At 50.4% G+C, this 866,067-nt stretch overlaps 1 protein-coding gene and 5 non-coding genes across 6 annotated transcripts; 4 read left to right on the plus strand and 2 right to left on the minus strand.

Annotated features, from left to right (window-relative positions):
• Positions 1 to 10,632: 10,632 nt before the first annotated feature.
• On the minus strand, positions 10,633 to 538,448 carry IL1RAPL1 (interleukin 1 receptor accessory protein like 1). The gene is made up of 11 exons (XM_029080057.1): positions 538,367 to 538,448; positions 451,209 to 451,314; positions 219,977 to 220,256; positions 162,194 to 162,380; positions 160,743 to 160,896; positions 89,905 to 89,979; positions 28,125 to 28,257; positions 25,253 to 25,398; positions 16,529 to 16,672; positions 13,626 to 13,796; positions 10,633 to 11,378 (listed from the first exon to the last, which is right to left on the minus strand). The coding sequence occupies exons 2-11, from the start codon at positions 451,288 to 451,290 to the stop codon at positions 10,654 to 10,656; spliced, it is 2,097 nt and encodes a 698-aa protein (XP_028935890.1). The 5' UTR covers positions 451,291 to 451,314; positions 538,367 to 538,448; the 3' UTR covers positions 10,633 to 10,653.
• On the plus strand, positions 87,274 to 87,345 carry TRNAA-CGC. The gene has a single exon. It is a non-coding gene; the product is annotated as a tRNA-Ala (tRNA).
• LOC114817089 lies at positions 137,323 to 137,460 on the plus strand. Its single transcript, XR_003764939.1, has one exon. It is a non-coding gene; the product is annotated as a small nucleolar RNA SNORA7 (small nucleolar RNA).
• LOC114817115 lies at positions 343,926 to 344,063 on the plus strand. Its single transcript, XR_003764966.1, has one exon. It is a non-coding gene; the product is annotated as a small nucleolar RNA SNORA7 (small nucleolar RNA).
• Positions 538,449 to 759,443: 220,995 nt separating the features above from the next.
• Positions 759,444 to 759,581, plus strand: LOC114817111. Its single transcript, XR_003764961.1, has one exon. It is a non-coding gene; the product is annotated as a small nucleolar RNA SNORA7 (small nucleolar RNA).
• Positions 759,582 to 780,531: 20,950 nt separating this feature from the next.
• On the minus strand, positions 780,532 to 780,660 carry LOC114817117. The gene has a single exon (XR_003764968.1). It is a non-coding gene; the product is annotated as a small nucleolar RNA SNORA24 (small nucleolar RNA).
• Between the last annotated feature and the right edge of the window lie 85,407 nt (positions 780,661 to 866,067).

The following is an 866,067-nucleotide window of genomic DNA, read 5'->3' on the forward strand; positions in this document are numbered from 1 at the left end:
CGGTTACCTCATCTGTCAAATGGGGATTAAGACTGTGAGGCCCGTGTGGGACGGGGACTATGTCCAACCTGACTTGCTTGCACCCACCCCGGGGCTTAGTACAGTGGCTGGCACATAGTAAGCGCTTAACAAATGCCACAATTATTATCACTGTTTATATATGATGGCTACATTATGGAGAGCGTCAGTCTCGTGGATAGAGTATGGGCCAGGGATTTTGAGGCTATTAATGCCTGTTTACTTGTTTCGTTTTGCTGTCTGTCTCCCCCTTCTAGACTCTGAGCCCGTTGTTAGGTAGGGATTGTCTCTATCTGTTAGCGAACTGTACTCTCCAAGTGCTTAGTACAGTGCTCTGCACACAGTAAGCGCTCAGTAAATACGATTATGAATGAATGAATGGATTCAAAAAGATCTGGGTTCTGAACCCAGCTCTGCCACTTGTCTCTTGTGTGACCTTGGACAAGTCACTTAGATTCTCTGGGCCTCGGTTCCCTCATCTGTAAAATGGAGATTAAGATTGTGAGCCCCCTGTGGCACAGGGACCGCGTCCAACCCGATTAACCGGGTCCAACCCCAGCGCTTAGTACAGTGCCTGGAACAGGTAAGTGATTAACAAAATTACAGAAATAAATGATCTGTGCCGTCCTTCCACTCGTCTCCGGCTCTCTCAGCAGAGGTCTCTTCCTAATGCCGCCGGAGGTAAAAGAAGCGACCGCGGAACAAATCTCTGCCTATCGGCCGCCGTGTCATCTCCCTCGACCCCTGGGGTCAACTTGGCTACGTCCCTCTTCGGATTCTTGAACTCTGGGGCAGTGAGGGTGACTAGAGTCCCGGCTGTCCCGTTGTCGTGATTTCTCTGGGATGTACGGAAGAGGAGGAGGAGAACGGTCGATCTCGTTTCTCCCGGATATTAAAAATGTAGGAAGGGGGAGGGAGTAATTAGCCGTGCTTCATTTCAGTCCCTTGGCTCTGCTACCCAACTGCAGGGAATCCAACTGCGTGGAATCCAACTGCAGAGAATCCAACTGAGGGGAATCCAACTGCGGGGAATCCAGCGTTGGATTTCTCCGGTACTTGGTCCTGGCGGCAACCTTCCCCCATCCCAATGCTCGCACATCTACAAACACGCCTGCACATACATGTACATCTACAACAACGCAGACTCACATCCGCACACACACATTAAATAAACTCACACATCTAAAATACTCGTGCACAAACCTATGAACACACACACACATCTACACACATAAGCACACACCTACCTGTACACATGCACACATCTACATACACACACATCTACATGCACTCACCTCTACATACATGAACACCCACATATCTACATATACACACAACCACACATTTACACCCACACATCTACACGAGCGCATCTACACACACACGCACATCTACATACGTGCTCCCACATATCTACACGAGAAGCGGCATGACTTAGTGGAGAGAGCCCGGGACTATGAGTCAGAGGGTCGTGGGTTCTAATCCTACTCCACCACTTGTCTTCTGTGTGACCTTGGAGAAATCTCTTCACTTCTCTGGGCCTCAGTTGTCTCATCTGTAAAATGGGGATTGAGACGGTGAGCCCCACATGGGACAGGGACTGTGTCCGAGCGCTTAGAACAGAGGATACGTAGTGAGCTCTTAACAAATAGCATCATCGTCGTCATAGAGTTAACCGCTTAACACCATCATTTTTTTTTTACATTAACGGGCACAAGCACACACAAACACACCCATCTACACAGATACATCTACACAAACACATCTACATCCACGCACATCCACACATCTAAGTCCACGCACACCCACATCTACATACATGAACAGCCTCACATCTACATACACGCTCACCTGGCGGCGGCGACACTCGCCGAACGTTCAACCTCGCCGACGGCGGCATCGCCTAAGAAGCGAGGGGCGGCTCACTGGGTTGCGCCTCTCCCTCTTTTCTTCTCTGTGGAAAAATGAATCTCTCGTCTGTCTCTCCTCAGGGTCTGACCGTGCAACTACCAACCGGGGCATCTTCCTGGGCACCGCCGCTCCCTGGCGGAGGCCTCCCGGGCCCAAGGTCGCCGAGGATGGTGAGAGGAGGCGGCGATGCCCGCCCCGGCCACGCGCCCACTGGAGCTTTCTCATCCGTCGCCAGAAATCAGAGGAGGTGAAGCCCTGTTGAGGGAGAAAATCCTGAGGGGAAGGACGTTTCCCCTGGAGGCCCCGCCTCCCGTGATAGAAACCCCAGGGAGACCCGGGCGGCCACTCTCGTGTTGGGCTATGACTCCGTCTCTTTCCCCCTTAGGAAAAACACAGCCCCAGGCCGAGGGACACGTGGGACTCCCCTCGGGCCGAGGGAAACGCGGGCCACCCTCCAGGCCGAGGGACGAATGGGCCTCCCCCAAGCCGACGGACACACGCAGGCCTCCCCCCGACTCGGGGGCCAAACGAAACCTGGGGTAAGAAAGGAGGCCCCACCATCACGGCATCGCGATGGAATCGAGCTTCCCAGCGGGAGATGTCTTCACCGGGACTCCAGTCTCCGTCCACTCTCACCAAATCCCCTGGTTGGGCCGACGTCTTCGCCGAACAGGTCAGTGCCATGCTGGCGTAGCAACCTCGGGCTGGGTGTGCGTGTATACACGTGTATGTGTTTGTGTTCGTGTAAGCGAGAACGGTACTGTTGCCTTTAGTATTTGAAGAAGACCCCACTGACGGTGACTGGACAGAAAGGCCAAAGCTGGGGCCTTCGGTCCTGGTCACATGGTGCACCCCAGAAGGTCGTCTCCTGTTATATTGTCATCTTTGACATTTGTTGCGCCCGACGCCGTTTTCTCTCTCGCTTTTCGGTGCGTGCCGTTTCTTGCTGCTAAAGTTCCTCTCTTCTGTTAAATGTCGGACACCGAGCCAGTCCGTCCCCGGCAGGCGACACCCACTTTTCCTCTGGGATGCGGTATTGTCTGAACCTTGGTTATACTGGGTCCTTAAAAGGTTTCCTCTGCTCCCCTTCCTCGTAGGGCTTGCGGATGTCCATCCAGAGAGAAGCAGCGTGGCTCAGTGGAAAGAGCACGGGCTCTGGAGTCAGAGGTCATGGGTTCGAATCCCGGCTCGGCCACTTGTCAGCTGTGTGATTTTGGGCAAGTCACTTCACTTCTCTGTGCCTCAGTTCCCTCATCTGTAAAATGGGGATTAAGACTGTGAGCCCCACGTGGGACAACCTGATTCCCCTGTGTCTACCCCAGCGCTTAGAACGGTGCTCGGCACATAGTAAGCGCTTAACAAATACCGACATTATTATTATTATTAGATAAATTATGCCTTATTCTTACTTTCCACTTCTGGCTCCTCTGAACTCTCCCTGCTTACTCGGATTCTCCCCAGCGTAACCTGGACTCTTGTGAAATTCTGAGTAAATAATAATAATAATAATAGTAGGATTTGTTAAGCACTTACCGTATGCCAGGAACTGTATTAAGCGCTGGGGTGGAGTCAATTTCTGGATGCCAATGGGGCTAGTTCAGTGAGCATTTATGAAAATATTCTGGGATGAAACTGTTGGGAGCCGGGCATGAAACCGCCTCTTACATTCGGTCATTGCACCTCAGGAGGGTTACTTAACCAACCTGAAGGGCGGGTGCTCTTGGCCAAATGCCAATCTTTCCTCTGGTGATGCCCCTGGCTCCTGTGGCAGATCGGCTCCCAAAAGCTTGTCCCGAAAGGTTTGGATGCCCGTCCCGGTGTCGCTTGGATTTGACCCTCTGCCCCCAAGGCAAATTTTTTCGTTCGTGCGTGGGATTCAACTCTCGGGCCAGTCAGTGAAATTCAGTGAGCGCCGCTGCCATGTTCCTTCACTGTGAGCGATGAGGGTGCGGGTCCAATCTCCTTCTTCAAGGGTGAAGGGCTTTCATGGGGGTGATGAATCCAAACCCCTGGTTATCTGGGCATCTGGCCCCGCTCCAGTCTTACTTTGGGTCCGTATCGTCACGGGTTTCCACAGGCCTCCGTTCTGGGCCGATGATTCTGCCTTCATGACATCAGTAAAATTCACCCCTTCCTCTGCATCCTGTGACCACATTGATCGAAACACTAATCCCGTCCCTCCTTGATTATTGTACGAAGCTGCCTGCTGACCTCCTGTCAGCCTCCTGTCTCTCCCCACTCCAGTCCAGACTTCACTCTGCTGCCCGGATCATTTTTCTACAGTACCGTTCAGGCCACGTTTCCCTACTCCTCAAGAACCTCCAGTGGTTTCCCATCCACCTCCACATCAAACAGAAACTCCTCACCGTCAACTTTAAAGCCCTCCATCCCTTTGCCCCCCCCCCACCTCACCTCACTGCTCTCCTATTACAACGCAGACCGCACACTTCGCTCCTCTCAGGCTGAACTTCTCACTCTGCCTGGATCTCATCTACCTGGCCGCCGACCCCTCACTCACGTCCCACCTCTGGCCTGGAACGCCCTCCCTCCTCAGACCCGACAGACAATGACTCTCTGACCGGGGAGACGGACATAAAAAATCTTTACATGAGTAGTCAGAATAAATAATGGACTGCGCATTAGAAGAAATGTACCTATAACAGTCCGAAGGAGGATTCGCGCTTCGTTCCTAAGTGCTAGTGGGCTGGTACGCCGAAGGATACTTGGAATCGATCAGGGACGGTCTGTTGGAGAGGGAGGGGCTTTAGGAGGTGAGAGTTGTACTCAGAGTTCGGGGAGGGAGGATGTGGACAGCTGGAGAAGGCTCCTATCCATCAATTAATCGTACTCATTGAGCATTCGATCATTCAGTGCAGAGCACTGTGCTAAGCGCTTATTAGAGTACAGTATAACTCAGCTGGTAGGCACGTTCCCTGCCACCACAAACGTACAGTCTAGAGGAGGAGACAGACATGCAAAATCAGGAAATAAATTACGGATATGGACATGTGCTATGTGGCTGAGGGGGGTGGGTGGAGAATAAAGGGAGCAAATCAGGGTGACGCAGAAGGGAGTGGGAGAGGAGAAAGTGAAGGCTTAGGTGGGAAGGCCTCTTGGAGGTGACTTGCCTTCAATAAGGCTTTGAAAGTGGGGAGAGAAATTATCTGTAGAATATGAAGTGGAAGGACATTCCAGGCCAGAGGCAGGACATGAGTGAGAAGTCGGTGGTGAGATAGACGAGGTCGAGGTGCAGTGAGAAGCTTGGCATTAGAGGAGCGAAGTGCGCGGGCTGGGACGTAGTAAGAGAATAGTGAGGTGAAGTTGGAGAGAACAGGACAAGGTGATTGAGTGCTTTAAAGCCGACGGGAAGGAATTTCTGCTTGGTGGGGAGGTGGGTGGGCAACCACCAGTGGAGGTTCTTGAGGGTAGAAAAATGATCCGGGCGGCAGAGTAAAGCATGGCCTGGAGTGGGGAGAGGCAGGAGGCGGGGAGGGTGTGGGTCCAATCTCCCCCTTCAAGGGTGAAGGGCTTTCATGTGGGTGATGAATCCAAACCCTTGGTTGTCTGGGCGTCTGGTTCCCTTCCAGTCTCTCATCTCGACGTGGGTTTCTATAGGCCTGCGTTCGGGGCCGGTGATTCTGCCTTCATGACATCACTAAAATCACAAGGCTGACGCAGTAATCGAGTTGGGAGAGGAGAAGTGCTCTGCACACAGTACGTGCTTAATAAATACGATGGAACGAAATACGATTGAATGAGTAAATGCTTGGATTAACACAGGAGCAGTTTGGATATGTTCCCAAGTGCTTAGTACAGTGCTCGGCACACAGTAGGTACACAGTGAATTCATTCAATAGTATTTATTGAGCGCTTACTCTGTGCAGAGCACTGTACTAAAGCTCTTGGAATGAACAAGTCGGCAACAGATAGAGACAGTCCCTGCCGTCTGACGGGCTCACGGTCTAATCGGGGGAGGCAGGCGGACGAGAACAGTGGCAATAAATAGAGTCGAGGGGAAGAACATCTCGTAAAAACAATGGCAACGAAATAGAATCGAGGCGACGTACATTTCATTAACATGAATACGACCGAACGAATGAATGGAGAGGAAAGGGTCGATTTTAGTGATGTTGAGGGGACTGAACAGGCAGGATTTGGTAACAGATTGAATATGTGTGTTGAATGAGAGAGGTGAGTCAAGGATGGGGCCTAGGTTGTGGCCTTGTGATACAGGAGGGATGGAGTTCCGTCTAGAGTGATGGGAAAGTCACAGGGAGGGCACGGTTTGGGAGGGAAGATAAGGAGTTCTGATTTGGAAACGAGGGAGGGTGGTGCTCTGTGTGTGTGTGTGTGTGTGTGTGCACACGTATGCTTGTGCCTTGTTGCCTAACGCACATCTTTTCCAAGAACCCGGAACTATTTTCTCCCAATATCAGAGCCGATGCTATTAGAAGCAGACCTGTCAAAACCAATAGCCATCAGGATCTGTTCCCACAGAGAGCGCCACAGCGGGGTCTTGTTTTCTCTTCGTTACCTCCAGAGCTCGGAGGCTCAAGGGGCACGGACAGAAATTGCCTCACCTCTGAGCCGGTAATCAGTATGGACAGAATTGTTTGTGCTGCCTCGGTGGGAGTGATTCTCTCTTTTTTTTTTAAAAACGCAATTTGTTAAGAACTTACCACGTGCCAGGCACGTCACTAAGCGCTGGGGTAGATACAAGATTATCAGGTTGGATACAGTCCATGCTTACAGTCTCAATCCCCATTTTACAGATGAGGGAACTGAGGTTCAGAGAAGTGAAGTAACTCGCCCAAGGTCCCACAGCAGACAAATGGCAGAGCTGGAATAAGAACCCAAGTCCTCCTGAATTCTAGGCCCGTCCTCTCTCCCCTAGGCCACACTGACACCTTCCATCCTCTCCTGATCTCCTCCCTCTCTGGTGTCCCCGTTTTTGTTTTTTTTTTAATGGTATTTGTTAAGCGCTTACTCTGTGCCAGGCACTGTACTAAGCACGGAGGTAGATACAAGGCAAGCAGATCGGGCACAGTCCACGCTCTCAGTCTTAATCTCCATTTTCCAGATGAGGTAACTGAGGCCCAGAGAAGTTAAGTGACTCGCCCAGAGTCACACAGCGGACAAGTGGCAGAGTCAGAATTAGAACCCAGGTCTGACCTTCTCAGTCAGACATATTCACCGACACAAAACCTCGCTTTCAAACCTCCGGCCCTGTGATCTCCACGTGTGGAGAGGTGACCACCAGGTGAAACACCAGCTCTACCAATGATCTCTGGCCGGGCGCCAGGGCACCGTCCAGCGAGAGCCAACCTCACATCTGGGCCTGGTCGCGGAGGTTCCCGGGAGGGTTGGAGGCCACCGACGGTCTTCCCACTCTTTCCTCCCCACCTGGCTGACCCATCGCACGCCTCTCCCCCCGGCCGCCCCGTCCTCGGGCCGCCGGACCTCACGGCGGTCAGGCCGGGCCTCACGGGGGTCGTGCCGGGCGGCGGGGACGCTGGGACAACACGTGGGCAGCGGGGTGATGGCCGTCCGTATCGAGCATCGGCTTTTTAGAAATTTTATGGTGTCTGTTAAGTTCGGGGATAGATACAAGTCAGTGATGACTATGACACCTGTTAAGCGCTTACTATGTGCGAAGCACTATTCCAGGCAGGGGGTTAGTTACAAGTCCATCGGCTTGGACACAGTCCCTGAGCTGTGTGGGGCTCACACTCTTAATCCCCATTTTACAGATGAGGGAACTGAGGTAAAGAGGTAGTTAAATGACTTACCCAAGGTCACCCAGCAGACACGTGGTAGAGCTGGGATTAGAACCCAGGTCCTTCTGACTCTCGGGCCCGGGCTCTACCCTCTAAGGCATGCGGCTTCTCCAGCCATGCTGCTCATCAGAACATCCCACATGGGGTTCAAAGTCTCAATCCCCATTTTACAGATGGGATAACTGAGGCCCAGAGAAGTGAAGCGACTCGCCCTAGGTCACACAGCGGACAAATGGCACAACAGGGATTAGAACCCAGGTCCTTCTGACTCCCAGCCCCGTGCTCCATCCACTAAGCCACGCTGCTTCTCCCCTGGCCCATCCGCTTGGTGCCATGCTCCGTCCTGGACGCTTAGGAAGCACAGAGCAAAGACGTGACCCGTTCCCTGGCCGGCGGGGGCTTCCGACCTAACGGCGGAGACAGACGTAAACCCATTTTCAGGGTAATCCGAGTCTAGAACTGGAGGGTCAACTGAATCGACCCGTAGGTGAGCGCTGAGGGTACGACCGAGCGCTAGGGGTGGGGGGTGAGGGACGGTTGGTACTGGGGGTGCGGAGGAGCTGGGTGAGGGGGTGTGTGGTCTTGTTGGGGCAATGCCAGGCTTTGGGTCGAAGCTGTTGGCTCCGCAAACAAAACGGGTGCTGTAAGAGGCAATCGGGTGCGAGCTGGGGAGAAAATTAAATAAAAGAAAAGTGTCGGCAGGTTCAAGCGCAGAAGGACAATGATTAATTACCCGCCCTGGACAGCCGAAGGGTTTTTCTTCTTCGCAAACCAGCCGGAGGTCACGTCCCGCGGCCGGGCGGGTCCCGACCCATAAATGGAAGCGCTGCGTCCACGAGGGTCCTGCTGGGATGGGAGGGTCCCCTGGCCGTCCTCACTGGGCGAGCCTGAGGTCCCTAAGGTCACCCGGGGCCTGACCGGGCCCGAGAGGACGCGGGCACACCCTCTGCCCGCCCTCGCCGGCCCGGGACCCGCCCCAACCCCGTCCTCCGCTCCCTTCTCCCCATCCCCGACCCCCTCATACTTTCTCTCTCATTCTCTCTCATACTTTCTCTCATCTCATACTTCAATAATTTCTCTCATTCTCTCTCTCATTCTTTCTGTCAATCTCTCTCACACTTTCCCTCTCTCAAACGTTCTCATTGTTTCTCTCATTTTCCCTCTCCCACTTTACTGTCTCTCATTGTTTTTCTCTCTCATTGTTTCACTTTCTCACATTTTTTCCGTTCCTCTCAGTGTCTCTCTCATACTTTCCCTCTCTCATACGGTCTCAGTGTTGCTCATACTTTCTCTTTCATCCTTTTATTGCTTTTCTCTCGCTTCTCTCTCTGACTTTCTCGCATTTTTTCTGTTTCTCTCATTTTCTCTCCGCTCTTTCTCACTTCTGTCACTGCCTCTCTCTTCTCCCACCGTTTCCGTCCGCGTCCAGCCCCCCGGCCCCGCACCCCGTCCGCGACCCCTCTTATCAGAGCCCTCCGACGAGCACGCAACCACAGATCTGGCTGGGAAGGCTTTGAACCCAAACCAGAGAGCCAGAAGAGGGGCCTGTGTCACCGACTTAAAACGTGGCTGGACTAGGGGTGGGCCTTCTCTGGGACCAACAGCAGCAGACCTTTCTGCACTCCTCAAAGATAAAATTGTACGTTGAAAATAGAACTGATCCTTTATTCAGTAAAAGTATTTCTTTTGACACTTTCAGGTCTGATTTAAATAGTGCTTTAGTATAAATAACATTAATTTTTTTTTTTTAAAACATTGATGTTCGTTTGTGTTCGTGTTCTGAACCTCCTGAGTTCTCTTTTAAATCACCTTGAAACTGAAAAGGAAGTTTTTCTTCTGGTTACAAACGGAAACAAAGGAAATGAGAATACTCGGCTGGGAATGGATCGTCTCAAAAGGAAATACAGTCGATTAAACGTTTCGGTACCAGGCGGGGGTGGGTGGGGAATGGGTTGTGGTTTTGTCCTGACGGTGTAGAAGATTCCTCTCCCTCTCTCTAAGGACAGAGGGCCAGAACAGGCCGGCCGAGACCCTCGTCCTCTCCTCACCTCGTCGGGCCTCTCCGACTCAGTCACCCGGAAGCGACACGGAATCGCGTCGGCGAAATTAAGGGTTGGGGGGAGGTGTGTGTGTGTGTGTGTGTGTGTGTGTGTGGGTGTGAGAGGGGGAGTTTAATATTAAACGAAAACAGCCACAAACACATTCATGCCTTTCCAGGAAGTGATCAAATATAGGGTCGATTTTTTTTTTCATATATATCTCTCTCTATATAGAAAAGGTACATCAAATCATCTGATAAACAAAATGGCACACTCTCCCCCGGCCTCCCTCCTCGGGTCGGCGTCTCCGGAGCGTCCCCCACAGACGGGGCCGCCGAGTGCCCGTCGGGTACCGGGCGCGGGGACCGTGGGGGGCGAGTCGAGGGTCAGACGGTCGGCCCGCGCCCCCACCCCAACGCCCCGACGTGCCGTCGCTGGAAGGGTCCGGCGGGAAAGGGGGCCGCCGGGGCCTCGGCGAGGCCGCGTGGAGCTCTCCCTCCCCCGGAGGCTCGGTCGACGGACCGGAGTGACCCGGGCGGCCCCCCGGCCCCAGAAGACTCCGCTCGTGAAAGGGGAGGGGTCTTCCTCCCCTCGACGTCGGTCCCTCGGTTAAAAACCAAAAACCGAAAACCAACCAAAATAAAATAAAGGCAGAGATACAAATTCCAGTGACCTAGAAAACCAAGTCTGGAGGGGCGGGGTGGCGGGAGGCGCCGGTGAAACCGGAAGACGCCGACGCTCCGAAGGAATCGCCGGAACGGATGGGGCAAGACCCTGTTTTCCTCGTGTGGGGGGAGAGCGTGTCACGACGGGGTGGGGGGGCAGCAGCAGCGGCGGGGGAGGGGAGGGCGGCGCCGGGCCCGGGGACGGTGGGCGGGTGGGCGGGTCGGGGAGGGAGGGGGTCCCCGTCACCAGATGACGCTGGAGACGCTGGTCTCCCTGGGCAAGAGCGGCAGGACGGCGCTGTTCGTGTGGGCCTCGTCCGGGGTCTGGTCCCGGGCGGGCTTGGTCTGGGCCCGCTGCCCGTTGAGCAGGGTCATGGGGATGTTGCAGTAGGTGTGCTGGTGGGCGACGGCGGGCAGGGGCAGGGCCAGGGGCCCGGCCGGGGGCACGTCGTACTCGTAGCTCCGGTAATAGTGTTTCTGGCGCATCTGGGGGTGGTAGGTGTTGGGGAAAGGGGGGCGCAGGTCCGGGTGGGCGGGGGCCAGAGCGGTGGAGGTGGCGGCGGCCATGGAGATGGCGGACACGGTCTGCAGCTCCCCGAAGGGCCCTCGCTCGCTGGCGTCCAGCACCGGCTCGTGGCGGGCCGGCTCGGCCCGCTTGAAAGGCATCTCGTAGCGCAAGCGTTTCCAGAAGCGGGAGTTGAGGCGGTTGCTGCGCGGGCCGCGCCACTTGACCACGGTCAGCAGTTTGATGGTGTGCTTCAGGGCCTCCACCTCCTGGTAGTTGACCAGCCCGCTGAGCCGGCTGCACTCGATGAGGATGACCTTGATCTCGCCGGTGACCAGCATGGTCCGCAGACGGGTCTCCAGCTCGAAGAGGCTCCAGCCCCTACGCACCACGTAGCTGGGCGTCAGGACGATGATCAGCCTCTTGCTCTGGTCCACGCAGCGGGCCACGTCCTCGATGTAGGCTGCAACGGCACAGAGACCGCCTTCGGGACCCGGCGCGGGGCCGCGGCCCGGACCCCCCCGCCCCTCGGCCGGGATCGCGGCGCGCGGCCGCGTCTGTCCTGGGATTCTCTAGGCCCTTCCGCTTCAAAGCGGGTATTTCTTAACGATAATGATAATAATGATGACGTCGGTATTCGTCAGGCGCTCACGACGTGCCGAGCGCCGTTCTGAGCGCTGGGTAGGCAGAGGGTCATCGGGGTGTCCCACGTGAGGTTCGGTCTTAATCCCCATTTTACAGACGAGGGGGCTGAGGCACAGGGAGGTCGAGTGACTCGCCCACAGTCACACAGCCGACAAGTGGCAGAGATGGGATTCGAACCCACGACCTCCGACTCCCAAGCCCGGGCTCTGACCGCTGACCCACGCTGCCTCGAGTGTCTACCACGGGCCGGCCAATAAGATCAGCCCTCCTCCCGTCAACTTAGACTTAGACTCGACTCTATTTACTGCCACTGTTCTCGTCCGCCCGTCTCCCCCGATCGGACCGTAAGCCCGGCAAACGGCAGGGACCGTCTCTATCTGTTGCCGACTTGTTCATTCCAAGCGCTCGGTACAGTGCTCTGCACATAGTAAGCGCTCAATAAATACTATTGAATGAATGAATGAATGCGAAGCCCAGGTGGGACAGGGACTGTGTCCCACGTGACTATCTCGTGTCTCTCCCAGCACTTCGTACAGCGCCCGGCACACTGTAAGCACTTAACGAGTGACATTAAAAAAAAAAAAAAAATGTTACCTAACCCGCCTGCCATTTTCTCTCCCAGTGGGGCAATGGAAACGTGTTCTGAGGGCAGCTAACAGTAATATTAATGATCATAACTGTGGTACTTAAGTGCTTTCTCTGTGTCACCCAGTGGGTACAGGCAAATCGGGTTGGACACAGGCTCACAGTCTCAATCTCCATTTTACAGACGAGGTGACTGGAGCACGGAGAAGTGAAGTGACTTGCCCAAAGCCACACAGCAGACAACTGGCGAAGTAGGGATTAGAACCCATGACCTTCTGACTCTTCGCCCCACGGTTCATTCATTCATTCAATAGTATTTATTGAGCGCTTACTATGTGCAGAGCACTGTACGAAGCGCTTGGAATGGACAATTCGGCAACAGAGAGAGACCAGCCCTGCCCAGTGACGGGCTCGCAGTCTAATCGGGGGAGACAGATGGACAAAAACAAGACAACAGAATCGCGATAAATAGAATCGAGGGGATATACAGCTCGTCAACAAAATAAATAGGGTAATAAAAATCTATACAGATGAGCACAGTGCTGAGGGGAGGGGAAGGGAGAGGGGAGGAGCAGAGGGAAAGGGGGTTTAGCTGAGGGGAGGTGAAGGGGGGAAGGGAGCAGAGGGCGGGGGGGGGGGCAGAGAGGGAGCAGCGGGAGCAGAGGGAAAAGGGGAAGCTCAGTCTGGGAAGGCCTCTCGGAGGAGGTGAGCTCTCATTAGGGCCTTGAAGAGGGGAAGAGGGTTAGTTTGGCGGAGGCGAGGTGGGAGGGCGTTCCGGGACAGCGGGAGGACGTGGGCCAGAGGTCGACGGCGGGATAGGCGTGAGAGTGTTGGTATTTGTTAAGCTCTTACTACGTGCAGAGCACTGTTCTAAGCGCTGGGGGGGATACAGGGTCATCAGGTGGTCCCACGTGAGGCTCACAGTTAATCCCCATTTTACAGATGAGGTAACCGAGGCCCAGAGAAGTGAAGTGACTCGCCCACTGTCACACAGCTGACAAGCGACAGAGCCGGGATTCAAACCCATGACCTCTGACTCCCAACCCCTGGCTCGTTCCGCTGGGCCACGCCGCTCACGGTCTATCCCCTACACCATGCTGGCACTAACTGGCTTGAGGCCGGGGCAGTAGAGCCGTGCAGCACAGCGCCTGGCACATAGTAAGTGCTTACCGCATACCTTCAAAAAAAAGACTGTTCCCCCCCGGGGCTGGTTTCCGCGGTCATGGGAATGACCCTGACCACAGTAGTCCTTTAATAGATCACGGAAAGGAACGTCCCCTTTAGGGCAACACTCCGTGTGGATCAGTGGCATGTAAAAGCTTTGGATTTTGTTTCCTTTCTCCCTCGGGAAAAGTACCGACAGCATCCGCAGGGGTGATTAAAGGATGTCATGGCCACCTGCAGACACACAGAGCTGCACCGACAGATTCACGCGGCCAAACAGACACACACACGGATAAGGACGCCATCCCTGACTTACTTCCGGTTGGGATGAGATCTCTGTCCGGGATGAACAACTTATAGCCATAATGCTTTTCGAGCATGTCCGGAAGGACCTCCAGAGCAAACCTCTCCTCTTCCCCCGTTTCTTGATTCCACTGGTCGGGATCCACTTTGGTATACGACAGGTAGGCGTCATAATCCTTATTTTCTGCCCGGAAGAGGAGACGGAGGTTAGAAGGATCGTCGGGCCGCGAGAAACCTCGGGCTCGGCTCACCGACGGTGGCGAAGGCCACCGGTTCGGTTCTTTTTACGGACGTGTTCGTGGATCAACCCGAGGGGAAGCGCCTAACGCTCTGGAACGGACGCGGCCCCGCCTCAGTTTATCACGCGAACCGGCAACGAACACGGTAAATGATCGTGAACCGCCTCCCCCGGCCGCGGGAGGACACGGAGCGGGAACCAAGCGAGGGGAGCTGTCGTCCGAACCCCGTATTCCCGCCTGCACCACGGGCCGCTGCCGAAGCCACTGGGGCTTCTGACGTTCGTCGCCTGACCCCTTTCCTCTCTGGCCTCGACTCTTCCAATAGTCGGACCCACGGTGAGGGCTGCTCTGAAGTTCTGGTCAGCGGGTCAGTGTGTATAAGAAATCGCCTCTCAAGGCTTAAGCACCGGTCCTGCACTTTGGGGGTGAAGGGGAGATTAAGCAATCAGTCAAAGGTATTTCCTGAATGCTTACGGTGTGCAGAGCACTGTGCTAAGGGCTTGGGAGAGTACAGTAGAACAGAGTTGGTAGTTACATTCCCTGCCCACAGTGAGCTTTCAGTCTACAGAGAAGCAGCGTGCCGTAGCGGAGAGAGCCCGGGACCGGGAGTCGGAAGGTCATGGGTTTTACTCCCGGCCCTGCCACTTGTCTGCTGTGGGACCTGGGGCAAGTCGCTTCACTTCTCTGGACCTCAGTTACTTCACCTGTAAAATGGAGGTTGAGCCCCCCATGGGACAGGGACTTTGTCCAATCTGATTCGCTCGTATCCACCCCAGCGCTTAGAAGAGTGCCTGGCACATAGTAAGTGCCCAACAAATACCACCGTCATTATCATTCTTGTCTCGAGCGGCAGACGGACGTTAATATAAATGAATAATTTACGGATATGTACACAAGCGCAATAGGGCCGATTCCTGGGCACTTGGAATAATTTTCTGGGGGCTTTCTGTGGGGCGGAGGTGTGTGTGTGTGAAGTCTAGTTCTGCTTAAACTCCTGCTATATGGTGGATTTTTGGAAAAGCAGTGCCGGAACAGCCTCTGAACTCTTCTCTCTTGGGTCGATCATTTTAAACACTGAGCTACGCACACGTTCACGCAAGCAGGCTTCCTGCGGAATACCAGCCCACGGGGCTCAGCTGCTTGCCATGTGAATGGGCGAAGCAATTGGGAAAGAGGATCGGTTAGTTACCTGTGAGACCAGGGCCCAAAACAATGGAGCGGAATTCCCACAGAGCAAACGTGGGCCCGCACCACCCGCATCTAAGCCAGCAACGACAGGGGCGTTTGTTTGGGTCTGGGGGCTCGCTGGAAAACTCCACAATGGCCAACACCATGGGAGCCCATCCGTTTCTTCAGAGCGCACAGGGAAGCGGCCTCAGTTTCCGCCCCTGACCCGATGGGGGGCGATGGGCTCGCTTGGTCCCGGCTGAATGCCCTCGGGATAGAAACATCCGGCAGACCTTCCCGTGGTTGGGGGGGGTACCCTTTCAGTTAGCCGTGGCTGGAGGCTACGGGGGGGTGGTGGCTTTTCTCTGGGTAGGCACGAAAAATACTGTCCAACTGGAAGCAGGTGGGTGGTTCCCTGTCGCCGCTCATCCCCTAACCAGAGACGCCGTGTCCAAGAACCACGGACGTGACTTGCAGCCTGGACAGAGGGCCTCCGCTCTCTGGACGGGTCGGGGGGGAGGTCCACTACTCGGGAGCCGGAAACGTGGGCAGGTGTCTCGCTTGCTATGGATCTTCCACCCAGGCTGTTTCCACAGTCCGGGCGCCTTTCGGATTTCTCTGGGGGCAAGTGATCTGTTCTGTGGGCCTCCCTCCCTTCTGCCTGCTCCCTTCTGCTTTCTCCTCCCAAGCGAACTCGGAGAGTGTCGGGGGTGGGGTGGCGTCGGAGCGTCCGGGCCGCTGACGGGCCGGCTCGTGGGGAGAGCTACCTATGGAAAATCCTGGCGGGCGGAGGCCGAGGCCCCGCTGCCCACTTCGGGGCTCGGGTGGAGCCGGCTCACGAGGACCACAGTTCGGGCCTTTCCCGCATCCGTCCGTCTGTCCACCCGTCAATCCATCCGTCTGTCCGCCCTTCCATCTGTCCATCCATCTGTCCATCCATCCATCCATCCATCCATCTATCTGTTCATCCATCCCTCTGTCCATTCATCCATCTGTCCGTCCATCCATCCATCCGTCCGTTCATCCATCTGTCCATAACGATAATGATAATCAATAATAATTACGGTGCCGGTTAAGCACTTACTATGTGCCAAGCACTGTTCTAAGCGCTGGGCTAATCAGGTTGGACACAGTCCCCGTCCCACACTCGATCCCCGTTTGAGAGATGAGGTGACCGGGGCCCAGAGAAGTGAAGCGATCAGCCCAAGGTCACGCGGCAGACGTGTGACGGAGAGAGAATTAGAACGCGAGTCCTTCTGACTCCCCGGCCCGTGCTCTATCCACTAAACTAAGTCGCTTCTCCATCCATCCGTCCGTCCCCCCCATCCGTCTCTCTATCCATCCGTCCTTCCATCCGTCGGCAGTCTGGGGAGGGAGAGGGGGCGGGCCCCGGAGCAGGAGGGGGATTCCGTGGTGCTCGCCCAAGCCCCAGTGGACCCCGGATGAGACCCTCGAGACCCAAGGAAAGTCGCGAATGAAAGAGGCGAGGGAGCGGGGGACTCCGCCTTACCTGCGTCCAGCTCCTCGGCTCCAAAATGATTCCTGTAGAAGAGCATAATCTCAATCTTGTAACACTTGTAGACAGTCACTAAACAAATCAACAGCAGCAGTATAGCACCGAGCCCACCGGCTAGTTCAACCGTATACATCAGCTCTGCAAAGAATTACAAAAGGTGAAACTCCAAATCCGCCGCTCAGACAACAAGTAGGAAGTAACAGAACGGATCGCGGTCGGGCCGGAACAGGCGACGACAGGGATCGGAAATTCCCGACCCGCCTCGAGAGCCTTCTCCTGCCCGTTCTCCCGGAGGAGGGGAAAAGAAACGAGGGGCTGGGATCCAGAACCGAAAGGGTCGTGGTTTGGGGATCTGGGTTGGTTCCCGGACGCCGAGCGGGGCTCTCGGTCGCCAGGATAAAGCAGGATCCGCGGCCCCTCTCTGGGAGGGTGGCCGGTCTGGACGGGGGTCAGTCTAATGGCGTCCAGGTCCGGTGGGGGTCCGTGTGCTCGCCTACGGGCCTGTAGAGGTGTCTTTGCCCGAAACGTGTTCTGCAAGGTCTTTGCGTGTGAGTCCTTTGGAGAGTATAAGCTCCTTCTGGACAGGGGCTGTGCCTCTGTTTGGATTTCTACTTCCCAAGTGCTTAGTACAGAGCTTTGCACACGGCAGGGAGGCAGTGATTGCTATCGCCAACGCCATTCTTACTCCTGTCGCTACGAAGTAGCGTGGCCTAGTGAAAAGAGCACGGGCCTGGGCCTCAGAAAGACCTGGGCTCTCATCCCAACCCCGCCACTTATCTGCTGCGTGACTCTGGGGAAGTCACTTCACTTCCCCGGGCCTCAGTTTCCCGCCTCGACCCCTCCTCAGACTTGGCTACTCAAAGGCCAACCTCCTCACCGTGCCCCGATCCCTTCCACCTCGTCGCCGACCTCTCGCCCACGTCCACCCTCTGGCCCGGAGCTCCCTCCCGCTTCATAATTGACATTCCACCGCTCTCCGCACCATCCAAGCCCCTCACAAATCACATCTCCTCACGCGAGAAGCCGAATGGTCTTTTGGATGGAGCACGGACTGGGAGTCAGAAGGACCTGGGTTCTACTCCCACCTCCGCCACTGGCCCGCTCTGCGACCTCTGGCAAGTCCCTTCGCTTCTCTGTGGCTCGGTTGCCTCCTCTGTAAAATGGCGGTAAAATGAGCTCCATGTGGGAGAGGGACTGGGTCCAACCTGATTAGCTTTTTATCTACTCCAGCGCTTAAGAACAGTGCTGAATGCATAGTAAACACTTAACGAATACTACTATTATTCTCCTTGCCTCAGTTACCTCGGCTGTAAAATGGGGATTAAGACCGTGAGCCCTGTGAAGAACAGGGTACGTGTCCAACCCGATTTGTTCGTTATCTACCCCGGCGCTCAGTACGGTTCCTGGCACATAGTAAGCACTTGACAAATACCGCTATTATTATTATTATCACCTCCTCTAAGAGGCCTTCCCAGACTAAGCCCCCATTTCCTCTACCCTCCCGCCTCTCTGGTCACCTGAGGCGCTCCGATGTATACCCCACTAGCACTTGATAGTCACCCCCCTCCCAGCTGCAAACAACTTGGACTCTGCCATCTTTCCATCCGTAATTTAGGTTAATTCCTGCCTCTCCCTCTAGACCGTAAGTTTCTTGTGGGCAGGGACTGCATCTACCAGTTCTAATGATAATAATTACTATTGTGGTATTTGTTAAGCGCTTATTACACGCCGGGCACCGTACCAAGTGCTGGGGTAGAAAACGAGCAAATCGGGTTGGACACGGTCCCTGTCCCACGTGGGGCTCACAGTCTCCATCCCTGTTTTCCAGATGAGGTAACTGAGTCACAGACAAGTGAAGGGACTTGCCCCAGGTCACACAGCAGACAAGTGGCAGAGCCAGGATTAGAACCCAAGACTTTCTGACTCCCAGAACCAGGGCTCTGTCCACTACGCCATGATTCCAGAGTAAGCGGTCGATAAACACCACGGATTGATTGACTGACGGAAGGCGGCGAGGTCACCCCGGGGTCATCGTGGTCCGGTTTAGTTTCTGGACAGCGGCTTCACCGAGAAGCGGCGTGACCTGGTGGATAGAGCCCAGGCCTGGGAGTCGGAGGGACCTAGGTTCGAATTCCTGCTCCGCCACCTGTCGGCTGCGTGACCTCGGGCGAGTCCCTTCACTTCTCTGTGCCTCAGTTTCCTCCTCTATAAAATGAGGATCAGGACTGTGAGCCCCACGTGGGCCAGGGACTGGGTCCAACCTGATTATCTTGTACCTATCCCACCGCTCAGTACGGGGCCTAGCACATAGTGAGCGCTTAACAGAGACCATTCACAGAAAAAGAAAAAAACCCCATTAAAGTGGAACACGCTTTGCCTCAGGCACTGGGAGATGAGCTACGGCAAGGCTTCTTTCCTATCAGGACAGCTGGACCAACCAACCCTCTTAAAGACAGTGACTAATTAAAACAAAGCACATGCCACCCAAGAATATTCAATTACACCGAAAGAGTGAACGCGCTGGGCTAACACCTCCCCTCCCACCGCCCCTTCAGCAACTCCCAGCTGCCCAGGAAACAGTTCCTCGGTCCACCTCTGAGGTCTGTCAAATCTGTCCCTGCCAATTTATCTTTACTTTCTAATTAATACGGCGTCTGGCAGAACGGTAATGAAGTTTGCAGACGCCCCTGTTCCTCGTATTTTCGACGCACTTCTTCCCCCCAAGTTACATTTCGAGCCTTAGGGTGACAATCCAGTGTGCTTTAACCTAAAACGGGGCTACGTGGTCAGAGGAGTCCAAGTGTTTGATCGAGACACTGCCCATCTGTCCCACGCCAATTTTTCCTCCGCCCTTTTTTGAAAAAATAGGCCATTTAAAAAATAGGATTAAAATATCCTATTTTATTTAAAATTAAATTTGAATAGGATTTTCTTTAAAATCGTAAAAATAGGATTATCGGATCATAATCCCTTAATAACGGGATTATTACCATCATTAATATAATATAGTCCTAATATATTATGAATACAGAATATAACATATTATATTATATATAATTGTACATATTCCTAATATATTGTATTTGGAATAATATAATCTTAGGATTATAGGCCCTCCTATAATGGCCTCCCTAACGGGCCATTTCTTCCAGCAGGAATATTTGTTTTGCCTGAACCCTGGAATTTGCCTATTCCCATTCTGATAATACTGATGCCTGATCTCGTTTCTCCACCATCAGCTCAGTTGAAAAGCTGATGAAACTCACTCAGCAACGGAAAAAAATGCACGCTTATGTAATAATGGTAACGATTTTGGTATTTGTTAAGCCCTTACGTGCCAAGCACTGTGCGAAGTGCACGGCCTAGCGGATGGAGCACAGGCCTGGGAGTCAGAAAGACCTGGGTTCTAATCCCGGCTCCGCCGCTCGCCTGCTGTGTGACCTTGGGCAAGTCACTTCACTTCTCTGGGCCTCAGTTCCTTCACCTGTAAAATGGGGACTGAGAGTGGGAGCCCCATGTGGGACAAGGACTGCGTCCAACCCGATTTGCTGGTATCTACCCCAGCGCTCAGTATAATGCCTCGCACATAGTAAGTGCTAAACAAATACCGCTAAAAAAAGCAAACGAAACCCAAACAAAAAAAACACGGGCTCCAGAAAGGGCTTTGTAAGAGTAGCCGCGAGCCATCTCTTTTCTGATCTGATGGTACACGGTTGCTCGGGTGACCATCTGCCTCGCCTGTGGGGGAAATCAATCAATCGGTCGTATTTACTGAACGCTTACTGTGTGCAGAGCGCCGTATTAAGGACTTGGGAGAGTATAATACAACAGAGTGGGTAGACAAATCTCCTGCCCACAAGGAGTTTGCAGTCTAGAGAAGTTTAACGTGTTTAAGATCAGGATTTTTGAGGTTGAGGGCAAAGAATCCCAAGCCCGCTTCTCTGCTCAAAATCCCTACGTTTAACATGGGTTTACGCAGATACCATTGATCTAACTCCAAATACCTCTCTGAGAGGTAAAGGATCCATTTTGTGTGAACAGTCAGCCAATTGAAGAAAAGCCTATGGATCGTATTTTCTCCTCAATTATAGGTATGGGTCCAGTGCGGGAATTAACCAAGCGTTCAAAACGACGAAAACTGGGATCGGAGAAAATACACCCGCAAAAATGGCCTGTTGGCGTAGGAGCCTGTACGTTAGATCGTACTCTCCCAGGCAACCAGTACAATGTTCTTTACACGGTCAGTGCTCAATAAATGCGACCGACTGACCGAGCGGGCTTCCCTAGCGGGAATCTCGGAAAGAGGCAGGGAAGAGACGGGGATGTCGAGGAGACGCCTCCAGGGAGGAAGTTGGCAGAGAATGAAGCGCCGTTCCTTTCTTCCTCTGCATTGTTTGGGGAGGCTCCGGTGGTGGTGTAAGCCTTCTCCGCCCCGCCAGATGAATCGTCAGGCTAGAACAACTCGGGCTTCCGCCGGGAAATCTGAGGATTGGCGGACAAACACCCAACAGCTGGCCCGCCCAGATAATCAGCGAAATAGCTGTGTCTTCCCCAGCGACCTTTCATTCTTCTTAAAAGAGGGGTAAGGTTAGTTGCAGTCTATTCGGAGTGGGGCGAGGGAGAAGTTCACGAGTGTCGATCGATCGTGCCGCACCGGAGATCATTTATATGATAAATGAACAGTCTTATCCTTCCGCAGGACATGGCTCGCAGTCATCCTCACCACGTCTCCGTGAGGTGGAGAGAGCGGGAATTATCCTCCCCGGTTTGCCCAGGGGCCCGGAGAGGTTCAGCGACCTGCCCGAGGTCACGCAGCAGTCCAGCGGTTCCCCCGACGCCCCTTCCCGGGATCTTTTCACTAGGCCATCCGGCCTCACGGCGCCGTGCGGCGATTTAGCAGTTCTGACTTTGGGGAGGTTCTTCGTCTTTTAATAACGGGGTGTGACTCGGGCTGGGAGCCCGTCGTTGGGTAGGGATTGTCTCTATCTGTTGCCGAATTGTACTTTCCAAGCGCTTATAGTACAGTGCTCTGCACACAGTAAACGCTCAACAAATACGATTGAATGAATGCAGCTGGCAGTCGTCGGGGCCGAAAGAAACCTCGAGGCAACAAGTGGCGGAGCTGGGATGAAAACCCATGTCCTTATGACTCTCAGGCCCAGGTCCTGTCCACTAGGCCATCCTGCTTCCTTAATGCCCCAGAAATATTAAACAGATCTTCTTCTACCTCCCTCCCCTCAGTCCAGCAGCAGCGTGGCTCAATGGCAATAGCCCGGGCTTGGAGGTCAGAGGTCAAGGGTTCAAATCCCAGCTCTGATGCCTGTCAGCTGTGTGACTGTGGGCAAGTCACTTAACTTCTCCGTGCCTCAGTTACCTCATCTGTAAAATACGGATTAAGACTGTGAGCCTCACGTGGGACAACCTGATCACCCTGTCTCTACCCCAGCGCCTAGAACAGTGCTCTGCACATAGTAAGCGCTTAACAAATACCAACATTATTATTATTGTATCAGTGGTAGACATTGCCCCAGGAGCCTGGGGGTGATTTCCGGTGCCCCTCTCGTCACGGGCACGGATCAAAATCTCTTCTCTAACTCCCCTCTGAGACATTTTGAGGCGGACAGTTCTTTTTTTGACATCCCTTCTTGAGATCATCCCTCAGAGCCAACAGATGAAACCCACGGAAACCTCCGGCATTTTAACGGCCCCGATGCCACCTAATACGGTAGCCGGGTAGGGCCAAGTGGATTTTCCATTAGACCTCTTGGTCTTCTAGACCGTCAGCTCCTCGAGGACGGGGACTGGTTTCTACTCATTACCAGCTCTACTGAGCTCAATCGAGAGCTCGGTACAGTGCTCCGCACCCAGTGTCGAAGGATCGGTCCTATCTCAGCTCTTGCCGCCGGACTGGACCCGGAGGAGTGAGAGACGGCGTGGCTCGGTGGAAGGAGGGCGAGCCTGGGTGTCAGGAGACCGGGGTTCTAATCCCCGCTCCGCCACTTGCCTGCGGTGTGACCCCGGGACAGTCATTTGACGTCGCAGGGCCTCAGCTCCCTCGTCGGCAAAAGGGGGATTCGATTGCCGTTCTCCCTCCTATTTCGACGGTGAGCCCATGAAAGGCTTGATTATCTCCGGTCTACCCGAGTGCTTAACGCAGTGTTCGGCATGGCGTACCGGAAAGAGCACGGGCCTGGGAGTCAGAAGGTCATGAGTTCTAATCCCTGCTCTGCCACTTGTTTGACCTCGGGGCAAATCACTTCACTCCTCTGGGCCTCAGTTCCCTCATGTGCAAAATGGGGATTGAGACTGTGACCCCTAAATGGGACAACCCGATTACCTTGTATCTACCCCAGCGCTCAGAACAGCGCTTGGCACATGCTAAGCGCTTATCAAATAGCATCATTATTACTATAGAGAAGCAGCGTGGCTTAGCGGTTAGAGCACGGGCTTGAGAGTCAGAGGTCATGGGTTCTCATCCCGGCTCCCTCACATCAGCTGGGTGACTTTGGGTAAGTCACTTCACTTCTCTGGGCCTCAGTTCCCTCATCTGTACAATGGGGATTAAGACTGTGAGCCCCACGTGGGACAACCTGATTACCACATATCCACCCCAGCGCTCAGAACGGTGCTTGTCACATAGTAAATGCTTAATAAATACCAACATTACTATTATTATTGGCACAGTTATGAACAATTGCCACAATTCTTATTGTTACTGACGACTCCGGGCCCTTCCCTCAGGCCTGCCGGAGGCCGGGAGGGGAGACGGGGATGCTGCTCATTGACTCGCTGGGCGGTCGGACGTTGGGGTTCCCAGAGTCGCTGAAGAGACCTGACCGGGACAGAGGGACTCGGCGCGAAACCCTGTCCACACTCTCTGACCTCACCTCACTGCCCAACATGACCTCGTTCCACACCCAAATGTTACCTGGGAAAATCCTCTTCGGACAATCACCCAATCAGTGGGATTCACTGAGGGCTCAGGGTGTGCAGAGCACTGTCCTAAGCGCGAGGGGGGCACAGTACAACAGAGGGGGTAGAACCCATTCCCTGAGGCCATTTGATTGAAGCCCCTCCCTGTGGAGAGGAGCCCAAGGTGCCATTTTGCCTCATCCAACGGGGACAGGGAGACACGTAAATATTGCAGTCAATCCATCAAATTAGCCAACTATCAGCCACGAGTGGCAGCTTCCCTTTTTTTCCAACAATTTTTTATGTAGTATCTATTAGGCGCTTACTACGTGCCAGGCACCGTACTAAAGGGCTGGGCAGATCCGAGGTAAATAGATCGGACGCATTCCCCGCCCCACGTGGGGCTCAGAGTCTTCACCCTCGTCTTACAGCTGAGATAACTGAGGCCCAGAGAAGTGAAGCGACTTGCCCCAGGTCCCCCAGCAGACAAGTGGGGTAGCCAGGATTAGAACCCAGGCCCTCCTGACTCCTGGACCCGGGCTCTAGCCACCAGGCCGCGCTGCTTTTTCTTCCCATCATTCAGGCAGTTGCAGATGGCAGAAGGCTTCCGGGAACGAGGCTAGACTCGGGGTTGGACCGACCCCAGAGTCGCTATCTCTAATTTAACCCCCTGAACCAACCGGGTTAAAGACGAAGCCTCGTTTATTAATTTGTAGCGGGCGCATTTATTTCGGCGGTCTCCATCTCGCACTGTCATTTAGCCTGGCGTGTGTTGTAAATATTGAGGGTCAAATGGACGGGCTCGGCAGCGGAAAGCTTCCCTAACACGGTAAATAAAACTCTAAAACTGGAAGCGAAAATCAGAATGTTGCCATGGCGATCCGTCCGGGACCATGCAAGGATTGCGAGCTTTTCCTGGGTAAAACCGCCTTGTAAGGATAGATGTTATTTTTACACGTCCCGGTTAATTTTTCATTTCTCTGACCTAGTTGTCATCGTGCGATACCAATGACTCCATCTCGCATCATGGGATGCGGCATTTCTGTTTCTCTAGCTAATCGGTCAATCGATCAGCGGTATTTATCGAGCGCTTACTGTGTGCAGAGCCCTCTACTCGGTGCTTGGGAGAGTACGACACGACAAAATAACGGACACGCTCCTCGCCCACGCTGAGCTTACGGTCTAAAGGACCACCTGCCTCCTGTGTGACCTTAGGCAAGTGACTCAGCTTCTCTGGGCCTCACTTTCTTCATCTGCAGAAGGGGGGGGGGGGTTCAGGACCTAATCTACCTCCCAATCAGATCACGTCAGTCCCGCGCGGGGCAAGAATCGCGTCCGGAATGACCGGACCGTGTCCGCCCCAGCGCGTAGCTCGTTGCCCGGCACGCGGTGAGTGCCGGAGAAACGCCGTAATAATAAGGATGATAACGATTATTATTGTGCCCGTGGGGGTTTTTAACGCTTGACTTTGCCAGCAAAGAGGCGCCCACGGTACCAAACGGTCCAGCACGTCCTCTGAGGGCGTAGGAGAAGCGCGATTCTTGCTGTCGGAGAATCTGTGGGCCCGGGAACCTCCGAGGAGGCTGGGATGCCCGAGGGAGGCATGACACTGTCCTGCTGCAAGCGTGCGGGGAGCGTGGCGGCGGGCTGGAGGTGGGGGGCGGTTTTGGGGGTCGGGCCCGAGGCCTCCGACCGGGCGGCGATAGACACGGGCCCTGGCGTTGGTTGGAGGGTGCGCTCTCCCCCGCCGCCGTCAACCCGCCGGGGGTCTGGGCTCTGGTCAGCCGCTGGGCGGGCCTTACTTACCCCTCTTGTGAAGCAGCACGCTGGCCTGCCGCCGCCCATTCCCGTTCTCGACGTAGCACGAGTAATTTCCCAGATCCCCTTCCTCTACCGAGTCGACGATCAAGGAGATGGAAACTTCCTGTTCCCCGAGATGCTCCTTAAGAACTCTTAAAAAAGCACAGACACGCAGGCACACACGCACACACACACGTGCCCGCGGTGTCAGCAAATTAGATCATCTCGATAGAGCAGAGCCGGTCCCACCCCACCCCGCCCTGCCTTCCAACCGGGCCTCGGACCGATGCGATCTTAATTAAATTATTTCGTGCCCTTCTCTTCCTCATTCGTAATGAGCGGGATTGTCTTTGTGGAGGCTAACGAGAGCGGCAGTTAATTATCTTCCCTAGGAGGGCCTTGCGCGGTCTAATAGGCAGGCGAAGGAGGCCTTGAGGGAAGGTTTCCCAGTGACCCCTGCCTTCGGTCCGGAAGGTGGGCGGTGGTTGCCGGGGATGCCGACTCTGGGGGTCTGCAGGGGCTGGGACTGGCCACCCGCCTGGGCCGGGTGGCCCGGTGGCTAGAGCCCGGGCCCGGGAGTCAGAAAGGATCCGAGTTCTAGTCCCGGCTCCGATATTGGTCTGCGGTGCGATCCTGGGCCAGTCGCTTCCCTGTGCCTCAGTTCTCTCCTCTGTAAAGTGGAGATGAAGACCGGGGGCCCACGAGGAGTAGGGAACGATACGATTATCACGCATCGACCCCGGTGCTTAGGACAAGGCCCGGGACTTAGTAAGCGCTTAAAAAATACCACAGTTATTATCGGGGCTGTCACTACGGCAGCGGCCTCCCGGGTGAATCTCTGTGACCTGACGACGGGTGGGGAAAGCGTGGGAGGGTCCTGCCCCCTGCCCTCTCCGCCGCGGCCAGGCTGGGGCCCGTCAACCATTCCTTTCACTCGCCGGGCCTCTCCGTCTCCGACGGATGCCAGAGAACTCCCCGAGGGCCGGGGGCGGGCGCTGACAAAACTCAACGATGTCGGGAGGGTGGCGGCACGTAAGCTCTCGCTGGCCCGAGTCTCGAGAGAAAGAGTGGCGGGGCATCGACACACCATCTAGGGTCGTGGCTGGCTGGGAAGCGGAGGGGGACAGGCCGGGGACGGAGCGGGTGGCCCGTGCCTTTCCGGCGGGTTGGGGTGCTGGGGGCTGGGACCCCCTCCCCACCTCCCGATACCTTGGGAGGGCTTTTTAGAGGCGCGTGGCTCAGCGGAAAGAGCCCGGCCTTCGGAGTCAGAGGTCATGGGTTCGACTCCCGGCTCTGCCGCTTGTCAGCTGTGTGACCGTGGGCGAGTCACTTCACTTCTCTGGGCCTCCGTTACCTCAACTGTAAAATGGGGATTAACCGTGAGCCTCACGTGGGACCACCTGATTACCCTATATCTCCCCCAGCGCTTAGAACAGCGCTCTGCACATAGTAAGCGCTTAACGATTAGTGAGAAGCAGCGTGGCTCAGTGGAAAAGAGCACGGGCTTTGGAGTCAGGGCTCATGAGTTCGAATCCCAGCTCTGCCACTTGTCGGCTGTGTGACCGTGGGCAAGTCACTTAACTTCTCTGTGCCTCAGTTCCCTCATCTGTAAAATGGGGATTAAGACTGTGAGCCCCACGTGGGACAACCTGATTCCCCTATGTCTACCCCAGCGCTTAGAACAGTGCTCGGCACATAGTAAGCGCTTAACAAATACCAACATTAACGATACCAACATTATTATTTTCCCTCCATCGGCCTGAGCCCCTAAATTCTCGCCCTTAAAATCGAACGGAGCGACGGCGTTTCGAGTGATGAAACGGTTGTCCGCCCTCTTCCCTTGCAGCCCTGGGAGGGGCTGGAATTTAGAAGCGATGTGCGAGCGGAGAATGCTGGGATATTACCGCCGACTCTCACGCTAGCTTGGCCCGGTGGATAGGGAATCAGAAGGACCTGGGTTCTAATTCAGCTCTCTCCCAAAGGTCTTCTTTGTGACCTTTGGTAAGTCGCTTCACTTCTCTGTGCCTCAGTTCCCTCGTCTGTAAACTGGGGATTAAGGCTCCGAGCCCTGTGAGGGACGGGGACTCGGTCCAACCTGATTGTCTTGCATAATATTAATAATAGTAATTGTGGTATTTGTTAAGTACTTACTATGTGCCAGGCACTGTACTAAGCGCTGGGGTGGATACAAACAAACCGGGTCAGACACACTCCTTATCCCACATGGGGCTCGCAGTCTTGATCCCCATTTTACAGGTGAGGTAACAGAGGCACAGAGAAGTGAAGCGATTCGCTCAAGGTCACACAGCCGACGAGTGGCGGAGCCGGGGTCGGGATCCAGGTTCTTCTGACTCCCAGGCCCGGGCTCTTCCGCTGGGCCACGCTCGCTCAGCACAGCGCCTGGCACATAGTAAGCACTTAACAAACGCCCCATAATATTAACGTTATTATGGTGTGTCCTTGCTTTCCTCAAGATAAGGAGAACGTTTTGATGGAAAAGCCCCCTCTTTCCCTCACAAATTCTTTTTCTATCTTTGCTCTCCAAAGTAGTATTTCCCATCGAGGACCGTTTCTTGGTGCATTTAACCTCCAAACTGCCTTTTCCTTAAACGTTTCCGTCGGTTCTTCGCCATCTTCCAGCATGCCGCGACGCCGTTCTGAACTTTCAAGGGTCTCCAATCTATAGAAGGTATTTATTGAGCGCTTCCTCGGTGCAGAGCACTGTACTAAGCGCTTGAGAGAGGCCAGTACGACAGAGTTGGTAGGTGCAGTCTCTGCTCACGTTACGACTGTTTCTAAAGCCCTTTCCTCTCCTCGGGCCCTACCCACGCTCCACACCAACACCCTTCTCGAACCAAGAGAGCAAAACTTTTCTTACCTAATATCACTTTCCCAGACTCGATTTTCATCCAGATCTTCAATAAACTTCTCTCCTTTCATCCAGTAAATGAGAGGACTGACTTCCCCACTGTAGCCAAAGAAAGCCCTGCAGGTTAGATTCGCAGAATTTCCTGTTACAAAGAATTAAAGAGAATGAAGTGTTTGAAAAATCGCAATCTTTGAAAAGTTTCGGACAAGCTAGGAAGAAAAGGCTTTGATCACTTATGCTAATTTGATGGAATATCATTAAACTTCACAATCGTGGTTTTCCCACACCTAATTTTTCATCATTGTTAACAGGACGGAATGAATTTTGGGGGCTGAATTACTTATCTAATCCGGGAATAAACTCGGTGGAATGATTTTTCGAATCATTTGAAAGGAGAGACAACGCGGCAGATCTGACCACGCCAGATGGAGAAGGAACAAAAGGTGTCTTATTTAAACCGAAATTTTCCAGAAAACTAGAATAACGGTTACATCAAGTGACGTCCATTTTTAGAATCAAGCCCTCCCCTCCCGCTCCAAAAAAAAAAAAACCCAACTCCAAAGACATTGGGTCGTAATGAAAGAGTAATGACTGAGAGAGAATTTCGGGAAGAGTTCAATCTGAGCAGACGCTCCCGAATGTTTTCTGACGGCTAGAGTCCGGGCCTGGGAGTCAGAGGGTCTTGGGTTCTAATCCCGGATCTGCCACTTGTCTGCTGTGTGACCTCGGGCAAGTCGCTTTGCTTCTCGGAGCCTCAGCTACCTCAGCTGTAAAATGGGGATCGAGAGGGGGAGTCCCAGCTTGGATCAGTGGAAAGAGCCCCGGCTTGGGAGTCAGAAGTCATGGGTTCGAATCCCGCCCCCGCCCCTTGTCAGCTGTGTGGCTGTGGGCAAGTCACTTCACTTCTCTGTGCCTCAGTTACCTCATCGGTAAAATGGGGATGAAGACTGTGAGCCTCACGTGGGACAACCCGATTACTCTGTATCTGCCCCAGCGCTTAGAACAGTGCTCTGCACATAGTAGGGGCTTAAAAGATACCAAGATTATTATTATTATGTGGGACAGGGATTGGGTCAAACCCGATTAGCGTGTACTACAGCAGTGACTGGCACATTGTAAGCAATTAACAAATACCCTTGTTTTTTTAAAAAAAAGTGTGCTGGGGTGAAGGCAAGATGATCATACTGGACACAGTGTCCACTGCACACAAGGCTCACCGGTCTTGGAGGGGAGGGAGAGCGGGTAATAATAATACTAATAATAATACTAATAATAATGATAATTTGGTATCTGTTAAGCACTTACTATGTGCCAAACACTGCTCTAAGCTCTGGGTAGATACAAGGTAATGGGGTTGTCCCACGTGGGGTTCACAGTTTCAATCCCATTTTCCAGATGAGGTAACTGAGGCACAGAGAAGTGAAGTGACTTGCACAAGGCCGCACAGCAGACAAGCAGCAGAGCCGGGATTAGAACCGACGACCTCTGACTCTCAAGCCCGGGCTCTTTCCACTGAGCCACGCTGCTTGTCATTATCGTCCCTCTTTTACAGATGAGGAAAGTGAGGCCCAGAGAGGTTGTATGACATCCCCAAGGTCGCACCGCAGGCCAAAAACAAGGCTGAGACTAGAACCCAGGTCTCCTGACTCCCAGGCCCGCGTCGCCGCCCTGTGGGTGAGAATGGGGGTGGCGCACTGGGGGTTCTGCAGTGCAGAGCCCCGATTTCTGTCTCATCAAGAGGTTCTCTAGTCTTCCCCAACAGAGCGAGCAATCACTTGACCCGTGGTGTTTACTGAACCCCGAGCGTCTGCGGAACACCTCGCTGGGCTCTTGGGAGAGTAAAACACGACGGAGTCGGGGGTGGACACGCTCCCTGCCCACTGTGAGCTTGCAGTCTAGAGGGGGGAGGCAGCTATGAATAGAAATGAAGAATTTCTAGATATGGAAATAATAAGCAAGCACTCCCCATGTCCCTCTCCTCCCCTCGGAGACTCAAGGGAATGCCTCTAGGGCTTCGTCAGTTAGCCAGTCATATGTATTGAGCGCTTACTGTGTGCAGAACACTGTACTAGGCACTTGGGAGAGTACAAATATAACAAAAGAACAGGCACATTCCCTGACCGCAACGAGCTTATGATCTCATAATGATGCCATTTGCGAAGCGCTTACTATGTGTCAAGCACTGCTCTGAGAGCCGGGATAGATGCGAGCTAGTAATAACGATAATGGTGGTATTTGTTAAGCGCTTACTACGTGCAAAGCACTGTTCTAAGCGCTGGGGGGATACAAGGTGATCAGGTTGTCCCACGGGGGGCTCACAGTCTTAATCCCCATTTTACAGATGAGGTAACAGGCACAGAGAAGTTGAGTGACTTGGAGGCACAGAGAAGTTAAGTGACTTGCCCAACGTCGCGCAGCTGGCAAGCGGCGGAGCCGGGATTCGAACCCATGACCTCGGACTCCCAAGCCCAGGCTCTTTCCACTGAGCCATGCTGCTTCTCAATCAGGCTGGGCACAGTCCCTGTCCCACATGGGCCTCACAGTCTTCATCCTCAATAAAAACCCCGAGAAGTGAAATGACTTACCCAAGGTCACCCAGCAGACTTGTGGCAGAACCAGGATTAAAGGCCAGTTCCTCTGACTCCCAGGCCTGTGCTCTTCCCATTAGACCTTGCTACGGTCTAGAGGACGAGTCTACAGTCAGGAGGTTGAGTTTACGGCCTAGAGGATGAGCTCATAGCCTAGAAGGGGAGCTTAGGGTCTCGAGGAGGAGCTTTCAGCCCAGAGGCCCAAGGGCTTGTCCCACACGAGCTTCGAGTTTCAAAGAACCTCACACCCTGGCTGATCTGGAAGCGAGCGGTCTATTTTGTCGAGCACCTTCAAATTCTCCCCCTAGTTGATTTCTTGATCATCGTCCCGGAAAGGCGCCTCGTCGTCTCCCCAGACGGGAGCCAGCAGCCGAGGCCTACGTCACCCAGAGCCTGGAGGACCCTGGGGACATCCCCTCTGCCCGCTCCCCGCCGTGGGATCCGTAAATGCTAACAAGCCGCCCCCCCCCGACCCCCAACCCCTCTCCTTTCCGGGGTGCGGTGTCTTGTCCGCTCCACACAGTCAGTCTGGAAGGGAACCGCTTGGAAAGTCACCAGAAAAAGCCTTTGCCTTCGCGTCGGAACGTGATGGGGCGGAGGGGAGGCTGGGGCGGGAGGAAGGGCCTCGATTAAAGTGTCTGAGACTTTCCGCTGGCCCGAGGAGCCGCCCAGGCTGGATCCTGATCTTCAGCCCAGTTCCGCCTTGATTGTTTTAAATCTCAACCGTCCAGTCGGCCCCCCGCCAAGCGTCGGGGACCTCGAGAGATGTCCCAACTTTCTTTATCTTCCAGCTCGTTGTGGGCAGGGAATGTACCTCCCCAGTCTGTTGGATTATACCCTTTTAAGCACTTAGTACCATGCTCTGCACACAAAAAGTGCCCAAGAAATATCACCGATTCACTGGTCGACTGATTTCTTTTTCTTTTATGATAACTGTTAAGCGTTCATTATGTGCCAAGCGCCGCGCTGGGGTAGAGAGAAATCATCAGGTTGGACAGAGTTCCTATCCCACACGGGGCTCCCGGTTTAAGAGTCTAGCAGATAAGAGCATGGGCCTGGGAGTCAGGAGAACTGGCTCCACAACTTACTTGCCGTGGGATGTCGAGCGAGTCACTTCACTTCTCTGGCCTCAGTTTCCTCATCTGTAAAATGGGGATTAAATCCTCCTCCCTCCTACCTAGACTGTGAGCCCCACGTGGGACAGGGACTGGGCCCAAACCGATGACCTTGGATCCACCTCAGTGCTTAGAACTGGGTTTGCTCCGTAAATACGGTGACGATAATGAAAATAATAACGATAATAAGAAGTAGGAGGGAGAACGGGTACTTAGGAACCGAAGCAGGTGCATTCCCAATCCCAATAATCTTACCCCGTGTTATTCTAGAACCATCTCACGCAGACCTCTCGTCCACGTCCCGCCTCTGGCCCGGCACTCCCTCCCTCTTCATGTCTGACACGCCCTCCCTCTCCTCTTCGAAGCCTTACTGAAAGCGCATCTCCTCGTTCCCCAGCTAAGCTCTCATTTTCTACAGAGACATTCGGGGTATGTTTCCCCACCCCTCAAGACGCTCCAGTGGTTGTCCATCCACCTCTCCATCAAGCAAAAAGTCCTCACCATGAGCTTTAAAGCCCTCAATCCCCTCGGCCCCTCCTACCTCACCTCGCTCTCCTGCTGCAACCCGGACCGCGCACTTTGCTGCTCTAACGCCAACCTTCTCACTCGGTCTCATCCATCTCGCCACGGACGTCTCACCCACGTCCTGTCTCTGGCCTGGAACGCCCTCCCTCCGACAGACGATGACTCTCCCCCACTTGAAAGCCCGTCTCCTCCAAGAGGCCTTCTCCGACTACACCCTCCTTTTCTCTTCTCCCACTCCCTTCTGCATCTCCCTGATTTCCACCGTTTATTCACCCCCCCTCCCAGCCCCACAGCACTTCTGTCCAGATCTGTCATTTATTTATTTATATTAACGTCAGTCTCCCATCTCTAGACTGTAAACTCACTGTATCTGTTTATTGTTATATTGTACTCTCCCAAGAGCTTAGCACAGCGCTTTACACACGGTAAGCGCTCAATAAATACGACCGAATGAATTTCCTCTTCCGCAGCAGGCTTACACTTGGCTCTGCACCCTTTATTCACCTCCCCCTCAGTCCCACAGCACTAATGTCCATATCCGTCATTTATTTATTTATATGAACGTCTCTCTCCCCCTCTAGACTTCGATCTTGTCGTGGGCAGGGAATGTGACTCCCAACTCCGTTATGTTGTACTCCTCCAAGCGCTTAGTCCAGTGCTCCGACAGAGTAATCGCTCCATAAATACGATCGAATGAGCTGTAAACCCTTCGGACATAAACTGCGGCCAGAGAGATTTCACCTAGGCAGGGGGACTCCAGCCTCAGTGACGGGGGAAACGCCGGAATAGTTTTCCAGGAGACATTGGAGACCTTGTTCCAAAGGACCGATGACAAGATTCCTCTCCCCTCTCCGGTTTCCGCTTTCGAAGGAAACCCACGACCCGAAGACGAGAGATGATCTTGTTTCCTCACTGTGCCTAGAGTGACTGTGCAGGTGGGCAACCAGCGGTTCTAGGAATAAGCGCTTCATTCTTACTTGTACTTTCACATTTTATCAAATCACAGGGCGCACGGTATCTTCTCAAAATGAGGTACACCGAGTTGTAGAATTCACTGGAGACAGCCTCTTCCGGGAGAGAGTGACTACCAGAGCCCTCGTCTCGCTCTGTGAGAGTTGAGAAGGGCAGTGAAGAAATTTACGCATCCTCAGTGATTCTAGTCCCCACGGAGCACAGGCTTGGGAGTCGGAGGACCTGGGTTCTAATCCCGGTTCCGCCGCTTGTCTGCTGTGTGACCTTGGGCCATTCACTTCACTGTTTTGTGCCTCAGTTCCCTCATCTGTAAAATGGGGATTAGGACCGTGAGCCCTTTGTGGGACAGGGACTCTGTCTGACCCCATTATCTTTTATCTACCCCAGCAGTTAGTACAGTGCCTGGCACACACTAGGTGCTTAACACCACAATCGCTATTATTAATATTAGGTTGTGAGGTCCCCGAGTGACAGGAGTCATGTCTAATTCCCATCTTCGTATTCTCTCCCAGTGCTCCGTACAGTGCTCTGCACACAGTGAGTGCTTCATAAAAAACCATGACCGCTTCCATTAACTTCCTGCCGTTGAAGAATTCTGACCCGCTGACACGAAGAGGTGCTCCCTAATGTGAAAATGCGGTGGCTCCTGCCTTGTGAATTGCAATCCTTCCATTACCCAGAGTTCACGAAAACATTCGTTAACCCCTCGATCTTATCAGCCTCACACCCTTAATTATCAGGGCTTTTCCAGCTCGGCCTCCACACGAGAATCAAAGGTGAAAAATGAGTAAATGAGACTTGAAACGGTAACAGAATGTTTCCCAACAGCCCTGTCGCACGTTGCTAAAATAGCACGGGCCATCGCGCCTCGCTGAGACCTCTGAATATAATTTTCTAGCGAGAGTTTTCTGCTACGTTGTCCCCCTTCTCCACGGTTTGCTGGGAACTTACAGATTCTCTCCGCTCCTCGGTTGGGGAATGGCAGTCGGCGAATCCGCAGACACCCGTGTGTCCTCGTGGTGCTGGGGGATGGAACGACCGCTACGAATGGAACATTCCCAACGCGTTCTGTGCTTCTGGGTCAGAAAAGGGGTGTCTGGTGTTCTCGAGCGCCTCACTGGATTGTCAAGTCTGAGGGCAGAGATGGCCTCTCCTAACTCCGCTGTCCCCTCCCAGACGCTCAGTACAGTGCTGTGAATACAGAAGACCCTCAACTCCGTACAAAGCGCTTAGGAGAGTACGATACGACGGTCGGTAGACAAGACACGGACCCCTACCTTCAAGGAGTTTACAGTCTACAGGAGGAGAGAGCCATTAAAATGAATTACAGATAGGAATAGCAAATGGGTGTAACAATATGGACATAAGACCTCTGGTGCTGTTGGAGGAGTATCAGAATTTTTACGGGGTAAAAACACAAAAGCATCAGCGGTGCAGAAGGGAGGGCAAATAGATGGGGGAAATGAGGTGTCAGTCAGGGACCGGGCTCCCTTTATTCATCCCCGTTCCAAAGTCACAGCACTTTTGAACATATCTAGAATCTTATATCTTTATACTGTTATCAGTCTCCCTCTCTAGCCTGTAAGCTCGTTGAGGGCTGGGAACGTGTCTGTTATATTGAGATACTGTACTCTCCCAAGTGCTTAGTACAGTGCTCTGCACCTAGTAGGTACTCAATAAATTCTATAGACTGAATGATTAGGAATCTCAGATCCTCGAACATTCCTAGTGGAATGTTCTGTCTGTACCCTTGATGATGGGAAAGGCATCCTTGCAAATGTCTGATGGAGCCGGTGCCAAAGCAGCGCTATGACCACGCTCGTCCGTGAAGCCTACGCTGTGTGCTTTTTTTTTTTTATGCTATCTCTTGAGCACTTTGTACGGGCCTGGCACCGTACCAAGTGTGGGGTAGATACAATCAGATCAGGATGAACAAAATCAATGTCCCACCTAGGGCTCACAGTCTGCATCTCCTATTAGCGATGGGGTAAATGGGACCCAGAGAAGTGAAGGGACTTGAGCGAGGTCACACAGCAGACCAGTGGCAGAGCCAGGATCAGAACCCAGGTCCTCCTGACTCCCAGGCCCGTGCTCTAGCCACTAGGCCCCGCTGCTTCTCGTGTCCTCCCAGACTCGACCCCAGCCTGCCCAGCTGGCTTTGGAATCCTTTTGGAGTCAGAGGTCATGAGATCGAATCCCAGCTCTGCCACTTGTCAGCTGTGTGAGTGTGGGCGAGTCACTTCACTTCTCTGTGCCTCAGTGACCTCATCTGGAAAATGGGGATGAAGACTGTGAGCCTCACGTGGGCCATCCTGATTCCCCTGTGTCTACCCCAGCGCTTAGAACAGTGCTCGGCACCTAGTAAGCGCTTAACAAATACCAACATTATTATTATTATTATTATTACCTATCCCGGAAGGCTGCATCTGGACCGTGAACACCTTGCTTGGAAGAGAGGATGTTTATTCTAAAGCTCCATCTCTGATTTCTCTATCGCCTTACACTCAGTACAATCACCTGAAAAGTGGGGGTATCCCTGGCTTGCTTCAAAAGCCAGAGTAGTTCTTAGGTTCGTGTAAACTCTCTGAGGGTAGGGGTGCTGTGTTTTGTCTCTGTCCTACTCTCCCAAGGGCTTGTACAGCACTCTACACACAATAACAATAATAATGTTGATATTTATTAAGCGCTTACTATGTGCCAGGCATTGTACCGAGCACTGGAGTGGATACGAGCAAACCAGGTTGGACACAATCCTTGACCCGCACGGGATTCACAGCCTTAACGCCCATTTTACGGATGAGGGAACTGAACCAGAGAGAAATGAAGGGACTTGCCAGAGCTCACGCAGCAGACAAGTGGCGGAGCTGGGATTAGAACTCAGGTCCTTCTGGCTCCCAGGCCCATGGCCTACCCTCTAGGCCACAGCGCTCTCTTTCACGGACCCGGGAGTCGGGGGACCGGGGTTCTAATCCCCGCTCTGCCGCTTGCCTGCTGGGTGACCTTGGACCAGCTATTTCACTTTTCTGGGCCTCAATTCCCCCATTTGCAAAATAGGGATTTGGGGACGGTTCGCAGAACTCGTCCCCGGCAGGGGTAGACCACACCCCAAGTCGGGCTGCTGGGACAACCCCAGAATTCATCCCCGGCAGGGGTCATCCGGGCCGGGGCCGTCCGCGGGACGGAGATACCGGAGAGGGCGGCCCGGGACGACCACGGCCAACGCCCCCGCGTGAAAGATCCACGGGCTCTCCGTCCTCCGGCCTGGCGACTCAGCCGCCAGCTCATTGGCGTGGACAGATCGCAGGCCCCCCCCAAGCGGGGCGGACAGAGCCGGGCCCGCTGACAACCCGCTGACAACCTCCCTCCCCGTTGCCAGCGCTAACGATGTCGACGCGAGCGGAAGGCCGGGCGGGAGAGCGGGAGTTCTCCTGCTCTAACAGGATGAACATCGTCAACCGGGGAGCCTCATCGGGCTCGTTACTACGGAACGACGTGGGGTAGGAAGGTTGTGTCTGTCGGCTGCCGCCGAGCACAGCTGCATCCCGTCGGAGAACATTCCGGAGAAGTGTGTTGACGGGGGGAAGGGGAAGGGGCACCAATCCAAGATGGGAACCTGCCCAGCTCCAAGCTACCTCCTCCTCAGACTTCTGCTCTTCCTCCAGGCTGACAAGCCGGGTCTGGAGTCGATGGAAGTTCATTAAAAAGTTGCCTGACTTGTCTTTCCCTCTTCCTTCCTCCCCCTCCCCTCTCTCTCCTTCTTGTGCTACTCCTCCCTTTTCTCCCCTTCTTCCTCTTTTTCTTTCTCATTCTCTTACTTAGCAGAGAAGAAGCAACATGGCCTAATGGAGAGAGCAGAGACCTGGGAGTCAGGAGGATCTGGGTTTCTAATCCCAGCTCTGCCACCGGTCTGCCGTGTGACCTTGGGCAAGTCACTTTATTTCTCTGGGCCTCAGCTACCTCATCTGTAAAATGGGGGTTCAGAGCCCCATGTGGGACATGGACCGTGTCTAACCTCATTAGCTGGAATCTCCCCTAGCGCTTAAGTACAGTGCCTGGTACATAGTAAGCACTTAACAAATACCATAAAAAAGGAAAACCAAAACCAAAACCAAAAAAACCCAGCGAGTACAGTGGGGAAAGGTAAAGATTGGCGTGGGCCTCTTTCCAATTGTATATGGAAAATGTAAAGGCATTGGATATTGTCAGTGTTCTTTTCATTTTTGTTTCCATTAAAAAACAAAACAAAAAAAAAACCAAAAAAAAAACCCTATCTGCCCTGGAATTTCCAGCTGAGAGCAGAAAATGTAGGTTGAAAGCTACAATTTATGCACAGAACTGCAAAACCAACAATTTTTTACTGCCTGCATTTTTCCACCTGCCAAATCCTACTTTCTGTTCAATGAAGAAAAATGTGAAATATCAGGATCTTGACCCGAAACTGAGATGACAGTTGGGTTGCATTTTCCGGGTCTAGGGAAACATATAATTGTGTTGGATTTCATTAGTCTTCGAAGCTCTCCCTTCATGATATCGAACTGTGGGCCGTTCAGCCATATAACCCCAGATGAGGGCCAAATTTAACCCTCCTGTGTTTAGGGAGATGAAGTTCTGGGACGTTGTCAGTCTCCTAGCAATGAAGGTATGATATCGATAACAAAAGTGATCATAATGATAATGTTTGGTTCTTGCTAAGCACTTACGATGTGTCAAGACCCGTACTAAGCTCTAGGGCCGACACAAGATAATCAGGTTCCATGTGGGGCTCACAGTCTAAGTAGGAGGGAGAACAGGGATTGGATCCCCATTTTTGCAGGTGGGGGCACTGAGGCCCAGAGAAGTGAAGTGGCTTGACCAAGATCACACAGCAGACAAATCAGGGCGACGCAGAAGGGAGTGGAAGGAAAGGAAAGGAGGGCTTAGTCAGGGAAGGCCTCTCGGAGGAGATTTGCCTTCAATAAGGCTTTGAAGCGGGGGGACAGTAACTGTCTGTCAGATCTGTGGAAGGAGGGCGTTCCAAGCCAGAGGGAGAAGGTGGGCGAGCGGTCGGCGGCGAGATGGACGAGATCGAGGGCCAGGGAGAAGCCTGGCATTCGAGGAGGGAAACGGCTGGAGTGTAGTAGGAGAACAGCGAGGTGAGGTCAGAGGGGGCGAGGGGATTGAGTGCTTTAAAGTTGACGTTAAGGAGTGGTCCTGCACTTCCCGGAGAGAAAGGATCCTGTCATCATTTTTCAACTTCTCTTTCCTACTTAGCATTTAATTGCCCCTCTCAGACCGACTCAACCCGACATAAAACCAACTGGAAAACAGGCATCCGTCCAATTAATTTGATCCACGTCGATATCTCACCCTGATAGATCAAGACCCCTACTGTCAATTCTGTCGGTTATCCATTTGGGCTTTGCTTCTGTGAATCGAGTTAACCGGAAAACTGCCGCGACACCCATTCACTGCGGTCGGTCAAAGGGGCCGTGTCGACGGCAGGCGATGGCGTACCCTTTCTAGCGATCGATCGATCGATGGAACTGTATCGACCGAGAGCACGGCGTGCGCAGAGCCCATACCGAGAACTGGGGATTGTACATTCCAGCCTCTAGCGCTTATGTAAAGATCCTAATGCTCTTCTAATTCTCCTCTCCGTAATTTATTTTAATGTCCATCTCCCCTGGAAAATTTTAAACTCCTTGCGGGCAGGAATTGCGTTGACTGATTCTATTATATTGTACATTCCCAATTTAATAATAAAAACTGCGGTATTTAACAGACAGTACTTATTATACGCCAGGCACCGTTCTAAGCGCTGGCATAGTTAGAAGATAATCGGGTTGGTCACAGTCCCTGTCCCACAGAGGGTTCACGGTCTTGTTCCCATTTTTACAGATGAGGGAACCGAGGCCCAGAGAAGGGAAGGTCACCCAGCAGACCAGTGATGGAGCTGGGATTAGAAGCCAGGTCCTTCTGACTTCCAGGCCCAGGCTCTAACCACTAGGCTGTGCTTTGTGCAAAGAAAACAGTCAAGAAATACTACTGATGGACATATCGATACAGTGGAGTTGGACCTGAGCCCCTGCCCGCCGGGAGCTTACATTCGGGTTATAGAAAGCAAAGCAGAGCGGGGACTCTTTTCCCTAAAGGCCGTTGTCTCCTCGGCCTTGTCTTAACCCAAGAACGGGGGCGGGGGGTTAGCAGTTTTCACACCATTCATCCGTATTTATTCAATCATATTTATTAACTGCTCACTGTGTGCAGAGCACTGTACTAAGTGCTTGGCACTCTATTAAGCGCTTGAGCTCTGTACTGAGCACCACTGTGGGTGTGGAGGCCGGGGGTGTGTGTGGGTGCATCTGAACTGTCCCGGGAGCCTCCCTTTTGGAGGGCTACGGTCCCTCTCCCCTTTTCTTTCCAACAATCAATCAATCGAATTTACTGAGTGCTTACTGTGTGCAGAGCACTGTACTACTACTACTAATAATGATAGTATTTGTTAAGCAGTTACTATGTGACAAGCACTGTTCTAAGCGCTGAAGTAGATATAAGAACATCAGGTTGACCCACAAGGTGATCACAGTTCTTAATCCTCATTTTACAGATGAGGTAACTGAGGCACAGAGAAGTGAAGTGACTTGTCCAAGGTCAGAGAGCGGACAAGAGGCGGAGCCGGGATTAGAACCCACGTCCTTTAACTCCAGAGGCCGGACTCTTGCCACTGGGCCACGCTGCTTCTCTGCTCTTGGGAGAGTATGGAATGACAATATAACAGACACATTCCCTGCCCACAGCGAGCTTACGGTACAGAGGGGGAGACGGATATCAATATTAATCAATTAATTACCAATATGGGCATATCCGTACATACGAAGCAGCGTAGCCCAGTGGATACAGCTCGGGCCTGGGAGTCAAAACGACCCGAGTTCCAATCTCAGCTCCCGCTAGTCGGCTCTGTGACCTTGGGCTGGTCACTTCGCTTCTCTGTGCCTCAGTTCCCTCATCTTAAGAGCTTGAGCTCCATGTGGGACAGGGACTGGATCCACTTTGATTAGCTCGTATCACTGCCTGACAAACAGTATGCGCTTAACAAATACCACAGAGAAGTGCTATGGGGAAAAAAATCAGGGTGGCCCAGAAGGGAATGGGAGAAGAGGTAAGGAGGGCTTAGTCGGGGAAGGCCTCTTGGAGGAGATGGGCCTTCGATAAGGCTACGAAGCGGGGGAGAGGGTAACTGTCGGTCTGATACGAGGAGGGAGGACGTTCCGGGCCAGAGGCAGGACGTGGGCTAAGGGTCGGCGGGGAGACCGAGGCACAGTGAGAAGGTCAGCGCTAGAGGAAGCAAGTGTACCCCATACGGGACAGGGACAGTGTCCGATCTAATTTACGCGTACCTTCCCCGGCACTTAGAACAGCGTTCGCCACAAAGTAAGCATGAGGAAACAAAGATTCCGAAGAGCAAAGACCGCGGAGGGGAAGGGTCTGAAGCATCGTCTGTTCACCCGGAAAAGCCGGGGGGTCTCCCGGAGCCCCCGGGGTGAGCGCTGAAGTGCGATTCGTGGCGTGAGAGATGACCCCACCCCGCCCTGCCCGGGAGAAAGGCAGGTGACCGGCCCTTCCCGTCTCCGCTGTTCATCTGGAAATTCAAGATGCGTCATTTGGGGCTCGGGCCGCGGAAACTCGATTCCGTATTAATTCAATATTCTAAATTAATTACGGGCACATCAACCCTCCCGCTTTTGCAGCCTAATAGCATATAATGAGCTCTCTGGGAGAGGGAGCTCGGACTCCCAAATGAAACGGAGATGGAAGAACCAATGGCAAACTGAGAGAGAGAGCCTCCTTCGGGCATGGAATCGCTGCAGTAATTTGATTAACTTTTATGGCGCATTTTGCTTCATCTCCTAAGTGCAACTGTACGTAATACTCAAAATCTTCATATACTACCCAGGTACCGTTACCACATGACCTAATTTGTTCCTTGTATTAAGTGATTTTAGATATTAACGTCTGTCCTCCCCACCGCGCGCCAGACGGAAAGCTCAGTGTGGTCAGGAAAAGTGTCTGTTGTTCTATCGTATTCTTCTGAGTAATAATGATAATAATGTTGGTATTTGTTAAGCGCTTACTATGTGCAGAGCACCGTTTTAAGCGCTGGGGCAGATACAGGGTCATCGGGTTGTCCCAAGTGAGGCTCACAGTCTTCATCCCCATTTTCCAGATGAGGTCACTGAGGTCCAGAGAAGTGAAGCGACTCGCCCAGAGTCACACAGCTGACGAGTGGCAGAGCTGGGATTCGAACCCATGACCTCTGACTCCCAAGCCCGGGCTCTTTCCACGGAGCCACGCTGCTTCTCTAGTGCTCTAGTGTTTAGTACTGTGCTCTAAACGCAGGAGTAGCAGTGTGGCCCGGCGGATAGAGCCCGGACCTGGGAGTTAAAAGGACCTGGGTTCTAATCCGAGCTCCGCCACCTGTCTGCTGTTTAACCTTGGGTTACGCACTTAACTTCTCTGGGCCTCAGAACCCTCATCTGTAAAATGGGGACTAGGAGTGGGAGCCCCATGTGGGACGGGGACTGCGTCCAACCTGGTTCACCTGCATCTCCTCCAGCGCTCAGAACAGGGCTTGACACAAAGTAAGCACTTACCAAGTACCATAGTATTATTATTAGTGGTAGCCTTAGGCACTCAATAAATGCGACTGACCGTTGAAACAGCCACTGATGGGGCTTGGAGTCGTCCCGATGAGTCCAACCCGATTATCTTGTATCCACCCCAGTGCTTAGAAGAGTCCCTGGCACATAATAAGCGCTTAAGTGAATACCATACTTATGATTAACTATTATTCTATAGGACCTGCACTATGTCTAATGTGATTAACTGGTATCTACCCCATTGCTTAGAACAGCGCTTGTTACGTTTCAACTGCTCAAAAAAATACCACCATAAACTGACAGTTTCCTTTGTTTGGAGGGATGTGTTCCTCCATTCATGAGATTTCCATCCCCTTTTCCACGATGAGCAGGAATGCGTCCATCTGCTTGGGCACAAGCTTCTCCCCATCGTCTGGCTGGTCTACCGATCAATCAATCACCTGATGGCATTTATTGAACGCTTACTGTGGGCAGAGCACTGTATTAAGCCCTTGGGAGAACACAGTCCAACAGAATTTAGCAAGACCCTTTCCCGGCCCCCAGCGAGCTTACAGTCTTGAGGGAGAGACAGACGTTAATATGAATAAACGAGTCGTTTATCGTATATGATTTAGAGCTAGGTACATAAGGGCTGTGGGGTTGGGGAGAATATCAAATATCCAAAGATCACAGATCCAAGCGCATTGCTGGCACAGAAGGGAGAGCGAGCCGGGGAGAAGAAGGCTTAATCGGGGAAGGCTTCTGGGAGGAGCTGGGACCTCAGGAATGGTTTGAAGGGGGAGAGGGTGGCGGCCCGGCGGATACGGAGCGGGAGGGAATTCCAGGCCAGGGGGAGGACGTGGGAAAGGAGCCGGCGGCGGGACAGACGAGATCGGGGCCCGGTGAGTAAACCGGGGCGAGGGGGGCTTGCCAACCCTTCCCGGGTCCTTGAATTCTCGGCTGAATTTCATCTCCCTCCCGTGGGGTGTGGGCTTGGTAAATGACTTCCTTCCTTCAGCCCGAGCCAATGAAACATAAAAGGAGGTCACAATCTAATCAACTATCTAATTAAGGGAACACAGGCTCCTTCTAATTGCACCAAGTAACCATATAGCACAGGGCGTAATTATTTAAGGAAATTCTGTGCCGTCTGGAATTTATACCGTCTATCTTCATTCAATCATTCCTCTTCTTCTCATTATTAGCTAAGGCAGCGTGGTCAAGTGGCGAGACACAGGAGCCTGCGAGTCGTAAGACCGTGGGGAAACTCCCCAGCCTATGGAAGTCAATTCTGCATTCTGCCCGTCAATCCTTCGGATTTGGGAGGGAGGTCGGTCTCCTTCTTGGCCTCCCACGCCTTCCTCCGGTGGCCGTGAACAATGTGGAGCATTCTGAGAGTGAGGCCTGCTCGTGGGATCCACCATCTGCTTCCGGAGGCAGCCCCAGGGCCTGAGTAATTTCCAAGACGGGGATTTTCCCATGCCACCACTGGGAAGACGGGTCTCTAGCCTGTAAACTCACTGAGGGAAGGGATTTTGTCTGATATAATGCTCTATTACAGTCTTCCGAGTGTTGAGTACAGTGCTCTGCACGCAGTAAATGCTCAAGAACTATGACTGACGGACTGACACGTGAGTGGCATGGGCTAGCGGACAGAGCCTGGGCCTGGGACTCAGAAGGACGTGGGTTCTGATCCCGACTCTGACACTTGTCTGGGCTGTGACCTTGGGCAAGTCACTTCACTTCTCTGGGCCTCAGTGACCTCATCTGGAAAATGGGGATTGAGTCCGTGAGGCCCGGGCGGGACAGGGTCCGTGTCCGACCCCATCAGCTCGTATCTACCCGGTGCTCAGTACGGGGCCTGGCACATAGTAAATGCTTAACAAATACCATTAAAAAACCCCCCAACTATCAATGCAGGATTTGACTTCCTCTGTTATGATAAACACCTCGTACTTTCTTAGCATTTTTTCCAGGGAAATTCTCCCGCACTCCATTTTGGAGTAGGAAGAGAGGGCGGACACACAGATATTCTCTTCCCCAGAGCCTCATTACTTTTTTTATCAGATTGGGCCCGGTATTGCAATTTCTATGAAAAAGATATTTCAAGCGGTGAGTGAGAGAGGCTGTCGGGGAAGGCCTTTCCGAAGAGATGTGGTTTTGGGAGGGTTTCTAAGGTGGAGAGGACATTGCTCTCCCAGCTATCAAAGTGCTTAACAAATACAATAATCATTATTATTATTAGCCAGTGAACCTGTTGTGGGCAGGGAATGTGTCTGTTTATTGTTATATTGTACTCTCCCAAATGTTTAGTACACTGCTTTGCACACAGTAAACCCTCCGTAAATATGACTGAATGAACGAATGAAAGGGGACGGCGTTCCAGGCCGGAGGGGGGATGTGGGCGAGCGGTCGGTGAGGAGATAAATAAGCTCGAGGTACGGCGATCAGGTCGGCGTGAGAGAAGCTGATTATGGACAGGGAATGTGTCTGTTATAGTCTTACACAGTTCCCTCCGAAACGCTTAGTCCGGGGCTCTGCAAACAGTAAGCACTCAATAAATACGATCGACTGACGGATTGAATACGCAGGCTGGGTCGCAGTAGGAGATCAGCGTGGTAAGGTTGGAGGGAGAGGAGCCGATATATTACCTTGCCAATGTGGGATGATTTAAAGTCGCCCCATTCTTGAAGTGAAATAATGGAGACAGAGCATAGGTCTGGTTTGGGTACTGGAGAGAAAACTCATTTTCCTCCTCCAAGAAAAATGGCCTGAGCAGGCCAGCGGGGAAGGTTTTAGAGCATAGCTGCAGCTTGGTCATTTTGCCCCCGTCCATCTCCGCCGCTCCTTCCGTTCTCGCCTCGCTCTCTCCCTCGGTCTTGGCCTTCCGCTCCAAGTGCTGCAGCCCTGCCCATCTACTGGCAAACTGCGCGCGGTACCCCAGCGGGTCCAAGACGGGCAAGGACCGGAGAGGGAGAATCTATAATGGCGATTCCTCCACCCAGGGGCTCACCCTGGAATCCTCCACATCTGCGCCGAGCCTCCAATACCATCCTTATAGGGAGCATTTCGTTCATTTATTTTTACTAACGTCGCTCGCGCTCTGAACATTAGAAATAACTCTTCTTCCCCGCACTTCCTCCAGCTACCCGCTCAACGTTTTCCAGTGATTTGAACTTAGTGTCCAAGCCACACGCTGCCGGGGAATTTTTCTTCCGGAGAAGCATCATGGTCTAGTGGAAGGAGCCCGGGCCCGGGAGTCAGGGGTTGCGGGTTCTTATCCCTGCTGTGCCGTGAGTCTGCTTAGGCAAGTCATTTAACTTCCCTGTGCCTCACTGACCTCATCTGCAAAATGGGGCTCAATACTGCGAGCCCCATTAGGGACAAGAATTGTGTCCAACCTGATTATCCTGTACCTACCCCACTCCGTAAAACAGTGCATGGCACATAGTAAGTGCTTAAGAGATACCATTCTTAATATTAGACCGTGAGCCGCATGAGAGGCAGGGACCGTGTCTAATTCCCACCTCTGTATTCCCTCCTAGCGCTTAGTCTTGATGATGTTGTCTTGTTTTGTTTTGTTCTGTTTCGCTTGGCCGTCTTTCTCCCCCGTTTAGACCGTGAGCCCGTTATGGGGCAGGGATTGTCTCTGTGTGTTGCCGAATTATCCATTCCAAGCGCTTAGTACAGTGCTCTGCACATAGTAAGCGCTCAATAAATACTACTGAGTGAGAGTGACAGTACGGTCGACGTGGGCGGAGAATGTGTCGGTTATATTGCTGTACTGTACTCTCCCAAGCGCTTAATACAGTGCTCCGCACGCAGTAAGCGCTCCGTAAATACCATCGACTGACCGAGAGTCCATCCCCGTTACGTGACTGTGACACAAGTCATCTGGGGTTTCCTTATGCTGTAACTTCACGGAGTCTTTGAGATTGACTGGACCGGCATATATACTGCACATTCCAATATTAGCTGTCCGATCCAGGGTTCATTACCTACTTTGTTTTGTAATGGCATTTACCGAGCGCTTACCGTGTGCAGAGCACTGTATTAAAAACTTAATGCTAACTACCTCACCTGGTAACCTGCTTGTAATCGGCGGGGACCGTGTCTGCTAATTCTGTTATACTGTCCTCTTCAGAGCGCCTAGTAAAGTGTTCTGCAGATACTAAGTGCTCAATAAATACAACTGATTGACTGATATTGACACAGTCTATGTTAAGTACCCGATCTGGGGTTCTTTGCCCATTTAGCATTAAATACCTAATCCAGGACTCACCGCATATTTCACTTTAAATAACAAATGTGGTGTCTGTGAAGTATTTAATGTTAAATACCTAATCTGGTGTTCATGAAGTATTTCATGTAAATACTTATTCTGGCGATGGTTCTACAATCTCTGTAAAATACCTAATCTGGTGGATTTTTTTTTTTACCTGTTTTGCTGCAGTGTTCATTACACCTTCCATGTTAAATACCTAATCTGGTGTTCATTAAGTGTTGAGTATAAATAGCTGCTCTTGGGGTCATTATGCACTCTATGCTAAAAACCAAATCTGGTGGGTTTTGTTTTTTTACCCATTTAGCTCCAGTGTTCATTACATCCTCCATGTTAAATACCTAATCTGGTTTTCATTAAGCATTTAGTGTAAAATACCCACTCTGGTAGTCATTATACCATCTATGGTAAATACCTAATCTGGTGGGGTTTTTTTTTACCTATTTAGCTCCCCTGTTCATTACATCTTCCATGTTAAATGCCTAATCTGGTTTTTATTAAGCATTTATTGTAAAATACCCACTCTGGCGGTCATTCTTCCATCTTTGTTAAATAACTATTCTGGTGGGTTTTTTTAAACCTATTTAGCTCTAGTGTTAATTTCAGCCTCCATGTTAAATACCTAATCTAGTGTTCATTAAAGTATTTAGCATTAACCACCTGACCCCGGTATTCTTTACCTGTTTAGCGTTGACTACCTAATCCGGTGTTCATTAGACTCTCCGTGTTAAATGACTTAGCCAGGGAGGGAAAAATCTACAACGGTAGTGAAACGGGGAGGGGCCTTAACAGTGTAAGGACAAAGTGGGAGTTTTAATAATGTTGGTATTTGTTAAGCGCTTACTATGTGCAGAGCACTCTTCCCAGTGCTGGGGTAGATACAGGTTAATTAGGTTGTCCCAGGTGAGGCTCACAGTTAATCCCCATTTTACAGATGAGGTAACTGAGGCACAGAGAAGTGAAGTGACTTGCCCACAGTCACACAGCTGACAAGCGGCAGAGCTGGGAATCGAACCCATGACCTCTGACTCTGAAGCCCAGGCTCTTTCCACTGAGCCAAGCTGCCTCAGGGCAACCCAATGAATCAATCAACGGTATTTATGGAGTGCTCACCATGTGCAAAGCACTGTTCTAAGAGTTTGGGAGAGAACAAGAGAACAGAGTTGGTGGGCGTGTTGCCATAGTCCTACTAATAATGCTGGTATTTAAGCGCTTACTATGTGCCAAGCACTGTTCTAAGTGCTGGGGTGGATACAAAGTAATCAGGTCATCATTGGGGCTCACTTTTCATTCATTCAACAGTATTTATTGAGCGCTTACTATGTGCAGAGCACTGTACTAAGCGCTTGGAATGTACAATTCGGCAACAGATAGAGACGATCCCCGCCCACTGACGGGCTTACACTCTAATCGGGGGAGACAGGCGGAGAAGAACAAATGGCTCACCGTTTTAATCCCCGTTTTACAGATGAGGAAACTGAGGACAGAGAAGTTAAGCGACTCGCCCAGAGTCACACGGCTGATAAGTGGCGGAGCCGGAATTCGAACCCACGACCTCCGACTCCCAAGCCCGGGTTCTTTCCACTGAGCCACGCTACCGAACCCCGTCCATATCTAACAGACCCGATTTGGCCTACTTGCCACTTAGTCGGTTCCCCACACATGGCTTTTGCAAGTCCACTCTCTGGAGAAATGCAATATTCCTTTTTCCGACTGTTCATTTTCCGGTGTCAACGACGAGCTAACTGGGAAAATGAAGCTCTTGAGTTTAATTACCAAATGAAAACGAGGCCTGGCGGATCGGCACTTCACGTTCAACTCTGCGGATAATTGTCTCCTGTGACCTAATACGCGGTTCATACCCGCTGCCTTTCAGCATTCTAACCACGGCTGGCTCTTTTACCGGCTCCGGGAGAAACGGGTGAGTAGCGGATAATAATAATGTTGGTATTTGGTCAGCGCTTACTATGTGCAGGGCACTGTTCTAAGCGCTGGGTCATCACGTTGTCCCACGTGAGGCTCACAGTCTTCATCCCCATTTGACAGATGAGGTAACTGAGGCACAGACAAGTGAAGTGACTTACCCACAGTCACGCAGCTGACAAGAAGCAGAGCCGGGATTCCTTAAGTATGGCTTTAGAGTGATGACAGTCAGTCAGTAGTATGTACCGAGCGCTTACTGTGTGCAGGGCACTTTACTAAGCGCTTGGGAGCGTCCAGCACAACATTAAACACATACCCTGACCACACGAGTTGACAGTCTACAGCACGAGGTTATTGTAAGCTCGGGAGCTCGCAGTTCCTCCGCAAATCTCTCCAACTCCTTTCCTTCCCACTGGAGAACAATCCAGGAAATGGCCAAAGAAGCGCTCGGTCAAGCGCTTAGTACAGTGCTCTGCACACAGTGAGTGCTCAATACGAAGGAATGACCACAGGGAATAAAGTCTGCTGGCGCCTTCGGCTTTAGGACCACCGATCCTTTAACAATAATACTAAAAATAATAGTAATACTAATTGTGGGATTGGTTAAGGGCTTATTAAGTGCCAGGCACTGTACTAAGCACTGGGGTGGATACAAGCAAATCAAGGTGGACGCAGTCCCTGTCCCACACGGGGCTCACAATCTTAATCCCCATTTTACAGATGAGGGAACTGAGGCCCGAGAAGTGAAGTGACTTGCCCAAGGTCACGCAGCGGACAAGCGGCGGAGCCGGGATTAAAACCCATGAACCTCTGACTCCCAGGCCTGTGTTCTATCCACTAGGCCACGCTGCTTCACTAATCAATCGATCGTATTTATTGAACTAGGTGCAGAGCACTGTACTAAACGCTTGGGAAAACCCATGACACGAGGGTTGGTAGACACGTTCTCCACCGACAAGGAAGCAGCGTGGCCCTCTGGATGGGAAACTTGCCCTTTTTAGGCTGTAAACTCGTTGCGGGCAGGGAATGTATCTGTTACATTCTTCTCTCCAAAGCTCTTAGTGCAGGCCTCTCCACACAGTAAGCAACCGATAAATACGACCGCCTGAAAACTAACCGACAGGTGGCTAGGCCACGGGCCTGGAAGACAGAAGGACCTGGGTTCTAATCCCACCTTCACCATTTGCCTATTGTGTGATGTAAGGGAAGTCGCTTCACTTCTCTGGGCCTCGGTTACCTCATCTGCAAAATGGAGATTAACACCCTGAGCCCCGTGTAGGACAGGGTCTGTGTCCAACCTGATTATCTTGCATCTGTCTCAGATCTTAGTAGTAATAATAGTAACCGAGGTGCTTGCTAAGCGCTTACTATGTGCCAGACACTGTACTAAGCAGTGGGGGAGATATAAAATAATCGGGTTGGACACCATCCTTGTACCACACAGGGCCCCCAGTCTCAATCCCCGTTTTACCGCTGAGGTAACTGAGGCCCAGAGAAGTGAAGTGACTTGTCACAAAGCAGACAAGTGGGGAGCCGGGATTAATAATAATAATAATAATAATAATAATAACGTTGGTATGTGTGAAGCGCTTACTATGTGCCAAGCACTGTTCTGAGCGCTGGGGTAGATACAGGGTAATCAGGTTGTCCCACGTGAGGCTCACAGTTAATCCCCATTTTACAGATGAGGTCACTGAGGCCCAGTGAAGTGACTTGCCCACAGTCACACAGCCGACTAGTGGCAGAGCCGGGATTCGGACTCATGACCCCTGACTCCCAAGCCCGTGCTCTTTCCACTGAGCCACGCTGCTTCTCGTAGTAAGCACTTAGCATTTTTTATTATTATGAATAATAATGATCATTATGGAAAACATACTTTGATGAGGGAACTATCCTTCGTGTACCTGGTCTGTGCATTCCTAGCAAGTTTCTTAAACAGCTAGCCACTTTAGGAAAACATACAGTCGGCCCTGTGCTTGGGAATCTCAGAGAACCGGCTAGTCCAGAGCAAACTCCCTGCCTCCCCCGAATCAACCAAATAATCCATCAGTGGTATTTACTGCGCACTTACTGTGTGCGTAGCACTGTACTATGCGCTTGGGAGAGGACAAAAGAACAATATGGCAGACACATTTCCCGCCCACAGGGAGTTTACAGTCTAGAAGGGGAGACGGACGTTCCCATAAATTACGGACGTGTACGTAGGTGGTGTGGAGCTGGGAGGGAGGATGAAGAAAGGGAGCAGAAAAACTGTCTATAGCTTCATCACCCTATTTATTTTGCTTAATGAGATGTACATCACCCTGATTCTATTTATTTGCCATCGTTTTTATGAGACGTTCTTCCCCTCGACTCTATTTATCGCCATCGTTCTCGTCTGCCCGACTCGCCCGATTAGACCGTGAGCCCGTCAAAGGGCAGGGACCGTCTCTATCTGTTGCCGATTTGTACGTTCCAAGCGCTTAGTACGGTGCTCTGCACATAGTAAGCGCTCAATAAATACTATTGAATGAAAAGAGGAAATGAGGGCGTAGTCAGGGAAGGCCTCTTGGAGGAGCTGTGCCTTGAAGCCCCCTCCGCCCCCAACATTTGATGGACCCAATCTCATCTATGTTTTCAGCTTTTCTCCTCCTCCATTTAGCTTACGGATGTAAATATTAGAACATCTCATCTGCAAGATTTCAGGAAGATTAAAAAGCAATCCATCATCGGCTTTTAAATATGATGTTAACAGCTTTACGGTTAAATTAAGCTCTGAAAAATGGGGAAAGGTTGTCTATAAAAAGGAGCTTTTTCATGACAATGATGACTGAATTCTCAGAGACGACCGTATGACCGGAAAGTGATTTAGAAAATTCATCACGGAGGGGTGCCATTTTGTTAATTAAAAAAACACACAAACCACATCACCTTTTTATTTACCCAGGTCTAATGAATTCCGATCAGCTAGTTCAGAGCGGAGCCAGCAATAGCAAAACGTTAATAGCGAATATAAATGGTTGCAAGATAACCATGTCACCTTCGGCTGCGGGATGCCTAGGAGTGGCAAGCAGCGGCTAAGTCGTGACGGCCATACTCCGTGTGAGCGGAACTTTCCTTAAATGATTCACTTGAAAGAGAAAAGGAAAATCCGTTCGGGATGGATCGCATTCGGTTCCTTTCGAAAGGCTGTTCCTGTTTTTGACGAGAGGCAAGAGCCCGGGGGCTCAAAGCCGGAATCCTGGGAATCTGTTTCAAAGTAAGTGCCTGGGAAATGACCTAGTTCAGTGGCCCCCGCCTCCCTAAAAGTACCCGTTGGTCCTCATGGTATCACAGAGAAGCAGCGTGGCTTAGTGGCTAGAGTCTGGGCCCGGCAGTCAGAAGGTCATGGGTTCTAATTCCGCCTGCTGTGTGACCTTCGGCAAGTCACTTCACTTCTCTGGGCCTCGGTTATCACGTCTATAAAATGAGGATTAAGACAGTGAGCCCCGTGTGGGACAGGGACTGTGTTCAATCTGATTAAGTTGTACCTAGCCCAGCATTTAGTTCAGTGCCTCACACGGAGAAAGTGCTAAACAATAGGATTGAAAAAAACGAACAGACTATTACTGATTGATTGATCGACTGATTCGAATGCTCTCTTGCTGATGGATACTCCACAGACTGATGTTATTTACTGAGTGCTTACTGTGTGCAGAGCACTGTACTAAGCACACCGGAGAGTATAATACAACAGAGTTGAACGACACGGTTTCTTCCCCATTACATCGTGTGATGAACATATCCAAATTGAAGACTGTTCTTTAGAGGACTCATCATCAGGGGAATAGCCGTTTAATGTTGGCATTTGTTAAGCGCTTACTATGTGCCAAGCACTGTTCTAAGCGCTGGGGCAGACACAAGGGAATCAGGTTGTCCCACGCTGGGCTCACAGTCTTCATCCCCATTTTACAGATGAGGTAACTGAGGCACAGAGAAGTGAAGTGACTTGCCCACAGTCACACAGCTGACAAGTGGCGGAGCCGGGATTCGAACCCATGATCTCCGACTCCAATTTCAGAAGCAATATGGCCTAGTGGAAAGATCCTGGGCCTGGAAGTCAGAGGACCCGGTTTCTAATCCCACCTCTGCTTGTCTGCTGCGTGACCTTGGGCAAATCACTAACTTCTCTGTGCCTCAGTTTCTTCCAATGGAAAACGAGGATTCAGTACCTGTTCTCCCTCCTACTTAGACTGTGAGCTCATTGTGGGCAGGGAATGCATCTGCTACATTGTTATACTGAACTTTCCCAGGCTCCTGTTACAGTCCTCTGCACACGGTAAGGACTCAATAAATACAGATGATCGATCGATTCATTTCGTTAACCCAGTCGAACACGAGAATACGCCGATAACCTCACCGAGGAATCTCAAGATACACACAGAGTCATTTCTGAATGTCGGGGATGTGCATTGCACTCCACTGATTTGTCAGAACAAGAGTCTAAGATAAATCCTTTTTAAAAAAGTTGGCGGGGGGGGGGGGGAAAGCCGTCAGCTCACTAAAGCCCATCATCATCCATCATCGATGGCATTTATTGAGCACTAACGAAGTGCAGAGCACTGTATTAAGCGCTGGGGCGAGTACAACAGAGTCGGTAGATACATTCCCGGCCCACAACGAGCTTATCGTCTAGAAGATGCGCTTACAATTTACAATCTTCCCAAGCCGTCTATGCAACTCTGAATCTGTCGAGGATGCCCGTCCGATCCAGATTAAAAATCTTCACCGGCCTTGGACGATGGGAAAATGATCATTTTTTTTCACCCAACTTTCTCGGTAAAATGCTAGGTAGGGTACTTAGAGAAATTACAACAGACGGTTCGCATACGAAAAGAAATCTGGGTTTTTCTCAGTTTTGTTCATTTGGATTCATTAGTAACCATCTCGGTCACTTCCCAAGGAGGTAGCTAATTCTAAAAGAATATAATAGAGGTTCCACAGTAGCGCTAACGATATCTTTTTTCTCGATTTTATGGATAAAGGATGCTGTAATTTGCCACAGAGTTTTATATGTGCGGGAAAAAATACGAACCGTTAAAATTCCGCTTGCAGCCAATAAAAAAACGGCCGACTACTCAGACAAAGGCACCGCATTAAGGATTATTGACAAAATACAAGGAATGGATTTAGGCAGAGACAACGACTGTCTGGAGGCTTATTGCAGTTCTCTTGAACAAGCTGTTCAACACCCTTATTCGGTGAAATCTGTTTTTAATGATTCGGGTTTTAATTAAGGAGCAAATATCCTTATCACGAAGACGCCCGTCGGAACCAGCCTAGTGGTTGACTTTAAGGGAGACGGCCCCACGCAACGGAACGTTCAAACGCCGATCGATCGAGACGCGGGAAGGGGTTTTTTACATGGTGTTTATGATGGGCAAATCATAGCGCTGGAGAAATGCAGTAATAATAGCAGCAGTTGAAGCAACAAAATCAATCGACTGTATTTGTTGGGCACTTCTCTTGTCAGTCATATTTACTGAACGCTTAACGTGTGCAGAGCGCTGTACTAAGCTCTTGGAGGAGTACTACATGACAATAAACAGAGACATTCCCTGCCCACAGTGAGCTCACGGGCTCGAGAGAGAGAAGGGCATTAAGAGAAATAAATCAAATGACAGGTCCGGATAGAAGTGCTGTGGGGCTGGAAGTGGGGATGAATAAAGGGAGCAAATCAGGATGACGCGGAAGGGAGTGGGAGAAGAGGAAACGAGGGAAGGCCTCTTGGAGGAGACGGGCCTTCAAGAAGGCTTTGAATGGCGGGGAGAGTCGTCTGTCGGATATGAGGAGGGAGGGCGTTCCGGGCCGGAGGGAGCACGGGGGCCGGGGGTCAGCGACGAGACGAGATGGGGGTACGCGGAGAAGGTCGGCATTACAGGAGCAAAGTGCGCCGGAGGGACTGGAGTCGGAGAGTAGCGAGGTGAGGTAGGAGGGGGCGAGGGGATTGAGTGGAGAGCACTGTGCTAAATGACAGGCAGAATACAATCGAGGAGGCTGGCACAATCCCTGGTCTCAAGGAGTTTAGGGTCTGGTGGAGTGACGATATTTATGGAGCGCGTAAGGAGAGCAAAGCACAGTACTGAGCGCTGAGACGAGTGCGTGGGCAGTAAGAAGGCCATCCCGAGCCCACAGGGAACTCACCATCTAATGGGGGAGAGGGACAACTTTATGGATAATAATAATAATAATGTTGGTATTTGTTAAGTGCTTATTATGTGCAGAGCACTGTTCTAAGCGCTGGGGGAGATAAAGGGTAATCAGGTCGTCCCACGTGAGGCTCAAGGTTAATCCTCATTTTACAGATGAGGTAACTGAGGCACAGAGAAGTTAAGTGACCCGCCCGCAGTCACACAGCTGACAAGTGGCAGAGCGGGGAGTCGAACCCATGACCTCTGACTCCGAAGGCCAGGCACTTTCCACTGAGCCGCGCTGCTAGGCAGCGTGGCCTAATGGATAGAGCACGGTACCGGGAGCCAAAAAACCCAGCTTCGGATCCCAGTTCTGCCATTTGCCCGTTGTGCGACCTTGAGCAAGTCATTTAACCTTTCTGTGCTTCGGTTTACTCAACTGCAAAATGAGGATTCAACCCCGGTTCTCAGGCGTATTTAGACTGCGGGTCCTGTGGGGTAGAGGGATTATTTCTGATCTGATTAACGTGAATCTACCTCGGTGCTTAGAATACGCTTGGCACGCAAATACTATAAAAAAAAAAAGGAAGAACGAGGATCAGACTGAATGGAAATGCCAGGATAGACTATCAGAATTCACCCGAATGAGTGGTTGTACCTAGAAACGAATTGAGACGCATGCTGAGGACAGTTGGAAATTAATCTATCAGAATCGGAGGCGGCTGGAGGAGTTGCTTCGACTCTCAGAGAAGCAGCGTGGCTCAGTCGGAAGAGGACGGGCTTGGGAGTCAGAGGACCTGGGTTCTAATCCCGGCTCCGCCGCTTGTCTGCTGTGTGAGCTTGGGCAAGCCACATGACTTCTCTTTGCCTCTCTTACCTCATCTGTAAAATGGGGATGAAGACGTGGGACAAGCTGCTTACCCCCTATCTACCCCAGCGCTTAGAACGGTGCTCGGTCCAGAGTACGCGCTTAACAAATCCCATAATTATTATTATTAGCATTGGGAGCTAATTGGCCTAGCAGAACTACTCGGGGAGAGTGGGGAAATATTTACCCATCCCAGATATTAATCAATTTATCATATTTATTATTTACTGTGCGTAGAGCACTGTGCTACACACTTGAGAGAGTACAATATAGCAGCATGGGCTAGTGGCTAGAGCACAGGCCTGGGCATCAGAAGCATCGGGATTCTACTTCTCGCTCCACCCCTTGTCTGCCGGGTGACCCCGGCTAAGTCACTTCACTTCCCTGTGCCTCAGTTCCCTCATCTGAAAAATGGGGACTCAATACCTCTTCTCCATCCTACTTAGACTGCGAGCCTCACGTGGGACCTGATGATCTCGAACCTACCCCGGGGCTTGGTACAGTGCGTGGCACAGAGTAAGGGCTTAAAAATACCACAATTATCATCATTATGATTATTATCATTATGCTATTGCTGTTGGAGAGCGATCCCTAGTTTGATCTCCCACGCACCGAAGTTAGGATATTAGCGGGAGAAAGAAAGAGCCGCCAGAAAGGCGGGAGAACGTGAAATCGGAGATCACCTGGCACGAACGGCAAGCTAACGTGAACGTGTTTCTCAGGGCTTTCCCGAAACCGGATTGTCTCCTGCCCTTTGTTCTTTAGATTTACCCCCAGCACGATAAATTACTTGCATTTTTCTCTCAATATTGAGTTTCATTCATAATTTGATGTCTCAACTCTCCTTCCTCACCACTGCAAAATGATGAGTGCGAACAGGCGTGACCTGAAAATATCATTAATAACGCTCAGCGGTATTCTCCCGGAAATAAAGTGGCCCCTTGTGTTTGGCTTATAATTATATCCACACAAACAGACAGTTAATCCTTATCGTTTCTTTTCTTGCAATCATTTTCTCGAAGAGAAATGTCAGTCCTCCGACCTCGCCGAAGACCTAATCCCGGTATTGTGTTGGCGGGCCGTGGTCGGTCGTGGCGAGATCGGGGGGCCGCCATCATGATGCCGTGAACCCCACGATGCCTTTTTAATAAGTGACGGATCCCGGGTACGGAACTCGGTTCTGGACGGGAGCATGGGGCAAACACGGCAACTTTTCCCTCCGGCAACTCACTCCAAACATGGCGGCTTTTTGCTTGGTGGCAGTTTTCCATTATTATCACTGCTCTATTATTATATTTGTTACGCTCTTTTGATGCGTCAAGTACTGTTCTAAGCGCAGAGGTAGCTACGGGTTGATCAGGTTGGACGCGGTCCCCGCCCCACTTAAAGCACGGGCCTGGGAGTGAGACGGATCTGGATTCGGGCTCCGTCACCTGTCTGCTGCGTGACCTCGGGCAAGTCCCCGGAAAGCCAAATGAACTCACGTTTTAGAACGTGCCCATCGGAAATCCGTAGAACATAAAAGACGTAAACTCATCGCACTGATCTGTGTACTTGTATCTGTGATCTCCGGACATCTGATTCACTCCATCTCCAACTCCACAGCCCTTATGTACGTATCTTTAAATTATAAATTATTTATCCATACTTATCCATACTTATAATTACTATAATTATAAACTATCTATCCATACTTCCTCCCCTTCTAGACTGCCAACTCATTACGGGCACGGAACGCGTCTGCTGATTCTGTTGGATTGTACTCTCCCGAGCGCTCGGTACAGTGCTCTGCCCAGAGTAAGCACTCAATAAATGCCATTCATTGACTGGCTGATATATTTCTATCACGATGACTACTAGACAGCACGGTCTAGTGGCTGGAACCCGGGCCTGGCAGTCAAAAGGACCCAGGTTCTAATTCCCGCTCTGCCACTTGCCCTCTGTGTGATCTTGGTCAAGTCACTCTACTTCTCTGGGCCTCACATACCTCATCTGCAAAACGGGGATTAAGTCTGTGAGCTCTACGTGGGACAGGAACTGTGTCCAACCTGACTACCTTGTATCTACCCCAGCACTTAGTGAATGGCACCTAGTAAGTGCTTAACAAGTACCATTATTATCATTATTCTCTGTACCTCAGTTACCTCATTTGTAAAATGGCGATTAAGGCCATGAGCCCCATGTGGGACAGGGACTGTGTCCAACCTGACTTGCTGCCTTTGCTCTCCCCCCCAGTCCCAGCCACACAACACTTATAAATATATATATATACACATATATATATTTATGTCTCTCTCCCCCCCCCCCGCCCCTTCCCACAGACTGTGAGCTCATTGTGGGCAGGGAATATGTCCGCTTATAATTTTATTGTCCTCTCCCAAGCACTTAATACAGTGCTCCGCGCACAGTAAACACTTTCATTCATTCATTCAATAGTATTTATTGAGCGCTTACTATGTGCAGAGCACTGTACTAAGCGCTTGGGATGAACAAGTCGGCAACAGATAGAGACGGTCCCTGCCCTCTGACGGGCTTACGGTCTAATCGGGGGAGACGGACAGACGAGAACGATGGCAATAAACAGCGTCGAGGGGAAGAACTTAATAACTTAAAATAAACTTAATCAATAACTTAACTTAAAATAACTTCATAAACACTTAAACAGGAAGCAGCGTGGCTCAGTGGAAAGAGCCCGGGCTTCGGAGTCAGAGGTCATGAGTTCGACTCCCGGCTCTGCCACTCGTCAGCTGTGTGACTGTGAGCGAGTCACTTCACTTCTCCGTGCCTCAGTTCCCTCATCTGTAAAATGGGCATTAACTGTGAGCCTCACGTGGGACAACCCGATTACCCTGTATCTCCCCCAGCGCTTAGAACAGTGCTCTGCACATAGTAAGCGCTTAACAAATACCAACATTATTAATAAATAAGAGTGAATGAATGAACGCATGAATAAGCTTGTATCTACCCCAGAGCTTAGAACGGCGCTTGACACATAGTAAGCGCTTCACAAATACCACCGTCATCAAATACCATCATCAATGTTTCATGTTCAGACGGGTAAGATACAGGGTTGGGTGGGGGTCTCCCTCATGTGTCGGTTGGCACACGGAGACGGGGGGGCCTGTGCCAAGACCGGCCTCTCCCGGGCCTAGCAGCGTGGCTCAGTGGAAAGAGCCCGGGCTTGGGAGTCGGAGGTCATGGGTTCGAATTCCGACTCTGCCCCTTGTCAGCTGGGTGACTGTGGGCGAGTCACTTCACTTCTCTGGGCCTCAGTTCCCTCACCTGTAATAGGGGGATGAAGACTGGGAGCCTCACGTGGGACGACCTCATTCCCCTGTATCTACTCCAGCGCTTAGAACAGTGCTCTGCACGTAGTAGGCGCTTAACAAATACCAACATTATTATTACTGGCCACCGCCTACCGGACGCCCCGTCCCTTTCGATAGATAGGAATGATTTATTGACTGGGGAGACCTCACAGCCAGTGCAGCGCCGGGCGGAGGGCGGGGGCTCGTCGGTCCTGACCGCTCACCCGGACCGGTGAGGAGAAAGCATCCGGGGGGTCTTCGGGATAATAATAATAACAATAATGTTGGTATTTGTTAAGCGCTTACTATGTGCAGAGCACTGTTCTAAGCGCTGGGGTAGACACAGGGGAATCGGGTTGTCCCACGTGGGGCTCACAGTCTTAATCCCCATTTTACAGATGAGGTAACTGAGGCCCAGAGAAGTGAAGTGACTGGCCCACAGTCACACGGCTGACCAGTGGCAGAGCTGGGACTCGAACTCATGACCTCCGACTCCAAAGCCCGTGCTCTTTCCAGGGAGCCACGCTGCTCCTCTAACCCCGCTTCGGGATCAGAACCGACCCCCGAACACCTCGGCCGCTCCACCTCCCCGCGTCCGGGACCCGAGACCGACGTCGTGTTGTCCTCTCCCAAGCACTCAGTATAGTGCTCTGCGCAGAGTAAGCGCTCTCGCGAGACTCTCCCCCTGTGGACTGTGAGCCCACCGTGGCCAGGGATCGTCTCTCCTTAGTGCCGTACTTGACCTTCCAATCGCTCGGTTCAGCGCCCTGCACGCAGTAAGGGCTCGTTAAACACGTCTGAATGAATGGACGATCCGGCAGGTGCCTTGGTCTATGGGCTCCTGGAAAAGCCGCTACTGGAGCGCCAGCTCCCGTGAGCGCTGGGCTCAGGATGGAGATGCACAAGGAACGGGGCCAAGCGGACGGGGGGAAGGAGATGCAAGGGAGGAGGAGGAGGAAGGGAAGGAGGAGGTGGGAGAGGAAGGAAAGGGGGAGGGGGAGATGAAGGAAGAGGAGGTGGAAATGAGGCAGAGGAGTGGGACTTGGGGAGAAAGAACTAAAAGGAGAAAAGAGGGACAAGGAAGAGGTGATCATTTTCCTTATGCTAAAGTCCATTACGTTCTATTTGGTTTTAGGGCTTTAGCTCTGCCCTAAGCTCCCTGTGGGCAAGGGACGTGTCTACCACGCAGCATGGCCTAGCGGAAAAGACACGAGCCTGGAATTCAGAGGACCTGGGTCCTAATCCCGGCTCCACCACTGGCTTGCCGTACGCTGGTGGGCAAGTCACTTCACTTCTCTGTGGTTCAGTTTCCTCAACCGTAAAATGGGATTCAATACCTTCCTACTGTGAGCCCGTGAGTCTCACGTGGGACAGGGGAGTGAGAGCGACCTGCTAACCCGCATCTACCCAGTGCTTAGCATAGTGCTTGGCACATAGTACGTGATTAATAAATGCTATAATTATAATCATCATTATTAGTATAATTAGTAACGACTTGGTTACGCTGTACTTTCCCAAGCGCTTAGGACAGCTCTCTGCACAAAGCAAGCACTCAAATAACTACAACTGACTGACTGATTACTGTTTGAACCCATTACATCCGCGAAGCCAAGTGGGTATAGGTCTTCCACGCCGTCCTGCTTTTTTACCCCAAGGGAAACCTTCCATTCGGTGTCTCAACATCTGGCACTTAAATAAGCGTTCTCAACGTGACAAGAAGATGAACGGATGAAACTTCAGCTTCGTCACACCCGTCAATCACACGGCTCGATCAGGATAAAGTCGACAGCGGCTTTCCAGTGGAATTGGGTACCCGCTAATCGAACCAACTGATCTCGTGGGTGTTTTCATTTTCACCTGGACTGTTTCTCCCCGCTCTTGTCTGCCTCCTCAACTTGTGTACCGACTGACCTGCGCTGGCGGGAAGCCGAGCTTCCTAAGTTTCGTTTGAAACCCGGATGCTGCTGAGAAGCGGTGTGGCCTAGCGAATAGAGCCCGGGTGTGGAAGTCAGAAGGACCTGCGTTCTAACTCCGCCGCCGCCACTTGGTCGCCACGTCATCCTGACCAACTCGCTCTGCTCCTCTGTTACCTCAGTTCAGTGTGAGCCCCACGTGGGACACGGATTTTATTCAACCCAATTTTCTTGTATCCATCCCAGTGCTCAGAACGGGGCCCGGTACATAGTAAACGCGTGACAAATACCATTAGAAAAAATCCAAACTGAGTAAGGAAAGACTCCAGCCTATTTTCTTCCATCTATTACTGCTTTTCGCTTGGTAATAAGGAATGGAACGCCGCAGGTTGTTTCCGAATATTAGCGTTAGGAGGGCAGGAACTACAAAGTACGTCTGAGATGTGTAGATCGGGGGCATGACTCGGGAGCCTTAATTCCAGAGGTGAGGAAGATCGCTACGAGCCGGATAGAAGACCGACAAAAGGCCCCTTCCCTTCTTCGGTTGAGCCTTCTGACCTCCTCTCGCACTATCCAAAACCAAGTGACGGAAAGGTGACCCTCATTACCGTGTTTGCGAGCGAGTGTCTCCGGAGTACGGCGTAGATGCCGGATGTCCACGAGAGAACGCATCCCTGCGCTGATTTCTAATCTCAAACCTATTTGCAGTACCATATGCTTCAAAACGCAAATGTCTCACGACACCGTTCTCGCTGCCGGCTTCCTCCCGCCATGCACTCCACCCCGATCTCTTTTCTCATTCATCTTCGAATGTGAAAATAAAAACCGAGATTAGCAAACCGTATTTCCACGGAGAGACGTTTAATTTAAAACGGTCCCAGCCAGAACTGGGGTTGCTAGACGAAAAAGAAACGCTTCACTGTGTCCCAGAATGGATTCTGCGACGAGAACCCACACAGGGAAAAAGTGAATGACGCCGGTAAAATGTTTTTCTCAACTTTTGCTCTCCGACGGAACCCCCGCCTCCCCGCTCTATGTTTTGCAAAAAAGATAACGAGAAAATATGGAACCCGAGGGTCAGGATTTTCCCATCTTTAATGACCTCGGGCCCAGTTTCGTACGAATGATTGGTGAGCGACAAACTCATCCAGCTTCCTTAAGAATTCCAACTGCTTACTTTTTTGCTTGTTTGTTTTTTGTGGTAATTGTTAAGGCCTTATTCTGTGCCAGACACTGTACTAAGCGCTGGGGTAGATAGAAAACAATCAATTTGGACCCAGTCATGGGGCTCAACGGTCTTAATCCCCATTTTCCAGATGAGGGAACTGAGGTCCGGAGGAGTGAAGTGATTTGCCCCAGATCGCACGGCAGACAAGTGGGGGCGGGTCAGGTTTAGAACCCAGGTCTTTCTGACTCTTAGGCCCAAGCTCTATCGACTAGGCCACGCTGCTTCTCAAATGAGTTTTTGGATTAATTTTCATCAAGGTGACAGAAAGAGCCCAGGCTGGGGAGTCAGGGGTCACGGGTTCGAATCCCGCCCCCGCCACTTGTCAGCCGTATGACTGTGGGCAAGTCCCTTCGCTGCTCTGTGCCTCAGCGGCCTCATCTGTACAATGGGGATGAAGCCTGTGAGCCTCCCGTGAGACCACCTGATGACCCTCCACCCCAGCGCTTAGAAAAGTGCTCTGCACGTAGTAAGTGCTTAAATACCAACATTATTATTAAAAGGGGGGAGTATTCTTGTTGTCGGGAAGATGCACTAACCGTAGCCCGGGAGTGAGAATGCCAGCGGATGCCACGCGTGACTAGACAGGTTTCTGAGCCCTTAGGGAACGAGACCCACCGTCAGAGATGTCCCAAGCAAGGAGCATCGTATTTCTGGAACCCCATTCCGTGGTGATATGCGACTTGGGGGAAACCGGTTTGGGCGTTTGATGTCAACTCCCAGAGGGAAAAACAGCACGGCTTAGTAGACAGAGCCTGGCCCCGGATGTCACCAGGACCTGGGTTCTAATCCCGGCTCTGTCGCTTGTCTGCTGGGTGACTTTAGGCAAGGCATTTCACTGGTCCTCAGCGACTTTAGGTGGAAAATGGGGAGTGAGACTATGAGCCCCACGTGGGACAGGGACCGTGTCCGACCCGATCCGCTCGAATCCTCCCCAGCGCTTAGTACAGCGCCTGGCACAGAGTAAGCGATGAACAAATAGCACAGGTACTATTTTAAATGATTTTCCCAAGAGACTGTTGTCTTGGCACTCTGCTCCTGAGTTCCATCCCAGTATTCCCACTTGGATGGGGGTGGGGATGATGACGACGGTGTTACAGAAGGCGACGGGCGGGAGAGGTCGGCAGACCCTCCGCTTGACAGTAATGATAATGATAATAACTGTGGTATTAAGTGCTTACTACGTGCCAGGCCCCGTACCTGGACTGACGGTAGCAACGTGGGAGTTAGGGGAAACCTTCGGCTACTGGGTTGGCGCTAGGTAATGCGGGAGTGAGGAGAAACCTTTGGATACCAGGACAGTTGTAGAGATGCGGAAGCAACGGCGAAACCTTCGGTACCAGGATGGTTGTAGAGACGTGAGAGTGATGAGAAGACTCTGGATACCAGGATGGTTGTACAGATGCGGAAATGATGGGAAATATTCGTGTACTAGGCAGTTGCAGAGACGTGGAAATGACAGGGAACCTTTGGGAAGCGGGACCGGATGTAGAGACGTGGAGGTGATGGGAAACGTTTGGATATCGGGGAGAGAGGCGGAAGTGATGAGAAACCTTCGGGTAAATCCTCTTTGGCCCCGCTTTGCGAAAGCCACATTCTCCCGGAGCCCCCGTGATTCATTCACCTCAATCAATGTCCGTCTCCCCCTCTAGATCTTAAGCTCTCGTGGGCGGGGAATGTGTCCTCTCCCAGGCTCTTAGCAGAGCACCGAGCGCACAGTCAGCGCTCAATCAATACGTCTGAATGAATGAATGAATTCAGGAGAAGTCTCACTGCACGACTAACCGGGTCTGACGCCTCCCGTGTGGTCTTTCCCAGGGGGAAAGGCGGTTCTCCGGTTCCCCGGGAGGGAGGATTGGAGTGGACGCGTGAAGTGGCCAAGACGGGTGGAACTCCCTTTTCAGGAAGTCAGTAAGGTTTGGAGCTCCCAGCCTCTTCTGCAGACCGCTAATAGAGAAGCAGCATGATATATCCGACAGCACACGGGCCAGGGAATCAGAGGGTCATGGGTTCCAATCCCACCTCTGCCACTTGTCTGCTGTGTGATCCAACTGTATGCATTTTCATTACCCTATTTATTTTGTTAATGAGACGTACATCACCTTGATTCTTTTTATTTGCTATTGTCTTAATGAGACGTTCATCCCCTCGACTCTATTTATCGCCATCGTTCTCGTCTGTCCGTCTCCCCCGATTAGACCGTAAGCCTGTCAGAGGGCAGGGACTGTCTCCGTCTTTACCGATTTGTACATTCCAAGCGCACGGTACAGTGCTCTGCGCATAGTAAGCGCTCGATAAATGAATGAATGAACTTGCATTCTCTGGGCCTCAGTGACCTCATCTGTAAAATGGGGATTAAGACCGCGAGCCCCACGCGGGACAGGGACTGTTTCCAACTCGATTTGCTTGTATCCACCCCGGTGCTCAGTACAGTGCCCGGTAACCGGTAAGCGTTTGACCAGTACCGCGACTATTATTCACTGGGGTCGAATCAGGAACGACGCATAACGAATTCGCCTCTGCGTACGCGGGGTGGGTGACTCGATTCGTTCTTTGCGAGAATTCCAACGTCTGCTGTCGGCCCTCCCAAGGAAATAACAATTTGGAGACGGTAACAATCAGCTCCTTGAAGTAACTATGGAAACGTCACGGCTCCGTGGAAAATCCAGGTTGGGCCGGATGCTTGAGGACCGGCTTGACAGGCGACTAAGTACCTGCCCTGAGAGAACAGCGCATGTTTCTTATGACATTTGTATTGGTATTCACTTGACTTCCCGCACAGACACATCAACTCTCAGTGTTAAGAAAGGGCACTCGGTGAGATGAACCCAGGGCAAAGACCAGTTGGGATTTTGTATAATAACTGTGGTATTTGTAAAGTGCTCACTATGTGCCAAGCACTGGGGTAGATACAACCCCGTCAGGTCCCACTGAGAACCCTCCGGCTAAGTAGGAAGGACAGGTATCGAATCCCCATTTTACAGACGACGGATCTGAAGCACAGAGAAGCTGGGTGACCCGCCCAACGCCACACAGCGGGTAAGTGGCAGACTCGGGATTAGAACCCAGGTCCTCTGACTCCCGCGCCTGTTTTCTTTTCACTTGGCCACTCTGTTTCCCTTGGTATCCAAAAGGAATTCTCTAACCCCGCTCCCTGATGTTCTTAGGCGTTGATCTGTGGTGGAATTAAGGATGAGCGAGCAGCTTCTGCAGTTTAAAAGAACTTCGCTGCTCAGAGGAAATAAGCAATACTGTTCTCTCCCTTTTCATTTGGATTTGGATTTTTAAAAAAAGACAAACACAAAATGGCCTCATGCCAACTTTGTATCAGTTGGGGTTTTTATGTTCAAACTCTGGTAACAAAATAGCAGTGATGGCATTTATTGAGAACCTAATAAGCGCAATGCACTGGGCTGAGCAGTAAGAGCGATGCCATTTATTGAGCACCCACTGAAGTCTGCGCACCGCTAAGGACGAGCAGCACGGCGTAGAGGAGTGAGCGCGGGCCTGGGAGTCAGAAGGTCCTGGGTTCTAAGCCCGGCTCCCCCACGTGTCTGTTGTGTGACCTTGGTTGGGCAAGTCACTTCGCTTCTCTGGGCCTCAGTTCCCTCATCTGTAAAATGGGGATTAAGACTGGGAGCCCCACGTGGGACAACCTATCTCGTGTCTGCCCCGGTGCTTAGAACACAGTAAGCGCTTAGCAAATACCGTAATTATTATTAATTATGACGAAGCACTTGGAAAGGAGCAGTAACGGTTGGTGGTATTGATTGGGCACCCACCCAGTGGTCTTTACTAAGCGCTCGGGAAAGCACAGCTAGGAGCAAATCCCCTTACTTGATCGATCGATTTGCTTGTATCCATCCCAAGCAGCGTGGTTGGGTGGAAAGAGCACGGGCTTGGGAGTCAGAGGTCATGGGTTCGATTCCCGGCTCTGCCACTTGTCAGCTGCGTGATCAGCTGTGGGACCGTGGGCAGGTCCCTTAACTTCTCTGTGCCTCAGTTACCTCGTCTGTAAAATGGGGATGAAGACTGTGAGCCCCACTTGGGACAACCTGATGACCCTGTGTGTACCCCAGCGCTTAGAACAGTGCTCTGCACATACTAAGCGCTTAACAAATACCAACATTATTATTACAGTGCCTGGAGCTTACTAGTGAGAGCTTACTATGTGCAGAGAACTGTACTAAGCGCGTGGGAGCGTACAATACAACAGAATTAGCAGACAGTCTCCCCCCTGGTGCATTCTCATAAGCGGTCACTTGGTTTTTTTCATGGCATCTGTTAGACGCTCGCTACGTATCAAACACCCTTATGAGTGCTGGGGTAGGTAGAAGTTAATTAGGTGTTTGATACAGTCCCTGTCCCTCATGGAGCTCACGGGTATCAGCAGAAGGGAGAAGGGGTAACCCCATTTTACACTCGAGGAACCCGAAGCACAGAGAAGCGAAGTGACCGGCCCACTTGCTGGGCAAGCAACTGGCAGCACCGGGATTGGAACCCAGGTCCTTCGGACTCCTGGGCCCGTGCTCTCTCCACTAGGCTGGTTTGCAAACCTTCCAAAACACACTCAAGAAGGTCAGAGTCATCCAGTACAGCCCCAGTGACGTGCAGCTCCGGGAAGCGGCGTGGCCCAGTGGAAAGAGCCTGGGCTTCGGAGTCAGAGGTCATGAGTTCGACTCCCGGCTCTGCCACCTGGCAGCCGTGTGACTGTGAGCGAGTCGCTTCACTTCTCTGTGTCTCGGTTACCTGGTCTGTAAAATGGGGATTAACCGTGAGCCTCACGTGGGACGACCTGACTACCCTGTATCTACCCCGGTGCTTAGAACGGTGCTCTGCACATAGTAAGCGCTTAACAAATACCAACATTATTATTATTATTATTATTATGATTATAGCTCCGAAAATAACAGGCGCTAGGCCGTTCTCCTGTTGCCGGGCGGTTTCCCAAGTTCAACGGGACGGGTTCGTCATCGGTCCCGTACGCGGCACTGGCGGCCGACGATACCCCGCTACAGAAATCTGCCACACCAAAGCACTTTCCCTTTAGATGAAAAAAAGTGCCCTCATTTTAAAGGTGGTGACCCTGAACGATAATTAAATTTAAATCTGTTTCTTCAGTTTTTAATCAACAGAAGGCTCCAAGAGGCCTTCCGTGACTCAGTCCTCATTTTCCCAGCCACCCTCCCCTCGCCGTCGACTGTGCGCTCGGCTGTGTACACCTTGATCGGTGGTGTTTCTTGAGTACCTGTGTGCGGAACGCTCTTCTAAGTGCTCATGAGGGTACAGTTCAACAGAATTGATATCTTTATCTCATTTTCCAGATGAGGGAACTGAGGCACAGAGAATTGAAATGACTTGCCCAAGGTCACGGAGAAGACAGGCAACAGAGCCCGGAATTAGAACCCGGGTCCTTCTGACTTCAAGCTCCACGATCTATTCACAAGGCCACGCCGCTTCTCTATTATTGATCAGAAAGAACAATGGCTTTCCAAATTTTACATCGTTCATCGGCGATGTTCACCTTACCTCCTAAAATACAAAAATAACTTAAACATAAACTTAACAATAACGTAAACATAAAGTTAGACACTGGGCTTTCCAAGCGTGCCAGAGAAGCAACGCGGCCTAGTGGAAGGAGCTTGGACCTGGGAGTCGGAGGAACTGGGTTCTAATCCTTGCTCCGCCCTACGTCTGCTGGGCGACCGTGTACAATTCATTGCATTTTTCTGTGCCTCAGTTTCCTCCTGCAAACTGGGGATTCAAGACCTGTTCTCCCTCCCCTTTCTACGATGAGCCCTATGTGGGACAGGGCCTTTGCCAGATCCCAGCGCTCAGTACGATGCCTGCAATTATGATATTATTAAGTGTCCAGAAATCTGCCCCGGGATATGGCACTGGGATCCCGACCCCGATCATCATCACTCAGTGGTATTTATCGAGCGCCAGAGCTTGGGAGAGTTCAGCTCCACAGAACCGGTAGACTCGCTCTCTGCCCACGGTGATCTTACAGTCTCAGGGCAGGGGTGGAGGGGGGTGGAGAAGGAGAAGGGCCATGGTTGTAATGCCATTTTAGAGGGTGTTTAAAAACTCACATCTAAAGATTTCTCCACAGCGAAACAAACGAGATCATAAATTCTAGAAAGCGGACAAAATGGACACCACGGTCTACAAGTCCATAATTCAGGAAGTCAGTAGGTCTTGGCGGCGATGGCATTTACTCATCGAGCGGCGGGTGTCCCGAAACTGTACTAGGGGCTCTGGGGAAAGTATAAAAGGCCTAATGGCTAGAGCAAGGGGCGGGGAGTCAGAAGGTCAAGGGTTCTAATCCCGCTTCACTTCTCGTCTGCTGTGAGACTCCGGGCAAGTCACTTCACTTCTCTGGGCCTCAGGGACCTCATCTGGAAAATGGGGATTGCGACTGGGAGCCCCACACGGGACCGGGACTGTGTCCAACCTGATTTGCCTGCATCCGCCCCAGGGTTTAGTACAATGCCTGGCACATGCTAAGTGCTTGGCAAATACCACAATTTCTATGACAAAACTTGCCCGGTCTTCACGTAGCTTACACTGTCATGGGGGAGAAGGACGTAATAGTCTGTGTAGATGTAAAGTATTTGGGTGGACGGTAAACACATAGCGTATCTACGCGTGCAGCGTAGGAGCAGCGCGGCTCAGTGGCGAGAGCGCGGGCTTGGGAGTCAGAGGTCACGCGTTCGAATCCCGACTCTGCCGCTGGTCAGCTGTGTGACCTCGGGCAGGTCGCTTAACTTCTCTGTGCCTCAGTTCCCTCATCTGTCAAATGGGGATTCAGACCGTGAGCCCCACGTGGGACCACCTCATCACCTTGTATCCCCCAGCGCTTAGAACAGGGCTTTGCACATAGTAAGCGCTCAACAAACACCACAGCTTTTTATCCGAAAATGCTGAGGAAGGATCAAAATGAGCGCTTAAGCGTTCAGTGACAGATATCTTCATTCGGACTTATTTATTAAGCGCTTAACGTGTGCAGAGGACTGTACTGAGCGTTCGGGAGAGAGCGATACAACAGTGATACGACAACAGACGGACACAGTCTAGACGGGGGTGGGGGGGGGGGACGGACATTAACATAAATAAATTACAGCTGTGTTAGCGGCCGTCCTCTGGAAGGGAGAACCACCGACACATTACGCATCTAAGCCGGGCAGAAATGGACGCGCCCTGGGCATTCTTTACAGCCCTGGAGCCCGATAACACTGAAAAGTCACCCGGCCAAACCCGTTCAAGATACGCTCTTGGATCATTCTGAGCGTAAAGAATTTGTGCCGATTCTAAGCAGTTTTCCAAATGTCTCATCGCTGTCCAAAAGGGTATTAAAGACGTAATTAAATACGCCTGGTTATTATTACTTTGCAATGGAGTTTACTGTTGCTGTGTGAATATTATAATAACTTCCACCCCACAAATAGCACCAGGCGCATTACGGCAAGCGGATTCATTTTCATTAGGCGCGTTATGAATTATGCAAGTGACATTGTTCGAACCTCCCGGCGGTTCGGAAGATGGGGTTTCCGCATTCATATGTAAATAGCTGCGGGTGACAATCGCAGAGATGTCGATAAAGGGGCATATAATCACTCCTATTAACATTACACCTTAAGAAGTATTGAAGACCGAGTTATACTTGTGAAGAAGGAAAACCCTGACACTAAGGAGTAAAAACAAACTTTCACGGTGAATGTGATGCGACGATGACCACCGTCATCACCCCAGTAGAACCAGTAATAACCGTGAGGGTACTTTTTCACCTGCGCAGCACTGGGCTAAGCGCTGGGGCGGACACCAGGTTCACCGGATCGGAAGCAGCACGGCGTAGCGGACGGAGCGTGAGCCTGGGAGTCAGAAGGTCACGGGTTCTAATTCCGGCTCCCCCACTTGTCTGCTCTGTGACCTTGGGCAATTCACTTCACTTCTCGAAGAAGCAGCGTGGCTTAGTGGAAAGAGCCTGGGCTTTGGAGTCGGAGGTCATGGGTTCGAATCCCAGCTCTGCCACTTGTCAGCTGTGGGACTGTGGGCAAGTCACTTCACTTCTCGGTGCCTCAGTTACCTCATCGGTAAAATGGGCATTAACTGTGAGCCTCATGTGAGACAATCTGATTACCCTGTATCTACCCCAGCGCTTAGAACCAACATTATTATTATTATTATTATTATCGTTCTCTGGGCCTCGGTTACCTCATCTGTCAAACGGGGATTAAGCCTGTGAGCCCCACGTGGGACAACCTGACTCTCTTGTATCTACTCCAGTGCTTAGCACGGTGCTTGGCACATAGTAAGTGCTTAACGGATACCATAATTATTATTATGATTACGACGACGGAGCACTTGGAAACTAATAGTGCTGGTGGTATTTATTGAGCACCCACCCAGTGGTCTTAAAACAGCGTTCGTCAGTCAGTAAGCTCCTGCCCAATGCCACAGTTATTTTATAGTTATCCTTAGCAGACTCCCGGGGTACATTCTGAGAACGGTACCCCCCCCTCCCCCCCCCAAAGCAGTTCAGGACACTTATCTCTAAAGTGTTTTTTCATGAAAACAGGGCTTTTCCCTTCCGAGGGTTCGTAAGATCATCTCTAGACTATAAGCTCGCCGTCTCTCCATCTCATCAATCTCACAGCCACTCTCTCGCCCGCATCCTGCCTCTGGCCTGGAACGTCCTCCCTCCTCGAATCCGACGGAAAATGACTCGCTTCCCCCGCATCAGAGCCTTATTGAGGGCACGTCTCCTCCAAGAGGCCTTCCCTGACTGAGCCCTCCTTTCCTTTTCTTTCCTTCTTCTGTGTCATCCTGACTTACTCCCTTTATTCATCCCCCCCTCCCAGCCCCACACCACTTATGTCCAGATCTGTCATTTGATTTATTCCTATTAATGTCTGTCTCCCCCTATAAGCTCACTGGGGCAGGGAATGTGTCCGTTATACTGTTGTACTCTACTCTCCCAAGCGCTTAGCAGGGTGCTCTGCACACACTAATCACTTAATAAATTCCACTGAATGACGGACTGCTTCTCTGGGGGCTCCGGACCCCAGATCCTCACGGCAGACTCCCCGCGTTCTGAAGACCCCGCACCCACTGTACTAAGCACTGGCTTGGTTACAAGCAAAATGGATTGGACCGAGTCCCTGTCCCACATGGGCCTCGCTGTCTTAATCCCCATTTTATAAGTAGGGGGAACTGCGGCCCAGAGAAGTGAAGTGACTCGCCCAGGATCACACAGCGGACCAGTGACGGAGCCGGGATGAGAACCCAGATCCTTCCGACACCAGGGTCCGTGCTCCTTCCGTTGGGCCACGCTGCTTCTCGCCCACGGCCCGCGATTCATTTGGGCTCCCAAAGGCCGCTGGGCCAGATGGTGGACCACGGCCAACTCCTCATCCCCCGACGTCTTCCAAGGGCCGAAGCCAAACGGCTCCGAACCCGGCTCTCGCACGAGGGAAGCGGGGATACTGTCGCCAGAGGACCGCGAGCCGTTTCTTTGGAAAAAGAACCGGCAATTACCACCAAGGAAATGATAGATTGTTTCTCCCAAACACTACACGGAGTCCACTGTGCCGGATGGAAAAGGCCCCTGCAATCCTTTGGGCTCAGCCCATTTCATAATCATCTATCAATTATTCCTCCGCAGAGAGAAAAATAACCCTTTGGGAAAATATTTAAAGGCCTCCTTTTAAAACCCGGGTCGCGGGCCTTTTCTTCTCGAGCGTCTTTCCTTATTTAGCACGCCACGTACGTCTCAAGCAGGGTATATAATACGTCGCCTCTTATCCGCGACAGAGGAGAGTCGACGGTAGTTCATTTCTTCGCTTCTGATTTCACTCTCGGCCAACCGCTCGCTAATCCAAGGAGCTGCTCCGGCCTGCGTTTCCCTGGGAAGTAGCTATTCAGGCAGAGGCTCCCAGAAAACGTTTGAGGGAAGGAGCGTGGCCTGGTGGACCGAGCTCGGGACTCGGAGCCGGAAGGACCTGGCTCCTCCACGCGTCTGCTGTGTGACCTTGGGCAAGTCACTTCACTTCTCTGGGCCTCAGTCACCTCATCTGGAAAATGAGGATGGAGACTGGGAGCCCCATGTGGGACAGGGCCTGTATCCACCCCGGGGGTTAGCACAGTGCCGGTAACAGACACCAGTGACCCAGGGGATAGAGCACCAACTAGTAGTCAGAAAGACCTGGGTTATAATCCTGGCTCTGCCGCGGGTCTGCCACGTGATCTTGGGCAAGTCGTTTCACTTCCCTAGGCCTCAGTCACCTCATCTGTAAAATGGGGATTAAGACTGTGAGCCCCGTGTTGGAAAGGGACTCTGTCCAGCCTGATGAGCTTGTATCTACCCCAGCACTTAGTATACTGCCCGATACATAGTAGATGCTTAACAAATAACATTTCTTTTGAAAAGCGGCAGGGATGAGGAGGAATTGTCAGTTGTCATTTGGGTCGATTTTTGATTTCCAACCATTCAATCGGAATAAAATATTCACCGAGCCCCACCGTGGTTTTTTTTTTAATGATATTTGTCAAGTGCTGATTATATGACAGGCACTGTACTAAGCATGGGGTCACAAACAAGCTAATTAGGTTGGACACAGTCCATGTCCTTCACGGCGCTCACAGTCCTAATCCCCATTTTACAGATGAGGTAACTGAGGCACAGAGAAGTGAAGTGAAGCTCACAATGCAGACGAGTGGTGGAGCAGGGATTAGAACCCAGGTCCTCTGACTCCCAAGCCCTGGCTCTTTCCCCTAAGCCATGGGTTGAGGGAGAGCAGGTTTTGCAGAGCTAGCCCGGAACGACCTCGCTCCTGGATATCATTGATTCAAATGTATTTATTGAGCGCTTACTGGGGACAGAGTACTGTACTAAGTGCCTGGAAAGTACAATTCAGCAATTAAGAGAGACAAGCCCCGCCCACACGGGGCTTATAGTCTAGAAGGGGGAAGACAGACATGAATAGAAATCAATAAATGACGGATGTGGACAGAAGTGGTGTCGGGCTGGGACGGGGGGTGAATAAGGGGAACAGGTCAAGACTCAGTTTGGCAGGGCAATCCGTGTCGTCCAATGACAAGATGAACTGACCGGAAGACTCTACTGTTCGGATGCTTGCCGAATCACCCGAAAAGGCTCACGAATCGCATTTGGCTAATTTACAGAACCCAATTTAACTAGAAAGCAGTCCTCCTTTCCACCCGGGCTCCACACTCGAGCACAGAAAGAGTTTTCTCTAGCCACGAGTAAGTGCTTATTGAGAAACCTCAGCCCGTTCCCGCCTTAACCACACGGTGACGTCGATTTTGAAAAGATCGTCTGCCCACCTGGGAACAGACGGTGGGGCATAAATCTGTTTGCAAAGGATATGAATTAAAATTAAGCCATGTTGTTACCGGAGGAAACAAGAATATCCAGGCCGATCGTACAAATGGGTTAATCGCACATGAACTACCGGTGGTTTCAGAAGATCAAGCGACGTATATACCGTGAGTCTTGTTATTCACGCATTCCTACACGATCTACTTCATCAGTGTGTTGGTTCACAGATTGCAGGTAAAATGTGCAGGCTAATATTGAGCAATGTGGTATGAAAACATTATTTAAATGTTCTAATGATGATAATTGTTGTGGTATGTGTTAAGCACTTACCACGTGCCAGACACTGAACTAAGCGCTAGGGTGGATACAGACAAATAGGGAGGGACACAGTCCCGGTACCAGATGGGGCTCACAGTCTGAATCCCCATTTTACAGATGAGGGAACTGAGGCAGAGGGAAATTTAGGGACTCGCCCGGGGTCACTAAGCAGGGATTAGGCCCTTCTGACTCCCAGGCCCGGGCTCGATCCACTACGCCACTCTGCTCCTCTAGTTCTGGGTCCCTTCTTCTAAGCTGCCACATTCAGGGTGAAGACCTTGGAGTTCGTCACGCAGGAGACGGTTCCCCAGCCGAGGAAGAGAAGGAGTCCAGGCTCTTGGCGTATTTTATCCACTCGACCCCCTCTCCGGCCAAACCCCGATCCCTTGAGGAACAACCATCGCCGCAAACACACACAAGTGGCATTTCAAGTTCCACCAGCCTTCTGTCATCTTTGGTACCGCGTCCGTCCGTCTGGACTTGCGTTTTTCACCCGGTTCCTCTGCAACGCGAGGGCTGTGCTAAACAACGGTATTTGTGGAGCGCTTATTGTGTGCACAGAGAACCGTATTGGTTGGCCGTGGGCAATGAATGCGTCTATTTATTGTCGTATTGTACTCCCCCAAGCGCTTACTATAGTGCTCTGTTCACAGTAAGTGCTCAATCCATACGATGGATTGAATGAATGAATATTAAGCACTTGGGAGAGTCCAAGGTGGAAGACGGGTTCCCCGTTCAAGGAGAACAGCCTAGAAAGGTGATACCGCCATTAACGTAAATAATTTATAACATGTAATACATAAATATATACTTAAGTTCCGTGTGGCTGAGGGAGGGGAGAATACCAAAGGCCCAAGGTCAGGGATCCAAGGGGATAGACAACGCAGAAGGGAGCAAGTAGGGGAAAAGGGGACTTGATCTTGGAGTAGTGTCCTTAAAAAAGCACGGAAAGTGGGAAGAGTGGTGGACCGGCGTCTACGGAGGACGAGGGAGTTCCGGACCAGAGGAGGGATGGGGGAGAGGTGTCGGCGGCAAGACGGACGAGATCGGGGCCCAACCGACAAGATGGTGATAGAGGAGCAGAGTGTACCTTCCGGGCTGGACTGAGAGATGGGTGAGATGAGACTGAGCGCTTTGAAGCCGACACTACGTCGCTTCTGTTTAATGCGGAGGGGGAGGGACAAGCACCGGAGGTTCCCGAGGAGTGGGGAGACAGGGGACTGGACCGTTTTTCTTTTTAGACAAATATAAAAAGAAAAAAGCGTCGGGGGGCTGCCACACCGCAAGGCTCTGGACTGGAAGCTCTACCAATTCTTCGGGACTGTACGCTCACTACAGTGCTCCGCCCACATCATTGTATCCCACTGATTGACCGAGGGGGTTGAACGTGGCCTAGTGGCTAAAGCGCGGGCCTGGGAGTCGGAGGGCCCGGGTTCTAAACCCGCTTCTGCCACTTGTCTGCTCTGTGACCTTGGGCAAGTCACTTTACTTCTCTGGGCCTCAATTACCCCCTCTGTAAAATGGGGATTCAGAATGCGAGCCCCATGTTACAGAGGGACAGCGTCCAACCTGATTTGGCTCGAGTCTACCCCGGTGCTTAGTACCGGGCCCGGTACATTTTAAGTGCTTAGCAAATGCCGTAAAAAACAAGAGAAACCGGTCACCGTGGCGGACGGACCTCTGGACCCCGGCTTTCCGAGAAGCTTCCTGAGAACTACCGCCAACCAAGCTCTCTCAGAAAGCCGCAGGATGGCCCCAAAACGGAGCCCAGCGGTCGGGATCTCGGCAGCCCCCATGGGAAATGGGCCCGGAGCAGACCAGACTCCCGAGCGTGGTCACCAAACCGGGTGGCGGGCTCACCCAACCCCGCGCGGGGAAAAATCAATCCATCACGTGACGGTATTCGCTGAGCGCCGACTGCGTGTAGGGCACTGTACTGATCGCTTTGGAGAATACAATCCAATAGAAACGGTAGACGCGATCCCAGCCCACCAGGAGCTGCCGGTCTAGAGGAAGACTGATCTGAGTGCCCGCGTGGCGTCCACCGGGCCCACGGACGCACACACCCTTCCGGGTACATCCCTTGCCTCTCCTTCCGAGGCCTCCAGGCCAGGGACCGCATCCCTCGTTTCTACACCCTCCAGGGCGCTCCGTGGTGCTCTACACACAGACAGCGCCCTAGGAGCCAACCCCCGAGAATCACTGTCGCGTCCAAGTCCAAGACGGTCAAGTTGACCTCAGGCCATCCCACGCCACAGAATAAACAAAGGGCTTTCGGCTCATTATTTCTCGATTGCTTTTTTATGCTAGGATTTTTAAAATGCCATTTTTCAAAAGCGGAATACAAGACGAGCCAGGGGCCACGGGAAACGACTCCGTTTTGAAATCTGAGGCTAGAAACCCGCCGACGCGGTAGTTAACGTACAAATACGATCAAGTTTCCCAGGGTGGTCCGTTGGCCGGGATGATGGCAACGTATGTCCCGGAATAATTAAAGGTGCACTATTATAAAGAAATGGAAATGGTTTTGCCTTCAGAACCGAGGTCTGACGGCTCCCATTAACCACCACGGGAGAGAGAGAGACGACCGGCATCCACTAAGAACCGTGCTGCTCCGTCTGACTCAGTGGGGAGGGTGATTTTTTTTTTTTTTAAACCTCCTCTCCCTGCGTCGTATCTGTGATTGTCGGACTCCAACTCGGGTGTGGGATGCTTGGGAAGAGTGAATTCTGCGAGATCGAAGCCGCCCTGATCTTCCGGAGCCCAAGTCGTTCAATCATTCGACCGTTAAATGGTATTTACTGAGCCCCTGTTACGTGTCTAGCACTGTACTAAGCGCCTGGACAAGTACAATCCAACAGAGGTGCCAGATATGTTCCCTGCCCACAGTGCGCTTACAGTCTAGATGGGGGGACGGGCATTAACAGATGAACGTCCGTCTCCCCGTCTAGACCGTGAGCTCGTTATGGGCAGGGAATGTGCTAATTCTGTTGGATTGTACTCCCCCAAGTGCTCTGCCCATAGTAAGCACTCGATAAATATGATGACCGACTGATTGACTGACTGACAAATAAGTTATAAACACGTACGCGGGTACTCTGGGCCTAGGGCAACTACCAAATGCCCGAAGGACAGAGATCCAAATGCACGGATGACGCAGAGGAAAACGGAGAGAAGAAGGCTTAAGTCGGGGAAGGCGTCCGAGAAGGCCTCTTGGCTCTTCATAAGGCTTTGGAGGTGGGGAGAGCGGTGGTCTGGCAGATACGGAGGGAGAGAGAACTCCGGGCCAGAGGGAGGATGCGGGCAAAGGGTCGCTGGCGAGACAGAGGAGATAATAATAATAATAATAATGTTGGTATTCGTTAAGCGCTTACTATGTGCCGAGCACTGTTCTAAGCGCTGGGGGAGATACAGGGTAATCGGGTCGTCCCACGTGAGGCTCACAGTTAATCCCCATTGTACAGATGAGGTAACTGAGGCACAGAGAAGTTAAGTGACTCGCCCACAGTCACACAGCTGACGAGTGGCAGAGCCGGGAGTCGAACCCACGACCTCTGACTCCGAAGCCCAGGCCCTTTCCACTAAGCCACGCTGCTTCGGCGCTAGATGAGCAGAGTGTGCCGCCTGGGCTGGAGTAAGAGAGCTGTGAGGTAGAGGAGGAGGGGGCGAGCTGACTGAGCACCCTGAAGCCGCTAGGAAGGAGATTCTGTCCGACGCGAACACTTAGGTGAGTGACCGCGGCTGAAGGGCAGCACAATCAGGTGGTCGGAGGGGGAAGGAGGTCCACTTAATTCTGCAAATGTCTCTAGAGCTTTCATTTTCCAGATCGTTTCCTCATCCCCCGCCTCACTGCTTCTCATAACCACCGTGGGAGGAGGAAGGGAAGGGCGGGAAGGCTTCTTCACCGTTTACAGCTGGCTGGGCTGAGCTCCGTCCAAGGACAGAACTGGGATCGGAAGCCAAGGTTTCCCATCAACCACCACCAAATCAAACTCCCTTAACCTTAGACTGGTTCCCCTTACTTGGGGACAGAATCGGGACTTTTTCGGGAGCCCGGGTCGTTCGAGGCAAGCGAAGCGGAAAGGCGACTTTTGCCCTCGATGGGAAGGCTTCCGCTTCGGCGGAGAATCACCTCTCAGTAAGTCGATGGCATTTACTGAACTGCTTATTGGGCGCAGAACACTGTACTAAGCTCTTGGGAGAGTACGATACAACCATAAACCGACATTCCGGGCCCACAACGAGCTTACAGTCAAGAAGGAGCTGACGAAGGAGTTCGTCTGGGCCCGTTCGCGCCTGGAACTATTGAACTCTGCCCCAGGCCATTGGACAGAGAAGGTCACGCGTCAGTCCGGCCTCCACCAGCCGACCGGGGGGGTTGTGGGAACGGGACGCCGAGCGGTGTTGCCTAGTGGATAGCGCCCGGGCCTAGGAGTCGGAGGACATAGGTTCTAACACCGGCTCGGCCGCTTGTCTGCTGCGTGACCTCGGGCGAGGCCCTTCATTTCCCCCCCCCCCCATCTCAGCTCCCTCATCCGTAAAACGGGGATTAAGACCGAGCCCCGTGTGGGACCGGGACTGTGACCAACGTGATTATCTTATATCTGCCCCAGCGCTTAGCACAGTGCTCGACCCATAGAATGCGCTCAGATACCATCATTATTATTTTAAATGGTATTTGGCGTGGGCTTACTAGGTTCCGGGCGCTCTTCTAAGCGCTGGGGTAGATACGAGCTCATCGGGTTGGACAGAGTCCACGTTCTACAGGGGGCTGAGAAGCAGCGTGGCTCAGTGGAAAGAGCCCGGGCTTGGGAGTCAGAGGTCATGGGTTCAAATTCTGGCTGTGCCACTTGTCAGCTGTGTGGCTGTGGGCAAGTCACTTAACTTCTCCGGGCCTCAGTTCCCTCATCTGTAAAACGGGGATGAAGACTGTGAGCCTCACGTGGGGCAATCTGATTACCCCGTATCCACCCCAGCGCTTAGAACAGTGCTCTGCACATAGTAAACGCTTAACCTATACCAACGTTCTTCTTCTTCTTCTAGGTCCAGAGAAGCAAAGTGACTTGCCCAATGTCCCACAGCAGACGACTGGCGGAGCCGGGATTAGAACCAGGTTCTTCTTTCTTCCAGGCCCGTGCTCTCTCCTCTACGACATGCTCTTATCCAAATTACAGTGATTATCACGATTATCATCACCGGTCAGGCCGGCCGAATAATCTGTCCGTGAAGAGCCTGGCTTCTTTTCCGAGAAAAGAGTACGCGGTGGGTGCGCGTCAGGCGGGGGCCGTGAACAGGTTTCTCCTCCTTGAACTGACAGGTTGATCGCAGGCCCCACCGGCCGGACTGGGGACCCCTCTGACAGCTATTTCCACAGCCGGTTGGGTACGCGGCCATCCACCAGCGGTGTTTATTGAGCGCTTAGGAAAAGCTGCAGATGTGGAGGAGCGAAAAGCCTTTTCCACCCGAAGCCTCTAAGGGGAGAGCAGTCCTCATCGAGGGGCGGGCTGACGGTTCTCCCGGCCCGCTCTACGAGGCCCGAGTTGACAGGGTCGGAACGTTTATCGACGGGTCTCGCGGCAGTCTTGCTCTGGAACCCAGAGAAGGTGGGAGGGGCTCCACCGAGCCGTCCATCGGCCCCAACACCCTGACCCGAAGAGGACGGCCTGAGGAGCGGTGTGGCTTAGCGGCTAGAGCCTGGGCGTCAGACGGACCTGGGTTCTACTCGGCTCCGCCACTTGTCGGTTGGGTCACCTTGGGCAAGTCACTTCACTTCACGCGGATGCCAGTGTGAGCCCCATGGGGGACAGGGACCGTATCCAACCTGACTGTATCTATCCCAGTGCTTAGAACGGTGCTCGGCACATAGGAAGCACTTAACGAGTACCATGATTATTAGTGTTTTCATTATTCTCCGGGAAGAGACCACGGAAAGACTCGTTGGCACAAACACACTATTACATCGCCGGCAGAATCACCTCCTAACGCCATCACAGAGCAGCGTGGCTCGGTGAGGAGCAGCGTGGCTCGGTGGAAAGAACACGGGCTTAGGAGTCCGAGGTCATGGGTTCTAATCCCGGTTCCGCCACCTGTCTGCTGTGTGACTTTGGGCAAGTCACTTAACTTCTCGGTGCCTCAGGTCCCCCATCTGTAAAATGGGGAATAAGACCGCGAGCCTCACGGGGGACGACCTGATTATCCCGTATCTACCCCAGCGCTTAGAACAGTGCTAGGCACATAGTAAGCGCTTAACAAATACCAACATTATTATTACAGTCTCCCGATCCGGTGAGTGGTCGCACTTTACAGATACCGATCTCGCCGACTGACATTTTTTCAATTTTTCCCCATTATTATTTGTGGTATGCGCTAAACGCTTACTATACGTCAAGCACCGTTCTACGTGCTGTGGTAGATACCAGTTAATCAGATGGGACACAGTCCCCCGACATGGGGCTCGCGGTCTAAGTAGGAGGGAGAATAAGTACTGTATGCCCAATTTACAGATGTGGAAATGGAGTCTCACAGAAGTTAAGTGTCTTGCACAAGGTCACACGGCAGGCAACGGGCAACGTCAGGATTAGAACCCATGTTCTCGCACTTCCAGCTCTGTGCTCTTTCCATCTCACCACACTGCTTTGATAGGTTTTTGCCCTAAATCCCAATTCGTCTTCCTCCAGGGGTTTATTTTCTCCATGCGGTTTCCACTGTCCTGCAATCGGTCGATGGTATTTATTGAGCCAACGCCACCCTAAGCGCTTAAAACGGTATGATTCGACAGGGTCGGTCCACACATTCTCTGCCCACGATGATCTTAGAGTCCAGAGTAAATTAATCACCGGCGGCCTGCCACCCATTTCTTCCAGTTAGTGTCTCTAAGCTATCGAGTGCTTTCTGTCGGTCCTCTATATCTTTCTGGGAACAGACGAGAAAAAGCAGGAGAAAATCCAGTGGCGACTACCTTGCTCGTCCGTGCTTACGACGTCAGGAACAAAAAGGAAGCCTTCTTTTGCCTCTCCAGCTGTTGAGGATGGATCTCGTGTTCCCTGACACACGCAGAGCAAATGCCAACAGCTTCGCATCTCCACGGACTCCTCCTGACACTGAGCTTGTCCTCACATTGTCTGCTTCTTATAGCTGAAGGTCAGAGAAAAATTTTGAGCCTTTCTTGAGCTCGGCAGCTTCCGCCCGAGGAGAACCTCCTTCGATCACTTATCTGTCATGAGCTATCTCGGGCCATTGTGAACTCTATCGGAAGGGAATCTTTTCCCACAGAACCTTCCCAAATCCCATCCGCGACCCTGGAGTTATTCACCGTTCTTAGCCCTTGATTTCTTTTAACTGTACATATTCATTCTTAGTGGCATTTGTTAAACACTTACCGAGTACCGGGCACTGTACTAAGCGGTGGGATTAGATACAATCCGGTTGGACGCGGTCCCTTTCCCACATGGGGCTCAGACTCTTAATCCCCATTTTACAGATGAGGGAAGTGAGGAACAGAGAAGTTGAGTGACTTGCCCAAGGCCATAAGCCAAACAAGTAGCAGAGCGGGGACAAGAACACAGGTCCTCACTCTATCCACCAGGCCACGGTGCGTCGCCATTTTATTTCTCTACTCTCTGTTTATCTTTTAAACATCCCAGCCTTCGATCTGTCGGTGATATTTACTGAGCGCCTCTTGGGTGCAAGACACCGATCCCTCGAGAGGGTGCAACAGAAGCCAGACCCAGGCTCCTTGGCTGAAATATAAGTGAATTCTGGACTTACGCGCTTCTCTTCCGACATCCTTGCTTCAATTGTCCCGAGTTTTGACCATCCTATAAAGGGGACGAGGTGCTTACTATGTCCCACGCACCGTACTAAGTGCTGGGTTAGAGACAAGATGATCAGGTCACACAAGGGACCCGAGGTCTAAATAGGAGGAAGAACAGGTATTTCATCCCCATTTTGCAGATGAGGGAACTGAGATACAGTGAAGTGACCTGTCGAGGAGGAGACAAGTGGCAGAGAAAGGATTAGAACCCAAGTCCTCTGACTCCCAGGCCCCAGATCTTTTCCACTCGGCCCAGCTCCTACTACTGCAGTCCTCCGACCTCCTCGGATCCCAGCCGTGACAAAGAACCGACCCTAGAAGCTCGGCGTCCATTCTTGAAACTCGAATGAGGCTCTGATGCACATAGGCTTCCCCCGTGTGACCCCATCCGGAAGGCAGACAGATCTCCCCACCCAACGATCACTTCCCTTTTATTAGTACAAATCCCACTCCATCAAGACAAGTCTTCCCAAATCTTCCCCTGAGGTGGGCAGGCCCCCGTCCATTTCAACCCTTTATTATAATAATAATAATAGTGATATTTGTTCAACGCTTACTACGGGCCAACCACTGTCCTATCTGCTGGGGCAGATAGGAGGTAATTGGGTTGGACACTGTCCCTGCATTCATTCACTCATTCATTCGATAGTATTTACTGAGTGCTTAATGTGCGCAGAGCACTGTACTAAGGCCTTGGGAAGGACAAGAGAACAATAAACAGGCACAGTCCCTGCCCACAATGCTCACATAAGGCTCACAGTTTCACCGTGGGCAGCGACTGCTGCTTGTATTGTACTCTCCCAAGCGCTTATTACAGTTCTCTGAACCCAGTAAGCACTTAATAGATACGACCGATTCAGTGAGTGAATCCCCATTTTCCAGATGAGGGAAGGGAGGCACAGAAGAGTGAAGGAACTTGCCCAGTGCCGAACAGCAGACGAGAGGCGGAACCGGGATCAGAAGGCTTCGCGGACACCGTTCCCTCCCAGGTCAGAGGTGACCCTCTGCCGCTCTAGTTTCCTGTCCGGCAGCGCTGACAGGAGGGTCTCGTTCACTCCCGGGCCTGACCTCTCGGTTCCGTGAGCTCCTTGTCTATTTCCAAATCTGTCCAACCAGTGGCTTTCCGACTGTTACTGGGAATACGCGATCCGTCTAAGCAGCGAGTTTCAGATCTCCCTGGTAACATTTACTATTTGTAGATGATGACGAGCTGCTGTTGATCAAGGGGATGGTTAAAATATATTTCTCCCAAGATGAAAGCGTCTAAAAGTTTTCTTAGGAAAAAAAAATTCAAAGTTGCCCAAATTATACTTCAGGGCACATGTACTCACCCTGAGTAGAGGAGGAGAAAATTCTGACAAAAAGTACCCGAGTTGTTTATGACAAAGTCTTGCGGCTATTTACAGTTTATTTGGGGATAAAATTCTCAGACATTAGGACTGAAAACATATGACAGTGATCAATCAGCCTTTCCCGTTTGGTTTGACTCCAAGTCTAGCTGTGGTAATATCATTTTAAGGGGTGATCACATCAGCCGTTTCAGTAATTGTCAACATTTGTCTTTCTTTTTCTCATTTCTCTCCAATCTCTTTCACCGCCGGAGGAAATATCATTTGGTGGGTGATGGTGGGCGAGCCTCTGACTTTGGCCAGGTGAAAACTACCCAGAAACTACCCACGCCACCGCGAGGGTCTTCTGCCAGATTTCTAGCCCCCTTCATGGGAGGCAATTCCAAATTCTCCCTTTTCCGTCCGGTCCGGAGTTCGATCTCCCCGGCGGCCAAACGGGCTCTTCTTCCTGCTGATCTCTCTGCCTCCTCTCTCTTCCCACTCCAGTCCACCCTTCGCTCTGCTGTCCGGATCACTCTTCTGCAAAAACGTTCAGGCCACATCTTCCCGCTCCTCAAGAACTTCCAGTGTTTGCCCATCCACCTCTGCATCAAACAGAAACTCCTCATCGTCGCTTCGAAGCACTCAATTACCTTGCCCTCTCCAGTCTTGCTTCGCTGCCCCTCTACCCAGTCCACACTTGGCTCCTTCCTTCCTTCCTTCCTTCCTTCCTTCCTTCCTTCCTTCCTTCCCCTTTTCCTTCCTTCCTTCCTTCCTTCCTTCCTTCCTTCCTTTCATTCCCCCCTTCCTTTCCTCCCTCCTTCCCTCCTTCCCTCCTTCCCTCCTTCCTTCCTTCCCTCCTTCCCTTTCCCTCCTTCCCTCCTTCCCTCCTTCCCTCCTTCCCTCCTTCCCTCCCTCCCTCCCTCCTTCCCTTCCTTCCTTCCTTCCGCTTCATTCATTCATATTTACTGAGCGCTTACTATGTGCAGACTACCGTACTAAGCACCTGGGAAGTACAGTTCAACAACAAATAGAGACAATCCCTGCCTACGACGGGTTCACAGTCTAGAAGGGGGGAGAGAGACATCAAAACGAGTAAACAGGCATCAGTGGCGTCATTATAAATGAAAAGAATTATAGATATATGCACATCATTAATAAAAGTAAATAGAATTATAAAGACGTACGTATATCCACCAGCACTTAGAACGGTGCTTGGCAGATAGTAAGCGCTTAACAAATACCGTCTTTATTATACACGAGCGCGGAGGGGAGGGGAGGAGATGAAAGGGAGCGAGTCGGAGCAATGGGGAGGGAAGGGGGAGTGGAGGAAAAGGGGAGTTCAATCTGGGAAGGCCTCCTGGAAGTGCATCATCGGGGCGCTAGATAAATCCCATTCCTACGCTGCCCCGGTGGGTCTGTTGTGTGGAATCAATTAGGGTAATTCATTCATTCAATGGTATTTATTGAGCGCTTACTGTGTGCAGAGCACTCTACCAAGCGCTGGGAACGTACAGCTCGGCAACAGATAGAGACGATCCCCATCCAACTACGGGCTCGCAGTCTAGAAGATTAAGTGCTTATTATATGCTAGGCACTGTACTAAGCGCTGGGGTGGATACGAGCCAATCGGGTGGGACCCGGTCCCTGTCCCATGTGGGGCTCACAGTCTCAATCCCCCTGTTACAGATGAGCAAGCTGAGGCCCAGAGAAATGAAGGGTCTTGCCCAGGGTCCCACGGCAGACAAGAGGCGGGTGGGATTAGAACCCATGACCTAGCCACTAAGCCACGGTGCTCTGGATGTGGCTTGTCAGGTCCCCTCTTCACAGTGACCTCCTTGTTTCAGGAATGCCGGTCCACCAAGCTCTCAATTTTCAGCCTCGCCCGAGGCTTTCGATCTTTAGAAACAGCGTCGCCTAGCAGAAAGAGCACGGGGCTGGAGGTCACAAGGGTCCGCGTTCTAATCCTGGATCCGCCACTTGTCTGCCGGGTGACCTTGGGTAAGTCACTTCATTTCTCCGGGCCTCAGTTCCCTCATCTGAAAATGGGGATTAAGATTGTAGCCGGCGGCGTGGCTCAGTGGAAAGAGCCCGGGCTTCGGCGGCAGAGGTCATGGGTTCGACTCCCGGCTCTGCCACTCGTCAGCCGTGTGACCGTGGGCGAGTCGCTTCACTTCTCTGTGCCGCAGTGACCTCATCTGGAAAATAGGGTTTAACGGTGAGCCTCACGTGGGACGACCCGATGACCCTGTATCTACCCCAGCGCTTAGAATGGTGCTCCGCACATAGGAAGCGCTTAACAAAAACCAACATTATTATTACTAGGTAGAGCACAGGTCTGGGAGGCAGGACTTGGGTTCTAATTCCAGCACCACCTCGGGTCTTCTGGGTGACCTTGGCAAAGTCACTACTTGTCCGCTGCGTGGCCTTGGGCAAGCCACTTCGCTTCTCTGTGCCTCGGTTATCTCATCTGGAAAATGGGGAAGGAGACAGAGAGTCCCATGTAGGACAGGGACTGTGTCCAACCCGATTTGCTTGTATCCACCCCGGCGCTGAGCAGAGTGGTTTTTCATTCCCGTCAATAGTATTTATTGAGCGCTTACTATGTGCAGAGCACTGTACTAAGCGCTTGGAATGGACAGATCGGTAACAGATAGAGACGGTCCCTGCCCTTCGATGGGCTTACGGTAAGCAGCGTGGCTCAGAGGAAAGAGCCCGGGCTTCGGGGTCAGAGGTCGTGGGTTCGACTCCCGGCTCTGCCACTTGTCAGCTGTGTGACTGTGGGCGAGTCACTTAGCTTCTCCGTGCCTCAGTGACCTCATCTGTAAGATGGGGATTAACTGTGAGCCTCACGTGGGACGACCTGATTACCCCGGATCTACCCCAGGGCTTAGAACAGTGCTCGGCACATAGTAAGCGCTTAACAAATACCGACGTTATTATTATTATTAACCGGGGGAGACGGACAGACAAGAACAACGGTAATAAATAGAATCATAGCAAGCACATATCATTCTGACTGTTACCTCATTTGTTAAACGGGGACTGGCAATGTGAGCCATACGTGGGACATGAATTTTGTCCAACCTGATGAGCTTATATCTACCCCGGTACTTAAAATAGGGATGGTACATAATAAGCGCTTAACAAATACCATTAAAAATAAAATACACTGAGGAAAAAAATCCCAAGGGACCATCTGAGAATAACCACCCAGGTCAAAGTCCATGTTGGTAGAATAAAGGGTCCCTAAATGCCACTCTTAAGAGCACGAATAAGGAGCTGAGGTTACCGTTTGCATCCTGAGCGATTATCTCTTTTGACGGTATAAGTTAAGCACCTGACTATGTGTCAGGCACTGTGCTAACTGCTAAGGTAAATCCAAGCTAATCAGGTTGGGCACAGTCCCCGTCCCACATGGGGCGCTCAACCTTTATCCCCATTTCACAGATGAGGAAACTGGGGCCCGGTGAAGTGACTTGTCCACGGTCAACACAGCAGACAGGTGGAAGAGACAGGATTAGAACGCGGGTTCTAAGGACTCCCAGGCCAACGCTTTAACATTCATCCCTTCGATTAGAAGCACTGTACTAACCGCTTGGAAAAGTACCGGTAGGCCACGGTGTTTCTCGAGGTCTACCACAGCGCACCGCACAGGGCTTGGGACACAGTGAGCCCTGGGTCAACACTGTCATTAAGTCTCTCCGATTTTCCTCGGAGCAGGTGACTCGCCTTTGCGGTCGCTTCTTCTTTCCCCTCATCTCCATGCTGTTTTCGGCGAACTTCCTGGGAAGCAGCGCCGCTCAGCGGAAAGAGCCCGGGCTTCGGAGTCAGAGGTGGTGGGTTCGACTCCCGGCTCTGCCACTTGCCAGCTGTGTGACTGTGGGCGAGTCACTTCACCTCTCTGTGCCTCGGTTACCTCATGTGTAAAATGGGGATTAACTGTGAGCCTCACTTGGGACGACCTGATTACCCCGTTTCTACCCCGGCACTTAGAACAGTGCTCTGCACAGAGTAAGCGCTTAACCGACACCAACATTATTATTATTATTGGGCCGGATCCTTAATCCAGTGCCCCTTCCCCGTCAACTTCCAATGCAAGGTTCGGAGTCGTCTACCAGCTGAAACGGAGGTGGTTTTTCCTGACTGCCTCCCACGTGCCCAGCACCGTGCTGAGCGCCGGGGTGGGTGCAGGCTAATTCGGTCGGACGCGGTCACTGCCCTGCCCCACCGGGAATCACGGTCGAAGGCGGGGAGAACAGACATTTGGACCCCATGTTTGCAGAGCGGCACACGGGCTCAGAGTGGTAAAGCGACTCTCCCAAGGTCACCCAGCGGAACCGGGGTCGGAAACCGGACGATCCTCGATTCCCCGATTCGTGCTCTCTCCCAGAGACCACCCTGTGGTCTCCTCATATCTTTCGCGTTTGCGCTCTGTGCTTCAGCGCAAAGCCTCCGATGGGGAATTTCCCGTAACGTCCCGGATAGAAGACGAGCTGACATTACATCGGCAGAATACAGGGTCGAAACTAGCAGCGTTAGGATGAAATTTAGGATTTTATACTTAGTCCTCCTCGGCTATCTCTGCTGGGGAAAATGACTCTCTTCTTTTTTCCTTTACCGAGTACTTGACGAAGTACTCATTCCGCTTCATTAAACGTGTGGGAGGTAGATTCTCATCTGATTCGTCCCGTACTTAGAGAAGAGAGACGCCGGGTAGCCGTTATCTTCCGGGTTCTCCACAATTACGCTGTCATGTCAAGTCAACAGAATGGACTTCATCCGTCAACTAGAATGGGTGGCGGGTGACACTGAAGGGAGCGTAAACACTCGAGGGCCGGATGGCTCCCAAGCAGACTAGCGGGCCGCCAGAGGGATGTAGCTCAGTGGTAGAGCGCATGCTTCGCATGTATGAGGCCCCGGGTTCGATCCCCGGCATCTCCACTGATTTATTGGAGAAGCAGCGTGGCTCAGTGGAAAGAGCACGGGCTTTGGAGTCAGGGCTCATGAGTTCGAATCCCAGCTCTGCCACTTGTCGGCTGTGTGACTGTGGGCGAGTCACTTAACTTCTCTGGGCCTCAGTTCCCTCATCTGTAAAATGGGGATTAAGACTGTGAGCCCCACGTGGGACAACCTGATTCCCCTATGTCTACCCCAGCGCTTAGAACAGTGCTCGGCACATAGTAAGCGCTTAACAAAATACCAACATTCCAACTCGCTTCGGACCCAAGCGTTTCTCCGGGGAAGCGGGAACATCATTCCACCGGGAAACGCGGATCGGAGACCGAACCGACTGGCGGATACACATCCCCCCGACTCCCTTCCGTCTCCCCACCCTCTCTTTCGTGGCCAGGTTCCTGCGCTGAACCTCTGGACTGTAAATTAGCCTGACCGTAGGTGTGTTTTGTTTTTTACGGAATTTGTCAAGTGCTTTACTACGTGCCAGGCACCGTTCTATGCGCCGGGGTAGATACGAGGACATCAGGTTGGACACAGTCCCTGTGCCACGGGGGGCTCACAGTCTTCCTCCCCATTTTCCAGATGAGGAAACCGAGGCACAGAGAAGTGAGATGACTTGCCCCAAATCCCAAAGCAGACAAGCGGCGGAGCCGGGATTAGAACCCAGGACCTCTGACCCCCAGGCCTGGGCTCTTTCCCCTAGGCCGCGATGCTTGCAAGGTCCTCGGTGAACAAACCGGTCAGAAAGATGTCCCTCCCTCTAGATTCATTAGGGGCAGGGGATGGGTCTGCAATTCTCTTCTACCGTACTCTCTCAGGCACTCAGTATAGTGACCTACACCCAATGAGCGCTCAGTAAATACCTCCGATGGGCTAGATGCTCTTTCCACTAAGCCATACAGCTTCCCAAGGTCCTCCGAGAGCAAACCCGTCAGACAGATGATAATAATAATAATGTTGGCATTTGTTAAGCGCTTACTACGTGCAGACCACTGTTTTAAGCGCTGGGGTAGACACAAGGGGATCAGGTTGCCCCACGTGGGGCTCACAGTTTTTTAATCCCCGCTTTACAGATGAGGGAGCCGAGGCACAGAGGAGTGAAGTGACTCGCCCACAGTCACACAGCTGCCAAGCGGCAGAGCCGGGACTCGAACCCATGACCTCTGACTCCCAAGCCCGGGCTCTTTCCGCTGAGCCACGCTGCTTCTCTAGGTCTCCCCCCTCTAGCCGGTAGCCTGGGTGTGGGCGGGAAATGGGCCTGCAATTATTACTGTTATTGCGTTATTTGTTCCGTGCTCACTACGTGCTAGGCACCGTTCTAAAGGCGGCGGGGTCCGACACGGTCCCGGTCCCGCATGAAGCTCACGGCCTTAACCCCCATCTGACAGATGAGGGAACCGAGGCCCGGAGAAGTGAAGTGACTTGGCCAAGGTCGCACACCAGACAAGTGGCAGGACTGGGATTAGAACTCAGGTCCTCCTGACTCCCAGGCCCACGCTTCATCCGGATGCTTAGTACAAGGCTCCGCACATAGTGAGCGCTCAGTAAACACCCCTGATTGGCTAGCTGGATGCCGGGGTCCTAGGCCCGGTGGGGAAGACCGAGCAGACGGTGAAGAGACGGAGGCTGTCAGGTCTCTGCTCCTGAGTCCTGACCCCTTCAGGGCACCGCAGCTCTGCCCCCTGGCATGGGCAAGGGGCAGATGGGCAGCGCGGGGCCGAGAGCCCGGTCCAATGGGGAGACGGGACTAGTTTTGAGGGCTCTTGGTGGGCCTCTCATTTGACCCCAGACTCCTGGGGGCGGGCCGGGCTCTGGCCTCGTCCTCAGGGGTGGCTTCGGGCCGCCTCCCCGGCCGCTATCACACTCCCCCCATGCCTCGAGCCCAGAACCCCGTCAGAGAGAGGGGCCACCCTCCAGGCCCACAGAGGGGGCCACGCGGGCCCTCCGGGACCCCGACGCCCACGAGCGAGGGCGATTACATCCCCGGTCAGTACTGGATCCCTTTCCATCCGGCGGGCTCTCAGAGTGGCTCAGGGGCCTCGGCGACCCCTGAAAATCCCACCTCACGTCAGCCCCGCCTGCTCCTCCCGAGACCCACCGGGAACGAGAATCGTGAACGTCCCCGAGCGGATCGGTCCCACAACGGGACACCACGGACGGACAATCAAGCCGGTCACGATTCACCGCAAAGCTCGTGGGCTTCAAACCGAACTGAGGGAAATGAAAGCGCACGACCAAGCGGGCAGACTAGGCCTCTCCTAGCCACAACCTAAGTGCAAAGAGCCACGGAGCCCCTTCCGCCCGCCGGCTCCGGGGCACGCGGACGGACGGCAACCGGGAGGGAGGGCCCGATCACCCAGGGCGGCGGGGGTGGTTTCGCCGGAATATCTCCCGCCGCCAGAGGCCCACAGTCCACTGGGCCCCCGGGATGACCCCGTCATTCCACCCCGACGGTATTCCCACACGGAGACGTGTCCTTCCGCACGTCCGGCCGAGCACCCCCCAAGCCCCCCGGGCCACCGGCCGTCCGGCGGCTGGACTCACCAAGCTGGATCTCTTGGACGGTCAGTTTACTCTCCAGCGGATGCAGGAGCTTCGGGGGCCGGTCCGTCAGCGGCGCTGGAAGAAAGGAACAGAGACTCGCCGTTACGATGACGGATCCGCTGGGCGTTGGTCTGTTTCCCTGCTGCTCGTCCAGCACCTCCCCCCGGGAGCGTGGCCGGAGAGTCGATCAGTCGGTCAACCGTATTTATCGAATGCTTACGGTGTGCCGAGCACCGTACGAAGCACGCGGGAGAGCACGATATAACAGACGCATTCCCTGCCCGCGGTGAGCTTACGGTCTCGAGGGAGAGAAAGGCGTTAATGGAAATAAATCCAATGACAGATCCGGACACAAGTGCTGTGGGGCTGGGAGGGGGGATGAATAAAGGGAGCAAATCAGGATGACGCAGAAGGGAGTGGGAGAAGAGGACACGAGGGAAGGCCTCTTGGAGGAGATGGGCCTTCACTAAGGCTTCGAACGGCGGGGAGAGTCACTGCCCGGCGGATATGAGGAGGAAGAACGCTCCAGCTAGAGGCGGGACACCAACGAGAGGTCGGCGGCGAGAGAGACGAGACCGGGGTGCAGTGAGTGGGATGGCACTGGAGAAGCCCAGGCTGAGGGAAGCTTTGGAGCAGGAGAGAAGCGAGGTGAGGTGGGAGGGGGCGAGGGGACTGAGGGCTTTAAAGCCCGTGGTGAGGAGTTTCTGTTGGATGTGGAAGTGGATGATCAACCACTGGACCTTCTTCAGGAGTGGGGAGAGGGGCCGCTCGACCTACCAGAAAAGGCCCGGCGTAACACAGGACAAGTCCCTTGTCCCCTCCAGGCCTCAGCGGCCTTTTCCGGAGAGCGGGGATCGGATCTCCGCACTCCCTCCGCCTTGGACCGTGAGCCCCGAGAGGTCGAGGGGACTGCCTCAGCTCCGTTCTCCTTGTAATCGACCCCGGCGGTCACCACGGGGCTCGGTCACATCAGAAGAACTCGAGAAATGCCGTCATCACAGTTCAATAATGATGATGTCGGTATTTATTAAGCGCTTACTACGCGCCAGGCACTGTTCTAAGCGCTGGGGGAGATACAGGGGAATCGGGTCGTCCCACGTGAGACAGTCACAGTTCATCCCCATTTTGCAGATGAGGGAACTGAGGCCCAGAGAAGTGAAGCGACTCGCCCACGGTCACACGGCTGACAAGTGGCGGAGCCGGAATTCGAACCCATGGATAGAGCCTTTAACAGGTGAGGGAACTGAGGCCCAGAGAAGTGAAGTGACTCGCTCAATGTCACAAAACAGAAAAGTGGTAGGGTTGGGATTAGAACCCAGGACCTTCTGACTGCCGGGCCCAGGCTCTATCCACTACACCACGTCGCTTGTCCCGGCCCACGGGAAGCAATCGAATGACTGAGTCAATCGTCCGTTAACCCGAGTCCTGACAGGGCCATCAGATTAAGAAATGGTGTTAGGTAGGTAGGTAGGTACAAGTAGGTACAAGACCTAAGGGAAATCAGTCATATTTACTGAGCACTTACTTGGTGCATAGCACCGTAGTAAGTTCTTGGGAGAGTTGGTAGACGCATTCTCTGCCCACAGTGTACAGTCCAGAGGATTCAGTCATTTGGATGAAAAAGCGTCATGTTATTTGAATAATAATAATGTCGGTATTTGTTAAGCGCTTACTACGCGCAGAGCACTGTTCTAAGCGCTGGGGTAGACACAAGGGGATCGGGTTGTCCCACGTGGGGCTCACGGTCTTAATCCCTATTTTACAGATGAGCTAACTGAGGCCCAGAGTAGCCAAGTGACTCGCCCACAGTCACACAGCCGACAAGTGGCGCAGCCGGGATTCGAACCCATGACCTCTGACTCCAAAGCCCGGGCTCTTTCCACTGAGCCACGCTGCTTCTCAACGCTTTTACATTCCAGGCTTTTCAGATCAATCCATTTCTCGGCATTATAGGCTCTCCCTGACTCACCTTACCCCCTTGTCGGGGGCATCCTATTCATAATCTATGCTATTTGCTAAGCGCTTACTATGTGCCAGGCACCCTACTAAGTCCTGGGATAGATAAAAGCATATTAGGTTGGACATATTCCCTGTCCCACGTGGGGCTGACAGTCTTAATCCCCATTTTGCAGGTGAGGTAACTGAGGCCCACAAGAGTTAAACGACTTATCCAAGGTCACGTAATAATAATATTAATAATGATCTTGGTATTCGTTAAGCGCTTATTATGTGCAAAGCAGCGTGGCTCAGTGGAACGAGCACGGGCTTTGGAGTCAGAGGTCATGGGTTCGAATCCCGGCTCCGCCACTTGTCGGCTGTGTGACTGTGGGCGAGTCACTTCGCTTCTCTGTGCCTCAGTTCCCTCATCTGTAAAATGGGGATTAAGACCGTGAGCCCCACGGGGGACAACCCGAGTCCCTTGTGTCTACCCCAGCGCTTAGAACAGTGCTCTGCACGTAGTAAGCGCTTAACGAATACCAACATTATTATTAAAGCACTGTTCTAAGCGCTGGGGGGATACAAGGTGATCGGGTTGCCCCTCATGGGGCTCACAGTCTTCGTCCCCCTCTTACAGCTGAGGTAACTGAGGCCCAGAGAAGTGAAGTGACTTGCCCAAAGTCACACGGCTGACAGGCGGCGGAGCCGGGATTAGAACCCACGACCTCTGACTCCCACGCCGGGGTTCCTTCCACTGAGCCACACTGTTTCTCCGAGCAGCTTCTCTAAGCTTCTCACGTAGCGGACAAGTGGCGAGGCCGGGATGAGAGCTCAGGTCCTGGGGTCCCAGGCCGGGCTCTATCCACTAGGCCACACCGCTATGTCCTTTATTCTGTGATTCCCCAGCCACCTGGCACCCCATGTCCTGCTTTCCCTCAGGCCCGGCTGACTACGGAGCCCGAATGCTCCCAGAGGGGGAGACGGACACCCGGGGAGGTTAAGGAACAGGGCGGGGTCCGGCGGCGGGCCCGGGGGCAGCGCCGAGGCCGGAAGCCGTGTCACCCAACGCTCGGGCGGCCGTCCTCTGGGCCGGCCCCGCCGCCTGAGGCGACGGGGCTGCCTCCCACGGTTCGCCGCATCGCGTTCGTCAAGGCGAGCGTCGGCAGACACCGCGCCGCTCGGGCCATCCCGGTGCGGCTCTCCCGCGTCTGCTCCCGGCCTCCGCCTCCGGCTGCCGCTGCTGGTGGTGAAGACGCCGGATGGTCCCCTTGACACCTCAGCCCGGGGCAGGGCGGGAGGTGGGGAGGTGGTCGGGGGGGTAGGGCAGCCTCGCAGAGCAGAAGGAGCCGCGGGAGAGGTGGACGGACGGAGCCTGCCCAAGGAAAGAGAGGCCCGAAGACGGAGGAGGACGATGGCGAGGAGAGGCCCGGAGCAAGTGGTGGGGCAGGAGGCCAGAAAATGGAGGCGGAGAGGGAGGGAGAGAGGAGACGAAGGAGACCGCGGAGAGATGCCGGCCTCCGCCTCATCCCTCTAGAGCCTGGGCTTCGGAGTCAGAGGTCACGAGTTCGACTCCCTCCTCTGCCACTCGTCAGCTGTGTGACTGTGGGCGAGTCACTTTACTTCTCTGTGACTCAATTACCTCATCTGGAAAATGGGGATTAACCGTGAGCCTCACGTGGGACGACCCGATGACCCCGTAGTAATCTCCCCCAGCGCTGAGAACAGTGCTCTGCACGTAGTAAGCGCTTAAGAAATACCGACATTAATATTATTACCTTCCAAGTCGCCATTCGAACCCCCTTTTCAAAGCATCCAAGACGTTTCCACGGGCCTGCTTCCTACCGACTATTTTATCCCGTTCTCCCCCGCAATAGAAGCTCCTTCCTAAGATCTAAAAATTCCATATAAAAAGGCACTACTGGTGTTCTTGAGATTGAAGGCACCCCACGATCCTTTCACAAAACGTCGTTTTTAGGAAAGCTCTCTCTCGAGACGTGCGCCGGATTAGGTCTCCGCGCCTCTTCCACGGTTGCTAAGGACACTGTCGAGAAGGAGACTATAATCTGGGCACCGGCCCCCGGATGGAATTTAGAAGGAAGAGCCGGGAGGCGGGAATTTAAGCTGCATTTTCTTGATTTACTTGCTTCTCCTCAGAGCTGACAGTAGTCGGGACTTCAGAAAGATAATTCCTTCTAAAAGCAACTCAATCCACTAACAAGCACGGACCCCTTCAAGAGTCATCCTAAGTAGATGAAACTGACACAGAAGGCCTTAGGTGCGGGTTGTGCTTCTGAAAAACAAATTTCCTTCTGGTAATCTCTCCGACACGTCTCCCTGCCCGGGTATGTTTTATTTAAGGCAGCTTAATGCCAATTGCCAACCCCAGGATTTCACAGGGACGCGGCCTGGATCCCCCATGGGGGAGAGAGAGCATCAGAATTACATTTCAATTGTGCTTTCTTTACTGTGTGTCTTTTCAAGTCACCTTTCCTCTGGTTTTGGGTGGTCTGTAGCGAGCAGAAGGGAACATACATATTCTCTTTCTCTCTTTCTTTCTCTCTCTCACACACACATACCCACAGACCAACCAACAGCAGTCCTGGTGAGAGAGCTGGGGCCTGGGAGTCTCAAGACCTGAGTTCTAATCCCAGCTCCTCCACCTATCTTCGGTCTGCCCCTGGGCAAATCGCTTTACTTGTCCGTGGCTCAGTTCCCTCGTCTGTAAAATGGGGATTAAGACCGTGAGTCCACCTGGGCACGGACTGTGTCCGGTCTTTTATCTATCCCAGCGCTTCCTACGGTGCCCGGTATCGAGTAAACTCTTAACAAATACCATTAGAAGATGAATAATTTCAATTAAGAAACGCAGGTCCCCATATTGAGATGTCTTCCGGAATTTTGTCACTTCAGCATAGGAGCCTGCGACACCATAATCCTAAATCCCAGAGTAATAAAAATAATAACAATTTCGCTATTTGGTAAGTACGATGTGCCAAGCACTGTACTAAGCGCCGGGGGGCATACGAGATGGTCGGGTCCCACATAGGGCTCATATTTTAAGTAGGAGGGAGGACAGGTATTGAATCCCCATCTTGCAGGTGAGGGAACTGAAGCCCAGAGAAGTGAAATGACTTGTCCAAGGTCACACAGCAGACGCCTGGCGGAGCCGAGATTAGAACCCAGGCCTGGCCCCTTTCCACTAGGCCGCACTTCTTAATAAGAAAAAAATAACTGGGAAAGTCATCCCGGAGGAGATGAGATTTCCAAAGGGTCGGAGAGAGCAGCTAACTGTCGGCTGGGAAGGCGAAGAGTGTCCCAGGAGGGCTGGGACAAGAGAACAAGGAGATTGAGTAGAACTGACTGGCTCGAGAAGAAAGAAGAGTGCAAGCCGGGGTGTTGTGGGAGAAGAGAGGTCGAGAGGACCTCGAAGCCAGAGGTTGGGAGCAGAGCGACGGGGGTTCCTATGGAGCAGCTGGAGAGATGGGAACAAAACTAGGCCCGCATCTTTTTCTGCCCCCGACTCTGGTTTGCGTCCCTTCAGATCCATGAGCAGGTTTTCCTTTCCCTGGCCTGGGCCAAAGAGGGTCCCGGGAGCCGGTGGGAAGACTGGGATTTGGGGGGACACCCTGGAAGTTCGACCGAGGAAGGACCCCGGCGCCTCCATTCCGATGGCTTGAAATTCCCCTTGGGTCCGATGGAAGCTTGTGAGGGGAGGAGGCGCGTTGTGTTTCAACTCGGTACTTTTCCGCAGTAAGTGTCGACTCCCTCGGCGGAAAGGCGGGATTCTATTTCAAACCACCCTCCCCTGGGGGACGGAAGCCAAGTCATGCCGGAATGCCCTCGCTCCACCTCACGATGTGACTAAAGCGTTACCCTACACACCACCTGCAAAATATTCCTCCAGTTAGCGTCCGAGAAGAGAGGGGATATTGGCGCGGATCACAGTCCACTCTAGGCGGGAAGGAGAGCCGGTGGCTCACCGATGCTGTGTGACCTTGCGGAAGCCACTCGATTTCTCTGGTCCCCAGTTCCCCCATCCCTAAACAAGCATCGGATACGTGCTCTCCCTCCCTCTTCGACTGTGAGACGGGGGCCGCGTCTCATGGGGTTATAGCGTATCCATGCCAGCGCTTGGCGCGATGCTTGGTGCGGCCTAAGAGCTTAACCAATTCCACAGTTATTTTGCAAAGAGGGAACTTAGATCCAGAGAGACTGTGACTTGCCCAGGGTCACCCGTTCATGCATTCAGCGGTCCAAGCGCTTACTACAGTGCTCTGCACACAGTACGCCCTTCAGTAAATACGACTGAACCAATTGAATGAATTACTGAGTGCCTTCTGTGTGCAAAGCACTGGACTAAGCGCTTGGGCGAGTAAGACACAACAACAGACAGACACATACCCAGGCCAGCAGGCAAGCCGAGCTCAGAGCCTGGTTTTTTTTGCCTCTCAGATTCGGCCTCTTTCCCGATACGCACCATGCCCCTCCGTGTGCGTCATTTATTTTGATCCAAGTAACCCCCGGGGCCTCATTTTAATAAAGATGGACCAAAGAAAATTAAGAGGAAAAAATCAAGAGCGGCGAATCGGAGACCCATTTCACAGTGAGCCTGGGTAAGCACGAAAACGAAGTAAATTAGAAATATTTACTTAGGTTAATTGAAAGCTCCTGGGGATTGTCAATTTCTGGGAGGATTATTGGACCCCATTCCCCACCCTATCAGTTTATAATTATTCCTCATCTGTTTTTCATCTCTCAGTTTTCCTGATGGATCAGAAATTCTTTAAGTGCCACCACTGAAGCCCGGATTTTAAAACACCGCAGCAGTTTCCTCGCGTCAGAAAGGATTTTCCCCTCCCTGATGACTTCTCCCCTCCCCAAATCTGACTGTGACATGTATCCCATCTCCCCTCCCGTCCCCGTGGAAGACCTGAGTTATTTCTTAAAATGGAAGCCTATCCTCGTACATTAAAAAGTGGTTATTAAGCAACACGATTTCAAAACCGCCATGTCGAAGAGCAATTAGATGTGGCATCCTTTAAATAAAACTTGCTATAGAAATCTAATTAATGCTGCAAATTCTGCGATATTACTTTTGCTATCAGCCCATCTCCCAGAGTAACCTGGCAACGCGATGACATGAGTCGTCGGATCACTTCCTTCGCGGCAAAGCCTACTAGATGGAACGGGCAGAAGACTGCGAACGTATTCTCGGTGGCGCAGAACACCCTTGGCAGTTCTTGGAAAGAAAAAGAAAATGAGCCTGATTTAAAAAGGGAACAAACCAACCACCGCCAGAAAGCTCGCCTTTAATCCTTAAGCTCCGGTCCCCGTGCATCTTTCCGATAACGTAGCGGCGTCGGCGATTGAGTGCGGACACGTTCCCTACCCCGGGCCGGAGAGAGACGGAAAGAGACGTCAGGAGATGTCTCGGGGTGGCTAAGAAAGGAATCAGGGTCATCACCTTCCTTTTCTGCAGAGACGATACCTCACGTCTCCCCAGGACTCCCCAGTAGGAATTTCATGTCCTCTTTTGTTGCTAATGAAGACCGCTTGTGGGTTGGGGGTCAATCGACGCAACGGAAGCAAATATAATAATGTTGGTATTTGTTAAGCGCTTACTATGTGCCGAGCACTGTTCTAAGCGCTGGGGTAGACATGGGGGAATCAGGTTGTCCCAGGTGGGGCTCACAGTCTTAATCCCCATTTTACAGATGAGGGAACTGAGGCACGGAGAAGTTAAGTGACTTGCCCACAGTCACACAGCCGACAAGTGGCAGAGCTGGGATTCGAACTCATGAGCCCTGACTCCAAAGCCCGTGCTCTTTCCACTGAGCCACGCTGCTTCTCAACATATCCAACAGGATGAGCTGGGGTGTGAGCCAGAAACTGGCCATCTGGTTTTCTTGTTGTTTTATGGCATCTGGTAAACGCTCACTACGTGCCAGGTGCTGTACTAAGCGCTGGGTAGATACAAGCTAATCGATCACTCGCATTCACTGAACACATACCGTGCACAGAGGACTCTACTAAGTGCTTGGGAGATTACCATCGAACAGAGTTGGTAGACATCATCTCCGCCCACAACAAACTTACAGTCTAGCAGGGGAGAGAGACATTTATATAAACTGAAAATTTACGGATACGCACATTAGGGCCGTGGGGCTGAGGTGGGGCGGAATAAAAGGGACAAATCCAAGTGCCTGAGTGATGCAGAAGGGAGTAGGAGAAGAAGAAATGAGGGCTTAGTCAGGGAAGGCTTAATTAGGTTAGGCCTTGTCCCTGTCCCACATGGGACTCACAGACTTAATCCCCATTTTACGGATGAGGAAACTGAGGCACGGAGAAGTGAAATGATTTGCCATGGCTTAATAATAATAATGATGTTGGCATTTGTTAAGCGCTTACTATGTGCCGAGCACCGTTCTAAGCGCTGGGGTAGACATAGGGGAATCAGGTTGTCCCACGTGGGGCTCACAGTCTTAATCCCCATTTTCCAGATGAGGGAACCGAGGCACAGGGAAGTGAAGTGACCTGCCGACAGTCACACAGCCGACAAGTGGCAGAGCTGGGATTCGAACTCATGAGCCCTGATTCCAGGGCCCGGGCTCTTTCCACTGAGCCACGCTACTTCTCTAGTGGATAGAGCACGGGCCTGCAAGTCAGAATGACCCGGGTTCTGTCCCTGGCTCTTCCACCTGTCTGCTTGGTGACCTTGAGCCAACCACTTCACTTCTCTGGGCCTCAGTTCCCTCATCTGTAAAACGGAGACTAAGAGTGTGAGTCTCATGTGAGACAGGGATTGTGTCCCACCCGATTAACTTGTTTCTACCCAAGTGCTTAGAACAGTGTTTCGCCCATAGGAAGCGCTTAACAGGCACCAGAATTAGTCTCATTATTATTACTGAACCATAATTACTCTCATTATTAGAGAAGCAGTGCGGCTCGGTGGAAAGAGCACGACCTTCGGAGTCAGAGGTCATGAGTTCCAATCCCAGCTCTGCCACTCGGCAGCTGTGTGAGTGTGGGCGAGTCACTTCACTACTCTGTGCCTCAGTGACCTCATCTGGAAAATGGGGATTAAGACTGTGAGCCCCACGTGGGACGACCCGATTCCCCCGTGTCTATCCCAGCGCTCACAACAGTGCTCTGCACAGAGTAAGCGCTTAACAAATACGAACATTATTACCGCCCAAGGACGCACAGCGGGCAAGTGGCAGAGCCGGGATTAGAGCCCAGGTCCCTCTGGCTCCTCGACCCGGGCCCCGTCGGCTAGGCTAAGCCGCAATCTTCGCGGAAGGGGTTGCTGGTCACCCCTCTGACCAGAGAGGCTCGGGACAGAGACTGTGGGGATACCGGGAAAGGCGAGGGGGCCACTCCCCCAGACAAAGACACCCCCCCCCCCCCCCCCCGATTCAGCCTCGGGGTCAAGGGAGCCGACTCTGGGCTGGAGCTTCCTCAAACCGTGGCATTTACTGAGCTCTTGATATGCGCGGGCTCAGTCAGGGAAGGCCCCTCGGGGGAGATGGGCCTTCAGGAAGGCTTGGAAGGTGGGGAGAGCCATCGTCCGTCGCATTTGAGGAGGGAGGGTGTTCCGGGCCAGAGGCAGGATGAGGGCAAGGGGTCGTCGGCGAGACGGACGAGATCGAGGTACCGTGAGCTGGTTGCTGTTAGACGAGTGATGGGTGAAGGCCGGACTGCAGGAGATCAGTGAGGTGACGACAAGCGAGAGGGCACGATTTATCAGCCAGGGTGGGGAACTTTGTAGAGTGCTCTGCACAGTCAGTGCTCAATAAATACCATCGATTGCTAGAAAAATTTAGGAATGCTACTATTCAACGTTGTCTAAACAAATGCTCTCATTGTCTCTAATTCTGATGATCTGGATCTACGAAGAATAATATTGATAATGACGGTACTTGTTAAGAGCAGCAGCATGGCTTAGTGGCAAGAGCGCGGGCTTCGGAGTCAGAGGTCCTGGTTTCTAATTCCGCCTCCACCGCCTGTCTGCTGTGTGACCTTGGGCAAGTCACTTAACTTCTCTGTGCCTCAGTTACCTCATCTGTAAAATGGGGATTAAGACTGTGAGCCCCACATGGGAGAACCTGATTACCTTGTTTCTACCCCCGCGCTTAGAACAAGGCTTGGCACATAGTAAGCACTTAACCAACATCATCGTTATTATTATTATTATTCGTTAAGCGCTTCCCTCGTGCCAAGCACTGTTCCAAGCGATGGGATGATAGTCATCCTCATCATCTAGGTACTACGTGCCTAGTACTTTTACTAAATGTTGGGGATGACACAAGGTCATCAGGTTGGACACAGTCCCTGTCCCACATGGGGCTCACAGTCCAAGGGGGAAGGAGAACAGGTTTGAATCCCCATTTTACAGATAAGGAAACTGAGGCACCGAGAAGTTAAGCCACTCGCTGTGTGGCAGGCTAGTGGCAGAGCCAGGAATAGGACCCAGGTCGCCTGTCTCGGAGACCCGTGCTCTTGCGCTAGGCCACAGTGTTTCTCATAAATCTATACTGGTTCTTCAATAAGAAGCAGCGTGGCTCGGTGGAAAGAGCCTGGGCTTCGGAGTCAGAGGTCTTGGGTTCGACTCCCAGCTCTGCCACTTGTCGGCTGGGTGACTGTGGGCGAGTCACTTAACTTCTCTGTCCCTCAGTTACCTCATCTGTAAAATGGGGATGAACCGTGAGCCTCACGTAGCACAACCTGATTCCCCTGTATCCACCCCAGCGCTTAGAACGGTGCTCGGCACGTAGTAAGCGCTTAACGAATACCCAAATTATCATTATCATTACAAAACCCTTACGTGAAGCTGTAGTGACCACTTACTCATCACCCGGAGAGAGAGAGGGAAGGACAGAGAGGGAAAGAGAGGAGAAAGAGAGAGCGAAAGAAAGAGGGACAGAGAGGAAAGGGTGGGAAAGAAAGAGGGAGAGAGACAGAAAGGGAAAGCCGGAGACAGACAAGGACAAAGAGAGACAGAAGCAGACAGAGAAGGAAAGACAGAGACCGAGAGAGAAAGCAGAGATGGCCTCCTCCCGTCGAACCTGTTGCTGGGCCAGGCCGTCCAGATGTTTCCTACGAAAGGTCAGGACGCACGGAGTGAGTGTCAGATTGCTCGCAGCTAATTTTCATTTAAGGTTCCGCTCTGGAGAGTATTCATTCATTCATTCAATAGCATTTATTGAGCGCTTACTATGTGCAGAGCACTGTACTAAGCGCTTGGAATGAACAAGTCGGCAACAGATAGAGACGGTCCCTGCCGTTTGCCGGGCTCAGGGTCTAAAGTAGGTGCTCCAAGGAAGCGAGCTTTTTTAGCTCACGCACGAGAGGCCGGGACCGAGAGGCGACGGAAAGGTCTAACCCCAGACTCAACACAGAAAGACTTCATTTGGCTTTTGTGAGGAACAAAGCCCCACACGAGGAAGACACTTCTTTAAAACCATATCTCCCTTCCTTCTCCGCCGTGATATTCTGGAATAACGAAAACCATCTTTCTCCAGCTGCTCCCTCGTTTCTAGGTCGGCTATTCTTTGCGGCTGATGGTTTTTGGGTTTTTTCAAAAATGTTAGCTGTTAAGCGCTTTCTGTATGTCCGGCGCTGTACTGAGAGCTGGGGTGGATGCAGCATCATCCCGTTGGAACAGTCCCTGCCGCAACCGGTCTAAATCCCCATTTTACAGATAAGGTAACCGAGGCCCGGAGAAGTGGAGTGGCTTGTCCAAGGTCCCACGGGAGACCAAGTGGTGGATCCGGGATTAGAAACCGGGTCCTTCGGACTCCCAGGTCCGGGCTCTAACCAAAAGGCCTTGCTGCTTTCCCGGGATTTTGGAATTACGGTGATTTGGGAAGTACAATTCTCTGCACGCAACGAGGGCTCACAAATAGGGTTGATCGATTCACAAGAAGATTTCTTCAAGGTTCACAACGGACCAACAGGTTCCCGCCGGGGTCAGGCGGAGGAGACTCCGGCCAGACCTGGGCAACGTGGTCCACGCCGACACCCCCGTCTCGTCCGTCGGCGCACCGCAGGCAGACCACAGGCGCTCAGTACACGTACCCTATTTTGTTTACCCAGTGGCCTGAGGTAACTCGGACCGAGATGAGTCCTCTGGTGGGAGAAGGTTTGGCCCAGCGGGGAGAGCTCCCGGTGGGAGTCGGGAGACCCTGGTTGGAGACCTGGCCCCCCCATGGCCTGCTCTGTGACCTTGGACAAGTCACTTCACCTCAATCAATCAATGGCATTTATTGAGCGCTGGCGTAGTGGAGGGAGCCCGGGCTTGGGAGTCTGAGGACGTAGATTCTGATCCCGGTTCCGCCACTTGTCTGCTGTGGGACCTTGGGCAAGTCACTTAACTTCTCTGTGCCTCAGTTCCCTCATCTGTAAAACGGGGAGCCCCACATGGGCCAGCCTGATTACCTTGTATCTTCCCCAGCGCCTAGAACAGTGCTTGGCACATAGTAAGCGCTTAACAAACACCACAATTATTATCATTATCATTATTATCGCTCATCTGTAAAAGGAAGCTAGAACACCTGCTGTCCCTCCTCAGGCTGTGGGACTCGGGCCGGATCTGATTATCTCACATCAACTCAAGTGCTTAGCACAGCGCTCCACCTGCTGCCAGCGCTTTATGCCATCACTAATTTTGATGCTACTTATTGAGCGCTTACTCTGTGCCAGACACTGTACTAAGTACTGCGGGAGCTACAAGTTCATCGGGCTGGACACAATCCCTAGTCCGCAGAGAGTTTATAGTCTTGATCCTCATTTTACAGAGGTGGTAACTCAGGCCCGGAGAAGTAAAATGACTTGTCCAAGGGAACACAGCAGACAAGGGGTGGTGCCGGGATTAGAAGCGCTTAGAACAGTGCTCTGCACATAGTAAGCGCTCAATAAATACTAATGAATGAATCAGAAGTCTAGTTCTTCTGCCTCCTTAGGCCCACGCTCTATCCACTACGCCACATCGCTTCTCTGTTACTAGGAATACATTATTACAGCATAACAGTACATTTTTAATATAATCAGTTCATTTGGAAGCAGGCCCGGTCACCGGAGCAAGTTGGGATCTGGGAAGCTGTCGAGGATCACATCTTTGATTAAGGGGTGAGCCGTGGAAAGACTGAAGTTAATCTAGTTCGCAAGCGGAATCTTTCAAAGCGGCAAGGTGTGACGGCATCCAGTAAAGTTCATTTCTTAGAACTTGAAAAAGTCAATAACATCAGAGTTTGCCCAGCGTTCTCGTATCGAATCCCCAATTCTCCAGTGATGCCTACAGATCTCTCCGTTCTTGCCTTCTAGGCGATAACCTGGTATCTTTTCCTGCCTCAAAACCCGGTCGGGATTCTATAGGCATAAAGGGGTCTCAAAAACAAATAAGCTCTACTCTTCGTAGACGGCCGAAGTAGAACAGAGTTTAATCCTGGCCCACCGCCTTAATCTTACGCGGATCTAGCGAACACGACCGGCGTCGAAAGAAACGAAAAGCATATCAGAGCAAACCGACCGAAGGATAAGTCAAGCCCGGAGGCCAACCACCATCCTCCTCCAGACTTCGCCCATCACCGCAGACAACACCACCATCCGCCCATTTCCTAAGCCTCTACCTTGGCGTCATCTCGGACGCCTCACTCTCATTCGACCCTCATATCCAGACTGTCGCCACAGCCTCTCGGTTCTACCTTAACGTCTCTCAGATCCATCCCTTTCCTCTCCATCCAAATTTTTCCAGGCCCTTTTCGTACAGAGCCTTCAATACCACCTCGGCCTCTCTGCCGACCTCGCTGCCTCCTGTCGCTCCCCTCTCCAGTTTCGATCTGTTACTCGGATCGTCTTCTAAATAAAGTCTGGGGGACGTCTCCCCTCTCTTCAAAAATCTCCAGCGGTCGCCCATCCGACGCCAACGAGCTCTTTACCATTACCTCTGAGGCAGTCGCTCGATCTTTCCCTCCTACCTCACTGCTCGGCTGCTAGGACGCAGCCCACGCACTTCTCTCCTCTCACTCCAGCCTACTCAGTGGACCGCCATCTCGTCCATCTCGCCGCCCAACCCTCGCACACATCCTGTCTCTGGCCTGGGACTCCCTTCCTCTTCGTACCCCCCAGAGCGCCAGTCTCCCACCATCGGACCCTCCTAAAAAATCAAAATCCTCCCTGGATACCTTCCCTGGCTAAGCCCTAATTTCTCCGATTTGCTCTCCCTTCTCTGTATCCACCACCCTTAAATACCTGATATTCACAGATCCTCAGCCTCACAGCACTTATGTACACGTCCCTACACTCTCCCATTTCCCCTATCAGTAATTTACTTGAAACGTCCGTCTCCCCCACTACGCAGTAAGGTCCTTGAGGGCAGAGATCGGGCCTACCAACTATTTCCTGCTCTCCCAAGCGCTTAGTACAATGCTCTGCCCACAGCGAGCACTCAATAAATACCACGATTTGGTCGACAGACAGCGGAGACCAGAAGGCAGCCCTGGAGCGTACAGCCCTCCCCACAGACTCAACCACAAAGCCCCCCGAGAGGCTACGTTTCCAACATTTCCACTGGGGGGTAACTCACACTGCCCCAACCTTCGACACCCGACGCCCTTGTATCGTATGGCTGTTTTTAATGGAGTCTGTTCAATGCTTACTATGTGCTCAACACCGTACTTGGTTGGACCCGGTCCATGCCCCACATGGGGCTCACAGTCTTAATCCCCACGTACTCTGCCGAAGCACCTGGGAATGGGAGCCTATCAAAGGGCATTTTAAAACCAGGAGACGCCCAGCTGTTCTTTGGCATAATCCTCACCCTCTCACTTCCCCGCCGCCTCCTCCAGCTGCTGGGACAAGTGTTTTGCTGACAGGGGATGCGCAGATAATACCGTCACCTTCTCAGGAATCCCCAAGGACACTCAATCGATGCAGTCTTTTGAGTGCTGACAGTGCGCTGAAGACTGTATCGACCGCTCGTCCACGTCCTGCCTCTGGTCTGCGACACCCTCCCTCCTCATAGCCGACGATGACTCTCCTCCCCGGCCTCCTTCCTCATCTTATCGAATATTCATTCATTCGATAGTATTCACCGAGCGCTTACTATGTGCAGAGCTGTACTGTACCAAGCGCTTGGAATGTACAATTGGGCAACAGATAGTGACAATCCCTGCCCACTGACGGGCTTACGATCTAATCGGGGGAGACGGACAGACAAAAACAAGAGCAATAAATAGAATCGAGGGGATGGACATCTCATTAACAAAATAGATAGGGTGATAAAAATATATATAAACGAGAGGACGAGGACAGTGCTGAAGGGAGGGGAAGGGAGAGGGGGAGGAGCAGAGGGAAAGGCGGGGAAAAGGGGGCTTAGGTGAGGGGAGGTGAAGGGGGGGGCAGAGAGGGAGCAGAGGGAAAAGGGGAAGCTCAGTGTGGGAAGGCCTCTTGGAGGAGGTGAGCTCTCAGTGGGGCTTTGAAGAGGGGAAGAGAGTGAGTTTGGCGGAGGTGAGGAGGGAGGGCGTTTCAAGACGGCGGGAGGACGTGGGCCAGGGGTCGACGGCGGGACCGTTCCTAACCTTCCTTTTTTTCAACTCCATTCTGTGTCACCCTCACTCATTCCCTTTATTCATCCCTCCATCCCAGCCCTACAGCACCTATGTACAAATCTTTCTAGTAATGTCTGTCTCCCCCTCTAGACTCTAAGCTCACTGTAGGCAGGGAATGTGACTCTGATGGTTTTTTATTGCATTCTCCCAGGCGCTAAGTACAGTGAACACTCAATAAACAGGAATGACTGAGGAAAACTGAGTCCAAACGAGCTGACAGATGGAGTCCCTGCCTTCAGGAAGCTGCCAACCAAGAGGGGCTTCTTACAGGGCTCCGAGGCCCACAGTATTAAGGGGAACCAGTTCAGCCGTTTTGGGCTGGATCAGTCACTCAACCTTGCCATTTTTTAGCTTGTTTTTCTCTAATAGGGGATTTAATAACTACTGCCTGTCTCCTTGGGAATGAAAGACTGAAACTGCGCCTCCTTTGATTATCCTGAACCTAGCCCTTATTTGACACCATACGTGCGCTTGACAAACACCACCATTATTTGTCATCAGCCCTGCTATTTATTTCGTGCTTCCTAGGTGCAGAGCACTGTACTAAGTGCTCGGGAGAGGACAACGAAGCTGACAGACACTTTAACGCCGTCTCCCCCTTCCCCTCCATCACACGCTCTGTGTTTCACTGAACGATCCGCGTCCAAATTTTTTCCCAAGAAGACAAAGCTAAAGGGAAAACTGAAGGCGTGGCTCTCGCGCAAGGCAAGTTTCTGTGATTATTGTATCAAATCCTTCCTCAGGGTGTTAATGTAATCCCCTGTGTGTTAAACAGCTTTAAAACGGTATGCAGAGAGCTTATTCGGTATAACTGGGCATATTTCTTCAGCTGTAATTATCTAATAACAATAATTTGTTAAGTGGCTAAACTTGAGTTTCAAAATGACACTGGACCCTTTCCTCTATCTTTCCTGGAGTTAGAGCGGTGGATAACAGAGGGATTTGGAGCCAGTGTGTTAATCTGCCTGGCCCGGAGACCCAGAGGTAATGTCTCACAGCTGGAGTTGGGAGGGGCTGCGGCGCAGGTATTGCGGTGTCTCGTCCCATGCCGTCGGGTCGTGTCCGACCCACACCGACACCACCGACGCATCTCTCCCGGAACGTCCCGCTCTCCATCCGCGATCCTTCCGGTGGCGGATCCAGAGAGCTTTCTTGGGAAAAAACTGGAAGCGGTTTACCACGGCCATCTTCCGCGCAGTCAACTCGAGTCTCCGCCCTCGACTCTCTCCCGTGCCGCTGCTGCCCGGCACGGGGGAGTTTTGACTCGTAGCAGACGGCCTCCCGCTCGCTAGCCACTGGCCAAGCTAGGAAAGGAACGGGTAGGCCTCTGCTCGACTCTCCTTCCCACAGCCGAGACTGTTAGAGTGCTGGAAACCCTCCAGGTGTGACCCTGAGAGGGAAGTCTCACTCTAGGCTTCAAGGTCTCACTTTAGAGTGCCCCTTCCTACCTCTCCTCCCTTCTCTCTTTCTACCGCCCACCCCGCACGCTCCGCTCCTCCGCCGCCCACCTCCTCACCGTCCCCCGTTCTTGGCCCATCCCGCCGTCGACCCTCGGGCCACGTTCCTCCCGCGGTCCCGCAACGCCCTCCCTCCCCACCTCCGCCAAACTCATTCTCTTTCCCGCTTCAAAACCCTACTTAAAGCTCACCTCCTCCAAGAGGCCTTCCCAGAATGAGCTCCCCTTTTCCCTCTGCTCCCTCTACCCGCCTCCCCCGACCTCTCCGCAGCTAAACCCTCTTCTCCCCGCTTTCCCTCTGCTCCTCCCCCTGTCCCTTCCCCTCCCCTCGGCACCGTACTCGTCCGCTCAACTGTATATATCTTCATCACCCTATTTATTTTGTTAATGAGATGTACATCACCTCGCTTCTATTTATTTGCTACTGTTTTAGTGAGATGTTCATCCCCTCGATTGTATTTACTGCTATCGTCTGTCCGTCTCCCCCGATTAGACCGTAAGCCCGTCAAAGGGCAGGGACCGTCTCTATCTGTTAACGATTTGTGCATTCCAAGCGCTTAGTACGGTGCTCTGCACATAGTAAGCGCTCAATAAATACTACTGAATGAATGAACTGCGGTGCGGCTTTGTGGAAAGAGTCAGAGGATCCGGGTTCTAATCCGGACGCTGCCACTTGTCTGCTGGGTGACCTCGGGCAAACCACTTATCTGTGTCTTAGATCCCTCATTTAAAAAACGGGGCTCAATTTCCGTTGTTCCTTCTTTTCAGACTGTGAACCCCCTCTGCGGGACCTCACTACCGTGAAGGGACCCCAGCCCTCGGTACAATATTCGACACATAGTAAGTCCTTTCAGTGCAGTTGGAAACGCAGTAAAATGTAGAGAAGCAGCGTGGCTCAGTGGAAAGAGCCTGGGCTTTGGAGTCAGAGCTCACGAGTTCGAATCCCAGCTCTGCCACCTAATAATGTTGGTATTTGTTAAGCGCTTACTATGTGCAGAGCACTGTTCTAAGCGCTGGGGTAAACACAGGGGAATCAGGTTGTCCCAGGTGGGGCTCACAGTCTTAATCCCCATTTTACAGATGAGGGAACTGAGGCACAGAGAAGTTAAGTGACTCGCCCACAGTCACACAGCTGACAAGTGGCAGAGCCGGGATTCGAACTCATGAGCCCTGACTCCGAAGCCCGTGCTCTTTCCACTGCGCCACGCTGCTTCTCCTGTCACCTGTCAGCTGTGTGACTGTGGGCGAGTCACTTGACTTCTCTGTGCCTCAGTTACCTCATCTGTAAAATGAGGATGAAGACTGTGAGCCCCACGTGGGACGACCTGATTCCCCTGTGTCTACCCCAGCGCTTAGAACAGTGCTCTGCACACTGTAAGCACTTTAACAAATACCAACATTATTATTATTATTAAATGCTAACAACCCTCTCATTTGAAGGTGTGTGCACTCTCAAGCACATTTATTGTGTGCTTACTCTGAGCAGAGCTTTATACCAAGCCCTGGGCCAAGTAGAAAAGGGAATAGACACATATAAAATTCATTAAGGGCAGCGAATGCGACTTCCAACTCTGTTGCACTGTACTCTCCCAAACGCTCAATGAATACTGATGATGATAATGACCGTCTAGGAGGTTGTGGGTTCAGCCTGGCTCAGTGGAAAGAGGACGGGCTTGGGAGTCGGAGGTCGTGGGTTCTAATCCTGGCTCCGTCACCTGTCTGCTGTGTGACTTTGGGTAAATCATTTAACTTCCCTGTGCCTCAGTTACCTCACCTGTAAAATGGGGATTAATACTGTGAGCCCCACGTGGGGCAACCTGATGACCTCGTATCTACTCCAGCGCTTAAAACAGCGTTTGGCACATAATAAGCGCTAAACAAATATCAGCACTATTAGGAGTCTAGGGGAGAGACTGAGGTTAATAAAAATAAATAAATGACAGCCAGGTACATGAGCACTGTGGGGCTGAGGTTGTCTTGAATACAAGACAAGTTACAAATTCAAGTGCAAACAGGACAAAGAAGGGAGAGGGGGTTGGAGATGAAGGTTTAGTCGGGGAAGGCCTCTGGGAGGAGGTGTGTCTTCAGTAAGGTTTTAAAGGTGTGTGTGGGGGTGTTTAAGTGTTAACAGTGTCACCCCCAAACACTCAGCGAGCAAGTAGTGACTAAAATAAAAGTCTCATGAATCTCAGGCCTGTCGACTCTGCCACTCATTTAAAAGATTTACTATCCATAAGAATTTAATTAGCACTAAGGTGGTGGGAGAAGCAGCATGACGTAGTGGACAGAGCACAAGCCTGGGAGTCAGAAGGTCCTGGGTTCTATTCCCGGCTTCGCCACTCGTCTGCTGTGTGACCTTGGGCAAGTCACTTCACTGGGCCTCGGTCACCTCATCCGTAAACTGGAGATTAAGCGTGTGAGCTGCCGAGCCGGGAACTGAGCCTAACCCAGTTTGCTTGTCTCCATCCCAGTGCTTAATTCAGTGTCTGGCCCACAGTTAGCACCTAATAAATATCACAATTATTCCTATTATCATTAAGTCCTGTGTCCAACCCAATTACCTTGTATAATAATAGTAATAAAGGTATTTGTTAAGCGCTTAGTATGCGCCAAGCAGTATTCTAAGCGCCGGGGCAGATACAAGGCAATCAGGGTGTCCCATGTCGGGCTCACGGTCTTAATCCCCATTTTACAGATGAGGTAAGTGAGGCACAGAGCAGTTAAACGACTCGCCCAAAGGCACCCAGCTGAAAAGTGGGACAGCCGAGATAAGGGCCCATGTCCTCTGACTCCCAAGCCCGGGGCTCTTTCCACAAAGCTACATTGCTTCTCTACCCCAGTATCTACCCCGGTGCTTAGTACAGTGCCTGCCAAAGAGTAAATATTTAACAGATAGAATGAGAAAATACTACACAGTCAGATCAGACACAGGCCTGATCTATAAGAGACTATATACGTAGGATAAACGTATTTTTTACACTCCCTCATTCATATATGAGGAAACTCAGAGGCGGGAAGAGGTTAGTGATATAATAACTGATAATGGCGATGATAACAAATAGCATTTAAGTGGTAAGCCCTGGAATACACTACTCTGATCACATACGGTCCCTAACCTATATGAGACCCATTCTAAGATGGATAGAAATATCTCTCCTCACCCCCTATTTCCATATTCATTCATTCAATAGTATTTACTGAGCGCTTACTATGTGCAGAGCACTGTACTAAGCGCTTGAAATGTACAAATCGGCAACAGATAGAGACGGTCCCTGCCCTCTGACGGGCTCACGGTCTAATCGGGGGGGACGGACAGACGGGAGCGATGGCGATAAACAGAGTGGAGGGGAAGAACATCTCATAAAAACAATGGCAAATAAATAGAATCAGGGTTGATGTACATCTCATTAAACAAAATAAATGGGGTGATGAAGATATAGACAGTTGAGATTTCCATACGGAGGAGCAAATCCAGAGCGGTCAAGTGAATCACCCACAAACACACGGCGAGCAAGTAGGGAAGTTGTGACTAAAATGCGACTCTCATGAATCCCAGCCTGTCCACGCAGCTACCCGTTCAAAAGATTTTGGGGACTCATCCGTGGGACTCCGCTGTGCTGCGTACTAGTACCCATTGAGCATTTCTCTCCATTAACCTTACTACCAAGAGCTTAGCACAGTGCTTGGTGAGCGCACCGAGTACGGACTCAGTGAGCACTTAGAGCAACGTGGCCTAGTGGATGGTCTAAGCCACAGTTAGAGTGTCTCGTGGTCAGAAGGACTTGGGTTCTAATCCCTACTCTGCCGCTTGTGCGCTGTGCGACCCGAGGCGAGTCTCATCTCTGTGCCTCAGTTCCCTCATCGGTAAAATGGGGATCAAGACCGGGAGCCCCCCTGTGGGACATGGGCTGCGTCCGACCCGACGAGCGCGTGTCTACACCAGAGCTTAGGACAGTACCCGACACACGGGAAATATTTAAATGCTATTTAAAAAAAAACACCCAAAACAAAACCAAATCCTATGGATGGTGACAAATCTGGTGCATTAAAAACCGAGTTGGGGATTTGCGGTGATAAAATCCTGTTAATTTCTCTCTCCTCTGTCCTGTTGAAAGACAGCAGATGGCAGTAGAGAAAAATAAACTTCTTAATGGTGTTTCTTTTTCAGTGTATCGAATGAATCGATAAAAATAAAAATAAATGATGGCATTCGTTAAGCGCTTACTACGTGCCAAGCACTGTTCTAAGCGCTGGGGAGGATACAAGGTGATCAGGCTGTCCCACGCGGGGTTCACAGTCTTAATCCCCCTTTTACAGCTGAGGCAACTGAGGCACAGAGAAGTGAAGGGACTCGGCCACAGTCACACAGCTGACAAGCGGCAGAGCCGGGATCTGAACCCATGACCTCTGACTCCCGAGCCCGGGTTCTTTCCACTGAGCCTCGCTGCTTCTCAGTGAATGAATATTCAGTATTATTGACCGAGCGCTTACAACGTGCAGAGCACTGTACTGAGTGCTTGGAATGTACAGTTCGGCAACAGATAGAGACCATCCCTGCCCAGTGACGTCAACTGCAGAACACTGTACTAAGCGCTTAGGAGAGTACCGTGCAACAGAGTTGGTTCGGCGGTTCCCCGCCCACAACGAGCGGCCAGGCGAGAGGGAGAGATGGCCTTGAATATAGATAGGGTAAGGATAGGGACATAAGAGATGCGGGGCTGAGGGAGGGGTGAATAAAGGCAGCAAATCTCAATGCAAGGGTGACACAGAAGGGAGAGGAAGAAGGAGGCACTGAGGACTTCATCGGGGAAGACCTCTTGGAGGAGACGGGCCTTCAATAAAGTTTGGAATGTGGGGAGAGGCACTGTCCGTCGGATATGAGGAGGGAGGGCGTTCCAGGTCGGAGGTAGGACGTGGGCGAGAGGTCAGAGCGGTGAGATGGAGGAGAACGGAGGCACGGTGAGACGGCCGGCATTCGAGGACTGAAATGTCCGGGTTGGGTTGTAGTTGGAGGGCAGGCGAGATAGGAGGGAGCAAGATGACCGAGCGATTTAAAACCACCGGTAAGGCGTTTTCCACCTCAAATAGTCATTTTAAATGGAAAAGAAGCCGCGTGACCAAGTCAAATACCTTTTGGCCTAAAGAAGACCACTTAGGCACTCAGCTCGCAGACAGGCGCCTCTACCAGGCTTTGCTTCTCCACTCTTGAAATCTTTAAAACGCAGCTGCCAAGAACGGCGAGCCTTCTGGCTCTTCATTCATTCAATAGTATTTATTGAGCGCTTACTATGTGCAGGGCACTGTACCGACCGCTTGGAATGAACGAGTCGGCAACGGATAGAGACGGTCCCTGCCGTTCGACGGGCTCACGGTCCGATCGGGGGAGACGGACGGACGAGAACGATGGCGATGGATAGAGTCGAGGGGAAGAACGTCTCGTAAAAACCGATGGCGACTAAGTAGCATCGAGGCGATGTACATCTCATTAACAAAACAAATAGGGTATTGAAAATATATACAGTTGAGCAGACGAGTACAGTGCCGAGGGGATGGGAAGGGAGAGGGGGAGGAGCAGAGGGAAATGGGGGGTAAAGGGGGAGAATGGTTAATCGGTCAGTCAGTTGTATTTATTTAGCGCTCACTATGTGCGGAGCGTCGTACTAACCGTTCGGGAGAGTAGAGTACAACAATACAACAGACACATTCCCCGCCCACGGGGAGCTTACAGTCTAGAGGTGGAGACGGACATGAATATAAGAAAATAAAGCTGCAGATATGGACATCAGCGCTTTGGGGTTGGGAGGGGGGATAAATTAAGGGAGCAAATCGAGGCCGTGCGGAAGGAGTGGGAGAAGAGGAAAGGAGGGCTTAGTCGGGGAAGGCCTCTTGGAGAAGGTGGGCCTTCACTAAGGCTCGGAAGCGGGTGAGGGTCAATGTCTATCGGATATGAAGGGGTGGAGAGGTGTAGGATGTGGGCAAGAGGTTGGCGGTGAGACAGATGAGACTGAGGCGTGGTGAGAAGGTTGGCGCTAGAAGAGCGAACCGTACGGGCCGGGTTGTAGTAGGAGAGTGGTGAGGCGAGGTAGGAGAAGGCGAGGGGATCGGGTGCTCGCTGTGTGCAGACCACTGTACTAAGTGCTTGGGAGAGCACAATACAAAAGAACTAGCAGACACATTCCCCGCCCACCACGAGCATACGTTAATATGAACAAATATCTTCTAAGATATAATACGAAGACACGTACGTAAGTGCCGTGGGGTTAGGAACGGAGCAAACGTGTACAAAGGTCACGGCTGGAAGCGTACAGGTGACACAGAAGGGGGAGCGAGCCGGGGAAGAGAGGGCTTAATCGGGAAGGCCTCTTGGAGGAGGAGTTATCAATCCATCGATTGCATTTATTGAGCATTTAGCTTGTGCAGAGCACGAAGTGCTTGGGAGAGTACAATTTAACAGACACATTCCCCGCCCACCACGAGCTCACAGTTAAGAAGGGGAGACGGACAACATAAATCAGTCGATTACAGATACGGACGGAATCGCCGTGGGGCCGGGAGAGGGGGGTGAACAACGGGAGCGAGTCGGGGACGCAGAAGGGAGCGAGGGAAGAGGAAAGGAGGGCTTAGTCAGGGAAGGCCTCTCGGAGGAGAGGAGCTTAGATAACGGTGGGGAGAGTCACCGTCGGATTTGAAGAGGGAGGGAGTTCCAGGGGAGGGGAAGGACGTGGGAAAAGGGTCGGCGGGCGGCCGTGTCTTGGGTCCCATTGCACACGTCTCCTTGGGATTCCTCCATGTTTCACCCATTCCGTTTCTCTGCTTCAAAGAGTGCTCGGTCACTGCCGTGACGTAAACGGGCCCAGAGGCCTGCTTGCCCTGCGTCCACATTCACTCATTCAATCGTATTTATTGAGGGCTAACCGGGTGCAGAGCACCGTACTGAGCGCTTCGGAGAGTACGCCATAACAATTAGACAGATTCCCCGACCACGGTTAGCCTACGGTCTAGAGGGATCCAAGGCAGGGACCAGGGGAGGTCGGTCTACGTTTGAGATTCTGCCAAGTCAGTAAGTGACACGCAGCACGGCGTAGTGGAAAGAGCGGGGGCCCGGTTGTCAGAAGGTCACGGATTCTAATCCCGGCTCCGCCACGTCTCTACCGTGTGATCTTGGACAAGTCACTTCCCTTCTTTGGGCCTCGTTTCTCTCTTCTGTCAAATGGGGACCGAGACTGCGAGCCTTAGGTGGGACGGGGACTGTGCCCAACCTGATCAGCGTGGCGCAGTGGAAAGTGCACGGGCTTTGGGGTCGGGGGTCATGGGTTCGAATCTCGGCTCTGCCACTTGTCAGCTGTGTGACTTTGGGCGAGTCGCTTAACTTCTCTGTGCCTCAGTTCCCTCATCTGTAAAATGGGGATTAAGAGCGGGAGCCCCACGTGGGACAACCTGATTCCCCTGTGTCTCCCCCAGCGCTTAGAACAGCGCTCTGCACATAGTAAGCGCTTAACAAATACCAACATTATTATTATTATTATTGTTATCCACCCCAGTGCTTTGTAGAGTGCCCGGCACATAGTGAGCACTTAACAAATCTCACAATTATTAATTATAATCATTAGTATACGGGGGTAAATATCCAGATCCTGCCCCTCATCGGCCAGGAGCTCATATGTGCGTGCGCGCTTATGCAGCGAGTGGGGGATGAGGAGCCATAGCAACCGAGCTGGATTTTTCCAAATCCTCCCCGAAGAGGAAATAGTTTGGCAGGAAAGGGTGTCGGAGGATGGATATGTATCCAGAGAAAGGAGTGGGTGGGAGCAGAAGCTGTAAAATTGGGTACAGAACTGGGCTCTCGCACCCAAGCGAAAAACGTAAGCAAAAAAACGTTGGCAGCGAAACTCATTTGCACCGGTCGACTTGTTAGTATGCGATGCGCCGATACCTATAGCTCGGGGGCATTTACCGAGCGGCAACTGGGCGATCGTAGCGATAATCACGGTACCCGATAAGCGCTCGCTACGTGCCAAGCATCGTTCTAAGCAGCGGGGTAGATACGAGCTCATCGGGTTGGACACAATCCCCGTCCCACATGGGGCTCAGCCTTCAGCCCCCTTTCACAGATGAGGTGACCGAGGCCCAGAGAGGTGACGTGACTCGCCCGAGATCGCAGAGCCGACTGGGAGGGGCAGGATTGGAACTCACGTCCTTCGGACCTCCGGGACCAGGCCGAATCCACTAGGCCACGCCGCTTCCGCCTGTGCCGTCGTACCGAGCGTCTGGGGGAGGAACTCTAATGGAACTGGTAGACAGGCCCGAAGGCAAGAATCACGATCGGCTCTCGTAACGCCCTCGGGGACCTCGCTAGCTACCCGGGGAGACCGAGGCTAACGGAAAAATCAAGCAGGAGGCTACGATGACCACACCGAGGCCTGTTCCGCTGCGACGACTGTTCGCACACGCTCCCTTGGGATTCCTCAATGTTTCGCCCATTGCGTTTCTCTGCTTCCAACAGTGCTCGGGCGCTGCCGTAAAGTGAACAGGCCCAGAGGCCAGCTTTCCCTGCGTCCGTATTCACTCATTCGATCGTACTTGTTGAGCGCTTACCGGGTGCAGAGCACCGTACTAACCCGTTCGGAGAGTCTCCCCCGGATCGATCGACAGCACCGATCACCTGCTCAACGGAAACCCCTCTAGAGACTCGAAGAGAAGCAAGGGGTGCGTTCTATCTCCGGACCTCAAGGAGCTTCCGATCTAGTCAGTGGACATTCCGGGGTTTCCACCTCCACTGCCGGCTCTGGGCATTCGGTATTCCGGTATTTATAAACTACTTACTTGGTGTCAGGCACAAAACTAAGCACCGGGGTAGATTCGAGATAATCACAGTGGACACACTCCCCGGCCCACACGGGGCTCACGTTCTCAAGCCCCGTTTTAGAGATGAGGGAACTGAGGTACAGAGAAGTGAAATGACTTGCTCAAGGTCACACAGCAGACAAGTGGAAGAGTCAGGATTAGAACCCAGATTCTTCTGACTCCCAGGCGGAGGCTCTATCTACTAGGTCACGCTGCTGCTTCTTAGCGGGGGAATAGCGGTCGGGGTCCGAAACGGAAATAATTGACAGAGGGGAAGGAGGAGGAAAACCGGACATGTACCCAAGCTGATCCCAAGCACCCAAATAAAAGCAGTGCACGCAGTGAGCGCTCGGTAAATACTGCTCCCCTCGGTCTCTCGCAAATAGGACCTCTCGGTCACAGATATCACCTCGGACCACTGAGGGCAGATGCACAATAATAATAATGATAATAATGCTAATTTTGCTATTTAAGCACATACTATGTGCCAGGAACTCTGGAGTGGGAACAAACAAATCCGAATGGACCCAGTCCCTGTCTCACGTGAGGCTCCCGGGCTCAATCCCCATTTTAGAGATGAGGTAGCTGAGGCAAAGAGAAGTCAAGTGACTTGACCAAGGTCACACGGCTGACCAGTGGTGGTGGTGATGGGGGGAAGATTAGAGCCCGTGACTTTCTGACACCCAGGCCTGGGCTCTATCCATTCGGCCACACTGCTTCAGAGAAGCAGCGTGGCTCAGTGGAAAGAGCCCGGGCCTGGGAGTCAGAGGTTACGGGTTCGAATCCCAGCTCTGCCACCTGTCAGCTGTGTGACTTTGGGCAAGTCACTTCACTTCTCTGGGCCTCAGTGACCTGGTCTGTAAAATGGGGATTAAGACTGTGAGCCTCACGTGAGAGAACCTGATTACCCTATATCTCCCCCGGCGCTTAGAACAGTGCTCTGCACATAGTAAGCGCTTAACAAATACCAACATTATTATTATTATTAAAAGTGAAGGATGAAGAGGGGCAGGGGCTTGGGAAGGTGAGACAAATGTTGGGAGGAGAGGTGAGGTTGAGTTGGAACCCCAGGGGACAAGAAGTAATAATAATGTTGGTATTTGTTAAGCGCTTACTATGTGCAGAGCACCGTTCTAAGCGCTGGGGGAGATACAGGGGAATCAGGTTGTCCCCCGTGAGGCTCCCGGTTAATCCCCATTTTACAGATGAGAGGACCGAGGCACAGAGAAGTGAAGTGACTTGCCGACGGTCCCACAGCTGACAAGTGGCAGAGCCGGGATTCGAACGCTTGACCTCTGACTCCCAAGCCCGGGCTCTCTCCACCGAACCACGCCGCTTCGAAGTAGTCTGCGAATGGTGAAGGAGCAATCGTTTGCCGATCGGAGCGAGAAGGTGGGGTGTCAGGGCAAAGTCACTTGGTGGAACGTCCTAAGTCGAGTGTTCAGAATCGCTGTGTATTTTTTAAAACGGGTTTTTAAAATAAATAAATTGTGGTATTTGTTAAGCACTTACTATGTGCTAAGCACTGTTCCAAGCGCTGGGGGATAGAAGGCCATCAGTTTGTCCCACGTGGGGCTCACAGTTTTAATCCCCATTTGACAGATGAGGGAACTGAGGCACAGAGCAGTTAAGTGACTTGCCCAAGGTCGCACAGCTGACTGGCGGCGGGGGGGGGGGGCGGATTAGAACCCGTGATCTCTGACTCCCAAGCCTGCGCTCTTTGCACTGAGCCACGCTGCTTTTAAGCCCTTACTATGTGCCAGACACTGTCCTAAATGCTGGGGTGGATACAAAGCAGTGAGGTTGGACGCAGCCCCAGTCCCACATGGGCCTCACAGTCACAATCCCCATTTTACAGCCGAGGGAACTGAGGCACAGAGAAGTGAAGCTCACGGGGCAGACGAGGGGCAGAGCCGGGATTAGAAAGCGGGTCCTTCTGACTCCCAGGCCCGTGCTCTACCCGCTTGACCTCAGTGCTCCTCTGGGCCACAGAGAAGCAAAAGTTAACAGACAAAGCAAGAAGGACTTTAAGTCGGACCGAGGAGGGGAAAGCCAGATGCTCGGGTCCTGTCGTTTATTTCCATTTGACGGGGCCCAGGTCCCTGGGCCGGTCGGGCCGGGCGGAGGGGCGGATAAGTCTCCTCCCTCCACGAGACGGGGGGAGGAAACGCCTTTGAAGGAATCCCCATTAGACCCCTCTTTCGAAGGGCGGGGGGGGGCCCCCCGGGAGACAGAGGGGCCAGACCGTGGAGGGGGCTCCCCCCGAGCCGTTGGCTCCAGAGGCCGCGATGCCACCGCACGGCGTGGCTCAGTGGAAAGGGCACGGGCTTGGGAGTCAGAGGTCACGGGTTCGACTCCCGGCTCTGCCGCTCGTCAGCCGTGTGACCGTGGGCGAGTCCCTTCGCTTCTCTGTGCCTCGGTTCCCTCATCCGTAAAATGGGGATTAACCGTGAGCCTCACGTGGGCCGACCTGATCACCCTGTATCTATCCCGGCGCTTAGAACGGTGCTCGGCACATAGTAAGCGCTTAACGGACACCACCGTTACTACTGTTACCGTTATCGCACGCATTTGGACACCTTCGGCTGAGGCGGCGCGATGACCCAGATCCGAAAAGGTCCCGACAGGACGGCAGGATCTAGGTCGGCTCACGGCGAGGGAGCGCCCAAAAAGCTTTCGTTGGGTCATCGGTGGGACAGAAGAAGGATCACCCTCCCGGGAGCCCGAGGGGAGCGGGACGGGTCGGGGGCCCACACCACATCCCCACGATGGACAGAGATGAGCTGGGCGCCCCGGCCTCGTTCACCTCCCGGGATCCTCGAGGCCCGGGTGGCTCCTCTCCGGCCTGTCCCTCTCCGAGGCCGCTTCTTCCCACCCCGGACCCTCCAAGCCCCTCGTGGAAGGCCGAGACCCTCCTCAGCTTAGCGTGGACGTATTTATCATGATAAAGATGGTATTTATTAAGCACTTACTATGGGCCAAGCACTGCTCATTCATTCAATCTCATTTATTGAGCATTTAATAATAATAATAATGACGTTGGTATCTGTTAAGCGCTTACTACGCGCAGAGCACTGTTGTAAGCGCCGGGGTAAAGACAGGGTGATCGGGCTGAGGTGAGACTCACGGTTAATCCCCATTTTACAGATGAGGGAACCGAGGCACAGAGAAGTGAAGTGACCCGCCCACAGTCACCCAGCCGACGCGTGGCAGAGCCGGGAGTCGAACTCATGACCTCTGACTCCGAAGCCCGGGCTCTTTTCCACCGAGCCACGTGCGCGAGCACCGTATTAAGTGCTTGGAAAGCAGAATTCTAAGTCGCACTGCTCTAACACTGTTCTAAGCACTGGGGTAGATACAAGGTCATCAGGTTGTCCCACATGGGGCTCACAGTCTTGATCCCCATTTTACAGAGGAGGAGACTGAGACCCAGAGGAGTTAAACGACTTGCCCGAAGTCACACAGCCGATCAGCGGCGGAGCCAGGATTGGAACCCACGACCTCTGACTCCCAAGCCCGGGCTCTTGCCGCCGAGCCCCACCGCTTCTCTAACACATCCTGCACTACGGACGCAGCGCGGCTCAGTGGACGGAGCCCGGGCCCGGGAGTCGGAGATCGTGGGTTCGAATCCCGGCTCTGCCACTAGTCGACTGTGGGCAAGTCACTTGGCTTCTCTGTGCCTCAGTGACCCCATCTGGAAAGTGGAGAAGAAGACCGGGAGCCTCACGGGGGACAAGCTGACGACCCTGTTTCTACCCCAGCGCTTAGAACAGTGCTCTGCGCCTAGTGAGCGCTTAACAGATACCGACGTCGTTTTTTTTTTTATGGTTCTCCAGGCAGCCACTCCCCGGCGGAAGACGCCCTCCCGCCGGCCGCCCAACCGAGAGACGAAAGCCCAGGACAAGGCAAGCCAAAAGAGGAACACCTCCCGCCTCGGCCATCCCGACCGCGCGGAGGACGATGCTGACGACTCGCTCGGTCCGCTAACCGACCGCCGCCCAAACACTGGCGGGATTCGGAAGCCACGCGGGCGGCCTGACTCCTGCCACGTATTTAGAATATCACAGGCCGGGGTAGAGTCACTGGGCGATGAATTCACTTATCGACCGAAACGCACTTCAAAGCGGTCGGGTCTCACCCGTTGCGTTTTTATAACGGGAGGCGCGAGTGGGATTGGGAAAACCACTCAGGGGAACCGGGATTTGAAACCCGGGGCGGGAGTCGAAAACGCCCCCGGCTCGACGCGCCATTTCGGATGCACGTTCTGTTATCAGAGAAGCGGCGGGGCTCGGCGGAAAGAGCCCGGGCTTGGGAGTCGGAGGTCGGGAGTTCTAATCCCGGCCCCGCCGCTTGTCAGCTGGGCGACTTGGGGCGAGTCACTTCACTTCTCCGTGCCTCGTTTACCCCAGCTGGAAAACGGGGATGAAGACGGTGAGCCCCACGTGGGACAACCCGATTCCCCTGTGTCTACCCCGGCGCTTAGAACGGCGTTTGGCACGTAGGAAGCGCTTAACAAATACCATCATCATCATCATCGTGAACCTTCGCTGATTCCTCCCTGCCCGCCACTGGTCGGAAGCTCTTTGGGAGCCACAGCTCACAGGATTGTTAGTGGGGATTTTTATGGTATCTGTTAAGCGCTTACTATATCGCTGCTTAGTAAAGAGTCTGGCCAATAGTAAGCACTTAAAAACCATGATTATAATTATTCTTATTATTACGGCTGACACCGTTCTAAGCGCCGGAGGAGGTGCAGGTTAATGGAGAAGCAGCGTGGCTCAGTGGAAAGAGTCCGGGCTTAGGGGTCAGAGGTCATGGGTTCCACTCCCGGCTCCGCCCCTTGTCAGCGGTGTGACTTTGGGCAAGTCACTTCACTTCTCTGTGCCTCAGTTCCCTCATCTGTCCAAGGGGGATGAAGACGGGGAGCCCCCACGTGGGACAACCCAATTAAAGCAGCGCGGCTTAGTGGAAAGAGCCCGGGCTTGCGAGTCAGAGGTCATGAGTTCGAATCCCAGCTCTGCCATTTGTCAGCTGTGTGACTGTGGGCGAGTCACTTAACTTCACTGTGCCTCGGTTACCTCACCTGTAAAACGGGGATGAAGCCCGTGAGCCTCACGTGGGACAACCTGATGACCCTGTATCTGCCCCAGCGCTTAGAACGGTGCTTTGCACATAGTAAGCGCTTAACAAACACCAACATTATTCCCCCAGCGCTTAGAACGGTGCTCGGCACATAGTAAGCGCTTAACAAATATCAACATCATCACCATCATTAGGTTGGAAGCCATAGGAGGGAGAACGGGTATTTAATCCCCATTTTACAGGTGAGGAAACTGAGACAAGGAGAAGTTGTTTGCCCCGAGCCGCACAGCAAGCAACTGGCAGAGCCGGGATTAGAACCCGGGTCTTCTGAATCCCAGATCCACCTCTGTCCACTAGACCACACTGCTCGACTGGTTAAGGTACAGACTAGACCCTTTCATTCATTCATTCGATAGTATTTATTGAGCGCATGCTATGTGCAGAGCACTGTACTAAGCGCTTGGAATGGACAAATGGGTAACAGACAGAGACAGTCCCTGTCCTTTGACGGGCCGGCACCTGGAGGGTGGCCGCTGGGAATGCACCTCCGGCACAGTCCCTGCTCCCGAAACGGGGCTCCCGGTCCAGGAGGCGGAGCGAGGGGATGTCGTGTCCCCATTTGACAGAGGAGAAAACCGAGGCCCGGTCACTTCGCCCAGGGACGCACAGCGGCGTAGAGGCGGAGCGGGGAGGCCTCACGGCTCTCCATCCCACAGACCTCCCACCGGGGCGCCCTGCCCGTGAGAAATCTGGGCAGCCCGAGACGGCAGGGGACGTGGGGAAGCGCATTTTGCACGGCCAAGTTTGAAATCAGCAAACGCATACCGGGAGGGGGCTTCCTCGACCCATTAATGCACTGGAAACTGCAGATGCGTCGGTTGAAAGGCAGAAAAGCTAGCTCATTAAAAAAGTTGAATAAGCTTGAGTTGTGGGGAGCTTTTGGAATATTAATTACTTGGTATTATGCAATTATCACATTTCGGTGCCTCGGAGCTTAAATTATGAAGCTGTGGAAAAAACACTTTAATGCCATCAATTCCTCTGAGGCGAGGAAGCCCAGCTAACACACACGCGATCTCTCTCTCTCTCACACCACTGAAATACGAAAGGCAGGACTGGGTTCCAGAAATCAAACGCTACGATAGTATCGCTTTACTTTTTCTAACGGTATTTGTTAAGCGCTCACAGTGTGTCAAACACTGTTCTGCGGGCTGGGGGAGATCCATGTTTAACAGGTTGGACGTAGTCCCTCTCCGACATGGGGCGCACAGTAGATATAGAGGGGCGAATAGGATTTAATGGCCATTTTACAGCTGAGGAAACTGAGGCGCAGAGAAGTTTTTATGGTATTTGTTATCGTAATAATAACAGTAATAATTGGGGTATCTGTTCCGTGCTTACTCTGTGCCGGGCAGTAATAATGTTGGTATTTGTTAAGCGTTTATTACGTGCAGAGCACTGTTCTAAGTGCTGGGGTAGATACAGGGGAATGAGGTTGTCCCACGGGAGGCTCCCAGTCTTCATCCCCATTTGACAGATGAGGGAACTGAGGCCCAGAGAAGTGAAGTGACTCGCCCACGGTCACACGGCTGACAAGTGGCAGAGCAGGGATTCGAACCCATGTCCTCTGACTCCAGAGCCCTGGCTCTTTCCACCGAGCCACGCTGCTTCCCGGGAGGAAAGTGACAGATGAGGTCAGGGCTGGGCCACGCTGGAGACAAGGTAAGGGGTTGTGTATTGAAATCGGTACAAGATAACGATAATAATAATAATGTTGGTATCTGTTAAACGCTTACTAGGGGCAGAGCACCGTTCTAAGCGCTGGGGTAGATACAGGGGAATCAGGCCGTCCCACGTGAGGCTCACAGTTAGTCCCCATTTTACAGATGACGTGACTGAGGCACAGAGAAGTGAAGTGACTTGCCCACAGGCACACAGCTGACAGGTGGCGGAGCCGGCAGTCGAACCCATGACCTCTGACTCCGAAGCCCGGGCTCTTTCCGCTGAGCCACGCTGCTGAGCGCTGGGATGGATACAGGCAGAGCGGGTTGGACACAGTCCCCGTCCCGCGTGGGCCTCACCGTCTCGATCCCCAGTTTACAGATGAGGTAACCGAGGCCCAGAGAAGTCAAGTGACTCAACCAAGATCACAGAGCAGACAAGTGGCGGAGCCGGGTTTCGAACCCATGACCTTCTGACTCCCAGGCCCGCGCTCTACCCGCTACGCCGGGCTCCTTCTTACTGCGCGCTTACTACGTGCTAGTCACTGCTCTGAGCACTGGAGTTGCTACAAGTTAATCAGATTGGACACAGTTCCTGTCCCACATAGGACTCACAGTCTTAATCCCCATTTTACAAATGAGGCAACTGAGGCCCGGAGAAGTGAAGTGACTTGCCCAAGGTCACACACGGCAAGCGATGGGCGGAGCGGAGATCAGAACCCAGGTCCTCGGCCTCGCGGGCCCGTGCTCTTTCCCATAGGCTATGTGTTGTTGGGCTTTTTCATTTTCCTCATTCGCTCGCCCGTCGGTGATCACCTTTTTATCCTCACGACATCTCTGTGTGGTGGGAATTTTCATCCCCATTGTACAGATGATAAAGTTGAGGTCCTGGGAGACGAAACGGTTTCCCCAGGGTCGCGCAGCAGACGGAGAAAGAACTGGGGTCAGAATCCGCCATGTGTTTTGCCACTCTGTCACCCCGAAGTGTCAAAGAGGGCCTCAACGAAGGTGGACGGCTTCCAGCCTGACCCCCAATAAATCCCCCAAGGACAAAGCGGGTGAGAAAACGAGACTGGCGTTCCCGGCTTCCTTACTGGAGCAGCGTGGCTGAGGGGATAGGACACGGTCCTGGGAGGCAGACGGACCTGGATTCTAATCCCGCCCCGCCCCACGTCTGCTGTGTCACCCTGGGCCAGTTTCTTCACTTCTCTGAGCCTCGGTGACCTCATCTGTAAAACGGGGATAAGAGCGTGAGCCCCATGTGGGACGGGGACCGCGTCCAACCCGTTGTATCCACCCCGGCGCTTAGAACAGGGTAAGCATGGGACTTAAATTCTCCATCCCCATATTAAAGACGACGTAGCCGAGGCCCAGAGAACTGAAATGACTCGCCCAGAGTCACTCAGCAGACTCGCGACCAAGCCGGAATTAGAACCCAGGTCCTTCTGACTCCCAGGACTGTCCGTGCTCTAGCCGCACTCCGTCTACGCAAACGCTGATTGGCGTCCAGCGCTGGTTTTTAGCGCGAGGGAGGTAGAAGAGAATCGGGTCGGACCAAGTCCCCGTCCCACGTGGGGCTCGCGGTCCAGGAGGGAGAACGGGTACCGAGTCCCCATTTAGAGATGAGGAAAAAGAGAGGTTAAGTGACTTGCCCAAGCTCACTCAGCAGGAAACCGGCACCACAGGGATTAGAACCCAGGTCCTCTGACTCCCAGGCCGGCCGGAGGAATATCCGAACCCGGCTGATCCCAGAGATGCCCCAGGGGTGTTCAGGGTGACACGACGACGGGCAACCAACCCCGTGAAAAGATTTAATGACCGTCACAGTGGCACCCTTGTATATCCGAGCCCCGGTCACCGGGGGTTCTCGTCTACCTCCGGCCCGCCGTGCGACCTCGGCCGGTTCCCTTCCCCTCTCTGGACCACGGAATCCTTGCCCGTAAACGGGGATCAGATCCAAGCCCTCCCCGTTGTCTCAGACCGTGAGCCGAGCTGATTATCTCGTACGTATCCCACCGCGCGGTAGCTAATGAGAAAAAAGAAGAGTATCCCTCGTCTCACACCTAGGGCGCATTGCAAATTAAGCCGGAATGAATTAAGTTGGGATGTTTTTAAAAAACGTTCGGGCAGCGTTCGGAAACGCGTCCGACTCTTACGCACCCTCGGGGACCGTTAGGGAAATTATTTTCCGTTGGATTGGAGTCGTTCTACCGGGAAACCTAGCAAAGGATCCTCGACCCGCTACCTCTGTGTTGAAGGTTGAGGTAGAACAGGTTTAGATCTCGGCTAGCAATGGAGGGAGGGAGGATTTTTACTTTCATAAATCAAATCAGGCTCAGGCGGTCACAGCTCCAAGTTGAGGTTTGATTTCAGAAGGGAGAATTTCTCCTCGCTACATATTCCCTAATAATAATAATAATAATAATGTTGGTATCTGTTAAGCGCTTACTATGTGCCGAGCACTGTTCTAAGCGCTGGGGTAGACATAGGGGAATCAGGTCGTCCCACGCGGGGCTCACAGTCTTCATCCCCATTTTACAGATGAGGGAACCGAGGCACAGAGAAGTTAAGCGACTCGCCCACAGTCACACAGCCGACAAGTGGTAGAGCTGGGATTCGAACTCATGAGCCCTGACTCCAAAGCCAGTGCTCTTTCCACTGAGCCATGCTGCTTCTTAGGAGGGCTTCCCTAATCCCCCAATTTCCTCTTCTCCCGCATCCTTTAATTCCCCCCTCCCCTCAACCCCACAATATTAAGGTACACATCCATACCTTAGTATCCATTTATTTGTATTAGCATCCATCCAATTATCTGTATTAATATCTCTCTCCCCTTCTAGACTATAAGAGGCTGTTGTTGGTAGGGAATGGGTCTACCAACTCTGTTAAATTGTAATCCCCCACGCAGTACAGTGCTCTGCACACAGTAAGCACTCAGCAGATAATTACAAGAATTAATAATTTTGGTATTTGCTAAGCGGCTAGTGTATCGCCAGGCACCGTACTAAGTACTGTGGTGGAATCAGGCCCATCGGGCAGGGTGGGGCTCACAGTCTCGATCCCCATTTTCAAGATGAGGTAACTGAGGCACAAAGACGTGAAGTGATCTGTGAGCCTCATGTGGGACAACCTGATCACCCCGTATCTACCCCAGCGCTTAGAACAGTGCTCGGCACATAGTAGGCGCTGAACAAATACAAACATTATTATTGGCCCAAGGCCACACAGCAGTCAAGTGGTGGAGCAGGGATTAGAACCCATGACCCTCTGATTCCCAGCTCTTTGCTCGATCCATTACCTCACGTTGCTTCCCTCCGTAATTGATTGATTGGGGCTGTGACTGGTCCCAGTAATAATGATAATAATGGTATTGGTTCAGTGCTTACTGTGTGCCAAGCACTGTTCTAAGCGCTGGGGTAGTTACAGGGTAATCAGGTTGCCCCACGTGGGGCTCACAGTCTTAATCCCCATATTACAGATGAGGTAACTGAGGCACCGAGAAGTTGAGTGACTTGCCCAAAGTCACACAGCTGTTGAATGGCAGAGCCGGAATTAGAACCCACGACCTCTGACTCCCAAGCCCGTGCTCTTTCCATGAAGCCACGCTGGCCATTTATTTGGGGATAATGTCAGAAATCTCATTTTATCCTCTCGCCCTCCGGTGTCGTTACACCCATTTTACAGAGGAGGAAACCTCGGGCCGGACGCTTCAAGCCACTCTCCCGAGGTCACCCAGAAGGTCAGGGGCCGAGTCGGGACTCTAGAACTGGGATCCCGGACTCCCAGCCCGGGGTGCTTTCCACTAGGCTCAAGAGAAGCAGCGTGGCTCAGTGGAAAGAGCCCGGGCTTGGGAGTCAGAGGTCGTGGGTTCTAATCCCGGCTCCGCCACTTGTCTGCTGTGTGACCTTGGGCAAGTCACTTAACTTCTCGGTGCCTCAGTTACCTCATCTGTAAAAATGGGGATTTAAAAATGTGAGCCCCACGTGGGCCGATCTGATTACCCTGTCTCGACCCCAGCGCTTAGAACGGTGCTCTGCACATAGTAAGCGCTTAACAAATACCACTATAATTATTAGGCCGGGCTGCCTCTCTTTCCGTACACCCCAGATTGCTAAAACCGTAAGCTTGTCGGATAGAAGTGTCACTTTTTTTTTTTTAAACGGTATTTGTTAACCACGTACTACGTGCCAGGCACTACACTAAATGCCGAGGCGGATTCAAGCTCATCCGATCGGACACGGTCCCTGTCCCACCCGAAGCTTACGGTCTTAACCTCCATTTTTCAGATGAGGGAACTGAGGCCCGAGGTCCCGCAACAGACAGGTGGCGGGGCCGGGATCAGAACTCAGGTCCTTCAGACACCGAGGCCCGTGCTCTATCCTTTAGGCAACACTGCTTCTGAGCTCGGCTTTGCACCCACCGGAGGGTTGGGGGCCGTGGATAAACACGACGAGCACTACCGGATTCCCCCCCGGAAAGAATTCACAAGACGCCGAACCCGCCGCCTCCTCCACATCCCCAGAATTAATTCGACACAACCTCCTCTCGCGGAGGATGTGCGTGCGTCCGCGGTCTTCTCAACGGACGAGCTGCCATCTCATTTTTTCCATCTAATAATAACGATAACGACAAAAGGTGCGGCATTTGTTGAGCGCCGACTATGTGCCGGGCACCGTTCTGAGTCCCGGGGGTGGGTACGAGCCAGTCGGGTCGGACGCGTTCTCTGTCCCACGTGGGGCTCACAGATGTAATCCCCACTTTCCAGGTGAGGGAACTGAGGCCCGGAGGAGTCAAATGACTCGCGTCAGGTCACACAGCAGACAAGTGGGGGAGATGGGACTGGAACCCGGGGCCTTCTGACTCTCAGGCCCGGGCGCTACCCACTAGGCCACGCTGCTTCTCCATCTGTCCGGGGCCGGGGGGGGGAAGCTGCAATCAGATCTCTGTGACAGCTTTTTTGCTCTGAGTCTTTTCCCTGGCTCTACTGCCATGTGCTCTCTGGACCCATCTCCCCGAAGCCCAATTAAATGCTCCGCCTGGTAGAAAATGACAACTTCTTTCCGTGGAGGACAAGCCGACTGGGTCTGGCCGGTTTCCGGTGCGGGCCGTTTCCTTGACTCCAGATAAAATCCAGCCCGGTGATTTCGGTTTCTCGGGATGGATTTTGCTCCTTGTAGAAATGGTTTTCTGACAATAAGTAACGCGGGACTCTCCTACCTCTTACAAAGCCTCCAGTCACTGTGCTCACGGACCGTAGTTATTGAGCTCCAAATGCCCAAGTGGAACTGTAATAATAATGTTGGCTTACTATGTGCCAAGCACTGTTCTAAGCGCTGGGGCAGATACAAGGTAATCAGGTTTTATCGCCATCGCTCTCGTCTGCCCGTCTCCCCCGATCAGACCGTAAGCCCGTCAAACGGCAGGGACCGTCTCTATCCGTTGCCGACCTGTTCATTCCAAGCGCTTAGTCCAGTGCTCTGCACATAGTAAGCGCTCAATAGATACTATTGAATGAATGAATGAAAGGTTGTCCCACGTGGGGCTCAGTCTTCATCCCCATTTCACAGATGAGGTAACAGAGGCGCAGAGAAGTACCGTGACTTGCCCACAGTCACCCAGCTGACAGGTGGCAGAGCCGGGATTAGAACCCATGACCTCTGACTCCCAAGCCCATGCTCTTTCCACTAAACCACGCTGTACTGAGCGCTTGGGAGAGGACAATACGGTAGATGTAGTAGACCAGATCTCTGCCCTGGAGAGATTAATAGCAGTCCCTTGGCTCCGAGGGAGAGCGAGTATGTCCCGATTCCTCAGAAGGACAGAAGCGATGAGGGTGGGCCGGAAGGGGTCTCGTGAACGCAGCGGGGATAAACGGACAGAGCCCGGGCCTAGGAGTCAGAAGGACCCGGGTTCTAATCCCGGCTCTGCCACCTGTCCGCTGTGTGACCTTGGGCAAGCCGCGTCACTTCTCTGTCCCTCAGTTCCCTCATCCGTAAAATGGGGATGAGGGCGTGAGCCCACGGGGGACAGGGACCGTGTCCAACCTGAACAACGTGTATCTACCCCAGCGCTTAGAAAAGTGCTCGGCATATACTAAGCGCTTATGAAGTACCATAATGAATTAATTCTCTCTTGACGAGACCTACCCCAGAATATTTCATTTCAAGCTGACGACTGAGCAGCTCACTGCATAGAGGGTGAAGGGCTGACTCTACTTCCAATCAACGGAAGGATCGATTGAAACGTCGCCTACGCTCGGAGTTTCTGACCAACGTTTCCGGTTGACGAGATCTCCTCCGGTCCCTGTCCCCAAGGTAAAAGCAGCAGCTCTCGCTCCGTTAACCAGACGACGACAAGGGAATGGGTCGACCGGCTGTTATTTCGGACGGTCCCAAGTACTTATCGCAGTGCTCCGCACACAGTGAGTGCTCAGTAAATATCACTGGTTGAAGACTCAGGCCCAGAGAGATATAGGCACTCACCTTAGGCGGAAGCAGCACGGCCTAGTGGGTGGTGCACGGGCCTAGACGTCAGAGGATGTGAGTTCGAGGTCTGGCTCTTCCATCTATCTTGATTCTATTTATTGCTATTGTTCTTGTCTGTCCGTCTCCCCCGATTAGACCGTAAGCCCGTCAAAGGGCGGGCACTGTCTCTATCTGTTAGCGATTTGTCCATCCAAGCGCTTAGTCCAGTGCTCTGCGCATAGTAAGCGCTCAATAAATACTATCGAATGAATGAATCTATCTGCTGTGCGATCAAAGGCGGGTGACTTAACTTATGTGGGCCTCAGTTTCCTCACTGGCAAAATGGGAATGAAATCTCTGCTCCCCCTCCTACTTAGAGCATGAGCCCCTTGGGGGACAGAGACCGTCTGACCTGATCATCTCAAACCCACCGCAGTGTTCAGTACAGTGCTCGGCACAGATTAAGCGCTTAACGGATACCACGGTCACCATCATTATTATCGACAAAGTCACCCATCAGGTCCAGGCAGAGGTAGGATTAAAACCCGGATCTTCTGCCTTGGAGCCCCGTTCTCTGGGGAAGATTGCCTCCAGAAGGATGTAAGAGGCTTAGAATGTTGATTTGGGCTTTCCAGGAACAGTCGATCGGGTAACGGATGCTCTTTATCGAGAGCTTATTCATTATCTATCGAGAGCTACTGGGAGCCGAGCACCGTACCAGGTCCGTGGGAGAGAACGATACAGCGGAGTTGGTAGTCGCGTACCCTGCGTTCGGGGAGCTAAGAATCTAGAGGAGGAGGCAGACATTAAAATGCACTATCGATGGGGGAATGGGAGAGGACGAGGATACTTAGGTGCTTTGGGATCGGGGGTGCGGTGAATATCGGGTTCTCAGGGGTACACATCTGAGCAGGAGGATCAAGAGGAGTGATGAGGGCCTAGTCAAGGAAGGCCCCTTGGAGGAAGGGAGAATTCAGTATGGCTTTGGAGGTGGGTAGCGAGGTGGTCGATAGGATGTGAAGGGGGAGCGTGGCTCCAGGAGAGAGGGGTGTCGGGTGAGACAGGCGAGACGGAGGAACGGTGAGCAGGTTGACGTTTGAGGAGAAAAGTGTGCGGGTTGGGTTGTAGCGGAAGATGAGTGAGGTGAGGTAGGAGGGAGAGAGCTGAGTGAGGTTATTTCTGATCTCCCAACTTCCCGTCTCTCCCCACTTCGGTCTATACTTCGCTCTGCTGCCCGGATTATCTTTCTACAGAAAGGCTCTGGGCATGTCACTCCCCTCCTCAAAAATCTCCAGTGGTTGCCTATCAACCTTCGTATCAAGCAAAAACTCTTCACTGTTGGCTTCGGAGCTCTCCATCACCTTGCCCGCTCCCACCTCACCTCCCTTCTCTCCTCCATCCCAGTCCGCACACTCCGCTCCTCGGCCGCTAACCTTCTCACGGGGCTTCCTTCTCGCCCGTCCCACCATTGACTCCTGGCCCACATCCTACCTCTGGCCTGGAATGCCTCCCTCCTCACATCTACCAAACTAGCACACTTCCCCCCGTTCAAAGCCCTACTGAAAGCTCACCTCCTCCAGGAGGCCTTTCCAGACAAGCCCCACTTTTCCTCTCCTCCGCCTTCCCTCCCCATCGCCCCGACTCACTCCCTCTGCTCTACCCCCTCCCTTTCCCACAGCACTTGTGTATATATGTACATATTCATTATTCTATTCATTTTATTAACGATATGCATATATCTATAATTCTATTTATTTATGTTGATGCGATCGATGCTTTATTTTGATGTCTGTCTCCCCCCTTCTAGACTGGGAACCTGTTGTCGTGTAGGGATTGCCTCTATCTGTTGCTGAACTGTACTTTCCAAGTGCTTACTACAGTGCTCTGCACACAGCAAGTGCTCAATAAAGATGATGAATGAATAAATAAAGATGATGGAAGGAGTTTCCCTTCGAGGAGGATGTGGATGGGTAACCGCTAGTGATTCTTGAGAGGTGGAGAAGTGTGGGATGAAGAGTTTTCCAGAAAAAAATGAACCGGGCAGCAGAGTGAAGTAAGGACTGCAGTGGGGAGAGATAGGATGCAGGGGAGGCGAGTCAGGTTGGAAGAGCAGAGTAAGTAGCTGATTGGATGGAGAGGGAAGGGTAAAAGTGAAACCGACAGGATTTAATGGCAGATAAAAGATCTGGGTTGAATGAGAGAGATGAGTTGAAGTCTTAAGGTTAAGAGCTTGGGAGACAGAAGATTAGTGCTGTTTTCTACAGTGAGGAGAAAGTCAGTCGGGGAGGACAGGGTTTGGGTGGGAAGATGAGGTGTTTATTTTTGGGGAAGTGTTAAGCTTAAGGTATGGGTAGAATGCCCAAGTACAGATGTCCCGAAGGCAAGAGGAAAGATAGGACTAAAGAGATAATAATAATAATGATATTTGTTAAGCGCTTACTATGTTTCAGGCACCGTACTAAGTGCTGTACTAAGAGAATGAACTAAGCGCTGTACTAAGAGACGGAGAGGGATCGAGACTGGAGAGTGAGATTTGCTAGGTACAATGTATAGATGTTAGTGGAGGCTGAGGGATCGACTGAGTTCTCCAAGGGAGTGGGTGTAGATGGAGAATAGGAGGGGACCCTGAAGCGAAACTTGAGGGACTTTTACAGTTAAAGAGTGGGAAACGGAGGAGGAGGTCGTCAAAGAGACTGAGGAGGAGCCAGAAGGAGAACCAGGAGAAGGCCGTGTCAGCGAAGCCGAGGAGGGATGACGTTTCCGGGAAAAGGGCAAAGGAGAATTAGTAGGCAGTAGAGGCCGTTGGGTTTGGCAGTTTGGGGACCGGTGTTCTGTAGGTGGTGAGGCAGAAGGAGAAGCGAGATCCGAAATAGATACCGATCACGTGGCTTCAACCTCTCTGAGCCTCAGTGTCCAAACTTGCCTCGACTTGAGTTGTTTCGGAATTAAAGGGAAAAGCGGCTTGTAAAAATGTTTCGAGTAGCCGAGGCTAATTGCACAGATTATGTCTAGTACCTTCAAGTGGAAGCTCCTCTGACGGTGGGGATCCCTCTTCAGTTGGTTCAGTTCTGGGTTCCATTCTATTCTCCGCCTCCACCCACTCCCTTGGAGAACTCATCCGCTCCCATGGCTTCAACTACCATCCCTTCACAGATGATTCCCCAATCTCCCTCTCCGGCCCTGAAATCTCTCCTTCCCTGCAATCTCGCATTTCCTCCTGGCTTGGGGACATCCGGACCTATCACCGTCACCTCAAAAACCGAATCCCTCCTTTTCCCACCCAAACCCTTTCCTTCCCGTGTCTTTCCCATCAGCGCAGTCAGCACCGCTATCCTTCCAAGCTCACAAACCCGTAACCTTGAGGTGGCCCTCAAATCATCCCTCTCGTTCCACCCACATATTTCAACTGTCACCAAATCCCGTCGGTTCGACCTTCTGAACGGTGCTAAAATCTGCCCTTTCCTCTCCAAGTTCTTCTCCTATCCCCCCCTCGATTACTGCATCTGCCTCCTCGCTGACCTCCCGGCCTCCTGTCTCTCCCAACTCATCCTTGCTTCACGGATCATTTTTCAACCAATTCATTCAGCCCATATCTTCCGCACTCCTCGAGAACCTCCAGGGATCGTCCATCCATCTCTGCATCAAACGGACGCCTTGCCGTCGGCTTTTAAGCACTCAATCGGCTCGCTCCATCCTACTTCACCTCACTGATCTCCGGCTACGGCCGAGCCCGCACGGTCCGCTCCTCCAGCGCCAGTTTACTCACCGGGCCCCATGTCGTCTATCTCGCCGCCGACTCCTTTCCCGCGTCCTCCCCCTAGCCTGGAACTTCTCCCTCCTCTAAATCCGCCAGACCAACACTGTTCCTACCTTCAAAGCATTGCTAAGGACACATCTCCTCCGAGAGGGCCTCCCCGATTAAGCCATCTTTTCCCCGGCTAGCTCTCCCTTCTGCGCCATCTGTGCACTTGAATTTGTGACCTTTGGGCATTTATATTCGCCCCAACCGCACGGTGCTTGTGTACAAACCTTTTACGATGTAATTATAAATTATTTATTGATATTAATGTCTGTCTCCCCCTCTAGAGTGTAGGCTCATTATGGGTGGCACACACGTCTGCTAATTCTGTTGTACTGTCCCAACCCCTTAGTTCAGTGCTCTGTAAATACCACTGAATGATTTACTGTGGGCAGGGAAACCCTACATCTCTTCCACTGTGCTCTCCCAAGCGCTTAGCAGTAATAAGTGCGGTACTGGTTAAGCGCTCACTATGTGCCAGGCACTGTACTGAGGCCCGAGGTGGATACAAGCAAATCGGGTTGGATAGGGTCCCTGTCCCACCTGGGGGCTCACAATCTTAATCCCCATTTTATAGATGAGGGGACTGAGGCACAGAGAAGTCAAGTGACTCGCCCGAGGCGATGCAGCGGAGAAGTGGCGGCGCCAGGATTAGAACCCAGGTCCTTCTGACGCCCAGGCCCTTGCTCTGTCCACTAGGCCACACGGCTAATACAAGGCCACTCTCCACAGTAGGCGTGCGTGTGGCGAGAAGCCGTCGGACACAACGCGAACGGCCCCCGTTACGAATGACTGACGGGAACGATTTCTTTTATTAGGAATGTTCTCCATGTTTTCATTTTAAACATGCTTTTTCATGAGCCACGGAATGCAGCAAACCAGCTTGCCGCATGGAATTTCCCCTACAGGGGAATTACTTGCAGGCTAAAGAGTCGGCATTAAAAAGAATCATCATAAACGTTCCGTTTTACTACCATTTAAAAGAAAGATCCTATCAGTATCGCTACAATTAAAGTTGGATGATTTTCCTGATCCACGGAGTGTGGAATCTCTTATCCTGAGTGTTGGAGCATGCAGAACTCCGGTCAAAAATGCCAACTAAAATGCCCGCTTTTAACACAGGTGACTAATAAAATGTCCTGTTGTAGTAGGTCATCAGGTGGTACGGTTCTAAAATAGAATAATAAAAGGTGAGTCGTGGAGTCAAGACCAGACTTGTTACGACGACCCTGCTCGTGACGTTTCACCCAAAACCATGACGGTAGGTGAAGAGGGAATCTTCCCGTCTCTCCCTCTTGACTTTAAGCTCGTTACGGGCGGGGCTAAATCTGTTGCATTACAATAATGCTAATAATAACTGTGGCATTTAAGTGTTAACTGGGCCCCAGATACTTTACTAACCACGGGGGTAAATACAAGATAATCGGGTTGGACAAAGTCCACGTCTCACATAGGGCTCTCAGTCTCAATCCCCATTTTACCGATGAGGTAACTAAAGCACAGAGAAGTGAAGTGATTTGCTCAAGGTCAAACAGGAGACAAGTGGTGGAGCCGGGATTAAAACCCAGGTCCTTCTGACTCCCAGGCCCGTGCTCTATCCACTAAGCCCCGCTGCTTCTCTTTACACTCCAAAGTGCTTATATGTCAATCGTTCGTATTAAGTGAGCACTTACTATGTGCACAGCACTGTATTAAGTGCTCGGGGATAGTAGAATATAGGAACCGGCTGACAAGTTCCCTGCCCACAAGGAGTTTACAGTGCTCTGCACAGAATAAGCCCTCAAAAAATGCCACGGATGGATTTCCCCACCACCCGTGCGTTTCTGAAATCCTCCGGATGGACTTGCGTCTGGTATTCGTGAAATAGTATCGACTGAGTATCTGCAGCGTGCGGAGCACTACACTGAGCATCCGGGAGAGAGGCAATCATTCGGTGGTATTTATTGAGCGCTTGCCGTCTGCAGGGCGCTTCACTAAGCACCCGGGAGGCGCGTTCGCTGTGACCGTGATGAGCTGAGAGTTTAGAGGGGAAGACAGACGATAATATAAAGAAAAAATCTCAGATATGTACATATGTACCATGAGAAAAAAGAAAGCAAGAGACGTGGGCCTTGCCCTCAGGAAGGTTACGTTCTAGTCGGGGAGACACAGATAGAAAATCTGCAGTGAGAAGCAGCGGAGACTCTTACGTGCAACCGGAATACCAACAGAACGGGGAAATCAAATAAAAAAATGAAAAATTCAATAGTGTGTCTAGCTCAATCTATACATACGATAATATAGTGTCTGTTTTCTTCACTAGACCGGAAGCTCCCTGTGGGCAGGGAACAGGGTGTCTATTAATCAGTCAGATTTATTGGGCCCTTAATGGGAGCGATAACAATAATTATTAAGGTATTAGTTAAGTCACGTGCCAGAAAAAGTACTTTAAGCGCTGGGGTGGATACAAGTAAATCGGCTTGGACGCAGTCCCTATCCCACGTGGGGCTCAGGGTCTGTATCCCCATTTTACAGATGAGGTAACTGAGGCACAGAGAAGTGAAGTGACTTGCTCAAGGCCACACAGCTGAAAGTGGCCTAGCCGGAACACTTGTGCCCCCCCGCTTTCAGAGCTCACCGTGACCTGGGACTGGGATCTATCCGAGTGTACCATTATCGGAACGAGAGCGCAACTCCGGACAACCTCTCGGAATCCAGGGCAAAATGTAAACAGGGACTTCGTTCGCCCCACTTCCTGTGACGGAGTTGGATCCAGAGGGGCGTCTATCTTGTTTCTACTCCAGCGCTTAGTACGGGGCCTGGTTAATCCCTTAGCAAATACCATAAAAAGAAAAAACCCTCCAAAATCCAAAGTAACCACAACCACCCTAGCAAGGCTATCCACTCTCACCGTTTAATTTTAATGGGAATCAACAGTTCTTACCGGCCATCAGACTCCGGAGAAGCCAGGGTGGAATCTTAAGGAACTAAATCACGTTATATAAGTGTGACTCTTTGACCATCTTCTGGCATTTTCTACTCAGGATTAGAAACCAAGTTCTTTTTTATTTTCTCTACGCCTACATTAATTGCTGTCTGTGACTGAGTCACCCCCCCATATCTACCTCTTGACAGTTGCCTTTTTTTCTGTAAATGTACCGAAGAATCATTTCTCGATTTACTGTTTTTAGGGATCAGCATCAAAATAAGGTTTGGCTACTCTTTCCCGTGTCGGTTTCTCTCATTTTTAAGGAGAAAGCATACAGGTGGTATCATCTGCTTATCTACATTCTACCCAGCGTGGCCTAGAGGAAAATCCCCTAAAATTCGGGAAAAGCCGGGTTTTAGTACCGGCTCGGGCAGAGCGGTGTGACCTTGGGCGAGTCACGTAACTTCTCCGAGCCACGGCGTCATCAGTGTGGCTGGGGCGTGGCGGGGTGTGGACTTTGTCCGATATGAACGCGGGCTGTTACCTCGGCGCTTCGCACCAAGTAAGCACGTGATGAATGCCGTCGTCATTACTGACCTAGTATTTTAGGCCTCGTGGCTCTGACCGTGAGCTCCCTGTGGGCGGGGAACGCGTCCGCCACCTCCGTTGTATTGTACTCTCCCAAGCGCTCAATAAATACCACCGATTAATCGAAGCCGCACACCAGACTGGATTCCACAGCTGCTCGGGGCAACTCGGTTTCCCTTCTTTCACGTGAACTAGTTCTCATGAAAGGCGTTTTTGTTCCTTTTTCAAAAAGTCTCATCCAGCCGGGTTGGACAACCTACCGCGATGCATTCCGACTCTCTCGGTACAGAGGTTATTTTATCTTACAGATGGCTGAAACGTGCTGGGGAGGATCTTAACCTGAGAAATCCCGGAATTGAAGACGACAATTAGGCCGTACGACAGGCCGCTGCTCCCGAGCCGTTGATCAGGGCTACTTTACCGCATGTGTCACGCAGTCTGATAACACTGACTTCGTTTAGCAGAAAATTAGCCCAAGATGCACGACTCCGTTTTCCTCATGAAGAGCGGCCACCATTTTGTGATGATGTACGTGTCGGCGTAAAGCGATGGGGAAAGGGAACATTTTTTATACTCATTCATTCAATCGTATTTAGTGGGTGCTTACTGCGTGCAGAGCACTGTGCTAAGCGCTTGGAAAGTACAATTCGGCAACAGATGGAGACAATCCCTACCCAACCACGGGTTCAGTCTCGAAGCGGGGAGCCAGACAACAAAACAAGTAGGCAGGCATCTACTGTCTACCTGTGGGACTTACGGTACTTTAGTGTGGTATTGTTTAAGCACTTACTACGTGGCAGGCGCTTAGTCTACTAAGCACAAGACTAATTTATTGTTTTAAGGTACATGATAAGCATTTACTGTGTGCCAGGCACTGTATTAAGCGCTGGGGAAGATGCAAGATAATCAGAATGGACACAGTCCCTGTCCCACAGGGAGCTCAGAGTCCTAATCAATATTTTATAAGAGAACTGAGGCAGAGATAATTTAAGTGACTTCTGCAAGTTCACAACCCTCTCAGGGTCGCACCCGGAGAGTTTCCAGTCCTCTACCGGTCTCGGCTAAGGGAGGGAGAGTCGAGCAGAGGCCTAGCCGTTCCATTCCTAGCTTGGGCAGTGGCTAGCGAGTGGAAGGCCGTCTGCTACAAATCAAAACTCCCCCGGGCCGGGCAGCAGCGGCACGGGAGAGAGTCGAGGGCGGAGACTCGCGTTGACCGCGCGGAAGGAAGCAGTGGTAAACCACTTCCGGATTTTTCCCAAGAAAACTCTCTGGATCCGCTACCGGAACGATTGCGGATGGAGAGCGGGGCGCTCTGAGGGAGAGGGGTCCCTGGTGTCGCTATGGGAAACGGAAACGATTCGACGGCATCTGACAAGTGGTGGAGCTGGAATTAGAACCCGGGTCCTTCCGATTGTCAGGCCGGGACTCCGTCCACCAGGCCACGCCGCTTCTCTAGATACAAGCTCATCAGGTTGGACACCGTCCATGTCTCACACGACCCTCACAGTCTTAATCCCCATTTAACAGGCGAGCTAAGTGAGGCCCAGAGAATTGACGTGACTCGCCCCAGGTCACACAACAGACGCGCGGCTGAGGCGGGATTAGAACCCAGGTCGACTCCCAGGCCCATACTCTCACCTCTACGCCACACTGCTTCTCGTGGTTCAGTGGAAAGAGCCCGGGTTTGGGAGTCAGAGGTCATGAGTTCGAATACTGGCTCTGCCCCTTGTCAGCTGTGTGACTGTGGGCAAGTCACTTAACTTCTCTGTGCCTCAGTTACCTCACCTGTAAAATGGGGATTAAGACTGTGAGCCTCAAGTGATTACCGTGTATCTACCCCAGCGCTTAGGACAGTGCTCTGCATATAGTAAGCGCTTAACTTACTATAGTTAGTTACTGAGAAGCAGCGTGGCTCAGTGGAAAGAGCACGGGCTTTGGAGTCAGGGCTCATGAGTTCGAATCCCAGCTCTGCCACTTGTCGGCTGTGTGACTGTGGGCGAGTCACTTCACTTCTCTGGGCCTCAGTTCCCTCATCTGTAAAATGGGGATTAAGACTGTGAGCCCCACGTGGGACAACCTGATTCCCCTATGTCTACCCCAGCGCTTAGAACAGTGCTCGGCACATAGTAAGCGCTTAACAAATACCAACATAATAATAATAATAATTAACAAATACCAACATTATTATTATTATCTTGTCTTAGAAATAAAGGGCAGACGAGTGTCAGAAATGGGGCGTGAAAAGAATCCTGCAGATCAAGCGCTTCATCACATGTGGGGGCAGAGAAAACAAAAACCACAAGCCCCCAGGAAACATGTTAATATCACTGGAATCGGTCCTTTCAAACGTATTATTAATTACCTCCTGCACTCCTGCTGCTACTCTGAGCACAACTGTCTCGACAGGTGAGGAAATCAAAACTTTTAATGAGCCAAACACGTCAGTCTACTACGGCCGCCGTCGGCAGTTCCTTTAATTAAGGATGTTGTGTTCCGATCGGATCTGGGGACACAGGTAAAAAGGATGAGCTCCTCCCAGTTAAACGGCGGAGGGTATCCCGCTCGATCCCACCTTGTTTTTCATGGTACTCGTCGAGCGCGTGATATGCGCCAAGCACTGTACTACTACTACTAATGATAATGATGGTATTTAAGTGCTTACTATGTGCCTAGCACTGTTCTAAGCGCCGGGGTAGACACGAGATCATCGGGTTGTCCCACGTGGGGCTCACAGTCATAATGCCCATTTTACAGATGAGGTAACTGAGGCACAGAGAAGTGAAGTGACTTGCCCAAAGTCACCCAGCTGACAAGTGGCGGAGCCAGAATTAGAACCCGTGACCTCTGACTCCCAGGCCTGGGCTCTTTCTACTAAGCCAAGCACTGGGGTAGATACAAGCTCATCAAGTTGGACACAGTCCACGTCTCACCTGGAACTCACAACCTTAATCTCCATTTTTACGGATGAGATGATAATAATAATGATGATAAGCATATTTGCTAAGCACTTACTATGTGCCGGGCTAATCAGGTTGGACCCAGTCCATTTCCCACGTGGGGCTCACAATCCTAATCCCCATTTTATGGATGAGGTCATTTCCTCAGTTACCTCATCTGTAAAATGGGGATTAGAAGTGTGAGCCTCACAAGGGACAACCTGATTACCCTTTATCTACCCCAGTGCTTAGAACAGTGCTTGGAACTTAGGGAGCACTTAACAAATACCATTGTTATTATTAATAATGATTGTGGTATTCAATCAACTGTACTTATTAAGCGCTTACTGTGTGCAGAGCCATTTACTAATCACTTAGGAAAGTACAAGAGAACAATAAATAATAATAATGATGTTGGTATTTGTGAAGCACTGACTATGTGCAGAGCACTGTTCTAAGCGCTGGGGTAGATACAGGGTAATCAGGTCATCCCACGTGAGGCTCACAGTTAATCCCCATTTTACAGATGAGGTAACTGAGGCACAGAGAAGTGACTTGCCCACAGTCACACAGCTGACAGGTGGCAGAGCCGGGAGTCCAACCCGTGACCTCTGACTCCGAAGCCCAGGCTCTTTCCACTGAGCCACGCTGTATCCAAGCGCTTACTATGTACCAAGGCACTTTACGCAGCTGGGGTAGATACAAGCTAATCAGGTTGGACACAGTCCCGGTCCCACATGGGGCTCACAGTCTCAATCCCCATTTTACAGAGGAGAGGACTGAGGCCCAGAGAAGTAAAGCGACACGCCCACGGTCACACGGCAGGCATACGGTGGAGCCGGGATTAGAACCCAGGCCCCTCTGACTCCCAGGCCCGGGCTCCAGCCATTAAGGCCATGCTAACTGAGGCCCGGAGAAGTGAGCTGCCCAAGGTCACACAGCAGACGAGTGGCGGAGCCGGCATTCGAATCCAGGTCCTTCAGACTCCCAGGCCTCTCTGACTTAACGACGGGCTGGCGGTGTCGACCACTAGTAGTTCTTGTTGGGACTAAGGCTTGGGAGAGGGCACTAGAATTTCTCTGAGTGATCAGTGACCTCAAAAATCTTCTAGGCAAAGGATCGGTGGAGTTCCCACTTTGGATAGAGAAGCAGCGTGGGCTCGGAGCAGAGCCCCGGCCTGGGAGTCAGAACAACCTGGGCCTAATCTTTGCGACTTTAGGCAAGACACCCAACTACTCTGGGCCTCGGTTCCTTCGCTGGAAATGGGGATTAAGACCGTAAGCCCCACGTGGGACAGAGACTTTGTCCAGCCCAATTTCCTTGTCTCCACCCCAGAGCCGGGTTCAGTGCCTGGCACGTAGTAAGCCTTAACAAATACCACAATTATTATTTTTATTATTATTATCATGCAGTTGGAGTGGGGAGGGCACGGAGGGTGAGGTGTGAAATGAAGCGTTTGGGAGACCTCCTCATTAGCCTTTGCCTCGATGGCCATTTCTTGTCGGCTGACTTTTGCCCTGTGACGTTCCGATTTTACAGACACGTAACTACGGGAACAGACACACTTTCTTGAAGCGGAGGAAGACTCCACTGAGGATGAAATTTCCCAAAGCAGCAGCAGCAGAACTTCTTGGCCTAGTGAAAAGAGCCCGGGCCTGGGAGTGGGAGGACTTGGCTTCTAATCCTCTCTGGGCCCAGGGCTGGCTGTGCGACCTTCACTTCACTTCTCTGTGCTTCAGGTTCCTCAACTGTAAAATGGGGATTAAATACCTGTTCTCCCTCCTATTTAGACTATGAGCCGCCTGGAGGACAGGGGCTGTGTCCAACCTGATCAACTAGTGTCTGCCCCGGTGCTTAAAATAGTGTCGAGCAGGTAGTAAGGGCTTAAAAAATACCACCGACGACAACGACAACAACAACAACAAAAAACACCCAAAGCAGGCAGCGGAGTTTAGGAACTGCGGTTATCCGGAGGGAACGTATGGCAGCCTGCAAATTAAATCACGCATAATAAGGGTGGTATTTGTTAAGTTTTTAGTGTGTGCCGAGAACTGGGATAGAAACAAACAAATCGGGTTGGATCCAGTCCCTGTCCCACAAGGGGGTCACAGTGTTAGCCCACACTGCTTTCCGAGATAGATTTTAACGATGCTGTCGGTTAAGCACGGTGTGCTAAGCACCCGACTAGATCCAGAATAATCGGGTCGGACGTCATCGCTGCATGAGGCTCGGGGTCTCAGAGGGAGGGAGAACCGGTATTTCATCCCCGTTTGACAAAAGAGGAAACCGAGACACAAGAGAAGTGACTGGCCTGAGGTCACGTAGGAGGTAAGTGGCGGAGCCGGGTCAGACTCCCAGGCCCTCGCCCTTTCCACTAAGCCGCACTACTCAAACGAACCGTAATGCCGAAGACCATATGTACTACTGTGAAAATGGGAAAATAATATTCTTACGAGATTCTACGCTCCTCCCCTAAATTTAGAAACCCCTCCGGGGCACCGGTGAACTCTTCTATTTCTCTGAGGAGCGTACGGTGCCCTGAATTCACTGGGTGCTCAATAAATCCTGCTGATGATGATGGTTTTTTCCATTACACTTATAAAGGCGGATAACGATAAGGAGGCCTAATAAATATTTTAATTACCATGATTTACTACTACCCATATGAAATTCAGATTAAAGGCTGAAACCATCTGTCATTTTCTCCATTTTCCCAAAGAGTGGAGGCATTATTTGTTTTACGCATTTTGCGGTATTTGTTAAGCACATCCTACGTGATGGGCACTGTACTAAGTGCTTGGATAGATATAAGTGAATCAGGCTGGACACAGTCCATGTCCCATGTGGGGCTCACGGTCTCAATCCCCATTTTACAGACGAAATAACTGAGGCACAGAGAAATTAAATGACAAAATAATCAGGGTGGACACGGTTCAGGCCCCACGTGGGACTCCCTGTTTTACCAATGAGGTAACTGAGGCACAGAGAAGTGAGGTTCAAAGAGCAGACATGGGGCAGAGCCGGGGTTAGAACCCACGTCCTTCTGACTCCCCGGCCCGTGCTCTAGCCACTAGGCCTCTCTGCTCCTCGGTGTGTACTGCGCTCTCATGCTACGGACGAGGATGAAGGATGTGCGACGATACAAACATCGCTACGGCATCGCGTGGATGTCAGGATGCTGGAACAGGAGAATAAATCCGTCCCACCTCCCTGCCCTCATCCCAAAGGTGCAAACACTCAGACGCCCGGTATTGGACAGGGGGAAAGATCCGGGCCGGATGGATGTTCTCGGATATCGACCCGGAGACGTGAATTGAATTACTCTCTTCCCTCATCTCTCCAGGGGCGGAGGAGTCATCTCGCCTTCCCTCCGCTTCCGGAGTTCATCTCTCTGCGGCCGCCAGCACGGCTTCGCGGTATCAAGCGGGGAGATGGGGTGTCGGGGAGAGGGGGTCTCAGGGTTAGGGGGGACCTAGAGGGGCTCCCTGACTCAAGGGCAGCGAAACCTAGATGACAGAGCAGGGGATCGAGAGTCAGAAGACCTGAGTTCTAGTCCCGGCTTTGGGGCTTCTCCCCGCTGGGCGTGGTATGGGGTGTCGCTGAACTTTTCTAGGCCTCACTTTCTTCATCCATCAGATGGGGAGGAAATATCCCACCCCCTTTCTTTCAGGCCTCTGCGGGATGATGCCTGGTTCTAATCTGTCTAGAGAGAATCCACGAGCACGGCGCTGGGCAGTTAATAGACAGTGAATAAAAACCACGTCTGCTGTTTGTTATTAACAGGCAAGAAGCAGCAGGCCTAGTGGATACAACGCAGACCTGAGAGTCAGAAGGACCTGGGTTCTAATCTCCGCCGCGTCACTTGTCTGCCGTGTGACTTTGGGCAAGCCGCTCACTTCTTTGGGCCTCCGTTACCCCATCTGTAAAATGGGGATGAAGACCGCGAGCCCATGCGGGACAGGGACTGTGTGCAATCCTCTTTGCTTATATCCACCCCGGCGCGTAGTACACTGCCAGGCACACAGCAAGGTCTTATCAAATACCATAGATATTATCATTAGGCTCCCGGGCCACTTCGTTCCGGTTGCTTGGGGGGGACGGGAGACAGCACCCCATTCTCACTCCCTTGAAGATGGGACCCCTGGGGTCCAGAGAGGCTACCACGAAAGTTGGAAATGGTGTGACTGTGGGCAAGTCACTTCACTTCTCTGTGCCTCAGTTCCCTCATCTGTAAAAGGGGGATGAAGACTGTGAGCCTCACGTGGGACAACCTCATTCCCCCGTACCTATCCCAGCGCTTAGAACGGTGCTCTGCACGTAATAAACGCTTAACAAATACCGACATGATCATTATTCCCCGGGAGGCTGAATGAGGTCCTCGGCTTTTTCCCAGGAATGGCGCAGGGAATGATAACGGGATGGAAAAGGAGGCCAGGGCCAACTAGCCCACGGAAGCAGGCGGCCTGTACGGAGGAGCGTCGAAAGAGCCCACCACCCATGACTTGGGAAAATCCACTCCATCAGCACGGCCCCTGCCCGCCCGCCACGACTGGGGGTGCAGCGACCCGAATGGTACGTTCTGCGGACAGAATTGCCAGTGGGCTCACTGTGGGCAGGGAATGCGACTGTGGCTTGCCAGACCGTCCTCTCCCAAGCGCTGAGTACAGTGTGCTGCCCACAGCAAACGCTCAATAAATACAATCGAGCGACTGACTCAACGGCTAAGGCGGCCCGTCACACTGAACACCGCGAAGAGGAAAATCAGCTTGTTTCACGCAGGATTCTGGGGGCGTCGGGCCCGTCTCACCGCCTACTTCCCACGGACCCTGCAAGGAGCAGTGAAGCCTAATGACCTGGGAGTTGGAGGACCTGGGTTCCCATCCCCGCTCTGCCCCATACCTGCTGGGTCATCTTGGGCAATTTATTGCTATATTCTATTTATTGCTATCGTATTCTATTTATTGCTATTGTTTTTGCCTGTCTGTCTCCCCTGATTAGACTGTAAGCCCGTCAGTGGGCGGGGACTATCTCTATCTATGGCCGATTTGTATATTCCAAGCGCTTAGTACAGTGCTCTGCACAGAGTAAGCGCTCAATAAATACTATTGAATGAATGAATGAGTCCCAGTATTCTCATCTGCAAAATGAGGATTCGATACCTGTTCTCCCTCCCTCTTAAACAGTGGGCCCCATGTGGGACCTGGTCATCCTCCATCTCCCTGACCGTTTAGTACAATGCTCGGCACAAAGGAAGTACTTAGCCGGAGGCATTATTATTATTACTGTTATTATTATTATTATTACAACCTGGTATAAGAATGGAAAAAGAGAGGACACATTCCCTCAGCTCTCAAAGTCATGCCACTGACCCGTCAGTCCCTTTCTTTCACCTCTACCTCTCGGCCATTTCTCCCCCAGCCTCGGAGGGCAGTGTGGCCCAATGGGCAGAGCAGAGGAATGGGAATCACGAGACCCATGTTCTACTCCCGGCTCTACCTCCGGCCTGCTGTGTGACCACGGGTAAGTCACGGAACCTCCCTGTTCCTCAGTTACTTCCTCGGGAGAAAAAGGACCGTGCTACTTGTTTTTCTTCCCTCTCGGATGGGAACTCCATCTGAGAGAGACCGTAAGCGCTTCGTGGGCAGGGAATACATCGACCAACTCTGTTGGACTGTACTTCCGTACAATGCTCTCAACCCAGGAAGCCCCCAGAGGTGCCACCGATGGATAGGGATTGTGTCCAATCCGATTATCCTGTGCCCATCTTAGCTTGTAGAACTTAACCACGGGGCCTAATAATAATGTTGGTATTTATTAAGCGCTTACTATTTGCAAAGCACCGTTCTAAGCGCTGGGGGGATACAAGGTGATCGGGGTGTCCCTCATGGGGCTCACAGTCTTCATCCCCATTTTACAGATGAGGTAAATGAGGCCCAGAGAAGTGAAGTGACTCGTCCAAAGTCACACAGCTGCCAAGTGGCGGAGCCGGGATTAGAACCCACCACCTCTGACTCCCAAGCCCGGGCTCTTTCCACTGAGCCACGCCGCACACGCTTCATAATCAACGCCAGTACGAAACGACTCTATATTCCTAAAATCCCCTCTCGGCCGAAGAGGAGGCTGCGAGGTTTGCCCAAGCTCCAATACCGCCCTTCCTTGCCCTCTGAAGGATTTCCATCGACTCGATGAAGAGACGGACACGACAGACGAGTGAGTACAAAGCTGCCTTTTGGCTGAGGCGAAAGAGCACCCTGAAGACGAGACGTCACTTACGCCTGTCCCCGAAAAAATCGAATTGGTCTAAAAACCGGATCCCGTATCGTTTTGTCATCGCCGCGGTGAATGTAGTTAGGTTTCGGGGTCCACTCTGGAGATCTTGGGGACAAAATGATGACGTCGACGTGACTTCCTCTGGAAAACGGTACCCGTTTTAGCTCTTTCTCCATTTACGTGGCCAAGTTACCTACTTGTCCTGTAGGTTGGCATTTTCCTAGATGAATCCCTCTTTTCAAAACACGCATTCAATCCGCCACTGAATCCCCGTCGATTCCATCTTCGCGACGTGGCTAAAATCTAACGTTCATAAAGGAGAAAGCTGAGGACCGGGGAGGTTAAGTGAGTCGCCCGAGGTCACACGGCCAACGAGCGACGGGCCCCGGACTAGAACCCGATACTCGCAAGCCCGGGCTCTTTCCGTTGGGCCTCCCCGCTCTTAAATAGGCGAAAGGATGGTTTTAAAACGTCTTTCCAAAACAAGTATACAATGGTTTGCTAGTCTGCGGAGAAGGCAAGACGTTTTCCAACCCAAATATTCCCAACAACTTCCTCTCCTGAGCCATCGCCCCGTGAGCAAGGAGACCGACACACCAAGGATACGCCGCGAGTTGCGGACGCGGGGAACGTCGCTTATACTGTATTCTCCCAAGTGCTTAGAATAGTGCTCTGCAATATTACTTCTCCTTCTGACTATGGTGCTCGATAAGTGTGTCAAGCACTGCACTAAGCCCTGGGGCAGATACAAGTTCATCAGATTGGACACGGTCCCTGTCCCACATGGGGCTCACGCTCTCAATCCCCATTATTTTACAGATGAGGTAACGGAGGCACAGAGACGTTAAGCCTGCCCGGGGTCACACAGCAGACACGTGGAGGAGCCGGGATGAGAACCCAGGTCCTTCTGACTCCCAGGCCTGTGCTCTATCCACTGTGCCACGCTGCTTCCATTCCAACAGTCGCTCTTAGGCGATCGTATTTATTTAGCGCTTACCGTGGGCAGAGCGCTGTATTGAGCTCGTGGGAGACATGCGGTGGAGCAGGATTAGAACTCAAGCCCCCGACTCTGAGGTCCATGCTCCACCCACTAAGCCACGGTGCTTCTCAATAATAACGGTATTTTTAAGCGCTTCCTACCTGTCGAGCGCTGGGGTAGATACCAGATAATCAGAGTGGACACAGGCTCTGTCCCACATGCAGCTCGCAGTCCTAATCCATTTTACAGATGAGGGAACTGAGGCACGGAGAAGTGAAGTGACTCGTCGAAGGTCACCCAGCCGACGAGTGAAGGAGTCAACATTAGAACCCGGGTCCTTCCGACTCCCAGGCCTGGGATCTACCCTCTGAGCCACGCATACAGTAAGCGCTCAGGAAACACTGACACGGCAACCGAGTCCGGCCTCAGAGTCGCTTCGCTGATCCTACTGTCGCCACCAAAGAAGCCCGGCTCTGGCCACTTGGCAGCTGTGTGACTGTGGGCGAGTCATTTCACTTCTCTGGGCCTCAGTTCCCTCATCTGTAAAATGGGGATTAACTGTGAGCCTCACGTGGGACGACCTGATGACCCTGTAACTTCCCCAGCGCTTAGAACAGTGCTCTGCACAGAGTAAGCGCTTAACAAATACCAACATTATCATTATCATTCTTCAACGCGAGATTTCTTGGCCGCTGAATCCATATTTTGACACATCGCCACCACCGTTTCAAGTGAGGTGGTGAAAAGGAAAAGAAGAAGTAATGAGATGTACCATTATAAAACAAAGAGACAGAGAGGAATTTTCCGCAACTGTTCTGCAGCTTTTTGTGGGGTGTTTTTTTTTTTTTTTTGCCTAATCATATTTTTTAAAAAAGAGACAAAAATAAATTACTTTGCCGAAAGAAATTAAATCAAGAACCCCAGGGCGATGCCCTGGGAAATTTCTAATTTAAAGAGACAAAAGTCATGAAACATAGGCATTAAGAGGCTCAAAGCAGTTAGAACTCCCATTTCGCAGTTGTAATATGTTACGGCATTCGACTGCTCAACTTCATTATTACTGTCGGAGGATGAAGCAGCGAGGCCTAGGGGAAGGAGCCCCGGACTGGGGGTGAGAGGACCTGGGTTCTAACTCCGGCTCTGCCTCTCGTCCGCTGCGTGACCTTGGGTGAGTCACTTAACTTCTCTGTGCCTCGGTTACCTCATCTGTGAAATGGGGATTAAGACTGTGAGCCCCGTGCGGGACAACATAACTACCTTGTATCTCCCCCAGCGCTTAGAACAGTGCTTGGCACATAGTACGCGCTTAACAGATACCATCATCATCATCATCACTTCACTTCAGGTCCCTCACGAGCAAAATGGGGATTCCATACCTGCTCTCCTTCCTAAGGCCGTGAGCCCTGTCAGACAGTCGATGGTATTTATTGAGCACCTACTGTGTGCGGAGCACTGTACTAAGCTCTTGGGAGAATACGACAGAACAATAAATGATAATGTTGGTATTTGTTAAGCGCTTACTATGTGCAGAGCACTGTTCTAAGCGCTGGGGTAGATACAGGGGAATCAGGTTGTCCAATGTGAGGCTCACAGTTAATCCCCATTTTACAGATGAGGGAACTGAGGCACAGAGAAGTCAAGTGACTCGCCCACAGTCACACAGCTGACAAGTGGCAGGGCCGGGAGTCGAACCCATGACCTCTGACTCCGAAGCCCAGCCTCCTTCCACCGAGCTACGCTTCTTCCCCAGATATTTGTTAAGCGCTTACTATGTGCGGAGCACTGTTCTAAGCGCTGGGGTAATCACAGGGGAATCAGGTTGTCCCACGTGGGGCTCACAGTCTTAATCCCCATTTTAGAGATGAGGTCGCTGAGGCACAGAGAAGTGAAGTGACTCGCCCACAGTCAGCTGACAAGTGGCAGAGCCGGGATTCGAACTCACGCCCTCTGACTCCAAAGCCCATGCTCTTTCCACTAAGCCACGCTGAGACACATTCCCTGCCCGCACCGTGTGGGACCTAATGCTCTTGATCTCCCTCAGTGCTAGGCACATAGTAAGCGCTCAATGAAAACCACGATTATCGCCATTTTATTTAAGATTAAATGTAGGCAAATTAATACTGGGCAGTGATGGAGGTCGCCCTCATGTAACGATGAACTCCTTTTCCAGATCTTAAAGATAATTTTCTGGAAATGGGACCTTCGGCAGTCCGCGGCGATCGGTATCTCCGTGGAACCCGCTGCGAACGATTCCTTTCTCATTCACTCGGTTCCTCGGTATTTACCGAGCGCTTACGGGGTGCGCAGCGCTCTACTAAGCGCTTGGGAGAGAACGACACGAGTAAAGGACACATAAACGGACACGTTCCCTGCCCGAGACGAGCTCCTTTAATGTCAAGGGCGGATTTCGACCGTCGGGTTAAAACCGCCTCCCATCCACACGCCCAAGGAAGAGCACCCGAAATCAATCAACGCTACGTACTGAGCGCCGAGCCTCCGGAAGAGGCCAAAGACGCACAGTTGCCTATCAGTGTCTGCCTCCCTCCTCGAGACCGTAAGCTCGCGCTGGGCAGGGAACGTGTCTTCCGGTCATACACTCCGAAGCGCTCGGTACAGTGCTCTGAACCTAAGAGGCACTCAGTATATTCCACCGAGGATACGGAGTTAAAGCAGAACGACGGTATGCCTGCTTCTGCCCTTCAGGCGGTGATGTCGAGGCCCTTTAATTGCCAGATTGGACTGGAAAAGAACGCGCATTTAGAGCTTCCAATTTAGGGAACTGGAAGACCAAACCCTCAAGCGTTTAACAGATACCGTTATTATTATAGTGAGCGTTCAACAGGTACGGTTAACGGACTGGCTGTCTCTACCCCGGCGCTTAGTCCAGTTCTTGGAACATAGTGAGCGCCCGAGAAAAACCACAGAACAGTACTCTGCGTGCATCGGGCACCCAATAAATGCCACTGATGGATATTTATTGGGCATCTACTGTTTGCAGAGCTATGTGATGACCGCTCGGGCGCACACCCCCAAAGCAAAACACACCCTCCTTGCCCTCAGGGGGCTTCCAGTCGAAGGAAGGAAGGAAGGATGAAATAGAGGCACCGCCCGCTAAGAAGACGCAGAGTAACGTGCCCAGTCCTACCCAATCCGGAAGAGTGAGCCGGGGCCGGGCCGGGGGAATCCTAACAGCGACAGAGGTTAAAGTCGGCTTAGCGGCGTGACTCAGTGCCAAGACCCCGGGCTCGGGAGTCAGAAGTCGAGGGTTCTAATCCCGGCTCCGCCACTCGTCGGCTGTGGGACTCGGGGCGAGTCACTTCACGTCTCTGTGCCTCGGTGATCTCCTCTGGAAAATGGGGATTGAGACTGTGAGCCCCACGCGGGACAACCCGATGACCCGGCATCTACCCCAGCTCTTACAAGAGTGCTTGGCACAGAGTAAGCGCTTAACGGATACCTACCGGCCAAGGAGGTCGGCGATCACTTTCCCTCGAGCCCGTCTAGCTCGCCGCCGAGCCCCGGCCCACGTCCTCACCCCGGCCTGGAACGCCGGCCCTTCTCAAATCCGACAGTGACCCTCCCACTCTTCAGAGGCTTACTGAAGGCCCGTCTCCTCCGAGAAGCCTTCCCGGATGAAGCCCCGCCTTTCCTCGTCTCCCACTCCCTTCTGTGTCACCCTGGCTTGTTCCCTTTGCTCTTCCCTCCCATTCCAGCACTCACGGACACATCTGTCATTTTATTTATCTGTGGTAATGTCCGTGTCCCCCTCTCAACCGTAAGCTCGCTGTGGGCAGCGAATGTGTCCGTTCGGGACAGCGCTCCGCACCCGGTAAGCGCTCCGTAAATCCGACCGGACGAACGATCGGATGAATCGAACGCAAAGCAGCACGGCTTAAAGGACTCGGGGCTTCCGGCCAAAGCTCTTACGGGTATCTGATTCGGGAAGTTAAAATTCCTGCCAAACAGCGAGAGCCAGCCTTTCGGGTTAACAAGAAGGCAAAAGAGGAATTCAGCCGAGATTCCCACCCGCCCCCGAGTCAAACGCTCCATCCATCCCGTGATTCCCAAACGTGAGATAACCCGGCCTTCTGGAGAGAGATGCTTGCCGTGACACATTCAACGCTTGCTTGCGGGTGTTTTTTTCCCCCGATCTCGCTGGAGGGGATTATCGAGCGGTTTCCGAATCGAAGCCACAGACGACACTCCCGCCCGGGCTAGGGTGGGTTGCCGGATGAAGGGGTCACAGAGGATGGGAAGGCCCGCTCGTTTCCCGTCGGAAGCACGTGGGAGGCGGAGGAAATGTCGTGGCACTGCGAAGACGTCATCGGGGGGTGACGGGAGAAAGCCGGGTGACCTTGGGCAAGTCACTTAACTCCTCTGCCCCTCCATTTCCTCATCTATGAGAGGGGGATTGAGACTACGGGTGCCCTGGGGGTCCAACCCCATTATCTTGTGTCTACCCAGCGACTGGTACAGTGCCTGGCATATAGTCAGCGCTTAACAGATACCATTTTTAAAAAGTCATTTTTTTATGATGGCACGCATTAAGTGCCTACTACATGCAGAGTAACGGAGTGGGTCCGAGATGGGTTGGATACCTACCCCACAGGAGCCACCCGCGCTAGGAATGACGGTGAGCGTGGATCTCATCTTCAATTCTTAGAGGAAATGGGCACCCGGAGGGGTTCGCCGAGTTGTCCGTGGTTGCACAGCGGGCAATCGGCTCAACCGGTCCCCCGACTCCGGGGCTCACGTTCTTTCCACTAAGCGCCCCCGGCCTCTCAGTAACCGCCAAGAGGCTCGCCAGGGTCGTCTTAGATCGGCTACCGAGCGCTACGGCGAGGCAGATGTCCCGAATTTAGCGTCAACCAACGATTACGGTATTTGCTAAGTGCTTACCATGTGCCAGGCACCGTCCTAAGCGCTGAGGTTGCAATCTCAGCGCGTGGGCCTGGGATCCACAAGGACCTGGGTTCTAATAATAATGTTGGTATTTGTTAAGCGCTTACTATGTGCAGAACACTGTTCTAAGCGCTGGGGTAAACACAGGGGAATCAGGTCGTCCCACGTGGGGCTCACAGTCTTAATCCCCATTTTACAGATGAGGGAACTGAGGCACAGAGAAGTTAAGTGACTCGCCCGCAGTCCCACAGCTGACAAGTGGCAGAGCTGGGATTCGAACTCATGAGCCCTGACTCCAAAGCCCGTGCTCTTTCCACTGCGCCACGCTGCTTCTAATCCCGGCTCTGCCACCTGTCTGCGTGTGATCTTGGGCAAGTCACTTCACGTCACTTAACTTCTCTGTGCCTCAGTGCCCTCATCTGTACAATGGGGGTTAAGACTGTGAGCCTCACGTGGGACGACCCGATTACCCTGTATCTCCCCCAGCGCTTAGAACAGTGCTCTGCACATAGTAAGCGCTTAACAAATACCAACATTATTATTATCATTCTCTGTGCCGCAGTGACCTCACCTGTAAAATGGGGATGAAGACTAGGAGTCCCATATGGGCCAGGGACTCTGTACAACTGATTATCTTCTAACCCTCCGGGTGCTCAGTACAGTGCCGGGCACCGTTAACAAATATCACAATTATTATCATCATCATCATCTCATCTGTGTCAGTGGCCTCAAGGCAAGTAATTTACCGTCCGTGGATCTTGGCTTCCTCATCTATGAAATGGGATCCCTCTTCCCCTCTCCTTCCTCCCAAAAGAGGCAGGGAGCGGGAACGTGCGGTGGATCCTGCCCCAAGCTTGGCAGGGATGAAGTACTCAATGCTCGTTACGGGCAGGGAACGTGTCGGCTCATTCGGTTCACTCAGTCGTATTTACTGAGCGCTTCCTGAGTGCAAAACAAGGTACTAAGTGCTGGGTTAGGACAATTGGGTTGTATTGAAATCTGCCCAGTGCTTAATACAGTACTCTGCATCTAGGAAGCGCTCAATAAATACCACGGATTAAGTCCCCTACGTCCCGTGTTGAGAGCTGAAAGGTTAGAGCAGACTGTTAGCAAGTGGTGTGGACCAGGCCAATCCACAGCGTGATGATTCCGTTATTGATAATAGTCATTATCGTCGCTACGATTATTCTCCGACACACGCCGGAGTGGGGTCAAGCGGTAGATTTTACCTGGAGGGAGATGTTATCCTGCTTTGGCATTTGACCCCAAGCACCATTTGCCCGGTTGGCTCGGTGGAAAGAGCCCGGGCTTCGGGGTCAGAGGTCATGGGTTCGACTCCCGGCTCTGCCACTCGGCAGCTGTGTGACCGTGGGCGAGTCACTTCACTTCTCCGGGCCTCAGTTACCTCATCTGGAAAATGGAGATTAACTGTGAGCCTCACGTGGGATGACCCGATGACCCTGTATCTCCCCCAGCGCTTAGAACGGTGCTCTGCACCTAGTAAGCGCTTAACAAATACCAACATTATTATTAATAATTATGATATCTGTTATGAGCTTACTATGTGCTAGCCACTGGGGTAAATACAAGGCAATCAGGCTGGGCACAGTCCCTGTCCCAAATTCATTCATTCATTGGTTCGACTGTATTTATTGAGCGCTTACTATGTGCAGAGCACTGTACTAAGCGCTTGGAATGGACAAATCGGTAACAGATAGAGTCCCTGCCCTTTGACGGGCTTACGGTCTAATCGGGGGAGACGGACAGACAAGAACAATAAGAACACCAAATGGAGCTCACAGTCTCATTCCCCATTTTCCAGATGCGGGAACCGAGGCCCGGAGAAGTGAAGCGATTCACCCACGGTCACACAGCAGATAAGTGGCGGCAGCCGGGGAAGGAAGCCCGGTCTCTGGACGCCCAGGCCCGTGCTCTTCCGTTAGGCTACACTGCCCGAGTGCCCATTATGAGAAGCAGTACGGCCTAGTGGCACGAGCCTGAGCTGGGGAGTTAGAGGTTGTGGGTTCTAATCCCGACTCCACCGCTTGCCTGCTGTGTGACTCGGGCAAGTCCCTTACCTTCTCTGTGCCTTAGGTACATCATCTGTGAAATGGGGATGAAGACCCTGAGCCCCACGTGGGACAACCTGATGACCCTGTATCTACCCCAGCGCTTAGAACAGGGCCTGGCCCACGGTAAGCGCTTCACAAATACCCTCGTTATTATTTGTATGTGCAGAGCAAGGCTCTGAGCGCTTGGGAGAGTAAAATAGAGGTCGTGGACTCGATCCCCGCCCGCAAGCAGCTGACAGTCTTGCGGGCGTAAGCGATTAAAATCCCCACGGGGAGGGTTTAGGCACTTTGGCCAACGGGGTCCTGTCCCGGCTACGTGGGGCACCCGTCCGTCAACTTTACCGGGGGTGGGGGCTCGCCCACCTCCCGGAGGGGGAAGGGCAGAAAGGAGAGCTAAGGTGACGGGGGGAATCGATTCAGACCGAAGAACGGGATCTTTCGGAACGAAAACATCGAGTAACATCAAATGGTTGCTTTGAATAAAATATTATGAAACTCACAGATGGTGCTGGAAACATTATGGAATGAGTTGCCATATGGCTAGGTGTTGGGGCTTTTAAATCACTGCTCCATGTTTTCCGTGGGGTGACACGGCGTCGCCCCGAGAGGCTTCTTCTCCTGGGGTGGCACCGACTCCCACAGATCCCCGCGGCTGGGATATCTCCGCGGGCCCTGCAACACCCACGACGGATACGTGGCCTCCCTCTCGGCCTCCCTCACCGTCTCCGCCACGGCCTCGCGCTCAGCCTCTCCCACGACCTCACGCTGGGCCTCACCCACAGCCTCACAGTCAGCCTCGGCCACGGCCTCCGAGTTGGCCTCCCCCACGGCATGACGTTTAGACCGCGGGCCCGTCACTGGACAGGGATGGTCTCTATCTGTTGTCGAACTGTCCACTCCAAGCGCTCGGTACGGTGCTCTGCACGTAGGAAGCGCTCAAGAAATACCACTGAATGAAGGAACGGCCAGCCTCCCTCCTCGGGCTTCCTCGTGGCCTCACAGACGGACTCCTCCACGCTCGGTCTCCCGCAACCTCAGAGTCGGCCTCCCCCGTGATGTCACGGTCATCCTCCCTCACAGCCTCGCGTTCGGCCTCCGCCACAGCCTCCCAGTCGGCCTCTCCCACAGCCTCCCCGACGGCCCCCAAGTCGGCCTCCCCTCTGGCATGAGAGTCGGCCTCCCTCCTCGGGCTTCCTCGTCGTCCCACGGACGGTCTCCCTCATAACCTTCCGGTCGGTTTCCCCACCTGCCTCCCCCCTCAAGCCTCTTCGTAGCCTCACGATAAGCCTCCCCCCCTGAAGCTTCCCCATCGCCTCACGGTCACCCTCAGTACATACCCCGACTGCCGTAGCGGGGACGGGAAGCCACCCTCTCTGGAGGGAGGCGGTGATGGGGCCCATGGCCAGAATCGGTGGCATTTGCTAGCACGGAGCAGTGGGTATGGCACGGGACCGCCAGGCTTGCGAGGTCACGGGTTCTACTTCTGGATCCACCTATCGTCCGCTGTGTGAGCTTGCACAACTCGCTTCACTTCTCTGGGCCTCGGTTCCCTCATCTGGAAAACGGGGATTGAGACCCCCCCACGTCGGACAGAGACGGCGTCCAACCCGACGCGCTCGTATCCACCTAAGCGCTTAGTTCAGGGCCTGACACATAGTAAGCGCTTAAATAGCAGAGTTATAATTATTATTAGCGTTACTATTAGCATCCGGCACGCCCCCGGGGGTCCAACGGACACTCCCTCGAGGCGCTCTTATCCGATTCTAAGGATTATTCAGTGAGAACCCCGTGTTATCCGTGAACACCTTCGGATTGAACAATACCTTCCAGGCTCAGGAGCCTCATCGTATCGTTGAATTCCAATTAAAAACGCGATCGGGGCGTCCCCGAAACCCGTCCCTCGGCTTTCTCGGGAGAGGCGATAACGCGGCATCTATGGCACCGTTAGAACCGAGGGAACGAAGATAATCTGAAACGCGGTGACGTGTCTTTATGGGATGATTAACTTCGCCGTGGCCCCACGCTTGAAGGTTAATGACTAAAAATGAGACACCCTCCCGCTAAATACGTCCTCGGGGCATACGAAGGAGGAGGAGCAATTGGCTAGATGGCCCGCTCTGTGACCAGAATATGTGTCTCAACAAACTCAATCGTTTCCCTTCCCCGGTCAACAGGACAGGCAGCTCATCTCACCCTCCAGACAATCAGCTTGTTGTCAGGCAGCCAGGCGATCGCACTTATTGAGCGCTTACCGTGCGCAAAGCATTGTGCTCAGCCCTTCGGAGGGGACAATACAACAATCAACAGACATATTCCCTGCCCACAGTGAGCTTACGGTCATGTTGCGGGCAGAGGGCTCGTCTACGTTTATGATGCTTAAGTGCTTACTATATTCCAGGCCCATACTAAGCGATTAATACACACCACCACAATCATTGTTATTACTATTATTATTAATAAGCATCTTGGAAAACCTCATTATGTTTCGTTTGATTCTATTTTGGTGGCCTCTTATCCAACCAAGAGAGGTGTCCAACTCCCATAAAAAGCACCAGCACCATTCCTTTCGGTCAATTAATCAGTGGTATTCATTGAGCACTTACTGTGTGCCAAGCACCGTGCTAGCGCTTCGGAGAGTACAACACAACAATAAAGAGACACGCTCCCCGCCCAGAGTGAGTTGATGGTCTTCTTGTGGGCGGGGGACTTGTCTACCGACTTTCTTTAATGCTATTTAAGTGCTTACTATATTCCAGGCACATACTAAGCGATTAATAAATACCACAATAATCATTATTATTACTAGTGTTATTAATAAGCATCCTGGAAAACCTCCTTATGTTTTGATTCCATTTTGGCGGCCTCTTACCCAACCAAGAGAGGTGTCCAAGTCCCATATAAAGCGGCAGCACCATTCCTTTGGATCAATCAATGGTATTTATTGAGCGCTTACTGTGAGCACTGTACTAAGTGACTGGAAGAGAGTACAAGACCACGATACAACAGACATATTCCCTGCCCATAACAGTCGCCACTGAGCGAGAGCTACCTTTCTTCGGATTTCCTCACCACCGACGAGGGGAGGTGATCTGAATCCTTGAGCGACGGAAGACCAGTGACAATCAGTATCACCATGACAACCTAATCCCGTTTGTCATCGTGGGGGTGACTGATACACCACAAACCGTCGCGCCAACCCCAAAACGGATCCAAACCCCTTTTTTTTAATGGTATTTGCTAAGCCCTTACTATGTGCCAGGCACTTTATTAGTCGCCTGGGTAGGTACGAGGTAGAGAAGCAGCGTGGCTCAGTGGAAAGAGCCTGGGATTCGGAGTCGGAGGTCACGGGTTCGACTCCCGGCTCTGCCACTTGTCAGCTGTGTGACCTTAGGCAAGTCGCTTGATTTCTCTGTGCCTCAGTTACCTCATCTTAAAATGGGGATTAACTGTGGGCCTCACGTGGGACGATCTGATTACCCTGTATCTCCCCCAGCGCTTAGAACAGTGCTCTGCACATAGTAAGCGCTTAACAAATACCGACATTATTATTACGAAGTAATCAGGTTGGATTCGGTCCGCGTCCCACGTGAGGCTCCCAGTCCAGATCCCCATTTTACGGATGAGATCGCTGAGGTGAAATGACTTGCCCGAGGTCACACAGCAGACACGGGTCAGAGCCGAAATCAGAACCCAAGTCCTTCCGACTCCTAGGCCCCGGCTCTACCCACTAGGCCACGCTGCTTCTCGAAAAGCCTTTGAAAAGAATCTCCCTACTCTCTCCTCGCACATACGACCTGTTCTAATGTTTATTCAAGGCAACATCTCATAAACTACTGATTTCATGAACTCCACCCAGCCCTTCTGAAAATCCACTTCCTCCAGGAGGCTTTCTCCGATTAATTTTTCCTCTCCTCCGACCCCCTCCGTCCAACGAAAGCCTAAACCTTTATTCAGGCCCTTTGGAACGCTTTCATTTTTCTCCTCCCCGGGTCTCACCTTCCCGACGAGTGCTTTAAACACTTATTCCCGCACTTTTGAATGCCTGCGTTTACATCCTCTGCTATTTAAAGGCTTATTCATGTATCCATTTTCCCATTCGCTTCTGCCTCCTCTCCGTAAATTAATTTGTCGGCTTCCCCCGTTGAGACTGGAAACTCACCGAGGGCTTCGAACTCTACACTTGTCTACTACTTACCCCGAGTCTAATGCCTGTGTCCGTAATTTATTTCTGTTCACGTCCGTCTCCCCATCTAGACTGTAAGGTCTGTGCGGGCGGGGAACGTGTCTCCCAACTCTGTCATACCGTTCTCTTCCGAGTGCTCCGAACGGGACTCTGTGCACAGAAAGCGCTCAATAAACACGACCGCTTGACTGAGCGCTCGTTCGCTCCTTTCGGGAGGGTGGGGCTCTCTGTCCATCTAGCCGCGGCCACTGGGTCCCCGTTTTCAGGGGGGATGTAGCGTCGGCTGAAGCGTCATTCTGTCGCGTCGTTGCGCGTCCCTCAACACATCAAGCTGCACAGAAGGCTCAGCCCCAGTACTACTCCATTCCCCCGGCCCAAGTGTGTGAGTGGGGGCATGTCACTTCACGTCTCGGTGCCTCGGTTCCCTCATCTGTAAAATGGGACTAAGACTGTGAGCCTCACGTGGGACGACCTAATTACCCTGTATCTACCCCAGCGCTTAGAACAGTGCTCTGCACACAGTAAGCGCTTAACAGATACCGACATTATTAATATTTTCCTCAGGGCTTCCCCAGCTCCACCGAGAGAGCCGGTGGGCTTCTGTCCCCCCGTTCGGAGTAGCCCACTCTCTGGGATTCCCTTCCCCGAATGCCCGGGCAGGGAAGGTCACAGACTACTCTTTTGCCGTCTCTCTCGCTCTGGGAACAATCCTCATTTTTTCCTATTTTCCACTACATTGGCGATTAAAATTCTCCCCTCAAAATGCCTGCACCTCAGTGACACCTCTTCACTGATGACTGGCTGCTTCCAAAATGACAGAAAACTCAATTAGATTGAAAAAAAGAAAGGTCAGAATTGGGAAATAGAGATGATTTCTCTCCTGCGGTAGGGTAGAGGTAAGATAATGAGCTGGACCGCTGAAGAGGCTAAGGGAGGCGGACATTCTAAGCCGCCGAATTCTAATGTCAGTAGGCAACAGAGAAGCAGCGTGGCTCAGTGGAAAGAGCCCGGGCTTGGGAGTCAGAGGTGATGAGTTCGAATCCTGGCTCTGCCACTCTGTCACACTCTGCAGCTGTGTGACCGTGGGCGAGTCGCTTCACTTCTCTGTGCCTCAGTTACCTCATCTGTAAAATGGGGATTAACTGTGAGCCTCCCGTGGGACGACCTGATTCCCCTGTATCTCCCCCAGCGCTTAGAACAGTGCTCGGCACATAGTAAGCGCTTAACAAATACCAACGTTATCACTATTATTATTAACAACCAAATTGTGCTAATCATACCTGCATGTCCACACACACACACGCCCAAAAATGTTACCACTACACACATCCACACCCCACTATCACGAGTACACATATGCACACACATCAGTAATTGACTGTAAGCCCACTTATTAATGATGGTGGTATTTGTTAAGTGCTTACTATGTGCAAAGCACTGTTCTAAGCACTGGGGGATACAAGGTGATCAGATCGTCCCACGTGGGGGGGTCACAGTTTTAATCCCCATTTTCCAGATGAGGTCACTGAGGCACAGAGAAGTGAAGTGACTTGCCCAAAGTCACACAGCTGGCAAGCGGCGGAGCCGGGATTAGAACCCATGACCTCTGACTCCCAAGTCCGGGCTTTTTCCACTTAGTCTCTATTGCTGAATTGTACTTTCCAAGTGCTTAGTGCAGTGCTCTGCACACAGTAAGCGCTCAATAAATACGACTGACTGAATGAATGACCAATTCCCCCAACGACGTATCCACATCCCAGCGCTTAGAACAGTGCTCTGCACCTAGTAAACACTTAACAAATACCAACATTATCATTATTATCATCCCTGGATCTACATACAACTAAAACTCTTCGCTCTTCTAGTACCCTTATACGACGCTACCCCTTTGGTCCATTTCCTGAGCTGGAATATAACACGGCGAACATCTCCTATGGAGGGGTGATAACAGTAATATAATAATTATGGAATTGGTTAGGCGCTCACTCTGTGCAAAGTACTGTTCTCACCGCTGGGGTGGAGACGAGGTAATCAGGTTGGACACGGTCCCTGTACCGCGTGGGACTCACGGTCTTGATCCCCATTTTAGAGATGAGATAGCCGCAGCACAGAGAAGTTAAGTGACTCGCCCAAGGTCACACAACAGACAAACGGCCGAGTCGAGGTTAGAATCCAGGTCCTCCGACTCCCAAGTCCGCGTTCTTGCCGCGAGGCCGTGCTGCTTCTGCCAAATGGTCATCACTTCCTGGTCGTGTCTGTCCAGATCCCGCCTTAATTACATCCTTACTCATCTTCAGCCTCCACCCCGGGTCCTCATCTCTAGAGAAAAGTACAGCTCGATAAGCCACTATCATGAAATTAAGATGTTCAGATCTTAAGCCTAAATCCAGCCAGAGGCCAAGACCTAATTTCCAGACCCTCCAGACGAAGCGCCCGTAAGCACGATACATTTCGGGACCGGCTCCAAAGGCATGCGTTTCCTGAGTGGCGACGTTGCTTTCCAATCACCCGAAATCCCTCCGAAGGAGGCAGCCCAGCCCACCGAAACTCTGTGGGGAATCACGTCAGTCAATTTTCCCGAGACACGCGTCAGTTTAAGACGAGCGATAAAAACCGCCCGGGTACGAGATGAGACGCCAAAGGCAAGAGGAAATCAAACTTCCGCCGTCTTCCAGTTGGAACGAGGGATACCGGGCAAGACGATTCCAATTCTTTTCACCATTCCTCCAAAGGACACACCCCTCCACCCGATCTGCCTAGGCAAAGCTAGGTCTTCTAGTGCTTCCAAAAGCCAGCCATTCCCCTCAGACACCTCGACATCTCCGTGCTGGGACCGCGCGGATCGAAACACCAACAGTGGACGCGCCACGATCTCAACATCCCTCTCGAGCACCCTCGGGAAGGGGAAGAAGCGCGACTCATCGTCCAGGGCGAAGGAGCCCATTTCCTTCCCAAGCGACCCTCTCTCCCATCCCCGGGCCGAGCACCTCTCCGATCCCCCGGCTGGTCTCCCCGCGCCCCGCGGCGAGGCGAGGTCGGACGTCAGAGGCAGGGCGGCGACGGCGCGGGGGGCCGGGCTCCGCCGTTACCTGTGACGGTCAGGTGGGTGGTCCTCCGGACGACAAAGCCTCCGGACTTCAGCTCGCAGGTGTAGTTTCCGATGTCGTCCTCCCGGACTTCCCGGATGAGGAGGACGTTCCTTTTGAACACGATGCTGGGCCTCCAGGGCCTCGCCTGACATTCCTAGGATGGAGAGGACGAGGAGCTTGTGACGCCCTCCGATCGCGGTCTCCGATGCGCCGTGGAAAGGTGGGAGGGAGAAAGCTGCTCGGGCCCACCTCTCCCGCCCCCAAATTAGGGATTACTTTTAACTGGGAAACGGGAAGCTTTCATTCTCTGCTCTAGCAGGGAAGGGAGAGACCTCAGTACCCGAGAGGCCGCGTCTAGAAGGTGAGAAGGGTGAAAAGAAGCGTGGCGTGACGGACAGGGTCCGTGCCTGGGAGTCAAAAGGACCTGCGTTTTAAACCCTCCTCCGCCACTCCTATGCTGTGTGACCTTAGGCGAGTCACTTCACGTTTCTGCGCCTCAGTTATCTCATCTATCAGATGGGGATTAAGACGGTGAGCCCCACGTGGGACAGGGCCTGTGTCCAACCTGAGGAGCTTCTATCTACCGTAGCGCTTAGTGCAGTGAGTGGCACACCGTGAGGGCTTAACAAACAGCATATTTAAAAATAGACCATCACAGGGCTGTGGCTACCGCGCCGCTCTGAGGCGATAGGAATGCCGCTCCTCTGGCCACAGAGACCTACAGCTCTTACTGTACTTACCGCCGTCCTCGTCTTTTGTGTTGTTTTTGTGCTGTTGTCGTGTTACCGTTCTCATTCTCCCTCTCCGGACGGTAAGCACTTACTACAGTGCTCTACACACAAGAAGCGCTCAATAAACACCACTGATGATGATGATTATTTTGTCACCTTTAATGACGGGCCTTCCTCAAATCCCTTCTTCTCCTGATTCTTAGATTGTGACCCCATTCGGGGGGGAAAGGGGAGAACCTCTCTAATTGTCACCTGTTTATATTTTCCCCAGTGCTTTTCAATATTTCTGTGGTATTTGTTAATTGCCTGCTACGTGTCAAGAAACGTTCTATGCGCTGGGGTAGTTGGAAGTTAATCCCGTCGGCCGCTCGGGGCTCAAATTTTAGGTAGGAGGGACAACGGGTATTTAATCTCCGTTTTACAGCTAAGGAAACGAGGTGCAGAGGAATAAAGTGACTTGCCCAAGGTCCCACAGCAAGCAACTGGCCGAGGCAGGATTAGAACCCAGGTTCTCCTGACCGCCAGGCCCGGGCTCTAACCACGGGGCCGCCCCGCTTCTCGGCGCTTAGCACAGCGAACTCCATTTCTCCTCCCGCGGCCTCCACACCGTCGAGTCGCTCAGAGGGAAGGAAGCCCGGCTGGGAAGCACCAAGGGAGTGTGGGGAGGCTCGGACGCAGGCGAGCTGTCGCGTGCCGAGCGCATCTCCTCTCCTCCCTCACCTTATACCACAGGATCTCCGGCTCCCGCGACGGCATGAAGAAATCCTCCACGTCGCGACAGGAGATCTCCTTGCTTTTGCTGAGCTCTGCTTTTTCGAAGTATTTCATCTTGGAGTTGTAGCAGAGGCCGGTGTCATTCTCCCCGACCGTGAGCGAGATGGACACCTTCATACAGTAGGTGGAGTTTCTGGAGGCGGAAAAGGAGGAACAGAGACGCACGGTGAAACACGAGCGGACACCAGGACTCCGATTCCGGGCCGCCGGCGTGGCCTGCTGGGATAGAGGAAGGGCCCGGGAGTCAGAAGGTCATGGGTTCTAAACCCGGCCCCGCCACTTGTCTGCTGTGTGACCTGGGGCAAGACACGTAACTTCTCTGGGCCTCGGGTACCTCATCTGTCAAATGCGCATTGAGACCGTGAGCCCCACACGGGGCAGGGACTGTGACCAACCCGATTTGTTTGTTACCCACCTTGGGGATTAGCACAGTGCCTGGCACACAGTAAGTACTTAGTAAATACCACAGTTATTGTTGTCTTTCTTCTTCTTATTAAGCCATGTTGACATCATTTGGTTTATCTGATGCTCCTGTTAGACTTTTCCAAGGGCTCGGTACATTTCACGACATCCATTACCTTTTCTACCTCTCTTGTGTTTCTGTTTCTTTGTTTTATTTTTAACGGTATTTGTTAAGCGCTTACTCTGTGCCAGGCGTGGGGCTCACAGTCTTCAGCCCTATTTTACAGATGAGGTAACTGAGGCGCAGAAAAGCAAAGTAACTTGCCCACTGATTCAATCATATTCACTGAACGCTTACTGTGGGCAGAGCAACGCAGTAAGCACTTGGCAGAGTACAGTATAACAACGAACAGACACATTCCCTGCCCACAGTGAGCTTCCAGTCTGGGGGGGAGGGCACAGATATTAATAGAAATAAATTAGGCATATGTATAAATACCCAACCATACATCATATATTTCCCTAATTTATAAATTCAATTTCAACACAACCTCAAATCAGCTCGTACGTCAGGACTGTCTGAACAAAAGCCTCTCGCCAATACTCTGTATTTTTTTTTTTTAAATCACTATAAACTTCCACCCGCTTTTTAATTATTTTAGTGCTTTTCTCTCCAATGACTAATCTGAAGCAGAGTGGCTCAGTGGAAAGAGCCCGGGCTTGGGAGTTAGAGGTCAGGGGTTCTAATCCCGGCTCTGCAGCTTGTCAGCTGTGTGACTGTGGGCAAGTTACTTCACTTCTCTGTGCCTCGGTTACCTCATCTGGAAAATGGGGATTAAGACGGTAAGCCTCACGTGGGACAACCTCATTTCCCTGTATCTACGCCGGAGCTTAAAACAGTGCTGTGCATGTAGTAAGCGCTTACCAAATGCCAACATTCTTAACAAATCATATTTTTTAAAAAAATAGGGCCATAGGCAGAAAAGAGCAAAATCCTCCTTCCTTTTTCTGGTGAAGGAACAACCGGCCGGTACTATTTCCTGAGCAAATGCCATATCCATTAATGGTGTTTAATGAAAGCTTACTGTGTGAACAGCACTGTACCATACCCTTGGAGAATACAATCGAACAGAACTGGGAGACGCTTCCTGTCAAACAACACAGTAAACAGATGTGATGCCTGGATTTACAGAGTGACAGATGCTGAAATAACTTACAGAGAAGAGAAAAGAGAAATAGATTTGAACGTGAGCTCTAGAGACGGACAGAATTCCTAAATGAAGAAAATACTTTGGCTCCGCAGGAAATGTGATCCTGTTTGACTCCCGTGCTATACGTGGGAATAGGCTTGTGAAATGCACGTATATTCCAACGGGCAAAGAGTCCGATCGATCAAACCGTCGATCGGCGACACTGATCCGCGGCCGACTACGCGCAGAGCGCAGCACTGAGCACTGGTTGGGGGTCAAGATCCCTACCCCTGAGGAGCGTACAAGGTATTGTACCGTATTCATTTGCTGTAATTAACTGTATAATGTAAACCTAATCATTTTGTCATGGTTTTTCGATTTTGTATATTTATTTTCATGCTGCTGATTTTTCTTTACTGATTTGGTAAGATTTGTTTTAACAGAGCAATTATTATATGGTGACTTCCCCCTGCCATGAATTATTTAAGATTTTTCTAGGTTTTCAGATTATAGCACTCCCTCTCCCCCTTTAGACTTTAAACTCCCTCTCAGCTCGTCTGTAACTCTTCCTCAACCGTACTTTCAAGCCCTCAATCACCTTGCCCCTCCTAGCTCACCTAGCTGCGCTCCTACTACAATCCAGCCTGCGCACTCCGCTCCTCTAATGCCAACTTACTTGATGATGTTGTCTTGTTTATGTTTCATTCTGTTTTGCTCTGCCTTTTGTCTCCCCTGTTTAGACTGTGAGCCCGCCAATGGGCAGGGATTGTCTCTGTCGGTTGCCAAACTGTACATTCCAAGCGCTTAGTACAGTGCTCTGCACACAGTAAGCGCTCAATAAATACTATTGAATGAATGAATGAACTCATCTTTCTCCTTGCCGACTCCTCACCCATGTTCTGCCCCTGGCCTGAAATGCCCTTCCTCTTCATATCTGACAGACGTGCACGCGCCGCCCCGCTTCAAAGCCTTATAGCAGGCCCATCTCCTCCGACTGGCCTTTCCTGACTAAGCCCTCCTTTCCTCTTCTCCCACTCCCTTCTGCGTCGCCCTCGTACTTGAATTTGCTCACTGTATTCGCCCTCCCTCAGCCCATCACCTAGCTACACGTCCAATTCTTTTATTTATTTTAACATCTGTCTACCCTGTAGAGTGTTAGTTCTCTGTGGGCAGGGAATGTGTCTACCAATTCTTTTTATTGTCCTCTCCCAAGTGCTCAGTACAGCGTTCCGCAGACAGTAAGCATTCAAATTCTACTGAGTTACTGATGCTCTTCTGTGCTCTCGGAACAGTGCTCCTCACACAGCAGGTGCTCAGCAAATACCACTAGAGACTCCAAATCCAACCTAGAGAGAAGATCGCTGAATTCTCCTTCCACCGCCCATCAGCTAATACTATTCACCGGTATCGAACACCGTGCTAAACGCACGTAAGGACGCAAGATGATTACGTCGGCCCCGATCTAGAACGTGCGGTAAGAGACGAATGACTAAGTAATGATTTGGGGATTCGATAAGTGTCCAGTGTGCTGTAATTTCTGTCACAGATGGCAGAAAATGTTTGAAACTTTTACAAGTCTTAAAAATCTGGGCTAGCGGAAGGGGTGGGGAGTGGGAAAAGAGGAAGAGGAGCAGGGAGGAGAGAGAGAGTGGCTGTAAATTTACTCCGTTTTAACCCCGAATCTCCCTTTCAATCGTTTAATGGATGGTATTTATTGAGCGCTGACTGTATAGAGAGTTTGGGAGTGTCCAATATAATGAACTTAAAATCTAGCAAGGGTGCCAGACGGAACAATACGGATTACAGGTCTCCTATGAATTAAAGGAATGAGATAAAATATCTTGCGGCCTCATCTGAAGCCTGCAGAGGGTTCTTCCCTGTAGTTGATTTTCAGCAAATCTCAGTCAGGCCCCATTCAAGTGAAAGTCCATTTTAAAAGGTTGCCCGGAATCGCAGAGACCGGAGACGGAGGCCCTCAAGGGAAAACACGGGTCCAAAAAGTCACAGGAGCCCCTTCTTTCCCACGTCTGTTCCTTGGCCTCGGGGACACGGAACCCGAAGGAATCCCCGGCCGAAAACGCTCAAATATGTGGGGGACGTGGGAGTCAAAATGAAGACGGGAACTACGGACGTCCGGGGCGACGGTGACCAGCCTTGTGTCTTCAGCAAAGGTGAGGGGGCTGAGAAGCAGCGTGGCCTAGCGGGTAGAGCCCGGACCCGGGAGGCCGAAGGATCTGGCTTCTAATCCCGGCCTCGGCCCTTGTCGGCTGCGCGACCTTGGGCAAGTCAATTACCTTATCTGCAAAATGGGGATTAAGACTGTGAGCCCCATGCGGTACGGGGGCTGTGTCCAACTTGATTATCTGGTATCCATCCCAGCGCTTAGTACAGTGCCTGGCACGTACTAAGCACTTTACAGATACCATAAAAAATTGCCCAAACTGAGGTCAGAAGCGAGATCACCCCGCATCTCAAGGCCCACTCCCCAAAGGCATGGTGCTCTGTACTGAGTGGTCAGCCCTCTGCATGCAGTGGTGGTGGGGTCGTTCAGTACAGCCCACAACAAGAGCCCAGCACAGTGTTCAGGATCCAGGGGGTACCCAAGACAACAATTTGTCTCTAGAAGGAGCCCAGGTGGCTCCAGAATCCGGGCGTTAGAACCGTGCAGCGCTTACTACAGTGCCTGGCCCACGGTAAGCGCTTAAACACCATCATCGCCATCATCATCATTTTCTTTTTTACTACTGCAACTATTATTCCTTCCACTAGCAATAATCCCGGCTCCGCCACCTTTCTGCCGTGTGGCCTCGGGCGAGTCCCTTCACTTCTCTGTGCCTCAGTGGCCTCCTCTGTAAAATGGGGATCCAGACAGGGGGCCCCAGGTGGAACAGGGACTGGGTCCAACCTGATTACCTGGTATCTACCCCAGTGCTTAGAACAGCGCGTGGCACTTTGTAAACGATTAACAAATACCCCAATTATTATTATTATTACCACTCCTACTATTTCTCCTACTAATAATAGTGATTGTCATATTTGCTAAGTGCTTATTATATGTATTAAGCACTATATTAAATGCTGGAGTAGAAGAAAACCAGGTCCCACGTGGGGCTCACCGTCTTAGTAAGAGGGAGAAGAAAGTGGAAAACCTCCACTTTGCAGATGAGGGAACTGAGGCACAGAGAAGTGACGGGACTTGCTCGAGGACACGCGACAGACGGGGGGGCGAAGCCGCGATTAGAACCCGGATCCTCTGACTCCCAGGCCTGCGTTCCGTCCACTAGGCCATGCTGCTTCTCTTTCACCCCGAGGAAGGAGTCATTTCACTTTTCGAATGCCACGCGGCCCATTAGGAGCACAATTTCGGCCTCTGTAAATAAGGGCTAGGACTCGGAATGTGTGTGTAAGACACAGGGAACATTTATTTTCATCTCGGCCTGGGCAGGTGCTTGGGCTACGCAGGGTACCACTGGCGAAATGATTCTCCTCAGATAAATATCAGACTGGAGGTTCCTTATCTTCTAAATATGCCTGACATTTTCACGATGCAGAGGCCGACCGAAATCACTGTTATCACAGAAGGAGGCCGGCGAAACCAGCCAGAAGCAGCCGGCGGATCTAGAGCGGCAGCTAGGAGTCGAAATACGGGAGGCCTCCGGGGGCGAGGAAAGTCTACTCTGAATAGAGATGAGAGGGAAACGGGCCACGGACTAAGGTAAATATAGCAGCGTGGCTCAGTGGAAAGAGCCCGGGCTTGGGAGTCAGAGGTCATGAGCTCGAATCCCAGCTCTGCCACTTGTCAGCTGTGCGACTGTGGGCGAGTCACTTCACTTCTCTGTGCCTCAGTTACCTCATCTGTAAAATGGGGATGAAGACTGTGAGCCCCACGTGGGACAACCTGATTCCCCTGCGTCTACCCCAGCGCGTAGAACAGTGCTCTGCACATAGTAAGCGCTTAACAAATACCAGCATTATTACACAGATGTGCCGAGGCTATGATGACCTCTCGTGGCTGCAGAATTCCCCTCGATTTTTAGCCAGAAAGGCCTTCCTCGGTGGATGCCGGGACGAGAGCCTGGATTAACGCCTTCCCTCTGCATATCTGACAGACCATCACTCGCCCCACCTTTAAAACCTTGTTAAATGCACATCTTCCCCACGAGGCCTTCCCCGCCTAAGCCCTCATTTCCTCTTCTCCCACCTGCATCTTCGTGGGCTGGGAACGGGACAACCCAAACCCTCAGTACAGCGCCCCGCACACAGGCAGCGCTCAATCAAGCCAGGAATGGTATTTATGGACCGCTTCTGATGCGCTGAGCTCAGTAAAAATGACGGGCCGATCGAAGAACGTGAAAGAAGACGCTCGGTATTCTAATTCGCGTGACGACCTCCTTCCCGTTGAAGCTTCCCTGCGGATTTCCGCTGGGAGGGGTCGGGCTATCCGCGTATCCGCACCCGTCTAGTCGCTTCAACCCCAAAGCCCTCTTGGCTTTTCCCTTTCCTTAAAGCTGGCTGAATTGGATGGCTTCCTTGAGGGACAGCTACCAATTCATACAACGGTAACCTTGAGCAAACAAGAGAAATGATAGCAGATGAACTCCTGAAGTTACTTTTCTTTCAAGGGCTTCCAAGTTCGCCCCAACAGGCTCCTCATCTAAAAGTGTGGATGAACCCGAGCTGGGGCAGCAATGAAATAGGACCTCGTGTCTTCCGAGAACACTCTATTAGAGAAAGGAATCCGGCGGGACTCAGACACGCCCCCCCCCCCCCAACATCCACCTCCTTCCCAGAGACATTTCATTAAATTCTTGGCCGCGCCAGCTCAGAAACACTTCCATTTCCCCTCGACGTCGAAGCTGAGGCTGTCTGGGGAAGGGAGACTGCCAGCTTGTTGATAAAGATCACAACACCCTGCAAGGAGCTCATATGGGCAAGTCACAACTTCTCTGTGCCTCAGTTCCCTCATCTGTAAAATGGGGATTAACTGCGAACCTCACGTGGGACGACCTGATGACCCCGTATCTCCCCCAGCGCTTAGGACAGTGCTCTGCACATAGTAAGCGCTTAACAAATACCAACATTATTATGATTATTATATCACCGGATCGAGCCACTTTGTGTCTGCCAACTCTTTTGTGCTGTATTCATTCAGTCGTACTTATTGAGCGCTTACTGTGTGCAGAACACTGTACTAAGCGCTTGGACTCTCCCCGGTGCTCAGTACAGTGCTCCCACACAGAAAGCGCTCAGTAAATACCACTGATCGATCAACCGTTTCTCCCACTGGGAGCAACTCCCTGGGAAGGCAGAAGAATCTGGGATCTCATCCCCGCTCGGCCCCTGTGTGACCCGAGGCGAGTCACTCTGCTTCTCTATGGCTCAGTTCCCTCCTCTGCAAAATGGGGATAAAGACGCCGAGCCCCACGTGGGACACCGACTGTGTCCAACCTGATTACCTGGTACGGACCCAGCGCTTAGTAAAGTATTGAGCATCTAGTAGGCGCTTAATAAGCACCATTTAAAAAAAGTCATACGGTCTGTTCATCTTGGAGAGCCACAGTCCTGTGGTTGATATATGGCCATGATCTCCATTAAGCAGTTGGAAAAGTCTTGGTGGGGGGTGGCGTTCATTCATTCAATAGTATTTATTGAGCGCTTACTATGTGCAGAGCACTGTACTAAGCGCTTGGAATGGACAAATCGGTAACAGATGGAGACGGTCCCCGCCCTTTGACGGGCTTACGGTCTAATCGGGGGAGACGGACGGACAAGAACAATAGCAATAAATAGAATCAAGATAAATAGAATTGTTAAATGGAAGGAGGAGGTGAGGGTTATCACTAGAGAGGTAAATAAGTGTATTTAGAAAGGAATCTGGCAGTAAGTTTGCTAGACAAAGCAAATATAATAGTAATAATCATAATTTAAAAAGGTACTAATAATAGTGATGGTGGTATTTTTTGGCTTCCTAGGGAATAGGAACTGTGCTAACATTAGTGTGGATTACTGTGTCCAACCAGATTTGTTTGTATCCACCCCAGCACTCAGTACAGAGCCTGCCACGTAGTAAGTGCTTAACAAATGCCAATTATAAGCGCTTAGTACAGTGCTCTGCACACGGTAAGCGCTCAATAAATGCGATTGAATGAATAAGAGGGTCAGACGCAGTCTGTGTCCCACAGATCCCACAGTCTAAGAGGGTAACATGTCCCCACTATATTGATGATGAAGCTGAGGCCCAGAAAGGTTAAGTCACTTGCCCAAGTCACACAGCAGGCAGGTGACAGAGCCGGGACTAGAACCCGGGTCTACCGACTCTCCGCCCTGACCTCCTTCCTCCTCCCGCTGCATCTGCTCTAAAAAAGCAAGCTTTAGGAAACAAGATATTATTATAAAGAGGACTTTCCTTAAGACTGTAAGCGCACTGTGGGCAGGGAGTGTGTCTACCAACTGTTATATTGTTACACTGTACTCTCCTAGGCACTTAATACAGTGCTCTGAACACAGTAAGCACACGGCTGATGCTATAAAGTCAAAGGATCGATGGTATTTACTGAGGGCTTACTGTGTGTCAAACACTGCACTAAGATTTGGGGAGAGTAGACGATGCATTCATTCAGTAGTATTTATTGAGCGCTTACTATGTGCAGAGCACTGTACTAAGCGCTTGGAATGTACAAATCGGTAACAGATAGAGACGGTCCCTGCCCTTTGACGGGCTTACGGTCTAATCGGGGGAGACGGACAGACAAGGACAATAGCAATAAATAGAATCAAGATCAATAAATAGAAGAAAGAAAGAAAGAAAGGAGGGAAGGGAAGGGAAGGGAAGGGAAGGGAAGGGAAGGGAAGGGAAGGGAAGGGAAGGGAAGGGAAGGGAAGGGAAGGGAAGGGAAGGGAAGGGAAGGGAAGGGAAGGGAAGGGAAGGGAAGGGAAGGGAAGGGAAGGGAAGGGAAGGGAAGGGAAGGGAAGGGAAGGGAAGGGAAGGGAAGGAAGAAATAATGAAAGGAAAGAAAAGAAAAGAAAGGAAAGGAAAGAAAAGAAAGGATAAATAGAATGCATTCAAGTTGGAGGACTTTTTCACTGCTCACAAGGAGCTTACAGTCTAATAATAATGTCGGTATTTGTTAAGCGCTTACTATGTGCAGAGCACTGTTCTAAGCGCTGGGGCAGATACAGGGTAATCAGTTTGTCCCACGTGAGGCTCACAGATAATCCCCATTTTACAGATAAGGTAACTGAGGCCCAGAGAAGTTAAGTGACTCGCCCACAGTCACACAGCTGCCAAGTGGCAGAGCCGGGAGTCGAACCCATGACCTCTGCTCCCGAAGGCCACGCTCTTTTCACTGAGCCACGCTGCTTCTCGGTCTACAACTCCATGCCTGCCATCCCTAGTAGAGAGACCAACCTCCGTGCAGCCGGTACCAAGTCCTGGGAAATCTTATCCGTGAGATAAGATTATCTTATCTCCCCACCATCTACCACCAACACGACGCCCCTGAGAATTTCAGTCAGTCCATCGTATTTATTGAGCGCTTACCGTGGGCAGAGCCCTGTACTAAGCACTCAGGAGGGTACGATATAAGAGACACATTCCCTGCCTCTCCTCTCTCTCAGCGAGCGGGGGCGGGGGGGGCCCGGCTACCAAAAACTCAATGAAGAATTTCCAATTTCCAAGAAGTTAGAAATGATTTTCAGCCTCTCGCTGCTCTTCGGTGGTCAGCACACGGATGGCGATCAGGTTATTGATTCATCTGCTACTGCCTGGCTGCGACCCGCCTCCGGGCGTGCAGGGGATCCATACGTTTCCTCAATCCTTGAGAACGTAAGCTCATGCCGGGAAGGGAACGCGACAGCCAACTCTCATTACAGTGCCCTCCACGTAGTAAGCGCTCGATAATCACTATCGATTGGAGAGTCCAACCTAGGACCTGACTTGTCCCGACCCCAGCGCTTAGGACAGTGTTTGACACAAAGTAAGCGCTTAACATGTACCACAAAACAGTGAACTCCTAAGGGAAAGTGAAGCAATATGAAAAAGATGGGGAGTTCTGCGATCACAGAGAGTGGTTAGTACAGTGCCTGACACACAGTAAGCGCTTAGGAAATGCCATAAGAAAAAGATTAGGGACCGTAAAAACTTGGAGAAGCAGCACGGCCTAGTGGAAAGAACACGGGCCCGGAAGTGAGAGGGATCTGGGTTCTAATCCTTGCTCCGCCACATGTCTGATGTGTGACGTCGGGCAAGTCGCTTCACTTCTCCGAGCCTCGGTCGCCGCAACTGTAAAATCGGGATTAAGAACGGGAGCCCCACTGGAGACATGGACCGCGTCCAACCTGATTTGCTTTTATCTTCCCTAATACGCGGTACAGTTAGCCGGGGACCTAGAAAGCGCGTAACAAATACCGTTAATAAAAAGCCAAAAACCCCAAAACCTTTAAGGCTCATCCCATCGCACTTCTGTACACATTCTTTTATACTTTGCCACTTCCTCTACCTGTAATTTATTTTAATGTCCGAATCCCCGTCTAGACCGTAAGGTCTCTGTGGGCAGGGGATGTATGGGTTACGCTGCTATTTTATACTCTCCCAACTGCTTCGTACGGCGCTCTGCACACAGCGAGCGCTCAGTAAACACAACCGCCCGACTGACGGCGCCAAGGCCGGCTCCGTTGCTCCAGGGGTGACTTTCATAAACCAATGCTTTAGAAAACAAACGTGCCGTTCGTTTAACGATCGCTACATTTTGTAGTTTTCATTACCGATACGAACGTCGTCGGTGTGTGGGACGGCAGAAGGTGTAAATACGCCGACATAGAAATTGAAGTCTGGCTAATTATGATTGCATCGAGCTGAGGTGTCTCTATGCCCTATCCATAAATAAAGATTCCGTCGTAAATTTGCTTCCTAGGTGAAACTCCCAGGTCTCTGCCTGAGTGGTAGAGTCACCGCACTTCCATTTCTTTTTCCCGTTTCGTTTTCCCTTTCTGCCTCGATTTTCGCCACGGTCTAGTGGATAAGGCAAGGGCCTGGGAGTCCAAAGGACCTGGGTTCCAATCCCGACGCCTCCACTCGTCTGCTGTGTGACCATGGGCAAGTCGCTTTGCTTCTCTGGGTCTCGGTTACCTCATCTGTCAAATGGCCATTAAGACTGTGAGCCCCAAGTGGGACACGGGCTTTGTCTGATTCAATAATAATAATAATGTTGGTATTGGTTAAGCGCTTACTATGTGCCGAGCACTGTTCTAAGCGCTGGGATAGACACAGGGGAATCGGGTTGTCCGACGTGGGGCTCACAGTCTCAATGCCCATTTGACAGATGAGGGAACTGAGGCACAGAGAGGTTAAGTGACTCGCCCACAGTCACACGGCTGACAAGTGGCAGAGCCGGGATTCAAACCCACGACCGCTGACTCCAAAGCCCGGGCTCTTTCCACTGAGCCACGCTGCTTCTCCCATTTAATTAACTTCTATCTACCTCATTGCTTAGAATAGTGTTTGACGTATAATAAGTGCTTAACGAATGCCATAAAACAAAGAAACAAAGATTGGGCAGAGACTGTGTTGCACACGGGGCTCTAAGCCTTAATCCCCATTTTCAAGATGAAGTAACTGAGGGACAGAGAAGTGAAATGACTTGCCAAAGGTCACACAGCAGTCAAGGGGGAGGAACCGGGATCGGAACCCGGGTCCCCGGACTCCCAGCCCGTGCTCTTCCCACTAGACCACCCTGCTTCTCAACGCCTTGGTGTTCTGCCTCTGCTGATTTCATCCTTCACCCGGAATTCACCCGCTCCCCTAGAGTGTCTCTTTCTTCTTTGTGTAATAATAATAAGGTTGGTATTTGTTAAGCGCTTACTATGTGCAGAACACTGTTCTAAGCGCTGGGGGAGATACAGAGGAGCCACGTGCGAGTGTTCATTTCTGGGTCTCTTTGTGGATCCCAGTTTGAGCCTCGATCTTTTGCCGTTTATGCACTAGTTTGCTTCTGGCTATGCTTCTAATTCTAATAATAATCATGCTGGTATTTGTTAAGCGCTTACTCTGTGCAGAGCACCGTTCCAAGCGCCGGGGTAGACACAGGGGAATCAGGTTGTCCCATGCGAAGCTCCCAGTCTTCATCCCCATTTTACAGAGGAGGTCACTGAGGCCCAGCGAAGTGAAGTGACCGGCCCACAGTCGCACAGCTGAAAAGAGGCGGAGCCGGGATCCGAACCCATGACCTCTGACTCGCGAGCCTGGGATCTTTCCACTGAGCCACGCTGCTTCTCTAAGTGGGGCTGGGGAAACGGAATGGAAATCCTTCCCTGGTTGAGAGACGCCAATTTACTGCAACGTGTAGGGAAGCGCGTGTAGTCGAGGGGAGAGAGCTCGGGCCTGGGAGTCGGAAGGAAGTGGCTTCTAATCCCGGCTCCGCCCCTCGTCTGCTGCGTGACCCCGGGCAGGTCATTTCACTTCTCTGGGCCTCAACTCCCTCATCTCACCAAACTGACTGCTTGGTGTCTACCCCAGGTCTGGCACCTAATAAGCTCTCAGCACAAACCGTGAAAAAAAATACGATCGATCGTCCATATTGCCATCAGTCATCCAGTAGCATTTATCGTCTATCGATCGTGTGCAGAGTACTGTACTAAACGCCCGAGAGAGGAGCAGTAGAGTCAGAAGAAGCTGTGCGGCTTAGTGGAAAGAGCCCGGGCTTGGGAGTCAGAGGTTGTGGGTTCTAATCCCGGCAGAGTGGCTCAGTGGAAAGAGCCCGGGCTTGGGAGTCACAGGTCGTGGGTTCCAATCCCAGCTCCGCCGCTTATCAGCTGTGTGACTTGGGGCAAGTCACTTAATTTCTCAGTGCCTCAGTTCCCTCATCTGTAAAATGGGGATGAAAACTGTGAGCCCCATGTGGGACAACCTGATTACCTCGTATCCCCCCAGCGCTTAGAACAGTGCTTTGCACATAGTAAGCGCTTAACAAATACCATCATCATCATCACCCCAGCGCTTAGAACAGTGCTCGGCACATAGTAAGCGCTTAGCCGATACCAAATTTATTATTAAGGTACAATCTCTGCCCTCAAAAAGCTTTCACCCGAAATGATACAAAGGATTACAAATAGATAATAACAATAACAACTGTGGCATTTGTCAAGCACTTACTATGCGCCGAGCACTGTTCTAAGCGCTGGGTCAGTACAAGGTTATCGGCTATTTACTGAGCGCTAACTATAATAAGAATAATTACGGTATTTGTTAAGCGCTTAGTATGTGCCAGGCATTGGAGCAAGTGCTGGGATGGAGACAAGCAAATAGGGTGGGACCCAATCCCTGTCCCACGGGGGGCTCAGAATCTCAATCCTCATTTTAGAGAAGAGGTGGCTGAGGTCTAGAGAAGCGATGCGACTTGCCCAAGGTCACACGGCAGACGCGTGGCGGAGCCGTGATCAGAACCCATGACCCGGGCTCTATCCACTACGCCGGGCTGCTTCTCGAGGTGCTACAGGGGTCGGCGGGGGGAGGAAATAGGGTGTGTGGAGAGGACTCATTAATCCAGGAAGGCTTCCTGGAGGAGAGGCGAGTTCGGAAGGACTTTGAAGACTTTGAAGACGGGGAGAGCGGCGGTCCGACGGGTGGGAAGGAGAAGGAAGTTCTAGGGAGGAGGGAGAGGATGAGCAGAGGCCGGCGGCAAGAGAGACGAGACCGAGGCCCGGCGATTGGGCCTTCGACATCGTCCCGATTCACTGCCGAATCCCACAAGATCACCCGGGTTCCCCACCCCCAAACTGCCAAAAAGGAGCTTTTCTGTGGAAACGGAATCGTCAGGAGGCCGCGTAACTCCGAGCGTTCCTGGAAACGGGAACGCTCGTATTTCATTTTCTGGGAACTCACCGCGCGCGCGCCCGAGATTCTTCGGGAGCTCAAGAAGTGCCTCGCGTTCCGTGAGGCTGACGATTTATGAGTCTAGGGTTGGGTTCCACGTGTAGTTAAAATGATGGATGAAAATATTTAAAGTGACAAATTTTGCTTATAATTAGCATGCGTTTCAACTTAAAATCCACTGTGGTTTAGGTTCTAACCTACAATAATTAATCACCCCGTCCTATTTGCTATCAGTGCAGACTGGATGCGGAAACGGAAACGTGGGCCTATGGTCTAGTGATAGATAAGCACAAAGGGAAGGCAACACTCCATTTATAATTCCAAGTATGAAGGATGCTTGAGGGGGAATATGAGGCACTTACTCAACTCGACAGAGAGAAACTTTTATCCTTAAAAGGAGACGCGCTCTCCCTTCTCTAGGACGCTAACGCCGGAGAAGATATCGACTCTCCTACCGAGGGGAACGAATGGAGTCCACGAGCGGCTGTTTCAAAGTGGCAATTTACAAGTGTAAATTAAACTTGAAAAATGGTGTTTCATCAAGATTTCAAATTTGGATAACTAAGTGATGGTAGTCTCCTTGAGGGCAGAAAGTGTTTCGTTCAATGCTCTGAACACACTAGGTGCCCAATAAGTACTAGAGGAGCAGCGTGGCTCGGTGGAAAGAGCCCGGGCTTGGCAGTCAGAGGTCAGGGGTTCGAATCCCGGCTCTGCCACTTGGCAGCCGGGTGACTGTGGGCGAGTCACGTAACTTTTCTGGGTCTCAGTTACCTCATCTGTAAAAAATGGGGATGAATAATAATAATAATAATAATGTCGGTATCTGTTAAGCGCTTACTATGTGCCGAGCACTGTTCTAAGCGCTGGGGGAGACGCAGGGTAATCGGGTCGTCCCACGTGAGGCTCACGGTTAATCCCCATTTTACAGATGAGGGAACTGAGGCCCAGAGAAGCGAAGTGACTCGCCCACAGTCACCCGGCTGACAAGTGGCAGAGCCGGGGGTCGAACTCATGACCTCCGACTCCGAAGCCCGGGCTCTTTTCCACTGAGCCACGCCGCTTCCCCAGACTGTGAGTCTCAGGTGGGACAACCTGATGACCCTGTATGTACCTCAGCACTTAGAACAGTGCTCTGCACACAGTAAGCGCTTAACAAATACCAACATTATTATTATTATTATTATTATTACTATTGCTCCACTGGATCTTGCCTATACACTGTACTCCTCCACCACTTTGTGTAATGCTCTGCATCAAGTAGATGCTCAATAAATACCACCGATTCCCTGTTTGGATCATGCGTACAATCTCTATTTGTCGGTCAGTCCTCAGTCAATTATATTTACTGAGCGCTTACCGTGCGCCGAGCGCTCTCCTAAGCACTTGGGAGAGCGCAATATAACAAAAACAGTCTCCCCCGATTAGACCGTAAGCCCGTCAAAGGGCAGGGGCTGCCTCTGTCTGTTACCTATTTGTCCATTCCAAGCGCTCAGTACAGTGCTCTGCACATAGTAAGCGCTCAATAAATACTACTGAATGAAAAAACAGTCCCGTTCCCTGCTCACGACGAGCCTGTAGTCCAGAAGGAAAGACCGACACTAATAACAATAAATAAATGAGAGATATGGACATTACTGCTGTGGGGCTGGGGATGGCGGGGGGGGGGGGGGGTGACTAAAAGTCAGGGTGGCGCAGGAGGGAGTGGGAGAAGAGGAAAGGAGGGCTCAGTCAGGGAAGGCCTCTTGGAGGAGGTGGGTCTTGGAAAAGGCTTGAAAGCAGGGGGAGAGTCACCGTCCGCCCGATTTGTGGAGGGAGGGCGTTCCAGGCCAGAGGCAGGATTTTCTCCAGCGCTCTGGAAGGTGCTTGTGCTTATAGTAGGCTCTCAGTAAATACTACGGAATGATTAAAAAATGGAGAAACGTCCCAGGAGGCATTTGAGGGGAATGAGCTTCCTTCCTCGTCGCCTCTTCTTCCTCCTCCTCCCCAGCTGCCTACACCTCCCTCTGCTTTTCGCCTCCAATTCCTCCCACTTGGCTGCCTAGCTCTACTTGGGGGGCTCCTCTGGGAATTTTTTTCTCCCGTGGCATTTGTGAAGCGCTTACTACGGGTCACGGACTGTCCTAAGCCCTAGGGGAGATACAAGCCAATCAGGTTGGACACAGGCCCCGTCCCACATGGGGCTCACAGTCTCCATCCCCATTTTACTGGCGAGGTAACCGAGGCCCAGAGAAGCAAAGTGACTTGACCGAGGTCACCCAGAAGACAAGCGGCGGAGGCGGGATTAGAACCCATGACCTTCCGACTCTCAGGCCCGGGGTCTGTCCGCTACACCGTGCTGCTGCTCCTAGACACATGCTCGGCCTCGGATGCAACGAACGCTTCAGTGCGAGAGCGCAGCCCAGTCTCTGGTCTCCCTTCATTCATTCATTCATTCATACTTATTGAGCGCTTAGTGAGAAGCAGTGTGGCTTAGGGGAAAGAGCCCGGGCTTGGGAGACGGAGGTCATGGGTTCTAATCCCAGCTCCGCCACCTATCAGCTTTGTGACCTTGGGCAACTCACTTCACTTTTCTAGAGAAGCAGCGTGGCTCAGTGGAAAGAACCCGGGCTCAGGGGTCGGAGTTCACGGGTTCTAATCCCGGCTCCGCCGCTTGTCAGCTGTGCGACTCTGGGCAAGTCGCTTCACTTCTCGGTGCCTCAGTGACCTCATCTGTAAAATGGGGATGAAGACTGTGAGCCCCATGTGGGACAACCTGATTACCTTGTACCTACCCCAGCGCTTAGAACAGTGCTCGGCACATAGTAAGCGCTTAACGAATACCAACATTCTTCTTCTTCTTCTTCTTCTTCTTCTTATTTACTGAGCATCCATTTGGAGAAGCAGCGTGGCTCAGTGGAAAGGGCTCGGGCTGGAGAGTCGGAGGTCACAGGTTTGAATCCCGGCTCTGCCACTTGGCAGCTGTGTGACCGTGGGCAAGTCACTTCACTTCTCTGTGCCTCAGTAACCTCATCTTTAAAATGGGGATTTAGACCGCAAGCCCCATGTGGGACAATCTGATGACCTTGGTATCTACCCCAGCGCTCAGTACAGTGCTCTGCACACAATAAGCGCTCAATAAATACCGGTGAATGAATGAACACTGTACTAAGCGTTTGGGAGAGTACAATACAATAAACGGACACATTCCCTGCCACCCTCTCTCTCTGAGGCCCCTCACTCTCTCAGATTTCTAGGCTGAGTGTTCAGTACAGCTCATTTCTAGCCTCTCAAACCGGAACTGATCTCCACATTCCAGTAGTTTACTCGACAACTGTGAAGAGGTGAGCTCCTGGCTGAGTATCTTGGGTTTTTGGTGGTTTTTTTTTTTGGATCAATTCACTCTGAACATTACTAACAAATACAACTGGAGATACCAGAGTGCCACTCTACACAACATGCCCTTTTAATATTGGAACTATTAATAGCCTCGATCGCATTTCGGCTGGAACAAAGGGTCCTTTGTGTCCGCGGCCTTGTGCCATGTCTCTTTAGAATTGTAAAAGTCCAAAAAAAGAGTTACAAGGATCTCGCCACAATTAATAAAGCACGGAATTTGGTCGGGCCATTTCGCTAAGAAATCATCGCTGTCCTTATATGTCTGATCTTCCCATCAACGGAGAAAGAAAGTCGAGGCGTTAAAACAGGATGGAACAAAGTTGTCCTATCCTCATTCAACGATGAGCAAGAAATCGCGCATCAATCGATGGTATTTACGGAACGCTTACGGCGTGCAGGACACTGTGTGGAGCGCTTGAGAAAGTGCACCGTAACAGAGCTGGTAGACACGTTCCCTGCCCGCAACGAGCTTACAGTCTAGAAGGGGAGACGGATATGAAGATGAACTGTAAGCCCGTCAAAGGGCATGGACTATATCTGTTACCGATCTGTCCATTCCAAGCGCTCAGTACAGTGCTCTGCATAGAGTGAGCGCTCAATCAATACTATCGAATGAATGAATGAATTACGAATATGGACATAAGTGCTGTGGGGCTGAGGGAGGCTGAATCCTATTCAAGAACAACCATTCAAGACCAGTGATTGAGAAATAAGAAATACGCCATTTTTCAGGGGACTGTGCATCCAGCGAGAGTCATCCCAGCTTCTCAGGGATGTTTGCGATCGGATGGTCGTTCATTTTCTGGGTCTCTCTCTCTCTCTCTCCCCATCCTCTCTCCACCTGCTCAGTCCTCCATCCCATCAATCACCCCTGGATACGGATCTCGGGGTCTGCTCTAATTCGCTCCCTTTTAGACTCCCCCAAAAGATAACGATAACAACGATAACGACGTTGGTATTTGTTAAGCGCTTACTCCGTGCAGAGCACTGTTCTAAGCGCTGGGGGGGATACAGGGTCATCAGGTTGTCCCACTTGAGGCTCACAATCTAAATGCGCATTTTACAGATGAGGTCACTGAGGCACAGAGAAGTTAAGTGACTTGCCCACAGTCACACAGCTGACAAGTGGCAGAGCCGGGATAGCTTCTGGGGGGCAGAGTTCTCGTCTATTAATTCTACCGTGTTCTCCCGGGCACGGAGTGTTCTAGACGGAAAGCTCCCCGTGGGCAGGAAACGTGTCTAAAAACCCTGCGCTCAGTACAGCGCTCTACACACGGCAAGGGCTCGATAACCACCACTCGCTGTTCTACAGATAAGAGGTGCTTCGGCGTGGCTCAGTGGAAAGAGCCCGAGCTCTTGGGTTCGAATCCCAGCTCCGCCCCTTGTCAGCTGTGCGACTGTGGGCGAGTCACTTAACTTCTCTGTACCTCAGTTCCCTCACCTGTAAAATGGGGATTAACTGTGAGCCTCACGGGGGACGACCTGATTACCCCGTATCTACCCCAGCGCTTAGAACAGTGCTCTGCACGTAGTAAGAGCTTAACAAATACCAGCTTTATTAAACACGGGGATTGCGTGATTTCCAAGCTCTACTCTTCATTAACACATCCTCACCGACTGAGAGATTCGGTCTGCAAAGCGCCGAGTGATTCATTATCTGTTATCTACGGCCTGCACGCTGAATTCCAGGAGTTGCCTTGTTTCGAATGGCCCCGAAATCAATCTATCAACATTATCCACCGAGCACCTCTTGGGTGTTTGGAAGAGCACGTTCCCCGCCGGCCAAAATCAACACCCAAAGGCGAGAGAGAAACTTGGATAAGTGGAAACCCCGCAGAGCCGAGAGAAAGAGCGAGGGCTTGGAATGGAAAGACTTGAGTCCAAATCCCGGCTGCGCCACTTGCCTGCCAAGCGGCATCTGCAAGCCGAAGCAACGTGACCTAGCGGAGGGGGCCCGGGCCTGGGAGCCAGGGGGACCTGGGTTCTAATCCCCACTCCGCCGCCTGTCACCCCTTCGAACGGGGTGGGGTAGATACAAGGTAATTAGTTTGGACACTGTCCCTGTCCCGCCTGGGGCTCACAGTCTTGATCTCCATTTTACGGATGAGACAACGGAGGCAAGAAAAGTTAAATGACTTGCCTAAGATCACCAAGCGGACTTGTGGCAGGGCTGGGATTAGAACCCAGCTCCTCCGACTCCCGGGCCCGGGATCCATCCATTAGGCCAGGCTGCTCCTCCGCACGAGGCAACCGAGGCCCAGAGAAGTGAAGCGACTCGCCCAAGGTCACGCAGCAGACGCGTGGCAGGGCCGGGATTAGAACCCACGTCCTTCTGACTACCGGGCCCGGTATCCAGCCAGTAGATCACGCTGCTTCTCTCCTCTCCTCTAAACTGTCCGCTTCTTGTGGGCAGGGGGCATATTTACCACCTCTGCTCTGCTGTAGTCTCCCTAGGGCTTAGTACGGTGCTTGAGAAGCAGCGTGGCTCAGTGGAAAGAGCACGGGCTTCGGAGTCAGAGGCCACGGGTTCGTATCCCGGCTCTGCCACTTGACAGCTGGGTGACTGTGGGCGAGTCACTTCACTTCTCTACGCCTCAGTTACCTCATCTGTAAAATGGGGACTAAGACTGTGAGCCCCACACGGGACAACCTGATTCTCCTGTGTCCACCCCAGCGCTCAGAACAGTGCTCTGCACAAAGTAAGCGCTTCACAAATACCAACATTATTATTATTATAGTACTCTGCGCACAGCAAGCGCTCGATAGGTACCACGGACTGATCGATCGACTGACGGTAGACGAAGCATGTGTCGGCCCAGAGCCCGTACCCAGTTGGGACCGGAGACCAGTTGTTTGGGGAGGGATCACCGGACATCAGAAATCATTCCACCACAACGATCCGGAGGACAGTGTCCTCCACCACGCCCAATAATTTGCAGAAGCAGCGTGGCTCAGTAGCTGCAGCACAGACCGGGAGGCAGAAGGACCTGGGTTCTAATCCTGGCTCTGCCGCTTGCCCGCTGTGTGACCTCGGGCAAGTCGCTTCCCTTCTCTGGGCCTCAGTTCCCTCCTCTGTAAAATGGGAATTAAGACTGGGAGCCCCTTGTGGGACAGGTCCAACTCTATTAGCTTGTATTTACCCCAGTGCTTAGAACGCCGCATGACACGTAATATGTGCTTAACAAATTCCATCATTCTTACTATTATCTTCATTACATCAGCCCCATGTGGGATAGGGACTGTGTCCAGCCTTTCAACTGTCTCCCAGCGCTTTCAACAGTGCTTGCCACATAGTAAGCACTTAGCTAGAACCGTAATAACAATCACCATCATCAAAACACTCCCGGAGGATCTGGAAGGTCAAAAACATTAAAAGCCTCGGGAGATTTCCTCCGAACCGAGACACCGTTCGGGGATGACGGGCAGATAAATGTTATTTTTTTGCCAACCCGGGAGCCCGCTGGGGAAGGAAGGGATGATGAGTATAGCTCGTGATTTATGTAAACCAACTCTCCCCTGTGTCAAATTGATGGCGCCATCAACCCAATTTATGTTACACAGCAATTGCCACATGAATGAGCAAAGCGTCTCTAGGGTTGTGAAAAATGTGCCCCCGTTTGGGAGACGTAGGAGCCTCGGGAGACGAAGGAGATGGGGTTCCTTTTTGGAGGATTCCATCACGGGGCGATGTTGCCTAGAGAATTCTCTATCCACCACTCTTCTTCGGCCTTTCTCGATTCACTTCTCCTCTCCCCGGATTCCAGCCCCTTAACTACCGCTTGATACTCCCGTGCCACCTAAACACCAATGGAGAAAAGCAGCCCGACCCGATGGAAAGGGCACAGGACTTAAAGTCAGAAGGATTTGGGTTCTAATCCCGGCTCCACCATGTGTCACCTTGGGCAGGGCGTTTGGCTTCTCCGTGCCTCAGATTCCTCACCTGTAAAATGGGGGTTGCCCCTCTCAGGGTCGCACCTGGAGAGTTTCCGATACCCTACCAGTCTCGGGTACGAGAGGGAGAGGCGAGCAGAGGCACGTCCATTCCACTCGTAGCTTGGGCAGTGGCTGGTGAGCGGCAGGCCATCTGCTACAAGTCAAAACTCGCCTCTCCTGAGCAGCAGCTGCACGGGAGAGAGTCGAGGGTGGAGACTCGAGTTTACCGCAGGGAAGGAGGCGACGGTAAACCACTTGCGGATTTTTGCCAAGAAAACTCTACGGATCCACTACTAGAATGACCGCAGATGGAAGTGGGGCGTTCCGGGAGAGATATATCTACGGCGTCGCTTTGGGTCGGACACGACTCGACAGCACGAGACAACAAAATGGGGGCCCGACACTTGTTCTCCCTCCAATTTAGACCGCGAGCCCCATATGGCACAGGGACCGTATCCGACCCGCATATACAGCATCTACCCCGGCGCTTCTACATAGTAAGCGCTTAACACAAACCGCAATTATCGTGATTATTACCGACAATCACCGGTAACTCTTCTTGACATATTTACACACCCCATTATGCAATCGATCGGAGGGAGTTATTAATTGCTTTCTGTGTGCAATACAGTACTAAGTACTGAGGATTGGGAAAAGTGCAGTACGAGAGAATTGGTAGAAGATCATCCCTGTCCAAAAGGAACGTAGGGTCCTATATCCTTTTCCTTCTTCTGTCTTTAAATCATCTTCCATCTCCCCAAGTTCTAGTTTCTAAACTGTTCAGCTAATAGTAAACTCCTTGAAGGCAGACACCTCATCTACTAACTCGGTCGTATGCTCCCAAGCGGTCAGTACAGTGCCCTTCACAGAAAAGGGGCTCGATAAAGACGACCGATTGAGTGAATCATAATCAATGGTAGCCACTCAGCGCTCACTATAAGCGAAGCACTTGCACTATGTGCTTGGAGGAGTACAGAATCTCTCCATCGACAATGTACGTGCCCGACAAATGGAATCTTTTTAGGATATTCTTGTGCAGAGTTTGGCAAACAGATTTCTGGTCTATTATTTCAGTGAGATTTATTGTCCATGTTTTATTAAAAACTTCCATGTAGATTAATGTGCTTACCTTTTCCCCACAGATTAGTAAAATACCATCTTCTAATTCTCCAAATGATTCCTCGGGAAGCATTTTCTTCATCAAAAAAATCATAAAGGGTGTCCCGGCGTTAAGACAAAAAAGATGATGATGACGTTGGGATGGTTGATTGAATCGTTAACGAGCTGTTCTTTTCTATCGCACGGCCAGGTGACAGAGCAAGGCTCTGCGAATTGAGAGATTCGGATCCCGATCTCAGTTGTGCACTGGCCTCCTGGGTGACCTCAGGTAATTTTCTTTCGCGGTCGGAACCCCGATTTTGCCATTTTTAGTGTGGGATAGGGATACCTTTGCTTTGCACAGAGTAGGCGCTCAATAAATGCCACCGAACACCACCCAAGGATACTCTGACGGCCACGTGAAGGAGAGCAGAAAAGGTCTGCGGGCAATTCATAAAGCTGCCCAAATTACGGCTAGGTTTGAAGACCCGACATTCCTCCGGACGATAAGATGCTTGTGAGCAGGGAGCGTGTCTACCAGCTCTACTGAACTGTACTCTCCCAAATGCTTAGTACAGTGATCTGGACACAGTCAGCACAAGATATTGATTGATTCTTCCCTTTTCTCAGGATTCTATCTCACCTATAAATGTTCAGCTTCATCGTTTCTAAAGAGTCGGGTTCCTTCTTGGAATTCAATAACCACAGTAATATCCTTAATGAGAGATTCAAGTCCAAAGGGAAAGGACAAGTGAGGCAACAGTTTTACCCACATGGCATGCGTCAACACTCGGGACAGTCCTGCACAGGGTTAGCGCTCAATAAACATCACCGACGGACTGAATGAACGCATTTGGGTGACACATTTAGGATGAGGATTCGAATTCCCTCGCTCCCACAAGTCCGCTGCGAGACCCTGGACAAATGGCTTCACTTCTCTGAGCCTAACTTACCTCATCTGTAAAATGGGGATTAAAACTGTGAGTCCTATGTGGGACGGTGACTGTGTCCAACTTGATTACCTTGAACCTAGTGCTTAGAACAGTACTTGGTACATAGTAAGTGCTTAAACACTATTATTACTATTATCCCAACCTCAGATTCCAAACTGGAGAGGAACGGTCCGATCTGCCGGGTGCTCCTCCCGACTGCTATCAAACAATCCATCAATGAACAAATCAATGGTATTTATTGAGTGCTTACTCTGGGCAGAGCCCTGTACTAAGCGCTTGGGAGAATGCAACAGAGTTGGAAGACACATTCCTTGTCCATAACAACCTCCCAGTCTGGAGAGACTGACATGAATATAAATAAGTAAAATACAGATTTGGATTTAAGTGCTGTGGGGCTCAAGGAAGGGTGAATAAAGGGAGCTAATCAGGATGACGGAGAAGGGAGTGGGAAAAGAAGAAATGAGACCATTCCCAGATCTGTCCGAGTCATCTAAACGCAGACGGATTTGCCATGTTTCCCTCAAAGATAAGCCCATGTCTATTCTCTTGAATCCTTGTTTTTTTCTGATTCGTCGCATGATTAATTAAAAAGAATGGCTCTCGGAGGGTGAAGACACCAGCAGACATTCTGCCTCTTAAATGAAGCGGTGTTTGTTTGGGCCGTGATCCCAGCGTGCCTGAGCAAACTAGAAATTCAAGAAGGGAAGAGCCACCTTCCTTCAAGCCACAGAGAGATGCCGAATTAGGATGATTCAGAAGGAAATTGGGAAAAGGTCGACTGAGACGAGCCAGCATCAGGAAGCAACGGGGGTGTTGCAAGCTCCGTTGTCCCGGGAGAAATGTTTCCGTTTTGGCCGGAGCCCGAAAGCCACAGGCTCGGAGCCTAAAAGGAAGTAGCGTCGGAAGAAGTGGGGAAGAGCCCTTGGGCCTGTTGAGGCCCACGCTTCTTTATTCAGGAAACAAGGGTCCCTTCAGTTTAGGTGCTGACTCTTCCACATTATCCCTGGAATTTTCCTAGCATCATTGTCTTCTCCAGAGAATTAGTCCTCCTGATGATGTATCCAAAATATGCTCGTCTAAGTCAAGTCATTTGGCCTTCCAAAGACCGCTATGGTTTAATTTGCCCCAAAATCCATTTGTTTGTTTTTCGGGCGGTCCACGGTATTCGCAAAAGCCTTCTCCAACACCACATTTCTAAAGAATCGATGTTCTTTCCATTCTGATTCTTCACTGTCGGGCTTTGGGATCCATACATTGTCGTCGGAAACACCGCAGACTTGACACTTTGTATTTTTATGGCAGTTGTTACATCGGCACATTTCGTGACTTTTTCCGGGATCTTCATAGCAAGATCAACATTAATCTTGGGCGTATTTCCTGGCATCTAATTCCTTAAGTATTGATTATCGACCCCAGGAGAGAAAAAAGGGTCAACTATGTCAATCTTCTCTCCATCCACTACGAATGTGCTAAAACTTCCGGTTGTCGTGATCTTTATTTTCTCGACAGTCAAATGTAGGCCCATCTTACTGCTCCGTTGCTTAACTTTTAATATTGAGCCTTTCAAGTCTTCACTCTCTGCTAGTAGGGTTGAAGGTTCAGCAAAACGAAGGCTGTTTACATCCCTTACTCCAATCTTTACTTCATCAGATCCGGCTTCTCTCGGTAGGTATTTGGTGTAAAGGATGAACGGACAAGGCGATATAATAAGATAACGTAAGATAAGATAACAGACTGGTATTGGGAATTTCCAATCGAATGAGCACATCAAACACTACTCTGCCCACGCTGAAAAAAGAAGAAATGGCCACGGGGTAATTGTAACGAAGAAAACGGCTAAGACAGTTATTGGATATAATCCTGCCAATGACCGACTGATAGCCATTAGGTTCAGAGGAAAACCATTCAGAATGACAATACTTCAGGTTTATGCCCCAACAACAGATGTAGAGCAAGAAAAAAGAGATAGGTTTGAGAAGGAAGTACAGCGAGAGATTGATTTAAAAAAATAAAACAACTTGTACCTATCCCGGTGCTTATTGAAGGCACATCTCCTCCAAGAGGCCTTGCCTGAGCAATCCCTTTATTCCTTTTCTTCAACACCACTCTGCGTCATCTTAACTTGCTCCCTTTATTCATCCCCCCTCCCAGCCCCACAGCACTCATGTACATATCTGTCCGTTATTATTTATATTAATGTCTGTCTCCACTTCTGGACCATCAACACACTGCGGACATGGAATGTGACCATTTATTATTGTACTGCACTGTCCCAAGAGTTTCGTACAGTGCTCTGCAAACAGTGAGAGCTCAATAAATTCAACTGACTGACTGACACATAGTAAGTGCTTAAGAAAGACCATAAAAAACCAACTGCATTCCTCTTCGCCCCCTGCGTTAGTTCGGTGGGAGATTCCGAGAAAGCCTCCCGATCTCCGCCCAGGCTGGATTAAGGCGTGAAATCTCGTTTCTTCAAACCGCCCCGGCGATTCTACTCTGCGGGAGAATGCTCGGGGTCGAAAATACGAGCGCTTTAGATCGTCGGTCCATTTAAGCCTAAAAATCCACACTTCTTTTATGAAGATTAAAAGAAAAATCACATCGGTAAGAAGATGCACTGCAGTAATTCTTTCCATTATGTTTCGCACTACTTAGCCCGAGCTGCAGAGCCGTCTGGTGTCCGGCCAGTTTAATAGGAAAGCGTGTTTTGCGGCAATCCATGGCATTCGTTTTACACCTACTGTGGACAGAGTATTATATGAAGTTTTTTTCATGGTATTTGTTAAATGCTTCCTACGCTTTGGGTACTCTACTAAACACTGTGGTTGGTTCATGATAATCAGGTTGGACACAGCCCATGTTCCACATGGGGCTCCCAGTTTGAATCCCAGTTTTACAGATGAGGGAACTGAAGCACGGAGAAGGAACATGACTTGCTCAGGGTCATTTAGAGAAGCAGTGTGGCTGAGTGGAAAGAACACGGGTTTTGGAGTCAGAGATCATGGGTTCGAATCCCGGGACTGCCACTTGTCAGCTGTGTGACTGTGGGCGAGTCACTTAACTTCTCTGTGCCTCAGTTACCTCATCTGTCAAATGGGGATTAAGACTGTGAGCCCCACGTGGGACAACCTGATTCCCCTGTGTCTACCCCAGCGCTTAGAACAGTGCTCTGCACATAGTAAGCGCTTAACAAATACCAACATTATTATTTAACGGACAAGTGGCAGAGCCGGGATTAGAAACCAGGTCCCTCTGACTCCCCAGGCCAGCTCTCTCTCCATCAGGGCCATGCGGCTGAAGAGGAGGGTGAGGATGATTGAAAAATCGATTGTATTCATCGAGCACTTACTAGGTGAGAAGCAGCATGACCTAATGGCAAGAGCACGGGCTTGGGAGATGAAGGTAGTGGGTTCTAATCCCAGCTCTGCCCCTTCATTCATACAATAGTATTTATTGAGCGCTTACTATGTGCCGACCACTGTACTAAGCGCTTGGAATGTACAAATCGGTAACAGATAGAGACAGTCCCTGCCCTTCGACGGGCTTACAGTCTAATCATCTTCATTCAGTCGGACTTATTTGGGCGCTCATCGTGTGCAGAGCACTGTACTAAGTGCCGGGGGCAAGCGGCTTCACTTGGATGGGCCTCACTGATCTCATCTGGAAAATGAGGACTGAGACCGTGAGCCCCAAGCGGGACAGGGACCGTGACCAATCTGATTATCTTGTATCTACCCCAGGGCTTAGAACAGGGCTTGGCACATAGTAAGCGCTTAACAAATACCATAATTATTATTATCATGGGCAGAGCACTGGACTAAGCTCTTGGGAGAGGACAACACAACAGAATGAGATGACACATTCCCTGCCCGGAACGAGATCCGGACACTTGACTCTAATAAATTCTTGCCTGGGAGTAAAGTGCATTTCAATATAGGAGCTTCGCAGTGGGGAAACACCAGAGGCCTCTCGTGTCCTGGAGGAAAGGGCACCAAGGAAATCAAGCTGATTCAGGAAGTCTGTCAGTGTCATTGGTTTCTCGGGCTTTAGGGACCAATCTAGCTCCAATACACTCACGGGGCTGGAAATGGATTTTTCAGAAGAAGAAAAGAGACCTGGGGAAATTAAATGAGGGCCATGGGGGGGAATCTCTCTAGTCGAAGCAAATTACTTGCTAGATGGAAGGGTTTGGGAGCGAAGTATCCGAATACACTGTGGGGGAGGGCCAGTGGCTGCTTTCCAGAGTTTCCTTCTGCTGTTCTCTACCAACGTTTCCTGATCAGGTCGAGACTTCATTTTACGGGTATTAGCTCCATTTCTCATGCGGCTGAATTCGTTCTCTTCTTTGTTTATACACCAGGGGAGAGCTTCCGGGATTTCAAGAGGAATATTTTTATTTTCCTGGATGGGGAAAATAAAATCGCCCACTAAGGGAGATTCGATCTCCACATTTACTGATGGCCCACGATGCCGCTTTTCAAGTACTAGATCAAGGGATAATTGGAGGATCGCCAGGGAGTTTCTCCAAGCAGCCCGGTCCCGCGTTCCAGAAGAAGATACCCAGATTCAGCTATCAGGCGGGAGCCTGGAACTGAGGAGGTGACGATACGTTTTAGCCTGAATGGACTATTACTGGTTTTTCTGTCCCAAACCAAACTCCTGTGACTCAGTATTTATCCCCCCCACCCAGCCCCACAGCACTTAGGTCCATATCTGTAATTTATTTGTTAATATTCATGGTGGTCTTCCCCTCTAGACTGTAAACTCGTTGTGGGCAGGGAACAGGTCCATTTATCATGATACTGTTCTCTCCCAAGCATGTAGTAAAGTGCTCCGTACAAAGTGCTCCGTACACAGTAAACTCTCAAGAAATGCGATTGATTTGGTCGTGTCGATCGGTCAGTGGTATTTATTGAACACTTGCCTGCCGTGTGACCTCGGCCAAGTCGCTTCCCTTCTCTGGGCCTCGGTTCCCTCCTCTGTAAAATGGGAATTAAGACTGGGAGCCCCCTGTGGGACAGGTCCAACTCTATTAGCTTGTATCCATCAATCCATCAATCAACAAATGAATGGTATTTATCGAGTGCTTACTCTGGGCAGAGCCCTGCACTAAGCGCTTGGGAGAATGCAGAAGAGTTGGTAGACACATTCCTTGTCCATAACAACCTCCCAGTCTAGAGAGACTGGCATGAATATAAATAAGTAAAATACAGATTTGGATATAAGTGCTGTGGGGCTCAAGGAGGGGTGAATAGTAAGCGCTTAACAAATACCGCAATTCTTACTGTTACTACTATTATTAGGGAAGCAGCGTGGCTCAGTGGAAAGAGCCTGGGCTTCAGAGTCAGGGGTCATGGGTTCGACTCCCGGCTCTGCCACTTGTCAGATGTGTGACGGTGGGCGAGTCACTTCACTTCTCTGGGCCTCAGGGACCTCATCTGTAAAATGGGGATTAACCGTGAGCCTCACGTGGGACAACCTGATGACCCTGTATCTACCCCAGCGCTTAGAACAGTGCTCTGCACATAGTAAGCGCTTAACAAATACCAACGTTATTATTATTATGTGCAGAGCACTGTACTAAGCTCTTGGGAGAGGACAATACGACAGAGTGGGTAGACGCATTCCTTGCCCATATCGAGGGGGAGACACACGTTACTATAAATAAAGAATTTTTAATATATAACTTCAAGATACGTACCTAAGTGTTGTGGGTTTGGGGCGAATGTCAAATGACTCAAGGTCACAGACCGTGGGCAAGAGAATCAGATTAAGTTTCTCCCCCAGTACTTAAAAGGCACAGACTAAGTGCTTCCATACTACGCTGATTATTAAGGAAGCTCTGACAGACAAACTCGATACATACACAACCAGAGTAGAAAGCGCCAGAGCAATAACAGAGCGTCCTGAAGACGGTAAGCCCGTTGCGGGCGGAGAACGTGTCTACCGACTCCCTTACGTTCCGCTCTCCCAAGCGCTTGGGCAGTGCTCTGCACACGGTAAGCACTCAATCGGTACGACTGACTGATTGGTAGTGCTCCGCTGTGAACTCCGAGGCAGGGTCAGCTTTACCGTTCATAGCCCGAGCCTGAGATCCCGTACGTGTTGTTGTACGCTGGATCTTTTTAGCCCCGTGATGACAGTCACGTTGATTACTCTCCCCCATTCTTTAAAAGGATAATAACAGTAATAGTAACTGTGGAATTTGTTAAGGGCTTACTGTGTGACAGGCACTGTTCTAAGCACTGGGGTGGATACAAGCCAATCGGGTTGGACGCGGTCCCTGTCCCACACGGGGCTCAAGACCTCCATCCCCATTTTACAGATGAGGGAAGTGAGGCACAGAGAAGGGAAGCGATTTGCCCAAGGTCCGACAACAGAGAAGCGGTGCTAGCCGGGATTAGAGTCCTCCGTGGCCTTCTGACTATCCTTGAGGGGACAGAAACGATGGAGGAGCGGCTACTCTCCGATGAATGTGGTCACAGATCTAAAATTCACACTCCACAGCCAGGCATGAATCCAAAAGATTAAACACATGGCTAAGACTGCTCATCCAGGCTAATGCTATTTCTTCCGTCCCAGCTCAGAATCTGGGATCAACCACACGGTTTCTTAAGAAGTCCCTTTCGCTAGAACGAGGCCCCCCGAATTACAACTTTTTCTTCCTCTGCCAAATGGTGACCGAAGATTCTGAATGGGTGCGGGGGCACATGTCCTGAAACTTAAACACCTTCAAAAGGACCGTGAGACTGGACGACCGGACGCGTGACAGTTATCTTTCCTAGCTTTCGGACGGCGGTGACGACATCAGGCTCATGAGTTTCTAAAGAGCACCGTTCATTTGGTACTTTAAAAATTCAAACTGTCTGAGGGCACACTTCAGTATTCTCTAATTTTGCTAAAGCCGTGAGAGGAAAAAAAAGGGAAAACAGGCACGAAGGGAATTAGGGAAAAAGATTCTTGGCTCCCTGAGGACTTCTGCACAATATCGGTCTCTTTAAATGAAACAAAAACCCCCACATTTTCAGGGCACAGTCCACTGAATAATAGCATTCCAATAATGAAAAAAAGTCCCAATCTGTGGTCATCTGAACAAGGCGATGAGAGGACAGACCCCGGGATCCATTCTGCCGGACCGCCGAAATTCACCGCCCCCTGCGCCAGACTATCTCTTCGAGGCGGGCACGAGGAGGAAGGTCAAAAGGTCACGTTCCTCAGAGATCGAGTTGCGCCCCTTGACCCCCGAGGACGACGTTACAAACCCGGCGGTCCTGGGTTCGACGACACGACACCATCCCACCTTCCGCCCCCCCAAACGGCGACGCTCCGGCGAACGGAAAAAAAAAACCCACCCACGGAGCCCGATGCCGAGTCCTCCCGACTCTCCCTTCTTTATCCAACGGGCACCGCTAGAAAGTCATCCATTGACGGGGTGGGAAGGGAACGCATTCCGAGAACTCGGACGTGTCCGAGCGAGACTGAAGTGGAGGAAGAAAATCACTGACGTCGTCTGCATACCAATTAGCCATGAAAGCCTCCCATTGTAGGAAAGAGTCAATGGCTTGTGTTCTCCCGGCTCGGGCTCCCCGGGTGGAAACCATCACTGCCGAGACCTCGGGGCGTTGGCTCGGACCGACGGGGAAAAGGATGGACTGTTTCTAGGTCGGGATGCGTCACCGAGCGTTCCTCCCAAGGGGCCGAGGTTCGAGTCAACCCCGGAGGGATGTAGGAGGCTCCCCCAAGTGCATTTGCTGTTTGACCCACCCAGAGTCCCTCGGCACACACGTCCTCATCTTTAGATTTAATGATCGATTTAACTGTATTGATGTCTGTGTCCCCTATTAGACGGTAATAATAATAATAATGATTATGGTAGTTCCTAAGTGCTTCCTATGTGGCAGGAAACGTACTGAGCTCTGGGATGAATAGGAGCAAATCGGATTGGACGCAGTCCCTCTCCCGCACGGGGCTCACCGTTTGAATCCCCATTTTACAGACGAGATGGCTGAGGCCCAGAAAAGTGAAGTGACTTGCCCAAGGTCTCACAGTAGACAAGTGGAGGAGCCGGAATTAGAACCCACGACCTTCTGACTCCCAGGCCATGGTCTATCCACGCTGCTACGCCGCTCCCTGTAAACTCGGTGTGGGCAGGGAACCTATATGCCAACTCTGGTGTATTGTGCTTTCCCAAGCGCCCAAGTCAGTCAATTGTATTTAATGAGCACTTACCATGTACAGAGCACTGTGATGAGCGCTTAGGGGAGTACAGTATAACAATATAACAGCCACAGTCCCTGCCCACCAGAAGCCCTCTGAGCAGAGCAAGCGCTCCATAAATACCGCCGATGATGACCATCGACGTTTGCTGCCCGCCGGTTTTGCCAGGCGGCTTTTGCCTGAACAAAATTATCCCTGGACGTGGTGGCCATTTAAATTTTTTCTGGGAAGCAACGTGGCCCAGCGGCAAGAGCACGTGGCTTTCATTCCGGCTAGGCCGGTCCCCTGCCGCGTGACCTTGGATGAGTCATTTCACTTCTCGGGGGCCTCCGTTTCCTCATCTGTAAAATGGGAATTCAACACCTGCTCTCCCATCCACTTAGACGTGAAGTCCCGGGTGGGACCGACTTGATGATCTTGTATGTACCCCGGTTCCTAGTGCAGTGCTTGGCATATAGTGAGCCCTTCACAAATATCACAGTGATTACTAATTTCGTTGTGATCGTGGAACCTAATGATTAGACCTAATAGAAGTGACATTTCCAAAAGGTACCAAATTTGGGAAAATGGTAATTACCTTCTGAATTTATGCCAGGGCTGCCTTTTAGCTTACTTGCACTTTGGGTTCAAAATATATAGGTGAGTCTTTTGGGAAAAGAATCACCTAGAGTTTCTCTCCAGGCTAACGGCCTGGTTTTTTTTTCTCTCAGCCTATCTGATCCCTTCACTTTTCCCAGTTTGTGAAGAAAAAACTATTATTCAGCACGTTGGCCTAGAGGAAAAAACACAGACCTGGAAGTCATAGGGCTTGAGGACTAATCCGGGCTCTGCCACTTAAATGCTGTGTGACTCCGGGCAAGTCGCTTAACTCTTCTCTGTGACTCAGTTGCTTCGTCTGGAAAATGGGGATTCAATCCCTGCTTCCCTCCTAGGCTGTGAGCTCCTCTGTGGGATGGGGACGGTGTCTCATCTGAGTATAATAATGTTGGTATTTGTTAAGCGCTTACTATGTGCAGAGCACTGTTCTAAGCACTGGGGTAGATACAGGGTAATCAGGTCGTCCCACGTGAGGCTCACGGTTAATCTCCATTTTACAGATGAGGTCACTGAGGCACAGAGAAGTTAAGTGACTTGCCCACAGTCACACAGCTAAGTGGCAGAGCCGGGAGTCGAACCCATGACCCCTGACTCCCAAGCCCAGGCTCTTTCCATTGAGTCACGCTGCTTCCCCATATCATATATATCTGCCTCAGATATATGTATCATATATCTATTTGATACCAGAGTATCACAGAACTGCCCCAGGGCTTAGTTCAGTCCTTGGCACACAGTAAGGGCTTAAATTCCACTATTATTCTTTTTATTATTAGCAGTAGTAGCACTTTCTGCGAGAGGAGGACTGAACTAAGCACTCGGAAGAGCCCAAAAGAGTAAGGAAAGATAATCCCTGCTCTCGAGGGCCTTAAGATCTAGTGATGAAAAGAGGGCAGGGATAGAAGAGCACAGAAGCGTATGCTTCGTGAAATTGGTCAGCTGCCCGGCTGCCTTCCGCTGGACAGAGATGACAATAAAAATCGATATGGCACCTCCCGCACCCAGGGCATCCTCGAAGAAGAGGGAGAGAGGGCAAGTGGATCAGACTCCGTCACGAAGCTCTACAGAAACCCCAGTCACCCCGGCTGAACTCGGTTCCCGAACGGCTGGCCGTCGACGGCTCGTCGACATTACACGAGACCGAGAGTTGTGGCTGAGGAGTCGGACGTAAAGAGGTTGGAGCCGGGTTCGAAGCTAAGGCTGAGAGAAGCGGCGGGGCCTAGCGGAAAGAGCGAGGGCCTGGGAGTCAAAGGAACTGGGTTCTAAATCCGCCTCTGCCAAGTGCTTGCCGTTTATCCCTGGGTTAGTCACCTCACTCACTTCTCGGAGACTCGGTTTTCCCCTTTCTCCCTCTTACTTAGACTGTGAGCCCCTTGTGGAACAGGGACTGCGTCCATCCTATTCACTTTTATCTACCCCAGTCATTTATTCATTCAATGGTATTTATTGAGCGCTTACTACGTGCAGAGCACTGTACTAAGCGCTTGGAACGTACAATTCGATCTACCCCAGTCATTCATTCATCGAATAGTATTCATTGAGCGCTTCCTATGTGCAGAGCACTGTACTAAGCGCTTGGAATGTACAGTTCGGCAACAGATAGAGACAATCCCTGCCCCTCTTACAGCAGTGTTTGACGTATGAGAGAGAGCTTAACGAATACCAGAAAAAAATGGCCTACAAAGCCCACGACCTCTACCACATTTGCGAATTGCCAGTGTTGGAGGCCTACTACTCTCACCTTTCATTCATTCCTTCAATAGTATTTATTGAGCGCTTACTATGTGCAGAGCACCGTACTAAGCGCTTGGAATGTACAAATCGGTAACAGATAGAGAGAGTCCCTGCCCTTTGACGGGCTTACAGTCTAATGACTCCAGTTACTGGTTAAGCTCCTCAAATTCCCCTTCACAGTCGGTTTCACCTGTCTCGGAAGACTCTTCTCATTCATTCATTCATTCAATAGCATTTATTGAGCGCTTCCTGTGTGCAGAGCACTGTATTAAGCGCTTGGAATGTACAAATGGGTATCAGATAGAGACAGTCCCTGCCCTTTGATGGGTTTACAGTCTAATGACTCCAGTTACTAGTTGAACTCCTCCAATTCCCCTTCACAATCGGTTTCACGTGTCTCGGAAGACTCTCCTCATTCATTCATTCATTCAATAGTATTTATTGAGCGCTTACTACGTGCAGAGCACCGTACTAAGCGCTTGGAATGTACAAATCGGTATCAGATAGAGAGAGTCCCTGCCCTTTGACGGGTTTACAGTCTAATCACTCCAGTTACTGGTTAAGCTCCTCAAATTCCCCTTCACAGTCGGTTTCACGTGTCTGGGAAGAGTCTCCTCATTCATTCATTCATTCATTCATTCATTCATTCATTCATTCATTCATTCATTCATTCGTATTTATTGAGCGCTTACTATGTGCAGAGCACTGTACTAAGCGCTTGGAATGGACAAATCCAAGAGATAACAGATAGAGACAGTCCCTGCCCTTTGACGGGCTTACGGTCTAATCACTCCAGTTACTGATTAAGCTCCTCAAAGTGCCCTTCACGATCGGATTCAAGCGTCTCGGAAGACTCTCCTCATCTTACCCAGCTTCTCTCTTCACCTACCGCTCTTTACTTAGCTCGCTTCACTCCTCCCGTTCTCACCTTCTACCTGCACTCGGCTCTCGACTCTCCCGCCCCCATCCCCTCACTCACCACCTTCCATCGACGCTCAGGACGGTGCTTTTGCACAGAGTGATCGCTCGATAAATATCAATGACAGACTCTGGCGAAGGGTACGGGGAGGGTTATTTCCATGAAAAAGACCAAAGCCCTGCCCGCCTTCAAATCCCCACTTCGATAACAAGTCTCCCCTTGCTGTACAACTGCCAACTCCCGAGACACATCGACCCATCGGCCACCTCTAGCACTTTTACATTTATTCATGGTGTAGTGCATAGACCGTAGGCCTAGGAGTCAGGAGATCAAGGGTTCTAATCTCGGCCCCGCCACTCGCCAGCTGTGTGATGTTGGGCAAGTCGCTCTGCTTCTCTGTGCCTCAGTTCCCTCACCTGTAAGATGGGGATTGAGATCGAGAGCCCACGTGGGACAGGGACCGTGTCCGACCTCATTGTTTCTATCTACCCTGGCACTTAGTACAGTGACTGACACACAATAAGCATTTAACAAATACCAGAATAAAAATATCATTATTATTATTAATAATAATAAACCCATCCTCAGCACTTATGAATGAATGAATGATTGTTATGTGGTATGGCCAATTTGGCCTATCGGGTAGAGCACAGGAGAGCAGATCTGGAAGTCAGAGGATCTGGGTTCTATTCCTGCTTGTGCCACTTGTCTGCTGTTTGACCTCGGGTGAGTCACTTAACTTCTCTTTGTGCCTCAGTTACCTTATCTGTAAAATGGGGATTAATACTGTGAACCCCAGTGGGGCACGGACTACGTCCAACCTGATTACTCTTTATCTACCCCAGCACTTAGGACCATGCCTGGCACACAGTAAGTGCTTAGTAAATGCCATTCAAAAAAAATCCCAATTAATATTTATAAATATTTTCAAGTCTATCTACCCCATTAGTGTTCTAAATTCGTGGCTGGGAACTTTCCTCATGTTTCTATCGTACTTTCCTGGGGCAAACCCTTCTCAGAATGCGCCGATGGCTTCTGGGAAATGTCGACCAACACAGCACCTTTGTTCAGTGGCTCATTTCTCTCTCTCATTCTCTCTTTTTTTTTTTGGTCTTTGCCCTTTCCTTTCCATGCAATTCCTCGCCAGTTCTAGGCCAGACCTGGGTGTTTTCTAAAGCCAAGGTTTGGACCGCGATCTCTCCACCCAATAGTGTTGAGAGGAGCAAGCAAGGCAGAAAGATCCAAAATAAATCTACAGAGATGTAATGCCAGGGAGGTAATTTATCGTTCGAAAAAATTTAAAATTAACAATTTAAAAATTTATCTTCCTTCAACCGCACTCGACCTCTTCCAAGTCGGAGCGTTAGTTCCCGTGGAATCACTAAACCGACGTTTCTCCCCGGACTAAACGACTGGCGTTAAAAGACGGCTTCTCCTTGGTTTTAAAATTCTGCGGAGACAATTTTCCAAACCAGAGCTGTGTTCTAAAACTGGAGATTAATATGATACATATGCCACCCGTAATGAAATCATCCCCGCCCTGACATTCACAGCTCATTCCCCGAGCCTAGCCTGCGACTTGCACGGCCGAGTGACGGCCGGCTCTGGGAATCGACCGGGGAAGGGAGCGGATGTTCGGCGGAACGTTTCAGGAGGATGGAGGAGGGGAAGAGGACCGACCTCGCTTCTGTCGCATCCGACTGCTCACTCTTTCGCCCTCCGAGGAAAAGCTCGAGGATGACGGCTAGCCCGCGGCCGGGAGGGTCGACGACTCGGTGCGGAGAGCCGAGGGGAAGTCGGTCTGGAGACGAACCGGTCGGAGGATGTGATAGGGAGTGAGACGGGCAGGCCTTCCGGAGTCCGGAACAAGGAAGACGACGGCGCCTCGCCGAAACTTGTGGGGAAATGATGGCTTGCGGGCCCCGAAACGGCAGCCAGCCGAGTGACGTGGCCGCCCTCTTGATTTTGTCGTGCTTTCCTAAGTACCTAGTATAGGGCACTGCCCCTGGATGATGCTCTGTAAATGTCATCACTAATACTACTGACAGTAATTACTGAGAGTAAATACTACTGAGCCCTACTGAGAGCTCACCAGCCCTACTTAGAGCTCACCTCCTCCAAGAGGCCTTCCCAGACTGAGTTTCCTCTTTTCCCTCTGCTCCCTCTGCTGCCTCTCTACCCCCCCTTCACCTCCCCTCAGATAAGCCCCTTTTCCCCCCCTTTCCCTCTGCCCCTCCCCCTCTCCCGTCCCCACCCCTCAGCACTGTGATCGTCCGCTCATTTGTATATATTTTCATTACCCTATTTATTTTGTTAATGAGATGTACATCCCCTTGATTCTATTTATTGTTATTGTTTTAATGAGATGTCCCTCCCCTTGATTCCATCTACTGCTACTGTCTTTGTCTGTCTCCCCCAGTTAGCCTGTAAGCCCATCAATCTCTATCTGCTGCCGATTTGTACATTCCAAGTGCTTAGTACAGTGCTCTGCACAAAGTAAGCGCTCAATAAATACTATTGAATGAATGAATGAATGAATAATAAGAATAACTGTGGTATTTCTCAAGTGCTTACTGTGTGGCGGGCACGGTCCTAAGCACTGGGGTAGATACAACATAATCAGGTTGGATACAGTCCCTGTCCCACCGGTCTTCATCCCCATTACACAGATGAGGTAAACGAGGTGGAGAGACGTCAAGTGAGTGGCCCCAGGTCACACAGCAGACGAGTGATGGAACAGGGATTAGGACCCGGTTCCTCTTGACTCCCAGGCCCATGCTCTATCCACTTGGCCACGCTGCTTCTCAGCTTGGCCCAGTGCTTCCGTCGTACTTTCCCAGGCGCTCACTACAGTGCACCGCCCCCGGGTGACGCTCAATAAATGTAACCACCACTACAACCAGTGGTTACGAGAGGGGCTAAGAGCGGCGGCTGAGGATTTGCAATTGTTTAAATGAGATGTTCTTCCCCTTGACCCTATTTATTGCCATTGTTCTTGTCTGTCTCCCCCGATTAGACTGTAAGCTCATCAAAGGGCAGGGACTGTCTCTATCTGTTACTGATTTGTCCATTCCAAGCGCTTGGTACAGTGCTCTGCACATAGTAAGTGCTCAATAAATACTACTGAATGAATGAATGCTCCTCGTTTCAGTGTCAGGACACTTGGCTGTAGGGACGAGAGCCTTGTCGCTCCATCGTACTTACTGAGCGCTTACTGTGTGCCGAGTACTAAGTGCTTGGGAGGGGACAACAGAAGAGTTGGGAGACCAGTTCCCTGCCCCTGACGAGCTCGCAGTCGAGAGGGTGCGAGGTCGGGGAGGCACAGGAATTCCAAGACTCAGATGCTTGACCTCTGAACTCTGACACAGTGCAGGGACAGATGGAAATTAGAATATGGAAAATATCATCTAATAAAAAGAAAAATAAGGCTCTAGACTGTAAACTTTAAGCTCGTGGTGGGCAGCGATCGTGTCCACCAACTCCGCTATATCATACTCTTATTACAGTGCTCCGCACAGAGTAAGCGATCAATGAATACCATTGATTGACTGATAATAGTAATGATAATTTCGAGATCTGTTAAGAGCTTGCTCCGCACCAAGCACTGTGCTAGACGCAGGATAATCAGATCTGAATCGGGGAATTGATTACCAAGACCGTCTCACAGGGCTGCAGTGAAGTCATCTAGCAATTCTCGGAAAACGAATCAAGAAACCAAGTGTTTTTTGACCGCTAACCCACCCTCTCTCTGCTAGTTGCTGGACCTAACGGTCTGAGAAAGTTGAGAGATCTCCAAAACCCGGGCTAATTCTCTGAGTAATTAGCTAATGGTTCTAAAGATGCATTTTCGTACTCTATTGCCTCAACGTGCCAATCAGATGCCTATTCTAGTTCTAACGCAGGCGGCCGTATGTCTCACGAGACATCATTTTATGAAACCGCATCTACATCCTGAAAATGTGCTAATGTCTGAATAACGGATCGCGCTATCCGGTTCACTCAGGTCACAGATTATCTCCGGTCTTCATTCATCTCGTAATCTGAAGCGTGAAAATCGACGGACGTGATAGTCAACAGTTGTGCCCCCGCCGTGACGTGTCCGATGAAAGTGGCGGAGGAGTGAATATCTGACGCGAATCGCCGATCGTGGATTCCCGGCACATCGTTCCGCGTCGGAAAGGCCTTCTCGGAGTTTGAGACCCATCTCCAATTAAGGTGTCGTCTGAGTCATCGGGATTAATCGTTTCATCACTCCTACGGGAAGGAAAATCCTTGCTGGATACAAGAGCCGACTGGAAGACACTCCGACTTTTCTTCCGGGAGAGTGATCGTGACGTGCGGCGATGGGGACGATCCTAACTTCCGTTTCACTCTCGAAACGACGCGCTGCTTCGGATATCGCATGCCGATTTTTCTCCTCTGCCTTCTTCAATCGGTCGGTCCATCGACCAGTTGCAGTGCGTTTATTCCAAGAGAAGGGTAAGAAACTGTGCTGGCAGTCAGGAGGAGTTCAAGAAAGTCAGGAGAGATGATCCCTCCTCCCGAGGAGTTTACCTCCGTGGGGAAGACACGCTGAAATAACTTACAGGTGGGTGGAAGAAGTGCATGTGGATAAGAGTTAGTGCTTAAATAATAACGGTTGTGGTATTTGTTGAGCGCTTACTATGTGTCAAGCACTCTTCTAAGCAAGATACAAGGCAATCAGGTCGGACACAGTCCCCGTCCCACACGGAGCTCACGGTCTTAATCCCCGTTTTACAGATGAGGTAAATGAAGCACAGAGAAGCCAAGTCACTTGACCGAGGTCCCACAGCAGACTGGCGGAACTGGGATTGGAACCCTGGTCCTGCGGACTCCCAGGCCCAGGCTCTGTACTACTACTACTACTGATCATTCATTCATTCATTCATTCATTCATTCATTCATTCAATAGTATTTATTGAGCGCTTACTATGTGCTTGGAATGAACAAGTCGGCAACAGATGGAGACAGTCCCTGCCGTCTGACGGGCTTACGGTCTGATCGGGGGGAGACAGGCTGGTATTTGTTAAGCGCTTACTATGTGCAGAGCACTGTTCTAAGTGCTGGGGGAGATACAGGGTCATCAGGTCATCCCATGTGAGGCTCACAGTTAATCCCCATTTCACAGATTTTACTTCTCTGAGGCACAGGGAAGTTAAGTGACTCGTCCACAGTCACACAGCTGACAAGTAGCAGATCCGGGAGTCGAACCCATGACCTCTGACTCCGAAGCCCAGGCTCGTTCCACTGAGCCACGCTGCTTCCCCGCGACTAGACCACGTTGCCTCTCTGGGTGGGTTGGGGGTTCAGAAGGGCCACGGGGGGAATGCTAATAGGCAGGGATGTAGCCTGGGGGAAGAGAAATTAATGGCGGAAGGGCTCCCGGAGGAGGCGTGAGTTCAGGAGGGCTTCCACATGGGCAGAGGTGGGGTGGGGTCTGGCGGGATGTGAAGGGGGAGGGAATTTAGGATCCAATGCATCCACCTGCCTCACTGTCCAACCCCTCTTTATCCATCAGCAAGGATCAGTCGGCCAGTCACTCGGATTTACCGAGCGCTTACCGTGTGCAAGAGTACTGTGCTAAGCGCTTGGGAGAGGACAATATAACCACAGAACAGTAGAGAAGCAGCGTGACTCAGTGGAAAGAGCACGGGTTTCGGCGTCAGAGGTCACGGGTTCTAACCCCGGCTCCACCACCTGGCCGCTGTGTGACTTTGGGCAAGTCACTTAACTTCTCGGTGCCTCAGTGACCTCATCTGTAAAATGGGGATTAAGACTGCGAGCCTCACGTGGGACAACCTGATTACCCTGTATCTACCCCAGCGCTTAGAACAGTGCTCGGCACATAGTAAGCGCTTAACAAATACCAATATTACTATAACAGGCCCATTCTGTGTGGAGACATGGTTTTGCTGCAGTTTTCCTTCCTGATCCCTTGGTAAGGGTAGTGAGGGGCTCGCCAGATGCCCTTTTTAGGAATGCTCATGCATGTTTTTGTTGTTGCTGTGTCAAAGGTATCTGTTAAGGACTTACTATGTGCCAGGCACTGCACTAAGCGCTGGGGTGAATACAAGCTAAGCGAGTTGGACAAAGTCCATGTCCCACTTGGGGCTCAGGGTCTTCATCCCCATTTTGCAGCTGAGAGAACTGAGGCCCAGGGAAGGGAAGCGACTTGCCCGCGGTCACACGGCAGATAGGTGGCGGAGCTGGAATTAGAACCCGGATCCTTCAGACCCCCAGGCCCGTGTTCTATCCACCGGGCCTCGCTGCTTCTTGGTTGCCGAGGCCAGCATCACTTTAAGGGGCCTGGCTTTCCAAAATGCTGCTAACTGCCCTCCCTTCTGCAGCTAAAAACAAGAAGACGCCACGATGGGGCGGGCCCGGGTCTCTTGAAAATACGGCTGTTTCGTGAGCTACGTTTTCCCGGAGACCTACGTCTTATAAATTAAGATCCGTTCCAGAACACCTGGAAAGGTAACAGGAAATGCCCCTAACCGCTGCAGGCTGCCGTGATTCGCGTTCCCAAACTGCCGTGTTATCTTTGGGAGAGTGTTTCTGAACGAGGAGTTGGAATATGATGGTGAATCTCTGCCCTGCATTCAGTACGCGGTCAATGAACACAATTGATTTACGGATTGATCTTGGCAGGAGGCCGGGGACGGTGAAGCTTTTTCCGCCGACTGTGGTAATGGGTCGTTTGACATCCGGGGAGAATTCATCCGGCTGGGTTTGAACAGAAACCTTCTTTTTGTCTCTTGAAAGCCCTCTGTCGTCATCATCAGTGGAATTTATTGAGCGCTTGGTGGGTGGCGAGCAGTGTCCTAAGCACTTGGGATGGAACAACAGGACAGACTCGGCAGAACGCTCCCCGCCCACAACCAACTTACAGTCTAGAGGAGGAGCAACGGGGCTCAGTGGATAGAGCGCAGGCCTGGAAGACCCGGGTTCTAATCCCGTCTCCGCCACACGTCCGCTATATGACCTTGGGCAAGTCACTTCTCTGTAAAATGTAAAATGGGGATTAAGAGTGTGAGCCCCACGTGCGACAGGGACAGTGACCAACCTCATTAACTTGCATAATAATCTTGGTATTGGTTAAGCGCTTACCAGGTGCAGAGCACTGTTCTAAGCGCTGGGGAATACAAGGTGATCGGGTTGTCGCACGTGGGGCTCACAACCAATCCCCATTTTACAGATGAGGTAACTGAGGCACAGAGAAGTTAAGTGACTTGCCCAAAGTCACCCAGCTGGCAAGTGGCAGAGCCGGGGATTCGAACCCATGACCTCTGACTCCCAAGCCCGGGCTCTTTCCACTGAGCTACGCTGCTTCAAGCTACCCTAACGCTTAGAACGGTGTTTGGCTCACAGTAGACGCTTACCAAGTACCATAATTATTATTATGATCATTATTAGAGGAGGATATTATCCCAAGAGAAGGGCCCCCGATCCCCTCTGGGCTCCTCTCTCCATCGCGATCTCCGTCTCGACTCGCACTGATAAGTTCACGCGCTTCCCCGACAAACTGCCGCCCATCATCGGGTACCGGATTTTCCAAGAGAAGGGAACGGAGAGCGAGAGCACGGCAGATGCAGGGGAAGGCGATGAAGAGCCACGACTGTGGACTAAATGTGGAAAATGAGGAGAACCATACGGGTTAGAACATAAGGCATTAAGCACGCTGTCAAGAAGAAGCATGAGAAAGCAACAGACACTACCCTGAAGTGACTGGGAAAGCAGCTGTCCAAAGACGAGTGCATCTTTAAAACCCTCAAGTGAGAGAGAGATTGATTCAGCGCATTAATGCCATCGCCAACAAGGAAATACAAACCCATAACTCCGAAGAGATTTGAGAAAAAGGCGGCGAGATCGGGGGACGGACAGAAAGACGTGGCGGCCCGGGACGCTCGACTCTCGCCTCTAAGATCCTCGTGGGTCGGGAACGTGTCTACGGATTCGCTTATATTCTTCCCCCCCAAGTGCTGGACGTCCTACTGCAGAGCGCCCGGGCCTGGGAGTCAGAAGGAACTGGGTTCTAATTCTGCCCCTGCCACTTATATACCATGCGACCTTGGGCTAGTCACTTCACTAGGCCTCACTTCCCTCATCTGTAAAATGGGGCTCAAGACTCTGAGCCCCACGTGGGACGTGGGTTATATCCAACCCCATCATGAACCCCGTCGAGAAGCAGTGCGGCTTAGTGAGAAGCAGCGTGGCTTAGTGGAAAGAGTACGGGTTTTGGGAGTCAGAGGTCATGGGTTCTAATCCCGGTTCCTCCAACTGTGTGCTGTGTGACCTTGGGCCAGTCACTTAACTTCTCTGTGTCTCAGTTACCTCATGTGGAAAATGGGGATGAAGACTGTGAACCCCACATGGGACAACCTGATTACCTTGTATCTACCCCAGTGCTTAGAACAGTGCTTGGCTCATAGTAGGCGCTCAACAAATACCAACATAATTATTATTATCTACCCCAGGGCTTAGTACAGAGCCCGACATAATAAGTGCTTAACAAGTACTATTAAATAAAGAAATTAAAACCAAAATCAAACAAATTCTCTCTGCGTCCGTTACTTCATCTGCAAGGCGGGGAGTAAGACTGTTAGCCTGACGGAGGACAGGGATTGTTTCCGGCCTGATTAGCTTGTAGCTCGTATGCTCTACGCCAGCACTTAGTACAGCCCCTGACATCATAGGTGCTTCATATGATTGGAAAAACACTAAAAAAACAAAAAAGTTATCTCTGCTTTGGTTACCTCAGCTGTAAAATGGGGAGTAAGACTGCTAGCCTGATGTGGGACAGAGACTGTATCCGACCTGATTAGCTCATATCTACCTCAATCCTTGATACAGTGCCCGGCGCAGAGTAAGCGCTTAACAGATACTATAAAAAATAAAGGGTTTCCTGCGGACGGGGATCCTGCATGTTGATTCGACCGACCTCTTCCAACGGCTGGATTCGGGGCCCTGCACTTCGATGTGTTGATCACCTGCGCTTCGGCTCTGCCTGGATGGCGGGACCCCACTGTTTATGATCTCGACTTAATGCTACGTTAAGCGTTCCCTGTGAGGTGTTCTCGGGATCGCTCTGACCAACTCGACACCCGCCATCGGAGGCTCAAGCCTCGGAGCTAGAGGGTAGGCCGGGCTCTACTACAGGCCTACAATACTTTCATTCATTCAACAGTATTTATTGAGCACTTACTATGTGCAGAGCACTGTACTAAGCGCTTGGAATGGACAAATCGGTAACAGATAGGGACAGTCCCTGCCCACTGACGGGCTCACGGTCTAATCGGGGGAGACAGACAGACAAAAACAATAGCAATAAATAGAATCGAGGGGATGAACATCTCATTAAAACAACAGCAAATAAATAGAATCGAGGGGATGTACATCTCATTAGCAAAATAAATAGGGCGATGAAGGTATATACAGTTGCCGGGACCGCTCTGACCAACTCGACACCCGCCATCGGAGGCTCAAGCCTCGGAGCTAGAGAGTAGGCCGGGCTCCACTACAGGCCTACAATACTACAAGAGAAGCAGTGTGGCCTAGTGGATAGAGAACAGCCTGGGAATCCGAAGGACTTGGTTCCAACCCTGGCTCCGCCACTCGTCTACCCCGTGACCTTGGCCAAATCACTTCGCTTTTCTGTGCCTCCGGGACGTCATCTGTAATATGGGGATTAAAACTGTTAGCCCCATGTGGGGCAGGGGCTTTCCCCAACCTGATCAGCTTGGATCTACCCCAGGGCTTAGAACAGTGCTTGGGACACACGAAGCACTTAACAAATACCATCATTATTAATGATGGTAATAATTATTATTTTTATTACTCTATTTTGTTAATGAGAGGTACATCCCCTTGATTCTATTTATTGCTATTGTTTTAATGAGATGTACATCCCCTTGATTCTATTTATTGCTACTGTTTTTGTCTGTCTCCCTGTATTAGAGTGTAAGCCTGTCAACGGGCAGAGATTTTCTCTATCTCTTGCCCAATTGTACATTCCACGCGCTTAGTACAGTGCTCTGCACATAGTAAGCGCTCAATAAATACTACTCAATGAATTAATGCGCCAGTTGATCTGTTCTGCTGTACCAAGCGCTGTCTTTAAGCCTCCCACGCCAGAATCCTTGAAGCACCCCATCAGTGGTGCCCGTTTGCAAAAGACAGGGCTCTGGAAATGCACAGAGGAAACACGGACGATCGGGGTGCTGGAATGACGGGAAAAGCCTGACCTTCCTGCCCAGACTGCACCGGAAAACTGCGCACCCAGACAGGGCTCTCCAACGGGGACACAGAGCAGACTCTCTGCCTCTGGATTCCGTTACCCCGATGAGGCGGGGCTCCACCAGGCAAGATTAGACAGGACAGAGACAACCCAACTCCGCTACCTGTCTATGAGACCTTGGACAAGTCACTTCACTTTGTGCCTCAGTCACCTCATCTGGAAAATGGGGATTGAGACGGTGAGCCCCACGTGGGACAGGGAATGTGTCCAACCCGATTTGTGTGTATACATCCTGGTGCTTACTACAGTGCCTGGAACATAGTAAGTGCTTAACAGATATCATCATCATTATTATTATTGCTAAAAGCAGAAGAAGAGGGTAAGCATGGGCTTAGGGGGAACCAAAGGCGGAACATTCCACGACCCTGAATAAATTCATTCATTTAATCGTACTTAATGAGCATTTACTACGTGCAGAGCACTGTATTGAGTGCTCGGGAGAGTACAGTATGATAATAAACGTACACATTTCCTGCCCACGGTGAGTTTACCATCTAGAGACGAGCCTGTAGTCTATGCCCGAGTGGCCAAGCCAGACCAGATCACACCCGAATGGACTTAAACTGGAGGCCTTCTAGCATCCGACCTCCTCTAGGGAAACAGTGTGGTGTAATGTTGAGCGCCCGGGCCTGGGATTCAGAAGGATCTAATTCCGGCTCTGCCCCTTGTCTGCTGTGTGACCTTGGGCAAGTCACTTTCCTTTTCTGGGCCTCACTTACCTCATCTGGAAAACGGGGATTAAGACGGTGAGCCCTACGCGGGACGGGGACTGTGTCCAACCCGATTCGCGTGTATCCACCCCAGCGCTTAGTGAGTGCCTGGCGCGGAGTAAGTGTTTAACAAACACCACAGTGATTATTAGTGGTATTATTACTGCTATTATTCCCTGGGGCCGAGAGAACCGGATCACTCCAGAGGTGGTAAATTCAATTTCTAGAGCCACCTACCAGAAATATCTAATCACCGATGGCTAAGAACACTCCCGGGCCCTGCAGAAATAACATTCTGCGTTTAGTACAGTGCTTGGCACACTGTAAGGGCTTAACGAATACCATAATCGTTATCACGATTCTGGGGCAAGAATGGCCAAAGAGAGGAGAGTATCGGACACGCCTTCATCTTGTCAGGAAGTAAATCCAATAATCTTCCCCAAGGAAAGGGGGGTCTCGTTACCGGTCGAAGCAGACCGAGTTTCCGTGGCACGCTTTAATGACCTATCGAAGCCGCTTCGGAAACGATGGAGTTTTCCGGAAGCCTCAGGGAAGAATCTGACATCGTACGAAATGTCACGGCTTGACTTTCAGAACATCGATTAATATTCAGGACGAAACAGCCGAGGTGGTGGCATGTGTCTGCTGTCCCGAGTTAAAGGTCTTTGGCTCTAAATTTAGATGAGGTACTAAGTGCCGTTTCGACAAACAAAAATAATATTTCCCCCAGAGGGGACATCAGAGAACCGAAAGAGGTCGAGTCTCCCGTGAACCGCCCGTCACCGGAGGGTAGCTGTCCTATTAATCCGTCTGATTAAAATGAACCACAGCAAGAGATGGAAGACGACTCCGGTGCTTGAAACTCTCGATCCAGAACACAAAAACTCCCTGAGACCCACTTCACCGCTACTGCTATTAGAGTGTCGGCTTCTCGCGGGCAAGGAACGCATCCCTTCTTTGCGTTGGAATTCATCGATCCTATCTAATCAAGCGATCAGTGGCATTTACTGAGCACTTACAGTGTGCGGAGTACTGTACTAAATGTATCCCGCCTGGATTACTGCATCAGCCTCCTTGCTGACCTCCCAGCCTCCTGTCTCTTCCCACTCGAGTCCACACTTCACTCTGATGTCCGGATCATTTTTCTACAAATACATTCAGGATACGTCAGCCCGCTCCTCAAAAATTACCAGTGGATTCCCATCCACCTCCATAGCAAACAAAAACTCCTCACCATTGGCTTTAGAAGTCCATTACCTTGCCCCCTCCTTCCTCACCTCACTTCTCTCCTTCTCCGATCCAACGAGCACGCTTCACTCCTCCGGCGCTAACCGTCTCAATGGACCTTCATCTCGCCGCCGACGCCCAGCCCAAGTCCTGCCTTGGCCCGGAACGCCCTCCGTCCTCAAATCCGACAGATAATTACTCTCCCCCAGCCCCCAAAGCCTTACTGAAGGCACATCTCCTCCAAAAGGCCTTCCCGGATTAAGCGCCGCTTTTCCTCATCTCCTACTCCCTTCTCTGTCACCCTGACTTGCTCCCTTTGCTCTTCCTCCCTCTCCGCCCCACAGCACTTATGGACATACGTGTCATTTTATATCGATGTTTGCCTCCCCCTCCAGACTGTAAATTCGTTGTGCGCAGGCAATGTCATGGTTTATTGCTATACATTTTATTCTTACTTTATTAATCATTTGGATGATTTTATTTTATACGTTATTATACTTTCCCAAGCACTTAGTACAATGCTCTGCACACAGTAAGTGCTCAATAATTACGACCATGAATGAATGAATGGAGAATACGATATAAAAGGGCTGGTAGAGCCTTTCTCCGCTCATGATGAACTTCCAGTGGGACTCCCGAGCAGGCGTCAACTTCCCGCTCGGTCTGCCTTCTTCCTCGTCTCTGACGTCCGCTGGACCGAACAAGGTGGACCTTGAGCCCAGCACGATGCTGTCGTGTTGGGAAATGACAGGACCTAGTCCATGACCCCATCCTACACAAAGTTACAGGAAGTGGACGCTCCTGGGGCGGAGCCTTGCCTTCTGCGATAAAAAATTCACATCCGGTCGGGCCCCTCCCAGCAGAGGTGGGGTGGGTGGATCTGAATCAAAGTACCGACTCAGAGGAGTCCTGGGGAGAGATCGCCAACCCAGACACCGACGAGTCACATTCACTTATCCCTGCCTACACAAGATTAAGGAAAACGAAGAACCAACGAGGTTCGGAATCGAGCAGGAGAGAGTGGAATTCTGTGGCCTCCAAAAGGGCCGTCTTGAGATGACGGAGAAGCCGTTTCCTTCCTTCTTAGTATTACTGAGAGGAAAAATGCTTCAGATATTCAGTGAAGTGTGGGCAAGTCACTTCGCTTCTCTGTGCCTCAGTTACCACATCTATAAAATGGGGATTAACTGTGAGCCTCACGTGGGACAACCCGATTAACCTGTATCTACCCCAGCGCTTAAAATGGTGCTCTGCACATAGTACGCACTTAACAAATACCAACATTATTATTATTATCATATTCAGGTCGGAAGAAACAAATGCACATCTCCTCCCAGAGGCCTTCCCAGACTAAAGCCCCCCTTTTCCTCATCTCCCACTCCCCTTCTGCGTCACCCCGACTCGCTCCCTTTACTCTTACCCCGTCCCGCCCCACAGCACTTATTTATCTACATCATTTCATTTATTTATATCGATGTCTCTTTAACTGTAACGATATCCGTCTCCCCCTCTCTAGACCGTGAGCTCAACGTGGGGAAGGGCTGTCTCCATCGCTTTCTCGTACTTTCCCAAGCGTTAGGTAAAGTGCTCCGCACGCAGTAAGCGTTCGATAAATACAACGGAATGAAACCCTCCGACGGGATACTGGCGATCAAGCCGATCACCTCGACTTGAGACCCATTTTGTCAAGAGCCATCTCTTTATTCAACGACATTTCTGTAGAACGGGCGCTCTGAGAGATGATTAGAAGACGAGCTGCTGTCAGTGGGTGTCGGGGACCCGGTGACCATTTTCTGAACACGTGAACCCTGTGCCCAAGAGATAAAGAGAGGTGTGGTATTTAAGAGGTCACTACGCGTCAAGCACTGTACTGAATGCTGGGGTGGATGCAACCAAATCGGGTTGGACACAATCCCTGTCCCACGTGTGGATCACAGTTTCAATGCCCATTTTACAGATGAGGTAACTGAGGTCCAGAGAAGTGAAGTGACTTGCACTAAATCACGAAGCAGACAAGTGGCAGAGCCGGGATTAGGACTCGTGACCTTCTGACTCCTAGGCCCGGGCTCGAGCCACTACACCATGTTGCTTCTCAACAGTGAAATAATAATAATGATGATGGCATTTATTAAGCGCTTACTACGTGCCAAGCACTGTTCTAAGCACTGGTTCTAAGATACAAGATAATCAGGTTGTCCCACCTGGGGCTCACCGTCTCATTCTCCATTTTCCAGATGAGGTGACTGAGGCGAAGGGAAGTTAAGTGACTTGCCGAAAGTCACACAGCTGATAAGTGGCGGAGCCAGGATTAGAACCCACGACCTCTGATTCCCCAGCCTATGCTCTTTCCACTAAGCCACGCCGCTTCTCCATGAGAGGCAGGTATGACGTCTGGCTCCCTGCCATTTGGGTGGGCATTTCTCAGGCACCGAAGACCGAGAGGGGACAGATACCGCTCCGGCTGCGGCTCGAGCGATAGGGTGGCGTGTGTGGTGGAGGTGATGGGTAATAATAATATCGTTGGTATTTGTTAAGCGCTTACTATGTGCAGAGCACTGTTCTAAGCGCTGGGGGAGACACAGGGTCACCAGGTCGTCCCACGTGAGGCTCGCAGTTAATCCCCATTTTCCAGATGAGGGAACTGAGGCACATGGAAGTGAAGTGACTTGTCCACAGTCACACAGAGCCGGGATTCGAACTCATGACCTCTGACTCCCAAGCCCGAGCTCTTTCCACTGAGCCACGTGGCAGCGAAACATCCCCACTCTCTCACCCAGAACTAGGCCCGATCCCTGGGCCTGCCTAACTTTATTCAAGGCTGAGCTGTCCCCCGAAAAGGCCTCCCTCCAAACACGATTCACATCTGTTTCCCCCTTAGACTGCGAGCACGCGGGCAGGAGATGTGACCACCGCCTCTGTTAGGCCGTATTCTCTTGAGCGCTCAGTACAGTTCTCGGGACACAGTAAACGGTCAATAGATACCACTGATTGACTGATTTACAGTCACGTCTGTCTCCCACTCTGGCTCCTAAGCTTGTGGGCAGGGGATCTACCATCTCTCTGTCGTCGTCCTCCCCCAAGAGCTTAGTACAGCGTTCCGCACACAGTAAGCGCTCGGTAAATACCACTGATGGATCTACTGCAAGACGGCAGAGGCGCCTGAAGAATCGGGAAGCAGCGTGGCTCAGTGGAACAGAGCCTGGGCTTCGGAGTCAGAGGTCATGAGTTCGACTCCCGGCTCTGCCACTTGTCAGCTGTGTGACCGTGGGCGAGTCGCTTCACTTCTCTGGGCCTCGGTTCACTCATCTGTAAAATGGGGATTAACTGGGAGCCTCACGTGGGACGACCCGATTCCCCTGTATCTCCCCCAGCGCTTAGAACAGTGCTCTGCACAGAGTAAGCGCTTAACAAATACCGACATTATTATTAAATCCCAACATTATTATTAATGAGCAGATGATGCCTTAGTCCCAGAAGCGGTCGCAAAAGGGGAAAGTCTCGAGTATTTCAGCTCCGGATGCAAAAATATGATTCTCCGGGACGCCGACCTCATCCTCCCCGTGAACGTAATTCGAACGAACACCCTGTCGGTTTAGATTTCCAACTATCCTTCTACTCTGATCGCATTCGTGGGCCCGAGAACAAGGAACAGGGCCAGGATGGATTAAATGTCTCTAGATTCAGTTGACTTGGGTCTTTTCATTCATTCATTTAATCCTATCTACTGAGCGCTTACTGTGTGCAAAGCACCGCACTAAGCGCTTGGGAGAATAGGATGTAACAACAGACAGACACATACCTGCCCCCAACGAGCTCACAGTCTATTCTAGGATTGTTCTAGCCTTTTCAAGCTTATTTTTACTTCCTCCACGAGTACGCATTTATATATTTACTTCTTCAACTGCACCTTTGAGAAGCACTGAGAAGAATTTTGAGAAGAATTGAGGAGAATTCTTTGAGAAGAATTTAGAAGCAGCGTGGCTCCGTGGAAAGAGCACGGGCCTTGGAGCCAGGGGTCATGAGTTCGAAACCCAGCTCTGCCGCTCGTCAGCTGTGTGACTGTGGGCAAGTCACTTAACTTCCCTGGGCCTCAGTTCCCTCATCTGTAAAATGGGGATGAAGACTGTGAGCCCCACGTGGGACAACCTGATCCCCCTGTGTCTCCCCCAGCAATTAGAACAGTGCTCTGCACATAGTCAGCGCTTAACAAATACCAACATTATTATTATTCCCCTGTGTCTATCCCAGCGCTGAGAACAGTGCTCTGCACATAGTCAGCGCTTAACAAATACCAACATTATTATTATTATTATTATTATCTTCGATCATTCATCCTGACTATTCCGTGAATACCTCTTTGGGTGCCTTCCCTATTAGAGTGTGAGTTCCTTGCGGGCGGGGAACAGGTCACTCATTGGTTCGGTCCTTCACACGCGCTCAGCACAGCGCGTTGCCGATCGATCCATGGTATCTATGTTTTTTCTTACTGTGTGCCGGGCACTGAACTCAGCGCCGGGGTAGATTCAAGGTTATCGGGTCGGACGCGGTTCCCGTCCCGCGTAGGGCTCAATCCCCATTTTACAGCTGGGTTCACTGAGGCACGGAGACGCTAAATGATACGTCCAAGCTCAAGTAGCAGATAAACAGCAGCGCCAGGGTTGGAATGGGAGTCCTCTAACTCCCAGGCCTACGCTCTCCGACTCGGCAACGCTAATTCCTACTGAGTGCTTACTGTGTGCAGAGCCCTGGAGAACTGTACCAAGCGTGAGTGCTCAATAAATGCTCTGATTTTACTCCAATAATAATACCAATTATGGTATTTGTTAAGTACTCACTAGGAGCCAGGCCCCGCACTAAGCGCTGGGGTGGATACAAGAAAATCGGGTGGGACACACTCCCTCTCCCACATGGGGCTCAACTGTTTCAATCCCCACTGTACAGAGGAGGTGACCGAGGCCCAGAGAAGTGAAGTGACCTTGCCAAGGTCACACAGCAGACAAGGGGCGGGGGCAGGATTAGAACCTATGACCTTCAGAGTCCTTTCCATCCCTACATCACGCTGCTTCTCTGTGCTTAGTTGGTAGTGAGTCAATTAGTCCAGGTGGGATTCAAACCTGGGGATGAAAAGTGGAACTCCCTTGACGTTGAGCGCTTCGCCTTAGTCACCGCATCTGATCCTCGGAGAGTATTTGCTGAACGCCTCACCCGGCATCCTATCGAGCGCTCGGGACACGACCCCGGAGTTGGGATATTCGTCCAAAGGCCGAGGTAGAAACTTCCCTCCGGTTGGGTCGAGCTTCGCCGCACGAATCTTTCCCCTGCGGGGAGTGGACCGACAGCTAAATTGCTCCTCATGATCACCGCCATAATTGCCTCTGAACCTCCCCTCCGCCCAGCACGGAAGCCGTATATGGGAAATCCATAGCTGAGAAAAGCAGCTAGGAGGAGCTGGCTTCATCGTTCAGCTGCAGCCCAAAGATACGGTGGCCAGCGTTCACACGGTAATCGCTCAGGTACCCGGTGGCACAAGCTACGGCGAGTCGCCAACGCCAGGGAGCTAACGACCCAGAAACTATTACGAGGAGGAAAGGGGGCCATTTCTTTCCCGGGAGACTCCTTCGGTTTCTCCCAAGGCATCGGCTTCCCTCCCTTTCTCGGTCTAGAGTCGGAGTCTATAATCCGGATGCACGGTTCATCACCGAAGCCTCGGTACGATCCTCTGCACACAGTGAGCGCTCAGTAATTCCACTCACGCGTTCGTATTTATTGAGCGCTTACCGTGTGCAAACCCTGTACTAAGCGCTTGGGAGAGTACGATATAAACAGACACATTCCCTGCCCACAACAATCGCTCGCTCCTCAAAGCGAATGAACTGAGCAGCCCCTCCTCCTTTCCTGAGTTTCAAATCGGCTTCCGTGAGCCGGTTCTGAATTCACTCGGCCTTCGCATCTAGCTTGCGAGCGTGACTCGGGATTCATCTTCACGCTGACCTGACCACGGCTAGAGAGATCAGATAAGTCCTTCTCATCCGATGGCGCCTCGGAGACGTCTACAACCCGGCGACCGCGTGCATTTCTCACACAAGTCGGAAAAGGTGAAAATAAGACCCGACCAAAATCCGTTCACCCCGATAGAAATTTCAGAAATCTGGAGGGAACCGGGTGAAAATGAGTACGTGGGATCGCAGTGGCTCCCGGCTCCGCCAGATCGAGAGGCACGATGCCTCCGGCAACCATCACAACCTTCTTCCATGCATTATTTATTTTTTAACGGTATCTGTTAAGTGCTTACTGTGTTTCAAGCACTGTCCTAAGCGCTGGGGTAGATACCAGATTATCGGTTTGGACACCGTCACTGTCCCACATGGGCCTACAGCCTAAGTAGGAGGGAGGAGGATTGAATCCCCCTTTTACAGTTGAGGAAACTGAGGCACAGGGAAGTTAGGGGACTTTCTCAAGGTCACCCGGCAAGCAAGCGACGGAGCCGGGATCACATCCCAAGCCCTCTGACAGCCATGCCATGAAATCCTCAGGGTTTCCCTCCGAGGATGGGGGAGTCTCAGGAAAATGAACAGATCTGGGTCGGCTCAAAACCCCCCTTCACTATTTATTGGACCCAGATGGATTTCCTGTCCCTGATTAAGGCCGAGGCTCGGGCTAGGCCCTCACGATCAGCATCGCTAGATAGTTCCAAATCGCTCAAACACGTGCCACTGAAAAAGAAAAAGAGTTAGACCAGTGGCCGCCAAAGCTTCACGGGAAACTGGGGAGTCGTTTATAATCCTCAAGGAATCGATGTCCATCCCTCGGTGACAGCCCGTGATACGGACTACCAGACGATTCCGGAAAAGGAGCGGCGCGGCCCAGCGGATAGGGCACGGACCTGGGAATCGGAATGGCCTGGGTTCCCATCCCGGCTCCGCCACCCGTCTGCCGTGTGACCTTGGGCAAGTCACTTCACTTCTCCGGGCCTCAGTTCCCTCATCTGTTAAATGGGGATTAAGACCGTGAGCCTCACGTGGGACAATCTGATTACCTCGTATCTCCCTCAGCGCTTAGAGCAGTACCTGGGACGTGGCAGGCGCTTAAACAACACTATTACAAAATATTAATCCCACCCGCCCGGTCTGATATCTGCCTGTCGGCTCCCCGTGCGATCCACTGTTCTGTTCCGTTTCCCACTTGACCGATTACCTGCGGGGAGCCGATCTCGCGGACTGTAATCCCGCTAAAATCAAGGCTTTCTTTCAAATGATGGAAACGTCTCTCGCTACTGGCCTTGGGCTAAGATAAATGAATGAAACTAGATTAAAAGAGAGGATTTCATAACCCTTTATGGTGCCCCTAAATTTCACTCAGGAGACACGAACGGGCCGATGATAATCTGTACCGAACTGCACTTCTGTAAATAGGGAGGGCCTATTAATTCTCTAGACTGCAAACTCTCGGTGGGCAGGAAACGTGTCTACTCTCCCAAGCACTCGGTACTTTGGCTTGCACACACGAAGCGCTCGATAAATAGCACCGACGGATTGATGGATACTTTGAAGGGAGAAGGTACCTCGTAAGATCCCGGTAGGCAAGAAGCACGTCTACCCACTGCACTCTACTCTCCCAGGCGCTCGATACAGTGCTGTGCCCACAGCAAGCGCTCAGTAAATACCACTGATTGATCGCGAATCGGGAAAAAAGCCGTGCCAAATTTGACGTGCCAAATTGTGCATGGTAAGTACTGGCCTTTTTAGGTTGGCCTAGTGAATAGAGCCCGGGCCTGGGAGTCAGAAGGACCTGGGTGCTAATCCCGGCTCTGCTTCTTGTCTGCTGTGCGATTTGGGGCAAGTCACTTCTCTTCTCTGGGCCTCCCTTCCCTCATCCGTAAAATGGGGGTTAAGATTGTGAGCCCCTTGCGGGGCAGGGATAGCTCGTATCGACCCCAGAGCTTAGTAGGGTACTTAGCACAGAGTAAGCTGTGAGAAGCAGCGTGGCTCAGTGGAAAGAGCACGGGCTCTGGAGTCAGAGGTCATGGGTTCGAATCCCGGCTCTGCCACCTGTCAGCTGTGTGACTGTGGGCAAGTCACTTCACTTCTCTGTGCCTCAGTTACCTCATCTGTAAAATGGGGATTACGACTGTGAGCCCCACGTGGGACAATCTGATTCCCCTGTGTCTACCCCAGCGCTCAGAACGGTGCTCGGCACATAGTAAGCGCTTAACGAATACCAACATTATTATTATTAAGCGTTTAAAAATACCACAGTTATTGTCATTATCATTACTGGTATTATTACGTGGCACGGAAACTTTATCTACTGAAGAGTCGTGTCCCCACGCCGTGTGTTGTGAGAGATCTCTGAGTGAGCCATTTGGCTTTCGGAAGAAAACGAGGCTTTATGAGAATCCTGGCCACTGGTCAAAATGCGAGTGAGAAATAAGAAGAGGAGAATGGTTCTGTCCCTTGCAGCCCTTCACTTCCTCTTCCAAGTCCAGAAACTGAGAGAAAAAAGAATCAATTTGGGGGAGAAAATGTCCAGAGAAACTGAACCCTCAGAACCTATCTGGGAGGAAAGAGAGTCCAGAGGTAGCGGGCTACAGATACTCCCGATCATTAGGCCACCATTAATCATCAAGGAGCTTAATTACATGCATAAAGTCATCGTCTGCCTGAGAGAGAGGCCTATTACTCCTCAAGAGTCGATCGCACAGATGAGTCACTGCTCACCCCGCTGAAGGGGAAAGTTCATCGTCTCGAAAGATGGGAAACACGGCCCAAGATGGTAACGGATTCGAAATTCCAAAATGGTTTACCGACGCGCTCATATCAGACGGATGGAGAGAGGTGTGAGGTGTCCAGGGCACATATCGAGCGCTTACTGTGTGCAGAGCACTGTACTACGAGTCTAGGAGACACTAGAGGATGGCCAAAATTAAATATGTGAGCCCGGGAAAGACAGAAGAAAGAAATGAAAAAGAACGAGGGTTGATTTGAATTTCAACGGCCACAGGAACGAAACAGTCGCGAATATGTGCTAGGCTGTATCTCCTGGAGGATCGAGATCATGTCTTATAATTCCACTGTCTTCTGCCACGCGCTTACTATGGTGATCTACATATGAAAGGCGCTCAAAGAATAGTGTTTCTTGACTGCCCGGTACAAGGTCGGGCCCGGAGACGGTGCCGAATAACGACCGCTGACCGTGGTCGATGGCAAATATCGGGTCCCCAAGATTTTTCTGTTATTCTTCTCACTAGTCCTATTGACAATGCCACCTCTAACTCAATTGTGACATCAGGATCATGTGGAAAACCCAGAAAATATAGCCTAAGTCATCCGATTCGAAAGTCGGATAATTAGATGTGACTTAACGGGGACATCCTCCATCGCAGCAAAAACTCCATATCGAATTAAGCTTTAGTTTCTCCAGTTCGGTTCTCATCTCGGCCAAGATGGGCCACGAGGTAGAAAACAGGGAACGTGGACCCAACGCGTGTGTGCGAAATCCCGGCAACTGGTTTTCCAGCAACGAGGCCGACGAGAAATTCGAATCCGACCGATACCCTCGGGCCGCGTGCGTGCGCCGCGTATTCTCTGCTACTGCTGTGGTAGGAAAATTACAGAGAAGCCCAGGGCGACGTTCGAGAAATCTTCAGCCCGCATCCCGGTGTTCCCCTTAAACGCTCCCCGAAGATTTCACCGGAACAAGTCTTTGGGACTCGCATCCCCTCGGGGACGTTTTCATTCTCCCACACCAATCGTCACTGCCGATTATGCTCTGAAGAAGGAAGCGGCTTGGCCTAGCGGACAGACCTCGGGCTTGGGAGTCCGAAGGACCTGGGGTCTAATCCCGGCTCCGTCACTTGTCTGCTCCCTGGCCTTGGGCGAGTCACTTCACTGCTCTGGGGTTCAGTTACCTCATTTAAAATGGGCACTCAGACTGTGAGCTCCATGTGGGACAGGGACTGTATCCAACGGCACTCATGTCCTTACCCGAAATTATTTATTTACATTATGGTCCGTCTCCCCCTCTAGACGGCAGGCTCGTTGTGAGCAGGAAATGTGCCGGTTATATTGTTTTCCTCTCCAGAGAGCTTAGTACGGAGCTCTGCACAAAGGAAGCGCTCAATAAATACCAAAGACTGGCTGCCACGCTCCCGCCAACGCCCCCGCGAGGATCTCATATGCCGTCGCATACGCCCGCTCCTTTGCCATGCTGCACCGGATCGGGATGGGCCTGCCGGTTCCGATCAAACACCCGAGACCCCGTACGGCTCCGGGGGTGGGGTGGATACCCACGGTCCCCCCCCCCCCCCCCGGGGGGCACTCGGGGTCCACCCAAATCCCCTAAACTCGAGGATGGGCGTCGAGGCCAGAGACCACCGGAGGTTGCGACCCACCGGGCTTCCCTGTGACCTAGGCACCTGTCGTGTTACCTCCCCTCCTTTCTATTTCCCATCACGTTCACCCACAATATGGCGACGCAAATAGGAATTCGGAAGGTCTCTCGTTAATAATAATAAAAACGATAATAATGGTACTTGTTAAGTGCTTGCTATGCGCCCAGCACTGTTCTAAGCCCTGGGGTAGAGACAACTTAACTGGGTCGGACCCAATCCCCGTCCCACAGGGGGCTCACACTCTTAATCCTCATTTTACAGACGAGGGGACTGAGGCCCGGAGATGCGAAGCGACTCGTCCGAGGTCACGCAGCAGGCAAGTGGTGCAACCGGGATTAGAACTCAGTTCCTCCTGACTCCCGGGCCCGCGCCCTACCCATTAGGCCATGCTGCTTCTCTTCTTTCCAGAGCCTGGAAGGGTGGCTTTCCAATAGTAATAAAGTTGGTATTGGTTAAGCGCTTACTATGTGCAGAGCACCGTTCTAAGCGCTGGGGCAGACGAGGTAATCAGGTTGTCCCACGTGGGGCTCACAATCTTCATCCCCATTTTACAGATGGGGTCACTGAGGCCCAGAGAAGTTAAGTGACTTGCCCACAGCCACACAGCTGACAAGTGGCAGAGCTGAGATTCGAACGCACGGCCACGAACCCATGATAAATTCCCATCGCCCCATTTTCAAAAGCATCCCCGTCTAAGACCGATATCCCGACCTTATCGTCAGCGGAAAGGGAGAGAACGTGAGATCGGGACCAGCGTACGGATGGATTTCACCGACTGAGCGATAATAGAAGAAAACGGATACCTGATGACACAGGCGTAAAGCCCGCTATCCTGAACTAGCGTTGGCCGAAACCAAATAGAATCCTCTTCTTTGCTCATCCTTGTTCCGTCGAATGCAATGGGCTCTTCAAAGTCTCCGGGTCCGGAACTTTTATACCACATCAAACTAAGTCCAGCGCTTTGGGCCAGGGAGTAATTGGCTCTGATATATCCATAAAATAACGCGCATTTGATTCGAACGGGCTCTCCCACCAAAACTTGATATTTCTTGATATCCACAGACCAATCAGTGCATCCGTCGGCTGCAATAAAGAAAAGGGGGGAACACGTTAACGGAAGGTCAAGAGTTTAGCATCGAGCGGCAGGCTTCGTTCTCAAACGGAGAATAATCGCAGGCAGACCACCTCTCCCCGACACGATTCTCGCGACTCGATGAGGAACCCCACGGTAATCCCTCACAGGACACGCACCGTCTGTTTCAAATACGTCACCCCCCCCCCAACGCGCGGGCGGACAATTAACGGAGTCCGTTCCCCGTTCCCGACGCGGCCGGCCTTCCCGCGATACGATTCCCATTTTCCCGCTTGGCCGGGGGAACGCCGGAACGAAACTGTGATGACGGAAGCCATCTGCCACAGAGAGGGAGCGATGTCTGAAAGGCAATCAGAAAATCCCTTCGAGGTAACACGAGGAAAGGAGAAAGAAAATCGGGCAGGGGTTCGGAAGATGCCCTGCAGCCTCGGGATGGGGGTGGGGGGAGCAATCTTAAACGCTGGTTCGACCAAAGGAAAAGAATTTTAGCAGTTAGAGGCGGATGAGTTGGGAAGGGAGTATCCGGGAGGGGGAACAGAACTCCTCGGGAACATTTTACTAAAGAAACTCCGGGAACAAATTCGGAAACATTGGTTGGAGAATCCAGAGGGCAACGGCTGCGAGCGCCTCGGTGAATGACCCGGTCCGCTTCCACGGTGACCGGCACACATAACCTACGCCCGAGGTTGGGTCAACGAGCTTGTGCTCTCAAAAGAAAATCCAGACTATTCAAAGAAAGGAGACGGGATCCATTTTTCACAGGAGAGAGACGTATGCGAAGGGCCGAGGTAGTTACGAACTGACGGGCAAACGCTAAGAACTGTTTTCTGATAGCTCCGATAGGAACCGCACTCTGCAAACCTGAGACGGGATTAGTCTACTCGGCTGCGACGAATTACTGGTCATCACCAACAAGGAGAAACCCGACGGATCTAGCTCGCGTGCTAGACGTCTGACGGAATCTAATAATAATATTGACGCTACTTGTTAAGCACTTACTAATATCTGCCAAGCACTGTTCTAAGCGCTGGAGTAGATTCAAATTAATCAGGCGGGACACAGTTGCTTGTCACACAGGGGGCTCCCGATCTTAATCCCCATTTTACACATGAGAAAACTGAGGTCCACAGAAGCGAAGTGACTTGCCCAGGGTCACACAGAGTCTAGGATGAATAATATAAGAGAAGCTCTACATAGAAGTCCACAGCAGAAAAATCCACACTTGAAGGCGGATTCCACAACTTCCTTAAAGACATACGGAATCGGGTCGCCTTCTGGTTAATATGCGGCGCCCTTTGGAGAATCGGAAGTTTAATAATAATGATGGCATTTGTTAAGCGCCTCCTCCGGGCCAAGCCCCGTTCTAAGCGCCGGAGACTTTCTTCCCGAACCCCGCCAGCCTGCTGCACTTGGATTCATTTTCCCCATTTCTCCCTTTCCCTCGCAGACGCCCTGTTGGCTCGGAAAGGGTCGTCAGCCCCATTTCTAGGCACCGTTATCTAGTAATAATGACAATGTTGGCATCTGTTAAGCGCTCACTATGTGCCGCGCACCGTTCTAAGCGCTGGGGGAGATACAGGGCGATCGGGTCGTCCCACGGGAGGCTCCCGGTTAATCCCCATTTCACAGACGAGGTAACCGAGACACAGAGAAGCGAAGTGACTCGCCCGCCGTCACCCAGCGGACGAGTGGCAGAGCCGGGAGTCGAACCCATGACCTCTGAGTCCCAAGCCCGGGCTCTTTCCACCGAGCCACGCTGCTTCCCCGTGGTACCTGAGTTACCACGTAACCTGTTTGGAGTTGGGTTTGCCGGAGCTGAGCCACGCGGGGTTTTAGGCCTCAGCCTGATCTATCGGGGCGCTGTCCTCGCAGAAAGGCCCTGTGGGAGGACGCCACTCGGCCAGCACTGCCAACTGACCCCGGGGGATGGAGGATGACGCTAACGTTAATAATTGTAACGTTAATAATATAGATATCATTATAGATGGGCTATAGATGGGATAACGAGATCGAACGACTCGATCAGTCCATGATATTTATGGGGCGCTTAATGCGTGCTGAGCACCGCATTAAGCGCTCGGGAGGGGATACAACCACAACGGACACCTTCCCCGCCCACGACGAGCTCACGGTCAACAGGAGGCTGTATTTGAATAATAGAGCCGGCGGGAGGATTTTAATAATCATGACGATTGTGGCAGAGAAGCAGGGTGGCTCGGTGGCAAGAGCCCGGGCTTGGGAGACAGAGGTCATCGGTTCTAATCCCGGCTCCGCCGCTTGTCAGCGGTGTGACTTGGGGCAGGTCACTTAACTACTGTGTGCCTCGGTTCCCTCCCCTGGAAAATGGGGATTGAGACGGTGAGCCCCTGTATCTATTTTCATCACCCTATTCATTTTGTTGACGAGACGTACATCACCTTGATCCTATTTATCTGCTCTTGTTTTAATGAGATGTTCATCCCCTCGATTCTATTTATCGCTATTGTTTTTGTCCGTCCGTCTCCCCCGATTAGACCGCGAGCCCGTCGGAGGGCGGGGACTGTCTCTATCTGTTGCCGACTTGCACATTCCAAGCGCCCAGTACAGTGCTCCGCACATAGTAAGCGCTCAATAAATACTACTGAATGAATGAATGAACGTGGGACAACCTAATCACCTTGCATCCCTCCCCCACGCTTAGAACAGTGCTGCGCACATACTGAGCGCTTAACAAATACCATCATCACGATTCTTATTACTTGTTAAGCACTGACTATGTGCTAGGCACCGTGCTAAGTACTGGGGTTGATATAAACTAACAGGGTCGAACACGGTCCCGGTCCCACTTAGGACTCATTCTCGGAGCCCCCATTTTACACAGGAGGTAACCTGGGTCCAGAGAAGCGAAGGGACTTGTCCAAGGTCACACAGCAGACAAGTGGCGGAGCTGGGATGAGAACCCAGGTCCTTCTGACTCCCGATCCTGGACTCTATCTCCTAAGGCCACGTGGCTTCAACACGTTTATCGTTCATACCTCTAACCGTCTAGACCCGCGGCGGCCGGGCCTCAGGAAGCCCGGGGCCACAAGCCCAACCCTGGATATGGCCGAGACTCTGGGATCAAATCAAATTCCTTCAAGTGGAGCGTGCGAGCGTGTCTCCCAGCGCCGAGGGAAGGGGGCGGGAGAAGGGGGAAAACGAGAAGCCATCAAATCCGTACTCCCGAGCTCTTCACCGCAAGCCGCAGGTGAGCCAGAGCTGCCGAGCGGAAAGAACCTGGGGTCCTCTCTGGGCCTCAGTTTCCTCATCTGTCAAATGGGGATGGGATACCTATTCTACCTGCGTGCTAGACGGTGTGTCCCAGGTGTAAAAGAGACTTGGCTCCTCCATTCATTCATTCAGTAGTATTTACTGAGCGCTTACTATGTGCAGAGCACCGTACTAAGCGCTTGGAATGGACAAATCGGTAACAGATAGAGACGGTCCCTGCCCTCTGACGGGCTCGCGTCTAATCGGGGGAGACGGACAGACGAGAACGATGGCAATAAAAAGAATCGATCCTCTAGTACCAATCTACTTCAGCGTGGCTCAGTGCAAAGAGCCCGGGCTTGGGTATCAGAGGCTGTGGGTTCTAATCCCAGCTCTGCCACTTATCAGCTGTGTGACTTTGAGCAAGTCACTTCACTTCTCTGGGCCTCAGTTCCCTCATCTGTAAAATGGGGATTAAGACTCTGAGCCCCTCGTGGGATGACATATTAATGTTGGTATTCGTTAAGCGCTTACTACGTGCAGAGCGCTGTTCTAAGCGCCGGGGGAGATACAGGGTAATCAGGTCGGCCCACGTGAGGCTCCCAGTTCATCCCCATTTTACAGATGACCTAACAGAGGCACAGAGAAGCGAAGAGACTCGCCCACAGTCACCCGGTTGACAAGTGGCAGAGCCGGGAGTCGAACTCATGACCTCTGACTCCCAAGCCCGGGCTCTTTCCACCGAGCCACGCTGCTTCCTTAACGATTACCTCGCATCTACCCAGCGCTTAGAACGGTGCTTGGCATACAGTAAGCGCTTAACAAATACCAAAATTATTATTATTATTATTACCTCGACCTCGTCTATCTCGCCGCCGTCCTCTCACCCTCGTCCCGCCCTCTCTCTTCGTATCCGACAGATAAGGACTCTCCGGCCCATCAAAGCCTTACTGAAGGCACACCTCCTCCAAGAGGCCTTCCTTGCTCAAGTCCTCCTTTCCTCCTCTTCTACTCCCTTCTGCATCGCCCTGATTTGCTCCCTTTATTCCCCCCCCTCCCTCAGCCCCAAAGCCCTTATATCCACAGCTCTTATTTATTTAGATAATAATAATGTTGGTACTGGTTAAGCGCCTACTATGTGCAGAGCACCGTTCTAAGTGCCGGGGGAGATACGGGGCCATCAGGTCGTCCCACGTGAGGCTCCCAGTCTTCATCCCCATTTTACAGATGAGGGAACTGAGGCCCAGAGAAGTGAAGTGACTTGCCCAAAGTCACACAGCTGATGAGTGGCAGAGCTGGGATTAGAACCCACGACCTCTGATACCCAAGCCCGGGCTCTTTCCACTGAGCCACGCTGAAGTAGATTGGTACTAGAGGAGCCAAGTCTCTTTTACATGTGGGACGCACGGTCTAGGACGGAGGTAGAATAGGTATCCGATCCCCATTTGACAGATGAGGAAACTGAGGCCCAGAGAGGACCCAAGGTTCTTGGCAGCTCTGTCTCACCAGCGGCGCGATTAACGTCTGTCTCCCCCGCAAGACCGTAAGCTCACCGTGGGCAGGGAACGCGTCTACCAACTTTATTACATCGTGACGCGCTGCCAAGCGCTTAGGCCGGCGCTCCGCTCAAGGCAGGCGTTGGATAAATACGGTTGCTCGACTGACTGGGAATGGGTTCCGCTGGATGATCTCTCACCAGCCGGGTGCTAGGCACAGCGCTGAGCGCAGAGTGAAGCTTCATCAATACCACGGTCACGCTTCTACTGAAATGAGGAGCAGCGTGGCTCAGTGGAAAGAGCCCGGGCTCGGGAGTCGGAGGACCTGGGTTCGACTCCTGGCTCTGCCACTTGTCAGCTGTGTGACCGTGGGCAAGTCACTTCGCTTCCCGCTGCCTCGGTGACCTCATCTGGAAAATGGGGATGAAGACCGCGAGCCTCACGTGGGACAACCTGATTACTCTGTATCTACTCCAGCGCTTAGAACAGTGCTCTGCACATAGGAAGCGCTTAACAAATACCAACGTTATTATTATTATTACCACGATGACTCGCAAGCCACCGGAGACAGGGGTCAGACATCCTATCGCGGGCGCCTCCTCCTTCGGAAAGGTGCGGGGCCCGGTCGGAGAGCCAAGCCTGTCGCCCTCCGGAAGGAATTGGGGTCATTTAGCCGCGAGGCGCTGAGAGGATTATTCGGATTAGTTGAAACCGAACTGCAATGAAGCTCTCTGCGTCACTTCTTTCGACATGTCACAGAGCGGCGGGGGATTTCTATGGAAACCGGCTTAAAGGAGGAATCCGTGCTAAAAACGGGCCTCATCTCAGAACAAACCTGAAAGTAGCGTTCTACTAAAATGATCGGGCAGAGCTCCAGGGACCGAAGAACGCACAACGGGGCGTTGCCCACAACCGGGTCGCGAACGCCTCGAGGGCAGGGACCTCGTCTTTCAGTTCCATGGAATTGTTCTTTCCCAGGTGCTGAATCCAATCCAGGAAAAGTGCTTCCTGGGTGCGGAACACTGTACCGAGCGCTTGGGAGAGCACAATCCGGAGGAATTAACTGACACGCTCCCCGCCCGTATCGAGCTCTAGTATCGTTCCCGGATGCATTCCGCTGAAACGATTCTGGATGAATTCAACACCAGATGCACAGGGTGAAAGGAAATCTATAGAGGACGACAGGATCTTGAAGTCTGAATCGATGGAATTGATCTAGCAATAGCAACCGGGCTCTATCTCGCGGACGGAATGCGCGGAAAGGTGCGAGGGATTGCGGTTCCACATGACAATTTTCCTCTCCGCCACGCGGGTGGTAGGGCTCCCGGGAGCACTACAATCTCCCTTTCTTTTCCACCTCTCTTTTCCTTCCTGTCCCGTTCCTTCCCTCCTCCCCGGCCTGTCCAACCTGTCACCTCCTCCCGTGAAGCGGCCTGGCCTAGTGGAAAGAGACCACGCCTGAGAGTCAGAGGACCTGAGTTTCCATCCCGGCTCTGCCTCCTGTCTGCTTTGTGACCTTGGCCAAGTCACCTGACTTCATTCGACAGTATTTATTGAGCGCTTACTATGTGCAGAGCACTGTTCTAAGCGATCGGAATGTACACATGGGTAACGGATAGAGACGGTCCCTGCCCTTTGACGGGCTTACGGTCTAATCGGGCCTAAGAGACTTCCGGGGTCTCGGTTCCCTCATCTGCAAAATGGGGAATCGGGACTTGTTCTCCCTCCTATTTAGACTGTGAGCCCCACGAGGGGCCTGATTTCCTCCAATCTACTCCGGAGCTTAGTGCAGTCCTCCTCTCATACTACTCTTCTCACCGTATCTCGGTTTCATCCATCTCGCCTCCGACCTCTGGCCCACATCCTGCCTCCGGCCTGGAACGCCCTCCCTCCTCATATCCTCCAGAAAATGACTCTCTCCCCCGCGGCTAAACCGTATCGAAGGCCCATCTCCTCCACGAGGCCTTCCCCGACTAAGCCCTCCTTTCCTCTTCTCCCGCTCCCTTCTGCCGTCGCCTTGACTCGCTCCCATTATTCATCCCTCCTCCCGGCCCCGCGGCGCTTACGTTCATATCTGTCATTTATTTCTTTATATGAACGTCGTCTCTCCCGCTTAACTCTAAGCCCGTTGTGGGAAGGGAATGCGTCTGTTGGATTGTTATATCTGACTCTCCCAAGTGCTCTGCAGATAGTAAGTGCTCAATAAATACAATCATCTCGCACATACTAGTCCCTCCCTGACTCCTTCCCTACCTCCGTTCCCCTTCCTCTTGCTTTCTACCCTCCTGTCCTCCGGAAATCTCTCTTCCACTGATAACTCTTCCCTTAGGGAATTTTACGGAAACCAGCAACACCAGCCGGTCAGCTCTGCACAGTGGCCCCGAGTTGGAACTTCCAAGACACTGGCTTTCCTTATCATCATCTCACCACCTCCAGGATTTAGCAAGTGCTGGCTGGCTGTCGGAGTCTTCTTCCCCGGAATCTGAAGGACACTGCTAAAGAGACGGAAGCCAGGCTTGGTTTAAAAAAAAATCTCACTTGGCTAGGGCAGTGAGGGAAAAGTGGGCAATATTTAGTGAAGCCAAATTCAGGCTTAATAGGAATATTGAAAGGGCAAGTCTGCTGGCTAATTGCCACAAACAGCCGAACCTATATTAGCACTTGGATACTCAGCCCAGCCTCACAGCACTTAATAATAATAATAATGTCGGTACTAAGCGCTTACTATGTGCCGGGCACTGTTCTAAGCGCTGGGATAGATACAGGGTATGTCCTTATATTCTACTATTTCCCTTCTTTATAATTTATTTTAATGACCGTCTCCCGCTGTAGACCGGAAGCTCTTTGTGGGTAAGATTTACGTCTACCAACTCTGTTGTAATAATAATAATAATGTTGGTATTTGTTAAGCGCTTACTACGGGCAGAGCACTGTTCTAAGCGCTGGGGTCGATAAGGGTAATCAGGTCGTCCAACGTGAGGCTCACAGTTAATCCCCATTTTACAGAGGAGGTACTAGACGCACAGAGAAGTGAAGTGACTCGCCCACAGTCACACAGCTGACAAGTGGCAGAGCTGGGAGTCGAACCCATGACCTCTGACTCTGAAGCCCAGGCTCTTTCCACTGAGCCACGCTGCTTCCCAGCGTGTATTTTCCTAAGCGCTTAGTACAGCCCTCTACACGGACAGCATGAAAGAAATACTGTGACTATATGAATATAGATATATATATAGAGAGAGAGAGAGATTTAAAAACACAATAATAATAATGATTATTATAATATTAATTGTGGTATTTGTTAAGTGTTTGAAAAGTGGCCTGGGAGTCAGAAGGTCGTGGGTTCTAATCCCAGCTCTGCCACTTGTCCGTTGTGTGACCTTGGGCTTGTCACTTCACTTCTCCAGGCCTCAGTTCCCTCATCTTGAAAATGGGGATTGAGACCGTGAGCCTCACACGGCACTGTCCCCTCATGGGTCCAACCCGATTTGCTTGCATCCACCCCAGCGCTCAGTACAGTACTTGGCACATATTAAGTAATTACCAAATACCACAGTTATTATTATAATTATTAGGAAGGCTCACTGGATCTTAAAGATCTATGGAAAGTAGGCAGCACCCAGGAGCAGCATGGCCTAGTAGAAAGAGCACAGCCCCGGGAGTCGGAAGGACCTGTGTTCTAATCTCGGCTCTGTCACTTGTCTGCTGCGTGATCTTAGTCAAGTCACTTCACTTCTCTGGGACTCAGTTCCCTCCCCTGTAAAATGGGGCTTTTGGTTGTGGACTGTGTCCATCCTGAGTACCTGGTAGCTATCCCTGCGCTCAGAGCAGCGTTTGTTACCTAATAAGCGCATAACCAATACCAGCATCCTCATCATCACCTCTTGCATTCGTTCAATCGCATTTACTGAGCGCTCACTGAGCGTACTAAGCACTTGGGAGAGGACAATAAAACAATAAGCGACATATTTCCTGCCCCTTGAGAGCTTACAGTCTCTCTGCACAGTCTCCTAAGAGGGTCTCGAGCACAAAGATGAGTGGTAGATTGAGAATCAGCCAGCACAGAGAATATCGCATAACGATGTTGTTATTTTTATCGTCCGTTTTGCTGACGGCCGAACGCTCGCCAAGCGGGCGGGAGAGGTGCGAGCCTAATCAATGAATCCGTGGCATTTATTGAGCACTTACCGGGTGCAGAGCACCGTAATGAGCAAGTGCAACACGACAGAATCGGGCACGCGTTCCCCGACCGTATCATATCGAACCCCGGGACCCGGGATGCCTGTGACACAGAGCCAACGGGGAGGACCCGGAGAGCAAAAATCTCCGGGCGTACTTGGAGCAAGACGGCGATACGACAGCTCCACTAAAGACGGCAACGGTGACATCATCCGAGGCCGGGAGGGAGTGGCGGAACGGTGTGGTGGTTTTGGACCGTGGCCCGAGGTCGCCCGTTGCTCTTCACGCCGCCCGGGCTCCAGATTCACCGAGGCAGCAGCTGCGGCTATAACGGGAATCAAAAGACGTTTCGGGGGGGGAGCGCCGATCCCGCGCGGGGCCTTTTCAGAGGACAATACACTGTCCTCCCATCTCCCCTCTAATGTGCCCCATTAAATGAATCTTCTCCTCCTCCTCTTCTCCAGAGCAGCTGGGAGGACGGCTGAGTTCAGAGGAAGGGGGGGAAGGTCCATTACAAAAGGTGGGGAGGAAAAAGGACAGGGAGAGAGCCTAAGTAGGAAATCTTCTGACCACATGGACTTGAATTCAAGAGGCAGCACGGCCTAGCGGTTAAAGCACGGACCTGGGATTCGGAAGGGCCTGGGTTCTACGCCAGGCTCCTCCCCTCGTCTGCTGGGTGACCTTGCGCGAGTCACTTCACTTCTCTGGGACTCACGTACCTCTTCCGGAAAGGGGGAATAAAGTCGGTGAGGCCCGCGTGAGACGGGGCCAGGGTCGTTCTTTCATTCAGTGGTTATGTACTGGGTGCTTATTGTGTGCAGAGCACTGTACTAAACACTTGGGAGAGTATAGTAGAACAATCAACAGACACATTCCCTGCCCACAACGAGGTTGCCTACAGTCTCGAGGGTCCAGTCTGATTAGTTTATATAATAATGGTAATTGTGGTATTTAAGTGCTTACTATGTGCCACTCACTGTACTAAGCGCTGGAGTGGATACGGGCAAATTGGGCTGGACACAATCCCTGTCCCTCTTGGGGCTCACAGTCTCAATCCCCATTTTATAGATGTGGTGACTGAGGCCCAGAGAAGTAAAGCGACTCGCCCAAGGTCTCACAGCGGACCAGTAGCAGAGCCGCGATTAAAACCCAGTGCTGCTACGGTGTCTGGAACATAGTAAGTGCTTAACGAATTCTATAAAATATACGATAACAGTAATAATGGGGGTGGCGGATGAGTGGATGGATGGCGGGATGGATAGTTGGCTCTAAAAGGGCAGCCTACGATGTTCTGGCAAATATCCTGTTGTCTCCAAGTAAAATCCAAGTCCAAGGAATAAGAACGGTTCACCCCCGACGTTTTTTATAAGGGCCAGAAATAAAAACGATGTCAAGGACGGTACGTGCTCGGCGAATACCGCGTACTCGGCGGTAGCGCAGAGCGCGTGTGTCACGGTGGCCGGGAGACTAACGGGTCGCGGTTTGGAGGAATATCTTCTCCAGGTTTAATTTCTTTCAATTATTTTAGCTTTGGCGGTTAAAAAATATAGATTTCATTTTCTTTTCATTTGGGTTGGCCCTCTTATTGAATTGCGGAGGATCCAGAGAAATGCGGATGGTGCTTCGGCCCAAACCAATCAATATTTCATTGTATTTGTTCATTAAAACTGTTCTGAATGGGGAAAGATGCTGACAGTCAGACAGCGCGCTGAGAAGGCACCAAAGCCTGGGGGAGAGAAGCCAAGGCCCTAGAACCAAGGAGTCCCGGTTTCCAGTCCCCTCGCCGCCACTGGCCTGCTGTGTGACCTCGGACAAGTCGCCTAACCTCTCTGGGTCTCAGTGTCCTCCTCTGTAAGATGGGGATAAAATATCTGCTCTCCCTCGTTCTCTAGACCGTTGGCTCGTCGATGACGGGGAACGTGTCTCTCGACTCCGATGCGTTGTACTCTCCCAAGTGCTTAGTACAATGTTCTACATACATTAAGCTCTCAATAAATACGATTGATTGATAGGTCGTGAGCCCCTGTGTGGGGTAGGGACAGTGTGTGATCCGATTACCCTGTAGCTACTCCAGCACTCGGCACAGTGCTCGGCAGAAACGTCAGGTCGACGACCCACGATTTACGTCCGTGTCTGTGATTTATTTATTTGCCGCCTCCCCCTCTAATAATAATAATAATGTTGGCATCTGTTAAGCGCTTGCTATGTACCGAGCACCGTTCTAAGCGCCGGGGTAGATACAGGGTAATCGGGTTGTCCCACGTGAGGCTCACAGTTAATCCCCATGTTCCAGGTGAGGTCACTGAGGCACAGAGAAGCGAAGCGACTCGCTCTCCGTCACACAGCTGACAAGCGGCAGAGCCGGGATTCGAACTCATGACCTCCGACTCCCAAGCCCGGGCTCTTTCCACTGAGCCGCGCTGCTTCTCTAGACGGTAAGCTCGCTGCGGTCGGGGAATGTGTCTGTTTACTGTTATATTGTATTCTCCCAATGGTTTAGTACAGCGCACCGGACCCAGTAAGCGCTCAATAGACACGAATGATCGGCTGACTGACTGAAGCCATCTGCGAATCGCACAGGAGGAGAAGAACTTTCAAGAAAACCGCTCATTTTCATCTAATGTGATCCAGTTTACGATCAATCTAGCAATAGCGAAAGCTTTCTCATACTAACTACCCCTTTCCCGGTCTCTTTCCGATTCCGATCCACTTCAAATTTCTCCGTAATTGTATTTTCTGGCACTATGAATCACACGGGGGGGGGGGCAGACACAATTACAAAATGAGTACTTTCTTTTAAGTCCACAAAAAACTGAATGCCTTCGGGAGGTGAGGCAGGAGGGGAGGGGGAGAGGGTTTGGGTGGGAGGTCAAGTGGCAGGAGGTGTGGTTGGAGGATGATATAATAATAGTAATAATTATATTGGTTAAGCACTAATAATAATAATGTTGGTATTTGTTAAGCGCTTACTATGTGCAGAACAGTGTTCTAAGAGCTGGGGCAGATACAGGGTCAGCAGGTCGTCCCACGTGAGGCTCACCGTTAACCCCCATTTTACAGACGAGGCAACTGAGGCACAGAGAAGCGAAGCGACTCGCCCACGGTCACCCAGCTGACAAGTGGCAGAGCCGGGAGTCGAACCCATGACCTCTGATTCCGAAGCCCACGCTCCTTTCACTGAGCCACGCTGCCTCTCATGCCAAGCACTGGGTGGATAGAAGCAAATTGGGACGGACACAATCCCTATCCCGCGTGGAGCTCTCAAGTCGTAATCCCCGGTTTTACAGATGAGGTCGCAGAGGCACGGAGAAGTGAAGTGATGTATCCGAGGTGACGCAGCTGACAAGTGGCGGAGCCCGGGATCAGAACCCAGGTCCTCCTGACTCCGAGGCCCGTGCCCTAACCGGGAGACGACACTGCTCGGATGGGAGGGGTTGCTATGGGGAGTGGTTCTCACCAAACCACTGCCGTGAAGAACTAAGTAGCCTCATTAGAGCCTCCTCTGTCAGATATGGATTTCTGAAGCCCCGAGATTGGTAATGATATCATTATCCGTTATAGGAGGTTAGGCAAACAAGAGCTCATTAAACTCAAGAACAACGGCAGGAGTATCGGTGCTGACACAAACAAGAACTTTACACGCTGGAACCTGAAAAAAAACCCGGTGATATCAGGCCAGCTACGTTCTCTGTGTGCAATCCACGGGTAGCGATCTAGGCCGAGAGCAAATAAATAATCATTCCATTAACCAGTCTGAAGGTTCTAAGGAGGAAAGAGATACATATTTACGCCTCCCCGTGTCTGAAGGAAGCAGGGTAAGGACGAAGGTTTGGATAATGATGATAAGATTCTTCAGTAGCATAAGTTCAATGAATAATGTAATCAGGACACCATAGAGAAAGCATCAGCCGAGTGTCACTTTCGATAACGCCTTGTCATTTTTCAGCCGGTGTCGGTACTGATTCTGCCCATCCCGCCCTCGGAAACTCATCCATTTTCACCGCGTGCCCGAGGGGGTGATGGAAAAAATCATTTTGGCATCGGAGGGTCCGACGCGGAGAGACTGGGGACCCGGAACCTGAAACTGAAGAAGTCGGGTTGAAGGGGCAGCGGGTCGATCCAAAAAATCCACCGCATCAAGCTACAGCTGCCCGGATTCTGAATCGATCCGTAGTTTCATTGAGCGCCTAGGCCGCGAGGCACCGTACTAAGCGATTGGGAGAGTACAGGAGTAGTAGGAAGCTCAGAGTATAGAGGGCTGACTCCTCGCTGAAGAAAATTTCCTATGAGAGCAGAGTCTAACTTGGAAAATTTTGACATCAATTTTTAATGGACCTCAACTGTACTCAAAAGCATTTCCAAAATTTTCCTCTTCCTGTTTTGCTTTGTTTTTATAAAATGAGAGCTCCCAAGGTAATCGACCACATTTCCAAGCACTTACATTGGGCCTAGCACTGGGCTAAAGGCTTAATGATAATAATAACTACTAATAAAAATAAGAATAGTTATTATTACTGTTAAGCCTTAATGGGGTGAACGGGGGAAATGAGGGCTTTATAATAATTATTGTTGCTGTTACTGTATTCGTTAAGTACTTACTATGTTTCAGCCACTGTGCTGAATGGTGGAGTAGATACAAGATAATGAGGTCACACGCAGGGCTCACATAGTTTTAGATGGTGAGCCTGTTGTTGGGTAGGGATTGTTTCCATTTGGAAATGTCCTTTCCAAGCGGTTAGTACAGTGCTCCGCACACAGTAAGCGCTCAATAAATACAATTGAATGAATGAATACTCACCCAAGCGCGTCAGTCACTTAACTTCTCTGTGCCTCAGTTACCTCATCTGTAAAATGGGGATTAACTGTGAGCCTCACGTGGGACAACCTGATTACCCTGTAATAATAATAATGTTGGCATTTATTAAGCGCTTACTATGTGCAGAACACTGTTGTAAGCGCTGGGGTGGATAGAGGGTAATGAGGTTGTCCCACGTGAGGCTCACAGTCCATCCCCATTTTCAGATGAGGTAACTGAGGCACAGAGAAGTGAAGAGACTCGCCCACAGTCACACAGCTGACAACCCATGACCTCTGACCCCCAAGCCCGTGCTCTTTCCACCGAGCCACGCTGCTTCTCTGCACATAGTAAGCGCTCATTAAATACAAATGACGGATTGATAAGTGGTAGGGAGAACAGGGATTGAATCTCCAGCTTGCAGGTGAGGAAATCCCCGAGGGCAAGGATCGTACGTCCTCTATTCTACTGGATTCTCCTCAGCTCTTAAAACACATAGTAAGCGCTCAATATATACCTCTGAATGATGGACTGATTTCCTCTGCTGTAAAATGGGGATGAAATCCGTGTCCTCCCTCCTACGCCGACTGTGGGGACAGGGACCGTGCCCAACCTAATTAACAGCGTCTGACGAGGAGTGAGCGCTTGATAAACACCGCCGGAAAAAAAGAGTCCCGACACGGGCGGTGTTTTTAACGTCATGACCTGGAGCTGAAAACGCTACCTCTTCTCACAGCGTCCCCACAGCCCGCCTCTCTGTCCGGGGACCGACGATCCGAACGCGCTGTTGGATTTTGAATTCCTTAGGCCTTCCTGGATTCGGAGCTGGCACGAACCAGGCCTCTCTGGCCAAGAGGTCTGCTCCGTCAGCGAAAATCACCGGTCCAAAAGCGGAAGAGTGACATTTCCCCTCAAGTCTTAGAGACAATCAGCAGAAACTCCATTATGTTTAACATTTTTTTTCTTTCTTCCCCAACTCCCTATTAGAGAGATGCGACGGAGAGACGTTTGGAATCGCCCAAGTGCAATTTATCGTGTGTCAGCAAATTTTTCTTTTATGGTATTTGTTAAGCACTTACTAAGTGCCAGGTACTCTAATAAGCCCTAGGGTAGATAGAAAATAGTCGGGTTTGACCCATTTCACTTTCCACATGGGGCTCATTGTCTTCATCCCCATTTTACATATGAGCTAGTCTAATTACCTTATAGCTACCCCAACGATTAGAACAGCGCTCGGCTTAGTGGAAAGAGCCCGGGCTTGGGAGTCAGAGGACCCGGGTTCAGATCGCAGCTCCGTCCCTTGTCTGCTGTGTGACCTTCGGCAAGTCGCTTACCTTCTCTGTGCTTCAGTTACCTCAACTGAAAAACGGGGATGAAGACTGTGATCTCCACGTGAGACAATCTGATTATCTTTTATCCGCCCCCGTGCTTAGAACAGTGCTTGGCACACAGTAAGCACTTAACAGATACCATTATTATTAGTAGTAGTAGTGGTTGTAAGCACTTCAGTCTCAATTATCACTAGTATTATGTAATGAACCCTTACTTAGCGCTAAGCTCCGAGACAGACACAAGACAATCAGGTCGGAAACAGTTCTTACCCCTCATGGGATTCATTCTAGGGTGGATGGAGAACGTGTACTGAATTCCCATTTTACAGATGTGTCACATGAGGCCCAGAGAGGGCGAGGGTCTTGCCTACGGTCACCCAGCAGCTAAGCGGCGGAGCCGCGATCAGAACCCAGGTCCCTGACTAGAAAATACTGTGGTCAACATTATTATTATTATTATTAAGTGCTTAACAAATGCTATTACTATTATATTGAAAATATACAACTGATATACTAGTTCAGTTGTCAGAGCAAGTATATAGCAATCTACTTACCCTAATTATATTCCCACTATTTATTCATCTATTTCTTTTCTATGCTCTTGATATTACCACTTATATATCTTTGTTCTACCTGGACCTACAGTGTGGAAATCTTCATATATCTTCATTACCCTATTTATTTTGTTAAAGAGATGTACATCACCTTGATTTCTATTTATTTGCTATTGTTTTAATGAGATGTTCTTCCCCTCGATTCTATTTATCGCCACTGTTCTCGTCTGTCCGTCTTCCCCGATTAGACCGTGAGCCCGTCCCCAAGGGCAGGGACTGTCTCTATCTGTTAGCGATTTGTACATTCCAAGCGCTTAGTACAGTGCTCTGCACATAGTAAGCGCTCAATAAATCCTATTGAATGAATGAATGGTCTCCAGGCATCCTCACAAGCAAAGGAAGACGATCGGGAAGAGGGGAAATAATGTTGGTATTTGTTAAGCGCTTACCATGTGCAGAGCACTGTTCGAAGCGCTGGGTGACATACAGGGTCATCAGGTTGTCCCACGTGAGGCTCACGGTTAATCCCCATTTTACAGTTGAGGTAACTGAGGCCCAGAGAAGTGAAGTGACTCGCCCACGGTCACAGAGCTGACAGGTGGCAGAGCCGGGAGTCGAACCCGTGACCTCCGACTCCGAAGCCCAGGCTCTTTCCACTGAGCCACGCTGCTTGCAGAAGGGTGGGAGGGACAGAGGGGAACAGGGACTCAAAAAGTAGAGCTTCAGAAATCCTCGGCAGGCAGCTTCACGTGAAAAGGAAGCGAAATAAAGACCCCAGGGAGGAGAGAGAGAAAGAGGGGAGGCTGCGAGGAGAGGCAAGTGGGAGCGAAGGAGTGAGGCCGCATATGGTGATATAAACAGATGGGAGAAAAATGCGTTTTTGTTTTTTTTAATGCTTTCTTTCGAATAGTATTTGTTCAGCTCTTACTGTGCGCCGGACATTGTACTAAGTACTGAGGTCGATACAGGTTAGAGACAATACCTGTCCCACACGAGGTTCACTCACTAAGTAGGAGGGAGGAGGATTTAAACCCCATTTTACCCAAGAGGAAGCTGATAAAGAGCTTTTAACGCCGCCCTAGCCACTTATCGACTGAGGATATATTCCGTGCAGAGGATTGATACGGGGCCTAGTGGGTAGGAGGTAGGCCTGGGAGTCAGAAGAACCCGGGTTCTCATCCCAAGAGAAGCAGCGTGGCTCAGCGGAAACAGCACGGGCTCTGGAGTCAGAGGTCATGGGTTCGAATGCCGGCTCTGCCCCTTGTCAGCTGTGTGACTGCGGGCGAGTCACTTCACTTCTCTGTGCCTCAGTTACCTCATCTGTAAAACGGGGATTAACGGTGAGCCTCACGTGGGGCAACCTGATTACCTTGTATCTCCCCCAGCGCTTAGAACGGTGCTCTGCACATAGTAAGCGCTTAACAAGTACCAACTTTATTATTATTATTGTCTCAACTCTGCCACTCATATGCTGTGTAGCCTTGGGCAAGTCATTTCACTTCCTCTGTGCCTCAGTTCCCTCATCATCGGTAAAATGGGGATTATGACTGACAGCTCCATGCGGGGCTGTGGCCAACCTGATTAGCTTGCATCTACCCAGTTGCTTAAAACGGTACTTGACACATACTAAGCGCTTAAACACCATCATCGTCATCACTGTGGAAAGAGTTGGGTAGACAGGATCCCTGTACTCAAGGAGCCTGAAAATATGCTGTGGGTGGAGCACTGTAATAATAATGATAAAATGTTGGTATTTGTTGGTATTTGTTAAGCGCTTACTATGTGCAGAGCGCTGTTCAAAGCGCTGGGGTAAATACGGGGTCATCAGGTCGCCCCTCGTGAGGCTCACGGTCAATCCCATTTTACAGAGGAGGGAAGAGGAGGGAACTGAGGCACAGGGAAGTGAAGTGACTTGCCCACAGTCACACAGCTGACAAGGGCCGGAGCCGGGATTCGAACCCCCGACCTCTGCCTCCCAAACCCGTGCTCTTTCCACTGAGCCACGCTGCTTCTCCATATTATAATGAATATTTGTTAAGTGCTTACCGTGTGCCAGGCACTGTATTAGGTGCCGGGGTGGATACACGCAAATCGGGTTGGACACATTCCCTGTCCCACGTGGGGCTCACGGTTCCGATGCCCGTTTTACAGATGCGCTAACTCAGGTTCAGAGAAGTGAGGTGACCTCCCCAAGGTCACCCAGCAGACAAGTGGTGGAGCCAGGATTGGCACCCATGACCACGATCTGTTACCGATGTGTCCATTCCGAGCGCTTAGTACAGTGCTCTGCACATAGTAAGCGCTCAATAAATACTACTGAATGAGTGAATGACCATCTGACTCCCAGGTCCGCGCTCTGTTCACGACGTAAGGCGGCCCGCGGCAGAGTGAAATAGAGAGAGAAGTTCCCATCCGCGCCTTCCTGAAATTTACAATCCGGGTAGAGCTGAGCCGACCCCTCAGGTGCTCTGACACTTGGCACCGGGGGACCGGAAAGAGAAACGAGCTTCCCTGACCTCCCCTCAGCTGATTCGCGATTCTCGGATCCGGGGCCCCGAATAAAATATCGCGTTTCCTCTCCGTGTCCCTCTGCTTCCTCTGCCATCATTAATTAGCTGAATCCGTGCTGCTTAATTTAGGAAACCGTCGAGTGAAGTGATGTACTTCAGGAGAAAATGGGGCAACGGATCTCGGCCCAAAGACGAAGACGAACGGTCAACCTCGGAGGCACCTCTGGGAGGGAGTCTGCCCGGATGAGGAGTAGAGTAAAAGATAAAAGGACGGAGATCCAGCGCTGACTTAGGCGACTGACAAATACCTCGACAACGGCACTTAGCTTCTTTCACTCAAACGACCCCGAGTTTTCTTTTTCACGGTATTTGTTAAGCGCTTAGTATGTGCCGGGCACTGTAATAATAATGTCGGTATTTGTTAAGCGCTTACTATGTGCAGAGCACTGTTCTAAGCGCTGGGGGAGACTCGAGGGAATCAGATTGTCCCACGTGGGGCTCACAGCCTTAAATCCCCCATTTTACAGATTAGGTAACTGGGGCACAGAGAAGTTAAGTGACTTGCCCACAGTCACACTGTACTAAGCACCGGGGTAGAAAGAAGCCAATCAAGTTGGATACGGTCCCTCTCCCACTTGGGGCTCACAGTCTTCATCCCCGTTTTGCAGATGAGGACACTGAGGCCCAGATAAGTGAAGCGACTCGTCTCAAGTCGTACAGCAGATAAGTGACAGAGCTGGGATTAGAACCCAGGTCCTAATGACTTCCAGGCCTGCGCTCTACTATAGCATTTATTCAGTGGGATTTATTAAGTGCTTACTAGATGTCAAGGACCGTTCTAAACACCGGTAGAGGCTACATAATCAGGTTGGACACGATCCCTATCCCACGTGGGACTCACAATCTAAGGAAGGGGGAAAAAGACTTAATCTCCATGTTCCGGATGTGGTCACTGAGACCCAGAGGAGCTAAGTGTCCTGCCTCAGGTCACACAGCAAACAGGAGCAGCGATCAGAACCCAGGTCCCCTCAGTCCCAGGCCTGCGTTCTTTGCACCAGGCTACGCTGATTCTCTCTCATCTTCCAATCGGAGATAATGATAATAATGATGATGTGGGTCTTGGTTAAGCGCTTACTACGTGCAGAGCACTGTTCTAAGCGCCGGGGTAGATACAGGGTAATCAGGTCGTCCCACGTGAGGCTCACAGTGAATCCCCATTTTATAGATGAGGTCACTGAGGCCCAGAGAAGTGAAGTGACTCGCCCGCAGTCACACGGCTGACAAGCGGCGGAGCCGGAATTCGAACCCATGACCTGTGACTCCCACGGTCGGGGTCTTTCCACCGAGCCACGCCGCTTTGAGAATCCAGGAAACTTCCAACTCCACCACCAATGAATCTGGGGTTTACTGAGCTCCCACCGAGCGCAGAGCACCGTACTAGGTACTTGGGAGAGTACGGTGGAACGAGACATAATCCCGAGATTTGCCGAACAAAAAGCGCCAAGCACTTATGACATCCATATTTACTGAGCATCTACTGTGTGGAGAGCACTGTCCTACTGCTTCGGGAAAGTACAAAAGAACTTAATTGTGGTATTCAGTCAGTGACATCTATCGAGCCCTTAGGGTGTGCAGAGCACTGTGCTAAGCGCTTGGGAGAGTACAACATTACAGACACATTCCCTGCCCGCAATGAGGATACAATCTAGAGGATAAATAAATTAAATAAATGGTGGCATTTCTTAAGCCCTTATTATGTGCAACGCACTGTACTAAGCGCCGGGGATGCAAGGTGATCGGGTTGTCCCACGTGGGGCTCAGTTTTAATCCCCATTTTACAGATGGGCTAACTGAGGCACAGAGAAGCGAACAAAGTCCCACGGCTGGTAAGCGGCGGAGCCGGGGTTAGAACTCACGACCTCTGCCACCCAAGCCCGGGCTCTTTCGACTGAGCCCCGCTGCTTCTCTGCTTACTACGTGCCAAACGCTGCATTAAACGCTGGGGCAGATGAGATCAAATTAGGTCAGGCACCGTCCCCGTCCCACATGGCGCTCACAGAGTATTAGATCCCCATTTTACAGATGAGAGAACTGAGGTTAGGGAAGCTAAGTGATTCACTCAAGGTCAGACAAGAGGCAAGTGGGGAACTGGGATTAAAACCCAGATCCCCCGACTCCAGGGCGTTTCCTCTTTCCTGGGTGACGTGTGACCTTGAGTACGTCACTTCACTTCTCCGTGCCTCAGTCACCTCATCTATAAAGTGGGGATCGAGAGCGTGAGCCCTATAAGGGACAGGGACTGCATTCAACCTATTTATTTTGCACGATAACGTCGGCATTTGGTAAGCGCTTACTATGTGCAGAGCACTGTTCTAAGCGCTGGGATAGATACAGGGTAATCAGGTCGTCCCATATGAGGCTCACGGTTAATCCCCATTTTACAGATGAGGGAACTGAGGAGCAGAGAAGCGAAGTGACTCGCCCACAGTCACACAGCTGACGAGTGGCAGAGGCGGGAGTCGAACCCATGACCTCTGGCTCCCGAGCCCGGCCTCGTCCCACTGAGCCACGCTGCCAGCGTTTAGTACAGTGCCCGGCACAGAGAGACCGCTTAACAAATACCACAATTATTCTTCTTGTTCTCATGAATACACGGTCATGAGAGAGAAGCAGGGTGAGTTCATGAGTTCGAATGCCGACTCTGCCACTTGTCAGCTGGGTGACTGCGGGCAGGTCACTTCACTTCTCTGTGCCTCAGTGACCTCATCTGTAAAATGGAGATTAACCGTGAGCCTCACGTGGGACGACCTGATCACCCTGTATCTCCCCCAGCGCTTAGAACAGTGCTCTGCACATAGTAAGCGCTTAACAAATGCCAACATTATTATTATTATTATTATGGTCACTGCCCAGGAGGGACTTCAAATCTGACTAGCGCGACAGATGTCCTTCAGATTGCTCTCAGTTCACATGTGGCGTCGCAGAGGGGGCATTTTCACTCTGGGCTCGGCTAAAAAGCCACTGGGGCACTGGGACACAGTCAACTGTATTCATTGAGCGCTTACTGTGTGCAGAGCACTGTACTAAGCCCTTGGAAGAGCCCAATACAACAAAAAAACAGACCTATTCCCTGCCCACAACGTGCTTCCAGTCTAGAGGGGGAGACGGGGATTAAGAGGAATAAATAAAATTGCAGATGGGGACCCAAGCGGTGTGGGGCTGGGAGGGGGGACGAATAAAGGGAGCAAGTCAAGGCGACGCGGAAGCGAGTGACGAAAGCGGAAAGGAGGGCTCAGTCAGGGAAGGCCCCTTGGAGGAGGTGGGCCTACAATAAGGCTCTGAAGGGGAGGGGGAGAGTCGCCGTCTGTCGGGTTTTGAGGAGGGAGGGCGTTCGAGGCCAGAGGCAGGATGTTCATTCAATCGTTCGATAGGATTTATTGAGCGCTTACCATGTGCCGAGCACTGTACCGAGCGCTTGGAACGTACAAATCGGTAACAGAGACAGTCCCTGCCCTTTGGCGGGCTGAGAGGTACAGAGAGCCGGGTGCATCCCGGGGGTCGGTAGGTCCCGGCCCTTTTAGAACACAATTTAAATATTTTCTCCACGCAAGGCAGTGCTAAATACTTCCATCCAGGGACCCGGTTTTTTCCAACATTACTCCTCTGGGGCGGTTTGGGAAGATAGCCTGTCAAAGGCACTCGGAAATGTGATGTATATTAAAAAAATCCGACTGCTCCGGCCTTATTAAACCGCAACGTTCAAATTCAGTCAGGGGAAAGAGGAGTGACAGGGACCGTTTGAGGCCAGGAAGGAGCTGGGCTAGAGTCTCCCCAGAGCGGGAGCCTATTCCCCAAATTCCCAGCTCTTTTATGGAATTCGTTACGCGCGTACTATGGGCCAGGCAGCGTACTATAACAGCGCCGAGCTCCGCCCTTTCCTCTCCATTCATTCATTCAGGAGTATTTACTGAGCGCTTACTATGTGCAGAGCACCGTACTGAGCGCTCGGAATGGACAAATCGGTAACGGATAGAGACGGTCCCCGCCCTCTGACGGGCTCACGCTCTAATCGGGGGAGACGGACAAGAACAGTGGCAATAAATAGAATCGAGGGGAAGAGCATCTCATTAAAACAATAGCAAATCAATAGAAACAAGGTGACGCACATCTCATTAACAAAATAAATAGGGTGATGAAGATAGATACAGTCGAGCGGGCGACTACAGTGCCATCCGAACCGCTACCGCCTCGGTGCAGTGACTCGTCCTATCACGACTGGATGAGCGCATCGGCCTCCTTTCTGACCTCCCAACCTCCTGTCTCTCTCCACTTCAGTCGGTACTTGACTCTGCTGCTCGTATTTTCTCCCTACTGAAAGGCTCTGGGCATGTCACTCCCCGCTCCAAAGATGTCGAGCGATTGCCTATCAACCTCCGTATCGAGCCGAAACCCCTCACTATTGGCCTCAAAGGTCTCCATCACCTTGCCCCCTCCTACCTCACCTCCCCTCCCCACCCCAAGGCGCAGACTCCGGTCCGATGGTGCCAGGAACCTTCTCCCTGGGGCTCGTTCTCGCCCGTCCCGCCGTCGACCCCCGGCCCGGAACGTCCTCCCTCCTCCCATCCTCCAGACTTCCCCCCTTCACGGCCCTACTGCAGGCTCGCCTCCTCCGAGAGGCCTTCCCGGACTGAGCCTCCCTTGTCCTCAGCTCCCCCGCCCCACTGTCCCGACTCCATCCCTCTGCTCTACCCCCCTCCCTGCCCCAAAGCACTCGTGCATATACGTACATATCTATAATTCCATTTACACTAATGCCTGCTTACTTGTTTTGAAGTGTATAGATCTAGAATTCTATTTAAATTGATGTTATTGATGCCTGTTGATTCGTTTTGATGTCTGTCTCCGTCCCGTTCTAGACTCTAAGCCCACTGCGGGCAGGGGTTGTCTCTCTTTACTGCTGAATTGTACGTGCCAAGCACTTGGGTCAGTGCTCCAGTAAGCGCTCAATAAATATGACGAATGAATGAATACTAAGTGCTGGGGTAGGTACTAGCTCATCGGGTTGGACACCATCCCTGTCCCACATGGGGCTCACGGTCTTCACCCCCATTTTGCAGAAGAGGTCACTGAGGCACCGAGAAGTGAAGTGACTTGCCCAAGGTCACAAGCAGGCAATTAGGGACAGTGCTCTGCGCACAGTGAGCACTCCATAAATACAACTGACTGAAATGACAGAGCTGGGACTAGAACCCAGGCCCCCTAACTCCCAAGCCCGTGCTCTTTCCCCTCGGCTGCGCTACTGCTCCTTACGGGCAGGGGAAGTGTCCCTTTTTCATTCCCAACTTCCCGAGCACCTAATAATAATAATGAAGGTATGCGTTAAGCGCTCATAATGTGCCGAGCGCTGTTTTTAGTGCTGGGGTAGATACGAGGTTAACAGGTTGTCCCACGTGGGGCTCACGGTCTTGATCCCCATTTTACAGATGAGGGAACTGAGGTCCAGAGAAGTGAAGTGACTTGCCCATGGTTACCGAGCTGGCAAGTGATGGAGTCGGAATTCAAACTCACGACCTCTGGCTCCCAAGCCCGGGCTCTTTCCACCGAGCCACGCTGCTTCCCGACACACTACAATAGAGTACCTTGCACTGAGTGGGTGCTCAATGAACACAACTGTGATTGAACTACTAGAACCCTCGCTGTCATCATCAGCAATGGTATTTTGGGAGTTCTTTCAGGGCGCAGAGCATCCTACTAAGCACTTGGAAGAGCACAACACAACGAGGGCTGGCGGACGCCTTCCCTGCCCACGACGAGCTTTCCGTCTAGATGGGGAGACAGACATTAACATGAGTAAACACCTGTTCTCCAGCATTGTTTGAGTGTTGTTCCCCTGGGAAATGGGAACTGTGCCTGACCTCGTTAAACTGTCTCTATCCTGGCATTTAGAACAGTGCTTGACACACAGTAATTGCTGAATACTAATGAGAGCCTCATCCGTAAAATCGGGGATGCAAGACTTGTTCTCCCTCTTACTTAGGCTGTGAACCCCCCGTGGGACTGAATCCAACTTGATTAACCTGTATTTACCCCAGAGCTTAATATAGTGCTTGGCACAGAGTAAGGTCTTAACAATTTCCACGATTGTTAGAGTAATGATAATTACCCTTATTATTCATACCGTAATTATCGCCATTCTTCTCATTATTCTTATCCCAAAGATCTGTTCAGTGTGGCTGCCTACCTACTTAGCTTTCTCCCTCATCGCCCATTCACTCTCTATTTCCGCCGGTCTGGCCGCACGCCCTTCCGCCCCGTCCTACCGGAGGCTTCGCCATCTGATGAGGTTGTCATGTCCTCAAGCGACAAGGGGACGGAGGTCACGGGGGGCTGTGCCGTGGAGGGCGGAGAGCACTTCCGCGACATCTGCCTCTGCCTCAGTGGACCCTCCCGTCATCAGCCTCCCCGCGGCGAGACCAGTCCGGCTGGACGCGTCGGTTCCCAGCCTGACCCCTCCGTCTCCCTTCCTCACTCCCTCTTCCCCTCCTTCACTTGATCTCCCTCCATCGGGCCTTCCCTTGCTTTCTCTCCCCTTCCTCCATCCCTTCCTACCTCAATTCCTCTTCCCATCCCTCCATCCCTCAGTTTCTCTCCCTTCCCTACCTCACTTCTTTCCCCACTCCATCCCTCCTTCCCTCACTTCCTTTCTTCCTCCTTCCCTCCCTTTCTCTCCCTTCCCAAGCTGACTTCCTCTCCCCACTCCATCCCTCCTTCCCTCACCTCCTTTCCCCCTCCTTCCCTCCCTTTCTCTCCCTTCCCAAGCTGACTTCCCCTCCCCACTCCATCCCTCCTTCCCTCACCTCCTTTCCCCCTCCTTCCCTCCCTTTCTCTCCCTTCCCAAGCTGATTTCCTCTCCCCACCTCCATCCCTCCTTCCCTCAGTTCCTCTCTCCTGCCCTCCATCCCATCTTCCCTCCCTTTCTCTCCCTTTCCTCCCTCACTTCCTCTTCTCCTCCCTCCATCCCTCCTTCCTCTCCCCTTCTTCTATCCCTCCCTACCTCCTCTCTCCCTCACTTCTTCCTCCCCTCCCTCCATCCGTCCTTCCCTCCGTTCCTCTCCCCACCTCCATCCCTCCTTCCCTCAATTCCCCTCCCCTGCCCTCCATCCCACCTTCCCTCACTTTCTCTCCCTTTCCTCCACTTCCTCTTCCCCTCCTTCCATCCCTCCTTCGCTCACTTCCTCTCCCCTTCCTCTATGCTTCCCCACCTCCTCTCTCTCCCTCACTTCTTCCTCCTCCATCCCTCACTTTCTTTCCCCTCCCTCACTTCTCCCCTTTCCTCCCTCCCTCCTTACTGCCACACCGATCCTCCACGCTGAGGGGGCGTGCGGCAGGTCTAGCCGTCATCTCCGTCCACCCCTGAGCCTGCAGGAGCGGAGGGCTCGTCTGCTCCCTTCTGCGTCTGCACCCTGTGCCCATTTCCTCTGATGCGCTCCTCTCGGCCTCTCTCAGACTTCTCCAAAGCCCGGGTCCATCCGACCGGAGGGATAAGTCACGCATGGGCAAAGCCCTGATATCAAACCATTTATCACTGCTGGAATTCTGTGTGCACACCTGTTTACTCCGGGGGAACATCCACAGGTCGTTGGTGAGGAAGGACGGATCATCCCTTCTGTACTTCTCCGATTCGCGGCCCTAATCGACGAAGGGGAAGCCAAGAACGCAGATCGGCTGACTCCGCCGCTCTTCATCTCTGCCGGCTGTTGGGAGACAGGTCGGCTCTCCTCCACGGAAACGCTCTAGCGTCGGAGAGAAGACTAAACCCTCCCTGAGAAGCGGCACGGCCTAGAGGATAGAGCACGGCCCTGGAAGCCAGAGGACCTGGGTTCCAGACCCGGCTCTGCCATGGATCTGCTGTGTGACCCTGAGCAAGTCACTTGACTTCTCGGTGCCCCAGTTTCCTCAACTGTAAAACACCAAGTCAATGCCTAGATCTCCCTCCTGCTTAGACTACCGGTCCCACGTGGGAAAGGGACTGTGTTCGACCTTAATGGCTCTACCCAGCGCTTAGGACAGTTCTGCCAGACGAAGGGCAGAGAGGTCCAGGGACAGAGCGGCCAGACATACCTTCCGTGGCAAGGAGGATCGAACAAGGGCGCCCAGAGCAGCGTCGGGCTGTGGGGACAGGCCTGACGTAGCGCCGAAGAGATTTAAAGGCCCCCCCTTCTCTGTCCGGAGCAGATAACCCATCAACGCCATTTACTGAACACCCAGTTTTCAGACCACTGTACCGAGTGGTTGGGAGCGAGAAACGGAGTTGGTAAACACGACCCTTACCCTAGCAGAGGGGTGGACGATCAAATAGATGGGTTCGACTCTGGCAACTTCACCAGGAGGTCGGCCCCCCAGAGAAGGGGCACGGCCTCGTGGGTAGACCATGGGCCAGGGAGTCAGAGGACCTGAGTTCTAATCCCGGCTCTACCACGTATCTGTCGCGTGACCTCGGACAGGCCGCTACACGTCTCTGTGTAGCAGTTACCTCGGATGGAAAATAGGGATGAAAGGTGTAAGCCCCATGGGGGCTGTGTCCAACCTGATAATGTCGAATCTACCCCAGCACTTAGTAAAGCGCCTGGCGCGCGGTAGTTGCTTAACAAATACGGTATGATACGTACAAGTTGAAAAAGAGGAGAAAACAGTTATTATTCCGACTATATCACTCAGCTAATGAGGCTAATCAAAGCTTTCCGAAACCATTTCTAATATTTACGTTGGAACGAAGCACCATTTGGTGTTAGAAACATCTAAGCCCAAAAGGCACCTGCAATGGAAACTCGGAAAGCTTCTTTCTGCAGTATCTTATGAGATTTATGTATAAAAGAATGAGTCTCTTCCTCCTGGAAAGACCCAGTCTCTATCCAATTTCCCGGGGGAGGTTGTTGGCGGCTTATTAGATAAGCAGAAATTCTAAAGGAGGACGGGCTATTTTTGACATTTTCTGCAAAATGACCGCTCCATTCGCTCAGTTTCTCCCGCGGATATACGACTGGTCGGAAGCTCATAAAATCCAGGTTCTCCCCGGGCTGTGAGCTGGCATCGCAATGAAGTTTGCTCTAAATCCACCCACACCGCTATTAAGTGACAGTTTTACTTTTCCAGACACGAACGGTGACGATAATTTTGAGTCTGAGATGACCACAGCAGGAATGTAACAACTAGTCACGAGGCTTAATGGGATGAGCACAGGCCTGGCGGTCAGGAGACCCGACTTCTCCCTCCGGCTCTGCCGCTGGGCTGCTGTGGGACCCTGGACAAATGACTAAACTCGTCTGGGCCTCAGTTTCCAACCAGATATTTGTTAAGCTGTTTGCTGAGGTGTTTGCTAAGACTACTGTGAAGCTGTTTGCTAAGATATTTGCTAAGACTATTGCGACCGGACATTTTCTATTTGGTGAAGCAACAAAAGTGTATCAGGAAATCCATTTGACTTTCTCCCGTCGTAGACTGTAAGGGAACACCCTTATCAACTCTTTTGTACTGTAGGCTCCCAAGCGCTCAGTACAGTGTTCTGCACACAGTAAGCACTCCATAAATACGACCGATGGATCGGTTGACTGACTGATTGCCGACGGCATCAAAAGGTATTACAAGCCTACGTTCATGAGCCTGTTTCGGGATCCGAATAATTCTAGAAATATTTCCAGTGAAGTGGTGGAAATTATCCAGGGTATCAATATCGCCGGAGCTCAGTCAGTTGCCTATATTGAGCACTAACTGTGTGACGAGCACTGTACTAAGCCTTTGGGGGAGGATAGTGTAACAGAATTGGTAGACACGTTCCTTGGTCCAGATAGAGCTTACAGTCTAGTGGGGGAGACAGACATTAATATAAAAAAGTCAAATTATGGATAGAGACCTAAGTGATGTGGGGTGGACGGAAGGGGCGAATAAAGGGGGTAAATCCAATGCAGAAGGGAATGGGAGAAGAGGAAAATAGGGCTTTGTCAGGGAAGGTCCTGTAGTAGATGTGATTTATAGCGCATTTTATGAAGCATTTGATAAAGCATTGAGAAGCGATGTGGCAGAGTGGATAGAAAACGATCCTGGGAGTCAAAAGATCATGGGTTTTAAACCCATCTCGGCCACCTGTCCGCTCTGTGACCCTGAGCGAGTTACTTCACTTCTCTGTTCCTCAGTTACCTCATCTGTAATATGGGGATTGAAAGAACTGAGAGACCCACGTGGGACAAGGGACTGTGACCATCCAATCCACCCCAGCGTTTCGTACAGCGCCTGGCACGTATCAAGTGCTTAACAAATACCACGATTATTGTTATTAAAGCACGTGCTTATAAGCACACACACATAAGCCTCGTGCCAAGTTTTAGTTCTGTAAATCCCTAGGATTTGGTACTGTCTATAAATGAGAGAGCAGGAGTGAAATTCTTTTTCTGACTTGGAATCAATCAGTGGCATTTACTGAGTGCTTACGATGTGCTGTACTAAGCACTTGGGAGGGTACGACGCAACAGAATTAGCAGATACGTTGTCTGCCCATTGCGAGATTACAGTCTAGAGGAAACGACACCAACGCCAATCCTCGTAAATTAAAAACTGTTGTCGATCTCAAACTTTCTGACTTGGATTAGGCTCCGAATGGATTAGAAATCCCTTCACCAAGGACTAGATTATTTTCGTTTCCTCACCGAGTCCATTGTCATTTTATTCAAGGCCGCACAGCTTTCTCGCTTAATCCGGTTCATTCGGCACTCCATTTTCTTCAGAACCGTTCCGGCTCCTATTTGATCTCCTTAGATGCTCATTGTGTGGAGCCGGTTCTGACCTTACAGATGCATCGCCTTCTCAGACCTCATTTTATTTGCGACTTTGAGCACATTCTTTTGACTTCCAGTTTTTTCATGACCCATTGATTTGCTCTGCCTGTAGTAAGGACACACGGGGCTTCTATTTGTCTAGAAGCAGCATGCCGCGGACCTGGGAATCGGAGAGCTCCGTGTCAGCACTCTGTCACTTTCATATTATTGGGTTGTGCTCTCCTAAGCGCTCAGCACCATGCTCTGTACACAGTAAGCACTCCAAAAATATGATTGATTCTTTTCCCCCTCTAAACTGTGAGCTGTGAACCCCACTTAGACTGTGAGCAACATGTGGGACAGGCACCGTGACCAACTTAGAATATATATATACATATAAATATAAATAAAAATAAAAACATATAAACTTATTTCTACCCCAAGGTTTAGTACAGTACTGGGAGGCAGCACCGCGTAGCGGACAGAGCACGGGCTTGGGAGTCAGAACGTCATGGGTTCTAATCCCGGCTCCTCCTCCTCCTGTCTGCTGGGCGACCTTGGGCAAGTCACTTCACTTCTCTGGGCTTCCGTTACCTCATCTGGAAAATGGGGATCAAGACTGTGAGCCCCTCTTGGGACAATCTGACGACCTTGTATCTCCCCCAGAGCTTAGAACAGTGCTTGACACATAGTAAGCGATTAACAAATACCATAACGGTAATAATAATTAATTAGCTGACACATAAGTGCAGAGCAAATACTTTTTTTTTTTTTAAAAAAGCTCACGGGGCGCAGGTTTCTGTCCACCAACTCTTTTTTATCGTACTTCCCTAAGCCCTCTTACAAGAAGCGCTCAATAAATACCTATTAATTGATGATACTCGAGGTATTTATTAGTCACCCCCAAAGGGCCACGCTTGGGAAAGCTTCCACTCAAAAGGGAGAGTCGAACTGGATTGAATTAGATGGCGAAGCCCATGTGGGACAGGGATTGTGTCCAAATTGACCGGTACGTACCTCAGCACTCAGAATGGGGCCGGACACACAGTAAGCGCTTAACAAGTAGCCCAATATATAGACCGTGGGACTGCTTAGGATCCTTCAAAACCCACAGAGATAGCACATGCGGCTATTTTTGCACATCCTCTCCGGGCCACCGCCACCGATCCTACACGTACTCGTTAAGCAAACACAGTGTCGTTCGGGGAAGCTGTGACTGCGTGTCACAGAGAAGGATCGAGCGCTTTGTGTGCAATAACCAATGGAGATATTCTCGGTTCTCCCCCTCTCCACCCGAGGGGAGAAATAAAAGTGTCATATTAAATCCCGGCCGGTGACAGCGCCCGCAGTCCGGAAAACCAAAAAAATATACAGAGATACCCAAAACCCGCCGAAAGCGTGCAAGGTGAGGTAGGCGGATGCACGACGGTGAGACTTGCAGGGTTTAAGAGTCCCGCTCGCGGTGTTGAAATCCACCGACCAACACTCGCAAAATATGCTGAAAAGCAGGGGGCGGATTTCACGGTACCATTAGAAAACGCTTACCGTGGGACACTACCGCGCAGTAAACTCCAGAACAGAAGTCGGATTATTTCACTTCCCCCAAGCTGCTCCGTTAGGAGAAGAGACAAAAGAGCTCTCTTTCAAGAGCCGGCAAAAGGATGAATTCCCCGACAAAAGATGAAAATGGGAAACGATGTTGGGGAGAGAGAGGATCAAGGGAGATGCTAATGGAACAGGTTGGATGTCCCTGGAAAACGCTGAGGGAAGGACATTGATTACCGTCTTCTTCGAGTATGAGGGACGACAGGGTTTCCTCCCACTCGGGGGAGGGTAGCCGACGGTTGGCGAATGCCCGCGTCCGAGCCTCCGCCTCCCTCCACCGTCCTCGGTCCTCATTTTGGACCCCCCAATCCGAGCTCGAAGCCTGAAAGATTTCCCGACTCCGAGCTACCGGTCTTAGTATCCCCAGTCAGTCAACGCTATTTAATAAGCACTTACTGTACCCAGAGAATGTAGTAGAAGGGCTGTAGATTGGAAGCTCCTTGTGGACGGGGAACGTGTACTAATAATAATAATTCAGCACGGTCCTGGGAGTCAGAAGGATCTGCTTTCTAATCCCGGCTCTGCCAGCTGTCTGCTGCGTGGCCTTGGGCAAGTTACTTCACTTCTCTGTGCTTGTTACCTCATCTGTATAACGGGGATTAATAATGTTGGCATTTGCTAAGCGCTTACTATGTGCAGAGCACTGTTCTAAGCGCCGGGGGAGATACAGGGTCATCAGGTCGTCCCGTGTGAGGCTCACAGTTAATCCCCATTTTACAGAAGAGGGAACTGAGGCCCAGAGAAGTGAAGCGACTCGCCCACAGTCACGCAGCTGACCAGTGGCAGAGCCGGGAGCCGAACCCATGACCACTGACTCCGAAGCCCGGGCTCTTTCCACTGAGCCACTGGGACGCGGATTGGGTCCGACCTGATTTGCTTGAATCCAGCCCAGCGCTTAGCACAGTGCCTGGCACAGAGTAAGCGCTTAACAAATGCCACAACTACTCCTAGCGATCAGTCAGGTCAGACCCAGTCCCCGTAAGACCCCGTACCATCTATTTCAGCTGACTCGCTCAAGTGCTCGGTCCGGTGCTCTGCACGCAGGAAGTGCTCGGTAAATGATGGGTTGAATAATGACATAGTTACTAATGATAATAAAATGAATAACTCAATTTATAGCATTAACTGTGTCATTTGCTAAATGCTCAATCTGCGCCCGGCGCTGTACTTAGCTTGGGAAAGCACAAAATAGCAACGTCGGTAGACACGTTCCCCTGTCACCCATGGGGCTCACAGACTAAGCAGGTGTTGAACTCCCATTTCACAGAGGAGGCAACTAAGCCCCTGAAAAGCAAAGTGACTCGCCCGAGGACCCGGTGCCTAATAATGATAACAATAATTACGGTATTTATTAGGAGCTCACAATGTGCCAAGCACAGACCTCGGTTCTGGGGTGGATCAAAGGCGATCACGTTGTCCCACGTGGGGCTCGTGGTCTTAAGTCTCTGTTTTTCAGACGAGGTAACTAAAGGCCAGAGAAGGGAAGTGGCTTGCCCAAGGTCACACGGCAGACGAGCGACAGAACCGGGATTAGAACCCAGGTCCTCTTACTCCCAGGCCGGCGCTGTTCTGGGACTCCCTTTTAGCCAGGGGATGTTTTGGACGCCTCTGGGGACTGTCTTGAAGCGGAAGGTAAAGAATCCATCGTTTGCAAATCACGCGTGTATAAACGTGTATATCTCTTTGCACAGTTTTGGAACAGATTAAATGAGTTTTATATGCTTAATTGACACACACATACACATATATGTACATATCTATAGATAGGTAAACACATATGAACGCATACCTAAGAAGCAGTGTGGCTCAGTGGAAAGATCCAAGGCTTGGGAGTCAGAGTTCATGGGTGCGAATCCCGGCTCTGCCCCTTGTCAGCTGTGTGACTGTGGGCGAGTCACTTCGCTTCTCTGGGCCTCAGCTCCCTCATCTGTAAAATGGGGATTAACGGGGAGCCCCACGTGATGACCCTGTATCTCCCCCAGCGCTCAGAACAGTGCTCTGCACATAGTAAGCACTTAACAAATGCCAACATTATTATTATTACGCATATGTAACTGTAAATAGAAATATACACATACACACACATATACACATATATTAGGTGTCTATATACATTCACCGATATTTTATATATATACGGCTAATTTAAGCAGGCCTAAATCACCTATCGCCGGAGAAGCAGCGTGGCTCGGCGGAAAGGGCACGGGCTTTGGAGTCAGAGGTCATGGGTTCGAATCCCGGCTCTGCCACTGGGCAGCTGTGTGACCTTGGGCAAGTCACTTGACTTCTCTGTGCCTCAGCTCCCTCATCTGTAAAATGGGGATTAACTGGGAGCCTCACGTGGGACATCCTGATAACCCAGTATCTACCCCAGGACTTAAAACAGTGCTTGGCACATAGTAAGCGCTTAACAAATACCAACATTATTATTATTATTAACAAACATTATAAACCACACGTGAAAGGTGCATATATAAAAAGAAGCAGCATGGCCTAGAGGCAAGAGCCCAGGCCCGGGAGTCAGAAGGACCTGGTTTCTAATTCCAAACGCGCCGCTTGCCTGCTGTGTGACCTCGGGCAAGGCGCTTTCCTCCTCTGGGCCTCCGTTACCTCAACTGTAACGTTGGGACGAAGGCTGTGAGCCCTGTGAGGGTCATGGACCTCGTCCACCCGGACAAGCTTGCATCTATTGCTATCGTTCTCGTCTGTCCGTCTCCCCCGATCAGACCGTAAGCCCGTCAAAGGGCAGGGACCGTCTCTATCTGTTACCGATTTGTCCACTCCAAGCGCTTAGTACAGTGCTCTGCACATAGTAAGCGCTCAAAAAATACTCCTGAATGAATGAATCTACCCCAGCGCTCGGGACAGTGCCCGACGCGTAGTAAGCACTTAAAGAGAATACGGCCGCAGCAGCTGGATGTAATCTCGGCAGGGGCCATTCGGTTCGAGGTGTCCGTCAGCGATCGGTGCGGGACAAGACTCGGGAACTTCGAATGTTGGGGCTGTTGGGGCCTGGATGTGCAACTGTGTTCACGCGCACACCACGATTTACAAATTATAAGGCTCATCGATGCCCACAGAGGAAGAGACGGCGGAGTGAACGGAGCACGGGCCTGGGAGTCAGAAGGTCGTGCGTTCCGATCCCCGTTCCACCGCTCGTCGGCTGTGGGACCTTAGGAAAGCCACTTGACTTCTCCGTGCCTCAATTTCCTCCTCTGTAAACTGGGGATTGAGACCGTGAGCCCCACAGGGGACAGGGACGGTGTCTCGACTGACCTGCTTGGATCCACTGATCCCCAATTTAGTATTATTATTAGTAATTATTATCACGTCTAGTCTTGGGAACCTCCATCGGAGAAGATGTTTTATTTATTTTGCGAGACTGTAGCTCTTTGAGAAGGTTGACATAATTCTTGGATGATTGTTCACACATATGGACTCGGTTCCAAATCTCCTCTACAGACAAATATTTGAAATTCCTCTGGTTCGATAAATTCTCTCAATTGGCAAATAATGTGCACAGCACTGAACATTATGGTACATAACATGGGGTCTTAGAGCGCTTACAATTACTGTTTTCTAGCTGATGCCCCAAATATTTACAAATACATTCCCTATTATTTTTTTCATATTTTTTCCACATTTTATGGAACTGCTCACTGTCTCCTGGCGGCTAAATTTAAAAGTAATAGGAGTAGGTGGAATTGATGAGTATTTATTGGTAGTTCCTGAGCGATCCCTGAGTGCAACGCCGTGTACCGAGTGCTTGTGAAATGACAGTAGAAACCCAGGATAGGTTTCCTGTCTTAGAGGAGCTTACAACCTACTTAGGAAGGGAGGTGTACAAATATAGAATATATTTGGAATATATTTCTCATCATGTGTGTAAATATATATAAATATATTAAATTTGGAATACGTCACCCATCCCGCCATCAACTGCTGCTGGGGAAGCAGCGCGGCTCAGCGGAAAGAGCCCGGGCTTCGGAGTCAGAGGTCATGGGTTCGACTCCCGGCTCTGCCGCTTGTCAGCTGGGTGACTGTGGGCGAGTCACTCAACTTCTCTGTGCCTCAGTTACCTCATCTGTAAAATGGGGATAAACTGTGAGCCTCACGTGGGACGACCTGATGACCCTGTATCTCCCCCAGCGCTTAGAACAGTGCTCTGCACATAGTAAGAGCTTAACAAATACCAACATTATTATCGACTCCTGGCCCACGTTCCACCTCTGGCCTGGAACGCCCTCCCTTCTCCAATCCGCCAAACTAATAATAATAATAATAATGTCGGTATTTGTTAAGCGCTTACTATGTGCAGAGCACTGTTCTAAGCGCTGGGGCATACAAGGAAATCAGGTCGTCCCACATGAGGCTCACAATCTTCATCCCCATTTTACAGATGAGGTAACTGAGGCACAGAGAAGTGAAGTGACTTGCCCACAGCCACACAGCTGACAAGTGGCAGAGCTGGGATTCGAACCCATGACCTCTGGCTCCCAAGCCCATGCTCTTTCCACTGAGCCACGCTGCTTCTCTGGCACACATTCCCCCTTCGAAGCCCTAATGAAAGCTCACCTCCTCCAGGAGGCCTTCCCAGATTAACCCCCCCTTTTCCTCTGCTCCCTCTCCACTCCCCGTCGCCCCGACTCATTCCTTTTGCTTCATCTCCCTCCCCGTCCCACAGCACCTCTATATATGTGCACACATTTATCATTCTATTTATTTATATTAATGCCTGTTACGTCTTTGATGCCCATATCTCTATAATTCTCTTTAGTTATAATAATAACGTTGGCATTCGTTAAGCACTTACTATGTGCCGAGCACCGTTCTAAGCGCTGGGAGGTTGTCCCACGTGAGGCTCGCAGTATTCATCCCCATTTTACAGATGGGGAACTGAGGCCCAGAGAAGTGAAGCGACCCGCCCACGGTCACACAGCTGCCAAGTGGCAGAGCCGGGATTCGAACCCATGAACTGTGACTCCCAAGCCCGGGCTCTTTCCGCTGAGCCCCGCTGGATAGATACAAGGCGATCAGGTTGTCCCACTCGAGGCTCGCAGTCTTAATCCCCATTTTACAGATGAGGTAGCCGAGGCGCAGAGATGTGAAGGGACCGGCCCGATGTCCCAGAGCCGGGATTAGAACCCGGGTCCTTCTGACTCTCCGGCTCGTGCGCCATCCGTGTTGCCTGCCCACGAGGAGTTTCCAGTCTGATGAGCTACATCAAGTCAACAGACAGAATTTCAAAATAGACCGTCAGCTCGACACTGGGCAGGGATGGTCTCTGTGGCCGAATTGTACGTTGCAAGCGCTTAGTCCAGTGCTCTGCACGCAGTAAGCGCTCAATAAATACTATTGAATGAACGACACAAAGTCTGGATCGAGAGATCAACTCATCCATCTAGGCAAGCAGGCCCTCCCTGAAGGGCAGCTGCTCTGGAAATTTGGAAGAACGGTGCTTCCTCAGGTATCGTCCTTCCACGTCACCCGCCATCGATTTGGGTTTTGACCCCCGAATACTACTGAACGACAAAACGTCTCGATCGAGAGATCAACTTATCCATCTAGGCCAGCGGGCCCTCCCTGAAGGGCAGCTGCTCTGGAAATTTGGAAGAACGGTGCTTCCGCAGATATCGTCCTTCCACGTCACCCGCCATGGATTTGGCTTTTGACCCCCGGCAGAAACCAAAAACAACGAGAAACCCCAAACCCGCGGGGACGTCGCAAAGACGCCTCTCCGTCCTTTGCGATCTGCGCTTCGACTAGGCCGGCGCTTCAGCCGGACACGCCTGGTGGGGGGAGAATGAGGGTTTGTGATATTTCCCTGCAATGAGACCAAGTGCTTGCCGTCCGGTCCATTAATGAGAAGGAAACACACCATCTTAAAAGATTTAGCAATCCCGTGGCGGGCGACGAGGGAATTCCGACGACTTTACTGGCGCAGAAAACCCATCGCTTCGTTTAAACTCGCCCCGACCCTTCTTAGATCCCTGCACGTACGCTCAGACGATGAAAGAGTAGCGTGAAGTCGTGTCTAAAATATGCAATTTACACACACCCGCGCACAGACGCGCAATTACTCCCTCACAGGGGAGTCGAGGGGACTCTGCCGAGAGACCGGACTTCAAGAAGGTTAACGGGATCCACGGTTCGGCAGAATATCGTTGGGGGAATTTACGTCTCGCCGTCACGCAGATGGAATGAGTCGGCGGGTCGAGCGAGGCGGCTTTTCGGCCACCGAGTCACAGGCGCAGCCGGCAACGGCAGGGGGCCGTCGACGATCGATAATTTCATCTCTTCCGGGGCTCGGCCCGCCTTTCGATCGGCAGACGGGATGAAAATACAGATGAAATCAAAGAGAAGCGACGTGGCCCGACGGCTGGAGCCGGCGCCTGGCTGTCGGAAGGATCTGGGTTCTAGTCCCGCCTCCGTCACTCGTCTGCCGCGGGTGGCCTCGGGCGAGCCGCTTAACTTCTCCGGGCCTCGGTGACCTCATCTGTCACTTTCCTCCCGGGAAGCAGCGTGGCTCAGTGGAAAGAGCCAGGGCTTCGGAGTCAGAGGTCATGGGTTCGAATCCCGGCTCCGCCGCTGGTCGGCTGGGTGACTGTGGGCGAGTCACTTCACTTCTCTGTGCCTCCGTTCCCTCATCCGTCGAATGGGGATGAAGACTGGGAGTCTCACGCGGGATGACGCGATGACCCTGTATCTACCCCAGCGCTTAGAACAGTGCTCTGCACGTAGTAAGCGCTTAACGAATACCATAATTAATTAATCTGTAAAATGGGGAAAAGGAGCCCCACGAGGGACTGGGGCCATGTCCGAGTTGTTTTGGGTTTTTTTTGTGGTATTTGTTAAGCGCTTACTATGTGCAAAGCACTGTTCTGAGCGCTGGGGGATACAAGGTGATCAGGTTGTCCCACGTGGGGCTCACAGTTTCAATCCCCATCTTACAGATGAGGTAGCTGAGGCACAGAGAAGTTAAGTGACTTGCCCAAGGTCACACAGCTGGCAAGCGGCGGGGCCGGCATTCGAACCCACGACCTCTGACTCCAAAGCCCGGGCTCCTTCCACTGAGACACGCTAACGTTCGGCACAGCGCCCGGCACATAAAAAAAAAAAAAGGAAAAGGATGCTAACTTCCCTTCTGGGCACACCGGCCTCCGATACTTGGGCGAAACGATCCTCTTCCTATCTCCTTCTCTCCCTTAATAATAATAACGATGGCATCCGTTAAGCGCTTACTCTGTGCCAGACGCTGTATACAAGGTAATCAGATTGTCCCACGGGGGGCTCACAGTCTTCATGCCCGTTTTACAGATGAGGCAACTGAGGCCCGGAGAGGCGAATTGAGACCCCCTTCCGGGAGTCTATTACTGGGATTACTTAGAGAAGAATTTTATAATGGATTTTTAAACTCTGCGTTAAGTTTACAGGCCATTTATGTATTGTCTTTGAAGAGAACTGATGCTCTTCTCCTGAGATGCCAATGCCCGTTCATTTTTATTTTTCTTACCGGTGGGACTGTGACTTTTGGAATTGAAAAATAGTAATTAAAGCATTCCGGTAGGAAAAGAGAGGTCTCACCGGGGGGGGCCTCCATTGTTGCAATTAGCCCCAGAGGGTAGATTAGGAAGCCGATCTATTTAGCACAATTAGATTTGACTAGAGTGTACAAATGCTCTTTCTCCGATGACCCAGGGGACCGGGGAACATTCCCTCATCGGGAAAGGTCGGAGGGACGGGGAGAAGCCGCGCCGCCCATCGGCGCCAGGATATCTCACTCTAGGCTTCGAGGCTCCCCATCGCCTCGCCCCCTCCTACCTCTCCTCCCTTCTCCCTTTCCACCGGCCGCCCCGCACGCCCCGCTCCTCCGCCGCCCGCCCCCTCGCCGTCCCCCGTTCTCGCCCGTCCCGCCGTCGACCCCCGGGCCGCGTCCTCCCGCCGTCCCGGAAGGCCCTCCCTCCTCGCCTCCGCCGAACTCATTCTCTTCCCCTCTTCGAAACCCTACTTAAAGCTCACCTCCTCCGAGAGGCCTTCCCAGACTGAGCTCCCCCTTTTCCCTCTGCTCCCTCCGCTCCCCCTCTACCCCTCCCTTCACCTCTCCTCAGCTAAGCCCTCTTTTCCCCCCTTTCCCTCTTCTCCTCCCCCTCTCCCTTCCCCTCCCCTCGGCACCGTTCTCGTCCGCTCGACCGTATCTATTTTCATCACCCTATTTATTTTGTTAACGAGATGTACATCACCTTGATCCTATTTATCTGCTCTTGTTTTAATGAGATGTTCATCCCCTCGATTCTATTTATCGCTATTGTTTTTGTCCGTCCGTCTCCCCCGATTAGACCGTGAGCCCGTCGGAGGGCGGGGACCGTCTCTATCTGTTACCGACTTGTCCATTCCAAGCGCTCAGTACAGTGCTCTGCACATAGTAAGCGCTCATTAAATACTATTGAATGAATGAATATCTATGGACGCTCTCATGTTGTTTTCACTACATCGTTCCGCCTCTCACTTTTATTCCCAACTCGAAGGAGGCATCAGTTTGTAGCCTCGTCCCCGTCTCTCCTCTGGCCAACCTCGTGCTCGCCACTCCCAATCTGGAATCTCCTCCCGCTTCCGATCTGACGGACCACTGCTCTCCCCACCTTGGAAATCCTTAGGATGATAGTAGTAGTTTTTAAGCCCTTAGTATGTGCCAGGCACTCTACTCGGCGCTGGGGTAGTTACGAGGATAGGACGCGGTCCCCGTCCCACAGGAGGCTCCCACTCCCTATTTTACCGACGAGGTAACGGAGGCCCGGAGGAGCGAAATCGCCTGCCGAACGTCACACGCAGCAGACGTGGCGAAGCTGGGATCGGAACCTAGCTCCTTCTGACCCCCCAGGCCCGGTGCTCTAACCACCAAGGCCTCTGAAAAACATCCCGAACGGACCCTCCTGATACCGTCTGCTCCCCCGGACTTTATTGCACGCCTCCTTCCTGCCTCAAGTGTGGGGGGGGGGGGCCATACGGCGATCGCAGTGGAATTGTTTGCAAAGGCGAGGGGACAGAAAAAGAAATCACAAATGATTAGGCTTAATAGCAAACACTTCACAGACCGCCATCTATAACGAAATCTAACTACGGCCCAACTCGGCAGATGAAAATAGGTTCACGCAAATCGAACCGACGATGAATACGCCCGATAAAGAAAATTAAAATTGCAATCTTGGCAATGGTGACAAGGCATTTACATATGGCGTATTCATCTCCTCCGCGCCCCGCTGCATTAAGAGCTTCAACGGTCAGGCGTTTTTTTTTTTACCTGTGGCTTTTAAGCGGGGAGAGGGGGCTTTGTTCGTAGGGGGGGTTAAGACAAATCACGCGGATGGAAAGATCGAATTGACTTGGAACATTTCTATCGAACGTTCCAGCTTGGATCCGGGCCCTAAAACACTCTGGCGAAATGTCTGAAAACTCCGGCGCTCGGAGCGCTGAACGAGGTAGGAGATAATCTGACCGAGTGATGCCGAAAACGCCAGAGAGAGGAACGTGAACCGCCCGCATTTCTGACAGGGAGTGGGAAGACCAAATACGTGGAATACGGGCTCCCACACGCCACCAGACCGGGGCAATATTCCGCCTTCTTAAAATACGGCCGTCGACGCAATTTTAGACCGTGGCAGCTGGGGACTGTCAAGGGGGAATTGACAGTCATGTTCCCTCCCGCTAACGCCCTGCGATCTTAAATCTATTTTATATTTCTCCCTCACCCGCTCCGCGTCGCAGACCACGTGTTATGAAGGAAAAGAGAAAGGCCTCAGAGAATCACGATACGGAACCGCACACAGCCGCCGCGAAGGCTAAGGAATCCCGGCTTGCTTTGGCGCTTTCCCTGTCTGCAGTCGGTCGTAGTGAGCGCTCACCATGTGCAGAACATTGAACTAGGCGCTCGGGAGAGTAGAACATACCAAAATAACCGACACACTCGCCGCCCACCATGAACTTACCGTCCAAAGGGGGTGACGGACGTTTGAAGATATCCTTTAACTCGCACTACGGTTTGAGCACTCCTCCTCCCACCATCTTGCCCCTCTCTCACTTGAATCTCTCCTTCTCCTTCCAATTACAATCCGTTTTATGCCCTTTTCTCGCCCAGCTTGGGTCGAAAGCTCCTTCCCCATAGCAAACATGTGTATGGCTCTGCTGTATTTTAATAATTATGCTATTTCTTAAGCACTTCCTGTGTCCCAAGCCCCGTTCTAAACACTGGAGCCCCGTTCTAAGGGCTGGAACGATAATGGCACTCGCTATGCACCTACTGTGTGCCAGGCACTGTTCTAAGCACTGGGATGGATTGATTCATTCAGTCCTATTTATCGAGCGCTTTCCGTGTGCAGGGCACTGTACTAAGCGCTTGGAAAGTACAACATCACCAGGAGCAACACTGTCTCTGTCCCACGCTCTTATCTCGATTCTATTCAGTTGCCATTGTTTTCACGAGATGTCCTTCCCCTCGACTCTATTCATCGCCATCGTTCTCGTCCGTCCGTCTCCCCCGATTAGACCGTGAGCCGGTCGAACGGCGGGGACCGTCTCTATCTGTTGCCGACCTGTTCATCCCAAGCGCTCAGTACAGTGCTCTGCACATAGTAAGCGCTCAATAAATACTACTGAATGAATGATCTCCATTTTACAGATGAGGTAACTGAGGCACATGGAAGGTAAGTGACTTGCCCAAGGTCACACCGCAGAGAGGGGGCAGAGCTGGGATTAGAACCCATGTCTTTGTGACTCCCAGGCCTGTGCTCTCAACACTCGGCCACGCTGCTTCTCTCCCCCTCTTTGTGGGCAGAGCACGTGTCTGTTATATCGCCGTGTCGTACTCTCCCAAGCGCTTAGTACAGCGCTCTGCCCACGGTACGCGCTAAATAAATGTGACTGATTAGTCCGGTGCTTCCCCGCCGCTAGACGATTCCGCTACACTGCTCTCCCGGAGGTGCCGGGCACACGGTAAGCGCTCAATAAATACCATCGATGGATTAAGCACCCCGAGGGACTCACGGACCGCCAGATACGCCGCCGCGGCCTTGGGCGGGAAGATCGTCGGGACCGGTTCGCTCAGCTTTCCGAGGGGTGGAAACGGAGGGGACGGCCTGGGAATTCTGGCCCTGTTTCCTCTACCATCCCCTAAACCCGAATCAGGTGGGGACATTTGGGAATCGGCACTGGATTCAAAACACGGCTGTGAAGGCGAGGGAGGAGAGAGGGGACGGCTCGATCTCCAGTGGATTCACCTGGCCTCTTGCCGGTGACCAGAACCACCGAATAAGAATGACGGTGCTGGTTAAGCGCTCACTATGTGCCAAGCCCTCTTCTAAGCGCTGGGGTTGACAGGAGGCCATCAGGTAATCAGCCTTAATCCCCATTTTACAGATGAGGCAACTGAGGTAGAGAGAACCGAAGCGACTTGCCCAAGGTCACAGGGCGAGAGAGAGGCGGAGCCAGAAAATAATGATAATAATAACGATGGTATTGGTTAAGCGCGCACGACGGGCCCGTCCCGGTGCTAAGCGCTGGGGCAGAGCGGCGTGGCTGAGTGGAAAGAGCCCGGGCTTGGGAGTCAGAGTTCATGGGTTCGAATCCCCGCTCTGCCACTTGGCAGCTGTGTGACTGTGGGCGAGTCACTTCACTTCTCCGTGCCTCAGTTCCCTCATCTGTAAAATGGGGATTAACTGTTGAGCCTCACGTGGGACAACCTGCTGACCACGTATCTCCCCCAGCGCTTAGAACAGTGCTCGGCACATGGTAAGCGCTTAACAAATGCCAACCTTATCATTATTATTATTATTATCAGAGAAGCAGCGTGGCTCAGCGGAAAGAGCCCGGGCTTGGGAGTCAGAGGTCATGAGTTCGAATCCCGGCTCTGCCACTTGGCAGCTGGGTGACTGTGGGCGAGTCACTTCGCTTCTCTGTGCCTCAGTTACCTCATCTGTAAAATGGGGATTAACTGTTGAGCCTCACGTGCGACGACCCGATGACCCTGTATCTACCCCAGCGCTTAGAACAGTGCTCTGCACATAGTAAGCGCTTAACAAATACCAACATTATTAGAAGCAGTGTGGCTCAGTGGAAAAGAGCCAGGGCTTGGGAGTCAGAGCTCATGAGTTCGACTCCCGGCACTGCCACTCGTCAGCTGTGTGACTGTGGGCAAGTCGCTTCACTTCTCTGGGCCTCAGTTCCCTCATCTGTCAAATGGGGATGAACTGTGAGCCTCACGTGGGACGACCCGATGACCCTGTATCCCCCGCGGCGCTTAGAACGGTGCTCGGCACATAGTAAGCGCTTCACAAATACCAACATTATCATATTATTATTATTATCAGAGAAGCAGCGTGGCTCAGCGGAAAGAGCCGGGGCTTGGGAGTCAGAGGTCATGAGTTCGAATCCCGGCTCTGCCACTTGGCAGCTGGGTGACTTTGGGCGAGTCACTTCACTTCTCTGGGCCTCGGTTCCCTCATCTGTCAAATGGGGATGAAGACTGTGAGCCCCAGGTGGGACGACCCGATGACGCTGTATCTCCCCCGGCGCTTAGAACAGTGCTCTGCACGTAGTAAGCGCCTAACAAATACCGACATTACTATGATTAGAAGCCGGGGCCTTCCGACTCCCAGGCCGTGCTCTATCCACTGGGCCGCGCGCCGCTCCTCCCCGGCGGCCGCCGCGATCGACCCGGCTTCATCCCGCCGAGAGGGCCGCCCGGGGAAACCTCAGCGTTTCTCCGATTTGACGGAAAGAGGAGTCTCCCCCGGGGTCGGGCAATAACGGGCAGAGGCCGAGCGAACGGATCAACTTTCACCCGTCAGCGTCCGAGAAGGTGGGGTCGCGGGCGGCCTAGACGTTTCGGGGGAGAAAAGAAAAAACCCCCGGCATCTTTACACTCGACTTACGCGAGAGACTGTTTCGCCGCAAAATGTGAGAAGCCCGGCATTCGGGATCTAAAGAGACGGCCCGACCGGAAGGCAGAAGCGGTAGAAGGGTTCTCGGGAAGTCGGTTCTTTATATAAATGAGATACCTTTCTTCTCATCCTTTCTCTGAACCGGTTTCGCCTCTCTCGGCTCCACCTTAACCGATTTCCCATCGTTTTCCACATGACCTATATTTCTTCCCGCTACTCTCCAGCGGGCGCGGCAGGCTTGCAATTTTTTTTTCTCCCCCTCTCTCCCTCTCACACCCGCTCCCGTTTTCTGAGCTCTTTTGATGTACACACACACACGGAGAGAGCAAGGGATCCGGAGAGGACGCAGAGGGAGACGGAGGGAAATCGCGTGCGCCGCCGAAGCGACTGGAGAGCGGAGAGTTACACCGAGGAAAAGGCGCGCCGAATGAGGGACTGGTATTTACCGGGCGCTTACTTTGGGCAGAGCACCGGACCGGGTGCCTCGGAGAGCACCGTCGAGTTGGTGGACGGGATTCCCTGCCCTCGCCGAGCTCGGGTACGTAAACGTGAGCAGGATCTAAGCCCGGCGTCGCCCCTTCTCTGCCGTGTGTCCTTGGGCAAGTCGCTACGCTTCCTCTGTGCCTCGGTTTCCTCACCGGCAAAGTGAGGATTCAACATTTCATTCATCCATTCAATAGTATTTACTGAGCGCTTACTATGTGCAGAGCACTGTACCGAGCGCTTGGAGTGGACAAATCGGTAACAGAGAGAGACGGCCCCTGCCCTGCCAGAAAACATCTGTTTTCGGTCCTACTTAGACTGTTTTTCCCATGAGGGACCTGATTATCTTGTTCCTACTCCGGCGCTTAGGACGGCGCTCTTCATGAGAGGCAGCGTGGCTCGGGGGAAAGAGCCCGGGCATGGGAGCCGGAGGTCATGGGTCCGAATCCCGGCTCCGCCACCCGTCAGCTGTGTGACAGTGGGCAAGCCACTTAACTCTTCCGGGCCTCAGTTGCGTCATCTGTAAAATGGGGATGAAGACCGCGAGCCTCACGTGGGACGGCCCGATGACCCGGTATCTCCCCCGGCGCTCAGAACAGTGCTCTGCACATAGCGAGCGCGTAACAAATACCAACGTAATATAATAAGTGGGCAGATCACTTCTCTGTGCTTCACATCTGCAAAATGGGGGTGAAGACCGTGAGCCCCACGTGGGACACCAACCGGATGAACTTGTATCTACCTACCGCTCAGTACAGTGCCACAGTAAGCACTTAAACATCACGACCGTTATTATTATCATTATTAATCCCTCTCCCACGGGCCCCATCGTTGAGCCCTCTCACTTCTCGGAGCGCAGACCGTTCTGCTGCTTCCCGTCCAATCTCCGGCTCACGCTCTTAACCTCCGTCTCCCCTCCCACCCCCAAAGTTCCCCGCTCCCAGCACGCTCCGTGAGCACCGGGCCGCGGATGAATGCCGGTCCCGATCCACCCCATTCCCGCCGAGGATCTGAGCCTATTCCGTGTCACCGCCGTTGCCCCGGAAAACCTCTCGTCGCTCCTGACGCGTCTGTCTCCGATCCCTCCTCCCCTCCTAAGCTCTTGGATCCCGGGCCCCCCAAAGGACGGCGACCGTGTCTAATTCCCACCTGGTTATTCCTTCCCAGCACTGACCACAGTGCTCCACACACCATCGTATTTACTGAGCGCCGACTGTGGGCAGAGCGCTACACGCGACACGCGTGAGAAGATGATATAACAATAATAATAACGTCGGTAGCCGTTAAGCGCTTACTATGTGCCCGGCACCGCTCTAAGCGCTGGGGTAGCTACAGGGTCATCAGGTCGTCCCACGGGAGGCTCCCAGCGAATCCCCATTTTGCAGATGAGGTCACTGAGGCACAGAGAAGTGAACAATGAACAGATATATAATTCCCGCCCACAGTGGGCTTACAGTCTAGGGGACGCGCTTCATAAATTCTACCTCTATTACTTATTTCCCGAGCCTCGGGGAGGAGGGAGGACGTGAACGGCGGCAGAGGTGGGACCGGAGGGGGATGGAGGGAAGGGAGAAGTTGGGCAGAAGCGTAACGTGTCCCTCTTCTTTCCCTGGGATCCTACTCTCCCAACTGCTTAGTACGGTGCTCGGCGTAAAAGTAAGCACTCAATAAATACCAGCGATCGATCCCACAGTCCTACACTACGTGATTTCCAGGTTCATCCAGGATAATTCGTGGAGTGGAGCGGAAAGACAATTGGGTCTCTCTGTGCTCCGATATTCGTGTTTTAGCCACCCAACATTGGTCTTGGGGTAGCATTTCTATCGAAATCAATCCATTCATCAACCAAAGGTATTTATTGGACACCTACTAGGTCTAGAACATTGTACTGAGCACTTGGAAGAGTCCAAGACAACAGAATTAGCAGACACATTCCCTGCCCCGAAAGAGCTTACGGTCTAGAGGGGAATGCGGACGATAATAATATGCCACTTGTCAGCTGCGTGACTGTGGGCAAGTCACTTCACTGCTCTGTGCCTCAGCTTCCTCATCTGTAAAATGGGGATTAAGACTGTGAGCCCCACGTGGGACGTCCTGATCCCCTTGTGTCTACCCCAGCGCTTAGAACAGTGCTCTGCACATAGTAAGCGCTTAACAATTACCAACATTATTAATATTAACTCATTTATGATATACATATATAGGTACATGGATTATATATCAGATATATAATACATTATATTAGATGTGGATATATATTACATGTATTAGAAGCAGCGTGACTCAGTGGAAAGAGCCCAGGCTTGGGAGTCAGAGGTCATGGGTTCGAATCCCGGCTCTGCCGCTTGTCAGCTGTGTGACTGTGGGCGAGTCGCTTCTCTTCTCTGGGCCTCGGTTCCCTCATCTGTAAAATGGGGATGAACTGTGAGCCTCACGTGGGACGACCTGATGACCCTGTGTCTATCCCAGCGCTTAGAACGGTGCTCCGCACAAAGTAAGCGCTTAACAGATGCCAACATTATTATCATTATATACATGTATATGTGTGAAATTTAAAGATATATACAAACGTGCTTCGGGGTTAGGGATGGGGCGACGATCGAATGTCCAAAAGTCACAGATGCATGTGCATGGATGACACACGCTTAATCGAGGAAGGCTTCTAGGAGGAGGTGTGATGATAATAATAACAACGGTATTCGTCAGGTGCTCACTATGTGCCAGGCACCGTTCTGAGCTCTGGATAATAATCATGATAAAGACTGTCGTATTCGTTGAGTGCTTATCATGTGCCAGACACTGTACTGAGTGATGGGGTGGACACAAGCAAATCACGTTGGACACAGTCCCTGTCCCATACGCGGTTCACAGTTTTAAGCTACATTTTACAGGTGAGATAACTGAGGCATGGAAAAGTGAAGTGACGCGTCCAAGATCACTCAGCAGACGAGTGGTGGAGTCTGAATTAGAACCCGGGTCCCTCTGACTCCCGGGCCCGGGCTCTATCCGCTGGGTCGAGCTACTTTTCTATTGCCAGGGCCTAAAGCCTACCACCTGAAAACCAAATAACCACACACACACCACACCGTCTGATGGCGGGCTGATCTAAACGTTGCTTGATTTTGTTGTTAACTTCTAAATTTCACACAAAATGACGGAAGCGATCGACGCGTCCCGCTCCAGTTCCTCGCTATACTATGCCTAAATGAATTGGTGCAAGTGATATTAGCAAGTGTCCCGCTGCGATTCCGATAAATCATACGATGAATTATAAAGACGATCCTTAACGCCGCTAACAACGTTTTAAAAAAACGGTCCTCTCTCCCTTTCGAGTAGCGACGCTCCGCCTCACATCTATTTGCGACGGTTTTTACGTGGCGTTTCAAAATAGCTATTTCTTTCTGCTATTCCCGAGGACCGGCGATTCATCTTCCCTGACGGGAGGAGTTTCCCGGGGCCGAATCTCACGCGGCGTGGCCGCGGTTCAAAAATACCCGGGGGGGGGGGGGGCCGCTTTCTGACGACGCACGGCTTCCCTCCCCGGGTCCGAGCGCACGAAAGCGTCCCAACTCTCACCCTTATTCATTCATTCATTCATTCATTCAATAGTATTTATTGAGCGCTTACAATGTGCAGGGCACTGTATTAAGCGCTTGGAATGGGCAATTCGGCAACAGATAGAGACAGTCCCCTCCCACTGACGGGCTCACGGTCTAATCGGGGGAGACGGACAGACAAAAACAATAGCAATCAATAGAATCGAGGGGATGAACATCTCATTAAAACAATATATGATACATGTACATATATAGGTATATGATAAAGGAATTAATATTATCGTCTGCATTCTCCTCTAGACCGTAAGTTCTTTCGGGGCAGGGAATGTATCTGCTAACTCTGTTGTCTTGGACTCTTCCAAGCGCTTAGTACAACGTTCTAGGCCTAGTTCCGTGGAAAGAGCCCGGGCTTGGGAGTCAGAGGTCATGGGTTCGAATCCCGGCTCTTCCACTTGTCAACTGTGGGACTGTGGGCAAGTCACTTCACTGGGCCTCAGTTCCCTCATCTGTCCAATGGGGATCAAGACCGTGAGCCTCACGTGCGACAACCTGATTACCCTGTATCTACCCCAGCGCTTGGAACAGTGCCCTGCACAAAGTAAGCGCTTAACAAATACCGACGTTATTATTATTAGGTGCCCAATAAATACCTTCGGGTGATGGATGGATTGATTTCAGGAGAAATGCTACCCCCAGATCAGCGTTGGGTGGCTAAAACGTGAATATCAGCGTATAGCAAATTACGTGTGTGGGTTCTAATTCGGGCTCCACCACTTGTCTGCTGAGTGATCTTGGCCAAGTCACTTCACCTCTCCATGCCGCAGTTATCTCACCTGTCAGGGGACGGTGGCACCCAAAGGAACCATTTTTACCGGCGACATCTTCACGCCAGCCCAAATTGGTTCCCCTCGGAGGGTCCCTCCTTAAGGATCAGCATCGCGGTGTTTGTCGAGCGCCGAACCGAGCGCCGGGGTGGATACGAGATGATCGGGTCCCACGTGGGCCTCGAGGTCTAAGATGGAGAGGGGACGGGGACGGAACCGCCGTTCCGCAGGCGAGGGAACCGAGGCAGAGAGAAGCGGAGTGAACTGCCCGAGGTCACGCAGCAGACGGGTGGCGGACCCAGGATTAGCACCCGGGTCCTCTGACTCCCGGCTCTCTCCACCAGGCCGCTCTTTCATACTCTCGGAGATAGAGAAGCAGCGTGGCTCCGCGGAAAGAGCCCGGGCTTGGGAGTCAGAGGTCACGAGTACGGATCCCGGCTCTGCCCCTTGTCGGCTGTGTGACTGGGGGCACGTCGCTTCACTTCTCCGGGCCTCAGTTACCTCATCTGGAAAATGGGGCCTCACTGTGAGCCTCACGTGGGACGACCCGATGGCCCTGTATCTACTCCAGCGCTTAGGACGGTGCTCTGCACACAGTAAGCGCTTAACAGATACCAACGTTATCATTATTATATGCTTGCTCCAAAAAGAACGCTAATTGCCACCAAACCAAAGGATTCCTCTCGCTGCAGTCACGCTTCTCTGACAATAATCCGTCCCGAAAACCCTCTGATAAGGAAGCTTTTTGGAAATGTTTCCGGCCCATTAAATCACCTCCATCATTTTCTGGATGATGATAGATTCCACGTTTTATTTCAGGTGCTCTCCTTAACTACTTTGTTTTCACTTAATTACCTGAAAACCTAAATTGTATAATTATGCACTGTTTCCATCCCTTCGAATCTGTCATCGGCTGCGGTGCGAACAAATGTCCAAACTTCACCTTCCCCGTTCGCTCATTGCGGACAGGGAGCGAGTCTGCTTCTTCTCTTGCGTTAATAAGGATGGGAATTAGCGCTTACTATGTGCCAGACACTGTGCTAAGCGCTGGGGTGGATACGAGCAAATCGAGTCCCTGTCCCACGTGGGGCTCACGGTCTCCATCGCCCTGTTACAGATGAGGGAAAGGAGGCCCGGAGAATAATAATGATGATAATGTTCGTACTGGTTTAGCGCTTACCATGTGCGGAGCACCGTTCGAAGCGCTGGGGGAGATACAGGGTCATCAGGTGGTCCCACGTGAGGCTCACAGTTCATCCCCATTTTCCAGATGAGGTCACTGAGGCCCAGAGAAGTGAAGTGACTGGCCCACGGTCACACAGCTGCCAAGTGGCAGAGGCGGAATTCGAACCCACGACCTCTGACTGCCATGCCCGGCCTCTTGGAAGTGACTTGCCTTAGGTCACAGGGCAGACAAGTGGCGGAGCTGCGGTTAGAACCCGTGCCCTTCTGCCTCCCAGGCCCGGGCTCTAGCCACTAATAACAATAATAATCATGTTGGCATTTGTTAAGCGCTTACTATGTGCAGAGCGCTGTTCTAAGCGCTGGGGTAGACACAGGGGAATCAGGTTGTCCCACGGGGGGGCCCACAGTCTTAATCCCCATTTTACAGATGAGGGAACCGAGGCCCAGAGAAGTGAAGTGACTTGCCCACAGTCACACGGCTGCCAAGTGGCCGAGCCGGGATTCGAACCCATGACCTCTGACTCCAAAACCCGGGCTCTTTCCACTGAGCCACGCTGCTTCTACGCCGTGCCGTGCTGTACTCTCCCAAGTGCTCTCTGTCCTCCTTAAGACTCTGAGCCCCACGTGGGACCCATCCACCCCAGCGCTTAGTACAGTGGCTGGCACATAGTAAGCGCCTAATAGATCCCCTAATTCTAAATATTCATTCAATAGTATTTATTGAGCACTTACTAGGTGCAGAGCACTGTACTAAGCGCTTGGAATGGACAAATCGGTAACAGGTAGAGACGGTCCCCGCCCTTTGACGGAAGCAGCGTGGCTCGGGGGAAAGAGCCCGGGCTTTGGAGTCAGAGGTCATGGGTTCGAATGCCGGCTCGGCCACTTGGCAGCCGAGTGACTGTGGGCAAGTCACTTCACTTCTCCGGGCCTCGGTGACCTCGTCTGTAAAACGGGGGTTAAGCCTGGGAGCCCCACGGTGGGGCAACCTGATTCCCCTGTGTCTACCCCAGCGCTTAGGACAGCGCTCTGCACATAGTAAGCGCTTAACAAATACCAACATTCTTATTATTAATCGGGGGGAGGCGGACAGATAAGAACAAGAGCAATACATAGCACGCTTTAATAAAACCACCCCGTACCCGGTGCTCGGGACGGAGTTGGGAATAACGTAGCTAGCTCAAATGTTAGCAGAGCCTCGCTGCAAGTCAACTCCGGGGAGATCAAAACAATTATTTATTTTTCAAACGAGATTCTGTGTTCCCAACACTGAAGTCTTAAAGGCCAAACGGCTTCCGAATAGAGCTAGAAGCCATTAAGGCGGGGTTAATCTTTCCCAGCCTAGTTACTAATGTTGGTATTTGTTAAGCGCTTACTATGTGCCGGGCACCGTTCCAAGCGCTGGGGGAGACACAGGGTCATCGGGTCGTCCCACGTGAGGCTCGCGGTTAATCCTTAATCCCCATTTTCCAGATGAGGGAACTGAGGCCCAGAGAAGCGAAGCGACCCGCCCACAGGCACACAGCCGACAAGCGGCAGAGCCGGGAGTCGAACCCATGACCGCTGACTCCGCAGCCCGGGCTCCTTCCACTGAGCCACGCGGCAGCGCCGTGTTTAACACACTCCAGATGACTGTGGGTTAGAGCTTCCTCAACTGTCGTCTCCATCGCGATGGATGCCGGACAGCGGGATTTCGGCGTGAATCGGCTCCACCATTCCGAGGGACCGACGTGGATGTTTTCCAGCGAGTTCATTTTCGGCTCTATTTACCTCGGCTCCAGGAAGAGGGGCGAGGAAACCCTTCCACGTGAAATTTCCCTTTTTCAGCTTCTCCCGAGTAGGCGAGAGAACTGGAGAATTCCAAGTCCAGGAGAACTGGTCTCCAGAGAGGACGGACGGGTGAGGGGAGATAACACCGGGAATACGGGATAAATAACATTCACTCTCTTCGCTCTCTCAACTCGCTTATTCAATCTGTCACCAAATCCCGCCGGTCCTACTTCCGCAACATGCTAAGATCCGTCCTTTTCTCTCCACCCCGACGGCTGACACGGCAACTCTATCCCGCCTTGATTATGGCGTCAGCCTCCCCGTGGACCTCCCTGCCTCCCGCCTCTCCCGGCTCCGGTCCTGACCTCGCTCTGCTGCCCGGATCACTTTTGCGACAAAAACCATCAGGCCACGTCTCCCCACACCTCAAGAACCCCCGGTAGTTGCCCGCGGTCTATCCGCCGAGCCACACTGCTCCTCTGAGGCACTTTTTTCAAGCAGGATACTGCGTCCGGGGGTCGAGGCGGTCGTGGGGCGGGGGCGTCCCCATCGTCTGAGGGAATCACGAGGGGTGGTCGACAAGCCTACTTAACTTCTAATGCAAAGTTCTCCCGACGTTTCAGTCGCTCGCAAGAGCCCGGTCCTGAATTCGATTACCGGCTCCGACGCTTGTCTGCCGTGTGACCTTGGACAGGTCACTTCAGTTCTGGAGGAGCACGGGGTCGGGGGTCAGAGGTCGTGGGCTCTAATCCCGACTTCTCTGTGCCTCAGTCACCTCATCTGTAAAACGGGGATTAGGACCGTGAGCCCCAGGTGGGACAACCTGGTTACCCTGTATTGATCCTAGTGCTTAGAACGGTGCTTGGCACCAAGTAAGCGCTTAACAAATACCAATATTATTATTATTAGTCCTGGGAAGGGAAGAGAGCTTAACAAATACCATCACCATCATCATTATTATTATAATAACGACGTTGGTATTTGTTAAGCGCTTACTATGTGCACAGCACCGTTCTAAGCGCTGGGGTAGATACGGGGTCATCAGGTCGTCCCACGTGAGGCTCACGGTTAATCCCCATTTTACAGATGAGGTCACCGAGGCCCGGAGAAGTGAAGCGACTCGCCCACGGTCACACCGCTGACGGGCGGCAGAGCCGGAATTCGAACTCATGCCCTCTGACTCCCCAGCCCGGGCTCTTTCCACTGAGCCCCGCTGCTTCCCTATTATGCCTCAGTTTTCTCATCTGTAAAACGGGGACTAAGACCGTGAACCCCATGTGGGACGTGGACAATGTCCAACCGGATTAGCTTGTAAAACTACTAATACTGATGGTATTTATTAAGCTCTTACTGTGTGCCAAGCACCGCGCTGAGCACTTGGGTGGCCTCATGGCGATCAGCCTGGATGCAGTCCCTTTCCCACGTGTCCCTTTCTCACAATCTCAATCCCTATTTTCCCGAAAAGGGGAATGAGACCCAGAAAAGTCAAATGACTTGCCCAAGGTGACACAGCCGACAACTGGCCGAGCCGGGATCAGAACCCAGGTCCTACCGACTCCCGGGCCCAGGCTCTATCCACTAGGCCGCGCTGCTTCTCGTCTCTACCCCGGTGCCGATTACAGTGCCTGAAACCTATTGAGCGCTTAACAAATACCATCGACACATTTACTGAGCACCCGCTTGGCGAATCGTACTTACTGGGATCTTGGGAGGTAGAGAATCAAGCTGGGACATGTTTCCTGCCCAGAAGGGAGCTTCCACTGCATTTTCCACCGTTTCAGACTCACCGTCTCAATTTACAATATTAGGAACAATTTAATGCTATTGTTCTTGTCTGTCTGTCTCCCCCGATTAGACTGTAAGCCCGTCAAAGGGCAGGGACTGTCTCTATCTGTTACCGATTTGTACATTCCAAGCGCTTAGTACAGTGCTCTGCACATAGTAAGCGCTCAATAAATGCTATTGAATGAATGAAAGGTCTCGAGTCCACGCTCGCTAAGGACTTGGATATTCACCCCATCGCCAAAACGGTCGTGCACGTGTCACCTTAATCCATTTATTTCCTCCCCTACCTGTAATTTCTGTTAATTCCTGTCTTCCCTGATAGATTGTAAGCAATAATAATAACGATAACGTTGGTATCTGTGAAGCGCTTACTATGTGCCGAGCACCGTTCTAAGCGCTGGGGTGGAGACAGGGTCATCAGGTCGTCCCACGTGGGGCTCCCAGGCTTGATCCCCATTTGACCGATGAGGGAACTGAGGCCCAGAGAAGCGAAGTGACTCGCCCACAGTCGCACGGCTGACGAGCGGCGGGGCCGGGATTCGAACCCGTGACCTCGGACTCCGAAGCCCGTGCTCTTTCCACTGAGCCACGCTGCTTCTCGATGTCAAGGATAGTATCTATCGGCTCCAGTGTACTCTCCCCAGCCCTGCACACGGAAAGCGCCCAACAGATAGCACCGATCCAACGACCGAGAGGTCCAATGCCCCGCGTCTTCGAATGACAGGCAGTGGATTTCAGCTTTATAATCTCTTCGTCTTTTCTCCGCTCCGGGAGCCGCGGCTACGGCCGACAGCCCACGCGAAAGCAGTGAATCTCCGATCGGAAGGGTGAGTGGGGAGTTCGTTTAATTAAGGGCTCACAGGCTGAATCCCCATTTTACAGATGAGGGAACTGAGGCACCGGGAAGTGAAGTGACTTGCCCACAGCCACACAGCTGACAAGTGGCCGAGCTGCGATTCGAACCCATGACCTCTGACTCCAAAGCCCGGGCTCTTTCCACTGAGCCACGCTGCTTCTCTATCTTTCAAATTAATCATCTCCGCCACGGGTCTGAGCCTAGGAAATCCGTTCCTTGATCTTCCGAGACGCTTCTTGGAGGGGGGGGGGTCGGGGGGGGGGGGCTGCTGAATGGCTTCTGGTCTTTTAATAATCGATGAAGACGACGATAGAACCGGTTTCCGAGGAGAAGAAAAGGTGAAGGCCGTCGGCCTTCAGAAAATATGCACCGAGAGGAACGGTAATTGGCGGAGAACCGGGAATACTGGCCTCTTTCGGTTGGATCTAAGGTTGGTATTTGTTAAGCGCTTCCTATGTGCAGAGCACTGTTCTAAGCGCTGGGGGAGATACAGGGTGATCAGATTGTCCCACTTGGGGCTCACAGTTTTAATCCCCATTTTACAGATGAGGGAACTGAGGCACAGAGAAGCGAAGCGACTCGCCCACAGTCACACAGCCGACAAGCGGCGGAGCCGGGAGTCGAACCCACGACCTCTGACTTCCAAGCCCGGGCTCTTTCCACCTGAGCCACACTGCTTCTCTAATAGATAGAGCAGGGGCCTGGGAGTAAGAAAGGCTTGGGTGCTAATCCCGGCTCCGCCACATGTCTGCTGCGTGACCTTGGGCAAGTCACGTCACTTCTCGGTGCCTCTGTTACCTCATCTGTACAAAGGGGGGTGAGACTGTGAGCCCCACGTGGGACAGGGACTGTGTCCGACCCCATCTGCTTCTATCCACCCCAGCGCTCAGTACAGTGCTTGGCACTTAGTAAACGCTTAGTGGCAAGAGCACGGATTTGGGAGTCAGCGTGGCTCAGTGGAAAGGGCACGGGCTTTGGAGTCAGAGGTCATGGGTTCGAATCCCAGCTCTGCCACTTGTCAGCTGTGTGACTGTGGGCGAGTCACTTCACTTCTCTGTGCCTCAGTTACCTCATCTGTAAAATGGGGATTAAGACTGCGAGCCCCACGTGGGACGACCCGATTCCCCTGGGTCTACCCCAGCGCTTAGAACAGTGCTCGGCACATAGTAAGCGCTTAACAAATACCGACATTATTATTATTATTATTATTATTATTAATCCTGGCTCCACCACCTGTCCGCTGTGTGACCTTAGGCAAGTCACTTCACTTCTCTATGCCTCAGTTCCCTCATCTGTAAAATGGGGATTAAAAATGTGCGCCCCACGTGGGACGACCCGATTCCCCTGTGTCTACCCGAGCGCTTAGAACGGTGCTCGGCACATAGTAAGCGCTTAACAAATACCGACATTATTATTATTATTATTATTACTCCTGGCTCCACCACCTGTCCGCTGTGTGACCTTAGGCAAGTCACTTCACTTCTTTATGCCTCAGTGACCTCATCTCTAAAATGGGGATTTAAAATGTGAGCCCCAGGTGGTGGGACAACCTGATTACCCTGTAACTACCCCAGCGCCGAGAAGAGCGCTCGGCACGAAGTAACCGCTTAAAAAATGCCGTAATTATTATAAATACCATTATTATTATCATTATTAGCTTGAATCTCCCCCAGCTTCTAGTATAGGGCCTGGCACACGTTAAGGGTTTAACAAACACCTTTAATAAAATCTGGGGTCCCACCTCTGCCCCTGGCCCACATTATGTTCATTCCATAGTATTTACTGAGCGCTTACTAAGTGCAGAGCACTGTACTAAGCGCTTGGAATGTAGAAAATCGGTAACAGATACAGTCCCTGCCCTTTGACGGGCTTACGGTCTAATCGGGGGAGACGGGCAGACAAGAACAAGGACAATAAATAGAATCGAGGGGATGAACATCTCATTAAAACAACAGCAGATAAATAGAATCGAGGCGATGTACATCTCATTAACAAAATAAATAAGGTAATGAAAATATATACAGTGAGCGGACGAGTACGGTGCTGAGGGGAGGGGAAGGGAGAAGGGGAGGAGCAGAGGGAAATGGGGGGAAATGAGGGTTTAGCTGGGGTAGAGGGAGTAGAGGGAAAAGGGGAGCTCAGTCTGGGAAGGCCTCTCGGAGGAGGTGAGTTTTAAGTAGGGTTTCGAAGAGGGGAAGAGAATGAGTTCGGCGGAGGCGAGGAGGGAGGGCCTTCCGGGACGGCGGGAGGACGCGGCCCGGGGGGGTCGACGGCGGGACGGGCGAGGACGGGGGACGGCGAGGGGGCGGGCGGCGGAGGAGCGGGGCGCGCGGGGCGGCCGGTGGAAAGGGAGAAGGGAGGAGAGGTGGAGGGGGCGAGGCGATGGGGAGCCTCGAAGCCTAGAGTGAGACCTATGTTCCCTACGTGACCTAGGGAACACCAACGATATACTCTCGGTGTCTCCTTCTCCTCATCCCTAAAATGGGGCCTAGCTTATCTGCTCCCCCTCCCTCTCAGACCGCAAGCCCCGAGGGAGAAGGGGACTGTGTCTGATCCCGTTCCTTCCTTTCGACCCCGAATTTAGCAGAGTCTTGGCTTTCGATAAATAATTCATATACAGTATCATTACTGTGGCCTGCGAGGTTTTCAACATCAGGCCGTCAGGCTTCCTTAAACCCCTAAGACTAAAATGGCAACTCCCTCAATTCTCGCGACTCCGTCTAAACAAGCCAAGAGGGGAGCGGGGTCCGCGGGGCTGGGAGTCGGAGGACCGGGGTTCTAATCCCGACCCTGCCACTGGTCAGCTGGGTAACCTGGGGCGAGTCACTTCACTTCTCTGGGCCTCAGTTCCCTCATCTGTCAAATGGGGATTGAGACCGTGATCCCCACGAGGGACAGGGCCTTGTGTCCAACCTGCTTAACACGTACCTACCCCGGGGCACAGTACAGTGTGGAAGAAGCACGGGCCTAGTGGTGGGTTATGAACCCGGGAGTCCGACGGACCTGGGTTCTAGTCCCGGCTCTGCTGTGTGACCTTGGGCAACTCACTTTACTTCTCTGCGCCTCAGTGCCCTCATCTGGAAAATGGGGATTAAGACTGTGAGCCCCACGTGGGGCAGGGACTGTGTCCAACCTCATTAGCTTGGATCTATCCCTGCGCTTAGAAGAGTGTTTGACCCACAGAGGTTAATAAATCACATAATTATTATTAATAAATACCCCAATTAGTAGTGGTGGGGAAGCAGCGTGGCTCAGTGGAAAGAGCCTGGGCTTCGGAATCAGAGGTCATGAGTTCGACTCCCGGCTCTGCCGCTTGTCGGCTGTGTGACTGTGGGCGAGTCGCTTCACTTCTCTGGGCCTCAGTTTCCTCATCTGTAAAATGGGGATCAAGACCGTGAGCCCCACGTGGGACAACCTGATTCCCCTGCATCTACCCCAGCGCTTAGAACGGTGCTCTGCACATAGTAAGCGCTTAACAAATACCAACATTATTATTATTATTATTATTATTATTACTTCTCTGGGCCTCAGTTACCTCATCTGTAAAATGGGGATTAAGACTGTGAGCCCCAGGTGGGACAACCCGGTTACCTTGTATTGATCCTAGTGCTTAGAACAGTGCTCTGCACATAGTAAGCACTTAACAAATACCAACATTATTATTATTAGTAGTAGTACTATTACCCCAGCACAAAGTACAGTGTCCGGCACAGAGTAAGCTATCCTTCACTCCTCTCTCTCTCTCCTTCAACCCACATAGGCAATCCATCACTAAATCCTATCGGTCCGGCTTTCACCACACCGCTCAAATCCTCCCTTGCCCCTCCATCCAAACCGCTAGTACGTTAATACGGTCACTCGTTCCATCCCGCCTGGATGCCCGCAGCCGCCCCCTCGCTGACCGCCAGCCTCCCGTCTCTCCCCTCTTCAGTCCGTACTTCACTCCGCTGTCCGGATCGCTTTTCTACAGAAACGTTCAGGACACGTCTCCTCCACTCCTCAAATAATGTCTCCACCGTCACATCGGACAAAAACCGCTCACCATTGGCTTTAAAGCAGTCCAGTCCCTTGCCCCCTCTTACGTCACTTCGCTAATCTCCAACTACAAACCAGCCTGCACATTTCGCTCCTCTATCACCAACCTTCTCACGGTGCCTCAACGTCGGCTATTTTGCTGCGTCCCCCTTGTCCATGTCTTGCCTCTGACCTGGAACGCCCCGCCGCCTCAAATCCGACAATCACTCTCCCCCCCCGCCCCGACTTCAAAGCCTTACTTGGTGCCCATCTCCTCCAAGAGGCCTTCCCTGACTAAGCCCGCCTTTCTTCTTATTCCAGTCCTTTTGCTCAACCCCGCTCCCAGCCCCACACCACTTACGTCCAAATCCGTACCTTATTCATTCGTATTAATGTCTGTCTCCCCACCTCTAGACCCTAAGCTCGTTGTGGGCGGCAAATGTTTCTGTCTGTTGTTATATTGTACTCTCCCAAATGCTTAGTACAGTGCTCTGCACACAGTAAGCACTCAATAAACACGACAACGAATAAGCACTTAACGGATGTCATAAAAAACAAAACTAAGCAATAGAACTTCCCTTTTAAAGAGCCGATGCTCTTTTTTTTTTTAAAAAAAAAGTAATAATAATGATGTCTTTGAATGGTATTTGCTTCTCACTTGACTGGGAAACTCTTAAGACGCACCAGCCCCACCAAATCCGTTTGAAAAGCCTCCCGAACCAAGCCAGAACCCCGCAGTTCTTCAGACCACGGCACCTTGAAAAAGAACAGCCTGCCCTTGGGTGAGGCGAGCAATGGAAGTGTTGGGAGCCCAAATGGGCTCGATCTCAGCCTCGTCCTTCTCTCCGAGATGACCCTCCTTGGGTTTCAAGACAAGGGGATACTGACTCCTGGGCAAAAAATCAAAGGGAAAGGCCCGCTTGACTTCATTCGGGCACTTAACACAAAACAGCTTAGCAATGAAGTCGAGCCAGGAAAAGGAAAATAGGAGATGAACGCAGAGCGGAGCGGCCTAGTCGGAAGAGCAGGACGACGGGAGTGAGAAAGCCCCGCTTCTAGGCCCGGCTTCTCCATTAGCTTGCTGGGTGACCCCGGACGAGTCGGCTAACCTCTCTGGGCTCAGTTTCCTCATGTGTTAAAGGGTGTTGTCCCTTCCTCTTAGACTACGAGTCCCAAATTGCACGGGGACTCCACCTGTGCTTGTACCCACTCCAGTGCTTATCACCCCGGAAGTCCTTAGCAAGTGCTGTTATCCTTATTATTAATAACAATTACATTGGCTTGGTATGCTTCGGGGCACCGGTAGGAATAATTCCTCCATGCTGAGAAGCAGCATGTCCTGATAATAATGTTGGTATTTGTTAAGCGCTTACTATTCATTCATTCATTCAATAGTATTTATTGAGCGCTTACTATGTGCAGAGCACTGTACTAAGCGCTTGGAACGAACAAGTCGGCAACAGATAGAGACGATCCCTGCCGTTTGATGGGCTTACGGTCTGATCGGGGGAGACCGGCAGATATGTGCAGAGCACTGTTCTAAGCGCTGGGGTAGATACAGGGTAATCAGGTTGTCCCACGTGGGGCTCACAGTTTTAATCCCCATTTTAGAGAAGGGGTAACTGAGGCATAAAGAAGTGAAGTGACTTGCCCAAGGTCACACAGTGGACAGGTGGTGGAGCCAGGATTAATAATAATGATAATAATAATGTCGGTATTTGTTAAGCGCTTACTATGTGCCGAGCACTGTTCTAAGCGCCGGGGTAGACGCAAGGGAATCAGGTTGTCCCACGTGGGGCTCACAGTCTTAATCCCCATTTTCCAGATGGGGGAACTGAGGCACAGAGAGGTTTAGTGACTTGCCCACAGTCACACGGCTGACAAGTGGCAGAGCCGGGATTTAAACCCAAGACTCCTGACTCTCAAGCCGGGGCTCTTTCCACTGAGCCAAGCTGCTTCGCTAATAGAAAGACCACAGGTCTGGGAGTAGAAAGGACCTGGATTCTGTTCCTAGCTCCACCCCATATCTTTCATTCAATTCAACAGTATTTATTGAGCGCTTACTATGTGCACAGCACTGTACTAAGCGCTTGGAATGAACAAGTCGGCAACAGATAAGAGACAGTCCCTGCCGTTTGACGGGCTTACGGTCTAATCGGGGGAGACGGACAGACAAGAACAATGGCAATATCTGCTGGGTGACCTTGGGCAAGTCACTTGACTTTTCTGTACTTCCGTTTCCTCAGCTACAAAATGGGGATTCAATATCTGTTCTCCCTCTGACTTAGACTGTAACCCCCTTGGAGGACCTGATTATCTTTCATCTACCTCAATGTGTGGTGCAGTGCCTGAAACATAGTAAGTCCTAGGCGTATACCTCAATTATTAATACTATTATTATTATTATCATCATTGTCAGAAGACCGTAAGCTCCTCCTCTAGACTGTTAGATCGCTGAGGGCAGGGAAAGTTCGGCCAACTCTGTTACACTGTCCTCTCCCAAGCGGTTAGAGAAGCAACGTGGCTCAGTGGAAAGAGCCCGGGCTTGGGAGTCAGAGGTCAGGGGTTCGAAACCCGACCCTGCCACTTGTCAGCTGTGTGACTGTGGGCGGGTCACTTCACTTCTCTGTGCCTCAGTTACCTCATCTGTAAAATGGGGATTAAAACTGTGAGCCTCACGTGGGACAACCCGATGACCCTGTATCTACCCCCGCGCTTAGAACAGTGCTCGGCACATAGTAAGCGCTTAACAAATACCAACATTATTATTATTATCACAGTGCTCTGCACCCAGTAAGCGCTCGATAAAAACCACTGTTAATTGACCGTTGACACCGACTCTGTTGAATCGTTCTCCACCAAGCGATTAGAACAGTGCTTTGCACAGAAGTGCTCAGTTCCACTGGTTGACTGATAATTTAACGCCGCAAGCGTTCTTCGATGGGAGCTAGTTTTGAGCTCTTTCCGCGCAGAGGACGAGCTACTTATTTGTTTCATCCTTTCCAAAGGCCTAGTACAGCGCTCTTCAGGCGGAGGGTGCAAAATCCGTGCTGCTTTCCCGCTTGGTGGGCCAGTTCCTTGAAGACCCAGAAGAACGCGACGCCGTGAAAACCATTAGCTGGCTCACTTAAAAATTACACGAACCTCCAAACCTTTGGGATGTCCGCTATTTAAACGACCGCCTCATTTGGGAATCGCAAGTCATTTCGGAAAAATGTACCCATTTCGGACTTCCTCACCCGTGGCATATTAAATCATGAGCGCTGACCTCTGATCCCATTAATAATGCACCTGGAATGCTTTTAGATGGCGTATGCCAAAATTCGTGTAGACCTGGGAGCCAGTTACCGACTGGATGGAAGGGGAAAAATTTTTCAAATGGGCTGAGAGAGAAAATGGCAAAACGGGGTCAGATGAGACGCCGCGAGCGGCAGAAAGCAATGAGAAGGGAAAACATCGGCCGGCTCCGAAGTTACCACAGCCAAATCGGGCTCTGACGATTCAGCCCGATGGAAGCTGCCTTTGTGTCGGCCGAGTGCGAACAACACGCAGTTAGGAGAAATCATTTTCATTGACTTGGGGACGCCGAGGGATCGGACTGGCCCGTCATTCTCTTTGCTTCTAATTGACGGAGGGATTATTTAAAGACCTCCGAATGGGACAGATTATCAATAAACTGAAATCATTCACCATGAGAGAAATGCAAATAAACAAACATGTCATATTCAGCAAATCGAACCCGAGTCGGAGATGATCATTCCATCACCACTTCCTGGTGGAGGACATTTTCCTGGTGATCCTTGATGTTAAAGCCCTTCATTCGACCCAGGACGTTTTAGGCTTTTGAATCCTAACAGTTAAAATGGAACTGAAACAGATACACAGTTGTGCACACACATGACCATTTACAGATAAACTTTGTGCCAATTCAGTAGGGTCCAGACCTGATTTTTATGCATTTTTATAGCCATTTTTCTGATATAAATTATTTTACCCGTATCTTCCCCCATTAGACTACTCATCAACTCATTCATTAAATCGTATTTATCGAGCGTTCACTGTGTGCAGAGCACTGTTTTAAGCGCTAGGGAAATATAATTCTGCGACAAATAGAGACACCCCCTGCCCACGGTGGGCTCACAGTCTAGAAACTAGAACTTCTTGAGGACACAAATCATTTCTTCTACCTCAGCTAAACCCTTAGTTATTTAGTTCATCAATCAGTGCTATTGATTGAGCAATTACAATCCTCCTTAGATACCTGGGCCAAAGCATCGAGCACTTCTGCACACAGGAGGTGGTGCTCAATAAATACGATTAACTCAGGGATCCTTTCTGCTAGAATGAGTCGTTTGCGTCCTTATAAATCTGGAGTTATGGGAAAAGATTACTTTTCAGTAGCCATTGATTCAGTGGGCAGTGATCAGGATTTTATAATGGTATTTGTTTAGCGCTTACTAGAAAACCAGCGTGGCTCAGGGGAGAGAGCACGGGCTTGGGAGTCGGAGGTCGTGGATTCTAAACCTGGCTCCACCACTTGTCAGCTGTGTGACTGTGGGCAAGTCACTTACCTTCTCTGTGCCTCCGTTACCTCAACTGGAAAAAGGGGGTTAATAATAATAATAATAATAATGTTGGTATTGGTTAAGCGCTTACTATGTGCAGAGCGCCGTTCTAAGCGCTGGGGGAGATACGAGGTAATCAGGTTGTGCCACGTGAGGCTCATAGTTAATCCCCATTTTACAGATGAGGTCACTGAGGCACAGAGAAGTGAAGTGACTCGCCCACAGTCACACGGCTTATGAGTGGCAGAGCCAAGATTCGAACCCATGACCTCTGACTCCCAAGCCCGGGCTCTTTCCACTGAGCCACGCTGCTTCTCTGAGACTAATAGTAAGGCTCTAGGACTGTAAGCCCCTCCTGGGACAACCTAATAACCTTGTATCTCCCCCAGTGCTTAGAACAGTGCTTGGCACACAGAAAGCACTTAACAAATGCCATCATTCTTTTATTATTATTCCATACCAGGCACTGTACTAAGTGCTGGGGCAGATACGAGCAGATCAGGTTGTATCGTACCGTACCTTCCCAAGTGTTTAGTACAGTGCTCTGCACCACAGTAGGTGCTCAGTAAATACGACTGAATGAACGAATGAAAGAAAAGTTGGACCCAGTCCCTGTACCACTTGGGGCTCACAGTCTTAACTTCCAATATACAGATGAGGTCACCGAGGCACAGAGAAGTGAAGTGACTTGTCCAAGGTCGCACGGCAGAGAAGTGGCGGAGACGGGATTAGAATTCCCTCCTCCAAGAGGCCTTCCCAATCTGAGCTCCCCCCTTTTCCCTCTGCTCCCTCTACCCCCCGTTCACCTCTCCGCAGCTAAATCCTCTTCTCCCCCCTTTCCCTCTCCTCCTCCCCCTCTCCCGTCCCACCACCTCGACACCGTACTCGTCCGCTCGACTGTCTAGATCTTCATCCCCCTATTTATTTTGTTTAATGAGATGTACATCACCCTGATTCTATTTATTTGCGTTTGTTTTTATGAGATGTTCTTCCCCTTGACTCATCTGTCCGTCTCCCCCGATTAGACCGTGACCCCCGTCAAAGGGCAGGGACCGTCTCTATCTGTTGCCGATCTGTCCATCCCAAGCGCTTAGTACAGTGCTCTGCACATAGTAAGCGCTCAACAAATACTATTGAATGAATGAATGAATGAATTCCGGTCTTTCTGACTCCCAGGCCCGGGCTCCAGACGCTAGGCCACCTTGCTTCTCATCTGTAGCGGTCGTTATTTAGTAGTATTTGTTGATTGCCTACCGTGTGCAGAGCACTGGACTCGGGTCGAGGGAGAGTTCGGTAGAGAGCCGACCCCTGCCCTACTGAGCGTCCAAAGGGTCTCCGGGAAGAGGGACTAGCTATAAACCTTCCCCTCTCCTCGGTCTCAGCGGCTACACCTTCTTGCCCGGGTAGGGAACGCGTCCGTTAATTCTATCGTATTGTCCTCTCCCGAGCGCTTAGTACAGTGGTCTGCACCTAGTAAGATCCCTAAGAGATAATAATAATGGGATAGGGGATAATGGGAAGCAGCGTGGCTCAGTGGAAGGAGCCCGGGCTTTGGAGTCAGAGGTCATGGGTTCGAATCCCGGCTCAGCCACTTGTCAGCCGTGAGACTTTGGGCAAGTCACTTGACATCTCGGTGCCTCAGTTCCCTCATCTGTAAAATGGGGATGAAGACTGTGAGCCCCACGTGGGACAATCTGATTCCCTTGTGTCTACCCCAGAGCTTAGAACAGTGCTCTACACATAGTAAGCCCTTAACAAATACCGACATTATTATGATCATAATTATAGCGTTTTGTTAAGGCTTACTACATGTCCGGCATTCTACTAAGCGCTGGGGTGGATCGAGAGGCAGCGTGGCTCAGTGGAAAGAGCACGGGTTTTGGAGTCAGAGGTCATCGGTTCGAATCCCGGCTCGGCCACTTATCAGCTGACAGTGGGCAAGTCACTTAACGTCTCGGTGCCTCAGTTACCTCATCTGTAAAATGGGGATTAAGACTGTGAGCCCAACAAATACCAACATTATTCACTATGATCATAATTATGGCATTTTGTTAAGGCTTACGACGTGTCCGGCACTCTACTAAGCGCCGGGGTGGGTACAAGCAAATCGAGTTGGAGGCCGTCCCTGTCCCACGTGGGGCTCGGGTCTCAATCCCCATTTTACCGAGGAGGTAACCGAGGTCCAGAGAAGACAAGTGACTTGCCCCGGGCCACACAGCAGACAAGCCGCAGAGCCGGGAATGGAACCCATGACCCTCAGACTCCCAGACCCGGACCCTGCCCGGGCTGCTTCAGGCGACCGATGATTATATGATGGATGGATTATACTGAAGAGCAACAGATTCTGGGACGTCCACTGCACGCCAAATGGAAGATGCTTAGTGGCAAGAACATGCTTCAAGCTTCTAGAGCACTTCATTCACTCACAAATCGTATTTATTGAGCGCTTACTGTGTGTGGAGCCCTGATCTAAATGATTGGGAGAGCACAATACAACAGCAGACACATTCCCCGTCCACGACGAGCTTCCAGTCTAGAGGAGGAGACGGATTTTAATAACGTTGGTATTTGTTAAGCGCTAACTACGTGCACGGGGGAATCAGGTTGTCCCACGTGGGGCTCCCGGTCTTAATCCCCATTTTACAGATGAGGTAACTGAGGCACAGAGAAGTGAAGTGACTTGCCCACAGATATTGATGGAAAGAAATAAAATGCAGATACGGGCATAAGTCCTGTGGGGCTGGGGGTTTGGGAGGATGAAAAAAGGGAGCAGGTCAGGGCGATGCAAAAGGGAGTGGGAGAAGAGGAAAGGAGGGCTTGGTCGGGGAAGGCTTCTTGGAGGAGATGGGCCTTCGATAAGGCTTGGAAGCAGGGGAGAGTCGCCGTCAGTTGGATATGAGGAGGGAGGGCGTTCCAGGCCAGACGTGGATCCAAACGCTCAACCCAGGGCACGTCACCCAGTAAATTCTTTCGCTATCACCCCATATCTCTTCACCCATCCACCGCTGCCCAATAATGATTTGCCCCAATTCTTTTTTATGCTATTTAAGTGCTTTCTATGCGCCAGGCACTGTAATAATAATAATAATAATAATAATAATAATAATAATGTTGGTATTTGTTAAGCGCTTACTATGTGCACAGCAGCGTTCTAAGCGCCGGGGTAGATACAGGGTCGTCAGGTTGTTCCACGTGAGGCTCACAGTTAATCCCCATTTTACAGATGAGGGAAATGAGGCACAGAGAAGTGAAGCGACTTGCCCACAGTCACACAGCTGACAAGTGGCAGAGCCGGGGGTCGAACTCATGACCTCTGACTCCCAACCCCAGGCTCTTTCCACTGAGCCACGTTAAACGCCAGGGTGAAGAGAAGAAAATCAGGTTGGACACAGTCCCTGTCCTATATGGGGCTCACAGCTTTAATCCCCATTTTACAGAAGGGGTAAATGAAACAGAGAGAAGTTGATTGGCTCGCCCAAGTCACACAGCAGACAACGGCAGGGCCGGAATCAGAACCCAGGCCCTCCCATCTTTCCATTAGGCCACGCTGCTTCTCAACTGAGAAAGACTTTGGAATAACTGCTTCAGTGACGCAAGATGCTTTTTCTCCAAATTTTCCATGAAGCGTATTTCCTTCTGGGAGAAACTGCAAGGTTATCTTTTTCCGCCCCCCCCCCCCCCCCGATTTGTGGAACGGAGTACTTAATTAAATGGTTTCTGAAATGATAAAAGGAATGAGGGTGGGCTATTGGAATCTAGTAGAGGAGTATTGTCTGTGCACCATTAAAGAGTTTCACGTAGGCCCAATTCATTAATTTGCTCAAAGATTAGCCAATTGATGCAGCTCGCTCGGTTCGTAACGAACAGTGATAATGACGAGGGAAGCCAGATGCAAAGGACGATGAATTAATACCACCACGAAGGTGGAATCCCACACTCGGGGCGCTGAACTGGAGGGACGACCCGTTTTGCCCTGAGATTCCTGACGCAGTCGCGGGTTGGGTCTCGGGCTCCCTAAGGAAGTGCGAGCGAGGGTGGAGAAGATGAGCAGAGTGGAGTCCCTGGCTTTTCTGTGCCTCAGTTTCCTCAACTCTATGATGGGGATTCAATACCTGTTCTCCCTCCTGAGACTGTGAACCCCATTTGAGAGAGGGACTGTGTCCATCGTGATCATCTTGTGTCCCCAGGAACCAATCAATAAAAGGTAATTAGCGAGTGCTTACTGTGTGCAGAACACTGTACCGAACACTCTGGAGAGTACAAATGGACAGAGTTAGCTTAGTGGTGTGCTTGGCACACAGTAGTGCTTAATAAATACGTACAACTACGGACCGTGAGCTCGTTGTGGGCAGGGAACGTGTCAAGCAATCCTGTTTTAGTGTCCTCTCCCAAATGCTTTGTACAGTGCTCTGCACACGGTAAGCGCACAATACATATAATTAATTATCATGACGACGATAAAGATCATTATTAGGGAAGCAGCAGAGTCCAGTAGAAAGAGCCCAGGCTTGGGAGTCAGAGGACGTGGGTTCCGATCCTGGCTCGGCCACGCCTCTTCTGTGTGACCTTGGACGAGTCATTCACTTCTCTGGGCCTCAGTTACCTCGACTGTAAAACGGGGATGAAGACTGTGGGCGCCATGTGAGACGGGGAATGGGTCCGACCTGATCAGCATGTATCTACCCTAGAACAGTGCACGACAAATCGAATTAATAAATACCACAATTATTATTATTATCATCAGAGCAGGCTTGTAGGAATCTTGAAAACTAGCGAGGAGTGGGACTTTATTATTTTCAAAAAGGGTGGAGATGTCTGAGGAGCTTTTAATTTGCTTTTTGAGTTTGGCATTCATTCATGCAAATGTCAGGGTCATTGAGTCGTAAGAGGGGCGACCTTAAGGATTTCAGGACCGCAAGACAGTAGGTACCTCACGGCAGGGGCTCAATGCCGGAAGGAGCACGGCCTGGGGAAACGGCGTTGTCCTGGGAGGCAGAGGATCTGGGTTCTAATGTTGGCTCCACCTCTTAGCCGGTGTGTGACTAAGTCACTTCGCCTCTCAGCCTTTTTAAAAGTACCTGCAAGTCCTCCGAGAGGCCTTCCCTCTGCAAGTCCTCATTTCCCCTTCTTCCCCTCCATCCTGCATTGTCTTTGCAATCGATCTGTACCTTCTATCCACCCCTCCCTCGGCTCCAAGTACTTATGTACAGACCCTTAATTTATTTATCATGTCTGACTCCCCCTCTAGACTCTAAGCTCGTTGCGGACAGGGAATGTGTCTGCTGATTCTGTTTTACTGCACTCTCCCAAGTGTTTAGTACAGTGCTCTGTACAGAGTAAGCGCTCAATAAATACAATTGATTGACTGACCGATTAATTCTCAATGCCTCAGTTACCTCATCCGTAAAATGGAGATTGAGACCGTGAGCTCCACGTGCGACAAGGCCTGTATCCAACCTGATTATCCTGTATCTAAACCAGCTCATACAACGGCACCTGGCACATAGTAATCGCTTAATATCACCATAAAAAAATAATTACAATAATGTTGGTATTTGTTAAGCGCTTACTATGTGCAGAGCACTGTTCTAAGCGCTGGGGTAGAGACAGGGTGATCAGGTTGTCCCACGTGAGGCTCCCAGTCTTCATCCCCATTTTACAGATGAGGGAACTGAGGCACCGAGAAGTGAAGTGACTTGCCCACAGTCACACAGCTGACAAGGGGCACGATTGAATGATGAATGAATGAATGAATGAAGAGTAAGGGTTTATAAATGAATGAACGAGGGAAGCAAAGGGATATAAAATTAATATTATTATTACTACTACTACTAATAAAAATCTTTCCAGAACATGCAGGTAATAAATGGTAGCAAAGAAGCAGGGCTAAGGTATATCTCCCAAGGCTGGTTTTCCTTTAAGGTAGAAAAGGAACCGTGATTTTCCCGGTAAATGGGAATTTCTTCCCTGCTTTGGTCAGGCCAACTCCATCACCCTAACTTTGCCTTTCAGAAACGAACCTGCCTGACGATGTAGATCTCACTCTTCTTCATGGGCCCACACATGAACTGTAACGTGATGAGATCCCTGACCCTCTCCGTTTCAAGTCGGAGTACCCGAGGCGGAATAATCTACGGCCGCAAAGAGAACGGGAGTTCTTACCTTAAAACATCAAAGAGATTGCAGCCACCCGCTACTGGGGCCGGTTAAAATGGCTGCCTGTGTAGTTACTCAGGACAGGAACCCTGGAAGTTCTCTGGCCCTGCTCAAGGGAAATTTATGACTGTATTTTGGCTGTGTGTGCTAAGTACCTGAAAAGATACGAGTCGATCGGAACGGTCAACAATCCCTGTTTCATCCAGGACTTACAGTCTGTTTTCACCGCATTTTACGGGGGAGGAAACTGGGGCACAGCGAGGGGAACCCAGGCCTCCTGACTTCCAGCCTCTTTCCCCTAGGCCACCCTGAAAGTAATGATGATTTCTTCCTTCCAGAACAAATCCCAAATCCCAAATCACCAATCGGGCAAGGCCCTACTACGAAGCTTCTGTGTCCTGCTCGCTTCTATCAATCAACAGATCGGTCCTGTGTACCGAGCATCGGCCGTGTGCCCAGCACTGAGCTAAGCGCTCGGGAAAGCACAAGGCAACAGACTTGGAAGACACGTTCCCTTCCCACAGCGCACATACGGTCTAGAGGGGGACACCCACCTTAAGTGAAATAAATCTGGATACGTAGGTAAGTGATGTGGAGCCCAGGGAGGGGCGAATAATGGGTGGACATTCTTGATTCTATTTATTTGCTGTTGTTTTAATGCGATGTTCTTCCCCTCGATTCTCTTTATTGCCATTGTTCCTGTCTGTCCGTCTCCCCCGCTTAGACTGTAAGCCCGTCAAAGGGCAGGGACTGTCTCTGTTACCGATTTGTCCATTCCAAGCGCTCAGTACAGTGCTCTGCACATAGTAAGCGCTCAATAAATACTATTGAATAAATGAATGAATAGAAATCTAAGCGTAAGGGCGACTGGGAAGGGAGCGGGTGTAGAGGGAACGAGAGCCTCATCAGGGAAGGCCTCTTGGAGGAGATGTGTCTTTAAGGCTCCCGAGACGGGGAGAGCGATCGTCGGTCGGATGTGAAGAGGGAGGGCGTTCCAGGCCAGAGGCAGGACGTGGGCGAGAGATGAAATCGAGGTACGGTGAGTAGGTTGGCATTAGAGGAGCAGAGTGCGAGTGTTGGGTTGTAACAGGGGAGCAGGGAGGTGAGGCAGGAGGGGGCAAAGTGACTGAGGGCTTTAAAGCCGAAGGTGAGGGGTCTACGGTCGACGCGACGGTGGACGGGCCACCGCTGGAGTTTCTCGAGAAGCGGGGAGACGCGGTCCAGGACCCCACGAGGTTCTGGGCACCTGAATCGTGGGCCATGACTACGCTCACTATGCTTGTGGATTGACCCCGGGGATGGGAAGGATGGGAAAGGATCATCTCCATGGCAATCCTGCTTCGGCCTCACTCGGGGAGGGTCTTCCCTCCTCCTGATCCAACGAGGCCGATCCTGTAGAAGAGGTGCCGCGAAATCTAAGCAACGTCAAAATCTCAATTAATCGCTGTACTAAGCGCTTGGTAGAGTACAATGTAAGAGACACATTTTCCCTGCCCACAAAGAGCTGACAGTCCAGAGCGGGAGACAAAGCCACGTCGACGTTAGGATCTTTCTCTTTCCTCCCGCGAAACGGTCCAGTGTGATTCTGCAGAGTGCCCGAGAGCAGAGTGCTAACTACTCAGGAGCGGGAAAGTATTGGCCAAATAACAAAATGGAGTTTTTGCAAATAATCAACCCGAGTTTGCCATTAAGTGAAGAGAGCGTTCAATGAGCCAAAGAGAGTCATTTTTAAATAATAGCGATGCATCATTTAACAATCTCTAGGCAGGGTATGAGCTGTTCGAAGCCATCTGTAGGCACGAAAAGGTCCTTTAAAGGAATAAATAAGTAAATGGGCCCCGCTCGCAGCCTGTCTAGTTACACTGCATTTGCAGAAGGTTTGACATGACGCGAGATGTTCGGAAAAAACCAGGAATCTTTCCTGGAAAAGAGAAGCTAGATTGCTCTATTCTTTAACAACCCATCCCGACATCACACGTCGAAAATCCGCCCTTTCCCCTCCGTCCAATCCGCTTCCACGCTAATGCAATCACTTATCCACTCCCGCCTTGATTACTGTGTCGGCCTCCCTGCTGACCTCCCAGCCTCCCGTCTCTCCCCACTCCAGTCCATACTTCACTCTGCTGCCCGGATCACTATCTCCATAAAAACATTCAGGACATGGCTCCCCACCCCTCGTAAAACTCCAGCGATCGCCCATCCGCCGCATTATCAGACAAAACTCCTCACCATCGGCTTCAAAGCCCTCATTCACCTTGCTCCCTTCTACTTCACCTCGCTACTCTCCTACTACAACGCAGCCCACACATTTTGCTCCTGCAATAATAAGCTTCTCACCGTGCCTCGATCTCGCCCGTCTCGCTGCCGACATCTCGCCCGCGTCCTGCCCCTGGAGGGATCGCCCCGCCTCCCCAAATCCGACCGACAATGACTCTCCCCACCTTCAAAGCCATGTCGAAGGCCCATCTCCTCCAAGAGGCCTTCCCTGATCAAGCCCCTCTTTCCTCCTCTCTCACTCCCTTCTGTTCTGCCCTGACTTGCTCCCAGTCCCACGGGACTTATGTCCACATCTGTCATTTGTCTATTGATATAAATGTCCCTCTCATCAACTCTAGACTATAAAGTCATCGTAGGCAGGAAATGTGTGAGTTTATTGTTGTATTTGACTCTCCCTAGCTCTTAGTACAGAGCTCTGCACACAGTGAACGCTCAATAAATACAAGTGACTGACTTATTCAGAACACAAAAACTTGCCTCAACTGACAAGCATAAATGTATTCACGCACACATCCTCTGGCAAACTTACAATCAACTGTTCCTTCAGCTACCGCCTGCCATTTCCTTTCTTCCTTCCTGCTCCTTCCATTTGCAAACAGTTTGGGTCTCTCCCACGGAAGTGGATGCTTGTTAAAGGCAGGAATTCTCTCTTTTGGGGCCAGTGTTCTTGGCCAAATGTTCAGTACGGTGCTTCGATATAACAAACCCATCCCTTGCTAAGAAGGGATTGAACTGGGGAGTCTTGAGCCTCATCTTCAGCGCTCCCGGCCGAGCGCTCGGACCAAGGTGACATTTCAATCAATTTATCGGTTGTATTTTTGGAAACCTGTGCGCTCTGGAGATTACAGTAGAGTGTTGAGTAGATCCTATCTAGAGACAAACTTCTATTAGTACTATTTTATTGATATATTAAGTGCTCACCATACGCCGGGCACTCTACTAAGCTCTGGGGAAGATAGAAGATAAGCAGGTTCGACAAGGGGCTCACAGCCTTCATCCCATTTTACAGATGAGGTCACGGAGGCACAGCGAAGGGAAGTGACTTGCCCCAGGACAGGGAGCAGACGAGTGGCAGGGGCGGGATTAGAACGCAAGTCTAATTTCCTGGTCTATGCTGTATTCACCGTTCCACGCTGCTTCTCTTTGCACTTAAGAGAGGATCTTTCTCTAGCATTGATCAATGATGAACAAACCAACTCTTGAGCTTTGAATTCATTCCTCGGGCATCGTTGCTCCATCTCTGAATTTTCCATCAACCTAACGCCTGCCCAATAAGAAACCAGAACTGGGATGGAGGTCCCTTGGCCACCAGGCCCGAGCTCTCTCCACAAGGCCATCTTGCAGGGTGACCGTGGCCACATAACTTCTCTGCGCCTCAGTTTCCTCGTCCAGAAATTCATTTATTCATTCGATCGTATTAACTGAGCGCTTACTACTACTAATAATAATAATGTTGGTATTTGTTAAGCGCTTACTATGTGCCGAGCACTGTTCTAAGCGCTGGGGTAGACATAGGGGAATCAGGTTGCCCCACGTGGGGCTCACGGTCTTAATCCCCATTTTACAGATGAGGGAACTGAGGCACAGAGAAGTTAAGTGACTCGCCCACAGTCACACAGCCGACAAGTGGCAGAGCTGGGATTCGAACTCATGAGCCCTGACTCCAAAGCCCGTGCTCTTTCCACTGAGCCACGCTGCTTCTACTATGTGCAGAGCACTGTACTAAGCGCTTGGAATGGACAAATCGGTAACAGACAGAGACAGTCCCTGCCCTCTGACGGGCTTACGGTCTAATCGGGGGAGACGGACAGACGAGAACAATAGCAATAAATAGAATCAAGATATGGTTTTCAATACCTTTTCTCCCTCCACCTCCGACTGTGAGCCCCACGTGGGACAGAGACTGGGTCGGACCTGATTATCAGCGTGGCTCAGTGGGAAGAGCTTGTGCTTCGGAGTCAGAGGTCATGGGTTCGACTTCCGGCTCTGCCACCTGGCAGCTGTGTGACTGTGGGCGAGTCACTTAACTTTTCTGTGTCTCAGTTACCTCATTTGTAAAATGGGGATTAACTGTGAGCCTCACGTGGGACGACCCGATTACCCTGTATGTCCCCCAGCGCTTAGAACAGTGCTCCGCACATAGTAAGCGCTTAACATATCATTATTATCATTACCCAGCGCTTAGTACAGTACTCGGCACATAGAGATCGCTTCGGGAACACCATGATTGCAATCATTAACTCAATCGATCCATCAATCAGTCGATCCCCGGTATTTATTGAGCCTTACTTCGCGCAGAGCACCCGGGAGAGTACAATATACCGGTAGAACAGACATCTTCCCTGCTCACAATGTTGCCGACTTGTTCATTCCAAGCGCTTAGTACAGTGCTCTGCACATAGTAAGCGCTCAATAAATACTATTGAATGAATGAATGAGCTAGAGGCAGGGGCAGACATTAAGATGAATAAATAAGTTATAGATACGGACCTAAGTGCTGTGGAGTTGGGAGGGGGGGGGGATGAATCAAGGGAGCAAGTCAGGGCGACGCAGAAGGGAGTGGGAGAAGAGAAAAAGAGGGCTTAGTCAGGCAAGGCCTCTTGGAGGAGACGGGCCTTCGCTAAAGATTTGAAGGTGGGGAGAGTGATCGTCTGTGAGATATGAAGAGGGGGGGGGCGTTCCGGGCCAGAGGCAGGATGTGGGCGAGAGGTCCCTAATTATTATTATTAAAGTTCTGCCTGTCAGAGCTTGATGAGGAACCCACCAAGTAGCCAAAGATGTAGTTAGAAGAGAGGAATGTGTGCGGAGTTACATTTCATCTGCCATCTGGGGGAGAGTCAGCCTCCATTTTCAGGTCGCCGATGGTCCAGGGCTTTCCTTTGCTCTTAGGATAGAGTTACCGAGGTATTTATGGAGCACTCCCTGAAAGCTAGGCACCGTACAAGCGCCTGGGGAAGTGTAACAGACGCAGTCCCTGCCTACAGGAAGCTGACGTGCAAATGGGGGAGAGAGCCATAATAATATCCACAAACGGAATAGATCTGTTCAAAGCTCAGCTGACCAGACTATTCTTCCCGAGTTAAAAAAAAAAAAATGTTGGCATTTGTTAAGCGCTTACTATGTGCAGGGCACCGTTCTAAGCGCTGGGGGAGATACAGGGTCATCAGGCTGTCGCATGTGAGGCTCACAGTTAATCTCCATTTTACAAGTGAGGTAACTGAGGCACAGAGAAGTGAAGTGACCTGCCCACAGTCACACAGCTGACAAGTGGCAGAGCCGGGAGTCGAACTCATGACCTCTGACTCCGAAGCCCAGGCTCTTACCACTGAGCCACGCTGCTTCCCTAATGGGGCGATATTTTTCTTCTCATGTCTGACTCCCCTTCTAGGCTGTAAGCCCCATTTTTTAAAGTATTCGTTACGTGCCCAGTGTGTGCCAGACACTGTCCTAAGCGCGGGGTGGATTCACGATAATCAGGTTGGACACAATCCCTGTCCCACATGAGGCTCATAGTTTCAAACCCCATTTTAGAGATGAGGTAACTGAGGCCCAGAGAAGTGAAGTGACTTGTTCAAGGTCACACAGCAGACACGTATCTGAGTTGGTATTAGAACCCAGGTCCTCCAACTCCCAACCCCAGACTCTTTCCACGAGGCAATGTTGTTTCTTCATGGAAGCATAGAACCCGTCCAACCAGCTCTGTTTTACTGTACTCTCCTAAGTGCTTAGTACAGGGCTCTGCACAAACTAAGCGCTCAATAAATACCATTAATTTATACCACTCCTTCAGTCATTCTCCTAATCCCTCAAATTCTACTGGTGAGGACGGTACGCCTTCAAAGGAGAAGTAGTGTGGCCTAGCGGAATGAAGACGGGCCTGGGAGTCAGAAGGACCTGGGTTCTAATGTCCCACTGCCACGTGTCTGCTGTGTGACCTTGGGTGAGTCACTTCACTTCTTTCTCATCTGTAAAATGGGGATTAAGACAGTGAGTCCCATGTGGGACACCACCGTGGGCAGGGATGGTCTCTATCTGTTGCCGAATTGTACCTTCCAAGGGCTTAGTCCAGTGCCCCGCACACAGTAAGCGCTCAATAAATACGATCGAATGAATGAACGGAGACCGCGTCCAACCCGATTCGCTTGCATCCGCCCCAGGGCTTAGGTAGACGGTAAACGCTTAACCAATAGCACGATCATTATGATTATTATTCAAGATAGGGGAAATGTCAGAGGCTTGTGAACGGCCAGAATTGTCACCAGAGAACGAGTGCACACGCTTGTTCCCGCCGAAGCTACGAAAAAAAGATATTTGTTGTTTCAAGAAACACACGGTGACATTTTTGACCATCACGGAGAATGTGCAACTCTTCTACCCTGACTGGCTGTGTTAGTTTTAAAGCTGACATGTCAGAGCATTCATTTCAATTGCCTGAGCATAGGCTAATGAAATTACGACCTACTCTGCATGCACAAGTTAGATGAATATTGCGAATTTAAATCTTCATAATTAAAATTACAGCAGCGCCGTTACAAAATTTAAAGCTCGGAGTTTCTCGTCTCTTTTGAGTTCTACTGGGACCGGGAAGTCAGCATTATATAATGGGGAAATCTAGTATACTGTCACGATCATCAACTAAAAACGTGGAACCGATTTTAATCAAAAGGCAGCCCCCTTCTGAGAATAGCTTACTAGGAACAAGCTGCAAAAAAAAAAAAAAAAAAAAAAGCCTTCATTTTGTAAGGTCCTTGTCAATTCGGAGCTACCGTCATCATTTCCATTGTTTGGGAAAACAGACAAAGGAACACACGATCCGCTTCTTATTTCGGCAGTTGTTTTTTTTAAAAAAAACAAAATCAATCGACTGTATTTATTATTATCTACTATGTGAAGAGGACTGTGCAAAGCACATGGGAGAATATAATAAAAGTGGGTGTAATTTATTTATTTATATTAACTTCTGTCCCCCCCTTCTAGGCTGTAAGTTGGCGGTGGGCCGGGAACGGGCCTGTGATCTTGTGTTATTTAATTCTCCCAAGCGCTTAACGTAGTGCTCTGCACACAGTAAGCGCTCAATAACTACGACTGACTTTCCCCTGTGTCTACCCCACCGCTTAGAACAGTGTTCTTTCACATAGTAAGCGCTTAACAAATACCAACATTATTATTAAAGACATACTCCCTGTCCTCAAGGACCTTATAATATGAGGAGTACACTCACATGAATGATTGATGAAGAGTGGAAGCAGAAGGTAAAATAAATACACAGGGAAGCAGCGTGGCTCAGTGGAAAGAGCCTGGGCTCCGGAGTCAGGGGTCATGGGTTCGACTCCCGGCTCTGCCACTTGTCAGCCGTGTGACCGTGGGCGAGTCACTTCACTTCTCTGGGCCTCGGTTACCTCATCTGTAAAATGGGGATTAACCGTGAGCCTCACGTGGGACGACCCGATGACCCTGTATCTACCCTAGCGCTTAGAACGGTGCTCTGCACATAGTAAGCGCTTAACAAATACCAACATTATCATTATTACACACGACAATAGCAAGCGTAAAGACAGCTGACTAAACGAATGAGTAGAGAACATGCATGAAGAACAAACATACGCAAACACGCAATACTAATGATGATGATAAGAAGAAGAAGAATGGTATCTATTTAAGGTTTATTATGTGCTAAGCACTGTACTGAGAGCTGGGGTTGATACAAGATAAGCAGGGCACACACTGAGGTCCCACATGGGACTCTCAGTTGAAGGGGGAATGGAACTGGGTCAACTCCATATTTTTACAGATGAGGAAACTGAGGCTCAGAGACTTTAAGTAAATCGCCACAGAAAGGAAGGGGCAGAACTGGGATGAGAACCTAGGGGCTCCTGCCACCAGAACCCGCTGCTTCTCAAGTACCTGTCTCTCTTTCCTATTTGAAGTCTAAGCTCCATGCAGGCCCTGAAGATTTTATATCTATTCCAGCCCTTGGTTCAATTCTCGGCACATACTAGCCCTATAATAATAATAATAACGTTGGTATTTGTTAAGCGCTTACTATGTGCCGAGTACTGATCTAAGTGCTGGGGTAGATAGAGGGTCATCGGTCTGTCCCACGTGAGGCTCACGGTTAATCCCCATTTTACAGATGAGGTAAGTGAGGCACAGAGGTGACTCGCCCACAGTCACAGAGCTGACAAGTGGCAGAGCCGGCATTCGAACTCATGACCTCTGACTCCCAAGCCCGGGCTCTTTCCACTGAGCCATCCTGCTTCTCTATTATCAATTATTATCAATTATATTATCGATTATATTATCAATTATCTTATCAATTATTATATTACCCCCAGAGTTAGCGGAATCTGAACTTTGTCTTCTAGGCTTTTTTCGTCTATTAGTTCTTTGCTTTTTTTCCTCAAATGGCATTAGTTAAGCACTTACTACGCTCCAGGTACTGTACTAAACGCTGGAGTAGGTCCAAGCGCATCAGATTGGACACAGTCCATGTCCCACAGGGGGCTCACAGCCTTAACCCCCATTTGACAGATGAGGTCACTGAGGCACACAGAAGGAAAATGACTTAGCTAAGGTCAGTCAGCAGACACTTGTCAGCTGTGTGACTGTGGGCAAGTCACTTCACTTCTCTGTGCCTCAGTGACCTCATCTGTCAAATGGGGATTAACTGTGAGCCTCACGTGGGACGACCTGATTTCCCTGGATCTCCCCAAGCGCTTAGAACAGTGCTCTGCACATAGTAAGCGCTTAACAAACACCAACAAGTGGGGGACTGGGGATTAGAACCCAGGTCCAGCTGGCTCCCAGGTCCAAGCGCTAACCACTATCCAACACTGTTTCTCTACTGTCTTTGTCATAAACCCTCCCCCACCTTAAGGGACCGTGTCAGATTTTCCCCCCTGAATTCCCAGAGCTTATAGTAGGTGCTTACTGATAATTTGGTATTTCTTAAGCGCTTACTATGTGCCAAGCACTGTTCTAAGCGCTGGGTAGATACAAAGTTATTAGGTCATCCCACGTGGGGCTCACAGACTTCATCCCCATTTTACAGATGAGGGAACTGAGGCACAGAGAAGTTAAGTGACTTGCCCAAAGTCACACAGCTAAGTGGCAGAGCTGGGATTAGAACCCAAATATCGACGCCTATGGCCACTAGAAAACCAAAGGATAGTAGTGTCCTACAAAGGTATTCGTGCCCCACAATCCTAACTGCTACGGGCCTGTAAAAAATGATATTCATGTTGGTACGAAAGCAGCGTTGGTGGCTTCCAAACAGTTTCAGTTAAGTCTTAAACCCAACCCTGGGGTTATTCAGTGAGGGGCTGAAGACGACAAAGATCTCAAAGGAGCCTGGACAGGCAGGGTGGCCTAGTGGCAAGATCACAGCCCGGAGACTCTGGGGGCCTGAGTTCCAATCCCGGGCTCAGCTGCTGGCCTGCTGTGGGACCACGGACGAGTCACTTGACCTCTCTGGGCCTCACCTTTCTCATCTGCAAAATGAGGATTAAATAGGTATTGTTGGTATTTGTGAAGCGCCTACTATGTGCCGAGCACCGTTCTAATAATAATAATAATAATGTTGGTATTTGTTAAGCGCTTACTATGTACCGAGCACTGTTCTAAGCGCTGGGGTAGACACAGGGGAATCAGGTTGTCCCACGTGGGGCTCACAGTCTTCATCCCCATTTTACAGATGAGGGAACTGAGGCAAAGAGAAGTGAAGTGACTTGCCCAAAGTCACACGGCTGACAAGTGGTAGAGCCGGGGTTCGAACCCATGACCTCTGACTCCAAAGCCCGTGCTCTTCCCAGTGAGCCACGCTGTTCTAAGCGCTGGGGTAGACACAGGGGAATCAGGATGTCCCACGTGGGGCTCACAGTCTTAATCCCCATTTTACAGATGAGGGAACTGAGGCACAGAGAAGCTAAGTGACTTGCCCACAGTCACACAGCTGGCAAGTGGCAGAGCTGGGAATCGAACTCATGACCTCTGACTCCAAAGCCCGTGCTCTTTCCACTGAGCCACGCTGCTTCTCGTCTCTCACACCTTAGAGTGTGAGCCCCATGTGGGGCAGGGCCAGCGTCTGATCTGACTGTCTTTTATCTACCCCGGAGCTTAGTTCAGTGCTTGACACTTACTGAGCGCTTCAATATCACAATTACTATTATCCTCATTACGCTTCATTACCACATATAAGAGGGATGGTTTCCTCCATCCTCTGAAGGGAGACTATTACCCAGGAAATGCACCTGGTAAGTGAAAGTGGTAAGTGGTAAATGCACCTGGCTCAGTGGAAAGAGCCCCGGCTCGAGGGTCAGAGGTCTTGAGTTCTAATCCCAGCTGTGTGACTGTGGGCAAGTCACTCAACTTCTCTTTGCCTCAGTTCTCTCATCGGTAAAATGAGGATTAAAGACTGTGAGCCCCACGTGGGACAACCTGATTACCCTGTATCCTCCCCAGGGCTTAGAACAGTGCTTGACACACAGTGAGCACCTAACAGATACCATTATCATCATCATCATCATTATTTGTGACCAGCGAGACCAGACGTACTGGACGTCAGCCCTCCTTAGAGGGCCACTGCGGTGGGATATTGCAAAAATACAAAATTTACCTTCCAGGTGGCGACTCGCTAATTACGTTTATAGAATGTCTCTGCTCTCAGCGCATATTCCATCGACGCGGTGGGAGACGCAAGGAGAGCAGCGGGTAATTTAATCGACAGATGACCCCGAGAAGCGTTCGGAGGGTGAAAGATCCATTTAATACTCTATCACTTTCACGCTTCTGAATGGGTAATTCGGGCTCTGTTGATAGTCTGACATTTAATTTCATTAGAAAACTGTTTACCATATTGGAGAACTTTTAAGAACTCTGCTAGCTCATCTCCTTTCCTTTTTATTGTGTTTTCCTCTTAATTCGCCACCGTCTCTGGCACTTGGCATTTTAGCAATAACCAATTGGGCTATTTCTGCACGGTCTACTGTGTGATTTTTATTGTCTTTTAATGCAACACAGTGGAAATATAATTTGAAACACAAAAAAAGAATTACAGACTATATGAGAATAAGTGTACAATAAAAGGAAGTATCAAGCTTATTATTTAAAGAAAATATCAGTGTGTGCTTTTCAGTAGGCAGGACATTTTCCCTGAAAGTTCAAACCCAAACTTTTACTATGCATGACAAATAGTCTGGATAGTAGCCCCGGTTTTATCTGCTTTCAAAAGGATGACCTAAGAACGGGAGAGGTAAATTAATATTTCCGTTTTGACGCTAATCATCCGCTTAGAATGTGCTTATACCATTTAGGAGTATAGGACGGGACCTCATATAAGAGAAATCAAATTCATACTTGTAAATTTGCTCTTCATTATTCCATCTCTGATCATCTAAACGTGGAGCATTCTATAACAGAGTTGCTGTTTTTTTACATTTACTATTTGAAAGCATAAACAATCACGCGACCAGGCTTGGGAATTAAAAATATAGGCTTCTAGTTCCAGCTCTGTCTGATGATGACGACGACGTGTGTTAAGCGCTTACTGTGCATCAGCACTGTTCTAAGCGTTGAGGTAGATAGAAAGTAATCAGGTTGGACGCCGTCAATGTCCCACACGGGGCCCATGGTCTTAATTCCCGTTTTACAGATGGGGTAACTAAGGCCCAGAGAAATGAAGTGACTTGTCCAGATCCCATAGCAGACAAGTGGCGGAGCTGGGATAGGAAGCCACGTCCTTCTGACTCCCAGGCCTGTGCTCTATCCACTAGGCCACGCTGCCAGCCATGCCGTCTTCCGTGTGTAGCCTTGGGTAGCTCTCTGTGCCTCAGTTTCTTGGCCTGGAAAATGGGGAGAAGACCCTTTTTTTCTCTACCTCTTTAGCGGGTGAAGCCCCTGTGGGACTGGTGGAGGAAGTGCCTGAGCAAAAAGTCGGAGTGGTAGAATTTCTCGAACGTACGCATTATGTAGCGTTCTGTATTTGGGAAGCACGAATAAAAATAAACGAGTCGTCCCGTGCTTCCAAAGACCTTATGTTCTTTTAAGTTTGCCCCAGACAACAATATTTACGCGAGAAGTCGAAATAAATAACTGAACGCACAGTCGAATGAACATAAATACAACTGTGTTGAGGATGGGCATAAATAATGTTCATTACGGTGTTTTTCACCAAGAGCCGGCTAGAGCCACTTAAAATGCAGTCATCTTGCAAACACACAATAATAATAATAATAATGACGGTATTTGTTCAGCGCCTACTCTGTGCCGAGCGCTGTTCTAAGCACTGAGGTAGATACGAGGTAATCAGGTCGTCCCACGCGAGGGTCACAGACTTTTACAGATGAGGGAACTGAGGCACAGAGAAGTTAAGTAACTTGCCCAAAGTCACCCAGCTGATAGGTGGCGGAGCCGGGATTAGAACCCACGACCTCTGACTTCTAAGCCCCGGTTCTTCCCACTGAGCCACGCTGCTTCTCTAGCTAGGTTATCTGACTTTCAGAACAGCGTTAGCAAAGGCTTCTGTCTCCCTGCGCATAACAAAACTTCCCTCCAGGCTCAAACCTGGTGGGTTTTCATGTGGACGATTCAGGGGCCCCAGGCACGGAAAGGCCCGGCCAAGATTAGTGGCCAGAGACCTGAATGTTTTCACATAGGGTTCATGAGGAATCTCTCCTCCAAAAAACCTATTTCTCCAAACGTCAGGCTAATGCCCGTCTTCCCTCATAGCCTCCCCAAGAGAATGATAGCCATCAGGTAAAGGAGAAGGGAAGGAGGAAAAAAAAGGAAGGCAAAAAGGCCCGGGGAGATGCACTTTGACGGATTAATAAAACGAGGACTTTATCACACCCAGGAAGGTCGATTTATAGGACAAGACCATTTTAATTCGCTGAAAAGGTTTGACGAGTCAAGTTTGCGCTCCGATCGAGAGAAGAGATTCCCTACCAAATGTCAGAAAATTGTATTCATTGAGCGCTTACCGTGTGCAGAGCACTGTACTAAGCGCTTGGGAGAGGACAAATGACAAATATAACCGACGCATTCCCCATCCACAACGGAACCATCACCCAAGGAAAGAGATCTGCCTATATTTAAACCCGATTACTTAGTATTCATTCATTCATTCATTCAATAGTATCTATTGAGCGCTTACTACGTGCAGAGCACCGTACTAAGCGCTTGGAACGTACAAATCGGCAACAGATAGGGACAGTCCCTGCCTACTGACGGGCTTACGGTCTAATCGGGGGAGACAGACGGACAAAAACAATTCTCATAGTATTAACACGTGTGGAGCTAATGATAATGATAAGAGTGTCAGCAGCTAATGATGATAATAATAATGATAATAATAAGGATAACAGAATGGTTCCTCGGGACGCAGTTGAGCAGAAGAAGGTCGGCTCCCCGGAGCCGAGAAGACAGATGAGCGTCGCCCATCCGTTGGACGCCTCCTCTCCGCCGAGCTCCGTCCCGAGTAACTACTCCGGCGCTTAAAACAGTGCTTGACACATAAGAAGCGCTCAACAGATACCATCATCACTGTTATTTGTTGCCAAATTGTTCTTTCCAAGCGCTTAGTACAGCGCTCTGCACACAGTAAGCGCTTGATAAATACGACTGAATGAATGAATGAACCATGGATTTACAAACGAGCAACAATGTCAGATCCTGGTTTTCTCCCAGTGTCCCGCTAAATCCTCCTGGCATAATTTCAGGATCGTCGTGACTCCCGGGGCCGGGCTTTCTCCACCACAGCCAGGAGCAGGGGGTGGTCTTGTCTCCGGAGAGCCCCTCTACAGTCAGAAACGAAAGGGGGTCCCGTCTCTGGAGATGTCCTTCCCAGGAATGGTCCCTGAGAAACGTCGGCGTCCACTGGCTCTAATCCAAACCGAAAGCTGGCTGGATGAGAATTGAATTATCCATGCAAGACTTCAGAGCTTTCCATCAGCTAATGGAGTGGGCAGATTAACTTGGAGATCCGAGGGTTCTTCCTCATTCTGGCCTTGAACAATGTTTTTTTAAAAATGGTATTCGTGAAGCCGTCACTATGTGCCGAGCGCTGCACGACGTGCTGGGAGAGACACAGTTTGATCCGTTCCGACACAATCCCGGACCCCCGTGGGGCTCACATTCTCCATCGCCATTTACACGGATGAGGTAACTGAGGCACAGAGAATAATAACTGGGATATGTGTTGAGTGCTATGTGCCAAGCGCTCTACAAAGCAAATGGGGTAGATAAAAGAGCATCAGGTCCCACACATTCAAAGTAGGAGGGGGAACGGAGACTGAATTCCCATTTTGCAGATGAGATAACTGCGGCACAGAGAAGTGAAATGGCTTGTCCAAAGTCAAATACCACCTAAGAGGCAGCGCCGGGATGAGAATCCAGATCTTCTGACACTAAAGTCTACTTGTTTTGCTCTCTGCCTCCTCCCCTTGTAGAGTGTGAGCCCGTTGTGAGCAGGGATTGTGTCTATTTGTTGCAGAAATGTACTTCCCAAGCGCTTAGTACAGTGCTTGGCACAGAGTATGTGCTCAATAAATACAATCGAATGAATGAATGAATACAAGACCATGCTACTTCCCATATTCTGCACATATCACATTTGCCTAGGCTTCAATCGATCATAACGACCTGCACATATGAGCTCCTGGCACTGTACTAAGTCCACTGTGTGACTTGAGGCAAGTCACTTCACTTCTCTGGGCCTCAGTTACCTCTTCTGTAAAATGGGGATTGAGACTGCGAGCCCCATGTGGGACAGGGACCGTGTCCAACTCGATTTGCTTGCATTCACTCCAGCGCTTGGTACAGCACGTGACACAGAGTAAGAGCTTAAAAGATGCCACAATTATAATTATTGCTGGTAAGGAAAACGCACAATCCCTGACTCCGAGAATTTGATATTTTGACCCCCGGTGTGCATTTTTTTTTACTCAAAAATGACTACACAATCCACAGTAAAGCTTACTGAACTCTAGGCTCCCCGGAAATAGAGACAGAAGGATGATAAAACATTTCGATAAATGTAGCAGAAAACGGTAGCACTGTCTTGGGGAGTTGCGAATAAATTACACATCTCTCACACTGTACTCAATAAAAAATTTGAAAAGATTTGAAATGATGGCGTCGACTGAAGAAAGAAGATCCCAAGCGGAGGGGAAAGGAGTGAACTCACCTCTTGCAGACGACAATAATAATCATACTAATAGCATTTATTGAGAACTTTTTTGCATGCAGAGCACTGCACTAAACGCTGGGGTGGATGCAAGCTCATCGGGTCAGACACAGTCGCTATCCCACATGGGGCTCAGAGTCTAAAGGGGAAAGGAGAACAGGTTTTGGATCTCTACTTTACGCAAAAGGAAAGGGAGGCCCTGAGAAGGGAAGTGACTCGCCCAAGGTAAAACCACAGGTAAACGGCCAGGACGGTGATTAGAACCCAGGCCTTCTGACTCCCAAGCTCCTGCTCTTTCCCCTAGGCCCAGTTGCTTCTCGTTGGCAGCTTGTAAAGTGCTTGTTGTTTCTTGGAAACAACAGGGAGAGCCCTAGGGGCCAATTTACAATTTCCGAGAATTTAATGAAAGTATATTCACTCGAAGAGTCGACCCCCAAAGACAGATTGGGAGTTAAGTGCAAAATGTCGATATTAACGCGGAACCGAGAGGCTAGAGTAATGGCTGCCCCTCGCCTCTTCGATACGTACACTTTATTATACTTATTAGGGCAATCGCGTGGTCCGGTAAAAAGATCTGGGTTCTAATCCAGTCTCTTCCACTCGTCTGCTGTGCGACCTTGGGCGGGTCGCTTAACTCCTCTGGGCCTCAGAGTTCTCTCACTGCCAAATGGGGTCCAATTCCTGTTCTCCTACTTGGACCGTGAGCCCCATGTAGAATCTGATCATCTTCTATCTACCGCAGTGCTTAGTTCAGAGCTTGGCACATAGTAAGTGTTTAAAAAACCGCAATTATTATTTTTATTAGAATTATGATGCCAGCTCTTGTAGGCCTAGGTGTTCAGACTCGTGGCCACAAGGATTTACCATCTACAAGGCGAGGCTGACGTTAAACAGATTACAGACGGCAGGAACGGCAGAGGGTAAGGATAGTCATTCCATCGTATTTACTGAGGGCTTACTGTGTGCAGAGCACCGTACTAAGCGCTTGGAAAGTACAACATAGCAATAGAGACAAATAAGTGCTGTGGAGTTGAGGTTGGGGTAAATAATAATAATAATGTTGGTATCTGTTAAGCGCTCACTATGTGCCGAGCACTGTTCTAAGCGCTGGGGTAGACACAGGGGAATCAGGTTGTCCCACGTGGGGCTCACAGTCTTAATCCCCATTTTCCAGATGAGGGAACTGAGGCACCGTGAAGTGAAGTGACTTGCCCAGAGTGACACAGCCGACAAGTGGTAAACAACAAGGGCTTAGAGGGTAAGAGATCACTGAATCGCTAAATATCAAACAGATGATGGATGCTGATCAGAGTAAGAACCTCTAAATCTCCAGAACCTGAGAAGCAGCGTGGCTCAGTGGAAAGAGCCCGGGCTTGGGAGTCGGAGGTCATGGGTTCTAATCCAGGCTCCGCCACTGATCAGCTGTGTGACTTGGTGCAAGTTACTTGACTTCTCTGGGCCTCAGTTACCTCATCTATAATAATAATAATAATGATGGTATTTGTTAAGCACTTACTATGTGCAGAGCACTGTTCTAAGCGCTGGGGGAGATACAGGGTCATCAGGTTGTCCCACATGGGGCTCACAGTCTTAATCCCCATTTTACAGATGAGGTAACTGAGACCCAGAGAAGTCAAGTGACTTGCCGACAGTCACACAGTCGACCGGTGGCAGAGCCGGGATTCGAAACCATGACCTCTGACTCCCAAGCCCGGGCTCTTGCCCCCGAGCCACGCCGCTGGAAGCACTTACCACATTCCATAAAACACACCACAACAAAAAACACACACACCGAAAAACAGGTTTGAGATCTATCATTCCCCATTTCCTGCATACGGAACAAGAAGAAATAAGAAAAGCGATCTCAAGAGATTCAGACTCCCACATGAATTCAGAGATAGTATTCCTCAACTGTATTTCACAGAAGGAATCACGAAAAAGCAGGCATGTTTGGAAAGGGGACATTAAAAATCTGAGTCATCGCACAAAGAAAGTCACCGCTATTAAGTGCCACGATCGTTCAGCTTTAAATGCCAATTTTTCCAAGGACAAAAGCAGTGTCACAAATCCGGCCTGGGGTCGAAGCTCGCTGTGGACAGGGAATGGCCTGCAGCCTCTCTCCTAGGCCCCTACTAAGTATGCTTAGTACAGTGCTCCGCACGCAATAAGCACTCACTGAATATCACCGACTGAACCACAAGACAAACTCTCCGAAGCACCTGAGTCATTCTTTGAAAGAAAACCGTGGGCTGACAAGAAAATTTCAAATAACAGCTAACGCGAGCTTGGCGAGGTGGAAAAAATGACGACCTCAGCTGAAAACCCATCTCATTCTACTTCTTTTCAGACCTAAGCGAGACAGGTTATTTTCTCTGAAAGGCCTTCGCACAGGGCCTGCCATTTCCCTCTGTGGATTTAAACTTCAACGTGCGGCATCTCGGTTGAAATGGTGATGAATCCAATTGATCAGTGGCATTTGCTGATCGCCTGTGCGCAGAGCACTGTATTAAGTGCTAATGCGAAGGAAAGCCAGGCGGGAGGAGACGTGAATTTGGGAGGGTTGTGAGGGGAAGCAGCGTGGCCCAGTGGAGAGAGCGTGAGCCTGGGAGTCAGAAGGACCTGGGTTTTAATCCTGCCTCCGCCACTTACCCGCTGGGTGACCTCGGTCAGGTCACTCCATTTTTCTGGGCCTCAGTTCCCTCATCTGTAAAACGGGGATTAAGACGGTCACAGACGTGGCCCACCAGATTATCTTGTAGCTGCCCCAGTGCTCAGTACAGTGCTTGTCGCCTAATAAGCGCCTAACAAATATCACACAAATAAACGGTGGGGAAAGTAGCGGTCTGTCAACTGTGAGGGGGGAGGGAGCTGCAGGCCAACGGGAGGCGGTAAGCAAGGCATCCGCGGTGGGATAAATGAGACGGAGGTCGGCAGTGAGGAGGACAAGATCTAGATTGACCGCATTAAAGCCGATCGTAAGGCCCAGCCCACGCACTCCCCTCCTCTAACGCCGGTTTACTCACCGGGCCCCCATCTCACCTTCCCACGTCCTCCCCCAACCCGAAACTTCCTCCCCATCCATATCCTCCAGACCACCCTCTCTCCACCTTCAACGCATCACTAAGGCCGCATCTCCTCCAAGAGGCCTTCCCGGATTAAGCCCTTTCCTCCCCAGCTCGCTCTCCCGCGTTGTCTACGCACTTGGCTGGGTGACCACTGGACACCTCGCCCACCCCCCATGTACATATCTTGAAATTAAATTATGAATCACCTATCTGGTCGTATTAATGTCTGTCTCCCCTCTAGACCCTAAGTCCATTATGGGCAGGGAACGTGTCTGCTAAGTCCGTTGCATCGTAACAATAATAACTATACAAATAACGATGATATTCGTTAAGTCCTCACTATCTGCCAGGCACAGCACGAAGCACTGGGGTGAACACAAGCTAATCAGGTTGGACACAGTCCCTATCCCACGTGGGGCTCGCGGTTTCAAACCCCATTTTCCAGATGAGGTAACCAAGGCCCGAAGAAGTGAAATGATCTGCCCAAGGTCACACAGCAGAAAAGAGACAGGGCCGGGATTAGAACCCGTGACCTTCTGACTCCCAGGTCTGGTCTCTATGCACTAGGGCACGCTGCTTTGCACTTTTCCCGGCGCTTAGTACAGTGCTCGGCACAAAGTGCTTTAAGTCAAAACTAATACTGATATGATTCCAAAACATTCACCGCGTAACTCGGTGGTGACGGCTTTTTTGCCGGAGGGTCTTAAACGGCTCATGTGAGGATTGAAAAGCAGGTGAGTGTCCCCAGGTAGGCAATCTATAAAAGGCTGGGGCATTTCTCCTCTGAAATCCTCACAGAAGCCCACATTTTGGCTTCCGTAAAATCTTTATTAGCCCGTAAATTATACTGCGAGATCTTTATTGCTAGAACAATATTGCCGGTTCCATCGGTCCCATTTGAAAAACTCGGTTTCATAAAAATCAGTGCTTTTCACAGGTGTACCACAGATCCGGAGAAACGGCTCACTTCTTCCGCACCTCGATCCCGCCTGTCTGACCACCGCCCCCTCGCCCAAATTCGCCCTCCGGCCTGGAAAGCCCTCCCCCTCCGTATCCAACGACCCACCATTCTCCCCATCTCCAGAGCCCCCCTAAAATCACATCTCCTCCAAGAAGCCTTCCCAGACTGGACCTTTTAGTTCCCCCATCCACCCTCCCCTCAGTGTTGACTGTGTATCCCTTAAGCGCTTTGATACGCATGGCTTAGTGGCAAGCAGCACGGCGTAGTGGATAGAGGATGGGAGTCAGAAGGTCATGGGTTCTAATCCCGGCTCTAACACACGTCCGCTGTGTGACTTTAGGCAAGTCCCTTCACTTCTCTGGGCCTCGGTTCCCTCATCTGTAAAATGGGGATTGAGACGGTGAGCCCCAGGTGGGACAGGGATTGGGTCCAACGCAATTTAGTTCAGTGCCTGGCACGTAGTAAGCACTTGGCAAATACCATTATTATTATTATTATTGTTAGTCAGAAACTACAATACCACGTGGAGAGGCCCATTCCTAGTGCAAGTTTGAATACCACCAAGTTAAACGCACAATCGCCGCCCACAATAACACATAGTCTCCCAAACATTTAGGACGGTGCCCGGCACATAGTAAGTGCCCAATAAATGCCACCGATTGATTTGTTGGCAACGAGGTGGCCATGGCACAGCCTCTGAACCATCTCTGAGAATTATTTTATTTTTTATAATGGCATTTGTTAAGTGCTTTCTCTGTGGCACGCACTGTACTAAGCGCTGGGGTAGATTCAAGTTCATCATGTTGGACACAGTCCCTGTCCCACATGGGGCTCACGGTCGATACACGTGTTACAGATGAGAAAAGTGAGGCACCGAGAAGTTAAGTGACGCGTCCAAGGTCACACAATGGACACGTCGGGGAGCCGGGTTTAGGTGCCAGGCCTGTGCTCTATCCATTAGGCCACGCCTCCAAGCTCGTCGTAGGAAGGGCACGTGTCTGTTTATCGTTGCTCTGTGATTCCCCAAGCTCTTAGTACAGTCCTCTGCAATCTGTAAATACGATTGACTAACCGACTTATCCCGCAGGAACAAAATACGGGCAGAACCTGGGTTAAATTCCATTCACAGGCTCCCAAACCAAACTACCCAGTCGCTTCCACTTCTCAGAACTGCTCTTAATGGGAACCCGAATTGAATGGCTTCGGTTTCACCTCGTTTTGCTGCCTATCTCCGGCGGACGTGTTAACGAGGAGAAACATAACAGGCAAGCGAATGGGAAAAGCCAGACGGGACGAAGGGGGAATGTAGGGGATTCATAATGAACCCCAGCTAACAAAGAGGATGATTCTTTTTGGAACGCCTTCACCCGTCTCTCCCGTGGGTGACCTCCGCCGAGCCAACGGACCAATGGAGACAGCCACTCTGTCCCTCCTCAGCTACAGGGAGTTGTTCAGAACCGAGAGATCTGTTAATTCAGGACTGACAGCATCTGACATCTTCCTAAATGCCAAAATATGGCAGACACCAACTTAATGAAAACACTAATAATGATGATCGTATTTGTAAGATACGGATTTGACGATCGTATTTTTAAGCGCTTGCTATGTGTCAAGCGCTGTTCTAAGCTCTGGGGTAGATACAAGAGAAAGGAAGACAGAGACGAGGAGAGAGAGATGGAGCAAGAAAACAAAAGGGAGAGAGATAGGAATAAAGAAAGAGGAATGGAGAGCAAGAGAGAGAGGTGGCAACCGATATCTCTACGTTCACTCCACCGGATGACATTAGCCATTCTGAAGCACCGACTCTACGGCTGACAGCTAAAGTTTGGTTTGCACTAACACAAATGAACGATTAGCTTGCAGCCTGGAATGCAATTAAATACCTCTCGTGTAATATGTTGTTTCTGCCAAGTGACATTTCTCACCTCTCCAGTTCAGTGCATCAATGAGCGGGAGACTGATTGACTGAGAAGCAGCCTGGCCTAGTGGATAGAGCACGGGCCTGGAAGTCGGAAGGACCTGGCTTCGAATCCCAGCGCTGTCCCCTGTCCATTGTGTAACCCTGGGAAAATCACTTACTTTTCCCTGCCTCACTTTCCTCATCTGCAAAATGGGGGTTAAGACTGTGAGGCCAACGTGGGAATGCGTTCAGGCCGACTGGCTCGTATCTAGCCCAGAGGTTGGTACAGGGCTTGGAACGAAGTCAAATACCATTAAAAAAAAAAAGCATTATATCCCTCTCTTATTGCAAAGCACTCTTTGGGAGAGTACAATACGACAAGAAACAGACACATTCCCTGCCCACAATGAGCTAACAATCTAGAGGGAGAGATTTTAATATAAAGTAATAAATAAATAAATGAAAGGAAATGGAACTCACGCGATACGAGGGGTGGGGGTGGGATTCTGCTTTGGCCACTGAATAGGCGTATTAGGCGAAGTGCCAGATTTTGACCTTTCGGGTGAAAGAAGCAACGTTGTCCTAACGTAAGCTGGCAGCGGAGGTCGGTGAGATAGGGTTCCGAAACTCCCAGCATCTTGCTCCCGTAAAGCAGGGAACGTGTATGCCAACTCTATTGAATTGTAGTCTCCCAAGCGCTCTGCACTCAAGAAACACTCAGTAAATACTAATCAATCAGTGGTATTTATCGAGCGTTGGGTACATACTGTCCGGCAGAGTACGACACGGTAAGATTAATGGACGTGGAGGAGGGGGAAGCGGAGGGGGTTGGCGGCGGGGCGAATATCCCAAGTCCAAAGGTCACAGACTGAAGTGCGTAGATGAGGCAGAAGGGAGAGCGAGCTGGGAAAAGAGGCTTTAAGCGGGCAAGGCCTCTCGGAGGATATGTGACCTTAAAAATGCTTTGAAAATGGGCAGAGAGTCGCGGTCTGGCCGATACGGAGGGGAAGGAGTTCCAGGCTAGGGGGAGGACGTGGGAGAGGGGTCGGTGGCCGGATAGATGAGAACGGGGGCCCGATGAGTAAGCGGGCGCTAGAGGAGCGGACTGTGCGGGCTGGGGTGGAGTAGGAGATCAGTGAGGTGAGCTAAGTTGGGGCGAGCTGATCAAATGGCGGCCCTGACTCGGCTTCTCGGAAAGGAAGACGGGGTCGCTTCAGGATCTGGCCTAGATCCGGGGCCTCGGGGAGTGGAACGGGAGGATCGAGGGGCACCGCCGACCCGCGTGCGCTTACGTAAGGATGGGGCCGGTGAAGATAAAGTGAAAGAAAGAAGTCAGAGCGCTCTGAAATCCCACAGACATCAGACGGGAAGAATAGCCGGAGAGGGCAGAAGGTGACAGTCCTAGGGAGAAGTAGGTCGTAGAATAACATCCTCCATTTTATTTTTTTTTAATGGCATTTGTTTAGCCCTCGCATTGTACCAGGTACTATTCTAAGCTCCGGGGTAGATACGAGGTAATCGGGTTGGACACAATCCTTGTCCCACCTAGGATTCAAGGTCTGAATCCCCATTTTACAGATGAGGAAACTGAAGCACAGAGAAATAATGTGACTCACCCGAGGTCACACAACAGACCAATGATGGAGATGGGATTAGAACCCAGGCCCTGGTGGCTCCCAAGCCTGTGATGCATCCTCTAGGCCATGCCCGCTTAGGAGAGCTCCATAAGTGCTCACTAAACATGACTGAGCCACATTCACACATCTGGGTTCAGGTGAGACACAACTAAAAGAAGTCACCCATGAATGAACGCGTGTGTGTCATTGAGAAGGTCAATACATGCAAGCGCTTAGTACAGTGCCCTGCACATAGTAAGCGCTCAATAAATACGACTGAATGAATGATCTAACATTTTGGCTACATTGCGTCCACCACGACAGGTCTCATTTCTATTGATGCCTGTTTACTTGTTTGGACGTTTCTTCCCCCTTCTAGATTCTAAGCCTGGTTTGAGCAGGGATTCTGTGTCCCTTTATTGCTGAATTGTACTTTCCAAGCACTTAATACAGTGCTCTGCACGCAGTGAGCGTTCAATAAATACAACTGAACGAAGGAATGAAACAATCGATGGTATTTTTTGAGCACTTATTACGTGCAGAACACTGCACAGAATAGTTGAAGAATACGACAGAATTAGGAGAAACGTTCCCCGCCCAGAACCAGGAGACTGGTTACGTCCCAGTAGCGGGACTCTCTTGATCTCGTCTTGTCGTTTGATATGGAATCTTGTCCTTAAGTGACGTGGGCTTACTATGTGCCAGGCACTGTATTAAGCGCCTGGGTGGATACCGGCAGATAGAGTTGGGCACAATCCCCGTCCCATGTGGGCTTCACGTTCTCAATCCCCATTTTACAGGTGAGGTAAATGAGGGACAGAGAAGTGAAATGACTTACCCAACCCTGTAGACATTCAACCAATCGATCCACCGTATTTATTGAGCACTTACTTGCGCAGAGCACTGTACTGAGTGCTTGGGAGAGTAATAATGATCATACTGGTACTTGTTAAGCACTTACTACGGGCCAAGCACTGTTCTAGGCACTGGGGTACACACAGGTTTGGGAAGCAGCGTGGCTCAGTGGAAAGAGCACGGACTGGGGAGTCAGAGATCATGGGTTCGAATCCCAGCTCTGCCACTTGTCAGCTGTGTGACTGTGGGCAAGTCACTTCTCTGTGCCTCAGTGGCCTCATCTGTCAAACGGGAATGAAGACTGTGAGCCTCACGTGAGACAACCTGATGACCTTGTATCTACCCCGGCGCTTACAACAGCGCTCTGCACACAGTAAGCGCTTCTTAACAAAAACCAACATTATTAATCAGCTTGGACACAGTCCTTTACTACATGGGACTCTTTCTCCCTGTTTCACAGGTGCGATAACTGAGGCCCAGAGAATTTAAGAGACTGACCCAAGACCACGTGGCAAACATGGAGCAGAACTGTGATTTCCAGGCCTGCGCTCCAATATAACCGAGTTGGGAGAGACAGAGGCCCTGCCCACGGACGAGCTTAGTCTAGAGGGAGCTTGGGTTTGGCCTGAAGCTTGACAATAAGTTATCGCCTCATTCCCGTGAACACTAAGGAGAACATTCGCACGGGCGACATGGTGTGAAATTTTTCAAAGGTCCTTATGTAAATCAATACCTGCTCTGGAATGGGAAACGCACCCTCATTTGCAAGGAAAAGCTCTAGCCGTTAAATGGCAGCGTCACTAAAAACTACAGGGTAAATAATATGCCTTTTCAAAGTCTCCTAATTACACATATTTACATAACAGATCGCAATAGCTCCAAGGAACTGTTCCAGTTAATTGTATCAATTCTCCGACAGATTTCCCTTTCTCCTTTTTCATTCCACTTTCTAGAAATTAATCAACAGTCCCCGTCCCGTGGGTTCCGGCGGCCCGGAATGGATCGAGGTCGGTTCGATCCCCTCGGGTCTCGTCGAGAAGGGGACGGGCTCGCCGGGTTCTGCGTGCGGTGTCGGTGGTTCCTTGCCGATGCCTCGCCCGAGTGCTGCCATCTTGGAGAACGGCCGCCCAAAACCGGCCCGACCTCGTCTGACACCAAATGGCTACTTGAAAACCGGGTCAAGGGTCGTCCAGTCTAGCGACAGCTGGGAATCGGGTGGTGGACGTTAGGCCTTTCCCCACCGGACGCCTGGGTCTCTTCCCGCCGTGGAAAACCACGACCAGAAGCCTCTACTACGTGAGGGCGCAATGCCCTCGAGGTTCTTTGCTAGCCAGCGTGGTTCCCATGCAGCATGGATGAGGGATTCAGGCCGGACTGGGCCCGAGCGATGGCAGAGGACTCATTTATGTCCTTTTTAGTCCGGGAGGCCCATCGGGATCAGCGACTCCGTGAAGAAACATCGGACCCAGACCCCTGCCGAAGCCGACTCTGGCTTGGTTTATCGGTTGAAGAAACGCGGGGTGGTATCCGAAAACTTTATCAGTCAGTCAGTCGATCGTATTTATTGAGCAGTTACTGTGCGCAGAGCACTGCACTACGAAACAAAAATAAACAGGCACATTTTCTGCCCACAACGAGCTTACAGTCAGAGGGGGACACGGATATTAATATAAATAAATAAATCACAGATAGGTACCTAAGTGCTGTGGGGCTGGGACGGGGGATGAATAGAAGGAGAGAGGCAGGGTGAAGCAGAAGGGAGTGGGAGGAGGGCTTAGGGAAGGCCTCTTGGAAGAGATGTGCCTGCAATTAGGCTTTGAAGGTGGGTGGAGTCATTATTAGAGGAACGGGGGTCTTGGAGATACTTTCTGAAATCCATTTGATGTGCAAGCTCAATCTTTTTCTTCTCAGACAGCAATGTGAGATCAATCGCCGGTATTTACTGAGCCCTTACCGTGCTCGGAGCACTGACCTAGGCACTTGGAAGCGCACAATACAATGGGGAGCATACGATACCATAGATGTTCCCTTAGAACTACAGAAAGGACTCGGTGAGATCGCGATTTTAATTATCATTCCATCCCCTCACCGTGTGGGGAATGAAAGGGCTCTCCTTTGGGCTGTGGGTTTTTTATGGGGTTTGTTAAGCGCTCACTGCTGTCAAGCAGTGTTCTAAGCCCTGAGGTAGATACAAGTTAAACAGTCTGGACACAGTCGCTGTCCCAAATTGGGCTCACAATCTAAGTGGGAAGGAGAAGGATTTATTCTCCATTTTACTGTTGAGGCAAATGAGGCACAAAGAAGTTCAGTGAGTCGCCCAACGTCACACAGCAGACGAATGGCAGAGCCAGAATTAGAACCCAGGTCCTCTAACGTCCAAGCCTGTGTTCTTTCTGCTAAGCCTCACTTCTCCTCTGTTAGTAGGGCACGTTTCTTGTCCATTCATCAAGAGTGTTTATCAAGCACCTATTCTGTAGAGAATCCTGTCTCGGACGTCTACGGTTTGCACAGCTCTCTACGGGGGAGCTTACTCTGTGAAGAGCAGTATACTGAGCGCCTACTACAGCTGGAGTGCCGTGCTGTTTCGTACCTACTGTGTTCAAGGCACTGTACTAAATAAAGCCTTGGGAGGGAACGGTAAAGTATTATCCTCAAAGAAGAGAAAAGCAGTTTCCTCTTGTCGATCTCCTCTGTCTTCAAGGCCCTCTGCAGATCTTAATAATAATAACAATAACAATAACGGTGATATCTGTTAAGCACTTATTGCGTGAGAGACACTCTACTAAGCACTGGGGTGAATACAAGCAAATCGGGTTGGACGCGCGGTCCCCGTCCCACATGGGGCTCACAGTCTTAATCCCCATTTTACAGATGAGGGAACCGAGGCACGGAGAAGCCAAGTGACTTGCCCACAGTCACACAGCTGACAAGGGGCGGAGTCGAGATTAGAACCCAGGTCCTTCTGACTCCCAGGCCTGGGCTCTCCGCTAGGCCACAGTGCTAAAGGCGTCTTCCTCCTCCCAGCCCTTCCCTGTCCCAGTTTCTGGCTGAGGGATCCCGAGGGTGAACTGGGTGACGGATATTAAGCTCACTGGTCAGATCCAGTCCAACCTTCCGCCTCACGAAGCTACAACCCTCAGGAAAGGGAACTTCAGAATCTAGTAGCCCGCCGACGTTCTTCCTCTTTAGCTTGTTCCACTTTTCTGAGGAGATCACTGCCTTCCCAAGTTAATTTTAGGCCTCTTCCAGGGACAGGACTCAAACAAAGGCCTGTTCCAGAAAACCAAAGGAGTGCCACTTCAGTGAGAACCGATTTAGGTGAATCTGAGAATCGTAAGAGGAACGACGCCATCACACCCAAGGAAGTCCTAGTTTTCGATTCCAACTGATGGTTCTGAAGGCTGGTCTGGTCTTGGGGGAATCCAGGCTAGGGAAGTGTTAAGACTCGTTCTCTCCATTCGGCCTCGTTTATGATCAGGAAAAAAAATGGAGGAATTTCTTTTCCTGAAAACAAAATCTAAATGGATCGGAACTATAATTCAGCATGAAATGCCTTTTCATTGCTTAGTTTCTGATCGAACGGAGAAGTTACGCGACGATTCGGTGCGAGAGCAGATGGGATTTCAATATGTCAGCTCTTGGGGTTCCAAAACTTTGTTGTTGCTGATGGCAAAACAATAATAAAGATAACTACTGGCATGGATTTCCATAATTCCAGTTGTTAAAACACAAGTTTTATATGCATGTCCTGTAATGTTTTTTTCCCCCCACGATTTTTTTTGCCTTGAAGGAAGTATATGCCACGTACACGTACTCATCAAAACGGACTTGGAAATGACATGCGACCCCAGGAGGATTTCTCCCAAGTCACACAGTGAGTCGGGAATCCCTCCACCATGCCATCTCTGTCCCCGGTCTGGGGCGGATAAAGGCGAATCGGTCTGGACACGGTCCCTATCCCTCAGAGGGCCCACAGTCTCATCGCCATTGTACAGATGAGGAAACTGAGGGACAGAGAAGTGAAGTACTTGCCCAAGGTCACACGGCAGACAAGTGGTGAAGCCGGAATCAGAACCCGGGTCCTTCTGACTCCCGGGTCCGCGCTCAATCCGCTAGGCCAGGCTGCTCCCCTTTGTTACCCGACTATTTCTCTCTTCAATCCGTCATTCAATCGATGGTATGTATTGTGCTCTTCTTGTGGGCAGAACACTGAACTAAGCGTTTAGAAGTGCTTGAGAAGCAGCGTGGCTCAGTGGAAAGAGCACGGGCTTTGGAGTCAGAGGTCATGGGTTCGAATCCCGGCTCTGCCGCTTGTCAGCTGTGGGACTGAGGGCAAGTCACTTCACTTCTCTGGGCCTCAGTTCCCTCTCCTGTAAAATGGGGATTAAGACTGTGAGCCCCACGTGGGACGACCTGATTCCCCTGTGTCTACCCCAGCGCTTATAACAGTGCTCTGCGCGTAGTAAGCGCTTAACAAATACCCAAATTATTACTATTATTACAATACAACAGAGTCGGTATCTTGGCTACTAAGAGCAAAATACCAGTAGTAGCAAAATCTATTAAGAGTACAATCCAACAGAATTAAGGACACGTTCCCTGCCCATAACGAGCTTACACTCCCCCCAAGGTCAGCTCCAGGGCTACCGGCTGCACCGCTCAGTACAGTGCTTTGCACACAGTAACCGCTCAAGAAATAGCACTGAATGAATGAATGAATGAATGTTCAATTCACCGTTCGATGGGTTCAGGGGTTCTGATGTCTCTAAGCTGGAAGCACGATGTGGGCGGGGGATGTGCCTATTTATTGTTCCGTCGTCCTCTCCCAAGCGCTTAGTAGAGTGCTCTGCCCACAGTAAGCGCTCAGTAAGATCGGATGAAGCAGAAGCAGCGTGGCTCAGTGGAAAGAGCACGGGCTTTGGAGTCAGGGCTCATGAGTTCGAATCCCAGCTCTGCCACTTGTCGGCTGTGTGACTGCGGGCGAGTCACTTCACTTCTCTGTGCCTCAGTTCCCTCATCTGTAAAATGGGGATTAAGACTGTGAGCCCCACGTGGGACAACCTGATTCCCCTATGTCTACCCCAGCGCTTAGAACAGTGCTCGGCACATAGTAAGCGCTTAACAAATACCAACATTATTAAGTTTCATTCTGAGTGCCGAGGACGAGGAGGAGCTGGCGATTTTAGTGGGGATGAGGATCGGAAAGGGGGACAGGCTTCAAAGAACTAGTAGGCCCAAGAGAGCCAGACCGTGGGGTCTCTTCAGGTCTGGTCAGGGAGCTTAGTTTAATCGATCACCGTGCCCCTTCCTACCTCACCTCACTGCCCTCGCGCTACAACCCAGCCCGCACACTTGGCTCCTCTAACGCCAACCTACTTACCGTACCTCCATCTCTTCCATCTCGCTACCAACCCCTCGCCCGCATCCTGCCCCTGGCCTGGCTTGCCAGTCAGACAACTCCCCTCCCTGTCTTCAAAGCCTCATCCAGCCAATCAACCCATGGTATTGATTGAGCACTTACTCTGGGCCGAGCACTGTGCCATGAAGGCCCATCTCTCCAAGATGACGAAGCCCTGCTCTCCTCTTTCCCACTCCCTTTTGCATCGCCCTGATGTGCTTCGTTTTTTCACCCCTATCTCAGCCCTACAACATTTATTAACCTTAATTTATTTACACGGATGTAAATATATCAAAACATATCTCCCTTTCTAAACCGTAAGCTCACTGTGGGCAGAGAACACGTGAGTCGGTCATACTTATTGAGCATTTACTGCGTACAGAGAACTGTTCTAAGCGGTTGGGAGAGGGCAATATAACAACGGACACATTCCCACGTCTACCAACTGTTATACTGCGATGTCGTCCTCTCCCAAGCGCTCAGTACAGTTCTCTGCACACAGTGAGCGCTTAATGAATACGACTGATCGATCAGAACAGCCGCGTTGGCCACGGCAGCCCCGTCCCCAAAGGAAGGCCACCGGCCTCTAAGCGTAGGTGGGGACGTTTGCTCTTATCACCCATCGCAGGGCTCCCGGACGGCCAGAAAATATAACGTCGCTTTTCAGAAACACAGTGCTTTGCCCGGAGGTTCCAATAGGATGCGGCCTAAGGTGCCGGCGAGAGAGCGAATGAAAACAAACTCTGAAAATCTCCAAACCGAGTCAATCGTCCTCTCCGCTGACAGAAAAATCTAAGCAAATAGTATTTTCACAGCAGCAGACTGCAAGTAAAATTGAAGGATTTTAAAGGGAGCTTCATACATTTAATGTCCTACACCTCCCGCCCCTCCGTCTTCCATTTTACAAAGTAATGAGGTACTGATGGAAAAAAAAAAAAAAATCCCCAGCCTGAACTATAAACATTGTGAATTCCACTTATGGCATCTTCTAGGGAGGTTGCCAACTGCACCGAAAGTGTTTATTTGAGGACCATTTTGAGCAAGTATCAGGAAGCGACCATCACTGCAGATTTCATTTTACACTTCAGAGGCGGTTCAATTAAAGACGAGTCAGATGCTAATGGATCGCTCTGCTTTCTTTTTAGTCGTCGCACATTATTTTTAATGGGCCATCCTACTGTGTCATTCGTCAACATTGTTCGGAGTCACTGAATCTGTTGCTTCCTGTTTGCTGAGATTGTTGCCGTTCCAACATCACCAAAATACAACTCTGTGACAGCAGTAGGTACAGTAATCAATCGATCAAGGGTCCTGATGGACTGCTTACTAGGTGCAGAGTACTGTACTAAGCGCTTGGGACGGTACGACAGAATCAGGAGACCCGTTGTCCGCCCATAACGAATTTATCATCTCGAGGAAGCAACCGGGAGGCCTAGCCGAAAGGGGCTGGGTTCTAATCCCGGCTCCTTGGGCGAGTCACTTTACTTCCCTATGCCTCATTTAGCTCATCTGTACAAGGGGGATGGAGAGTTTGAGCTCCATCCATCCACCGTGGCCCGACCGATTACTTGGTATCGAACGGTGCCCGGTACACAGTAGGTGCTTAACAAATAGCGTAAAAAAAAATTCAAAACACGGGGAAAGGATGGGAAGACCGGTTCATCGTGGCCTAGAAAGGGGTGGGGTGGGGCGCAATAGATGGTAATACAAATAGTAGCAATATGGCTATTTATTGATTGCTGTGCCCTGTTTTATACTGTTAGGGGCATCCAATACTGTACTAAGGATTTGGAAGAGTTCAACTCTTTAGTAAGAGCACCGTCTTAAGCATTTGGCAGAATACAGCAGCATCCTAAGTGTTTGGGAGAGTACAACTCCGTATTAACGGCGCTGTACTGAACACTTGGGAGAGTACAACTCGGAATTGAGCACGTGGGACGGTACAACGGAAGGATAGACAACTGATGGATGGACTCAACTCCTAGCCTCGATTTTCAGGTCCAACGGAAAAAGAAAGTTAGGGAAGCCTTATCGACGTTTTCCTTTCTTTTCAAAAATAAATCAAGTGCCCTCTCCGGCCCGGTACGGCGAATGATCTCCCACTGACTTTGAGTTCAAACAGCTCCGCTGGAAGTTGAGGTTTATTGGAGAAATGCTGACGGAGAAATAACCGTCGGAGTGAAATCTCTAGGCATGGGAGGGTTAACGGGGGCGAGCAAAGTGTCGGCAGTTAGGCCGGGCACCTCTGGCCGTTGGGCTGCTAACTTCTCAAATGGCCGGCTTTACGAGAGGGCCTAAATCACCCCCGTCAGATATTGCACCTCAAGGGATCGCGTCATGCATTAACGATGGTGAGCCGACCCACTGTTTTGAAAACAGTCCAAGGTTCACCCGGGTAAATGCTTTCCTCCCAGGGGAGACGGGATAAGCCAACAATAGTTTGTTGTGGACAGGGGTTTGTGTGCTATATTGTTATAGCCTAATCTCCCAGGGCTCAGTATAGTGCTCTGCCCTTGGAAAGCGCTCAATAAATACACTGACTGACCGACTGATGTTAAAGAGAAAGCTAAACCACAGGGCCAAATTTGGATGCTCCAAATTATTTTTTCAACATTTGTTTGAATAGGTACAACAGCTACTGTGATCAATCAGCCAACAGTATTTAGTGAGGGCCTACAGTGGTTAGAGCACTGAACTAAAACCTTGGGAGAGGACGGAGCTGGTAGACTCTCACAAGTCTCCAGTGGTTGCCCATCAACCTCCGTCTCTCGCAGAAGCTCCTCACTGTTGGCTTCGAAACTATCCATCACCTTCCCCCTTCAACCTCACCTCCCTTCTTCCCTCTAACATCCCAGCCCGCGCACTCGGCTCCCGCCGGAGCCGCTCCCCTCCCCGCTGTGCCTCGTTCTCGCCCGACCCGCCGTCGACCCCTGGGCCACGTCCTACCTCTGACCTGGAATACCGTCCCTCCTCAAAGCCGCCAAACCATCACTCTTCCCTGCTTCAAAGCCCTACTGAAAGGTCACCTCCTCCAAGAGGCCTTCCCAGACTAAGCCCCCCTTTTCCTCAGCTCCCCCTTCCTTCCGCGTCACCTCGACTCACTCCCTTTGCTCTTCCCTCCCTCTCCACACCCCACAGCGCTTATGCGTATAGTTATAATTCCTTTTATTTATATCGATGCCTGTTTACTCATTTTGAAGGGTACATATCTGTAATTCTGTTTATTTATATTGATGCCTGCTGACTTGCTTTCATGTCCTGTCTTCCCCCTTCTAAACTGGAAGCCCGGTATGGGCAGGGATTGTCTCTATGGCTGAATTGTGCTTTCCAAGTGCTTGGTAGACTGCTCTGCACACAGTGGGCACTCAGTAAATATGACAGTGAATGAACGGACATGTTGTTCCCTGACCTAAAGATGCCTCGAGTCTACAGCTCACAGTCTGATCCAATAATCAGAAGAGATGTCATCCCTACACGGGAATCATGAAAAACTAGTACGGTCGTTGTAGGCAGGGAATGTGGCTGATCACTGTTTCATTATACTCTCCCACGTGCCCTGCACGCAGCAAGCGCTCAATAAATATGGCTGGATAAGTGAATGAATGAATAATAATAATAACTGTGGCATGTGTTAAGCTCCTACTACGTGCCAGGCACTGTCCGAAGCGCTGGGGTCGATACAAGGAAATCAGATTGGACACAGTCCCCGTCCCGCCTGGGGCTCACAGTCTTCATCCCCTTTTCACAGATGAGGTAACTGAGGAAAGAGAAGTGTCTCACCTGCCGTCACAAAGCAGACACGGGGCAGAGCCAGAACCAGAACTCAGGTCCTTTTAACTCCCGGGCCCGAGCTCTATCCACCAGGCCCCGCCGCTCTGCGACGGAGCACCTTGTCACATTCAATCTCCCGGGGGTTGGTTCGGACTTCCGGACACTGTACTTCTGCCCTGGGGCGGGATGGCAGGGTTCGGTCCCGTCCACCCGCCCCGTCGACGTCACAAGGGCCCGGATCGGCTCCCGCTTGAGGGAGACACACGGATCCCTTCTGCTTCCATTCCGTTTCAATCAGCCCCTCCGGAAAGACCAGATGTCCCATTCCCCATTTCATCAATGCTCAGTGATTCGCCTTATAATGAGTGCTGAAACCAAGGAGACTTAGCAGTGTGCCCGGGCAACGTTAGAAAATGCCAGCGATACCTTCCGGAATCGCTGGGGACGATTCATACGTTTCAAACTCAATCAATCCAAAGGTGGTATTTATTGAGTGTTTACGGTGAGCAGAGCCCAGTACTGAGCGCGCGGGAGAGTGCAATACAACAGAATGAGCGGATACGTTCCTGGCCCATAACGAGCTCACAGGCAAGAGGGAGAGACGGACATTAATAAGATAAATAATTTTAATTCCACTGAAAACACACCAATAGCATCGACACCGGGATAACAGGGGAGAAGGGACTTTACTCTCAAGCAAATGAACGCAGCACGGAGTCCAGACTTCCTATACTGTCACTTCTTTGAGGACAGAAAACTTGTCTATCAACTGTGTTGTATTATAACTCTCCAAAGCGCTGGGTTCGAGTCTCTGCACCCAATAAGCGTTCACTAAATACCTCGGATTGCCTGATGGATTGAATCCTAGCCCAGCTTCTTTTCTTCAAAATATTTATTAAGAGCTCACTCTTTAGCAGTCACGGGACTAAGCGCTGGGGTAGATACAAGCTGAGCGGATACAAGCTGATCGGGTGGGACGCGGACCCTGTCCGAGTGTTAATCTCCAATTTTTCAGACGAGGTAACTGAGGCACAGAGAAGTGAAGTGACCTGCCCAAGGTCACACAGCAGACAAGAGTAGAACCTGGGTCCTCTGCCTCTCAGGACTGGGCACCGGATCTACCGCAGTGAAATGAGTGCTTACTATGTGCAGGGCACTGTACTAAGGCCTTGGGAGAGTATGAAACAAAAATAGAGAAGCAGCGTGGCTCAGTGGAAAGAGCCCGGCTCGGGAGTCAGAGGTCATGGGTTCGAATCCCAGCTCGGCCACTTGTCAGCTGGGTGACTGTGGGCGAGTCACTTCACTTCTCTGTGCCTCAGTTATCTCATCTGTAAAATGGGGATTAACTGTGAGCCTCACGTGGGACGACCTGATTAACCTGTAACTATCCCAGCGCTTAGAACAGGGCTCTGCACATAGTAAGCGCTTAACAAATACCAACATTATTATTATATTATTATTATACGCCAAGCACCGAGGGAAATTTACGATCATCAGATCAGACAGTCCCGGAACAAGGAACTACCTTCATTTCAGTTCTCGTGTAAGGCGGCTGCCTTTTAACTTGCTTGTGCCTTCTTAAGCACATTTAACATTATTAAAAAGACACGTCCCCTTCCCACAACGAGCTTAAAGTCCAGAGGCGGCATTTGAGAGGGAACACGGCCCCCCCACAGTGTCTAGTACAGTGCCTGGCCTATAGTAAGTGCTTAGCAAATATCATTAAAGCCCTCCAACTGACTCTTCCTCCCCGGCTAAATGGTCCCAGCGCAGAATCCCACACCGGACCCCGGCCGACCTTCTGACTTCCCCCAGAAGACTCCCAGATGCCGTTTTCCTCAGACGGCCGGATCTGGCTGGGGGGAATCTTTCGGGCCGCTCTCCGCCCGACCGGATCGGAGGCCCCAAGAAATCATCCATGGATTCTCTGGCCCGGGGCCCTGGAGCAGCTGGAGGAAGCATATGGCATGGCCACGGAAGCACGGCTGTGGACGGGAGAGGGGCGATCTGAGTCCCGGAGGTTCGGACGGGGAGAGGTGCCCAGGTCCAGCGGGTATCCCTCTGGGGGAAGGCCTCACCGGAAATCAATACAAAAACCTCTCGCGAACGGGACAGACGGCCAACCCCCGACTCCCCGAGGAGACACGCCGAGATTCAGTGGTCGGGCTGGTCACGGATCACCTCTCGGAGAACCGAATCTAGAGCGTGTGGGGAAACGAGACACCTTCACGTAGGACGCCACAGACCGGCGACACCAGATGCATCCAACCCTACGGCCGTGACGTCTGGAAGATTGATATTTAGCTCGTGGAAAGTATCCCCGCCGCCGGCTCTCTCCCGTATGAGATTTCTACGCATTATTAGTCCCCCCGAGAAGAGGAGGGGATGGAATTCCTCCATCACGACCGAAAATTAGCCCGCATCTCGCTGGGACGGTCCGATCTGAGCATTTAGCACACACAGTTAGAGTGGGAACGCCACTGTTATATAACCCTACCAGGGAATGAGAGATTTGGAAAGCAGCCCAATGTTGAGGATGTAAGTCCAAGAGCTTTCTTCGGTCTCCTCTGACGGGGATAGAGATTACAACGAAAACAGAGAACCGCTCTATTAGAATCTACGCGGAGATGGGTAATAATTCCAGGTGGATCTTCGAGCGGTCTCGAATGCGGGAAACAGAAGGGAAGGGAATTTGCGGATGATTTTCTCTCGAATTTTGGACCGAAACTAAATTACGAAACAATAAGTATGGCCCCTCGTTAAACCCTTGCGTACGGACGAATGACCGCTGATTTTTGTATCTCCTGAAAGGAGGCGTCGGATGGGAGATCCAATTCGACGTAGAGTTCTAGGGTCCGAGGGAAGAAAAAGGAGCATGTCTAGTGTGACTGAACAGCCTTCTTTGGGTGGGACAGTCACCTATCGTTCCCCTTGGTCTCACCTCTCGAAAGGAGGCTGATGGGCTTCAATTGTACTTACTGAGCGCTTACTAAGCGCTTGGGAGAGTCAATGCAAGAGTTAGGAGACATTCCTTGCCCACAGTGGGCTTACGGTTTAGCGGGGGAGACGGACATTAATCTGAAGAAATAAATGACGGTTAAGGGCGTAAGCGCTGTGGGGCTGAGGGAGGGGTGACTAAAGCAGCGTGGCTCAGTAGAAAGAGCCCGGGCTTAGGAGTGAGAGATCACGGGTTCTAATCCCGGCTCCGCCACCTGTCAGTTGTGTGACCCTGGGCAAGTCACTTAACTTCTCGGTGCCTCAGTCACCTCATCTGTAAAACGGGGATTAAAAGTGTGAACCTCATGTGGGACAGCCTGATTACCCTGAATCTACCCCAGTGCTCAGAACAGTGCTCGGCACATAGTAAGCATTTAACAAATACCAACATTATTATTACTTTTATTATTAAAGGGTGTAAATCCAATCACTGTTGGCAAACTTGTGAAGGTAAGCTCCCTGAAGGCAAGGAATGGGCGTCTCGCTCCTCGTGTCCTTTCCAATCAATCAATCAATCAATCGTATTTATTGAGCACTTACTGTGTGCCAGGCACTCTACTAAGAGCTTGGGAGATTTGCAGCGCCAGAATCTAAGAGACACACACCCTACCCACAGCGGGCGTACAGTCTAAAGGGACTATAAAGGAAATCTAAACCCGCAGAGGTCGGTGAGGAGCCTTTTGGCCCAAATAGCACCTTATCAGCTTGAGCTACGCTACGGCCTGACACACAGTAAGCGCTTAACAAATACCACAATTATTATCATTTCCCAAGTACGGCACTTCAAGCTCTGAAGGGTCTTGGTCAGTACGGTTCAGCGATCGTCTGACTTCCAGAAAGGCAGTGATCCACGGAGCTCAGCTCCGGATGAGGTGGGAGAAACTGCATTCGTTCGTTCAATCCTATTTCTTGAGCACTTACCGGGCTCAGAGCACCGTTATGAGCTGCGTTCAAAAGGTTCAAAAGGTTCAAAAGGACCTGCGTTCTAATCCCGGCTCTTCCACTTATCTGCTGTGTGATCTTGGGCAAGTGGATTAACTTCTCCGTGCCTCAGTTCCCTCCTCTGTAAAATGGGGTTTAAGAGTGTGAGCCCCATGGGGGGCATGGACTGTGTCCAATCTGATTTGCTCTTATCATTCATTCAATAGTATTTATTGAGCGCTTACTATGTGCAGAGCACTGTACCAAGCGCTTGGAATGGACAAATCGGTAACAGACAGAGACAGTCCCTGCCCTCTGACGGGCTTATCTCATCGGGGGGGGGACGGACAGACAGGAACAATAGCAATAAATAGAATCGAGGGGATGGACATCTCATTAAAACAATAGCAAATAAATGGAATCAAGGCGATGTACATTTCATTAACAAAATAAATAGGGTAATCCATCCCAGAGCTTAGTGCAGCACCTGACACATAGTAGACACTTAACAAGTACCACAATTATCATTATTATTATTGCCATGAAAGCACTCTAACCATTTGTAAACTTGCCTCTACCCCAGCGCTTAGCACAGTATGAGGCCCATTGTGAGCACTTAACCAATGCCACAAAAAAACCAAATGGTAAAACTGTTTTCACCATATTAATCAAACCGCATCACGGAGAGGTTCAAAAAGGAAACCCCGACACCCTATTCCTGTGGAGCGGCAAAGAAAAAAAACAATAGCAAAGAGATTTCCAAAGCCTCTTAGTAAACATGTGCGCTCACCAAAACAACTTGGGCTTTGCAACTGCTCTTCTTTGCCTCGAGATTCTGCCCAAACAAGATTTTTCATTTGTAACAATATTTGATCATTTACTATCTATATTGTAACACTACACAGATCATTAGTATGTGTTTTAGCCACAGATACAAGTCACTCCTCTGAATATATCAAAACCCAAAGCCTGTTAATTAGTAACACTGGCAGTTGTGTGATATCGTATTGTCATTCATCAAACAGCTTTATTTTGGTTTAAAGGGATACATCTACAGGGCTCCTTTCTGTCATTTTTCATTTATAGACTCACACAGAGACAAACCCACACATAAAATGGCCCCGTTAATTGAATCTGAGAGCAAGAGACGCAAAGCGGAAAAACAAAATGGCAAAGCTACCGTGTCCGATTTCGGGAGATGACACCGGAGAGCACAGGAAACTGCAAATAGCGACCTAAAATGCGGCCAACGGAGTTTATCTGAACCACTGGAGTGCCGGGACTCCCCTTTCAAGACGCGTTCTCTGACTCTCCTTGAGGATGAAATCCCAGCTTGTGCTTCTTGTTATCTGCAGCCCGCTCTGCCTTTTGTCTGTTCCTACTTCCACTTCAGACCGTGAGTCCCACCTGGGATGGAGACAGGGTCTGAGCAGAGAAGCAGCAGGGCCTTGTGGACAGAGCAAGAGCCGGAGAGGCAGAAATACCTGTATTCTAATCCCAGTTCGGTCACTTGGCGGCTGTGTTAGTTGGGGCGGGTCATTTTACTTCTCTGGGCCTCAGTTCCCTCATCTGCAAAACGGGGATTAAGATGGTGAGCAACCATGTGTCCAACCCGATTTGTAGGTATCCACTCCAGTGCATAGAACGGTGCCTGGCGCGTATTAAGCGCTTAAAAAAATACCACAATAATCATCATTACTACGTGCTACCTCCGAGTTATCGAGGTGACAGCTCACGGTATGGATACAACCTCACGCCTCACTCCATTCATTCAATAGTATCTATTGAGCGCTTACTATGTGCAGAGCACTGTACTAAGCGCTTGGAATGAACAAGTCGGCAACGGACAGAGACGGTCCCTGCCGTTTGACGGGCTCACGGTCTAATCGGGGGAGACGGACAGACGAGAACGATGGCAATAAATAGAGTCGAGGGGAAGAACATCTCGTAAAAACAATGGCAACTCCGGTCCCTGCCGCTTCCGAGACCCGCGAAATGCGGACAAACGATTACGATATTCTATCAGCACGTCCTCTACGGTGAGAAGGTTGTGTGAAGTGCTTTAAGCAGAGGGGAAGAAACAAAGAACTGGTCTGGGCCACCTCTGACGATCTGCTAAACTTGGGTGGCTCCATCATCTCGCGCCACCCAAGAGCACTTCCCAAAACGCGGTGGAGTTCGGCCTTTCTAAACTTCTCTGGACTCCTTCCGTAAATGCTGACAACCATTATTTTGAGTCCAACTACAGCGAGGGTCCCCCTCTCAGGATGGCACCTGGAGAGTTTCCAGGACTCTACCGGTCTCGGCTACGGGAGGGAGAGTCAAACGGAGGCCTACCCGTTCCATTCCCCGCTTGGGCAGTGGCTAGCGAGTGGCAGACGATCTGCTACGCGTCAAAAGTCACCCGTGCCGGGCAGCAGTGGCCCGGGAGAGAATCGAGGGCGGAGCCTCAGACTTACTGCGTGGAAGATGGCGATGGTAAACCACTTGGGCATTTTTACCGAGAAAACTCCATGGAACCAGCCCTGGAACGACTGCAGATGGAGGAGGGGTGTTGTGGCAGAGATAATAATAACGTTGGTATTTGTTAAGCACTTACTAGGTGCAGAGCACTGTTCTAAGCGCTGGGGTAGACACAAGGGAATCAGGTGTCCCACGTGGGGCTCACAGTCTTAATCCCCATTTTACAGATGAGGTAACTGAGGCACAGAAAAGTGACTTGCCCCAAGTCACACAGCTGACAAGTGGAAGATCTGGGATTCGAACCCACGATCTCTGACTCCAAAGCCCATGCTCTTTCCACTGAGCCACGCTGCTTCTCACAGATGAGTCCACGGAGTCGCTGTGGGTCGGACGCGCCTCGGGAGCGTATGACAAGACGGCTAGGGTGAGGTGAAAAATCGATCGATCGATCGACGGCATTTATTGGGTGCCTACTGTTGGCCACTCGCCCTGTCCCACGTGGGGCTCACAGTCTTAATCCCCATTTGACAGACGAGGTAACTGAGGCCCAGAGAAGTGAAGCGAGTAGCCCCAGGTGACACAGCAGACGAGTGATAGAGCCGGGATCGGAACCCACGTCCTTCTGACGCCCAGGCCCCTGCTATATGCGCTAGGCCATTCTGTTTCTCTAACACACGCAGTGAGATGAGGCAAATGTCACATGCTTTAAGGTCACGGATCCAATCTTTCCCCAAACAGCTATAAAGCCCAACGTCTTTGGCATCCACTTTACCTCTAAATATTCTCCATCCCTCCAAGAGCTGGGGTGGGTTTTTTTTTTTTTCCTTTCCATTTCAGTAGATTCCCATCATGTGAAGCCTCGAGCCCAGAAGAGACAGGTCGCGATCACCCACTGCTAGACTATTAGTGAACACAGTCAGGGGAAACCGTCAAGACAGAACAGTCTGTCTCCTCGCGTTAACCGTGACGGTTTTCGGTCCCCGATGCGTCCGGCCGGGGATTCGAGCTTGGCATCTGACCCCAACGGGATGGCCCCTTTATTCTCTTTCTCCACCTCCCTTCCGCGTCGCCCTGCCTCGCTCCCTTTATTCGTCCCCCCTCCCAGCCCCTCCGGACTTATATCTAAGTCTGTAGCCTCTATCTGTAATTTTATTTCTGTGAAGTTCCTCATCCCGCTCCAGACTGTGAGCTTGCTGTGGGCAGGGAATATGCCTGTTATAGTACACCGTACTCTCCCAAGCACTTGGTACGGTGTTCCGCACGCAGCAAGCTCTCCATAAATCCGATCGGCGACTGGCCCCTTGGAGCTGCGGGGGGATGCTATGTGTGACGGGGGTGGGGAGAGGTCCGAGGTCTGGGGAGAGAATAAGGAGCCGCTGGCAGTGGACAGAGCTGAACGATCCCTCGGCCACCGGAAAGAAGAGCGTTCAAGATCTGAGGGACATTTCAATTTGGAGAGTCACCATGAAAATGATGATGATGATATTTGTATTTTTCAAGCAGTTACTATGGGTCAAGCACTGTTCTAAACACTGGGATAGGTACAATCTAATCCGCTGGAAAGAGTCCCCGTCCCGCATGGGGCTCACAATCTTCTTCCTCATTTTCCAGGTGAGGTAACTGAGGCGCAGAGAAGTGACTTGCCCAAAGTCACCCAGCAGACAAGGGGAGGAGCTGGGATTTGAACCCAGTTCCCTTCTGACTCCCAGGCCCCTGCCTATCCATTCGGCCATGCTGCTAATCCTTGCATTTGCATCTGAAGGATAATAATAATGATAATTACGGTATTTGTTAAGTTCTTACTATGTGCCAGGCAATATACTAAGCACTGGGGTGGAAACAAGCAAATCGGGTTGGACAGAGTCCCTGTCCCACGTGGGCTCAGAGTCTCACTGCCCATTTCACATGAGGTAACTGAGGCCCAGAGAAGGCAAGTGACTTGCCTAAGGTCCCACAACAGACAATTAAGCGGAGCCGGGATTAGAACCCAGGACCTTCTGACTCCCGGGCCTGGGCTCTAGCCACCATGCCACGCTGGAAAGGGAGCCCCCATCCTGGAGGGCCCAAATCCTCCCAGGGTGAGCGGAATCGGAACTGAAAGGGAAATCCGGGAATGTCATCAGGCATGAGGAGACGGCGTGCCTGTGGGGAACAGGGGGAGAAGCGCCTGGAGCCAGCACAGAGCCAGAGGCTGAAGGTGGCTGATCCACCAAGTACGGGAAAGAATATAAACCGTGAACACTTTGGGCAGATTGCTTTCCATTGAAATGCACCTGACGGGCATTTCAAAATACTTTCCTGCAACATTCATGCCTCGGGCACACGCTTATATGTTTTCCACAAAGAGAGTGGGCCTTATTTATATCTTGCTCCCTTGAACGAACATCAGTGTCATCAGTGGAACTGTACTGAGCCCCTAAAGAGCACTGGATAAAGCACTTGGGAGAGTATACTCAAAAAACCTCACACTTTCCATGCCCTCAAAGAGCAGACCACCTCACGGAGGACAGAAAAACATTATTCCCAAATGGAAGACCGACAGGTGAATCTGGAAAGGCCACCATGTGCTTAGAGAAACTCAGAGAAGCAAGAAATACCCCCAGGCAATGCCCATCATGTTGCGTCAAACTCACCTTCAGTCTGGTCCACACCATCCCTTTCGTCCACCCCGGGGGCTTCCAGATCCTCACGCTAAAGAAACTCCAGAAGCCACCTCAGTTTTGGGACTTTTTTTGTAGCAGCTGATAAGCACTTACTACGCGTCAAACACCGTCCTCAATTCTGCAGCAGGTACGGATTAATTAGGTCGGACGCAGCCTCTGTCCCACCTTCATTCATTCAATAGCATTTATTGAGCGCTTACTATGTGCGGAGCGCTGTACTAAGCGCTTGGAACGTACAGTTCGGCAACAGATAGAGACCATCCCTGCCCAGTGACGGGCTCACGGTCTAATCGGGGGAGAGAGACGGACAAAAACAAGACAACATAATCACGATAAATAGAATCGAGGGGATGGACACCTCATTAACAAAATAAATAGGGTAATAAAAATATAGACAAATGAGCACAGTGCTGAGGGAGGGGAAGGGAGGAGGGAGGAGCAGTGGGAAAGGGGGCTTATTCATTCATTCATTCAATAGTATCTATTGAGCGCTTACTATGTGCAGAGCACTGTACTAAGCGCTTGGAATGGGCAAATGGGTAACAGACAGAGACAGTCCCCGCCCTGTGTCGCGCTTACAATCGGGGGAGACGGACAGACGAGAACAATAGCAATAAATAGCAATAAAGAGGATCAAGGGGATGAACATCTCATCAAACACCAGATTTAACAGCAGATAAGTGACGGAGCTGGGATTAGAACCCAGGTCCCCCGGACTCCCGGGCCCGTGTTCCATCCACTAGGCCAAGCTGCTACGGTGGCGGCAAAAGCGACCCCGGAGTGCTCAAGAACCCAGGAGGGAGTTGGGCTTAAATCCCGAGGCCTAAAGTGGCGTCTCTCCCGCTCTCTTCTTCACAAAGGAAGGCATCTGTTTTAACAGACAACTATGACTGGCATCGCGACAGAAACCACTTGCGCGAGTCATCTGAATCAGGGTTATCCTTTGCAAAATCAGAAAAGGAAATGTGTGTTTTCTCTAGGGAGACGCATCTCAGTTTCAATGCCGCTTCAAACAGCATCTAGTCCTTGAACATCAATAGTATTTACTGAGTGCCTACGGTAAACAGGGTGCCGTGTTAGGTGACTGGGAAAGATCCATTCCTTAACCTACCGGGGGGAGGACGGAGACAGATCGCTAACAAGTACCAACATTATTATTATTATTATTATTATTATTATTAAGCTTCCGAGGTCTCGGTTAACGTGGTCTCAAGTGAGAGGCGGAAAATACGCCAATCGCTGGAGTTCTCGCTACAGTCTGGTCCCAAGGAAGGGAAGGAGACTGGTAGAATCACCCGGATTCTACCCGCCCATGAGTAACTCCCTGCCCGTCGGTGAGGTGAATTTTGATAGCTCCTTTATCTCCTCTTCCTCAATGAGACACTATCAGTAAATGACTGAGTCCAGACGCTAAGACTTGGGGAGTTAACTCCACCTGGTGCCCATCTAATTCTCTTCCCCTCTTCAAATCCCTACTTAAAGCTCACCTCCTCCAAGAGGCCTTCCCAGACTGAGCTCCCCGCCTTTTTCCCTCTGCTCCCTCTACCCCCCCCTTCACCTCTCCGCAGCTAAACCCTCTTCTCCCCCCTTTCCCTCTGCTCCTCCCCCTGTCCCGTCTCACCCCCTCGGCACCGTACTCGTCCGCGCGACTGTCTATATCTTCATCACCCTATTTATTTTGTTTAATGAGATGAACATCACCCTGATTCCATTTATTTGCCATCGTTTTTATGAGATGTTCTTCCCCTTGCCTATTTATTGCCATCGTTCTCGTCTGCCCGTCTCCCCCGATTAGACTGTGAGCCCGTCAAAAGGCAGGGACTGTATCTGTTGCCGATCTGTCCATTCCAAGCGCTTAGTACAGTGCTCTGCACCTAGTAAGCGCTCAATAAATACGACTGAATGAATGAATGAATAAATCTGCTGAGAACTGAGGAATCCAAGTAGCCACACTGAACTGCGTCTCTCCGAGTCCTCGAGCCAGCGTGACGTAGCGGAAAGAGTACGGGCCTGGGAGTCAGAGGACCCGGGTTCTATTCATTCAATAGTATTTATTGAGCGCTTACTATGTGCAGAGCACTGTGCTAAGAGCTTGGAATGGACAAATCGGGACCACATAGAGACAATCCCCGCCCTGTGACGGGCTTACGGTCTAATCGGGGGAGACGGACAGACAAGAACAATGGCAGTAAACAGAACTGAGGGGAAGAACATCTCATTAAAGCAATAGCAAATAAATAGAATCAAGGTAGTCCCGGCTCTGCAGCTCGTCTGCTGCGAGACCTCCTGCAAGTCGATTTACTTCTCTGGGCCTCAGTTTCCTCAACTGTAAAATGGGGATTCGATGCCCATTCTACCTCCTACTTAGACTGTGAGCCCCACGCGGGGCCGGGTCCGAATTGGCTTGCATCCAACCCAGTGCTTAGTTCAGCGGCTGGCAGAGGGTAATTAATTATTATTCATAACAAATGCCGTGAAAAAAGCAAACGCCGCTGGTCTCCAGCCATTTGGTATTTCACAGTTAATTGGAACTTGTGGATTTGTTTTACGAAAAGGTCAAGGATATCTCCCACAAAGCATTTTGCTTCTGCTCAAAGCGAGTCAGTCAACGGTATCTGTTGAGCTCTGTGGGCAGAGCACTGTACTAAACGCTTGGGAGAGTGCACTATAACAGAGTGGGTAGACACGTTCCCTGACCACATCGAGCTTTCAGTCTAGAGGGCGAGCTAAGTCTAATAATAATGATAACACTGGTATTTGTTAAGCACGTACTACGTGCCAAGCACCGTACTAAGCGCTGGGATAGTCACAGGCACATCGGGTCGGACACAATCCCTGACTCATACTGGGCTCACAGTGTAAATCTCCATTCTGTAGATGAGGTCACCGAGGCACAGAGGAGTGAAGTGACATGGTCAAGGTCTTTGCGATTGTTTTAATGAGATGTTCTTCCCCTTGATTCTATTTATTGCCACTGTTCTTGTCCGTCCGTCTCCCCCGATCAGACCGTGAGCCCGTCAAACGGCAGGGACTGTATCTGTTACCGATCTGTCCATTCCAAGCGCTCAGTACAGTGCTCTGCACATAGTAAGCGCTCAATAAATACTAGCGAATGAATGAATGAATGTAAGTGGCAGAGGACCCAAGACCTTCCGACTCCCAGGCCCGGGCTCTATCCACCAGGCAGGCCGCTTCTCGGTGCTGCTTCTTATCGTCTAGTGGATGAGGTTAGTCTAGAGGATGAATTTACACTCTACGGGAGGAGCTTACGTACTAGTCTTATCATTAAAGGTTGAACCGTTATTTGGCTGATCATCCTCAATTCATAACATCTACCTTCAGCCTGTTTAACATCCCCAAAATGTTGAAATCCCTTCAAGGTGGTCCCTGATAAGCCAAACGCTACCCTAAGAGTGAACTCCTGATGTGATAGAGATGTGTTTTTTCTTTCTTATAAACCAGTTCCAGCCACTAAATGATATGTTAAGAGACTGAGTTGATCAACATGCAAAAGGCGAGTCGCACACGACTGTTCGGAGAACAACCGACTCACCTCTTCTCGGCTTTCGTGGGGATTAAAGCGCTATCTCCGTCGAACACATATTCATCAGTGACAAATTACAAGTTCAAACCACGCTATCGGGAAACCATCTTACGCGCGCAAAGAGCACAGATCTGGAATTTACAACCATTATTCAATCCCAATGGCTTCTTCCTGCGACTGTCACATTTTCATAGCGCAAGGAGAAAGTGTTAAACGGAACAGATTTGCTTTTTAATACCAGCCAGGCCTTGGGCGGAGAGAGCCCAAGATTTTTCAATGCACCTGGCTCTCTTCTCCGAGATGCGTTTCTTTTTGAAGGTAGCGGTCCTCTGAGGGGGGAACGGAGAAGTAATAAAATCATCTGAGCAATGTTCTATCTGAAAATCCACATAAATCCTGACGGTTCTGCGGATCTTTAGCATCCCCGAGAACCTGGCTGCCTGACGATGATACCCTGTGGTGTTTCTCAGGGGCTAACAAACCAGTCGATTTAACCAAGAGATCGAATCAGATGAAAATCGGGGTAGAAATGATCCCCGATTTTCTGGATTGGCGTGAGGGAGGAAGTGAGACGAGGGCGGTTGGGATGGAGGGTCTTTGAGGTGACGGTTTGGGGAGGAAAAGTGACTTCTTAATGCGGATTCAAGCCTCCTGACACATCTGCTCTCTTCACCTGCTATTTCCAGGTACCCCTCGAGTTCACATTTACTGGATCTCTCAATTTCCCCACCTCCATCCCCTGGCTCAGACTGTCTCCCCCTCTTGGAACCTCCTCCCTCTCCAAATCATACCTCTCCCCTCCTCAAAGCCAAGTCCTTCCAAAATCATAACGATAGTAAGGTTTGTGGTATTTGTGAAGCACTTACTGTGTGCCAGGCACTGTACTAAGCACTGGGGTGGACACGAGTAAATAGGGTCGGACACAGTACCTGTCTCACGTGGGGCTCCCAGTCTCAAGCCGCATTTTAAAGATGAGCTAGCCGAGGCGCAGAGAAGTGAAGTGACTCGCCCGTGGTCACTAAGTAGACAAGTGGGGGAGGTGGGATTAGAGCCCAAGACCATCTGAGTCCCGGGCCCGTGCTCCATCCACTACACCATGTTGCTTCTCCAAAGGCCTTCCGTGATTAACAGCGTGGCTCAGTGGAAAAAGCCCGCGCTTGGCAATCAGAGGGCAACGGGTTCGAACCCCGGCTCTGCCGCTTGTCAGCTGTGTGACCGTGGGCGAGTCGCTTCACTTCTCCGTGCCTCAGTTCCCTCATCTGTAAAAGGGGATTAACTGTGAGCCTCACGTGGGATAACCTGATGACCCTGTATCTACCCCAGCTGTTAGAACAGTGCTCTGCCCACAGTCAGCGCTTAGCAAAGACCAACCTTATTAGTATTATTAACGGCTCAGCCTCCCAAGTCACGGGAAGCAGGGTAGCCTAGCAGAAAGAGCACGGGCCCCGAGGCGTTCTAATCCTGACTCCGACCTTTATCTGCTGTGCGATCTTGGGCAAGTCATTAACGTCTCTGTGCCTCAGTTTCCTCATCTGTTAAATGGGGATTCGGTCCCTGTTCTCCCTCCTAATTAGACTGTGAGCCCCACGTGGGATGGAAATGAGTGGAGCAGAGAAGCAGCGTGGCCTAGAGAATCGAGCTCGGGCCTGGTAGTCAGAAGCCCCGTTCCACCACTTGTCTGGCTGTGTGACCTCCGTCAAGTTACTTAACTGCTCTGGGCCTCGGTTACCTCATCCGTAAAATAAGGTAAGCCCAAATGGGTCAGGGAATGTGTCCCATCTGACAAGCTTTTATCTACTCCAGGGCCTAGTACAGTGCCAAGAACATAATAAGCGTTTAACAAATACCCTAATAAAAAAAAAAAGGGGCGATTTCCGAGCTCTGAATCCGCCCCGCTTCCGTCAGAACGGGCCGCCCTTTCTCCTCCCGTTGGCGGTCGGGGTAAGAACGGGTGTGGTAGGGAATGGGGACCCAAAATGTCATGGATTCCACCTACATCACGCGAGAAGCTGGCTGGTTTGCTAACCATACAATCCCCAAAATGTCTGTCTCTGCCCCTCGGGCCCTGGTGACATTTATAAATATTTTGGGTGGTTTTCAATTTGGAGCTTTAATTAATCATCGGGCAATTTGGCCTCGATGTACCTAAACTACTTCCCGACGCAATCTCAAACACACCCTATTCATAGATCATTCGTATCTGTCTCTCTCCCTCATTACACCCTAAGTCCCTTTTGGGTGAGGGATGCTTGTCTTGCTTGGGTTGCACACTTCCAACTGCTCCAAAGTCACCCAGTCCATAGTACTGATAGACTGACTCAATTACCCTGGGCATAAACGGCATTCTTGATGAAAATCGCGATAATCTGCTGAATCTTTTCATTTGGTTATTTCTTAATGCGACAAATGACAAGAATAAGAAGACGGACAACAACGATAAGGATAATAATTACCGTGGTATGTGTGTTAAGTGCTTACTATGTGGCCTGGCACTGTTCTAAGCACTACTGTAGATTCGAGCTAATCAGTTTGGACACAGGCGATGCCCCAAATGGGGCTCAGAACCTTATTCCCTATTTTCCAGATAAGGGAAATGAGGGACAGAGAAGGGAAGCGACTCGCCCAAGGTCACAAAGCAGACAGGAGGTGGAGCTGGGTTTAAAACCCTGGTCCTCCGAATCCGGGGCCCACGCTCTATCCACTAGCCCACTGTGCCGTACTAATACTGATTATGACGGTGGTTGTTAAGTGCTTACCACGTGCCAAGCACTGCTCTAAGCGCTGGGGTAGATACAAGGTAATGATGCTGTCCCACGTGGGGCTCACAGTCTTCATCCCCATTTTTACAGACGAGGTAACTGAGGCACAGAGATTTCAAATGGCTCGCCCAAGGGCACAGGGCAGACAGGTGGCGGAGCCGAGATTAGAACCCATGACCCCTGACTCCCGAGCCCGGGCTATGCCGCCTCCCTGCTATACTAAACACTGGGGTAGAAACGACATAAGCAGATCGGACAAGTCGCTTACATAATAATAATGTTGGTATTTGCTGAGCGCTTACTTTGTGCAGAGCACCGTTCTAAGCGCTGGGGTAGATGCAGGGTAATCGGGTTGTCCCACGTGAGGCTTACAGTTAATCCCCATTTGACAGATGAGGCAACTGAGGCAGAGAGAAGTGAAGCGCCTTGTCCACAGTCACACAGCTGACAAGTGGCAGCGCCAGGATTAGAACCCGTGACCTCGGACTCCCAAGCCCGCGCTCCTTCCACCGAGCCAGGCCGCTTCTCATCACGTCCCCGTCTAAATCCCTACAGTTCCACGGAAACTCCCGGAATAAGTAGGGCACCAACGGAAACGGACCGTCTTTAGTCGGCGGGGAAATGACAGGCATTGTCAGCAATTATGCCTGATTACAAATATGTAAATATGAATTACCGCATAACAATGCCATTTAAGGGCCTACTTAGTGAAGTGATGGTTTCAAAGCAATTTCCATCTTCCGCGGAGATCAGGCACGCCGACCACGCCACGTGGCTGCTTTTCCTCTCCTTCGAAATGCTACGGGTTCCATTTTCTTGAAGCTTCGTGACCTAAAATGATCGGAATTCTCCCAGGCACCTCATCCCCGGGTGCAGCTTCGGTACGTCTCTCTGTCTCTCGCTCTCGCTCCTCGGTTTATCTTCCAGGTGGAAACAATTCAACTCACTGGCGAGAGACGTCCTGTTCCTTTCTCGAGAGGCTCTGCCGAAAGCATAAATCATACGGACGCGGAAGTTTGAGGCGCAATTGGAAAACGGACCTGGATTTAATTGTGGCTTTTAATGAAAAAGCTACAACTGTATTCGGCAGTCAGAGGACCTATTCCAACATGCCTTGAGGGCAGGCTCAATCCGCTGTTAAACCACTGTCAGTTTGGCAAAGAAATATGGTTTGAGATCTCCCCTTAAAAAAAAAAAAAAATCCAATCTACGTCAGGAGGATTCTTCATTTTCCGGCGAAGAGTCTCACGTGAGCCACAGCTCGTGGTCTGTCGGCCCCTCCGAGGAAAAGAACAAAACCTTCCACCCCCAACCCCAAATCACTCACCGCCCGGAGACGGAGAAATGATGTGATTTAATCTGCTGGGTGGAGATTCGATCCAGAGTCCGTAGTTCACTTGGAAGCAGCGGAAAGAGGACGGGACTGGGAGCCACGAGGCCTGTGACCTTGTCCCAGCTTCTGCACTTGTCTGCTAGGTGACCTTGGGCGAGTCACTTCACTTCTCTGGGCCTCAGTGACCTCATCTGTAAAATGGTGATTGAGACTGCGAGCCCCAAGTGGGAGGGGACCAACCTGATTACGGTGCATCCACCGCAGCGCTTAGAACGGTGCTTGGCACATGGTGAGCCCTTAACGGATAACAGCTCTTAGCAGAAAGCGCTCAATAACTACGCTTGAATGAATAAAGGAACAGATAGCATTATTATTATGCGTATTGTTATTATTACTCAGTGCGGGCTAACTGGGAGAAGGCCTCTCGGAGGATATCCGATTTTAGTTGGGTTTTGAAGATGGGCAGAGAAATAGCGGAGAGAGAGCTGAGAGTGTCGAGTAAGACTGTGCCGCTACAAAGAAACGGGGATGGAAAGGAAGAGGGCACGGGCCTGGGAGTCAGAGGCTCTGGGTTCTAATCCCGGCTCCGACACGTGCCTGCCGTGTGACCTCGGGTAAGTCACTTAAAGTCTCTATGCCGCAGTCCCCTCACGCGCAAAACGGGGGTTCGATATTAGTTGAGCCCCACGTGGGACCTGACGATCCTCTCTCGACCCCAGACGATAGCCGGCACATCTTAAGCGCTTAACCGATACCACAGTTGTTGTCAAGGGGGAGGGTGGGAAACGAAGGTGAAAGAGAACGAAGGCAGACTGAAAGAAAATGAGCAGCCATTTGCTTTTTGGGAGGGAGAAGGAAATCCTCGCCCATTTCTACTTAAGCTTTCCTCAGCCCACGAGCTTAGGGAGCTTTCGAGAAAAAAAAAAAATAGGCAGAAAGCGTGGGCAGTTCTTTCAAATCCTGAGAGCTCAAATGGAAAAAAACAAGTCTCTGGAATAATGTTCAAACATCTTTCCAGCTATTAAAAATTTAAGAGGTGCCAAAGTTACCAAGGTAAAGTAAAAAGGGTGATCCAACAGGAAATCAGCTTATTTTACTCTCAAGTTCAACTTCTTCAGTTTCATACAGTTGTTGAAGGGACGTCTCCTCGCCGAATCGGTTCAACGGATGAGACAGCAAGTTATTTGTGCTCTGTGATTTCTGGGAGAATAAGGGGGCCCATTTTGACTTCGGTGAAGCCGAAATAGAAACTCGAGATCGTCGCTCGAGAAATATTTTTCAAATTCCAATGAGATAGATTTTACTTCTGAAACACAGGCTGAAAGCATGTGGCAGAAAAAGTCCATTTCTTATCTGCTTGAAGGAAAATGCACTTTTTCTTTCCATTAGGTGTTTGTTTTTCCATCAATATTTTGACGCGAGTGATTCATGTAGAATGTAAAGGGAGTGACAGGAAAACCAAAAAGCAGTGTTACCTGATCCACAAACAAATCTAGCAGGGTGGAATTGTCCTTAAGTTAGAAAACGAACTTAGAGCTCTCTCTTCTACGAAAACTGCTTGCTAGCCGTTCCCGGGAAACTGAAAATGGCCAGTCACGTTTTTAATATTAACTAATTCTGCCTTGTTGGGTGTCTTTCCTTTTCCATCTTCTCACCAAATCCTACCATACAGTAAATAGCGGTCTTCAAATAAAAACCGCGCCTGAGAGTTTACAGGACAAAAACGCTCTACTTGCGAAACATCAGAAAAGCAAATATACGCTCCCCAGAGAATTTACTTTTCTTTCTCAGACACTTGGGGGAATTAGTCTTCTCATAGATATTCCTCCCCATCATCTTTTACATCAACTTTATGACTTCAGCAGCACGCGATGATCATCAGCGGTATCGAATAAGGGGCTTGCTGTGTACGGAGCCCTGTCCTAAGAATTCGGGAGGAAGAACTTAAAGAACCAGTATGGCCTAATGGATGGAGCCTGGATCTGGGAGGCAGAAGGACCTGTGTTTGAATGCTGCTGTGTGACCCTGGGCAAGTCACTTACTCAGGTCACCTTATCTATAAAACGGGGATTAAGACAGTGAGGCCCCCTCGCGGGGCAGGAAGTGCGTCTAACCCGATTCGTTGGTGTCTGCCTCCGCGCTTCGAAGGGTGCCTGGCGCACAGTGAGTGATAAACAAATAAACCAAAATAAAAAAGGTGAATGGATGGATCCCTGCCGCCCCTGAGCAGATGGCCGACAGGATCCTGAATTTGTTTCCTTCCACTTCCGCGGGTTCCCCATCCCACTGATTTCGGAAGTGTCAAGCGAATTCATTCTTCAGGGCGTTAGATTAATGACCAGGTCGGCCTCTCCCTCTCCAAGTACAAAACGCTGAGCGGAAACTACGAATTGGCACGACCTCATTCGCCGCAAGGTTTGGAAGGATGACCGGCTCGGGGCACGGCTCTTCTCATTAGACGGGAAAAAAATCGATGAGTGGTATTTATTGAGCGCTCACTACGGGCAGTCTGTCAGTCGATCGCACTCACCGAGCGCTCAGGGTGTGCCGAGCACCGTTCTAAGCGCTTGGGAGAGGACAATCGAGAACTATGACAGACACATTTCTTGCCCACGACAAGCTTACAGTCTAAAAGGGAGCGTATAGTCTAGAGTGCAGGGCGCTGTACTAAGCGACTGGGGAGAAGGCAATGCAACAGCGTTGGTAGACACGTTCCCTGCTCGCAACGAGCTCCCAGGTCTAGAGGGAGAAAGCTCCTGGAGAGCCGAGAATTTCTCCTCGGTAGAGTGCACCACTCTCAGCAGAAGCTCAATAATAACGTTGGCATTTGTTAAGCGCTTACTACGTGCAGAGCACTGTTCTAAGCGCTGGGGTAGACACAGGGTCATCAGGTTGTCCCACGTGGGGTTCAGAGTCTTAATCCCCATTTTACAGATGAGGTAACTGAGGCGCAGAGAAGTGAAGTGGCTTGCCCACAGTCACAGGGCCGGGATTCGAACCCATGACCTCTGACTCCAAAACCCGTGCTCTCTCCACTGAGCCACGCTGCTTCTCCGGGATTACTAGGGAGAGTCGATAATGATATCGCAATAAAAGATTTTATCCCGACTGTCCATTTCAGGGGCTCACAGCGGCGGGGGACGACTCGAAGACTTCAAAATGAACCACTCGATGGTACGGAGTAAACACGTACTGCGTAATAAAATACGGACAGAGCATGTCACTTTACCTCTTAGGAACGGACAAGTGACCAGACAGTTACCAGCCAACATCATACACGCTCCGTAAACTTCTCCAGTCCAGGCGTACAAAAGCACAACCAAGTATCTATACTTCTTTGGAGAAGCCGTGCGGCCCAGTGGAAAGAGCTCGGGCTTGGGAGTCAGAGGTCGCGGGTTCTCTCTGCCACTTAGCTGTGTGACTTTGGGCCAGTCACTTTGCTTCTCTGTGCCTCAGTTGCCTCATCTGTAAAATGGGGGTGAAGACTGGGAGCCCCACGTGGAAACAGCGTTCGGCACCGAGTAAGCTCTTAACAAATACCATCGCTATTATTACCACTATTATTCTAGAGAGGCAGCGCGGCTTCGTGGATAGAGCACGGGACTGGGAGTGAGAAGGACCGGGGTTCTGATCTCGTAGTCGCTACATGCCCGCTGGGTGACCTTGGCCGAGTCACCGCCCGTATGCGAGCCAAAGTTACCTCATCTGTAGATGCTCAATAAATACCAGGATTACTAGGGAGAGTCCACGATGATATTGCAATAAAAGATTTTATCCCGACTGTCAATTTCGGCAGCTCACAGCAGCGTGGGACAACTTGGAGCCTTCAAAACGAACCATTCGATGGTACTGGTACTGAGGGGATTAAGAGTGTGAGTCCCGTGTGGGACAGGGGCCGCGTCCGACACGATTAGCTTCCATCTATCCCGGCGCTTAGAGCAGCACAGAGTCAGCGCTTAACAAGTACCATAAATATTATTATTATTCGGTTCCTTTCCGCCATCAGCTGCCACTTGGGTGCGGGAAGAGGACAGAGATGGCGAGAGAAAACTGGGGATCCACTGAAATGTAACAACAACTATAAAGCCTTTGAACTGCGTGAACTACCGCAAGGCCACATAACGCATCTTAGAACTCCTCAAGACTGTGAGCTCGTTATGGGCAGGGACCGGATCTCTTTCGTGTTGAACTGTCCTCTCCCAAGCGCTTTGTACGGGGCTCTGCACACAGTAAGAGCTCAGTAAATACGCCTGAATGAATGAATGACCGCAGAGTCCACCAAACCCAGTAGATGGGCAATTCGTCACTGTACACGCAACCGGCGGAGAGTTGAGCGTTGGGCACAGAGTTGGAGCCCAGTGTCTAATGCTGTACGCACCGCGCCCAGTAAGCAAACAGAATGACCCTTTTCTCGGCCTCTCCTAGGTGTCGATTCTCCGAGTTCACCTTCAGTGGGGATTTCAAAGAATAAGCTGCTTCCTCCCCTTTCCTAAATCCTTTCGGGATTAATTGGTCTGTCATTTCGGACGATTCGTAGGCTAAAAAGGCTCCATCCTCCGCGGACGGCACTCCCCTAGTGTTTCAGGCCCTGATCTCACCACGCCTTCTTTCCTTAAAACTGCCCCCCCCCCCACCCCCATTTCGTTGGCTACCCAAATCTCTCCCCGATCCTTTCCCTCACCAAACTTCTCTCCAACTCAACTCTTCCAGGGATTCACGACCACGTCCACACTCCTCTGGGCGACGGGTCGGCGGCGAGATAGACGAGACGCAGGGACGGTGGGAAGGTTGGCACTAGAGGACTGAAGTGGAGGAGTGAAGAGGAGAGTTGCAAGGTGACGGAGGAAGGGGCAAGGTGATGGTGAGGGGTTTTTGACTGACCCGGAGGTCGATGGGTGACCACCGGAGGAGTTTCTTGAGGAATGGGGAACCATGATCTGAACGTCGCGGGCTGGGCTTGTGTCTGCCCAGGCTATCGTACTGTAGCTCGTGTGCTCCGAACACACGGAGCGCTCGATAAATACCAGTGATTGAGTGATTGATTGATTGATTCATTCATTCAATAGTATTTATTGAGTGCTTACTATGTGGAGAGCACGGTAGTAAGCGCTTGGAAAGGACAAGTCGGCAACAGACAGAGACAGTCCCTGCCCACTGACAGGTTTACAGTCTAATCGGGGGAGACAGACAAAAACAATAGCAATAAATAGAATCAAGGTGATGTACATCTCATTAAAACAAGAGCAAATAAACAGAATCAAGAATTTGAGGCGCTGTGGTTCTGGACCGTGCTCTCTTACTTGGGTCAGTCGGCGCTTACTGTGCGCAGCCCCTCTCAGGGTCGCATCTGGAGAGTTTCCAGTCCTCCGCCAGCCTCGGTTACGAGAGGGAGAGTCAAGCGGAGGCCTACCCGTTCCATTCCGAGCTTGGCCAGTGGCTAGCGAGCGGAAGGCCGTCCGCTACGAGTCAAAACTCACCGGTGCCGGGCGGCAGCGGCACGGGAGAGTGGAGGGCGGGGACTCGAGTGGACGGCGCGGAAGGAGGTAAACCACTTCCCGATTTTTCCCAAGAAAACCCACTGGATCCCACTACCCGAACGACTGCAGAGGGATGCTACGGGTCGGAAACGACTCGACGGCATAAGACGGGACTGTGTGCACAGCCTAGGCAGCCAGGCGGCGTGGCCTTGTGGATAGACCCCGGGCCCGAGAGTCAGGGGACTTGAGTGCTAATCCAGGATCAGCCAATTGTTTGTTGTGAGACCTTGGAAAAGTCACTTGACTTGTCTCCGTCGCGTTTCCTCAAGCGTAAAATGGGGATACCTGTTCTCTCTTCTCCTTGGACCGTGAGACCCATGAGGAACTGGGACTGCGTCCAACCTGAACAACTCCTATCTACCTCAGGGTTTAGAACAGTGTTCGACACACAGTAGGCACGCGAGCAATATCGTTAAAAAGAAAATGACGGACACGGCCGTCCCCAGATCGGGGGAGCCCTGCGGTGCGAGGGTCAGCCCGACCGTCAAGGAGGGCAGCTGCGGCGGTGAAGCGCGCCCCGGATCCAGGGAAATTATATTTAACCCACAGGCACCACGGGGGTCGATTTTTTTAATCGACTTGGAATTCCCACCGATGACTTAACTCTTGACTTATCAGGATCGGGTCGATTTCAGCCCGTGAGAAGCTGAGCTGGTCCTTTCACTTCTCCATACATTCAATATTCCAACCCGCTCGGGCGAGGCAGGAAAACCTTCACTGTGATGAGAGATTTCTCTCTTTATCTTCTAACTGCTGACTCACCTCCACACGAATCTCTTAGGAAGATACTGGGAAGCAGAGCCGTGGCTTCCCCTGGGAAAGCCCCGCCGATGTCGGTTTCCCCCCAGCGGAAAGAGAAATGAGGATTTTTAAGCAGCAGGGCCTAGTGGATAGAGACCGGGCTTCAGAATCACAAGTACGTGGATCCTAATCCTTCCTCCTCCACTCGTCTGCTGTGGGGCCTTCACTTCACTTCTCCGTGCTTCAGTAACCTCATCGGGAAAATGGGAATTGAGACTGTGAGTCTCACGTGGGACGTGGATTGCGCTGAATCCGACCGGCCTGTATCTAACCCAGCACTTAGCCCGGGGCTTGGCACCTAATCAGAACTTCACAGATACTGTAGGAAAAAAATCAGAATAATGTTGGTATTTGTTAAGCGCTTACTATGTGCAGAGCACCGTTGTAAGCGCCGGGGTAGACGCGGGGGAATCCGGTCGTCCCACGCGAGGCTCACAGTTAATCGCCATTTCACAGATGAGGTAACTGAGGCACAGAGAGGTGAAGTGACTCGCCCACGGTCCCTCAGCTGACAAGCGGCAGAGCCGGGAGTCGAACTCATGACCTCTGACTCCGAAGCCCGGGCTCTTTCCACCGAGCCACGCTGCAGAAGATGGCACAGATGACCCACCTTTCCCCCACGGAACCTCTTCCTGCGGCCACCTGGGTTGGCTCAGAGGACCGTAAGCTCGTTGTGGGCAGGGAACGTCATCCCGATGAGACCGTGAGCCCGTCAAAGGGCAGGGACCGTCTCTATCTGTTACCGATTTAGACATTCCAAGCGCTTAGTACAGTGCTCTGCACGGAGTAAGCGCTCAATAAATACTACTGAATGAATGAATGAATGAATGTGTCGCTGTACTGCGATGGTGCAGTCTCCCAAGGGCTTAGTACAGAGCTCTGCTCTCAATAAGGGGTCAGTAAATACGAGTGAACGAATGGTCCCGAATCTCAATCATCCGCACGGCGGCCACGCTCAGACCGGCTCACTTCCTGTTCTGGATACACCACGGAGTAGTAATAATGACGACGATAATTACAATGATAATGATGATAATAGGGCATTTAAGCCCTTACTATGTGTCCAGCACTGTTCTAAGCGCTGGAGTAGATACAAGGCGATCAGGTTGGACACAGTCCCTGTCCCACGTGGGGCTCCCGCTCTTCACCTCCATTTTACAGGTGAGGTAACTGAGGCCCAGAGAAGCGACGAGACGACCCCAAGGTCACCCAGCGGACAAGCGGCGGGGTCGACATCAGAACCCAGGGCCTTCTGACTCCCAGGCCCGGCCTCTACCCAGTAGGCCACTGTGGAGGAGAGGGTCAGTCGGTCAGTCGTATCTGTTGAGCGCGTACTATGTGCAGAGCACTGTACTAAGCGCTTGGGAGAGTACAGTACAACGATAAACAGACAAACCCAATTTGCTTGTATCCACCACTGTGCCCGGCACATAGGAAGCGCTTAACAATATCGTGGCTCAGTGGAAAGAGCCCGGGCTTTGGAGTCGGAGGTCATGGGTTCGAATCCCGGCTCTGCCACTTGTCCGCTGTGGGACTGTGGGCAAGTCACTTCTCGGTGCCTCGGTTCCCTCGTCTGTAAAAGGGGGATTAAGACCGCGAGCCCCACGTGGGACAACCTGATTCCCCTGTGTCTCCCCCGGCGCTTAGAACAGTGCTCTGCCCATAGGCAGCGCTTAACAAAGACCAACATTATGATTATTATTTTTGGTATCCTTACTACAAAGTGTCTGGAGGCGGGGAGAGGGAGCTGGATTCCCGTTCCGTGTCCAGCCGATTCCTTACCCTCCAACGACCTGGAAACGGGTCCATCTCGGTCCCTCCTGGAAGCCGGCCCCGAGGGGTCAGCGCGGGCTCCAGATGGCAGTTGGAGGGAAAGCTGGGCCCGAGGCGGAGAGCCAGACCCAAGGACCTCGGAGCACCGCTTGGACTCTCGCCTCCCCAACGGATCTTAAAACAAGCGCGTCTCGCCTCGGAGAGAGCCCCGATCCCTCCGTCATTAAATCGGGCCTCCGCGGTGGAGAATCTGAGCCACGAAGCCCCCCGCAACTGCTCAAGGATGAAGACAACGATCGTAATGAGGAAAAGACGGTACTGGTTAAGCGCTTACTACGCGTCAAGCGCCGTACTAACTGTTGGGGAGGATTCGAATGAATCAGTCCTTCAAAATGTAAGCTCATAGTAATAATAACGTTGGTATTTGTTAAGCGCTTACTCTGTGCACTGCTCTAAGCGCTGGGGGAGATACAGGGGAATCGGGGCGGCCCACGCGAGGCTCACAGTTAATCCCCATTTTACAGATGAGGGAACTGAGGCCCAGAGAAGCGAAATGACCTGCCCACAGCCACAGAGCCGACAAGCGGCAGAGCCGGGAGTCGAATCCATGACCTCTGACTCCGAAACCCGGGCTCTTTCCACTGGACCACGCTGCTTCCCCAGTGGTACTCTCCCAAGCGCTCAGTACTGTCTTCTACACACGGTAACCGCTCGACAGATACGACTGACTGAATGAATGAGGTCGGAAACAGTTCCTATCCCACGGGGGGGGGGGGGGGGGGGGGGGGGGGGGGGGGGGGGGGGGGGGGGGGCTCAGAGTCTTCATCCCCATTTTACAGAGGAGGAAAGCGAGGCCCGGAGAAGCGAAGTGACTCGCCCACGGGCACACAAAAGACAAGCGACGGAGCCGGGCTTAGTCCTTCCCGGCCTCGCTTCGACTTGGAAACGCCATCCCCCGTCCGGTCGGCCGACCGGAGCCCTGTTGGTCGGAGGGGTGGGGAAACGCGTCCCAGATAAAGAGGGGCTCGCGGAGGCGGAGGAGGTCGGGGATCGTAAGGAACCACTTTCCCTCTGGATCTGCGGGCGGCGGCGGCGGCCGTGGCAGGTTCACCGCGAGGGTGCATTGGATGGTTTTCATCGTCTGCTGCGGTACGGGCCTTTGAGCGTCTGCCAAGCACTGCAGCTCGCTCAAATGCGGGCCTGAATGTTAATTGAGCCGAGGGAAATATTCACGGGACGGCTGGGCTCGGCGAGGTCACGCACGCGCGCACACACGCACAGCATCCCGCTGGCGGACACGCACGATGGACCGGGTAGGCCGGGGACGCCGGCCGGATCCTCGTCCCACCCCCGCCTGAAGATAACGATGATAATGACCACGGCATCTGTTAGGCGCTCACCGTGTGCCAAGCGCTGTTCTAAGCACTGGGGTAGAAGCGAGGCGATCGGGCGGGACGCGGTCCCCGTCCCACGCGGGGCTCACGGTCTCCGTCCCCGTTTTACGGACGAGAGAACGGAGGTGCGGAAAAGTGAAGCCGCTCGTCCGGGGTCACGGAGCGAGGCGGGAGGGAAGGGGGGACTGAAGGCCGCGTCCTCTGACTCCCAAGCCGGGGCTCTCGCGATTAATGATAACGTTGGTATTTGTTAAGCGCTTACTATGTGCAGAGCACTGTTCTAGGCGCCGGGGTAGACACAGGGGAATCAGGTCGTCCCCCGGGGGGCTCACAGTCTTAATCCCCATTTTACAGTTGAGGTCACTGAGGCCCAGAGAAGTGAAGCGACTCGCCCACGGTCACGCAGCTGACAAGCGGCAGAGCCGGGCTTCGAACCCACGACCTCCGACTCCAAAGCCCGTGCCCTCTCCGCTGAGCCACGCTGCTTCCCTAGCACCGGGATCGTCCATTCCAAACACGCATCTTCCTCGGGGGAGGCGCAGGTCGGGACGCGGGAAGAGACGGAGACGGAAGAATCGAGAGGCCTCATCCCAAGTCACTTAACTTCTCGGTGCCTCAGTTACCTCACCCGTAAAACGGGGATGAAGACCGGGAGCCCCACGTGGGACAACCTGATTCCCCTGTGTCTACCCCAGCGCTTAGAACGGTGCTCGGCACATAGTGAGCGCTTAACGAATACCGACATCATCAGTATTGAGAGCACGGAAATGGCCGCGATGCGTGAAATCAACCGACGGCGGTTTTTGAGCCTTGACTCTGTGCAGAACGCGGGGCAAAACACTTGGGAGAGTACGCGACCAGCTTCCGGTCTAGAGGGGGAGACGGGAATATACCTCCAAGAGGCCTTCCCAGACTGAGCTCCCCCCTTTTTCCCTCTGCTCCCTCTACCCCCCCTTCACCTCTCCGCAGCTAAATCTTCTCCCTCCCCCCCCCTTCCCTCTCCTCCTCCCCCTCTCCCGTCCCACCCCCTCGGCACCGTACTCGTCCGCGCGACCGTCTATATCTTCGTCACCCTATTTATTTTGTTTAATGAGATGTACCTCACCCCGATTCTATTTAGCTGCCGTCGTTTTTACGAGCTGCTCCTCCCCCCGACTCTATCCATCGCCATCGTTCTCGTCCGCCCGCCTCCCCCGATGGGACCGTGAGCCCGTCAGGGGGCCGGGCCTGTCTCTCTCTGTTGCCGACTTGTCCGTTCCGAGCGCTCAGTCCGGCGCTCTGCACGCGGTAAGCGCTCAATGAATGCTATCGAATGAACGTACGAACAGATAAATGACGGATATGGGGGAAAGCGCAGCGGGGCTGGGGGGGGGGGGGGGCGGGTAAAGGAGGGAGCGATCGTCCGTCAGATGTGAAGGGGGAGGGCGATCCAGGCCGGGGGCAGGAGGCGGGCGAGAGGTCGCGGCAAGATAAACGAGTCGGAGTGGAAGCGAGAAGGTTGGCGTTAGAGGTGTCAAGTGTGCGGGCCGGGTCGTAGTGGGAGAGCAGCGAGGTGAGCTCAGGGGAGGAAGGGGGATCGAGGGTCAAAAAAAGCCGACGGTAAGGAGTTTCTGTGCGACAGAAGTAAGGGAAACACCTTCCCGAGGGTTCTCCACACAGCAGAAACACGGAGCACTGAAAACAACAACATCTACTAAGCACCTGCTGCGTTGCTAAGCACTTGGTAAGAGAAGCGGCGTGGCTCAGTGGAAAGGGCTTCGGAGTCAGAGGTCACGGGTTCGACTCCCGGCTCTGCCGCTCGGCAGCCGGGTGACCGGGGGCGAGTCACTTCACTTCTCTGGGCCTCAGTTCCCTCATCTGTAAAATGGGGCCCCACGTGGGACGACCTGATTCCCCTGTATCTCCCCCAGCGCTTACAACAGTGCCGGGCACCTAGTAAGCGCTGGACAAATACCGACTTTATTACTGGTTCAAACACAGGGCAAAAGACCCAGACGTAATCCCCGTCCCGGCATAAAAGCAGGAAGAGCAGCTATCCATTGATGGCATTCGATTCATTCAACCGTATTTACTGAGCGCTTACTGCGTGCGGAGCACTGTACTAGGCGCTTGGAAAGCAGAAAACGGCAATAGAGAGAGACGAGCCCCGCCCACGGCGGGCTTACAGTCTAGAGGAGGGGAGACAGATATCAAAACAAGTCAACGGGCAGCAATATAAATAAATGGAATTATAGATGCATACAACTATCCATAAGTGCTGTGGGGAGGGGAGAGGGGCCGGGGGTATCTCCGCCCCCATTTTACAGAAGAGGAAACTGATGATTTTCCCTAAGTCACAGAGCAGGCAAGCACAGGAGGCAGGATTAGAATCCGGGACTTCTGACTGCCAGTCCTGTGCTCTTTCCACCACGCCAGAATGCCAATTTTCGCCTCCCTCTTTCCAAGTGCGGAAAGGGGAGGCGTTCTCATTTAATAAGAATAAGAATAATAATAATGTTGGTATTTGTTAAGCGCTTACTAAGTGGCTCTGCCACTCGGCAGCTGTGTGACTGTGGGCAAGTCACTTAACTTCTCTGCGCCTCAGTTACCTCATCTGTAAAATGGGGATTAAGACAGTGAGCCCCACGTGGGACGACCCGATTCCCCTGTGTCTCCCCCAGCGCTTAGAACAGTGCTCTGCACATAGTGAGCGCTTAACAAATACCAACATTATTATTATTATTATTATTATTACTATGTGCAGAGCACTGTTCTAAGTGCTGGGGGAGATACGGGGGAATCGGGTCGTCCCACGAGAGGCTCGCAGTCTTCATCCTCATTTTCCAGATGAGGGAACTGAGGCACAGAGACGTGACTTGCCCACTGTCACACAGCTGACAGGTGGCAGAGCGGAGATTCGAATCCATGACCTCTGACTCCCAAGCCCGGGCTCTTTCCACTGACCCACCCTGCTTCCCATTCAATTATATCGTACTCTCCCAAAAGCCGAGTACAATGCTCTGCACTAAATAAGTGCTCCATAGCGGAAAGAGCACAGGTTCGGAAGTCAGAGGGTGTGGGTTCTAATCCCGGGTGCCTCACCTGTCCGCTGTGTGACCTTGGAAAAGCCGCTTAACTTCTCTGGATCTCATTTACCTCACCTGGAAAATGAGGATGAAAACCTCGAGCCCCCCGCGGGACAACCCGATTGCCGTGTATCCACCCCAGCGCTTAGGACAGTGCCTGGTACATATTAAGTGCTCAACGAATACCATAATTATTATTATTCACAAATACCCTCAAGTGATTGATCGATTGACTTTCTACCCATTTAGAAGTTCCCAGCCGAAAGTCGACGGCACCTCCCCTGGAGGGCACGGTAAGGGCAGACATCGGGGCCCACGAAACTGCATCGGTGTCCAATTCCCACCCGTGCCCTCGTTCCCAGTGCTTAGCACAGGGCCCGGCACCCAGGCAGGGCTTCCTAAGTACCATTCACTACCGCACGACGCGCCCGCCTGGCATCGCGAACGGATCTCGCTGAGCGGACCTCCGTGGTCGGAGGGTCCCGAGGGACGGGCGGCAAGTATCGATCCGTCGACCGAGCCGTCCATCGGGGGTAGAGACTGAGCGCTTACTGGGTGCGGAGCACTGCGCTGGGCGCCCGAGAGTCGGGCTCGTCCACCGAAAGCGCGTGACCCGGCTCGGCTCCGGGTCCCTCCGCCCGTGATTCCAAGCACGATCCAGAAACTTTGCCAGCAGTCGTTGAGGCCGAACCCGGAACGCGCGGAGCGATGGCACACAGGACTGGCAATTCCTTACAATCTGCGGGTCCTGGAAAGCGCCGCTTTAGAAGTTCTCGCCCGCAGCCGTGTTTCTAACGTTCCTTGCTGAGCACCGACGCACAGAACTTTGTCAGAAAAATATCGCCACGTCACTAGAAGCGGCCCGCGTGCCTTGGTGGAAACGGCCCGGGCTTGGGAGTCAGAGGCTGCGGGTTCTGACCCTACGGCACCGATGCCTGTCTACTTGTTTCGTTTCGTCGTCGGCCTCCCCCGTTCTGGACCGTGAGCCCGTTGCTGCCGGGTAGGGATCCATCTGTTACCGAACTGTACTTTCCAAGCGCTTAGTACAGTGCTCTGCACGCAGTAAGCGCTCAATGAATATGACTGAATGAATGAATAATCCCGGCTCCGCCACTTGCCTGCTGTGGGATCTGGACATATTTTTATCACCTTATTTATTCTGTTAATGAGGTGGACATCCCCTTGATTCTATTTATTGCCGTAAGCGCGTCCAAGGGCAGGGATTGTCTCCATCTGCTGCCGAATAGTACATTCCAAGCGCTTAGTACAGCGCTCTGCGCATAGTAAGTGCTCAATAAATACTACTGAATGAATGAATGATGTTGGGCGGTGACTCTCCCCACCTCCTCACCAAAGGCACGTCTCCGCTGAGAGGCCTTCCCTGACTTGCTTTTCTCTTCTCCCACTCCCTTCTGTGGCATCCTGACACTTGGATTCGTCCCCCCGGCACTTAATAATAATAATAATAATAATAATAATAATAATGAAGGTATCCTTTAAGCGCTTACCGTGCGCCTCACTCAGCCTCTCTGGGCCTCAGTTCCCTCATCTGGAAAATGGGGATTAAAAGCGCGAGCCCCACGTGGGACAACCTGATTAACCTTTATCTACCCCAGCCCTTGGCAGATAGGAAGCGCTTAATGGAAACCATTATTATGAAGTGCTTACCACGTCCCGGGCACTGTAGTAAGCTCTCCTTCGCCGGCCCCTTTTCCGGTTGTAATAATAATAACGTCGGTATTTGTTAAGCGCTCACTATGTGCAGAGCACTGTTCTAAGCGCTGGGGTGGATACACGCGAGGCTCACGGTTAATCCCCATCTTCCAGACGCGGTAACTGAGGCCCAGAGAAGCGAGGCGACTCGCCCACGGTCACACAGCTGACGAGTGGCGGAGCCGGGAGTCGAACCCATGCCCTCTGACTCGGAAGCCCGGGCTCTTCCCGCTGAGCCGCGCTGCTTCCCTAAGAAAACACCCGAGGCCTCTCCAGACTATTTACTCTCTTCCCGACCCCGGTCCTACCAGCTGATGGTCCGGGCCCCTCTAATGCCAACCTACTCCTTCTCTGACGCCAACCGCCTGTTCTTCTAATGCCAACCTACTCCCTCTCGACTGCCGCCAACGTACCGCTCCCCTGCCGCCGAACTGCCGCTCCTCTAACGCCCACCCGCTCGCTGGGCCTCCGGCTCGTCTCTCCCGTCGCCGACCTCTCGCCCACGTCCTCCCCCGGTCCCGGAACGCCCTCCCGCTCCGTATCCGACGGGCGGTGACTCTCCCCACCTCCTCATCAAAGGCACGTCTCCGCTGAGAGGCCTTCCCTGACTCGTTTTTCTCTTCTCCCACTCCCTTCTGTGGCCTCTTGACACTCGGATTCGTCCCCCCGGGGTTTGATAATAATAATGAAGGCACCCGTTGAGCGCTTACCGCGTGCCGGGCGCCGTACCGAGCGCCGGGGTGGACGCGAGCAAAGCGGGCTCTTCCCCGCCCCGTCCTACCTGTGTACATAGCTGTAATTTATTTATATTAACGTCTCCCCCTCTAGACCGGAGGCTCGTTGTGGGCAGGGAACGCGTCCACCCGCTCTCGCGGCATCACACTCTCCCAGGTGCTTACTGCAGTGCTCCGCATCCGCTAAGTGCTCAGTAAATACCGTCGATCGATCGATCGATGAATGAGATGAGCAAAGAGCTTCAGTGGCGAATCCCATTCCCCAGCGCCTCCCGCACCACCCCAATCCCAAGAACGTTCGGCGGGCCTGTATAACAGTGCTGGTATTTGCGAAGCGTTTACTATACGCCAAGCACTGTTCTAAGCGCCGGGGTAGATACAAGGGAATTAGGTTGCCCCACGTGGGGCTCACGATCTTCACGCCCATTTTACGGATGAGGGAACTTAGGCCCAGAGAAGTGTCAGTGAAAAGAGCATGGGGTGGGGAGTCCGCGGTCACGAGTTCGAATCGCGTCTCTGACACCTGTCAGCTGTGTGACTGCGGGCAAGTCACTTCACTTCTCTGGGCCTCAGTTACCTGATCTGGAAAATGGGGATTAACTGTGAGCCTCACATGGGACGACCTGATTACCCTGTATCTCCCCCGGCGCTTAGAACAGTGCTCTGCACCTAGTAAGCGCTTAACAAATGCCGACATTATTAAGTGACTCGCCCACAGTCACCCAGCTGACAAGTGGCAGAGCCGGGGTTCGAACCCATGACCTCTGACTTCCAAGCCCGGGCTTCTTCCACCGAGCCACGCTGTGATGATGTTGTACTAACACTGTGCTAAGCACCAAGGCGGACTTAAGACAATCCGACGCTCGGCGTGGTCTGGCATTCTTGTTTCCGGGCCACCCTTTGGCTTTTCTCTTCCCAAATCGCGTGGGTTTCCCTTTCCAGGGTGGAGAGACAGACTGCCACTTGTTTTCATTTGTGTGTTTTCATACAAAATACGTTCAAACGTACTTTCGATTCCACTCTGGCCCCCTGCCACCCTGCGAAATCCTCGCCCACTGCTTGGTCTCCCTTTCTGGTGGATTTTCCGAAGCGAGTCGCTACGGACTGGACGTGACCAAATTAACCGTGTCCCACTGGAGAGCGATCCTCGGAACGTGGTGCGGTCCAATGGTAAGAGCGAGGCTCTGTGCGTCCGGATCTGATTGTTTCTTAGTCGGTCAATCATTCATTCATTCATTCATTCATTCATTCGATAGTATTTCTTGAGCGCTTACTATGTGCAGAGCACTGTACCAAGCGCTTGGGATGGACAAATGGGTAACAGATAGAGACGGTCCCTGCCCTCTGACGGGCTCGCGGTCTAATCGGGGGAGACGGACGGACGAGAACAGTGGCGATACATAGAATGGAGGGGATGAACGTCTCGTTAAAACAATAGCAATAAATAGAATCAAGGTGATGTACATCTCATTAACAAAATAAAGTGGGTAATGAAGCACTGCACTCAGCGCTTAGCACAGTTTTAAACGCTTAACAAATGCCTTACCAACTGAATTACAGGAACTATCACCTGCCCAGAGTTAATTTATGGGCAAATCAGTCCTAACCGCCCGTCTCGATAACCACCGGTCAACGCCGTTCGTAATGGTCACGTATTTGCCCATATTCATGTCCGTCTCCCCAACTCCGGACTGTAAGCTCGTTGTTGGCAGGGAATGTATATGTTCATTGTTGAAATGCAGGCTCCCAAGTGCTCACTACAGTGCTCTGCACGTAGTAAGCGCTCAATCAATACGACCGAATGGGTGACTACCACTAAGAATAATGTCGGTATTCGTTAAGCGCTTACTATGTGCAGAGCACCGTTCTGGGTACAGGGTAATCAGGTTGTCCCGTGCGAGGCTCACCGTTAATGCCCCTTTTACAGATGGGGAAGCAGCGTGGCCCAGTGGAAGGAGCCTGGGCTTCAGAGTCAGGGTCATGGGTTCGACTTCCGGCTCTGCCACTCGTCGGCTGTGTGACTGTGGGCGAGTCGCTTCACTTCTCTGGGCCTCAGTTCCCTCATCTGTAAAACGGCGATTAACTGCGAGCCTCACGCGGGACAACCTGATTACCCTGTATCTACCCCATTCTTGTTTCCGGGCCACCCTTTGGCTTTTCTCTTCCCAAATCGCGTGGGTTTCCCTTTCCAGGGTGGAGAGACAGACTGCCACTTGCTTTCATTTGCGTGTTTTCATACAGTACGCGTTCACACGTACTTTCGAACGGTGCTCTGCACATAGTAAGCGCTTTACAAATACCAACATTATCACGAGGTCGCTGAGGCCCAGAGAAGTGAAGTGACCGGCCCGCGGTCACCCGGCTGACAAGTGGCAGGGCCGGGATTCGAATCCATGACCTCTGACTCCCAAGCCCGGGCTCTTTTCCACTGAGCCACGCTGCGTCTTTGCACCACCTGGATATCGGCTTCGACTCCTTCTGCCCCTCCCTGAGCCATCTCCGCCGATTTAAATGACTGATGACTCGGGGTCCGCAATGCACTGGGCGATTTACTTCACCTTGATTTAAAAATGGGATAAAAATATCAATGGGCCGCCCAGAAAGGAAGAAAACCTGGGAAAAGGCGGACGGTTTCACCGGGGCAATCTGTTCAGTGCTGCTTCTGCCCGTCTCGGGGACCGTGGGAATAGTTTGGCCTCACTGGGTGGGGGTAATAATCGCACTGGGGGATACAACCGGGTCCTAGTCCACCGTCACTGGTAATTCTTGAGAGCTCGGGGGCGGGAAAGGCGCTTGGGAGCGTACGACCGAACAGAGAGAGCGGACACACGCGCTGCGCTTGACGTACACATGTATTAAAACTCCAGGGAGAAGCCGTGTGGCCCAGTAGAAAGAGCGGGGGCCAGTCAGTCTGTCAGGCTGACTGTATTTATTGAGCTCTTACCGTACTAAGCGTTTGGGAGAGGACGATACGACAATAAACAGACGCGTTCCCTGCCCACGCCGAGCTTAGAGTCGAGAGGGGGAGACACGCATTCATATAAACAAAGAAATCAGAAATGTGTACATAAAGGCCGTGGGAAAGCGGAAGGGCCCGGGTTCCAATTCCGCCTCCACCCCTCGTCTGCGGGGTGATCTTGGGCATGTCGCTTTACTTCTCTGGACCTTTCAGTGGTATTTGTTTGAGCGCTTACCATGTGCAGAGCACTGTACTAAGCGCTTGGAATGGACAAAAGGGCAACAGATAAGAGACAATCCCTGCCCTGTGACGGGTTTACAGCCTCATCGCTCGATCCCCTCTCAAACGCGAGGGACAGGGTTAGATGGTGAGATCTGAGGATACCCGCTCACGGTTGGGCACATCTCAGATGCGGGCACGAGGGGAAGAGAACCTGAGTCCAAAGGGGTCACAGGGCACAGGGTCGGGGCAGCTTCGTTCTCCCCGCCATCTCCGGGGGGATGAGGAAAGAATACGGGGCCGAGAGAGCCGGAGAAGGACGCGTCGTAGGGGTAGATGAGGCTTTCACGTCGTAGAAAGCGACAACTCGGGCCTCACAGGCCGAGAACACCGCGACACGAGCCACCGCCGCCCGCGGGAATGGGGGGGGGGGGGGGGTCCAGGCCGCTGTGCCGGCCAAGTAGCCCCTTCCCCCGTGCAGCTTCAGGAGCCAGAAACCGCCGGGAGGGCCGGCTAGGATCGGCCCCTTCCTCTCAGCAGACTCTTGGCCCACGCTCGGTTCCCAGGCCTTCGCGGCGCCCCCCTCCCCCTCCCGATGGCGTCTCCCCGGAGGGAGGGGGACCCCAGTTTCCTCATCCAGTAAAACGGGGATTCGGATCGGGAGCCCCCTGTGGGACAGAGACGCAGCGTGGCTCAGTGGAAAGAGCACGGGCTTTGGAGTCGAATCCCGGCTCAGCCACCTGGCAGCTGGGTGACTCCGGGCAAGTCACTTCACTTCTCGGTGCCTCAGTGACCTCGTCTGTAAAATGGGGATTAAGACCGTGAGCCCCACGGGGCGACAACCTGATTCCGCCGCGTCTCCCCCGGCGCTTAGAACGGCGCTCGGCACACAGTGAGCGCTTAACCAATACCAACATTATTACGGGGCCCGTTTCCAACCTGATTAGCCCATATCAACCCCAGCATTTAGGACAGCGTCTGGCCCGGAGCAAGCGCTGAACAAACCCCGTAACCACGAACCAGAGCGAAAAACACTTTCCCAAAGAAGCTTCGGTTGCCGGTGTCTTGGCTTCCACATCCGCTGTGGGCCGTGGGTTCGTTTCTAACCGAAAACTGTGGGGTCCCGTAGCCTTCTGCTCTAGGGGACTCATTCCGGGACGCCCACCCGCATTCCCAGTGGGATAACGGAATATCGGCCTCCCGCTGCGGATATTCTCAACCGGGGTTTTGGTTTTTTCCGTGTTTCAGCTATGCAGCGGCCTCTGCACCCTGCGGGTTTGGCCCGAAGCATTTCCCGTTTTGTCTCTCGCGAACGTTTCCCTCGTCTCCTTCTCCAGCATCCCCAAAACACAGACACACACAAACACACGCGCGTAGACACAGTCACCAGACTCCAGGGATTGAAGAACGGGCAGCGGCTGCTGCAGAAGAGGAGAACGCTTCTAAATTATTGATCTGTATTAACGTCCATCTCCCTTTCTCAATTATAAGCTCCTTGTGGGCAGGGAACGGGTCTGCCCGCTCTGTTGGACGTTCCTCTCCCAAGTGCTTAGGACGGTGCTCCGCACACAGTAAGCGCTCGTGACGGCGTGGCACGGGGACAGAGCCCGGGCCTCGGTCACGGTTTCTAATCCCGCCGCCGCCACTTGTCTGCTGGGTGACCACGGGCGAGTCTCAGTGGAAAGAGCACGGGCCTGGGAGTCAGAGGCCGTGGGTTCGAATCCCGGCTGCCCCGTTTGTCAGCTGCGTGACTGTGGGCAAATCACTTCTCTGGGCCACAGTGACCTCATCTGTAAAATGGGGAGCAAGACTGTGAGCCTCACGTGGGACAACCTGATTACCCTGTATCTACCCCAGCGCTTACAACAGTGCTCTGCACATAGTAAGCGCTTAACAAATACCAACATTATGATTTACTTCGCCGTGGCTCGGCGGCCTCCTCCGTAAAATGGGGATGTGAACTGGGAGCCCCACGTGAGACGAGGGATTGCGCCCAACCCGATTTGCTCGTATCCGCCCCGGTGCTTAGTACAGCGCGCGGCACACAGTAAGCGCTTTACAGATACCGTAATAATTATTTTCATTATTACTAAAAACACCACTGATGATGAACCCTGCCACGTGCATTCCTCCCGTCTCCCCTGCTGCTCCTGGCTTAGCGCTCCAACTTCCGGTTGCTTGTCCTCGACGTCACCCTCATCGTTATTATTATTATTATTATTATTGCCACTTCTCCCGTTCCCATTATCGCCTTGGCAATCATTCCCGTGGCCATTGTAGCTGTTCCTGTGATCGCTAATGTTATCGTTGTTGTTATTTTTGTGTTTATTCGCCATGATTACCGCCTCTTATTGTCTCTCCTTTCGCTCTAACAAACCGGCCCAGGAACGTGTAGATCCACTGGAATGGTTTTGTTTAAATACCGTTTCCGCGCTCCCGTTAATGGTTTTCCCACGTCCTCGGGTTTTGGTTTGGTTTTTTTTTTTTTTTGCCTTCCAGCCCCGGGAGGATCTGTGATCGGCTCCCCAGCTGCGGCTTTGACAGATTATTTAGCTCCGTCAGAAGAGCTGCATCCTCCTCCGGAGGTCTTACGTACGGAACTCGAATCTTTTCATCGCCACACACAGCCCCCTGGCAAACAGGAGACCTGAAATCTCTCAATGAATAGGTTAAAAGGCACAACATTTTCGGGTTTTCAGGGATAAAAGCCGTTCGGAGATGACACGGCTTCTCTTCTTGCTCTTTATATGGGAAGACGGCACTTTCTACTCTCTGGAAAAAGTCAACTCGTGCGAAAAATGTTTCGGGTCACGATAGAATTTACTGACAGCTTTAACTCTCTTTCTCTCTCTCTCTTTCTCCCTCCTTCATCCTTCTCAGGGATATGTCTATTATACTGTTGTGCTGTACTCTCCCAAGCGCTTAGTACAGTGTTCTGCAAAGAGTAAGCACTCAGTAAATATGATTAACATATATATATATATATATACACATTCAAATGCAAATGCATATATTTTTAAGAAAAAATTGGGCTTAAGAGTTATGTGCCGGACACCGTACTAAGCACTGGGGCAGCTACAAGATGATATAGATGCTATCCATGACGACGTTCATTCGACAGTATTTATTGAGCGCTTACTAGGTGCAGAGCACTGTACTAAGCGCTTGGAATGGACCAATCGGCAACAGACAGAGACACATGGGGCTCAGAGTCTTAATCCTCACTTTACGGATGAGGTAACGGAGGCCCGGACAAGTCAAGTGACTTACCCGAGGTCACGCAGCAGACAAGAGGCAAAGAGAGGACTACTAAGCGGCTCGTTCTGACTCCCAGGCCCGTGTTGTAACCACTAGGCCTCGCTGCCCCACGTGGGACACGGACCAGGTCCGAGACGATCATCCCGAATCTGCTCCGGTGCTTAATACAGTGGCCGGCACGTAGGAAGCGCTCAACAAATACAATTAAAGGGGGAAAAAAAAAAAGAGGAGGCAGCAGAGAAAAGGACAACCATCAGACAGCTCAGACGGAGAAAAGATCGAATGAGCCAGAACGCCCGACGACCATTCGGTACCGCCGACTCGGACGGATCCGGGGCTCGAGGAACGAGGAACGCACCGCGTATCTTTTCCAGTAAAGAGAAAAACGCGCCACTGGATTTAGAAGCAATTGGCCCCCTAGCTACTTCACAACGCTCGGAACATCCGGTGAGAGAGCGAGATTACAGGCCTATTTACTGGATTTCGAAGCAATCAGGCCCCTAGCTACTTTGCAAGGCTCAAAACCTCCAGCGACAAAGGTAGATTACCGGCCTATTTACTGCGCCAACAACTCGTCCTTCGACTACCTTTAGCTGAGTAGTTTGACCGTCTTCGCGTCTCTCCCCGCGCGGCTCCACCCCGGATCGCCATCCCTGGATCCTCCGGATGGGCGTGCCGACGGATGAAGTCGAAATTGAAGAACGACCCCCACGTATTTCACTATGGGACCAAACTACCTTGGGGATTTGAATCACGAAAGTAGTTAATTTCAGTCTTTCGCTAAGCTCCCATTTCCTCTTCTCCCGATTCCCTCCCTTTTTTCAACGCCCCCCCGTCCCAGACCCCCACGGCACTTAGGTCCGTTCCGCGATTTCTATAACGGCGTGGCTCGCTGGCAAGAGCCCGGGGCTTGGGAGTCGGAGGTGGTGGGTTCTAATCCCGGCTCCGCCGCCTGTCAGCTGTGTGACTTTGGGCAAGTCACTTCACTTCTCTGGGCCTCAGCGACCGCATCTGTAAAATGGGGATTAAGAGGGTGAACCCCAGGTAATAGCAATAATGTTGGTATTTGTTAAGCGCTTACTAGGTGCCGAGCACTGTTCTAAGCGCTGGGGGAGACACAGGGGAATCAGGTCGTCCCACGTGGGGCGCACAGTCTTCATCCCCATTTTAGAGATGAGGTAACTGAGGCACAGAGAAGTGAAGTGACTTGCCCAGAGCCACACAGCTGACAAGTGGCAGAGCCGGGACTCGAACCCATGACCCCGGTAGGTACCCCGGCGCTTAGAACAGTGCTCGGCACATAGTAAGTGCAAACAAATACATCATTATTATTATTATTCTTATATTGATGCCTGCCTCCCGCTCCAGACTGTAAGCTCATGGTGGGCAGGGAACGTTTCTACCAACTCTGATATATTGTACGCTCCCAATTAATAATAATCATAATGTTGGTATCTGTTGAGCGTTTACTAGGTGCAGAGCACTGTTTTCAGCGCTGGGGGAGATCCAGGGTCATCAGGTTGTCCCACGTGAGGCTCACAGTTAATCCTCATTTTCCAGATGAGGTAACTGAGGCCCGGAGAAGTGAAGTGACTGGCCCACAGTCACACAGTTGACAGGTGGATTCAAACCCACGACCTCCGACTCCCAAGCCCGCGCTCTTTCCACTGAGCCACGCTGCTCCTCTGTCAGCCCGTCAAAGGGCAGGGACCGTCTCTATCTGCTACCGATGGGTCCATTCCAAGCGCTCAGTAGAGTGCTCTGCACATAGTAAGCGCTCAATCAATACTACTGAACGAATGCTTTTTAACGTGTCTACGGACCCAAGCCCGTGCTCTAGCCACCAGGCCGCGCTGCCTCTTCTGCAGGTGATGCCGACCTTCCCGCTCCCCGCAGAGGTCGGACGCAGGGCCGGGCAGAGTCACGGGGGGCTTGGGGGGCTGGAGATGGTCCTCGGGGGGGGGGGGGGGGCGGGGGGTGTCCCGCCGCAGCAGACCCCGTCGGCGGTGGAAGACGTAAGCGCCCAATAAATACGATTAATAGGTGTATATATCTATATAGAGTCAAATGCAAACGCAGGTACTTTTTAAAAAAGTCGGTATTTGTTAAGAGTTAGGTGCCGGCCACCGTACTAAGCACTGGGGCAGCTACAACGTGAGTCGGGCACCATCCACGCCCACACGGGGCTCACAGTCCTTACCGAAGATCCAGCTTGGGGTCCCCCCCCCCCGCGGCTCATCCTGTCTCATCTCGGTTCCTCGTCGGCCTTCCGCGCTTTTAATGTTTTTAAGGTGTTTGCTCAGCGCTTACTATGTGCCAGGCACTGTTTGAAGCGCTGGGGGAGATACAAGGCAATCAGGTTGGACGCGGTCCCTGTCCCGCGTGGGGATCCCAGTCTTCAGATTCGCCCTGCGGTCACTGAGGCCCGGAGAAGTGAGGCGACTTGCCCAAGGCCACACAGCAGACAGGTGGCGGAGTCGGGACTAGAACTCAGGTCCCTCTGACTCCCAGGCCCGGGCTCTACCCACTGGGCCACGCCGCTTCATTGTCTCGGGGTTGTCCCGGTGTTCCCGGGGGGAAAGGTCTGGGGTCCGGGGACTGAGGACGGCCCTACCCTAACAAATTCATTCGATCATATTAATTCAATAGTATTAACTGAGCGCTTACTACGTGCAGAGCACGGTACTCCGCTACGGGAGGCAGCGTGGTTCAGTGGAAAGAGTCAGAGGTCATGAGTTCGACTCCCGGCTCTGCCACCTGTCAGCTGTGTGACTGTGGGCAGGTCACGTCACTTCTCTGGGCCTCAGGGACCTCATCTGTAAAATGGGGATTAACCGTGAGCCCCACGTGGGACGACCTGATTCCCCCGTGTCTACCCCGGGGCTTGGAACAGTGCTCTGCACCCAGTAAGCGCTTAACAAATACCAACCTTATTATTATACTAAGCGCTTGTATTTGATAAACTCCTACTTTGAGAGCACTATACTAAGCACTTGTATTTGCTAAGCACTTACTTTGTGCCACGCACTGTTCTAAGCACTAGATACAAGCGAATAGGTTGGACACAGTCCCCGTACCACGTGGGGTTCAGAGTCTTCGTCCCCATTTTACAGATGCGGTGACTGAGGCCCAGAGAAGTGAAGCGACTTGCCCAGCGTCACACAGGTGAGGAGGCGGAGCCGGGATTAGAACCCACGTCCTCTGACTCCCAGGCCCGGACTCTATCCAAGTCGTGACCGCTGACCCACCAACCCTTGGAAATACTCAGAGAAGACTGTGAGCCCGTCAGCGGGCAGGGACTGTCTCTATCCGTTGCCCATCTGTCCATTCCAAGCGCCTAGTACAGTGCTCTGCACATAGTAAGCGCTCAATAAATACTACTGAACGAATGACGTGACTTGCCCAAGGTCACACAGCAGACAAGAGGCGGAGCCCGTAGCAGAGAAGCAGCCCGGTGCAGCGGATAGAGCAGGGGCCTGGAGGTCAGAAGGTCTTGAGTTCCAAACCCGGCTCCATCGCTGGTCTGCTGCATGGCCTTGGGCGAGTCGCTTCACTGCTCTGGGCCTCAGTTACCTCATCTGTACAATGGGGATTGAGCCTGCGAGCCCCATTCTGGACAGGGACTGTGTCCAACCTGATCTGCCCGCTTACAATGCATAGTAAATGCTTAACAAATACCACCATTATCATGATTATTATTAACCCACCTCCTTCTGACTTTTCATTCAATAGTATTTATTGAGCGCTTACTACGTGCGGAGCACCGCACTAAGCGCTTGGAATGAACAAGTCGGCAACGGATAGAGACGGTCCCTGCCGTCGGACGGGCTTGCGGTCTAATCGACTTCCAGGCCGGGCCTCTATCATTCATTTCATCGTATTTACTGAGCGCTTACTGGGTGCAGAGCACTGGACGAAGCACTTGCAAAGTACGATTCAGGAAAAAACAGAGACAATCCCCGCCCAACGACGGGCTCACGGTCTAGAAGAGGGGGAGACAGACGGCCAAACAATTAAACAGGCATCAGTACCATCAATATGGCTCAGTGGAAAGAGCCCGGGCTTGGGAGTCGGAGGTCACGGGTTCGACTCCCGGCGCTGCCACTTGTCAGCTGGGTGACTGTGGGCGAGTCACTTCACTTCTCTGGGCCTCAGGTACCTCATCGGGAAAATGGGGAGCAAGACTGTGAGCCTCACGTGGGACGACCCGACGACCCCGTATCTCCCCCAGCGCTTAGAACGGTGCTCTGCCCATAGTAAGCGCTTAACAGATACCAACGTTATCATCACCATCACCGTGGCTCGGTGGAAAGAGCCCGGGCTTGGGAGTCGGGGGTCACGGGTTCGGATCCCGGCTCCTCCACTTGTCAGCTGTGTGACCGTGGGCAAGTCACTTCACTTCTCTCTGCCTCAGTTCCCTCATCCGCAAAATGGCGATGAAGACTGTGAGCCTCATGTGGGACAACCCGATTACCCTGTATACCCCAGCGCTTAGAACAGTGCTCTGCACGTAGTAAGCGCTTAATAAATACCCACCAAAAAAAAAAAAAAGCCACCACTTCTCTGGGCCTCAGTGACCTCATGTGGAAAATGGGGATTAAGACAACGAGCCTCACGTGGAACAACGTGATGACCCTGTATCTCCCCCGGCGCTAAGAGAAGGGCTGTGCTCATAGTAAGCGCTGAATAAACACCAACGTTATTATTATTAATACAAATGAAGAGAAATTATAGATAGGTACACATCATTAATATAAATAGAATCATAAATAAGACACGAGTGCTGTGGGGCGGGGAGGGGGGTAGAAGGAGGGAGTCGGGGCGACGGGGAGGGGAGGAGGAGCGGAGGAAAAGGGGGGCTTAGTTTTCGGCTCTATCCTCTAATCCACGCCGCTTCTCACGGACCCGGTATCCGGAGGGGTCACCCGGCTGCTTAGTGCAGGGCTTAGCACAGAGTGAGCGCTTAACCAACGCCGTCACGGTCACCGTCACGGGACCGGCGGGAGGAGGCCGGCGCTCTCGGCAGCTTTGACCAGGCCAGCGCGTCTTACCCAGGCGGGGTCGCCCGGCCCCTCTCCACCCAACTGGCCGTCGGCAAGGGGAAATCGACCGACGGGCCGCTCCACGGGCCGGAGCCAGGCGAGGTCGAGCCGCCGACATTCCCGGGAGGAGCCCGAGCCTCCGGCGGAGGGGGAGTTGGCGGAGAGCTCAGTTTGGATGACCGAGCCGGCGCCGGAGGCTAATGAAGCGCTTACCATTTGCCAAGCGCCGTTCCGAGCACTGGGGTAGATACGAGTCAATCGCGTTGGCCACGGTCCCCGTCCCACGTGGGGCGCACACTCTTCGTCCCCATTTTGCAGACGAGGTCCCTGAGGCCCAGAGAAGCGAAGTGACTCGCTCGAGGTCACACAGCGGACAGGTGGCGGAGCCGGGATTAGAATCCAGGTCTTTCTGACTCCAGGCCTGGGCTCTAGGCACTAGGCCACGCCGCTTCTCAGACGATTTCCCGGAGCGGCTCAGGACTGGGACTCGAAATCCCTGCTCCGCCACATGCCTGCAGTGTGACCTTGGGCGAGTCACTTCACTTCTCCGGTCCCCAGTTACCTCATCTGTAAAATGGGGATCCGGACCGTTGAGCACCACGTGGGACAAGGGACCGTGTCCACCCCGATTTGCTCGTCTCCACCCCATCGGGTCCTGACACATAGTAAGAGCTCGAAAAATACCCTAATTAGGATTAGGAATATTGTTCGTCCGAGGTCCTCCCTCCCGCTGTCAAGAACTGGGCCCGAGAGGAGAACGACCGACGAGGGAAGAGACCTTCTGTGCCCCGGGATGGTCCTCGAACCGCTCCCGGACGAAGCGGTGAGGTAAACCTCAATACCTTTATGGGGACGCTCGGCAGGGTTCGGGGGAAAGGCAGAAAGCCAGAGTGGTAAACCCACCGATCGACGCACGGAACCAGAACTCCCACCTCCCCTTGGCCCGCCAAACCGGCTCTTGCGTCATCCGACGCAGCGGGAAGGACGGGAAGACGACGGGATTACGGCCGGGAACTTCAGACTCACTCGGATCGCCGGAGAGGTTGTAAACAGGCCGGCCGCTCCCCTTCAAATTCAAGCTCGAGGAAGCGGCTTTCGGCGTCGGGCAAATCTTCCCACTATCTACAGAGAAGATGAATTGGACTTGGGGGAAAATAACGTTTGGTTTCTTTATGTCTTTTACCCAACGCAGCCTCGGAGCACGAGAAAATATCATGATCTGGGTCCTTCCCGCTCCTCCAGCATTCCGCCGCGACGGAATTTTAGTCGGCAGAGCGGAATTGGGTACGGGTTGCTTGAAATACAGCTATTCACTTATTTATTTATCGGTTTCTCCGCTAAACCGTTAGGGTCCCGGTTGAAAAACCCCGCTTTCCATATGCCGTCAGGGCTTTTACGAGCCGGCGAAAAGACAGGGAGGGATCGCGTGTCCCAAAGAGTCTCATCTTCCTGCCAAAGCTCGAGATCATTCATACGCGCTGTGCTCCTGTGACCTAGATAGATTCAGAGCTGAGGAGGCCGGAGCCCCGCGGGGATTTGCGTTCATTCAGCGTCAGGAGCTCTGAGGAGAGACGGACTCCATCTTGCCTCCTGACTTGGAGTCCAGTGATCTACGGATCCCAAACCCGGCTGGACCGGAAGCTCCTTCGGAAGAGGGACCCCCGACGACCACCTCTCTTTTAATCTCCCGGACGCTCACCACAGTGCCCTGCTCGGAGTAAGCGCTCAATAAATGCTCTCCATTGACTGATTCATCGGAGGGCGACAGGGCCAAGTTGTTTCCACGGGAAATCGGCATCGTCGACGGATGCTTCTCTTTACCTCGAGAAACAAAATTCAGCGTGGCTTGAGTCATCCCGGGATTCACTCCTGGGGAACAGAAACCGTTCATTCATTCAGTGGTATTTATTGAGCGCTTACTATGTGCAGAGCACTGTACTAAGCGCTCGGAATGGACAAATCGGTAACAGATAGAGGCGGTCCCTGCCCTTTGACGGGCTCACGGTCTGATCGGGGGAGACGGACGGACGAGAACGATGGCGATGAAGAGGATCGAGGGGATGAACGTCTCGTTAAAACAAGAGCAAATAAATAGAATCAAGGGGATGTACATCTCATTAACAAAATAAATAGGGTAATGAAAATATATACAGTTGAGACAAGCGGAGTGGACGGTGAGAAGTCACCTGTGGCCTAGTGGATCGAATCCAGGCCTGGGAGTCGGAAGGACCCGGGTTCTCATCCCGGCTCTGCCGCTCGTCTGCTGGGGAAATGACGACGCTTCTCTGGGCCTCAGTTATCTCAGCTGTAAAACGGGATGAAGACTGTGAGCCCTGTGACGGGCAGGGACGGCGTCCAACCTGATCAGCTTTCATCTACCTACCTCAGCGTTTAGACCAGTGCTTGGCGCAGAGTGAGCGCTTAACAGAAAACACCACTGTGATCGAGAGGCCAACCGGACCGAGCTGTGCAGGGCGAGATGAGAAACTGAGGTCCACTCTGTGAACTTATATCGTTCTCTCCCATCTAATGTTAACGTTGGTATTTTGTTAAGCGCTTACTACGTGCAGAGCGCTGTTCTAAGCGCTGGGGGAGATAGAGGGGAATGAGGTTGTCCCACGGGAGGCTCACAGTCTTCACCCCCGTTTTACAGATGAGGGAACTGAGGCCCAGAGAAGTGAAGTGACTCGCCCACAGTCACGGAGCTGACAGGGGGCAGAGTGGGCATTCGAACCCATGACCTCTGACTCCCAAGCCCGGGCCCTTTCCACTGAGCCACGCTGCTTCTCACCTAGACGGTAAGCTCGTCGTGGACAGGGAACGTGTCTGTTAGACTGGTCTAACGTCCTCTTCCAAGTGCTTAGCACCGTGCTCTGCCCGTAGTAAGCGCTCAATAAATACCACCGATCGACTGATTGACCTTTCTCTAGACTATAAATTCACTGTGGGCAAGGAATGCGGTTTATTCGTCGCCGTATCGAGCACAGTAAGGGCTCAATAAAGATGACTGAATGAATAAATACAAAAAAGGCTCTCGCAAAAAGGAGTGCTCAGTATATAGCCCTGTGCGTGGCTAAGGAGAGAAGATATCTACGCAGAAAGAGCCACCTTCTAATGGCAGCTGTCAAGCGCTCACCACGTGCCGAGCACTGTACTAAGAGCTGGGGTCAGTACAAGCTAGTCAGATTGGACCCGGTCCCTGTCCCGTATGAGGCTCGCGGTCTTAATCCCCATTTTACAGACGAGGAAACCGAGGCCCGGAGAAGTGGACTGACTTGCCCGAGGTCCCACAGCAGCCAGGTGGCAGACCCGCGATTAGAACCCAGGTCCTTCCGACTCCCAGGCTCGTCCTCCACCGACTGGGCCACGCTGCTTCTCTAATCCCTTCCCTCACGGACGACGCCATCTTAATGAGAATTTCGATTTTTAAATTAGTAATTCTGTTTCCCAAAGAGTTGCACTGCAAAGTTGTGTGTGCTATACCTTGACAGATCGTTAGTTCCCTAATTATATCCGATCTGAATCAGTGCAATTAAATGTTCATTAATGACAGTTAACTTGATGTTACTTAAAAAGTGATCATTTTTCCACCTCGATTCTAACGCTGTGATGGGGAGGATTACGGTTAAATTATTTACTCTGTCATAATTAAGCCCAGCAGGGTGTTGTCGGATGATTCCAAGCGGTGGTACCTTCTGCCCCCCGAAACGGATTCTTCTTCGTTCTTTGAGAGTTAATACGTCCCAGGCGGTCTTACTTCCAGCTGGGGAAAAAGGCTAATACGTCGCGTTAGCGTCCGTCGCTCTTTTAGGGCACGACAAAACGCAATTGTGAGTCTTACCCGCACACCCACCCACTCACAGATCTCCAACTGCAGTGAAAAACCACGACCGGCGTCTAGGGGCAACCGATGAATTCCTCGGGCTCCACCTCAAGCGAAGCTACTTTCGCAATTTTTATTTGCCGGAGAAAGAACGGAGCGAATCTTTATTCAGAGACCCAACGGCCACGGTCACCACTGGAAACACGGGATGAGTCAGGACCGACTCCTTAATAGCACCTTTAAATAAATTGAAAATACGGGTACGAGATAGAGCTTCTTCATCATCGCTGCGCGTGATGATGTTCACTCATTCAATGGTATTTATTCATTCAACAGTATTTATTGAGCGCTTACTATGTGCAGAGCACCGGACTAAGCGCTTGGAATGGACCCATCGGCAACAGATACGGTCCCCGCCCTCTGACGGGCTTACGGTCTCATCGGGGGAGACGGACAGACAAGAACGATAGCGATAAATAGAATCGATCGCGTCCGTGGAGGCTACTGACCGAGCGTTTCCCGTGTGCGGAGCGCTGCGGCGAGAGCACGGGAGAGTAAAATACGAACACCGCCCATCCTTACCCCCGAGGGCTTTACGTTGGCTCTATAAGCCGTATATATTTTCATATAATACGTACATACAAAGTCAACGCCCCCACGGCCGGTATAGCCAATGAATCTACGACTTCTTTTATTTCCCTTCCGGATACTTTCCGACCGCCCAGAGGCCGACCGATCTCTCCTTCCCGTCTCCGACACGAGTCAGGGTGGCTGAAGTTTCCATGGCAACTCTGAACTCGCACTTTCCCCAGTCCGCTTTCCAGCCCGAACCGTCTCTCCCCTCCAACCGGTCCGATTTCTCATTTCCCCGAGAAACCCCCGCGATGCTATGTTCTTAGCAGCTGGATACTGGCGTCTAATTTGGATTCCTAGATACGCAGTTATCCGCTTTAGATGAATACCATAAAATACATATTGCTAAGTGGGGAGGCTACTGTGTCTGTTGGAAGCTCCAATTTACGTAGCTGAATGATCTGATGATATTTTAGCCATTATTACTGTTCTCGGAGAACAGCTTCTGCAAAACAAATGATTTTCTCGGGCTCCACCTCGAGCGAAACTACTTATGCAATTTTTATTTTTATTTACAAGAGAGAGAAGAGAGCGAGTCTTTCTTCAGAGACATAATAACTCCTCATTTTTATGAACCTCACAACAAGGTTTTTGTTAATCTGAAAATTGGCTGTACCGAAACTGCCTTAGGGGAGTTAAGAATCCCAACAGAGGATGCTTAAAAAAAAATCCTGAATTTTTCTGCTCGTTCTGTCCAAATGGATGTTATCTACCCAAGAAACCGCGGGCTCCGCCGTTCGCTCGTCCACAGGGTTTCCGTTGGATGGCGTCCACCGACTCGCCCGAGCGCTCAGTACAGTGCCCTGCACACAGAGAGCGGTCGATAAATCCCACGGATGGACGGATGTCCAGAAGCGGCGTGAAAAGAGAACGGGCTTCGGAGGCAGGGGACCTGGGATCTAACCCCGGCTCCGCCACTCTCCCGCTGTGCGACCTTCGGTAAGTCGCTTAACCGTGCCGCGCCTCGGTTAACGTCCCTGTCAAATGGGGATTAAAGGCGGTGTGCGACGTGGACTGTCCAAACTGATCATCTCGTATCGATCCATCGGCAGATCAGACCGTGAGCCCGCCACTGGGTAGGGATGGTCTCCATCCGTTGCGGGATCGCGCGTTCCAAGTGCTTGGTACAGTGCTCTGCACGTAGTTAGCGCTCAATAAATACTACTGAGTGAAATACTACTGAATGAACCGATTCATCGTGTTTATTAAGCGCTGTGTGCGGTTCACTGTGCTCAGCGGCTGGGAAAATACAACAGAACCGACAGACTCATTCCCTGCCTTCAGTGAGCTTAAAGTCTGGAGGGGGGAAACAGACGTTAATATTAAGAAACACATTCTGTATCCGTGCCTAGTAACAGATATCGGAAAACCCCCCCAGAAAACTATTGATCTCCGTCATCCTTGAAAACCAACCTATCAGCTCTATCTCGATCTCCCCTCAGCACTGTGCTCGTCCGCTCATCTGTATCTATTTTTATGACCCTATTCATTTTGTTAATGAGACGTCCGTCCCCTTGATTCTATTTATCGCTACTGTTTTCGTCCGTCTCCCCCGATGAGACCGTCTCTATCTGTCGCCGAACTGTCCATTCCAAGCGCTCGGCACAGTGCTCTGCACACAGTAAGGGCTCGATAAATACTATGGAATGAAGGAATGGATCCATCCGGCCGCAGACCTCTCGCCCAAGTCCTGCCTCGGACCGGGAAGGGCCTCCCTCTTCATATCCGACAGACGGTGACCCTCCCCACCTTCGGAGCTTTTTTGAAGGCCCGCCTCCTCCAAGAGGCCTTCCCCGACTAACCCCTCCTTTCCTCGCCTCCCGCTTCCTCCCGCGTCGCCCCGACTCGCTCCCTTCATTCATCCCCGCCTCCCGGCCCCGCGCCCCTTACGTCCGTATCCGCCATTTATTTAATCAGATGTATGACCGTCTCCCCTTCTAGACCGTAAGTTGGCCGTGAGCCAGGGGCAGATCTGTCAACGCGTATATACCGGACTCTCCCAAGTGCTCGGCACCGTGCTCTGCACACAGTCAGCGCGCGACAAATTACTGATTTTTGAGTGATTCCATGTGCAGAGCACTGCTGAGAGACCACAGAGGAGCAGCGCGGCTCAGTGGAAGGAGCCCGGGCTTGGGAGTCAGAGGTCATGGGTTCGAATCCCGGCTCCGCCACGTGTCGGCCGGGTGACCGTGGGCAGGTCGCTCGACTTCTCGGTGCCTCGGTTATCTCACCTTTCAAACGGGGATTAACTGTGAGCCTCACGTGGGACAACCTGATGACCCTGGATCTGCCCCGGCGCTTAGAACAGTGCTCTGCGCGGAGTAAGCGCTGAACAAACACCAACATTATTATACCCCAATAGCTTTGTTAGAGATGATCCCGGGCCTCGAGGGGCTGCCAATTTAAAGACGGGGAGGGGCAGACATTAAAATACATTACAGCTCTCTCTCCAAATTATATATTATTATCTATTCATATTAACCGGCATGGCGCCGTGGACAGAGGCCGGGCCTGGGGGTCGAGAGGACATGGGTTCTAATCCCGACTCCGCCACGTGTCTGTTGGGTGACCTCGGGCGAGTCGCTTCACTTCTCTGGACCTCGGTGACCTCATCTGTGAAATGGGGATCGCGACCACGAGCCCCGCTTGGGACGGGGACCGTGGCCCAGCCCGATTTGCTTGGAGGCACCCCAGCGCTCAGCACAGTGCCAGGCACATAGTCGGGGCTTCATAAATACCATGATTATCATCATTAATGATTCTCCAAGTGCACAGGGGACTCAGAAGAGAGTCAGGAAAGGCTGCCACGCACCCGGATTTGAAGCCTCAGCCCTTCCACACCTGGAATCAATCCAACTCCGACGGGAAAACAGTCCTTTCCCTCGTTAACTCTGACCATCTTTTTGGTCCCGTTTCCTAGGCAACTTCACCTCTCCTCCGGCAGCCCAAACTTCCCCGGGAACTACTGACCCACCCGTATAGGGTTTTGCATTATTTGAGAGATTAAGGATTCTTAATAGCGTGATAATTGAAGCTCTATCTGGGCACGAGGCTATTTAGACATAGCATATCAACTCAAGTTGGGATATTAGAACTAGGAATAGATACGGTACAATTAATCCCACCGGGGTCACTGAAGCGATATAAAATTAAGTTTTCTCAAAAGACTAAAGGCACTTACCAAACACCCTGCTATTTATCTGATTTACGGTGCCATCTAACAGGCATTTCTCAGGAAACCTTTTCCGCGTGAACCAGAAGGCTGAGGAACTTTGTTTAAAATGCACAATTTTTTTCAAAAAAACCTCTGCGCAGCAAAGTTTGAATTCACCGGCTAGAATCTCTTTGTTCGCACCGCAAACGATCCCCGACCGTAAGACACTGAAATCAATCCACGCTGACAGGGTGGCCGATAACATTTCTACTTTGTACTTTTACTGAACGTGTCCGCCAATTCCGTTATATTGGACTCACCGCAGCACTTAGTGCTCAGCGCAAAGGCAGCGCTCAATAAATAGCATCGATTGACTGATTTATTGACGTCAGCCATCTGCGGCACTTGTGACTACATCTTTAATCGATCATATCTTCCCTTATTTTATTTCACGTCGACCGCGATTTTCCCCTTGGCCTCGATTAGTCGGTGAGCTTCCTGATAACGATGACGATGGTAACAATAACGATAATAGCAATGGCATTTTAGAAACTAAGCTCCTTGGGGGCAGGAGTCACGTCTACCAACTCGGTTACTTTTTCGTGGCTTTTATGAAGCGCTTACTCTGTGCCAAGCACCGTATTAAGCAGCCAGGTAGAAAGGAGATAATCAGATTCGACACGGTCCCCCGTCCCACGAGGGCATCGCATATGTTGCAGGGAGGTAGCTCCGATGCCCAGATCAGGAAATGGAGGCCCAGAGAAGTGAAGTGACTCGCCTGAGATCACACAGCAGACGAGAAAGAGCCTGGGCTTCGGCGGCGGGGGTCGTGGGTTCGACTCCCGGCTCCGCCACTTAGCTGTGTGACTGTGGGCGAGTCACTTCACTTCTCTGGGCCTCAGTTACCACATCTGTCAAATGGGGATTCAAACTGGGAGCCCCGAGTGGGACAACCTGACCACCTTGTATCCCCCCAGTGCTTAGAACAGTGCTCGGTACATAGTAAGCGCTTAACAAATACCACCATTATTATCATTCTCCCAACCGCTTAACGTAGCGCTCTGCACACAGTGAGCCCTCGATGAATACGACTGAATGAATGAGCAAGGATTCGAATCAGGTCCACTGACTCCCGGGCCCACGCTCGTTCCACTAGACCACGAGCAGTTACTCGGTCCACTTAACGTGTCCAAGGGCCATTAATCGACCCATTAAAGCTTCCGTTTCGACCAGTGGTTGCGATACACGCTAATTCGATCGGACAGGGTCCCTAAATCACACAGTTTACGGTCCAAAAGAGCACGTATTTAATCCCTATTTTGCCGGCGAGGGAACTGAGGCACGGACGATTTAAACCCCCTCCGCACGCTAACGCAGCAGGCGAGGGGCGCAGCCGGACCCCCGGGCCTTCCGACTCCAAGCGCCCGGTTCTTCCCAAGAGGGCCCGGCTGCCTGCTCTCAGCAGGGAATGTGGGGATGGTTCGCCGCGTATTAGCCGACCGTGGAGTGAAGCGGCAGTGGCCTAACGGGTAGCGCCCGGGCCTGGGAGTCGAAGGACCTGGGTTCTAATCCCGCCTCTGCCACTTGTCTGCCGGGTGTGGCCTCGGGCCGGTCGCTTCATTTCTCTGGGCCTCAGTTCCCTCACCTGTAAAATGGGGATCGAGACCGCGAGCCCTCTGTGGGACGCGGACTCTGTCCAACCCCATTATCGTGTATCTACCCCAGTGCTCAGAACAGTGTCTGGCGCCCAGGAAACGCTTAACGACTGCCGTCGTCATTATCAAGCCGAGTCTCAGCGGAAAGAGCCCGGGCTCGGGAGTCAGAGGACGTGGGTTCTAATCCCGGCTCCGCCACTCGTCCTGGGGCAAGCCGCTTCACGTCTCTGTGCCTCGGTGACCTCATCTGGAAAATGGGGATTGAGACTGTGAGGTCCAAGTGGGACAACCTGACGACCTTCTATCGACCTTGGCGCTTTGAACAGTGCTTGGCACAACGGAAGCGCTTAACAAATCCCATGATGATTATTATTACGCTGCACTGAATTCTGTGCGTGCTCAATAAATTCTACTTCTAGGATGCCGGCAGGGCAGGAGCTAATCTATTTCTATTTCTTTACTGATAATATTCATATTGATGCCACTGATGCCCGTTTACTTGAGAAGCAGGGTGGCTCAGTGGAAAGAGTCAGAGGTCATGGGTTCAGATCCCCGCTCTACCACTTGTCAGCTGTGTGACTGTGGGCGAGTCACTTCACTTCTCTGGGCCTCAGTGACCTCATCTGTCAAATGGGGATGAAGAGTGTGAGCCCCACGTGGGACAACCTGATTCCCCTGTGTCTCCCCCAGCGCTTAGAACAGTGCTCGGCACATAGTAAGCGCTTAACAAATACCAACATTATTATTATTATTATTATTAATCTAAAATATGAAGAGAGCGGCAGGCGATGCCAAGTGAGGGAATGACTTTCCCCGCTTCTACTTCGAAGGGTCATTCGAGGAGGACGGTCACTCGAATCTCATCCTGCATCAGCTCTCCCGGGCTGCGGGCGACTGAATCCCTGGCTGCCGCTCACGAGAAACATCGGCCAAAGAGCTGCGACGGTAATAATAATAATAATAATGTTGCTATTTGTTAAGCGCTTACTATGCGCCGAGCACTGTTCTAAGCGGTAAGACTGTGAGCCTCACGAGGGACGACCCGATGACCCTGTATCTACCCCAGCATTTAGAACAGTGCTCGGCACATAGTAAGCGCTTAACAAATACCAACATTATTAGATACAGGGTCATCGGGTCGTCCCCCGTGGGGCTCACGGTGAATCCCCATTTTACAGATGAGGTCACTGAGGCACAGAGAAGTTAAGTGACTTGCCCAGAGTCACACAGCTGACAAGGAAACACCGACAGGAACCGGGAGCAACCGAAGAGAGCGAACCCTCCGAGATTTTTCCAGTGGGGAAGGAGGCCTCCTGATTAAGAAAATGCCAGGAGCTAAAGGCAGTCGGTCACCGCATTCCTTGAGAGCCGGTTCCCCGGAGACCAGCGTTCTAGGTGATTTTTGCAGTGAATGGAGGAGAAGGGCGGGGAGGTTTTCTCTCGCTCCCCCGTCGAGGGCTCCGGAGCTGCTCCATTTGCCTCGGCGGGACTCTGAGCCGAAGAGACGAGGAGAGGGCTGGGATCGTTCAGTTCCACGATTCCCTCGGTTCGGCTGAACGTTGTGGTCCCACGGCGGCCCCCCGAGACCCGCTCTTACCTCGACTCCCTCCCGCTCCACCGAACGATGATCATCGCGGTATCTGTTAAGCGCTTCCTACGGGCCGATCGCTTTCCTACGCCCTGGGGTGGCTACGGGCAAATCGGGTTGGACCGTCCCCGTCCTACGTGGGGCTCACGGTCTCATATTTTCCAGATGAGGCACAGGAAGTGGACTTGCCCAAGGTCATAATAATGTTGGTATTTGTTAAGCGCTTACTCCGTGCAGAGCACTGTTCTAAGCTCCGGGGCGGATACAGGGTCATCAGGTTGTCCCACGTGGGGCTCACAGTCTTAATCCCCATTTTCCAGATGAGGTAACTGAGGCCCAGAGAAGTCAAGTGACAGCTGACAAGTGGCGGGGCCGGGATTCGAACCCAAGACCTCTGATTGCCAAGCCCGGGCTCTTTCCACTGAGCCGCGCTGCTGCCCTAGACTGTAAACTCCTCGTGGGCGGGGAATGTGTCTAACAACTCTGTTACGTTGTATATTTTCCCAAGCGCATGTGGGATGTGCTCAATCGATATCATCGATTGACAGAACAACAACACTGGGTGCAGAGCACTGTACTAGACGCTCCGGAGCAGAGGACGGAAGACGCAGCTCCCGCCCTTAAGTAGCTTCTGTTCACCCCATTCAGGATGGGACTTCGGGAACACAAAACCAACAATTCTAGTGCGGTTGCCGCCGATTTTACAAACACACACCGTCACAAGGATCAGAGCGTGCAGCTAAAGGCAGGTTATTCGGCCCCGACAAGGAAATGAAGAGGTATTTTCCAAATACCACCTATTTTCCACATCTTTGGAATCCCCGGACTGTTAATCTGCTTTCGAGGATATCGATCTTTTATCCTTTAGGTTTGAAAGACGACTGTCAAACGGCAAAGCGGGGGCGCGGGGGGGGGGGGGGGGGGGTCAAGCACGCCGCGGAACCAAACTGACCGGTAAGCGTAAATCAACTTATTAAAATGGATTTTACAGGTCAGTAGCATCAGAGCTCTTTAAGCCCGACCGACATAACGGAGAGAAGTGCTGACGTAGCCAGGGGGAAGCTGAAGAGTTCTCCGACGGCAAGCCGTCGCCAAGTGATTTGGCGGAAACATTGCGGCGCGCTGCCTGCCGACTCAGAGATAAACGATGGGATAGTTACGGCCGAAGAAGGAGAAATGGCAGATGGAATAACATAAAATGATTACTTTAAGATAGGACACGGTCATATAAAACACAACAGAGGGCACTCAAATTAAATGAACGGTACGGAGTCTCTCCCGCGGCGAAGGGTACCGAGAAGAACCGGGATGGGGCCCTAGATTCCTTGCCAGCTCGGTAACGCTATCTGACAAACGTAAAACAGTCATATTCGTAAATGTCTAAAATCAGTTCGAGCAGAGAAACCGACACTGAACTCACTATTTTCCCCGGATTTTATGACCTACTAGGTATCACTGACAGCTATTGGCGGCCATTACGGCGCTCAGTTCAGTGCCCGATTCCCATTACGTGAATTTTGACCACACGAAGGCTCCCTCTGATTACGTCCGTTAATTCTTTCCATCTGATTCGACTCCGATTCGCCTCTCCCAGGTAGCGATTCGTTAGAGTCTAGTCCCAGTTACATTTCGAGGGTGATTTCTGGATCTGCTGCCAAAACATCACCGCCGACATGGTGGGTTTCTTCGGCGCCCACAGCGTGAAGAGCGGCGCGGGGCTTAGGGGATACGGCCCGGGCCTGGGACTCGGAGGGATGTGGGTTCTAATCCCGGCTCCGCCACCTGTCTGCTGGGGGACCTGGGGCGGTTCGCTTCGTCTCTCTGGGCCTCAGTGACCTCATCTGTAAAATGGCGATGAATAATAATGATAATGTCGGTATTTGTTAAGCGCTTACTATGTGCAGAGCACTGTTCTAAGCGCTGGGGTAGATACGGGGTAGTCGGGTTGTCCCACGTGAGGCTCACAGTCCCCATTTTACAGATGAGGTAACTGAGGCACAGAGAAGTGACTCGCCCACAGTCACACAGCTGACAAGGGGATTAAGCGTGCGAGCCCCATGTGGGACAGAGACTCTGCCCAACCTGATCAACTGGTATCTACCCCGGCGCTGAGAACGGTGGTTGGCACAGAGTAAGCGCTGAGGGAAGCAGCGTGGCTCAGTGGAAAGAGCCCGGGCTTCGGAGTCGGAGGTCACGGGTTCGACTCCCGGCTCTGCCACCTGTCGGCTGTGTGACTGTGGGCAAGTCACTTCGCTTCTCTGTGCCTCAGTTACCTCACCTTGACTCTATTTATCGCCATCGTTGTCGTCCGCCCGTCTCCCCCGATCAGACCGTAAGCCCGTCGAAGGGCAGGGACCGTCTCTATCTGTTGCCGACTTGTTCATTCCAAGCGCTTAGTACAGTGCTCTGCACATACTAAGCGCTCAATAAATACTATGGAATGAATGACTGAATGAACTTCTCTGTGCCTCAGTTACCTCAACTGTAAAATGGGGATTAAGACTGTGAGCCTCACATGGGACGACCCGATGACCCTGTATCTCCCCCAGCGCTTAGAACGGTGCTCTGCACACAGTAAGCGCTTAACAGATACCAACATTATTCTTATGGGTTCGGATCCCGCCTCTGCCACTTGTCGGCTGTGTGATGGATGATTGAAGAAGCTTCCGATGGAAGGAGGCCTTCCAGAGTCCGAAGAGCAAAAAGGAATCGGGGCTCCCGCAGGATACATTGCGAAGGCAAAGAGAAGGCCGGTGTTCAATCCAATATGGGACAGAGTCTTCACGAGAAGAGAAAGACCACCCGTCAGCAAAATAAACCTCTCCTTGGCGGCCTCCCGCAGAGACCCGTCATCACACGGCAGCCGTTCATCTCGTTCAAATTGGAACGTTACGCTTTGGGTTGTTTTAACAAAGGTTAACCGATAGTTTAGGGATGCTTTCTGCAACAGCATAGAACACACAGAGGAATTGCATGCTATTTTTCTTGATCCCTAGTTAGAACATTTAAGTCAATGGGATGAGATACCCCAAACTAAGGTGCTTGGGATTTGATAAAATGTTATTTTTCCTTTTCCTGAGCATACATAAACTAAAGAGGAGGCGGGACTATAGATTATTATTTTTTTTTACCAAACTTAACATTGTATTTAAAGTCTATTTTTCCCACCTCCTTTCCACGCACCTGAATTCTTCATGTCATAGCCACTGTGACACCCCTCTCCCACCGCGCTGCTGTACAGAGATTTATATTCTCTTCTCCCCACCTAGAATTTATTTTCAAGTTTCCCCTGAGAATTCAATTGTACTTACTGAGCGCTTACTGTGTGCAGAACCCCGTACTAAGCGCTTGGAAAGGCCTATACAGCAATAAATCGAGACCCTTGAAGGCTCTACTTCTGTTGTGCTTTCCCACGTGCTTACCGGAGTATTCTAAATTCAGTGAGAACTCAATAAATACCAATAATTGATTCATCTTACCTAATGGTGTTATCTGAATGCTTACTATACGCTAGGCAGTGTGGTATAGTGGACAGAGCTTGGGCTTGAGAGCCTGAAAGACCTGAGTTCTAATCACAGCTCCGCCTATGTGACCCTGGGCAAGTCGCTTCACTTCTCTGCACCTCTATTCCCTCATCTGTAAAATGGGGATTAAGACTGAGAGCCCCAGGTGGGACAGGGACTGAGTCCAACCTGACGAATTTGTATATATCGCGGCGCTTAGAACGGCGCTTGACACATAGTAAGCACTTAACTACCACCATCATCATCATCCTCGTATGCTAAGTGCCGGGAGAGACCGTGAGCGTGTTGGGGGGGGGGGGGGACTCTGCTAATTCTGTCACACTGCGCTCTCCCTCGCCTCAGCACAGCGCTCCGCACGTCGTAAGCGCTCAATAAATGGGACTGATAGATAGATACAAGATAATCGGGTTAGACGCGGTCCCTAACCCACGGTCTTCACCTCCATTTGACAAAGGAGAGGACGGAGGACCAGAGAAGTGAAGTGACTTACCCAAGGTCACAAGGCAGGCGAGCGACGGAGAGGGGATTAGAACCCAGGTCCTCTGCCTCCCAGGCCCACGCTCTTTCCACCAGGCCACCCTGCTTCTAGTGGTCCACGTCTCTGAGGAATATGTCAAGGCTGGAGCATGGGGAAAGCATACAGTCGGGGCAGGAACAAGAACGAGCAACACAATGCCCTAAAGCCCAGAGAGGTTAAGCGACTTGATCCAAGTCCCACAGCATTCCGATCAAAGAGCCGGGACTCCAAGCCAAATTTCTTGGGCTCATTTCCGGGAATTTCTCCTTTATATCATTATACTCTCTCGAGAGCTTAGTAGAGTTGATTCTATTATTGTGTTAATGAGATGTACATCACCCTGATTCTATTTATCTGCTATTGTTTTCATGAGACGTTCATCCGCTTGATTCTATTTATTGCCATTGTTACCGTCTGTCCGTCTCGCCCGATTAGACGGTAAGCCCGTCGAAGGGCAGGGACCGTCTCTATCTGGTACCGATTTGTCCATTCCAAGCGCTTAGTACAGTGCTCGGCACATAGTAGGTGCTCAATAAATACTAATGAATGAATGGATAAAGGGCTCTGCACACAGTAAATGCTCAGTAACTATGGTTGAGCGACTGGCTCTTTTCAATCAATTAAATGCCCAGTTATCTTGACTAATGTCCGCTTTAAGCTCATAGGGGGTAGGGAATGTGTCTATTTATTCTTCTCGGGGACTCCCCCAAGCGCTTAGTACAGTGTTCTGTCCACAGTAAGTGCTCAATCAATACAACTGACTGACTTGGAAGAATAAGACAGCGCAGTTCCAGCGCTAATGGAAAGACGCGCTATCTTGTGGAGAGCACAGATGTGTTCAACTCACTAGGGCAAAGCTTGCTCCCTCGCTTCTAATAATAATAACTGTGGTATTCGTTAAGCGCTTATTGTGTGCCAGGAACTGTACTGTGTGCTGGGGTGGATGGAAGCGACCCAGGTTGGACACATCCCCTGTCCCACCTGGGGCTCGCAGTCTTAATCCCCATTTTCCAGATGAAGGGACTGAGGCCCAGAGCAGTGAAGTGACTCGACCTCGGTCACACGGCAGACCCCCTCGATTCTATTTATCGCCATTGTTCTCGTCCGTCCGTCTCCCCCGATTAGACCGTGAGCCCGTCCAAGGGCAGGGACTGTCTCTGTCTGTTACCGATTTGTACGTTCCAAGCGTTTAGTACAGTGCTCTGCACATAGTAAGCGCTCAATAAATACTATTGAATGAATGAATGAATGGGGGAGCGGGGATCAGAACCCAGGTCCATCTGACTTCTGGGCCTACCCCCACCGGTCTCCAGCCCCCGCTGACCCAGGTTTTGGGCCTCCTCCTTTGCAGTCCTCAAAAGACAGAGAGGACGGGTGTATCGCATAATGAAGCAGGCGGATCAGCAAATCAATCTTCCATCGTTCCACGCTTTATCGGAAACAATTACGACGCGAGCCGATTTTGATCGAGAGGCGACCTCCCACGTGACTCCGCCGATATCTTTATCAGCCCCGAGCCGTGAAAACCGCAGCGCCAGCCAACCGAAATGCTGAGCTCCACCGGAGGACGGGACCTTTCCGCCCGTGCTCATCGCTTCCCCTTCTTCGAGTGTCAATCTCATCTCTGAATCTCCCCTGGCATCCCATCACGCCCGCTATCCTCCGGAAGGCCACTGCTGACCGGGAATAAATTCCGCCTGACGTGGACTGCCATGACATCACCCTTCCCGGAAAGGGACCGTCCAGTCATCGCACGCGGATTATGGATCGCCGGGGATGGTTTGGCAGGAACGAGTGACGGAAAGGCTGGGAAACGCTCGGAAATAGTCTACAATCAATGCTTCCCTATGTTAAGAGGGCTTTATTCCATTGTTCTCTCTGGTCGAGACAGAGGGCTTCCCTTGCCGTGAACAATTCCAACTATCGAATAGCTTTCAATCTCGGCATCGGTTAGAATGGGAAAAGGAGAGCGCGACCTTCTCTGATGTCGGCTCGGAGAAGAGGTCTCTGTCCATTTCCCCGGGGCCCGTCGTGTGGGAAGACAGCCGGTCACCTGGGTCCGACGCATCGTGTCGAACCGGGTGGCGTTCCTTTTTTGCGCCCGGCCGGTCTTCGGCTCCGAGTCTCATTAATCATCCCGGCCCGGTCTCGGGAAATTTCCTCTCGACACTGGATATTACATCGAGCCCGGTAATTCTCATCTCTCTGTCTCCGTCCCTTGCCTCGACCTCATCCACGAGAGCTATCCCTTGCGACCTGAGGGAGCAAACGCCGGTATTCTCCATCCCACCTCCGTCTCGAACTCACACGCTTATCTCGAGGAATCCAAGCCTCGTCTTCGCCGCGACTGTCAAACCGACGGAGGTTTTGCACCGATCGTCTTGCCGCTCGTTTTCTCTTTCTGCCTTTAAGTGGTTAGTTCTGCCCTAACAGTGTTTGCTTCCGCCACGCATTTAGGGTAGAACAAGGTTGCAGATTCGGGAGGCTTTTATCCCATATGTGGATACACCGAGATGAGGGGTCGGAGGAAGGGGAAGGGTGGCTCAGTGGATAGAGCCCGGACCTGGGAGGGAACTGGGTTCTGATTCCAGGTCCGCCACACGTCTGGTGCGTCATCTTGGGCAAGTCCCTTACCTTCTTTGTGCCTCAGTTCCCTCATCTGTAAAATGGGGATAAGAGTGAGAGCCCCATGTGATTAATATGCATCTGGACCAACGCTTAGGACAGTGTCTGGCACCTAGTAAGCACTTAACAAGTACCGTACTTATTCCTCTCACTTATTCTAATAATGATAAATGGGTGTGAGCCGGTGTGGGGACTCCCACAGAGCCTTCCCGTAATGTATTTTAAATTTTTAATGGTATCTGTTTGACGCTCCCTATGTGGTGAACACTGTTCTAAGCACTGGGGAAGGTACGAGTTAAGTAGGTCGGACACGATCCCTGTCCCACAAGGAGGTCAGAGTCTAGGTAATAATAATAATAATGATAATGGTGGCATTTGGTGAGGGCTTACTGTGTCCAAAGCACTGTTCTCAGCGCTGGGGGGGATACAAGATGATCGGATTGTCCCACGTGGGGCTCACAGTTTTAACCCCCATTGTACAGATGAGGTAACTGAGGCACAGAGAAGTTAAATGACTTGCCCAAAGTCACAGAGCTGACAAGCGGCGGAGCCGGGATTAGAACCCATGACCTCTGACTCCCAAGCCCGGGCTCTTTCAGCTGCCATTTTACAGCTGCCTCCCCGCTTTGAGACTGTGAGTCCCCTGTTGGGTCGAGATTGGCTCTATTTGTTACCCAATTGTGCTTTCCGAGCGCTCGATACAGTGCTCAGCGTGGCTCAGTGGAAAGAGCACGGGCTTTGGAGTCAGGGCTCATGAGTTCGAATCCCAGCTCTGCCACTTGTCGGCTGTGTGACTGTGGGCAAGTCACTTAACTTCTCTGTGCCTCAGTTCCCTCATCTGTAAAATGGGGATTAAGACTGTGAGCCCCACGTGGGACAACCTGATTCCCCTATGTCTACCCCAGCGCTTAGAACAGTGCTCGGCACATACTAAGCGCTCAACAAATACCAACATTATTATTATTATTATTGCTCTGCACACAGTAAGCGCTCAATAAATACGACGGAATGAGTGAATGAAAGGACTGGAGACGGACCCGTGAGAAAAGACGCAACGACGGAACAGAAAGACGACGTGAGAGACAAGGACGAAGCTAAAGACAAAAGAGCGGAGAGGCCGACGGGGGCAAAGTCTCCCCAAGCTTCGGCATCTAACGGTCACCGGAGTCCCGGACACGGTTCTACAGTCGAGACCTTGTCACGCATCTGGAAGAGAGCTTGGCCCTGCTGGAACAACCCTGACCTGGCGGTCAGAGGACCTGGGTTCTAATCTCAGCCGCGCCCGTTCGCTTGCTGTGCGGCTTTGGGCATATCACTTCACTTCTCTGTGCCTCAGCTGCCTCAAATTCAAAATGGGGATTCACAATACATTCTCCCTTCTACTTAGATTGTGAGCCCCATGTAGGGCAGGGACTGTGTCCATCCTGTTTAGCTTGAATCTACCCCAGCACTTGAATACTATTATTATTATTGCTATTATTATTGTTATTACGGGAGAAGAGCAGTCCCATCGGTGTAGGGCTGGTGGCCTCTGTCTTTACTTACCACAAAAAATTTGCCTATCCATTCAGTCGTATTTATTGAGCGCTTACTGTGTGCAGAACACTGTACTAGGCGCTGGGAAAGTACAATTCTGCAAAAAAGAGAGATGATTCCTGCCCACACTGGGCTTACAATTATGCCCAAACTGGTATTTCTTTCATTTTTGTCTTCAAAATATGTCGATTCTCTCATCTCTCCTATTTTCGCTGGACGCGTTATCACTCTTCAAATTTGATATGCCATTTAATAGACTACTTTTTGTACTTACACAAAAGTGCTTCCAAACAACATCACCATCCGGCTGCCTTGTGACCTCGAGCAAGTCACTTCTTTTCCCTGTTCCTCAGTTACCTCATCTGGAAAATGGGGATTAAGACTGGTAGCCCCATGTGGGACAATGACTGTTTCCAACCCGATTTCCTCGTATCTATCCCGGCGCTTGGAACAATGCCTGGCACGTAGCCAGGTCTTATCCGATGACATTTTTAATAAAATATGTTTAAAATAATGTAACGCCATTTACCGTTCTTCAATAACGTCTCTGCACTGATTGAAACTATTACGACTTGAATTCAGAAGGTGATGAAATGATACCCAGTGAAGGTACTTCCGAGAAATATTAACTCTCATAGCTTCGGTTTGATAGGAAAAAAATTAATAGTAGAGGGCCCTGTGAGACACTTCACTACTTTCTCCGTCTACCTCGCTTCATCTTCTCATTGTAGAGATTTATTTCTCTTCAGATTTGCACCCAAGTTATTGACGTGCCTTTTGTTCACAATCATATTCTCCTTCAACTTCACAGGGAGAATGCTTTTTCGTCATCTTTTCCAAAGCCTGAACCTCAGTTCCCCCAAAATATCTCTACATTTTGAGGAGGGTGGTCTTCTCCACGAGGCATCTCTCTTTTATCACCGGACTTCGGAACATCATCCCAATTTTTCCACAGTCCCCAGACGGAAGTATTCCAAGCGACGTGCGGAAAGGCAAACATCTCGCTCGGGGGCTTTGGGAAGCCCATCATTCGCCACCTTTACATAACTTGGTTTTAAACTTTCACGTCGACACGACTCTCCGCGTCCCTGAGATGGCGGACGCGGAGCGCCTCCCGGAATCAATCCATGGGACATATTGGTGTTTATTGCTATTTACTGGGTGCTTATAGAGCAGAAGACTCGGCACTGACAAAGAGGAGCTCACAAGCCTCTTTTCAGGTCTACAGCTCTATTCACCACCATAACCGCATCATTTGCTCTCTCCGTTAATAGAATTCAAATGTTGCTTCAATTATCCAAAGATCCAAGTTGTCATAAGAGTTTCACAGAAATAAAAACACTTGCTGATTCGGAGAGTAATTATTTAGATCCTTCAAGGTTCTCTACCAACCCTTCCCATCTTACACCAGTCAATCGATTTAACGTTATTCGTCAAGTGCTTCTCGTGTGTACGGCATTCTGTTGCGACCTGGGGTTGAGTTGACAGACACGTCCCTGCCCACAGAGAGCTTCCAGTTAAACGTTTCTAGCTTCCCTCTCTCTGGCAGCTCCCTCCCTTCGTTCCTTCCGAATTCCCCTCCTAACTACATCTCCCGGCTCTCCTGCTTCCACCATCTCACTCCTGCAACTCCACCATCTCACTCCTGCAACCTGGAACACCCCGACAGTCATCAGTCCCTTCTCATACGCAGAACCCTCCTAACAACTCTCTGCTCTCCACCTCCCTTCCCCCATTAATTCCCAACATCCTAACTTGGAAGGTACAGAGGAGAAGCAGCGTGGCCTAGTGGCAAGACCACGGGCTTGGGAGTCAGAGGACGTGGGTTCTAATTCCCACTCTGCCTCTTTTCATTCATTCAATCGTATTTTTGGAGCGCTTATTCTGTGCAGAACAGTGTACTAAGCGCTTGGGAGGGTACGATATAACAATAAACCAGACCCTATTTATTTTGTTAATGAGATGTACATCACCTTGATTCTATTTATTTGCTATTGTTTTAATGAGATGTTCATCCCCTCGATTCTATTTATTGCTATAGCTTTCGTCTGTCCGACTCCCCCGATTAGACCGTAAGCTCGTCAAAGGGCGGGGACTGGATCTGTAACCGATTTGTCCATTCCAAGCGCTTAGTACAGTGCTCTGCACACAGTAAGTGCTCAATAAACACTACTGAATGAATGAATGGATGAATGCATGAATGAATGAATTCCCAGCCCACAATGGGCTTACAGTCTACACTTGTCTGCTGTTTGACCTCGGGCAAGTCGCTTCGCTTCTCGAGCCCTCAGTTACCTCACCTGTAAAATGGGAATTAAGACTTGGAGCCCCGGGGACTGGGTCCATCCTGATGATCTCGTAACCAGGCCAATGCTTAGAACAGACTTCGGCGCACACTGAGCTCTTGACAAATACCGTAATAAGTATGATTATTACATTTGCACTCGTTCTCGACCTTAAGGTAATGGGACTACGTTCATTCAGGTTCACCTCCACTTCTAATTTTGATTATTTCAGTAGCAACTACTTTTACGTCTGTCTCTCCCAACACAGTGTGAGCTCCCTGTAGGCAGGCAAAAGACCACCCCTTTTTGTTCCATTTTCGCAGACGTTCACCACAGCCTTTAAACCCGACACGGTCACCTCTTGGCATGAGAAGCAGCCTGGCCTAGTGGAAAGAACACGGGCTTGCGAGTCAGAGGACCTGAGTTCTAACCCCGGGTCTGCCACGTGCCTGCTGTGTGACCTAGGGCAAGTCACTTTGCTTCTTTGTGCCTCAGTTCCCTCCTCTGCAACATGGCGATTCAATACTTCTCCTTCCTCCAACTTGGACTTGGACTGTGAGCCTGATTATCTTGTATCGAGCTTTTCCCTCAGTAAAGCGCTTGGCAGTTTTCACAGTTATTACAGCTCCCTCAGCACAGTGCTTAGTGTGTACTCGAGGTCTTAATACACGTCACAATTACGTTACTATTTTCCATGGCACCCAGGGAGAACTCAACAAGAAAACTAGCACGACGACTTCTTTTTTTCCACCTCCCTACGTATATATATATATATATATATATATATATATACAGTGTTCGGTCAATAGGACACTGAGAATGTCCAGCAAAGGAGGGGAAGAGGAAATGAATATACCTTAGGTAGGGACCATCCATCATTTATGTAATTAGATGGCCACACTTTCCGATGCTCTGGGCTTTAAGGCGAGAGGGCCAAATGAGTTTCTTCGGTTAGATATTAATGGGCCTGGATTTCCTACTCGTACTAAATCATTTCCTTCTTGCTCATTTCACATCTTCATCATCTGCTTTTAGTAAACCATTATTCTAGGTCAGATTCCATTTACATTATTTTCTACCCAAAAGCGTTTTCCCCATTAGAAGTTGATAGTGCCTTGAGGACATCAGTGGCGCGTGAATATATCCGGAGAACAGGAATCGGTGAGTAGTTTGGATATCTAAAAATCACACTGAGACAGAGAATGAGGAACATAGTCGACGCTCGCACCCGAAAACTTTCACGCGCGTAGAAAAAAGGAACTATATTTGCCATGGTCGACGGGACCAAAACCAGACCGGTAATGATAAAAGGGAGCACAGAAGTAATGTTTTTAAATGCTTTTTTATAGGGCCGTGATAAATCTAGTCGTCCGCCGGGACAGTGATGAACGAGGATTCCGGTCAGCGCATTAAAGCAGCAGACGTTATCCAAGTTACTCATCTCTTGAACGATTCCAAGGTCCAAGGCCCCGCTGCCGTATCGTACGGTCTAGTTCAATCTCATTTAGAAAGCTTTTGGAAATCTTTCAGGTCCCGCGTGGGACGGACCGCCCCTTCCCCCTCCGCCATTTTCTCCACCTGAAACCGACTGGCGTCACCCCGGCTAGGAATCAAGACGGTACCCCCTGTGGTCGACACTCGGGGCAGGTCAAGCGTTCCGGAGACGCTACTCCTGGCCCCAGGGTCCTATCGGATCCTTGAAGCCGTCAAAGAGATTAATACGGAGGGTTTCCCCGGTCCCCTCGGTCGGGAGGGACCGCAGAGCTGGAGAGCTCGGGAGGAGGGAGGCTGCTTGCCTGTGCTACTGTGCGCCACGTTAATCGGTGGAATATAAAGACGGGTAGGAAGCCGGCCAGAACATCCCAGCCAGATAATCGCCTGGTTCAACTTCTCGACACACAACTGAGCCGGAGTTTTAAAAAATTCCCAATTTAACACCCACCTGCGTTGGCCGTACCCCATAAAAATAATCATAATCATAACGGTACTGGTTAAGCGCTTATTAATCAGGTTGGACACAATCCCTGCCGCACATGGGGCTCACCCTCTTAATCCCCATTTTATGGGCGAGGTCACTGAGGTCCAGTGAAGTGACCTGCCCAAGGTCACCAAGCCGACATACGGTAGAGACGGGATTAAAACCCAGGTCCCTCTCACTCCCAAGCCCGTGCTCGATCCACTAAGCCACGCTGCTTCTCGACAACCACCCTTAGGATTTACGCATACGCACTGACCTACTTGACTTTTCACTCGGTTCTTCGGCTTCACATCTTTCCATCTGTCTGCTACTATCAGCTACGGGCTTGCTCTCCCTTCTGCTCCCACTGTTTGTTTGTTTTACGGTTCTCGTTAAGCGCCTACTACGTGTCAAACGCTGTTCTAAGCGCCGGGGTCGGGACAAGTCATTCGTGTCGGACACAGATCCCGCAGGCGTGAGGGCTCACAGCTTAAGTAGGAGGGAGGGCAGGTGATGAATCCTTATTTTCCATTTGAGGAAACTGAGGCACAGAGAGGTGAAGTGACCTGTCCAGGGTCACACAGCAAGCAGCTGACAGAGCAATTGGCAGAGCTGTGATTAGAACCCAGGTCCTCCGACTCCCAGGCCTGCGCCTTCCATTAGGATACGCTACTTCTCCTGTGCATACCGTTGAGGCTGCCTGTCTGCCCCCAGTAGCCTGGAATCTGCAATTTATTTATTTCTATTAACGTCTGTCAACCCCTCTAGACTGTAAGCTCGTGGAGGGCGGGGAATGCATCTGTTATATTGTTCTAGTGTCCTCTCCCAAGCGTTTAGTACGGAGCTCTGCACGCATTAAGCGCTCAATAAATACAGCCGGCCGACTGAAAGCTCCCCGAGGGCGGGGACCGGATCTTTCTCTCGCGGTGTCCTCTCCTAAGCGTTTAGTACAGTGGTCTGCACGCATTAAGAGCTCAATAAATACAGCCGGCCGACTGAAAGCTCCCCGAGGGCGGGGACCGGATCTTTCTCTCGCGGGGTCCTCTCCCAAGCGTTCAGTACAGAGCTCTGCACGCATTAAGCGCTCAATAAATACAACTGGCCGACTGAAAGCTCTCCTAGGGCAGGGACCGAATCTTTCTCTTGCGGTGTCTTCTCCGGGGTTCTCAGTACAGTGCACGGTACACAGTATGCGCTTAATAAACACTTCCTGAAGTCTTCAAAAGAGATATTTTAGAGTAAAATATCGTTAGGAGAGCTTTTCTCATCAGTAGCTGAATGGAAGCAACGATCAGACCTTGGCAGAATTCCCCATATGCCTGCTCTTCTAGAGGAACGGTATAACTTGGCCATTTACAGCTGGGGGGAGAGAAAGCAAACGTGAACATGAAGTGACTGATAATCATTTTGGAATGAGGCAGAGGGAATCACCGCCCGGGCTAGAAGGATGTGCTTAGGTAAGTCAACTAGGAACATCAAGGGAAACGGAAAACCCCCGCACATTATAATAATAACAGTGATGGTTATCGACGAGGCGCCTACTGTGTGTCCAGCACCGTTCTAAGCGCTGGGGTGGATACAAGCAAAGAGGGTTGGACACAGTCCCTGCGCCACGTGGGGCTCACAGTCTCGATCCCCATTTTCCAGATGAGAAAACAAAGGCCTAGAGAAGTCAAGCGACTTGCCCAAGGTCACGCAGGAGAAAAGTGGCGGGGCCGGGATTAGAAACCAGGACCTTCTGACTCCCGGGCCCTTGCTCTATCCACTAAGCCAGGGCTGCTTCTCAACTGTGATCTATTTCGTTATTTTAGTAGTGAAATAGCCCACACCTTCTCCATTTCCTCTTCAGAACGCTTGCCCCGTTGTTGTGAATACATCGGCAGAGAATACCAACCTCGAAGGGCATGACTTTTAAAATCCCAGCATCTTCCAGCCAGAACTTTGGTGGATTAGGAGAGATGTAGCAAGGGAATGGATTTTCACCTGGCAAAGAAGGTTTCTGAGTTGGGTTATTTTTTTTTCCGCCCTACTTGAAATGCTCTACAAAACAGGGCTCACGGAATGCAGTCTAATGATTTGTTTTCATAAAGGTGCTTGAGTGTTAACGATTTATCGCGCCTTACGGCCGGGCCACTTTTAGGGGAGATGTCTTGGAGTCCCGAAATAGAGGAAATCGACATTAGAAGACTAGCGTGACTGCACTTAATCCGAGAGAGTTCCAGGGTCGTCGCTGAATAATTGAGGATGCCGTTATTAAAGAGATCAACAGCATCGCATCAAGCATTAAGTCGATGAACGGCTACCAAATGAAGTCTCGAGATTAGTCTTCCCGGGCTGTGATGAATGGCTCCTCAGCTGCTAAAACCCCAGCCCACTCATCCGACGAGTTCATTTTCAACTCTGGTTCCCGGCTAGGCGGGACAGGCTCTTGGGAGTGGATTTACCCCCTCGAGATGCCAAGCTCTTCGTGGGCAGGGATGGTACGATTTGCTTCTATCGTCCTCTTTCTAGTATTTCACGCAGATCATCCGTTAAAAGGAGGTGAAGACTGGGAGCCCCACTTGGGACGGGGAACCTGCCCGACCTAATTCACGTGGGTCTCCTCCAGCGCTTAGAATAGCATTTGACACATAGTAAACGCTTAACGGATGCCATAAAAAAGAAAAAAAAAAAAGGTCATCTGTGCTGAATATACGTAAATGCTCCGTAAACACCATGGATTACTTGACGTTAGACCAATTTTCCAGAGAATGGGGTTTCCCGAGCCTCTTTGGTGACTTGCGCCAGTGTGGATGAACGTTCACTGAAGGACTTGTGTATATACGGTGAACCGATTATCCCCGAAATGGACTTATCCAATCAATCATATTTACTGAGCGCTTACTGCATGTGGGGCACTGTTCTGAACGCTCGGGAGAGTACAAGAGAACACTACAACGGACACACGCCCGGCCCACAACGAGCGCTTCCCGCCTTGTTAATGTCTTCAGGTCTGTCTGTCTGGACGCCCAACAGACAGGCAAGAGACCCTTCTCCGCTTCTGTTCTACTTTCCCAAGCACTCAGTCCAGTGCCTTACATCCAGTGGGTGTTCAATAAATATCTTCACAACTTGGAAAATATTCCTCTATCTTTTTTTGATGGTATTGGTTAAGTACGTATTTCATCCCAGGCACCGTTCTATGCGCTGAGATAGATACAAGGCAATCAGGGTGGACACTGTCTACGTCGCACGTAGGGCTCAAGGTCTTAATCCTCATTTTACAGATGATCTTTCTCTCCCATTGGAGTGTAATTTCCCTGTGGGCAAGGAATGTTTCGTTTTTTTGAGTTTCACCACCCAAGCGCTCAGTAGGGTACACGACATTCCTTGATTCTATTTAGTTGCCTTGATTCTATTTAGTTGCCATTGTTTTGACGAGATGTTCTTCCCCTTGCCTCTATTTATTGCCATTGTTCTTGTCCGTCTCCCCCGATTAGACCGTAAGCCCGTCAGAGGGCAGGGACTGTCTCTATCTGTTGCCGATTTGTACATTCCAAGCGCTTAGTACAGTGCTCTGCACATAGCAAGCGCTCAATAAATACTATTGAATGAATGAATACATTCAGCAGGTGCTTAATAAATTTAACTATCACATAGTCCCGCCCTCTAGATCGTAAGCTCACTGTGGGCAGGGAATGTATCTGTTTGTTGTTACAGGATACTCTCCCAAGTGCTTAGTATAATGCTTTGCACACAGTGAGTGCTCAGTTAATATGACTGAGTGAAAAGAATGTTCCCGTTAATTTCATCAGAAATGCTCCTTCTCTCCTACAGTTATTCGAGGGCAGTTCTGGCTATTATATTCATTCATTCAATAGTATTTATTGAACGCTTACTGTGTGCAGAGCACTGAACTAAGCGCTTGGAACGGACAGATCGGTAACAGAGAGAGACAGTCCCTGCCCTTTGACGGGCTTACGGTCTAATCGGGGGAGACGGAGAGACAAAAACTATAGCAATTCTTCTTTTATATTCAAGTCTGTCTGCTAGACTAGACTTTTAGCCCGCTGTGGGTAGGGAACACGTCCACCGACTCTGCCGCCCTGTACTTTCCCCAGAGTTTAATCCAGTGCTCTGCCTACAGCAAGCGCTCAATAAGTATCATCAACTGTCATTAACAGACGGATTCACTGTCACGCTATGATGCGATAATTAATCGATCTGACAGCCGCAGGGTTCCAATAAGACGCCGGGGGTAGGGGTCTCATCTCCGCAACGCTCGACCCGCCTTGAGTATCAACTTCTGGTGGGGGCCGGCTTGGTTTCTAGTCGAGATGACGCCATTCTGCCTCAGGTGGGGAAAACGGGGCCGGAGAAGGGGTGCGGTGTCCATCTATAATGCACAGGCTGAAAGATTTCCAAAGTTTCTTAAATGAGTCTGTACTATACTGCACCACACGACAGGAAAGTCCGATAATAACAGTGATGACGCCTGTTAGGCGCTTACTATGTGCCAAGTTCTGTTCTAATCGCTGGGGTAGAGTCACAGTAATCAAGTTGTCCCACGTGGGGCTCACAGTCTTAATCCCCATTTTACGGATGAGGTAACTGAGGCGGGGAGAAGTTAAGTGACTTGCCCAAAGCCACGCGGCTGATGAGCGACGGAGCCGAGATGAGAACTCACGATTAGAACCCAATGCAATATGCTCCCAAGACACTCAATGTTAATCACGCACGGGACTGGATCAAAGAGCAATATATTTCCTCAGCGCGGCAGGCTCGTTTCGCAGAATTTTTCCATCATTTAGAGAAATAAGATAGTTAATAAGAGTCTTCTATCACTGCATCCTCTGTTAATCTTTACTGACAAGTGGAATGAGATTTTTTTTTGCGGCGGGGGAGGACGGGGGCGTCGGTCTGCAAGAGGCGTCGAGTTTGCAGATCAGCTGAGTGAGAATCGCCCGGATAGCGCCGTAACCGGAAAAACAAATTCCCTTGAGATTGAAAGTCTACGGCTGAGACGTCTTGTTAACATCGTGGATGGCGAAGTGGTCTCGGCTGCTAGGGAAATTAACGGGCAGGGCACGGCGTTCTTCGACAGAGATGGGAATTCTGTCAGCTCTGGATAGGGGAAGCAGCGCGGCTCAGCGGAAAGAGCCCGGGCTTCGGAGTCAGAGGTCATGGGTTCGACTCCCGGTTCTGCCGCTTGGCAGCTGTGTGACTGTGGGAGAGTCACTTCGCTTCCATGTGCCTCAGTTCCCTCATCTGGAAAATGGGGATTAACTGTGAGCCTCGCGTGGGACAACCTGATTACCCTGTATCTACCCCAGCGCTTAGAACAGTGCTCTGCCCAAAGTAAGCGCTTAACAAATACCAACATTATTATAGAGAGAGGCATAAAGAGAGCAGGGGGACATGGGAGTGCAGCCCGGGGTGGTAACTCCAAGTCTCCAGAGTGGAAGCGAAGCTCACCTCCTCCAGGAGGCCTTCCTAGACTGAGCCCCCCCTTTTACTCTGCTCCTCCTCCCCTCCCTTTCCCCCCTCCCACCCTCTGCTCTTCCCCCATCCCCTCAGCACTGTGCATATTCGTATATATTATTTATTACCCTATTTATTCTGTTAATGAGGTGTATATCGCCATGATTCTATTCATCTTGATGACGTCGTTTTGTTCTGTTCTTCAGTCCGTCTCCCCCGTTTAGACTGAGAGCCCGTCAGTGGGCAGGGATGGTCTCTCTCTGTTGCCGAATAGTCCATTCCAAGCGCTTAGTACGGTGCTGTGCACATAGTAAGCGCTCAATAAATACTACTGAATGAATGAGTGAACCACAGTCCCGGCAATCGGAGGGAAGGAGCTCTAATCCCGGCTCTGCCACTGGCCTGCTGGGTGACAGTGGGCAAGTCACCTCGCTTCTCTGGGCCTCACTTTCCTCAGCTGCAAAATGGGGATTCAATACCTTAGTACGGTGCTTTGCACACAGTAAGCGCTCCATAAATATGATGATTAATAATAATAATAACAATAATAATACCTGCACTCCCTCCCGCTTAGACCGTAAGCCTCCCGTGGGACACGAACTCTCTCCAACCTGATTAACCTGTATCTACTCCCGCGTTTAGAACAGCGCTTGACGCATAATAGCCGCTTAACAAATACCACTAAAACCCCCCAAAAACCAACAAAGCAAAGTACATCGTATACTCTAGAACTTCCTTCTTTCGGCAACACGTTTTAGTGTCCATCTTCCCCGCTAGACTATTAGGATCCAGGGAGATCATGTCTCCACACTACTCCAACTCTCCCAAGCGCTGAATACACTTTATACTCTATTATAATTTCCTATTTTCTGTCATTTCTTTCAATATCTGTCTCCCTCCCTAGAATGGAAGCTCCTTGAGGAGAGGGAACAGGTCTACCAACTCTAGTGTACTCTCCTGTCTGCTTAGTACATTTTATATTCTACTCGTTCCCATCTTCTGTTATATATTTTGGAGTCTGTCTTCTCCCGCTAGACCGTAAGCTCCGGGGAGGGAGCTTTTTCTTCCTGAGGAGTTGCTCAGCCAACATCTCTCATTTCCGTGAAATTCACCAGTAGCTCCTCTCTCCACCCACCGTCTCCCACGCCAACCACGTAACCATATCTCCTTCTCAAATCCCTTGACCTCGTCCCTTTCCCAAACTCAACAGACTCACTGATCGCTCCACATTCAAACCCCTCGGGGAAGCCCACCTCCCTCCAAAGTCTTCTTTGTAAACCCCCGACATCCGGCATCGTATCACCTCATCAGTCATCTCTAGCACTTCCGCATTTAACGATGTTCATCCTCCGCCCTCCTATGTGTGTTTATTCAACTGTACTTTCAATTATTGATTTTGATTAATCTCTATCTAAATACCTTTTTGCCTGTTTCCTCCATTAGAGCCCAAGTCCTCATAGGCAGGAAATTTGTCATTTTCTCTGTTTCAGAGACTTAGGACAACACGTTGTGCTGTAGATGTTCATTAAGTGCTCTTATTAGAATTACTGAACCGGACTGTAAGCTCATTTTGGGCAGTGACTACCAGTCCATTTTTCTGTAGTCTCCCTACTGCTTAGGCCAGTGCCTCGCACACGGGGAGTGCTCGATAAATATGATAGAGGGATGGATCGTTGGGTTGAGATGGAGTCACCTCTGGTGGTGGGACAGGTGGGGAGGAGGAAGCCAGAGGGAAACTGAGGGCGGGCCTAGACGGGAGACCTGCACCCTGATCCACCCAGCGGTCCGACTATGTGCCAAGCACTGTTCAAACTGCTGGGGTAGGTACATGATTAGAGAAGCACGTGGCCTTGTGGAAAGTGCAGGGCTTGGGAGTCAGAGGTCGTGGGTTCTAAACCCGGCTCTGACACTTTTCAGCTGCGACTTTGGACAAGTCACTCACCTTCTCTGGGCCTCAGTTACCTCATCTGTAAAATGGGGATTAAGACTACGAGCCCCACGTGGGACAACCTGATTACCCTGTATCTATCCCAGCTCTTAGAACGGTGTTCGGCACATAGTATATTAACAAATACCATTGTTATTATGATTATTATCGTTATTATAATCGGGTCAGACATAATCTCTGTCCCACAGGAGGCTCAAAAATCTTAAGGGGAGGAAGAAAAGTCCAGCGGAGGATTTCAGTGACTTGACCAAGGTCACGCAGCAGGCCGGTGGCGGAGCCAGGATTGGAACTCAGATTCCCTGATTCCCAGGCCTGGGCTCTTTCTACCGGACCCCACCGCATCGTTGTGGCTCAGGACATGCTTTAGGGGATTAGGGGGTGCCCCTCAGAGAGATCCAGAAGCACTTCGAGGGCGGCATCGGATGTCCAAGAGCCCCAGCGGGGGTGAGGGTGGGAGTGATTTATTTGGGGAGGGGCCCGGGATGTGAAGGTCACGAATAACAGGCCTCCCTGCCCCTCCACCCCGACCTCATCTCATCAAGTTATGATTTTCTACGAATCCATTTAGATGTAAACGTTCTTGCCGCAGGTGAATCACTGAGGGAATGTCCTCATTTTCTTGAATTATACCTTTTCGTATTGTACTGAGAGAGCTAAGGTTACACAAGGCTTATTTAATAAGGAATGGGTACGGTCAATCCATCCTTCAGGAGAAACGAATAACTTGGGAGGAAAAAATGGTCATCAATACAGATGCGGCTCATGCATCATTCATTCAATCGTATTCACTGAGCACTTATCGTGTGCAAAGCACTGTACTAAGCATCCTCCGCCGTTTACTGACGGGGTGGTGAGGGGAACTGGGGGTCTTTGGGGGGGCTGTTGATCCCCACCCCTCTGGACGGTAAGCTCACTGTGGGCAGGAAATGGCATTGTTTATTATGTTGTAATAATAATAATAATAATAATGTTGGCATTTGTTAAGCGCTTACTATGTGCAGAGCACTGTCCTAAGCGCTGGGGTAGACACAGGGTACTTTCCCAAGGGCTTAGTTCAGGGCTCTGCACACAATAAGCACTCAATAAATACAAGTGAATGAAAGAAACCACTCTCTGCCTCGTGACCCAAGGACGGAGACCTCAAAGACTAGAGGCCCAGCTGTGTGACCATGGGGAAGTCACTTCACGTCTCTGGGCTTCAGCTTCTTCCTCCAAAAATGGCGATTCAGTGGGGCTTCTCCCTCCTACTTAGACTAGAAGCCCCAGTTGGGACAGGGCCTGTGTCCAAGTAGATTAACCTCAAAGCTTAGAACAGTGCTTGACCCAGAGGGAACACTTGACAAATAATCACAAGAATAATAATAGTAGTCTCCCGGAGAGGCCAAGAAACTCCATCTGATGCTTCTCCCTAATGATGTCCTTCCATAACTAGGATGCTGCTGCTGAAAGTACAGCTCATCATAATTATGGTAATTATTCAGGGTCCTCTCGTTCCCAAACACTGTGGGCTGGGGTATATGGGGCAAGGGAAAGGGACGTGTCGCAATCCCCATTTTACAGATGGAGAAGGTGAGGCCCAGAGAGGTAAGCTGGGCTGCCCCAAGGTCACAAAGCGGGTCACACGTGAATGTGGTGGGTTTTCGGACTTCCACCCTGGCACTCTTTCCACTAGGTCACACTGCCTGATACCAAAACCTGAGTCCCAGAGGCCTCCACCCACTAAGGACCCATTTTCTACATCCGACAATGCATGTCAATGGTTCGTTCTCCACGTCGAGCTTGACGACACCCCCGCAGGGATTTATCACAGGAACCGGTCAGTCGACCGCCTGGCACGAAAGACGGCTGAGATCCGAGGATTCGTTCAGAAGGTTCTTCTCGGCTGAATTCTCAATCCATCGATCAATCACAACTATTGAGCTCTGATCTTTTGATCCCATCCAATCGAGGGCCCCGTACTAAGCTCTCGGGAGACTAAAATAGAGTGATGAACGCGTTCTCTGCCCACAGCGAGATTACAGTCTAGAAGGGGAGACTCTAATCCAAGATTTTCTTAAATCTGAAGTAGCTCATGCGGGCAGGGAATGGCTCTACCATCTCTGATGTATTGGAGTCTTCCGAGAGCTTAGTACTGTCCTCTGCACACAGTAAGCACTCAATAAATATCACTGATGATGATGAATTCTCTGGTTGAGGACCAAATTCCTGCTTCCTTCAAACACCCCAAATTAGTCCTTGGGGATTTTTACCCACCACAGTTTACCTCGAGGAAATGATTTCCAGTGGACTTCCAAATTGTTTACTTACTCTACCTCCCATTCCAGTTCTTTAGATAATGTGGATAAACCTATCCCGACCACCTTAAAGATGCAAACGACACGGCACACTTGAAAAGAGAGCTAGAAATTTTGATTAAAATGTCACCATAACCATATAAAAGCAACAGGTAGCGATTCCTCTCTCCATCATTGCACTTCACGAAAGCAAAAATGTATTTTAGACGGTCGGTATTTTTCCCCAGAGGATTCTTCTCTCTGATTAAAGAAAAAAGAGGTAATATCTGGAAAAGGAAGGCTTCGACAGTGAATTCCCAAGGGTCCGGTGACGTCAGGTCATACAAACGGATCCTTTCAGTCAGCCAACAACGGCCGGCCCTGGGTCCGGACAGAACAATCTCACGGGGTGGTCTCACAGAGGGTCGTGAGGGCCCGACTGAAGAGGTTAGCGACATTTTAGGATGAGACGAAATCCCTGCGTTTTCCTCAGACGACACCACCGAAGGGAATTCTCCTAAATTCACCCACAAAAGCTGAGATTTTCCCAGATTGTCATTTTGGGCTGCCGATACCGGCAGAGAGAAATCACTGAAGGTTTGTCGGGTGATGATACGGAAACGGGTGTTCCCCCGTCTCGTCGACTGTCTTTCCGCAATGCATAGGGTATCATTACTGTTATTGTTAAGAGCTCATTATGTTCTAAACACTACAACGCACTCAGTAGTTGCTCAATGATCAGTCAACGATAACTATTGAGGACTTGCTACTGAGCGAGAAGGAGCATGGCCTAGAGGATACAGCACAGGCCCGGGAGTCCGAAGGATCTGGGTTCTACTCTTGGCTCCGCCACTTGTCCTCCGTGTGATCTTGGGCAAGTCACTTTGCTTCTCTGTGCCTCAGTTCGCTCAATGTAAAATGGGGATTAAGGCTGTGAACGTTATATGGGGCAGGAACCGTGTCCAGCCCAAGATGCTTGGAACAGCGCCTGGCACTTAATAAGCACTTAACGAATACCATTATTATTATTATCATTATTATTATTACTATGTGCAGAACACTTTACTAACAATATAATGGAGTTGATCTACACGGCACGACCTCAGAGGAGCTTTCAGCCTAGAGGAGGAGCTCCTTGATAAAGCTATAGCGACCACTAACCGAAAAGGAAGGACTTTGAAATCAGCCCACCCTGAACGCCAACTTTCCCCATTTGTCAGAATCCGGGAGGTCCAGAGCTACCACCCTCGGGACAGAGTTCAGAGACTCAGAAAACCGGACCAGATTCTACCCCGGGTCGATTTGGGCCTCAGGGAGTAACGCATCTGAAAACGCCCAGTCGCAAATTCAAGTATTCGAGGGATGACCCTGGACCCGGACAAAATCTGTCCAAATGAAGGAGATCGAAGGGGATTCGTACCACCACGGGAAGGACCACAACGATTTCTGACTAACGGTTTCCGTAGGGGAAGAACTATCTAGGATCTGGAGAGAAATACCCGTCGTCGCCCGATATCTGAAATTCTCCTCTGGACGATGCCTTACAACGATTCCTTTACAAAAGGAGGACAAAGAGGCGAATTTATTAGCAAAGAGAAGAGACAATGAGACCGAGGATGAAAATGTCCTAGAGAAGCGGTTTCAATTGCATTAGAGGAAGATCGCTTCGCCACTAAGGAACCCGATTAACAACTTGAATAGGAAAGAAATGAGAGAAAAGTCTGAGAGGCTCGTGCAAAAAAATAAATTAAAAGGCTCATCTAAGACCGCAGTATAAACTCCCTGACCGTCAAATAAGTTGGACTGAAAAAGAGGGGTCTTTTAAAAAGTACCACGCTAGTTGCAGTTTCATTACGAAAATAATAGCTGAGAATGTATAGTAATCACCTTCTGGATCGTGATGAAATATCTACAACTTCCCTTAATAACTATCCAAAGACCTCTTACACTTCTTCCTCAAGGTTCTAGGTGGATGGAAACTTTGAGGTTTTTGTGATTGCGGTAAGAGCACGGATCCAGAAACTACTAGGGGGAAAGCACCGAATTAAATGCTGGCAAAAAATATCAGCGTACCAATCGGACACGTTGCCCTGTTCTCAAGGGCTTCCCGATCTTAGAATCAAAGGGGTAAAGGGCCAGGGAGACTGACACTCTGAACTCCATGAATAGTGTCGTCTTAAAATTCATTTATTCATTCAATCGTATTTATCGAGAGCTTAGTGTGTGCAGAGCGCTGTATTAAGCGCTTGGAAAGCACATTTCGGCAACAGATAGAGACGATCCCTACCGACAGTTAGCTCACAGTCTAGAAGAGGGAGACAGACAACAAAACGAAACAAGTTCCATTCCCTCATAGTTTTCCCGGGGAAAAAGAGCAGGATTCAATAGCCTTCCCTTCTCGCAAATGCCGAGTCGGATATGCATCCCGGCCCGTGGTGCGGAAGCAAAACAATTAAATCCCGAACTTCCCCGGCTCGCTTTTTATAGCATCGTGTCGGACACCGAGGACGTTGGAAGAGCAGACTTCCGACGGAATGTTTCAAATATAATGAAGTATTTGGGGATTAACAGCAGCAGCTTAGTGTAAGGAGCACTTAAAGAATTTTCATCCAAAATGAATAGAACGGTGAAGACACTGGACAGTGGTTTTTCTTATTAACAATTTTGGATCAGACAGTCACTTGGCCCGGTATAGTGAGTGCTTAGGTAGACCCAGCACTGTGCTACATGCTGGGGTTGATAAAAGGATCACGAGATAGGGGCCCAAGAGGGAGGTAGGACAGGCATTTTATTACCCTTTTACACTGTGAGGACACTGGGGCCCAGAGAGATTTAGCAATTCGCCAAAGGCCGCACAGCAGGCCGGGGGCGGAGCTGGGAGTAGAATCCAGGTCATCCCACTTCCCATCGTACGCTCTGCCTGGCCGGTTGGCCCTGTACAGAATTCAAGTGTTCCTCAACAGTAGTAATAATATTTATTAAGTGCCTTCTGTATGCACCTTCTTAAGCGTGGGGGAAAGAATATACAGAGGGGAATTACGCACTGTCACCGTCTCTGTCCCTCGGGAGGCTCACAGCCACTACAGGCCATTAAACTGATAATTCATTCATTCGTATTTGTTGAGCGCTTACTGTGTGCAAAGCACTGTTTTAAGCGCTTGGAAGAGAACAATACAACAATAAAGAGATGCATCCCCTACCCACAACGAGCCTATGGTCGAGAGGGGGAGACAGACATAAATATGAATAAATCAATAGAAAAATTACAGGCACTAGAGCCCATTAAACGAATAAGACGGTGCACACCGGTGTGTTAGGCTAGTTGCAAATCTGAGTGCTTCTTGTGGACACTCCCCCTCCAGAAAAAAAGTCTGGGCAGCCCCGGATCCGGGGCCGGGATTGGGAAGACTCCAAGGATCCATGGTTTTCCCCAAATACCCAAGGCGGACGCAGCGCGTGAGCTGAGGGGATGCTTCACTTTTGACTGTTACTTTGCTGATAAGATCGAGCTGGCAGAGACAGGTGTTATTAAGACAAACCTGTTTGTATGATTTTCCTCCCTAGCACAAAGCTAATTAAGATGCCATCTCTCATTACGCATTGTCCTTAGGCAGAATCAAGCCAAAACATTTCATCGGGGTTGACTTCAAGCTCGCTCCCAATCATCGAGACCTTGGAACAACCCGAAAATGGACTGCCTGAAACCATTAATCAGTAACGACGCTTTCAGTTTGGACCGACGGGGCTCCCGGACGTCACGAGGTGCCAACGGGACAGAGGAGAAGATGGCGGGACCAAAGCGCCGCTCTCTCGGGGTCCGTCGCGGTTGCTCGTACTGGATTGTAAGCTCGTTGTGGACAGGAAATGCGGCTGTCATACTGTGGCGCTGTACTCTCCCAAGCGCTTAGGACGGTGCCCTGCACACAGTAAGCGTTCAGTAAATATGCAGGATTGAACCGGGGTGCTGTCGGAAGAGGGCCGAGCGTGAGGAAACGCCCACGGAGGTCGGACCCGGCGCCGCCACGATGAAGAGGTCCGACGGCGGCGGAAGGACGTCTGACCGGCCATTTTGTGTCACGGGAGACGTGGCTGGCAGCTGGGTACAGCTGAAAACCCGAGGCTGGCAGAGCACTGAGGAGGAACCCAAGGCACATATTTGGGACCCTGGGAAGGGATTTGGGGGGTCCCAATTCCCACTCAGGTCTCGAGAGTGCATTTTGGGGGGACAAGATGGCATCGCTAGTGGATATGAAACTGTGATGTGTCAGAGAGACAATTTCTCATTCCCTCTCCCTTTCATTCCCTGTCTCATTCTCGTTCTCGCTCTTTCACTGTCTCTCTCCAACTCCCTACACTGATGTATCCCCTCTCTTGTTTTCTCTTTACTAATGGATATGCAGTAGTGGGTAGGCCCAGCTGTATGTGTGTGAACAGTGACTGTCTCTCTCTGGGGTAGATACAAGTCTGTCAGTTTGAGCACTTTCATTCATTCGTATTTACTGAGTGCTTACTGCGGGTAGAGTATTGTATTAAGCCCTTGGGCGAGTACGATATACCAAAAAACAGACACATTCTCCACCCGAAAGAACTTACAGTCTAGTTACAGTGCCTGTCCCTCACAGGGCTCCCATTCTGAAGAGGAGAGAGGAGGTTTTAATCCCCATTTTACAGCCGAGATAAACAAGACCCAGAAAAGTTAAGTGACTTGCCAAATTGGAAGCTGTGTGGCCTAATGAAGAGAGCACAGGTCGGAGAGTCAGAAAGACCTGGGTCCTTAGCTCTGCCCCTTGCTTGCTGTGTGACCTCGGGGAAGTCTATGCCTCAGTTTCCTCAAATGGAGAATGGGGATACCTGTTCTCCCTCTACTTAGACTGTGAACCCCACACCTAATTACCTCGTACCTATCCCGGTGCTTGGAATAGTGTCTGACAGATAGTAAGCACTTAACAAATACATGAAAAGAAAGAAAGAAAAAGAGGGGAAGAGGGGAAGGAGGGAAGGAAAAGGAAGGAAGGAAGGAAGGAAGGAAGGAAGGAAGGAAGGAAGGAAGGAAGGAAGGAAGGAAGGAAGGAAGGAAGGGAGGGAGGGAGGGAGGGAGGGAGGGAGGGAGGGAGGGAGGGAGGAAGGAAGGAAGGAAGGAAGGAAGGAAGGAAGGAAGGAAGGAAGGAAGGAAGGAAGGAAGGAAGGAAGGAAGGAAGGAAGGAAGGAAGGAAGGAAGGAAGGAAGGAAGGAAGGAAGGAAGGAAGGAAAAGGAAGGAAGGAGAAGGAAGGAAGGAAGGAAGGAGAAGGAAGGAAAGAAGGAAGGAAGGAAGGAAGGAAGGAAGGAAGGAAGGAAGGAAGGAAGGAAGGAAGGAAGGAAGGAAGGAAGGAGGAAGGAAGGAAGGAAGGAAGGAAGGAAGGAAGGAAGGAAGGAAGGAAGGAAGGAAGGAAGGAAAAGGAAGGAAAGAAAAGGAAGGAAAGGAAAGGAAGGAAAGGAAAGGAAAGAAAAGAAAAGAAAAGAAAAGAAAAGAAAAGAAAAGAAAAGAAAAGAAAAAAAAGAACCAGGATTAGATCTCAGGTTTTCTGACTCCCAGGCCAGTGTTCTTTCTACTAGGCCACACTGCTTCTCATGCACAGATATGCACCCATCCAGAGAGTATAAGTGAAGATCGACGCTGTGTGGAATTATAAGCGTAGCATGGAATTGCAGACCGGAATGTGAAAAGCTAATACGCAGTTCTTTTTTTTAACCAGAAAGGTACAAGTTGGATATTACACATATAAGAAACAATGAAACTCCCACTCATTTATGTCATCAGCACAGCAAAGGAGCAACAGCAGCAAGCCGGATATCGGAAAGACCAACGAGACCACCTCAAATAGGTTACGCTGACATTTTTCCTCCCAAGTGTTCAGTACAGTGCTCTGCACACAGTAAACACTCAATAAATACGATTGACCGACTGAAAATCATCCTTTTTTTCCTTTCGTTTATGGTATTTATTGAAGACTCACTATGTTCCAGGCACTGAATTAAGCGGATACAAGCGCATCAAGTTGGACAGAGTCCACGTCCCATACGGGGCCCTAAGTCTTCATCCCAATTTTGCAGATGAGGCAGAGAGAAGGGAAGTGACTTGCTCAAGGTCACCTAGCAGACAGGTGGCGGACCCAGGGTTAGAACCCAAGTCCCTCTGACCTCTAGGCCCATGTTCTCTCTACTAGACCACGCTGTTTCATGTCTACATGGAGAGATCAAAACTAACCCCTTTTCTGAGTCTAAATTAGAGAAAGCCTATCCAGAAGAAACCCTCTTCAAAAAGGAACTTTCTGATGCATGGCTTCTCTCCTCTTCATGCGCCTGGCTCACTGCCTTGCTTCAAAGAGATCTTCAAAATGATCCGCCACTTCAGTTGCACTATGTCAGTCGATTCTTTCCACATCCCCCAAATAAGATGGAATTTTTAAAACATCCCATCTCTTTTCAAGGCCTTTCTTCTCCGCAAGGTGATTTCGGGGGGCTGGGGGATGGGGTGAAATGACACTTTCCTAGAATTAAACTTTTTCAAAAAGAGGACTGTCTTTGAGATGTGAGAGTGAGTAAGCCCCGAGGAGTGAAAAACTAATTGAGCCGATAGAAATGTTCTTCAAGAATTCGGAACGCATGAAGTCCGGCTAATACCACGAATCCGTCCTGAGAAAGAATGCTACTTTCACATCTTCCTTTTAAGGGAGGATCTGTGGGAAATTAAGGTGGCTGCCCACAATTCCTAAGATTTTAAGAAAAAAACCCCAATATAATGGAACTAAGCAAGCCACCAAAGAGATCGAATAAAAAGGACAATGACTTTTACCCCCATCAAAGCCTTACGGAAGGCACATCACCTCTAAGAAGAATCCCTAAGCCCTCCTTTCCTCTTCTCCCAAGATCTGTTGCTCTGCCTTAACTTGCTCCCTTTATTCAAACCCCTAAATTGTAATTCTAATTGTAATTGAATAAATGTATTCATTTATATTAATATCTGTCTCCCGCTCTGGCCTGTAAGCTGGTTGTGGGCAGGGAATGTTTCTGTTCTAGTGCTGTGTAATGCTCTCCCCAGCGCTTAGTTCAGTGCTCTGCACCCAGGAAGCACTCAACAGATACAAGTGACTGTCTGAAATTATATACGGAGCTATTTCTTCGCTGTGTGGCTTTGGGCAAGTCACTTCACTTCTCTGTACCTCAGTTCCCTCATCTGTCAAATGGGGATCGAGACTGCGAGCCCCGCGTGGGACAGCGACGGAGTCCAACCCGATTTCCTTGTTTCCACCCCAGCGCTTAGTAGAGTAACTGGCACCTAAGTGCTTAAGAAATGCCACCATTTTTATTATTATTATTAAGTCCTTTGCATTGTACTCTCCCCAATACTGAGAACACTGCTCTGCACAGAGTTAGTGCACACAAATACCACTGATGGTGGCAACGGTCAACAGGAAGCCTCCCTATTTCTCACACGCTGCGTCTACGCTAACGCTCTTTCTAATGTTCAGTCAGAGACACACAGAGAGTGGTTTACTCGTACGCAAAAAGACACAGAGAGGAGGCCAGCAGCTGTTCCTCTTGACTAAGTGCAGGAATGAAACGTGGCGAAATGACACTCTTCTAGAATTAAACTTTGTAAAAAGAGGACTGTCTTTGAGGTACAAGAGTAAGCCCCGAGGAGTGAAAAAATAATTGGGCCAACAGAAATTTGAGTGTAACCCGACAGTTACCCATATAAGACGTAAAGCATCCTGTCCTAGTAGATTGAGCACAGGCCTGGGAGTCAGAAGGATCTGCGTTCTAATCCCGGCTCTACCATTTTTCTCTCATGTGACCTTGGGCAAGTCGCTTCACTTCTCTGTGCCTCAGTTACCTCACCTGTAAAATGGGGAATAAGACAATGAACCCCAAGGGGGACTGGGACCGTGTGCCACCTGACAAGTTAGTATCGACTCCAGCGCTGAGTAAGGTGCCAGGCACATAGTAAGTGCTTAATAAATACCATTAAATAATAATAATAATAATGTTGGTATTTAAGCGCTTACTATGTGCCGAGCACTGTTCTAAGCGCTGGGGTAGATACAAGGGAATTAGGTTGTCCCACGTGGGGCTCACAGTCTTCATCCCCTTTTTACAGATGAGGTAACTGAGGCACAGAGAAGTGAAGTGACTTGCCCACAGTCACACAGCTGACAAGCGGCAGAGCCGGGATTCGAACCCATGATCTCTGACTCCCAAGCCCGGGCTCTTTCCACTGAGCCACGCTGCTTCTCTAAAGAAAAACAAGATGAAGGTACAGTAGGTCAATCTTTTTTACTGAGTATTTATTCATTCATTAATTCATACATTCAATGGTATTTACTGAGCGCTTACTATGTGCAGAGCACTGGACTAAGCGCTTGGAATGTACAAGTCGGCAACAGATAGAGACAGTCCCTGCCCTCTGACGGGCTTACGGTCTAATCGGGGGAGACGGACAGACGAGAACAATGGCAATAAAGAGAGTCAAGGGGAAGAACATCTCATAAAAACAATGGCAACTAAATAGAATCAGGGTGATGTACATCTCATTAAAAAAAATAAACAAAATAAATAGGGTGATAAAGATATATGCAGTCGAGCAGACGAGTACAGTGCTGAGGGGGTGCAGAGCACTGTACTAAGCGCTTGGGAGAAAGCAATATACCAAAGCACGTAGACACGTTCCCTCCCCAAAAAGGAGCTTCCGGTTTAGATGGGTAGGCAGACGTTAAAATAAATTATGGAATAATTATGGAATTTTTAAAAATGCTATGGGGCTGCGGGTGGGGTAAATAAATGGTACAAATGGTACAAACGCAAGGGTGAGGGAGAAAGGAGAGGGAGTAGAGGAAATGAGGGCTTAATCGGGGAAAGTCTCTTGGAGGAAATGTGATTTTCATAAGGCTCTGAAAGTGGGGGGTCGTGGTCTGTCAGATCTGAAGGGGGAGGGAGTTCCAGGGGGAGGTGGGAGGAGGCTGAGGGTTTGGCGGCGAGAGAGACAAGATCAAGGTACAGTCAGTTCTTTGACAAAAGAGGAGCAAATTCAAAATGCTGGCCTATAGCAGGAAATCAGCGAGTAAGATAGGAGGGGGCGAGGTGACGGAGTACTATATGGTGAAGAGTTTCCGTTTGACGCAGCGGTGGATGGGCAACCACGTGGGGTTCTTGAGGAGTGGGGAGACACCGATTTTAAAGACACAATCCAGGCAGTAGAGTGAAATATGGACCGGAGAGGGGAGAGACAGGAGGTACGGAGGCCACCGATGAAGCTGGTGCAGTAATCGAGGAGGGATACGGTAAGTGCTTGGATCGAACATAGGAGCAGTTGGGACGGAGAGAGGAAAGGGTAGATTTTTAGCAACGGTGTGAAGGTAGAACCGACAGGATTTGGTGACAGAATGAAAATGGGGGTTGAGAACGAGAGTAGAGGGTAGTGGCAAAACTATGAGCCTGTAAGACAGAGGAGATGATGGGGAGGTCTACAGAGATGGGAAAGCCTCGGGGAGGACGGGGTGTGGGCGAGAAGACAAAGAGCGTTGTTTTGGACGCGTTAAGTTTGAGGGTCGGTGCACATCCAAATAGAGACGTCCTGAAGGCAAGAGGAAAAATGAGGCAGCCAAGCAAGAGAAATATCAGGGCCGGAGCTGTGGATTTGGGAATCATTCACAGAGAAATGCTAGTTGGAGCCATGAGAGCGAACAACATCTCCAAGGGAGGGGATGTAGATAGAGAATAGAAGGCCAAGAACCGAGTCTTGAACGATCCCCCGAGTCACGGGGTGGGAGGCAAAGGAGGAGCCCGCGAAAGAGTAATAGAAGGAGCGGCCAAAGAGAAAGGCGGGGAACTGGAGGTGGGGGGAAAAGTGTCAGTGAAACCAAAGACGGACAACGTGTCCAGAAGAAGGGGGTGGCCCACAGTGTCCAAGGTAGACGAGAGGTCGAGGAGGATTAGGACGGAGTCGTGGCCGTCAGAGGCGGTAAAAAGATCAGCGGTGAATTTAGAGAGGGCAGTTTCCACCGAGCCGAGGGGCCTACATCCAAATTTCCGTTTCCGACGGCGGACGCCGTTCGGGGGAGACGGACGCTCTTTAGCCCCACTGCCAACCTCTCTCCCTTTAGCTCAAATTAATGACCGGTGGCGACCAACCAGAGACGGATGAAAGAGGAGAGCCGAGAATCATATTAAGATACTCCCTCCGGTTACCGTGATTTTTCAACACGCCCTACCTTCTCTATTACTCAGTGCCCCCATTAGATTATCTTGTCTCTGCCTCTCCAAGGAGGTGTTTTTCCTTTAAATGTCATGTTAAGAACAAGAGAACAATTCATTAAATGAAAAATCCGCGCCGTCAAAATGTGATCATTCCGAGATGTTTTCCACGTAACTCAGGGCATGGAATCAAATTAAAATACAGCCACGAGAGCTATTTGGAATTTCAATGGGAGTGAGCTATTTTAACGAGAGGGCAGGTCTGTGGCCGGGAAAAACTTGAAAGGGGAGAGAGGGAGGCTTCAGAAGTCGCGGGGAGAGGTGCCCTCACCTGGGAAAATTCATTCAATAGTATTTATTGAGCGCTTACTATGTGCAGAGCACTGTACTAAGCGCTTGGAATGGACAAATCGGCAACAGATCCGGCAGCGGGGTTGAATGATTGTGTTTCGTTAATATTCTACTCCCCTGTGAAGGAGCGGGGCTTGGGGAAATCTGGTTCGGTGGGAAAACCTGTCTTGCTTCGCTAAAATGAAATAACCATACTCTGCTGCAGCAGTCAAGTCTATTCGTTCATTCAGTAGTATTTAGTGAGCTCTTACTATGTGCAGAGCACTGTGCTAGGCGCTTGGAATGTACAGTTTGGCAACAGATAGAGACAATCCCTGCCCAATGACGGGCTCACAGTCTAATCTGGGGAGACAGAATTCTATTTAAGTGAGCGCTTACTGGGTGCAGAACACGGTACTAAGTGCTTGGGAAAGTACCTTGTATCCCCCCAGCGCTTAGAAAAGTGCTTTGCACATAGTAAGCGCTTAACAAATACCAATATTATTATTATTATTATAATATCCCTATATAACGGACACAATCCATCCTCACAGTGAGCTTATATTCTAAATATAATATATATTATATATATATTATATATATATTATATTCTAAATATATAAGCTAAATATATATATATTTTAGCTTATATAGGTAAAGTCACGCAGCTGATGAGTGACAGACCTTTCAGTCTGCATTTTATCGAGTGCTTACCGTGTGCAGAGCACTGTACTAAGCGCTTGGAAAGTATAATACGGCGATAGAGACAATCCCTGCCCCAAGCAGGCTTATAGTCTAGAAAGGGGGAAAAAGCAGAGAAGCAACGGGTCCTAGTAAACAGAGCAGGGGCCTGGGAGTAGGAGGATCTGGGTTCTAATCTCAGCTCCGGCACTTACCTGCTGTGCGGGCTTGGGAAAGTCACTCAACCTCTCTGGGCCTCTGTTAAATAGGGATTCGATACCTGTTCTCCCTCCCGCTTTGACTGTGAGCCCCAAGCGGGGCTAGATTTGCTTGAGTCTCTAAACTGTAAGCTCCTGGTGGGCTGGGAATTCCTCTAAAAAGCCTGTTGTACTACAGTCTCCCGGTCGCTTCAAAAAGGGTTCTGCACACAGTAAGGACTCAAGAAATACCCCTGATTGACTGATTTATCTATTTCAGGGTTTAGCCCTTGAAAAATAACACATTTATCATTATAATAATAATATTGGTATTTGTTAAGCGCTTACTATGTGCAGAGCACTGTTCTAAGCGCTGGGGTAGACACAGGGGAATCAGGTCGTTCCACGTGGGGCTCACAGTCTTAATCCCCATTTTTACAGATGAGGTCACTGAGGCACAGAGAAGTGAAGTGACTCGCCCACCGTCACACTGCTGACAAGTGGCAGAGCTGGGATTCGAACCCATGACCTCAGCCTCCAAAGCCCGTGCTCTTTCCACTGAGCCGCGCTGCTTCTCCAATCTAAGCCAGCCCTCCGACGATGAGACTCAGAAATAGCCAGTTGGAAGATCAATCAATCAATCAATCCATCAATGGTAATTATTGAAGACGGCAGCAGAAAGCCAATAACTCTTGGGCACAACAATTCGAAAAAGGGTGACTCTGGGAGCTAAGAAGTGGAGAAGATCCTCACCCCAATCGGCTCTAGGCATCCAGTCAATCAACTGATCATATTTATTGGACCCCGTGTGCAGAGCACTGTACTAAATGGTTGGGAGAGTGCAACACAACAGAGGCGGTAGTTTTATTTGCCTGCCCACAACGAGCTTACAATCTAGACGAGGAGGCGGACATGAAAAGAAGCAGCGTGGCTCGGTGGAAAGAGCCCGGGCTTGGAAGTCAGAGGTTATGGGTTCGTATCCCGGCTCTGCCCCTTGTCAGCTGTGTGACTGTGGGCGAGTCACTTCACTTCTCTGTGCCTCAGTTCCCTCATCTGTAAAATGGGGATTAAAACTGTGAGCTTAGTACCAGGCACTGTACTAAGCGTCGGGGTGGATAACAGCAAATCACGTGGGACATAGTCCATGTCCCAAAGAGGGCTGGCAGATTTAATCCCCATTTTGCAGACGAGGGAACTGGGGCACAGAAAAGTGAAGTGACTTGTCCAAGGTCACACAGAATACGGGAGGCACAGGTGGGGCTAGAACCCAGGTCCTGCTGACACCCAGGAACGTGCTCTGTGATTCATTCACAGAGAAGGGAAGCAGCGTGGCGCAATGGAAAGAGCCCGGGCTTCGGAGTCAGAGGTCCCGGGTTCGACTCCCGGCCCTGCCACTTGTCAGCTGTGTGACTGTGGGCGAGTCACTTTGCTTCTCTGGGCCTCAGTTACCTCACCCGTAAAATGGGGATTAACCGTGAGCCTCACGTGGGGCCACCTGCTTACTCTGTATCTACCCCAGCTCTGCACATAGTAACTGCTTAACAAATACCAACGTTATTATAATTATTCATTCAATCATATTTATTGAGAGCTTACTGTGCGCACAGCACTGTTCTAAGCGCTAAGTACAAACTCCCTTTGGTTGGAGTCGGTTCTGGGTGTCGTCGGGTTTTCTTTCCCAGCCCGGGTCCTTTCAGCAGGTGGTTATTATTTCCAAGATCCTTATTCCCAAAGGCACAGACTGCCAAGTGGCAACAGTCGGCTAAGGGGGAATAATGAGGAAGATAAAACGGCTCAATTTAAAGACAATTTTTCCCAAGGAAGACAAAGGAAATCCACAAACAAGCAGTCACTGTTCATCTTCCGTTGCCATGAAAACACATTCAGAGAGTGTTTAATGCAGGAGGTTATCACGGAGTCACTGTTAATGACTATGTTCAAGACTAAAATAGCGTGTGCTTCTTTCTCCCTAATTAAGCCCAAGAAATGCAAGAGCTGCATGTGCAAGAATGAAGTTGAATGGAAGTTTTTCTTGCAAAAAAACAAAAAAAAACCCATGAATCCGGGGTGGAAACGCCAAGTGTGGTATAAAGGAATAGCAGCATGTCCTAGTGGCTGGGGAGTCGGATGACCTGGGTTCCAATTCCGGTTCTGCCACCGGTCTGCTGGGTGACCTTGGGCAAATCATTTCACTCGTCTGTTCCTCAGTCTCCCCATCTGTAAAATGGAGATTCGATCCTCGTTTTCTCCCGGACTTAGACTGGGGACCGTGTTCAACCTTCTTAAGTTTTAGAGAAGCAGCGTGGCTTAGCGGAAGGGGCACGGACTTGGGAGTCGCCGATCGCGGGTTCTAATCCCGGCTCCGCCGCTTGTCAGCTGTTGTGACCTCGGGCAACCCACTTAACCTCTCTGTGCCTCAGTTACCTCACCTGTAAAATGAGGATTAAGACCGTGAGTTCCACGTGGGACGACCCGATCACCCTGCATCTACCCCAGCGCTTAGAACAGTGCTTGGCACCTAGTAAGCTCGTAACAGATACCATCATTATTAAATAAAAAAATAAACGTTGGCATTTGTTAAGCGCCTACTATGTGCAGAGCACTGTTCTAAGCGCTGGGGGAGATACAGGGTAATCGGGTCGTCCCTCGTGAGGCTCACAGTCTTCATCCCTATTTTACAGATGAGGGAACTGAGGCACAGAGAAGTGAAGTGACTTGCCCACAGTCACACAGCTGGCAAGTGGCGGAGCTGGGATTCGAACCCATGACCTCTGACTCCCAAGCCCGGGCTCTTTCCACCTGAGCCATGCTGCTTCTCCCTCAGCGGCTAGTACAGTGCCTACGCGCATAGTCAACTCTTAACAGACACCAGAATGATGAAAGGAACAAAGTGAAGGGATGTGAAAGAGCTGAATGAAGCTGACGCTCTTCCTCGTCAAACACAGTAGCAGACCTGCAGAAGGCTCGTCATTTAAGGTGGCTTAGATCGATGACGAGATTCCCACCGCTTCATCACCGCCTGTGGAAATGGCCAGTTCTCCCTTCTCCCGCTCCTATCCGACCGCTTCACTCTGTATCGACTGCGCAAACTCTCCCCCAGTCGCCGCCACGTCAACGAAAGGATTCCTTAATGACATCCCGAAGACTTTTTTCCCTTCGTCAAAGAATTTTCATACCCAAATTCTACTGGAGCGTCATGCAACCATTTTCTTGTATGTTTTTCACAGTGGCATCCGTTAAGCACTTACCGCGTGCCAGACACGTGGCCGGCTGGACAAAGCCTGTGTCCCCCGTGGGGCTCGCCGTCTTAATCCCCATTTTCCAGATGAGGTAACTGCGGCGCAGAAAAGTGACTTGCCCACGGTCACACAGCACACAGGTGATGAGAACCCAGGTCCTTCTGACTTCCAGGCCCGGGCTCTATCCGTTAGCCTACCCTGCCTACGATCTCACCTCTGGCTACGGGCCCTGGAGGGCCAAAAATGTGGATATTCACTTCTGTGCGCTCGTCTGCCAGTATCACCCACCGGCCAGACTCCGCATCCGACGGGAACAAGATCCCACTTTCATCCCGCCTCTGATCAATCAATCCACCAGTGCTATTTATTGAGCCCCTACTGCGTGCGCAACACTGTTCTAGGCACTTGGGAGACGTTTTCCAGTCCGCCACTCAGGCAACGGTACTTACTGAGAGCTTACCGAGAGCACTGGAACAGACTCATTCCCTGCCCATGGTGAGCTTACAGTCTAGAAGGGGAGACAGACGTGAATATAAAGGAGGAAAGATCTGGATCTCAGCCGTGTGGGGCTGGGAAGGGGGATGAATAAAGGGAGAAAGTCAGGGTGGCGCAGAAGGGAGTGGGAGAAGAGGAAAGGAGGGTTCTGTGAGGGAAGTCTTCAAAGCGCTCGATGCCGTCGTCCCTCCTACCTCACCGTGCTACTCTCCTCCTATAACCAGCCCGCATACTTCGCTCCGTTAATGCCGACCTGCTCACCGTACCTCCTTCTTGTCCATTTTGCCACCGACCTCTCACCAAACATCCTGCCTCAAGCCTGGAACGGCTTCCCCTATAAGACCGTAATCACTGGGCGGCGATTGTCTCTATCTGTTGCCGAATTTTACGTTCCAAGCGCTTAGTACAGTGCTCTGCACATAGGAAGCGCTCAATAAATACTACTGAATTTCATATGAAGCAGCGTGGCTCAGCGGAAAGAGCCCGGGCTTGGGAGTCAGAGGATGTGGGTTGGATATATCTCATTTGTATATATTTTTATCACCCTATTTATTTTGTTAATGAGATGTACATCACCTTGATTCTATTTACTGCTATTGTTTTAATGAGATGTACATCCCCTTGATTCTATTTATTGCTATTGTTTTTGTCTGTCTGTCTCCCCCGCTTAGACTGGAAACCCATCGGTGGGCAGGGATTGTCTCTATCTCTTGCTGAATTGTACATTCCAAGCGCTTAGTACAGTGCTCTGCACATAGTAAGCACTCAATAAGTACTATAGAATGAATGAATGAATGAATGTGGGTTCCACGCCCGGATCTGCCACGTCTCAGCTGTGTGACTGTGGGCGAGTCACTTCACTTCGCCTCGGTTACCTCATCTGTAAAATGGGGATTAACTGTGAGCCTCACGTGGGACAACCTCAATCCCCTGTATCTCCCCCAGCGCTTAGAACAGTGCTCTGCACATAGTAAGCGCTTAACAAATACCAACATTACTATTATTATTCTCTGGGCCTCGGTGACCTCATCTGTAAAATGGGGATGAGGACGCTGAGGCCCACGTGGGACAACTGGATTACCTTGTATCTACCCCGGCGCTTAAAGCAGTGCTTGGCACATAGTAAGCGTTCAATAGATACGACGGAATGAATAGAAAGCGCTTAACAAATACCATTATTATTGTATCCGACAGACGATCACTCTCCCCATCTTCCAAGCCTAATCGAAGACACGGTCCCGACTAAGTCCGAATTTTCTCTTCTTCCATTTCCTTCGGGTCACCTCTGCACTTAGATTTGCACTCTTTATTCACCTTTCCTTCCCCCTACCCCCAGCACTTACGTGCACACCTGTAATTTATTTCTATTAATACGTGGACCGTAAGCTTGTAGTGGGCAGGGAACACGCCCACCGACTGTGCCATCTGGTTCTCTCCCAAGCCCCTCGTCTAATTCCCTGCACACTTTATGCAGTTAATAAATACCAGTGAATGAGGGAGGGATTCGGGGATGGAAAAACGCATCAATCCCAATTCTTCGGCTGTTTCCTCCAGCTCGTTCAGAATCCAACCCGGGCACGACGTGCGATCCGGGGCAGAAGGGTTGGCGACCTTGGGGGGGGTGCAGGGGGACCCTCCTTAACACCCAATTCCGCATGACGCCCTGACACTTCCTCTGACTCATCCAGACCAAGTACGGGGACCGGTGCGCCCGGAGAAAATTGAGACCGATAGGCTCCCCGGGGAGATGAGCAAAAGCCATCTTTCCGTACAAATGGACCCAAGAAGCAGTGTGACCTCTGACAATCAGCGTGGACCGGTGGATAGAGCAAGAGTCGGGAGGCGCCGGGTTCTGATCCCGACTACACTATTTGTCTGTTGTGTGACCCAGGGCAGGTCGCTTGACTTCTCGGTGCCTCAGTTTCCGCATCTGTACAACGGGGATTAAGACCTCGAGCCCCACGTGGGACACGGACTGTCTCCAACCTGATTCACCTCTATCTACCCCAGGGCTTGTACAGAGCCTGGCTCGTAGTAAGTGCTTAACACAAAAAAACCACACACAAAAAAAATGGATCCTAAACTTTGCACCAAGACGTAACCGTCATTTCCTCTTCCAGCGCGTACCGTTTTTTATAATTTTAGTAGTTGCGATTATAAATAGCTTGCTATATGCTAAACACTGCACTAAGCACCAGGGTAAGCACAAGATACGCAGTTGCCACGTGGGGCACGCAACCTAAGAGGGAGCACGGGCATTGAATCTCATTTTACAGATGAGGAAACTGAGGCCCCTAGAAGCGAAGTGACTTGCCCTAGGTCACAGAGCAGGTAAGTGGTGGAGCCGGATTTCAAACCCAGGTCCTCTGATTCCCAGGCCCGGGCTCTTTCCACTAGACCGCGCTGCTTTTGTTCCCCCGACACGGCGTTTGGCTGCTGCAGTTCGAATCCCTGCTCATGGGTTCGAATCCCTGCTCTGCCATTTAACTGTGTGTCCGTGGGCAAATCACTTAACTCCTCTGTGCCTCGGTGACCTCATCTGTCAAATGGGGAGTAAGACTGTGAGCCTCACGTGGGACAACCTGATTTCCCTGTATCTACCCCAGCGCTTAAAACAGTGCTCTGCACATAGTAAGCGCTTAACAAATACCAACATTAACATTATTAGACTGTTAGCTCGCTGTGGGCAGGAAATGTGTGGGTTCCTTGCTATAGCATACTCTCCCAAGCGCTTAGTAAAATGCTCTGAACACAGTAAGCACTCAATAAATACTATTCAGTGAAGTCAGTAAGGGAGTGGAGATGTTGCCTTTTGGGTAAACCACCCATGCCTTCCACCAACCTTTTCTTGTTTGTGTTTTCTGTTTTTCCCCAGGTTCTGCACAAAAGTCACCTTTTCATAACCAATTATCATAACCCTCGAAATTGGACCGACTAGGAACGGTGCCAAGCTGAAGTCTGTCCCGTTAGCATTTTCGCTTGGAGGACATTTCGAAGGCACGGGGAAAAGCAAGAAATGCAGAAAAACTCATTTTTGGGGGGGGAAAAAAAAAAAAACGAAGTAGTCCATCACTACTCGAGAAATGTTGGGAGCCAACTCGGTCATCTCCAAGAGCCCTCCATTATCGCCACTTTGATAATGTCGTCAGTGGAATCCAAATTCCCAAGGTGGATGGGTGCACATGGAGAAAAACAATCTGATTACGTCTCCGTGAGTCCGCTCGGGCTACCCCAGCACGGGAAACCTCTGACTTTCTTGCCCGGAAGCGAAGACTCTTTTTCCTGGGCCATGGTGGAGGCCCAGAACTAAGAATTTTCTTTTTTACGGGATGACAGACAGCCGTGTTCTACATAGACGGCGATGAAAGGCGTCAGTTGAAAAACGACAAAATTGGCAAGTCGGCCAGAAGGCGTGTGAGTTATCCACACGAGCCTCCCTCACTTAGGTTCAATCGATCAGTGGTATTTACTGAGAGCCAACTCTGTGCAGGGCACTGTACTAAGCACTTGGCAGCAGACCGAAGAGTTGCTAAACGCCATTCCTGCCCTCAAGGAGTTTAACCATCGAGTTGGGGAGAAAGATTAAAGTAAGTTACAGATAGGGGAAACAACAGAATAAAGGGATATAAACACAAATTGGGGTTTTTTTTAATGGTATTTTTGAAGCACTTACTTTGTGCCATGCACAATACAGTCGGGTCGTCCCACGTGGGGCTCACGGTCTTTATCCCCATTTTCCAGGTGAGGTCACCGAGGCCCAGAGAAGTTAAGGGACTTGCCCAAACTCACCCGGCTGACAAGTGGCGGAGCCGGGATGAGAACCCACGACCTCTGACTCACAGGCCCGGGCTCTTTCCGCTAAGCCACGCTGCTTCTCAAGCCGATGAGGACTCAGATGTAAAAGTGATGAAAAGGGAGAGAGAGAAAAAGAGGGGGAGGGGAGGAGCTAATCAGGGAAGGCTTCCTGGAGGAGACAGGGATTTAGCAGGGCTTTATAGATGATGACTAAGGAATAGGAAACTCGAGATGACACGCAGCCCCTCCATGCCCCATTTCCTCTCCCTCCATCTTCTAACTCCACTGTCCTCTCCCAACGCACAGCACACAGAAGGTGCTCAAGAAACACCTCGATGGTTATTTTCATCGGCTTCCGCCGAAGGCATCGCTGACCTGCGGCACAGCGAGGGTCGCTGAATCCTCGGCTTGTCTCGAAGCCGTGGATCCCCAATTCGACCTTGTGCCACTTCTGTTTGTAAACACCGGCGTTTACCGGCGGTAGGGGGAAGGAGTACGACCCGACGGTCGGGTGAGAACGCCCGGATTTAGCTCGTGAAAGGTTCTAATGAGCAGGGTTCTCTAAACGAAGACCTGTTTCGATCGAACGGCGGCGTTTATTGAGCGCTTACTCTGCGCACAGCGCTGTATTCGGCTCTCGGGAGAGGGCAGCGGTATCAGGAGAAACGACCCCCACTCGGTGTAACGAGAGGATAGGATTTCAATCGCTTTCATCGCCGTCTGAGAGGTGAGCTAACAGCACTTTGGGGGTTGTTAGGCAGTGAATGGCTTCTGTCAGGAAATGATGAAAATTCAAGCCTACCAGGTTGCAGGGTAAGATACAAAATCTCCGAGGGTTATGCCAACAGAAGAGAGGAAAAAAAGAAAAGAAAATTGGCTATAAAGCTATGGCAGTTGTGATTTCCCAGAGCAAAGTACTTCAGGGAAGTGACAGCCAAGAAAGGCTTCAGATCCACACCTCAGCTCCGTGGGGATTCACAATCACATTTATCATTCATTCATTCAACAGTATTGACTGAGCGCTTACTATGTGCAGAGCACTGTACTAAGCGCTTGGAATGGACAAATCGGCAACAGATAGAGACGGTCCCCGCCCTCTGACGGGCTCACGGTCTAATCGGGGGAGACGGGCAGACGAGAACAATGGCAATAGAGTCAAGGGGAAGAACAGGTCATAAAAACAATGGCAAAGAAATGAAATCAGGGTGACGTACAACTCATTAAACAAAATAAACAGGGTGATGACGAGATCGCTACCATGCGGAGAGCACTGTACTGATCGCTTGGGAGAGTCCAGTATAACAGAGGTGATAGACACCTTTCTCCTGGACTTGGGCTTTACGTCTTGCAAAGAATTCTGGCTTGCGCCTTCATTGCTTCGCGCTTTTGTTTTTCTCAACGGCATTTGCCAAGTGCTCGCTATGTGCCAGGCCAAGTTCTTCGTGCTGGAGTAGACACAAGCTCATCAGGTTGGACACAGTCCACGTCCCACACGGAACTAACGGTCTTAATCTCCACTTTACCGATGAGGTAACTGAGGCACCGAGAAGTGAAGTGACGTGCCCAGAGGTCACACGGCAGGCAAGCGGCCGAGGCGGGATTAGAACCCAGGTCCTCTTGACTTCCGGGCCCGGGCCCTACCCACCGTTTCTCGTCACGGGCTTCCATTAAGGAAGGACGCCCGCAGGCCAGGACATCAGTGTGTCCGCGCTCATGTGAGAAGCAGCGTGGCCTCGTGGACGGAGCGTGGGCCTCAGAGTCGGAGGGATCTGGGTTCTAAACCAGATTAGATTACACTGTAAAATCAGATCCGATTAGACCGTAAGCCCGTCCATGGGCAGGGCCTGTCTCTATCTATTGCTGAATCGTACATTCCAAGCGCTTAGTACAGTGCTCTGCGCATAGTAAGCGCTCAATAAATACTATTGAATGAATGAATAAATCCGGATTCGTCTCTTCTCTGCTGCGTGACCACGACCGAGTTGCTTCACTTCTCTGTGCCTCAGTTACCACATCTGTCAAACCATTTAGGACTGTAAGCTCCACGGGGGACATGGACTGTAACTAAGCTGTGTGGCCTTATCTACATCAGCGCCTGACACATACTACACACTTAATGAATACCAAAAAAAACTGTGGAACAGTTACGGGGGCGTGCTTGTTCCTGAAACTGGGGCCAAAAGAGCACAGAAAGGAAAAGGAAGACTCATACCATTAAAAATAACTTGGATCTCAATGCTTTTAAATTGGGTTTTCTACATCTACTTCGACCGACACATGCAAAAGACCGCCTTCGGAGGCTGGAATATCCAGGAAAGACGCTGGGGCTTCCGCGCGACTCTAGATGGTGCTTCTTCCTTCCCCCCGTCGATTAAAATATCCAGTATAATACAGTAGTTCTAAAATCTTCACCATCTTCAAGTTCATATAATGCTCCAGGGTGAACATAATTGTAAATTGTCTGCCTGGTGGACCAGTGGAATATTAAATACCACTGCAGACTTTGATATAATAGACATGAAGAAAGACCCGGAGAAAGAGATTGATGGTTTGAGCTCAAAGCTTAGGGCACTGAAAATGTTCAGATCGTCACGTGGTGATCAAGACCACTGAGTTTTTTGGGGGGTGGGGTGGGGGGGGGGCTTGCTTTTTTTTCTTAATAGTTCTCCTCTAAATATCCACTGCTGAAACTCTGGCCTTTCATCCTCAGAGACCAGACAAGTGTTTTCACATCCCAATTGGACAAGAAAGAATAGCTGAAATCTACAGTTGTGCAGAGAACTGCATTAATAATATGCATAAACGAAAGTAATAAAAAATCATTTTTGCTTGCACATATGCATTTGGTGTGCTGTCTAACTCATCCATATTCTTTTTACCAACACAAGTATTTTTTTTGTGGATAAGTGGTCGCTAGGAATGAATCTTTAATGAAGTACTTTTTAACCACATTGAAATGCATTTCACTTTTTAAAATGCATTAGGATAATGAACTGCAATCGACTTTGATTTCTTTTTCCATTTCTCTGGTATTTTAATTAATCTGTTTTCCGGGTTGCTTTTTTAATGAGGACTAATACAATTCTTGCTCGGTCTCTTCGTGGAACGGGGATTCGGGTTCACGCGCAAGAGACGAAAACAGAGACTTCGGAGTTGCCTCTGTCATCGGCCCTTATTTTAAGGCACCGACCGGAGAGTTGAAGAGGAGGGGGAGTCCAAGGTACTTTTCCCTCTGAAACAAAATGCCAAGCGCTTCCAGGTAACGATCTAAGCTCATCTGAGGCAAACGAAACACGGCGTGATCCTCCTGGGGACAAGCGGGCAAAAATCAAATGAAGAGGGGAAGATTAGATGGAGGGTGAGTGCATTTACCTGACATCTGAATTTAGCAGAGAAGCAGAGTGGCTACGCGGCTAGAGCACGGGCCCGAGAGGCGGGAGGACCCGGGTTCTAATCCCGACCCCACCACTTGCCTGCTGGGTGACTCCGGGCGAGTCACTTCTCTTCTCAGTTCCCTCGCCCGTAAAATGGGGATGAAGACTGGGAGCCTCACAAGGGACGGGGACTGTGTCCAACCCCATTAACTCGTACCTAGCCCAGCACTTAGTACGGGGCCTGGCACATAATAGGCGCTTATCGAATACGTTAAAAAAATGAAAGGATAATTCAAACAGGGTCATTAACAAAACCCTGTGCCTCTCCCTAGAGCTGCCATAGCCCAGCTGGAACGTGTACTGGAGAAGGCTACCTTCTTTCCACGACAGAGGGGCTGTCACCAAATGACAGAAGGGTGCGGCGTGTCAGGAGGGAATCGATCGTCAGGTAAAGGCGGTGGGCGTCCCTTGGACATTTCGAAGGAGGTCTTCAGAGCAGGGGTTGCGGCTCCATCAGACGGCCTCAGCTTATCCGGTGGCCAGATTGATCCATTAGATCCTTGAAGATGGGGATTGTGTCTACCAGATTATAATAATGACTGCATTTGTTAAGCGCTTTCTACGTGCCAAGCGCTGGGGTAGATACGAAGTAATCCGGTTGACGCATACAGACCTGCGCTTCAGTCAAGTGCCCCTATTGGCCCTCTCCTCACTTGAACCACCCTCCCTCGCTTGCAATTCAACAGCCATCTTCCTACCTCTACCAAATCGGGCCCCTCTCCTGTACCAAAACTCTGTTTAAGACTCACCTCCTCCTCCGAGACCATACTCTCCCAAACGCTTAGTAAAATGCAGCTCACACCATAAGCACACACTAAATAAATATCACTGCATGATTGCAGCATGGCCTAGTGGAAAGACTAGACTAGGCCCCCCATCCCAGACTAAGTCCCCCTTTTCCTCCACTCCCCATCGCCCCGACTCACTCCCTTTGCTGTACTCCCCTCCCCGCCCTACAGCGTTTGTGTATGCATGTACATAACCTATAATTTTATTCATTTATATTAGACGTGGATCTGTCTTTAATTCTAGTTACTTATACTGACGCTACTGATGCCCGTTGGTTTGTTTTGATGTCCGTCTCCTCCCTTCTAGACTGTGAGGCCGCTGTGGGCAGGGAATGTCTCTGTTTCTAAGCGTTTAGTACAGTGCTCTGCACCCAGTAAGCGCTCAATAAATACGAATGAACGAATGAATGAAAGAGCACAGGGCTGGGAGACGGAGGACCGGGGTTCTAAGCCCGGATCTGCCATGCGTACGCTGGGTGACCTTTGGCAAGTCACTTAACTTCTCTGGGCCTCAGTTACCTACCTGTAAAATAGGATTCAAACCTACTCCCTCCTCCTTAGATTGTGAGCCCCAAATGGGGCAGGGACCGGGTCCAACCTGATGAACTTCTATCTACCTCAGCGCTTAGAACAGTGCTTGGCAGAACGTAAGCACTTAACAAGTGCCCTCATCATCAGACCGCACGTTCCTCAGGAACAGGGAAAGGGTGCTTGCCTTGCACGGATCTTTGGCAAGCGCCCTGCAGATAGTAAGCGTTCGATAAATACCCGGGACGACGATGATGATGAGGCATCTTCGGTGACCTTTGAGAGGGTGGCTTCTGTGGAGCAAGGGGGATGGAAGCCAGATCGGAGGGGCTCAAGGAGAGAATGGGAAGAGAGGGACGTGAGACAGCGAGTGAAGATAACTCACTCGAGGTGCCTGGAGAGGAACGGTAGGAGGAAGGTGGACCGTAACCGGGGGAAGCGGTGGGGTCGAGAGAGAGGTTTTTTTTAGGATAGGGGAGACGGGCAAGCTTGAAAGCAGCGCGACGAGGTGGATTTAAGAGGCTAAAAATGTGACTTGCCCAAGGTCCCATATCAAGTCGGTGGTGGAGGCGGGAGTAGAAACTGGGTTCTCCTGACTCCCAGGCCCGCGATCTCTCCACTCGGCCATTATGACTCCTCCCCCTCCAAGAGAAGCGGCGTGACCCATGCGGGTCTGGGAGCCAGAGGACCTGGGTTCCAATCCCGACTCTGCCGCCTAACCTTGGGCACGTCACTCTATCTCTTGGTGACTTGGTTTCCTCATGTATAGAAATGGGGATTAAACACCTGTTATCACTTCCCCTAAGACTGTGAGCCCCATGGGGGTCAGGAACCGTGTCCAATCTCCTAACCCACTATCTACCCCAGTGCTTAGTACAGTCCTCGGCAGAGGGTAAAAGCTCAACACATAACGCCCCAATTACCACCGTCCTGACTTGGAGGCTCGTTTAGATCAAGGGACAAGGAATGGGCCTACCCCTCTCTCAGATATCCGTAGGAGAAATCTCTGGACAAATGTGATTGGAGAATCGTCATTCATTTTTCATTCATTCAATCGTATTTATTGAGCGCTTACTGTGTGCAGAGCACCGTACTAAGTGCTTGGAAAGTACAATTCGGCAACAAGTGGAATCGATCCCTGCCCACAACGGACTCACACTCTAGAAGGGGGGAGAGAGACATCAAAACAAATAAACAGACATCAATAGCATCATTATAAATAGAATTATAGATATATACACATCATTAATAAAAATAAACAGAATTCTAATTATAAATGTGTACATATGTACCCAAGTGCTGTGGGGCGGAGACGGGGGCTGATTAAAGGGAATGAATCGGGGAGATGGGGAGGGGAGGGAGCAAACCTATGTGGGGCAAAGAATAGACTCGATGACATCGGAAAAAAAAAGACTCGGATTCCACTTCAGATGGAATTCCCAAAGGGTTAACAACAGTAATAATAATGTTGGTATTTGTTAAGTGCTTACTATGTGCAGAACATTGTTCTAAGCGCTGGGTAGACACAGGGTAATCAGATTATCCCACATGAGGTTCCCAGTTTTAATCCCCATTTTACAGATGAGGGAACTGAGGCACAGAGAAGTTAATTGACTTGCCCAGAGTCACACAGCGGACAGGTGGTAGATCCGGGAATCGAACCCATGAGCTCTGACTCCCAAGCCCGTGCTCCTTCCGCCGAGCCACGCTGCTAGTATCCATGGTATGTGATAGGCACTTCCTACACGCCAGGCCCCGTACTAAGCGCTGGGATGAATACAAGCAAACCAGGTTGGAACCGGGCGCCGACCCACTAGGGTCTCAGTCTTAATCCTCGTTTCACAGAGGAGGTATCAGAGGCACAGAGAGGTGGAGTGACTTGCCCGAGGTCACGCGGCCAATGAATGGCGGAGCTGGGTGTCCGGTCTTTCACAATCCTCACGTTTCCCATATCCTGAGTTCCCCGTCTTGCCCGTAAACTGACTGCGGGGAGGGAACGTGTCGAGCACCTCTGTTGTATCGCCCACTCCCTAGCGCTTAGTCCAATTCCCAACATCCAGCGAGCGCTGAATAAATACGAGCGATCCTTCCTCCTTCTCCTATCCCGCGAGGGCAGCGAGAATGTAAATTTCTCCTGTTTCCCACCTTTATCATGCTATATTTTAATAACCGGGAAAGCAAAGCGAGGACGGTAGCTTTTGAACTCCCTGGCACACTTCCTGGAAATCTCGGTAATGACTCCGCTTAATCGCCTTCACCACGTTTCCACGAATGCTCCTTTGGTCGGCATTTCTGGGTTCCCTCGAATTCCTCCGGAAGGACCTTACCGAGGTGCTCCGCGCATAGTGAGTGCTCAGTAAATACGATCGAATGAACGAAGGAGCGTTCGGGAGGTTGAAAGATACGCGCTCCACGGATCACCTCCCAAGTGTACATTTATTCCGTCGCGTCAATTCGGGCTTCTTGGCATCAGCACGTCCGCGCGAACCGACTATTCCAGGGTGCTTTGTGGATAGATCTTGTTGGGATAACTCATTTTTTTAAGGGTATGAATCAACACCTTATCACGGTAGGAGAGTTCACATTTGCCCATTAAGCTTCCCACTGCGCCATCTAGGGCTACCCAGAATGGAAAGGTCGAAGCCAGAGCGTCTGACAAAGTCGATTCTCCTGTGCTGGAAAGCAGCCTTACGGACAAGAGTTAAAACGGTGACCAAAGACAAGTTTTCACTGCCCGGAAGAAGCCAACGGAAGAAGCCAACTCCATATCTTTCCAAAAACCTCTATGGTCACACATACCAGAACGACTTCGCGGCAGAAGACTGGACTTTCTGGAGAGGCTGCGTCCTTGGAGTCGCTACGGATCACAAACCATCCGGCGGCATTTGGAGAAGAAAGAATTGCTAAGCACTGATTACGTGTCAGACTCTGTACTAAGCGCTGAGGTAGATACAAGCTAATCAGGTTGGACACAGTCCTTGTCCCACAGAGGGCTCACAGTCGTAATCCCCATTTCTAGAGATGAGAAAGGTGAGGCACAGGAAGGGAAGAGACTTGCTCAAGGTCACACAGCAGAAAAATGCCAGAACCGGAATTGGAATCCAGGTCCTCTGACTTCCAGGCACAGGTTTTCTCCACTAGGTCGTTCTCCCTCTCTAAATCTGGGCAAATTTACGTCCCTACATTTTCGGGGTCTCCTTCCCCCGATAGAGGGGAAGGTCCTCGAGGGCAGGGACGTATCTCCTACATCAACTGAACTCTCCCAAGCACGGCCAAGTGCTCTGCCCTTGAGAGGCGCTCAATAAATACTCGCAATTACTAGCGTGGCTGGAGAAGCCGCGTGGCTCAGTGGAAAGAGCCCGGGTTTGGGAGTCAGAGGTCATGGGTTCGAATCCCGGCTCCGCCATTTTGTCAGCTGTGTGACTGTGGGCGAGTCACTTCACCTCTCTCTGCCTCAGTTACTTCATCTGTCAAATGGGGATTAACTGCGAGCCTCACGTGGGACAACCCGATTACCCTGGATCTACCCCAGTGCTTAGAACGATGCTCTGCACGTAGTAAGCACTTAACAAATACCAACATTATTATTATTATTATTATTAATAATGAGTCAATAGTATCCACTGTGCACTTACTGGGTGCAGAGCACCGTGGAAAGAGCCCGGCCTCAAACTGAGAAGAACCTGGGTTCGAATCCCAGCTCCGCCATCTATCTGCGGTGGGACCTTGGACAAGTCACTTCATTTCTCTGTGCCTCAGTTACCTCATCTGGAAAACGGGGACCCTGAGTGGGACAAGGACTGTGTCCAAACAAATTCGCGCTTAGTACAGCGTCTGACACCTTGTAAGCACTTAACAAATAACCTCAGTTATCATTATTATTGGGACAGTACGAAATAAACGGGCTTGGTAGACACTCTCCTAGCCCACAGCGAGCTGCCGTCTAAAGTAAAAACTTAATATGTGCCAAGCACTGCGCTAAGCACGCAGGTGGATACGATGCAAACAGAACGGACGCAGTCCCTGATTCCCACGGGGCTTACACTGACGATAAACCAAGAATTCAGAACTTTCCTCATCAATCAGTGTTAGGCATCTGCACGTCACGGGTTTCTGTTCCACTTCCCAAGCTACGGATGGGGCGTTGGGAAACGCTGGGATCTCAATAAATACCTTTTCTACTCCTCACGATAGCGTAGCCTTCCGTGAGAAATCTCTTCAATTGCTTCCCCGAAATCCTGTCCTCATTTATTCCAAGTACTGGAATATCTCATCAGCCTCCTGCCTCTCACCACTTCGTCAGGAACGAATTATGAAACACATCCCAACAGTCGCCCTGGAGATCACTTCCACTTTCAAGAAAATACAATCATTCTGCGGGAATAGTTAGCGTGGCATGATTGGCCTTGGGGAATGGTTCTAGGGAGGCTACAATGAGAAGAGACCTTGAGCCAACTACAGTCTCTATCGGTCAGTCAACAGGGATAATAATAATAATAATAACAATGTTGGTATCCGTTAAGTGCTTACTATGTGCCCAGCACTGTTCTAAGCGCTGGGGTGGATCCAGGGTAATCAGGTCGTCCCACGTGAGGCTCACAGTTAATCCCCATTTTATAGATGAGGTCACTGAGGCACAGAGAAGTGAAGTGACTCGCCCACAGTCACACAGCTGACAAGTGGCAGTGCTGGGATTCGAACTCATGACCTCGGACTCCCAAGCCCGGGCTCTTTCCACTGAGCCATACTTTTGTGAGCACCCATTTGAGTTCTAAGCACTGCGCTAAGCAATCAGGAATAGGTGCATAAAGTACCCCGCCCGATCCCTCGAAGACTGTAAGCTTCTCTTCTAAACTGTGAGCTCCTTTTGAGCAGGGATCAGGCCTACGAATTCGATTTTTTGGGATTTGTTAAGCGCTTACTAGGTGACAGGCACTGTTCTGAGCGCTGGGGTAGATGCAAGGTAATCAGGTGGGCCACAGTCTGTGTCCTTCATGGGGCTCATCGTCATAAATCCCCATTTTAGTGAGGAGGTAAGGAGGCAAGCAGAAGTCATGTGACTTGCCCAAGGTCATACGGCAGACAAGTGGCGGAGCTGGGACTAGAACCCAGGTCCTTCTGACTCCCAGGCCCAGGCCATATCCACTAGGCCACACGCTGCGACTCTACTGTATTGTGAAAACCTGTATTTTTTCAGGGCTTACTAGGCGTCAAGCACTGTTCTAAGCGCTGGAGTCGATATGAATTCATCAGGATGGACACTGTGGGACGGGCACGTCCCACACGGGGCTCACAGACTAAGGAACCACTGTGATAAGGGTGATTCTCTCCAAACTCCGACGCACGCAACACACATACTGAGAAGCGGTTTGCCCCTCGTGGACGGAGTCTGCGACGGGGGGTCGGAAGGATGTGGGTTCTAATCCCGACTCTGCCGCTGTCTGCTGTGTGACTTTGGGCAAGCCACTTCATTTCTCTGGGCCTCAGCGACCTCGTCTGTAAAATGGGGATTAAGACTGAGAACCCCACTTGGCATAGGGCTGGTGTCCGACCTTATATCCCAGTGCTTAGCACGGTGCCTAGCACGTACAAAGTGCTTAACAAATACCGCGAAAAATGACCCAGGAGAGAGCTGAAAGCAGGGCCAAATAAAGCTCTTAAAGTCATTTGAAGTGAAGTACACTTGCTAGTCTAGCATGTGGCTGCGGGCACCGATGTTCGCTTATTGAAATGAGGATTCTCCAGCCCCAGAAGCTCCGTTTCGACCACAGCTTCCTTCGGAACTTTATTCACCCCTTCTCTCCTTTGCTCAGCAAGAACTCGCTTCCCCTCTTCAAAGCCCTACTTCTTCCAGGAGGCCTTCCCGGACTGAACCCTCCCTTTCCTTCTGTTCCTCCACCCCTCCCCATCACCCCTACTCCGCCCCCTTCCCTCTCCACAGCACTTGTATATATTTGTATATATTCATTGCCCTATTTATCCTATTAATGATGTGCCTTCATCTATGGTTCTATTTATCTATTTGGATGGTAATGATGCCTGTCCACTTGTTTGGTTTTGGTGTCTGTCTCCCACTTCTAGACGGGGGAAGGACTGTCTCTATCTGTTGCCGAGCTGTACTTCCGAAACGCTCAGTACAGTCCTCTGCACACAGTAAGCGCTCAATAAATACGACTGAATGAAATGAAGGAAAGAATCCCACAGCTGCGACCCTCAATAACCCTGAGATTCTAAGGGAGGCCTATGTGATTCAGGGGTTGCACATTCCTGGATGTGGGATAAACTTGGATCGCCTGTAGAGCTTGGCAACCAAAGGCACCTGAACATTACCTAGTCACCTTAGCACCGAAGCAGCGTGGCTCTGGCTTGGGAGCCACGGGTCACGGGTTCGAATCCAGGCTCTGCCACCTGTCAGCTGTGTGACTGTGGGCAAGTCACTTTACTTCTCTGTGCCTCAGTTCCCCCATCTGTAAAATGGGGATGAAGACGGTGAGCCTCACGCGGGACAACCTGATTACCCTGAATCTACCCCAGTGCTTACAGCAGTGCCGTGCACATAGTAAGCGCTTAACCAACACCAACATTATTATTAACACTACCATCATTAATACTCTGTGGTGAGAGGCAATGACAGATCATCTCTCTGTAGACTGGAAGCCCGGTGAAGACAGGAAATGTGTCTATCCACTCTGTTGCATTATACTTTATTAGACCGTAAGCCCGTCAAAGGGCAGGGACTGTCTCTATCTGTTACCAATGTGTACATTCCCAGTGCTTAGTACAGTGCTCTGCACATAGTAAGCGCTCAATAAATACTATTGGACACTCTCCCATGCGTTTAATCTACACCCGTGTTGTTCATATCCCCATTTTTTGAAGGCCCATCTCCTCCAAGAAGCCTTCCCTGACTCAGCCCTCTTCTCCTCTTCTCCCACTTCCTTCTGAGCCTCACTCGCTCCTTTATTCATCCTCCCTCCCAGGCCCAGAGTACATATGTGTACAGCTGCATACGTCTGTGATTTATGCATTTATCTATTTATATTAATGTCTGTCTCTCCCTGAAGACTGTAACCTTGTTGTGAGCAGGAATGTGTCTATTTGTTCTTATATCGTCCCTCGTGCTTAGTACAGTGCTGCGCGCACTCTAAGTCCTCAATAAATATGATTGAATGAATAAACGTGATAGGCAAAGATGGATCGACAGTCTGTAGACTGTGAGCCTGTTGCAGGCGGGAAATGTGACTACCAACTCTGTGGTATTTGACTCTCCCAAGCGCTTACAACAGTGCTCCGCACACGGTAAGAGCTCGATAAACGCGACCGACTGATCGATCAGTCAGATATCGATCAGTTCTTTCCTCTGCTCATGGAACTACAAACAAAAATCAACTCGAATACGACTGTGCTTTCCCATCCTTTAAGATGAACCGACGGGCCCGGAGTCGGACCCCAGAGCAGAAACACCGACGGGTCACGGCCATGAGCCCGTCGGTGAGGAGGGATCGTCTCTGTCGCCGAACTGTACTTACCAAGCGCTTAGTACAGTGCTCTGCACACGGTAAGCGCTCAATAAATACGATTGAATGAGTGAAGGAATGAAATGGCCCAAACTCAGGGCATCTTTTGGAAGGGCTCTTTGGAGACAAAAGTGGGCAATAGGGCACCAAAGACAACCGTGAGAGAACAAAGAATTACGTAATGGTTAACTGAATTTCTAATTGACAAACACTGCTTAAGGGTCCAACTTTTAATTAAGCGAATGATAAAAAAAAAAATATTAGATTTTTAATGGCGGAAAACCTCTGTGGCAGAAAAACAGAACACGCCGGCTAATTGCCTCGCTAACTTCATCCTTGCTGCAATTCCTAATGAAGGCCATTTTCCAATACTGCTGACAATTAAATGTACAAATCTCCTCACATTAATACGAAGTCCCTTCAAAACCACTGTAGATGAAGCGAAAGTTTATTTTCAGAGTTTAGAAAGGCACTTGGGGGCTTTGGCAAGTAAGAAAATGATCTCACCGGGTCAAAACCGTCAGGTGGCCTATCTCAAAATCATAACGGTCCACCAAGTTCTTGCATTCTAAAGATAGCTGTTTTTATTTTCAATCCAGGGTAGACCAAATTCTGCTTGCTCTTGCTTTGTCAGGTAACAGCGCCTGCTCTGTGAAGTCACCTGTTCGGTTCAACAGGATCGTAACGAACGAATACACGGTCATCGGGCCTGCTTTGTGTCTATTGCATAAAACGTTCATTCACTCATCCATCCATTCATTCAATCACAGTTATCGATTTACTAAGGGGCTCGGCCAGAATGATATCGAATGGTTGGGATTCGATCTGCGTGCTTTAATTAAAAAGCCATATACCCTACCTCCTCAGTGGCCGCCTACGAAGGAGAGGAGAGAGGGAGGCCAGGCAACCGGAATCCACGTTACCAGGCCAACGGGTTTGAGTTTCAGTTGAAAAGTTTAAGCGGGAAAGACACGTATGAGGTCGTAGCCCTGTGGTCACGAGAGGTGGCGGGTGAGTTTCCGGGGATGGGAGCGACGGGAGCTGGTAAGTAGATTTTGGAAACGATAGGTGGTAGTTTCCGGGGGCGACAGGTGACGCTATCAGAGGACGACGGCTGGGAGAATTAGGAGATGGAAGAGGTAGATTTTGGAGACAATCGGTGGTAGTATCTGAGGATGGTAGGGGCGGCTTTTTGGAGAGGGTGCTTGGTGATTTCTGGAGACGACGGGCGGTAGAATCGGGGCTTGGAAGTGGTGGATTTTGGAAAGGGTAGGTGGTAGTTTCTGGAGGTGACAGGCGGAAGTAACCGAGGGTTCTGCGTGGGACAATCAGCGGGGAAGCGGTCGACTTGGGAGACCGGATGTGGTGGAGTCTGGGGATGACGGGTAGTATCTAAGGACGATGGGTGGTAAAATCAGGGGATGGAAGTGGTAGATTCTGGAGACGGAAGGAGGTAGTTTCTGGGGACAACGGGCGGTAGTATCTGAGAACGGTCGGTGGTGGAATCGGGGGATGGAAGTGGTAATAATAATAACAGTGATGTTGGTATTTGTTAAGCGCTTACTATGTGCACAGCACTGTTCTAAGCGCTGGGTAGATACAGGGCAATCAGTTTGTTCCACACGAGGCTCCCAATCTTAATCCCCATTTGACAGATGAGGTAACTGAGGCGCAGAGAAGCAAAGTGACTTGCCCAAAGTCACCCGGCTGACAAGTGGCGGGGCCAGGATTTGAACCCAGGACCTCTGACTCCCAAGCCTGTGCTCTTTCCACTGAGCCACGCTGGTAGATTTTGGAGGTGTTAGGTGGCAGTTTCTAGGCACAACAGGTAGCAGGTAATATAATAACGTTGGTATTTGTTAAGTGCTTACTATGTGCCGAGCACTGTTCTAAGCGCTGGGGTAGACACAGGGGAATCAGGTCGTCCCACGTGAGGCTCACGGTTGATCCCCATTTTACAGACGAGGTCACTGAGGCCCAGGGAAGTGAAGCGACTTGCCCACAGTCACACAGCTGACAGGTGGCAGAGCCGGGAGTCGAACCCATGACCTCTGACTCCCAAGCCCGGGCTCTTTCCACTGAGCCACGCTGTCGGTGTTGGTGGTGGGGGGAGAATGATGGAGGAGGCATCTGAAGATGGGGAAATGGCCGGTTGAGCTTGTGAACTGGCCTCTTCTATTACGACAGCATCACTCAACCGGTGCCAGGGCACAGACACTGAGCCACTCAAATGCTGAAACAATCCATCAGCTGCATTTACGGTGCTCCTACCAACTGTCGAGAACCAGAGCGAGCATCTGGAAGAGTACACTCGAAGAAGAAAAGAGAGCTTCCAGACCTTTTTTTTTTTTTTTTGGATCAAAGTCCTGCGTGGGGCTCACGGTCTCATATTTTCCAGATGAGGCACAGGAAGTGGACTTGCCCAAGGTAATAATAATGTTGGTATTTGTTAAGGGCTTACTACGCGCGGAGCGCTGTTCTAAGCGCTGGAGTAGATACAGGGGAATGAGGTTGTCCCACGTGAGGCTCACAGTCTTCATCCCCATTTTACGGATGAGGGAACTGAGGCGCAGAGAAGTGAAGTGACTTGCCCACAGTCACACAGCTGACAAGGGGCGGAGTTGGGATTCGAACCCATGAGCGCTGACGCCCGAGCCCGGGCTCTTTCCACTGAGCCACGCTGTTTCTCCGATGCAAGTTGCAAAGATGCAAGAAGCTACCTGTGGGGATAAGCAGGGTCACAGAACAACAAAAAAAAAAAAACAGGAAGGGATTTAGAGAAAGCCTCTTGTCCATCCCCCTACCTTGCGGGGGGTAAAGGAAACAGGGTGGCCTAGAGAAGCGGTGTGGCCTAGTGGAGAGAGCCCGGGCCTGGATGATGGAAGAACCTGGGATCTAATCCCAACTCCACCAATTACTTGCTGTGTAGCCTTGGGCAAGTGACTTAACTTCCCTGTGCCTCGGTCTCCTCAACTGTAACAGTAATAACAACGATGTCGGTATTCGTTAAGCGCTTACTATGTGCCGAGCACCGTTCTAAGCGCCGGGGTAGACACAGGATAATCAGGTTGTCCCACGTGAGGCTCGCAGTTAATCCCCATTTTCCAGATGAGGGAACTGAGGCCCAGAGAGGTGAAGCGACTCGCCCACAGTCACACAGCTGACGAGTGGCAGAGCCGGGATTCGAACCCTTGAACTCTGACTCCCAAGCCCGGGCTCTTTCCACCGAGCCACGCTGTAAAACGGGGATATCCCTCGTCTCTCTCACTCAACCTGGGAGCCGCACGAGGGACATGGACAGTGTTTGACCTAATTAACTTATATCCATCCCAGGGCTTGGAGCAGTTTTTGACATGTAGAAAGCACTTAACGAATATCATCCCTGGAATCTGTCTTAGAAGGAGCAGGACCATCTCATTAGCTAGAGTGGCTTATTTATTTTTTTTCTTTTTTATGGTATCTGCTAAGAGCTTCCTACGTGTCAAGCACCGTTCTGAGCGACGGGATAGATACAATTAATGAGGATGGACACAGTCCCCGCCCCGCATGGGGCTCGCAGTCGAATTAGGAGGGAAAACGGGTACTGAATCCCCATTTTACCCTGGAGGAAACTGAGAAACAGAGAAGTTGACTGACTCGCCCAAGGTCACACAGCAGACGAGTGGCCGACCCGGGATTAGAACCCAGGTCCTTCTGACTTCACGTCCCGTGGTCTAGCCACTAGGCATCACTGCTTGTACCGGACCAGTTGTGGCATCTGGGTCTTCTTCGGTGCGGGCCCCTGTCTCTATAGAGAAGCAGCGGGGCTCAGTGGAAAGAGCCCCGGCTTTGGGGTCAGAGGTCACGGGTTCGAATCCCGGATCCGCCACTTGTCAGCCGTGTGGCTGTGGGCGGGTCACTTCGCTTCTCTGGGCCTCAGTTACCTCATCTGTAAAATGGGGATGAAGACTGGGAGCCCCACGTGGGACGACCTGATTCCCCTGTATCTCCCCCAGCGCTTAGAACAGTGCTCTGCACATAGTAAGCGCTTAACAAATACCAACATTATTACTACCTTGCATACAGCATGGCGTAATGGATAGGGCACGCGAGTCAGAGGTTTCTAATCCTGGTTCCGCCACTGATCTGCTGTGCGACCTGGGCAAGTCATTTCACTTCTCTATGCCTCAGTTACTTCATCTGCAAAAGGGGGATTCAGACTGTGAGCCCCACGTGGGACAAGCACCGTGTCCACCCGATTTGCTCGCATCCAGCCCCGTGCTTAGTACACTGCCTGGCAACGTAGGCGTTTAAAATACCAGAATGATGATGATTATTATTATTATTATTATGCAGCCCGATCAAATATCATCCGGTTTTCGGTACAAACGCCGACATCAAATTCTCTGGACTACGTGTGGCCCGCCAGGACGCATTTCCCCCAGATATTCGAATATTATTAAAGACCCAATTAGCACCAGATCCCAAAGGAGGCTTCGTTGACTTTAGCGGTGGGTGGGGGAAGCGTCTGATAAAATGGGCTGCCATGATGCTGACCTCGTTCTTTCGCCTTCTACTAAGACCATCTCGCTCTGCTTTTTAGCGTCTTCCTGCGTCCGGCTCCTAACAGTAACTGCCGTGGAATCCGTTAAGCACTCACCGCGTGCCGGGGACTGTACTAAACGTTGGGATGGATATAAGCTAATCAGGTTGGGCACGGTCCCTGTCCCCCATAATAAGGACAATAATAATGTCGGTATCGGTTAAGCGCTTACTATGTGCCGAGCACCGTTCTAAGCGCTGGGGTGGACACAGGGGAATCGGGTCGTCCCACGTGGGGCTCCCAGTCTTAATCCCCATTTTACAGATGAGGTACCTGAGGCCCCGAGAACTTAAGTGATTTGCCCAAAGTCACACAGCTGACAAGTGGCCGAGCCGTGGGGCTCGTGGTTTTAATCTCCGTTTTAGAGTCGAGGGAAGTGAGACTCAGACAGTCAAGTGACTTACCCAAGGTCACAAGGCAGACAGGCGGCAGAGCTGGGATTAGAACCCAGGTCCTTCTGACTACCAGGCCCCGGCTCTATCCGCTACAGTGCTACCCTTGCTGGAAACCACCATATGACGTCCGTATATGACACTCTTCTTTTGATATTAGCAGCGCTGTTCGTTAAGCGCTGTCAGGCCCAGTACTGATCCCTGGGAAGGATACAAGTTAATGGGATCGGACACCGTCCCCGTCCCACAGAGACTTCGCAGTCCAAAATCTAAAGCAAATATATTATTCAAGCTCCTTTTCCTCCACTGTAAAATGGCCATTAAGAATAATAACGATAATAACGTTGGTATTTGTTAAGCGCCTACTATGTGCAGACCACTGTTCAAAGCGCTGGGGGAGACACAGGGTCATCGGGTCGTCCCACGTGAGGCTGGCCGTGAATCCCCATTTCACAGATGAGGTAACTGAGGCGCAGAGAAGTGAAGTGACTTGCCCACCGTCACACAGCTGACAAGTGGCGGAGCTTAAGGCAGGGAAGCCCAGGTGAGGCTCACAGTGAATCCCCATTTTACAGATGAGGTAACTGAGGCGCAGAGAAGTGAAGTGACTTGCCCACCGTCCCACAGCTGACAAGTGGAGGAGCTTAAGGCAGTGAAGCCCACGTGGGTCAGGGACTGTGTCCAACCCGATTTGCTTGTATCCACCCCAGCTCCCTGGAGGGTGCCTGGCACGTAGTAAGCGCTTACCACATAGCCCACTTATTATTATCATCCCCATTTCGCTGACGAGAACTCTGGGCCCAGAAAAGCGAAGTCATCAACCCAAAATAGTAACTGTATCGCTTAGGTGGGGGTGCACCGAGTGTCTTGCACTGTATTAACCACTTGGGAGATCGCAACGGGAAGGCCAAGACGCGACCTCTAGACCGTAAGCTCGTTGTGGGCAGGGGACGTGTCACCCGACTCTGTTTTACTGGACGCACCCAAGCGTTTCGTACAGAGCTCTGCACACGCTAAGCACTCCGTACATACCGTGGTTTCTTTGATCGCGGTTCTCGACAGAATTCCCATCTCCTTGTTCCTCTCCCAGTGCTTAGGGCTTAGTAAATACTGTTACGAGTGGAAGGTGTTTTCGTATATGACTTCCAGGCGGCAGGTAGCCGGGTCACGCCGGTCGCCACGCCGGCTGGGATCCAAGATCCACTTGGAGGGTGGGCTCAGAGAGGCAGCGTGGCTCAGCGGAAAGAGCCCAGGCTTGGGAGTCAGAGGTCATGGGTTCGAATCTCGGCTCTGCCACCTAGCTGTGTGACTGTGGGCGGGTCACTTCACTTCTCTGGGCCTCAGTGACCTCATCTGCAAAATGGGGATTAAAACTGTGAGCCCCAGGTGGGACGACCCCATCACCCTGTATCTACCCCAGCGCTTAGAACAGTGCTCTGCACATAGTAAGCGCTTAACAAATACCAACATTACTACTCCTTGGCAGTGAGGATGCCCACAGGGTCCCTGCAAGGGGTGGATGGATCGTAGGCTCTCTGGGGGCCGTTGAAGAAATCGTGGGGTCCCTTCAGGGGCCGGGGGATGCGTCTTTACTGGTCTATTTTATTCTCCCAAGCGCTGAGTACAGTGCTCTGCACATAGTAAGCGCTCAATAAGGAATCAATCAGTGGAAGACCGCGGGCTCCTTCGGGGGGGTTGGACAGAGGGTGGGTTCTCTAGGGGACACAGGGGAGATCGTGCCCTCCTTCCCTGGGTTCTAATCCCGGCTCTGCCCCTCGTCTGCTGGGTGACCTCGGGCAAGTCATTTCTCTCCTCTGGGCCTCAGTTCCCTCATCTGTAAAATGGGGATTAAGAGCGTGAGCCCCATATGGGACAGGGACTGTGTCCAACCTAATGACCTTTTATCAGCGTGGCTCAGTGGAAAGAGCCCGGGCTTGGAAGTCAGAGGTCATGGGTTCGAATCCCAGCCCTGCCATTTGTCAGCTGTGTGACTGTGGGCAAGTCACTTCACTTCTCTGTGCCTCGGTTCCCTCATCTGTGAAACGGGGATTGACTGGGAGCCTCACGTGGGACAACCTGATGACCTTGTATCTACCCCAGCGCTTAGAACAGTGCTCTGTACATGCTAAGCGCTTAACAAATGCCAACATCATTATCAACCCAAGAGCTTAGTACAGCGTCTGGCACATAGTAAGCGCTTAAGAAATATCAGATTATTATCGTTATTATTATTCAGGGGTTGGAAGGGTCGCGCACTCTGAATAGAGGAGAAATAGAGGAGAGAGTGAGCTCCCCAAGGGCGCTGAGCAGGGAAGGTGTTTTAAAAATACCGAATAATCGAGTATGGCGTACGGCGGGCGAAGCGGAGAGAAGCCGGGAGTCAGAAGGTCACGGGTTCTAATCCCAGCTCTGTCGCTCGTCTGCCGTGAGATCTTGGGCAAGTCACTCAACTTGCCTGTGCCTCAGTTACCTCAGCTGTAAAATGAGACCACGAGCCCCACGAGGGACAGGGACTGCGTCCAACTCGATGTGCTTGGCACACAGTACGCGCTTAAATACCATCGCTAGTATTATAATCCAAAACCAATGATTCGAAAGCCTGGATGATCCAGAAGCAATGAACCCCAAGTCTGCTCCACTGTCCGACTGACGAGGGCTCTCGGATATCAAATCAATCAGGTTTTACCGATTAATCTCCTCTGACTCCGAGGCCACGCACATCCCAATCCACTAGGAGTTCAAGTTAAGATTCAGATTATGACAACGAGAAACGTTTATCCTGTTCTCTTCAACGGTAAATACCAGTCTATATAAGCCTTTCAAAAATGTGACAGCTCTTAACATTCCTAGCGTTCAGAGGGAAACACATAAAACACAAACAAAACGTTAGAAAACAAAGTGCACTGCATGATTTAAAAGCAAACTGAACCTCCTATTCTTACAAAATCCTCCAAGATGACTTTTTGGATTGATGTGATGTATTAAGCGACGAGGTTCCGGGAGCAGAACCATCTTCCTCTAAAATGCCCGAAACTACGATATCGTTCTTATTTTTCGCCCTGCTGCTCTCTGTAATACCGGAATCTATCCTATTTGCCAGAAATAACAGTAGATACTAATCATTTCTTTAACTCGTTTACAAGAAGAAAAATTAATAAACTGATAGTGAAGATTTGCACTTGCAAAGGAACCCAATTCACCATTCCCATCCGGCTTCTTACCAATCTCCTTTCCTGGTCTGGATTCTCCGGTCAGCAGGGTACCTGAGCTTTTTAGAGGTAAGAGGATCGCACCCGGAGACAAGCTATTTCTCTCCCTGCCTCCTAATCTGTTCACGAGACCTACTTTTCCCGCGAGTATCTGAGCAACTTTGGATGCGAGGTGAAACGGGATTGAGCGTGCCAAGAGAAAGCTCCTGCGGCCTTCACTACGACTACGACCCCCAAACCTGCTGTTTTGGGAAACTCGGGGGCTTCTGACTTTACCGCGGACGGTAGGAGGCTGGAGAAATCTGACCTGATCTACTCCACTTCCTTTTAGTAGTATAATGATAATGACATTTGTGCTAGTCGTGACTACGTGACCGGTACTGGACGTGGCGTTGGGGTGGATACAAGCAAGTCAGATCGGACACCGTCCCTGTCCCACATGAAGCTCACAGTCTTCATTCCCATTTTACAGTTGTGGCAACTGAGGCCCAGAAGGGTGAAGTGACTCACCCAAGGTCCCACAGCAGACAAGTGGTGGAGCGGGGATTAGAAGCCAGATCCTTCTGGCTCCCAGGCCTGAGCTCGCTCCACTAGGCTGGGCCCCAAACTCTTGCTCTCCTCCACTGGAAAATGGCGCCAGACCACTGCCCATCAACTAATCAATCAACTGTATTTACTGAGTGCTTACTCTGTGCTGAGCAGCGTGGCTCAGTGGAAAGAGCCCGGGCTTGGGAGTCGGAGGTCGGGGCTTCGAATCCCGGCTCTGCCACTCGTCAGCTGTGTGACTGTGGGCGAGTCACTTCACTTCTCGGTGCCTCAGTTCCCTCATCTGTAAAACGGGGATTAAGACTGTGAGCCTCGCGTGGGACAATCTGATTCCCCTGTGCCTACCCCAGTGCTTAGAACAGTGCTCTGCACATAGTAAGCGCTTAACAAATACCAACATTAAATTAAGTGACAGGGACAGGACGATACGATAAACCTGGTAGAACATTCACTAAGTGTTTACTCTGTGCTCAAAGCTGAGCTAAGCATGGGGTAGAAAACGAAAATGATTGTGGGGTTTGCTCAGTATTTACTGTACTAAACCCTGGGGTAGATAGATGATTGCATCTCCAACGGAGCAAGAGCAGAGATCTCCCCGCATACGATTAGGGAAGAGCACGGGCACGGAGTCGGACGACGTGGGTTCTAATTGCGACTCTGCCGCTTGTCCGCTGTGTGACCTGGCGCAAGTCACCGCACTTCTCTAGGCCTCAGCGACCTCATCTGAAAAACGGGGATGAAGACGGGGAGCCCCATGTGGGACAGGGACTGCGTCTGACCTGATTACCTTGTGACGACGCCAACACTTGGAACACTGCTTGGCACAAAGCACGCGCTTAAGAAACACCACTACTATTATTAATGGGGGAGCGAGGATGGGAACCAACTGAATCTTGGCTGCGGGCCTGGGAGACGATACCGACATAACGAGTGACAGGTTGGCACTGGCAAGTGGCAATGAAGTGCTGTGTGGCCAGGGAAAATTTCCATTTTCATCTACCTGTTCGGGCAGGACTGACCAGATTATCTTGTATCTATCCCAGTGTTTCGTACAGTGCCCGGCCCGCAGAAAGTGCTCAATCAATCCAAGAGTCGCATTAGAGAAGCAGCGTGGCTCAGTGGAAAGAGCCCGGGCTTTGGAGTCAGAGGTCATGGGTTTGAATCCCGGCGCGACCACTTGTCAGCTGACTTCGGGCGAGTCACTTAACCTCTCGGTGCCTCGGTGACCTCATCTGTAAAATGGGGATGAAGACTGTGAGCCCCACGTGGGACAGCCCGATTCCCCTGTGTCTACCCCAGCGCTTAGACCAGTGGTCCGCACATAGTAAGCGCTTAACGAATACCAACATTATTATTTATGGATTACAGAGCACTGTACTAACTGCTTGGGAGAGTCCAATACAATGGAGGTGGCCGACACATCCTCAAGAACCTCCAGGGGTTGCCCAACCATCTCGGCAACCGACAGAAACTCCTCACCGTCGGCTTTAAAGCAGGCAAACCCCTTCCCACCTCCTACCTCACTTGGCTGCTCAAATTCTCCAACCCAGCCCGCACACTTCGCTCCTCTATCACCGACCTTCACGCCGTGCGCCTCCATCTCGCCGACCGCTCGCCCACGTCCCGTCCCTGACCTGGAACGCCCTCCCTCCTCATATCCGACTAGCAATGACTCTCCCCGCCTTGAAAGCCTTACTGAAGGCCCATCTCTTCCTCCCAGCTCTGTTCCCGGCTCCCCGTTCGCTCTCTCCCACGGATCGGTCGACGGAAAGCAGTCGGAGCTAACAGGACTGTGGGTGCTGGAAAGTCGGTTCCAAGTGGGGAAAAATTAAGTTCAAAAACGGGCGTATTCCGGTTTCGTGGGGCCCGGCTTGCTTCGGAGAGGGGCTCTTTTTCCCGGCCTTATTGTTTTGGTCTACGCCCGGAGTTCGATGGGTGCAGTGGGTTTAAAGAGCTTTCTAAACTCATTATGCGTTACGCTCATGCGGCTAATTCGATTCCCTACCGGTCCATTTCGAGGATTTGGGGGCCACCTGTTGTCTTCCCAGCACGGTGGCGTCTAAGTGTTCTGCCCGGATCCGTCATTGGGAACGCGATCCGTTGGCGACGGCGGTGAGCTGCTGGCAAGCCGGGCCAGCCGAGAGGACGGAGAGCCGACGGGAATACGGAAGACGGGATCTGGGCGCTTGGGTCTCTGGGACCCAAAGCGGCGACAGTTTGGGGTTTGCCTGCGGGGGATTTGGCATATAAATGCTCAGCCATCACAGTTCCGTCACGACGACAGTCGGGGGGATCCTATCGGGACCCAGAAACCTCCCCTCGCTTCTCTCCGAGTGGGCTTCAAGGAGCGGGATAGTCTGCCTTCGTGGGAAGCTGCTCAGAGCAGAGGATCGGCGTAGACCGTAAAAAAATCATCATCCTCATCGTACGAAGGCATTCGTTAATCGCTAACTACAGGCCCGGTAGCCGGTACTGTGCCAAATGCCCTGGTGGAAAGAGTCTGGGCCTGAGAGACAGAGGACCTGGGTTCTAATCCCACCTCTGCCAAATACTTGCTGAGTAACCTTGGGGTAGTCATTTTACTCCTCTAGACCTCAGTTCTCCTGTTGCCCCTCCGACTTAGAACCACAGGTGGGACGGGGACTGCGGACAACTTAATGAACTTGTAATAATAATGTTGGCATTTGTTAAGCGCTTACTTTGTGCAGAGCACTGTTCTAAGCGCTGGGGTAGACACAGGGGAATCAGGGTGTCCCACGTGGGGCTCACAGTCTTCATCCCCATTTTAAAGATGAGGTAACTGAGGCCCAGAGAAGTTAAGTGACTTGCCCACAGTCAAACAGCTGACAAGTGGCAGAGCTGGGATTCAAACTCATGACCCCTGACTCCAAAGCCCGTGCCCTTTCCCCTGAGCCGCTCTGCTTCGCTGTAAACTTCTATTTGCCCAACGCTTAGAATGGTGTTTGACGCACAGAAAGCGCTTAAAAAATACCTTGAAATACATAAAGATCCTCAGATGTCACACGTCCCCGACCCACAGAGGGTTCACAGTCTAAAGGGGAGGGAGAGCAGGTATCTTATGCCCATTTTACAGATGAGAAATGGAGGGCCTGACCGGTTAAGTGTCTCGGGTAACTCCGGATGAGCAAAGCAACTTGGAACTGAACCCGAGCCCTGGAGGCGGGGGACCAGGGTTCCAATCCAGACTCTGCTACGTGCCTGCTAGGTGACCTTGGGCAAGTCACTTAACTTTCCCGTGCCCCAGTCCTCTCATCACCAGAATGGGGGTTCGGTACCTGTTCTCCCTCCCGCTTAGGCAGTGAATCCCATAAGGGGCCTGGTGATCTCATATCTACCCCAGAGCTTATCACAGGGCTTGGGGCACGGTCGGCACTGGAGAGAAAGCACAATTATGCTATCATCATCATCATCCTTTCTCCAAGGAGCCACCCCGTCAAAGGTCATCGTCGCCATTCAAAAATGACAGAGACCAAAAGGCTTACATCTCTGAACCATGAGGTAGATTTTCCCTTTGTGGGATCCTTGGTGAAACGGCACAATGAAGACATCAAACAATATCGTGTTTCACCCTCCAGAAGAGAACATGAAACCGAGAGTTATCAAATGCCCCTGAGGACTTGAAAGCATTTTAGACCATCCAATTCTACCCCGGGACACAATCGTGAATCAGTGGAAAAACAAAATAAAACCAAATAACGTATTCTGTTAACCAAATAAACGTTATTTGAATAACTCTGACTGCTCTAGGTATGTGTCGCTTTTACAGAAATGCTTAATTTATAAGATTAAATTACCTCACAATAGAATACAGTCCGTTTCATCCTGCATAGTAATGCCATTAATCTCTCCGGTGTCTTGAAAGAGAGTTGGAGAGTTTGTATAATATATGCACATATTAAGAAAAAAAAACACACACAGCCACCTCTGAAGAATATTTGAAAGTTATTATTCACTGAAATACAAAATAATCCCAGGTTATAATGTAATGAACTGAAGTTCATTTTAGCAATTGAGTTTAAAAAAAGCCATTCCTTAATTGAATTGCAAATTCTTAAAACTGCAAATCTTTTATGGCTCAGAAGAACTACTAAGGCTTTTTGTTTTGCCTTCTTCTGTTCCAAAATCACCAAAGCCAAAAGCAAATCCCCAACTCCACTGAATCATCCAGCGGAACGCACTTTGCGCTTCTATTCAACCATCGCAGTCAGGAGATCAGAGCTGAACGTGTCCTAGATTCTGCTACTTTGGCAGATCCTGAGCAGGGATGGGAGGATGGATTGGGAGAGAGAAACGGCATGGCCTCCTGGATAGAACACAGGCCTGGGAGTGAGAAGCACCTGAACTCTAATCCTGGCTCCTCTGCTTGTCTGCTGTGTGACCTCAGACGACTTACTTCAATTCTCTGTGCCCCAGTTACCTCACCTGCAAAATGGAGAGTTAAACAGTGAGCCCCATGTGGGCCAGGGACCGAGTGCAACCCGGTTAGCTCCTATGACCCCAGTGCTCGGTGAAATGTCTGGCACATAGTAAGCGCTTAATAAATGCCATAAAAAAAAGAAAGCCAATCAGACAGGAAGACTGTTCTCTGATGCCTAATGGAGGGAAATTCCCATAGGGCATCTAGATTCAGATGAGACCTGGACTGTACCGGAGCCGTGGACGTGCCCGATTTTCTCTTTGACCGTGTTTCCCTTCTCCCCAAGAACTTCCGGTGGTGGCCCATCCACCTCCCCATCAAAAAGAAGGTCCTCACCATCGGTTTTAAAGCCGTCAATCACCTCGCCCCCTCCTACCTCACCTCACGACTCCCCTACTGAGACCCAGCCTGTCCATTTCGCTTCTCTAATGCCAACCTCCTCACAGAACCTCCATCTCGTCCATCTCGCTGCCGACCTATCAACCACGTCCTGCCTCTAGCCTAGAACTCCCTCCCTTTTCCTATCCGACAATCCCTCTCCCCCGCTTCAAAGCCTTATCCAAGGCCCATCTCCTCCGAGAGGCCTTCCCTGCTAAGCCCCGCTTTCCTCTTCTCCCACTCCCTTCCGCGTCACCCTTTATTGGATGGGATCTGCACCTTTAATTCACCCCTCCCTCAGGCCCATAGCACTTATATCCATATACACAGTTCATTCCCCGCTTCAAGGCCTTATCGAAGGCCCATCTCCTCCGAGAGGCCTTCCCTGCTAAGCCCTCCTTTCCACTTCTCCCACTCCCTTCTGCGTCACCCTTTACTGGATGGGATTTGCACCTTTAATTCACCCCTCCCTCAGGCCCATAGCACTTATATCCATATCCACGGCTCATTTATTAATATTAATGTCTATCTTCTCTAGACTATAAGCTCACTCTGGGCAGGGACCGTGTCTGCCTATTCTGTTACATTGGCTTTCTCAAACTCTTAGCACAAGTGGTCCGGACACAAAAAGTGTTCAATAAACATGACTGACTGACTGATTGTTAATGAAAAGGTTAACTATACCTAGCCGGGGTTTCAAGGACCTGATTTTCTGTGCAAACCCATCAGAGTGTTGATACTCCCTGGCCTTGTTGGCTATCTATTCATTCCAGGCCTCCATTCATGCCGGAACAATCCCTCCTGTCCCAAAACTACTCGATTTCAATTTGATTATTGATTAAAGCCTCTGGGGTGGGGCCTTCTCTAAGGCTTTATTGATAATAGTAATAATAACACTTGTTAAGCGCTTACTCTAATGATAATGATGGTATTTGTTGAGCGTTCACTACGTGCCAAGCACCGTTCTAAGCTCTGGGGTCGATACAAGGTAATCGGGTTGTCTCAAGTGCGGCTCACAGTCTTAATCCCCATTTTACAAGATGAGGTAACTGAGGCACAGAGAGGTTAAGTGACTGGCCCAAGGGCAAACGGCTGAGGATCGGCGGAGCCAGTGACAAACACCGTTCTAAGTGCTGGGGTAGATACAAGTTAAGCAGGTTGGACACTGCCCCTGTTCCACGTGGGGCTCACAGTCGAAGTAGCGTGGCACAGGGGAAAGAGCCCGGGCTTGGGAGTCAGAGTTCATGGGTTCGAATCCCGGCTCTGCCGCTTTTGAAACGATTTTGGGTCCTAGGGTGTTGAGGTTTCTCTGAAGGGAGGGAGCCGATTGCCTCCTCGAGGCAATACAAATACCACCATTTATTTAATCCCCATTTTACAGATGAGGTAACTGAGGCCCAGAGCAGTCAAGTGACTCACCCAAGGTCACACAGCAAACACGTGACATGCCAGCTCGCAATATAATTGAATGAATGAGTGAAATGCCATGGAACACACTAAAGGCACCAAGGACCACCATACCCATTCATTCATTCATTCACATTTATTGAGCGCTTACTGTGTGCAGAGCAGTGTACTAAGTGTTTGGGAGAGTACTCTGTAATATTCAAGAAACACATTCCCTGCCCACACGGACCTTCCAGTCTAGAGGGGGAGACGGTGATTAACGGGGAAGCAGCATGGCACAGAGAACGGAGTCCGGGCCTGGGAGTCCCAAGGCCATGGGTTCTAATCCCGCCTCTGCCCCTTGTCTGCCGTGTGGCCTTCGGCAAGTCGCTTGACTTCCCTGTGCCTCAGTTACCTCACCCGTAAGACGGGGATCGAGACTGTGAGTCCCACGTGGGCCGGCGACTGGGTCTAACCTGATTTGCTTGTATCCGCCCCAGCGCTTAGGAAAGAGTCTGGTACATAGTAAGCGCTTAACAAATACCATTATGCATTATTATTAAGAAATTACACCCTCAGCTACTACCAGCTTCACACGTGAGGTAAGTGGCTGCGCGTTTAGGTGAAGATCTCGCACAGTCTCTCCCGACTGCTGCTTCGGGTTGTCTGAAACGCCAACCGTCACAGCGAGTGGCCTATTCATTCATTCAATAGTATTTACTGAGCGCTTACTATGTGCAGAGCACTGTACTAAGCGCTTGGAATGGACAAATCGGTAACAGATAGAGACGGTCCCTGCCCTTTGACGGGCTCACGGTCTAATCGGGGGACAAAAACAATAGCAATAAATAGAATCGAGAATCAAGGCCCAGAAATCGTCTCATTTCAGCTCCTCCTCTGAGTCTTTGGACGGAATCCCTCGGGACTCCTCCAAACCGGCTTTGTTTTCCTAATTGAAAACTCGAGGAGGCAATCAGCTCCCTCCCTTCAGAGAAACCTCAACACCCTAGGACCCAAAATCGTTTCAAAAGGAAATTTTAAATGAAATTACATATCATTAAAAATTAAACAAAACAAACCGAGCACGTTCCCCGAGTAGGCAAAGCGAGCTTGGAATCGTGCAGTAAGTTACCACTGTTTGGTGCCGAGCCTTGCATCAGTCACGTAACGTCGGGTTGAACGGGAGAAGTGTTCAAACTGGGCTTAATCCATGTTCTGGATAATAATGTTGGTATTTGTTAAGCGCTTACTATGTGCAGAGCACTGTTCTAAGCGCTGGGGGTAGATACAGGGTAATCAGGCTGTCCCACGTGAGGCTCAGAGTCTTCATCCCCATTTTCTAGATGAGGTAACTGAGGCCCAGAGAAGTGAAGTGACCTGCCCACAGTCACACAGCTGACAAGTGGCAGAGCCGGGATCCGAACCCGTGACCTCTGACTCCCCAGCCCGGGCTCTTTCCACTGAGCCACGCCACAGCACGGTCCCTTCCCTTCCTCCCTGTTGCTCCTCCCTGCTCGCCAACATCCCTAGCCCGAGAGGGATTGATTGAGGGTTTACCTCGAAAGCTGGGAAAAGCAAACTGGCCACGTGGAAGGAGCACGGGCCTGGGAGTCAGAAGACCTGGGTTCGAATCCCCGGCTCCGCCGCACATCTGCTCTGTCACCTTGGGCGAGTCAGATGAACTTTTCTGGGCCTCGGTTAACATGGGGATTAAGGCTGGGAGCCCCTTGGGGGACACTGACTGTGTCCAACCTGATGAACGTAGATCTACCCAACGCTTAGTATAATACTGATGGTATTTGTTAAGCGCTTTCTACCTGCCAAGCACTGTCCTAAGCGCTGCGGGGGAGGATGCAAGGTAATCAGGCTGTACCAGGTGGGGCTCACGGTCTTCATCCCCATTTTACAGATGAGGCACAGAGAAATTAAGTGACTTGCCCCAAGTCACACAGCCGATAAGTTGCGGAGCCGGGATCAGAACCCACGACCGCTGACTCCCAAGTCCGCGCCGTTTCGGCTAAGCCACGCTGGGGCTTGACTCGTAGTTAGTGTTTAACAGAGACCATTAAAAACCAAACCAAACCACCTTTCTTTATCTTCTGTTGCACGGCGCTTAAAACATCCCATGCGAACTCACTAAAGCACCTCCGTTTTCTCCCCACCAACTCCAAGAGATCCATCTGGACCCGCGTAGTTCGACGCGTCGACGGCACCGAACAAGTTGACTCAACACCACCTCTCCCTGCGTCTTCCACACTAGCTCCAGTTTCCCGCTGTGCAAAACAGGTTTTCCTCTCTCCCTTCCCTTCCGGCGTCTTGCCCACGGGTCCAACAATCCCACGGAATCCCAGGAAACCGTGCTCTTTGGAAAACATTCCGGGAAAGTTGGCGAAGGGTAAATGGGAGTTCAGAGGAGGCTAATGGATCAACCACAGCTTCTCCGTCTCCGATAGAAAGTTCCTCTCCGCCCGCCTGGTGGCTTCAAAAGAAGCTCGGCCAACTCGTGTGCGATCGCTGCCCGGAGGCGAAATCATCCGTGCCAGACTGCGCTGCAGAGCTTTGAAGAGAGAGAGAGAAGGGAGGTCTAGGCCGAGCATATTTAGCCTTAATCGATTAAGTGAAAAAAGGGCAAAGTCGCCCATTTGGGGGAAATCCGATTTCCCTTCTAAGAGCCCGACGAAAGCCAGACCGAGTCGTGGCTCCCGGGGATTCCGTTCCGACCGCCCATCGCCTCTTCGGTTCAAACGCTCTCCGGGGCTCGAAGACCGGCCTCTCCTCGGAGAGGCAGGAGGAAAGTTTGGCAGCTGGAGGTCAGGAGGGTCGATGAAGGGGTTGGGGGTCTCTCTGCCCTCCCCAGATCTCCAGTGGGGTCTCGGGCCACCTGGAGCCACTGGCAATAGTGATGACAGCGGCAATTTGGTATTTGTTAAGCACTTACTATGTGCCAAGCACTATATTCATTCATTCATTCATTCAGTAGTATCTACTGAGCGCTCACTATGTGCAGAGCACCGTACTAAGCGCTTGGAATGTACAAATCGGTAACAGATACAGTCCCAGCCCTGCGACGGGCTCACGGTCTAATCGGGGAAGTCAGATTACTAAGTGCCGGGCTGGACACAAGCCGATCGGGTTGGACCCAGTCCCTGCCCCAGGTGGGATTCACAGTCTCCAGCCCCATTTTACAGGTGAGATAATGGAGGCACAAAGAAGTCAAGTGCCTTGCCCAAAGTCACACAGCGGACACGCGGCGGAGCCGGGATTAGAACCCATGACCTTCTGCCTCCCGGGTCTGTGCTCTGTCCACTACGCCAAGCTGCTTCTCTAAAAAAGCATCGCTAAGGGTTAGAGAACACCTGGGATGCTTGCATGGAAAGTAAGTGCTTAACACATACCACAGAGAAAGATACCATCACCGACTATAACCTATCGGACAGTGCCGGATACAGAGGCGGGGTAAGGCCTTGGAGTCCGAGGACCTGGGTTCTAATCCCATTTCTGCTGATTGCTTGCTGTGTGGCCTTGGGTAAGTCACTTCACTTCTGTGTGCCTCAGTTTCCTCAACCGCAAAACGAGGATTCGATACCCGTTCTCCCTCTTATTTAGATCGGGAGCCTCCTGTGGGACCAGAACTGAGTCCACCCTAATTAACCTCTACCGACCCCAGCGCTCTGAAGAGGGTAAGTTATGCGTTAAGTGCTTAACTTTTTTTAAAAAACCCACGACGGCTTTTTCGCAGTCTATCGAAACAGTCCTACGACACTGGAAATGAGCCAAAGAAAGGGGAAAGAATGCACTGCCTTGCTATGGAAGGACAAGTCAATAACGTTGCTCTTTTTATTTTCAACATTCTCCTCTATTAGAGATGCTGTCATTTTGTCTAGGACGTGTGTTTTCATCACCGGTACTGGCAGGGATGAGACAGCAACGGTCAAATGAGGGAACGTTCTTCTGACGCCGGCAGGGAATGTGTCTGTGATATTCTTATAGCACACTCTCCCAAATGTTTAGTAAAGTGCTCCGTTCAAAGCAGGCGTTCAATAAATACCTCTGATCGAGTAACTGACATCGCCCTCCGATCTGGGCACGGTGGAGAGACGGTGGAATGCCGGGAGGTGGAGTCGGGCCAGACAGGGGAGCCACAACGAAGCGTTGGGAATAGCGTTCTCCACAGAGTGAGTGCTCGTTAAATGCCGCTGAGTGATGTATTGACCCCGCCCAGCTGTCTGGGTGTAATATAACACGGAGTAGACGGTCGAATTACGAGCCACAACCAAGTCCCCGTACACGGTGGAGAGCGGGATCGCAACCCTCGTATTAGCGGAGAGCTGCTTAACTGATTATTGCTTGAAACGGTAGGATATTTGCCCAGCCAAACCTACTATTTCCCCAAACAGTGAGCACGATGTCGACGGGACCGAGCCGAAGCCCAGAGAAAAGGAAGCAGGCACCGTTCTCTGTGCATCCCGTCCTTCTCTTCCGATTTCTCTCCTCCCATGATCTCCCTCCCGTCCCTGCCTTCTTCTTTAAACTCGGGAGCGCTGTACAAATACCCTGAAAAAAGCACCTCTGTAACCCTCTGGTGGCCCAGTACCTAAGAATCAAGAGCCTCTCCCCTGCGGCGACGGATCCGTGATACACCTTTGACAAATTCGACGTCTGCCTGTGCGCATCTTAGATCAGATGCTCCTTAACAGAAAATCTAGCAGATTTTCTAGAAATCTAGCCGAAAAAGTATGTAAAACTTCCACACGTATAGCACGACCTGTTTAGCTCACGATTCATGCCTCTTTTCACCGGCGACGAAGCGGCGATCGATCTCCGCCTCACAACCCCTCTCGGGCCCGCATCCCAATCTCCCCTCAATCACCTGCTACCGAGTTCCCCATCGGACTTCCTCGACTCCCTCAAAAAACCAACTGAGGTTATCTGGCGGGAAAATCCGTTGAGTACTGAAAAGTGAAACTTCTCCAGGAGTATCCGCGGTCTTGAGAATTTTTATTTTCTGATCGAATGCTCAGAGATGTTTGCAAATGAAAACCTGAAGAACGATCGAAACTCATTTAAGTTTTCATCTTAATTCCTTCATCGGCAAAGTTTATAACCGGCTATTAGAGTTTTAATGTGTTTCTTAAATTAATAGCAATGGGGGAGTGAGTCAATGTGAGAAAAAGCAATACATCTCCAGCATGAAGACAGAGATCTCCCATTGTTTCAAATTAAGAGCGTTAATGAGTTACACGTAACTGGTTCTTCTTGCTTATTAAATAACCATATGTTGACATACATCTATCCACTATCTGAAGCAATTCATCCTAATAGCGAAAGATGAGCATCGACTCCGGATGTTCACTGTAGACGGCCCCAAAACCGAGAAGCGACGTGGTACTGCGGACGCTGGGAAGAGAGCCCTGGTTTATCAATCACAAACTCCTGCCCAGTTCCACCAGTAGGTCTTCACCCCCAAGATCCCGAGGCTACGTCAGAAGGACCGATTGGAAAAATCAGATCGAAGGCGAGGAACCGAGTGAAATTCCCTAAGTTTGCTCAGCCCCGTTTTACAGATCACCCAAGGCAGGGAGATCACACCACAGAGCTAAGGAGACCAAGACGAGGCCCGCAAATGCCACCCTCCGCGACCGGTTCCCGAGATTGGTACGGAAGGGCGGTTTTGCCGAGGCAGGATACCGAGGAGTTTTTCCAAAGACGAGGCGCTCCCGTCACAGGCCGTGGGGGACGGACGTGGGACGGCATCCAAAGGGGCGGGCCGACGTTTCTACCACGTCTCTTGGAAACATCACGGTCCCCGAGAAGGAAACCGAGTCACAAGGAGGATCGGCCATTTCCAGACGGGTTCTCGATCCCTCCTAGGCAGACTTCAGCCCGAGAACACCAGATGACTACGTCACCCGGCGGAGTATCAGAGTACTAAACTGTGGCTCGGAGGTTTGAAAGGATTAACAGAGTTTCCAGGGGTCAGTTGGGAATCATCGCGGGAGTAGCTTCAAATACTTGAGCCTAAGTGCCCCGAAGTATCCCGCGGAACGCACAGAAATCATCGAGAAAAAGGAAGTGCTCTTTAAAATCCCACAAAGAAAACTGGCTTAGGAAGCGTTTTCCAGACATTAACAAAACTTTTCCCGGCAAAATTTCAGGCTCCCGGTAGTCTACTTTCGAGGTTGCTTTAGCGCACACCTTACATTTCTCAGCGAAGGGGAATGTAACATTGCAAAAATCAAGGCAGTGGCAAGAAGGACAGAGAATTCTACCATTGGAAAGCACTTTATCAAACCTCCTGGCTTTCTGGTTTAGTTCACGCTCAACTCCCTACTGCAAGAGGTTCATTTATACTTGAGTGCTTTTGAAAAATACGAGATAAAGACTGAAGTTTGCAAAATTTCCTTTCCAAGCCGTACTGGTACTCCACTTTTAAGAGTTACCTACTAAATTATGTGGGTTATTATTTCCCAAGGTATTTGTTTTAATAGCCTCGGTGCTTGTTGGAAATAATTGTACATTTTAAGTCATCAAACTCACCTGGAACGTGAACCTAAAGGAAAAAAAAAAAAGGGTCTGTCCTAGAAACAGCTTCAGGAAAAGGAGCTTCCAAAGTCATCGCGTACATTAACGCAGCAGAGGAGGCCGATCCTAAAACTGCGCAACACTAAAACGCGCAACACACAGCCCGGGCGGAGAAAGGCTGGGGACAGACAACAGATTTTCCAAAGCAAACCTGCTAAAATGATTCTATTTCCCTGCAGCCCGGATCTTGGGCTCTGGACAGGTTGCTGTTCCCTCAACAGTAGTCGAGGCTTTCCTGCTAGACGAGTAGCCAAACCGCTTTTGAGCTTGCCCAAACGCACGCGGAAAGCTCCCAGGGATGCGTCGCCGTCACGGCGACCTGACGGGTGGGGGAGGGATGGGGAGACGGAGGTCGAGGAGACGCATTCACAGCCCGCGTGCAGAGACTTACCTGAGCCTCTCTTCGTCACAACCTTCAGGCTCTGGGTGAACGTAGCGTACAAGAGAATCAAGTGTGGGCTGGGCGCTTTCATTGTCCACCTCCTCAAGGCCGTTCCCTAAAGGACCGAGAACAACAGAAATAATTCAGGAGGGTATTCAAAGCCTCGTGTCTGCGCTGTCTTCTGAGCGGAGCAGAAGGAAATGAAACGTGACCCGAGTGCTGCTCCCCTACGTCCTAAATGAACTGGGGAGTCCCGATCCCGGCTCCGCCCCTTGCTGGCTGTGTGACCTCGGGCAAGTCGCTGAGCTTCTCTGGGCCTCGGTTTCCTCATCTGTACGGTGGGGAATCCAGTACCTGTTCCTCTACCTTCTTAGGTTGTGAGCCCCATGTGGGGCAGGGACTGTGTCTCAATCTCTGGATACTATATCTTACCTCGGTGCTTGGCACATGGTAAATGCTTTAATGATAACAATATTCATAATAATCACGGTACCCGTTAAGCACTTACTACGTGCTAGGGATATCAGTTAATGAGGTTGGACACAGTCCCTGTCCCACATCAGGCTCACGCTCTTATCCCCATTTTACAGATGAGGTAATTGAGCCGCAGAGAAGGGAAGCGACTTGCCCGAGGTCACACAGCAGACATGTGGCGGAGCAAGGATCGGAACCCAGGTCCTCTGACTCCCAGGCCCATGCTCTATCCATTAAGCCACGCCGCTCCCTCCTAAAAATAATACCATGATCATAATTATTATCACTGTTTTTAATAATATTAAATGGCGGGGGGAGACCATTACCAACCCGCTCCCAGGAGATGCAGAGCGAGGAAACAACCTAAGTTATCTCACTTTGACAGAGCGATCTAACATCCACTTGGGCATCCAAAATTTCCAGTCATGGAGAGTCTACAGTCACGCACATGCAAGTACTTTCAAAAGACCCTTTGAAGGGCATCCGGTTTCTAATCGCTAGAGTCCCCGGGCCAACGCAAGCGACATGTCCACGGCTACTCCCGCTGGCTTTGAAACCCTTACTCGGACGAAAATATTCCCCCACCCCGGCCAACGACCTGCAGTGCCGCCTCTCTTCACGATAAAATGAACCAGAGGGCATCTCCTCTTGTTGCCCACTCCCCGGGGATTATCCTCCTCCTCCGATTTTGCACCTTCTCCCCACTTTCTCTCCTCCTCCCCAGGGATGCCTTCTGAGGCCGAGAGGACGGAAGGGGCACCGGGTGACCAAAGGGCCTCGCTTCTTCCCCGGCCCCAACTCCGTTCGTCCGTTAGCCGCTGACGTACGGCACGCTGACCGATTTTCTCGGTATTTTTGCCCTCGATTCACTGATGTGCGCAGTAGGATGCTCGGCCTATTTTCCGTTCGCAGAGAGACAAAGACACTTCTTCCTCCCCAGATGCTCCAGCCCATCCTCGGTCGACCCCTTCGTCAGACCGCGGCGGGGAAGAAAAAGCCAACGGGAGAAACCCAGCCTGCGGATTTCAGAAGATGGGCATTTCCCCAACAGGCGATCTGCGTCCTCGGGCGAACGATTCCCCCGCCTTTCGAAGTCGGATCTGGCCATATTTCAACACACATGCTTAAGCAGCGAAGCCTAGTGGATAGAGCACGTGCCCGGAAGTCAGAAGGACTTGGGTTCTAATCCCCGGCTCTGCCGCTGGCATGCTGGGCGAACTTGGGCAAGTCGCTCTCTCGGTGGAAAGCGCCCGGGCTTGGGAGTCAGAGGACACGGGTTCTCATCCCGGCTCCGCCACTTGTCTGCTGTGTGACCTCGGGCAAGTCACTTGAGTTCCCTGTGCCTCATTTACCTCATCTATAAAATAGGGACTAAGACCATGAGCCCCACGTGGGACGACCTGTTCACCTTGTATCTAGCCCAGCGTTCGGAACGGTGTTTGGCACACAGTAAGCGCTTAACAAATAGCATCCTTTGTTTTTATTTTTTACTTTTCTCCAGGACTCAGTCCCCCCATCTGTTAAATGGGGATTGAGACGCTCCGCATCATGTGGAACGGGGACTGTGCCCACCAGTTTAGGCCCTTATCTACCCCGGCGCTTAGAACAGCGCTCGATACGTTGTACACGCTTAACGGATACCGTCATCGTCCTCATCCTACTTCAGAAGTTGCCACAAAGCCTTGAAAAAGAGGATGGATCTCCCACCCGGCTCAGGCCCCGGGCCCGACTCTAATCGCTCCTCAGGTCCTGTGTTCCACGGCCCACAAGTCCCCCTTTCCCAGGCACCGAAGCAGCTGACGTCCCAAGACATTCTTCCGTCGTTACTTTCTGACTCCGGCTTGGAAACCGGTTGTTGCTCGTCGGGAGCCTGATAGACGCTAGCAGCGGAGAGAGGATCTGAAAGGACGCTCCGCCACCTCCCCGCCTAAACCGGCCATCGCACTCCATTAGGGATTCTTTCTTCTTTAAGAGGGTGAACAGGCCAAGGGCCCGGAATGTATCGAACCTTTAAATAGGTCAGAGAAACCGAAATTGGGAAAAATCAAAACCGGAGCGGCCTGATCCTCTCCTTCGGAGACCGGAGGAGACAATTAGCTGGAGGTTGGTCGTCGAGGGTTCAGAAATGAAACCCCCCCCAAACCTCATCCCGCTTACAAGAGGCAATTACCTGCAGCTAACCGGAGCGCGGAGGAAGAGATCGCCTGAAGAGTTTAGGATCCGCCACAGGCAATTACTCATCTGTTGCTTGCCGGATCGTAATTCCCACCCTGGAGTGGACTGCCCCAATTGCAAATACTTTCCTCAAGCGCTCCAAATCCCCCATCGGAGAGTCTCCTCACCTCTCGACGACAGAGAAGCCTCATGGTCCGGTGGACCGAGCCCGAAGCTGGGAATCTGCCAAGATCCGCCCTTTCCTCTCCATCCAAACCGCTACCTTGTTAGTACAGCCGCTCATCCTATTCCGACCGGATTACTGCAATCAGCCTCCTTTCTCATCACCCGACCTCCTGTCTCTCCCCACTTCAGTCTATACCTCATTCTGCTGCCCGGATGATTTTTCTACAGAAACGTTCCGGGCACGTCACCCCCCCTCCTCAAAAATGTCCGCTGGTTGCCTATCGACCTTCCTATCGGCCCCAAACTCCTCACTGTTGGCTTCAAAGCTGTCCATCCCCTCGCCCCCTCCTACCTCACCTCCCATCTCTCCCACTCTATCCCAACCCGCCACCCCGCTCCTCTGGGGCCGCTCACCTCCTCCCTGGGCCACGGTCTCGCCCGGCCCGCCGTCGACTCCCGGCCCGCGTCCTACCTCTGGCCTGGAGCGCCCTCCCTCCTCGCCTCCGCCAAACTTTGCCCCCTTCAGAGTCCTACTGAGAGCTCACCTCTTCCAGGAGGCCTTCCCAGACTGAGCCCCCCTTTTCCTCTGCTCCTCCTCCCCCTTCCCATCACCCCAACCTCCTCCCTCTGCTCTACCCTCCTCCCTGCCCCACAGCTCTTATATATATATATATATATATGTACATATTTATTCTATTTATTTTATTAATGATGTGTATATGTCTATAATTCTATTTATTTATATCGATGCTATTGATGCCTGTTTACTTTAATGTCTGTCCCCTGCCCCTTCTAGACTGTGAGCCTGTTGTTGGGTTTGGATTGTCTCTATTTCTTGCAGAATTGTAGGTTCCAAATGTTTAGTACAGTGGGAGGGAGAGAGGGAGGGAGGGAGGGAGGGAGGGAGGGAGGGAGGGAGGAAGGAAGGAAGGAAGGAAGGAAGGAAGGAAGGAAGGAAGGAAGGAAGGAAGGAAGGAAGGAAGGAAGGAAGGAAGGAAGGAAGGAAGGAAGGAAGGAAGGAAGGAAGGAAGGAAGGAGGGAAGGAGGGAGGGAAGGGAGGGAAGGGAGGGAAGGGAAGGAAGGGAAGGAAGGGAAGGAAGGGAAGGAAGGGAAGGAAGGGAAGGGAAGGAAGGGAAGGAAGGAAGGGAAGGAAGGAAGGGAAGGAAGGAAGGGAAGGAAGGAAGGGAAGGAAGGAAGGGAAGGGAAGGAAGGAAGGGAAGGGAAGGAAGGAAGGGACCTGAGTGCCAATCGCTTCTCCACCACTTCTCTGCTGTATGACCTTGGGCAGGTCACTGGATGCGTCCAACCCGATTTGCTTGTATCCACCCCAGGGCTTAGGTCAGTGCCTGTCGCGTAGTAAGTGCCGAGCAAATCGATGTCCACAATTATGATGATGATGATTATTCTCTGTGCCTCAGTTACCTCATCTGTGAAATGGGGATGATGACGGTGAGCCCCTTGTGCCCAGAGTGACTTCACCTCCGTCCCCAGGTGGGTGATGAAGTGAAGAGAATGGCTTAGCGGAAACGACCACGGGCTGGGGAGTCCGAGGTCGTGGGTTCTGATCCAGACTCGGCCACTTGTCAGCTGTGTGACTTCGGGCAAGTCATTTCCCTTCTCTGTGCCTCAGATAAAATGGGGATTAAGACTGTGAGCCCCACGTGGGACGACCTGCTGAGTCTGCGTCTACCCCAGCACTTGGAACAGTGCTTGGCACACAGTAAGCACTTAACAAACACCATCATCACCGTGGTGAAGTGGGCTTCTCCCACGGAGAGGCCGGATGATGTCAGTCAGAGGGAATTCTAATCATTTAATGGCATTTTATTGAGCACGTGGCGCGGAGCACTCTATCAAGTGCGTGGGAAAGTACGACACGACCGATTCGATACACACGATCCCTTGCCCACAGTCTGTCAGACAATTGTATCCGTTGTGTGCTTGCTGTGTGAGGGCCCTGTACTAAAGCGCGTGGAGAAGCAGCATGGTATAGTGGACAGAGCCCAGGCCCGGGAGTCAGAAGGTCATGAGTTCTAATCCCAGCTCCACCACTTGTCTGCCGCTTGACCTCGGGAAGTCAATTCAATTCTCTGTGCCTCAATTACCTCATCTGCAAAATGGGGACTGAGACTGTGAGCCCCACAGGGGACCGGGACTCTGTCCAACTCCATTTCCCGGTCTCCACAGTGCCTGGCACGTGGGAAGTGCTTAACAAATACCATCATCATCATTATTAATATTATTATTACACTACAATATAATAGTCCCTGTCCACACGAGCTTACCGTCTAGGGGAGCTGCTAATAACAATAAAAATCATTCCCTCAATCATATTTGTTGAGCGCTTACACGTGCAGAACACCGCTTAGGAGAGTACGGTACAAGAGGGCCGGTAGACACGTTCCCGGAGGCGGGATAGCATAAACCACCTCCCTTGACGCGTTATCAGGATCTGTCGGGGTATTTTCGCATTGCAAACGTCCCTTTGGCCTTGCCAGAAAATGTGAATCGTCGCTGTTTTGGAGCGTTTTATCCCCTCTGGCCAGCTGCACGGGATAAGAGATGAGACAGAAGTTCAGAGAGCTGGGGGAACTCCGAACCCTACGACCAACTTCTCCATTCCGCGGTCTCGGAGAGAGAACCTCGTGTCGGCTGTTGAGGAAACTGGGAGGGAGCCGGAGACCCACTCGTCTAATTCCCGGCTGAGGCTACCAGGGGGATTTTTGTTTGCTCTTGGAAAATCTCTCCGAAAAAATTCCCCGCACGAGAACAATAAAGACACGGAAGCCATTCGTTCGGCATTTGATATTGTTCAAGCACGGTGTGAAGCACTGGGGCAATCGATCATTCAACCCAGCAGCACTGTGCTCTACAGCGCAGAGCATGGACCCAGGAGTCAAAGGACGTGGGTTCGAATCCTGGCTCTGCCAGGTCTCCGCTGTGTCAACTCGGGCCAGTCACTTGACTTCTCTGTGCCTCGGTTACCTCATCTGTAAAATGGGGATTAAGACTGTGAGCTCCAAGTGGGACGGAGGATGAGTCCAACCTGATTAGCTTCTCTCTCCCCAGAAGCTAAGTACAGTGCTTGGGACATAGTAAGTGCTTGAGAAAGACCATAAAAAAATTATGGTATTTACGGCGCTCACACTGTGTGCAGAGCACTGTACTACGTGGCTAAGTACAAGACAGTCACATCATTGACCATTTTATCATACACTAGGCGGCATGGCCCAGTGGACAGAGCACAGAACGGGGAGAAAAGATAATACTGATGATCCCGACTCTGCCCCTTGTCAGCTGTGTGACTGTGGGCAAGTCACTTCACTTCTCTATGCCTCAGTTCCCTCACCTGTAAAATGGGGATGAAGACTGTGAGCCTCCCGTGGGACAACCTCATTCCCCCGTATCTACCTCAGTGCTTAGAGCAGCGCTCTGCACGTAGTAAGCGCTCAACAAATACCAACATCATCATCATTATGATGACAGTGACTGTGTGCCAAGCACCGCACGAAGCGGTACGGTAGATACGAGACACGTCGGACGCCGTCCCTGTCCTACCTGGGGGGGAGGTCACAGTCTAAATTAGAGGGACTAGGACTTAATCCCCATTTTACAGTTGAGGTAACTGAGGTACAGCGAAGTTAGGTGACTTGCTCGAGGTTACACCGCAGGAAATTGGGGGAGAGGGAATTAGAACCCAGGTCTTCTGACTCCCACGCCTGTCCCCTCTTCACTAACTGGTGGTATTTGTTAAGCGCTTACTATGTGCAAAACACTGTCCTAAGCGCTGGGGGATACAAGGTGATCAGGTTATCCCACGTGGGGCTCACAGATTTAATCCCCATTTGACAGGTGAGGTAACTGAGGCACAGAGAAGTTACGTGACTTGCCCAAAGTCACACAGCTGGCAAGCGGGGGAGCCGGGATTCGAACCCATGAACTCTGACTCCCAAGCCCGGGCTCTTTTCACCGTGCCACGCTCCTTCTCTAACTAGCCTTCACTAGACTGCTGCTCTATCTGGCTTCTAATCCAGGAGCTCCCACTGCCTACTGTGTGACTTCGAACAGGTCATTTAACCTCTCTGTGCCTCGGGTTTTTCATCTTTAACACGGGCAAAGTTCCCCTCTCCTGTTTTCCCTCTCCCTTAAAATGTCATCCCCGTCTGGGCCAAGGACAGGGGCTCACCTGATGGTCTTAAAACTTGCCCTCGAGCTTAGCACGGCGTTTGACACATAGTAAGTTCTTAATATCATCATGGTTATTAGCAGGACTATTATTGCAGCAATGAGCTCCTAAACTCGGATTTCACCCAAATCATTTTTTCTAGGAACATCCCCAAGTACCCGGATGAACACTGTTCAAGCTATCGTGGCTTGACCCGAGTCGGGAAGTAAAAATCGAAACCTGGGGTTTAGACACCTGATCAAATACGATTACCAGACCACAGCATGGCATAATGGACCCGACACCGGCCCGGGAGCCGAAATGTCTAATCCCAGCCCCGCCACACGTCTGCTGTGTGACCTTGGCCAAGTCCCTTCGCTCCTCTGGGCCTCAGTTACCTCGTGTGCAAGATGGGGATCGGTCCCGGGAGCCCCACTTAGGACAGGGACCGTCTCCAACCGAATTTGCCTGTGTCCACCCCCGGCTCGATACGGTGCCTGACACGGAGAAAGCGCCTAATGCCGCAACGATGATGGTTACCTCACGGAAAATACCACCTACGCCGTCTAAAACACGGTCCTTCTTTGAGACAACTTGGCAGAAAAAGATCCTGCACGCCAAGTGATCTGTTTGGCTGGGTCGATACGAAAAACTGCCTTCTGAATCGGTGTTCGGCGTTAAGTCGTGGTGTGTCGGAGCGGCGGTGACTTCACGGCGTCTTTGCCGATAATGTCGCATTCGCATCTGGCTTTGAACATATTGCTTTGCAACTCGTTTCCATGTGTTCTACTGACAACATTTTAATGAGGCAGGGAGGGGAAAAAACCATCAGCGCGAAAATGTACGTGGATACAGTTAGAGAGGGCAAACAAGTTAATGGATGATGCTCCCCCTAACGCGGTGTGGGAACTTGGGCGTATTCCGATTTGAGGGAGAGATTCATCGCGATCTATGGTATTTACTAAGCGCTTACCATGCGCCAGGCACTGTGCTACATGCTGGGTTGGATAGTTCTAATCCCGGCTCAGCCAGTTGCCTCCTGTGCGACCGTGGACCGGTCGCCTGTCTGCCCCGTACTTCGGTCTCCTCGTTCGTAAAATGGGGATTAAATACTTGCTTTCCCTTCTATAAGACCGTGTTCTACCAGATTATCTTTTATTTTTTTTTAAATGGTATTTGGTACAACACGTAAGGCGCTCTACTAAGCGCCGGGGTGGAGGCAAGTAAATCAAGTTGGACCCAGTCCCTGTCCGACATGTCTTAAACCCCATTTTACAGATGAGGAGACTGAGACGCGGGGAAACGTAGTGACCGGACCAAGGTCACACAGCAGACAGGGGGTGGAGCCGGGATTAGAGCCCAGATCTTCCGACTCAAAGGCCCGCGCTCTATCCTCATGGCCACACTGCTTCTCTTAGTGATCTTAGTGGAAGGCTATGCCAAATCCATCTATCCACCTGTCAACCGGGGCGGACGAGGAGGAAGAGGGTCGCCCAACGGAAAGTTTCCGGGCCTGCGAGTCGGAGGGCCCGGCTTCTACTCCCGGCCCCGCCGCGTGCCCGCCGTGGGACCTAACTTCGCTTCTCTGTGCCTCGGTTTCCTCATCAGGAAAGAGATCCGACGCCTCTCCGCTCCGCCGCTTAGGCCAGGAGCCCCCCGTGGGACAGGGACCGCGTCTGACCTGATTATCTCAGAGCCACCCCGGCGGCGCTCGACATATAGTAAGCCCTTAAATACCATAAACTGATTACGGTGATGATAATAATAACAACGATTATTATTAGCAGGCCCCAAAGCTATCCGTGACACGTGTCTGGATCCGAACCTGGACTCCGAGTGACTCGAAACTAGGTCATATGCTGCACACCTGCTCCACGCGGAGCACTGGGAGAATATAATAGCCGACAAAGGCCATCTCTGTCTTTACTGATTTTAACAATTATCACGGTATTTGTTAAGCGCTTACTATTCCAAGCACCGGGGTGGATGCGAGGTGATCACGTTGGCCCACGTGGGGCTCGCGGTCTTATTCCCTATTTTCCAGATGAGGTCGCTGAGGCCCGGAGCAGCGGAGCGGCTGGCCCAAGGTCACCCGGCAGACAAGTGGCGGAGCTGGGATTAGAACCCGTGACCTTCGGATTTCCGGGCCCGTGCTCTCTCCGCTGGGCCGGGCCCGGAGGGGATGCGGAATGATTTACAGGTGGGAGGCAAGGAAAATGGAAAATGGCGAAGTGTGAAAACGGGAGCTTAAACTTTGGAGTGTTGACACCAGTACGTACGAAACCGCGGTATCCGATCGTCGTCGGCTTTAAAGCGCTCAATCGCTTTGCCCCGTCCTACCTCACCTCGCTGCGCTCCTCCCAGGCCCCGGCCCGAACTCTTCGCTCCTCTAATGCCACCCTGCTCACTGCTCCTCCACCGCGTCTATCTCGCCGCCCAACTCTCGCCCACGTCCCGCCTCCGGCCCGGAACCCGCCCCTCCGTATCCGACAGAGGATCACCGTCCCCACCGTCGAATCCTTGCGGAAGGCCCAATGTCTACTGAGAAAATCATCTTTTTAAATGCAATCGAAAAGTAGAAGTGGAGGGGTTGGGTGTCATCTCGAGGCTATTTCATTCATTCAAGAGTATTTACTGAGCGCCTACTGTGTGCAGAGCCCCGTACTAAGCGCTTGGAATGTACAATTCGGCAACAGATAGAGACAGTCCCTGCCCAGTGATGGGCTTACGGTCTAACTGGGGGGAAAAAATTATAACGTTGGTATTGGATAAGCACTTAATAAATTAAGGGTAGATTCAGGATAATTGGGTCGTCCCACGTGAGGCTCACAGTTAATCCCCATTTTCCAGATGAGGGAACTGAGGCGCTGAGAAGTGAAGGCACTTGCCCACGGTCAACCAGCTGACAAGTGAGAAGCGGCGTGGCTCAGTGGAAAGAGTCCGGACTTGGGAGTCAGAGGTCATGGGTTCGAATCCCGGCTCTGCCACTGGCCAGGTGTGTGACTGTGGCCAAGTCACTTCACTTCCCTGGGCCTCAGTTACCTCATCTGGAAAATGGGGACGAAGACCAGGAGCCCCACATGGGACAACCTGATTCCCGTGTCTACCCCAGCGCTTTGGAACAGTGCTCTGCACACAGTAAGCGCTTAGCAAATACTAACATTATTAAGCGGCAGGGCCGGGATTCGAACCCGTGACCTCTGACTCCCAAGCCCGGGCCCTTTCCACCGAGCCACGCTGCTTCTGCCAACTAGGCCCTCATTTCCTCTTCTCCCACATCCTTCCGCGTCGCCCTTGTTTTTTAATTTGCTCCCTTTCTTCACCCCTCCTTCAGCCCCTCACCACTTTCCAATTTGTATCCGTAATTCAATCATTTATATCCACGTCAGTCTTCCCCTCTAGACTGCAAACTCACTGTGGACGGGGAACAAGTCTACCAACTCTGCTATACTGTACTCTCCCAAGCGCCTAGTACAGAGCTCTGCCCATAACAAGTGCTCAGTGGAAAGAGCATGGGCTATGGAGTCAGAGGTCAGGAGTTCGAATCCCAGCTCTGCCACTTGTCAGCTGTGGGACTGTGGGCGAGTCACTTCACTTCTCTGTGCCTCAGTTCCCTCATCTGGAAAATGGGGATGAAGACCGTGAGCCCCCACGCGGGACGACCCGATTTCCCCCGTGTCTACCCCCAGCGCTTAGAACGGTGCTCTGCACATAGTAAGCGCTTAACAAATACCAACATTATTATTAAGTGCTCAGTAAATACGAACGATGTTCTGATTGATTGCTGTAGACGATCACGCTGCGGGGAAGGCGTCCCGGAGGAAACGTGACCTGGATAACGCTTTGACGGTGGGGAGCGGGCTGGTCTCGCACGCATGGTCGGGGAGGGAGTTAGCGGAGTGCTTGGCACACAGTCAGCACTCAATAAATACCATTTAATGACGGAGCTCCAGAGGAACTTCTACGAGACAGGAACGTGAGAATTCTAACATCATGTTGACTGACTCTACCCTTCCCTCCCAAGTGCTCAGCGCAGTGTTCTACACATCGTGGGTTCCCCTGAAACGCTACTGACGGAACCCTCTACGATAATGTTAGCATTTGTTAATGATGTTAGTATTCGTTGAGCGCTTACTCTGTGCCGAGCACTGTTCTAAGCGCTGGAGTAGACACGAGGGAATCAGGTTGTCCCACGTGGGGCTCACAGTCTTAATCCCCATTTTACAGGTGAGGGAACTGAGGCCCAGAGAAGTGACCTGCCCCAAGTCACACAGCTGACAAGCGGCAGAGCCGGGATTGAGGGCTTGCTGTGTGCAGAGCACTGTGCTAAGCGCTCGGTCGATTTTATGATGACTCAACGTCCACTGAGAAGCAGCGGGGCTCAGTAGAAAGAGCACGGGCTTTGGAGTCGGAGGTTATGGGTTCGAATCCAGGCTCTGCCACTTGTCAGCTGTGTGACTGGGGGCAGGTCACTTAACTTCTCTGGGCCTCAGTGACCTCATCTGTACAATGGGGATTAAGACTGTGAGCCCCACGTGGGACATCCTGTGTCTACCCCAGCGCTTAGAACAGTGCTCTGCAAATAGTAAGCGCTTAACAAATACCAAAATTATTATTATTATCCACAGGCTCCCCGCTGAGGCCTACTACAGTGCTCTGCGCACAGCGGGCGCTTAATAAATAAGCGGGATTAAGGCCAAATCCCATCCCCGTTGCGGACCGCGACTTCTCCGGAGCCGACGCTTCCCCTCCCGCCTCCCCCAGAGCCCCAAAGAGACAGCACACGGCTCCTCCGTAGCATTTTGCGTAGAACAATTATATACCAGAATTGTCATCATTTAATTAATATGGAAATGATTCCAGCATCAGCAATTTGCAATGTCTCCTAATCATCTCCCGAAGTTTATTGAATTGCGTGGGTGACTTGGAATACCGGGTTCGGCCGCCAAATGCGATTTATGGCGTTAAAGCGGGCCCGTTAATGGACTCCGAGGCCCCGAGAGATATTTTTTGGCCTTTTAAAATGAGAGATGGGGCTCCTGTTGAACGGATACCTGCTCGGTCACCCCAACAGACACACGGCAGACATATACGCTTGCACGGAAATGAAGGCAAGTTCTTTCTCTTTTGAGATCCAGACCTCGAACCCTTTCTTCGTTTGCATCTGTTAAGCGTCTACTATGTGCCAGACACTGGACTGGAGGCTGGGGTAGATACAAGTTAATTAGGTTGGACGCACTCCCTGTCCCACGTGGGGCTCACGGTCTTAAACCTCCTTTTAAAGATGAGGGAACTGAGGCACAGACAGGTTGAGTGACTTGTCCAAGGTCACACAGCGGACAAGAGGCGGAGCCGGGATTAGAGCCCAGGGCCTCCTGACGCCCAGGTACGTGCTTTATCCGCTAGGCCACGCCGCTGCTCTCCTCCCTTGACTTTCCGGTCAACCGGCGGTCGGATGTTCTTTTCATTCGCTCGTATTTATCGGGCGCCTACTACGTGCAAATTACCGTACCGAGGGGACCGTGGATTTGGGGCCCGCAGCGAGGCTCAGCTGGGCCGAGAGCCGCTTTACCTTTTCCACGGCAATGAGCCAATCCCAACTGAGATCGCTCGGGGAACTTGAGGAAAATGGAAATGGAGGTCAGGTCGATCTGGCGTGGAAGGACAAAAATCCATACACACTACGTTGAAGCGCCATCTAGCCCTGCCAGATCATCGGGAGGTGGAAACATTTAGAGGTTCAAATCGGCACTGCGCCGGAACATCGACGGAGAGAATCGTCCCTTTCAACGCAATCGAAAAGTAGAAGTGGAGGGGCGGGGTGTCATGGCGAGTTTCCTATTCCTTAGTCGTCATCGAAATCCCCGTCTCCTCCAGGAAGCCTTCCCTGATTAGCTCCTCCCCTCCCCATCTTCTTCTCTCTCCTTCGCATCCCTTTAACATTTGAGTCTTTATGAGCTCGAGAAGCAGCGTGACTCGGCCGACGGACTCCGGGCTCGGCAGGCGGAGGACGTGGGTTCTGATCCTGGCTCTGCCACCTGCCTGCCGGGTGACCCGGGGCAAGTCACTTCACTTCTCTGGGCCTCAGGTACCTCATCTGGAAAATGGGGAGGAAGACCGTGGGCCCACACGGGACGACCTGATTACCTCCAGCGCTTACAACAGTGCATGGCACATACTGAGCGCTTGACAGATACCATAATAATAATAATAATAGTGGAAGAACCATTTATGGCAAGGACCAGTGAGAAGCAGTGTGGTCTAAAGGAAAGAGCGCAGAACAAAGAATCAGAAAACCTAGGTTCCGATGCCAGCTTCAACCCTGGCCTGTTACATGATCTTAAGAGAGCCATTTAATTTCTTGGTGACTCAGTTTCCTCATCTGTAAAATGGAGATTAAATACCTGTCCTCTCTCCCTCTTAGACTGCAGGCTCTGCGTAGGTCAGGGATAGTGTCTGATTCCCCCCATCAGACCGTAAGCCCGTCAAAGGGCAGGGACCGTCTCTATCTGTTACCGATTTGTCCATTCCATGCGCTTAGTACAGTGCTCTGCACATAGTAAGCGCTCAATAAATACTGTTGAATGAATGAATCTATTTAAGTGGTATATGTCCTAGGTCTTAGTAGGGTATATGCCACCTGGTAAATGCTTAATAAGTTCAATGACTAAGGTGATAAGCATCTGGGAAGCGGCGTGGTCTAACGGATAGAGTCAGAAGGACCTGGGTTCTAATCCCAGCTCCGCCGCTGGTGCGCTGTGTGACCTCGGGCAGGTCACTTGCATGCTCTGGGCTTCAGTTCCGTCATCTGCAGAAGGGAGATTACGACTGTGAGCCCCATGTGAGAGAGGGACAACCAACACGGTGACCCTCTAACAATAATGTTGGCATCTGTTAGGCGCTTACCATGTGCCGAGCACTGTTCTAAGCGCTGGGGTGGATACAGGGTCATCAGGTCGTCCCATGTGAGGCTCACGGTTAATCCCCATTTTACAGATGAGGTAACTGAGGCACAGAGAAGTTAAGTGACTTGCCCACAGTCACTTGGATATCCACCTGACATCAGTGGATAGCTAGAAAAAATTGTTTTTATCGAAGACGAAGGTACGATCTCACGTGTACCTTATTCATAATAATCGCCCATCTTGATAACCGACCTCACACTGGCCATTATGATGAACAAAGTCAATCCTGATACCAATAATAGCGATATCTGTTGAACGCTTAGCCCGCGCCAAGCACTGTACTAAGCACTCGGGTAGATAGGAACAAATTGGGGTGGATACAGGCCTTGTCCCTTGGGGGGGGCTTTCATTCTAAGGGGTCTTAAGTGGGTGAAGTGATCGCAGTGACAAAGAAGAGGTCGTCTGGGTCATCTTGGCTTTCACTTCCATTTCCCTCCTACTTAGAACGCGAATCTCACGTAGGACAGGGACCGTGTCCAACCTAATTAATTTGTATCTCGCCAAGAGCTCAGAACAGTGCTGACACACCGTCAGCGCCCAACAAATCCCCTCCCGAGAGAAACGATTAAATTCCGACCCACGGTTCCCTCTGCAACAGTTGCGACAACGCCGGGTCGCAGAAGTGGAAAACAGATATCTTTTTTGGATTTGACATCGCGGCGCTAGCGAGAAGAAGGGCGCGCCCGAGGTCGGTGATGTTGAAGACGTGTTCTCCCCCATTTCGTTTTATTTGAATTGTGTCTTCGGGATTGTACGATCTCCTCGATTTATCGGGGGTTCACGCTGGCGCGGGAGTCGAGACCGTCGGAAACCCTCAGAGCTGGCGTTACGGGGCTGGGGGGACGGGCTCTCGGTTCATTTATTCATTCGATAGTATTTACTGAGCGCTCACTATGTGCAGAGCACCGTACTAAGCGCTGGGAATGTACAAATCGGCACCAGATAGAGACGGTCCCTGCCCTCTGACGGGCTTACGGTCTAATCGGGGGATTTATTCATTCAGTGGTATTTACTGAGTGCTTACCGTATGCAGGGCACTGTACTGAGCGCTCAGAGAACCTAATACAACAGTAAACAGACACATTTCCTGCCCGTGACGAGCTTACCGTCCCCCTTCTGAGTCTCTAGGAGGGCCACCCCCTGGATGATGAGGAGGCTGAGGAGGAACCAGAAAAACGTCATTTCCTGAGTTGGCCTGAACTCGATCAATGTTGGTATGTGTTCAGCGCTTACTACGTGCAGAGCACTGTTCTAAGCGCTGGGGTAGACACAAGGGAATCAGGTCGTCCCACGTGGGGCTCTCAGTCATAATCCCCATTTTACAGATGAGGCCCAGAGAAGTCGTGACTTGCCCACGGTCACACAGCGGCATTCGAACCCATGACCTCTGACTCCCAAGCCCGGGCTCTTTCCACCGAGCCACGCTGCTTCTCTAGCTCCCAGCTCTCTTTAACTCTTACCTCTCTTAACTCCCAACGCCTCAAGTGTCTCCCGGGGACACTTTCTGTGTTATTCCTACAGTCCGGTAAGTAGCTGCCCTGGAGAGGAAAAGCAAGTCGTAACTGCTTCCACTAGAGTGGAAACTCCTTTTCACCAGGAAATGGGTCACTTCTTCATTCGCTACATCCCAAGTGTTTGAATGCTTGTGGTTCTTATTTATTTTTTCATGGTACTTGCTGTACGCTTACTACGTGACCGCCACTGTAATAATAACCACGTTGGTATCTGTTAAGCGCTTACTATGTGCAGAGCACCGTTCTAAGCGCTGGGGCAGACGCAGGGGAATCGGGTCGTCCCACGTGGGGCTCACGGTCTTAATCCCCATTTTAATAATAATAATGTTGGTATTTGTTAAGCGCTTACTATGTGCCGAGCACTGTTCTAAGCGCTGGGGTAGACACAGGGGAATCGGGTCGTCCCACGTGGGGCTCGCGGTCTTAATCCCCATTTTACAGACGAGGGAACTGAGGCGCCGAGAAGCGAAGTGACTCGCCCGCAGTCGCACAGCCGACAAGTGGCAGAGCTGGGATTCGAACTCATGAGCCCTGACTCCAAGGCCCGTGCTCTTTCCACTGAGCCACGCTGCTTCCCTAGCCACGCTTACAGACGAGGTCACTGAGGCGCAGAGAAGTGAAGTGACTCGGCCACAGTCACACAGCTGACAAGCGGCAGAGCCGGCATTCGAACCCATGACCTCCGACTCCAAAGCCCGTGCTCTTTCCACTGAGCAACACTGCTTCTCCACTGTAGCAAGTACTGGGGTAGATGGAAGACAATCAGGTTGGACACTGTCCATGCCCCTAAAGAAAATAGAAAACTTGGGAGAAGAGACATGACCTAGTGGATGGAGCACAGGCCTGGGAGTCTGAACTATCTGGGTTCATTCATTTGTTCAAGAGTATTTATTGAGCGCTTACTACTGCTAATAATAATGTTGGTATTTGTTAAGCGCTTACTATGTGCAGAGCACTCTTCTAAGCATTGGGGTAGACACAAGGGAGTCACGTTGTCCCACGTGGGGCTCACAGTCTTAATCCCCATTTTACAGATGAGGGAACTGAGGCACAGAGAAGTGAAGCGACTCGCCCCCAGTCGCACAGCCGACAAGCGGCAGAGCGGGCATTCGAACTCATGATCTCTGACTCCAAAGCCCGTGCTCTTTCCACTGAGCCGCGCCGCTTCTCCTACAGTGTGCGGAACACTGTACTAAGCGCTTGGAATGTACAAATCGGTAACGGATAGAGACAGTCCCTGCCCTCTGATGGGCTGACGGTCTAATCGAGGGAGACAGACAAGAACGATGGCAATAAATAGAATCAAGGGGATGACAGTAGCAAATAAATAGAATCAAGGTGACGTACATCTCCTTAACAAAATAAATAGGGTTCTAATTCTGGATCCACCACTTCGCCGCCGTGTGTGACCTTGGGCAAGTCACTTAAAACCAAGTCATGTTCTCTCCTCACAGGTGATCTCTCACACAAACACAACCCCCTCCCTCACACCAACACACCCCAAAACACCCCTTCTCACACCCCCCCCCCCCCCCCACAGAAAACATCCCATCTAAACACGTTCGTCGCAATTCAAACTGCAAGAAATCCAGGGTCCGGTCGGGTTTTCAATTAGACCCGTTCTTTCTCCCTGGATTCCCCAAACAGCCGCCCATCTGCACAGCCCATTAATGGTCCTGGTCATTAACACCGCGGAGAGAAGTTCAAGGTGCCTCATAAGCCCAGACTTTTATTTGGCTTTACGAATTTCAGATGGAAACTTGGTTATTGTAGTGTTTAATGTGCCAGCGTTCTAAGCAATTGCATTAAATGGACTGTGTAAATGAAAGGACAAACAAACCAGAGCCGCAAAAAAACCCATCCTCCCACCAGCTTGCTTTTAATGAAAGAAACCAGAGAACGCTTCTATAAGGACATCGCTTCTCCGTTCAATTATTGCCTGAATCAGCCCAAGACAAAAATGTCTTCCCCATGAGTCACATCTGATTTTGCATCTTAAAAATCTCATCTTCTCTGAGGAGAACTGCAGCCACTCATAACAAGAGAACGCCAACGTTAGAGAAGCGGCAAGATCTAGGGGATAGAACCTAGACCTGGGGGTCACAAAGACCCGGGTTCTAATCCCGGCTCTGTCGCTCCCTTACTGTGTGATCTCGGGCAAGTCACTCAACTTCCCTGGGCCTCGGTTCCCTCCTCTGTAGAATGAGAATTAAGACTGAGGGCCCCACGTGGGACAGAGACGGTGTCCAACCCAACTATCTTGCATCTACCCCAGCACTTCAAACGGCGTCCGGCCCACAGAAGACGCCAAACAAATATCATTAAAAAATTAATAAGAGTTCCGCCACAGTGCTTGACCGTAAGCTTGCCGAGGGTCAGTTCTGGGTCTCTTCCTCCAAGACACTTCCCAAGCGCTTTGCTTGGAACACCGCGCGATGGTGGAGTGGTCCGTTAGGAGAGACAGACGTCGTGAAGTCCAGATTTTGGGGCGGTGTTGGGTTTTTTTTACATGTAGGATTTGTTTACCCTCTCAGGATGGCACCTGGAGAGTTTCCAGTACCCTACCTGCCTCGGGCAAGGGAGGGAGAGCCAAGGAGAGGCCTACCCATTCCCTTCTTAGCTTGGCCAGTGGCTGATAATCATCATGTTGGTACTTGTCAAGCGCTTACTATGTGCAGACCACTGTTCTAAGCGCTGGGGTAGATACAGGTAATCAGATTGTCCCGCGTGAGCCTCGCCGTCTTCATCCTCATTTCACCGATGACGTAACTGAGGCACGGGGAAGTGAAGTGACTCGCCCACAGTCACCCAGCTGACAGGTGGCAGAGCCGGGTTTCGAACCCATGGCCTCTGACTCCCAAGCCCGGGCTCTCTCCACTGAGCCACGCTGCTTCTCAGATGGCTAGCGAGCGGGAGGCCGTCGGCTACAAGTCAAAACTTACTGCCACTGTTCTTCTCTGTCCGTCTCCCCCGATCAGGCCGTAAGCCCGTCAAACGGCGGGGACCGGCTCTATCTGTTGCCGACCTGTTCATTCCAAGCGCCTAGGACGGTGCTCTGCACATAGTAAGCGCTCGATAAATACTATTGAATGAATGAATGAAAACTCCCCTGTGCAGGACAGGGGCGGCATGGGGGAGAACTGAGGGTGGAGAGTCAAGCTGACCGCGCGGAAGGAGGCACTGGTAAACTAATTCCGTATTTTGACCGAGAAAACTCCACGGATAAACGGTCTCGATGACTGCAGGTGGAGACCGGGGCACTGCGGGAGAGTCGCGTCGATGGAGTCGCGATGGCTCAGAGGCGGCTCGACGGCGTCAGACGAGACACGGACCTCTTGATGACTAACACTGCGGCGCTGTGCCGAGGATCCATCAAGAAATCGATGGCATTTTCTGAGCGCTCACTATGTGCAGAGCACTGTACCGAATGCTTGGGAGAGTTCAATGATCAGAATTCCCTACCCGGAGGGAGATGACAGTTTAGACGACTCTCCCAAACGCTTAATCCAGTGCTCCTACACACAGCGAGCCCTCGGTAAATATGACTGTAAGCCCGTCAAACGGCAGGGACCGTCTCTATCTGTTGCCGACTCGGTCATTCCAAGCGCTCGGTCCGGTGCTCTGCACGTAGTAAGCGCTCGATAAATACTACTGAACGAATGAATAAACACCTTTGATTTAGTGATCGGTCGATCGAGGTGGTGGTGTTCCCCAGAGAACAATGGGCACTTGCCGGATTAGCCTCTGCAGTCTTTGTTGCCCCTGCTATTTATTTTTTAAATTTATTTTATGGTATTGGCTAAGCGATTACTAATAGGTCAAACACTCTTCTAAGCCCTAGGGTAGAAAATGGAAAATGGGGTCGATTCTACTTACCGTGATTACGCTGCCCTGTTTTTGTCCGTCTGTCTCCCCACCTTAGACTGTAAATCCGTCAATGGGCAGGGATTGTCTGTATCTGTTGCCGAACTGTCCATTCCAAGCGCTTAGTGCAGTGCTCTGCCCATAGTAAGCGCTCAATAAATACTACTGAAGGAATGAATGAATGAATGAAAGAATGAATAAGAGTTCATTAGGTCAGACACAGTCCCCGTGCCTCACGGGGCTCACAGTCTAAGCAGGCGGGAGTTCAGTGACCTGCCCAAGGTCACACAGCAAACAACTGGAAGAGGTGGGATTGGAACCCAGGTCCTTTGGACTTCCAAGCCCGTACTCTGTCCCCTAGGCCATGCGGCTACTCCAGCCAGCTGTTTTTCAGGATTCCTGCTCGGCTCCTTTACCTCGCGAGATGCTCCAGGCCGTTCTTGGGAGAAAATTCTGCCCAATTCACAGCAGAAGCCCAGCAGGTGGAACCGGGACTGGAACCCAGGTATCCAATCGATGGATCCATCGACTGCACTTACTGAGCGCTTACTGTGCTAAGCATTTGGGAGATTACAATATAGCAGAGCCGGTGGACCTAGTGGATCTATCCGCTAATCCACGCTGCTTCTCTTCACCTATAGTAAATCCCGATCAGATGGCTTCTGACGATAATCCTATTAATGACGGTGATAATAGTGCTAAAGATATTTTTTAAGGGCTTATTAGGCATCAGGCACGGGGGTGGATCCAAGGAGATCAGACACGACAGGGTCCTTGACCCGCACGGGGCTCCCAATCTAAGGGGGAGGTGGAACAGGTATCAAATCCCCATTTTCCAGATGAGGAAAGTGAGGTACAGAGCAGGAAAGTGACACCAGGCAAGGGGCGACACCAGAATTAATAATTATAATAACGATAACTGCGGCATTTGTTAAGTGCTTACTGTGTGCCAGGCCCTGTACTAAGCACTGGGGTAATAATGTATTTTTCTGTTAAGCGCTTACTATGTGCAGAGCACTGTTCTAAGCGTAGGGGTAGATACAGGGTCATCAGGACGTCCCACGTGAGGCTCACAGTTAATCCCCCATTTTACAGATGAGGTCACTGAGGCACAGAGAAATTAAGTGACTTGCCCAAAGTCACACGGCTGACAAGCGGCAGAGGCGGGATTCGAACCCATGACCGCGGACTCCCAAGCCGGGGCTCTTCCCACCGAGCCACGCTGCTTCTCTAAATACAAGCAAATCAGGTCGGACACTGTCCCTGTCCCACGTTATTATCGTGCTGGTATTTGTGAAGCGCTCGCTATGTTCCGAGCACTGTCCTGAGCGCTGGGCTAGACACCAGGTTATCCGATTGTCCCACGGGGGACTCGCGGTCTTCATCCCCATTTAACAGATGAGGTCACCGAGGCACAGAGAAGTGAAGCGACTCGTCCAAAGTCACCCAGCTGACACGTGGCAGAGCCGGCATTAGAACCCACAACCTAGGACACCCAAGCCCAGGTGCTTTCCACCAAGCCACGCCGCTTCTCTAATACTTCTCACGTGGGGTGGTCCGTCTCAATCCCATTTTACAGATGAAGTAACCGAGGCACAGGGAAGTAAAGTGACTTACCCAAGGTCACACAGCCCTGGGTCATGCTGCTGCTCTGATACCTCAGACTAACTCACTCTCTACCTGTTCACGGAAGCAGCCTGCCCTGGGGGCAAGAGCACAGGCCTGGGTTCGAATCCCCGCTCCACCAACTCCCTGCTGTGTGACTTTGGGCAAGTCATTAACCTTCTCAGTGCTTCAAGTTGCTTCCTTTGGCCACTGGTCAGCTGTGTGACTGTGGGCGAGTCACTTCGCTGTGCCTCAGTGACCTCATCTGTAAAATGGGGATCAACTGGGAGCCTCCCGTGGGACGACCCGATGACCCTGTATCTCCCCCAGCGCTTAGAACGGTGCTCGGCACATAGTAAGCGCTTAACCAACTCCAACATCATGATAATAATGAGTCATTATTGTACTTACTAAGCCCTTACTACGTGCCAGGGACTGTACTAAGCGCTGGGATAAATAGAAGCAAATCCTTGTGGACACGGTCCCTGCCCCACATTATTAACGTGGTGGTATTTGCTAAGTGCTTACTAGGTGCCGAGCACTGTTCTAAACACTGGGAGAAATACAAGGCTATCAGATGGTCCCACGTGGGACTCCCGGCCTTCATCCCCATTTTACAGATGAGGTCACTGAGGCACACGGACGTGACTTGGCCCAAGTCACACAGCAGACAAGTGGTGGGGCTGGGATTAATGATAATGGGATTTGTTAAGCGCTTACTAGGTGCGGAGCACTGTCCTAAGCGCTGGGACGGGGATTAAGCCTGTGAGCCTCATGTGGGACAACCTAATTACCCTGTACACCCCAGAGCTTAGAACAGTGCTCTGCACATAGTAAGCCCTTAATAAATATCAACATTATTAGCAGTAGTAGTATTACAGGGTCATCGGGCGGTCCCACGTGAGGCTCGCAGTTAATCCCCATTTTCCAGATGAGGTAACTGAGGCCCAGAGAAGTGAAATGACTTGCCCGCCGTCACACAGCTGACAAGTGGCGGGGCCGGGCTTCGAACCCACGACCTCGGACTCCCAAGCCCGGGTAACTGAGGCCCAGCGACACACAGCGAGCGCTTAAGAAATACCAGGGACGAAAGAAAATAAAAGAGGACGACCGGACCGCTTTAATCAACGGAGTCGGGGCAGATCTCGGCACGTCGGCGCGACGGCTTTAAGGATCGGCATCTCCTGAAAATCACCGTTTTCTAGATGGCTTTTAAATATCTCTGGAGCGGAGTCGGCTTGACCTCTTTTTCTCTTCGGGCCTAAACGGGCAGTTTTCACTCGGAATGCCGCAACCTTTCTCCAGTCTCCTGAGATGGCACCACTTCCGCCTGGACGGGCACTGGGAAAAAGCAGCTTTTTTCTAGGTCAGAGGCTGCCTCGGAGAGCTTTACCGACGGCGTCTCCCATTCACACTCGCGGGGATCATCCCTCTAGACCGTAAACCCCTCCTCTGGCCTAAGTTGGTGGCGGGCAGGGAACGTTTCCGTGGATTCCGTCTTGTGGCCTCCGGCGCTCGAGAACTACGATGGATGATTTTCTGCGCTTCAGCCCACCTAATCTCGTCCTCGTTCCCCTCGACTCTCACTCCACTTGGCCAGTCTGCGAACCGAGAGAAGCAGTGCGGCTCAGTGGAAAGAGCCCGGGCTTGGGAGGCAGAGGTCAGGGGTTCAAATCCCCGCCGGGCCGCCTTTCAGCTGCGTGACTCTGGTCGCTCAACCTCTCTGTGCCTCCGTTACCTCCTCTGGAAAACGGGGACGAAGACTGTGAGCCCCACGTGGGACAACCTGATCACCTGGTAATAATGTTGGTATTTGTTAAGCGCTTACTATGTGCAGAGCACCGTTCCAAGCGCCGGGTAGATACAGGGTCATCGGGTCGTCCCACGTGAGGCTCCCGGTTAATCCCCGTTTTACCGATGAGGTAACTGAGGCCCAGAGAAGCGAAGTGACTCGCCCAGAGTCACACGGCCGACAAGCGGCAGAGCCGGGAGTCGAACCCATGACCTCTGACTCCGAAGCCCGGGCTCTTTCCACTGAGCCGCATTGCTTCCTAATAATAATGTTGGTATTTGTTAAGCGCTTACTATGGGCGGAGCACTGTTCTAAGCGCCGGGGAGGACACGGGGGAATCAAGTTGTCCCACGTGGGGCTCACAGTCTTAATCCCCGTTTTCCAGATGAGGTAACTGAGGCGCGGAGAAGTGAAGCGACTCGCCCACAGTCACGCAGCTGCCAAGTGGCAGAGCTGGGATTCGAACCCACGACCTCTGACTCCAAAGCCCCTGCTCTTTCCACTGAGCCACGCCGCTTGATCCTGCTTGTATCCTCCCCAGCGCTTGGAACAGTGCTTGGCACATAGTAAGCGCTTAACAAATGCCATCATTATTATTGTTATACTTCAGTCAGCCCATCGACGCTGGCTATTTGCGCGCCCACACCGTCCCCACGTTGTAACCAACGATTCAGAAGGCTGAAGTGTCTTCAGCTGTGTGACTGTGGGCGAGTCACTTCACTTCTCTGTGCCTCAGCTACCTCATCTGTAAAATGGGGATTAACTGGGAGCCTCACGTGGGACGACCTGATGACTCTGTATCTTCCCCAGCGCTTAGAACAGTGCTCTGCCCATAGTAAGCGCTTAACAGATACCAACATCATCATTATTATTCAGAGAGGAACACCTTCAACCGGGAGTCGAAAATGACCGGCAGGAGAGAGCACGGCTCTGTGGGTCGGAAGGCTCTGGGTTCTAATCCCGGCTCTGCCACTTGTCAGCTGTGTGACTGTGGGCACGTCACTTCACTGTGCCTCAGTTACCTCATCTGTAAAATGGGGAGGAAGACTGGGAGCCTCATGCGCGACAACCTGATTACCCTGTATAACCCAGCGCTTAGAACAGTGCTCTGCACGCCGTAGGCGCTTCACAAATACCAACGTTATTGTTATTATTATTCTCTGCGCCTCAGTTTCCTCATCTGGAAATTGGGGACTGGGACCGCAAGCCCCGGGTGAGACAGGGACTGTGTCCAACCTGGCTAACTTCTATCTCCCCCGGAGCACATAATAAGCACCGAACAAATAGCATTAATTAAAAAAAGGGGACAGAGTGAAAAGAGCAAGGCTTGACACCACGCATTCCAACCTATGACCTTTGGGCATCTGGTTCGCCCCATCTAACGTTGGCATTTGTTAAGCGCTTACTATGTGCGGAGCACCGTTCTAAGCGCTGGGGTAGATACAGGGTGGTCAGGTTGTCCCACGCGAGGCTCACCCCCATTTCACAGAGGAGGGAACTGAGGCACGGAGAAGTGAAGCGACTCGCCCACAGCCACAAGGCTGAGAGGTGGCAGAGCCGGGATTCGAACCCATGCCCTGTGACGCCCAAGCCCGGGCTCTCTCCACTGAGCCACGCTGCTTCCCATTTCTGCCTCGTCCTCTGGACGGTGAGCTCCTTGTGGACAGGGAACAAGGCTACCAGCTCTGTTACACGGGCCTGGGAGTCAGAAGGTCACGGGTTCGCATCCCAGCTCCGCCACTTGTCTACTGTATGACCTTGGGCAAGTCACTTCAGTTCTCTGTGCCTCAGTCACCTCATCTGTAAAACGGGAACGATACTGCGAGTACCACGCGGGACGGGGACTCGGTCCAACCCGATTGACTCATATCTGCCCAGGCTTAGTAGCTGGCACACAGTAGGAGCGGAAGAAACACCACAATAATTATTATTCACCCAGTTCTGCCATCACCTTGCGGCGGGCGGGTCACTCGATCCCTCTGGCCTCAGTTTCCTCATCTGCAAAATGGGGGAGGAGTTGGAGCTGTAGGTTGTGTCTGATCTGATGCCTGTCTACTTGTAATTTTTCGCTGTCAGTCTCCCCGTTTTAACTGTGAGCCCGTTGTCGGGCAGGGGCCGTCTCCATCTGTTGCCGAAATGTACAGTCCAAGCGCTTATTACAGGGCTCTGCACACAGTAAGCGCTCAATAAGCTCTCAATAAGAGCAGCATGGCTCGAGAAGCAGCGTGGCGCAGTGGAAAGGGCACGGGCTTGGGAGTCAGAGGTCATGAGTTCGAATCCCAGCTCTGCCACTTGTCAGCTGTGTGACTGGGGGCAAGTCACTTAACTTCTCTGTGCCTCAGTTCCCTCATCTGTAAAATGGGGATGAAGACCGTGAGCCCCACGTGGGACGACCTGATTCCCCTGTGTTTACCCCAGTGCTTAGAACAGTGCTCTGCACATAGTAAGCGCTTAACAAATACTAACATTATTATGAGTTTGAATCCCAGCTCTGCCGCCTGTCAGCTGTGTGACTGTGGGTAAGTCACTTCTCTGGGCCTCAGTTACCTCATCTGTAAAATGGGGATTAAGACCGTGAGCCCCATGTGGGACAACCTGATTCCCCTATGTCTGCCCCAGCGCTTACAACAGTGCTCTGCACATAGTAAGCGCTTAACAAATACCAACACTATTATTATCATTATTATTATTAAATGCGACTGAATGGATGACCGAATGAAGCTGATAATACCGTATCTTCCCCAGCGCTTGACACACAATAAGTGCTTAATAAATGCCGTAATTATCATTTATGACATGCCGGCCTTGCTCGTGTCATTTTGTATTTCACAAATACCATTATTATTATTACTGTAATGGTACTTGTTAGCCTCTTATTTGTGCCCGGCACTGTACTAAGCGCTGGTGGAGATAAAAGCTGATCGGCTGGATACGGTCCCCGTCCCACACATGTAGCTCGCCAACTACAAGAGAGGGTGAAGGGAAATTGAGTCCCCGTTTGACAGAGGAGTGAACTGAGGCTCAGGGAAATGACTTGCCCAAAGTCACAACAGCAGAAAGGGGGTGGAACCAACCAGAACCCGGGTTCTCTGACTCCCAGGCCCAGGTTCTTTCCACTAGGCCACCTGGCCTGTCAAATGGCAACAAAAGCCAATTTCCCTGTCTTCCCCACTAAGGGGAAAGTATAATAATAATGATCATTTTGGAATTTGTGAAGCATTTACTACGTGTCAAGCGCTGTTCTAAGCACTGGGGAAAATACAGGATAATCCCAAAGGACACAGCCCCACACGTCGTTCGCAATCGAAGCAGGAGGGAGAACGGGTATTAAATCTCCCCTGAACCGATGAAGTAACCGAAGCGCGGAGAACTGAAGTGACCTGCCCAAGGTCACCCAGCAGGGCACGGCGGAGGGGGGATTAGAACCCGGGCCTTCTGAGTCCCAGGCCCGTGCTCCTCTCCCGGCAGCCGTCGCCGACATTTTCACAGCGCGCGTCACGGCCCATCCCTCAAGCTGCTAAATCATCGGGACGGAGAAGAGTTCGAACGGCAAGGTAAATCCACTCTGTCACTGCGGTACAGGGAAAGCGCCGGTCTCGATGACGGCGGGGGACGAGGCCAAGAGAGAGGAAAAATAGACAGCAAAAAATGGAAAGTTTAGCGAATCCCATCCCAGAGCGGGAGGGAGCGCGGCACAGAAGAAATCATCGGGTGGGATTCAATCAATAATACCGATTGAGTGCCTACTCTCTGCGCAGGAAACTGAGGCACAGAGAACCTAAGGTACTTTGGGGTTCTAACTCGGGGCCTTCGGCGGATAAATGTTTTCTTAGTCCTCTATATTCTAAACCAAGTCTTTCACTGGAGTATTTTTATGTTTTTCTCCTCCACTGGAGCGTAAGAGCCCTGCAGACAGGGAACTTCTCTCCTCTTCCTTCTCATATTTCCCAGGCGCCTAGTACACTGCAACCCAGGGGCGCTCAATAAACGTTACTACTCCCACGATTGCTTCCTTGTACTTTTACCCTCTAAATCGAGCAGGTTCCCCTCACGATTTCACATTCAGAATCAAGTCCTTTCCCCGTTATCTGTTTTCTTCCTTTCTTAAGGTTCTAAAACAAGCCTTTCGTAGGAAGTAAGATCTTTGCGGATAGGGAAAATGCCCGTTCGTTGTTGCTTTGTACTCTCCCAAGCCCTGAGTACAGTGCTTTGCACACAGTAAGTGCTCAATAAATACGACTGAATGAAGTGGCGTGGCCTAGTGGATACAGCCCGGGCCCGGGAGTCAGAAGGACCTGGGTTCTAGTCCCGGCTCCACCATTTGTCTGCTGAGTGACCTTGAGCAAGTCAATTCACTTCTCTGGGCCTCAGCTCCCTCATCTGTAAAATGGGGAATAAGACCGTGAGCCCCACATGGGACGCGGACCACGTTCAATCTGAGTAACCTGTATCTACATCGGAGCTTAATAAAGTGCCTGACACATGGTAAGTGCTTAAGAAATGCCGTTAAAAAAAAGAAAATACACATTTTCTTAAAGTCTGTGTGCTCTTCAGCAAGCCCTTCCAGTTCTTAAAGCACAGTTTATTTTTATGAGCCTTTATTTCTTCCACGATGTCTAAGATGCCATATAACCCAATTAAACGCGGCCCAAATCCCCCGAAAATGTGCTCCTCCGTCCACTGATTTGGGAATCCAGACTCAAAAACCTATTAGATTTCTGCTCGCCGAAAACTCCCCCGATGTTGATTACATAAGCATATTGGACCAAGACCTTCCCATTGCTGGCCCAATTTTTTTTTTTTAAAAAAAAAGCAAATCAAACGAAAAAAAAAATCATTTCAAATAATATGAGGGCCAGGCCTCGATGAAGAAGAAATTCGGTCCAATCTAGAGCTCAAGGAAGAATGTCCTTTTCTTCCCGTGCAGAGCTAGGGCAAAGATTTTTTTTTGTCTTTAGAAGCAACTTCAACTATAAGAGATCTCAAACACTAATGCCTCTTCCTTAAATGCATTCAGTCGTATTTATTGAGCGCTTACTGTGTGCAGAGCACTGTACTAAGCACTTGGAAAGTAGAATTCGCTAATCAGAGACAATCCCTACTTATCCCTATTTATTGAGCGCACAGTGTGTGCTGTCATATCGGCTTGAGCGTAAGCTCGTTGCGGGCAGGGACTGTGTCTACCGATTCATTCGTTCAATAGTATCTATTGAGCGCTTACTATGTGCAGAGCACTGTACTAAGCGTTTGGAATGGACAAATCGGCCACAGATAGAGACAGTCCCTGCCCACTGACGGGCTCACAGTCTTCTCTGAGTACTTCCAAGGGTTGGTGGGTCATTGGTCACGACTTGGATAGAGTCCGGGCTTGGGAGTCAGAGGACGTGGGTTCTAATCGCGGCTCTGTTGTATCGTCCTCTCACAAGCGCTTAGTACAGGGCTCATCACATGCCAAGTGCTCAAAAAACACCACTGATTGCCATTCTTTGCTTCTGATGTACTGGCCATTCATTCATTCATTCATTCAATCGTATTTATTGAGCGCTTTCTGCAAAGCACTGTACTAAGCGCTTCGGAAAGTACCGTCTGACAATTAATGGACACATTCCCTGCCCAAAACGAGCTCACGGACTGTCCCTAGTGCTTACTACAGGAGTAGTGAGCTTATTGAGCGTCTGCTAGATGTAATCAGCCAAACGAAGCACCAGGAAAAGCACAACAGAACCTCCGGACATGTTTCTTGCCCACACGGAGTTTCCACTTTAACGCGGGAGATGGACAAAAAAAAATACAGAAAAATAGAGTACCCAGACGATTTGATTCGATTGCAAGTTGAAGCAGTGTGGCTTAAGATGCAAAGCCCGGCCCTGGGGCGTCGGAGGACGTGGGTTTTAATCCTGGCTCTGCCTCTTGTCTGCTGCGTGACCTTGGGCAAGCCACTTAATTTCTCTGTGCCTCAGTTACCTCGTCTGGAAAATGAGGATTAAGATTGTGAGTCCCAAGGGGGACAACCTGATGACCTCGCATCTACCCCAGAACGTAACGCGGCGCTTGACACACAGTAAGCTCTTCACAAATGTCATTATTATTATTATTGTTATATATTTAAATGGGCTTACGTTCAGTGTTCTGCAGTTCTACACCCAGCAAACTCTGAGTAACCATTACTGATTGACAGGGTCTATGGTATTTATCATCACTGCGTAGGGAAGAAATTTCATTATTTTCTGCGCCAATTCAATACAGTGTCTATCCCTACACAGTCCCTGAGGGGAAAAAAAACGTGAGCCTCAAATTACCGGCGGTGGACTCCCGAACACGTCTCTGATCATTTTCTTTAGCCACGGCAAGTTTCCATTCTCCAACTTAAGCATGCATATTGAACTTTAAGCAGTTTCTTACAGGGGCCATACAAAATGAGAAAAATCCCATGATTTTTACTGCCTCTACTCCAGCAACAATCTGAAAGTCACATATCTCCTTGGGGATTTAAAGCCGGTAGACTAGGATTTAATGAAATCTTTTGCCCCAGGGCTCCGGGTTAAGTTCCATTCAAGCCAAAAATGAAATCATACACTACCGGTTTCTCTTTGCAACAGACTGTAGCATCTCTGAGCGTACACAAGTCTATCCACAGAGGGGCTCATGTGCACTCAAACACACAAACACACACAAGCAAAATTCCCTATTTTGACTCCCTTTTTTATGGCTCCCATTAAGCGCTTACTAGGTGTCAAACACTGAACTGAGAGTTAGGATGGATACAAGCTAATCGGGTTAGACATAGGCCTTGTCCCACACGGGGGTCACAGGCACAGTGGGAAGGAGAACGGGTATCGAATCGCCATTTTACAGTCGAGGAAACTGTGGCACGGATAAGCTAAGCGACTTGCCCGAGGTTCCACAGCAGGCGTGTGGCGGAATCGGAATCCGAAGCCGGGTCCTCCGACTCCCAGATCGGGGATCTTTCCACTAGGCCACGCGGATTCAACGCCAGAGACAACGATATCAAGCCGGTGGCTTTTCTCTTCCCCTACCTTTGAGCCAAAGCTTCCCCTTCAAGTGGATAATGACCACTCTAGGACACCTGAGGATTTTTCAGATTGCTCATTACACCGGTTATGAGCAGGGGAAAAGGAGAAGGCAATATCCACCAGCCATGTGCCCCCCACACGGACACCATTTGCATAAATGAAAATAAAAATGAGACATTTGAAAATCCATTAAAACAGTATTATCGCTTTCAGGCTTTCGGGGCCGCGGCACGTTTCGGCGTAAAAGTCGGAATGAAGAATCCTACCTTCTCTTCCTATTTAGAATTTCTCAATGCAACTACCGGGAATACTGGAAAGATTTTATCTGGAAGGTTTTCGGAATTTCAACTTCTTCACCCTATTCTTCCCAGTTCTGTTTCTCATTTTACCTAAGTGACCAATTCTTCGAAGCCTGCCAATCCAAACAATCCCATCTCGTACACTCTTATGATGGTTTAGTGCTGTATTAGAAGACAATCATTCATTCGCATTCATTGAGCGCTTACTAAGTGCTTGGGAAAGTACAATACAACAATAAACAAACACATCCCCTGCCTACAACAAGCTTACAGTCTAGAGAAGGAGAGACCGACATCGGTAGAAATAAATAAATCTCGGATATGTACAAATTAGTATTTTGGGGCGGGGAGGGCAGATGAACAAATGGAGCAAGTCAGGGCGATGAGGAAGGGAGCGGGAGAAGAGGAAAGCGGAGACGGCTAATCTGGGAAGGCCTCTTGGAGGAGATGTGCCTTCAGTAAGCCTCTGAGGGGGGGGGAGAGTCACTGTCTGTCGGATTTGAGGAGGGAGGGAGCGCCAGGCCAGAGGCGGGACGTGGGCCAGGGGTCGGCGGCGAGACAGGCGGAGATCGAGGCACGGTGAGAAGGTTGGCACTAGAAGAGCGGAGCGTGTGCGCTGGGTTGTACAAGGAGAGATGGGAGGTGAGGGAGGAGGGGGGCAAGGGGGTGGAGGGCTTTAAAGCCAACCACGAGAAGTTTTTGTTCGATACGACGATGGATGGTCAACCCCTGGAGTTGTTTTGAGGAGCGGGGTGACATGTCCTGAACATTTTTGGAGAAAAATGATCCGGGCAGCTGAGTGAAGTATGGAATGGAGTGGGGAGAGACAGGAGGCTGGGAGGTCAGCGAGGAGGCTGATTCAGTAATCCAGGCGGGCGAGGATGAGTGATCGCATTAACGTGGCAGCATTTTGGATGGAGAGGAAAGAGCGGAATTTAGTGAAGGTAGTCAATCTATGCCTGGTAGTTACTGGGCACCTGGTGTGTGGAGAGCACTGTACGATGCGCTTGGAAGAGTACAATAAAACAGAATCGGAAGACATGATCCCCGCCCTCAAGAAGCTTCCCTTCTAGAGGGGAGTCTCCAGTCTAAGAATAGTCGTAACGGCCTTGGTTGAGCACCATCTCACCTCATCTGCTTTCCCACTCTGACACCGCACTTTCCATTCAATAAACAATTATTTTTTGACGATGATGATTGAACAGCCAATTCCGGCACATTCTTGTGGAGAATGAGCCGCCGTCTACAACAGCTGCGGACCTATTAACGAGCACTGAACCTTTCTGTGGAGGGGCTCAAATAATTACCTATTTAATGTGCGGTAACTGGCAGCTACAGTTGATTTAAATCAAATCTGAAGATTCTCATGTTTCGGGGAAGGTTCCAAACTTTGAAGCTGGCAAAGAAAAATCTCTCACCAAAGCTGACTTAGAATCGGGAGGAGAGATCGTGTAATAATGATGGCAATGATGATAATGATACTTGTAAGGATAATATTAATAAAAGTAATCGTTTCGTAAGGTTCTTACTATGTACCAAGCACTGTTCTGAGCTTTGGGGTAGATATGAGTGAATCAGGTAATGAGCCCGGAGAATATTAATGAGAAGCAGCGTGGCTCAGTGGAAAGAGGCCGGGCTGTGGAGTCAGAGGTCATGGGTTCGAATCCCGCCTCTGCCACTTGTCAGCTGTGTGACGGTGGGCAAGTCACTTCACTTCTCTGTGCCTCATCTGGAAAACGGGGATGAAGACTGTGAGCCTCACGAGGGACAACCTGGTTACCCTGTATCTCTCCCAGTGCTTAGAACAGTGCTTGGCACACAGTAAGCGCTTAAATACCAATATTACTACTACTACTAATAATATTTATAAAGTGCTTACTATGTGCCAAGCACTGTTCTACGCAGTGGGGTAGATACAAGACAATCAGGTTGGACAAAGTTCCTGTTCCACATGAGGCTCCCAGTCTTAATCCTCGTTTTACAGATGAGGTAAATAAAGTCCTAATCCCCGCTCTGCCGCCGCTCTGCTGTGTGACCCTGGGCAAGTCACTTCACTTCACTGGGCCTCAGTTCCCTCCTCTGGAAAGGGGGGATGGAGACTTGTGAGCCCCACGTGGAACAGAGACTGTGTCCAACCTGATTTGTCTGTATCCATCCCAGGGTTTAGTACGGTGCCTGGAACAAAGTAAGCGCTCAACAAACACGATAATTATCATGATTATTGAGCGCTTACTGTGTGCAGAGCCCTGTACTGAGCACTTGGGAGAGTCTGATAGAATATAACAGATGCGTACTCTGCCGACAGTGAGCTTACAGTCTAGAGGGGGAGGCGGACATCGAGGTCTCACCCCACCCCGCCTCACACCCACACACACACAAAAAAAGCCACAACGCCCTCCCCTACACGCCCCGTCACAGCCCGCCAAACCGGACACCCCCAGGGCCCGGGGAGGTTGAGAGCCTGTGAGGGAAGAACCAAGGCGGGGGGGCGGCCCATCCCTCCCCCCGGCACCACCCGGAGACGCTTTTATCGGCTGCGTTCAGCGACTCAGTGATCGTTGAGGCCTGGGGTGGCCGTGGGTCAGCTGTGAGGCGGCAGCGGCAAAGGTGAGATGACCGCGGGACGGCCGCCTGCAACGCGCTCTTTCGGCAGACTCGCTTCCTCGAGGGAGAGGGAAGACGGGGCCCGACCGGTGAAGGAGCACTGTGGGGACCGACTTCAGACACGTCTGTCGGGTTTTCAGCGTTCTGCAGACACGCACAGAAACACACACAGAGACAACGTCCCCAGGATCAAAGCCGTCCACCAACCCTAAAGGACCAACCATTTCTCTCGCCACGCAACAGGGGTGACAACCGGTTCGTCCTTTCAGTCATTCATTCAGTCGGTCGTATTTATTGAGCGCTTCCTGTCCGCGCAGCAACGTAAGCTCACGGGACAGCAGAAAATAAAAAACAGTCACATTCCCTGCCCAAATCTCATTCTCGGCCCGATCTGCCCACTGGGCACACTTCTTCCCATCACGAAGACGGAGCCTCCTCTCGCATTACTTCCACTCTCACGCCTGGCACAGAGACTTTCAGTTGACTGTTTTGACGCTCTGAGCATCCACCTGCCATACGATCCAAGGAAACATTTAGCCCCACGTCCCTAATTAAACATCCCGGGAAAACGGGTGATGGAATCCTTATTCACCAGACTATTTATTCCTCTCGCCCTATGGGTACGAAGCGCTCATCTGTATTCAGTTCCATCTGAATGAGGAGAGGCGAGCCTTGCAATATTTATCAATTAGTCACTGACTCCGACCGCGGTTTCCACTCCCAGGGCGACCGTCGATAGAAAGGGATGACCTCGGGCAAGTCACTTCACCTCTCTGGGCCTCGGGTTCCTCAATCCATCACAGGTATTTATTCAGCGCTTACTACATGTGGAGCGCTGTATTAAGTGACAGGGAGGGCAAAAGATAGACCACGGGCCTGGGAGGCAGAAGGACCTGGGTTCTAATCCCGGGTCCATCATCTGTTTGCTGTGTGACCTTGGGCAAGACACGTGGCTTCTCTGGGCCGTGGTTACCTCATTAGGAAAATGAGGATTTAAGACTGTGAGCCCCATGTGGGGCAGGGACTGTGTTCGATCTGCTTAACGTGTACCTGCCCTAGTACTTAGACCAGTGTCTGGCACATAGTAAGCGCTTAACGAGTACCATAGTTATTATCATCATCACAGAACAAAACTCGGTACACACGTTCCCCGCCGACCGCGAGTTTACCGTCAGGAGACGCAATACACCAGATTTCTTGAGCGCTTACTATGCGCAGAGTGCTGTACTACGCTCCTGGGAGAGTACGACGCAGCAGAATTAGCGGAGACGTTCCCTGCCTGCAGAGAGCATACGGTCGAGACGGCGAGACCGACAGTGTGAATAAATTGCTCAGTGGCAAGAGCCCGGGCTTTGGAGTCAGAGGTCATGGGTTCGAATCCCTGCTCTGCCACTTGTCAGCTGTGTGACTGGGGGCAAGTCACTTCACTTCTCTGCGCCTCAGGCACCTCATCTGTATAATGGGGATGAAGACCGCGAGCCCCACGTGGGACGACCTGATTCCCCTGTGTCTACCCCAGCGCTTAGAACAGTGCTCTGCACCTAGTAAGCGCTTAACAAATACCCCCAAAATAAATAAATCAATACAGACTCGTATCTAAAATGGAGGTGAGAGAGATTATGATGAGCCCAATTCAGACGAGGGATCGTGTCCGATCCGATAACCTTGTATCTCCTCCAGCGCTTAGCCCTTCACGAGGACTCGGTGAACGCCAGGAGTCGGAGGATTATTACGGTGCTCCGAACCCAGGAGGGGCTCGTGAAATACCAGTGATTGATTAGAGAAAGAACAGGAGTTGACTAGCAGGCATTTTATGACCCGAGACCCGTCATTAGCTCGCCTCCCGTGCCGCAACTCCCGTTCCCCATCTCTCTCCCCACAGGCACCTGGCTCCGCTAGCTTCTCCGACCGAGAAGCGGATAACCGTGGCTGTCTTGGCACCAGCCAGCAGAACGGCAGTGCGGCCTTCCGGATAGAGCCCGAGCCCGCGAGCCAGGAGGACCTGGGTTCTAATCCCGGCTCCGCCACGTGTCCCCTGTGTGACCCTGGGCAAGCCACCTCGCCTCTCCGGGCCTCAGTTACTCGGCTCTAAAGTGGGGATTAAGAAGTGAGCCCCGTGTGGGACGGGGACTGAGTCCAACCTGATTAGCTTGTGTAATAATAATAACGTTGGTATCTGTACTTGTTAAGCGCTTACTATGTGCCAAGCACTCTTCTGAGCGCTGGGGTAGATGCGAGGTAATCAGGTGGTCCCACGTTGGGTTCACAATCTTCATCCCCATTTTACAGATGAGGTCACGGAGGCACAGAGAAGTTAGGTGACTTGCCCAAGGTCACACAGCTGACAAGCGAGCCGGGATTCGAACCCATGGTCTCTGCCTCCCAAGCCCGGGCTCTTTCCACTGAGCCACGCTCCTCAGGGCTCCACATATAGTAAGGTTTTAACGGATACCATTATTATTACGTACTTGTGACTTGTGAAGATACATTTGGCTATTTTGTCAGCGCTCGATGCCACAAAAAATTACAAAACAAAAACATTTCTGAAGCCAGAGGGGTGATCCTTGCCGTCTCAACCACCACAGCCGGGAGCTGAAGGCAGGAAGGCCGCGTGACTGATCTCTCAGAACGGCCCATCCATCACCTCTGCTGAGGCGCAAAATTCGGAAATTGTGAGGCCAAATGGGGATGATTTGCAGCTTTCGACAACAGAGCCGGGTAGGGCCTCTGCAGCCGCTCTGGGTCTCTGTGCCCGTTTGGAACGCAGAGCAGTAAATGATAAAATCGCAAGGACGTGTGTTAAGGACTTACTGTGTGCCGAACACTGTACTCGGTGAGGTGGTCGACACCAGATAATCAGGTCAGACCCAGTCCCTGTCCCACACGGGGTTCGAGGTCTTAGGAGGAAGGAAGAACGGGTATTGAACTCCCATGGGGCAAATGAGGAAACTGAGGCACAAACCTGTCTGGATCAAACTCGGAGCAATAAATAATAAATTGTAACAGCACAGGTTGAACACTTAGTAGGTGCCAAGCACTATACTCAGCTCCGTGGTAGACGCAAGATAATCACGACGGATACAGTCCCCGTCCCACACGAGGTTCACGGTCTGAGGAGGAGGAAGGACGGGAATTGAAACCCCCATTGTGCAGATGAGGAAGATGAGGCACAAAGATGAGAAATGACCGTGGTCACCCAGCGGACAAGAGGCAAGAGGAGCAGCAGGGCCTAGTGGATAGAGCGCAAGCCTGGGAGTCAAAAGGGCCTGGGAGTCATAAGGACCTGGGTTCTAATCCCACCTCCACCACTTGTCTGCTGGGTGACCCTGGTCAAGTCACAGTTACCTCATCTGCAAAATGGGGATTAAGACTGTAAAGCTCCATGCGGGAAGAAGACCGTGTCCAACCCAATTCGCTTGCATTCACCCCAGACTTAATACATTGCCTGTCACACAGAGCCTAAAAAATACCAGAATTATTATCATTATTATTATTGCCAACTCTATCATAGTCTCCCAAACGTTTAGCCCGGTGCCCCGCACTCAGTCGACTGTCAGCTCCTTGAAGGCAGAGATGGTGTCTTCTAACTATTGGACCCTCCCAAGCGCTCAATACAGAGCCCCAGCACACAAAAGGCATGCAGAAAATCCCGATTCGTTAACATTTGTGCTTTCTTTCACCGCAAAAGCTACAACGGGGAAATTGATCTGAACTCCTCGCGTATGTAAATTTGTCCGCCGCGGTCCGACTGAGAGAAAGCAACTCGAATGCATTTGTTCACAAATACCTTAATATCTAGGCCCGATCAAGTGTGCTTTCCAGAGAAATCCGCTTGTGTGAGAACAAAGTCAACGGGAAATGAAGAGTATCAAATCCCAAGACTAATGTTTCTTTAAACAAAGAATGAGGTTGTTCTTTAACCCAAAGGGAGAGATGGCGGGTGTTGGGGAACCTTTCCCTCACTTGGCAGATTGTGAGAAAACCCGAGGAACCGAAGAACACAAGAAAAATAGACAGGTTTAATATTCCGCAAATTCATCCTCTTCCCTCCAAAGCCCTGTCCTTTGCCCTTGAAGCTCTTTGGATGAGTCATAATCCAAGAAGAAGAAAATATTAAGAAATGCCATTTATCACAATAAAGAGCAACTAATCAATACTGACTAATAAAATTTAGTTTTCTCTTCAATAGGATAACGGCAATAAGATTGCATTCTTAAAATACATAAATACTAGATCCGAATTCACTTGGGCTACTGGAACATTTTATTAAATGATTGCTTGTGGCATCAATTGAGAGCTTATAATATTACAAGCACTGTACGAAACACTGGGGAAAATACAAGATAGGCTGGATAGAGGGCCTGACCCACAAGGGGTCAAGTGAGAAGGTTGTTTTTCCAATCAAACCTGTTTCTTTTTTTTTCACCAGTCCACAGTGGGGACTGGGTTTTCTCCGACGTTTCATTTATTGTCCGATGATTCTGGTATTTTAAAAAAACTGGCGTTATACGCAACGTGGCCTAGTGGAAAGAGCACGGGCCTGGGAATCGGAGGACCTGAGTCCTAGTTTCCGTTCCACCGCCTGCCTGCTGTAGTGACCTTGGGCAACTCATTTCCCTATGCCTCCGTTTCAACATCTGCAAAATGGGGATTCAATTTCTGATCTCCTTCCCTCTTACTCACTGAGCCCCGCGTAGGACAGGGGTTATGACCGAATTATTATCTTCTACCTACCCCAATGCTTACTGTAGCGCTCGGCGGACTTCCGTGCACAGATTCACCTGGTGCGAGTGAAAGTCGACGCAAGTGCCAGTTCTGATGTGGACTGGAGAGAGAATCCGCAATTCAAACTGTTTTCCCAATCAATCGGTAACATTTCTGAAGCACTGGACTGAGCGCGTGGGAGACTACCATCGGGTTAGAAAACTCAACCTCTTGTCCTCGAGGAGTTGACAAACCGGAGGGGAAGACGACACAAAAACAATTTCCTATCGCATTCATCCTCATTAAAACCATCTTTTTTTATTTTGCCATTCAGCGCACTGTGAAATTGAACGCAGTCTGATTTTTCTCTATCGGTTGGGCAGGTGGTACGTACTGAAATTAGTGGGAACGTTCTCCTGTCGTCTGGACCCTCGCACCTCAAACCGGTTTCAATACCATTCCATCTATCTCTTGCCCGGGACTTTCGACACCTGGTTCGACAATGGCATTTTTCATCCATTCATCAATGCCCAACGGTTGGTTAGTGGCTAAACACTCCATTAATTGGGAAAGCGGTTTCTGGGTCCAGAGAGCTTCTAAAATGGTGTGAGTTAATTTGGGATGAAGGACATAAAACATGAAATGCACACACGAGGCTATTAATATCGTCCTGGCTCTTTCGCTCCACCATCGTATGAAAAAAAGAAAAAAACAAGAAAAAGGCTAGGGGGCCTTATGAGATTCTTTTTTTGTTGTTGTTAATGGTGTTCGTTAAGTGCTGACTATGTGCCAGGCACTAAGCACTGGGGTAGGTACATGCTAATCAGGTTGGCCACAGTCCCTTTCCCACGTGGGGCTCGCAGTCTTCACCCCCGTTTTACAGATGAGGTAACTGAGGCACAGAGAAATAACTTGACTAAGGTCACACGGGAGACTGGTGGAAGAGCCGGGATTGGAACTCAGGTCCTACTGACTCCCAGGCCTGTGCTCCCCCCTCAAGACCACACTGCTTCTTGCCTTCTGATGGGAGAGGAGTCCGTCTGCTAGCGCAGTTACGGCTATATATGAAGCAGGATCCCGCCTGATGGCATCAGTCTCACCGACGTGGCATCGGCCTTATTAATAAAAATCACTGTATAAGCTCTTATTAAGTGTCAAACCCTGCTGTAAGCTCGGAGATGGGCACAAACTAATCAGGTTGGACAAGCTAATCAGGTTGGACACCGTCCCTGTCCCACATGGGGCTTACAGTCTTAAATCCCATTTTACAGGTGAGGGAACTGAGGCACAGAGAGGTTCAGTGACTTGCACAAGATCACAAAGGAGACAAGCGGGCAGTTGGGAGTAGAACCCGGGTCCTTCTGACCCCCAGGCCCGGGCTCTAACCAGTAGGCCACGCTTGACTACTACATCAGCCTCCCCACTGACCTCTCAGCCTTTGGTCTCTCTCCAATCCAGGCCGTACTACACTCTGCTGCCTGGATCACTTTTCCACAGAAACATTCAGTCCACGCTTCCCCACTCTTCAAACGACTCCGGTGGGCACCCATCCACCTCTGCATCCAACAGCAACTCCCCACCGTTGGCTTTCAAGCGGTCCATCCCCTCGCCCTCTCCCACCTCACCTCGCTACTCTCCTACTACAACCCGGCCCGCACGCTTGGCTCCTCTAAAAAAAATCCTTCACGCCGAGCCTCCATCTCATCTATCTCGCCGCCGACCCCTGGCCCACGTCCCGCCTCTGGCCGGGAACGCCCTCCCTCCTCATATCTGACGGACGATCACCATCCCCCCGGATCAAAGTCTTATTGAAGAACCATCACCTTCAAGAGAGGCCTTCCCTGACTGAACCCTCCTTTCCTCTTCTCTCACTCCCTTTTCTGTCACCCCTGCTCTTGGTTTTACCCCCTTTATTCATTCCTCCCTCCACCCCAAAGCAGTTATCTACATACCCATCGTTAACCTAATTATACTCACGTCCATCTCTCCCTCTCGTTGTGGCCAGGGAATGTGTCTACCAACTATCGTACCCTCTGCCGCACTTAGCACGGTGTTCTGCACAGAGTAAGTGCTCAGTAAACACCACTGGTCGAGACGGGAATCCCACAGGGGCAAAGGAGCTGCAAGTGTGAAGTTCAGGGGAACAGCGACTTCACGCCAAAGCGATGGCGCCAAGCAGATTGTTGGGGCTGCGCCATCCTAGATTCATCGGTCAGTCTGTTAAGACGCAGACAGAGCCATGATGTGGCGAGGTGGGAATTTGAAGATTCCAGCTCAGCCACCACAAGCGCAGATGTCACTGGCTTCCCGAGCCCTTCTCCTCCGAGATCTCATTACCCTGAGAGGAAACGGACGTGGAGGCTTCATCTTTTTCGTTTTATGGTATCTGCTAAGCCCTTTCTATGTGCCAAGCACTTTAACCGGGCGCTGGGGTCGACGCGAGCTAGTCAGGTTTTATTTCGGGGATGGGTGCGCGGTAAATGTTAAGCGCTTACTATGTGCCGGGCACTGGACTAAGCACCGGAGTGGATACAAACCAATGGAGATGGACTCGGTCCCGGCCCCACGTGGGACTCACGGTCTCGATCCCCATTTTACAGACGAGGTAACTGAGAAAAGGACAAGTGAAGTGACTTGCTGGAGGTCTCAGGGCAGACACGCGGCGGCGCCGGGATTAGAACCCACGTCCCCCTGACTCCCAGACCTACCCACTAGACCAACCTGCTTCTCAACATTCTTTGACAACGTTCTCTAGTCAAGTTCTACTGTCCTCTCCCCGCTGCAGAATGCCGTATTGGACTCTCCCAAGGATTTAATAATAATAACAATAAATAATGTTGGTATTTGTCAAGCGCTTACTACGTGCCGAGCACTGTTCTAAGCGCTGGGGTAGACACGGGGGAATCGGGTTGTCCCGCGTGGGGGCTCACAGTCTTAATCCCCATTTTACAGATGAGGGAACTGAGGCACAGAGAAGTTAAGTGACTTGCCCCCAGTCACACAGCTGACAGGTGGCAGAGCCGGGATTCGAACCCATGACCTCTGACTCCAAAGCCCGGGCTCTTTCCACTGAGCCATGCTGCTTCTCAGTGCTCTGCACACAGTAAGTGTTCAGTAAATACAATGAATCGATCGACTGCCGGCTATCGTGGGCTGCAAAAACCGCGGATCTGAAACGTTCCCATCGTGTTCCTGTCTTTTCCGGCCGACTACCGCTCTAGAAGCAAATAAGGAAGCGTCTTCATTTTAAAGGATTTTGAAATGTCGCCGCAAATACCACTGGGAAACAGTTTATAACACCGTTTCCCCACTTTCAGAAGGAAAAGGTGATCTGACTTCAATTCTGGGCAGAGGATGCTCCCAGACCTCTGAAGAAAGCCTCTTAGAAGGACCGAAATGTCACGAGAGACCGCAAGGTCTCAGCTGGGCTTCCCCGAAAACAATCCATCAGTCCTATTTATTGAGCACTTACTGTGTGCAGTCACTGTGCTAAGCACTTGGGAGAGGCCAATATAACAATAAAGAGACACGTTCCCTGCCCACAACGAGCTTAAGGTCTAGAGCGGGAGAGAGACAATAATAAAAATCAGGAGATTATAGATCTGTACGTACGCGCTGTGGGGCCGGGGGCGGGGTGGAGAGTAAAGGGACTAAGCCGGGGCGACAAATCTCTTACCGATCTGGACATTCCAAGCGCTTAGTACAGTGCTCTGCACATAGTAAGCGCTCAATAAATACTATTGAATGAATGAATGAGTGGGAGAAGAGGAAAGGAGGGCTCAGTGGGGATTTGCCTCCTGGAGGAGGTGGGCTTTCAACAAGGCTCTGAGGATGGGGAGACTAAGTGTCCGCCGGATACGAAGAGGGAGGGCGTTCCAGGTCAGAGGCGGGATGCGGGCGAGAGGTCGGCGGCGAGATGAACAAGACGAGGAGATTGACATTAGTGGAGCAGAGCGTGCGGGCAGGGTTGCAGAAGGCGAGTAGCGAAGCGAGGAAGGAGGGGGCAAGGGGACTGAGGGCTTCTCCTGTCTCCCGGTGCTTTCTCGGATCAGTGCCTACAAGATGGTGTCAGCACAGCTCGCCGACAAATTCCTGGCAGCGTTTCTACTGAGTCAAGAAGGGCTGTTCCCTTTCTCCGGGTTTCCCGGCTCCCATTTCTGGCCGCCGATCCACGCCTTCCCTGCCCCTCGCACTCAGGGATAAAGTCGAGGGTTGTTGAAAGATGGTGTTCTCCAAGTAATAATAATAATAATGGTCTTTGTTAATAGCTCACTCTGCGTCAAGCGCCGCTTTGAGCGCCGGGGTAGATACAGGCTAATCGGGTTGGACACAGTCCCTGCCCGGCACGGGGCTCACAGGCTTTATCCCCAGTTTAGGGATGAGGGAACTGAGGCCCAGAGAAGTGAAGCGACTTGCCCGAGGACACGCAGCAGACGGAGCGGAGCGGGGATTAGAACCCAGGTCCCTCTGACTCCCAGGCCCAGGCTCTAGCCTCTAGGCTATGCTGATTCTCTGGCTCGGTGTGGGAACACGACGGGAAGGAGAAACCAAGTGACTGGCGCTCCCCAAACAAAGCAGTGGAACGAGCAGACGAGTGGCGGGGCGGGGTCGAGAATCCTGGGTTCTAATCCCGGCTCTGCCACTCGTCTGTCGTGTGACCTTGGCCAAGTCACTTCAATTCTAGGTACCTCAGTTCCCTCATCTGTAAAACGGCAATTAAAACGGTGAGCCCCATGTAGGCCAAAGATTGATCGAGAAGCAGCGTGGCATAGTGGATAGAGTAGGGGCCTCCGAGTCGTGGGTTCCAATCCCAGCTCCGCCACTTTGTTCTGAGACCTTGGGCAAGTCACTCCACTTCTCTGGGCCTCAGCTCCCTCATCTATAAAATGAGGACTGAAACTCTGAGCCCCATGGGGGACGGGGACTGAGTTTAACCTGACTTGCCTGTATCCATCCCAGCGCTTACTGCGGTCCCTGGAACATAGTAAGCACTTAAATACCTAAATTATTATTACAATTATTAATATTTTATTCACTGAGTGCTTACTGTGTGAGGAGCACGGTAGTCAACACTTAGGGGAATACAAAAGAACAACAAACACATTCCCTGCCCACTACAAGCTTATCCAGCATGATTAGCCTGAATCTTCCCCAGGGTTTAGTACAGTGCCTGGAACATAATAAGCACTTAAATACCAACAACAACAACAAAAAAGTCCACACTCTGAGACTCCACCCTCTTCACTGTTTTGGCCACCCAGGTTGGCCCCAGAATTGACGCCCATTAAAGGCACCTTCTCCTCATTCATTCATTCGTTCATTCAATCGTACTTATTGAGCGCTTACTGTGTGCAAAGCACTTACTAAGCACTTGGGGGAGGACAAAATGGCAAAAAAGAGTCACATTCCCTGCCCATAATGAGCTCAGAGTCTAGAAGGGGTGACAGACATTGATATACATAAACAACTAAATAAATAAAAAGATAAACACAGATAATAAATTACAGATATTACAGATGAATATCTTCATCACGAGGCCTTCCCTGATTCCCTTTTCTCCCCGGTTTTCTCCGGCAACAACAACCCACCTCAAGTGCTTCGTGTCAACTGGGGATGTGTGTACACTTTCACACACAACCCTCGCCCTCATCTTCCCATTCCATCACGCACCCACAAACCTCCTTCCCCTCATCGGTCAGCTCTTTTAGCGTCTGTCTCCCTCCCTGGCCTGTAAATTCCTCGAGGGAAGGGATCAGGCCCACCGATCGGCCTCAACTCTCCCAAGGGTTTGGTACAGTGCTTTGCACGCAGTCAGCATTCGGCCAATCGATCCGTGATGGATTTGACTACGTCCAAGCCACTCGAACTGCGAAAGGAGGCAGATGAGCAAACTTTGGCACGAATGCTTTCCTCCCTACCTCAAACACGCCAAACACACACACAAACCCCGCCCCCCCCACAACGAAACGAGTCCGTGGCTCGGCCCAAGACGAAGACTGCTGGGAGGGAGCTATGTGTAGGAGAGCGGGAAAAGGGTCCACTTGGAGAGGGAAGCAAGTGTAGAAGAGAGAGAGGTGAGTGTAGGCCTGAAAGAAGGAGGCCGGTGAAAGAGGTGGCTATCAAGGAGGAGGGGATGTTTGGTGTAGAAGGGAGGGAAGGAGGGAGGAAGGCGAGGGTGGAAGGGTGAGTGTAAAAAGGGAGGGAAGGAAGCGGAGCGGGGCGGGAAGAAGGACAGGTGAGGAGGTGGGGAGGGAGATATTCGGAGGAAGGAAGCTGGGGGAGGGAAGCAACGGGGTGCCCACGCTTCCTTGGCCGGCCTCCCTGTCATACGTTCCGCTCTCCGACTCTGCAATGCAGTCCCTCGGCTCGCGGTCTCCCTCGTCCTCACACACTCTGCCGTCACCGGGGAAAGTCAGAGAGCCTCCCTCCAAGTTGAACGATCACGGCCAGCACGGCGAGACGACAAACCAGACGTTCCCATCGGCGCGGGATATCCCCCCCCGGACACACAGACCCCGAAAGCCACGGTCGAGAAACGAACAGGTCCATTATACCCTGCTGGGCTTTACGTTGCCCCTCTACGTCTCCTCGTTCCATTTCAGCTCGGATGGAAAAAAGTCTGAGGAAAGAGCAAATCGCTCATAGAGTCTGAGAACGCAACCCGCAGCACAAGGTTGGAGGCAGAAGAGGGACCCCGGAATGGCGAAGGGGCAACAGGCTTGGGTTTTCATGCCTCTTATCTAACAGAATTTAGAACCTTTCCATAGATGAATTCTCGGGTCCATTAATCATCTCTGTACTTGTAGTGCTCAACCGCTAATGTTATGCCAAACGTGTAAACGAGGAAGTAATTAACCCCTTTAACAGTTGCGGTCTTGTGAGGGGAAAAGCCGGTTGACAGTGTCTTATTCGATAGGGTCCATAAATGAGATAGCTCATTCGTGGCTCAATCTCTTCCCCAAATTCTGCTTTGAAAAACTAAACCCAAATCCTGTTGCTTACAACAGTCGCCTAGCGGAAAGGACACCCAGAGGCATGGGTTCTGATCCTGGTTCTGCCGCCTGTCTGCTACGGAGACAAATGGTTTACCATTTCCTTGACCCTCAGGTTCCTCATCTGTAAAATGGGGATGAGATTCCTCGCTCTTCCTCGCTTTCAGACTGTGAGCATCAGGGAAAAGAACTGGATCTGATCTGATCTTCCACACTGGGCTCGCAGGCTTAATCCCCATTTTACAGCTGAGGGAACCGAGGCCCAGAACGGTGAAGTGACTTGCCTAAGGTCATGCAGCAGACAAGTGGCAGAGTCGGAAATAGAGCCCACGTCCTCTGACTCTCAAGTCTGTGCTCCTTCCGCTCGGCTCGGCACATGGTAAGTGCTCAATAAATACGACTGATGGATTGATCGATCCCTCCTTGTGTACAGCACAGTATCCGGTACATAGTAAGCACTCAATAAATGTGATCATTAGCATTATGAAAATACAAGACTTGAATCTACCCCAGTGCTTATTACGGTGCCTGGAACAGAGTGACCAATTAAATATCAGGAAAAAAATGGCCCATGGCTTCAAGGAGATTAGACATCCTCCCCGCCAGCCTCCAACTCACCTCTCTTACTCTCCTACTATAACCCAGCTCAAACATTTCACTCCTCTAATGCCAACCTTCTCTCTGTCCCTCCATCTCGCCGACGACCTCTTGCCCACGTCCTGCCTCTGACCTGGAACACCCTCCCTTCTGAAATCTGACAGTCAATGACTCTCCCCACCTTCAGAGTGCTTTTGAAGGCCCATCTCCTCCGAGAGGCCTTCCCTGATTAAGCCTTCCTTTCCCTCCTCTCCCACTCCCTTCTGCTCTCCCTTGACTTGCTCCCTTTATTCATCCACACACCACTTAGGTATTTATCCATGATTTATTCATCCATACTAATGACCGTCTCTCCCTCTAGACTGTAAACTCTCTGAGGGAAGGGAATATGTCTGTTTTAATTTTGTATCGTACAGTGCTACTGATTAAGCACTCAATAAATACGATCGATCGATCGAATCCGACAGTTTTCCGTGTTGCAAGACGGTCCACTTCAGGGGCCCACGGCAGCCGAGGTGGTAGAAGGGCTAGAGACGGGGGGTCCGTGGCAAGTTCCCTCTGCCGCTGAGCTCCGGGGAGGCCGGACGAGCCCGAGGATTTGAGCGGAGATCAGCGCCGAGGACGGTCCGGACCGAATGCCGGCAAGGGAGAGTCCATGGAGAAGGGGAAGGAGACAGAAATTCTCCTCTCCGATCAGGGAAAAGGCACGGAGTGAATTAGCAAAACCTGCCAAAGGAAAAGACTGACGGGTCTGATTTCAAAGTACCTTTGGCAAGAAGAAAGAAGAGGGGACAGTTTCACTCCATTTCCAACGCAGAGATCGGGTCTGACCTAAATGGGCCTGTTGGCTTCTTTCCACCCTAAAAACGCTTTCATTCTCATTCATTCTCTCTTTCTCTCTCTTTATCTCAATCTCTGTTTCTCACTCTCTGTCTTTCTCTCTGTCTCTGTCTCACTGTATCTCTCTGTATCTGTCTCTTTCTATCTCTCTATCTGTTTCACTACCTCTTCCTCTCTGTCTCCCTCCCGGTCTTTCTCTCTCTTGCCCCATATTGGTCACATGCTACAGCCAGTGGGAAATTATAAAATTATTTTAATTATTTTCTGAAATTATTATTAATATCTCTCTCGGACACACACACCAACACGAAATGATGGCGCCAGCGAGTTAAGGGTGGTCTGAGGAAACCCCTGAAAACGTCGGGAAAGAACAGAGAAGCATTCATTCATTCATTCAATAGTATTTATTGAGCGCTTACTATGTGCAGAGCACTGGACCAAGCGCTTGGGATGAACAAGTCGGCAACAGATAGAGACGGTCCCTGCCGTTTGACGGGCTTACGGTCTGATCGGGGGAAGCAGCGTGGCCAGGTGGAAAAAGCACGGGCTTGGGAGTCCCACCTCTGCCACTTGGCAGCCGGGTGACTGTGGGCAAGCGACTTAACTTCTCTGTGCCTCAGTTCCTTCATCTGGAAAATGGGGATGCAGCCTGTGAGCCCCTCGTGGGACAACCTGATTACCTTGCATCTACCCCAGCGCTTAGAACAGTGCTTGGCACATACTAAGTGCTTAAGAAATACCATTATAATGATCTTCTTTTTTTTTTTTTTGAAAGAGCACAGGCCTGGAGCCAGAGGACCTGGAGTCTAATCCCAACTCAGCCAATGCGCGCTGGTCTGGGGCAAGTTGCTTTACTCTTCCGTGCCTCAGTTTCCTCAACTGTAAAATGAGGATTATATACCCTTTCGCCCCTATCTACTCTGACTGCGAACTCCACGTGGGATAGGAGCTGTGACCGGCCGGCTTAACTCGTACCTACCCCAGCATTCAGAACAGTGCTTGACCCCTAGTATGCATTTAACGAATATCGTAAAACTACCTTTACAAGGACAGGGCAATAGACCATAATATAAATAGGTGCTTAGCTCTGTTGGAGAGAGAAACCTTCTCCTAAAATGAAAAATCATCCGTCACCTGACGGTACCGGGCCTGGAGAAGCCGCATAGGCAGAATAAATACTTCTACTTCCTATATTCCGACCACGGCGTCATCTGGTCACGATGGTATTCGTTAAGCGCTTACTCTGTGCCAAGCACTGTACTAATAGCTGGGTCACATATAAAATAATCAGGTTGGGCTTATATCAATCTCCTCTTCCCTTCCACATGAGAAGCAGTGTGGCTTAGTGGATAGAGCCCAGGCCTGGGAGTCAGAAGGCCCTGGGTTCTAATTCTGGCTCCACCACTTGTCTGCAGTGTGTCCTTGGGCAAATCATTTCACTTCTCTGTGCTTCTCACTTCATCTGCCAAATGGGGATTAATACTGACTGTGTCCAACCAATTTGCTTTTATTCACTCCAGCGCGTAACAAAGTGCCAGGCACAGAGTAAACACTTAACAGACACCATTTAAAAAAAAATATCAGTCAGTCATATTTATCGACTGTGTAAAGAGCACTCCACTAAGCACTTGGAAGAGTACAATAAAATGATAAACTGACACATTCCCTGCCCACAATAAGCCAACAGTGTAGAAGGAGAGAGGGACGTTCATATATATATGAGTAAATCACAGATAAGGACATCTGTCTCATCTGTCTTGCTGCCGACCCCTTGCCCACCTCCTGTCTCTGGCCTGGAACTCCTTCGCCTGTCATATGCCAGGCGATCGCTCTCCTCACCTTCAAAGCTCAATTAAAATCCCATCTCTCCCAAGAGACCCTCCCCAACTAAACCCTTAATTCCCCTACCTGCTCTCCCTTCCCCTTGGATCCGGTTATTCACCCCCCGCCAACGTCAGTCCCCCAGTAATTATGCCTAGCTTCTCTTCCCCTGCTTTTTCTCCTATCTATACTTTACCTAAATTCCTGTCTTCCCCTCTAGACTATAAGCTGCTCGTGGTTAAGGATCATGTCTACAAACTCCATTGTATTTTACTCTCCCGACAGCTTAGCGCAGAGCCCTGCAGTCAGTCAATGGTTATCGATCGAGCGCTTACTATTCATTCATTCAATTGTATTTCCCGGGCGCTTACTGCGTGCAGAGCACTGTACTGAGCGCTTGGGAGAGTACCACGTAACACTAAACAGATACCTTCCCTGCCTACAACGAGCCTACGGTTTAGAGGACTTAACTATTTGCAGAGCACCGTTCTGAGAGCTCGGGAGAGCACACAACAGAATGAGCAGACGTGTTACTCTCCCTCTCCTTCACAGTCTTAATGAAGGCCCATCTCCTCCAGGAAGCCTTCCCAGACTAAGCCCCACTTTTTCTCACCTCCCACTCCCTTCTGCGTTGCCCTGACTTGCTCCCTCTACTCTTCCTCCTCCCAGCCCCACGGCACTTATCCACGTATATTTCATTTTATCTATCTGTGTCGATGTCTGTCTTCCCAGCCTCTAGGCTGTAAACTCGTTGTGGGCAGGGAATGTCACTGTTTATTCTTGTATTGCACTTTCCCAGGTGCTTAGGATGGTGCTCTGCACCCAGTAAGCTACTACTGAATGAAAGAATATGTTCCCTTTCCATAATATCAAGGAAAAAAGCACACAGGAGGGGCTCAGATCCCATTAATTGATTGATAGGTGTTTCCTCTCCCCTGAATTTTTATCATCCTTCATTCAGGGTAGCCCAACCTGAGACTAGTGTTTTATTCATTTTAGCAGTCACCAGAATCGAGCTTTAAAAATTAAAGGCCCTTTGAACCACCTCTTCGAATCAATTTTCCCTAGGCTGGACAGTGACCAAGACTCAGCGAAGGCCATTCATTTCTGGAAAGAATCACCACGGCCGGGCGAAGCTTCTCATCGGAATGTCGCGCTAGACGCCCGTTGAGCGCCTTTGAGTTCCCGGAGGTGAATCGCTCCTACTGGATCAAAGATTTCGGACGTCGTCTCGGGTTGGGACGTAGAGGAGGGTTGGAGAGGATGTCACGGGCAAACCTAAGAGACGGTGATATTTAAGGTGCGATTGGGACAGCAAGCGCTGTCAGAGAAAGGCAACACCGTTACCCAAATGAGGTGGAGAAACGGATTTCATGCGACGCGATGGCATTCCGTTGGGAACGCCGTTGCGGCGTATCCTGTTAACGGATTATTAGCATCGCAAAGGGAACCAACCGAAACTATTCAAAATTCTGATAAAGCCTAGAAACGACTAAGCGGTTACAAATCGGTTCCGCGTGAGGTGGGAATGAGCGCTACGGGTTCGATCGGCGTTAGGGATCTCTGAGAAACACACCGAGGACAGTTCATCCCAAATCTTACCATTCTAAAGCTTGAAACAGGTTTTATCCATTCATTTACCCAATCTTATTTATCGGGCGCTGACTGTGTGCGAAGCACGGTACTAAGTGCTTAACAATCCTTCCTCCTCATCTGCAGACTTTTTAAATTTCACCCAGACTACTCTCTCTTTCCCAGTCAAACAACTGTCAATATAACAGGGATTCTGGTTAGCAAGTGAATGTCTTGTCTTTACCCGCAGCCCATAGCTTGGCCCAGAATGAGCACTCAATAGAGATGGGCAGCACGGCGTAGTGGACAGAGCACGGGCTCGGGAGTCGCAAGGTCATGGGTTCTAATCACGATTCCACCACTTGTCTGCTGTGTTACCTTGAGCAAGTCATTTCACTTCTCTGTGCCTGGGCTACCTCATCCGTAAAATGGAGATAGAGACTGTGAGCCCCGCATGGGACCAGGACTTTGTCCACCTCCATTTGCTTGTATCTACCCCAGTGCTTAGTACAGTGCCTGGCACATAGTTAGCACCTAAAAAATACCATTATTATTATTATTATTATAGCACAGCATTACCCGCATTGATAAGGTTAGTAACACAGTTAGCAAGAACCTCTGTGCTTTCTGAGTTAAATGCCCCAAGTAGAAAGTCTTCTGAGAATAACTGTAATTTGTCATCAATTAACACTGTAAGATCCTCCTCTATAATGTACGCTCCCTGAGGCCAGGAATAATATCTACCAAATCTGTAAGAGTGTACTCAGTACAGTGTTCCACACATAAAAAACTCTCAATAAATGTCCTTGACTGATCGATTAAATAGTAATAACGTTAACGATAATCATAGTAAAATCATAATAACTGTGCGATTTGTTAAGCATTTAATGTGCGCCTGGCACTGTATTAAGCACTGGGGTAGATACAAGATAATTGCATCCCACATGGGGCTCACATTTTTTTTTTTATGATATTTGTTAAACAACCTAGGTGTCAAGCAATGGACAGTCCTGGGGTAGATACAAGCTAATTATGTTTTGGACAAGGTCCGTGGCCCATATGGGGCTTACAGTCTTAATTCCAGTTTTACAGATGAAGTAACTGTTGCCTAGAGAAGAAAAGTGACTTGCCTGAGGTCACGCAGCAGAAAAATGATGGAAGGGGGATTAGAACCCGGATCCTCTGACTCCCGGACCCGTGTTCTTTCCACTAGGGCACACAACTTCCCGGAATGGTAATGACGTCCTCTTTAAAGTGCTGCCTTGCCACAGTGGCCACCCTGGCTCCCGTAGTTTGCAGCAGGAGGAGAAGTCCTTATTCCAAAGTCCTTCACCGTCCTCAGTCCAGTGCCCTACCCTCTCCTAGATGTCTGTCTGTCGGGAATCGGAAGAACCGGGCGGGGGGGGTTTATCGATTCTGATCTCATTCGTCGGTCTTCGGTTATCGAGCACTTTCGGAATGACAGACGGCTTTGGCCGGACCTGAGGAGGTCACGGTGACCACTGTTAACCTAATTGGTGGCTCGTGCGATTCAGTCAATCGGTCGTACGTACTGAGTGCGTAACGCCGTACTGAGACCTTGGACCAGATAACGAGAGAACCGACACATTTCCTGCCCACAGTGAGCTTGAAGTCCAGAGGGGGAGACAGACATTAACATAAACGACGATAGATATGTGCATTGTGGCTGAGGGGGGGGTGGGACGGTGAACAGAGAGAGCAAATCGGGGCATCGAAGAAGGGAAGAGGACAAAAGGAAATGAGGGGTTAGTCGGGGAAGGCCTCTGGGAGGAGATGTGCCTTCAATAAGGCTTTGAAGGGGTGGGGAGAGGAATTGTCTGTCAGATCAAAGAGGGAGGGCATTCCAGGCCAGAGGCAGGGTAGGGAACGGGAGGTTGGCGGTAAGCTAGATGAGAGTGAGGTAAGGCGAGAAGGTTGGCATTAGAGGAGTGAAGTGTCCGGCCTGCATTGATATAGAAGAGCAGCGAGGTAAGGTATTCATTCACTCATTCAACGGTATTTATTGAGCGCTTCCTATGTGCAGAGCACTGGACTAAGCGCTAGGAATGAACAAATCGGTAACAGACAGAGACGGTCCCTGCCCTGTGACGGGCTTACAGTTTCGTCGGGGGAGACGGACGGACGAGAACAATAGCAATAAATAGACTCAAGGGGATGAACGTCTCATTAAGACAATAGCTAATAAATAGAATCAAGGTAGGAGGGGGCAAAGCGATGGAGGCCTTTAAAGCCTATGGGAAGGAGTTTCTGTTTGCTGGAGCAGTGGCTTTGGGATGGTCATGAGCCTCACCTCCTCCAAGAGGCCTTCCCAGACTGAGTTACCCCTTTTCCCTCTGCTCCCTCTCTGCCTCCCCTCCGCCCTCCTCCTTCCCCCACCCCCCTTCACCTCTCCTCAGTTAAGCCCCCTTTCCCACTGCCCCTCCCCCTCTCCCCCTCAGCACTGTGCTCATTTGTCTAGATTTTTATTCCCCTATTTATTTTGTGAATGAGGTGTCCATCCCCTAGTGATGATGACGTCTTTTTTTATCCGTCTGTCTCCCCGATTAGACCGTGAGCCCGTCATTGGGCAGGAATTGTCTCTATCTGTTGCCGAATTGTACATTCCAAATGCTTAGTCCAGTGCTCTGCACATAGTAAGCGCTCAATAAATACTCTTGAATGAATGAATTGTTGATGCGGAGGTGGATGGGCAAACGCTGGAGGTTCTTGAGAAGTGGGGAAACACGGCCTAAGCATTTTTTTTATAGAAAAATCAGCCGGGCAGCAGAGAGGAGTACGGACCGGAGTGGGGAGAGACAGGAAACAGGGAGGCCAACAAGGCGACGGATGCAGAAATTAAGGCGGGATAGGATAAGCGAGGGGATTAACTTGATCGTAGTTCGGATGGAGAGGAAAGGGTGGACTTTAGCGATGCTGTGAAGGTTCAACGGAAAGGATTTGGGGACAGATTGAAGGTGTGGGTTAAAGGAGAGAGAGGAGTCAAGGATAATGCCAACGTTATGGGTTTGTGAGACAGAAAGGACGGTGATGGGAATCTTTGCCGAAGAAAGGGGTTGGGGTGGGAAGACGAGGAGTTCTGTTTTGGATGTGTAAAGTTGTGAGGGCAGGACATCCAAGTAGAGATGTCCTTACCCGCCAGGACTGAACGCTGGTGCTGCTGGAAGAGGAGATCAATACAACACTGAACCTGCAAGCTCTAGTTCAAATGATCCAGAGATAAGTGCTCTCCTAAAGGAAGAGACACCTCATGGGATAAATTAATTCACCCTGCAGGCTTGCTGGGATTCTTGGATTTGCTCCCACCTTACTGCGACCTTATTAATCCAAGCATTTATCCTAGCCCACCTTGATTACTCCATCAGCCTCACTGACCTCCCGGCCTCCTGTCTCTCCGCGCTGCCATCCGTAGTTCACTCTGCGGCCCTGATCATTTTTCTATCCAACTGTCGAGTCGGTATCTCCCCTCTCCTCACGGAACTCCAGTGGTTGCCCATCTACCTCCACGTCAAACAAAAACTCCTCACCGTTGACTTTAAAGCCCTATATCACTTTGTCCCCTTCTACCTCACCTCGCTACTCTCCAACTCCACCCCAGTCGGGTCTGATGGACCTTCAAAGCCTTACGTCTCCTCCAAGAGGCCTTCCCTGACTACGCCCTCCTTTCCTCTTCTCCCACTCCCTTCTGCAACGCCCTGACTCGCTCCCTTTATCCACCTCCCCCTTCCCGGCCCCACAGAACCTACGTACGTTTCCGCCATTTCATTTATTTATAGTAACGTCCGTCTCACCCTCTCGACTGTAAGCTCGTTGTGGGCAGGGAATGCCTGTCGTACTCCCCAAAGTGCTTGGTACAGTGCTTTGCACGCAGTAAGCGCTCAAAAATATGAGCACTAATTTGGGGGGAGTTTTTTTTATCCATCTTCCAAATGTAGCCGTTTATTTTTATACTGACTGAGTCTCCCAAACACATTCATACAGCGCTCTGCACACAGTACGCACTCAGTAGATACGACTCAATGACTGTTATACCTAGAGAGCTATGGAATCTTTTTCTCTTTGACAGGGAAAGAGAGATCTAATCCTCCCCGGTCGTCCGCATGCGCGGGACCAGTTTCTACAACTCATCTGCACGCGTCTTGGGTTCGCGTAATGTACTCAGAACACAGCCCCGATGAGGGGCGGGTGGGGTTAGGGGAGAGGGTCTCCAGCTGCTCTGGGGGAACTTTACCACCCATCCGTCCGACAGTTCTACCTACTGAGTTGCGGAATCTCGGCCTCCTTTGACAGGGAAAGAGAGCTCTAATTCTCCTCCTCACCCTCACGGCCTGGACCAGTTTCTCCAGTTCCAGCTTCCTGGAAAGAAACCAGGCCTACATCCACCGCCCCGAGTCACCTCGGCCTTGAGCTCTCCCGGGGGGCTGGGTCGGGGAGGGGAGAAAGGCTTCTATTCTGAGCCCTCGCTTCCCCTCCTGATAAATGAGGCTATCGGATCTCCCACTGCGTAACCGGGCCCGAGCCGTTGGGATGAAAAATGGCGCCGCTGGCGCTCGTTATTAACTCCTTTCTCCCGGGGAGAGTGCGGGACTCTTTGGCCGTAACCTAGATCCGGCCATTTAGTAGGGGCGGAGGGGCGGGAGAGGGGGTGCTATTTCCATATTCATGTGGAATAAACCCGCTGGCACGTTCTTCCCCGAATAACCGTGGAGTGCCCGGGTGACCTTCCCTCTCACGCTGCCGGAGGATTCCTCCAGCCACGTCACAGGAGGACCCGGCCCGGCCTAAACCGGTCGGGGACGGAAGTAGTGTAAGGCGCGGAAGGCCGCTCGTGATCGTTCTACGTTTGGGGAAGATGGGATGGGGTTAGGATGGGATCCCGGGGAGCTGGTCGTCTCCGTCCTGCTCTGAGAAGGAAGTGGGGGAAGAGGACGCTTGAAGCAGTGGCTAGAGCACGGGCCGGGAGCCAGAAGGATGTGGGTTAATAATAATAATAATAATAATTGTGGTATTTGTTAAGCGCTTACTAAGTGCAAAGCACTGTTCTAAGCGCTGGGGGATACCAGGTGATCAGGCTGTCCCACGTGGGGATCACACTTTTTTTAATCCCCATTTGACCGTTGAGGTAACTGAGGCACAGAGAAGCTAAGTGCCTTGCCCAAGGTCACACAGCTGACTAGCGGCGGAGCCGGGATTAGAACCCGTGACCTCTGACTCCCAAGCCCGCGCTCTTTCCACTGAGCCACGCTGCTTCTCTAATCCAGGGTTCCAATCCTGGCTCCGCCGCTTGCCTGCTGCGTGGCCTTGGATAAGTAACTTCACTTCTCTGGGCCTCAGTTATGCCATCTGTAAAAGGGGGATCAAGACTGCGAGCTCTTTGTGGGACAGGGACCGTGTCCCGCCTGCTTCGCTTCTATCCACCCCTGCGTTTAGAATAGTGCCAGGCATATAGTAAGCGCTTAATAAATACCGCAGTTATTTGAAAAGCAGAATGGCTTAGTGGATAGAGCATGGGCTTGGGAGTAAAAAGGACCGGGGTTCTAATCGCAGCTCCACCACAAGTCTGTTATGTCATCTTTGGGTAAGTCACTTGACTTCTCTGGGCCTCAGTTACCTCATCTGTAAAATGGGGATTAAGAGTGTAGCCCCTATGTGGGTCAGGGACTGTGTCCAACTTGATTCGCTCGTACCTACCCCAGCGCTTAGTACAGTGCCTGTCACTTAGAGAGCGCTTAACAAATACCCCATTCCTGCCCTCTAGAAAGACGCCCAGCGTGACAAATCTCTGAACGGCCCGATATTTCGGGTAGAAATGCCCCAACCGACTTGGAGTTCTTCACAGGAATTTGGGAACCCCGGAGAGACGGAAGAAGATGAGAATTGAGGTCAGAGGGAACAGGCTAATAGGGCTAAATTGTCTTTTTTATGTCTGCCGTAATGTCGTCTCCGGGACAAAAGAGGGGAAGAAACAAGCATCGACAATACGCAACGAGAGGAACCGCAGAGATGGGAATACCCGGCGGGTGGTAAGAAAAATGGAAACGGCAGCTAAACACGACAGCGAGGGGATTCAACATTAGCTTTTGCTCCATATTCACCTGACCTGCCTTTGATCTACCGAGCAGATGACCGCCAATCTACTGTTGCTCAATAGGGTGGAATTTCTCAACGCAGGCCACATTTCTACGCTTTATGAAAACCTTTTCCTACCATTTTGCTTCCAACAAGCCTTAAAACAGTGCTAAAAATGGTGGGAGGAAACGGAGACAGGCGTACAGATATCGCGTACGGCCAGGTCACCGCTAGAGCTGAACGAGAAGCTCTTCGAAAGAGTTCTGTCTTTGGGGAATTGTGACAACGCACCACCAGGCCTCGGAGGATATATTTCACTTATTATAATAATAACAATAAACAGCAGAAGGGCATTTCTTAAGCGCTTACTCTGTGCCAACCACCCAACTAAGAGCCGAGGTAGGTACAAGACGATCAGGTTGGACGCAGTCTCTGTCCCACAGGGGGGATCACAGGATAAGGAGAAGAGAGACCAAGTAAGAAATCCCCATTTTATAGAGGAGGAAACTGAGGCACGTTGAGTGATTTGGCCAAGGTCACACGGCAGGCAAGTGGCAGGGCTACGATGAGGTCAGTTGTAAGCAGGGTGCCGCACTGGTTGAGTGAGGGCGTGGCTCAGTGGAAAGAGCCTGGGCCTCGGAGTCAGAGGTCACCGGTTCGACTCCCGGGCTCTGCCGCTTGTCAGCTGCGTGACTGTGGGCGAGTCGCTTGACTTCTCTGTGCCTCACTTACCTCATCTGTAAAATGGGGATGAACCGCGAGCCTCACGAGGGACAACCCGATGACCCTGTATCTCCCCCAGCGCTTAGAACAGTGCTCTGCACATAGTAAGCGCTTAACACATACCAACATTATTATCAAGTCTGAGGTCACGGGTTCGACTCCCGGGCTCTGCCGCTTGCCAGCTGCGTGACTGTGGGCGAGTCGCTTGACTTCTCTGTGCCTCACTTGCCTCATCTGTAAAATGGGGATGAACCGCGAGCCTCACGAGGGACAACCCGATGACCCTGTATCTCCCCCAGCGCTCAGAACAGTGCCCGGCACGTAGTAAGCGCTTAACAAATACCAACGTTATTATTACTGAAGAATGAGTAGACCCAACTCCAGTCCTTTGAGGAGATCACGGTCTACTTCCTACAGTCCAGGAAGGACGCTGTACTAAACGTCTATAGTAACCGTCGCATTTGTCATGCGCTTACTACGGGCCAGGCGTTATTCTAAGCCCCGGGAAAGATGTAAGACCATCAGGACGGACACAGTTCTGCTTGCAGTCAGCAGGGAACGGATCCACCGACTCTGTTATTTCGATTCATATTATCGCCGCCTCTCCCTTTAGGAAGTCAGCTCTTTATGGGCAGCTTCCTATAAGCTGAGGACACCGCTCAGCTCATAGTAAGCGCTCTATAAATACGATCGATTCTTCTACCGTGTTCTCCAAAGAGGTCATTCAGCGCTCTGCAAAGAGTAAGAGCTCCACAGACACAATCAACTGAATGATCATCATCATCCACGGCATTTATCGATCATTAACTACGTGCACAGCACTGGATTAGGTGCTTGGGAGCGTCTAATACAGAGCTGGCGGGCATGTTCCCTGCCCGAGACAAGCTTACAGTCTAGAGGGGGAAACGAGGATCATCTCTAAGCAGGCGGGGAGAGAGGTACGGATCCCCATTTTGCAGATGAGGGAACTGAGGCACAGCGAGGTGAAGCGACTGACCCGAAGTCACAGAGTAGACAGGTGGCAGAGCCAGGATTAGAACCCGGATCCTGTGACTTCCAGGTCCGTTTTCCTTCCACCGTGTGCCAGGCCCAGGGATGAGACTCTCTAGACACTGGCCCCATCACGGGTTTCCTCTAGACTGTAAACTGGTTGTGAGACGCTAAGTTCGCCTCCGCGCGGTAAAGTCGTCTCTAAAATATAAGTTGGTCTCTGGACTGGAGCTGGTCTCCGGACACTAAGCTGGCCCTTAGAGGCTAAACTGGTCTCTAGGCGTCAAACGCGTCTCTAGACTGTAAATTCATATCTAGACTGGAAGCTGGTCTCTAGACACTAAATAATAATAATAACGGTGCTATCTGTGAAGCGCTTACTATGTGCAAAGGACCGTTCTAAGCGCTGGGGGGGGGGGTGGGGATACAAGCTGATGGGGATGATCACAGTTTTAATCCCCATTTTCCAGACGAGGTAACCGAGGCCCGGAGAGGTTAAGTGGCTTGTCCAAGGTCGCACAGCAGACAGGTGGCGGAGCCGGCATCGGAACCCATGACCTCGGACTCCCAAGCCCGGGCTCTTGCCGCCGAGCCGCGCCGCTTCTCTAAACTGGTTTCGAGACTGCAAGCTCAGCCCTAGACACTGCAGGCTTGTTCCGGTCAAGGAGTGTGACTGCTGATCCTCTCGACTGTACTCTCCCAAGCGCCTAGTATAGCGCTCTGCACGTAGCGAGAGCCGAATTAACTGTGGCCGCACTGTGCTAAGAATAACAATAATGTTGGTGTTGGTGAAGCGCTTGCGCTGCGCCGAGCACCGTTCTAAGCGCTGGGGTAGATACGGGGTAATCAGGTTGTCCCACGTGAGGCTCACAGCCTTCATCCCCACTGTACAGATGAGGTAACCGAGGCACAGAGAGGTTAAGGGACTCGCCCAAAGCCACACAGCCGACGGGTGGCGGAGTCGGGATTAGAGTCCATGACCTCTGACTTCTAAATCCGTGCTCTTTCCACGGAGCCGCGCTTATTCCGGGCGCTTAGTACAGTGCCCTGCACATAGCGAGGGCTCAATAAATACGAATGAATGAATGAGTGCTCAATAAATACCACTGCTCGTTCCAGCAACCCAGAATCCCACTGGACAAGTCCAGCCCTATTGCCTTTTGGGGTGAAAATAACCCCCTGTGAGCACACGTGACTCTTTTATCACCTGTCGTTTTGGTAAAGAGTGAAAAACCTACGGGGATGAGGCGCTCCTGAAGCCAATTTAAAATGAAACCCATTTAATAAGGTTGGTATTTGTTAAGCGCTCACTATGTGCAGAGCGCTATTCTAAGCGCCGGGGTAGATACGGGATAATCAGGTCGTCCCCCGTGAGGCTCACGGTTAATCTCCCTTTTCCAGATGAGGGAACTGAGGCCCAGAGAAGTGAAGTGACTCGCCCCCAGTCACCCAGCTGCCAAGTGGCAGGGCCGGGATTCGAACCCGTGACCTCTGACTCCCAAGCCCGGGCTCTTGCCACTGAGCCACGCTGCTTCTCTGAACCAGGTAATACATTCTTCAGTAACCTCATAGTCTGAAGTTAGTGAGGTTCAAACGGAAGCAAGCCGAGTATCTTTCAGCACTACTGTTCTCGTCCTTCCGTCTCCCCCGATCAGACCGTGAGCCCGTCGAAGGGCAAGGGACCGTCTCTATCTGTGACCGATTTGTCCACTGCAGGCGCTTAGTACGGCGCTCTGCACATAGTAAGCGCTCAGTGAATACCACTGAATGAATGAACGAACAGTACTCGCGACGGGTCATCGGAAGGACGTTTCTGGTGATTTTTTTGGAGGGGGCGGAGGGGCCGGGGGAGCGTCGCTTTCGAAAACCTTGCATGTCAACACTGGATGGATAAGAGAGTCTGATTACTGTCTGGCTTCCTCCACTGCAGCGAAATAGCTGGTATCACTGAACGGTAATTTCCATTTCACATCTCTTGTTCCAAGAAGAAAACACCGTTTCCCCTCTCCAACTCTAATTATTTCCCTAATTTTTTAATTACATTGAACGTTACATCAAGGTAGCTCACTGAAAGGGAAGGAAAGGAGCACGTGAATAAAAGGGGAAAAATTCTACATTACACTGTAGTAATGGAATGGAAGCATGGAAAGGATGAGGCAAATTCAGAAGTTCGGAGTTTATGTACTTCAAAGATACTGGGATACATATATAAAAATATATATACATATAATATACATATATATGTATAATATGTATATACATTTATATACTTGAAGTCCAAACATTAAGAAGCTTAAAAACCAGTGCAATCTTGATGCCAACTTGCTTCAGTGGCCTAAAATTTGAAATGGTCACGGTCCCCGTCCCACGTGGGGCTCACAGCCCAAGTAGGATGGAGAAGAGGCAGTGAATCCCCATTTTACAGATGAGGCAACTGAGGCACAGAGGAGTTAAAGGACTTGCCCAAGGCCACACAAGCGAAGCAGCATGGCTCCGTGGAAAGAGCCCGGGCTCGGGAGTCAGAGGGCATGGGTTCTAATAATCCCGGCTCGGCCACTGGTCAGCTGCGTGACTTTGGCAAGTCAATTCACTTCTCCGTGCCTCAGTTCCCTCATCTGTCAAACGGGTATCAATGATAATACTAATAGCAATAACGTTGGTATTTGTTAAGAGCTTACTATGTGCCGAGCACCGTTCTAAGCGCTGGGGGAGATACAGGGGAATCAGGGTGCCCCACGTGAGGCTCACAGTCTTCATCCCCATTTTACAGATGAGGGAACCGAGGCACAGAGCGGTGAAGTGACTTGCCCACAGTGGCTCAGCCGACAAATGTCGAACCCATGACCTCTGACTCCCAAGCCCGGGCTCTTTCCACTGAGCCACGCGGCTCCTCTAAGACGAAGACTGGGAGTTCCACACGGGACAACCCGATCACCTTGTAAGCCCCTCAGTGCACACAGTGGGGCTTAACAAATACCATCATCATTATTATGATTATTAATTAGAATCTGGAGCCTCAGACTCCTATTCTCTCCGCTGCTTCCCACACCCGTCATTAGGCCGCTGTCGTGCTCGTGTTTGGCTTCCCTCACTTGGAGAGAAGTTACCCGGGCTGAGAGAGAAGCAGCGTGGCTCAGTGGAAAGAGCACGGGCTTGGGTGTCAGAGGTCATGAGTCCGAATTCCGGCTCTGCCACTTGTCAGCTGGGTGACTGTGGGCGAGTCACTTCACTTCTCTGGGCCTCGGTTCCCTCATCTGTAAAATGGGGATTAACTGTGAGCCTCACGTGGGACGACCTGCTTCCCCTGTGTCTACCCCAGCGGTTAGAACAGTGCTCGGCACATAGTAAGCGCTTAGCAAATGCCAACATTATCATTATTAAGGAGCATGGCCTAGTGGATGGAACCCGGGCCTGTGAGTCAGAAGGTCATGGGTTCTAATCCCGGCTCCACCACTTGTCTACTGGGTGACCGTAGGCAAGTCACTTCACTGCTCTGGGCCTCAGTTCCCTCATCTGTAAAATGGGGATTAAGACTATGAGCCCCACGTGGGACAGGGATGGTGTCCAGCTTGATGACCTTGTATCTACCCCAGCGCTTAGAACAGTTCCTGGTGCATAGTAAGCGCCTAACAAATACCGTAGTTATCGTTATTATGGGTACGTGTCGCTTTGTTATTCCGCACTCCCAAACATAACAACAATAATGTTGGTATTTGTTAAGCGCTTACTACGTGCAGAGCACTGTTCTAAGCGCTGGGGTGAATACAGGCTCATCAGGTTGTCCCGCTTGAGGCTCACAGTTAATCCCTATTTAACAGATGAGGTGACTGAGGCACAGAGAAGTCAAGCGACTTGCCCAAGGTCACACAGCTGACAGGCGGCAGAGGTGGGACTCGAACCCATGACCTCTGACTCCCAAGCCCGGGCTCCTTCCACTGAGCCACGCTGCTTCTCTACCGAGCAGCTCACCAGGTGGCACTTAAATGGACGCCGCTACAGAACAGAAGTTAGCCAGGTGTGTTTTCTTCACAGAACTAATTGGTGACGTTAGTATTCATTCAACTGTATTCAAAGAGCGCATGTTTTGTGCAGAGCACTGTACTAAGCGCTTGGGAGGGTACAACGTAACAACAGACACATTCCCTGCCTTGCGATATGTTCTAAGCGCAATGCGACAAGCACTGTACTATGCGCTGGGGTGATACGAGCCAAGCGGGTCCCGGGTGGGGCTCGGGGTCTAAAGGGGGAAGAAGAACAGGTCTTGAAACTCCATTTTAATAATAATGATAATAATAATAATGGTGGTATCTGTTAAGCGCTTACTATGTGCAGGGCACTGTTCTAAGCGCTGGGGGGGATACGGGGTGATCAGATTGTCCCACATGGGGCTCACAGTCTCAATCCCCATTTTCCAGATGAGGTAACTGAGGCTCAGAGAAGTGAAGCGACCCGCCCACCGTCACACAGCTGACAAGTGGCAGAGCCGGGAGTCGAACCCGCGACCTGTGACTCCGAAGCCCGGGCTCTTTCCACCGAGCCACGTTGCTTCCCCTTTCGTCTCAAAGGTGAGGGCACCGAGGCCCCGAGACCGGCCGTGACTCGCCCGAGGTCACCCAGCAGGTAAATGGTGGGGCAGGTCCCCCGACTCCCAGGCCCGCGTTCCTTCTGCTACTCCCCACTGCTTCCCGGTGTGTCCGGGGGGTTTCGGCTGGAAAATAAATCCACCACCTGCTCCGTCCCCCGCCTTCTCTCAAAATGCCGCACGCCGAGTAAACTGTCGTCTGCTTAACCCTGGGATAACTCTGACAGAAGGCGGCAACGTGGCCCCGTGGAAGCCCAGACCGGGAGGCGGAAGACGGGGGTTCTAGTCCCAACCCCGCCCCCAAGGGCAAAGTCACTTCGCCACCCTCGGCCTCGGTTTCCCCACCTGTAAAATGGGGGGAGAGATAGATCGGGAGCCCGGAGAGGGCCAACTTCTTGGCCTCGCTTCGGCGACGCTGGGCACGCGTCACGCTCTTCTCAAATGTCGACACCACCGTCGTCGTCGCCGTTCGGTTATTCCGCGGTCCCTCTCGGATGGGTCAAGGGGTCGTCCATCCCGCCGCCAACTCCTCGCCCTCGTCTTCCCTCTGGCCCGGACCACCCTCCCTCCTCAAATTCGACTGAAAATTCCTCTCCCGCCCTTCCAAACCTCACTGCCTAAGCCCCCCTTTCCTCTTCTCCCACTCCCTCCTGCGTCGCCCTCATCTGCTCCCTTCATTCATCCCCCCGTCCCGGCCCCACAGCCTTTCTGTCCATATCTGTCACGTCTTCGTTTATATTAATGTCCGTCTCGTCCTCTAGACTGTCGGCTAGAAGCAGAAGCAGCAGCGTGGCTCAGTGGAAAGAGCACGGGCTTTGGAGTCAGAGGGCATGGGGTCCAATCCCGGCTCCGCCGCTTGTCAGCCGTGTGACTGTGGGCGAGTCACTTCACTTCTCTGGGCCTCAGCTCCCTCATCTGTAAAATGGGGATGAAGACTGTGAGCCCCAGGTGGGACAACCCGATTCCCTTGTGTCTCCCCCAGCGCTCAGAACAGTGCTCTGCACATAGTAAGCGCTTAACAAATACCACCATTATTATCATCAGCTAGTAGTGGGCGGGAAACGTGCCAGTTTATTGTTATATCGTACTCTCCCGACCGCTTAGTACAGTGCTCTGCGCACACTAAGCGCTCAGTAAGTACAACTGAATGAATGATTTTTTTTTGGCTCTCCCCGAACCCCACTTGTTGTATTTTCATTTGAATCTTGACAAAGTTAGGTCACCCGTATGGGATGTTGCTTTAATACCCACCCTTCGTAAAATTACGCACTGAACTGTACCCCTCTTTTTCTTCCCCCCCCCTCCAGATGAAACAGCCCTGACTCTTTCCCCCTTTCCCCGTGGCTCAACCATCTAACTCTTTAATCATTCTGGCTGCGGTGCTGTACCCTCTATCCAACGGCGTTGGAGCTGGTGCTTTTCTCGAAACAATGGGGATCGGAGGCCCTTTGGGGCTTAAGCACTAACCGAATCCCCGCTTTCGTAAAATCGAAGCCCCTTACGCGGGCACCCGGTCGAATTCAGAACGGCGGACCCTTTCCGAGACAAAGGTGTCCCGGGACGCACGCGCTCCTGAAATGTTACCCGACGGGGAAGAGTGCGCTATATTCGATTACAAAACCCAGTGATTCCGGTCGGGGGGCAGGCCCGTCGTCATCATTCGCTCGTTCAGTTGTATTTATCGACCACTTACTGTGTGCGGGGCACTGTACTAAGCGCTTGGCAACTTGGGAAAGTGCAATACAACAACAACCGGTGACATCCCCTGCCCACGACGAGCTTGCAGTTTAGGGGGCCAGGGAGACAAACGAAATTACAGATTGGAACATCCACAATCAATTCATCGGCCGGCCTGTTTCCCATTCACCACGTCCGACGTTCCATCTTCAAAGTCCTCCCGGAACACCACCTCCGCCAGGAAGTCTTCCCCACTTAATTCCTCCTCCACGGCAAGCGAGCACTCTCAGCCATCACGGCACTGGTGAACACCGACAATTATTCAGTGGGAGAGAAGCAGTGCGGCCCAGTGGATACCGCACGGGCCCGGGAGTCCGAAGGACCCGGGTTCTAATCCCGGGCCCCGCCACGCGTCGGCCGGGGTGATCTTGGGCAAGTCACTTTGCTTTTCTGAGCGCCAGTTACCACAGCTCTAAAAATGGGGGTTAAGACCGGGAGCCCCATGTGGGACAGGAACTGACTTCCACCTGAATCTGGCGTTTACTATTAATCACTGTGCTCGTTAAGCGCTTACTAGGGGCCAAGCACTGAGCTACAGAGAAGCAGCGTGGCTCAGTGGAAAGAGCACGGGCTTTGGAGTCAGAGGTCATGGGTTCGAATCCCAGCTCTGCCACTTGGCAGCTGTGTGGCTGTGGGCAAGTCGCTTCCCTTCTCTGTGCCTCAGTAACCTCATCCGTAAAGTGGGGATGAAGACTGTGAGCCCCACGTGGGACGACTTGGTTCCCCCGTGGCTACCCCAGCGCTTAGAAGAGTGCTCTGCACGTAGTAAGCGCTTAACAAAGACCGACGTCATTATTATTATATAAGTTCATCGGGTCGGACAGAGTCTCTGTCCCACACGGGGCTCCTACCGGGACACAATAAGGGCTTTAGGAAGTACCATTATTATTATTATCCTTATTATAATGCCCTCGTGCTCTTGGAATACTGGAATATTACCAACTGGGGAAAAACTATATTTTTCCCTCCCGTCCCCTCGGCGAAAACTTCTAGACCTATTCTTTGTTCAATTGCAAACACCTCTAGGCACGGCATAGCAGACAGAGAAGGTGACTTCTGCCCACAGCACCTAAGTATACAACTGAAATGTTCTTTATCTGTATTGTTCATTCCAAGCGCTTACTACAGTGCTCTGCACATAGTAAGCGCTCAATAAATACTACTGAATGAATATCGATGTCTCTCTCCCCCCGACAGACTGCGAGCTCAGTGTGGACGGCCAATGTCACTACTTACTGTTGAACTGGACTTTCCCGAGCACTCAGTACAGTCCTCGGCACAGAGTAAGCGCTTCCGAATGAAATACGAATGAACGAACGCGTTCTAATCCTGGCTCCACCACGTGTCTGCTGAGAGTCCCGGGGCAAGTCACTTAACTTCTCTGGGCCTCGGTTACTTCACCCGTCCAACAGGGGTTGAGACTGGGAGCGTCACGTGCGACGGGGTCTGCGCCCAACCAGTTTGCGCGTATCCACCCCGGTGCTTAGTACAGCGTCTGGCACGCGGTGAGCGTTTAACAAATATCAGAATGGGGTGGAAGAAAGGGAAAAGAGGGCTTAGTCGGGGAAGGCCTCTCGGGGGAACGCAGTACGGCTTTGATTACGGAGAGTGGTGGTCCGTTGGACACGGAGGAGGAGGCCAGAGGCAGGATGCGGGCGAGAGGTTGGCAGCGAGAGGTAAAACGGAGGTACGGTGAGAAGGTTGGCAAAGTGTGGGGGCTGGGGTACGGCAGGAGAGTAACGAGGGAGGAGAGAGCATGGCGCTCGAGGCCTTTAAAGCCTCCGGTGAGGAGTTTCTGTTTGACGCGGCGGCGGATGGGCGACCGCTGGAGGTTCTCGAGGAGCGGGGAGACACGGCCTGAATGTTCTACCTCGAACTGACTCTAGCGTCGCTTCCAAACGACGGGACTTTCCCAGGGCCGCCTTCCCGTCTGGAAGCAAAACCAGCCCCGGAGGCGGATGGAAACGGCGAACGCCCCGCCTCCCCGGACCGGTGGATCTTGGCAGCGGGCGGATTGAGCCGATCCTCCGCGCCCTCTCGAGCGGACGTTACGATCCGCGCCCGACGACGGCCCGGGAGACGGAGCCCCGGGCTCGTCCTTCGCCGTGCGTGTCCGCCTCCGGGCCGCGGAGAAAGGGCCTCCCGGAAGCCCCTACCCGAACTCTCTGCCACCGGAGTCTTCGGTAACGAGACGTGAGCGATTAAGGGGCCTGGCTCATCAAGGCACCGTGCCACCGTTTTAAGGAAAGATGGAAACGGGATAATCGGCAGGCAGGGAGACGGCAGGGACCGTCTCCATCTGTTACCGACCTGTCCATTCCAAGAGCTTAGTCCAGTGCTCTGCACATAGTAAGCGCTCAGTAAATACTATTGAACGAATGAACGATTCTCCTCCTACCCTAGGAAACGGCCCTTCTTAGAGGGGAACGGCTTTCTCTCTGGGGGGTTCCAATCTGATGTCATCGTCAGTGACCTCGTCCGAGGGCAGCGTACTGGCCCAAGCGCTTGGGAGATTACCATGTACGCTTACCATGTACAACGCGCAGAAGCAGCGTGGCCCAGTGAACAAGGGCACGGGCCCGATTCCGAAGGACCGGGGTACGAATCCCGGCTCTGCCGCTTGCCTCCTGCGTGACCTTGGGCAAGTCACTTCATGGTTCGGGCCTCATCTGTCTCCTCCGCAAAATGGGGATTAAGAGCGCGAGCCCCACGGGCGTCAGGGACCGCGTCCGACCTGACTAATTTGTACCTACCTCAGTGCCTGGCACACGGCAAGTTTTTACCAAATACCACAGTTACTTTTATTATTAAGAACCTGGATGCCAACCCCAGCTTTGCCATTTGCCTGCTGTGTGACCTCGGGCGAGTCACTTCATCTCCTTGGGCCTCTGTTGCCTCATCTGGAAAATGGGGAGAATGTGAGCCCAGAATGGGACAGAGACCGTGTCCAACCCGATTTCCTCGTATCCACCCCAGTGCTTTACGTCGCCTTAATTCTATTTATTTGCTATTGTTTTAATGAGATGTTCATCCCCTAGATTCTATTGCTTGCTATCGTTCTCGTCTGTCCGTCTCCCCCGATTAGACCGTGAGCCCGTCAAAAGGCAGGGACTGTCTCTATGTGTTACCGATTTGCCCATTCCAAGCGCTTAGTACAGTGCTCTGCACATAGTAAGTGCTCAATTAATACTACTGAATGAATGAATGAATGAATGCTTTATACAAAGTCTGGCATATAGTAAGCACTTAGATGCTACAATTCATCTAACAGAGTTGGGAGACATCTTCTCTTCCCAAAATAATGCTTCTGTCAGTCAATCGATTAATCTCATTTATTATTAACCATAATAATAATGATTACGGTATTTGTTAAGCGCTTACTCTGTGCCAAGCACTGTTCTAAGCACTGGGGTGGATACAAGGTAATCAGGTTGTCCCACGTGGGGCTCACAGTCTTAATCCCCGTTCACAGACGAGACCGTAAACAGACCCGATTAGACTGTGAGCCCGTCGATTAGACCGTAAGCCCGTCAAACGGCAGGGAATGTCTCTATCTGTCGCCGACTTGTTCCTTCCCAGCGCTTAGTACAGTGCTCTGCACATAGTAGGCGCTCAATCAATACTACGGAATGAATGAAAGATGAGGTAACTGAGGCACCGAGAAGTAAAGTGTCTTGCCCCAGGTCACACGGCAGAGAAATGGCAGAGCCGGGCCTTGCGTCCTCTGACTCCCAAGCCCGTGTTCAGTAAGCAGTACTAAGCACACGGGCGAGTAACAATAATAGTAATAATAATAATGATTGCGTTTCTTAAACCCTTACTGCCTACCAAGCACTGGGGTGGATACCAGCAAATCAGGTTGGACACAGTCCCTTGCCCCACGTGGGGCTCACATTCTTAATCCCCATTTTACAGGCGAGGGAACTGGAGGCCCAGAGAAGTGAAGTGACTTGACCAAGGTCACCCAGCAGACAGGTGGCAGAGCCGGGATTAGGACGCGCATCCTCTGACTCTCAAGCCCGTTCGTTTGCCATTAGGCCATCCTTCCCTAGTCAACCTCCTAAAACGAATATGTCAGTGCATTTCTCCACATGGCCTTTCTTCCTCAAGTACGACCACCTGTGAAACGTGGCTATTTCCACCTCCGTCTGAAACGGGTCGTTAATGTCCGACAGGATGGGCGGGAAATTTTAAGTTCAGACGGGATGGCAGCAAATAATAATAATGTTGGCATTTGTTAAGCGCTTACTATGTGCAGAGGACTGTTCTAAGCGCTGGGGGAGACACAAGGGAATCGGGTTGTCTCGCGTGAGGCTCACGGTCTTAATCCCCATTTTACAGATGAGGTCAATGAGGCACAGAGAGGTTAAGTGACATGGCCAACGTGTGATTATCCATCCTTCGAGATCCTCACGAAAAGATTGGGCTGATCTTCAGGGCCAAAGGTGCCCGAGACCCAGCTGACAGGACCCGTCGGTGGGAGGTCACCAAAGGTCCCGGCCCCTGGCGCGTTCGTTCATTCAAACATATTTATTGAGCGCTTACTGTGCGCAAAGCACTGTACTGAGGACTTGGGAGAGTCCAATACAATAACGGACACATTTCCTGCCCACAGAATGCTCACAGTACAGAGGGGGAGACAGGCACCGATACACATAAATAAATAAACGACAATAAATAAATTACACACTGTCCTTGCCCACTTCGACGTGTTGGTCAGGAATGGGTTTGTCATATTGCGCTCTCCCAACCGCTCAGTACGGTGCCCTGCACTCGGCGAGCACTCGATAAATACGGCTGACCGCCTGGCTGACGGGCCTCTCAGAATCCCCGTCTTTGTAGCCCTCCGTTCAGAGAGCGTGACGCCTCCCTGGTCTTTACGGTGGCCGGCGCTTAGTACAGCGCTCTGTACACGGTAAACGCTCAATAAATACCATCGCTGAAGAGGAGGGCCTGCCGGATGCCTCACCGGCTAGCCTCTACACTGCCCGTAAGCCCGTCAAAGGGCAGGGACTGCCCCCGTTACCGATTTGTCCATTCCAAGCGCTTAGTACAGTGCTCTGCACATAGTAAGCGCTCAGTAAATACTACTGAATGAATGACTAAGCTCATTGTGGGTAAGGACCTGTGGCTGATGATTTTTATAAAGTATTCCCCCAAGCGCTCAACACAGTGCTCTGCACACACCGAGTCCTCAATAAATACAACTGGCCGACACACGAGTCACGGCGGCCGCCGGATTCCGCTCCCGAGGCAGACCGTCGGCCAACGGGACGCACATCAAGGGGGCGACACGAGAAACAGAATGGCGGCCCGACCCAGGGAAGGCGGCGAGACCGAGTGTGGCTAAACGGGGTCGCAAGTTCCATTCTTTAATCACTCCCCCGGTGACCCACGCAACTCGTTAGGAAAACATGGAGCGTAGTGCACTCCCCGGAGCTGATTGGCAAGACGCTCTTTGGGGCTCTGGCTCACTGGAGTGGATCCTCCACTCGGCCCAATTCCGCACTTCACTTGCCAACGAAGTTCTTACGCGTCTACGAGGTTCCCAACGGCAGCCCACCTGAATAGAGCGCCTCTTCCCCCTCCTCATTAGCCCAGATTACTGTCCGGAAAAAGCGCTTTGCACCTGAAGGTCACTGCGGGTAGAAGTGAGAACGTCGCCAACGAAATTCCCCGGAGGCGGGTCGAGGCGGGTCTGGAAATCACTCCCTGGGAGTGGCACGGTTTGGCAGGAGAGAGAGCTTCGCAGGGGAAACACACGGGCGGGATGCTGTTAGCTCGTCGGGGGCAGGGAACGTGTCCGTTTATCGCTCTGTTGTACTCTCCCAAGCGCTCAGGACGGTGCTCCGCACACCGTCGGCTCTCGATAAACGGGACCGAATCTAGAATCCAGGACAGGGATCGTGTCGCTCGCCACCGCCGCGTTTCTTTTAACGGTATCCGTTGAGCGCTCACCACGTGCCGAGCAGCGTGCTAAGCCCCGGGGGGGGCCACAAGCTAATGAGATGGGGCAAAGTCCCCGTCCCACATAGGGCTCGTGCGCTTGATCCCCATTTTCCAGATGAGGTAACAAACGCAGACCAGTGAAGTGACGACCATTTCGCAGATGAGGGAACCGAGGCACAAGAGAAGTGACTTGCCCCAAGTCACACAGGAGATGAGCGGCGGAGCCAGGATCAGAACCCGGGCCTTCTCCCCCGCCAGCGCTCGATCTGCCGGGCCGCACGCATTCACACAGTCAGATTAGGTCCACGGAGAGAGGAAACGAGGGAGGAGAGATGGGGAGGATAAAAATATTGCCATCCTTCGCCATCCCGGGATGGAATCCACCAGAAGATTCCCAGGTTTTCGTTTTCCCACCGGGCTCCGGGCCACGCCACAAAACCAGAATGAAACTGTGAATCACTCACTCATCTCCCCGCCCAACGGACCGGACCCGCAACCCGCAGTCGTATCGTACTCCCCCGAGCGTTCAGCACAGAGCCCGGCCCGTAGTGATCGCTCACTAAATGCCGCCGGTCGACCGGAGGGCCGCGCCCCTCTTTCGGAAAGCCCCGCGGAGTCCTTCACGCCAGGAGCTACCCCCGTTCCCTCTTTGGGGACCACGGAGGGCTGAGTCACTCACGGTAGGATTCCCACGGATCCAGGAAGTTGGGGGAATCCCAAGCGGATACTTGAAGCACCCAAATTCCCCACGGGCGGAAAACGGTGCTATTTTTAACCTCGGCAGAGGGAAACCGTGATTCTTCTGCGATTCTAGAGGGGGGCTTAATTTCTCTGAATGCACAATCTGTTCCAGCAGGCACTCCGCCTACGTAGATCCCGAAAAGGAAAATGACAAATAGCCTCTCTTACCTAATGAGCAGGGTGGGATTTCTTCGGGGGGCGGAGTAAGAAGATCCTTTCGCAAGTGCTTCGGAGGAGAATCGACTGTGTGGGTTGCTCGGAACGACCAGGGGCCTCGGTGTCAGAGGACCCGGGTTCTAATCCCACCCCGGCCGAGTGCTCGCTGGGCGACCTTGGTCTAGTCACTTCACTTCTTTTGGGCCTCAGGTCGAGGGAAGCAGCGTGGCCGAGTGGAAGGAGCCCGGGCTTCGGAGTCGCAGGTCACGGGTTCGACTCCCGGCTCTGCCGCTTGTCGGCTGTGTGGCTGTGGGCGAGTCACTTCACTTCTCTGGGCCTCAGTTACCTCATCTGTAAAATGGGGATTAACTGTGAGCCTCACGTGGGACGACCCGATGACCCTGTATCTCCCCCGGCGCTTAGAACGGTGCTCTGCGCATAGTAAGCGCTTAACAAATACCAATATTATTATTATTACTTTGACTGTGAGTCCCACGAGGAGAGAGAACGGATCCAACCTAATTCACTTCTATCTACCCCGGCGCTTAGAACAGAGTCTGACACGTAAATAACAACGTTGGTATTTGTTAAGCGCTTACTATGTGCCGAGCACTGTTCTAAGCTCTGGGGTAGACACAAGGGAATCGGGTTGTCCCACGTGGGGCTCACAGTCTTAGTCCCCATATTACAGATGAGGGAACCGAGGCACCGAGAAGCGAGGTGACTCGCCCACAGCCGACAGGCGGCGGAGCCGGGAGTCGAACCCATGACCTCTGACTCCGAAGCCCGTGCTCTTTCCACTGAGCCACGCTGCTTCTCTGCTTACATAGTAAGACTGTAAGTCCGTCAAAGGGCGGGGACCGTCTCTATCTGTTACCGATTTGTCCTTTCCAAGCGCTTAGTACGGTGCTCTGCACATAGTAAGCGCTCAGTAAATACTACCGAATGAAAGTGCTTAACCAACCCAGTTAAAAAAAATAATTACGGTATTTACTGAGCGCTTCCTATCAGTCAAAGCCTTGCTGTGCTAAGCCCTGGGGAAAGTACAAGACATCTTGCACCGTCCCTGGTCCCACGCGGGGCTCAGAGTAGAGCGAGAGAGGGACGACGGGGACGTTCTCCCCGTTTTCCGGATGAGGAAGTGGGCCCAGGGAGGTTAGACCCGGAAAGGTGAGGTGACCGGACCAAGGTCACACAATCCAGGTAGGAAGTCGGCCCAAGGAGATGAGGTGACTCGCCCAAAGTCGAACAGCAGGGTACGGTCCGCGCTGGGATCCGAAGGGATCCGACATCCCGCTCCGCGTTCTTCCCACTACCCCATCCTACCTCCAACTCAACATATGGCCGTAGAAAGGTCCGATAAGACGAGGAAGCAGCGCGGCCTGGTGGAAAGAGCACAGGCCTGGAAGTCGGAGGACGTGAGGTCTAATTCCGACTTCCGCCGATTAATAACAATACTACTAATGATTCTAAGTGCTTACTATGTACCAGGCACCACACTAAGCGCTGGGGGGGATTCAGGTCGGACCCAGTCGCCGCCCCACAGGGGGCTCCCGGTCTCAATGGCCGCTTTCCAGATGAGGGAACTGAGGCCCAGAGAAATGCAGCGACTCGCCCGAGGTCACCCAGCGGACGAGGGGCGGAGGTGGGATTAGAACCCACGACCTCCTGACTCCCTGGTCCGTGCTCTCTCCGCTCCGCCACGCTGCTTCTCAAAGGCTACGTACAAGAGCGGCACATTGTCCCTCGAGAGAAAACACCGTGTAGGTGAAAGCCGTAGCCGACTTCCACGCCCGCTTACGTCCCGCCTTGAAGGTTCACGCCATTAAGTGTGAAGCGACTGTTAGGGCGAGTGTTGGGAAGAAGAGAGGGAGAAGAAAGCAAGCTTAGCTTGCCTAACGAGGAGTCGTCATCCCAGTGAAAACTCTCATGAATATTTTCGGGATATTTATGGCAGATATCATTTATGACATGAGACGAGAATGGATGATCTAAGACAACTATCCTCGAGGTAAAAAAAAAAAAAAAGAGCCGGAGATAAGAGAAAGAGCGTGGAACCGGGAGTCAAGGGACCTGGGTTCTTCCCCCAGTTCTCCTCCCAGATCGGGCCCAGTCCTCTCCCTTACAAGGCTCACGTCCAGGGGGAAGGGGGTACGAAATGAAGGTTGAACTCCCATTTTACAGAGAATAATAATAATAATAATAATGTTGGTATCTGTTAAACGCTTACTACGTGCAGAGCACTGTTCTAAGCGCTGGGGTAGATACAGGGTAATCAGGTGGTCCCACGTGGGGCTCAGAGTTAATCCCCATTTTCCAGGTGAGGGAACTGAGGCCCAGAGAAGTGAAGTGACTCGCCCACAGTCACACAGCCGACAAGGGGCAGAGCCAGGATTCGAACGCATCACCTCTGACTCCCAAGCCCGGGCTCTTTCCACCGAGCCACGCCGCTAGGAAATTGAGGCACGGAAAATCCAAGTGACTCCCCCGAGGTCACACAGGAAGTGAATGTCCCCAATCCCCAAAGAAGTGAGGCTCCATGTGGGGAGACTCAGCTACGGGGGGCGGTGGGGAAGACCAGTGGTGGGTGCGATGACAGAGGAGGCGGGAGGGGCTTTGGCCAAAGTGAATAATCCCGGCTCTGGGGGTCAGGGACCGGTGGCCAGTGTGCGGTGGCCATCAGGTACCCCGGGAACCGGTCAACGGACCCCTCGACATCATCTAATAATAATGATGATGATGTTGGTATTTGCTAAGCGCTTACTAGGTACCGAGCACTGTTCTAAGCGCCGGGGTAGACACAGGGGAATCGGGTTGTCCCAGGTTGGGGCTCACAGTCTTCATCGCCATTTTACAGATGAGGGAACCGAGGCACCGAGAAGTGAAGTGACTCGCCCAAAGTCACACAGCTGACAAGTGGCCAAGCTGGGATTCGAACCCATGAGCCCTGACTCCAAAGCCCAAGCTCTTGCCGCTGAGCCACGCCGCTTCGTCTAGGCTGTAGGTTCACCGCGGGCAGGGAATGTGTCGGTTTATTAGCCTATCGTACGCTCCCAAGTGCTTAATACGGTGCTCTGCGCACAGTACGCGCTCCACAGATACAACTCAGTGAATCTACGTGAGGAGGTTGCTAATCCCCAAGCCCGTCAGCCCTCACATCCAGCGGCTGCCTCCCTCAGAGGAAATTTTATTTTAAAATCTGTCTCCCCCGCTAGGTCGGAGGCTCCTCGAGGCCAGGGAACGTGTCTACCGTATCTACTGAGCCGTAGGCTCCCCAACACTTGGTACAGTGCTCACCCCAGAATCGGGGAGCAATCAATAGCAGAGCTCGATGGACTGGAGCGCGGCGGTTCTCGTGAAGAGGCCCGGGCGGGTTATCGGCGGCCCCACGAGGCACAATCTGATAAACACGCACCTCTGAAGATGATCTTCCATCCATCTCCCCGACTAGACGGAAAACTCCGGGGCAGGGACCGGGTCCTCCGTCCAACTAAGCTTAGTACGGCGGATGCCAGAGTCTCATCATCGGCGTACGGTCAGTCATTAAACGAGCACTGTAATAAGCGCTTGGGAGAGTACGACGCAGCAGAGATGGGAGACGTGTTCCCCGCCCACGGAGAGGGAGCTTAAAGGCGAGAGGGAGCTTATAGAAAATGGACGAAGCTAAGATCAACGCCAGTCTTTAAGCCCGTCTGATATGGCCTACTCTCCCGAGAGCTTAAAAAACAAACGGTGGCATTTGTTAAGCGCTTACTATGCGCAAAGCACTGTTCTAAGCGCTGGGGGGTACAAGGTGATCAGTTTGTCCCACATGGGGCTGACACTTTTAATCCCCATTTGACAGATGGGGTATCTGAGGCACAGAGAAGTGAAGTGACTTGCCCAAAGTCACACAGCTGGCGAGCGGCAGAGCCGGGATTAGAACCCACGACCTCTGACCTCTTTCCACTGGGCCGTGCTGCTTCATATTCATTCATTCATTCATTCAATAGCATTTACTGAGCGCTTGCTATGTGCAGAGCACCGTACTAAGCGCTTGGAATGGACAAATCGGTAACAGATAGAGACAGCCCTGCCCTTGGACGGGCTTACGGTCCAAGTCTTATTCACTCATTCAGTCGTACTTACTGAACGCCCTGTACCAGAGAAGTGACCTGCCCGAGGTCACGGGGCAGACAGACGGCAGAGCCGCAGTTAGAACCCAGGTCCCACTGACTCCCGGGGCCACGCTCCATCCACTAGGCCACACTGCTTCAAGTGAGGGTTCAACAACCAGATCGATGAGGTCACGGCGGTGTTTTCTGCGGCTTAGAGGGAGGACGGGGATGCACCGAGCACTCGGTAGACCCTCGATAAACATAAAATCCCGAGTAAAGCGGGGCGGGGCGGGAAGGGACAACGGAAATCCAACAAGAGGTGTGGCTTCCCACAACCAGCACAATGAAAGGTGACTGAGATGGCCCCTCCAGTCAAATCCGTTTCCCGCACCGGCATTCCTCGTAACAGGCCTCTGGGCCTGACAAGCGGCCTTCAAAACTCCTTGTCAGAGATTTACCAGGCGAAGGAGCAAATCTTTCCAGAAGAGAGAATTCCCCAGATTGGCCCGGTGGAGGCTATCAAAGTCACCTTCCCCCCCCCCCCGCCCGGGGAGCGCCGGGACTCTGGATCCGGCATTCTCCCCCTGGATCTCCTTGGATCATCCGGAACGCGACGAACCCTTGGGTTTCCGGGCCTATCCGCTCTTGGACCAAATTTCCTCGCATCGTCCCCCGCTCCGCCCGATGCTTTCCTCATTATATCATCTTCCTCCGGCTCACTGTGGGAAGACCAATGTAAAACGGGCTCGGGAGAGTACGCTGTAACATTACAACGGACACATTCCTGGCCCATAACGAGCTTCCCGTACGGAGGGGGAGACAGAATTCCAAAGCCAACTCTGTTATAGCGTCCTCTCCCACGGGTCTGTTACAGTGCTCTACCTATGAAAAGTGCTCATTAATTCCCATCGACCGCCTGACAGCCAAAGTCGCGACCTCCGTTTGCGATCGGGTGGTGCCGCTTTCGAATTTAATGGCGGGTTTATGACCGCCGTGAGAATCAGCACGGCGTAGTGGATAGAGCGTGGAGTCAGAAGGTCACGGGTTCTAATCCCAGCTCCACCACGTGCCTGCTGTGCGACCTAGGGCGGGTCACTTCACTTCGCTGGGCCTCGGTTACCTCATCTGTAAAACGGGGATTGAGACTTAGCACCCGATGTGGGACAGGGACTACGTCCAACCCCGGCCCGGTGCTTAGTACGGGGCCTGGCACATAGTGAGCGCATAACAAATACCACGTTGTTATTGTCATTATCAGTTAGGAGAGTAGACTGCAAGCTACTGGGGAGGCAGCGTGGCTCAGTGGAAAGAGCTCGGGCTTCGGAGTCAGGGGTCATGGGTTCGACTCCCAGCTCTGCCACCTGTCAGCTGTGCGACTGTGGGCAAGTCACTTAACTGCTCTGTGCCTCAGTTACCTCATCTGTAAAACGGGGATCAAGACTGTGAGCCTCATGTGGGACAACCTGGTTCCCCTGTATCTACCCCAGCGCTTAGAACAGTGCTCTGCACAGAGTAGGCGCTTAACAAATACCAGCATTATTACTCCCCTCCCGCCAGACCTTAAATTTCCATCTCTTGAGACCGAAACCTCTCTGTGGGTGAGGGAATACAGTACGCGCTCGAGGATAATGATAATAATTACGGTATTTCTTAAGGGCTTACTATGTGCCGGGCGCTGTACTGAGCGCTGGCCTGGACGCAGGCAGATCGTGTTGGTCACAGGCCCCGTCCCACAAGGGGCTCCGGGTCTCAATCCGCATTTTCCAGATGAGGTCACTGAGGCCCAGAGAAGGGAAGGGACTTGCCCGAGGTCACACGGCAGACAAGTGGTGGAGCCGGGACTAGAACCCAGGACCTTCTGACCCCCCCCCCCCGGCCCTCGCTCTATCTACTAGGTCGCTGATCGATTATCACCCTGCTTGGGGCTAGGCCCGTTGAAACTAGGCCCGTTCGAAGGTACAGAAACTATGATGTTCCAACTCAAATTCAGAAGACTAATAAACCAATCCGGCCTCTACTCATCGGCTCTGTTTGACTGACATTTGCCTCATCTCGCCGCCGCTGAGGTGGATTTCACCTCTGCCTGGAAATAAGCACTCATTTTCTATTTTCAGGGCCGTCAGTTCGGAAGCTGACATTTCCTGACTCCGGCTCTCTCGCCCACAGCCATTTCCCGATGGGAAATACGAGCCACGGCATCGTCAAAGTCAAAAGACCGAGGCGATGATCGCTCTTCGCTTCAAAGCCAAACAACACTCCCGGAACCCCAGCCTGAACCATTCCCCCGTTAGATGATAAACTCCAGGAGGGAAGGGAACGTGCCTCTTCAACCTGGGGTTTTCCACCCGGAGCTTCATCTAGTGCTCCGTACGTGTAGCGATCATCGACCGATACGCGGCCTCGCTGTCGGGTGACGGAGAAATCCCCGGCGACATCCCCCCCCGACGGAAATCTCTCGATATCCCTAAAGATCGGTGAAGCCCATCCAGTCATCATCCCGTAAATACAGGCCCGTTGATCGGGATTTGAACTGCGAGGACCTTTCGGACTTCCCGACCTCATGAGGAAGGGGAATCTTTGGACGCAGTCGCCTCGGTCATTAAAGAGCACTTTTTAAGCTTCCCGACGTCATAATAACGATAATCATCATGATGGCATTTGTGAAGCGCTTACTATGAGAAGCAGCGTGGCTCAGTGGAAAGAGCAAGGGCTTTGGAGTCAGAGGTCATGAGTTCGAATCCCGGCTCTGCCACTTGTTAGCCGTGTGACTGTGGGCGAGTCACTTCACTTCTCTGGGCCTCAGTTCCCTCATCTGTCAAATGGGGATGAAGACTGTGAGCCCCACGTGGGACAACCTGATTCCCCTTTGTCTACCCCGGCGCTCAGAACAGTGCTCTGCACATAGTAAGCGCTTAACGAATACCAACATTATCACGTGCCAAGCACCGTTCTAGGCACTGTGGTAGAAACAAGGTAACCGCGGGCTGTCCCACGTGGGGCTCGCAGTCCTAATCCCCATTTTACGGATGAGGTGACTGCAGCACAGAGAAGTGAAGTGACAAGGTCGCGCGGCAGACAAGTGGCGGACCCGGGATTAGAACCCACGTCCTCTGACTCCCAAGCACGTGTTCTTTCCACTGAGCCCCGCTGCTTCTCCTAAGGAAATGAGGAACTCAAATCTTTCGAAGGAATCATCTCTTTCGCTGCCCTGTTGGCCACCTTACATTTCGCCCTCCTTTACGTTCCCGCAACTACTGCCGGCCTTTGGGACGTATCTTTAGACTCCATTCCTCTCCCAGCCTGTAACGGGTTTTCCCGTCTGAGCTGCGATTCCATGAAGCCGCCGGCGACTCTCCGGTGAGTCAGACTCCATCCCACGGGCTCTGGATTCCGTCTCCAACAACGGGAAGCTTGTAGGAGTCCCGTGCCTTGACTGTCCTCTCGGACATCCACGGGGAAACGTGGCCTAGAGAAGCGGCTGTTTCCCCCCTCGAGACCGTAAGCTCGCTGTAGACAGGGAATGCATCCGTCGTAATGTTACGCTGCACTTCCCCAAGGGCTTAGAACAGCGCTTGGCACACAATAAGCGCTCGATAAATACAATAATAATAATAATGTTGGTATTTGTTAAGCGCTTACTGTGTGCCGAGCACTGTTCTAAGCGCTGGGGTAGACATAGGGGAATCAGGTTGTCCCACGTGGGGCTCACCGTCTTTATCCCCATTTTACAGATGAGGGAACCGAGGCACGGAGAAGTTAAGTGACTCGCCCGCAGTCACACAGCCGACAAGTGGCAGAGCCGGGATTCGAACTCATGAGCCCCGACTCCAAAGCCCGTGCTCTTTCCACTGAGCCATGCTGCTTCTCCGTCTGACTGACTGACTGACAGTCAGTCCATAATGACAATACGACCGACTGACTGACGTACTAGCGGGTGGAGCGAGGGCCCGGGCGTCCGAGGATCGGGGTTCTAATCCCGGCTGTGCCACGTCACCTCGGGCAAGTGATGGCACTTCTCTGAGCTTCTCTGTCGTCATCTGTGGAATGGGGACGCAATACCTCTTCTCCCTCCGCCTCAGACCGTGCGTCTTGCGTGGGACGGGGACCTCGTCCGACCTAACGGCCTTGGATCTCCTTAAGCGTTTAGGTCAGTCCTTTACGCCTTTTAAGCGCTTACTACGTGCCAGGCGCTGCACTGAGCGCTGGGGAAGATATTCGCTAATCAGGTTGGAGACAGTCTCGTCCCACAGAGTCTCAGTCTTAATCCCCCATTACACAGAGGAGGGAAGTGAAGCGTGGAAAAGTCAACTGACCCGCCCAAGGTGGCGTGACGGACGAGTGGCGGATCCTTCTGAATCCCGGGCCCGCGTTCTCGTCACCGGTACACGCTGAGTAAATGTTCGACAAATACAAATAAAGAACGCCGTAGCTGAAGACGGGCCGTTTCCCACTTCCCCTCAGACTGTAAACCCACTGAAGGCAAGAATCACGTCCACTAACTATTTCACTCTCCCGAGTGCTTAGTCCAGCGTCGGTACTCAAATATTATCCATCGCTCTGCTCAGTCTCTGAACATGAATGACGCTATTCAATCAACGCTAATACTCTTACTACTGGTTGACTCCCTCATGGATTACACGAAGAAGTTTCTTCCCCGTCCCCACATTTGCTCCTCCCAGAACCCCAAATTACAGCTCGGCCTTTGCGGGCGGCATGTTCCTCTTGGAGCCCAGACGTCGTTACGGCTCTGCAAAGCCGTCAGTCAGTGCTAGGCAGCGCGCCGACTGAGCCACGCTCCGGTCCTGCAAGCGGCCGGTGAGAACACCGCCAAAAGACACCGTGGGCCACGATCATCCAGGTCCAAAGGAGAGGCACGTTTGAGAGGCGACTAGCCGATTCCGTGCCAACGAACAAGCCCGGCCCGATGGTCTCTTATTATAATAATGATGATTGCGGCATCTATTCAGCGCTTACTGTGGGCCCGACACGGGACTGAGAGCCGGGGTGGATACGGGGTTGACCAGAGAAGTGAGGTGACTTGCCCGACGTCACACAGCCGACAGGCGGCCGAGCCGGGATTAGATCCCATGACCTCTGACTCCCAAGCCCGTGATCTTTCCGCTGGGGCACGTTCTCGGCGAGGGATCCCGAGGTGCTTGTGGGTTCACCGCACGGCGGGCGGGGAGGTGGACGTAAGGAGAGGCCTTCGTTCGGATGGGAAAGAGCGGAAAGGGCCCTTTAATCCCTCCTCCGCCTCCCTACACGTCCGGGCCAACATCCTGCTCCCATTTCCCGATCCCTTCCCGGGGATTTCTCTATCCCTCCCGGGCGACGGGACTCCGGAGAGATCGGGCCGACCACTTGGAAAGGATTGGGACTCCAGAGAGCTCTGCGTCTCTGAGGGGATGAACGGCTTCTCTAGAGCCCCGGGCCCGGAACCTCGTGGCGGGTGGCTCTCCGGAGAAGTCCGGATCCTAGAATCCCAGGGGAATGGGATTCCGGAGACCTCCGGGGATCCTGCTCCGGAGCAGGGTCTCCGGAGAGCTATCCCAGCGCTCAGAGTGTTTGACACGCAGTAAGCGCTTAACAGATACCATTAAGAAAAAAAAAGAAAAAATTGCTCCGTCCCCCCAGGGGAGTGGGATGCTGGCGAACTCTGGGTTCCGCTCCTCCAGGGGAGAGAGTTTCTGGAGAATTACCACCGCCCTAGGGCCCATTTCCGCATTTCCCACTCAGCGATTAGCACGTTCCGAACAAGGCCCAGCTCCCTCCCTCCGCGGCACAGGCGGCAAAACTTGACGTCGTTATTTATGTGCGCGGAATACCTTGTGACATCCAGCAGGGCAATGAAGATCGCTCCCGAGTATCGCCAACAAATCTCGAGTGACATCCATTTTCAAAATGCAGCGGGAGCGAAGGAGAGACCGACGTATTCAGCTCCGACGTTCCGTTAGGACGCAGAGAGCCAGACTGCAGTAGGCGTCGTGGAACGGACTTCATTTTTTAACCGCTTCTCAGGGGAGCAGCCCCGTGACTCCCTCTCGGGGAGAAAACCTCAGGAGAGCCCAGGCGTGGCGGGCCAGAGACGCTTCCCCCGGATCGTAAGCTCCTCGAAGGCAGAGATCCTTCATTCCTCCTGGCATCCTACCGTGCTCTCCCAGGCAGATGTTAAAATAGTTCAGTTGAGAAGCGGCACGGCGCAGCGGATGGAGCCCGGGCCCGGGAGTCAGAGCGTCACGGGTTCTAATCCCGGCTCTGCCGCTTCTCTGCCGCGTGACCTCGGGCGAGTCGCTTTGCTTCTCTGGACCCCCGTGACCTCATCTTTCAAAGGGGGATCGAGACAGCGAGCCCCACGCGGGACAGGGACTGTATCCAACCCGCTCTGCAGGTATCCACCGCAGCGCTTCGTACAACGCCTGGCACGTGGCAAGCACTTCTTAAACACCACGGTCATTATTGTTATCATAACGGAGGGAGGAAACGGCTCTGCGTACGAATGGGGACCTGAGTGCTGTGCGGCTGAGGGTTGGGGTGAATATCCAAGCGTTTATGGGGATGGAGACCCGAGCAGCGTGGCTCAGTGGGAAAAGCCCGGGCTTGGGAGTCAGGGGTCACGGGTTCGAATTCCCGCCCTGCCACTCGGCAGCTGTGTGACTGTGGGCGAGTGGCTTCACTTCTCTGGGCCTCAGTTACCTCCTCTGGAAAACGGGGATTAACGGGGAGCCTCACGTGGGACGACCCCATCGCCCTGTATCTACCCCAGCGCTCAGTAGAGTGCTCTGCACCTAGTAAGCGCATAACGAATACCAACAGTATCATGACGCGGGGGAGGGGACGTTTGGGAAAATAAGGATTTCATCTGGGAAGGGCTCTTGGAGGAGAGGTGATTTTCAGAAGGGCTACGGAGGAGGGGAGGGCGGAGAACCAACAGGGAGCGATTTCCGACGCGAGGAAGGAGGAGGGCAAGGGGTCGGCGGTAGAAAGATGGCATCGCGAAGTGAGCGGAGGTGAGCGCTGAAAAGGAGCAGGGCGTGCGGGCCGGGTTGTCCTAGGAGAGGAGTGAGGAGAGGGAGGAGGGGAGAGCGGATCGAGTGCTTGGGAGGGGATGGTGAAGAGTTTCTGTCTGACGCTGAAGTGGGTGGGCAACACGATTGGTAGATAACGGGACTCTCTCTACAACTGACAGTGGTGTGATCTAGTGGAAAGAATACGGGTCTGGGAATCCGAGGAAGTGGGTTCTGATCCCGGTCGTAATAATAACGCTAACGATGACGATGGTGATATCGGTTAGGCGCTTACTGGGTGCCAGGCACCGTACTGAGCAACGGGGTCGCATGCAAGCACATCAGGATGGACCCGATCCCCGTCCACGTGGGGCTCACGGTCTCCATCCCCACTTTCCAGATGAGGTCACACCGAGGCCCAGAATGAGTCAGGTGACTTGCCCCAAGGTCACACTGCGGACAAGCGGAGGAACCGGGATTAGAAGCCACGACCTTGGGACGCCCAGGCTCGTGCGCTGCCACGCGCCGGCTGGGTGAGACCTTCACTTATCTGTTGGTATTTGTTAAGCGCTTACTGTGTGCAGAGCACCGTTCTAAGCGCCGGGGTAGACACAGGGCAATCAGGTTGTCCCACGTGGGGCTCACAGTCTTCATCCCCACCTTACAGATGAGGGAACTGAGGCCCAGAGAAGGGAAGTGACTTGCCCAAAGTCACACAGCCGCCAAGTGGCAGAGCCCGGGAGTCGAACCCATGCCCTCTGACTCCAAAGCCCGGGCTCTTTCCACCGCGCCACGCTGCTTCTCAGCGCTGCTGCTCTGGCTTTCCGTCTCCTCATCTGTAAAATGGGGACGGAATACCCGTCTCCCCTCCTGATCAGGTGGGACGCAGCTCCTGTCCCATGTGGGGATCGCAGGCTCAATCCCCATTTTCCAGATGAGGTAACGGAGGCACAGAAAAGTAAAAGCACTCACCCAAGCTCCCACAGTGATGATAATTTTCAGGTTGGTATTTGTTAAGCGCCTACTATGTGCAGAGCGCCGTTCTAAGCGCTGGGGGAGATACGGGGTCATCGGGTGGTCCCACGTGAGGCTCCCGGTTAATCCCCATTTGACAGACGAGGTTCCCTGAGGCACAGAGAAGTGAAGCCACTCGCCCACAGTCACCCAGCTGACGAGTGGCAGAGCCGGGATTCGAACCCACGACCCCTGACTCCCAAGCCCGGGCTCTTTCCACTAAGACAGTAGTCAAGTGGCCGGGCAGGGATTCGAACCAAAGTCCTTCTGACGCTCAGGCCCAGGCTCTATCCGCTAGGCCCCACTCCTTCTCTGCTTGCTACCTCAGTCGGATTACTCAAGCCTTGGACGTTTCCAGTGATTTGCTTTATAAAGTAATTTGTTATCTGAAAACAGAGGGGGCTGCCAAGTATTAGAGGCTAAGCATTAGTCTTTTAGAGACTACGTATTAGAGAAGCAGCGCGGCTCGGTGGAAAGAGCCCGGGCTTGGGAGTCAGAAGTCTCGGGTTCTAATCCCGGCTCCGCCGCTTGTCAGCTTCGTGACTCCGGGCGAATCACTTCACTTCTCTGGGCCTCGGCTGGAAAATGGGGAGGAAGACGGCGAGCCCAACGTGGGACGACCTGATTCGCCTTCTGTCTGCCCCAGCGCTTACAACAGTGCTGGGCACAGAGTAAGCGCTTAACAAATACCAACATCGCTATTATCACTAAGCCTGTTGCAAGAAAACACGTGCCCCGACCCTTACCTAGCCATCAACCGACGAATGGCATCTGTTGAGTGTTTTCTCTGTGCGGAGCTCAGCACTAAGCGCTTGGTGGACATCCCGCTGGGGGCAGGGATTGTCTCTGTCGCCGAATTGTACTTTCCAAGAGCTTAGCACAGTGCGCCGCACACCGCAGGCGCTCGATCAATACGACTGAATCGATGATGCCCGCCCCCGGAGACCTAACCGAGGGGCTGGCGGTCTCTTACAGAACGAATATGACACTATTCCGTCCGGCTCGGTTGGTTAGAACGTGTAATTTCTCTCCCAGTTCGTCGAGAGGACTTAATGAACACTTCCGCCGCGCTATGAAGGGGTCATGCGCTGAACGTGCCGAAATTCCCCGCGCAACGTACACCGGGTGTGAAGTCGAACCGTGGCCATCGCCTATCCATCGAGTCTCCCGCCTCCACCGACGGAAGGCGTGCCGAGACCAAATTGATAATGTCGGTACTTGTTAAGCGCTTACTATGCGCAGAGCGCCGTTCTAAGCGCTGGGGTAGACGCGGGGGAATCGGGTCGTCCCACGTGGGGCTCACAGTTAATCCCCATTTTCCAGATGAGGGAACCGAGGGCCGGAGAAGTGAAGTGACTCGCCCACAGTCACACAGCTGACAAGGGCCCAGAGCTGGGATCCGAACCCACGATCTCTGACTCCCAAGCCCGGGCTCTTTCCACTGAGCCACGCCGCTCCCCTATCATCTAATTAGAGCCGTGGCCGACGGGTGGGAAACGACCTCGCCTCAAATCCGTTCCCCGTTCGCACGGGGAATTCTGACACGTCTACGATACGGGCGAGACTCGCGGTGCTCGACCGGACTTCGAATCCTCTTCGGACCGTTCTGCCAAACACGCCTTTTCCCTCCCGCGGATTTCTCCAGGGACGTACGCTAGCCGACGGGGGAGTCCTGCCCCAACGGAAGGAACGTATCAGATGGGGCGGCGAAGAGAACTCACCCCGTTTGAGCCTGCGTGAAACCTTCCGGCAAAATAACCACCGTGGTCGACCTAGTAACGGCAGAGGTACTTGTCGAGCGCTTCGTCTGCGCCGGGCGCCGGGGCGGCTACGAGACTAACGGATCAGACGAGCCCCCGTCGCCCCCGGGGCTCCGATCCACCGGGCAAGAGGAACGGATCTTCCATCCCCATTTTAGAGACGGATAAACTGACGGTCGGAGCCGAAACCTTAGCTTCGTAGAGAGCTCCATTCCCAAAGCTCTCTCGGCGTCACAGCCTCAATTCTGCGCTCGCCGCAACCCTCCGAGGTAGGCAGGCCAGGTGGGCATCGCCATCCCCATTATGCAGACGGGGAGACTGAGGGACACGGCGGGCGAGCCACTCGCCCACGGTCACCCGGGAGCAGACGCCGGACTCAAGTCGGCCCCCGGGGCCGGCACGATGCCACGGGGCCACGCCCGGCGCGCCGGGGGCTGGGCCGGGACCAGAACCCGGGTCTTCCGACTCCCGTTCCGGCCTCCACGAAGCCCCGCCTCACGGGCGAGGGGCCGGAGTGGGCGGAAGAGAGCGCGGGTCCCCGCTCCGAGGAACGGAGCTGCTCGTCCTCGGCGGTGCCCCCGTCTGAACCTCCCCGGCCCGGCCGGTGGCGTGTCAGGTGACGCCACGGAGGCGCCGCGGAGACGTCGTCCGGAACACCCATCCACCCGGTGTGACCGTGACCCCCGAAGGACGCAAAACAACAGTCAACGGCCCAGGCACTCCCTCCCTCGCTTACACTCCCGTCGGGTCCCGAGCGTCATTTCGGGATGTGTTCGCGCCCGGGAGCCCGCTAGACCAACCCAGGATCCGACCCCGGGATCGCGGCTTCCAGGTCCACGTTCTCCTCGACGGCCCAACTCCGATCCCGCCCGTCCCGTGTGCGTGGCGTAGGGGAGGGTGGCCCGGAGGACGCGACCTTTGGAAGATCACTCATCGGTGGCTTAAGACGTTTGCTCCGGCGAGGCGGCCCCGGGGGGGGGGGGGGGGGTTCATCAGAATATGCCAAAGAGAAGCCCCCTTGGCATCCGCCCACCGGAGAGGCGACCCCGCGGGCTTAATCCGAGCCCCGGCCGGACGAGGGGCGGGGGGGTGGGTCGGGTGAGGAGGCCGCGGGGCCTCCCGCGCGGAAAAGGCATCCGGGAGGGAAGACGACGAGCCCCGAGGGGACCGGGTGGATCCTCCCGCCACGGCTCCTTCGGGAGAACGGGTAGGGACCTCGTCGGATACTGCGGGACCTGCCCGTCTCTTTAAGGAGCTAACGTGGCCTCTCGGTTTACCCACCGCTGCGCAGATCGCTGGCGGGGCCGTCTTAACCCTTCCACTCTCCCCCGACACACACAGACACACACAGTCCGCCCCCGTCGCACACACCCGCTCCGAGCGTCCAGTCCTCTGGGTTACCGACGACGGGTCGACGGCGGTCACGGAGCGCCGAACTAAGCAGATCGGGGGTCATCCCGTTGGCGACCACCTCCCCCCACCGATTTCCTCCCCGCCCGTGGGCGCGACGTCCCGGGGGGGGGGGGGGGGGGCGCGTCGCCCGGGGTAAGATGGAGCTACGGGGTCTTCGGGTCTCACCCCGAGAGAACCGGGCGACTTAGGAAAGAGTCGCCGGCGGCAGGCTCGTGCCGAGCCCGTTGCGGGCGGGGGGTGCGTCCGTCTACCGTCGCGGCGTCCTCTCCCGAGCGCTTGGTACGGGGCGCCGCACGCTGTTGGGGGCTCAATCAAGACGACTGGGCGAATGAATCGTTGGGGAGGGAGGGGGCTGGGGAAACACACCGGCAAGTGGCCGTCCGGGCGAAGACGGAGTGACCTTGGAGGGGACCACGCAGAAGCACGGAGTCAGGGCAACCGGTGGGGGGACCACGGGGTTGCGCGGAATTCCGGGGTCTCTCCGGCGGAGGGTCCGGCCCACCCCCCAGGGCGTCCCCCGACGTCGAGGAAGCCCCATCGTCCCCCCCTGCCGCTCGGACCCCCCCCCCCCCCACGGGCCCCCTCTCCCCACGGGGCCGGGGCGGCGTGTCAAAAGCGGACCCCCGGAGAGACACCCAAGCGAGGCTCTGCCCGCCGGCGACGCGGCTCCGGTCCGGTTACATAATCGGCGGGTCCGTCCGACGACCGGCCATCTTCCTACCGGGCCGCGGAGCTTTCTCCGGGGACGGGCCACGCCGGCGGTGGGAAGGGGACCCGCTCGACCCGAGCGTCGCAGCGAGGGGGCGAGGTGACGGACGGCCATCCTCCTCCCCGGAAACGCGACAGGCGATCGCTGCCGCCGCCCGTAAAGACGTGCTAAGTTGGCCTCGGGGTTCCGGAGCCTTGAACTTTCTCCACTGAGGGGAAAGGGAACCGGTGCCGGGATGGGATTGGGAAGGGCGGTCCCAAACCGCCCGTCTGCGGAGAGAGGGAGATGAACCCAGGGCAGGGAGGACCGGGCGGGGGCCGGGACGGCTAAGTTCCGCTCTCCGGGCGGCGGGACCCGGGGGGGGTCCCGGCGACCCGACTGACCCCGGAGGAGAAGGCGCCAGGCCGGGGTCCCCGGGGCCGAGCCGTCGCCTCGGCGTTCCCGGCTCCGGGGGCCGTCCACGACGAGGCCCGCCGGGAAGTTTACCGAGTGACCGGGCGGCGGGCGAGCCAGCCGTCTCCCTCCCGGCTCCGCCGCAGCTGGGGGACGGACGCAGCAGCGGGGCTGCTGCGCCGAGTTGCCCACAGATGTGCAGGAGGAAGCGCAGGAAACCCCCTCTCGGATCGTCGGCGCGGGGGGGACCCGGAGGGGGCTGCGGCCTGGGGGTCCCTTCGGGTTGCCGGGGGAACCTCCCCTCCCGGGGGGGAGGAGGCCGGGAGCGTCCCCCACCTATCCCCCCGATCGAGAGTCTCTGCTCGGAATCGAGGCCATCTCCTCTCCCTCACGCTGCCCCCAGATGAATGTGGGGCTTTGATTTCTCACGAAAAGCTCTCCGAGCGAGGGGGGGGAAAGGCTTCCGACTGCAGCTATTTCATCCGACTGCCAACACACACACACACACACCACCCATCCACCCTCAACGCGCCTGCTGCAATTATGGCAAAGCCTCCCCTGGATCCCGACCCCCAAGTTCAGCGACGCCACCGACAGGTCCGCGACGAGAGGGAAAGGAGACGACCTTACCCACGAGCGTCTGGCGAGGGACGGGGCTCAGCCGGAGAGGCGACGGTCGGACGGACGGAGTCCACCTTCCCCCCTCCGGGTTCCGCTAGCGGTCGCCGACTCCGACGAGATCCCCATTCGCCCGGGCCGGGGGCGCAGGCGAGACAGGTAATTCCATCAAGGGCTTCCCCCCTTCCTCCGGGGAGGGATCCTCCGAGTTCTCCGAGCGCCCCGTCGGACGGGGGAGACGACACGGTCCGGGTGGGAAGCGGGGAGGGGGGGGACACCCGGAGACGGACGAGCGAGAGAGACGGGGAGGCGGGAGGATGGACAGAGAGAGAGAGAGAGAGAGAGACGCAGGCCGGCAGACAGACGGAAGGAGGGAGGGGGAGAAGACGGAGGAGCGGAGAGGCGAAAGGAACGGCCAGACCGGGCGGAAAACCCAACAGGTCGGGAACGGTGCTCACGATTCTCCCCCGTGCGGGTCTCCCGTCCGAGCCCCCCGGGCCCCCGGGGAGATTCCCGGGTCCGGAGAGCCAGCCCGAGCGAGAATCCTAGGATTATCTCCCAAGTATCCCGGCCCGGCGGATCCAGTCTTCTTCTCCCGTACCGTTATACGCGAGCGCGAGCGTCTCCTGGGTCCCGGCTCTCCGGAAGAGATGCCGCGGCGCCCCGACGCGACGGGCCCTCGGCGGGGGTCGGGCCCGGCCCCGGGCGGATCCGCGGGGGAGAGGCCGAGCCGGTCCCGCGAAGGACCACCATCCGTTCAGAGCATCCCGGGGACGGCCGGAGGGGCGGGAGGGAGAGGGAGAAACTGCGGTGCATAAATGATCCCAGTGTTCCCACAGGATCCGTCGGCTCCACTGAACGCCCGTTTCGCCCTGCTGCAAGTCATGCAGAAGAAACCGTTGCTGCCACCCAATGGATATTTCCATCCAAGCCCCGAAGGATCACCCCCGGGCCAGCCCCGGGCCGAGACGGGTGGGGACAGACGGGGGGCGGCGGGGGAGGGGACCCCGTGGACACCCCGCCTTCCAGTTCTCAGCCCCTAGATTTCTCGGCCTGGCCCCCGGAGGGGGAGGGACGGAGATCGCGCCCAGAGTCCACCGTGACGGCACCCGCCGGGCGCCCGCTCCGCGCCCCGGCGCTCTTCTAGGCGGCCGGGGCCGCGAGGCGGTCGGGTCGGACCGGGGCCCTGTCCCGCGTGGGGCTCGCACTCGGAATCCCCATCTGCCAGATGAGGTGACCGAGGCCCAGCGAAGGGAGGCGACTCGCCCTAGGTCACGCGGCGGAACCGGGACGAGAACCCGGATCCTTCCGGCTCCCGGGCCCGGGGTCCGGCCGCTAGGCCACGCCGCTTCGCTCGAAGGGATCTGGGGGCGGGAAGACCCCCGGTGGGTCGGTCATTCCAACTGACTGAACGCTCACCGCGTGCAGGGCACTGTACTAAACGCTCGGAAGGGCGGAACGAACGCATCCCCTGCCCGCGTTGAGCTCAAGGGGGAGACGGACACGAATCTAAATAAATAAATGACAGCTACGGAGCCAAGCGGCGCGGGGCTGGGAGGGGGGAGACGGATGAAGGCAGCAGGTCAGGGTGCCGCAGATGGGAATGGGAGATGGGGAAAGAAGGGCTCGGTCGGGGAAGGCCTCTCGGAGGAGCCGGGCCGTCGATAAGGCTTTCGAGGCGGACGGAGTACGTTATCGCTCGCTGCGTTTCTGCCCGGGACGAACATCGTGCCCCGTCAACTATCTCTCGGGCTCACAGAGCCGCACGAACCCACCGAGCAAGACGGGACTCGGGGGCGGTGGCCAGGACAGCGTTCATTCGGTTATTCATTCCTCCATTCGATCCATCACTGGGTTGGAATGTCCAGGGAAAAGGGAGGGGCGTAAAGGCGGGTCGGAGCCCCGGCCAACGTCCCTCCAGCTCACCCGTCCGCCAGGAGGGACCGGGATCGCTTCCCTCGAGCCGAGCTAGAAAGCCCTTTCCCGGCTTCAGCCCCTTGGCTTCCTTTCCCCCCTCCCGTCCCATCCCCTTCCCAGTCTGACGGGGTTGGGACGGTGGGAAATCCCGGCCCCGGGAACAGGGAAACGGAGACATCAAGGCTGGAGGGAAGGGGGGGGGGGGCTTCCTCTGGCCTCACGCGTCACGCTCCGGCTCCGGCAGTCGGCGGATCAGGAAGGCCCCGGAATTTTTCTTTTCTTTTTACGGTATTTGTTAAGTGCTTACCACGTACCGGGTATTACTCTCCTAAGCCGAGCACCGGGGGAGATGCAAGGTAATCGGGCTCGACACAGACCGCGTCTCCCGTGATGATAACGATGACGGGATCCGCAGAGCGCTTCCTGGGGGTCTAAGAACGGGGGCGTATACCCGCCGATCAGGATGGACACCGTCCCCGTCCTACACGGGGCTCGTAGTCTAATCCCCATCTTCCAGACGAGAACCGTGGCATTCGTCAAGCGCTTACTATGCTCCGGGCGCCGTTCCAAGCGCCGGGGTGGACACGGGGCGGTCAGGTTGGACACGGTCCCTGGACCACGTGGGGCTCCCGGTCTTGATCCCCTTTTCACAGATGAGGTAACTGAGGCACAGAGAGGTGAAGTGACCGGGCCGAGGTCACACGGCGAGCCGTGGGGGGGGGCGGGGCAGGATTAGAACCCAGGTCCTTCCGACTCCCGGGCGCCCGCTCTATCCGTCAGGCCACACCGCTCCTCCCCGAGGCCCCGACATCCACCCTCCCTATACGAGGGCTTGGGAGAAGACGATTTAACGGAGTTGGCAAACGTGACGTCCCCTGCCCGCGACAAGCTTCCAGACCGGAGGGAGAGACCGACATCGATCCCGGGGTGGGGCGGAGGGGAGGAAACAAGGCAGGCCAGCGGCAGGGCTGGAATCTGAACCCCGTTATCCCGACTCCCAGCCGTCACCTCCTCCCCTTCAAACCCGCTCAACCGTACTAGACTCACAACCCCAGCGTCCGGGAATCACATCCGCCTCTAGAACCCGGGCCCGGGAGTCAGAAGGACGCGGGTCCAATCCCAGCTCCGCTACCCGTCTGCTGCGGGACCTGGGACGGTCGCTTCGCTTCTCCGCGCCTCAGTTCCCTCATCTGTAAAATGGGGATTAAAGACGTGAGCCCGATAGGGGACGGGAACCGCGTCCGAGCCGATCAACTTATCTTTACCCCAGCGCTTAGAACAGTAAGTGCTGAACAAAGAGCGCAGTTATCAGCGTGATTCTTCTTGTCTTGAACCCTCCCCTTCCTTGCCCCCTGGACCCACCACCCCGTGACCTAGAACAAGGAAGCACAAGCCCCACCTTGCCCACAACTTAACCGGCTCAACCCAAATCGATCTTATTTACTGAGCGCTTACCGTGTGCAGTCCAACCAAGCGCTTGGAAGAAAGCAACCAAGTTCCCGGTCTCGATCGTCTCGTCCCTCTCCCCACCGACCGCTCACCCGAATCCTGCCTCCGGCCTGGAACGTCCTCCCTCTTCATAACCGACAGACAGTAACGCTCCCCACCTTTCAATAACAACAACAGCGGTGGTGTCTGTTAAGCGCCTGCTATGTGCGGAGCGCCGTCCTAAGCGCTGGGGGAGCTACGGGGTCATCGGGTTGCCCCGCGTGAGGCTCCCGGTCTTCATCCCCATTTTACAGTTGAGGGAACTGAGGCCCAGAGAAGTGAAGTGACTCGGCCACAGTCACACAGCTGACAAGTGGCGGATCGGGGATTCGAACCCATTTCCTCGGACCCCTTACTGAAGCCGCATCTCCTCCGAGAGGCCTTCCGTGACTGACCTTTCGTTTCCTCTTCTCCCGCTCCCTTCTGAGCAATCCCTCAGCCCCACAACGCTTTGATCCGCATCTGTAATTTACTTCTAGTCTCCCCCTCCGGGCCGCCAGCTCGCCGTGAGCGGGCGACGGGCCTACCGACTCCGTCGCAGTGTCCTCTCCCCAGCGCTTAGCACGGTGCTGGGCGAACGGTAAGGCGCTCGACAGATACGATCGACCGACCGATCCGAAGCGCTGCCTACGCAAAAGCCGGGCGAGGCTCAAGCCGCCTCCAGACCCAAGAGAGGATTTTACGGGGCGCGGTGTCCGTGGCGGGGAGGGTCTCTGGGACCCCTTCTCCCCCTTCTCCTTCGGAAGCGTCGGTCGGCAACAGAGGCGGAGCCCGCCCTGTCTAGTCCCGGATTTTACAGCTCCGACTCTGGGCCTCCCCGTTGCCATGGGATCTCCGTGCGAACTGTCGAACTGTGTGGGAACGTTCTCTCTTGCTTTCCTTCGGTTCCCCCTCTAACTCTTGCGAAGATGTGTGTCAGAACAAAATGTAGCCGCATTATTGCCAATTAAGCCTGACGGCAGCTGCAAGGTGCATCTAATTAGGAATTTTAATTACTTCACGGAATACTCATCTGCAGATGTTCGTGGCGTTAAACTAACGGACTCGGAGTGAGCTGGGAAAAGACACTGACCTGCCCCCCCGGCCGTCCCCCGCAGCCCCAGGTCCAACCCCCTCCCCGGATACGGGCATCCGCCCAAAGGGCCGAGTCCCATCTGGGGCCCGGCGAGAACCGATATCCTTAAGGGGGCAGGGGATCGACGGCGAGGGGATGGGGAAAAAGGACGATACTCTCCGGCGCGGAGGAAACAGAACCGAAAAACGGGCACAGATGGACCGAGGCTCCCCGGGAAACTATCTCCATCGTAACCAAAGGGACCACCGTGTCACGTCGGCGAATTCCGGTGAAATCGAGAGCGGCCGTGGCAGGCGGGTGGCGGGCCCTAAGGCGGAGTCAAACGCGACATCCCGGCACCCGGTTCCTCAAAATCTAACCTCGGGCATCCCCTCCGTGACGTAACCGGGAGACGGCTAACGGGTTAAGCGCGGCTCGGGCAGAAGCGGGGGAGAGTGAGGAGCGTAGGTGGCGGAGAAGCACTCTGGGAACTGTAGTCCGGGTATCCGTCGACCGATTCCGGCCCCGGCCCCTTTAGGATGGAGCGGGTATTCTCTTCTCTCGGAAGATCCAAGAGGCAGAGCCACAGAATGCAACAGGAAGAAACCAAAACCCCAAGCGACATCAACCAAAAACACCCCTTTGATGAAGCGGGGTCCACCCGCCCGGCAGCGGAAAATTAAAAGCCGCGCACGCCGGATCTGCTCGACGTGCCACGATGAGCCTATCGCGTTTCCGGGCCCTAACACGTAATAAACTCCCATTTCACCGTGTCGGGGGGGAGAGAGGGAAGGCGGCAAGCGAGCCGGTAGTTCGAGAAGTAGGGGGAGAGGGATTCGGGCCTTCTCTGGCCTTTCGGGGTCTTGAGTAACGTTGGTATCTGTTAAGCGCTTACTATGCGCAGAGCGCCGTTCTAAGCGCTCGGGGAGACGCGGGGGAATCGGATTGTCCCAGGTGGGGCTCACGGTCTTAATCCCCGTTTTGCAGATGAGGTAACTGAGGCCCGGAGAAGTGAAGTGACTCGCCCACAGTCACACCGCTGCCAAGTGGCAGAGCCGGGATTCGAACCCATGACCTCTGACTCCAAAGCCCGGGCTCTTTCCACTGAGCCACGCTGCTTCAGGTGCTTTAGGCTTTAGGCTACGGTGACCTTTATTCGGGGGGGGGGGGGGTTTCCAAAGTGGGTCACCCAGGGGGAGCGGGGGGGAGAGGCGGTCAAATCACCCCGCGTTATTTGGCAAGAGCCAAATTAATAATAATGTTGGTATCTGTTAAGCGCTTGCTACGTGCAGAGCACCGTTCTAAGCGCTGGGGCAGACACGAGGGAATCGGGCTGTCCCACGTGGGGCTCACGGTCTCAATCCCCATTTTGCAGATGAGGGAACTGAGGCGCAGAGAAGTGAAGCGACTGGCCCAAAGTCACACAGCTAACAAGTAAATTAGCCAGCGTCGCGTTCCCGGCCAACCAGGGCCGACTAATCAATCCGCCCTAATGTGTTCACGGGGCAACGGTGGAGCGCCCCGCTAGGTTAGGCGATTTATTCTTAATCCCGATTTCCACGGACGGGACATCCGTGCCCCGGGAATCCCTCTGCCTGGATTCCAACGTCTCCTTCTCCGCACCCCCTCTTTTTAGCATCTTGATATTCGCGTCCGTCTCCCCTTCCGGACCGTAAGCTCGTCGTGGGCAGGGAACGCGTCTGCTCTGTCGCCGGATCGTACTCTCCCCAACGCTCCGTGCAGTGCCCTGCCCGCGGAGAGAGCACACAGAGAAGCGGCGTGGCTGAGTGGCAAGAGCCCGGGCTTGGAGGACGTGGCTTCGGATCCCGACTCCGCCGCTTCTTTGCCCTGTGACCTCGAGCAAGTCCCTTCACTCCTCCGTGCCTCGGTCACCTCATCCGTCAAATGGGGATTAAAACTGTGAGCGCCACGTGGGACGACCTGATTACCTTGTATCTACCCCAGGGCTTGGAACGGTGCTTTGCACATAGTAAGCACTTAAATCCCAGCTCCTGGCTCTGCCACTGGTCAGCTGTGGGACTGTGGGCAGGTCACTTCTCTGGGCCTCGGTTACCTCATCTGTAAAACGGGGATTAACCGTGAGCCTCACGTGGGACGACCTGATGACCCTGTATCTACCCCAGCGCTCAGAACGGTGCTCTGCCCATAGTAAGCGCTTCACAAATACCAATATTATTATTATTAACAAATACCATCACTATTATCAGAAAGAGCTCAATAAATACGAAAGATTTTACAGCTGTTTCTCTGTGTCCCTACTGCTTCCATGTGATCCACCCCCTCCCCCGACCAGCGCTTAGTACAGTGCCTGGCACATTTTAAGCGCCTAACAATACCATAATTATCATTATCATTATTATGAGAAGCAGCGTGGCTCGGCGGAAAGAGCCCGGGCTTTGGAGTCCGAGATCATGGGTTCGAATCCCGGCTCCGCCACTTGGCAGCTGTGTGACTTTGGGCGAGTCACTTCACTTCTCTGGGCCTCAGTGACCTCATCTGTAAAATGGGGATTAAGACCGTGAGCCCCACGTGGGACAACCCGATTCCCTTGTGTCTCCCCCAGCGCTTAGAACGGTGCTCTGCACATAGTAAGTGCTTAATAAATACCAACATCATCATAAATAAATACCAACATCATTATCATCACCCCGCATAGTCAGTGCGCCTCCCCCCGACCTCGCCACGTTGTTAACTCGTGGAGGAGGCCGGAGCCGTCCACCTGAGCACTAGTGGGCTTAAAACGAGAACCCAGGAGGAAATTATTCATCCATTCGTTCATTCCACAGTATTTACTGAGCGCTCACTCTGCGCAGGGCACTGGACTAAGCGCTTGGAACGGACAAATGGGCAACAGATAGAGACGGTCCCCGCCCCGTGACGGGCTCACGGTCGAATCGGGGGGGACGGGCAGACGAGAACGACGGCAGTAAATGGAATCAGGGGGATGGCGTCCGTCATTCAGTGTGTCCACTGCGTTTATTGAGCGCTTACTGTGTGCAGAGCACTGTACTAAGCCCTCGGGAGAGCGCCACAGAACGCAAAACGGACGCATCCCCTTCCTCTACGGTCATTAATAGAAAATAAGAAATTACAGATATGGACCTAAGCGCCGTGAGGCCGGGGCGGCCCCTCGAGACCGTGAGCTCTCTGGGGGCAGGGACCGTCACTCATCCCCGTTGGACTGTACTTTCCCAAGCACTTAGCACAGCGCTCTGCACACGGTGAGTGCTTAAACAATACGATGGAACGAACGAACGAAGGGGAGGGGGGAAGGTCAACGGCCCCCGTCCTCCTAACGCCAGAGCTTAACGCTGAACGCTTCGCTGCTCTGCGCCTCGGTGACCTCATCTGGAAAATGGGGATTCAAACGGCCAGCCTCACGTGGGACAACCGGATTCCCCTGTATTCATTCGTTCAGTAGTATTTATTGAGCGCTTACTATGGGCGGAGCACTGGACCAAGCGCCTGGAATGGACAAATCGGTAACAGAGACGGTCCCCGCCCTCTGACGGGCTCACGGTCCGATCGGGGGAGACGGACGGACGGGAACGATAGCGATAAATAGGATCGAGGGGCGCAACGGCTCATTAAAAATCTCAAGTGATCAGTAATAGTAAAAGAATAATAATGAGAATAATAACTTTGCTAGGCACTTCCTACGTGCCAAGCACTATACTAAGCACTGGGGCAGGTACAAGATAATCAGGTCGGATTCAGTCCCTGCATCCTATGTGGGAGAGAGAACAGGAAATAGATCATCATTTTGCAGGTGAGGAAACAGAGGCACAGAAAAGCTAGGCGACAACAATAACAATAACAATGTTGGTATTTGCTGAGCGCCGACTACGTGCCGAGCGCCGTTCTAAGACACAGGGGTAGACACAGGGGAATCGGGTCGTCCCACGTGGCGCTCACGGTCTTCATCCCCATTTTACAGATGAGGTCACTGAGGCACCGAGAAGTTAACGATAACAATGTGGGTATTTGTTAAGCGCTCACTATTTGCACGGCACCGTTCTAAGCGCCGGGGGAGATACGGGGTCATCAGGTCGTCCCACGTTCATCCGCGTTTTACAGATGAGGTAACTGAGGCACCGAGAAGTGAAGTGACTCGCCCACAGTCACACAGGAGAAGCAGCGTGGCTCAGTGGCAAGAGCCCGGGCTTGGGAGTCAGAGATCACGGGTTCGACTCCCGGCCCTGCCGCTCGTCAGCTGTGTGACCGTGGGCGAGTCACTTCACTTCTCCGGACCTCAGTTCCCTCGTCTGTAAAATGGGGATGAAGCCCGTGAGCCTCACGTGGGACCACCTGATGACCCTGTATCTACCCCAGCTCTCAGAAAGGCGCTCTGCACATGGTAAGCGCTTAACAAATACCATTATTATCATTACTACCGATTGATTAGGTCGAGAGCGCCTTGATGGGGGAAGGCCCATGGCTCCTCAAGTCTATCATAGGAGCCCGGGCTTGGGGGTCAGAGGTCACGGGTTCGAAGCCCGGCTCTGTCACTTGTCAGCTGTGTGACTGTGGGCGAGTCACTTCACTTCGCTCTGCCTCAGTGACCTCATCTGTGAAATGGGGATTAACCGCGAGCCTCAGGTGGGACGGCCCGACGACCCCGTATCCACCGCAGCGCTCAGAACGGTGCTCTGCACGTAGTAAGCGCTTAACAGATACCAACATTATTAGCAGTAGTAGCGATAACAGTGTTACGATACCGAGCGATTAGGAAATACCGACATCACTATTATTAAGTCGCAGAGCCGGGATTCGAACCCATGACCTCCGACTCCCAAGCCCGGGCTCGCTCCACTGAGCCGCGCTGCTTCTCTAATTAAAGACCTCCTCCCCTCCCGCATCTCCTCCGAGCCGTCTCCCCCGACTGGGCCCTCATTTCCTCTTCTCCCACTCCCTTCCGCGTCGCCCCTGCTTTCGGATCGGCACCCATTTTTCACCCCTCCCTCCGCCCCACCGCCCCCACGTCCGTAGCTATCATTTATTTCTTGTCATTAATGGCTGCCTCCCCATCTGGACGGATAAGCAGTGTGGCGTAGTGGACAGAGCGCGGGCCTGGGAGCCAGGAGGTCGTGGGTTCTAATCCCGACCGTCACACGCCCGCCGGGTGACCTGGGGCCAGCTACTTCACGTCTCTGGGCCTCGCTTTCCTCATCGGGAAAAGGGGGATTGAAACGGCGAGCCCCACGTGGGACCGTCCCCCCCCACCCGGTTCGCTCGTCTACACCCCGGCGCTCAGTACAGTGTGTGGCACAGAGCGAGTGCTCAGCAAATAACAGAATCATCCTCATAAACTCGCTGCGAGGAGGGAACGCGTCTCCCAAGCGGTTGGAGAGGCGGCGCGGCTCGGCAGGATAGAGGACGGGTCCGGGAGGCAGAAGGACACGGGTTCTAATCCCGACTCCGCCACCCGTCTGCCGCGTGACCTCGGGCGAGTCACTTCACTCCTCTGGGCCTCGGTCCCCTCATCTGGAAAATGGGGATTTAAGAGCGCGCGCGCCGTGTGGGACGGTGTCCAACTGGAGGTGCGTCGACCCCGGCCCTTGGAACAGCGCTGGGCACCGAGTAAGCACTTGACAAGTAGCACGATTGCGATTATCGGTGTCAGAGCGCTCGGTTAACAGGGACCGTCTCTATCTGTTGCCGACCTGTCCATTCCAAGCGCCTAGTCCGGTGCTCTGCGCACAGTAAGCGCTCAATAAATACGACTGAATGAAAGTCAACAGGAACGGCTGCCCGATTCACTGGCGGATGTCACCCCTTGCCTCCCCAGACCCGTCCCTAAGGGCTCCGGCCCACCCGAGTCCACGGCCCCGCTGCCTCGATCGAGGCCGTGACTCGGCGAGGCGACAGACCTCCTCCCGTTTAGACGGAGAGACGGGGAACGGTCCGAGTCGCCACGGTTACCGGTAGACAGCTACGATGGCAAACGCGGGAAGACGGAGCCCTCACGGGACGGGCTCGCGGCGGCCGAGACCTTTCCTCGCCCCGCCCGATGGACGTCTGGCTAACTCGGGGGTGAGGGGCGGAGAAGCGGGGGCGTCCACCCCATCCGGCCGCGTCGGCTATAGACATCCGGGGGTCCCGAGGGAGGGACGCCCTTCGCCCTTCCGCGTCACCTCGTCAATCGAGCGCCACTCCCACCTGGTGCGACGCAAGGTAGCGCCGCGGCCCTCATTCGGTCCTCTTTCCGGAACGCTGCCTGTGTGCAGGGCACCGTACCGAGCGCTGGGGAGAGCACGGCGGGACAGTAACCGCAGTCCCCGTCCACAACCAGCTCACGGTCCAGTGGACGAGCTCTCGGTCGACGGGACGACGATCATAATAACCGCGGCATCCGTGGGGCGCTTACTACGAGCGAGGCACCGTCCTAAGCCCTGGGACGGAGACAAGCGAATCGTGCATTCAGTCGGGTCGGACCCAGTCTCCGTCCCACGCGGGGCTCACGGTCCCAATCCCCATTTTACAGATGAGGAAACTGAGGCACCTGAACCCCGGAGCCCAGAGTTTGTCCCGAGATGGGGGGGGGGTCGGGGAGGCTTCCCACCATCCCCTCCCCCAATTTAGTCCAGGAGAATCCCATTCCACTACCGGGTCCTTCTTCGCACAGGGGAAGTCCTTAACCTCTTTGGGCCTCAGTTTATCCACCTGTAAACCGGGTATTTATCTCCGCTCTCCCTCCCACCGAGACTGTGAGGCGCGCTGAGGTCGGAAGAGTAACGACCTATCGATCCAACACGCGTCCTACCGTCTGCCACGTAGTGAGAGCTTAATCGATTAGACCGTGAGCCCGTCGTCGGGCAGGGATCGTCTCTACCTGTTGCCGAATTGTACATCCCAAGCGCTCGGTACAGGGCTCTGCACAAAGTAAGCGCTCAATAGATACTACTGAATGAATGAATGACTAAGGAGAAACGGCATGGCCTAGGAAAAAGAGCCCGGGCCTGGGAGTCAGAAGATCCCGGCTTCTCATCCTGGCTCCGCCGCGTGTCCGCTGGGAGACCCTGGGCGAGTCATTTCACTTCGCTGGGCCTCGGTTTCCTTCTCCGAGCAATGGGGATTGAGACGGTGAGCCCCGCGTGGGGCAGGGGTTGGGTCCAACCTGATTAGCTTCTATGTAGCCTCTGGGCTTAGGGCAGTGCCTGACACGTATAGAGCGTTTAATAAATACTCCAATCATCATTATCATCATCATTATTATTATTATAACTAGGGGCGGAACACAGCCTTAAGCCACCCCGGGCGGCCACTGGCCATCGGAGAAAAGGCCAGTTGGGCCAGACGTGTGCCCCGGGGGGCAAGTCACTGGCACAGATTCCTTGCCCACTTGGCTCCCGCTTTTATACACGTAACATTGGTTCCTACAGTCGTATCTGAGTGCTTACTGTGCGAAGAGCACTGATTCAAGCGCTTGGAAGCACTGTGATAAACGCTTGGGAGAGTACGACGAAACCTTACTGTGACCGTGAGCTCGCCGTCGGCGGGGACCGCGTCAACCAATTCCGTTCTACTGTACTCTCCCAACCACTTAGTACAGTGCTCGGCGCCCAGCAAGTGCTCAACAAATACCGCCGATCGACCGACTGGGTGTCGAGTACCGTTCTAAGCGCGGGGCTGGCTACAGGTCGATGAGGTTGGACACAGGCCCCGCCCCACATGGGGCTCCCGCTCCTCATCCCCATTTTCCAGGTGAGGGAACCGAGGCCCAGAGAAGCGAAATAACTTAAGCGAGGTCATCCAGAAGGCAGCTGCCAAGATTAGAACCCAGGTCCTTCTGATCCCCAGGCCTCTGCTCTATCCACCAGGCCGTTCCGCCTCCCAAAGGCATCGCTGCCCTCGGCGAGCAGACCGTGAGCCCGTCCAACGGCAGGGACCGTCTCTATCCGTTGCCGACTTGTTCGTTCCAAGCGCTTAGTACGGTGCTCTGCACAGACTAAGCGCTCAATAGATACTATTGAATGAATGAATGAATGAACGAGTTAGGAGGGTGAACTGGAAGCACTTTGGATATGAACCTTCACGTTCATCGACCCGCGACTGACCCATTTTGAAGGAGGGTTGAATAAAACCAACGGAAACGCTGGTAAAAATGAATCCGTTAAGCCACCGGGAACCTCGGACCCCGGATCCTCGGGATTTCGTCTTTTTAAGAGAAGCCTCGGGGGCTTACGGGGGAGAGTTACTTCATTCTTTCGCAGCGGTGCGAAAACCGTCTACCGGGCATAAACCGAGAAATCTGGTTCCCTCCTACGTATTTTAAAACCCAATCAATTCAATCGGGTTTAACATCTTATTTTGTTGTCCTCTCTTCCCTGCGGCAAGAACCGGAGGATTTGAGAAATCTGACTTATCACCTCAGCACTGAGTGGGTGGCATTAGATGAGAATAGCTTTGCATCGCTGCGGGGTGGACCGCCGCACACCGGGGTGGAGACAAGCCAATCGGGTCGGACGCGGGCCCTGGCCCGCAAGGGGCTCCGGACGAGGGAACTGAGGCCGAGAGAAGTGACGTGACTTGCTCAGGGTCATACGGCAGACGAGCGGGATCAGAACCCAGGTCCCCCGACGCCCAGGGCCTGGCTCTTTCAGTCTAGTTCCGACCGCTCTCTGTCTTGAACCCGTGAGCTTCTTAAGGGCAGGGCCTGGATCTGATTTGGCGGCACTCCCCCCTCCTCTAAGAGCTCAGAACCTCGCTCGGGACAGGCCCGGGGGGGTCAAAAAAATCGACCCACGGGGACAGAAAGGGAAGCATAAAATAATCGCGGTGCTTGTTAAGCGCTTACTATGTGCCAAGCACTGTTATAAAAGCTGGGGTGGATAGAATATTGCCATTTTATTGCCATTGCTCTCGTCCGTCCGTCTCCCCCGATCAGACCGTAAGCCCATCAAACGGCAGGGACCGTCTCCATCTGTTGCCGACTTGTTCATCCCAAGCGCTTAGTCCAGTGCTCTGCACGTAGTAAGCGCTCAATAAATACTACTGAATGAATGAATGAATAGAATAATAATAATAATGTTGTTATTTGTTAAGTGCTTACTATGTGCAGCTGGGGGAGATAGAGCGTAACGAGGTCGTCCCACGTGAGGCTCGCAGTTAACCCCCATTTTACAGATGAGGTCACGGAGGCACAGAGAAGTGAAGCGACTTGCCCACAGTCACACAGCTGACAAGATGCAGAACCAGGAGTCGGACCCATGACCTCTGACTCCCAAGCCCGGGCTCTTCCCGCTGAGCCGGTTAATCCCCGTCCCACATGGGGCTCACGCTTTTAATCTCCATTTCACAGAGGAGGTATCTGAAGCCCAGAGAGGTAAAGCAACTGGCCTGAGGTCACACAGCAGACACGTGGCGGAGCCGGGATTGGAACCCAGGTCTTTCTGCCTCCCAGCCCGGGCTCTAGCCACTAAGCCACGCGGCTTCACAGCATACAGACGACGACGGTGCTGGGGTTTCCACCACGGAGGCGGGTAGACCGTAAGCTCGCTGCGTGCGGGGAACGTGTCTTCCGACTCTGTAACACCGTACTCCCCCAAACGTTTAGTACAGTTCTCTGCCCACGGTAAGCGCTCCGGAAATACGACGGATCGAATGACCGGTAGGAAGAAGCTTATACGCTTATTCCGGCACCTCATTTTAACTCTCTTCCCCGTTCACAATGGGGGAAATAAAAATTTGTCTGCACGGAGATAAAATTCTTTGGTATCTCCCATTTAGAGAACAGAAAGTGAATCCAGTAAATTCATATTCATTCATTCAGTCCTCAGAACAGGTTCATGTTGTATGGCTTCTCTTCAAAAAAAAGAAAAGCGAAAGCAAATTATAGATGCCATAAAGCAGATTAAAATTTGACAGCTCCTTTGTTTTATAATGTCACTTACTGCACACATTCTACAAGCTTTTGTTGTGTTCCCGGGAAATGGTTTCCAAAGGGTTTGAGACCGGAGACGTTCGGAACGAACAAGCGGCGGTGAGCGGCTTAGCGCGACGGCTAATAATCAGATTGATCACAGCCTCCCGAACAGCTGTCGGAACTCCATTTGTCTCATTTGGCGGCTTCTTCCCAAATGGTTTTTAGGACGTTGGACTATTTATTGACAGTTACATACGATGGAGGAAAATAAATGAAGGTTCATATGCTCAGGGGGAAAAAATGTCAAACAGTTCCCATTGCCTCAACCGAAGTGGTTTTAGGGTTCTACGGTGGCCCGTCAAAATTCATTCAATAGTGTTTATTGAGCGCTTACTATGTGCAGAGCACTGTACTAAGCGCTTGGAATGAACAAGTCGGCAACGGACGGAGACGGTCCCTGCCGTTTCACGGGCTTACGGCCTAATCGGGGGAATCCAGTCTGACCCAGTCAGGACTCTTACTGGTTTGTCAGATCTGCACTTGAGCCCCCTGTCCTGACAGAGGGCGGGTGAGTGGCCGGGGCAGATGGGGAATGGGAGGAGAAGGGAAATCACTTGTGTGCGTGGGCTTCGTATGTGAATACCAATAATAGGAAAAAAATATTAAGTGGCATTTGTCGGACCCTTGCCATGTGCTAAACACTAATAAGATTAATAATGTTGGTATTTGTTAAGCGCTTACTACGTGCAGAGCGCTGTTCTAAGCGCCGGGGTAGACACAGGGGAATCAGGTTGTCCCACGTGGGGCTCACAGTCTTCCTCCCCATTTTACAAGGAGGTAACTGCGGTCCAGAGAAGTGAAGTGACTCGCCCACAGTCACACGGCTGCCAAATGGCAGAGCCGGGATTCGAACCCATGACCTCGGACCCCGAAGCCCGGGCTCTTTCCACTGAGCCACGCTGCTTCTCATTGGCGTGGGTTCAAGATGACCAGGTCGCAAAGGTCCCCGTCCCACACGGGGCTCACGGTCTTAATCCCCAGTTCACAGATGAGGAAACCGAGACCCGGAGAAGTGAAGCGACTTGCCCAAGGTCACCCGGCAGACAAGTCGGGTCCTTCTGACCTCCGGGCCCGTTGCGCCATCCACGAGGCCACTGTGCTTATTTTTCTCCCCACCCTCCGTGACACCCGCATTCTGCACGCCATCGCTGAGGGAGACCTCCTACCGACACGCCAAGCCCCGGTGGTTTAGGAATGGGCGCCATCGGGCAGCAAGTTAACGGGGGAACGAGGAAAGAAATGAAAATATTCTGTTCCACCTGCAAGCCAGACCAACTCCTCCATCTCACATATCTCCTGCCCGAGGAAAAGCATTTACCAGTCTGGCGTCAACAGGAAAAAAAAAAAAAAAAAATCAACTAGGCACTTTTCTCTCTTCCGTGGGAGACAGCGGGGGAAGTGTACCGAGGATGAGGAGCAGAGACATAAAGGCTGATTAACTTAATAATAATAATGATAACAGTTTGGTACTGGTTGAGCTCTTACTAAGTGCCAAGCACTGTTCGAACCGCCGGGGTACACGCAAGCCCATCGGGCAGGACGCAGTCCCCGTCCCGCACGGGCCGCACTTCCTCTGTGTTTATCCAAGGCTTGGTGCAGACTTAATATATTTGATCTACTTTAATACCGTCACAATCAGAAGAAGCTTCCCTTCCCTGTGGCCCTCTGCTCTGTACGGAAGTGGGTGGGTAACGGTGTAAAATTTCTGCCTCATCTGGATCAGTCTAAGAGAGACACACAAAGCCAACACCACGGATATTTCTGGAACGGCCGAATCGATACCGTCGGACGGGAAAAGCCCGGCTCTGAGCCTGCCCACTGGTCACTGAGAAGCAGCGTGGCTCGGTGGAAAGAGCACGGTCTTGGGAGTCAGAGGTCATTCATTCATTCAATAGAATTTATCGAGCGCGCACTATGTGCAGAGCACTGTACTGAGCGCTTGGAATGTACGCATCGGCAACAGATAGAGACAGTCCCCGCCCACTGACGGGCTTACGGTCTAATCGGGGGAGACGGCCAGGGACGGTAGCAATAAATAGAATCAAGATAGATAGAATCAAGAATAGGTCATGAGTTCGGATCCCAGCTCTGCCGCTTGTCAGCCGTGTGACTGTGGGCAGGTCACTCAACTTCTCTGGGTCTCAGTTACCTCATCTGTAAAATGGGGATTAAGACCGTGAGCCTCTCGCGGGACAACCCGATGACGCTGTATCTCCCCCAGCTCTGCACATAGTAAGCGCTTAACAAATACCCACATTATTATTATTATTGCTTGAGTCGTTTATGGGTCGGCCGGTAGCCACTGAGACCCCCGCCCCTGGAAAATACCCACAAAATTTGCCAGGGAGGGGTTGTACCTCACCCGGGGGGAGGGATGGTGTCGTGCGTTCTCTTACTAGCGAGCTTTCCTCTCCGAAGAAGGCCCTACGTCACGGGAGCCGGAACACCTGGGAGATTTAAGACGGAGAGAAGATCCTCCCGGGTTGACCGCAGCGGGCCTAAAACTCCCTTTCCTATTATAATTGTGGTTTCCGGTGAGCGCTCACTACGTGACAAGGACCATCCAAAGCACTGGGGTAGATACAAGATAACCAGGTCCCTCACGGGGATTGAAAGTCTAAGCAGCAAGGAGAAGGGGGATTGAATTCCCATTTGGCAGATGAGGGAACTGAGGCACAGAAGAGTTGGGTGAATTGCCCGCGGTCACACAGCAGACGGGTGGTGGAACAGGGATTAGGACCCAGGTCCTCGGACTCCCAGGCCCGTGCTGTTGCCGCTAGGCCACACTGCTTCTCCCGTGCTGGCTTAAATTGATCCAATGGCTAGCGCTGAGTGGATTTTTGAAGCTCAGTGTGATGAGGATGAAGGGGTCACATCGCCAGCAATGGCTCTGAGGGCAGCTGTACTCAAAGGGGAAACGGGAGAAAGACCCTGGCCCGGCCTGAACGAAAACCCAGCTTCCCATATGTCCTAGTGACCTCCGGCCTGTGACGTGGAGATCGACGGAGAACCGTAGCCCTGAGTATTCCGTGCTGTGAGTCCGGGATGAGGGGCAGAGTGAGAAACGACGTGGCCTAATGGTGAAAGCACGGGCCCGCAAGTCAGAAGGACCTGCCTTTTCATCCCAGCTCTGCCACTTGACTGCTCTGTGGTCTTGGGCGAGATAGTTGACTTCTCAGGGCCTCAGTTCCCTCATCTGTAAAATGGGGATTTTGAGCCCCATGTGGGACCGTGATAGGGTCCAACCTGATCAGCTTGCATCTACCCCAAGGCTTAGTACAGTGTCTGGCACATAATAAGCACTTGGATACTTCCTGTCTCACAAGTAACCTGTAACCACGGTGCTCTCCTTGCCCCCCCTCTCTCACTGAACCCACATATTCAACCTATCGCTAAATCCCGTCAGCTCAATCTTCACAACATCCAGACAATGACTCTTCCCCCCTTCAAAGCCTTACTGAAGGCCCATCTCTTCCAAGAGACCTGCCCATTCATTTAATAGTATTTATTGAGCGCTTACTATGTGCAGAGCGCTGTACGCCGTACCGTGTACGGTTTCCGGATCACGCCCCACTTTTCCTCATCTCCCACTCCCTTCTGCGTCACCCTGACTTCCTCCCTTCGCTCTTCCCCGCTCTCCCTGCCCCACGACACTTACGCATATATCCGTCATTTTATTTACTTGTATCGATGTCTGCTTATTTCTATTCGTTCAAAAGTATTTATTGAGCGCTTACTATGTGCAGAGCACTGTACTAAGCGCTTGGAATGTACAATTCGGCAACAGATAGAGACAATCCCTGCCCAGTGACGCGCTTCCAGTCTAATCGGACGGGCTTACATGTCTGTGTCCCCCCACCTCTAGATTGGGAGCTCGTTGTCACTCTTGATTGCTGTATTGCACTTTCCCAAGTGCTTAGTACAGTGCTCTGCACACAGTAAGCGTTTAATATATATGACTGAATGAGTGAGATCGGCACAAGAGTGGTAGTGTGGTCTAGAGGATAGAACACAGGCCTGTGAGTCAGAATCAGAATGTTGGTATCTGTTAAGCGCTCACTATGTGCCGAGCACTGTTCTAAGCGCTGGGGTAGACACAGGGGAATCAGGTTGTCCCACGTGGGGCTCACGGTCTTAATCTCCATTTTACAGATGAGGGAACTGAGGCCCAGAGAAGTGAACTGACTTGCCCACAGTCACAGAGCTGACAAGTGGCAGAGCTGGGATTCGAACTCATGACCTCTGACTCCAAAGCCCACGCTCTTTCCACTGAGCCACGCTGCTTTTCTGCTGCTGCTTCCGAGTCAGAAGGACCCGGAGTCTAATCCCAGCTCCACCATCTGTCTGCTCTGTGATCTTGGGCAAGTCACTTCACTTCTTGTGCCTCGGTTCCCTAATCTGTAAAATGGAGATTAAGACTGTGAGTCTCATCTGGGAAAGGGACTGTGTCCCACCTGATTAGCTGGGTGGACCCCAGCGCACAGTACAGTGCCTGGCATGTGGTAAGCCCTTAAATACTATTTTAAAAAAACCCAGAAAACCTTCTCTTGGAGATGTGCCGCCTTCATCCTCAAGTCCCCTTGAGGTTCAAGAATGGATTTAGCTCTAGCGGAACCCTTCTTATCATCACAGGTCATGCATCACAACCACAACAAGCTGCAGTCCTCTCCTAGAAGCCGTAATAACAATAATAATAATGATAACGTTGGCATTTGTGAAGCGCTTACTATGTGCCGAGCACCGTTCTAAGCGCTGGGGGAGATACAGGGGAATCGGGTCGTCCCACGTGAGGCTCACAGTTAATCCCCATTTGACAGATGAGGTACCTGAGGCACAGAGAAGTCACTTGACTTGCCCAAGTCACACAGCTGACAAGTGGCAGAGCCGGGATTCGAACCCATGACCTCTGACTCCCAAGCCCGTGCTCTTTCCACTGAGCCATGCTCTAGGTGGTGGTGGGGGGAGAATGGTGGAGGAGACATTTGAAGACGGGGAGATGGCTGGTTGAGCTTGTGAAGCGGCCTTTTTTATATGCCCGGCTAACACCGGGCCTCGGAGGTCTCCAGGATATCTCAGGTCGGTCATAATTTCCAGGCAAAGATGGTACCAACTGCCCATGGGGTGTTCTGGGGAAATGGTTCCTAAAAGGGTCCACAGTCCCCAACACACAACACCAAAACCAACAACCTCAATGTCCTGGGGAGGAAATGATGAAAGAGAGCCAGACCCCGGATTTACACCTCTCACGATCTTCTCCACTGCGTACACTCCCTCAGGCACACAAAGTGATGAGGGTGTACGCTCGTAGGTCAGGGCATTCGGAATGGGCCCCAAATTTCCTCAGACACACAAAGCTGTGAAGGCGCACACTCACAGGCCAAGGCGTTGGGAATGGGTCGCGCACTTCCTCAGAGAGACAAAGCTGTCAGGGGTGCCTACTCACAAGTCCGGACACGGAGAAGGGACGGCACCTTGCTCAGAGGTACCAAGTCTTCAGGCCGTACATTCACAGGTCAGGGGATTCAAAATGGGCCCCACACTTCCTCAGAAACACAATGTTGTCGGGGTGATTGCTCTCAAGTCTGGGCACTGGGAGAAAAGCCCAACAGCCCGGCCAAGAGGCTGCGCGTAACCCTCCCGCTTCTCAGTTGAAAAGATTGCACCTGGCTTGCTGATTGATTGGCACCTGGCTTGCTGATTGATTGGCACCTGGCTTGCCGATTGGCTCTAATTACCGGAGGCCTCTGGGAAATGTAGTTCCCGGGCCCGGAAGCTGCTGCTTCTCATGGGGCCCCGATTTGCTCCAATCAATCTATCAATCGTAATTATTGGGTGCTCGCACTGCGCAGAGCTCTCTACCCTATAAAGGAGTTGGCAGCCTTGCTCATTGCCCACAACGAGCTTATACACGCTATCGTATTTGTCGAGCGCTCACTGCGTGCAGAGCACTCTACTAAATAAGCGCTTGGGAGAGCGCAGTGGGACAGGGTTGGTAGAAAGGTTCCCTGCCCCTAACAAGCTTACAGTCTTAGGGGGCCATCGCAGTCTAGAGGGGTTCCCCCTACTTGCTTCTGAACCCCAAATTTCTCCCCTCTTTCCGCGGTCTCCGGCTAAAGGGCCTGGGAGTCAGAAGGTTCGTCACTTGTCTGCTGTGCGACCTCGGGCAAGTCACCTCACTTCTCTGGGCCTCAGTTTCCTCATCTGTAAAAGGGGGATTGAGACGGCGAGCCCCACGTGGGACAGGAGCTGTGATGACGACGATGAGGGTATCTGTTAAGCGCTTACTACGCGCCAAGCACTGTTCTAAGCGCTGGGGTAGATTCAGGGTGATAACGTTGTCCCACGGGGGGCTCACCGTTTTAATCCCCATTTTACAGATGAGGGAACTGAGGACCAGAGAAGTGAAGTGACTCGTCCAAGGTCACAGAGCAGACGAGTGGCAGAGCGGGGATTCGAACCCACGTCCTCTGACTCCCAAGCCCGTGCTCCTTCCGCTGAGCCACGCTGCCTATCTGCTTGTATCCGCCCCAGTGCTTAACAATAATAATAATAATGATGATGTTGGTATATGTTAAGCGCTTACTATGAGCAGAGCACTGTTCTAAGCGCTGGGGAAGACACAGGGGAATCAGGTTGTCCCACATGGGGCAGCGTCTGGCATGCGCTAAGTGCTTAAAAAATACCCGAATTATTATTATTCATTAACAGAAGGCAAGGGTTCCCAAATTCTGGTTAAAAAATAAAGGTTTCCATTTGTCCAGAAGGATTTTGTGGCTGGCCCAGGGTACTTCTTTTCCGCTGATTTCACCACCCACTGAATTCTATTAATCACGCGCCCTTCTTCTTTTCCCCCAGACTGTGACCATACTTTCAGCTCAAGTGAGGTCTTAAACGAAGTCTTCAAATGAGGCCTTTCAAGGGGGAACGGGCCGTTTCGGACTCAAAGTTTTTGATTCATCGCAAGCAGTTTCACAGAGGACTCGAAGACGTCTCGCGGGAGCGGACCGCTCGCTTGCAGTTTAAAAAACTGTGCCCTAGGAAGACGCAGTGTGACCCGCTGAAAACAGGCCGGGGCAGAAGGGCAGACTGGAGTCCCGAGTCTGACCCCGCAGAAATCTCTTCGTTCCTCAGTTTCCTCACCTGGAAAAGGGGAATCAGAGTCCCGGTGTCTCCCTTCCCAGCAGGGATGTTGGGAAATGGCTTGCTGCGGGAAGGGAGTGTGTCGGTGTAGTCTTCCGTTTGGCTCTCCCCGGTGCTTAGTACAGTGTTCTGCACGCAGTTAACGCCCGACAAATACGACTGAATGAATGAAAGCAGTCCGACTAAATGAAATGTCTCGTCCAACTCAAGGTAATAATAATAATAATGTTGGTAGTTGTTTAGCGCTTACTATGTGCAGAGCACCGTTCTCAGCGCTGGGGGAGATCCAGGGTAATCGGGTTATCCCACGTGAGGCTCACAGTTAATCCCCATTTTACAGACGAGGTAACTGAGGCACAGAGAAGTGAAGTGACTTGCCCACAGTCACACGGCTGACAGGCGGCAGATCGGGGATTCGAACCCATGACCTAATAATGGTGGTATTTGTTAAGCGCTTACTATGCGCAAGGCACTGTTCTAAGCGCTGGGGGGATACAAGGTGAACGGGTTGTCCCACGTGGGGCTCACAGTTTTTAATCCCCATTTTACAGATGAGGTAACTGAGGCACAGAGTAGTGAAGTGACTTGCCCCAAGTCACACAGCTGGCCAGCAGCGGAGCCTGGATTCGAACACATGACCTCCGACTCCGAAGCCCAGGCTCTTTCCACTGAGCCACGCTGCTTCTCACTGAGCCAACGCTGCACTATCGACGATAGCGAACATTTTCACTGACATGAGAAACGGACACGGAATAGCGACACTGATGTAGCAGATGAGGTCGATGGATGTACTGTGTGCAGAATACTGTACTAAATGCTGAAGAAGGTACAAGAAAGTTAAAAGGCAGCCCCCTTACATGAGAACCGAAATAAAGGTAGTTCCTTGTTCCGGGACTGTCAGATCTGATGATCATAAATTTACCTCGGTGCTTGTCTTATAAAAATGATATAATGATAATGTTGGCATTTGTTATGCGCTTACTAGATGCGGAGCACCGTTCTAAGCGCTGGGGTAGATGCAGGGTGGTCCCACGTGGGGCTCACAGTCTTCATCCCCATTTTACAGATGAGATAAGTGAGGCACAGAGAAGTGACTCGCCCACAGTCACCCAGCTGACAGGTGGCAGAGCCGGGATTCGAACCCATGACCTCTGACTCCCAAGCCCGGGCTCTTTCCACTGGGCCACGCCGCTTCCAATAATATAAAGAAGGATGGTATTTGTTAAGCGCTTACTACGCGCCGAGCACAAGATAATCAGGTCAGACACGGTCGGCGAACCAACTGGGACGCTCAGTCTTACTCCCCGTTTTGCTTCTCTGAGGCACAGGGAAGTGCAGCGACTTGCCCGAGGTCACACAGCAGACGCGTGGCGGAGTCAGAATTAGAACCCAGGTCCTGCTGACTCCCAAGCCCGTCCTCTATCCACTGGGCCATGGAAAAACGAGAAAAACGCCATGATGATCATAATAACGGCAATGTACCCATCAAACGACTGACCCAAGAGACGCACACCATCAAATTCCAGTTTGCAAAATATTCGGTGTGGGAAACGCGCGCGCGACAACTCCACGGCAGTGAACCCAGGCGGGGCCGCCTAACGAGGACGGGGAGAGCTTTGGGCGTCTCCCAAACCTTCCTTTGCGTTGGAAAATCGCAAAGTTCAATTAGTCTCCCAATAGTTTTCTCCCCCTGCCCTCGGGCAAGGTTACGGAAACATGTCTCCGTAGCAGGAGGTAGCGGGGAAAAGACGTATCGGAGATGGAGATGGAAAACGGGATGATCTCATTAGAATAAGATTCGTGCAAACCTTTTAGAGTCTCTTACTCTCCTGATGCATTGGAAAAACAGAAAAAAACCCACCCTGACCTAATCGGGAAATGGACCTCAGCCCGTGGCTCAGTGGAAAGAGCCCGGGCTTGGGAGTCAGAGGTCATGAGTTCGAATCCCGGCTCTGCCACTTGTCGGCTGTGTGACTGTGGGCGAGTCAATTCACTTCTCTGTGCCTCAGTCACCTCGTCTGTAACATGGGGATTAAGACTGTGAGCCTCAAGTGGGACGACCCGATTCCCCTGTATCTACCCCAGCGCTTGGAACGGTGCTCGGCACATAGTAAGCGCTTAACAAATACCAACATTATCATTATTATTATTTCCCCGAAGATATCTGGAAGGTGTCTGGAAGGTGGAGAAGCTGGTGGAAGATTGGTCTGACTCCTCGCTCCTGTTAATGTTGGTATGTGTTAAGCGCTTACTACGTGCCGAGCACCGTTCTAAGCTCCGGGGTAGACACAGGGGAATCAGGTCGTCCCACGTGGGGCTCACGGTCTTAATCCCCATTTGACAGATGAGGTAACTGAGGCACCGAGAAGTTAAGTGTCTCGCCCAAAGTCACACAGCTGACAAGTGGCCGAGCCGGGATTCGAACCCATGACCTCTGACTCCAAAGCCCGGGCTCTTTCCACCGAGCCACTTGTTCAAACGGCGCTATTTACTGGACGCTTACCTGTGTGTACAACACTGGGCAGCGCTCCCGTCCCGATCCATAAATATTTATTTCAATGAATATCTGCCTCCCCCTCTAGACTCAAAGCTCACTGTGGACAGGGATCGTGTCTACCAACTCTCTTCTGTTGTATCCTCCCAAGCGTTTAGTCTAGTGCTCCGCAGGCGGTAAGCGCTCAATAAATAGGACCGACCGATTAAACGCTCCGAGAGCGCACAGCGGAGTTGGTAGGCAGGACGTCAAGGAGCTCACAATCCAGTCGATCCATCGGTGATATCGGCCGAGCGCCTAGGAGGTGCAAAGCGTTGCGCTAGGCGGTCTGGGTCGATCGATGCTATTTACTGAGCGCCTACTGAGTGCACAGTACCGGGCAGCGCTTGGGAACGTATCCACAAATTTATTTATTTATATAAATGTCTGCCTCCCCCTCTAATCTTACAGTCGAATCGGGGGAGACAGACGGACAAAAAGATGAAGAAAAAGCAGTGGAAAGAGCACTAGCTTGGGAGCCAGGGGTCATGGGTTTGAATCCTGGTTCCTATGTGACTGTGGGCGAGTCACTTCACTTCTCTGGGCCTCAGTTCCCTCATCTGTAAAATGGGGATTAACTGTGAGCCCCACGGGGGACAACCTGATTACCCCGTAGCGGAACAGTGCTCTGCACATAGTAAGCGCTTAACAAATACCAACATTATCATTCGTGACCCCGATTAAATGAGTGAAGCGATTCAGAAGAAAAAGATACACTAATCTGAGAATCCGGCAACCAAACCTTTTAATCGGGCACGAGTGACTCAGGGTACACGCTGAGGTGGCTGCATTAAAGGTTACGTGTAATTGGCCGTAATCTCATTTCCTTGTCAATTACGACTGCTGCAGTATCTTTTGCTATAACCTAGCCCTTTAATTTCACGTGTTTTGTATTTATTTAGTATTTCGGGAGATGATCTCGAAGTATTTAGGGCGGGAAACGTTAATGTGCCCATAAATTCCACTTGAGAAAAAAAAAAAAAACCGCTTCCTGTGAGATTTTCGTACACAATACTAGTCAGGATTGAGTTAGGCGACTTCAAGAAACCTGTCTCCACAAAGAAGTTAAGGAGTCAAATATACTTTCTTGGGTTTCTCTTTCCATTCTCGGGCCATTATCCCCCTAAGAGAAGCAGCGTAGCTCAGTGGCAAGTCCACGGGCTTTGGAGTCAGAGGTCATGAGTTCGAATCCCGGCCCTGCCACTTGTCAGCTGTGTGACTGTGGGCGAGTCACTTCACTTCTCTGTGCCTCAGTTACCTCATCCGGAAAATGGGGATGAAGACTGTGAGCCCCACGTGGGACATCCCGATTCCCCTGTGTCTACCCCAGCGCTTAGAACAGTGCTCGGCACATAGTAAGCGCTTAACAAATCCCAACATTATTATTATTAGACTCTAAGCTAGCCGGGCGCAGGGACCGCGCGTACCGATTCTGTTATACCGTCCTCTCCCAGGCGCTTACTAGGGATGATAACAATAACGACGATGGTATTTCTTAAGTGCTTACTACGTGCCGGGCACTGTACTAAGCGCCGGGGTGGATGCAAGCAGATCGAGTTGGACCCAATCCCCGTCCTAGGGGGGGGGACTCACGGTCTCCATCCCCATTTTCACAGATGGGGTCAGTGAGGGCCAGAGAGGTGCAGTCAGTTGCCCGAGGTCACACAGCGGACAAGTGGCAGAGCCGGGATTAGAACCCAGGGCCTTCGGACTTCTCACTGGCTTCTCACTGGGCCTCGGCTTCATGAGCTTCGAACAGTTGAGTCGGCGTTTCCCAGCTCAAACACGAAGCAGACAGGAGTGTAAGCTCTTTGGGGGTGGGGAACATGTCTCCCAATGCTTCTGTAGCATGCTCTGCCAAGCGCTCAGTACAGTGCTCTGCACACAGTAAGCGCTCAAGAAATACCATAGATTGATCGACGAGGATTGGCCACTATATCATACTGCCATCAACTGCAACACACCCTGTATCCAGGAGGCAGTGGCTCACCTTGAGCGTGTGAGAGAGACAAGGAGATGAAAATAACGATAATAATGAGAGTAATAATAATGATGGTACTTGTTAAGCGCTTACTATGTGCCAAGCACCGTTCTAAGCGCTGGGGTCGGTACCAGGGAATCAGGTCGTCCCACTTGGGGCTCACGGTCTTCATCCCCATTTTACAGAGGAGGGAACCGAGGCCCAGAGAAGTGAAGTGACTGGCCCACGGTCACACAGCTGACAAGTGGCGGGGCCAGGATTAGAACCCACGTCCTCTGACTCCCAAGCCCGGGCTCTTTCCACTGAGCCACGCTGCTTCTCCAGCTGCTCGGTGTGGTGGAAGCAGGCGGCAGATGATCCTAGGAGGATCACGGGTTCTAATCCTGGCTCCGCCACTTGTCTGCTCTGTGACTTGGGGAAAATCACTTCAGTGCTCTGTGCCTCAATTTCCTCAACTGTAAAATAATGATAATGATAATGTCGGTATTTGCTAAGCGCTTACTACGTGCAGAGCACCGTTCTAAGCGCTGGGGGAGATACAGGGTAATCAGGTCGTCCCACGGGAGGCTCGCAGTTAATCCCCATTTGACAGATGAGGTCGCTGAGCCACAGAGAAGTGACTTGCCCACAAACAGCTGCCAAGAGGCAGAGCCGGAATTCGAACCCATGACCTCCGACTCCCAAGCCCGGGTTCTTTCCACTGAGCCACGCTGTAAAACGAGAATTCGATACCTATTCTCCCTCCCACGTGGGACAAGGACTACTTCTGACCTAAGTAGCTTGTGCCGACCCCGGCACTTGGAACGGTGCTGGACACATGGTAAGCACTTAAAACAAGGATCATAAAACACACAATCGATCCCAGAGCTTAATACAGTGCCTGGGACACAGTAGGCACTTAACCGAGAAGCCGCAACGTGTCGTGGATCGAGGACGGGCCCGGGAAGGAGTAGGTCATGGGTTCTAATCCCGCCCCACCGCCTGTCCGCTCTGTGACCTTAGGCAAGTTACTTCACGTCTCCGCGCCTCCGTTAACCCGACTGTAAAAGGGCGATCGAGCCTCACGTGGGAGAGGGAGTGGATCCAACTCCCGCCCCAACGCTTAACCGAGTGGCCGTCACAGAGTAAACGCTTAAAAGATATCCTCGCTATGATTATTAAATACCATAACAAAAGAGCCAGTCCACCGAGGGATTGTTAAATACACACATAATCACAATCATAATCATCAGTGGTGTGTTCTAGCGACTCTACCTATTTTCACACACACCCACCCCCCCCGCCACGCGCTTCTACCTCGAAGGGAGGGATTCTTTTGGAGCACAAGCCGCGCAAGCAACGAGAGACAAGGAGGCCAGGACCCGCAAATCTTTCAGCGAGACAATGATAATAATAATGCTGGTATTTGTTAAGCGCTTACTATGTGCCGAGCACTGTTCTAAGCGCTGGAGCACTGTTCTAAGCGCAACCTGCGCAGGTGCGCAGCTTGGCTAGTTCTGTGGACCCTTCCTTGTCATATTCGGTGCCACACAAACACACCCCCCGCCACCGACAAATCTACCCTCGCTGGTGTGTTTTTCAAATACAAAGGACAACACAGTAGGAAAAACACAGCGCACTCTGAAGGAGGAAAACGGGTATTTAATCCTCTCCTGGCTCTGCCACTTGGCATCTGTGTGACTGTGGGCAAGTCACTTCACTGGGCCTCAGTGACCTCATCTGGAAAATGGGGTTTAACTGTGAGCCTCACGTGGGACAACCTGATAACCCTGGAGAATAATGTTGGCATTCGTTAAGCGCTTACTATGTGCAGAGCACTGTTTTAAGCGCTAGGGTAGATACAGGGTAATCAGGTCGTCCCACGTGAGGCTCACGGTTAATCCCCATTTTCCAGATGAGGGAACCGAGGCACAGAGAAGTGAAGCGACTCGCCCACGGTCACACGGCGGACAAGTGGCAGAGCCGGGAGTCGAACCCATGACCTCTGACTCCGAAGCCCGGGCTCTTTCCACTGAGCCACGCTGCTTCTCTACCCCAGCGCTGAGGACAGTGCTCTACACATAGTAAGCGCTTAACAAATGCCAACATCATTATTATTATTTGGCAGACGAGCTAAGTGAAGCAGAGGAAAGTTAAGTACCTTGGGGGAGATGACTCGGCAGGCCGGGGCAGCGACAGTCACCTGACTTCTCGTCCTGGATGAGAACTTCGTTCATTTATTCGGTCGCATTTACTGAGCGCTTACTGCGTGCGGAACACTGTGCTAGACCCTCGGGAGACTGACGGGTTGTCTAGTAGTCTGGTCGCTCACTGTCAGAAGACTCGTCCCCCCCCACTGAAAACCAGCCGCCCACAAACAAAACAAGGCACGAGCGTCTTGAACCTGGCAGAAAATGAAATTGGGGAATTTGCCTTCAGTTCAGCAACCGTGAAAACCCCGATCCACTCCCGTTTCCTTCGCGGCGTTCAACGGCAGTGTCTTTTCAAAAGCGACTCCACTACGGAGCTCATTTAACTTGAAGAATAAACTCCCTCCCTGAATGTGTTCTGGAGAAAATAAATATTTTTCCCTAGCATAATTATGGGGTTCTATGGATAATACAGAACATGAAAGCTATGAATTAAATGCATCTCATGAAAATGTTTACAATCAACTCGGCATTGCTACATAAAAATGAGCTGTTTCTGTTTTCCATCTGATAGATGTTATTTTGGAGTGTCAAGATTAAGCTCACAATTCTGCAGAGCGAATAAAGACTCAGGCTTGGTTTACTATCGCCTACTGTAAATGTAAAATACATGAATGAGGGAATGAAAATGTAATACTAAAATTTGAGAGAGGAGTTATTCTCCCTAGTCCTCAGAAAAAAAAAAAAAACACCAAGGTTGCTAGGGTTTACTGTAATCAAAGATGGCAAAATGGATTCCTTTGTTCTTTCAAAGAAGGGGACGAGCGTGAGAAAGAGTGCGGCCTAGCAGACAAAGAAAGCACTGTCCTGGGAGCCAGAGGACCCGAGTTCTAATCCCGGCTCTGCCGCTCGTCTTCCGTGTGACGTCGGGCAAGTCCCTCAATTTCTCTGTGCCTGCGAAATGGAGATTCAATAATAGTGTTGGTATTTGTTAAGCGCTTACTATGTGCAGAGCACTGTTCTAAGCGCCGGGGGAGATACAGGGGAATCAGGTCGTCCCACGTGAGGCTCACAGTTTTAATCCCCATTTTCCAGATGAGGGAACTGAGGCACAGAGAAGTGAAGCGACTCGCCCACGGTCACACGGCTGACAAGGGGCAGAGCCGGGAGTCGAACCCATGACCCTTGACTCCGAAACCCAGGCTCTTTCCACCGAGCCACGCTGCTGAATCCCCGTATTCTCTCCTCTTCGACTGCGAGTCCCATGTGGCATAAAAACGGTAACTGGCCTGATTAACTTGTAGCTACTCCAGTGCTTAGAGCAGTGCTTGACACATAGTAAGTACTTAGCTTAGACCTTTTTTTTTTATAAAAAAAAAGGAGGGGAGGGGCAAGTAGAAAGAGCACAGGTCTGGGAGTCAGAGGATTTGGGTTCTAAACCCGGTTCTGCTCCCGGTCTGCTGCGTGACCTCGGATAAATCGCTTGACTTATCTGTGCTTCAGTCTCCTTATCTCTAGAATGGAGATGAAATACCAGTTCTCTCTCCTACGTAGGAGAAGGAAATGTGCCTGACCTGATTCGCGTGCATCTCCAGGCAACCTGTCTACCTACTTTGCTGAATCGAATTCTCTCAAGTGCTTAGTGCACGTTTCAAGATTTTAAGGCCCGTAATTCAGATCTAGAATATAGCAACTCGAGATCAGACCATTTAGAAACAGCGAGAGACGATCTGACAGGGTGGAAACCAGAATCTTACACTTTAGTCGTCGGAGTTTGGTTGACAAGTTGGGATGAACCTTCAGAGTGGAAGCGCTGTTATCAATCAGTGTCATTCATCTAGAGTTGTACCGTGTGCAGAGAAATGAACTAAGCACTTGGGAGAATCCAAAAGGGTAAGCAGACAAGATTCATCCATTCATTCAACAGTATTTATTGAGCGCTTACTATGTACTGAGCGCTTGGAATGGACAAATCGGTAACAGATAGAGACAGTCCCCGCCCTCTGACGGGCTCACGGTCTGATCGGGGGAGACGGACGGACGAGAACGATGGCGATAAATAGTATCGAGGGGATGAACATCTCAATAAAACAATAGCAAATAAATAGAATCAAGGTGATGTACATCTCATCACCAAAATAAATAGGGTAATGAAGATATATACGGTCGGGCGGACGAGTACGGTGCCGAGGGGAGGGGAAGGGAGAGGGGGAGGAGCAGAGGGAAAGGGGGGAAAAGAGGGTTTACCTGAGCAGAGGTGAAGGGGCGGGTAGAGGGGGAGCAGAGGGAGCAGAGGGAAAAGGGGAGATCAATCTGGGAAGGCCTCTCGGAGGAGGCGAGCTTTAAGTAGGGTTTTGAAGAGGGGAAGAGAATGAGTTTGGCGGGGGTGAGGAGGGAGGGCGTTCCGGGACCGCGGGAGGACGCGGCCCGGGGGTCGACGGCGGGACGGGCGAGAACGGGGGACGGCGAGGAGGCGGGCGGCGGAGGAGCGGGGCGCGCGGGGTGGGCGGTGGAAAGTGATAAGGGAGGAGAGGTAGGAGGGGGCGAGGGGATGGACAGCCTTGAAGCCTAGAGAAGATCAGAACCATTTTCTGACTCCCTACTCTGTGCACAGCACTGTGCTCAGGGCTTGGTGTAGTCCCAAGGTGTAGACATGTTATTTGCCCTCAAGACGCTTACTATAAGGGTAGCCATGATCTATGGAAGTATTTTTGTTTAAAAAAAAAAGGTGGTTAAGCGCTTACTATGTGCCAGGCACCATACTAAGCGTTGGGGTGGATACAAGATAATCAGATTGGCCACAGTCCATGTCCCACGTGGGGCTCGCGGTCTTAATCCCCATTTTACAGCCGAGGTAACTGAGGCACAGAGAAATTAAGGGATTTGCTCAAAGTCACTCAGCAGACAAATGACAGAGGCGGCATCAGAAGCCATGACGTCCGACTCCCGAGCCCGTAAAGTTAATGCAACTGAGGCACAGAGGAAGTGAAATGACTCGTCCAAGGTTACACAGCATCCATTGGCGGCGACGGAATTAGAATCCAGGTCCTTCTGACTCCAAAGCCCAGGCTCTTTCTCCCCTCTATACTATAAGGTCCTTGAACTTGCTGTTGGATTTCCATCTTTTATTCACCCATCCCTCCGCCCCACAGCCCTTACCAACATACCTGTAATTTATTTATTTGTATTAATGTCTCTCTCTGCCCCTCTCGACTGTAAGCTCGCTGTGGGCAGGGATTGTGTCTACCAATTTTGTTGCACTGTACCCTTCAGATCGCTTAGCACAGTGCTCCGCACACACTAAGCGCTCAATGAATAACGCCGATGGACTGACTGTGGGTAGGGACCGCCTCTATCGCCTCTCCCAAGGGCTTCGTTTGCTGTTGATTTATTTAGGGTACGTGTTGAGCGCTTACTATGTGCCAGACACCGTTCTGAGCGCTGGGGTAGACACAAGTTAAGTTGGACACAGTCTCGGTCCCACGTGGGGCTCTCAGTCTTAATCCCCATTTTCCAGATGAGGTCACTGAGGCCCAGAGAAGTGAAATGACTTGCCCTAGGTCAAACAGTAGATGAGTGGAGGAACCGGGATTAGAACCCAGGGCCTTCTGACCCCCTAAACCGCGCTCTAGACTCTAAACCACGCTGCGTCTTCCTTCTGTGAAAATCTGGATCCAATCTGTGAAAATCCGTGAAAATCTGGCTTTGGACAGTGCTCACCTCTCAGTAGGTGCTCAATCAATACACTGATTAATTGATCGACCAGTTTTTGAGATGAAAATTCTAAGCAAGACTGGTCTGAACTGCACAAACGTTCATCAGGCTTGCAACACTCCACAAGCAATTTCTAGAAGCCCAAACGGGACACATTCTTACACGTGGACAGACAGTCCCACGCTCGTTCCAGCCCCTCAAAATCACGGGTCGCTCCGGTGGGAATTTAACGGGTTTAAGAGCTACTGGTGTTGGCAGAATTCATTTTCGATGTGTGACGTGTTCAAAATGCTGCTAAAAATATCGGTTTTTGCTTGGTTTTTTTTTTTAAAAAAAAGCTCCCAGTGTTACAGAAATGGGCAAATCCACAGCAAAATGCAACTTGGAAAACGCCGTTTCTCACTTGCGCGGTATAGATCTTTTACCCAACCGCACGTATCCAGGGGTACGATGACTGAGTGCTACAAAATCAAATCATCTCTCCGTGCTACGCCGTCTGACACCCGGTTCTACGGGGGATTCCTGGCCGTGAGTTACGGGGTGCTGGAGGCCCGTGGTGAGCACTAAACCTCTATCCACTCTCTCTGCTCAGCTTCGAAGCACCGAGCCAAATGCAATAACATCGACAATTTCATTAAGGTAGAATCCCCATACTCCCTACAAGCAGGACATTAAAATGTAAATTTTTTTTTTCATTTAATTCGAGAGCACCAGTTGAATGCTGTAACTAAAAGGAGTCAAAATCCCGGCAGGTAGTAGATTCCTGTCCGTGGATTATTAGAATTACCTTCGTTATCATTACCATCATCGTCTTTATCGACAGTAGACAGTGAACACCAAGGATGCTCTGTGAGGCTAGTCATGTATAACCTTTGAGGCCTGTGATTAATAATAACGGTACTTGTTAAGCGCTTACTATGAGCCAAAGAACTGTTCCAAGCGCTGGCGTGGATACAGGTTCATAATACTAATGATAACGTTGGTATTTGTTAAGCGCTTACTACGTGCAGAGCGCCGTTCTAAGCGCTGGGGTAGAGACAGGGTCATCGGGTTGTCCCACGTGAGGCTCACAGTTAATCCCCGTTTTCCAGATGAGGGAACTGAGGCCCAGAGAAGTGAAGTGACTCGCCCACAGTCACACAGCTGACAAGGGGCAGAGCCGGGATTCGAACCCATAACCTCTGACTTCCGAGCCCGGGCTCTTTCCACCGAGCCACGCTGCTTGTCTAAGTTCATCGGGTCGGACAGTCCCTGACCCACCCCCGGGGCTCACACTATCATCCCCGCTTTTAAGAGATGCGGTAACTGAGGCACGGAGAAGCATCTGACTTGCCCATTATTAATACTAATAACATTTAACAAGAGCTTATTACATATTCAGTGCTGGGAAATATATGTCCATGTCTATAATTCTGTTCATTTATGCTATTTATAGTATTTATTCATATTAACACCTGTTTACTCGTTTTGATATCTGTCTCCCCCTTCTAATAATAATGAATACTGATGATGGCATAGGTTAAGAGCTTACTATGTGCCAAGCACTACTAGTCTAAGCGCTGGGGTAGATACAAGATCATTCATTCATTCATTCAATAGTATTTATTGAGCGCTTACTCTGTGCTGAGCACTGTACTAAGCGCTTGGAATGTACAGATCGGTAACAGATAGACACAGTCCCCGCCTTTCGACGGGCTCACGGTCTAATCGGGGGAGACGAACAGACATGAACAATGGCAATAAATAGAATCAAGGGGATGAACATCTCATTAAAACAAGAGCAAATAAATAGAATCAAGGCGATGTACATTTCATTAACAATGTAATTAACAATATAATTAACAAGATAAACAGGTTGTCCCACGCGGGGCTCACAGTCTTAATCCCCGTTTACAGATGAGATAAGTGAGGGACAGAGAAGTGAAGTGACTTGGCCAAAGTCACACAGCTGAGGAGCGACAGAGCCGGGATCAGAACCCACGACCTCTGACTCCCAAGCGCGGGCTCTTTTCCGCTAAGCCACGCTGCTTTTCCCGCTGCTTCTCGACTGTAAACCCAGTGTGGGCAGGGATCGTCTATTGCTGAATCGCACTTTCCAAGTGCTTAGCACAGTGGTCTGCACGCAGGAAGCGCTCAATCAATACGATTTGAATGAATGAATGGGGTAGAAACAAGAGCCCATCCGGGCCTCAGGCTCTATTTCATCTCCATTTTACAGATGAGGAAACTGAGGTCAAGAGAGGGGAAGTGACTTGCCCGCGATCACACAGCAGACTGGTAGCCGAGCCGTGATTAGAACCCAAGTCTCGGGACGACAAATGCCGGGCTCTTCGCCTTAGGCCACGGCGCTTAGAAGGGCGCTTGGCACATGGAAAGCACTTAACCAATACCATAAAAAAAGAAGTAAGAATCTTTTCCTGGGCCTGGATGTTGGAGGGAGCTCAGCAGCAGAGAGGGAGAGAAAGGGAAAGCTGTCGGAGCTCGTCGCTTCCGAGACCTAAACCCCGGAAGCCAGATGGCTGCTCGCTTCCGGATCGTAAGCGCTGAAGGAAAAGATCCGTGTGATCTGTCGGGAAACTTATTCAGGAGTTGAAAACACTGCCTGCGACTTGTATTTTGGGGGCGGAAGGAAAGGATCTGTGTAATCCATCGGGAAACGTATTGAAGAGTTTAAAGCACTGCCCGCTACTTGTATGTTATGGGCCGAAGGGAAACATCCGCGTCATCTTTTGGGAAACTTATTCGAGAGCTGAAAACACTGCCTGCTAGTTGTACTTCATAGGCTGAGGGAAAAGATCCGCGTCATCTCAGGAAACTTATTCAGGAGTAATAATAATAACGTTGGTACTTGTTAAGCGCTTAGTATGTGCAGAGCACTGTTCTAAGCGCTGGGGGAGATACAGGGTCATCAGGTCGTCCCACGTGAGGCTCACAGTTAATCCCCATTTTTCAGATACCTGAGGCTCAGAGAAGCGAAGTGACTTGCCCACAGTCACCCGGCGGGATTCGAACACGTGATCTCTGACTCCCAAGCCCGGGCTCTTGCCACTGAGCCACGCTGGGTAGAAAACACTGCCTGGTCGTTGTTCCATCTCACATTCACCCAAAATTATTCTCTCTCCCTCCCTCCCTCTCGTATTCAAGTCCTCCTTGAATCTGAACTTTTCTAGACCTTCTAAGCTCACTGTGGGCAGGGAATGTGTCTGTTTAATTCAATTCATTAGTATTTATTGATTCGACAGCTCCGACACGACACGAGCTCCGACAGCTTTCCCTTTCTCTCCCTCTCTGCTGCTGAGCTCCCTCCAACACCCAGGCCCAGGAAAAGACTCTTACTTCTTTTTTTACGGTATTTATTAAGTGCTTTCCATGTGCTGTTTATTGTTCTACGTTCCTCTCCCAAGCCCTTAATGATAACGTTGGTGTTTGTTAAGCGCTTACTATGTGCAGGGCACTGTTCTAAGCGCTGGGGGAGATCCGGGGTCATCGGGTTGTCCCAAGTGAGGCTCCCAGTCTTCATCCCCATTTTAGAGATGAGGGAACTGAGGCACGGAGAAGTGAAGTGACTTGCCCACAGAACAGCGCTCTGCACACGGTAAGCGCTCAATAAATACGACCGACAAGCGCGTGCGTGGTTGAAAAGGCCACCGCGACATCCAAAGTGACCGCCAAACCGGGCGCGGTCGATCGATGGTATTTATTAAGGATGGCGACGCAAAGTTTTTCCCTTGTTGTTTCGTCCCTCTTAATATCTGCCGCTGTCTCTTCGGCCTCCTCGTCTCTCGGTCCTTAAGAAGCTTTTATTCCAAGACGGCCGCGTCCTTCTCGATAGGAATGCGCCACGCTCCTCCATCTCCCTGGCCGTCTTCGGGGAATTCCCGTCCCGTTTGTTAAAACTTGATCCTATTTACATTCTCCTCCCTCAGATGAGCAGGGAGAATCTAATGCAACACAAGTAACTCTCTTTCGCAACTGAAATACCATTTGAATTCTTTTATTGCGACTGGGGTTCGAGAAGGTCCTTCACTTGCTCCGTCTGGGGAGGAAGGGGATCCCGATTTTGGTATAATACAAATATCAAATATTTTCCCGTGGTTAGCTGGTATAGCACTGTGACCGTAAATAAAACACGACTCGATTTTCAATCCATTTACATGGTAACCGTCACTGTATAATGCATGAAAAATCCACTCGCGGGGATGGAATCGGCTTCTCGGTGAGGCCCGACGTGTATTTCATTATTAAAGCCGTCCTAAATTATTCTTTGTAGTCGTCTTCCTCCGCACAGTCACTATTTCGGGGGGTGCAACTACCTGCAACTGTGACTAGCCTTATATTTGTGAGAATACGATCCTCACCGCACTGGTACTTCGCTTGAGGTTCAAATTTCAGCTAGTGACGCCACGCCGAGAGTTGACCCAAACTAAGATGATAACAATAATGTTGGTATTTGTTAAGCGCTTACTATGTGCCGAGCATCGTTCTAAGCGCTGGGGTGGATACAGGGTAATGAGGTTGTCCCACATGAGGCTCACAGTTAATCCCCATTTACAGATGAGGTAACTGAGGCGAAGAGAAGTGACTCGCCCACAGTCACACCGCTGACAAGTGGCAGAGCTGGGATCCGAACTCATGACCTCTGACTCCCAAGCCCATGCTCTTTCCACTGAGCCACTCTGCTTCTCCCTTTTGTTGGGAAGGGATCGTCTCCATCCGTTGCCGAATTGTACTCTCCAGGCGCTCAGTACAGTGCTCTGCACGCGGTAAGCGCTCAACAAATACGAACAATAGGCCGAGACGGCGTTGAGAAGATTTAAAGTCTCGGCTCTCTCACGCTGCAGTGTTATTTATAAGATAAGGTAAATCGTCTGCTACTGGGTGTTTCTAATTCTTCCCTCTGTTTAATATTAATGTTGGTATTTGTTAAGCGCTTACTACGTGCTATGTACACCGTTCTGAGCGCTGGGGGAGATACAGGGTAATTAGGTCGTCCCACACGAGGCTCACAGTTAATCCCCATTTTCCAGACGGGGTGACGGAGGCAACCGAGAAGCGAAGTGACTTGCCCACAGTGACACGGCTGCCAAGAGGCAGAGCCGGGATTCGAACCCATGACCTCTGACTCCCAAGCCCGGGCTCTTTCCACCGAGCCACCCTGCTTGAAAAGCCAATATCTCTGTACCAAGCGCTCGGAATGAACAAGTCGGCAACAGACAGAGACGGGCCCTGCCGTCTGACGGGCTCACGGTCCGATCGGGGTAGAGGGACGAGAACGATGGCGACGAACAGAGTCGAGGGGAAGAACATCTCGTAAGAACCGATGGCGACTGAATAGAATCGAGGCCATGTACATCTCATTAACAAAACGAATAGGGTGATGAAAATATATACAGTCGAGCGGACGAGTACGGTGCCGAGGGGAGGGGACGGGAGGGGGGAGGAGGAGAGGGAAAGGGGGGAGAAGAGGGTTTAGCTGCGGAGAGGTGAAGGGGGGCGGGTAGAGGGAGCAGAGGGAGAAGGGGAGCTCAGTCTGGGAAGGCCTCTCGGAGGAGGTGAGCTATAAGTAGGGATTCGAAGAGGGGAAGAGAATCAGTTCGGCGGAGGCGAGGAGGGAGGGCGTCCCGGGACCGCGGGAGGACGCGGCCCGGGGGGCGACGGCGGGCCGGGCGAGACCGGGGGACGGCGAGGAGGCGGGCGGCGGAGGGGCGGAGCGGGCGGGGCGGCCGGTGGAGAGAGAGAAGGGAGGAGAGGTGGGAAGGGGCGAGGTGACGGAGAGCCCCGAAGCCTAGGGTGAGGAGTTTTCGTCTGGAGCGGAGGTTGACAGGCAACACGTCACACTGCCACATGGCCTGTGACCAATCCATTCATTTGATAAATCTCCAAATCATCCATAAAGCACTTCTACTCATCACAAATTCACGAGGCAAGTTCGGATCTCCTCGACCGACACCGACGGGCTCCCTGGTTTAACAGAGAGGACGGGCGAGGATTCCTCCCCCCGGGCCTTGGGTGTACAATCGAAAACCTGAATCCACAAATCGGCCGGGAAGATGAGGGCAAGCTGAGAAGTCAGTGAAACCCAAATTCATTCAAGAGTATTTACTATTTATTGAGCGCTTACTACGTGCAGAGCACTGTACTGAGCGCTTGGCACGTATAAATCGGTAACAGACGGAGACCGTCCCCGCCCTTTAAATGGCCAACTGGGGGGAAAAAAAAATTCATTTTCACAAGGCACCATCCCCTTCCACTGTTAACGGAGACTTTTTGAGAAGCAGCGTGGCTCAGTGGAAAGAGCACGGGCTTCGGAGTCAGGGCTCATGAGTTCGAATCCCAGCTCTGCCACTTGTCGGCTGTGTGACTGTGGGCGAGTCACTTCCCTTCTCCGCGCCTCAGTTCCCTCATCTGTCAAGTGGGGATGAAGACTGTGAGCCCCACGTGGGACAACCTGATTCCCCTGTGTCTACCCCGGTGCTTAGAACAGTGCTCGGCACGTAGTAAGCGCTTAACAGATACCAACTTTTTACCTTTTCACGAATCCTCTGAGATGTCCCCATCACGCCATAACTTGGGAAGTGTGAATTTTTTCTCCAGATCCACGGAAAACCCTAGATTCCACGGTAGGGATGAGAGAACGTCGCTAATCCCCCGTTTTCTGGTGGGCCCAGGGCCGTCGAGAGAGGCGGCGTGGCTCAGTGGAAAGAGCACGGGCGTGGGAGGCAGAGGTCATGGGTTCGAATCCCCGCGCGGCCACCTGTCGGCTGACTGTGGGCGAGTCACTTCACTTCTCTGGGCCTCGGTGACCTCATCTGTAAAATGGGGATTCAGACTGGGAGCCCCACGTGGGACAACGTGATTCCCCCGTGTCTACCCCAGCGCTTAGAACGGTGCTCCGCACATAGTAAGCGCTTAACAGATACCTACATTCTTATTATCGAGACTGTGCCATGGCAACCCGCGGGCGGAGGAGGCTGGGCGAGGCACGGGGCCGTGACTGGGAGTCAGATGACCTGGGTTCTAATCCCGGTTCCGCCAACTGCCTGCTGCGCGGCCTTGGACGGGTCCCTTCACCGTGCCTCAGTTCCCTCAACTGTAAAACCAGGATTTGTAACCTGTTCTCCCTCCTACTCGGAGCCCCATGTGGGACAAGGGACTGGGTCCGACCCGATGGTCTGGTATCCACCTCAGTGCTCGGGACAGCGCTTGACACATAGTAAGCGCTTAATAAATCCAACAGAAACGACATCCTGGCACGTGTTAGAAGAGGCTGCCGCGTTCCCAAGAGAAAGGGCAAGAGGAGAAGAAGAAAGGGGAAGAGGGGAGAGAGAAAACGGGAAGTAGAAGCGGTGGGCGTGGGGTGAGTTGGAAATAAATCCATATCCATTACAGGCTAAGGAGTCAGAGGTCCCGGGTTCTAATCCCGACTCCGCCACCTGTCAGCTGTGTGACTCTGGGCAAGTCACGTCACTTCTCTGGGCCTCAGCTACCTCATCTGGAAAGTGGGGATGAAGATCGTGAACCCCACGTGGGACACCCTGATTCCCTTGTATCTCCGCCAGCGCTTAGAACAGTGCTTGGCACATAGTAAGGGCTTAACAAATACCATCGCTATCGTCATCTACACGCACATCCGTCACCGCCACGTCTGCCCTTGACCGGCCGACGGTGCGACCGACAGGAGGGGCCCTCGCTCCACACGGGTTCCCGGGGCTGAAAAGGTCAGCGCGGGATCAAAACTACCACCGGCAGGGTTCGGCCACCGGTCAAAAATAATGACGACGACATCGGGTGAGCGTGGACTCTGATCAGGGGCTGGGCTAAGCACTGGCGTAGAGAGAAGATAATCACAGTACTCGTTAATCTCCTCATCGTCGCCCGCCCGGCCGGTGTGCAGCGTGGCTCGGTGGAAAGAGCCCGGCCTTGGGAGTCAGAGGTCACGAGTTCGAATCCCGGCTCGGCCACTTGTCAGCTGCGTGACTGTGGGCGAGTCACTTCGCTTCTCTGGGCCTCACTTCCCTCATCTGTAAAATGGGGATTAACTGTGAGCCTCACGTGGGACAGCCTCATTACCCTGTATCTCCCCCAGCGCTTAGAACGGTGCTCGGCACATAGTAAGCGCTTAACGAATACCAACATCATTATTATTATGATTATTACAGCGGTCTCCCGGCATCCTCTGCCCTGGAGAAGCCCCTCTCCCAGTGGCTATCTACCAGACAGGTGTGGCTACTACGGCGATCTCCCGGCATCCTCCGCTCAGAGACAGCGGGGCAGGCAATCCCAGAAGCCCAAAGGCCCCGTGGCAAATAATGATAATAATGTCGGTACTGGTTAAGCGCTTTCTCTGCGCAGGGGTAGATACAGGGTTTCATCAGGTGGTCCCACGTGAGGCTCACAGTCTTCATCCCCATTTTCCAGATGAGGGAACTGAGGTCCAGAGAAGTGAAGTGACTTGCCCACGGTCACACGGATGACAAGCGGCAGAGCCGGGATTCGAATCCATCGCCTCTGACTCCCAAGCCCGGGCTCTTTCCACCGAGCCACGCCGCAAACGCCGGCGGGGCCTGGGTGACGTCAAGCCTCGCGTCGGCCGACCCTTTCTTCCCTCCGTCCCCGCCGCTGCTCGGCCCGGGGTTGGCCTCGAGCCCGGGGGACTGGCATAGATCTGACTTCACTTAGCAAATTGGACTTCGCCGTGTATCCGGTCCGGATTTTTCCCGCTCGAGAACTTGGGGCTTTTTAAAAATCCGACTAGGAGCTTGCTTCTGTCCGCTATTGATCGCTGTAGTATGCGGAACATGAACAAACGTTTTCAGACGGCCTGGCATCAATGGAGAGAACAAATCTTCGGGCCTACCGGGCCCCAGAATTAGACCAAAAAACATAAACCGGACGGGACGATCCCCTCAAGCCAATCTCGGATCCGGAGAAGGACCGAGGCCACCTCGCATTCGGTGCTTGTTCCACACGCAGTCAGCTCCCATCGCGGCGCTTCATTCGCTCGCTCCTATTTACTGGCTCGGGTGGGAACGGCCCAGACCTGGGGGAGTCACGAGACCCGGGTTCGAATTCCGGCTCTGCCGGTTGCCGTGTGACCCTGGGGAAGTCGCTTCCCTGCTCTGGACCTCAATTCCCTCATCTGTAAAATGGGGATCCAATCCCCGTTCTCCCTCCTACTTAGACCGGGAGCCCGACGGGGGACGGGGACTGGGTCCAACCCGATTAACTTGTACCAACCGCAGCCCTCGGAACAGTGCGTGACACTTAGTAAGTGTGCAACGGATCGGGAATATTAGTAGTAATGATAATAATGATAATGGCAAGGATCATAAAGAGCTTCCAGTGAAACCACCTGCATCTCTACACTTCCCAGAGACGTCGTGAGCGCTCAGGGAGATAAACGATGTCAAAGCCGTACGGAAACTTGAAAGGGTTTCCCAAAACAAGTTGGATTAACCTTTAACAAATTCATTTCACTTTAGGACACGCCTGAAATCTCCAACGCGGGAACGAACGGATTCTCATAAACTCTCTTCAAGGGATTTCATAAAAACACAATCCCTTTCCGATCACTTAAATATATGGTCCACAGCCCAACTTCTCATGTGCAGAGGAAGAGACACAATGACAAAATACATATCTTCTCTTGTCATGATTTCTGTTCTTCGTCGCGCAGAGAGATAAATCACGTTCTCGAACTTCTTAGAGGAAATGATAAATAACGGAAAGGCAGAATATGATTAAAATGCATCATACGTTGTAAGGCCCTCGTGGGAAAACCACTCCGGGCTTTACATCTCCAGAACGTTTCCAAAGTGAAGCCCTTAAAGCTTTCGTGCCATAAAGTCTTTCACCCGGTCGAAAACCCAGATGCCGCCGACGTTCCTCTTTACTCTCGTGGTCGGAGATTCGCCGTGGGGCGGGCTCAAATGCGAAAAAGTCGTTTCCGCCAGAAGAACGTTTCCGCTTAATGCAACTAATGCCGGGGTCCATCCATTAAAAAGCAACCCTCTCCGCTCCGAGAAGAAAAATTTTAAAAACCTCGGCCGACAGACCAACTCTCCGCTGAGCTGTGGCCAGGGGTGGGATTTTAGCACTTCTGGGGGTCCGAAGGCCAACGGAGGATTGATCAATAGAGAAGCGGCGTGGCTCAGGGGAACGAGCCCGGGCTTGGGGGCCAGAGGTCAAGGGTTCGAATCCCGGCTCCGCCACCTGTCAGCTGGGTGACTGTGGGCGAGTCGCTTCCCTTCTCCGTGACTCAGTTCCCTCATCTGGAAAATGGGGATGAAGCCTGGGAGCCTCACGAGGGACAACCCGATGACCCCGTATCTCCCCCAGTGCTTAGAACGGTGCTCTGCACATAGTAAGCGCTTAACAAATACCAACATTATTATCAATGTAATTGACTGAATACTTCCAGTAGGAAGAAGACTGTGCTTTCGGGAAGAGTAAGCAAATAAAGAAACCGTGGCATTTGTTAAGCGCCTACTATGTGCACAGCACTGTTCTAAGCGCTGGGGAATACAAGGTGATCAGGTTGGCCCACGTGGGACTCACTGTTTTCATCCCCATTGGACCGATGAGGCAACTGAGGCACAGAGAAGTTAAGCGACTTGCCCAAGGTCACACAGCTGACCAGCGGCAGAGCCGGGATTACACTGAGCACCCACCGCGGGCAGAGCCCTGGACCGGGAGCCCACCGTGCGCAGAGCACCGCGCTGGGCGCTCACGTTGGGCAGGACAATAGACTAGGCATCCACCTGGGACGGGACTCCGCACCGGGCACCCACTTCGAGCAGACCGCTGTAGTCACTCATTCGGTCGATTCATACAATCGTATTTATTGAGCACTTACTGTCTCCAGAGCACTGTACTGGGACCTCGGGAGAGTACGATACAATAGATGGTCCCAATTCCCGCTCACAAGGGGCCGGTGTGGGGAGCCGGATGGGGAGAGGGGCAGGGGAGGGACAGACGTCAGAGGTCACGGGTTCGAATCCCGGCTCGGCCACTTGTCAGCCGTGTGACCTTGGGCAAGTCACTCGACTTCTCGGTGCCTCAGGGACCTCATCTGTAAGATGGGGATTAAGACTGGGAGCCCCACGTGGGACAACCTGATTCCTCTGTGTCTACCCCAGCGCTCCGAACAGCGCTGGGCACATAGTAAGCGCTTAACAGATACCCACATTATTAAAATAAATGAATTGCAGATTTCTACATAAGGGCCGTGAGGCTGGGAAGGGGGAAGAACAAAGCGAGTAAGTCAGGGCGACCCAGAAGGGAGTGGGATTAGAGGAAAGGGGGGCTTAGTCAGGGAAGGCTTCTTGGAGGAGATGGGCTTTTAATAACAATGATCGTAATGTTTTGAAGGGAGGGAGAGTCACTGTCGGATTCGAGGAGGTACGGGCATACCAGGCCGGGACGCGGGTCAGGGGTCGGCGGTGACAGAGGCGACATGGAGACACCTTGAGAAGGCAGGCACCAGAGGAGTGAAGTGCGCGGGCTGGGCTGTAGCAGGTGAGTAGCGAGGCGAGGTAAGAGGGAGCAAGGGGATGGACCGCTTCGAAGCCAATGGTGCGTAGTTACTGTTTGACGCGGAGGTGGATGGGCGACCGCTGCAGAGACGCGGCCTGAACGGGTCTGGAGAAAAATGACCCGGGCAGCAGAGGGAAGACCCCCGGGCCACGTCCTCCCGCGGTCCCGGAAGGCCCTCCCTCCTCACCTGCGAAAATCCAATTCTCTTCCCCTCTTCGAATCCCTACTTAAAGCTCACCTCCTCCGAGAGGCCTTCCCACACTGAGCTCCCCCCTTTTTCCCTCTGCTCCCTCTACCCCCCCCTTCACCTCTCCGCGGCTTAACCCTCTCCTCCCCCCTTTCCCCTCTCCTCCTCCCCCTCTCCCGTCCCACCCCCTCGGCACCGTACTCGTCCGCTCGACCGCATCTATCCTCGTCACCCTATTTATTTGGTTTAATGAGATGTACGTCACCCCGATCCTATGTATTTGCCATCGTTTTCACCAGACGTCCTTCCCCTCGACTCCATTCGTCGCCACCGCTCTCGTCCGCCCGCCTCCCCGCGATCGGACCGTGAGCCCGTCAGAGGGCGGGGACCGTCTCTATCTGTTGCCGACCTGTCCGTTCCGAGCGCTCGGTCCGGTGCTCTGCCCACGGTAAGCGCTCAGTAAATACTACTGAATGAATGAATGAATAATCGGGGGAGACAGACAAGAACAGTGGCAATCGTGATTTTGAAAAAGGCTGCCTTTCCACCCCCAGCAGTGATCTATCATTTCTCGCTATTTACTGAGCTCCCGGTATTACTGACCGCTCTATTATACTTGGGAGAGGAGAACGATACTAAGACAGACACTCCTTGCCCTCGAGGAACTTAAAATTCAGAATTTAGAGAGGACCGGGAAGAAATCAACGGAAGGCGAATACGTATTTATCCCATTAACGACCCAGGAAGGAGGAGATATACCGACACTCAAGCCATACTTACCGGGAGTTAGTTTCTGCTAATGTTATATAGGGACCATCCTATTAATAAGAGAAACGTACTAAGTACAATGGATTTCTCTTGATTTATGAATATTCACTTTCAGAATTCTGATTTATGCGCATTAACTTTCAAGAGTGGGGCATATCGCTTTGATTTATCTACCCTGCGTATAAAAGTTCTTATTAATGAATCCTAAATTTTAAAGTTCTGATTTAGTGTGTTAGTTTATAAATCTTAACTTTAAACTTCCAATTCCGGGGCCCGATTTATGGACCCCAAGTGATATGCTATCTACGAATCGGACCGTTCAAGTTGTGACTTTACGCGACAGTTACCGTAACGGGCGCCAGCGAGACGCAGCGTGGCCTGGTGGACGGGGCCCGGGCCGGGGACTCGGAGGACCCGGGTTCTAATCCCGGCTCTGCCGCCCGTCTGCTGCGTGACCGCGAGCGAGTCGCTTCACTTCTCTGTGCCTCGGTCACTTCATCTGTAAAGCGGGAATTAAGACCGTGAGCCTCACGTCGGACAGGGACCGGGTCCAACCTGATGATCTTATTCCTACCCCAGCGTTTAGTACAGTGTCTGGCACAGAGTAAGAACTTAACAAATGCCATTCAAATAAAAAAGCCACGGTGCAACAGAATATGTTGTAAGAGAGGGAGCGCAAAGTGTCCAATGATCACATCGATCAACCATTCGTATTTACTGGGCGCTCACTGTGAGCAGATGACTGTACTAAGCGCTTGGGAAAGTAGAAAACAACAGTTGGTAGCCGTGATCCCTTCCCATAGGGTCCTTACAGATTACCGGGGGGGGGGGGGGACAGACATTAAAATAAATTACAGACAGGGTAAACGACAGAGTACGAGAATAGTCACCTCAGACGTCTAATACATAGCTTCAAGTGGGATGTACTAGACCATTTTATCCTTCCCAATTACTTGGGACAGCGCATTACATTTGGTGAGCCCCCAAAAGCACGACTATTACTCTACGTAGGCAGACTCTGGCCTTCAATCGCATTGCAATTTGAATGCCAAGAAAAGTTATCATCGATGGCATTTACCGAGCGCTGATCGTGGGCACAGCACTGTACTGAGCGCTCGGGAGAGTAAAATACAATAGTAATGATAATGTTGGTATTTGTTAAGCGCTTACTGCGTGCAGAGCACTGTTCTAAGCGCCGGGGGAGATACGGGGTCATCAGGTTGTCCCACGTGAGGCTCCCGGTCTTCATCCCCATTGTACAGATGAGGGAACTGAGGCACCGAGACGTGAAGCGACTCGCCCACGGTCACACAGCTGACGAGGGGCGGAGCCGGGATTCGAACCCATGACCTCTGACTCCCAAGCCCGGGCCCTTTCCACTGAGCCGCGCTGCTTCTCGCTGACAGACATGTTCCCTGCCCAAATCAAGCTTACAACTCTCCGAACAAAACGAAATACTCCCAGAATGGGATGGAAACCCCCACCCCCTACATTCAAATTCCCTTCTAGGCCAATGATTTTAAACTTTTATACCAGGGTAAATGAAAAACGCAAGAATAGTCCCATCAGACGTCTAATAAGTAGCTTCAAGTGGGATGAACTGTCCCATTTGATCTTTCCCAAGCCCTTGGGACAGCGTTTTACATTTGGTAACCACCCCAAAACACCACTATTACTCTCTATGTGCAGATTCTGGCCTCCAAACGCATTACATTTTGAATGCTAAGAGAAGTTATCTTTCACTTCTATATTTATTGAGTGCCTGCTATGCGCTGAGCGCTGCGCTAAGCTCTCGGCAGAACAAAATACAAGAGCCGACAGGCACGTTCCCTGCCCAAATCAGGCTTACAGTAATCAGAAGGAAAGGAAAATAGAACACCCGAAAAAGGGGATGGAAACCACCCTCCCCATATTCAAATTCCATTCTATGAAAATGATCTGAAACTTTTATAATGAAGAGAATAAAACCGAATTAATGTCCCATGAGAAGCCGTGTGGTCTGGTGGATAGAGCACTGACCTGGGAGTCAGAAGGACTTGGATTCTAACTCGTTTGCGGGGTGACCTTGGGCAGGTTATTTCACTGTGCCTCAGTTTCCTCACCTGTAAAAGGGGGATTGAGGCTGTGAGCCCCACGTGGGACACAGTGTCCCACCTCCTGAGCCTCTATCGACCCCAACGCTTAGTTCAGGGCCTGGCGCGTCGCAAGCGCTTAACAAACACCGTTTACAAAAAAAGCGGCTAGAATGAATTCACGGATAATCCCCAAATCGGATACCAGTTAGTAAGTGGTTAAAACAGTACTAAGCGTCTACTGTGGGCAGAGCGCTGTACTGAAGATAATAATGTTGGTCTTCGTTAAGCGCTTACTATGTGCAGAGCACTGTTCTAAGCGCTGGGGAGACACAGGGGAAACAGGTCGTCCCACGTGGGGCTCAGAGTCTTCATCCCCATTTGACAGATGAGGGAACCGAGGCACCGAGAAGTGAAGCGACTCGCCCACCGTCACCCAGCTGACAAGTGGCAGAGCCGGGATTCGAACCCACGACCTCTGACTCCAAAGCCCGGGCTCTTTCCACTGAGCCACGCCGTTTATCCGGGAAAACAGACAAATCCTAGACCGTAAGCTCGTTACGGGCAGGGAATGTGTCGCTGCGCTGTACCCTCCCAAGCGCTTAGCACAGCGCTCGGCACACAGTAAGCGCTCGATAAATACGACCCAAGAATTGGTCAACACGCGAAGGGTGGCACGTCTGCTACGCCACCACTTCCCGAGGAAAAAAACCAAGGATCGTTGGGAAAATAAGGCGGCTCCGTTCATCAGAAGGCAGACCCGCTGCACGGAGGTGAATTTTAATCATCCGTTCCGGCGCTGGCAAGGGGGGATCCGGGGCCGATAATTTCTCCGTCGGTGAAGGCTTTAATTAGGTTCGATGGGAAATAAAAATGGCAACCAACTCATACGTTTAAAACCTCCGCCCCGTGGGCGGGTGGAAACAGCTCGCTGCCTGGAGAGAGCGTGAAGGGGGAGAAAGGGTGACGACCCTGGTGAAAGAACGTCTTCCTCGCCGGTACGGTGCCGAGGGCACGGGCTTTGGGGTCAGAGGTCATGAGTTCGACTCCCGGCTCTGCCACTTGTCAGCTGGGTGACTGTGGGCGAGTCACTTCCCTCCTCTGGGCCTCAGTTCCCTCATCTGGAAAATGGGGATGAAGACTGGGAGCCCCCACGTGGGACCACCCGATGCCCCGTGCCCGTGCCCCGATGCCCCCGTGTCTACCCCGGCGCTTAGAACGGTGCTCTGCACATAGTAAGCGCTTAACCGAATAAGCAGCGCGGCTCAGTGGAAAGAGCCCGGGCTTCGGAGTCAGGGGTCATGGGTTCGACTCCCGCCTCTGCCACCTGTCAGCTGTGTGACCGTGGGCGAGTCACTTCACTTTTCTGTGCCTCGGTTACCTCATCTGTCAAATGGGGATTAACTGGGAGCCTCACGTGGGACGCCCCGATGACCCCGGATCTCCCCCGGCGCTTAGAACGGTGCTCTGCACCTAGTAAGCGCTTAACAAATGCCAACATTATTAAATGGCCGGCTCACGCGAAGCACTTTAATAACCACCACTGTCATCACTTACGATCATCTCCCCCTGCCACTAACAGCGTGGCTCAGTGGAAAGAGCCCGGGCTCGGAGGTCAGAGGTCAGGGGTTCGAATACCGGCTCGGTCACTTGTCAGCTGTGTGACTGTGGGCGAGTCACTGAACTTCTCTGAGCCTCACTTCCCTCATCTGTAAAATGGGGATTAAAACTGTGAGCCCCACTTGGGACAATCCGATCACCCTGTATCTACTCCAGCGCTTAGAACGGTGCTCTGCACATAGTAGGCGCTTAACCAATACCAACATTATTATTATTAAAGCGCTGCAAGGATAATTTAATTTTAGCCTCCCTCACCTTTCAGCGCAAGATGGGTTTCGGCGCAAGATGGGCCGCCCTTCGGGCTCCCACCTCTCCTGCAACTGCTCGTACAAACGCGCCCGTCCATCCGCGCGCACACAACGCGCAACACGTGATTTAAAGCTCCTTCCCCCCCCCCCCCATCTAGCTTCGGTTTGCGTCGCGGCTCTGGTCGTCGCCGTTACCGTAGTAGAGTTTTTCTTTTCTCTCTCTCATTACAGTAACCCGCTAGAAAACACTGAATCGTCCCCCGTTTCAGGCCGGGCAGAGGGAAGAGGCTGGAAATCTCCGGGTAGACGCGGGCAGCGTCAGTAAATGATTTTGATTAAGCCATTTTTTAGTCTGAAAGGAATTCAGAATACGCACGGACTCCCATCTAGATAAGAGCCGAAGGATTAAAAATAGAAGCTATTGGAGAATTGGAGTTAAAAGAACCAGTTTGATTCAATAAAGCAGAATAGCCCTAGACTTGGGGATTGTCGATTGCTTCGCCGTACTGTCATTTCTCTTTTTTCTGGACAGGTTCCTCGTTTCCACCCTGGTGAGCACCTCGTTTTTAGAATTCTGATTGGAAGCGCGTAGTTTGGAAATGTGGACTTATTTCTCGGGTCTCCCGCTTGAGAGTATTAGCTTCTCGAGGGCGAGGGGGTTGTCGCTGGCTTCTTCTGGAGTCCCCGTCGCAGGAGGTGGCCGTCGGCTATCCCGCGGGGTGCGTGAATGGCCACCGCAGCTCTGGCTGACGAGGCATCCGCACCGTACTGAGGCCTGGGAGAGTACGGGATAGCAGCCGCAGCCGTGAATGTCTTTCCCAAGCCCTCCTTTCCGCTTCTCTTAACCTCTTCTGCGTCCCCTTGACTCGCTCCTTTTATTCTTCCAGCCCCGCAGCACTTAGGTATACGTCTGTAATTTATTTATCATAATAATAATAATAATGTTTATAATAATAATAATAATGTTGGTATTTGTTAAGCGCTTACTATGTGCACAGCACTGTTCTAAGCGCTGGGGGAGATACAGGGTAATCAGGTTGTCCCATGTGAGGTTCACAGTTAATCCCCATTTTACAGATGAGGTAACTGAGGCACAAAGAAGTGAAGTGACTTGCCCACAGTCACACAGCTGACAAGGGGCAGAGCCGGGATTTGAACCCCTGACCTCTGACTCCCAAGCCCAGGCTCTTTCCACTGAGCCATGCTGCTTCTCTAGCTGTAACAAATGTTGCTATTTGTTAAGCGCTTACTATGCAGTTCTGAGCGCTGGGGTAGATGCAGGGTCATCAGGTTGTCCCACGTGAGGCTCACAGTTAATCCCCATTTTATTACTGAGGCCCGGAGAAGTGAAGTGACTCGGCCACAGTCACACAGCTGACGAGAGACGGAGTCGGGATTCGAACCCATGACCTCCGACCCCCAAGCCCGGGCTCTTTCCACTGAGCCGCGCTGCTTCTCTATTTATATTGATTTACATGAATGTCAACCTCCCCCTCTAGACTAGAAGCTCACTGTGGGCAGAGAATGTGGTTCAGGCGTTCCTACCGTGTGCAGAGCACTGTACTGAGCGTTTGGAAAGTACAGTTCGGCCATATCGACGGTCCCCGCCCACGCCGGGCTTACAGTCTAGAAGCGGGGAGACGGACGTCGAAACGAGTAAACGGGCGGCGGTAGAACTAGATGGAATTACAGCTATATGCACCGCAAAACAAGTAGACAAGCATCGATAGAAATAAACGGGATTATAGACTAGACATCATATCGAACTCTCCCGAGATCTAAGTCCGGGGCTCCGCACGCTTCCACTGAGCCGCGCTGCTTATTCGGCCGGACCCAAAGCCCAGGAGGATACCGAGGCAACGGTGACGTTAGCTAAACCCTATCGGTGGGAAACGAGGAGCGGGTTGGGAAGGGGATGGGAGACGCGGCGCGGCTCAGTGGAAAGAGCCCGGGCTTGGGAGTCAGGGGTCATGGGTTCGACTCCCGGCTCTGCCACCTGTCAGCTGTGTAACCGTGGGCGAGTCGCTTCACTTCTCTGTGCCTCAGTTCCCTCATCTGTCAAATGGGGATGAAGACTGGGAGCCCCACGTGGGACAACCTGATTCCCCTGTGTCTACCGCAGCGCTTAGAACAGCGCTCTGCCCATAGTAAGCGCTGAACAAATACCAACATTATTACTCCGATGAGAAATAAGTCATTTATAAATACATCGCTTCACGTAAATCAGTGTGGCCTCAAAGGGACTTTGGATTAACTGCGAAACAACAAAGAAGAAACCTTCCGAAGGAATATTCCACCAGGTCTCACGCCGCGGAACAATATCGGGGGGATCTGGATAGGTCACAACTTTAAACTCCGCGGGCGGTGGAAACCTGGTTGGAAGAATTCCTGCGGTTCAAAGATTCCTTTGCTTGTTTCCGAGAAGCAACGGCCACTATAAATCTGTTTGGTCGGGGCCCTTAAATAGGTGGCAAGGATAACACGGCGAACCATAGTTAAACCCGTAAAAAAGAAATAGATTTTGTTATAATATCGAATTGCGGAATTATCTTTTAGGCTGTGAAGACTAGGCGAGAACTTCTAATCTATTAAATGAATACGGTTATTTCTCTGGGAAAAAAAAAAGTCATTGTATTGGGCACGTCTAAGGATATAATAGCTCTCTTGAGGATATCTGTTACAGAGCCCCATTCATATTAGTGAAATACGCGTTTACTTGGTAGTAAATACATTTATAGCACATTAGCCTAAAATGTATTTAAAAGTTAACGGTGCTTTCGGAAAGAATTATTTTTCTCCGCTAAATGAGGCTGGAAGGATTTCAGGGAAAGTTCTCTACCTGTGGCAGGGCAAACCAACTGAAAAGGTGAAAAACAAAGTATCCTAGTTAGTTGGCCTCGAGACGGCGTGGTTCATTCATTCAATCGTCGCTATTGGGCGCTTACTGTGTGCAGAGCGCTGTACTAAGCGCTTGGAAGGTACAATGCGGCAATAAAGAGAGACTATCCCTGCCCACGCCGGGCTTACGGTCTAGAAAGGGGGAGAGAAACATCAAAACAACGTGAGAAGCAGCGTGGCTCAGTGGAAAGAGCCCGGGCTTGGGAGTCAGAGGTCATGGGTTCGAATCCCGGCTCTGCCACTTGGCAGCTGTGTGACTGTGGGCAAGTCACTTCTCTGTGCCTCACTTACCTCACCTGTAAAATGGGGATTAAGACCGCGAGCCTCACGTGGGACGACCTGATGACCCTCTATCTATCCCAGCGCTTAGAGCGGTGCTCCGCACGTAAGCGCCTAACAAATACCAACATTATTATTATTATTATAAAACAAGTAAACTCACATCAATATAAATACAGAGAATTATCGATCTGCACATATACACACAAGTGCTGTGGGGTGGGAAGAGGGGGGTAGAGCAAAGGGGGCGAGTCGGGGTGACGAGGACGGAAGGACGAGCTGGGGAAAAGGGGGAGGGGGTTAGCTTAGTCCCGGAGTGGATTGAGTATGGATCCGGGAGTCTGGAAGACCGGGATTCCAATCCCGGCTCTGCCACATAATGATAATAATAATAATAATAATAACAATAATAATAATGTTGGTATTGGTTAAGCGCTTACTATGTGCAGATCACTGTCCTGAGCGCTGGAGTAGATACAGGGTCATCAGGTTGTCCCAGGTGAGGCTCCCAGTCTTCATCCCCATTTTCCAGATGAGGTAACCGAGGCACCGAGAAGTCAAGTGACTCGCCCACAGTCACCCAGCTGACAGGTGGCAGAGCCGGGATTCGAACCCATGTCCTCCGACTCCCAAGCCCGGGCTCTTTCCACTGAGCCACGCTGTGGGGCAAGTCACCTCACCTCTCTGGGGCTCAGTTCCCTCATCTGTCAAATGGGGATAAGTGTGAGCCCCATGAGGGACGGGGACTGTGTTCAACTTGATGAGCCTGCGTCATCGCCAGTGCTCAGTACGGTGCTCGGCATATAGTTGGCCCTTAATTATTACGATTACGATCATTAGTATTATTGTCACTGCGATTATTTTGGGGAGGGAGGGGGCCAGGAAAGCCATCTTTCGCAGCAACTCAGCAAGAGTCTGGTGGCTGCATGCGCTGTACTGAGCGGGCATCGGCCGGCTGCGTGCACTGTACTAAACGAATCCCTGCTGACTGCTGGCACTGTACTAGGCGAACCCCTGCTGGCAAAAGACAGTATACTACGCGAACCCCTGCTGGCAAAAGACAGTGTACTAAGCTCGTCCCCTCTTCAAATCCCTACCTAAAACTCACCTCCTCCAAGAGGCCTTCCCAGACTGAGCTCCCCTCTTTTTCCCTCTGCTCCCTCTACCCCCCCTTCACCTCTCCGCAGCTAAACCCTCTTCTCCCCCTTTCCCTCTCCTCCTCCCCCTCTCCCGTCCCACCCCCTCGGCACCGTACTCGTCCGCGCGACCGTCTAGATCTTCGTCACCCTATTCATTTTGTTTAATGAGACGTACCTCACCCCGATTCTATTTAGTCGCCCTCGTTTTTACGAGACGTCCTTCCCCTCGACTCTACTCATCGCCGTCGTCGTCGTCCGTCCGTCTCCCCCGATCGGACCGTGAGCCCGTCCAACGGCAGGGACCGTCTCTATCCGTTGCCGACTTGTTCATTCCAAGCGCTTAGTCCAGTGCCCTGCACATAGTAAGCGCTGAATAAATACTACCGAGTGAACGAATAAGCTCGCCCCGGCCGAATCCAACCGAGGCAACGGTTCTGAGTGACAGCCGTGACTCACTTGTCCAATTACTTTGATTTGGAAAGAATTCATTTCTAAAACCCATGTGGTCCTGGTTTCTGGGGAATGAAACGAAAAACAAACTACAGTGAGCACTAAAAACAAAAAATACAGGCTGGCATATTATTTTATGTCCAAAATAAAGCCCTAAATTGAAAAAAAAAAAAAAGGTATAATGAGGCCCGTGTTGAATGCAAAATGGGCGCTTCTCTTCCTCCGTCAACTCTCCTTCGGCGGTTCATAAAGGAAAAGAATAAAAACGAGTATTGCCATTCCGTGCTTGGGTCCACGGTAATTGCCCCAACAAAAACCGTCAATATTGAAATATGGGAAAAGAAAAACATTATTGAGCCGGATGGAACGCAGTAAAGGAACACAAACATCCCTCCTCAATCTTGGCATGAGAAAATCCTGGATATCCTTTCCAGAAAACACAGATTTCTTAGCGGCGTTGGAAGCTCCCCTCAGCAGAGTAGGATGTGAGACTGACTACAGACCAAAGAGGCTTTTTCCTCGGTGACAAAGCTTCCCAGGAGCCTGCATCTCCACCCAGAGCCCATTGTGTGTCCACAGGGAGCTCCTCTCGCCGGAGCCCGGCCTAGGCAGTCGGAGGTCATGGGTTCGAATCCCGGCTCTGCCACTTGGCAACTGTGTGACCGTGGGCGAGTCACTTCACTTCTCTGTGCCTCAACTGTAAAACGGGGCTGAAGACTGTGAGCCTCCCGTGGGACAACCTGATCACCCTGTATCCACCCCAGCGCTTAGAACGGTGCTCTGCACATAGTACGCGCTTAACAAATACCAACATTACTAGAGGATAGAGCCCGGGCCTGGCAGTCGGAAGGTCCTGGGTTCCAATCCCAGGCTCCGCCACTCGTCTGCCGTGTGACCTTGGGCCAGGTATTATTTCACGTCTCTCTACCTCAGTTATCTCATCGGGAAAATTCATTGATTCATTCAATAGTATTTAGTGAGCGCTTACTACGTGCGGAGCACTGTACTGAGCGCTTGGAACGTACAGATGGGTAACAGACAGAGACGGTCCCTGCCCTTCGACGGGCTCACGGTCGAATCGTGGAGAATGGAAAATGGGGACGGAGACCGTGAGCCCCACGGGGGACAGGTACCGAGTCCAGATGGATTAGCTTGTAACTAGGAGAAGCACCAGGGCTCAGTGGAAAGTGCCCGGGCTTGGGAGTCCGAGGTCATGAGTTCGAATCCCGCCTATGCCACCTGTCAGCCGTGTGACTGGGGGCAAGTGGCTGCACTTCTCTGGGCCTCAGTTCCCTCATCTGTAAAATGGGGATTAACTGTGAGCCTCACGTGGGACGACCTGATGACCCTGTATCTACCCCAGCGCTTAGGACAGTGCTCTGCACATAGTCAGCGCTTAACAAATACCAACATTATCATTAATGGGCAGGGACTGGCTCTATCTGCTGCCGAACTGTATATTCCAAGCGCTCAGTACAGTGCTCTGCACATAGTAAGCGCTGGGTAAATACTATCGATTGCGTAATCACCACCTCAGCACTTAGAACAGCGCTGATCACATAGCAAGCTCTTAACAAGAACCGGTATCAATGACGATGACGATGGTGGTATGTGTTAAGCGTTTACTATGTGCCAAGCACTGTGCTAGGCGCTGGGGCAGATACAGGGGGATCGGGTGGTCCCACGTGGGGCTCACAGTCTCAATCCCCATTTTACAGATGAGGCCGCTGAGGCACAGAGAAGTCAAGTGACTTGCCCAAGGTCACACAGAAGACAAGCGGCGGAGCCGGGATTAGAACCCTCTATCAATAGCACAAATATGATTTTACTAGCAGCAGGAGGAGGAGGAAATCGGGACGTAAAAGGACGGGACTGATCAGCGTTGACAGACACTACGTCGCTTCGATGGACACAAGCACAACTTCCCACCTCGGGCCTTCATGCCCAAGTGCAAAACGCATTCTTTCCAAACCCGCCCTCTCTCAGGGTATTGGCCGCAGAAATAGAAACAGTCACAACCGTCTCTTTTGGCCGTCGGTTACGGCTTCGCCGAAACCGGAGAGACGGAGATGGGGAGTCACACTCGGGCTTACGGGCCTCCCTCCTCCCGTGCTTCGGAAACCGGGAAGAGTAGGGGAAAAGGAGATCGGAAGACCCCGGCGTTACTTCTAAAAATCACGCCGGAGGAAACGAAAAAGGAGCCAAGAAAAAAACATCCTCAAAACCCACAACGATAAGAAAACCTTTCTTCCAGTTATGGCCTAAAAAGATACTTTTAAATAAGGTTCTGATTACGAGGACAGAGCGCAATGGATGTTTACCTGACCCCGACGTGCAATCATTACCCGATTGCAATTCCCTTCAGCGTGGAAGAGAATCGACGCGGTGATCGTTCCCCGTCAACGCTACATCTTGAATAGAGGTGGATGTTTGACATTTTCAGCACTGGGGTGCAATTAGACCCGATTTAGCCTCCACTCGAATACGGCACGCCGAAAAAACACACGGATTCACCTTAAATGTACTGAAGCGACAGGAGAGGTATTTACCGTGAGCACCCCCCCGGGGACGACGGACCGCGGTAAGGCCTCGGCAAGACTGAATGACAAAGGGACGGGTTTTCCGAGGAGTTGACGCGCTAGCGGGAGAGGGCGGGCACAGTGGTCCGGTGGATAGAGCGCGGGCCCGGGAGCCTTTCAAGGAGTCAAACCCCTCGCCCCTTCCTACCTCACCTCGCTCCTCTCCTTCTACAACCCAGACCCCACACTTGGCTCCTCCCCTGACCCTCCGTCTCGTCGATCCCGCAGCCCACGTCCCGCCTCCGACCCGGAACGCTCCTCGTAGACAGTGACTCTCCCCTCTTTCAAATCCTTACCGAAGGCCCATCTCCTCCAAGACGCCTTCCCTGACTAAACCCTCCTTTCCTCTTCTTCCACTCCCTACTGCGTCGCCCTGACTCGCTCCCCTTATTCAACCCCCTTCCCAACCCCGATACGTGTCATTTTTTTCTCTCTATTCATGTCTGTCTCCCACTCTGGACTGTGAGCACCTTGTGGGCAGGGAATATGTCTGTTACAGTTCATTCATTCATTCAACAGTATTGATTGAGCGCTTACTATGTGCAGAGCACTGTACTAAGCGCTTGGAATGGACAGGCCGGCAACAGGTAGAGACAGTCCCCGCCCTTTGACGGGCTTACGGTCTAATCCGGGGAGACGGGCAGACGGGAACGATGGCGATAGATAAAGTCAAGGGGAAGAACATCATAAACCCCTCCCCTGTGTCTACCCCAGCGCTTAGAACGGTGCTCGGCACATAGTAAGCGCTTAACCAATACCGACATCATTATTATTATAAAAACAGTGGCAACTAAATAGAATCAGAATAGAATGCAGTTCCATATTGCACCCCCACAGGTGCTTAGTACATTCATTCAAGAGGATTTATTGAGCGTTTACTATGTGCAGAGCACTGTACTAAGCGCTTGGAATGTACAAATCGGCAACAGAGACGGTGAGCGTTCGGTAAAGCACAGTCGACCGAGTCAGAGTTCCTGGGTTCTAATTCTGGCTCCTCCGCCAGAATGTCGAGTGACCTCGGGCCAGTCACTTCCCTTCTCTGTGCTTCAGTTTCCTCACCTGTAAAATGGAGGTAAAATACCTGTTCTCCCTCTCGCTTAAATTTTAAGTCCTCTCGGGGGCAGGAGCTGATGAAAAGCAGCACGGCGTGGTGGCCGGAGCACGGGGCCGAGAGCCCGGCCCCGCCCCGTCTGCTGGGTGACCTTGGTCAAGTCATTTCAATTCTCCGGACATCGGTATCCTCATCTGTGAAATGGGGATTGCGAATGTGACCCCCCCCCCCCGCCCCGTGGGACAGGGGCTGTGTCCAACCCGACCTGCCTGTATCTACCCCAGCGCTTGGTACGGCGCCCGGCACATAGTTAGCGCTTCACAAATGCCATCGTTATTATTATTATCATCTTGGCTCCACCCCAGGGCTTGGCACAGAGTGAGCGCTTAACAAATACCACAAATGAAACAGATCTAATAAGGGTAGTCGGAAAAAAAAATACGAATGCACAACTGAATGAACATATAAACAAAAGTGCTGAGGTTAGGGAGAGATTAGGATCTAAGCGCTGGAGTGCTATAAAAATACACGTAGTTTCCTTCTGAGTGCCCAGTTTCGTTCGAGGCCCGAGTCGGCGACGCGATTACGCTTTTGAAGAATATTACCATCATTTCGGTTTGGCCCTGATAATTTCTCAATAGAAAAGAGATTAGACCTCAGATTGCCAGGAAGAAAACCGTACGTTTACTGGATTCTTCGAGGGAGAAGAACGACTCGTCAGTGGGAGGGCTTGAAATGCGCCGATGGAAAAAGGCCAGCAGTTTTGGATTCCACCGACCCGGACTTTTTAACCGAATGCAACCGCGGAAAGGCGTCGACCCTTTCCCCGAATTAACTGTCTTCCCCGAGAAGAGCCGTGGTAGGTGCTGAAACCTCCTCAGAAAGGTCGGGCAAGAGATCCAAATTACTTAGACTCGAAAAAAGCAGAACTGCAAGATCGATTCGCTCGTGTGTATTTAGTGAGCGCTTCCACTGTGCGCAGAGCACCGTGTGTACTATGCGCTTGGGGGAGGGCAACGTCACCATAAACAGACACATTCCCCTGCCCACGCCAAGCTTATAGCCTAGAGGGGGAAATAGACATTAAGAGAAATAAATAAATGACAGATCTGGACCTAAGTGGTGTGGGACTGGGAGAGGGGAAGGAATAAAGGGAGCGACTCAGGGTGAGGGGGAAGGGAGTGGGCGAAGACGAAAGGAAGGCTCAGTCAGGGAAGGCTTCCTGGAAGAGGTGTGATGTCGAAAAGGCTTTGAAGGGGGTGGGGAGGGGGGACGACCCTGCCTTGGACGGCACGAGGGACAACTCATTCAGTACTATTTGAGCGCTCAAATAGTACGGGCAGAGCACCGTACTAAACGCTTGGAATAGACAATCCGGCACCAGATAGAGACGATCCCCGGCCGATGACGGGCCTCGCAGTCTAATCGGGGGAGCCAGACGGACAAAAACAAGACAACTTAATCACGATAAATAGAATCAAGGGGACGGACACCTCATTAACAAAATTAATAGGGTAATGAAAATATAGACAAATCTGACAGACCCTCTTCCCGCCTTCGATGCCTTTCTAAAATCCCATCTCCTCCGGGAAGCCTTCCCTGACGATGTCCCCATTTCTCCTGCTCCCTGCACTTGGACACCCTTTGTTCACCCCACCTTCGGCCTTGCAGCACTTAACGTACCTTCCTGTAATTTATTTTCTGTCTCCCTCACTCAGGCTGTAAACTCCTGGTGGACAGGGAACACTTTTACCAACGCTGCTGCTTCGTACTCGTCCAAGTGCTTAGTTCAGTGCTCTATCCTACTATTAGACTCTGTAGAGTAGAGATTTAGAGACAATCTCTCTCAACTCAAATATCACTTACTAGTGCTGAGGACTGCACGCACTAAGTGCTCAATAAATACGATATATTGACGGATGAAGGGATCTGCCTGAAGGCGGCGGACATGGAGAAAAGCCCTAGTGAAACAGAAGCTGAGGAAAGGAGATGGAGGCCACCGAGGCACGCCAGTCCACCAATTGGATGTTCTGGTTGCCTCCTGGGTCCAGAGCACTGTACTAGATGCTTGGGAGAGTCTCCACCTCACCCGTGGAATCCAGACTGTGGGCAGGGAATGTGTCTCTTAGACGGTACTCTCCCAAGGCGTTCAGTAAAGTGCCCTGGACACGATAAGCACTGAGTAAACACGACTGATTGATGGAGAATCCAGCGGAGGTAAATGACACAGTCCCTGCCCTCGAGGATTTCAACGACTGCATTTACTGAGCATCTCGGGGAAGCAGCGTGGCTCAGTGGAAAGAGCACGGGCTTTGGAGTCAGGGCTCATGAGTTCGGATCCCAGCTCCGCCCCTTGTCAGCTGTGTGACTGTGGGCGAGTCACTTAACTTCTCTGGGCCTCAGTGACCTCATCTGTAAAATGGGGATTAAGACTGTGAGCCCCACGTGGGACAACCTGATTCCCCTGTATCTACCCCAACGCTCAGAACGGTGCTCTGCACATAGTAAGCGCTTAACAAATACCAACATTATTATTATTATCTCTTGGGTACTGAGCACTGTACTAGACGCTTGAGAGAGTCCAGCAGAGTTAGAAGGCGTGGGCCCCGATCTATCAACGGTATGCATTTCTGTCCGTTTGTTAGTTTCCGTGAAATTTAAGCATTTAATAATAATAATAATGTTGGTATTTGTTAAGAGCTTACTATGTGCAGAGCACTGTTCTAAGCGCTGGGGGAGATGCAGGGTAATCAGGTCGTCCCACGTGAGGCTCACGGTTAATCCCCTGTTTACAGATGAGGTCACTGAGGCCCAGAGAAGTTAAGTGGCTCGCCCACGGTCACACAGCTGACACGTGGCGGAGCCGGGAGTCGAACTCATGACCTCTGACTCCGAAGCCCAGGCTCTTTCCACTGAGCCACGCTGCTCCTCTAAGCATTTCCTATGGGCCAGGCAACTCCACTAAGGATTAGGGTAGACAGAAGATAATCAGGTTGGACGTAACCCCTGCCCCACACTGGGCTCACAGTCTTAAACTCCATTTCACAGATGAGGGAACTGAGGTACCAGGAAGTGAAGTGACTTGCCCGAGGTCACGCAGCGGACAAGTGGCCGGGATTAGAACTCAGGTCCTTCTGACTCCCGGGCCCATGCTGGGCTTCTTCTCCATGTATTGAGTGCTTAGTGTGTTCAGAGAGCTGTACTAAGCGCTTGGAAAAATAATAATAATAATGTTGGTATTTGTTAAGCACTTACTATGTGCAGAGCCCTGTTCTAAGCGCTGGGGGAGATACAGGGGAATCAGGCCGTCCCACGTGAGGTTCACAGTCTTAATCCCCATTTTACAGATGAGGTAACCGAGGCACAGACAAGTTAAGTCACTTGCCCACGGTCACAGAGCTGCCAAGCGGCAGAGCCGGGATTCGAACCCACGACCTCCGACTCCCAAGCCCGGGCTCTTTCCACTGAGCCACGCTGCCTTACAACCGAGTGAGAAAACACAGTCTCTGCCCACGAGGAGCTTACATCTACCAACTTTGTGATAATGCATTCTCATGAGAGCTAAGTACAGGGCTCCGCACCAGTAAACGCTCAATAAATACTTTTGATGATAATGAGGAAGTATAATAAAGTGAACGTAGCCAACTGCATGCTTAGGAGTAGAAGAGGGATTCTCATTCCAGCATCTCCAGCAGTAATAATTATAAAAATAATAATGGCGACTTCTGTTAAGCGCTTCCCATGCGCCGAGCACTGGGGTGGACGCAAAGTAATCGGTGACTTTCGTTAAGCGCTTCCTATGCGCCGAGCACTGGGGTAGACACAGGGTAATCGGGTCGGACACGGTCCCCGCCCCACGTGTAGTTCACCGCCCTAATCCCCGTTGGACAGACGAGGTGACCGAGGCCCCGAGAAGTGAAACGGTTTGCCCATTATCGCCCAGCAGACCGGTGGCAGAGTCAGGATTGGAACCCGGGTCCTCCCGACCCAGAGCCCGTGCTCTAGCCCCAGACATCCCGTTCCCCATCCATCTCTCTCCATCTCCCTCCCTCCCTGTCTCTCTGCCCCTCCTCCCTATATAGTTTCTGCCACATGCCGTCTCGGCGAAAGATGTGAGTTCTTTCTTTCTCATCGACAGCCTGGCAAGCCACGAAGATGAGAGATCTTAAAATGTGCTGCGGTTGGAGTCACATGAACCTCAACCTATTACCTGGTCTGTCCGTCTCCCCCGATTAGACTGTAAGCCCATCCAAGGGCAGGGACCGTCTCTCTCTGTGTTCCCGATTTTTACATTCCAAGCGCTTAGGACAGTGCTCTGCACACAGTAAGCGCTCAATAATGAACGAATGACTGAATCTGCACAAATCGTCCCGTTTCCCCTGATGTCCAAGCTGTTCCCACAGTGTCCTTCTCTCCCATTAAAATGTTAGCTCGCTGAGGTCGGGGAACCCGTTTCTTTCACCGGTTGTACACTCCCAGGCGCATAATTCCCTGCTCAGCATTCTCCTCCTCAAGGGCACACGGGGGTCGTGTCCAATTTGACCTCGAATCTACCCCGGCACCCGGAACGGTTCCTGACGCGTATTGGAAGCGCCCAACGGATCGCGCGAGCGGGATAATGACAATGACACGGCTTGTGCTCTGCAAAGAAGGTTGACCTTTTTGGCAAACTGACCAGTTCCCGGTTGCGACGGAGCGGAGGACACTTCTCGGTCTCATGTGCTAACTGAATCGCGAAAAGTGGGAAAGGAGCGAGGTGATCTGTTCGGGAAACGGTCAAAATCCGTGCCCAGTAAGCACCGTCATAGCGATCACGAGGATGACGAAAATCAAGTCCATTGTAATCACGATGTCGGTATTTGTTAAGCGCCTACTACGTGCAGAGCACTGTTCTAAGCGCTGGGGTAGATACGGGGTCATCGGGTCGTCCCACGTGCGGCTCACGGTTAATCCCCATTTTACAGATGAGGTCACTGAGGCCCAGAGAAGTGAGGTGACTCGCCCACTGTCACACAGCCGACAAGCGGCAGAGCCGGGAGTCGAACCCGTGACCTCTGACTCCGAAGCCCAGGCTCTTTCCACTGAGCCACGCTGCTTGCCAATTGTAGGCAGGGGATGTGACTGTTGACTGCTTTCTTGTACTCTCCCAAGCGCTTAGAACAGTGCTCCGCACACAGTAAGCGCTCAGTAAATACAACGGAATGAATGCATCGCAGCTCGGCACCCAGTAGGCGCTGAACAAATACCGTAATTGTTATTACGGATCTGGGACCTTCTTGCATTCGATATTCATCCCACACTCAACCCCGCAGCACTTAGGGACAGCTCTATAAATAAAATATCGCAAATTATTTAATTATATTTACGTCCGCAAGCCCGTTCACTTCAGTAGTACGTTCTGAGCCCTTTTTATGTGTAAAGCACTGTACTAAGCACTCGGAAGAGTAAAGCGACAGAGACACTCCGTGCCCGCAACGAGCTCATGGTCTCATCACGGGCAGAGCGTGTGGCTACCACGCTGTTGTACTCTCCCGCGCGCTCAGTATGGTGCTCTGCACATCGTAGGCGCTCAGTAAATACCATCGGAATGATTGATCGATTGTCTTCCCTGCCTACGCACAGCTCTGGAAAAATCAACTCATCAGAGGGGGTGCGTTTTCCAAAGTAACCTTTAAGCTGTTCGCCTAGTCCGCTTCGATCCGGAGAGACGTCATTCAAGTTAATTTGGAATCTGGATTTTTCTTTTTTATTTTTCCCCGTCTACGTGAGCGGGCGAGTCAGCCCTTGGCCGGCGCCTAACAGCCGAACGCTTTATCCGACTCCGTAGAATCCTGTTTCCGCTTTCTACATTCCGGAGGAATTCATTTCTTCTGAGAGTCGGGAGGTTTGCTCTTCCTCTCGGTGAGGAGGCGATCCCGTTCTGTCACTCCGCTGAGCGGCTCGAATGAGTTTTCTAAAGAAATTCTCTCACGCGGAGGCGGGAATCCAATTCCGCTTAGAATGGAGGCCACTGGCTTGGGAGATGACGACGACGCTGATAATGCGGCGTGGCTCGGTGGAAAGAGCCCGGGCTCGGGAGTCCGAGGTCATGAGTTCGACTCCCGGCTCTGCCGCTTGTCAGCTGTGTGACCGTGGGCGAGTCACTTCACTTCTCTGGGCCTCGGTTACCTCATCTGTAAAATGCGGATTCACCGTGAGCCTCACGTGGGACGACCTGATGGCCCTGCATCTGCTCCAGCGCTTAGAACAGTGCTCGGCACACAGTGAGCGCTTAACACATACCAACACTAATAACACGGACTGTGCTACCTGCTAAGCGCTTACTACGTACCAGGCACTGTCCTAAGTGCCTGCAAATCGGGTTGGACCCAGCCCCGGTCCCACGTGGGGCTCACAGTCTCACTCCCCATTTTCCAGATGAGGCCCAGAGAAGGGAAGCGAACCTGCCCAAGGTCACCCGGCAGACAGGCGGCCGAGCCGGGATTCGAACTCTTGACCTCCTGACTGCCGGGCCCGTGATCTACCTCCGCGACGCCGTGCCGCTTCTAGCGTCTGGAGATCCACGCGGGATGTTGGGAAATATCCGACGGGGATTTGAAACGGAGGCCCGCTCGGGGGAGGCGGCACCGCGGCGGAGACGAGCTCGTCGATTAGACCGCTGCGTTCCTCGCCGCCTCTCCTCCCTCGCTCTGACCGAATCCCAGACCCCGAGGGCTCAGCCCCGGAGATCATTCATCACCGGAGGCTCCGCTCAACCATCCGCCATTCTCTTCTCCGCTGGGGTGCGAATTCCATTTCGCTGTCGGGAAGCCCAGGGCTCCAAACGCACGAGGGGAGAGGCGATTGGACTGAATTTCCACGCTGACGATGGAAGATGGGGCACAGAAAGCGTCGCGCGGTCTCCCCCTCGGGTTTCCGCAGTCTATGACGACGGAGGATTTGCCGGCGTCCCTCTCTCCCCGTTAGCCTCCTCCTCAATCAATCGGAGGTATTTATTGAGTGGTACCTATGTGCTGAACGCTGAACTGAGCGCTCGGGAAACTAAAATACCGAGTCGAGAGGCACATTCCCCGCCCGCGAGGCGCTTTCGGTCTCGCCCCCGCTTCTGCTGTACAATCAGTGGACCGAGCACGGTCCCGGGAGTCGGAGGCCATGAGTTCTAATCCAGCCTCCTCCGCTTGTCCGCCGCGTGACCTGGGGCAAGTCACTTCTCTGCGCCTCAGTTCCAGCATCCGTAAAATGGGGATGAAGTCGGTGAGCCCCACGTGGGCCAGCCTGATTACCTCGTATCTACCCCGGTGCGTAGAACAGTGTTTGGCACATAGTAAGCGCTTAGCAAATACCATCATCATTATCATTATCATCTGTGGGACCTTGGGCAAGTCGCCTCATTTCTCCGTACCTCAATTCCTTCCTCTGGAAAACGGGAATGAAGACGGCGAGCCCCGCGTCGGACAGGGACTGTGTCCGACTCGATTATCTAGTATCTTCCCCGGGGTTTAGAACTGTGCCCGGCGCATAGCAAGAGCGTAACAGGTACCACGATTATTATTATTATTTATTATCTAGGCCTACCTCCCGATTTCAGAGGAAAGTTCCTCAGGTGCAGGCAATTTGTGACGTTTTTATTCCGTGGTCTGTTTTGAGCGCCGGGGGGTGTTCGGTACAGTTTGTAAATCAGCTGTGTGTCTCTGTCTCCTCCCTACAATCTGTCAAGAATTCCCGTGGCCTCTTCCAAGCGCTGAGTACAGTCCTCAGCAGGCGCTAAACGCCCGGCACTACCGCGAGAGACGTCGCGTGGCCTAGCGGGAAGGGCATCCCGGGGATGCTAGAACTGAAATTTGGGAAAAAACGCTCACTTGGACTTTGAGCCTCGCGTGGGACAAGGACCGCGTCCGATCCGAACGTGAATCTACCCCGGCAGTCAGAACGGTTCCCGACGCGTAGTAAGCGCCGAACGGATGGCACGATTCCCCTCCCGCGGTCCCGGAAGGCCCTCCCTCCTCACCTGCGAAAATCCAATTCTCTTCCCCTCTTCGAATCCCTACTTAAAGCTCACCTCCTCCGAGAGGCCTTCCCACACTGAGCTTCCCCCTTTTTCCCTCTGCTCCCTCTACCCCCGCTTCACCTCTCCGCGGCTAAACCCTCTCCTCCCCCCTTTCCCCTCTCCTCCTCCCCCTCTCCCGTCCCACCCCCTCGGCACCGTACTCGTCCGCTCGACCGCATCTATCTTCGTCACCTTATTTATTTTGTTTAATGGGATGTACGTCACCCCGATCCTATTCAATTTGCCATCGTTTTCAACGAGACCGCCCTTCCCCTCGACTCTATTCGTCGCCACCGTTCTCGTCCGCCCGCCTCCCCCGATCGGACCGTGAGCCCGTCAGAGGGCGGGGACCGTCTCTATCTGTTGCCGACCTGTCCGTTCCGAGCGCTCGGTCCGGTGCTCTGCCCACGGTAAGCGCTCAATAAATACTACTGAATGAATGAATCTTAATGAGATGTTCATCCCCTTGAGTCTATTTATTGCTATCGTTCTTGTCCGTCTCCCCCGATCAGACCGTAAGCCCGTCAAAGCCCGTCTCTCTCTGTTACCGATTTGTCCATTCCAAGCGCTCAGTCCAGTGCTCTGCACAGAGTAAGCGCTCAAGAAATACTACTGAATGAATGAATGCAAGATAACGACGACGACACGGCTTCCGCTCTGCAAAGAACGTTGACCTGTTTGGCAAGCTGACCAAGCGGGGACATGAAACAAGGAACTTATTCGACTGTAACTCTGTCCCTTCGATTGGATCCGCCCTCTTCCAAGCACATAATACAGCGATCTGCGCAAGAAGGCGCTCAATAAAAACCCCCGTCGGGTGGCTGAGATCCAATGGCAGCTTGCCCGGCCAACTCCAGGCTTTCGTGCTCGATGCTCCGGGAAGGCAAGTGGGAACGTGGACCGCAGAGATCCTATCAGGCCTCGGGCTGCCGACCCCTCCGAACCATCGGGAGGAAGACGGAGCCGGAACAATCCATCGGACGCTGGAATACACGGAGGGCTTCCCGGCGGCGGAGCTCTGTACTAAGCCGTGGAGAGGGAACCATCAGCGTGGCTCAGTGGAAAGAGCCCGGGCCTGGGAGTCCGAGGTCATGGGTTCGTATCCCGGCTCCGCCACTCGTCGGCTGTGTGACTGCGGGCGAGTCACTTCGCTTCTCTGTGCCTCAGTTACCTCATCTGTAAAATGGGGATGAACCGTGAGCCTCACGGGGGACGACCCGATGACCCTGGATCTACCCCGGCGCTCAGAGCAGTGCTCTGCACATAGTAAGCGCTTAACAGATACCAACATTATTATTACCACGACGTAAAGACACCCGAGCCCCGCTGTCAAAGTGTTTACGATCTAAATAGAAGCGTGAACTGGGGGAAAGCGCGTGGATCTGGGAGACAGAGGACCTGGGTTCTCATCACCGCTCGGCCTACGACTTGCCGTGCGACCTCGGGCACGTCGCTTCACTCCTCTGGGCCTCAGTCACCTCATCTGTAAAATGGGGATTAAGACAGGGGGCCCCATATGGGACGGGGGCTGCGCCCAACCTGATGAATCTGTATCTTCACAGAGAGCCGGGCACCTAGTAAGTGCTTAAAAAATCCCACTCCGCAAAAACATTATCACTTATTTATTGCCTCACCCTTCCCCACTCCTGCTATCAAACGGGAACCGAATCATCCTCCCTCCTTTTTAAAGAGGGAGCCCCGTGCCTGACGCGATTAGCTTATCGAATGCCAAAATTCTCATCATTATTATTACAAGACCCTCTTTGCAGGAGGGACAAGGGAGTGCACTCGCGTCTCATTCATTCAATAGTATTTATCGAGCGCTTACTATGTGCAGAGCACTGTACTAAGCGCTTGAGCACTGTACTAAGTCTCGTCAACGCGCGCCCATATGCCCAGCCGTCTTCACACTGCTGCCCGTAACTGGCTCTAGGAATCTGCCTTTTTTTTTTTTTTTTACGGTATCTGTAAAGCATCTTCTACGCGCCAGGCACTGTACTAGGCGCCGGGGCAGCTCCAGGTTGCTCAGGTTGGACACAGTCGCCGTCCCACAGAAGGCTCACAGTGTTTACCCCCCTTTTGCAGGTGAGGTCTCTGAAGCCCAGAGAAGTGAAGTGACTTCTCCAAGGTCACCCTTTCCTCTCCATCCAAAGTGCTACCGCGTTAAGGCGATGGCTCATCCTACGCCTTAAGAAGCAGCGTGGCTCAGTGGAAGGAACACGGCCTTGGGAGTCCGAGGTCACGGGTTCTAATCCCGGCTCCGCCGCTGGTCAGCTGTGTGACCTTGGGCGGGTCACTTAACTTCTCTGTGCCTCAGTTCCCTCATCCGTAAAATGGGGATTAAAACTGCGAGCCCCACGGGGGACAACCTGATCACCTTGTACCCGCCCCAGGGCTTAGAACAGTGCTTCGCACATAGTAAGCGCTTAACAAATACCACAGTGATTATTATTATGCCGTCTGGATTACTGCATCAGCCTCCTTGCTGACCTCCCAGTCTTTTGCCTCTTCCCACTCCAGCCCATACTTCATTCTGCTGCCCAAATCATTTTTCTACAAATACGTTCAAGACACGGCGCCCCCGCTCCTCAAAAAAAAAATCCAGTGGTGGCCTATCCGTAGTAGACAAAAAATCCTCACCGTTGGCTTTAAAGTGCTCCATCCCCTAGTCCCCTCCTACCTCTCCTCGTTTCTCTCCTCCTACACCCCAACCCGCACACTTCGCTCCTCCGGTGCCGCCGACCTCCTCACGGTGCCTCCACCTCCCCCGTAATAATGTCGGTATTCGTTAAGCGCTTACTAGTGCGGGGCACTGTTTTTAGCGCTGGGGGAGATACAGGGGAATCAGATTTTTCCCACGTGAGGCTCACAGTCTTAATCCCCATTTTACAGATGAGGTAACTGAGGCACAGAGAAGTTAAGCGACTTGCCCTTGCTCGCCTCCGACCCCTAGCCCACGTCCCGTCGCTGGCCCGGAACGTCCTCCCTCCTCGAATCCGTCAGACGACGACTCTCCCCGGCTTCAAAGCCTTACTGAAGGCCCATCTCCTCCAAGAGGCCTTCCCGGACTAAGCCCCCATTTTCCTCATCTCCCACTCCCTTCTGCGATTCCCGACTTGCTCCCGTCGTTCCTCCCCCCGTCTCCCAATCCCACACCACTTATGGATGTATCTGTAATTTCATTCATTTGTATTGATGTTTATCTCCCCAGCTCCGGACTGTAAACTCACTGTGGGCAGGGAATGCCACCGTTCATCGCTGTATCGTACCTTCCCAAGCGCTTAGTACAGCGCTCTGCACACAGTAACCGCTCGATAAATACGACTGACTGAACGAATAATAATATAATGTTAATGTTGGTATTTGTTAAGCGCTTACTACGTGCAGAGCACTGTTCTAAGCGCTGGGGGAGGTGCGGGGTCATCGGGTCGTCCCACGGGAGGCTCAGTCTTCATCCCCATTTTCCAGATGAGGTCACTGAGGCACAGAGAGGTGAAGTGACTCGCCCACAGTCACACAGCTGCCAAGTGGCCGAGCCGGGATTTGAACCCATGACTTCTGACTCCCAAGCCCGGGCTCTCTCCACTGAGCCACGCTGCTTCTCAGCACGAATGACGGCGGTGGATCCGGGATTAGAACCCAGGTCCTTCTGACCCCCAGGCTGTGCTCTATGGACTAAACCACGCTGTGGTTGCCCCGTCCATACGTGGCTGATAAAACATAACAGTAATAATAACTGTGGTATTTGTTAAGCGCTTACTACGTGCCAAGGACTGTGCTAAGCACTGGAGCGGACACCAGCAAATGGAGTCGGACATAGTCCCTGTCCTATGTGGGGCTCACCCTCTCAATCCCCATTGTGCGGATGCGCTAACTGAGGCCCAGAGAAGGAAAGTGACTTGCCCAAGGGCACGCAACAGAGACGTGGCTCAGCGGAAAGAGCCTGGGCTGCGGAGTCGGAGGTCGGGGGTTCGACTCCCGGCTCTGCCACCTGTCAGCTGGGTGACTGTGGGCAAGTCACTTCACTTCTCTGGGCCTCAGTTCCCTCATCTGTAAAATGGGGATTAACTGTGAGCCTCACATGGGACGACCTGATTCCCCTGTAATAATAACGTTGGTATTTGTTAAGCGCTTACTATGTGCCGAGCACTGTTCTAAGCGCTGGGGGAGATACAGGGTCATCAGGTGGTCCCACGTGAGGCTCCCAGTCTCCACCCCCATTTTCCAGATGAGGTAACTGAGGCACAGAGAAGTGAAGTGACTCGCCCACGGTCACACGGCTGACAAGTGGCCGAGCTGGGATCCGAACCCACGATCTCTGACTCCCAAGCCCGGACTCTGTCCGCCGAGCCGCGCTGCTTCTATCTCCCCAGTGCTCTGCACATAGTAAGCGCTTAACAAATACCAATATCCTTATCGGAAGTAGCGGAGCCGGGACCGGAGCGCGTGACTTTCCGAGTCCCAGGCCCGTGCTCGATCACCTCCGCCGTGCTGCTCCTCATCGCCAAGAGGAAATCTAGGGGACCGCCCAAGGGACGCCCGAACGCCGACCTCGCGACCCAAAGCCGCATCCTTTGGGGGCAGTCGGAAACAAAGCCGGGGTTGTAATTTCCATCACGTTTTCTATCGTGTAATCTTCAAGCGTCGTCTCTTGAAGGTCGAGAGCGGCCGATAACCGTTTGAGCTCTAATTGGGCTCAAAAGCGTGTTCCCACACGGTTATTAAGGAAATCTCTGATTGCCGGAGGTAGGCAGAGAGAATTCCGGAGTCTATACAGATGAGATATCATGGATCTGCTTGACATTGGGCGCGGTTTTTATTTGAAATCCCCTTATTTGTTGGCCAAAGGCGGTTGGCAAGAGCTGACGACTGTGATCATTCACGACCCACATTGACGGGATTGTTTTTCCCGGAGAAAGTGACGTGGATTAATAGGTGTGCTTAACGATTACGGCCGCCTCACTTGAGGGAAATAAACAGGGCAGCCCGACTCCGGGGTGGAACGGCATTTCCGACCCCACACTCGGGATGAAACGCTCGATCCGGTACCTGTGCTTCACCGCAGGAGCACGTGCGCGCTTGTTTTCAGCTGGGAGTTTTCCTTAGGCTCAGTGAATATGAAATATAGCTCAATGAATACGAGATATACTTACTGAGCACTTGGTGGGTACAGAGCACTCAAGAGAGCCTGGGGTTCAGAGTCAGAGGTCGTGGGTTCGACTCCGGGCGCTGCCCCTTGTCAGCTGTGTGACTGGGGGCGAGTCGCTTCACTTCTCGGTGCCTCAGTTCCCTCATCTGGAATATGGGGATTAACTGTGAGCCTCACGTGGGACGACCTGATGACCCTGTATCTCCCCCAGCGCTTAGAACAGTGCTCTGCACGTAGTAAGCGCTTAACAAATACCAACATTATTATCATTATTATTATTATGAAACACTCGATCTGGTACCTGTGCTTCGCTGCAGGAGCATGTGCGTGGTAGTAAGCGCTTAACAAATACCAACATTATTATTATTATTATTAGTTTTCAGCTGGGAGTTTTCCTCAGGTTCCGTGGATAAAGAAATAGGTTTACTGAGCACTGAGTGGGTACAGAGCATTCGGGAGACTATAACGCAGACAGAAGGAGGACGGCCTAATGGAAAGAACGCGGGCCTGGATTCTAATCCTGGCTCTGCCCCCTGCTTGCTCTGTGGCCTCGGGTGGGTCACGTCTCCGTGCCTCGGTTCTCCCGTACTCCCCCCTACTTCGACTGTGAGCCCATGTGGGACGGGGACTGTGTCCAACCTAATTGGCTTTTATCCATCCGAGAAGCGGCGTGGCTCAGTGGAAAGAGCCCGGGCTTGGGAGTCAGAGGTCATGGGTTCGGATCCCCGCTCTGCCACTTGGCAGCTGTGTGACTGGGGGCGCGTCACTTCACTTCTCTGGGCCTCAGCTGCCTCATCTGCCAAACGGGGATTAACTGGGAGCCTCCCGTGGGACGACCCGATGACCCTGTATCTCCCCCAGCGCTTAGAACGGTGCTCTGCACATAGTAAGCGCTTAACAAATACCAACATTATTATTATTATGGAATGGAACAGTTCATTCATTCAACAGTATTTATTGAGCGCTTACTATGTGCAGAGCACTGTACTAAGCGCTTGGAATGTACCAGTCGGTAACAGATAGAGACAGTCCCTGCCCTTTGACGGGCTTACGGTCTAATCGGCGGAGACGGACAGACAAGAACAATACAGTGCTCTGCACATAGTAAGCGCTTAACAAATACCAACATTATTATTATTATCCCGGCGTGTAGAACAGCGTCTGACACATAGTGAGCGCTTAACAGATACCATCGAAGAAAGAGACAAACAGAAGATAGGATCCTTGCCCTCTTGGTGCTTGGAATTCTTTGGCAAGGAAACGCAAGACCAAAGGTTACCCCATCAGTGTGGCCTGAACAGCTGTCTACGAACTAATAATAATAATAATAATAATGTTGGTATTTGTTAAGCGCTTACTATGTGCAGAGCACTGTTCTAAGCGCTGGGGGAGATACAGGGTGATCAGGCTGTCCCACGTGAGGCTCACAGTCTTCATCCCCATTGTACAGTTGAGGGAACTGAGGCACAGAGAAGTTAACTACACTGTGATCAGTCCATCAGTGGTATTTATTAAGCGCTTACTGCGTACTAAGCACCTGGGAGAGGGCAATGCAACTAGAGTTGGTAGGCATAACCCCTGACCACAAGGAGTTTCCAATCTAGACGTAGCGACTGACTTTAAAATAGACTGTGGTTATGATAAATGGGAGAAAAGAAGAGAAGCAGCACCGTCTAGTGGGTAGGGCCCGGACCTGGGAGTCAGAAGGAGCTGGGTTCTAATTCCACCTCTGCCAACCGTCTGACGTGTCTGACCTGGGGTAAGTCGCTTCACTTCTTGGGGCCTCAGTGACCGCATATGTAAAATGGGGATTGAGCCTGTGAGCCCCATGTGGGACGGGGACTGTGTCAAACCTAATTTGCTTGTTCCACTCCACTGCACAGTACAGTGCCTGGCACACAGTAAGCGCTTAAATACCACAATTATAGCTATTATTATTACAGCGCCTGGCAAATTATAAGCATTTAGCAAATACCTCGATTAATTATTATGATTATTAGAAGGATACGTTCTTAAGTGCTGGGGGGGTGTGAAAATAAAATGTTTAAGGGGTACGGATCTGAGCACAGAGATTTTAATACTATTCATTCATTCAATAGTATTTATTGAGCGCTTACTATGTGCAGAGCACTATACTAAGCGCTTGGAATGTACAAATAATAATCATGTTAGTATTTGTTAAGCGCTTACTAGGTGCCGAGCACCGTTCTCAGCGCTGGGGTGGATACAGGGTAATCAGCTTGTCCCACGTGAGGCTCACAGTCTTCATCCCCATTTTCCAGATGAGGGAACTGAGCCCCAGAGAAGTGAAGTGACTCGCCCACAGTCACACAGCTGACAAGTGGCAGAGCCGGGATTCGAACCCATGACCTCTGACACCCAAGCCCGGGCTCTTTCCACTGAGCCACGCTGCTTTGCCATGAGTCCAGTGCTCCGCACACGCTAAATGCTGAATAAACTCTGATCAATTGAACCAGTGATGGCGTGAGGGTAATAATGTTGGTATTTGTTAAGCGCTTACTATGTGCAGAGCACCGTTCTAAGCGCTGGGGTAGACCCAGGGGAATCGGGTCGTCCCACGTGGGGCTCACAGTCTTTATCCCCATTTTACAGATGGGGGAACTGAGGCACCGAGAAGTGAAGTGACCTGCCCACAGTCACACAGCTGACAAGTGGCCGAACCAGGATTCAAACCTGTGCACTCATCTCTTTTTTTATGGTATTCGTTAAGCACTCACTCTGTGCCAGACACTGTACTAAGCGCTGGTGGGCAGACGCAAACTCATCAGGTTGAACGCAGTCCCGGTCCCACATGGGGCTCACAATCTTAATCCCCATTTGACGGATGAGACAACCGAGGCCCAGAGAAATGAAGTGACATATCCACGGTCACGCAGTAGACACGTGGCAGAACCTGGATTAGAACCCAAGTCCATCTGACTCCCAAGCCTGCGCTCTAACCATCGGGCTGCAGCCCCCACCACTGAGTCCTGCCATCTTTTTCAATTCATTCAATAGTATTTATTGAGCACTTATGGCGTGTAAAGCACGGTACAATATAACAACGGATAGACAGCTTCCTGCCCACGATGAGCTCGCCGTCTAGAGGAGTATATAGATATTAATATAAATAGATCGATAAGTGAATGAATTACAGATAAATTAATACAAGTAAATTAAATGTGCAAGGATGGGAGGACAGTTCTATGTGTGAACCAATACAGTGACCAAACCTGTTCCTCTGAATCCCCTTTTTCCCCCAATTCCTCATTAGCTTCTCTTCCAGGCGGATGTCCTCAGCTAGCTTTAAGTCCGTCGACCAATCGGTGGTATTTATTGAGCGCCTGCCGTGCGGAGAGCACTGTACGCCGCACTTGGGAGTGTACGATACAACTGAGTCGGCAGACACATTCCCTCCCCACAGAGAACATCCAGACGAGAGTCCTAAACCTCTCTCTCCACACAGCCCACGCCCCTCGGTCTAAAAGCGCGCCACATCATAGAAAAATGATATTCATTTAGCATTTCGCTGGCGTCCCTAGAATTAGCAGAACAAGCTTAACGCATTCAGTGACCGGAATATCACTAATAGCCCTAATATCAGCACCGACCTGGCTATACGATCTCCGGAGCAGACACGGTCCCTGGAGCACGGAGGGCTCACAGTCACAGGGGTAGGGATTTTAGAGAGCTGAACTCCATTTTACAGATGAGGAAACTGAGGCACAGGAAGGTCAAGTGACTCTCAGGTCACCCCAAAGGTCAGGGGCAGAACTGGGACTAGAAATCGGATCTTCTGACTTCCAGTCCACGTTCCTGCCACTCAACAATGCTCAAAAACCTGCCTTTTCAGTCCTTAATTCTCATTTCGGGGACGACAGAGAAGCAGCGTGGCGCAGTGGAAAGAGCACGGGCTTTGGAGTCAGGGCTCATGAGTTCGAATCCCAGCTCTGCCACTTGTCAGCTGTGTGACTGTGGGCGAGTCACTTAACTTCTCTGTGCCTCGGTTCCCTCATCTGTAAAATGGGGATTAAGACTGTGAGCCCCACGGGGGACAACCTGATTCCCCCTGTGTTTACCCCAGCGCTTAGAACAGTGCTCTGCACATAGTAAGCGCTTAACAAATACAAATACCAACATTATGTTTCATTCACCAGAGTATCGAGCAAGTTGATGGGCTGATCTGGGACTGAGCAGGAGGAAAGTGGAGTTTTCTATTCCAAGATACAGTCCGACCGAAGATTGAAAACACTGACTCTCGCTGAACTGATGAAGTCCGCATCCTATTAAATCACCGAACATCTCCTCTTTCCTTAGCACCTGCGATGTGAATTCTGTAGGGTGCTAATCCCCCCGGCTAACGCGAATGAAGGATTGATCCGTTTTACGCGGGGCTCGGCTCAATTATATTTAACGGACTCGCTCGGGAGAAAGGGGACCATGACAAGGAAATGCACGGGGCAGCGGGAGGGAGAGAAAGTAAAAAAAAAAATAAAAATAAAGAAGAGAGCGGAGAAAAAAAGAGAGGTTACCAAGACCCAGAGAAGTGAAGTGACTTGTCCAAGGTCTCGCAGCAGGCAGGCGGCGGGGCCGGGACCAAAACCCAGCGCCTTCTGACTCACAGTCCTGTGACATTTCCTCTAGGCCACACCGATTCTCACTTAGAGACTCCAGCTTGGAGTCACTAACTTGATCCGTGTTATACTTTTAAGGCACCTGGATAGTGGAACGTAATGTTAAATCATAATCACGATGGTTTTGTTAAGCGCTTACTAAGTGCCAGGCACTGTTCTAAGCGCTGAGCATCGATCTAAGCACTGCTAAGCGCTGGGATAGATAGAAGATAATAATAATATTAATAACTGTGGTACCTGCTAAGCCTCACTACGTGCCAGGCACCATGATAAGCGCTGGGGTAGATACGAGCTAATCGATTGGACGCATGCCGTGTCCCACCCTGGGCTCCCGGACTCAATCCCCATTTGACAGATGGGGTAACCGAGGCACAGAGGAAGTGAAATGACTTGTCCAAGGTCACACAGCAGATGCGTGGTGGAGTGGGGAAACTCAGGTCCTTCTGACTTCCAGGTCCAGGCTTCATCCACTAACTCGCTGCGGGCGCAAAATGCGTCGGTTATATTGTTACGCTTCACCCTCACAAGCACTCAGTACGGTGCTCTGCTCACAGTAAGCGCTCAATAAATACATTTGATTGACTGACTGGGGATCCACCCATCCCACCTCAGACGCGGACCTCAATCTCCCATTTCTCCCACGGACACCCCATCCGCGCTGCCTCCCCACAACCGAAAATCAGCGAGCTTTTCCTCCGGCCGCGACCCGAGTCCAACGGGCCGCGCGAATTTCCGGCCACCATTTTGGACTTCGAACCCATCCAGCGGCCAAACTGAATGAGTCTCTCCTGGAGTCCCTAGAATTAGCAGAACGAACTTAACGATCAAATGCATTAAAAAAAAAAAATCGATAACGTCCTCGAGTCAAGAGTTCACAGCCAAGCCACTTTCGGATGCTTGATCCTCATCCAGCCGACTGCTTAAAATATCGATTTCGATATGAGATTCGGACACAAATCACAGAGATTTTAGGAGCCCTAAAAGGTCTCCGCTTAAGGTGATTTAGGAGGCCGACGTGTGAACTGGAAACGATGAGTGAAGGAGAAAGCCGATTCAGTCCACCAAGGCTCCCGTCTCATTCTCTCGTGCCCACACCTCCTACGCTGGCTCCAGCGGCGAGGTCCATCGGTCTATTTATTGAGTGCTTACCGCGTGCAGAGCACTGTACTGAGCGCTTGGGAGAGCGCAATTCAACAGAGTTGGTCGCTCCGTGAGGAGTTTCCAGTCTAGAGGAGGAGTCAGGCGATTTATAAATAAATGACGACTAATAAGTAGATAAGCGCCGTGGGGCTGAGGAAAGGGTGATCGAAGGGTATAGACCAAAATGAAGTGGAAGCAGAATAATAATAATAACGTTGGTATCTGTTAAGCGCTTACTATGTTCAGAGCACCGTTCTAAGCGCTGGGGTAGATACGGGGTGATCAGGTTGTCCCACGTGGCGCTCGCGGTTTTAATCCGCATTTTACAGATGAGGTCACTGAGGCACAGAGAAGTGACGCCCACAGTCACACAGCTGACAAGTGGCAGAGTTGGGATTCGAACCCATAACCTTGGACTCCCAAGTCTGTGCTCTAAGCAGAATGGCCCAGTGGAAGGAGCCCAGGCCTGGGACTCGGAGGGTGTGGGTTCTATTTCCGGCTCATCCGTGCCTCCGCTGTGTGACCCTGGACAAGTCATTTCTCTTCTCTGTGCCTCAGTCACCTCGTCTGTAAAACGGGCTTAAGACTGTGAGTCCCATGTGGGACAGGGCTCGACCTGATGAGCTTATGTCTACCCCAGCGCTTAGTACAGAGTCTGGCACCTAGTAAGCGATAAATGCTGGCGGTGGGGCAAATACCAAATCCCCGAAGTTCACAGATTCCAATGCATAGGGCTCAGTCTAAGAGGGAGGGAGAACAGATATTTTACCTCCCTTTTAAAGCTGAGGTAACTGAGGCACAGAGAAGTTAAGCGACTGGCCCAAAGTTTTACAGCAGCTAAGTGGCGGAGCCGGGTTTAATTAATGTTGGTATTGAAGAGCTTACTACGTGCAGAGCACTGTTCTAAGCGCTGGGGGAGATACAGGGTCATCAGGTTGTCCCACGTGAGGCTCACAGTCTTCATTCCCATGTTCCAGATGAGGTAACTGAGGCATAGAGAAGTGAAGTGACTCGCCCACAGTCACACAGCTGACAAGTTGCAGAGTGGGGATTCGAACCCATGACCTCTGACTCCCAAGCCCGGGCTCTTTCCACTGAGCCACGCTGCTTAGGCCCTCTGACTCCCAGGCCTCTTCTCTATCTTAGAGAAGCAGCCTGGCTCAGTGGAAAGAGCACGGTTTGGGGAGTCAGAGGACGTGGGTTCTAATCCCGGCTCTGCCACTTGTCTGCTGTGTGACCTCGGGCAAACCTCTTACCTTCTCTGTGCCTCAGGAACCTCGGCTGGAAATTGGGGATGAAGACTGTGAGCCCCACGTGGGACAACCTGATGATCTGTATAAGATTATTAGCCTCACGTGGGACAACCTGATTACCCGGTATCTACCCCGGCGCTTAGAACAGTGCTCTGCACATATTATTCTATCTAACCCAGCGCTTAGAACAGTGCTTGGCACATAGTAAGCACTTAACAGATACCATCATCATTATTATTATATCACTATCCACAAGGTCACCCTGCTCGCCACCCGACTGAGCGGGGTCCTGAGTAGGTCGTTCCTTGGATTTCCAGATCATTCTCGCGGATTCTCCTCAGTCACGCCCTCGCTAACGCGAGGAGAAAACTTTATTTTTCTATCTCTGGTACCGCCCAGAGCCACTGGCAAGGGTACAAGGTACGGGTCCGTCATCCCGGATGGCCGCGGACATCGTCGCTATTCGCACTGTGACATATTTACTAGGCCCCTGCTGGACAGGAGAGAGGAGCGTCCTAATACCTCTATTTTGGGCTCCTTCAAAGCGACCGGAATAAATTGGGCCGCCGGTACCGCTATCTGTCCGGACAGTCCGTCCCTACAAGCTGCGACGCTTCTCGGGCCTTTGAAAAGTCGTGTCGCTTTTCATCCGCCGAGGAAGGGGGAGGAGGCGTCTGTTTACCCTGACCCTGGGACGGGCAGCGGGACGGAGACGACAGCTGGCGGCCTAAAGAAATCGGACGGGTCCATCGAGCCTCGTCGGAAATGAGAGGCCCGGGGGTCCGGAGGGAAACGAAAGCCGTTCGGGGGAAATCCCCCCGCGGCGACACGCCGTCTCTTCGTTCGCCTCCTGCTTCCGGCCACCCCATCGGGCCGGCAAGGGCCGTGAGGAAAGGTCCCGAGGGAACAGACCCCGATTCCAGACTCTGAGGGGAAACTGGGTCAGGAAAAATGTACTAGCGGGAAAGATGAGGGGATTTTTCAAAACGGCCCAAAAGCAGTACGATTATTGCCTTCCACCGATCAGTCGTATTTATTGAGCACCGGCTGAGCGCAGAGCACTGTCCTAAGCGCTTGGGAGAAGACGACAGACCAATAAACAGACATTCCCTGCCCCGAGCAAGCTTACAGTCTGGGAGGGGACAGCCATTAAGAGAAAGACGTAAATTAAAGATACGGACATAAGTGCTGTGGGGCCTAGGGTGAGGATGAATAAAGGGAAGCAGCGTGGCTCAGTGGAAAGAGCCCGGGCTTGGGAGTCAGAGGTCATGGGTTCGAATCCCGGCTCTGTCACTTGTCAGCTGGGTGACCTTGGGCAAGTCACTTCACTTCTCTGTGCCTCAGTTCCTTCATCTGTCAAATGGGGATTAAAACCGTGAGCCCCACGTGGCTCGACCCGATTGCCTTGTAACTCCCCCAGCGCTTAGAACAGTCCTCGGCACATAGTAAGCGCTTAACAAATACCAACATTATTAAAGGGAGCAAATTCAAGTGCAAGGGTGAGGCAAAAGGGTGAGGAAGAAGCATTTCCCAGCTATTGGAAAAATTCTAGTCTTCCTCAAATCCCTGCTCCTCCGGGAAGCCTTCCCAAACCGACATCCTCCTTTCCAAATCTAGTCATCCCAGCAGGTCCCTGGGGACCTGCTTTTAGCTTCCGTGACATCCTGCACCGATTCACTCACCCACCTGTCATCCATTCATTCCTTCAATAGTATTTACTGAGCGCTGACTATGTGCACAGCACTGTACTAGGCGGTTGGAATGTACAATTCGGCCACAGATAGAGACGATCCCTGCCAGATGACGGGCCCAACTGTCGCTCATCTGGTTATTAGAGAGCCCTCGGAGCCGGGGGACCTGGGTTCTAATCCCAGCTCCGCCGCTCGTCTGCTGGACGACCTTGGGCAAGTCGCTTCGCTTTTCTGGGCCTCGGTTACCTCGTCTGTGAAATGGGGATGAAGACTGTGAGCCCCATAGGGGACGGGGATCGTGTCCAACCTGATTAGCTTTCTATCTACCCCAGTGCTTAGTACAGTGCTTGGCACGTAGTAAGTGCTTAACAAATACCATCACTCACTTTACCATTATTAACAGTCGAAGCTGTTCTCCTTCCGAATAAGGAAAATAATAATGACAGGGGAATTTATTAAGTCCACTATACAAAGCATTCAGGTGGATAAAATAAAAGAAGCCTCATAGTACTTGCCCGACTTGAGGCTCGCAGCCGATGTTACAGATGTGGGAACTCGGGCACAGAGAAGACGAGTGACTTTCCCTTGATCACACAGCAGGCAAGTTCCCTCCGACGTAGACCGCGAGCCCCACGTGGGACACGGACTGTGTCCAACCTGATCATCTTCTATCTACTCCCGTGTTCAGTACAGTGCCCGGAACATAGTACTCGCTTCCCGCATTCCGTTAAAAAAAATTGGAATATTTTCTTTGTAAAATGAGACACTCGATAATAAAACGCTTGATCATTTCTCTGTGCAAACAAGGAAAGAGAATTCGTTTCTGCATAAATTCCACGGAGCACCGACCTCCTCGGCAAAGGTCAATGGAGGTGTTATTACATTTCCTGACTTCTTGGCTTTTCTCTGCATAGCCGGTCTCGCCAATTAGCTTCAAGAGTGGTCTGCCTCTAATTTCGGGGGAACATTTTTGGCACGAACAAGCGTAAATCTGAATGTTTTCAACCAGGTGCATCTCTGAAAGAGTCACAAACTATGTAATATCTGGATAAGGAATGGGTCTACCAATTCGGTTGTATTGTATTCTCCCGTAGTGCTTAGTACAGTGCTCCGCACACGGTAAATGCTCATTTACAGGGCGGATGAAAGGCAGTGCGGCTTAGCATAAAGTGCGTCGTCCCAGATGTCGGAGGACCTGAGTTCTGATCCTTGGGCTGTGGGACCCTGAGGAATCCACTTCACTTCTCGGGGCCTCAGTTACCTCATCTGTCAAATGGGGATTAAGACTGTGAACCCGGTGTGATACAGGGACTGTGTACAATCTGATTAGTCTGACATGATAATGATGACGATAGTATTTGTTAAGCGCTTACTATACGCCAAGCAGTGTTCTGAGCACTGGGGTAGAAACGAGATAATCAGGTTGCCCCACACGGGGCTCACCGTCAATCCCCATTTTACAGGTGAGGTAACGGAAGCACGGAGGAAGTGAAACGACTCGCCCAAGGTCACACGGCAGACAGGTGGCGGAGCCGGGATTTGAACCCATGTCCTCTGACTCCTAAGACGGTGCTCTTTCCACTCAGCCACGCTGCTGTATCTACCCCAGCGCTTAGTCCAGTGCCTGGAACACAGTAGCCATTTTAAAATGCTACAAAAAATCCCATCGATTGTTTAACAAAACGCCACATCGAAACTCATTATTACCGAGTGAAACGTATCATTCCTCAGGATCATCGTTGTTTAGTATCTGGACATTCCCTGATTTGTTAAAGGAAGTTCGATCTTTTCTCTGGCAGAATGTTTATCCTCCGTCCTCGTGTGATGCATCGATCTGGGAGGGTTCAGCGAGCGAAAATCAAACCCTGGCTCCGACTCCAAGTTGTCGTCGGAGCCATTTTTGAGACATTCAGCAAAAACGGGCCCCTGGATCTTCCCCTGCCAGAGATTCACGTGGCCTCCTTTGCACCGAAACAGATAAAGCGCTTATAAAAGCCGAAGACGCAGTCTTGGATTTGTCACTCCTGATTTGCGGCGCGAAAGGCGGCACCAGACACCGAAAGGCAGCCCGGCCCTAGCGGATAGAGCCCGGGCCTGCAAGTTCAAGTCATGGGTTCTAATCCCGACTCCGCCGCTCGTCTGCTGGGTGGTCTTCTCTGTGCCTCGGTTCCCTCATCTGTAAATTGGAGATGAAGACTGTGAACCCCGCGTGGGACAGGGGCTGTGTCCAACCTGGTTTGCTTGCATCCACCCCAGTGCTTAGTACACGGCCCGGCACACACTAAGCGCTTAACAAATAACAACATGATGATGATGATGATTATTATTATTATAACTGTGGTATTGGTTAAGCGCCAACATTATTATTATTATAATAACTGTGGTAGTTGTTAAACGCTTACTATGTGCAGAGCACTGTTCTAAGCGCTGGGGTAGATACAGGGTAATCTGGTTGTTCCACGTGAGGCTCACAGTCTTCATCCCCATTTTCTAGATGAGTTAACTGAGGCACAGAGAAGTGAAGTGACTTGCCCACAGTCACACAGCTGACAAGTGGCAGAGCAGGGATAGCAAAATATTGTCTTTTAAGCAATAATAGCATTGTCTCCCTCTCAATGGTGACCTCATTGTGGGCGGTGAATGTGCCTGCCGACCCTGTGGACAAGGGTTCTAATCCTGGCTCCGCCACCTCTCTGCTGTGTGACCTTGGGCGAGCCACCTAACTTCTCTGTGCCTCAGTTACCTCATCTGGAAAATGGGGATTAAGATTGTGAGCCCCACGTGGGGCAACCTGATGATCTTGCATTTACCCCCAGCACTTGAAACAGTGCCTGGCACATAGTAAGCGCTTCAGAAATTCCATTATTATTATTTGTATTGCACTCACCCAAGTGCTTAGTAGAGTGCGCTGCACATAGTAAGCGCTCAATAAAGACCTTTGATGAAAAGGAGGATTTATAGGGCGATCCTTCGGAGTGATGCACTGTTCTAGGCTCTTGGGAAGTACAATGGAGAAAGGACACATTCCCTGCCGACAAGGAGCTCATACTCTAATGGGAGAGACAGACGCAAAAATGTTGACATTTAGTTGTAGTATTTGTTAGGCGTTCGCCACGTGCCCAGCACTGCATTAAGCGCTGGGGTTGATATAAAATGTTCACGCCAGACGCAAGCCCTGCCCCAACCAGAGTTCACATTCTAAGTAGGAGGTAGAAAAGGCCCTGAATCCCCATTCTGCAGATGAAGAAACTAGGGCACAGAGACGTTGAGCGACCTGACCAGGGTCACGCAGCAGAAAAGTGGCAGAGCCGGGAATAGAACACAAGTCCTCGGACCCACAGGCCCGGGCTCGTTCCATGAGGCCCCGCTGCTTCCGAAAAGACAGATCAGAGTAAACAACTAAATGTAGATGCGCATCAACATAGAGCTACAAGGGATGAGAAGAGGGATAAATCTCATCTCATCCCCTCTAGACTGTGAGCTCGTTGTGGGCCGGAATTGTCTCTCCTTATTGCTGTATTGTACTTTCCCTAATGCTCTGCACACGGTGAGCGCTCAGTAAATCCGACTGAACGAATCTCTGTGCCTCAGTTACCCCATCTGTAATATGGGGATTAACACTGTGAACACAATGTGGGCCACGGATTGTCTCCTACCTGATTATCTCGAATCCACCCCAGCACTTAGTACAGTGTCGGGCACATAGGAAGCACTTAAATACCATCTTAAAAAAATTAGGGATATCAGGACTGGAGAAAGATGGTGGCTCTGTTCGGGCCGGAAACTAAAATGGCTGCTAGATGGACATGATTTTTAATAATCGGTCTTTAGATTATTGGCCGATTTGTCTGAGCTAAGTAACGGCGTAAATGAGAGGGCCTGGATGACAGTTACCTTGTGAGACGAGGCTGGAGACGGCGGTAGAGAAATAACCGCGATTACCAGAAGCGAGCAGAAGACCTGGATTCTAATCCTGGCTCCGCCTCATGTCATTCATTCATTCATTCAATAGTATTTATTGAGAGCTTACTATGTGCACAGCACTGTACTAAGCGCTTGGGATGAACAGGTGGGCAACAGATAGAGACAGTCCCTGCCGTTTGACGGGCTTACAGTCTAATCGGGGGAGATGGACAGACGAGAACGATGGCAATAAATAGAGTCGAGGGGAAGAACATCTCGTAAAAACCGATGGCAACTAAATAGAGTCAAGGCGATGTACAATTCACTAACAAAATAAATAGGGTAATGGAAATATATACAGTTGAGTGGACGAGTACAGTGCTGTGGGGAGGGGAAGGGAGAGGTGGAGGAGCAGAGGGAAAGGGGGAAAAGAGGGTTTAGCTGCGGAGAGGTGAAGGGGAGTGGTAGAGGGAGTAGAAGGAGAAGGGAGCTCAGTCTGGGAAGGCCTCTCGGAGGAGGTGATTTTTAAGTAGGGTTTTGAAGAGGGAAAGAGAATCAGTTTGGCGGAGGTGAGGAGGGAGGGCGTTCCGGGACCGCGGGAGGACGTGACCCGGGGGTCGACGGCGGGATAGGCGAGACCGAGGGACGGTGAGGAGGTGGGCGGCGGAGGAGCGGAGCGTGCGGGGTGGGTTGTAGAAAGAGAGAAGGGAGGAGAGGTAGGAAGGGGCAAGGTGATGTAGAGCCTTGAAGCCTAGAGTGAGGGTGTGTGAGGTCTGCTGTGTGACCTCGGGCAAGTCACTTCACCTCCCTGTGCCTCCGTTACCTCATCTGCAAAATGGGGATTAAGACTGTGAGCCCCATGTGGGACAGTAACTGTGCCCAATTTGCTGTTATCTTCCCCAGTGCTTAGTAGAGTGTCTGGCACGAAGAAAGCGCTTAATAAAAGCTCTCAGAAAACAAAGAAACAATCGAATATTGTTCCGAGAAGATGGCGTTTTGCAGTTGGAACTTCCAAATCCCAAGGGAGAGCAGGGTAGATTTTGTCCCACCTGCTTTAATAATAAGGATGGTATTTATTAAGCGCTATGTGCCAAGCATTGTTCTAAGCGCTGGGGTAGATAAAAGGTTAACAGGTTGTCCTACGTGGGGCTCACAGTCTTAATCCCCATTTTACAGATGAGGGAACTGAGGCACAGAGAAGTGAAGTGACTTGCCCGAAGTCACACAGATGACAAAGTGGTAGGGCTGGGATTCGAACCCATGACCTCTGACTCCCAAGCCCATGCTCTTTCCACTAAGCCATGCTGCTTCTCATGCTTTACCAAACTCCTACACTGAAAATGAGAAGGAATATTACGGAGGAGGAAGGAGCAGAGGGAAAATCCAAGGGAGAGGGTCGACGGGAAGTAACTTTCATTGTAAAGGCGCCTATTTTTAAATACTTTGGAAAAGTAGAGTCTCTGACTCAAAGGAAAAATGCCTCCCAAAAGAGACCCCGAGAAACAGCTTTGAAGTGACTTTTTCCAAAGTATGGCTGAAGGAAATGACCTTGTCGAGCTTTGTAAAAATGCCGTGTCCCTTTCAGCACACCCACAGCGGTCCAGAGAGAGGTCGAGGGCTGCGTCCAACCTGAATGGCTTGCATCTACCTCGGTGCTTAGTACAGTCTTTGCCCCGTAGTAAGCGAAGGCATAATAAATGCCATCATCATTCTTCTTAATATTGAAGTCTTGTTGTCCAACAGAATCGCCCAGATTCACTAGCAGCTGCTTTTCTCATCTGATCCTTTATTACCTCATAATAATTTCGGTATTTGTTAAGCGCTTACTATGTGCAGAGCACTGTTCTAAGCACTGGGGGAGATACAGGGTGATCGGGTTGTCCCACGTGAGGCTCACAGTCTTCACCTCCATTTTCCAGGTGAGGTAACTGAGGCACAGAGAAGTGAAGTGACTTGCCCAAAGTCACACGGCTGACAAGTGGCAGAGCCGGGATTCGAACCCATGAGTTAAGTGCTTAGAACAGTCCTTGACACTTAGTAAGCACTTTACCAATACCATAAAAAAGAAAGGAAAAAAAAGTGCCTCAGACACTAGAAAATTACAATAATCATAACGTTACCTGTTAGGCGCTTACTACGTGCCAGGAAGTGTACCAAGTGCCGGGATGGATACAAGCAAATAGGGTTGGACAGAGGCCCTGTCCCGCGTGGTTTTAATAGTTTTAATCCCACGTAGTTTTAATCCCCATTTTGCTTTACAGATGAGATAACTGAGGCCCAGAGAAGTGAAGTGACTTGTCTAAGTTCACACAGCAGACACGTGCACAGGCGCTTGGGAGAGTAAAATATAATAATATGAGAGACTCCCTCCCTCCCCACGACAAACATACGGTCTAGAGAGTGAATAAAGAGAGCAAATGCATGAAGAAGGGCAGATGATATCTTGAAAAAAAAAAACTAACCCAGGGCTTTTTAAGAACCTCCTCAAAGAGAAAATGAAGGAAACAAGAAAATGCTTTGAATTTATGTAAAACCGCCGAAAGAAAAAGATGATAAAGCAGAGACGCTTCTCCAGGAGGCGGGGGCAGGGTGAAGCTAACACGGGAGGAGAAGGGAAAGAGAAAAATCATCAAGGACAAGGGAGAAGCCAAGGAAAGCAGAGAGAGCTTGCAGCTAATAGTTCAAAAAAGGGAAGGGGGAGAAACGCTTCAAAGCTCCTTGGGCGGAAGCTGGGAAGAAATATGAGGGGATAAAAGAGTCCCCTCCAACCCCCTTCCCCCCACCACAAATTCACATGATAATCAACAATCTGTCACCCCCGTTTGCCACAAACAGAAAAGCTTTTAACAAATCGGATTTTGTTTTTCTCTGTCAGCTCTGGATGATCGAAAAAGAAAGGGAGACTACCACAAGAAAGCTAGTAAGAGAAGAAAGAAAAGGGACACAGAGGAAGAGAATATATCAGATATACACACAGACATGCATTACATAATATCATATTTTTTATACATAAAGCCGAGTCAAAGAATTCTGCCTAGGTTGATGAATAATGGATAGCAACTCTTCCCTTTTAATGACAACATACTTAATTTTTCAAGCACATTTTCTCTGGCAACCTGAGGTATCTTCTCATGGAAAAGATCAGCTCTCCCTCATCGGACATTCGATTATCCCAGAATATTTTGTTTCGGTAAGTCCATCGTCGCTTTGGGAGCTGAAATGCTGCATTAATAAAGGAAAGATTCTGCGCTCAGCTCGATCGATGGCATTTTTGGAGCTCTTCTCCGGGAGGAGGACCATGTTAAGGCCTTGGGGGAGTACAGTGGAGTCAGCAGAACCGATCCCTGCCCTCAAAGACTTGACGATCAACAATTAGATGATAGGAGTCCAGTACAGGCTTACTGCCGGGGCTTTGACGTGCCTAAGCTGCGGAGGATGGGGCTGGAGTCTTTATGGGTTGACTAATTCAAGATGGAGTCTTTCACACTCTCTTAGAAGCCGGGGATTTCTCACTAAACACGTCCCGATCACCCCCTTTCAACCGCCTTCCTCTCTGAAGTACGGCATTCCCAAAGGATGAAGAGATTGGGATGAAAGCCATTTCCCAGACGGGGCTACTCGTCAAAATCCACACTTTCGGGATCTCCTCAGAGTTGATGGGGGAACCTCGAAGGCCGGGGTCAGGAGTTTCTACCGGATGCACAGGGAGTGGAGAGCGTATCTTAGGGGCTAGAGCACGGGCCCGGGGGTCAGAAGGACCTGGGTTCTAATCCCGGCTCCTTCACGTGTCCTCCGTGTGACCCCGGCCTCAGTCACCTCAGCTGAAAAATGGGGATGAAGACTGTGCGCCCCACGTGGGACAACCTGATTACTCTGTACCTACCCCAGCACTTAGAAGAGTGCTTGGCAATTAGTAACTGCTTAACAAAACCATAATAATAATAATAATAATGATCAATATCAGCGGGCATGTTCCCTGCCCATAACGAGCTTCCAGTCTAATAATAATAATGTTGGTATTTGTTAAGCGCTTACTATGTGCCGAGCACTGTTCTAAGCGCTGGGGTAGACATAGGGGAATCAGGTTGTCCCACGTGGGGCTCACAGTTAATCCCCATTTTACAGATGAGGTAACTGAGGCACAGAGAAGTGAAGTGACTCGCTCACAGTCACACAGCTGACAAGTGGCAGAGTGGGATTCGAACCCATGACCTCTGACTCCCAAGCCCGGCTTCTTTCCTCTAGGCCACGCTGCTTCCCATACTACTCCGAGACCAAATGACCGGCCCACTTCACGGTTTACTAGAGACGGGCCGGAGTGCTCAGCTATCCTTGAGGTTAAATTCTACACACGGGCTATCAAAGAATGGGCTTCTTTTAAGGACGGCATCTTCTGCCTTGCAGAAACCGGACACTTTTTGGGGGATCCAAAAGATCCGCGGAAGGGTTTGGACACATCCCAACTACATCCCAGCCCGCACACTTTGGTCCTCTAATGCCAACCTGCTCACCCCTTACCTCCATGTCGCCTTTCTCGCCGCCGACCCGCTCCTGCCTCCTCCTCATATAATAACGATAATCATTTATTAAGCGCTTACTATGCGTCAAGCACTGTTGTAAGCATTGGGGTCGATACAGGGTCATCAGGTTGTCCCACGTGGGGCTCACGGTTTTAATCCCCATTTTACAGATGAGGTAACTGAGAGACTAAGAAGTGAAGTGTCTTCCCCAAGGTCACACCGCGGACAAGTGGCGGAGCCGGGATTAGAATCCACAGCCTCTGACTCCCAAGCCCGGGCTCTTTCCATTAAACGCCGCCGCTCATATCCAACAGACCACCACTCTTTCCCCGTTTAAATCTTTATCAAAGATACATCGCCACCGAGAAGTCTTCCCTGATTAGAGAAGCAGCGTGGCTCAGTGGAAAGAGCCCGGGCTTGGGAGCCGGAGGTCATGGGTTCGAATCCTGACTCTACCACCCGTCAGCTGTGTGAACGTGGGCAAGTCACTTCACTTCTCTGTGCCTCAGTTACCTCATCTGTAAAATTGGGATTAACTGTGAGCCTCAAGTGGGACAACCTGATTACCCTGTATCTCCCCCAGCGCTTAGAACAGTTCTCTGCACATAGTAAGCGCTTAACAAATACCAACATTATTATTAAGTCCTCCTTTCTTTTTCTCCCTCTCCCTTCTGCCCCACCCTGACTTGCTCTCTTTATTCATCCCCCCTCCCAGCCCCACACCGCTTACATACCTGTCATTTATTGATATTAGACTGTAAGTTCACTGTGGACAGGGAATGTGTTGACTGTTGTACTCGCCCAAGCTCTTAACACAGTGCTCCGCTCACAGTAAGGGCTCAATAAATCCAACCGAATGAACGAATGAGAACCCAAACGTCCCCCTCCACTTGGAGACGTACGGTCACCTCACGTCCACCCCCGGGCAATCTCAGGCTAAAGTTACAAACGAAGCCCAACCGTCCGACAAAGCAGTAAACCGACTCTGATTTCTTTTCCGCGCCTCCCAGAACGAAGCGAACTTCCATTTGAGACGCGAGAATCCGGTGCCCGCCTTCGCCCGAGTCACAGCCGACGGGGCTCTAACCGAACGGACTAACTTTCTCTTTTCCATCCCCGTGCGAGATAGGCACATTTGAATCTTCCCAGCACGGGCTTCTGCCTTCCTTCTGTCGGCCCTGATGGCACCCAAATGTCACACAGCGGAGGCATTTCGGGAACACATTTGTAACCGTATACTTACAGATGGGCTCTCTCACCAACACATACCTAAACACAAATTTCCCCTCAGAACGCTCCAGGTTGGCTGTGCTTCGGGGGAATCAATGCAGAAATTCCCCTGTGGAATAAGCGGAACGAGTCTGAGGGCAAGAAGAAGTGCTCCTGAAATCAATTTTCTCATCCGTAGAAGGGGCAGAAAATATCAGCTCTCCCTCCCACTTGGGCCGCGAGACCTACGTGGGACAACAGGGAGGGTGTCAAATCTGGGGATCCCGCTTCTATCGGAGTGCTTGGTACAGTGCTTGGCACAGAGTCCGTGCTTAACATGCAGTAATATGTGTGACTGTGGTCAAGTCACTTAACTTCTCTGTGCCTCGGTTACCTCATCTGTAAAATGGGGATTAACTGTGAGCCTCACGCGGGACAACCTGATTGCCCTGTGTCTCCCCCAGCGCTTAGAACAGTGCTCTGCACACACTAAGCGCTTAACAAATACCAACATTATTATTATAATAAGCTCCTTATGCAGCACGTGCTTACAACCGAACGAATAGTAATTCTGCTATTTATTAAGCACGGACTCTTATTAAGCACCTACTCTGGGATAGATGCAGATAATAAGATCCCATTCGCAGTAGATGAGGGAACGGAGGCACAGAGAAGTCTAGGGACCAGATCGAGGTGACACAGCAGGTAGGTGGAGGAGCCTGCATGAGAATCCAGGTGACATTTCCCCTTCTATTTCCTAACCGTCCAGACCCGTGCCCTGCTCACACTGAGCGCTCAATAGATAGCATGACCGTCCTACCGAGGGGAATAATAACAATAATGTTGGTGCTTGTTAAGTGCTTACTATGTGCAGAGCACTGTTCTAAGCGCCGGGGGTAGATACAGGGTCATCAGGTTGCCCCACGTGAGGTTCACAGTCTTGATCCCCATTTGACAGATGAGGGGACTGAGGCGCAGAGAAGTGAAGTGACTCGTCCACAGTCACACAGCTGACAAGCGGCAGAGTGGGGATCCGAACCCATGACCTCTGACTCCCAAGCCCGGGCTCTTTCCACTGAACCAAGCTGCTTCTCTAAAAATAAGATCTCACCTCAAAGGCCACAGCCCAGTGGGCTCGGAAGCACAAAAACGTCCAGGGACGGATGTGAGGCAGGGATGGGATCCAACCCGATTACCTTCTATCTACCCAGTGTTTAGTACCGTGTTTGGCATAGAGTAAGCGCTTAAGAAATAATAATAATAATAATGTTGGTATTTGTTAAGCGCTTACGATGTGCAGAGCACTGTTCTAAGCGCTGGGGTAGATACAGGGTAATCACGTTGTCCCGCATGAGGCTCACAGTTAATCTCCATTTTACAGATGAGGTAACTGAGGCTCAGAGAAGTGAAGTGACTTGCCCACAGTCACACAGCTGACAAGTGGCAGAGCTGGGATTCAAACCCATGACCTATGACTCCGAGGCACAAGTATTATTATTATTATACTGGATTATACTGGGGGGGGGGGATTTCAGGAAGGCTTGGACTACGGGAAGGGAAGAGCTTGGCTCAGCATCCAGCGCACAGGTCAGGCAGTCAGAGGACATGGGTTCTAATCCCGGCTCCGCCCCTTGTCTGCTGTGTGACCGTGGGCAAGCCACTTGACTTCTCTGTGCCTCAGTTACCTCACCTGGAAAATGGGGATTAAGACTGTAAGCCCCAGGTGGGACAATCTGATTATCCCGTATCTACCCCGGTGTTGAGAACGGTGCTTGGCACATAGCGAGCGCTTAACAAGTACCACGATCATTATCAACCAACTCTGTTCAGTTGTCTTCTCCCGAGTGCTTAGTAGAGTGCTCTGCACAAGGTAAGCGCTCAGTGAATCCCGTTGACTGCAGAAGCACAAAGATCCACCAGAGATAGCAGGGACCTCTCCGCGCTCTCCGAAAACAGAACAAGTTTTCCATGACCATCGCGAGGCGAAGAGATTTCAAGTCGGGAAGCTTCGAAGAAGTGTCAAAACCTCAGAGATTGGATTATGCAGCGGGATTGAAGGGATAACCCTTCCGGGTTTGGAGCCGTCTGATAATTCAGCACAGTTAAGTGCGGCCGAGATAAAACGGGGCAACGGAGAGTGAAACTCCTGGGGCTCGTTATTAATAAAGCGAGGGTTTTCCACCGGTAGCATCAAGAAATGCTGGAAAACGGGAGGGACAAATCCGAAGCAACAAAAGCCGATAACTTCTAATGCCCTTAAATAGGGCGGTGGATGAAGCGATAAATGAATCGAGTAGCAGAGATGTTGCCGGAGGCAACGGTAGGGAGGGGAACAATTTTTCTTAGACGGCTTTGGGACGGGCTTAATGTGAACTTTTAAGAACTGACATTTCTCCTTGGATAATCGTAATAAGGATGGTTTTTGTTAAGCGCTTACTATGTGCCGAGTCCAGTTCTGGAGTAGATACAAGGTAATCAGGTTGTCCCACGTGGGGCTCACAGTCTCAGCCCCCATTTTACAGATGAAGGAACTGAGGCCAAGAGAAGTGAATGACTTATCCAAGATCACACAGCAGACGAGTGGCAGAGCGGGGATTAGAATCCATGACCTTTGGATTCTCAGGCCCGGGCTCCATCCACTAGGCCATGCTGGGCTGAATGTGCCTTGAACCTTTCGTTGCAAAATACCGACGTGTGCAAATTGACTCAGTTGATGACCAAGAAGTCTCAATAGTTGTGTGTGTTTGTGAGGATGAGAGGACGGGGTGATTGTGGGGCTTGGATCCTATGGATTTCCACCAGTGGGAATTCCCTGGAGATTCCCCACGTAGCCGGATTCTCCATCCTGTCCTTTTTGGGCTGATTGAGAGGCCTCTGGAAGTTTTTGTTTTGTTTTCTTTTTGGTTACGGCATTCGTTACGTGCTCACGGTGCGTCACACACTGTTCTAAGCACTCGGGTAGATGCGGGTGAATTAGATTGGACACAGTCTTTATCCAGTTCACAGTTAAAGTAGAAGAGAGTGCGGAAGAACTGAGGCACAGAGGACTTGCCCAAGGTCACTCAGCAGACAAGTGGCAGCGCTGCGATTTAGCTGGACTCTCTTCCAAAAAGCCTTCCATGACGGAGTCCTCCTCTTCTCCCACTCCCTCCTGTGCCTCCTGCACAGGTATATATCTGCAATTTATTTTTTGATTGATGATTTATTTATTTATATCAATGTCTGTCCCCTCCCCCCAGACTGGGAGCTTGTTGTGGGCAGGAATGTGTCTTTTTGTTATTATACTGTGGTCTCCCAAGCGCTTACACAGTGCTTTGCACACATTAAGCACTCAATAAATTCATTCATTCATTCATTCAATAGTATTTATTGAGCGCTTACTACATGCAGAGCACTGTACTAAGCGCTTGGAATGGACAAATCGGTAACAGACAGAGACAGTCCCTGCCCTTTGACGGGCTTACGGTCTAATCAGGGGAGACAGATATGCGACTGAATGAATCAGAACCCAGGTCCTGTGACGCCCGGGCCTGCGGCCACACTGTTTCTCATCTAAAGAAGGAAAACCCCGTACTGGTTTGATGAAGTGCAGCTGGCTGGAAAATAGGTTGTGTGATCTGGGGCAAGTCACTTCACGACTCTGGGCTTCAGTTCCCTCATCTATAATATAGTCTTATAATAATATATAATCATATATATATTACATATAATATCATTGTATGTTATATATTAAAATGATATAATAATATATTATTATCATAAAATGGGGATTAAAACTGTGAGCTCGCGGGGGAAAACAGTTATAATGATAATAATAATGTTGGTATTTGTTAAGCGCTTACTATGTGCCGAGCACTGTTCTAAACGCTGGGGTAGATACAGGGTCATCAGATCGTCCCATGTGAGGCTCACAGTTAATCCCTATTTTCCAGATGAGGGAACTGAGGCACAGAGAGGTGAAGTGACTTGCCCACAGTCACACAGCTGACTGTGGATTCGAACCCATGACCTCTGACTCCCAAGCCCGGGCTCTTACCACTGAGCCACGCTGCTCAGTGTCATAATAACAATAATAATGATAACATTATGGTATTTGTCAAGTGCTTACGAGGTGACAAGCACTGTTCTAAGCGCCGGGGTAGAGACAAGGTAATCATGTTGTCGCAGGGACGGTGCCCAACCTGATTTGCTTGTAACTATTTACGATTAGATTGTCCTCTCCCAAATACTCAGTGTGCTCCTCTGCACACGTTAAGGACTCCATAGATACGAATGAAGTAACTCAGCGCCTGACACGTAGTAAGGGCCTAACAAATACTACTAAAAAAAAGCGTCACAAAGACGAAAGAGGTGTGGCGATTGAGAAAAGAGGAAGATGGAGGCGGTTCAGAGGATAAACAATGCCTGAGGATTGGAGGATCCTCACCCTTCATTCATGCCTGAAACCTTTCGGGATCAATATCCTTCTAAGCAATGAAATGATCGGAATTAAATCCGTGAATATCCCATTAGGCCTCTGGGCCCTGGCTACCAGGCCGATCCAGAAGGCGAAAACCTGCGGCCTTCGAAATCATATTTTTTCCCTCTCTCACCAGATGGCACTTTCCCCTATTCCTTCCACCTATTATCAGTTCCCGTTTTCGAGACCACCCTCCCGGCTCTTCCGTAGAAGCAGCACGGCACAGCGGATGGAGCGTGGGCCCGGGGGGGTCGGAAGGCCACGGCTTCAGATCGCGGCCGGCTCCGCCACTGGCCCGCTCTGTGACTTCGGGCGAGTCATTTCACTTCTCTGGGCCTCAGTTCCCTCATCTGTAAAATGGGGATTGAGACTGTGAGCCCCATGTCGGATATAGACTGTGTCCAACCTGTCTTGTATCTACCCCAGCGCTAAATATAGTGTCTGGCATATAGAGAGCGCCTAAAGAAACGAACTGGATTTCACTGTCAACCGACACAGCAAAATGGCAGATTTTTTTGCCACTCTTAATTTTGTTGCTAATCGGCGGATGGATTTTTACCGTGAATGACTAAATCCCCAGGAATAGAAGATTTCCGTGATTTGTGAAGTGCTAATGAGAGACGGCTCTTTGGATAAAGGAAATCTTGACTTTCTCGCTGTTTCAATCAGGAATTAGGGCAATGTGATGAAGAAATTAGATGTAAAACTTTACATGAAAAAGACAGTGAATACTCATTTTCCCCCCTGAAGAAATGTTTTTAAAAGGTGCCTTTAATCAAAGAAAGAAGGTGGGACTGAGAGTTTCACCAGAGCGTAAACAACCAGAGATGGAAAAGTTAGAAGGTAAGGTGAGTTGCTGGGTTATCAACCGCTAACTTGTCATTAAAACCACTTCAAAGCCCTCTCAGACCAGTGAATTTGCAATTACAGTAAAGCCTCCCTACTTGGGATTCAAGTGGGAATATCGTCAAGATGAAAACATCCCGAAAAAGCCGCGACCTTCCACTCCCTCAGACTGGACACAAAGTTCCTCCAGATTGACAGGCCTCTGCAAATCCCCCTTCCGCCCGAAAGCCTTCCCTGATTAACTTCCAACCTCCCCCCGCCCTCCGCCCCGATACAGAGAACCTCATCAGCCTCACCGAACGTGCATACGGATAGAGCACGGGCCCGGGAGTCAGAAGGGCCCCAGGTCTAATCCCGACTCGGCCCCGTCTGCCGTGTGACCCTGGACAAGTCGCTTCGTTTCTCTGGTTCTCAGTTACTTCATCTGGCAAATGGAGAGGAAGGGTGAGCCCCATGTGGGATAGGAACTGTGCCCCACTTGCTCAACTTCTTGTTGATGATTATAATAATTATAATTATGATACCCGTTAAGCACCGTTCTAAGTTTGGGAGTTAGATATCAATTCATAAGGATAGATACAATCCCCGTCCCACACTGGGCTCGCGCTCTTAACCCCATTTTGCAGATGAGGTAATTTAGGCCCAGAGAAGTGAAATGACTCGTCCAAGGTCACACAGCAGACATGTGGCAGAGCTGGGTTTAAAACCCAAGACCTTCCGACTCCCCGGCTCGTGCTCTATCCACTACGCCATCCTGCGCTCGCCCAATTGCTTAGTACGGTGCTCTGCCCACGATAGGAGCCAAATCAATATTATTGATGGGTGATAGTGAAATATTATTTTTCTATTGTTGTTCACTCTTCCAGAGCCTTCCAATTTCTGAGGTTTATTTATGTGATTTCACCCCATAGTTCTAAGATCAATAACGAATACCGCAAATGAAATTAGACCTTCAATTAAACCTGGACACTTTAATGCACCCGCCTCCCCACTGAACGTAGAAATGGATTTTTCCTTATTATCCCTACCTTTTCTCTTTTCTCAAAGCACGAGGAAGCGGGTCCCACCTGGGCGCCTCGCCTGTCGGAGAGGTCACACTGACTTTTCTCTCAACTGAGTCCTCGACGAGAAACACCAAAATCCGTAGGAAAACACCCTACTAGGCGTTCTCTGATATTCAACATCACTGCATCTATAATGGTCTTTTAAAAATCATTAACGGGAATTGCTTCCTCTTATCAGCGAAGCATGAGAGAGCAGTCATCTGGGGAAAAAGGAAAAACCTCCCCTCTATCTCAGAACGGCTTGAACTTGACCTAAATTACAGGGATGAAGAGAAGGTGAGTAGCGGGCCCGATTTCTGACATTATTTTATGCCAAGCGTACACCTGCTTGCCAGGGTTAACAAGGGTCAAGCCAGAGTTTTTAGAGGGTGCGGAGCTAACAGACCCTGAAAAACACCTTCCCGCGCACCAAGCCACTGAACCTCACCTGAGTCAGCGCGCGGCAGTTACCGCGGAAGCGAGGAGCGGTGGTGTAGCTTAACGGCCAGCACTCGCATCTGGGAGTCAGGCGGCCCTGGGTTCTAATCCCCCCTCTGCCACTGGTCTGCTGGGTGACCTTGGGCCAGTCACCTAACTTTTCGGGGCCTCGGTCGGTTCATCTGTACAATGGGGATGAAGGCTGCGAGCCCCCTGTCGCGCAGGGACTGCGTCCAGCCTGATTAGCTTGTATCTACCCCAGCGCTCAGAACGGGGCCCGGCGCCTGAGGGTGAGAAGGAGCTGCTTTCCTATCCCGGCTCCGCCGTCTGTCTCCTGGGTGACCTTGGGCGAGTCATTTCACTTCTCTATGCCTCAGTTCCCTCATCTGTAAAACGGGGATTAAGACCGTGAGCCCCACGAAGGACATGAACTGAGTCCAACCTGATTAATTTGTATCTATCGCAGTGCTGAGTAAAGCTCCTGGCACGTAGTAAGTACTTGACAAATACCCAAAACCAAAAAATAACCACTAAAACAAGAACAAAAAAAATCCCCGGAGTAAGCTCTTTAGAAATACCATAAAAAAAGCCACGCTCTCCGGACCTCCATTTTCTCCTTTGTAAAATGGGGATACGATCCTTACCCTCTCGCCTCGGGCAGTGGAATCATTAATTTGATTTATGGGGTGGAATCTGCAGGACGCCTTCTGTGGGTAGAAACCTCTAGTGGACTCTTACTGAAGGCACAGTGCTATCCTGGACAACTTTTAAACAAAGAGCATTCTACGGGAAGCCTATGATGTGTAGGGTGCAGGTACTAGGTGAGATATGAGGTAGAGAGAGCAGGGAACTTGAGAAGCAGTGTGGTGTAGTGGCTAGAACCCGGGCCTGAGAGTCAGAAGGACCTGGGTTCTAATCCTGCCTCTTCCACTTGTCTGCTGTGTGACCTCGGACAAGTCACTTCACTTCTCTGGGCCTCCGTTCCCTTATCTGGAAAATGGGGAGTGAGACTGTGAACCCTATGTGGGACAGAGACTGTGTCCAACGTGATTTGCTTCTATCTGTCTCAGCACTTAGAACAGTAACTGCCACAAAGTAAGCTGGTAAACACTTAAATACCTTAATTATTATTTTTATTATCACTCTAGGCAGAGAGGACCGTCGCCTCCTGTGTACAGAATGCCGACTGGACGCCGACCCTGGGCTCCTGACTTTTAATCGCGTGTTCTTTCCGTTGCGCCACATAATAATTACGTTACCACACAACAGGGTTGGCAGACGCGTTTCCTGCCCGCGACGCGCTTACTTCCAAGCAATTCTAACCTGTCAGGGCTTAGAGAATGAGTTCAGATTCTCCCTCCGGATGGGAGAAATGAGAGTTTCTCTTAGATTTCTCTTCCGTGGTAGGACTCCGCTATTTCAGTCCCGGGGAAAGCACGGATACGTTATAATTAGCGCTAAAGGCAACTAAAGCAGAGATTTACGGGCCGATAAATCTTCCGCCTATAAAGGAGACTAAATTTCCCCAGAAATAAGGCTCCCGTTTTTGAAAAATAATGTGTTTTGATGATGATATGCATATTCCTCTTGGCCTCAGACCAATTTCCAATTCGAAAACGAAATACGTGGCAGTTTTAGCTCAAAGAGGAACGTGGTTTGAATTCCTGTGGGCGTCTCTAAAGGAAGAGGCGGAAGTCCGGCCACCAGCTACTGTGGTGGCAACTAAATGAGATGTTTTGCCATCGCTCTGCAAAATTCATCTCTTTCAAGCAGTCGGCATCATCCCCGGAAAATGATATCCATCATACCTACTGCCATCCTATCTTCCGAGGGAACAGTGAGAAGGATACTCCCAAGCCTCCTGGTTTCCCGATTTATCCTTGAGGTTGGCAGGACCACTTACTGAAAGTTGAAAATCGTTCGTAGACTTACGCGCACTTCATATTTAGGGAGACAAATGGAAAACGTCTAGGTACCGTGCCTTCGGATTAGCATAGCCGTTGTCGCGATTTGCATCTTCGGCCTGATTCTATTTGCGGTCTTTGAGGTGTGATACGGTATCTTAGATCTGGAAAATATCCTTCAACTGTTCGAGGGAGAGCAGACAAGAGCCTGGACACCCTTGGCCCTGGTTAATCGCATCCATCTCCACTTCCGCGGTCCGGACAACGGGACGAACTCTCTTTCAGATGAAAATCAGTTTCGGGTGAACAGGTTCTTTTCTAAACAAGCTAGAGCTATAAATATTCCCTAGATGCTACTCCAGATGGGGGAGGATAAAGGAATACTGCTAACACTCTTCAGTGATATTGATAATAATAACTGTGGCATTTGTTAAGTGCTTCTATGTGCCAAACACTGTACGAAACAATGGGGTCACTGTTAAGATAATCAGGCCAAACACAGTTCTCGCCCCACGTGGAAGTTCACACTCTAAGAAGGAGGGAGGAGGATTTAACCTCCTTTTGACAAAGGAGAAAATGGAGCCACAGAGAAGGTAAGTGACCTCCCCAAGGTCTTACGGCGGTCAAGTTGTAAAGCAGGATTGGAACTCAGCATGGCTCAGTGGAAAGAGCCCAAGCCTGGGAGTCCGAGGTCATGGGTTCGAATCCCGGCTCTGCCCCTTGTCCGCTGTGTGACTGTGGGCGAGTCACTTCACTTTTCTGTGCCTCAGTGACCTCATCTGGAAAATGGGATTAACTGTGAGTCTCACGTGGGACAACGAGATGACTCTGTATCTACCCCAGCACTTAGAACAGTGCTCTGCACATAGTAAGCACTAAACAAATACCAACATCAACTCAGGGCCTCTGTCTCTTAGACCCGTGCTCTTTCCACTAAGCCACACCGTTACACTTGCTACCACGTGCTGTTCACCCACTCCTGTGATGCAGCCTGCAGCCAAGCGGGACTCGGGAGGGGCAGGAACGAGAGATAGCGATTGGCGTTACACAAGCCACTGGACCTAGAATCAACTCCTCCTCACCGGATCTCCATCCTCAAGTTTTCGTGATTGGCTTGATGTCCACTGCCCCTCCAGATTAAGAGCTCGCTGTTGGCAGGGAAGGTGTCAAACCACCCGGATATACTGAACTCTCCCAAGCGCTTATTACGGCACTCTTCACCTATCGTGCGCTTGATAAATACCATCGAAGTCACCAACTCTGCTGCCCTGTACTCTCCCAAGCGCTTAGTCCACTGCTCTACACATAATAAGCGCTCAGCAGATGCCACCGCTCATCAGAATAATAATGATAGTATTTAAGTGCTTACTATGGGCCAAGCACCGCTCTAAGCATTGGCTTCTCCCTCCCTGTCAGCGGGACACTCCTCGTGTCAGGAATGTGCCTGTCACATTGTTCACTCATTCATTCAATAGTATTTACTGAGCCCTTACTATGTACAGAGCACCGTACTAAGCGCTTGGAATGGACAAATCGGTAACAGATAGAGACAGTCCCTGCCTTTTGACGGGCTCACGGTCTAATCGGGGGAGACGGACAGACAAGGACAACGGCAATAAATAGAATCGAGGGGAAGAACATCTCATTAAAACAATAGCAAATAAATAGAAACAGGGGGATGTACATCTCATTAACAAAATAAATAGGGTAATGAAAATATATGCAGTCGAGCGGACGAGTACAGTGCTGAGGGGAGGGGAAGGGAGAAGGGCAGAGGGAAAGGCGGGAGAAGAGGATTTAGCTGCGGAGAGGTGAAGGGGGGGTAGAGGGAGGTGAGGGAAAGGGGGGGAGCTCAGTCTGGGAAGGCCTCTGGGAGGAGGTGAGCTTTAAGTAAGATTTTGAAGAGGGGAAGAGAATTAGTTTGACGGAGGTGAGGAGGGAGGGCGTTTGGGGACCGCGGGAGGAGGGGCTGTACTCTCCCAAGTGGTTAGTACAGTGCTCCACACACAGTAAGGGCTCAATAAATATGAATGACCGACTCATCAACTCCCCCTCCCTTCTGCGTCATCTCGACTTGTTCCCTCTGCCCTCCCACCCGCCCCACAGAACTTAAATATATGTATACCTATTTATGTATCTATAACTCTATGAATATCGATGCCTGTTAACTCGTTTGAGACGTACAGATCTATAATTCTGTTTATTAATATTGATGCCTGTTCACTTGTTCTGATGCCTGCCTCCCCCTTCTAGACTGTAAGCCCGGTGTGGGCAGGGATGGTCCCTCTTTATTGCTGAATTGTACTTTCCAAGCGCTCAGTACAGCGCTCGGCACACAGTGAGAGCTCAATAAATACGACTGAATGAAAGAATGAACGTTTGCTTCAAGCAGGCCTTCTCAAGCGTCGCAAGGTATTTCTTCTTTCCTTGACCCAGATTTAGACAGCCGATGGACTTCTCGGAGGTTAACTTTAGCCGACCGAATTTCGGTAAACGGCTCGAGTGGGGCCTGGGTTTACCTTAAGGAAGGAAAACTCATTCCGATTTCATAATGACTTATTTAAACCATTGGCCCGAACTTTGCCAATGTTATATTAAACTATTTATGGAAGTGCGCAGAGGTCTTCCTTCCCCATTTCCCCACCACAAAATTGCCTACCTCCAGAAAATAGAAACGAGCAAATCACGAGCTTTGAAAGAGAGCAAGATTCTACTCAAACAAGTCGCTGATGAAGGCTATTGATTCATCGGGGAACCTGCCCCGGTGATTCTTGCCGGAATAACTTCCCGTTCGAAAGCAGTCCTTGAAACTCCTCGAGGCTATTCATCAAGGTTTCTGGTGCCGTATTTAATTTTGACTTCACGAGGTAAAATGAAGAGAAGTATCCAGCGACTCATTTTCATGGAAATGAAACGTAGGAGGTCCCTACAATGATTTGGGGGTCTTTTAAAGTTGCCTATTTCGATCTCCTATCGGTATTACGAGTCCGTGAGTCAATGGTACTTATTGAGCGTTTGCCGAGCGCTGTACTGAGCACTTGGGAGAGTACAACCCAACAGAGTTAGCGGGCACTTGCCTACCACGAGAAGACGGACCGGAGGTCAACGGGCCCTGACTTTGTCATCTAAGACACCTTGGCAAGGGAGCTAAGGCCCAAAATTCAAAAACAAAAGCTCCCGGTCGCCGTCTGATCGTCTCTGCTTCCCGATTAACATTCTGAACTTGTTGCTGGCCAGAGGAACCCTCAAGGAGGTCTTTACAACCAGTCTCTGGCTCCATCGTGATGTCTCCAGGAGCTCTCTGCATATTCACACGTGTGCTCCTATTTGTGTGTGTGTATGTGTGCGATTCTTTATCCTGCCTACACATCATGACTGGTGCAATCAGTCAATTGTATTTACTGAGCGATTACTCCACTGTACTAAGCGCTTGGGCGAGTACGATATAACAATACCACAGGCACAATCCCAGCCCACAGTGAGCTTACAGTCTAGACAGGGAGGCAGATATTAATATAAATAAATTACAGATATGTTCATAAGCGCTGTGGGGCTGGGAGGGGGATGAATAAAGGTAGCAAGTTAGAACAATGCAGATTAGTCAAGCAATGTCTCTTGGAGCAGATACATAAATATACATAAATATATATGTCCTTATCTACAAACGCCATTTTATTGCCCTCCCCAAGTGCTTTGAACACAGTAAGCACTTAATAAATAGCAAACAATATAAATAAATAAAAAAGAGGCCCAGCCAGGATGAGGACCCAGGTTTCCTGATACAAATCCTGGGTTCTTTCCACTTGGCCCTTGGGACTTGAGATTGTCACGTTATTCCGGAGAAGTGGCTGTATCGTGGCGCTAAGCAATAGCGTCGATCCTTTTCTTTCCCCGGAAGCGACGCATCCCAAATAAGGCGGCGTAAATTGAGAAGCATCTTCAACTTCCCGACGCGGCCGTAAGAAAAATGAGGATGAAACCTCCGGGGAGTGGCGAGATAAAGAACCATCATTTACCCCGGGTCAATTGATACACCCGCGCTGATCAATTCAAATAAAAATAGTTGCAAGGTGACTCGCCCGGGAAGCCGGCGCGAAATCTCTAGAAAAATTGCTAGTGGTGTAAAAGGAAGGCCTCGGCAATCGTTCAAAAAGCCAGAGACGAACAAATCCGGTGGATTCTGGGCCTTGCTTTCTTCTCCCCTGTTGCGTATTCTTCCTTCTCACTTTTCCTCCAGCCTGGAACTCCCTCCCAATTTCCCAACCAGCAGACGGCTCCTCTCCCCATCTACGGAGCCATCCTGAAGCCCTCTCTCCTTCCCACCCTAAATTCCACCCAACTGCCACCGGAGTACTTGTGTATGCAAAATGAGCTTTTTTCCAGAGAGCACTGGTGAGACGTGGTCCGGAGATGTGACCCGCTAAACGCTTGATCTAGCAAACGCTCACTCAAACTGGTCTTTAAGAGCCCAACCGAGCAAGGTAAGACGGTCTAAGTAGCTTCTGCAACTTCTCAGGTTTAGCTCGGAAAATGTTTGGGATTCTTAGAAGCCGGGGACTGGTCGAAAGTGGGTTTCAAACTTTTAGGGATTAGTAAGGACTAAGGAAATGAGGTACTCAGCCCTAATGACGCCATTTATCAAAACCACTAAACGTGGGAGAAGAAAAAAGAAATTAGAAATAAATGGACCAGATGAATTAATTCATCAATTCGTGGTATTTACTGAGCACCTCCTAAGACACCACTGCACTCCACTGGGGAAGAATATTTTTCTGAATTTTTTCCCCCAAATGGCATGGCAAACCAATTGCTAGAAAGGCGCTCCATCTCATCGATCAGTGGTAGTTACTGAACACTTACTGTGTGCAAAACACTGCACTATCGGCTTGGGAGAGTACAGGAAAATAGATAAGATCTCTGGCTTCAAGGAGCTTACAATCTAGCGGGGATGAATCTTCTAGAGGCAGAGACAAGCTCCAATCCTACTTTACATTCAAGAGAAGCAGTATGGCCTAATGGATGGGAGTAAAAGGACCCGGGTTCTAATCTCAGCTCCGTTATCTACCCGCTGAGTGACCTCAGCCAAGTCACTTCACTTCTCTGTGCCTCAGTTACCTCAGTGGGAAGAGCCCGGGCTTGGGAGTCCGAGGTCATGGGTTCGAATCCCCGCTCTGCCACTTATCAGCTGTGTGACTGTGGAAAAGTCACTTAATTTCTCTGTGCTCAGTTACCTCATCTGTAAAATGGGAATGAAGACTGTGAGCCTCATATGGGACAACCTGATTACCCTGTATATTCCAGCGCTTAGAACAGTGCTCTGCACATAGTAAGCGTTAACAAATACCAACATTATTAAGACCACGAGTCCCATGTGAGACACAGACTGTGTCCAGGATATTTAGCTTGAATCTACCCCAGCACTCAGTACAGTGCCTGGCACATAAAAGGCGCTTAACAAACTCCTTAAAAAAAACACAGAAAATCAAACGTGATAAAAGGTCATCAACAAGGCTGAGAAGACACTGGGTGATTAGGCCAAATCAGTTTGGAACGTCAGTATTGTGAACCAGCAAGAAATGCGATTGAATGAACCATCACCGATTCACTGATCCAGTCGTATTTCTTGAGCGCTTCACACAGTAGGATCGCCGTACTGAGCGCTTGGGAGAGGACAATATAAGAACAAACAGACACAATCCCTTCCCATAAGGACCATGACCATAACTAGCCAAAAACAAGAGGTCAGAAACTCCGCATTCCCATGTCACGGACTACAGAAAGACATCTGTGGCTTGTGTCACCTTCAGGGCTGCAGAATTTCTATTCCTGGATAAACAAGAGAGTGTATAATTTCCAGTCCACATTAGCATGACCTCAGCTCTGCTGCTTCAAAAGCCACACGCAAAACCCCACACACATTATCTATGCCTCAACATTTAAATCATACTAATATACTAAAGATATTGGTGATGTAGCCTTACGGAGAAAATGCTAATTTGATTAAAAATAACGCTTCCCGCTGCATAGGAATTTCCATGAGGAATCAATCAAAATAGGGGGCTATTTGAGAACGGCCAAAAGCTCGGGGTGGGTTCGTGCCTAACAAGCCTCAACCTTTCCGGCAGGCGCGATGGCTCCAGGATTCAAGGTGCATACCAGGGAGCTCAATCCCCCATTTCCAGGTGAGGGAACTGAGGCCCAGAGAAGTGAAGTGACTTGCCCAAGTTCACACAGAAGACAAGTGGCGGGGACGGATTAGAACCCAAGTCCTTCTGACTCCCAGGTCGGTGTAGATGTCATCCATTCTGTGTGATAATGCACGTTAAAAACAACCTCCCCTGGTAATGGAGGTTGTCATGGGTAATAATAATAATAATGGTATTTGTTAAGCACTTACTATGTGCCCAGCACTGTTCTAAGCGCTGGGGCAGATACAAGGTTATCAGGTAGTCCCACGTGGGGCTCTCATTCTTCATCCCTACTTTACAGATGAGGTAACTGAGGCACCGAGAAGTTAAGTGCCTTGCCCCAAATCACACAGCTGACGAGTGGCGGCGCCAGTATTCGAACCCACGACCTCCGATTCCCAGGTCCGTGCTCTTTCCATTAAGTCACACTGACAACCTGCGTTGAATGCGACTGAACAGCATCCTACGCCTGGAGGTGAGAGCAACTAGTGCACAATTTTACCTTCACCCCAGCGTTGACCTGGATTTCCCAGTTCCATAAATCCAACTCCTCATGCATCTTACTGTCACCTGTCTTGGGGGAATTGCTATCATCACTATAATTATCCGGGGTCACACGAGCATCCCAGGCAGCCAAATGGGAGAAAAACTGCCCACCTCCTCACCCTCCCGTTCTCGCCTATCCCGCCGTCGAACCCTGGGCCACGTCCTCCGCGGTCCTGGAACGCCCTCCCCTCCTCACCTCCGCCAAATTGATTCTCTTTCCCTCTTCAAAGCCCTACTTAAAGCTCACCTCCTCCGAGAGGCCTTCCCAGACTGAGCTCCCACCTTTCCCTCTGCTCCTCCCTCTCTCCCTTCCCCGCCCCTCAGCACCGTACTCGTCCGCTCAACTGTATATATTTTCATTACCCTATTTATTTTGTTAATGAGATGTACATCACTTGGATTCTATTTATTTGCTATTTTTTTAATGAGTTCATCCCCCTGATGCTATTTATTGCTCTGTTTTTGTCTGTCTCCCCAGATTAGACCGTAAGCCCGTCAAAGGGCAGGGACTGTCTCTATCTGTTACACTGATTTGTATAGTCCAAGTGCTCAGTACAGTGCTCTGCACATAGTAAGCGCTCAATAAATACTATTGAATGAATGAATGAAATGTTTCATTTTTACGACACTGCGATAAGACAGTAAACTCCTCGAGGGCATGGATCTCCTCTACTTCTACTCTCCTCTCCTGATGGCTCTGTTCATTTATTCATTCGTTCCTTAGGATTTACTGAGCATTTATTGTGTGCTTAGCACCGTACTGAGCGCTTAGGAGAGTACAACAGTAAACAGATACATTCACTGCCCACAGTTCAGTGCTTCACCAGCGCTAGGTCCTCGATAAATACTGCTGTCAGTCTGCCTTTAATTTTCTTTCGAGAATGTGTCTGTTTATTGCTACACTGCACTCTCCCAAATGCTTAGTACAGTGTCTCTCCCAAGTGCTTAGTACAGTAGTGAGTACAGAAGGGGCTCGGTAAATCCGACTGACCGACTGAGTTCAATTCTCCAACCTGAGGATATTTTGCATGTCTTTTTTTTAAAGGTTTTTATTTATTTGGGAGGAAGTGAGCTCTGTCCCGGGGCAGAGGGTTGGTTTGTTATCCAAGCGGCGGCGGGTGGGTGAGGATTGCAGCACTAAGCGTACTTAGGAGGGTACAATAATCTGACACAAGAATCCACACGTATCTCCGTGGCATGGCCACCTGCTCTTCCCACGCGGGCTAGCCGGCTTGCTGACAGGCTGGCTGGGAGTCACTGCCAGCCCGGCCCTCGCTTCATCATCCTCTGGGAACCTCACCAGTACAGTCCTCTACGCACAGAAAGCGCTCAATAAACGCCACCAGTGGCTACTTATCTCCCTCCGATTTAGGCTCCAGATTCCTCCGATGGTCCTAACTCACACACAGGCTCTCTTCCATACCTCCGCTCCGGGGAGGCTTCCAACTGCACCTCGCACACTTCCGACCTCACCTTCATATCCCTCTCCCAGCTGGGATCTTCCCTCCCCTTCCCACACCAAGTCCCCCGAAGCACAGCCCGACCCATCTTCAAAGCCTCTCTGAAATGCCACCTCTCCCGAGAAGCCTTCCCTGGTTATTCCTAGGGATCCTAGATACGTCCTCTCCCACCCCCTTGATTCATTCCTCCTTCTGCCCCACGGCCTTGTTCGTTCATTCAATAGTATTTATTGAGTGCTTACTATGTGCAGAGCACAAAGAGAAGCAGCATGGTTCAGTGGAAAGAGCACAGGCTTGGGAGTCGGAGGTCATGAGTTCGAATCCCAGATCTGCCACTTGTCAGCTGTGTGACTGTGGGCAAGTCACTTCACTTCTCTGGGCCTCAGTTCCCTCATCTGTAAAATGGGGATTAACTGTGCGCCTCACGTGGGAGAACCTGATTATCCTGTATCTACCCCAGCGCTTAGAACAGTGCTCGGCACATAGTAAGCGCTTAACAAATACCAACATTATTATTATCACTGTACTAAGCGCTTGGAATATACAAATCGGTAACAGAGACAGTCCCTGCCCTTTGACGGGCTTACCGTCTAATCGGGGGAGACAGACAGACAAGAACAACAGCAATACAGCCAGACAAGAACAATAGCAATATGTCCATAATAGTAATTTACTGATTTACAATAATGTCTGTCTCCTTCTCGACATTTTAAACTCACTGTCGGCAGGGAATGTGTCCGTTTAGTGTGCTATTGCAGTCTCCCAGGTGCTTAGGACAGTGGCCTGCACACGGTACGCGCTCAATAAATACGACCGAAAAACAAAACCAAAAATAACTACATCTACACAACAGCCTCTTGAGCACTCAGGCATTTTTTTCCTTATGCGTCGCAGTAAGGACGTCGCAATGGGGAAGCAGCGTGGCTCAGTGGGAAGAGCCCGGGCTTCGGAGTCAGAGGTCATGGGTTCGACTCCCGGCTCTGCCGCTTGTCAGCTGTGTGACTGTGGGCGAGTCACTTCGCTTCTCTGGGCCTCAGTTACCTCACCTGTAAAAAGGGGATTAACCGTGAGCCTGACGTGGGACGACCTGATGACCCTGTATCTACCCCAGCGCTTAGAACAGTGCTCTGCACATAGTAAGCGCTTAACAATACCAACATTATTAATTAGGTGCACGTGTTTATTTATTTGCATAGTCAACCATTTATGCAGCTAGTTCATTCTGACATAATTATACCACTTATCTACTGAACACTCGCTCTTCCTCCCGCCTCCGCAGTTTGCCAATAGCTCTTGTCTCTCCCGTTAGATTGCAACCCCCTGGGTGGGCAACGCTGTGGTCACTGTTGTTCTCCCCCTCGAGTTTATCACAGCGCTTTGCATTCACCAGACGCTCAAGCAGGATTCCACTGGGTCGCCCTCCAGATCTGTACAGTCAACCTCCCTCTCTCTCTCAGATCCGCTGCACTTGGAATAAAAGACAGCTACCAATTTGGACATGACATCATTAAAAAATAGCATCACCCTACTGAATTGGTTATTCTGATCATTACGGTGCGTGGCCACGATGAATAACAATGAAGAATTCGACCGATTCGCTCTTTCAAAACTAATGTGGATCACCTCTGAAAATATCATTTTTCTGGGGCTATGAAGTTAATACTAATGAAAATGGATTAAACATAGAGGAAGATAATTGCACATCGCTTCATCTCAAGGTTCACTGCCTAAGGCAGCACTGAAAATCAAGGCAAATTCTCCCTTTCTCTCTGGTATTGCCAAAATTCTCAAAATGAACTGGACGCTGGCAATTATCTGGAAATATAAAACTAGTCTACCGTCTCCATCTCCCAGATCTGCTTTTTTATGGTGTTTGTTAAGCACTTACTACGTATCGGGCACTGTTCTAAGCGCCGGGGTAGAAAGAACAAAGTCTATCTCCCGCATGGGGTTCACGGTCTTAATCCCATTTTACAGATGAGGGAAATGAGGCCCAGAGAAGCGAAGTGACTTTCCCAAGGTCACACAGCAGGCAAGGGGCGGAAACAGGACTAGAACCCAGGTTCTTCTGACTCCCAGGCCCGGGCTCTATCCACTAGGCCACACTGCTTCTAGAAAATTGCTAGCACACCTGGATGATGTGGTCTAGTGGATACAGTACGGACCCGGGAGTCAGAAGGACCTGGGTTCTAATCCCGGCTCTACCACCTGTCTGCTGTGTGGCCTTGGGCAAGTCATTTCATTTCTCTGTGCCTCAGTTACCTCCTCTGTAAAACGGGGATTGAGACTGTGAGCCCTACTTGGGACAGGGATTGGCTCTGTTCCGATTTGCTCGTAACCATCCCAGTGCCTGGCACATAGTAAGTGCTTAACAAATACCATTATTATTTATAGTATTTTTATTAGAGATGAAGTGAGGCCCAGCTAAGTTAAGTGATTTGCCCAAGATCACACAGCAGATAAGTGCTCGAAGGAGAGATGAATCGAGGATAGACCGAGGTTACCGCTCGTGAGATTGGGAAGATATTGGTGTTGTCTACAGTGATAATAATAATATTTGTATTTATTAAGTGCTTACTATGTACCAGGCGCTGTTCTAAGTGCTGGGGTAGATTTAAGCTAATCCGTTGGACACAGTTTCTGTCCCATGTAGGACTCACACTCTGAATCCTCTTTTCCAGCTGAGGTAACTGAGGCACAGAGAAGTGAAGTGACTTGCCCAAGATCACAGAGCAGAAAGGTGTTGGAGCCGGAATTAGAACCCAGGTCCTTCGGCCGCCCGGGCCCGGGCTGGGGGTCCTGAGCGTTCGGGGGCTGGGTTTGGGCGTTGAGACGAAGAGTCTTGTTCTGGATATTCTTCTTTTGAGGTGTCGTCGGGATAGCCAAGTAGAGATGCCCTGAAACCAAGAGGAAATGCAAGACCGCAGAGAAAGAGAGAGGTCAGGGCTGGAGAGAGAGGTTTAGGAATCATCCACAGAGAGATGGTAGTTTAAGCTGTCGGAGCGAATAAGTTCTCCGAGGAAGTGGGTGGAGGTGGAGAACAGAAGAGGATCCAGAACCGAGCCTCGAGGAGGGAGGGAGAGAAGGTGTCGGCAAAAGAGACCGATGAGGAGAGCCCAAAGACACAGGAAGAGAACCAGGAGAGGAAAATGTCAGTAAAGCCGAGGTGAGATTACGGTTCAGGGGAAGGGAAGCAAGACGTCTCAGGCAACAAGACATTTTAGATTAATTCGCCCAAAAAAATGACAGGAAGGGACATTCACACTGCCCTTCTTGACATTTCAGGGGCTCTTCGGAGTGGCAGAAACGAGAGGTTGGAGTCGAAACATTTTATTGGAAGGTGTGCTGAATAGATAAAGCTATTAGATCCAATTTCTATTCATTGTCCTACAGTGTCTGCCCACAAATATCCGCTAAAATAGGATTGCCATTACAAGTATTAAAAAAATCCTATTCCATATATTATCTAATACCTAAACTGTAATATTTATAATATGGCTTGTCCCGACCAGTGGCTAGTTTTTTGTTTTTTAACTCCCCCGTGCTGGGCTCTTTCCACCGGACCATCATTAGCGGTGGTATTTATCGAGCGCTTTCTACGCGCTCTAGACCGTAAGCTCGTTGTAGGCAGGGAATGTGTTCATTGTTGAATCGTACTCTCCCAAACGCTCAGTACAGTGCTCTACACACCGTAAGCACTTAATAAATACTATTGAATGAACGTGCAGAGCACTGTACTGAGCGATTGGGAGAGGACAATCTAATCTCCTCTCTCTCTGACTGCTCCTCTTCAGCCTCTTGTGCTGGTTCCTCCTCTGCCCCTCATTCTCTGATAGAAGGGGTCTCTCGAGACTCAGTTTGGGGTTCCCGTCTATTCTCCATCTACACCCACGTCCTTGGAGAACTCATTTGCTCCCATGGCTTCAATTACCACCTCTAAGCAGATGATTCCCAAATCTCCATCTCCAGCCCTGGCCTCTCTCCTCCCCGGCAATCTCGCGTTTCCTCCTGCCCTCAAGACATCTCTACTGGATGACCCACCGACTCCTCAAATTAAACATGTCCACAACTGAATTCCTTATCTTCCCACCCAAACTCTGTCCGCCCCCTGTCTGTCCCATCGCTGTAGGCAACACCGCTAACCTCCCTACCTCACAAAACCGTAATCTTGGCACTGTTCTAGACTCGCCTTTCTCATTCCACCCATATATTCCATCTGTCACCAAATCCCGTCGGTTCTATCTCCACGACATCGCTAAAATCCACCCTTTCTTCTCTATCCAAACTGCTACCGTGGTGATCCAAGCACTTATCTTACCCCTCTCATTGACTTTCCGGCCACCCGTCTCTCCCCACTCCAATCCAAACTTCACTCTGCTACACAAATTATCAACAGAAACGTTCAGTCCACATGTCCCTACTTCTCTAGCACTTCCAGTGGTTGTTGGAAACCAGAAACACCTTACCGCTGGCTTTAAAGCACTCAGTCAACTCGCCCCATCCTACCTCACCTCACGCATCTCGGACCTCAGTACAGCCCGCACACTCGGCTCCTCCAGAACCAGCTTATCGCCGGGCCCCGATCTCGTCTATCTCGCTGCCGACCCTTTTCCCACGTCCTCCCCCTAGCCTGGAACTCCGTCCCGCTCCGTATCCGCCAGACCACACTCTCTCCGCCTTCAAAGTATTACTAAAATCACATCTGCTCCAAGAGGCCTTCCCCGATTAAGCCCTCTTTTCCCCGGCTCGCTCTCCCTTCTGCCTCATCTGTGCACTTCAATCTTAGACCTCGGATCATTTGACCTTCTTCCCCGGCCCAAATCCCACAATTCGTACGTACATATCTTCAAATTATATTTTATAAATTATTTATTCACATTAAAATCTGTCTTCCCCTCTAGACCAGAAGTTCATTTGGGGCAGGGAATGTCACTGCTAATTCTGTCCCATTGTACTCTCCCAAAACGCTTGGGACAACGCTCTGCTGAGAGTAAGGGCTCAATAAATACATTCGATTGACTGACCGATGGATTGACAATCCAACAGAGTTGGTGGACACGTTCCCTGTCCACAACAAGCTTACAGTCCAGATGGCCACGAAACTGTGTGTCAGGTACAGAAATGCCTACATTTCACCATGTTTTCTGGATTGCTCTGTGATTTTCTTTTCAGGGAAGGATTGAATCATTCGATCATAGAATACTCAAAACCTTTGGCCGACACTGGATTTTAAAATGAAAGGGTACCAAAGAGCAAGCCATCAGCTCTCCCACTCACCCCAAGAGGTGACTCCATTAAAACGCTTCCTTAATATGGATATCGTAGGTCTGAGAATTGATAGTATCGGTGGAATCCAATAAGAAAAATCAATTTGCCTGAAATAAACAATTCCTCAGAAATAGTGGCGTTGATCCAATCTGTCGCCACCAACACAAATCAGTGGAATGGCTTTGTTTTTCTCTTTCTCTGCCACGGCCAAAGCTCCGATTATAGTTTGAAGAAATATTTCTCATCTAACCCCTACCCAACAGACTCAAAGGGAAGTTTCCGAGGAAGAGACCACTCGTGTCCCATTAAGATTCGTCAGGACCAGACAGGCTCGGGAGCCAATGGACAAGAATGCCTGCTCTAGTGGGAAGCTAATGACTTGAAGGGGAATCGAGTGTCGTATTGTCATGCCAGACTAAAGAAGTAAATCAGAGAAGGACCAATTCCAAATAACTTTTATCTGTCACAGAGTATTTGAAATCCACTCTTACCGTGTTTCCTTTTAGCTAGGCTGATAAAACTTCCTATCTAGAGAAAGGGTAGGAGGAGGAAAGGGAGGAGGAGGTAGAAGAGAAAGAAGAGGAGCCTGAGGAGAAAGGAGAAAGGGAGGAGGAGGAGGAGAAAAGGTAGGACGAAGAGGAGAAGGAGGTAGAAAAGAAAGAAGAGGAGCCTGAGGAGAAAGGACAAGGGGAGAAGGAGGAAAGGTGGAAGGAAGTGGAGAAGGAGGTAGATTAGAAAAAGGGGGAGGAGAAGGAAGAGAGGTATGGATAACACAAGGAGGAGAATCAGCTCCTACACAGGGGACTCCTGGAAGGTTTCACTTGCGGTGGAGAAAATAGTAGCCGCCGGACATTTTGGAGAAGGGAAGAGATGGGAGCAGAATCTGATGTTCTAGGGAGATGTTCTGAACGAGGGTGAATCTTCCCAGACCACAAAAGTATTTGAAAGCATAAAGTCTCTCCCGCAGCATATTGATGAGAATGAGAATGAGAAAAGCGGCAGCGGAAGAGGTGGAAAGAGAACGGAAAGAGAGGAGTCAGAGGTCGTGGGTCCTAATCTTGCCAGCTGTGTGACTTTGAGCAAGTCACTTCACTTCTGTGTGCTTCAGTTACGTCATCTGTAAAATGGGGATCCCATTTTATCTATCTATCTATCCCATTGCTTAGAACTGTGCTTGGCACATAGTAAGTGCTTAACAAATACCATATTATTTATTATCATCAACAAGCCAAGCATTCTAACATGCCTAAATATCCACATCCCGATGGATACTGCATGGACATAAGGGAAGAGCACGGGCCTGCCAGAGACCGGAGATCTAACCTCTGGCCCACTGAGTGACCTTGGGCAAGTCACACAACCTTTCTGGGCCTCTCTGAACGCTGGTTAAAAGGCAAATTCTCTACTTCCCGTTCAGGGTTGTGGGCAGCAGCCAAGCCAGGGTCACCCATAATTTCTTTTTTTGGGGAGGGGCTTTTTTACGATATCTGTTTTTGCTTACTATGTGCCAGACACTGTACTAAGCACTGGTGCAGATACAAGTTAATCAGGTTTGACACGGTTCCTGTCCCACAGAGGGCTCACCGTTTTAATCTCCACTTGGCAGACAAGGGAACTGAGGCTCAGAGAAGTGAAGCGACTTCCCCAAGGCCACACGGCAGGGGATTGAGAGAGTCAGAATTAGAATCCAGGTCCTTCTGACTACCAGGACTGTACTCTATCCATTAGGCCACGCTGCCTCATGAAGGGCCTGCCATCTTGGAGAGGAACACCCTGACATTACAAGGGTCGGCTCCTCTGGAGGGACGGGACGTGATTGTTCTCGGCCAAGAGATCGGCCAGTTCAGAGGATGCACCGGGGCAATCCCGCTGGTCCTTCCCTCTGACGGTTGGCGACATCCCTCCAATCAGGGAGACTGGAGTTGTCCTGACCCAGTGAACTCTCCCACCCACCGCTGACCATGAGAAGCCCCAGCTCTGCCACTTGTCAGCTGTGTGACTGTGGGCAAGTCACTTAACTTCTCTGTGCCTCAGTTACCTCATCTGTAAAATGGGCATTAATTGTGAGCCTCACGTGGGACAACCCGATTACCCTGATTCCCCAGCGCTTAGAACAGTGCTCTACACATAGGAAGCGCTTAACAAATACCAACATTATTATAATGAACCAAGAGCAGGGTGATGATGATGGTATTTGTTAAGCACTTCCTATGTGCCGAGCACTGTTCTAAGCGCTTGGATAGATAAAAGGAAATCAGGTTGTCCCACGGGGGGCTCACAGTTTTAATCCCCATTTTCCAGATGAGGGAACTGAGGCTCAGAGAAGGGAAGTGACTTGCCCGAGGCCACACAGCAGACAAGCGGCAGAGCCGGGATTAGAACCCACATCCTCTTACTCCCAAGCCCATGCTCTTTCCACTAAGGCATGCATGATGAGGGACTGCCTGGCCTAATGGATAGACCCCGGGCCTGCGATTCAGAGGACCTGGGTTCTAATCCCGGGCTCTGCCACTCGTCTGCTCTGTGAACTTGGGCAAGTCCCTTCACTTCTCTGGGCCTCAGCTCCCTCATCTGGGAAATGGGGATAAAGACTGTGAACGCTGTGTGGGGCTGCGTCCCACCCGATCGGCTTGTATCTACCTCAGTGTTCAGCACAGTGCCTGGCACATAGTAGGCACTTTAAAAACACCATAGAAGAAAAAGAGCCAGAGTCACCGCTCCTATCCCTAGCCTCGTATCCTCCGGCCTGGAACACCCACCACTTCATACCCGACAAGACAGCCACGCTTGCCAACATATTACTTTGGCTTCTTTGGCCACAGCCAAGGTGAAGTAGGTAATCCACATATTCATTAGGTTAAATATGCTAGTTAGAGGGTCCCCAAACCACCTTTCCTACCAAGCAAGGGAGGCTGTGGGGGAGAGAAGAAAGGGAGGGGGCAAATTGCCTTCCACTCGCTAGCCACTCGCTAAGAATGGAATGGATATGCCTCTGCTTGACTCTCCCTCCCTTAGTAGAGTACTAGAGTCCAGGTGTGACCCTGAGAGGAAAGAATCAAAATTAGGTCCCCAGAAATAGGAATAATTGTAACATTATGCCAGTTTGCACACAGTAAAAGCTGCGTTTTTAGCAACCATCTAAAGCCCCCAATTTACACCATTTCTGAAGGAGAGGACGGGTCCTCGACTGAAATAAAATTAGGAAGGTGCAGCTAGATAAGAGGGAAGAAGACCATTTTCATATTTTCAGTGCAGTGCTCTAACAGTGAACCCGACCAGGGACAGGGACTGTGTCCAAACCTAGTTGCTTGTATACACCCCAATGCTTAGTACAGTGTCTGGCACATAGTAAGCGCTTAATATGCCAAGTATTATTTTTATTTTTTTCAACCAGGCATGCTATGTCAAAGCATATGGATAACACCTTAAGGTAAAAATGATAAGCATCCAAGTCACTGCTTCATGTTTTTCTTCCCCCATCGACGACCCCATTCTCCCCTGAATACAGCACAAACTCCACTGGAAGATATATATGAACTCAAAAATGGCCCGTTTTGGTCAATGTTTTCTAGCTCTTTTGCATTCTAAGATGAAAGCCTCATCCTCTGCCATTTTTCAGGAGCTGTACAAAAGCAGTTCTCTCAATGAGCTACACTTTCATTCATTCAATAGTATTTATTGAGCGCTTACTATGTGCAGAGCACTGTACTAAGCGCTTGGGATGAACAAGTCGGCAACAGATAGAGACAGTCCCTGCCGTTTGACGGGCTTACAGTCTAATCGGGGGAGACGGACAGACAAGAACACGTTTCCCGGCTTATAGAGAATCATCAGTTTGCTAAGAAAAGTCTTTTAGTGAGCCCAAGGGATCGCCACTGGAAACTGAATTCTTTCCTTTTGCCCACGGCAGGCCCGGAAAGGTGCGTTTTGCAGTGTTTCAGAATCCACTTGAACTTGGTGGATCCACGGTTCATGTTCAAGTGTGTTTATCTGCTGGAAACTACAAAGTCATCCCAATGATAAGGAAAGCTAAAAATCCACACGAATGCACCCTACCGTCGGTAGAAAAGATCGGATCGGTTGGATCGAGTTGTCTTGACAATGATGGAATAAATTTCCCTCCGCAAGGCCGCTTTCAAAGAAAAGAAACGATGGGTCCGATCAATTCACCGTTTCAATTTCCCAGTTCTCATTAATGGTAGGAGGAGAGAGTCAAAAGCAAAGGGAATACAAAAAAAAAAATTGGGAGCGAAAGAATACATTTCTTTTTTTGAGCGTTCCAGTCAAGGAAATCTTTGTAGTGAGACAAGAAAGAAATTGTTAAAATTTTGTCCCGTTGGTCAGAAAGAGTTAAGCGAGCAGATGGCCTATTTGGGTAGGGCTGTCCTACTTTTCCAAGATCAATCTTCTTTGTCCTCTTGCCATAAAGCTGCTGTCCTACTTTCTATTACTTCGGCTTGTATGTCTGTCCTAACTTTCCAAAGTAAAAACAGTCAGGTCAAACTGAAGTCGATTGTTTCTTTCCCTTGCATCACACCAGCATCATTCCATTGGCCAATCTCATGGATAAGCAGCAAGCCCTCGTGGAAAGAGCAGGGGCCTGGAAGTCAGAAGGATGTGGGTTCTAATCCAGGCTCTGCCACTTGTCTGCTGTGTGACCTTGGCCAAGTCACATCCCTTGTCTTAGAGAAGCAGTGTGGCCTAATGGCAAGAGTCCAGGGCTGGGAGTCGGAAGGATCTGGGTTCTCATCCTGGCTCTGCCACTTGTCTGCTGGGTGACCTGGGGAGTGTCACTTCACTTCTCTGAGCCTCAGTTACTTCATCTGTAAAAAGGGGATGTAAAAAGGTGGGCCCCATGCAAGACAGGAACTGTGTCTTGCTTATAGCTACCCCAGCATTTAGTACAGTGCCTGGCACAAAGTAAGCGCTTAATAAATACCACAGTTACTATTAGGCCCTCTGACTCCCAGGCCTGTGTTCTTTCCACTATTATTATTACTATTCTTAATATAAGAGCTGTCTGAGTTTTCAACAGATGGAACTTTTCATGATGACGATGGTTTTTGTTAAGCGCTTACTATGTGCCAAACACTGTGCTGCGCACTGGGATAGATACAAGGTGATCAGGTTGTCCCACGTGGAGGTCACAGTCTTAATCCCCATTTTACAGATGAGGGAACTGAGGCACAGAGCAGTGAAGTGACTTGCCAAAAGTCATACGGCTGACGAGTGGCGGAGCGGGGATTAGAACCCACGACCTCTGACTCCCAAGCCCGGGCTCTTTCCACTAAATCATGCTGCTTCTCTAACGTACCTTCTAGCGGATGACTTAGGCTACTGGATTTCATTTTCCTTAGGCTACTGGATTTCATCTTCTAGCAAAGCACGTTTGGGCTTTAGAAAAGGAGAGCTAGCTTAGAGCTTAATCAGTGCTCGGCTGTTGAAAAGCAGCGAATCCCAGATGAAAGAACGCAAGACTGAGAGTCAGGAAACCTGAGTTTTAATCTCAGTTCTGCCTCTCGTCTTCTTAGATTTGGGCAACTCACTAAACTTTTTTGTTTTTACTCGATTCTTTTGAAATGTGGTGTTGAAGAAGGCTTTTGCAAATACCGTGGTCTGCTCGAAAGACAAACACATGGATTTTAGAGCCACTTAAACCAAAGTGGTCGTTGGAAGGCCAAATGACTCCATTTAGATTAGCATATTTTGGACACGTAATCAGGAGGATTAATTCTCCGGGGAAGACACTTATGGTAGGAAAAGTCCAGGGAAATCGTGGAAGAGGGAGACCGGCATCTAGATGGATAGAGACCATAACGACAATAACGGAAAAACCATGAGAAAGGTTGCGGATTAGGGCAGAGGACAGGACGATCCGGAGAAAGCATATCCACGGAGTCGCTATCAGTCGGAAATGACTCGACGGCACTTAATAACAATAACAATAATAAAAATTTGCTAAATGCACACTCTGTGCAAAACACAAGCTAATCAGGTTGGACCCAATCCATGTCCCACATAGGGCTCGCATTCATAATCCCCATTTTACAGATGAGGTAACTGATTCCCAGAGAAGTCAAGTGAGTTGCTCAAGGTCACACAGACAAGCGGCAACTATGGGATTAGAACCCATGTCCTCAGACTCCCGGCCCAGTGTCCTTTTCATCGGACACGCACCCAACTTTTCGCGACCTCGGTTTCCTCATCTGTAAAAGGGGATAAAATACATCTCTTCCCTCTCTTTTTGGCTGGGAAGCCCAGGTGGGATAGAGACTATATCTAATCTGATTATTTTGTATCACATGCGCAATCAGAGTGCTCGACTTGGTAAACACTTAAATGCCACAATTATCATCAATAACCCACACAACGGATAATCCCAGACCGGCACCCTGGAATTCTCTATAAGAGCTTTCTAGAAATGGAAATGGCTGACATTCTTAATCCCCATTTTCCAGATGAGGGAACTGAGGTCCAAGGAAGTGAAGTGACTTGTCTAAGGTCACACAGCAGACAATTGGCAGATGCGGGATTAGAACCCAGGTCCTCCTGACTCCCATTAGCTCACACTGTTTACCCTTCTCTCACTTATCTGCTCTGTGACTTTGTGCAAGTCACTGAACTTCTCTGTGGCCGATTTACCTCATTTATAATTTGGGGATTAAGGCTGTAAATTTCTGTGTGAGGTAGAATGAGTCCAACCTGAATATCTGTACCTAACCCAGTGCTTAGCACAGTGCCTGCCAGATACTCAGTGCTTAACAAGCACCATTAAAAAGAAGAATGAAAATAATATAAATGTGCAATAATTTGTAGTAGCTTTCTGCCCACCCTTGAGACATAAACGAGAGTAAAATGAAACATCGTTGTTCTCGTAAGATCACGTTTACCGGACATCTAATATCTGGCCGGATTTTAGTCTAATTCTCCAAAACCATTCACTTCTGAGTTCAGAGCACACATAAGAAAATTGAGCTTTCTGATCAAATTGTACCTGTTGCTTTAAATCTGTGAAAATACAGGCTCTGAAAGAAGGTACCTTCTCAAACTAACCTGGAGCGCTAATAATTTCAGGCCAGAAGGACACTGATGATAGCGTTATGCTGATTGTATTAAAAAACCAACACAGAAATAATAGAGACTAGAAACAGAGAGAAAGGAGGAAGAGTGTTTGCATGTCAAAGGAGATGGAGAGGAGCCGTGCTTGTCACTCAATTCCACAGAAAAGGCCGTGGCAAACTCATGTCGCGGGATTGTCCTCCCCGAAAAATCAATCGCGTGACAGCATTTATTCGGAGTCTACTGTGTGGGGAATTAGAGATTGTCAGATAATGCGAGCTTGTTTGCGTACATTCTCCCTGTTTCAGGAGAGTTGGAGTAATAATAGTATTTATTAAGCTCTTACTGTGTATAGATCACTATACTGAGCGTTGGGAAAGGAATTAGACACAACCCCTATCTCTCAAGGAGACTCACACTCACAGAGTAATTAAGGGGAGAGGGTCCTGGGAACCGACACATAGAGAGTATTGAAATAAAACATAGTGTGACAGTGTAAAGACAAAAAAAATAAATAAAACCAAGAAGAGAAGCACTGTGGCCTAGCGCAAAGGGCAAGGGCCGGGGACCCTCCCCGCTTCTAGACTGTGAGCCTGTTGTGGGCAGGGATTGTCTCTATTTGTTGTGGTGCTCTGCACACAGTAAGCGCACAATAAATACGATTGGATGAATGAATGAATGAATGAATGAGTCAGAAGGACTGGGTTCAAATCACAGCCTTATCTTTTCTCTGCTGCGAGAATCAAGCAAGTTCACTTCCCTTCACTGTGTCTCAGTTCCCTCATCTGTAAAATGAGGTTTAAGCCTGTGAGCCCCGTGAAGGTCAGGGACTGTGTCCAACCTGATTACCTTATATCTGCCCCAGAGCTTTGTAGTGTCTGGTAAATGTTTATCAAATACCATTAAAAAAACCAAAAGGAAGCTACTGTGGCTAAAGAAGCAGACTTTCAGGCTCCTCATATTTCAGGCGGCAGCCATGGCAGCCCTTAATAATGACAATAATTGTGGTATTTGTTAGGCGCTTATTATGTGCCAAGCACTATACTAAGCACTGGGGTAGACACCAGACAATCAGATCCAACACCGTCCTTGCCCCACACGTGTCTCAGCATCTAAGTAGGATGGACAACGGATACTGAATCGTCATTTTCTCGATGAAGTAACCGAGGCACAAAAGTTAAGTGGCTTGCCCAAGGTCACACAGCAGACAGGGCAGAGCCGGGATGAGAAGCCAGCTCCTCCGACTCCCAGGCCAGGGCACCATCCACTAGGCCACGCTGCTTCCCGGAGTCTGGGGAAGGTCGGGGGGTGAGGATCTCAAGAAGCTGTGTGAGTTCTTATGTCTCTCGAAGACCAAGCCTATGATTCTCCTCTCTTTTCCTGAGGTCACTGAGAAGGCGTGCACCGTCACAGCCTCCTCAGCTACGTTTCCAGAGCCCTGCGTTCTTTCCACGTGGCTTCCTCTCTTTCCCAACTTCCCCCGTGCCATGAAGATTCAGGACAGCCACACGGTTCCCTCCAACTTCCCTCGCCCTCAGGCCCCGTCACCACCCGACCCATTTGCCCGACGGACCGTTGACGTCCCTGCAGAGGCAGACGTAAGGCTTTCCCGTCCTCACGAAGACCAGGCCCCGGAAATCAAACCTTCCCGACAGACCCATTCCTCTTTGCAACCATCTCCTCTCATTCTGGACCCCCACCGGACAGGGCCGACGTACTAAGAACCGGACACTCGGCCTTGGCTTCTGTAAGGAAGGACCCGGTTCCTTCTGATTTCTGAAACCTGCCTTGTTGTCTCTTCTGAGAGGCTTTCATCAATCGCTTCCACTGTCGCTTGAAAGTCCAAGGCTTTTCATCTGTCGTTCCTTTCAGACCACGATCAGCCAACCCGATTTTTCCGGCTGCTTTTTTCAGCCTCCCTTTGTGGATACGGTGAATTTTACAAGCCAACTATTTGTCTGCGAGGCTCTCTATTCAGGTCCCGCATTCGCGGCCTTATTATTGTCTCCCTTTTGGCTGTCTCTCGCTGTTGCTCCACGAGAACATTTTATCATAAAAGGACTTAATAAACACCAGGATCGCTATTCAAAATCGAGAAAACGCCTCCTTGTTTTCAGTCCTCCCAACTCTGTCTTCTCCCTATCCTTTCCTTAGAAGCGAACGGCCTCTCGAAGCATGACACAGCTAAGCCATCAACTCCTTAGCTGAGTTTGGCAAATACAGAATAATTATAGCATCCAAGAAGCACTTATTCAGCGCCGGGAGTAGATTAGATACAAGGTTATCCGAAAGGACGCAGGCTCACCATCTATCTTTATCCCCATTTTACAGATGAGAGAACCGGAATTTAAAGAGTGCGGCTTGAACGCTAAAAAAAAAACCACCTGAGAGGAACTGAATAATGACAACCTCTCCACGTGAAAGACTCGGAATCGGTCTAGCATTTCCCAAAGGGCTCGAGAGTCGGGACACCTGAGCCTGTCTGTTTGCAAATTTGGGCGGGGGGTTCTCTCGAGGACAGATTTTCCCAGCAGATTTCAAGCGTCCCGATTCCCGGTTGGCAGTGTTGTGAGAGCAACACCGACTGAAATGTTTTGGCAGGCCACCTCCCTCGCTCGACCGGAACCCGAAACTTGGAGAAGGATAAAGGAATTAAAATCTTCGAAATGTTTCCATTTCGTCTGATGCAAAGCAGAACAATGAAAAAGATGAAAAAAAATATATGGTCTGCATTAGGGAGAGGGTGAGTCCCACAGCCCACTCAATCGATCATATTTATTGGGTGCTTACCATTCATTCATTGATTTAATGGTATTTATTGAGTGTTTACTGGGTGCAGAGCACTGTACTGAGCTTTTGGGAGAGTACAATACAATAATCAGACACATTGCCTGGCCACGGTATAAAGGTGGGGAGACAGACATCAATATAAATAAATTATAGGTATGTACATAAGTGCTGTGGGGCTGGGAGAACAAAAGGAGCAAGTCAGGGCGATGAACAGGAGTGAAAGAAGAGGAAAAAGAGGGCTCGGTCAGGGAGGGCCTCCTGGAGGAGACGTGGCTTCATTAAGGCTTTGAAGAGGGGGGAGAGTAATCATCTGTGGGATTTGAGGAGGAAAAGCTTTTCAGGCCAGAGGCAGGACGTGGACTAGGGGTCGGCGGCGAGATAGGCGAGATCGAGGCACGGTGAGAAGGTTGGCATTAGATAAGCGAAGTGTGCAGGCTAGGGTTGCAGTAAGAGAGTAAGAGGATGGATTCTACGAGGAGCATACTATGTGCAGAGAACTGTACTAAGCGCTTGGGAGAGCACAATACAGCAGAATTAGGAGACATACTCCCTGCCCACCACGAGCTCACAGTCCAGAGAGGGGAGACACACATTAATATGAATAAATAATTCACAATATATAATTCAAAGATAGGCACGTAAGTGCTGTGGGATTGGGGCGACTATCAAATGTCCAAAGAAGCCCACAAGCCCAAGAAAAGGGACCTTGATAAACCGGTCGTCATCACTTATCGAACCCCTATTAAAGAGCTACTTTCTGACAGAAGTTGGGATTTTCCGAAGGGGAGGGTGTGCATGGAGCTGCTACGCGTCAGAAACGACCGGACAGCATTTGAAGATGACGAGCCTGGAGATTAGTACAGTGACTGGCACATGGTAAGCGCTTAATGCCCCCTCCCAAAAAATAAATAAATAAAAATGAAAGAACGGCACGACGTTACTCAGAGTGGTGAGATCATCGGTTTGAAATACTTTTGATGTATTTGGCAAAGATCTTTCACTCGGTCATATTTATTGAGCGCTTACTGTGTGCAGAGCACTGTACCAAGCTTAAAGCTGGATGAAAAACTAGCTCTTTCATTCGGCCAAAGATATCGACTGATCGCTTACTGGGTGCACTCAACTATGCCCTCTGGGAGGGTTCAATATGGTGGATTTGGTAGACACCTTCCCTGCCCTCAGGAGCTTACGGTCTATCATTCGGCGGTATTTATCAAGCCCTTACTAAGTTCGGAGCACTTAAGAGAGCATCATAAAATGAAACCACGGTCCCTGACTTCAAGAAGTTTATGATCCAAGAACTGTGCTTACAATCCGATTTCTGTCCTTTCTCACCTTCCTACAAAGCCAGATGCGAACGGTCTATCGATATGACTTTCGAGAGCGAGTTGGCTATTATTGTGGATCAGATGGAAGCCACAAAGCAAAATGGGACATTCTGGACTTACCCTATTCAATCAATCGTATTTATTGAGGAGTGTGTGTAGAGCACTGTACTAAACACTTGGGAGGGTGCAGCATAGCAGAATTGGTCCCGTCCACATCGACTTTATATTCCTTTTCACCCACATGGGCGGGGAACATCTCTTAATAAAAGCACAAGATCTGGAACTTCCGTGATCATCTTGGCCGAGCCGGGGCCCATCGTATAATGAGAGTGTCAGCCTTTCTTTTGGAACTTTATCGCCGAGGTGGATAGGGGCCAACTTGGTAATTTTATTATGGATTCGATGGCGGATAGAAGCAGAACGTATAATTGGACTCTTCTAAATATAAAATGGCTATCGTGTCTCATTCCCACCCTTGCATGATCTTCCTTCTGACGTATCGTTCCTTTCACATATCCGTTCGCGGGCTCGCACTCGTTTTCTCTGATGCTTTATTTATATTCACGTTATCTCGGGAAAATAGGGAAATGGATTATAAAAGCTCCGCTCGGCGAGTAAGTTGCCACTGCTTTGTTGAAGTGGCAAGATTTCTAGGAGTAGTAGAAAAAATTGGATTTACTAAGCGCTTAGTCTCTGTGGAACTCTGTACTAAGCGCTGGAAAGTCACGGCTTAGTGGAAAGAGGCTCTGATCAGTCATTCATTCAATAGTATTTATTGAGCGCTTACTATTTGCAGAGCACTGTACTAAGCGCTCGGAATGTACAAGTCGGCAACAGATAGAGATGGTCCCTGCCGTTTGATGGGTTTACGGTCTAATCGGGGGAGACCGGCAGACAAGATAAATGGCAATAAATAGAGTCAAGGGGAAGAACATCTCCTAAAAACAATGGCAAATAAATAGAATCAGGGTGATGTACCTCTCATTCAACAAAATAAACAAAATAAATAGGGCGATAAAGATCTATACAGTTGAGCGGACGAGTACGGTGCCGAGGGGGTGGGAGGGGAGAGGGGGAGGAGAGAGAAAAGGGGGGAGAAGAGGGTTTAGCTGCGGAGAGGTGAGGGGGGGTAGAGGGAGCAGAGGGACAAAGGGGGGAGCTCAGTCTGGGAAGGCCTCTTGGAGGAGGTGAGTTTTAAGTAGGGATTTGAAGAGGGGAAGAGAATTAGATTGCCTGAGGTGAGGAGGGAGGGCGTTCCAGGACCGCGGGAGGACGTGGCCCCGGGGTCGACGGCGGGATAGGCGAGACCGAGGGACAATTGTAGTTAGTCAAATGTCAGTCAATGCAATTAACTGAACACTTACTGTGTGTGGAACACTCTGTTAAGCACTTGGAAGAGTACAAGACAACAAGAAACCGACACATCCCCTGCCCACAACGAGCTTACAGTTTAGAGGGGGAGACAGGCATTAATATAAATAGATTTCCAGCTCCATGGCACTTACTGCCGTGTAAGCTTGGGCACGTGACTTAACTACTCTGTGCCTCAGTTTCTTCTTGTGTAAAATGGGGGTTCATCACCTGTTCTCCCTCCTAGACTATAAGCCCCATATGGAACCTGATGATCTTTTATCTACTTCAATGCTTACAACAGTGCTTGTCATAGACAATGGTGGCATTTGTTAAGCGCTTACTATGTGCAGAGCACTGTTCTAAGCGCTGGGGGATACAAGGTAATCATGTTGTCCCACGTGGGGCTCACAGTTTTAATCCCCATTTTACAGATGAGGTAACTGAGGCACAGAGAAGTTAAGTGACTTCCCCAAAGTCACACAGCTGGCAAGTGGCGGAGCCGGGATTCCAACCCATGAACTCTGACTTAACAAATAATGACTTTGGGTAAGTCACTAACTTCTCCGCACCTCATTAGAGAAGCAGCGTGGCTCAGTGGAAAGAGCACGGGCTTTGGAGTCAGAGGTCATGGGTTTGAATCCTGGCTCCGCCACCTGTCAGCTGTGTGACTGTGGGCGAGTCACTTAACTTCTCTGTGCCTCAGTTACCTCATCTGTAAAGTGGGGATTAAGACTGTGAGCCCCACGTGGGACAACCTGATTCCCTTGTGTTTACCCCAGCGCTTAGAACAGTGCTCTGCACATAGTAAGCGCTTAACAGATACCAACATTATTATCATTACCTCACTTGTAAAATGGGGAAGCACGCTCTTTGTGAGCAGGGAATCGGTCTACCAATTCTGATATATGGTATTATTATTATGGTATTTGTTAAAGACTTACTATGTGCCAAGCACTGTTCTAAGCCCTGGGGTAGATACAAGTTAATCAGGTTGGACACAGTGCCTGACCCACATGGGGCTCACACTCTTTTACAGTTTATACGTGAGGGAATCGAGGTCCAGAGAAGTGAAGTGACTTACCCAAGGTCACACCGCGGACATGTAGCAGGGGTAGAATTGGAACCCAGGTCATTCTCGGTCCCAGGCCCAGGTTCTAGCCACTAAGCCACGCTGTTTCTCTGTGTGGTGCTTTTTCAATCACTTAGAACAGGCCTCTGCAAACATTAAGTGGTCACTGAAAACGACTGATAACCCATCACATTCCTCGGATGAACACGCAGACCCGCCCCCACTCGGGCCTGGCTGAAAGAGCACAGGGTGGGGATGTCGGGTGGCCTGGGTTCTATTTCCAGCTCCGCCACGGGCCTGCCCTATGACACATCTCCGGGCCTCAGTGTCCTCATCTGCAAAATGGGCTCAGTGATTCTGCCGCTCCCGCTCTCACAAGAAGGTTGTGTGGGTCACCCAGTGCCTAGTACAGTGCCGGGCACATAATAATGTTGGTATTTGTTAAGCACTTACTATGTGCAGAGCACTGTTCAAAGCGCAGGGGGAGATACAGGGTCATCAGATTGTCCCACGTGAGGCTCACAGTTAATCCTCATTTTCCAGACGAGGTAACAGACACCGAGAAGTGAAGTGACTCGCCCACAGTCACACAGCTGACAAGTGGTGGAGCCGGAATTCAAACCCATGACCTCTGATTCCCAAGCCCGGGCTCTTTCCACTGAGCTGTGCCACTTCTCTAGGCAGCACTTAGCAAATATCATTATTATTCATCCGGTCTTATTTACTGAGCGCTTACGGTGTGCACATTCCCCACCCTAAAAGAGCTTACAGTCCAGAGGGGGGACAAACGTATTTACTAAATGCCTATAGTGTGCCAGGCACTGTACTAAGCGCTGGGGTAGATACAAGCTAATCGGGGTTGGACCCAGTCCTCGTTCCATGTGAGACTCATAGTCTTCAGCCCCATTTTACACATGAGGTAAGTGAGACATAGGGAAGTCAGTCGTATTTATTGAGCACTGTGTGCACAGCACTGTGTGAAGCGCTTGGGAGAGTATAAAAGAATAATAAACGGACACATTCCCTGCCCACAATGAGTTTACAGTCTGGGAGTTCCAAAGAGCGATGGGAAAAGGCTCTGGAAAGTAAAAATATCATCCAAATCCGAGGCGGTCTCCTCCTTTCTCGCCCCATGGCTATTCTTTCTCCCACAGACATATTTCTGGGTCTCCCTCCCACTCTCACGAGGCTTTCCGACACACTCCCTCCCTTCCATTTTCATCTCGATTTTTCTCTGACCGGTGTCTCTGTCCTGCGCGCACAAACACACCACACACCGCTCTGTCCCTCGCCCAGCGTGCTTCATCTCCAAGCCGGCAGCCCGGCCCAGCCGGGCTCCGAGGGAGGCCTTTGAATTCAGCCCGAGGTCTGGCACCACACCGACGGAGACGGCTCACGGCCCACTTTGAACTCCGCAGTCGCCGACGGGGGCCCGGGCTTGGGAGAATCCGGGGCGGCCTTTGAAGTCGGAGTGGCGGAGAGCCGTGGGGCGAGGATTGGGAGGGGCGAGGATGGAAATGGAGGGGAAAGACGGGGTGGGCCGAGGGGCGGCGAACCGCGTGGCTGGCGGCGTGCCGCTTTCCGGATGAGGGCACCGCCAGGGCCGCTCCAACTAACTTCCAGAGGTGGTTTTAAGGATTTGAGGGGGTTCAGGGACGAGACTGCATCAAAATCTGCCAGTGAAATTGGTCCGGGGATGGTGGGGGAGGGAGGCGGAGGAGGAGTGGGGAGAGTGGGACTCAAACCGCTAAGAGAATGCACTGGTTCATCGGTTTTTCTGACTTATCCTCCCCTCGTGGTTTTCGTTACGCGAATACGGGAAGGGCCGACGGGCGTGCTCTTTCCTTCATGGATGGTGGGTCACGGGTTCATTCATTCAATCGCTTTTACTGAGCGCTGACTGTGAGCACTGTCCTAAGTGCTTAGAAAGTACAATGGGTTCGAACTCTGGTTCTGCCACTTAATAATAATAATAATGGTACTTGTTAAGCGCTTACTGAGTGCTGAGCACAGTTCTAAGCGCCGAGGTAGATACAGGGTAATCACATTGTCCCACGTGGGGCTCACATTTTTTAATCCCCATTTTTACAGATGAGGGAACTGAGGCCCAGAGAACTGAAGTGACTTGCCCAAGGTCACAGAGCAGACAAGTGGCGGAGCCGGGACTAGAACCCATGTCCTCTGGCTCTCAATCCCGTGATCTTTCCACGAAGCCACCCTGCAGGATTTAATTGTTCTGATGTGTTTGATTTGTTTCGATATGCATATACCCATAATTCTATTTATTTATATTGATGCCTGTTTACTTGTTTTGATGTCTAGCCTCAGAAGAGGTCAGCACACAAACTCAAAATCAAATGGCTTGCGGGACAACACTGTAAATTCCACTGACCAGATCAGACCCACCCCCCGCATACAGGTCGGGCTACCCAAAAAATCCACTAGCTCATGCCAGCTGTGGAGGTGGAAAAGGAAGTCAAGGAGGCAGGCGGGCAAGGCAATCAATCAATGATATCAATGATATGAATCAGTCGGGGCACAGTGAGCAAAATGGCCCTAGAGTGGAGTGTGCAGAACAGAAAGCACCAAAACAGAACGTACAATCAACAAGTCATCAAGATTCAACCCCAAACTAAAGCCACAGATTCATTCAATCAGTCAATCGTATCTGAGTGCTTACCATGTGCAGGGCACTGTGCTAAGCGCTTAGGGAAGACAAATATCTGGCCTCTGCAAAGCAGGCAGCGTGATCCTGTGGAACGGGATGGGTTCGCATCCCAGCTGTGTGACTTGGGGTGAGACACTCGACTTCTCTGTGCCTGCTTCCTTAGGTGGAAAGTGGAGAAGACGTCCTTGTTCTCCCTTCCCATTAGCCCGAGAGCCCTATGTGCGACGCGGGCTGTATCTAGTCTGGTTGCATTGTGTTCAGCACAGTGCTTGGCACATAATAAATGTTTAAATGCCACAAGTGTTGTTATCATCATCATTGGTGGTCCTTCATAGGAGACCAAGATACTTTCACATTTTTTTTTAACTTGCATTTGTTAAGCATTTACTACGTACCAGTCGCTTTACTAAGCGCTGGGGTAGATAAAAGATCATTTGGGTGCAGAGGATCACTGTACTAAGCGCTTGGGAAAGCACAAGAGAATTAGCGGATACATGTCCTGCCCATAACGAGCTACAGAAGGCCTTCCCAGACTAAGACCTCCTTTTCCTCTGCTCCCCCTCCTCTCCCCATCGCCCCAACTGGCTCCCTTTGCTCCACCCACCTCCCCGTCCCACAGCACTTGTGGATATATGTACACATTTCTAATTATAATTCTATTTATTTTTATTAATGATGTTTATAGAGCTATAATGTTATTTATTTACGATGCTACTGAGGCCTGTTTACTTGTTTTGAGGTCTGTCACCCCCCTTCTAGACTGTGAGCCCCTTGTAGGCAGGGATTGTCTCTATCTGTTGCTGAATTGTACTTCCCAAGTGCTTAGTACAGTGTTCTGCACACAGTAAACGCTCAATAAATACGACTGAATGAGAAGAAAGGCTTTGGGCCGGATTAAGTACTGTTTCAGTACTGTTGATGGAGGAGGGAAGAGGTTTTCCAAGAACCCTTTAGACAGGAAGTTCACAGTGGGAAGGGATCTTGTCTACCGATTCTGTCGTATTCTAAAAGTAATAATAATAATAATGGCATTTGTTGAGCACTTAATATGTGCTAAGTACTGTCCTAAGTGCTGGGGTAGATGGAAGGTCATCAGGTTGTCCCACATCGGGCACACAGTCTCAATCCCCATTTTACAAATGAGATAAATGAAGCACAGAGAAGCTAAGTGGCTCGCCCAGGGTCACACTGCAGACATGTGGCGGAGCGGGATTAGAACCCACGTCCTCTGACTCCCAAGCCCGGGCTCCTTCCGTTAAGCCATGCCGATGATCCCCCAAGCACTTAGTACAGTGCTCTGGGCACTCTGACCACTCAATAAATACCATTGATTGATAAACTGGGACACCAGGAGGAAGAAGCAGCATGGCCTAGTGAAAAGAAGAACCTGGGTTCTAATCCTTGCTCCGCCGACTGCTTGCCGTGTGACTTTAGACAAGTCATTTCACTGCTCTGTGCCTCAGCTTCCCTAACCATAAAATGGGGATTCAATACCTGTTCCTCCACCTACCTAGACTGTAAGCTCCATGTGGGACAGGGACCGTGTCCAACCTGACTGACTTTTAACTCAGAGCACAGAACGGTGTTTGACACATAGTGAGCACTTACCATAAAAATGGGGAAAAAAAATGGAAATCTTATCACGGAATGGGGTGGAGATGGAAGCAGCGAGGCCTAACGGATAAAACACAGGCCTAGGAATCGGAAGGACCTGTGTTTCCAGCTCCACCACTTGTCCGCTGTGTGACCTTGGGGAAGTCGCTTCACTTCTTTGGGTTTCAGTTACCTCACCTGTACCACAGGGATAAAGAGTGTGAGGCCCATGTCAGGGACTGTGTCCAAGCTGATGAACTTGCATCTCCCCCAGCACTCTGTACAGAGCCTGGTACATAATAAGCGCTTAACAAATACCTCAAAAAATAACAGTGCAGCAAAAACAATCCATGAGTCTGCCCTGTTCTTACCAGCCCCACTCCCCCAACCTTATGAATCCCTCCTCCACAATTTAGAGTGTCTTCTCTGGATATTATGGATGGCCATTTTGGTCGAATTGGTGCTTCTCATGCAAAACCAGGGAACCAATGCTCAAAGTGAGGGCCCTGCATTCTAAGCAAACTCTTGGCCTGAAAAATTCATTCATCCCTGCCCACAACGAACTAACGGGCTTACGGGGGGAGGCGGAGATTAATATAAATAAATTAATTACACGTATGCACAGTACGGCAAGAGACATTCCCCGCCCACAAGGAGCTTCCAGTCTAGAGGGGGAGACAGACATTAATAGAAATAAAGAAATGACAGAGATGGCCCTAAGCGCTGTGGGGCTGGGAGGGGGGAATGAATAAGGGCAGCAACTCAGGGCGACGCAGAAGGGAGTGGGAGAAGAGGAAAGGGGAACAGTGACAGCCCGCTCGTCAAAATAAATCTCAGAATTTCTGAAAGGGAATTGGGTCAGCGGATTCCGCTCTGTGAAAGACCAGAGTCGTGCAGCTTTCAGAGTTGAAACGCTGCTGGCGGGAGTTCCATTCTGAGAGTGATTTCCTCCCGGGTTTCTCTACCTCTCATCCGCAACAGCCAAACCTTCTCCCTCTTCTCCGGCACGTGGACGGTTCCAATAGACAGGGACGGGCTGGCTCTTGAAAAAAAGGAGTCGTGTCGCCTCGCTCGGTTCCTTGCAGACAAAGGAGACTCCGATGAGGGTCTGACGTTCTCTGCACCTCAGCTGAGGATGCTGCTGGGGCTGGGGGGCGTCTAGTAGAGTGGAGGAAGGGTGCTCCCAGCTTCCCCCAAAACTTCCACGGCATCATTTCACCTTCCGACGGGGCCCCAACAGGAGGCTAAGCCTTACACTCGCCGTGTCCCTCAACTCCATCTTGGGGATTTTTAACTCCGTGTACTCCGCTTCTTAACAGGAGCTTTTTAAAAAGCCACTGGCCGCCCGCCAGTGGAACTGGATATTTTATGGTGTGACTTGTTGGAGAGTTTTCTTTCCCAGAGGCTGCCCAGGCATCTGTGAGCCCCAGGACGATAAGGACCGGAGAAGCGGGCTGGGAGACCGTTCTGCTTAAGAGCCATGTGTCAACGGAGAGGCAGCGTCGCCTAGTGGGTACAGCATGGGCCTATGAGTCAGAAGGACCTGGGTTCTAATCTCGGCTATGCCACTTGTCTACCGTGTCCATTTGCTTCTCTGGGCCTCCGTTTCCTCATCTGTAAAATGGGGATTAAGACTGTGGGGCTCATGTGGGACAGGGACTGTGTCCAACCTGATTACCGTGCATCTACCCCAGTGCTTAGTTCCATGCCTGGCACACAGGAAGGGCTTCACAAATATCATTTAAAAAAAAAAAAGGACAGAGAGAACCAGGGATCAGAGGGACTAATGGCTACCCAGAGTTGCAAACTTCCTGGTCTTCTAAAATGATCAGGGTGAGGCCAACTTCATATTGCAGGCTCCTGGAAATCTCATTTTTAAAACGATGCTGTCGGAATCAAAAGAGGGACTGGTTCTCGCTCGGTGGCACGGTTTGGCCTGACTAAAGCATTAGGCAACGTCACGGGTGCACTCCCGCAAATAATAATGATGATAATAATTGTGGTATTTGTTAAGTGCTTACTATGTGCCAGGCACTCTGCTAAGCATTCGGATGGATACCAGCAAAGCGACTTAGACACAGTCTCTGTCCCACGTGGGGCTCACAGTCTCAGTCGCCCTTAAACCGAGGAGGTAACTGAGGCACAGAGAAGTTGAGTGCCTTGCCCAAGGTGACATAACCCACCCAGGGCAGAGCTGGGATTAGAACCCAGGTCCTCTGACTCCCAGGCCTGGGCTCTTTCCACTAAGGAAAGCTGCTTCTCCACTAACAGTAACTAATTACCAAATACCATAATTATTGCTATTATTATTATTGGATGATGATGATGGTATTTGTTAAGCGCTTTCTATGTGCCAGTCACTGTTCTAAGTGCTGGGGTAGATACAAGATGATCAGGTTGTCCCACCTGGGGCTCACAGTCTTCATCCTCATTGTACAGATGAGGTAACTGAGGCACAGAGAAGTGAAGTGAGGTGCCCAAAGTCACAAAGCTGACAAGTGGCGGAGCTGGCTGCAACAAAAAAACTATCTAGACAACAGCTTGTGTCCAACCCAATTTGCTTGTACCCACTCCAGCGCTTAGTACAGTCCCTGGCACCGAGCGAGCGCTTAAATACCATCATCATCATCCAAGAATAATAATAATAGTAATAATCATGGTATTTGATAATTAGTTCCTGTTAGTGGAGAAGCAGCATTCCTTAGTGGAAAGGGCACGGGCCTGGCATCATCATTATCATTTTCTGCTTCTCGAGCACACAGGCTCTGGAATGAGTGCTTTGTGGAAGGTAACTTTCCTCAGTGACCCACGTGTGCAACTCACTCCCGCTACTGACTAATCTGCCATTAATTTCCAGAGTCCAACAATCATCCCTTACCTGGGCGACCGTAACCAATCAATGGTAATGACTGAGCGCTCACTACGTGCAATCCAAAAGAATTAGCAGATGCGTTCCCTGCCCCTAAAAAAGCCTAAAGTCTACAGGGGGAGCAACCCCTGAGACAAGCGCTCTCCGCAACGTAAGCGTTCAGTACCTACCGCTGCTCGAATGTGGAATTTTGGAATTTCCAAAGGGAGCCTCTGAAACAAGGGGCCGAGGCTCCGCTTTCATCAACCCCTCCAAACTGCCTCCAAAAATATGTGCCGGGTGACACTAAAAAAGAGTCCACCAGCTGTTTACGCAAAATGAATCTGAAGAGGAACAAAGCTGGCCATATGGTGAGCTAGCTGGAGGGAGGCAGGGGGGCGTAGGAGGCGACGGGGAGCTAGAAGGAGACATTCGGGAGGCGGGAGGAGATTACGGTCCCGCTAAGAGAGGTGGCGACCAAGGCGGTCATCTGCCCTTCGACCCTTCGGGGCCGATTTCCCTTGAGCAGCCTCTTGTTCCACCATCAGGGAAAACCGCCCGCTGACAGGGAATCCTTTCCGGGGAGGGATGACAAAACACCTAAAGGACGAAGGACGCCACAGCGCATCCTCGTTAAAGGATATTGTTTAAATAATACATTAATTCGGTGATTTCAGGGGGACGAAACATCTGCTGCTTATTTCTTAGCAGAGGTGCCAAGCACTAATAATTCCTGTTCCCAGCACCTGCTAATGGAGATGCAAAATTGGGGGTTCCGGGCCCACAGACAGAAACTATTACCACCTCCGCCCAGACAAATGGAAGGGATGATAATAATAATAATGATAAAAATTATAATGATATTTATTAAGCGCTTAATATGTGCCAGGCACTGTTCTAGGGTCTGAGGTAGATGTAAGATAATCAGGTTGGACACAGCCCCTGTCCCAAATAGGGCTCACAGTCTTACTCCCCATTTTACAGATGAGGGAACTGAGACACGGAGAAGTCAAATGACTTGCATAAGAACACTCAGCAGACAAGTGGCAGAGCTAGGATTAGAACCCACGTCCTCTGACTCCCAAGCCCGTGCTCTCGCCATTAGGTCATGCTTTTGCCTCGAGACTTCACACCAGCAGGAACTCACCTGTCTCCTTCCTTCTGGATAAATTACTCCAATCTCTCCCCAAGAACACCGTCAGTCGTTGAGGGTAGGGGCTGGACCTTCTCCCTCTACTGAACTGCCCCAAGCATGAGCCCCATGTGTGACAGGAACTGTGTCCAACCTGATTATCTTATATCTGCCCCAGTGCCTAGTCCCAACAATAACAATTATAATAATTGTGGTATCTGTTAAACCCTCATCGTGTGTCGGGCCCCGTACTAAGGACGGGGGCAGATACGAGGTGATTCGTTCAACCGTATTTCATACAAACATATTTAATGAGCACTAACCGTGTGCAGAGCACTGACTAAGCACTTGGGAGAGTACAAGAATAATAATTATGGTATTTGCGAAGTGCTTACTATGTGTCAAGCACAGTTCTAAGCGCTGATGTAGATACGAGGTTGAACAACAGAACCATCAACACACATTTCCTGCCCAGAAAGAGCTTAGGGTTTAGAGACGAGCTCAACACCTAACGCTGCTCGAATGTGGAATTTTTGAGGAACGGGGTGACGTGACCTGAACTTTTTTCTAGAAAAATGATCCAGGCAGCAGAGTGCAGTATGGACCACAGTGGGGAGAAACAGGCGGCTGGGAGGTCAGCAAGGCGGGAGAGGATAATCTGTTGCCCGTGTCTGGGAGTAGGAAGGACATGGGTCCTAATTCCGACTCCACCCCTTGCCTGCTGCTGTGTGACCTAGCACAAGTCACTTCCCTTCTGTGTGCCTCAGTTCCCTCATCTGTAATAGGGGGATTAAGACTGTGAGCCCCATCTGGAACACGGACAATGTCAAAACTGATGAACCTGTATCCACCCCGGTGCTCAATACAGCGCCTGGCACACCGTAAGCACTTAAAGAGTACCGGAAAAAAGAAAATCCTGCTTCTAATCCTGGCTCTGCCCCTTGTCTGCCGCTGTGCAGCCTTGGGCGAATCATTTCACTTCTCTGTGCCTCATCTGTAAAATGGGGATTGAGACTACGAGCCCCAGCGATCGGTAAAGTGCCTGGCACATTCTAAGAGCTTAACAAATACCAAGATTATTATTATCATCATTATAATGGGGATCAACAAATTAAATCCTTCTGCTGACACTGCTCCTTTCTTGGACACCCCTTTACCTCCCCAAAAAAACCCCTTAAGGCTTCTCCTGAGATGCCGTTCGAGAAACCGAATCGACCAGCCGCAAACGTAAAGGTCTTTGTAGTCGGCAGGGAAAAAGGAAACCGCTATTTACCACCGTGAGTCTTCAACACTTTTTTGCTCTTGTAACCTTTACATCTGATGACTGATAAACAGTTTTCATAGGCGAGCGCTTGCCGAGCCGGGTACGTTAAGCTATTATGATTCAAGAATTTTTATTTAATAACAGCCAAGAGGATACAAGTACCGAAGTAGGAGTTTGCCAAATTAGCCAATTACATTCTATAAAAAGGTTCTCTTAAAGGCAGCGGATTCTGCCCCTCTCTTTAGCGTCGGGCCCGATCGGGTGGTTTTTCCCATGCGTTCCAAGGCGGGGCCGGGGTCAACACGGGAAAACTTGACAGCGTTTGCCATTTTGGTTTTCCTGAAGTCCACTGCACACGGGGAATTGCATTATAGTCTTGTGGAAAGGGCACAGGGCAGAGAGGAAGGAAGCCCAGACCCCAGTGCAACTGTGCCGCTGGCTGTCTTTTGTCTCCTCAGGCAGGTATCTGGATTGGAAACTCGTTGTGGGCAGGGAATGTGTCTGTTTATTGCTATAATGTACTGTCCTAAGAGCTCAGTACAGTGTTCTGCTCACAGGAAGTGTTCAATGAAAACAACTGAATGAATGAGCTAGGCCTCAGTTTCCTCATCCGGTCAACCAGGTCAAAAATACCAGCTTTTCCTCTCAGACTGTGAGCCCGTGTGGGACAGAGAATCTCTGCTGAAATTATCTGTCATCGACCCCGACATTCAGCACAGTGCTTGCTACATCAGGGGTGCTTCATGAACACTGCAACTCACCGAGTTGCTAAGCATGAGCCACTCCTGTGTTCCTCTGCTCCCCCTCCTCTCCTCATTGCCCTGACCCGCTCCCTTTGCTGTTCCCCCTCTCCCCGCCCCACAGCACTTGTGTAGTATAGATCTACATCTTTATCATTACAATTCATTTTATTAATGTATACATAGCTATATTCCAATTATTTATAATGATGCTAAGGCCTCTTTACTTGTTTTGATGTCTGTCTCCCCCTTTTAGACTGTGAGCCGGTTGTGGGAAGGGATTGTCTCTCTTGATTGCTGAACTGTACTTCCCAAGTGCTTAGTACAGTGCTCTGCACACAGTCAGCATCCGATAGATACAACTGAATGAATAAATGAGTTATCATCACGTTGCTCCCTCTTCCTTCCCCTCCCTGCTCTCCTACTACAACCCAACCGTCACAATTTGCTCCTCTAATGCCAAACTACTCACCGGATCCTCCATCTCGTCTGCTGTGCCGACCTCTGGTCCTCTCCACAACCGACAGACGACGACTCTCCCCACCTTCAAAGCCTCATCCAAGGCCCATCTCCTCCGAGAGGCCTTCCCCGACTAAACCCTCATTTCCTCTTCTCCCCCTCCCTTCCAGGTCGCCCTCATTTGCTCCCTTTATTCACCCCTCCCTCATCCCCACAGCACTAATGAACATATCTACAATATATTTAATTTATATTCATGCCTGTCTCCCGCCTCTAGACTGTAAATTCGTTGTGGGCAGGGAACGCGGCCACCAACTCTTACTATATAGTCCTCTCCGAAGCCATCGGTACCTCAGTACAGTGCTCTGCACACAGTAAGTGCTCGATAAATACCATTGATTGATTGAGTTTGGGCAACAGAAACTGAGGCAGAAGTGGAGAATGAGGAAGACTGAGGGCCAGAAGGAAGGGATGAGTGCGGATGAAACGGCGGGAAATCCTGGCCCACGAGGAGGACGATTTGGTGAGGAATCACCCAACGATCCATCTCTCTCCTGGAGACCCAGGCAGGGAAGCAAAGTGGCCTAATGGATAGAGCCCGGGCCTGGGAGTCACAGGATTTTTTCTAATCCCGGCGCTGCCACCTGTCTGCTGGGTGACCTTGGGCGAGTCACTTTACCTCTCTGGGCCCCAGTTCCCTCATCTGTAAGATGGGGATAAAGACTGTGAGCCCTATTTGGGACAGGGACTGTGTCCAACCTGATGAGCTTGTATCTATCCCTGCGTTTAGTACAGTGCCTGGCACATAGATAGGGCTTAACAAATACCATAAAAAAAAGATGCTAGCTCCAGGCCAATGGCATGAAGAGTTGAGAGGGACTCATTTTTTCTCCCGATAGACCCTCCTGCAACTTTCACCCACCCGCTTTCTAAATCGTGAAATCCATCAATGCGCGGAGCACTTATCGTGTGCGGAGCACTGCGCTGGGGGCTCGGGAGAGAACGACAAAATTCGGAGACCCCATTTCTGCCAAGTGGCTAGCTAGCTCAGCCCTGCATGGGGCTAACAGATTAAGTAGGAGGGAGAACAGGTATCCCATTTAATAGCTGAGGAAACTGAGGCACAGAGAAGTTACGTAACTTGCCCAACCCATGGGCAGAACCAGGATTAGAACCCAGGTAATTCTGACTCCCAAGCCCATGCCCTCTCCACTAGGCAACGCTCCTTGTGGGAAGACAACGCGCCCATCGACTCTGTTATATGGAACTCTCCCTAGCACTTAGTACAGTGCTCTGCACACAGTAAGCGCTCAATCGATTGATGGCTTGAATTTTGGCCCTCCTGAGAGCGTAGATATTAAGCTCCTTGGCAGTAGGTGTGACTGTGTCCGTGAGCACATGACAGTTGTTCGTTTCCCACCATGAACCTGCCGATGACAAGATCCTTTTCTAGAGCCCGTTCAAGCTCAGCCTAATGAGGAGAACATCTGGTGGACCTGTCAGCATGACACTTCCAAGACAAAATCATTTCTCACCCGTGGCCCTGGAAACCTCCAGGGACTCGGAAACCGTAAGCGCTCGTCTGCCTCGGCCCGCCACCTTACCAAAATTAGATGCGCCGAGATGCGGAGTTCAGAACGATTCGAGTGTGTGTGGGAGAAACGTGTGGATGTCGGGGAAAGCGAATAATCTGATTTCTCCTTAGGTGGGTTTACACACCGATTGATAATTACTGACCTCTCGGGATAAGGGACCGATAATTGCCGTGATTGATAACTGTGTGTTTAGTTCTCTCAACTCTAAACTCCCTGTGGGCAGGGAAAGAGGCTACCACACTCTGTTAGCGCACAGAACAGTGCTTGGCATATAGTAAGTGCTTAATAAATACCATAATTATTATTACTCTCCCAAGTGCTTAGTACAGTGTTCGGCACACAGTGAGCCTGGAGAAATATATATGATGGATCGCAGTAGGCCGAACACTGTACTAAGCGCTGGGCAAGTTCAAATCAACAGGGCAGACACAGCCCCCGTTCCACATGGTGCTTCGGTCTAAAGGAGATATTTAATCCCCAATTTACAGATGAGGAAACGGAAACTCAGGGGAGTGAAGTAACCTATCCTGGCAGAGGCAGGATTGGAACTCAGGTCCTCTGATTCCCAGGCCCAGGCTCCTTCCACTGAGCTTTGTTGCTTCCCAGTTCATTAAGCACCTACTATGTGCCAAACACTGGAATAGAGAGCCATCAATAATTGGTGTCCTCTGAGCATTTACTGTGTACAGAGCACTGTACTAAGCACTGGGGAAAGGACAACACGACAGAGTTGATTGACGTGATCCCTGCCCCTCAAGAAGTTTCCAAACTAAGCAGCGTGGCCTAGTGGCTAGAGCCCGGGCCTAGGAGTCAGAAAGACCTGGGTTCTAATTCCTGCTCTGCCACGTGTCCTTAGGCAAGTCACTTCACTTCTCTGTGCCTCAGTTCCCTCATCTGTAAAATGGGGATTAACAATGTGAGCCCCATGTTGGGCGACCGGGACCGGATCCAACCTGGTATCTACTCCAGCGCTTAGTATAGTGCCAGGCACACAGCGCTTAATATATACCACAATTATCATCATTATTATTACAGACATATGATAATCGATTCGGAAACAGTCTCTGGCCCAGACAGGCCTAACTAAAGCCCGGCCTTTCATCCTGGATAACGCTCGCGACTACCAGATTTTCTCAAAAGCCCGATTCAAGCATTCCCTGCTTGAGACCAAGCGGATTGCTCCCTCGGGCCTAGGCAGCACCGGTCAAAAAAGGGGTTAATTCGGAAGAGTTTGGAATCAAGGAAATGTGTTTGGTTTCTCTTCAACAGACACATCAAACTCATTTGCAAATGGCCTCCAGGAAGGATGAATGATCGCTTGGCTTGTGCCAGAGAGTGGCTTTTCTATTTAAGGTGATGGTGTCCCTCGGTGGAAGTGGAGGGATCGTTCCTTTTGAGCCCATCCTCGGAACGTGTGACAAATAATTCTTCTTGGGAAGCTGTAGCTTTCCCACAAGGGTAAAAGGAAGAAGCGGCGTCGCTTAGCGGCAAGGGCCCGGGCTTGGGAGTCAGAGGTCGTGGGTTCTAATCCCGGCTCCGCCGCTTGTCGGCTGTGTGACTCTGGGCGAGTCACTTCACTTCTCTGTGCCTCGTTACCTCATCCGTAAAATGGGGATTAAGACTGTGAGCTCCACTTGGGACAACCTGATAGCCTTGTATCTCCCGCAGTGCTCAGAACAGTGCTTGGCACATAGTTAGCACTTAAATACCATCATTAATTTTCCCACTTGTCTGCTGGGTGACCTTTGGCAAGTCGCTTTACTTCTCGGGTTACCTCATCTGTCAACTGTGGATCAAGACTGTGAGCTCAGTGTGGGACAGGGACTGTGCCCTACCCAATTACCTTGGACCTACCCCAGGGTGATAACGGAGCCTGGCACATTACTAAGTGTTTGAGAAATGTGAGTTATTATTATTGTTATTCTGGTCCCTTGGGACATTAGAAAGATCACGGGTTTAGGAGTCAGAGGTCGTGGGTCCTAATCCCGGCTCCGCCCTTGTCTGCTGCGTTACTTTGGGCAAGTCAATTCACTTCTCTGTGCCTCAGTTACTTCATCTGTAAAACGGGGATTAAGACTGTGAGCCCCACGTCTCCTGATAACCCTTCTTCTGTCCCAGTGCTTAGAACAGTGCTTGGCACACATTAAGTGCTTAACAAATAGCATTATTCATTCATTCAATAGTATTTATTGAGCACTTACCATGTGCAGAGCACTGTACTAAGCACTTGGAATGTCCAGTTTGGCAACAGAGACAATCCCCGCCCAATGACGGGCTTACATTATTATCATCATCATTACCATTTTACAACAAAAACACTTTCTGACAACGGTGTTTTCCCACGTAGGCCATGAAAAACACATGAGAATTTTATCACTCTGCAGTCTATTTAATGCCTGTGTGAGGAGCACTGTGCTAAGCACTTAGGAGGGGAGGACTGAACTAAGTGCTTAGGAGTGTACTCAGCCTGGTTGATAGGTTTGCTTCCCAGATCATTTCTCTGAAAAAAATACTTCTCTTCACTCCTCAAAAACCTCCAGAGGCTACCCCGGCTCTGCCACTTATCAACTGTGTGACTGTGGGCATGTCACTTAACTTCTCTGTGCCTCAGTTACCTCACCTGTAAAATGGGGCTTGACTGTGAGCCTCACGTGGGACAATCTGATTACCTTGTATCTACCCCAGCGCTTAGAATAGTGTTCTGCACATAGTCGGCACTTAACAAACACCAACATTATTATTATTATTACCCATCCATCTCTGCATCAAACAGAAACCCCTTATCAGTGATTCCATCAGCTCTCACTCTCCTCCCTTACTTCGCTCATCTCTATTTGTTGAGCACCTACCGTGTGCCAAGCACCGTACTAAGCGCTTGGGAGAGGGCAATGCATCAGAGTTGGTAGACACGTTTGCTGCCCACGACGAGTTTACGATTCAGAAGGGGAGAAGACGTTAATGTAAATACATAAATAATGGATATGTAAATAAGCGCCGTAAGGGCTTAAAAAATACCACAATTATTAGTATTATCTACGAGTATCGCCCTCCTACCGACCCAGCGAGCTCTCTGTTCCCACCATCTGGGGTTCATATTCGGATCAGATCGCACCCCGAGATGCCATTTGAACCCTGTGAAACAGGTGCAGGAAAGAAGAGAAAACAGCCGGTTAATTTTTCCCAGTTGGGGCCACGGTAGCGTCAAACAAAACGCTGGCAGAGCCCACGGATCCGGCCTTCCCATCCTGCACCGTGGGGCTCCGCTTTCCAGCTGGCACGAGTCGCTCTTCCGATACTTGGCTCCCAGGATCCACCGTCGCTTTCCAATTCCTTTTCAATCCGCCCAACGAATCCCATTCTTGCTCCTGCCCATCCGGAGGGGCGCGGTTCGAGTGCTGGAGACCAAAGCAACCAGCGCTGAGGGGAAACGAGGCGCTTCCTAATTTTACTTCTATTTTGCTGTTTATTTGGAAAAATAGGCGGATGGGTTTCTAGAGGAGGGAGGGAAACGGTCCCAGGCTTAAAAGCTCGACACGGGAGCGGGTCTTCATCATGCCTCTTGAAATGGAGACCGGGTGCTTCTTGTGGGCAGGGAATGTTTCCGATTATTGTTATATTGTACCCTCCCAAGTGCTTAGTACCATGCTTTGCACACAGTAAGCACTCAATAGATATGACTGAATGAATGAAAGAATGAATGAATGAGAGCAGAGTTTGGGAAAACTCGTCAGGGGAATAACGTGCTCCACTGGTGCACTGACTAGTTTTAAATTTGTGAAAATATTAAGGAAAAGGGGGAATCCAAACAATCAATAAGGGCCAGAGGATCAACTCTTGTCGACGTCGCTACCCACTGGTTTCATTTTTATTAATAGTAGCCCTTCCCCAACTCCCTCTCCCTTTCACGTCGTCTATGAACTGGAATCCGTATTCTTTCAGCACTTGATTTTTGCCCCACATTCGGTCAAACGATACTGATGTGCATATCCGTAATTTATTTGGATGTAAGCTCATCCTCTAGACCGTCAGCTCGCTGTGGGCGTGGAACGTGTCTGCTTACTGTTACGTTGGACTCTCCCAAATACAATGCTCTGCACACAGCAAGCACTCAAATACAATTAAATGAATTTATTTATTTATATTATTGTCTAACTCCCTCTCTGAACTGTAAGCTCACTACAGTAAGGGAACCTATCTACCCACTCTGTTGTATTGTATTCTCCCAAGCACACAGTACCGTGCTCTTTACGCAAGAGTGCTCAGTAAATACCCTCAATTAAATACTATCGATTGGATATTCTGAACATCTCGTGTACAGGGTCCTGTATTAAGCACCTAGCTGAGCAGATCATTAACAGAAGACCAAATTCCAGCCCTCAAAACTACCGGGAGAGAACTAAACTTCTGTATTGCACTCCCCCAAGCACTCGATAAATACGACGGAATGAATGAGTGAAACTTTTGATAATTTCAATGGAAAGCCCAAGTACCTACATGCTGATCGTGATCAAGATTCATCTCATCATTTAGACATCCAACTATTTTTGTCTATTTCGGAATTATCGAGGAGCCGCTGTGCTCCGGAGATTCTCCTGAGTACCTACTGTCTTCAAGGTGACTGACCAGGTAGCCAAAGTTTAGAGAACTGTACTGAACCCCCGCTGTGGTCAAAGCACTGAACTGGGCACCTACTCTCTGCACAACACTGTTCTGGGTGCCTGTTGCCATCGGAGGTTTCTTTCGGCCCAAGCACAGTCCGAGTACCTGCTGTCTGCAGACCACTGTCCTAAGCACTGGGGGAAATACAAGAGGAGCGGAAGGCTTTAAGGGAGGATAACGATTTTCCCTGCATACACTGTATACTATTGGCAGGCACTTAAAAAAGAACAAAAAAGGCAAATAAACATTGCGTCCAAGGAATCTCTTTGCTAAGTCTCCACCGCGATGTAAAATTCCATAAAGGGGTGTGTGTGAGAGAGAGAAGAAGACAGAGAGAGGGAGTGAGAGAGACTGTGTGAGAGACAGAGAAAGCTGGAGGCCCCCTGGGCCTTGGAAGCATAATCCACTCTTCCCACTGGGAATACTGGTTTCCCTCATGAATCATTTTGCCTTTTCTCCTGGTGCCATCGCTGTGGCTTATAAGGGCTTCGGGCTACCGGCACCCTTATGGATGCTTCCAAATTGGAAAAGATGAGGGAAGAGGGGCTGTCACTCCCAAAGGCGAGGAGCGATTTTTAGAGGTGGAACTTGGAAGCCCAGAAACGAGTTTCGCCGGTGTGGAAACCCAATTTAGGCACCAGTCCAGGAGGCATTCAACATTATGCAGCAAAGAAAACGCTCCCCGGGAATCCGCAGAGAGACTGTGTTGGGAATGAGTGTTAGGGGAAGCACCACAGCCTGGTGCTCAGAGAAGCAGCGTGGCTCAGTAGAAAGAGCACGGGCTTGGGAGTCAGAGGTCATGGGTTCGAATCCTAGCTCTGCCACTTGACAGCTGGTGACTCTGGGCAAGTCACTTCACTTCTCTGTGCCTCAGTTCCCTCATCTGTAAAATGGGAATTAACTGTGAGCCTCATGAGGGACGACCTGATTACCCTGTATCTCCCCCAGCGCTCAGAACAGTGCTCTGCACATAGTAAGCACTTAAATACCAACATTATTATTACTATTATTAGAAAACGGGCCTGGGAGTCAGAAGGATCTGGGTTTTAATCCCGGTCCTGCCCCTTGTCTGCTCGGTGACCGTGAGCAAGTCACTCCACTTCTCTGTGCCTCGGTTACCTCATCTGGAAGGGGCACGGACTGGATCTAACCAGACCTGGCTTGTATCTATCTAGCGCTTAGTACAGTGCCTGCTACAAAGTAAGCGCTGAACACATAACGGGTCCGGATTCTCTCCTCTAGGCCACACTCCTTCAGCAGTGTGATATCATCATCATCAACCTCACTGGTACTGAGCACTTATTGGGCAGAGCATTATACCGAGTCCTTGGCAGCAAGAGATCCAATATTTGCCCTTAAGGAGCTTACTATCTAAAGGGGATTGTCTTTATTAAAGACATCCCTCTCGGTATTTCTTAGCTATTTTGAAGACACACGAAAGCTATTATAAAAAGCCGAGGGTCAGACTGAAAAGTTTCAAGCAATGCAGCGCATGCATGATATTGTAATCATTTTTGAATTTCTACCCATGTCCTGACGTTATGTTATTGTCTCATCCCCCTTTTCTTCTACCTACCCCTCGTCTTCATCTTTTTTTTTTTTTATCAGGGGTGATAATCCCTTGCTTGGTACCTTGGAAGTATTTTGAGGCTACTGTCAACTTCATCTTCATTTGACATGCTTTTGCAAACTCTTAGCTTCCCCTCGCCCCAAGCCTTTCACATTATTACAACTAAATGCATTCGCGATTTGGTATCCAAGCTTTTTTTTCCCCTAACTTTGACATTTAAACCGCATCTTCTAGAGCTTCATGTTTTCCACCTATTTATTTAAGGCTCGGGTACCTCTTGGCAAAAATTAAAAACTGAAAATTAAGAGAGAAAAAGCAATCAACATAAATGACATAGGCCGCCAACATCCCTCTTTGGAACGCCAATTTGTTATTTGTCATCGTGCCAAGTCAATCCGTTTGGAAAGAAACTTATTCGGGGAGAAGTCAACTGAAGTTCTCATTGAAGCACTGGAGATCTTCAATAGTCTCAACCTGAAACTGCGCCTTCAATGCTTAAAATGCGTTTTTCAAATTAACCTGGAAACAAAACCACGTGCTCCGGAAAACTGAGCCAGAGTCCCCAGGAAAATCAAAACCCTGGTCGGTACTGCATGACCTTCTTTTTAAGGTATCTGTCAAACTCTCACTTCATGCCATGATGATAATAAGAATAAAAATAATAATGCTCGTATTTGTTAAGCGCTTACTATGTGCAGAGCACTGTTCTAAGCGCTGGGGGAGATACAGGGGAATCAGGTTGTCCCACGGGAAACTCACAGTTGATCCCCATTTTACAGATGAGGGAACTGAGGCACAGCAGAGAAGTGAAGTGACTCGCCCACAGTCACACAGCCGACAAGTGGCAGAGCTGGGATTCGAACCCATGAACTCTGACTCCCAAGCCCGGGCTCCTTCCACTGAGCCACGCTGCTTCTCAATGATCCAGTCCCTGTCCCACCCGGGGCTCACAGTCTTAATCCCCATTTTACAGATGCGATAACTGAGTCCCAGCCAAGTGACCTGACTCCACCAAGGTCACACAGCAGACAAGTGACGGAGCTGGGATTAGAACCCAGATCCTTCTGACCCCAAGGCCTGGGTTCTATCCTAGCTGCCTCGCTTACTGTCCCAAGTACTGTAGTAAACTATCCTAAGTCCTGGGGGAGAAACAAAACAACACAGGATCAGAAATACTCCTTAGCCCACTTGGGCCTCACAGTCGGAGAGGAAGGGAAAGCTAAATACCTGTTGAGTTCCCCTTTTACAGATGAGGAAACAGAGGCACCGAGAAATTAAGCCACTTGCCCGAGGTCACACATCAGGCAAGCTGCAGAGCGGGGTTGATAACTCACAGGTCCGTGCTGCTCCTCTAATAAACTTCTTTATAAAGACCTTACGACGTGCCAAGCACTGTGCTAAATGCTGTAAGCTTCCTTCGCTGCCCCAAACGGTCTCAGAGGGAGGGAAGGCCCTTAATCCCCATTTAACAGATGAGCCAACACAGGTGCTTGACTCCTCTCTCTCATTCAACCCATCACTAAATCCAGTCGGTTCCACTTTCACAACATCGCTAAAATTCACCCTTTCCTGTCCATCCAAACTACCACCATCGTAGAGCGGCAGCACGGCCTAGTGGATGGAGCACGGGCCTGGGAGTCAGAAGGACCTGGGTTCTAGTTCCGGTTCTAAGCCTTGCCTGCTGTGTGACGCTGGGCAAGTCGCTTCACTTCTCTGTGCCTCAGTCATCTCATCCGGAAAATGGGGATTACGACCGTGAGCCCCACGTGGGACAGGGACTGTGTCCGACCTGAACCGATTTCATCCACCTCAGCGCTTAGGACACAGAGTAAGCAGTTCATAAATACCATCACTATTACCGTTATTATTAATCCAAGAACTTTTCCTCTCCCGCCTCGATCACTTTATCACCCTCCTTGCTGACTTCCTGACTCACACAGCGGGTAACCAGACTGGGACTAGAATTTGCATCTACCTCCCAAGTCTCAATAAACACCAAGAATAACACTTTAATGAACCATCCCATCATCCAAATCAAAGCTCAAGGACCCATCATCAAGGATTTTACTTCTCCAGATTCTCTGCAGGACTTTTAGTTCTGCCCTCTCCAAACCCCTCAGAACCGCTAAGTACCAGTTGGAACGACACGATTCCGGGACGAGAATCTGTTCCTTTAAAGCACACTGTTTGCCGCACACGGGAAAAATGTCAAGATGGCTAGTGCTGGGTCATTAGCTTCGAAAGGGTAAACAGAGGCAAGAAGAAATTCCGACACGGTCTCGTAACCGCAAACACACACCTACTCGCACGAAACAGAAATCCCCGTCGGGAAAATGGACCAAACGCACACCTTTGGAAGACGGGTGAAATTGTAGCTAAGAGGCTTAGAAATTAAGGGGGGAAAAAATTCAGTAATAATGGCTACCCACAACCCCATAAGTAGAGCCAAGCAGAAATGATGAATGCACAACTTTAAGAGGCTGCTTCACTCTATTCTGTGTTTTGCAAGAAACATAACTCAGACTGCCAGAAAGGAATTGGTCTCAGGTCCCTGCGTCATTCAACTCAGGCACTAAATTATTAAATGTGTTATGAAATGTGTGTGTGTCTGTGTGTGAGCGAGTGAGAGAGAGAAGGCGGGAGAGAATTATCTTGTTGGCAGAAGGCCAGATTAACTTGGTCATTAATAAGTTTTCTTGGAGGAAAGTTCGACATTTGGAAACTCATTACCAAGTACATACCATTAGGATATCATTCAGACCATTGCTGGAGAAACCGCCCAAGGATTTCTGAAATGCGGAAGAAGAAATTTCACCTCCCAGTAACCAAATACTTTGGAGGCATCAACCGTCAATAACACTCTGCTCTCTGAGCTCTTTGCTGGTAGCATTATTGAGCCGCAATATGCCTGATAATGAAGCCAAGTCATTTCCCCGATAACACAGCACAATTTACCAGGTGTTTCCCTTTCTGTCCCTTTACCTATTCTGGCTAACTTGAACGGAGCAGTGAATTTCCACTTAGCATTTGATAATGACAGATCTATTTAGCACAGGGAACCGTGATCGCAAGTTATGTTTTACCCAAATACGGTCATCATCATCATCCATGGAATTTATTGAGCACTAGCCGCGTGCAGAACAACGCGCTAAGAGCTTGGCAGAATATGATGCAGAGTTGGTAAACACACACTGCTCATGACGGTCTTACAGCCCGGATGGGGCGAGAGACGTTAATATGAATAAGAGAAGTACCAAGGGCTACTGGATAGAGCACGAGCCTGGGAGTCAGAAGGTCATGGGTTCTAATTCCAGCCCCCCCACTTGTCTGGTGGGCGGCCGAGGGCAAGTCACTTCACTTCTCTTGGCCTCTGTTACCTCAACTGTAAAATGGGGATGAAAACGGTGAGCCCCATAAAGGGCAAGGCCTGTGTCCAACCTGGTGTGCTTAGTATAGTGCCTGGCACATAGTAAGCACTTAAATGCCATAATTGTTTATGCACACGTGTGGACACACACACACGCAAACCAACAAACACTCGGACCTATCCATTGCACCTGGGCTACCTAACAACAGTTCGGTAGAAATTCTGCACACAGTAAACACTCATTTACAATTGATTGATTGAATGACAGATATTCCAATAATGTATTTCCAAGTGCCATATTTCGAAATGGCCCTTTCTTAAGGCTAAAGGTGCACTATCATTCCCAATCCCTGGTGATCTCTGAGGTTACTGAACTAATTTTTTTTTTATAATGTGGAAAGAAAATTTATCTTTCGGTACCAAGCCATTTTTCTGTATTCCTATGCACCCAAACCATCACATTCTTCAAATCTATCATCATGACATTTAATATACTAGAGGGGAAAATCACGAGAAGATTATGCTTAAAAGCTACATGAAACTAAATGATTTCTTTCATTTTCCGCATATAACCAGAAGCAGTCCATAGTTTGTCCTACTCTTATGCTATAAATTATATTTTAAAGGATCGAGTGGGTCTCTCTCCTTGACACGGTCAAAGGGCACATAAGCAAAGACGCTACTTTCCCAACCAAGTTTTCCCCAGCCCTGCAAAAATAAACCCAACGACCCTGATTTTTCCCCTTCTTAATCTAATTTTCCCAAACCCTCATTTCCCAAAATTGCTGCATCTACACACTTGTCCTCTTAGAGCCTATCTCTCTCTCTCCCCACCCCTCCTCACCTACCTTAAGGTCTTCAGGACGGCTGATACTCGATCCAAGAGAAGTGAAAATGGGCCCTTCAGAATCGGCCACGACTTGAGCCCTTGGAATCCGGTAGTGTCGGACGGTTGATATCTCTGGGGATGTGGCTTCTTGAGCATTTGGGGCTCATGGGAATATCCACACCTGCCTCCATCGCCTGCCATTCATTCTCGGGGCTTTACCGGCAGCAGCTCGGAGGGGCTGAAAGACAAATTTCCCCCACCCAAACGGTGACTAGGACTGTTTTTGCAGATTCAAGCCAACAAGCAATCATATTTTTTGAGCACTTCCTCTGTGCAAGGTACTTTACTCAACACTTGGGAGAGTACGCTTTAACCGAGTTGGCAGATGTGTTTCGTGCGCCCAGTCAACTAAAGGTCTAGAGGGGGAGGCGGCCATTAGGAAATAAATTACAGGTACGTACACGAGCGTGATGAGCCTTAGGGATTGGTGAATAAAGGCCGATGCAGAAGGGAGAGGGAGAAAAAGAAAGGAAGACTCAGTCAGGGAAGGCCTCTAAGAAGAGAGGGGCCTTTGAAGGTGGGAAAAGTGATTGTCTGTCGGATACGAAGAGGATTATTCATTCATTCAATAGTATTTATTGAGCGCTCACTATGTGCAGAGCACTGTACTAAGCGCTTGGAATGGACAAATCGGTTACAGATGGAGACAGTCCCTGCCCTCTGACGGGCTTACGGTCTAATCGGGGGAGACGGACAGACAAGAACAATAGCAAGGCGTGCCCTCTATGGACACGCTGAGCTGATCCTGCGTGAATCAAGCAATCGTATTTATTGAGCGCTTACTGTGTGCAGAGCACTGTACTAAGCTAGAAGCAGCATGGCCTAGTGGATAGAGCACGGGCCTGGGAGTCAGAATGACCTGGGGTCTAATGCCAATCTCGCCACTTTTCTGTTTGATGACCTCGGGCAAGCCACCTAACTTCTCTGTGCCTCAGTTACCTCACCTGTAAAATAGCTATGAAGACTGTGAGCCCCATGGGGGAGTGGAAAGAGCCCGGGTTTGGGAGTCAGAGGTTGTAGGTCCTCAATCCAGTTCTGCCCCATGTCGGCTGTGTGACTTTGGCCAAGTCAGCTTAACTTCTCTGTGCCTCAGTGACCTCATCTGTAAAATGGGGATTAGGACTGTGAGCCCCACGTGGGACAACCTGATAACCTTGCATCTACCCCAACGCTTAGAACTGTGCTTGGAATATACTAAACTCTTAACTACCATCATCATTATTATTATGATGTCCAAATTGACTCCTTTGTAATCTACCTAGCGCTTAGTCCTGGCACATAGTAAGCATGTAAATATGATAAATAAAATAAAATAAATCAAAAAAGGACATAGTTCCTCTCCCAGAGAACACATGGGGTAAGATGGCATCTACCAATTGCAAACTCTCCCAAATGCTTAATCAATATTTATCGAACGCTTACTGCGTGCACAGCATTCACTGCATGCATGTAAGCCCCATGTGGGATGTGGACTGTAGCCTACCTAATTAGCAATTAGTACAGTACCTGGCACATAGTCAGCGCCTAACAAATACCATTAAAAAACAAAATAAGTAGGCACTCAATGAATACCATTTTTTAATTAGTACACTTCTCTGCACAAAGCACTTAAATAAATACCATTGATGGAGTGGCAAGAGGAGGAAACCGAGGCCTGAGGAAGTTAAATTCCTTGCCCAAGGTGACACAGCAGGCAAAAGTCCCCCTTCTCCTAGGGTTCGTGTGCTTTCCACTAAGCCACACTGCTTCCCAGCTGTTGCACGATTCCTGTCCCACACGGGGCTCAAGGTAACTACGAGGGAGAACTATATTCTCAGCTGTAAAAAATGAATTACAATGAGACCCGGAGCTCTTAAGTGAATGGCTCAAAAATTCACACAGCAGGCCAGCGTCGGAGCCGGGATTCAAACCCAGATTCTCCCACACCCAGGCCCGGGCTCTTTCCCCTAAGCCACGCTCCTTTTTGGTTCACATCCAAGGGACGGAGAACCTTTCCAAAACCCAACCCCAACCCCACCTTCCATTTTAATCCCGAATCAGTAACCAGGCCAGAGACCTGCACCAGAAAAATTCCTGGCACCCAATATCTAGCGCTGTTGAGAAAGAACGCTAGCGAATCAAAATTATTCCGACTGACAACCCATTTCTAAAATAAGATACCCAATCGAGAGGCGGTTCATCATTTGGGGCATTATTCTGTGGTTGCGAATGCTAATTCTCATTGCTTACTGCAATATGGTAATTACAAAAAGTGTCTTATTGGAGTGATGTGTTCAGATGCGATCTATTTCTGTAATAAACTATTCCTTTTTTTTTCCTAAAGGAAAGTCAATCTAAATGCTCACTTAGTGAATGATTGAGGTATTATAAGCACTTCCCGAATGGTGAGGATTGTTTTTAAGAAAAAAAATAAAAAATATAATTGAACCTATTATGTCGGGAAACACTCAAGACAGAAGAGCCTTGGGTTTTGCAAGAAATCAACCATGAAAAGAAATATACATCAAGTCCTAAAACGACTCCACAGCTCGGTACAGGGTGGGTGGAATCCAGGAGCTATTCCCAGCAGCCTAAGTAAGTCAGACATCCCCGCTGGATTTGCAAGAGAACGGACGAGTCAAGTTAGCCGCACTATGACTCGGTTTCCCTCATCCCCGAGGAGGGAAGAAGCACGGCCTAGTGGACAGAGCCCAGGATTGGGAGCCCAAGGCCCTGGGTTCTAAACCCCGCTCTGTCACTTGCCTGCCATGTGACCTTGGACGAGTCACCTATTTTGTGGCTCAGTTTTCCCATCTTTGAAATGGGGATAATTCACACCTTCTCACTGCCAATTACAACGTGAGCCCCAAGTGGGATACTGATTACACAGTTTCTACCCCAAAGCTCAGCACCGTTCATCCAATACCACAATTATTATTATTCACTGCATGGCTACGGCATTGTTTTTTGTATTATTTAATAGGTCTTTGCTTCATACACTGGAAGAGTCCAGCTCCAAACCGGCCTGAGATTTGAGACGACTTTGAAAGGCAAGATTTTTCTAACACTATCCCCGTGCGATATTTCCAAGAGGTCACCGAATTCAATCGATCCATGCGTCGTATTTACTGAGCCCTTCCCACGTGCAATGCGCTGTACTAAGCGCTCGGGAGGGTCCAACATACAGAGTTGGTAGATGCCTTCTCTGCTCACGCCAAGCTAAAAGTCTAGAGGGGGATAAAGATATTAATATAAATTATGGATATGTACGTAAGTGCTGTGGGGCTGAGGGAGGGGTGAATAAAGGATGGAAATCCAAGAACAAGGGTGACGCAGAAAGGAGTGGGAGAAACTGAAGTTTGCTTCTGATTGTTTGTAACCCGCCGATATTCTCCACGACTGCCTCCCTTTATCCCGCTCTCTTCATCCTTTCTCTACCCAGACCTTTAACGCAGCACTGGGTACACAGGAAGGGGCTCTGTCGATACCCTGGCTACCACGAATCTTCTTTCTTTTTTTAACCGATGCATCGCAGAGGCTTCCAAGTCAAGCAGCAAGGATTCAGCTGATGGAACGGCAGACGTGAAACAGTTGGTCAAAGCAGTTTGCGTTCCACGGGCAGATCAGCCGAGCCAAAGAAAGCAGAATTCGGGAGCAATTAGCCATGTGGCTCGGGCCAAAAAAATGGGGTCTTTGCCTCGATATCACCACGCACGTGGTCTCCATTGCCCCTGCTAGAGGCAACCTTCCACCCACCAAAGTCCGTGCTCAAGAACCCGTTAGATGAATTACGTATACGCAGTTTCAACTTTTCATTATTTCCTGAGTGCCTTAAATCGGTTTCTACCACTTAGAAGCTCCCGTGCTTATCGTTAATTCTCTCTCGAGGAGCTAATGTCATTTTGCAATAATGATAACTGTGGCTTGTGTTGAGCATTTACTATGTGCCAGGCACTGTACTAAGCGCTGGGGTGGATGCAAGCCTATCAGGTTGGACACAGTTCCTGGTCCATGTGGGGCTCACAGTCTCAATCCCCATTTTACAAATGAGGGAACTGGGGCCCAGGGAAGTGAAGTGACTTATCCAAGGTCACATGGCAGACGAGGGGCAGAACCGGGATTAGAAAGATCTCTATTAACTATTAGAACTATCAAGCATAAACTCCTCACTGTTGGCTTCAAAGCTGTCCATCCTCTCGCCCCCTCCCACCTCACCTCCCTTCTCTCCTGCTCCATCACAGCCCGCACACCCCGCTCCTCTGGTGCCGCTCACCTCCTCCCTGGGCCTCATTCTCGCCTTTCCCGCCGTCGACCCAAGGCCCGCATGCTACCTCTGGCCTGGAACGCCCTCCCTCCTCACCTCCGCCAAACTAACACACTTTCCCCCCCTCAAAGCCCTACTGAGAGCTCACCTCCTCCAGGAGCCTTTCCCAGACTGAGCCCCCCGTTCCCTCTGCCCTTCCTCCCCATCACCCCGACTCCCTCTCTCTGCTGTCCCCCCCCCACAGCGCTTGTGTACATGTACGCATTTATTAGTCTATTTTATTAATGATGTGTATAAATCTAAAATTCTATTTACTGTCTACTTGTTTGATGTCCGTCTCCCGCTTCTAGGCGGTGAACCCGTCGTTGAGTAGGGATTATCTCTTCGTTGGCGGATTGTACTTTCCAAGCGCTTAGTACGGTGCCCTGCGCAGAGTAAACGCTCAATAAATACGACTGAATGAATGAACCCATGACCTTCTGACTCGCAGGCTCCTACTCCATTCACTACGCCAGACGGTCTCCTCCCATCGTGTCACACTCTATGTAAACTCTACAAAAACGGCTGCTTATTTTCTGTTCTTTAAAGGGCTTACTATACTGACAAGACCAATATAGCACTGTTGACAGTAAACTAAGCTTTTTATTTTAAGACCATTCTTCACACGCAGCTCGTTTGTCCATCATTCTCTCAATTAATTAATTTTACACATTTCAGTCATTTCCGAACTATTAGTGAAAAGATTCAACGGCGAGTCACATTTCATTATAACCTTAAAATTAAAATCGGCAAGAGGAAAACTGGAGTGAAGGTGAGATAAAGAAAAAAACAAAAACCCTCCTGGATCCTTCCAAAGAATATATCGTCAGGGGAGCAGCTGAGAATATTTAAGTCGCTCTTTCAAGAGAGTTACACCAGGTAAATATTTTCCCCTGAGTCTTCAACATCATTCCCATAAAAACATTCCCACTCTGAACATACGGAAGATAGAGACAACTAGTCAGTGCTTGAAGTCACAGTGAATTTGCTATCCTCAAGCTGATCTAAGTCGTCCCGGAAGACAGGTGGGCCTAGCGTCGGAGACCGAGGCTCACGGGATCTGAGTTCTAGCCCCAGCTCTGCCATTCAACTGCTGCGTGACTTTGAGTAAGTCACTGCACCTCTCTGGGTCTCATTTCACTCATCGGTAAAATGGAGGCAAGCTCCCTGACCTCCCTCTCTCTTTGTGGGCTAGAAACTCTTCCTGAAACAACATGGGAGTCAATCTATTCAACGTATTAATTGAGCACTTACCGTGTGCAGAATACTGTACTAAATGCTTGGCAAAGTACAGCTGAGCAGAGTGGATAAAAATGCTCCCCGCCCACAATGAATTTACAATCCAAAGGGGGAGAAAGACATTACCAAGCAATAATATTTAAGGAATGTTTACTGTGTCCAGAGCACTGTCCTAAGCACTTGGGAGAGTAGAACATAATAACAGTAATTATAGTATTTATTAAGAGCTTAGCAATTGCCAGGGACTCTACTAAGCACTGGAGGGTATAGAAACCATTTGAGTTGGACACAGTCCCTGTCCCATGTGGGGCTCACAGTTTCAATCCCTGTTTTACAGACGAGGTAACTGAGGCCCAGAGCAGTGAAGTGACTTGCCCAAAGTCACACAACAGACAAGTGGCGGAGCAGGGATTAGAACCCATGACCCCCCTGACTCCCAGCCCCGGGCTTTAGAGAAGCAGCGTGGCTCAGTGGAAAGAGCATGGGCTTGGGAGTCAGAGGTCAGGGGTTCGAATCCCGGCTCGGCCACTCGTCAGCTGTGTGACTTTGGGCAAGTCACTTGACTTCTCGGTGCCTCAGTTACCTCATCTGTAAAATGGGGATTAAGACTGTGAGCCCCACCTGGGAAACTTGATTACCCTGTGTCTACCCCAGCGCTTAGAACAATGCTCGGCACATAGTAAGCGCTTAACAAATACCAACATTATTATTATTATTTAACCATTACATCATGCTGCTGGGTGGAAATACGCTCCCTTTCCACACGAGTTTACAGACTGGAGAAGGAGACAGACATTATCAATCAGCCTTTGGGGTCGTGCTCTTTCCGAACAGACTGATACTGCCGAGAAAACATTCCCTAACACCTCCATCGTGTCCTAACTACACGACGCCATGAAAACGGGTGTTCTGACGGGCCTAAATTGACTTCCATCAAAGACTTTAACCAAACTAGCTCCTAGAGAGGAATTACTAGTGCAGATTGGGTTGTGCCCTCCGCACCCTTACATCTCCAATGACCAAATGGGTCTCAAACCATGGAAAGACTGTGACTGTGAGCCTCACGTGGGACCACCAGATGACCCTGTATCTCCCCCAGCGCTTAGAACAGTGCTCTGCACATAGCAAGCGCTTAAAAATACCAACATTATGATTATCATCACCTAAGCAGTGAAGCAGCAGCATGGCCTAGTAGGTAGAGCACGGGCCTAGGAGAACCACCTGACTTCTAATATCAGCTCTGCCATAGATCTGCTGTGTGACCTCAGGCAAATCACTTCACTTCTCTATGCCTCAGTTACTTCATCCGTACAACAGGGATGCAGACTGGGAGCCCCATCTGCGACAGGGACTGCGTCCAACCCGATTGGCCTGATTCTACCCCAGTGCTTACAGAAGTGTCCGACACCTAATAAATGCTTAACAAATTCCATCGTTATTCTCTATGCCACCGCCACTTATCTTCCGTATGACTTTGGGCAAGTCACTTCACTGGTCTTGGCCTCAGTTCCCTCATCTGTAAAATGGGGATTAAGACTGTGAACGCTATGTGGGTGAGAAACTGCGCCCGACCTGATTTCCTTCTATCCACCCCAGCGCTTAGAACAGCGCCTCACACATACTCAGTGCTTAAATACCAAGATTATTATAATTATTAAGATGGGAATTAAATCCTACATCCTCCTACCTAGACCACAATCTCCATGTGGGACAGGCACTGTTTGTGGCCTGATTAGCTTCTATCCGTCGTAGCACTCTGAACAGTGCTTGGCACGTACTAAGCACTCAACAAGTACCATTATTTTTTCCGAGTTCCATTTCCACACCTCCCATTTTGCCATTTTCCTTGGGGTTGCAGCTGAGGAAAGAAGGAGGAACTGGCTGGTTCTTACCCATCTCAGGTGATTTCTTTTGTGCTGCTTCCAAAACAACATATGTTTAGCACTTCAATGCTATGTGCAAATGAGATTCAACAAGCTGCTGAAAGCCCTTAGCTGCAAAGTACTATATTGGAGACCGACGATAAACAATGATCCCTCACTCCCAGGAATCACAGTGAACTGCGCAGCCGGGAAATCAACCTGAACATTACATAGCAACTGGAGGGGTTTGGTTTTTGTAAAAAAAAGCAGCCGCATTTCATCCTCAACTCGGGTTTCCCTTCAAGGAACGGAGAGCAGAGCGTGGGGCAACGCTGGCAGGTCAGCATCGCGAAGGGATTAATTATTCAAACCACCCCACGGGTGGCGCGACACGGGATGCTTCGCAACCGAGCCAGGTTTATCATGCCACCGGGGTGGAGAGACACGTCTTAGAGTTGCCAAGTCGGCTAGGAAGTTGTGGGGCGGGGCACCGTACTTCCTCGGCGTTTAATTCAATAATCATCGCAGCCGGATATGTTTGGAGACGCAGAACCTAGCTTAAGTCTAATGAATCAACTATGGTATTTTTTCAAGCACTTCCTCTGGGCAGACCACTGTACCAAGCACCTGGGAGAAAACAACGCAAATAGTATTGGTAGACCCACTGCCTGTCCATGAGGAGCGGCCAGTTTTGTCAACTGATCTTGTTAGGGTTTCGAGGAAGGCCTTCAGTAATAATAATAATGATACTTGTGAAGTGTTATGTGCCAAGTTAATCAGGTTGAACACGGTCCCTGTCCCACCTGGGCCTCACATGCTTTATCACCCTTTTCAGAGGTGTAACTGAGGCCCAGTGAAGTGACTTGCCCAAGGCCATACATGAGAAGCAGCGAGGCTCAGTGGAAAAGCACGGGCTTTGGAGTCAGAGGTCATGGGTTCGAATCCCGCTCGGCCACTTGACGGCTGTGTGACTTTGGGCAAGTCACTTCATTTCTCGGTGCCTCAGTTCCCTCATCTGTAAAGTGGGTATTAAGACTGTGAGCCCCACGTGGGACAACCTGATTCCCCTGTGTCTACCCCAGCGCTTAGAACAGTGCTCGGCACATAGTAAGCGCTTAACAAATACCAACATTATTATTATTACATAAAACAAGTGGCGGAGCTGGGGTTAGAACCCAGGTCCTTTTGACTCCCAGCACGGCTTAGTGAATACAGCACAGGACAGAGAGTCACAAGGATCTGGGTTCTAATCCCATCTCCACTCTCTGCTGTGTGACTTCGGGCAACTCACTTCACTTCTCTGGGCCTCAGTTACCTCATCTAAAACGGGGATTAAGATTGGGAACCACATAAGGGAAAGGGACTCTATCCAAACCAATTATTTTGTATCTACCCCAGCACTTAGTAAAGTGTCTGGGACCTAGTCAGCACTTAACAAATACCACAATTATTATTATTACGATTTTTAAAAGCGAGATTAGAGTCTCACTGTGGATGGAAGAACAGCCTTGGAGAGGCTGACCCGGGGCTATGATCTTCCCCGTTCCCTCACTACGAGGGAACCCTCCATCTCCCTCTCTCCGCCTACTTTATCATTCCTTGCATTTCTAATTTATTAAAGCTCTAATTAATTTTTCCCTTAAAATAACGTTCCTCCGTGTATGGAGCACCATAGCGCAATCTTCATTAAGCGCAGTTTTATAGCCGGTTTGTAATGTTCCTGTGCTTTCAAATATCTCTATCGTCAACCTTTGCATTCCCTTCCTCTGGTAAGTTATAGACTCTCTTAATTAACTCAAGTGCAAACCATGTTTATAATTCCAAAAATCAGTCCCTTAAGCCACTTAAAGGCAATAAATTGTACTCTTTCTTACCTTAAAGTTGCATGTTCAGAGAACTCACCACTGGAAGTTTACTTCTGGTGTATGATCTCTGGAAACAAACCCAGTTTGGGTTGATGTAATTTTGGGTTCGTTTGTTGTTTTTACCTTTACTGCTTTAGTTTTTTGGGTGTTTTTTTTAAAAATGTTATTTGTTAAGCGCTTACTATGTACCAAGCATCGCACTAAGCGCTGGAATAGATACAAGTCGATCAGGATGGACACAGTCCCTGTCCCACATGGGGCTCACAATCTTAATCCCCATTATACAGATGAGGTCACTGAGGCCCAGGGAAGTGACGTGAGTCGCCCAAGGTCACACAGCAGACTAGTGGAGAAGCCAGGATTGGAACCCGAATCTTTCTCTATCCATTTGGCCACATTTCTTGGACATCCTTGATAAGCAAAGACAGGGCTTTGGTTTCATGTGGTTTCGGCTGGAAACATTTGGGATTTTCTACGACCATTTTTGTTTATTCCCAGTAGTTCAAACAGAAATTGACTAGAGTGTGCCTCTAAGTCTTTTCCGCCTACATCTGTTTGTTCGTTTTATGGTATTTGGTAAGTGTTTCCTATGTGTCAAACATAGTTCTAAGCGCTGGGGTAGATACAGGTCCATCAGGTCGGACACGGTCCCTGTCCTGCACTGGGCTCACCGTCAAGGGCGAGGGGAGAACAGGAGAACTGAGGTAGGGAGCAGGGACTTATCCAAAGTTACACAGCAAGCAATTGGCAGAGCCAGGATTAATAATAATGATATTTGTTAAGCACTATGTGCCAAGCGCTGTTCGAAGCGCTGGGGGAGATACAAGGTGGCCTAGTTGTCCCACGTGGGGATCACAGTCTTAATCCCCATTTTACGGGTGAGGTGACTGAGGCCCTGAGAAATTAAGTGACACACCTGACAAGCGGCGGTGCCAAAATTAGAACCCATGACCTCTGACTCCCAAGCCCTTGCTCTTTCCACTGAGCCACTCTGCATCTCTTCACCAATCGCCCCCTGCCTAAAATGCCCGCCCACTCCATATCCACCGCAGTTGCCGTTTGCCTTTCTGAAGCCCATCTCCTCCAAAAAGTCTTCCTGAAATAGTCTCCTCGTCCTCCACACCCTGATGTATCTGTCTCCATCCACAGCTTTTAAGTACATCTTTAGGTTTTTTAAGGTGTTTGTTAAGTGCTTACTATGTACCAGCCACTGTAATAATGCTGGTATGTGTTAAGTGCTTACTATGTGCAGAGCACCGTTCTAAGCGCTGGGGTAGGTACAGGGTAATCAGGTTGTCCCACGTGAGGCTCACAGTCTTCATCCCCATTTTACAGACGAGGGAACCACAGGCACAGAGAAGTGAAGTGACTTGCCCACAATCACACAGCTCACTGGCAGAGCCAGGATTCGAACCCATGACCGACTCCAAAGCCCAGGCTCTTTCCACTGAGCCACGCTGCTTCTCTGGGGCAGATACAAGTTCATCATGTAACACACAATCCAGGTCCCACAGGAGGCTCGCGGTATTAACCGCCATTTTACGGATGAGATGAATGAGGCACATGGAAGTGACTTGCCCAAGGTCACATGAGAGGTAAATGGCAGAGCCAGGATTAGAACCCAGGTCCTTCTGCCCCCCAGGTCCGTGCTGCTTCTCTTCTACATATGACTACAGATTTATCAACTGAAGCGAGTTGTAGCCAGGAGACGTGTCCACCAATTCTGCTGTCATGCACTCTCCCAAGTGCTTAGCGTCGTGTTCTGCACACAGTAAGCAATCACTAAATCGCACTGATGGACTGAGGGATTATATAGACTAGAGCCCTGTAGATAGCCTTGTTCTCCTCCTCCCAAGGGTCAGTTGATTTTGTTTGGAGAAAGAAGGGTCTTCCTCTCCTTTCTGATAACATTAATTAAAAACTTATTTCTTTCAATTTGAAGAATCAACTCTAGACCTATTAGCTCTGATTCAAGGGCGCGTCTGTGTAGAAATGGCACTCGACACTTGGAGACTGACTTAATTGTGCAGTCTGCACAGAGAAACCACAAACAGGAGAAGTGAGCAATTATCTGGGGAATGAAAACAATGGCCATCGCAGATTAGATCGCTGAGGAAAAAATTAAAAAGGGGATTTCCATAAACCAAAGAGTAGCAAATCAGCAAAAAGGCTGCTTTTTGGCTCTTACAGGCAGGTTGTGCTGTGGGATCTCAGGCAAGTCGCTTCAACTTTCTGGGCCCCAGTTACCTCATCTGGAAAATAAGGATAGAAAGGATACAAGCTCTCTTTCCCTCAGACTGTGAGCCCCTCTGAATAGAGGGACTAGAGCTCACCCGGAGTAAGCGTCTGATCCAGATTCCACAATTACGGTGATGACGAGACCTAACGGAAGCGTCAGGGTCCTCCGGTTCCCAAGCAACTCGCTCAAGTGACTCGGACAGAAACGAGAATCGATCTCCTTCAGAATCGGGGCAACAGTCACTCCCCATCTTCCATCACCCCCTCCGGTTTTCCAACCACGGTACAGGATCATTTTGCATGCCACAGAGGAAAATCCTGTTGGAAAGCCACGAAAGAATCCAGGCGCCTAGCTCGATCGCTGTGATTCACCCATTTATAAGCTCGTTCCCTTGGGGAAATGAATTACTGGAATAAAATACTTTTAAAGACATTATGTCTGCTTTAGCCGTAATTCAGGAGGACAGCTACAACTTGGTAGAGAAAGGTGACACGCTCTATAATCTTATATTTCTCTTGTCGGGACGCGATCTCAATATTTATGAATATGGATTTATGCAGCATATGCTAGAAAATGTGAAGCTAATGCGTTTATAGTTCTCGAAATTAGAAAAATCAAACTCAGGCAACATGTTTGGGCAGAGGCAGATCACTGACACAGGCGGGACACCGAGTCCTGCCGTTAAGCATTACTCAAAGACTCTGGCCCAAGGCGAGGGAAGTTACTTAAAGGTATAGATTAAAACATGAGTCAGTAGCTTTCCCTTTACATCTCCCTCTAAGAATGATTTTTTTTTTATTTTATTTTTAACCGTGGCTAAAAAGAGCGCGTATGAAATACCGCAGGAAGGGAAGCTTGACTTCTTTGGTAGTCTCTTTCTCTCTCGAATTCTTTCCAGTTCCAAGACGACACTGCCTATAAGGAGATGAAACCTAAAGGTCCAAGTGTCACGCTGAAGAGTTCTAGCCCACTTCCCTGCTGTGCCCCTGAAAATGCAGTAAATTCCATCCATTAGTAGCATTTATTGGGTGCCCAGGTCTGGACTGAGCACTTGGGAGAGGAAGATGGAGTTAAGACTAATAACTAATACTTATGTCCCCACCCATAATTTATTTCTATGTCTGTCTCTCCCCCTCTAGACCGTAAGCTTGTTGAGGGCAGGGAATGTGTCTGGTTGTTGTTGTACTTTACTCTCCTACGTGCTTATTCAATCACTCATTCGACGGTATTTATTGAGCACTTACTGTGTACACAGCACTGTACTAAGCACTTGGGCTACTACATTGCAACAATAATCACACATATTCCCCACCCACAATGAGTTTACAGCCTGGCGGGGACAGACATTAATATGAATAAATTATAGATAAGTGCTATGGCACGGGGAGGGGAGGAATGAACAAAAGCAGCAAGTTAAGGCGACAGACTCTGCCTCCAGTAAGCGCTCGGTAAATACGACTGATCCATTCCCCAGTTGGGAGGTGCCAATGAGAAGACCTGGGTTCTAATTCTGCCTTGGCAGCTCCCCTGTTGGGTGAGCTAAGTCACTTAATTGTCTGGTGCCTCAGCTTCCTCATCTGTAAAATGGGGATAAAATATCCCTTCCCCTTCACTCTTTAGGAGTCCCATGTGGGACCGGAACTGTGACTGATCTATTGTATTTTACCTACCCGAGCACTTACTCTACCGCCTGGCACTTAACAAATGAGCACTTAACAAATACCACGATTATTATTAATCAGTTGCTACGGAAGCAAAAATTGGCAGACAGAAGAATTCCACTGTCACCCTCTTACTTTAGATTCAACTCGCATCAACATCTGTAACTAAAACCACCAGTCAATTAAGTCCAAATGACTTTTCCACCCAATAAATCTCTAAACATTAGTCGTTTTATAGTGTCATATTTTCTTTGGAAAACGAGGCGGCATTAGGCGATATGACGACCGAATCGCACGGCTTCTCGTCCCGCCGATCTGGATGCTGAAAGAGCTGGCTCAAGTTTAGGAGAAGAAAGCCTCTCAGTCAATCGTCTTTAGTCACTCGTATGTATTGAGCACTTCCTGTGTGCACAACACTGTACTAAACGTTTGGGAGAGTGCAGGACGACGATATAAGGGACACGTTCCCTGCCTAAAGCGAGCGTATAGTCTAGAGGACCGTAATTGAGCTCAGAACGGGGAGTGCGTTCGTCCTCGGGTTTTGTTTCCTCAGGAGATGTGATTTCGCCTCCCCTGGGCCCACCTGCATGGGGCTTCGACAAGAAGTGAGGAAGTCATTTGGGCACAGCTTCGTCAGCCGGGGAAAAGGGAAGTAATAATGTTGGTATTTGTTAAGCGCTTACTATGTGCCGGGCACTGTTCTAAGCGCTGGGGTAGACACAGGGGAATCAGGATGTCCCACGTGGGGCTCACAGTCTTAATCCCCATTTTACAGATGAGGGAACTGAGGCACCGACAAGTTAAGTGACTTGCCCAAAGTCACATAGCTGACAAGTAGAGTGACCTAGTGGACAAAGCACAGGCCTGAGAGTCAGAGGAAACCAGGTTCTAATCCCAGCTCCATCACTTGTCTGCTGTGTGACCTTGGATGAGTCACTTCACTTCTCCGAGCCTCACTTACCTCACCTGCCCAATGGGGAATTGAGACTGCAGGTCCCGTGTGGGACAGGAACTGTGTCCAACCTGGTTAGCTTGTATAATAATAATGGTATTTATAAAGCGTTTACTATGTGCCAAGCACTGTTCTAAGCACTGGGGGGATACAAGGGAATCAGGTTGTCCCACGTGGGGCTCCCAGTCTTCATTCCCATTTTACAGATGAGGGAACTGAGGCACAGAGAAGTGAAGTGACTTGCCCACGGTCACCCAGCTGACAAGTGGCAGAGGTGGGATTCGAACCCATGACCTCTGACTCCCAAGCCCGGGCTCTTTCCATTGAGCCACGCTGCTTCCCTAAGTAGCTTGTATCTACCTCAATGCTTACGACAGTGTCTGGAGCAGAGTAAGCGCTTAAAAAATACCATAATGATAAAAAAAGGGGGATTGTGGAGTAGTAGCTGTTGAAAATGCAAGTCTCCTCATCTCCCTCAGCCCGATTCAGTTGCTCCGGGGGGAAACAGGGACAAGGAGGAGATCCAGGGAATTGGGGGACTATGAGGGGGTAATGGATAGAGCACGGGCCTGAGTGTCAGAAGGTCAGGGGTTCTAAGCCCGGCTCCACCCGTTACCTGTGTGACCTTGGGCAAGTCCCTTCACTTCTCTGGGCCTCACTTACCTCATCTGTAAAATGAGGATTGAGACTGGGAGCCTGATTGGCTTGTGTCCACCCTTGCTCTTAGTACAGTGCCTGGCGCACATTAAGTGCTTAAGAAATACCACAATTTTTAAAAAGATGATTCCCATGCCCCCACCCACCTCTTGCCTTGCATTCCAAGAACTGGTCAATTAATCCGTGGCACTTATTGAGCACTTACTGTGTGCAGAGCATATACCAAGCATTTGGGAAAGTACAATCCAGAGTTGGGAGACACGTTCCCTGCCCGCCTCCTAGCTTGACCTTCCTGAGTTCCTACTCCAACCCAGGCTGGACACTTTGCTCCTTCATTTAATCGTATTTTTAAGTGCTTACTGTATACAGAGCACTGTAATAAGCGCTTGGGAAAGTACAATACAGCAATAAAGCTCTAAGGCCAATCTACTCACCGTACCTCTAAACCCATATCTCACCACAGACCCCTGGCCCACTTCCAGTCTCTCGCCTGGAATCCGACAATGATTTTGCCCCCTTCCAAGACTTAATGAACACCCAACTTCTCCAAGAGGTCTTCCCCGACCAAGGCCCCCTTTCCTCTTTCCCACTCCCTTCTATGTCGCTCTCGCACTAGGATTCGAACCCTTCATTCACCCCGCTCTCGGTCCCACGGCACTTGTGTCCTTAGCCGTAAATTATTTATAGTAATGTCCGTCTCCCCGTCTGGTCTGTAAGGCTCACTGTGGGCGGGGAATGTGTGTACCAACTTTGCATCGTCCTCTCCCAAGTGGTTAGTACAGTGCTCTGCACACAGTAAGCGCTCAATAAAAACTACTGAATGAAGGGGCTTCCAAAGCAGAAATGAACTTACAGACTAGAAGAAGGAAAAAGAACGCAAAACCCTTTTAGATTGTCTGCTCCTCCTCTAGAAGTTAAGCTCCTCGTGGGCAGGGAATGGGTCTACGGACCCTATTGTAGTGTGCTTTCCCAAACGCTTAATAGAGTGTTGCGTACATAGTAAGCGCTCAGTGGCCAGCACTGATTGAAGATCTGACCAGAACCGCCGACCAATAACCCGACGAGAGCCGTCTCTGAACGGCACAACATTAAAATTGCACGATCTAATTAACAAAACCATTTAAAGCGATCGTTCACCGAGTCGGCCGAAACGGAGCGTCCTGTTCTTGAGTCCAAAGTGGAATTCGAGAACCCAAGAGTTAGAGACCCAAAAGTACCCATCATTTCGCTGGAGGAACAAGAACACGCTCCCTGATCAACCTGGAAATCAATCAACATAATTGAAACAACAGCTCCCGTCTGTTGCCTAAAAACCCGAAGGAAATCAATCCTTTCGGCTATTAAAGGGAGAATTATTAAAGTTTTTTTGTCCCCTCTCAACAGCCATCTGTATGCGTGTTAGCAGTGGCTGATTGGCTTCAATTATTTCTTCAAACATTTAAGAAAGACAAACTGTAGAGAGAAAAAACTCTCGTGTGTCTGCATATTCATAGAGCCCAGTGACTCATCGGGGCTGGCGACAAGGGGATCGCCTCAAAGAATCAGCAGCTGATGTGGAGGACAGAACCGGAGACCAATGGATCCCGCTTCTCTCTAGAATTCACCACTTAACCTAATTGGATGCCGTTTTTCCATTTCTTCTGTGGCTACCATTTTGAGTCCCTGCCATCTTGTCCTAAATAGCACACAATATTTACTTGGGCGTGTACCCATCTTTTCATCGTAGCTCCAAGCAGAAAGACAAGTGGGGAGTGTTATCAGAGTGATGGGCGAGGCGATGAAAAGTCGGTCTATACTAGCCGCCTGCCAAGAGCTTTCAAGAGGCTCCTCAGCCCGGCCCGGAAATCTATGGACCCAGTATCTATATCTCTATGGAGTCAGTGGACCCAGGTTCTAAGCCTGGTGCTGTCACTTAATGATAATAATTTTGGTATTTAAGCGCTTACTGTGTGCAGAGCACCGTTCTAAGCACTGGGGTAGATACAGGGTCATCAGGTTGTCCCATGTGGGGCTCACAGTCTTCATCCCCATTTTACAGATGGGGTAACTGAGGCACAGAGAAGTGAAGTGACTTGCCCACAGTCACACTGCTGACAAGTGGCAGAGCCGGGATTCGAACCCTTGACCTCTGACTCCAAAGCCCGGGCTTTTTCCACTGAGCCACGCTGCTTCACTTGTCTGCTGTGTGACCTTGGGCAAGTCACTTTGCTTCTTTGTGCCTCCGTTTCCTCATTTGTAAAATGGGGATTAAGACTGTGAGCCCCGTGTAGCCTCGGGACTGAAACCGAGACCATCACCTGCTATCTACCCCAGCTCTTAGTACAGTGTCTGACACATAGGAAGAGCCCAAGAGATACCCCAATTATTAGTCAGAAGGATCTGGGTTCTAATCCCAGCTCCTCCACTTATCTGCTATGGGATACCGGGCAAGTCACTTCACACTTCTGTTTATCAGTGAAACCATTTAATAATAATGCTGGTATTTGTTAAGCGCTTACTGTGTGCAGGGCACTGTTCTAAGCGCTGAGGTAGATACAGGGTAGTCAAGTTGTCCCACATGAGGCTCACAGTTAATGCCCATTTTATAGATGGGGGAACTTAGGCCCAGAGAAGTTAAGTGACTTGCCCACAGTCACGGAGCTGACAAGTGGTGGGGCCGGGATTCGAACCCACGACCTCTGACTCCCAAGCTCAGGCTTTTTCCACTGAGCCACGCTGCTCCATGTCTCCCCATCCCTCAAGAACCTCCAGTGGCTGCCCATCCACCACTACAAACAGCAATACCTTTCACTTGACTTTAAAGCAGTCAGTCAACTCACCCCATCCTACCTCCCCTCACTAATCTCCTTCCTCAGTACAGCCCACAGACTCCGCTGCTCTAGTGCCAACTTCTTCAGTAGGTCCCTATCTCATTCATTCAATAGTATTTATTGAGCGCTTACTATGTGCCGAGCACTGTACTATCTCATCTATCTCACTGCCAAGCTCTTCCCCACGTCCTCCTCCTAGCCTAAAGCTCCCTCCCCGCTCATATCCCTCAGACCGCCACTCTCTCCACCTTCAAATCATTAAGGTCACATCTCCTCCAAGAGGCCTTCCCTGATTAAGCGCTCTTTTTCCCTTCTGCATCGTCTACACACTTTCATCTGTAACCTTTGGACATCTGATATTAGCCCCACCCCCAAAGCCCCCGCACTTAGGTACCTTTCTTTAAATTATAGCTTTTAAATGACATTCACATTAATGTCTCTCTTCCCCTCTAGACTGTAAACTTGGGAATCGGCAGGGAATGTGTCTGCTCATTCTGTGGTACCGGACTCTCCCAAGCACTCAGAGTGCTGTGCGCATAAGAAGCGCTCAGATATGATTGATAAGTCCTGGGAAAAATGTACAAATGAGAAATAATACCAGTCCTTACCATAATCATTAATTATTATTATTACTTGCTCATCTAGTGATAAGATCCGTCATCCTCGTCTCACAGAAAAAGATCATTAAGATGAACTACAGACCGCTCATTTTGGAGCAGTTGGGTTGAATTTGTCTCAAAAATTTCTACCTCGCTTCAAACATTTCTGTGACCGATAAAAATCCATCTACCTAGTCTCACAGAGAAAAATAATTAAGATTAACCACAGACGCATCGTTTGGGGGCGGTTGGGTTGAATCTGTCTCAAAACCTTCTACCTCATGTCAGACACTTCTCTGACGAAATCCATCCACCAACTCTGTTGTACTGACCTCTCCCAAGCGCTTAGGACAGTGCTCTGCACACAGTAAGCCCTCAGTGAATCCCGACTTACCCATCAACAGTATTCACTGAGTGGTTTGAGTGCCATGAAGTCAATATGCCTGCAACGGCCCCAGCACTTAGTATAGTGGCCGGCACACAGTAAGCACTTAAATACCATTATATATCGATCAATAATAAATCATTACCATTATTACTACTAGACTTTCCCGAGGACCTTGGAGAGTTAGCTGACAAGGTCACTGCTGACAGGGAGCTTATTCATTCAATCTTACATGAGCGCTTCCTGCTCTGCATACAGTAAGCGCTCAATAAATACAAGCGAATGAATGATTCAACGATAAACGGAAGCGTTCCCTGACCACAGCGAGCTTGCTTACATTCTCGCAGAAAAAAAAAAGACACTCCCACACTGCCATAGTTGCTTAAGACTCTCTCCTTCCTCCTCCAAAAGGTGAGGCCCTTGGGATCCAAGAAGAGCATCGCAGCGGTCAATGCTATCTACGCCATGCCTAGCCCATCATCAGGGCATAACACCTGACTGTTATTAATGAAGCGAGATGTTCATATATTCCACCCAATTAATAGTAAGCCATCAATCAGCGCTGATATATTCCCCTTGTTGGGCAGAGATCTGCACCGCCAAACCCGGCCCGTTTTCATTCTCCAAGCGTCCTAAGTGGTTTGGTCGCGTGCGTCAGCACAATTCTCTCAGCGCTTCGTGGCACGTTTCACGAGGCAACGCACCTGCCACCGGGTCCTTCTCCTAAGATTTATCGCCTCCGTCTTCACGACGACGGCGTTTCCCTCCTCTAGTTCCATCGGGGTTTCGCCAGCCGCCGGCGATCCGGACGTCCGTCCGACAAACGTTTGGGAGGTTCTCTTTCTCACATGGAAGTTTCCAGAAGTGGTCTTCCCCGGACGGTAGGTCGAGGATATGACTCAGTTCCCTGAATTTGAAGACCACTCTACCCGTGGCTTGTCTGACTTTGACTTGCACAATTCCTCCCCTTTAAATTAGCGTTGCTCTTTTCAAGGCAAGCACCTACCGTGAGCGAGCAGCTTTGGCTCTTAATGCAAGTTTTTCTTCTAATTATAAAGACCTGATTTTATTGAACAAGAGAATTGATTTCTGAAAGCTCTGAGGAGACATTAGCAGATGGAATTGCCATTCAAATAAGCATCTCTTCCAACGATATTATTGCACAGCTCTTATTGATAGAACCTCTCGGTCATAAAAACTGGGGTATTTGTCAAGCGCTTACTACATCCCAGGCACTGTACGACCGTGCTAGTGTAGATACAAGTAAATTGGATTTACTCTCTTGATTCAGCCCCATGGCACTTAGATACATATCCCATGTGGGACCGGGACTTGGTCCAACTCGATTTGCTTGTATCTCTCTCAGTGCTTAGTACAGTGTCTGGCATTTTCTATGCTCTTAATACCAATTATTATTTATTATTAATAAATATGAATGAATGAATGCTGAGAGGAAAGGGGAGGAGAGAGGAGCTGCTTCTTCCAAACACCCTCTCTAGGGTCAGTGAGAAACCCCTGGAGAGTGTAACCCCTGGCAAATGTAATCTCCCTGAGGGAAAGACTCACACCTATCAACTCAACCGTATTGTTCTCTTCTCTGCGGTCTCAATAAACACCAATGATTAAAGCAAAGAAGGTACAAACCTGCTACACTGACAAGTCTACCCAGACTGCCTGCACACTGAGCACCCTTGTTTCCACCCAAATTGCAAATATCACACCATATTTCTGGAGAACACCATGACAGGTTCAGCCTCGGTTTGAATACAGCACTGGGGAGTCACAACAAGAGTGTGGTCGCCCTGTGAGTTACCAGAACCCCTCCCCTGCATGAACATTACCTTAGAGTGAACACAAAATCTTTTTAGACACCAAGTGGTCGCTGAAAATAAGTTTTAGGCGGCACTTCTATATCTGAGTTGCAACTTATTTCAAACAATCCATCGACGGTATTTGAGTGCTTATTAGGTGTGGCGCTTTCTACTAAGCGCTTGGAAAAGTACAACAGGGTGGGTAGACAGGTTCCGTTCCCAAAAGGAGCTCAGAATTTACAAAAGGAAACAGACATTAAAATCACTCAGTAGTTTTTTCTGAGTGCTTAGCACTGTACTAAGCACTTAGGAAAGTATAGCAGAATGGGCAGACAGATTCCCTTCCCAAAGGGGCTCACAGTTTACAAGAAGGAGACAGACATTAATATCAATTACTGGTATTTAGTGAGTACTTACTGTGTGCCAAGCACTATACTGAGCGCCTGGGAGGGATGCAATACAACAGAGTTGGTAGACAAGTTCGCGGCTCACAAGTTTACAGTCTAAAGATTACTAACTAAACTTAGACAGGGGAACAAGTAAATATAAGGTTATTTATAAAAATGCCATGGGGCTCAGGTGAATGTCAAAGTGCTTAGGGGAGATTTATTCGCAAAAACAGACCAGTTAACAACACTTAAAAGAAGCAGAGCCTAGTGGAAAAAAAAATAGGCCTAGGAGTCAGAGGATCTGGGTTCTAATCCTAACTGTGCCACTTTCTGTTGTTTGACCTTGGGCAGGATACTGACTTCTCTGGGCTTCAATTCCCTCATCTGGAAAATAGGGATTAAGACCGAGAAACTCTCTCAAGAGACATGGACTGTGTCAACCTCATTATCTTTTATCTTCCCCAGGGCTTGGTACTGTAACTGGCACATAGTAAAGGGCTTAATTGGGCTGTAAACGAATTGTGGGCAGGGCATGTTTGCTTTTTGTTATATTGTACTCTCCCAAGCACTTAGTATAATACTCTGCACATAGTCAGCAATCAATACAGAGAAGCTGCATGGCTCAGTGGAAAGAGCACGGGCTTGGGAGTCAGAAATCATGGGGTTGAATCTGGGCTCTGCCGCTCGTCAGCTCTGTGACCGTGGGCAAGTCACTTAACTTCTCTGTGTCTCAGTTACCTCATCTGTAAAATGGGGATTAACTGTGAGCCTCACCCTGCATCCCCCATCGCTTAGAATAGTGCTCTGCACATAGTAAGTGCTTAACCAATACCAACATTATTATTACCACAATTGAATGAATATAAAAAAGGAATAGCTCCCAAAGACACAAACAAGGCCCAGAGGAGTTTGTGGGGTGGAAATAGCCAGTAGCCTTGCCTTACTGATATTAAATGTTTGTGTCCCCCACTCTAGACCTTAAGCTCGTTGTGGGCAGGGAATGTGTCTGTTATAGTGCATTCTCCCAAGCGTTTAGTACAGTCCTCTGCCAATAACAAGCATTCAGTAAATGCAATTTACTGACTGACTGAGCTGGCCAATTTTCCAGGAATCCCCTTCAGTCTGCGGGCACACCATCATACCTCCTGTGATGTATGATGTGCCCCAAAATTCCCTGGGGGTCCCCGCTGGGTAGTGACACCCCGCCACACACACACACAAGCACTCTCACCTGTGACATCTGTGCCACCTCCTTGAAGCAGGTACCGGCCCGGGAAGAAGACCGTGGGTCTCAGATCTGGAAACATCCCCTCTAGTCTCTAAGCTCCCTGTGCATAGGAAATGCATCTGTTGATCTATTGTCCTCTCCCAGGCGTTCAGTACAGAGCTCTGCACGTAGCAAACACTCAGTAAATACATAAATAAATGCAAACGGACCCAAGCCAAGCTTCTACTGCCAACCACGTGCGAAGGAGCTCTGCTCTTTCAGCTCGTGCAGCAAAAAGAGTTGAGAAAAGGACAAGGGAGGGAAAAGGAGCTCAGGTCATTTATTCCCACACCTGTGGGGTATCAGGTTTAATCAACAGCCTGTTTCTCTCCCCCACCCAACCCCTTTGCCATCCAGCCTTAAGAGATAACAATTTTACAGACCCCAATTAGAGACTCCAGGGGCTATTATTCCAGGAATACCTTCCCCACAACCCACACACTTGCTCACAGCCAAATGTGGGAAGCAGTCGGGAAAACGGGGAACAAACCTAGGATCCAAAAGAGGTTTTAAGACCCAAGACTTCATTCAATCATATTTCATTCAGTTGTATTCACTGAGCACGTACTGTGTGCAAAACGCTGTACTAAGCGCTTGACTATCAGACGGCCCTGAGCCTACAAGGGATCTACAATCTAAGAATAAGCAGGGAGAGACTGTTGACAGAAATATATCTAGTGGATTGAGCAGAAGCCTAGGATTCGGAAGGACCTGGGTTCCAATCAAGAGCTTAATACAGTGCTCTGCACACATTAAGCGCTCAATAAATACGACCGAATGAATGAATCCCAGCTCCGCCACTTGCCTGCTGTGTGACCTTGGGCAAGTCACTTCACTTCTCCGGGCCTCAGTTCCCTCATCCGTAAAATGGGGATTAAGACGGTGAGCCCCACATAACAATAATAATAATAATAATGTTGGTATTTGTTAAGCGCTTACTATGTGCAGAGCACTGTTCTAAGCGCTGGGGGAGATACGGGGTAATCAGGTTGTCCCACGTGAGGCTCACAGTCTTCATCCCCATTTTATAGATGAGGTCACTGAGGCACAGAGAAGTGAAGTGACTTGCCGATAGTCACACAGCTGGCAAGTGGCAGAGCTGGGATTCGAACCCATGACCTCTGACTCCCAAGCCCAGGCTCTTTCCACTGAGCCACGCCGCTTCTCAGAGACAAGGGACAGGGACCGTGTCCAACCTGATTTGCTTGTATCCAGCACTTGGAGCTGTGTCTGGCATATAGTGAGTGCTTAACAAAAAACACAATTATCATTATTATTATTAAGAAGCAATCAAAGGCATTCATTGAGCATTTACTGTGTGCGAGGAGAAACGTACACAGCCCGTACGAATACGGGAGAAATGTAACATTGGAAGAGTACAATAGAGTTAGGATGAAACAGTAATAAACTGGTCATAAAATAATAACGGTCGACTGGGCTCTTGGTTCGGTAGTTCAGTAATTTAACATCTTATGATCATCTGTACCTTACGGGGCTGATCAATTTTCTGGTTTCCATCAACCTTGCTATTTTGCCAATAATAATGATCAGAGGCATATCTTGTCTGTCCAAGTAAAGAGAGATAAGAGGCCAAAAAGAGAATTGGAATGGGACAGGAAAATCACTGAATGAAAATAGAGAGGAATAGCACAGAGTGGAATGTTTCCTCGCCGAGTGGAATGATTCAGATTCGTTCTGAAAACATTCGCTGGGGGTAACTTTTCCTGTGAGGCAAGAATCATTTCTGATCACGCTTGAGGCTCTAGATGTTTGCGGTGAACAGGAGGGTGCTATCAGAGCCAGGTAGGGATTAAATAACTCTCCGCTAAATGATAGCCCCGCTGGTGAAGGAGAGTGGATCCGCCTTTAGTGGTCTTTATGAAAAATAACGGCAATCACCGCGGACTCAGACACGCCGACCGGAGAGGCGACCTAAGTGCCTCTCGGGAGGAAATTGTATTTCCACTGGATCCTCCAGAAGAAGGGGTGGGGGAGGGGGGGAAGAGAGAAACGCATGAAGGATTACTTGACTGGAAGTTAATGCATAAAAATGGAGAAAAATAACGGAGACAAATAGGCCACTTCGACAAAAGACTGCTGAAGTGGCAGACTCAGAACTGAATCCTTATTAAGGGTCCCCAGAAAAGACCCCATCAAACCTCCCTGAAGGTCCTCCACCGCCCCCAACAATTCTTAAGCGGCCAAATCGAGAAACTACTTGGGCAGCCACCCTCTCCTCGGCCACCGACTCCCAGTGTTCGGCTGAGAAGCAGCGTTAAGCCTTTGTTTAATGGTGTCCTTAATAATAATTAATAATAATTATGGCATCTGGTAGCGCTTACTCTGTGCCAGGCACTGCACTAAGCGCCGGGGGTGGGACCCAAGCAAATGAGGTTGGAGACGGTCCCCGTCCCACCTGGAGCTCACAGTCTTAATCCCCCTTTTATAGACGAGGGAACTGAGGTCCAGAGAAGCGAACTGACTTGCCCAAGGTCACAGAGCAGACGAGCGGCGGAGCCAGGATTAGAACCCAGGTCCTTCTGACGCCCATGCAAGTGCCCTCTATCCGCTAGGCCCCCGTTGGTCGCCTTTCCAGGACTATGATGAGGACAATACAGAAAACTGAGGAAGGAGGATAAAATGGGGAGACGAGTATCGATGGTGGTGACTGCTTTTCTTCACCCAGAAGCCTCCATCAAGGTCTGTGACCTGCTAATTGGAGAATAAGTTCTTTGCTTAACGTAAATAGTGTTCGCTTCGGGTGAGAGAAGGTTTTGGGTGAGAGAAACTTGAGGAAGATCACCAAGTTAGGGCGGAACGAAGCGGCATGGACTAATAATAACAATGTTGGTATTAGTTAAGCACTTACTATGTGCAGAGCAGTGTTCTAAGCGCTGGGGTTTACAGGGTAATCAGGTCATCCCACGTGAGGCTCACAGTCTTAATCCCCATTTTACAGATAGGTAACTGAGGCACAGAGAAGTGAAGTGATTTGCCCACAGTCACACAGCTGACAGTGGCATAGGTGGAATTCGAACTCAGGACCTCTGACCCCCAAGCCCGTGCTCTTTCCACTGAGCCATGTAGGGCCCGGGCTTGGGAGTCAGAAGAACCCGGGCTCTGATCCCAGTTCCTCCGCTTGAGTGCTGTGTGACCGTGGGCAAGTCACTGACTCTGCTGTGCCTCAGTTACCTCATCTGTAAAATAGGGATTAAGACTGTGAGTACCCTGCGGGACAGGGACCGCGTCCAACCTGATTGGCGTGTATCTAACCCAGTGCTTAGTACAGTGCCTGGCACGTGATCAACACTTGACAAATTCCATTAAGAAGAAACAGCACTGTTTCTTTCCTGGAAAGCCCCTTGAGAGTTCTATAATTTGCTCAGCACTGTTTCTCATTCCTCCTCTCTTGCGAAAGTTACATAAAATGTCCTAATTGCTTTTCCCCCCCAAAATCATCATGATGTGAGCGAGGCAGAATAGCACCGATCCCAGCAGGAGTTGACAGACAAAAGGCTGTGTCAGGGAGAAGATGTTCCTCCGATACCGACTTCTCCGATTCCTCTCAGGACTCCATTTGTCTCAGATATTCCAATCTCCGTTACCGTTTCATGTTTCATTCGCTCCAAGCTCAGCAAGCGTCCAGGGCTCCCGGTTTACAGAGCAGCGTCGGTTTTTAGCCCCAGATGTGGAGAGGGAGCAGGGGGTGAGAGAGTCCAATCCGAACCGAGGAAAGATGGAGGGAAAAGGGAAGGGAGTCACGGGTGGGAACTGGTGGAAGGACCCCCCGGACTCAGGAGGAGTGTATTTTTCCGCCACTCGGTCTCCGCTGTGCTGTGTGACCTGGGGTAAGTCGCAACCTCTCTGGGCCTATCTGTGTCTCCATCTGTAAAATGGCTACGCGGTATCTTATAACAATAATAATAGTCGTGGTATTTATTAAGCACTTTTCTAAGCACTGCGGTAATAACATTTGTATTTGTTAAGCGCTGACTGTGTGCAGAGCACTGTTCTGAGCGCTGAGGTGGATACAGGGTCATCAGGTTGGCCCACCTGAGGCTCACAGTCTTCATCCCCATTTGACAGTTGAGGTAACTGAGGCTCAGAGAAGTGAAGTGACTTGCCCACAGTCACACAGCTGACAAGTGGCGGATGTGGAATTCGAACCCACGACCTCTGACTCCCAAGCCCCGGCTCTTGCCACTGAGCCCCGAGGCTTCTGCCTCGGTAGATAAACGCTAATCAGGTGGGACACAATCCCTGCCCCACCCAGTCTTAATCCCCCAAAAGAATAATGATGATGTTTGTTTAGCGTTGGCTCCTGAGGCACAGGGCGGTTAAGTGATTTGCCCAAGGTCACACAGCAAGGAAGCGGCAGGGCTGGGATTAGAACCCAGGTCTTCTGACTGCCAAGATGGAACTCTTTCCACTAGGCCATGCTACTTCTCAGTTCCTTACGCATTTGGGGGTGGAGATAAGATAAAAAGTTTGAATACAGTCCCAGTCGTACCTAGGGCTCACAGTTTCAGTGAGAGGGAGAAGAGAGAAGTAGTGTGGCCTAGTGGATAGAGCTTGGGCCTGGGAGTCAGAAGGACCTGGGTTCTAATCCCGGCTCCTCCACCTTACTGCTGTGTGACCTTGGGTAAGTCCCTCACTTCTCTGAGCCTCAGTTAATAATAATAATAATGTTGGTATTTGTTAAGCACTTACTATGTGTCAAGCACTGTTCTAAGCGCTGGGGTAGACACAGGGGAATGAGGTTGTCCCACGTGGGGCTCACAGTCTTAATCCCCATTTTACAGATGAGGGAACTGAGGCACCGAGAAGTGAAGTGACTTGCCCAATGTCACACGGCTGCCAAGTGGCCCAGCCGGCATTCGAACCCATGACCTCTGACTCCAAAGCCCGTGCTCTTTCCACTGAGCCACGCTGCTTCTCTACTTCATCTGTAAAATGGGGATTAAAGATTGCGAGCCCCTTGTGGGCCGGGGACTGTGTCCAACCCCACCCCCCACTGTATTTACCCCCGTGCTCAGTACAGTGCCTGGAACGCAGAAAGCGCTTAACAAATACCACAGTTATTATTATTATTATCTCAGGAAAGTCATTTCACTTCTCTGGGGCTCAGTTCCCCCCTCTGTAAAATGGGAATTAAGACAGGGAATCCCATGTGGGTCAGTGGAAAGAGCCCGGGCTTGGGAGTCAGAGGTCAAGAGATGGAATCCCGGCTCTGCCACGTGTCAGCTGTGTGACTGTGGGCGAGTCACTTCACTTCTCTGGGCCTCAGTGACCTCATCTGTCAAATGGGGATGAAGACCGTGAGCCCCACGTGGGACAACCTGATGAGCCTCTATTTACCTCAGCGCTTAGAACAGTGCTCCGCACACAGTAGGCGCTTAACAAAGACCAACATCCTTATGATTATGTGGCACACGGACTGTGTCCAACCTGAGTAGCTTGTATCTAACCCGGCGCTTAGTACAGTCCCGGGCACTTAGTAAGCGGTGAACAAATCCGGTGTTAGAAATAAATAAATCAAAAAACAGCTTCCTGTCCACCAACCTGAATATGGTTCCCTCCTTCCTTCTTCCGCTAAGGATCTCACCTCTCCCCCGGCTAGAAACGGACAAACGGGGAGGGATCCATATGTGGCTGGCATTGGAACTCGGCAATTCCCCGCTGTCATAGATCACTGAAACAATCGCTTCCACACGATTCGGGAAGGCAGGAGACGCCGCCGTGAATAAGAATGACATGTGTAAACGGCCTAAGTAGGTCACAAAATTTGGAACCATCTCAGCCCTGAGATGCAAGGGCGTAGGTGGAATTTGTGCCAAGGTAAGGAAATCGTCTTCTCCCTCGCCTTACGTAAGTGCATCACCCAAAAGCCCGTCAAAATCAACCGTACCTCGGCGGCGCTGACTGCGTGCAAGACACTGTCCTAAGCGCTCTGGAGAGCGAAAGAGAGGATCTCTGCCCCGCACAGGGTAGGCGCTCGTGAAATACGATTGAATGCCCCTGAGGGGCTGAAATCTAGAAGGTTACAAGGATATTTCCTCCTCAACTAATAGGGGCATCAGCACAGTGGGGATATTCATTCAATAGTATTTACTGAGCACTTACTATGTGCAGAGCACTGTACTAAGCGCTTGGAGTGTACAATTCGGCAACAGAGACAATCCCTGCCCAGTGACGGGGTTACAGTCTAATCGGGGGAGACAGAAGGACAAAAAGAAGAAGAAGCAGGGTGGCGCAGTGGAAAGAGCAGGGGCTTGGGAGTCAGAGGTCATGGGTTCGAATCCCGGCTCCGCCGCTTGTCAGCTGTGTGATTGTGGGCAAGTCACTTCACTTCTCTGGGCCTCAGTTACCTCATCTGTAAAATGGGGATTAAGACTGTGAGCCTCACGTGGGACAACCTGATTACCCTGGATCTACCCCAGCGCTTGGAACAGTGCTCCGCACAGAGTAAGCGCTTAACAAATACCAACATTAAAAACAAGACGACATAACACCGTCCCTATGCCACATGGGACTCAAAGTCTGAGTAGGAAGGAGAACAAATAATAAAGACTCTGGCTTCATCTCTAAATTACTGTAGGAATCGTATCCAGCCCTCTGTGTCCCAGTCAAACCTAGGCCTGGAAATAAGCAGCCCAGGACTTTTATTAGAGAAAAACCACTGTATAAATACGCAATCTTTTGAAAAAGGTTGTACTTACAGGACACGGTTAAAAACTGTGCATCTTTTGAGTCGGCATTATCTTGCTTTCCTAAAGAATCCATGCAAAATGTTAAGGCTGTTAAAATATTGATACATTCATTTACAGCTCCCTTTCTGTAATGCTATTTGCAGCTCCCTTTTTGTAACGCTATTTGCTAAGCGCTTACTCTGTGCCAGGCACTGTCCTAAGATTGATACAGGCTAATCGGGTTGGACACAGCCCCCCCTCCCCCACGGGGCTCAGAGTCTTAATCCCCATTTTACAGGTTAGGAAACTGAGGCCCGGAGAAGTGAAGCGACCCGCCCCAGGCCATCCAGCAGCCAAGTGGCAGAGCCGGGATTAGAACCCAAGTCCTTTCGACTCCCAGGCCGGGGCTCCATCCACTAAAAGACGCCGCTCCAAAGTGACGAACATGCTTGATGCCTTCAATATAAAGGCAAAATTTCACGGGAAATAAGGTAGGACCGAAAAAGGGCTGGGGGAACTGGGGAGTGGGAGGAGGGAAGCAAACAGAAGACTTTTTAGACGGTAAACTCGTTGGGGGCAGGGAATGTGACTGTTGATTGTTTTTTGCACTTTCACAAGCGCTTACTACAGAGCTCTGCACACAGTGAGCGCTCAATAAATACGACTGAATGAAGGGAAAGAGGATGCTAGCCAGGAGAGAAGTGAGAAACGGAGACAAAGGACAAAAATAGAGATAGTAATGGTGTTGACTTGCTTAGGGAGAAGCAGCGTGGCTTAGTAGCAAGAGCACAGGCTTGGGAGTCAGAGGTCGTGGGTTCTAATCCCGGCTCCGCCGTATGTCGGCTGTTCAACTTTGAGAAAGTCACTTAACTTCTCTGTGCCTCAGCTACCTCATCTGTAAAATGAGGATTAAGACTGTGAGCCCCACACAGTACCTACCCCAGCACTTAGCACATAGTAAGCACTTAACAAATACCGTCATTATTATTATTATCATTATTAGGGATAAGACGACACGCATATTTTCACTTCTTCCGCATTTCACTCCATGGTCGTGAACAGGCGTCTAACCTGATTCCTAAGCGCGAATGTAACCTCAGCGGCGAAGTAGAACACAAAGTACCAAACGGTATATGTACTAAGTGTTGTCTGTGCGCACAACACCGTACTGAGCGCTTGGGAATGTGTAAAAGAGTAGACACGGTAGGCTTTCCCTTGAGAATCTTACAGTCCGGAGGGATCGACAGGCTTTAAAGTAAACCACAGACAGGAGGAGGCAGGAGAAGAGGCCGTGAACGGACGAGTGTGTGGGGAAAATGAGCCCAGCAAAAGAAAGCTCTTAGTACAGTGCTCTGCACACAGTAAGCGCTAATAATAATAATAATGTTGGTATTTGTTAAGCGCTTACTATGTGCCGAGCAATGTTCTAAGCGCTGGGGTAGACATAGGGGAATCAGGTTGTCCCACGTGGACCTCACAGTCTTAATCCCCATTTTACAGATGAGGGAACTGAGGCACAGAGAAGTGAAGTGACTCGCCCACAGTCACACAGCTGACAAGTGGCAGAGCTGGGATTCGAACTCATGAGCCCTGACTCCAAAGCCCGTGCCCTTTCCACTGAGCCACGCTGCTTCTTTAAGCGCTGAATAAATACGATTAAATGAATTTATGAAAGAATGAAAGACTACCTTCAGACAATGGTCCAGTGTGGAATATTTAGCTGCAAGAAAGAATACGGTAATAACGAATTTCATTACGGGCAGTTGAACACTGGAATGGCACAAATAGAGGACTCGTTACCATTTGTTGTCAGAAGACCAAGCCATTAGTACAGTGGTCTGCACATATTATGCCCTCCAAAAATACCACTGATGATGACACCCGTTTCTGGAAGGAGACAAGATGAGTTCAGATGCTTCAATCTCCTACCACCCTTAACTGTGTTATAATAATAATTATTATTTTGGTATTTATTAAGTGCTTACTCTGTGCCAGGCACTGTTCTAAGCACTTTGGTAGATGTAAGGTAACTGTATTGGTCACAATCACTGTCCCACGTGAGGCTCACAGCCTCAATCCCCATTTTATTGATGAGGAAACTGAGGAGGCCCAGAAAAGTGAAGCGACTGGCCCAAGGTCACAAAGCAGACAAGTGGCAAAGGTGGGATTAAAACCCATGACCTTCTGTCTCCCAGGCCCGTGCTCTATCCTCTAGGCCACGCTGCTTCTCCATTTAAATCGTGAAGCCCTGAGGGATGGAAACCTCAACGAATTCTGACCTGAGCATTAGTTCACAGCACTTAGAACAGTGCTCTGCACACAGTATGCGCTTAATAAATCCTCTTTCTACTATCAACCATGGGAAGCAGCCTGGCCTGGTGGAGAAAGCCCGGGCCTGGGAGTCAGAGGCCCTGGCTTCCAATCCCGGCTCCTCCACTTCCCTGCTAAGTGATCTTGGGCAAGTCATTTCACTTCTCTGGGCCTGGGTTTCCTCAACCGCAAAATGGGGATTCGAAACCTGTTCTCCCACCCCTTTAGATCGTGAGCCTGTGTGAGGGAGGGCCTGGGTCCATCCTGATTAACTTGTATCCACCCCGGCGCTTTAGAACAGCGCTTGACGCGTAGTAACCGCCGAACAAATACCATGAAAAAATAAAACAACACAGAAGTGTAGCGTGTGTTTTTGCTCTTTTTCGGCAAAATGAGGTCCCATCCATCAAAGCATGACTCCACCCGAGTAACGGAGCAGAATTTCCTGGATCACGATGTCCTTCTACAATCTCCAAACACGACAAGATAGAACGCTTCTCGTTTCGCCGACCAGATCCCGTAATAAACAGAGAACGGTCACTACTCCCTCGCAAGGCCGAGAAAGAATTTCGAGCCATTTTCACGGGCTGATTAAGCCCCTCACGGAAACGTTTTCTTGGTTCATCCCTAATGAATTTATCAGGTTGAGTACAGTTGGAAATTAGAATGACTTCTCTTTCATCTCAGTGCCTTCAGATTGGATACTCTGGGAAGGGAAGGCAAACAGAGAAAGAAATAAAAATTGAGATCCCTTCAGGGAACGCGGAGAGATCGGCAGGAAATTAGGCAGAGGAACTACTATTTCTTGAAGGATGAAACTTCAGGTAGGAAACACCATCCTGGAGATGTTACGGAAAGGACACAGGGAGAGCCAAGCAGTGTATTAAGTTGTTGGGTGATGATGATAATAATAATAACTTTGGTATCTGCTAAACGCTTACTAGATGCCAGGCACTGTACTAAGCACTGGGGTAGATACAAGCTAATCAGCTCAGATACTGTCCCTGTCCCACATGGGGCGCCCAGTCTTAATCCTCAAATGAGGGAACTGAGGCCCAGAGAAGTGAAGTAATAATAATAATAATAATGTTGGTATTTGTTAGGCGCCTACTACGTGCGGAGCACTGTTCTAAGCGCAGGGGAGATACAGGGTCATCAGGTTGTCCCACATGAGGCTCACAGTCTTCATCCCCATTTTCCAGATGAGGGAACTGAGGCCCAGAGAAGTGAGGTGACTTGCCCACAGTCACACGGCTGACAGGTGGCAGAGCCGGGATTCGAACCCATGACCTCTGGCTCCCAAGCCCGGGCTCTTTCCACTGAGCCACGCTGAAGTGACTTGCTCAAGGCCACACAGCAGACAAGTGGCGGAGACAGGACGAGAACCGAGGTTCTTCTGACTTGCAGGCCCGTTTTCTCTCTACTAGGCCAGGCTGCTCCTAAATGATCACAAAAACAACCAGTTTGGATACAATCCTTGTCCCTCATTCATTCATTCAATAGTATTTATCGAGCGCTTACTATGTGCAGAGCACTGTACTAAGCGCTTGGAATGGACAATTAGGCAACAGATAGAGACCATCTCCGCCCAATGACGGGCTCACAGCCATCAGGCTCACGTTCTTAGTGGGAGGGAAAATAGGCATTTAATCCCCTTTTTTTTCCATTCGTTCATTCATTCATTCAATCATATTGACTGACTGACTGCCTTGCCTGCTGGGTCAATCTGCGCCTGTCATTTTACCTTCTCTGTGGCTCAGTTTCCACATCTATGAATGGGGATGAAATGCTTTTTCTCCCTCCCACTAAGAATTTGAGCGAGATGAGGGACAAGGATTGTGTCCAATCCGGTTATCGCGTGCCTAGCCGTTATAATTATCCCCCACAAGTCCGACACGCTGAATATTTCCAGCCGAATTAATAGCCGCTTTATGAATTCCACAACCATCACGCCTGCTGTCGCTGAACAATTCACCTCAAGGTGAAATGGATCCACAGCAAAACACTGAATATTACTGGTTTTCGCAAGTGTACAGGCCTCGAAGAGATTTACGGGAAGGCTAATTATTATTTAGCTTTCATTCGGAGGATCCATGCTAGGGTTATAAAAATGTCACATCCATTCAACCCAACACAACCTCCAACAATTAACAGTGAGCTCTTAATTAAGATATTGCCAAACCCAATCATTTTTTCTTTCATCCTATGGAGAAGCCGAGGCCAAGGGAAGCATCCTGTTTAAATTGGAAGGTCAAGAGCAATGAATCAGAGGTACCGATAGAAAATATCCTTCGCCAGTTCAACGCTGCGGGTCTAGAGAACCACAGAACTGAGACCGACGAGATAATATCTTTCCTGTCCCGTGACACCCGAATCAGTGGTTTAAAGCAAGAGAGTTGCTCAAGTAGACTAGGAGTCTTTCATCACATTTGGTTCATTTTTTAAAGGCCGGTTTTCTTTTATTCATTCATTCATTCATTCAAGAGTATTTATTGAGCGCTTACTTTTATGCTACCAGCTAAACATTTGGACTTATGCTCCGAAGTTGTTTGAGAAAAAACTCATCGACCAATCTATGGCGTTGATTGAGTTCTTTTCATCTATAACATACATTTATATATTATACTGTTAAGCACTGTCCTAACTATAAGATAATCAAGTTGGATACAGTCCCTGTCCCACGTAGAATCCCCATTAAACAGCGGATTAAAATTAATCCCCATTAACTGAGGCACGGAGAAGTTAAGCAACTTGCCCAAGGCCACAGAGCAACAATTATTATTATGATGATATCTGCTAAGCGCTAACTTTGTGCCCGGCACTGTACTAAGCACTGGAGTGGACTCAAGCAACTCAGGTTGGGCACAGTCCCTGTCCCTGTCCCACAGTCTCAATGCCCATTTTACAGATGAGGTAACTGCAGCCTAGAGAAGTTAAGTGACTCGTCCAAGGCCACACAGCAACAACTGGTAGGGCTGGGAGGAGAACTCGGACGCTCTGACTCTCTGGCCCGTGCTCTTTCCACTGACAGTCTAATTTCACAGTCTAATCTGGAGGGAGAACAACAATTTAATCCCCATTTTGCAGTCGAGGAAAGTCAGGTAAAGAGAAGTGAAGTGACTCGCCCGTCACACAGGAGGCAAATGGCAGAGCCGGAATTAGAACCCAGATCCTCTGATTCCCAAGCTTGTGCTCCTTCCTTTTGGGACACAAAATAATTGTTATAATAATAGTTCTGATTTTGTTAAGGGTTTACCCTAAACCACGTATTGCCCTCTGCGCTACGCTAATAATAATAATAATAATAATAATAATGTTGGGATTTGTTAAGCGCTTACTATGTGCCAAGCACTGCTCTAAGCGCTGGGGTAGACACAGGGGAATCAGGTTGTCCCACGTGGGGCTCACCGTCTTCATCCCCATTTTACAGATGAGGTAACTGAGGCACCGAGAAGTTAAGTGACTTGCCCAAGGCTAATGAATCCATCGGATTTATTGAGCGCTTACCTTGTGCGGAGCACTATACTAAGTGCTTGGGAGAGCTCAATACTCCAGAGTTGGATGGCGCATCCTTTCAATCCCTCAATCGCATTTACTGAGCGCTTACTGTGTGCAGAGCACTGTACGAAGCGCTTGGAAAGTACAATTCGGCTACACATGGAGACGATCCCTCCCCAACGACGGGCTCGCAGTCTAGAAGGGGGGAGACAGACAACAAAACAGACAGACATCAATAGATCAAGATTAATAAATAGAATTATAGATATATCCACATCGTTAATAAAATAAATAGAATAATGTGTACATAGAGAAGCAGCGTGGCTCGGTGGAAAGAGCCCGGGCTTGGGAGTCAGAGGTCATGGGTTCGAATCCCAGCTCTGCCACCTGTCAGCTGTGTGACTGTGGGCAGGTCACTTCACTTCTCTGTGCCTCAGTTACTGCGTCTGTAAAATGGGGATTAACTGTGAGCCCCACGTGCGACAACCTGATTATCCTGTATCTACCCCAGCGCTTAGAACAGTGCTCTGCACATAGTAAGCGCTTAACCAATACCAACATTATTATCATTCTTATCATTATAAACATCCCCTACGCACAATGAACTCACATTCTAGAGACGATATAACCGGATATTAATAATAACAGTAATAATAACGGTGGCATTTGATAAGCGCTTATGTGGCAGGCACCGTACTAAACGCTGGGAGGAATACCAGCAAATCGGGCCGGACGCAGTCCCTGTTCCGCGTGGGGCTCACAGTCTCAAAACCCGGTGGACAGACGAGGCAACTGAGGCCCAGAGAAGTCAAGCGACTCGGTCAAGGTCATACGGCAGACAGGCGGCGGAGCCGGGATTCTGACCCATGACCTTCTGACTCCCAGGCCGCGCTCGATCCACCGCGCCACGCCACACCTCTCATGTCCCACCGCATCTGAGCCTCAACATCTAAGCCGGAGGGAGAACGGTCATCCGAATTCCCTTTTCACAGACGGAGCAAGCGAAGCACAGGGAAAGAGCCTGCCCAGTGTCAAAGAGCAGGCGAGTAGCGGAGCTGGGATCGGAACCCAGGTTTAAATAGGGTAGCAATTAGGAGCTCGCTTAACCCGGGAAGATTCAGGTTAATTAGAACGGACCCGCTTCGCCGTCTGAGAGGAGCGTGGGATCATTTTCATTTCAATCTGGATTTGGCAGGCGGGACCCAGACGTCGGCCATCACTCTTCTTCCACACGCTGGGGTTAATCGGACTCTTTTTGGCGCTCCGCGTGTCGCCGAGTTGTCTGAAGATTTACGAGTTGGACGGACAGCACTGTGCCTTTTCAAAAGGGAAGTAAGAACGGGGCACCGACGGGCGTTCGAGAATCTCGGGGGCCCAGCTTCACGCCAACCGCCGGAAATTTCGAATTTCGAAATCCTTAAGGTCTTTAAGAACAGGGCTGTCGTCTCCTAATTCTCCTGCTCTCTCCCAGGCACTTACTGGCGAGTTCCGAACAGAGTAGGTGCTCAGTAGGTGCTCGGTAGGTGCGCAGAGTAGAGAAGCAGCGTGGCTCAGTGGAAAGAGCCCGGGCTTTGGAGTCAGAGGTCATGGGTTCGAATCCCCGCTCGGCCACCTGTCAGCTGTGTGACTTTGGGCGAGTCACTTCCCTTCTCCGTGCCTCAGTTACCTCATCTGTAAAATGGGGATTAAGACTGTGAGCCCCACGTGGGACAGTCTGATTCCCCTGTGTCTACCCCAGCGCTTAGAACAGTGCTCGGCACATAGTAAGCGCTTAACAAATACCAATATTATTATTAACATTATTAAATAGTCCATTGATCGATCGATTGATCCATTGAGAGCCTAAAAGAAGAAAGAGATGGAGTCCCAGCAGGTAGGGGATTTCCAAGCTAAGCTTCCCCCCGACGAGATATCGCCTGCTTTCACCGCAAAACAAGTGTCCCTGTACCTCCCTCAATCAATGATATTTACTGAGCTCTTGCCATATGTGCGTAGCACTGTACTGAGCGCTTGGGAAAATGCAATATAGCAGTATTGGTGGACATAATCCCCGCTCACAAGGGGTTTACAGTCTAGAAGGGGGTTCTACCCAGTGACTTAACACAGAACCTGAGACCTAGTAGGCAGTTAACAAATAACACAATTACTATCATTATTAGGTACTTAGTCTGGCGGTGTTACCTCAAGCCTGGAATCCTGAACCCCCTCCTTCTCATTATTATTATATTTGTTGAGTGCTTACTATGCATCAGGTACTGTTCTAAACGTTGGGGTCGACACAGCGTGGCTCAGTAGAAAGAGCACGAGCTTCGGAGTCGGAGGTCATGGGTTCGAAGCCCAGGTCTGCCACTTGTCAGCCGGGTGACTGTGGGCAAGTCACTTAACTTCTCAGTGCCTCAGTTCCCTCATCTGTAAAATGGGGATTAACTGTGAGCCTCATGTGGGACAACCTGATTACCTTGTATCTACCCCAGCGCTTAGAACAGTGCTCTGCACATAGTAAGTGTTTTACAAATACCAACATAATTATTATTATTATCATATCTCATTAATCTCTCCACAACCTCACAGGTGTGCAGTCTAAAGGGTTCATACACCTCACTCAGCGCTTAGAACAGGGTTTGGCACATCGTAAGCACTTAATAAATATAATTAATATTGCTCATTGAAAAGAGGGGTCCTTGGCCAAATCTGAAAACCGGGTGGCCGATCGATTCTTTCTAGGACAGATGAAAGAGTTCGAGTAATTCACATTACTCTGAAGAGTGCAAAAGTCTGGGCATCTCTGTCCTTTTTATTCAAAATGTGGATGAGCTGAACAATAGAAAAGCGTTCAGGGAGGAAAAGCGCCTCATTCCTTCATTCTTTTGTTCAGTCGTATTTACTGAGCGCTTACCGTGTACTGAGCACTGTACTGAGCGCTTGGGAGAGAACAAGAGAACGATAAACAGATACGGTCCCCGTCCACAACGAGGTTACAATCTAGAGAGGGAACTTCCATGAAAAATACTCTCCAGCAGATGTTCAGAGGAAACAGTCCCGGACCTTCGATTGATTTTAACGAAATAAAAATAAAAAAATTTGATTTTTAATTTGATTTTTAAAAATTTTTAATTTTTATAAATTTAATCATTACCCTCTCTTCACCGGAATTGCTAATAATGATGGTAAAGCCCTTCCATGTGCCCAGCACTGTACTAAGTGCTGAGGTAGGAACAAGAAGAGTAGCTCCTGTCCCACCTGAGGCTAGCAGTCTAAATAGGAGGGTGAACAGGTATCGAATTCCCATTTCACAGATGAGGAAACTGAGGCACAGAGCCACTGAGTGGCTCGCACGGGGTCACCCCGCAGGGTGGAATATCAAGAAGCAGTGTGGGCCAGTGGAAAGAGCCCGGGCCTGGGAGTCAGGGAACCTGGGTTCTAATCCCGGCTCCGCCGCTTGTCCGCTCTGCGACTTCGGGCAAGTCATTTAACTTCTCTGGGCCTCGGTTCCCTCATCTGTAAAACGGGGATTAAGACTATGGGCTCCACGTGGGACATGGGCTGTGTCCAAACTGGTCAGCGTGAATCTACCCCGGCGTTCAGTACACCGTCTGGCACAGAGTAAGCACTAACAAATACCATTAAAAAATACGGGTGTTGGATTATGCTGAATTAAGCAATGTGATCAGCGTCCTGAATTCTGCTACTTATAAGGTACAAATCAACCAGTCTCAGCTCCACTTCTCATCTGTTGCGTGACCTTGGTCAAGTCACATAACTTCTCGGTGCCTCGGTTTCCTTAACTGGAAAATAGGGATTCGATACCTTTTCTCTCTCTCTCCGACTACCAGCCCCATGGCGAACAGGGACCGTGTCCAACCTGAATAATTCGTACCTATCCCGGCGCTTAGAACTGTGATGCTTGACACAAAGTAGGTGATTAACAAATACCATATTGATAACGATAATAGTGCTACTACTACTACTAATCATAGATGATTTATTTTCCCTTGGGCTGTGCAGACACATTCAATTTATCATTAATGTTGGCAAATAACGGCTGAAAAGATATTCCATGTCCTGCAGATATTAAATCTCAGGGTTCATTCAAACGCTTCTATTACTGACTACATTTGGATAATGCCGTGTTAGGAAATCTACACTGCAAAAGGCCTTTTTCTTTAATATGTATGTGTTTTTTCCCCGGAGGGTACGTGAGACAGAATCCTTTTCGTGTTTGCTGTTGTTTACCTGATCGGCTCTGAGGTGTGCACGCACATGCAGGTATTGTGAATTTGTCTCTCCTGGTTTGGGAACAGACATCTTCCGTGAGAAAAAGATGGGGTCGCGTAGACACCTCTCGGATTTTGAAGGTCCTGGACCCCTGGGGCATTTGATCTTTCTAATTGAGATGACGAGTTGATAGATCTCTTCCATTTATCCAACTTGTTCAGTCCAAGCGCTTAGTACAGTGCTCTGCACATAGTAAGCGCTCAATAAATACTACTGAATGAATGAATGAATCCACTCGCATTTCAATATATGGGATAGGTTGCGTGACACCTCCCTAGAGATATTGGCTAAATCACTTAGAGATAACCAAAAAAAAAAAGGCAAAAAAAGAGGACAGAGCTTCAGTCGAATCTGACTCGGCCCTGTGGGTTTTAGGGAAATTCGCCATCTCTAACGAAAACTGAAAACAAGCTGATGTATTCGGTAGTTTTATATTCACCATTCTTTCGCTGTTAGCCATAAAACTAAATGTTATGTAAATGATTTACTAAAGCAATTTTGTAGTTGACTACTTTTTATCCATTTTTCACGCCTTAACCCTAATTAACTAGGAGGGAGAAACAAGCTAGAAAACAGAAACCAAATCCACCGTTCAACGGAGTTTGACAAACGTGCCCACGTCTTACCTAGCAACAAGACAAGGGTCCGTTCAGAATGACTCCTCTGACGCTCATAAACTTTTGTTCGTGCCACAATTTATCTTTTCCTTTCACACTGCAGAGATGTGCTCCAAAACGCTCAGTACAGCGCTTTGCAAACAGTAAGCGCTCAGTAAATAGGACTGAATGAATGAATCTCCAAAGGGGAATGCCCATCTTAGAATTCCCTCCCTTTCCAAACATGAGAGATGATAACAGTGGTAATTTGCTTGGCGTTTACTACGCGCTGGACGCCGTACTGAGCGCTGGAGTAGATAGAAATGTCGAGGCCCGACACAACCCGTTTAGACTGTAAGCCCGTCAGCGGGCAGGGATTGTCTCTATCTCTTGCCAAATTGTCCATTCCAAGCGCATAGTACAGTGCTCTGCACATAGTAAGTGCTCAATAAATACTATTGAATGAATGAACAACCCCTTGTCACAGTCTGAGAGGAGAAGCAGCGTGGCTCAGTGGTAGGGGCACGGGCTTTGGAGTCCGAGGTCATGGGTTCGAATCCCGATTCTGCCACCTATCAGCCGTGTGACTGTGGGCAAGTCACTTAACATCTCGGTGCCTCAGTTACCTCATCTGTAAAATGGGGATCAACTGTGAGCCTCAGGTGGAACAACCTGATTACCTTGTATCTCCCCCAACGCTTAGAGCAGTGCTCTGCACATAGTAACAAATACCAACATTATTATTATTATTAAGAGAATGGATATCGAACCCCCATTTTACAGATGAGGTAACTGAGGCCCTGAAAAATCAGGTGTCAGCTCAAGGTGACACGGCAACTGTTCTAGATGTCTAAATGGGTCTAAGTGACACAGTCCTGGAACCCAGGACTGCGGCATTTCCACTAGCCCACACTCCCTCCCAAATACTCTCCCAGACGCTTAGCACCGTGCTTTACCCAGCGTAACTCCTCCATAAATGAATCAATGGTATTTACTGAGCACTTCTTTTGTGCAGACTACTCTACTAAGCGCTTGGGAGAATAAAGTATGACGGAGACACGATCCCTGCCCACGGCGAGGTTCAGGGTAGAGTAGCCCGTCGTTATGGAGATGAAGAGCATTAATATGAATTCGTATGAATAATTAATTAACCAATAATGTGAATAAAATGAATAGAGCACAGGCTTGGGAGTCGGAAGGGCTTGGGTCTTAATCCTGGCTCCGCCACCTGTTGGCTGCGTGGCCTTGGGCCAGTCATTTCACGTCCCTGGGCCTCGGTTACCTTCGTCTGTAAAATGGGGATTAAGACTTTGAGGCCTGGGTGGGACCGGGACCGTGTCTAACCTTGTACCTACTTCAGTGCTCAGTACAGTGCCTGGCACATCGTAAGCGCTTAACAAATACCACAGATATTATTACAATAATGGCTTCAGACACAGTCTCCATGTCCAAGGCGATTGGCTCGTATCCACCCCCAGCGCTTAGCACAGTGCCTGGCACAAAGTAAGTGCTTAACAAATACCACAATCGCTAATGAATAAATCACGGGCATGGACATAAACGGTGTTCCCTGCCCACCGAGAGTTTACTGTCTAGAGGGATACAGTCACTTACCTTCTCTGTGCCTCAGTTACCTCATCTGTAAAATGGGGATTAAGACTGTGAGCCTCACGTGGGACAACCTGATTACCCTGTCTCTAACCCAGCGCTTAGAACAGTGCTCTGCACATGGTAAAAGCTTAACAAATACCAACGTTATTATTATTATTATTACTACCGATCGACCCATCGATTAACGGATCCATCTAGCACCTGAGACGGAGGGAGAAGCCGATGCTGACGCCCCCGTCGGACCGTGATTTCTTATTTTTTTCCTCCTGTACGTGCACCGCTAAAGATGGAGTCGCTTAAAAGGAGACAACCTTGCCCCATCCTTTATAAAACCCGAGCCTCCCTTTCAGCCCTCTTCTGCTATTTTTAGAGACGGTCTATTTAAAAGTAGGAGAAGGAGAAGTGTTCACGATGGTAGGACTGATGCCAGCGGAAAAAGCTAATTGCATTCCAATTCCTCTAACAGCTGCTGAAAGGGAACCAGAATGAGATAAAAGCTAAAATCTCATTGCCGATACATTCGGGGCTAGGGTCCTCTGACGTTTGAGGCCAAATTTCCTTCCAGCCCTCAAGGAAATGATGGCGCCTGGGCAATCTGAATGGAAAAAGAAAATATGTCCAAGACAGAAGCAGGGTAAACCCCTTGAGGGGAGGGGTTGTGTGTCTACTCCTGGGTTCGAATCCCGCCTCTGCCACTTGTCAGCCGCGTGACTGTGGGCGAGTCACTTCACTTCTCGGTGCCTCGGTTACCTCATCTGGAAAATGGGGATTAAATGTGAGTCTCGCGTGGGACAACCCGATGACCCTGTATCTACCCCAGCGCTTAGAACAGTGCTCTGCCCATAGTAAGCGCTTAACAAATACCCAAATCATCATCATCATCATACGCCCTTCCGCGCTTAGAACAGTTCTCTGCACGTCCACCATCTCTCTCTGGGACCCAATCCAGTGTTATTCACCGGATAGGGGAAGCAGCGTGGCTCAGTGGAAAGAGCCTGGGCTTCGGAGTCGGAGGTCATGGGTTCGAATCCCGGCTCTGCCACTTGGCAGCTGTGTGACGGTGGGCGAGTCACTTCACTTCTCGGTGCCTCGGTTACCTCATCTGGAAATGGGGATTAACTGTGAGCCTCGCGTGGGACGACCCGATGACCCTGTATCTACCCCAGCGCTTAGGACAGTGCTCTGCACGTAGGAAGCGCTTAACAAACACCGGCATCATCATTATACTCCCTTCAGCTCTTAGAACAGTTCTCTGCACACGGTAGATCACATCCACTCTCTCTCTCTCTGGGACCCAATCCAGTGTTATTCATACAGCAGATACTCAATTAATACTATTGATTAATTGAATGATTAGAAAAGCGTGAACCTCCAGACCTGACAGGCTGGGACTCAGATAGGAATCACAGTATTTCCCACAGACATTTCCCATCATGAGCAGAAGAAGAATATATATCTAGAATTCTATTTATTTTTGATGCTACTGATGCCCTGTCTACTTGTTTTGTTTTGTTGTCTGTCTCCCCCATCTAGACTGTGAGCCCGTGGTTGGGGAGGGACTGTCTCTATCTGTTGCCCAACCGCACTTCCCAAGCGCTTAGTATAGTGTTCTGCACGCAGTAAGCGCTCAATAAATACGACTGAATGAATGAAGAGTCCTTCGCTTTGATTTCCCGTGTCCATCTCTGTGATTCTAGGCATCAGTGTTTCCTACCGATGGTTATTTTCATTGCGTTAATTCTTTCCTCTGATTTATCGTTCAGGGAATCGCTGCCAATTTAACCTCCTCGAGTACCTCAATCTCGCCTATTTCGCCGCCGGCCTGTCGCCCACGTCCTGCCTCTGGCCTTGAACGCCCTCCCTCTTCACATCGACGGACGATCACTCCCCCCAACCCCCAAAGCCTTACCGAAGGCTCATCTCCTCCAAGAAACCTTCCCAGACTAAGCCCCCTTTGCCTCTTCTCTCACTCCCTTCTGCGTCACCCTCGCGCTTGGATTCGCACCCTCTACTCATCCCATCCTCAGCCCCACGGCACTTAAGTCCGCATCGATCATTCATTTATTTATATTAATGTCTGCCTCCCCCTCTAGAAGGTAAGCTCATCGTGAGAAGGGAACACGTCTACTAACTTTGTAATACTGTACCCTCTCCCAAGCGCTTAGTACAGTGCTCTGAGCACAGTAGGCGCTCAATAAATACGGATGATTGACCGAAGAGCAGGAGAGAGCAACGTGTAAACAATAATATTGGTGGTATTTGTTAAGCGCTTACTATGGGCAAAGCACTGTTCTAAGCGCTGGGGGGATACAAGGTGATCAGGTTGTCCCACGTGGGGCTCACAGTTTTAATCCCCATTTTACAGATGAGGGAACTGAGGCACAGAGCAGTTAAGTGACTTGCCCAAAGTCACCCAGCTGGCAAGCGGTGGAGCCGGGATTCAAACTCATGACCTCTGACTCCCAAGCCCGGGCTCTTTCCACTGAGCCACGTTGCTTCTCTATTTGTTAAGCGCTTACTATGTGCAGAGCACCGTTCTTAGCGCTGGGGTAGATACAGGGTCATCAGGATGTCCCACGTGAGGCTCCCAGTTGATCCCCATTTTACAGATGAGGGAACTGAGGCACAGAGAAGCGAAGTGACTCGCCCACAGTCACACAGCTGACAAGTGGCAGATCCGGGATTCGAACCCATGACCTCTGACTCCCAAGCCCGGATTCTTTCCACTGAGCCACGCTGCTTCCACCTGCCCGGAGCTTGCTGTGCATTTATGCATTATTTATATCGCTATTAATGATATGTATCGAGCGCTCACTGTGTTCAGAGCACTGTACTAAGCGCTTGGGAGAGTAGATTATAATTGAATTGAGAGACATGTTCCCTGCTCTGATGATTTTGCTTTTCCCCTGGTCATATTCATTCATTCGATAGTATTTATCGAGCGCTTAATAGGGGCAGAGCACTGTACTCAGCGCTTGGAATGGACAATTCGGCAACAGGGAGAGACCATCCCTGCCCAACGATGGGCTCACATCCTTCTGACTACCCCAGAACCTGGGGAATCACTTCACTTTTTCTATATATTTATCGATGGGCGTATGGGGAACTCTCCTCTGACAAGGAGGTTGCGTCCCAGAAGAACCTCACGTGATGGAAAAATCACGTCGGAATCTTTAGTGGTTAAATGTGAGCTCATTCGGGGAAGGGAACGTAATAACAATGATGCCGATGCTATCTGTTAAGCCCTTACTATTTGTCAAGCACTGTATTAGACGGTGGGGTAAAAAAAGGTAACAATCAGTGTGCACATAGTCCCTGTCCCACATGGGGCTCGCCATCTTAATCCCCATTTTACAGATGAGGGAACTGAGGCAGAGAGAAGTTGAACGACTTGCCCAAGACCACACAGCAGACAAGCGTCGGAGGCGGGATCAGAACCCCGGTCCTTCTGGCTTCCAGGCCCGGGCTCCATCAACCAGGCCAAGTTTCTTCCCAGCGGTCCCTTCCGTGGCTACCAATTCTGCTATAGTATACTCTCCCAAGCGCTTAGTACAGCGCTCTGCACACAGAAAGCGCTCAAGAGGTACTGTCGATTGACTGAAAGAGAATTAACGGGTTTGGTGGCTGGAAGAGCCTACGCTGGCCGATAATCTTGGACACAAACGCCAACGTTACTCCCATGTCCACTCTCTGCTCGACTCCCGAATTACGAACGTGTTTAGTTTCTTTACCCGAAGAATCCCTTACCGTCCAGATTTGATCTAGTTCCGATTCAGTCAACGTCCGTGGCACGTCATCTACCTATACTGAACAGAAATTTTCCGTCTAAGCGACGGCTAAGATCTTTAACCACATCCAACTTTCCTTGGGCGCCGATGTTGAGAAATACGAAGAGCGGCGTGAATGAATAGAGGGTAATTTTTAATACGTGCGTAGGGACCCTCTTGGACCTGAGATGGGGAAATGGAATCGATTTACCTTCGCTGACGAAAATTTCTGGGGGAGATATTTAAGGTGGCTTTAATCGCATCACTTTTCCAGCAGCTGTCGACAACAAAGATATTAAGACTTCATTTGCAAGGCTTATCTTGAACGGAAAATGGCAGCAATTGACATTTAAGTACAGAGAGGAATAGTCGAAGCAGAAGCTGGGGAAACCTTGGTGCAAAGCTCGCGTTTATCATTTTTCAGCTAACTATAAGGAGAAGAACATACCTCTTAGGATATAAATGAGTATCTCTCACACTCGCCCCGAGAACGAAGACATCAGAATCAACCACGTCCCTCAGTTTCCTCTTCTGTAAAATGGGGATTAAGAGACTCGGCCCTATGTGGGGCAGGGTCTGTGTCCAACCTATCTCCTCCAACGCTTAGAACGGTGCCTGGCACAGACTGAGCACTTCAGAAATACCATTATAATTGTTATATTGATTATTATTATCAGCCTCATAACCTTCTCCACATCTTGTAACCTCCCCGATGCTCAGCACAGCGCTTAGTAGAGCTGAGTACAGCTGCTTGGAAGCAGCGTGGCTCAGTGGAAAGAGCCTGCGCTTCGGAGTCAGGGGTCAGGGGTTCGACTCCCGGCTCTGCCACTTGGCAGCTGTGTGACTGTGGGCGAGTCACTTCACTTCTCTCTGCCTCAGTTCCCTCATCTGTAAAATGGGGATTAACGTCAAGAACTGATTTCCGAAGCAATGAAGCGTCTCCAGAGTCCAGAGCAACGGTTTCACTGACCGGGATGACCTATGACAGCGGGATCAGCGGAGATTAGGAATTGTCCCGATGCTTTGGAAAAGGCAGAGGGAGGAGACATTACAACCTCCCTGTGCTGGTGAAGTTCTTGAGGGTTGCTCAAAAAATCCCCCTGAACGACGGAACACCGGGGCATTAGCAGTTCCGCAGTTAGGTCGATAATCGTTTTATCTGTGGTCTTTGTGAAGCACTTAATCGAGTGTATTTACTGATCATTTACTATGTGCAGAGCACCGTACTAAGCGCTTGGCCGGGTACAGTGCGGCAGAGTTGAGCTGAGAAGCAGCATGGCGTAGTTGATGCGAGTCACAAGGTCATGGGTTCTAATCCCGGCTCCGCCACGTGTCTGCTATGTGGCCTTGGGCAAGCCGCTTAACTTCTCTGTGCCTCAGTTTCCTCATCTGTAAAATGGGGATTAAAAGTGTGAGCCCCATGTGGGACAACCTGATTACCTTGTATCGATCCCAGCACTAAGGACAGTGCTTGGCGCATAGTAGGTGCTTAACAAACTACCTTTATTATTATTATTTTTTTTATTCCCTGCCCACAAGGAGTTTACACTTTGGAGGAGGAGACCACCGTCAATATTAATCAATACTCATGTTATACTACTACTAATAATAATGTTGGTATCTGTTAAGCGCTTACTATGTGCAGAGCACTGTTCTAAGCGCTGGGGTAGAAAAGGGGTAATCGGGTCGTCCCACGTGAGGCTCACAGTTAATCCCCATTTTCCAGATGAGGTCACTGAGGCCCAGAGAAGTGAAGTGACTCGCCCACAGTCACACAGCTGCCGAGTGGCAGAGCCGGGAGTCGAACCCATGACCTCTGACTCCGAAGCCCGGGCTCTTTCCACTGAGCCGCGCTGCTTCCCAAGTAAGTACATAGTAAGCACGTAGTAAGCACGTAGTAAGCGCTTAACAAATACCACCATTTATTTTATTTTGAACCTATAACCAACCCCGGGGTCAGGCCAATAGGAACACGGAGCGACCACGGCCGATCTAGTGAGTCGGGCAGAGTTTGGCAAATTCAGGAGAGGAAGTCCTCTCCCTACCTGCCCTCCTTTCTCTCGAGAGTTGTCCTCTACCTCCTCCTCCCAGGGATTTTGACTATCGGAGTATCTAGGGCACAGGCAGGAGGGAATTTAATTAGTGTGACTTCTCAGCATCTACCGAAGAATTAAGGAGCGTTAATTCGGTTGACTCGCTCTGTCATGGCAGTGTGCGATTTAACTAAAGTGCTGCTAATTACCCCTCCGGGATCACCGTCCCGGGGAGGACCGATACCCGCCACGACAAGTCCGCGCCGCTGGCGCACCGCATCGCGGCAACTGGGACGCATCCTCGCCCTGGACTTTCCTCTGGGTTCGGCCTCTCCGCCTCCACGGCCGCAGGTGGGAAGGAATGATAATCGTCGTATTTGATAAGTGCTAACTGTGTGCCGGGCGCTGTACTAAACGTTGGGGTGGATACGAGCAAATCGGGTCGGACACAGGCCCTCTCCCACCCCTTATCACACTGCTCAAACGCTTATCACACTGCTCAAACGCTTAGCACACTGCTCGTACCACAGTGAACGCTCAATAAATCCTACGGACTGATTGTCGGAGCCCCTCCTGAGAACCACGCACTTTACCGAGCCCTTGAGAAAGAACAACCAGAGAGGATTCCCTGCCCACAAAGAGCTTCTGTTCGAATTCGCCGCATCAAAGAATGTTGACCGGATGTTTACACCCTCCCTACACAGAATTATTTTGATTCCAAGCTTTAATTAAGCCTGGCAGGGAAATGTAGACCGGTGTCTATCTGGGAAGCCTGATGGATAAAGCACAGGCCTGGAAGTCCGAAGGACCCGGGTTCTAATCCCGCCTCTGCCACTCGTCTGCTGCGGGACCTTCGGCAAGTCGCTTCCCTTCTCTGGCGGCGTCAGTTCCCTCATCTGTAAAATGGGGATGAAAACTGTGAGCCTTACAGGGGAATGTGTCCGACCTGATTATAATAATAATGATGTTGGTATCTGTTAAGCGCTTACTATGTGCAAGGCACTGTTCTAAGCGCTGGGGGGATACAATAATAATGTTGGTATTTGTTAAGCGCTTACTATGTGCCGAGCACTGTTCTAAGCGCTGGGGTAGACACAGGGGAATCAGGTTGTCCCACGTGGGGTTCACAGTCTTAATCCCCATTTTACAGAGGAGGGAACTGAGGCGCGGAGAAGTTAAGTGACTCGCCCACAGTCACACAGCCGACAAGTGGCAGAGCTGGGATTCGAACTCGTGAGCCCTGACTCCAAAGCCCGTGCTCTTTCCACTGAGCCACGCTGCTTCTCCCAGGTGATGATACAAGGTCATCAGGTTGTCCCACGTGGGGCTCACAGTTTTAATCCCCATTCTACAGGTGAGGTAACTGAGGCCCAGAGAAGAGAAGTGACTCGCCCACAGTCGCACCGCTGGCAAGCGGCGGGGCGGGGGTTAGAACCCATGACCTCTGACTCCCAAGCCCGGGCTCTTTCCCCTGAGCCCCGCTGCTTCTCTTACCCCACCGCTTAGCACAGTGCCTGGAACATAGTACGCGCTTAACGAGCACCACAACTATTCTTAGCTGTCCTTCACATCTGAGGAAGCTGCCGCTGATGGCAAAATTCTCTTACGAGACCTGGTTTGCCGGGCTGCTTCCGCTCTGGCCTCCCTCTCTCCTGTACTTTCGGGAGCTCCCGCTCACCGGAATATGATGAGGAAAGAAAAATGAGGAGTGCTGACAAACCTCGGAACAAGATGCTTGAACCAAAGAATTAGTTAGCCTTGTCTTTTTGATGGCTAAATTACCGAGTCCGACTGAGGATGCTTCACGGGGCCTAGCAGAGGCGAAGTCCGTAGTAGCTAGATGGCAGAGTGGTAGAATTTAGGCTCCTCGATCGAGCTCAAATAAACAATTTTAATTAACTGGAAGTCTCGGGAGGGATTAAAGAAGGGGGAAAAAAAACCCTCTTTCATTTAAGATTAGAACCGTCGCTTCCACGTTCAAAGTTTACCGATGAGATCCTTTACCGGTCTTTGTTATTGTGGTTCCACAAATATCTCCAAAGCCTAACAGTTTTTTTTTTTCCCCTCGTGCATGCTTGATGAAAAAAACATATCTCCTCTGTGTTTAGCATCCACAATTATTGCCTGATAATGTTGGTATTTGTTAAGCGCTTACTCTGCGCAGAGCACTGTTCTAAGCGCTGGGGTAGACACAGGGGAATCAAGTTGTCCCACGTGGGGCTCACAGTCTTAATCCCCATTTTACAGATGAGGGAAGTGAGGCCCAGAGAAGCGAAGTGACTCAGCCACAGTCACACAGCTGACAAGTGGCAGAGCCGGGAGTCGAACCCATGACCTCTGACTCCGAAGCCCGGGCTCTTTCCACTGAGCCACGCTGCTTTACTCTTTTATCTCTCTCCCCTTTAGAAAAGGCACCAGAGACAGCGCAGAGCAAAAGCAAACAACACAGCAAAATCTGGGGGCAGAGAGTGAGCGGTTGGCCAAACTCACGTCAGTCTGCCCCCACCAGACATATTCATAGTAATAATAATAATGTTGGTATTTGTTAAGCGCTTACCATGTGCCGAGCACTGTTCTAAGCGCTGGGGTAGATACAGGGTCATCAGGTGTCTCCCAGTTAATCCCCATTTCCAGATGAGGTCGCTGAGGCCCAGAGAAGTTCAGCGACTTGCCCGCAGTCACACAGTTGATAAGTGGCAGAGCCGGCATTCGAACCCACGACCTCGGACTCCCAAGCCCGGACTCTTTCCAAATTCAATCCTGTTGACTGAGCGCTCACTATGGGCGGAGCACTGTACGAAACGCTTGGGAGAGTACAATGTATCCGAGTTGGTAGACACGTTCCCTGTTGGCGGCGAGCTGACGGTCTTGAGACGATCTTACGGTCCGTATGCCGGATGTCTTTATTTTTGGCACCGGCCTTGGACTTTCCCTCCCATTCTCACAGCCCGTCAATCGATGCCATTTATCATTTTTTACGGTGTTTGTTATGCACTTGCTACGTGCCAAGCACTGGGCTTCGGAGTCAGAGGTCATGAGTTCGACTCCCGGCTCTGCCACTTGTCGGCTGTGTGCCTGTGGGCGAGTGACTTCACTTCTCTGGGCCTCAGTTCCCTCATCTGGAAAATGGGGATTAACCGTGAGCCTCACGTGGGACAACCTGATGACCCCGTATCTCCCCCAGCGCTTAGAACGGTGCTCGGCACATAGTAAGCGCTTAACAAATACCAACATTATTACCAACATGATTATTCTAAGCGCTGGAGTAGGTGCGAGGTGATCGGGTCAGTCACGGTCCCTGTCCCACATGGGGCTCACAGCCGTCATCCCCCTTTTACAGATGAGGGAACTGAGGCCCACAGAGGTGAAGTGACCTACCCAAGGTCACACAGCAGGCAAGTGGAGGAGCTGGGACTAGAACCCCTGTCCTTCTGACTCCCGGGCCCGTGCTCTATCCCCAAGGCCACTCTTCTCCTCTAAGCACTGCGCCTCTTACTGAGCGCTTACGGCGTGCAGAGCACTGTACTAAGCGCTTGGGAGAGAGTGCTATAATATGACAGACACATTCCCTGCCCACGGCGACTTGACGGTCTAGAAGCCGGGGCCTCGAGGGCCCAGCGAGGGTGAGGTCATAAGTCTGCCTTGGTCCCATTCAGTTTATTCGAGGTTCTGCAAACTTCCTCGGGGGATGATCACTATTATTATTATAATTATCATTATTAAAGAATTTGTTAAGCGCTTACTACGTGCCAGAGACCGTACTAAGCACCGTGGTGGATCGTAGCAAATCGGTTGGGACACAGTCCCTGTCCGGCATGGGGCTCAGACTCTTCATCCCATTTAACAGACGAGGTAACTGAGGCACAGAGAAATGAAGTGACTTGCCCAAGGCCACACAGCACACAAGTGGGGGAGCCGGGATTAGAACCCATGACCTTCGATTCCCAGGCCCGTGCCCTTCCCACTGGGCCATGCTGCTTCTTGAACCCGAACAAATAACTTATGGAACGTTACCGGTGACGGGCAGAAGTTCCAACCCTAGTTATTCACCGTGGAAAATACACCCCAGCTGTCATTCTTCTAACATTTGGATGGTTTTTGTTGTTTGTGTATTTAAGCATTAAACTTCAAATTGGAAGGGTATTTTCTATCCTTCCTTATTCATGTCAGTGTGATGCTACCATATTGAATCTTGGTTTAAGCTACTTCTGGGTTCTAGTAGAAATAATAGTGGTAATTGTTACCACAATCGCTATATTGCAAACGGTTCGATGGCAGGGATCATGTCTACTTATTCTGTTCTACTCTCCCAAGCGCTTACTATCACACTTTGCACACAAGAAGTGCTTCATTCATTCATTCATTCAATAGTATTGATGGAGCGCTTACTGTGTGTGCAGAGCACTGTACTAAGCGCTTGGAATGAACAAGTCGGCAACAGACAGAGACAGTCCCTGCCGTCTGACGGGCTTACGGTCTAATCGGGGGAGACGGACGGACAAGAACAGTGGCAATAAAACAGACAGGAACAAGGGCAATGAATCCTAATGAGGGTATTAATAAATAGCAGTGATTGACTGAGAGCAGTGGTAGAATTTTGGTACTCATTAATCACTTACTATGTGCCAAGCACTGTTCTAAGCGCCGGAGTCGATACAAGTTAATCAGGTTGGACACGGTCCCTGCCCCACCCGGGACTCACGCTCTTAATCCCACTTTACAGCTGAGGCCCAGAGAAGTGACGTGACTCGCCCAAGTCACGGAGCCGGAATTAGAACCCGCAACCTCGGGCTCCCAAGCCCGGCCTCCCTCCGCTACGCCACGCCGCTTCTCTTTATGACACTGTCAAAATAAATGAATTTAGCATACCTATACGTGTGCGTGAGTGTGTGTGCGTGTACATAATATATGAAGGCATTGACTTTCATTAGGATTTATGAATGACTGCTGAGTAAGTACCACCGATCATTCCAGAAAATGGCTTGAGAACGACGGATGATTTTAAGGTGGGATGACGCTTTTAAGGGGAGCCCTTCCATTAGAGTGCTTTCTTCACCCCCAAGAATCTCTTAGAATTGAGCAGTCTGGAGTGACTATCGAACACAACCCGGTTTCGGTTCCCACGGGACTGCTCCAAAGTGGCTCAGCTTTTCTCGACTTGCACGAAGACCCAGAAAGAGCGGAAATGGTTCAATACAACGGCAGACAGAGGAGCCACTCGCTGCTCAGAGCCCTTAGGGGAGGAGGGGCGGTATAAATCTAGGCCACCGATATTGACGATCGGCACCGTTATTTCGGCCGGGCGACCCTCACGCTCCGTGGAAAAAAAGAAATGTGATCACCGTGATCGGCATCGGGCTCCTTAGCGTTCGGCTGGGGAACGGAGAGGGCTCTGAATTTCTCCTGTTTTTCATTTTAATTGGCAACCTGGGGAGGAGCACTCTGGAAACTTTCCCGTGGTTTAAATTGTGGGAATCCGATGGGAATTTGGAGGTGGCTTTGAGCAGCCTCTTCGAGTTTCCCCGGAATCCTGTCAAGACGTCAACAGGCTCAGATGCTTGGATTTTTAGAGGATCTCCTTTAGGACCGGCGGCTCCCGAGGAATGGCCACCCCACGTGATTTTCTGAATGTGCTCGGACAGATCTGCGGCACAGAGAGAAAGCCCGATTTCGCTCCCCAAATCGAAACTGAGAAGTAGCGTCGCCTAACGGATAGAACGAGGGACTGGGAGTGAGGATGATCTGGGTTCTAATTCCCGCTCCGCCACTTGTCTATGTGACCCTGGGCAAGTCACTTCACTTCTCTGGGCCTCAGCGACCTCATCTGTAAAATGGGGATTAAGACGGTGAGCCCCATGGGGGACAGAGACCGTGTCTTAACCTGATCAGCATGGTGCGGTGCAAATGGTAAGCACTTAACTTAGACCATAATGAGAACGAAACAAAAAACTGTTTCGGGATGCAAACGTCTGTCCCGTCTTCTGGCCGCGATCCTGAAATCCTCACCGACATGGGTTCTGGACAGACTTCGCCCCTCTTCAAACTGCGACCCAAATTCAAATGGGCGGTGAAATTACGGAATCCTGCCATTCTTTAGGAGAATGTAAAATAATCGATGAATCCCTCTCTTCCCTGTATTTTAAAAATCGTTCGGCACGGCCACCGAAAGAGAAAAGCATCAGTCCAGTTCCTCGGTAAACTTTTGTTTTTTCGATCGTAGATGAAACGGAACTAGAGATAAGGGGGGGGTATTTGGTAGGTGCTTAGTAAGTGCCAAGCACTGAACTAAGGGTTGGGATAGCTATAAGATAATCCGCGTGGTTTATAGCGTGGTTTATAGCGTGGTATAATCACGCTGACTATAAGATAATCAACGTGAAGCAGCGTGGCTCAGTGGAAAGAGCCTGGGCTTCAGAGTCAGAGGTCATGGGTTCGAATCCCGGCTCGGCCACTTGTCAGCTGTGTGACTGTGGGCAAGTCACTTAACTTCTCTGCGCCTCGGTTCCCTCATCTGTAAAATGGGGATGAAGACTGTGAGCCCCACGTGGGACACCCTGATTCCCCTGTGTCTACCCCAGCGCTTAGAACAGTGCTCGGCACATAGTAAGCGCTTAACAAATACCAACATTATTATTATTACTATTGTCATGGGTTCGACTCCCTGCTCTGCCACTTGTCAGCTGTGTGACTGTGGGCGAGTCACTTCACCTCTCTCAGTTACCTCATCTGTAAAATGGGGATTAACCGTGAGCCTCACGTGGGACTACGTGACTACCCTGTATCTCCCCCAGCGCTTAGAACAGTGCTCTGCACATAGTAAGCACTTAACAAATACCAACATTATAATCAGGTCGCACATGGCGCTCACGTGAGAGAGAGGGAGACTAGGTATTCAATCTCCTCTCTGGTGCACTGACTTGCCCAGAGAGAAGCAGCGTGGCTCAGTGGAAAGAGCACGGGCTTTGGAGTCAGGGCTCATGAGTTCGAATCCCAGCTCTGCCACTTGTCAGCTGTGTGACTGTGGGCAAGTCACTTAACTTCTCGGTGCCTCAGTTCCCTCATCTGTAAAATGGGGATTAAGACCGTGAGCCCCACGTGGGACGACCTGACTCCCCTATGTCTACCCCAGCGCTTAGAACGGTGCTCGGCACATAGTAAGCGCTTAACAAATACCAACATTATTATTATTATTATTATTAAGTGGCGGAAGTAGGATTAGAACCCAGGTCCTCTGACTACCAGGCCTGTGTTCTTTCCGCTAAGCCATGCTTTTTCTTTTAGTGTCCTAACAGAGCACTTATGGTACTTTAGATGCTTTTGGAGGATTTGTTTTTTTCCCCATTCATGAGACCGCACTCAATTTCCCCCTAACACAGGGGTTGCTATCTTGCCAAATCGCCCAGTGAAACTCTGTTGTTGTCACCCATAAATCCAGAGCCGCAATCCACGAGAAATGACTTGCCATCAGGGTTGATTAGAGAAGAGACAGGCAGAAGTTATTTGTTGGAGAAGAAATCAATTTATAAACGGGGAAACTGGAAAATGTTGTATTTCATTAATTCCGTTGCCAGGCAAACAATGGTATTTTCAGACACATTAAAATAAAATAACAATCGGAGTCTGCACGGATATCTCGATGATGGATTCTCGGGAAAAAATACTCGGTGTTATCGTTGACTCCTTTCTGTCACTCAACCCACACAGTCAATCCGTCACTAAATCCCGCCGGTTCCACCGGCGCTAAAATCCGTCCTCTCGTCCCCGTCCAAACGGTTGCCTCGATAATCCGAGCGCTCACCCTACCCTGCCTGGATTACTGCACCAGCCTCCTTGCTGATCTCCCAGCCTCCTGTCTCTCCCCGCTCCACTCCATCGCCCGGATGGTTTTTCCACGAAAACGTTCAGGCCACGCGTCCCCTCTCCTCAAGAATCTCCGGTGGTCGCCCACCCACCTTGGCATCAAACGAAAGCTCCTCGCCATTGGCTTGAAAACGGTCCATCACCTTGCCCCCTCCTACTCTCCTACTCGAACCCAGCCCTCACACTTGGCTCCTTTAATACCTCCGTCTCGTCTGTCTCACCGCCGACCCCTTGACCGTGTCCTGCCTCGCCCTCCCTCTTCATATCCAAAAGTCCATCGCTCTCTCCAACTTCGGACCCTTGTTCATTCATTCAATAGTATTTATTGAGCGCTTACTCTGTGCAGAGCACTGTACTAAGCGCTTGGAATGGACAATTCGGCAACAGATAGAGACAGTCCCTGTCCAGTGACGGGCTTACAGTGTAATTGGGGGGAGAGAGACAAAAACAATAGCAATAAATAGAATCTAGGCTTGTTGAAAGCACAACTCCTCCTAGAAGCTTTCCCTGACTAAGCCACAATTCCTTTTGTCCCACTCCCTTCTGTGTCACCCTGATTTGCTCCTTTTATCCACCCCACTGTCTCAGCCCCACCGCACGCCTGTAATTTAGCTATTTATATGAATATCTGTGTCCCCCTGTAGACTGTAAGCTCTTTGTGGGCAGGAAATGTGTCTCTTATACTGTACTCCCCCAAGTGCTTAGTACAGTGCTCTGCACACAGTAAGCACTCCATAAATATGATTGCTTGATTGGAAGATGGACAAGAAAAAGAGGAGTTATTCATTCATATCTATTTAATAATGTTGGTATCTGTTAGGCGCTTACTATGTGCAGAGCACTGTTCTAAGCGCTGGGGGGGACACAGGTAGTCTCACGTGAGGCTCACAGTCTTAATTCCCACTTTACAGATGAGGTAACTGAGGCCCAGAGAAGTGAAGTGACTCGGCCACAGTCACCCGGCTGACAAGTGGCAGATCCGGGATTCGAACCCATGACCTCTAACTCCCAAGCCCAGGCTCCTTCCACTGAATCACGCTGCTTCTCTATTTCGTTTCCCCCCTAAAGACTAAGAACTTAGACCATAACGAAAACAAAACAAAAAAACTGTTTCAGGATGCTAATGCCTGTCCCGTCTCCTGGCCGACATAGGTTCTGGACAGACTTCGCCCTTCTTCAAACTCCGACCCAAATTCAAATGGGTGGTGAAATTATGGAATCCTGCCATTCTTTAGGAGAATGTAAAATAATTCACGAATCCCCCTCTTCTCTGAATTTTAAAAATCGTTCAGCACAGCCACCGAAAGAGAAAAGCATTAGTCCAGTTCCTCAGTAAACCTCAGTCCCCCCTAAAGACGAAAAGCTCACTGTAGGCAGGGAACATGAATACCCACTCTGTGATGCTGTACACTCTGCAGGGCTTAGTTCAGTGCTCTGCACAGAGTAAGCGCCCAATAAATATGACCGGATGGTTGTGAGGGGAGAGGAATGGGAAGGAATAACGGGCCATGTTAGGGTACTCTCCCAAGGGTCTAGTACAGTGCTATGCACACGATAAGTGCTTAATGAATACAATTGATTGATTAGCTATAGAGAAATTTCTTTGAAGGAAGTCACTGTTGGCATCGCAGCAATCGGTAAAGGTTTTCTAGGCAGAAGAGAACTGCAGGGAGTCTAAATATTATCATTACTTTGGTATTTATTAAACGCTTACTATGTGCCGGCCACTGTTCTAAGTGCTGGGGTGGATACAAGCAAATCAGGTTGGACACAGTCCCTGTCCCACATGGAGCCCACAGTCTTAATCCCCATTTTACAGATGAGGGAATTGAGGCTCAGAGAAGTGAAATGAAAATCGTTCATCCCCTAAGTGACCCAGCCCCCCTACCCTCCTTTATGGTTCGATTTTGAGCCTCTTGAAGGTCAGAGTCCATGGAATTGTCTTCCAGCGCTTAGGACGGTGCTCTGTACCAAGTAAGTGCTTGGCCTCTGGTGGAAAGAGAAAGGTGGAAAGGGCCTGGGAGTCAGAGAACCCGGGTTCTAATCCCAACCTCCCAACTCGTCTGCTGAGTGATCTCGGGCAAATCCCTCACCTTCTCTGTGCCTTAGTTTCCCCATCTGTATAATGGGGGTTAAAGCCTATTCCTTCCCCCTTAGACTGTTGAGCCCCATGCGGGACGGGGACCGTGACAAGCCTGATCATCTCGTATCTACCTCAGTGCTCAGTACCGAGGCTTGGAATGTAGCAGGTGCTTAGCAAATACCATGATTATTAGTAGTACAGAACTCCACCTCCTCGACTACGAATGCATCGACAGGGAAGCTGATTTCACGATGAGGAAGTCACATATTCATAGATATGTATGCACATGGGGAATTTACACACAAACACAAACGTCCTAAATCGCTGGAGCCACAGGAAAGAGCAATGACTTCTTTTATAGTGTTCAACCTCCTTGGAAAAAAAAATTCTAATCTGACATTTTACTTAATGGACATTTGCATAAGGAAATGAAACTTTGGTATTGCAAGGTAAATATCCGTGAGATGGTGCTTATTTTCCTGACTTCTCTACACTCATTAAAATGAATTCACTAGTCTGAAAAGTTCAAAGCGAGTACAGATATTTATTTTGATCAGGCAAAAGAGGATAATGAAGTTCCCTTTTGAAATAACAGTCATGGAAGATAAGCATTTTTAAATTGAGGGAGCAATTCGCTGAGGAGAATAAATCTATAAAACAGGCCTTCTGAGAGGTAGGGGAAAGGGAAAACAGACGAGCCTTGTAACTTATCGATCACGGATATATTTTTATACACTCCAGTTAACCTTTATTCTTTCCATGAGAGACTATCTCAAATTAGAACCTAGTTGATATTACATCTCTGAATCACTTAAAACCACTGGAAAGTTTCTTACGCCCTCACTTGTCCTTCCACAGATTCCTTTACATTTAGTTAGCTATCTTGGGCACAGATAACACTGATAGTAAATTATTAATCATTGACTCAGAATTATTCAGTGCTCATCATGTGCCAAGCACTGTGGTAGATACCAGACAATAAATTGAACAAGGGATGGTAGTTACCGAATGCTTACTATAATGATAATGTTGGTATCTGTTAAGCGCTTACTATGTGCAGAGCTCTGTTCTAAGCGCTGGGGTAGACACAGAGGAATCAGGTTGTCCCACGTGGGGCTCAGTCTTAATCCCCATTTTACAGATGAGGTCACTGAGGCACAGAGAAGTGAAGCGACTTGCCCACAGTCACACAGCTGACGAGTGGCAGAGCTGGGATTCGAACTCATGACCTCTGACTCCAAAGCCCGTGCTCTTTCCACTGAGCCACGCTGCTTCTCTGTGCTTACTATGGGCAGAGCACTGTACTAAGCACTTGAGGGAGTCCAAGACGATGGAACACTGTGCTTGCTCCTCATCGTTTTCATATTCTAAGAGAGGACGGGGGTGGGAGAGGTTGCTGACCACCATTTACAGTTGAGGAAACAGGTATTTACTGAGCACTTACTGGGAACAGAGCACTGTACTAAGCACTTGAAGAAATATAATTTTTTATCATTATTATTATTGAACACTTACTGTGTACAGAGCACTGAGAGAGTATTATTTGTAATATTATTACAGTATCGTATTGGGTCGAGCAGTGTTCCAAGTTCTGGGGTAGATATAAATTCATCAGGGGGGACACAATCAGAAGGGAGGACAGACATTGAATCCCCATTCTACAGATGCGGTAACTAAAGCCCAGAGGAGTCAAGTGACTGGCCCAAGGTGCCACAGCAGACCGGCGGCAGAGCCGGGATTAGAACCTGAGTCCTCTGACTCCCTGAAGCGAGTACGGTTTTCCGAGAGAAATGTGCAAAGAGAGATGTAAAGAGAGACCCTTCCGGGGAGTTTCCCGACAATGAAATCCAGTCTGTTCACACGATGGAAATCTCGTGATCTGCTGGACGGGGTGGAAACGAAACCACCGGTATTTCCTGCTGATGGGGAATCAGATCCCGACTAAGACACTGACCAGACATTGGCACCATCTGCCTCGGTTCATTCTCTTTGTGGCCTAGTGGTTGGAGTCCGGGCCTGGGAGTCCGAAGGCCCTGGTTTCTAATCCCGGCTCTTGCCGTCGTTTGCTCCGTGGCCGTGGATGAGTCACTGAACGTCTCTGGGCCTCAGTTTCCTCCTCTATAAAATGGGGATTGAGACTGTGAGCCCCCTGTGGGACGGGGACTGTGCCCAACCCGATCATCCTGAATCTACCCGAGTGCTTAGAACCGTGCTTGGTACATAGTAAGCGCGAAACAATTACCACGATTACTATTATTATCATCAACCGGCCTGGCTGTCCTACGGAGGCAGAGTTCAGACAGTTGAAAGGGTCTGGAAGATGCCAAATTGTCCTTTTCTTTTTGTATGTGTAGGGTTCTTACTATGTGCCAGGCACTGTACTAAGCACTTGGGTAGATACTAGTTAATCCGGTTGGACACAGTCCCTGCCCCACACAGGGCTCACCGACTTAATCCCCATTCTGCAGATGAGGTAACTGAGAGATGGAGAAGTCAAGTGACTTGCCTAAGGTCACACAGCAGACGTGCGGCGGAGCCGGGATTAGAACCCAGGTCCTCCTGACCCCCGGGCTCCTGCTCCATCCACTACGTCAAGCTACCTCCCCTAACCCACCTCTAGCCAAGAACACATCTAAAGATTCCTTCAGGGCCAGACATCTTAACTACTATAAAGAAGAGAAGCGATAATTTTCTTGGGGAAAGGACACTGGATTTCCCATCCTTCTCACGATAAAGTGCTTTATACCGACCCTGAATCATAATAATAATGATGTTGGTATTTGTTAAGCGCTTACTATGTGCGGAACACTGTTCTAAGCGCTGGGGGAGAGAGAGGGCTATCAGGTTGTCCCACGTGAGGCTCACAGTTAATCCCCATTTTACAGACGAGGGAACTGAGGCACAGAAAATCTGTCCTTCTTAATGACATACTAGTGATTTAGGAAAAAAACCACCAATGCATAGATCCTTGGACTTGCCAGTTCTGGTCTCATCGATCTCGGTTTCTCACTGAAGACCTGGTAAGGATTGGACATATTTTAAGGAGCGGAAAAGCCATCCGCAGTCAAAAGAGCCAGAGGAATCCTAAAGTTACCGTGAGATTGAAAATCACGACAGCAAATCTTTTCACGTCTGTCTCCTTCATTAGAGAGGAGGCTCCTTGAGGCTGAGAATGTGTTCTGTGCCTCTTATGTATTTCCTCAAGCACTTAATATGGTGCACGGCACCCAATAGCTGCATAATAAATCCTATCATTACAATTTTCCTCCACCTCATCTTCCTCTTTCTCCTCTTCATCTCCCTCTTCCTCCTTGAAATCGAGAGTTCACAGGCTCCATCTACGACGTTTTGCTTTTCTTCAGAAATATATACATACATAGGCATAGATACATCAATGGATATCTACACCTATACCTATCAATCTATCTAGGGCTTTGTAGTTTAGGACATACGCAGAGCCTTCGGGGAAAAATCACCCGGATTCCTCTAGCTTCTTAATTGTTTCCTTAATACATGTTAAAAAAAAAATTCTCATCATGGATGTCAACGGAAAAATTACTTTTTCATTGTACTGGATTACCTAAATGATTAATCTACTAATGAGGCAATATTCTGTGAATTCATCTAATCGATGGATGCTTAACAAGTCTATGAACACACTATCTGGGCAGCCAATTCTACATTCAAAAAGCCAAAAGTCAATAAACTATTAGGTTGAGCCTTTGGAAGGCGAAAATCCATTCGTTTCGGCAAAATAACCCCATATGAAGGACCAATCGGGAGTTGAAGGCACGTCAGAAGATGTCCTAACATTTCCCCCTGTGGGACAGAGTCTCTGTCTAACCTGATTAACTTGTTTCTACCCCAGCGCTTAGAACAGTGCTGGACACCTAGAAAGCGCTTAACGTATTCGATAATGATGATAATAATTAGCTGGCTCTCGGGGATTGCATTTGCTGGAGTTGAAATGAGCGGCAGCCCTTAGGGGCACGTCACTTGAGCAGATTTCTATACTTATTTCTCTTTCGTCCGCTCCACCAAGAGTTTCGGAGTCTTTTTCAGGATGAATCGGATGGGAAATTACCCCTGTGAAGTCTTTCAGTCCATCGACCGTATTGTTTCAGTGCGTACTCTGTGTAGAGCACTGGATTTAGCACTTGGGAGAGTACAATGCAAGAGAGATGGTAGACATGTTCCCTGCCCAAAGGGAGATACAATCCAGAGGGGGAGAAAGACATGGAAATAAATTAGGGATAAAAGTGCTTTGAGGGCTGAGGGTGGGATGAAAAAAGCATATAAATCCAAGGGCAAGGGCACTGAGAGAAGCAGGACAGCCTAGTGGAAAGAGCAGGGACTTGGGGGGGGGGGGGTCACGGGACCTGGGTTCGAATCCAAGTGCTTGCTGTATGACCTTGGGCAAGACACTTAACACCTTTGTGCCTCGGTTTTCTCAACTGTAAAATGGGCTTTAAACACCGTTCTCCCTCCTCCTTAGACTGTGAGTCTCTCATGGGACAGGCGCCGTGTCTGACCTGATTAACCGGTATCCACCCTAGCACTTAGGTCAGGGTTTATCAGTAATGTTGGTATTTGTTAAGCGCTTACTATGTGCAGAGCACTGTTCTAAGCGCTGGGGTAGACACAGGGGAATCAGGTTGTCCCACGTGAGGCTCACAATCTTCATCCCCATTTTACAGACGAGGGAACTGAGGCACAGAGAAGTGAAGTGACTTGCCCACAGTCACACAGCTGACAAGTGGCAGAGCTGGGATTCGAACTCATGACCTCTGACTCCCAAGCCCGTGCTCTTTCCACTGAGCCACGCTGCTTCTCTAAATAATAATAATGATGATAATAATAATGGTATTTGTTAGGCACTTACTATGAGCCATGCTATGGTCTAAGCTCTGGGGTGGATACAAAAAAATCAGGCTAGACAGATCGCCCTACGTGGGGCTCATAATCTTAACCCGCATTTTACAGATGAGGTAACTGAGGTACAGAGAAGTAAAGCGACTTGCCCAAGGTCCCACAGCAGACACGTGGCGGACCCGGGATTAGAACCTAGCTCCTTCTGACTCCCGGGGCGCGGGATTCAGCCACTAGGCCACAATGCTTGACACACAGTGAGCGCTTAACCGACGCCAAGATAATCAATAAAATAAAGGGTGACGCAGAAGGGAGTGGGAGTAGAAGAAATGAGGGCTTAATCACGGAAGGCCTCTTAAAGGATTTTAATAACCTTCGAAGGCGGGGAGAGAGGTGGTCTAGAAGATCCGAAGGGGGAGGGAGTTTTCAGCCGGTGGCAGGGCGTGGGCGCGGGGTCGGCGGCGAGAGAGATGAGACGGAGGTACGGTGAGAAGGTTGGCATCAGAGGAGCAAAGTCTGCGGGCTGCGTTGGAGCAGGAGAGCGACGAGGTAAGGTAGGAAGAGGCAAGGTGATTAAGCCGATTATAAGGAGTTTCTGTTTGATGCAGAGGTGGATGGGTGGTGGGTGAAAACACGGGATCATTAACGTTGCCTCAGCGAACACTTTAGTGACTCTCTCTCACCTAGACCGTGAGCTCGTTGTGGGCAGGAATGTGTCCGTTTGCTGCTGTATTGTCCTCTCGCAAGCTCTTAGTACAGCGCTTCGCACACAGTAAGCCCTCAATAAATACGACTGAATGAATGGACGATCAGCCTCTTGGAGATAGGAATCACGTCTACTAACTCGACTTTACTCTCCCATGTCCGTAGAGGAGTTCTCTGCAGAGAAAGGGGCTCAATTAACAATAATAATAATAGTATTAATAGTAATAACAAAATGGCAAGCATTAAGTGCTTGCTCTATATCAAAAACCATGTTGAGGCCTAGGGTGGAATCAAGACAGATTGGATTCGATCCCTATCTGCTTTGGGGCTGACGGTGAGAGAAGATTGTAAGCCCAGTGTGGGCAGGGACCGTCTCCCTTTATTGCTGGATTGAACGTTCCAAGCGTTTAGTACAGTAGTCTACACACAGTAAGCGCTCAATAAATACGATCGAATGAATGAATAGGTGCTCTCAGTTGAGTGACCACAAATCTGAACAACCGGAACTTTCTTTCTCAACACTACCCTAGTGGTCGGGGAGACCTTAATAGTTTTCATCTTGTCCCTCGGTCCTCCGCTACTGACCTCCCATTCGCAGTCTAAACTCAGGAGAAGCAGCGGCTCAGTGGAAAGAGCCCGGGCTTGGGAGTCAGAGGTCATGGGTTCGAATCCCGGCTCTGCCACTTAGCTGGGGGACTGCGGGCGAGTCACTTCACTTCTCTGTGCCTCGGTGACCTCATCTGGAAAATGGGGATTAAGACTGTGCGCCTCACGAGGGACAACCTGATTACCCTGCATCTACCCCAGTGCTTAGAACAGTGCTCTGCACACAGTAAGCGCTTAACAAATACCAGTGTTATTATTACGAGAAGTCTCTAGGAAAAACTGATTCTGTAAGCTCTGCTGTATTGTTCAGCGGGAAAGAAGGAAATGCATCTGTGTCAGGGCCTTGATGTTTGGAACATGCCCCATCTAGGTGGCTATGAGAGAGAGGTCAGGCGATGACTGCAAGTTGGAAGTCACCGCTGCGTCGCAAAAACAATAACAAAATGCAGAAATATCTAAACGGCTCAGCTTCCCTTCAGTGTGAGCAGTTAGAATTCAATAGAAATGAGAGGGTCTCTTTAATACTCTCTCCCGCCCCCAGCCTGGAATTCCCTCCCCTCTCACACCTGGTAGACCACAGCTCTCCTCATCTTCAAAACCCTCCCGAAATCCCATCTCCTCAAATAATAATAATAATGATGGTATTGGTTAATAATGTTGGTATTTAATAATGTTGGTATTTGTTAAGCGCTTACTATGTGCCGGGCACTGTTCTAAGCGCTGGGGTAGACACAGGGGAATCAGGATGTCCCACGTGGGGCTCACAGTCTTAATCCCCATTTTACAGATGAGGGAACTGAGGCACCGACAAGTTAAGTGACTTGCCCAAAGTCACATAGCTGACAAGTAGAGTGACCTAGTGGACAAAGCACAGGCCTGAGAGTCAGAGGAAACCAGGTTCTAATCCCAGCTCCATCACTTGTCTGCTGTGTGACCTTGGATGAGTCACTTCACTTCTCCGAGCCTCACTTACCTCACCTGCCCAATGGGGAATTGAGACTGCAGGTCCCGTGTGGGACAGGAACTGTGTCCAACCTGGTTAGCTTGTATAATAATAATGGTATTTATAAAGCGTTTACTATGTGCCAAGCACTGTTCTAAGCACTGGGGGGATACAAGGGAATCAGGTTGTCCCACGTGGGGCTCACAGTCTTCATCCCCATTTTACAGATGGGGTAACTGAGGCACAGAGAAGTGAAGTGACTCGCCCACGGTCACACAGCTGGCAAGTGGCCGAGCCCGGATTCGAACCCATGACCTCTGACTCCAAAGCCCGTGCTCTTTCCACTGAGCCACGCTGCTTCCGCTTACTAGGCGCCAAGCACTGTTCTAAGCACTGGAACCGTTCTAGGAGACCTTACCCCATTAATTTCTCATCCCTTGGCCTTTCCGAACGTAGCTTGCACACCCTAGTCTTTAAACACTCCCTCACAACCAGGAAATAGTACTGGGAGTCAGGGAACCCGGCTTCCCAACCCACCACCACCACGTACCGGCCGTGCGACCTTGGGCAATTGGCTTCACTTCTCCGGGCCTCAGTTTCTTCATCTGCAAAATGGCTATGCAAAACTTGTTCATTCATTCAGAAGTATTTACTGAGCGCTTACTATGTGCAGCGCACTGTACTAAGGGCTTGGAATGTACAATTCGGCGACAGATAGAGGCAATCCCTGCCCATTGACGGGTTCTCTCTCTGACTTAGAATTCATTCATTCATTCGATAGTATTTACTGAGCGCTTACTATGTGGAGAGCACTGTACTAAGCGCTTGGAATGTACAGATCGGTAACAGATAGAGACGGTCCCTGCCCTTTGACGGGCTTACGGTCTAATCGGGGGAGACGGACAGACGAGAACAGTGGCAATAAATAGAATCAAGAATCAATTAGAATGGGAGCCCTGTGTAGGACCTGCTGATCTTCTGTCTAGCCCTGCGGTTAATACAGTGCTTGGCACATAGTCTGCTGCGTGACCTTGGGAAAGTCACTTCACTTCTCTGGGCCTCGGTTACCTCATCTGTAAAATGGGGACTGAGTCTGTGATGCCCCGCGTGGGACAGGGACTGTGTCCAACCCGATCTGCTTGGATCCACCCCAGTTCTTAGAACAGTGTCCGGCACCTAGTAAGCGCTTAACGAATACCATAATTATTATCAATTATTATTAACAAATACAATTATTATCAATGGTAACATTATCATTACTATTGCTATTCCTTTTAAGCTCCTGGACGATAGCCCGTGTGGGCTGGGAACTCTAGTGTACTCTCCAAAGCGCTTGGCACAATACTGGGCACACAGGGATCGCTCAAAAAATAAGATCGATCGAAGGAACGGTTGATAGAAATGAGGTCTCCGAACTCGACTGAATTCACCCAACCTCTCGGCAAAGTGCTCTGAGCTCAAAAGGTGCTCCATAAAAACCGGTTACTGCTTGACAGTGGTGATCTCCAGGCACCAAAAACCCCTTGGATGTCACTTTTGAAAAGAATAAACAAGTGTTCGGGATTTAGGGTAGGGAATACCTGCTGCGTGACTATCTTCAAACGACTTGTGGACAAGGTAATGAGCTGCAGACAGCGAAGGTAGCCACCGTCACATTCCCGGGAATAATAATAATAGTAATTATTGCGGTATTTGTTAAGCACCTACTATATGCCGGGCGCTGTACTAAGCACTGGGGTGGATACAAGCAAACTGGGTTGGACACAGTCCCTATCCCACATGGGGCTCACAGTCTCGTTCCCCATTTTACAGATGAGGGAACTGAGGCACAGAGAAGTGAATTGCCCAAGGTCACATAGCAGACAAGTGGCGGAGCCAGGATTAGAACCCACGTCCTTCTGACTCCTGTGCCCTCTCCACTTGGCCATGCTGATTCTCAGTACTCTTTCCAATGTTGTCGTTTTTGCCTAATCACTGGTATTTATTGAGCACTTCCTATGGGCAGACCACTTGGGAGGGTATGACAGAATTGGCAGAAACATTACCTTCTTAATTTGTCTCTTACTGGATACTCTTTCACCCAAAACCCCTAGACTGTAGGCCCATGGTTGAGAAGGAATGCCTCTACCAACTCTGTCGAACCGTACTCTCCCATGAGTTTAGTAGGATGTTCCTTACACAGTGAGTAATCAATAAATAGCACTGATTAAAAACACTCCAGTCAAGATGATTAGAGCGTGAGCCCGCCATTGGGCAGGGATTGTCTTTATCTGTTGCCGAATTGTACATTCAAGCACTTAGTACCGTGCTCGGCACCTAGTAAGCGCTCAATAAATACTACTGAATCCCTGCTCTGCCACTTGTCGGCTGTGTGACTGTGGGCAAGTCACTTAACTTCTCGGTGCCTCGGTTCCCTCACCTGTAAAATGGGGATTAAGACTGTGAGCCTCATGGGGCACAACCCGATTACCTTGTATCTACCCCAGCGCTTAGAACAGTGCTCTGCACATAGTAAGCGCTGAACAGATACCAACATTATTATGAATGGGAGAATTTTGGCCATTAGCCATTAGACCCAGGTGGTCCACACGGCAGTTTTTGATAGGATCCCTCTCCTCTCCGAGGAAGGATTTTACCATGTGCTAATTCTGGGCAACTATTTTTTAAATTTTCTGCGCACGCTCAAGCTGCGACTAAAAGCCGAACGATTTGTGTTCCCGTACGACAAACGGAAGGTCCTTAATTGATGCTTCACCAACTCCCGCTTTTCTCCACTAATGTCAGAGTCAAAGAAAAAAGATTGCATTCCAAAGTTTAACACGAAATAAACTCCAGTGAGTCACTAGGAATAGTTGAAATAGCTTTCCCACGAGGGTGATCATGTCGGTTTAGTTGGGAGAGAACCTTTATGACTCACTCAGCTTGTGAATTACATACCTACCTCACGGAGAAAGGAAAGCGGGTATTGTTTCTTCGTAGGTCAGACGGTTTTTATTTATTTATCTTGAGAGTGGAGTTATCATCAGCTTTTATAATCTCCTTAAAAGACCGTAATGCCGCTAGCGATACATCAATCATCTGATGTTCCGTCGGTGATGGTCCAAGTGCCTGACAAACCAGTTGTTATCGTCCTCCCCGCCCCTGCAGGGATTTCTTGCCATGAATCCCCTGCCTGCAAAATTTCCACTTGATGGTCTGCCCAGAGGAGATGCATCCGTTCCCCTCTCCCACCATTCGCCCTCCTTTTTGAGGAATTCCTCTCTTTCCCCCTCCATTTCCTTCCCTTTCTCCTCGGGGGATTTTTAGGCTGATGGTGCTTACCGAGTGCTCACTACAGACCAAGCGCCTTGGGGCTAATCAGATCACAGACCCTCTGCCACATGGAGCTCACAATCTAAGATGGAGAGAGAAAGCACTTTTTCAAAAAATGGTATTTGCTAAATACTTTATGCCAGGCAGTGCTCTAAGCACTGGGGTAGAAACAAGTTAATCATTCATTCATTCAATAGTATTTATTGAGCGCTTACTATGTGCAGAGCACTGTACTAAGCGCTTGGAATGGACAATTCGGCAACAGATAATAATAATGTTGGTATTTGTTAAGCGCTTACTATGTGCCGAGCACTGTTCTAAGCGCTGGGGTAGACACAGGGGAATCAGGTTGTCCCACGTGGGGCTCACAGTCTTAATCCCCATTTTACAGATGAGGGAACTGAGGCACCGAGAAGTTAAGTGACTCGCCCAAAGTCACACAGCTGACAAGTGGCCGAGCCGGAAATCGAACCCATGACCTCTGACTCCAAAGCCCGGGCTCTTTCCACTGAGCCACGCTGCTCCTCTGAGATAGAGACAGTCCCTGCCCACTGATGGGTTTACAGTCTAATCGGGGGAGACGGACGGACAAAAACAATAACAGTAAATAGAATCGAGGGGATGTACACCTCGTTAACAAAGTAAATAGGGTAATAAAAATATATACAAATGAGCAAATGAGCACAGTGCTGAGGGGAGGGGAAGGGAGAGGGGGGAGGAGCAGAGGGAAAGGGGGAAAGGGGGCTTAGCTGAGGGGAGATGAAAGGGGGGCATCCTCCTTTCCAGACAGCCCGGCCACCGGAGCAGGTGGTCTGTACCTATCTATACATTACATATCATAAATTACTTATTGATTTATAGCAGCATCTGCCTCCGCCTCTAGACTGCAAGTAGCCGCTAATTCTGTTGCAGCACTGTATTCTCTCAAGCTCTTAGTACAGTGCTCTGCACATAATAATGATAATGTTGGTATTTGTTAAGCAGTTACTATGTGCCAAACACTGTTCATTCATTCATTCATTCAATAGTATTTATTGAGCGCTTACTATGCGCAGAGCACTGTACTAAGCGACACAGTCCCTGTCCCACAAGGAGCTCACAGTCTCCATCCCCATTGTCCAGATGAGGTAAAGGAGGCCCAGAGATGTGAAACGACTTGCCCGAGGACGCACAGCAGACGAGTGGCAGATCCGGGATTAGAAGCCGGGTCCTTCGGGCACCCGGGCCTGAGGTCTATCCACTAGGCCATGCTGCTTCTCTACATTTTATCCTCTTTGAGGAAATCGAAGACCAGAGAGCCTAAGTGAGTTGCCCAAGGTCGCACGGCAGGCCGGTGACAGAGTTGGGATTAGAACGAGCGTCTCAACTTTCGGTCCCACGTTCTGCCCATCAGGCTGGGCTACTTCTTCTCTCTTCCTCTCGCCTCAATGCCCTACCTCGACGTTCACTAACCGGATTACCTTCTCCCCCTCCTTATGGGATTTCCCAACTCTCTATCACCTCCCCTTAAACCAAGTACCATTTTTAATTTCCTGCCCCTGACTGTTCACTTCCATTCTTATCTAATGACTGTGGCGGGATTTCATTTTTGTCAAGAATAAAATTAATATTATGTTATTTTAAGTTTTCTCACAGCACGTGTTATTTGCCAAAAAAAAAAAAGAAAGATCTGTTATCTTTTTTATTAGTCTTGGGGTTAAAAAAAGAATTCTAGGTTCAGGAAATGGAACCCGGGTCCGGGCTTTAGCCGGATTCCTTGGAAAATCCCACATTTCAGGACTTGGATCCTTATTGGAAATACCAATAAGCCTGGCCTAGTGGAAAGAACAGAGAACTTGGAGTCAGAAGGACCTGGGTTCTGATAGTGGGTCTACCACGTGTCTGTTGTGTGGCATTTGGGCAAGTCACTTCACTAATCTGGGCCTCAGTTACCTCATCTGTAAAAAGATTAAGTCTGTGAGCCCCGACTTTGAACAGGGACTGCCTCCAAACTGAATGGCTTGTATGTTCCCCAGCGCTTAGTATAGTGCCTGGCATATAGTAAGCGCTTAACCCATACCTTTTTAAAAAAAAAAAACCCTCTGGGCCTCAGTTTCTTCACTTGTAAAATGAGGATAAGGCAAGTTCTCCCTCCCTCTTACACCGTGAGCCCCTAAAGTGAATTTATCTTCCCATACAAACTCTGTCCTCCCCCACTTTCCCATCACTGTAGACGGCACCACCATCCTTCCTATCTCACAAGCCCACAGTCTTGGTGTGATCCTCGACTCCTCTCTCCCACAGATTCAATCCATCACTAAATCCCGTCGGTCCCACCCCGCAAGACGGCTAAAATCCTCCCTTTCCTCTCCATCCAAACGTTAATCCAATCACTTAATATCGCGGTTGGATTATTGTATCGGCAAGCCAGCCTCCTGCCTCTCTCCCCACTCCTGTCCGTACTTCACTCTGCCGCCCACGTCCTTCTGACTTCCAGACCCGGGCTCCGAATAATAGGCCATGCTGCTTGTCATTCAGTACTACTGAATCACTTCAGGCAGCTGGTATAGGACTCCACCCGCAGAGGACTCTCAGCAGAGTGCTCTGAAAGGCTCTCAGTACAGAACCGCGCACACGGTAGACGCCACTACAGTGCTTCGCCAGGAAAGCACCGAGAAGAGAGCTAAGCACCCAGAAGGTGCTCAGTACGCTATCACAGCCTGCCTACAGGAAGCGCTCAGTACGATATTCTGGGCACTGTAGGAACCTAATACAGCATTCTAATAATGATGATGATGATTATGGTACTTGTTAAGCGCTGACTATGCTCCAAGGGGTAGATACCAGTTAAGAAGGTTGCACACAGTCATTGTCCCACATGGGGCTCACACTCTTAATCCTCATCTGTAAATGAGGTAACTGAGGCCCAGAGAAGTTAAGTGACCTGTCCAAGGTCACAGAGTAGAGATATGGCAGAGCTAGGATTAGAACCCAGGTCCTTCTGACTCCCAGGCCCGGGCTCTAGCCGCTAAGCCATGCTGCTTCTCAGTAGGTGTCCTGAACACTCCTTTGATCTCAGAAGGCCCTCAGTTCGAAGATCTGAACAGAGTAAAGAGCTCTGAACGGAGAAGGCCCTCTGTGGGAAGGAGAGCGGCCCAGTGGATGAAGCCCAGGCCTGGGAGTCAGAAGGATCTGGTTTCTAAATCTTGTCTGCTGTGTGACCCTGGGGGAATCACTTCACTTCTCTGTGCCTCGGTTCCCTCATCTGTAAAATGGGGATTAAGACCGTGAGCCCTATGTGGAACAGAGAATGTGTCCAACCCCATTACCTCATATTCATTCAATCGCATTGACTGAGCACTGACTGTGTGCAGAGCACTATACTAAGCACTTGGAAAGTACAACTTGCATCTCCAGCGCTTAGTACGGTGCCTGGAACATAGTAGACGTTTGACAAATATCACAATTAATATTATTATTATTACCTTGCATCCACCCCAGCAACTCCTACAGTGCCTGGCACGTAGTAAGCGCTTGACAAATGCCACAATTACTATTATTATTAGTCTGCATCAACCCAGGTGCTTAGAAGTGTGCGCGACACCACCATTATCTTTATCGATTGCTTGATATGCGCCTATATCATCAGCAGGATCCGGCGGGGGTCACAGGTTCCGGTTCTTAAAATCAGAACCGACCCATCGGAAGCCCGTTAGCGCCGACGCTCGCTTCCTCAACGCAGCCAACTCTCCTCCCGGCTGGATTTATATGAATTAGTGGAGGGCACTTGATGTCACTTTTGTTCCTCCGAAAGAACTAAATGGTTTTCTAATGAGTCTAATCGGACGTGAAGCTGACTCTCCCCCAGTACCTCAGACTCAGGCTCTCTTCCCCGTCGTAGAACCCGCCGTTAGCAATCTGTTTTGATCTAATCGGGGCTGGCAAGCACTGGCAGGGACTTCAAAGGAGCTCGGAAGAGACGACGAGAGGTTGAACAAAATTCCTCTCCGTTCCCTTTTCTCCCCAAAGTGAAGCAGGGACCAGTCGGGGCGAGTCGAAGCATCGGCCGTCGGCTTCCATCGCTACCCTTCCCGGTGATTCGCTGCTGAGGAGAGTATTTGCAAATGGTAGCCGACGTGGGCTCGTCCTCCTGAGCTCCTCACCCACTTTCGGCATTTTGGGATCCTGCCGAGTACCTACCGTCTGGAGAATTACATAAGCGGTGGCGCGGCGGGAAGGTTTACTCGAAAGAGCACGGACTGTGGGATCTAGAAACCCTAGTTCTCATCCCAGCTGGGCTACTGGGAGAGAAGCAGCATGATGTCCCTAGTGGCTCGAACCTGGGCCTGGGAGTGAGAGGGTCATGAGTTCTAATCCGGGCTCCGCCACTTGTCCACTGTGTGACCCGAGGCCAGGTCACTTTATTTCTCTGGGCCTCAGTGACCTCATCTGTAAAATGGGGATTGGGACTGTGAGCCCCACGTGGGACAGGGACTGTGTCCAACTCGATTTGCTTACATCCACCCCAGAACTCAGTATAGTGCCTGGCACATAGTAAGAGCTTAACAAATACCATTATTATTAGTAGTATTATCATTACTGGCCAGCTGTGTGTCCTTGGGCAGAGTCACTTCACGTCTCTAGGCCTCATCAATCAATCAATCGTATTTATTATATATTATATAACATATCACTATTACTACTACTACTAATAATAATTGCGGTAATTGTTAAGCGCTTATTATGTGCCAGGCACTGTCCTAAGCACCGAGGTAGATGATTAAGTTGGACACAGTCCCTGTCCCACTAAGGTTCACAGTCTTAAATCCCCATTTTACAGATGAGGTAACTAAAACGCAGAGAAGTGAAATGACTTGCCCAGGGTCATTCAGCAGACAAGTGGTAGAGCCAGGATTAGAACCTAGGTCCTTCGGACTTCCAGGCCTGTGCTCTTTCCACTAGGCTGTGCGGCTTCTCTGATAATCGTGGCTCAGTGGAAAGAGCACAGGCTTGGGAGTCAGAGTTCATGGGTTCGAATCCCGATTCTGCCACTTAGCTGTGTGACTGTGGGCGAGTCACTTAACTTCTCTGTGCCTCAGTTCCCTCATCTGGAAAATGGGGATTAACTGTGAACCTCACGTGGGACAACCTGATTACCCTGTATCTACCCCAGCACTTAGAACAGTGCTCTGCACATAGTAAGCGCTTAACAAATACCAACATTATTATTATAATAATGATATTTACTGAGCACTTAACTGTGTGCAGAGAACACAGCAGTCATCTATCAATCGACAGTATCAGGGTATTAGTTAAGCACTTACTACGGGCCAAGCTCTTTTCTAGGCGAATAAAGTGAGGCACATAAGGGTTAAGGGGAGGGTTGAGGTGAAAGTAACGAACTTTTACTTCAGCAGGGGGAAGAGATCCTCATCAATGGTTCTTACTGAGCGCTTACTATGTGCAGAGCACTGTACTAAGCTCTTGGGCGAGTACAACATAACAATAAACAGACACAATCCCCGCCCACGACGAGCTTACGGTCTAGAGGAATCGGATGGGGAGGTGGGAGACGCATCGGGGGAGACGGGGCAGTCGGGAAAGTTCCGGATTTGGAAGACACCATCCCTGTCCTCGGAGAGTTGACGACCGAGCCGGGGAGAAGGAGGCTCAGAATGATTTACAGGTAGGAGGAGAACGAGAACGGGGAGACGGATAAGTCGAATGCAGAGAAATGCTCAAATTGTAGAGTGGGAAATGATACGTACACAAGTTGCTAAGGGGGCCTTTGTGGCGAGATGTCAGTTGGGGGAGCGGGCACGAGAGGGAGGAGAGGAAATGAGAAGGGAAGTTATGATCGGGGAGTAAATTACAGGAAGAGGGGGGGAAAACCAGAAAGGAGGAGGAAAATTACTGCATTTATCTAACCCAGGCAAAGCAAGGGTATGTCTGTTATTTCTCAAAAACAAAGAAGTCAAGTGAAGTGATAATTATCTCCTAGGGTTGCAGATTTTTTTTTCTTTTTTAAAGAGGATCCAAACTGCTTTGCATGTTGGTCTTTAAAATCTGAAATGCCAGTGGCAGTCCAAGTTGAGACTGGAACAAAAATCGTTAAAACAAAATAGAATTGAATTTTGGAGAATAACTCTTTTGTGCAGTTAGATGCACATACGCACATTCAAAAATGTACACAGGGGAAGCAACGTAACCTAATAGGAAAATAAGCGGGCCCGGGAGTCAAAGGCCCTGGGTTCTAATTCCGCCTACGCGTTTACTTGCTACGTGACCTCGGTCGAGTCACTTAACTTCTCTCGGCCTCAATTCCCTTATTGGCAAAATGGGGTTTCAATACCTGCTCGTCCTCTTACTTTCTCTGTGAGCCCCATGTGGAACCTGATTACTTGTATCTGCTCCAGCATTTAGAGCAGCTCTTGGCATACAGTAAGTGCTTAATAAATAAAACAGTGATTATTATTATATATGCATGTCTACACATATGTATACACTAGGCCTATTTCTCGTTGAACTGTAAAGGCGGAGACGAAGCCATTTATCGTCACAGGCCCTATTCCCATCTGACCTAACATTTGCTTTACAAAATGAAACCTCAGACTGAAAATGTCTCTGCAATGGTCTAAAATTGCCCGCTTTGGTGTTTGCTTTTTGACACCTCATCAGAGAGCCCAGTGAAATCATCTTCAAAGAAGACTCTGTTACCTATCAAGTATCTTTAGGTCAGTGGATACAGAGGGAGACTGGGTTCGCTTCTCAAAGTGGAGGGAAAAGCTAAAACGGCTCCGGAAACAGGATAAAACGTCTTCTGAAATTAACGGAGACGTAATAGCGCCAGAGCAGAGTGGCCTAATGAAAAGAGCACAGGCCCGAGAGTCGGAGGACGTGGGTTCTAATCCCGGCTCCGCCACTTGCCTGCTGGGTGACCCTGGGCAAGCCACTCTGCTTCTCGGTGCCTCAGTTCCCTCACCTGCAAAATGGGGATACAATACCTAATCTTCCTCCAACTTTGATTATTTTTTATCTACCCGACCTTAGTACAGAGCTCGGCACAGAGTAGATACTTCACTACCACAGTTATTATTATTATTACCGTTCTTCTACTTAGACTGTGCCCCTCTCAGGGTCACACCTGGAGAGTTTCCAGTGCTCTATCAGTCTCGATTACGGAAGGGAGAGTCGAGCAGAGGCCTACCCGTTCCATTCCTAGCTTGGACGGTGGCTAGCGAGTGGAAGGCCATCTGCTACCAGTCAAAACTCACCTGAGCCGGGCAGCGTTGGCGTGGGAGAGAGTCGAGGGTAGGGGCCTCTATTTTACTGCGCGGAAGAAGGCAGTGGTAATCCACTTCCGGATTTTTACCAAGAAAACTCTGTGGCTACATTACCGGAATGATTACAGATGGAGGTGGGCGTTCTGGGAGAGATGCATCCATGGCGTCGCTATGGGTCGGAGGCGACGCGACAGCGTAAGACGAGATTTAGACTGTGCGCCTCATCTAGGACCTGATTATCTTCTATCTACCCCACTGCTCAGTACAGTGCCTGGCACGGAGTAAACGCTTAACAAATGCCCATTATGATTATTATCCACCGAGCGGGACACTTCCAGATGGAGAATCCTCCCACTCCTGCACCCCACAGGGACCATGGAACCAAATCCTCGGAATCTCGAGCCAGACCTGCCATTCCAGCAGCTCTGTCACATTGACTGAATTAATATCCGTAATTGATGTATTTATATTAATCTCTGTCCCCCTCTAGACTGTAAGCATGTTGTGGGCAGGGAATGTGTCCATTTATTGTTCTATGGTACTCTCCCAAGAGCTTAGTACAGTGCTCTGCACACAATAAGGGCTCATTAAATACAACTGAATGAAGGAATGAGGAAAACGTCTCGGGAGCTCCCCATCCTACCCACTGCACACCAACAGTGGCTCACTGGTGGTCACGGTAGACACGTTCCTTGGCCGTGAAGTCCGTCTCCCAGAAAAGCAGCGTGGCTCGGTGGCTAGAGCCCAGGCCTGGGGGTCAGAAGGTCATGGATTCTAATCCCAGCTCCACCACATGTCTGCTGTGTGACCCGGGGCAAGTCACTTCACTTCTCTGGGCCTCGGTCACCTCAACTGTAAAATGGGGATTAAGAGTGTGAGCCCTATGCGGGACAAGGACTGTGTCCAAACTAACTTGTATCTACCCCAGTGCTTAAAACAGTGCTTGGCACATAGTGAGCATTTAACAAGTCCCATGATTATTATTATTCCACCTCTGCTGCATTCCCTGAGAGTGCTCTGCTTCCAGAAGGCGCTCAGTAAACACTGTGGATGATACAGACTGATGGGGAGGGGTCTCTTTCACCTCTCCCTGCTATGTTATTTATTCATTCATTCAACCGTATTTACCGCGCGCTTGAGAGAATACAATTCGACAATGAACCGACACATTCCCTGCCCACCACGAGCTCACAGTCTAGAGCTCGCGGTTATTTCCGCAGAGAGGTGACATTCCGGGACTCTAATGAAAATAGAGGTGAATTGTTTTAGATCCCCAAAGGAGACATTGCGCTCTATGGCCTCACCGAGGCATTCCTCATTTTTCCTACTAGATTGCAGCCCTGTGATTTTTACGATCACTTACGGCGATCAGCACGCGGGAGCAACGATCAAACGACGCCGAATAAAACGGCACACCCGCGTGAGATGACTTCTTCCTCTCGAGCACTTACGGCAAATCATCCCTTACCGGCGTGTCTTTCAACCGCTAGCCACGGCTTGGTTTCATCGCCCTCCTGACACGTCCTCTAAGTCGTGTGGTGTAAAACAGAAACGGATTCGATACCGTCCTTTCCCTTTTATCCCTCAGTGGAGGGTTCCTATTTATAAAACGCAGAGCCCTGGAGTTCGAAAACGCCTCCCGGTAAAAACATCACCTTGAGGAAGGCCACCGGCTAACTGCTTCTTCGGCAAAATTAAATGCCGTGACTAATGGTGCCGATTATCCTTCTTTATTAATAGCTGGAAAGGGTCTATTTGTTTCCGTGTTGGTGCTTACTAAATTGATCTTGGTTCTCTGAGCTCTAAAGAACCGATTTATTCACGCCTCCTGATCTCGGAACACTAGAAGCCCCACGGCCCCGCGTTTAAACTTGCCGGAGAAAAGTTAAATCAAGTCTCCGCACAACCCCGGATGCGGGGAACTGAACAAAGACAGAGAGTCGCAGTCGAGGCAGCCGGGAGTCAATCGGCGATAAATTCGGAACCTCTACTGAGGGCGAAGCACTGTGCTGAACGCTTGGGAGAGTACAGTGGCAGTAAGACATGGGTTTCGAGCCCTTAAAGAAGTTTACAGACTAACGGCCCTTTATCCTACTTGGTCATTCAAAATCAACGTATGGTACTGGTGAGCATCTGTGGAGAGCTAAGCGCTCAACTAAGCGCTTGGGAGAGTACTCTGGAAGCAAGACAAAGGTTCCCTGCCCACAGGCCGCTTACCAGCTAATGGGGGAGGCAGATAATTAATAAAATATTTCTCAAAATAATGATTGGACTATCTGTTATGTACTTATAATACGCCCCTGTATTAAGTATGGGAGTAGATACAAGATAATGAGGTCCCAGGTGGGAATCACAGTCTAAGCAGTAATAATAATAATAATGTTGGTATTTGTTAAGCGCTTACTATGTGCAGAGCACTGTTCTAAGCGCTGGGGTAGACACAGGGGAATCGGGTTGTCCCAGGTGGGGCTCACAGTCTTAATCCCCATTTTACAGACGAGGTACCCGAGGCACAGAGAAGTGAAATGAGTTGCCCACAGTCACACAGCTGACAAATGGCAGAGCTGGGATTCGAACTCATGACCTCTGACTCCAAAGCCCGTGCTCTTTCCACTGAGCCACGCTGCTTCTCCTAGTAGGGAGAACAGGTACTGAATCCCCATTTTCCAGATGAGGAATCTGAGGCCCAGAGAGGCTAAGTGACTTGCCCAAGGTCACGCGGCAAACTCCCAGGTCCGGGGAATCTTTCCACTCCACCACGCTGACTCCAACAGCCAGGGCTGGAGAAAGAACAAGAACCTAACAGCAAACGGCACAGATACATCAGGACTAAATGTGATTAAGGTTTCAAAATATCACTAGGACTAAATCAGCCTTTTAATTTAGCTACTCAAAGATTAAGTTGAAGGTCACCACAGAAACACTGCCAGGATGTTCCTGTTGAATATTTGATGGTCTGAAGGTGGCAGAAACCGAGCGGGGCGTTCAAAAGAGAATCCTGCCACTGGGGCCTCTAATAAACTATTTATTTTGCTCTCGCGTTCAATAACGCTAAGCACCTCTTTCATTTCAAAAGGCAAATTTCAACAGAAACAGCGGTGGCCGATAAAATACCTGCGAGTCTGTTTTCTGGGGTCCCTTAGTATAAGTGTACACGGGATCCCTTTCAAAGAAATACCTGGACAATCTCCTTCTCCTCCGAGATGGCTTAATTACCATAATTACCCTTAATTTTTCACAAATTAACACGCCTCCCAGGAATATTTCGAGGTAGCTTGCTTAAGGTTCATGACGCACATGCAAATAAAAATGATGGGATTAATTGCTTGTCAAGCTGGAGACCATCATGTGGTTAAGGGGTGGAAATTACTCCGGAAAGAGAGACGGGTCTACGAGAGGCAAACCATCGCGACCCCGTAAGGTGATGGAAGGGAGTCGATCTCCCTCGCCCTCTCCGACCTTTAAGCTTTTCTACAATCCCACCTATCCTCTTGTCGGCTCCAAGTGCAGGTCTTGCCAACCCGTCCAACCCGGATTTAGACGGACTGAACTCCTTGAATTGGCTCTCAAACCCAATGCTCTGCCTATCATTCCCCTGAAGCCGCTGGGTTAGACGCAAGATAGGTAGGTCAAGCATTGTGGACTATTCCCCCATTCTAGACTGTAAACCCGGAGTGGGCAGGAATCGTCCGTCTTTATTGCTGGGTCGCACTTTCCAAGCACTGAGTACAGCGCTCAATAAATACGACTGAATGAATGATAGAGCGCGGGCCTGGGAGTCAGAAGGTCATGGTTTTAATCCCAGATCTGCCGCTTGCCTGCTGCGTGACCTTGGACAAGTCACTTCACCTCTCTGGCCCTCAGTTACCTCATCTGGAAATGTGGATCAAGTCTGCGAGCCCCCTGTGGGACAGGGACCGTGTCCAACCCAATTTGGTTGTAATAATAATAATAATAATGTTGGTATTCGTTAAGCGCTTACTATGTGCAGAGCACTGTTCTAAGCGCTGGGGTAGAAAAATGGTAATCAGGTTGTCCCACGTGAGGCTCACAGTTTTAATCCCCATTTTACAGATGAGGGAACTGAGGCCCAGAGCACTTTTGTATCCGCCCCAGCACTTAGTACAGTGACTAGCACATAGTAAGGTACAAAATGGAGATTATGACTGTGAACCCCTTGTGGGACAGAGACGGTGTCCAAACTGACAAGCTTGTATCTGCCCCAGTGCTTGGAACAACGCGTGACACCGCATAAGAGCTTAATAATAACAGTAATAATGTTGGTATTTGTTAAGCGCTTACTATGTGCAGAGCACTGCTCTAAGCGCTGGGGTAGACACAAGGGAATCAGGTTGCCCCACGTGGGACTCACAGTCTTAATCCCCATTTTACAGATGAGGGAACTGAGGCACAGAGAAGTTAAGTGACTTGCCCAAAGTCACACAGCTGACAGAGCCGGGATTCGAACCCACGATCTCTGACTCCAAAGCTCTTTCCACTGAGCCACGCTGCTCCTCTGGCTTAACCAATACCATCATCATTAGAATCATCATCATCGTATGGATCTAAGTGCTCAGGCGCCGAGGGAGGAGTGACTATCATGTTCTCAAAGGGTAGAGATCCAAGCAAATAGGCGACGAAGACCGAAGATGGAGTAGAGGAAACGAGGGCTTCGTCAGGGAAGGCTTCTTGGAGGAGACGGGATTCTATCTTGGTTACAGGCAAGTCGGTCGGGTCGGACACGGGGCTGAGGAAAACAGGCATTTTACCGATGAGGAAACTGAGGCCCAGAGAAGTGAAGTGACTTGCCCAAGTTCACAGAGCAGACGAGTGGCAGAGCCGGGATTAGAACCCAGGTCCTTCTGATTCCCAGCGGTCCATCTATCCACTGGGCCGCTCTGCTTCTCCAGAAGAAGACCGGGTAGCGGCGTGGCCTGGTGGATGGAACGGAGACCCTTCCTCCCACCTCCCCTGTGGTCACTGATTAGATTAAAGTCAACCTTTCCATTATTCGCAGGGAGGGCTCCCTTGAGGAAAGGTATGGGCAAGCTTCAATTTCATTAACAGTGTCGGTTCATCACCATAATGGTCCCATAGCTCAAATCCGCGGGATTCATAATGATAGGAGGCTGATGTTTGGCTCCTCTTATCATCGGTGGCGCCGGAAATGAGCGACTTCTGCTTTTGACGATGCTCCTTTAAAGCTAGAATGACGCTCGCGGGCCTTGCGTAAACCACCGCCGGGCCGACGGAGAAGCAGCGTGGCCGAGTGGCCAGAGCACGGGCCTGGGAGTCCGAACCACCGGGGTTCCGATTCCGGCCTCCGGGTGACCTCGGCCAAGTCGCTTCACTTCTCTGGGCCTCAGTTACCTCGTCGGTAAAACGGGGATGAAGACCGTGAGCCCCATGTGGGACAGGGACGGTGTCCAACCTGATTGGCTTGCACTACCCCAGCGCTTAGAACAGTGCTCGACGCACAGTCAGCGCTTAACAAATACTATCATTAAAAGCAGCGTGGCTCGGTGGAAAGAGCCCGGGCTTGAGGGTCAGGGGTCATGGGTTCGAATCCCGGCTCTGCCACTCGTCAGCTGTGTGACTGTGGGCAAGTCGCAACTTCTCGGTGCCTCAGTCACCTCATCTGTAAAATGAGGATTAACTGTGAGCTTCACATGGGACGACCTGATTACCCTGTATCTACCCAGCGCTTAGAACAGTGCTCTGCATATAGTAAGCGCTCCCCAAATGCTAACATTATTATTATTATCAGGAAAGAGTTCAACACAGTCGAAAGACTCGATCCCTGGCTTGGAGGAGTCTTCGGCCCCTGTGGGTCTGAAAGGCCGATAAAATCATCTTCCTAGAGCTGAAACGCTACCACGCCTAATGCCATAACATAGATTACATTTTCATTGGAGCCAATAAATTCAGAATTAAGTGTGAACCCAATCCTAATCCCCTGGGTTTTGCCTTATTTGCTCAAAGTCAGAAAATATTGAAAAATTAGAAGCGTATCGAGCCTTGACAAGGGATCTTGTGGCAAGTTTGTTAAAGGTCACCAAGCCCTGGAGTGTTCTGTCAAGCTTGAGTCCTGAGATCCTGGAAATGCAACAGATTCATAAAACTCTTTTCTGGCCCACAAGGAGATTACACTTTAATCAGAGAGACTGACAAAGGAAAGTACTGAGTAGGTGAAGAAGCGGTGTGGCTAGTGGATAGAGCAAGGTCCCGGAAGTCAGAAGGACCCAGGTTCTAATCTAGGCTCCGCCATTTTCCTTACATAAGGTCTCTCAATGCCTCACTTTCCTCATCTGTAAAATGGGGAATGGGACCGTTAGCCCTCTGTGGGACAAAGACTGTGTCTCACCTGATTAACTTGCATCTACCCCAGTGCTTAGTACAGGGCCTGGTACATAGTAAGCATTTAATATCTACCACTTAAAAAAAAAATACGCGATCCAGCTACGAACACCGATGCATTCTTTGGGGACCTGAATCTCGCTCCTCTCTTCTCTGTGAAGGGGTTTAGCAATTTAGCGGGTGACCTCTGCTGTGTGACCTTGGACGAGTCACCTAACGTCTCCAGGCCTCATTTACCTCATCCATAAAACGGAGACTAAGGCTGTGAGCCCCATGTTGGGCAGGGACTGTGTCCAACTCGATTATCTTGTCTCTACACCAGCGCTTCACCTGGCACATCAATTAATCAATCGCATTTATTGAGAGCTTACTGTGCGCAGGGCACTGTACTAAATGCTTGGGAGAGTACAATATATCCGAATTGGCACATAATAAGCACTTAACAAATACCATTAAAAAACTATTAGTCTGTCACTAAATAGAAAACAGCCTCTCTCCTGTCTGGAACCGTTCCCACTTCACTTCTGACAGACCAACATTCTTTCAATCTTCAAATCCCCACTAAAATCACATCACACGGACTGTCCTCCAGGAGCTCACAAAGAAGAATTACAATAATAATGGTAATAATAATGATAATTATAAATAATGTGGCATCCGTTAAGCACTCACTATGCACCAAGCACTGTACTAAGCGCTGGGTAGAAGGAAGATAAGCGGGTCCCACATGGGGCTCATAGTCTAAGGAGGAGGGAGACCAGATGCTGAATCCCCGTTTTGCGGAGGAGGGACCCGAGGCTCAGAGAAGTTAAGTGACTTTCCCAAGGTCACCCAGACACTAAGTGGCGGAGCAGGATTAGAACCCAGGACCTGTGACTCCCAGACGCAAACTCTTCCACCACGCCACACTACTTCTTCCTTTATGAGCTGAGAGATCGGGGTGGAGGTGAGCCCTTATTCGCTCTCCTCCCTCGCGCCTCGCTGATATTCAGTGCCCAAGCCCTATTCAAGCAGCTCCAGCCTCTAGGACGGGAACATTTTATGCCCAGCTAATTTATGTATTGAAATTTGCATAACTTTGTCTAGAAATAAATATACATAGTTGCCATGGAAACCCTGGCATGGTCTCGGCATTTCCACTGAGAGGGAAGCCTATTTTAAAACCCGTGCCGACACCGGGCTGACCGATCGAAAACAAACAGGCCAATTTGAGGGTCTGAGAGCCCACACGTCCCTCCTCCTGGCTCAGACTCACTCTCTGGGGACCACCTCCTCAGACTGGAAGCTTGCTGTGGGCAGGGAATGTCTTTGTTCTATTGCCCAAGTGCTCAGCACAGTGCTCCGCACGCACTAAGGGCCCAATAAATATGACTGAATGAATGAATGAACGTCCTCGGGTCTGCGACAAAGTTGAGCCACTATCACCTCTGTAACTAGACAGGATTTTCTGTTCACATTTGTCAATCGCATTTATTGAACGCTTATTGGGTGCCAAGCACTGTACTAGGCGCTTGGAAGAGTACAATACAAAAACAGATACATTCCTGCCCACAACAAGCTCACAGTCTAGAGAGGGAGCCAGACACTGACATAAATAAATATATAAATAAAATACAAACACACAGATGTATGCAATGGGGCCGGGAGGGAGGATGAATGAAGGAGCGAGTCAGGGCGACACAGAGTGGAAGAAGAGGAGAGGAAGGCTTAGTCAGGGAAGGCTTCCTGGAGGAGATGGGCCTTCAGGGATCCTATTAAGCAGTTGGAGTGACGCGTGGCCTAGTGGATCGCACACGGACCTGGGAGTCAGAAGAAACTGGATTTTTTAAATTTAATGTTGGTATTTGTTAAGCGCTTACTATGTGCAGAGCACTGTTCTAAGCGCTGGGATTCTAATCCCATCTCCGCCAATTTTTTTTGTGCATGGTCTTTGTTAAACACTTATTACATGGCAGGCGCCGCGTTAATCGCTGGGATACATACAAGCTTAGACCGTGAGTCCCGTGTGGGACAAGGATTGCCGTCCAACTTCTTCAAATGGTATCTACCCCAATGCTTTGTACAGTGCTTGGCATATAATAAGTGCTTAACGGGTAACGTAATTTTTCTTATTATTATGTTTTTGCTGGGTGCTGTATCTAGAAGTGGGAGTTGTCGTCTGAAAGCGTGAGATGGTTTGGATCTGCCACGGCTTGGAGGCAGATGAAGCGGTTTGTAAGCATGCGCGTGGTTTTGGAACCAGTGAGGACGATGAAAAATGTTTCCTGTTTGCAGGGAGATGTGGACTTCAGCCCCCTCGCTTAGGGCCCTCAGAGAGCCAACTCAATCCTAGCGAATGCCCAAGAAAAGGACATAGATAATGATAATAATGATAATTACGGTACTCGTGAAGCACTTACTAGGCGCCGAGCCTGTTTTATGCCTGAGGTAGATACCAGTCAATCAGGTTGATGCGGTCCCTGTTCCACATGGGGCTCACTCTCTTGATCCCATTTTACAGATGAGGCAAATGATGCCCAGAGAAGTGAAGTGACTTGCCCAGGGTCACACAGCCGACACATGCCGGAGCAGAGATTAGAGCCCAGGTGCTTCTGACTCCCAGGCCCGGGCTCCGACCACTAAGCCACGATGCTTCTCACAGAGCCCTTAGGTAGGACAGCCTGATGGAAAGAGCACAGGTCTGGGGATCACTTTCCCCACCAATCAATCGTATTTACCTCGTTTATTTAGAACCCAGCTGCTTCTGACTCCTAGGCAAGAGCGTGACTCAATGGAAAGAGCCCGGGCTTGGGAGTCAGAGGTCATGGGTTCGAATCCCGGCTCTGCCACTTGGCAGCTGTGTGACTGTGGCCAAGTCACTTCGCTTCTCTGGGCCTCAGGTACCTCATCTGTAAAATGGGGATTAAGACTGTGAGCCTCACGTGGGTCAATCCGATTACCATGTATCTACCCCAGCGCTTAGAACAGTGCTCTGCACATTGTAAGCACTTAAGAAATACCAACATTATTATTATTACACCATCCTGCTTATGACTGCCTACTTTGTTGTTTCACCTTTCCCAAGCGCTTAGAACAGCGCTTTGCGTACAGTCATCACTCAACAAACACCACTGGTTGGTTCATTGAGCAATTACTTTCTTTGGTCACTATGTTGCAAAAATTTATACGTCCAACTCCCTCATTAGAGTAGAAGCTCTTTGTGGACAGGGAATGTGTCACCTGCTTGTTTGTAATTCCCAAGCTCTTAGTATAGTGTATTTCACCTAGTGGATTTTTAATAAACTCTACTACTTCTTCGACTTCAACCACTAAGAATATAGGAGGCACAACATACAGCAAATAGCTTGCCAACGAGTGAGGAGTTTAAGCTCTAAATTGTTCATAATCCACTCACCGTGAAATAGTTTTTTTGCTCCTTTGCATTCGCCCGAGGAGGATTCATTGTTTGAAGTCGGTGGGTTCCAATGCAGAGGAAATCAGACGTCTGCAAACCAATGTGCTCTCGAGGCCCTGGAAACAGGCCAGGACCTCCAAACTCCGATTTCCCGATCATCAAGAAACCCAGTCAGCAACTACACTTCCTCTTGAACCAGAAGACTTTTATTTCTTCATTTCCCTGTTTTTACTCCTCATACAGCTGCTAAAGGTCTTCCTCATCAGATTCCCATTTAGATGTTTTACTGACGCTTTGCTGGACTTTGTTGTTGTGAAATGAATTTGTTCCCGTTCCAAAGGTTAATCTAAAGAACGTTCCAAAATCCCACCATTTATCCCTCTTTTTCCGCCTAATTAGTTTCCTTGGATCAAGTACCTTTTTAGGGCGTCGCTTCCATCCACACTCCTAACCCAGCTGCTCTTAAATCAATCAATCGTATTTACTGAGCACTTACTCTGCGCAGAGCACTGTACTAAATGCTTGATGGAGCTAAAATAACCACCTACTCCAAATCCAGCTTTGTCTCACTCTTCTCTTGTGAGGTTCAATATTTCCAAGGCAGACAACCTGATGACCTTGTATGTTCCCTAGCGATTAACACAGTGCTTGGCACATAGTAAGCACTTAACCAATACCATTATTGTTATTATTTCCAGAGAAGCCCACCTAGAAGATCAATCTAGCCCACCTAGAAGAGAGAGAGAATGAGAGAAAGGGAAATGAAAGGAGAAAGGGAAGGAGAGAAAAAGGACGGGAGGAGGAAAGAAAAGAACGGAGGAAGAGAGAGGGAGAGAGAAAGAAAGAGAGGGACCATGAAATAATAATGTTGGTATTTGTTAAGCGCTATGTGCACAGCACTGTTCTAAGCGCTGGGGGAGATACAGGGTAATCAGGTCGTCCCACGTGAGGCTCACAGTTAATCCCCATTTTACAGATGAGCTAACTGAGGCACAGAAAAGTTAAGTGACTTGCCCACAGTCACACAGCTGACAAGTGGCAGAGCCGGGAGTCGAACTCATGACCTCTGACTCCAAAGCCCAGGCTCTTTCCACTGAGCCACGCTGCTTCTCTGGAAGCAAGGAAGGAAGCAGAGATAGATAGGGAATGGGAGGAAGAGAGTGGATTGAGGCTAAAATGGGACAGAGAGGAACAAAACATAAAACAAGGCAGTTAGAAAGTAAAGAAAAAACCCCAAACAACCTTCCATATTCTATTCAAACACAATCCTATTCAAAGATTCTTATTTTTCAAAGGACTGACAATTGACATGTTGTTTTTTTCCCCCATCTCCGCTTATATGCAGTTGCTAGAGATTTTGTCATTTAGATTTTATTGCTCAAAAGTCAATGTAGACAGCCAGGCTGAGAAGCAGCGTGGCTCAGTGGAAAGAGCACGGGCTTTGGAGTCAGGGCTCATGAGTTCGAATCCCGGCTCTGCCACTTGTCAGCTGTGTGACTGTGGGCGAGTCACTTAACTTCTCTGTGCCTCAGTTCCCTCATCTGTAAAATGGGGATTAAGACTGTGAGCCCTACGTGGGACAACCTGATTCCCCTGTGTCTACCCCAGCGCTTAGTGCTTTGCACATAGTAAGAGCTTAACAAATACCAACATGATTATTATCCAATGGGTAGTCTGGATTGGATTGGTCACTGCTACAGATTATCTTTCCATCACAATGACCTTGGGGAGAATCTTGCTCCCCCACTTCAGGACACACATAGGAGGGCACAAAACTTGCTTTGTTGAGATTGACAAATGCCTCCCTTATCAATCACACTAAATCTCTCCCCCATCTCAATATTCAAATCCCTTCCTCCAATTTCAGTCATCCAAACCATTTCCCATTTTCAATCCTCAAATCTCTCCCTCCAGCCCGCTAGTTTCAATCAATAATAACCGTGGTATTTGTTAAGGGCTTACTATGTTCCGGGTACTGTACTAAGCACGGTACTGTACTTATCAGGTGGGATACTGTCCCTGTCCCACACGGGCTCCGTCTCAATCCCCATTTTACAGATGAGGGAAGTGAGGCCCAGTGAAGTGACCTGCCCCAAGTCACACAGCAGAAAGGTGGTGGCGCCGGGACTAGAACCCAGATCCTTCTGACTCCCAGGCCTGCGCTCTATCCACTAGGCTACACTGCAACTGAAAAAGACCCATTCTCTGCCCACAATAAGTTTACAGTCTAGAGAGGGAGATGCAACGTCAGGAAAGGGAAAATCCCACTCATACCTTTCATGGCAGTGGTCGGAAACTAACCAGCTGCTAAACCAGGACCGAATATTCCTTCCAGGTATTCCAAGACAATAGCTTGTAAATTCTTCAAGGGCAGAGACCGACCCCCATTAATTTCTCATCTCTTGGTATTTCTAATCATATTTTACAGCCTCTATTCCTTAAGCACTACCTCACATCCAGCATTTCCTCCACACAACTCAGAATCTCAACTAGAGCCACTCACCATGACTTTGACACGCACCTGTGAGTGAAAAGAGAAGTTTTCCCCTGAATTATCAGGTGCACTAACATCCTGAATTTGGTTGAATACTTTTTCCAATGTGTGTTAATCTTCCCGATGGTGTTTTATCCTCCCCAAATCACTCTGTATTGGGGAAGCAAATATTATCCTGCCCATTTTACAGATGAGAAAAAGGAGGCCCAGAGAGGGCAAGGGACTTGTCCAACATCACCCTGAAGACCCGGGGGTCGAACTAGAACCCGAACTCAGGGCCGACGTCTCTCGGTCTCCTAATCGTTCCACTAGGCCGCAATACCTCAGGGCACGGCAGATGAGACAAGCCTGAGGTGAGCTGTGATTTTCGCCCCGCTGCGGCCCAAGTCTTCGGGTGATCCGTCTGACTCTCTACCTGGCTCCCGGCCCCTGCCATCTTCATGAGGAACTTGTTGTCGCTCACTCCCAACGAAGCTGTGTGATCGTGGGCAAGTCTCTTAACTTCTCTGGGCACAGTTACCCCATCAGCAAAATGGTGATTCGATCCATTCTCTGGGTCTCAGTTTGCTCATCTGTAAAATGGGGATTAAATACCGGTTCTCCCCCTACCCTTAGACTGTAAAGCCGTGTGGGGCAGGGGCTAGGTCCGACCCGATTACCTACCCCAGCACTTAGTACAGGGCTTGAAAGCATGACAGTGGACAGAGCACAGGCCTGGGAGTCAGAAGGTCATGGGTTCTGTGTGAACTAGGGCAATCCACTTCACCTCTCCGGACCTCAGTGACCTCATCTTTAAAATGGGGATTGAGACTGTGAGCCCCACATGGGTCAGGGACTGTGTCCCACACAATTTGCTTGTACCCACCACTGCACTTAGAACAGTGCCTGGCACATAAGTGCTTAACAAATACCATAATTCTTATACTTATTATTATTATCTATTATACGCTTAATGATTTGCGCGATTATAATTCTCAGGTAATGCCTTCCTTTGCCTTGAGTTGCTAATGGATCAACCACCTTTAAAGTCCAATTCTGGTCATCTGAATGTGAATTTCCAAGGCCCAGGGATGATCTAATTTGTCTCCTGGGCTTTTGGGGGATGTTTTCTTCTCCAAAAATCAATAATATTGATCACGGAACAGAGCTCTGCACAACATGGCTTCTTCTCACGGATAGCTTGCTCCGTTCCTCATAAAACTGTTCCTTTTGACTCCCACAGATCCTTTTAAGTAGTGTGTATGTTCACAACCCCAAAATAAAACGGGTATTTCCCTGGAACTAGGTAGCATTTCTAAAAATCTGTCAGCCTGGGTCAAATCAAAATAAAGAGGAATATTCTTACAGGCTAAAACCATACGGTAGAAAATGAAAAGCGGGATAGTTTAGTGGAAAAACCATGGGTCCGGGAGTCAGAAGGACTTGGATTCTACTACCGGCTCTTCCACCTGTCTGCTGCGTGACCCCGGGCAAGTCACTTAGCTTCTCTTCGCCTCAGTTATCGCATCTGTAAAATGGGGATTCATTTTCTTTTATGGCATTTGTTAAACACTTATTATGTGCCAGGTGCTGTTCCAAGCGCTGGGATAGATACAAGGTAATTAGGTTGGGCCCAATACCTTTCCCACTTGGGGCTCACAGTCTTAATCCCCATTTTATCTCAGCCCCACTTGGGGCTCACAGTCTTAATCCCCATCCCCATTATGAGAAGCAGCGTGGCTCAGTGGAAAGAGCACGGGCTTTGGAGTCAGGGCTCATGAGTTCGAATCCCAGCTCTGCCACTTGTCGGCTGTGTGACTGTGGGCAAGTCACTTAACTTCTCTGTGCCTCAGTTCCCTCATCTGTAAAATGGGGATTAAGACTGTGAGCCCCACGTGGGACAACCTGATTCCCCTATGTCTACCCCAGCGCTTAGAACAGTGTTCGGCACATAGTAAGCGCTTAACAAATACCAACATTATTATTATTATTATTATTTTACAAGTGAGGTGACGAAGCCACAGAGAAGTGGAGCAATTTGACCAAGGTCACACAGCAGACAAGCGTCAGACCAGGGATTAGAACTCAGGATCTCCTGACTCCTAGGCCGGTGCTCTATCCACTAGGCCACACTGCTTCTCCCTGTCTCCCTCCTAAATCCTCCTCCCTCCAACCTGGACTGTTTGCCCCATGGGAGAGAGGGACTGTGTTCAACCTGATTAAAATTATATCTACCCCAGTGCTTAAAACAGAACTTGGCACATAATAAGTGCATAACAAATACCACGGAATGAAGAATACGAGCCATATCATTCTTTCGGCCAACTCAACCAATTATGAATTATTTACACATCTCCTTAGCATTCATATATATTTACCACTCATGCATATCTGAGTGCTAACTATATATGAGTCCTTAAATATAGAGTGTCCTTTCCTCTCCAACCAAACTGTTACCACATTAATATGATCGCTCATCCTCTCCCGCCTGGATTACTGCATCGGCCTCCTTGCTGACCTTCCAATCTCCTGTCTTTCCCCACTCTGGTCCATATTTCACTCGGCTGCCCGGATCATTTTTCTATAAAAACGACGAGGGCAAGTTTTCCCAATCCTCAAGACCCTCCAGTGGTTTCTCAACCACCTCCGTGTCAAACAGAAACTCCTTGTAATTGGTTTTAAAGCCCACAGTCACCTTGCCCCCTCCTACCTCACCTCGCTACTCTCCTACTATAACCCAGCCCGCACCCTTCGTTCCTCTAATGCCAAGCTTCTCAAGGTGCCTCCATCTCGTCTATCTCACCGCCGACGGCTGGCCCACGTCCCGCTTCTGGCCTGGAAGGCCCTCCAGTATTGATTAATAAGACCGATTAATTATTCCCACTATACGGGCAGCTCCTCGAGGGCAGGGAGTAAGGATCATATCCGCCAACTCTGCTGCACTGTCCTCTCCCAAAAGCTTAGTCCTGTGCTCCGCAAACAGTAAGCGTTCAATAAATATCAGTGACGGACTGCTTGGTGGATTAAGCCCTTACTGTGTGCCAAGGACTGGGCAAACATCTGGGAAAGAACGCAACAGTTGCGAAGCAGCACCCGAGCTCAATGACTCGCAGTCGAAGACTAAGGAGGAAGGAGGTCGGGGTTAGTACAGTACTCACAGGAAGCGTTCAGTAAATACGACTGATGGACTAGTGACAGACACATAAGGACCCGAAGGAGACAGTGGCTGATGAAAGCAGAGTAGCCTAGTGGATAGGGAGTCAGAAGGTCTTGGATTCTAATCCTGGCTCTGCCGCGGATCTGCTGCGTGACCTTGAGCAACTCATTTTCATTCTCTGGGCCTCGGTTACCTCATCCATAAAATGGGGATTAAGAGGGTGAGCCCCACGGGGGACGTGCACTGTATCCAACCAGGTGAGCTTGTATCTACCTCAGGACTTAGTACAGTGCCTGGCACAGAGTAAGCACTTAACAAATACTCTACAAAAATAATGGAAGAAATCACTAATCTCATTTTCTGGGTGGTCGTGATGATGGTGGACGAGAGCTGGCTGGACTAGTGACGTTGGGTGGGGGCGGGGGGGTAATCTTATTCACTGCGTCTCGGAATCTGACAGGTGATCCACTTTGCCAGCTGAAATCACTCAAATTTGCTGTGAGTCTTTGCTTAGTCACAAGACAGCAATTTGGAATATTTAAAGGGGCTTGGGCCGGATTTGGAGATCTAAAAATGAAATGTGGGCACATATGAGATGTCTAATTCCTATGCCTCGGAATTTTTCTTCCTAAGTAGTGAAAAATGTTCTGGCAGAGAAATGGCTTCCCTTTTAAGGTCTGGTTTGTCGGTAGCTGTCGTTATTATCTATTAGCTGCTCCCCACGCTTTGCATTTGAAACTGGACTAACAGTGTGATCTGATCATCAGCCTCCTTACTGAACTTTCTACCTCCTCTCTCTCCCCGTTCCAGGTCCACCTTCACTCTGCTGCCCGGATCACTTTTTCTACAAAAAGAAGTAACGCGGACTAGTGGGTATTAGACGGGCGTGGGAGTCAGAGGGACCTACTGTTCTTGTCTGTCCATCTCCCCCGATTAGACCGTAAGCCCGTCAAAGGGCAGGGACTGTCTCTATCTGTTACCGATCTGTACATTCCAAGTGCTTAGTTCAGTGCTCTGCACATACTAAGCGCTCAATAAATACTATTGAATGAATGAATGACCTGGCTTCTAATCCCAGCTTGCCGCTTGTCAGTTGTATGACCTTGGGCAAGTCATTTCACTTGTCTGGACCTCAGTCAGCTCATCCGTAGAATGGGGATTGAGACTGCAAGCCCCCTATGGGACTTGGACCGTGTCCAACCTGATTAGTTTGTATCTACCTCAGCACTTAGTACGGTGTCTGGCACCTAGTAAGCGTTTAACAACTACCGTAAAAATAAAGTTCAGTCCTCATCTCCCCACTCCTCAAAACCTTCCAGGGGTTGATCATGCACCTCCTCCTCCAACCGAAACTTCTTTCCGTCGGCTTTTAAGGACCAAATCATCTCATCTCCCTGATTTCCCCAGCCCGCACACTTCACTCCTCTAGTGCCAACCTACTCACTGTACCTCGATCTCAGCTCTCTCGCCCACGTCCTGCCTCTGGTCTAAAACGCCTTACCCCTTCATAACCGCCACTCTGTCCACCTTCAAAGCCTTATTAACACCACATGATCTGGACAGTGAGCAGAGAGAAAAAGTAGAGGGTTCGTATCCCAAATAGCCACAGTTCCTGAAGCCTTTTTTATTTATACTCTACCCGCCCCCCCCATTTTCTGTTGCATTAATGGTTTTATTGCTGCATCTTCCCTTAATCGTCTGGGTTAGAACCCTCTCTCCATTTTTATTTTTATACTGTGACCCCTGTGAAGGTCAGGGATGAGTGGGTTCTAATCCCAGTTCTGCCGCTTGTCAGCTGTGTGACCTTGGGCAAGTCACTTCATTTCTCTGGCCTTCGGTTACCTCGCCTGTAAAATGGGACTTGAGACTGTGAGCTCCCCATGGGACAGGGACTGTGTCCAACCCAATTTGATTATATAATAATAATAATAATAATGTTGGTATTTGTTAAGCGCTTACTATGTGCCGAGCACTGTTCTAAGCGCTGGGGTAGTCACAGGGGAATCAGGTTGTCCCACGTGGGGCTCACAGTCTTAATCCCCATTTTACAGTTGAGGGAACTGAGGCACAGAGAAGTTAAGTGACTTGCCCAAAGTCACACGGCTGACAAGTGGCTGAGCTGGGATTCGAACCCATGAACTCTGACTCCAAAGCCCAGGCTCTTTCCACTGAGCCACGCTGCTTCTCTGCTATCCACCCCAGCGTTTAGCACACAGTAAGCCTTTAACAATTATCACAATTCTTATTATTAGCTTCCACCACTAAGGGCAAAAAATTCTGAAATTGGCAGCCATTCAACAAAATGACTGAAAAGTGGAAGTTTTTCGGAACAAGCAGCCTGTGCTAATGAGCATTCCCCCGTCCTAACCCCAGCTCTCAGTTTCCCAAGTAATTATCATTTCACCAATTCCAACCCTGAGAAGATGGGAATAAATAAATGTGAATAAGGAGGGTTGAAAAAGACTTTTCTAAAGTCAGGAGTGATTAAACCCTGGAGAGGCTCCAGAGGGACCAGTCTGGTGTTCCCAAAGGAATGAAAAGCAATTTACTCAGACCATAGCAGCAGTCTCACCCCAACACCTCAATACCCAAAGAAAAAAAAAAGTCACAGAAGTCAATTTGTAAAAGCACCAAACGTTTTTATGTGGTTTAAACTTCCTCTGCTTTTTCCAGACTACTTAAAAAGAGTCCTTCTTTATATTTACTCATTAATATTATCATAAGCAATACTAATAACAATAATGATAATGTGGGTATTCGTTAAGCACTTACTATGTGAGAAGCATTGTCCTAAGGGCTGGGATAGAAAGAAGGAAACCAAGTTGGGTGCATTCTCCCAAATGTTCAATGCAGTGCTCTGGACACGGTAAATCCTCAATAAATATTACCGATTGATTGACTGTCTATTAAGCACTTGTAAAATAAAACACAAGCAAAATCCCCAATCCCTAGGCTTCAATCATTCAATCAACCGCATTCACTGAGAGCTTACTTTGTGCGGACCACTGAACTAAGCACTTGGGAGAGTGCAATATACCAAGTAGTCTCTAAAGCGCTTAGTACAGTGGTCCGCACACAGTACGTACTCCATAAATACGACTGACTGACTTAATGGAATCGTTGACATCTCAGCTCTAGGGAAAAGTATAACAACAACTATCCCCATCTTCAAGGTCATGTCTTTTGCTGTTGAGTCAACTCCAACCCACGGCGACTCCATGGACACATCTCTCCCACAACAGCCCACCTCCATTTACAATCGTTGTGGAAGTGGATCCACAGCGTTTTCTTAGTCAAAATGCGGAAGTGGTTTCCCGCTGCCTCCTTCTGCGCAGTAAATCTGAGTCTCCTCCCTCTCCTCTCTCACGTGGCTACTGCCAAGCACAGGTAAGAACACTGTACCTAAGCAGTTGGGAGAGTACAAGATTATGGACATTCCCTGCTCTCAATGAGTTTAATACTAATAATTGTGGGGGGTTTTAAGTGCTTATTATGTGTCGTGCACTGTTCTAAGTCCTACGAGCAAATCAGGTTGGACACAGTCCATGTCCCACATGGGGTTCCCAATCTTCACCTCCATTTTACATACGAGGTGACTGAAGTGACTTGCCCGGGGTCACACAGCAGGCCAGTGTGTATCGACAAATACCATAATTATAACTGTTATTATAATGTGGCAGAGCTGGGATGAGAACCCAGGTGCTTCTGACTCCCAGACCTGTGCTCCTTCCACTAGGCCATGCTGCTTTCCCGGAGGGGGAAATGGAAAATCAGGAAATGCAAAATCTCACTAACGGCAGTGGTCAGTCTTCTGAAACTAATCAACTGTTCAACCAGGACTGAATATCCCTTCCAGATATTCCAAGACGATTAGCACTATATTGTAAATTCCTCAAGGATTAAGGTCACAGCTCTACTTATACTCCACCCAAGGGCTTAGGACAGCACCAGCGATTGATTGAAACTGGCAGCAGATTTAGTGGTATCGGTTAAGCGCTTCCCACGTGCCAGGCACTGTACTAAGCGCCGGGGTGATACAAGCAAATGGGGTTGGACACAGTCCTCGCCCCACATGGGGCTCACAGTCTCAATCCCCATTTTACAGATGAGGGAACTGAGGCAGAGAGAAGTGAAATGATTTGCCCAAGATCACACAGCAGACAAGTTACAGAGCCGGAATTAGAACCCATGACCTTCGGATTCCCAGGACCGTGCTCTATCCGCTATGTCCTGCTGCTTCAGGTGAATTCTGGGCCACACAGATCACACGGACGCTTTAGTCACGTGATCAACATCTACCGCGAACATACGTCAACTTATTCCTACACAGGGAGGTAGAGAAAACACTGCATACACAGCTTGCTTTTTTCCAAAACCAGTTAATATTTTCTGAGTTTTAAGAAGATAACCGATCATAATCAAATTCTTGATGGGGAACGGGGAACAAAAAATGAGGCAAATATGGCAGACACAAAATTAAACAGGTGACGGGGTGGAAAAGCGAAAAAGTTTTCTGAGCTTGCATTTCTTATTATTTTTTAAATTGGGGCGAGATTACCGGAAAGAACTTGGAAAGAGGCAGTGTTGCTAAATGGAGCTGTAAAATTATTTATTTTTGCTGAGGTTACCAAACAGAGTGGCTCCAGTGAAATCAAATTCTTACCGCCTTTAATTCCTTAAAGCACATAACCTGATTATGTGCTAATAATATTTAATGGAAAACTGGGGAAAACTGACTTCAATATTTATTACCTGTTAGAGCATGTATTTTAGTGTGTCATAAATGCTTACTGGTAGACAGTGTAGCCTAGTGGGACGAGCATGGGGCTGTGAGTCGGGAGACCTGGATTCTAATTCCAGCCCTGTCCCCGGTCTGCTGCGTAACCTTGAAGGAGTTCATTCAATAGTATTTATTTATTGAGTGCTTACTATGTGCAGAGCACTGTACTAAGCGCTTGGAATGTACAAATCGATAACAGAGACAGTCCCTGCCCTTTGGCGGGCTTACGGTCTAATCGGGGGAGACGGACAGACAAGGACAACAGCAATAAATAGAGTCGAGGGGAAGAACATCTCATTAAAACAATAGCAGATCAATAGAATCAAGGCGATGTACATCTCATTAACAAAATAAATAGGGTGATGAAGATATATACAGTCGAGCGGACGAGTACGGTGCTGAGGGGATGGGAAGGGGGGGGAGGAGCAGAGAGAGATGGGGGAGAAGAGGGTTTAGCTGCGGAGAGGTGAAGGAGAGGGGGTAGAGGGAAAAGGGGAGCTCAATCTGGGAGGCCTCTCGGAGGAGGTGAGCTCTAAGTAGGGTTTTGAAGAGGGGAAGAGAATGAGTGTGGCGGAGGTGAGGAGGGAGGGCGTTCCGGGACCGCGGGAGGACACGGCCCGGGGGGTCGACGGCGGGATGGGCGAGAACGGGGGACGGCGAGGAGGCGGGCGGCGGAGGAGCGGAGCGTGCGCGGTGGGCGGTGGAAAGAGAGAAGGGAGGAGAGGTAGGAAGGGGTAAGGGGAGCCTCGAAGCCTAGAGTGAGAAGCAGGCCTTGTCGCTTGCACAAGTCAGAATCTGCTACCAATGAAATGGTGGCAGCTTTGCCATCAACAAGCAGATGCTCTTCCATGCATAGGAAGGGAGGCTGCCACAAGAGGCAGGTCCCAAGCCACCTACATTCTCTGGGCTTTTGTTTTCTCGTGGGTAAAATGGGGATTAAATATCTTTCCTCCCTCGCCAGGCGACTGTGTGCCTCGTGTGGGATGGGCATAGTAAGCACCTAAGGAATAATCAATCAGTCGTATTTACCGAAGACAGCACTTTACTAAGTGCTTCGGAGGGAATAACGTAACAGAGTTGGTTGATACACTCCCAGCCCACGAGGAGCTTAGAGCCTAGAGGGGGACGCAGACAAATAAATAAATTATGGATATCAATCAATCAAATGAAGAGGGAGGGTGTTCCAGGCCAGAGGCGGGATGTGGGCGAGGGGTCGGCGGCGAGAGAGACGAGATCGAGGTACAGTGAGTAGGTTGGCATTAGAGGAACTAATTCTCTAGTGTTCTACTCTCCCTAGTGATTAGAACAGTGGTCTGTACATAGTAAGCGCTCAATAAATATCACTCATTAGTTGATTCCACCTACCTAAGATGCTGCGCTGTAAGGCACAAAGTGCTAATCCAATATCATTATTATTATTATTACTATTAGTAGTAGTATTGGGTTGCCATGAGAAAGGAGTAAGACTAAGTGACTGCTCAGAGACATAACAGAGAGAAGCAGCGTGGCTCAGTGGAAGAGAAGCAGCGTGGCTCAGTGGAAAAAGCACGGGCTTGGGAGTCAGAGGTCATGGGTTGGAATCCCTGCTCTGCCACTTGTCAGTTGTGTGACTGTGGGCAAGTCACTTAACATCTCTGTGCCTCAGTTACCTCATCTGTAAAATGGGGATGAAGACTGTGAGCCTCACGTGGGACAACCTGATTACCCTGTATCTACCCCAGCGCTTAGAACAGTGCTCGGCACATAGTAAGCGCTTAACAAATACCAACATTATTATAACAGAGAGCAGCTCTAGCGAAGATCTCCCAAAAGAGTCCCTACCCAGAGAGCTTCCAGGTGGTAATGGCGGTTTGAACACCGAATTCATCGGGGGGGAAGCTTTATGAAGATCTCACGACAGAGTTTATTGTTCCTAAACCTTCTTTCTCAGACCCCTGGATAAACCAAGAAAAGAGATAAGGGAAGAATTAGTAAATGAGAAGAAGAGAATATGGTACTTGGCTAGTTTTTATCTAGTTAGACGAGGGCAGTGGGTAAAGGAAAGCCTGTTTTTAAATGCTAATTTCCCCCTGTTTCCATGCACAATTTGCCTGCAAATACTCAGAGGTGGATGATGAATAGAGAGCGGCTTAGGCTGGCTCAGCAATAAAACAAAACCCGTAAGAAGGCGAGAAATTGAGTTTTGAGGGGGATGGAAGGTGGCTTCTCGGAAACTGAAATCGGGTCCCCGATTACCAAGCATTAAGATCATCGGTCATTAAAAACGGGGTAATGACACCAGCAGGTCAAAGAGAACTCACTCCTCTTAATCATACAAAAAAGAAAACTAAAATTAGCTCCCAACAGCCACAGATTTGAAGGAATGTTATGCAATCGGACCCAATTTACCTCTCGTGGCAGATGGAAAATTGGGAAATTGTAAAGGATGAGAGGGCCATCTGAATTTTTAATCAGTCAATCAGCGGTATTATTGAGCACTTTCTGTATTCAGAACACGGAACTAAGTATAATTGAGTACGTAGATTCATTCAGTCGTATTTATTGAGCGCTTACCGTGTGCAGAGCACTTACAAAGTGTTTGGGAGCATACACTAAAACAATAAACAGTCACGTTCCCTGCCCACGATGGGCTCAAATATGATCCCTACCCTCAAGGAGTTTACAGACTCGGGGGGGGCAAAAGACATGAAAATAAATTAGAGTTGCTTATGTACCTGAATGCTGTGAGACTCAAAAGAGGGGTGAATATCAGAGTGCTTACAGCGTACAGACTCTTGAGCAGGAGAGACACGGAAGGGAGGATTTAGAGAGGGAAATGAGGGTCTAATCTAGCCTTCCAGATGAGATGTGACTTTATTAAGACTTTGAAGTGGGGAGAGGGGTGGCTTGTCAGAAAGGAAGGGGTAGGGAGTCCCAGGCCAGTGGCCACTCACCTACTGGTCAGCCAGCTGGATGAGATCCAAGTACAGTGACTGTGGGCAAGTCACTTGACTTCTCTGTGCCTCAGTTACCTCATCTGTAAAATGGGGATTAAGACTGTGAGCCCCACGTGGGACAACAGAGCTTAGAACAGTGCTCTGCACATAGTAAGCGCTTAATACCAACATTATTATTACAGTGAGTACGTTGGCACTAAGAGGATTGAAGTGTGCGGGCTGGTTTGTAGTCGGAAATGGGTGAGGTAAGAGAGGAAAGGGTGGGCTGTCTGAGGACTTTAAAGTCAATGGTAAGGAATCTCCGTTCGACGCGGAGGCGGATGGGCAACGACTGGAGGTTCTTGAGGAGTCGGGAAACGTGGAGCGACTGTTTTCCAGGTAAATGATCCGTGCAGCAGAGCCAAGTATGGACTGGGGAGGATTCTGAAAGGCCGGTAAAAACGGGAGAGCTGAAGAGAAGTAGCGTGGTGGAGAGGATCGAGTACGGGCCTTAGGGTCGGAAGGTCATGGGTTCGAATCCCAGCTCCGCCACTTGTCCGCTGTATGACCTTGGGCAAGTCACTTCACTTCCTTGGGCCTCGGTGACCTCATCCATAAATGGGGATTGAGACTGTGAGTCCCACGTGGTACAGGGACTGGGTCCAACCCGATTTGCTTGTATCCACCCCAGGGCTTAGAACAGCACGTGGTACATAGTAAGCGCTAAACAAATACCATAATAATAACAATAAGATTGAGCCGGAGGAGGCCGTCTCTGTCTAACCTCTTCCTCTCCCTTGTGTGTCAACCTCGTGCTTGGATTTGAACCCTTTATTCACCCCACCCTCAGCCCCACAGCACTTATGTCCGTAATTTATTTTGTCCATCTCCCCCTTTAAAATGTAAGCTCCTTGAGGGGAGGGAACATGTCGACCAGCTCTGCTTTATCGTACTCTCCCAAGTGCTTAATACAGTGCTCTGCACCCAGTAAGCCCTCGATAAATATGATTGATTGAGGGTAGGGCTGGAGAGAAGCGGGGAGATTTTAGGGAGAACACACCAGAGGGATTCACTTTTTTCACCGAAAGAGGTTGCAGGCTCATTTGTAGTAGAATTACGTGTCTTATTTATCGAGAGGTGATTAAGTGCGGTGCGCTGTTCTACACGCTGAGGAAAAATAACAGAAGCACCAGCTCCCCTTCCCCCCCCCCGAAGGGTTTCTAAGAGGGAAGTCCGATGTCGGCAAATTCACACGTAAGCTACGGATCCGTGACCTATAAAGTAACTGTATTTTCCTGCGCTGTTGATTATACCTTCCCTGGAGATGCACATGTGTACATACCCAGGCTTGGAGAAAATCCTGGGCTCAGTGACCTTTAAAACTGTCTCATATGTATCTCCTATCTTAAAAGGTCAATCCCGCACAAGGTTTTCCGAAAGTCCCACTGAAGAGAAAAACCCGAATAAAAAACTAGAGCAGAAGTTAAGCTTGTGAAAAATTGTTCGGGGAAAGGCTGACTTCCAATTCCCCTAGCTAGTTCTAGGAAATATTGGAAACCATCCCATCACTGTTATAATTATTATGATACTTGTTAGACGCTTACTGAACGTCAAGCACTGTCCTAAGCACTGAGCTAGATACAAGGTAATCAAGTCAGACACGGTCCCTGCCCCTCATGGAGCTCACGGCCCAAGTAGGAGGGAAAACAGGCATTAAATCCCCGTTTTTCATATGCAGAAACTGAGGCCTTGAGAACTTAAGTGACTCACTCAAGGCCACACAGCAGACAACAGGCAGAGGCAGAATTCAAACTCGGGTCCTCTGACTCCCAGACCCTTGTTCCTTCCGGTAGGCCACACTACCCCTACTTTCCTGAAGACACAGGCTTTGGGGCTTTTAAGCGATTATGAGGATGACGTTTTATCACCCACTTAGTAGTTGCTAAACCCTGAGGTGGCTGTGGTATTTGGTGAGCTATTTCTTAAACCCTCATTATGTGCCGGGCACTATACTAAGCACTGGGGTGGATATAAGCAAATCGGATTTAAGTAAGGGGGGAGGGGGGAAGCAAGATTTAGTCCCCGTTTTAAAAATGAGGAAACTGAGGCATCAAAAAATAAAGTGATTTGTGCGAGGTCATACAGCAAGGAAATGGCAGAGGCAGGATTAGAACCCAAGTCCTCCGACCCCCAGGCATGCCCTCTTTCCACCAGATCATGCTGCTTCTCACCAATGTCAGCTTCTGATAGTTTCTCCATCACACCCTCTCTCAAAGGCCCTTCTCTCTACTACTGATGGTATCTGTTGAGCCTTTAATACATGACAGGAGCGTGGCTCAGTGGAAGGAGCACGGGCTTGGGAGTCAGGGATCATGGGTTTGAAACCCGGCTCTGCCACTTGTCAGCTGTGTGACTGTGGGCGAGTCACTTCACTTCTCTGGGCCTCAGTTACCTCATCTGTCAAATGGGGATGAAGACTGTGAGCCTCACGTGGGACAACCTGATGACCCTGTATCTCCCCCAGTGCTTAGAACAGTGCTCTGCACATAGTAAGCGCTTAACAAATACCAACATTATCATTATTATCGGATTCTCTGATGCATATTAAAGCAAATGGAACCTGTTCGATCAATTAATCGATCAATCAAAAGTATGAAACGGGAACCTACTGTGTGCAGAGCACTGTACTTAGAACTTGGGAAAGTACAAAAGATTCCTGCTGTCAAGGCATTTACAGTCCTTTCGTTCACGGTGGGAGCAATGACAGGGTGCTTACTACGTGAGGAGCACTGTGCGGAGCACTTGGGAAAGTGCGGGAGGGATAGAAGACACTTGATTCTATTTATCTTGATTCTATTTATTGCATTGTTCTTGTCTGTCCGCCTCCCCCGATTAGACCGTAAGCCCGTCAAAGGGCAGGGACTGTCTCTATCTGTTACCGATTTGTACATTCCAAGTGCTTAGTACAGTGCTCTGCACATAGTAAGCGCTCAATAAATACTGTTGAATGAATGAATGAATGAATGAATGAATGAATGAATGACACGATGCCTGCCCTCCAGGACTCTCCCTTCATATTTTAATCAATAAATCAATCATATTTATTGTCTGCTTCTTGGGTGTGGAGCACTGTATACTAAGTAAGCTTGTTGTGGGTAGGGAGTGTGTCTCCTTATTGTTGGTCTGTCCTCTCCCAAGCGCTTAGTACAGCACTCTGCACACAGTGAGCGCTCAATAAATACAGCTGAATGAGTACAATACAACAATATAACAGAGTTAATAGATTCATTCAACTGAATAATATAAATAAATGAATGATAGAAATAAATGAATTATGGATACGCACGTATGTGCTAGGGGCAGAGGAAGGGCGGAATTAAGGGGGCAAATCTAAATTTGAGAAGCAGCGTGGCTCAGTGGAAAGAGACCAGGCTTGGGAGTCAGAGGTTATGGGTTCAAATCCCGGCTCTGCCACTTAGCTGTGTGACTGTGGGCAAGTCACTTCACTTCTCTGTCCCTCAGTTTCTTCATGGGGATGAAAACTGTGAGCCTCAGGTGGGACAATGAGATTACTCTGTATCTACCCCAGTGCTTGGAACAGTGCTCTGCACATAGTAGGCGCTTAACAAAACCAACATTATTATTATTACTAAATGCAAAGGCGATGCAGAAGGGAGTGGATGAAGAGGAGATGAGGACTTAGTCAGGGAAGGCCTCCTGGAGGAGATGTGCCTTCACTACGACCTTGAAGGTGGGGAGAGTAATTTCCCGTCAGATATTAAGAGGGAGGGCTTTCTGGGCCAGAGCAGGCAAATGGAGTTCTTCGGCCTCAAGCAATCCGGCGTCTAGTAACCATGGGAAGGGGAGAAATGGAGTTGCCAAAGTGGAGTCTCATAAATAGACACTTGCACTCTTGGGTGGGCAACGGATGCGAGCTCCACAGAGACCGCGCCGGCGCAGTCCTCACCCGCCCACTGGCGCGACCGGTTAGAATCTCACCATTAACCGCGCCATCTTTTAAAGGGAAAGACAGCTAGAGAAAAGCCAGAGGGGAGGGACGAAAGCCCGCGACGATTACCACCGACTGATGAATCTTTCTCTCGTCGCCGGCGGTTGACGAGCCTTCGAAAATACTCGAGCCGCCTTGTTTCGCTTTCCAGTTGTTGGGTGGTGTGTGTGCTTTCAAAGAAGAAATGTGGCCTCAGGTTTAACACGAAAATCTGATTTTAGGTTACTGTTGTCTTTATAGGGAGAGTAGTTAAGTTGAACGCACTCACAAAACTACTTCATCTGTTTTAAGTACCAATTAAATTCAGCTGATGCTAGGGGATCAACTTTGTGAAATGGTCCAACTTTAAAGTTCACATTTTGTTTGCGAGGAGAAAAATGCAATCACGATACATTTTCCTAACTACAAGTGCTTTTTAATGATACATCTGTGTGGGGGAAATTACTTTCAAATGAACAAAATGTCGTCCTTTGCCATCCTCGAGGACCTCATTTTCTCTGGCTGAATGGACGTAATGGTAAGAAGCGTTTCTTTGATGCCTTTGGCGGGGCCGTGACTGGCAGAGATAGTAAATTTCATTTAATTGTGACAGAGGGACAAGGCCCCGCCTCCCTTTCTAGTCTCCAAAGCTTCCTCCATCGACAAATATCTCTGCATCCGACCGACCAGCGCTCTCAGCGTGGCATACAGGAAAGAGCACGGGCTTGGGAGTCGGAGGTCGTGAGTTCTAATCCCGGCTCTGCCACTTGTCTGCTGTGTGGCCTTGGGCAAGCCACTTGACTCCTCTGTGCCTCAGTTATCTCATCTGTAAAATGGGGGTAAAGACTGTGAGCCCCACGTGAGACAACCCGATTACCTTGTATCTATCCTTGATTCTATTTATTTGCTCTTGATTCTATTTATGTGCTCCTGATTCTATTTATTTGCTATTGTTTTAATGAGATGTTCATCCCCGTGATTCTATTCACTGCTATTGTTCTCGTCTGCCCGTCTCCCCCGATTAGACCGTAAGCCCGTCAAAGGGCGGGGACTGTCTCTATCTGTTACCGATTTGTCCATTCCAAACGCTTAGTACAGTGCTCTGCACACAGTAAGCGCTCAATAAATACTATTGAATGAATGAATGAATACCCAGCGTGGCTTAGTGGAAAGAGCACGGGCATGGGAGTCAGAGGTTGTGGGTTCTAATCCCAGTCCCGCCACTTGTCAGCTGTGTGACCTTGGGCAAGTCACTGAACTTCTCTGTGCCTCGGTTACAGCATCTGTAAAATGGGGATTAAGACTGTGAACCCCTCTTTGGACAACCTGATTACTTTATATCCTCCCCATCCCCAGCACTTAGAACAGTGCTTGGCATGTAGTAAGCGCTAAACAAATACCATTATTATTATTATCTGCAAAATCCTTCTGGAATCCCAACGCCTTCAGAAGCCCTCTCTCCATTAATCTCTCATCGATCCAGTGGGTCAGTCGTATTTATTGAGTGCATACTGTGGGCAGGGCACTGTACCAAGCATTTAGGACAGCACGACATAACACTAAACAGACACATTCCCTGGAGGGCCAGTGATCGAAACGGTAAGAATGACAATGATTATGGTCTCTCTGAAACGCCAAGGGAAAGAGCCCCGGGCGGGGAAGATTAGCTTCGATTAGACTGTAAACCGGTCAAAGGGCAGGGATTGTCTCTGTTACCGATTTGTCCGTTCCAAGCGCTTAGTACAGTGCTCTGCACATAGTAAGCGCTCAATAAATACTATTGAATGAATGAAGCTTACTGTCTAGAGATCCACCCTAAATTCCCCACCGACTGTCACATGAGCCCTTTTGTGTCCCCTAAGCATTTGGGAGTTCATTCGCTCTTATCCCCCATCTATTTATGCTCTACAGCTTATTACTACTACTAATAACCCATTCAACAGTATTTATTAAGCGCTTACTATGTGCAGAGCACTGTACTAAACGCTTGAAATGGACAAATCGGTAACAGATAGAGACAGTCCCTGCCCTGTGACGGGCTTACAGTCTAATCATGGTAATAATGAGAAGATTACTGACCACAACAGTGTTTGCTCCTCCCACCTGTAATTTATTCTAGTGTCCACATTCCCTGACAGAGCATTTTCTAATAATAATAATGTTGGTATTTGTTAAGCGCTTACTATGTGCCGAGCACTGTTCTAAGCGCTGGGGTAGACACAGGGGAACCAGGTTGTCCCACGTGGGGCTCATAGTCTTCATCCCCATTTTACAGATGAGGGAACTGAGGCACCGAGAAGTTAAGTGACTTGCCCACAGTCACACAGCTGACAAGTGGCAGAGCTGGGATTCGAACTCATGACCTCTGACTCCAAAGCCCGTGCTCTTTCCACTGAGCCACGCTGCTTCTCTTTTAGAGCAGGAAGAGTTTCTACTCATTCTAATGAGCAATCGTGAGTGCTTAGCATAGTGCTCTCCACACAGCAGGTATTAATAATGTTGGTATTTGTTAAGCGCTTACTGTGTGCCAAGCACTGTTCAAAGCACTGGGGGAGAGGCAAGGTCATCAGGTTGTCCCACGTGGGGCTCACAGTTTTCATCCCCATTTCACAGATGAGGTCACTGAGGCCCAGAGAAGTGAAGTGACTTGCCCAAAGTCCCACAGCTGACAAGTGGCAGAGCCAGGATTTGAACCCACGACCTCTGACTCCCAAGCCCGGGCTCCTTCCACTTAGCCACGCTGTATTAGTGATCACTACCGACTAATTGATCAGTGGATATTTTTGTACACAGTAGCAATTTGCCAATCAACGGTACCTGTTGATGGCTTACTGTGTGCAAAGCACTGAACCAAATGCTTGGGAAAGTAAAACAAAATTCAGTGGGTGACACGATCCAGGTTGTGGGCAGGGGATGTGTCTGTTTATTGCTATATTGCACTGTCCCAAGTGCTTAGTACAGTGCTCTGCACACAGTAGTCCCTCAATAAATACGATTAAATGGATGGATGAAAGGCCCCTACCCTCCAGGAGCTTCCAATCTAAGCAGGGAAATACAAGTCTCTGGGCAGTGACACAAATTTACATTCCCCCGTAGGATGTCACATCAGTCAACCACAGCTGGGGAGAAGGCTCAAATATCACCTCTAAATAATTCTTAATAATTCTTTAATGACCCCTAAAATTTACCAGCTTGTTTTTTTTTCACTTTGACTATCAAACAAAGCAGCGTGGCCTAGCAGACAGAGTCCGGGCCTGGGGGTCAGTGGACTTGGATTCTAATCTCAGCTCTGCCAAGTGTCTGCTGCGTGGGCTCGGGCAAGTCACTTCACTTCTCCGTGCCTCAGTTCCCTCATCTGCAAAATGAGGATTCACTTCCTGTTCCCCTAAGACTTGGACCGTGAGCCTCATGTGGGACTTGATCTCGTACAGTGCTTGGGATATAGTCAGCACTTAACAAATGCCACAGTTACTATACAAAACGGAGGCTTTGGGGGCCCTGAATAAGTATCGACTGACGCCAAATCATGTATTCACTGAAGTGGCTCGGATGTAAAATATCCTTCCAAAGTTAACTTTTTCTACAAACGGTTTAGATGAACCACTACGTACTTGGGAAGTCAAATCTGTGTCTGATTAGGGAACGTTCCCTCAACTTTCATTTTCCATTTCTGCAAAGATGTGCACACCTGTTCTACATCTGACAGGCATAATTGAGTAGATTTTCTCCAGCACTTTCTGGATGTTCCAAAGTTATATCAGCAACCATCATCTGCTCCCCAGCTTCACGCACAAAGTGAGTCAGTAAATGAAACATGAGGCCTCTGAATGCTGAACGCCTTAAGCTCGGGTTTATCTTCCTGATGAGGTGATCAAGAATAAAGGACAGTCAACCGATCGATCAGTCAATGGTATTTACTGAGAGCTTCATGTGTGCAGAGCACTGTTACGAAGAGCGTGGAGAATACAACAGAACAGAACTAAGAGACACGTTTCCTGCCCACGACAAGCTCACGGTCTAGGGTCCAGACGATCCCTGCCCTTCGTTTCCTTAGGGATTTGGACTGAAAGCTCCCTGTGGGCCGGAAACGTGTCCATTTATGGTCATATTGTACTCTTCCAAGCACTTAGGACAGTGCTCTGCACACAGTAAACGCTCAATAAATACAACTGAATGAATGACTATCAAGTCGAACAGTTCTGCTTTACGAGAGGAGAATGTCATCAAAGGTTATGGCCTAGACTTCCAGATGTAAGGCTAGATAGGGCCCAAATCTTTCCAGCTGGTTCCTTAACTCCAAATCCAAATGCCACTGGAAACGGCGTGGCCTAGTGGAAAAAGCACAGGCCTGGGGGTCCGAGGAACTGGGTTCGAATTCTGGTTCCGCTGCTTGTCTGCTGTGTGACCTTGGACAAGTCACAACTTCTCTGGGCCTCAGTTCCCTCATCTGCACAACGGAGATTCAATTGTACCTGTTCTCCCTCCTACTTAGACTGTGAGCTCCACTGGGAATCTGATTATCTTGCATCTACCTCAGCATTTAGAAGAGTGTTGAGCACATACAAAGTGCTTAACCAATACCATGATTATTATTTTTATCACTACTATTATTAGTAATAGTCCAAATTGCAATAAATAAACAAGATCACCTGAGTGTCGTCCATGTCTTTGAGGGCACAATCCATCTCATTCCTCTATACTGGTTGCTCATCTTCCCTGTAATTAACTCGGACCTACCCGAGCGCATAGAACAGTGTTTGCCACAAAGTAAGCACTTAACAGACACCATAAAACAAACAAATGATCCAAGTTGATTTAACCTCCATTTTACAGATGAGTAAACTGAGGCCCACAAAAGTTAAATGACACTTCCAAGGACACACAGCAGGCAAGTGGCAGTGCTGAGAGATTAGAACCCAGGTCCCCCAATTCCCAGGCCGGGGGTCTTTCCACTAGCAGGTTCTGCCCAATTCCAGAAAACATAAATGGCATTTGTACCAATAAAATGAAAAAAATAACAAACCAAGAGAATTAACTGAGCACCTGCTGTGAGATAATTGTCCTAAATACCTAGGAAATTGCAAGAGAGTTAGAATTTAAAATTCGGCAGGAGAGACAGGTATGGGTAAAGGTATTTTTGAATCAATTCTAAGCCTCGAGTTCCAGAGTTTCTCTGCCGTATCTGCTAACTACCCTTAGAAACCGCTGCCTCTTTAATCCCGAAATGTGAAGCCTGTTAAGAAATTGGGGGAGGAGCTCGCAGTTAACTGTGTCCCGAATATGTCGCCAATTCTTTTCTAATCAGCCTCCCGGGAGACGAACCAAAAATCCATTCTTGACTCGTAAAGTTAAGAATGGATTTTATTGGTCCGTGGTGGGATTTTACCAGAGTTAAACCTGCCATCAGGTGGTTAATTATAGGGACTTACAAGAAGGAATTTAAAAAAAAAAACACATGAAATTATGCCAGGTAGCTGCCTGTTTGCCCAAGGCTTCCAGGAACGATCGGGGGGCTACGGGCATGACCCACCGAGTGACCCAAATAATCAAATAAATTCATCACATCTAGCCCATTGTTGGCGGAGAATGCGTCTGGTATATTGTACTCTCCCAAGCACTTAGTACAGTGCTCGGCAAACGACAAGCGCTGAAAAAATATCACTGATTCAGTGACTGACTCGCGAATGGCCAAAAAGGCTTCAGAAAGAGACAGGTATGCACATGCAGTGAACGAGAAACAAATTTGAGGTCTTAAAGAATGTTGCCGTGCCAACAGGAATTGCTGGCCTTGAGGACAAGAAACCCTTTTCTTTTTTAATGGTGTCGGTTAAGCACTTACTACGTGCCAGGTACTGTACTAAGCGCTAGGGGTGGATTCAAATTAATCAGGTTGGTCACAATCCCTGTCCCACATGGGGCTCACGGTCTTCAACTCCTTGTGACAAGTGCGGGAAGCGAGGTTCGGGGAAGTGACTTGCCCAAGCTCACACGGCAGGCCGGTGGAAGAGCTGGGATTAGAACTCAGGTCTCCTGACTCTTAGTCCTGAGGTATTTTCTGTAGACCATACTGCCTTTCTGGATCAAAAGCTCAGTTTGGTTCCCAAGTCCACCGTGGTTTACTGCCATGACGGACACATTCGTTCCTCTGAGGAATACATTTCTGGAGGACAAAATGCAATAGAAAGGTCATTATTTTCCTTCTCATTTTGCTAAGCATGATGTGAAATGGATTTTTATCTGCAAGCTCAATTTCTATCAAAAATCCACTCCACCTCTGACCTCTCCATAATACAAGATATTTAATAAGAAAAGTAGTGGCCACTTGTGCATGCTGAGGGACACTGGACAGAATTAAAATCTGCCTTGCTTATTTACCCTAAGCAGATTAAAGATGCTTCTAGAATCTGTTGAATTTTCTTTCTTAATTTTGATTTATATGCTAACATATTCTGGCCCATAAACATGTTTTTCTAATTAGAAAAAAAATGTGCCTCCAGGATGAGATATTTTTCCCAATATTTATTATGTTTATCATCCTGAAACAAAAGAATGTTTCAGGATTGTGAAATTATTTTGCCAGATTTAGGGGAAGATGTGATATTCAGTGCCCTACTTTAAAATATCATTATAAAAAAAAAATCCTTTCCCACTCTAATGGGTCCTTCCACATTGGATTCAAACCCGTCACTTTTCTCCTGTCTTCCCAACCATGACCCCTTCTCCTTCTCCACTTGAAATTTAAATGTGTGGAATATGCTATCGTTTTTCCTGCCTGTTTTCTCTCCCTTAATCAGCTCTCTCTATACCCCTGGACAAGAATCCTCAATTAAAGTTTGCAATTCCACACTGGAACAGTAATTCCCGTGAACTGAATGCCTACTGTATGCAGACTTCTGCTCCCGGGGTCTTGGGGGTACAGTCAAAATAACAATCAATCAATCATTGTACTAGGCACCTGAGGGAGTCCAATACATGTGATCTCTGCCCTCCAGAGGCTTCAACGGACCCAAAACGTGCCCTGGAGGATCGTAGAATCTACTGGAGAAGACAGGCAGACACAAAATATATCCATCAAGTAGGAAGAGGAGAAAAAACATAAAACAATCACACAATGGATGATATTTATAGCACACTTACTGTGTGTTGGGCCCTGAACAAAGCACTTGGGAGAGTACATGAGATACAAGTGGGAAATACAATTAAAAAAAAAAAATGACACCTCCTCCTCTAATGGATCGAGTAAACAAATGGAACAAATGAACCGAGATACACATATCCCCATAACATAGGGGCCTTTTCAGGATTAGATTTGTAAATCGATCAATCGATAGTATTTATTGAGCGCTTACTATGTGCAGAGCATTTGTACTAAGCACTTGATAATAATTATGGTACCTGTTAAGTACTTACTCTGTGTCAAGCGTGGTTCTAAGTAGTGGGGTAGTGACAAGCTAATGAGGTTGGACCCAATCTCTGCCCCACATGGGGCTCGTATTTCTTATTCCCATTTTACAGATGAGGTAACTGAGGCCCAGAGAATAATGATAATAACAACAACCTCGGCATCTGTTAAGTGCTTACGATGTGCCAGACATTGTACTAAGCGCTGGGGTGGATACAAGAAAATCAGGTTGGACACACCCCTGTCTCATGTGGGCTCACCGACTCAATCCCCATTTTACAGATGAGGTAAAAGAGGCCCAGAGAAGTCAAGTGATTTGCCCAAGATCACACGGAAGACACGTGGCAGAGCCAGAACTAGAACTCAGGTCCTTGTGATTCCCAGGCCTTAGGTATCCACTAAGCCATAATGCTTCTACATAGCCACGGCTACTTCTCGGAGTACCAGACACATTCCTTGCCCATAATGAGCTTACAGTTTAGAGGAGGGAGCAGGAAGAGGAAAGGTTTAGAGACAAACAGGAAGAGAATCTCTATTTTAAAAGTAGGCCCTGGGCAGGGTAAAGTAGGGGAGTTTCAAGGCCCACCCAGACCTATGTTCAGCCTTGATCCTTATTCCCAAAGTCCTCCACGTAACCCACTTGGAAATCTCCATTTCAGACATGCACACCAAGAAACCATGCACGAAAGCATAAAATGGGGTTATAAATGATGCCTCAGCAGGTTTGGAGGTCATATAACTGAGGGAAGGAACTCAGAATTTGATTGTGGGTAGTATTATCGATTAGGAAATTACCCCATAAACCTGAGCAAGTAGCATATCATTTCAATAAATGAAGCGAAGTTTTAAAACCTACCGCAGATTTCACCGTCAATAATTCCTTAGATCTAGTTGCCAGAAACAGGTAGACCTCACTTAACAGAGACAATCTACTCCTCCGGAACCTCATTTTACATGTTTGCCAAGGTTGAACTGGCACTGGAGATCAGTAAATCCCGGTACTTGTTCAGCGATCACTAGGCACCAGGCACGGAACTAAGCGCTGGGGCGGATACAAGAAAATCAGGTTCGACACACCCCCCAGCCCCCCCGTGGGGCTCAGAGTCTCAATCTCCATTTTACAGCTGAGTAAAAGAGGCCCAGAGAAGTGAAGAGACTTGCTCTAGGTCACACAGCAGGGGCCAGAGCTGGGATAAGAACCCAGGGCCTCTGATTCCCAGGCCAGAGCTCTATCCTCTAGGCCAGGCTGCTTTCCCAGGATGAGAACTTGGGCTGTGGATGAAGTTAATGTGCTTTAGGGGATGAAATGGTAACTTAAAAGACCCTACGGAAGTCAGATTCCTTTAAGGTCCTCTGTCAGTTTATAAGGAAAAATGCAATTCACAAGTTGAGGCCTACACACTGATTTATCTCTTCTCTTTCCAGCTGTAACAGAAGAGCCATTATTTTCACTGGATACTAAAATGTTACAACGCTCCTTGGTGATGAATGATAATTCATCAGGGGCGGCAAAAGGCAAGTTGATCTCAAATCCAATCCTTGTCCCGGCCTCAATGGGTGGAGCACAGCGCCCAAGCGGCGTGGCCTCGTGGAAAGATCACAGGCCTGAGAGTCAAGGTACCTGGGTTCTACTCCCGGAGCTGCTACTTGTCTGCTGGGTGACCTTGGACAAGTCATTTCACTTCTCTGGGCTTCAATTCCCTCATCTGCAAAAATGGGGAGCTGACACCCGTTCTCCCTCCTACGTAGAATGTGAGGCGTGTGTGAGACCTGTTGCTCTTGTATCTATCCCAGTGCTTTGTACAGAGCTTGGCACATAAATACAATGACAATAATAATTGTTACTGTTAATATTCTTATTTTATTGTTATTATTGTTACATTTTGTGAAGCCGCTTCAGAAGCCAGGAGAATGAGGCCCTGGTGATTTGACAGTGATCTGGCTTTGAAGTCCAGTGAACTTGGCGATCTTAATTTGCCCCTTTACTCAAATTACTGTTAAGGACAAAATCTTTTTTTATTTATGGAATTTGTTATGGAACTGTACTAACCCCTGGGGCAGATACAAGCTAATCAGGATGGGTACAGTCCCTGTCCCACATGGGGCTCACAGTCTTAATTCCCATTTTAAACATTACGTAGCTGAGACACAGAGGAAGTGAAGTGACTTCCCCAGGGTCAAGTACCAGAAGAGAGACAGGGTTGGGATTAGAACCCAGATCCTCTGACTCACAGGTCTGTGCTCTTTCCACTAGGCAGCTCTGCTTCTCAGCTGACTCTGTGGGACGATCTTCAACTAAGTTCATTTATTAATTCAATATTTGTTGAGCGCTTACCCTGTGCAGAGCTCTGTACTATGCACATGGGAGAGTACAATATAGCAAGAAACAGACGCATTCCCTGCCCACGATGAGCTTTTCCGGTGGAATCATGTCCTTAAAGCTGTAGCTGTCCCAGAATATCTGCACCCAGTCCCCTCACTCATCTTAATAATAATTACATCTCAATTTCCATTAAAATACGGATGGTATTTGCTAGGGCAGTGCTCTGCATGCAATCAGCGGGCAATAAATAATGATGGTGGTATTTGTTAAGCGCTTACTACGTGCAGAGCACTGTTCTAAGCGCTGGGAGAGATACAGGGTAATCAGGTTGTCCCACGTGAGGCTCACAGTCTTAATCCCCATTTGACAGATGAGGGAACTGAGGCACAGAGAAGTTAAATGACTTGCCCACAGTCACACAGCTGACAAGTGGCAGAGCTGGCATTCGAACCCATGACCTCTGACTTCCAAGCCCAGGCTCTTTCCACTGAGCCACGCTGCTTCATAAATACCAGGGATTCACTGAGCGATTCCATCTCTAAAGCTTCCTGCATATAACTTCTACACTGGTCAGATAATAAAGATAATAGTAATAATAATGATGATGATCCTATGCCTTACGGCACATAGTAAGTGCTAAAAAATACCACAGTTATTGTTCCTATTATTATGTTGCGCAAAAGCTGCAACTCAAGGCAGTTGGACAAGCGTGGAGGAAACTAACAGAGATAACTGTGCAGGGAAATCGACACCGACACAGTCATGTGAATAAAACATGGCAGAAAAGCACCTTTTCCTGGTTTCTAATAATAATAATAAAGATAATGTTGGTATTTGTTAAGCGCTTACTATGTGCCGAGCACTGTTCTAAGCGCTGGGGTAGACACAGGGGAATCGAGATGTCCCACCTGGGGCTCACAGTCTTAATCCCCATTTTACAGATGAGGTAACTAAGGCCCAGAGAAGTGAAGTGACTTGCCCACGGTCACACAGCTGACAAGTGGCAGAGCTGGGATTCAAACTCATGACCTCTGACTCCAAAGCCCGTGCTCTTTCCACTGAGCCAGGCCGCTTCTCTAGAGTGTAAGCTCGTTATGGATAGGGAAGGTGTCTACTAATGCTGTGGGAAGCGGCGTGGCGTAGCGGATGGAGCACGGGCCTGGGAGGCAGAAGTCACGGGCTCTAACCCCGGCTCTGCCCCTGATCTGCTGAGTGACCTTGGGCCTCAGTTATCTCATCTGTAAAATAGGGATGGAGACTGTGGGCCCTCTGTGGGACAGGGACAGTGTCCAACTCAATTTGCTTGCAAGCACCCCAGCACTTAGTTCCATGCCTGGCACACAGAAGCCCTTAATAATAATAATAATAATAATAGTAATGTTGGTATTGGTTAAGCGCTTACTAGGTACCAAGCACTGTTCTAAGCACTGGGTAGATAGAGGGTAATCAGGTTGTCCCACGTGGGGGGTCACAGTCTTCATCCCCATTTTACAGATGAGGTAACTGAGGCACAGAGAAGTGAAGTGACTCGCCCACAGTCACACACTTAATAAATACCACAATTATTATTACTGTATTATACTCTCCCAAGAGCTTAGTATAATCATAATAATGTTGGTATTTGTTAAGCACTTACTATGTGCAGACCACTGTTCTAAGCGCTGGGTAGATAGAGGGTAATCAGGTTGTCCCACGTGGGGGTCACAGTCTTCATCCCCATTTTACAGAGGAGGTAACTGAGGTACAGAGAAGTGAAGTGACTCGCCCTCAGTCACACAGCTGACAAGTGGCAGAGCCGGGATTAGAACCCATGACCTCTGACTTGCAAGCCCATGCTCTTTCCACTGAGAGTATATAGTTCTGCATAGAGTAAGCGCTCAGAAAATACCACTGTTTGATTGAACGATGTGCAGGGCCTGGGCTAGAGTTCCCTGAAATGGTGATTGAGACCATCACAACTGTACACGGCTGACTTATTTTCCTTCTGTACTCGCCCTCATTTGACTTTTAAGTTTTGAAGGAAATCGCCTCCAGCTCATTGAGGCAAGTGAGAAAAACCTGGCAGAGGTTATAAAGGGGTGTTGGCTTTTTTTTCAAAATCCACAGAGCAGGACTCTAAGAAATTCACCAGTAACGTGTCGAAAGACCTGTAGAAGAGCAGTGTGGCCTAGTGGAAAGAGCACGGGCCTGGAAGTCAGAGGAATTGGACTCCGATTCTGGCTGGGCCACTTGTCTGCTGTGCGACCTAGGGCAAGTCACTTCACTTCTCCGGGCCTCAGTTCCCTCATCTGCAAAATGGGAATTCAATACCTGTTCTCCCTCCTTCCGAAACCGTGAGCCCCATGTGGGACCTGATTATCTTGTATAATAATGTTGGTCTTTGTAAAGCGCTTACTACGTGCAGAGCACTGTTCTAAGCGCTGGGGTAGATACAGGGGAATCAGGTTGTCCCACGTGAGGCTCCCAGTTAACCCCCATTTTCCAGATGAGGGAAGTGAGGCCCAGAGAAGTGAAGTGACCTGCCCACAGTCACACAGCTGACAAGTGGCAGAGTCGGGATTCAAACCCATGACTTCTGACTCCGAGGCCCAGGCTCTTTCCACTGAGCCGTGCTGCTTCTTGTATCTATCCCGGCCATTAATAAGAAGCTTTTCCCAAAGAGGTCTTCATTTTCTCTCCTTCCACTCTCTCTGCAAAGCCCTTGTATTTGAATTTGCACCCTTCAGTCACCTCTCCCTCAACTCCACAGCACTTATGTACATATACAGAGGAGCAGCGTGGCTCAGTGGGAAGAGCCTGGGCTTCCGAGTCAGAGGTCATGGGTTCGAATCCCGCCTCTGTCAGCTGTGTGACTGTGGGCAAGTCACTTCACTTCTCTGGGCCTCAGTTACCTCATCTGGAAAATGGGGATTAACTGTGAGCCTCACGTGGGACAACCTGATTACCCTGTATCTAACCCAGCGCTTAGAACAGTGTTCTGCCCATAGTAAGTGCTTAACAAGTACCAACACTATTATATACGCAATTGAGTGTATTCATTCATATTAATGCCAGTCTCCCCCTCTAGACTGTAAGCTCACGTTGGGCAGGGAACATATCTACCAACTCTGTTACACTGTACTCTCCCAAGCACTTCTTAGAGTGCTCTGCCCCCAATGAGTGCTCAATAAATATGACTGATTGGTGCATTCAGTGCTCGGCACACAGTGAGCACTTAACAAATACCACAATTGTTCTGAGGTGGTTAAGGTAGGGGGTCGAATCCAGAAGAGGGCATGAAAATATGAGGGCATACACCAACGCACATTTACATAAATATTATGCATCCCAGGTACCGTTTTTTATAAATGGTGAATTGACTGGGAATTTCATCCAGCTACCTGAAAATCAAATTTCTCCCTCATTCTGGACCACAAATGACCTTTCAGAAGGAAATAAAAATCAATCTAAATTTGGTTTCTGTTCACTGAGCGTTTACATACTTGATTACCTTTCCCATGAGCCACGTCCTTAGGACAGGGGCCTTTAAAGACATCAAAATCCTGGTTACTGCTGGGAGCAAAACTGAATTTATACCACGGGGATAACTAATCACCGATAAACCATTACACCACCGATAACCTGGGGAGGAGCAGTTAAGTCTTCGTTTTGTAAGTTGAATCCTTCCATTCCCACACACCTCCCGGAAAAGAATACAAACCGGAAAGAGAAGGTGCCCGAAAGAAAATCTCGTCCATCTCACCGCAGAACTCTTAACCACATCCTGCCTCTGGCCAGGAATGCCCTCCCTCCTCATATCCGACGGTGACTCTTCCCGCCTTCGCAGCCTTATCGAAGGCCCATCTCCTCCAAGAGGCCTTCCCTGACTCAGCCCTCTTTTCCTCTTCTCCCTCTCTCTTCTGCGTCGCCTTGGCTCGCTCCCTTCATTCATCCCTTCTCCCAGCCCCACCGCACTTACGTCCATATCGGTCATTTATTGATTTATACGAGCGGAATTTAATGTCTCCCCCGCTAGACTATGAGCTCACTGTGGGTGGAGAACACGTCTGTTTATTGTTACATTGGGCTCTCCCAAGCTCTTAGTTCCCGGCTCTACCACTTGTCAGCCGTGTGACTGTGGGCAAGTCATTTCTCTGTGCCTCAGTTCCCTCATCCGTAAAATGGGGATTAAGACTGTGAGCCTCACGTGGGACAACCTGATGACCCTGTATCTACCCCAGTGCTCAGAACAGTGCTCTGCACATAGTAAGCGCTTAACAAATACCAACATTATTATTATTTTTATTAGTTCAGTGCTTTGCAGACAGTAAGCGCTCAATAAAGACGATCGAATGAATGTAGAATAAAAGAAAGCTGAGCAGATACTGAAAGCCCAGATGACAGGGAATAGAATATTCTAGGTAGAGAACCCGGCAGATTCAATGCCCAGTGGCCGATATCCCCGTTAGCCACTTGCCCAGTGGCTGATGTCACTTGGTTACTACGGTGCTGATTGGAAGACATGGCCAGCTAGGAATTGACTGGGACTAACCAGTGATAACAATGTTGGTATTTGTTAAGCGCTTACTATGTGCCAAGCACTGTTCTAAGTGCTGGGGTAGATACAAGGTGATCAGGTTGTCCCACGTGGGGCTCACGGTCTTCATCCCCATTTTACAGATGAGGTCACTGAGGCACAGAGAATTTAAGTGACTTGCCCACGGTCACACAGCTGACAAGTGACAGAGCCGGGAGCCAATGATGCCGATTGGCTCGTGGCGGAAGAAATGGCAAGAGGCACGGGATCGATCTGGGATATGTCTATATCGCAAATTTTTGTTAAAATGAGCCAGGTAACTCCCAGTTTATCAGAGTAAAGAATTTATCTTCAAAGCCTCCCTGGAAGTACGGTGTTGGGAATAACGCACAACAGCATACTTGGAGAAGCAGTGTGGCTTAATGGGACGAGTCAGAGGATGTGGGTTCTAATCCCGCCTCCTCCACTTGTCTTCTGTGTGTCCTTAGGCAAATCACTTACTTTCTCTTTGCCTCAGTTACCTCATCTGCAAAATGGGGATTAAGAATGTGAGCCCCATGTGGGACAACCTGATCACTCTGTATGTACTACAGTGCTTAGAACACGCTTGGCCAATATTAAGTGCTTAACAAATACCCCAATTATTCCTATTATTATTAAAGCATGGGCCTGGGAGTCAGAAGGTCATGGGTTCTAATCCCGCATCCTCCACTTGCCTGCTCTGACCCCTTGGGCAAATAACTTCACTTCTCAGGGGCTCAGTGACCTCATCTCTAAAATGGGATGGAGACTGTGAGCCCCAAGTGGGATAGGGCCTGGGGCCAACCTGATTTATTTGTAGCCACCCCTGTACTTAGTAGAGTGCCTGGCACCTAGTAAGCATTTAACAAAAACCCTAATTATTAATACTTCCTCTCCAAGTCGAAGCAACATTTTCAGAGAAATGATGGCTGAGAAAAGCGTCTGAGCCAATGCCTCTTAATGAATGACAACGTGACAGCAAATCTCCTTTTTACAGCTGATGCTATTGCACGCAACACCACAAAGAGAGCAGTGCTGCTTAGTGGGTAGAGCACGGGCCTAGGAGTCAGAAGGACCTGGCTTCTAATTCCGCTGTAAGACCCCAGCCAAGTCACTTCACATCTCTGGGCCTCAGTTTCCTCATCTGGAAAACGGGGATTAAACTGTAAGCCCCGTGTGGGACAAGGACTGTGTCCAATCTCATTAACTTGTCTCTACCCCGACACTTAAAACGGTGCTTGGCACATAGTAAGCGCTTAACAAGTACCATAATTATTAATTATCAGTACTAAAGAACCGGGAAGGGAATGAGAAATGGAAAGTCGTAGACGCATTTGCTCCGCAATTCCCAGGAGCCCCTGATTCATCACTCTGGATATACCATTCCAAGTTACCATTAAATCAACAGTTCATCTTCATGGATGTACAGAAGATAATAATAATGCTAATCATCTCCCGATGAAACTGCTTGTTCTCTTGAAAGGACAGTCTCTTTTGAAACTGAGTTTAATCATCTCATATCAAAACTTTTCTGAAAAAAATGTTCTTCTCCACAGAGGATTTGCTCCTCTTTTCCTTTCACATAAAGTTATTGGATCTGCAGTTTTAGTCTGTCCTTAGAATGAAATCTTCACGTCCAAAGAACAGGGCTTAAAACATCCGATTCCAGACAACAACTGAGACCCTGACTTGGATCTGACGGTGTATGTGGTTTGAGACTTTACTAAAACAAACTGAAAATTGATGTCCGCGAAATCAACCGACCCATCGATGGTCCTTATTGACTATTTGCTGTAGGCAGAGCACTGTACTAAGCATTTAGGAGAGTACAACAGAGTCGACAGACATTCCCTGCCTACAAGGTGCTTCTAGTCTAGAATGGGAGACAAGACACTAACAGAATTCAAATACCGACATGTACATAATTGTTGAAGGGCCGGGAAATGAAGTAAATATCAAGTGCCTAAATGATTCAGATGAGAAGCAGAGAGGCTTAGTGGAAAGATCCTGCGCTTGGGAGTCAGAGGATGTGAGTTCTAATCCAGGCTCCGCCACTAGTTTCCTGTGTGATCTTGGGCAAGCCACTTAACTTCTCCGTGCCTGAGTTCCCTCATCTGTGAAACGGGGATGAACACTGGGAGTCCACGTGGGACAACATGATTACCTTGTATCTACCCCAGTGCTCAGTATAGTGCTCGGCACATAGTAAGAGCTTAATGAATATCATCATTATTATCATTATTTAGATGCAGGTGCACTGGAAGAGGGAGGAGAGGAACGGGCTTGCGAGACAGAGAGGATAGTTGTGTTGTTTACAGTGATGCCCAAGCTTGGGGAAGGACAGAGTTTCAGAGGTGAAAATGAGGAGATCTCTTATGGACAAGTGACGTTGGAGGTGTCAACAGGATCTTGACAAGTGACATCTGGATAGAGATAAGAGAAATGTGAAACTGCAGACAAGGACAGAGGTCAAGGCCCGAGACGTAAATGTGGGAAACAATTACACGGAGATGGTAACAGAAGCCCTGGGAGTGAATGAGTTCTTCAAGGGAATGGGCGGAGATAGAGAAAAGAAGGGGACCCAGAAGTGAGTCCCAAGGCCCTCCCCTGGGAGGCAGAGGAGGAATACGTGAAAGAGACTGAGGTTGAGCGGCAAGCGAAATAGGAGGAGAACCAGAAAAGCACAGTGACAGCGAAGCCAAGGTTGGATAACGTTTCCACGAGAAGGGAGTGGTCAACAGTGTGAAAGGGAGCTGAGAAGGTGAGGAGGATTAGGGACACCATCAGATTAGGCAAAAAGAATGTCAGTAGGGACCAGAGAGGTCAGTTTCCTTGAAGGGGGCAGGAGCCAGTTTGGAAGGGGATCAAGGAGAGAAATGAAGGAAAGGAATGGAAGTAGCGTGGCCTAGTGGGTAGAGCACAGACCTGGAAGTCAGAAGGACCTGGGTTCTAATCCCGGATCCCTCACTTGTTTGCTGTGTGACCTTGGGCAAGTCATTTCACTTCTCTGTGCCTCAGTTACCGCTTCTGTAAAATGGGGATTAAGACAGTGAGCCATATGTGGGACAGGGATGGTGTCCAACCTGATAGTCTTGATTTTACCCAAATGCTTAGTACGGTGCCTGGCACATTATAAGAGCTTAATAAATACCATAAAGAAACAGTGGGTGTAGATAACTCGCTCAAGGATTTGGAGAGGAATGTAATGACTGTCTTCCTTTCTGGACTGTATGCTCATTGTGGGCAGGTAATCTGTTTCTTGTTATATTGTACTTTCCCAAGAACTTTGTACTGTGTTCTGCACACAGTAAGTGCTCAATAAATACTACTGTGGCACAGTGGAAAGAGCACGGGCTTTGGAGTCAGGGCTCATGAGTTCGAATCCCGGCTCTGCCACCTGTCAGCTGTGTGACTGTGGGCAAGTCACTGCACTTCTCTGGGCCTCAGTTCCCTCATCTGTAAAATGGGGATTAAGACTGTGAGCCCCACGTGGGACAACCTGATTGCCTTGTGTCTACCCCAGCGCTTAGAACAGTGCTCTGCACATAGTAAGCGCTTAACAAATACCAACATTATTATTATTATTATTACTGAATAAGAAATAAACAATTGAAAGAAGGAGATGGGGCGGTACCTGCAAGGAGTCATGTGACCAAGGGACAGTTTGTTTCACGAAAGGGGATATAAGAGCATGTTTGAAAGTGGTGGGGAAGAAGCCATTGGAAAAGTGAATGACTGAAAATGGTGGCCAAGGAGAGAAGAAGGGAGGAGGAAAGTGCTTTGATAATTTATAATGGGATGGGATCAGAGATACAGGTGGAGAAGGGTGATTGTGAGAGGAGCAGATATCCCCCTGAAATACTTCTAGGAAAGCTGAGAGAGTCAAAGAAGTCACAGGAGGAGAGACTGGAGAGAAGCGGAGGAGATTTGAGGGAGATCGAGCCTAATGGTTTCGATTTTACCGGTAAACTACATGTCCGGGTCATTAGCAGAAAGGGAAAGGTTTGGAGGCCCTGGCTTGAGGAGGGAGTTTAACGTCTGTAATGGCTGGCGGGTGCAATCGTTATGAGAATCGATAAGGATGGAAAAATATTCTTGTGAGGCGGAAGAGCGGATAGAATTAAAGCAAGAAAGGATGAATTTGCGGCGGAAAAGGCCAGCCAGGTATTTCTTGTAACGCGTCTAATTTGAGAAGCAGTGTAGGCTACTGGAAAAGCTCGTGGGCTCGGCAGTCAGAGGACCTGGGTTCGAATCCCAGCTCTGCCACATCCCCACTGTGCGATCCTGGGGAAATCATTTATGTGGGCTTCAGTTTCCTCATGGGAAAAATGGGGATTTCATTTCTATTCTCCCTCCTACTTGGACTGTGAACCCCACATGAGACCTATTATCTTAGATCTATCTCAGCGCTTTGTGCAGTCCCTGGCACACAGTAAGCACTCAAATTCCACAATTACAATTATTATTTTGGTAATAATAAAATGTAGTCATATGGGGATAAATCTTCTGAAAATGATTATGAACAATATTTACGGTATTCATATTGTCAATCATGGAGGTAGCCCGCCATATTATCCGTAGTTTATATACTGTACTAGCAAAAGAATTGAAATAAAAACACAGATAAGTATATCAGACAATTTAAATTAGGCCAGTGTTTCAGCATTCCTAAAATCATAAAATTATACAGCTGGTCCCAGGAGTCAGGAAAAATATTAAGATGTTCAGTTAATAATCATAAAGAAATTTGAGTCACTGAGTGGGGATATTTCTTAGAAAAGAAATTGAAAACCACGTACCAGTAGGGAGGATAAAAAATGACAAGGCAGTAAGTGGAGAGAGCCGTATATCAAAAATCCTTTAGGAGAGTTAGCGTATTGATTATTCGACCATTTCTGTGCATCTTTAAAAAAGTGTACCTCGAACCCCAACTGGTATACGCACACATCGGGTCTCATTTTCCAGGAATCTATTCTAATTCCATTTCGATGTGATCTCGTCAAGGCAGTGTATTTGGGCAGGGTCTGTTCCATTTCCAGCTCCTACCCTTCTATTCAAATTCATCAAAATGGCTATTGAAATTTGCCAGGAGAAATCTGTAAAGAGGTTCCACCTTTACTTTCCTAGACCAGAGAAATCCGGTAGAGGCCTTGAATCTTCTACGTCAACTCATTTTTTAAAAATCTGACCTTCAGCACAAAAGAGAAAGCCTCCCCCTTTTCTCAAGCTTTCACAGTCGTCGACGTCACCGGGGACAGAGATGATGATGGATACTACACTCAGAGGAGACGGGATTGCTAATATTCTGGCACGGTTATCCTTCCACCCTTTTTATTAAGAAAAAAAAATAATGAATATTTTGTGTCCATACAACACCAATATTATTTTAAAGCAAAATCTCACTTAAATGTTCAATTTCTTTTGAGAAGAAATGAACGTGGCCCTGGGGACTCAGAGTCAGGAGACCTGGGTTCTAATTGCAGTTGGCCAACATGCCCGCTGTGTGACCTTGAGCAAGTCACTTAACCTCTCTGGGTCTCAATTTCCTCATTTATAAAAGAGGGATAAGATGGATCTGGAGGTTTTTGTTTTTTTAATGGTATTTAAGTGCTTACTATGTGCCAGGCACCGTACTAAGCACCGGGGTAGGTACAAAGATGGACGAAATCCATATCCCACATGGGGCTCACATTCTTAATGCCCATCGCACAGATGAAGTAACTGAGGCCCACAGAAGAGAACTGACTTGCTCAAGGTCACGCAGCAGATAAGCAACGGAGCTGAGATTAGAACCCAGGTCCTTCTGATTCCCAGGCTTGTGCTCGATCCACTAGGCCATTCTACTTCTCAGGGAAAGTGTTTGATTATCCTGCACTTACCCCTCACTTAGTACATAGTAAGAACTTAATAAATGCCACAATCCTAATATGATATATTATGGAAGGGCAAGATCATTTTGATTTGGGATCATTTCAGTTTGGGAAATGAAACCGGGTGGAGTCAGAGCACTGGTCCAAGCACCTGGGTAAATCCTAAAAAACAAACACACAATCCCAGCCCATAACACGCTTTCAACTCTAGCGGAAGAGACAGACGGGCACAGACGCGGGGAGTAGAAAGAAGGACAAGATTAGAACTAGGGTTAGCAGGAATATGGAAAGTTGAATGAATGAATCGAGTGTTTAGATCCCAGTTTTCATCCCCTTAATCCCATCGGGAGTTACCATGAGATTGGGTAAACTGGAAAACACATCCCTCCCTCCTCGCATCCACCAAACTAACTCTCTTCCCCCCTTCAAAGCCCTACACCTCCTCCCGGAGGTCTTCCCAGACTGAACCCCCTTTTTCTTCTGCTCCTCCTCCCCTCACCATTGCCCCTACTCCCTCCCTCTGCTTTACCCCCTCCCTGCCCCACAGCCCTTGTGTATACTTGCACATATGTATTATTCTATTTATTTTATTAATGATGTGCCTATATCTAAAATTCTATGCATTTATTTTGATGCTATTGATGCCTGTCTACCTGTTTTTTTGTCTGTCTCCCCCCTTCTAGACTGTGAGCCCGTTGTTGGGAAGGGATTGTCTCTATCTGTTGCCAAATTGTACTTTCCAAGCGCTTAGTACGGTGCTCTGCACACAGTAAGCACTCAACAGAATGGATTTCAGGCAAAGTTCTAGGCCAAACACAAATGATGAAAAATCCCTTATACCTCCCACTCCTTCTGGAGTCTTGCTTGAAAGTTTCTTGGATGTTTTTCATTTCCAGCACAGTAGCAAACCCTCCCCGATCAGGATCTCGCCTGGAGAGTTTCCGGTCCTCTACCAGTCCCGGCTATGGGAGGGAGAGTCAAGCAGAGGCCTACACAATCCATTCCCAGCTTGGCCAGTGGCTAGCGAGCGGAAGGCCGTCTGCTACAAGACATAAGTCACCTGTGCCGGGCAGCAGCGGCACGGGAGAGAGTCGAGGGCGGAGACTCAAGTTTACAGCCCGGAAGAAGGTATAACATTTAACCACTTCCATAGTTTTACCAAGAAAACTCCACGGATACATTACCAGAACAACTGCAGATGGAACTGGGGCGTCCCGGGAGAGATGCATCCATGGAGTCGCTATGGGTCGGAGACGACGCGACGGCATAAGACAAGCAAACCCTATCGTCTGAATAATAATTGTAATAACTGTGTTTTCCTTTAATGGTATTTGTTAAGCACTTACTATGTGCCGGGCACTGTACTAAGTGCTGGGGTAAATAGGAGATAATCAGGTTGGACACAGTCCCTGGCCCACATGGAGCTCACCTCCCCATTTTACGGACAGGGGAACTGATGCCCTGAGAAGTGAGGTGACTTGCCCAAGGTCACACAGCAGACATGTGAAAGAGCAGCGATTAGAACCCAGGTCTTTCTGACTCCCAGTTCTGGGCTCCATCCATCAGGCCACGCTGCTGTTGGAAAATAAGTTGAGAGCGGAAGACTTTGAGTCTTTCCTGAAGTTACCAAGGCGTAATTTAGAAATAATGTGTCACTTTTGAAAGATTTGCTCAAGCCAAGCTGTCATTTCAGTACTTTAAGAATAAGGGCCTAATTTTCTGAGTTCCTGCAGTAGATTTATCTTAAATGAACTCAACTTTGATCTTCTCTCCAACATTTTGCTTGTTTTGACTTCAATAAGTCAGTCCATCAAAAAGAGTTGACTCCCCGCATCATAATGAAGCTGCAAATGTCATCAGAACAAGATTCCTCCCAGACCCATCTTTTCCACTCTCTCTTCCTCTGGAGGAGCGGGGGGAAATGAAAGAAAAAAAACACCAGATATTTCACCATTTCCATCATCGTGATTCTGAAATTCCCAGTGTGACACAGTCCCCAAATTGACTGTCAAAGTCTTCGAGAGGAGGAATCATGTCTAATTCTACTGTAATCTCCCAAGTGCTTAGAACAGGGCTCAGCACACTATATTCACTCCGAAAGAAACACTGATCATTTTGATAGGATCAGCAAGTGCCTTTTGTTTCCGGATCTTGTTCCCAAGCCAAGTTCCATAAGTCCACGTGAGTCCCTCTGCGTAACTGGTAGTGATAACTATAATAGCGGTAACAATATTCTTTGGTTCTGTTTTTTGGTTTTTTCAGGGCACCTGATACGTGCTACTAGGTGCCAGGCACTGTACTAAGCACTGGGGTAGAGAGAAGCTGATTAGGTTGGACACAGTCCCCGCCCCACGTCGGACTCACAGTCTTGATCCCCGTTTTCCAGATGAGGTAACTGAGATCCAGAGAAGCGAAGTGACTTGCCCAAGGTCACACAGCCGACAGGTGGAGGAGCCGGGATTAGAACCCAGATCCTTCTGCCTCCCAGGCCGTGATCTGCCCACTAGGCCACACTGCTTCTCTACTTGTAAAGACATGGTATACTGAGAATCCATCAGAAGCAACCAAGTTGGAGCCATATCCTCTGCCTCAAAGGAGCTTATATTCTCTTTTATATTATTTAAATTATATATTTATATTATATTAAAAGGAGAAGCAGCGTGGCTCAGTGGAAAGAGCACAGGCTTTGGAGTCAGAGGTCATGGGTTTGAATCCCGGCTCGGCCACTTGTCAGCTGTGTGACTGTGGGCAAGTCACTTCACTTCTCTGTGCCTCAGTTACCTCATCTGGAAAATGGGGATTAAGACTGTGAGCCCCACGGGGGACAACCTGATTCCCCTGTGTCTACCCCAGCGCTTAGAACAGTGCTCTGCACATAGTATGCGCTTAACAAATACCAACATTATTATATTCTACCCTTCTCTCTGGACCTCAGTTTCCCTATGCGTACGCTTGGGCGTCTACAACAGAATCAGCACACAAAAAAACCCTGCCTTCAAGACGCACTGTGACTCAACTGAACATCCCCAGGCTTCACCCAGTGCTTGGCACAGGGTACGTGCTTAATAGAGACCCAATCAAAGTCACAGCAGGCCAAACCGAGCTCGTCAGTGAAAAGAACAGAGGGTGGAATGGATCACTGGGAGGAAACAGAAAAACAAACATCTCAGCCAGCCCAACGGATAAAAGAGAGTAAACAGTAATTAGGGTCCTCGTTGAGCGCTTACTATGTGCCCAGCACTGTCCTAAGCACTGGAGTAGATACAAGCTACTTAGGTTGGACACAGTCCCTGTCCCACATGGGACTCACAGTCTTGCTCCCCATTTTCCAGAGAAGTGAAGTGACTTACCCAAGGTCACACAGCCGACAAGCGGCGGAGCCGGGATTAGAACCCACGTCCTTCTGACTCTCAGACCAATGTTCCAACCGTTATGCCGAGCGGCTTCTCATTGTCGCCCATTAGGTCCACCTGATTCCTTCAGGGACCTATGGACTTGAAAGCGTGGGGAATCCGGCCTTCGGAGTTTTCAAATGCCTGTTGCCACTCACGCTCTTTCAGTTGAAGGGAAATTAATTTTTTGCATTAAAATGAGCCTGCCTCAAAGTGAATACATATTTACTGGCGTGAAACAACTTTTTAAATTTTTCTATTACTTCTTAAACTGGGTTTATTATCTCTCTCCTTGATCCACTTCACTCTCAGTTCAAGCAAGCAACTAATACACCCGCGAGACTATTTTCACTTGTGTCAAACGCGAATATCTGTGGGAAGACTGACTCTCCCGTGTGTAACCCCCCCCCTTCCTCCCCACAAAATAATTTAGGAGAAGAGGCATCCACTGTCTTCTTGCTGACAATATGGTTGAAGAAGGGCTTTAACCCTGACAGCCAATATGGGTTTCAGTGTTCTACAAGAACCGTCCGCTGAAAAACTCCGATGCTCAGAATCGGCTCAGGTAACAGCTCTTCCCCCTCTTAATGAGTTCCAGATACAATCTCGGGCTCTTGTCAGACGACAGAAAGCTTTACAACGGGCCTCGTGCCGCGATATTTTCATGTTTCGAGAAGAAGATTAGAATTGATGCCTAAAGGTTAATGTTCTGTTACTAAATATTCTGAAGGTGAGACTTGATTTTCATTGCAAAAGGCAACTATTTCCAATTTACTTGGAGGGTGGGTTCGGTTCAGGAAAACGCTTTTTGGATTTCTGAAGTAAATGGCAGCGTGGCCTGGGGGAGAGAGGATTATAATAATTATGGTATTTGTTAAGCACTTACTTTGTGTAAGAGGAAATGGGGGTCTTTAGTCCGGGACTTCCACGTGTCTGTTGGGTAAAGCTGGACAGTTCAATTAAACTCTCTGAGTCCAATTTCCTCATCTGTCAAATGAGGATGATATAATAATAAATGTACTTTGATGCTTACAGTACGCCAAGCACTGCGATAGATACAGGTTTGTCAGGTTGGACACAGTCCCTATCCCACAATGGGCTCACATTCTTAATCCCCATTTTCCAGAGGAGGTAACTGAGGCCCAGAAAAATGAAGTGGACTGCCCAAGGTCACACGGCAGACATGTGGCGGAGTCATGATTAGAACCCGGGACCTTCCGACCCCCGGGCCCGTGCTCTACCCACCAAGAAGGGAGATGAACCTACTCTCCCTTCTTCTCTCCCATGTGGGGCAAGGTTTGTGTCCTGATTGATCGTCTTGATCTCGTATCAACTCTGCACTCACAATGGTGCTTGGGATATAGTTAATGCTTGATGTAATAGATATGATCACAGTTACAGTAATAATAATAGAAGATATTCAACATTCCTGGACACATACAGCCAATTTCAAGAGGAATAATAAATTACTGTCACCTGAAAATAAGAGTCAAAATTCCTACTGACTCAGGTTTTAAGAAAATGACCCGTACACTCAAGTCCTCACCGCGTAGGAACTACAGAAATCACAGCCTACGGACTTTGATAACCACCCTCACCTCCCCAGCACTTTTAAACTCCTGCATTTCCCTACCTGAAATTTACCGTATTGCCTGTCACCCCTGGCGAGATTATAAAGTCCTTGTTTCTTCTGCTTGATAATAATAATAATAATGTTGGTATTTGTTAAGCGCTTACTATGTGCCGAGCACTCTTCTAAGCGCTGGGGTAGACATAGAGGGATCAGGTTGTCCCATGTGGGGCTCACAGTCTTAATCCCCATTTTACAGATGAAGGAACTGAGGCACAGAGAAGTGAAGTGACTTAATAATGTTGGTATTTGTTAAGCGCTTACTATGTGCCGAGCACTGTTCTAAGCGCTGGGGTAGACATAGGGGAATCAGGTTGTCCCACATGGGGGCTCACAGTCTTAATCCCCATTTTACAGATGAGGTAACTGAGGCCCAGAGAAGTTAAGTGACTTGCCCACAGTCACACAGCCAACAAGTGGCAGAGCTGGGATTCCAACTCATGAGCCCTGACTCCAAAGCCCGTGCTCTTTCCACTGAGCCACGCTGCTTCTCTGCTATAGAAAGTAGCTTGACGGAAGCTACTTTCCCAAGAGCTTGGTACGGTGCTCAGCACGCAGTTAGCGCTCAATAAATACGATTAAATGGATGAGCGGATGAAGCTCTATTATATCTATCTCAATCTTTATGTAGATCCTGATCTAGATACGAATCGAGATAGATGTAGCTCTTTAGCTAGAGATACGTAGAGATAGTTATTCATTCATTTGCATTTATTGAGCGCTTACTGTGTGCAGAGCACTGTATTTAGCACAAGGGAGAGTACAACAATAAGTAGACGTGCTCCCTGCCTACAACAAGCTTACAGTCTGGGGGGGGGGAGAGACAGACATTAATATAAATTAATTACATATATGTAGGTGTACGTGTGTGGGTGTATATACACAAGGTATATAGATATGTATATGATACAGAGAAATACATACATATGAATATATGCATAAATACATATATGAGAAGCAACATGGCTCAGTAGAAAGAGCCCGGGCTTGGGAGTCAGAGGATGTGGGGTCTAATCCCGGCTCCGCCACTTGTCAGCTGTGTGACGTTGGGCAAGTCACTTCACTTCTCTGTGCCTCAGTTACCTGACCTGCAAAATGGGGATTAAGACTGTGAGCCCCACGTGGGACGAACTGATTGCCTTGTAAACCCCGCCCGCCCCCACCCCGCTCCAGAACTTAGAACAGCGTTTGGCACATAGTAATCGCTTAACAAATATCCTTAATTATTATTCTATGAAAATGGAAAAAACCACTGGATCTCGTGTGTACGAATGACCGCAGACTGGGTTGCTTTCGCATTTTTCATGGTTTTGTCTTGTGAAGTCACTTCTTCCAAAGCTGGATATGTGATATGGGTGCATATAATGAGATGTAGACTTCATGACAGGGATATATGATGGGCAGCAGCACGGACTAGTGGGAAGAGCATGGGGCTGGGAGTCAGTGAACCTGGATTCTCATCCTGGCTCTGCCACTTACCTGGGGTGTGCCCTTGGGCAAGTCACTTCACTTCCCTTCTCTGAGCCTCAATTTCCTCAACTGCAAAATGGGGACTGCATACCTTTCCTCCCCTCTACTTAGACTGCGAGCCCCATGTGAGGCAGGGACTGTCTGTCCTGATTAACTTGTAATAATAATAATAATGACCATATTTGCTAAGCGCTTCCTATGTGCCAAGCACTGTTCTAAGCGCTGGGGGAGATATAAGCTAATCGCGTTGTCCCACGTGGGGCTCACAGTCTTCATCCCCCTTTCACAGATGAGGGAACTGGGGCACAGAGAAGTTAAGTGACTTGCCCAAGGTCTCCCAGCAGACAAGTGGCGGAGGCGGGATTAGAACCCACGTCCTCTGACTTGCAAGCCCGTGCTCTTTCCACTAAGCCACGGTGCTTCTCTATCCCAGTGCGCGCAGCACACAGTAAGCGCATAACAAATACCATACTTTTATATGTACATATATATATACATATACAATTTTATATATATATACACACACCCATATATGATAAAATATACATAGGAGTCCATTGACCATGAGTTTCCTTTATGAATTATGTATCACACAACTTCCAATTATTATCCAAAGCAACTATAGATCGTAAATATTTAATAGCCACCAACAGATCTTTGCATTTTTAGTGCTGATTCACCGCTTATTTTCATTTGCTTCGGCTCTGCCTCATTTGGTGTGATGGTTTTTACGACGCTCCGAATATTCTCCCTAGGCATACTCTCGGGGAGAAGAAGCTTAATTTGTTTCCAGGTCTGCCGTTTCTCTTTCCAGTTTCGGAGCAAAATGTCGGCGTGGATTTTCCCCCTTTCATTCTGTTCTAAAAACAGTCGGTTCCAAATGGATAAATCCTACCTAAACCTCAATTAGAGCAATGCATCTCCTCTCCTTTCCTGAGTGCAGGAAGAATGGATGATTTGATTTCATCCATCACCGGATTTTCATTTTCCACGCCACTCCCGGTGTGCCCGGTTCCGCCGGAAAGCGGGGTTTCGCTGCGCCTCCAAGCCGGGACGGCGCTGGGAAAGTCGGGAACGGGTCTGAACGGGAGCCGGTCTGCCCACGCAGAGCTTCGGCATCACGGGAGACAGTCTTGATGTGTGCGTGAGTGTGTGTGTGTGTGTGTGTGTGTACACAACACTGGATGCTGTGAATGCAACAGCACGGAGCCAGCCGTGACTCAGAGGGTTCGCAAGAACACACAGCCCCCACATTTGAAGAACTTGGGCGTACTGGGGGATTGAGGGGAGGATGAAGAATCATCGCCTTTTGTACAGCCCACTCCATAAGCAACAGAAATGTGCACAGGCACCCATTTTCCCCCGTCCTCTTCCCTTCCTGCACGATTAGCAGGTTCTGAAGGTCAGGGCTACGGCCTCTCATTGCATCGGATTCTCTCACGCGCTCAGGACAGCTCCCTGCGCGCCGGAGATGTCCCGGAACAATGATGATTACAAGAATTAAGCGTTCACTGTGTGCCAGACACTGTTCTAACCACTGGGGTGGGTACAAGCAAATGGGATTGGACACAGTCCCTCTTCCACATGGGGCTCCCGGTCTCAATCCCCCATTTTCACAGATGAGGTCACTGAGGCCCAGAGAAGTGAAGTGACCTGCTCAAGGTCACGCAGCAGACAAGTGGCAGAGCCGGCATTAGAACCCATGACCTTCTGAATCCCAGGCCCCTGCTCTACGCCGTGCTGCTTCAATATCACTGATTGAGCCCTCCTACTGTATTGCTACTTCATGGTTATTATTATTCATATCAGCAATGCCATTAGTAATTAATAATACTGCCTCTCTCCATGCCGATGCTGTGCAAATAACTGTCAGTCGTATTTACGGAGCACCTACTGGGTGCAGAGCACTGTCCTAAGCACTTGGAAAAGTATAATAGAACAATAAACAGACACATTCCCTGCTCACAGTGAGCTTACAGTTTACAAGGAGAGCCACCAGCGGAGAGGAAACAAGTCGACTTGACGCTTTGATGATGATGATGGTATTTGTTGAGCGCTTACTATGTGCCAAGCACTGTTCTAAGCGCTGGGGTGATACAAGGTGATCAGCTTGTGCCACGTGGGGCTCACATTCTTTATCCCCATTTTACAGATGAGGCAACTGAGGCCCAGAGAAGTGAAGTGGCTTGCTCAAGGTCACACAGCAGACAAGTGGCGGAGCCAGAATTAGAACCCACCTCCTCTGACTCCCCAGCCCGGGCTCTTTCCGCTGAGCCAAACTGCACTGGGTGGGACTACACGTTCATTTGCCTGAGATACACACCAATAAAATGTAATAATAATAACAATAATTGTGGTATTTGTTAAGCGCCTATTATGTGCCAGGCACCGCACTAAGCACTCGGTTGGATACAAGCAATCTGCTTAGACCCAATCCCAGTCCCACGTTGGGCTCACGGTCTCGGGCCCCATTTTACAGTTGAGGTAACTGAGGCCCAGAGAAGTGAAGTGATTTGCCGAAGGCCACACAGCAGAAGAGCGGCAGAGCCGGGATTAAAACCCAGGCCTTCTGACTCCCAGCGCCGGACTCTTTCCACTAGACCTCGCTCCTTCTCTAAATGTAGCAAGGAGCTCCTAGGACGGTACTGGATTCAAGTTATCCGGGGAAAAGAGGTTCTCGAAACAAACCGTCCTAAAGGAAGTTCGAACCGTCCCCGCTGACGCTTCAAGCTAAGTTAAGAAGGGGGATAAGGGGGGGAGGGGGACAGTAAGTCACATTTTCAACCGCATTAAGTTGAATCAGCTTAGCACACTTTGCCAGGACGAGGGTGTTTGAGAACTGCCATGTAAAAATTCTTCGTGTGTAGGTGGTGTGCCATCAGAGAAAAACCGAGGGTTGGGGTGGAGTACTCAGGAATATAAAAAGAAAATCTCCTTCGGAGCGGAAACACAGAGGGAGGTCGCAATTCGGGAAAGTTGAGGGAACGGCGGGGGGGTGGAAATCGCGGAATAATGTGGCCCTTGACCCCAAATCCCGCAGGCGGCCTGAAATTGGGCGCAGCTCTTCTTCCTGTCCGGGGGGATGCTGAATTTATTCCCCACCACCACCGGACGTCTCCTTGCCACGGGATGACCCAGATCGGACGGTACTTTCAGAGCTGCCTTCCAGGACGAAAGAACGGCTTATTTTGGCCTACTCTGACAGGAGCTGCGTAATTCAATTCCTTAACCGAGAGGAGGAGGAGAAGGAGGAGGGAGAGGGGGAGGAGGAGGAGGAAGAGCAGGAGGAGAAGGATGAGGACGAGGAGAAGGAGGAGGAGAAAATATCATCATTTGCTGGTGACTCATTAAATATCTAGAGAAGAGATATAGGCCGGGAGGGAGGGAGAGAAGAGTGAGAGAGAGGCAGACGCACATAGAGAAAAACAGAGAGAGCCTGAAATGAAAAGAGACAAAGACAGAGAGGGAGAGTCAGGGGTGGAGACAGAGAAAGAAAAGGGTGAATCAGAGCTGGAGAGACAGCAAGAAGAGACACAGAGAGAGTTAGAGAAGAAGAGCGTTAAGGAAAAAGAAGAGAAAGAGAGAGAACGTCCCTCTCCGGATTGTTAGCTTCTTAGGGGCAAGATCCTTGTGCTCTAGCGACTAGGCCACGCTGCTTCTGCCGTTTCCTCCCTCACTGTGCCCTGAAAAAGTTCTCTCCCTGCTAAACTGTTGCATCTGTGACCCACAGTGCCCCGTGCTTTCTTCACTTTTCCCTCTTCATTCATTCAATAGTATTTATTGAGCGCTTACCCTGTGCAGACCACTATACTAAGCGCTGGGAATGAACAATTTGGCAACAGATAGAGACAATCCCTGCCCAATGACATGCTCACAGTCTAATGGGGGACAATATAAGACAACATAATCATCATAAATAGAATCGAGGGGATGTACACCTCATTAACAAAATAAATAGGGTCATAAAAATCTAGACAAATGAGCACAGTGTTGAGGGGAGGGGAAGGGAGAGGGGGAGGAGCAGTGGGAAAGGGGGCTTAGCTGTGGGGAGTTGAGGGGGGGAGGGGGAAGGAAGAGGGCGGAGGGGGAGCAGAGAGGGAGCAGAGGGAAAAGGGGTAGCTCAGTCTGGGAAGGCCTCTTGGAGGAGGTGAGGATCATGACCATCCCAAAGCCACCGCTCCAGCCCTGGGATTCAGAAGGACCTGGCCTCTAATCCTTATTCTGCCATAATAATAATGCTGGTATCTGTTAAGCGCTTACTATGTGCCGAGCACTGTTCTAAGTGCTGGGGTAGACAGAGGGGGAATCAGGTTGTCCCACGTGGGGCTCACAGTCTTAATCCCCATTTTACAGATGAGGGAACTGAGGCACCGAGAAGTTAAGTGACTCGCCCAAAGTCACACAGCTGACAAGTGGCCGAACCGGGATTCGAACCCATGACCTTCTGACTCCAAAGCCCGTGCTCTTTCCCCTGAGCCGTGCTGCTTCTCATGTTCGCCATGTCCGCTATGTCAGCCGTGTTCGCTGTGTGACTATGGACAAGTCACTTCACAACTCTGTGCCTCAGTTCCCTCATCTGGAAAACGGGGATGAAGATTGGGAGCCGCATAGGGGACAGGGACGGAGTCCAATCTGATTAACCTGTATCCATCCCGGCGCTTAGAACACTGCTTGACGGCAGTGTGGCGTAGGGGATAGAGCCCGGGCCCGGATCATGTTAACATCTTCTAACATGATTAGGAGTCCATGGGTTCTAATCCTGGCTCTGCCACTTGTCTGCTGTGTGGCCTTGGGCAAGTCAGTTCACTCCCCGGGGCCTCAGTTCCCTCCTCTGTAAAATGGGGCTTGAGACGGTGAGCCCCATGTGACACAGGGACTGTGTCCGACCCGATTTCTCGGTATCCACCCCAGTGCTTAGTACAGTGCCTGGCACATAGTAAGCGTGGAAGAAATACCATCACTATTATTATCACTGACACATTGTAAGCACTTAAAAAATACTACTGATATTATTATATTACACTATTACATCATTATTTTCATTACAATCTGCACACTAAAAATAATAACAATAATGACGGTATTTGTTAAGCATTTACTGTGTGCCAAGCACTGTTCTAAGCGCTGATGCTGACCTGCTTTCAGCAGTTTTCTACCAATCACATAAGCCCTTGCTCTAGTCAAGTTCCGCATAAAATCGCGGGTACCTGGCTCAGGAGAAATGTACACTCAGTCCAGTGGGAAAAAATGGGGGAGAAATAAAGCAGCCTAGAAGGTCCCTCTCTGACTCGACCGCTGTTTCCTCTTCATTATCCTCACCTGAGACGTACGGTCCAGTGCACCGCACGCCGTAAGCGCTCGATAAATAAGACTGAATGAACTGACTGAATTAGTAGCGTTCTGCCCAAACTAAACATTCAGTAAATAGCACCGATTGACGGATTTTATGAAGGACGGAGGAGGAGACGGGCAACAGCAGCCGTGTGCAAAATGGGACACAACGTTCCTGACAAAGCCTTGAAATGCATGTCAACCCTTGGGAATTCAGGAGTTGGATGCGTTAAAACTCCCAACAGTTTATTTTCCAATTAAATGTTTAAGAAGAAAAAAAAGGCATAAAAATCACCACCGTCGAAAGACGAGAGTCTCTTTCTTGTGATGCCGCTTTTCCCAATTCCCCGGCCGGTCTCCTGCTCCCTTAGTGATAACGGCTCCAGGGACCCCATTTACATCTCTCTAGGAGTCGGTTCCCCTTCGTCTGGGCCTCGGGAAATTTCAGAAAACCTCCACAGACCTCGCTAATGGATTTGCAGAAAGGAGAGGCACGTGTCTATCTGCGTCGCCTGGGCATCGTGTGAATCCACTGAATTACTTTCCCTTTAACTTCTGGGCTGTGCCGGGCCAATTTTTGAATCACTTGAAAATCCATGCAAAACGTCAGACCCTTCTGCTGCCTGGGCTCGATATCGGGCAATTTTCGGCTCACGGTGGATGGGAACTTCTCCGAGGCAATTTTATCGAGCCACGTTAAGCGATACGGCCTAGTAGGTGGAGCACGGGCCTGGGAGTCAGAAGGACCTGGGTTTTAATCCCAGCTCTGTCACTTGTCTGCCGTGCGACCTTGGGCAAGTCACTTTGCTTCTCTGCGCCTCCACTCCCTCATCTGTAAAATGGGGAATAAGACTGTGAGCCCCGTTGGGAAATGGACAGTGTCCAACCTGATTGGCTTGGATCGACCCCGGTGCTTAATACGGTTGCTCCGATTCCTCGCCTACAAAATGGGGATTTACTACCTGTTCTCCCTGCTACTTAGTGCGCACTGAGGATCTTGAATCTACCCCTGTGCTTTGTACATTTCTTGGCACATAGTAAGCACTTTAAAAATACCACTTTTATGAGCAAATTCAATCGCCTCATAGACAGGAGAAATGCTACTTGTTCAACTGTGCCAGTAATTAGTTATTTTCTACTTTTACTCTTTTACCTACGCCGCTCCAGGTTGAGTAGGCCCTTTAATGGATTGAGGGTATGTACTGATAGTGCCGCAGGCAAAACACTATACTAAGGACTTAAGGAGATTAAGCAGGCACTATCCCTGCCCTCAAGGAAGGGCAGTCTCGGGGAGTCTCACAACCTAATCCCCGTAGCTCTACCGGACAAGGTAGAGCGGAAGAGTTGAATAAGCTCTCTGAACTCCCCAATAACCTTTAATCGTTAATTCATTTAGTTGATCTTATTTAATTTCACCCACCCTTTTTCCATCAGGGGCCAGACAACACATCTGAATCCTTCCCCTGGGCTTAGTTTACAATATCCGTCATTTATCTGTTATATTAATGTTTGTCTTCCCCTCTGGACTCTAAGCTCGTTGTGGGGCAGGGAACATGTCTACCCATCATGTTGTATTCATTCATTCAATCGTGTTTACTGAGTGTTTTCTGTGTGCACTGTACTAAGCGCTTGGAAAGTACAATATAACAATAAAGCGAGACAATCCCTGCCCAAAATATCCCTTTAAAGGGGGGAGACAGACATCAGGACGAGTAAACGGGCATCCATATAAATAGAATTATATTCTACCAAGCGCTTAGGACAGTACTCCATAAGAGCTCAATAAATACGACCGATGGATGGATACTCATGTGGACAGCATCGATGTGTAACGAGTGCTGGGCGGTTGGTGTTTATGGTATCTGTACTAAGTGCTGGGGTAGATAAAAGTTAATTAGGTTGGTCACAGTCCCCGTCCCCCATAGTGTTCACAGTCTTCAACCCCGTTTGAGGGATGAGGTAACTGCGTCCCAGAGAAGAGAAGTGACTTGCCCAAAGTCACACAGCAGACGGGTGGCCGGGCTTAGACTTCTTCTTCCCAAGGACCGAGCTCTTTCCACTAGGCCACGTGGCTTCCTACACATCGCCGAAAGGGCTACTAAGCCCCCGGAAGACAACCGAGTACTCAAAGGAATACCCTCAAGAGGTTTCTACTCTAGCAGGAGGACTAGATAGGAGGGAAAGAGACTGGAGAGAGGGATATAAAGATAAGCGTTTAAACAGAAAGGAAGGGAAAGTCAACGTTTACAGAAATAGGACTGGCAAAATACAGCGAGAGATACTTCAGGACATAACCCGAGACCCAAATCCATGGTGACTGACTGGACTGGCAGCGGGGAATCACCACTCGGAACTCCAAGTCACAACTCGATGCCACTGTTGGCAGTTGTTTAAAAGTCGGGGTCCGTGGCGTGACAGAGTAGGCAGAAGAAGAACTTGGCAGCAGGCCTAGGAGATCTAGCAGGGACCAGGGCATCAGAAGGACGCAGGTTCTAAATCCGGCTCCACCACATATCCTTCATTCATTTAATCGTATTTATTTAGAGCAATGCCCTAAACGCTAGGGAGGGTACAACCTAACAATAATCAGACACATTCCCTGCCCACAACGAGGGAGGGGCGGGGATGACAGGCATGAAGATAAATCAATAAATGACAGATATGGATCTATGGGGGGCTGGGGTGGGGGAAGAACAAAAGGAGAAGTCAGGGGGTGGGAGAAGAGGAGAGGGGAAGAGACTTAGTCAGGGAAGGCTTCTTGGAGGAGAAGCGCCTTCAAAAAGGCTCTGAAGGGGGAGAGAGGAATTGTCGGTCAGATTTGAGGAGGCGGCCGTTCCATTCATTCATTCAATAGTATTTATCGAGCGCTTACTATGTGCAGAGCACTGTACTAAGTGCTTGGAATGAACAAATCGGCAACAGACAGAGGCCAGAGACAGGACGTGGGCCGGGGGTCCATGGCGGGATAGGCGAGATCGAGGCACAGCGAGAAAGTTAGCATTAGACGAGTAAAGTGTGCAGGCTGGGTGGTAGAAGAAGAGAAGAGAGGTGTCGTAGGAAGGGGTAAGGGGACTGTGTGTCCTAAAGCCATGGAGAGGAGTTTTTGTTTGATGCACAGATGGATGGGCAAACGCTGGAGATTTTGAGGAATGGGGTGCCATGTCCTGAAGAATTGTGTAGAAAAATAATAATGATGTTGGTATTTGTTAAGCGCTTACTATGTGCAGAGCACTGTTCTGAGCGCTGGGGGAGATACAGGGTCATCAGGTTGTCCCACGTGAGGCGCACAGTTAATCCCCATTTTACAGATATGGGAACTGAGGTCCAGAGAAGTGAAGTGACTTGCCCACAGTCACACAGCTGACAAGTGGCAGAGCAGGATTTGAACCCATGACCTCTGACTCCCAAGCCCGGGCTCTTTCCACCGAGCCACGCTGCTTCTCTAAAAGGATCCAGGCAGCAGCCTGGGTTGGGGCCGGGAGAGAGAGGAGGTTGGGAGGTCAGCCAGGAGGCTGATGCAGTAATCCAGGCGGGATAAGAAAGTGCTTGGATTAACATGATAGCACTTGCGGTTGATATGACCTTGGGCAACTCTTTTAATATCTCCGTGCCACAGTTACCCCATCTGTAAAATGGGGCTTAAGACCGAGAGCCCGATGTGGGACAGGGACTGTGTCCAACCTGATTAGAGAAGCAGCATGGCTGGGTGGAAAGAGCCCGGGCTTGGGAGTCAGGGGTTGTGGGTTCGAATCCCAGCTCTGCCCCTTGTCAGCTGTGTGACTGTGGGCAAGTCACTTCACTTGTCTGTGCCTCAGTTACCTCATCTGTAAAATGGGGATGAAGACTGTGAGCCTCACGTGGGACAACCTGACTACCTGTATCTACCCCAGCGCTTAGAACAGTGCTCTGCACAAAGTAAGCACTTAACAAATACCAACAGTATTATTAGCTTGTTCCTACCCCCCCCCCCGTTTACTACAGTGCCTGGAGCCTAGTAAGTATTTAACAAATACCATTAAAAAAAAGCCAGGTATCATTGGGAAGAGAGGGGACACAGAATCGCGGTGCAGAAGAGAAAGAGGACATCGGGAGAAGGGAGAAACTTAGAGAAGAGGCGTGCCAAGCAAGAACAGGGAAGGAAGACTGAGAGGACATGATTCACGTCTACGGAATCCTGACGTCTGTGGAAGGAGGAAAAATATAATAATGATAATAATAATTGTGGTATTTGTCAAATGCTTCCAATCTGCCAGGCACTGTGTTGGTATTTGTTAAGCGCTTACTATGTGCCGAGCACCGTTCTAAGCGCTGGGGTAGACGCAGGGGAATCAGGTTGTCCCACGTGGGGCTCACAGTCTTAATCCCCATTTTACAGATGAGGGAACTGAGGCACCGAGAAGTTAAGTGACTTGCCCAAAGTCACACAACTGACAAGTGGCAGAGCTGGGGTTCGAACCCATGACCTCTGACTCCAAAGCCCGTGCTCTTTCCAGTGAGCCACGCTGCTTCTGTGCTAAACACTGGGGTGAATACAAGCAAATCAGGTTAGACTGATTTTGCAGATTTTACAGATGAAGTAACTGAGGCATAGAGAAGTGAAGTGACTTACCCAAGGTCACACAGCAGCATGAGGTGAAGAGGGATTAGAACCCATGACCTCAGACTCCCAAGCTCGTGCCACTAGATCAGGCTGCTTCCCCAATTATTACTTTAATCAAACACCTCAAAGTCAAGAAGTGTATATAAAGAATAATAATTATATTAATTATATTTGTTAAAGAAATTATTAAACAGAATATAAGTAACTCTGCCCCGTCAGCACGTTCTCATGTCCTGGGACCTTAGTTTTAACTTCCTCCTGACGTTTACCCCATCGTCCGTACACATTTTCCATTCACCTACGATCGGCTACTCAGTCGGGAGTTTTAACTTTTCAAAGCGACGTTATCATCCGGTTCTTTTCCAGGCGACCTTGCGTTTTCATTAATAAGGGAAGCAGTGAAGGGTGACTGAACCTCAAAGAACAGGAAGGGGGAAGAGAGAGGAGGCTTTCGTTGCAAATTTCAAAGGTCCAAACTCCCCAACGGTGAGAGTTGTTTGTGACTCGAAGGGCTCCTGAGGAGAGGTGAGAAATCACCTCTGAGGGCCGTGTCTTATGCGGGGGGATAATGAAGGTGTGATCCTTTTTGATACGGAGGAATGAGCTAGGTGATCTTTAAAGCTGCCTTCCACATATTCGAGGATTAAGAACGATCCCGTACATAAACAGCTACTCCGTCCTGCGCAGTTTCTCTCTCCCGCTGTTTATGAACAAAAGGTCAATTCCCAACTGGGCAGCTTTGGTGCCTCTTAGCTGAAAATTGGGATGGGAGAGCACGAAAGAGGTTGTCTTCCCTTGTTTCCAGGAGTAGTTGTGGAAGCAGAGGTATTTAATGAGCACTTTGGGGGGCAGTCCTCTGTACTAAATGCTTGGGGAGTGCAAAACAAACAAGTGACGCGTTACTCACCCACAAGCGAAATCTCAACAGGAAGGTGAATTGTGTTTTGCTCAGGAAGAAGCCAAAAATGATCGAGATGAGTTGCTCAACTCATCTCAGAGATGGAGAGGCAGGGTGACCTAAAGGAAGGTGCCCCAGCCTTGGAGGCAGAAGACCTGGGTTCTAATCCCTGCTATTTGCCGGCTGCGTGATCTTGGGCAAGTCAATTCACTTCTCTTTGTTTCAGCTTTCTCATCTGTAAAATGGGGATTCAATACCTTGTTCTCCTTCCCCCTTTGACTCTGAACCTCATGTGGGACAAAGACCGTGTTCCACCTGATTATCTTTTATCTAATCCAGCACTTATTAGTACAGTGTTAGGCACATAACAAGTGCTTACTGCCAAAATTATCATTATTAATATTAGGCAGAGATAACCAATATGATTTACCAATTTGATATGGAAGCATCAGTTTTCTTCTTCCTCCTCACCAATGAAGCAGTGTGGCCTAGTGGAAAGAGTATAGACCTGGGAGTCAGAGGACCTGGGTTCTAATTCCAGCTGTGCCATTTTTCTGCTGTGTGACCTTGGTCAAGTCATTTCACTCCTCTGGGCCTCAGTTTCCTAATAGGCAAAATGGGGATTAGGAATGTGGGCCCTATGTGGGACGGGGAATGTGTCCAACTCGATTTTCTTGAATCTACCTCAGCACTTAGTACAGAGCCTGGCACACATTAAGTGCTCTTCCCCATTTAGACTGTGAACCCATTACTGGACAGGGAATGTCTCTATCTGTTCCTGAATTGTCCATTCCAAGCGCTTAGTACAGTGCTCTGCACATAGTAAGTGCTCAATAAATACGAGTGAATGAATGAAAGTGCTGAACAAATACCAAGAAAAATAGTACTGACTGAGTGTCTAATTTTTGCACGGGAGTAGACAGAGGACTTGGTGAGTACAATAGTTAAGAGACCCTAATCTCGATGAGAAAGCAGAATAATAATAATTATGGTATTTGTTAAGCACCTACTACGTCCCAAGCACCGTTCTAACCACTGGGGTAGATAGGGGTATTCAGATTGGTCACGGTCCCTGTCCCACGTGGGGCTCAAAATCTTAATCCCTATTTTACAGATGAGGAAACTGAGGCCCAGAGAAGTGAAGTGACTTGCCCAAGGTCACACGACAGGCACGTGGCAGAGACGGTTTGAGAATCCACGCCCTCTGACTCCCAACTGAGCTCTTTCCACTAAGCAAAATGTGCATTAATCACAATTTCTGAAATCTGTAATTACTAGAAGAAATGAGCTCTCGTTGGGGTCCCGGTGATGATTAAACTATATAATTCAAAAAGGTTCTAGATGTAGATTATCCCAGATGACGTGACAAATATCCTTACTGAAACACCACCACCGTAATGAACAACAAGAAAAGATCAGGCAGATCCAACTGGGAGAGTCTCACCTATTTGATGTGTGCAAGATCCCGGGTCATCTGGATTTTTGAGTCAAGTTTCAACATTACTGGCAATTCTGTCATCATCGGGCAGAATCGCCTTAATAAACTGACCTCCCAACAGTTGTTTACAGAGAATCACTTCACTCATTCGTATTGACTGAGCGCTTAATGTGTGCAGAGCACTGTACTAAATGCTTGGAAAATACAATTCAGCAGCAAAGAGAGACAATCCCTGCCCAACAACGGGGTCACAGTCTAGAAGGGCGGAGAGAGACATCAAAACAAGTAAACAGGAATCAATAGCTTCATATAATGGCATAGAATTAGATTTATATATACATCAGAACAAGTAAACCCAAGCATTAATAGAAATAAACAGAATTATAGATATATACATATATACACTGTGGGGAGGGGAGACGGGTAGATCAGAGGGAGCGAGCCGGGCGAGGTGGGGGACCTGAGGAAAACGGGGGGCTTAGTCTGGGAAGGCCTTCTGGAGGAGGTACTTAATGGTATTTGCTGAGAAACTACTGTATTAAATATTCAGGAGAAAGGACATCTGTCTTCACGGAGCAAAGAGTCAAGAGAAGGAGACTGACACAAGATAATTTGCACATGGAAGAGCAAGGCAAGCTGGATATTTAGTAGAAGAATTATTCAGCGCTTACTGTGTGCAGACCACAGAACTAATTAATGCACAGGTGACTTCAATCAATCGTATTTACTGAGGGCTTACTGGGTGCAGAGCACTGTACTAAGCACTGGGAGAATACAATGTAAGAGACTTTATCGGCATGTTCCCTGCCCACAACAAGCTTACGTTCTAGGGAGGAGATGGATGTTGATAGAAATAAGTAAATTCCGAATAATGAGTGGACTACTAACTTACTTAAGTGCTGTGGGGCTGAGGGAGCGCTGGGGCAGATACAAGATAATCAGGTCTCTCACAGAGCACACGGTCTAAGTAGGAGGGAGGGCGGATATCACATCACCAATGTGCTGATGAAAGAACTGAGACACAGGCAAGTGAACTGACTTACCCAAGGTCACACAGCGGAAAAGTGGCAGGATCGGGCTCTTTCCGCAAGCCACTCTGCTTCCAGAATCACTATGGACTGTTGTCATAGTGTCCTAGTGTTGCCTCAGCGAGGGAATACCTGGGAAACTGACTACACTTTGGGGAGAAGAAAATTTAATCGGGGAAGACGTCTCGGAGGAAGTGAGATATCAGATGGACTGGTAGAAGGGGACGTCGGAGGTCTGGCAGGTTTAAACAGGGTAGAAACGTCCCATCAGGAGAGAGATGACGGAGCTGGGAGATTTGAGGGATTCAGTAAAGTGGTAGCCTTGAATCCTCTTTGATGGGAAAAACGTCATTTTCCCCCTGAGCTGGATGAGATGTATATCCCTTTTGGCGGCCTTAGAGTCTCCGGTTTAAAAATGCCACTCCAAGAAGGGTTTGGCTAGTACCTGTTCACAGTTTAATCACTGGGAAATCCCTCTGGATTCCTCAACTTTCGGAATTTATGATTCTGCTGAAGTAGAAGGATAAAGACAAGCCTTCATTTCCTCTTTTCCCCATCCTGCTCATTAGTGAAAGGAATTCACCGGGGTGACTTTGTTCTCAATTTGCAGGACTGACCGCTTTTCCCCCAACAGAAAAACAACACAAGATTCGGACCCGTTGGTGTGGCAGCATCTGGATTCTACCATTCGGGATTTCATTGATGGTGTCCTCCTTTAGACTTAAGCTACGGGTGGGCAGAGAACCCATCTCCCAATTCTGATAACAACAACAACAACATTAATAATAATAGTGGTATTTGTCAAGTGCTTACTCTGTGCCAGGCACTTGTACTAAGCGCTGGGGTGGATACAGACACATCGGGTTGGACACAGTCCCTATTCCATGTGGGGCTCAGAGTCTCAATCCCACTTGACAGATGAGGGAACTGAGGCCCGGAGACGTGAAGTGACTTGCCCAAGGTCACCGAGCCGGGGAGCCGGGATTACCACTCCCCAATTCAGTAAACCCCGAAGTGGCCAAAGGAACGGTGTAAAACATAAATCGCACGTTGGCATGGTGCTGGCAACGGCAGCTAGACACGGACCACTTTTGCTTCTCGCAATGAACATTTGTATTCTTTTCCAAGCCCGGTGTTGGCTTTGACATTTACATTCTCCAACATTTTGCTCTGCTGGTAAGACTGGAAAAGAGAAAGCAATTAGGAAACGAGAGGCCGGCGCAGAAATAAGTGGAACGGGACACTTGAATACCCCTCAGTCGCCACCGCCATAACCCCTACGATTCACCGCCGGCAAAGAGGGAGGGGATTATCGATCGTGATTCCCTGGGCCAAAACCTCTCACTAGCGTCCGTCCTCACTGTTCCCAAAGAGCAGGACTGGGGTTTTGACAGACGCTTCATTTTTATCGTAGTGTTTTCAATGCTGTGTTTCTTTTCGCTGAGTAGGACTGGGGTGATTTGGCAATTTTTATCTCGGGAAATGATGTGACCTCTCCTGTTTGTTTGTCTAGTTTCGAAGTGACTCCCCTAAGAGAGTGAAATCGAGTGGAATTTTCTTCTTCTGGAGGAACGCAAGAGATATTTTTAACAATGACCGCAGAGAAGGAGTACACTTGCCCCCTTCAAAGCCCTACTAAAAGCTCACCTCCTCCAGGAGCCTTCCCAGACTAAGCCCCGTTTTCCTCTCCTCCTCCTCCCCTCCCCATCTCCCCGACTCCCTCCCTCTGCTCTACCCCCCTCCCCACCCCACGCCACTTGTGTAGGTACGTATTTATTGTTCTATTTATTTTATTAATAACGTGGATACATCTCTAATGCTATTTATTCGTATTAATGCCATTGATGCCTGTTTACTAGTTTTGATGTCTGTCACTCCCCTTCTAGACTATGAGCTGGTTGCCGGGCAGGGATTGTCTCTATCTGTTGCTGAATTGCACTTTCCAAGCGCTCAGTACAGTGTTCCGCACAGAGTGAGCGCTCAATAAATGTGATCGAATGAATGAATGAGAAGGAGGGCAGAGTGCCTTTCTACAATGACACCACTTCCTAGAGGCCTTCTCCGATAAAGCATCCTTTTCCCCTCTTTCCTCTCCCTTCTGCGTCACCTATATCCTTCAAGCCCTTGATATCCACTCCACCCTCAGACCCATAACACTTACGCTCATATCTGTAATTTGTTCATTTTAATGTCTGCCTTTCCCTAAAGAGTGTAAGCTCTTTGTGGGCAGGGACGGCGGCTACCAACCGTGTACTCTCCCAAGCGCTTAGGACAGTGCCCCGCACACGGGACGCGCTCAGTCCATACCAGTGACTGATTGATTTCTCTCCTCGAACCTGTGCCATCCGGCTGCCGCCTCCTTCATTTGATGGAGACGGCCCTCTTAATAATAATAATGATTGCGGTATTTGTTAAGCGCTTAGTATGTGCCAGGCACTGCATCGAGCGCTGGGGTGGATACAAGCAAACGGTTTGGCCACAGTCTCTGCCCCACACGTGGCTCACGGTCTCGGCCCCCATTCGACAGATGAGGTCACTGAGGTCCAGAGAAGTGAAATGACTTGACCAAAGTCGCACGGCAGACGAGTGGCAGAGCCGGGACCACTCTGAGGTCACCACTGACCTCCTTCTTGCCAAATCAACCTCTCCATCCTAATCCTCTTTGGCCTTTCAGCCGCCTCTGACACTGTGCAACACCCCTTTCTCCCGACAAGATTTATCTAACCTCCGCCTTCACTAACGCTGTCCTCTCCTGGTTCTCTTCCGGTCGATCTGGATGCCCACTCTCATTCGCAGGCTCTTCCTCCGCCTCACAACTCTGCCCAAGGTCACCCAGCAGGCCCGTGGCAGAGCCCGGATTAGAACCCATGTCCTCTGACTCCCAAGCCGGCGCTCTTCCAATGAGGCCGTGCTACTTGTCCAAGTGACCTTGAGCGGGTCAATTCCTTTTTCAGACCCTCCTTCAGAGGGCATTGTGAGGCCTGGGGCTGCGGTGGAACAGGATTTACATTTCAGTGCTTAGAACACTGCTTAGAACCCTGCTTGACAGAGTAAACACTTAACAAATATAATAATAATAATAATAACGGAGGAGGGTTGTCCATGGGGTCGGCTGCTGTTTCTGCTCTGGGAATCCTAGAATAAGGTTTTAGTGCCACATTCTGCCCGCCCATGGAGATCGGCAAATTTCTGTCAGGCCACTGTGAAATGTAGGGGGTCTCGTCTAAGAAGCAGCATAGCGGAGTGGCTAGAGCACGGGCCTGGGAGGCAGAAGGTAATGGGTTCTAATCCTGGCTCCTCCATTTGTCTGCTGGGTTACCTTGGATAAGTCACTTCACTTCTCTGGGCCTCCGTCATCTCATCTGAAAAATGGGGATTGAGACTGCGCACCCCATATAGGCTTGCATCCACCTCAGGGCTTAGCGCAGCGTCCGGCACATAGTTAGCACTTACATGCCATTATTATTATTATTATGCATGATTATCACTGTCACTGCCACTCTTTCACTTTGTCCAGATTCCCTAAACCGAGCTCCTTTGGCGAGAGCTAAGTTCTACTCCTTTTAGAGAAGCAGCGTGGCCTAGTGGATAAAGCCCAGGCCCGGGAGCCGGAAGGTCCTGGGTTCTAATCCCACTCCACCACACGTCTGCTGTGTGATTTGGGCAAGTCACTTCTCTGTGATTCTGCGATGAAGACTGTGATTCCCGTGACAGACGGGGACCGTGTCCAACCCGATTTGCTGGCGTCCACCCCAGCGCTTAGTACAGCGCCTGGCACAGAGTAAGCACATAAGTACCATCATCATTACCAGAGGTGCGGCAGACACAGGCTGATTCGGCGATCTCGGCTGACTGGCCGATCCCGGCTGATTCTCTCGTGGCTGTTGCCAAGCAAAGCTGTTACGCTGAATCTCCTCGACACCGCGACAGAGTCGTGGCCCCGGGCTGGCATCTGATGAGCTCTGGCGTCGGAGACGAGCGGGCTCTCCTGAAGGGAAAATACCTGAAGACTGTTGGGTCCAGGAACGCCGAGGGCAAGATGGGCAAATGTGTTTTCAATTGCCTTTGGCCCCGTTAAGGATCACATCTCAAAGTAAAGAGGAAAGACCGAGCCAGAACTGACTGTCCGAGTTCTATCAAGGATATCCATTATCCCCTCGGGCCGGCAGTACCCAGGTGCCCTCGGTGGGCGTCCCAGAGCCTAGAACAGTGCTTGACGCATAGTAAGCGCTCCACAAGTCTCATTATTATTAGAGGTGCAGGAGATGCAGGCTGATTCTCCCATCTTGGCTGATTCTCTCATCACTAAATAACCAATGCAAGGCGCTTTGATAATAAAAGCACCACGCGGAAACACATTAGTGCGCAGCACAGTGCCTGACACATAGTAAGCGCTTAAAAATACCAAGCTTATTATCGTTATTATTATCAGAAGACAAGCCCCTTGGGGTGACTCACACTTGGACGGCTCTCGGCCCAGAAAATCCCGCCTTTCAGCTTTCCCACCTCGCCCAGCACCGCCTCCTTCGGGTCATTAGAAATTCTCCCTGCTCGTTTGGCTAAAAGTTGGGGATGCGAAGCCTGAGGCATTGGAAACATTTTCAGGTGGGTAATTACACTTGGTCCCATGGCATTTTCCCTCTTACTTTTCTGTTAGGGAAGCGGGACGGTCCAGTGGAAAGAGGACGGGCCTAGAAGTCAGGGGGAGTGTGTTCTAATCCCGGCCCTGACACACGTCAGTGGTGTGACCTTGGGCAAATCATTTCACTTCTCCGGGCCACAGTTCCCTCATCTGTCAAATGGATATTAAGACTGTGAGCTGCATGTGGGACGGGGACTGTGTCCAACCCAATTTGCTGGTATCCACCCCAGGGCTTAGTACAGTGCCTGGTAGTTACTAAGCGCTTAACAAATACCAGAATTATCATTAAATAGCAGCAATTAATAATGGCTCTATCCAATCTGATGGGCGAGTTCAGGAGCCCAACTTTTTGTCTCTAAAAGCCCACTTTAGATCTCTCAATCACACATCAATCCCTCATGAATATCCCAATATTTGATTATAATTATCGTTGATCATAAGAATGAAAATGCCAGGCGTTTACTGCTTTCATTTTTTCAAAACTCTGCAGTCTCACCCATAATAATAATAATAATTTTGGTATTTGTTAAGCGCTTACTGTGTGCAGAGCACTGTTCTAAGCGCTGGGGTAGATACAGGGTCATCAGGTTGTCCCCCGTAAACTTCACAATTAATCCCCATTTTACAGATGAGGTAACTGAGGCAAAGAGAAGTGAAGTGACTTGCCCACGGTCACACAGCTGACAAGTGGCAGAGCCGGGAGTCGAAGCCATGACCTCTGACTCCAAAGCCCATGCTTTTTCCACTAAGCCACGATCCTCACAACACCCCTGAGAGAAAGGATGCAGCAGCTCTGACCATCCCCATTTTACAGTTGAGAAAAGCGAGGCCCAGAGGCGTTCAGTGCCTGGCCCAAAGTCACCAAGCAAGAGAGGGAAGGGTCATGACTAGAATCCTAAAAGCCCAGGCTGCAGATTCACCCTACTTCCTCTGGCCATCCCGTCTCTGATCCTATTGAATGGGGAAATCACGCTGTTTTAACAAAGTTCCCTTGTTGGCCGCCTGCTAGGTAGGATTGGATTTAGAAGCCAAGGCGGTGACTTTAATTACGGTTGTCCTGAAGGAAGCAAGAAATGTGGCATTAAGATTGAGGTTGGGGGAGCTGTCAGAGTGAGAGAGATTTGGAAGTCACCTGAATTTTGGTGATAAAGAGCTGCATTTCCAACTGACATCTTAACAGTCCGTCCCGCGATGTCCCTTGTCCGTATTCAGAATTTTCCCTTTCCCCTGTCGCAAGGGGCAAACTCGCAGCAAGAAGGTCGGGGGACTGTTTCTGTTGCTGTTCCTACTTTCCCTGAGGAATTTCGAGTTCCCTGCTGTGATTTCCTAAGGGAGAGTGAAAGCAGCCAAAGAAAGAAGCACGTGCTGACGGTGTGACTTTGGGCATATCAATTCACTTCCCTGGGCCTCAGTTCCCTCTTTTGTAAAATGGGAATTAAAACAGCGAGCCCCATGGGGGACATGGATTTGTCCAACTTAATTAGCTTGTATCCATCTCAGCACTTAGTACAGTGCCTGACATGGAGTAAGCGCTCAACAAATACCAAAAAAACCCAACAAAACACGGTTCCTTTTCAGGTTTCAACGATCCCTTTCCCTGCCGTGATTATCAAGAAAAAACAAATGGCTTGTCGAGATCTACTTTCATTAATGGACCCTTCTGCGTGGAAATGATGCATTGCATATAAAAGGTGCAAATGAGCAATGGCCTGGAAAGTCATTTCTTGTTGAGAGAACTTGTTTGTACACAGCACCCAAAAGCGTAGCTTCGGAAGCGCTCGGGAGACCTCGAAAGGGTTTAGACGCTTTGTTTCGGACGTCGCGCTTGAGGATAAAAAGACTTCCAGCTCCAAGAAAATTCTGTTCAGGAGCTGTGGTTGATGTGTCGTCGTTCTTCCATCTGGGCTTCTTCATCTCCAGAAATATTGCTCAAAGGCCACGAGTCAAATTCCCGACCAAGGGCAAGTTATTTCACTTAATAATGAGAATAATTTTGGTATCTGTTAAGCGCTTACTATGTGCCAGGCACTGTACGAAGCGCTGGGGTAGATGCGAGCCAATTAGGTTGGACACAGTCCCCGTCCCACCTGGGGCTCACAGACTTAATCCCCATTTTACAAATGAGGGAACTGAGGCCCGGAGAGGTGAAGTGACTTCCCCAAGGTCACAGAGCAGGCAAGTGGCCGAGCTGGGATTTAGAACCCAGGTCCTTCTGATTCCTGGGCCCGAGTTCTATCCACTAGGCCAGGAAGACTGTGAGTCCCGTGTGGGACATGGACTGTATCCGACCTGATTAATCTGGATCTACCCCAGTGCTTAGTAGAGTGTCTGGCACATGGTAAGCGCTGAGCAAACACCACGGAAAAAATAAAGGACCGATATCTGGGAAGTTCAGAAGGAAGCAAAAATCCCAAGCTGATGATTTTATCACTGCTGGAGCGATTCTAACAGAGGCCCACCATCAAGCATATTAATAGTTGCTTTGACATTAACAGGTTCCAAATCTGGGGAATAATTAAGAGAGACTCAAGTCAATCCACTCCCACCCCCGACCAGGCCGCTGTAGGAACAGTTGATTTTGCATTTATACCACCTCACATTCTTTGCTTCTTTGAGAAATGACTAAAATCAAGTCAAACTCCGGCTTCCTTACTCGGGAGAACAAAGAGAGTGATATGAAATGAGAGGAAGATGACTCCAAACACTCAAACGGGGATGCAAACACCAGGTTCGCGGTGGAAAGCCGAGATGCGCTTTTAGTTTGTACGCAAGATTTCCTTATTTTGGCTCCAATTTAGCGTGCCTTGAAGTCATCCTAGCTAATTCTGGCATGGGGGATGATAATTACATCACTGGAAAATTCAGCAACCCACACGGGCCTGTTACTTTTACTTAATTTCTTTAAATACACACCCCGATAAATAAAACTTCCATTTTCCACCCCGTGCCGAATCCCTTATTAAATTATGAGTCTCTGCGGTTGGTCTTCATCGTGACAAACACTCAAAAATGTGACCGAGGCTCCTACCTTAATTAACTGGAGTGCTCATGGATCAGATTGAAGACAAGAGAGGGTAGAGAGACTGGGGAAACTCTCCGCCGTCCACTCTGCGTCCTCGTGAGGAGAAGGTCCTGCCAAACCGCCGCTATGCTGGGACGTGAAGAACGGCAGCAAGTTTGGCCTTTATTTAGACGTATCGTTCTCGAGACTGTACGCTCGTCGCTAAGCTGTAAGTTCCTCGGGGGCAGGGAACACGGCTCCCAACTCTGTTGTACTGTGCTCTCCGCGGTACGTGCTCAATAAATACCATGAATCGATTTTCCGTGAGGGCTGAAGCCAGCGTGGCATTTGTTCAGCACCTCCTATGGATCGAGCACTGCTCTAAGCGCTGGGCTAGATACGGGTTAATCAGGTTGGACACAGTCCCTGACCCACCTGGGGCTCAAGGCCTAAGTAGGAAGGGGAACAGGGATTGAATCCCCATGTTACAGATGAGGAAACTGAGGCCCAGTGAAGTTACTTATTTATACGAATGTCCGTCTCCCCCTCTAGACGGTAAGCTCGTTGGGGGCAGGGAACGTGTCCGTTTATTGTTCTACTGGGCCCTCCCAGGAAGCGCTCAATGAATACAACTGACCGATTGATTGACAGAGTGAAAGACGCTAAGTGACTTGTCCAAGGTCACAAAGAAGGCTAGTGTCTGAGCTGGGATTCGAACCCGGGTCCTCTGACTCCCAGGTCTGTGCTCTTTTCACTACTTCACACCACACCTGGTCCCCTGATTCACTCATTCACTCATTCGATTTTTATTTACTGGGCTCCTACTGCGCGCAGAGCACTGTACTAAGCACTTGGGAGAGTACCACAGAACGATAAACAGACACGCTGTCTGCCCACAACGAGGTCAGAGTCTAAAGTCTGCGGAACCATGCAAATTTTCATTCATTCATTCAATCGCATTGACGGAGCGCTTACGGTGCGCAAAGCACTGTACTAAATGCTTGCCTCTGCCGGCACAACTGACCTGGAACCGGCCTCAACAAGAATAATAAGACTAAGCCCCCCTTTTCCTCAGCTCCCGCTCCCTATCTTCTACCCCCCTCCCCGCCCCACGGCCCTTGCGTATATATACACGTACCTATCTATAATTCTATTTATTTCTATTAATTGCTGTTTCACTTCCTCTGATGTACATATATATCTCTAATCCTATTTATTCGTTTATAATGATGCTGTTGATGCCCATTTACTTGTTTTGATGTCTGCCTCCGCCCTTCTAGACTGTGAGCCCGTGGTGGGCAGGGACTGTCTCTCTCTGTTGCTTAATTGTACTTTCCAAGCGCTTAGTACAGTGCTCTGCACCCAGTAAGCGCTCAATCAATACGACCGAATGAAAGAATGAATAAGACGTAGCTCAGTGGAAAGAGCCCGGGCTTGGGAGTCAGAGGTCATGGGTTCGAATCCCGGCTCTGCCACTCGGCAGCTGTGTGACTGTGGGCACGTCACTTAACTTCTTGGGCCTCAGTGACCTCATCTGTAAAATGGGGATTAAGACGGTGAGCCCCACGTGGGACAACCTGAGTACCCTGTATCTACCCCAGTGCTTAGAACAGGGCTCTGCACATAGTAAGCGCTTAACAAATACCAACATTATTAATACAAAACAACAGCAATGATAATAATGATTATAATAGTAATCATTAAGCCCCTACAAAGTTTCAAAGAACGTGCTGAGATTTCAGCTAGATCAATGAGAATCAGATCGGACACTGTGGCTCACTGGGGGCGAGGAAGAAAAACAGGCATTTTATCTTCATTTTACGGAAGAAAAACCGGAGAGGTTAAGTGACTTGCCCAAGGTCACCCAGCAGGTGGGTGGCAGAGACAGGACTAGAATCCGGGTCTCCCGATTAAGAACTTTCTACCGGGCCACAAGTGATCCAGCTTGATTGCCAACGTGGAAGAAATCGACTGGAATAATCCCTCCATTCTCCAGCCCACTGGAGCTGAACGGGGAAAGTTAATGGTTTTCCCACAATGAGGGCGGAGGCGGCACAGAGCTGGCTCCTTTCCCAGCTAAAAGTCATCGTAATAGGAAGACCTGTGGTATTTATTAAGTGCTTACTAAGTATCGAGCACTGTTCTGGGCGCTGGGAAAGAGGTGCGATAGATTGTGGGCCCCGTGTGGGCCGGGGACTAAACAGGAGGAAGAAGAGGGTATTGGATCCCCCATTTTACAGATGAGGAAACTGAGGCACAGAGAAGTGAAGTTACCAAGATCCCAGGTGGGAAGCACCAGTCGAGCAATTAATGGTATTTATTGAGCACTGACCGTGTACTAAGCACTCGAGAGGAGTTGGTAGACCTGTTCCCCGTCCTCGACAAGCCCACGAGGCACCGAAAATATTTCGTATCTTTGGGGAAAAACACGTGAATAGGTCCAGAGTGTAAGTTCTCTTTGGGCAGGGGACGTGTCTGCTAATTCTGTGGCGTTGCGCTCTCCCAGGCGCTTACTACAGTGCTCTGCACAGAGTAAGCACTGGAGAAACCCGATCAATCTAACCGATTGATAAGACGCGCGTGGTTTGGGGGTTTTTTTTCCTGCAAGCTCCTTTCGTATGCAGCTACTCATGAAATAGCCTCTTACATTTACTAAAATGTCATAGTTGAGGTCACGGTCAATGAAGGAAAGAGGAAAGGAAAAGAATGTAGGATGGGATAAAGTATCACAGGCACAAGCGTCGCCAAACCCGCCAACACGGTCTCCTAGCAACGGGTGAGGAAGATGGGTCAAACACCAGAAATCTGAGGTGCCAGGCGCGACGTAGCTGCTATCCCCGAAGGCCGGGGCCAGACCGCCGCTCTACCCACCTTCAGAGCCTCATTAAGGTCACCTATTGTACCTTCCAAGCGCTTAGTACAGTGCTCTGCACCTAGTAAGCGCTCAATAAATACTACTGAATGAATGAATCTCCTCCAAGAGGTCTTCCCCGACGAAGCCCTCTTTTACCTGGCTCGCTTTCCCTTCTGCGTCATCTGTGCGCCTGGTCCTGTGACCTTGCGACACTTGGCATTCACCCCGGGCAATAATAATAATAATGTTGGTATTTGTTAAGCGCTTACTATGTGCCGAGCACTGTTCTAAGCGCTGGGGCAGACACAAGGGAATCAGGTTGTCCCCCGTGGGGCTCACAGTCTTAATCCCCATTTTATAGATGAGGGAACTGAGGCACCGAGAAGCTAAGTGACTCGCCCAAAGTCACACAGCTGACGAGTGGCCGAGCCGGGAGTCGAACTCACGACCTCTGACTCCTAAGCCCAGGCTCTTTTCCACTGAGCCACGCTGCTTCCCAATAATAATAACAATAATAGTGATAATGTTGGTATTTGTTAAGCGCTTACTATGTGCAGAGCCCTGCTCTAAGCGCTAGGGGAGATCCGGGGTCATCAGGTCGTCCCACGTGAGGCTCACAGTCTTCATCCTCATTTTACGGATGAGGTCACTGAGGCCCAGAGAAGTGAAGTGACTTGCCCACAGTCACACAGCTGACAGGTGGCAGAGTCTGCATTCGAACCCATGACCTCTGGCTCTTTCCACTGAGCCACGCTGGAGGAGCACCGTGGCCTAGTGGCTAGAGCCCGGGCCTGGGAGCCAGAGGGACCTGGGTTCTGATCCCAGCTCTGCCACTCGTCTGCTGCGTGACCTTGGGCAAGTCATTTCACTTCTCTGGGGCTCATTTAACTCATCTGTAAAAATGGGGATTAAGATGGTGAGCGTAGGGGAGACAGGGACGGGGTTCAACCCAATCACCTCGATCTACCCCAGCGCTTAGTACAGTGCCTAGCACACAGCAAGCGTTTAACAAATACCACAGTTATCCCAACCCCACAGCGTTTATGTACGTAACTTTAAATAATATATATTCTCCACTACTTATTTACTCGTACCAATGTCTGTCTCCCGCTCTCGACTGTAAACTCCATATGGACAAGCAACCTGTCTACCCACTCTGTACTCTCCCAAGCGCTTAGGACAGCGCTGTGCACTTAGTAAACACCCAACAGACACCATCGATTGATATACCAAGGACCGCACTCCATGCCGGCGTGAAAGACTGTGGGACCAAATCAGACCCACTCCCCGACCCAGATGGGACGCCCAGTCTACGGTAGCTTATCCCCATTTTAAAGAAGGGGAGACTGAGGCACAGAGGACTCAAAACCGGCTTCGTCAAGGTCCCATCGTCAGGAGCGGCTCAGACTCATTTCTCTTCCGAGGCACCTGATAAGGCAGGCGAAGCTCGGTAAACGGAGTCGGAAAAGTACAGTGGGAAGAGGGACTGCTAGAGCCCGAGGAGACGCAGCTGGCAAAGAACCCCCCGACCCAAAGCCTTCCTGCAGAAACAGCCACGCGTTCCCATTTTTTCCCTGAATCCAACGCTACGTAAGTGGAAAAAAAAATCCCTTCTCCAAATCTATTACTCCCCCTCTCCCAGGTCCCGTCCGTGCCTAGCTTTCCGAAAGGCCTGATACTTTGAAAGCGACCCTAACGGGATCTCACTCCACTAGGCTGAGAAGAGATCTCCGTGTGAAACGGATGATAAATGGGAAAGAAGACTGGCTTTTAATTGTGCTCCGGCTGAAACTTTCTCCCAGGATCAAAGTCCCCTTCTCAAGATGCATCGGGCAACGCCGTTGGAGAATGTGCTTCTTTAAGTGTAAATACCCTTGAAATGAAATTCTGGGCGATGTGTATTTTCTCTCCCTCTTATATTTAGTTTTCATATTCAATGAACAGAATGTCTTCATTATAGGATTTTATTCTGATCCGCAGTGAATGTGCAATAATTTTAACCATGCGTCTTGCTTTTTCAGTTTGGAGCACAAGCAATTTGTAGGATGGAAGAAAGAGCATTAAAAATAGTACTGATCTTCTTCATCAAATCCTGTAAAGGCAGAAGGCCTGCTTGGGTGATAGGCTGCTCTTTTTTTTTTTTTTAAAGGTGTGGTAACCATGGAAACTATGTTGGTTTTACCATTAATTTGGGGAGTAATTTTTTCATTAAAAGAGCGCATGAAATTGTGATTCGATGCGATCGCTTTCAGGTTTTTTTGAACATGTCTTCTCCCTGCCTCATACTTCTCATATTTTATTTATTCCCCACATTTCTTCACAGTTGTCAGACGATTAAAACCATATTCTGAATATTTTATTTCCGTCCCGGGGTTGGAAGGCCCGGTGGCTGATGTAGGAAAATCTCATTCGATAATTCCAGTGGAGAAGCCTAACGGTGTAAGGGAAAAAGCAGGGAACTCGGAGTCAGAAGACCTGCGATCTGATCCCTGCTCCTCAATTTGCCTATGTGACCTTGGGCAAGTCCCTTCGTGTCTCTGGGACTCGGGCTCCTCGTCTGTAAAATGGGGATTCAATACCTCCCCCTTAAGACCGTGAAGGGCCTGTGTCCAACTTGATTATCTTGTTTCTACCCCAGCGCTTAGTACAGTGTTGGGTGCAGAGTAAGTGCTTCACGAGTACCCTAAGTGTCATTATTATTATTATTATATCATCAACCATCATTTTTCTGTCATTTTAACAGTGCCTAAGGGCTCACGTCACTTTCTGAGCTCAGTAGCCGAAATGAACAGAGTTTACAAGCGGTGCAACCTCGATTCAGAGTCATCTCTGAGCCACTCTGTTTTATTTTAAGAGTTATCTACAGGGATGGTGGTCTGGCAGACCCGAAGGAGGAGCTAACTCCTTTCCCCTTCTTCCTCTGATGTAAAAAGTGTTGGACTATAAGCTCCTTGTGGGCAGGAAACAGGTCTATTTACTAAATCAACGCCCCAAGCACTTAGAACAGTGCTTTGCGCACACAACAGGTACAGAATAAATACTGCCGACGGACTGATTTATGTACTTAAACACTCTGAGGAATACAGAGTGCCTCGTTTCTCTTCAGTGGCAACGACTCTTGAGTTAGACCTCGGTGCCTACCCTATATTGCCCAAACAAGGTTTAAATAATTAAACACAAACACGGCAGAATGGGAAAACAGCGGCTACTCTGCTTCTATGGCAACGGATTCCGTAAGGCGTACGAAGACCGGCTCACAAGGGTGGTTCCTTTGGGAATGCTGGGAATAAGACCCTTTCCACCACAAAACATCCAACTCCTGTTCCTTCAGTGATTCAGTGACACCCCCTGTAGCATGGGGGAAGAGGGGTGTGGAGGAGGGGGAAGATGGGAGGAAAGGGGAGGTTGGGAGGAAAGAGGGGTGCTGCAGGGCAAAGCCACGGGACCACGGGAAGGATGAGGCGACATGGGATGCTTTGTTTCCCAAAAGAAACCTCATTTGGTTGTACTTTAAGAAAAAATCGCATTTATCGAGTACTTCCTGGGTGCAGAGGACTGTACTAAGCGCTTGGGAGAGTACGATACGACATGAGTTGGAATCCCGGCTCTGCCACTTAATAATGTTAATAATGTTGGTATTTGTTAAGCGCTTACTATGTGCAGAGCACTGTTCTGAGCGCCAGGGTAGACACAGGGGAATCAGGTTGTCCCACGTGGGGCTCACAGTCTTCATCCCCATTTTACAGATGAGGTAACTGAGGCCCAGAGAAGTGAAGTGACTTGCCCACAGTCACACAGTTAACAAGTGGCAGAGCTGGGATTCAAACTCATGACCTCCGACTCCAAAGCCCATGCTCTTTCCACTGAGCCACGCCGCTTCTTGTCAACTGTGTGACTGTGGGCAAGTCACTTAACTTCTCCGTGCCTCAGCTCCCTCATCTGTTAAATGGGGATTAACTGTGAGCCTCACGTGGGACAACCTGATGACCCTGGATCTACCCCAGCGCTTAGAACAGTGCTCTGCACATAGTAAGTGCTTAACAAATCCCAATATTATTATAAACAGACACCTTCCCTGCCCACAACGAGCTTACAGTTCAGTGCGGGGAAAGCAGGCTGGATGGGGAGTTGCTTCCAACCAGCTGCCGGCCGAACCAGACCTGGCATCATTTATGACATCCCAACCTTACTTTAACCTAGTAAAAGCCCAAATCCCCCGCTAGACCGAATGCCCCCCGAGAGGCAGGGGAGTCTATTAAATCTATCATTCCCTCCCAGGTGTTTTATCTAATAATATTTGTTAAGCGCTTACTACATGCCGAGCAAGTGCTCAACCCTCAGTAAGTTCTTAAAAATCCCACTAGTTGACTGGAGACCGGGGGCTGGGATTGTGTCCGTTTATTGTTGTACTCTCTCAAACGCCTAGTACAGTGCTCTGCACACAGTAAGCGCTCAAGAAATACGACTGAATGAATGAGGTAAATGAAGCTCAGAGAAGTAAAGTGACCTGTCTAAGGTCACACAACAGACAAAGCGCTTCTCATCTACCGTGAGAGATGGACATTCAAGTCAATCAGGGATAAAAGAAATAGGAGAGTATAAGGATAGGCCCGTAAATTCTGCGGGGCTAGGGTGAGGATCAAAGCGCTTAGGGGATACACATCCACGCTCAGAGTACACACAGAGGGGTGGGAGTTAGGGGAAATTATCATCGATGGTAATTATTCAGGGCTTATCATGTGCAGAACGCTGTACTAAACACTTGGGAACGCACAATGCAACAGAATTAGTAGACCCATTCCCTGCCCACAGCGAGCTTACAGCCTAGCCGAGCTGACGAAGAGCTTAACGTGCCTGTGGCTGACCTTTAAACTGATCTTTTAAACTAATTTTGCCCCCGATAACTTCCTCTTTCCTTGGCATACCTGGAAGAGACGTAGCTTTCCCCGTTCCCTTGAGCGGGAATGTTTAATCGCCCTTTTTGGCGTGTAGGGAGCATTTCAGCCAGACACTCAGTCTCCCATTCATCCTCCTTCTCCATTCGAGACATCTGTCAGGCCGCCGTTGAGCCTAAATGCCCAAGAGCACCGTCAGTCCATTAAGGAAGATCGCTCGAGCGCCTTCGTCCTTGGTGTGGGAGACGGAAAAGCAACCCCGACGATTTGAGCCGGGACCAACGACAAACTCCCGGTTCCTCAGCCTAGTGGATAGAGCACGGGCCTGGCAGTCAGAAGGTCATTCCCCCTTCTCCCGCCCTCTGCTCTTCCCCCTTCCCCTCCGCACTGTGTATATATCATTTTGTTAATGATGTGTACACATCTATGATTCGATTTATCTGGATGATATCTATGCCAGACTAATTGTCTTGTTTTGTTTTCTTTTGCTTTGCTGTCTCCCCCGATTAGACCGCGAGCTCGTTATTGGGCGGGGATTGTCTCTATCTGTTGCCGAATTGTACATTCCAACTGCTTAGTACAGTGCTCTGCACGTAGTAAGCGCTCAAGAAATACTAGTGGAGGAATGAAAGGTCATGGGTTCTAATCCCGGCTTCGCCACACGTCTGCTGTTGACCCTGAGCAAGTCACTTCACTTCTCTGGGCCTCAGTTCCCTCATCTGTAAAGTGGGGATGAAGACTGTGAGCCCGACGTGGGTCAGGGACTGTGTCCAAACCGATTTGCTTGTATCCTCCCCAGTGCCTAATAATATTGGTATTTGTTAAGCGCTTACTATGTGCCGAGCACTGTTCTAAGCGCTGGGGTAGATACAGGGTAATCAGGTTGTCCCACATGGGGCTCACAGTCTTCATCCCCATTTTACAGATGAGATAACTGAGGCCCAGAGAAGTGAAGTGACTTGCCCACAGTCACACAGCTGACAAGTGGCAGAGCTGGGATTCGAACTCATGACCTCTGACTCCAAAGCCCATGTTCTTTCCACTGAGCCATGCTGCCTAGTATAATGCCTGGCGCTTAATACATCCAAAAATTACTCTTATTTTTATTGTTACTACTTGGGAGACGGGGCTTTGGTCATCGGGATACAGACCACAGAGTGCGATAAACCATCTTATAATAATAATAATAATAATACCACTCAATCTCCAAGGGCTCCTTCCCCTCTGCCTTCAAACATGCCCACGTCTCCCCCATCCTAAATAAACCCACTCTTGACCCCACTTCCCCCTCCAGTTATCGTCCTATCTCCCTACTACCCTTCCTTTCCAAAATCCTAGAACGAGTCGTCTACAGTCGATGCCTAGAATTCCTTAACTCCCATTCTCTCCTAGACACCCTCCGATCTGGCTTCCGTCCCCTCCGCTCTACCGAGACCGCTCTCTCTAAGGTCACCCGTGACCTCCTTCTTGCCAGATCCGATGGCTCCTACTCCATTCTGATCCTCCTTGACCTCTCTGCTGCCTTTGACACTGTCGACCATCCCCTCCTCCTCCATACCTCATCTCACCTTGGCTTCACGGACTCTGTCCTCTCCCGGTTCTCCTCTTACCTCTCTGGCCGATCATTCTCGGTCTCCTACGCTGGAGCCTCCTCCCCCTCCCATCCTTTAACCGTTGGAGTTCCTCGAGGGTCAGTTCTCGGCCCTCTTCCGTTCTCCCTTTACACTCACTCCCTCGGTGAACTCATCCGCTCTCACGGCTTTGACTACCATCTCTACGCAGATGACACGCAGATCTACATCTCCGCCCCCGTCCTCTCCCCCTCCCTTCAGGCTCGCATCTCCTCCCGCCTCCGGGACGTCTCCACCTGGATGTCGGCCCGCCACCTAAAACTCAACGTGAGCGAGACTGAGCTCCTCATCTTCCCTCCCGAACCCGGTCCGCTCCCAGACTTCTCCATCACCGTGGATGGCACGACCGTCCTTCCCGTCCCGCAGGCCCGCGATCTCGGCGTCATCCTTGACTCGTCCCTCTCGTTCACCCCACGCATCCTATCCGTCACCGAGACCTGCCGGTTTCACCTCTACGATATCGCCGAGATCCGCCCTTTCCTCTCCACCCAGACGGCTACCTTACTATTACGGGCTCTCGTTATATCCCGGCTAGACTACCGTGTCGGCCTTCTCTCCGACCTCCCTTCCTCCTCTCTCGCCCCGCTCCGGTCTATTCTTCACTCCGCCGCCCGGCTCGTCTTCCCGCGGAGACGATCCGGGCGTGTCGCTCCCCTTCTTAAACGACTCCAGTGGTTGCCCGTCGACCTCCGCTCCAAACGAAAACTCCTCACTCTAGGCTTCGAGGCTCTCCGTCACCTCGCCCCTTCCCACCTCTCCTCCCTTCTCTCTTCCCACCGCCCGCCCCGCACGCTCCGCTCCTCCGCCGCCCGCCTCCTCGCCGTCCCCCGGTCTCGCCCGTCCCGCCGTCGACCCCCGGGCCGCGTCCTCCCGCGGTCCCGGGACGCCCTCCCTCCTCGCCTCCGCCGAAATGATTCTCTTCCCCTCTTCAAATCCCTACTTAAAGCTCACCTCCTCCGAGAGGTTTTCCCAGACTGAGCTCCCCCTTTTCCCTCTGTTCCCTCTACCCCCCTTTCACCTCTCCGCAGCTAAACCCTCTTCTCCCCCCTTTCCCTCTCCTCCTCCCCCCTCCCGCCCCCTCCCCTCGGCACCGTACTCGTCCGCTCGACTGTATATATCTTCATCACCCTATTCATTTTGTTTAATGAGATGTACATCAACCTGATTCTATTTATTCGCTATTGTTTTAATGAGACGTTCTTCCCCTCGACTCTATTTATCGCCATCGTTCTCGTCTGTCCGTCTCCCCCGATTAGACCGTGAGCCCGTCAGAGGGCAGGGACCGTATCCGTTGCCGATCTGTACGTTCCAAGCGCTTAGTACAGTGCTCTGCACATAGTAAGCGCTCAATAAATACTATTGAATGAATGAATGAATGTATTTATGGAGCATTTACCTTGTGCAGAGCACTGTACTGAGCCCTGGGAGACCATCACCCGACATTCACTCCTTCGATCATAGGTATCGAGCGCTGGCTGCGCGCAGAGGACGGCACTGAGCGCTTAGGAGAGTCTTGTGCTGCCCTAGGCCGTCGGGTCGTCTCCGACCCGTGCTGACGCCATAGATACATCTCTCCCAGGACGCCCCACCCTCATCAGCCATCGTTCTGAGAGTGAATCCAGAGAGTTTCCTTGGTCAAAGTACGCAAGTGGTCTACCGCGGCCTCCTTCCGGGCGGTCAACTTGAGTCTCCGCCCTCGCCACTCTCCCGTGACCCCGCTGCCCGGCACAGGGGAGTTTGGACCGTAGCAGATTTGCCTTCCGGTCGCTAGCCACTGCCCAAGCTAGGAACGCAATGGGTCTGCCTCCGCTCGACCCTCCGTCCCGCCGTCAGGACAAACTCTCCAGGTGCCACCCGAGAGGGGGCTTGGGAGAGCATCATGCAACAAGAAACAGACCCGATCCCTGCCCGCAACGAGCTTATAGTCTAGAGGGAGAGTTTACAGTCCACCGAGTTGGCAGACACGTTCCCTGCCCACAGCGAGCTTCCTCCGTGGGGCGGTGGGAGGTTTGACCACACCTTAAACTTTACAGTTCCTCAAAGATTTCTGCGTGAATAGAGGAGACGGCTGCCATTAGGCAAATATTCCTGTGGTCGGAAAGAGCGCTAGAGCAGGTGTCTCCAAACGTAACGAGAGGAGGTATTTAATTTCCAACCCGTTAATGGGAATTGTTCCATTATATCCGGCTACACGGTGCACGTTCAAGGTTGTGCTATTAGAGCAAGCCCATTGAACAGCCAGCGCCTCCGCCTTTTCATCTATTCCATTTCTTTCCGAACAATTCTTTCCTTCCACCGTGAAAAGCTCTAACAGCAAATTAACATTATTAACCTGCCGTATCTGGGGAGCGGCGGCGGTGGATTCAGATCCCCATCTCCTTAATTTCAAATAAAAATGAGAAATATACACAGTGATTGTGTTTCATTATGCAAATGGTGTGCGGTTCTTTCTTTCCCTCCTCTCTTCCCGATCGCCGGAAGCCGGGGGTATCAGGGACCCAGAACAGAGGGCAGCAGAGGATCACAGACCGTCCTTGGCTCGTATGAGAAGCAGCGCGGCCTAGTGAGTAGAGCCCCGGCCTTGGAGTCAGAAGGACCTGGGTTCTAATCGCGGCTCCGCCGCGGGCCTGCTGTGTGACCTCGGCTAAGTCACTTCACTTCTCCGGGCCTCAGTTCCCTCTTTTGGAAAATGGGGATTTAAGAGTGTGAGTCCCGTGTGGCGGCTTGGCTCAGTGGAAAGAGCCCGGGCTTGGGAGTCAGAGGTCATGGGTTCGAATCCCCGCTCCGCCACTTGCCAGATATGTGACTGTGGGCAAGTCACAACTTCTCGGTGCCTCTGTTCCCTCATCTGTAAAATGGGGATTAACTGTGAGCCTCACGTGGGACAATCTGATTACCTTTTATCTACCCCAGCGCTCAGAACGGTGCTCTGCACATAGCAAGTGCTTAACAAATACCAACATTATTATTATTATGTAGGAAAGGGACTATGTCCAACCTGATTAACTTTTACCTACCCCAGTGCTTAGTACAGTGCTTAACAAGTACCACAGCTGCACACAGGACAAACAACCAGAAAGGCCTTGTAGTCACTCTGTGGAATTAAAGAAACCACATATAGTCCTAAACTGTGCCTCAGTTCCCTCATCTGTAAAATGGGGATGAAGAGTGTGAGCCCCACGTGGGACAACCTGATTACCCTGTATCTACCCCAGCGCTTAGAACAGTGCTCTGCACATAGTAAGCGCTTAACAAATACCAACACTTAACAAATACCAACACTAAACCGGTTATTTATGGTGCTGGCAAAGTTGCATGTGAATGGTGATGTCACTTATGCATATATATGGAAACATTCTTCATTTCTCACATAACATAATAATAATAATAAGGTTGGTATTTGTTAAACGCTTCCTACGTGCACAGCACTGTTCTAAGCGCTGGGGTAGATACAGGGTCATCAGGTTGTCCCACGTGAGGCTCACAGTCTTCATCCCCATTTTACAGATGAGGTAACTGAGGCACAGAGAAGTGCAGTGACTTGCCTACAGTCACCCAGCTGACAAGTGGCAGAGCCGGGATTCGAACCCGTGACCTCTGACTCCCAAGCCCACGCTCTTTCCACTGAGCCACGCTGCTTCTCCGGTAGCTTATCTAAAGATAAAGATTTCAGTCACAAGACTGGTTGTGGCGCGCTAGGCCCACGACTATACCCAGTTATGGCTGTATATGATAGCTTCTCTGATTTATTGGTTTCATGTGATTTTCTTCTTTTTGCCTTTCTTCAAAACTACCGTGACAAGTCTCTGGATCAAGGTATTTCCCACTATCCTTCTCTTTTGGCCACTGTTTTTTTGTTTTAATTTCTAGGAAGGGAAACATGACTGTAAATCTTGAGATTTACTTTAATGAAAGGAGAGTGGAGAAGAAATTAAAGGGATTATCCCTTAATTGCATTTCACAGGCATGTTCTGTTACACCGTATCCCAGCGTATCGTCATTGCTAATGAAATTTTAAAGCAAATGCTATTAGAAATTAAAATGGAGTGGTCACACCTCCTCTGAGGGGCCTGCCCAGATTTAAGGCCTTCTTCTCCGCCTAACCTTCCCTTCGGCGACATCTGTGAGCTTGGATCTCTGACCTCTGGACGTTTGATATTCACCCCACCCTCACAACACTTAGGGACACATCTTTAAGTGATATATTATGCATTAATGTCTGTCTCCCCATCTAGACTGTAAGTTGGTAACGGGCAGGGAACGTGTCCACTGATTCTGATGGACTGTCTTCTCCCAAGCATATAGGAGCTCAATCAATACGACTGAACGAATCAGAGCGCCTACTTTGTGCTGAGCACTTGGGAGAGCACAGCGGAAAAAAAAAAAAGAGTCTGCTCCTTTATCAGCGCCTTACAATCGCTCTAGGGATACAGTTAGATTTAAAAAAACAACAAACAACCAGAAAGGCCTTGTATTCACTCTGTGGAATTAAAGAAACCACATATAGTCCTAAACCGGTTATTTATGGTGCTGGCAAAGTTGCATGTGAATGGTGATGTCACTTATGCATATATATGGAAATATTCTTCATTTCTCACCCTAACTCGGTACTGTGACAGTTTAAAGGCAACTGTCAGTGATGAGATGCTATTGTAGTAACACAACGGCAAGCCTAAACAGTTTTCCACTGCAAGTGTTTGGGGGTTTGGGGCCTTCGAATAATTTAAAAGGAGGAAAAAGTCCGAGCCACTTCACGTCGAAATGGATAGAGTGCTGCATAATGGTGCATGACGGGTTTCCTTTCATTACGGTTCTTAATTTGGACAGCCAGCTCTTTGAGAACGAGGAGAAATAACGCAGGTTAATTTAAATGAAATTCACTATTTGGGGTGCGGAGTCTGGAGGAAGTAAACTTCTTCTTCGGGATCCCTCTCCCATCCTGATCCATCCTAATTGGCAGCGAAAGCTCAAGTGGCATGTATTTCTCCAAGTTCGGAGTTGGCATCTGCCCAGACTTTGTTTTGTGGGTGACGCGCGCTATATTCGGGTGACATCAACACTTCTCCTCACCTTAAGTATCCTCTAAAATGGAAAAGAACTGCAATGAAGGCCGCTAACCACCGAGCTCCGGGCCAACGTGGAAAAATGCTCACTTTGGCTGAAGCTTCACCTTGGCCTAGCGGACGGAGCACGAAGGTGGGAATCAGAAGGACCTGGGTTCTAATGCCGGGTCCCCCACGTTGTCTTGCTGTGTGACCCTGGGCAAGTCGTTTCACTTCTCTGTGCCTCGGTGACCTCATCGGTAAAATGAGGATTAAGACCGTGAGTCCCACGTGGGACAGGGACTGTGTCCAAAATCATTCGCTCGTATCTCCCCCTGCGCTTAGAACAGTGCCCGGCACATAGTACACGCTTAACAATTACCATCGTTATTATTAGTAGTAGAATTTCCACCTGTTCAAGAACACTGAAGAGCTTATTTCTCTTCAACTCGAGCTATAAGCAACGACTCTTTGCCCAACTCTGATGAAAGAACTGAAATCCTGACTCTCGTTCCTCAAGAACTCCACTCACGCATTTCCCGAATTAATGCCATCTGAGTTTCCCAGGGGATTTATACGATAACCTTGGCCCTGAATGAAAAATAAACGGGTAAAATGAATGAGTAATATTTTATCTTTGGCAATTGAGCGGTACATATTTATTTTCTGTCTCGTGGACCCCTTTTACATTTCATATTTGGAACTACGCCAGGGTTTTGTTTAACGAAGCCACTACTTGAAACCAGATACATCTTGATTTATACCGAGGAAAAGGAGACAATGACACTGAATGCTAACATGATACATTCTAAGCTAAAACTCAAATTTATTCGTTGATTAAGATGCTTTACAATAATCACGGCTTAAATAAAGTTGAGCTATGGCTCTCGAACAAGATGAAAGACACGATAAATTTGTAGCGAAAGGAGATAATAAAATAGAGATAACGGGATTACAAAATAATTGTACGCATTTATGGACGGGCATTATTTTGGAGACATTTAAACCGGCTAGAGCTGTTCTGAGAGAATTAACCAAAAGGATTTAACAAAAGCCTGGGTGCAGAGCATGATGCTAAGCACTTGGGAGTATACAATACAGTAGGCAGACACAGTTCCTGCCCTCGAGGAGTTTACAATCCCATGACCGATCCATCGGTCGCTCAAGCATTCGGTTGTATTCACTGGGCGTCTACTACGTGCTAAGCACTGTACTAAGCACTTACGAGCGGAGAGTTAGTTGGTATGACCCGTAGACGCAAGAGGCTAACAAGAGGAGGAAGACACAAAATAATTGAGAAATAAGACGGGGAAGTGTTCAAGCGGCACAAGAAACGGATAGAACAAAAGGCAAAATATCTCTTCCTCAAGTTCTCGAGATAAGAACTTATATTCCTTTAGGCCAGAATAAGGAGTCTAAATGAGAAGTGAATGCCTTTCACAGGAAAAAAAAAAAAGCTTGCTGGGACTCTGTAGCTTGCAGTGAACTATGACCTGACAAACCACTCAGAGGGGACAAGAAAAGGAACAAAATGAAAAGAAAATATAATACGGGATGACTGTTCGGGCCTCCAGATCATTCTTTTCCACTCACATGAGAAAGAGAAGCTATTTGGGGGAAATAAATGTCACCAGGTCAGTGGAATAACAATAATAATATTCCCAAAGATGGCTACATATATTATTACAATAATAATAATAATAATTGTGATATTTGCTCAGAGCTTACTATCAATCAATGGGACTTATTGAGTACTTATTTTGCGCAGACCATCGTACTATGCGCTTGGGAAAGTACAAGATAACAGACACATTCTCTGCCGGCATAGCAAGGACTATGACTAGGTCCTGGATAGACACGAGATAATGAGGTCCAACAGAGATCTCGTTCAACATGGAGCCACTACTCATATTAATGTCTGTCTCCTCCTCTAGACCATAAGCTCTCTGTGAGCAGGGAAGGTGTCTACCAAATCCGTTATACTCTCCTAAGCGGTTAGTACAGAGCCCTGCCAATAGCAAGTGTTCAATAAAAATGCTTGATGGATAACAGTTGAAAAGCGAGGGAGAAGAGGATTGTACAGCTTATAAAACTTATAAACTTACAGCTTATAAAACTGAGGCACAGACACGTTAAGTGATGGGGATGGTATTTTTTAAGCGCTATGTGCCAAACGCTGTTCTAAGCATTGGGATAGAAACAAGCTAATCAGAGAAGCAGTGTGGCTCAGTGGCAAGAGCCTGGGCTTGGGAGTCAGAGGTCATAGGTTCGAATCCCGGCTCTGCCACTTGTCAGCTGTGTGACTCTGGGCAAGTCACCTAACTTCTCTGTGCCTCAGTTACCTCGTCTGTCAAATGAGGATTAAGACTGTGAGCCTCACGTAGGACAACCTGATGACCCTGTATCTACCCCAGCGCTTAGAACAGTGCTCGGCACATAGTAAGCGCTTAACAAATACCAACATTATTATCATTATTATTAGATTGGACCCAGTCCCTGTCTCACATGGAGCTCACAGCAGTCTTAGTCCCCATTTTACAGATGAAGTAACTGAGGGCCAGAGAAGTGAAATGACTTGTCCAAGGTGACAGAGCGGACAGGAGGCGGAGCCGGGATGACAACTGGGTCTACCCACTAGGCCACCCTGCTTCTTTTGCTGCTCCATTCCGAGCTTGCCACTGGGTAATTCATTCGTTCATTCAATTGTATTTATTGAGCGCCTACTGTGCGCAGAGCACTGTACTAAGCACTTGGAAAGTACAATGTTTAGGCATGTCGAGAAAAGGAAATCCCTCGGACACCGATTCGATGACAGATCATGAAAATCTGACTGCACTTATTTCTCTTTGCGTTCACGCTGGAGAAGCACCATGGCCTAGTGGATATAGCCCGGGCCTGGGAGTCTGAAGGATGTGGGTTCTAATCCTAGCTCTGCCACTTGTCTGTTGTGTGACCTTGGGCAAATCAATTCACTTCTCTGGGCCTCATTTACCTCACTTGTAAAATGGGGATTAAGACCGTGAGTCTCGTGCGGGACAGGGACTGTGTCCAACCTGACTAATTTCTATCTACCCCACTGTTTAGTACAGTGCCCGGCACATAGTATGTGCTTAAGAACAGCCCAATTATTATTATTATTATCATTATCCTTGACTTTTCTCAGCTCTAGGTTCAAACACCTTAAGGACCCGGGAGTTGGAAAGCAAGGAATCTGGGTTTCTAAACCGCTCTGTGTCTGTGGCAAACTCGCTTAACCTCTCTGGGCCCGTTTCCTCATTCAGTAAGGGGAGATAACATCCTTAGACCGTGAACTCCGTGTGCGTTGGGAGCTGTGTCCGATCCGATTAACGTGTCTCTACCCCAGTGCTTAGTTTATTGTAAGTACCGATTAAGTTCCCTAAATCGTTTTATCCCCAAAGTTTGGAGTAATGTTTTCTAACTTTCAAAATAGACTGCCATATCTCTTAATTAGGTAGTCTGGTCTTGAAATCATTTCCATAAATAACGATTAGGTGTCAAAGTCAAAATATTAAGATGACTATTTCAAAGCTTCAACCATGGGACAGAACTCATTAGGAAGAGTCCGCTTCTACACAAATCCATCAATACTAACCAAATAAAGAACCCGTAAGTATGAACTGTAACTGACTTCCTTGGTGCTGACCAGCAGAGATGATTTTCAAGAGAAAGACAAGAAGAGAAAGCAATTAATAGGTTTACAGGAAACGATGGAAAAACACATAGCTAAGTACATATGGGAAAAAATAAAGACTTGAAATTTTGGATCACGAACGCAACTGCTCAAATACAAGGATTCAAATTTCAGCTGACAACCAATCCTCTTGAGGAAATACTTCTACTTGAATGAAATAGCACCAGATTCTTACTCGGGATCAAATTAAACACAAATATGGACTCCCTGAGGTAAATAAATAACAAGCAGTGGCCTAGTGGGAAAAGCTCAGGGCTGGGAGTCAGAGGAACTGGGTTCTAATCCCCACGCCGCCACTTGCATGCTGTGTGACCTTGGGCAAATCACTTAACTTCTCTATGCCTCAGGAACCTCATCTGTAAAATGGGGAGTGAGACTGTGAGTCCCATGTGGGACACGGACTGTGTCCAACCTGATGAGCTTGTATCTAGCCCAGTACTTAGTACTGGGCACATAAAATGGGCTTAACAAATACCGTAAAAAAAAAAAAAAAAACAAACGCTAATTTCTCTCTGCCTCGGTTACCTCATCTGTATAATGGAGACTAAGAATGTGAGCCTTATGTGGGACAGGGTCTGTGTCCACCCTGATGATCTTGCCTCTTCCCCAGTTCTTAGTACTGAGTCTAGCACATAGTATGCACTTAAAAAATGCCTTTAAAAAAAAAGAAGAAGAAATAGCCACTGCGCAGAACGGGTAAAGCTAAACAAAATAGGAGTTTTATGTGTCTACTGATTACTGTTGTCATTTCGTTGTGTGTGCGCGCATGTGAGTGTCTAACGCATGGAATTTGAAAGGTCGTTTTTGTGTTCAGAGATTAATGCTCTTGATACTGGATTTTCACATCAAATACACCTTGCTTGAATATATTCGAAAACCAGAAATAGTACACCTAAGGCACCTTTTATGTGGGAAGAAAACCATTTGGAGGATTGGGAGGAGACAGAAGAGGGAGAGGATCTTATAGAAGTTTGCTGTCAAAGTGCATTTATGGAAGAAACCAGTAAGGACACTTGATTTCTCCATCGCGGGTTAAGACCGATGGAGGTTCTGTTGAAAGCAACAAATTTTCTCACGAATCTCCTAACTTTATGTTTACCAGCGCCACTACGGAAACAGATAAAATACCTTTTTGGCCTTTAATTTGAAACGTTGAATGGGAATTTCCACTCGAGCCGAGTTTAAATAAAAATTCTCATCCATTTGGCCAGTGCGATTTGATTTCATTTATATTCATACGATCTTTCATATTACACGACAGATACCTCCCCTCGTATTTCTTTGTTGACTCAACAACTAGAAATGAACCCACTGCTCCAGGAGAGGCCTCAATCTCACATGAATTGGGCATTTTGGGAAACTTCGATTGAGACTGCTGAATTAGGGTTTTGGAAGGGAGCAGAGCTGGATTTTGTCTCAATGCCGTTCTAACTCTGGATTCGCGGGGCTTGATTCTACCCGCCTCAGGCATTCTAAATAATCCCAAACTCTACAAAAGACCAAGAGGAAAATCAGTAATAACACTAATTTTGGTGTCAGGTATTTACTCTTTGCCAAGCACCCCACTAAGCTCCGAGGTAGATACAAGACAGTGAGGCCCTACTTGGGAGAACAGGGGAGAACAGGTATTGAAACCCCATTTTCCAGACGAGGGCACTGAGGCCCAAAGAAGTTAAATGACCTGCCCGAGGTCACACAACAAGCAAGTGGCAGAGGAGGGATGAGAAACCAGATCTCCCAGGCCCGTACTCCTTCCACTAGACCGCCACGCTTCTCGCCTAAAGAGTTGCATCATCTTAGTAGTGGTTTAGTGGGTGGAGACAAATCAGAATCAGTTTACTCCAGATTGTAATTAAGCCTGTAAACGAGGAATGGAAGAAGTTGTGGGTAGAGGAGCAGCGTGTTCTAATGGATAGAGCACGGGCCTGGGAGTCAGGTCACGGGTTCCAATCCCAACTCCGCCACTCGTCTGCCGGGTCACTTTGGACAAGTCTCTTTGCTTCTCTGTTCTTCCGTTACCTCATCTGTAAAATGGGAATTGAGAGTGTAAGCCCCACCTGGGTCAGGGACTGTGTCCAACCTGATTTGCTTGTTTCCACCCCAGCACTTAGTATGTGCCTGGCAGATAGTAAGTGCTTAACAAATGCTATTATTATTATTGTTGGTGTTGTCTTAAGCAAACTATACTGTGGACGATGACGACAATGCTTCTCACCTCTTACATCAAAAGGACCTTCTCCAAGTGTGAGAAGGTCTCTTCTCGATCCTGACTATTCACAAACGTTTCCTGGGCTTGGCGTTCAACTTCTCCCTCCGGGAACAGTTGGTTTTCCAAACTAATTGTGGGAGGGGCTCTCTCTGGAACTAATTTGACTCACTGTTTCAATCCAGCACCGCACAAGGTTCCCTGAGTTCCGAGGCACATCTGGGAGATCAAGGAACAGGGCAGCTGCGCCTCTTCCAGCCCTCCGACCCCTTCAATTCGACCGACGGTGACGGGTCGTCGTTCCGCCCATTGACTCCGCCAGGGTAGATTACCTCAGAATTCGCTGCACACTTTTTCGCTCTCTGAGACACTTGTGGAGGGGGCGTCTGGAGTTGCTTTCTCCTTTAATCTGCAGGAGTCTTGGTTTCTTTCTGCCGTTTCTCCTTCGTGTGCGGCGAAAGGTGTGTGTGCATGTGTGTGAGGCCATTAGAGGAGTTAATGAGGCATTGGGGGCTTACACTGGCATCGCTAGGCAGATGGCACTCCATTCTACATTTCTGTGAGTTTTCCCTTTTCCAAGCCTGAGCAGCGAGACAGGAGATGAAGGAATCAAAGTGTCCTGGTGGCAGGAAGCCACGACAGATGTGAATAGATGACACGGGCTTTTCCATACTGCAGATCCGTTAGCCTAACGACAGGTCTCCCTGCAAGGCTTCCCAACCCTCTCGGGTTTCCCTGCAACTCCTCAATAATCCTTAGCTTTCCCAGAGCTTATCAGTGCTCCAGAATTCACTAGAGCCCCAAAGGGCTCTCACAATTCACCAGAATTCCCAGAATCTCCCAAGGCATCGAGGTTCCCCAGGACTGCTGCAACCCAGCCAACTCCAACCCAGCCCGCACACTTCACTGCCCTAATGCCAACCGCCTCACTGTACCTCGATCTCGTCTATCTCGCCCACGTCCCGCTTCTGGCCTGGAAAGTCTTCCCTCTTCAGCTCCAATAGACAATGACTCTCCCCGCCTTCAATCCTTATTGAAGGCCACAGCTCCTCCAAGAGGTTTCCCTGACTAAACCCATCCTTTCCTCTTCTCCACTCCCTTCTGAGTCACCCTGACCTGCTCCCTTTATTCATCCCCCGCCAGCCCCGCAGCGCTTCTGTACACGTCTGTAATTAATTTATTTATATTAACTACGTCTCCCCCTCTGAACTGCAAGCTGGATGTGGTCAGGGAATATATCTGTCTATTGTTGTACTGCACCCTCCCAGCACTTAATCCAGTGCTCTGCATCCAGTAAGCGCTCAATAATACAATCGACTGACTGACCGAGGATTGTGATAAAGCTTGACTGTAAAAGTTCCTTGTAGGCCAGTGGAACAGAGCTCAGAAAAGGGAATCAAGAGCCCTGGATTCTAATATTCGTACCCGTTCCTTCAGGCTGGGAGATCTTGGACAAGTCACCTCTCTGTGCCTCGGTCTCCTCACCTGTACAATAGCGGTAAAAAAAGTCCCTCGGAGTGTAAGCCCCAAGTGATAGAGGAACTGTGCCCATCAGATTTTCTCGTACCTACCTCAGCGTTTAGCATGGTGCTTGGAACACGGTACGTTCTTCATAATTAATATTTACTGGAAACCCACTGGACACAAAACAGCGGCCTTCATCAAACACCTACACAAACGGAAAGCCCTGTTCTAAGTAATCGGGAACCTACTGACGAAAAAGTATGGCTTTGGCCCTCAAGGAGTTTGCAATCTAATGGAGGAGAACGGACCCTAAAATAAATTACAGATGGGAGTAAGAAGACAAAGGGACTGTGTGTACGAGCTGAAGCTTGAATAAGAGGGGATGTGAGAACGATTCATTCATTCAATCATATTTATCGAGCACTTACCGTGTGCAGAACACTGTAATAAGCACGCAATATCTAATCTATTCTAATTTGAACCAATCTAATATATAATTCTGTATCTAATAGGTACAGAGTGCTACAGGGAGTTCTTTGGCGTGCACAGTGTGTAATTGCAGAAATCTGCCCAACTGGTAGTTGGAGGGAGAGAGACTAGGCAGCTATAATGACTCTCTCAGCTGAAAACTCAGCATTCATCCCTCTTCTCCAGTTGGGATTGGGCTCTTTTTTTTCTTTTTCAGTTTGTATTTGTAAAGCACTTACTATAACTGTGGCCTTTGTGAAAGTGCGTTACTCCGCGCTGGACGCTGAATCGACCACTGGGTTGGATTCAAGCCAATCAGATTGGACCCAATCACGTCCCCACATGGGGCTCCCAGTCTTAATCCCCATTTTACCGATGAGGTCCTGGGGCACAGCAGCGAAGGGACTTAGCCAAGGTCACACAGCCAGACAGGTGTGGGAGGCAAGATGAGAACCCAGACGATGATGACGGTGTTTGTTAAGCCTTACCATGTGCCAAGCACCGTTCTAAGCCTTCCGACTCCCAGGCCTGAGCCGGATCTGCTACGCCATGCGGCTTCTCTCCTGATTAAGTCTCCCCAGTGGCTCTACCCAACGGCCCCATCGCATTCAAACTCCGGAGAGGGACTCGGGTCAACTCGGATAAGTGGCTCTTCCCGGCTTTCATCCCCGGGTGAGACGGCTTTGGATTGGTGGCTCTCTAGTTTACTTCATCCTGTTATCCTCAGCTCAGGTAAACAAGCCCGAGGCTTGAGACGAAGGCGCGTGGTGCTGGGGAATGCCAAATCAAAGGAACAACATCCGTTACTGTCCCCAAAAATGGGACGAGCTGCTTTTAAACGACCTCGATTAAGGAATTGGAGCTCTGCGTGTGTTGTGTCTGCCAGACCTTTTTTCTTTCTTTCTGAAATATGCTAATCAACACACCCCAAGCAGAGATGTTCTGATTGACAAGCGGGTGACTGATAACCGCTTGCTCTTTTGCGGTGTTGGCTGCGGAATGCTCCGTAGCCTTTGCATTTTAAAAGCACACAATGATTGAAAATCGATGAGCTTAGCAATGTCAAGATGGTTAACTTTCTGTATTAACGGCAGATATGTGCAAACCGGTAATCTCAGTTATTTGAGGCATCTAAATGCAGGCTCTTCTGTGAGGCAAATAAACAAACCAACCAAACTAGTAACCTAGGGGAAAGACACGGGACGGAGAGTCCAGAGAAACGGGTTCTAATCCTGGCTCTGCCGCTGACCTGCTACGTGACTTGGGCCAGCCACTAACTTTCCTGGTCTCCGTTTTCTCAACCTGTAAAATGGGGATGACACCTGCCTCTCCCAACCTCCCAGGATGGTGGCAGGAGACAATGAGTTTCATTCGTAAGAAAGACCATTTGAAACGGAGAGGTCAATCTACATACAAGATATTCATAATTCAATATTATATTTTTGCTCCGTGAGCAAAAGATATAATTTGCTCTTATGGTTTTAGATTGGGGATCCTCCTTGTAAAACTCAACAAGGAATGGAGTTTCCCTAAATGGGGGAAGAGGAGAAGCGAGAGAAAGAGAAAAACAGCGTGGCATAGTGGATAGAGTAGGGGCCTGGAACTCAGTATGTCATGGGTTCTAATCCCGGCTCTTCCACTTGTCTGCTGAATAATCCTGGGCAAATTACTTCACTTCTATGTTCCTCAGTTAGCTCATCCATAAAATAGGGATTGACACCGTGGACAAGGACTGTGTCCAACCCCATTTGCTTGTATCCACCCCAGGCTTAGTACAGTGCCTGGTACATAGTAAGCGCTTAACAAATACCACAATTATCGTTGTTGTTGTTATTATTGTTAACAAAAGAGAGAGAAACACAGGGAGACAATGAGAAAATTCACGTACTCCTAAAATCTATCATTATCGTCGCTCCTGATAGAGGGACTTTGGTTTCACCCTTCCCCGCTAGACACGAGAAGATAATCCACCTTATCTGGAGACCAGCCGGGAGAAGCAAAAGGCACCAAGTAAATAAGAGTCTCCCGATTTTGACGGCAACATGGATTACTCCCGAAGCAGTATTAGCCGAGGCAGGGGAAGCAACCGACAGAACCGACTGGCGTCGTGGTGCCAGCCTGCACTGGAGCAGGAAATTCCTGTATTTCTAACAAAACCCAGGAGAGACTGGGGTTTGGAGATGCAACCCCATCTCTGAGCTCCAAGCAGCCTGAAATTCTGCTCCTCTAGCCAAAGCTCCCTATTGATTCCGTGTAACTTTTTTTATGGTATTGGTTAAGCGCTTACTACATGCCAGACACTCACACTAAGTGTTTTGGGATTGTTTTTTAACGTTTCATCATTTCCAATGTCTCTGCCTCCAGCCCCTTCTCCCCACGAAGAACGTGCCTTCAACCCTATCGCTTCACACCCCATCAAAACAGTTGCCTCCTCCCTTCTTCCCTCCCTGACCATCATCTTCACTCCTTCGGTCATATTTATCGAGGGCTTCCCGTGTGCAGGAGCTCTCTATTAAGCGCTTGAGAGAGCACGCTATAACAATAAACGGACGCATTCCCTTCCCACGATGAGCTTACAGTCTAGAGGATGAGCTTTCAACCACCCGCTTTCCAAAAGCTCGCTCCCCACTGTTTTCGAACATGCCTATGTCTGCCCCATCTCAAAAAACCTGCCCTTGACCCCAGGGTTCCCTCCATTATCCCCATCCCCTCTTACCACTCCTCTCCAAACTCTGAGTCGTCTACACCTGCTGTCTCAAATTTCTTCACTCCAAGGAAACTGCCAATGACGCTCAGTGCCAAATCACTGAGAAGCAGTGTGGCTCAGTGGAAAGAGCATGGGCTTGGGAGTCAGAGGTCATGGGTTCCAATCCTGGATCTGTCACTTATCAGCTGTGTGACCGTGGCAAGTCACTTCACTTCTCTGGGCCTCAGTGACCTCATAAAATGGCGATGAAGACTGTGAGCCTCACGTGGGACAACCTGATTCCCTTCTATCTACCCAGCGCTTAGAACAGTGCTCTGCACCTAGCAGGCGCTTAACAAATACCAACACCAATTAAATCCACGGGTCTCTACTCTATCCTAATCCTCCTATACCTCTCAGCTGACTGGGACACCGCAGACCACCCCCGTCTCCTGGAAACGCTATGAATCCTCGGCTTCACCGACACCGTCCTCTCCTGGTTCTCCTCCCATCTGTCTGGCCGTTCTTTCTCGGTCCCATTCGCCGGCTCTTCCCCTGCCTCCCACCCCCTAACTACGAAGGGGTCCCGCAGGGTTCAGGTCTGGGTCCCCTTCTATGCTCCATTTACACGCACTCCCTTGGAGAACTCCTTCGCTCCCACGTTGTAACCACTACGTCTACGTGACTGATTCCCAAATCTGCCTTTCCAGCCCCGAGTTTTCTCCTAGTCTGCAGTCTCGCATTTCCTTCTGTCTTCAATAAACGTCTATCCAGATGTCCTGCCGAGACCTCACACTAAACATGTTCAAAAGAAAACTCGTCTTCTCACCTAAACCTTTTCCTCCCGTACCTTTCCCGTGACTATAGACACCACCACTCCCCTCCCTATCTCACGCCATTATCCTCAGTTCATCTCTCATACGACCCACGTATCCGATCTGTTACCGAATCCTGTCGTTTCTAATCTCACGACACTGTCAAAATCCGATCTTTCCTGTCCACCCAAACCGCTACTTTGCTGATTCAAGCACTTATATCCGGCCTTGACCGCTACATCGGCTTCTTCACCGACCGTCTGGCCTCCTGACTCTCCCCACTCCAGACTTCATTCTACCGGCCCCATCATTTTTCTAACGAACCGTTGAACCCACGTCTCCCCACTTCTCGAAAGCTTCCGGTGGTTGCTGATCCATTTCTGCGAGCAGAAATTCCTTGTCGTCAACTGTAAAGCACTCAGTCATCTCTCTCCTACCTTACCCCTCTGGTTTCCTACGACACCCCAGCCCGGTCATTTCCCGCTTCCTCCCACCCCAAACTATTCACTGTGGCTCGATTTGTTTTTACGGTATTGTCAAGTTCTTCCTATGACCCAAGCACTGATCTGAGTACTAAGGTAGATACCAGTTTGTCAGATTGGACGCAGTCCCAGTCCCACATGAGGCTCAGAGTCTAAGCACGAGGGAAGAGGATTCAATTCCCATTCGACAGTTGAGGACCCTGAGGCACAAAGATTAAGGGACTTGCCCGGGGTCACACTGCCGGCAATTGGCAGAGCCGAATTAGAACCCAGGTCCTCTGACTCCCAGGCCCGTGCTCTTTCCAATAGGCCATGTCGCTTCCCGGCTCCTTGCTCACATCCTATCCCCAGCCTAGAACTTCCTCCACCTTCATATCCGGCAGAACGCCACTCTTCCCACTTTCAAAGCCTTACTGAGCGCACATTCCCTTGCGGAAGAATTTCCGACTAAGCCCTCCTTTCCTTTATACCCTCTCATTCATTCATTCAGTAGTATTTATGAGCGCTTACTATGTGCAGAGCACTGTACTAAGCGCTTGGAATGTATAAATCGTAACAGATTCTCTCCCTTCTGCATCGCTTGACTCTCTATCTTTGAGCACTTGATATTCACCCACCCTCAGCCCAAGGCACCTACGTAATGTAATTTATTTTAATGTCGGCCTCCCCGCTAGACTGGAGGCACCTTAATAATTATGGTGTTGTCAAGCGTGGCTCAGTGGAAAGAGTCCGGGCTTGGGAGGCGAGTTCATGGTTCGAATCCCAGCTCTGCCACTTGTCAGCTGTGTGACTGTGGGCAAGTCGCTTCACTTCTCTGCGCCTCAGTTCCCTCATCTGTAAAATGGGGTGAAGACTGTGAGCCTCACGTGGGACAACCTGTTGACCCTGCACCTACCCCAGCGCTTAGAACAGTGCTCTGCGCATAGTAAGCGCTTAACAAATACCAACCTTATTATTATACTATGTGCCAGGCACTATACTAAGCGCTGAGTGGATAGGAGCAGAGAACATAGTGGACAGAACACGGGCCTGGGAGTCAGAAGGGCCTGGGTTCTAATCCCGGCTCTGTCACTTGTCTGCTGTGTGATCTTGGGTAGGTCATTTGACTTCTCTGGGCCTCCGTTACCTCTTGGGCAAAATGGGATCGAGACTGTGAAACTCACGGGAGAGAGACTGGGTCCAACCCAACTGGCTTGTGGCAGGGAACCCGTCTACCAAACAGTGCTTGGCACATAGTAAGTGCTTAACAGATACCATCGTCATTATGATTATTAACTCTTTGTACTGTACTTTCCCGAACTAATACAGTGCTCTGCACTTTCTAAGCATTCAGTAAATATCACTGCTCTCTGCAGTCTCTCCCAGTGCTTGGCACAGAGCTCTGCTACAGTAAGCGCTTGCGCTTTATTCCTAACGGTCAAGCCACGACGAGACTGTTCGCAACACTAAGACTTCAGAGCAAACAGTAAAAGGGTCAGTGGAAATCTTCTCTAAAAATAATGACGGCTTTTTTTAGTTTACTACGTGTCAAGCACTGTTCTAAGCAGTGGGTAGACACAAGGAAGCAGCTCGTCCCACGTGGGGCTCACGGTTTAACCTTTACAGATGAGGAACTGAGGCTCAGAGAAGCGAAGTGACTTGCCCGGGTCACACAGCAGACAGGTGGCAGAATCGGGATTAGAACCCACGACCTCCGACTCCCAAGCCCGGGATCCATTCCTTCCTAAAGCAGCACTAACGTAGAGAAGAAAGGGAGTCGAGTTAGAGGAAGGTCTGACCCTATAGATGGGATTTGAGTGGACAAGAGACTCATTCTTGCCCTGGAAAAAGAGTGAGCACCATTTTTCCCTGGTAATGATTAACAATAATGAGGATAACGATAATGTAGTGGTATTTTTAAGTGCTTACTAGGTGTCGGGCACCGTATTACACGCTGGGATGAACAGAAGCAGACGGGTCGGACCCAATCCCTGTCCCGCATGGGGCTCAAAGTCCTAATCCCCATCTTACACACGAGGTAACTGAAGCACAGAGAAGTGACGTGACTTGCCCAAGGTCACCTAAGAGACAAGAGGGCAGCCGGGATTAGAACCCAGCTCCTTCTGTCTCCCTGGTTCGTGCTCTGTCCACCAGACCATGCCGCTTCAGTCGGACAGTGGCATCGAATGAGCACCGTCTTGGGCGGACACTGTACTAGGCGTCCGAGCGTATCATAGGCGCAAAATACAAGGTTCCGCCCATAGAACTCATTGCTCAAAAAACTGAGAGGTGAATTCATCCTCGCAAATGTTCTATCTGCGAGCCTCATGTAGGCGACCGACTATATCTAACCTGATTATTGTTAACCTGGCATTTAGAGTCTAGTGCTTGCACATAGTAAGCGCTTAACGAAGACCACCATTATTATTACTATTAGCACGTAACAACTGCTTAACAGATACCACAATCGCTATTGCATTTTTTAAAAGACAGCAGGTTAAGGAGCGTATTGAATAAGCAAAATGGGGGAAACGAAAAACTGAAAAACACAGAAGGAAAGTTTTGGCATTCTTCGTACAAAGGAGTTGTCCCATCGGCCTAAAACACCCCCCCCCACCTCCACTCAACATATTACAGAATAAAGGCCCTGGCAAGTTTTTGGGTTCTGAACTACAAAGGATGAATCATACAAATATGCTAACTTGCCCAATCAAAGCCTGTGTCTGCAGGCCAGAGCTCTTTGTTCTGAAAAGTGCAAACAGATGAGAAAGATGAATATATTTGTGACGAAGTCACATTTCCGCTCTTCCCACAGCCAGCAGAAGAAGAAAGCCTGCAAGGCAAAGAGGAAAGGTAGAAGGACCAGAATCGAAATCCCGCTTTAAAGCGGGAAACCACAGCAATTTGGGAGGGATCAGGAACACGTTTGGGAGCAGTGAAAAATAACCTTGATTACTTTCATAGGGAGTCAATAAAAGCCAGAATGAAAAAAGACTGGTTTCTGTTTTGCTTATCCAACACTGGTTGTGGCTTGTCTGGGCTGCTTCATTTTCCTCCTCTATCTGTCCCGAAAGAAATAATTTCAGGGGATGAACGTGAGAGAGTAGTTTCGTGGGAACAAAATCAATACTATTTGCCATTGATGAGCCTTGTCAGCGTGACGAGAAACAAGCAGCGATGATCGAAAACCGCTAAGGTCATAAAACAGCATAATAACAGTTATGACATCTTTGGAATTACGCAGCCTCTGGTGACGAGCGAGGTTCAGATCCAGTTTCTATGGAATGCTTTTAAACCGAAAGGAAAAGTGGAACACAAATCACAACACCGAGACTAGAATTATGGCAGGTGCTATCAAAATAACCACATGGAAATCGAATGAGAACAGAGAGGCAAAAGCGGGTTGGGCAGAAAGATGGAGAAAGGTGAAGGAGAGAGATGGCGAATAATAATGTTGGTATTTTAGGCGCTTACTGTGTGAAGAGCACTGTTCTAAACGCTGGGAGATACGGTCATCGATGTCCCGCGTGAGCTCACAGTCTTCATCCCCATTTTACAGAGGAGTCACTGAGCAAAGAGAAGTTAATGACTTGCTCACAACACACAGCTGACGAGTGCAGAGCCGGGTTTCGAACCCATGACCTCTGCCTCCCAAGCCCGGGCTCTTTCCACTGAGCCACGGTGCAAGCAAGAGCAGAGAGAAGAGGAGACGGAGAAACTGGGGAGAACACGCAGACTCTATCAGCAGAAGCATGGTCTAGTGGAAAGACCCAGCCTGAAGTCGAGACCTGATTCGAATGTCCCTTTCAACACTTGTCTGCTGTGACCCTGACAAGTCCCTTAGCTTCTCTGGCCTCAGCTACCCCGCTGTACAATGTGATTAAAAATCCTACCCGCTCCAACTTAGACTTTAAGCCCACGAACAGAGAATGTATCTGACCTAATTAGCCTTACCTACTCCAGCTTAGAAGTAGTTTAGTACGAGTGAGCACTTACACACATAATGAGGAGAAGAAAGAAAAAGATGAAAAAGACGCAAGAAGAACAGAGAGAAAGAAAAGAAAAAATATAAGAATCCTGAGATTGTAATCACCCGGGACAGGAAGTGTCTCGTACCTACCACTGTACTTCCCGCCCTCCTCGTACTTGGAAAGAATTATTTTAATCAAGATGACTGAAGAATTAACGGAGTCTTCCAGGATGAAGCATTACTGTCTCCTTTCTAAAGCTGCAAACCAAATGGAAACCATTTATCAATTATAATGACCAATTTATTTCACAGTTCCCCCAAGACAAACGATCAACTTGGATCTGTCATTTTGTTTAAGTTCGCGGCCGTTTACCGGGCTTCATTTCATTCAGTGTCTCTGGTTGTCCTCATTATATTTAGACAAAATGACAATGGAGAAAAAACATCACTTCAAGCCTACTGGACTATAAAAAAAAAAAAAAAGGATTATGGGTGAACCGGGAGTGAAGAGAAAGGGACTATTAAAATCCATTCCGGATAAAGGTCGGCGCAATCTAATTAAAGTACAACAGACTACGGTTATTCAACAAGAACACAAAAGTACAAAGTCAACTCATGCGACACCACAAGGCATAGTTCAAAGGACCCGCAGAAATAAACATCTCTCCTGGAGCCGAAAGAAGACTCCAAATGGAAATAAGCTTTTTATTTCCGGGAAGAGGGACTGACTGAAAAAAAAAAAAACAATCTCAACTTATTTCACAACATGGAACCAGTAAGTGATAAGGAAAACAGAAACAGACTGGCCACTGACTTTCATTTGCAAATCTGTTATTTTCCCGAGCTTCAATATTAACTCACGAAGAGAAGTAGAAAAATCAGAATCCTTCCCAGATAAAATTAAGGATGGAAATCCTAAATACGTAGCTTTCTACATCAAAAAACATTTTACCATCTCTAAGAGACCAATGATCTGAAACCTAATGATAATCATAATAATAATAACAGTAATAAAATAGTGCATTATTAAGCATTCCCTTCGGCTAAACCCTATACGAAGCAATGGTAGATAAAAGATAACCAATCAGACCACACCTGGGCTTCACAGCTTTCTAGAGTGAAAGCTCACTGTGTCAGGAAGTCGATGGTCGAAGAGCGCGCTCAGTGGAAAGAGCCCGGCTTGGAAGTCAGAGTCATGGGTTCTAATCCCGACTCCACCGCTTGCCAGCTGTGGACTTTGGCGTCACTTAACTTCTCTGTGCCTCATCTGTAAAATGGGGATTAAACTGTGAGCCCCATGTGGACAACCTGATCACCCTCATCCCCACTCTTAGAACAGTTTCTGCCCAGAGTAAGCGCTTAAACAAATAATAATAATGTTGTATTCGTTAAGCGCTTACTGGCAGAGCACTGTTCTAAGCGCTGGGAGACACAGGGACTCAGGTTGTCCCACGTGGCTCACAGTCTTAATCGCCCATTTTACAGATGAGGTAACTGAGGCACAGAAGTTAAGTACACATATGTAATGTGTCTGTTTATTCTTCTACTGCATTCATTTATTCATTCAATCATACTACGAGCGCTAAATGATGACTCTACTAACCCTTGGAAAGACAGGAGTAATAGTGAGAGACAAT

This window comes from Ornithorhynchus anatinus, chromosome 15, assembly GCF_004115215.2.
Source record: "Ornithorhynchus anatinus isolate Pmale09 chromosome 15, mOrnAna1.pri.v4, whole genome shotgun sequence".
Lineage (NCBI taxonomy): Eukaryota > Metazoa > Chordata > Mammalia > Monotremata > Ornithorhynchidae > Ornithorhynchus > Ornithorhynchus anatinus.

Bases quoted from the DNA above. Each gene is read 5' to 3' on its own strand.
- IL1RAPL1 (XM_029080057.1), bottom strand. From the start codon at position 451,290: ATGAAAGCGCCCAGCCCACACTTGATTCTCTTGTACGCTACGTTCACC. The intron at 89,980-160,742 runs GTAACGGCGGAG...CCTTTCTTCCAG, and splicing joins CACCCACCTGACCGTCACAG to CGCCGCTGACGGACCGGCCC. The intron at 13,797-16,528 runs GTAAGGCGGAGT...TCTTCCGGGCAG, and splicing joins AGCCGAGGAGCTGGACGCAG to AAAATAAGGATTATGACGCC.